At 38.4% G+C, this 1,094,244-nt stretch overlaps 4 protein-coding genes and 1 pseudogene across 8 annotated transcripts; all 5 read left to right on the forward strand.

Annotated features, from left to right (window-relative positions):
* Positions 1–67,912: 67,912 nt before the first annotated feature.
* Positions 67,913–425,429, forward strand: LOC127626652 (60S ribosomal protein L38). Of its 2 annotated transcripts, none has more exons than XM_052102631.1 (5): positions 67,913–67,922; positions 419,252–419,277; positions 421,697–421,757; positions 424,359–424,481; positions 425,362–425,429. In XM_052102631.1, exons 2-5 carry the CDS (start codon positions 419,275–419,277, stop codon positions 425,385–425,387), a joined length of 213 nt encoding a protein of 70 aa, XP_051958591.1. In that variant the 5' UTR covers positions 67,913–67,922; positions 419,252–419,274; the 3' UTR covers positions 425,388–425,429. The 2 variants fall into 2 exon arrangements, with proteins under 2 accessions (XP_051958591.1, XP_051958590.1); XM_052102630.1 differs by lacking the exon at positions 67,913–67,922 and adding an exon at positions 419,031–419,070.
* A 922-nt stretch (positions 425,430–426,351) lies between these two features.
* LOC127626651 (protein tweety homolog 2-like) lies at positions 426,352–508,593 on the forward strand. Of its 4 annotated transcripts, none has more exons than XM_052102626.1 (15): positions 426,352–426,778; positions 458,594–458,769; positions 475,777–475,888; positions 485,141–485,361; positions 488,816–488,911; positions 489,137–489,209; positions 492,108–492,177; positions 495,018–495,073; positions 498,472–498,576; positions 499,609–499,701; positions 499,900–500,042; positions 500,593–500,778; positions 501,317–501,395; positions 501,873–501,899; positions 505,647–508,593. In XM_052102626.1, exons 1-15 carry the CDS (start codon positions 426,650–426,652, stop codon positions 505,725–505,727), a joined length of 1,647 nt encoding a protein of 548 aa, XP_051958586.1. In that variant the 5' UTR covers positions 426,352–426,649; the 3' UTR covers positions 505,728–508,593. The 4 variants fall into 4 exon arrangements, with proteins under 4 accessions (XP_051958586.1, XP_051958587.1, XP_051958588.1 ...); XM_052102627.1 differs by having other exon boundaries at positions 498,484–498,576; XM_052102628.1 differs by lacking the exon at positions 501,873–501,899.
* Positions 508,594–511,805: 3,212 nt separating this feature from the next.
* Positions 511,806–516,418, forward strand: LOC127626707 (dynein axonemal intermediate chain 2-like; annotated as a pseudogene).
* Positions 516,419–519,548: 3,130 nt separating this feature from the next.
* Positions 519,549–581,856, forward strand: kif19 (kinesin family member 19). Its single transcript, XM_052103095.1, has 20 exons — positions 519,549–519,855; positions 526,695–526,775; positions 556,832–556,942; positions 557,185–557,272; positions 559,051–559,187; positions 563,925–564,050; positions 565,057–565,251; positions 567,175–567,321; positions 567,473–567,595; positions 567,831–567,987; positions 570,077–570,251; positions 570,450–570,648; positions 570,998–571,268; positions 571,474–571,595; positions 572,131–572,294; positions 574,391–574,484; positions 574,814–574,937; positions 575,175–575,560; positions 579,955–580,120; positions 580,294–581,856. Exons 1-20 carry the CDS (start codon positions 519,817–519,819, stop codon positions 580,425–580,427), a joined length of 3,039 nt encoding a protein of 1,012 aa, XP_051959055.1. The 5' UTR covers positions 519,549–519,816; the 3' UTR covers positions 580,428–581,856.
* Positions 581,857–588,184: 6,328 nt separating this feature from the next.
* LOC127626783 (cholesterol transporter ABCA5-like) lies at positions 588,185–634,488 on the forward strand. The gene is made up of 40 exons (XM_052102817.1): positions 588,185–588,205; positions 591,083–591,203; positions 592,438–592,589; positions 604,666–604,855; positions 604,977–605,147; positions 605,326–605,423; positions 608,304–608,530; positions 608,778–608,919; positions 609,879–610,067; positions 610,910–611,057; positions 611,359–611,536; positions 613,493–613,551; positions 613,843–613,953; positions 614,090–614,265; positions 614,694–614,813; positions 614,914–615,052; positions 615,140–615,230; positions 617,888–618,027; positions 618,411–618,530; positions 618,654–618,855; positions 620,936–621,102; positions 621,225–621,352; positions 621,563–621,700; positions 622,138–622,251; positions 622,975–623,145; positions 623,299–623,412; positions 624,041–624,178; positions 624,338–624,406; positions 624,485–624,576; positions 626,798–626,921; positions 627,051–627,168; positions 627,243–627,334; positions 627,688–627,854; positions 628,607–628,682; positions 628,777–628,871; positions 629,033–629,152; positions 629,293–629,445; positions 629,565–629,644; positions 629,809–629,863; positions 630,987–634,488. The coding sequence occupies exons 3-40, from the start codon at positions 592,482–592,484 to the stop codon at positions 631,063–631,065; spliced, it is 4,899 nt and encodes a 1,632-aa protein (XP_051958777.1). The 5' UTR covers positions 588,185–588,205; positions 591,083–591,203; positions 592,438–592,481; the 3' UTR covers positions 631,066–634,488.
* Positions 634,489–1,094,244: the final 459,756 nt, after the last annotated feature.

Below are 1,094,244 nucleotides of genomic sequence, written 5' to 3' on the forward strand. Positions count from 1 at the left end.
CCAGTTGCCATATTCCATAACACAGCTATCAGTTTAAGCTGGATTTTCCAGAAGGTTTTCTTGAATGCTGCGTCTACATTTTCACTTTTCTCATGAGACTTCACAAATGTATTAAATATTGATCTTTACCCTGGTAGGTATAAAGTTGTTAAGCTCACTTTCAAAAGAGCTGACTTAAAATAACTCGGTATAGACTTGAAACTCAATCTAACATCATTGAAAATTAAAACGGAGGATGTGGGTGAAGGTGAAATTTAACTTTCTTCGATTATGGAAAAAAAACATCCCACAGGATTCCCACCTGCCCTGCAGAAACCGTTCTGAAATTGTAAAGAGAGAAGGTAGAGGCAAAGAGAGCAAGATAAAATCAGCCGTGTCTCCCATGATAAAAGACACAGTGGTTTCCAATCTCATCTGCGCTAACGGTAAATGAAATATTAAATGTTGCATATATATACAGGACAATAGTAGCCAACCCTGGCACTTTTCAATCAGACCTGGGGCGGAACTGGCATGTCTAGGGATCAGAGAACAACCATGAGTGAATCCTGTTAGATCTGTTGTTTCTATCCCTAATATCCCCAAGTTAAATTACAGCTCACATTGGATGGGCCAGAGTGGAAATCACACAGGGATAGAGAGATAAAGAATTTACACAACCAAACAAATGAGCTCCCTGTAGCACCAAGAAAATGGTGAATCACCAACCCATCACCAATCAGTACTCCTAACTAATACTAACAAAATGAGCGCAAGGTGTAGAAAGATTTAAAATTTGGAAAAATATGAATTACATGACTGAAATTGTGTGCAACAGTCTGGGTCCCATTCATTTTTCTCAATAGAAAAACTGATTAGTAATGATAACCAAACATGAAAATTCTCTCATTATTCACTCACCCTCAGTCCATCCCAGATGTGTATGACTTTGAATCTTCTGCTAAACACAAATTAAAATTGTCAGAAGAATATTTCAATGCTAGTGTCCAAAAGGCATATAAAGGCAGCATAAAAGTAATCAATTTGACTCCAGTGGTTACATCCATGACTTCAGAAGTGATATTATAAGTGTTGATGAGAATCAGATCAGTATTTAAGTCCTTCTTTACAGTAAATATACACTTTCAATTCCGCATTGCGGTGTGGAAGTTACTTTCTGTGGCAGGGGGTGGCATGGTCAATCATCCGTCAGGAGAGATAGAAAGTGGTAAGGGTGCTTGCACCTGAGCTAGATTATGTTTAACACCTGTCTCTAATTCCAGTGAGCATGTGGATAGCGGCATATAAACAGATATGCCACCAGCAGAGAGAGAGAGAGAGAGAGAGAGAGAGAGAGAGAGAGAGAGCAAGGCCACGGTGCTCCTGAAGCTGAAGCTGTTTAATCTGTTATGTTTGTGAAGCTGATGTGTTGAAGTTATTACGTTCCTGTGAAGCTGATGTGTTTGTTTGACTACCTACTACTAAGTTTTAAAGCATTGAAGTGGCCGATTAAAAATACTCCCTGTGCCAGGAGAAACCACACTTCCTTGTGTTTACTTCCCTTTTGCTGTTAAGTTGTCCCACACTGGTGCCGAAACCCAGGATCCTGAAGTATGCCCCATGGAGTCCTTGCAGTTGGCCGAGATCCTCAAGTCCCTCTCTGGCCTACACCAGTCACACCAACAATCTCTGCCTGAGCTACATCAAGACCAGGATCGTCAGTTGTTCTTTAAGATCATCAGAGCTCAAGCAGAGGACCAGCATGTGAATTGGAGCCTCCTCATCTAGGAGAGAGCCCCGGCCGTGTCCCTGGACACCCACAGCCCCCTGCCCCCACCCACGCTTTTGAAGATGTGGGCAGATGATGACCCGGAAGCCTTCCTTGACTTGTTTGAGCATACCGCTGAGATCTGGAGCTGGCCGCATGATCAGTGGGTGGCCAGACTCCTCCTATTGCTGTCCGGAGAAGCCCAGCTTGCTGCCCAACAACTACTGGCAGATAACCTCCCGGCCCATGAAGACCTCAAGAAGTCCATTCTGCAGCAGGTTGACCGCAGTCCGGAGCAGTACCTCCAGCTTTTCTGAACCAAAGATCGGCCACCCAGCGGAAATGGCTGCTGGCAGGAGATCGCAAAGGTGGTTGAGCAACTAGTCCATTTACTGCCCAGAGGGATGAGGGAGTGGCTCCAATGCCACCGGCCGGTGTCACTGGAGGAAGCTGTCCGACTGGCGGACCATTGTGTTTTCTCCACTCTCTTCCCCCCTCCCCTCTTCAATCTCACTCTGCTCTCTCCCTAGAGCCTGTTGCTGCCCTGCAGAGGCGAAGAGTCCGGCAAACATAGCCAGTTCCCCGCACGCAGGGTTTTGTATCACCCTCAGCCTCGACAGTGCCCCACCCCAGCCTTGACAGTGACCCAGCTGGAAGAGTCCGCAGATGCAGGTGCAGTCTGCTGGTGTTGCGGGGATGGTGGTCCGGATCCCTGAAATTCTGCATGCTGTCCGCGATCAGGCCGGAGCGTACCAGATATCCCTTTGGAGCAGTCGTGAGACGAAACCCTCAAGCACACCTTTGACCAAGGGAGATTGATCGATGTTAAACAACTCCAGTCAAATATCGCACTTTCATATGCAAATCCCCATTTCAGCAATTATAAACGAGCGGTTGAATAGAGTGATGCAGGCCGCGCAAACAAAGGAAGATACAACACAGCTCTTAATACTGCAGAGCCGTCGGGAAATGGTGTTCCAGGCGGCTCATTATAATCCCATGGCGGGTCATCTAGGGGCAAGAAAAACACTGAACCCTCTAATAGCCCGTTTTATTGTCCGTGGATTGGCGGCAATGTCCACAGGTGGTGTGCACACCTTGCTGTGAATGTCAGCTGGTGAATCCGCCAGCCACCCCAAAAGCACCATTGTGCCCCCTTTCGATAATCAAGGTCCCCTTTGAGAGAATTGGCATGGACCTTGGTATTGGTCCTAGTGGACTATGGAACGCGATATCCAGAAGCACTCTTCAAAATAATCTTCCAGATGGGGATTCCGAAAGAAATCCTCACCAATCACGGCATAGCCTTTATGTCACGAACACAACACGAGCTTTACGAATAATTGGGCATTAAGTCAATTCACACCAGAATTTATCATCCACAAACAGATGGCCTGGTTGAACAATTTCATAAAACCCTTAAAAACGTAAGTTTGAAATTGGGACAAATAACTCGATCCCCTGATATTCGCAGTATGAGAGCAAGCCTCCACTGGCTTTTTTTGAGGAAAGAAAGTCATAAATATCTAGGATGGCATAAGGTTGAGTAAATGATGAGAGAATTAAAATTTTTGGTGAACTATTCCTTTAAATACAGACCTAACATTAGTTTAGAGGTTGTTGATCGCTAGTATATGATTCTATTGAAGCTATCAGTATGCGTTATTTCAACTTCACAACATCATTCGCAATGCTTCACGGGATTGTAGTTCATGCTCTCATGAAAGATGTCTTGAACCTTTGTCTTTTTGCATTAAATCAAAGTTTGTAAGATTGCGATTCACATCTGAGCTGGTTGGTTTATATGAAGGACTTTATGAAATCCAAAATGGCTACAAAAGTAAGCGGACACTGTTACACTCTATTATTTTTTTATTTATTAACAAGCTGCAGCACCATATTCAGACCATATAAAATGCATTGGCTGCCTGTTGAGTACCTTGGGTCTATGGAATGTAACAGGAGCAGTGGACGGATATAACTGAATGAAATACTTCATGGAGCACAAAAACTGAAGAAGCTCATTAAAAGAAACTTGGCACCCAGGGATCCATTTGGTCACAAACACACACTCTCAGCTATTACAAAACATGTACAAAAAAAAAAAAAAGGTGGAAATTTAATCACATCGCTACTTCTCTAGGAGCAAGTCAGTGAGTTAACACTGTTCATAGTTAAAATCAGCTTTAATCCAAAAGCAGAGGGTTCCAACCAAGGAGGTTGACCATTTTTTTTAACCAATCACCTGAGCCGTAAATGCCATGTGACTGATCTATATTCGAAGTGGGAAGTACATAAAGGACAGAAAAACACAGAAGTCAATTTCATGCTTTCATTTGCCCGAATAAACAGCTAATTCTAAATGGCTGTCAAATGGAGAAACATGCTTTTTCATGCATAGCAGTATGGTTTAGCAGGGATTAAAGGGATACATTTTGGGGTAAACTATCTCTTTAACTGGCCCATCCTAACAAGCAAAATCCTGACCCGAACCCTTCCAAAATAGTAAAAAATGAACAATTAATTTCAAAATATGCAAATGGACAAGCGTGTGTGTATTGCTGATGCATTCCGAAACACACACACACACCCACACACATGACAATTCAAAACAAACATGCATAACTGTGCATAAACAAACATGCAATAGCACACTTACATAGTATTTTAAGTGAAAACAGATTTAGCCACTTGCCTCGCTCTGACTGACATTTAAATATTCATGTGCTCTTCATTATCGTACAGCTCAACCTTCCAACATGTGTTTTTTTTATTTGTTTTTTATAATTTTGGCAGTCTTTCTCTCTCTACCGTTTAGAGTGTGACGTGGCCACATCAAAACATATGGAGCTGTTGCGGAGAAGACAAAACTCCCATTGCAGTCAATTTGATTTATTAAACAATTATTGAATATGCCAACAAATACTGTAAACGTTTCTGACAAACAGGACTGCGTAAACCTTTTGGGGACCCTCTCCATTAAATTATGTATGCCATCATAAATAATTCATGTAGTTATGTGGATAAATAAATAAAGTGTCAAAACAATCAAAAACAGAAACAAAAAATATGTTCTCCTCATTGCTCTGGCTGATCCTATTGTTTTGATGACATGGCCAAGTTGATACAAATCCACTTGGCTGTCAGTAATGGTTACATTTAAGGGTTATTATAATGATGACATTATGAGCCTGCTTAGTAGACCTAGAGTAATAACTTGATTGACAATTGTTGGCAGAACAGATTCATACGTGGATTCATACACCACTACGAGGACATAGAGCGCATTGGGAATTGGGCATTCCAAACTGGGGAGAAAAGGGGAGGAAAAGTAACACTGGCATAAGTAGTTGTTTTGTTTATTATTATTTCTTTCAAAAATAAGCAGTGAATAATATATATATATATATATATATATATATATATATATATATATATATATATATATATACACTCACCTAAAGGATTATTAGGAACACCTGTTCAATTTCTCATTAATGCAATTATCTAATCAACCAATCACATGGCAGTTGCTTCAATGCATTTAGGGGTGTGGTCCTGGTCAAGACAATCTCCTGAACTCCAAACTGAATGTCAGAATGGGAAAGAAAGGTGATTTAAGCAATTTTGAGCGTGGCATGTTTGTTGGTGCCAGACGGGCCGGTCTGAGTATTTCACAATCTGCTCAGTTACTGGGATTTTCACGCACAACCATTTCTAGGGTTTACAAAGAATGGTGTGAAAAGGAAAAACATCCAGTATGCGGCAGTCCTGTGGGCTGAAAATGCCTTGTTGATGCTAGAGGTCAGAGGAGAATGGGCCGACTGATTCAAGCTGATAGAAGAGCAACTTTGACTAAAATAACCACTCGTTACAACCGAGGTATGCAGCAAAGCATTTGTGAAGCCACAACACGCACAACCTTGAGGCGGATGGGCTACAACAGCAGAAGACCCCACCGGGTACCACTCATCTCCACTACAAATAGGAAAAAGAGGCTACAATTTGCAAGAGCTCACCAAAATTGGACAGTTGAAGACTGGAAAAATGTTGCCTGGTCTGATGAGTCTCGATTTCTGTTGAGACATTCAGATGGTAGAGTCAGAATTTGGCGTAAACAGAATGAGAACATGGATCCATCATGCCTTGTTACCACTGTGCAGGCTGCTGGTGGTGGTGTAATGGTGTGGGGGATGTTTTCTTGGCACACTTTAGGCCCCTTAGTGCCAATTGGGCATCGTTTAAATGCCACGGCCTACCTGAGCATTGTTTCTGACCATGTCCATCCCTTTATGGCCACCATGTACCCATCCTCTGATGGCTACTTCCAGCAGGATAATGCACCATGTCACAAAGCTCGAATCATTTCAAATTGGTTTCTTGAACATGACAATGAGTTCACTGTACTAAAATGGCCCCCACAGTCACCAGATCTCAACCCAATAGAGCATCTTTGGGATGTGGTGGAACGGGAGCTTCACGCCCTGGATGTGCATCCCACAAATCTCCATCAACTGCAAGATGCTATCCTATCAATATGGGCCAACATTTCTAAAGAATGCTTTCAGCACCTTGTTGATATATATATATATATATATATATATATATATATATATATATATATATATATATATATATATATTTGTTTTGGAGGGTTTGACTCAAAAATGTATGGGATCAAAACATTTAAAAACTGGTGAACACTTGTGATTCATAGTGCATAGTGTTCTCGTAAAAACCTCAGAGCCACTGTGTTTGCTACTACAGTACCTGTGTGTTTCTTAAGTCAAGTTGAAATCCTTATGCATTCATGTCTTGTCCTTAGAATCAGTCTCCTCTTTGATGTATCACATTGCCTGAATCTTTAACTTTCCTTTGTTGCCTTTTCATCATTTTTCCCTCTAGTTTTCTCTTTTTCTCTTTCCCTTGCTATATTTGAAAGCTCAATCCTTTTTCCCGTGGGACAGTTTTCCAGCGAAAGACGGATTGCTGAAACATTTGTTACCTGACTAAAGTCTCTTTTCATCTCCTACTGGTAATGTTCAATTGCTCCATGATCAGACGGGCACCGGTGGCCATCCGACTGGGACTAGGATTGGCAGTTTTCCTCCACTGGTTTTGTCTTGTAACTCAGCTCACCTTTAGTGGCACTCAAGCCCGCTATTTTTGTAGTAAACGTAATATGGTCTCGGTTCAACCTTGAGACAATTATGGTTTAATGCTTTGAGGCCCAGCATTAAATTTTATTTCATTATGAGCAGTTACTTCCAGAATTCAGCACAGTTGAGTAATTGCTAAGGCTGACATTCACCTGCATGGGTGTAAGGAATCTGAATGCTTTTTTCAGAAGCTAAAAATGTGGGATGATCCCTTATACTAAATGTGATGACTGAGTCTCTATGGAGAAGTGATGTTTCAGTCATGAATCATTTTCATTCACTTCCATGATCTGACTAATAAGTCCCTCCTTTTTCCTACTTTCAATGACTAAAGGCTCAGCCATATATTTACCTTTGAATGGCACAATTTTGCAGGTGATTAAGAACATGTGAAAAAACGCACAAACACTACTTGCCAAGCAGCCTTATTTGTAATGCTGCACTTTATATTCCGGGAGAGTGAAGTGATAAAGAAACTCACAGATAAAATTATTTCTTTGGCCATTGTGTATATTCAGAGTGGCCATGTACGAAGCAATGTACGGTCACTGCCAAAACCAAGCTGCTTCCTACTGGTCAATGATGCAAATTTAAATGACAAAGATCACCAAAAATTGTACCCCACACAAAGTCCACATAAGGAAATTCTTCACCAATGGGGAGCCATCAGGCAAGATTTCTTATTACATGGATTCCCATTTAGATGACTATTTCACCTGCTGAATTTTGCAGTCAAAGGGTAAATGTTACCAAGCCTTTAAGGCCTAGTTCATCCAAAAATAAATTCCTTTTTCACTAAAACACTTCACTTTCGCCCAGCTCTCCAATGCAGATTCATGAGAGAAGCATGATCACACATCGTTATTATCAAAATAATAAGAAGCATACAGTGTATATACATTGCAGTATTCAGTAACATACTGTTTTAATGATGCAACCTACAGAAAGGGTCACAGAAATAACCACTGAAAAAAATCTTTGCAAGGATTCAAATGTTTTGAGTCACTGGGATGAATCCAAATCCCCATCACTAGTCGATGTGGCCTTCAGCACACAGCAATGAAAAGAAAGAGAAAGAGCAAAAGAGAGGCATTGTTTTAATTAGAGCTGCACAGGTGTGCTGAATAGAATGGATGTGGTGAACACAGTCCAGTGGTGTTTTACATATAGATTGAATTAGAGAGGAAAAGTTCTGCCCTTCATTACTGTCCTGTAACAAGGTTAAAACGGGAAAGGAAGAGGCAGGAACCGGGTGAACAGTCAAAATAATATTTAATGAAACAAAAAGACACAACACAAATGCACACACTGCAGCTGTGGCTCTCTCTTTCTCGAACTGCTGCATCCCGCTACACTTACCCCTCTCCTCGGCTGATTAGTCTGATTGGGGGCCGGGCATGCATAATCATGGCCCAGCCCCACCCTTCTCCTTGTCACATGTCCTCTTCTCTTTATGCTAATGTGGCCAACACATGCTAAGCAAAGGGTGTCTGAATGAAAGAGTGTGTGTGTGTGTGTGTGTGTGTGTGTGTGTGTGTGTGTGTGTGTGTGTGTGTGTGTGTGTGTGTGTATGTTACAGTGCAGACACACAGGCAACAAGAGGCTTAACAAAACACTGACTGCAATGGGAAAAATTGTTTACAACTGTAGAGAAGGCACTAGAGCAAACAGGTGTGAACAAAAAGAAAGAAAAGACAGCTGTGTGTGTGTGTGTGTGTGTGTGTGTGTGTGTGTGTGTGTGTGTGTGTGTGTGTGTGTGTGTGTGTGTGAGCGTGTATTTATCACTTTGTGGGGACCAAATGTCCCCATAAGAATAGTAAAACCCGAAATTTTTGACCTTGTGGGGACATTTTGTCGGTCCCCATGAGGAAAACAACTTATAAATCATACTAAATGATGTTTTTTGAAAATGTAAAAATGCAGAAAGTTTTCTGTGAGGGTTAGGTTTAGGGGTAGGGTTAGGTTTAGGGGATAGAATATAAAGTTTGTACAGTATAAAAACCATTATGTCTATGGAAAGTCCTCATAAAACATGGAAACACAACTGTGTGTGTGTGTGTGTGTGTGTGTGTGTGTGTGTGTGTGTGTGTGTGTGTGTGTGTGTGTGTGTGTGTGTGTGTGTGTGTTTATAGTGCACTGTGGGGACCAAATGAGAGAGCATGTGTCTAAGGGTTGTCCTCAACAAAGTAATATATATATATATATATATATATATATATATATACATACACTAACTGAGCACTTTATTAGGAACACCTGTACACCTACATATTCATGCAATTATCTAATCCACCAATCATGTGGCAGCAGTGCAATGCATAAAATCATTCAGATCTGGGTCAGGAGCTTCAAATAATGTTCACATCCACAAAAAAATTTATCTCAGTGATTTTGACCGTGGCAAGATTGTTGGTCCCAGACGTGCTGGCTTGTGTATTTCTGTAACTGATCATCTACTGGGATTGGCAAGCTTAGCAGTCTCAGTTTACTCAGAATGGTGCCAAAAACAATAAAAACATCCAGTTAGTGGCAGTTATGCAGACAGAAATGCCTTTTTGATGAGAGAGGTCAACAGAGAATGGCCAGATGTGTTTAAGCTGATAGAAAGGCTATGGTAACTCAGATAACCACTCTGTACAATTGTAGTGAGCAGAATAGCATCTAATGCACAACATTGAGGTGGATGAGCAACAAAATCAGAAGACCAAGTTGGGCACTTTATTAGGACCACAGTGTTCCTTATAAAGTGCTCAGTTTGTGTATATCACCCTGCCTAGCTACTGTATGTAATGTATGTAGATCTCTCTAATGATTAGATGGCTAAAGCTCAAGAATTGGAGAGCTCATGATCCATTCTATTTCCAGCAGACTGGAATGGCCAGCACAGTTAGTGATGGCATCCTGGTTTACAAGGACTCCCCAGAGAAAGGGTATAGGATTACAAGCAGGCGTCACACTACCCTAACCTTGGCCCCACTCCACAGTTAATGCAAAGCACATCTCTACCCCCAACAATACCCATTTGTAGGGCTGCACGATTATAGCAAAAATCATAATTGTCGATTATTGCCCTTGATATTGTAATTGCGATTAGTAATTTTGATTAAAATATTAAATTACTGTGATGTCACAAAGTAAGCAAACGTGCGGTTCTTCAGAGCAGCAGATTTCAATGGTGTATATGTGCTGCGCTCCGGTTTCTATTAACCTGTTAACCTGCACCAGTGCGCAGTCGCACCGAAGAGTCCCCCCCCCCCCCTAGTTTAATGTTTATGAATAGATTTAACGTGAAAGAACATCATTAATCTTGGCAAACTATATATCATTTTAAAGGTGTAAGCCTCAAGCATCGATGATAGAGCTCTGTTTTTCGATGAAAAGCTTATAACGAATGTATTTCTTGCATTTATGTAAGCAATACAGATCAAAAGACACGTAATCAAAAACTGAGTACTTACCAGTAGTGTCGTAATAACGAGCCACACACGCATCCACCGCTAAAAGTTCCAGATTGGATGGAAAGGTGAGGGTCCACTGAATAACATCCCATAGAGCATTTTTAGTCCAAAGAAACAATAACGTTGTAACATCGATGGTTATTCCTTTGTTTACATCGAAGTTTCTTCAGGGTGTAGTATCATACTTGTCGGTTATGCAATAAAATGATGCATAAAAACAGACTCGGTAGCCGAACGTTATATGGGTGTGTTGTTTAGAGTGTAATGAACAAATTAAGACCGCACACACACACACAAATACAAAGATAGGCAATATATAGGTCGAAATATCCAAACACTGCGGTCAGTTTTTTTGACGTCATGATATGCTGATCCTATTGTTTTGTCTTTACAACGAAAGCCAATGAAAGAATTGAAATGATATGACTGATAGAAAATGTAGCCAAGCAGTGCACGATTCCAACGATATCCGGGAAGTTTACATTCCTCGCGAACAGGATGTTTTTTTATTTATTTGAATCAGCCACTCTCCATTACGCTTTTCGGAGCTAACCTGCGATGTAGGCTGTGACCACACCCCCGTCATTTGACAACAAACGAGCGATAGAAAAAAGACGGTTCCCCAGTCAACATCTGTTTTCGCGTCTTACTTACTGAACGGATTATCTCTGCAAATGGATCGTCAAAAGAAGGTTTTTTCTGCTCAAGATGTTTTATTTGAGATGACTCGAAGCAGCGACGAAGAAATTGAGGAGAGTGAAGACAGCGACGAGGGTGATATGCTCGAGGACGGAAAAGATGGTCCAATTTTACATCGGTGAGTTGCTATGTAACATGCACACATTATGCGTGTGTGTGTGTGAGAGAGAGAGAGAGAGAGAGTGTGAGTGTGAGTGTGTGTGTGTGTTTGTTTTCCCATTTGATTTATAAGGTAAATGCATAGTGGTCTGAAAAGATAATGCTACTTTATATGTATTTATTTATTTATCTATTTATATTTGTATTTATTGGATAATTGTACAGTTGTTTAGTTGTTTCTGTCATTTTGTCCTAGCACATACACACTATATATCTATATAGTGTATGTGTGCTAGGACAAAACAGAATCAACAATCAGTGTGATTGTTGATTCTATGTCTGACCATCCATATGAATGCTGTCTGTATCACTGGCCATCACCAGCCGTTGAATGGGCGACTATCAGTATGAATGCTGTCTAGGCGACTGCCCATCAGTGTGATTGTTGATTGAATGGCCAGCCACATAAAAACTATACAGAATTATTTACTTGACATGCGGTGCTAATTATCTTTCCATTCTTTTCCATGCAACAGCCATCAAGTTGAATCTTCAGATGAAGAGTGGCATCCAAGCAGCAGCCAACCAGCAGAAAAGAGATGCAAGCTCTCAAATTATTCAAGCTCTGCACTTGCTGTTTTAGACCTGAATCGACCAGTAAAAGGGAGAGGCAAAAAGAGCAGCAGAAAAAACAATTCCATACCCGCTGTGTCCCCAAGCACCCCTAAAGAACAGTGGAACTGTTCAACTGACGAGGACATTACACCACCGCCTGCAGTCTTCAGACCATTTAGAACACCAGGCCCACAGCTGATCCTCACAGCATCATACACGGTGTTGCAGTTGTTCCAGCTCTTCATGTCCACTTCATTGCTGCAGACAATTGTGCAAAACACAAATGCCTATGGAACACTTCAGCAAAAAGAACAAAAACAGTGGCAAGATATTTCTTTGAATGACTTATATACTTATCTGTCACTTCTTATATACATGGGTCTGGTAAAAGTGCCTTGGCTGTCGGATTACTGGAGGAAATCCAACATTTTCCATGTACCCTTTCCTGGCAAAGTCATGTCTTCGAGGAAATTTTTACCATCTCCTCTGCACTGCATCTCAGTGATCCCAAGGTGGATGCCGAAAACACCAACAAAAAAGGAACCGCTGCCTATGACCGTCTCTGCAAGATAAAGCCGATGTATCAGGAGCTGAGAGATGCATGTAAGAACTTTTTCCATCCATTCCAGAACATTGCCATTGACGAGAGGATGGTGGCATCAAAAGCTAGGAATGGACTAAAGCAGTATATGAAGGCCAAGCCAACAAAGTGGGGATATAAACTGTTTGTGCTTGCTGACTCGCTGTGTGCGTACACGTGGGACTTTTTTGTCTATGAGGGTAAATCACCTGCAGCACCCATTCCACAGAACAAAGGACTGAGTTATGAGTCTGTCATGGCACTGGTTGATGAGAAGATGTTGGGAACAGGCTACAGACTGTTTGTTGACAACTTCTACACTAGTCCAGCTCTGTTTAGAGATCTCCTGAAAAAAAACATCTGGGCTTGTGGAACTATTCGGTCCAACAGGATAGGCTACCCTAAAACCGGCATGAACAAGCTTCCCAAAAAAGCTCCTCGTGGCACACATCGTTGGCTGAGAGAAGGGGACATGCTGTTTGTGGAATGGAAGGACACAAGAGAGGTACAGATGTGCTCCACCATTCACAGAGGCAGCGGAGGGAGTGTTGTGAAGAGGAAAGTGAAAGGTGGAAATGGACAGTGGGAAACCTTGGATGTACCTGTTCCAGACTGTGTTGCAGACTATAACAGGTTTGTAAAATATATTCAGTAGTGTCAATTTTACTTGTTTATATTTCATCTATATTGAATATCAAGTACATTTCTGAAAATTGATTCTAAAATATGACGTTTCTATTTCTATTCAGGTGCATGGGTGGAGTAGATGTCTCAGATGCACTCATTGGCTACTACTCAGTCTCACACAAAACAAGAAAGTGGTATCGTACCTTCTTCTACCACTTCGTGGACATAGCCATTGTCAATGCATTTATACTGCAACGTCAAATGGCCTGTATGAAGAACCAGAAGCCACTGACACAGAAACAATTCAGAGAACGTCTTGTTGAGGAACTTACTATGTTGGTGCGTGCTGATGTTCCTTCATCTCCTCCATCCCACAAAGATGAGACTCGCCATTTGCCAGGGAACTTTGCTTCAGACAGCACCAAAGGAAGGCGTGAGTGCAGGATTTGTTCCAAAAAACTCCTGTTTTTTGTAAGACTTGTTCAACGCCATTGTGCTTTCAGCCAAAGCGTGACTGCTTCAGCTGTTTGGCATGACCAGCACTGACTAAACAGGACTTAGCATTTTGCCAGAGACAACAGCATTTTTGAATTTTTTTTCTTTGCCTTTTCTGTTGCAAAGAAATTCAGTTATTTTTATACTTTTACTTTTTTAAAATTTCATATTATTGTACTTATATTTTTATTGTTCTGTTGTGCAAATAAATCACTTATATAGAGTCTTATGGTTGTGTGGATTATTTTATAATTGAAAAAGCATGGAACAGTGTATACGATGACTAAAATAGCTTGCAGTACCCTTCATAACCTTTGGTCATTAGGTTGCTTTTTCAGGTATCCAAGGAGGCTTCTTGGTACCTGGACATAGTCTTGGAAAAAATATTGCAGAAATCTCATTTTTCATAATATCTTCCTCAAATTTGAAATATAAACTGATGAGACTTGTGGCTTTCAATCAATCACCTAACTGGATTCCTCCAGGTTTGTTTTCATCTATTTTTTCATAAAATAATGAAATGTTACTTGCAGTACAAATTATCTTCAAGACACTTTAAATTCTATAAATTTTTGTCTGTGTAAGTTTTTTCAACTTTTACATTTGGGTAATAAACTCCAAAGTGTCTTCTTTTTAAATATGTCTCAATTGTGCATGTAGAGCAAATTGTTCAGTAACTACAATTATTTTAGTTTGGGGATGTCATTTCTGGGGATGTGCCTCAGGCAGGGGAGGGAGAAATGGAACCGACATAGTCTTGGAAAAAAGCTTGCAGGAACCCCATTTTTCATTATATCTTCCTCAAATTTGAAATATAAACTGATGAGACTTGTGGCTTTCAATCCTTTACCTAATTGGATTCCTCCAGGTCTATTTTTATATATTTGTACATGAAATAATAAAACATTTTTTAAGTTCACATTATTTATGAGGCACTTCAACTTTTATAACTTTTTATTTGTTTGAGCTTTATCAACTCTGATTTATTGTTAGTAGAGTGCCAAGTGTCTTCTTTCCAAAGAGACCTTAATTGTGCCTGTGGTACACTCTTCTTAGGAGCTATATTTATTTTAATTCAGGTATGTCATTTTCAGCTGTGAGCCCCTGAGTGGGGGTGCAGGTTAACAGGTTAAGCATCTTTTAAGCATTAAATATTGTAATAATGTTTGTTTGTTAATGATAGGACAAATAAAACATATTTTAAATGGATAACAATAGTGTTAAATAAATTAAATTATTGCTAATTAATGCTTAAATTATTAGTCCATGTACAGTAAATAATATGACATATTCAATATTCAAACTTATTAACAGCCGATTTAATTTGACCAAGTTACTCTGTCCAGTAAGCCATTTAATGGCGAGACAGGGGACCATTCATCCCATTAGATATTCAATGGTGGTCTTGTTCAAGTAAGATCATTGTTAGATAATTTTTGGCCTAAGTGGTTGCATTTTGGAAATATTTTGCAAATGGAGTTTGTGCGATTTGTGAAAATGTTAAATCTACTAATACCAGCTGCATGGTAAATGGGTCTTATTAGAGCAGATGCGATAACAATGACAGTGATTCCTGAAATATGCTATTCATGCCATAATCATTATGTTGGCTACACTTCCAAAACACTTAGAAGGGTTAAACTGAATTAATTTATTGCTATTTTGTACAAATCAAATTCACATTGGCCTACTTATTAACATGACAAAACAAATCTGTTATTACATTTTTAATAAATTGTACACAGAAATCAAGCAACGTGACAAACACTTCTATTACAATGACTGCTGTCACTCACTGCAGGTTTACACTGTTTGAGACCTGCATTTCAATGTGAGGTCAGTGAAGCTCCACACAAAGTTCTGCACTCTCGCGAATTCTCTCATTAAAAACTATGCTGTCTAATCAGCGTAATAAATCAGTTATTTACACCATGTCTATGCCTTGATTATAAAGGCAAATTTGTGTATTGTCGTGTTGCTCATTTGCAGTGTATTTAACATCTACGTCGAAAGCAAGCGGTGCAATGTGCAATGAATCGAAAATAATTCCAAAGTGATTTTTGCCCTTGTTCTACAGCTTCTTTTCGAGTGCCAGGTGATGTTTCTTCAGTATTAATTTTCGTGTGCTACTGCGAACTGAAGTGGAACATAAAGCAAGCACCTGAACATTCAGATGGTTTCAAACTTGCCATTACTGATAGGATGGAGGACTAATTTAAGCTACTAATTTCTGATTGGCCATTGCCATTTCATTGCTCGTTATTGGTTAGAATACTCAACCGCTGCAAAAACACGTTGCAAATAGAAACCATTGATGCAACAGGAGCAGACCTAAACTGAAATCACAATTTCATAATCATGGCATAATCGTAATCACAATTAGTTTTTCGATTAATTGTGCAGCCCTACCCGGTTGTCTTTCCTCCGAAACCTGCAGCACATTGAATCCCACCATTTCTGTCATTTTTATCTTTGTACCATGCATTTGCAGTCCGGAGACCTGACCTATCCCCAAATCCATGAGACTTAATTAGTGAAGACACAGAGAATATAAGCAGATGTTGGCATTTGTTACGGCATTAAACCTATTCCCAACTCGCATCCAATTATGTAATCATAAAGACTAAACTGGAGACATGATATTCTCTCATACATTTTTATAAATACATGCACACATGACTAATATGCAATGTACACTTATGAAATCCAGTTCTGAATGCTGATTGGTCAATACAACATTCCAGACATGCCAAAATCTTAATACATTTGCTTAATAAAGTCCTAATGAAAATGTGTTTCCTTAATATTTTTATAATGCAATAACCACTCATATACTCTACAGCACTCCGTGCCTTGTTTTGTAATCTCAGAATTTTGACTGCCTTTAAAGTAAGTCTAGTGGCTAGTGTCTGGTTACTCAAAACTGGCTACTGTTAGAAGTTCATGTCCAGTATAACTGAAACTTCCTTTTCCTTTTTGTTCTTAATATATTTTGGATTATTTGTTTTTAAGTAGGCCTACTAGAGGAAGCAAACCATTATAGCTGAAAAAAACCTTATAGACTGAGCAAGTGTACAGTGGTTTAACAGCTGATCAGACTGTGAAATTGTTTTTTTTACATGATTCAATTGGTAGGGCCAAGCTAACGATGCCTGACTGCTGTGTGTGGCGGCACTCTGGCAGGTCTAATGTCACGTAGGGCGATATATGCTGTTAATTGACTGAATTGAATTAGTAAGTGGCTGTTAAAACATTTGACTAAAATTATGCAACAATATCTAAATTAGCCATGCTATTCTGATTCAGGATAAAAAAAAAAAAATTCTTTATTCCTGGTCCGTAACGCTATTATCAAAACCCATGAAACACACATTAAGGGTCATTCCATCTGAGCACCCCATCTTTGGAAAAAAAATACCATTTTTTCTTACACCATTGGCGTATTATACAAAAAAGGGTTGCTGAAGTCAACTGAATACTGATTTTAGTAATAGACCCACCTCTGTCTTTAAAAAATAAAGTAATGATGCTATCACAACATATCATTTAGTTCAGTTGTTCCCAACTGGTTTTGCTTTCAGATGCAAATGTAACATGGACATCAAAAGGCGACCCAACACAGTAGTACAATTTTTCACTATAAAAAAGTTAAAAAATACAATGAATAGTTTAATTCTGTCAGCAGATAAAATTCAACACACAAAACAAATTGTGAATGGCACAATCAGTGTCTACCCTCGCTGCAAGTGAACCCATATTTAATATAGTGTGGGCCATCTGTAACTCGCATAGTTTTGTTATTGGTTCCGAGGCTGTCATGCAACCTGTCCATGCTGGCATTTGCCATATTTGACTAGATTCTACTAAGTAACAGACAAATTTGCAGCCAAATACCCACATTTGATTGGACACACAGCCTTTGACATTAATAAGGAAAGATATGGGAAGCATTTTCTCTTCCCCTTTATAAAGTTAGAAGCCTATTTACAGTATACAGTATATCTTAAGTATGCACAATTATATAGATGCATTTTATCATTTTGAAATCAGAACAGGCCTGCAACCCATTTACGGTTCACAAACCAAAAGATAAAAAACATTGATATACTTTAGTCAAGCCATAGTCAGGTAGTGTTTTTTCACCTTTTCAGCTTTTTCACCCCTCTATCCTATTCTACAGTTATGAGCCCACTGAGGTCCAGTCTGTAATTGATTGGAGCGAGGCCAAGGCGACGCTAAGTTGAGCTTTCCTTCAAAGTCACGCAGTGACCTCTGCTAAGTTGGCCACTTTTGAAATTTCAATAAGCAGCTCTCTGAAATGCTTTGGGGATGTGACCTTAACCACCTGAAAACTGCAAAACTGCAGTGAAGGAACAACAAAACTGCAGTGGAAAGTGTGTCTATGTCTTAAGGCACAACGGAAGGTCAAAAGAAGGTAAACGCAGAAGGAAATTGACTAAAATAGACATATGTCACTGATTTCACCACCATGGCAAATTAATTAAGTGACTGTCATCTTGCGTTCCACCAATTTGTAGCATATTACATTCTGATTAGGCATGGCCTGTGTTCAGAGCGAGCTCAATTTTCATTTCCCCAATGCAATAATGCTATTGAAGCAATAATGCTATTGAAGCTTTCAGAGTCAATGCATACTGTTTTATTTTTAAATGGATTCACAAAATGTCTCAAATATGTCACAGTCTCTTCTAAGCAGATGATGGCTCTTTTGAAGTGCTTAACGAAGCCTCGAACGCCTTGTGAAAACTTTTAGAACTAGGAACAACAGCTTCTGATCGATGTTTTATTTGTCCTACATTTCTAGGACAGATGAATACATCTATAGAGAGACAGAGAGAGAGAGAGAGAGAGAGAGAGAGAGAGAGAGCTAGAGCTAAAGACTGGCCATATGAAACTTTGTTTTTGCAGTCTTATTGTAGTCTAAGGAAACCTTTTATCTAAACCAGTTTCATTTGACAACCTTCAAAATGATGAATCTTTGTAGTTTGCACATGCTCATATAATCATATCGAGTCATTAACAGATACCTTGTCTTGGCAAAAGGCATTTAACCTGAGAGAAACATTAAATGAGATTGCGATGATGAAAACAATTTTCTGAGGTATGATTTGTAACAAACCAATCAAATTAGAATATTAGTCATTAGGGCTTTTAAGTCAAATTAAAATAATTGCAGGCCATGATTAAACAGGCCACAAAATCTAATGTACAGTATTCCTACTTTTCAGTTTCAGCAGTCTCAACTGTGCTTGTACTGTTTTTAAGAGGCTGTAAAGTAAGCGCAAACACTATTTATTTTATCTAATGCGTGCGTGTACTGTATTTTCACATGAAATACTGAAGTTGATATGAAATCAAAATGGACCACATTTGCTTTCTTAATGCACATTCCTGGTCTGATTGTGCACAATTCATGGATGAACATTATTACAAGCAAAACATAATATTTGTTCTTCATAATATTCCATCAGAATGTACAACCCTGTCTAATGACAAGTCGTAAAAATAGTATGCGATGATGAAATCGTAAGAAATCCCTTGAGTTGGCTCGAACAAAACTTCTGATTTGTATTCCCTTAGATAAAATAAATTAATGAACCAATGAACAATATTATTACGATTTTTACAAAGTGTAACCATTAACCCAAACCTAAACCATCAAGTCTAACCCCTGGCCTAAACCCAAAACTAAATCAACATTTCAATATGACAATTACTTTTGTGTACCATGGTAGAAAAAAAAAAAAAAACAGGGGTTTGGAACAATATGAGGGAAGTTTATATCAGGTTGTTAACATACATCAGCCATTTGTATTGCATAAATAAATATGTAGTGAGTACTAAATTTGTTTACAGTGGTTTCCTTTCTGTCATGTGACTATGTTGAAATTTTACAACTTTTGTTCCACCTCTTTCTGTTTTGGCTGACATCACAAATCCCTTATTTATCAACCCCTCCTATCCAACCAACTGGCTTCATTCTGGTATTTAGCGCCCACTTTTCACTATTCAATCAATTACTAATGGATAAAATCAAGTCCCACCCTGCAAGCCATTTTTCTCTTGTCTCCTGTTTCACTTGAAAATAGATCTGATAATAAAGTAAAATGGGTTCCAACTGCCATTTCAAGTTGACTTAAGAAAGGAAAATCTATTGTAGTTGACCATTGTTGTTCACAAACTACATCAGCAACTTTGAAACAAACAATTTCTTATAAATTGAAAACCGTTGCAGCTTCACATAAAAAACCTATCCACAAACCCACCTGTGTCCATCCCACCCTTGCCTCTCAAGTAACCAGGACTTTGGAAAAATCATTACCATTTGAAACAAAAACACCACATAAGAGGAGAGGAAACATTTGTGTCAAAGAGCGAGGTCCTGAAAACATGGGGCCAAAGGGGCCCTTCAGATTTCCATCTGGTTTCAGTCACAGACAGAGATCAGGGGGAGTTCTGCAGAAACAAAGCCCAGTTTTCACAGACACTCTGGGGACAAGAGTCTGATCAAGGGTATCAGATGACAGAACAGTAGGCTGGAAAAGCAGAGTCTTCTCCTGGCCTCCCATTTGGAGGGCCTGAAAGATAGCCAGAAACTTGGACGGACAGGGAAGGAGTTTATGGGCATATGTTTTTACTTAAAAACAATTGTTTGCCCCAAAAAAAGAGTCTTTTCATTTCCAAACCATATGGTGTTATTTTCTCAGTGGAACACAAGAGTAGACATTTTGAAGACCATAAAGTTTTGGATTGATTGATTCATTCTAATGATTTGTTTACAAATCGACCATCACTACTACTCACCAATTAGATTTGTTTGTGAATAATGACTTTTTAAAAGTGTTAAACAACTTTATAGTGCTTCTACAACTTTGTTGAAGCATGAAAGCTTCTGTACCTTTTCAATGTAGTCATTGCATTGAAAAGAGTTTGGAAAGCAGTTTTTAAATTTCCCTCTTTCTAATATGGAATGGCATGAGGGTGAGTAATTAATTACATAATTTTCATTTTTGGGTGAACTATCCATTCAGTAGAAAATGACTGGTCAGATGCCAACAGAAGATGTAGAGGATATGGAAGAGGGTTCAACCAGTTGGATGGGATGTTTTGCTTGAAAGAGGTCCCAAAGGGAGTTAGGTGATGAGTTGGATTTGTGGTGGACTAAGAACTTCTGAGACACAACACAGCTGTCAATGGGGACTCAGCTGTTGAAAGAGGAAGTTCAGCCTGCTATAGCAAATGCCATCTAAAAAGAAACTAGAATAAGTATTTAGGTAGAGGAACCTATGGTATCAACAACAAGGAAAATAGCCCTTTTATTCTGTTAACACTATCTCAAAAGAGGCCCCATGATACAAATGCATCACCTTTGCAAAGAACTCTGTTTTTTCAAGATACTTCTTGTGTATCTTGCACAGTCAAGGTTTTTTTTTTTTTTCAATGAATTCCAATGAAATTCAAAAGCTCATATTTTGAATATTCATAATACGAGAAGGGTTGCTGAAGTCAACTGATTACTGATTTTAGTAATAGACCCACCTCTCTCTGTAAAAATAAAGTAATGATGCTATCACAACATATCATGTAGCCCTATTATAACCATAGGACCTTAACCTGTGCACTTCTATTCAAGCATCTATTCAAGTGTCATTTTGAAATAACAATGTTTTATTGAATACTGTTTTAAATGTTTGCTATATATCTGCAAAAGCAGTGAATAGGCAATGACCTAAGCAGACCCAAATGGGCTAAATCATTTTTTATTGAAATATTTTTTCTACTTCAATATTTAAAGCTAATGTGTGTAATTATATTTTATTTTAAATGGAATAGTTAATCCAAAAATGAAAATGATGTCATAATTCTCTCAGGCTAATGTCATTCCAAATCAGTGAGACTTTATTTCTTATGTGGAAAACAAAAGGAGAAATTTTAATGAATGTTTTGACCTGTCTTTTTGATACAATGTGAGTTGATAGTGACTCACTTTAAATCTTAGAAAGGACCCAAAATTATATTTAAAAAAAAGTAGTCCATGCAACTCATGTGCCACATTTCAAGACTTCTGAAGATATATGATGGCAAAAAAATTGGACATCCATTGCACATTTATAAGTGTGTTCTTTCATAATGAATTACTTCAGCTTCAACTACACAAATTAATACAAGAACAGAGAGAGGAAACAGAAGAAATATTTAAAGTGCCAAGGGATCATGGTCAAAAGTGTCACAGCAGATGAAACATCAAGAGTCTTGAGGCTGAAGAATTTGAAAATGGAGGAAAACATATAATTAAACAGCTACAATGAATATACACTGCAAGATAACCAATGACTTTGCATCCATTTTCACAGACAGAAGTAATTGGTTAGGAATAAAGCTTTGACTGAACCAGATGTTACGTCGCAGCACAATAGTAAAGACTTCATGCATTTCTTTACTGATAAAATTGAAATCATTAGAAATAAAATTGGAATTATGCAATCGTCTGTCACTGTTCCTCAGAAAACAGTGTCTCATAATTTTCCTCACGAGCAACTTCAATCCTTTGCTGTGATAGGTCACGAAGAGCTAACAAAACATATAGAATAATCAAAATCTAAAACTTGTATGTTGGAACCAATACCAACTAAGCTCTTAAAAGAGATATTCCCTGTTATCCTTAGGAAATGTCCCAATAAACATTAAAATGTCAGTTATCAACCAGCTTCTTAAGGAGCCACAGATTGATCGTGGAGACTTGGCTAATTATAGACCGATTTAAAATCTCCCATTTATGTCGAAAATACTAGAAAATGTAGTGTCCTCCCAAATATGTTAATTTCTAAAGAGAAATAGTATGTTTGAACAATTTCAGTCAGGATTTAGACCCCATCACAGTACAGAGACTGCACTTATCAGAGTTGCAAATGACTTATTCTTATCATCTGATCGCAGCTGCATTTCTCTTCTAGTGCTTTTAGATCTTACTGCTGCCTTTGACGCCATAGATCAGGACATTCTCTTGAAAAGGCTTGAGAATTATGTTGGCATGTGAAGATTGCATTAGCATGGTTTAGGTCAATTTTAGCAGACCGCTAACACTTTATCTGTGAACAAAAGGAATTGTCAAATCAAACAAAAGTTAAGTATGGAATGCCACAGGGATCAGTTTCAGGGTCTCTGCTTTTCTCTGCTTTTCTCTGTATATGTCTTCCCATGGGAGATGTTATCAGGAATCATGGAATAAGTTTCTACTGTTATGACGACGATACCCAACTTTACATTTCTTCAAAACCTAACGAAATTTCACAATTATCAAAATTAGCAGAGTGTATCAATGAAATCAAAGATTGGATTGCCAAAATTTACTTCTACTCAATTCTGACAAAACAGATGTACTAATTGTAATTACTGGACCAAAAACCTCGAAAAATAAGCCACTGAAACATAACGCGAATCTCGATGGATGTACTGTTACACCATCTTCTACAGCGAAGAACTTAGGCGTTATATTTGTTATCAATCTGTCCTAGAACAGCATTCTTCCACCTCAGAAATAATGCTAAGTTAAGACGCATGCTCTCTGATGCTGATGCCGAAAATCTCAAAATAATTTCATGAGTGGATGTCCAGCAAAATGCAGCAGCCAGAGTGCTGACAAGAACCAAAAAATATGATCATATTAGCCCCATTTTATCATCCTTACATTGGCTACATGTTAAATTTCTGAGGGGAACTGGCCCCCACAGTGAACCTGGTTTCTTCCAATCTTATTTAGTTTTGTGTTCCTTGCCACAGTCACATTTGGCTTGCTCACTGGGTTTCTAAATATCATTATTATTTAATTGTTTATTTTTATACACAATGTACAATCATATTTAATCAAACTGCACAATTATGTCTCTAAGACTTAATAGATATAGTTTCATTGTCTGTTAAAGAATGATTTTCTGTAAAATTGCTTTGAAATAATGTGTGTTGTGATAAGCGCTATACAAATAAAAAGGACTTGATATATACATTCAGCATCCAATTAAATCAATTCACTAGAATGAATTGGATCTTTCCAACGACTACATATGAGTTAAAAGTAGGTTTGGAAACTGAGAACTGGTTCTTGTTCATAACCCAATACATTTAAAAAAAAAAAAAAAAAATACTGTATGATTTTTCATATGAACAGTATGATTTTCATGACTTTCAGTTCTGTTAACGGTTCCCAAGCATGCGCTTTTTCACCAAATTTACATTGTGAAACACACAGCATTTACAGTGTAGTCTGATTCCGGAACAAATTACTCTCATGAGCCAATTATTTTTAGTGAATCAAAAACACTATAAACTTACTTACTTTAAACCATCCCAAGAATGTTTGCTAGTCTTAGCTGGTTTAAGATAATTTTATTTAGTATTCCAGCCTGACGAGAGCTAAAATGTGTCCAAAACCCCTCTAAAACCAGACAACAGACCAGCCTGTATCCCAGCATGGACGGCTAAGACCAGCAAACCTACTTAAGCTAGTTTAAGATGTTTTTTTGAACAGCATGATGTATTATTTTTTTCATGCTACAGCATCACATTTGGTCATACTGGAAAAGTTAAAGTACACTGTTTTGAAAATGGCTAAGCAACTGTCACACTACTGAAAAATGAGGTTAATTTAGTAGTGGCACTTTTTAACATCACAAGGCCCTATAGAGACAAAACCAAAGAACATTAGAAAAGTGGGTCTTCCCTGTTTGAAAGCTTGGATTGGCACTTGGGTTAATGCTTGCTGGAATTCTGCAAACATCTCATGTTGATAAGTCAGCATTGGTGATTAATAACAGTAAAAGGATTTCTAGAATGTTCTTGTATACATGATGCAGTTTTGCTCTTTAATCAGTCCCCGGAACACTTGTCCTTCATTCTCTTTTCCAAGTTCTGGGGTTCTTTTACAGTCAGAGCTCTTATGCCTGCTTGAAGACATAGCCTATCCTCATGTGTCTGACTTAGTTTCTACTACAGTCTTGCTTTTCACAGTCTTGTTTCACACCTAACTCTCACCAAAAGGAAACAGTGTTGGGGAAGCTTATTTGAAGCTGTAACTTGCCAAGCTACAAGCTACCAAGAATGTAAAGAACATCAAGAACAGTCAAGCTACTATTTTGAATATGTGGTTAGCGACATAACAAGCTACTCATAAACAGTAGCTAACAACATTGAAGGTACTTTGGGGGACAACATCTTTAAAATATATAACTATCCGATGATATAATTTAATCAGAGACATAGCCTATCTTTGTCTATTAAGATTGACAGAATTTTTAAATTAGGCAGATACATTTAGACTAAATTAACTGTAATTTGAAAAAAAGATATGCCTAGCCCACATGCTAATTCATATCATTGAGTTTAAATACAGTGATTAACAGCATTAAACAAAATATTTTGCTATAAAAAAAAGACCTAAAATGCTTAACGGGAACTCAATTAAATTGTTTTTAAATCAGTTTGTTTACATGAACGAACTGATTTACTACAGCGTTTCTAATTTGAGTTAGCTACTCTGTTACATTGCTACATCGAGAGATCACTCTCTTCTATATTCAAAGGATGAAAGTAGTTTATAATTTACTAATTTATATACTACTTTCGTAAAAATATTCCAGCTTGGTCAAATGAAATTTACGTGAGTATTCAAATTTTTTTGCAAAACTGAAATTTCGTACTTCATAACACATTTGGCTGCACTTTTCAAGCAAAATGTCCAACGGGGGCACCAGAACCGAGCAAAATGAGGTTGTAATCAGACGATGTTTTTAAGATGAATTTTAGATGGAGGTTTTAATTAACCTAAAACTTTACCCTAAACTTAACAATAAGTGTCCAAAAAGAGAAATGAGAGTTTAACAAAACACACATCCTTACCCTAAAACAACACATGACCTTCACCGATAGTGTTTTAAAATGCAGAAGTGAAAATAAAAGCACATTTTCTAAAGCAACCATTTAAATTTGTGTCACTTTTATGTCTCTGTCATGTCACATGTTAGCTTGAGTTCTTGTCTGGTTTTGAACTGCGGTCCTCCGAGTCCAAAGCCCATCACTCTATGAGGTGAGCTACAATGTAAGCTAATCATATTGGAATAAGTGTATAAATGTAGGTGGGTCTGTAATACAAGCTTTAAAATGTATAATTTTTCAAAAGATGCGTTTGAGTAAAAGTATGTCTTTATCATAAAATAGCAGGTTCTGAGTAATATAGAGAAAAAAATGAGTATTTATGAAGTTATAATCAGCCATTAAAATCATGATTTGAGTAAAAGTGAATAAACACAGTTGTTGTAATGTCTAGTTTCATTTCACCTGGAAACTGCAGGTAATTGTACCTGGAGTCACGTATAAAAATGTTTGCAAAAATGTACATGTATATACAGTAGAGTCACGTTTTCACTATGAGACCAGGTTGAAATATTCACATTTACCTAAATAGTTGCAGTCATATTATACTAGCATTCAATTTGACACAGCACCTGTGCTCATGCATTACCTCAATCATTTAAATTGCAAGATTTCAAAGAAATGCCAAGCCAATTCAGCTCAAAACACTTTCAGAGCCTTGCTGATCTGCTCAGTGAAAGAAGAAGTAGCAAAAAGTACAGGTAAAAGCTCAAAGTACAGGCACTTTAAGTTGGAATGTGTAATGTATGTGTAAAGACGTGTCCCATGTCGCAAAAAGAAAAAATTAGAGGTTTACAATCATTTGCTGAGGGGTTGAGTATGCCACCAAACACTAACACTCAGAAAGGCAAAAGTTCCCAGATTAGCTAAAAAGGAAATGTATTGACAAAATATTAAACGAGTAATATGAATAATTATATATTATATGAGTTTTAATGAGCTAGCTAATATAATCTACATTACCTCCCTGACAAAAAAGGTGTTTAGAAAAATTATGTAGCCTACTATACAAGCTTAACCATTCTCATAAAATCATGAAGACACCAAACATACAATATTTGAATTACATTTTATTAACCTTACCATAGCGAACTTTGCCAGCTATCTAGAAACAAGAAACAAGTTAATGTTGGAAGATGCACTACGTCCTAAAGCAATTCAACCAGCATGGCTAAGCACGGTTAGTTAACAGTGCCATGAAACACAGGCTGAGATCGGTTTGTAACCTTGCCGTGCCGAACCGAGCTTAAGTGGAAATGCTACTGGAACCCTGCTCAACAGAGTAATGCTATAAGTGCCTTAGAGTTACAGTGTTTACACTTTTCAGGGAAATAAACCAAATTATAGTTGTCTCTACAAATTAAACTGGAATAAGCGAAAGTATTTTATCGTAAGACTATCAAAACCATGAAGAGAGTAGCCAAAGCTATACCAGGGGTTGCCAACCTATGACACGTGTGCCAGCATTGGCAAGCTGAGCGGTAATCACTGGCATGCCAGCAAGGGTTAGAGAGTTGTATACTAGGTGACACTTTATATAAGTTGGCCTTAACTATTATGTACTAACATTAAATACATACAAGACTATGTTGTTCTGCAAAATTTGCACATTTGCTTTTACTGAGATTGAGGTACGGTTAGGTTTAGGAGTAAGGGTGGGTTAGGGTTAGGATTAGGGGTTAGAGTTAGAGTTAGGTTTGGGGTAAGGGTTGGGTTGGGTTAGGGGTTAAGTTAACTGTGTAACTACAAATGTAGTTAAATGCAAGTACTTTAAATGTAGTTACATTGCAACAACATGTATTTACATAATAAGTACATTGTATCAAATGGTTAAGTATATAGTAGTTAAGGCCACCTTATATAAAGTGAGTCCGTATACTATTTTATTCATATGAAATTCCGCACCTGAATTCCAATCTACATTTTGATGTACATTGTGATTACGCAGTGTTTTCATGAGCTCATAGGAGGCACACATTTTTCACTAGAAATGTTATGCTGATCATATCTTTTGTAATTAAAAATAAACAATTAAATTAGAAAAAAATTATTTAAACATTTTCACATATGTCGGCACAGACATTGACCAGGAAAACAAAAAATGGCACTCCAATTGCACCAAAAAGGTTGCCGACCCCTTATCTATACTTTAACTTGCAGCATGTTGTAGTCAAGCACACAAAAGCCGACTGTGGGCCGCACCCAGTCCCTCTACAGACTCTTCATCTGCCCTTGGTTTGTGGTCAAGTAGCGTGACTATATATGGAGAAAGAAATTGTAAGCATGAGTGCTTGTGTCCTTGTAAGGTCTTACCGACCGTAGCCTCAAAACCAACCGCAGCCTAAAACAGCTTGTAAAATTCCACATCCTTAGAAAAAAAATGTGTTTAGAATCCAAACAATGAGACAAATTCAAGTTTGGCCAAATACATTTTGCCAATTTAAAGGGACAGAGGTTTGTCTCCCTATTCTATATTTTGTCTAAATCCACTAACCAATGCTCAAACTTGTCTTTTTCAAGGACAGTGCACAAACACTATGTTTCTGGTATCTGAATGGAGTGAATCGAAGATTTAAAACTATGGAATTTCCAAAAAATGTACGTTTGATTCAAAAGATTAATTAAACCCAAAGAAGGTATGGTAGGGATGTGAAAAATGACTATATATATTTTCAAAGTTTAGTGAACCCCTGACTAGTCGACTGGTCAATTTTAAGGAAGCCCTGTGTAACCGGCCCTGCTCGCCCCGCTCCGAACGGGACTCAAACCAGCATCTCCGGCATGGGAGGCGAATGCGCTAACAAGGAGGCTAAAAGCTACAGCCTCTAGCATCAGTGCACCTCTTAAGATCAGGAGAGTGAGGTTTACACACTGCACAGCTATCTACCAGCTGGCTCCCGTTACACTCACCCCCCTAAACCTCACTCCCATCCGGGTCACGGCACCATTGTAACCGGCCCTTGTTCACATGGGCCATGTCCACAATAATAGGTTTTCATTTGAAAACACATTGATTGTGCTACATTTATGCCTCTAATCCACACTCTTATGGCCTTTTCCTCCACCGAAAATTTTTACTTTTAAAAATGCTCTCCATAACCACATACTTTGAACTTAAAAAAGAGGTTTCAAACTCAAATGGATTAGTGTGTAAGTGGTCAAAGTCACCATATTTGATTTGGCCCTGGGAGTTTATTTGAGTAAATGGCAACTTAAATTTTGGTTTCTTTACAGCCAGGAATCACTATTCACTTTTTGTGTGCAATGGAAGAAATTAAATTATGGATTTGGAGGCAGATTAAGGTACCTGAAAACGTACATTTTATTTTTTGTTAAAAAATTTGGGGGTGAACTATTCCTTTAAAAAGGTGGACTATTTTTTAACTCAGCATGCCATCTATAAACACAAAAGTAAAACATTGGCATGAGACATGACACAATAACCAAAGACTAAAAGTTAATGGCTGTAGTGGATTAGTCGGCCATCGTGATACCTCCCCAGTGAATGGTTGCCCATTGGTTAAGCAGTCAAAGCAAGAAATTGCAAGTTCGTCTTCCTTAGAATTTGCTGTCATAATGAATGGACTCATTTAGGCCCGCACCTGGCTGAGATCTGGCTCCCATCAGTTTGTGTATTGTGTTTGTGTATAACACTTTCTTTTCAGTCCTGGTGCTAGGATGAGCCTGGGTAGGCTTAGCATGGGCTTTGGGGTCATGGTGCAGTGCCACATCTGAGAGATCAGGCACAGGAGGAAGTACAGAACCAATCTTCTACATATAGTTGAATTTAAGAGCTCTCCATGTGGATCTAAGCCTTTCTTCACCCTCCAAATCAACCTTGGCTGTATTTTGTGAGGAGTTGTCTTGTGCAGCCACCTATGAAAAATCTGCTTTGCGGCTTGCAGCTGTAGATGTGACTGTGGGTTATGCAGGCGGTCACGGAGATCAACAGTGTCACAGTTAAACCAGCCGGACTAGACCCGACATACCTCGTTAACATTCCAGATTTAACTTCAAACCATCTCCTAGTTTATGCCTTGCTAGCTCATAGGTTGCATCTAAATGGAATGTGCAAAACTAAATATTTTTAAAATCGACTAATGAGCTGCCTAAATGACCAGTTGTCTAATCAGTCTTAAAGGGATAATTCAACCAAATATGAAAATGTAATCATCATTTACTCAAACATCTGTCAAAATAAAATGGGGACTGCGGTGAACATTCTGCCATGGGTTCAACTGGTCCAGATTGGGGGCATTTCTTATTGGGGTCATGACGATATTTTTTTTTTTTTTTAGGGTCTACTCAAAGATACATTAAATATGCAATTGAAATAACTTAAAAATTATTTAAAAAAATAATATAGTAAAAAATTGCATGTGGTAAAATTTTCTCCTCTTTTCTCCCCAAATTGGAATACCCAATTCCCATGTGCTCTAAGTCCTCATGGTTGCGTAGTGACTCTGAGTGTCTGAGACCATCAATCTGCACATCTTATCTCGTGGCTTGTTGAATGGGTTACCGCGGAGACCTAGTGTATGTGAAGGCGTCACACTATTCTCCATGGCATCCACTCACAACTCACCACGTGCCCCACCAAGAGCGAGAACCACATTATAGCGACCACAAGGAGGTTAAACCAACGTGACCCTACCCACCCTAGCAACTGGGCCAAATGGTTGCTTAGGAAGCCTGACTGGAGTCACTCAGCATCCCCTGAATTCAAACTATTATTATTATTATTATTAAAAATAAAATTATATATATATGAAAAAACGTCTTGCTATTCTTGATTCAAAAATGTATGATATTTCCCAAACAAATATTATTATGTCAATAAACCCTGGGGCTGTGATTTTGAGAACCGTTCAAAATCAACTTGAAGTAAAAATAATAATATAATAATAAAAGCTTTACTATTATTTAACTTGACATGGCTCCTAAAAAATGTAACACTCGGCAGTATGCTTAATAAACAGTGTGAGATGAGACATAACATCAAAATATGTCCATCTGAATGTGCTTTTCGATAGCATTTTAACATGTCACTGCTAATGATGTCAGCGCACCAATTAAAGCATGCAATAAAATCTAGATAAACTAGTCAAACTCACTAATTGACAAGTTGGTTGTTGCACAACAAGTCAATTACTCAACCATTGTGAACTGTCCCAAGTCACTACGTGCTACCATATTAACGGCACACAGCTTGTGATTACGCCCATAAGGCTTTACAGAAACAACTGTTTTACATCATGGGCAGCTTGTAGAAATTACAAGCCCATCTACACTGTTGTTTCTCCTCAAATGAGGGACTATCAGCCATGTGAATGTGTTTGTGCCAGACACTCACACAGCCTGCTCACAACTGCATTAGGCCTTCATAATGCCACTGGCATCTGGACCTAGAGCACAGCCTTTTTATCTGTCTCCAGTCTGAGTAATGGTCTATCACCCTTTTTCCCAGAAATAGCACAAGTCTCTCAACAGATTGGCAAATCAGACTCATCTATTACATTCGCTCCCTGCCCATCCGCAGCCTTAGAAGGGGATACAAGAGTCATCTGGGTAAAGGATTATTGCCTCCAAACAATTCGCCAGACATTCCTGTGGAGTGAAAAATTCAACTGGGACTCGAGCATCACAGCACGCTTTGTGAGATAAGACATCAGTACTGAGCTCATGACATATATTTTGCAAACGCAATACAATGTAAAGGTTAGTGATAGACCGATATATCTACCAGGCCACAATCAAACAGAAGTGTTAGCTTTTCCTTGTGTCAGTTTCGAAATCTACCAACAACTTTATCAATATATAATAAACCATTATTTTGTTTTACTTTTGTGTGTAATTTAAGTAAATATTGTCAAAAATATATGTTTTGTAAAAAAAAATTTATGATGTAAAGATGTCAAATATTTAAGATTGTAGGCTACTAATCAAATTTGTGACACGTTAGCTTAAATTAATATATGTAATGTCTGCATAGTCACATATAACTATGTACAGTTCACTGAACAATAATTAACCTTTTGTGCAACTTTGATAGCGGGGCATATTGTCACTCTACTGCAGGCCTCCTCAACACGCGGCACGCTTCAATTGCAAGAGGATGTTACAAATAAAATAATAATAATAATAATAATAATATCTGGTGGGTCTTCACGCGGTCTGTCTATCAAACATGCATGCTAACAATCTAAACTGAGGGTTACTCACGCTGCAAATCTGTCCAATCTCTTGAATAGCTCATCAGAGATATGGACTCAACATGACAGCAGTATTTACAGGGGGAAAAAATACAGTTTTTCCTGCAGTGATGTTGTTGAGAAGCCTTCACGCAAATGCTTTTTAGTGATATACTTCTGTGTAAAATGCTTAGGGGGTGAACAAATCTTTATGAATTGTCACTGAACTTTTGGTGCTAATTGTGGACATATTGCTCTTGTTTTTGAACACATCTCTGGTTTACGTGATGTTGAACACTCGTGGTATTTGTTAGTTGACAATCACAGCGACAACAGAACTGATCTATATCAGAAAATCGAACTGTTGCTCCCCTTATGTTTAAAAGAATTACTAAAATAGATAGTTCACACAAATATGAAAAATCTGTCATCATTTCATGACATCCCAGATGTGTATAACATTCTTTTTTTATTCTGCTGAACACAAATGAAGATTTTTAAAAGAATATCTCAGCTCTTTTCCATACAATGCAAGTGAATGGTGGCCAGAACTTTGAAGCTCCAAAAAGCCCATAAATGCAGCATAAAAAGCAATCCATAAGACTCCAGTAGTTATATGATAGGTGTGGGTGAGAAAAAGATATATATCCACTTTCACATCTGTAAGTCACTTGTGGCGCCTATTTAGTTTCACGTGCACATCTGAAAGTGAAAGTAGAGATTTATAGTAAAAAAAGGCAGAGGAATTAAATATGTATTTGTCTCTCATCCACAGAGCTGATATTGTTATGTGTGTGGGAAGCAGGAGAAGGCAGATGGGTGGTTTGGATCCAAATGCGGTTTTAATTATAAATAACAAATAAGCAAACACAAAGAAAAGTCCACGATGGGAAAAACTAACTCTAACACAAAAGAACACACAGCTGGTAGAACATTCACGAAGGGCAGGAAACAGGGGCATAGGCACGACATGAAACGATACAACCAACGACAAAGGAAAAGGAAAACAACAGGGTTTAAATACACAGACACAATGAAGACTAAACGAGACACAGGTGAGAACAATGATGAGTGCAGGCAGTGAGGTAGGCCGGGAATTGTGGGAATTGTAGTTCTTTAGACAAAGACAAGTGAAACACGGAGCGGACAACAAGGAAAATGTGACATGGAACAGGATAAGTGACATGTGAAACAGAAAACAAGGGCAGACAACACGGAAAGTAACAGATATATATATATATATATATATATATATATATATATATATATATATATATATATATGTATATATGTATATAGGCACACATGTTCACTGATTACCAACATGACTAAATTTTACATTTTGACATTAACAAAATTGAGCAAAAGTCAAAGAGAAGCATGACCTCTTCAAGCAACAACACAAATTGAAAGGCTAGTGTACAAAAAATAGCAAAACATTGTTTTTAACAACACATATTGTCACTGATAAACTGTATAAATGTATGAAATTTAAAACACCTTTCCCAACAAATATGTGATAACGTGCCTCGAACTGTCTTTCAATACCTTTTTCTTAAAATAACATTTTGTTCTTTAGGTAAAAATATACATGCAATAACATAGTTGACTCTTTCCTTAACATATACAAGTGTGGTTTATGTTCACCTGTTGTAACACAATTATAATGCAATTTACTTTGGAGGGAAGTGTAAAAAAAAAAAAAAATCATTCTAATTGAAGACGGTTTTAAACTAGGTGTTTGAAACCAGCATACAAAACCTCTGCTAGAGAAAACGAACATTTGCACAATTTAACTTTTGAATCCAAATCGTATCGTTACTGTGATATAATCTGTGTGACAACTTTCCCATGTGACAACTAGCCCCCAGTCTCCTCTATGTAGGCTGACATAATATCGGCCACTTTATTCTTAAGACATTATTATCAGCATCGGCTATTGAAAACCCATGTCACTGAACTGCAAGTGGTTGAAGACCAAATGATGTAAAACGTTCTGGGAAAAGAGTGCACAACGACTCATTTCCTCCCAAGGCTATTTGATCAAAAGGGCAAAATGGGTAAAAAAAAAAAAGAAATTTCAAAGGAGTGAAAAGGGCATGGTCAAAACATCTCTGCATGAATCAATCCATGATGTGCTCTATTTAGTACTTTCAAAACCCAAAGACTATTGAGGTCTACATTCCACAGGCCTTAAATTTATTTTTCGATCAGTGTGTGCCCCCGTTGAGCAAAGGAAAGGAGGGTGCCACTTTTCTCACTCAGAAGAGGTAGCACGAGAGGAGATTTGACAGGGCCACTCTTCCGTTTTATTTAGCTGTTCAATAAAAATCATCTTGATGAGCTTCGAGGATCAATAGGGCCTCTCCACCCCCTCTTCGAGTGAGTTAAACCCTCAAACACACACACACCAACTGTCCACTAAGTGGCAATTGTCCTCTCAACCTCTAACCACAAACTTCTGTAATCATCTGTAGCTTCAAGATCAACTCCACAAGTGTGTAAGACAAACAGCTTGATGGCCACACTGTCAGGTTTTCAAGTGTCACTGATGACAGGAGAGATCTTAACAATGGAACTTCAAACCTCTCAAGCACAGCTTTAAGTGTGATACTGTACACAACTTTAAAACAAATGCATCTCTATGGATCTGTTTCCCAGATATACACTCGCCTAAAGGATTATTAGGAACACCATACTAATACTGTGTTTGACCCCCTTTCGCCTTCAGAACTGCCTTAATTCTACGTGGCATTGATTCAACAAGGTGCTGAAAGCATTCTTTAGAAATGTTGGCCCATATTGATAGGATAGCATCTTGCAGTTGATGGAGATTTGTGGGATGCACATCCAGGGCACGAAGCTCCCGTTCCACCACATCCCAAAGATGCTCTATTGGGTTGAGATCTGGTGACTGTGGGGGCCATTTTAGTACAGTGAACTCATTGTCATGTTCAAGAAACCAATTTGAAATGATTCGAGCTTTGTGACATGGTGCATTATCCTGCTGGAAGTAGCCATCAGAGGATGGGTACATGGTGGCCATAAAGGGATGGACATGGTCAGAAACAATGCTCAGGTAGGCCGTGGCATTTAAACGATGCCCAATTGGCACTAAGGGGCCTAAAGTGTGCCAAGAAAACATCCCCCACACCATTACACCACCACCACCATCCTGCACAGTGGTAACAAGGCATGATGGATCCATGTTCTCATTCTGTTTACGCCAAATTCTGACTCTACCATCTGAATGTCTCAACAGAAATCGAGACTCATCAGACCAGGCAACATTTTTCCAGTCTTCAACTGTCCAATTTTGGTGAGCTCTTGCAAATTGTAGCCTCTTTTTCCTATTTGTAGTGGAGATGAGTGGTACCCGGTGGGGTCTTCTGCTGTTGTAGCCCATCCGCCTCAAGGTTGTGCGTGTTGTGGCTTCACAAATGCTTTGCTGCATACCTCGGTTGTAACGAGTGGTTATTTCAGGCAAAGTTGCTCTTCTATCAGCTTGAATCAGTCGGCCCATTCTCCTCTGACCTCTAGCATCAACAAGGCATTTTCAGCCCACAGGACTGCCGCATACTGGATGTTTTTCCTTTTCACACCATTCTTTGTAAACCCTAGAAATGGTTGTGCGTGAAAATCCCAGTAACTGAGCAGATTGTGAAATACTCAGACCGGCCCGTCTGGCACCAACAACCATGCCACGCTCAAAATTGCTTAAATCACCTTTCTTTCCCATTCTGACATTCAGTTTGGAGTTCAGGAGATTGTCTTGACCAGGACCACACCCCTAAATGCATTGAAGCAACCGCCATGTGATTGGTTGATTAGATAATTGCATTAATGAGAAATTGAACAGGTGTTCCTAATAATCCTTTAGGTGAGTGTATGTAGGCGATTCGGCACCTGAGATGAAAAGAATGCTTGCGTAATGTGCAAATTTTAACTTGTCAAATTACACGAGTTGAACTATACATAAGCAAACCAGTTTCATTATACACATCTGAAGATATTGAAGATGTATTCTGTTAGCATATTTATAAACTGAGATTTTGAGGAAATAAGCACTTTAAATATGCACTTTAGAACTGTGATTAAGGCCGTCTGGAGAGTGATATCTTTAGTGATCACAAATCAAACTTAACCACATAATTACGACTACAATCCATTTCAATAATATCCAAGAGTCCTTGATGTGAGTTTTTCCGCTCGCACAGAATTATTTTTTCTTCTTTCAGTGGAAGCAAGATTTCTTTGTGCAAAGCCTAGTTTCATTAGAACACGTCAAGCTTCTTTATAAGACTTATTATAAGCCTAGTTATATTCAAAACTTCCCATGTCTCTTTAAACGACTAAGGTCACAGCCAGCACTGGAAATACAGACAATATGATCCAAAATCATATTTTTGAAAAATAAAGAATTGGTGTTGCAGTTTATGACATTTGCACAGATTAATTTGAATATTTACAAAAATCATTGGGTCAGTAGGTTTGATCTCTCTTGTTGAGCACTTAATAATTGAGAAAAATTATATAGATCAGGATTTAAAGGACTTAGTAAGATTACATACACTCCAGACGATCAATTTGTTTTTCAAATGACATGTTGATGCTTTACTGTGACTAAAATAATACCAGTCCAATAACTGCAAAGTCGGACAAACAGATCTAGATAATATGATTGTGGCTTTTTTTAGGACATACATCATACACATTAATCAGATCTCAATTTGCTCCTGCATTTTGAGCGTGCTCCGAAAAAGACAGATGTGATGTCCAATGTGTATTACCGTGCTGCTTAAGCTGATGTCCTTCCTTCAAATATTCTATTATGCATTGTGTCATATACCTGTACAGACATATAAAGACTGTAGCTCGATACTTGAGTTACAAGTAGGTATAACTTGTAGTTTACCTGTGCACATATTGCTTTATTACTGCATACCAAGCACATTCACTCCAAGCACATTCACTCCTAATGAGAAAAAGTGCTGGGCACTTTTTCTCATTAAGTGTTTTTAATCCAAAATCTGCAGATATAATCTGTTTGGTATTTTAATTCAGCTGTGTTTGAGACAACACCTCTTATCTGGCCATACGCTGTCATTGGTGCGCTGGAGTTTGGAGTCCCTTCACCTGCTTGAGTCCAGTCTGTGAACACCAGATGAGTTGGTATTGACAAATCCAAGCTAATCTGCTGGGGCAAGACCCTAAACAAATCTGCTAAAGCTTATTGATTCGTAGTGCATCCAGAAAAACTTCCCCTCAACACTGCCACTGCCTATGTCTTCTTACGAAGGCAGGGAGATACATTGAATATTCTTGATAATGCCTTAAATAATGAATTTAAGCAAAATTGTGAATTTATTTATTGTAATTTTAATTAGGCTGTTAAGTTTATGAAATAGCATGTCATTAAACTAGTTTCACAGTCTTTAGTAGCAAAACTACAATAGCAAAAACCAGATGTGTATAGTAACCACGTTCAAGTACTTTGTTACTGTACTTAAGTACAGTTTTTGAATATTTCTACTTTACTTGAGTATAAATATTTCGATATTTTGAATGATCTGTTTCTCTCCCACACCTTCATACATCACATCACTTCATAAGATATGGATTTAACAACTGAGTCGGTTGGATTACTTTTTGCTGCCTTTATATGCTTTTTGGACCTTCAAAGTTCTGGCCACCATTCACTTGCATTGTATAGACCTACAAAGCTCAGAAACATTTTTGTTTGTGTTCAGCTGAAGAAAGAAAGTCATTGTGTATACATCTGGGATGATATGAGGGTGAGTAAATGATGAGGGAACTTTCATTTTCAGGTGAACTGTCCCTTTAAGTACATTTAATATCATCAACTAAAATGCTTAATACATAAGCATTTTTCTCATGAGCTACTTCAAATTTTACTGCATTCAATTTCCATAAAGGTGTCTTTACTTTTACATAAGTATGAGGACAAGTCACTTGATATAACACTGGCAAAAATGAGGTTAGGAGTTGGTTAGTAAAAATGTTTTGGGTGAATCAGTTCAAAATGTCTGATTCAATGAACTCTGATTCATTGATTTGTTTACATGATCAACTGAAAAGCATTTAATAGTATCCGCATGAAAATAATTGCAATTATTAAATATAATTTTGTTTATTTTTATGGGGAAATCAGTGCAGAAAACATGCATGTCTGCACACTTATGGATGGTGGTTTCCTCCTAATGTATGCACACCTGGAGATTCCAAATGCTAATATTAATTGTTTAGGTAGAGCTCCTATATTACCATGAGAAAGAAAGGAAGAGCAGGTTATTGTACCCTCAAAGTCAAATTACATCTTCTGGTTGCCTCGTCCTTGCTTTAGGGGAAAACTATGGTTGATTGAGTCGTGTTCTGTGACCACTGAGGACTCCAAGAAGCTGGCATCTGGTGCCAAAGCTTTGCTATTCATTAATTATAATGAACACTACTGAATTTAAAAATTCCTGTGTGAATCTGGCTTTATGAGTGCTGTCATCCTTCAGGCAGTAAAGATGCTCGCTACAACTCTCTGCAGAGACATACAACCAAAACAATGATCTAAATATCCTTGGATTATTAAGTAGAGAGGGAGAGAAAAATATAAAGCAGAGGTAGGATTGAGGTGGGATGATTAACAATTGTGTATGTATGAAAGCCAGAAGACGCAGAGAAGAGTGAGTGGTAAACAAAGAGAGAACGCTACTATTTAATCGTGTAGAGGTTCAAAAAACAAATTAAAGGTGAAGTAGTTTCTGTGCCACCAGCAGTTCCAAGCAGATTTGAAAAAAATAAATAAATCAATTATTAATTATTATAATGGAAATTAATAAATGTTTTTAAACAGGTTTAAAAAATATTTAGATCTAATGCTAAATTGGATGAGCCACGTTCAAAGACATTGTAAAATGACAATAAAGGAAAACCTGTGACTGCATATTATATATTATTGCCAGTTTACTCACTACAACTGTTGCTTTAAGAAAAATTGAATAAAAAACAAAGAAATTATGTTCTGTATTTTTTTATACTGTTAAATATTGTTTTAGATATTCTGTTATTTATTATAGATATTTATTATTATTATTTATTTTGTATATTTTATTATTTTCATAACGTCATTGTGTTATTTTCAGGCATGCTGTTAATAGTGCTTCAGTTGAATGCAACATTTAAAGAAACGGTTCACCAAAAATGGATAATTATGTCATCACTTACTCACCCTCATGTTGCTCTAAACCTGTCTAACCTCCTACCATGGAACACAAAAGTAAGGCAGAATGTTAGTGACTGAAAGCCAAAGCCATCATATGCGTTTACTGCATCTTGTATGTATGTGAATGAGGCTAACATTCATCTAATTTTGTGTTTCACCAAAATAAAAAAAAATGGCTTTGGAACAACACTAGGGTGAGTAAATGATGACATAATTTTCATTTTTGGGTGAAATGTCCACATGTGTTATGTAGACCTACAGAACATACTGCATCTCAGATGTGAGCAGTGTGTGTTTTTGTGCATGCTAGGGTGAGAGATGTGTGCAAAGATGTATTCTCTCAGTGTACCTCTTTTCCCTAAACAAATAAGCACTCTAGTTGAAGGTGCTCCTCCTTTGGCTTGGTGGAACTTCTCCTCCCATACTATAGAATGAGACAGCTCTTTCGGTCTCCATGGAGATTGCTTTCGCTCTTTTATTCCTCCCTCTGTTCTCAGCTAATCTGCACTAAGAAACATTTAAGCTTGTGTTTTGATGTTGAGTTTAATTGGAAGGGAAAACAAGGCCGTGTAGAGTCTAAATCAGTGCTGTGTTTGACCTCATTGAGACCATCTGTTGAATTTGTATAAAGGACAGTGAGATGCCAGCAAACATTGTGTCAATCAAACTCAGGAGCTCTGTCTCAGTTTCCCAGAGGAACCCTGCGCTTAGTCTCATTACAGTCCTTCCTGTGCTGCCTGTGTTCAGACAGATATTTTATTTTTCCATGTAATGACAGAAAGGTTGGTGGTAGGCGCTCATTATTGATGACAGTCCTGAAGTGGCGCTTCATAAATATGGAACCCAGGCCTGTTTACCCGATCAGGAGTGCCCAAGGAGACATTTGTCAAAAGGAGAGAGTGGCAAAAGCGGGAAAGTTTCCATACCCGTGGGAGGGAAGTAAAAGGCGCAAGGGCAATAGTCAGTAGGGATAACAAATGCTGTGATTTCGAAGCTGAAAGTAAAATGATACACAATGGTGTCTAGAAAAGACACTTTGAAAGACACCTCAATAGTTCAATGAAAAACGAACATTCTGTCATTATTTATTCACCCTCATGTTGTCCTAAACATGTAGGTTTTATGCAGCTCTTTGCATAATATTGACCTAAAAAAAAAAGGTAGTTCATATTTTATTTGTGTGGTGTCAGTCTTCTAAAGTCATCAGTGGTGGACTGGGAAGAGAAATTGGCCTGGGATTTTACATAGAAACTGGCCCAAAAGTTGTTGAGCGGGGGGGGTGGGAGGTGAAATTGGGGGTATATTGCCATTTTGTGTCCAATTCTGCATAAAGCAATGGCTACTTTCTGCTTATCGCAGCCCATTCGGCCTGTTTCGCGGCCGGCCCACCAGCCCGCCTGGTTCTCCCGATGGCCAGTCTGCCCCTGATCGGCCCCAAAGTGTGTCGGCCCACCGGGAACATGCCCGGTATGCCAGATTACCAATCCAGCCCTGAAAGTCATACAATAGCTTCGTTTGAGGAAAAGACAGAAATTCAAGTTGCTGTTTACAGATAATCCCTATTTAAAAAACTTTACAGCTAAAACAATACATGAGTTTTAGCAGAATAATTAATGTAATTGATAAAATTATAAGCCTCGCTGTAACTTCAATTTTTGCTTTTTTTTAAATAAGGAGCTTATCTGCATGCTCCATGGGTCCTTCCAGATTGAGGTAAAAATGTCAGGAATTCATTAATTCAGTGTGAGAGTGGATGAAGGGCTCTTTGGAGAGGGCTGGAAGAGTTCCTAAGGCCAATTGAGAGCAAGCAGACTCCTCTCAAGGTCTTGCTAAAGCATTATTATGCTATTATTTTCCAATACAAACACAAACTTCACTTCCAGAGAGGTCGAATTAGAGCAGCAGAGATACCCAAGGTTGAGGAAAGAAACAAACGAGAAATATTTCATTCTGCTTAAGCAGTCTTGTAGGTACATGTACGAAATTATGCCTGCCGTGCATTATCATTACAGCTTGAGGAGAGATAGTGAAACTGAGGGAAGATCCTGTACTAGGCCAGATAGTTCCTTTGAGCCTTCTCGTTCTCCATTTGTCGATGCCACATGGTGTGTTCTAATCCGTGCCCTGGAAATGGCAGTTGCTTGTCAATGTGCAGAATCTGATTCTGGTCCAACTCTCGCAGTCAAATCCAGCCTTGATTTAGCTTTAAAGGAACAGTTCACCCAAAAATGAAAATTATGTCAATATTTACTCGCCCTGCTTGTCGTTATAAACCCAAATGACTATTTCTTCCATAGAACAAAAAAGTGCAATTTTGGGGAAAATCCTGGCCACTCTTTTCCATGTAATGAAAGTAAATGAGGACTGGGGTTGTCAAGTTCCAAAATGACAAAAATTATACAACTAAAATGACATATAAGTGAGTATATATGTCTTTTGCATTATATTTCAAGTCTCCTAAAGTCAATACAATATATTTGTGTTAGGAACAGATCAAAATTTAAGCCGTTATTGTCAATAATCTTCCATTCAGCGAGCTGCTTAAAGTTTGAGAACTGGATCTAAATCATGAACAAATCTTTCAGACTGATTTTTTGAACTAGATCAACTGATTTATTGAAAATATACAACACACAAGAAAGACATATTCATGATTTGGACATTGTAACTTCTCATGAACTCATGAATTAATTAAAGAGAGCTAGGAAGATATCAAGATTTTCAGTGAATAACAACGTAAAATATTGCATGGCTCTAGAATATTATGAATATAGCACATTAGTTATATGGATCACTGTTATGATACTTTCATGGTGGTTTGTTGTCATTTTGGAGCTTGACAGTCCCAATTTTAACTTTAACTTATAACTCATTATAAGAAAATGATGGGTGACAATAGTGCTCTTTTACTCTTTTACTCAATACTCTTTTTTTTATAAATGTATTATCTTCCTTGAAGTCCATTTAGAATGTTAGTAAAGTTTTTTTTGCACCAAACAATCATAATCTATTCATATATAATAATTTCATGACTGAGCAATAGTGGGCGATGCCAAGTGTGCAATAGCGAAAAATAGGCATTGCAAAAGCAAATGTATTTGGTCCTTGTGACGTCACAAGTTCCATAAATTCCAAACGAGCAATTTTTGCAGCTTGATTTAAATAAATTAACCCTCATGTTGTGTTCTGGTCATTTTGACACAAAGATTTTCTTTTGCCTGAAATACTAGTTAATGTTGGACTAAATTGGACTAAATCTTCCAGACTTTGCTCACACAGGGCATAACAACGTCCCCAAAAAATATTGGTTGATTCCTCTTGTCATGACCCCTTTAAAATTTACATTTTCATAATGTACCAAGTTAGATGTTCCCAAAGCATGTAAGCAAAAAAAAAGGACATTATAACCAAAATAGATCCTACTGAATCAGAATTTAATAAAATCAGAATCAAATCAAATTGAGAGCTTGTGTATCATTATTGTATTGAATTGGGAAATCTGTATCAATACCCCATACACCTAGGTGAGAATATTCACCTAAGAACATAACATTTTCTGTTCCACAGATGAAAGTAAGTAATGTGGGATTTTAACAACATGGGAGTGAGTAAATGATGCCTGATTTATTTCTGGGTGAAATATTCCTTTAACTCCTCTAATACACATTTCTAAATTTACTCAGACAGCCAAAATCCAAACGAATAGCCTTGATAGTCTCTAACGCAAATCAGCTTGGCTCTCACAAGTTTGTCACTGAATCTAAAACTGTACATATGGCAATATGCCATTTTAGTGTTAAAATAAAACTGGACTTATGAAAGCATTCTGGCAGATATTGAGACTTTTGACAGGGCACAGGTGTGAAATGTGGTCAAGATGCCACTGGTGGAGGTCAGGAACAAAATGGGCATCTGTGTGTGCTGCGATGAGAGGTGTTACTGGCTTCAGTAGACACTGTGGGAAATCGAATTAGGCGTGTCACCCTCAAACATCTGTCCACTCCATATGAATGGTGTGTTCTTGCCATTGGGAATCTTAACTGACATCTTTGGAGGCATCCAGAATGAGACATTCCTAATTATTGCATGCGTGTGCATGGATGAATGTTTATTTAGAGGCTGTGCCTGTGTGCACATGAAAATCAATCAATTGACCAACCATCCATCACTCCATCCATCCATCCATCCTGCCATCCAGCCAGCCAGTCAGCAATTCATTTGCACAGCAAAATGAATAACAGGTCTCATAATATCACAAATGTGGTTTAAATATGTCAGGGCTAGAAGGGGCTTCTTGGCCAGATTCTGCTCTGAGAGCCGAAAGTGGGTTATCTGGCTTTAGGACTGAAGCTGGATAATGATGAGGAAAAGAACTGAAAGGAAACAAGAGCAACTCGTATGTGGAAACCACAAGAGGCGATGGGAAGGGGATGCAGGGAGACTGACAGTGGGAAGACGGAGTGAGAGAGAGGTTGAGAAGGGAGCTCAGGGGCAGCCTGGGAGCCTGTCTTTAATTGGCAGGGTAGTGTGAGCCTGGATGACCACCAAGCAGGACTGGCACTTATGTCCAAAGGGCATAGACGGACCCTGGCACCACATGGCACCACCCTAACCAGCCTCTCCAATGCTGCATACGGCTCCCTTTCCCTATGTTTCTGCCTTACCACAATCCCACAGGCACTTCCATCTGCCTTTCAACCACACGCCCTCATTACGGAGAGAGAGAGAGAGAGAGAGAGAGAGAGAGAGAGAGAGAGAGAGAGAGAGAATTAGAATCAAGGAAATAAAGAAGTCATATTTTGAATTTGACTTTCAAAAAAGAATTCCTGCATTTTTGCTTAATAAACAGACCTTGGGTACAGGGTTGCATGCATCATGTGCTACACAGTTAAATATGATGTTATTGGAAATAAATACATATATACATACATACATATAAATAAATAAGAAATTGTGGAAGAGACCAAACTTACCATTTAAAAACTACTTCCTCTTTGAATGAAGCTTATTTCTCCTTGGCATTTTTTCTGCCTTTTTTAAGGCATAAACCTCAATAAATGTATAGATGTCTTTGCTACCCAGACTTAATATATTAACATTTTACAATTAGGGTTTATTTTTTAACATAAGAAAGGTGATGCAAGGGACTGTTGCAACTACAGTACAAAAGCCCTGATTCCTTAGGCCAGCAAAGTCCTTCTGAAGAGTCTTTCATACAGCAGCACCTGCATCCAATCATCGAAGCAGATATACCTGACTTGCAAGCTGGGTTCCAGTGAGGTCGTGGTACCTGTGACCATATTGCAAATCTGCGGTGGAATATGGAGAAATCTTACAAATATCAGAAAAACATCTAAATGTGCTTCATCGACTACAGCAAGGCATTCGACTGCATCGACTATGATAAGCTACGGAAAGCCCTGCAAGAACTGGGAGTGCCAGCACGCTTGATCCAGCTGATAAGATCCCTTTATAAAGACCAAGAAGCAACTTTCCGAACACAACACGGAGACACAGAGTGGTTCAAGATTGGAAAGGTGTGCAACAAGTTGTATTCTGTACAAGTTGTATTCTGTCCCCTTTTCTTTTCAATCTTTACACTGAAATCATCAGATTAGATCTGGAAGAATCGGAAATCGGTGTGAAGATTGTCGACAGAAATATCAACAATCTCCGCTATGCCAATGATACATCATTACTGACGGAAACAGATGATGGTTTGAAACACCTCATTCTTAGAATCAAAAAGGAAAGTGAAAAGATCGGCCTCCACCTCAAGATCAAAAAGACGAAGATCATGACAACAGGAGCAGTCAAAATAACCATCAATAGTGAAGAAATCGAATGTGTCAAGGATTTCTGCTGCCTGGGATCCATGATCTACCGAACTAGAGATTGCGACCCTTTTTTGACTGCTCAAGGGTCCCCAACAAAGAGGTTCTGGTGCTTGAAATGTTGCTTGAGGGAAAGATCACTGGACTCCGGCTCACTTACTTTGGCCACATTATGCGATCAGTTTCATTGGAGAAAGCAATAATGCTTGGAATGGCCAGTGGAAAATGAAGACGAGGCCGCCAAAGAACGTGCTGGCTCGACACCATCAAAACAGACACTGGCCTAGCCGTAGAACAGCTAAAAGGGAAAATCCAAGACTGGAAAGCGTGTCGAGAGATGGCCCATAGAATCGCCAAGAGTCAGATCTGACTGAATGGATAACACACACAAATGAATTAGGTATCATAAAATAACAATAAATAATATTTAATTACAGCACTTATTAATCTTGGTATATGTTAATTAATTAACATAATATTGTTCATTGTTTATTCATGTTAGTTCCTAATACATGAATCTAATGTTAACATACAACCTTTTGAAAAATGTATGTGCATATGTTGGAATTAACAAACTTTATTGTAAAATGTTACTCATTTACTTTTCAAGAAAACGCATCTTATTTTAAGAATGTTCAGATATTTTTACAGGAAAACAAGACAAAAAATACTGATTGTTATTATTATAATAATAATAATTTTGTATGCAGAGTACTCTATTTGTGAAATGAATTGCGCTGTCAACACAGGAAAAATAATGTCCATGCTGCACTAAAAGGTGTCAAAGGTCATAGGTAAGCAGTATTGTATCAGTGACCGCTGACAGGATGCAGAGCGGGTGGCCGTCTCCTCGCATACTTAAATGGTAAAAAGACAGAGCATCTGACCACAGCGGATGTCAAGAGTAACAGCGCTTGGAATAATGAAGTGACGACTCACATACACTTTCTCATTCACACAGTTTGCTCAACTCTAAAAACGTAATGACCCTATTACAAAGAAACCGTCACACAACTAATATACGTTCTACCACAAAGACATTCCTGAGGGACAAACATCAACATATTCAGGAAGAGTTTATTTTATTCAGGCATACAGACCAAACAAGACAGCTAAGTGTTTGGAGGGGACCGAAATTAACTTGAAAAGGAAAAGTGCTTTGGGCTTATTTTAATGGTGATGACTATGACTAGTATCTACAAGAGCAGTGTTTCTGAACTGGTGGGACGTGACAAAAAAATGGGTCACAGGTCTATTGACGACAGCAGGGAAAGAGCAAGGGTTCTCCCACCATTGAACGTTTTTTGGCAGCCACCCAGAGGAAAAGTACTTCCAATGTATTTGTCATCTCACAGTCAATGCTTTATACATGCAAAATATGCTTCTCGTCTGATTTTGGTGGTGCAATTGAAGCATGGTTTAAGTACAAGTATTGCCTGAGCCATCAAAAGAACGACTCACGACAATTATCTGCTCTGCTCTATTGTATCTATTTTTTGTCTGGAGCATGCGCGTCAACCTTCTTCCAGACGACAAACCTAATGCAACCTATATTATCATTCTTTTTAATGTATGTATTTTTATTGTTTTCAATAAACAGACAACAAAAATAACAAACCGTTGGTGGACACAAGCAATTACAATTCCATTACATTGAAAATGGAGCAGCAACCTCAAAGAAATAACAGAAAGAAGAAAATAAAATAAACGCAAGGGTATTGCTAACTTGAGTGACATATAAATACAGTATGTAGCCTGCCCAAATTTCACATTGTATTAGTAAAAGAAAAGTGAGACAAGAAAAACTGTACAAATTGTTCCCATCAAGCACAAGCTAACCCATAAGGTTTAAAAAAGGCTCCCAGATCTTAAGGAATATACCCTCTTTTGGAAATTATAAAAGGTATCTTTTCTAGATATAAAACATTACCCAATTCTCTGTGAACATTTCAAATGTGGGTACTACCTCAAACTTCCAATGTTGCAATATCAATTGCCTGCCAAATGTTGTACATGGCAAAACCGCTTGTGCCTCAAGTCTGTTATATGAGCTTTCTGGGTTTACAACCCCAAACAGAGCTGTAAGAGGGTCTACTGCGACCTTCCTGTTGAATGTTTTCAACATAAACCCAAATATATGGCCCCAGAATGACAGCACTTTTTGACACAAGAAAAACTGACGAGACAGTGACCCCTCCTCAACAAGGCATTTGCTGCATAGTGATGATACTTTCGAAAAAAAATCATATGTCATTTATTTGGAGAAAGGTGTAGCATGTGAACCACTTTAAACTGATTCAAATTATGCATTGCATTGATTGTGCTACGATGGATTTTGTACAAACATGCTTCCCATATCTTCTCTGAGATTTCCATTCCCAGTTCCTCTCCCCAAGCCATCCTAATGGAGTCAGGTGATGTAGCCTTGTAGATCTTGTAAAAGGCCATAGGATATAGAAACCGCACCCTTTGTTTATGGCTTCAGAGGAGTTAGATTCTCCAGAGGTGTTATCTGCAGTGCTGAAACATATTGCAGAAAGTAAGTTCATAGATAATTCCTCACTTGTAAGAAGTGAAAAAAGTGAGAAGCTGGCAGACCGAAACACTGCTGAAGCTGCTGAAAATATAACAGCCCATCTTCATTATATAAGTCTCCAATTTTGCGAATACCCTTTTCCTTCCAACTTGAAAAACTGTGTCCTGTGTTGCCAGAGGGAAAGCATGATTACCGCATATAGGACTATTGAGGGAAACATTTGAACATTTATAAACTGACACAGTTTGTTTCCAGATCCTCAGCGTGTTATGAATAATGGGGTTAAATGTATACATATATTCAGTTTAACTGGGCTATACATCAGAGCTGGTAAAGAGGAGCTTCGGCAGGAAAGGTGCTCCATTTGTAGTCGGGCTGGCATGTCCTCCAGACAAACGTCAGCATGACATGTCTGCCGAGCAGCAAGAATATTCAGGTGAGTGGCTAAATAGTATGATTTAAATTGAAAAAGACCAAATCCACACTCTTTTTAGTTTTTAAATAGATGTTTTTTTGGAGATCCTGGGTTGTCTGCCATCCCAAACAAACTGTCAAACCATACTATTCAAAACTGTAAAATAGACATTAAGGGTGAGGGTAGGATATTCAATATTCCATTAAAGTCCAAAAACCGAATTAGTCTATAGTAGCTTTTCCAACTTTTTTGTGACTATGATCCCTAAGCAAGTGAATTGATCTGCGACCAAGCTAAAGAAGGTGGAGTTCAGGTAAGTGAGGTCAGCCTGCTGTGATAAGGGCAACAATTCGCTCTTTCACCAATTTATTTTGTATCCCAAAAATGTGTCTATCATGCTCATCAATGGAGAGATAGAGAGTTGAGGGTGAGATAGAAACAGAACCATATTGTCTGCGTGCACAGATAATTTATGCTGCAACCCTTGGAGAACAATGAGGTGTACGTCAGGAAAGAAACTAATGTAAGATGCAAGTAGCTCTAAAGCGAGAGCAAAGATTGTTATAATAAGAAGGTTATAATGGGTCACGTTTTTCATCCCCCTACAAAGACTGAAAAGTTGATATACATACAAATTTGTTATGACAGCTGCTACAGGTTCCTTGTAAATAATTTAACCCACTCCATGAACGATTTCCCAAAATTAAACCCCTCAATGGCCAGAAATTATATTGCCATTCTAACTGATCAATCAGTGTTTATAGAGAGAACAACAGAATCCTCCTACCGACACACCGGACTGTAGATTATATTACATAAACGACGTAAATTAAAGTAAATGTGCTGTTATGGAATGTAACTGGTCTAAAAGTCGATTTGTAGTTTAGTCTCACTTGGGAGTAAATAAACAGGTCTATATGAGGATACGTCAGTGGGGTCACTATCCTTTTTTTGATATAATGTACGTGAAAAGGAACCTGTATGCTTTATGCGTTTGAGCATGTGAAGAATAAATGGAGCAACCAAAGAGCAATATTTCTTATAGAATTCTTTGATGAACCCATCAGGTCCAGGGGCTTTATTATTTGGAAACTGAAATACTGCAGATTTTATTTCCTCTAGCATAATATCAGAATCCAGTTCTTCTATAGTGACTTGCTGCTATATTTTTCAAAAAATAAATTTAGAGTTGACTGACTAGCATAGCATTTATCCCTATTCAAGTCTGAAAATAATTCTACAAAGCAACCATTTATTTCACACAGATCTGTGATAACATCCAACATTTTCTTAATTTGATGTATCGTTTGCCTGGCATGTGCCTGCCTATGCTGTCTTGCTAACAATTGAGCTTTCTCCAAGCTCAAATAGCTGTTGTCAGTTTCTCGCCAGAGCTGAGCACACCCTTTTTGACATGAATGTACTGTATTCATATTTTAGATTTGTAATCATTTTGATTATGTCTTGAGTCAGGAGCAGCATGATATTGTTGTTCCAATGTTTTTATTTCATCCTCCACTTTCCGAAGCTCCACCTCCTGTTTCTTGCTTTTGGTTGCTGTATAGGCGATAATCTGCCCTCTAAAGGCTACCTACAAACTCTCCCACAGTGTTAAATCATCCCCTTTGTCATCTGATTCTAAATATAGTGCTATCTCCTTTTCTATCAGCCAAGAGGAGCGGCCCCTATTGTCCAAACCTGCCAGGCGGAGGCGCAGCGACACTGGGGAATGGTCTGAAATTATGATGTGGCGATATGAGACAACGACCACTGTTGAAATAACTTTAGAGTATGGCAAAAATAAATCAATACAAGAATTTGATCCATGGAGTGAAGAAAATAATGAATATTCCCTCCCGGTCTAGATTATTCTTATTTAATACAATATTCAGAAATAGCCCAGAGGAAATCTGCTGTAAAGAAGAACTTTTTATATAACGCCATATCCGAGACACAGTTCATGTCGCCTCCTATTATTAAGATCGCCTGGTCTATATCCGGAATTACTTCAAAAACTTTGTTACATAAATATTTATGAGACATATTGGAATGGAGCATAAAATACCAGCTACTTCAATGTACCTCCCATTAGGGTCCACCAATATTCTTGAATGGATAAAGGGAATATTTTCATGAAAGAGTATTACCACACCTCTCGCACGTGACCGAAACTAGCTTTATAAATGTGTCCCAGCCATTTTGCCCCAAGTAATATCTCAGTTGTACGCTTAGCAAAAGTTTCCTGGAGAAAAGCAACATCAGTAGTGATTTTAAGTGAGTCAAAACCTTCACTCTTTTCACCACGCTGCCTGTGCCAAGAAGTGCTGGAATAATTTCTGATATAAACTCTGCTGGCTTCCCATTTTTCTTGCCCTTGATCGTTGCCCAACAATCCTAATATTATGGCGTTGAGAGTGAGATTCCAGATCATTCCATTTCCTGACATTTTTATTTCATAGCTTCTGCAGCACTTTGAATTGGTCCTCCAAATTAGCGATATGATAATCATGAGCATTTACTGCCTGCTCAACATTACACAGCTGTCCGAGAGTTGCCTCAAAAGATGCTTACATTATATTAATATTCACCGCAATTGTGCCAAGCTTAGCATCGTCGTTATTGTTGATGCCGTTCATTGCCAACATGAGATCGCTCAGCGACAGGCTCTCAGACCCCAGTATGCGGCTAACCTCGTGACTAGTTGCCTGTTGCTGCGTGACAGCAAGGCCTTCTTGATTGGAGGGCAAATCCATGGCCGAGCTGCAGTGCTGTATAAAGTATCCATTTGTCATATTGAAGTAGAAGTAAGACACCTTTATGGAAATTGACTCAAGTAAAAGTAGCTCATGAGAGGGGGTCTGGGTAGCTAAAGTAATAAAGACGCTGACTATCAAACCTGGTATCGCAAGTTCGAATCCACATGCTGAGTTACTCCAGTCAGGCTTCCTTAGCAACCAATTGGGCCAGTTGCTAGGGTGGGTAGAGACACGTTGGGTTAACCTCCTCGTGGTCCCTATAATGTAGTTCTCACTCTCTGTGGGGCACGTGGTGATTTGTCCTCCGCAACCATGATTGAGGCGAGTCACTGTGCCACCATGATGACTTAAGAGTGCATTGGGATTTGGGCAAAAAAAAATAGCTAATGAGAAAATTATTTTACATTTCCATAAGTATCAAAAGTAAAAGTAAATTGCATAAATTACGAAACAGTTAATTCTTTAAACCCATGGCAACTTATTTGATTGATGGGGCTCATCATTCACTCATCCTCATGCCATCCCAGATGTGAATGACTTTCTTTCATCTGCAGAACACAAAGATTTTAGAAGAACATTTCTGCTCTATAGATCAATTCAATGGAAGTGAATGGTGGCCAGACATTTCAAGCTACAAAAATCACATTAAGGGAGCATAGAGTTGCCCATACTACTACAGTGGTTAAATCCATGTCTTCTGAAGCGATTCAATCGGTTTTGGGTGAGAACAAACCAAATTGTCACTCATTTTCACTCTATATCTTGTCATTGCACTATCATGATTTCAAGCTCGATTTCAAGCTTGATTTCACTTTCTAGTGCTTGTAGCATGCACAGAGCCCTAGGTAGTGCTATAGGAAGTGTAATCGAGCTTGAAATCCTGATCACCAAGGAGACTGCTAATGTCAAGATTTATAGTCGAAAAAGGAGTTATATTTTGGACTTTTCTCACCAAAAACCAATTGGATCCATTCAGAAGACATTGATGAAACCACTGGAGTCTTATGAAATAATCTTCTGATGCATTTTTGTGCTTTTTGGAGATTTAAAGGTCTGGCCACTATTCACTTACATGTAATTGACCTACATAAGAGCAATATTCTTATGAAAATATTTTTCTGCACTGTTCTGCAGAAGAAGAAATAAATGAAAGTCATACACATCTAGGATCGAATGAGGGTGAGAAAATGTTGACAGAATTTTCATTTTTAAACAAACTATCCTTTTAATGGCTTATTCAAGTCATATTTATGGGATGAGTGTAAATGAACACCACAGTCCATACAAATATGAACACTGAAGAAGTCACAGGGTTGAGTAATATTAGTGACCAGAACAGAGAATTGTGGGGGTGGGCTCTTTTCATTTGGAACAATAAGTAACCACCCAGGACACAACAGCATAGCATTGTGCTAAAACAACTTATCAGCATAGCAACAACCTGACAATCACCTAGAACACCCTGTCAATTGCGGAACAATGTGCAAAAACACAGAAAACAACTTAGCAACAGCGCAGTAACCACCTGGCAACCACATAGGCTACTGTAGCAATGTGTTAAACACATAGCAGATTCCCTTAACAACTGCATAGCATGCCTAGCAACCACCCAGAAAACCCTAGTAAGCACATACTGTAGCATAAATGTGCTCCAAAGCAAATCTAACACTTTAGAAACCACCAGATCTGCAGATCGCACATAACTTCATTATTTCATAGCTTTCATAATGTTTAATCCTAAACTTATCAAATTAGTTAGTCAAAAAACTAATTTAAACTTACATGAGCAGTTTCTTGTTCTTCCCAGAGGAGACAGAAGACAGAACACGTAATAAACGAATCATTCAGACCACTTTTTTATATTTTTTCTTCAGTGCAAAGGAATACATTTTAAAAGATGCATTCATGCACAACAGCTTTTTTTTTTTTTTTTTTGTGTGTGTGTGTGTGTGTGTGTGTGTGTGTGTTATGTCCCAAAAGTAATGAAAGGGTCTGGAGAAATTTATCAGAGTAAATGATCAATTTTCTCTTCAAAATATAGTGAAGTGAAAGTAAAAGTCCAAAGAAATATTTATACTCAAGTAAAGTACAAATATGAAAAAACTATACTTAAGTAGAGAAACAAAATATGTGTACTTCGTTACTATACACCTCTGCCGAGCCATCTGTCTTTTCTCCCTTTTTTGTATTTTTTGGCTTCATCATGTCTTTGAATGTATATTTTAATGTCCAATACACGAGGGTTGATTATTGAGCGGAGCTGCTAAAAAAAAAAACATCTAGCCTGCACCATGATCCATAGCACCCCCCAACCTATATGAATTCTATTGAGAATTTTTTTGGTTAAAAGAGCTATGCAGAGAGCAAAAATTTTAAACAGTCAACAGTCATGACATGCTAAACAGCAATGTTATAAAACATTGTGTCATGCGCCAAAATATACAATTTACAAATAGTATAGTAAGCATGCAAGCGTAAAGTCAATGGGACTGGCCATGAAGGGTTGGTATTTTCAAGTAAGCATTCGCTAAGTCTAGACTCAAGTGGATTTGGAAATTGTGTATGCAAGGCATTAATCGGGTCAGTGGAGGTTCTTCTCCAGCACCAGAACATAATTTATAAATGCCACCTGCCACATGCTAATTATGATTCTTCAGCGCTAAAGCTTGAAACATACTCTAAGCTAGTATGTGAATGCAGATGCTTATAGCTATGCAAGCTTTATTTCACAAGTCACTGAATTACAAAATGTGTCAGACAACAAAAGTATGCTTTGTATTCTCAACTTTGCCACAACGGGCGCTATAGCAGACATTAGTGTGAACAGTCCACTTCTTTGTTAATATTTTACAACTACTGTCATGGTGGAACAACAGTTTGAGAAATAGAAAGAGAATATTGCTGAGCAAGTAAATTAACATCAATATAGTAATAGTACCTTACCTGAATAATAACACATCCAGTAACTATATCGCCCCATTGAATAGTGTGTTTGTTACAGCCAGTGCATGGTATGTATGTTCAACTAGGCCATGCATTGACAATGAGTTGGCAAAGCGCTCTGGTCTGCATTGGCATCATTTGTGTAAAGTATGTTTCTGGCCACACGTTTGCACGTTATTTCCTTTTCCAGTCACAAATTGACTGTGAAGTTAGTTTAGAAGTCTGACTGCATGAAGCATCTTTTGTCGTGCTTTAAAAAGGAAAATCGTTGTTAAATGAAAGTGAGGCACTTGTTTGTTGAAAGGAAATAATGCATTCTTTACACAATACAAGGTATTAAATGCATGAACAAAAATGGCATGCGTTGCTGACTTCCTCTATAAGTAAGGCAGCTGAATTGTGTTGTTTCAAGACTGAAGGTCTCTTGATTTTGTATCAGTCATATCTCCTGTAATTTGTGAAGTTTCTCTATCCAATTGATACAGATACTGTATGGTGGAAGATATTTCTCAGTTGCTCTTATTTCTAGCTAAACAAAAGCCTTTACATTTTAATTGCTGTGAGATGATTGACTGTTGAATATTAATCTCTTCTTCTCATTAAACTCCTGTTTTTATCAGTCTCTCCCTTTCAGAGTGACAGAGAGCAAAGCCTTGTGGGATTTCTATATACACACTTCTAAAGGAGGCCAAGTGTGTGTGTGTGTGTGTGTGTGTGTGTGTGTGTGTGTGTGTGTGTGTGTGTTTGTGTTTGTGTTGCAAAAATGATCTTGGATGCTGGGAGTCCTTGCCTGGTGTCGCTTGCAAAGAGCTCTCTCATTAGCGTGGCACTGTCTCACATAATAAGAATTATCTTCCAGCTTTTGAAAAACCCACGTTTCAATTACCACAAAGGGAGTGAGGGTTAACAGCTCGATCAGATCTGCATTCATAACATTGACGTCAATCTGGGTCATTAAACTCTTAAACACAGGCAGGTTCCAAAAAGGGTTTTACAGCTTGATGCTGTAGAAGACGACGATGTGCACAATGGTCAAAAACGTCTTTTTAGAACATGTTTACACAGAAAATAAAAATACAAAAACAGCACAGATGAATGCTAACTTGTTGTGAACAGCCCCTTAAAATGTTGAGCAAATTATTGGGGCAGTGTGACTATTAAAAGTGTTAAGGGTGTAGACGTATTGAATCATGCATTTGGTAAATATTCCAGATTCCTCAGCATACCTTTCCAATCCACTCACAAAAAGAAATGTACGTTAAAGTAAACACATTTAAACTCTTGCTCTGTCACCCTCTCAAAATCTCACCCCATTACTTTTTTCCACTCAGGCAGGCATTGTAACCTTGGTTGTTTTGTTAGTTTCTGGAAATGTTCTGCATGCTCATGTGTTACTCAGCTCTCGGCGATCAAGGTTACAATTCTGGAAGATGAGCAGACAAAAGCAGCAACAATCACAACAAGCACTTCAGATTGCCACAAAACCTTGCTGTGTGTACCGAGCATACCAGAAACACTAAATACACCCCCATGCAATAAGAAATGGGAAGTGCTTTCAGAGGGTGAGCTTTTGAATGCACCCACAGAGGAGAAGAGACAGGAACGATACACTTCTTTTTTTCTCTTTTTTAATTTTTCTCCCCTTTTCTCTCCAATTTGGAATGCCCAAATCCCAATGAGCTCTAAGTCCTTGTGGTGGCATAGTGACTCGCCTCAATCCAGGTGGCAGAGGAATAAATCCGCACATTTTATGACGTGGCTTGTTGAGTGTTACCGCATAGACATAGCACATGTGGAGGCTCACGCTTTTCATCCACGCACAACTCACCACATGCCCCACCGAGAGCGAGAACCATATTATAACGACCATGATGTGGTTACCCCAAGTGACTCTACCCTCCCTAGGAACCGGGCCAATTTGGTTGCTTAGGAGACCTAGCTGTAGTCACTTAGCACTCCCTGGATTTTAACTCGCAACTCCAGAGGTGGTAGTCAGACTCTTTACTCACTGAGCTACCCAGGCCCCCTTTTTTCTTGTCTTTTAATCAGTGGAAAGGTTTGTTTCATTTCTAATAAACCTCTTTGTATGATTTAACAAAGCAGGCCGACATCTCCATTAACAGGAAACAAGGGATACTGATACGCAAAAACATTAAATGGCATTAATACAGTGACTCAATACATAGAAATCTGATCTGAGCTTCAGAAGCATCCGGGACAATTACTGTATCTTCAGAAGGAATGGACAGTGTGAACAATGCATGCCTGTGTGGGTTTGGTTATGAACAAGTTATTTTCTCTCTTTTTTTATTTTCAAACCAAGACATCTGTTCTGTGATCTGAAGGAGCTCTGTGTGAGTTGGTGAGAGAGTTAGATTAGTTTCCGTGACTTTTTTTGTGGTTACCACCCTCCTATCTGTCAAAGCATCTGTCGTCTGACTTGGTACAGGAAAAAGTTCTGCATTTATTTTTGTGAATGTGAATATGCACGTTTCATTACAGGTTTAAATAAATACAAAAATAAAACATCTGTCATTATTTACTCCCTCTTATGGTGTTCCAAACCAATCTGACATAGGCCACATCCACACTAATCTGTTTTCAGTTTCCAAATTTTAACACTTTCCAAAGTCAAGTCAAGTCAAGTGGTTTTTTTATTGTCGTTCAACCATATACAGTTAGTACAGTACACAGTGAAATGAGAAAACGTTCCTCCAGGACCATGGTGCTCCATAAAATAACATAGGACAAACACAGAACCAAATGAGACTACACAGACTAAATAACATACCTATATAAAGTGCATGTGCAAACGTGAGCAAAAAGTATGCTGGGCAATTCACTTGGAATCAAATAATAAAGCACATATTTTAAAGTCACTGCCCAAAAAAAAAAAAAAGAGTATAATCACACATTTTATTTGCATATAGCGTGGGAACTGAAGATCAGATTTATATCCGTTTGGGTTACCCAAAAGTTGTTGAGTTGGGAGTATGGGTGGTCGCTGTCCTTTTATGCATATCGCGGCCCAATCGGCACTACCGGTGACCATTCCACCCCTGAAAGGCCTCACAGTACGTTGGCCCACCGGGAAAATGCCCGGTATGCCAGATTACCAGTCCAACCCTGCATATAAGCTACACATAAACTCAGCATACACTACATATAAGCTACACATTTGCATTGGAAATGCAACACAAATCTCAAGTTTTTCTTCCAACAAACGCCTTCAACAGCGATCGTCAAGGACATTACCGGATGTTCTGTACTTTCAGAATTTGGACATTAACTTTATTACCACCTGCTGGTGAAATCTCTTAACTGCAAATGCAGGAATTGAATTTTCTTTGAACTGAATTTACTTTGTGCTGAGTTAAGAGGTGGTATTGAAACATCTTAGCGGAATGACATATTTCCTAGAAAATAGCAAACTGCGCTTTGCGCCACTTCATTAACATCAAATACACCCACAGTTTGCGCTCCTACACCCACAGTTGCGCAAACACTCCCACCCATGGCAACTTGCATTTGCACTGGCAAGCAAATTGCACTTAGAATTAGCACTCTCATGAAAATTGGACTTTGCACACAATCTTAGCACGTAGCGCATGCGCTTTGCACACTCACGAAAATAGAGCCATATCATCACCTTAAATAAATGTATTATGATTTTACAGTTTATCAAGAAAACAGATTTGGAACGACATGATGTTGAGTAAATAGTTACATATTTTTCACATGTGAGGTAACTATTCCTATAACTATTAAGCTCTTTGTCCATCTTGTCTCCATGCAGTGATGCCACTTCTCCATCGTTGTGTACCTGCAACATATCTGAGTAACCTTTAGGCTACCAAATAAAAGAACAATAAGGCTCAGTACCATAACAGGGCAGAAATCTTGCACATTATTTTCCTTCAGGCTGGGAGAGACAGAGAAAGCATGATTATGGATATAAAAGCATGTAGGGACAGAAGAGAATGAATGTGAGGCCCTCAAGACAAACAAAGAGAAACCGAGAGAGAGAGATAAATGATTAAATCAAAGACCATGGCCCATAAACCATTCTCTCAGAGAGGACCGGACAATCGTAATGCACACCAAACACTAATATCATCGTGATGATAAGAACAGAAAAGACAGAAATGGAAGGAGAAATAAATGAGTGCAGGAGTCGCTCTGCTTTGGCATTAGAATGGCAGACTGCATTCATTACTGCGATTCCATCACTATATGGTCAAGGCATATTACCTCATGGCCTGTCGCAGGCCCTGCAAGGGCTATAACAGCCATGCAAGGTTTGCTTCTTATGGCCCTAAGGCAGACTAATGGGAAAAGAACCCTCATGCTCTCAAACACACACTTAAGTGTGCTGAGTAGAATGCAGTCTGGGCTGCAAGTTTTGCTGCTGGGTGTGTTTTTGTGTTCAAAAACACAAGATGGAGTGCAATGGAATGGAACAGAACATAGAACACAGTGGTTTCCATTTCCTAACATCATAGTTTTCCAAAGTATGTGGTACTATAGAGCGTTTTCGAAAGTTTCGAAATGCTCAAGACTTTTTTGGCATTCAAAAATACCATTCAAGTGTGGATGAGAGGCATAAAATGAGCAAAACAAATGCATTTTAAACCAAAATTGTGGCCACAGCACACTCAAAATGTATGTCCCGCCCCCAGCTTCTTCTAACTGGTTAATTTGTCCTGGTCTTTGTGTGCATAATTCTGCATTGCACATTATTCTAAAAATATATATTTTTTCTAATGATCTTTGAAATGACTGCCTCTGAAATGACATTTCTTATTGGCTGACATCAAAAATAACTTTTTTAACACTTGCCCCCAAACCCTGGCTCCAGTCTGGGGCGTGTAACACCCACTTTTTATGATCCAGTCAAATCCAAGTCCCGCACCAACATATTTTATTGTTTAAAATCCTGTTTCATTCAGAAATTTGTGAGATTGCAGAGGTAAAATGGGTTGCAAATGCAGATTCAACTGACATTGATGACAAAATATCAGCTATTTTAAACTTAAAAATGTCTGAAATGATGTCTTAAAACAACCTGATCACACAGCAATCAATCATTTTGGCATAAATTCAAATGTGTTTACCTTTCCCTCTAGTGCTACTGATTGTGTCAGTACTGATTGCAATGTGTGAGCAGCCTCAGAAACATGGGTTCAAGTACCATGGAAAACAGTAAGTAATCGAGTTCACATTATCAAAGATGAGCACAATTCAGAGGTGGCATTGTCCCTCTAAGATTGCATTTGTACTCCACTGATGGTTGGGTTTAAAGGTTGGGTTTGGAAAGTGTGGTTAATAACATATGCAGTACTGTCAACTGTATTAAATAATTTACTAGAAATACTACTTGCTTTTGGCGCCACTCTGTGGCCATTTTATCCAGGACAAGCTCAAACATGCCCATTCTTTAAACAACACTTCAACAATGCTTCGGCCACAGAAGCCACTGGAGGCACTGCATGTCCGAAAGCACAGACCCACTTCAGCCATTTTCACTTACTGTCGCTGAATTTACAGTTTGATTAGTCTGCTTAAAAACGTTAACATTTACAGCACCAGGTGCTTAAAAAATATCGGGACATGATGCAGCAGCCATGTTTATGTAGACAAACTATTACATAACATCAGAGGTGGAAGGCGAGTATACATCCTGTGTGTACACCCACTTAATCTCTCCTTCCCGGTACAATAAGACTTTACATTAAAGCCTTTTATATATTTTCCAGAGTACTTTTTGATTGTATTGATCGCTGTTCACTTCCTCTCTCCTTACCCCACTATCTCTCTCTTTCTCTCTGTCCATAATGAGACATAGTAACACTCTAACACTAAATATCAGTGTGAACACTACAACTCTATCAGTGACAGCCCATTATCCTTTAAAAACAAAAACCATCTGATCAAACATATGGAGGTGTGAATTTTGTACAATCAGCATGCACACAGTTTTTCCACAAGTAAAATATTCCAAAATGAACGCATTACACAAATTTAGGCAACACTGTGTCCTTCATAACATTTTCTAAAGAGCTGTGGAAAAAAAGTCACATTATTTTATCAAGTGAGACGATAGAGACCACGGACTAATCCAAGAGACATGAAACTAGCACAGTATGTAGGATATCTGTTGCCTGGGACAATGGTCAATAATATTGTTATATAAATGAATCAATGACCAATCAGCATCAAGGATTCCAGATAGCCATGTAATGAGATGTAATATCACTCTCCTCATTACTTATCTATTCCTCATTACAACATTCAGCACATTTCAAACCAAATTGCCCTGACATTCCCAGGTTCAATTCAAATTGATTTTTATTTCATGATGAGCCTTGACCCAGTCTGACTTCTCAATGGGTACATTTGGTAGCTTGTTTGAGCTGACCAGACACTGGTGTGAACATTCCCACAGGCTCTGTTTTCACAGCCACCAAAATAGAAGAATGAGAAGGTTAAATATCCAGAGGGAACATGGCATCTGACCCCTAACCTCTCACCTCTGTGACTGGGTCACCTCTCAGATGATGGACAATGTCTAAAAAGTTCAAAGAGTCCTTTCAAGCTATTTAAAATCACAAAATGCCTTGGATTAATGAATGGTGGGTATTCCACATGGTCCTAAATGCAGCAAGTAAAAAAGGCATTTGATTGAATATGGAGAGGTACTGAAGGTACAAATGAATACTTGTGAACATTTGGGTATAATTATTAAAAAGATTATTGAAAACATATACAGTGTGTGTGTATATACGTATATATATATATATATTAGTACTGTGCAAAAGTCTTAGGCACATAAGATGTTTCACAAAAACATTTGTCTTAAGTGTGTCAATAGGAAATATAAATGTTAGACTCCCAGACAATACTTTTGCAAATAGAAAAGATTAGTTTAGAAGAACAGGGAGCCCTGCAACAGATGTCATGGCCCCTTCAAAGCCCCCACTGAACATCATGTCAGTCTGTAATTACACAAAGCGACAGAAGCAATTGAGACAGCTAAATAGATCGAATAACTGTGGCCAATTCTCCAAGACCTTGGAACATCCTATCTACCAACAACCAAGAAAAACTGTGTCCAGGTGTACCTAGGGGAATTGGTGTTGTTTTAAAGGCAAATATGGTCAGAATGAATATTGATTTAGCTTTGTGTATGTTTACTGGATTTTGTATGACATTAAGTGATAAATTAAATCTTTGTATGTCATTATTTTTGAAGACATCCTCACTATGTGCTGAAAAGTTGAATTTGAAAATGTCTTAGTATTCGGTATGTTTACATTTTGCTTTAATAACAGTATGCACTCATGTTGGCATGGAATCCACAAGTTTGACCAAAACCAGAAGATCCATATTATCCAGCAAGTTTTTTACAAAGGAGTGTTAAGAAAAAGAAAGTCATACAGGGTTATAACAACACAGGTGTGAGAAAACAATGACTGCATTTTTGGGTGAACTAATCATTTAATAAACTTACACAATACATTTGCAGATCTGAATTAGATTTTGATTCCCAGATTTTCATTGTGGTCTGGTCTCAGATTTTTGGATCTCAATGTATTTTAGCATTTTAAGTTGTCGAAAGTGTTATGTAATGTCACCCTAAACTTATTACTTGCAGCAGCATAACATTTAAGGTGACATTTACAAGTGATTCATTTTTAGATGTTATTGTTGAAGACCTGTTCATAAAATGGCCCAATAAAAATGGGGTATCTTCATCATGAAGAAAAGGAAAGGGTCCATGCAGATGCAGAGCGGGCCGGCCTTTTGGAGGGTCACATTAGTGGCCATTGATCTCAATCTTGAAAACACTTTTTGCAATTACTGTATATGTAGAACCAGATTTAGCAAAAGTGAAACTCAATGCTGTAATAGCGTTCTATTTTTCTTCTATTCGTCAAGAGTTATAAGAAGTGATTTGTTCCCTACGGTGTTATTGATTTAGTTGATTATCTGTCCATGTTGATTGAAGTTGTGGCTGTGATGAGATTATGTGCTGTTTGTATAATAAATTAGTGAGTGTGCCGGAGTACATTAGAGAAGCGCTATCTAGGATATATCATGGAATTGCATATGAAAAAATTCAATGATCAAAACAAAAACAACTTTTCTTTCCCTTTTAAATAACTAGATCGACTTGCATCCTCAGGTAACATGCACCTGTGTACAACTGTTGGCAAGGCAAGTCACACCATCAGACAGTGCCAACAATAACCAGTTTTTTTCATGGGCATTAAAGGGCTACACAATTAATTTGGTTCCAACACCAAAGTGCACAGCATTCTGTACTGCCAACAGTATTCTTTCCTCTTGGTCGTGAACCTGGATGTGGGCCGACAGTTGGAGACAATGATTATCGATTCTTCTTTAAGTGCAATTGATTAGTCCATTTTACTGGCTTTAAAGGGATAGTTCACCCAAAAATAAATATTTGGACATCACTTACCCTCCCTCATGTAGTTCCCATTTGATTTTCTTTCTACTGAAGAACACCAAAGGAAAACGTTAAAAAAATGTCTGAGATGCTCTAAACCATGGAGGAAAATGTTTCACACGTTTTTAAAAGACTTGAAGGTGAGTAAATAATAACAGAAGACACTCCCTGATTTTCAATGTTTTTTTTTTTTATCAGCATCAGGTTTCCATATGGAAAAATCCTAAGGCCCTATGCCTGATTTCAAAACCGAGAGTAAACCAGTTTTGTGAACAGAGCTTTTGAGCATTGGAGCTGCCTCCATATCATGCACCCAAGCTGTACTATCATTTTCCCCTTGCCTAACAAATTACCACTAGGCTGCACAACCCCAAAAACTAATGAGTAAACACAGAAATGAGCTGCTTTCACAGTCCACTAATGGTCAGAGCTGGCCTCGGGGCCCTTGATTTTGCTTGGTGATTTAACAGAGGCCCCAGTTTAATGTAGATCTTAATTAAGGTATCACTAAGATCCCCAAGGGCCAGCGGCAGCCATCGCTGGTGCTATTAAGTCACGCTGTGGAGAATTTACGAGGCATCATGGGGCAAACAAAACAGACGCACTGAGACACACACACACACACAATGAAACCACAGATGTGCTATAATGTAAAGACAAGCTGTGTTATACAGTAAACAGCCTCTAATTTAAAAGCCAAAAGTTACCCTGGGTATATACTGAAAACAGTTCTTCACCAGAATGACAACAACTAATGAATGTAATTCTGAAGATTACAATATACATTATATATATATACAGATAAGAGGTGTGGCTATAGTCAATGTTAGGATTTACTAAGAATGTGACTATTGAATTATCCTGTTTATACAACAACTTACAGGAGTGGATCCCTTTTCTATTCTCACAATAATGCCTTCCACGGTGACTTCCATAAGACTGAAAAGACTCATCACATTTACAAAACATTTGTATTAATTCCTATTGTGATGCAAGTACTTCATATGTACAGTATAAAAGAAAAGGAAAGGAAAAGAGTTGTCCAAAGAACAGTTAAGAAAAACGTTTGTTTTAAGGTGAATGTCTAAGAGCAGCGCATGCAGACTATTTATGTATTTAATTAAATCACAGCCTATGCGGTTTGATAATCGCACTCAGAGTGCAATTTTTTTAATTGCTAGGCACAATGATTGTTAAGCCCTAACACATCCCATGATGCACTTACTGTATAATATATATATATATATATATATATATATATATATATATATATATATATATATATATATATATAATTTATACTGTATAGAGATACAGTAACTGCAACAGAATGAACTGTGTAATGTGTGTGTTTTTACTTATGTCTTATAGAACATGGACAGGGCACAGAAGAGGAAATAAGCTTGAGGGGTGAGTAAGGGAGAGAGATAAAGATAAGATTAGATAAAATGAGGGTGTTCTGTGATCTTTCCTGAGATTTATCCTATTCTCCATCATGCAGAATGTTTGCTAATCTTCACAGCATGCTCGAGAAGCCCTTACACTGCCCGACAGCAGACCAGAAATGGAAATCTATGCTCAAGCCCTAAGGACTGAATAGGAGAAGGTAGGGATGTGTAAAGTAAATTAGCGTACAGTGTGAAGACAAGGACACATTTTGTTAGAATGCTTGTGAGTTTTCATTTTTTCCAAAATAAATACACAGTTAATTTCAGTGAACAATTACCTACATTTCCATATGTTCCTCACACAATGCTATTGTATGCATGGTTTCAAAAGACTTGGAATATGCGCACAAAGTCACATTTTTATGATATTTTAAAGGTGTGTGTTTTTTTTTGTTGTCCTTTTTGGAGCTTGTACTGATGCAGTCTCTTTGAACTGTCATTGTGTGGCAAGATGTATGTAAAATTTCATCAAAAATATCTACATTTGCATTCCACAGAAAAATAAATTCATTACAGCAAACAGACATGAGGGATACATAAATAAATAATTAAAGAAACATTATTATTTTACTATCTATTTCATTACATTTGGTCCCCACAGATTTCAAAACCTAATGCACACACACACACACACACATCTAGAGCACTTCACAGCAGGTGTAGTTCCTATCTGACACAAGATTACCACATTGCGTCCTTCAGCGTTGGGAGAACACTTATCTGTGCTCATCACAGAATCTTTCACAAGACCTCAGAGTGGTACGCACACACCCACACACACACATGCATGCACGCTCGCACACGCACACACACACACACACACACACACACACACACACACACACACACACACGCACACACTTTGGCTCATTCTTGTGGTTAATCAGTGTTAGCAGCAGTCTCTCTCAGCATTAGCAACCCTGTCACTACAGATTAGCACTTCCACAGCAAGCGTCTATTGCACATTGTGTTCACTTGTACAGAAGTTTGTATTGTTGTGTGGACACATGAATTGCTGACCAATATATAAATATATTAATGTATTTGCTCTGCAATAGCATAAAAGGGCGGGTTTCCTTTTCAATCAGAGGAACCATAATTTCAACCAAATAGCCATTGTAGCCAGTAGATTTCAAATATTTATAAGAATTTTGTTAAAAATATTTATATATGTTTTTTATTTATTTATTTTTTCACAAAATAAACACAAGGAGGAATAGTTATTGTTAGGTCTGGGTAAAAATATAGATTTTACGATGCATCCAGCAATCTCGATATTGATTCTTATATCTCAAGATCGATCTTTCAATCTATAAGGCAGTCCTCTTCAAAGCGAGAAAATCAATCATATGCACATGCAACCAAAATGTGACTAAAAATGCAATTTAAGCACTTGTTCTACATATGAATGTAAATACGCATGTAAACAATAAACATAGAGCAAAATAACATATGCAATTGCAAGCCATCATATTTGTTGTTGGAATACATGGATTTGTACCTTTAAAAAAAGCTCATATGTGACTAAAATGATAAAAAAAAACTAATGATGAATTAAATTAGTAAAATTACAATTTTAATAATTATACCTAGTTAGAAGGCCCCATGTATTATTAACAGCACTGGCTGAGAGAGTTTCTATCATATGTAAGCTAAATGGACATTTTAAAATGAAATATGTCCATATGAATTTAAATGGATTCTAATCGAAACAAGAGCATGTAAATCAGAATCAAGCCGAATCAGGAAATCAATACCTTAAGGTCAATACTTTACAGTATATTTTTACTATTACATTTTTATACTTAAAAAAGGCAAGCAGAGACTTCTGTGAACATTGTTGAGTGACGACTTAAACAAATAGTTGAATTAGTTTTGAATTAAGAGTTTTATAAACTAGGTTCAGTAGGAGCAAGGTCATTTAATCTGACCAATCACATCACCAGAGTAAGCGTATATTAACAGCTGCTTACCTCTACATGGAATCGAGTCTTCCGGCATTTGGCCCCGCCCATTGCCCAAAATGATTTCGCCTTCATCAGAACAACTCTTCCATCCAAACAATCTAGTTATTAAACAGAAGCTTCCGCAAACTGGCTGCTTCGGCACTGTATATATGTATATATGCTCCCTACAACTGCTCATATGTTCTCCTATTTAAATTTCCCACCCAGAGCGGCAACTGCGTGAAGCTGTTTCCACATACCGGCTACTCCGGTGCTGTATACATGCAAAACAGACTGTTACGACTGTTTACAGGGCCGTTCCGTCCTACAGGCAATACAGGTGTCTGCCTGGGGCCCCGAAGTGTCTGACAGGGCCCCACAAACACATGCAAAGCACGTATGTTACCCAAACAAGTCGTTTTATTCACGACACAACTGAAACAGTACTTTTATAGTATCAATTAAATCAAACTCCCAACACAAATCCTAGTTTCATACGTCTCCGTCAAAACAAGACGAGTCTCCTCGTGCCAATAATATAGGGTTATGAAATGACTTGCATTACATTTGAAAACAGTCTACAAAGCTCAAAGCCATATGCTTAATTTAATAAACATCAGACCATGGTATTCATCTGGGCACTCAGTTTCAGGTGCCTTCTAATTTCATGACAAACCAACTTTAAATGACATTGTTCATATGCACATGCAAGCATGTTTCCTGACATTGTTTCTCATATGATCCTAACATTTAACCTAGCAAACTATTACGTTTAGGCATCCACAGCCACTACGTTTACCACATTACCATGTTTCCAATTGGCTCAACACATCCCTAAGCAGCACCAATGTGCTGTCTAGGTGCCGCAACTGCGGCATATTTTGGCCCGTGCGACTTTACCTCCACTACAAAGGTTCACAATCAAGAGTTTTCACATAAAAACAGTCAACAAGCTCTCATTAGCTAACCACAATTCATTCACGATCCAGGTCAAGGAGACGCATGCCTTTTCCTTGTCACACAACCAGGCCAGCTCCTCACTGCGGGGGCCTCTCCAGCCAGCCCGGGAGCCCCCATCTCATATTGCTGGACAGGCCTGCCTAAAAACTCAAGGGCTCTCCCTTCCAAGGTGCAGCAGGGGGTTCTCCCGTACGAATGCATGCGAGCTAACTCATGTTTATTCATATCATGGGCTCCCCTTCGAAGCACACTCAGGGGCCCCCACATTGCCAGGAGGAGAGGCTGAGGTCATCCAGAGTGGCTAGGATCACCCCTATACTCAGGGTGACCTGCCCTAGTGGCTATAATTCACACCTCTGCTCGGGGGGGCCTGACTCCCCCAGCACAATCCACAATGGCTCCCCCGTTCAAACCACAGTGAGTGTTCTCCCGTTTCGAAGGCTGAGTGAGCTATTCATTTTTATTTATATCATGGACTCTACCGTTCGAAGCTCAGAAGACTCTAACAGTCGAATGCAGTTAGAGCTCCCATTAGATCATAGGTTGGGCTCACCTGCTCGAGCAGCTGCCTGGAGGGAAACTTAAGATCAATCTAGCTGGTTAGGACTCACGCCTCGGTCCGGGGTAACCCTGCCCTTCTGTGGAGGTGTCCCCAGCATTAGGGCATAATTATCCCTCCTGCACATTTTCCTGTGGCTGATCCCTCCACTGTCCCTTCAGTGCTTCAACCAGAATTCACTCTCCAATATCCTCCTATCCTACACCTCCCAATTTCCTATCCCCCAATGTGAACCCTAGCGTGAGGCTGCCTCTGCTAGCGGCCCCACTTGAGTCTATCTTCTTTGGCACATCTGCCCAGCTCACACAAGATAAGCAAGTGACATCCCCCTGCAAGTTGTTTTTTACATTCTTTTTGGGGGCACAAGAGACTTTGCAATATATTTAATCTCCTCTCAAACACAAGGATTCATAGACAACAGCTTGCTGTCCCATTTTGCTGGCAACTTTTGGGGGGTATTCGAGCTCAGGTCAAGCCTCAAGACTCAAGCCCTTCACCCAGGACAGCAAGCCACACATGTTTACACTATACTCTAAGCAGGATTACACTAACTTGCGAACTACCGAATTGATTAATTGAAACAAACCATTTGTACTGATTCTCAAAAATCTATCAAACGTACCTAATCTAACACCGTTTTTTGCTACTGAGGTTTAAATCAGAGACACAATTAAACACAAAAGGAGATTCATCCATCATCTATTGCCATTTGTCCTATGTAGGGTCATGGGTAGTGCTGGAGCCTATACCAGCTGTCTTGGCCGAAGGCAGGGAAACACCCAGGACAGGTGGCCAGTCCATCACAGACAAAAGGAGATGTTAGGCATAATTTTAGGAAATGACAGCTTCACTTACCATTCACTTTCATTGTATGAAAAAAAAAGATGCAATGAAAGCAAATGTAATCTGAGGCTAACATTGTGCCTAGCATTTATTTTTGAGTTCCAATGAAGAAAGTCATACGGGATTGCATAAATATGAGGGCGATTAAATTATGGCTTAATTTTCATTTATGGGTGAATTATCCCTTTAAAGATGCATTAAAAGCACATTAAAATGTAATGGAAACAAAGTCATGTCCATATATATTGTAAATATTCGATATCGCCCAGCTGTAGTTACTTCTTTGCTACAGTCTTTGCACTTGTTTATGGGGTGATGTGTTGTTATGGGGCGGCTGTGGCTCAGGTGGTGGAGCAGGTTGTCCACTAATCGCAAGGTTGGCGGTTCAAAACCCGGATCAAAAGACTCTACATGCCGAAGTGTCCTTGGGCAAGACACTGATCCCCAAGTTGCTAGCGCCTTGCATGGCAGCTCTGCCGTCATTGGTGTATGAATATGTGTGTGAATGTGTGAATGAGATGCAGTGTAAAACACTTAAAAAGGTGCTATATAAGTGCAGACCATTTACATTTACCATGTATGTGTAACTGCACATATTATTTTATTCTCTCTGCAGCTCAGCAAGAGATTTTTACTCATCTCTCACTAAAGCTGCATCTACTGTTACAGCAGCAGGTGTTGGAACCACCAACATGCTCAATCCCCCAGAGAACAGCGGGAGGGAGCGAGAGCTCAGGAACAACACCTAGACTCCACCACAATAAATAGTACACTCTCACGGCACACACTCACATACAAATGGAAACACCATGGTACATTCACCAGAAATAATATCATATTTTATTTTACTCATTTCACTATTTCAATTCTCCCACTTATTATAAATAGCAATATTAATAATATGGTCCTTTCTCTAATGTCTCTAGCTCCTTCTACAGTAAATTTCATATGCACTTTTCATTGAGTGCAAGGTCATAGAGAAGCGGTTTAGTGCAAACATGGTGAAAACTCATCAGCTATATGGCAGACGCCCACTGTTAAAGCTGCATTGGAATAGAGGCCATTTTCTAGTCACAATGACAGCATGGGAGTTCACACCCCCACTGGGTCTCTCATAAACATGTTGCCAACCCACTGAGACCATTGCTTTAGGGAAAAATTGTGTTTGAATGTACATGGGTTTGTAAATGTAAGGATTTATAAAAAGTTTTGGGCAGTAAATAATGACAAGTACTGAAGAAACGTCACTACTTCAACTACATTTTTATAGCTCAGCTAATAAATGCTCAGCTGTTTTCAAAATAATGTATCTTTTCCAGTATCATACAATGTCTGGTTCATCATGTAATACAATGAGGCAATAATCAAAAACAGTTTCCCAGTTTCCTCTGTCTCCAGTAACAATGGAAAGAGTGATTAATTGTAGAGAATGGATTAGTTTTGATTCGTTTAGATGAACAGTTCATCATTTGCAAACTTTATTACCTAATGTACGTTCTATCAGGAATACTCACAGATTTGAGTAAAGTTTTAGATTGCATTTATTTGATGAATATAAAACAGGAATATAATTTTTCTCTTTGCCGTAAGCCCCGTCTGGTGGTCCGAAGATGTTGTACTCGGAACCATCAGATCCTGCCGGAGATAGGCGGCAGGGGCGAGGAGCCTACCCCTGTGCAGGACGGGACTCAACTGGTGGCAGTGGGGTGGTGGAGGTTGCGGTTTTAGCACACTAGCTAATGGTGCGATGATGTACAGCTGCTAGTTTTCCCGCTAGAACTATGCTGCGCTTATATTTCTTGGACTTATTGTGCATGATAATCAGTGTTTGTTATTAACACTCACTTTTCACAATCCAAATAATTTTCATAAAAAAATTTGAGTCCCGACCTACATTTTTACTCATTGCATATTCTGCATATAAACTTCATATTACAGAAGTAAAATAGGTTGCAAATGCTGTTTTCTGTAAATAGAGAGCCCAGAATATTGCAGTGTATCTTTAAATAATGTTGTATCTCACTCTGTTTAGTTCCACTATACTGTATAAGTCAATGTGTTTTATTAGTTGCATATAGAGTCAATTTCGAGTACAAGTTTGATGTTGTCATCCTAATGTACTGTAGATGAATAAATCTTGTGATGTTACATAAAACACAGCCAAGTTATATAGCTTTGATATTGCTACTTTTTGTTTATAACATTGCGTAGCTAACTACTTTTTCAGCAGAGTAGCTTAACTGCAGTTCAACTGCTTTACACTGTATTAAGTGTATTAGCCAGTTGTCAGTTGTGTTATTGCTATATTGTCAAAATGTGGCGGAGAAACTCTGAAATAAATTTGCATCCCTGCTAACTAAAGCTTGGCCAAGCATATCAAAAAAAGTGTGTCACAGGCTGTGCTGGCAGTTTTAATGGCAGTATCTGTGCAGCTGCCATCCTCATCACAGTAAACAGCCCTCTATCTGCGTGGACAATTCAACTGCTAACATCATAAGCACTGGACCGAAATTGAGGCAGGGACAGACAGCTAAATAAAAGAGGAGAGGTTGGAGGGATGGTGAATAATTTGTGCAAGTTGAACTTTCGTAGACGAGTTCAACAGCATATATGAGTCATGTTAGAGAATTTAACAGTCAGCAGAGCACAACACTAGAGAACTAATCAAAAGTTCTGTATTTTCTCTGTCAGAGGAAATATAAAGAGCAACTAAAAGACAACAAGACTAAGCATTTTTGAGGGACTGTTTAGTCTTCCATCATTAAACCTCCATTGCTGGTTCTAATCTCATGTAACCAGACTTCAGTCTATTGGTAAAAAAGCCTACTATGTAAAAGACATACATAGCTTTCAAAGCTCGTCCCCAGGATGAGTTGCTGGTGTGCTGGACTCCTCCTTACACATCTTAACAAGACATTGTGTTTTGGATGGTGGTTTCTCTGTTATACGTCCCTATTCAAAACCTAATAATAGGGACCAGCAAACCACCATCGCATGATGCATTTGGGATGCTGGTTCTCAACATGAGATTCTGGTGTGCTGGTATTCCATTTGACATCTTAACTCATTTACATAGCAAACCATCATCCAATACTGGGAATCTGCAAACCAGCTTCCCATGTTGTGTATTGGATCCTGATCCCCAGCATGACATGATGGTGTGCTAGTATCCCTGTAAGCATTCTTAACTAGTTTAACCAGAAAAACACCATCCGATAATGGGAACAAACAAACCAGAATCCCATGATGCTATGTTTTGCATGCTAGTCACCAACATGCAATGCTGTGTGCTTTTTTCCCTTATATACTTCCTAATTAGTTTAACCAGACAACCAGCATCCTATGTTGTGTTTTGGATGCTGGTCTCCAGCATCCCACTGGACCTCTTAACTAGTTTACAGCATCACATACTGGGGACCAGCAGACCAGCCTCCCATGATGTGTTTTGGATTCTTTGGAGATGCTGGTGTGCTGGTTTGCCTATTAGAGTTCTTATCTAGTTTGACAAGCAAACCAACATCCAATATTAGGGACCAACAAAACCTCATCCCATGTTGTGATTTGGATGCTGGTGTGTTTAATTTCTAATTAAAAACACACATTTCTAATATATATTTTATGGTGTATTCTGTACAGCCAGTCAGGGACAAACACTGCTGTATGCTACAATTATTAGATTTTTTTATTTTTTATTTACCACCACAGCTATTCTTGTTGAATCAACTATACACCCACCCCTAAACGGCACCTAAAAACAAAACAAAAACTATCGTTGGTTGCTCAGTCAGACAGTCTCTGTCTAAATGGGAAGTTCTTGACCTCAACAGTCAAAAGTCTGACTACAGAAGAATGTTTCATATGTGAAGCCATATTAGCTTAGAAATACTAACCAAAGTGCTTCACGGTGTTCTTCAATAGTACCTTTCCAGGCAAGCTTTTCTCCCTTCAGGAACAGAAGCACTCTCTCCACTGGCCTGTTCGACTGCAGGCCATATTCTGCACTTTGAAGCTAAATATTCCTCCTACGCTGCCTCTGCCTCCAGACTAAAGGGGACTCTGCCCTTCAGGGTTCCTTCACGGCAGGTTAGCCCACTTCAAGAGCTCAGTGATCAATTGACCCCTGCCGGGAGGACCAATTTTGCTGACATTAGGCTAACACAGTACGCTACAGCTCTATTAGCTGAATAATCTGAGGGAACATTCATCATTTAACATGACATACAGGCTTCATCCTTTATATATTTCTCCCAAATATAAACTAAAAGACTGCCATTTTTGCCTTGTCTCCATCAATCTTTCAAACCCTCAATCACACAGTCACCTTTTCTTGCTCTTTCTTTTACTCATGGGTGAATACACTCAGTGTACTGCCACATCCACACAGACACACACACATTTGGGTTTCCATGTTTTATGGGGACTTTCCATAGACATAATGGTTTTTATTCTATCCCCTAACCCTATCTGTAAACATAACCCTCACAGGAAACTTTTTGCATTTTTACATTTTCAAAAAACATAATTTAGTATGATTTGTAAGCCGTTTTCCTCATGGGGACCGACAAAATATCCTCACAATGTCAAAAATGTTGGGTTTTACACATTTTTTTGGCCTTGTAGCAAATGGGTAAGTGAAAATAATATGTGCTGTAATCTCCCATTCACTCCCATTCACCACTGTCGAAGCTTACCCTACAAATGTTTACTTCCACATTACAAAACCCAGAGTGTGAAAAAGGTCTATTCTGTTTACGTTGTTCAGTCAGTCAAGATCAGTCAACATGAACAAACTGGTGTACAGAGTTATTAACGAGTTGGTGCAAACTTGATAGTAAAGCATGTTAGTGCATTAGCATCATGAATTTAGAATGTCATCAAGACAAATTAAACATTATCTACTGCATACACACTACCGGTCAAAAAGTTTTGAAACACGACTGAAATGTTTCTCATGATCTTAAAAATCTTTTGATCTGAAGGCGTATGCTTAAATGTTTGAAATTAGTTTTGTAGACAAAAATATAACTGTGCCACCATATTAACTTAATTCATAACAAAACTAAAATTTTATTAAAAAAAAACTTTTTGGAAATGTATGTCTTGGACCAAATAATGAAGTAAAGCAGCAAATAAGTGTCCAACATAGATGGGAACTACTTCAATACTGTTTAAAAAGCATCCCAGGGTGATACCTCAAGAAGTTGGTTGAGAAAATATCAAGAGTATATTTCTGCAAATTCTAGGTAAAGGGTGACTACTTTGAAGATGCTAAAATATAATAGTTTTGATTTATTTTGGATTTTGTTTAGTCACAAAATAATTCAGATAGTTCCATTATGTTATTCCATAGTTTTGATGACTTTGCTATTATTCTAAAATGTGAAGAAAAAAAAGTTCTTTCCCAATTCCTATTCATTCAGGGGGGAAAGATCCTGCAGAGACCACATCTGCCCAGGCTGGGGCAGGTAAAGAGTGTTGGAATATATCACATGGGATTCTAAGTCGCATGTGGAGAATGGCGCGGTGGTAGATCCTACCTCATTGGGAGGCTGGAGTGGCGTTCCTTTTTAGGAAGGAAAGCCGCGACCGCAATGTTACCATGGTAAGGTTCTCGCAGTGAGAACACGAACCATCCACAGGGGCGGAAGGGCATCTTTATAAAGATGTTCAATGCTGCTGTGTATTGCTCTTTTAGAGAATGAAACTCTTTTACAAAAATTCTCTTTTAGAGAGCGCTGTCGAAGTGCCAACGGGCAAACAAATTGCAGCTGCTCACACAACCGGTCGGCTCTGAAGAAAATTTCTGAATGAACAGATCCATTTCGCTCCCTTTATACCCGTATGTCTGGGGGCGGGACATGCAAATTCTGTCTGCCAATTTCTCATTTGCCTTCTCTCAAGTTCAGAGATGCATGAGACTCTCAAGAGAGATGCCTAGTGTCGCTTCTTCGACACAACGTCGAAGTGAGCAACAGACCGGGAAACACAATTACCTTGTGGTTTCATTACAGCACAGCATGGCAGTATGTAACTCTAACAACACAAATACCACAATCCTTCAGTCACAACTGGCTATGTATGGTCCCCATTCAGCAAAACACTCTCCTCTCTATGCAAAAGACATGAACAGGAAAAAAAAATAATCTTGGTTCTGTGTAGGCAGATCTGAAAAACAAGCACACCAGTGGCTGTGGTCCGCATACAGAAAAAAAAACAAGCATAGATATGGAGAGCAGAGCATGCTGACCAAGACTCCAAATAACATTGGCTATAAATTATGATGGCCAGACACTCAGAAGGCAAGATAAAATCCCAGATTTATAGCTAGGCTTTGAGACCACAATCAGCCAGTGAAAACTGTGCTTTTTTATTTTCCATGCAGCACCTATTGCACTGACTGCAGGAGCTCATAAACGGCCGCTGGTTGAGGCAGGTATGGGAGGATATTGACGGAAGCCTCATTTACAGGAAGAAGGAATGGCTGAGCTGAAGTTTACACTCACTTTAGCTCAAGTTTCAAGAATAGTGTGCCAACACATAAATGCAAAAGTCATGCACTCATACTTGCAAACATTACAGAAGTGGCAATATCACTCATTTTCATTGTGATTGGATACCAAATACTGGACTGGACAGTCAATATCACCAATATCAATGCCAGTAGGCCTACCTCTAAAATGTCCAATTATGTAACATTCCATTCGAAAGTCATGGAGATCAAATTGAAACTTTTGTCTCATGATTTTCAGATTTGTCTCCTGAGAAACAGACACTAATAATCTTACATGTGTCTCATTTGCCAAGATACCAACGGCTACCATCAAACGTCAGAGGTTTCAATATGAACTGAATATAAATGTATGGACTCATTTCACACTTCCGCATTCACAAAGCTGAAGTCGTCATAGTTGGGTAAACGCAACTATGGCCGCAGCAAGGTGTATGCTTTTTAACAGTGTCCTTAAAATGTTTGCCTTCATTTACAGTACATATGTTGACGTTGACCGCATCATCTATTAACAGTTAAACCTAAACTCAACAAAGGTTATAAGTTGATTTTAGAGTGTTATCTGCATGAATATGAAGGTAAGTTGATAAAAGTATATTATTATTGAGAGGTTGTGCATTAAATCAGCAGGCACATATTTATGTGTTAAAGGAACGATCTACAAATATGTCGCCGTAAATTGCAAAAATGAAAAAAGAGGGTGGTTAACAAATCTGTGAGAAAATAATACCTGATGGGGAGCGATGGAGGATTTGAAGGAGAGGAGAGACCCATGTCCTGCTCCATTTGACTTCAAACCCTGTCAAACACACACTCCCGTGTCGGTTGTGATGTGTAGCCTAATCATTCCACTGAACCCTTAACAGTACAGCTCTAATTTCAAAGCATTTCACAGTTCCACCATTGAGCGACCTCATCTTCAGTCCTCATCTTGAAAATACTGTCCACAGACAAAAGTGCTCCCTCGTTTAATAACAAAGTTTTCTCCTTTGCATTTAATTGCCCAAGCCCACAGAAATTCAGCATCTTTTGGAAATTCATGGAAACACAAATCCTGATGTTTTCTTTTAAAATGTATCCAAATAGGAACCCTGTAGTGGCACTGTTACTGTTCTTCCCAGTCGCCGCCATAGTTTACTCAGCTATGACGACTTCTGCTTTGGAAACGCGGAAGTGTGAAAAGGGTCCATTGGCTGAAAATTATCTGAGCAATGCTGTCCACATCAATTTAAAAGCTCTATACTCTGATTGTGTCAACAATTGTCTCATTTTTGTCTCTCACTATATATTTTTTGTCTACTAAGTCATCAGAGACAAAGTTGAAATGAGATTTGTCAGAGAACTCCTACAAGTTTCCTAAACTATGAAAGAGCAACATTTGAGCAATAGACATGTCCTCTGGAAATATTTAAACATTTAATAGGCTTAAACTGCCAAATATCTGTTTTGTTTATCATTTACCAACAGCAATTACAGAAATCTTTTAAGTACTTCTAATTTTTTTTTTTTTACTTATAATAAACAGCACACAAACCTCTCCAAACGAATGTAGAGTAGTTATTATGTTACACAACTACTTGAAGACTTTATTTACTTCAAAGCTTTTGATACACTGTTTTTTCATAGGATCAGTATTATTTTTATATAAAAACATCTTATCGAAAATATCAATATTAATTCTGCATGCATGTACCAAAATAAGCAAATACACACAAAAATGTAAACAGATGCTCAACCTGATCTACTTCAGAAAACAGAAAATTCTAATCTGATCTATATTTTGCAATGTCATTTAAGCAACATTATATTCCAGAGGGTCAATGTTTGGCTGGTTTGCTTTAGCAGTTTGCTGAAAGATGCCACATCTACACCAACATTGGAATGCAAAATACTGATATTACTGTGTGTAGTATTTTGTAGGGTCTGCTAGAAGAGCAGGATAATCAGTTAGCATGAAGCTGGCAGGCTAAACAGCAGGCTGGCTAAGCTAGTATGCTAAGCGATTAGCTTGCTAATGTAAGGCTAACTGAAAAAAAAACAAAGAAATTTGACCATATGTATGTGATATATAATTAATAACAGATTCATATTTTGCAGGATATACATCACAAAAATATCATTATATTACAGATGTTTCATCATAAGTGTTTCATCAGTGACAGATTCTTAACATTGTAGAATGGACTAGAATTGTTTCCTGTATGCTTCTAGTTGTATTATGGCGTTATCTGTCACATGGCATTTTTTGGCTCAAGAGATTGGATCAAAACTGTTTTGTAATTGAATGTCCAAGAACTAAAAATGGCAGCATCCAGGTCGCATACTTTAAGGGCTGCATGCCATTGAGATTAATGGGAAAGCTGATAGATCGCTTTCTCCAGCAGTTGTGCACAAAATTGTGCTCCAGCTGTCTAGCAAATGTACACAGAACATACTTGTAACTGAAATATATTGTGTAGGCTATATGAAAGATACATATAAATACTGTTTCATCCAGTGATGGCTAGAGTAAACAATCTTTGTCCACTGATAATGATTTGGGTATAATTTAATAGAAAACTATATGCGAGTTGCGCTCCGTGGCACTTCAGTATATATTTTGAAAAAAGAATTAAATGTTTTGAATTTTAGAACACTCCATGTCATCCATCAGATGCGTCCGGTGTGCAACCCTCTTTAATTTACCCTGCTGCTCACACATATATTGAGAAATATGTCTGATGAGACAAAGACCATTGTGTAATGAGCAGTCCTATTTATATCTGAAAACATCCCAATATATATTGAGAATCATCTGGAAAATCTTCCGATTAGCGATGCGTGGAAAAGTCATCGATTCCAATCCTTAAAATTGGGTACATTTGATTACAAGTATTAAAAATATAATCCATTACACAATACTTTGACAAAAAAAGTTTTTTAGTATTTGATTACAGTATATAATAACTTTTTTAACTGAGTTACACCAAGGTATTTATAGCAAGTCAGTCCAATGGCTATCTTTGGAATGTTCCAGGGAAGCTATTTCCAGTCATGAAAGTGTAGCTCCTATCGTCTTGAATGGGGACCCTTACAAAAAAATCGAGAGTTCATGGCAAATTTGCCGCAAACTTGGGAGCAAGAGAGAGAGACAGAAGCAGGGGAAAAAAGAGACAGGGGGCGTGATCACTAAAAAGCAGAAGCGGCATCAAACAGAACTTACTCCCGTAGGAAAAGGGGCAGGGGAGGCCGCCCTGTCTTTGTCAGTACAGGGAGCCAACAGAAGACCTGCCAGTGTGCCTGCCAACTGCATCATGCATGCATGGCACGCTCCAACCTCACTACAATGATGAGGCAAATTCTGTTAACCATTAGCAAGTGAAACAGAACACATTTTAAGAATTCTGTCAGGGATTATGTCTGTTTCATTTAGTAATGCTAGCAGGGAGACGAGATTATAGTGGGTAATTTGTAGATCTTGTAAGGAATGAGGTAGTCTTATGTAACCAATTTGACTCTTTTTAAATTATTACTTCAGTGATTTGACATGTATGTTCAAAACTACTGGTGAAGAGTTGGTACAAATATTGCTAGTCACTTTCTGTAATGAATTTGATGGGCAACTGGCATGGAAACGCCTCAAGGATCTCCATTAGAGATGCTGCCACAGGCAGCTAGAGTAAAGTGGTTTACAAACTTGTTGCTCAACTAGCTAAATAGAAAAAGCAACTGTCTGCTACATAGTTTGCAGCTAGGCCTAGAATAGCTTTGGTTAAGGACAAGGATTTGCTAGGTACTTGGAAATGTCAGCAATGAGCATGTTTACATGCACAATCTTACATCGATTAAGCTTAAGGCCATTTAAATGCCATAAGTTCATAAACTCAAGCAAAAACTGACTGGCACATATAGATTTTTGCCCATTCCCTGATTTCGATACCTTTACTGGCATTCTTACCGGTTTATCCAATGTGTGCAAGTATTGTGTCCATGCCTGTTTACATTTATGACGTCAAAAGCAAAAAAATATCAGATGATTTCAAATCGCATGTAAACACGTGTTTCCTTCATTGTCGATGTTTTTTTAATAAGATGATTTTTGATAGTTGTCAGTGTATTGCTGTGCATGTAAACACACTCAAAGATGGATCACAAAAACACAATAATTATGTTACTTCAAAACATTTCACACCGAGCAAAACAGTAACAGCTTTTGTGTTTTTAATTTAGTTTTATTGGTATAAATTTATTTATATATTTTTTGTGTATTTTTATACTTTTGTGTAGTTCAACGTGGTGTTTAGAAACACACAAGCTGATAAGCATCTGCCAAATGCATAAATGTAAATGTTATAGATTCATTTATGGCGTTACTTTGTGGTCAGATACGACAAATCAGAAAAAAAATGCATCAGCACCCTTAGTCGGTGACTTTCAATCTGGGGCAGCACCAGTGCTAAAACCTGTTTGGAGAAGATTAGATGGTGTACATAGAACTAGAATGGAAAATGCAACCAAATAGAACAGAATGCTGTACCATGAAACGTAAACTATTTTAAACTTTACGTGTAATTAAAACGCAAAGCTCATGGCGTGAGACACTGAAAAACAGCAAGACACAATGCAACGGCCAAAGATGTCTAAAGTGCCATCATTATGTTGACCTGTTAACCACATCCATGCCACTGAGTAATAGAAACATAACTAAAACCTGACAGTCTATTGTGAAAGAAATAGCCTCCCCCACCCTTTTTTGTTTTTTTAAAGAAAATTACACTTTTTTTGTCTTTAATAACTGTGGCATTTGGTTATTCAGCACCTGCTATTTTAAGTATCAAGTGCAGGTGGTATTTCAAAGGGTCAAGCCATGCTGTGCAATGATATGTTTGTGAGAAACGCGCTGAGGGGGGCAAAAACTGCACTGGTTGAAACTATGACAGAATCTATTTCTAGCAATAACTATTCACATATTAGCACACAAACATTCCTGGCTGGCTATTTTTCACAGTTTAGGAATAATTTCAGAACAGAATATATTCCATCAAAATTTCATCAGGGATATTTTGTTAAGCATGTTTATTTCAATTTATTGTGGCAATGGGGCATGGAACTGAAAAAAACATTACAGGTATCGCAGCAGTTCTGTGGTGAAATGTTCACTGTCGTACTAAAAGTCAGTTAAATGTTCTTCATAACAGATTAGGTTTTTGAGGTTTATGCTCTATCGAGATTTAAATCAACAAAACTTACCTCCCTAAACCCCTTAAACCTATGAATAGAGTCATAAAGAGCAAATGTGAGACCCTGAATAGGCTTGTAAATGTAGCTGGTTATGTAAAATATTATAAATGTATTGTAAGACATGCGCTGTAGTAAAAGTCATAACATAGCATTGTGTGAGGAACAGGGGAAAAAGCAGGTGTTTATGAACTGATAATTTGCAGTTTACTCATGTTTTTGTGTGAAAGTGAATACAATTCCTTGTTGTTGTTGTTGCACATCTAATGTTTATTTCACCTAGAAACTGCCAAGATACATACAGAAAACAATGTAAAAATTATTTAGCAAGAATAGACAAGTAGGTATAGTAACTAGGGCTGTCAATCGATTAAAATGTTTAATCAAATTAATTACATGGTGTCCCGAATAATTAATCGCGATTAATCGCATATACAAATATTTGCTGAGAAAGCCCCTCATATAACAATAATTCAATATATAATGATTATACATATTTATATCAATATATAATTATATATAGTTATCTTTAAATATGTAAAAATGTTATATATATATATATATATATATATATATATATATATATATACACTCACCTAAAGGATTATTAGGAACACCTGTTCAATTTCTCATTAATGCAATTATCTAATCAACCAATCACATGGCAGTTGCTTCAATGCATTTAGGGGTGTGGTCTTGGTCAAGACAATCTCCTGAACTCTAAACTGAATGTCAGAATGGGAAAGAAAGGTGATTTAAGCAATTTTGAGCGTGGCATGTTTGTTGGTGCCAGACGGGCCGGTCTGAGTATTTCACAATCTGCTCAGTTACTGGGATTTTCACGCACAACCATTTCTAGGGTTTACAAAGAATGGTGTGAAAAGGGAAAAACATCCAGTATGCGGCAGTCCTGTGGGCGAAAATGCCTTGTTGATGCTAGAGGTCAGAGGAGAATGGGCGGACTGATTCAAGCTGATAGAAGAGCAACTTTGACTGAAATAACCACTCGTTACAACCGAGGTATGCAGCAAAGCATTTGTGAAGCCACAACACGCACAACGTTGAGGCTGATGGGCTACAACAGCAGAAGACCCCACCGGGTACCACTCATCTCCACTACAAATAGGAAAAAGAGGCTACAATTTGCAAGAGCTCACCAAAATTGGACAGTTGAAGACTGGAAAAATGTTGCCTGGTCTGATGAGTCTCGATTTCTGTTGAGACATTCAGATGGTAGAGTCAGAATTTGGCGTAAACAGAATGAGAACATGGATCCATCATGCCTTGTTACCACTGTGCAGGCTGGTGGTGGTGGTGTAATGATGTGGGGGATGTTTTCTTGGCACACTTTAGGCCCCTTAGTGCCAATTGGGCATCGTTTAAATGCCACGGCCTACCTGAGCATTGTTTCTGACCATGTCCATCCCTTTATGGCCACCATGTACCCATCCTCTGATGGCTACTTCCAGCAGGATAATGCACCATGTCACAAAGCTCGAATCATTTCAAATTGGTTTCTTGAACATGACAATGAGTTCACTGTACTAAAATGGCCCCCACAGTCACCAGATCTCAACCCAATAGAGCATCTTTGGAATGTGGTGGAACGGGAGCTTCGTGCCCTGGATGTGCATCCCACAAATCTCCATCAACTGCAAGATGCTATCCTATCAATATGGGCCAACATTTCTAAAGAATGCTTTCAGCACCTTGTTGAATCAATGCCACGTAGAATTAAGGCAGTTCTGAAGGCGAAAGGGGGTCAAACACAGTATTAGTATGGTGTTCCTAATAATCGTTTAGGTGAGTGTATATATACACTCACCTAAGGAGAACTCGTCTCGACCTGTTGCTGGAGTGTGCGCACAACAGGACCTTTTGTCATGAGATGTGAGACTTCTCATCGCTGACCAGTCGCTGACTCAAATAATCAAAAGAGACGAGCTTGATTCTCTGGACGAGTTCAGAGATGGCGCCTGTAACTGGCAGAGCCGCGGCTCGTCTCCTGCTGTGTAATTTATTAATGGTCGTTTTCTCAGTGTACGTGATCATTTCAGCTCGCATAACAGATGGATCTGTCCTGGCTGTATGGTTTTATGATCGGGACTCTTTGTTTCACATCAGAGAGTCGATGGAGGACCTGTTTGATAATTACGATAGGTTTAAACAGGCGTTTCCTCCTCCGTTTGCTATCGATCCTGACTCACCTGATTACTTGTTACTATACCGGGCTCCGAGTAGGGTCCGTAGGAGATTCAGGAAAAGAGGCTTGCGGTCCGGTGTCCAGGTCAGGCGAAGGCGTGCCGCGGCGCGCGGTGGCTCTGTTGTCTTCGGTCGCCGGGGCCGTGTTCGGTGCATGCGCCGGATTCCTCTTCTCGATGTGTGCGGCGGCGTGTCCTCGCCGCCGCCTGATCGGATTTCAACGGGTGTCCTGGATCCTTTGCAGCGCTGGAGTTGTGGTCAGAGACTTTCGCCGCAAATGTTTACTTCCGTGTTTGTGCCGGCTCTTTCTGTATGGACTGGCATGAGACCATGTGACCGCTGGACGTGCCTGCAACCAATCCCGCTGCAAAACATGGACATTGCCTCCGTGACGTTCTCTAAAATGCATGTTGGCCTGTTGAATGCTCGTTCTATTGCGAATAAATCGCACTCATTAAACAATCTTTTCACAAGGGAAGGCCTGGATATTATGTGTTTGTCAGAGACATGGCAGAGAGAGGAAGAGCTTATTCATTTAAATGAGCTCTGCCCAGCTGGTTGCTCTGCTATTGGGAGGCCCCGCCCTTGTCGTCGGGGTGGTGGACTGGCTATTGTGCACAAGGACATTCACAAATGTAATGAAATCGTGCCCCAAAAATTCTCTTCTTTTGAATTGCAGATGGTCAAGGTGGGTTTTTCATCCTCCTTCTACTGTATTTTGGTTTATCGACCTCCTGGCCCTGCTGCTGTTTTTCTTAGGGATATTAGTGATTTCTTATCTTCTATAATTAAGCTGGAATCTGTCTTAATCCTTGGGGACTTTAACCTGCATGTTGATGACAGCTCATCTTGCCCCGCAATGGAATTTTTAACATTAACTGAAACTTTTAATTTTAAGCAGCATGTATCTGGGCCTACTCACCAAAAAGGCCATATTTTAGACTTAGTTTTTACACTTGGCCTAGATATATTAAACGTATCTGTAAGTGATGTCTATATGAGCGATCATAATATTGTTCTGTTTGATCTTCACATCAGTTCTGTCCCAAAGCCTTCAGTAGTTAGGTCTCAGAGACGTGTTATCAAGGCAAATACTGCAGATACATTTTCTGATTTGTTTGATCCTGCTTTAGTTATGGACTGCCTTGATGTGGATGATTTCGTTCACTGTTTAAACAATCACTGTGTAAAAATTCTGGATCAGGTGGCCCCTGTTAAATCAAACTTGTCTACTCGGGAAAAAATGTGGCCTTGGATTAATGAAGAGATTTTAAATCTTAAGAGACTGTGTCGAAAGACTGAACGCCTGTGGAAATCCACTAGCCTTGAGGTGCACAGGTTGTATCTCAGGGATCTTGTGTTGTCCTATAATGAGACGGTTGGAAAAGCCAGATCTGACTATATCCGTCATCTAGTAACATTAAACAAAAAAATCCTAAAGTGTTGTTTGACACGATCAATACACTTGTTTGCCCTGCTGCCCCAGTTATCCCTGTTTTTTGTGAAGCTGACAGCAATGCCTTTTTGGGATTTTTTACAAATAAAATCAAAATGATTAAAGATAAAATCCCGTCCCATTCGTGGGGTACCGCTGCTGTCTTTAAACCAGTCTCCAGCAAGTGGTCCACTTTTAGGACAGTGACGATTGCTGATATTTCCAAATTGGTGACCAGGATGAAGCCATCTTCCTGTTCATCGGACGTCATCCCTTTTAGATTATTCCAAAAAGTGTTTGAAGAAATTGGCCCTTGTGTAACTAAAATGGTTAACCTCTCGCTGTCTACTGGCGTTTTTCCAGATGCTTTTAAGCATGCTATAGTGAAACCGTTACTAAAGAAGGCAGGTTTGGACCCGTCGGATTTTAATAGTTTTAGGCCTATTTCTAAGCTCCCATTTTTATCCAAGATCATTGAGAAGGTAGTCTGCGAACATTTGACATTTTTCCTGGACAAAAGTAACATCCATGAGCCATTTCAGTCAGGTTTTCGTAAACAACACTCTACAGAAACGGCTTTACTGAAAGTGTCAAATGACATTATGATGTCTGCTGATTCTGGAAAACACACTGTTCTGGTTCTCTTGGATCTGTCCTCAGCCTCTGATACCGTCGACCACCAGGTTTTGCTGAAAAGATTAAGGGACCAAGTAGGGCTGTCAGGGTCAGTTCTGCAGTGGTTCACTTCATATTTATCTGGGCGTAGTTTCAGTGTTACAGCTAACCAAATTAGGTCTGTGTCTGCGGCCTTGCTCTGTGGAGTGCCTCAAGGCTCCGTACTGGGTCCTGTTTTATTTTTGTTGTATTTGATCCCGTTGGGAAAGATCATACAAAGGTTCAGTGATGTTTCTTTTCACTTGTTTGCTGATGATATCCAACTTTACTGCTGCTTTAAGCCGTCGGATATCTGTAAGTTAAACTCCTTGCTCCTTTGTCTTGTGGAAATAAAAAAATGGCTAAGTGATAACTCCCTGCAGCTAAATGCAGACAAAACAGAAACACTGATCATTGCCCCGGAGGTTGCAATCCCTGGGATTAAACAATACTTGGGTGATCTAGGCCAGTCTGCTAAGCCAAGACTTAGAAATTTGGGAGTTATCCTGGACAAAGACATGTCATTAGTGCATCACTGCAAGCAGCTGACGAGAAACTGCTTCTTTCAATTAAGGAAAATCTCGAAACTTAGAAATATGGTTTCACAAAATGATTTGGAGCTTATCATTCATGCCTTTGTGTCTTCGTGTTTAGACTATTGCAATAGTTTATTTTCATGCCTAAACCAGAAGGAGCTCTCTCGACTGCAATTACTGCAAAACTCTGCAGCCAGAATTTTAACATGTACAAATAGGAGGTCTCATATATCCCCTATCCTAAAAGAACTTCACTGGCTACCAGTGTCTTATAGGATACATTTAAAAATTTTGGTTTTAGTTTTCAGAGCTTTGCATGGTCAGGCACCTCCCTATATTAGTGACTTGATTCAGCGTTATACTCCTGTGCGTGCTTTGAGGTCTGTGGATCAGAACCTGTTGATGGTTCCACACACTCGCTATCGTACTAGAGGTGACCGATCTTTTCAGGCTGTTGCCTCTATGTTGTGGAATGACCTCCCACCGTCTATGCGCTCTCTTGACTCTGTTGATGCCTTCAAATGCAGACTAAAGACCCATTTATTTGTTCGGGCTTTTAATTAGCTGCTTGTGGGTTGATATGATCATGTACTGTATATGCTTTTATTGTGTGTATTTTATGATATAAATGTTTTAGTTGTGAAGCACTTTGTGGCCTTATACCTGTGAAAGGTGCTATATAAATAAACTTTTACTTTACTACTTACTATATATATAATAAAAAATATTCTGATAATTAAAATGCATTACATTCCTGTGGCAGAACAGTTAATCATTGATAAGACAATACAAAAAGCGTCTTTAGAAAACAATGTTTTGTTTACTACCATATTATTGAACATAAGTCAATCATTGGCATACAGTTCACAGCAATCCATTTCACAAGTCAATTTGTCAATGAGTTGGAGATTTATTATGAGGGCTTGTTTAAGGACCCGTCAATTTACACCTGCGTCAGACATGCTTGTGTAGTGTCTCGGGTGCGTTGCATCATAAACATAAACTGTTTAGTTCACTGTTTCAAGTTAAATATAGTTTAATACTCAATCTTTAAACACATCTTGAGATCCCTTAGTTCGCATTTGTGCTCCTTCAAGTGTTTTGAACGCAAGAACTGTGTTGTGGGTTGTTTTCTTCACTGCATAAACTGTTTGTTGCTCATACAGCAGACATTTCACTTACTGCCCTCTGGAGTAAACAGGTGGTACTACAAGTGTAGAGTGGAGGAGGGCGGGGCCGGGCTGGAACAACCCACGCCCGGTCCCCAATCAGCCTGATGGGGGTACGCGAGGGATAAAGGCGGCCGGTGATGACAGTTTGAGAGAGAGAGAGAGAGAGAGAGAGAGAGAGATAATGACAGGCAGATGCACTGTGGGTTTATGTTTGTGTGTTTTTGGTTTTTATTTATATTGCCAAGCCGGTTCTCGCCTCTTCCTTTCCCTTATACCCCCTAACACTGGTGCCGAAAACTGGGAAGAAGGAGGGATGCCCGTCGCAGAGTCCTCGAAACTGCCGTGCACCCAGGGGAGTGCCACTGCCATCCGCCAGGGGACGGAGTAGCCCAACCACCCGGGTGAGGAGAACTGCCGCTGTCTGCGAGGTAAGAGGGGAGTGGACTCCCCGATCACCTGGAGCGAAGGAACCGCTGCCAGGGGTAGAGGAGTGCCCTGCCATCCCCCAGAAATGGGGGATCAAGAAGAACGCCGTCCACGAGGGGAGGAGGGAAGCGACTCCCCGACCGCCTGGAGCGGTAGGGCCCCTGCCTGGGGCAGAGGACTGTCCTCACAGGTTGCCGGGAACACAAAGGGGCGTTCTTTCCGCTGGGGGTCGGTCTGATGCCGGTCCACCCAGGAAGGAGCGTCTGTTGTCTGCCTGAGATGGTGGATGAGTGATCGGGGACCACACGACGGCGCATCAGAGAACCGGTAAGTGAGTATTTTTCTCTCTCTCTCCTCTCTCTCTCTGTCGCTCCCCCGGAGTGGAGGGGGCATGCCTTGTGCCCCTTGGGAGGAGACAGGAGGGTAAAAACAACAACAAAAACAAAATTGGCAAGGGAAAGGCCAACACAGAGTGACAGAGAGAGAGAGAGAGAGAGAGAGAGAGAGAGAGAGAGAGAGAGAGAGAGAGAGAGAAAGAAAGAGATATATAATTAATATCTCTTAAATTATCTTTTTTTTATTAAGTAAATTTTTTCTTACTCCATTTGATTTAAGTTGTTTGCTTCAAGCTTAAATCTAACACAATTAAGTTATGTTTATGCATAAAACCCATTTTCTATTGGAAAACAAGGAAAATATTAATTAAGAAAAAATAATAATTCAAAAGGTTAAATATATCACTTTTTTACATGTTTTACTGATTTAAAGAGCTGTACTGATTTATCCAGATTCCAAGGCCACTCCTGTGGCTTTGTTCTTGCATTTACAATAGAACATAATGTTGTTTGGCTTTTCAACTTAAAGAAAGAGGAGAGAGACACAGAGTGAAATCAAAAGAGAGAGATTTGGTAATTGTGTGCCATTGCAGATTGCGTAGACAAGCCTTTTTGCAGGCAGAATACATTCTCTTTGAATTCAGTCATCACCTTAATAAGTCCACAGGCAGAGAGAGGCTATTTTCATCCTTGAAGAGGGAATGAGTGGGGTAGTGTGCGGGGCATGCGGTTGTGTCATCAACACATCCACAGACAAATACTCCAATCAACGTCCATTCACAAGCCCCTTTTGTTCCTCTACCTCTGCTTAAGAAATGCTGTCACCTTGCTTTGAAATGGTTACTTTGCCATTATTGAGTTTGTTCAATGAGAAGCCCTCCAATTCCACTTTCAGCCTCCTATGTCCTTAGTTTGTCTTTGATTACAGGGCTGCAAAAGTTCCCCAAACTAAAGGCTGCATTGGCCCCTCCTGTCACACATGGACAGCATCAAGGCCATAACATCCAGTTGTAAAGCATCTAGCCTACCTCGCCAAGACTGTTGTCTTTACTCTCTCTCTCACTCTTCTGTGCTCTCTGGGTCTCTAAACTGCACATTCTCTCTTAACCACTTTGTCTAGTATGTATGACTATTAAAAGGCCCACCCACTTTGTGCTGCTTTGGGGCAAAGACAGGCAGCCTTCGTGCTGCATGCAAAATGAATGCCATGCCTGCGCCGAGTACAGCTGGTGGTGTTCAGTCAATTACAGAGACTATCAGAGAGCATTTGAATGAGATAACACTAAAATAAATGTTTTTTTTAATTGCAGAACTAGCATTATGCAATACTTTTGGCAATACAATTTAACAAAATTAAAATCTGAATGTTGCTACATGCGAACTGGATTTTAAGAGGATTTTGAAGGTGCAGTGTGTAATTTCTGGACAAAACAGAATTTCAAAACGTTTTCCTGGGTCATTGTCTATTGGTTGGGCAGTCCCATCCTAAAATGTAAAATACTGATTGAGCCAAAGTTACAGCATCTGGCTGGTTGGCATGCTCAAAACCTCACAGAATATTTTCATTGTGCATTTCAAAATTAAATCATGTAAAGTTCACCTAAATGTGCATTTGATTTTTAGGATTTTAAAGGTGAATTGTGTAATTTCTGCACCATTACCAAATGGCATTGGAAATTAAATGAACATATAAATGTATTTCATATTGTTGTATCTGCATATTAACCTTGGATAGGAGAAAGTAAAATACTTTAAATTAGGGATGTGCCAGAAGCCAAATAACCTATTCAGAAAGTCACAAATAATGACTTCAGAATCAGAATCAGAATGAGCTTTATTGCCAAGTATGCTTACACATACAAGGAATTTGTCTTGGTTACAGAAGCTTCCAGTGCACAAACAATAGAACAACAATACAGATTTAATAGTAATATATATATATATATATATATATATATACACGTATGTACAAATACAAATCTGTTATATACAGGTAGTGCAAGGGAATGTAATGGCAGAAGAGGTAGTATATGTTGGATAAATATGAATAGACTAAGCTGTGTATTGCACATAATTATTGCTCAATGGGGCAGTTTTAACTGTTCATGAGGGAAAAAATCTATTCCTGTGCCTGGTGGTTCTGGTGCTCAGTGTGCTCTGTAGCGCCGGCCAGAAGGCAACAGTTCAAAAAGGTAGTGGGTGAATGGGGTCCAGAGTGATTTTCCACCCCTTTTCCTCACTCTGGAAGTGTATAGTTCTTGAAGGGAGGGTAGGGGGCAACCAATAATCCGCTCAGTTGTCCAAACTGACCTTTGTAGTCTTCTGATATCCGATTTTGCAGCTGAACCAAACCAGACAGTTATTGAAGTGCAGAGGACAGACTCAGTGTCTGCTGAGTCGAACTGTAACAGCAGCACCTGTGGCAGGTTGAACTTCCTCAGCTGGCGGAGGAAGAATAACCTCTGCTGGGCTTTATTCACAGTGGAGTCAATGTGGGTCTCCCACTTCAGGTCCTGTGAGATGGTAGTGCCCAGGAACCTTAATGACTCCACTGCTGCCACAGTGCTGTTCAGAATGGTGAAGGGGGTCAGTGTTGGAGTGTTCCTCCTAAAGTCCACTATCATCTCCACTGTTTTAAGCATGTTCAGCTCCTGGTTGTTTTGACTGTACCTGTGATCCAGCCGTTCAACCTCCCTTCTGTATACTGATTCATCGTCATCTCGGATGAGGCCAATGACAGTAGCTTTGTCTGAAAAGTTCAGGAGCTTGACAGAGGGGTCCTTGGCAGTGCAATCAATGGTATACAGGAATAAGAGTAGTGGGCAGAGCACACATCCCTGGGGGGCACCAGTGCTGATCGTACATGTGCTGGAAGTGAATTTCCCTCTCACTACTGCTGCCTGTCTGTCAGAAAGCTGGTGATCCACTGACAGATAGACATGAGAACAGAGAGTTGGTGTAATTTAGTCCAGAGAATAGCTGGGATGATGGTGTTGAAAGCCGAATTTAAGTCCATAAGAAGGATCCTTGCATACGTATGTCTCTATTCAAAACGAATAACGGATTAATCTTAATATTTGTTTGACTGATAATCCAAGAGCATGGTGTGATTTTAGATCGGTTGGCCATGGTATTGACTCTCGACTTTGTCCATTTCATGAAATGTCTATGTTAATGTGTCACATGATTCACATGTGACTCCCATGTATTTATTTATAGCCTAAACCTGAGCATGATGTTAAATTCCTGAACTGAAGTGATGATTTCTCATTGGAGCTCGTCAATCCATCTCTTAAAGTTGACCACATTTATATTCACATAAGTGAATTATCTGATTAAGACTTTAATCTGAAAAAAGTTAAAATGCTCCATAGAGTTTTCATCTATTCGGACTATTCCTGCTTAAGTAAAAACAAAGAAACTCAAACATGCTCCATCTTTTTTTTCTTGTTCTTGTTTAAATTGCGCTAAATTTGAGAAGAAGTAACCTTGAGCTTTGTCCCAAATACAAAGAGAAACCAAATTCTGCATCATCTGGTAAGAAAAAAATATATATATTAAATAATAATTGTAAAATAATAATAATAATTATTATGATTAGGCTATTATTATGAAAAGGCATACACAAGTCATTCTGTATTAATAGAAAATATAAATGTAAGAATACCATTTAAAAATGGGCATTTCATTTAGTTTTAACGTACTTCTGGTTTAAGCCCCGCCCACACTCGGTTCTATCGGAATGCAGAGACATATACAGATAATTTTGTCTTATGAACAAATACAGATACAGATACAGATAATGGCTTTGCTGCACAGCCATACTTTAAAAAGCATTATTGCACAGTTTTCCCCCAGGGTCAATCGCTAAAGGAGCAGACAGCTGAGAATTTAGCACTTCTATTAACCTGTGCTTTTATGCTTTACAGAGCTGAGAACAGAGGACTTCGGAAAGTGGAAGAACCTCAGCATCCAGCGTGCTACTCTTTCCTATTTAATAACAAACATTTATCCTCTCCTCCATTTCCGAATGGCAGCGCAAAGGCCGTTAGAGTCTGAAAAACGACCACACAAATTAAAGATTCTGTTAGGTGTAAAACTATTTTTTTGGCTGCAGTCCCCACTATCAGCAGCCAACATAACTGCCATATAATGACTAGTGTGATAGATTGTCAGTTCGTCCCAGTGTTAATTTCCTAGCAAACTACTCACAGTGCTGCACAAAACACTGTAAAACAAAGCCTTTTTACACTGACATCTACCCTGAGAGAGGTTTACCTTGACTTCTGCTGCTCAATTTATTTTAGCAAAAAAGGATTTAACTCCTTTAAAAGAATGAATTATAATAAATGTACCACTTTTACATGAAACATATCATTACTGACAGCTAAAAGCATTTTTAGCCTACCATATAAGGGCAAAAACTATTCAGTAATATTAGTAAGTATTAAAGCAATGATACTGTAATATTACTTTAATATGTGCACTGATTTGAAATACAGTGGGTTAATATTCATTTTTTATTTGACTATTATTACTATTATTTATATCAAGTGTTTTAATTCTACACCTAAAACTGATTTGTCATTAAATGTAATATTATGGCACAAATATGCATTGGAAAATGTAAAAAAAATAATAATAATATTATATATATATATATATATATATATATATATATATATATATATATATATATATATATACACTCACCTAAAGTATTATTAGGAACACCATACTAATACTGTGTTTGACCCCCTTTCGCCTTCAGAACTGCCTTAATTCTACGTGGCATTGATTCAACAAGGTGCTGAAAGCATTCTTTAGAAATGTTGGCCCATATTGATAGGATAGCATCTTGCAGTTGATGGAGATTTGTGGGATGCACATCCAGGGCTCGAAGCTCCCGTTCCACCCCATTCCAAAGATGCTCTATTGGGTTGAGATCTGGTGACTGTGGGGGCCATTTTAGTACAGTGAACTCATTGTCATGTTCAAGAAACCAATTTGAAATGCTTCGAGCTTTGTGACATGGTGCATTATCCTGCTGGAAGTAGCCATCAGAGGTTGTGTACATGGTGGCCATAAAGGGATGGACATGGTCAGAAACAATGCTCAGGTAGGCCGTGGCATTTAAACTATGCCCAATTGGCACTAAGGGGCCTAAAGTGTGCCAAGAAAACATCCCCCACACCATTACACCACCACCACCAGCCTGCACAGTGGTAACAAGGCATGATGGATCCATGTTCTCATTCTGTTTACGCCAAATTCTGACTCTACCATCTGAATGTCTCAACAGAAATCGAGACTCATCAGACCAGGCAACATTTTTCCAGTCTTCACCTGTCCAATTTTGGTGAGCTCTTGCAAATTGTAGCCTCTTTTTCCTATTTGTAGTGGAGATGAGTGGTACCCGGTGGGGTCTTCTGCTGTTGTAGCCCATCCACCTCAAGGTTGTGCGTGTTGTGGCTTCACAAATGCTTTGCTGCCAGTAACTGAGCAGATTGTGAAATACTCAGACCGGCCCGTCTGGCACCAACAACCATGCCACGCTCAAAATTGCTTAAATCACCTTTCTTTCCCATTCTGACATTCAGTTTGGAGTTCAGGAGATTGTCTTGACCAGGACCACACCCCTAAATGCATTGAAGCAACTGCCATGTGATTGGTTGATTAGATAATTGTATTAATGAGAAATTGAACAGGTGTTCCTAATAATCCTTTAGGTGAGTGTATATAGATTGATAGATGGATACACACACACACTTTATTAGGAACACCTGTATACCTACTTATTCATTCAATTATCTAATCAGCCAATCGTGTGACAGCAGTGCAATGTATACAATCATGCAGATATGGATCATGACACAACCATCAAAATGGGGGAACAAAAATTATCTCACTGATTTCGACTGTGGCATGATTGTTGGTGCCAGACAGGATGGCTTGAGTATTTCTGTAACTACTGATCTCCTGGGATTTTCAAGCACAGCAGTCTCTAGAATTTACTCAGAATGGCGCCAAAAACAAAAAACATCCAGAGAGCGGCAATTATGCGGACGGAAATGCCTTGTTGATGAGAGAAGTCAACGTAGAATGGCCAGACTGATTTCAGCAGACAGAAATGCTCCGGTAACACATTGTAGAGAGCAGAATAGCATCTCAGAATGCACAACACATCGAACCTTGCACTTCATTGGCTACATCAGCAGAAGACCACATCGGGTACTTTGTTAGGACCATAGTGTTCCTAATAAAGTGCTCATTCAGTGTGTGTATATATATATATATATATATATATATATATATATATATATATATATATATATATATATATATATATATATATATATATATGGCCTTTGTTTTGTGGATGACATAAGGACTGTAAAAAAGGAGAGATTGCTCATCAGCGAGGCAATGAATCAATTAGAAGGTATATTGATCTTTATCCCCCCCATCCAGCCTGACAGGTTCATAGCACGTGTAATTATTATTGTAGTTCTTGACAAAGCAAGATGGATGGAGGACCACACGCCATTGAACCTATGACTGATGAGCCAATGAGAATGAACTGCCTTTTACGTTACATGTTGTGCAGGAGAGCAGGTGGGTATGTGTAACTTCTATTAATACAATATGTTAATTCTGGTACAACTGCCAACCTGTTACCTCTTTGTTAGCATTTGAGTTTTAGTTCATAGGGTGGGGGATGCCCATGTCTAATCCACCACTATTCCCACTACATGTACCACCCTGGAACATTACCTCTCAGAATTGCCAAAGAGAACATCCCACTTTGGTAGAGATTGAGACTTGTTAGGGCAGAGCTGTGGATCATTATTTTATTATTATTTTTCAAGAGGAAACTGTCTGCTACAGCACACAGTATACATTTAGGATTTAGCGAAAGTTGACGAGGATGGCATGTGCTGATGTTGAGTTTTTATACTGTGGGTTCTTTATAAGGGTTTGAGTAGGAGGAAACCACTTTTATCTTTCACACTGAAGGAAATGTATAAGTGTTTCTGACAAAGATCTCATCAGAGAGACTCTTTATTCAACCTTTACCCGGCACAATCCCTTCAAAGAAAATAAAGGAATGGATAAATTTGTACTCAACACTCATTAAATGGAGAAGCACATATATTTAATTATTGCAGAATTACAATATTGTCAGTTTGTTACGTTCAAATTTGTATAATTGTGAATTCAAGAAGATAATTCAGAGGGCTATTTGCATAAATACATGAATCACAATATGTGCAATAAATAGGTTTAATAGATTTTTTCATTGAGATAAATGGGACAAAAGCCTCTCACCTTACCTCATACTAATTTAATCATACTAATTTAATAAACCCAAGCAAATACATATATAGAATTCTTCTCTGGTGAGGCCAAATGGACCAAGCCGTAGAAACGTATTTGAAAATAGATAAAATTCAGTTCTATTCAGAGTAAAGGTAATTTTGCGCTCTGCTCTTTACTATAATATCGTTCGTCAAATCTGCTTTTTCATCAACAGTTTAGTTGCTAATAAAAACATGAAATGGTCCTTTAATAGCAAGAGAAAATAAATCCAGTCATACTATCTAATCTGGACTATTTACAGTGTCCTGAAAATGCACATGCACTATGTAACCTGTTGATGAAAAATGGAGAGCATCTTGGTTTGCAAAGATCTCACTGGATACATTTTTTATTTATTTTTAATTTTTTTTATTTTTTTATTTGAGCAGTAACCATTCTGAAGCAAAAGAGCTTATAAGCCCCCCCCCCAAAGAGACAACAAGTATCTGGTCATGGTAAAAGTACCCCTAATGACAAAACATTTCTTCTTCTCTATACTTTTCAAAGATCTTTTGTTTATATTTGTATTTAAAAAGATTGATGTTTGAACTTCATTTTATCACTATCTCCAAATTATTCCATAATTGTACCCCATTGACTGTAAGGCTAAAACTTTTCAAAGTTGTACTGTGTTTCTGCGTCCTAAAGTTTAAATCATCACGTAATTCATAACAACCAGTACGTTCTTGAAACCTTTTTTGTATTTTGCTTGGTAACAATTTGTGCCTTGCTTTGTATAGAATCTGTACTGATTGGAACTCAACAATGTCATAAAACTTCATGGTCTTTGATTTTAAAAATAGTGAGTTTGTGTGGTCCAAAAACCCTACTTTATGAATTAGTCGAATAACTCTTTTTTGCAACATTACTATTGGTCTTAATGTACTTTTATAAGTGCTACCCCATATCATAGAACAATAATATAAATAAGGCAAGATCAAAGAACAATATAAAGTATGCAGTGCTTTACTATTTAAAATATCTATTTTAAATTACTTAAAATAGATATAAGGTATAGATAATTATTTATTTTTTTTGCAGTATGGAAACAAATTTAATGAAAACAAGTGCTTAATGCTATCAAATTCCTGACTTCTCACGATGCGAAAAGGATTGTTAAGATATTCATCCAGACCACCTCAATTACCAGGAAGATTATAGGAAAATATTTTTTGACGACCTATGGAGCATCACATACAGTTGTCAGATAAACAGTATAATTTGAGAGATAATCACCATGTTGACAAGACAACCAAAATAACATTAGCATTATCACAATATGTGTCAAGCACTGTTGGTCATCTAAACACTCTGAAAGAGGTGATGAAAATGGCAGTTTGTTTATGGGCACAATAGCATTCCTCACCCCCATCTGCTATAACACACTCACTCATCAAAGTGAAGCACCCGACAAATCAAAGTTAAGGCAATTACACTCCCACATCCCTCTTCTTTCATGGTTTTCCATGGTCGAAATTGCACTGTAATTTAATGTGGAGCATATGGTTACAGTTGATTCATCCTGAAGGGATTTTTTTTTCTTTGTTATTATTTCTAATGGTGGATTGGTAAGTAAGCCCTCAAAAGGACTGAGAAAAACGTTTCAGACTTTCAGAAACGAAGGGCATGTACCTGCAGGAATTGATCATGGGTCCAGGCTTCTTCTAGCGAGTGGCTTCTGCTCCTTGGCATTGACTGATTAAGCTCCTTTGCAGCCTTTGAGAGGTGGCATCATCATGGAGAGAGTGGCAGGCACCATATGCTCGTTGACACGCATTTGCACACACAAAGTTGCATGCTTGCATTTTAACATGATTTTAGTGAGATAAAATCACATACTAACCTTTTCTGTGTTAAGTTATAAAACAATTCCAACTTTCTTGGCATGACAATGTAATGCAGTAAATCCTAAAACTCTAAAACAACTGTAAAAATGACGATTTAAACAACTTTACAACTTTATAATATATCTGCATTTAAACCCTTTAAAAATTGGCCCCATTCCCTTTCATTGTAAGTGCCTCACTGTAACCTCGATGTTTGCTTTTTATTAAATAAATGGAAGAACGAATCAAAATAATTTTTTGTAGTAATTCCACAAATGCTGTCAATTGAGCTTAACTTGTATTGAACTTGAAATATATTGTCAATACAACAACATTCTTTTATTTTACTTCTACTTTTTCAACCCCTCCATACATCTGACTTTGTGGCAATTTTTCTAGACACAATAAACTCCCAATAGATCAAATAAAGTCCTGCCTTACAATTATTTTCTCTTTAAATACCCTGTTTAACTTCAAAATACATCAGATTACAGCAATACAATGGGTTGCGAACTGCGTTTCATGTTGACTTAAACTTTTTGCATCATGTGCTCATGGAACAATCTATAAATGTTTCTTGAACACGGAAATACACAGACATACTTCTCACAGCCCACTGCATTTTGCAGTTGGATAGGTTTGAGCTGTCAAATACGCTCTGTACCCTCCACCAAACCCACCCCCTTCGTTTGAGCCATGTGGCTCATGGCTTGCAAGATCATTAACGCCTAAGGAAATACAGTATGTGGTACCATACTACAGGCATGATGGCAGTTACAGGTCCAATTATTCACAAGAATTCTGAGATCGCTGGCCTTTTTTAGCTTACAAACACACACACAAACACACACTCGCGCAAGCACCCTGAGGGAGCGACAATTACTGTGTTCAGAGGTGGCATCTTAAGCATGGGCCAATCTGATTGCATTTCCATTCTGAGCGCACGGCTCAGTGCTGGAGAGTGTGAGACTCAAAGGCCTCATAAACGGCATGTCACACGGTAGTCACGCTCATTACACTACTGCCACGCACTGTCTGACTCTGGTAAACAACCCCAAAAGCGCCTTGTGCGGTCTCTTAATTTTACATAATTGTACTTTAAAAGGCCTGGGATTCGGCTGACTATTCCACACTGAATGAGCACTTGAGTGTGGAGCTCTCCGTGCATTTTGAAAGTAGGTTTGTCCGATTTTCCTCTTTAATGACTTTAAAGGAGCTACAAGCTCCGCTGAGAAACAGAAAATGGCCAACATTCCCAAAGAGGCCTGTACGTAGCAGGGAACATTAGAGGAAAAGTTTCTAACTGAGTTTAGCTATTTTAAAGTTTGCTATTCTTTTGGGTGTTTACAACGAAATTTGAATTGTTCTGCTTTGCATTTGTCTTTCCTCTTGGTTGAGGATCTCTGAGCAGTTGCCTACTGGAGCATCTTAGGTTCAGCCAAGAATGCCCTTCTTATTATAATCAGTGTTGGGGAAGCTACTTTGAAACAGTAGCTTCCCAAGCTACAAGTTACTTATAACTTAAAGTAGCTAAACTAGATTTTTAATAAAGTAGTTATCTACACCAGGGTTTCTCAACCACTTGGGATCATTGTCTGCTGGGTCACGAGATATTTTCTGTCATGAGTACAAATGACCAATAAGAAGGATAAAACTACATTTACAATGTTTGGGGCAACAGTGTCCTCTATTGTCAAATCGGGTTAATATATCCAGGTTTATGTAAACAACAGTAAGTAAGAGGCTGCATATTGCTGATGTTAATTATTAGCTCTCCAATCACAAAAATCCATCAATGCTATTAATTGTTCTTTTTTGACAAGGTCTCTTTATGTAGCGTTGCAAGTAGGGCCCAAGTAAGGCTTCCACCCATCCAGTAAAATATGGAATCATCCCGTATTTCAAGATGAAATGATGTGTCCTGAATCTAATCAATACGGGACGCAATTTGTCCCGTATTTAAGCTGGTCCGATGGTTTCACAGCAAAATTGTTGAAGATCATTCATTTAACCTTCGTATTTGTTGGAAATGAAGCCTACTGTGGGTAAGGGACCATCTGAAAAGTCCTCACATTATGCTAAAACTTGCTAAAACTGTGGCGTGTGTGGTAAGGGACCGTCTGAAATCTTCAGCCAACAGCACCAAAGCTACAAATATTGAGCTACAGCTATTAGGCCGCAATATTTAAGCATATAAACAAAACTAGATTAATTAAGTACCTATTAATTTATTTCACCAAACCCACAAGTACACAAAGTACTTACAATGGAAGTGAATGAGACCAATTCGTAAGAATTAAAAGTGAAAATACAGACTGTTTCAAGCATATAGCCACAAGACATAAACATTATATCTGTTGACATGATTTTAGAGTGATAAAACCACTTACTAACTTTATCTGTGTAAAGTCACATCCAGTAATAAAATGTTGTTGTGATAATGACGTAACATCTTTAACTCTTTAATAGTGCCTTACATAACCCAGATATGTGCTATTTTTTATTTTTAAATAAACTATGGAAAAGTCTAAATAATCAACAATATGTCACAAATGCTGTCATTTGAGATTAAAGGAAAACTCCGGGTTCAATTCAAGTTAAGCTCATTCGACAACATTTGTGGCATTATGTTGATTATGACCTAAAATACATTTAGTCTCGTTCCTGCTTTCCTTAAAAAAAAAAAAATCAAGTGTACATTGAGGCACTTGCAATGGAAGTGAAAGGGGCCACTTTTTTGAGGGTTTGAAGGCAGAAATTTGAAGCCTATCATTTTATAAAAGCGCTTGGGTCTATTCACGTCTGTGGTAAGTACCTCACTGTAACCCAGATTTGTCTTTTTTTTTTTTTAAAGAAAAGGAGAGACAAGTCCAAATACATTTTTGTGGTAATCAACATTATGGCACAAGTGCTGTCAATTCAGCTTCACATGTATTGAACCCAGAATGTTAATTTAACTTGTATTGAACATTAAGGAAGAACATCATTTTTAATCTAGAACTAGATTAAATATAATTGAACTCTGCTGCCAAATATAAACTCTTCTGATTCAGAATAAATAAAACTGAAAAAATACCCCATTTTATGTCAAAAATAATAAACAGCAGGTAATAAACAGCAGGAATTAACTAAATATTTTACTTAAAAAATAAGCAAAGTAACTTCTGCTCTGGGTTCAAGTGAATTGTTTATTTGAACTAGTTCCTTTTCATTAACCATCTGACTAAATTGAATTGAATTGGTCTTATCAATGCTACATCAGTGTATCAATGAAGGAACCAATTCACTAAAATGAATTAGACTTCTGTGTCATCACGGATTCTTCAGATCAACGTATTGGTTTCAGGGTTATTTAAATCACCAGTGCATAGATGGTTTACTAAAAACTAGAGAGTAATAAGTAATTAGTGAAACTTAAAAAGTCAGTATCGAGGAGCTGATCTGAGATCAGCCATATTATTTAAATTTAGCAGACACTTTTATTACATGTTGAAGGTGCTTTTCTATAAGTGTCCAAAGTATTTGAGGTATACATTTTATCAGTTTGCATGGTCCATAGGAATCAAACCATGACTAGTTGAGCTACAAAAAATACTATCTACTATACTATTCAGGTGTGGTTCTGCTCTGGAAATTCTTTAAGTGCTGACAACTGACTGCAGCAGGTGGAAGATGTGGGCAGGATGAGGGCGGGAAGTAGCTTTCCTGGCCGAAACGCTTAGTTGTGGCGATAGCATCAGATGCACACAGGCTGTGTGTGTCATAGAGTTATCACATATTCTGAAATGCCATTCCCTATAAGGCTTCTTCCCCCTCCCATGCATTTCTGCCTTGATCCAAGCCCGGCCTGACATCAGTGAGAGGAAGAAACCTATGACTTCAAAGTATCCACTGCAGGCAACACACAGTATGGAAAAGAGCCCAGCGTTGACTCAACATTTCAAAGCTTATCGCTCCCAGAGTAGAGGCGCTTAACGTAGGAATAATATTCCTACACACAGGAGATCACAAAACGATCCTCGTTAGAGCTGATTCAGAACCAAAATTATCTTTATTAAAGAACGACTGGAAAGATGCAGCCATAAACTATGGTCAGCTGGTGACCATTTTTTGCCCAACTCCGGAAGGGGTCGAGTTTACACATCTTTAGATCAGCTGAGACTCTAGAATGGTAACTATCCAGACAGTCATGCAAGCAGTCTTGTTGATCCTATGCATGCTAAAGCTTATATGTCTGAGCTTGTGGACTGGATTTAATATGGCAGATAGTGTAGACCTAAAGCAAGCCTGAGGGGGTAAACATTTAATTTAGCTCAACTGGTAGATCATGACTAGCATGGCAAGGTCATTGGTTTGATTCCCAGAGAACAAACAAACTGAACCTAACAGTCTGATGTCATATTCATTACGTAACTGTGGTGGCATTTTTGCTTAATAACATTACGTGGTTCCTTACACCTATTGTGGCAGTTTTTAAATAATGAAATAAAACCTGCCGTTTACTCATGATTTGAGTGAATTGGAGTTGTGATGTCGTAGTGGGCTAAAGCACGTAACTGTTAATCAGAAGGTAGCTGGTTCGATCCCCATGGCCACCACCATTGTGTCCTTGAGCAAGGCACTTAACTCCAGGTTGCTCGGGGGGGATTGTCCCTGTAATAAGTGCACTGTAAGTTGCTTTGGATAAAACCGTCTGCCAAATGCATAAATGCAAATGTAAAGTGAATAAAAGTCATGTCACTTTTAGTGCCTCTAGTGTTAATTTCACCAGGTATAGTTATAGTAACATGATTTTACAAGACCAAGTTTGAAAAAATTATAAAAATAAATGCATTAGAATGTGCTGTAAATAGCTTTAGGTACATCTATCAAATTCATAAATGTATGTGAACATTCCATTGTGTGCAAGAGATGATCCAAAAGTCTAGTCTCTAAATAACCAGAATCAAGACACATCCCTCAAATGAAACACAACCTGAGCAGGGCAGGAGGTACGGAAAGAAAACATGCGCAAACACTTTTATTTCATTCTTGTATGCGACCTCTACCAGTCCCCTTATGTAATGCGACTTCAAAGAGCAAGTGCTGTAAAAATGCAGATAAAAAATACACAGCACAAATGAAACAGCACGTCTCTGGAGTGACAATAAGCACATTTCACATGAAACATGAGTAACGGCAGCGAATTGCAGCAATGCATCAATTATGCCCCTTGACTGGCACACCTGAGTGCCCCCTATCTATAGCTCTTTTCATCTCCCTCAAACTTACTCAAGAGTAAGATATTATCAGCATCATTACAGGCGTATGCAAAAGTTTAGGCACCCCTGACAATTTCCATGATTTCATTTATAAATAATTGGGTGTTTGGATCAGCAATTTCATTTTGATCTATCAAATAACTGAAGGACACAGTAATATTTCAGTAGTGAAATGAGGTTCATTGGATGAACAGAAAATGTGCAATATGCATCAAAACGAAATTAGACAGGTGCATAAATTTGGGCACCCCAACAGAAATATCACATCAATATTTAGTTGAGCCTCCTTTTGCAGAAATAGCCTCTAGATGCTTCCTATAGCCTGTAATGAGTGTCTGGATTCTGGATGAAGGTATTTTGGACCATTCCTCCTTGCAAAACATCTCCAGTTCAGTTAGGTTTGATGGTTGCCGAGCATGGACAGCCCGCTGCAAATCACCCCACGGATTTTCAATGATATTCAGGTCTGGGGAATGGGATGGCCATTCCAGAACATTGTACTTGTTCCTCTGCATAAATGCCAGAGTAGATTTTGAGCAGTGTTTTGGGTCGTTGTCTTGTTGAAATATCCAGCCCCGGCGTAACTTCAACTTAGTGACTGATTCCTCTACATTATTCTCAAGATCTGCTGATATTGAGTGGAATCCATGCAACCCTCAACTTTAACAAGATTCCCAGTACCAGCACTTTCCACACAGCCCCATAGCATGATGGAACCTCCACCAAATTGTACTGGGGGTAGCAAGTGTTTGTCTTGGAACGCTGTGTTCTTTTGCCGCCATGTATAACGCCCCTTGTTATGACCAAATAACTCCATCTTTGTTTCATCAGGCCACAGCACCTTCTTCCAAAATGAAGCTGGCTTGTCCAAATGTGCGTTTGCATACCTCAAGCGACTCTGTTTGTGGCGTGTGTGTTCAAAAGGCTTCTTCTGCATCACTTTCCCGTATAGCTTCTCCTTGTGCAAAGTGTGCTGAATTGTTGTACGATGCACAGTGACACCATCTGCAGCAAGATGATGTTGTTGGTCTTTGGAGGTGGTCTGTGGGCTGTTTTTGACCGTTCTCACCATCCTTCGCCTTTGCCTCTCCGATATTTTACTTGGCCTGCTAATTCTGGCCTTAACAACAACTGTGCCTGTGGTCTTCCATTTCCTCACTATGTTCCTCACAGTGGACACTGACAGCTTAAATCTCTGCGATAGCTTCCCCTAAACCATAATGTTGAACAATCTTTGTTTTCAGGTCATTTGAGAGTTGTTTTGAGGCCTCCATGTTGCCACTCTTCAGAGGAGAGTGAAAGAGAACAACAACTTGCAATTGGCCACCTTAAATACCTTTTCTCATGATTGGATGCACCTGTCTATGAAGTTCAAGGCTTAATGAGCTCACCAAACCAATTGTGTGTTCCAATTAATCAGTGCTAGGTAGTTACAGGTATTCAAATCAACAAAATGACAAGGGTGCCCAAATTTATGCAACTGTCTAATTTCGTTTTGATGCATATAGCACATTTCCTGTTAATCCAATGAACCTCATTTCACTACCGAAATATTACTGTGTCCTTCAATTATTTGATAGATCAAAATTAAATTGCTGATCCAAATACCCAATTATTTATAAATGAAAATCATAGAAATTGTCAGGGGTGCCTAAACGTTTGCATACACCTGTAGCTCTTTTCCTTTTAGTTTTCCTTTTTTTTCTTCTTTCTGATGCACATAATATAAAACAGGATTGAAAGAAGATAGAACAATCATTAATTCATCCTCAAGTTCTTCCTGTCTCAGTCAATATTTACTGAAGCTTTATTGCATCTTTTTCTTTTATTTTTTCATGCAAAGTGAATGGTGACTGAGACTTTCATTCTGCAAAACATCTCCTTTTGTCTTTATGTAAGAAATAAAGTCATATGAGTTTGGGATATCAAAAGGGTGAGTCAGTGATTTTCACATTCTGGGCATAAACTGTCCCATTAAGAGCCTGTTTTATATCATGTGCATTGGAATTGACAGAAAAAAAAGCTAAAAAGCAAAAGAAAACAGATAATGGGACATTAAAAGAGATGTTTGGAATAATGTTCGCCTCAGTCACCATTCTCTTTCATTGCATCTTTTTTTCCATACAAGAAAACACATTTTTTGATGCTTAGCATATTTGTGTAACAGCTTTTGTACTACTTTGCAAAAGCAAATGGCAACTTTTCTTGTGAGTTTGTAACCGGAACAGCTGAAAAATAAAAATGCACTCAAAATGTATTTTAGATGAAGCCATGTCACCAAAGTACAGGCAACAGGGCAACACTTAGAAGTCAATAACCAAGGCCATAGCCTAGTCTACAGTTGTGCATTCATAGCTTCAATGGCTATGACTCAACTTACTAGGACACATAATGCCTGCTTTAGTGGGCTCTGAGTGATCATTTAAAACATGCACCTTGGCTAAACGCCTTTCTGGCACAGTCCTTGAACTTAGTATTCGGGTGTGCGTTGGTGTATGAGTGCATTTGTTGGCCATGCTTTAGTCCAAGGAGCTCTAATCATGAACGAATTTGTCTGAGCGTTTTAAACGCAGCTTCTTTTTGTGGAGAGCGTGAAGGATTATCATGTGTAATCGTAATGTGAACAGATTGGTTGAAAAGAACAAAAACGAGCGGAATAATAAATGCAGGTTGAGAAATTATGCTGCACTTGATTTAGCAAACATACTTCATTATTATCTGATTAGCATGAAAAAAAGTCCTGTGTGGTATATCACATGCAAATTTCCTCTACCTTTCTCTGTCTCTCTTTATTTCTCCTGCTTTAATTCTCTCCACAGAGTTCAAATATTTAACATTTGCAGACCCCAGTGCTAGCACTCCAAAATGGATGTAATATTTCTCCAGCTGTATATCCAGTTCTCGCTGATTATGGTGAAGGATTCTCTGTGGAGTCAACTACACTTCCCCAGGCGAGTTGAGACAAAGTGTGCCATTAGACTCTACGGGAAACTTAGTGGTACCTGTCTGATTGAACAAGCAATTACCACCTTCATGACTCTGTATCTGTAGCTGAGGTAGTATTAAGGAATGCTTGGATTTGTGGCTGCATGCTTCTAAATGCACAGATAACGGTGAAGTGTGTAATGTGTTGGTTGTTTGCTTTAATTGTCCTAAAACCCCATTGACAGAGCAATTACTTAACAATACTTTCTCCTAACCCAGAGACAAGTAAGCCTTTCTTGGGTTTATTTGTTGGAAAAGTTTAAACACTTTGGCTCTGTGGTGCTATCAAAACATTGCTCTGTTGGTTTGAGGATTCCCACCAGCCCGACACAGCAACATTGGCTCAACCAATGGTGCAATATAAGGGTGGGACTAACTTTTTGTCAACCAATGGCAGATGGTGGGTGTGTTCAAAAACCTGTATGAAAACAGTCATTATTTCTGTAATTCCATTTAGTGTTGTGAGATTAATGGTGATGAAAGTACACACTTTTAAGAGGCATATGGGTGTTCATTCAACTTCGGCATTGTGGATTTCTAGAAAGTAAAGTATCATAAAAAAATATAAATAAAATTCATAATTTAATTTTTTTTTTTTTGTCTACAAAATAATGTCCAATAGTGTATGTGCATGCACGTATTTCATTATATATATATATATATATATGTTATTTTTTTATTTGTATTTTTTTTTATTACAGTGATGGAAATAAAATTTTTAACGTTTTTGAAATAACATAAATGTTTTTTTTGCTAAGGCTAATTTCAAACATAACATTTCATGTATCCAAAATACACAAATAATATTTTCACACATTTTTTTACATAATTTGGCAAAATTACAGTGTAATTGTAAATGACGTCCAATAAAAATATTCTGCTGTTATTCAAACATCACTTCTCTCGTATCTCATCTCAAGCATTCTCTTTTCGTAGTTTAATATTGAAAGTCTGGTAATGGGACCCGGCTCAAAGAATGTAATCTGTACATTAAGTGCATTTGAAAAGTGAAAATGATTAAGGCCTGGTAAAAAAAAATTCTAAGTCTGTTGGAATGTGACCTTCATATAACAAACATTTAAAAAAGTTGAAATATGTTAAAATCTTTTAATACATATCAACCTCTGGGACATTCATTTACCAGAAGTTAAAGAAACGCCCATATATTTTTTAAAGTCAATAGCATTTCCGTTAAACTGGTGGTTGTTCCGACCCAGTTAGTCCACTGCCTATTTTGTGTTTTCCATTCCTCTGTGTGTTTTTGTTTACTGTGATTTCTGGGCTGATGGATGATTAGGAACACCGATGCGTAGGTTTCCCGGTCTGCTTAATCCACAGAATGTGTGTGGTTGCATTTGCTCCTGGCTTCGCTTCAGTGCACCTTACCTGTTTTAGTTTTCTCATTCATTGTGCTTTAGCCAGTGTTTGATATCTAGTCTTTCAATGTGTTATTTTCCCTTTTTTTATGTAGCTATGTGCATGGGCACCTGCAGGATTGTATCTGAGGGTAAGCACAGAAATCAAACGACGTTACATTTTCCCTTACCAGCTTACAGTTCAATGTGTTGCAGTTGTTTGTATCATGATAAATACATGTAGTGTGACAATAAAATGTATTTTAAAATCATAAGAATTTTCATGATTAATTATTTTATTGTATTTAATACAGGAAGTCTTTACAAGATATTTTACCACAGATTTAAAAAAGGCATAATAAATTTGCCTGAATTGCTTCAAAATTGTTTAGCATAATTTCCAGACACTGCTGGTCCACAAAAATCTAATATATTTAATATTTTAATAGTTTAGTTTTTAACCCTTTTAGTGTTACATGACATCCACTGAATCTGGATTGGTGGCATATGATTTGTGGCCAATGTGTAATTTTTATATTAATAAATAATAATAATATTAATAATAATAAATATACTTTGTATTCACTAGGGGTGTAACAGTATGAAATGTTCATGGTATGATAACCATCACAAAAAATACCACGGTATTACAGTATTATGGTATTAAGGTGCATTACTAATATTATTCACAGTTTAATATTTAGTAATACAATTAGTTCAATTTTGACTTTTAACTACTTGTAACTACTTCTAACTGCCATTTAATTGTATGTCATGCTGCCAAATATTGATTTATTATTTTAAGACTTTGTATACATCCATCCATCCATCCATCGTCAACCGCTTATCCTGTGTACAGGGTCGCGGGGGGCTGGAGCCTATCCCAGCTAACATTGGGCGAAAGGCGGGGGACACCCTGGACAGGTCGCCAGTCCATCACAGGGCGACTTTCTATACAATTTGTACAAATAAAAGATAATCAAAATATCAAATGAAATGTAAAAATTCTAGAACATCAAAGTAAGTTCTGTCCCAAATTTTAGATTTGAAATGTTATTTCTTTGATAATTGTTTATAATTTCACAACAATATTAATGCTGCATTTTTTTTTAATGGAAAACCAAACAGCTTATGTTATTCAAAGCAGCTAACCCAGATGCAAACTGTTCTAATGTGATTTTAAACAGAATAGTTCTCACAAAAATAAAATACTGTCATAATTCACACTGATGTAGTTCCAAACCTGTATGAGTTTATTTGGGCCCACTTTAACTACTGTGTACATTAAAATACATAAATATTTAAAAATGTGTTGCTAATGAGGTTGAGGGATGGGTAGGTTTAGGAGAAGGGGTAGGGGTCAGGTTTTAGGGTAAGGGTAAGGGTTGGGGTTGGGTTAACAGTGAAACTTCAGATGTAATTAAATGCCTGTATTTTACAATGTAAGTACAATGTAACAACACATATGTACATAATAAGAAAATGGTATTACATAGTAGTGAAAGACACCTAATGTAATGTGGGACCCTTTGTTTCTGCAGTGGAACACAAAATCATATGTTACTCAGGCCACATACTCAGTAATCCATTGAAAGTCATATTGTTTTGGAACAACATGGGGGTGGGTATGTGTGAGTAACAATGTTTTTTTAAAACATTAAGTGAACTTGGCTATAAATTGCTCTGTTAATTGGTTTTTAGGACAATGTTGAAGTAAACACCTGCACCACTTCCCTTAAATTCCTAAAGGAAATTACATCACAACAATTTGCAACAGGTTAAGACTCTAGATTTAGTACTTACCAAATTATGTCAATGTGCTGTCTTTTGAATGATAAGGATGCATTCAGGTATCTAAAATAGTTTTGGACATATGCTGATCACTTTTGATTTATAGGTCAGCCAGTGATGCAGAACACTAGAGGAATCCTCATTGGTAACCTCAACTCAGACATGTACAATTGACATTCAGGCACTGACAAGACCTGAAGCATCACCCAAAGCAAAAGTATGTCCGAAAAAGGCAATGTCCCCCTTTGCAGACCGAGACTGACTTGACAGAGAGTGTGGGGAAGAAGACACATCACTGATATTTTCCTATCCTTTCTCCAGGTGTTGGGGGCTCTTGGGAGCCAGGGGGGCTCTTTATAAAAAAGTAAACAGGGCTCAATACATCTGAATTAAGTGTCAACAGAAAGCAAGTGAAAGCACTATAAATGTACATCCAAGCTTAAAATACCCAAGACTGAACTTTAGTTGCTTTGTTTTCCTGTTTCTTAAACCAGCTTTGTTAACTTAAAACTTGACTATTTTAAGATAGCCTTAGCTGGTTTTTGGATAAATGACGTGACACTCATTTTTATTTTATTTATTTATAATTATTATTTTTATCAAATAAAAAAATATATAAGATTTAAAAATTATAAACACATTTTATAAACACACACACACACACACACACACACACACACACACACACACACTGGTGGCCAAATATTTGAAACAATGTACAGATTTTGCTCTTATGGAAATAAATTGGTAATTTTATTCACCAAAGTGGCATTCAACTGATCACAATGTATAGTCAGGAGAATATTAACATGAAAAATTACTATTTCAATTTGAAAAAAAGTTTTTTTTTATCCTCCACATGCAGCAATGACAGCTTTGCAGATCCTTGGCATTCTAGATGTCAGTTTTTCCAGATACTCAGGTGACATTTCACCCCACTCTTCCTGTAGCACTTGTTATAGGTGTGACTGTCTTGTCAGGCACATCTCATGCACCTTACAGTCAAGCTGAACCCACAAAAGCTCAATGGGGTTAAGATCCATAACACTCTTTTCCAATTATCTGTTGTACAATGTCTGTGTTTCTTTGCCCACTCTAACCTTTTCTTTTTGTTTTTCTGTTTCAAAAATTGCTTTTTGTTTTTGTAATTTTTCCCATAAGACCTGCACCCCTGAGTCTTCTCTTTACCGTTGTACATGAAACTGGTGTTGAGTGGGTAGAATTCAATGAAGCTGTCAGCTGAGGACATGTGAGGTGTCTATTTGTCAAATTAGAGACTCTGATGTACTTATCCTGTTTAGTTGTATCTGGTCCTTTCACATCTCTTGCTGTCCTTGTTAGAACCAGTTTTCAGTTTTCTTTAAAAACTGTAGTTTACACCTTTGTATGAAATCTTTTTATTATTATTTATTTAAAGCATTGTAAAGCCTTCATTCCACAAAACAATGATTGACTGATGAGTTTCTTGAGAAAGCTATTTCTTTTTTTTTTGCCATTTTGACCTAATATTTACCTTAAGATATGCCAGTCTATTGCATACCGTGGCAACTCAAAAAATAACACAAAGACAATGTTAAGATTCATTTAACGAACCAAACAGCTTTCAACTGTGTTTGAAAGCTATTTGGCTTGTTTTTTAGGACCCCCTCGAAAATAAGATGGTTCATCTCAAGGGGTTTATCCTAATAAATAAAATTATCTCATATAATGGTAAGTGATTTTCTAGTACCAAATTAGCAATTTAGCATGATTACTCAAGGATAAGGTTTTGGAGTGATGGCTGCTGGAAATGAGGCCTGTCTAGATTTGATAAAACTGACTTTTTCCAAACAGAGATGGTGCTGTTTTTTTACATCAATAATGTCATGACTGTACATTGTGATAAGTTGAATGCTACTTTGGTGAATTAATGCACCAATTTCCTTCTGAAACAGCTAAATCTGTACATTATTCCAAACTTTTGGCCACCAGTGTGTGTGTATATATATATATATATATATATATATATATATATATATATATATATATATTGCTATAAATGTTTTTCAAAAAGTTATGAGACCAGCATGGACACAAAGATTACATTTCTACGGACTTGACAAGTTTGAAACTACATTTTAATATATCCTTTTTTTTCTTTTTTTTTTTCTCAGGCAAACTTTTTTGTCAACGACCCTGATGTTGATTTTCCAAGTCTCACCTTCCTGCTGTGCCAAACTCACATGACTTACTTTCTTCTGCGAAACACAGACAATTATATTTTGATGGAGTTATGAAGTAGTTTTGTCCATTCAATGCAAGTCACTGTGGTCCAACAATTTGTGGTCCCACAAAGGACAAAAAGGCAGTACAAATGTCGCTAGGGGAAGCTTCAAATCAAGATCATGCCAAAAGTCTACAGATGTCAAGATTAATAGTGAAAAAGGAGTTACATTTTGGCCTGTTTCTAGCCCAAAACTGAACATATCATTTCAAAAGACAGGTTTTAAACCACTCGAGTAGTATAGATAAACTTTATGCTGCCTTTATGTCCTTTTTGGAAATTTTTAAAATTAAGAAATGTTGACATTTTGAAAATGCCTATGTTGGGGAAAGGTCAGTGGAGGATAGCCCAATTATGGTTTAGATACGTATACAGTATAACGGAGCAAAAATATTCTCCTCAAGTGCTTCATATCAGCAGGCGTTGAGGCACTCTGAGAAAATGACAGCACATAAAAAAGAAGCTTTCAGTTGAAGAGCATCTTCAAATCACAACCACCCCAAATCAATGTATCATTACCTTCACTTTAAGCACCGCAGCCGAGCAGAGAATGACATTCAGTGGTGAGGTTTTCTATTTTGTGGTGTGTCACTTTTGTGGCAGCAAGAAAGGCATCAGAATACGCTCATAACTGAGTTCAGGTGAGTTATGGTCATGGCCCTTCCACACTCCCTAGGCTTCATGGCTTAACAGCATGCTAGCAAAGCTAGCCAAAAAAGGTTGAATGATTTACACACATGCCAATTGTGACATTCCCACCGCCTTCCCCCCCTGCTGGGTGTATTATAAAATGGTCCCATTTTCATGAATAATGAGCACACAAGCCTGCTCTTGGTATGGCTCCATAGATTCAGGGCTTCGTGTTTCCCATCTCAACTGAATGACAGATTTCATGATACATCTGTGTTTTTCTGTGTCTTTTCCTTGTTTTGTGTAAAAAAAAAAAAAAGACAAAGTTTTTGTTGTTTTCATTTAGGTGAACGCCGTGTCAGAACTAGACACGAAGGGAAAAAAGTGACAAGTGATAAGCTTTCTTCCTATAATAAAGCTACGTTAACCTCAGTTTTTGTCCAAGGATCAGTAGAAATTTTTTCCAGGTGGCTTGAGTTCTATTTTTGCAACGTTGTGCTTAGTAGCTCCGGCCACCATTACATTTTACTTGTCCAAAATCCTAGACATTTCAGTGGTGTTTCCCTGTGCAAAACTCACCACCTTAATGCTACAGTGCTATGATTGGTCACATAATTTGAAGTTGTTCATGTCTGAATGGCGAAGGACGAGTTACATGCAAAATTTAATAATTAGGGTAAAGGGGTTTGCTCTAATCCCTTAGCAAGCACCACTTATTTTCAATACAAGAACATTCACTTCATTAAGACTCTGGTAAACACTTATTTATAGTCTGCACAATGCAAATCAAAACAAACCATTCCAGTAAGCTCTCGCAGTTCTGTTTGGTAATATATCCCCCTTTATCTTTGATGGAGGCTTGTATCCTCTCATGAGTCAAAGCGTCTCAATGGATTTTTCATTAAAACCCTGCCAAGATTCTGAGAGCCAGATCATAAGCACTATGGTGGAATCCATTTTAATGATGGTAAGGTGAGAGTCCTCATCCACAGGAACCCTCTCAGAACCCCTGACAGGATACAGACAGTTTACTAGAATGAATCGACTGACAACACAGATCATTATGGAACACATTAAAGTATTGTGTGCTGTAAAACAATTGTTCTAAAGTGGTGGGTTGTGACCCAAAAATAATAGAAAAAATGGATCACAGGTCTGTTCTGATAGGAAAATCAATGCTAAATACAAGCAACTAAAACATATACTCATTATGATAGTAAAGTAAATAGGCTTACCCATTTTAAATGGGAGGAGAAAACGCTTCTAATATATTTTGTTGTTGATGTCAAAAGTCGTGTGGCTAATCAAGCTCTATAGTATTTTGGTGCAAATTCTGTCTCTTGGTTGAAGATATCCAAATTAGACAGATGAAAACATGGACAGGATGCTTTTACTTGCCAATATACTCCAAAAACAGAGCAAAACTACACAAGGTTAAAGACACACACACACACACACACACACACACACACATTGGTGCGGCTATCCTTATGAGGACTCTTCACAGATATAAATATTTTTATACTGTATGAACTATATATTCTATCCCCTAACAAAAATCATTCTGCATTTTTACATAAAAAAAAAAAAATTTGTTTAGTATGATTTTTAAATGTTTTGAATTATGGGAACACTAAAAATGCCCTCATAAACCACCTTTATAGCATAATACCCTTGTAAATACCAGTTTGTAGCCTACATTGTTTTCCTGTAAACCCACCCCAACACACACACACTGTTAACCTAATCCTTCTAATGTATAGGTTGTCACTGTACTGTAAATGTCAGTTTAGACAGCATACACTCATGAATTATGGATAGATGGCAGAATCCTTAGTTTGCTGTGGTTTCTTCCCTAGGTAGTGTACCAGAACAGCCTATTTCCTGATCCAGGGCTTAGTGTCCACAGCTACTGTACACTCACACATACCCTACACTCCCACCTACGCTTGCATTACAACTACCTTCCTAAGAAAAAGAAGAGAAAGAAGAGACAACCTGCAAGCATGCGATGTGTAAGAGTCCAAGTTTGTGCAATACATTTTAGCAACATAGCATTACAGTGTATATATACACACACACACACATACTGTATACACTGTATATTGTGTCAAAATTGAGTTATCACCAAAATCAGATCTCTTAGACTATACAGAATATCGACTATTCTTGTGACAGATCAGTTTGGTTTAGCATGTGCATATCTAATCAGTGCATTATGATGTGTATGCACACGACAATTGGCTTGACAATCAAAATATTGAATCACATTTTGCTAAGTTACATTGTTATATAAATGTATTCATTTAGCAAACACTTTTATCCAAAGCCACTACAAAATGAGATATTGTTCTAACTTAAAACATAGTTGATGGAATAGTTCAGACAAATGTTTACTTATCGCCATGCCGTTCCAAACCTTTATGCCACAAAAGGAATGTTTTAATTAATATAGTGGGCCAACTTGTCAATACAATGGCAGTGGATAGTGACTCAATTCAAAGCTTAAAATGACTCAAAAGATACAACCCACAACCATAAGTCATTTTGAGGTGACAATACTGGCATCCGTTGCACCTTTATGAGCGCTATGAGAGAAGCTTGTTCACAGCGACACACGTGTTCATCCGAGAACTTGCTTGTTTTTGGAACTAAGCAGTGCAAGTTCCTGCTTGAGGGACATGAGGGTGACAGAATTGGCAGAATTGGCAGAATTGTCATTTTTGGGTCAAAAATTACCATTGAGCAGTACAGATATTTTCATATAAGCCTGCATTGCTCATCCTGTAAATTATTCTTTTAAAATTAAAGAAAAGATTCAAGCATCTTGCAAAAGATTTCAGTATATTGCTTCTATCTGTTTTTAGGCAGAAAACTCAAGTGAGTGATCAGAGACATGCAAGTTTCTGTTGCTCTCCTGCCGTCTACAAAATTTCAAATAAAATGTTTCCCCGAGTGAGCCAATCATCTAAGAAGTGCATTAAAAATGCCTTGCACTGCACACACAGTGTAACTCAAATAAACACTTTCTATCCCTTCCTGAGTCACAGATGCCCGTGCCCCCCAAAATTGGAAATGCATCAAGTTGTCAATATTGCAATGAATGTTGCTAAGAAAATGTTCCTGTTTGCTGTCCCCCTTAATTTGGAAAATTGAATCTACACCCCTGATCAGTACGTTTATGTCAAGACTGTCTCTTGATATGGTCTCTACAGATATGTATCAGAACGGTTACATTGTAGTTGTTTGGTAAGATACCAACATTCCCTATAACAGTTCCCAGTTTGACTAATTAAAATAATGAATCCTCATTTCATCAATCCTTACATAAGAGGCTGTCACCATACTGATAATTCACATCAGATAAACAAACAAAACACTTTACAAGAAAAGCATGCATGAGGCATTTAGTGAGCTCTCTTTAGAAGAGCAATCCCGCTATGTGCAGTCATAATAAAATAGGCAAGGTGTTAATGTTGATTGTTAATCTACAGCCTTCATTGATTGACTTTGGTCAATTTCGTAGCCATGTCATTTAAAATAATTTCATGTGTGCAAACAGACACACTGGCTGCATAAGGTCTGAACTTCAGTATACATGGAACACTGAAAAAAAAGGTGGAACATCTAAATTAGCTGCGTTTCTTCTAGGTTAAATAAATTAACCCATTTTTTTGTTATGGGCTAGATCAAGTAGAAATAGATCCTGGAAGTAACAATTGCAGATTACCACTTTATACAGTTTATGTACATGGTCTAAAAACCACTATAGTTTGATGCATGCAAAAGGATGTACAAGATGAGTCTACAACATATCCTGTACAGTGACTCCAAGAGAGAGATAAAAGAGGACACAGTAAGAGAGAGAGAGAGAGAGAGAGAGAGAGAGAGAGAGAGAGAGAGAGAGAGAGAGCGAGAACATTGAGCAGACTGGCACACACCTAATATATATGAAGGATGATGGGGCAAGATATCATTGTACTTTTCAATTTTGTGCCAACTAAAGGATCACAAGTCTCCATTTAGTTCCCTAAAACAATATGGAATGATACTTTGCATGCTCCATCAGCCTTACTCTACGTTTTAAGTGTCTTTGGAGACAGTTCAATTCCATTCAAGACTTTGCAAAAGTCAGTCTTGGTTTGCTGAGGGTACACTAACTTAAAAGCAGTCCCTTACCTTGCGCGGATGCCAGATGAAACACCACCGACAACAATACTACAATCCAACAGAGTCTCCTTCTCGGATTGCCCGAATTCCCAAACATTGCCAGAAGAGCAGGTGGAGAGATATTGAACGGCTTTGTCCTGCACGCCGGGTACATGTTGCTCCTCCACAGTCCTGCCACTGTTGAGTGTGTGGACGGCGCGTAATCGTCTCGAGCGTGTGGGGTCACTGGCGCGTCCTGCGCCTTAGCGCAAATGAAGCGAAGTGCGAATTAATTAAAGACTGATCCTTCAACCATACGGCACATGTATATATCAGACTTGGATATTGTCTGAGTTTGCTAACAACATTTAAAAATATTTCAAAACTTTGCGCACGGGACGCAGTGTTGCTATAACGCACGAACCTCCTATAAGCAGTCCGAAATGCACAGAAATGTTGGTTACTGAGAGTCTTTTTCTTATCTGCAATCTACACTGTAATACATTTACTAATGTAACATTCAACAAAAATATAGGCTATGTTTAATCACACAATATATTCCAAATCCAGAGCGATCACACCTTTAGTTCAAAAACTGTTAATAACTGTCTCCAGAGTTGCTTGTTTTTTGCCAAGTGACATTCACTCATTCGTTTGTGCGTAAAAATGCACGTCCATGTGTCCAATAAAATAAAAGTTATTCTCCGTCCATCCCGTTTTATGTTTAAAATCCACAAGATGAGTCATTTGCAGTTACGGACCTCCCGCTCACAGAGTCCGCCCGGATTCAGAATAAGCTTTATTTATAAGTAACTTTCCAAGTCCCGTTTTACTGTGCCGCGCTGTCGTTCGGTACAAACGAACCAAGTCGTGCGGAAAGCTCCGCTGTAAGGGTGGGAAACGGAATCCGTGAGGGATCAAACAGTCATCGGTGTGTGTCGCGCTGGAACCTTCGGTATGAAGCGCTGAAGATCTTGAGCATCATATGAGCAGCGGATCGGAGAGAGCGATGTGCACGGAGGGGGCTGACGCACGGTGCCACCGCGCGGTGAGCTCCAAAAAGACACAGTGAGATAGACAGACGCGCTCTTGCTACTGGAATGAACGCATAGGAAAGCAGTTTAACACTTATTCTGAACCAATGAATAATCAGCCATCACAGTAATTAGCGTGTGCATCTTTTACACACCACATCGCTCTCTAATAGATTGATTAGTGGACAGAAAATATAGAATCAATTCCATGCCACATATATTTGCAAAAATATAAAGTTTTGCAAAACCAAAAAAGTATTGAGCAAACAAAAAAAAAAATTTAAAACAAAAATTAAGTATCACAAACGTAAAATAAAGTATCGAGAGAAAAAAAGAAAGTTTTGCAAACAAAAATAAAGAATTGCAAAATATAAATAAAATATAGCAAAAACCAAGATGTAATTAATTGCAAAAATCAATGACTGTTGTAAAATAATCTAAAGATCTTTTATCCTTTTTTATTTCTGCAACAGATTTTTAGGCAGCAATGATTTTGCCACACATCTTTTTCTTTGCAATGCCTACTAATTATTTTGCAATGCTCCTTTTAATCTGCATTTCCATCACGTGTGAGCTCGTGATACCGTTTTGCCTTTGCGCTTCACTTTTCTCTGCGTTTCACTTTATGGCACTGTTTTGACGTGGGGGTGGAGTCAGGGGATTGGGGCGTGTACAACGGGCTCAGTGATGCCTCTCTGGAAGTTACGTCATTAGCTTGAGACACGGATCAAACATCATGGCTGAGCAAACGCATGCAGGTGGATCTCAGGTATATAAAGTTGATTGTTTAAGGAAACTCATTTTAAAATATTCAATGGGGTATACCCGTCAAGTGAATTTTGAAGAAAATGCCTGTACTTTTTGTCAAATTGACAGAGACGTTCTGATCATCTTTTTTTCTCGTTTTTCTTCAAATACTTTTTTGGAAAATATGTCTTATTGGTTGAATCAAAGATTCACTCACTGCCCACTTTTGCTAGGAAACATGTTATGTTTGGAGTGCTGTTGGACGAGAAAAGAAATTAATTTCTTATTAATGTAATGTTGATACTGGGCACATTTTTCATTCATAAGTCCAAATGTATGAAGACGAAACCTTATTTTTCTGTATTTAAAAGAGAATTGATTTGTAATTTCTTTCCAGCGTTGGAATGTATGAAAAGTAAAAAGGCCCAGAAATTGGCTGGAATAATAAGAGACCTTGAGCTCTTAAAAGAGGAATAAAGAGACCCCTCTGTATTTGTATGTTATACATTGAATTTATTTATTTTATTTTAACTGATATGTGCCTTGCTTAATACTCATTTACCTGTACTTACCAATGCCATTGTAGATGTACATTCTGTTTTTTGTTCTGTTCTTGGTGTTCAATAATAAAAAAAAAAATTGTTTCCTTTTATTCAATTAGCATTAAATGTGCTTTAACAGCGTTTGCTTCAGATAAAGAAGTTAGAGATCAGTTAAAGCGGTGGATTTATTAGCCATACTCGCTAACATAGCCAGCATCTGCAGTTTATTCTCTCTCAATTGATTGGACTATTGATTGATTCTTATGTTTACTTTATAGATTATAATTGTCTATACCATAGTATGTTGTCTTCTAAAAAAAATGTAAACTCCATATTTAAAAATATATAAATAGATGTTACATTATCACTGTTAAAGGAGACAATAAATAGATTACAAATAAAAAGTTAAACGATCGTAACAAATAAGCATCCCAGGAGACGATCTAGCCTACAAACAATAAAAGAACATCACTTCTAATGTTAATTGTGCAAAAGCAAAACAAATTGAACAGATTGATTCTTAAGAGTAGGTGCTGATAACCTGGTTATATCCTGCTCTACTCAAGGCAGAGAAACAGCAGGAGAAAGCTGTTGTTGTTGTTGCTGCTGCTGACCCTGAGCTGCCTGAATATGACCGAAGCTTTGAGTCAGAACACTAATAAGATTCGTCACGACATCTGGATATTCTCTCTGCTAAATGTGACATGGCAAATCATTACATGAGATGACCTAGATACACGTACATTTACTGTGAGCATTTTAAGAACTTAAGTAGCTTGTGAACAGGATCGTTGAGCAATGGAGGAGTCAGGAGACAGCGAAGCAGGTTTGAAATCAGCACTTTAATTTCTTTCACGAACATAGGACGGTCACCGCCGTAGAAATGTAAACATAAAACAATATCACACTCAGTCTGTGGAGCTTTCTGGATCCAATCTCTCCCTCTAGACACTTGGCGTCCCTTTAAATGTCTCTCTCCGTATCACTACAACAAGACACAGGTGTTAGAGATAATTACAAACCAGGTGACAAGCCTTACCGCTCTCTCTCTCCCGCAGACCGACACACGACCACGCCCCCCATGCCACATAGCTGTATAACGTAGGGTTAAGAATATAGGGGATGTGAACATTTTATATTTAAAAACTTTATTTTTAAAGACAGAACACATGCACGTTTGTTACGATCGTTTAACTTTTTATTTGTAATCTATTTATTGTCTCCTTTAACAGTGATAATGTTACATCTAAATATGGAGTTTACATTTTTTTAGAAGACAACATACTATGGTATAGACAATTATAATCTATAAAATAAACATAAGAATCAATTGAGAGAGAATAAACTGCAGATGCTGGCTATGTTAGCGAGTATGGCTAATAAATCCACCCGATCTCTAACTTCTTTATCTGAAGCAAACGCTGTTAAAACACATTTAATGCTAATTAAATAAAAGGAAACAATCAACTTTATATACCTGAGATCCACCTGCATGCGTTTGCTCAGCCATGATGTTTGATCCGTGTCTCAAGCTAATGACGTAACTTCCAGAGAGGCATCACTGAGCCCGTTGTACACGCCCCAATCCCCTGACTCCACCCCCACGTCAAAACAGTGCCATAAAGTGAAACGCAGAGAAAAGTGAAGCGCAAAGGCAAAACGGTATCACGAGCTCACACGTGATGGAAATGCAGATTAAAAGGAGCATTGCAAAATAATTAGTAGGCATTGCAAAGAAAAAGATGTGTGGCAAAATCATTGCTGCCTAAAAATCTGTTGCAGAGATAAAAAAGGATAAAAGATCTTTAGATTATTTTACAACAGTCATTGATTTTTGCAATTAATTACATCTTGGTTTTTGCTATATTTTATTTATATTTTGCAATTCTTTATTTTTGTTTGCAAAACTTTCTTTTTTTCTCTCGATACTTTATTTTACGTTTGTGATACTTAATTTTTGTTTTAAATTTTTTATTTTTTTTTGTTTGCTCAATACTTTTTTTGTTTTGCAAAACTTTATTTTATTTTGCAATACTTTATATTTTTGCAAACAATACTTTTTTTGTTTTGCAAAACTTCAGTTTATTTTGCAATACTTTATATTTTTGCAAATATATGTGGCATGGAATTGATCCCATAGGACAGACTGACCAATCTGCTTCTGTTTACGGGGCTGACATAAACTTGACTAATTTGATCAGGCACGACCTTTGGGGATTCAAGTGGCACTAATACAACTGAATGAATGTTGCAGTGACAGACCAACCATGATTTTTACATTTTCGTAAGTGAGAAATGTGTTTGTGTATGTGTGTGTGTAGTTCCCAGAACATTGTTATGTGGTTTCTAAGGTGTTCTCTCTCTCTCTATCTGTGTGTGTGTGTGTGTTTTATTTTATTTATTTATTATATAGAATTACTTTGCAGTTGCTATAGTGTCTGGGTTATGTCACAAAGGGGATGATCTCTTGATTATTAATTATTAATTAGGTCTTGTGCAGATAATGTCAAATAATATTTTACTGTTTAGATAAACACGAATAGGCTACACAGTTATTCTTGATGACAAATTCAACACTCCAATAAATATTTCACATGATTAATTTGATAATTTGATCCGTAGATCAACCACTGTCAGTATTGGGATGTTGTCAGCGGATTAATACATTGATCAGTACATTTTAGCCTAGAATGACTGATTGTTTTAAAGGTAAAGTTTTTGCCTGTAGTAAAGGGAGTTCCAGGTTCGAATCTGCCTGAACATAACTTTTTAATAAAAAAAGTGGGAAACATCTGTTTGCATTTTGCTTTAAGATTTAACTGGAGAAGCGCAGCGGAACAGTGGGGTGAGTAGAGCATGTGTCTGGATGCATGATAGAACATCACAGCCTGCTGTCACTGGTGTTACTGGTCATCACTGAGGTGTCAATTTTTATTAAATGTGCATTTTATAAAATGGCAGCTGCAGTTCCTACCTTAAACCGCATGTTGCTAATCATGCCATACTATTTAAAGCGTAATAAGTGACAAAGATTCACTATTATTAAATAATATTGATAAATGAGTCATTCATTACATGATATAAAACTTGTTTAACAAACGTTTGCAGAGACATGTTTTCAAAGCATGATCAAATAAAATCTCTTTTTGATAATCGTACAACTGTAGCACAAATGCTAGCTCTGCAGCATTGTTTATCAATTTGGTTGCTAGGAGACGTCTCTAGTGACAGCTGAATACCTGCTAAGCTAACGGGAGATTTACAGTTTTGTTTCCTTACATGTCAACTTCCGAGCATCTGGCAATGGAATGTCTGTATCGTTGGAGATATCAAGTAGGAATAACCCACATCTGACTTGAATGGAATGCAGCATTTCAATGTGCCTTTCTTGATAGAACTTCACCAAGTAGGATGCAGGATACAATAAGTGATGTCAAAATCTGGAATCTTTTTCCAAACAAGGTTTTTTTGTTAATTGGTAACACCAGTGACATGACTCCAGAGGACATGGGACAGGGGTACTCTTTCCATCATATTATGTATAATATTTATGTTTCATTTAGTTATGTCATTTATGTTATACATGTAATGTTGAGGTATTCATCATATTCAGCCCACCAGTTCTCAGCACTCTGCTCATCCGCATAACTAACTAACTTCCTGAGTCGATCAAAATGGATTAGGCCTACGTGTGGGAGAACAGAAAATATTTTTCATCAATATTTGAAGGCGTGAGTCTACAGCACCCCTTTATGATGTGAAAATGGTTGTGAGGTGTTTTTGTTTTCTGTCACCGTAAATTACGACAGGCAAATTGGACCTGGCAGATCACATCTGGACAGCTATGACACACTGCACTTTTTCACTATACAGATGTTTAACTGTTATAGGAGTAATTCTGCTTAAGTTTTTTAGGCTTCAACTTGTTAAAAATTTGTGTTAAAATGTGTAGTTGACATGACATTTCCAACAGTGACAGCTCATATTTTTACACATGTCATTTCATAACATTAAAGAAAACGACAATAGTACTTTTTAAAATTAATTTGTCACCCTACAACCCTAGGCTTAAATGTGATTACAATTGTTGTAAACAGAATATAAAATAAAACATACACGTTCACTTGTATATGTGTGTGTGTGTGTGTGTGTGTGTGTATAAATATAGTAGCACCCCTTCCCCCTTCCTGGTTTTACACTAAAAAAATCTGGTTACCTTAACAATATTGCGATGGTTGAATAACACAAGAAGATGGTCCGAGGTGTCGTACAGAGATATTTTTAATTACTTTTTGTTGTCTCTTGGAGTTTCATGAGCACAGAGAGGTATATCAGTACATCAACAGCTTAATGTAGGATCTTGTGGATTTATGAATGAAGTTCTCTTGTTTTAAAATATCCCTGCTCTGCTTCTAGTTGTTATGACATCCCCTGAACACTTTAAAATGATAGCTTTTGACATCTCCATAACCTGTAAATAAACTTTAAAAGCTAATTACTCTTTGACATCAAAACCAAAGATATCTATATAGCAGGATAGATGTGCGCTAGTTTCTTTGGTGCATAAGGTAATGTAATACATTATTACATTTAAAATGGGAGATACATTTATTTTTAAACTCAAAATAGGGCCCGGACCCTCTACAGATGACCTTGGGGACAAGCAATTTTCTGGTACTTGAATTTACAAATATTGTCTAATTCATGGCTAAAATATGTATATTTTTCAAAGAACATCTGATATTATTTAATCATGCAAATAAATTATACCTAAACAGTGTATTTAAAGTGTATGATTTCTGTAATGGCTGGAGAGAGAAACATGGACATTTCAGTAGAATGACCTCACTAATAAATAAGCTGAACATGAACTGTGCTCATATCTGTCAACATAAATATTTATGTATCACCCTTGACAGAGTTGTGTTCACATTCAACTTTTGTTTGCCTTTAAATGCCTTGCTGAATATTATTCACATGCACGGAAGTCCTCTCCAATCTGTCTGTGGATTGTGCGATTTGCTCAGTTTAAGAAGATTTATTTAAAATTTTTATCGATAGCATGAGCATCCACATGCACTAGGTCTCCATGGTAATGCGCTCAGTAAGCCACATGATAAGATTCACAAATTGACTGTCTCAGGCACAGAGGCAACTGTGATTCGTCCTCCACTACCAGGATTGAGGCGAGTCACTACGCCACCAAAAGGACTTAGATCACATTGGGAACTGGGCATTCCAAATTGGGGAGAAAAGGGGAGAAAATCCACCCCCCCAAAAAAAAAAGGATTTATTAAACATAATTACCCAGCTCACCTTTAGTTTTTAGTACTGAGGACAGAGCAGGTATGAATAAAGACAGTTGCGTGTAGAAAATTCCTGCACAAGTTTTTTAGGTGTGCAAGACTAACAGGTACTACAGCACTGAATAAAACAGGTGACAGTGACAGTGAAGGAGACACTGAGACAGTAAAAAGTAGAATGCGTGAGATAATATATGGGGCTTTTAATTTTTAAAGGAATGTATTATATTATTCTGTTACTTCCTAATAAAAGTTACAGATACAATAAATCATTTAGTAGACATTTTTATCAAAAGTGACATACAAATGAAGAAAAACACAATCAATTTATCATACAGGAGTTGAGATGCACAGTATAACACAGTACTGAATTTCAAGAGTAAACTAGATACAAAAGCAGAAGTGTGCATGTGGAAAAGTATGTATATATATATATATATATATATATATATATATATATATATATATATATATATATATATACTGTATATATATGCCTCTGCCCAAGGAAGATGCGGGTTTACCAACAGGGATCCATTTTGCGGGAGATACATCACACGGGGTTCCCTACAGTCAACCAGCGCATGTGGAGAACCTACTCCAGTACAGGGCCTAGTTAGCACACGTACTGGGCCGGCAGCGATTTCCTCCGTAAACTCGCCTACCACAGGGCTAAGGAGGAAGGACATCCAGGGCACACAACTTCTGTGAATACAACTGGGAGTAAAAGCGCATGTCTTCACCTCAGGCAGCGAAAAGGTGCTATGCGCAAGCGGTACACGCTGCCAACTTTTTGCTCATACCTGACAACACTTGGGACGAGACCGGCTCAACCTGGAGGTTGTAAAACCTTGCAGAGATGTTGGGTGTTGTCCAGCCCACTGCTCTGCAGATGTCTGCTAAAGAGGCACCATTGGTCAGGGCCCAGGGGACCGCCACACTCCTAGTACCACACAAACCTGCCTTTTTTTGATATGATAAAGTAGGGGCTGTAAAACCCCTTCTTCAAACTTGGCTAAAGGGACAGGCTGAATTGTAATGCGTAGCCGAGTCGGACCACCCTGGTCAGTCACCGTGACGGGTTGGGGAGCATGAGCCACCTCCCCAAGCTCCGGGCGAGGAGGACCAAAGGGACAATACCGTCGGACGCACTGGCATGTGGGGCCTCACGACGGGTCTGAGCCTGAGGCGTCACTCGTGGCCGTGCTGAGTCCAGGACATTGAAGACGGCCGTGAGACGGGTGGTGTCTGATTTCTGGGGTGGCACCATGCCGGGGCTGGCCTACCGGGGCGGGCTGTGGTGGAGACGGTGTTGCTGCCTCAGGGCAATGCCCTTTGCGATGAGCAGACGGGGTGTGTTACCTTGAGTTGTGCAGGGGCAGGATGTGCTGAATAGTCTCCATCTATTACTTAACCACGGAAAACTGCTCGGAAAAGTCCTCGACGGTGTTGCCGATTAGGCCAACCTCGGAAATGGGGGCATCAAGGAACCGTGCCTTGTAAGCCACCCTCAGCTCAACCAAGTTAAGTCGAAGGTGGCACTTCTGGACCACGGTGGACATCACCTGCCCGAGAATCCGCGCCATGACCTTCGTCGCCCATAGTGCAGAATCGATCTCGGTTCAGAACTACCCTTGCGCAGTTCTCTCAGTGCCACGGCTTGGTGTACTTGCAGGAGAGCCATGAATTTCTGGGTGGATGCGGCCTGTCCAGCAGCACTGCAGGCCCTAGTCGCCAGTGATGACATAAACCTACAGGCCTTGGACGGGAGTCTCTGACGGCTCCACCAGGTAGCGGCGCCTTTTGGGGCACAAGTGCACCGTAAGCACTTTATCCTCATGGAAAATCACAGAGTACCCCCTGGCAGCCCCACCATCAAGGGTAGTGAGTGGAGGAGCTCAGTGACCGGGTCCATGCAGTAAATGGTGCCCGCAGTGAATTTGTGAGCTCCTCATGCACCTCTGGGAAGAAAGGGACTGGGGCGGTGCACGGCCGTGAGCAGCACTCCAGGCACAGGAACCAATCATCAAGCCGCAAGGGTTCAGGGTGGGGTGGAGGGTCCACTAAAGCCTGACACTCGCAGCCGTGCGGTCAAGCATGGCCGTCAGCTGCACATCGGGCTACAACAGGCGACCGCACCCAAAGGTGGGAGCCCCGTCGAGTCCTCTGTGTCAGACTGAACCAGGCCGCTCTCTGATGCTGCATTCGAAAGCTCATCTGCTTTGCGAGCTGCGAATGAGATCGCAAACTCACCCTGAGATGGGCTGGTGGCCCCATCGCAGAACTCACTGGGGCAAACGAGCGCACTGGGGAATGGGTGGTCCGTGGGGGGGGGGGCTATATGGCGGAGAGGCTCTCCATCAGTGCCACTCTTTTAGAAGGGAAATATACTCTTTTAGAGGAAGAATATACTCTTTTAGGCTACTGAAGTGCCCAGGAGCGTTCTCTGCACTCAACTGGTGCAAGAGGGGGAGAAGCCAATTTTATGTGCCGTAAATCCAACAGTTTTTGTAGAGGTGAATGGATCGGCAGAGGAATTCAGCTCGCTGAAACACAACAATTCAGCTCCAAAGAATCCAAATTCCTTTTGCCAATTCCCATTGGCATTTTCTCAAAGATCAGAGGTTATTGGGGCTCCCAAGGGTGACCCCTAGTGTCACTACATCGACACAACTTCGAGTGATTGACAGATAGCGAACAGCTTTTATAAGGTTATTGATAAGACTTATCTTATATGAGTGCTCATAAATTTATACAGGTACATATATTTCAAAAGGACAATTTATTTCTTTAAATGTACAACTTTTTAAATGAGGAAAAAATTACTGAGTGCTCTTTTAAGTGTTTCTTTTTTTTTCACTGTGTGGAATTTATCAAAAACATATGCAATTGGTTAAGTGTGGTCATAGGTGTATTTCAAACATCTCACTGGATGGATCAATGACAATCAGTAAGTGGTGTGTGTCTGTTCATCCAGAAGAGTCAAAACTAGCTAATCCTTGTATACTTTCTATTTTTTTGTGTCTGTCATGAAGTGGGGAGTTTGAGTGTGAGAAAATAAAATGCTAGTTGTGACAGTCTGACACTCTTACACCTTGGTGGCATCACCCTATCAAAGAAAGAGTCAGAGTGAGAGGTTATGGTTAGGCCAGAAAGTTTCAAGATAAAGCCAAGCAAACTTTTGCTCTATTCAACTGTTCTTGTGTTCTTTTAGATTATAGCCACTGCACAGCTCATCTTCTAAATTCACAGAGAGCAAATTATACCAGGAGGAGCACAAACGACAATGAACTCTCCTGTAAGGAATATATCACTATTGTATTGTAAAATGTTATATTCAATGTAATAATAATAATAATAATGAAACAATTCTTAACACAATTGTTATTTGAGCCTGTTCTTCGTGGTACTTCAGTCCAACAGATTAGCAAAACAAAATGCATTATTCAATGATAAACAATTCCATTAATAATACACTACACTGGCTGTCACATGACTGGACTCATGTTATCATCTTTAGAATATTTATAAAGGTAGTTTATTTTTTTCCACATTTTTAATCTAATTGTGTGTAAAACAAAATAATAAAAAAAATTCCATAATGTTCTAGCAGGTCAAATAATGAGTAGGCTAAGGAAAAAGATAGAGGATGCTATTACTATTTGCTCATTCATCACACTATAAATGGAAGCTCAAAGTAGAGCACATTGTGTGGTGGGATTCATACTATACTTCCTAGTGTACTTCCACATACGGTGCACAGTATACATACTTTACTATAGTCAGAAATTTTAAGCATGGTGGAAGTAGTACTACTAGTTAGTATGGTGTGTGGTGGGGTGAGCAAGAGACAGACACAGTGGGTGTTGTTTCAAGTCTCGGAGAGGCGTTTATTGAAAATATTAATACACATTAAGACGTCCAAAAAGGGGAATAAAGTGACCAAGGTGGAAGTGTCCAAAACAAAGGGGACTCTGGCATCCTCGTGGTGAAAGGGGACATTGTGTTGGATGGGGAGTGTCCAGAGGAGGATCCATGACATGGCGGGGTCTGAAGGCCACACGTGCTCTTCTCCATGATCCATGGCTTGAGGGGTGGTGGCTCCACTGGTGACTTGTCTTCCCTGGAGCCGTGGCGAGTGAGATGTGAAGGTGGCCCAGCATCCATCCAATTCAGGTGAGCCTCATCATCTGCCGCCCCAAAAAGGCTTACTAATTATGTGCCTCTTCTCTTTTCCTGCCCAACTAACATTCTTGGGCCTGGCTGAAGGATGGCCCTAAGAGGTGGGGCAATGTGTAACAAGTGATAGTGAGACAAAACAGACCCAAGAGCAGAGGAGCAGTTAAAAGGATTTATTAACAGCAATAAAGAGCAGTCACTGGATGAGGAATGGATTTGTAGAATCCTCCACTGAAGCTCAGTGAGGTGCAGAACAACGCCTAGCAGAGAAAGGCGATCTTATCTCCTGACACGTGGGCAGAGACGAAGTATCCTCTGTGGAAGACCAGCTGACCCTAAGCAAAATTGGAAGGCAAACCACACACCTGACACATGGGGAACCAACCGATACACGAGACAGGACCAACTAGGCAGAGAGGGTGAGGTTAGTACTCAACAAACAACAATGTTCATAAACTCAGTCAACATTGAGCAACATTAAACATACAACATCTAACTACATTTATCAATGCAGCCCAGTATATGACACACAAGGGGGTTAATATAGGCATGAACACACAAGTGCAGGTGCCGCTTGCAGCTGAAAGTTGGCATGATCAGCGGTCCCATGGAAACAATCAGGGTTCCCACAGAAACGCTGATTCCTCATGCCTGCGGCACCTGAAACACATGAGAGCAAAAACGTCAACACGCTTGGAACAAAACAAACAGGGAATGATGGTCACAAAAAGAATGTACACAAGACAGACAGGGAATGATGATGCCATTGTCCTCGTCAGACAAAACCCAACCTGACAAGGTGACAGGACCTTGACATCACCTGAGAGCACACGGTGGTAACTCACGCACGGCGGTCACTAACAACCGGACCCATGTGCTCACACAAAGAATGTACACGAAACTCAAGACAGAAATGGGGTGATAATGACACGGTCCTGTCAGACAGAAACACAACCTGACAATGAGACAGAATGTGACACAATGATGACGAGAGGAAGGGGCGGGTCGTTCCGCCACAGGTGGTATGCCATTCTGAACATAGCAATCTTTCTTAAGGCTGCTTAGCATTTTGTGACCTTTTGTTTGTCACATACACAGTTATACTCCCCAGAATACATAAACAATTGAGCCAAAGTTTGACCTACAAACACACCGAAATCTAGCTAATCATGCTCTTTTAACACAAAATGCTTGTATAATTGAAAAGAGAGGTCTACAGTAAATCCATTAGGAACAAAGGAACCAAATCATGCCATATCTTTTACAGTGGTATTGTGCTATCTTTTGAATGTGGCTCACAAGGTTCGACCAGGCTAATAACAACCTAGAGTCCTATTCATTGCAAGGACGACAGCTTACAGAAATAATCCCTGGCTCCATTGTTCTGTGACTTGCTGCCTCAGTCGCCTGTTCAGAGAAGTTATGGAGCTGTGATTGCACTTCACACTCCTTTACATGCCTGCCACCACACCATGGAGGGAAGTGATTACCAAAGCCATTAACCTCTCTGCCACACAGAAGTCAACTGCTGCGTCAGGGCAAGATAGAAGTTGTATGAGAGAGAAAAGCAGTGGAGAGAACGAAAGAAAGGAAGAGAGCAAGAGCATTTACATACATACCGTATGTGCGTAGGAGATCGCCCACTGACAGTTCTATCAAGTCATTACACATAAATCTGGTTTGGTTTTATGCTGGTTCTTGGTTATCAATGGTAAGATTTTTCAGCTAAGATATTATACCAGGTTGCAAGATTTTGACAGGTGGCAAAACATCTCTGCCCTGTTGTTTTAGAGACACTCAAAGAGGTTTATATATACATATTATATATATATATATATATATATATATATATATATATATTGTATATCTACTCTATATCAGAGCTGTCAAAACTTACGCATTAACGCAGTAAGATTAATTAAAAAGTTTAATGCGTACATTTTTCTTAATCCTAATTAACACATTTACCATTAATACAGCACAAACCAGCATAAACACTGGTTAGAAGGGCGAAACCTTTGCAATGTGTCCGCACTGAATCATTATACTGTCGCACACACAGGGTTGGGGAGTAACGGAATACATGTAATGGGAATTTAAAATATGTATTTATAATACAAAAATAATTTTAAAATATGAATTTAAATGTTTTATTTAAAATACAAAATATAAGTAACTGTATTCAACTACAGTTACAATTTAAATTATTGTAATGGGTAATTAGAATACAGTTACATTCAATATTTTTATAACTGAAGAGATTACTTTGCATTTGATTGTCATTTGTTGCATTTCATATTTAGCCCTTTCAGAAGGAAAACATTTATAAATGGTGTAATCAAAAGTGCATTTGAACAGCGGTGAAACACTTTTTTATGATGTGTTACATTCATACTAGCAGACAGAGAAGTAAGTTTGAAGTAAGTTTGGAGCAGAAGAAATAGAAATAAACCTTGTGTAAATTGTCAGCTTTACTGTAAGCTAAAATGCTATTTCTAGCCATTTGACGTGCACGTTACCAGGCACGATCATGAAAATTAACGTTGGGTCATAATTTATTTTTTCTAGTTAGACCTTTTAAATTAGGGCAAAAATCATGTTCTTGATAATATTTTTTGTAATGTTTTCCAGTAAAAATATAAAAAAATTCTTAAAACAAGATCGATTTGATTAATCTTGTTTTAGAAACAATATATTTCAATATTAAAAAGATATTTAGGTTTCTCAGAGAATTCTCTTTTAACATGTGTATTTTGTCTTGTTGTACTGGCAGTATTTTTAAGGTCAAAACAAGTGAAAAAAATCTACCAGTGCTGAAGAAGTAATCCAAAGTATTTAGAATGCGTTACTGACCTTGAGTAATCTAACAAAATATGTTAAAAATTACATTTTACAGCATGTATTATGTAATCTGAGTGGAATACATGTCAAAAGTAACCCTCCCAACCCTGTGCACACACCACAAACACAAACAGCAGTGATTGATTGTCAGTGATTAAGTGATGGGGAAAGGAGCTCTTAACACTATTTGTTCCACAAAAGAAGCCTAGATGGAACTTGAGACAGAAATCAAATATTGTTTAGCCTAAGTAAGGCACATTTTTATTACTACAGAAGCACGCTGTCTTAACTATAACCAAAATGTAGACGTTTTTGTCTGCAAGCGATTTTCATGTGGACTTCAAACTGCTGTTTGACGCTGGTGTTGCCACCCTGACGTAAATCTTGAACGTGGCTTCACGATTGCTGTAAGTGGGTAGCCAGTCTGATGGCTGATTAATATTATGAAGGATGAGAGTTTAAGAGATTTAATGCCTATTGCAATGAATATGCAAACTATGTGTGGACTATTTCTTTCAATTAGTCAAACTTCCACATAGACTTCGGGGAAACGTTTAATGTTTCTTAAATTGGTGCTATTTAGTGCATTTCTATATTTGTACTGTGGAAGGCCTTGTTTGGAAAATGTTAATAAAGCATTATAGTTTTACATATTGTTTTATTTATTTACTAAGAAGAAAATAAATTCATTTTGACAGGTAAATAATTATATTTAGAGTCAAATTTCAGCACTTTCAAATCTGTGATTAATCGCGATTAACTACTAAAAATTATAAGATTAATCTCAATTAAAAAAAAATTATTGACTGACTGCACTACTATATATACGACTATCAGCCACAACATTAAAACCACCTGCCAGATACTGTGTAGGTCCCCCTTCTGCCACCAAAACTGAGATGCTATTCATCTCACCACAAATGTACAGAGCAGTTATCTGAGTTGCCGTAGACTATGTCAGTTTGAAACAGTCTGGCCATTCTCTGTTGACCTCTCTCATCAACAAGGCATTTCCATCTGCCCCTCACTGGATGTTTTTTGTTTTTGTCACAATTCTGAATAAATTGTAGGGACGGAGGGGTCACTGCCAGTTTCCGAGAGCTGGAGGAACTGCTGCTATCCACCAAAAAAGGGGAGGAGTGAGCTGGCGTCCACCTGAGGGTAGAGGAGCGGTTGAGGACCGGACGACAGCGCGTCCGGGAGCCGGCGAGCAAGTTTTCTCTCTCTCTCTCTCTCTCTCTCTCTGTTGCTCTGCCTTGCTCTTTCCCTCTCCCCTTTCCCTCGTCTCAGGGATATATATATGCTGGCAGAAATTGGAAACTCTGTATTTGGCAATGTTTCATTCATGTTTTGCTATGTAGTTATAACCGACAGCTGGCGCAGTCTGGTGGTAGCAATCTGCATAATCTGAAATGGCTTGATGTTTCAATAGAATAGGTAAAGGTCTTATTACTTTATTGATGGAATCACCCTTGTATAAATAAAAACATCAGGGTTCATATTTGTGAAGTTTCTCAGTCATACAAGTCATTGGAGAATGTCTTGTAGAATTTATTCATAATATTTGCTTTGGAAAATGTCCAGATGCTCCAGCATAAAGTCTACAAGACCTCAGCGTATATTAAGCTACTTGGTATTTGCACACACACACATAGACACACAGAATGAACTAGCAGTGACAAAGCACCTGATCCATAGCAGAGCTGCTATAAGTCAAGCCAGAGGCTTTCTGGCCTTTTATTAGCCAAATGGGGAAAATGAATATTAATCCCCTTTAAAGCCGAAATGGAGCATCTTATTTAAAAACTGATTAAATTGATGGCAAAGAGCCATGCTGACTGATCTGAACTGACACTCGGTGTGAAGCAAATGTATTCTCTAATTCCTCAATTGTGTAGAGGAAGTAAACAAATCTTATTGTCATCTGAGACAATGAGCTTTCACTCTAGGGATGGACTTTCCTGGTAGGCCGGTCAACTTGTGGGCCGGCTGTAAAAACAAAAGTAAGTCAATTTGGTAAACTATAAATATACAAAGAATTTAAAACAAGAACAAAGTTCATCATGTCAGCTTATTTAAAGAAATAATTCAACAAAAAATAAAAATTCATACTTCTAAAATTGTTGGTAACACTTTACAATAAGGTTCCATTTGTTAACATAAGTTAATACATTAGGTATCATGAACTAACAATGAAGAATATACACTCAGTTAGCACTTTTTTAAGGACACCTGTGTAGCGAATCAGCTCTATGAAATATTAATAATCAATCATAACTTGTTATAATCGATTATGAATATTTGGATCAGTTAATCGGTTTAACTTGATGTAGCTACATTAACATTACAACCAAATACTCGGTTCATCCCGTGAACACTCAATATTGGTTATTAATTAATTAATTAATAGAAATGTACATTTCCGGGCATGGGAAATGTCTTTCTTACTAAGTATTAAGAGCAAGTAGTCAAAATCTATGATTAGTGACTTCAGATATGAGCTTGAGACACAGACAACTTTACGTGTGACATGAACAAGACTTTATTAACTAGACTAAACATTTAAACTACTCTAACATACATATACATACATGCATACAGTTTACCAAGGGAAAGAGGGCTGAAGCAGAATACAGGAAGGCAAGAAGTTATAGCATTGTTTGAAGTTCAGCAGATCAACAGCCTGAGCAAACCATCATTTTAGACACGCCCTTTTTAGAAAGGGGTAAGGATACTTAATGTATCAAATAATGAGACTAAGTTTGATACTTGCATGTCCCATTTGAATTAAACTGTCCTGATGCAATTTGTTGAGGCTCCAGTTGATCTTTGATGATGTTGTCTTGATGAGAGAGAACCAGTGGGAGTCAGAGGATCTTTGGTGAATGGAAAGACAAGGCCGTAGCCTGGCGAACGCTTGGGAGTCCTTGGGGGCCTTCTAGTTCAGCATCATTCAGCAAGAGGACAAGAAGCAAGAGAGCAAGAAGCAAGAGGGCCAGGAAGCAAGAGAGCCAGGAAGCAAGAGAGACAGGAAGCAAGAGAGCGAACCAAGAGAGAGAGGAGCAATTTATAACCTTAGAAAACACGTCCCACCTCTCATTGGCTCGACCAATAAGAAGGGTGGAAGTTCCAGGCGGGAATTTGGTTTATTGCCCTTTGTTCTCAGGTTGCTCATTGCATGTGCACCCTGGAGGGGTGGTAGCTGATGAAGAAACTAGAAAATATTCTTGTAATACTAATATGTTGTTGTTATCGACATATCATGTACACAGTCATTTCAATCTTCAAAATACCAAGTTATAGAGACCAAACATGACACACATATGATTTCGGTTAACCATAGTATGCAAAGTCTGAAACATTAACCCATTAGAGTTTGCAAGAAAACATAGACCACACAACATTTAAGGGAAATCGTGAGATGGCACATTAGATACATGTCAATACATTTATCCCATGGATAGAATATATAGGATTAAAAGGGTTCATTTCTCCTTCTCAGTGAGAGAGCACGAGGCTCAGCACTCTCTGAACATTCCTTTGGAGGTCGTAAAAGTCTACTTTATTTGGGCATGAGAGAGTTCCTTTGTCCTGTCAAGGCTCATTTGCATCCTTTATGACTCGGGGTCAGGACTTTGGTTTGAATAACTCAAAAGATGGTAATACCTAGCAGAACACCATTCTAAGGTAATCTTATATTTATATTCAGCTAGGACAAGTCGTAAGGTTTAATTTGATACCAAGGAACGTGTATTTAGTACACTTAGAAAGGGGATATACACTCATATATGCATATATGAGAAGCATATATGAGGCTATTAAATATACGGCCTCCGAGTTTTACTACACAACTAAACAGTCTTACTAGTTTGATCTAACGTCAGACAAATACACAGGGATTAAACATATTTCATTAGACATACATTTCTAAATTTAAAACTGAAAAACACACACACACACACACACACAGTTTTACGTTCAAGATCTCACATGGTAAAACATGCGGTGTGAGGCGAGTCGTATGGGAAAGGGGGGGCTTAGCAGGCACGAGGATTTCCTGTCAATAGTTCATTGTCTCTTTGTCAATAGCGCATTGTGCTGTGGAGACTAGTCGGCGCTATTGCAGTAATTAGGGGAGTTTTAACAGTGGGTTCTTTATTGTTCGGGACCGGCTGAGTTAATGATTATCCTTCACTGATTCCTCCAGACGCTACAACTGTACACCTCATAATTCATGCGATTATCAAATCAGCCAATCGTGTGGCAGCAGTGTAATGCATAAAATCATGCAGATGCGGGTCAGGAGCTTCAGTTAATGTTCACATCAACCATCAGAAAGGGAAAAATGTGATCTCAGTGATTTCGACTGCGGTATATTGTTAATGCCAGACGGGCTGGTTTGAGTATTTCTATAACTGCTGATCTCTTGGGATTTTCAATGGATAGACTGGTTTGAGCTGACAGAGAGGCTACAGTAACTCAGATAACCACTCTGTACAATTGTAGAGAGCAGAATAGCATTTCAGAATGCACAACATGCAAACCTTGAGGCGGATGGGCTACAACAGCAGAAGACCACATCAGGCACTTTATTAGGACCATAGTGTTCCTAATCAAGTTATAAGTGAGTGTCTTTTTTACAGCATACATTAATGTTTCATTTTTAATGTTCATGTTAGTTAATAAAAACACAATTGTTCATTGTTAGTTGATGTTAGTTCATAGGATATTAACTAATGGTAACATATAAAACTTTTAATTGATAAAAAATGTATTACTATATGTTGAAATTAACATTAATCAAGATTAATAAATACTGTACAAATTTTGATAATTGTAGCTTATGTTGACTAATGTAGTTAAAGGGATAGCTCACCCAAAAATGAAAATTTTCTCAGAATTGACTCACACTCATGACATCCCAGATGTACAGTATATTAGTTCCTTTCTTCAGAAGAACACATATGATAGAAAAATATCTCAGCTCAGTAGGTCTTTATATGGAAGTGGATGATAATATGATTTTTGATGCTACAAAAAGCACAGCCAATCAGCAATAACATCATCCATACGACTTCAGTAGTTAATTGATTGTTGTAAAAAAAGTGATACGATTGATTTTAGTAGTAATAGATTTAGTAGTAATTTTTAACTATAAATAATCGCGTCAGTTAAGCAGTGGTATGTGTGTTCACGAGAGGGCTGAGGTCACGCGGACTCTTGTGTGACTTATTGGCATTGGCATGTTCGCACAAGAAGTGACTCATGCGCGACACACCCGGAAGAGCAACACTGTTTAAAACTGAGTAGGAGGAACGCTGTACAGACCGAATGCCATAAACAAACTGAAGCAAATTTAAAAAAAGATGTCAGAAGATTTTGATTTAAGAGGAGAAATGGAGATACAATTTTTTGCACAGCCATATTTATGTGAAAATGAGTACTCTGACCAGGAGCACTGGGAGATGGAGGAGGCAGGACCAACAGGCCTCAGAGAGACAGAGAGCTCAGGAGACGTGGTGGTGCGTGTATGCAATGCCAACAGAGGTAGAGATCGTCTGTTTCAATGATTGATACTTTGTCTTGCCATCGCTGGAAAGACCTTGTGACCTGAGCCCTCTTGTGAACACACATACTGCTGCTTTACCAGATGTGATGATTTATAGTTAAAAAGTACATAAATATTGATAATTATTGCAACAAAAGCAATTGTATAGCTTTAGAAGATATTCATATCACCACTGGAGTCATATAGATGAAGTTAATGCTGATTGTCTGTGCTTTGGAGCATCAAAAATCGCGTTTCCATCCTCAGGCATAATAAGGACCTACAGAGCTGAGATATTTTTCTTTAAATGTGTTCTGCTGAAGAAAGGAAGTCATATACATCTGGGATAGCATGAGGGTGAGTATATTATGAGATAATTTTTGGGTGAATTATACCTTTAACTAAAGTTAACAAATGGAACCTTATTGTAAAATGTTACAGAAAAACCGTTACGGTTCTATGTAATGTTGTACTTAAGGCTTGTAAGACTTCAATTAGACAGTGCAATTATTGACTGGTTATTCACATGACAATGTGTTGTAAAGATACACACATCAACAGGAGTACAATAAGACAAATCGGAACTGTAATTGTTAAATTCAATATAATTCCCACCCCTAGTCGTCATAAAAACGTAAAATTAATGTAGTCAAATGTGCCTTCACTACTTAGTTTATATTATGTTTCATTGCTCGATTGGAACAACTCAGGTCTTTTTGACCTCATTGTGAGTCGTGTACTTTTTGACCATTTCCAATGTATCAAAACATATATTATATATAAATATATATATTGCATATATTATACTAAATAGTAAAGTAAGCATCATGTATACATACAGTATGTGATGCATATTATTGGAGATTATACACTGTGATGGGCCAGCATTGGTCTTGTTTTTTTTTGTTTTTTTGTCCCATCCCATCCCTGTCTCTCTCCAACCCCTGAGGACCCAGAGATTAAAATAGGGCAACCTGTAAATATACTGCTTTTTAGCTGCAACACACAAATAAATCTGAACAGAACCACATACAAAGGTAAACACACAAAGTAATGCCATGCAAGCATTGCTCTGTGACTCAAAACAGAGGCTCAGAAGCCCAGTGGTAATTGGATAGAATAGTAAGCCTGCTGGACACCAACATCAAACAAACCATTGATGTGTTTCCACCTCTTGATTACGGGAGAGAAGGAGAGTTAGCAAGAAGCTTGCAAGTCCTCACAGTTGAGTTCTGACCCCTGTACAATCCCAGTTCAATAGTTTCCGCTGGTTCCCCGGCAACAGCAGTTTTCACAATTCTAAATGAAGAATGTTGGGTTCAAATGACAGTGCTTTAACTAAGGTTGTGCACCGCATGTAGGTTCAACTACCTTCAGAGGAGGTTTTAGCCTGCCTGGACCACCTTAGGGGTCTTTAGAAGTTATAATAGTTATATCTGAAGCTGGGCTTCAAAGCATTCACAAAATGCTCAGTAATTGGGTGTTATTCATCAAGTACTTACTTATTTAAACTTTCCAATTATGTTTTATATAGGAACTTGTTTGAAACTGCGCAGAGTTGCTTAATACAGTAGTTGCTCTTTCATTGCTCGGGATACTTAATTGAGTTCTCAGTTATGTTTCATATAAGTATAACTTAGATGTTTCTCCTAAAATCCTTTGGAAAAACAATAATAGACACAAATGAGACAATTGTTCACATGTAGACAGGGTACTGAATCTACTGAATGTGGATAGAATAGCTCAGGTAAACTTAGACATTTTATAATGATAATTTTTTTTAAATCTCTGACTTTTGATTGAAGAGTCTGTATCTTGGCAAATCAGACCACAATTTGAGAAACTGTTGTGGTCTCTTCTGGACTCAAGAGAAGATGCATTTGAGATTACTGGGGTCTTTTTCTCAGGAGAACAAACAAGCAAAACATCTAAGAAGCAACTCCATTAGCTCTACATTTAGTATCATTGCTATCTAGGAGCAACATTTGAGATATATATATGTATATTCATATTATGTATATGTACTGGATATTCATGTATATATATATTTCCTATGGGTGGTTTTGACAGTATGACAGCATTGCAATGTGAAATGACAACTGAATAAAACTTATGGATTATAATAAGCACATTTGCATAGAAAGTTATACAAACCATTTGCTCAGCAGATTACTGAAAGTTCATCCGTATGCAGTTGACAACATAAACGCATGTCTGCAAGTCCACAGATGTAGGAAGCAGGAAACAGATGTTGGAGAATGTGTTAAGTACTTTTTAAATTCATATATAGTCTTGCCTCTTTATCAATTGATGAGTATTTGATTAATTACTGCTGAAATGATGGGTTGAAAATGTTAGTTTGAAAAGGAATGACAATGACTTAATTTAAATATTGAAGACGCAGCACAATTTCAGTTCTAATTGCGTCTGCTAAACTTGATTGCGGTTGATTAGTGAATAAGATGCAGGTATTTGCACTGAAATACCACACGCAAAAGTGTCACATCTGTTTAGTGAATCTGCCACATTGTCTTTCTCATGTTCATGGCAGCATAGCAATAAGTATCTTTTATTCTGAGCTGTTAGCGCACACACTGTGACACGCTGGGCATATACGTAGACTATCACGATTCCCTTGTTGTCTGCCCCGTGTTTCACTAGTCATTGTCACAAACTACACTTCCCATAGTTCCCTGCCCTCATCACTGCCAGCACTCAGTCATTGTTCTCACCTGTGTGTCGTTTAGTCCTCATTACCCCTATGTATTTAAACCCTGTTGTTTCTCTATTCCTTGTCGATCGTTGAATGTAGATGTTTCAGTGTTATCTTTGCCCTCCGTGGATGTTTCCCCAGCCTCTGTTCTTCTTGGATGTCTTTTCGTGTTTTTGTTTTGTTTTCCCATCATGGACGTTTTATTTGTTTCAGTCTTGTTTGTCTTCATCATTGTTTCAATAAAACCGCACTTAGATCCTCACCCCTCGTCTTCCTTCGTCTGCCTTCATAACATAGACACTACTGCTAAGTATGGTTGGCACTCCTCTTTTGAATGCTTAAGTCACCAAGAAATGCCATTAGTAACCCATTTATTTTATGTTATATATTTAAAATAGTAAAACAAGATATTTAATAAGAAATACATAGGGTGGAATATTATCCACAATGAATTGGACTGGATCGTTAATAGCAGGCATCCATTTACACCAAAATGGAGCAAGGTGGTTGACTGATACTAATGATTTTACGATAATATTAAAAGTTAATATATAATCCCAAATACTGGGCCCACCTGGAAATAATTCACCAAATGTGTGATTCACTAAATCCTCTTTAATTCACTAAAATGTTGCTATGGTTTACACAGTGTTGCCAGTAATTCTGACTCCCAGTGTCACTTAAACAGCCTTCCAAACACAACCAGGCAGTTTCATGTAACTGGCATCTCTGGCTGTGTTAATTGACTGGAACTGAGGTATTTTGAAACCACAACAATCGTCCAATCGCATCCACTTATTATAGTAACATGAGATCCAAGACTCAGCTTGTGGGGAAAGGTTAAGACTGGAGGTGGATGGAGAGCGTTTCTATTTATTTATTTATTTATTCAAATAATGAGCAAATACCCAACTGAAAATACCAGCATTAGTTGTAACCAGCATATTTTTTGTTTTGGATGCTGATCATACAGGTTTGTAATGACATGAGAGTAAATTATGACAGAATTTTCATTTTTGGATGCACTATTCCTTTAACCATCAAGTCTTGCCTGGTCAATCAGCTTCAACAGAAAGAACATTTTGGTCAACAGTTTCACCAACTATGTTTTGTTGGATAACAGCTTGCCTATGCTTGTCCACTAGCTCGACTAGCATGAACCTAGTCTAAGGTGGTACTTGGAGCAGGGTATGCAGTGGATTTGTAGATCCTGGAAGATGCTATTGTCTATTTATTGGTGCTGAAAGGTCAGTGTCGGGTGGTATATTGTTTGGGATCTCCAGTGTTTTTGTGTTGAGGCTGGGGGAATCCATGTCTTTACAGAGTACGTGTATGGGTAAGGTTTAAAGTGCAAAGCTCTTCAGCTCACAATCTCTCTCTCCATCTCTCCTCCCCCTGTGAACAGATGAGCGGTTGATCAGCAATCATTCCACTATAAGTTATTTTCTGGAGCACTTTTTTATCCTGTAACCATTCCCCATGCTGAATGCAGTTATTTTCCACCTACACAACACACGTCAAGACAAGTAATTTTTATTTTTATAGCGCTTTTCACAACACACATTTTTTAAAAGCAGCATTACAGGAAATCATACATTAACAAAAAAATAAATAAAAATGAAACTGTAATATCTATAATGTCTTACAGTGATCATTGTGTAGTTTGATTAAATATGATTGTAAAATGTGTATTGAAATTAAAGGTACAATATGTAACTTTTTTTGTCAATGTGTGAACAGCTTGTAACGCAACTTAAACAAATTATCCCTTCCCAGACTTCCTAGATTGCTTATTAAAGCCTGTAGACTAATTTTCATGCGAAGGGAGCGGGTCGATTTTCCCGGGAATATCCAAAGGATGTGATGTTTATGTGCTCTCCTGAGAGCCTTGCCTCAGCGCTTCCGCTATTCAACAGCGTCACCAGACAGACTGCAACACTAGGTAACGCTATCTTAGAGATGGAATCCAGAAATTGTCCGGCTCCCAGCACAACACCAACTCCTACACAAACTCAGAGTAAGCCAAAAAAACGTGATCGTGGTTGAGCGAAAACTAGAGTGAACATCGGCAGGGCATTTGATTCCTAGAGGGACCTTCATTTGGTTTTGGGGATCATAACCAACCCTGAATTGGCGTTCTTCTTATTGGACAGGTAAGCTTACATAACTGTGAAGCATGTGAAATATAGTGCCGTAAGGATTGATATGTGTAATTTTAGCTAACTTGATCTTGTCTGCTAATGCTGACAAATTGCAAGCTACCTTGCTTTGTAACTTTCAAATAATTTCAACGATCTTCTCTTTATTCTAAATGTCAGTATAATGTCAATGTTAATATGTAATTATTCAGCAAGGTATACTACAATAACTCATGTTCAAGATAATGCATAAAGCTCCATTCATTAGTGTAACATAACTTGGTTATTCAGAAAATATATACATTATATTATTATTATAATATTATTAAACAATATTATCGCATTGATATATCAAAATGACAGTTGTGATGGAATCACATCAATACTGAATTGTCAACATATTTATAACATACAGTCTATTTTATAAACAGCTACTGTCATCATCCACCAAATTTAGCTAACAGCTATTGATAAAGCTGACTAGCTAGCTAACGCTGACATAAGCTATCGTATAAATGCAGTCAATGTATCATGGAAATAAAAGTGATTACTTCAAACTACAGTCTTGCTTAATCAGACCTATATCAACACTTTGTTTTAGCCCTGTTCCAGCACTGGAGATTCAAATATAATATATAGTCTCAAAGTTTCTAGTACAACAATCATAACTGTGTAATTTTAATTATGCTGCCTCATCTGTCCCTATGGAGTGTGTGCGCGCTATCACAAGCAACAGGCAGCTGGCAGCAGTTCTCTTAATGGCCACAGGTGTCATTAATAACAAGGTTTTCTGAATCTTACACACCGCATTATTTAAATTATTAAATAATAATTGTATTTAGAACCCCTGTGAGTAAGCTGAAGGTGACTGTGGCAAGGAACACAAAACTCCAAAAGATATTGGTTAATGGAGAAAAATATCCTTTGGAGAAACCAGGCTCACTGTAGGGGACAGTTCCCCTCTGGCTAAACAACATGCATATAATGGCAATATTAGTTATTTGTATAAAGCACAAGTAATGGTTTTAAATGTGTAAATTAAGTAAGCATGAATGTCCTGTCACAGTTTGTCAACACTGTGTTCAAGGACTCTTATTTTGAAGTTTTCCCCTGCACTACGTTTTCCAGAGTCCACTGCCCTAATCACTTCACCAAGTGTATATGTACCTTGTTGTATATTGTTTGTGAATGCATTTATTTCCACTTCAGCGTTTGTTTCCACTTCAGCATTTGTTTCCACTCCTGAGAATGTTCTGCTCCAATATTTATAATTAAAAGATTATAAGGTCCTACTCCTGTGTCTCCTCTCTTCCATTCCTTGGGCACCAAACGTTACAGGTCCAGTGTTTTAAAAACAAAAATAAAAGATTTTTCAGTTAATTTTAAGAATAATGAATAATATCTTTGAAGTCCATCCTGGATAATCTGCAGAAGTTAACATAGATGCATTGTCCTTTGTTAGTTTGCTGATGAAGGCTTTTGTTGACAGTTAAATGATAGTCTATGTATTCCATTTCAAGAGTGTAGTCCATCAATAGACAAAGGTGATGCAGGAAGAGATAAATGATGAGGTGTATCGCAGTATAACCTGCAGGTCATTTTGGTGAGGTTTGGTGGGGTCCATCCTAACTCAAATGTTCAGGCAGTGATATGTGAAGTATCCAATGTTTTACAGTTGAAGTTAGCATCAGTTCCTCCTCTGAAGTAAAATAAAAACTGAAGTAATGTCTGGCTAGCACCAGCTGTAGTTTGTTGTAATCTCTCAGCGACAAGTAGCAGTGTAGTCCGACACCAAGCAGTAACGGAGCTGTATGTAGCAGGCTCTGGTAACCTCGGGATATGAATCCGGTTGAGACATGCAAACAAATAAAACACTATTAGTGTAGATGCTACTCAATTTTATGCAGAGTTATAGATCATGATGGATGTTTCTGGTTCCTGCTGATCGAACTGAAGTAGCCAAATTGTCAGTTGAAGGATAAATTAGATGTATGCCTGGCTAAATAGAATAGTCTTTAGTCTAGACTTAAACTGAGTGAATGTGTCTGCATTCCGAACAGTGTTAGGGAGACTATTAAATAGTTCAGGAACCAATTATGAAAAAGATCTACCTCCTTTTGTGGATTTTGATATTCATTGAATAATTAACAAGCCAGAATTTTTTATCGTAATGAACATGATGAAATATAGCTTGTCAGAAGGTCACTTAAGTACTGTGGAACTAGACCATTCAGAGCTTTGTATGTAGTTAACATAATTTTTTATTTAATACGAAATTTAACAGGTAGAAAATGTAACTACGATGAAATTGGCCTAATATGTTAATAATTATTGGTTCTAGTCAGCAGTCTGGCAGCTGCATTTTGAACCAATTAAAGTTTATGTATTGAACTTGCTGGACATCCTGCTAGTAATGCATTACAATAATCTTGTCTTGAGGTCATGAACGCATTAATTATATATTTTTCAGGTGGAAGAATGCTGTTCTACAAACATTGGAGATTCGATTTTCAAAGGACAGATTGGTATCTTATATAACACCTAAGTTATTTGCAGAAGACGATGTTGTTTTGTTTTGTTGGTCCAATCATTAGTACCTCTGTTTCGTTGGAATTGAGTAGAAGGAAATTTCTGGCCATCCAATCTTTTATTTAATTGATACACTCTGCTAATTTTGAATTTCCTTTGGGTTTAGAAGAAATATAAAGTTGGGTCTCATCGGCATAACAATGGAAACTTATTTCATGATTCCTGATAATATTTCTCATGGGAAGCATGTATAAGTAGAAAAGCAGAGGTACTAAAACTGACAGCTGTGGCGCTCCATCCTTAACTTTTGTTTGATTTGACAATACCTTTTTTACACATACAAAGTGGTAGTGTTCTTATAAATAGGATTTAATCGAAGGGAGGTGACACTATCAAGAGTGTTAGAGAAGACTGTATTTTAGACTGTTATTTTAGTTCTTCTAGACTTTTTGGCTTTGCTGAGAATGTGAGACAATTCTGGATGATTATTAGTGAAGCTATCTTTAATGATTGAAAGAATAGTTCACCTGAACGATAGTGTGGTGTAAATTGAGTGACATTAGCTGATTGTAACAAACAAGAGACAGGTAATGAGCTGAGATGTCATCACTGTGTGGTAGAATTGCTATAGTATCAACATCACCTCCATAAACATACTTAAATCTAGTGTATGATTATTGCAATGAGTTGGTCCTCTCACATTTTGTCTGACTTCGGAATTGAGAAAATCAATAAATGCTAATCCTAGTGTGTCACTTTCATTATCTATGTGAATGTTTAAGTCACCAACAGGGCTGGACTGGTAATCTCGCATACAGGGCATTTTCCCGGTTGGCCGACAAACTTTGGGGCTGATCAGGGGCGGACTGGCCATCGGAAGAACCGAGCGGGCCAGTGGATGAACCGCAGCGTTATGCAGAACGGACCACAAAACGGCGCTGCGATATGCAGAAAAGGACAGTGAACACCACCACCCACCACCCCAATCAACAACTTTTGGCTCACCCCCAGCCATGTAAAATCCCAGGCTGATTTCTCTTCCCAGTCCAGTCCTGGTCACCCACATTTAGTGCTCTATCTATATTAACTACTAAATCATATATTTGCAAATTCAGCAAGGAAACCAGAGTAAGGCCAGGGTAATCTATATACTGTAGCAAGGGCAAAAGATTATAGAGATTTTCTATTTATATCTAACAGTGTCATATTAAGCATAATTAGTTCAAAAGACTTAAACTTATATAATTTCCTCTGAGAGACACCAAAAACGTCCCTGTAAATTGTAGCAACACCTCCTCCTCGACCCTTCAGACGAGGCTTATTTTTATAACAATAACCCGAGGGGTGTAGATTCAATTAAGCTAATATATTCATCCGCTTTAAGTCATGTTTCAGTCAAACAGTGTGCATCCAAACTATCATCTGTAATAATTTAATTTACAATTAGTGCTTTGAAAGGGATCTAATGTTTAGTAGCCCTACCTTTATATGAGGTTTATCTTGGAGTATTGGTGGCGGCGTAGTGGGCTAAAGCTAAAGCACTGAACTGGTAAGCTAGAAGGTTATTAGTTCAGTCCCCACACCCTTCACCATTGTGTCCTTCAGCAAGGCACTCCAGGTTGCTCCGGGGGGACTGTCCCTGTAATAAGGGCACTATAATTCGCTTTGGATAAAAGCATCTGCCAAATGCATAAATGTAAATTTAGTGAGAGTTTTGTGTTTGGTAGTTCGGGAAACAGACACAGTTTCCCTATGATATCTAGGTGATGCAGTCTCTATATGTTGTTGTTTATGTGACATATGTGATGTCTCAAGGCAGCTAGCAAACGTTCTGATTAATCAGTTTTTCTGCTTCCTGACCTGGGCCCCAGTTAGTAAAATACTATCAGTATTCAGACTATGAGCCAAATTACTAGACAGGAGAGCAGCACCTTCCCTGGAAGGATGGAGTCCGTCTCTCTTCAGTAGGTCAGGTCTACACCAAAAACTCTTACAATTGTCTATATATCGTATGCTATTCTCCAGACACCACTCAGACATCCAGCCATTCAGTGACACTAATCTACTATAAACCTCATTACCACAATGATTAGGGAGGGGGCCCAAGCAAATTACAGTATCTGACATTGTTTTTGCTGGGTCACACACCTCTTTAACATTATCTCTAGTGATCTACGACTGGTGAAGCCGGACATCATTAGTGCCGAAAGGAATAAAACTTTTAGAAAATCTACATTTAGAATTAACCAGCACCTGCAAATTTGATCTGATGTCAGATGCCCGAGCCCCAGAAATGCATTTAACAATGTTGGCTGGAGTCTCTATTTCTACTTCCCTTACAATAGAATCACCAATTATAAGTGATCTTTCAAAATGATTCTCAGTGGGTGCATCACTGAGTGGGGATAATCGATTGGTGAGCGAGTATTCCGCAGAGACGTCACCCAGTCGCCCAGTTGCGGGGGCTCTAGAGCAAGAACCAAAGTGTGTGTGTCGCTCTACCTGCATGCGAAACAGTATCTACCAGCTTCTCTTCCTCACTGACCTCCACTAGTGTTTGGATGTGTGTCTCTAACTCATTAACCTTCTCTGTCAGCCTGACTAATTCCTTACATTTATCACATGTGAATCCCTCACTGCTGATGGAAGAAGCTATAGTAAAATTGTTGCATGTAATTCAGGAGGAATTGTTTGTTGTTGTTGTTGTTGTTCTTGAACGGCGAGGGTTTGAGATCGATGTGGCTCCTAATCAGCAGATGTTGGAGATTGGTGCAATAATCAGTGTAAAACACAGTGGAGAAAATGAATTCACGCAGTCAAGACGTGATATTTATACAAGCGTAAAAAAGCAGAAAAAGAAAGAAGAACAAAAAGAGAAAAACCGGTGCACGCAGAATAATACACACATGATGAAACAGTAGAAAAGCAGAATAAAACGAAGCACGTAGTAAAACAATAAAACGATGAACATATAAGAATAAGAATAGGCAATGCTAAACAGGCTAGTAAGCTACAAACACTCTTGCAGCGTGCCATCAGCAACAGCAATCGTCTTCAAAGCCTTGTTTAAATTACTGCAAGTGTGCGTGTGGATCTTCATGTTTTCTTGTATGGTTCTAACAATGGAATATGTTTTCCCTTTAAGATTTTTTGACATAAATAAAAAAAACAAATAAAAACATTTTTGGTGGGAAAAATCATTGGAAACGTTTCTATATGGCATCTATGTACTGCAGAAATGTATCTAAAAGCACAGTTTAAGGAGTGCTTCAGCATGTGTATTAATTCCAATGTTGACCTAAAAAGATTAACAAAATAAATCACACACTTTACCTTTAAAGACTGCCTTTTAATTATAAAAATGCAATATGTTTCTTTTTATTCTAACAATGCAATATGTATTTATTTCTTTAAATAAAAATAAATTAATTAATAAAAAAATAAAAGTGCAGGAAGATATGTTGTCATATGGCAACACCACACCACCTGCAGCTGTACTACAGTACGCATGACTTGAGAACTATTTAATTTCATCAATTATGAAGTGTGTCCCGTGGCAGTTCAAAAGAACTAGCGATGACCAATTTGTGAATGAATTATTCTTTTAAGTCAGTTCTTTCAAGTGAATTGGCCAAACGGGCTAAGAGAACTGTCTGAATCAATTTGTGATTCTCACGGAATCAATTGGAGCGGTATCTCACACAGTAAAACAGCATTGGGATATTTACGAATATAGAGAACAAACATTGTTGAATACAGTTGAAATTTACCTACAATCAACAGAGATAAAAGGCTGTCTTTTGAGAGGTAACTTTGAGAGGTAACTGCAACTTTTGAAGGGGCTGTTCAAACTGAAGGTAATTTGGGTCCACTCAGGCTTTTTTAAAATAATTTTCCATGCAAAAATTCACTTGATGGATGCCTTTTGACAACTGCGTCGTGTTTCACTGTGCTTTTAGGATCTCTCACGGGAGCGTGACGTTTAAAAGAACTTCAGCTGAGAAAACGCTTTCCTTTTCTGTTCTGAATGGTTACTGGAAGAAATGCTTTAGCCAATAGTTACATGAAACCTATACTCATACTTGAGAAAAATATAATACTTCTCCAAAAGTCACCAGAATTGAATGCTTTGGTATTGTTTTTGCAAAAAAAATTATCACGGGGAGCATAGATATAAGGTTGTACAATGCAGATTTCTTTGAGTAGCCTCCTGCAGGCGCCCATGCTAGCAATTACATGTTATATTTGTACTTCCATTCAAACAAATATAAAGATTGGTCTCCCAATAACAATCTCAGGATAAATAGGTTTAAAATCTCATTTGGGTTATCTTAAATTCAGTACCATTGGCTCAGAGTCACAGCAGCCAGCCAGACATAGATTTCTTTTAACTGCTTCCAGTATATGATCAAACAGAGACTATAAATCATTATATGATTTAGTTTAAAGAATAGCATATTCATTAAGTATACATTAAAAGTCCTTTTAATACAGCACATATGGACAGTGTTGAATCAATATCATTTTAACTAGGACAGTGTCTAGCTGTCCGTGATATGATGGCCCTCAGGGATGTAAAGAAATTCATCCAGAATTTAAAAGTTAAATGTTCCCATGAGAGAAGTTTCATTTGTCTGCTTAAATATGAACTATATGAACATTAAAGGCTGCAGTAAAGCAGATGGAGCTTGGGATGATAGTCTCTATAGAGCCACGTGAATATTTATAGTTGAGACACTAGAGATTTAATGCTGTGAGTGTTAAACACGTGACAACTTGTAGAAACCAGTCATTTTGTCTTCATGAGCAATTTCACTAAACACTATGCTACATAAAATTAAAATGCAAGATAAAGAGCATAACAAGAAAGCCTTGGGGCTTGTGTAGCTCAGTGAGTATTGACTACCACCCCTTGAATCCAGGGTGTGCTGAGTGACTCGAGACAGGTCTAATAAGCAACCAAATTGGCCTGGTTATTAAGGAGGGTAGAGTCACATGGAGTTACCTCCTTATGGTCGCTATAATGTGGTTCTCGCTCTCAGTGGGGCATGTGGTGAGTTGGGAATAATGAGAAGCCTTCACATGCGCTACGTTTCTGCGGTAATGTGCTCAACAAGCCACGTGATAAGATGCGTGGATTGACAGTCTCATACGCGGAGGCAACTGAGATTCGTCTTCCACCACCCGGACTGAGTCGAGTCACTACATCACCACAAAGACTTTGGGAATTCCCACATTGGGAATTGGGCGTTCCAAATTGGGGAGAAAAGGGGAGAAAACAAATATAAAAAAATATTTTCTTATTTGCTCTGAAAATACTTCAGACAAGAAGTTTTTTCTACTTGTTTATTTTTCATTTGAACAGTTCAGAGAAAAGACTCTGAAACTAGTACTGAAAATAACATCTTTAAAGCTGAAGTATGTCATTTCTGTAGCACTAGCATCACAAAACAGAATAGCAAACATAATCACTGTTTTCAAGCATATTACAGACAATTCTCTCCATCGTTCAGTGGTTTTACAAAAAGATAGTCCAAACTCAAACCATTGGTCGAGTCAATGTTGCTGGATGAGCTGCTCAAACAAACAGGGAACTGCTTTGATAGAGCCCTTGACATACTTTACCTCTCTAGTTATTTTCTCAGTGCAGAAATGATACACTTTACCTTAACATACTTAAAGACAGTCAGGCCTGAAAGAAAGGGGAGACTAAGGCATTTATTTGTGAAAATCTGTATGTGTATTTATTTTCTATCTAAAAAAAACAGTTAGCATTTTCTCATTTTCCACCATTTCCATGACATTCTACCTGACCTTCCGAAAAGAGCTATTCGTGTGTGTTAAATGTCATGAAGTCTATGTGGCTCATCACCAGGAACACATGACCAGCAACTTGCCAAGTCCAGGTGGAACAGTCAGCCCGAAGAAGTGAGGTAATACTTTGAAGACAGAGAGAGAGGCAAAGTTCTTCAGGATCTTGATCTTGACAGTCCGAGTGCTCTCTAATTGCCAAGTAAGGGAGGCAGAAGTGCTCCCAATTCCACTTTATCCATACATAACTTTCCCAATTAGAGATCCCGGTGGTTCAGAGTCGACGGCTGTGCTGGAGAGATCCGTGATTTAGGCATCAACCAGCAGGTGCACTGCAGCTCATGGTAATTGACACTGAAGAGGGGAAAAACCTGCTCTCTTTCGAGTTCTTTCTCCTTGCAGATAGTTAAGCACCAGACAACAAATCACTAGTTTTTCCTTTGTACTATCACTCATCCTGAAGTTTTTATCTGTCTTCAAATTCTCCAATTCCTTGTATTTAGGCATGAGAGATCATCAATGCTCATGTTCTTTTTGGGAGTGTTTAGGTGCACTAGTTTCTATAGTTCTGATTATAAAACGACACAGTGAAAGTTGCAACACTCGATATTCCACAACAGCTCTGCGAGTGAAAGTATATTTTGTGGGTATCGGTCCATTTTAAAGGTGCCCTTATTGATCGCAAAATATTTAAATAGAAAGAAATTAATAATATATTTTGAAATAAATGGTTTCAAATGATGCGCATGAGCCTGACAAAAAAAAATAGCTGCTTTAAATAAATGCTGGACGTACATTCATAAACATGATCACACGGTAAATCGTCACATTACTTCCAAACGATCACGTACCCTGAAATTAACCTTATTTTCGCTCAAAATGAATTTTTTTCTCCACTGATTATTAGGTTTATTGTTGGTGTTTGGGTCAGGGCATATGGTTAATAAAATATAAATTCCTCTTGACTGTATTACATAATTTACTACTAAAAATATAACTTCTTTTGGCACCACTCTGTAGAGATTTCACCCAGAAAATGAAGCTAACATGTGCGCATTCATTTAACACTTCCAGATTCGGCCACTAGGGGCAGTGATTGGAATTTTAAGCACAGATCAATTTTAGCTGAAGAAATTTCGACCTACTCACTCTAAATTCACAGTGAGATCAGTTTCCATTTATGAGCATTGATATGTTGGGATCAAATATGACTTGCTTTATCTAGATAATTTCCATGTAATTGGATGCATTCACTTGCGGCATAAATTAACTATGGCTGACGGCAAATATTACATTTTTACGGTAACAGCACAAACTGTGAACTTTTGCTGTTCAATGCAAGAAAACCTGTCATGTGGGTTTGGAACAACATGATTGTGACGGAATTTTCATTTTGGGGTGAACTATCCTTTAAGACATGAGATATCAGCAATGCACATTTTTTTTCTCTGGGAGAATTTAGCAGAACTAGTCACAAGAGATCTGATTATAGAATCCTGCCACATGAGTGCATCGCTCGATATTGCAAAACATCCCCGCAAGTGCATATATCTTTCATCGCAATGGGTTTTTATCAGTCCATTTCAAGTGAATATCTGCCTGTAATGTGCAATCCAAGTCTTTATTAGACTTACTAGCTGAAATACGACTGCATATTCTCTGATTTGTCTTGCCGGTCATGGCTGGTTGCACCTGTGAGCTGATTTTCATTTATCTAAATTACCTGTCTGCTTGGGCAGCCACTAGATAGGGAAATATGAAGGTATAAAATCTTCAGTCCTTTCAGTTTATTTTCTATATTCTGTCTCTGGCAATAGAGCAGGCTATAGCACCAATCAGCTTGAAACTGATTTTTCCTCTCTCAAGCATCAAAGATCAGACAAATCAGACTAGTATAGAACCATTTTGTCTATTTCGTTATTCATTTCAATAATTCATGCTCTTGAGGAAAATGATTTCAGGGAAATAGGATTTCAATTACATTGTGGCCGCAGAGGGACAGGTTTAATTTTTTTATTTTGAAAAAAGCTCAGAAAAAGATGGCAACAATAATATATTTGTTTGAAATGTCCCATATATGATGTAAAGGTGAATTTCAGAATATTCTAATAAATATATAGATAAAAAAACTAAATGAACCAAACCCCATAGGACTGAAAGATAGCAGGCTAAAAAGCTAGGCAGTAAAACAATATCTTTACCTGCAGCCAGAAGGGCTCACTGCAGTGCATATAGCATAGGGGGATAATAATTGTCCATGACTTTCTCATCCACTTATCAAGTCTAGCATCCATTAATAAACCAACTATATATTTAGAACTCAGGCAGAACTCCAGTGTGGCAGGTCTGTGGTCAGAGATAAGAAGGAAATTATTGCCTTTTAAAGGTTTTAATGGTTCAGTCAAAAATTAAAGTCCTCATGTGTCTTCAGGTGTCATTCGATAGCCTTTTGTAGGAAATTAAAAACATTTTAAGTTGACTAAATAATAAAAAATGGTATGCGTTGGCTCATTCAAAAAGGTAAAATGTTTACTCATATAGAGAAAAATAAATTAACCAATGAAGAAGGTTAGTACGTTGCCTTTGAGCCCTTTTAACTTTATATTAAATAATCATGTGAAGACAAAACAATTTACACAATGGAACTATTAATTACTCAACACTGTTTGTATACGAACAGTCATGTACATGAAACCATTTAGTTATGAAAAACAAATTATTAATACAATTTTATCTACTTTTTTTAATTGTATTTTCCATCCAAACAGAAAAAAGATAGATCATAAAAAGGCTTAATTGTTTAGCATGTTTGATTCTGAAGAAGGCCAATTTTTTTGATTTCGTCAATTATTGATCCAGGGGTTAATAATTCCTAAGGTAATATACTCACCCCGCATCCAGTGGTTTCTCAGAAGTGTTTGACAGCGAGACAACAACCGGCAAATGTAGGAAAGCTCAGCAACATTAGTTATGGTTAGTAAGACTATAGGTTGGCAGAGGTTCAGTTAACAACTTTATTAACAAGCTTTTATCTCTAAATGTAAAGCAATTGAAACGCTGTTCTGGATGAGAGTCGTAAACATATACAAAATGTATTAGTGTGTAATAAGAATAAATTTGTGTACCATGGAGAAAAGACTAAAATCTGGGTTTTGAACGATTGTTCTTCGATTTGTCCTACCCCAAACCTAAAACTTAACCTAACCATAAAGTCTAACCCCTTACCAAAACCAAAAATCTAACCATGATGTTATTAGAAAAATAACTATAGTGTACCACGGAAGAAAGAAAACATTGAGGGAAGCACGTTACATCTTATGGAAAGTTAATCAGTAATATGTATTACATAAAAATGGAATGAGCAAATAAATCTTTTCACTGATGTAATCTTTCTTTAAATACAATTTTGGATAGGAGGCTAGCTAAAATCTGATGCCAGTATTGAACCAATTTGAAATACTGTTTGTTGATTGGTTGGTCTATGGGATTAAAATCCGTAGCATTTCATCTGAGCCAGGTTATACGGATTATTATTAGTTGTCATGAGACCTTGTGGATAATCTTCCCCTGCAGCAAAGCACTGAAAATGTACAAGTTAATAATACTAAGAGTTTCTGTGAATAGCAACCTAAATTGCTGTATATTCCTCACAAAAATCCATTATTTGCTTCAGAATACAGTGATTGAGACGTACGGACTACTATTTCTGTGCATTTTGCCTTTTTTGGAGCTTGACAGTCATGTCTCAGCATGGATAAGATCTTTGAGAAGATTCTTTAAAAATGTGCCTTTAGTGGTCAGCAGAAATAAAAACAGAACACGGGTTTAGAACAACATTGAGGTGGGGGCTTGAGTATTGACGCTGTCTACCACCCCTGGAGTCGCGAGTTCGAATCCAGGGCATGCTGAGTGACTCCAGCCAGGACTTCTAACCAACCGAATTGGCCCAATTGCTAGGGTGGTTATAGTCTCATGGGGTAACCTCCTCGTGGTCGAGATTAGGGGTTCTTGTTCACAATGGGGCATGTGGTAAATTGTGCAAATGGATCGTGGAGAGTAGCATGAGGCTCCACATGCTTGGAGTCTCCACAGTGTCATGCACAGCAAGCCATGTGATAAAAGGCATGGATTGACTGTCTCAGAAGCAGAGGCAGCTGTGGAAAAAGCTTTAACCGCACCACCACGTGATTAACCGTGCCACCACAATGACCTAGTAAGTAGTGGGAATTGGGCATTCCAAAAGAGCAGCTGCAGTCTGCTGGGCCCCCCTCTCTCCATCAGCCCTTAATTACTCCTGAGAAGGGCTTGAATTTAGTGATTAACTCCATCAAAAATGTTTTAATGAGTATTCATGTTTAATCATGCATTTTTGTGTGGTTAACCACATGTTAATTGTGGTTGTGCGCACTTGCATGTGTGTGGGGGCAAATGTAAGTGTGAGATGCAGGTGTGAGAGATACCAATTTTTTTTCTCAGTTATTTATTTTGCTTTCACATTTGAGAAGTTGTTGCCTTGTTTTTTCTTGTTATGTCTAATTTTAGAAATTCAATTTGGAAATATAATAAGAACCATGCGGCTTTTGGTTGAGAGCATGCATGAAATAAACGTAATTGTTTGTGTTTCCAGATACTTTATTCCCCAATCACATTTTTCCATTTTTTTCTCAATTATCTCTTCGAAAATAAAGGTTCTGTTTTCTGGAACAGCTACACACACACTCAGCAGATGCACACGTAGAGAGAGAGACTGGAGAATAATTAGATCTGACATATGTATTATCATTCTTAATGCTTCTTTTCCCAAATTGATTACAGCTCTCATTTTCATAGAAATAGTTTGAATATTTAAGACAGAAGCTCTCTGCTAATGCTGCAGTGGGAATCTCTGGTGCTCATGTGGATATGATCATGTCTTTCACAGATTTCTCATGCATTATATATATATATATAGAGAGAGAGAGAGATTATTTGTGCTTATTTGTGTATGTTTCTCTTAATGTATTGGAAGGTGTAAAAGAGCATGTAATGAACTATATCTAGGCAGTGTATCAAGTTCATAAACCAAGTTGATTCTGCACATCTTACATACAGTTGAAAAAAGACATTTCAATAAACATGCAGCATGCATCGTCACTTAAAATGATCTATGTTTGAACAAATCCCTTACCCTAAGTCTTACACTTTGGCACAGCATAAACTGAGCTATGGAACATTTTGTCTTTTTTTTTTTTTTGAGCAAATGTATGCTATTCATTTATTTATTTTTTTTGCCTGTTGTGTGATAAAAAGGGATAAAAAATAGACTTTCAATCAAGGAGGGACCCAGTATATCTCAGGGGTGGGGCCCCTTTGAGTTGGGTTAACAAGCATCCCCCAAGCAACCACTCAGATCACCATAGCAACCAGAGAGCAGCATGCTTAAAACCACCAGCCTCAACAGCTGCATAGCAATGCCCTTGCAACAACCAACAACTTACTAGCATCATGGAGATGACTTCTGCATGGGCATGCACCATGTATACTTTCTTTAGAAAATGTTAAAGTCTAGTTTAATACTATGTCAATAATATCAAACATATAGGCCAACTGAGTTATTAATAGTGAATAAGATAGTTGAGGGCACCGAGTGGGGTGCAGTTGGTGTGTTAGTTAAATTTTTAAGATATAAGTTTGTTTTCTTTTTTTTGTTTGTTGTTTTTTTTGTCAGAAATTGGAATTTTAGCCTGAGATATTTAATAGATAAACCTGAATATTGAAAATTGAATGATCTTCTATTTGGAAATGTGGTTGTGTATGGCCTGATTTTAAAAGATATGTATATATGTATAAAGATATTTTACCGTGTTCTTCTAATGGCTACATAAGTTCAGGGTCTTTGATCTTGCTTGTATTCACAATTGTACAGTGTGCATACACTTCTGTGTGTTTGAATAGACACTGAAACATACAAAATCAACATAATGACAGCATCTAAAAATGTAAACACTTTTACACTATATATGAAATATTTAGAGACGTATAACTTTACAAATCATCTGAAGACTTGATAAAGACTATGAGTGCTTCTCATTTCTAAAATTGTGTATCCTTGTTTCCTTTCCTTGTATCCTAGCTTCACCCTATTTGGAAATAAGGAAAGGATGCAAGAAAGAAAAAAAAAAAACGAGGAGGGAGAAATTGAAGCAAAATGTATTTTAGCGTCATTTAAGAGCCGTTTTTCCACAGCTGCATTACCTCCGAGCGCTTGCTATTATGTTTTTGAAACTTGATTTATTGTTAGTTTCATAATAAAAACCTAATAATTAAATATTTAATTAATTGAATATGTGACAATTATGGCTTATTTAAACTGCAAATACAAAAATATTATTAAAACTGTAGTGTCTGATGTAAAGGGGAAGAGAATTTATGCATATGTCATGTGCTTTGACATAAAAGTCTTATGCATAGGATGCATCTGTGCTTCATCACTCAAGCTTCCTCGGGAAGCTTCCTCTGTCTTTGACTCCTTGCAGTGCATTTAGACTGTTTATATGTCCTTAATGATGGCAGATTTTGACCAGTTTATGGGTCAGGGATGGAGGAGAGAGGAAACCAGGATGCACAATTTAAGAAATTAAAAGCACTGATCTGAAATGTATTAACAATTAGTAAAAAGCGAGTACCGCTGTAGGTTAATGTAGTAGTGTTAAAAATGTAGAAATTATAAAAGTTATGAATTAATTTGTAATTGTAACCAGATGGGACAAATAAAAGTAAAGTCTCAAGTATCAATGTAGCAGTGTAACATAAACATGCTTCACTCATTTACTGGTTTGTTTGACCGATCTGTTGCAATCATAAAGCACAGAATGAAACCGTTTTAAAGCCAAATATGGTGAATTACAAATAATTTCTTTAAAAAACTTTTTTTCAGATTACTTTACTGATAACGTCAATAAAAAGTAATCACATTACTAATTACTTTACTTTAAGTTTTAACTTTCTGAAACACTCTTCCGCTCAATAATTTCAAAATAATGTCTATATTTATTTCTTGTTCATTTTTACACACAAGTCATACACTCAGCACCTCACATTTCTCCTTCACAATGATTTGTTAGTGGGCCAAAATTCAATGTATTTTACATAAATAATATGAAGTAAATAAGCATAACCATATAATGTACTATATAGTAATTAAATTAATTTAATTGAAAGTCAGTAACTGTAATCTGATTACAAGAATTAGAAATGTAATGCATTACAATACTTTTTTGACTAGAAGTAATTTTATTTTAGTAACTAATAACTTTTTAATTGTATTACACCCAACACTGAATGTGATGCCATTAAACATATGTAATTAATCAATCTATTTTATTATATTTCATATTGAATCAATATTCTATAAGTGCAATACTATGTAAATCTCAACAGAATTCATAAATATTTGCACATCTCTAAATGTGTTCATGCCGTCAATATGTTGAAATTTTACGTTTCAGTGTTTATTCAAGTGCACAAACATGTACAAGTACCAGAACCACAGATTACAACCAACGAATACTAATGAGATGTTGTTAAATTCATGTTTGTGTAGATATGTTGATAGCCACTCATTTCAGAGAGAATTTTAAATCATCATTTATTTTACGAATATAATGAAGACAGTCACTTCCACTCTTAAATACACATACACTGATTTATCCAACATTTCTTAAAAAAAATAAAAATAAAAAATCATAACAGATAGTCATGCTCATCGCTAATTAGGATGATCATCATATAATCCAGCAATAAAACACAACAATGGAGCATCATTTAGAACAGCACAAGTACATCCTTCTGCTGTCAATCTATGGCACTGATATTAGTCTGAGAAAAGCAGTGAATAAAGGCACAGATAACATGACATGATGCAGGTTACAACTGCATCTCTTTGATGAAGCCAGGGAAACATTCATAGACCTACTGAGGATATCCTCCCTGGCATCTGCTCTTATGATAGCAAAATCTAAATTCTTTCTCCTAGACAGCATTGAGATTAAATACAGAACAATATATATATATATTTTTAATTTTTTAATTGAATTATTCCTTTAAATCTCATGAGCTATAAAAGAGCAATCTCTCAGCAATGAAACCTTCCACTGGAAGAGTGCACGTCGCTGTTTAAAATAAAACGTATCTCCAAAGAGACACTGTCCGTCTGCAATCAAGAAAAGAACCGTCTGCAACAAGTTGTCTGAGTTCAAACCAGTCTCCACCACTCTCTTATCACTCAAGCCAGCCAGAAATAAAGGCATTTGAGGAAGCGGATGAGAAATATACTGATGATTGAAGAAAGCATCATCCTGAAGACAATCAGTTCCAAAGTGCTGATGAAGTCCTTCCTCCGTCTCTCAATCTTCCTATCTTCTCCTCTTCCCTGGCTCACACATATATTTCTACAGTATTCTCCTGCAGTCTAACTATATTCTCTCATCTTCAAGTCAATAAAAGGACAAACAGATGGTTGCTTTTATAAATTTTGAGGGCTTGAGTGTAAAGAGATTTGTAAAGGGAGAAAAGTTCTTTTGTACCTCTAGCGATTAGTGTATCATACCACCATTAAGACTAAATTCCTTTATTAAATAGCCTGATAATAAAACCTCTTGTGCTCATCAAAGATTAATCATGTCTTCTAAGGCTTAAATGATTCATTGGCCTCACTTTTTCTCTCTGTGGGTGTAAAGTTGTCCATCGCTCCATGAGCTGAGGTCAACTGCTGAAGCCCTTCTTGAGCTTCTATAAAAGCATGGAACATTATATGAATTAAATATGAATTAGAGTGATGATTTCCACCAGAAAAGACCAGCGCTAATGCCTTAAAAGATTTAAATAAAGGTAACTGCTGCTGAGATATTACTTCTTGCAGGGTCTTTGAAGGCAACATGAAAATTCTTAGAGTCTATTTACCTTCTTAAGAAAATGCCCTGGGTTCAATGCAAGTGAAATAAACAGAATCTGTGGCATAGTGTTGATTAACCTTTTCGCACACGAGTTTCTCCTGTACTGGAGCATGGGATTTAGAGTTCCCAGCACCGGAAGTGGTTAGAATGAGTGACGGACGGAATGGGAGAACTGACTAGTTTGTTTATTCTTTGTTTGACGTCAGAAGACATGGCAGCATCACTGGATCAAAACAGTGCTCTTCGACAGTTATGGCTTTAAACTTTTATTTAGTGATTGTTTGAATGAAGATATTGTGATGTTGAAAAGACTATTTGAGCAGCTGGTTCATTATGAAAACTGCTTCAATCCCTCTTTACTGGTAAACAGTAGGAGTGTGCAGTGAAGCCATCATCTGTATTTATATCTGTATCTGTTCATATGACATAATTATCTGTCGCTGTATTCGGATAGAACCAAGTGTGGGCGGGGCTTAAACCGGAAGTGCGTTACAACTAAAGTCTGAAGGCAGAAGGTGTCAAGCAAAATGTGCCATTTTACAAAAATTTTATAAATACAAATTCAAACATTAAAAGTAATGAAAATAAAATCAATATAGCCTAACAACAGGTGAAAGTCCCGTAAGTCTATCAGGAATTTTTATAATAAGATTATTATTTAGTTAAATATTTAGTCTTCTGCATTGTTTAGTATTATTTTCATTTTTTGTCTTTATAAACTCATAAAATTTTATAAATTGATCTATTTCTAAAACAACGATCGTTTGACACAAATCCCTCTTACTTTTCTAGGCAAATGGCAGATACTTTAATTAAGAAATTAAAATAAAAGTTGGTTCCCATTGTTCAATTTGTGCTATTTCACAGTTTTCTTTGACTTTACTATTTACTATTTAAAAGGTAACACTTTACTACAATAAGGTTCCATACATTAACATTAGTTAATGCATTAGGTATCATGAACTAACAGTGAACAATTTATATATTTGTGTAGCATTTCATAATCTGTGTTAATTTTAGTTAATACAAAATACAATAAAAATACCATATTTAAACAAAATAAAAATAGTAGGTGTGCCCAAAGGTTTGACTGGTTGTGTACATTGAGTGTTTTATGGCATCTGCGAGTGTGGTTACAGTATGAAGTCAATTCCAGTGAGGACCCTCCTGTCTAAAATTGATAACAAAACCCACACAGGCAGAAATTTGAAAACTGAAAACTGAATTTCCAGCCAACTGATAGGGTGGTAATAAACTTTTGCTATTTTAAACCATTATTACACGACAAAAAATTGTTTTTATATCTAAAAAGATTTCCCAAGGTACTGGCTTGTACGGGGCTAAACCAAGTCACAGCATATAAAAATACACCTAAAGAAGAAAGCCGCATTCAAAAATGAAAGACAACATGCAATCAAAATGGGTCCTGCTGACTTGATACACTACATGTTCTTGGGCATACTATGCACAATTCATCAGTGCAAATTATTCCATTTAATATTTTTTTATTTTTTTGAAGAAGTGTTCTTGACTGCTATTTGCAGCAGCAAAGTGTCCTGATGTCATTTAATTCCAATGAGAGTTGGCAATTTCTGGTGACCACTGCTGATGCAATGAGGTTGAACAAAGATCTACTCTATGCAAATGAGCAGTGACTACCAATGGGAGTGCAGCCAGTGATCCACAGTCTGATTCAGTTGAATACTGCAGTCAAATAGGAATGCTTTCTAACAACCAACAGCACAGACTTGGCAAACTCCAGCAATTGCATCGATGTTTGAGAACAGACTAATTTGAAATGACTTTCCTTTTTCGGCTGACATCATCTTGGCCACATGGTTGGGACAAATAATGCCAACTAAAAGACAAATAGCTATTTAGCCATTATTTTAGGCAACTTCCTAAACTACTCTCTGATCAAGGCATCAAGGCAAACATAATATCAGATTCTCCATGCACATATACTGTATGGACACACATAATAAGACACATGCAACATACAGGCTCTTTAGTTTTCAAAGACAGTGGTCAGACAAAAGCTGGCGTTATTGATTGAGCTTGTGTTCTGATAGCCTCTCTCTGCCCGCGGTCACACCCTCTTTGTGTTCTGCAGACGCTCTGAAACGCCAGCAATCGATACAACAGCGGCTGCTTATTCTCTAACCTGAGGCTTCCTTTGTTGTTGATTTTTCTTTTTCAGTTTCGGCTCAATGAAACAGATCTGAACTTTAATAAATATCATCTAGTGTTCAGTTAAGGGAACACAGGGAGGCGTGGTGTATAAAGTGTGGGAATCCAAACCCTCTTAGTCCATTAAATGTGTATGATTTTTTTAGTGAATCATGATTATTTAATGCATTGACAACTATGCCAGCAACACTTTACAATAAGGTTGAATTTGTTAACATTAGTTAACTACATTAGTTAACATGAACTAACAATGAATAATATGTTTACAGTACTTATGAATCAAGCAAAAATTTTCACTCTCCATCTGACCCTTAGAATTAAATTGGCTGTTTGTGTGTTTGTTTGTTTGTTTTTGTTTTTTCACTGCTTTGCCTTTTAGACCATGTCAACACCCTATGATACAAAATCTGGCTTATGCACAGGCTGCAGGGTTGCAGTCACAAATATTTTGCATTGTCCCATTAATAAAAGCTTCTTAAAGCTTAAAAATATACTCCAGCCGCTCATTTCTAATGCAAGGATTCGTTTGAAGGATATGCAGAGGGGCAAGTGCTACACCTAGTCAGGAACAGTACAAATATTTGGCAAACTTTCCTGCATTTTAGTTTCATCGTTATTTATTCCGGCATTCAGGAATAATAGTATATATCCTACTTTCTCCTTAATAACTAACTGTGCTGGAGTGGGACAGGTTTCTGAAAACAAAAAAGGCATAGTTGACATCAACGTGTAGGCAGTCATATTAAGTATTTTGGTTTCTGATGTCAGAATCCAAGGATTTTGGACCATACCATTTTTGTAGATTAGCTTCAATAAATTGTCCTTTTTTTGTTTAGTTTTTGTTAACTATATACATATTTTCAGTACTGTGTATACAATCTGCAGAAGGTGTACTTCATGCAATTTTTAATGATTATTTCAATTCAGTTTTGTCATATTTTTTAATTGAATTTTCTCTTAGCTTTTTATTCCATCTGTCTTACTTAACCTCATAGTGTCTCTCTCTTTTCTGTGTCCATGTCACCTGTTTGTTCAGTGTCAATTGCATCTACTGATGTAGGCTGTTTTCAAGTTTGGTTCGATTGCTTTATTCGAACCCGTTGGTTTAGCCTGTCTAGCTGACAAGTGTCCCAACACCCATCTAAAGCTAACAAACCAGACCAGGGTGGAATTTCTGCTAAAACCAGAAAACCTAGTCTGGTTAAGCTGTTTTACTTTTACATTTTTATTTTGTTTATAATAGTTGTACACATCTTAATACAACCTGTGTTATATAACAACCAATAGACCTCCAAACTCCAAACACATACTGGCAAAGAGCCAAAACCAGTCCAGTAAAGACAATAAACACACACAGCTTCCCCCATAAGTAACCTTGGGGTGAGAGGCTGAAAAAAGGTTTAGGAGTGTTTCTAGTAGGTAATGTTAAGGATTAGAGTCTTATCAAATCTTGACCCCATTAGACTTCACTGTCTTCTCTTGGATGCCTTTCTCTGAAACAAAGGCCAGCATCAGGACCAGCTATCAGAGAACTCCCGTCAGCTATCTGTAACCAATCAATACACACGACTCCCACATGCCCGCAGAGTTTTGGCTGACACACACACACACGCTCACACACACACACACACACACACACACATGTTGTGTTTCCATGTTTTATGGGGACTTTCCATAGACAGAATGGTTTTTATACTGTACAAACTTTATATTCTATCCCCTAAACCTAACCCTACCCCTAAACGTAACCCTCACAGAAAACTTTCTGCATTTTTACATTTTCAAAAAACATAATTTAGTATGATTTATAAGCTGTTTTCCTCATGGGGACCGACAAAATGTCCCCACAAGGTCAAAAATTTCAGGTTTTACTATCCTTATGGGGACATTTGGTCCCCACAAAGTGATAAATACACGCTCACACACACACACACACACACACACACACACACACACACACACACACACATACACACACAAGCCTGCCAGCACTACAAACAGTGCATCAAAGCTCCATCACATTAGAGATTTCCAACTGAATGTCTTATTTAGCTTTCATGTCTGATTATGTAATACAGCTATGTATGTCTAAACAGAGTAATAAAGAACAGAGGTGTATGGCACTTATATGCATAAAGCAGAATTCACAATACTGTAAGATTATCTCCCTTCTAAAGAGTCATGATTACCCATGATTTTTAAGGTTATATCATAACTGACTGCATGCATTTACATTTCTGTTATTGGTAAATGCTTTTTGTCCAAAGATACTTCTATGAAAGGGCATAATTATGCTGTGAAAACTGTCAAAGAGGTAGCATAAAAGTTTTGTGGAATAACTTAGTGATAGCGACACTACCCTGCTGAAAAGAAGAAGAAGAATTAAAAAAGGTCTTAGAGGGTTTAATTATTATGTATTTATTTTTATTTTTTTGACTGTTATTCTAGCTAGCCAGTCTGGGGTTTGCTTGTCTGCAAGCTGGTCTACCAGTATAACCAGCTGAAAGTGCCATTATTGTGACTTTTTGCCTGAACAACTAATACGTCACTCTTAGTTTGTTGCTTGCACCCCCAAAATGTCGCCTTGCTCCATATTTTAAACGTCACTCTGATTCCAAATTCAGTTAGTTTAGGATGATTTCAATACTTTGCCCAAGGCACCATTTTAAAATGAACACAAAGGACATTTGGGATGTCCTTTGGGACACAAAGGACATTTTCCAAATGCCAGAGCTGTGGCTCAAATTAAGAGAAAAGCACCATAAAATAATCCTCTATTAATGCACTGTATTCTGGCTCATGTGACAGCTTTGTGTGAGAAAAATATCTACATTTAAGTCTTCATTCATCCAATCGCAGCCTGGTCTCGTTTGGCTGCATTTTCCCAGTGAAATGTCCAGCGGGGCGCCAAAAGCAAGTGAAATGTTGTCGTAATCAGACAACGTTTTAAGGTGAATATTAGAAAAACTCACCTTCCTAACCTCAAAATTTAACCTAAACCTAACCAATATTGATCTGGTCAAATGAGAGGTAGACACAAAACAGACATCCTTACCCTTACCTAACACCTAAACGTAATCGATAGTTTACAAAAACAAAATGAGAAATAAATAGCACATTTTCAGATGCAACCACATAATTTCGTGTCACTTCTATGACACTCTCGTCTCATGTGTCAGTTTGCATGCTTGACTGGTCTGGAGCCGTGGTCTTCCAAGTCCAAAGTCCACCACTATATCAGCAGAATCTAATAACATTGGATTAAGTGTGCACATGTAGGGGAGTCTTTAATACAAGTGTTACAATGTAAGTGTTAATAAAGTCATAATCAGCCATTGCAGTCTTGATTTGTGTAAAAATTAATAAAATGCACAGTTCTTTTAGCGCCTCTGGTGTTAATTTCACCAGTAGACTGCAAAGAGATGTAGAAACTAATTTATAATATACGTTTTTATTAAATGTATATTCTATGAGACAAGGTTGTCCCATCTGCTGATACACTCAAATCCCACAATTACTTAAACGTTAAAAAATTGCCGCCTCAAGAAGCATTACAACAGTTTTGGTGTCAGCGAATTAAAATGCCATTGCATCCTTGGGGAATATTTTCAGCGATTTAAAGCTCAAGTTTCACTCTATTCCTACACAGATTTATGGCATGGTTTGAGGAGACTTTGGATATGTCTATACTAATACGTTTTCGTTTGAAACTGCATTAATTTAGCTATATTTATACCTCTCGTCCACACTAGAACGGCATTTACCTTCACCGAAAACAGAGACTTTCAAAAACACTCTCGATTACCACATACTTTGAAAAATGTTGACGTTGGGAAACTGAAAACTGAGTTTTCAAACTGAAATGGATTAGTGTGGACATGGCGTTTAAATGCAGTTTAAGTCATTTGGAATACTTTTATAGAGCTTATTTTTTTATATAATTTTCTGGCATTATTTGAATCAATTATTGTGACTACTTGGATTTGCCTGTAACATATTTTACATTGTTAACAATTGCTAAGGTTTAGGCATAGGGGTGGGATTATGTGTTCAAAAATATCTGTATTGCTATGTAATGTAACTAAAATGATTGTGACTACCAAATGTATCTGCCTATTACATGTTTTATATTGTTTATAAGTGGTTATGTTTAGGCTGGGGTTAAGTTGGTGGACCTAAAACATTGATATGATAGTATAATGTAACTGAGTATAATTAAACATATTGTGGTTAAACATATCCATATAATCCAAAAGATTTCCAAGCCAATGGTGAAATCCTAATGCAGGCAAAAAGTTGCTACAGTGACGTTTTCGTCATGAGATTGCCCTGGCCCAAAACATCAGCAAAACAGACAAGCCTGACCAGTTTGGGCAAACAATGTTTTAGTCCTGTGTAAAAGTAACATAAGAGCACAGTATAATGTATAAACCTGAAACATGCACATGGTATAATGTTCATATGAGGGCTCATGAATACATCATATCTACAGTAATGCCATTTTAAAATGAACACATACAAAACAACAAAGAACAAAAGTTGAGTGATATATTTTATCTCTGCAGTCGATTTTACAATTCTCCACCCCAGTGGACAGGCACAGTTACATTACCCCAGGTCCCCATATAAAACTAATCCAGTCCAAATAAGGCTAAAGACTGCGAGATGAAAGACCGGAAAAGAACAATGCAAAAAAAACAAAACGCTAGATGATGAAAGACGAGCGAAGCTCCAACCGGCCAAGGATTTTGCTGAACTGTTGAATCACCTATAAAGGAACAAACAGGCTGCTGTTTCTCTGCTCTGTTTATTTCTGTTTTCTTTATCACCGGGATCTTCTCACCCTCAACTGCCCAAATCCACATGGGCTTTACATGAAAAATCTCTCTCATTAGTTTCAAACCAACTTGTCAGAGTGCAGTAATGCAATGTTCTGCAGCCCCCTAGAGATTTATACTATATTCAGCTCTGTGTGTGTGCTTGTTTTGTGGTGGGCCAGATGTCTAAAGGGGGTTTATCCATCTTTAAACACAAAATGCTTTGAGAAAGATGATTTACATATCAATTAAGTATTAAAGGCAGGTCATTTGGCTCCTTGTGTAATGTGTACACACATTTCAGATCTCTGGAGGTTAACGGCAGACCTTACCCATGCTGTGCACACACACACAAACACACACGCACGGACACACACACGCGCGTGCACACATGCACACAAACCATTTTTCTGTCCAGCAGCATGCACACACACTCCTGCTCATTAATCATGGTGGTAGGTGTGTGTGACAGGTGAGCAGAAGGTGCGACAGTTTCACCTCTCTCTGTGCTCGGCAGGAATATAAACATCCTGCGGCGAAGCTCTCCTGCTTCATCCAGACCTCTCTTTCTCCCTCCTTATTCTTACAATTTGGTGATTTTTGCTTGTCTGTTTACACTTTTCATATAAGCGTTGTCTCCAGGCCCCCTCACTACCCTCTACCATGCAAATTTTTTTTATTAAATATTTTAACTAATTTGATGCAAGATATATTCCAGGATCAATGTTGTGGCATAATGTTGATTACTATAAAAAAAAAAATATTTAGACTCGTCCCTCCTTTTCTTTTAAAGGTGCTGTATGTACGAATCAGAAACCCTTGTTATTAGTGACACCTGTGGCCGTTAAGTGAACTGCAGCCAGCTACTTGTTGCTTGTGATCGAACGCACACACTTCATAGGGACATGATACATTGACTGCTTTTATACGAAAGCCTATGTCAGCGTTAGCTAGCTAGCCAGCTTTATCAATCGCTATTAGCTAAATATGGTGGATGATGAGAGTAGCTGTTTATAAAATAGACTGTACATTATAAATACGTTGACACAATTCAGTGTTTATGTGATTCCATGGTCATGCGCTAATATTGTTTTATAATAATAGAATGTATATATTTTCTGTATAACCAAGTTATGTTATACTAATGAATGGAGCTTTTTGCATTATCTTGAACATTGTCTAGCATTCATTTAATGTGTTATAGTAGTTTACCTTGCTGAACAATTACATATTAACATTGACATTATCCTGACATTTAGTATAAAGAGAAGATCGTTGAAATTATTTGAAAGTTACAACTGCAGCGACTTTGTAGCTGCAGTTCGCCAGTGGTGAAGTCGCTAGTGAGCGTTCCCACTACTGGTTGCCTAGTAACATTTATAAATGACTCATTGAAAATGAATGGGATGGTGTCGCTGTCTCGCACGATGTCGCTGGCAGTGTGTACGCAGCTTTAGCCAGATGGAATTCATTAGATCTTTTATTTATTTTTTGGCTTACTCTGAGTTTGTGTAGGAGTCGGAGTTGTGCTGGGAGCCGGACGTTTGCTGTATTTCATCTCTAATATAACGTTACCTAGTGTTGCAGGCTGTCTGTTGACACTGTTAAATAGCAGAAGCGCTGAGGCAAGGCTCTCAGGAGCGCACATAAACGTCACATCCTTTGGATTTTCCCGGCAAAAGCGACCCGCTCCTTTAGCATGAAAATTAGTCTAGAGGCTTTAATAGGCAACATAGGAAGTCTGGGAAGGGCTCATTTTTTAGTTGCTATACAAGCCGTTCACACACTGGCAAAAAAAAAAAGGTGAATATTACATTTTACATATTGCACCTTTAAAAAAGCAAAAATCGAGGTTACAGTGAGGCACTTGGGTTTGTTGACATTATATCGTCATGGCAACAAAGTTGTAAAATTAGCTATAACTTTACACATAAAAGGTGTAAAATCATGTCAACACACATAATGTTTATGTCTTGTGGCTATACTTTTGAAAGAGTGAGTATTTTAATGTTTAAGGATTGGCCCCATTCACTTCCATTGTAAGTGCCTCACTGGAAGCCAGATTCTTTCTTTTTTATTTTTTTTTTTAAAGCAGGGGCAATTCAAAATACAATTTAGTAATAATAGATGATAATTTTCCACCCTGTATCTGGTCTTCAGTCTAAATGCTCAGTTTTGGCCTAAGTGCCTCCCTATGATTATTATGTTTATGCCCACTGTTATGATTGGCTAATATCATGCAGCCCCTCAAATACACAGCCATATAGTATATTTGAAACTCCATTGGCAGAAAATGAACCAGCTCCACAACATAATAAAACTATATTACAGGGTTTTCACATAACGCATACTCAACACATTGCATCCGAATATATTAAACAGTTCACTCAAGCACAACAGCACCGCAAACTATCAAAAAGTAATAAAATGTGAAATATTCATGAAAGGAATTGTTTACTTACGGTTGGGTCCAATAGTGTTTTTAACTGTTCCATCTTTCAATAACAGTTCCTTTGCAAAGCTTGAATGATAATGTGACTGGTTCACAAGCAATCCACTCTGAAATGGGCCGAAAGCAGAAGGGGAATGGACCACAACAGATACGTTTGTAAAATATGCGCTTGTACTGCTCTTAAAACATGGCTCACATATACCTTTTGATATACAGTAGGTCTGATTTAAATTAGCATAAATATTAGTTGCCAACTGAATTGATTGATGCTCCTCAATAAAGTTTAGTTCTATGGTACAGTGATGATATCAGATGGTATTACCATGGTACTTTCATGTACTGTAAAACATGGTCCTGAATGAATAGCTATCATATTTGTGTACTATCGTATCTACAGGCCGGCCTACTGTAAAATATCATGGTATTTCAGACATCATAATATCATGGTACTGTGTGTTTTAATACTCGTTTAGTTGGAAAATATATATACGCGCAGAACAGAGTTGTTCAAAGCGACAGTTGTTGAACTTATTAAATACCTTTCATTTTTAAACAATAAGATATGTTTGCTGGTTTACTGCAAAGGTTGTTGCCTCTATGTTATTTTTTGTCGTTTTTGGAAATTGACAGACTGCTTGATGATTCGGTCAATTTCCATGATTCTTCAAAATTCTTATTTTGTGTTTCACAGAATAACAATATACAGGTTTGAGTAAATAATGACAGAATTTTCAGCAGTGGGCGAACGGTTCCTTTTGGGGTCAGTTCAAGCTTTCACTTTTTACAGTGTACATTGTAGTAAATACTGTAATATGATTTGTACATGCAATATCCCAACCTAATATATCTACCTACATAATTATATATCATCTGATCTGTTACCCTCCAAATATGTTTGAGAGAAATAGCGGCAGAAAAGAACAGAGAGATGAGAGATTGAGGAAGACACTGGCAAAAATTGTTTCAAACCAGATCTGATGTTTATTAAATACTCCTCTCCCTGCAGGCCCACACTCATAGCATCTTAATTATTGAAGTCCTTTATTCATCTCTCACTTACTAAACGCCCCCTCCCTCACTGTTTCCATCTCTTTCTTATTTAGTGATTTTCCTTCACTAGAGGTGGTATCAGAGTATTGGATCTGTGGTGGTGTCCTACAGAGAGCTATGATGATATTTCACAACAATTGAGTTCTTGATGTTTGTTTTCCATCTCCATAAAAAAAAAGTTAATTAACTATGAGAAACCGAATAGCCCAGAAGAAATTAACGTTTTACAGTAGTTTTATTAAAGATTCTAAATTAAGATTTTAAAGGCAGCTGGAGAAATCATGCTATGATGGATGTCACTCCTTTCTCCTTACAAAATAAATAACTGAGGTGAAACTATGGTGTGGTGACGTTATCGTATGTTAACACCATGACACTTTGAGTCTGAAAAACTTAAGAGGTTTAGAGGTAAAACAGCTTGTCACTGGGGCAGTACCTTCAAAAGGTACACCCACTGTACCTCCTTAACACCTTAAGGTACTGTAATGGGATCAATGGAAAGGAGGAGGTGAGAACCGGCTTGTCAATATAAATAATAGTTTAATATAAAACTTAAACAAAAGACAAACACACACATGACGGACATGTCCGTAAACAATCTCTCTCTCCCGCAGGATCCTCTGCAGTCGACCTCTATCCCTCTCGAAGGCTTGATTAGCCTAATACGGGACCGGGTGTGTAGGATCACGACCCGGCCCCCCCTCCGCCCTGCCACAGGTACTAATATGTACCCTTAATGGGCAGATAAGGTACAAATACATTCCTCTCATGGCACTTTTCCACTGCACATTATGGTTCGGTTCGACTCGAATCTACTCGCTTTATTTTTCTGAGCTTGCTTTTCAACTGCTGTTTAGTGCCGCCTCATCGTGGCTGGGATTATAGGCTGATCGTCATAGTTGCGCCGCCTCTACTGCCGTGACATCATCTTAAACACGACACATACATAAACCATAAACAATAACACGACCGCTAGCTGTTAGCTACTAGCTCATTGTGCTGCATAAAGCAGTTGTTGCATGGTGTTTTTACACAAGTGTAACAGTTAAATTGGCCTGGTTGTTTTAGGAGCAAGCTTTCCAGTAGCTGGTCAACTAAATAAAGTGAAGCTTTCAAGCAGAGTATAGAGTTATAAAACAAAATGTACCATCCTCCATCGTGGACTCCTATAATGTCGTGGCTGAGTCCAAGGCACTCTCTCTCCCATTGCTCGCCAGTCTAGATAGCGTCCATTTGGTCAAACCACTTCCACTTTTCCTTGATGGCTTTATAGACACTTTTAAGTTTTTTTTACTTTTCCCTACACTGTTGGTAGGTCCGGTGGTAGCTGTGTGCGGCCAACAGCTGAGAAACTTACTGAAAGACTTCTTCGTTTCGCATGGTTTCGTTCGTCGCTAACGAGAGGAACGTCTCCACCTCATTTACTGACCACAGCGTGGTTTTGGGCACAGCCATTTCTTTATCAATTCGAAAGTCATGTGAACAAATGATACTGCTATCGCTGTAGCTAACTTTAAAACTAGCATTTTGCTACTTTTTATGTTAGTGACCATGGGTAACAAACTTCAGATTTGTGTAGCAAAGCTGGTTGAAATGTAAGTTGTTGCAACATATACACAAATAAACCAAAACAGTAGTATACAAATACACACTTTTTCAGCAGCCTTGGTTTCAGAAGTTTTCTTCCCATTCATGCTCCCCACAGTAAACTGTAAATTAATTTCCGAACACTGACGATTAGAGTTAGAGATAGAGATAGAGAGTTTGCATCAAAAGAAAAAAAAAAGGCAAAGGCAACTTAACAGCATTAACTCAGAGAGAGAACTATCTACAGCATTCAATAACAGATGACTTACATTTTTTTTGTAAGAATTATAAATCATGTCATGTAATACAAATAAATACATATATATAAATTAAATATCTGGAATATATTTGCAAACAATTCTGACCTCTTTCTTGTTCATTTTTCTGCTCAATTTCTTGGATTTACAGTAAAAAATAATTCAGTATTTTAATGCCACTCAGGATACTTGTATGCCCAACTAACAATAAGGAACGTTTGTAAACTGGTTTACTGCTGCAAAAAGCTTAATATGGACCTCTCATTTAATGAATAAGAAACAGCAAGAACTGACAAATGTTTTTTCAACTTCAGGCAAAAAAAAAAATTAAGCGAGCAATCGGTTGGTTTTCCATTGAAAAAAACATTGACAATGGAGATTAAAGAGGAACATGCAGTTTACACGTCAAGATACTGAAAGGTTGATCATCCAAGTCATCATTGGTCAGCCTAGAATCCCTCGGTCTCAGAACTGGGCTGAAACCTCCAACTAAAATCAAGTATTCACTTTCTCTCAATTATTTCTCTCATTTGTGGACTTCCTGCCTGCATCCCTTAGGTTACATCCCCCATTATTTTGTTAACTGGTGATTTGGCCCAGTTGTAGAACAGTGAGTTAAGTCATAGATATTTGCTCACTCTGTCAATAACAGTCAGCCCCCTACGTATGGATTTCTCCAAAGACTCCCTTGCTTGCACATTCTTCATCTCTTTTTAGAACAGTTATTTGCATAATATTTTGCAAGATTTGCAGTAACTTTAAGTCTCTCAGACACAATAACTATAGATGCATAGTCTATCTGTCTGTCTGCCTATTTATCTGTCTATCTATAAAGCTATCTACTTATGAGGTACATATATTTCTCATCCTTCCCTAAAATAGTAATAAAATTGTCAATAATATGAATTGATTACACTTATAAATACATTACCTACCTAAATTATCATTTCCTATGTGTACACTTTTCTGAGTTAACAATACTTTTATTTCTTTTAATTAATTAAAATAAAATTAATGAATCAAGAAATATTAATCACTTAAAGGCTGCATATCAATAGTTCATTAACACTCTATCATTTTGAAATGCTATATTTCAATAAAATTTCAATCAATCAACCAACCTGAACCAACCCAACCCAACCCAATCTTTTTATTTTATTTTTGTTTCTTCACTGTGAATTGTATTATTGACACTATAACACTATAAATCAAGTGCATTTCATAAAAGAGTGCACTAATATAGAAAATGGGCAGTGATATTTATCCCAAACACATGCTTGTCACTATGCACTTCAAAATGTTGCACATTTATTTAGCTAATGAAAATCCCTGAAATGATCACGTTTATTCTGAGACAAAATAGTTAAAAGGAAATTGTGCAGCCTTCTCTGAAGTAATTAGTCTGAGTCAGCATTATCTTAATATCAGGGGCGAAAATTTCATCAAAATGTTGGGGGGGGACAATTAACATAACAATTCTCAAGAACAATTTGGGGACACCAAGGTTTTTTTTTTTGTTGCCCCATTTGCATTTGTATTATTTTATTCCTTATACAATTATTTTAAGAATATATCATTATATTATTTACAATACGCATATTTTAATTATATTTTAGGGGTCCTGACTCCCGCGATTTCCGGCTACGCTTAATATGTTACTCAAAAATGCATGTTGTGGTCTCAAAATTATTAGATGACTAAAGTTGCACTATAACTTTTGCCCCTATATCTACACAATATCACTATAACCCACCTTTTACCCCAAGTATGTTGGCCTTTTACCCCAGGTGAGGGGTAAAAGGCTTCCTCACCAACTTTTTGCTGAATTTTATTCAAAACAGCATTCTGATATTATTTATTTTCACACAAATTATGTTGCTCCATCCATACTCAATATATATATATATATATATATATATATATATATCGTATATCTAAATATAAATTGATCTTGATACATTTTGTGACCAGAAAAATGCTAATTTTCATTAAGGTGTGCCTTTAGCCCCATTGTGCCCTATACATTGGTTTTATACCAAAATCTGTGCTAATTATGGGTATAAAATAGTACACTACAGGGACAACACAGTGTGGCTGACACACATTATAGTGCATTATATAATGTGGGGAATAGTGAACGATTGCACCAACCTGCATCTCTGAACAAACTCATCTCTGAAATATCTCATAAGAAGCATGTGTGATTCACAAAAATTAAGGAAAGCAAACAAAGGGAGCAGTTACTATATTTCCTGTATAAATAAACCTAATCCGCCCCTTTATCCTCTCCAACCAAATGTCCCCCTACACATGTTCATGTATCTACCACACTAGCTTATTTCATCTAACACTTTTTCTGTTTGTAGTTAATTATCATTCTCTTTGTCTTGTTTACCTCACATCTCTTTCTTCCATCCCTGACTTGACCTGTATTCTTTTATTACTGGGAAGCAATAGAATGGTAATTGTGGTTGGCGTGGGAGCACCCTAAACGCCTTCCCCTCTGTGAACGTTTGAAGCTTTGCTTTCTTTCTCCATGATGGATTTTTAATGATCTCGCCCATAAATGCAATGCCAGTTGTTGATGGCAGTGATAACAATAACTATCAACAAACTCTCAAACAGACCAATTAAAAAAGAAGCTAATATCATGAACTGCTCACCCACAAAGGTTAAATTAAGCTGGTGTAATGAGACTGACTTGAAAAACCCTGTATGATGCTGAACTCACTGTCAGCAGAAAACAGGTTTTCTTTGTGAATTCTGGGAATTCTGCAGAACGCTTTGGGGGAGTAATGCGTACATGTTTTTTAAAGCTCCTGTACAGACACATTCATTTGCATAGTACAGACACATTCATTTGCATAATGCAATCCTGTCCTCCTCTGTCTAAACAGTGAGAGGAGAACAATTGACTGTCTGTCAAGGTTAGTTTTATTTTTTAATCATGTTTTCACTTTTATAGATGATAAATTTAAATTACTCTTTGACAACATGCTGGCCACTTTTTCACATTTCACATCCAGTCATTTCATAGATGGTGGTTCAGGAAATATATAGTGTTCATTTGTTAATATATTTACCTGTATTTATCACCAAAACACAATCAAGACCAATAAGCAACTAAATACATTTTCAACCAACCAGCATATAGGCAGATAGACAAATGTAAATGTACACACACTTGGCACTTTATTGGGAACACTATGGTCCTAATAAATTGCCTGATGTGGTCTTCTACTGTTGTAACACATCTGCCTCAATGTTCGACATGTTGTGCATTCTGAAATACTATAATGCTCACTACAATTGTACAGAGTGGTTATCTGAGTTACAGTAACCTTTCTGTCAGCTCAAAACAGCTGTGTTGTAGTACCATATTGTCATGGTCTTGGTCTTGTCATGGACTCGTGAGCAATTTGACTCGGTCTTGACTCGATGTCAAACAAGTGTGGACTCAGACTTGACCCCAAGTCCAATCAAGTCCCTTTGCAAAAAAATACACAGTGAAAGTTTTGACTTATCTGACAAACATTTTTGACTGACAATATCAGAGATTTTTATGTTTTTCCCACATTTCAGCCTGCTGTGATGCCCAGTTCATTAATTGTTTTGAGTCGGTTCTTTTCAGCAAATTGGCTAGCAAAAAGTTCTGAATCGATTGGCTATTCAGTCCGATTTGTTCAGACTGCTGACTCACTAAACAAATTGCAGCAGCTTCTCACTCATTAAAACAACATCGTGATATTATAAAAAAGGAAAACAAACTAGTCATTGGATAAATTGGATAGTTACCTACAGTCAACAAAAGACTGCGTTTTGAGAGGTATCTTTGAGAAACTTCCATGTGTACTGTGGTTTGATATTAAGGGGCTGTTCACAACAAACACGTTCGGTTCCACCCATGCTATTTTTCAGTTGATTTTCTAACCTCCATGAAGTTGGCACCCCATATAATTAAATAATCACCAAAACTATTTAATTTGTTTGTGCTCGGTTTGTGCCGTTAAAACAAACGTTGTAACTATTTCCCTTCCTTAGATATAGCAAAAATGTTTTCGGGAGTGGCGACATCATTCTCCACCCCATGTTGTTTAAATCGCTCCAAACCAGTGTCATTCGTTTGTGCTCGATTTGTGCCGTTAAAATGAACACTTTATCTATTTCCATTGCTTAGAAACAAATATGATTCGGGGCTGTGACGTCACTTTCCACCGTATGTCGTCCAAATCGATCCAAACCGGTGGCATTCATTTGTGCTTGATTTGTGCCGGTTTGTGCTGTTGAAAGAAACAATCTAACTAATTCCATTACAAAAAAATAACAAAATGATCTCCCGGATCTGTGACGTCAGTCATGTATTTACCTCATATCATCCTATGCTTTCTGACTCGTTCGTTTGTGCTCCCTCGGTGCAGGTTTCTTACCGTTGCTGTCATTGTTTTTAATTTTTGAATATTGACAGTTTGATCATTGCAGTAACTTCAAGCTTCAAATCCAAATCACATATGCCCTGTATTTGTGAGTGCGGTAATTTAAGTTTTATATTTGACAATCATAACAATAATCATTAAACTCTCCGTGCAAATCACATTTTCAAGCCAAACAAACCTGGACATGCATGAATAGGTTTTCTTTGCCTAGCACAAAGCTGAATTAAAATTTTCATATTTATTTTATTAGCCCTATAAATCATTTAAACAATTTAACCATTTGATATTATGACATCACAAAAAATAAGAAATGTTCTTAAAAATATATATTTTGTGACACAAGACTCTGTTTGTGGAATTTACATTCTATATGTGTTCAAATAAATATTGTGGTGTAAATGTTTGTAATAATCTAACTCCATTAAACTCAATATATATATATATATATATATATATATATATATATATATATATATATATATATATATATATATATATATATATAGAATAAAAAATATTCAGATAATTAAAATGCATTACATTCTTGTGGTAGAAGAGTTAATCATTGATAAGACAATACAAAAAGCGCCTTTAGAATACAATGTATTGTTTACTACCATATTATTGAACATAAGTCAATCATTGGCATACAGTTCACAGCAATCCATTTCACTAGCGAATTTGTCAATCAGTTGGAGATTTATTATGAGGGCTTGTTTAAGGACCCGTCAATTTACATCTGCGTCAGACATGCTTGTGTAGCTTCTCGGGTGCGTTGCATCATAAACATAAAACTTTTAGGTCACTGTGTCAAGTTAAATATAGTTTAATACTTTGCGCTCCATCAAGTGTTTTGAACACAAGAACGTAATGCATGTTTGTGTTGTTGCTGCTGAGGGTTGTTTTCTTCACTGTATAAACTGCGCATTGCCACACAGCTGAAGTTTCACTTACTGCCCTCTGGAGTAAACAAGTGGTACTATAAGCTTGCATTTCTCAGGAATCTTCCATATCATTGCGGGCATTGCGACAAATTGCGTAAATTTGCGTTATTTTTAGTCAAATGAATCACACTGAATTAATGTGTTAAATCGACAGCCCTATTAATAAGACATTCAGCAAATGCCTTTGAGACATTTATGATTTAGAATTATTGTAAATCTGATATTTTTAAGATGTTTAGCAGATGTTAGATGCTTTCCAGATGAAACGTATGTTAAGTGTTATTATGGTTTGATGCACTGCGTTGGTCTGAAAGGCCTCTGGTCTATTAGAAATGCTTTAGCCATTAGTTACATGCTACACATATTGAAGAAAATGTAAAAGTACTTCTCTCAATGTCATCAGAATTCAATGGTTGCTGAAATATACAAACAAAAATGCGAGAAAATCTTGTAAGCAAACGTAAACAGAAATGCTTACTTAACTTACAATGAATGAAATATAGTAGTGCAATCGAGGGAATTGTTAACAAATTACATTTAAATGTTAAATTCACTTTCTGAGCAAACATTTTCAGATTTAATATATTATTGTTTGTTTTTTTTAGGCCAATTTTAGTAATAGTACATTAATACTGTATTTTGTAAAGCAGAAATATTTACTTAACTTGAATGGAATATAATAGTAGCCTATACACAATCTGGTAGTTTGTAGTATTGCCATGCTAAGCACTTTGAACCTTTAATTTGAGTTTTCCACTGACATTTTGTTAACACTGACTTGTCGTTATTGTAATACCAATTTGTTCACTTAACCCAAGATCGTGATGCAAGTGGCTAGAGCCCTTCCTATATTTTTATAGTTTTGTTTATTCATGTATTATTGATATTATACAAGCATATTCATGTATCCACATTTTGAATCTGGATGCAGAGAGTGCTTCATTTATAGTAGTTATTTTTTAATCAGTTTACAGATGCAGATCTGTGAATACAGCGTATCTCTTAGACATCCATGCTCGCATTTAAATTGAGATCATGAACTTTGTGAACTTGACAAAGATATATGCCGCAACCTCCATTTAGCCGCAGCTTTCACACCTCAATAGGTCAATAACAATATGACCTGACAACTTCGATTGTACTAGTACTCATTGTTCCAGAAAATGAAGTTTTTCTGGTACATTGTGTGCTGGCTGGGTATAAAGACCTTAACTGATCTTTGATTGTCAGACTGATGTCTCAGCTCTCTAGCTCTCTGCATCTGATCTCCAACTTTGAGGCCTCGTCTTGACTCTGAACTTTTTTCCACATACTTAGTTGATTAGACAAAGACAATACTTGTTTTATTAGGTTCATTTCAGGACTTATTCCTTGGATATATTCTTTTGATATATTTACTTAACATTTTATAAGCAAACATTTATATTCTGTATTATTAAATGTATTCTCATTATTTAATATTTTATTCATTTGGTTAAATTCTTTAAAATAAAATGTGTTATTCCTTCTACAAATCATCTGATTATTGAAGTAATTTCCATGTGCTGGATCTCACTGCATCAGACCTGTCATTTATTTATTTTTTATTCTCACCAGGTAATATTGTTTAACCAACATAAAATAAATTAGGTTTATTTGATATATGAGCCTATAGTCAATAGTTCTTTAAAATATACATTTAAAACATTCTTACAAAACTCTGGTCTTAGACTCAGCCTTTATACTGCTCTCGTTCTCGACTCGGACTTGGCCCTCTCCGGTCTTGGTCTTGACTCGGACTCGACCCTTTTATGGTCTCGGCCTTGACTCGAACTCGACCTACTCTGGTCTTGGATTGGGCATGGACTCGGATGAGCTGATCATCAATGGTCAGTGGTCACAACAATGTGAAAAAGTTTGGCCAATCTCTGTTGAACTCTATCATCAACATGTTGTTTTCGTCTGGAAGTTTTGTTTTGTTTTTTGCTTTTTTGGCACCATTCTGAATAAACTTAAGAGACTGTTGTGTGTAAAAATATCAGGAGATCAGTAGTCAGAGAAATACTCAAACCAGCCCATCTGGTACCAACAACCATGCCACGTTGATCATATTTTTCCCCATACTGATGGTTGTTGTGAACATTAACTGAAGCTCCTGACCCATATCTGCAAGATTTTATGCATTGCACTGTTGCTACATGATTGGCTAATTAGACAATTATATGAATACACTACAGGTCTTCCTAATTAAGTGCTCGGTGAAAATGCAAACAATTGTCCCATACACTTCCATTGCAAGTGGATCATACCATGCTTGCAAACACTGCAGTATCAAATTTTACACCATGCTGAACATTTAATCGTACTTTTTAATTAAGGTAATAAACTAAAAGTACAGACTCTATTGCCAGTTTGTTTCACAGATAATTAATAAAAACATTAGTTTGAAAATCTCTCATTGACTTACATTTATGGAACATCATTGTAATTTATGCTTTCTTAATTGACCCTTGGCTGAGCAAATTGGCCTAAATTGAATATATTTGCTGTGGTAATCTACAGCACACCATGTATACTATAAATAGTGCTTAACTAAATAAATAAAAATAATAAGAAGAATAATATATTAAACCCAGCACATTCCATTAAAGGTAATTAACATCTTATTTACAGCCCATGACCGATGCTTTGCTTAGATGATTAGACTGCTCTTGAGAGAACCAGTGTATGTGCAATGAACCACATACTTATTTACCACAATGAGCTGCATGTTTGTGTTAACAGAGCAGAGGCTTTGTAAATGTCCACATTGGCAGTCAAGCGCACCCTTCATCCTACAGGTGACCCCTCCCCTAGCAGCATAACTGTTGTAATTACAGTACAATTTGGAAGTTGTTTGAGGCTATTTCTCTTTTGGGAGATCATTAAACCATGTGTTTAGTGAAACTTGTAAGCCAGTGCTGGCCACAGGTGCATGCTCAAATTAGCTTTACAGTCATTCTAAGGAAACCAAATGAAATGAGCCCTTGGGTTTGCATGGTGGGTGTTTGCTTTGTGCAGCTGGGCCTCGTCTAAAGTGTAGCAGGCAGTCATGGGTAATTAGCGCCTACTCAAAAGGTGAAGAGGCATTTCAAAGGCTCATGAAGGCTTCCAAGGGTGATAACTCCACTGGAACATGCTTAAGAATTTGGGAAAGGGTAATCCATTTTGGAGTGGGTAAGGGAAAGATTGTGTACTTTTTAATGGGATGGTTTAGTGCGGATGTGTTGACATTATGCAGCGTGCCGCAACGGGTTCACCGATCTCATTTTCCTGTAACATTATCCCCTAATCCGTTTTTATAGAACAAAAAGGTAGGTCATAGGAAAGTTTTATGTACAAGAACATGGTTAAGGCCCATTCACCTGATTTGTGTCAATGTTGCTCAATGCTTTTAACTCTATAGAGCAAAGTGTCATGCAACGTTACACCATTGCACAAAGGTCTAGATTTGTATCATGCTAAAAATATTTTTGCTTAAGCTGATCTTAGCTGGTCTGGTTTGCTGGTTTTCAAAAAGTTTTTGCCACTTGTCATCTGGTCAAACTAAGTGACCAGTTAAACCAGTGGAAGACCATCAGGTTTTGCACAAACTTGTGGAGTTTATGCCAGTTTGAGCGTATGCTATTGTTAAAGCAAAAGGGACACACACCAAGAAATTCAAACTAGTAAATTAATGTTGTTTTTTCTACTCAACTCTAATTCAATCTAATTGTTTTGCTGATAATGAATTATGATGCAATTTCACAAGTGGATTTTGAACCCCATTGTATGTGGTGATGAATTAAATACAGCTATATTACTTTTTAACAAAGTGACATTCTGCAGTGGTGCTGTAACTCTGATGCTGCCATTTTTGTGTGGCTGTGATTCAGACCTCATAGTACCAAATCAAGACAGAACCATAGAAAATGGGAGATAAGAGTGGAAAGAGAAGAAAAGGACAAGGAGAGCTGATGGGAAGATGCAGTCATAAAAAAAGACAGATAGAGTCGCTGATTGGGGCAAGGGAGGAGGAGAGGCAGAGCACTTGAAATAGAAGGTCTATTTACCAGAGTCTGATTGCACATCCATTCAAAAAGGTCACAACAAGAGGCCCCTCTTTGGTTTCTGTAATCTGGATGCTCCGTAATTAACAGATTATTTACATAAGCATGCATGTGAAAACCACACTTTTAGATGAGCCATCTTTCTCATTCGCTCCAACAAGCCCTTCAGTCTTACTTCTCCGCCTCTCATTTTTGCCTTCCAAACAATCACAATCCTCTCGCTTCATTTCACCAGTACATTCATTAAACTGTAATTTTCTCATATTGCCTCTTCCAGCTTTGATCACATTTTGATAATGCACTGTATCACATCTCATTCATATTTGTGCAAAATATTGTACATTTGGATAGATACAGAAATGTACAATATCATCATACTTACAGCTTCTTAAATGTAAATTCTTTGACGTATGCAAGACTTTCAACATATTCACACTCAATTTCATAGTGGTACTCTCATTTATTAGTAAATGAAGGAGTGACATTGCCAAAGAAGGACCTTTTTAATGGCATATGGGACCCAGATGGGACCCAGAAGTCATTTACACTCTTTGAATAGCTGAATTTAATCATCATAAAAGCTAAACAAGTATGAAATTTAAGTGAAACAGTCAACACTACCGTGTGTTTCACTCTTTTACTGATTTGAGCGTGTGTCATGTTAAAGGTATAGTTTGCCCAAAAATGAAAATTCACTCATCATTTACTCACCCTCATGCAATCTAAGATGTTTATGACTTTCTTTCTTCTGCTGAACACAAACAAAGGTTTTTTAGAGGAATATCTCAGCTCTGCAGGTCCACATAATGCAAGTGATTGATAACCAGAAATTTGAAGCTCCAAAAAAAGAGATAAAGTCAGCATAAAAGTAATCCATACAACTCCAGTGTTTTAATCTGTGTCTTCTGAAGCTATCCATTTGGTTTTGGGTGAGAATAGACCAAAATATAACTTCCTATTCACTGTACATCTTGCATTGCAGTCTCTAGGCATGATCATGATTTCAAGCTCGATTACACTTCCTAGCACTGTCAATATGTACAGTGAAAAAGGAATTACATTTTAGTCTGTTCTCACCCCAAAATAACTTCAGAAGACATTGATTAAACCACTGAAGTCTGATGGATTATGTTTATGCTGACATTATCTGCTATTTAGAGCATCAAAGATCTGATCACCATTCATTTGCATAGTATAGATCTACAGAGCAGATATATTATTCTAAAAATCGTTGTTTGCTTTCAGCAGAATAAAGAAAGTCATACACATCTGGGATGGCATGAGGGTGAGTAAATGATTTTCATTGTTGTATGAACTACCCCTTTTAATGGTTCCAGAAATCACACAGAACAGACATTGCAATGTCAAATTGGATAAATTCATTAACTGCATTAAACAAATGTAATGGAGTTAAACATATTTAAGTGATCTCATTTATTACAAATACAAAGAAAAAAATCAGCCTTTGAATTCAATATTCTATTAACCTCTCAATGAAAAATATATACTTTCTAAAATTATACTTAGATAAAAGAGTTCCCATTTTAGATGCTGTCAGTAAATTGATATTGTAGATTTCAGATATCTAAATGTGAGCTAGAACCACTTTTTATGTACGAATACTGATGAATGCTAATGAGATCATGTTGGGTATTAAAATTGTTCTGTAATTTTGACACTTCTGAACTACATTACTGTAAATTACTTAAAGACATTAAAATGCATTTCCATTTCATTGGTTTCTAGGTTTTGATTAAGCACCAGTAATTAATATCCCTCCCTTTTTAATTCTTAATTACGCTTTGGGTCAGCGTTCACGGCTCACTGGCTATATAAGATTCCCATACTGTATTTAATTCCAAATATTGTAAGTTCAGCTCTCCATTTAATGATGTGAAAATCAAATAAACAAAATATAGGAAAGTGGGAGTTAAAATTATGGTTAAGCACAACAGATAGTCTCCTCCTCTTATCCAAAACAAATCATAGAAAGCCATTTTATGGTCAGCTCTTTGTGTTTAGGTCAGTATTAATACATAGAGCACTTCTTATTGTCTGCTTTTCCTGAGTGGATCCAAGAGACCTTTGAACATCAAAGATGCTGGCTTCTCTTTTTTTCTAGCTCTTACTGTTTCCCCTTTTCCCTTTCTTTTGCACAACCTATTTTTCAGCCCCTGATGTGATATTTAAAGTTGCACTTTGATGTTGTTCAGCCTTTCTAGCCTCTCTGTCATGCTTTCTGTCTGTTCTTGTTTTTCTTTTGTCCTTTTTTTGTGTTCAGTTGCATTAGCAGTGTGTTGAATAGTGGTTGGTGGTTTGGTGTCTGTCGTGAAAATTCTGTCATAATTTTCTTTCTTCTGTGGAACACAAAAGGAGATGTTAGGCAGAATGACTGCCTCAGTCACCATACACTTTCATCGAATAGAAAATGATGCAAAGAAAGTGAATGGTGACCGGGACTACCATACTATCTAACATCTCCTTTTGTGTTCCACGGAAGAAAGACAGTCATGTGGGTTTGGAAAAACATGGGGAAAAAACATGATCCCTTTAAGACTACTTTATTAACTGTATTTCTTTACCGCATTGCATGCCTACATTTTCCTTGAGTTGCTAATTGTTTTCTAGACTAGAGGCATCAGAAAACATTCAGAGTTAATCAAATGTGAGCTGCTGTATGTTTACCATGTACATAAAAATGTGTATCTGAAATCCGCACACCAAATGAACAAGACACCACACTGGCTGTGTTACAACAATAATCTCATTTTTAGTTTAAGTTGTAAATTTGCTCAGGCACACATTTTTAAGCATCCTGTGCCTCCGCCAGAAGGATAAGCTAACACCCCTCTACTAATCCCTCAACACTGTAACCATCAATGCTACGAAAGACTCTGACGTTGGGTTGCAGAGGAACATGAAAGCTAAATCTGCAGACATTCATTTTAATAAAGGTCTCAAAGCGAGGTGTTGAAGCCTAGTCGTGTAATGACTGACATTTCAAATCAATGCAATATCTCATTGTTCCTTGCTTTTGCCTAGTGAGACAAGAGCAGGATTAATTGTTAGAAGTATTTGGGGATGTGCATATATAAAAAAAATTGAATAATGGAATAAGAACCAAACCAGTCACCAAAGTTCTAGAAGAATTTGTTCCAAAGTATCATGCTTCTTCAATGGTGAATTAAGGCCAATTTTAGCTGGATTTCTTCTGATTTATTATAATTCTGTCCATCACCTAGTATAGCAGAGTTGTAGTATGGTCTAGATCAAGAGATCTAGAGATCTTTTACCAAGCTGATCACCAGCTTGGCCAAACTGGGACACCATTCTGCAACTTACACCAACTAAGACCAGCAAACAAGCTTTGTCAACCCAATTTCAACACAACCCAATGTCATCAATCCCATTGTTAAATGGACAACAGTGGGTGCAAAGTCTGACAGAGGAAGTTGTTGACCAAACTTTGAATTTATTTTCAATATAGCCTCAACCTCAGATGGCATGCCCTCAGAATGCCAATAGTCAGTTTTCAAACCTTCTATTGCTTATAGCACACAAATCTGTAAAGTGCTTTTGCAATCATCTCTGTGTAAATATGATTGGCTGGTTCCATGGAACTTCCACGAGTAGACGCACACAGTCCACCTGGAAGACGAGTTGTCTTCACAAAGTTCCATGTTGAAAACATGAGCACGTTTGAGCATGAAAACGACTCAACCCTGAGATTGTAAAATCTCGCAAAGGTATACCCGCTGCTCTGCATATGTCTGCTAAGGAGGTGCCTTTGGCCAGTGCCCACGAGGATGCCACACTTCTCGTCAAGTGTGTTTGAACCCGCAAGGGGGCGGGCACGGCCTGGGTGTGATAGGCCAATGCTATGGCGTCAACCACCCAGTGGGAAAGCCTCTGTTTGGAGACAGCGTTCCCTTACCACTGTCCACCAAAACAGACAAAGAGCTGCTCAGAACACCTAAAGCTCTGTGTGCGGTCCAAATAGATATGCAAAGCATGTACTGGACACAGCAACGAAGGCAGCGCTTGCAGGTCCACTACCTGGTCTCTGAAGGGAGTCGTAGGAACCTTGGGCACGTAGCCCGGTCGCAGTCTTAGGGTGATGTGAGTGTCTGCCGGACCAAACTCAAGGCAGGTGTCGCTGACAGAGAACGCTTGCAAGTCTCCAACCCTCTTGATGCCTCAAGCTCAACTGAGTCAAGCGGTTCGAAGGGGGTCTCTGAAGGCCCGAGATGACCACTGAGAGAACCCAGGAGGGGAACAGGCTTGGCTGGGGAGGATTCAACTTCCGGCGCTTCTAAGGAATCTGATAATCAAGTCGCGCTTACCCAAGGACTTGCCGTTCACTGCGTCGTGGTGGGCCGCGATAGCGGCTACATACACCTTCAAGGTGGTGGGGGACAGCCTCCCCTCCAATCTCTCTTGCAGGGATGAAAGCACTGACAGAACTGCGCATCTCTGTGGGTCTTCAGACCGGGAAGAACACCAATTTGCGAACAAGTGCCACTTCGGGGCGTAAAGTTGCCTGGTAGAGGGAGCTTTGGCTTGGTTGATCATGTCTACGACAGCAGGTGGTAGGCCAATTAGATCTTCCGCATCCCATCAGGGGCTAGACGTGGAGTTTCCAGAGGACGGGGTTTGGATGCCAGAGGGTGCCCCATCCCTGAGAAAGAGGTCCTTCCCAGGAACCAATCGTCTAGCTGTGACTGGGGGGCAGAGGGTTCCGGTTTCCGCCCCGCGCTCACGGCGGACCGGGCAAGCTTAGCGGTCATCTGCATGTCAGGTTCACACTGGACGAGCAGACCCGGAGGTGGCAGCCCAGTCAAGTCATCAGCATCAGACGCCACTGTGACGCTCTCCGAAGCAGCGGTGAAATCATCATCCAGCTCGCGGGGTCTGAGGGAGTAAACAGACTGACCGTGAGGTGAGCTGCTCTCACCTCGAGCCCGGACGGAAGCAAAACGAGCGTGCTGGGGAGCGGTGGTTTGTGGGGATTTACCCGGTGAAGCCGAGCCCGCTGTATGCCCCAATTTTCCTTCATCGCCAGCCGCGCCGGCCCCAATCCTGTAGGAAGGAGGCAAGGAGCGGGGGGCAGCTGAAGTGGCTTTCTATCGTTTTGAGGGAAGAAAGCCGTGACCGTAACGTTGCCATGGCTATGTTCTCGCACTGAGAACATGAATCATTTATAAAACACTGCCTACGTGTGATCGCAGCCCAGTCACACAAGGCAGCTCTCATGACCATCAGAAGTGGAGAGAAATTCAACCGCATCCAGGAACAACACAGGGGCGGAAAAACATATTTTAAAAGATGCGTCCTGAAAAGGACATTCAACGCCAGCTGTTTATTGCTCTTATAGAGAAATAAACTCTTTTAGGAAAACATCCTCTTTTAAAAGCGCTGTCGAAGCACCCAGGGGCAAAGCTGCACTACTGTGCAGAGAAGGAGAAAGCCGCTGATATGCGTCGTAGATCCAACAGCATACTCTCATAGAGATTAAGTGAACCTCGGCACTCAAACCGGATCACACTCAAACCGGCTACGAAGAAAATTTCTGAATGGACAGACGCATTTCCCTCCCTTTGAACCCATATGTCCGGGGGCGGGACATGCAAATTCTGTCTGCCAATTTCTCATTGGCCAGAAATTCAGAGATGCGTGATCTTCTTAAGAGAGACCCCTAGTGCCGCATCTTCGACATAACGTCGAAGTGAGCGACAGATGGGGAACCAATGATACAAGAAACTGTTCCAACCTGGTCTCATGACAAGTGGTAATAAATGTATGAGATGGTGAAATCGAAAGTTGGCTCCCATACAAACTCCCATTATTTTACTTACAATGAGAATTACATTTTTTTTTAAAAACAATGACCAATGTAGTTATTACTATTAATATTTTTTTTTTACCTTAACCTAACCATGATTTCATGGTTACATGAATACATCTGTCATTTGTATTACATAAATACATTTGGAATAAGTATCTAAATTTATTTCTTATGTTAAAGTGTTGGATAGAATAGCCAGAATGCTTGTATTGTATCATGTTTGCTGAATGGTAAGTCTCTAATGGGATACAAGTCATTCGTTTTCATATGAGCTAAATCATACAATATCTTCGCCATCTTATCCAAAATATGACATATCTTTTTGGACCAACCTGATGCCATTAATCTCAAACTTACAAGATTATTAACTGATGGAGAGTGCTTCTGATTTGCAAAAAAAAAGTTAAAAACACAGTTAGTAAAACTACAACCCTATAGTCGATACACAGTTTATAATTTTGTGAAATGTGGCACCCACGTTGATAATCTGCAAAAACAGTGTATAGAGGAAAAAGTTTATTTGAATATTTCAACATCTACTGCCCATCTACTCTCTTCAGTTTTCAGAGGGGGGTTGTATGCTTTCTCAAGCAGTTTCACTTTGAACATGAGAGGAATTGTTTAGTATTATGTACTCCAAGACTCATTTTACATTCTTGATATTAAAGAACAAATCTAACTTTTATGAACACATGGTTGGAATGCAGAGGTGTTAAACGATATTCACATAGGGGGAAATGGTTACAATGGTTACATTGTAAATAAATAAACATGAATTTCAGTTATATCTAACTAATATATATATATATATATATATATATATATATATATATATATATATATATATATATCTGTCTGTCTGTCTATCTATCTATATATCTATCATCTTGAATGTCTATTTCAACTGTTTTTTTTTTTTTACTTTCAAGCAAGTCTTTGTGAAGTCAGTATTATGGGTCTTGACAAACTTTGTTTTTCCTTATAATTAACTTATATTTATTTTCATTTTAAGTAGGCATACTGCAGGTACCTGGATATTGAAGCATATGTCTTTCTGACATGCCTTATCAATAACTGTAACTTTTTATCTTTATGCAATGTTGTAAAAGATATAATTAAATATAAAACTGTGATGTGTGTAATGCCATATCAGTTCAAATATAACATAAGCTGTTTTGGTATTATTATTGTGGTGTATTTTACATAAACTTGACATATTATCAATTGTTCATTATTTACGTGACATGTTCACACCTATGTCTGTTTACATATAAACCATCAGTCTGCTTATATTTCCTGATATAGTAACATCTTTTATTTTCATACTAATAATACAAGACAACAAGACAAGACAATGTTGCTCTTTTTAACACTTCACATATACAGTGTGAACACATATATCCCATGTGCTGTGTATTCATACATGCACATACAATGCCAACGATGCCTTTTTGCTGAGTCATACTGTTTTAAAGTAGAGCAGCAGAGAAAAAAATCAGACACTTAGATAGAGAGATGAGAGTCCATGAGTGTCTGGCTGTAACACTGGCAGAAGCAGTTGCTGAAAGCAAGAAAAAGTAAGATTAATGATGGTAGGACTTCTCAGGACAGCGAGACTCTAGGTGCTCTTTACATGCCTGCGAAACACTGAACCTGTGATTTCCTGTCTACACTGTCCATTCTGCTTTTACCACAGAGCAAAGAGGCAAGTGTCTGCAGAATACAGAAGCTAAAGCCCTGAAACCTACAGGTAAATTATTTGAATTTTGTCTTTTCTCACCTTTATATTCTATTTAGCTATTAGCAGATGAAATTACAGTAAATGGTCTCAAGATACATTATTATTCTTAGGATACTGTGGCCTCTAAAATCATTTGGACACTTTAGCCACACTTAAAATTGTATGAATGTCATTGAATTAGATGAATGTGCTAGACCTTTTCTCTGAACTAACTACACTTGTCTTAGCCCTTTTTAGTAACTTTCAACCAGCTGGTCCCAAGGTTATCCTCAGCAATGTCAGTTCCACTTAAGTTTACAAAGGCCATTGCAGAGTTATCACAGGTGTAGTTCATCACATTAAAGGAATAGTTCAACCAAAAATGGTAATTCTCTCATAATTTAATAATCTCAGCCTTTAGCTATTTTAAACTTGTAAGTCTTTCTTTCTTCTTTGGAACACAAACAGAGTTAACATTTTGAACAATATGATATGCTTATTTCCATGCAATGTAAGTAAATAGGGTCTAAAATGTTCAAGCTCCAAAAAGGACATACCCTGTTGAGGCAGCATAAAGGTAATCCATATGACTCAGATGTTTAAATCCATGACTTTCAAAAAAAAAAAAAGACCAGAATGTAACTCCTTTTTCACTATAAATCATGAAATCTGCTGTCACCTTGGCATGTTCATGGCAGAAGTTTGTTCACACTTTCTTGTGCTTGAACTAAATAATTAGAAAAATCTAATTTTGGGGTGAACTATTCCTTTATCTTTGAACACATTCCCTTTAATGCTAGGCATTAAGAAAGTGTCCAAACACATTTTGTCTTAATTTTAATAGCATCCATTGTTTTTTAATAGTTGGCACCTAACAAAAAGTGACGATAATAATTTAAATATTGACTTATTGAGCAGTTGTTCTTGTCATCTTAAAAATTAATCATGGCTACACAATTATTATTACAGCTATATCACAACTGCCCAACATAAAGCCCTGCTTTAAAAGCAACTGCACCAACAGGCAGATACACATGGGAGACAATCAGTGCCGACAGCCAGCCAGGAGTTTGTCAGACAGAAATATAAAGTGATAACTGCTTATTGTCTTTCACAGAAGAGTTGATTATGAGAGAATGTGTGGGCAGCACTTTCTATATGTTTATGATACAATTTTGGCACCTTTTTACCTGATCAAGATGCCCATCAGAACAATATATCACAGTTTGTCATGCCAAAAACTAACCAAAGCCCTCAGGCTGGAAACTGAGGTCCAATTCCCAAAGAAATCAAAGATAAGGCCAACTCGATAACACCAATTTCCTTCTCTGTGAGTTACTGTACTGCAAGTAGTCAAAGTGTTTACAGTTTTTAGCATATTGGCATATCTTGAATCTTAAATCAAACCCTAACATGGATCTGTCCTATAACCTGATGAAAATTATTACTAATTATTACTAACAAGAATACTCAGAAAGTTAGCATGTTGTTTCCAAGAGTTCTAGAATCCTAAGATCAACCACATTTTGCTGACCTACCGACAAGCACCATCTCCTATTAGACATTTTTGCATTGGCTCAGGTGTGTTAACCTTTGCCAGAAGTGTGTTGGCTCAGCTACGTGGGAGACCTGGGTTCGGGTTCCACTTTGAAACCAGAAAGAAATGCGTTTACATAATCAGTAACGAATGCGATTCAGAGGTTGCATTTTTCCTTCTAACATGACATTTTTAATAGGTTTGGGGTTTGGGGGGTACAGTTTATAAAATATGCATTCCTCTTCACTTTATAACAGCCTGAAAAAAACTAACTTTTGGCACCCCTCTCCCAACAAATGTTACCGCTTTGGCAATTTGTGGCATTGTTTCTCATTTTAGCATCCCAGACTGATTTTAGTTAAATAAAATTCAACCTACTGTTTCCTATTTCAGTGTGAGGTCAGTGTGATTATTATCTATTTGTACAGATTAAATAAGTATTGTAGTATTAATATTTGCTTGGTTATGTCTAAAGTTCATTTGGTGCACTTAGGTGTTTAGACATTATAGTAAGGTGCCTTGGAAGCCTTAGGAGGTACCTTAAAAAAAATTGCTGTCAATTAAGTCACTGACTAGGCAGCAAGGCAAATGCCTTGGGTTGTGGACACAGGGTTGGGGAGTAACAGAATACATGTAACAGGATTACGTATTTAAATACAAAATATAAGTAACTGTATTTCACAACAGTTACAGTTGAAATAATTGGTAATTAGAATACAGTTACTTTCAAAAGATATTTTGATTATTGAAGGGATTACTTTCCATTTTATTGTAATTTGTTTAATGTAATATTTAGTCCTATCAGATGGAAAACATTTAAACATATATATGATGCGATCCAAAGTGCATTTGAAGAGTGGTGAAACACTTTCTTACGATGTGTTACATTCATACGAGCAGACAGAGAAGTAAGTTTGTAGTAAATTCTGAGCAGAAGAAATAATCCCTGGGTAAATTGTCAGCTTTATGCTAAGATAAAATGCTCTCTCTAGCCATTTTACATGCACATGTTACCAGACACAATCATATTTTTTTTATCAAGAAAATTCACATTAGATAATCCAAAGTATTTAAAATATGTTACTGACCTTGAGTAATCTAACGGAATATGTTACAAATTACATTTCACAGCATGCATTCTGTAATCTGTAGTGGAATAAATTTCCAAAGTAACCCTCCCAACCCTGTGTGGAAATAACCTAGATCTCCTGAAGCAGGGGAAGTAGGACTAAACATGTTTGCCAAAGACATACCAACCTCTAGGTGTAATTAAATAACTTATATTACCCTTTTTCAGTGGCTCCTCACTGAAACCTCTATGACTATAAAACTATATAAAAACATATGTTAGACCAACAATAGTTCCCAAATAGTCAAACAGAGGTTAAATATTTTTTTAAACAATTTAATGTTAAACAGTTTTGCTAATATGTGAGTTCCCATCATGCATTGCAACATTAATAAATTATGTGGTTAGTGTTTTAGGCTTGTTTCTTGCTGTTTGCTGACTTTATTCATGCTTTTGTAGTTGTTGTTTTTGGCACTGTTGGCAATGTTAGTTAATAGTTCTGTGATGATGTCAGGAGCTAATTTTTTTACTTATGCCTCCTACACAATAAACTTTCAAAGACGTCGGATTGTGGTACCATTCATATTACACAACTATCTGTCTTGTCATGGAAGTCATAGGGTTTTCAAATTACACCAGGAATCTGTGACAGGGTGAACACATTAAAAAACATTTCACTATTGACTATTTTGTCGGCGATCTCCACAAAACTGTCGGCGAGTGAAAATCGGGCCTAAAATAGTTTAGTGTAAACTCGTTATTAAAGAGGTTTGTTGATTGTCACCATTATTGAGGTTTGTGTGTTAAGGATTGAAGCCTATTGTGAATCTACATCAAACAATTGTTCTACTGTCTTGCCTCACATGATATAACTATCTCGTCAGAGGCAGAAATTGCTGAGTAACCTCATATAAAATTACTTTATAATTAAAGTTCTCACATTGTGAATTGTCAATTGGCTAAAGTAGAATTAGTAGTTCTTCTCAACAAGAATTTTTGCATTTGGTGAACAAACATATTCACATTGACTAAACAAAGCAATGTTACTGAATACAGTATTCGAAAGTCATTGAGAGAACCCAAAAATCTTACTGCATAATTTTACGTTGAATTTTTAAGTTTGCTCAACGATTCTTTTTTACAGTGTTGGCTAGAGAACTACATTGAGACAGAAGGAGTTGTTCTACACTGACAAATTCCCATAATGAAGCGTGACTTTGGCCTATAATAGCATGACATAGGTCACTCAGTCCCATGGAGGCAGAAATGGACACAGATTTTCTCACATCTTTGTTTCAGGACACGTTCACCTCCAGCTGAACGACAACAGCGGATACTGAACTGCTGGGGGAAACTTCAGAATTTACTGGGATTATTCTGACACACACTAATCAAGTGAACGCAGGTGGAGAATTAAAAAGGTCACAGCCTCCTGACCAACTAAGAAACATGCATAAGATTTACAAGGCATCATGGAACCATCCTAAAAACTCTTCTCGATTTTAGCTAGGTTTGGCTGTTGTTGCTTGTGAAACTGTAACAGCTGTAAATCTAACCTAATGAATGAAAAATCACAATGATATCTTGGTATCTGAAATGTTTCTCAGATATTAAATGGAGAACAAATGGATACCTTTACTGAAGGTGTGTCATTGTTCACAAACAAGATGTTTCAAAATGCTCAGTCATGTTGTCAATATAAAAATGTATTCTGTTGGTATTTTCTATTGGCCTGATGACACTTTTTGATGACAATGATTGAAAATGCACAAGGCTTTTTCTGTATGGCATTTATACATTTCAACAGTACAAAGTCACACATTCCTTTATGTAAGATTAGGATTGCAAGAGATTGGACAAGATTCACATTTCTGCTTTTTCTTTTGGTCTGTCAACAAATTACTGTGTCACTGCGATTCAAAAAGAAAAAAACACAAAACTATTTTATAGCACAAAGGAAAAACATACTATGTAAACATAGAAAGATTACCATAGGAAGCGATTCTTTGAGAGTTCTGTACAATCAGAATGGTGTGGGGTCCTGACGTTCCAGTCTGTCGGGCCAAAGAGTCTCATCTACATCACAGCGGATATCTTCTCTTGCGATGCAGTGAGAAAATAATCTTTATGCGTGTCTTATCCAGCTTCTGCAGGCGTCGGCTGTGATGTCCTCACATGCTGCATCCATGGGAGCCAGCAGTGTCATTTGAGTATGTGGCTGGCGATTGTAGACCTTCCACCTCCATGCTGAAAAGAATCCCTCAATTGGGTTAAGGAATGAGGAATAGGGTGGGAGGAATTCCATAATCTTCCTGTGGTGGGTCACAAACCATTGCCTGATGGTGTTTGAGCGATGGAATCTCACATTATCCCAAAGTACCACATACTTTGGTAACTCATCATGAACCTGACCTCTCTCATCAGCAGGTATGATATCCCTGTATATGGTGTCTAAGAAGGTGAGAAGACGCTGTGTGATGTATGGCCCTATAAGTGGGATACGTGTTACCACACCATTCTTTGACAAAGCAGCACATCCACAGAAGCTCTGCGCCCAATGACATTTCAACCATGCCTTCTGATTTTGGTCAGGTTGACGCCAGCTTCATCCAGGTATATGAAGTTGTGAGGTAGTTCACTTGATTCCAGTTCCATTATATGCTATATCCCAGAAGATGCCAAATTAGATTAATGAGTTATGTGTATTTTAATTTTGGACAACATAAAGTTACATCAAATATACACATATTGCATGTTCTTTTCTACAGCCAAAGCAAATGTATACAGCTCACACTTTCTGTAAAGTAATTACTGTATGCACATATTTTACCTGTACATACTGGTAACTATAGCTCCTTCACTCTGTCACCATTCCTTTCAAATGGTACATGGAACAGCTGTTTCATGCTCATATGGTTTCTTTTGAACAGATTGGAAGTTTACAAAGGCATCGCTATAATGGCACTCTGAATTTTTCCTTAATCTAATGGCATTATTTTCTCTGACCAAATAGCCTCCTGCTGCTGAGGTGTGAAAAGGGCCCTCTCCCACCCCTGTGAGGTAGTCTTGCTGTCCTATGTGGGAAAATACAGTGATGCCAAACACAATATTGAGGAAGATTTCAGTGTAAAATGAATATAGTATTACAGTGCAGTACACATTCTTGGATTACAAACCTGTTTTGTCTGCGAAACGTTTGAACGATTGAGGGCACGGTTATTCTCCAAACATTCGGCTGCACCCTTCGACCAGCCTCTGCCATTGTAAGGCCATGATTGAGAACATGGTCCACAAGAGTGGCCCTTATTTAATCGGAAACACGCCTGTCTCCTCGGCCTCTTCTACCTCTTCCTCTGTTTTGCCTCCCTAACATTCCACCACATATCCTTAATCCTCTTCTTCCCAACTGTTGACCCTGTTCATTTCCTTGTTGTCCTTCCATTGTCAGAAATTGTAACACCGTGTTGTGCTCTGTCTATATATGCTTGCCAATTGAAGTTTCATTAGATAAATAGCACCTCTGAGCTATTTTAGAGAACTGGTTAATCATTGATAGATCTAAAGCTTCACACTTCCCCTTCATTAGTAGATGTCAAGATTCACATGAAAGCAATTCATCAATTCAGGATACATTTACAAAACAATTATAATAGAAATGTATAGAAAACATGCTTGACATAATATGACAACAGGTTCATCCATTTTGCCTTTAATGACTTAACTAATGCCTAGATGTTTTGGGGGGTAAGACTATTCAACAGAGAACCAGTATAATATATTATGATCAGCATGACATAAGCAATTGATAATGTAGGAAACAGCAGACAATTAACAATTGCGTGAATGTACCAAAGCATAGGCAATTTGTTCAAAAGTATGAGAAATTGCTTTTATGGTGTGCACAAGTGATTAGATGATGTGGAGGTTGAACAAGTATTTTTGAGATTTTCAGTTGTGATCTGAGAAAAGTACCAAAGCAACTGAGAATAACTTCATAACTCTATACCCTTGATGGGTACAATTCACTCATATGAGTCTATTATGTTTATTTTTTATTTCAACAAAAACATCTGAGACAAAGCTGATTAAGGACTTAATGAAGATGATAAATTAAATGACACAACCGAGAACTCTTATTATGTCTCCTGACCCATGAAAGAGCAAATAACACTCTGGAACACACTTTTAGACTTCCAAAGTCAATGTGCAATAATATTTCATGATTTTTTTGTATCTGTTTTTGAATTTTACATTGAATATGTTTTCAGATGTATTTTCATTGTTTAAAATATGCTGAAAGTCTTAAAAGAATCTTAAAGGAATAAGTGTGATTATCCATTACTTCACTATGAGAGGTCCTGCTTTTAAACTTAAGGAGGAAAATCGTTTTTGCATCTTGCCTATTCATGCGTTTGTCATTTGGGGCCCCTTAAATCATGTGGGAACATTTTATTTTTGATTGCGAGTCATTCTGCAAAAAGAAGTGGTAAAAGAAGCACACATAAATTTACCAAGTGACAGGCAATCAAGCCGCCAAGATTTCTCGGCACAAAAAGTAATGTGGTTTGTGGCGTAATCACAATATTTAGAAGCAGGCTATCTAAACCTGTGAAATTGTAGCTGACTTCTAAAGGAAAAATAGAGGGTTGTTAAATTGATTACATTGTTAAGAATGATTATGACGCTGTACCAAATGGGTGTTTTCTTTTTTCTTTTTAGAAAAGAATGAATCAGTTTTGCAGTCACCCGTGCTGTGAGTACCATAAATGAATCACTGTAAGGAATAAAGTGAGTAATTTAAAGACTCACATAAGTTAGATATGTTTCTTAATTTTCTTCAGAGATTGTGGCTTCCTGATGATAGCTAATCTTCCAAAGGGGACCTCAAAATGAACTTGTCTGTCACCAAACAAATTGGTGTACATATTTACCTCAAGCAAAGCTAAACAGCAATATCCCACAGATCCAAATGAAACTCAAACCAGTCATATGAAATGCTAATAACATGCATGCAAAAAAGAAGAAGAAGAAGAAAAAAATATGTACCCAATTTGATTTCAATGAGTCATCAAGATGGTGGTGCTAACAGACTATTATGGTAAGCTTGGGGAAACAATGTAATTTTACAAAGATGTCCTTTTTCCATATATATATATATATATATATATATATATATATATATATATATATCCTGCCCTCTATGCAGAGATTTGTTCTAGTCCCTTCCCTACCTTTGAGAGCAAGTTAAAATTACATATTATTATGAATGTCTGAACCACTGGGAAATGAACAGATGTTACCCAAGCTTTATTGAGTGACACTATTTCTACTCAAAAGGAAAAACATACTAACTAACAACAAAAGTGAATTTCCCCAGAGCATAGTGTGGAAAACACAATGACCCAACATTTTCCAAAGGGTCAATGTTTAGATGGTAAGCATTTTAGCCTCTGCTGGTATGCAGTAACTATTTTAGTTGCAAACATCTTTCACCATTGATGGCAATTGAAAAGTAACCATATATTTTGACTAAATGTCCAGGGGCATAGATTCTGAGGGGATGGGGAGAGGTACAGTAATAGGCTGTTTGCTGCCCTAGGCCTTATGAAGAGGAAATAGAGTGTAGATTAATCTTACTCAGACAGTGGGGAAACTTAAGCTGCACAGTGGCTGATGATACAAAAACTTTAATCAGCACTCCCATGAGATTAGGTCATCTGGAGTTAATAATGACCAAGCACAGAGAAAAGGCTGAGCAAGCATGTGGATGGAGAAGACACATCTTCTTAATTGCAATCAAATCAAATTAAACTGGCCTTCACTAACATGCTATTTTAAATTCATGTTGTTGCAGGATAAACTAACATCTACTTTACAGTTGAGATTTTACAACCATATTCTGTATACACAACATGGCTAAAATTATGTGAACAACCAAATATGCTTGATGAACATATCATTTCAAAATAATGTGCATTATATTGTAGCTGTAACAGCTTACACTTTTCTGGGAAGGCTTTGCATTAGAAGTGGAAACGATTGGAGCTTTCAAGCCCTCATACTTCAAAAAGTAAGCAAAAGCACCATACATATATCATAAAAGTGATCCATCGGACACATGCACTATATTTTAAGTCTTCTACACTCAATACAAATGCTATGGGTGGTAAACAGACTAACATTTTTGGGTGAACTGTTCCTTTAAGCATTAGTCCAAGTGACATCCTTCAGCCAGAAGTTATAGTCCATGCAATGTAAATAATAGTAGAATGTGTTCTATGGATACTCTTTTACAATGGAGAACACCTCAGTCTTGAACCATAACATGCTAAATGTTGACTGTCATTTTGGAGTAAATAGAAAGGATGAAAGTCTTAAACAACAAAGAAATGGGGATAAAGTATTTTGGGAGAAAATGCAAAAGGTGAATGACATGGATGCGAGAAGACAAAAAGGAATAAAACAGATTTGTAAAGGGCATGATTTACAAATCTATCATACACCTTATAGCCTTGGATTGAGGGATTACACTGTTTACTTAGGCTGCTTTTGTGAAGTCGATTCCTGGGTGGAAAGAAACCCAGTGTGGCTTCTGCTGACAAGAAATGGGGGGGGGGGGAAATAATAAAAAATCCTCTGCAAAATCTCACGCTCTTCGTCTTCCTATCTGTCCTTTCTTTTTCTCTTTCAATCTCCTGTGCTCATTCCCTTTCTGCTCACAGTTCTCTTTTCTCTCTTTCTGTCATGCTCTGCCATTTTAACACTCTCACACATGCAGTGTCATGCTCATTCTGAAAAACTTATTGGACACTACAGTTGTTGCATGCAAACAAGAAAATGCAAGAAATGCAAAGATCCTGCTTAAAGACCCTGTAAAGTGCCTTGATGAGCACTGTTTTCTATGGCCTGTTGACGTATTTGCTACTGAAACATGAAGATGGGGTGGGACTTTTTGAATGACTCATGCCTTTTTAAAAAATAGGTGAAGGCTGAAGCCTTGTTACATATTTTTCTAATGAGCGTCACTTTTCTCAATGAATTTGATTCATACAAGATAAACAAAACAGTTACATAAGACATTTCCCAAAATGTGCATACATAACTACAAAGGTAGACATTTCAGACAAGAATAGTTTAAATATTACATACACAAATAAATCATATTGAGTTATATAGTTATTTATCACCCTATTTTTAAAACTTTTCTTGAATTTACAAAGTGAACTTTTACAAATGTTTTAATTAATGTCACAATTATTCCATAGGTTTACCCCTTTACATCTATTTTTTATATTTGTTCTTGCCTTTATTTTTTAAACATGTACATTCCCCTTAGTTTATTGAATACAATTTGGAATTAAATTATTAAATGCTTTATACATTATCTGTGCATTGTAAAAATCAACTAAATCAACCATTTTTAAATCATGTAATTCAATAAATAATATATTTGTTGGTTCGTAAAAGTCAACCCTTTTTACAATACTTATTGCTCTCTTCTGTAACATATATTTTGGTTTAATGTTGACTTTATATGTATGACCCCATACATCCACACAGTAAATAATATGCAGAGCTATGAGCGAACAATACCGTATATATAATGAGTTTTCCTTCAAAATATGTTTTGTTCTATTTAATATTGCAATGGATTTAGATATTTTTGTTTAAATTTATATATAAATATATCAGGACAAACATGAAAATGTTTAATACTTTAGACACGTTACAAATACCATTTATATACAGTACAAACAATTTGGGGCCTAGCACCGAACCTTGTGGAACACCACAAGTGACTTTCATTAGTTCCGATTTAACATGATTTATTTGTACAAATTGATATCTATCAGCAAGGTAACTTCTTAACCAAGAGAAGGCTTTTCCTCTTATACCTTATATAGCTTTCAGTACACGAGCAATGATATCATATTAAATATGCGCGATAACAGTTGTAAATATGCCAGCTTAATTTTCAAATGCCCAAAGTAAACAAACAGTGTTGATCTATTAAACTCTAGCTTAAATATAATTATTTGAATGAAGCACTGAATCCACCTTCACACATCACGTGCCAGTGGACACACAGCATTAGGACTATCGATGAGCAGAGGGACTACTAGCTAATAAGAGCCGTTCTCTGCAAACACCTGTTACCTTACTGACTGTAGGCCTGCAGAGCCCACTTGAGGACAAAACTGGAACATATACAATTATTTTACAAGCTGACACAAACTGATAGAAAGGTAAAAAGTACCCACCAGAGTGTGTGTGATGCTGCAAAATTCACCGGACATATCGAAAAATGTTCTGCATTTGGCGATTGGCAGGTGTTAATTTGGGACCCTGGTTAGAAGTACAGTTAACAGTGAAACTACAGCTGTAATTAAATGCTAATACTTCAAATGTAAGTACAATGTAACAACACATGTATTTACATAATAAGTACATTGTATCATATGCTTAAGTCCATAGTAGATAAAGACAACTAATATAAAGTAGAACCATTTATTGTAATAATAAATATATGGTTAAAAACAAAAATGTAAAAAGACAGTTCACCTTTTAACTTGCTTACAGTATTGTTTATTTTTTTTCTCTCATGTCTCTCAAATCCACTTGAAAATTGCAATTTAAACAAAATTGGCCAGCAAGAAACCTACCTGGCTGGTAAACTTCTTCATCTACTAGCCACATAGGGAGATACATTTGGATCCTGTGTAAGTTTGTATATATATATATATATATATATATATATATATATATATATATATATATATATATGTCTCATTCCTTTTTGTGTCTCATTCCTAATCCTCAAAAAAAGAAAGCGATCATGAGAATATTCAGTCTCTCACAGTTTGTGAGAGTTGTATATTGCCTGCTATAAATAATGAATAGAGATCTCGGCCTTTCTCATTTGTGGCTCGTATGAATGCAGCACACAGTTTGATTCATGACTCTTTATTACTGTGTTTCTATGTAATATGCCTCTATATGATGCAATCCCATGCTTCTATTTACCGATAGGTTGAAAGCTCCACTGGTACAGTATCTCAATTTTTTTTCATGATAGTTCCCTGTGGTGACAGGCTCTAGTTCCTTTTTATTTGATTCTTTAGTGGCTTATTGCTGTGAAAGTGGCAGACTTCCTGCACCCTGTAGTGACCAATGGTCACCTTGGTAGTACGGCCCATTACTCTTAAGTATATTTTTCATGGTGGTATTAGTATTGACGATTCTCAAAGCAGAAACTATTATGCTCTTGAACACACTATGTATCCAACCTGGTCTCACATGTTACATTACCTACATTTTTACCATGATTTCCCATGGCTTGTACATATTGTGGTAGTTTCCTTTTAAAATGAAGACTAAAGGTGCTGAAACAATTATGACTTTTATTCCCTTTTACACAAATGGGAGATTATGATGATTAGATATTTGTAGGTCCAAAAAGCACAGACAGTCAGCATAAGAGTAATCCAACCTATCTCCAGCGGTGACATTAATGTCTTCTAAAGCGAACCAATTACTTTTTGTGTGAAAAAGAACAATATTTAAGCACTTTTTAACTATAAAAGATTGCTTTCAGTCAGGCGTTGATGAATAGCCGAATTTACCCGAGTGCTCCTGTGACGCAAGCATGTTGGCAAGTTCCTTCGACTCATTGGTTGTGTGTTTGTCACACGTCAGTTCACGTGCCATCGCGCTTACTTCACGGGAGCACACGGTAAATTCAGCTATTCATCAACGCCTGACGGAAACGATCTTTTATAATTAAAAAGTGCTTAAATATAATAATTTTTCACACACAAACTGATTGATTCACTATAGAAGACAATAATGTCACCACTAGTAATAGGATGGATATAAACAGTAAACAGTAATAAAATGAAGAAAAAAGAAACTAATAACAAGCAAAAGTTATTGAAGTTGTTCAGGTATTTAACAGCAAGATCAAGCATTCAAATAATCGTGAAAAACCTAAATACAAATCAAATGAAACTATTTAAATTATTAGCATAGTCTTCACTGCATCATTATTCGACATACTTTAATACAGATTCAGTGCTCTCAGAGTTTGACTGAGAATAGGACTCCAATAAAATTAGCTGTACATTATCGCCTCTCTCTCTCTCTCTCTCTCTCTCTCTCTGAAATATCCAGAACTTAAACCACATTTATAGCACTAAAACCTCAACAAGGGAGATGTTGGACCACTGTAAGTACTGTAATATAAATGCAAATATTCGAACCTCTAAACACATTTTTGCAAATCTTGTTATACGTGTCTCCAGGTACAATTCCCTCCAGTATTCAGGAGAAATGAACACTAGAAGCATTACAACAACTGTGTGCTTCCACTTCAATTCCACTAAAATCATGACTTTGATGGCTGATTTTGACTTTATAAATACTTATTTATCTCTCTATTACTCAGAAGCTATTTTATTACTCAGATCCTGATATTTTATGACATCGACACACTTTTACTGAAACAAATCTTTTGAAAAGCAATACATTTTAATGCTTTTATTATCACCTACATATACACACTTACACATGATTAGCTGCACAGTAGCTCAACTAATGGGGCATTGGATTTAGAGTCTGAGGACCATGGTTGGAGCCCAGCCATTAACTCAAGCTGACACGTAACATTATAGTCATAGAGTCATAGAAGCAGCACGAAATGAGGTGGTTGCTTCCGAAAATGTGCTTTTTCATTTCAATTTTGCATTTTAAAACACCAATGGTTATTGTGACAGGACGGAGGGTGGGGCCGGGTTGTGATTTTACACACCCGGTCCCTTATCCGGCTAATTAAGCCTCCGAGAGGGATAAAGGCCGATGACATGTCCTTTAACGATCTCTCTCTCCCGCACCACCGTCTGTCATCGGCCCTCTCGGAGGCTTAATTAGCCTGATAAGGGACCGGGTGTGTATATAACTACTCATATATATTTTAAAATTCATCTTAAAATCGAGTCTGAATAATAAACAATTTTATTCGCTTTTGGCGTACCCAGCTGGAATTCATTGGAAATCTGCAGCCATGTACATGTTGAATTGAAAATGTTTTATCATGCTCACTTAAATTGTTCCATGAGACCAGGCTGAAATATTCGATCGAGGTATGGATCAGCCAAAAATGAAGTCACCATTTTTTCCATACATTTTTCCTGACATCTCCCTTTGTGTGATGAAAAAAGAAAAATAAATAACAATAATAATAATAATAATAAATATACAGTCTGCTCAAATGTACAAAAATAAGTGGAAGGGAAAAAATAAAAAACTCACATCACTGAAAACTAGGTTTCAAGGCACACTACAGTTATTAGAAAAAAACGCATTTATTGTTTCAAGTTTTATTTCTCACATTCATATCCATACACAGTATGACATGTAGTGGAATTCTTGATACGACTTTTCTCCCCACAGTTTACGTAAAAGATTATATATATATATATATATATACTGTATATAGATAAGGAGTAGAAATAGAAGTAAGAAAGCTATTTAAAAATGCACATTTGAAAACAATAAAATAGGAGAAAGAGAAATATACTATATGTACAAAGTATGCATATGAATATGAAATAGTGCGTTGTGACAGAAGTAGAGTAGCAGCAACAGTTTTGGCAATATATATATATATATATATATATATATTGTGTAGGGTAAAGTGCAATTGTGCAGTAATGTTCAGTATGTATTGAATTGGCTGTTTCATAGTAAAAACAATAAAAAATATATTAACAATAAAAGAAAGAAATGTGGATTGCAAACCCACATGGGGGTGTGTTAGGGGGCGGCTGTGGCTCAGGTGGTAGAGCGGGTTGGCCACTAATCGGCCCACATGACTCCACATGCCGAAGTATCCTTGGGCAAGACGCTGAACCCCAAGTTGCTCCCAATGACAGGCTAGCGCATTTCATGGTAGCTCTGCCATCATTGGTGTGTTAGTGTGTGTGTGAATGGGTGAATGAGTCACATGTAAAGCGCTTTGAAAACCGTTAAGGTTAAAAAGCGCTATATAAGTGCAGACCATTTACCATTTACCGTTAACCACGCATATCGGCACTACTGCCTTCTTCATGGTACAACCCATGCAAACACATAGACTATCTTATCCAGCTCCTCACAAACACTAGCTTAATTACATATACCTGCTTGGATCTTCAATGACATCTCCCATTGTGTTCCATAGAAGAAGAAAAAGATAGAAATACGTACAGATTTGGAGCAAGATGAGTTTGAGTAAATGATGACATCATTTTAGTATTAACTAACTCTTCAAATTGCAGACACGTTATATAGCAGCATTGCAAATTAAGTCTGGTTTTCTATTATATTTTCTTGATATACTGTTAAATCCAAACCACTGTGAAATCAATGGAATGCAACGAATGTGTGAAAACAATCCCTTTATGGAAATATGCCATTTGTTTGGCTGCCACCGATGAATCATGAAGAAAAAAAATAATATAAACAGCAAAAACAAGTGTGAAACCCTTTGATTTGTCAAGTGTCAAGATGATAATTATTCATTCTTAGAAGGGCATAACTGTACTCCTGATATATCTGTGAAACAAGCAAGAACTGCTAACATGCATCTGCTATCAGTGGTTGAGTCGATGGGCTGCAGCATATTGAGTACAATAAGGCAAGACAGTCTGTGATTTTAGTTTGCCTTTGGTCTCTTCTGTCTACAGTGTTAACAGGACATGACAGGGCCCAGAATTCTCTATTACCTCGAGACCTCTATTGTTGAATTTGAATAACTCTTGGTCCAGCAACAATCACAAAGGTCCTTGTTGATTTTACCTTTTTTCTTACCCTCATTTTATTTTAAAATTGTTTTGAGGCCTAGACAAATTTAGTTATAAAGCACAGAAAGCACTACATTTACATTTATGCATTTGGCAGATGCTTTTATCCAAAGCGACTTACTACAGGGACAATCCCCCCGGAGCAATCTGGAGTAAAGTGTCTTGCTCAAGGACACAATAGTGGTGGCTAAGCTGGTGGAACCAGCGACCTTCTGATTAACAGTTATGTGCTTTAGCCCACTACGCCACCACCACTCCATCTAAAGGTTTATTAATACCAAAACTGGTGCAGAGACCAGATGATGGACAACAAATAGATTGAGAACAAGTAATGCACAAAATTAATCTGGATCAGTGTTGAAGAAGCTGAACGAAGTGATTCACTAAAATAAACTTGACATCCCAAATCTAAATATAAGTGAACTGTTTATTTTAACTGGTCCATTTACATAAATTGTCCAAACATTCTGAATCACTAAAATGATGTGGACTTCCCAGTGCCACAGATGAGAAAGAGGATGGTTTTGATGAGCGTGTTAGATTGTTTGGCACACTTGGCTGTATTTCTGAGCGCACACTACAATGTAACAACTGTAGCATTTTGTAGCGGTACACCGCTCTCATTGGAAGAAGTAGCTTGTTACTGGAAAACCTATAATGTTGCTAAAAACTTGATGTAGCAGTTTCGCTACTTGTATTTACCCCAAACAATATGAATAGTAATCGATAGAAATGTAATGATTCTGGAACCTGCGTGAGTCATTAGACTGATTCAAACCATCAAAATGTGCAGCATCACAACTGAAAATAAAATTTTGAAGCAACCTAATTAAAATGTAAACTTTTTGAGTGATTTTTGATTTTTTGAGATTGATTGTAAAAGGACCGGCTTACAAGAGTCTTTACTTCATCAATCCAACCACACTGGATGTTTGTTGTCTGCAACCAGCGATCTCAATGCAATAGAAAATTGTGTTGTTTATCTGATGTCTTTGTATCATTTTGGGGTGTCAAGTCTTTCTTTCTTATCACATTTGAGTCAGACTGCAAGCTTACAATTTAGCTAGAACAAAAACCTATTTTTGATTACCAGCCCTAGATGTTACGCTGCAGAGTCTCTGATGTATCCTCTTAGATTAGGCTAGATGATGAATGGAGTTTTGCTGAACCAATATTTAGAGTAATTCTGAACCATACACTCCTTCAAAATAGTCTGTGAGATAAACCTATTCGTCAGAGTGAATTTCTCAATTCTGAGCTCTTACACTAGAGGCAAAGAAAAATGAATGTTTGTAATAGGAATTTTGTAAGTGATGCATAAAAAAACTCAAATTTTCCTGGTCAAATTTACCACCTTCTTGTACCAGGCTACCAGTCATGCATAATTCATAATTTTTTTCTAATCGTGCTAGCCAAATTGCAAAACCCCAATGTATAATAAGTCTTCAGGACAGAGTCTTAAAAGTACAGACACTCTCATACCGTGACAGATTTTTCCATCTTACTGTTTGTTCCCTTAATGATGCCCGTCTACAAGTGTGATACTCAATCTGAACACCTTTCATCTTGGAGATTTTCTATGTATGGTGAAATTACAGAGCTAGTAAGCATTTGAAACTGCACCATCAAATTTTCATTCACTACATTTCCCGGATTCCACTGTGTCTAATCTAAATAAATTCACTCCCATTGGCTCTCATTCCAGGATGGATTCCTCTGTGCTTCTTTCTATAAACATGATCTGAAGTGGCACGTTATTGTGCTGGCTCTTAACCAGTGCTAGTGAGTAAGTAACAAAAATAGTGATTATACTAGCATAGCTACATTTGAGGCGGGTCGGACGATGTATTTCTGTGTCCGTCCGCCCTGCTTTTCAGTTGTTTTTGTATGTAAACATGAGGTAGATGGACGTTTACCACATCTTGCTGTTTTTTCAGCATCTCGAACAGGACAGCAACATTTAGAAGCTGTGTCGAGATAAAACAAAACTTATTTAAAAAAAGTTTTAAGACACATGCATTCAGGGCACTCCATCTAGAATGTTTTAGCATAAGGAGTGTTCAGTTTGAATGACACATTATTATGTCATGTGACAGTAGGTTAGCTATTTTTATTGTAGCTTTTCCAGTTTTAAGCTACTTTTTTCAAGTAGCAGTGTAAAATAAAACAATATATTGCTGTTATTTGTCACATTGTATTATAGTTTTACAGCGATGGAAATCCTGATGCATTATAGATGTTATGTCCCAGGGCGTATCTTTCTTTTATTTCCTTGTTACATCTGTGGATGTAGAAGTTGCATGTATATTGATTATACATTGTTTGTATGTTTTCTCCCTTGTGTTCTCATTCCAGCCCAACCAGGTTAATTTACATCAGCTGCGAGTGATTAAGATCGAGTGCTGAGCAGCTCTGATTGGTTCACTACCTGAAGAACATGTGAATAAAGCTGAGGTTAAAAGTCTGCTATAGGAGACTCTTTCCTCCTGCCCCAGCATTGGTAGACTTTGTGATTTAGTGCTGTTGTTAATTATAAACTACAAGTTGTGTTTTATGTTAAACTGTTACCCCACTTTAAACTTTGTAACTATAAGATCCTTTGTTGGGTGTGCGATCATTTCCACCCGTTAGTATCTATGGAAGCAGTAGAGAGGTGGGCGCCATTTTCTTTGTTATTAAACCTGTTTACTCTTGTTTATGGCTAGGTAGGGAGTGAGGCAAGATTTATGTTGTTAATTTTCTATTTCTTTGTATGTAAGGGTAAGTAGTTTGTGCCTCCCTTTCAGCTAGACTCATTTTGTTTGTTATTTTGGCCTGGTCCCCTCTTGAAGACTTTATGCTTCCCTTTGTTTTGTATTTATAGAGGACAATAAACTTGTAACCTGTTGTGGTTATTGTTGGCTGGGACAGGAGTGAAGACCTCCAAACACGTTTTTTTCTTTTTTCTTTAAGTTCCTTATAACTTGTTAGTTTTCTTCCCGACCCCTAGACGGGGAGGAAACGTAACACTAGTGAATGTAGTTTTGATGGTTGATGCACATGAAATATTTTTGTATTGTAGAATATTTAAGTGCTGCTGTACTGGATACATTTACATAACAACAACAACAGCAATTGTTTTATAATTCTAGGTAATGTATACAGTAGTATCTGTTATATAGATTATTCAAGCTTGTGTAGTATTTAATATAAAAGTATCTGTTCAAGTTTAATGATGTCACCCTAATTTGGATAGCTCATTTATTCAAAAACCTTCATTGTTTTTGTGGCAGAAGCATATGGCTATGAATACATTTTAAATGACAATATAATTGGAAAGTTATATATACATACACACACACACACCTTAAGTTAAAACAAGAATGTTTTACCCTTATCAAGTAAACAAAAGAATTTAAACTAAACTAACCTAAGCAAAATTGTTAGCTCTCAAGCTAACTGGTTAGCCTAGCTTAGCATGTTGCTAGCCAATTAGCATGCAGGCTTGGAATACTGTTAGCCGATTAGCCTGCTGGCTTAGTATACCACTAGTCATGTAGCCTGCTAGCTTGGCATACTGTTGGCTAATTAGCCTGTTAGCTTGCAGTTTAATCCTATTTTTTATTTAAATAAAAGAGCAATTTGAATGTAGACTAATTCAATTATGAGCCGCTTATAGCGTGGCAAACTACAGTTTTAAATTAGCTTTCTCAACACTGTTCCTATGTTCATGTCTTTCTGCACCTTTATCTTACTCATCTCAAAACATCTCTACTCCTTGGCAACTCCCCTCTTTCTCTCTTTCTTCAGTTGTGTTTTCTTCAAGGTCATTGGCAGTGACAGATGTGTTGTTTTTTTTTGTTTGTTTTTTTGCCTATGAGCTGTAATGCAATCTTTCTGTCATCCTCTAGAGGTGTTCCATTCTCTCTGTGTCAACAAATCACACTCATATTGCGCACAAACTAGTTTGAGATGCAAATCCTATTTAAATCTGTCACTTGCTGGCAAGCACAACTGAAGCCTGGGAGACGAAGAGCGACCTGTGTCAAGAGTTCACAGCAATTTGCAAAACAAGGACAAATATCTGTTATAAAACATCCTTGCCAAAATATGCCCTAAGGCTCATAGTACACACATTGATGCAACTCCACAATTCAGCTGATCTCTTATTATCAGACAATCGATGAGAATCAATTATATGTGCATTTAATGTAAGACACACAACAGCATTGAGTTGCTTTAAGTATGTTTGAAAAGAAATACAACATTGGGTGTATCAAAGCTATGAATACACAGGATGCTCAAACAAACACAGCAATATTTGTATAGCGCCACCAAGACATTGTTTTTACCATTTTTGAGGAAATCAACATATTAATTGGCTTACTTATATATTAAGCTAGGATAAGAGAAAGTATTGTGATAAAAAAAAAGTTACAGATGTAAGCTTTAATAAAATGACTGAAATACAAAAAAAGTGAACTGAAGAACCAACAATGCTACTACTTACTACTGTTTGTTTGTCCAGAAAATTAAATTTCTCTGACTTCAATTCAAATGGTTAAAAAAGAGAAGTTACCTCTATGGCTGCCAAAAATATCTCTCAGTTGTATTCTTATGTTCTTGAGTTCTTCTGCTGTTACCCCCTGCCCTCACTTTGGCCCCGCCCCTTCTCCATCTCTAAAGCAATTCCTCCTGAGAGCTGCACGTTTGTCATTTATATGTCCAACACCAAGTCCCTGTGCTGTCCTTTGTGACCTCTTCTGTGTACAACAACAAACCTGAGCTCCACCGTTGCATGTAATAGTGTGTAATCACTCTGACCCTGTAACCTGCGCTGGTCTGCCGGGATGGAGATGGGAAGTGATGCATGATTTCCTGTAAAGCTACTTTAAAATGATGTGTGTTCTGAAAAGCGCTATACAAATAAAAATGACTTGACGAAGTCAAACTTGCATTATTGCCCTTACTAACAGCCCCCAAGCCATAACACTGAGATCATCATATTCTTACAGTTACACTCTGTAATGTCACTCAGTCCACATCTTTGGTCTATATGATTGGGTTCGTCTGATTCCATACTGTAGGTTTAATATCAGGACATGTCTGTGTCACTTTAAAACTGATGTCAGTCACTGCGGGATGATATGGTTTGGAGATGGAAAATATTACCTTTTATAGGGGGGTGACTGACCATTCTAATCTTATCCCCTTTGGACCCAAAAGTGATTCTTCTGGCTCAACGAACTTTAAAATGGGTAGTCTTTCATTTTTACTGTTACAAATCCTACAAAATAGCTTTACCTAGGTGGATGCTGCACACTGGTGGTGGTTAAAGAGAGTTCCCTGTTCACTATAAGTGCTTTTGAGTGTAGTGTCAGTAAAGGACTGTAAGTGTAAATTTCATTCAGACATTCATTTATTATGCTTGCCATCTTAACTATGTAAACTATTACAATTAATGACTTTTTAATTGTCACAATTTTTTAACAAAACTATAAATAGTTACATTAAACATCTTATTCTATGTTTAAGTTAACTCACAAAGCTAACTTGTAAGCCTATCATAACAAGTTAGTGATCGCCTGCAAGTTTAGCTTACCATTAATCAAATAGGCTGCTATCTTAGCATACCACTAGCCGATTAGCAAGTGGAGTGGTGGTGGTGTAGTGGTCTAAAGCACTTAACTGTTAAGCAGAAGGTCGCTGGTACGATCCCCACTGCCACCACCATTGTGTCCTTGAGCAAGGCACTTAACTCAAGGTTGCTTTGGATAAAAGCGTCTGCCAAATTCGTAAATGTATTAGTATAGTACTAGCTTAGCATACCACTAGCTGTTTAGCATACCACTAGCAAATTAGCCAGTTAGCTTAGCATACTGTTAGCCGATTAGCCTTCTAGATTAGCATACTGATCAATTATGAGCCTTCTTGCTTAGTTCTCAGCTAACTGATTAGCCTGTTAGCCTTACATTTACCCAAAGCAAGTTACTTTACTACCAGTATATATTCTGCTTTCAAGTATACATGGGAAGCCCCTATGACTCTGGCATTCATTATTACGACATCACATATTCACGTCAGAAATCAAAATACAGATGAAGCCAAACTAAAACAAATACACAAATAAAGATGATTTAAAAAAAATGATCAAATGATACCACTGTGACAAGGATAACCAGATATGTTTATTTTTATTATGTAAAAAAAAGATATCGCAATAGCTCCACACTGCAGCAGTATGTGCCTTAGTTTGGTGCCATCAGCCTTTCAGATTTTATCATGACATCATTTTCATGCAGCTACAGAGTGATAGTTATGTGACATTATGTGGTTCAGGTTAAAAAAAAAGGGCACCCAGAACTGTGATCCAGGCACAGATTTAAGATAACACATATTTAATGTATTCTGTTTGTCATTCATTGTGTATATTTCTCAGGCCTATCAAATATTTGTAGTTCATTCCAAGTAAAGTTAAATAAAGAGCAGATAGGATCAGAGAATTTTAGCAAAAAGAGTAGGTTAAATTCTTCAGATGTCATTTTGATGACAACCAAACAAGCGATATGAATCTCAATCCACAATCAAATACATCAATCATTTTCTTCTATGATATGAGCCAGTAAATTATGCATTCTCCCCATATAAAGGTCTCATCTTTGCTGCCCAGATATCAGCTTGACATATGCATTAGACAAATAGATGCTGATGAAATCCACTTGCAAAGCTGTGAAACCTCATGCCTTATAACCTTGGGAGTCATACGTTTAACGAAATTGGAGAAAGCGAAAAAAAGGTAGTCGTCAGATCAATAACCCAATCCAACTGGTTCTCTGTTCCCACTCTGTTCCCTTCAGAAACACTTTCAGTGATTATAGCATGCAAGATCATATGGGACTGGTAAGGCAGTCATATGGGACGTGGTCTACTCTGCTGTGTTGATTAAGGGCTTAGAATGGGGTCTAAGGGGAAAGGCGCACATGCTCTACCCACACTGGAGCATGCAATCCCAGCTGGAGCAGCTGCGGTGGAAGACTGTTGAGGGTTTGCTCCAGTGTCCGGATGGAGTCGTGGGTTAATGTGGCGTCTCATGGCAAGAGGGGGCAGGGGATGTAATTATGCTAAGGCTGAATGCTTACATTAATGAAGTTTTAGAGCTCTACATTTCCTCGGGCCTCACTAATGAGACTTACACGTAATTAGCAGCTTGCTTGATGAAGTTGTTAGGCTGGAGACAGCTCTCTCCCCTGCTGCGGACGACGTGCTCTACAGCGCCACTGTTTGGCTCAAAGAAACTCAGTCCCATGCTGATCAAAAGGAGGCTTCCCAGATTACATTTATGGTGTAGAGTATGAGCGATTACCCATACAGTACCAAGTTGTACCCTTAGGCACGTTATAGAGCACGCAGTATGTTGTACAGATCTCTCTTTTGTAGTTATTTTATGTGAACATGCATTCAAGTCTCAGCTTCAACCTAAATCTGCAAATTGCTGCAATATTTAGATTACATTCCTCTTCTGATCAACCTAAACCATAATCAAACATTCCTATTTGAGGGAGTGAATCCATATAAAAAGACAAGTGCAGCTCCCTCCCTTGCATGATTTTTCATCTGTCTTATCTATAAGCCTAAAAGGCACCATTTAAACCTATAGTAGGCTAGTATTAACATCCATCTTGGATGACCCGAAGTAAGTTAAACAAATGTGAAAATGGGATCCAAGATATTTGTGGGCCCGTTCACTCAAACAAAATGTGTAGGTAATCAGAAACGGTAACTGATTAACCTGTGAGCCGAGCATATATCCTAAGCAAGTTACACTACCAGAAGGGCTATTTATTATTTCTGTAGACTACTGCAACAAAAGGATACCACACATTATGTTTTCATTATCTAGAAGATATCACAATAACTCCAAACTGCAACTGTTGCGGCAATGAAATGGTCTCTGAAGTATCAAAATATCATTTCTAGTCAGATTTAAATAGCTTTAAACAAAATGGAAAAGCCTTCTTTTGATGTAGTGTTCACAAAACCCTTGTGTTTTTCCATTATGTCCTTGTAAAAAAGGATTAACACTTTTTGTTTCACACCTTTCTCCCTTGTCTCTTCCTGTTTTTTGACACATAAAAGATCGGATCACAAGCCCGGTTCAGACAAGACAACCAAACCCTCTTTCATTGCAAAACCCTTGTTTTCGTCACTGATTTCAGCAAAGTCATGACCCCATCACAGCATTTGTCAGTGGCCCTCTTAGGGCATCTCAACAGAGCAACAACAGAAACTGGCAACACTCTAGAGACCAAAAGATTAGCTGGAATGGGTGTTTGTTTTCATCATAGATGTCTGGAAGGCTCTACAAGATGTGTGTAAAGAGTGGTTGCCGATTCAATGACCTTTCTGGTAGCACTCAATGCCAATCATGGAGAGAGTCGAGAGTAAAGCAAGATGCAGGGTTGAGGGCAAACTGACCTTGTGTCAGTACACCACAAGGTTGAAACCCCAATGGATGCTGTAAGTAGTGAATGTGTCTGCCTGGTTGTGTTGGTGGAAGTCCACCTGACAGCACACATACTCACATACATTTCTGCCCACAGGAGTTAAATGTGCCTGTTTGCACATTTTTATGGGCTCTGACGTTCCTTTCTATAATCCTTCCCTCTTGCTACGGTTGCAAACTTACAGTCATTAAACTGCAACACTCCAGTGATGCACTAATTTGCTGTTTTTGCAACCAAAATATTTCTCATCAGAGGGTTAGACCTATTGAGACAATAATTGGTAGAGTGCAATATTGTCTTTGAGTTGGCCTGCATTCATCCCACCAGTCTCTGAGCTCCAGGTTGCCACTGTTGTATTCATTAAATTAATCGCAATATATAATGTCAGCCTCTTTAGCACCTTGTAGAGTGAAGAAATATGACAATGTCTTCAAACACACAAGGGAACAATGTGAGGAAAGCTTCTGAGGGACTAACAACACATAAGGACATTAGAAAAGCAGACAGTTGCAATATTTTGGACATTTCTTGCTGCCATATAGACTGTTTAACCTTGTTGTGTATTTTTACACTTCTGCTTTGTATTTTCATATGTCGCATCCAAATGTAAATTTCCTATGACAAATAATAAAGTTTTGGCTTCCTGTTCATCTGAAAATGTCCCAAGAAAATGTTTTTCATACATCTCATCAATTAAAGTTCTGTTTTCATTACTGTAGGGCTCACAGTTAATAGCAGGTTTGGTTATTAGCAATAATTAATAATTATCATAGATAACTATCAATTATTAAAAATCAATAGAACATTGATTAGAATCAATGTTAGCTTTTTAATCCTTTAAATCAACAATCAGCAAATTCAATAGAATATTAATTATCATCAAAGATAATAATGAATTATTAAAATGTATTAAACATTGATTAGACTTAACACTAGCTTATTGATCCTTCAAATTCAACAATCATCAAAGATAATTGTCAATTATCATAATCAATAGAATATTAATTAGGATTAATGTCGACTGGGCACAACCCTGGAATCAGGGACTAATAACCAGACAGTATAACAGTCTCAATATTAGATTGTTCTCTTAGGAAAATTGATGTTCGTAGATAATCAAGATTAAAAAGGGAACAACGAAGGGTTGAATTCGAGCACTGGCATCCCCTGCCAGCCTTTGACACATGTGTATGCAAAACAAACCAAAACACCTCTCTTTTAATTATAACAAAGTTTATTGAAAATATAATATCAAATAATATTCAACACAATGCAGTCAATAAACTTCCGACATTCAACTACAAACTAAACAGTGACGTGATTAGATATGGTAACCAAAATAAGCCTATAACACATGAGGGACGGTATGTGTGTGTTTGTGTGTGGGCGTATGTGTGAGGAGTGACGCGCACAAAATGGAGGACGTGACTCTCATGGAGAGTACGTCACGTGAGATTTCCAGCCAGAGAGTATGGCCGCGAATGTGGGCGGAGAGAAGCCGGTTAATGGTGTCTGACCATTTACAGCGTGTCTCCGCTTGCACGATAACCTGGGGACAAAGCTGAGCTTTATCACAAATTATCTACTAGCAAAATGTTTGTGAGGGGTCGCGCGCGCGTGTATGTGGTTAGTACGACAGAGAGAGAGAGAATAAAGTGGAGACGCTGAAGCTGGTTTCGCGATCGTGGGAGAGAAGGCAACTGTTAGTTTATCACTCAGAGACGTGGTGAACGGCTCGTAACCCGTCTCGCGACCTCTGGTCCTTTAATGGATAAACACAGTGTGCCAGTCTCATCTGCGATGGCATACATACACAACAGTCCAACGTGGTTGGATTACAACACAGCAAACTCTAATTTGTGATAACAGTATGTTACATTAATACCTTGAGAATTATTAGCAACAATGAGTGGACTCGGCGGTCCATAAACTGTAAAAACAATAAACTTGATCCACAAGATTAACACACCTAAATATCCTATCTCTGCCCAGACGTTAAACTCTTACTTGGAACGAGTGGGGACGCATGTAGAATGTGTGTTCATCCGTCGTTCGACTCCGACTCGGTTCCTCGAGCCCCGGGTGATCACGGGAGGCCGTTTCATCGCTCTGTCGGCGGGAGGTACAGCTGCTGATTCTCGGCGGGCTGGCGGAGAAATCAGCGATGTCAACTTGATTGAAGAGTAAAGGGGATTCTTCTTTCACTTCTGCAGGCAAATGGAAGAAGACTGCTCGGCGGTCTGCTTCGGATCGGTTACAGTGTTCAGTGGAACACAGAGTAATCTCAACTCGTCCAGCAAGATGGATATTGTATGGCCACAGTTTCAAGTTGCACGTTACTTCCTTGTGCAACAAGGCAACACCTGAGAGCAGTGATTAACTGCATCTATGCATGGCGAGCAAAGTCACTGAAAGCCAGGAACAGAACGATTTTCGAGGTATTTCTACTCCTGATGACATCAGAGGTGCGTTCTGTTGAGTGCCTCATCCAATATGAGTTGAGAGTTCGATCCTTTGGAATTTCACACAGTTGTAAAGTGAGCGAGGCTTCTTGGGATTTGTAGTCGGTTTTGTACTCCCTTTGTTTGATTTTGGCATGGTTTTTATCAGCAAGATTTTTTTTTGTGGGCCTCAGTCAGGCGTTATGACTCTGTTAGGCCTGCCTTTGTCTTGTATCTGAATAGATGAGGCCCAACATTTCAGTCTATACATATCTTGGCAGTTTATTGTGATTCATTAAAATGATGGTCGTGGTCATTATATTGAATGACAAATCCACTTTAATACCTTATAGAAACATTCTCACAGTAGTTTTTTCTTTTAAATCAATGTCAAGGCTCCATCAGGTTGCTCATTAGCGTTTGAAGTTATTAGCTATTGAGAGAATATCATTTAGTTTAATAACAAAGACAAGTAACAAGCTTTGAGAGGCAGCCAATGTGCTGCAACTCTTGATTCCTTTTGTGTGTTCCCTGTCAAAAATGGAAACTTTGACGTTGAGCTGATTTAGTGCTTTGGGAACAACTTTAGGTGTGACCAGCTGTGAATATGTGTGCAAAACGTCAATGAAATTGACTAAAATTTATAGCCTCTGCTGATGACATCATTGGATGCACCTGTAGCAGGGCTATAAATAGATGCATCACAGGTGCATCGTCAGATCTTTTGTCTTCAGATAATTATGTGTGTGTTGTGCTTCTTGACTGTCAGAACTTTCTACTTTCTGTCTGGTGGCCAAAAAAAAAAAAAGGAAGGGAATGCTATATCAGTCCCTCGACGAAGAGGCTTTCCCTGAGCTTTGTCGAGTCACGGATCTGTCTCTCTGTGCGACCAAGACTGTCTGCTTTAGTCAGCACAGAGAGACACTTATGGCTTAACCTGTCGAGCATCAGAGACAAGGACAAAATGTTCCTTCTCGATGCCCCGGTTTCGCTTTCTGGCTTATTTGGTGACTCTATGAATGTAGTTATCACAACTTTCCAGGAGGCAAAGAGTCACGAGGAAGCCTTCGGGCAATTCCTTCCTCGCCGCACTCAGGGGGAGGGGCCATCAGCCATCCAACCCCGCCCCGGTCCTTCCAGAAGGGAGGCTCAAAAACAAAGCGTGGCGAGTCATGCTCCCCCTCGTAGAGACTGGGGCTGGCTCGTCGCCCTCAGGAGCCCTAAGAAGAAGAAAAAACCCTGACGGTCTTGCGCCCAGCCTTGTGGGCGTAGCCCCCCTCGAATAGGGGCGCGTGAAGCATTCACCTGTACCTTCCCGATACCCCCGCGGAACCTCTCCATTCCCGCCGCCTCTGGTGTTTCGGGAAGTAGAGGTTTCCTGCAAAATGTTGGGTGTTCCGATGCTTCCTGCCTTAGTCCAGGATGCGGAATATTCGACATACCCTCAACAGGAAGTGTCAAAATTGATACCCATCTCAGAGAACCTGGCAGCGCGGAAGCTACTGCCAGGTGTTTCTATGTGGGTTCTAAGAACAGTAGAAAAAGGCTACAGAATTCAATTTGATTGCCGTCCTCCACGTTTCAATAGCGTGGTCTCCACTACATTGAAACCGGAACAAGCATGTCTACTGTGGAAAGAACTGCAAAATCTCTTGGTCAAAGGGGCCATAGAACATGTTCCCCTTCCAGAGAAAGAGTCAGGTCACTTCAGCAGATACTTCCTGGTTCCCAAGAAGGGTGGGGGGTTACATCTGATTTTAGACCTTCGAGGCTTGAATCGCTCAATCAGGGCGTTCAAGTTCAAGACGGTCTGTCAAGATGGTCGTGTCTCAAATCCAATATCATGATTGGTTGTTCATGATTGATCTCATGGATGCATATTTTCATATAGAAATTCTGCCACAACACAGGAAGTTCCTGAGGTTCGCTTTAGGGGGCGAAGCTTTCAAATATCGGGTTCTTCCATTCAGCCTAGCTCTATCACCCTGCACATTCACGAAATGCATGGATGCAGCACTAGCTCCTTTGCAACTCCAGCTCCTCTGGTTTATCTGGGTCCGAGACTCAACTTCAAAAGGCGTGTTCTCTCTCCAACTCAGGAAATTACCTATCGGGGCGTTGTATGGAATTCAATCATGATGCGGGCACAATTGTCTCTCGTTCGAATCGTGTCCATTCAGAGCCCTGAGCAAAGTCAGGCTAGTCCAAGGTTGCACTGTTCATCAGTATCAACGAATACTAGGTCTCATGGCATCTGCATCCTCAGTGATCCCATTGGGCCTTCTGCACATGAGACTGTTTCAGTTGTGGCTCAAAGCCAGGAGATTTCATCCAAGGGCCAGTCCCCTAAGGCAGATAAGGGTTACGCGCCACATGCTTCATACCCTTTCTATGTGGTTCAGACTCCGGTTACTCACTTTGGGTCCCACTCAAGGTGAGTCTTGCCGAAGTCAGTTCTGGACTTTCTGCAGGACAAATTGTCAGCAGGCACATGCCCCGCCACTCTCAGGGTTTACGTGGCCGCTCTATCAGCTTGCCATGCCTTGATTGACAGGGCACTATTTGGGAGACATCCTCTGCTTGCTTGCTTCGTTCATGGAGCCATGCGACTGAGACCTCCTGCTAGGACCAGGATCCCTTCATGAGACTTAGCAATAGTCCTTGAGGGTCTGGTTGAGACCCCCTGCGAACCTCTAGAGTCAGCGTCTGATAAAATTCTGACTCTTAAGATGGTTTTTCTTATGGCAATTACTTCTCTAAAAAGATTTGGGGATCTACGGGCTCTGTCTGTCTTGCCAACCTGCTTAGATTTTGCCCCAGGAATGGCTAAAGCAAATTTGCACTCTCTTCCTGACTACCTGCCTAAGGTTCCTTTTTCGACTGTACATACGGTCACTCTCGAAGCCTTCTGCTCCCACCGTTTACAACGCCGGAGCAGGAAAGACTTAACAGACTTTTTCCAGTACATGCCCTTCAGACTTATGTCCACCGCACTAGCCATGGGAGCCGCAACAGGGGGGCGGCCACCACCAAGCAGACTGTCGCATTGGGTGAGGGACGCTATTGCCCTGACCTACGAGGTGTGCAGTCAAGCTTCGCCAGTAGGTATCAGGGCTCACTCTACCAGAGGAGTCACCTCCTCTAAAGCCTTGGCTAGAGGTGTCCCTCTGCAGCATGTTTGTGATGGATGTTTGTGATTTTCCTCTCCACACACATTCATAAGATTTTATAGTTTGGATGTTCATGCCACTCCGGGCTCTTATGTCCTTGAGTCAACATCACAAGCACATGTCTGAGACCTCTCGCACTCTTATGAGCACAACTACACAACCGTAAGTGATCCGGACATCCACAGTGCGGCGGCGTGGGTATTCTCTTTCCCAAAGTGCTAAATCAGTGCAGCATCAAAGTGTAGCTTTTTGAAAGGGAATGTCTTGGGTTACTTAACTGTAACCCTGGTTTCCTGATAAAAGCGGAACGAGGTTATGTGCTTCATTGACGCACTGGGATGCCCAGGACTGCTCTTCAGACAAAATACCTGACGATGCACCTGTGATGCATCTATTTATAGCCCTGCTACAGGTGCACCCAATGATGTCATCAGCAGAGGCTATAAATTCTAGTCAATTTCATTTACATGTTGCACACATATTCACAGCTGGACACATCTAAAGTTGTTCCCAAAGCACTAAATCAGTGCAGCATCTCTTTCCGCTTTTATCAGGGAACAGGGGTTACAGTTAAGTAACCCGAGACGATCTGAGTACTGGAGATAAAGTCACTTTAATGTAAGTCAGTTTACATGGCGTCAATCTTGGAAATGTCCTCGAAAAAAAAAATATATATATATATGGCCCTGATTACACCTAGTATTAAGATGAGTTTTAGTGGATATGATCTCAAGTGGTCAAGCAAGACCAATCGCTGATCAGTGTTTTTACATGGTCGTAATATGTGTCTCTTTTGACCACTTGTGTTCAGATTTTTAATCAGAATCAGAATGAGCTTAATTGCCAAGTATGCTTACAAACAAGGAATTTGTCATGGTGACAGAAGCTTCCATTGCATAGAATTCAACCATACATACATACAAACAGATACATTTAAACATATATACATATAGTGACATAAAAAATAAGATATAACAGATAAATAAAAAGTGAAATATACAATAGAGCAATAATTTTGTTTGAATATTTTGTATATAGATATGCAGTTATGTGCAGGTGATGTAATGTATTGAATAATATAAAAAATATAAATAAATGTAGATACAAGTAGGAATGGATGGATTGAATATTGCACATGGTTGTGTTGACTGGGGCAGGGGCCACCGATGTCAGCTATTGCGTGGTGGTTAAAACTGCTACTGTTATCAAATATTATAAAGTGTTAGCAAAGTCTTTTAATGAAACACAGATTCATGAAACTGATTCCTGTAGCCGCCATATAGAACATTATATTTTCCAATTAATTCTTCTAAGACCGGTCTGTCTTCTCCTCTTATGCCATTGCTGTTGGAGGTCACCACGATTATCTGCTGCTCTCCTCTGAGGAATTATGGAAACTTGAAATGTAACAGAAAATATACTGAGTTCAATATCAAGCAGATGTGCATCAAAACACATATAATGTTTCTAAACAGAATATATACTCTGAATTGCCATCAGTCAAGATCATTTCAAAAAGAGTTGCCCTGCCTCTTTTGGTGTGGTCATGTTATTCTCACTCTCTTCCTGCCCTTCTTTCCCAGACCACCCTCTCTTTATTTATTTGCTCGGGTCTCATCCAATTGAGCGAGAGATCCTTCCATGAAAAGGGCAGGCTGCCAAGCCACGGCGGCTGTGACAGAGCAATGCATTAGGACATTAAGACACCCACTCCCTTGCTGAAAATCAATCACGCACTTCTGCAGGCATTATGGGCAGAGAAGGGCGCCCAGCACATTGTTTACTGCATCCACACCACACAGCTTCTCCCATAGCATGGACTGCAGTCAAGCCAGCCCAACCTTGATGTCCTTTCTGTTCTTATCATTCCCCTGTTGAAGAGGAAGATGGGGACCTGAAGAAACTAAAATGACTCTTTTTCAGGTAAAGCAACTCTTGTCTTTCAGAGCATTTTGGCTAGAATGTTGTTATCTTGAGTCTAGCAGGGCAGCACAGGGGTGTTTTTGCAAGATAAACCCAGAGTGCAAACTGTGACACTGGGAATTATAAGTGCAGTTTTCAAAACAAGAACAAAAAGAAAAGAAAAGACATGTCTTTGTTGACTTTACCATTATTAAGTGTCAGTCACACTAAGCACATTTTTGTTGTGTCTGTCTGTGCTCTGTTTCCATTGTCTTTCAATAAAAACAAGTGCTAGACTGACGTCTCGTGTCAAGCTGTTGTTTCAGTGTCTCGTGCAGGAGCGCCACACATTTTAAGACACCATGTCAGGTAAAAAGTGTGTCACATGACATATTCATTCAGTTATACGCATTCGGTCTGAACAACCCCTTAGTTTTGATCTGACCATTTGTAAACCTCCCAATTTGTGTTTAATATAGGAAGATACAGGTATTTGTAACTCTAACAGTGTTGGGGAAGCTAATGTACTTTAAAATTTTTGCTTCCCTAGCTACTCATTATTTAAAGTTGTTTAACCTTTTGTGACCCCACGTTCACATGGATGGACATTGTCTTTTGGATTCACTATATGCAACACATTATGTAAATTAATTTATACTGACTCTAGACTGTCATTTAACCTGTTCCCAATGCCCCATTTGTCTGAGCTCAGGCCTGAATTGGACATACTCATTATTAATGGCTGTATTTCATCACCTTTTTGTATTACAGTCATAATTGTGGTCTGTTTTGACAGAAGACACTTGTAAGTTTGTTGCCAGATGTCAGAATTCATAAAATTCATTAAGAAAAAGTTATAAAACCTCATATTTATAGGAATGATCTGAAAAATATTTTCATAATATATTTTCATGAAACTATAAATGACACTGGCCTTAAAACTAGAGACACAATGGAGCTCAAGCCACAAGTCTTGTAATGTTATATTTTCAAATATGAGGATGATAACTTTAAAAATCAAGAGTTTTATGAAACATTATTTAAGACCATGCCATTTGTTTTATTTTTAGATTTACATATGGAAGTTTACAAAAGGAATTAAATCTACTCAAATATGCACAAAATTAAGTCTATTCACCTGTTTTTTTATATGCTGCTTCATTCATGAGTTTATCTGCAGTCTGTAAGCCAACCACATCTGATTATTATTATTTTGTCTATATCCTGCCAATTGACTTATCCTCTTATATGCCATAGTAACGTCTATACTGACACCCCACACTCACCTGTGTTGTTGCATCAAATGTCTTTCTTTAAAGGTATACATTTTTTTTAAAGTGATCTAACAAGGATTATTTAACATATTCCACCATAAAATATAATAAGACAGGTGCATACTATAGCGAAGGTCAGCATGCTAGCATTCGCTTAGCTCCATGTAAGCAGCATGTAAACAATACAAATTAAAAATAACATTCTGCATATATCTTACTTTCAAATATCATTGAGTGATTATAACATCTTCTTTTACTGATCTTATGTGGATCCCATTCATAGAATGAAGCAGAAAGCATAATATGTATAGAATATTCAGCCTAGCCTATAGTAAACAGCATGTTCAGTGACAGATGCAAAATTCTTCAAGTAGGCCTATACAGACATCAAACCAATAAAAACCAACATACTTCATCGGTCTAAATGTTATGTCCTACAATGATAAGGTATGCGGAACACCTGTCAATTAATCTCTTCTTCTACAGTCCGTATATGGATTATATCTGGAGCTATAGTGGCCTCTGATTTCCTGGTTCAGTAGAATGCACATTATATATGGGTATTTGAGTCCTAGTGCTTCAGATTGCATACATTTGAAGAAATGTACATTATTTACTTTTCTGGCTAAAGAAATAGTAAGTAAAAATCCATCATAATTTCTCCAAATGTACACACTTTTTGACTAAAATATTTAAGGTTGTTTATGTAGAATTATTTCATGATATGGTATGTATAATACAAATGTTTTGATGTGCAATCTTTACATAAAATATGGAAATAAATTTGATATAACATATTGAGCATGAAACCGCTTTCAATCATCAAAGCATGAGATATAGATCTTTCAAATGATGTATTGGTCTTAAAGATTACTTAATAATTGACCATTTAAACATGTAGTACATGTAAATAAGCACTTAGGTGGGTCCATACAGGCCCACGAGCGATTAATAGGTTAAGGGTTAAATCTGGCGCACCGAGTCACGTGACACAACAGCATGGAGTAAAATTCCGTGAAGCGCGTCTACAGGAGCAAAGCCAGCACAAGTTCCTCTGGTAATAAACCTCAAAATTTTTTCCTTAAAAGCTGTTTGGGTGAAAAGAGTAGTATCTTTAGTTTTATACGGTGCTTAAAGTATTCATTTTTTCTTGCGTCAGTGCATTGATAAACATGATGTCCATTTACATGGATTTTGGAACATTATTACCTCAAAAGTAGAAAAAAAATCAAAAAACATTTTAGTTATTTTTATTAATTTTCAACATTAACACATCAGTGGGTCGTTTTGCTTCAGGTTATTGTACATTCTGTTATATTTTATTGTGTTATCACTGTACAATACATTTCTATTCATTAGCATTCCTATATTTTCTGTGTTTTATCTCATTAAGAATCAATGGGTTTATCCAAAAGATGAAAAAGCCTTTGCATTCAAAGTCTTTATATGAACATAACCAATTTGATAATAAAAAAAAAAAAAAAAAAATCTGACATTCTATAGCTTGGTGTTATTTAAAAAGTCACAACTTAGTCCTGCTGTTCACATAAGTGGACATAATTTGTTTGGAAAACTATTCGCTCTACAAATTTTGTTATACATTTTTTGCTTGTTTATTAGGTGCTACTAGTTACAAATCGAAAAGGGAAATAGAAATTGACACAACATTCACGCTCGGGTCTCAGAAGGTCAAGAAAGTAGCAACACTTCAATTAACAAACGTTGATGCTATTTAAGTGAACAATATCTTTTAGAAAATGACAAAACTATTTTATATTTCTGGCACAAAAACACAACCTAGTCTCAAAGTCACATTACTGTACCTACATTTTTACAAAATCATTTTGAATTGCCCTGTAGTGGGTCGGAAAATTTTAACTACCAAGAAGGCCAAAAACAAAAACAACATTTCCAGTAGCTGTACAATTTAAGTTCTGTTCCATTTTTTCTCATGAGATATTTTGCTGTCCTGTTATCACTGATCAGGGTGCATTGGAGATTGCAGTGCTGCAGATACGTAGACAAATTTATGTTCCAGCAAGTGAAAAATGTGCAGAAATTGGATAAAATAGACCCTCCAACAGCAAAATGACAAATTAAGGCAACACCTGATGTTGAGACTATGATATTATTTATATATAAATTGGATCTGGGCCACCTTACCTTACATATTTCCCAGTTGCAGTTCACACCTGATGATTTGTGTCAAATCTTTTTAAACTATTCCAACTGGTTATAGTGAAAAGAATATCTTTATAAATATCTATATAGATATATCTATATATCACAGATATTTATATTTATATAAATATCTGTGAAAGAATCAAACTTTTTATAAATGTAAAAAATATAACCGTTTAAAAGTGCTCTGGCCTTCATGTGTGAGCAGATTTTAATTAAAACACTGTACAAACGATTTGTTTATAGAAGTGTCAGATAAATCAAACTGACGACTTTGTAAATTATTATTATATATTTTCAGCTAAAGTATCTGAATCTGTTTTTGTGCATTTGTAGGAGTTTGATATTTCAAGATATTTCTCAGTGGAGTTTCATTCCATTGTTTATATTTAGCAAATGTAATTAAGGATTCAGTCTATTCTCTTGGTTTGTTTAAAAAGTAATCAAATCCCCTATTATCAGCAAGTGGAACTAGCATGTAATATTTTCCTAGTGTGATAAATTGTTGGTGATTTAGAGAACAGAAGACAAGTCGTAACCTTAAACTTAATTAAAGCCAATTTACTACAACGGGTAAACAAATAACAGTAAGTAAGTAAAGTGCAATGCACTCATTAAAAAGACATACCCCATGGAGTTTAAATACACTATGAAAACAAAATGTAGTTTTATGGCTTTTGGTCCATTTGTTTGCTTTGAGGTCATCTATTTGAGATGGAGGTCAACTATATGAGATGGACAGTAAAACGAAGAAACACATTTTAAGCGAAACTTGTTACTGCACAGTAAAACACAAACAAAATAATGGATGCCAAAAATACATCAAGTAGAAGTAGATAAATACAAAATCTCAATTCTTGTTTTTGTTTAAAACATTCTGTTTTTTGCAATTAAATACATCTTTATATTTTGCAATACTTTATTTTTTTGCAAATATAATGTGTGTGTCATCATTCTCACATAAATATGTAGATAATGGTGTAAGTGGTGTCTCAATACATACTGTATATTTGATTTAATATCCTGCAACATAAATATTGGGATGTGTTGAATGCAGGCAAGCAAAGTATCTTGGCAATGAAAATCTCCATATTAGAAATTAATATTTATTTTTACTTTCCTTGCCTTTGCATTTCAAGAAATTACTATATTTGCAACCTTTAAGCAATCCATTTAGCCCCCAGTTACAGGTTCAGTTTAATGTATAGGTGCCCCAAAGCTATTCCCACATTTATTTGTGACATGATTCTTAACCCTCTTGTGGTGTTTTGGTCATTTTTGACCCATTTTGATTTAGTTTCTTTAATAAAAATTGTTTCCATTATCTGAGTGGGACAAGACTTGGTGACTTCTGCTAAGTCTAAGTGGTCGTAAAAAACACACACACACACACACACACACACTTGTGGTGTTCGGGTCAAGACAGACCCGCCATAGGAAGTGAATGGGAAATACTAAAATACAGAGATTTTTTTTATTTTGTTTTGTATAAAAATCAATAAATCAGACACAATGGAGAAAACAACCACATATCACAATGTCTTATCAAAAAGTGAGAGTGTGTTAGTAAGTGCATGTGTAACAGGTACAAAATGGAAGTTTTGTCACTTTTTGTGTATATTATACAAAAGTATTACACACACTGATGTGTCAACACAGAGAATCAGTCCACCTTTTCTCAACAACATGCCCTTGGAAACTTTTGGATGTTCAGACAGGAAGTGACACTCAAGGATATTGGTGTATTTGTGTTTGTTTTGGATGATGGAAAGGCAACCAAAAACATAGGCTTTGCCATTACAGATATGTTCACTTATTATATAAGTGCCTGAAAACCAGTTCTCCAGCTCAACAACTCTGTTTCTACCATAAAAGCCAGTCATCGATTTAGATGATTGGTTTGTTGATTTCCCACCAGGTGCTGAAGCCGCAGTGCTCAGGATGATGTAGAGTGTGTGGTCCAAACTGGGGGAGCCAGGTGCATTCTCATATTTAATAGATAGATAACATTACGATGAGATTGAACTGCCACTAAAAAGGCAGCCATCAATGGCATATATGCCCACCCATATAGTCGTATATTTCAAGTACAATTGAATAATGGGTCTGTTATGTAACAGGCGGGCTGCTAAGTAGTTTTTGTGAAGAAAGTCTACCTCATTTTAATGCTCTCGCCCACCGTCGCCCAATCAATTCTTTCCACTTAGCCTCGCAAAACTGGGAAATGATGGGCCATCCTAACACCTGTCTGTAGAATGAGAAACTCATAAAAGAAACTGCTGTCCTCTGCATGGGGTTTATGAATCATCTGCTGCTGCTTTCTGTAGCGAGGCAGGAAAGTTTAGTGATGAAAAGATTGTGTATCACTTGCTCATTCAGAGGAAATGAATGTCATAGATTGATAGAAGAGTGTTCTCAGATAGAGGGCTGTCTTTATCAAGTTTCTTGGAAACACTGACACCATAGGTGTATTGTGCAAAAATTAGACTTGCCAATTAATCCACAATGTGTAAATTGTGGGTTCAGTATTTTTGATGCCTTTATATATTCTAGATTCTTATGTTCTGTGAGTTTTTTAAAGGTGTGTTTGGCACCTTCCTACCAGTGTCTCCATTCTTCGAGGGCATATTTAAATAGACAGTAACTCCTTGTTCTCCTTCTGTCGCTCTCTCCACGTTGTGTCAGAGAAGCGACACTAGGGGTCTCTCTTGAGCGCCGATATTCACCTCTGAACTATGAAAAAAGGCCAATGAGATTTGGCAACCAGTATTTGCATGTCCCGCCCCTGGACATACGGGTATTTAAGCGGCGCAAATACGGGAGTTCATTCAGAAAATTTCTTCGGAGCCGATGGTCGTGTCTGCAACTGCTGCATACTACACACCGAGTTCCTGTCATCCCTCTGCTGCATAACTGTTGGATTCCACGGCGCACAACAGCGGCTTTCTCCTGTTTGCATGGCTGTGCATTCCTGCCCCTGGGCGCATCAACAGTGCAGATTTATAAACTCTCACGAGTTTTTTCCCTAAAAGAGTGATTTTATTTAAAAGAGTAATTTCCTCTAAAAGAGCAAAACACAGCGGCGTTGAACGTCCTTTTAAGGACGCGTCTTTATAAAGATGCCCTTCTGCCCCTGTGTTGTTTCTGAATGCGGTAGAGTGCTCTCCGCTTCCGACGGCCACAGGCGCTGTCTCGTGTGTCTGGGTAGCAATCACACCGAGGCTGCTTTTGTGGATGGTTCATGTTCTCACTGCAAGAACATGACCATGACAACGTTGCGATCGCGGCTTGCTTACAACCGTGAGCAAGCCACTCCAGCCGCCCCCCGTATTGCTCCTTCTTCCCACGGGATTGAGGAAGATGCGGCTGGCGGTGGAGGCAATTTGGGGATGGCAGCGGGTGCAGCTCAGGACCTGTAGAGCAACCTCTTCGCTGACAGCGAAGGCCTACAGCGCCACCGGACGTGGCGCTTCCGCCCTGCATGCCATGGCTCTCCTGCAGGTCCACCAAGCCAAGGCACTTCGCAACATGCACGGGGGTGGCCCTGATCCCGACACGCTGCAGGAACTGCGCTCAGCGACCGACCTCGCCCTGAGAGCGACGAAGGTCACAGCGCAAGCGCTCGGGCAGGCGATGGCCACGCTAGTGGTCCAGGAACGTCAACTGTGGCTTAACATGGTCGAGATGCGTGAAGCCGACAAGACTCGCTTCCGCAACGCCCCTGTCTCCCAGTTCGGCCTCTTCGACGACACCGTCGAGGACTTTGCCCAGCAGTTCTCCATGGTAAAGAAGCAGACGGAGGCCATCTCTCACATCATGCCTCGCCGCAAGCCTGCCACCACGGCCCATGCCCCGTCTGCTAGCCGAGGGCGTCCTCCCGCGGCCAGAAGACAAGCTCCTGCTCCGCCTCAACCCGGGCCCAGCTCTCAGCCCCAGCGTCGAGCAAACCACGGGAAGCGCACGCCCCCTGTCTCACGGACCCCCTCGAGGACCCGGAAGGCTCCCAGGCGCTCCTGAGACAACGCACCCAGAGTCCAAGAAGTTAGCTCCGAGGTGGTAAGACTGCTCCGTCCCCGGTGGAGGGCCGGGAGGAGAATCCTTTGTTTTTTCATTTGCTGCACCCCTTAACGGGGCTGCGGTACACAAATTCTCAATAAAAGAGCTATTTCCTTTGTCTCTGGGGCATATGGCCCACAAATGCCGTTCTCACGGCACTCTGCTTTCAGGCCTCAACAGTCCCGGCTCCATGGACGCGGTGTCCCCGCCTTCAGCCCCACGACTGTTCCCCGGCCGGCCGGTTCAGACGAGTCCAAAGGACGCCAGCATCAGACCTCCTCCTCAGTCACGAACCCGCCCCCTGCCAGGTGCGCGGAGCAAGGTAAGTGCTTTGAGTTTGTTCTCAGCACCAGAGCCTCGGGACGCCACGTTGCCTCCCGACGCCACGTTACCTGTTCCGCACCGCTGCAAAGCCCCGCCAGGTACGTCCAAAAAACCCGTCCCTTTGGTGCCCCTAGCACGGAGTTTAGAGGTGTGGCTTTCACTGCCCAACCCGTCACGCTGGCTGCACCGGACCATTCGACGCGATAGAGCCTGTCCCTCCAACCGAAATGAAGAAGGGTTTCTACAGCCCTTACTTTGTTGTACCCAAGAAAGGCAGCGGCTTACGACCGATTTTGGATCTGCGAGTTTTCAATCGGACTTTGTCCAAACTACCGTTCAAAATGCTCACCCAGAAACAAATTCTATCTGGCGTCCGGCATCTAGATTGGTTTGCAGCGGTAGACCTGAAGGATGCGTACTTCCACGTCTCAATTTGCCCTCGACATCGACCCTTCCTACGGTTCGCGTTCGACGGCCAGGCGTATCAGTACAAAGTCCTCCCCTTCAGCCTGTCTCTGTCCCCTTGCGTCTTCACGAAAGTCGCAGAGGCAGCTCTTGCCCCGCTCCGAGTAGCCGGCATACGCATACTCAATTACCTCGACGACTGGCTCATACTGGCGCACACAGAGACCAGGTGCTCAGGCACCTCAGCCGTTTGGGGCTTCAGGTCAACTGGGAAAAGCAGCAAGCTCTCCCCGGTCCAGAGCATCTCTTTTCTCGGTCTGGAGTTAGACTCAGTCTCAATGACAGCACGCCTCTCCAACGAGCGTGCTCAGCCAGTGCTGAAATGCCTCGCTTCTTTCAAGTCACGTTTCCAACAGCTCCTGGGGCATATGGCTTCCTCCACGGCGGCACGCGCCGCTGGGGTTGATGCATATGAGACCACTTCAGCACTGGCTCCGGACTCGAGTCCCGAGACGAGCATGGCGCCGCGGCACGCACAACGTAAAAGTTTTTTTTTTTTTTTTAACAGTTTGTTTATTGACATTAAACAAATTATGCCATTGTATTAACACAATACTGTAACTTAAAAGTAGTTAAATATCTTTTACATATGAATACTACTAAAGGCATAACAACAACTAACATAACACGCTAAGAAGAAAAAAAACAAAAAACAAAATAAATAAATAAATAAATAAATAAAAAAATTAAAAAAAAAAAAATTTGTAAAAATTAACAGTGAGTAGAGCACAGGTCAATTCAGTTAACTACACAAAGAGGAGAGTTGGGAAAAGTCATGTATACAAGAGTGACAAATCAAGAGATACATATATAAATATATACATACACATACATATATATACACACACCCATACATACAGATACATACACACATATAAATATATATATATACATATACACATACACGTACGTACATACATACACACAAATATACATACCCATACATACACACACATACATACACATAAAAAATATTTAAAAAAAAACAGAGAATAAAAATAAATAAATAAGTAAATAAAAAAGGGTATTTTTAGGAACAAATAGAGGATTATTAAATTACCAATTATTTAGTGGTAATAAAATGTTGAGAATCAAGCTATTTTATCTCTTTCTACCTCATTAAATCACAGTTTGAGATATAGGACAAAAAGGGCTTCCAAATACTCTCAAAAAAGGAGAGTTTACCTTTCAGAGTATATGTAATCTTTTCCATCGACAAACAAAAGGACATATTGTTGATCCACTGTACGATCGATGGCTTTTCAACTTTCTTCCAGTACATAGATATTAGCCGCTTTGCTTGAAAGTATACACATGTCAATAAGTTTACGAGTACTACTACCATATACGATATTTTCAGGAAAAATTCCCAAAATTAAAATTTCTGGTTTCAATGGGATATCAACAGATACCATCTGAAAAATTTGTAAAACTACCTCTTTCCAAAACTCCTGCACCCTGGGACAATCCCACATGCAATGCAAAAGAGTGCCTTTATCTACCGTACATTTGATGCATGTGTCTGGAGTGTTTTGACAGATTTTATTCAACCTAACTGGAGTAAAATACGTTCTCATAATCCATTGGTACTGTATTAATTTGAGATTACTGTTAACTCTTTTCCCGCCAGCGTTTTTAAAAAAAAGTTGCCAGCCACCGCCAGGGTTTTTGACGATTTTCGCTAAACTTTAATATTTTCTTCCATGAATATATGAAGATGCTATATATCACAATAAAGATCTGAGCCTCTGCTTTTAGGCAAAAAAAACTATTTTATTTTATCTTCATTTGTTCTTTTTTTATTGCGACTTGAACAGAGGTCGGTTTTGTCAAAAAACAACATTTCAGACAAAAAGCTGATAAAAAGGCATGTTTATGTCTGATATTTTGAGCTTCTCAATACTCCACTTCTTCATGTTTGAGACTATCGCAGTCTGTTTCTTTGATCAAATAGTTGCGAACTCTTTCAAAACATGCGGAGGGGTCTTCCTTACCATATAACACCTAAAACACGGAAACCCGGAAAATTCTGTGTTTGGCGGGGAAGCGTTTTTTCATAAAACACGGAAAATTCCGTGTTTGGCGGGGAAAGAGTTAATAGTTTGGGATTGAGCTTTCATACATATTTTTTCCCACATATCTAAAGAAATTTTCATTTTTAAATCTTCACTCCAGGAGATCAATTTGGCTTCTGAAGATTCTTTTGAGTATGATTCTAACATTTTATAAAACCTTGATATTAAACTTTTAGATTGGGGTGATTTCGATAGTAAAATTTCAATAGGAGTCTTAATGGGTTTTATAAGCTTTGCTCCTTGGTAAGAAGAAACATAGCTCCTAAATTGGAGGAATTTAAAGAAATGTTTTTTGGGAATATCGAACTGCGCTACAATCTCTGCAAAGGACATAAGGTCATTTCCTTTATAAAAATCTTCAATTTTTTGCAGCCCTTTATTATACCATAACTCAAATTCCGAGTCTAATCTGGCTGGTTTAAAACTCTCGTTTCCCCATAGTGGGGTAAAACATGATAAAGTATATGCCTGATCTAAGTAATTATGCACATCGCACCAGACTTTTATTGTATTAAGGAGAAAAGGGTTGAGAGATACAGTATCTTTGTTTTTCCTGAGAGTTTTCCTATCTACCGAATAAAGATAAAGATTAAGGGGTAATTTAGACTTTATAAAAAAAGATTCAATGTCCAACCAAGGTGGATGGGTTTCAGAAGAGAAATAATACAAAATAGATCGTAATTGTGCTGCCCAATAATACCACTGTAAATTAGGAAATTGAAGACCCCCTCTATTAAATGGCAAGTATAATAAAGACAATCGCACACGAGCTTGCTTATTATTCCAGATGAAATCAGTGAATAGTTTCCAAAGTGATGTAAAAAAGGTGGGTGGAGGGCACAGCGGAATATTTTGAAAAAGGTATAGTATTTTAGGTAATACACTCATTTTTATTGCGTTTATACGTCCAATTAGCGATATGGGAAGACTTTGCCATCTGTCAATGAATTTGGAGATGTTATTTAAAAGGGGTAGATAGTTTGCAGAGGATATATCATCTATATTAGCTGTGATTTTAATTCCTAAATAAGTGAAGGATTCTACTACCTTAAAGTGAGTAGCAGCTGGTAATTGACTATCATTCTTATTCAATAAAAGAATACATGATTTAGACTGGTTGATTTTATAGCCAGAGAAGATACCAAAAGTTGAAAGAAGTTGTACTAGGGAGGGAATAGAATGTGCCAATCCTGATAAATATAAAATGACATCGTCTGCATATAAAGAAATAATTATGTCTGTAATGTTTAATCTGACGCCTAGTATATTACAATGAGATCTTATTGCTATGGCAAGTGGCTCAATTTCGCACAACGTAAAAGTTACCTCTGCCTGCCGCCAGACCTTCAAACCCTGAATAGACCTTTGCTTTCTAAGGGCTGGAGTACCCTTGCAGCAGGTGTCCCCGACGCGTTCTGGTCACGACCGACACCTCCAAATTGGGTTGGGGCGCCGTGTGCAACGGGCGCGCAGCCGCAGGCCGGTGGAACCGAGGCCCGCTGCGCTGGCACATCAACTGCCTAGAGCTGCTGGCTGTTTTTCTGGCCCTGCAGAAGTTTCTTCCGTTAATTCGGCACAAACACGTCTTAGTCAGGACAGACAGCACCACGGTCGTAGCCTACATAAACCGCCAAGGCGGAGTACGCTCCCTCCACATGTCACAGCTCGCCCGTCATCTCCTCCTGTGGAGTCAGCAGCGACTGGAGTCACTGCGCGCCACTCACATCCCCGGCAACCTCAATGTGATGGCTGGACGTGCTGTCAAGACAAAGCTTGCCCGGCGGAGAGTGGAGACTCCACCCCCAGTCGGTCCAGCTGATTTGGGACCGGTTCGGCAAGGCTCAGGTAGACCTGTTTGCCTCCCAAGAAACCTCCCACTGCCTGCTCTGGTATGCCCGGACAGAGGCTCCCCTCTGGGCAGATGCGTTGGCACACAGCTGGCCCGCGGGGCTGCGCAAGTACGCATTTCCCCCAGTGAGCCTTCTTGCACAGGTGCTATGCAAGGTCAGGGAGGACGAGGAGCAAGTCATTCTGGTAGCCCCTTACTGGCCCACCCGGACTTGGTTTTCGGACCTCACGCTCCTCACGACAGCCCCTCCCTGGCGAATTCCCCTGAGGAAGGACCTTCTTTCTCAGGGACGGGGCACACTCTGGCACCCGCACCCAGACCTCTGGAACCTCCACGTCTGGCCCTTGGACGGGATGCGGAAGATCTAGCCGGCCTACCATCGACCATCATAGATACAATCAATCAAGCCAGAGCCCCCTCTACCAGGCATCTTTACGCTCTAAAGTGGCATCTGTTCGTGGACTGGTGTTCTTCCCGAGCCGAAGACCCGCAGAAGTGCGCAGTTAGGTCAGTGCTCGTGTTTCTTCAGGAGAGGCTGGAGAGGAGGCTGTCCCCTCCACCCTCAAGGTGTATGTTGCGCTATCGCGGCCCACCACTGACACGGTAGACGGCAAGTCTCTTGGTAAGCACGACTTAATCGTCAGGTACCTAAAAGGTGCCCGGAGGATAACTCCCTCCCGGCCTAACCTGTTCCCCTCCTGGGATCTCTCGGTCGTCCTTACGGGACTCCAGAGACCCCCTTCGAGCCGCTTGACTCAGTTGGACTCAGGGCCCTCTCTCTCAAGACTGCCCTGCTGATCGCGCTCGCTTCCATCAAGAGGGTCGGGGACCTGCATGCGTTCTCTGTTAGCGACGCTTGCCTGGAGTTCGGTCCGGCAGACACTTTCGTGATCCTAAGACCGCGACCGGGCTATGTGCCCAAGGTTCCCACCACACCCTTCAGGGATCAGGTGGTGAACCTGCAAGCGCTGCCCCGGGAGGAGGCAGATCCAGCCCTTTCACTGCTGTGTCCAGTACGTGCCTTACGTATTTACCTGGACCGCACACAGAGCACCAGACGCTCTGAGCAGCTCTTCGTCTGCTTTGGGGGACAGCAGAAAGGGAATGCTGTCTCCAAGCAGAGACTCGCCCACTGGGTTGTCGACGCCATTTCCTTGGCTTATCACACCCAGGCCATGTCCCCCCCTTTGCGGGTCCGAGCCCACTCCACCAGGAGTGTCGCGTCCTCATGGGCACTGGCTAGGGGCACTGCCCTAGCAGACATTTGTAGAGCAGCGGGCTGGGCAACACCTAACACTTTCGCGAGATTGTACAATCTCCAAGTTGAGTCAGTATCGTCCCGTGTTCTCTCAGGTACCGAGCCCGTAGAACTCGGTGGCACGCCCACGATCTGACTGGGTGAATCGCTTGCATCTAGCGCCCTTCCCCCTAACCAGGGGAAACAGTGCGCCTTCATTCCCAGGAGATCTCAAGTTTGGGACACTGGTTGATTCCTCCCTAGCCCTCGTGGGTCACAGTTTAGCGGAGGAACTCACCGATCCAAGCCACTACGGGTACCGCAAGCTACCCTGCACTGGTATAGGTGCTCCACAGGTAAGGCCTCCTTCGGACTCCCCCTGTGTGTAACGCCACGGTTCTGTCCCCTCGGGCGAGTGGACTCCCGTGCTTCACTTAGGCAGCCAGGGCTGCCTCGGTTGCTGTGCTGTATGTTCCCCCCTCTATAGGCTGGATCCACCACCACACCGACTTTTCCACATAGGCCATAAGTCAGGCCTCTGATGGTTTTGCCACTTAAAATTGCCTCCCCTCTCGGGTAGGCGTGGCCTCCGCAGGGTCTTCTCCACCCTGAATAAGGGCTAAGACCCCCTTCCCTCAGTGCGTGTAAGGGCCCCGGCCTAAGTTGCTCTATGCGAGAAACATAGAGAGAAAAGTGGCCCGGCCAGGCTTGGCCCGTTCCCAGGTTGGCGACCAGCACCTTGTTCCCCTCCAGGGTAACGATAAGGAATCCTGATGGCTTAAATGGGGCATTGGGGAAGGGTACGTGCAGCCTGATACAGTTGGTCGTCCTGCACGTAAGAATACCTGCTCGCTCCTGTATCAGCAGTTCACGTACACGGCTCAGCGCATGGCGCTTTTATAAGTGGACCCCTAGTGTCGCTTCTCTGACACAACGTGGAGAGAGCGACAGAAGGGGAACGTCTAGGTTACGTATGTAACCTCCGTTCCCTGATGGAGGGAACGAGACGTTGTGTCTCCCCTGCCACGTCGCTGAGCCGAGCCACTGTTGTGGCCGGACCATTTCCGGCTCCTCAGAAAAATCCTGAATGAACTCCCGTATTTGTGCCGCTTAAATACCCGTATGTCTGGGGGCGGGACATGCAAATACTAGTTGCCAACTCTCATTGGCCTTTTTTCATAGTTCAGAGGTGAATATCGGCGCTCAAGAGAGACCCCTAGTGTCGCTTCTCTGACACAACGTCTCGTTCCCTCCATCAGGGAACGGAGGTTACATACGTAACCTAGACATTTTTTGTCACAGCATCAAAGTTGTAAAATTGGATATAACTTTACACAGAAAACGTTTGTTAACGATTTCATTACACTTAAAGCATGTTAACATGCATATTGTTTATGTCTTGAGGTTATACTTTTGAAACAGTGAGTGTTTTAACGCGTACTGATTGGCTCCATTCACTTCCATTGCAAGTGCCTCACTGTAACCCCTTTTTTTTTTTTTTTTTTGTCAATCACCATTATGCCACAAATGCTGTTAAACAAGCTAAACTTATATTGAATCTGGAATATTCCACTGAACATTTGTATGGCTCTGTACATACTTAAAAGTTTGAGTTTTAGAAGCTGTCCATATGTTGATATTGTAAGTGAGACAGCGACAATAGCAATGTATGTTGCTGCTTTTTATTATCTGCAGTTGGGGTGCACAGGAAAATCAAAACTTAGCCTACACACTTAATTCTGTGGCCAGAGCAGATGACAGCTATTAGGAGGAGTGTCGGGAAGAGATCAGCTGAGCATGACTTTAATCTAATTCTTTGTCAGTTCCTGTGAATGTCAGAGAGCAAAGATGATTCTCTCTGAAGACAGGGAACAAAATTGCCATCCATGAGGTAGTGAGGGTAGACAGGCCTGAGCGACTCAAAGATGGTGGTCCACCAGTTCACTGCATTGTCCTTCACATAAAGCACAGAATATAAATGTTACTCATTTCTAAAGGTCATATGCCTATATCATGCACCTCTTGCCTCCTGCTCTCTAGGCCATGCGAAGGCAATGTTGCATTTATGTGACTAAATTGCCTTTAACTAAGGCATTTGCATGACAAACAATCATAGTGCAAATCATACAATGCAAAAAGGTCAAAGTGTTAGAACACTAGAGAAAATATTTCTTTTGCATTATTTTCTAACTTAACACAAATATTTTCAATACATTACTTAATTATATTATCAGCACAATAAGTTGAGCTAAAGCTAGCTATATAACTATCTATCATTAACGGATGGACGGACTGACAGACGGACAGATCAATAGATTTAAATAATCCAAGATTCTCAATGTGGGCTCAGACTTTAAGACCCTACTGTACATCCATCTGATTCACAGTGAAAAGTGGCTGCATAGTGAGAGAAGGAGAGCATAAAAGGAAACATTATTCAATAATTTCACATCCACCACTTCTATTCCCATTCCAGTACAAGTGCTTATGACTGGGCATTTAGCCAAGGCATGGGCATCTAACACAAAATGCTCGGGCAATTCAACTGAGACCTTTGAGCGGCTGAGCTGCTCTAAATTCCTTAAAGGTCACCCGCACTAAAATAATGTATTTTAATATAATTTCGAGGCACTGGTGATGGAGGAGGTCTAGGTATCAACTTTTCTTCCAACTCTCTGCTCTTGAGCCATCTGTAATGGGGAGCTGTGACTCCTATAGTAAAGGAGAAAGTGAAGTGAGGAAACAGGGTTACACCTCTGAGAAATCTTCTATTAAGTACAGTACCTATCAAAATTAATTAAGTTTTGAATTATTAATGTGCTGCTTATTATTTTCATGTTTCTAGGCAGCCCTAACTGTATCTGCCATGAACTGTTCCGTTTTCCCTGATCTTCTAGAGACTTTTGTTGAAATCTCTTTCACTATATTTCCCAAGATGTACTATCACCTGTCCTCCAACACTGTGTCCACCTGGTCTGTCTAACCATTAAACGACCAGGTGGATGATCATATGCTCCCAGTTTTTTTAGGATCCCTCTACTTTTCTTGTATGAGTTGTCTAAAAATAAAAAATAATTGCTATATATATATATATATATATATATATATATATATATATATATATATATATATATATATACACACACAACAGTTAGTTCCGGTCCTGCGCTTGAGCTTCAACTCATGAACTGATGACCGGATTCTCCTTTAGGATTTTCTGGTGGAGAGCAGAATTCATGTTTCCCTCAAGTATTACAGGTCACCCTGGCCTTGAAGCAGCACAGTAGTCCCACATCATTACACCACTACCACCATGCTTGACCGTAGGTACAGTAGAAGCAAAATACATTTAAACAAATTTTTTCACAATTCCTGACATTTAATTGTAAAAACATTCCCAGTCTTAGGTCAGTTAAGATCACTACTTTATTTTAAAAATGTGAAATGTCAGAATAATAGTACAGAGAATTCTTTTTTTAAGCTTTTATTGCATTCATCCCATTCCCAGTGGGTCAGAAGTGTACATACACTTTGTTAGTATTTGGTCAAACATTTTGGGTAACATCCACAAGTTTCTCACAATAAGCTGATGGAATGTTTACCCATTCCTCCAAACATAACTGGTGTAACTGAGGAAGGTTTGTAGGCCTCCATGTTTACTCACACTTTTCAGTTCTGCCCACAAATTTTCTATCAGAGAGATGTCAGGGCTTTGTGATGGCAACTCCAATATGTTACCTTTGTTGTCTTTAAGCCATTTTGCCACAACTTTGGAGGTATGTTTGGGGTCACTGTCCATTTGGAAGACCAATTTGCAACTGAGCTTTAACTTCCTGACTGATGTCTTGAGATGTTGCTTCAATATATCCACATAATATCCCTTCCTCATGATTCCATCTATTTTGGGAAGTGCACCAGTCCCTCCTTCAGCAAAGCACACCCACCACAACATGATGCTGCCACCCCCATGCTTCACAGTTGGGATGGTGTTCTTTGGCTTACAATCCTCACCCTTTTTTCCTCCAAACATAACGATGGTCATTATGGCCATACAGTTCCATTTTTGTTTCATCAGACCAAAGGACCTTTCTCAAAATATAAGATCTTTGTCCCCATGTGCACTTGCAAACTGTAGTCTGGCTTTTGTATTGCAGTTTTGGAGTAGTGGCTTCTTCCTTGCTGAGCAGCCTTTCAGGTTATGTCCATATAGGTCTCGTTTTTAATGTGGATATAGATACTTGTCTATCTGTTTCCTCCAGCATCTTCTGTTGTTCTGGGAATGATATACACTTTTCGCAACAAACTACGTCAATCTCTAGGCGAGTGGTATGATGGTTGCATGGTCCCATGGTGTTTATACTTATGTACTATTGTTTGTACAGATGAACGTGGTACCTTCAGGCATTTGGAAATTGCTTCCAAATATATACCAGACTTGTGGAGGTCCACAATTATTTTTTTCTGAGGTCTTGGCTGATTTATTTGATTTTCCCATTGTGTCAAGCAAAGAGGAAATGAGTTTAAAGGTAGACCTTAAAATACATCCACAGGCACACCTCCACCTCCATCAGAAGCTTATTGTCTAATTGCCTAAATGCTTGACATTATTTTCTGAAATTGTCCAAGCTGCTTAAAAGCACAGTTAACTTTTTAAGTGTATGTAAATGTCTGAACCACTGGAATTGTCATATAGTCAATTAAAAGTGAAACAAACCACTTTCAACTCATCAATCCGCAGAACATTCTCCCAAAATGTTTAGTGTGTTTTTGCAAATTTCAGACATACTGTAGCTGTAACGTAAGTAAGAGAGGCAGACGAGGAGTGGGGATCTAAATGCAGGTTCTTTATTGATCAAGGTGAAAATAAACAAAACTGGAACAAAGGAAACATCCACGAGGGGAAAATGAAACCAAAGCATAAAAACATCCACGGGTACACGAAATGGGTGAACAAGGTAACATCTACTTCAGACATCCACAAACAACGATCGACCATGACTGGGGATTAAACAGGGTTTAAATACACAGGGAGATTGATGATCAAACGACAAACAGGTGAGAGCAATGATTGAGTGCTGGCAGTGATGAAGGCTGGGAATTGTGGGAAATGTAGTTCATGACAGGTGACAAGAAAAACACGGGGCAGACAACCAGGAATCGTAACAGTAGCAGAGTTAGCAGTGGTTTTTGCATCACCACTCTTCAATGGATGGCATTTTTGGCCAGTGTCTTTCTGATAGTGGAGTCAAGAACATTAACCTTAATTGATGCGAGAGAGTCAAGCAGTTCCTTGGATGTTGTGCTTGGCTTTTTTAGCGACTTCCTGGATGAGTCATTGCTGTGCTCTTGGGGGAATTTTGGGAGCTTGGCTATTTCTGGGAAGGTTACCTACTATGTCAAGTTTTCTCCATTTGGAGATAATGGCTCTCACGGTGGTTCTTTGGAATCCCAGAGCCTTTCTTTGTAACCCTTCCCAGACTGATGTATTTCAGTCACCTTTTTCCTCATCAATTCTGGAATTTTTTTCGACCTTGGCAAAGTGTGCTTTGAGGCCGTTTAACCAACTTCATGCAGTTGAAAAAGTTCATTTTAGGTGTTGATTTGATTTAACAGGGCTGGCAGTAATCAGGCCTGGGTGTGTCTAATCCAGCTGGAACTCATTAAATACTAAATTATATATCTATGTTTACTATCATAGGATATCTATATATTCCTATATTACAAGACAAATGATTGCAAAATGTTTGTGAATTATCAGTATCCCATATGTGTATACACAAATATTTACATTTATGCATTTGGCAAACGCTTTTTATAAAAAGCAATTTACAGTGCGCTTATTACTGGCACCGCCCTACACTTTTAGCCTACACCTCAATTGAAATTCAGCTGACATAAAAATATGCGCACTTCTGGTACATGCATTAAAAGTAGAACAGCGTGGAGATTGACTGATTACTCATGAATAATAGCCACTTTAAGTCATTGCTTTATTGCTCTAGATAGACAACCAAGATCAAATTGATGTCTCGTTTAAGCAATCGATGGTCCAGGCTCCAGTTAACCTAAACTACTGATGAGTCCTCTCAGAACTCGCTTCTTGATGCTTTGAAATCCTTATAAATCAATCACTTCAAACTCAGAACATGTATCATATTGGCCAAGTCAAATAATTTCTTCAATAGGTCTCATCAATGTCTGGAGTTTCTGTCAGAGAGCGAGACAGAGACCCAAGAGCCAAGAGCGTAGATTCCAGGGGGGTTAGAGGGAGGTAACCCCCCTGCATACCAATGCATACCATGATCAATGGAAACATGTAAACTCTTCACACTGTAACCACCCAATTTTCAAGCCAAATCTACACCCTTGCCAAGAGCAGAGGAACAGTTCAAAGACTTATTCACAATAAATACAATTTAGGTAGATTTGTGAGGAATCATCAGTTGAAGCTTAGAGGGTACAGAGAACAAGCGCACAGCAGACTGGAAGGCAACCACACTGCCGACATGAGGGCAGTGACGGGTAACCAAACAAATACACGAGACAGGACCAACTATGCAGAGCGAGTGAGGTAAGTTACTTCACACCAATCAGCTTTCTATAAGGATAACACATAACAATCACTACAGACTTCATTCAACTATCCAGCCACGACACTGACACAACAGATGCTTTAAATGGACATGGAATCAGCAGGGAGACATTAATTAGCGGCATGATCAGCGTTCCTATGGAAACACTGATCACACACGCAGGCAGCATGAGAGGCACGTGAGGGAGAGAAAGAACAACAAACAGATCATGAGGCATTAGTGTCCGGTTCCCAAAACCGAACCAGTCACGGAGTCAGGATCCAGACACCATGCTCCGGACCCAAACAAGACCGACCAAAAAGTCCCAAAAACCTGAACAGACATACCTCATTAATTATGCAATGACAACAGCCAGTTGTAGTAAATCCTCAAGTATAAACAACAACAGACGTTAAAGTATATTCCTGATAAGGACTATAAGTCAATGTAGTTTCAGTATCTGATATTCATTTAAATGTGTAAATATACAATTTTGCCCTTTGCACTAAGAAAAGTGAAAAATGCAGACATCTGATCGGTCCATAACCACTGATCTACAAACGCCCCGGAACCTAAATAAAAGAAGCTAGAAACGAATGAAAGTGGATGAAGGCACTGCCACAGGCTGTCACTGCCATTCTATGTTGTTTGTTGAACCATAAGGAGATGTTCCATTATACACAAGTCCAGATGTTTTATGTAAGTAGTTACAACCTCCATGATATGATTTATATGATAGTCGTAGAATGACCATATACTGTTTACACAATGTTATCAAGCTAAACTGTTTGTTTGAACAATGTTAACAAGCACATCAAGTAAAATAACAGTGTTTTAAAACTCGTGGGTTTTGTGTTATTCTTTCAATAGGGAAATTTCACAATATGACAACATTGATATCAAAGATTAGACATAAATTTAGCAGCAGTAGACAACGTTTGCATTGTGTCCCATTATTGGGGATGGGGAAATAATTTTAACACTTAACACTTTAAGTCAAACAATGTCGAATGCAATATGCTTCTTTAAAAAAGGTATAAAACACAGAGCATATTATGCTTGTGTAACGTTGTTGAATGCAGACACAAACAGTAAAACGACAGTCAAACGATTTAATAGACACAAAACTACAGTTTCCCAGTAGTATCCAAAACTGAAGACAGCTGCCTCAAAGGTATTTGTGAACTGTGAATATAATGTGGAGGGGTGAACAAGAGACAGACACAGTGGGTGTGGCGTCAAGCCTCGGAGAAGTATTTATTGGAAATAATAATAGACATAAAATGTCCAAAATGAGAAATAAAAGTGTCCAAGGGGGACATCTAAACTCAAGCTTTATGCCTAATGTATGTCTACTTGTAGAATCATATTATTACCTTTACATTTTTAAAACGTCTCAACCGTATTATATTAGTAGATAATACATTAATACAGAATATTTCCAAAAATATTGGACATATACAATATTGAAAACCAGAGTCTTTTAATGTTTTTTCTAGGTTATTTATGTTTTATATGCATTTTTATTGCATTTTATAGAAGTCACTCCACTGTGATCAGTACAAATGATTAGAAAGTGGATTAATGGAATTACAATAAGAATCCCAGTACATGAAGTTGCATTGAAGGCGAGAAATCCTTCCAAATGTCAAACAAAATTATGTTTACATATATTATTAGTTTCTTAAATCTACATTGCAAATTTCAGACAGTAAGAGCTAGTAAATGGAACACCAGTCAGTGTCACACATTATACATTATATCCCATTAATCTTGTGAAGGCTTTTTAATAAAGACTGAGGCTGCTGGGAACGCTTCTCAACGCACTAGGGGTCATTCTAGAATGCTCCGCACAGCAATATTTCACTGGGAAGGCTCTATCAAGGTGTGCTTTGTAGGCAATTACTTGCCTATTAATTTTTAACTTTGTCCCCATTGCTCAATAAATAAACAAAGGCACCTAATGAAAGAAATTGGTTCCAACAAAAATGATTGTTAATAAATCATGCATGGCATGCGCATGGATTATACACGCCATGTTTGCTTGGCCTCTAGAGAGCCAGCTGAAATTCACACAAAGGCAATTGTCCCTAAAAGGTGTCTCGCAATCAATATTCAGTAGTGTGCAGTTTTGAGTCCCGGAGGAACATGAAACTCATGTGTATTTAAAATCAGCTTGTAAGGTGAATCCACTGTTCTATTCCCGGGAAAATATAAATAAAACAATTTAATAAAATTATATTTATATATATATATATATATATATATATATATATATATATATATATATATATATATATAAGTAAATAAATAAGAAAAGATAAAAATACAAACAAACAAAAGCAAAATAAAAAGATGCTTAAAACAGTTTGGTCTGAATGCTGGTTTTAGAGGGGTTGTGACCACTTTTCAGCCTGGGAGACCAACTGGCAAACACAAGCTTGGCCAATCTGGATGACCACAGGGTTAGATACTAAAACTAAACAATTTTAATTTAGTCTAAATAACAGAGTGATATATATATATATATATATATATATATATATATATATATATATATATATATCTGTGTGTGTGTGCATGTTTATGTGGTTACAACGAGGTTACAATCTTATAGCATAATACAAAGGGTATTATGCTATAAATGTGGTTTATGAGGACATTTCTAGTGTTTCCATAATTTAAATAGCTTAAAAAACATATTAATCAATGTTTTATTGAAAGTGTAATCATGCAGAAAGTTTTTTGTGAGGGTTAGGTTTAGGGGAAAGAATCTATAAGAATCTGTTTGTATAAAAAACATTATGTCTATGGAAAGTCCTCAAAATGATAGTTAGACCAACATCCATCTGACAATTTTGCCCCTAATCTTTATTTAGGTGTACTAGTTAGTGTACTTATTTACTGTGTGAACAAAATTGTCTGTGAAGAGCTTGCTTAAGATGAAATTAGGACAATTGATGTTTGAAGAAAAAGAACATTTAAGGTAAATATCAATTGTGTTTAAAATATTTGAGAGTAACATTAAAATCAAGCTTCATTTAATTGTGTGTATTTAGGATACATAAAAGTTTAGCTATGAAATTAGCTTTAGCAATACAAAGGAGTCAGCCATTTTGTTTCAGAAATTTTTAAAATGTCATTTATACCACTGTCATTTCCACCACAGAACTTTTATTAAACTCAATACAGAATTTGAGATGTGGTGGAAACAAAACTGTGATTTTCATGACGCTGTTGGACATTGTTAGTAGAGAGTCTGATAATATGTTTAATGATAATTTACTTTCTAGATATCCACAGTGCTAAAGCTGCCTGAAGTTTAAGAAACACCCACAAGGTCTATGTTAATGCTATATAGTATTTTATATAGTATATTAGAACTAACATGTAGAATATACTGTATACGCTAATACTAACATAAAATTTTTGTGTTTTGAAAAAATGTCCCAAGCCAGATTTGTGTTGCTCACGCTAAAACACTAAATTAAGAAATATCTAAATAAACATAGCCTCAAAGACCAAAATACTGCAGTCAGGTGTGGACTGGGAAGAGAAATCGGCTTTTACATAGAAACTGGCCCAAAGATTGTTTTGGCATATCGCGGCGTCGTGTTGTGGCCCGTTCTGCATAAAGCTGTGGCTCATTTCAGCTTAGTTCCAGTTCTCCCGATAGCCAGTCCGCCCCTAAATGGCCCCAAATTGCCGGGTATGCCAGATTACCCATCCTGCCCTGACTGCAGTTCAGAAAGTGATAAGCATCTTTAAAGTGACATCTACAAACTGACACATTTCTCTCTGCACAGAAATGCTGGATTGCATTGGATCCTTTGATTTTAAGTCCTTTATTAAAAAGCAACTTGCAATTTATACTCCTCTAAAGTGTCATCAACACTGTTTGACTTTAATCATGTGCTATGAATTGTAAGTGTGGCAAATAAAATTAACTGTGAAATGTCACACCAGCCAGTCGTCAGGGTTAATGCGCATCTTTTAATGGAACTGTGCAACCGTCTTTCTGATCTGTGGGGCATCAAGACCCTTTTCCCCTCTGTCCCCTGACATTTCCATCCCTACAAATACAAATAACAAGAAAATCCTTGCCCATTTTGACCAGGGAAGCTGTTAACCTTTCCAAACACCTCATTTTGACCACCAAGGCCAGTTTTGTTCATTATATTTTGCCTTTAAAGTGCCAGATCATGTCCTTTCAGACTCAGGCCTCTGGCCATAATGTCAACACATGGTCAGTCACTAATCACTGTGCACCTCAGAGTGACAACCGTGTGCCGTACACACTGGTAAATAGTTATGGATAGGGTCATGTGTTACTCCATCATGTGAAAGATAGCGGTATGAAAGCGTGATGATGGAAAGGGTTTTCAAAGTTTACAACATGTGGTGACCCTGAGGTGAGAAACATGTAGGTCCAGGGCCAGGTGGCAGGAATGAGTGACACACCTCATAAATATAACTTATTATGGCTACATTCTAACACCTTTTTGATTTTGTAATTAGAGACATATAAGACAAAAAAGTTGTAACAAATTTATTTGATACTCTTACTCCCCTAATGTCGCCAATGACAAATTTAATAAAGATGAATTAGTGATACGATAATATTTATTATCAAGCTATTTCTGCCTAAAGTGCAGGTAGTGTTATGTAAATGGTTCAAAGGAATGAGGAACTTTTGACACTTTTTATTAAATAAACAAAAACCTTAACAGCACAACGGTGCATCTTCAATTCAAACTCAAATCGTTCAGGTAAGCACATGGCATCGCCCATCACACACAACCTCAATCACTCCTCACTGAAACACAAGACAGGTGTTAAGCACAGGTGGCAATCATTTTCCACTCATCTCCACCACTTCACTCTCCACTGCACGTCACTCAGCCATACCCTCGCCTCCATATACCACCACCGCCAGATTAAGTCAGGGGCATCGTCCGGTATGCCACTGATTTGTGATGCATTGAACAAAATAAATAACTATAAATAAAGAAACAGTAATTAATGGACTCTCTATCTGCAAGTATTTGCAGCACCCCCTGATGTCGTAGACGTAGCAGGAGTTTGTTTCACCGTGTTGAGCAAACACACCTGCAGCGCTGCACACTCAGTCAACCAATATGCTTGAATATTACTACGGAGACTGCTGTATAACATTGATTAATGAGGTGGCTGGTATGACGAACGTATAAAGACAGATATGTAGCCAATGTACTAGAAATTACAAGGCAGTTTCGCACAGGACCTGACAACTGGAAAACACAGCGTTTGTGCATCCAAGATGCTGCTCGCACCGCAGTTTCATCGTAGTTAGGAACTTTACTAAGTCAAGTCACCACATCATGTCTCTCACAGTTTACTAAAACAACATATACAAATTATGAAAAATTATTATTAATTTAGATTAGATTAGATTCAACTTTATTGTCATTGTGCAAAGCCAATAAAATGCAGTTAGCATCTAACCAGAAGTGCAAATAGCAATATGTATATATAGTATGTATGTGTTTATATATATATATATATATATATATATATATATATATATATATATATATATATATATATATAAATAAATGCAAAATCTTGCAATATAATCACATATGCTTTTCATGTTATCACAGTTTTAATGTAAATGGACAGTTTAAATCACACAAAGAAATAATAATAAAACAAGCTGTTGTGATCCCATTACAGCTCCATGTAATATTTCTGTTAAAAACAAATCCATTTTGGGGGAAATTTGACGTTCAACATATCAACAATATTTTATCATAGTACACCATTTGGTTGAGCTCCATTGGTGCACACTCCATGAAGTAAGCCTATTTTTTATTTATTTATTTATTTGTTTATTTTTTGGCCTATTTGAAGAAATAATGACTCACTTGCTGTTTTGCAGAAGATGTTTTGCAAAGTGGAAATGGGAACTTGCATGACTGAGTTTATAATATTTACAAATAAGAATAAATCAGAAAAATATAAGTTATGATCTTGGGTCAAAGGTCTTTGAAGCACATTAAACTGTAGAAGGAATCTGCACCTAAAACTCCACACAAAACTATGAGCTTCTTAATTGTTTTATATAGTGTTTGGCTCTTTTTAGATGCAGCTCTGTACCATTTTTCCCATAGAAACACATTTTCACTACTGTAAATGGTGTCACTGGTGGAGGTTGTAGAACTATTCCTTTATCCTCCTGTGATTCCGCATCCACATGAGTGGACGTTGTTTTATGGCTTCTCTCTATGCAACTTATAATTTCATTTCATTTAAACTGACTGATCTCAGTTCAGGAGACTCTGTGCTGTCAGTAAAGGGTTAAACTTCTGACACATGGAGTCATGTGACAAAACAACAGGACAGCATATATGTCTTTGATTCAAATGCCAACAAAACTACATCTGGTAAGAAACCTAATTAAGTTTTACATTGAAACATTTTTGAGCCACAAAATTAGAGTCTGTAATTTCATCCGATATGTCATTTTTAAAACTTGAGCAAGTTATCACAAAACAGCACACTGTTAAACACAATGACCACATTCGTAGACTGTATGCTCAGTTTCAGTTAAAATATCCTACAGTATATAAACTGTGCATTATCACACTGAGAATCATTGGATGGATCCAAAAACTGTAACATGCTGCTTTTAGAGGCTTTATGTGGAGTTAGGATGAAAACAAGGTGCATTTCAAACTGTTCTGAGACCAGTGCAGACAGTACGGCACACTGGAGATTAAGTCATTCACTAAATAGGGAGCAAGGGAGCATCCTATAGCTATCTATGCAGCTGAGTGCATTCAATCCAAACTTTCTATTTCAGGTTCAACTTTCAGCCTGCAGATGATGTTTGGACCACTCAACATGTTTGGAAGACAAGTGATTATCATTACATAGATTCATAATTTATAATATATAATTTTATTTTAACATGACTGGCATTGATTTGATAATATATACATTGAATCAGAACTATGCATGCTAATATCTAATGTAATGTCTGTAACGTCTCAAAAATTTTCTTACTTTCTATAGCTTGGTATTATTTAAAATTTCACAAATTAGTCACATTGTCCACATATGTGGACTTCAATTTTTGAGAAAACTATTTGGTCTAAAAAAAAAAAAGAAATGTTTTTGCATGTTTCTTAGGAGCTAGTAGATACAAATTACAAAAGGGAATGGAAAATGAACAAAGCAGCCATGCAGGGTTCTCAGGAGGTTAATTTCAGGTGAAAAAAGCAGACCACAACAGCCCTGTTGCATACTGGGAAGCTAAGAGTTATGACAATTACCTATTAAAGGCAAAACCATCAGGTCTGCATACTGAATCCATCGATTTAAAAAAAACAAAAAATTTAATTACAAGACCACCTGCTTGGTTAAATTAACATTAAATGTGCTTAAAATGATTCACTTCAAGGTGAGTAACTAATGCTTTCATTAAGTTAGTCATTTTTATTATGGAACATTAAAAATGTGAGAGTGTTGTATTATACGGTGCCTGAGTGAATTTATTGAGGAATGGTTGAATTATTGGAAATTTGTATCATTAACCAATCGAATTATGTAGCATGCAGCCTTAGAAATGTGTCTAATTCAAACAGAATTTAGAGACAGTTTTATAGATCGCAGCAGTGCCTGCCAAATTTTTCAACAATCTTGGGTCCGGATGTATTTTACATGTTAATTTGTTCCATAAGGATTTCATAAAAATCCTTCATAAAAGAGTTCTAAGACATTACCAAATCAACCAGCTCCGAGGTGAATCACAACATTGCAAACAAGTATGTAAAAAAAAATTTACATAGAAAAGAAAATGCATAGGTACATGACTGTGTACTTACTGTCCTTCATAAGGGAATGAACTACAATCCCATGAAGCATTATGGATGATGTAATCAAATTAAAAACAATGCAAAAATATAAAACTATTACTTTAAGTTGTTGTATTATAAGGATAGAACATATTCTAACAGTAATGTAGAAAAATTATGCCATCATTTGTATTAACTGAATGGACTTATCTTTTGGCTTGCATCTAGTTTCTATCTAGTTCTAATATATATATATATATAAGATTAATGAGATAAGTACCTTTCATCTGTAAAGTATAAATCACTGGATTATACAAATGGCTATTTAATATTGACACCATTTTTGTTGAATTAACATAAAAATCTATATTGTGATTTATACCATTAAGATTATTTATACCAAATATTTATATCAAATTATTCCTACTGTGGCATAAGATTTTGGTTATACCTCCCACCCCTAAGTCATCTGACTTTGCTTGACTTGATCCATCCTGAACCAGCAGATACAGTAAATCTACCTTCAATCCAAATGCCTTTGCACAATGCACTGTTTCTTTGAGATGTATGCAATGTGCATAAACAAGCTGACTCTACCGAATGCATTAAACCTTAAAGAATGATTGACTATGAACAGAGCAGGTTAATGAACTGCTGTTGTTTTGAGAGAACCGCATCGCCTCTTCGTGCCCGTCAGTCATAGTGAGTTATGGACACCAGTGCATCACAGCGGCATGAAAAAACCCAGGCCTGGTTGACACCCTGCTTTTATTTAATGCACTTTTTATAACCTGCATAAATAAGGCACATGTTTAAGAGAGCACTGCGATGGAACATGTGGCTAAGTACTTTCCCTGCTGCTCGCATCCTCTTCTGATGCTTGTCTCTTCTGAAGGGCAAAGGAGCACTGCTACTCTTTAGTATTGCAAAGAGACAAGCCTGAATCACATTAACATTAAAGGCACAAAAAGACCCAAACAGGTGAGAGGGTCCAAATTTGGAAGCAAGTTGTAATTACTTACATTGATTCTCAAATGGTTTTTTGTCCTTGCTCAAACATTGAAATGTATTAAAGTGGTGTATGTATCTTTTTAAATATGTCTCCTGTCTAAGCTTATTATGCAGAGACAACTATACTGTGGCAAGACAAATTATGTGAACCCTTTGGAATTAATTTGTCATAAAATTTGATCTCATCTTCATCAAAGTCACAAGTATAGACAAACACAATGTGCTTAAGCTAACAAAACTTTTAGTTGCTTTACTTTGTTGAACACTTCTCATTTAACATTCACAGTGCTGTGGAAAATGTAAGTGAACCCTTGGATCTAATTACTGGTCAATCCTCATTCGGCAGCAGTAACCTCAACCAAGTGTTTCTGGAAGCTGCGGATTAGACCTGTACAATGTTCAGAAGGAATTTTGGACCATTCTTCCTTACAGAACTGCTTCAGCTCAGCCATATTCTTAGGATGTCTGGTGTGAATGGCTCTCGAGGTCATTCCACAGCATCTCTATTGGGTTAAGGTCTGGGCTCTGACTCGGCCACTCCAAAAGGTGGATTTATTTATTTATTTTTTAATCAATTCTGTAGTGGATTTACTTTGATTTTTAGAGTCATTGTCCTACTGCGTCCCCCAATTTCTACTGAACTTCAGCTGGCGCAATGCCACCCTGATATTATCTTGATATACTTGGGATTTTTTACCTCGATGATGGAAAGCGGTCCAGGCTCCGAAGCAGCAGAGTCATGATGCCCCAAATCATGATGCTACCTCCACCATATTTCACTGTTATAATGTTGGTATGCAGTGCCTTTTTTATGCCATACGTAGACTCATGAACAGATATGTTAACCAGTTCCAATGATTCCTTCAAGTCTTTAGCTGTCACTCAGTGTTATTTTTTTTTTTACCTCACTGAGCATTCTGTGCTGTACCCTTTGAGTTACCATGGCTGGACAGACACTTCTAGGGAGAAGTGCCACTGTACTAAATTATTTCCAGTTATAGAAAATGTTTCTAGATGTAGACAGATGAATATCTAAGCTCTTTGAGATAACTTTTTAACCCTTTCCAGCTTTATGTAAAGCAACAATTCTTAATTGCAGATCTTCTGAGATCTATTTTTTTATTTTATTTATTTTGCAAGAAATGGTGCACGTCAGCGGATGCTTCTTGTGAATAGCAAACTCAAAAGGTTTGTTTGCATTTTACAAGTCAAACTAGCTCTAACCCACACCTCAAATCTCGTTTCATTAATTGGATGCCAGGTTCGCCAACTCCTGATTATAATTAGTCTTTGTTGATATCAATAGCAAAGTGGCTCACATACCTTTTCAAACCTTTTGAGCCTGTTTGAATGATGTATACCATATGTAATAATGCAAACATTTTGTGTTTTTTGGTTAAAACAGATTGTGTTTGTTCATTATTATTACTTGGATGCAGATCACACAAGTTTTTAAGACAAACTTGTAAATAAATGCAGGTAATTATTGCCACTGAAAGTATGCCATTCAGAAACTGATTCCACTTAATTAGAGTAAACATTGTGGCTCAACCAATGGCCTACATTTGGAGTGTAACCATTATTGTCAAGCCAATTACAGATACATTAATGTTTCCTGTTTGTTCATTTTTGCAATTTCATTTGGTGACAATAGTGGTGCAGAAAAAACGAACTTCACCTTTTATATTAACAGTTTTCAAAGATGAGAGCGCATATTATATGCAATCTGTTCATTTTGTCCAAATTCATCTGTCAAAATACTGTTTAAATGGACACATAGCCATCGACACCAACACCAAAATGCATGTGTGGTGGGGAAGTCAGTTGTCTTCCCTAATAATTGTATTGGGGTCACCCTTATGATATAAAAGGGAAAGGATCTGTCTCTCTGACATGCGTCAATGTCAACATCACAATTACATCACAAACGCAGTGTTGCTGCTCCTTCTGGCATCAGATGTGGACATTGAGAAAGGTATGAGCAGTTGGTTGTTTCTAGATTGTATTTGTATTTTAATTTAGTAACTTAATGCCAGCTGGTCACTTGCTTCCTGCATGATAGCAAGTGTCAATTGCTTGACTGCGATTGCTGAACCGATATTTTATTTCCCTGGGTGAAATTCCCAGGGTGGTGTAGTGCTTGGCGCAATTGTGTGCTGTACTATATCACACTTTCCTTCTAATGCCCTAAAACCACTAGCTACATACGTGGCGTGATCAGCAGGATCCATGATGAGCACAGCACAGTGTCAGAAGGACCACCACCACTATGAGAGTATAAAGCTTTCCTTCCTGCCTTTAGCACCCAAGTCCTGTGAACACATGGAATAAACACATTAATGTCCTAAAAGCTTAGCACTCCAGAGCATTGGCACAAATTCACTGAAATCATGGCGGTAAATCAAAAGGCACAGATTCATTAAAACAATTATTAAACAAAAGAGAACGTACCATAAAAAATACCCCATGAAAACCAAGAAAACAAAAAGAAACCACAGTGTCACCACACTTTATAAGAGCTGTTATGCAGAGCTCAAATCACAATAACAAATCAAACAAAAAAATAATTTACTTGGGAGAAAGGAGAATAAACACATTGCAATAAAACTAGGCCTTGATCCCCTCCAAAAGCAAATGCCAAGGCGTTGCTTCGGCAATCGGGCATTAAATCACCATATAGACCGCGTTAGCCGGAGCATTCCCAAGCTAACATGCAGAACACTATTCAAAATCATATAAGATACCATAATCATTCACAAATCTACATATCAACAAAACCCAAGCAAAACAGGGACAATACAGAAACAAAACCATAGCAAAACAAAGTATAAACAAAATAAGATATAAAGAAAATTATACAAACACAAAACAGACTATAACATAGCAAAACAAAACAAAAAACAGAACAGCAGTGTTATCCCAGGACAGGACGAGAAACAGGCCCGGACTAATAGTCTATATGGACACTCCCGGTGTGTCAGTAAGCGCATCTAAAACAAAACACAGTATTACTATTGCTACACTTTAGCCCCTTGCCCAAAATTAGCAAGCACCCTTGTAGACATACCGATGATGACACAATGTAGATGTACTTGGAGGCATGCACAGAATAGCGGTAGCCACAAAAGCAATGTAAGACCCGCAAGTGAAATCCAGCAGCTGCGTCAGACCATAGGACTGGGAATGGCAGTCAAGCAATCGATGCTTACTATCATGCAGAAAGCAAGCGACCAGCGGTCATTCAGTTACTAAATTAAAATACAAATACAATCTATAAACAACCAATTGTTCATACCTTTCTCAATGTCCACATCTGATGCCGGAAGGAGCAGCAATTCTGCGTTTGTGACGTAATCACGATGTTGACATTGACGCACATCCGAGAGACAGATCCTTCCCCTTTTATATAATAAGGGTGACCGCTAATTGGCTTACAAGCCCAATACAATTATTAGGGAAGATAACTGACACTACACATGGAAATAATATTCTCCTCCCCTTTAAAAGTTGATAAGGATATTTATTTTGTCAGTAACTGGACAGAATGCAGTTGATTTCAGGCCACTGGAAGTTCACATTCGATAGCAACATGGCAAGTTCCTAGGTGATCATGTTCTTCCTGCAAATCCTCCAAATGTTATGCCACAACCCATCAGTTAAATAACACTTCTCCATTATAGTTTCAGCAGAGAAGAAAAGCACAGATTGAGGCTGGCTATTTTCAAATTTAAACTGATAAACATCAGATAAATCACCTTCAGTGTTCTAATGGAACATTGTCTGACTCTGGGCACAAGGACACACACTTACGACAGTGCTAAGTCTAAATATAACTCTGTAGGTGCTCTCCAAGCCAAAGCAAGGGCTAAATCAGGAGAGGACGACACCTCTAGAGTATCAGATCACTTAAGTGACTCATGTGACCTACAGAAGGAGTCTCAGAATGTGGCAAAAGAAGTCAATGTGGTCTGGCACCATGCCCTTTATTCTCTCTCTCTCTCTCTCTCTCTCTCTCTCTCTCTCTCTCTCTCTCTATCTATCTCTCTCTCTCAGTCTTCCTTTTTCTCTTCCAAGAGCAGTTCTTTTCTTGCTTTGGTACTTGGGGCCCATGTCAGCCATTAATCTCACTTGGGCGGTAATGATGTCTCCTTGTTTTACTAGCCGCAGTATGAAAAAGTAATGACTCTCTTCCCTTCTGTTGTTTTGTCTTGTTGTTCAGGTTTTGTGGGCGTGCAACTACAGAGAAAGATAGGTCTATATTGTTAAACTAACTTGTCTGTTTCCTACTGGGATCGGTAATATAACATTTGCACGTAAAAAAATGTGCGTGAGTGTTAAACATCACCACATATTGCAGCTATAATCACTCTCATACTATGATACTATTTTTATACTGTTGTTAATGAAAGCAATTTCCTTACCATCCTTGAACATATTTATATGGATGTACAATTATTATTTTCATAATAATGTGGAAAGCAGTAGCTATGATTGCCTTAGAGTCTGTATTTACAGTAAAACATTTAGTGGTTAAAAGATGCTTAAATAGCCCTCTATGGTCTATTGCAATGCATTTTGCGGAGTGGACGGGATTGTGAACAGTAAATCTACTATTTCAGGTAGTAGAGATGGTTAATGGACATTCTTCTGCTGATGTATGGGGAACGAACAATGTATGGTGCTGAAAGAAGGATTGATTTACACCCATGGGGGAAGAAAGGAACCCAAGGTGTTCAGAAACTGCCGACAAACCATCTCTTTCCTTATACTGAACATATATAATTGTTCTGTTTTGGATATATGTAAGCTGCTTTGCTGTGCACTGTCTAAATAGGTAGTTGTCTTCTAAGGTAGCATCCTAGGTGAATTGGAACCTCATAAGTGATCAGTATGGAATTCTAGTTAGGCAGAAAAAAGGTATCCTCTTACGGAACAGCCTTCAATTCACATTTGATGCCTTATAATGTGGCCTATGTAGGAAGCACAATATATTTTGGAACAGAGCCAAACTCTAGAACACTTGTAGATCTCTATAAATGTCACAAAGAAATAAAAGCCATATTTTACGCACTCTTAAGTTGTTCAAAACCCAACTTTCTTTCTTTAATGGTCAAGTATGAAACTTCAAAAAGTTTACATAAATGGAATTCATATCTGGCTGAGGCTAATGTTTCATGCTCACATATAGTTATGTTGTTAAGTTAGATCAAAAGTTAGAATTGGATCAAATGGAAATTGAAAAGTTTTATAAGTTTTATAGAAAGTAAATAAAGGGACATGTTTGTCATTGACACTTTGTCTCTTTAAGCTTTGATAAAGCTTTACTCCAAACCAATTATGCCTACAGTTTATGAGCATAAAGAACAAATCATTTAACAAAACTTTTTCTTGAAATGTACATTATTTTGACTTTCTGTGTTTTTTCAGGGCAAATTCATGCTCTTCAATCTTTTCCTTTGAATATCCTTATTTTTAAGTGGTCAGCTATGAATGGTGTCTTTTTTCCAGGCATCATTATGTTATGAACCTAACCCGATTAAAATTATTTCACTTTTCTCATTTCTTTCTAATTTTTTTTTATGCTTCCTTACCAGAAGACTTCTATGTAAAAGCCCTGCTTGCATGTGAAACAAATTATAACACTTACTCTGCGAGGAATTCGGGTTTGGGTTCAGGTGCAATATACACTGATGAGCCAAAACATTATGACCAGTCACGGCTGAAGTGAATAACATTGATCATCTCCTAACAAGGCCACATATCAAGGTCTGGGTAGATTAGATGGTAAGTGAACAATCGGTTCTCACATTCAACATGTTGAATGCAGGAGAAATGGGTAGGAGTAAAGACCTGAGTGACTTTGACGAGAGCCAAAATGTTATGGCCAGACAACTGGGTCAGAGCATCTGTGAAACGGCAAGGCGTTTGTGGTGCGCCTGGTCAGCAGTGGTGAGTACCTACCTACAGTGATCTGAGGAGGGACAACCAGCGACAGGGTGTTTGGGCTGCGTAGCCACAGACTGGTCAGAGTGCCCATGATGACCCCTGTCCACTCTCAAAAGCACATACAATGGGTACGCGAATGTCGGAACTGGACCTTGGAGCAGTGGATGGCAGTATACCTATGCACCGTTTACCTTGTGAAGTGATGGCACCAGGATGCACTGTGGGAAGACGAAAAGCCGGTAGAGTGAGTGTGAGGCTCTGAGCAAAATTATGCTGGGAAACCCTGGGTCCAACCATTCTTGTGGATGTCGATTTTACATGTGCCACCTACATAAAGATTGTTGCAGACCAAGTACACCCTGTCACAGTTCCTCCTGACACTCCCAGCTCTTACACTCCACGTTCTCTCTCTCACGAATACTAATCACCCGCACCTGAAACCTGTTCCCACATCAATCAGCTTCACAGCATATAAGCTCCACTCTCCTGTCACTCTTGTTCTGGTCTCCCAACGTTGATCACAGACTCACTTACCTGCTACCACTCCTATACGTTTCATGGTCTTTGTCCAGAGCTCCTCGCTCCTTCGTTCCAACAACGTTCTACATAGTTCTCCTCTCCAACGCTCCGGCGTGTTCAAGCTCCTCACTCCATTGCTCCATTATCAAGTTCCCGTGATCTCCTCTCCGAGCTCCTCGCTCCTTCGTTCCAGCTACATTCCACGTAGTTCTCCTCTCCAACGCTCCGGCCTGCCACACTGCACACATTGTACGGGAATCGTTTCAGGAACATGATGAAGAGTTCAAGGTGTTGCCCTGGCCTCCAAATTCCCCAGATCTCAATACTTTTGAGCATCTGTAGGATGTACTGGACCAGCAAGTCCGATCCACAGGGGCTCCACCTCGCAACTTACAGGCCTTGAAGTATCTTCTGCTAATGTCTTGGTGCCAGATACCACAGGACATCTTCAGGGGTTTAGTAGAGTCCATGCCTTGGAGGGTTGGTGCTCTTTTGGCGGTACGCAGAGGATCAACAGCATATTTGGCATAGGTCATAATGTTTTGGCTCATCAGTTTAGCAATGCACATTAAGGTCATACTGACATGATCAGGGACTTTGTTAAAAATAAACTTCAGCCACTAATTTACCTTGAAAAGATATGTAGAGTGTAAGGTGCTACACACAGCCAGGAACAGCTCAAGGTTTGCCAAACTTTACCATATTTTGTTCTTGTAATTATTTCTTCTGGTATCAGGAATAATATATTTCATATCTTCCATCCTCCATAGTACTTTATTGTGACTGGGAGACCAAATAGGCATTGTTCATGTATACATTTTGAAAATAATATGTCATCTTTCTGATGCTAGAAAGTTGCTTTGAGTTCTGAAAGCTACAGTATGTAGAATGGACTCATATCTCCAAAAGATTAAACACAATTTGATTCCTAATGATATGAGCCCTTAAAGTTAGTTTCCCTCCTTATTATTTCATGAAAAGTCCCGGTTGCCTTATACCTCACCACATATGTTATGTAGAAATGTTTTTTTCATCACCTGAATTGCCATCCAAGGAGGCAGCCCATCTTCCCTCTCACTGTTATTCAATAAAACCCTCCTGACAGGTGTGATGGAGAGCCACTCAGTGCTAGAGCAGGACCCTAAAATATGAGGGGGGGTATAAAATATGAGCACTCTGACAACTCGCTTGCCAATCCAAATTAAAAAAGTTGGAGTGCCTGGCTTTACACTGCCCACAACGGTGTGGCTGTATTTCATACTGGCGGTGAAGCTGCTCTGCACATCCTCCATCCAGTCTTGACATTGCTGGTAAATCTGGCCTTGTTTGGCCTGGTGTGTAAACAGTAATTCAGGAGCAGGAGCAAGGGACAGATCTCAGCTCATCTCCTGCAGTGCAGGCGTCTCTCGGAAGGAGAGATTTGTGGAAAACAGAAAGCATTTAGTTGTTCACATTTCAGAGAATATTGAAAAAGCAGACAGTAAAATGTGAATCGCCAAAAACAAAAGAAGAAGATTGTGAATGTGAAAGTGGAGATTGAGGGTAAAAAAAGACATAAATATTGATCTGTTTCTCACCCACATCTATCATATCGCTTCTGAAGATATGGATTTAACCACTAGAGTCATATGGATTACATTTATAGTGCCATCATATGCTATTTGGACCTTTAAAGTTCTGGCCACCACTTGCATTGTATGGACCGGCAGAGCTGAAACATTCTTCTGAAAATGTTTGTTTGTGTTGAGCAGAAGAAATAAAGTCATACACATCTGGAATGGCAAGAGGGTGAGTAAATTGTGAGATCATTTTAATTTTGGGAATCCCTTTATAGTTCACCTGTTTATTCACTTCATTGTCTGTGCAGATGTAAGTTTTAATATTAAGTTTATGTCGTGGATATAGCTGATTAAATTCACATATATAGGATGCATTTGAGTGAGGTAATAAACCCTTTAGTAAAGTTCTTTGTTCATCTGATTGTCCTGATTTTTTGTCTCATATTTTTAATCGTAAAAAAAATACAAAAAAATCACACACACACAAAAACCACTTTGTCAATGATGATAGTAAAACTGAACTTGAATACACTAGAACGGGTTGTTCAGACCAAAATCGTTATTATGTTAAAAAAGCTAGATGCAGTGTTACAGATATAAAAATATGGATGTGTCTTGAGATGCACTTTTAAAAGTTGTAATTTTTTTAACCTGACATAACTTTTAAAAAACACAGCAAAATGGTCAAAAAAATTGAACTCAGTGATTTCGACCATGGCATGATTAGTGCTGCCAGATGGCCTGGTTTGAGTGTTTCTATAACTGCTGATCTTCTGGGATTTTCACACAAAACAGTCTCTAGAATTTACTCCGAATGGTGCCAAAAACAAAAAACATCAAGTGAATGGCAGTTCTGTGGACGGATATGCCTTGTTGACAAGAGAGGTCAAAGGAGAATGGACTGGTTCGAGCTGACAGAAAGGCTACGGTAACTCAGATTCCCACTCCGTACAATGACAATGTAGTGAGCAGAATGGCATCTCAGAATGCACAACACGTCGAACCTTGAGGTGGATGGGCTACAACAGTTGAAGACCACATCGAGCACTTTATTAGGACCAAAGTGTTCCTAATATGCAAGCTATTTTTTGCTGGTCCACAGTATGAAAATGTATACTGGTCTGAGCTGTTTTTTGTATTTTTTTGTTTGTTTATTTCAGCATGGTAGGATACATTTCAAACACATACATTTTAAGTAGGGATTGATGAACTTTGGCCACCCAGACCACAATCAAACAGTGTACTGATTTACACTAATGATCTCCTCATGTGTATATTGATCCAGCGAGCTTGAAGCAGAGTAGCTAACAGAGCTGAAAACACCAAATAATTTTTTTTCCTTTAATTATCAGACATAGGAGCTGTAGGTTGACACTGCTATCATCTGCTAACAACCATTAAACATTTATGTGTAAATTCATGCAAACCCAATGCAGCATTCACCACAATCAACACCTGCATGTTGGTTTGTCCATAAACAACGTTCAAGGTTCAGGAACTTGTGCAGGATTTGTTAAGCAGAGCAAAGCTAAGCTCTCATTTATTGCAAAATCTCAATAAGCCTCCCTCCCCGTCTCTCGTTAAAAAAGTTACTCCTTAAAAAACCATGTAATATATTTACACTTATTCATTTGGTAAACAAATGTAACCAAATGTTATCCAAAGTGACTTGATGGTTTGGTGGTATGAGCTGGTTTAAGCCTCTCTCTCAACCAGGTGGGATGTGTTTCCCATACAATGACGTAACTCATTGCTTAGCCATCATAGTACGATGCATCACTACAAAAACTAACTAGCTAGTCTAAACTAGCTAAACTAGCTGTTTCCCGAAACCCTAGTAACTATGTTGGACATCCATCATTCGAACCACATTGGTTCAACAATATAGAGCTGTCGTTAATGACGTTACTCAGGAGGTGGAGTAATAACTTCTGCAGAGATCGAATGGAAATCAAATTATAACAGCTCATTTACATGGACAGAAAGCTGTTTATTGTGAAACAAAAACTGCTTGAAATAGACATTTACATTTATAAGCACTTTATAAGTGGCGTACTCTTTACTACAGTATACAAGCAGTTCGGTCAGTAAGCAGCTCCACAGCAACATTATATCCCCATGATGCTGCTGTAAATAATGAACATGGCATCTGAGGTCTACTTCTGTTATTTAATGTTCTCTGTGGTTTCTCTTTATTTTCACATCTTCATTTCACTCTGTTGCTGGTGTGTTTGTTTTCATTGCAACCTGTGGCAGCATTGAGCTGCAATAGTGGGGTTTCCCTCTTACCTCAGTTTACCACACTTGAGCACATACATATGCACACTTTTAAAAAAAACAATAAGAATGGCACTTTTATTCTTGACAAATACACATTAAATCCAGCAGTGCAGTTCTTAGCTGCACTGCATTATTCTGGGGACATTTATGTAGATGGTTGGTGATGGCCTGTGTCTCAGCAATCTTTGGTCAACAAGGCTGTGAAAGCAGTAACACCTTTGCTGTTGCAGCTTATGAGCACCACGCTGACTTTCCCCAAAACACCTAAAAAAAATCCAGTCACAACATTGCAGTTACGGAAATGGGTTCAACTTCCTGAGGAGGAAGAGGAGGTCATACTGGTGCTGCTGCTGATGAAGATGCTGCTGCTACTGATGATGATGAATGTCAGATGAATCATGGCAGAATGCATCCTGCAGGTGTTCACCAGAAGTTCGTCTGACTGACATAACTTGTGTTAATAAATATTTTGTGTAATTTCCTACCTTGGTCTATGTTTTTTCCCCTGCAAACATTAATTGAAAGACTACTGCAAACAAGAAGTATACATCGGTTTTCTATAACAATGTCTATTGAGAATATTCCATATTCTATTATATTCTACTTCTGTGAACACCTCACATATATTTATATATAGATATATGTGAGGTGTTATATATATATACTACATATATACATATACTATATATATATATATATATATATATATATATATATATATATATATATATATATATATATATATATATAAACATCAAATAATGTCTAAAATATCCTATATTTATTTCAAAAATCTGTTAAAAAGAGTCCTCGTCTCCCCCGTGCACACACAAACGCATCCTTCATTGCTAGATCTAAAATTATGCTTTCAAATTAGCAACAAAGGCTTGAGCTTTATCAAAGCTAGATACATTTGATCAATACAACAGTTTCTATATTATCTTTGGTAAAAACCCTTGCACTCCCTCTCCACCTCTCTCACACACATTCCCACACTCGTGGACTCACAGATGCTTAACGCACACACTTAAGGCCCAAACATACTCGTGAGAGAAAAACAGTCATCATGTCAGCACACTCCTGCATCTCAGTGAGGATGAAAAAAGAGGTTAATAAAGGGAATATGGCGACATAAATCATGGCGATTTTGAAGCGATGTTACTTCTGACGAGAGCTGCAAGTAAAAAGGTAATCCAAGAAGTGAGCTCTATCAATTTATGAGTTTCTCTCTTTCGATCCCTCAAATACAAACTCACACACACATGCACAAACGCACTACCTTATTACTCCAGCAAGTCCTCCAGTAAAGCAGCACAAGCCTCACAATCCTCCATTGCTAGTTCTAATGTGACGTTTTCGAATTAGCAACGAAGGCTCGGACTGTATTAAACCAAGATGCTGAATCCGTGGCGAAAGAAAGTAGTTCCACTCATAAGAGTGTTTTAGGGACTAAAACCAGAAAATGTCTCAAGACAAAACCCTGAACGATGTCTTAAGGTGTGGTAACCATGGTATAAGTGGAATAATTGACTCCGGCCTGTTGAATTGTTGAAAAACAATGCACACCAGAGGTGCAATGGTCACTCCACGCATTACCACCTCGGGTATACATTATTTTTCATCAAATATATATATATTCTGATGGTGGATGATGACATTAACTGAAGCTCCTGACCTGTATCTGCATGATTTTATGAACTGCTCTGCTGCTACACAATTGGCTGATTAGATAATCGCATGGATGATTGTTGGTGCCAGATGGGCTTGTTTGAGTATTTCTGTAACTGCTGAGTATTCCTGGGATTTTCAAACAGTCTCTAGAATTTAATCAGAATGGTGCCAAAAACAAAAAAAAATCCAGTGAGCGGCAATTCTGCGTACAGAAATGCCTTGTTGATTAGACAGGCCAACAGAGAATGGCCAGACTGGTTCGAACTGACAAAGTCTACAGTAACTCAGGTAACCGGTCTGTACATTTGTGATTAGAAGAATTCTGAGATGCGGGTTGGCACTGTTTTGGCAGCACGAGGGGGACCTACACAATGTTAGGCAGGTGGTTTTAATGTTGTGGCTGATCAGTGTGTATATATATATATATATATATATATATATATATATATATATATATATATATATACTGTATATATAATTTCTCAGTTGCTATAGTAACCCACGTCTGCTCTAAGGTAAGATATAGAAGTCAAACTTAATTAGTCACATTGCTGGATCTAAACTGGACTCAAGGGTGGGTAGCGTACCCCTCCCTTTTTGAGAAAACGGGCACCACAAAATTCTCTTTTATATTAATGCAGCAAAATTGATGGCATTGAAGCCTTAGTGCCATGGCAACAAAAATAGTAGAGCCTGAATGGAGGAAAAGGAACAGAAATTTCCCAGAATCAGTGGCTTAAAATATGCAGTAAACTAATCTCTAATTGATCATGCATATGCAAAAATACGGCAGTACACAAGCAACACAGATTAATTAAATGTAATTTGTTATAGCTGAGTAAAATTTCAAGTGTTAATTAATTTTCATGCCATGCTGAAAAAGGTGATCTGCAGAGGGACACAGTTGGAGAAATATTTTGAAAAGAAGCATAATTAAAAATGGCTTCTTTTTTTTTTTGCAAGGATACTAGATCTGGAAATGACACATCTTCTATTTGAATCTGCTGTCTTTCCACTAATCTTTAAGTGACAAGCACTCATGAAAGCTAAATAGGAGGACAAAATTTGTATAAGCTGCTCACTTTTTCAGAGTTTGAATTTGTCCTTGAGTGTTGCAGTTTCTCTCTCTCACACTCTCTCTCTCTCTCTCTCTCTCTCTCTCTCTCTCTCTCTCTCTCTCTCTCTCTCTCTCTCTCTCTCTCTCACTCATATCCTCATCCATCCTTCATTTCTTTCTTGCATTCTCTTTATCCTAATTTTTCACTTCTCTCTATCTGCCTCATACTTTTTCTGGCTTTCTTACCCTATTATCTCATTTCTTTTTCTTCTCCCAGTGAGAAACTCATTTCTCATTTTCCACCTACTCCTTCCCTCCATATTTTACCAGTATTCTCTTTCGCTGTTTGCCTCTCTCAAACACAAAATAATTTCATATGGATTTTGAGACTGGAGGTGGCAGTTTATTGGTTGTCATTCATGCATGTTACCTTGATGACAGATGTGAGGAACTGACTCAAATAATTATCATGCCTTGGGTTCTCTTTAATTCGTATTACTTCTCATAGACTTGGAATTCTGCACCATATCTGCAGTGTCAGACAAATTGTCTCACTTCCTCACAGAACACACTGGTATAAAGCTTATCACAACAGCTTTAGTTTTTTTTTAGTGTTCTTGTAGCTCAACTAGTAGAGCATATTACTAAGACAACATCAGGGAATAGGTTTCCCCCATAATGGTTTCTATATAAAATAGAAAGGGAACACAAGTTGTTGTGGTAATGGTGATTTATAACTCTTCATTTATAACTAGGCAGGTCTGGTGTGTGTCAGTTGGTGCTGCAGATTGGATGAAGGAAGTGATGGGTGCTGACAGGGACATGTATCACTACATCTGATTGGAAAAAAACACAGTGGCACCCGGGATCACCATCCATGTGGACGTAAAGAAGTAAAGACAAATTCTAATATGAAACAGTAAGGTGACCGGGAGCGGACATGTTCGGTTCACTTGGTTTTTGTCGTGGCCACGACATATTAACTCATGGGAACGTGATAATAAGTTGTGGTCACGATATAATTTTGTCGAGGTAACGACATCCTTATGTTGTGGCCTCGAGATCTTATGTTGAGGTAACGACATCCTTATGTTGTGGCCACGCGATGTGAAGTCGTGGCCTTGAGATTTCATGTTGAGGGAACGAAATCTGTGACTGTAACCATATGCTACAGCAGTTGGCATGAGATGGAGATGACTAATGAAATAACATTTTACTTTGAATTAGGACTGTCATATAAAGATATAGTGCGGTCTCTGGCATTAATACATGGGTACGTTATAAGTGAAAGACACCTGAAGCAAATTCTTACGTTTAATAGGCTTTGCCGTCGGAAATTTGCTGGCTTGAATTAAATATTCGGATTCATCATTGACCAGTTGAACGGTCCCAGACGCCTCCACGGATACCGCACTGCGGTTGAATTTTATATTTGACATTCACGACAATACTCATTAAACTCTCTGTGCGAATCATATTCTATATGTTTTCAAATAAATATAGTGGTGTAAATGTTTATAATAATCTAATTCCATTTAACTCCTAGAGACATGAAACCAACTGTAAAACACTCATAATAGTATTCTTTATATTGCACAAGACTTTGTTTTGGGATTAAATATTCAGCACTTTTTATACAGATTCAAATATCCCTATAAATCTATTAAACTCAATGACCGTTTGACCTAGAGACATTAAACCAACTGTGCTATGTAAAAAATAATATTCTGAGTGTCTTACAGTTTGTTTCATGTCTCTAGGTCAAACGGTCATTGAGTTTAATAGATTTAGCGCTGTAGCATATGGTTACAGTGACGGATGTCGTTCACTCAACATGAGATCTCAAGGCCATGACTCCACATCACGTGGCCACGACATAAGGATTTTGTTACCTCAATATAAGATCTCGAGGCCATGACATAAGAATGTCGTTACCTCGACAAAATGATATCGTGGCCACGACTTATTATCACGTTCACACAAGTTAATATGACGTTCCCACAAATTAATATCTCGTGGCCACAGCATATTATCACGTTCCCATGACATCCGTCATGTACATTACGTATCTGTAATAAATTAAAGATGACAGTTCTGTTGGCAATGTGAGTCTCTATATTTTGTGTGTGTATTTACTGGGAGGAGATCTGGGATGGACCACTGAGCAGAGAGTGTGGCATCCTTGTTCTCATCATGTACTGCCCAAAATCTAATAAAGCTCAATTCTCTCACTCATATACAGAATTTCCACTGAGAAAATAACAGTGAAAGTACTCACAGACACAGACACACACAGGCAACAATATACAGAGAAACAGTTCTCTAAATCTGAAGCATAGCTGGGTCATTACTTTTGTGAAGTACCTTTTGAACTCTTTAACTTTTCAGAAATGAATATGATTGTTATGAATTTTTTTATATTTCCATAAATGGGTATTCTAGACTTCATGAGGTTGTGACCAAAGTATTTTTTTTTAAACCATATTTTTTAAATTGTGAAATTATCCAACTGATTTGTGTAATTTGATCAAACATTGAATGATTTTTTTTCAGTTAGACAAACCAACTCATACCACAAAACATCACAGAATTTGTCAAATCCACTGCTAATACTTATGGATGTCTGTGCTGTTGTTTTCCCTTCAAAAATGATGATGTAACTTCCTAAAGCATGATGTCATTAAGGAAATGGCTAATTAATAGGATATTACAAATGACTAATAAGATGAAAAGTGATACTAAGCACATAGGGGAAAATATTTATACAAATTTTGAATCATGATTAAAACAATTTAATCGACTTACAGCCCTAATATACATATACAGTGTGTATACTATGTATACTCATCTGCTTTAACTTCATCTAGGGGGGTTTCAATTAAATTGTCAGTATGTTTGTGAAGGTTCTCATTCAGTGTAGAATATTGTATTGTTAATCAAAGATTCCATTCAGACTTAAATTAAATGATGATTCAAAGCTTTCCCTAGTTTAAAAATAATACATTTATGCTCAATTCATTCTTGATGCTACAGTATACTTAAGTATATTACTGGTAGACTATTAACTGGTATACTTAAACTCTGCTCAATTGGAACAACACATTTTGTACTTAATTCACTTTAGTTTGCCAAAAGCAGTGCTGTGGTGCAACTAAAGATGTGTTAAGTATACTTGGTTGTGCTAAAATGGAACTATTTCAAGTATTCTTTAGTAAAGGGACTAAAATGGTTCAATGGATTAATGTTTATCAGAACATAACCAAGAGTTTTTCAATTGTTCCGGAATGAAAATTTTATTTTAAATGCTGGTAACCGGTAATAACTGGATAATTTTGGTCTGATATATATATATATATATATATATATATATATATATATATATATATATATATATATATATATTTCATGAAACTAAAGGCCAAACAGTTTATCACATTTTATCTTCAGTCTTCACCACACAGGGAAAGAAATTGCTTTCTTTAGCTATTTTGGTGAGGCAAGTTGCTTATTTTGGGCTTGTTTTTCCAGACCATGTTGCTTGTTTCTCTTGTGAGGTCTGGCAACACTTCAATTGGTATTTTGCCCACCCCATAGTGCAGAGTACTGCCATTTTTAAAAGAATGTTATTAACCATTCTTTTATTTTGTTACCTATTGTAAAGGAGGCTGTGGAACTTCTGAACCGGAACAAAAAATACAGTTTTTGCAAAAAGTAAACTTTTAATGTCTACCCTTGTATTTAATTTTTTAATACACAGAATTGATTCAATGTATTTGGTAACAATTGCGACTCCATAACGCTGTAAGAGTGCTGGATATACATTAATGTTATAGTGAAAATATAATGCTGGCCCACACCACAACAGAATTTCAGCTGGAATTTATATATGTTCTTCTGGTATTTGCATAAGTTTATAGCATGGTTAGTACTATGAACAAAGTTGGGGAATCAAGCATTATGAGTTTTATCAAAATGATAAACAACAATGATAACACTGAAAAATTACACTTAGTATTTCATCGTTTCACACAGGATCACAGCTGTCTCAAAGAAACACTTATCTTGAACTGGGCTGGAGTGTGACAAGCTGCTCTGCTTTCCTGCTTTTGTGAAATGCAGGTATAATATTTAAGTAGGAGTGGTGGTGGCATAGTGGGCTAAAGCACATAACTGTTAATCAGAAGGTCACTTGTTCGATCCCCACAGCCACCACCATTGTGTCCTTGAGCAAGGCACTTAACTCCAGGTTGCTCAAGGGGGATTGTCCCTGTAATAAGGGCACTGTAAGTCGCTTTGGATAAAAGTGTCTGCAAATGCATAAATGTAAATGTAAGCGCTGTCCTGCAGTGTAAATAAATCTGTGGATATTGTGACGTCTCTTGAATTCATTACGTGGTGAGAGGCTTTGCCCTGAACTGTGATGAAAGCCTAAAATGAATGTGTTTGACTAAAGTTAAGTATTCTAAACCATATGTTAGATGAATCGCAGGAATCCAGTCAAGATATTTCAGAATCTTAATACATAGTAAAACAAAAGACATAAGAAATAATATTTTAATTAAAGAAGAAATAACCATTCAGTTATTATTATAATTTTTTCTCACTCAATTTATAAAACATTTTTGGTTGGAAATATGTATACATGTTCATCATAATTGATATTCATAAACATATTCAAATATAGTCTGTCAAGGAATTATGGAATTTATTGAATGCAAAAAGAACATGCAAACCTCCTCAACTTTGCAGTTTTTCAACTTAGGTGGATGCCCTTGTATTTTCTAAACAAAGGGAGCATTTTTAATATACAACTACAAAGTACATAATAATTGTGTTATATCTCTTTCAATTCTAAGCATGTGGGATTTTATTAAATTTTTTCACAAGCATGTTCTTGCTTTTAGACTTTGTTTCACAAGTGGACTAGTCATCATAAGTAAAGGCTTTTTCCTTATTGCCTGAACTTTGAAGAGTGCCTACTATGTTTTCATTTGATAGCCTGTGCCTCTTCAAAGAAAAACTTTTTTCTGAGCATCCAAAGCATAGTGCATCTTATTTCTAGTGTAGAATTCTTTTTCAAAAGTGGACAAATATTAGTGCAAGCACATAAAAGTAACAACAGCTCTGTTCCAAACCAAGCGAGCTGTCTGCCTAGACAGCATTTTAAGATGGGAATATTGTTTGCTATTGTAACCGGTCCTACTCGACCCACTCTGAATGGGATTCGAACCAACATCTCCAGGATGGGAGTCGAGCAGGCTAACGAGAAGGCTAAATGCTACAACCTCTAGTGTCGATCACTAGAGCACCTCTTGAGGCCAAGGGAGTGAGGTTTATGCACTGTGCAGCTAACTACCAGCTGGCTACACCCCTAAACCTCACTCCCATCAGGGTCATGGCACCACTGTAACTGGCCCTACTCAGCCCTGCTTCGAGACGGATTCGAACTGACATCTCCGGCATGGGAGGAGGGCGCACTAATAAGGAGGCTAAAGGCTATAGCCTCTTGCGTCTGTCACTGGTGCGCCTCTTGAGGCCAGGGGAGTGAGATTTACACACTGCACAGCTAATTACTAGTTGGCTACAGTTACACTATACCAGATACAATGTGATAAAAGGTATCTTTTACATGCAAATCAGAATTTTTGTCCTAACCAGCCGGTCCAGTTTAAAGGGGCAGGACATTCTATTAAATTGCTTGATTGGTAATTTTGATTCCTTTGGCATCATTTCTTCTTTTCATGATTATCAGTGATAGCTTTGCTTAGCACTTCAGCGCCACATTGTTTACACTTTTTATGGAAATCAATCTATAAATGGCTTACACCGGGCACATTTGTTGACACGGCGAGATGTGCCACAACGGCTTGAGGTGGTCTATACCGGAAGGGTCAAAGTGAACATTCTAAGTGATGTCCTTGACAAACCAAGTCAAGTAATTATTATTTGTATTGTGCTTTTCACAATACACATAGTTTCATAGCAGCTTGCCATAAAATTATGCTGTAATGTCTCAAGTCCTCATTGAGCAGTTTCATTGAAAAACATAATTAAAAATCATGCCTTAAAATAATTTATTTTGGCCCCCAGAGAGTAAGCCAAAGGTGACCGAACCAAAACTCCATAAGATGTTAACGGAGAAAAAAAAAAAGGAAGAGCCAGATCTGCTCTGGCTGGACCAATCAGCTGTGAGCTCGAGTACACCTCAACAATGGTTGTAGGGATAGTTCACCCAAAAAGGAAAATTCTCTCATCATGTACATTCTTTTTTCTACTGAACACATACAGATATTTTAGAATAATTTCTCAGATCTGTAGGTCCATACAATCCCATTAAATTGTTTCCAAACCATTATTTTTATTCTGCCTTTATGTGATTTTTGGAGCTTGAAAGGTCTGGTCACCATTCGCTTGCATTGTATTGACTTTTCAGAGCTGAGATATTCTTCAGAAAATCTTTGTTTGTGTTCTACAGAAGAAACAAAGTCATACACATTTGGGATTACATGAGGGTGAGTAAATTATGAGATTTACATTTTTGGGAGAACTATCCCTTTAAATGGGTGAACAACCTATACCCCAAATAACTTTCAATTGAAACTGCTATAAATATTTACTTATTATATAATATATATATATATAAACATGTTGTGGCAGGGCGGAGGGCGGGGCAGGGTTGTGATTTCAGGCTAATTAAGCCTCCGAGAGGGATAAAGGCCGATGGCATACGGTGGTGCGAGGAGAGAGAGATCGTTAAATATCATTAAAATATTATTTATGTTGCCACGCCAGTTCTGACCTCCTCCATTCCATTGAACTACATTACACATGTGTCATCATCATTTTTTAGAAACATCTGTACTCACATCTGTGGGCAAGTCCTCATTAAATTTCCGCAACACAATGCTACAGCAAGCTGGACAGCAGCCATTTCTGGCGATCCCAACTGTTTCACCTCAACTCTTCACTCTCCCATAGTGAGTAAAGTCTGAGGTTCGTTTTGGATTTGACAGTACTGTGATGGCCACGACACCTGGGAGCCATCCCTGGAGTAGGGTGATGCCAGCAGGATGTAATGTGTTTTTTTGCCAGGGTGAAAAATAGCGTTGTCTCTTTTCAATTTGGTAGTTTAGTCCCTGGCGAGGGGGCTCGTGCCGACTGTGAGAAATGCGTTTGGCCTTTGGAGGAACATCATGGCAGAGAGAGAGTGTCTGAGGCTGCACTGGACCAATGAGCTGCAGACACCTGTTCCACCTCCATCAGGGATTAGCCGAAGTCTGAAAATACTCTGGATCAGAGTGAGATGCCAATGAGTCAGCCATGCAAAAGTAGAAACACATTCTGCACAGTCTATAGTGTAAAACACGGAATACAGAATATTGGGGATTATATGACTTCCATTAGAGACAGTATAAGGGGAGGAGACAGACCACTCATAGAAAAATCAAATGGGATAAATCATAAAGCTCAATATGGCAGCTCCAGGAATGGAAGTCCTGCTTTTCAGCAACTAGAGTTTATTTCCTCAAGAACACACATGCCAAAGGAACAGCAACTATTATAACTGGTGGGGACATGTTTGTTCCCCCACTCTTTTTTGAGGAAATTATACATGTACTTTAAGCGAGCATGCAACGAAACTGCAGCTGGCAGCATAAAATGACAGTTTAAGACCCAGCAGAAGTCTGTGCTAACCTGTGGTTTCAATAAACCTAGCAGTAAGCTGTAATTTACCAGCGCCCACTGCTTTTCATGAAAAACTGCTTGTCAAACAAAGTCAGGTTTATTGACATTTTTAGACATTGAAGATAAACGTAGAAATTAAATGAGGTTTCTTCATGGAAAATACAGCTTTAATATACATCAAAGTAGACAAATGAAAAAAGTGAGATTTAAGACACAATAAGACAGAGGATATAGATATGTGCATTATCATAATGTTATATCACCTAATTATCAAGTGAACTGACTCTTCGTAAAAAGGCTTTTATTTTTGTGCTTGGTGACATCAACAGGAAAATTCCTTTATCAACAATCTGCCGTCCAGTGTAGCTGTGTGACATTAATACTTCATGGATTGAGGCGCAAGTAAAGTGAACCTAAACAAATTGTGTTTACAAAGCATGTGGACCACACAAGCATTGTGGACATCCGTTCATACCATAATTGCATTCACATGATGAGTGACAAGTGTGATTCAGAGGTTCATCTGTGTTCCTCTTACAATACATTTTTACTCCACAGATGGCTTTTTTGGGGGGGGTTGGGTTGGGGGGTTCCGTTTATGAAATATGCATTCATCTTCACTCTATAACAGCCTGTACGCAGGGCTGTAGCTATTGATGTGAAAGGTGGTAACGATTCTAATACACAACTCATTTTAAACTGTACATTTTCAAATGAAAGGTGCCCAGAGCAATATAGAGTCAGGGGTCCTAGAATTAGCAAGGGCCCTGCCTGTATGGTTGAAAAAAATTTGACTCACAGCTAGCATTTTGTGTCCCTCTGTGGACATTACACACAAAAAAGAAGGACTTAGCTGCATGCAGCTCCAAACCACCAGCAAAGATATAGAGAGCCCCTAACCATTCCATAACCTTAACTGTGTGCTGAAGTGATGCCACCTTTTAGATATGGCGCAACCCCCTTTTGGAGTAACCCTGCCACCTTTGGATTAACCACACCCTTTTTGGAGATCTCTAGCCTGCAGCTATACCTTCTTAGGTATGCAGCTCACACATGCCCATATTCCCAAATTATTTACCGTGTTGGCCACTTGGGGCAGTGTTTCAAATATCGGTGAGCTTTCTTTTAGCTAAAGAAAAGTCAACCTACTGGTTCCGCCTTCACTGCCTTATTAGTATGCCTCATTCACTAACCAGAAAGCCCTTATTTGGAGATGATTTTGGGCATGTTTTATGCAAATTATGAACTGGGGGTGACACGCGCCTAGATTTCAGCTACGACCACACTAATACATTTTAATTTGACAATGCATGAATTTTGCAACATTTACGCCTCTCACCCATACTGGTCAAGTGTTTCCTCAAACGAAAAAGGAACATGTCAAAAACGCTCTCAATATCTGCATACTTTGGAAAATGGATGATGGTATAGGAAAATTGGTTTAGCGTGGATATGACCGGATTAATCAAAATTAGAATGAAGGCAAGAACAAATGTAAGTCTGTATACAATTGTTGTGAATCTGGCAAAAATGTTCAGTGTATTTATAAGTGAATGAGAACCAATGTGTGTTTTTGTTTCTTACCCACATCATCTCCGCTCTTCATCAACAATTTGACAGAAATGGCAATGACGAATAATGCTGCATGACATAGTGTGCAATTCATTGACCCACTGAATAGTCAACAACTGGACTTCTCTGGTCGACAAGTAAAAATGAGTAGATGTGCAAGCCATACTGTGCACAAACCTCAAATTTACTATGAGAGGATAAATGACTGATGTTTATTTTTCATGATGTTTAACACTTTACAGAAGAATATTATGAAGAATGACTTCTTTTGACAACCTCTTTACTGAACTTTATGATTTTAGAACTTTTCTCCACAGATTTGGAGCATGACCTATTATTCATGCAATTTTACAGAAATGTCACTCTGACCATCTGCTTGTCCTTACATTCCTTCATTCTTCTCCTCCTGCTGACAGTAGATAAATTACAGTTTACAGCAGAGTGCCAGAAGCTTCATGTTTACTGTCTTCGGGAAAGTAAATACGTAATGAGCAAATGTAATTTATTATTCTCCGAGGAATTTAGAGGGAAAACAAGTTCTTCTAAGCGTAATAGCATTTCTCATTCCCTTTAAAAAACGTGTTAAAAGCTGAAACAAAAAGCCAACTGTTAAATTAATATGCCTCATTTCAGTGTGCAAACAAAAACAATCCTTTGTTTCTATTGAAGTAAAAAGCTTTGTTGCATAAATCAATATTTATTCAGCAATGAAGTGGCTGTCTAATTGAATAATTCACTCATTTAATTAGTTAATTGATGTAAATTATCACCATCAAGAATCTACTGTCATTAAAATGGCATCTGGGTAATAGCAAATGCTACAGAAGGGTGACGGCATGAAAGTGAAAGTAATTGGGGTAAGCCAATAAGACTACTTGTGCGTTGGACTTATCTTTGCAAATTATATTAATAAGATAAACATGGTGACATCTGTACTTTAAAACATTCAGCCTTAAGGGCCGTTCACACTAAACACAATTTTTCATCAATTTGTGCTGTTTTTCAATTGTTTTTCTATGTAAACATGCACTAGATTGATTCTTGCCACATACATTTGTTTTTTTAGTGCCTCTCACAGGAGTGCCACAGTTTTTAGATATCAGGTACATCAGGTGTCTTGAGAAACCTGTGTTGTATGCACATTTTGCACAAAATATAGCATTTTGTAGCACAAGAGGTGCTAAATTAAACAAGCATACTTTTTGTGTACAAATGTTCTTTTTCTAAGAAAAAAACTGTTTTTGCAAGCACCCTAATGGAGGATTCTGTTATTACGGCCAGTAAGTGGCCTCTAAAGGAAGACGCCTTTGAATTTGAATGACTGTGATAGGTAAGGAGGTGAAATATGTGAGTATTATATGAGTGAGGTGTAAAAATTTTGTAAATTTTCCCCATAATTTATCTATATTGAGATGTCATTTTGCACATGTAACTTTAGCCCATCTTTTGATTAGTTTTGCATTTGCTTAATATACATTTTAATAAATTTTACAGAATGTCACTTGGATGTCATTGTTTTCTCAATGTTGATCTATCCATCCATCTATTATAGCCACTTATCCTATGTAGGATCACAGGCAAATTAGTATTTCCAATTCATTTGACCTGCATGTTTTTTAGACTGTGGGGGAAACCGGAAAACCCAGTAGAAACCCACACGAACATGGGGAGAGCATGCAAACACCACACAGAAAGGCCCTGAGTGAACCAGGACTTGAACTGAGGACCTTCTTGCAGTGAGGTGAGAGTGCTACCCACTGACCCACATGCCAGAAACCTGTTAGTTCTTTAAAAAAAATAAAACATAAATAAAAAAAATCAGGCTAATACTGTATTTATTGTGATGGGCCAGAGAAATGGAAAATATGACTTGTTACCAGGGCTGCCGATAAAGGGTACAACTGGACCTTTTGTCCCAGGCTTGAGGGGGGCCCAGAGTAGAGGAGGATCCACAGAAATGCTATTCCTTTTTGTATAGCACATCTAAATGCGTTCAGCAGGACAAGCGTACATAAACACAGAGGCAGCGTGCAACCACGAAAGCCACCCGGGTAGTGCACGTTGATGGGATAACTGTCCGCGTAAATATTCTATGAGAAAATGCTATTTTGCTTTTTCTTAAAACCAAAATGTTTAATACTATCCTCCTTTTAATATGTCCTTATCGACTTTCAATCCAAGCCTACGCCCTTGAATTTGTGACAATTGTAACTTCCACTATAATTTTTTGGCATACAAATTGGCAGGTCAAAGATTATCATAGTTGAACTTTGGTATGTAGCAAAATATGACACTTCTTGCATTTCCGCTCTTCTGTATTCACATACGTATGGAAGTAAGTAGAACACTAGTTTGACAGATTGTTTGACTGAACGCATGACTTGTACTCCAGCTCTGATGTGACCTTACATGTAACATTACTTTATTATAATTAAACTAAGTGAAGACCTTGAATCACACTGTATTTACAGACCAGATCAGAAGGTAAACAAACATTATTAGACAGGATTAAATGTAAAAAGTACTTTTTATGAGTAATATGATAGTATTGACCCTGAGTCAGACACATTCAGGCCCCATAATATCCATTAGGCCATGTCCATCCATAAGCAGAATATTGTGTTCAACCAGATGTCAACCAGATCTGTACAAACCAGAAGAAGAACATGACATTCTGATTTCTGCATTGTCCTCCAGTTTAGTCTTGGCATTTTTGACATTTTTGTGGTACAAATTATTCCATTTAAAAGTGGTTGTGTGACACAAACAACATTTTGAACCTTGTTGGACCTTGATATAACAAAAATAGTGATGACAACAAGAATAATTATTATTGGAAAATTAAAGAAAATAAAACATAGCAAAAAACTTTAAACTTTAAATTTTAACATATCTATAGATAATATAGATCCATATAAGTTTAATCAGAATTTTTTTCTGACCTTTCAGAAGGGAAGCATTCCTTAGCCGTCTGGCTTTTATGCAGTCTGTGGGTGAGGGTCATCATTCATTAGTGTATGTGAGAAAAAGGCAGGAGGCCGTCGATATGGCTTTCTTACTTACAAAATGAAAGGTGGCGAATTTGTGCGTATTGGGTGAAATGTTGAAATGGCAATTCCAGCCATGATCCTTCAAAACATTATGAAAGTTCTGTTCATTACTGCCTGGTTAATTTTTTTACCTGGTGCAGCTCAGAGCCTTACCTAAGATTCAGCACTGACTGGGAGACAAAAAAAAGATAGGTTCCTGAAGGAAATCACTGTATTATCTATATACACTAACCACCTGACCTTTGTGTATGAACCATTATTCATATCCTCTCTTTCTACTTTCTCTTCTCCAAGCAAAATCAGACCTTCAACAGATAGTTCACCCAAAGAATGTGAATTCTGTCATCATTTACTTAACCTTGTGTTGTTCCAACACTGTATAAGCATAAAATGAGATGTTATGCAGAAGGAAAGTCACCATTCACTTTCATTGCATCTTTGTTCCATACAATGTAAGTGAAAGATGATTGAGGCTGTTAAACTGTAAAGGGGGGTTAAAGGAAAGGAGGAGGCGAGAACTGGCTTGACGATATAAATAATATTTCAATTAAAAACTGAACCAAAAACTGTCTGCCGGCAAGTCATCCCCTTCTACCTGAGCGAGGGGACAAGGGGAGGGAAATAATAACAAAAGTGGCACCTACACACTGTAACAGTGATCGTGCCAAATTAACAAAATATTTTAAAATAGAGAGGGAAAGGCCAACAAGGAGGGGCAGTGGGAGAGAGAGAGATGGGAGAGACACTTACTCGCCGGTTCTCCAATACGCCATAGCTTGGACCTCGGCCACTCCTAGAACCTCCAATAGACAACAACCGCACCTCCCCGGGTGGATCGGAGGCAGTCTTCCGGCCCCTGATGGACGGAACACCCCGCCACGTTCTCGGGAAACAGAATGGTCTCCCCAGCCCCTGGCAGCGGTTCTCCCACTCCAGTCGGTCGGTCGGCCGGGAGCCCCTCCCCGCTTGCGGTCGGCGGTCATCATGACCCCACCGTGTTTAGCAGCTGGTAGGGGTCTCCCCCTGCCCCTGGTAGTGGTCTTGAACGCTCCAGGAGCCCCTTCTCCCTTCGCGGTTGGTGGCCATTCGTCCGCTCTTAGCGACCTGCTCCATTGGGGTGGATGGTAGTGACAAGGACTCTACTACAGTGCATCCCTCCTACTTCCCAGATTTTGGCACCAGTGTAAGGGGACTAATGGAAAGGAGGAGGCGAGTACCGGGTTGACAATATAAATAATAGTTTAATATAAAACTTAAATAAAAACACAAACACACAAAGGCGTCAGACAGCTGTGTGCGTCTACTCTGTTTTTCAACTGTTTTTCTATGCTCACACGTGCTGAATGTATGTCTTTGGCTATTGCTAAACATTTCTACCAGAAAGACTTGGTAAAGCATTGTGTTTAAAGTTTATTATAATTGAAAATAACAGAAAAAAATAGTGAAGTTCTTTGGTGTAAGGCCCTGTCCAACAGTCAATGAGAGTATCTTGATAGAACCGTCAAATCCTCCTGGGAAGATCGCAGGGGCGAGGAGCCTACACCCCCACAAATGTGAAGACAGCGAGAGCAAGACAAAGAGACCCAAGTGTAGCGGAATAGTTCAAAGGAATTATTAACAATAAATATCTACTTCAACTGTGCTGGCGAAGATTGAAGATCCTGGCACCAACTGCAGTAGTGGCGAAGAGGTTTGTGGATGTGTGCGTGCCGTGGCAACGCAATGGCCATATCCGTGAATAGTGTGTTCGGAGGCGAGTGTGTACTTCGTGGTAGTCAGGAGCATATTCGTGAGGAATCCGTTGAAGTTTAGTGAAGTGCAGGGAACAAGCGTACAGCAGACTGGAATGCAATCACTCTCCCGACACACAGGCAGAGATGGGCAACCAAACAGTTACACGAGACAGGACCAACTAGACAGAGAGAGTGAGGTAAGATACATCATACCAAACAACAATCTAGCAAAGATAGTGACAACACAAAGGGATTAAGTAGGGGGTGAATCAGCAGAGAACCAGGTTCTGCTAGCATGCTAATTAGTGGCATGATCAGCAATCACCTGGGAACACCCAGTGTTCCCATGGAAACACTGATCATGCATGAGGGAGAGAAATAACAAAACAAACTGAACAAAGTGACAAACTCACCGGAGCCATGACAGCAAGTACAGGGACTCAACTGGTGGGGGAGGAGTAGAGGAGGTTGCCACGTCAGCACACTGAATGCAGCAATATAGTAGGCTGTTCACAGACTTATAAAGTGAGAAGTGCGATATGATTGGTTAAACAATATTATGAATGGGAGAATGATGTAATGGACTACTCTGAATCTTCCTGATAGAACTACAGCTATGCTTCCATTTATTTTTCTTTCCGCATTTTTTAGACATCATGTCAAGTTCAAATTGTATAAATGCATCTCGAGACACCTGCATTGCATCTAGTTTTCTTTAGCACAAGTGTTACAAAGATTCCACATTCTGAAGAACGACTTCATGTGACTGTTACACATGATTCAAGATTGTTTTTCACGTGGCAAAGTTTCGGTGCTTGTTAAACGGAAAGCCACCCCCCTCGCTCTGGTGTGCAGACAATGATCACAATAATTTAAGTTAAATGCCAAACATTATAAAATCTAATTTTAATGTGAACCTGCGCAGAAAGAGCACATATCATGTTTGGCACTTAAATTACATTTTCCGTTGGTTAAGAATACATTGCTACAGGCAGTGACAGTTTGATTATTTTTGTTTGACTTTAATTTGAGTGATTTCACCATTTGATTATCTGTGCTGTGCTGTTTAGGCTGATAGCTCACTTTATTCCCTGCTATTTTCAGTAGTGTTTTTTTATTCCAATTACCATCGAATAACCAAATAACCATTTGTGAACCCTCACGGTTATCAGAATATTACAAACGTTGACCACGCACATCCCTATAAAAAAACCTAATCTGTCTAGGAGAAAATTTAACTCACTTTTAGTGTCACTCTATAGACATTTCATCTCAAAACTTCCACAGTATGTGTAAGGAGTCACATAATTTCACTTTGGCAAGTTTTGAGACAAGCTAGCACCTGCCGTGCATTTTGATGAAAAAGGGGTAAACTCAGGAGGCTTTCTGAAAGACTGTTTTTGCTCTCTATTAATTGTATTACTTTGTTCAAGAAACAATTGAGATATTTGAGAGATCTCAATAGTGTTGTTTTTACTTCATGTGGGAGTAGAGCTAGAACATTCATCAGCACTCAGAGGTGTCACTGGCTCCACAACAATCCATAAACTCGCCAAAGGAGGCATACCTCTTAACATGTGGTAATTTCCTCACATTAGTGAATTAATATTTAGCATAACACCCAGGGGAGTATTAATCAAGAGCTTCCCCTCTCTCTGTTTTTTTTTCTTCCCCTCGATCTCTCTTTATTTCCAATCTTTTTCTCTCGCTCTCTGTTCTTCTAGAATTGCTTTGAACATCAGCGAGTATATGTAAATGCACGCTAACAGCTCTCCTTTTTTAACTCTTTCTCCTTCGTGCTCCAACCCTTTTCTTTGTCTCCTCTCCGGTGACATAGTGTTAGAGTTGGCATAGGCAATACAGAGGTGACATTTCAGGCAGACAGATTAGGCCCCTCTCCAATTAATTTCTCCTCCCTTCCCACCGTTAAATACACAATCAGGCAAAGGCAAAATGTCAACAAAACAAATGAGCAAGTGCCACAAGACCGACAATTACCGCAAAGCGGCTCAGAAATGCCAATATGTTGAAAGCACAACCACCTCCTGAGATGAATGAAGGGCCAAACATCCTTGTTTGGGAGTATGTGTGTGTGTGTGTGGGGGTAGGGCGGTGGGTGTCAAACAATTATACAGCACTGATCTTTTTGTACTCTATCTTTAGGATGTGCTGTGTAGAGTTACTATGCCAGAGGGGGAAAACCTAAAAACTGCTTGTTTGTTTCATCAAACAATCACCCTCAACATCACAACAACTCTATCCTCTCCTGTCAATATTACATCTCACATCAGATCTATCTTTCTTACCTTGCAACTGACAAATGAACAGTGTTGGATGTAATCTGATTACAAAGTAATTACATCTCTGTAACCTAATTACATTTAAAGTAGTGTAAAACTGTAATTTAATCAGATTACAGTTACTGACTTTCAATTAAGTTAATTACTTTTAAATACATTACTTGGGTGACATATCTAAAATAATTTTATATCAAAAACACTTCTTCATAAAGTACTTTATTATTTACATTTATGCATTTGGCAGACGCTTTTATACAAAGTGACTGTGCACTTATTACAGGGACAATCCACCCGGAGCAACCTGGAGTTAAGTGCCTTGCTCAAGGACACAATGATGGTGGGTGTGGGGATCGAACCAGCAACCTTCTGAATTAACAATTATGTGCTTTAGCCCACTATGCCACCACCACCACTCCTATGATCCAGTAATCTGATAACAATTCTAAATAACTAATTTATAATGTGTAGTGGATAAATTTTTTGAGTAATTTAGCCAACACTGCAAGTGAATACACACATTACTCCACTGACAGAAATGAAAGGTGTTGTGTGTAATTTCTGTGTCTTTAACGTCCAAAAGGAATTGCAGAAATAATCGCTGTTTTCAGCAAGGTAATTTATGTTACTTGCATAGGGAAGTTGATGTGTTCGATTCTCAGGGAAAACAAACTGATGCTTTGAAAGCACTGTAAATTGCTTCTGCCAAGTGAGCATTTGTGTATTTTAATAGATTTGGAAGGATATATGAACCCAGTTTGATCTAGGCAATGGCCCAAGTATGGCCCATAAAATAATACAAAACATTTTATGAAATGATCCAGAACAAATGGAGTACTTATTCCTTTTCAGGGTGCTTACCATAGACTTGTTTACTAAGTGGAGAGACCCCTCCACGGTTGAGCGGCAACAATAACTTACAGCTGCTAACTTTAAAAGTTTTGCAATAACTCTTGAGGCTCTACAAGCAGCCTAGCCCTTCAAAAGCAAGGACCATTTGAGACATTTGAGAACAGATGCTTCAGCAAATTATCCTGCACTTTGAGAACAATGTTCCTCAAAGACAAATTGGAAGGATTTTTGGGCATTTCACCCTCTGCAGTGCACAATATAGTTAAATGATTCAAGATTATTTTCTTAAAAATGAGGCAATTGTGTGCAAGATGCTGACAAAAATGCATGATTTTATGTAATAGTAAGGGGGCCTCAAATCTCTGTGCATTAAGGGGAAGACGAAAATCACTTTAGAATGCACGTGATCTCTGATCCCTCAGACATCAAGAAACATTAATCGGAGGCTTGATTAGCCTGATAAGGGACCGGTGTGTAGAATCATGACCCGGCCCCGCCCTCCATCCTGTCACATTCCTCCCTTGTTCTCTCAGGCCGCGGAGCCTCCGGCATGACGTACACCCCCCCACCCCTTTCCCTGGGGGAAGGCGTGCCTTAAGCCCCGTCTGCCGGCAGGTCATCCCCGCCTTCCTGAATCTGGGAGGGGACAGGGGGAGGGAAACAATAATTATTAAAATAGGGGGTACTTCCTGTAACAGTATAGTACCCCCCAACAAAAAAAAAACACTGTAAAATTTAAAAGAGAGGGAAAAGGCTAACGCGGAGCAGCAGTGTGAGAGAGAGAGAGAGAAAAAATTAAATTACTCGCCGGTTCTCCGAAATGCCATAGCTTGGTCCTCGGCTACTCTCCACCCTCTAACGGACGACAGCCGTGCCTCCCCAGGTGGATCAGAGGCAGTTCTCCTTCCCCTGGCAGACGGAACGCCCCGTCACATTCTCAGGGAACAGAAGGGGTCTCTCCTGCCCCTGGCATCGGTTCTCCCACTCCAGGCGGTCAGCCGGGAGCTCCTCCCCGCTCATGGTTGGCGGTCCTCTCTTGACTCCGGCACGTTTAGCAGCTGGTAGGGGTCTCCCACCGCCCCTGGCAGTGGCCCTGAATGCTCCAGGCCATCGGCTAGGAGCCCCTTCTCCCCTTGCGGTCGGTGGCCATACATCCGCATCCAGGCGGCCGGGCTCCTCAGTCCCACGACAGATGGCCGCGGCTGCTCCATTGGTGTAGATGTAGCGGCGAGAACTCCACTATGGTGTATCCCTCCTCCTTCCTTGATTTCAGCACCAGTGTAAAGTGTATTATGGAAAGGAGGGGAGAACCTGCTTGACGATATAAATAACATTTAATTAAAGAAAAAGTCACACAAACACACATGGGGCAGCTGTCCATAAACGCTCTCTCTGTCGCACCACTGTCCGCAGTCGGCCTTTACCCCTCTTGGAGGCTTGATTAGCCTGATAAGGGACCGGGTGTCACATTTTGTTAGTCAACATCACTCGCCGCTGCATCCACAAATGCAAGTTAAGACTTTACTATGTAAAGCAAAAGCCCTACATCAACACTGTCCAGATGCTCTGCTGACTTCTCTGGGCTTGGTCTCATCTTAGATGGAAAGTAGAACAGTGGAACCATGTTTTTTTGGTCCGATGAGTACACATTTCAAATGGTTTTTGAAAAACAGCTGCCGTGTTCTCCGGGCCAAAGAGACAAAGGACCATCCAAGCTGTTATCAGTGTCAGGTTCAAAAGCCAGTGTCTGTATGGACCAGCAGTGTGTCAGTGCCCATGGCATGGGTAAATTGCACATCTGTAAGGGCACCATTAATGCAGACAGATATGTAAAAATTTTGGAGCAGCATATACTGCCATCCAGCACCGTCTTTTCCAGGGACATCCCAGAATTTTCAGCAGGACAACTTCAAACCACATACTACCAAATAAGCAGAGAGTGCAGGTGCTAGATTGGCCTACCTGCAGTCCTGAACATCTCCAATTGAGAATGTGTGGTGCATTATGAAGTGCACAATATGGCAACAAAAACCCTGTACAATTGTGCAGTTGAAGACCTGCATAATGGATGAATGGGGGGAAAATACACTTTTTAAACTTAACAAATGTGTGTCTTCAGTGCCTAAATGCTTAATAAATGTTATTAGAAGAAATGGTGATGTTTCACAGTGGTAAACACTTCACAGTCCCAACTTTTTTGGAGTGTGTTGCAAACATCTGATTTGAAATGACTGTACATTTTCAAATAACTATGATATTCGCAAGATAAAACCTCCTATAATTGGATGTTAGGAAGGTTGGCTGTTTTATTTTAAAACTTGCTGACATAATTGGAATTGGTATATATATATATATATATATATAGTTCTCATTAAAGAATGCAGTATGGAACAAGAAAACATACTGTAGGCCTACTCTTTAAAATTCATCCATTCCATCTGAGTTCTGTACAGTGCAGAACATTTTTATCAGGCAATAGGCATTATAAAGAAATGAAAGAGGAAAAAAGTGTTTATCAAGCAGTGGCAATTTCTCAGGGCTAGCAAAGCGTAACATGCCTAATAAATAAATAAGTTTTCATCTGTTCATTCTCATTGACATTTTTGCCTATGTATTTTCAATTGCTTTCAACTCCTAATTAATCTACAAATGAATAGTAAAAAAAAAAAAAAAACATTTATCCAATCAGAATTTATTCTGTGATGCTTACAAGCAAAGTGTGCCAACTATTTCACAAATTGCATGCCTGAAGCACGCTCTTCAGCCGAAGCAGCGCGTGAGTCTGAGCTCCACCCTGTCAGGCCTTCAGAATTTCCACAAAATCCCTCAACACTGCAGTGAATAGGCATCTAAAGACAGATTGTCAGATTCATCAGACAATCAGATTGATTTATTTGTTCTTGTGGGTGTGGTCTTTAAGATATGACCCAGTCCAAGCCTACTAGCTGGCCTTGAGTGAAACAATCAGGCTTTAAGTGATGTACATAATTTGAAAGCGAAGAGTGTGAGATCTTGCTGACGAGTCGGCTGTCATCACTGCTGGTATTGACGTTGAGAAAGAGATTTAAAAAGTGCTTTTGCATTGTTATAGCAACATCAGGAGTTTTCTAAGTGTAAATTTGTCTGCTTGAGCATTCAAGTCACGTCAAGTCAAGTGGTTTTTATTGTCGTTTCAACCATATACAGTTAGTACAGTACACAGCAAAACGAGACAACGTTCCTCCAGGACCATGGTGCTACATAAAAACAACAAAGGACCAACACAGGACCACATGAGACAACACAACGAAATAAAATACCTATATAAAAAAACCTACATATACCTATATAAAGTGCACGTGCAAACATGTGCAAAAAGTACAGGACAGTACAACAAACTTCTGACAATGAACAGGACAATAGACAGTGCAGCGCCGACCAGTACTCAGTAGTGCAAAAAGATGACAGTTTCTAAAAATGTAAACATAACATACTATGAGATAATGTTCTATGCACATAGCAGTTATTGAGGTAGCAGACAGTTATAAAGTGACAGTAATTAAAGTGCAACTCAGGACACGTGTGTGTCAAACCAGTCTCTGAGTATTGAGGAGTCTGATGGCTTGGGGAAGAAGCTGTTACACAGTCTGGCCGTGAGGGCCCGAATGCTTCGGTACCTCTTGCCAGACGGGAGGAGGGTAAAGAGTTTGTGTGAGGGGTGTGTGGGGTCGTCCACAATGCTGGTTGCTTTGTGGATACAGTGTTTTTTGTAAATGTCTTTGATGGAGGGAAGAGAGACCCCAATGATCTTCTCAGCTGTCCTCACTATCCTCTGCAGGGCTTTGCGGTCCGAAACGGTGCAAGTCCCAAACCAGGCAGTGATGCAGCTGCTCAGGATGCTCTCAATAGTCCCTCTATAGAATGTAGTGAGGATGGGGGTTGGGAGATGTGCTTTCCTCAGCCTTCGAAGAAAGTAGAGACGCTGCTGGGCTTTCTTGGTGATAGAGCTGGTGTTGAGGGACCAGGTGAGGTTCTCCGCCAAGTGAACACCAAGGAATTTGGTGCTTTTGACGATCTCCACAGAGGAGCCGTCGATGTTCAGCGGAGTGTGTTCATCTTGTGCTCTCCTAAAGTCAATCAACCATTTGTTTTGTCGACATTCAGGGACAGGTTGTTGGCTCTACACCAGTTCGTCAGCCGCTGCAGCTCCTCTCTGTATGCTGACTCGTCGTTCTTGCTGATGAGACCCACCACGGTCGTGTCATCGGCGAACTTGATGATGTGGTTCGAGCTGTGCATTGCTGCACAGTCGTGAGTCAGCAGAGTGAACAGCAGTGGACTGAGCACACAGCCCTGGGGGGCCCCAGTGCTCAGTGTGGTGGTGGTGGAGATGCTGTTCCCGATCCGGACTGACTGAGGTCTCCCAGTCAGGAAGTCCAGGATCCAGTTGCAGAGGGAGGTGTCCAGGCCCAGCAGGTTCAGCTTTCCAATCAGGTGCTGGGGAATGATTGTGTTGAATGCTGAGCTGAAATCTATGAACAGCATTCGAACGTATGAGTCCTTACTGTCTAGGTGGGTGAGGGCCAGATGGAGGGTTGTGGTGATGGCATCGTCCGTTGAACGGTTTGAACGATACGCAAACTGCAGTGGGTCTAGTGAGGGGGCAGCTGGGTCTTAATCTGCCTCATGACAAGCCTCTCGAAGCACTTCATGATAATGGGTGTAAGTGCGACGGGACGGTAGTCGTTGAGGCAGGACACTGAAGACTTCTTTGGCATGGGGATGATGGTGGTGGCCTTGAAGCACGTTGGAACGACGGCGCTGCTCAGAGAGATGTTGAAGATGTCGGTAAGAACATCTGCTAGCTGGTCTGCACATCCTCTGAGCACTCTGCCAGGAATGTTGTCTGGTCCAGCAGCCTTCCGTGGGTTGACTCTACGTAGAGTTTTCCTCACATCTGCCGTGGTAAGACAGAGCACCTGGTCGTTGGGAGGAGGGGTGGACTTCCTCGCCATCACGTCGTTCTGCACTTCAAACCGAGCGTAGAAGTCGTTCAGCGCATCTGGAAGGGAGGCATCTTTGTCACAGGCAACTGATGTTGTCCTGTAGTTGGTGATGGCCTGGATGCCCTGCCACATGCGCCGCGTGTCACCGCTGTCCTGGAAGTGACTGTGGATTCTCTGAGGCGCTTTGCCTCTGATTGCCCGTGACAGTTTGGCCCTAGCTGTTCTTAGGGCTGCCTTATCGCCTGCTCTGAAGGCGGAGTCTCGGACCGCAGCAGCGTGCGCACCTCCACAGTCATCCACGGCTTCTGGTTGGAGCGTGTGGTGATGGTCTTGGAGAAAGTGACATCATCAATGCACTTGCTGATGTAGCTGGTCACTGATGCTGTGTATTCCTCCAAGTTGGTAGAATCGCCATATGTTGCAGCCTCCTGAACATGTGCCAGTCAGTACACTCAAAACAGTCCTGAAGAGCAGAGATGGCTCCTGCTGGCCAGGTTTTCACCTGCTTCTGAAGCGGTTTTGTGCGTCTGACAAGCGGTCTGTATGCTGGAATTAACATAACAGAGATGTGGTCTGAGTAGCCGAGGTGGGGTGGGGCTCCGCCCGCACGCTGCCTGGGATGTTTGTGTAAACAAGATCAAGCCGTTCAGCCCCTCTCGTTGCAAAGTCCACATACTGATGGAATTTAGGGAGCACTGTCTTGAGATTTGCATGGTTGAAATCTCCGGCGACAATAAACAGTCCGTCGAGGTGAGCGTTCTGCAGTTCAGCTCATAGCCCCATACAGTTCACAGAGCGCTTCCTTAGCGTTAGCTGGGGAATGTAAACCCGGTTATGCAAACAGTGGTGAATTCCCGTGGTAGATAAAAAGGTCTGCATCTAACAGTCACAAGCTCCAACAGCGATGAACAGTAACTACAGACTAGCATAGAGTTCTTGCACCATTCCGTGTTGATGTAAACACATTCAATGTCGGATCAAGGTTTGAAATGTAAATGTGTACCCTCACAAAACAAAATGTATTTCAAGCTAAATTTAAATAGCAAATATTATTAGAGAGCTTGTACTTGGTATTAGACCTCCTTGATTCTGAAGTTTGTGCATGGGCTTGTTTTTAAAATGTAAATTAGTATTATTAGTTGACTGCCACGTAATGTACAGTATGATGGGCATACAGTGTCTTATTCATTGTGAAACTGTGTTTTTTAATGGCGTGAATCGCACTGAAGGTCAAGATGCACGGGCCGTGGCTGGTATCAAGTACAGAGCAGTGACATTTTTACCAAAATAGCCATGTTTCATCTGATTTGTGGACTTTACATCTGACAGATGTCTGTGCTGCTTGGAGGTGTTTGGAAGGTGACTGTGTGACCAGAGCTGGAGAGCTGAACATCTGCACTGGAGCTATAGAACAGAACAAACTCACATTCAACACAAGTTTCAAGCCATTTCTGGTGGAAAACATTTCAACAGGAATGCCACAACAGCATCTCTGCCTGCCAGCCAATCTTTTGCACCCCTTAAGCCTAAAACATGCCTGATAATGAGAGACACACCAAGGCAAAGATGGAGAAGCATCCCCTTGAATGGGTGTTTGAACACTGGGGAAAATATTAACAAATTAGATAAGGGCAGAGGAAGAAGGAGAGATAGGAATAGAGAATTTATGTAGATAGTTATTTTTTAAATTGTAGTTTTAGATATTTTCATCATTACTCTCCATTGTTTCTATTCAAGCTCTTCTTACCACTTCCATCAGCTTCTTTATTTTGGCATGGCACTAAACTTTAGCAGAATTTTCTCCAAATGCGAAGGCTGTTTGAAAAGGTAGGCAGCATAATTATAGCCAAAATTCTAAGGGGACGTTCACACCAAACAGGTTTTTGCATCAGTGCTGTTTTTTTTAATTGTTTTTCTATGTAAATATGCAGGGCAAGTACATTTTAAAGGGGCCTCAAAATTACTTACAATTATTTAAAAGAAGTTAAATTAAAATACAGTAACTTCATATTAATGCTGCAATGAGATAAAATCATGATGTACACCTACATATAAACTTAAAATCCATGAAATGTCTGGAATCCCAAATTAATCATGAGAAGCACATTTTAGTATTAAGTTTCCTGGGCTTTGAATATTGTTTTGGACAATGGGGGTGGCCTCGGAATCCTAATAAATAAAAGTACCACTGCGCTAGATAAATGTTTATGACAATTCATAGTTTTCATGTGACGTCACATCATTATAGGAACGCCCCCTAGAGGGCAAAACACGTCTTTCTTCCGCTGCCCGGCAGTTATTGTTACCAGATTTGTTTTGCCAAAATGCCGGATAGTTGTTGTTCAATCGAATGCACTAACCGACGAAGAGACAAGCCTGGTTTGTGCATTTACAGAATCCTGTCCGAGAAAGAAATCCCAGAGAGGAGATTGTGGATTTGTGCAATTAGACTTGCCTCCGTCCCTGGGGAGGGCAAAGAATGGCAACCATCAAAGTACACATGTCTTTGCAGTGAACATTTCATCAAAGGTAAGCTCAAGTAAACACTGAGCATTTTAATTCTTGTATTTTTAGTCATTATATCTTTACATAATCGTTCTGGCATGGTTCATTTTCGTGGAGCGACGCAACCAACTTCAGTGGCCTTGACGACTTATGCTAGTTAGTGAAACTGTTTCCTGAGTCAGGAAAAGGTTACATTAACAGTTAGCTAACGCCAGCTAAATAATAAGTTATCTAGTTTAGGGGAAGTTTCATTTTCAGTTTGAAGAGCTAACAGTTGTTGGAAGGGAGAGAGGGTTTTACCAGTCTGCAAGAACGATATCAAAAATGTTACTAACAGTACTTCCAACTTGTTGGCATATGTTGGACATCCGTCTTCTCACACACACCAGCCAGCAAGAAGAGGAAAAGGGAGAAAGACATGGAAATGTATGAGCAGCACAGCAGAATAAGATGGTAGAGGAGAAAAAGCAGCAAGATGCAGAGGATGTCCTCCTAGAATTGTCATCAGTGCCAGATGCTGAGCCTGCACCACCTGCTAAGGATGAACAACAGTGTGACAACAAACCAACCAAGGAAAAGATTGCAAGATTACAAAAGGGATGTAATGACCTTAGGGAGTAAAAGAATAGGCTGAAGGACATTATTAAATCAGGAACATTTAATGAACTGGCTTTTGTAAAAGTTGATGAAAATCTTCATGCTGTTTTTGGCAATTTATGCACTTTGCCATGGTTTCCCTCCATCATTTTGTAGTTGCTTTTGGCCTATTTGGGTTTCCTGGTTTCCACCTATTTGTGTGTTGCTTTCATCCAGTATAAAGTGGATGTGAATACCTGAGCGAGTGTGGTGTGTTGTTTGTGTCCTTGTAGGACACAGGATAGTACAGTTTCTTCAGCAGCGAGACAGATGGTTTGTCTGGGTCAGTGTGGCAGGCTGTTCGGATTTTTTATGGTCAAACCACATGCCATATATTGATTGTAGTCTTGTCTCCCTTTCTATCACACAACACTACAATTGAAAAAGGTTGAGCACGTTTGTGATATTTGACAAATTTAAACAGTGATTAATTAACTTTGATTGAAAAACTATTAGAACAACTTTAGAATGAAATTAATTCATTAGAATGAATTTTGTGGAATTCTGTGGAGAATTTAGTTTTCTGCACTTGGACTATCCTAGTCACTTGTACCTGACTTTGAAAAAAAAAGTTTTGATTGGATTTATGTCACTAGATTATGTTAACCTAACCAAAATATTACTGCCTTGTCACTAGTAGTAGTAGTAGTAGTCCTTTATTGTCACATAGTAAACCAGTGAATCTGGCCATCTAGGCCACTACTGCCCTAGAACGCTGACTACAGTAACTCTGAAAATTACGTTAACTAATAAGCACTCACCATTGCTCTGACAATGAAGAATTTATTTTCCTTCACATCCCAAACGGCAGCATTACTGACCCATCCAGATCAAAATTGCATATAACTGTATGTACTTTTGTACGCTTTCATCCTGGTGCCAGTGTAAGGGGAGGGATTCACAATAACGTATATGTAAACACCACCAAAGTGGAGCTCTGGCAGGGACTTCGCTGTTTTCATTGATTGAAATACTGTGGTAGGTGCTGTATGTGGATCGCAAGCGTCCAAATCTTGCAGTATGTTCACATATCTTTGTTTTTCTTATTTTGACAGGTGATCTAAATATTTGTGGCTTGAAACAGTTTGACAGGCTTGTGCTGCTGTTCTGTGGAGTGTCCAGTGTTGGCTGCCATGTTGGAACGATGGTTTGCCTTCCAGGTCATTACATCAAATCATGCCAATTTTTCAGCATCTTGAACAGAAGTGCCTCATTTTTAAAATGCTATGTCAAATTAAACGAACTTCAAATATTCAAAAATGCATCTGGAGACACCTGCTTTCAATTCCATTCACTGTGCTCAATCTGAATGGCCCCTAAGGCAACATTGCAGGTATCCTTTGTGGAGGGTAAAATATCAATGCATTGCAGCGAGTTAAAAAATACGATTTTTATAAAAAAAACGTTTGGGCAAAGCGAGATTATTTAGTATAAATTATATAGTTGATTATAAAAATGGGTTATGGGTAGTTGTTTCTTTATTGACATCAAGATTTTAGGCTAAAATTCATGTTTTACTGTACTAGGTGCCATGACTGTTTTTCACAAACCAGTCTTCTGTGAAATCGTAATTATAATGCAAGTATGTGAAATCGTAATTATAATGCAAGTATGTGAAATCGTAAGAAATCATATGAGTTGGCTCCTACAAAAACGTAAGACTTTTAAAAGAATAGTTCAGCCAAAAATGAAAATTCTCTCATCATTTACTCACCCTCATACCATCCCAGATGTGTATGACTTTCTTTCTTCTGCAGAACACAAAGATTTTTTGAAGACTATTTCAGCTCTTTAGGTCCATACAATGCAAATTAATGGTGACCAAATCTTTGAAGCTCAAAAAGCATATAAAGACAGCAAGTAATCCATACGACTCCAGTGGTTTAATCCATGTCTTCTGAAGAGATATGAGAGGTGTGGGTGAGAAACAGATCAATATTTAAGTCTTTTTTCTATAAATTATCCTCCCTGCCAAGCAGATTGCAATATGCATAAATAATGTGAATCACCAAAAAAAATAAAAATAATAATAATAATGTGATTGTGACAGTGGAGATTGATAGTAAAAAACGGACTTATCTGTTTTTCACCCATACCTATCATATTGTTTCTGTAATATTATGCTTATCACAGTATCACAGTGGAAGCTTTGCAACATGATAATGTCAAAGTCTATTGAAAACAAATTGTGAGTCATGCCTCTCGAGTAGTTTGTGTGAGTTGCATTATTTGTTTGACATTTCAAGTCTGTCACTAATGCCAATCCATTTAATTAAGGATGTGCTGTCTTACGTAGACAGTAAATAGCAAAGCAGCTCTCAAGGTATTGGGGTAACACTTTAGAATACTGTTGCTTCATTAATGGGTAACTACACAGGAACAAATGAGTAGTTTTTAACGCAAGTTGGGGAGGTTAACTTACTCCTGTGTCAATTCTTTCAGCATCCCTCCACTGAAGTTGACATTATTTCTCTACTGAACCAAAAGGACTTATCAGCCAACATTTCCACAAATGCTATTTGAACAGTCTCTACAGTTATTTATTTTCAGATATTTGTATTTGTTTATTTTTCTTTCATGGAGTGGGGGAAAAATCTTCATGATGTCACCAATTCCAGCACTGGAATGACTAAACGAAAATTATATATTTTATTTAGTGACAAAAATAAAGTACATTTGACAGAAGGAGGATAGTTTCCATGTCTTGTGCTCTTTAACCAGAAATACATTTAAAGAAATAACCCCTCCAACTTACTACATTGCCTGGTAGAATATCATTACTAGCCAACTTACCTCCCAGAAATATGTGGTTATTCTGGAAATCTCTCTTAACCATTACAAATAAGTATGCTGTTTCTGTGTTTTGGGGTTATAGGTTTCTATTAATAACTACTTTGAAAATAATGGTAACACCCTAGTAATGACTGAAATGTTACCACAAGCTTCTGAAGGAATTACTTTCCATTTAGAACAGTATTCTAAAGTGAAGGTCATGGTAACCTGCTAGTAATGACTAAAACTAATGACTACATGACCTATAGCATGATATAATACATTTAAAGTTTCTCACTGTTGCAGCCTACTACACATGCTATGTGCTGTGAATGACTGCTGGAGGCATTCCACAAGTTTTATATGTGGTGATTAGTGTTAACATTAACTCCACAATCAGATTGCAAAATGTAAAATATAAAATGAAGATATAAAATAAAAATAAAGTGTCTAAAGAAAGTGCGCTGATCTCCAAAAGTCACCAGACAATTACGCTTCTCCGAGGCCGAGACAGATTTTATCTGTCTGTCTACTTTCGCTAAAAAGCTTCTAAAATATATTTTCCATGTGTCCTTTGCCTATTTTTGATCTGAACAGAACTAAACATAACGATAACAGTCAAAGGATCAGCAAGGAGGAAGCGGCAACCGGCTGAACAGTGAACATAAAGTTTAATGGTATAACTTAACTTAAAACAACATAAAACAAACATACATGAACATGAACACAGACACGCACAACACGGCCACGTGCATCTCTCTCTCTCTCTCTCTCTCTCTCTCTCTCTCTCTCTCTCGAACTGGCGCCTCCACTAATCAGCTGATTCAGCACCGGCTATGCACCATCACGGCCCAACCATGCCCTCCTCCTCATCACAATATCTTAACTGTGTGTATGTGTTCATCGCAACATGTGTTCGTTCGAACGGAGCGGCGTAAACTCGGATCAACAAAAGAAGCATGGCATGTTCTTTTTCTCGCTTCAGCCCCACCTACATCTTCAGCTCCAGTATCCAGTATCGTGAATGCTGATTGGATTAGAGGCATGATGGATGTGTAGTTTTATGATTTTTATTATTTTATTCAACTAGATTTATGAAATTATTATAAATTAACTGCTAATTATAAAAATGACTAGAATACACATACTCTGTGATAAACATATTCAAACATATTCTATGACTCAAATTAATTGTAAAAATATATTTTCCTTAAACAAATTATGTTTGAAACTTTTACGAATCAGACGAGGAGTGAGGATCTAAATGCAGTTTTATTGAAAATAACAAAGACAAATGACTGGAACAAACAAAACATCCACGATGGGAAACCAAAGATATACACAAGAGAACACATGAACAACTGACCGTGGAGGGCGTGGCATGTTCTAAAGCAGCACCCGGGATTGAGAGAGGTGGTTCCTGTGTTGCAAATGTATCCACAATGAGCTCCACATACTCCTGCCAGGTGTAATCTTCGATCTCCGGCAAATCGTAACATCGGTGTTTAGGTACACCGATCCTATAAACGTCCTTCAGGAGGTTGTCATCCCAACCGGTGTGGCTGGCCATGCAGGAGAAGAAGTGGGAGTACTCACGAATGTTTAAGTCCTTTCAAGTTAGTTCCACGAAGAACGCCTCTGGATCCATTTTTGGTTCTGTATGTGTTTTGACCCTGTGCCTCACCCGTGTTAATGTTTGCTCTTGTTAAAATTTCAGTTTCCCATCGTGGATGTTTGATTTGTTCCCGTGTCTACCTGTTATTTGTATTTATTTATAGTTTCATTAAAACCACTAGCCACACCTGGATCTAGCCTTCTTGACTTCACTTCTTCACTCGTTACAGAAACCTTTAAACTAGATTTTTAAAAGTAGTTTCTATATAAAATCTCCGACATTCTTATTTGACATTAAGCCATATACAGATACCAGCCACTTCTTATGTTACATTCATAAGTTCATCCAGTTCTGTTCTGAAGAAAACAGAGGCACAATCATGCTTCTCTGAAGATGCTTTTTCAATTTAACAATAAAAATATAATTCTTCACATTTTAGATGCTATATTTTGAGGAGTTAATGTGGTGATGAGTAATTAATTAGTAATTATTTTAATTTCACCATAGTTATTAGTTCTCACAGAGGCAAATAAAATACATTCATTTTGTATTAGCTAATAGTAAACTACCACAGTCATCAGTTTGTAATTGCTTACTGATTAGTTAATCATGTTTCCATATTAGTGACTTAAGTGTTAATGCAGTACTACTCATTTGTCCTGCATTAATTCCAGCATAGTTACCTGTTAATGAAGGAACAGTATTCTAATGTGATACTGGTTTTGGAACAAAGCCATTGCCTTACCTGGAGGCTTGCAGCTTACAAGACATGTTAAGAGTTAAATATATGGCACACAGCACTCCCAGCACACAGCTCTGTTTGTTCATACGGTACTGTATGTTTGCCCATTACATACTCTTATATGGTCAAAGGATGAGCAATTCCCATCCCTAAGGACCCAGTGTTTTGCGATCATTCATTAAATAGACAACCCATGCATGATATCCTGTCTATATTTCCTCAGTTAATAGATCACACACTTAAACAAATTCAGCTTTTCATCATTTTGACACTTGGGCATATTCTTTGCTCGGGTGATACACACAATTTTCACCTTTCATATTAACGTGTGTTTTCACCTCTGATAACAGCAGCGGCCTTTTCAAAACCTAGAAATATCAAGTCACTCAAAACACATTGTTTATGATGGAAAAGGCTGCAGGCTGTGACAAAGATTCTTTATAAAATTATTTCACAATTTAGATAATAAATCAAAAGCTGAAACACAATGGGCTTCCCTACCTCCCTTTATTTTCATAAAGTATTCAGTCTGTATGGTAGGGTAGCTTTCATATCTACACTTCTGACAGTGCACATACTAGTGCTCTCTTTCTTTGTGTGTGTCTTTTTTTGTTTGTTCCATTGCAGAACTCAAGGCTTTTACCTTTACTTAAAAGTATGAGAGAGCAGGGGTGGGCCAGGGGCTTGGATAAAACCCTCTTGTGGGTTTGTGAGAGACATTAAAGGGGAAAGAACACATAGATACGTTGCAGGTATGATGTAATGAAAGAATGAAACTATTCACACAAAAAGAAAATGGCAAAAAGAGCTGGATGTTCCATGGCCTTCATCACTGACTTCTATTCCTCATCCTCCAGCCCCCTCCCCAGTTTAAAACTGAGATGGACCTTTTGGAATTGTCATAAACAGCCTACAACAGATGTTTGCTAAATGAGAGATAGTGCAAGAAAATTCTCTCTCTGTCTTCAAAGTGTCAAGGCTTATTACATCTGTAGGGCTTAAAAAGCTTCAGAAATCTACAACTCCCTTCATTGCCTCCAGGAACATAAACAAGCACATAATTGATGCAGTGTGGCAGAAATGGAAAGAGGTGAAATATTATTTTAGATGCAACGAACTGCATATTAATCAGCCATAATCAATACACTCAGGGCCCACAGATTATTGGTAAGGTGAAGAATGTGTTCCACCAATATATTTAGTGATATGATATGCCTTCAGGCTATTGGATGGATGGATGGATGGATGGATGGATGGATGGATGGATGGAAAGACAGACAGACAAACAGATAGACGGACAGACAGATGGATGGACAGACGGACAGACAGATAGATAGAATGTAGGGGTCAAACTGTTTGCTTTTTTCTTCTAGCAGGTGTTTGGTATTTATTAATTACGATTATAGAGTTGTTTTAACCCCACATGGCGCTATATCTAGTCAGTGAGTCTGGCATTTTCCCTCTCCCTGTATATATTACTGCAGCTCTGTAATGGTCACTAACATCTCCTTGCTAAGCTTGATTACAGCTAAACATATCCATCGCTTGTTAGCGGCTTGTTAACCTCTGATATATCTACTGCTGCATTTAATTATACAGTTGATGTCAGAAGTCTACACACACTTACGTTGAGGTCATTAAAACTGTACATTAAAACATTAAAACATAATTTTTTAAACCACTCCATAGATTTAATATTAGCAACCTATAGTTTTGGCAAGTCATTTAGAACAACTACTTTGTGCATGACATGAGTAATCTTTCCAACAACTGTTTACAGACAGATTGTTTCACTTTTAATTGACTATATCATAATTCCAGTGGGTCAGAAGTGTCATACACTAAGTTAACTGTTCCTTTAAGCACTTTGAAAAATTCCAGAAATGTATGTCAACCTTTAAACAGTTAGCCAGTTAACTTCTGATAGGAGTTGTACTGAATTGGAGGAGTACCTGTGAATGTATTTTAAGGTCTACCATCAAACTCAGTGCCTCTTTGCTTGACATCATGGGGATATCAAAAGAAATAAAAAAAAAGATGGACCTCCACAAGTATGGTTCATCATTGGGAGCAATTTCCAAATGCCTGAATGTACCACGTTCATCTGTACAAAAAATTGTATGCAAGTATAAACACCATGGGACCACGCAGCTATCATACCGCTCAGGAAGGAGACACATTCTCCTAGAGATTAACTTAATTTGGCACGAAAAGTTCAAATCAATCCCAGAACAACAGAAAAGGACCTTGTGAAGATGCTGGAGGAAACAGGTAGACAAGTATCTATATCCACAGTAAAACAAGTCCTATATCGACATAACCTGAAAGGCTGCTCAGCAAGGAAGAAGCCACAGCTCCAAAACTGCCATAAAAAAGCCAGATTACAGTTTTCAAGTGCACATGGGGACAAAGATCTGGTCTAATGAAACAAAAATTGAACTGTTTGGCCATAATGACCATTGATATGTTTGGAGAAAAAAGGGTGAGGCTTGCAAGCCTAAGAACACCATCCCAACTGTGAAGCATGGTGGAAGCAGCAGCATGTTGTGGGGTTGCTTTGCTGTAGGAGGGACTGGTGCACTTCACAAAATAGATGGCATCGTGAGGAAGGAAAATGATGTGGATATATTGAAGCAACATCTCAAGACATCAGCCAGGAAGTTAAAGCTCATTGCAAATGGGTCTTCCAAATGAACAATGACCCAAAGCATACCTCCAAAGTTGTGGCAAGATGGCTAAAGGAAAACAAAATCAAATTATTGGAGTGGCATCACAAAGCCCTGACCTCAATCCGATGGACAAAGTGTGTGCGAACAAGGAGGCCTACAAATATGACTCAGCTACACCAGTTCTTTCTGGAGGAATGGGCCAAAATTCCAGCAACTTATTGTGAGAAGTTCGTGGAAGGTTACCCAAAATGTTTGACCTAAGATAAAGAATTTAAAGGCAACACTACCTATTACTAACAAAGTGTATGTAAACTTCTGACCCACAGGGAATGTGATGAAAGAAATAAAAGCTGAAATAAATAATTATCTCTACTATTATTCTGACATTTCACATTCTTAAAATAAATTAGTGATCCTAAGACAGGGATTGACAGGGATAGATCGATCGATCGATCTATCTTATTATATATCTAGTTGTTATTTAAAGCACTTGATTGACTACTTTTATTGTGCTTTCATTGTGGTGTTTTGTACATTTTGGAGCTTCACATGGAGTCACTCTAATTTATCCTTGTATGGAAATGTTCAAAGATTCTTCTCCTTTTTGTGTCCTACGAAAATATTCTTTTAATGAAGTTAAACTGCTGACAAAAAAAAACACAAAGAAATGATTTGTTTTGTTGCCAATCATGTCACCTGTAACTGAGAAAAATTGTGTTGACACGACAAAGCAATCAAAAGTTACAGCATTACAAAATAATTTATCCTAGAGAACAAAAATGTCTCCAAGTGTCCAAAAGCCTCTCCAAAAAAATAAAACATAATAATTGTACGTAAGAGCTAATTACACATGCAAATACAACGACTAAAGGTCTGCTCTCTCTCCAAAGAATTCAGCCCCAATGCATGGATTATCTAATGATCTATGCATCCAATTATATTGTATGTGGGCTCGTTATAAAGATAATCACCTCCTCTGAGTAATGGAATATTATATTTTATGTTCCTTTTATTTTTAAGTTATAATTTATAATCGAAAACTCGGCATGTAAGCAACACCTGTTTACATGTAAAATGTATGTCAAATATATACATAATTTTGTCTGTGAGTAAAACTAATGGGATGGTTGTATTCTACTCTATGAGAGCTTTCCAATGACATATGACACATGCCTATTTGATCAGCCTGATGTTTTTACCGATTACAATAAACTGTGCAGTCAAAAAGTATTTATAAATTATTAAAACAGAACACTTCTTATTTGTCTGAAAATTTCAAAGCACTTGTTCAGTTTTGGTCATAATGCTTACATGCACTGTAAAGTACTGCTTATAAGCTTTAAAACTGTATCTATTTGTGTTGGTCAAGACTGTTTTAATAATATTTTAATCATATTTATGTAAGTACAAATGTTTTTAATGAAATGTAAATAAAATGTTGCCAATCACATTAGTCTCAGATGCATTTTTATTTTGTTTACAATAAAAATTGTTCTAAAAAACATGTAAAATGTGTCCTTAAACCTTTAAGCTCTGATTGCCCAAGCTTAAACAATAATTGGTCTGCAAATAAAAAAACAACTGGATCCAGTTCAACCTCAAAGATATTGAAATTATATCGCCAGTCGCATGCAATGTTAACACTCCATTTAACACCTCAGAATACCAGAAACCATAAGCCTGACTGTCTTGTCATGGCTTGTTTGATGAAGCTTACTCTGTCATTGTAATTCAGTGCCATTAAAACCAGGGCACACACAAGAACACTTAAAAACCCAGAAATCTCATCAGAGACTAATTCCGTGAGAAAGAAGAGCTTTCTCACCATCTTCCTCAGTGCAACTGAGATCAAAAGAAGGAGCCATGGGAGTAGTAAGGGCCTGCAGCTGTGGTTACAAATGTTTTCCCATATCTTTCCCTTTTTTCTCACCTCTTCTACCACCAAAGTGCTTTGTTCTCAAGAGAAAATGATTGTCACTGATGAGAGTAGTCCTCAGATTTTCTAAAGCATCTGGAGAGTGCCAAAAGTGGAGGTGATGTCAAAGAGAATTATGGGATGAGGCTACTTTTCTTCTTGACATTTTAAGACACTAATGTGTCACCTGGAGTTTGCATGTTGCGAATATTCAAAATAAATTCACAAATGGATCTATAACTTCATTTTGGTCTGCTTAGTGACACAAAATCTGCCTTGTAGAAGTCATTAAAGGTAAAGCATTTGCATCATATATCTTTCTTTCCTAATGTAATCTGTCACGTTTACTCTCGGGATAATATGACTGACAACAGTAATTGGGTTTTGGCTTCGTGAAAATGTCTTTCGACTACTTTTTATATCATATGTGTTATACTGTATATTAGATTTTACATTTGCATGGGTTCAACCTGAAAGCTATGCAAATGTCATATTGAACTGAAATATAAATTTGGCCTGGACTAAAAAAAACCCAGAGATGTCATTATGCCTACATCTATGACGTTCAAACTATATATATATATATATATATATATATATATATATATATATATATATATATATATATATATATATATATATATATATAAATTAAACTAAATTGAATTAAACTAAATTAATCAAATAGAAAGGAGAACTAAATAACAGAAAGTCCCATTTCATGGTAATAAATATATGTGTTTCAGACAATAATTCAGCTTCATCAACAATCGAACAAGGGCAAGACAAATGTATGTTTGAAGCGTACGTACACACCTCTTGTGATTTTTTGCATGAGAATCTGAGAATTTGTATGTATTTATAAGTGAATAAGACCCAATAAGTATACCCAAAGTCTGTAGGAAAACATTTGATTAGCCTTAGTAAGTCTTTATAAACTTTCAATTGTGAAAGTTCTGTTTTAGGAAACAGTATCTTACTGTGGGACTTCTTCATGGTCTGCCAAGGCCTCCTACAGATCAAAATAAGAAAGTTTTAAATAGCATTATAGATGAGGGAATTCCACCGATTAAGCACATAAAATTATGATGAACTCGGTGTGCGAATAATGGACGAGGGAAAAAAACGTGACACTCATCTCCAACTCCCGCCTCCAAATAGTTTAGTCGTCTGAGCAAAAAACTGCAGTTATGACCACCCATTCCATTTGTTTTGAATAGATAACGATGTGCTTCTTGTTCATTTAGAGATGCAGAGATTTAATTTACCTTATGGGATAGTGAAAGCAATTGAAATGAGGAACATTTTATGTTGCAATTACTATAATTCAACATTATTGCTCACACAAATTGGCAGATATTATAACATCTCTCATTTGTATGCTGCAATGGGAGTCTTTGCTTATATAGACTTTCCTTTTGCTTAAGGCAACTGGAAATGAGTTTAGAATTACCTATGGGGACAATTCTTTTCATTTCATTTCCTTTTTTTAGCAATCAGCTGTTAAAGACACCAGTTTTCTTTCCTGTGTTGAATTATTTCCTTTTGAAACAGAAAGTTGGGGCCCTTTTGTAGCCTATGGGCTTTCGTTTACATTACAGCCATAGACCAAGATTTGCTACTTGCTATTGATTGACAGTTTCAGATATTGGGAGGAAGAACATTTTTCTATTATTGGTGATCAAAATTATTGGTTTGTTGTTTTTTTATTTATTTTTAATTTTTTTTTCCAGAAGAGAAAAACGTTACATTTGAAATGTGTACATCTGCTACAAAAACAAATTGTAACTTTCAGGAGTACACTTGCATATAGATTTCCTCAAAGCAAACAAACGTGTTTTAAAAAGCCACAAATATTCAATTTAGATTTTCACACAGTCTTTAAGATCCAAGACTATGTGTTGCTAGAAAGTAAAAAAAATTATAGAAAGAGAATGAGCAAATATTTTTAGATCTATTGTGGGATTAAAACAAAACTGCAATTCAGAAATCAAACATCAGACAACAGCTAACAGATGGAACAGAGGACATTAATGTTTCTGTCCTGTAAACATGTTAATAGCAGTGCTCTTGGGCTGATATTAGTTTACCAGCAGAGCACAGCTCCTCTTAAAGAGTCAATAAGACACACGCCTCATCCACAGCCTTCAACTAACTGTTTCCCTCACTGTATTGTGTTTATGAGAATGCTCTGGGAGACATCTGGAGCTGGTATTGATAGACAAATAGCTAGACTTGATTGATTACCCTGAAGAAAAGTCAAATAAATAAGCATGGGTGCCATTTAAAATTGTCATCACAAGTTTGTCATCAATAAACCTATAAACAAATAAATGGCCAGATTCTGGGTTTTGTAGAGGATGGATTATAGACAGCAAACTGCTCTCAAGCATTTGCCAATAGTTTATATTAATTGCAAGTGAATGCAGATATTTTGCATTGCATTCTATGCTAACAACCCAGAGTCACTGAACCTATGAGTGTGATACAGGATGTAACGATGATGGTGTCTAATTAAAATTTAGCAATGGAGAGATATTGAGCGTTAAATGTGCCCTTAACAGATGAAGTGTTGTTTATTCACGGCTGGTCATGCATTTAAAATCATTATCATAATCATGGGTAGTGCATAGTCAATGGACTGGTAGAGTGCTCTACGCTTGTGGTAGACAGATGATGTTGTCTATTGGAAAGGCTTGTGAACAAATGTAGGATTTGAATCATTGGAATAAACAAAACAAATGCAAGACCAGATAAATGGATGTTCTATACTTAAAAGTCTGACTGTTACTGTAAATACGTGCCGTGTTATTGGAAAATGCAACTGTTTAAAATGATGTTGCATCAATTGAATAATATATAGATTAAATGTACTATCATTTAAGAATCAACTATTGAAAAACCCATATTGATCAACCACTATATTGAAAATTGAGCCCTGACTGAATATATAAGCATTAACTGTAAATGTATCAATAAAGCTTACATGTTCAGAAACTTGGTCAGTAGAAAATCACTTCAGCACCACGGACAAGGTCCAGAATGCCCACATCTACTGTGCAAAATAATATTCTTACAGGCTTTTTATTAAGTCAGTAGGATATGTTATTAGTTGTGCCTACTATTACTATTCTAAATGAGCTGACTAAGGATTTTCACATGGCGGAAGATAAAACGAGCAGAAAATGAAAGGAACAATTAAATGGGGTTTTTTTCCATTCGATTTTCTGATATAAAATTGCTCTAATAACCAAAATAAAAAGACATTTTGAAAAAGATAAGAAGATAAAAGAAAATAATTCTAGAATGAAAAATGGTTATGCCTGGCGGTTCTAGGTCTCAGTGATCTGTAGTGCCGGCCAGAAGGCAACAGTTCAAAAAGGTAGTGGGCTGGGTGAGTGGGGTCCTGAATGATTATTTCAGCCCTTTTCATCACTCTGGACGTTTACAGATGTTGAAAGGAGGGCAGGGGGTAACCAATAATCTGCTCAGCAGTCCGATCAGTCCTTTGTAGTTTTCTGATGTCTGATCTCATAGCTGAACCAAACCAGACAGTTATTGAAGTGAAGAAGAAAGACTCAATGATTGCTTAGTAGAACTCTATCTGCAGCGCCTTTGGCATGTTGAACTTCCTCAACTGGTGAAGGAAGTACAACCTCTGATGTGCCTTTTTCTAAACAGAGTCAATGTGGGTCTTCCACTTCAGGTCCAGTGAAATGGTAGAGCCCAGGAACCTGAATGACTCCACTGCTGCCCCAGTGATGTTCAGAATGGTGAGCGGGGTTAATGTTGGGGTGTTCCTCCTAAAGTCCACTATCATCTCCACTGTTTAGAGCGTGTTTAGCTCCAGGTTGTTTTGATTGCACCAGAGTGCCAGCTGCTCAACCTTCCATCTGTATACAGACTCATCGTCATCCTGGATGAGGCCAATGACAGTAGTGTCATCAACAAACTTCAGGAGCTTGACAGAGGGGTCCTTGGCAGTGCAGTCATTTGTGTACATGGAGAAGAGTGGTGGGGAGAGTACCCTAGGGGGTACCAGTGCTGATCGTACAGGTGCTGGAAGTGAATTTCCCCAGTCTCACTAACTGATGCCTATCTGTTAGAAAGCTGGTGATCCACTGACAGAAAGAGGTGGGAACAGAGTATTAGTTTAATTTAGTCTGGGGAATAGCTGGGATGATAGTGTTGAAAGCCAAATTAAAATCCACAAAAAGGATCCTATGTCCCTAGTCTGTCCAGATGTTGCAGGATATGATGCAATCCCATGTTAACTGCATCATCCACAGACCTGTTTGCTCGATAAGCAAATTGAAGGGGATCCAGAAAGAGTCCAGTGATGTCCTTCAGGTGGGCCAACACCAGTCTCTTAAATGACTTTGTGACCACAGACGTCAGAGCGATGGGTCTGTAGTCATTATGCCCTTTGTTTTTGGGTTTCTTTGGGACAGGGATGATGGTGGAGTGTTTGAAGCAGATGGTTTGAACTGTTGAAGATCTGTGTGAAGATGGGGGCCAGCTGGTCAGCACATGATTTTAGACAAGTGGATGAAACACAATCTAGGAAGAAACGGCACAAATCCTCTTCACAGATCTTAAGTACAGGTTGAATAGCAGGAGGGAGAGGAGGGGGTCGCAGCAGGTGTTGATGTTTGTGTGAAGTGAAGGTCAGATTGTGTGTGGGGTGTGAGACTGGGCTTTTCAAATCTACAGTAAAACACATTCAGGTCAGGCCAGCCAGTTGTTGATTCCCTACAGAGTTTGGGGATGGTGTCTTGTAGTTATTAATGTCTTTCAGGTCTCTCCACACTGATGCAGGGTCGTTAGCTGAAAACTTGTCCTCACAGAAACTGATATATGATGTCACAGTATCTGTGAGCTCATCTAGATTGGTGTCTGCAGCTTCAAAAACACTCCAATCAGTGCAGTCAAAGCAGGCTTGTAGTTTCAGCACTGCTTAATTGGTCCATCTTTTTACAGTCTTTACTACAGGTTTAGCTGATTTAAGTTGTTGCCTGTAGGTCAGAAGAAGATGAACTAGACAGTAATCATAGAGTCCCAAAGCTGCTCTAGGGACAGAGGAATATGCATTTTTTTATGTTGTATTGCAGTGATCCAGTATATTTCTGTCTCTGGTGGGGCATGTAATATGCTGTCTGTATTTTGGCAGTTCACAGGTGAGGTTGGCTCTGTTAAAATCACTGATATATATATATATATATATATATAAAAGAGAGAGAGAGAGAGAGAGAGAGAGAGAGAGAGAGAGAGAGAGAGAGAGAGTATACAATAGATGGCACTATCTATAAAAATTCCCAATGAGACAATCCATTAGAGCAGTATTTTTCAATCCTTTCCTGGAGTGCCACTAACACTACAAATTTTGGTCTCTTTTATACAACACACTTGATTCTCCTGATTCTAGCTCATTAGTAGAATGCTCTATGATTTAAATGATGTATGTCAAAAAATGTGTAGTGTTAGTGGTGCTCCAAGACAGGATTGAGAATTACTGCATCAGCTCAATTCCATTGTACTACAGAGTTGCCATATTTAAGCATAGCAATTTTTGCATTGTGGTCCAGTTTTGCTATATGAAAACATTCAAATTTTCTTTACTTTCTTTAAAACTATGTAAGATAAAGTTTTTTAATTAACAACAACATAATTTTGTCTTGCATGCAGCAAAAATAATTATGATGTACAGTAGAAGAAACTAAATATTTTAATAGAGCCATTTTTGGAGCACTTGGAGACAGAATCAAATGTCATGTTGCTTAAAATCAACAGTCAATTTATTTCTAACAATATTTGATGTTTTAGGTGAAAAAAAATGTCAAATAAGAAAATTACTTGTTGTCATATGTCTCACAGGGTTAGTATATGTATATAACAAATATATAACAAATACGTACCCAAAACTCTGACTTGAGGTACAAAATGGGACCACTATAGGGGTACCAGCTCAGTGATCTTTTGTACCTTAAAAGGTACAATTTAGTACTTTTTTCTGAGAGTGAAGGTGGTATATGGGTCATATATTTATAACTTCATGAATTATAAATTTGCCTTTAAAAGAAAATGAACAGTTGAATATGAAACAAGTAAAACAGGCACATAGGGGATTTAATTGAGCATATGCACAAAGTTGAAGTTGAAGCACATAGTTTAAATAAAATAACACACATTCTCTCTTAAATAACACTATTTTAATATGCCCTAAATAATAATAATTATGCAAATATTCAGAACTCTGACCACGTAGCAATTTCCAAAATATGAACAGAAGTAAAGTCATACTTGAGTTAATACACTAAAACGAATAGCAATGAATCTCCCAGAAAAAAAGTTTTAAATAGGTGATGGGACTAAGTTTGAGCTTTGAAGTTTAAGTTTTGGACAGCGCAAGGATGTCAAGCTGATGTTAATGAGTAGGATTTAGCCGGATGCTAAAACCTCTGAAGTTAAACTACATGATTAGCTGAGAAATACAATAAAAGCAGGCCCAAAATAACCATATAGGAGAGGCTGAATGTTTTGCATTGGACAGTTGAGACGCATTAATAATGAATGCATAAATAGTCCATTAGACTGGCCTTTAAAGGATTCAGATTCCTTGCCTTCTTGCAAATCCATTTAAAAGTGAGGTCAACAACAAGTCATGGAAGTAATGAACTAATAATTGTTCTCACCAGGTACATTTCATCAGGGCATAGTTATTTTACATTGCAAATGCACCATAATTCCCAGAGGGGTGAGAAAGCAAAGGATAGTAAAATCAGTAATAATTTGAAATAGGTGTTGAATAACTCACCCGGTGATTGGGAGTTACACCCAGTCAGTCAATGGAAAGCAAAGGGCATTTTCAGGAGACGGGGAAATTACTTTTGTTCAATTAAATCTTTATGGAAATTATGTTCTGAGCTATTAACAATTTCTATTTGTTGTTCATCTTGTGAATGGCCTTTTCAACCCATGAAATGTCAACAAATAGTATAAAAATAAACAGTTGAAGCAGCAAGATGGGTAACTAAAAATGGTCTGAGATTTTAAATCATATTTAAATTGTAAGATATTGAATGACTTGGCTCGTAAAAAAGAGACACAACTTTTACTACCATGGAGACCAAACAATCAACAAACAGAATTGTACATCAATAGAACACAGGCAACACATTTTAACTAGTCTCCTAACAAAACACTGGTCTTTAAGAAAGGAAATTCTGTGAACAAATGAGTTACTCATTTCATATTTATTTATGCAATAAAAACGACTGATGTATAGGGTTTATCTCACAAAACCTGTCAAAATGTCTAATTACACCCTGTTGTGTATTTACGAAACGAGAATTGATCTTTCTGTGTTCCCTTACGCCCCCTATTTTACATTATATTTACTGAAACCCTGTAGATTCATTGTTGCCAACTTAGCGACTTTGTCGCTATTTTTAGCGACTTTTCAGACCCCTTTAGCGACATTTTTTCAAAAAAGCGACTAGCGACAAATCTAGCGACTTTTTGGACAAACCTTAGCAACTTTCCAAATTCCAAATATCGCCAGTACTGCAAGCGTGAGGTCTTACTTCCCCGCTGCGTCTGCTCTGTTCAGTGAGCGGCTGAGAGGAGCAGCACATTCCGTTGACTGCACGCCAGCGGACATGAATGAGCTGCGCATGTGCACGCTGTGTTAGCAGGAACCAATCAGTGATCACATAGCAGCTGCCTTCTCCTTTGTTTTAATTCAAAACATTTAATTTGACCGTTTTTTCTTGGCATGCGCTTATATTCACTACTAATCAGTTCATTCCGGTTCGGTTTCTGAACTCTCCGACTTCAGATCGTATATTTACAGACTCTATACATTTTACTTATCCAAACACAACAATAAACCTTCTTCAAACTCATAAACATGTAACGTTAGCTAAGTTCCGTTCCGTTCCGTTGTCTAACAGAAAATATGTAATTGAGAACCGTTTTACTGGACATTCGGCTATATACTTATATAAAAACAGTATGTGCACGGTTTAGGGGAGATAACCGTTATTATAAACTGAAGTAGGCTACAGTACCGACAAATTAGGCAGAATACAAATACGACGCGATGACGTCATTAATATGCTAATGACGCATGACGTCATCTGGCGACATTTAGCTACTTTTCGAGCAGGCTTTAGCTACTTTCCTTTGAAAATAGTTGGCAACACTGTGTAGATTAATAGTTAGTGCTATTGTGGAATAAACAACAAGCACCAGGTCAATGAACACTCTCCCGTGTATTTTTTTAGGAAATATGAGAGAAGTATATAACAAAATTGACGACAAGGACCTTTCGTTCTCACGTTAGCCTTTGTTGTTTTTGAAAATAGTCAGTATTGTAAGACTGTAGATGTTCGCTGTGCAAATACTCTGCCCCGGCCACGCTATCCTCACGAGAGAGAGAGCGAGTGTGGATGCATGGCAGCTCCGTACACAAATGTGAGAGTCGGAACAGAAAGAGCTGTCTTCTCTGCAAGGATATATAGAGTGAAAGACAGGAAAACAAGTTGACGACACAACGTTGGTTGAGTGCTGGGGTAAATCATAAGAGCTGATGAACGGAAACAAAGAGGGGAGTGAGTAAAAAGAAAAATGGCTACATTGATTGGTTGTATTGGACCATTTGAATAATCAATAGAACAGTGGAGTGCTTACATTGAACGTTTTGACTACTTTGTGCTGGCAAAAAGTAGTCAAAAAAAGTAGTCAGTAGTGGCTATTGTGCCAACATTTTTAAGTGTCATGGGTGTGAAAACATTTAATTTGTTGTGTAGTTTAACACAGCCAGATAAACCAGGCGACAGATCATATCAGGATATAGTGGGTTTACTCAAGGATCACTATTCACCCAAACCACTGATTATCGCAGAGAGATTCCAGTTGGTGAATCAATCTCACAATTTGTGGCTGTGTTGAAACGATTGTCCAAACATTGTGAGTTTAGCCAGTCACTGAGTGACACTATATGTGACAGGCTTGTCTGTGGCCTCCGTAGTGAAGCTATACAAAAGTGACTGCTTACAGAAAGTAACTTAAAATTACAGAAGGCCATCGAGATCAGGACATCAATGGAAATGGCCGCCAAGGAAGTACAACAACTAAGTGCATCCACCCAAGGACACAAGATGTTTTCTGATTCAAAGAACAAATCAACCTCAGATAAGCTATGCTATCGCTGTGGAAAAGTGGGTGACCAACCTGGGGATTGTTGGTTTAAGGACATAAACTGCAGAAATTGTGGTAAGAAAGGTCACATAGAACGTGCCTACAAAAACAAAAAGACACAACCAAGCTAAAAATCTGAACCTAATAAGAAAAATTACCAGAAATGTAAACAAAAGCATGTGAACCAAATGGAAAATTCCCAGCACACACAGATTGTTCTGGATCTGAGGAAGAGGATGCCTTATGTGTTTTATCTGTTTCAGGAGATGAATGGGGCTATTGGGTGACTCCTCTTTTAGATGGGAAACCAGTGCAAATGCAGGTGGACACAGGAGCTGCGGTATCTCTGGTGTCAGAGACGACATCAAAATAAATGCTACCGCATCTCACACCCCAGCCATCCAACTTTACATTGAAGACCAATACAGGTGAGACAGTTCCTGTTAAGGGGTAATTGAGGTGACAGTTGAACTAAATATGCAGAAGAGGAAACTACCATTGTACATTATTGAATACAATCACCCAACTTTGTTAGGGAGGACTTGGCTGGAAAAGATTAAGCTTAATTGGCAAGAGTTCCATCTGGTCAGCCAAAACACAAAACTCCAAGGGATTCTAAAAAGGTACTCTGATGTGTTCGGTGATGAACTCTGGCGTATGAAGACCATCACGGTGAAACTGATGGTGAAACCAGTCAGTAAACCAAAGTGTTTGAAAGCTAGTCCTCCAGCGTATACAATCAAACCCCAGGTTGAAGCTGAATTAGAGAGAATGGTAAAGGCGGGATTACTGCGACCAGTACACGTGAGTGACTGGGCCACACCAATTGCACCAGTCATAAAAAAGATGGGTCCCTTTGACTCTTGAGATTTTAAGGTGACTGTTAATCCGGTTCTGACAACAGAGCAATATTCCCTGCCTCTTATTGAGGATCTCTTTTCTTGTCTGGCTGGGGGTCAAAAGTTCAGTAATATAGACTTGTGCCAAGCATACTTACAGATGCATGTTGACTCAAGCTCTCAAGAACTCCTTACAATTGTAACCCATGAGGGAATGTACCAGTATCAGAGACTTCCTTTTGGGATTACCTCAGCCCCAGCACTGTTCCAAAGAGCAATGGATCAAATTCTTAGTGGGCTGAATGGGGTACAGTGTTAACTCGATGATTTGCTAATTACCGGAAAAGATGAGCAAGAGCATTTGAGTAACCTGGAAGCCACTTTGCAGAGATTGCAGAGTTTTTCTTCCTTTCGGTAGAATCCTTGGGTCACGTGATTGATAATTCTGGGCTTCATATAGCACCCTCAAAAGTGAAGGCAACAGTTGAAGCTCCATCTCCACAAAAAGTGAGTCAGCTTTGGTCATTTTAGGGGCTGTTGACTAATTATGCGCAGTTTGTGCCAAATCTAGCAAATAGGCGGAAGTCACTGCCTACTGAACAAATCCAAAAAGTGGAAGTGGACCAACCAATGTGAGGAGTCTTTCAACAAGGTGAAATCAGTCTTAGCCAAATCTGAATCCCTTACTCATTTCAACCTAGCTCTGCCAGTACAGCTGGCATGTGATGCGTCACCCTATGGTGTGGGTGCGATGGTGTCACACATCATGCCATCAGGTGAAGAAAGACCCATCGCTTTTGCATCACAAACCTTTAGCAAGGCAGAATGTAATTACAAACATCTCACCTCCATCTTTGGCCCAGATATATATATTATTGTTATTTTCTGAGTAATGCATGTTTGCATATACATGTTAAGCTAAAGAAAATGTTATTGTTAATGTTTTTTTTGTGTGTGTTGTTGTAGCAATGCTTAATTATCTTTACTGCTTCGAAAGTAGGGGGAGAGGGATATGTTTTGTATTTATGAAATGAGAACTGTGTTCCTTTAAGTCCCTCCTATGTTACGTTATATTTATGGAAACCTTGTAGATTGATAGTTAGTGCTATTCTGAAATAAACAACAAGAACCTGGTCAATAAACACTCTCGTCTCCTTTTTTTAGGAAATTTAAGAGAAGTATTTAACACACCTGGAAAGTGGACAATTAAGAATTTATATTTTGCATGAATAAAATTATTAATTTTAAGTACAATTGAGAATTTCATTGTATTTTTTTGCATTGTGACATTATTCCCATGGCAATATAGCCCCTGATTTAAAATAAACATAAACTCATAATCGTGGCGCTATTTTTTGTACATTCTTTCATTTATGCTGATTAAAAATGATGTATTAAAACGTTTTTTTAACTGTCATCATGTGAAGTACAGAAAATTACAGTATTGCTGTAAAATGAGAATTACAAAATGAGAATTACAAAAAATTAAAAGTAAAACTTCCATGTGCATTAATTTAATGATGATTTGAGGGAAAATGTCTTAATTGTGATAAAAATAAATGTCACAATGCAGGGAATATTAATGGTCTTAAAACAGACATTATTTATATATTGGCATTTTGGCCATAACTGTCAAGCCTTTTTATTTTTAATTTTAATTTTATTTTTATTTTAATTACAAGGTGGAGGCTGAAAACAGAAGATAATTTATTGGCACCACCAGCCCTTCCCTATGCACTCTCAAGTGGTGTAGTTACTTAGATAATAAGGAAGAGGAGGAGGAGGAGGAGGAGGAGAAGGGCTCCTGCTCCACTGTCACTGCCTGTGCTCACGCCCACGGAGGCCGTTCCTCTGTCACTGCCAGTACCCACGGCCATGGAGGTTGTTTCCCAATCGGTGACAGTGCTCCTGAACACTGAGCCTGTCCAGTTACCCGAGGCTGTCGACGAGCCTGTCCAGTTACCCGAGGCTGTCGACGAGCCTGTCCAGTTCCCCAGGGCTGGCAATGACTCGGTCCAGATCCTTATATCCGTTCAGTTCCTCGAGTCTTCCACGGCTCTGCCCCTTGAATCTTCAACTTTCTTGGCTCTGCCCCTTGAATCTCTCTACGGTTCACACACCCATGAGAAGGCCTCGCTTCAAAGGTAACCTCATATCATTCTTAGAGACAATAAGTTCGATCATACAGAGGTCCAAAACATTGACGGAACGGACTTTCGACCAAGTGCCAAGAACCAAGCGCCACAAAGAACAACCACAAAGACACGCAAGTACATCTCCAATATTGTGCTCAAAGTGCTGGTGTATTAGTTAAATAATTAGGGTAATCCAATAGCAAATCGATGTAGACTCAAAGAAGGATAAATGGTTCTTAAGGTATTGTTACCAGACTCCATAAAGTTCATTTTCACTGTACTGATCATTTATTTCACATTCTGTCACTCTTTTCACCAACCTGTCTCATGTATATATGTGTTTGATTAGAGTTATGTTTAGAATAGTAATAAAGCCTGTCTGTGTTCACAGACGACGTGATTGTTGTATATTTTGATAAATAATCTAATCCCTGTTTATAAAAGATGTCGCTTCAAAACTGTACCTAAATACGTGTGATATTATTTTCAATAAGCCATGAGAATAATATCACTCCAATAAGTGAATTAATCGTAATTCAAATATTAAAGCTAATTCCTTACAGTACAAATTGTGAGCTGATACAACTAGACGTTGTATTACGATTTCAATGGTGGAGAATAATCTAGTTATTTGTCATTTAATCATCTAATTTATAATGGTTGTCGAATGCTACTAATTCCATTATACATTTCATTACCTAATAAGGTACAATAAGGACAGTTTAATTTAGTTCATAGCTCACATATTTCAAGACCCTAAATTCCCTCCTAAATTTAGCATACTAAATATCCTTACATATATTGGTGTGAGAATGAGGGCACTTTAAAGTTCCCTTCTAAATGTTGCATACCAAATATCTTACACCAGGAAGGGTGTGCCTGGTCTGTAACAATGTTTAAGTAGGTGACACATGTCAAACTGACGTCCACATGAATGGTCGGACCCAGGGTTTCCCAGCAGAACATTGCCCAGAGCATCACACTCCCTCCACCGGCTTGTCGTCTTCCCACAGTTCATCCTGGTGTCATCACTTCCCCAAGTAAATGGTGCACACACACACACTGCCATTCATCTCAAAGAAATTGGGACTCATCAGACCAGGCGACCTTCTTCCACTGCTCCAAGGTCTAGTTCCAATGCTGACGTGCTCATTGTAGGCACTTTTGATGGTGGACGGGGTCATCATGGGTACTCTGACTGGTCGGCAGCTACGTAGCCCCATACGCAGCAGGTGTGATGCACTGTGTGTTGTGACACAGTTCTCCAGTAACCATCATTAAAATGTTCTGTGACTTTTGCCACAGTAGACATTTTGTCAATTCAGACCAGACAGGATAGCCTTCATTTCCCTAACGCATCGATAAGCCTTGGGCGCCCAACACCCTGTCGCCGGTTTGTGGTTTGTCCCTCCTCAGATCACTGTTGGTAGGTACTCACCACTGCTGACTGGGAGCACCCCACAAGCCTTGCCATTTCAGAGATGCTCTGACCCAGTCGTCTGGCCATAAGAATTTGTCCCATAACAAAGTAGCTCAGGTCTTTACTCCTGCCCATTTCTCTTGCTTTCAACACATTGACTGCGAGAACTGAATTTTTGCTTAACATCGAATCTACCCAGACTTTGACATGCAGCCTTGTTAGGAGATGATCAATGTAATTTTCTTAACCTGTGATTGGTCATAATGATTTGGCTCATCTGTGTATATCCAGATACTAGTCTATTCTGTCCAATAACTGCCCATTTAGACAAGATATAATGTCTGAATAACATATAAAGCAGCGAACCACAGTTCAATTGTTTTTAAGAGACATTTAGGGATGGTTTTAAATTAAATACACTGGCTACGTCCGAAAGCTAAATATTTCTGCCTTCGGAGGCTGTATACAGAGGCAGGAAGACATCAAGGCACATTTGAATCCAATGTTTATGTTACATTCTGTCTACTTAGATACCTTCTGCTTGTACATTTTTGAAGCCAGTATAGATCTGGCTCTTGCTGACTTTGAGTTGGTTGAAAGAATAATTATTGCATCTGATGGAGCGGGTGAAAGCAATCATTTGTTTATAAATGACTTAATTTCTAGCAATAAATAAGCATTGAAGTTGGTAGGCAGGGGTAGCGACCACCCTTGGAGTCGCCGGTTTGAATCCAAGGTGTACTGAATGAGTCCAGACAGGTTTCCTAAGCAATCTATAGGCCTGTTTGCTAGAGAGGGTAGAGTCACATGGATTACCTTCCTCGTGGTCACTATATTTCAGAAAGCAAATGATGAGGTCACATTTAGGTTCAATCAGAAAAATTCTGTATGCGAAATATAATAATCTCAATGGGAATCCACAGGATCCTGAATTTTGAATGATAGAATTCCAGTGGTGAAGGATTTTCCCATGCAGATTTCAGGTGAAGTTCAAGTTTGGTGAATTTTGACAGGTGAATTTGCCACATTGACCAATAGGAAGTTGCTTAATTTGCCAGTGACCTCTGTGTGGACGGTACACATTTACACAGAATATTCACAATGGACACTCACTCACCAAGAGTATAAATTGCAGCATTAAAAATAGGCTGCTTGGCTATTTGTTTTTTGTTGGTTTCACACATGCTCAACACCCAAACACACCTCCTTCATCTATAGAAATTTGCTGTGCAAAGATAAATGTGTCCGTGCCTTTATTTGCATGCAGTATGCATAAGAAGGTCATTGAACAGACTGTGGTCAGTCGAGCTATGACTATGCCAGAGTCAGAAATCAGGGTTCCCTATTGACCAGCCTCATGAAAAACAAAGTTACTTTGTTGAGACTCTATTGATCTTTCACTATAATTGTAACTCTATAATCAATCAGAGTAACATACCCAAACTTTTAATTTACCGTCATCACCACTGTGGTCCTAACTCCTCCTCTTCTATTGACTTTCTTTCTCTCTATGCTCTCTCTTCCACTTGCTTTCCATAATCAGCAGACCTTGAGTTTAAAAATAGTCTTATATTATAGGACTTTGGCTGGTTTGAATTCTGAATTAATAGCTCCAGTCAATCATTGCCTCTGCCACCCCATGCTGCCATAGATGTCGGAAAGGTGCAGTTATTTGGAGACACCTGCACTGCAAGAAGTCATACGTACATATCCCTATTGATGGCGATTGTCTTGACTGGTATTTATTTTTAATATTATCCAGAGTTAGTTTGTGGAGATATTTGAACCAGCTGAGATAGTTTGTTGGTGTGTACATCGCAAACATTGTCGGTCACAGCAAGGAATAATTATGGGATCTGCCTCCCGTAGAGCAACACAGATGCTCATTTCTTCTTAATGCCAATTAGAGCACAGCTGACAAATGGAGAGCTATTTTAGGTAAAAATGCTGAAGACCATATCTTGTAGTCATGAAGTAAATTAAAATGGGAGAAAGGGCAGACAGTGAGGTATTGAGCTTATGTGATCAGAAAGAGAACTAAGGTAGCTGGTAAGGAGACTCTCACAGGAAGATTCATTTAAACATATTAGCCTAAGAGTCATTTGCATTTCGGAGAGTTTCCAAGTTTCCAACTTAAAACAATTTTCCACTCTAGTAAACATACAGCCATGCTGGATGTAAGGGTCATTTGAAATCAATTAAAATTGACTGGATGGAGGGAAAGTCAACCATCAAGTGTGATTAAAATTGTTATGTTTGTTTCACACATCACTAATGAGGTTAATTTGTAAGTGGCCTTCAAATGAAATACAGTACCTGAACTGGAGGTCTCATAAGTAGGCCCATATGAAATCTGCAGATTTTTACAGAATTGCAACTCTCATAATTCATGAAATTTCGCAAGAAGTGGTTCTTATTTGTCAATTTATTAAATAGCTTGTCAAATTTGATTATGCTTTCGGATGTGCAAAACTAGATTTTCAAAATCGACTAGTCGGCAGGTTGCCTTAATGTCAAGTCAACTGATCTGTCTTAAAGCAGCCCTGTACTATATTTCAGTTTCCTAATGCAATAGTTGTCCACAGCATAAAGTTTGTGAAACGCTCCATTTTTTGTGGAGGAATATGCCGTTCTAGTGTGGATGAGCAGCATGAATGAAGGGAGATTAATTTGAAACGTAGCAAGATTCAAAGGAAAACAAATAAGAGTAGACGTGGCCTAAAGCACAACCGCTAAAAATAGACAAACTCAAAAAAATGTGGAACTTACCGATCGATTGTTGGACACTAGTTGAACATTGTGGCCCATCCCTACTTTTAGGTACCAATTGAGTCTTGTAATCCAAGTTCAATTTGACACATTTTACCATGTTTAAATCCATTCAGCAGAATTCCTCAAATTTTTCCTTAAAATCAGGACAGAAAAGGCTAACATTTTTAACAGATTCCATCTGGGCCAGCTCATCAGCCCTGAATTCAAACTGGCCAATTAGGAAACAGAAAGTGGAATTTTGTGGCAAAATGGTTGTAGTATTGAGGAGTAGTCAAGGGAATGTTTGAATATTCAATTCCTGGGTCTGACATTTTATTCTTACTCTAGTCGGCACCTCTCATGAGAGGGAAAGTGACAAAATAGCAATGAGCATGGAAGTGGGAATTTGCATTTTAATGTGCCTGTCGGAATCACTTTGGTGGGGAACGTTAGTAGGCAGGGATTTGGCAACCCCCAAGGGTCAACAGCAAACAAGCGGGATAAGAAGTCCCCTGGAAACAGAAACCAGGAAAGATGAGATGACAAAATTATACCCTTGAACATTACGATGACTTAATTTGTCTATGAAGATGGCTTACACTGTAATACGATACAAAAAAAAATACAAAAAAAAGCATGTACAGTATTACAAATTACTTGTGAAATCCATTTTAGTATATTGTTATTATTGTTTAATTCTGTTGTATTATTTCTTTCCCTTATTTTTTTATTTTTTTATTTCACTTTTTATTGGAATGGAATCCATAATTGGAATGGAATGGAATATATTTGTTTTTATGTTTTTACCATCATAAAATGTAACAATTAACAATGATGCAGAAGTATTTAAACTAGGCCATCAGTTGAATTGCATGATGTGTTCATTAATTATTTAAAGTTTTTACAATTATATCTAAAAAACAAGTCAATATATTGTTTTATTTCCACATCATTCAACATAAGCCTATCACTGGCCTACAGTCCACATCAATCCATTCTGCAAATGGTGCCAAATACAAGTTTGAGGTAGACTTAGTTCACGTCCACACTTATCCGCTTAGAAGTATAAAGCCTCCATTTTCAGTTTCCTTAAGTCATTGTTTCCCAAAGTATTAGGTTATACTGGTGGAGGAAAACGCCACTGTAGTGTGGATAAGAGGCTGTAGTGAGAATCACACTGGCACCAATTTAAATGAACTGGGACTCACACAAGACACCAAAGTATGTGGTGATTTTTGATCACACGGCCCCTCCCTCTATCCTCAGGGCACCGGCTAAGGAATTTCACCAGATCCAAATGGGCCATTCAATAAATAAAATTATGTAAACTGGAGGGAGTTGGTCATCTGAATAATCCTAACCCTTTAGAGCTCTTCTGTATCATCAACACAAGGAACACACAATTGTAATAAGATAAGTTTTATTAACAAAAATATATGGTACTAATATGCAAAAAAGTAAAAGAATTGTATATGTAAATAAAAGTGCATAGGATGGAAATATGCAAGTGGTTGAATTGGATGTAGCAATAGCAAAGTATGACTATTATCTTATGAAAGATAAATAGTTGTTTCTCTGTTAATTAATAAGGGGAAAACCTTATTCCTAATTAAAAAAATAACACAAATATTATTTGCTAGATATTTGATACACAGGTTATGTAATCTAAAGAACATTAGATAATCATAAACTGATACTATACACTAATGCCAAGGTCTCAGGAAAGAGGTTTAGTAGTGATATATGAGTTCACCTTGATCGATCAGTGAGTTTGGTGAGGGTTCTTTCACTGGGGCTCAGGTCCATGATACAATGGGGAAGGAGCTGGATTCCGTTTCAACAGCCTTAGACACGAAGGAGCTGAGGAATGCTGATCTCCTGGCAGCACCAAGAGGGTTCTTGCAATCTGGAACATGCAGATATACAGCCCTTATGTCGGTGCAAGATTCATCACCTGGAACACGCAGATGCATGAAATTTGAAGAGAGGTTCTCTTCAAGGTTTGCCCGTCAAAGCTAAACCTTGTCGCTGTAGTTATCTCCCTGGTATAGGGATTCCGAACTTGCCATTGCAATAGACTTTTGTATTGAAACTCAGTATTTGGTCGATCTTCTTCTGTCTCTCAGATGGACACTAATGTTAGATGATCTATTATCCCCTCTCTCTCTCTCTATGAAGTGGAGACTTAGCATGTTGAATGGATTTTATTCTGTCACATATCCTACCACTGGATAGTGGCCAGATATTCAGTATGTTCCTTATTCTGTTATTGTTCCCGAACTCGAACAGCCGGGTTCTCAGAATGTTGATTATTATTCTGTTATTGACTCTCTCTCTTAAAGTAAGACCAGAACAAAGGTGTTTTAGAAGTGTATCCTGTTAATGTCTTCTTCCGAGACTCAGGACAAAAGTGTGGTCATCCAGAGGATAGTTTTATACTTTCCTGATGAGGAGGAGATTTCAGTTTGGTGCCTTCCTGTTTCAGGATCATGATTGGCTGCTGAGATCGGAGGGTGCCCACACAGTGTGGCTCACCCTCCCTTCTCTGTGTGGAAAATTTGCAAAATTTAAAGTACATAGTTAGAACAATGTCTTTAAAGTCTCATCTATGCATTGTTCCTTTTCCATAGTTCAGTTTGTGTAAACTATTGTGCTAATTGAACAACTGCAATTTACATAAATAGTTATGTGAACCTACATGGAGTGAATGTGTTGCATTTGGTGTCAATATTAGGAATAAATGTTTGTGTGTAAAGATTTGTCTTTATGGCTTCTTTGTTTCAGCATTTTCCAAAAGGTAATTTAATGCTTCTTCGAGAGGTCTTGAATCATTTTATGGTCCCTATCACCTCTGGATTTAGGATGGGGAGTTTGAGAATTTGGTAAGAAACCTCTCACTGACCAATAAGAAGGCTTTTCCAACGTGTTGGAAGATCTTTCCTGCCTTGTGAGGGGTGTCTAGCAGTTTATCTGATGGCTGTGTTTGACATTTGTTTGTGTTGGTCCTGCCATGATCCAATCAAAATGGAGCAAATTTTCTTTGCCTTGAAAGTCAGAGAAAGTCATAACCTGGCTCATGGAATGTCATCTGGTCCAATTGTTCGCCACAAGGCATAGTGAAATTAAGATGATAAACGTAGCGAAATTAATACGTTTTCAAATTAATAGAATTAGTGTGGATGTGGCCTTAGGGGGTCATTCATGCAGAACACATTCTGTAAAAATTCATCATTTTAAACCTAATAGACCTTTCTCACAGGGTAATTGATTGCCGGAAGTGTTCGTCGCAAATCTCTGAAGCAGTGTACCGCGTCTTCCGGTTGCTGATGTCGCCGTTAACATGGCGACTGGTTATTGCTGGTCAACTTCGCTTTCAACTCTCCCGAAAGTTGGACAAGAAGATGTGGTGCGACTTGTGAATGAGCATTCACAAGTCAGAATCTCAAATCTGGACAAAGGCTATATGTTGTTTTTCAAACAATTTAGGTAAGTGACTTGCAAACTTAAAGTAATCTGGTGGCTAGTTATGTTAGGATGTTTGTTTATGTTAACTACCGACAACTGTATCCAGTATCTATAAACAATTTGTCTGATATTAATGCTATTAAGTAAGACTGTTTTAAGGCCAAGTTGTAAGTTATCAGTGATTCAGTTGAGATAACCTCTCCCCTTTACTGCAGTGTCAGATTGAGTGAGTGAGAGAGTAGTAGTACAGGCGAGCTGCTACCGGTCAATGAGAAAGAACGAGGAGCCGCATATACTTCAGGTTATAATGTTTAGGAAGTCAAGGCCTGAGTCCAAAATCATGCTCTAGTCCCTATTCTTTAAAAACATCAACATTCTTTACTGGTGTTCTGGTGTACATCATTTTGACAGTAATATTTCAGAGCCCTGTTGGATATCAGTAGATTTACTCTGTGGTTCCAGACATGGCTATACAATGGCAAAAAATCCTAAAACTGGTAATTTGTAGTGAATAGGGTATGGTTTCGAACCTACAAAAGTTGTCTTTGTTGTCTTTGCTGTCTATGTTTTGAAGTAGAACAGCCCGGTACACTGTAATAACACCTGCGAGAGGATGCGGACATAGATTCTCTAGGTAATCAGTGTAAACCAGAAATACCAGTGCACTGCTTCACTGATTTCTAACAGGAAGTGTGATAAAGGTCTATTCCATTCTTATGAATGTATTCCGTCATTTCCGTCCAGGTTTTCCGCATTTCCAGAAATAATGGGGCCCTATTAATCCTCCATTATGCCATTTATTTTCTGACATCAAGTAAATTGTCCTTTGATGCATAGGCATGTTCTATTCATAATAATGAGGGACAGTTTCAGCTATAAAAGCATCTTATAGTGTCAAAGTTAAATCAAACATGGAGATTGGATCAGCTAAACTTCTATACACCTTATGTCTTTCATACAGGATTGTCAGTGTTTAAGGGCATACAGTAAAACACACAAACACACACACCAACAGGCACTCTCCCTCTGAGACTTGTGGGACACAGGAACGCAGACACACTGGAGGCAATTGAGAAACCGAAGACCTCCCTATAGACAGGGCTGAAATGATAAATGTCTAACCATTGCCTTCTGCTCTATCCTGAGTCTCCTCTAAAGTCCTTTCTTCTTCACTTTGTTTGTTCTCTCCAGACCTCCTTGTTGTTTAACCTTGTTAGCATTCTCAATATTGTAGGTCTGACCTTAGTTTCCATCTGTTATTACAGTTACATAGCTAAATCCATGTTTAATTCGATTGGGCCGTCATCCTGCGCTCACACATCCCATACCCAGTTAATAAACCCGCCTCACTGTGTCGGACCCCAAACAGATTTTTCCATAAATCCAATTTCAGCCCACTATTCTCCACTCAGAATCTTCCACAATCCTTTCTCAGAAGTTATGCGTCATAATTGTATTATACTTGACATGGGACCAAAGCAAGCAGACAGAAAGATAATCATACCTTGGCCATTGAGAAAAATATTGAGCTTCCATCTTGTGGTTTAGCATACTTATCATTTCCACATTATTTTTTCACCGTCCCTGATCTCTTCACAGCCTTTATCCTGTGTACTGTGATTATATTTGTAGAGAAAGACTAGAAAAGAGGATAGACAGAGCGGCTGTCTCTCGGTAGAAAGGATGGATGTTATGCTCTCTGGGCTCTGGGTATACAGAATAAATTGGGCGGAGATGAGGCCCTGCTTTGCATCAAGGAGAACTCATTTCCATCGGGGAACGTTGGGCTATTTGAGTGAGTTAAGTGAGGGAGTTACGTATCCCTTCGGTCTTCAGAGTCAGATGGCTTCCCTTCTCCACCTCCAACCCCAAAGCAACCCCACCATTAATACACAAGTCATTCTCTTGGTTATGCATCAGCGTAATCTATTGTGGAAGTGTGACCCTGTGTCCTTGTGATGAAGTGGGGCCATCTGCAATAACAGGATGAATAGTGGAGCAATTGTTTTAAAATTGCCTCCGCCTGCTCGGGTGCATCTCTCTTTGTCTTGCTTTCAATCCGGTGCCCCTTCCATTTTTATGCGTGCATTTATGTTTGTGTGCACCTGCGAAGTCCTTCCATCAGTAATCCAGGGTTGACAGTTACTGTGAGTGAATGTTGTGCAAACATACTGTTATGGATAATTAAGGCACAGCTGAATAAAAACATTAATAAACTATTAAAAAGCACCATATATAATAAGAATAACATATCATTATACTAGGAGTGCTTTATCCTAGGAGACAAGGGAGCCAGTGCCTCTCAAGAAAAAATAATACAAACTGCATGCAGATATGGATCAGGAGCTTCAGTTAATGTTCACATTGACTATCAGAAAGGGGGAAAATGTTAATTTCAGTGATGAAGACCGTGGCATGATTGTTTGTGCCATATGGGCTGGTTTAAGTATTTCTGTAACTGCTGATCTTCTTGGATTTTCATGCACAGCAGTTTCTAGAGTTTAATCAGAATGGTGCCAAAAACAATAAAAATTCACTGAGTTGCAGTTCTGCAGACAGAAATGCCTTGTTGATGAGAGAGGTTAACGGAGAATGACCAGACTGGTTTGAGCAGATAGAAAGGCTACGGTAACTCAGATAACCACTTTGTACAATTGTAGTGCGCAGAATAGCATCTCAGAATACACAACACATCAAACCTTGAGGCGGATGGGCTACATCAGAAAAACACCACATCTTGCACTTTATTAGGATCATAGTGTTCCTAATAAAGTGCTCAGTGAGTGTAGGTAAACATGAAATATATACTAGTATTGGTTACATGTTGATGCAAAGTAGTATGTAAAGTCTGAATATGTTCAAGTGAAATTTGTTTTGCAAGCTAGTCTTATCAAGTGGCTGACCAATATGGTATTTTAAAAAGCCTGAAAAAATCTAGAGTTGCTGATGGCCAATACAATCCCAAAATATGTGTAATTGCATTCAATGATAGCAAATAACATGTACACAATTAAAATGATTTTTTGTATAAAAAAAACCAAAAACATAAATAATAAAAAATGCCCTATTACAGCCCACTTTAGATGGACTAGCTTATGTAGGGAGAGAGGTGGTGTTACTTATTTGTCAAAAATGTTCCAAATCTCCTCTGAATATTTTGGCCAATATGTCAGTCTATCACTAATTAACAGTTTTCCATAGGCTTTTAACCAATGTTAACATTAATTTTAACCTGATGATAAAATCATGATAAAATCAATTATGATAAAAACAACTTTTTCTCCTTTTATGAACACTGACATTTTATATAGTAAACATAAGCTTTTACAGTAGCATTTCATCTGGAAAAAGTGTCATGTGTATGTCAGTGCTGGCACTATTCTTGTACAGAATATATAGAGTAAACCCTTCATTTTGAGTGGCACAGCTGATTATTGCAATACTTACACATTGTATTTGCTTGGAACAAGTACAGAATCATGGTTTATATTGTGCAATTCTTTTATTTCACAATATACATTAAATGCCCTCCTGAAAGACAAAAAATTGGTGAAACTCCCATAGACTCATTCAAAAAGTCCCTACACATGTCTAGGGATCAGAATGTCATAGATACTTGGATATGGTCTCTATGGACTTGGGCCAGTAAGCAACAATCTTTCAACCATTTAGTATAGCCATAGCAACCACCTAGCAAGACCCTTGCAATGCCCTAGTAACTACCCAAAACACCTTGACATTGCATAAATATAAACAAGTATAGTATAATACAACTGTTATAATATATATATATCACATGAGCAAGAGTGCAATATGTCCCTACATCAGCACTGCTGTGATTCGACTGCAGGCACGAGGCTGCAGGCCAAGTGCCATAGGTAATGAATAAATAAATTTTTGTATGCTTATAAAAGTGGTGGTATAAAATGTAGGGCAGTGGTGGCTCAGTGGTTGAGGCTCAGGGTTACTGACCAGAAGGTCGGGGGTTCAAGCCCCAGCACCACCAAGATGCCACTGTTGGGCCCTTGAGCAAGGCACTTAACTCCAGGTTGCTCTGGGGGGATTGTCCCTGTAATAAGTGCACTGTAAGTCGCTTTGGATAAAAGCGTCTGCCAAATGCATAAATGTAAATGTAAATGTTATAAAAATGCATTTGTGCATGGAACTGCATCTGTTGTTGCTGGTTCAAACCAAATGATGCGTCCAAGCCTTCGTTAGTAATTCAAAAATATCACTTCACAAATAGTGTCACGGCTTGTGCTGTTTCTAAAAGTTATTGGATCAACAAGGATGGGTGTGTGAGAGAGAGATATGGAGCGTGTGTGATCACCTGTTGCCACACCCAAGCAAGCTTTCTGAAGGTCAGCTTCCTCAGTTGAAAATTAGTCCAAGCAGGGTATTTCACCCTATTTCGCGGTAACAGGTGCGCAAGAGTCTTTCACTACAGAAACCGCAATGTCCTCCGCCATTTTGAACAGCACTTTTTCTCCAATGTGGAAACTCCAGTAAGAGGTAAGAGCCTTTTATTTTGTTAACTCACAACATAATTCCCATAGATCAATTTATGTTATTCCATAGTTTTGATGACTTTACTATTATTCTAAAATGTGAAATAATATATATACTAACTCTGTTATTCATTTTTTTAAAAACTCAAAAGGAATTTTTACTAAATACAAGATTAAGATTAGTTTCTCACTGTTTGTAACTCTTAAACAGGTCAAATCTCAGCTGAACATAAAAGGAGAGTTAACTGAAACATAAAGACCTCAGCATCTGTGATGCAAAAGTCGGTAAAGAAAACTCCAGGGGCCTAATTTAATGTTTATAACTTGTGATAAAATAATCAATTGCATGAATATGCCCTATGTGTATCCCTGAGTGAGGTAATAGGATTTACTTCTGGAACATTGGGGAAAAAAACACAATTTGGAAAATCAATTTGTAATTGGGGTGGAGGAAATGAAGATTTAAAGTACAGGAAATCAAATTACCTTGTTGTACAATGATTCACTGAGCAAGAATTTCAAATTGATGTCCACCCAGCCACCTGCCAGACAGACTGTAATTTTTATGACAATGCAAGTACCTGAACAGTATTTTCCATATCTAAAGGTTGGCAGAACTAAAACGAATCACATAGAAGCATCTGTACAGAAATACTGATATGGGACCTCTCACTGAAGTCAGCAAAGCAATCCAAATTTACCTGCCGGTTTTAGAACTTGAAATTGGTTTCTTTTTAAAAGTATCTTACTTTTTCCCTTTCTCAGACATCCTCTCTCTTTCTCATGCTCAACACATTTCACTTTTTGCATATCTTCTGACACTTATTTCTTTATTTTGACTGAAACATATTGTTATTAATCTCAGTTTTTAAGTGTTTCCAAACTGGCATCAAAGTTCAATGACATAACAAAATCTATATTATTCCAGAGACTAATGAAACTTGGGTCTATGTCAAAAATATATATATAAAAAAAAAAATCTTAAAAGGATAGCTCACCCAGAAACATATTTTTCCAAACCCATATGAGATTTTGTCTTCCTTGGAACACACAAAAAGAGATGTTAGGCAGAATGTTACCTTCAGTCACCATTTACTTTCATTGTATCTTTTTTTCCATACAATGAAAGTAAATGGTGACTGAGGCTGTCAGCCTCTAACATTCTGCAAAAAAATCTCCTTTAGCATATCATGGAAGAATGTAAATCATACAGGTTTGGAACAACATAAAGGTGAGTAAATGACTGAAATTTGATTATTGGTTGAACCATTCCTTTAAATACTGTGCTGCCACTTATTATGCCACATTGCCAAGTACAACTTAATACAAAACCACTCATTCTCTCCCTCGCTCATTATGTGTTCCCTTCATTCCAAGTGATTACAGGAGTGCCATTTCTTTGATTTCTAATGTGCGTTTCAATGTAGGAACAGGGCAAATTTAAAATGGACATTTCAGAGAATGATGCTACCCACGTTCTTAACTCAGTATTTTGCAAAACTCTCTCCGTAATTAGTTCAGCTTGGCATTCTCAAGTATGCCTTGACATCCAAGCAGTGGAAATGTGACATAAGAGTGTGGCAGTTCATTTAGAGCCCTCTCAGTGCATATAAGTGTCCCCAAGAATGTTGCTTGTTGGAACAGCACTGGTGTCTTTTGTAAAGGTCACTACAAAATAACTAGCAAAGAATCAAAGACATAACTTGAAAAAGTTGGCATTAATTGGAGTACTCATAGTACTTAACTGAAAAGTACTATGTGAAAGCGATTGTTCACCCAAAAATTAAACTTATATTATTATTAAGTCACCATCAAGGCTGGACTGGTAATCTGGCATACCAGACATTTTCCCGGTGGGCCGACACACTTTGAGGCCATTCAGGGGCGGAATGGCCATCGGGAGAACCGAGCAGACCGGTGGATCGGCCGGGAAACGTTCTGAATGGGCTGCAATAAGCAAAAATGAGCCCTGAAAAGGACAGCGAACCCCAAGGGAACAAGGGGACATCAATTAGCTTTCTACAATTTGCTGCTTAGTACATTCATTCCTAAAATCTGACCAAAAGTTCAGTATCAGGCAGCAGATGATGGACCACTCAACATGTTTGGCAAACATGGGACAATGGTAATCATCAAATACAGTGCCTTCAGATAATATTCAAGACCTCTTCATTTTTTAGCATTTTGTTATGTTGCAGCCTTATGCTAAAATGCTTTAAATTATTATTTGTTGTTTCACATCAATCTACATTCCATACCCCATAAAGACAAAGCAAAAAACTAAATTTTGTTAACTTTGCAAATTTATTAAAAAAAACAATAAAACGTAAATATCACATTGACATAAGTATTAAGATCCTTTTCTATGACACTTGAAATTTAGCTCAGTTGCATCCCATTTCTCCGGATCATCTTTGAGAAAATTCAACACTTTTATTGGAGTCCACCTGTGGCAAATTCAATTGATTGGACATGATTTGGAAAGGCACACACCTGTCTATATAAGGTTTCACAGCTGAAAATGCATATGAGAGCAAAAAACAAGCCATGAGGTCAAAGGAACTGTCTGCAGAGCTCAGAGACAGGATTGTATTGAGGCATATATCTGGGGATGGCTACAAAAAAGATTTGGCTGCACTGATGGTTCCCAAGAGCACAGTGGCCTCCATCATTTTTAAAAGGAAGAAGTTTGGAACAACCAGGATTCTTCCTAGAGCTGGCCGCCTGGCCAAACTGAGCAATTAGGGGAGAAGGGCCTTGGTAAGAGAGGAGACCAAGAACCCGATGGTCACTCTGGTTGAGCTCCAGAGATCATGACTGGAGATTGGAGAATCTTGCAGAAGGACAACCATCCCTGCAACACTTCACTGGTCTGGGCTTTATGGCAGAGTGGCCAGACGTAAGCCTTTCCTCAGTGCAAGACACCTGAAAGCCTGCTTGGAATTTGCAAAAATGCACTTGCGGTAAAGGACTCTCAGACTGTAAGAAACAAGATTCTATGGTCTGATGAAATAAAGATTGAACTGTTTGGCCTCAATTCCACTCGTCATGTCTGGAGGAAACAAGGCACCGCTCATCACCTGTGCAATCCCATCCCAGCAGTGAAGCATGGTGTTGGCAGCATAATGCTGTGGGGTTTAATTCAGCTGCAGAGACTGGGGTACTGGTCAGGGTTGAAGGAAAGCTGAACACAGCAAATTACTGAGATATCCTTAATGAAAACCTGGTTGAGAGCATTCAAAACCTCAGACTGGGCCAAAGGTTCACCTTCAAACAGGACAATGACCCTAAGCACACAGCCAAGACAATGCAAGAGTGGCTTAAGGACAACTCTGTGAATGTCCTCCCAATCGAATATCTCTGGAGAGACCTGAAAATGGCTGTCCACCGACGGTCACCATCCAACCTGTCTGAGCTTGATAGGATCTGCAGAGAAGGATGGCAGAAAATTCCCAAATCCAGGTGTGCAAAACGTGTCGCATCATAGCCAAAAAAATCGCAAAGTATTCGCTGCAAAAGGTGCTTCAACCAAGTACTGATTTAAGGGTCTGAATACTTATGTCAATGAAGATATTTAATTTTTTTTTATATATATAAATTTGCAAAGTTATCAAAAATCAGTTTTTTGCCGACCGCGAGGAGAGAAGGGGCTCCTAGCCGACCGACTGGAGTGGTCAGGGCCACTGCCAGGGTCGGCCTTTCCCAGTATCCATTCGGTCGGCTAGGAGCCCTTTCTCCCCTCACAGTCGGCAGCCGTTCCTCCGCATCCAGGCGGCCTGGCTCCTCCGTCCCCCGGCAGTTGCCTCGGCGTGATTCTACATACCCAGTCCCTTATCAGGCTAATCAAGCCTCCGAGAGGGATAAAGGCCGACTGCGGATGGTGGTTGGACAGAGAGAGAGCGTTTATGGGCAGCTGTAAAATATTATTTATACTCGCTGTCCCCTTTCCACTGAACTCCTTTACACTCCTTAACAGACATGGTCACAAGACAATGCAACTGTTTTTGTATTAATTTTTTTTTTTTATAAAAATCTTTTGTGTTTAATAGAATGAAAAATAACAGCATTCAAGAAGGGTGTGTCAATAAAGACAGAATTGCCATTTTTGGGTGAACAGTTCCATAATAAGACCCAGTAACAACAAATGCATTAACTGATTTTAAGCACAAATGTGTGCGTAGGCCATCGAAAATATAATGTTTTCTTTATCACTTCATTGGTCTTTTGCTCACCTGTCAGAAAATGGTTGGAGACATAAAATAAAAAGCAGCCTTTTAAAACAAGCTATATCTATGCCAAGTCAGTGTCATTTGCCAAGACTTGTGGCAAAGTAGCAGTAAACTGTAATAGCTTCATGTTTTGCTCCAGATTGTGTATATGCTTTGCACTAATTTTCACTCACAGTGAGCGAACGTCTGGTACGATCAATCCAGACACGTTCGCTCCATCAACGCCGACCGCATAACTTAATAATGTTCTCCGTCCGACTGGCCTGAGTGATGGAGGTTATTAGACATGTTTTGGAGAGCCTGGATAGTAACACAACACTGGGGGTACTTACCACAGAGCGTCTATACATGGTACCATCTGCTTTACGACAGAACAGGTGCAGAGCTGCGTCCTGTAGTGAGTTAATGACTGTAATCACAGGCAGCCACCAGGCTGAGATTTTTATCTCTTCAACATAGCAGACCTCTCTCCCCCCAGACAACAGGGTCACTTTCTGATGATGCCATAATGGGTCAACTGTGGATAACCTCACGCTGAAAACTGTTTTAAAAGAATGGTTCACCCACAAATTTAAAATCTGTTTTCATTTACTCACCCTCATGGCATTCCAAATCCATATGACTTTCTGTAGAACACAAAGGGAGAATTTAAACTATATATATAAATACTTTTGTCCATATAGATGAAGTTACTGTTTACAAACAAGCGCTCCATCCCGCCCCTTCAAGGTTCTCTAGGTTGCCCGGAAAAGAACTGCTGTTTATGGGCGCTTCGCTCAAATTGCACAGAAACTGCCCAAAAAGTGCTGTTTGTGGGGTTGAAACACCCAGTTTCCCACAGATTATTGGAGATAAGGGCTTCTTTAAATTTTCACCAGATCGTTGCATCAGTAAAAACTCAGGATTTTACTTAAATAATGATATTTCATGGGTCACCGTCATTATCGCGTCTGCTACAATTGAGCCGTAGCAGCTGTTGGTGGATATTAACTTTTTTAACAAAGAAATCATGCAAACTCAGATCGCAAACCACTGTTTTTAATTTCCAAAATGCTGTCACTGTGACAGATATGAAGTCAAATATGATCTAACGATGATCTTATATGATCAAGACCACCATATTAGATATAACGGGAGGAACAGAACTCGGCTCCAACACCGCCGCAAATGGACTACTGTTTGTGAAAGGATAAGTGAATAAAAATAATGTCATACGGTGAAAATTATGTCTTTGCATTTATTTTGAATGCAGTAAATAATATTGTTCAATCGAAATGGCTGTTATTAAGCTTTGATTTGGAATATTATCAGATTGAAGTATAAAAAAAATATTGTATGTGGGTTAATAATTTAAGCAGCTAAGACATTAGTTTTCATTTCTAAATATCTAAATTCTTAGGCTTTAGAAGTGTGTTAAACGTGAGGATGCGGGGGGCCTGGGTAGCTCAGCGAGAAAAGACGCTGACTACCACCCCTGGAGTTTGCCAGTTCGAATACCAGGGCATGCCGAGTTACTCCAGTGTCTACTTATCAATCAAATTGGCCCGGTTGCTAGGGAGGGTAGAGTCACATGGGGTAACCTCCTCGTGGTCACTATAATGTGGTTTGCTCTCGGTGGGGCGCATGGTGAGTTGTGCGTGGATGCCACGGTGGATGGCGAGAAGCCTCCAAACTCACTATGTCTCTGCGGTAACACGCTCAACAAGCCACGTGATAAGAATTGAGGCAAGTAACCAAGCCACCATGAGTACTTGTAGCGCATTGGGAATTGGGCATAGGGGAGAAAATAAAACAAAAAATTCACACAAAAAAACCATGAGGATGTGTATTCATCAACCTGTTACATGTCCAACATAATCGTACAGGCTCATTGAACCAAGTTTTAACTTGTTTTGCCGATATTTCAGAAAAGAACCCACATACTTTCTTCATTGTAAACCATAGATATTCCTTCATAACATTTATTAACATTAAAAGACATCATTGCATTCTATAAAGTTTAAAATATTATTAAAACTGCAGAGCTGCCTATTTCCATCATTGAAATCTGCTGCTTGAAAGAACCTGGAAGCATGGTTTCCTCTGGTGTGTCATACAATAGCTTTGAATGAGGGAAAGATACAATTTTAAGTCGTTATTCATTGATAAAATTCCTCTCGAGTGGGCTGTTAACTGCTGCAAATGGGACATTGATTTAGTGAGGTAAATGAATCATCCTGAATCTGGATCAACTGATTCACTGAAAAGATTTGGCTCAAAAGAATTCTATTACAAATAGGATATTGCTACTCTCATGAACATGTCAGGGAGAGTTAGGACAATAGTCAATTTCTTTTTTTTTTTAATGTTTTTTTGGGGGAATAATGACTGAAATTTCCATCTAATTCTCACACAAATCTGCCTTATGAATTCGGAAGACCTGGAATATAGCACACATGTCAAATTGACCATTATTTTTGTGCTAATTGTGTAATGCTAATTACCAGGCCATTCATGGAAAATATTATTATACCCAACTTTTTCAAAGAAAGAACCCTCAAAAAAGCTCTGAAAATAAAGTCAAGATTCAAGGCATTTATGTAGCACTTGTAGTAAGTATGCTGGAATACTGATTATATTATTATTAAATACATAAAAGTATAGCTCACCCAAAAATAAAGATATTTTCAACATTCATTATGTTTTATCATTCATGATCAGATGTTAGGCAGATTGTTTGCCTCAATCACCATCCACTTTTGTTGTATAGAAAGAGATAAAATATTATGAAAAAGGTCATTGAAAAAGTAATTGGCTGAATTTTGGCCTCATAAGTCATAAGTCACTTTCAATGTATGGGAAAAAGATGCATTAAAGTAAATGGCAACAGACACTAACATTTGACTGACATTCCACAGAAGAAAGAAAGTCATACTGGTTTGGAGCAACATCAGGGTGAGTAAATAATGACAGAATTTTCATTGGGTGAACTATCCAGATGTGTTTCATTAACTGCAAAGTATGTAATAATAATACAAAAATATATATATATTCCCAATGAATATGCATGAAAATCTATGTGAAATCTCTTTGTGTTTTTGCTTCTAATCTGTTTTCGCTGTAAGCGTCCTTGAAAGAAGTGTTTGGGTGTTGAGCTTCTTATATACTTATATACCTCTCCTCCCCCGTCTCAAAGTAACTCATCAGATTTATTTCACTCTCCGGCTCTATCTTCCTCCTTTTCTATTTTCTGTAATCTTAAGAAAGGTGTCACCGTCTGTCATCAGGCAGTGTTGCCACCAGACATCTAACACAGCCCCAGAAACTTAGTCAATAAAGTCATCCAATTGAGTGTCACTGGCTGCTGTTTATTGACAAAATAAGACCTGGGAATTAGGTGCGTCTCCGACTGCTCGCCCCAAGCAGTCACCTTCCAAGTTACCAGACAGCTGTCCACTTTCAATCTATCAAAAGCCCATCCCGGTCATCCAGGTGTTAAAGCATAGTCACCTAGCTCCAAGGGAAAATAAACACTCATTTTGTGTGTATGTGAATGGAAGAGAGGAAGACAGTGACAGTTGTAAGATGGGAAGGTTTTAAAAAAAGTTTTTTTCCCAGACAGGTTCATGCAATGCTGCCTAAGAGGTAGTTAACCCAAATTATCTGTCATCATTTAGTAACCCTCATGTCATTCCAAGTAAAATGTGTGTGTGTGTTTGCTTTTTTATGCTTATTACAGAATCACTTTGAATCGCCCATAGATGTTTATGTCATTGCATCAGTAATTCACAAATGAAGAATTGCAAACTCTATTTAAATCAATTGTGAGTTGTGTCTCCCGTGAGTTAATTGTATGATGCCTGTGTAGAGCTTTTCAAATTGTCAGCAGCGATATCACCCTGTAGCTCAAGACCAGTTGCCCAATGAAGCTAAGCAGGGTTGCGCCTTGTCAGTACCTGGATGGGAGATGGGAAAAACTAAGGTTGCTGCTGGAAGAGGTATTAGGGAGGCTGGCAGGGGACTTTGTGGGTTCTAATGCCCCAGTATAGTGATGAGGACACTGTACAGTAAAAAGGCACAGTCTTTCAGATGAGATGTTATACTGAGGTCCTGACTTTCTGTGGTCATTAAAAATCCCAGGACACTCCTTGAAAAGGGTAGGGGTGTAACCCTGGTGTGGCCAAAATCCCCATGTTGGCTCTCATCAATCACAGCCTCCTAATAATCCACCTCCATTAACTGGCTTCATAACTCAACCCTACTCTCCTCTCCACCAATAGCTGATGTGTACTGGTGCACTATGGCTGCTGTTGCATCATCCAGATGGATGCTGCACACTGGTGATAGTTGAGTCCCGTCACCGTGTAAAGCACAGAGTAGTGTCAGAAAAGTACTACATAAATGTAATGTTCATTCAAATCAGTCACTAATGAGGTTCCATTTCAGTTAGGATGTTGCCTTAGGGGCCATTCACACTGAACATGATTTATATGTATGTCTGCACTGTTTTTCATGTGATTTCCTATGTAAACATGCGCTAGACAAGTGGTTCTCAACCTTTTTGACTCCAAAGCCCCTATTGTTCAAGATAATAGTTTAAGTTGTGTCATTAGTTTCAAGTAATTAATCACAATTAATTCTGTGATTCCAGATGTTTCAGGAATTTTCAGTTTGTACGTATTTTTTAGCCAAATTTTAAAGGTAATTTTAAAATAACTTACCTAAAATAATTTTGAGTTATCCGGCAGCCCCCTTGGAAGTTTGCTGAGGCCCCATAGCAGGCCCTTGTCCCCTGGTTAAGAACCACTGTTCTAGACAGACTTCTTTGTGCATTGCGTCATGTCTCGCTGTTTTTTTCAGCATCTTGTGCAAGAGCAACAGGTTTTTTAGACGCCATGTTAAGTTAAAAAGAATTTCAACTTTTAAACACAGGTCTCGAGACACTTGTATTCTGCATTCGTAGTGCTGCATCTAGCTTTTTTTAGCACAAGATCTGGTTCGGTGCAAAGGCAGCTGCTAATGCTGGCAGCAAACAGCAAGACAGCTAACTAGGCTTTGGACCAAACACGACTGAAATTAGAGGAGGGAAGGAGAGAGAGAGAGAGAGTGAATTGCCTTTTGTCTATTTCTGTTTTCACATATTTGAACTGGCCCTCCTTTCTTGAGCTGATAACTTGAGAGCTAAGCAAAACCAGAGACAGCATTGCAACCTTTTCCTAATCTGTGGCAGCTAATTGATTAACGCTGCCACTTATAAACACAATCTGAGCATGCCGTTAGTGATAAGACTCCCTCGGCTCCATCTCACAGCTCCTGCCTAATGAGGGGACAAGCAAAACAATGGCCCTGATGAGACGAGCCGAAACAAGATGCCACCATTCCCTATCTGTCATCCAGGAAAGCTCTAATCAGCTCTTCTTTATTCTCCCAAATTAACTTTAATACTTAGATAAGACGAAAGGAGGGCTCACATCTACGTTGCCTCTGTTAATTTACTGTTATTACCTCGCTAGAGTTGAGGTGAGGAAAAAGCTGTAGAAGAGCAAAAAATCTCCTCTGTTTCAGACTCTACACTGTAGGTAGATGGAGTGTTGTAAAAACTCCACACTACTGTTTCATCACTCTTTTACTCCTACATCTTTGTCTTTTCCTGACTCCATGCTTAGAAGGCAGTCATAGATAGTGGAAATGATTGGGAATGGTCTTGGTGACAGGCAGAAGACGTGGGTGCCATGTGAGCACTTGTGACAGTGATGAACGAGCAAGCCAAGCTTCTGATAATTTGTCACTCACAGACTTGGAGAGGTCCATTAATCAAAAACAGCACAGTCAAGCTGCCTCCTCCACTAAAAACCCTTCCAGTAGAAGATCTGGGATATGCAGCTTCCTGTGATGCCAGACCTGGTCTGGAGTATCATACAGACATGTGAAGCTACTGGTTGTAAATCAGCATAAAAGCGTGTAGTTCTACTTCCTGAGTGCAGAGGCCTTGGATAAAGGTTAATAGCAAGCTATTAGAGTTACTCGGTATTACAGGTTACTGACATGCATCAGTCGTTTGTATTGCATAAATAAATATGGAATCAGAAGCTATTTTTGTTTACAGATGTTTCCTTTCTTTGGTCTCTGTGTGAATATAGGTTGTACTTTTCATAGGTGCCAAATCATACGATATTTTAGGATTAGGAGTCATGAGACTATGTTGCCATAGCCTTGCTGTTTACTAGCAAGACTTAGCTAGTGATGCTGGTCAACCAGTGGTCTTTCAGTTGATGCTTGCTGACTACTTGTTAAGCTAGTTAAGATATCTGGTACTGACACCAGCAGGCAAAACGCAACCCTTGTTGGTGAGCAGCCATGCTGGTCTTTCAGCAGGGACAGCTAGCGAAGTGAAGACAACAACTCCAAAACAAACTTTTCCCCTGCAAAGAAGTTTGCACTTATTACCATAGAGAATGATTTAGCCTAAAAGAGTGAAGGAAATTTCTTCAGAGGCCTTGGGAGTGGCTCTATCAGTCTGCTGCTGTCTCTCTGCGAATGCCAGCTCATTTCTCAGCCTTGGTTGCACAGTTGGAGTGTATGCACTGTTACCCATTCATTCTTATGCATTTCGTTTGCCAAAGAGCTTGTCAACTATGATGAGGAAATGCTTTAAGTTTTCCTGGCCTTCAGTTTGCTCAGACATCTTATAGTAGTTGGCAGAGGGTGGTAGGGAATGGTGCAGTCTTGATTTGATAGACTCCAGTCTCTGAAGAACTAAATTATACAGGAAAAGAGATCACAAATGAACAGTGATGGCCGCTTGCTTTCTCTGGGGCATAGGAGTGCTTTTTTATTGCATGAGGGTCAAGCAGAGTGAAATACGAGCAAGATTGCAGATGTTTGGAAACAAATGAAAAAGCACAGTTTTCAGGCAAGTTGCCCGAGAGATACAACCCCTCAGCATATACTACTCTCAACTGTTTTAAACCTTCCATTACTCCATAAAGCATGGTTAACCACAGGTTGTCTAGGAACTGCAGTCTCTAGACTTCACTCTCCAGCTTTCTGCCCATGCCATCTGCAAGAAAAATGGCTGCTGGCTACATTGAACTATCTAGAGAGAGTCTCAACTAGCTGCAAAGCAACCTGGCTCATCTGCCCCAACATTTAGACTTTAATAAGGACTATGAGACATCCACTGTCATCCCTACTAGAGAAATCAACGATGTACTTTCTAGGTTTCAGGAAATTGAGTCAGTTCATGATTCATTTATTGTTGTTAACTTATTTGTGTGGCTTGATGGATTCCCTGAAATAATCTCATAGCAAACAGTTTTTGTCCTTCAGTTTTTCTCAGACAAGCCAAGCTGCTATGTAAAATATATCTAAACATCCTTAAATAAGATACATTTACTTGAGAAGCAAAACGATCTAGATCAGTGGTCTCCAGTTAGCGGATGGATCCATCCCGACCTCAAGTCATGTCAGCAAGAAACGGGGGACTATAATTACAACAGTCTTTATATAAATATATATATATATATGGGGGGAAAAAATCTTACAAATTGTACATATATTTACAATGTTCAATACAAATCTATGCCCTTGTCTTATGACATTTTGCTTCTCAAGTAAATTCAGATATTTTTTTTTTTTTTTAAACTTACCTTTGTTGTTCTACAGATCAGACATTAAAGTGCTGGATGAATATTAAAGCCATCCACAAAAGAAAACCAATTATTCTTATTCTTAAAAGTTGCAATCGCCTGATGCACTCTTAAAGCTGCCATTTGGTACTGATCAGTAGATAAAAGTGTGTTGCTGAGAGGAGATAGCTTTAGATGTAAAAAGAGAGATTGAACACAAACAAGTTAGTCACGGAAATAGCAGATTTCCAATGTACTTTTCAAAGTTTCTGACTGCAAAGACAATCTGACTTGTGAATAGCATCTGATTCATCAAAAATCCTGACCAGAATATGTGCATTTTCAGCATCAACAATGCTTGTCTAATTTTTCAGAAGTTTGATTTGCAGACAGAGGTCAGAATCTTTTTTAATACAAGCTATCTTAAAGGGATAGATCACCCAAAAAAGACATTTCTGTCATCATTTACTCATTCTTTTTTTTTTCTGTCATGGAACACAAAAAAGGAGATTCTAGGCAGAATGACAACCTCATTAGTCTCAGTCACCATTCACATTCCTCTTATCTTCCATACAATGAAAGTGAATGACTGACACTACATACTATCTAATTTTGTGTTCCATTGAAGAAAGTTAGTCATACAGGTTTGGAACAACATATGGTTTGCATTTTAGGGTAAACTGTCCCTTTAACTTTATGCTAAATTAATTTCAGTCCCAAAGAACATTTCTGCCTGTGAGGTTTGCCATGCACTACCTTATAAGCCATCTAAAGTTGACCAATCTTTCCACCTCTGCACGTGCAAATGAAATCAGATGCCTTCAAATTTAGCCTCATCTTAGCAACTTGTTGTGGAGTACATGCATTTTACTCAAATTAAATGATTGCAAGCTCTGCAATGCTTCATATGAATAAATAATAATAATAAAAACACTAGCACATGAACTTAAAAAGGGCATCATTTGCACTTCTTCCACATCTAGAATCCAGAACGAAAGTCTTATAGTATGCAGCTGAGACTACAGCACTGGCTTTTTAAATACGTTGGTGTTGGAACTGCGCTGGAATTTGTACATGAGTTAACATACTAAGTAGGCACTGCGGTAGCTGAGCTGTGAATATTCATGGCTCTTTGCCGTGCTGATGGCTCTAAAATCTCATTTTCTGAAGCGTCATTTCATTAAGAGAGCAAATAGCTGCTCTTTGTCATTTCCTTTCTGGTTTTAAACAAATTCTGATTGTCAGTGAAGAGGCAGGCTGGTGCGACTGCCATGAGTAATCATGACAGGAAGGGGTGTGTAACAGAAAACTTGCAGGTTTTGTGTGTGTGTGTGTGTGTGTACATGTATTTTTGGGCCACTCTTATTATCAGAGCACAGTCTCGCCTGAATGGGCAAGGTGATGGTGATTTGAATAATCAGCCTTTAAGCAGCTTGGACATGTTGAGGTGGCATATCTTCTTTGTACATCCAGAAATGTGCCTTACATTCTAAATATAATTACTGTATATATATATATATATATAGAGAGAGAGAGAGAGAGAGAGAGAGAGAGAGAGAGAGAGTCAGAATTAATGCTTTCATTGTTCTTAATTGCAATTAATGCATTTATCGTTAATACAGCATAAACACTGGTGTGAAGGGCAGAACCTTTGTAAGCACCAGAGCCCTTCTACAAATAGAAACTACAAGTTTAGCTGCAGTCACAGATAAATTGTACAGGCCGAACTGTCTTAATACGCTAAAATGTACCGTTACGCTCTCTCCTATGAAAGACCCGTGGAGGTAGTTATCTCAATAAATGAAATATTTTCTGACATCGCTTCCATATCAGTGATAAAATGATGGAGAAAGGAGCTCTTAGTGCTATTTAATGTACAAAACAAGCAAAGATGTGACTTTATTTTTTCAGATTACTGTAAGGCGCATAGTGAGTTCAAAGAGGTGCTTGACGCTGGTACACAATTTCATATTTTAGGCACCTACAAAAGGGTGCATTTCACCAGTGTGGCAATCTAAGAAAACCCAAATAGTGCCAAGCAGGTTTTCATTTTTACAGTTATGAACAAGCTTGAAAACTTGATATACCTTCTGTCATTTTCAAAAACATGTCAAGAATACATGATTTAAATCAAGGTTACCAGAATGTATTTATATAATATTCCTGGCATTTCTAACCTTAACCAGCAGTGTCATTCTTCTGTTTTGAAAACAATCCTTTGCTCCTCAGCATGAAAATACAAAGCTCGATGAAACCAAACTTCTCTTTTGCAGAAACACTCTCTGCGACTGCAAGATGGATTGTCACTAGATAAAACAGAGGCTCACTTGTCAGCATGTGGACTCAGGATGCTTCAATATCCAGTTCCATGTCCCCATCCTTACGCCTGTCCTTTTGTAGACTAGACAACTTCCTCTCACAAGCCTACAGTAATTGGCACAGCCAAATGTCTAGTCTTCCACTTTTCTGCCTGTTTTTCATTTCCTCCATCTTCAATTCTGTAGTAGCCATGAATGTTTCCCTTACTATGACTTGCTGGGCTATTTTAGCATTCAGACTGGATTCATTGTGGTAAGCCGGGCAATGACACCTTTTAATATCTTAGTGTAGGTTATGTTGGAAATGTGAAGCAGACGGCAGGGATGAGAATTCATTACTCTGCCCCTTCTCCCACCAGTGCCAGCTGCTGCCTTGCACATTCCATCTCATCCCTGAAATTGAGACCCCGTACTCTGCATATATTCCAACCCCATTACAATGTCAGATATCTAGTCATGAGATGGCGCCTGCTGCTTGCGCACTGACAACCTGCCTCACCAACTTGACCCCCATCTGATACTTCTTAACTTTTTATTCCCTTCGAATTCATTGCTCATGCCAAACATGCTATCAGCTACATATTTATTTGCAGATAGGCCAATGTGCTTAATGCTGCCAGGTCCCAGTGGAAGTGGCTCGTAGTTGACTTGAATGTGATGTTCTCTGCTTTTGGAGATATTACGGAGATGTAGAAGCTGGCATTGTCTTATCCCCTGTGGAGTGATCAGAAATGTGTCCAAGTTGTTAGACACACTGACATTTTGTCCCACTTTCTCTCTCTACACATTTAGATGACATGTTTATCCAAAGAAACCAAGTATGTACTTTTTATCAGTATGTGTTTTGATGGGTATTGGATGGGTATTGAACCCAAAACCTTTCGAATACTAGTGCCATCACAGATTCTCTCCATCAACTTTTATCCAAATCAGCTTAAAATGTACACCAATCAGCCACAACATTAAAATCCACCTGCCTAATATTGTGTAGGTCCACCTTGTGCTGCCGAAACTGCTCTGACCTGTCGAGGTATGGACTCCACAAGACCTCTGAAGGTGTCCTATAGTATCTGGCACCAAGGCATTAGCAGCAGATCCTTGAAGTCCTGTAAGTTGCGAGGTGGGGCCTCCATGGATCAGACTTGTTGGTCCAGAACATCCCAAACATGCTAAATTTGATTGAGATCTGGGGAATTTGGAGGCCAAGTCAACACCTTGAACTCTTTGTCATGTTCCTCAAACCATTCCTGAACAATTTTTGCAGTGTGGCAGGGCACATTATTCTTCTGAAAGTGGCCACTGCCATCAGGGATTTCCATTGCCATGAAGGGGTGTACATGGTCTGCAACAATTTTTTGGTAGTAACATCCACATGAATGCCAGGACCCATGGTTTCCTAGCAGAACATTGCCCAGAGCATTACACTGCCTCTGCTGGCCTGCCTTCTTCCCATAGTGCATACTGCAGCCATCTTTTCCCCAAGTAAACGCCACACACGCACCCGGCCATCCACATGATCTAAAAGATTTTGCTCCCCACGTGAATCAATGAGCCTTGGGCACCCATGATCCTGTCGCCTGTTCACCGGTTGTCCTTCCTTGGACTACTTTTGGTAGGTAATAACCACTGAATTCTGGGAACACCCCACAAGATCTGCCATTTTGGAGATGCCTCCAACACATTCAATTCAAGAACTGACTTTTCACTTGCTGCCTAATATATCCCACCCCTTGACAAGTGCCATTGTAATGATATAATCAATGTTATGCACTTCACCTCGCAGTGGATTTAATGTTGTGGCTGATCAGTGTATATCCCAAATGCACTGTATCAGTCCATGTGTTCCCTGGAAATCATACCCATAACCTGTGCATGGGTAGGGCCCCACACTACCAGTTGCATTTCAGGAATGTCAGCATGTTTTATACAGCTAATTTATTAAATTTTGAAGGATGTATTTGCACTTTCCAGGTAGAATGCTGAGTATTTATAAAAAAGAAAGATCCGACTCACAATGAGCCACGCTTGAACTGTTGTAAAGAGCAGATAAACTAAAGATAAAATGAATGTGCCCAAATTCCATGTTGCTTGGAAGCCATCAACAGCCTATTAGACTAATAAACTATATTACTTGTTTATTTACTAAATTAGTATTTTCATTATTAATGTTGACAGTAAATTATATTGTATTGGTGTCTTTTATCATATTTGTATTGTTGCTTGGGGAGTTGCTGTGTATTTTTATAAAAGCAATAAGCCACTTGATGCTGTATCTGTAGTGCATGGCCTTTTGCGGATTAGTACCTTAATATAAAAACAACAAACATAATAATAATGCCAGAACAAAAGAGTAGCATGTGGTCTATTATAATGAGAATTGGGCTAATACACCAACCAAGGTCATTAAAGTAATGCAATAATAGGTTGAAAAAAAAGCTGGAGTCTTTGTAGAGTTTCTTAGAACTCAATCTGCAGCATATTCATGTTCACTTGGTCTCATTACTGTGGTCTACTTTGTTTTTTCTAATCGAATAGACCCTTGTAATTTACTGTGGTGATGCTTCCAATGGCTTTAAGATCTCTTATGAACAGTACTTATTTTGTTAAGGTCTTAGACCAACATTTTTATGTTGGCCTCTATGGTTGTCCTGAAAGGTAGCCTTGGTTTAATTACAATAAAAATGGCTCAGTACCTGCTGTACCTTGTAGGAGAGCCAAAGAGCTTTAGCTTTTATTTGTACCTACCATGTACCGTAACTAGCAAGCTTTGCACAGCTCAAACTTTGACTTCAAATACCCCTTTTTTCAATTAAGAACTTTTCAACTAAGGGTTTCAAAGTGTTTACTGTCCCTAGGGACCCAAGAACAAAGAACACATTAGTTCAATGGATCACAAAAAAAACATGCACATGATGGGGCATGGAAACCTGACTACAATAAACTGGCCAGAATATTAACTTGGTAAATGTACTATAATCTTGCTAAATCTCTTTATTATATCTTGGATCCTTTTTGTTTTGGTATTTTTTGTTATCTTTGTGTTCTACCCTTGTTTGTCTAATAAAGAGCATTAGGCCTTGTTTCACTTGAATATGATACCTTGCTATTTCACTGTGGAACACAACAGCAATAATCAAATTGGCCCCCACCCAACAACAATTATGACACTGTTGCTCCTTATGGGTTCTTCTCCGTCAATTTATAAGAGCTCTAATTTTGGATCTTTTCTTTTATATAAGTTTGCGCTGAACAATCACTGGCACCATTGCTTTAATCCACTCCTTGCTCAGTATGTATTAATTTGATTCTCGACATGGCTTCCTCACTTTTGAAGAACCCCTTCCATTATCAGGTTCTGACACTAGTTTTTTGGTCCCAAGACTGTGGCCTACTGGTATGTACAGAGCAGTTTCTCTCGGCTCTTAAAAAAGGGTCGCTATGGCTCTTTAAGCCCTCTTAAGCTTTTGTTAAACCACTTGTTAAACAGTGTGCTTATTGTCTCTATTTTTGCAGTCTTTTCCACATGAACTATCGCGTATGAGCTACTAAACCCTAATTAATATAGAACGCACAGCTGCATTGTCACTTACCAGGTCTCTAATTATAAACTTTGCCCATGTGTGCCACCCCTCAGTGTCTGATTCATTTGTAGGGACACACACACTTGCAGCAATTAGGGCCCTCATGTGCACTGTTCAGCTGTAAGATAAATTACTGTCAGGTAATATCAAAGTCTTTTTAAGGGAAATCAGTTCACTCAACGGCCATTTTGGTAATACCCCATGTCAGATATTTTCTATGTGTAATAGCAGAAATATTATATGAGTAAGACAGGTAATTTATATACACATGAATAGGAGTAATCATAATGCTAAATATGGCTGCTGTTAGGAATGGTGTGAAACTTCACTATCAGAAGGAAGGCCCAGGACACAAGATTTCTCATCACACAAGTCAGACTTTCATTCTCCTGCTCTCTATTTTGTGTACAGCATAGGTGCTTTTTGTTGCTTAGCACTCAGGCAATAATTCACATTCAGTATAAATATAAATGACTTCGGAAACACTAATTAGCTCTTGAACACTCTGCAGAACACACATCAATGATGTACACTTGTTCTCTCTCGCTCTTTCTTTCAGGCGGTGACGTGGCCATTTATATCCCGCTCTCCCCTTGCTCACTGGAATTAAAGACAGGTGTTAGACATAATTTAGCTCAGGTGTAAGCACCCTTACTGCTTTCTCTCTCTCTGGACGGGTGCTGGAACACGCCCCCGCTGCCACAAATGGAAATCCCGACTTACAGTTAAAAAAGTCAATCACCTTTTTGGTATGGACATATTCTGTGAATTTACATGAGTATGCATGCATGCACATTAATTGAACCAACCTTAAAAATAGCATTTTTAGCATGGTTTCTGCTAAAGGAAGACAACTCAGTGTTGTCAGATTTTATTGCTAAACCAAAATTAACCATGATTTTACTACAGTTTAACCATGGTTTTGTAGTAAAAACATAGTAACCAGAAACAGTATTATTGCTACAATATTGCTATAGTAAAACTATGGTTAATTTTCACAAGGGTTAAACAAATAGGCTGACAATAATACATTGTATTTATTCTACACTAATATGAAAACACACCAAAACTTTGAATCCCCAAAAAGCAAATAAATGTAGCACAAAATAAATCCATATGACTCCAGTGGTTTAATCCACGTCTTTTGAAACCATCCAATCAGTTTTTGGTAAAAATAGACCAAAATGTCTTTCATTTGTCTCTATAAACCTTGACATCAGCAGTCTCCTTGGTGATTATGATTTCAAGCTTGACTTCCAATAGCACTATCTAGTGCTCCGAACAAGCTACAAGCTCAAGGAAGTGTAACCAAGCTTGAAATCATGATCGTGCTTTGAGACGGCAATGGCAAAATGTACAGTGAAAAATGTGTTACATTTTGGTCTGTTCTCACCCAAATCCGATTATATTGCTTCAGAATGCATGGATTAAACCACTGGAGTAATGTGGATTACTTTTATGCTGCCATTATCTGATTTTTTGGAGCTTAAAAATGTTGGTCACCATTTACTTGCATTGTAAGAACCAACAGAGCTGAAATATTCTCCTAATTATCTGTGTTCTGATGAAGAAAGAAAGTCATTAACATCTCAGATGACATGAGAGCGAGTAGACGATGAGAACATTTTCATTTTTGGGTGAACAATACCTTTAAAAGGTAATTGGTAATATAGGAATGCAAACCCAACTACTTCAATGGGAAAAGACTGAAATCTCAAAAACTGTTTGTCAAGATTATGTTTCAATGATATCTTTCATTTCAGTCATATCATCTGACAACAATGGTGTTATGCTGAGCAGGAAGGCAGACGAGGTCAGACGAGGGGTTTGGATCTAAGTGCGTTTTTTTTTGTTTTAAAAATAACTAGACAAACACTGGAACAAATCAAACGTCCACAATGGGAAAATAAAACAAAAACACGAAAGACATAAAAGAAGAACACAGGCTGGGAAACATCCACGGGTGGCAAAGAACATCTACATACACATACCATCTACAAACCTAACCGAACGACAAGGGATAGAGGAACAAACAGGGTTTAAATACACAGACACACTAATGACTAAACGACATACAGGTGAGAACAATGAAGTGCATGGGCAGTGATGAAGGTAGGGAACTATGGGAAATGTAGTGCATGACAATAGACAAGTGAAACACGGGGCGGACAACAAGGAAAACGTGACATGGAACGTGATCAGTGAAACAGAAAACATGGGACAGACAACAAGGGATCGTGACAAATGGTTCCATAAATATTCCTTTTTTTTTGCTCAGACTAAAAAAAGGTTGGTGCGAATACTGTGCATGTGTGTTCTAGAGTAAACAAACACTATTAAAGTCCTACAGACACCATATTAAGTGTTAAGATATCTATAATTACTCTATGAGTTATCAGTGTCTCCTCCTCCACATACTGTCTCTTGTAATATCTACCTCCTGCCTGGGTGCAATCTATGGAGCTGTCATACACATGCTTGGGGTTCTGGTTGACTGCCAGTCCATTCGGGTAGCAAATTCACAGATCCATACAATCAGACACGCACACTCAGATATACACATACTTGATGCCCATACATGTAGTACAAGAAATACATGTAGTACACAAGTGCACATGCATTCAACACACACAGACACAAGTAGATCCATATATATGAATCAGTCCAGGTGTCTTGCTCTGCTGGTCAGTTTAATGAACACTGACACCACATTAAGATGGATGCAGGCCAGACCTGCTGGTGTTTTTACATGAAACACTCTGCAGAGCGCCAAAGGAGTTATGGAAGAAACACAGGAGCGCCTTGCTCTCAGGGACAACAGTTAAAGAAAACGTTCACCACACATTAAAAATGCAATCATTATTTACAGATTCAATCGTTATTAACAGAATTTTAGAAGAATCTTCACATATCTCTATTTCTTAAAATGACAGTTCATATTGACCATGTCTGTAAAGCTTTAAAAAGCACCATGAACGTTAATTTGACTTATGTGCTATATACTAAGTCATCTGAAGACATTTGAAAGCTTTGTGAGAAATTTAAGAAATGTCATTCACATCCATGTTCAGATAAATAAAAAAATCCCATGCCAAGTAGTTTCTCAAGATTTGACATCATTGACCCCAAAAGCCATTGGTTCTTGCATATGTCTAAAATATTGGTCTTTCCTTCACACAAAGCTATAGTATCACCATGAGCTGCGTGAAAATGTATCCTTTTGTGTTGCATAGAAAATAATAATAATAATAATAATTATAATAATAGCATTAGCATTTGGAATGACATGAGTGTGAGTAAATAACTCACCTTCATTTTAGGCGAACTATCCCTTTAATATGACTGTAAAAAATACTACTGCTTTACTCAGTGCTGAAGTGCACTTAAACCAGCAGCTACTGTGGCATGAGTGATGTGTCCATCAATATTACTGTAACTGTCAATAGTTCCCACAGTTTCAACATATTACAAATTGTATAAACAGTAAAGAGAACCTGTTAATTTTCACTAATTTGTGAAATCTGGCAGTTCTGTCACTACACTTGCATGCTGTAGATCTACCTGATGGACAGAGTGTCAAAGACTGAACTGATGGAAAGTATCAAAAACACATGTGACTTCTCACATGCTGTAACTTTTAAACGATGTGAATGCCATTGTAAATCAAACCTGACTGGAAACCCAGTCTACTCTTAAAAGAAAGAGATGATTTAATGCAAACCCATTAGGGTCCCAACTGATGTCACAGTTGGTCTATTGTCAGTACATGCTTGTATAAAAGTTTCCAACAGCCACTCTAATGCTAACCATGGCTCGAGACTCGTAAGTCATCGCAGTTCAAAACATTTGGGGAGCTGTGCTGTAATTTGGCCGTAACATTTGGATGAAATAAACAGCATGCCATTACATCAAGGGCAACCGGAATGACTACATAGTTGTCCACGTGGGGAATAACCTCAGGCACACAATTCAAATTTAAAACTCAGCATGTCTGCAGAGATGAGGCTGGAAATCTGACAGTAAATCTGCCCTGTTTGGACCCCATCCAAAGATCAATATCTGCTGTGGGAAGAGGAGGTGCATGAGGGCAAGGGATTATTCAGAAAGGTGGATGGCTTTTCAGCTTGGTGATGGCAAGTAATTTGTGATACTTCAATGTGTTACCTACTAGCCATTAGAAATGACCAGTTAACTGGGCTTGGATACAGTTTAGTCTGCCATGAGGGGCATTGCGTGGTTGAATGCGCAATAGAATTTATTTGATTGATCAAATCATTTTCAAAAATCCAATATGCTGTGCTGCATTACTTCATTGATTTAAAGGACCATCTCATTTGTATCAATTGGCACTAATACAGATTACAAAGCCTATACGTATATGAAGTCATCTGTATCCATACTTGTTTTGCTCATTGAATTATACAGCTATTTTATCGTAAGATATTGCTGTGCTCCATAACAGAATGCAATAGTCCAGTTCTGGGAGTAAAAATCCAAATCATTTTCTACATAGACAAACTGATTTTTAACAATAACATATAAACCTTTAAGGAAAGACCTAACGTGAGCTCAGAGGTTGTTGATCTGTGCTTCTTTTGAAGCCATCAATCTGTGTTAATTCAACTTTAAATCATGTTTAATAATGGAATTAGTGTTGAAGAACAACCCTACCCATGAATTCCTAAGATGAAAGATCCACCAATCTGAGAGTAATGCAAAACCAAAAACAGAAGAAAACAAATGATAAAATCGAGCACTGACGAACTGTGATTTGCACCATTGACTTCCAAAATTATCCAACTACCAATATATTTGTATATATCTGAATAGTTTGCAATTAAATCAAAATATACTGTTTCTATACTTATAACCAACAACTTAAAATCAATAGATTTATATATTAAAATTTTTTATTTGATTATGTAATTCACTATGCTTCATGTAATTGTAGTTCAGTCCCTCATTAAAGGCATTAAGTACACAGTCTTGAACATTTGTCTATGTGTCCCATTTTTTTAATACTTTTTGCTTTAGATCAAAGCTTATAAATATTGTAATATTTGATTCAGGGCTTCGAAAGCTTTTGTGAAGAATTTTATAAAATCCCTATGGAAAATAAATGGGATAAACACATCCGGAACCAAGGCGGTTGACTGTTGTGCTCTATACCCTGGGCTGAGGATATAGCTTAACTTTATGTGTTTTTTTCTTACCTAATTTATTTGGCATGTCCAGTTCATGTGAACCTTCAAGGACATCATTTTGATGGAATTGCAATCAAGAGAGTTTGATTTTCTCATGTTCAGTGTCCTACTCCGGAAGCCATGACATCAGTCGTCTGTCATGTAGTCGTTACAGTGCCTGATGGCATGTTGCTATTTTCTTCCTCTGTCATATTCTGAAACATCTGAGTTATGGAACTTCAACAACCTAACAAGCTTTCTAACTACCCCAACTGCCTGTGTTTGGATTCACAGTCACTAGAGAAATAATACAGTGAGTTAGATCTCAGCCCTGTTTGAAAAGGCCCTCAGGAAGGTGTGAGACTGGCCTGGTTAATTGGCACCAGTGAAGGAGAGGGTCCTAGCATGAATCCCAAAGCAAGAGGTGAGACTAACCCATGTGGATCCTAGTAATACCCTTGAGAGGTCCGAGGGGGCTAATTAACCACCTCCATAGAACAGCAATGTCATGGATCACTCTTGCTCTTTCAGTTGGTTAAAAATGCACTGTATCTATAATATGGAATGTGTCAGCTTTTGTGTGATTTTAGCTACAGATAAAATTGTATCTATGAAGCAGATTCAAGAAGATTTAAAGGTGAAGATTGTAAATTCTTAAATTCTTAAAAGTGTACATTTCCCCAAATCTATTGTTTCATAGGTCATAGACCTTCAAGGAACAGTTATCCTTCATCTAAACATTAGACGATCAGATGGAGTATCCGTGATCATATGGGGGGTGCTTCAGCAAGGCTGGAATCAGGCAGATTCATCTTTGTGATAGATATATTAATCAAGCCACGTTCAAGGTTATCCTGGAAGCAAACTTGCTTCCTTCTGCTCTGACAATTTCCCCCAACTCTGAGGATTGATTTGCAGCAGGACAATGCTCCATGCCACACAGCCAGGTGATGGAGGACCACTGGATAAAGACCCTGTCATGCCCAGCCCAATCTCTAGACCTGAACCCCATTGAAAACCTCTGGAATGTGATCAAGAGGTAGATGGATGGCCACAAGTCATCAAACAAATCCAAGCTACTTGAATTTTTGTGGCAGGAGTGGCATACCCAACAGTAATGTGAAAGACTGGTAAAAGCATGCCAAGACAATTAAAGCTGTGATTGAAAATCAGGGTTATCCCACCAAATATTGATTTCTGAACTCTTCCTAAGTTAAAACATTAGTATTGTGTTGTTTAAAAATTAATATGAACTTGGTTTCTTTGTGTTATTTGAGGTCTGAAAACACTGCATCATTTTTGTTATTTTGACCAGTTGTCATTTTCTGCAAATAAATGCTCTAAATGAAGATATTTTTATTTGAAATTTTGGGTGAAATGTTGTCTGTAGTTTATAGAATAAAAACAATATGTTAATTTTAATCAAACACATAACAATAAATAGTAAATCCAGAGAAACTGATAATTATGCAGTGGTCTCTTATTTTTTTCCACAGCTGTATACATACATACATACATTATATATATATATATATTAAACACATTCGAGGGGACCTTTACAATGGAAGTCTATGGGATTTTTCACTCATTTCCATCAAAGGCATCTGTTCCCCTTTCTGCCTGTACTCTCTTCCATGGCTCCGCCTTCCACGGCTCTGCCCCCAGAGCCTTCCTCTTGGTCTCCTGGAAGTCCTGATCTGCTCTGGTCCCCTTGCTCTCCTGGCCATCTGCCTGACCTGCTCTGGTCCCCTTGGTCTCCTGGACATCCGCCTGGTCTGCTTGTGTCTCTTTGGTCTCCTGGCCGTCCACCGGATCTGCTCTGGTTCCCTTGGTCTCCTGGTCCTCCGCCGGATCTGCTCTGGTCTCCTTGGACCTCACTCCCTCCGCCCTCAAATCTCCCTATTTTGCGATGTTCCTCTGCTCTCCTTGCCAATTATGCCCCCTTGAACTGCCTGTTTGCCCCTTGTGCCCCCCTGAACCACCTGTTTTCCCCTACACTCCATGGAGAATTTGCTTTTTTTTTTGTAATCCGCTCCTTAAAGGGGAGGATCTGTCATATTCCCTGTTGTTTTTGGTCTTGTCTTTTATGTTGTAATTCTTGTTTAGTTCCTGTTTGCTGTTTTTTTTTAAAACATTTTAAACTTTTTTAAAGCATTTTATGATTGGTTTTCCCTTGATTGTGTTCCTCATTCCCTGATTGTTTTCCCAGGTGTTCCTTGTTTTCCCTTGTCTATTTAAGCCCTTGTTTCCCCTGATCCTCCTTCCTCGCCTTTCTCGTCACACTACTGTACTCTATGGGGTCTTTTTGCCCAAACAGAAAGTTTTTTTGTATTTGTATTATAATTTCTTTTTTATATATTTATATATATTTATATATATATATATATATATATATATATATATATATATATATATTATTATTATTATTATTATTATTATTATTTATTTTTGTTTTATTTATTTTTTTCACAAAACAGATGTTTTAAATATAGGCCAAAACATTGAATTACCTTTAATGGATTTATTCTAAGTGACTTACTAACATACAGTGCATTCAAGGCAAACATTTTATCTGTCAAGTATCCCTGGTAATCAAACCCAAAGCTCTATGCCTTAAGCTAAAGGAACACAAATTGACTTGTTATGGCTGCAACCAGCATGTTCCAGTAAGGTTTCCAGATGCTGAATATTGTAACAGATATAAGTCCCTAGTCATATTTGTGTAGTTTTCTTTTCCAGAGATTTAAAGACTCTGACATGTCCCTAGGGATTTTAAGACGTAGGTGGTATTTGTGCAAATCTGCCTGTATTTGCTTTCCGTGCATGGACCTGTTGTGTCTCCACCGGGAAGAGGGTATCTGTCTGTTTCTCCCCTGGGCACTGCAGAAGTCTTTGCTGTACACACTTTGCTCAGCTTCAGGCAGAGGTGTTAATAGAACCCCCTGTGAATCAGCATCTCTCAGACCACACATTTATTAGCCCAGGGGTGGGTTGGAAGGACAGCAAGGGACCAAGTCACATCTTTTCTCGTTTACCATTACCACCCCCATCTATTCTGTCTTCACGAGTCATTATCCCCATCCAGAGACAAATGGTTTGTGTGACAGTCGATGCATGGGCATGCACTGAATATGATCATTAAAACATTGTCACCTAACTCATCGTTTATCATGTGGTTTTTCTCAAGCCAAGACACATCTTTCCCACTTTCTCTAACTCATTCGCCTGTTTCATTGCTATTTTTTCTGTTTCCAACTCAGAGATGCGCTACATGGTCTTATAACCATGTTAATTTACCTACATGTTTGCTAAATTATTTTCACATGGCTCATGTATGCTTTGCGGCCGTTTCTGAAATGTTACCCACGTTTAGAGCAACTCAGTGGACAATTAATGTTCAAACTGCTGCAATTTTTTTAAGGAAAAACTTAACATAATTTTGCAAACATTTCGTCACAGTCACATTTTTTTTTTTTTCATAAGATCAGGATCAAAGTCAGGGGGGTCAACTGCGTATGGCAGGCTATGGCAGCTACCATACCTTGGCTGCCTGGTCAATGCAAAGGCACTGGGCTGGACTGGTAATCTGGCATAGCGGTCATTTTCCCAGTAGGCCGATGCACTTTGGGGCCATTGAGGGGCGGACTGGCCATCGGGCCGGTGAGTCGGCCACGAAGTGTGCCGAAAGGGCCGCTATGAGCAAAATTGAGCCGCCATGTTATGCAGAACAGACCACAAAACGGTGCCGCAATATGCAGAAAAGTCCAACGATTCATATATATACCACAGTTAGTTCCAGTCCTCGAATCTGACTGGACGAGAGATGTTCCATGAGCACTGATGGTGTGACTCGGAAGCTTCACTGTGTGTGTATCACACCGCCTTCATGCTGTTCTAAACTAAAGTGTATCTTTTAGGAGTTACTGGCTTTATTTTTAAATGACATATGATAGCCAGCAGGTGGTGGCAAAAGATAAATTTGGTGTGTAATATTAGCCAGTTGGTGACGTAAAATTAATCCGTTAGTCATTGTTTACATAGAACTGCACTCCATGATCGCTGTAAATAGCTTTAAATGGCTTTAAACAGACAACTTCAGGATTAAGGTTCATGCTGAGAGATACAACAGACTGATTTATTACAGAACTCAAGTGCTTACCTTTTATCAGAGTTTCCACATTGGATACACATTGTTTAAAATGGCGGAGGACATCGCTGTTTCTATAGTAAATGACACTTGCGCACCAGCTACCACAAAATAGAGAGGAATAGCCCCGCTTGGACGTCTATTTTCCATTGAGAAAACTGACAGCATCTCTGATTGGGTGTGGCAACAGGTGATTGCACACGCTCCATCTCTCTCTCTCTCTCACTCACAAACACACACATCCAGCCATCTCTCCTTGTTTATCCAATAACTTGTTAGAAACAGCACAAGCCGAGTTACTATTTCTGAAGTGACATTTTTAATTTCTAATGAAGGCTTGGACAAATCATTTGTTTTGAACCAGCAACAGCAGATTCTGATTTGTCGCGTCAGAATGTAGTTCCAAGCACAAATGTGTTTTTATGACCGTACTCAGTTTTTTCCTATTTTTTTTTTATTTTTATTTACTTGTTCATTGAACTGTTGTATATAAGCAATATCACACTCGCAATCGTGCTATATGGCCCTACATCAGCACTGCTGTAATTACCAACGGCACTCAGCCTGCAACCTCATGCCTGTGGATGAATCACAGCAGTGCTGATGTAGGGCCATTTGCACTCTTGCTTTTGTGATATTGCTTAAATATACAGCCGTTAATGTATAACATGATGCTGACAGGACAGAAATCTTATATCTCAAAATATCCGATCTGTGCCATGCAGCAGCTGTTATAAGCCTATTGTTAATATTAATCATGCAACAATATTGACAAGAAAAGAGAAAATCACTCACAGTCCTTTACTGGATAACTGTTGTAGCATTAAGCCCGCTAAATTTCAATGACAGGTCTGCTTATCAGACAAACTGTGAATGCACTGGTTCTGTATTCATGTAAATCGAATAGTCACGCAGTAAAGATTATGTCAATATTTTAAGTAGTTCTATTTTTCATTAATTACTTTTCAATGTTTTTATATCACTTTTTTAAATATTTAATTATGGCTGTTACTGAATAACTTAAAGCGCTGTTTACTCTGTTATTTATTCTATTACTCTGCTTTATTACTGGCTCTTGAATAATTAGGCTACTTCAAAAACTTGAAGCAATGTCTAGGAGAAACATTTGAAGGCTACATTGTTTTAATTTACAGTCCTGAAGTTTTCTGCCAAAATAAAAGTCAGATGATTTTAAAGTTAAGACATTATGACTGAAATTGTATTATTGTATAATATAACTATTTTATTGTTATTGTTAATATTATTAGTGGTGCTTGTGAAGAAAAGCATCACTATTATAATCTCATATACTAATTATTATTGTTCCGTCCCAAAATTTGGCACCTATCTCGTCCTGCACCTTTTGTTGTAGACCCATGAATGCGGTGTCAAATCGCCCGACCTATTGAGGACACCTTTGCTATGACCTTTCTAAGGGATGGATGATACGGTGCCCACCCTGGGGAGGACAAAACTGTCCTGAAAAGTCCCATAGATTACTATGGGAAGGGAGTTTTTTCTTGCTATGACCAGACAATGGCAAGAAATTTGTCTGATCATATCTCCTAATCAGAATTTCATGGAGACATGGGGACAGGCTCATTTCACTTGGGCTTGTTGTGGTTGATACATCGTTATTATCTATGTTTGCAATTTGTGGTTAAACATTGTGCACATCTTTTGTTACTATACTGTTCATGTTGGTGCGCATGCTCCACAGTTTTACTGTATTTTGTGAGTTATTGAAGTTTCTGATAAATAAAAAAGAGCATTCTGCAAACTGTTGGTTTTGCGTCTTTTCCTGAACATAACATTTGGCGACGAGGATGGCTTTATCTATACCTCTTCCCGAGCCATTTTTGCTGCACACTGGTGAACCTGTCGTGCTTGGTTGCACTGGTATGTGTCATTTCATATGTACCTCATTGCCGCGGGCTTGGATGATGTGACGAATAAGAGAAAACGTGCACTTCTCCTACATTGTCTCGGAGCGGAATGAATACAGATCTTCCAGATGCTGGGAACCGCAAATGTATACACTGACGCTGTTGCACGACTAAAGGGACATTTTCAAAAGAGTCATCGCATGCTGCTGAAACATTTCACTTTCAGACAAAGATGCCAAAACCTCCCAGTGTCAGCCTCAGCTGGAAAGCTTGCATCCTTCCTCGGTATGTCTGCTTACTATCTCAGGTTCTTACCTCAATATTCTGTTGAATACATTGGGTAATCCAATTGCAAATCGATTTAGACGCAAAGAAGGATAAATGATTCTTAAGACATTGTCAAAAGACTCCATAAAGTACATTTTAGCTGTATTGATAATTTATTTCACATTATGTCACTTTACTCACCTACCTGTTTCATGTTTAGAATAGCAATAAAGTTTGTCTGTATTCAAAGATCATTTGATGTATATTATAATATGTGTATTATTTTCAATAAGACATGAGAATAATATTACTCCAATAATTTAATTGATCATAATTCCCTTAATAAGCCTAATTCTTTACCATAGAATTTGTGAGCGGATACAACAAGACGTTGTATTACGATTTTAATGGTGGAGAATTTTATTCAGACAAATAATCTAGTTATGTGTCATTTATCTAATTTACAATGGTTGTTGAACGCGACTAATTCCATTATTAATGTCCTTACACAATATGTAGAATAAGGACAGTTTAATTTAATTTCTAGCTCACAGAAACAGTTTCCTACATATAGTGGTGGTGGAATTGCAGCACTTTATTCCATCACATATATGCTCCTCTCCAAGATGTCAAAATTGTAATGTCAACTATCTAAGATCAAACTACAATTTGAAAGAAAATGTTTAAACAACTATTATATGACCACATTTATTTGGGCATAAATATACATACTGTATGTAAAGGCTTAATTCAATCTCATTAGGATGTGATTTGTGTGTGAAGTTGTTTCGCGCAATTTTTGTGCAGAAATGAATGTATCATAGTTTATTTGTTAACTGTATCCTTACATCTGCCACAATACATTCAAATGTAAAGTGCTTAAGTTATGTTTTGAAACAATACAAGTGATTTAAGACTATAATGAAATAAATTCTATACCAGAAATTTTCTTTTTAGTTGAACCAATATAATCATGGCTTACATTATGGCTATTTAAAAAATAGGCAGGCTACTTTAATTGCTGTGGGCTAAAAAAAGCAGGGGTTCCATCGCCCCTCTCTCCAGGCATGCAGGTGTGGATTTTTATAATTTTTTAGAAGATCTCATTCAACAAAATCTTTTAGATTAATTCAAAGGCTGATTGCTCCCCTAGAAAATTACCTCAAACACACACACACACAGACACACACATATGAAAAATCTGTAAATCCAGGGGGCTCAGATACTATCTAGTGCAAGAATAATCCAGTCAGTGAGTGGTTTAATTCAAACCGATTGACAATGCAAAATGTCACAATTTCACAATTGATGAAACCTTTATCAGCTGATTGAATACAAGCTTCTGAGTCACGGCCAGCCCAGAAGCCAATCACCTAAGTACTTTTTGCCCCAGCAGACAAGTCGAGAGTATTCCGTTTCAGTTTCATCAATTTAGCAGAGTAATGGCTTTGTCTGTGTTTTATATGCATGTTTAGTTTTTCACCCCTCTGCCCTAGATTTACAGCTTTTTTTCTGCATTAAACAGTCAATCCAAAGTTGGATAAAATCAGCACTGACCACGATTCGCATTCTTATTTATCATTTTTAATAAAGCTAAAACTCAGAGAGGCTGGGAAGAGAGTGATAAGATGGTTTCACTGAGGTGCCAGCAGAATCACAGACAGAATGCTAAAAAAGGACATTCTGAAACACAAAACTGGTGTGAGAACACACAGCGTTGGTCAAAAAACAAGAGTTGGTAGGAGTGCAGTGAGTGGCACAGCTCAAAAGAAATGTCAATAAACCATAGACAAAGCTACAATAGACATAGAAGTGAATAAGTCAGAGAAGAGTGTATTTCTGCACCACTACCATCAAAAAAAGGAATTGCAAAAATTATGTTTTCAAACAGGTTTCCTGAACACTCCTCCTGTTAGCCATTGGGCAGTCAAACAGATAGTCCCATCCTAAATTCACATAATTCATTGAGCCAATATTGCTCTTGGGCTGGGTTGTGTTTCCCAAAAGCATCGTTAGCCAACTATGGTCTTTAAGTTCCATCGTTACCAACACAGTTCAGCGATTTTGTGTTTCCCTAAACCATACTTCCAATGAAAATGAGCAAACAGCCTAGAAAAGTTGTCTGGTTAGAACTACAGCTCTTTACCTGTTGTTAAAAGCAGAGTTTCTTGTTAGTTTGCTGTGTGGTTACATTTCACTTCGCTGAGCCTTCTATGTCATTCTTTCCCTTTATATCTTTCATGCTGTCAACACTTTGACCACGTTTAAATGCATTTAAGATAATGTCTTATTTCAGAGTTTTGCAGAAATGTGCTGTTCTGAATGTACGTTGTCGTGAATGCAGCCATTTAAGAGCAAACAGAGCAATGTTTTAATATTGCCACAAAACCAAAGAGTTTACACTTTTCAGGGGAATCTCATTGAACAAATGCTACGAGCAAAATGTGAGCAGCCTGGGCTTATATTCGCAAAGATTTTTGTCTTACCACTAGGAGTTCTCCAGCTAGGAGTTTTTGCTTAAAACCTATTCACAAAACTTACAAAGGAAATCTTAAAGAATCTTAAGAGTAAGGCAGAGCTGAACTTGTTGCTATGGATGACATCACATTTTAATAGCACACTCTTATAAATCACCCTATAAATCATCATATATATATATATATATATACACACTGGGGGCCAAAAGTTTGGAATAATGTACAGATTATGCTCTTTTGGAAAAAAATTGGTACTTTTATTCACCAAAGTGGCAATCAATGTATAGTCAAGACATTAATAATGTGTAAAATCACTATTATAATTTGAAAAAAATTTAAAAACTTCTTAAACTACTTCAACGAGCTCTGATCAAAGTCCTAAAATTAGGAGCGTCATGCCCCTAATTTTTAAGATTAGCTCCAAAATTTCCGCTTTAGGAGCAACTTTTAGCCTTAAGATTTTTTTGTGAATACGGGCCCAGATCTCATATTAAAAAACAACAACAAAGTGATTTATGCACTTTTTTTCTATTACATATTATGTTGTTTCTTATACGTATCGAGGCAGTTTCGAGGTGAAAACTCCAAAAGTGGTACAACGAGCCACATAAAACATAATTTAAATGTCTAAAACAACTTAAGCAGCACAGCACGCTGTCAGCACATTAATTTAAGTGCCGTCACTACAATAAGCAAAACATATAAGATTACAAAATGTACATAAACTAGTTGGATAGTTTGTTTTACGACTATGCCCATCATGACCCAACAATTAACAACATATGCTGTGATTGTTTTCTTTTTCAACAGGATGAGTAGAGCGTGAATCTGTGTGCGTGTAAACGCACATCTGCTATAAACAACTTCAGACTGGACATAACTGAGCACTGCTAGACCTCTGATTCATGTCTGACTCCGGGCTGAATTGATTACAGCAGCTGTCTGATTGCTGACCGTCCATCTGCTATGGCCAATCTAAATTGCAACTCTTCTGAGGGTCTCAGCACCCCTCCCTATTCCAGTCCAGCATTGATAAATCAAATCTCACCCGATTCAGCCCTCATTCTCCTCTGCCATGCCAACGCAGGAAACGACTCACCATCTCTGGGGCAATTTTCCCGGAGATTGAATTGAAGTGATTTATGAGCGACAGCCATGGCATGCAGAACTCATGACTACATGACGATGAATGTTTGGGAAAATGGAGAACGTTCTTTTTTCGGCACGAAAATGAAAGTCAAAATGATTTGAATGAGAAAGATGTGTGATCACATCTTTTTGCCTGCACAATACAATTGTTTTCACCGTGTGCGTTTTATGTGTTCTTTATTGCAGGTTACTTAGCCTTCTGAGAATACTTTTCAAAGAAGAGATTTTGTTAGTGTTGTAAATGAATGAATGGAAATAGGAGGAATACTTATGTTGCTTATGATAAAATTAATGGCAGTTCCATTAAAGGATTGCATTCAGGGACCGATCAACCACCGAGACGATTGAGCTGTTGCCCAATGGCCTCTAAAACCAAAAGGCCCCAATTGCCCAATTATTTATTTATTTTAAGATACCAATTTTAAATCCATTTGTGCATGCTGGACGACGGGAGCAGGAGGACAGACACTTGAGTGCATGCTCAGGGAATCTGCATCTCACTGCAGCGTGTTTATTTGAATACGGCATATATCTGAACCTTTTTAATTCCATCTGCTTTTTCATACAGGTGTAAGACATTACGCATCTGTACATCACATATATAACACTATTATATTTCATTTTCCCATATAACGCATCAATACATACAGTAGGTCAAATATGTGACTTCCTGTGTTGACAGAGAAAGTGAGCTACAATTACACTGTAATTCAAAGAGGAAAATTGTAGGAAAATTACTTGTGCAATTGATTAACCAGAAAGGCCAAATACTGCATTTGTAAGAAAACTTTTGTGCTGCATTAATAGAAACCCTGCAGTCAAATTTTGTGGGCAGAAAAGTCAACTTTGTTATTGACTCTTTTCAGAGGGACACAAACACGTAGTTCTAATTGTAACTCAACCTCAGAGTCAAGCTATTGGTTCACAAAAGTCATTGGAGTGCATGATCTATATAGCTCATAATGCAAAGTGGAGAGGTCTGCTGAGCTGCTGTTTATACACTTCAAGTAACATCTACCATATTCTAAATTCAAAAAAAACAAAATTCATAATATTATCTGCAACCTGATGTTAGGTCAACAGGTCATTCCCTGGTATTTAGCTTTAACACCTCTAGTGAGCACTAGGAGCCCTGGAAAGATAACTAAGGGGTCATAAGAGCAGAGATCCCATCATGTCAGGCAAAAAATCTATTTTATACCACCATTTCTCCATGTTAAATTAAACCATCGTCACTTGCGGGGCTTATCTGTCAAACTGTGTCTGCCTAGCTCATCCATTTTAAACACATTACCGGCCGATCGATCTGTACAGCTGCTCACTGTAATATTCTTCCATAACAATTATAAGGATGTTGTGGCTGTTCTGTTGTTTATTTAATATAGCTAGGGTTTGGGGAATATCAACCACTGTCTTATTAAATATTGGTCCTGTTCTGTCATGGCCAGTATAGACGTGAGGGGCTCATAAGCTTCATTCCGTCTTTTTTTTGTTTTTTTCTCCAGGTGAGATGATTTTGTGATGCCCGAGGCAGCTTGTTTTAATTACACACTCTATATATGTATGTTCCATTAAATTGAAATGTCAGTTCTTTAATAATGCAATTCATCAAATTCCAAATACAGAAATGTCATCTTTCTTAAACCCATTCACATTTTCCCTCAAACCAGAAAGAATTTTGAAATAGCCCTCATTTTCAGAAAAGGCATAATTTATCGACCATTGATCTACTTTAATTATCTTAAAAGGTATATCATTTGTAAGATTACTTTTCAAAAGTCACACCATAAAGACCCTGCTTCACTCTCAGCTTGCAGAAAGATATGATTTGATTTGATCTGTGTGTACAAATGCACTGACAGAAATGTGTGACGGACAATTTTCAGTTCTGTTTACACTTGTAGCGTGTGCTGGCAATGACAGGCAGTTGAAGACGATGATGATGTGAAGGGCTCAAGTGCAGTCTCCCTTCTGTCACTCACACTTGAGAGCCCCAAACACCTCTAATCTTTGAGAAAAGGCTAATGAGGATTGGCGAGTGGAATATGCATGCCACTCACTACGGACATACAGTGCATCCGGAAAGTATGCGCTTCACTTTATCCACATTTTGTTATGTTACAGCCTTATTCCAAAATTGATTAAATTCATTCACAAGTTTCCTCAAAATTCTACAAACAATACCCCATAATGACAACGTGAAAGAAGTTTGTTTGAAATCTTTGCAAATGTATTAAAAATAAAAAAAAAAAATAAAAAAATCATATATATATGATATATATATATATGACGTAAACACTATACATATTAACATGATTTTAGTGAGATAAACTCACTTACTATCCTTATCCATGTAAAATTTTTTCCACTTCAACTTCATTGTCATGATGACATTATGCCCGCAAATATTGTTTTCTGGTAAATGCTGATAAATCCCTGATTTTGTCACACTAAAATCATGTTAACACAAATAATGTTTACGACTTGTTTACGAAGAGACACATAGCCTATATGTCACGATCCCCTGTTGTCTGCCCTGTGTTTCACTTGTCAACTGTCATAAACTACACTTCCCATAATTCCCTGCCCTCATCACTGCCCATACACTTAATTGTTCTCACCTGCATGTCATTTAGTCATCATTGTGCTTGTGTATTTAAACCCTGTTTGTTCCCCACTCATGGTCGGTCGTTGAATGTAGATGTTTGAATGTTATCTTTGCCCTCCGTTAATGTTTCTCCAGCCTGTGTTCTTCTTGAATGTCTTTTTGTTTTGTTTTCCCATCGTGGATGTTTTATTTGTTCCAGTCTTGTTTGTCGTCATCATTTTTCAATAAAACCGCACTTAGATCCTCACCCCTCGTCTTCTTTCACCTGCCTTCATAACACTATATTAGCTCTTAACAGATCTGCACTGCTCTTACAGTTTAGTTTAGGATGACAAATACAAGCGGAGTGATATTCACACAGTGAAGCTTCGGAGTGTTTATGGTGTCACAGATCATCAGTGCTCATGGAATGTCTCTCCTCCAATCAGACTCGAGGACCGGAACTAACTGTTGTATATGTATATACACACTACTGGTCAAAAGTTTAGGGTCACTTATTCATTCTTGATTATTATTATTTTTTGTTTTGCTTTTTCACATTTTAGAAAAATAGTAAAGTCATCAAAATTATGGAATGACATAAATGGAACTATGAGAATTATGTTGTGACTAAAAAAACCTTTCTAATCAAAGTTATGTTATATTTTAGCATCTTCAAAGTAGCCACTAGTTACACTTTGCATTTTATCAACCAACTTCTTGAGGTATCACCCTGGGATGCTTTTTAAACAGTATTGAATTAGTTCCCATCTATGCTAGACACTTACTGGCTGCTCTTCTATATTATTCGGTACAAAATTGTACCCCAAAGTATAATTAAACAATGCAAAAATTCTAATGCCCATCACGTCATTCATTTGATGTCAAAGGTTTCTCGTTGAAAAGAACTCACTTGCCGGATGCGATGCAAACTGAAGCCAGAGGGCGCCTTTGTGTCTGAAGCTTCTGTAGATGTAGAGTCTTTGATGCCTTGGGGGTGAGAACATTTTGTAATATGAGTAATTACAGAAAAAAATACTTTGTGGAAAGCAAGATAGGCCTTTCAAATGTCCCCTCTTTTAAATGAGTCTGAAAACAAAATGACACCACTATAATGATCTGATTTTAATTGCTCAGAATCAAATACAGTGAGGGACCAATTACCATTGGCGCACATTGTTAAGGTTGTTCCTCAGCTGTGGCTTTTAAATAAAGGTGACCCAGCCTGGTGGATGCTACATCGGGAGGCCATTCTGAATGTGAGCTTGTCATGTGGCACAAAAGCCATGGACATAAGCATGTGGCGAGAACACACAGTGTTCGGTTGTGAACTTCAGCGAACACACAAAAGGAAGTAATTTCTAAAGACCTTGCCATGATCTGACTCAGAGGGAGAGAGCTGAAATCGCTTCTCCCCTCCTGACCCATTCATGTCTGGGGATTGGAGATAGGAATAACCTCTAACTCATACAATGTGACAGCGTGGATGTTATTCACTGGAAAAGTGGATTAATTCTTGCGCAAATTGACTGTCAATTCCTCTCTTATCTCTGCTCAGCTGATTGGCTTGGAACGACTGCTGTGCTCCCTTTAAGTTCCCAGTGATGTTTACTATGTCTCAAATGCCCAGGTGATTGGGGCATTCTGATGTTTTTTGTTGTTGGTGCTGGTGCCCAGCAGAATTGTATTGGCCTGCTGAGTGGTCAGATGTGATACTTCCTCCATAGTCATGTATTTAACCTTCAGAGGCTTCCGATAATTAGGTAATTATCCCATAACAGTACAGAAATTACACCAAACTAATTAATTAGTCACTGTTTATGCGTGTTAGTCACAGTCTGAGTGTTATTGAAATACAAGCAACACTGTGGTTGCCAGGACAAAACTGAGTTTGAACAGTCCACTGAAAGTTATTAAAGTTCACTTAAAAAGGAACATTTAGTCATCAATTAGTTTTACTCACCCTTGTGGTGTGCCACTTGCCAAACCTCTACGACACATGTTGGCAATTTTGATAAAAAAATTTAAATATTTAAAAGATTATCCAATTTCACAGTCTATAAGCATCATTCTGACTCCATAGAAGACATATTTTTATCTGAGTCACAGTCATGAAGAATGAATGATAAAGTCAAATAGAAGGAAGGCTAGGGAGATGATAGCAAAGAGAGAGAGAAACTGGTTAATTTAAACATCTTATTGTTTATGCATTAAAAGGTGCCTGAGAATTTTGAAGCTGTAAACATATTCTCTATGCTCTGTCCCTTATTCTCCTCAAGACCAAATAAATGAATTTATGCCCTTGTATATTTTACCTTTCGCAGACTGTTATACATGCTTTAACTTTTGTTTTTACTCTAGTATATTCAGACTTATACAAACAGTAGCACAGATTTATCCAACTATCCATATTGATGATACTTATATATTACATTTTTACAGTGCATTAACAGTAGGGGTTGTTTTGTCAAATCCCTCTATGGTACATCATTGACATATGGAGACCTGGTATCAAATATTTTCTTCACTTTCTTTCTATTCAGAAACAAAAATATGCCAATGGAATTGTTGGATTAAAAAGTACAGACTTTAAAGTAATCAATAATATGTTTTTTGTAACTTAATACTACTAATAATAATAATGTTGTAACAGTTAATGGTCGGGTTAGGAGGAGGCGAGAACAATCAACATAAACTTTTAATGCATAAATTAACTTAAAAAAATATGAAAAATAAGGACACAGACACACATGCAATGCGGCCGTGTGCATGTCTCTCTCTCGAACCGGCATCTCCAGCTACCCATAATCTCGCTCTCCCACTGATCAGCTGATTCAGCGCCGGCTGTGCTCCATCACGGCCTGACCACCCCCTCCTCCTCATCACAATCCTCCTCCACCCGATTCAGGCTAGGGCGTCACCGGTCTGACTAACAACCCCGCCACCCTCATCTCCGGGGGGAAACGATCCCCTTCCGGCCGTTCTGTCAGCCGATGGCCCACCCCGCCTCCTGTGAGCCTGGAGGAAAGACAAGGGGAGGCATGGGGAGAGGGAAAGTGTGAGCGGAGACACACAGACAGAGAGAGGAGAGAAGAACTTGCTCGCCGGCTCCCAGATGCGCTGTCACCCGGTCCTCAACCGCTCCTCCGCATTCTGGCGGATGCCAGCTCGCTCCTCTCCCAGCAGACAGCAGGAAGTCCTCCGGCCCCTGGTGGACGGATCCACTCCTCCCCTTCTCGGCAGACGGCTGTGGTTCCCCTGTAGGATGGCAGCATGAGGCCTCTGCGACAGCACATCCCTCCTCCTTCCCAGGTTTCGGCACCACTGTAACAGTTAAAGGTCGGGCAAGGAAGAGGCGGGAACCGGCTGAACAATCAGCATAAACTTTAAATGCATAATTTAACTCAATAAAAGTAAGGACACACATGCAATGCGGCCATGTGCGTCTCTCTCTCAAACCGGCGTCTCCAGCTGTCCCTTATCTTACTCTCCCACTGATCAGCTGATTCATCGCCGGAGGTGCTCCATCACAGCCTGGTCACACCCTCCTCCTCGTCACAAATGTCTATGTAGGCATCCAAGCCGAAGGTGCTGGAATCCTATTGTATTTGTTAAGATTTCATTTGTAATATACTTATTCTCATTTTCTGCCCTGAAAATATATAGGCAGCAAAATCTTTAAGCCCTAGAGACAAAAAATGTTGCTGGATGGTCCCAAATACCCCACCCCCATCCCCCCACTCAGGCACATACACACGCACCCACCAGATATTAGGTGGTGCTATAATAAGCACTGTTCTGTTTTCGCTAATATCTCAGCAACCGTAAGGGCAAGAATAAAAAAAAAATCCTCTGAACCCTTGAGTCAAGCCATATAAAATGTATTTATCTCCGATTTCATTTCCATTTTAAAAAAAAATTCTGCCATTTTGATTTTTCTGAAAAATTTACCTTTTTGAACTCCTACTAGGCCGTTTGTCCAATTTGCACAAAAATTGGTATACATCATCTACAAACCAAAAGAAATGTAGCAAAATAATTTCAATACGTCAAATCATCACAAAGATATTAGGGATACAATTTTTTCAGTAGAACGTAATTTGATTAATTTATGAATATCTACTCAATGCAAAGGCCAAACTTAACAAAACTCGGTACACATAGTCAATTAACTATGCACCTTCTTTTAGTTACAACATATTCTTAACATATCAAGTAGAAAAATCAACAAAAATGGCCACCAGCAGCCAATCAAGTTTCAGCACCTAATGACTTGAGTTGTGAATGGCCAATGAACATTTATTATACACAAACAGGGTGAGAACATGAAGCTGTATATTACATTTTTTGAAAATTAGCCACACGGTGGCACTATAATAAGCTAATTTGCATTTTTGCTAATAACTCAAGAGCCATATATTGTAGAATAATATGAATGATATGGTCACATGGATTTTCATTTCTGCAAGATAAATTAATTTTTTTCACATAATTTTTTTTTAAAACCTACTTTTTTTTACTTGTTTTTGTTGCTGAGTATTTCTTGTGTGACAGAGGAGTTCTGCACCGCGACTGGACAGGGCGCTTATTTGGAGAGCGAGATGATGCACCTCCATTTTTACCACATCTGTTTTGAAAGCATCGTCACGTGGGTACGCCTACGGCATTACCAAAGCAACCCATGTAGATAGGTTGGTTATGTCTGAATGGGCAAATCAGATATGATCACTTGCAATTAATAGTGCGGACAGTCTGCCTGAAAAGATCTGATTTGGGAAAAAATCTGATTTGCCTGTAGTCTAAACATAGCCTTAATGGCCTGTATTAGCCATAGAATTTATTCGCAATAGCAGTATATATAATTTTTGATGTGAATGAAAACGAGCCATAGCTAGGAGCCCCTCCGCCCCTCGCGGCCGGCAGCCATTCATCCGCTCTCAGGCGGCTCGGCTCCTCCGTCCTAATTTGGCCTATTTGATATGTAAACAGTACTATCTTTTTATGAATACCAATAGTTCAGTTAGCATCTTCGGTTGAGTGTTTTCGGTTGAGCGCATATTAACGAGAGATGAGTCGAATGGCTTCTTTACCTCATCGTGCTATATGTGATTAGAAATAATTGCTTCTATTTTTTTTTCTTTACTGACAGTAAAGAACAGAAATTATATTAAAAGAGACAGTTGTTTAATGACAAATGGATTTTGTGGATCTCGTCTTTGGATACACATTACATGGGCGGCTGTGGCTCAGGTGGTAGAGTGGGTCGGCTCCACATGCCGAAGTGTCCTTGGGCAAGACAATGAACCCCAAGTTGCTCCCAATGGCAGGCTAGTGCCTTGCATGGCAGCTCTGCCGCCATTGTTGTATGAGTGTGAGTGTGAATGGGTGAATGGGACACAGTCCCAGGTTAAAAAAGGACCATATAAGTGCAGACCATTCACACAGAAAGTGTCAAACCAAAATTTTACCCTCAACATGCAGTGAAAAGAACTTGATACTGAACTTCTCCACCATACTACACAATCTTTGGTGAGTCAAATATGAGCATTTACCATCCAGTGGCTAATCACAGGAATTCTAGTCATACATCACAATATTCTGTTGCATGTGTGAGTGATTTACTTCCTTCTTGGGATTTAAGAATCAACATTGGAATTATTCAATTAAGGAGGGTGTTGCTTTGGAAATTTGATATTATTCCCCTCCCCTAGTACTGAGTGCAAACTTCTGGTGCCATCAGCCATTAAGTGTTATCATGTCATATTTTACCTGCTGAATAATAACTTTATCCAGAGAGTTATGTGCCAGCTGAGCATTTATCAAGTGATTCCATTTGCAAATGTTCATACTATACAGATTGGTGGTGATATGAAATTCTGCACAGATGTGGGTGATGATTGGGTCGCTGTATCTCATTTAAATACTTCCACATCAGTTGAAAGTGAAGTTCTCCATCCTTTTCTCGTAGTAATCAAAAATGACATTTTATTGTAATTTTTACTTCATCGTACTTTGATTAATAAACCTTAAACTCTAAAATTATTATTCACTCATGTAATGTTGACATAATGGTAGCCTTTATATCTTTAATATTTCCTATCTCTCCCTGTCTTTTTTTTTTTTTTTGCCAGATATTCCTCATAATCGTTTAGCTAACCTTTTTAAAAGAGACGCTAAGTGCTAAGGGTGCTTTTAGGAGAAAGCTCCTTTGTGACACTATATAAATGATGCCACTAATGCTGACTGACATTTCGGTTTTAACAGTAGCCAGGAAAAAGTGATTTGTGAAAAACATGAAATTATCTGCTCTCAGAAAGTACAGAGAGAGAAAGTACACCTACGGAGTGCCGCAGACTTCTGTTTTAACGAGGTTTAAGGAGTCATTTGAACCAACGTGCTGAATAATGCATAATGCAAACACATGGTAGTATTCAGCACCACTAATACATTACCTAATACATGCTAATAGATTATGTCAGTGCAAACACAAACACGTGTTACACCCAGATTGTATTTAGCAGTTTTTCATGTTTTTTCAGTATCACGATCACATCAAGGGGCTATGTTCTACACTTCTGAAGCATTTTTACAAGTTTGTTATAAGGTTTGTCAAGGTTTCTTTCAGCATTAATAGCCAAAATATAGTTTTAAATGGCCATTTTTCACCCTCTCTCTAACCCTTACACATGTAATAACTGATGAACAGTGCCCAATATGACCAAGAACTTCTATTAAGAAAGAAAATATGGTCCATTTCGATTTTGTGTGGAATTTAAATGCAGCACAGAATACAAACTAACCAAACTTTGACTCTAAGTCCATCCATCCATCCATCGTCAACCGCTTATCCTGTGTACAGGGTCGCGGGGGGCTGGAGCCTATCCCAGCTAACATTGGGCGAAAGGCGGGGGACACCCTGGACAGGTCGCCAGTCCATCGCAGCTTTGACTCTAAGTATTAATTGTATTTAGTAAAATAGCAAATAGTTCAACCTGCATTGTTAGTAGTCAAAGCCTACATTTACATTTACATATTTGGCAGACGCTTTTATCCAAAGCGACTTACAGTGCACTTATTACAGGGACAATCCCCCGGAGCAACCTGGAGTTAAGTGCCTTGCTCAAGGACACAATACTGATGAATGTGGGAATCGAACCAGCAACCTTCTGATTACCAGTTATGTGCTTTAGCCCACTACGCCACCACCACTCCTTTAAGAGTGCTACAGTAGAAACCTGCTCTGCTTATTTGTTTGCCAGTCTGTGGCTGTACATGTTGTGTAAACACCCTTCATTTTCCATTATCTACCTGACTCATAGACCCCATTAACCAATTAGACTGTGACAGCATGGCAATAAGGAGAAAATTAACAATTAGAGGAGGCCTGCTGACCTATGCCCAGACTGAAAACCGTAGTCATAGTCTAAGTGCAGACTGCTACATATAGAGGTAAGAAAAAGCAAACATTAACTCTTATTTTTGGAAGAATAATGACAAAAGTGCAGCGTAAGTGTCCAGACATTATGGATGTGACATTATAATTAGTGAAGGCATTAATTCAGATGTGTTTTGCCTTAATGGTAATGTCTGGTAGAATCCTTTATGTTCTGATATTTTCCCCTGCATTTGTTATTACATTACTTCCCATACAGAAATCTAATATATGGAAAAGCATGTTTAATATGTATGTTCCTGTATGGTGTGCACTGATTTAAAAATGTCATATACTTGTGCAAAACAGCAATAATTATTTTAAAATACATAAAGTAAAATTGTCATTTTCGTATATGCAACATATTTTCACAAATTCACACATATATGGCATATTTCTCTCACATATCACATACTGTACATACAAATATTATATTGAATACGTGAAAAACCATCCTATACGCTTCATGTTTGCACTTGTACTTTAGAATATACTGTATGTCACAAACAGATAGTAAAATTTGAATATAGTTATATGTTTGTGTTTTATCTATTTCTTTAGATTTTAATCTTTATTAAGTGGAAAAACTTATTGCTTAGTTCACCTATAATTAGCTGAAATGACATTAACAGTTATAGTTAGGAGTATTTGTTTCTTCAGGTTGACATGGCAGTTCTAGCAATGACTGCTTTTATTAAGTGTAAACATGCTTTTCAAGGTTATATGATTGAGTCTTTTCAGTTTGTCAGTTGTTGACATTACAAGGTACAGTATATTCAGTTCCTCACTGCACTGATCAAAACTATAGAAAGTTTTCAATTATTCTCAAAGGTCTCAAGAGCTACAGTGCTTCCAAAGAAAAGATATTTAGAACTACATTTGAATTGTTTACGCCTTGTGCTGTCTCTTCTCCTATAAGTACATTGTAAAAAAAATCCAATAATGATGATTTGTATGTTAACTGGAAAAAAGTTGGTTCAACAATCAACGTGGGACTGCAATTTGGCAAGCGAGCCAGTTGGTTAGGAGTTTAGAGCATTATAAAGTTTTGGAAGTTGGCGCAAGTGCAGTGGACGCTGAGTGTGCTATATTTTGAGCATTGAAAGCCTGGGGACTGGCGATGCTACCGTTATTTGTAAAAATGTAACATTGAAAATGGCACATTCATCAGTCTAGTCATAAACGTTGGTTATGACTTGCAATAGAGCCATATGCAATTATTCTCATAGCTAGCGTGGCGGAACAAGCTCAGAATAATCCATTAACTGCAAACTTCAGCATTCAGTGGAAGTAAAATGTTACAAATTGTAATTGTAAATCAACTTTATCATACTCTTATAGATATGAAGTACTTGTTTTGGGAATCTCTGCAATGGTGTTATTGAATGCACCAAAGAAATTACATCATAAATTCAAATCTTCAGCCTAAGTTTAAGTACACACACACACACACACACACACACACACACACACGTTGTATGGCTATCCTTAAGCTGCGTTCACACTGCCAGCTACTTTATCGCTGCATGTCGGCAGTGGCTGGCGGTTAGGTCGCTAGTGGTGTGTATGGAGAGTCTGAACATCACTGTTTCTTTACAATTAATGTTATTTTTAAAATATGAGGATCACGTGAGCTCTACCATCTTCTTTCGTATTGGCTGTCGCTCCCGAAAGTTGCTCTTCATTTGTATAAAGTTAAACATTTCTCAACTTTGTCGCGGCGCTGGACACGCCCACTTCCGTGTTGCCGGCAGTCATGAGCGCTCATTGAAAATGAATGAGATAGTTTTGTCGTTGCATGTCGCTGGCAGTGTGAACGCAGCTTTATGAGGACTCACCATAGACATAATGATTTTTACACTGTACAAACTATAGATTCTATCCCCTAAACCTAACCCTCACAAAAAAAATTTGGCATTTTTTACATTTAAAAAAGAAATATCGTTTAGTATTTATTTAAATTATGGGGACACTAGAAATGTCCTCATAAACCATATTTATAGCATACTACCCTTGTAATTACCAGTTTGTAACCTAAAAAGATTTCCTCGTAAAAATCCTTTTTGCAGACCTCAAATATTGTGGCTCATACAAAAGAAAACATTTCTTGAAGATCTCCTCTTGCTCCTCTTGTTCCTTGTTAGTTTTCTGTTGAGTATGTTCAATTAATATTTCTTCAGACTTCTTCTTGTGTTGACAGCAAATCGATTATGTTCATGATTGTATGCCTTATTCAGTGCGATTCGGGACACGATTAAATTCAATTAACTTGAATGACATTCTCAGACACCATTAACTTACATTCTATTGAAAAAGATGCAATGAAATTGAATGATGTCCTTATAGTTACACTATAAAAAGGACAGTTCACCCAAAAATTATATTTCTCATCATTTACTCCCCCTTATGTCATCCCAAACTCATATGACTTTTTTCTTTTACAGCACAGAGATACTTTGAAGGATGTATGAAGTATTTTTATCCATGCAATATTAGTTAACGGGTTCCAAAACTTTCAAACTCCAAAAAATTATACATGTTCAAGATGATTCTTTTTACAGTGAAAAAGTATTTAAATTGTGTTTGTTTTTCACTCCAAACTGATTGTATTACTTCAAAAGGCATGGATTAAACACTGGAGTCAGATTGTATGATCATATGGATTACCTTAACGCTGCCTTCAAATACCTTTTGGAGCTTAAAAGTTTTAGTCCTTATTGACTTGGATTTAATGGGGGGGCGGGGGGATTCAAGACATTATTCGAAAAATCTATATTGATATTGCAGAAAATATTGAGGATGTTGAGGAGAACCCAAAAGGTCTTCATGGACATACACATTCACTGTTCTGCAAGAGTGCAGTCACTCAAATCTAACTTCTTGCTCTGACATTAAGTTGCATTTGTGAGCTATTTTATATGTGCAGAAAATATTCCATCAGCTGAACAAAACAGTACAATTTCAGTGAACTTGAGACCCTACTCTGTAAATTGAGTTAAGTGAACCACTTGTACCAAAAGTTGAGTCAACTGTAGTTGAGTAACTCAAAAATGCTGTTCAGCAAGTTACCTTGAAATTTTAAGTTACGTCAACTTTAAAAAATGTACAGTGTACACTTGTATGTGGTAAATAATCAGTGTTTCTCTTTTGGTATGCCCAGTGGAATTCAAAACCACCTGACCTACAGCCCCAGAGTTGCATCACACATTCATTGCATACATGGCTTTCACATGCCCACATAGTCCCAGGTTATTTTGTAAGATGAGGTGAAGAGTCCAGCAGGATAGCCAGCACAATGATTTATAATGTGCTACCCATAATACATTATATGAATCAGGGGTGGACTGGGAAGAGAAAACGGCCTCGGATTTTACATAGAAACTGGCCCAATAGTTGTTGAAGTGTTTGTGTGTGTGTGTGTGTGGGGGGGGGTTTCAAAAGTGTGTTGGCCCACCGAGAAAATGTCAGGTATGCCAGATTACCATTCCAGCCCGATATGAATACATGTGCAGGAACTGTACAATGCCTTTTTCCTATGTACGGAGTTAGATGGAGGTTTTCACTGTGATTTAATCAATAATCTTTTCATTTGTCCACTTACAAGCCAGTAAAATCAAATAGGAGGGTTTTGAAAGTAAAATCCTATTAATTTGTGTGCATATAGAAATTTATTTTTAGTGCTAATATAAAAAAGCCTTTCACGTAAGACCTACTGTGAACTCTGTGGTTAAGTGAGGGTATATGCTTCTGAAACAGCCACAAGTAATTGTGATTTCAAATTAACCTTTAATAAAAGTGTGTTAAATTGCTGAATTCCTATACAAGAGCTATACCGCTCATAACCCTAAAGAGAGTTTAGTTAATGGTAAAATGTTACCATGGGGAAAGGTAACATCTTACAAGTCATGAACTAGTAAATGTGTCTTGATGTCAAAAGATAGCATTGTGTGAGGAACAAGGCAAAAAGTAAGCGTTTATGAACTGATAATCTGCCATTTTAATTGTGATTTGTGTGAATGAAAAAAGGCATTGTTTTTTTAGCGCCTCTAGTGTTTCCCTACAAATTTCCCCACAAAACTGCTGCAATACATACAACAAGCTACATACAAACCATTTAGCAATGTAGGCAAATGTAGGTAGTAACGTGTAGGCAAATGTAGGTAGTAACGTGTTTCTATGAGACCAGATAGATGCCCCAGCACTTGCTTCATCATTGTGGTTGCATATGCATGCATGTATGCATACAATGTCATTTCTTAGTGTTGTGATGGAGCTTCCTAATCTTCCTCTCCCAAATTACACATTACTGTTCTGTTTAGTATTTGTCAGGCCATCAACTAGGGACACAATAAGAACAACAGGCTTTGTTCTTTTCTTTTTTTTTTCCTAGCCTGTCATTGATTAAAAAGGGCCCAGTGTTTTATTTCACCTCCACAGTAGCCTATTCATCTGCCTGACAGATAGTTCTGCATATTCCCTATCAGGCGGGGCATTTATTTAGATGTCAGAGAATTAGATTAGGGCTAAAAGGACCGATTCCTAGTCAACGACCAGGCTATATATATATATATAAGATATGACTGCAAGAATCTTGAGGCAGAAATCTAAAGTCTATTTTTCTAATGTGCTGTTTAGAGTGAAAATGAATATAAATTAATGAATACTGGGGAAGTAAAATATTTACCTACTTATATATAGTGTTTACCTACTTTAATTAATTATTATTTATCTTTGTTTTTTTGTTTCACAGCTGCTGGAATATTTTGTTTCTTTGCCAAAAAATGCATAACCCTTAATAATCATTTGACACTCTTATTCACAGAATAGCTTTTAATTCTCCAACAGCACTGGCTGATTAATGGTTAGTATACTTTTTACATGCAATTTTCATTAGTAGACATTTATAGTTTCGACATTTAAAATATAAACATTTACATTTATGCATTTGACATATATGTGGAATCCGTGGGAATTGAACCTGTGTCCTTTGTGTCTTTAGTACCATGCTCATGCACAGTTAAGAACATACACTTAAGAACATAACACTAACCACAATTTAAAGGTATAGTTCACCAAAACATTTTTCATTTGCCTTATGCCATCCCAGATTTCCATTTTCCAAACATCCTTTTTTCTGCTGAAAGACTATTTTTAGAAAAATATCTCAGCTCTGTAGGTCCATAAATGCAAGTGAATGGTGGCCAGAACTTTGAAGGTCCAAAAAGCTCATAAAGACAGCATAAAAATAATTCATACAACTCCAGTGACACAGTTCATGTCTTCAGAAGTGATGTGATAGATGTGGGTGAGAAACAGATCAATATTTAAGTAATATTTACTATAAATTGTTCTCCCTTCCCAGTAGGTGACAAGCATGAAGAATGCGAATCGCCAAAAACAAAAGAAGAATATGGAAGTGAAAGTAAATGTGGAGATTTATAGTAAAAAAGGACTCAAATATTGCTCAGTTTCTCACCCACACTTTTCATATCACTTCTGAATATATGGATTTAACCACTGGAGTCATATAGATTAATTTTTTGCTACGTTTATATGCTTTTTGGACTTTCAAAGTTCTGGCCACCATTAACTTGCACCTTCAGAGCAACAGATACAGATACTTTTCTAAAAATCTTTATTTGTGTTCAGCAGAAGGAAGTCATCTATCCCATGTAATCTGTTTAAACAATTCAAGACTACAATAAATTGAAAAAAAAAATCCTAAAATCTAAAACCCACAAACCAAAATGTGTAAATGAATCCCTTTAACAAACTTACCACTGCATGTGCAATGCACACATTTTGCAATAACACAAACAGAATACCAATCAGCAGAAAGTATAATGACACCACAGATAATCAAAGGCAGTGGTTAGGTAAACCAATTACACATGACTTGTCACCCAGAGGGCATTATTGAGCCGCACACAGGTTTTATACATGATTAAAGCAGACACTGGCAGCTTCACTAAAAGTGGTGCTCTGCAGTTTAAATTACGTGGTTGTTAAAGAAGTTAAGCAGTGATCTTTCCTGTTGCTGTTAAGTTTGTGGGAAAGTAGTAATCGAGAAGCTTTCATACAGAGTGTGAGACGCTATTGCACGAATCTCATATGGAAATGTGAAAAAAAAAATGTCTGCACGGTTGTCTAATCCAGGGAATAGAAGAGAATGAAATTCACAAGACATTTCTAGCCTCCACTCACAAGAGAAGTGACAGCATATGCCAAGAGAACACTATGCTCAGTTAAATTGCCATGTTTATCAGCTTTCAGTGACCAGAATGAATCTTTGTCTTCAGAAGATTATATGGAGAAAAAAATCAAAGCAATCATAAATATGTAAATAAATAGAAAAATCCCTGCTTAAAAGACTAGCTTAGTAACAATAGCAATAATTATTTGTGTTTATATAGCACCTTTCAGAAACCCAAGGACGCCTTACAATGCATGACAAGAAGCAAATGGAACTGTAATAAAAAAGATAGAATACCAAAAAAGGGGCAAATCGCATAATCATACAATATCAAAAGCATACAAAAGACAGGAGAAGCAATAACAACTCAACACATTGAAAAATGAATTTCTACCCTGGTTAAGAAGTTTGTTAGAATTGGTTTGGTACTGGTCTAGCATATTCCTGCTGTTCACCAGGGAAAAAACACAATATAAGTTAACCAGCGTGGCCTTGCTGGTTAAGCTATATAAGAAGCCTGGTGGGGACACCAGCCCACCAGCATCCCAGTTGAATCGTGTTATTATGTTCACACATTTACACACACTTTTTTGTATGTTTAGACAGACACTGAAATGTAAAATATGTATGTATTGATATCATCTAAAACTTAAGTATTTTTTACATCTTTGTAGCTGTTACGAGGCAGACGAGGAGTGAGGATCTAAAAGCAGCTTTTAATGGAAACAAAAGATGAACCAGGTAACTCAGAATAAAACAAAAACACAGGGAACTAAGAACAGTGCTTGGAACAAGACATGTATACATTCAACAACTGACAATACTGAACAGAAATCAGGGCATTAAATACACAAAGACTAATGAGAACATTAAACACAGATGAGGAACAATGAGGGACAGCTGGCAGGGATAAGAGCAGGGAATTATGGGAAGTGTTGTCCGGGAACAGATGACAGGGGAGAAACACAGGGCAGACAACAGTGAATCGTGACAATAGCTTTATAAATACATTATTTATATATATATATATATATTAATATTTATTTATCCTTTATTTTGCTATATATATATATATATATATATATATATATATATATATATATATATATATATATATATATATATATTACTATATATATATATATATATATATATATATATATATATATATATATATATATATATATATATTGCTATATAGATATTTTAGATCCCTTAACCCTACCCTGAAGCCCAACCACTTAACAAAAACAGATCAAATGTAACAGGCAAATAAATGTGATAAAAAATTTTGTTACAATAAACTATTATTGCATTAATTGAATATAAATAGTATTGCTCGTTGCACAATTGTGTTTGTACAACTTTGGTAAAGTATGAACGGCTTGGTAAATTAAAAGGGGTTGCATAATGGATGTGTAAATTTAAAGAAATAATTTAGATATACAAATGCATCGCCAACGTTCAGCGTCATAATTCTGCAGTGCAACGGACCGCAACTATCATAGCTTTCCATTAAAGTCGACCTCAAATCATTATCAAAGAAAAAAAAATATTTACTCTAGGCATCAATGGATGATATATTGTTTACATGTATCTTTCATAGAGCCTACATAATGTATTTCCTGTTACAAGAGAATACATACTAATCATATATATATATATACACAGCTTAAATGCACTTGGAAGATCCTTTGGTTAAAAGCATCTGCCAAGCTTGACTATCCCAATGGCCATAAAGTCTCTCTAAAGGGCAACTGACATTGATTTACAGAAACAAATCAACCAGCGTCATGTGTGTTCAATGAAAGTTTGAAATTTGAGGCGACATGAGCGGCAGTGACCATTGGCGATGCAACGAAGTTGCTGCATTCATCTTCAAATTGAGCAGCAATGTGGTGACATTGGGATTAAAGACAGTTCAACTGGCTTGTTCCATCGCCTGATACAGTTGAGTAGAAATGCCTACAAGCCACCATCAGTAGAGGGAGTTGGTGGCCTCTTGCTATTTAATCCCTGTCACTGTGAACGCCCCTTAAGGAGTGAAAGAGAGAAAAACATTCCAATCTCTAACTCTTGTAATGGTGCCTCTGAGCTCTGTCCCTTGTTGCTCTCCTGAAGGCATTGCAGAGTCTCTGTTGTGAAGCCCTTTGAGCCCTCTGAGACTGTTTTAATAATGTGAAACTGTTCAGTGCTGTGTTAGAGATGGTTCTCTAGAGGAGATAAACCAAAGAAAACCTTGTAGATGGTGGTGTCTCATTCTTCACAGAGTGTATGGTTTTATATCTTATATGTGGTCATTCTGTTCCACTTGTGAACAGGTTTGGTGTATGTAAAATGTCAAAGGATGAATCATGGCTGCCAAGTTTCATTTGTTGTAGATTTGTCTATTTTTTCTCAATTTGGATTGTCTGGAATCAACGTTCTACCTCACTACAACAGCTAAATTGCCACTTATCAACATAGAATAGTGGCTATGCTGTGACCAGAAAAATTCTGTATGATACATGTGACACATTCACCAGAAAAAAGAGCTATACCTGGTCACAGTCATTCGTAAATTGGCCCTCAACTCTGCAGAAATATCTGCAGAAATATGTCCCAGCCTTCAAATACCATGCAACGCCATGACCTCCTTGACCATTTTTGAAGAACCCTGTCTGTGTACTCTGTCCCAGCTTTGCCTGCTGCTTTCATCAAAAATGGAGAGCCAGGGCTGGGAATGAGAGGACAAAGAGAGAATGCTGTCCAGACCTCTCCAGCTTTAATGAAGGTAAGGTATGGGGCTACTTGGTATTCTCCTACAGCAGTCATAAGGGACAGTGGGGCTGGTCTGCAGGCATCAGGCTAGCACAATTAAACTGCTGTCTTTTCACCTTAGCGTGAAGGTTGCCAGTGTGAAATTATAGGTCTCTACTACATTTGTGCAACTCTAATGGGGCTTTTCCACTGCATGGTACAACTCGACTCGACTCGACTCTGCTTGCTTTTTGGGGGTTTTATACTGTGGATAGTACCTGGTACCTGGTACTTTTTTTAGTACCGCCTCGGTCGAGGTTCCAAGCGAACCGAGCAGATACTAAATGTGACGTCAAAACCCTGCATATCACTGATTGGTGAGAGAGAATCATCACTACCAGCATCACTGGATTTGCGACACGGGACATCAACCCGCTAGTTTTAATGTTAGCTACAGCTATAGCAGTATAATTTGTTAATACGACATTCGAATTGTAAAAAGAAATGGCTGTGCGCAAAACTACCCCTTGGTCAATAAACGAGGTGCAGACGTTCCTCTCGTAAACGACGAATGAAACGACGGGAAAAGAAAAAGTCTTTCAGAAAGTGTATCAGTTGTTGGCCGCACACGGCTACCACCGGACTTACCAACAGTTTAGGGAAAAGTAAAAAAAAAATACAGAACCATTAAGGAAATGTGGAAGTGGTTTGACCAAATGGGCATTATCTAGACTGGCAAGCAATGGGAGTTAGAGTGCCCTGGACTCACCCACGGCTGGAGTCCACGATGGAGGATGGTGCGTTAACTCTACACTCTGCTTGAAAGCTTCACTTTATTTAGTTGACCAGCTACTGGAAAGCTTGCTTCTAATACAACCAGGCCAATTTAACTGTTACACTTGTGTAAAATCACCGTGCAACAGCTGCTTTATGCAGCACAATGAGCTAGAATCTAACAGCTAGCGGTCGTGTTATTGTTTATTGTTTTATGTTGCATTTAAAATGATGTCATGGCAGCAGAGGCGACACAACTATGACGATCCGCCTATAATCCCACCCACGTTGAGGTGGTACTAAACAGCAGTGGAAAAGAAAGCTCAGAAAAGTAAAGTGAGAAGAGTCAAGTCGAACCGTAACGTAACGTGCAGTGGAAAAGTGCCATAAGAGTTTCATTTTTACCCACCAGGAGGGTCAGGGGCTGAGTATCCAGGGGAAAGTGATAGAAAGAAAAATCAACAATGAGAAGGAAGTTGAGAGAAGAACCAGAGGAGCTTGGAAGGAAAAAGAGGACTGAGCATGAAGATAAATATTACTCTTTCCCCACAATTGGGCTAACACAGCAGCAGAATACAGTTGTCAGTGCTGTTTGGAGTTCAATACAGTACTGTTTTGTTCAGACACAGATTATGAAAGAGAACAGCATTGTATAACCGAAGTAGTTCTGATTTTTACTTGCCCTGCCAACATTTTAATTGGCCCCGCCACAAAAAAATATATAAATGTTAGTTTAGCCTCTAGCATCTTATTTTATATCATATTTTTTAAATATTGTTTTCTATATATATAAAAAATAATATTACAACTAATAATTCCAATAATAATTCCAATAATTCTGGAAATATACAACTATAATACAATGCATCTCCTTGACAATTCTAAATTCAAACATAGACTTTTGCTTGAAAATGATGACATATGGCTCCATGGTTATGACAACAATCACAATTGTCGATTATTTACCTTGATTCTGTAATTGCAATTTATTTTGATTAATACAATTTTCATTAAAATTCTTATTTTGGGATTAACTGCATACCATTTTGTTTGTTTTGGGGTTTTTTTGTGGGGGGTGACTGAACAACTTTATAGCATATTTTAATGATAACAGTTACCAAAAAGTTGACTTCACGTTTGTCTTTATAGCAGCATGTAAAACAAAACTGTTATACTGTACATATTTGGAATAAATTAAACACAGGATCAAGCAACAGCCATGTGATTGAAACACACAATAAATAGAAAATTAAAGCAGGGGACCTGGGAAGCTGATTACCACCCCTGGAGTTCACAAGTTCGTATCCCAGGGTATGCTGAGTGACTCCAGCCAGGTCTGCTAAGCAACCAAATTGGCCCGGTTGCTGGGGAGGGTAGAATCACATTGTTTATGTCTAGGAAGTATAGAGTCACATTGTCACGTGGTTGCTATAATGTGGTTCACTCTCAGTGGGGTGTGTGCGGAGTTATGAGTGGATGCCGCGGTGGATTGCGTGAAGCCTTCACACGCACTATGCCTCCGCGGTAACGCGCTCAACAAGCCACGTGATAAGATGCGCGGGTAGACGGTCTCAGACTTGGAGGCAACTGAGGTTTGTACTCCAACAACTGGACTGAGGCAAGTCAATACACCACCATGAGGACTTAGAGTGCATTGGGAATTGGGTATTCCAAATTAGGGAGAAAAAATAAAAAATTTATTTAAAAAATGTTAAAAAAAAATTATTAAAGCAAACATTTTTACTTATCACGAGTAGACCTTCATGAACTGCTGTAGTGGAAAATTTTCCTTGATTGTTAATTTGATTAAATTGTGTTTTAACAAAGTTTGGGAGCAAGTTCATTTAATTGACCAATAAGGGTATAAAACTGCTGCTTACCTCTATGTAGCATTGAGAATTTCCAACATCTCACCACCTCCCCACCTCCTCATATCTATTCCATTTATACTAATCCTATCCAGGGGGGCATTCGAGCTCAGGTCAAGTCTCGAGCCTCGAGCCCTCCACCAGGAACAGCAAGCCACAGTTTACGCTATCCTCATTGCAGGATTACATTAACTTTTGAACTACTGAATTGTGCAGCCCAACATAATGATGCAAATCATTATAAATTTGTTTCATCCTTCAGAGACTATTACAAGTCATTTCTGCAATTTGGATGAAATCTCATCTTTGTCAGACAGCTTGATTACATTGCCTAGAAGTCATTGCATCTATTTTCCACACATTAAAAGTGAATGGTGACTTAGGCCATCTGTCATTCTGCTTTTTTTTGGTGTGTTCCACAAATGAGGGGTGAGTTATATGAGTTTGGAACAAACTGAGTGTGAGTAAATAATGCCAGAATTTTCATTTTTGAGTGAACTATGCTTTTAAGCTCAAATATGAGGCCGTATTTTAACATACCAACCTTATCTTAGAGGTCTTAAACTCATTTATTTCAGTCCAAAATAATGAGAAGAGAACTTTCCACTCTACTGAGCCTTAAAGGGATAGATCATCCTAAAAGAAAAAATATAATCTCACCATCATGTCATTCCAGACTATATTTGTTCTGCAGTACACAAACAAAGATTTTTAGAAGAATGTTCCAGAAGCCATATATTAAACCAATGGAGTCGTATGGATTACTTGTATGCTTCATTTATGTGATTTTTGGACCTTCAAAGGTCTAGCCACCATTCACTTGAATTGAAAGGACATACAGAGCTGAGATATACTTCTAAAATGCTTGGTATGTGTTCAGCAGAAGAAAGAAATTTAAACACATCTGGGATAGCTTGAAAGTGAGTAAATGATGAGAGAATTTTCATTTTTGGGTGAACTATCCCTTTAATGGCCCCATCACTGACTGGCCACACTAAATGTGAGGGTCATGATTGGACACCTTGCAGGGCAATAAAAGCCTTTAGACTGGAGATGGAATGCAATGGGCCACCCATTTGTCTTCCAGCTAAACACAGATAGACATAGTAAATGGGTCCGTGATGGCAGGGTATTGAATAATGGCACAGAGGTCATAGCACTTCAGTGGGAGAGTGGGAAGGGGGTCGTATGACACATGACAGGGGCCACTTATTTGATGCTATTTGATGGATTTGACTGAGAAAAGGCTTTGTTCGGTTGCCAGGGAATTCGACTGGCACTGCCAGTTGCCAGGGCAACTGCAGACAAGCACTTCAGGTTAGTTACACTTTTTTGATGTGCACCTGAAATATACTCCCCATGTACCTTTCTTGAGAGGCACTTGTTTTGTTCTATGTAATGTTTTTTTGTTTTTTTTGAGGGGAAGTTTAATTTTTGGAGAAATGTGCACTTTTATTTTGTCCAAAGGCAGAATTTCACTCTATTCAGGAAGGCAAAAACATTACGTTTGAACTGGGATTTCGTTGAGATTGCTTTTTCTAAAAACAATAGGCCTATATAAATAATTTAAGAAAGATATATAGAAACAATAATGCAACGAGTGCTACTTGGGTATAAGTCCATATCTGCTGGTGCTCTTTGGAAAAGTGATAATCTATCTCATGAAAAAAGGATATATCCAAGGCACTCAGGCTTAAGTATAAAATTTAAGAAAGCATTTATTAAACCATGGCTAGCATAATTAAAAACCACAAACCGACACGTTGCGGCTAGAAAGCCTTCATCAGGGCGTGGGGGAAAAAAACTGAGAGTCCTTAAATAATGTGACTAATTTGTGTCATGTGACATTGTCACATGATAGGACCACATGACACAATCACCTGACAGTGACAATTTCCAAATGGGAAATACAACACTTGAGAAGCAACACGCAAAATTATAAATAACAGTACCAACAAACTTCCATGAAAGGGAAATAGGTACATAAATATATACAAATCAGTCATTTCAAAAGAATCTGTAAACATCACAATATATGCAAGTACAGCTCAATATAAATATTATAAGTAACATATTAAAATTCAACCAACCCATTTACAAGTATGGTGAAAAATCGAATTCTCCATTTAAACCTAAGAATTGAGTAGCTTTCATTGTATAGATCCAAAAAGATTCCCTCTGCAATAACTTTGAACCTATCTCCTCCCCTTATTGAGCTTGGGATATATTAAATACCTGATATTTTCAATGTACTGGGTCATAGATCAGCTGCCATTATCTGCATCTCTGTAATGTAATGCCATTGGATATTGAGGATTACAGATTTGAATAGCATTTTTATGTTCTGCTAATCTGATTTTCAAATTTCGCTATATAAAAACAAACACATGGATATTCTAACCCATACCTCTATAATATATAAACCACTATCAATCTGTTTTTATAAGGTAAATGGTCTACACTTATATAGCACTTTTTTAACCTTAGAGGTTACCAAAGCGATATACACTGTGTCCCAAACACCCATTCATGCACCATCTGAGCCCCTATATCACTTTGTCATTTTGTTTGTTTGATCGGAAAATTATTAACATTTTAATCAGAAATTATTAATCTGAAATTATTAAAATTAATACAATATGAATTAATGAGAATAAATGTAATAATAAAGAAAATGTACGTTTGGTTCTTTAATGTTAAGTAGATATATCTTAAGGATATATCCAAGGACTAAGTCCTGGAATTAATCTAACAATACTATGTCTCGTCTTTGTCTAATCAACTAAGTAAAAAAATGAAAGAAGTTAAAGTACGGATAGTAAGATGATGCCACAAAGTTGGAAGTCAGATGTCAGAGAGCTGACCTGTTAGTCTCTCTGACCACCAAAAGTTAAGTTTAAGGTCTTTATACCCTCTTGCACGGTTTGAAGTTAACAGGACATATTGTTATGACCCACTGAAGTGCGAAGGCTGCGGTGGCCTTGTATGTTGACGCACCGGGTGGAAACACCAGCCCTAACACAAGTGTGTCTTATCCTGTATGTGCATATGTGCACGACTCCCATCTTATAACTCCCGTAATCTTCTAACACACATTGAACATATAAGGCTTGTGCCTGGTATCATGTATACAACAAAGGAATACAAGGATGGACATACAAGGAATACATGGAGTATTAATACAATGATAATGCCATATAAGCTGGTTTCATGAATGTAAAGTATATGATTATATTCTGATTATAGTTGAGTACATAAATGTGGATACATGAATATGCTTGTATAATATCAAGCATCCATCCATCCATCCATCCATCGTCAACCGCTTATCCTGTGTACAGGGTCGCGGGGGGCTGGAGCCTATCCCAGCTAACATTGGGCGAAAGGCGGGGCCACCCTGGACAGGTCGCCAGTCCATCGCAGTAATATCAAGCAAAAGTATAAAATATAAGAATGTCTCTAGCCACTTGCATCAATGCTTTAATAGGAAGAGCTTGCTGGTAAATAATGTGTGGAGATTTGGGGAAAGCTTCCCTGAGGGAGGGATCACTCAACAATATTTCCAAATTCTTTTTAATGATTTGTTTAATTCTACTTGCGTCTCTACAATATTGTGTTACAAAATGAATCAGATTTTCAAGATGTTGTGATTTGTATTTTTGTTCCAATAGTTGGTTTCTACTTCTACAGATCTGTATTGTAAGCTCTGCTATTAATACAATGTTTATACCCTCTTTTTTGAAATCTTTCAACCATATCCTGAGCTTTGATGTCAAAATCTTCCTTCTTATCTCAGATTCGTTTCAACCTCTGAAACTGTCCAAAAGGAATGTTTTCTAATAGCCACGGGTGATGAAAGCAGTCTGCCCATAAGATAGTATTTATATCTGTTGTTTTTCAATATACAGATATATGTAAATCACCATTACTATCCTTGAAGATCTTTAAATCAAGGAAGTTAATCTCAGTATAAGATAAAGCTAAACTGAGTTTCAAATTAGTATAGGTATTGTTTAAATATGAGTTAATAACTCTGCCTCTGACCCGTACCAAATAAGTATAATATCATCAATCAATCTACCCCACCACACCATCTTCTCTAAATACAAGTTGGAGTCAGAAAATACGAACTTCTTTTCTCCAAATCCTAAAAATAAATTTGCGTAATTGGGGGCAAAGCATGCTCCCATGGCTCTACCTTTAATTCATTTATAAAACTGATCCTGAAACAAAAATATATTATTATTCAATGTCCATTCTGCAAGCTGTAAAATAAAACCAGTAGGTGGCATTTAGTCAGGTGATCTCATTTCTAGATAGTGTGATAACACTTCAAGTCTTTCAGAGTGGTCTGTATTAGTATGTAATGATTCTATATCCATAGTCACCAAGACCGTGATAGTTTCCAATACATGAGTTGTGTCTTGAATAAATGATGGAAGTTCACTAACCAGTGGTTTAATAAAGTGATCAACAAATTTTGAAGCAATTTCAGTTATAGACTCATTTCCAATAATTGTAGGTCTCCCTGGTGGATTTTCAAGGTCTTTATGGATTTTTGGAGGCATTTAAAAAGCAGGGATTCTAGGGTTGTTACATAGAAGAAAGTCGTATTCATTTTGTGATATCCATTTCTCATTTTTTGCTTGTGATAGTGCTGTATATCAATCAGTTCAGTCTTAGTTCTTTCAACTGGATTGAATCTTAGGGACTGATAGTACTCACAGTTCTGTAGTTGTCACAAAGCCTCTTTGATGTATTGGTCTCTACTCAATACTACAACAGCTCCTCCCTTATCTGTTCTTTTTATTATGAGATTGTCATTATTTGAGAGCCATTCCACGGCTATTGCTTCTTCTTTTGAAAGAATATACTCCTTTTTTCTTTTAGAAGAAAGAATTTTGTCAATTTCATGTGTCACTTTTTTATAGAAAGAATATGATGAAGAATGAATGAAAGAATGGATAGGATAAACAAGGCATGAATATAGACTTAGGCTTGAATGGTGTGTTCTAGTTTTAAAAAGTTGGAGTATCTCCTGACTAGAGGAAGTAGACTGATGTTGGTTGATTTGCGAACTACCGGTAATCTGCAAAAAACTATGTGGATAGTTTCAGATGGTTTTCTTTTCCTGCCATATTCCTCCGTGGTCGGCGATGGAGGATTACAGGAGGGTCCACAGATTGAATGACTTGTTTGTATGATAACAGCAGCCTATAAAAGTGAAATTAATACAATAACTGACACCTTGTGGGGAATTGCTATCTAAATCTTTTACCATTGACAATATTATATAAACATTGAATATTAAACTGCATCTGGGATTTTATTTCATTTTGGACTCTTGTAGTCTCTAGGTATGTGCCCATTATTGTAAGGGAAACTTAAGAAATTATTTTCTTTATTTTCAAAAAAAAAAAATCAGCCTCATTGGTGATGACCAATTAATTGGTCATCACCCTTTTCCACCACCTTAGTTATCTGTATTTGCAAAATCCACTATCGGTCAACCTCCACTCCTGACAATATTTTTGTTAAACTGTAAGACTCATTGAAGCAAGGCAATGGATTTCTGTCAAATTATACAGTATATTGCTTGCAAAAAAAATAGAAAATATATATATATTTTATATATGTGTTATGTGTGCATTTAAAGTTCAAGTCATTAGTTAAATAGTAATACATATCTGTTCATATAAACCAATTCCCAGCTCGTTTCTTGTCCGTGACACCAATAAATAAATACATAAATAAATAAACCAAATCCCAGATCAAGTATAAATTCTCTGATCAATTCCCAGACCAAGTGTAAATGACCAGCTGTTTGGTGTGTTTACTTTACTTGCCAATAATTAAAAATATGGCTATGCGAAACCAGTGCAGATGAGTTCACACAATTCGTACGAGCGCTGAACATTCACAGGCTCACTGCAGCTGTTTCTGATTCTCTTTTTAACACATCTGATACAAGGTTAAACTTAATATGATCACATTCGCAAAATGCAACACCTTCCAGTTTCATCAAGTGCTGCTATTATTTAAAGTGAAGGTGACACGCAGGTGAAACCATTTTTGTTTTCTGACACATTTGCTTTTACTCTGTTCCGCAGAACTGATTTGATCAAATATCATTCACAGATAATTACTAAACTTCTATAACATGTCTGTGCAGCAATTTGTTTGAACTTTTGTCTCTCTTTCTTTTTATAGTTTTTTCTTTTTCTTTTTTTGCAGGTAAATATACTGAGAGGATCATATTTCTTTCTCAGTTGTTCTTCTGTCTTGGAAATATATAAAGAACATAAAGAATATAAGAGGTGATGGCTAAGCTGAAGAAAGGAATAAGATCTGCATATTGTGAATATGATGCTCACAGTGTAGAACGGCATATTTCAGAGGGCTTATGGGAATAATTCAAACTCAAATTTATTCAGGTTATGTGTATAGTTATGAATGTTACAGGTCATTCTTTATTTGGTCACTGAGAGAACCAGAGAACATGCTCTTGTTCTCCAGAGAATGAATATTCATGTGAGTTGTTGTTTATTCATCAGTCATATTGTGATTAAATTAAGCAAGAGTTTTGTTGCTTAAGTTTTAGGTCACTAATGTATCACATGTATTTACTGACACAAATGCATTGTTAGCATTCATAAATAAAAATATATTTCAGTCTAGCTTTGCTCTGGCCAGTTTAGAGGTATTGTTCTATCATCATGTTTGTTCCACCTGGCTTAAGGCCTTTGTTCCAGTGAGGTCTGCCTCAACCTTGAGGAAAATATATCCCTTTTTTTTGTTCTGTCTAAAGATGTTTCCGCAGGGATTGTTAGGAGCATTGAGAGTATGGTTGGGTACTGAGAACCAGTTCTTGACCAGAACATTCCATTTTTATTTATTTTTACATTCTGAAATCATATGATTATCAGGACTTTCGGTTCCATTAACATTTTTTGTCCATGCAATTTTCCAAACACTGTAGTAAAATACTCTGACAGTGTTTCCTGCAGCGCTCTTCAGTGGCAGCTCTGCCCTCTACTGAATCTACAGCGTGAAACACACAGCGCAAATTAATGACTCATATGAGCTGGCTCTTTTGTATCTTTACAGCTTGAAACATACCATGCTTACTGTATAATTCGATTCACAAACAAATGACTGAAAGGATCTAGTTCTTTTAAATCGACAGTGAGGAAGATACAGCTCTTCCGGTATAGTTCGATTCTCAAACGCATGACTCTAATGAGCTGGTTCTTTTTAGTTAATCAAAAACATTTATACATCAGTTAGAGTAGTTACTGAATATTTGTTTTTCTCTCCCCGTTTCTCCTCAATTTGGAATGCCCAACTCCCAATGCGCTCTAATTCCTCGTGGTGGCGTAGTGACTTGCCTCAATCTGGGTGGCAGAGGATGAATCTCAGTTGCCCTCTGTGACAGTCAAGCCACGAATCTTATCACATGGCTTGTTGAGCACATTACCACGGAGACCTAGCACGTGTGGAGGCTCATGCTATTCTCAGCGGCATCCAAGCACAACTCACCACGTGCCCCACCGAGAGCGAGAACCAAATTATAGCGACCACGAGAAGATTAACCCAACGTGACTCTACCCACCCTAGCAACTGGGCCAATTGGTTGCTTAGGAAGCCTGACTGGAGTCACTCAGCACGCCCTAGATTCGAACTTGTGACTCCAGGTGTGGTAGTCAGTGTCTTTACCTTCTAAGCTACCCAGGCTCCAGTTACTGAATTATTAGGCTTGTTTTATATTTCAAGTTCTGCGCAGAACCGATCACCGGTGATCGCCAGAAGGTGCATGCCGGTTAGAAGTCTGTCTGACTTGCTATGATGTCATGATGACGAATGTCAAAAAATGTCCCAAAAGAGTGAGGCGCACGCAGTTGTAGCAGCCAGGTGGCGCAGTTGCTTTTTACGAGCTGGGCGAACTGCAAGCATGATGGGAAATGACTTGCTGACAACACAGCTTAATGCTCATTGGCTTAAACAACCGTAATGTTTCATTCTCTTCTAAAATGTTCAATTTTTTATCTTTAAATCATGTTTTCATTTGTATAAATTATATGTGAATATTCCCAACACTCTGACAGTGCAATCTCTGTATGGGATATGTGACTTATTTATCATCTGAAATATTAAAAATACGTGTCATTATTCAATTCAAAATAGATGGAAAGACATGTCTTATGGGGGGGAATTAAATAACAGATACATTTGTGTCTTGTTCGTCATATTTGTTTTCATTTAAAAGCAACAGAATTAAAATTGCATCCATTTATTTACAACAAAGCACATGAACATGAATCACGCAATATCTGCCTTTGATTTCATAGCAGATGATCCACTACGAGAAGTGAGAATTGTCTGTTTTGACAGCAGTTAATTCACTCCTTCCCTCACTGCACCTGTCTACTCTCGTCTACCTTCAAGGCAAGGCATTTGGCCTCTCTAAATCTTTAGACTAGCAATGTGTAAGTTATGATTGTCCAACTTGAAAAATGAAATAAGAATGGCTGAAGTCCCTCAAGTCTGAAGTTCAACATTAGACTACATAACACAACTGTCTCTGGAACTGTTACTGTTATGTCATGTTGTACTGTAGACCTGTGTTACTGACTGCTTGTTTATCCTCCAGAGACCGAGCATGACTGCTGTGTGCATTTTCAGTTTCCCTTATTGAAAATAGCTTTTAATAAATGTGCCAAAATTTAAAAAATAATAATAATAATTCTAGAGAAAATAGTTTTTCCAAAAATGTATAGCAACATTTGAGGACAGTGGGACAAAGTTGTGAAATTTTAAATAATACCAAGCTTTTTTTTTTATTAAATTGTTTATTATATTTCCAGGAGTGTTGATTATTTATGTTTTTGAGATGTTACATATGTGACAGATATGAAAGTGGAGATTTAAAGTAAAAAATCACTTAAATATTTATCTGTTTCTCACCCACACTTATCATATCACTTTTGAATATATGGATTTAACAACTGGAGTCTTATGGATTACTTTAATGCTGCTTTTATCAGATTTTTGGACCTTCAGATTTCTGGATACCATTCACTTACGTTGAAAGGACCAACAGAGCTGAGATAGTCTTCTAAAAAATCTGTGTTTGTGTTCTGCAGAAGAAAACAAAGTCAAACATCTCAAATGGCATGAGGGTGAGTAAATGAGATAATTTTCATTTTTGGGTGACTATTACAAACTTTACATGTGTAATTTAGTTTGAGGTTAGGTCCTCAACTAATTTTCTTTTTCTCTCTTTTTTCTTTGTATATGTGGAGAACTTTTTCTTCAGTCAACTCTCTCTCTCTCAAACTCAACTTTGACTCCTGGTTTTCTTTGTTCACTAATGGGTCAAGCTGTATTCCCATACAGTGCCTAAATTAGTTAGCTTGGATGTATTCTATATTACTATCTCACTCAGTTTCTCTCTTTTCTGTAATTCTAATTGTGTGTAAGCACACTGATTATATCAGGTCAGAAGTGCCTGCGACTTTTCCATGTTTACACACTTGTAGCCCAACTGAGAGTCCTTGACCTGTCACGGGGCTCCATCACAGGACCACTGGGGCCTCAAACCTGGCATTCTTATGGTCTGAGTGGGGCCCACACACACACAAGTGATCACATCCATCTTTTTGTTTGCTAGAGGAGTTAAAAGCCTTACAGGCTGTACAATTGTATTTCCACTCCATCACATCCGCCCACATTCGAACATGAATTAATGCAATTAGAAATAGCACAGCAAAGCTGTTCCTTCCATTACACTCCATTTAAAAGGACAGTTCAACCAAAAAATTAAGATTCTGGTAAAATTCACTCACCCTAATGTGTTCCAAACCAATATGACTTTCTAAAAGGAGATGTTAGTCACCATTCACTTTCGATGCATATTTTTATTTTTCCCTTCCATAAAATAAAAATCAATGTTAAGGCTAAACACCGTCTTGGTTAATGATGTAACCTCTGTTCCCTGATGGAAGAGGCTCTCAAGATCGAACCCTAGTGTCACTACATCGACACAACGTCAAGTGAGTGACAGACAGGGAAGGTCCTAATATCTCCTTTTACAGTATGTTCCACATGTAAAGAATACGGGTTTGGAACAATATGAGGGTGAGTAAATAGAGGAGGGTAATTAGAGGACTTTGCACTTGAGTAAATGGGAAGTCAAACAACTGCCCTGTTCCTATTGAGATGTGAGCAAGTCAACCCCTACCGCTTTGAATCTTTGATGCAATATCTCTCAGAATAAACAATGTGCATTTCCAGCATCCTTACCAGAGCATACACTTAAAAGACCAGCTCAAGGACATGTTTTGACGATCAGTGTTCTGTAGTTTTCCATTTGTGGGGAACTTTAGAGTAAAGTTTCTCCCAGGCAGAAATAATGGGACAATCCTCTATTATTCAACGCTGCCGCAGCTGGCATGTAGATAAATCTGATCCTACACAGCCCACATATTGCTTTGATGTACAACTGCAAGTACATCCATTTTTAGTGATATTCAAGACAAAGATGGAAAACGTATAGTGTTCACAGCAGTCTTGACTAGCATAGCCATTATTTCACATGTAACCAAATCAGCTCCCCAACTTCCTCTTAAAGAGGTCATACCACGTGGAATCAAATCTTCCTTGATCTTTTAAGATAAAAGAACTTGATGTATTACGGAAATATACTGGAACTTTCAGAACTCAAAACTTCTTTTTCAGTTCAAAATGAGCATTTATTGAAACTAGATTGACTTCCTCAACTGTAGCAACACAGAAAAAATGCAACCCATCAACACGTGACCACCCACCTTTCCACATTTATGGAATTAATGGCATATTGGGTGATTATAAACTTGGCCCACCCATGAGGTAATGAGGAAAAAGCAGGATAGATGCTAACTTACTATCGTTAATGTGGGAAAATGTGTCAAATCATGTGTTGTCCATGGCTGGGTGTAGCCCCTACGACTCTGTGTATCCTTCTAAAGCATTCCAACATTATAAAGGATCAACTAAAGTTCATTTTTAACAACGTCCCTGACCATTTCATTTCAACTGTAACACTTTGTGTGGCACATTTCAGCCGGTTGTTTTGTGAATTATAATGTAATACAGGCCTGGCAAAGAGAATGTTATTGAAGAATGGGATGGTTAAAACAATATTGGATGTGACAGCAAGCCTGCAGCTTGCAGCAAAGTGCTGTTGGACATTTCTTATCAAAGTTTCTGAAAGGCACAGAGGTAGCAAAAAAAAAAAAACTATTCTCAGTTTCATTCTCAGGCCCATAGAGAATGTTGGAAATGGTCATGGAATATATTACAGTGTTTAGCATAAAAACAATAATAATAAAAAAAACTAACTTTATAAGAATTGACATTCTTAAACTTTCAATATGTTGTTCTTTTCAAGAGCTGCGGTGTTGAAGGATATCCTACATTATGTATGTATTGTTAATGAAAAACTTCTTACAATATTCAACACCTGTGCTGCCGGTGCTTCTGAGACTTGCCTAATCTTTGCATTTCTCCACATTCAGGTTTGCCACAAATGAAGCATCTCTTCGAAGATAAGCAGAGGTCATATCTAACAGATGACAATAGCATAAAGAGGACTAAGTGTGGCAAAGGCTCTTATAAATTCATACCATGTGATTTTGCCCACTTATAATGGAGGACAGGGACAATGCACGGCCGATAAGATGTACAGGTTTTGTTCTTATTGATTCTGAGTCAGCATGCTGTATGCAAATGCCATCTGCCCTCCATCATGACCTTCCGCATCTCTACTCCAAATGTATCTTGCATTCCTCCTTATTCATTCTACAGGTGCATAGAGGAATGTATTAACAGGTGTATTTATGTAAATATACCAAGAGTCATGGTCAGAGACACTGTGGTTATGTTGTTTTAATGGTGGAAGTGGTTGTACTATGAATACGATTTTAGCCTTCTCACTCTGAGGTAGATAAATCATTACAGGGACCCAACTAAGGTCTTGGAATACTTAAATTGTACAAAAACATAAAAGTCGTGTAGTAGCTTAATATGAACTTCGTACAAGGTTTTGTATTATGTTTGCTTACAAACCATTACTGTTGTTATGCAGCCTGATCTCATGAACATTAGTTGACTGTGGCAACATTTTTGCAAAACAAAATACGTGCTTCATAACATGTTTTGCTGAAGTTTCACTGTGACATTTCCAGCAGGGGGCACCATAAGCAAGTGAAATGGTTCTGTAATCAGACAATGTTTTTACGGTAAACATTAGATGGAGGTTTTAATGAGTAATACATTAATTGGCTCTATAACTCTACTCTCTCCTTTCCACCAATAGCTGGTGTGTGGTCAGTGTACTGGCACACTATGGCTGCCGTGGCATCATCTAGGTGGATGCTGCAAACTGGTGGTGTTTGAGGTACTATGTTCACTGTGTAAAGCACATTGAGTGTAGTGTCAGAAAAGCACTATATAAAAGTAACGTTCCTCCCGAAGGATGCCTCCCTAATCTAAACTTTAGCCTAAACCAGAGAGCAAATGAGAGGTAAACAAAACAGATATCCTTACCCCAATCCCACACCTAAATCTAAATCTGATAGTGTCCAAAAATGCAAATGTGACAAATGTGAAAAGCACACATTCTGAAGGAACCAAGATTTTGTGTCGCTTCTATGGCACATTCATTTCACATGTCAGTTTGCATGCCTGGCTCGGTTTGAGCCTCGATCTTCTGATTTCAAAGTCCAACACTCTCTCAGGTGTGCTAACGCACAAGTTAATCACATTGGAATGATTGTGTTAATGAAGGTGGGTAATACAAGCATTAAAATTTAGTTTTTCAAATAACATAGCAGTGTGTGAGTAATAGTGCAAAAATAAATGTTTTATAAAATCTTATAATATCAGCTTTTATAGTCATGATTTGTGTGAAAGTGAATAATGCATACAGTTGTTGTAGCACCTCTAGTGTTAATTTCATCAGGAAATGTGGAACATATGATTCAGTTTGCAAACATTAAGTTATTGTAATTGTAACAAGGTTAAAAAGGGGAAAGGAGGAGGTGGGAACCGGCTGAACGGTCAAAATAATATATAATGAACCAAAAAGACACACAACACAAACACACACATGGCAGCTGTGTGTGGCTCTCTTTCTCAAACTGCCACATCCCACTGCACATATCCCTCTCCTCAGCCGATTAGCCCGATTGGGGGCCGGGTGTGTGGACTCACGGCCCTGCCCTGCCCTCCTCCTCGTCACAGTAATGTTCATTTGATGCGACGAGTTTGCTTTCATGAGCAGTTCTTTTAAGTGAATCAAACACATTCATCTGGACCAGTGTAGTCTTCTGATTCTGTATCTGTATAGTCACTGCCTTACAACCAGCCAGAACACTCTAGCAACACCCTAGCAACACCCTAACAGCCACTCAGAACACCCTCATCGCAACCTCATAATAAAGCCTACATCAATTTCAACTATTCAAATGGCTCAATAATTCAAACTAGACAAGGCTTATGATGTTCAAACTTCAAGTCTCTCAAAGCATTCAAAGAAGTACACAAAGCCTATTTAATTTTCAGACTTTAAAGTAACCTTCAAACCATTTAAAATTTGCAGACAAGGTTTTATCAAGCCAACGTTTAAAGTTTGTCTGGACAAACTTTCCTTTTCTAGTTTCAAATTCATAAATATCCGATGAAGCCAAGCAAGCACGACTTCATCCCCAACAAGAGTCATTACTTAACAGAAATGAGAGAGAAAATATCTGTACAGCTCACACAGTGTCATTGCCTCTTTTTCATTTTTAAGGGATAATATAATTAACTTTCAAATTGTCATTGACACTTTTCCTCCAATTTAGTTTCCCAAAAGCCATTGCTGCCTGAAATTCTAATACGGTGTTACACATCCAAACAGCTTTTTCCCTTTTATGCCTTAATGTGTGTGTGTGTGTGTGTGTGTGTGTGTGTGTGTGTGTGTGTGTGTGTGTGTGTGTGTGTGTGTGTGTGTGTGTGTGTGTGCATTCGCTCTACTCACCATCATTAACATATTGAAATGAATCAATGTAAGAAAAATGAACACGTATACGAGTATTTATCATTCTGATATTCTACTATCTCTCATACACATCAGCAGGAGAGCGATGCAATCTGATTATCTATTTGCCAGTAGGTGAGATATTCATAACCTGACAAAAGCATATACACACACACAAAAAATACACTGTTGTTCTCCAAAATGACTTTTTCTTTGTTTCCGAGGCAGAGGCTATTCCCTTACAGCTCTCACCTTGCCACAAGCTTGTGCAAACCTTTGAACAGGATAATTTGGGTACTTTCAGTTATTATTTTATCTTGTGTAATATATTTAACTATCTGTAGTGTCAAATAATATAATCTAAGCAGTCCTAAAAAAATTAAATAAAATTATGATCCCTCTTATCTAAAAAAATTTGAAACATCTTGCTACTTCTGCAAAGGGTATATACATTATGAGCAGAACTTTAAAAGCAACTTTTTTTTATTATTATTATTTTCTTATCCTTCCACAATTAATCGTTAAGCATCCTGCTTACCAGGAACTTGCCAGGAACACGATATAGCGACCTTTCGCAAATACATGGAATGTGAAAAAGACAGCATTTCTTATTTTCACTCTCTTCTTACGCTGACAAGTCATTTATTTTCTAATGGCTTAGACAGGCCCCTGGTCTCCATCTCATTGAAATTACTTTTTTCCAAGTACAATGTGGAAAGTTCAAGGTTAATCAGAGGCTGAAAAGGGAGAGAAAAATGAAAAGAAGCAATTTTCCGGAGCCATGTCTGCAATTTCCAGATGGCGCATATATTTTCTCAGTAATTATTTTTGATTCAATTTAAACCATTTAAAAAGCACATTAAAATCGGGTGGATTGCAATTATAACGGTCAAATTTGTGCGCTTGCATGTATAAACTTGTAAAAAGTATATTATTAGAACTAGGGTTGTCACAATAACAAAATGTCAGTAGTCGAAAACCAATGCCTACCAGTAAAATGTCATGGTTCTTGATACCAGTTTCGATAGTATCCGTAATATGCTATGAAACACACTGTTTTATTTCAATGTAAAATATGAACATAATAATGGTATATAGCCTTCACATTTGTATCAGTAAATATTAGGTATTTCAAATAATTATTCAAGTAAACAGCCCAAGAAATAAATTAAGAGCAGAAAGTATAGTTGCTAGCTGCAGTTTCAAAATAGCTTCTCCAACACCGGTCATGTTTATTACTCAGTATAAGAAATCATACTTTTGCAGAGTTGTGGCTGCCTCAAACCACCAACCTCAGAACTCGTATGGACTATTTGCAATCCTTACTAAAAACAGCAAAGAAATAAAAAAATAAATAAAAAGCTTTATCTCACCTCTGCAAACGTGCTGCCTGCATTTCATCGGCCCAGAGCACGGCCCTCCCTTGTGAAATCCATTCTCTTCTCCCATGCTTGCCACAGGGCCATGAGGGAGCTGAGCACCTTATTGAAACTGCCATCTTATCCAAGAAAAAAGAAAAATTACACAGACAGTCCACTGCTCAAATAGACAAGTAATAAGTCTCGGTCAAGAGACACCCACCTTTTTTTTAAGTATAAATTGGCCCCAGGCTTAAAATTTAAAGCAATTTTTGTTTTACTCTGGTGCTCAGAATATGAAATAAGGACAGAGAGATAGAAAATGTGCAGACAACAGCAGTTACTAACAGGAACGCCATGATTCTGGTAACCAGGCAGTGAATAAATGGCAAGCAAAATGCTGAACTTTAAGGTCAGCAGATAGTGAGACATATAGATTTCCCTGGAGCTCTTTCATTTGGACAATGCCAGTGTAATATTATTTATGATTCTGCTTACATTTCTTCCATAATCTAATCTTACTTTTGGAGCAGAAAAGGGCACGTTTTGCAGGAGTATTTCAAGCTATGCCCAAGAATTGAGTGCTGATATAAATGTGTCCTTCCATAAAAACATTTAGGGTCAAGACCTTTATATCACCATATCCTTTATATCCTTATCATTATCACTTCAGATCATTCTTTCTACTCAATAAGCCTTTATTATCCTCCTTTACTATTTTTCTCTTCTTAAGCAAAGTTGGACAAAATTCAAGTTAGGAATTGGCTCGCTCGAAAAAAAGAAGAAAAACATTAAGGGGAATTAATTAAATTGCAATACAAAGAATTTCTCTAAACCAAGTTTAATATCAGCAATATCAAAACAGATTTAAATTTTGTCATACAGCACTGCAAACTGTACTTCAGAAAACTTGATCAGATTAAATCAGAAAAAAACTTTAACAAAAAAATAGACTGTTCTGAAGACATATAGTTTGTCTATATCTATGGTTCTTCAAGTTTTTATATAAGTGTGTGACGAGGAGGAGGGCATGGCCGGGCCATGATGGAGCATGTCTGGTGGTGAATTAGATGATCAGTGGGAGAGCGAGATAAAGGGCAGCCGGAGACGCCGGTTCAATAGCGAGAGAGACGCATGCAGCCTTGTTGCATATGTGTCTGTGTTTGTTTACGTTTGTTTTAAGTTTAGTTTCTCATTAAATCTTTATGTTTATTGTTCAGCTGGTTCCGGCCTCCTCTTTGCCCATTCTTTAACTGTTACAGTGGTACCGAAACCCGGGAGGGAGGAGGGATGTATTGTCGCAGAGTTCTCGCTGCTGCCACCCACCAGGGGAGCAGCCACGGCAGTCTGCCTGGGGATGGAGGGGTCGCTGCTGGCCGCCGAGAGCTGGAGGAACAGCGGCCATCTGCCAGGTAGGGGAGGAGTGGTTCCATCCGCCAGGGGTCGGAGGACTCAATGCTGTCCACCGGGAGAGGAGCGAGCTGGCACTCACCAAAGGGCGGTTCTTCTCTCTCCTCTCTCTCCTCTCTCTCTCTCTGGGTGTCTCCACTCATCCTTTCCCTCTCCCCATGCCTCCCCTTGTCTCTTCCCCAGGTTTGCAGGTGACGGGGTGGACAACCAGCTGACAGAATGGCCGGAAGGGCAGCGTCTCCCCTCTAGATATGGGGGGGGGGGGTAGTCAGACCGGTTGCGCCCCATCTGAATCTGGCGAGGGAGGAGTGTGATGAGGAGGAGGGCGTGGCCGGGCCGTGATGGAGCACAGCCAGCACTGAATCAGCTGATCAGCGGGAGAGCAAGATAAAGGGCATCCGGAGACGCCGGTTCGAGAGAGAAAGAGGCGCACGCTGCTGTGTTGCATAAGTGTCTGTGTTTGACTACGTCTGTTTTAAGTTGAGTTTCTCGTTAACACTTTGTTTACTGTTCAGTTGTTTCCCGCTTCCTTATTGCCCATCCGTTAACTGTTGCAAAGTGTTTATCATATAAAATGACAATATTCTGAATTAATATTAGCTGGCTAGCTTGAATGATGTAAACACAGTAAAAAAAATAAAAATAAAACAGTATTTATGCAACAGAGTGGAATGCATCAAATATGCACATATGTTATTGGGGCTGAGCCACCCTAAAGCCCCATTCACACATGCAAATTTATCACTTGAAGTCGCTAGTAAGTGTTACTACCGCTGTCGCTCGTTATAGGTGGACTGCACGTATGGCCATATCTTCGAAAAAAATCTGATTACAGATGAGACATTGTCATGTTTAAATATGTTTTTGTTCATGTTTTGTTTTCATGCCTTTTATTTTGAAATTAGTATAATTTTCCTGTTCCCCTATTTGGTTCCTGTCATCTGGTTTCACGTGTCTTGTTATCTTCTTATCAGTTCTGTTTTATTATTGGTTCCTGTTTATTCGTCTTGTTATCATGTTCCTTAGTTTATTCTTGTCATTGGATGTCCATGTATTTAAGCCCTCATGTTTGGCATTGTCTCTTGTCGAGCATTGTTAGTGTAATGTTGGTTGTAACAGTCAAATCAAGTCAAGTCGTTGATGATTGTTTTGTTTTATATTCACGTTTGGATACCAGCACTGTAAATAAAAATGCACTTGGGTTCTCACACATCTTCGTCTCGTCCTGTCTTCAGCCTGTCCTGCCTGCTCTGCAATGTTAAATTTGACAAGGAATTATTATAATTTTTTTATTCAATTTTTTTTGGTCACTGAAAATGAACATTCTGCAGTGGAGAGTGTTTTTACATAAACTAAATCACTGCAAAGTGCATTAAATCAATGACCAGATGATGAAAGTTCAATTTACAAAACCTACAAATCAAACTTTGCCAACAAATTCTGAAACGTCACTCTAATTTGACAGAAAATGTTTTCTTGTCCCTAAAAATGTAAGGTTAGATTATGCTCATTTCACCATATCATTAACAAGACCTATCACGTTCATGCATTTGGCAGACGCTTTTATCCAAAGCCTATCCTATCAGTGTAAAAAAATAACTCACACAGGCTGCTGACAGTTTCTTTTCCATGCATCATTTTTATTATATCCATATGGTTACAGACAAAACATAGAACAGTAAAAACGCAACCAGAATCTTTAACTTTCTTTGCTTTGTCTGCACTTGACACCATTATCTCAAAAGAGACAGGTGACATTAGCTCCACTGACACTGTCTTCACTCCTATTGGTTGTTACATTTGAAAGTTGCTCCTAATTTGCATAAAGTGAAACTTATGCCAACTTTCTGGAGTCACTGGACATACACACATCAAGTCGCCAGAGGGTAGTGTCACTAGTGTATTTGGAAGTTGTCAGCTCTCATTGAAAATTAATGAGATCGTGTCACTTTGTTGCTAGAAGTCGGTTCATATGTGAACAGGGCTGAAGACTGAAATCTTAGAATCACTGTTGCATATAGCAGTCATATGAATCCTTAATATACTTCCTTAAATTCAAATGTTAATAACAATTCAGGATCCTGTTGGCCACCGAAATTCAAATTCAGGACTTGAAATGGATTTTAAAAATCATGCTCAATACAATTCCAATTTTCACACAACCCTGCACTCAAGAGTCGTTCCTCCCCACTGCTTTATCCTGTCTCTCTATCATTCTCTCATGTGATCCCTGTACCAGTCAATCCTCTATATGTATAACATTATCTACACAGGGCCATCTGTTGGGTGACTAGCTAAAGGAACAGGTCATATTATGTTTCTGAGACTCGTCCTTCTGGCCTGTCTGGGAATTGCTTTCTATGATCTCTTCAACTCTGTCTGGAATGAGAACACTGAAGATAAAGCAGCCCTCTTCTCATCCTCTCAGCATCTACTTCATCTGAAAGCATCTTAAGGGGAGACTGACTAGTACAATTCAACAGAGGCAGTCAAGCAAAACAGAAGTCCCTCCTTCCCACTGGCCATTATAATCATATATGAGTCGTGTCAAAGACGTGGCCTAGAGGTTAGCACATGTGGTCCAGTCCTGGGTCTAAAGTTAACACTCGCCAAGTACCAAATGTGAGAGCAAGATTGGCTTTATTAAGTAAATAAAACAGTCTAGCTTTATTAGGAATTTCGACATAATACATGATTCAGTATCACCCTCAAGAATGTCAATGATGTAAGCAGTTAAAATCAGACATACAATTGTTCTCTAATAGAAAAATGTCACGAGGTTTGGCTGAAAGTTGTATTTTTAGTTGTAAATTATTTAATGCAATCAACAGGGATGCATATTTTATTACTTATACACCCTAACCCAAACCCCAACCCTAAACCTAATTCTCAGTAGAGTAAAACTGTAATTTTAGAGGAAAAATAATGCAAATTCTGACATTTTTGTGAACACGATTACTTGGTTTCCATGGGACCAGAACCCGTGTCTCTAAGGCTGCTCACACAATGTGCACTTAGTAGATATAATTAAGTGTTCACGCTTAAATTGATGCCATGTGTGTTGAAAGATGGCACTTGTCAGTGATTCGTTTAGATGAGGATACATGAAATTTGAATTCAGGATACATGAAATTTCAGAAGCAAGGTGTTGATCATGTCAGTCTAAAGGTGACAACATATATGTGTAATATTCCCTGCATGAAGCTGCCTAAATTAAAATAATAGGAACAGAAACATGATGAGCTTCACATTTTGGTAAAAAAAAAAAAAAAAAAGCAGTTTCAATGGGAGCCTATAACTGGCTCATCACATACATCAAGCTACGAGTGGTACAAGGACAAACTTTCATTGACATTTTCTTTTAAAACTGACATTTTCATTATTTTTAGATATATTATATATATACATTACAGTACAATAAGACAAAGAAATTGGACCCTGGTCCAGACACATTAGGCTGTGGCACACATTTGGAAAATCAAGGTTCACATATAACCTGTTATACCCATTGACCCTATTCTCCCTTATTCCCTCTCTCTTACCTCTCTCTACTGTCTCAGCCATAAATTAATAATCAATAAAATCAGCCACAAATTAAAAATCAGATATGAGTGCAGTTGTTAGTTATAATTAATAGAGTGGAATCCCATTTTAGTTACTATAGCAAATGTTCAAACTACAGCCAACCAATAATTCATCAGATCAGCAGAAAATTATCTGTCAAAGATGACCATTTCAGTGGGTTGGGAAAAGGCAAAAAGTTAACTCAAAATTGAGAATTAATGAAAACAGATGTTGCAATTAAGAGTGGAATTTTCTACTTGGCAGCAGAGATCGGACCATTGATCTACATTTAGAGGACAGTAACTTCATGTAAGTAGTACTCATTTGTGTGTGTGTGTGTGTGTGTGTGTGTGTGTGTGTGTGTGTGTGTGTGTGTGTGTGTGTGTGTGTGTGTGTGTGTGTGTGAGCGAGCATGTATTTATCACCTTGTGGGGGGCCAAATCTTTGAAGTTGTGGGGACATTATGTCGGTCCCCATGAGGAAAACAGCTTATAAATCATACTAAATTATGTTTTTTTTTTTTTTTTTAAACGTGTGTGTGTCTCTGTGTGTGTGTGTCTGTGTGTGTGTGGTTTCCGAGGAAATTTTTTTAGGTTACAAACTGGTAATTCCAAGGGTATTATGCTATAAATGTGGTTTATGAGGATATTTCTAGTGTCTCCATAATTCAAATCACTTAAAAACATGTCTCGTTTGGAAGGCTGCGTCCTCCATAGGTTGGATTTGTCAGCCACATATGTCATCGAGGCTGTCTCATTTCATAAAAGCGAGTAGGACACTTCTAAAGCAGCCTTCAATTGCGACCTTCTTTCACAGGAATTCAGAGGATGCATGAGGTGTATCCTTTGTGGGCACTCACAACCCACAATTCTTTGCTTCAACTGAAATGTCTAAAAAAAATTACGCTAATTTGCCCGTAAATATGATGTTCAAACGCAAGTAATGTTAATTCCCAAGTTGAAGTACCTCAGTAGATGGGTGCAAAGTATATAATATGTATAATTATATTAATATATAATTAAATTAAAATATTATATACTAAAAGTACACCTGTCTATTTTCTTTTCTCTTTACATAATTGTAACCCTCTTATGTGAGGGTTAGGTTAGGGTATGGTTAGGGGTTCTAATCAATAGTTCGTACAGTATGAAAATCATTATGTCTATGGAGAGACCTCATAAGGATATCCGCACTAATGCGTGTGTGTGTGTGTGTGTGTGTGTGTGTGTGTGAGTGAGTGAGTGAGAGAGAGAGAGAGAGAGAGAGAGAGAGAGAGACTCAAACTTACAATTCAAACTGTATTGAGCACACAATTTCTCCACAACAATTAAAATGAAATTATCTGCAGCCTCTGCACCCCCCCTCCCCACTTACCCCACTACCCCTTCCCCCCCAAAAATGTGCAATTGGGCAAATCTATTTTCTGTCATGACTAATGCATTTAGTGATTAATGAGCATGAAGACAGAGTGGAAAAAAGACAGGGTGGGTGCAGAATGGATGACGAGAAGATATCTGAAAAAGAAAAAGAAGAAAATGAAAAAACAATAATAGACTATTCCAAAAGGTAATCAATGTTACATTGCCTTCTATGTCACAGGAAACAATAGTTCATAAACACTTATATTTGCCCTGTTCCTCACACAATGCTAGATTATGACATCAAAACACTTCCACTATAGTGCATTACTTGTAATGAGATACACTTTAATATTTGCATAACATAACCAACTACATTTACAAGCTTATTCAAGTGTGATAAAATTGCACAGTAGCTCAACCGCTAGAATGTTGCACTTACAATGCAAAGGACCGGGGTATGAGTCCTGATGAGCATTGAGTCAATACTTGAGCCAAAAATGCCAGAAAAGCACTGCAAAACAGCACGGTTGCTTCAGCAATTGTGTTTTTATGTCACGTGTGCTTTTTATTTACATTTACATTTACATTCATGCATTTGCCAGATGCTTTTATCCAAACCGACATACAGTGCACTTATTACAGGGACAATCCCCCGGAAGCAACCCGTAGTTAAGTGCCGTGCTCAAGGACACAATGACAGTGGCGGCTGTGGGCATTGAACCAGTGACCTTCTGATTAACAGTTATGTGCTTTAGCCCACTACACCACCACCAGTTTATTTTATGACACCAGTGGTTAGGTTTTTTTTTTTTATATAAAACTCGATAGAGCTTTAACCTTATAAAACTAATCTGTTGGGGAGAAAATTGTACTTGCTTTTAGTGCCAAACAGTGGACATTTCACCTTGGAACTGCCACGATACGTGTAAGGAGCCAAGGAGCAGTAATCATTTTGAGAAAAATTTCACCACAGTCACATAATTTGTATAACATCAGGTATGGATTAAAATATGTCAACCTAATAAAATGGACTAATTTACCCAACAGTTGTGTCTGCTGTGTAGTTTTAGCTTAGTAGCGCATTTAATCATTTTTGCCATACATAATTGAGTCGATTCTTGGTGCCTATGTAGGGTAGTCCAAACTGGTCACTTTTGAGGTTCTATTTGAGTTTTTAAGCAGCCATCCTTGCTGGAAAAGTTTTGACACAGCGGTAAATCAGTAGTTAAAAAAAAACCTTGAATCATTTATATTTTATCAGGTTTTTTGCCATTTTTCATTGCTCTTCCTTGTGACAGCAATATGCCATCTGTGATGACAAGTCTTTTTTTGATATGCAATTCCTTGGAGGTCAATGGCAGGCTTTTGTTTTATTATATCAAACATTGTGTCATGACGACTGAATGCCATGACTCTGTATGGGGAGATTAATAGCCTCCACTGAGAGAGAGCTATTGAGCCAGTTCCCCTTGCAGAGAACAGGACTATGGCACGAGAGCCCTCCTCAATAATCATTTCATTTTTCTTTTTTACAAAGCAGCCATCATGGCAATCAGGAAACTAATTTTCTGCAGATTGGATACGACATTTGACATGGGTATGACAAATCTAATAAATAAAGTCTTTATGCATGTGACGATTTCACTTGCATGTCCAGAGTGCATAGACAAGTTCAGACAGGAGGGGGCAGAGAATAAATCAATTGTGAAATGTTTTTAGAGCCTTGTGAAGAACCATTAATATTTCAAATGCTTTATTATACAATTATAAACCATTTATAACACATTAGTAGCACAATATGTGAGTCATTACTTGATAAAAAAGAACATAATACAGACATCTTCCTCTTTCTGATACATCTCAATTAATTCCCATTAAAGACTTATTGGAGTCAAACTTTGTCTACTCTATATAAAGTCTTTCTAGAGGCAGTGCTAGCAGTTTTTGTTTCATAATTAATATGCAAGAGGTTAGTCTTATATTAAAAGCCTCAATGGAATAGTTTGTGACAAACAAGCTCCTCTGTACCACTTAGATTTGCCTTAGGCCAAAATCTATTTTCTTATCATGCCTTTCTTCAAGTTTGCTTTCATTTCATATTCACAGTTTGCAGCCACAATGTCTCCCAGAGTCAGTCAGCTTTTATACAGCATGTGGGTGAGCCCATAGGCTAAGTTGGTATAATATAGGGAATTATTTAAATTTTCAATAATACAATTAAGGGCAATTGGAAAATATGATGCTTAAGGAAGTCTATTTATGTCACAACATAAACTGAAGTCTGCAGTTATATCACCACTGAGCCATTGTAGTTATATTAACCAACAGTCATTAGTATCTCTTTAGAAAGGCCTGTGCACTGTGGCCTTTCTGTGGCTCATTCAAATAGCTCCCATTCCACCTGTTACATCTCTGTTTTCTTTTCAACTGTATGGGTCAGAAGTGATTATGTTGACACTCTAAATGGAAGTTTAATGATCTGATGATCCCAAACTGCTATGGTTTAAAATGAGCACCTATACAGGGAAATGCTGTTTAGTACTGTCCCATTACACCATGGTGTCTTTTGAGTCTATGAAAAGTAAGACCCAATCAAAGACCCAGGGGATGTGGTATATGGAAAAGGAAAGGAAAGAATAGGCTAGACTAGACTAGGCTAGGCTAGGCTAAAAAAGGAAAGGAAAGAAAAGAAAAAGAAAGAAAAGGAAAAGAAAAAGAAAAGAGAAAAAAAATGAAAATAATTTAAAAAGGGCTGGTAAATTTCAGCCTGATCTCATGAAAATGAACTGATCATGGCAACATTTTTGCTAAATGAAATCACATGCTTCAAAATTGCAGTTTACAATTGAAATGTCCAGTGAGGGGCATGGTGTCCTGATCAGACATGGTTTTTAAGTTGTGCTTTTAGGTTTTAATGATTAAAACGTACCTCCATAACCTAAAACCTTAACCTAAACCCAATCAATAGTGTCCTAAAAGCAAATGAGAGGTGAACAAAACAGAGATCTTTACCCTTAAACAACATCTAAACCCAACTGAAAGCAAATTCGACATGACAAGCAAACATTATGAAGAAACCACATTGTTTTGTGACGCTTCTATGACACTTTTAGGCCCCGAGTCAGCTTGCATGCTTGACTGGGCTTGAGCCTGGGTCTTCCAAATTCAAAGTCCTAATCAAGTTGGAATAAGTGTGTAAATGTAGGTAGATTTGTAATATAAGCATTAAAATGTATCGGTTTTCAAATGATGTGTTAGAATTAAAGTATTTTGATATTATAACATATCAGTGTGAGTAATATAGTGGAAAATACATGTTTATAAAGTAATAATTGTACTCGTAATTTGTGTGAAAGTGAATAAAACCGCCACCACCATCACTAGATGCTGCCCTGGGTGACGGCCCATGTCGCCCCTGCCTACATCTGCCCCTGAGGTCATGTATGCTTGCACCCATTAAAGCAAACACTCTTTGGGACATTACTAAATCATGTTATTTGCATAAAATTGTGAAATCCATGCCATTTTGGGTGCATACTGTCATTATTGCAACCCATTGCTGTTGGACCCCACTGAACATTCACAGTATTTTGATTCTGTGTACAAGTCAACCAGGAAGCAAAGCATATACAATTCAGAAAGGCCAGCAAAGTCTATATAACATCAGTGATTTATGAAAAAACTGTCTGAGACTCAAACAAACAAATGTCAATATCAAGTGCAGAGAAGTGGGAAAGGCAGGCCTAAGATATAACATTTTGAATCAATATGGTTCATACTCTTGAAACATTCATATACCACACTCTCACATGCAAGCGGTGCGGTCCACAATATTGAGTTAAACATCAATGAGTCACTGCTCCTATAATGCTCCAAAACATGTTGTGAATCCCCACTAAAACCCTGCGGATTATTTGAAAAATGTCTCCCTCTTGCTTTTCTTTTTGAATTCAGGAATGAGTTTATCACACATTAGTCAGCCTGGCTCTCAAGAAGACACTGAAATGTGCCTTGAAAATTCCCTCAAAAAAGCCATGCTGTGGTAATCCCTTGCAGTGCATGTAGCTGGGTAATGATCATACAGAGCCAGCTAATCTGGATTTAAAGTTTGAAACACTGCCATTTGCGGCGAGTCCAATCCGTGGCTGTTATTTTTCACTCAAAGCTCCTCAGAAGATGTTCACCTGGCAAAGGGGACAAGATAACTAGAGGGATGCCAGCTGAGAAACGGCTGGCAGATCAGACACTGCTGGATTGAGACGGATGTCAGGATTTAGTGAAACCTGCTCCAGGAATTAGCCTCTATTTATCCCACCAGGTAGACAGATGGTTTTGTTGGGATACATTTCAGCTGCATTGTTATAGAACTGCAATTAAAAAGGTACAATCATCTGAGAGGTTTATTTTAATCTGATAAATCCAAACATAATGACTAATGACTGCAATTTGCTCTTTTTAAATGATAGGGTGGCCAGACGTCCTGTTTTTCCCGGAACAGTCCCGTATTTAAGCACTTTTTCTAGTATCCTGAAAAAATGTGTTTTGTCAAGTACATGATTGGATTAAACTAACCAATTAAACTATCATTATAACTACAATGTAAAAAAAAATTAACATTTTCAAAAAGGAGTCACAGACAGAGCCAAGGAAATTGAGGTGTGAGATTTGTGGAGCTTGCTTTTCCATTATCCATGGAGGCCGCACCGACATCGCGCAGCATGTTCATACATTAAGCATGTGGATGCTGCTAAAATTAAGTGTGCCACACCTAGTGTTAGAGATTTTTTTGTGAAGCAAAGTTCAGAATCTGACAAGGTGCATGCAAGTGAAGGACATTTTGCTTATTATTCTGTTGTGCACGGCCATAGTTTGCACATTCATGACCTGAGAAAAGACTTACAGGCCAGGCTGGTGGAATAATTTACACCCTCTGACATTAAAAAGCAGTTGGATTCCCTGGTTGAAGCTGGTGACATGCAAGTCAATGATTTATCTTGTGCAGTGAGAAACTTTTATTCAGCATCAGTGTATTACCTCCAAAATTGGAGCCACTCATTGGAGAACACAGAAAAACTTGAGTGGGCCCTATTGAGAGACATCCCAGAGTGGAAAGACATTCAAAGCAGCCTCGAGCATTCTACTCCATAATCCCTGATCTCAGTTTGATTGATGAAACCACGCTCTTTGATGAGTGGGCTTGCTTGAAAAACATTGTCACTAATCGCATCACTGAGTGGAACATGAGCAAGTTGGCCATATTTGAGAGATGGACAGATGTTTTCCGTGAGCTGGAAGAGCAAGACTATCAACTTCGGAGTCTCAGCCAAGGTCATGGAGTTTGTTTTATTCCTGCCTGGGACATCTGCATCTGTGGAGAATGTGTTCTCATTAATGAACACAGCATGTCAAATCTTGACTCAGTTTAACATTTATGAAGGCAATGCTTTTTGTACATCTTAATTTTGGACTGGACTGCTCTGCATTTTACAATAAACTCTTGAAAGACAAGTGCACACAGAGAAAAACTGCTGCCAGCGAAAAGTACAAGGTTACAACAGTTACAGATAGGGATGCACCCTCTAATTCACATTGATCTGCATCTAGGTTAGGATACATACATTTCATTTTTGCTGGGAGGGGGCTGTCCTTTTTTCCACAAACAGGAATCTGGTCACCCTAATAAATTACCCAAAATAGTCATGTGTTCAACTTGTAATAATTCGTAAAAGTTGGCAAAATCGTAAGAAAGGTACAACTTTTGATTATAAAAAATGTATTAATATATGTTGAAATTAACATTTACCAATATGAATAAATAATACTGTATTATTCATTGTTAGTTCATGTTAATTCATGTTATTAACTAATGTTAACAAAAAAGAACATATTTTAAAAGGTTACCAATTGATACAATGCAGTTGTCAAAATTTAGCAAGCCTCCTATCCAACACTTTATTTCAAGTAAGGAAACATCTGTAAACAAATTTACGTTTTCCTGAAAGATATATACTGTAAATGTAACATTTGTATATCTGCTTATAGGGTATTGTGAACTTTTAGAGTACACAAGTATGGATGTGTGAAAATATTGATTTTCCGATGAATCGTAATCTTAATCTGAACAATCACGATATTGTTTCTTAAATACCAGGATCGATGAGAGTAAATCACTTGCATATGCGACCAAATTTTGTGCTATGAGACTAAAAATGTCTGTGATTATTAGCCACTTGCTGGTTAAATGTTTGGTTTAATCCATGTAATGTGTGTCCAAAGACGAGATCCATACAATCCATTTGTCTTCTTTAATACACTTTTTGATCTATACAGTCATTTGTTGATCAAAACAGCAAAAACAGAAACATTTAATTCTACTCACACAAAGCATGGATGCTGTAAAGAAGCCATGCAACATAATTCTTGTTAATACGCTGGCACTTACTGAATTGTCACTATTCTTAAAGAGACAGCACAGTTTTAGCATTTTGTCTACATGTCAAGGCAAATAAATGCAAACAGTGCATATTATATATGTAAACTGTAAACATGTAACAAAATAAACAGTACTGTTCAGAAGTCTTATGCACATATGTTTCACAAAAACATTAGTTTTAAGATGGTTATTTATATCTTCAGCTTTATGGCACTTTTCCACTGCACGTTAGGGTTCGACTCGCCTCAAGTCTACTCGCATTACTTTTCTGAGCTTGCTTTTCCACTGCTGTATAGTGCCGCCTCAACGTGTGTGGGATTATAGTCTGATCATCATAGTTGTGCCGCCTCTACTGTCGTGACATCATCTTAAACAGGAAACAAACTGACCAAAACAATAACACAACCGCTAGCTGTTAGCTAGTAGCTCATTGTGCTGCATAAAGCAGTTGTTGCATGGTGTTTTTACACAAGTGTAACAGTTAAATTGGCATGGTTGTTTTAGAAGCAAGCTTCCAGTAGCTGGTCAACTAAATAAAGTGAAGCTTTCAAGCAAAGTATAGAGTTAACATAACAAAACATACCATCCTCCAGTCCAGGGCACTCTCCCTCCTATTGCTCGCAGGTTTAGATAGTGTCCATTTGGTCGAACCACTTCCACTTTTCCTTGATGGTTCTATAGAAACTTTTAAGTGTTTTTAACTTTTCCCTACACTGTTGGTAGGTCCGGTGGTAGCCATGTGCGGCCAACAGCTGATACACTTCCTGAGAGACTTTTTTGTTTCGCTCATCGCTAACGAGTGGATTGTCTGCACCTCGTTTATTGACCACGGCGTGGTTTTGCGCACAGCCATTTTCCTTTTTCACAATTCGAAAGTCGCATGAACAAATGATACAGTTATCGATGTTGCTAATTTTAAAATGAGTCATGTGTCGGAAATCCAGTGACGCTGGTAGTGACGATTCTCCCTGACCAATCAGTGATCACATTTAGTATTGGCTCGGCTCACATGGAACCTCGACCGAGGTGGTACTAAATAAAGTCTCAGGTTCCAGGTACCATCCACAGCGGAAAACCCCAAAAAAGCGAGCAAGTCGAGTTGAGTCGAGTTGTACCGTGTAGTGGAAAAGCCCCATTAGTGTGTCAATAGGAAATATACATGTTAGGCTCCCAAACATTCCTTTTGCAAATAGAATCTATTAGAAGACCATGGCATGATTGTTTGTGCCAGATGGGCTGGTCTGAGTTTTCTGTTACTGCTGATCTCCTGGGATATTCATGTACAACAGTCTCTGGAGTTTACTCAGAATGGTGCCTTGTTGTTGAGAGAGGTCAACGGCGAATGTCGAACCATGAGGCGGATGGGCTGAAGACAAGAAGACAACATTGGGCACTTTATTAGGATAATAGTGCTCCTAATAATATGCTTAGTGAATGTATATGCAATTTTAAAACATCCTGACATAGTGACAGTAGTTACAAAACCTAGTGAGCTGCCTACGGAGGCAGAACATTAAGACATCATAGGTGCGCTCCCAACACAAAGGCTGTTCCAAAAGGTAAGTATCTTAATTATGCTGCCTTCTTAGGTATTTTGGCCAAATTCAGTATCTATAGTATCAATAAAAAACGAAAGTTTAACATGATAGAAAACTGAATATTTTACACAAAATGTGTCATTGAGCCATTCTTCTTGCATCACCTGTACTGAAATCAGTTGCTAGGTGAGTTTCCGGTGTGCTACAAATCAGGAGCACTATTTGAATGACATGTGGAGTTGCTACCTATGAAGAGTGTACCAAATCAGCCTCTTATTAGGCTCCATTTCCATTAGAATGCTGCCATAGAAGACAGCTGTCTATGTAGGTAGGAGATAGCGAGACAGCTCACTAAGTTTTAAAACAGACCTCTAGTACTAGAGAGTGGGTTTGAGAAGGTTTGATCGCAATCACTGTACAGTCGAATGAGGACATTTTAAGCCTGTAGGATACAACCATTAGAGTGAGAAATGAGGAAGGAAATTGAATTAGATACTTCAAATCATTTCTGAACCCTGTATCCTCTTATATTTAAAGGTGTGTTTGTTTCAACTCTTTTCTCCATCCTCACTTATCTATTGCATTGATAAAGATGTATTTAAAAATTTGTTATTAAACTAATGTAGAATAGGATGTAGCCATGTATTCATATAATGAGGCATGGAATCAAAAGGCAAAGATATTAAATTAACAGTACACAACTTCTCATCTCATTTTACTGGAATTAGAATTGGCAAAAAATGTCATTTTCACAATGTTTGTCACCATTGGCAGCACTGACCAAAGTTCTGTATATGGTATTTAATCAAACTATTACATTTACATATATTTGCATGTTTGGTTCATAAAAAAAAACTGATGAAAGGCTGTATATTGGCAAAATCTTTAAAAGAATGCTTTTACATAGTGAATCTGTTATTTTGACATTCCCATCTTCAATTCCCACACACGCCAGTATACTGTTGATAAAGAAAAGGATTATTTTTACATTACTTTCCTGAGATTTACTTCTTACTATAAAACTCTGAGATAACTCTGGATAAAAAATAACAAAATGAGACACAAGAATAATCAATTGCAAAGAATTTGTCTGGTTAAGAAAGACTAATTCTGCTGGGTGCATTCTCAGTAGAGCAATCCTGCAAAATATCTTCATCTTATAAATGTCATTTCTTTAATGTCTGCTCTTCCCTACCAGACCTCTCAAAAATGGTTTAAATGACTACCTTTCGAATTACCTGAGAGAGTCATTTCAGTAATGGCTTTTTAATCACCTTGAAAATAACTATTCTATCGCAAAACTTTCTCATTTAGTGCTGAGAAAAGTTTCTTTAGGATTTAATGTTCTTGGCAGTGTCTTCATTTAAATGAAAGGCTGTCTTAATACTTATGGAATACTGCACATTAAACACTGTATATTGCTTACTACATAATATATATTTTTTTAAATAGTAAAAAAAGTATTTTTCAATGATAAACGTTTCAAACAGTAGTATACTGTTGTCACGTGACCTCTATATGGTGCATATTAGCGCCAACCATTTATCATCTTGGAAATAATAATGGTTATTTAGCATTTTCAATACAGAGTGTTGACTTGAGGTAGTTTGATTAAAAAGTAAGTGAAAAAGGAGATGCTAAAAATCATGGCTACAATAACCTACAATCACACTGGAACTGGAAGATCAAATAGAGTGCATTGCGAGATACAGTATTCCATGTGTTGTGCTCTGTTGCATACTGCACATTTTAACAAATATAATATGCATCACATGCATATTGAAAATTTGTATAGAGTACATGTACAGTGCACACTATGCTATAAACTGCAGATATTTATAGCAGCATGTAGTATGCAAATACCTTATTAATGGTCATGGTCCATGGCATATTATATACTATAAAATATGGATTTTAAAAGTACAGTTACTTTGGTACAAAGTCGGTACAAGATTTTTTTTTAAATGATGTAATGATACCAGTGTTTCTGCAGTACCGGTAGTACAGAGCACCGACTCAATTTGGTCTCTGCACGCTGTCTGACTAACACACCACTATTTTCAAATGCTCACAAGCTTATTTAAGTTTAATTAAATATCTATACATGTGCTGTATATGTGATGTATATCCGCATGTGCTGTGTGCTTCAAAATTAATGTGTGAAGCAATCATATGCTGAAAACTCATATACGATGCACATATTATGAGCATCGTGCTCCTTGATCATTGAAGTAGATGACAGAACAGAGCACACATTCACTGTGAAGTGCACAGCACCTGCAGACTATATTTTTACATATTTAAATCAAAGAATTTTGTGCTTTAATATTCACACTGGGCCACACAACCAGTATCTTATCTGGAGGTGTGAAATTAACTTCAGAAACACAGAAAATGGAAAAGCCTTCATGTCAAAATAGAAAGCTTGATTAAAAATAAAAGCTTGACACGTGAAATTGAAGAAATGGATGTTATATTTACTGTGATAATAATAATATTGTAATAGTATTATTATATTTAAGCAATATCTCACAAGCAAGAGTACAGACATACTGAATAGTGACAAAAGTTGTTCAAATTCAACTTTTGTCCCATTTGATTTCCTGTTTCCACTCATAATATTTCCTTTAATACTACTTAACATAATCAATAAAAATTAGTGATTTGCAGGAGTTACAGGAGATTCTGTTCTCCAAGCAAAAAAAAGGACGCTAACTATGGAGGGCAGAGTCATCATCCAGCCACAGGAGCAAACAGATTTTTCATCAGCATTAGCTGTCCTGTTTGGCTGCTACTATGTATTCAATGTGCAGTACCAGGAAGAGGCGGCCAGTACACTGGAGTTTATTCAGAGGTTCGTACATCATTAAATAATTCGAAAGCAGAATAACACCAATTGTTATATGACAGTGTGACAACACACTGCGCAGAATTTATATTCCAAGTTTGGGTTAGTGTTAGAGTCAATACACTTTTATATATATTGTATTGATCAAATATAATATAAATCCTGTGTAAGCACATTGAGAGCAATGAAAAAACTGTGGTCAAATTCCTTGTATGTGCAAAAATACTTGGCCATTAAAGTTGATTCAGATTCTTATTTTGATATTAACCATCAATGTAGTAGATGAGGGATGTGAAGTGTATTGGTGGGAAAATGGACAGTGATTTTGTTGTAATGCCAACCTGTCTAGGCTGAAAAAGGGCAGCTCAGTGGTAAGCATTGTTGCCCCGAAGTAAGAGCATCCTGGGTATCCATGTGCTGGCCAGCTAGGGCCTTTCTTTGAGTTTCCTCCCATTGCTATACTTTTTCCCACATGTATGTTAGGTTAATTAGAGAGTCTATAAATCTTTTTTTATATTTTTTAAAATGGAATTTTAAAATGAGGGTTGCAGCATAAGGTAACCCAAAATATATTTTGTTGTAATGGATGGAGCTTCAGTGATTTGAATGTCATGGATCATCAACTAATTATGTACTTTACCTGTAGGTATTCAGTGCATATTGCTTTTATTGGCCCCAAAGTGCATACATTACAGAGTTCTGACAGTTGGAGAAATACTGGTTTGAGAAATAATGTATTTTTTCTTGTGCTTGCAGGTTCATTCTGAGAATGAACCCTGATGGCACCAAATGCCAATCAAGTCACACATCAGCCAAAAATCTGGAAAGAGGATGCAAAGGAAAAGCATCAGTCTGAATCTCCCTGTGGCATCTCTCATCAGAGAGATGGCTGACTTTTATTGGCAAAATTACTTAAAAGTAACAACAAACTTTTTTTATTGCATTTTATTATGGCTTGTTTCACAAATGTGTACATTTTAGCTATGTTACATTACAGATACCTAGGAATATGTTTTACTAAGTAAATGTTCAACAAAGACAATAAATGTATAATTATGTGCATGAGTAATTGTGAATTTGTTTTGGGGGGTGGGGGTTGTTGCTACAATTACATTTTCTTACAGGTAATAAAATGTAATACAAAAAAATACAAATTAAATCTTAACTAAATAAAATTTAAATTAAATAAATTATAAATAAAATACAGTAAATATGCTGTAAATGAAAATATGGTAAATATACTGTAAATGAAAATACAGTAATATTACTGTAAATGTAAATACAATAATCATACTGTAAATCATTTTACAGTACCTTACTGGTATCCAGCTTCCAGTAAGTTACTGTAAAACTTACAGCAATCTTTTTGCAGTGGTATAATTAAAAATGAGCACATATCAGAATGTTTTCCTCCTCAGTGCTGCTTGGCATGTCAGGGCTGTCTACTGTATGAGAGGTTCAACTTGACTTCCTCCGTAATGCTTTAAACTAGAAATGTCTCACTAGAATTGAAATTGGTCACATCAGTTTTGATATCTGTGCTCCGCAGTATTGAGGGAAGCCCGCTTGTTGCACGCGCGCGCCAGAGAGAAGAGCAGATCATGATCGTGAGCTGGTTATACTCGTATGAAAGTGCAGATGAGAAGCCTTTAGCTGATTGCGAGATTGTCATTAAATCTGACTCGGTAGTCCTAAATAGGCGATCACTTGGGCGGCCGCCAAAATACCTTCAATGGGAGAACCATGGCATTCTTCTTTCCCTGCTGTCTGTGACAGTCTGAATAGACCTGTGACCCACCAGTTGAGAAGCACTGCTTTAACTCACACACACAGACCCCCTCGCCTGCTTCTCTCTGACATTTTCTTTGCTGAATGTGTGTGGGTGGCGCAAGGTGACGAGTCTGACGGGCAGGCGAGGAGGAAAGGAGATGTGCACGTGCAGGTGACTCTCCGTTCGGTTGCATTTTATTCACAATACCATAGATAAGCAAATGTACAAGGTATGACAACCATCAATTTTAAATGCTATACCGTGAAACCGATATACCACTGCAAACCTACTTGGCAATAAAGCAAATTCTGATCATAATTCGAATAAATCTTTTAAAAACATACCAATGAAGTTTACTACAGTACATAGGTCTACTCTGCACTCACAGCTTGACATACATATAATCAAGTCTCAAGGACAAAGACTCAGGCCATCTTTGAATGCTCATTGCACATTTGCATGACGTTATCCAGATCTCCGTTGATTAACATTGAGGATGAAGGGATAGACCCATGTTAGGGGTATAACAGTTATGACCCGGATCAGATAAGGAGAAAGAAAAACCAGGAGTCAAGAAGTTCAATCAAAGAATCCAAAATTTACTGAAGAATAGTTTGCAGTGAAATTGGTAGAGCCAGGCGACAAAGTCTCACGAGGAGATCGAAAGCTAACTCATACCTTACACAAAATTTTACATCAATTATACCATTTGCAAGGACGTATCTTCTATTATTTAACTCCTGATTGGCTAACAGAGCATAAAGTCACAACATATAGATAGCTATAGCACATCAACATTAATCAGCGCAATTGTCATCCTGGCCCGAGATTTACATCTGAAGTGACCTCGCAGATGGTCTCGGGCGTCTTCGAGTCTGCCTGCTGTGTCTCCCTGGGTTCAAAACCTGGGTAGAAGGTCAATACGCACACACGAAACACTGACGAACGACAGTGTTTCTCTGCGCACAAGGGAACCAGAGCACACATTTATCAGGTCATTTTAACCAAAACAGTGAGATACGAAATATTCACCCCTCAGGCAAAGGAGAGGAAAGAGATAACATGCATTCCTTCCCTTAAAGAAATAATAAGAGAAAATTTACACTTCTACTTATTCAAGTGCTATTACATAGGATTTTAAATCATATAATTAGTCATGGACAGGTAAAAATCAACCACAGGATACATCTGGAACATATGTTTAACATTCCCCTCATCTCAAGCTTATTCCCAAGACGACCTTCAAGTCAGCCTCCGTGCAGAACAGAGACAGAGGTTTCAAGGAAGTGCATGAGATGAGATCAAAACACACATATGATTCAGCGTATATTTCAGTTATGCATAAGAAAAATAAAATTGATTATGTGATCATGCATATAGTTAATTCATCATTTTATTAAAGAAGTTAAGCAACAGAATATAGATAGATATTGATATAAAAGGATATATATATGTATTGATATATCTGAAGAGACAAGGGATTTCGACCCTCACCCTTCACCCACAAATAGAAAATGAGAATAATTAAATGGCTTTTATGCTAGAGACCTTAATAACAACAGAATTTCACAAAAAAATATCTACTTTTTTTCTTGTATAATGGACATAAAACAAGTTTCAGTTGTAGAAAATATATGATTTCTTCAAATAAATGTATGATTATGCTATGCAATTTGCACAATACCACCACCTCTGGCAGGAATTTTGCACCTAATGTAGAGAAGCAGCTGACATTTACAACTAAAAACAACTTGTTTTACAGCTTACTTTTGGCACAACTCTTTGGACATTTTACATGGAAAATGGAGCTCACACATGCCCATTCGTTCAACAACATTTCTAGATTCAACACAATTTAAATTGCATTAAACAAACATTCTTAAAGCTAAACAATTGTTCAAACAAACAGTCCAATTTTGTCCAACTCCAAAGTCATGCCATTGGTTTAGCCAATGTTGCTATGTCTGGCCCAGTTGGGCTGCTCAAACAGACAAGACTACAATTTCGCTTGGTAGTGCTAGTGATGAAAACACTACACATTGCACCTTTAAACAATTCACAATTATCCAAATAATGGAATTCTTGAGGGAACAATTATTGAGTTGCTGTGTAACAAGACTTTTTCAAACAACTTTTTAAATCCAAGGTTGTTGCTCCAGGTTGTTTTGGGGGTAGATTGCTGAAGCAGGTTTCGCTCAGGGCACCATACAAGCTAGAACCGCTACCCGACAGAACAATGACTGCCTCAAAGGAGCAGCAGCAGGCAACAGCAGAATGCAGAATTACCCCATAAAGGTGATAGCATACAGCATATCAGAATGTCGGCATAAACCAAATCATAAGGCTGTTTTCATTACTGCTATCCTGTCCTTCTGAACTAAACGATATGCTTTGCAGTCTTCAGTCATAACAAATAAACTATAGATATGCTGTTTTATTATGAGTGTGGTGAAACATAAATAGCAGATGAGAAGCATGGATTTTTTAGGGCTTTTTGTCACATTTTATTTACAGAGATAGTAAAGGGAAAACCATTCTCAGAGATAGAAAATAAATGGGACTGGGACACGACACAGGCTGCATTCAAACCTGTATCTCTAACTTCAGCACCAAGGTTAAACTTACAGTAGGGATGTACACTCACCACTAGCCCACAGCTCAGATGATATTGGGATTTTATTGACAAATACCAGGATGGTATCTATAAAAAGTAGTAGATGTGCTATTAAAATGTTTTTCAGCTGTTTCATAATTTGAAAACAGTTGCAAAAATACCTTCTCCAATCCCAATTTAACAAAATTTTTGAACTAAAATGTATTAGAGTGGCCTAAGTAAGCCATTGGTAGGATGTTTTCCCCAAAAAGTGTAAACTTACTATGTGGCGCTTTCAAAATTGCTGTTTATTTTGCGCATCATTGCATATTGGCTCAACCAATTTTGTGAGATTGGGAGAGACTTTATCTATTTTCTGACCAACGGCAGAGGAGAAAACCATAATTATACATATACTCCGTTTTAAGGATGTTTTGTTTTCCATGTTACATTTTAAACTTTAATCGAAAGGGCTGGTTAAAATCATGTAAAAATATATTGGCCCTACTTTAGTTACATTTAGATAATCTGGCCCTGAAATAAGTAGCTGAGACCTAGGGCAATACATTGTCCAATTAGAGAGAATTAATGAGATAGTTTGGAGATACATGGTATTACAAAGGGCAATGATCCACTATAAGGTCTAATGTGAAATATATGATATATGGGTATATGTAAATATAAAAGTCTGTTTGGTTTATTGGAATCTTTCTTGCTCAGCTGTTCGGAGAAACTAAAAGATGTAGAATGTTCGCCTAAATCACCATTCACTTGCATTGCATTTTTTAACACTTTATAAAATGTTCCATAGTTAATAATTTACTATGAATTAATGCAGGACAAATAAAGAGTACATCATTTACTCTTCGGCTCGACTCGACTCTGCTCGCTTTTTGGGGATTTTTCACTGTGGATAGTACCTGGTTCCAAGCGAGCTGAGCCGATACTAAATGTGACGTCAAAACTCTGCAGATCACTGATTGGTCAGAGAAAATCGTCACTACCAGCATCAATGCTATAAGACAGATGGCAGGTAAGCTTACCCTCATTGGTTGTCTTTAAGCTAACACAGTGATGTCCTCGTCTGCGCTTTGGTGTATGATTTCCCAAACTCTCTTTGCTGCTGTCAGCCTCTTTTGAAACAAAGTTTGTCATCTTGCTGTGAAAAACAGCCACATGCCAAGAATCAAGAACACCATTCATTCATTGCTCCTTTGTTGTGTGCTTGTGTTGCGTTAATTATGATGTCAAGGCAGTAGAGATGGCGCAACTATGACGATCAGCCTATAATCCCACCCACATTTAGGCTGCACTAAACTGCAGTGGAAAAGCAAGCTCAGAGAAGTAAATCAAGCAGAGTTGAGTCAAGTTGAAATGTAACATGCAGTGGTAAAGTGCCATAACTAATATGGGAGAGCAGTTAATTAGTTCATAGTGAATGGCAAATTGATGACTAGGGTAGTTCACTATTAGAGAATCAATAATTACTGAATATTTTATACGTACTGAAGAGTGACCAACTAATTACAGATCACTTAAAAAAACTACTGTGTTGTGACTTCTCACATAATGAACACTTTGAAATTTTGTTGTGTTGGTAGCATACTACAAGCCAACTGGGAATGACAAATCAATGCCTAATAAGACATGTCATCATGAAAAACATTTTATTGAAAAAGAAATGGTCATACAGACTAAGTCAGCACTTGGCCGAAGCAGCCGAAGCAGGGCCTTATGTAACCTAATTGCCTAAAAAAAACTCACAACACAACTGCTATAAACTCCTTAGAAGCTGTACAATTATATACTTTGATTATTATTTAACCTGAGGGAGATTATATGACCCTTTATGATCCATATATCATCAAAACAAATTCTGCTGTCAACATTACATACATCCTGTCTACTGTGTTCTTTAACCACAAAAATAATTAATAGAAATATTTTCTCTCTAAATCACAACATAACCTGAAAGAATATCATCATGAGCCAACATACCACACAGAATGATATTACAGTATGTGTCCTCTGACTTCTTCAGGATTTCTCTTCTAATGATTTACAATGTTATTCTTAAGTAGTAGAAAATGCACTCATTACTAGTAAAAATGTTGTTAACACATCAGTAATGACTCAATTATTACCACTTTCTTCTCAGGGAATTACTTAGTATCAGGGCTACTATTATAAAGTGAAAATGTTGTTAACCCATAAGTAATAACTCAAGTGTTACTTTCTTCAGCAGAATATTTGTGTTGATATTTGGATCTTAAAGAGTCATATTAACTCCCTTAGGCTAAAGAATAATCATAGTACTTCATATGATAGTAGCTTTTAAGGCATTTATAGCAGTTGTGTTGTGAGTTCTTTGGGCCATTAGGCTACTGTAGATCCTGCTTTGGTTGCATTAAATCGAAGTCCTGACTTAGTCTGTATGACCTTTTATTTTTTCAAGAAAAATTCTTTCATGAGGGCATGTCTCATTAGACATTGATTTATCATTGCCAGTTGACTTGTAGTACGCTATCAGCACTCATTTTGTGATAGGTTTCAATTTAGTAGTTATTTTGTTGGTCGTTCTTTAGTATGTATAAAATGTTCATCTAATAGGTTATCTAATAGTAAGTTACCCCAGTCATCAATTTGCTATTATCTGTGAACTAATTAAATACTCTTCCATATTAGTTAGTAGTAGTGACTGAAAAGTTAATGCTGTACTCCGCATTTGTCCTGCATTAGTTCCTACATAGTTATGTATTAACTAAGGAACATTATTATAAAGTGTTACCTTTTTTTGCTTTATACAGTGAAAGTAAAGAGTGACTGATTCTAACATTCTGCATAACATCTCCGTTGTGTCCCACAGAAGAAAGGAAATAATCCAAGTGAATGACATGAGGTTGAGTAAATGGTGACAATTGTTTTCAAATATGTGTGTGCTGTGCATGTATTTTATGAGTAGGCAATCTTTATTTAGAATATAAATGAAGTTCATGGACATGTTATATGCCAACTTCCCATTTACACTCAGTAACTCGTCAATGGGCAGTCATTCTTACATTGAGTAATGCAGAAAATAAAACACTGAATTCCAGCCAAGAGCAGTTCTAGACAGCTGAAACAACCCTGCTGTCGGACAGAACTGACAAAGTTGTGGAAAAAAGGCTTCAAACTTGTGCTGGTAGACTAGCAGGCTCATGGACAGCAGGAAAAGCAGATAGGCATCAACATATATGGGCCGCAGCAGGTTGGCACAGGGCAGACAGATAGGGACAGGAAGAAAGTGTCAGTTTCAGAATAAGATGGCAGGATTGCTGATTTTCAGAAAATACTTACTGTATGTATGAAGAACTGATGAAAATGAGAGTGGGAGCTACAACATTATGAAAGATATCTCATGATCTTTCTCTTGAGAGCGCTGGTGTGATATTTTGATTGACACTCTAAGCTCTTGACTTAGAATTATGGATGATACTTTTAAGGAATTTTCAGTCAATTGTCATTAAATGTATCAAATTATTCATTAGCTGTCACATTAGTATAAAAGGATTAAACCAACACTTAATTTTATAACTTTAGCAGCTACTGTGTGTTCATTTAGAATACATTTTTGAGGAGGCTCAGCCTGCTTTGCCTGCTCTGATGGACCACCACTGCAGCTATTACGTCCCTGGATGTATTTTAAGTGTTTATTTATTTGTGATAATTTGTTTGTATCTTTTCGTTGGGGAGGTGTTACTTCGTAAGACATATGCATTGTGTTAATTTGTTTTAGTTGTTTATTTGGGCTAGGAATGTTTAGTTTTACATGTCTGTTTTTCCCCTGGCTTTTCGCCTCTCTCTTGTTCTCACTCTCACTCTAATCACTACTAGGTGAGAACACTAACAAGGAGTTCTCCTGATTGGTCTGACTGTGAGCTGATGGATGGATGATAAAAGCTCCAGGAACGCTTCATTCCTTGTCTCCCCTCTCCAAGTTCAGATGTGTTATACTCTCTTGAGAATTTGTTGTATATTACTTGAGACTGCATTCATGCCCATTGAGTGAGCTGTTGTTAAAAGGTATTTTACTAAGCCAAATATGCCTTGGACTGATTACTTTGGGAGCATTTTTAGGGAGGTGGTTGCCATTTTGTTTAATATCGGTTTTCTCTGGTTTTTGGGTAGAAAGGGAGTTAGAGTACATGTGTTTATTTCCATTTTCCAGGAACGTTAGTTGACTCTTTGTTCACTCCCCCTTTAGGAATTATAAAAATTTTGTTTGTTAATTTGGCCTTTGCCCCCTTCTGAAGCCTTTCCCCCCATTCTCATTCATTATTAAATAAATGTCTTATTTTGCTTTCCAAAAACTTGACTTTTTGAGTGCTGGGAGCATAGCATCCATTATAATGGTATATACATGGCTGTGGATAATGATAAAGATTGTTGACTCCCCAAGAGAGTCTGGTGAATCCAATGAGTTCTATGGTGATGAGTCCAAATACAATTGGTCAAAAGAGGCGTATACCACCAGGTACAGTATGGTGATGGCGCCTGTCCACTTGTGATCAGATTGCCCAAAATGCATCTTTAATGCCAGGCAATAAACAGAGAATAAGAGAGATAATGGAGTCAAAACCGATGCAATAAGTTAAATTGGTTTTTAATGACAGACAGCATTTGGAAGTATCCATCAATGTTTGAAAAACATTGATAAATGACTGATAATTATCAGTTAACACAACCCCTGCTTGCAACCAGCATGATTGGCCTGTAATATTCCTATCACATAGAAAGTTATCTCTTATCTCACTAAAATGATGTCCTTCATCCTCTAAAGATGGTGTGATTGCCTTTAGATAACATCTTATAATCTAAGAAGTAAGAATCAATACAGGATCAATGCACATAATGCAATATTTAGGAAAATTCCTTGGTCAAAAGGGATGTATAAATTCTGACCCAATGTTACTGTTTCAGTATATTGTCGTGGAAATAAAATGTGTTTCTTTGTAGGCCTAGATAAGTCTCTGCCTCAGATAGCATGCCCAAAGACCAGCCAAAATCTGCCAACTGACTGTCTGATGCATATTGCACTAAAACGGTATATTCTGCTTTGTATTCTGTGTGTGAAATAAGTATAAATTAATATGACTTTTGCATATATATTTTGTGTTTCCTGTACAAACATTTGTAGACACAGATTTTTTTAATTGTTTTGCCATTTTGGTAAATTATTGTGGCATTACTTATTTAAGATATACCAGAAACCGCAAACGGCACATAAAAACAAGCTGAACTGTGGTTGGTTGCTTTACGTTGGTCGGACCTAGTCTCTTCCTGTCTAAGTAGGAGGTTCTTATCCTGAATAAATTGCAAAATGAACCAGACTTTATGCCAATCGTCATAAGATAGATAGACCTAGATGCTCACAAGAACACTTGCATGTGGTTCAATTCCATATTCAAGTTTCAAATCCTCAGCAAATCATTTGCAAACCTAATAGACAATGAAAAGATTGAAAATTACATTTCACGTGATTCCATGTCAAACCCACCAGTGCTATTCTCACTCCAAAGGACCCTTGTCTTATTCTCTTCCCAGATGTATATAGTACCATTTCAGCGAAGCCCTGCAGTGCTAAAGATAAAATTAAGTTGAGCAAAACTAATGATGGTTAGATGAACCTCTCCTCTTATTCTCATTTACGGTTCCATCAGAATCCAAACCATGATTGATGCAGGGCCAGCGCCACGCATTACCTCTGGCTATGCACGCAGAGAAGCTTGTGTTTGTCTCACCTGAATGGCTGAGTGATGGACTGCATGTCATTACCTATGAAGTTGCAGAAAACTTGGCACACATCTATACTATGGTTCAAAGACTCTATTTAAGAAAGGCCATGTAATGCAGTGGTAAGCAAATCTCCATTCAATTGAATTCAGAGGTTAATATTGTATGTTTTATTAATTTAATTTGTTAAAGATTACACAAGTCAAATATATGGATATTTATTATGAAATTAAAATGTGTAAATTTAAAAAATATCCTTTAATATTTGTGCCCACTTTACATTCCTGTCTTTTCTACCATTGTATATTTTGGCGAGACCTCTCATAAATCACTAGATGTCACTTTGACAATAAGATAGTTGTGCTCTGCTAGTTGATATTTGTGATCACCTTTAAATGAAGAAGAAACAACCCCATCACATCTTTCTCTTTACTTCGCTCTCTTAATCTCAATATATAAATATTAAATCTGATTATAATCTCAGTGCAATCATACGAACCAAACATAATCAATTTTACAGTTTTTAGCCTGTATCTTTGGAATTGAGGAATGCAGACAGCTTTTAGGTGTATAGGAAATATAGCCTCTGTAAGTGGTAAAAAAGCGCCCTCTCTCCTCTCTTTTTCATAATCCATGCACCTCTCCATTTCATTAGCTGCATCTGCCATCTAGTGCCACTGCAACCAAAGTGACAGTAGAAAAAAAGGCATTTATATAAAACATAAATGCTTTTCAGAACTGGAAAGATTTGCACATAATCATCCATCTGAAATATGCAAGTTTTAATGCACAACCTGCAACAAACACCTTTGTTAACTCCTGACTACAATCGGACAGGATTTAATAAGTTCCCTGTATGGAAGCAGAAAAAACACAGAGCCAAATGAACCTAATCAACATTCAGCTCAGTGGAAAGAACAGTGCTGAGGGATCTGCCCTATGCCTTCTACATGGGCCAAAACCCATATGAGGCTATGGGACAGTAATTAGAGTGAAGAGGGCAGTGGTGATGTCTACCTTTATTAATTAAGTGCAGAGAGGCAGACATTACTCAAGAACCCTACACATGGGGTGATATCAACTCACATGCCAGATGTGTAAATTATTTATTTGCATGACAGATGGACATATCTTGTCTAAGCTTACATTTACATGTATTCATTTGGCAGACACTTTTATTCAAAGTAACTTGCAGTACAGGAAGGCTCTACCATTCAGCTGCAGGAACTCAATCTGAAATTGATCTAAAAATAAATGACTGGTCTTCCAGTTTTAAGCGCATGTGCAATACGGTTTCTGGCTTGGATTAGTACATTCTGAAAACCCATATATGGAACTGAGCTTGTGCTTTGCTTGCAAAACCAAGGTCTGGAGGAAAGCATACCCAAAAAATTCATAAAGATTTGGTTCAATGTGGTCAAATTTTGAATCGGGGGGAGAATACTCAGGTGGTGCTCTAAAAAACTTTAATTTCATATCTCGAAGCTGTTAGATAATTTTGTCATTCAATGTATTTAATACATTTTCTTGATCTGCAATCCCCGTCTCGATTCGGCTCAGCTGAAGGAAGAAAGAAATGACACAGAGACCCAATGCTATCAAATCCTTCTTTCATGTTTATTGTTCAGTACTTTGTTATATGGTCCAGAAAAACCACATTCCACTGGACCCCCACCAATGAAATAGTTCTTTACCCTATATAGGTATAACAAATATGTTTGAGCTACGTGGGATACGTGAGGTTACAGAGACAGGAAACTCATTCCTATAGAACATCCTTTGAAAAGGGAGCAGCTGCAGCTACACCAACAAAAGAAGTTTAAAAGAGGCCTTCATTATTCCACAGAAGCCATATCGACAATGCCCACGCCTTTTGCAAAGTGTGTCGTGCTGATTTTAATATCGGACACTGTGGGGAAAATGACGTTACTCAGCACATTAAATCACAGCGGCCACATTTGTATGTATTTAGACTGCCTCTGCCATCCAGCACCACCACCAACCCCCATTATTAAGTAAAGCATCATTAATAGTTTGTATTTACAACAAATCAAGCAATAATTAACACAATTCAGTGGTAGTGGTGGTGGCATAGTGGGCTAAAGCACATGACTGATAATCAGAAGGTTGCTGGTTCGATCCCCACAGCCATCACCATTGTGTCCTTGAGCAAAGCACTTAACTCCAGGTTGCTCCGAGGGGATTGTCCCTGTAATAAGTGCACTGTAAGTTGCTTTGGATAAAAGCGTCTGCCAAATGCATAAATGTAAATGTCATAAAGCAATAGTTATGAGAATGGACTTAATACATCTACAGGTTTGTAATAATAAGCTATATGCTCATTAGAAGTAATATTATTTATATAAAAATCATAAACATTAAATCATTTAACATTATAAGTTAACACTATAACCATCTATATTCTAAGTAAGATTAATAAACAAGTAAAAACCTTGAAAAGATGACCAATGCAACGATGTAAAACAATTTTAGCACTGGGGCAGATACAGAATTTTGTTGCCACTGGTCTACAAACTGTGTGAGAAATTTTGGATACCAAATCTTCACTTCAGCCATCTCCATGCCATCAGTTTGATGCCAACTCTGCACTCGTTGAGAGGTCTGGACACCCACCATAAGAAAGATCAGGTTGAGGATGGATGTGCTGATCCCTGTAAATATGTGAAACATTTAATTACTTCAGAGTAATTATAAACAAAGAAATTAATATCTCTCTAAATTGCATCTTAAAACTTACATGAATAAGAGTGTTCTGTTGGATCTGTATGAAGATGGTCAAACTAGTAATTCTGCACTCCAGAGCCGCTGCAAACATAAATTAACCATTATTTAGTATGATAAAAAGCTTGACTCAATGCAAAATAATAGAAAAATATGTGCCTTTAATGACATTGTTTATGTCATTATTTTGAAGTCAAATGTCCCCTTTTGACATCCACTTGTCATGGATCTGATGATGTTGATGTCCAGAACTTTTCTAAAACACATGTAAAATTATTATGGCATCTTCAATAAAAAAATGCATAATTAGGCTACCATATTTTTTTACATGACAATAAAACTACAAACAACAAATACTCACAAGTTGAGAAATCGAAACATTGTCGTCACTTCCTCTCTTTGACATATTCACACTCGAATAGAGCTTGATTAATCTCTTTATATCAGTGCAGTCAACTTAATTCAGTGCTGTGAAGTGCTCCTGGAAACTTGTTTCGTTTTTTCCCCATGTTTTCTAGATGCACATTTGTTTTTATCATAACATAACCTGGTATCAGGTTTACTTGTCAATCCACAACAGAGATTGTAGTGATTCAGTTTTGAAATGACTGACCTCCTGGCGGCAGGGCCGTAATGTAGATAGGAGGGGGGGAAACAGCGCTTCACGCTCAAGTTGTTTTCTCATTATTTTCTAAATTTTTTGGCTTCTTTTTTTGAATTATGAGTCAAGAATAGACTACCATAGTATATTAATACTAAGATAAACCTGCCGGCTAAAAGAGAAAGGTAATTGGCAGGGCCGTAGCTAGTGTGATGAAAGCTGGCAATGATTCTAGTGGGCCCAAAGGAACAGGGGCCCCCCCTACAACATTTTTATTTTTATTTTTTTATACACTTAAACATGTATACTTATACATGATGATGGTTTGTCTAATGTCTGTCTACAAACAGCAACGAATGTCTCCTGTATATTCTTCATTAGTGTGACATGATAAACAAACTTCTGCCACACCAGTAGATGTCCCTGTTAGTTTTGACCTTTTGTAATAAAAAGGTACCTCTTGGCCACCGTAGCTGCTTTATAATACACGTTTACGCGGAAGTCCCGCCCCTTTTCCCCCCTCGCTCGCAGGTTGTGTAAGTGTTAGCAGTTTAGCTCTGTTAAAATAATCCATTTAAATCTGCATCAATCTGTTAAACTACACGCTTCAAACATATACAACATGAAAGAATACATATGAATGTATTATTAATCAGAGTATTCGTTGGAATTTGGTCATAATATTGTTTTAATGAAGTCTGTTTTGCTGCATTGCAGGGTCCAGTCGCAACTGAAACGCAATGGTAAGGATATGTTCATATTTGCGTTAGTTTTATTGTATTTAATTATATTTCTTCACAGGCGTGCTGCTTGAGTAATAATTATTTGATTACTTTGTGTCAGAATGTGCTTAAAAGTAGTACTTTGTGGGGTGTCGTTGCTAGCTATGGTAGGCTAATTCTCACCGGTGATTGTACATTTAGTTTTATGTGGAGTTTTAAACCACAGTGTGCCCTGATTAATATGTAAACAGACACATGTGTTAAGTCCAGATGATTTAATACGAATAAACGTGATGTTATGAAAGCTCGGTTACATCAGGTTAGCATCCAACTAGACGGGGCAGATCACACCCATGACGTCTTAAAATAAGCATATGTCAGAATTAGAGATGCACCAATACCACGTTTCTCTTCAGATTAGTTCCGTTTCGCCCGATCCGATGCAAGTGTTGATTTTTGCATAATCAGTTTAGAATATCTTTACATTATTGTGTGGAACTAATTGGGAGTTCTCTTAAATGTTAAGAAACACAAACCTCTAACTAAACGTTATTCTATGTAAATGTAAAGCTTAAGGAAACGTAATTGCTAACTCCTACTAGATAGTGTAGCAGCAACATTAACAGTAATTCCAGTCTGTGTTAAGTTGAAAAGGCTTTTACCGTTTTGTATCTGGATTTTAAATGATTCAAATTTCCTTTTTTGTTCAATTTAGTTGTAAGATATCAGTTCACTTTTCATTCAGTTATTTTTGAACCCATTTAAGTTAAATTTAGTCAAGATTTGTAAACAATAAGAAATTATTATTATTGCTATTATTATTGACTTAGGATTTTAAATACAACAGTAATGTTTAACTTAAAGAGCAACATGCAGGTTGGACACCCCTATATAGCATAGTGTATGTTGATGATAAAACAACTAGATTTTCTGAACTGGAGTAATATATATTTAGCCATTAACGATATTTTGAGATAAATTGTGATAAAATAACTTCCGCGTCTATAAAGCACTAACCGGAAGTGACGATGGGCGAGGGAGTCTGGTCAAGTTCAAGCTCAGGTTACAATGGATGCGAATGAAGAAACCCGAGTTCTCCGGTGTGGACGAACATGCCTATGGTGGCCCACAGGCCTATAATTATGAGCAAATTAAGAGTTAAAATAATTAAAAGACTTACTCTGCTAAGTCCTCGTTTTCGTTGCACAGAATGTCTGCTAACGTTAGCACTTTGTCCTCCAGTCCAGCCCGCGCCAAAATCCGGTGTACACTTTGACGGTGGACTTGATTCCATCGAGTGCACCGAGGGAACAGCATCAGTAATCAGCCTCACATGGTCCTTACTCCGAAATCCCATCCGAGACTCCAACAAATCTCCAGGTCGATAATTCTCCGGAGTGAAATGTGCGCCACAAACGGCCGAGTGTGTGGTAACAGACGCGGCAGTGAAGTCTGCTCTCTTCACCTGCACAAAACGCACTCAAGACCGAAAAGCCTTGTTTTTTCTAGAAGGAAAATGATGGACACGATGTCCTGACAGGCTGGAATTCGTGCAACCAGCACAAACACAATAATTTACCATTATGGCTTCTCTAAAACTTTCTGTACTGCTCTAACTACATCAACACCCACAATGAGAGCTGACCGCGAGCTCTTTTGTTTGCCTCGCCCTACGTCATATGACGCGTTGATAGCGGGAAAGGCGTATTCCAGAGCCTAGCACATTTTCATCAAAATCTCTACATCAAATGAGATTTCATTAGTAATTTCTACATATGTGTTTTTAAAAGACCTCTGCAGACAATATAAAGTATTAATTCAGTTATAAATTCAACCTGCATGTTGCTCTTTAACCTCATGCTTTTATTTTGACATTATGAGCTTGTATGCTGTATGGATAGGCAAGTTCACCGTAGTTCAATTCAAATTCTGGTCAAATGCACCTTCTGTGCTGTTTTAAATGCATATTATAAGTGAACTGAACTATTGAGCATCTATATATCTGAGATGTTCGGGAGTAGTGTTCTAATATTTTGCACCGAAGGCCAAAAATGGCCACGAGTGTGTGTCAACAGAGCGCTGCGTGTGCATATTTTATATTTACTTAATAATCAGCCTTTTGTTATTCACAGAGCTATCGCATGTTTTCAAGTGACTTTGAATAAAATGCCTGGGTCATATGAACTAATTTAATGGTGTTTTTATGGTTATTCTATGTAATTTTTGGAGCTTGACAGTAGCAAACATGACTTAACACACCGTATCGGATATGTATCTGGCTCGTCTGTCTAAAAACGTCCGTATCAGAGCCGATACCAATTCAGAATGGCAGTATATTAAAATACAACACAGTTCATTGTATTTATGAATATTTGTGTCATGTTTAAAACATGCTGAATGTACTAATTGTATATGTGTCGTATTCTCTTTCTCTGTTTAGCCACGCAAAATTGAAGAAATTAAAGATTTCCTGCTTACAGCAAGGAGGAAGGATGCCAAGTGTAAGTTTAAATTACCAGTCATGTCCTTCTGTTTATGGTGTTTCTATTCACATTAAGTTAAATGTGTGTTCTGGTTGCCATTTTTATCAGGACATCATGTAGGATAATGACCAACAACTGTTTGCGGTAAATATTTATAGAAAGTAAGCCATCCAACAACAATGCTTTAAAGTAATTATTTGGGGTTTTACAATAGTTAGACTTGAATTGTTTATGCATTTAAATGTGCAAGTTGTCCAAACACTTTGGGTTGTTCTGTGCCCACTGTGCATTTACACGCGTGCTAGAACAATGATGAACCTAGTGCTGAGTTTCTCATCTCTCTGAAACGCCAGTTCCACCGGTTCACTGACACTTACACCCATTAATATCTCTGCCTGATAGACAGTTCCCAAAGGATGCATGCTCTGTTAGCCATTTTTCCACTTCAGGAACTATTCCTAGTTCAGGTTGTCGTTGTTTTTCCACCACATGAACTAGTTCCATGTGGAGCTAAACCAGGAACATTTTTAGTACATGATCCTGAGATGGTAATTTCCTTGCAAAGTTGGAACTCTTTGGGTGAAGTCAGAACACCAAACACTTCTCATTGGTCAAGAAAATTGCAATGGCATACATTTTTAAAAGTCCGGATAGTAACCTTAGTTAAAACTTAAGTTGTTGCTATTGTAGGCTTTTCAAATCAAAATGTATAGTTGGGCAGACGATGCTGTTCAGGATCTGCTGAGTATTTACAGCGGGGAAAAAAGCAGCACAAGTTTAAAAAACACCAGAATTGAGTACAAATAATATGATTGCCCTGTGAAGTTAGGCTACTTCAACATTAATCCGGATACATTATAAAATGGCATTTGCTAAACACTCCATCCACACTGTAATTTCAAGCTTTTTGAAAAACGTGTTCGTCAACACTGAAACATTTTAAAATACTTAAATCTTACTGCGCATGTGAAAAATCGCTGTTCCATGTACGGTCTGAAATGCAGTTGACATGTTCTGTTGCCGCACAGCAATTCCAAGTGAACTTCCTGTCACCTTTGAAGTAATACAAAGTTAAGGATGTTAGTATCAACACTATCACAATCGATAGCAACATTACCAAAGTGGATTGCAGGCACAACAACGACGCTAAAACATTGGCTGCCATCTTGATTGTTTTGGATTGAATGGATCACATGACAACAAATACATCAACTTATATCTTCATTGCGAAGCATGGTTCATGTGTGCGATGAATGGCAGCCGGTATAGTTTCTAGTGCCCCCCTAGGGTAAAATGGTGCCTCCGTAGGAAATAAGTGCACTACGCAGACTGCGTAATGTGCATATAGGGAGCGGCGGTACTGGTCAGTAATACTATATTGTAGACGAATAATACCAAGAAACTGACCTAGTTTTCAGATGGTCCCTTACCACCACAGCTTTCACGGTTTTAGCAATAAATGCTTAATGAAAAGTATATATCTTTTTTGTAAGCTGAGACCCATGACTTGTAAAAAAAAATTATTGTACATTTTATTTCTTCGATTATTCATCTGTGTATATACATCTGTGTCGGTTTATATGTATTGAGCTTTTTTGTTATTTACTGTATTTTAATATTTTCCTTCAACCGTTCTATTTCTCTTTATTAAACCTTCTGTTTTACAATAATAAAAATCCACAGTTTTAGCTCAATGTGTGGACTTTTCTGATGGTCCTCTACCACACTCCATATTATTAGCACATTTCAGCACAATATATGGACTTTTCAGAGGACCCCTTACACACCCTATGAAAAATGTCCAACTTGTATCAATGTTAAATTGACGATCTGGATTGATTTCACCGTGACACCATCTGACCGGCAAATGGGACAAAGCATGTCACGTATTGATTCGATACAGGATGAATCACTTCATGTTTGAATGCAGGACAATCCTGTATAAGCAAAGTGTGGATGTGGAAAATCATGAGTTGATCAGAATTTTTTTTAAAAGTTGTAGAATCAGGAGTGTTGGCAGGTATGCATGCTTATTTTGAGATTGTGTTGGTTTGTTTTGGTATGGAGATACGGTGTTGTTTTTGTTGAGGTCTTGAAAAAGGTCTTAAATTCTTATGTTTGAATTTAAAATCTCTGCAGCAACCCTGTTTGCTCTACTGTTGTTTTTCATCTCTTGCAAATCCAAGCACATTTTTTAACACACACAAAAACTGGTCACTGAAAATCAACAATCTTTCACAGAGTGGTCCATTGTTTATGTTTTGAAGTGAATCAGATCAGCTGTTGTCGCATCAAGTTCAGGTGTCACCACAAAAGCGTTTCACATGCTTTCGTCAAAGTTCCTGCTTTTTTTTTTTTTTTGTCCCTGGTGGAAAAAAACAACACTTTGAATTTAATCTGAACTGGTATAGTTCCAGAATGAACTGATTTCAGTTCATGTAGTAGATCCACAGTTGTGTGGAAAAGTGCCTACTATATTTTTTCAAATTATAAAATAATTTTCAGCTTTATGGATAGATAAAATCCTAAGTCCTAAAATATCTTAGAATTGTAAGCATCAGTTTTGGGTACTGCAAAATGTCGCTAGTATTGACCGATTTCTTGTTTGTTCCCCAATAGCCGTTAAGATCAAGAAGAACAAGGACAATGTAAAGTTCAAGGTGCGATGCAGCAGGTACCTGTACACATTGGTCATCACAGACAAAGAGAAGGCTGAGAAGCTTAAGCAGTCCCTGCCCCCTGGTGAGTCTTCAAAACCACCAAAGACAAACTAATTATGAAATTGAGTTGAAGAGTTCTAGATCTTTCATTGCACAAACTGGATTTGGGTCTGCTTTAAAGGTGCTGTAAGTGACTTGAATTTTTTTTTTTTTCATGGCAAAAAATGAGATGCGTTTTCTGAGATACCTGGCCGTCTCTGTGACGTTTTTCACCTGTCAATAATTTTGCTTGTTCTCATTTGTTTTGTATTTGAAGCAGATCATTGAGTCCGATTTCATAAATTTTGTCAGTTGAGGGTGCTATTGTGCCACTGTTGAATTTGACAGTCAATGGAACAAACAATGATGTTCTTTTGGTCTCAAAATTATTTGGTGGGCGGGGTTTTTGAATGAGGGGCGTGGCTAATTCTACAGCTCAGAACGCTAAAATCACTTACTGCACCTTTAATAGCATTTCTGCCTTTGTGAGAAGCATAATTAATACATTTTCAGAGGGTATTTTCTGGTCACACCAGATATACCCTGATGGACATGTTGAGGTAAAAGATAACTGGGCTCAGAGTTTGGATGTTTTAGGAAGAGATGGTTATCAGTTTTGATTAAGGCAGATATACAGTGGATCTTGGAGTATTAATTGATCATTTAAACAAATGGCTTGATCATAATACAGCTAAAAGCATTACTATTGTTTAAAATGTGCAAGTTGTCCAAACACTTTGGGCCTGTTCTGTGCCCACTGTGCATTTACACGCTTGCTAGAACAATGATGAACCAAGTGCTGAGTTTCTCATCTCTCTGAAACGCCAGTTCCACCGGTTCACTGACACAACTTTACTCTGTCCGTTTTCTTTTTTTTTTTTTTTAATTAACACATTTGTGACCACCTTTTCCTCTCATTTCAGGTCTGGCTGTGAAGGAGCTGAAGTAGATGTCTCTCTTGTACAAAATGTAATAAAATTGGGAATGTTAATACTTTGTTTCGCTTGTAGTTTATTTCTTATCCCTGTTATAGAAGTTTTCTGTAGTGCTTCTTATAAGATCTTTATATAGGTATCTTTTGTTTGCTGTGAATAAAATGTATTACAGTATCGGACTATAATATCACAGACATGACTCAGTGCAGTTTAATACATTTCCATATACTTAACTAGTAACTAAAGACTTGTCCTGACAATTTAATTAGGACTTTTTTATTTGAAATAAAATAATTGCTCAATTTAGATATGAAGACACTTAAAAGAGAAAAATGCAATGGAGGCAGGAAACTATTCAAGTTCTGCAAATGAGTGCTACAAGAGACCTTTAGTAGTAATTGCAGACTAATCTAATGAAACAAAAGTTATCTTGGTATTAAACACATCTTTCCCACTGCCTTAATGCAAAGAAAATGCATCCATATATGTTGACATTTCCTGATATTGAAATACTATTACAATAGTAATTCACCCCAGCCTGAGAGACTGAAAATAAACCATGCAATGTATTTAATATATCTGAAACATTAATACTGAATCTAATAACTCCTTTCCACTGTAACTCAATTGACAACATATCTAATCTAGTTTGTTTACAAATGTGTCTAAGCCTTCTATATCAGCTGTGTCGTTCAGTGTCTGCAACTACATAGGTTGTCCAGTAGATGGAGGCATTGCGTGAACTTAAGTCAAACTGTTAAATTCGCCTTTTATCTGCTTAACTGGAACCACTAGCATTATATTCATTCTCTTAAGTAACCCATATAAAGGCTGTTTTATATTCCTGCTGAAACTGTTTTAGTGTAGTTTAGCCACCTTAAAAATATCTTCCTATTCAAGCGCGCCCCTGAGCTTCAGTCGTGCGCTCATTGAAGCGCGCACCCGGATTTCTCGCTCATTTGACGGAATTGTCGGAGACGCGCTTGGAATGGCAGCGGCGTACGGGTCGCCACGAGACAAGGATTTAATGCAATAATTCCACATGTTCCGTTAATTCTCACGTGCTGCACTTTGTGGAAATACTTAGATATCGTCATATGTCCCCTTTCAGCACTTTTATTTCTGTCCCCAATCTCTCTAATGTCTAAGCACAAAGCTTTTGTTTGAGAAGACAGAAGAGTCGGGTGAACGTGAAAGAAACACCCTAATTGTCAGTCTGTCTGGGAAAGTGATTTCGACGTCGTCGTTACTTTTGGAAAAATATTGTGGCTGAAGGATGTCTTCTGCACGGGTGGATTATATCGCTCCTTTATGGATTTACTGGCTTAATCAGTTTCCTCATGTCAATCTGAGGTTTCAGCCCGTGGATCACACGTTTAACCCACAAGAGGAGAACTACCAGCAGGTCAGTAGCTAAATAAACCAAGACCTTTTTTACTGTCATACAGGGAATTATGATGTAAAATGGGCTTTTATGTATTGCATTTTCATTCTCGTGGTCTATTTGGCTTTAAGAGACTCCAAAGTACATTTAAATCGCTCACCAAATTGTCATGTTGATGCTTTTATGAGAATTGATTATGAACACGATTGCTTGTAATATGCATTTGATAACATGGACTTGATAACATGTTTTAGAAGTTCTTCGAAACAAATGTTTACTCCTTATAGAACATAATGAATGACATGCAATCCATTTTCACGTGCTATGATTTTCTGCTTGATGTGCACTACTGCAACAGCACACTTCTGGAATTTTATCAGGTCAGAGAGGGAAATTAATAGGGTTATTTCAACATTACTATTATTATTTTGGATCTCTGGCAGGACTATCGTCAAGGGGGTATAAATGGGAATGTTTTCCACCAAGGATTTCTGATTTAGCCTACTCGGACTCGCATTGGCCCCAGTCTCTGGGACCCCAAACACAAGGAAGTGAAATCAAACTCGTGCACGAAGGTTAAATTGTCCTACTGTGAGTGTTTACCTTAGTGTTTGTCTTGGAATATCTATACCATTAAATACGATTGCTCAAAGTTTCATTTCATCTCCCCATTGCAGAATAGTTCATTTTAAGCTTTATATACTCTGCTTGGCCAAAATAAAGTCTCTGTTTGGATTTAAATAAGCAGATACTTAAGAGCCTATGATTGGATCATTATTGCAGTGATTGATACATGGAGAAGACTTTACGGAGTGGTTCGAATCTCCCGTCATCAATACAAGATTGTGGCCAAAAATGCAGCTCTGGAAGGAAATACATTTTGTATAGTAAAAGGTTGTCGAAACAATGCCATGATGAATATGCAAATTTATGTATTTATTTTTTGCAAGGCAATGTATATGTATGTATTTGTAATGCACTACTGTGAACCACAAACTCTTGAGATTTCAATCCTCAAGACATACATCAATAAGAAACTCCTGTTGTCTCTGTCCATGGTGATTTAAATAGCAGGAACTATAAACTGTTTCTTTATGGTCACTGAAGCCAAAAAAATGACTACTATGAAAACACATTGTGTTTCCCACAATGTTTAAATGCTCCCTCCTGTCTGAGAATAATATGAAGAGGCAACTACAATGAATTCATAGGTTGAATTGCCAAAAATAGTGTAGCTATCAAAACATTGCTCTGTTTGTTTGTGCAACCCAAAATAGCAACTTGGCTTAACCAATGCTGTTAGTTTGGGGTGGTATATCTGATTGATGACCAGTGGGGAATGGGCAGTGTTTAAGTGTCATTATTTTTGCAATTCCGTTTGGTGTCGCTAGTGATAGAAATTACACACTTCAATTTACTAGTGGCATAGTAAAACTGTCTTGTATGCAGTGTTTTACTTTTGTCTTTTTGTCTGATTTTCAAATATTTTGTATTTTAAAAAAGTTTGTAATGTTGTTATTCAGCAAGGAGCTGGGTGGTTTGTTTCATGACTTCAAACTCTTTTATGAAGATTTTAATTAAATCCCTATGGAAAAAATACTTCTAAAACCAGTGTGGTTGAAAAAGTGGGCATGCACTGTTGCACTCTATAGCAATATATAATCGCCTCAAAATGAGTCTATTTCCCAGTCTGACATGTACTTCTCCCCTGCACCTGTCTCTATGAGTGTGCACACAGGTGACTTGTATACTTCAAGTTGATTAGAAACTGAATGAGAGAGAACGTGAGTCTGGAGGGGGGGCGGCAGATGCTTGGGTGTAAGATCAGGCTCTCATGCTGTGTCCTCTACCGTCAATGGGGTGTTTTCATATGACCTGTGGGATCCTCCTACATAACCCATTTTCCACCAGTTTGTGAATCTAAATGCTTGGTTCCATCTGATGCTGTTTGTATCCTTATATAGCTCTTCAACTGAACAGGAAACAGTGGACCGAGTGATTATCTCTTTCTTCTCTGGAGAGAACGTGAATATGAGCTCAGTGCAAAGCTGGAAAAATGCAGTGCTTCATATCTAATTGCAAACATTTATTATGAGAACCAGGCTGATAATATTATTTCAGTAGAAACCTATGGTGTTTAATCTGTCTAGTAGTTTTGCTGACACCAAATATTTTTTTTTTTACTGGTGAAAGAAGTACATGCCACGGATCTATATTTACTGAGTAATCTGTTATTTTGTAGAGGGGGTCTAAAAAGAACATTTGTGCCTATGATTTTGGAGCAAAACTACAGTTCTAAAAAATAACTGTATAAAGGTGGCAGCTTCATTATTTTGTATATATTTTTTATAAAGAGATGGGTAGGTCTATTACTTCAGAAATCAATTGAATTCAGCATGCCTTGTTGCATTATATGCAACACAAAAAAATAAAGTTGAAGTGCCTATACAGTGTTTCCCACAGGATTTTGTGTCACTGTGGTGGGTGGACCATGGACCCTCTTGGGGGGGTCTGGTTTCATGGTCAACCTGAAGAAAATCTTCACATTTAAGGCCCTATATGGTTGAATCCAGACATATGTAGTTCTCTGTGTGGCTCTTAAACGACTAAGTACTAAGATCTGAACCAGAATCTCTAAAGTGTTTTTATTAAACATCTGATCAAACACAAGATACACTTTACAATACATTTTCTTTTTATGTTAACCAACCCACCCAAGAACAATCCCCACCTGTTGCACCAATATACATTTAATTAAATTTTTTTTTTTTTTTTTTAAATCATTAACATGTTGTAGAGAAGAGAGCACAAGTATATTACTCCTCTGAGATTGAGATTAGAGAGGGATCCACCTTCCTAATTTGGTCCAGGACCGGTTGCCAGATATCAAAAAATTTATAGGCACAGCCTGCTGTAGTGCACCTTATTTTTTCTATGGTCAGATTGTATAAAAGATCAATGAGCCACATTTTAAAAGTTGGAGGGGATTTGTCTTTCCATTTAAGCAGTATCCGCCGTCGAGCTAAAAGAGTAGTAAATGCTATGAGGCTTTTGTTGTTTTGATTTAAGTGAAGATGCTGCGGTACAATGCCGAATACAGAGATCATAGCATCAGGCTCTTATGACTGTCCCCAATGTGTCGGAAATACATTTAAATACAGACTTCCAAAAATGTTCACGTTTTGGACAAAGCCAAAACATGTGAGACAGAGTGCCTGGTTCGGCTTCACATCTATCACAGTGAGGATCTATGTCTGATTTAAATTTTGCCAGTTTTACTTTAGACCAATGCAATCTATGAACAACTTTGAATTGAATCACTCGATGTCTTTGACATATTGAAGATGAATGAATATTTTTCAATATAAATTCCCATACATCCTCAGAGATTCCTATAGCCAGTTCCTCTTCCCACACTCTTTTCACATGGGCCAGAGGTCCCATATTATGAGTATTCATTGCACTATAGATTTTACCAATGGCCCCCTTGGAGTATGGGTTCACTTTTAGAACAGTCTCAAGAAGTGACTCAGGTGGTAATGAGGGGAAGTGACTAACAGATGATGTGACAACACTGCGAAGTTGAAGATATTCAAAGAAGTGCGTGTTGGGAATTTGGAATTTAGTTTTCACTTGCTGAAAGGTTGCAAAAGTGCCTTCAATATACATATCCTTTAGTACCCTAAAACCATTTACATACCAGGCATCAAAAGAATCATCTATAATAGAAGGTGTAAACGTGATTTCTACTATGGGAGCATAGACTGATACATCGTTAAGTGAAAAATGTCTTCTAAACTGTCCCCATATTTTGAAGGAGTGCTTAACCACTGGATTCAGAGAGTATTTATAAATTGGATGAGGTGATGGCAATGTTGAGCAGAGTAATGCATGCAAAGAAGCAGGATGGCATGACAAATTCTCAAGGGACAGCCACTTAGGACCACCAGTATGCGAATTAAACCAGTATAACATAGAACGAGCATTGGCTGCCCAATAATAGTACTGAAAATTGGGTAATGATAGTCCTCCATGCTCTCGATGTCGCTGCAGAACACTTTTACGGATGCGTGCATTTTTCCCATTCCATATAAAAGCTGATATCAGCTTGTCTATCAGTAGGAAAAACGATTTGGTTAAAAATATCGGGATACACTGAAACAAATATAGAAATCTAGGTAGGATGTTCATCTTGATGGTGTTTATCCTGCCTCCTAGTGATAGCGGTAATGTACCCCAACGCTCAAGGTCTTGTTTTATAGAATCTATCAATGGTACAAAATTTGTTTTATAGAGGTTCTTGTAATTATTAGTAACCCATATACCTAAATACTTAAATTTGTCTTTACTCAATTTAAATGGTAATGAGTTAAATGTAATAAGTCTGGCTGCAGTGTTAATAGGCATAAGTTCACTTTTTTGCATGTTTATTTTATATCCTGATATTTTCCCAAAACTACCAAGTAATGACAGTAGATGAGGCAGGGTCTTAAGCGGCTCAGACACAAACAAGAGGGTGTCATCTGCATAAGGTGACACTTTATGTTCGGATTCACCCCTCAATATACCTTTAATGTATTGTCGGACCGTATTGCCACTGCCAGGGGCTCAATCATCAGTGCAAATAATGAGGGGGATAATGGGCAACCCTGCCTAGTCCCACGGCCCAATTGGAAAAAGGATGATATATTATTGTTTGTCCGAATTGCTGCTACAGGAGAGGAATATAAAACATTAATCCACGAAATGAATTTGGCACCAAAGCCAAATTTCTTCAATGTATAGAAGAGGTAGTCCCACTCCACCCGATCAAATGCTTTTTCAGCATCAAGTGACAGAAGCACCTCAGGTATATTGGGTGGAGTGGGACAATGGAGGACATTCAAAATCTGCATATATTATAGAATGAATAGTGATTTTTGATAAAGCCAGTCTGGTCATCAGACACTATTGAAGGTATAACAATCTCTAATCGACATGCTAAAAGTTTGGCAAATATTTTACTATCAACGTTTAACAATGAAATAGGTCGGTATGAGCTACAATCTAATTTACTTTTACCCTTTTACGACCCTGAGATGAAGGACTCATCATAGACAGCGAGTAAGATAGGGGAAAGTTCTGAGGAGAATTTCTTGAAAAATTCGCTCTGAAAGCCATCTGGCCCCGGCGATTTTCCACTTTGCATGGTTGCAATTAGTGTTGTCACGATACTAGAATTTCTAACTTCGATACGATACCTTGAAAAATATCGATATTCGATACCATTTTCGATACCACAGAGAAAAAAACTGCCACAATATTAAGAGGGTAGAACTGTCTAGAACATGACAATGAGGTATATTTTACATGAACAAAATGTCCTGAGGTATTGCACTTGTTCAAAAGCCTCTCAGATTGCCATACATTCAAAAACCAATAAAGTGCAAGTAAATAAAAAGTGCAATCTTTTGTATTTCCAAGTCAAATCAAATCCAATCTCAATGTCAACAAAAGATACTTAAACGTCAGGGGGGTTGGGGTTGACTAGCTTTCATAAGGTCTCTCGCTCTCTCCTCTCTGCGTGCACGCTTATGTATGTTGTGTGCGCGCTATCTATGTTATCGTGCAGTATGTTCTGTCTCGCGATGTGCTTATAGATTCCGGGAGATTTGAACTAAATTGCGGGCATCAGGGAGAAGCTATCAATATACGGGAGACTCCCGGAACTTCCGGGAGACTTGGGATGTCTGGCTTCATATCAAAAATATTTCCAGATAGCACTCCTGCTGTGTTCTTTATCAAACAAAACTGGTCGCTGGGCGCCGCATGCACTCGCCATCTTTACATTCACTTCACTTTTGCTATTTAACCAGAGCGAATGAGAGGAGTGCGAGTGTGTGTGGTGTTTGTCAACGCACCTTTGGAGAGAAGTGAAAGTGACAGCTCGGCTAGTATCGATACTTAGGGAAATTAGTATTGGTACCGTTCAGATATTTCAGTATCGATATTTATCGAAATATCGATATTTTTGACAACACTAGTTGCAATTGCTTTCAATATTTCGGCCTTTGAAAATGGTCTTTCCAAATCTGAGGCATATTGTTCATCAATAGTGGGTAGAGTAAATTTGCTAAAGAATGAATCAAACAGTACCTCATTTCTACTGGATTCAGATGTATATAATTGCGAATAATACTCAATAAATCTATTATTAATCTCTAATGGATCAGTTAATTTTTTGTCGTGTCCATCAATAATTTCGAGGATTGACTGGTCGACACTTTGTTGCTGTAATTGATGAGCTAAGATTTTTCCTATTTTTTCTCCATGTTCATAAGACTTGTGTCTGGATTTATTCAAAAGGTTCTCAATAAGTTTCATAGACAACAGATTGAATTCTGTCTGAAGAGCCAATCGTTCCTTAAATAAATCAACTGATGGTGAGAGTGAGAGAACCCCATCAATTTGCAGGATATCACTTTATATCTTTTTAAGCCTTTCCTGTTGTTTTTTCTTTACACGGGCACTATACGATATGATTTGGCCTCTGAGATAGGCTTTTAACGTTTCCCAGATTAGACAGTAGGACACCCCTGGGGTCCGGTTATGCTCTAAAAACTCATGTATTTCCTTAGAAATAAATTTAACAAACTCTGTATCCGAGAGAAGTAATGTATTAAATCGCCACGGCCGATATCCACTGCTTATAGTCGGCAAGTTTAAAGTAATTAACAGTGGTGCGTTGTCTGATATCACTATTGCCTGGTATTCACATTTACTGACTAGTGAAAGTAAACTATTATCAACAAAAAAATAATCGATACGAGAATATGTTTTGTGAACCGGTGAATAGAAGGAGTAGCATCTGTGCCCAGGATTCTGAAAGCGCCAAACATCAGTTATTCCATAAGTTTTAAGAAGCTGATTAAGTACTACTGTTGAGCGAGTTAGTTGCATGGTTTTAGGTAAACTACGATCTAGTGAGGGTGACAGTACACAATTAATATATCCTCCTAATATGACATGATGCGTATCTATATCAGGTAGATCTGAACCAGAATCTAAAAGGATATTAAGAGATCTTTAATACTCCTTCAGTCCCTCCTTAGCATTCTATCTAACATCATGTTATGTGTTCCACAGAAGAAAGAAAGTCAAACGAGTTGGGGAAAACATGAGAGTGAGTAAATTACAAAATCTTTGAGAGAACTATCCCTTTAACTAAATCATGGCTATTCTGGATTTCTTGCTGTAGTCAGTAATTATGTAAGAAAATACATTTTTGCTTCATATCTAGAACTAGATACTCTGGTAAGCAGGTCCAAATAAAATCAGATGTCTTTGTATTGCATTTTCTGTGCTGATTTTGGGGTAAATTTGTGGAATGGGTTTAAAAAGGGTCAAATGTGTTAAACAGTGCTGAGAATACTAGCCTAGATTGTTACTGGCATCTAAAAACATCAAAGAAGTCAACAAATATTTAATGAATGAACATGCAGTGGGCGAAGGTTGTGGAGCACTTTGTGGATGATGGAAATCTGAACAATGGAACATCATGTCAATAAAGGACCAATCATCATGTTCTCCTCTGGCTATGCCTGGATGGAGATGTGTTTGTGCATTGGATGGGTCACAAGGCATCTGTCCATATGATTCGCCTATTGCCTGCGGGGATGAATCGCTAACAGCTGTTTTTTTTCCTCTATATCCCCCGCTGAGAAAGCATCTGTTTGGATCACACCGTAAAGGGTTGCTTGTGTCACATTCGTTTAGTTTAAGACCGCTGTAGGCATTTATTTGCAGTGCAGTGTTCTGGTTAATTTATTTTGCGTTTATAAAAGATTTACATTTTTAACTAGATTTATTTTTCATTTTCTAAAGAAATACGAATAGTTCTTGCCAGAGGCAAATTGCCGTCATGATAGGGGTGGTTGGGATGTTGCCATAATTTGAGGTATCATTTGTGCTTGTCACACAAACAGTGTGGGAGAGTTTTGAAACTCTTAAGTTTAACACTTAAGTTTGTTGAAAGTTTGAACCCTGAGGAATAGTAAAGGTTCTTTTAACAATTCTTTTATTTTGCAGCATCTCCCATCAGAAATGTTTGCATTGGCTCTGCGTTTACCTTCCGGTCACATCTGCGAGAAATTCTTCAGAAGTCCATCTTGCGAAATTAGGGCTGTAACGATTATGCCATTTGGCTGACGATTAATTTGATGGCCTTGATTATGACAATTAATTGTCTGTTTTAAGGCTTTCACAATTATGACGATTGGGGTAATTGTCATACAAATCAGTATGCTTCTGTCATGGGTGAATGTGTGCTTCATAAACCTGAGTAGTCATTTATTCATACTTTACTTTTACATAATTTACTTTAAAGCTTTTTTAAGGTATGAAGGATATTGAAAATAATTAGAGCTGTCAGAATTAATGCATTAAAGCATGTGTTTCATTTAAAAAGAGTAACACTTCAAATGTTCTTAATCATGATTAATGCATTTACAGCATAAACACTGCTGTGAGGGGCGGAACCTTTATAATGTGTCTGCCCTGAGTCATTACATTGATGCACATGCCAAAAACAGACATAAAACAGTGCCAGAGCCCTTCTACCAATAGAGCCTACAAGCTTAGCATAAAACAGCATAATGTGGCGGTCCTATAGACATTCTATGGGCGGTCGTGAAACACTAGCTGACTGTTACACTCTCTCCTATGATAGAGCTGCAGAGGTTGTTATCTCGATAAATAAAAGAATCTCTGACAGCTCTTTCCTGTCAGGGATAAAATGACGGAGAAAGGACCTCTTATGCTGCATTCCATTCAAGTTAGATGTGGGCTATTCCTACTTTAGATCTTTAGATAAATGCATTCCATTGCTCGATATTTGGAAAATGACATTTAAGGAAACAAAACTGCAATGTTCCAGTTATCTTAGCAGGGGTTTGACAGTCAAACCCTGACTTTGACTATTACAGAGATGTAGGCAACCCAACTGATAAACAATAATGCAGCACTTAACTTAACATGTTTTATACACCAGTTTCTGCAGGTGGTTGTTAAACAAGCTTTAATATCATCTAATGTGGAAACTTGAACCCATTTATCGATATTACTTGATAAAGTGAATGTTTATCACTTTGTATTTCTCACTGGGTGCCGACATGTTTGTGTTAAGTCACTCACCTGCATCTCGGCACCTGCACCTGCGAAATTGGAGTTGAGAAGTTCAGCACAAGCTTCCAAGTTGGAATTCTGACTTCAAGTGGTGCCATTGCACTTCTAGTAGGAAGTTGGAAAATCCTACTTTCCATGTTGAATGCATTAGTGCTATCTGATGTACAAAACAAGCCCAGTTGGGACTTGTGATAGAAATCAAGTATTTTTCAGCCTATGTAAGGCATATTTTAATTAACAAAGAAGCACAACAAATCTTAACTTTCACAAAAATTAAGTACCGGTAAGAGACGTGTTTGCGTGCAAGCACTTTTCATGGTGTTGACACTCTGACATGAATCATGAACGCAGCTTCACAATTGCTGTAACAAAGTGGATAGCCACAGTCTACCTGCTGATTAATATTGTGGAGGAAAAGAGTTTAAGAGATTTAATGCCCATTGCAATGAAAATAAAATGTGGGGAGACTATTTTTTCAATTAGTCAAACTTCTACTTACTTGAATTTGTGATATTTTAGTGCATTTCTACCTTGTGTAACGCTTTGTTTGGAAAATGTTAATAAAGCATTATATTGCTACATATTGGGTATATTTCATAAAATATGCACTTTTCTTCACTGTATTACAACCTGTACAGCTGAAAACAGTTGCTTTACAATTCTCTTTTGGCAACACATTTTCCACCTTGCAGTAGATGTAGATAATAGACTATTAGAGGTATGTTATTAAAGAGTTCTGTCCATATAGGTGGAAGACAAGAGACATAAAAAATTCAGAAATCCAATGTCGTGCAAATCACTCAGTTCTGGAGTGTGTGTATGTATGTATGTTATTTATTTATATATATATATATATATTTCATGTGACAACACTGAAGAAATGACACTTTACTGCAATGTAAAGTAGTGAGTGTACAGCTTGTATAACAGTGTAAATTGGCTGTCCCCTCAAAATAACTCAACACACAGCCATTAATGTCTAAACCGTTGGTAAAAAAAGTGAGTACACCCCTAAGTAAAAATGTCCAAATTGGGCCCAAAGTGTCAATATTTTGTGTGGCCACCATTATTTTCCAGCATTGCTTTAACCTTCATGGGCATGGAGTTCACAAGAGCTTCACAGGTTGCCACTAGAGTCCTCTTCCACTCCTCCATGACGACATCACAGAGCTGGTGGATGTTAGAGACCTTCCATTTGAGGATGCCCCACAGAGGCTCAATAGGGTTTAGGTCTGGAGATATGCTTGGCCAGTCCATCACCTTCACCCTCAGCTTCTTTAGCAAGGCAGTGTTCGTTATCATGCTGGAATACTGTCCTGCGGCCCAGTCTCCGAAGGGAGGGTATCATGCTCTGCTTCACTATGTCACAGTACATGTTGGCATTCATGGTTCCCTCAATGAACTGTAGCTCCCCAGTGCCGGCAGCACTCATGCAGCCCCAGACCATGACACTCCCACCACCATGCTTGACTGAAGGCAAGACAAACTTGTGTTTGTACTCCTCACCTGGTATCCACCACACAAGCTTGACACCATCTGAACCAAATAAGTTTATCTTGGTCTCATCAGACCACAGGACATGGTTCCAGTAATCCATGTCCTTAGTCTGCTTGTCTTCAGCAAACTGTTTGCAGGCTTTCTTGTGCATCATATTTAGAAGAGGCTTCCTTCTGGGATGACAGCCATGCAGACCAATTTGATGCAGTGTGCGGCGTATGGTCTGAGCACTGACAGGCTGACCCCCCCACCCCTTCAACCTCTGCAGCAATGCTGGCAGCACTCATACGTCTATTTCCCAAAGACAACCTCTGGATATGACGCTGAGCACGCACACTCAACTTCTTTGATCGACCATGGCGAGGCCTGTTCTGAGTGGAACCGGTCCTGTTAAACCGCTCTATGGTCTTGGCCACCATGCTACAGCTCAGTGTCAGGGTCTTTGCAATCTTCTTATAGCCTAGGCCATCTTTATGCTACAATTCTTTTTTTCAAATTCTCTGAGAGTTCGTTGCCATGAGGTGCCATGTTGAACTTCCAGTGACCAGTATGAGGGAGTGTGAGAGCGATGACACCAAATTTAAAACACCTGCTCCCCATTCACATTTCTTCAGTGTTGTCACATGAAAAGATATAATCAAATATTTACAAAAATGTGAGTGGTGTACTCACTTTTGTGAGATACTCTGTGTGTGTGTGTGTGTGTGTGTGTGTGTGTGTGTGTGTATAAATGAATTAGAACCGGGTCTCGATTCCCAACTCTATACACGCATCTGGAATCATGCATATCTTTTTACTTTGCTCTCTGGTCTGTCAGAGCCTCCTCTAATACAGAGCTCTGTCCCAGACGCCTTAAAACTATGACATTTTTCTACTCATTTTCTAGCTCTTCTTATTCTTCATTCTTCATTGTCTAAATCTTTGTTTTCTTTTTGTGTCTTTTGTTCTTCTCTGTTTCTGTTGTACATCTACTTTTGGCATTGTCTTCTATCTTTCTCTATCTCTCTCTTTCTCTCTCTCTTCCGCCCTCCTCATCTTATCGTTTCTTTTTATAGACCAAATAGGCCTCTTTACATCCCTCGTAAATTAACATGAAGTGGAAGGAACCGTTTAACAGCCAATATGTTTGTGAGGCAGCTTTCTTAGAATTGTGATCATCAAGAGAAAAGAGGCATGAAAATCAGACAATTACAGGCAGAATAGAGCCATCGTTGGACTTAAAACTGAACGCATTTACTGAAAAACAGCCACTGGAAGAGTCTGGTCTTGCATAGTGCCTGAACAGTGTTTTAAACTGCATTTTGCACCTTTGCACCTATAAATCTGTTGAATGATCACTCAAAAAGCAACCATAATCTTTTATAAAGCTTAAGCGATGTTTACACACATGCCAAAATGTATTGTGAGTCATAAGTCTTGTGGGAATTTATTATAAAATAGCCAACATCATGCATTATGATGCACTATGGGAAAACGACAAGCCGGAGGAGGGAGTGTGATGCTCTGGGCAATGATCTGCTGGGAAACCCTGTGTTTGGCATTTCAAGTGGGTGTGACCACTTTGACACGTGCCACCTACCTAAACGTCGTTGCAGACCAGGTATACCCCTTCATGGCAATGGTATTCCCCAATTGCAGTGACCTCTTTCAGTGGGATAATGCACCCTGCCACACTACACAGATTGTTCAGTAATGGTTTGAGGAACATGATGAAGAGTTCATGGGTTCTAAATACCCCAAATCTCAATCCGATTGAGCATCTGTGGTATGTGCTGGACCAACAAGTCCGATCCACGGTGGCGCCACCTCTCAACTTGCAGGATTTGAAGGATATGCTGCTAACGTAGTAGTAGTAGTAGTAGTAGTCCTTTATTGTCACATAGTAAACCAGTGAAATTGGCCATCGACCTGTCCATACAAACATACATATGACAAGGGGATAGACAGGACAGGAAGACAGGGAATTAGAAGAAATACAGCATGACATGAGGAGAGGAGAGGAGAAAAAAAAGGCAGCCCCCAGACTATGCTCCTTAAGAAGTACAGTGTGGGAACAGGGAAAAAAACACCTCAGCAACATTAGCACATAATCAGTACACTCTACAACATGAACAAGACTTGCAACAGGGGAGGGATTGGGGGTGGAGGTGGCCCAGCACAGGCAAGCAGCCATCCGGACCTGCAGCCATGTTCGGCGCTGGTCACAGACCCGCCTGTCAGACTGGGGGTACAAAGCGGCGAAGGCGAGGGATAGGGTATCGGGCGGATGATTGCATATCTGTATATATGTAAGAGTTCATGTGTGTGTAGGCCTGGAGAGTCGCTATGCCAGCATCTAATCTAGGTGCCTCAGTCCGCAGGGTTGTCATAGCGATACACAGCAAGTTGCCATGGAGACAACCTTGATCAGGTCCCAGACATAGTCAACAATCACCAGGTGTCTGGGGAGTCGGGGAAGGAACGCGAGAGTGGCTCACTGCAGTGCTCTTCCGGGGGAGTTGTTGTTCCAACAGCGGCCTTGGCCAAGGCCAGTGCTGGTTGAGGGTGGCCGAAACAGATAAGATTGGGATTGTTTGGTCTTAAGGAGAGTAGCCGCATTCTAATTTACACGGCTATTCTCCTGGTCCATTTTGGTCTCTGAAACGATCCATTTGCCTTTGCAAAGCTGTGAGCTTCTCCATGATGTTATCCGTATTTGGTTCATAGACCCAGTCTGAGTGCAGACAGCTCTGCCCACTGTTTCAATCATGACGGGCAGCCTTGTGAGGCTTTGGACAGCTGTCACCGTCTTCTTAACTCCTCGATAAACCAGGGCAATGCCTAATCCAATCAGCAGAAGACCTGTTATCATGGTACCGAATAGGTAGATATCTTCAACGTCCTCCACGGAAAGAGCCGCCAGACACACGACCCGCCACCTCTCCCACGCGTCCATCGTGTAGCCAGCTGCGAACGTTCCGTCAGGGCAGACAGGTTCCCCCGAACCCAAGCTTCTCGTCGAGAAGATGGTGTCAATTGCGTTGAGAGACCAGTTGATCAAATCCATGATGACTTAGTTTGAAGAGCAGTGCTGAGAGAGTCTCTCAAGTACAAGACAGTAGACTAGATACTAGAGACGTATTGGTGCCACATAACACTGGACACCTTTTAGGGGTCTTGTAGAGTCCATGCCTTGGTGGATTGACATTGTTTTGGCGGCATGTGGAGGACCAACAGCAAATTAGGCTGATAGTCATAATGTTTTGGCTCATCCGTGTATATATACATTTATTAAAATAAAAAAATTAAAATGTACTGGCCTGGAAAAGTCATGGAAAATAAAACTGAAAAATCATGGAAATGTCTATAATGATTACACCTATTTCTAGTTATGCTCTGCTCTTAAGATATTTCATTGGGTAAATATTGCTCACAAGCCATAGTGATGTCAGATTTGTAAGTGAATCTTTCAGGAATAAGTCCTTGTTCTCTGCGTATCAGTTGAAAAAAACGGGTCTGAATTAATCTGAATTTGAAAGATTACAATATAGAAAAATCCTTAACCACAAATTACAAATGGAAAATGAATGTAAATGTATTGGTCAGAAAAATTGTGTGAGCCTTGGACATATAAAAGCCACATTTACCTTGAGTAAAGAGCTCGGACGTTTTCCAGAAATGTGTAAGTCATCCATATAGTAAATGTAATTTCCGGTCAGGTCTTCATGGTATTTTTTTAAGAAGCACAGTGGGTTTGAGATGTAAAATAACATTGTAGGAATATCATTCTATGTCACACTTCACTTCCTCCAGTGGAATAAAAGAGTGTTCTGGAAACAGGAAGGTATAGGGAAGAGACCTTGGATAGCCATCTAAAAAAAAAAGTGTCTGTTTGTCACCAAAAGATTTCTTTGTTTTTTAATTTATTTTCATTCATATACAGTGAGGTCCAAGGACTTGTTGAAAATCTTTCATTTTAACATGGAAATAAGCAAAGAATTTGTACTATTTTTGGAACAATTTAAAAAAATTAAAAGTTGGTGTAAACTGAAGAAAATAAATATTTAAGACATTGCACCATGTTTAGGTTATAATTAGTCAAATGGAAGTAAATTTGTGTCATTGACCATGTTAGCTCTGGTACAGAAGATCATATTTCCTTGCTGTTATTGAAGCGCACATGATGCTCTTTGGAACATTCTAAAATCCATGCCAGCTCAAGTGCATGGTATTCATTAAATAAAAAGGGGGACATACAAAATAAAAAATAAGGAATTCTGAAATTCATGCATAATTTTCAATATTTTTATGCTGATAATATTATTTGTCATACAAATTTTATTAAATTGAACTCAAATGTGCAGATGATGGTGGGAAACCAAAGAATGTGAGGTTCCTGGACGATTTTTCATAAAACAGTGGGCAGCTTCACTATTTAGAACAAAGCAGGGACTTGTGCACAACTGTCACAAAAAGGTAAAAACAGTTATTGATTATCATGGAAGCAACACACCATAATAGCCCCTTTCCCCCATACAGTCCCGGTACTGCACGCTCAAAGAGACTTTTACCTTTTGCATTCACAAACAAAGAACCTCCGTAGTGATTAGTCATATAGTGTCGACCATTTTTCTTCTAACTTTGTTTGCATATGCGATTCAATAGCAACAACAACACAAATGGAGGATGCCAGGATCGGAGCTACTGTACACTTTTGTTAGGGCTGTTTTACACAAACTGTCTTCAGGTTACAGTCTTTACACTGGGCAAGTGAGCCGTGCATACGGTGCTGATTCCCTAAAGCCGCAAAATGCACTATAAACCTCTTTATCAACACAAACTTTTACAATAAAAGTTTTTATGGCTCAAATTTAAATACTGGACTAAACTACTCACCCATTGACTGATTGGGTTGTGCATCATACGTGTTTGGTCATATGTGCTCTCAACTATATATATTCTCTTGAAATCACTGTGACTGGGCATTATAATAGCTGTTCTATTAATGTAAAAATCATTTATACACAAAACCATCACACACTCTCCACACCTTCAAATACTGTCACTTGAAGATACTGAAAAGCATGTAACATGCAATGCTGTAGAGCCCTCTCTCTTTCTCTGCCCCACCCCCTCTCTCTGTCTTTTTTTCCTGTTCCCTCACTCATTCAGAGCTCATGACCCATTCCGCTTGGAGTTAACAATGTCTTAGCTGTGAGGGTGGGGAGGTTCTTCCAAGCACATTGTATTGGAAAAGCCACCTGAGGTTGTCCCCCAGTTTCTCAATCCCTTTCATCAGTGTAAGGAAAGACAAGAGAGAATAGACTGAGCTTGACTGCAGCGTTGCTCCTAAAGGCTTGCCTCTGCTTTACTGTAAAACCGCAGTCATCCACACTCTCATGACCTTTACTACTTCCAACACTGATTCATAGGTTGCATTTTCACTCAAAAATACAATTTGTACCCCTCTGAAGGTTAGGTTTAGGGTTGGGGTTAGGGGGTAGAGTTCATAAAATATGCATTCCTGTTGACTGTTTTACATTTACAACTAACTATACAACTCTCTTTTGACACCACTCTGTGGCCAAGCTTAAAGCTTAGCTCCAAAAAGGGCCGGTAGCTTCAAACCGCCAGAATGATATACAGAACCCCTAGCATAACTCTAACCATGTTTGGAGGTGTCCCCCCAGTTTGGAGATCTCTGGGCTACAGCTATACATCATTGGAGAAACTGGAGCAGATACGTGCCCATACATTCCACAACACATCCTGCTTCAGCCACTGGGGGCTGTGATTTCAAATTTTGGTAAAAAACAGACCGAATTCAGCAATATAACTTTTGATCGACTGTCCCCAAAATCACACTGTGATCAATCTAGTCATTTTGTTCAAACAATGTACTTGATATCCAGCTCATAGAAATTGAAGTGTCAGTACGAGAGACTTTCACATTCAACAATCAAGATTACTCACAGATGGAGACGCATTCCAAAAATCTGACTTATGGGTGTGGTTTGGATTGAGTTTGCAAACATAATATAGACATGCTCCTCCGACGACATAAAGATTTAAAGTACATGAAGAAGAGCAATGCTAATGCTAGCTAGAGAACTGCTGAATGCCACTTTAAGTACCGATGTTATAGTGTTGTTAGATGCTATACTGTCACCTTTCGATGTGAGAGCGGAGGAACGGCCACCGACCGCGAGGGGAGGAGGGGCTCATGGCCGACCGCCTGGAGCGGGAGGACCGCTGCCAGGGGCGGGGGAGACCCCTTCCATCTGGGGGGCCAGAGGACTGCCTCCGATCCGCCCAGGGAGGCGCGGCTGTCATCCACTAGATGGTGGAGTGGCCGAGGACCAGGCTACGGTGTATCGGAGAACCAGCTAGTAAATTATTATTTCTTTATTTTTCTCTCTCCCGCTCTGCGTTGGGCTTTCCCTCTCTTTTTAAATATTATTATTACATTTTTTGTTGGTTATAGTTAACGTTACGGTGTATAACTACCATTTTTTTCGTGATTCCGCACACCCGGCTCCTAATTAGGCTGATGAAGCCAGAGAGGGATAAGGCCGACCGGAGACAGCAGTGCGAGAGAGAGAGTTACGGACAGCTGTCCGACACGTGTGTGTGTGTGTGTGTGTGTGTGTGTGTGTTTTGTCTTTTTGGTTATTCAAATATTATGTTGTTAAGCCGGTCCTCACCACCTCCTTTCCATTGAACTGTGTTACAATGTTCCATTGTGTTCTGTCACCATGATAAATTCCTTGTGTAGGCATACTTGGCAATAAAGTTCATTCTGATTATTTTCTCTCTTCGCATCACCAAACAACAATGTTCTAAGCATAGCCAAGCATATCTATTTACAAAGGCGCAGCCAATGAGGTGTGAGGATTCTCTTCTTCAACGTTTAGTGAAACACCACAGATAATGTGATTTCAACATGGCCAAACACATTGAAGGGGGTGACCCACACCATGTAGAATAAAACACTTTTTATAGAAAACTATGAGTACAGTCTTCATCACATGTGAGTGTACAACATTTGGATCAAACTTCACAAAAACACAATTCATTAATTAATGTGTAAAACGTTTTAAATTGCCTCAAACTACTGAATGCACCTTTTTTGAAATATATATATATATATATATATATTACTGCTTGTAAAAACCTATTTTTCATTTTGACAGCTTTTCTTCAACTGAGGTCTTCGATTTTACCTGGAGAGTGTATTAGCATACATATGAAGTTCCTGACATTCTTTAATGACTTTTAAATGACTTGCATTTCCCACAGTTTTAATACATGAATGCTGGCTTTCCCTCAGGCACATCACTCCAATTCATTGCATGAAATATGCAATTCTTTAACTCCCAGCGCATGAAACCATAAAATTGTAGACTTGCGATGAGGAGGTTGATGTCAATCTAGCATGTTTTTCACTTCTGTGAGTGAAGTTTTCTCTTAGCTCTCAGCAGACCATACTTTCCACACAGCTGTTCTCCACCTGCTGTGACCATCATACAGCTGAAAGTTTGGTTAAGAACTTATACAGAGAGCACACTCACCACTGAGCTCAACAAAAAGTATCTGAATCCCAATTCGCATACTTCTACAAAGTATGAAAGTTTTTATTGCACTGGCAATGGTGAAAACTTAGGCATAGCAACCATAATATAATTATTTTATGTCAAAGATAGCATTGTGTGAGGAACAGGGTGGAAAAATGTATTTTATGGCTGTGTATTCTGTCCTTTTACTCGTGATTTATGGAAGAGGGAATGTCTTCATTTCTTCATTTCATCCAAAATGATTACAACGAGCCACCCAAAAATCCTTTTGCAAAAATGTAGGTATAGTAATGTGATTCTAAGAAACCAGGTTGACTATCACTTGTTCAGACAAGCAAACAATGTAAACACTGAATGAGTATCATGTTAGAGGATCTTAGTTTACATTTTATAGTCTTAAAGGAATTTCTAGAAATTGGGTGTCTTGCCCTAATGGCCTTACCTGAGATCAGTTATCAATCTATCTAGGCCTGCAATTAGGGTCCTGAACTCCAGTATTTGACTGTTGATTGCCTATTTGGAGATCTTCCATCAGGCAACAAACTGTACTTGATTCTGCCCAGTTTGTACCTCAAAGTATATAGGCTTTGTCTGTGATTCCTCATTCACATTCAATTTTATAGCAGATCTATTAAGGGGGTGGTGTGATTAGCGTTTGAAAAGGCCGTTTTATCCAGGCTTGTGGACAGCTATGCTCAGGTTGAGCATTTAAGTTTCCCTAAGGGAAATTTTGTGTGTGAAATTGATGAATACACAGAAATGCAAACACAGTGCAGTTTACTGAATCACTGAACTGAAATAACCCTGGACTGTTTGTGTTGAAAGGTATGAAGAGTATTTGAACATGATAACAACCACTTACGGAAAGCTGGAAAACGTTTGTGGTTGATGTGGATGTGCCACAATTGTTTTGAAATTGGATCTGTGTATTAGATTCCAAACAGGCAACACTGTGAATAATTTATCTTTAGCATTTGATATGCAGAAAACATTGTATTATATGTTTGTATTATTAATTGTATTTATATAATTGTTAAAACTTCATATTAACTTTCATTAATAAGTCATTAAAACCCACAATGCAAGGCTGTCAAATTAGAAAAAAGATTCACTCATTCAGAGTGAACGGGCCCTTAGGTGGAGGTCTTTGGTGGTTACTTCTTGACTATGATTTGCTCTTTTATCAGTGCCATGCTGCATAAGCATTACGTGCTTATACAACTGTATGTAATGAAAAAACACTGGTATCAGCGTCTCACTGCATAAGTATTTGGTATGTATATACTGTACAACTGTATGAAAAGAAATGCACTGTGGTACCACTGTTATTATAAATCTTTATTCCATGGTAGTTATATGGCACCAGTATAGGCTACTGTGAACACTTAAGTTAACACAGAACCGTCTATTTTACTTAATCTTTTCGCATGTGAGTTTCTCCTGTACTGACTGACCCCCTAGCGTGAGTTCTTCAATGCACGCTTTAATTAAAAAAAAAACCTTACACTTCACAGCAGATATGCTGGTGGACAGATTATATCACAGCAGGTGCACTGATGGTCAGACTATATATTATCAAACATGTAATGTGGTTTTTAGATCTTTATAATAAATATGATAAATAAGATTTGATTGTGAATGCACTTGCTGGCTATGCGCACCGCCATATTGTTTAAATTGCAATGTCGCATGGATTTCTGAGTTCACCATAGAAGTATAGATGGTTCTAAAAACCTAGCCCTTCCACTTTCCCAGCACCGGAAGTGGTTATAATAAGTGACGGACAGAATGGGAGAAGGCTCGAGGGGATTGACTTGGTTGTATATTCTTTGTTTGAGGTCGCATGGCCACATAACTGCATCAAAACATTGTGATCTGACAGTAACGGATTTAAACTTTTGTTTAGAGATTGTCTGAATGTTTGTAACATATACAAATAAAGATATTGTGATGTTAAAAAGACTATTTGAGCAGCTGGTTCATTATGACAACCACTTCAGTCCCTCTTTTGCTGGTAAACATCAGAATGAATGCAGATCACACCGGTTTATCGTACACGTCTGAACCAAGCATAGTGTGATCACACCAGTTTGATCCTGAATTGGCTAAATCTTTTGACTAACGATACAACATGGTGCTGGATTGGATTTTATTGCTTTTTGTGTGCCTTTTTGTGGATGGAGACAACATTTATTTAAAATTCAGATGTCTTGTAGATTTTCCCCCTATCTGAAATAATGTTTCATTAATTAGTAATATTTCAGTGAAAAATCTGAATTTAGTTTCTCAGCCCTGTTGACAGCCTTACTATACAATCAAATATATAAATAAATAAAATCAAAACAATAGTTTATGCACATTAAAATAAGAACTTGAATGTACATTTAACTATTGGTCTTCTAATGTAATGTTTTTTAATGTATAATTTCATTATGACAATTCAGTTTTATACAAAGTCTTATTATTTACTTGTCCCCACGTTGTTTAAAACATCTTTGCTGTTATTTGTTTTCTGTCAACGATGTCAACGAAAGTCAATTTGAGCCAGTGGCGTAACTTGGGTCTTATGGGCCCCAGTGCAAAGAACCTGTCGGGCCCACTGCTTGGGGAGCCTGGGTCGATTATCATCACCCGCCAGGCCCGCAGTCATTTTTATGGTTCCTTTTTGGTAGACTGATGCGGGCCCCCTCTCACCCCGGGCCCTTAGGCGGCTGCCCATCCTGCCCTGTAGTTACAGCTTGCAGGTTAAGAACAACATGAGGATGAGTAAATAATGACAGAATTTCATTTTCGAGTGAAATATCCCTTCAAATTAGCAAGGTTTGAAAATGCAGTCCCATCGGAAAGCAGCATACTTTTCTGTGCTCATTAAAACAGAGAATGTAAATAAGGCAATTGTTGCTGACAGGTCTTCCACTCGTGCTTGAAAGGAAACCACCATTTCTGAAGCACTTTTTGTTGTTCATTACTTTCATCATTTTATTTCTTTAGTCTGTTCATCTTTTCTTAGAATAGAGGGACGTCTGGGAGAAAGAAAAAGAAGGTGAGAGAGAATGTGTGAGGGCTACATTTAAGGTAGAAAGAAGGATGGGTGGTAGAAAAGGACACAAGGAAATGATGGGGGACAGTGAAGAGCTGGGGTAAACATTGGCAGAAGAGGAAGAGGCTGGAGAGAACGGTGTTAGAGGAACAAGATGGGAGGAACACCATGGGGATGAAAGGAGTTCAGACAGAGGATTAAGGGAAAGAGTGGTGTGGAAGTCTTCATGAAAGAGAACAAAGACACAGTGCAACCCATGTGAAGCCAATTTCTGGCTTTTGTCATCTATAACCACCCACTGTCTCTCTCTGTCACAGAACATTGCTGTGATTCACCAGGAATGAAGTGCTCATCGTCTCTCTTGTTCGATATAATAAAGTTTAATTTAAGCCTTAAGGAAATTAGCATTGAAAACTGCAGATTTTTTCAGACTGTGTTGAGATTGGCTTCAGCACATAAATTGTGAATCCTCTCTCAAAAGACTGTTTAGACTCTTAAATGCAGTTATTAGTAGGGGTTTTCCAAGACAAGCATCAATATTAAAAGACTACCCTCAGGATATCCACAGTCATGGAAATCTTCTGAATATCAGGGAATATAAAAATTTAGATTTTCCAAGCTTTGAATAATCATGCAAGTGAAAACGTATAATGTCATGGAAATTTCTAGAATGACTATAATAATAATAATTATTATAATATTATAATATACACGTTATGTATAAATCAGCTAGACATTGTGAGTGTAATCAATAATATTGGTTTATTTATAGATTTCAATCTATTACAAATTTTAATCAAATTAATTAATTTATATGCTGATCAATTAATAGAATAAATCGTAAATAATTGCAGACATCAATATTTGCCATGAGAGGTCCCTAAATAAAAATTATTCAATGTATTATTATTAAATAATTATTAACATAAAATATATATATATATATATATATATATATATATATATATATATATATATATATATATCATATACTGGTTGCGACTGTATGTACACACACACACACACACACACACCCACAAACGCACTGGTGACCAAATGTACAGATTTGCTGTTTCTGAAGGAAATTGGTACTTTAAGTGGCATTCAACTGATCACAAAATATAGTCCGAATATTACTGATGTAAAAAAACAGCACCATCATTATTTGAAAAAAGTAATTTTTGATCAAATCTAGACAGGTCCCATTTCCAGCACCCATCACTCCAACACCTCATCCTCGAGTAATCATGCTAAATTGCTAATTTGGTTCTAGAAAATCACTTGCCATTATATCAAACACTGCTGAAAGCTATTTGGAGCTTAACATTGTGTTTGTTTTTGAGGTGCCACAGTATGCAATAGACTTGCATGTCTTTTTCTTTGAAGGCTCTACAATGCTTGAAATTGGCAAAAAAAAAAAAAAAAAAGATTTCATACAAAGGTGTACACAATCTTCAAAGACAAAGGACAACTGGCTCTAACAAGGACAGAAAGAGATGTGGAAGGTCAGATGTACAATTAAACAAGAGGATAAGTACATCAGAGTGTCTAGTTTGAGAAATAGACGCCTCAAATGTCCTCAGCTGACAGCTTCATTGAATTCTACCCACTCAACACCAATTTAATGTACAACAGTAAAGAGAAGACTCAGGGGTGCAGGCCTAATGGGAAGAATTGCAAAGAAAAAGCCACTTTTGAAACAGAAAACAAAAAGAAAAGGTTAGAGTGGGCAAAGAAACAGACATTGTACAACAGATAATTGGAAAAGAGTGTTATGGATCTTAACCCCATTGAGCATTTGTGGGGTCAGCTAGACTGTAAGGTGCATGAGATGTGCCCGACAAGTGCCTTGACGTCTATGGCAAGTTCTACCGGAAGTGTGGGGTGAAATGTCACCTGAGTATCTGGAAAATTGACAGCTAGAATGCCAAGATCAGCAAAGCTGTCATTGCTGCATATGGAGGATATATTGATGAGAACTCTTTGAAGTAGTTTAATTATTATTATTTTTTAAATAGTAATTTTTCACATTATTAATTTATTAATAGTAATAATTCAAGTCTTTTTTCAAATAATGATGGCACTGATTTTACATCAGTAATGTCCTGACTATACATTGTGATCAGTTGAATGCCACTTTGGTGAATTAAAGTACCAATTTCCTTCCGAAACAGAAAAATATGTACATTATTCCAAACTTTTAGCCATCAGTGTGTGTGTGTGTGTGTGTGTGTGTGTGTGTGTGTATATATGTGTGTGTGTGTGTATGTGTATATATATATATATATATATATATATATATATATATATATATATATATATATATATATATATATATATAATTAATATAATACTTCAGATAATAAAACGCATTGCATTATTGTGGTTGATGTGTAAAGCATTGATTAGGCAATACAAAAATTGCCTTTATAAGGCAATATTTATTTTTTTATTTTTTCATATAATTGAAACGACCCTGTCACTGGCAAACATTCCACCTTAATCCATTTTACAATTGAATTTGTCCGAAGTATTCTTATAATGTTTTTTCTAAGTACACATGTATGCGTCAGACCCATGCTTTTGGATTGTGTCACTTTGGTTTTAATGCTTCATAAACAGCCTTTTCAGCCTTTGTGATCACGCAGCATGTTTTCATCAGCTGTATGGGAATGTGACGAGACTGCAGTTGCAGTTGTGCTTACTGCCCCATGCTGACTGAGAATCATAAAAAACATGACGGTGGTACAAAAGTATAGCTTGAATTTCTACAGTACGATGGTAGGAACATTCCTCATTATGGTCTGGGGGCATGACAAATTGCTTAATAAATTGATTAATGCATTGTTGTTGTTTTTTTATAAATATATAATGAATCATACTGATTATTATAGTTATCACAAACTACTAGAATGTAATGGGAATTCATTGGTCAAAGTGTGTGGGAACCCTGTGCCCTAGTCACATGTATACATTTGAAAGCATCAACTTAGCAGCAGGCTGCTAATTGAAAAACAGCCCTTTATTGTCGGTCTCGCTGTGGATTGTGTGTGTTTGTGTGTTAGAATGGAAAAAGGAATATAGATGGGTGGAAATGACTGTGAGAAAGTGTGCAGTGTGTAAATAAATCCTCTTTATTTCCATAGAGGATAAAACAGGTATTCCATTATTCATGTCTGCCTGTTATTAATGCAAACTATGTGTGTGCGCGCATTGACAGAGCCTGATAAGGCTGCAAACGGTTGTTGTTTATGCGTTTTTGCAGTAGATTCCAAATGTGTTCTAAAGCAATTCATTATGTTCATAATGATGGCCCGAAGTAGTTTTGTTTTCTTCATTGCATGCTATCTTCGCTCTCTCTCTCTCTGTCTTTTTCTCTTGTGCACACACATATACAATCTTTTGTCTCTCCCCCTTCCTATCTATCTTGTTTACACTATTCTAAATCATTTTGTCAACCATCTCTCTCCTTATATTTCTTGTCAACAGTGGGCAGGACTGTTGACATTCTTTACAAATAAGACTGATGAAGTAATAAGTGAAAATATAGAGCAGTACAAGCTGAGGTAATAGAATTAAGGTGATGTGCAGTCAGGTGTGCATATAGGCCTATCTGCATTTTTAAAATGGCTTTGAACAAAATTTGGTTTAAAGACGTTTAATAAAAATTTAATGACAAATGTATTCTTTTGTTGTTGAATTCCCAGCAAAAATAACTATATTGTGGTATTCCTGTACCCATATATTATATTCTGTATGTTCATATACACTCACTGAGCACATTATTAGGAACTCTACAGTCCTAATAAAGTGCCCGATGTGGTCTTCTGCTGTTGTAGCTCATCTGCCTCAAGGTTCCACATGTTGTGCATTCTGAGATGCTATTCTGTTCACTACAATTGTACAGAGTGGTTATCTGAGTTACTGGAGCATTTCTGTCAGCTCCAACCTGTCTGGTCATTCTCCAAGACTTTTCTGTCCGCAGAACTGCTGCTCACTGGGCCCCGTCACAGCATCTGCTACCGGTTTTCCCTAGTCGATGCTCGCTGGAGGATGCATATATGTAATCGCATGCAGTGGGATACATTGATGTAAACAGAGAGATGGTGCGCAATGGCTAATCCCATCTGTATAGCGCATGGTCAAAGCGTGATAATGTTCTGCCTGAACCTGCTTACCCCGGTATAACGACTGGCAAGGCCCAGCGAAACAGTAAGCCCTGGGTTCCCGGAGGATCTTAATATCTGACTGCAGAACTGCCACTCACTGTATTTTTTGTTTTTTTTTGGGCACCATTCCGAGTAAACTCTAGAGACTGTTGTGCATGAAAATCCCAAGAGATCAGCAGTTACAGAAATACTCAAACCAGCCCATCTGGCACCAACAATCATGCCATGTTCGAAAATCACTGAGATCACATTCTTTCCCCATTCTGATGGTTGATGTTAACATTTAAAGGGATAATTCACCCAACATTATTTATGGTGACCACATCTTTAAGCTTCAAAAGGACACAAAAGTGTAATTCATAAGTCTAATAAATTATTCCATGAGACTCATGATTGTTATGAAAGCGTACAATAAGGTTCTAATATCAACCTAACAACCTAATCACAGCAGTAATAAGGGAGCCCAACCTCTCTTTATAAGGCACCACCACAGGTCTCTTCTCATTCTTGTTCTCTTCCCCGTGAAGGTTATTGGAAGCTATCCTCATCAGGACTCGCAAGGAGTGGTAGGTAAACAGTTAGTTAGATGAGCCGTTCAGGTAAATCGCAGAGCACAGCTTTTTTATTTTGCTAATATATTTACTGTCAAAGTGAATATACATTTCTGCTGTGTAGATATTGTTTCTCCAGGCATAAATGAGCACATCAAGGTGGGTTTACATCGTTTTCGGTAGAGTTAAAATAGGTTACAGCTTCTACCCTCTCCTGCACGTCATGGTGGTGTGGCAGATCGGCTGGCCTTATCACATTAAAGAGAGATCTGGGGATTAACACATAATTGAGTGACACATTGTGGTGAACTGGCTCTGTGTTCTTGAGCTCAGGTTTCTGTAATGGCGACTGCGAGCTCACCGAGCAGTGGAGCTAAGGGAAAGTATCCCTCCTGTCCCGCACTGTTCCCGGTTCATACGGCGAATTTTGGAAAGGAGGGTGTGAGTTGCGCCGTCGAATAAGAAGGATCCCTGTTTTTATCCACCGGCAGTTTATAAAGACCCTCCGCCCCAGCCGCAGGAACAGTGCAGCTGGGGCAATTTATTGGATGAAGTTTCCACCCATCTGCCTCCACTCTTTGAGTCTGCTCCTTTGGCGGGGGACAGGGAAAAAGAGGGAGAGGTTTATGACGACGATCGCCTTTTGGAGGACGATGGCATGGAGGATAATGCCATTCTCCCTGCTCATTCTCGGCCGTGTAGCACGATGGACATGTTTCCCTCTCCTGTCCAGGGAGAGCTGGACCTGGTGGAAATGTGTAGACCGGCGGCAACCAAAATCTCCATCAACTGGTCATCACTGCAGGCAGGCCAGGTTGCAGAGAGAGACCTGTATGACTGTAAATGGCTGCCTTCTCGTGCTGCTCCGGTAAAACAGTTAATTCCTGCCATCCCAGCGTGCGGCGTGGAGATGAAATGTTTTTGGGACAAGTTGTTTTCTCACAGAGTGCCTGTTAGAGGTTTCTCTTGGCTGGATGTGCACGGGATGGATGATCTAGGGATGTCCATCCCCCCTCCGGTTGAGGTATCAGTGGAGAATCACCTCCACCCCGATTGTCGGACGGCCTTTTCAACCACTCCCACTTCATTGCCAGGACAGACAGAGAGAATGTGGTCCTCCATTTATCAGAATATCTACCAATCTTCAGCATTGTCTTTAAGGCCGAGATAATGGAGGAGATGGGCAGAAACGCAGCGTTGTGGGAGAAGATCTGCATCATTGCGGATCTCAGACTGCGCACGTCAAGAGGAGCCGTCCAGAGCTGCATGGGTCTCGCTGTCATAGGCAAACAGGCTCTTTTGCTGGGTTTGTTGGGTTTGTCTGAGATAATGAAGAATGACTTGCTGGACACCCCGGTTGAACTGAAAGCCTTTTTTGGGCTACGGTTTCTATGATGCGGCAGCAGTACAGTGATGGGAAGAAGATGGGAGGAGTTTGAAACATTCCTTCCCCTGAAAATTCACTGCTCAAGCTCTGCAGCTATCACGTTCTGGGTTCCCAACCCATTTTAGAGGTGGGCAATCTGGATTCAGGACCCAGAGTGTACCTAATAAAGTGCTGAATGAGTGTACACACACACACAATTACTTATTTAAGCAATATGACACAAGCAAGAGTGCGATATGGCCCTACATCAGCACTGCTGTGATTTGGTCATATAGCGTTTGCAAGTGTGATATTGCTTATATACAACAGTTCAATGAACGGGTAAATTAAAAAAAAAATGGAAAAACTGAGTACGGTCATAAAAAACGCATTTGTGCATGGAACTACTTTCTTACACGACAGATTAGAATCTGCCGTTGCTGGTTCAAACCAAATGATGCATCCAAGCCTCCATTAATAATAAAAAAAAATGTCACTTCAGAAATAGTATCACGGATTGTGCCGTTTCAAACAAGTTATTGGATAAACAAGGATGGACGTGTGTGTGTGTGTGAGAGAGAGAGAGAGAGAGAGAGAGAGAGATAGAGAGATGGAGCGTGTGCAATCACCTGTTGCCACTCCCAAGCAGAGATGGTGTAAGCTTTCTGAAGGTCAGCTTTCTCAGTGGAAAAATAGCATCCAAGCAGGGTATTTCTTCCTATTTCGCGGTAGCCGGTGCGCAAGAGTCGATCACTATAGAAACCGCAATGTCCTCCGGCATTTTAAACAGCACCCGTTGTGTAATTAATTAGTCTGTTGTGTCTCTCAGCCGTGATGAGCCGTAATGCAGAAGTTGTTTGTTTAAAGCCATTTAAAGCTATTTCCTAGCTTTAGTAGTATAGTATAGTAAGTATAGTAAGCGATCACGAAGAGCTGTTGTATGTAAATGGTTGACGTGGATTTACTTCGTGTCACCTAACTGGCTCATATTACACACAATTATTTTATTTTTTTCCACCACCAACTGGCTAGCATTTCCCCTGTCAGACAGAAGATTCTTGTAGTTCAGGGAGATCATGGGATTTGGTTTGGGTAATTCCAGCCATACAGTCACATGCTTTTTCATTAAAATAGTCTATGATAATTTGTCTTTCACTTTGTCCAAGGACTTAACTACAAGGGCATCAGAAACCTAGAGATTGCTATGGCAATGTTTATTTGTGTGTATGAGTTATTGTCTTTTTTCGCTAACAAAAAGCATTACATTATGCCATTCTTCCCCCTGGGTTTACACACCAACTGCATCCCTCCTTAATAGCATCCTCTCTCTTTCTTTTTTTCTTGTTTATTATTTTAGTTACTTTTTAGTTTTGTTTCTGTTTTGAGTTATGGTGTTGGTAAAGTAATTTCCTTAACTATTCTTATATTGCTGTTATTCTTAATACTTATTGTTGTGTATTCATTTAGTTGTACCACACTGTAAACTGAATGTTCTAATAAAGCATTTAAAAAAAAAAAAAAAAGCACCCTCCCACAAACACACACAGATTCCCTGATATCCCCTCTATATGTGGCAGTGTGTACCCCCTCCCCCCACTTCCTCATCAGACTACCTTCATCAACCCCTATTTGTCCTTCAATTCCTGAGGGGGAATTCTCCATCCTCAGAGGTGGAGGAGGGGTTTAGATAATACAACTGAAATAAGGGTTTCATCTTACTGTTTAAACACCTGAGATTTGGTTATAATTGGTTATAATTTGTGATAGACTGATACAATGGCCAACTATTTGGCCATTTTGATGCAAAAAAAAAAAAAGGGTAAATATCGAGCTAAATTAATATATATTTAATGTCGTTTAGCATTTCTTAATTGCTATCATTAAATTACATGTTATAGTAATTGACAAATATGTTTTACAATAGCCTATAGTGATATCTAATGTACTGGGTGGCTGAACAAATTACAATGTATTATAAATAATCAATATAATGATGATAAATGAGATGTACATATAATGTATGACTTCAAACAAACACTTATTTTACACAATATTTACGACATATTTATTTTTTCATTTCCCCAGTATTTGCAATTCTTTGTATTTATTTTCTTCTATCTATTGATAAGGCTGTCCTTACCAACTGACACAAGGGAGAACTAGCATTTTGTTTAAATTGGTTAAGTCGGTACTATTATCGGCTTTTGCTGATAATCTTGAATTGTTCAAATATTGGCCAATTCATCGACCTGGCCATTATCCTTAGCTCTTTTGTATATCGGCCATTCAAAATGTACATATTTGTGTTGGCATCACCCATTAATAAACTTGTATTGGTTTAACCATTATTTATACATAGGGTCAGAAGAAATCTGCTGACTTTTCTTGCATTTTCTGTGTTGGGGGGGGGGGGGGGATATTCGCAATACTGCATAATGGATTTAAATCTGGAGACATTTTCTACAGATCTTACTACACCATTATTGGTAGATAAAAGCATAATCAAAATAGCCAAGCTATTTAATAAACAAGCATGCAAGGGGTGGGGATGTGTAGAACTTTGGGAAAGACATTAATTTTAATTATTTGTGTTCTGTGGCCACAGATTACATGTGGGGTGAAGTGGGTTTGTAACCAGTTCGTCTCTCACAGTCAATGCAGTAGCAAATGGAATAGACAGGCTGACTCATTAGTGTTCAAGTTAATAAATGGCAGTGAAACAGATGTCTAAGGATGACCACCCACAGGATGAAAGATAGAGCATGTATGTAACCGAGCGAGGCAAAGACAATGCATGAAACAGTGATGGTGATGTAGGAAGCAGACACACTGAGCTGCCTGCTATAACTGTCCTACTTTCTACATCCCCTCCGGAGCAGAGAGTAAGATGGGAAATGGCATGGTGTGTGTATGTGAGTGAGAATTTGTATTGTAATTGTGGTGCCCCATCAGTTTTTTTGCATATTTTTTTCCAAAGTTGCTGCTTAAAATCAATAGTTGCCTTCCTAGTTTAATGTTTTCTTAATGGATGTAGTGTGTAATTAGGGGTTCAAGCACAAGGTTGTGTGTGTGTGTGTGCGTGCATGTGTGTGTGTGTTCGTAGGACTAAACACTGGCAGAGCAGCATGCTACCTTGTCCCCATTTAAAGCTGGTGTGGGACAAAATTAGCTCTAGATATCAACTGGAACTCAGTAAAGTGACAGTGTTGTAACTGGAAAAAAAAACGTGTCTTATCAGTAATGCACTCTCTGTACTCGAAAAGCATCTCAGGAGGTCATGACTTCATTCCGGTTTCATCTATGAGAATCCTGCGTTAGAGTAAAAAGTCACAGGCAGTTCAGTTGGGAACTTCAATTAAAACCAACAGTTACGGCTACATGCAGCATATACATTTTTGCATTGAATTAGTTTAGATTTTATTTATTGGCAAGCTCTTAATGCAAACATTTTCAATGTTTAATGGAAATAATTTAGCCTACAAAATAAAATCTTAAAGGCAGTATATCAAAACAGCTTATTTAATCCTGATAGTGTAAAATAGTGTGGAAATTGAAACGACAATGCTGCTATTAGGTTGCTGAATTCCGAATAGGTGTTTTTATGTAAATGTATGTAGAGTCAGGGGGACGTATGCTAATGTATGCCCCCCACACACACACACACACACACACACATACACACAGAAAAGCGTGCCATTTAAAAAAAAAAATATTTTCTGACTTGGTTGCACTTGAATATCATGCACTAACATAGTAACATATTGGTTTATGTATGTCGTCATGAAATCAGAGACCCTCCCCTCCAAATCTACACAAGTAGTCACAGGAGACACATTTAGCTACCAGGTATAAACAGAAATGTGTCTTACCTGACCACATGTGATCAGATCACCCGAGACGTCTTAGACTAATTAATCTACAAACAGAATTTCAAATCAATACAGGTGTCAAATTCTAGCTATAGTCTCCAATCCAACACTTTGATTTTTTTTGTGAACAAATTTGGTTAGTTATTCCATATTTTTTATGCTATGCAAATGGATGTTATATGTCAGTAACCTGTAATACTCGTCAGTCATCTTTTTCAAAGCCGCAATGTTTTCTTTCTTCTGTGGGACACAAGTTATTTTCCTATTAAAATCATTGATTAGGTTTAGGGTTTGAGTAAGAGGTTACACTTTATTATTAGGTTAGGGGTTAAACTAAATGTCATATGTTTTTGTACAAGCCAGCTTGTTAAGTTTCTTTCAAATGCACCATCTCATACTATTATTACGACTTGTCATGTGATCAGGTTGGTATGCCTTAACTTTGCACCTTAGGTTTGGTTGGGGGAACTGTTGCATTTTAGATTGTCTACATAGTAGTTGTACATTCTAGTACAAGATACATATTATAATAGTTTCATTGCAAAAAGTGCAAGGGAAATATTTTTTCCCCCATTTTGCCCTTTAACTAAGAAACTCATGCCTTCTCTCTCTATGTTTCTCTCTTTCAGTCGCTCATCTTCTTGAGTTGTGTAGCAGCAGCTGGGCTTGGTGTAAACCTGCTGTGCCTGGCGATCTACCTGAGCTTTCTTTGCTGTTGTCGGAAAGATGAAGAAGAAGACGAGAGTAAGAAGTCCAACTCTTGCTGTGTCACTTGGGCTGCTGTTGCAGCGGGGCTCATCTGTTGGTACGTATGCCCACTTTTCTCATGCTGGGAGTATTAACCTGCTCTGCAGGATGCTGGTAGTTTAGTTGAGCATTCAAGTTTGTGTAAAATGTATGGGAAAATGATGTGATTATATGTTCATTGTAGATATTCCTATCTGTCTGACCCTGGCGGAGTTGGGCAATCAACTCTATGTGGCGCAAGCTGATAGGTTCTTTGAACTTGTTTTCTGTTAGCCAATCGTCCCACTCACATGTGGCATATTAAGCTAATCGGCCCGCATGGTGTAAGCTGATTGGTTTGTTGACATGTAATCGGGTAGCCAATCAACATGTGTGTCTCTCTCTTTGTCTATCATTTAAATAGCTCAGTTTTGCAGATAAGCCGCTGCGAGAATTTTTCTCTGAAACCCTCCTCCACCCCAGCTTCAAAGGTCTAGATCTGCTACATGGGGATGTATGTATGTCTATTTGTGTAGAAGCATGTCCTATATGCACGATGCAGCTTGTCTTGCATTTTGTTTAATTGTGCAGAAGCATGTCCACATGCTAACTCAGTATGTCTGTATATGTTCTAGCAGTAGCAAGTCTCCATACTTGCTCTGCTGCAGCAACAGATCTAGTACACCAAGACAAATATCCTATCAACATGACATACCCACATTAACATGCTAAATCTTTCCGAGGGTTGACAAGACTGAAATTATGTTATCACAAAATGATAAAGTCATGTGGCAATACTTTTTAAACTGAATGTATGTCTATTCTTATGGACTGGTCCCATTTACTTTCATTGTAAGTGCCTTACAGTTACTGTTTTTTTTATTTCTTTTATACAGTAAACGATGGACGAGTCAAACATTTTTTTGTGGTAATCAACTTTATGCCACACATGTTGTCGATTGATCTTAACTTGTATTGAACCTGGACTATTTCTTCATTGATGACAATTCATTTTGCTTCATTGTGCCAATTTACTTCCTGATATATAGAATTGTTTTTTGTTTTTTTTTTCAAAACTTTAAAAATGATTAACACATATTTAAGTTTTGCTATACAGCACCACAAAATATCATGCACATTGTGTTCATATAACATAAATATACATTAATGAAATATAGGAGGCATTTCAATAGTAATTATTAAATAATTGTGAATAATTGTGTATAACATTTGTATTGGTAATTCATACTGAAAAATTAAATGTATTAACAAAAGGTACACTTTCGCTTCCTTAAATTAAAATTATGATTCTGCATTCTGTTTTGCTAAATAATTGCATTTAATTGAAATTTTGAATTCTCAATTAAATTCTCAATGGTGCAAATTCCTGATCGCTGTACATACATAGGTTTTTGGTTTTGTTGTCATCTGTCACACTGTCTTCGGTATTAAAATGAATGATGGAAAACAAAGCATTTTATCAGCATGGCAAAAACAAGCAAAATCCCCCTTGGAAAATGAGCTTATCACTTCTGGCTGACATTTCTTTCTCATTCTGTCTCCACCTCTTTTCTTTCCATCTTGGTCTCTCTCGCTCTCTCTCTCTGTCTCTTTCTCTTTCGTTTTCTCTCTCTAACCTTTCTTACTACTTGTACTTAAGTACCCTTCTCACTCCAAATGAGTTCACTTTAAAGCATTTATTGAAATTGACTTTCAAAATCAAAGCACATGATTGCCTATTCACACTTTAATGATGTCTATTAGATTTTCAGAGTTAAGAGTAAAATGTTCTTTTAAACTTTGCTGTTCCTGGCTGTATGTAGCACAATAATCATTGACAAATGATGACATCGAACTATTCCTTTAAGCTACCAAGTAAAGGGTGAATGTTGTCTCTTTCTCTCTCACACTCTTGTTTGTTCTCAATTTCTTCCTTGGACAGGTTCAATAGTGGCATTTTTCGTGTATATTCTCTTGCTCGATAAATAAGACGATTAATTGGGTCACTTGGGGTAACGCTGGAGTGCTCTGATGCAGAGAGTGGTCTACATTCCTTTCTAAACACCAGACCTCTGACAGGCAATAGAAACACTATGGTTTTGTTTGGGTCACATTGTCCGTCAGTTCTGCATTAGAGGAGGGGTTGTGGGAACACTCACAGTTTGACTGTGTGAAATGAGCATGAATAAGCCTGGACATACCGAGACAGCCTTTTGACCTCTGGGATGAGGGAGACACTGTTTAGTTCTTTGCCTCCATCACCCATTAAGACAGATTTGTATTCACCTCTAAAACAACTAGCCCACAATATGGCTTAAGTTCTTTCTACTTAATAGAGGAGTTCATTGTAGCATTTGGAGTCTTTTAAAATTTCTAAAGTTTACCCATAGCTGAACTATTATAACGTTAAAGGACAATTTAAATAACTCAAAGATGATGTGTAATTGTTTGGTCTGAACAATCTTTGTTACGTCAACATAAAGGGAATGGTGGCTGAATGGTGACACCAATGACCACGTTTACATGCACTTAAGAAAACGGTTTATTCCGGGATTCTGAAACATCATGTAGCTAAAGGAGAATGCTGATTTCCTTATGCCGCTTTAGGAAATAAGAGAAAGTGTTTTAATACACCTAGGTTTCTCCCAGAGAAAGCTGCTTAGAGTCAACAAAACATTTCTGGGAGTACAGTGGGAAAAGCCACATACACCATAAACTATACCCATTTATAAACAACACTCTAAAATATCAATGATCCCTCAAATTTGCATATATACGCTCCACATTGTGCGAATCCTGGAATCCTTCATGTTAGAGGGAAAACCCCACTATTGAAGGCAATTCCGTTGCAGGTCGTATTAACATAGTTTGGTGCGAATAGTGCAAATCAATCCCAGAAGAATAACAAAGAGCCTTGTGAAGATGCTGGAGGAAACAGGTAGACAAGTATGTATATCCACAGTAAAACAAGTTCTATATCGTCATAACCTGAAAGGCTGCTCAGCAAGGAAGAAGCCACTGCTCCAAAATCGCCATAAAAAAGCCAGACTACAGTTTGCAAGTCCACATAGGGACAAAGATCTTACTTTTTGGAGAAATGTCCTCTGGTCTATTGAAACAAAAATGACCATTGTTTTGTTTGGAGGAAAATAGTTGAGGCTTGCAAGCTGAAGAACACCATTCTAAATGAGAAGCATGGTGGTAGCAGCATCATGCTGTGCAGGTGCTTTTCTGCAGGAGGGACTGGTGCACTTCACAAATTAATTGGCAATTGGAGGAAGGTAAATGATGTGGATATATTGAAGCAACATCTCAAGACATCAGCCAGGAAGTTAAAGCTCGGTCACAAATGGGTCTTCCAAATGGACAATGACCCCAAGCATACCTTCAAAGTTGTCGCAAAATGGCTTAAGGACAATAAAGTCAAGGTTTTCGAGTGGCCACCACAAAGCCCTGACCTCAAACCGATAGAAAATTTGTGGGCAGAACTAAAAAAGCGTGTGCGAGCAAGGAAGCCTACAAACCTGATTCAGTTACACCAGTTCTGTCTGGAGGAATAGGACAAAATTCAAGCAACTTATTGTGAGAAGCTTGTGGAAGGCTACCTAAAATGTTTGACCCAAGTTAAACAATTTAAAGGCAGTGCTACCAAATACTAACAGTATGAAAACATCTGACTCACTGGGGATGTGATGAAAGAAATAAAAGCTAAAATAAATAATTCTCTCAACTATTATTCTGACATTTCATATTCTTAAAATAAAGTATTGATCCTAACTGACCTAAGACAGGGAATGTTTTCTACGATTAAATGTCAGGAATTGTGAAAAACTGAATTTAAATGTGTTTGGCTAAGGTGTATGTATCCCTGGTTTACATCCTGTGGCTATACTTTTGAAACGGTGAGAATTTTAAAGTTTACTGGTTGGCCCACATTCACTTCCATTATTAGTGGCTCACTTTAACCCAGATTTGTGCTTTTTTGAAGAAATCAATATTATACTTCAAATGATGTCGATTGAACTGAACCCGGAATATTCCTTCAAGTTGCAATGCTAAAAGCAGCAGGGGAGTTATCTAAAAAAAAAACTCCACTCCAATGACCCAGCATGCTCCATCCTAGCTGTTATAACATCCCAACGCTCTGAAAACCACTGCTAAAGAAATGCTGAGCTCTAAAGTGCTCAACTGAATTAGTGAGAGTTGTGTGTGAATGTGTGTGTATATAAATGCCCTTATGTTTATAAGGGCACTATTCACTCTCTTAATCCAATGACAGTCATATGTGTTGATATTACTGAGTTAGAATCACGCCTGTCGGTATACTGAAAGCTTCTGTGGTGAGACAGTGAGCACACTGTTGGGATAAATCCAGAGGTCTGCATTAGGAATTTGGTCTTGATATAACCACTAAGTAGACACCTTGGCTGGCCATTCTGAACTTGTCTTACACATTTTGTATGTATTTATTTGATGTGAACGAAAATGAGGCTGTAAGGGATGGACGTACAATGTGTTTGGCATTTGTTAAAGTTTTAAATGATTAGTTATCCAAAAAAACAAATTCTGTCATTATTTGCTCACCCCTATGTTGTTCAAAACCCATATGCTTTAATTTGTTTTTGTTTTTCCTATGGAACACAAAATAATTTTTGAAGAATTCTACCCTGCTCTTTTCCAAACGAATCAAAAACAAAATTAAACACTACAAAAGTACTGTAGTCCAAATGACTTGTGCGCTATATTCCAAGTTATCCGAAGCAATGCGATACATTTGTGTGAGGAACAGACTGAAATGTATGCCGTTATTTACAAACAATCTTTCTGTGTATGTGCGCATTCAGGTTTAAAAATAGTTATATCAAAAATATTAAATACAAATAAAACAAATACTGGTTCAAAATCATGGGGAGAATTTTTTCAAGTAATAACAATCAAAATTTCAATCTGTTCCAAATAAGCAAATGGCGTACAAGTGGTACTTGAATTTGCACTGACTGCTAGCAGCACCTTACTAACTGCAGGCACTGTGCACTTTCTGGGAGGTAGGGTTTTTATCTTTTTTTATTTAATTTTTTTATTTTTTTTTATGATGTCTGCAGGGTTCTGGTCTAATGTCTTATTGTTGTTGGGGACTGTTGGTGTACTTTTGATGTCTGTCATTTTTGTCTGAGAGTTGTACCAAGACAAATTCCTATCAACTTGTTGACATGGCAATAAATTATTATTATTATTATTATTATTATTATTATGGACCAATTTTCGAAAGATTTTAATAGATTCATATTTATTCATAACATATACTATAAATAAACTTAATGCTTACATTCTTCTGAGTAACAAAATTATGATGGGTCGACAACCTTATATAATGACACCCCATTAAAATAATCTTAAATTAAAGTGTTTAAGAGATGCTAATTGTTAGTTTTGAACTTTCCCCAACTGTTTTGACATTGCTGAGTTCTTCGACCTATAACTTAATCATCCATCCAAGGCTGTCTGTTGGTGTTGCATGCTCTTTATGAGGTCACTTTGGAAACTTTGAATTAAACACTCCTAATCTTTCCTTCAATTATTTAAGCTTTTCTGCTAAAATTGGCAGGATGTCTCGGCAGGGTTGACTGGCTTCATCTGCATTTAAATGTTAATGTGTTTTTTTTGCACATGCATGCCAGAGGTGTTTCTGCACAGTGTGTTTAGAAGTGTTTCTACAGAGACCGCAAAGAAATTACTGCACTTTTTAAAATGCATTCACACTGTTTATTCTTTCATAATAGAGTGGAAGGAAGGAAGGAAGGAAGGAAGGAAGGGAAGAAAGGAATGATTGATGGATATATTGAGGTTACTAATTTATTTGTCTTACTGTTAGATGACTTGTGACATACTGTATGCCACAGTGCCATCACTGTGACCTGCACATCATGCATGAATGGATGGATGTGTTGATGGAGAGCCATTTTGTACAAAAGCTATTGACTCTTTGTCTCTGCATCCATTTTCTCATTGACGGTCCCAGGTTCATGCCATGTGAAATGATGGAGCACGTTAGGTGTCCTGATTGATGTCAGAATAAAAAAAATCAGCCATGGTAAATTGGATATGGTTTAGTAATAGGATAAGAGTTAAATAATAGAGCAAATCAAACATGTGTTGGCAGGTAATGTCATTTTACGAGGTCTTGATATAATTTACACAATTTATTTGAAGGGTTCATATCATGAGAAATCAAATTTTCCTTGATCTTTTTAGACAAACTAGTTTATTATAACATGAAAATATACTGTAACTTTCAGTACTCAAAACTTCTTCCAAAGTCAGAAAACACTGTTTATCGAAACCAAGATGCAAAAACGGCTTGTTCCGAACTTCCTAAAGTTTCTGATGACAAACAGATAAATATACAGTATATGTGACAAGTTCTTTAACTCTCGGCAAGAAGGAAGCGGGAGACGGTGAGATCCAACACAAAAGGGTATTTATTTTTTAAGACCAATTTGCTTTTCAGCATGTTATAGTGTACACAGAGCACTCTGCTTTGTGTTTGTGTGTCTCCCTCTCTCTCCACTGGCATCTGGCTCGCTCTTAAAACCGGCTATCTTAAAGACAATCATTGACAGGTGATGATCCTCTCCGTTCTCATCTCCCGATCTCGCTCTCCATTCACAAGCTGGCGCTCGACCACTCACTCACCACCACAATATATTAAAACACATGGACTCATGAAAAAGCAGCACATTTCTTCTTAGTGTCAGAGAAAGTTGTAATACATTTTGACTGTTTTTGGTATAAAAAAAAATATTAACATTTATAAGTGGACCTCAGGGGACCTCAGTAATACATGTACAAGTAAGACTGGCCCTAATTGCAGACGATACGGTCTAGCATGCCACTCTACTTTAAAAGAGTCTCACTGTGACTGCATAATGGGAAGTTCTCACTATTGTTCTCTTCAATTTATTAGTGAATGACAGCAGTTGTGCTATAGTTTTTTTTTCTTTTCATATATTAGATGTTCCCTTAACATGCAGCTTGTGCCGGCATGGTTGCCCTGTGCTGGGATGAACTGCTCCTTTAAAAGTGTCCCTTCACAACACGAAGAGCTGAACTGCTTTGATTAAAGAAAATGTAATGAATAAATCACAGACTAGTAATGACTTGTAAAAAGAGTTGTTTTTTGGAATGCCCAATTCCCAATGTGCTCTAAGTCCTCATGGTGGCATAGTGATCTCATAGTCAATCCAGGTGGCGGAGGACGAATCTCAGTTGCCTCCACGTCTGAGACCGTCAATCCGTGCATCTTATCACGTGGCTTGTTGAGCGCGTTTTGGAGGCCCACGCTGTTCTCCCTGGCATCCACACACAACTCACCACGCACCCCACCGAGAGCGAGAACCACACATTATAGCGACCACGAGGAGGTTACCCTATGTGACTCTACCCTTCCTAGCAACCGTCCCAATTTGGTTGCTTAGGAGACCTGGCTGGAGTCACTCAGCATGCCCTGGATACTCGCTGAGCTACCCAGGCCCCCGTAAAAAGTATTTATTTAAAGAAATAGTTCATCTAAAAATGAACATTTTGTGAGAATTTGTCATTCCAAACCTTTATTGTTTTCTCTCTTTCATAAAACACAGAATGAGATATTACACAGAATTTCTGAGCTTCTGTTTTTCATACAATTAATGTGTATGAATATTTATATTCTTCAGCACCATTGAAGTATCATGGAAAAAATTGTCATCAAATTTCATTTACAGTCACTTTTTTCAACCATCACCATCAACATTTTGTTTTATGGAAGAAAGAAAATAATTTGGGGTCGAAATTAAATGAAGACATAATTTAAATTTTTTAGTAAATCATTATGATAAACGAACTATTGAAATTTCCATTACTTTTTAAGCTTTCTTACTTTTTTTTATCAGTTTCCATGACTTTTCCAGGCCTGGAAATTACCATTTAAAAATTCCCCTGATATTTCCAGGTTTTCCATGACCGTGGAAACCCTGTTAAATTTGTTCTTTAAAAAATATGTTGCACTTTGTTGTGATATTGTTTGATATGATATATAAATATAATCTGTGTCAATTGCTAGTCATTTTCCATGTTAAAGAATTTGATGAAACAACTGGAAGTTGGGGCCTACAGTTGGAGGGCGAGTGACCTGTATGGATTTGATCATGTTCTAATGAATCATTCAGCACCAAGATGGCTTGACAGATGGTTGCAGCTTTAGCAAACAAGCCTACCCACCCCCTAGCCGAACTTATGTGAGGCTCTTGTCATTGTGAAGCACCGTGCCTGTATGAGCAAAGAAGCCAGTAACTGAAAAAACTGCTAATGCAAATCCATCGTATCTGAACGCTGCCCACCCTCAGGGAAGAAGACGACAGGAAGAGATGAGACAGATTGAAATCACATGCCCTTTTGTAAGTGATTCCTCATTTGGCAAGAAAAAGAGTGAAAATTAAAGTGAGGTGGCACTAAAACAAGGTGAGGGGCTGATATTTTAGTTTTTAAGATGTCAAGTTATATTTTATGGAGGCCCAACCAGCAAAGGTAATAAATAAATCAAATAATAAAAAATACAAACAAATACAATTAGTTTTTAATTAAATGTATTCCTGAATGTATTATTGTATGACTTTATTCCTTTATTTTCTATTTTTTTTTAACTTTATTTTAATTTATTTTGAATTGTTTAAATTTTTTTTTATTTATGTGTTCATTTATTTTTTATATTTATTTATTCCCACATATATTTATTTCCATATTTATATATTCCCATATATATTTTTTTTATTAATACATGTATTTATTTTTACTTTTCTGTGTGCAACATGGAAATGAGGGAGGTGGTCCTTACGTAGCTCCAGTGCATCATTGGTTTAGAGCTCAATAGTACTTATCGGAAGCAAATAAGATGGACGTCCCACCTTAGCACCCTCTGACTCGCACAGATTTTGAATATGCAGAGAACGTTTTGCAGAGAGTTTGACAATCCAGGACGTGCTTCGACATTCATACCGGCCTACAGCTCTCCTAAACCATCAATAAGCACCTCTACTCTAAATGAAACATAGTCATTTGATGCATGGTTATCAACTTCATTCGCTACGTTGCCCAACTCTCTAGATATACGTGAAGCGTCAGCTATAGATTTTTTTTATTGCAGAACTATATATATACATACATACATACATACATAAACGATCAGGGAAAGAAGCATGGTTGTATCTTTTACAATGAACAATCATAACAACAGAATAGTATGGATTTGCGGACATCAAAATATGAAGTTATATACACAGAAAAAAGAAAAGCATAAGGTTAAATCATTTAATTTATGAAACTTGCTCATTTTGTGGTTTTGTTGAAGAAGCAGCTCCCCATTTATTTTGTGATTGTAGTATAAAAAATAAATCGTGGATTGACTTAAGCTCTTATGTTTTTAGCCCCACAAATAACTATAGTTTACACGATATGGCTATGACCTAACGTCACATCAAAACAAGTCGAGTAATCGAGCACACGCTTCAATCTACAATAAACCAATGGTAAGCAGGACCCGCCCACATAATTATCATACAAGAGACAGAAATGTGAGAATAAATATAAAAATAAATACATGTGCGAATATTTAAATATGGAAATAAATGAATGCATAAATAAATAAATAATAATAGTAATAATAATAAAAACAAAAACAAATGAAAGAATAAAAAAAGTTTCAAAGAATAAAAATAAAAAGAGAAAATAATAAATAAAGGAAAAAAGTCTACAAAAATAAATTCAGGAATAACTTTCATTAAAAACTAATTATATTTGTTTTATCAAGGCATTTATTCCTTTATATTCTTATTATTACATTTATTTATGTATTTATTTATTATTTTTGCAGGTTTTGTCCTCCATAATTTTTAGTTTCAAAAAGAGTTGGATTTTTAGAGGTGGGAAAATTGTGAGGATCTTTGTAATCTAATTATACTGCTGTTTTCAAAGTAATAAAGACTGGTGGTAGCGCTATATACACATTTACTAGACAACAAAATAGAATAAAATAAATTTTCAATTAAAAATGTTATACACATTATACTGTATACTCATAGCTTACTAAATATTATATTTGTGGCTTGTTGATCTAGTATAATTCTTGCTTTGAGTGCTAGATGTGTGGGGTTGACAGGTTGGATAGATGGGTGGATGGATGGACGGAGGACAGAGGGACGGATACGATGGATGGATGGATGAATGGATGAATGGATAGATAGATAGATAGCTCAACTTTTTGTTGAGAAAGTGCTCAATAAATGTAGTGGGAATGTTTAAACTGAAGCAAACCAAAACTGGACTGGAACATAGGCCTATTAAATGAATTGACAAACAAACTGCCACCAATCTTTTATTAATTTTTTTATCGAAAGTGTTAGAACTCCGTTATTACAAACCTTTAAGTCCCTGATACTTCAGGAGAAGTTCTTGTTCATAAAGTTCTTGACATAAAATAAGTTCAAAACAGCTGATTCAAACATTCAGACACCTGCCACACCACTTTGGGAGGTGTGTAGAAGTACATTTAAATGGGAGGACGCTCAGTAAAACCTTAACTAATGTGACATTAAAATGTGTTTTCAGTTACTTTATGCCTCATTTTATGAATAGGATTTACACTAGATCAGTAAAAGATGCTTTTTAACCACTCAATGTTGATTTGAAGTAATATATTTGCAGTTGATATTGTTTAATTTGTCTTGTTTACATTCTGAATTCATGATATTAATGCGCTAACATGCTATACGCTGGCATAATATGTGCTGATTACACTGTTATTGTAATTTCTGATGACACCAATACTACTGCAAAGATTTGTGTATAAAAGAGTGATCATGGGATAAAATACAAACAAAAGAATGATGATAGGCATACGTTACTATGGGCAGATGTGTGAATGGCTTTTACTGCAGAATGCAAATGAGTAAAGCTGCATATAAAACAACAGAGTGAATAAGAAAATGCATGACAAGTTCTTGGAAAATTTCTCTACACGTACAGATGTAGGTAAATTGCACCAGATTGCTAGTAACTGCATGCCAGTGTGTTCATGTTATTGCCTTGAACAGGAATTAGTTGCCAGCCTCAAGGTAGGTGGAGCTCCAGGTCACACTTACCAAATGACGTGGACCAATGGCAGTAAGAAGGTGTTTAGCAGCCGGTAAGAAGTTTTGCTTAAAGTTCGCCAAAGCAAACTTACAAACAACCGAAACAAACTCAAAAACACCTTAATTTTGCCCGTTTTGTTCTAAATGATGTCACGTCCATTCATTCTTTGAGTTTGTATCTTCATAAGAGCACATTGTGAGAACATGTACTTAACCCAGTAAGGGCCACTGGAAGTAAAGCCTTTGCCTCTGTGTCTCTCTCTCCATGTCCCTCTAGGTTCATAAAAGCTCTAGCACTTTTTTAGCCATTATTTATGTGCCTATTTTCAGGCCTGTTTTTTTTTAGGCCAGATAAGTGCTTTTTTTCTGACCTTCTAAAGTCATTTAGAACAGTCAGAACATCAACATCATATGTATAGCATTTGTGCTTTGGTTCTATTTTAAATACTTTTTACCATTATTATTGTAGCAAATGACATGTACATTTGTATTGTACATTTTTGCTGCTACGTTGTTTTGATTGCAATGTCGACACAATGTGGAAAAGTAGTAAGCATTTACGATACAATTAAACAAAGATTGTTGATATCTTTTAACTTTGCACTCACAGTTTTAATTGTAATACATCACAACTGTTGTCGCATCCAAAAGCTCTAATCAGATCCTTAATTGCTGCCTCCTATGCTACTTTCCATTGGAAATGACTTACGTCAATTAATTCTGGTTCTTCATTTAGATCAAAATAACAGAAAAGTCCTGTTTTGTTAAGTTGTCTTATCTCCATTTTACTACATTTCTCTCTCCTTGTTTCTTTCTGTCCCTATATTTTCTATATTCCTCCTCTCCCCCATGTATCTCCATTTTCCCTTATGTAATCAGAGATGAAGGGTTATTTGGATAAAGAGCATCAAGCTAACAAGAATTTACACGTTCCCATAATTTAAATAATGTCACATGTTGCAGGCCACTCACGTCCTCCTGCGCCATCAGTATAGCGTCGTCTCAGCATATGACAGCACATGGCTGCAGGGCACTCTGCATGCTTTATGCATTTGTGTTTGTTTGTGTGTGTGTGTGTGTGTGTGTGTGTGTGTTCACCCAATCTAATGACAAGAAGCTTGGGAGGAATCATTAAAATTTTACTTTCCCCCAGGGGTTCCTAAATGTTCTACTCGGCTCCACACTGTCATTTGAGCTAAAATCAGTCTCTATTCTTTAACCAACACAGAATGACTTTCATCATTACTCTGCTCATTATCTGCCCAAACATCAAATTTATCAAATTAACATTGTTTACTCAACACTTTCTTCTGTGAAACACATAAGGTGAATTTTAAGGCAATTTATTTAAACAGCTCTTTTTTTGTTCAATGCAGTCTGATTCTGTTGAGTTCCAAAAATGAAACATAAGCACCATTAAAGTAAACCGTATTACTTATGTGCTTGCTGAAAATCCACCACAGCTCATTTGTCTTATTAAGATTAAGAGATTAAGATTCAACATTATTGTCATTGTGCAGAGTACACGTACAGAGCCAATGAAATGCAGTTGTTTTCACATATCCCAATTAAGCTGGGGTCAGAGCGCAGAGTCAGCCATGAAACAGCGCCCCTGGAGCAGATAGGGTCAAAGGCCTTGCTCATTGGCCCAACAGTGGTATCTTGGCAGTGATGGGGCTTGAACCCCCGAGGAACCCAGAGCCTTAACCGCTGAGCCACCACTGTCATTTTTTGTCAGTTTCTGAAAGTCATACATTTCTACCACATCACAAATTCTGGATTGTGTTTAATAGAATTCCATTAACATTTTTGTATCCTAAATACACACAATTAAATAATTTTTTTCACTTTTTGGATAATTTGGCAAAATTACAGTTTAATTGGAAATGACGGCCAACAGCAATTCTCTGCTCACAAGTGATATTTACCATTTTTTATTATTATTATTATTATTTTTTTTAAAACAACACTTATCTCTCCTTATCTGACACATTTGTCGACATGGTTAACAAGTACAATAACCTTTGGAAGAAAAAAAACATTTATTAGGTTTGGTGTAGTGGTTTTTTATTTAATTGATTAATCATTTTCAGACAATAAATATTGAAAATGTTTGTTTTATTTAGCTATTTGTTTAGAATATCATAGTTTTAATCATGCAGTAATTTGTGTATTTATTATGGATTTTCAAAGCTTACCATTGAAACTCTGGGTCTGGAACAAGGCTATCTAACAGTAAAATCTACAGTATAAGGCATTTGAAAACTACCAAAAATAAATGATAAAGGTCTGGTAAGTTTTCAAGTCAGTTGTAATAAGTGGAAATCTGTTAAATGTTAGTAAAAATCAACCCCTGTGACATGAAAGTACCGAAGTTGAAGAAACACCTATACACCGATCAGCCAAAACATTAAAAGTACCTGCATAATATTGTGTAGGTCCCCCTCGTGCCACCAAAACAGTACCAACCCGCATCTCAGAATAGCATTCTGAGATACTATTCTTCTCACCACAATTGTACAGAGTGGTTATCTGAGTTACAGTATACTTTGTCAGTTCAAACCAGTCTGGCCATTCTCTGTTGACCTCTCTCATCAACAAGGCGTTTCCATCCACAGAACTGCCCCTCACTGGATGTTTTTGGTTTTTGGCACCATTCTGAGTAAATTCTAGAGACTGTTGTGCATGAAAATCCCAGGAGATCAGCAGTTACAGAAAAATTCAAACCAGCCCGTCTGTCACAAACAATCATGCCATGGTCCAAATCCCTGAGATAATTTTTTTCCCCATTCTGATGGTTGATATGAACATTAACAGAGGCTCCTGATCCCAGGGGTGGATATAGTAATTTGGGGGGGCCTAAATAAAGTACAGGAATGGGGCCCTCTTCAATTACACACATTTAGTGCGATTTTCTCTTAAAGATGCAGCAAGCCTTTTTATTATTATTTCCTTTTTTATGGAATGTATGGAGAAAATGTACCTATGTCCTGAAAGATATCACTAACTACGGTTACATGGACACCAGAAAGCGGCTTATTGCGAGAAAGTGGGTTATTGCAAGTAGGGATGGCGCGATACAATTTTTTGTATGCCGATCCCGATCCGATACCTGTGTTGTTTTTTTTCTTAATGAGTTTAGAACATCTATTATTTATTGTGTGGAGCTGATTGGGAGTACTCTTTGTGTAAAGAAACAAAAACCTCTAACAAATTATGCAGGATGCAGCAGCAAAAATAACAGTAATTCAAGTGAAAGTTTTCAGTAGAAAAGAAAAACTTGCATCTGGACTTGTAAATGGTTTCAGATCACTCTCTCTCTTTTTTTTTTTTTTCTCCCTCCCTCTCTCTCTATCTTATTTATTTATTATTAATTAATCTCATTTGAGTTTTATTAGTATATAAATCCACTTTTCAATCACACAGTAATTTTTGGAACCCAATTTGTATTTATCGTAATTTCTAATAATAATAATAATAATAATAATAATAATAATAATAATAATACTTTTATACATACATTTCTTAAGGCTTTTATTTTGAATGTCTGGCGATGAGCACTCCAGGAAGTCTGTGTTTGAGTGTTTGTTTGTAGGCTAATTCACAGCAGTGTAATACGCTTCTCATTCAACATCTGGTAAAATGCTTCTTCTCTTGAAGGACTAGGCTGTTTTTGGAGGCTCCTTACATACTATGACAATTGGGGTTGTAACTATATCCAAATTATTAGACTAAAATTTGACTTAAAGTGTTTCCAGAAGGTTTTGATCTACTTTTAAATTTTAAAACATAAAGTTTGCTAGACTTACTTTGCTAAATAGGAGGAAAACAGTCTGAGAAAAAAAGAATATATATATATATATATATATATATATATATATATATATCTAGTATATTTCTCAGTAGTATTTGACTGTGCAGACTGTGCACAACCTGATTCATTTGGAAAGACAGTGTTACCTTAGGAAGTCTCGATTTCGTAAAAAAAAAATATTTTTCAAAAATTCAAACCAAACTGAACTAGTAACAATGTAGCCTAACTAGTAACTTGCAACAGAGTATATGGTGAAATCATATAAAACTTTCCGAGCGGTTTGGCTAACTTTTACCTGTTTACGAACTTGTGTAGATGCCACTACAGCCTGATCTGAGGGAGATGTTGCTTGCATTGATGGTGCTGAAAATAACAGCAGTATCAATCATATCGGTGTTGTAACGGTGATATTTAAAATTGCAGCATGTTATTTAGCATTAATGTTAATAACAAAGCATATTATTTGCATTTTTAAGGATCCCTTGGCTTCTAGGGGCCCTAGGTGGATACTAACCTTTTCCTAGTGCACCCCTACCTGACCCGTATCTGCATGATTTTATGCGCTGCACGGCTGCCACACGATTGGCTGATTAGGTAATGGATGATTGTTGGTGCCAGATGGGCTGGTTTGAGCAATTTCTAATAACTGAGATTTGAGATCTTTGATTTGAAAGGGGAACATTTTCAGTAAGTAATGACTAACAATGCTGGAACATAGTGCACAAGTCACATGGACTACTTTTATGGTGCTTTTTATTTATTTATTTCTGGAGTTAACAGCATCAGTCCTCATTTATTTGTATAGAAAATAGCTTTTTCAAAGATCTGTCTCACATTTCCATTGTGTTCCATGGAAGAAAGAAAGTCATGTGGGTTTAAAATGATTTGAGAGTGTGTAAATATATCAGAATATTCATTTTGGGGTGAACTATACTATCAACACAAAGAAAGTCTGCAAAGGATAAACTTTATTTATTATTTATTAACATCAGCATCTCAAAACCACTTCCTGTGCACTATTATTGAAATATGACCAGCACTATTGACCTCATAGTGTCTCTGGGGGATGAATAACAAAATTCTAAGATAGAAGATGAGACTGGGATTTTTGGTGACATCATCTTTTCTATATGAGACCCTTCCTGTTTCCATGGGTGATAGGATTATGGTTTGGGGTGGATGATTTCACAATCACAATCATATTGTCTCAATAGACTTTGTTGATCATGCCAAACATTTCTGCTATAATTAACTTGATACTTTGATTTTCTAAATGGCCTGGTCAGTCTTTGATTTTTGTCAGATGAGTTGAATTAGGCACTCTTGGCGAAGTATCTCCACTCATGCACACATTCAAGCAAAGCTTATTAAGAATTCTGATGCAGATCCACAGAGTAATCTGAATGTTAGTGATTGTATTGTGGTTCTAAATACTATGGCTAACCTATATTTTGTGTCTTTTTATAAAAGCTTGTATATAAATCTCTCTCTCTAATAGTGGTTGTGTGCTATTCTCACTGGCAAAATGCACCATATTGTTTATCATTTCCTCAACCCTTGTGTTATTTCATTCTGGAGAATATTACCCTTTGGCTCAGTATGGCTTTTTCTGAATATTAAAGACCTACATGTGGCATGCATACGCCACCCATCCTGCTGCACTGCCTTTATATTTACCACTCATTTAACATCAAATTTATGTATGGGCGGCCCTTATAGTCCAAAAAATATATCTATATATGCTTAAGGCACATTTTCTGACATGCATTTATGAGTAACAGCCAACAAATCAGAAAGAGGTATTGGCCTCCGAGATCATCCTAAAATGAATTATGGTACAGACTGACTTCCAACCATTCTAGTAAATGGCTTTGAATTTAGAATATTCGTGTGTGTGTGTGTGTGTGTGTGTGTGTGTGTGTGTGTGTGTGTGTGTGTGTGTGTGTGTGTGTGTGTGTGTGTTTGCATTTTTTAGTGCTTTGCTGGAGGAAAATTAGTTAAGTGAAGAACACAGTTTCGTTTGGCTCCATATGATGGTCAATTGAATGTACTGTAGGGGATGATTACAATATGTGAACTAATTGTAACTTTTCCCCTTGTGATTTTACAGTGTTGCGGTGGGAGTGGGTTTCTATGGAAACAGTGAAACCAATGATGGGGTATACCAGCTGACCTATTCCCTCTATAACGTCAACAACACGCTAGCAGGAGTGGACAGTTTGGTAAGTAAAGTTAAGGTTGTGCAAAGGGTACCAAAAAATGTAAATGGTGTGATACCTACACTCACTGAGCACCTTATTAGGAACACCTTTAAACCTACCATACTTATTCACTTACACATTTATTCAGCCAATCATGTGGCAGCAGTGAAATGCATAAATTCATGCAGATATGGGTTAGTCAATAGTTGAGTGTGCATCTTGATGGTTCGTGTCCACTGGTGTGTGGTGAGTGAAGCAGGCGTTTTCCATTTTTTTCCAATGAGAATCCACCTTGCAAGCCAGGCGCACAGCTCCTGTTGGAATTCATTGAAAACGCCTGCTTCCCTTTGCTCACCCTGTGCCAGTGAGCACCCTGCATGAGAGCTCTAGGCAGGGGCTGTGCTGTCCTAGGCAGCTGCTGATATTGCCTATGCCAGGACCACGAATGCACTCTGTACAATTGTAGTGAGCAGAATAGAATCTCAGAACACTTCGAACCTTGAGGTGGATGGCTACAACAGCAGAAGACCATGTACAGAACTTTATTAGGACCATAGTGTTCCTAATATAGTGCTCAGTGACTGTATATTTTGCACATTTCGGTACATGGCAACAATGTGCTGCTATTCAGCACATTTGAGTAGTAAAGAGATAATACTTAGGGGTGTAAAAATGCATGGGATTCAATAATCAAATATAGTTACTTTTATAGTAACAAGTGTATTGCAGAGGTTATTTTAGATTACATGCATGCAACAGAAGCTGACAGTCCCTTTAAGGAAAGTCAGGTCACTCAGCGGCCATATGCTTAATGCATACAGGCGGCTATTTTCTATTCATGCAAGAGCAGCTTATGTCTACTTGAATGGAGAAAGACTAAAATCTCAAACTACTGGTCAAGATTACATTCCAAAAACATATTTTAAAAACGCAATGACATCTGACAACAATGGTATCATAAACTGTACTTTACTCAGTCTTCACTACATTGAGTCTTTACTGAACTAACATCACTCTTGGACTTGTGATGTTCATTTGTTCATAAAGGTTCATACATTTTACTTGTACATTTTACATTTTGTTATGTGTTGAGACTGATCTTACTTTGAATTAGGCAGCAGTTGGTCAAAAGTTCTTCTACTGAAATCGGTCTGTGCTTACTGAAATTCTAACCGCAGCCCACAGTGACAAAAGACTGTCAAACTGATACTGTTAGTCACTGAGTAGATTCTGCTGAAGTGTCCCAATATTGTCAGACTGATTTCTTCCAACTAAATTCCCACCCTCTCAGGGCTCTTACTCAATCTTTGTATAATTCTTTCCTTCTCCGCAAATAGTTCTGCTCTTCATATAAAAGCGCTCTACCCTTCAGACCAAACCTCCTCATATGGTCCCCATATCCTCACAGTTCATTTGATTGCTTGTGTAACATCTTTTTATGACATTCAGCACTTCTCAAACTTTGTGGGTTCCCCACTGAGAGCATGAATTGATTCACTGACATCATTTTGCAATAGTGAGGACACATTTATAAATATATGCAGCTTCATGCCACTGCTTAATCCTTCTGTGTGTGAATCTGTCTGTACTTGGTACTGTAAAACATGACTGACAGCTTTATTCTGCTGCTGTCTGAATGTGGCCTGTGTGGAGACACACTCTCTCCCAGTGTGTTCTGTGATATGATGTGGTTACTGCCCCAAATTTTTTTTTTACAGGCTTTTATGTTCGTGTAGTTATGAAGGTCTAGTCATTGTCCCCTTCAAGGCCATGAAGGCTGAAGCATGAACAAAACCTAATTCCTGTATCTGCAGCCAGACTAAAGAGCCCTATTTATATCTGTCTCCATTTTTTTCTGATTTCAATGCGTAGATCAGACAGTGACACTAAGACACTTTAATCCTGCTTCACGCACTGATTTCATGCAACCCGTCGGCCCTTTCATGGCTTGGAATGTGACTTTCAGCCATTTTTTACTGCGGTGGATGGAAAGACAAATCACTGAGATCACATTTTTTCCCCATTTTATAGTTTGTGTGAATTTTAACTGAAGCTATTTACTCTGCTGCCACACGATTGGCTGATTAGATAATTGCATGAATAAGTAGGTGTACAAAATTTGCATTGATTTAATGAGTGCAAACTTTGTGGTACCAGCTATAGATTAGTCATCCACACCTGTTCAGTTTACTTACACCTGTTGTATGAGTCTTTAGGGAAGTGTTTATACTGTGGTTTAGAGCCAAACTGAAACTAAATGTGCCTGGAGCATCTGCCCAATAACACCGTTAAGAAGTACAGGATTAAATGCCCATCTGCACTAATGGAGATTTATACATCAGTTTCTGTGTCACTCAGAAATGGGAATTTATGAGTCATAGACTCAGGGGGGGAGCAGACAAAATATTAATTAGCTCTCTGCCTCAGAGATAAGTGAAAATGTGATGTAATGTAACTCAAATGTACTACAGATCTTTTTGATCTCTAATAAATGACCTCTGTCGTGGGGTCAGATTTTGGCTGGTTGGCTTCAGAAGTTAGTGCCTGCTGTTAAATGCCGTAACTACACCATTTTCTGGGGGAAAAATCAGGTTAATCCATTGATGATCAATTAAAATTAGCTGTGTATGCTGGCATAATAAATTAAAGCAAAGATGGCTGTATCAATGTCACATACTTCCAGGGCTAAATCCACCAGCCAAGCAACTGCTAGTGAGATGAAGGAGAATGCTATAGGGCTATAGTAGTTTTCTCAACTCAATTTAGCTAGTTAATGGGAAAAAAAGTGTGAATTATCATTGACTAAAATCTACATTCCGAGCCGAGGCCCGTGAAACCGGTGAGTAAATCAGGACTTGTTCTTGCCTATCTGTCTTAAATTTTTGGTGTCTGAATGGGGGGGAAAAACACATGAAATACAATTTATATGAGCCCCTTCATGATGGATATCATGACATTTTTTCGTCATTCATTGTGCGACATCTTATGTCAGGTGTTGCAAAAAGAACACATCATGAGATGCCTTGTTTACACCTGTGATTAAGATGCATTAATGGCAATCTGATCAAAAGTGGACAAACGACACATCAACATTTACACCCGGTCGTAATATCTCATAGTCTCTTTTGGCCACTTGTGTTTGGATTTCGAGGGGAGGGTCTCTGACCTAATGATTAATGTACAGTATGTCATCATTGAATCAGTCTATTAATGCTTGATAATAGCGGAAACATGACTAAAGAGCAATATATTCCCAGTTATTTCAGTGGAATACCTGTATTATTAACTTGGCTTCAGATGCGAATGCTTCTCATTGGTGTCCCTGCATGTTGATATCAGACACACTTACCTGAACTCATGAGAAATCGTAAGAATAGTACGAGATTTGAAAATCGCAAGAATTCATTTGGAAGAATACGAAAACGTACACCTTATTGACAAACCATCACATCATGTCTTGTTGTAAATCTCTATATTTTTAAATGCATTGGAATGGATACCAGACCAATGTTGTCAGATGCGTTTTCGACCACATTCGACCAACTCCAAATCTGGTTGAAGTGGACAAATCTCAAAAGGTTTTAGACCTTGTTTACACCTGTATTTAGCGTCGTACCATTTCAAATGGATCGCCCAAATACATCTTAATACCAGGTGTTAACAGGGACAAAAACGGATATGGTGAAAAAATCCTTGCTTTCAAAGTGTTACGCATGGTGCACCTACGCAAGTTTGCGTCATTACTATGACAAACAATGTGAGGGTACTAACAAAAGCGACTGCAGTCTGATCAGATATATATGTAACTTGCACATTGAACAGTCAATCAGCCAATCATCAAAATCGGTCCAAAGAAATCTGATTTCCAGTGCAGTGCAATTTTCAAATTACATGACGAATCCGCGACAGGGGTGAAGACATTACAAGACATTTCACTATTGACGAATCCCTGATGACACTGCCTGAACTCCAAATTATGTTTCTCAACAGAGTACACACTAGAAGTGATACGACATATGAAAACAAATGCATGATTATATGTTATGCATTTCAGAATATGATGTGTATGGTTTTAATCGCCTCAAGGCATCATATATTTTATTGGTTACAATATGAAAAAGTAGCTCCTTCTGAAAAATCTACCTATTTGCTTACCTGACTCTCCAACACTTCTCTTTCTCCACACGGTTGTGGTACAGTTCAGAGAAAACATCAAATAGGCACTGGTGCTCTTGTCAATGTTCCACAAATTTTTCCTCCATTTCTTCGGTCCAATTAGAGTTTCTTGATACCGCAGCCATGCTAGTTGATGTTCTATTGCAGGTACATCAGGACTCCTCCCACTGAATCTTCCTGTGCCCCGTTTCTTGCTCTCTCATTGGCTGTAGGTCAACGCTGCTGTTGTATTCAGTCAAAACATATTTCACACTGCACGATTTGGAATCGCAGACAGGTCCAGATATTTAACATTCTAGATATCTTGCTGACATCTGCGACACTTCGGCAATTCTTTCAAATTGCGTCTTTGATAGTTCATATATTGCGATCATTGCTCATGGGAGCGAGCTCCGATTTGCCCACGATTTCATTCTTTTGTCGGTGATCTCCACAAAATTGTCGGCGAGCAAAAATCGGGCTTAAAATCCGTGTAGTGTAAACTCGGCATTAGTGTCACTGTCAGCTCTATGCATTTAAATCAGCAATGTATCATTAACAGAGAATCAGCAATACATTTAAAGTTAAACCCACCATTTTTTTTTTTTAATCAGAGTAGAAGAGAAGCTCACACTAATTTCCTCATGCCATTCTTGGATCGGTCTTTTGAAACCAGGACCTTTAAATGGCACAAAGTGTCCACTGTCTGAGACTGTCTGAAAACCCAGCAAGCTGTGCACATAATTAGCCATGAACCCTGCAACAATGGCCTTTGATGAAGTCACTCATTGAAACCTTCGACTTCCTGATTGGAGCTCTTCAGTGGCTGTGCCTGCCTGAAAACAATGATTCAAATTGGCATCCGTTGCATACAGATGCTTGCTCTTTCTCACACACATGCACACCCCTCTTGTCTTGTTCTCACACTGTTTGGAAGCACTGGACTACACTTTCAAAGGTGTCAAGAGAACTTTCGGAGAGTAATCCACAGGATGTGTCTTTTTTGCAAGAGTGTTGAGTGGTGACTGCTTGGATATAGAGTTTTTTTGGTTCGGGGCCATAAGGTCTCTTGTTCACCTCCTCCCAGCACCCTCTATGCACTTGCAAATTAACTGTGCGGCTTCTAGCTGATCAGCTTTGCTTTCACAGAGGCACTTAAGGACATACCAGGACAACAAATTACTCTCAGTTAAATGTACAGAAGAGGAGAAACATAATACTGAAGATTTATGTTTGGTGAAAAAACATTAGGGCAGACTTGAGTTGTGTCATGTTGTGAAATAAAAAAATAAATAGTTAGTCACTATAAAGTTTTGAGCCCAAAGTCCAATTGCATCAATGATAATTGATTGTTTGTTTTAATGGTTTTGTTCAAAATTGTCATTTTTGTGAATTCTGTCCTCCAAAGTAAATTTCCAATAAAATCGTATTTGTAATAGATGTTAGGTAAACAAGTGAATACAATTAAACCACACTAGCATTGATTTAGGCAAAGGTCAGCTATATAATAATGGTACATTTTAACCTTCTAAGACAAACTGTGTTTTTTTGGGCAAGTTGTCGTGTGTGTTTTATATGTTGTCATTTTTTATCATTTAATAATTTCCGTTTCAGTCAGCCAAAACAATAGTTTGATATTTTTTCTGTGTAAATACTTTGTTTTGTGTTTCATAATTTAACTATTTACCTTTTGCGGCAAAGTCATTAAATATAATGCATATCATATACAGATGTTTTTATTTTTTTTTACTTTAATTAAATAGTATTTCATATTTCAAACAAAGGTATTCTTCCCAAATCAATGTCAATATATAGTAGGGTCCCAGTGTAACAATCATGTCAACATGTGTCAACATGCCCACAACATTAAAAAATGTAATGTTAAATCTTTATTTCTGCACAGTAATGTGTAATGTAGTAATGTTAAAAATGTACTTATATTTTTACATTTGTTAAGGTGAGAGTGGCTATTCCGTAATTTGCTAGAATCTCAACTCAGAGCTCAGCTGGTTTATAAATATCTCTATCTCAGCATGGTAGACACTTGGCCGTTCTGTACCATCCTCTCAGCTTTTGAGGGTCACTTTTTTATGTTTTGGCCTGAATGTGGCATTTTTTGGGCTTACTGTATGCACACAGCTTCACTATCGATGCAGTTATTACAATCGTACAGTATGTGCAGAGTGATTTCCTTTGAGTGTAACTGTATATAGAGTTGAAAATTTGAGTGAGAAGTCATTAGTGATATGTTTGACAGGCTATCTTAAAACGTCCCATTTGTGGATATGGCTAAGGAATGACTCGCTTCAGAAAATGGAACTGAAATGGGTTGAAGGCAAAGTCTGTTTGTTATTTTCTTGACAGGTTTGTGATTTAAAATACCTACAGTACTGTGCAAAAGTAGGCACTTGTGAAAAATGTTGCAAGTCCAGTAAACATGGAAAAAGTTGAATCAATATTCGGTGTGGCCACTTTTGCTTTTAAAACAGCACCAATTCTCTTAGATACACCTGGACACAGTTTTTCTTGGTTGTTGGCAGATAGGATGCTCTAAGCTTCTTGGAGAATATTCCACAGTTTTCTATCTATTTAGGCTGTCTCAGTTGCTTCTGTCTCTTCTTGTAATCCCAGACTGACTCGATGTTCTGTGGGGGTAATGCCATGTCTTGCAGAGTGCCCTGTTCTTCTATTATAATCATTTATATTTGCAAAAGTAATGTTTGGGAGTCTAAAATGTATTTTTCCTATTGACACACTAAAGCTGACGATATAAATAACCATCTTAAGACAAATGTTTTTTGTGAAACATCTTAAGTGCCTAAAACTTTTGCAGAGTACTATATATTTCCAATCTAGGGAATGGAGGTTGACTGAGCTCTGGGTTAGTCTGGTTACTGCTGTCACTTTAGTGCTCTATATTAACATGCTGTCAGCCCTTGGCCCTTTATTGTTCCCCTCAATATTTTAAGGCAAAAAAAAATAAAAATGTGTCAAAGGTGAATGTTAATAATAATAATAAGTTTTATTTATATAGCGCCTTTCCAAGAGCTCAAGATCGCTTATCAATAAAAGTACTATATGGATGATGTATATAGAGAGAGAGAAAAACAACAACAACAACAACCAAATAATAGTTAGTGATGGAGTTCAACTGATCTAATGTGAATGTTAATACCCTCTTGGCTACTAAACTATTTGGATAACTTTCTTTCCAACTTTCTTTTGAGCTTTTATTCTTTTGATCTTTCTTTTTAACATTCTTTATGTCTTCAATTTGAAGTATCTTTCTTTCGAAGTATCTTTTTTCTTTCTTTTTTCAAAATGTAGTTCTTTCGATTTTTCTTTTTAACATTCTTTATTTCTTTAAATCGAACTATCTGCATTATCTGTTTGAATCTTTTTTCTTTCTATGCGCTTTTTCTTTCAAAACTTCTTTGAACTTTAATTTAAGCTTTTTCTTTTTAACTTTCTTTTGAACTTTTGTTCTTTCGAACTTTCGTTCTTTTGCTTTTTCTTTCAAACTTTCGAACTTTCGTTCTTTTGCTTTTTCTTTCAAACTTTCGTTCTTTCTTTCTAACTTTCGAACACTTTGAAACTTTCTTTCGAACTCTTTCTTTCGAACTATCTTTTTTCTTTCTATGAACTTTTTCATTCGAGCCTTTGACCTTTCAGACTTATGACCTTTCGAACTTTCAAAATTCTAATTCTAAATAATAATAACTGTAACCACCACTGCTTGTAACAGCCTTATCTTACTCCTTCCTCCCTGCCTTTTTAGTGTTTCTTCCAGTGTTGGTCTTTGTTATTCATTTTTGTTCTCAGTAACTATTTTGAGAGCATTTAATCTAGTTCCTCCAGCAAATCCCCAGGCATTTCCACAGCCCTTATTAGGTCAAGACCTGTAAGTAATACAGTCATCATTCCATTTCTGAAATCTTACTCTCTCACTCTGTCAGAATTTTTGTCTTAAGCTTTTTTCACCGGTTAAATGGAGGAATAGAAATCCATATCTGGATACAAAGCAGGCAGTTCCACCTACTGTAGTGCTTGTGTTCCATTTCACGCTCCAGCTCTTATATTCAAATATAATTGCAGAAGCTCAGCGCCTACAGAAACCAGAGACAATCAATTAGAGCTGCAGTGCTTAGAGAAAAAAAATCTCATCTGGTATCCTAACCACTTCCTCATATGCATTACAGCTACGGCTTAAGAAATTCATCTTGAGCTCAGATGTCTGACTTTTGTTCATTAGCTGGATTATTGGATTACATTCAGATGAGATATGAAACCCCAGCAAGATCAAACCCATAGCAGATTTTTTTGCAGTCATGGCACATGACAAACATTTGCTATTGCCAAGAAGTGTTGCGTTTCTCTCAATGCTGTAGGGTATGACAACACCTACATTGACAATGGCTACATTCTGATGTCATAACCAGAAGAAGGCATGTTGGGAATTGTGTCTGGGCCAGGATTTGATTTTAGGATACACAGCATTTGCCTTAGAATCTCCTGATTCTGTTGTATTTTTAGACTTTATCGATTTTTAAATGTTGAGTATGTTTATGCACCCTTTTGCACTTGTGTTTTTCTTTTTTTTATTAATCACAACACTCTCTTTTTTAAATTTAGCTCTTTTTTGGGGGTGGATCTATGAGAAAGGACAATGAAAAACAAAAACTGTTTATAAACACACACAAGGTCATAAAACACTGGTGTTCCCACAGACAACAGCTCTTTTTTGGGCATAAACTCCAGACATGCCCTCTCCACATGGATTGCTTTCTCATATACATCATTTTTATTAAAGTTGTACCTAGGTACAGAAAAATAGGCACATAAAAAACAGGCGCTTTGTGCATCTGGGTGTCCCTAAACATTTATTCTCCATGTAAGCTAGTTCAGCACTGATTTATAGAAATTAAATAAACAGCTTGAACCTTTTAGTTTAAAAGCTTTTCAATTAAGAGGCATGATTCCTCAGTTTTTAACACCACAGTTTCTGTCTATATTAATGTTTTTGGTAATGAAAAATGCATAACCTGAAATGTTTTTTACTGTATTGCTTTACACTGAAATTATTGCAGGCAGCTCTAAATATGTTATTTGCTCACACAGGTGACGGGTTCTATGGGAGGAATGCAGAGTGGTCTAAAGGAGCACTTGTCTCGCTTGGATGAGATCTTTGCCACACGGGGAGACTTTGTACAGACACTGCACTTCATGCAACAGATGGCAGATAACATCATTAAACAGCTATTGGGGCTTCCTGATTGGGAGAAGGCAAAAGTAGACCTGGCCGGCATTGCTGATCAGACAGCATACGTGGAGTATTACAGGTAACAAATGGGGGTTGCCATGGTGTAGACTTTGACATAACTTTCTTGTCCTTTAACACCCTTTCTGATCAGTACATCTGCATGAAATCTGCAGACTTGTTTTGAAATTTTCTGTGCTGATTGTGCAGAATGGATTTAAAACTGAGGTGTCTAATTGTTTCTAAATTCTTTATCCACTCTCAGCTTAATTACTAGTCATCCATTTGTTGATTTCCTCAACTAATGTACATATTTTGGCTCTATGGGATTTCAGCATTGCTCTGTTATTGGTATTTTAATGTAACATAAAAGTAACCAAATATATATATTTGTTTTGTGAAATGACAAGCAGAAAACTTCCCTTTTCATTGAAATACATAGGGTAGAGTGGGGTAAGATGAGCCTGTGGGTAAGTTGACCCACCCTATGTATCTAGGCAACTATACATATTTTTTTGTCATTTGACCTTGTAAGCAGGAAGTATCCATTATTTATGTCTGGCTGTGAAGAAAAGAAGCACATGGGAAAAGGGGTAATTATGTTTTTATGCAAAAAAGTGTTTTTTGTTGGCCAAATATTTTTTATTTATTTATTATTATTTATTTTTTTTACATTTAAGGTTTACTGATTGTTCTTCCAAAGCAACACTATTCAGGCATATCATGCATAATGGTGTATATCCAGTGTACAAATACCCATGATTTGATTGCTAAATATTAGCCCTAAAGTACTAAAGTAGGTGATTTTTCCTTATGGAGAAAAATAATGTCCTTGTCTGCATATCGATGCCCCCTTCGGCATATCGCAGTGCCTTTTTGTGGCCCGTTCTACATAACGTGGCAGCTCATTTCAGCTTAGTCCCGGTTCTCCCGATTGGCAGTCCGCCCCTGATCGGCCCCAGAGTGCGTCGGGCCAGATTACCAATTCAGCCCTGCCTTACCCCTAACCTGGGGTAAATTGACCCAATGGATCACATTTGTTTGTGGCTTTCTGTGATAGCAGATGCATTAAAATAAATGTTTCTCTATTAATTTTACCTCTGTCTAATTTTTCCATGTATAGGAGGCAACATATGTACGAATTGGCTCATCTTACCCTACTCTCCCCTAATTAATATAGGTGCCATGCTGTCTTTATGTCCATGCTAGTCTGGGAAATGGGAAAATGAATGTGGGCCGCAGTCAGTTTGACTGTTGTCCGTTTTAGAATGCTATTTTTCCACCGTTGATTTTCACTAATGTCACAATACCTGTACAAGGTCAGTGTAACTGCTCAGGTTTGCCGACATCAAATTGCATGTTTCATTTTCTTACCTGTGACATTAAAATGCTCTCCTGCTCCATTTGTGATAGCAGTGGTCTCCAAGTGTGTTTTTTGGAAAGATGGGGTATTTCTAATTCATTGGCTAAGTCTGGAGGACATTCTAGAACTGTTTAAATTGTTAACAGCACCTTTAATAAATGATTTCAACAATTAAAGGACACATTTTCAAAATCCATTGCATTTTTAAGAGCTTTCAATGTAAATCTGCAGCAGCAAAGTCTGTGTGGCCTTACTGACCTGGGGCCAGATTCACGAAATTCACAAAACAAAAGTAAAGCTCTTTTTAGAATTTTCCTTAGTAATAAACCTCATGAAGAACAGAGATAGGAACATTTTTAAAAGGTGTTTTGGGGAAACAAAATATTCATACCTTCTTTCTTGAGTTGTAGTTGTAGTTAAGAAGTTTATTCTTAAGAATGTTTTGTGAATCTGGCTCCTGGTTAAACACAGCTACATTATTTCAACTGAAGCATATAGTTTGATATAAGAGCTGTGTTCTACACTTGATTCATAGCTGGCAAAAGCATTATGATGTATTGCGTGTCCTTGACACATTACTTTCTGCTAAGAGTTGTTAAGTGAAGCGGTGGAGTGATCCATCAACTACTAATGTATGACTATAAGCATTTCCGGTTTTATAGTTGCATTTAAAGCTATTTCCCCATGTCAAACTGGATACATCACAACATTTGCTAATACTGTGGCTTTGTTTTTGTCGTCATTCCACACATATGATGTTGATAATAGATGATGTCACATGTTTGGTGATGACACCAGAAAAGTAAATTTTTTGATGAGGCATATACAATAACTCTGACATTAGCGATAATGTATGTGTGTCGAAGTGAAGTGTAGAAGAGACACATTCAGCTCTTCCCAAATGACCAGGTTTCAGTGTATGAAATATTAATGCCTATAGATCTTCCTAATCTATTATGAATTATTTTGAGATATATAGAGCTCTCTGATGTGAAAAAAAAGAAAATGGCACACACAACACAAAAGAGAACGGTATTGCTCAGAGGTCGCTCTTTCATTGCTCAGTAATGTTCACAACTCACTTAAAGGAATAATTCACCCAAAAATGTAAATTCTCTCATAATTTCCTCACCCACATGCCATCCCAGATGTGTATGACTTTCTTTCCTCTGCTAAACACAAACAAAGATTTTACACCTCTGTGGGTTCATACATTGCAAGTGAATAGTGACCAAAACCTTTGAAGCTCCAAAAAGACATAAAGTCAGCATAAAGGTAATCCAAATGTCTCCATTATTTGAATCCATATCTTCAGAAGCGATATATGTCTGGGTGAGAAACAGATTCATGTGCAAGTCCTTTTTTTATGATAAATCTCCACTTTCACTTCAACATTCTTCTTCTTCTTTTTGTTTTAGGCGATTCACATTCTTTTTTCATGTCGCCAACTACTGGGCAGGGAGGTAAATTTATAGTAAATAAGTACTTTCACACCCACATCATATCGCTTCTAAAGACATAAATTAACTACTGGAATCATATGAATTACATGTATGCTGCCCTTATATGCTTTTTGGACCTTAAAAAGTTCTGGCAACCATTCACTTTCATTGTATAGACCAACAGAGTTGTGCTATTCTTGAAAAAAAATCTTAATTTGTGTTCAGCAGGAGAAAGTATGTCACGCATCTGGAATGGCATGAGGGTGAATAAACGATGAGAGAATTGTATTTTTTGGGTGAACTATCATTAAGTATCAACTTTGTCTCAGATGTTTCTCCTGAAATTAAATTTGAAGCAAATGAGTTGACATACACAAACCAAATTGTTAACGTAAGAGTGTAGAACTATGAAATGAATGTTGATTGTATAGTAATTTGATTGCAATATTGGTATCTTGACAGATCTGAGCTGAATTTGAGACATTGTTGATGACGTGATATTACTGGTGCCTTTTTCTGAGGAGAAAACAGCAATTTTACCTATTGCTGTCTGTCACTCTTTATTTCTCACTCACATCTTTCACACACCATGTATAGCAGTTTATAAACTTAGCAATATATTCAGTGAATTCTCATCAGCATCTTATGTATGTCATGTATTATTTATTTTATTAAATGCTTATGAAAACCATCTGTTATTTTCTGACTAGACTATAAGGTTTTCTTTGTAGGTGGTTGACATTCCTGCTGATTCTGATCTTGGATCTGGTCATCTGTCTGGCTGCTTGTCTCGGTCTGGCCAAACAATCCCGCTGGCTGCTCACTACGTGAGTACAAACCTACATTACAGTACATTACACTTGGTTACAATTGGATCCCATATCAGTATGAGGAATTAGGTAATAATACTGGGGCTACCAAGATCTTCGTGTGAGCACCATTTTGTGGTTGGACCCAGAGCCCAAGAATGTGTAATTGGAGACAACATACTGTATAACTAATAACAGTCACATAAATATTAATACAAATGACAAATGTTATTGTCTGTACAGGATGATGGTGTTTGGGGTTCTGACTCTGATACTTAGCTGGGCGTCTCTTGGAGCTAATATGGCCACTGCAGTGGTGAGTAACAGCCAAACAAATGTGTTGATCGGTCAATAATTCTGATCCAATTGAGAAATGGAGAGTTCAATGCAGTCAATATAGTTACAGTCAGACAAATAAGCACAGTGTCTTTTTAAAGGGGCACTCAGTAATTGTTTATGTATTATATATAAATAAATAAAATTAAATATAATAAAAAATTATATTCAGATAAGTAAAATGCATTACATTCTTGTGGCAGAAGAGTTAATCATTGATAAGTCAATACAAAAAGCGGCTTTAGAATACAATGTATTGTTTACTACCATATTATTGAACATTTACCAATCATTGACATACAGTTCACAGCAATCCATTTCACTTGTGAATTTGTCAATCAGTTGGAGATTTATTATGAGGGCTTGTTTAAGGACCCGTCAATTTACATCTGAGTCAGACATGCTTGTGTAGCTTCTCGGGTGCGTTGCATCATAAACATAAAACTTTCAGGTCACTGTGTCAAGTTAAATATAGTTTAATACTTAGAACATATCTCGAGATCTCTTAGTTCCAATTTGCGCTCCATCAAGTGTTTTGAACACAAGAATGTACCGCATGTTTGTGTTGTCTGCTGTATGGTGGTTTTCTTCACTGTATAAACTGTGCGTTGCCACACAGCTGAAATTTCACTTACTGCCCTCTGGAGTAAACAGGTGGTACTACAAGCCTGCATTTCTCAGGAATCATTTTTAATCAAATTAATCACACTGAATTAACGCGTTAAATTGACAGCCCTAATATTTATATATTTGTTTTTATAACAAAAGAGGCCTAGAAACACAATGGAGCTAAAACCACAAGTCTGAAATCAAAATCTATCTTAATTCACATTGGTGGTCTTCTTGTGCATAATTCCCTGATGAATGTTATTCTAAAGGGAAACAATTGTTCACAGAGCACTGCATGCATACATATTTGTGTGTGAATAAAATGTAATTTGTTTTTTATATGCAGTTGAGGCTGGTCAAAGCAAGTCCATTGCTATTAAAATCTTTTTGTGGCATGACAAATGACAGTCAACTGCTGTATGGTTGCCTGAAGGACATTCACATTTTTTCCCCCATTCTGATGGTTGATGTGAACATTAATTGAAGCTCCTGACCCATATGATATATGATATATATATATATATATATATATATATATATATATATATATATATATATATATATATATATACTATATATAACGTTTTATTTTAGGGTTAGATTTTCGCTTGGTCTAAAGTATTTGTAATTACCTATAGTTTAAAACAATAGCAGTCATGGTACATCTAAGTACACAGATTGAGTTTGGTTTAGTGGCAAGCTTAGGATATAGGAAATATCATCTTCTCTATATACAAAACCACTGCACCTTTGAGATTTCCACAGTTATATAGGGAAATCAAAATGTCTACTGAATGTCTAATATAGTTTTCACAAAGGCTTTACATTTTTACCCTATCAAATGCTCATTAGAGAGAAATCTATATATGCCACTTCTTCAGCGTAATCAGACAAGCTCAGTCCGGTATAATGAACTCATCCTGCAGGCGTTACACAGAGACACACAGGGCTTTGATCCTGTTTTCATGCTGATGAATAAATGCATGATACAAGGTGCATTAGAGGTTCATTTGGCATTTTAAACATCCTTACTCTTTGTTGTAAAGGTTACAGACTTATACCTTATCAGTTAATGTGTGTAAAAGGCAGAGATTTCTCTGCACCTTAGGGAACTTCCAGATGTAGAATGGAATGTTTTTGTCATAGTTACATGCAAATATACATTTGACCAAAACACAGGTTCCTCTTGCTGCCTGAGGATGTGTGTGTGTGTGTGTGTGTATCTGCCTGTCTGTTGTTTCCCATAAACTGATATGATTGCATTATAGCTTCGCTCCAGCACCTATTTCCTTTTGCCTGTATGTGAAGTGTGAAGAACATATAGCCTATATACAGTATGTGTGATACACTGTATATGTTTGTGGTGGTGTGGGCGTGGTCGAGTGCCGGCTTGTGAATGGAGAGCAAGATCGGGAGATGTCAGTGATTGTATCTATCAGCTGTTTGTAATTGCAGTGAGAGTTTGAGATGGTTTAAAGAGCGAGCCAGATGCCAGTGGAGAGGAGGAGAGAAAGCTTCACGGAGCAGTGTTTTGATGTGCGATCATCCTTTCTTGTTAGGCTGAAAAGCATTATTTGAGTTTTGTGAATCACAGAAAAGTGTGGGAAAATAAAGACCCTTTGAGTTGGATCTCCCGCTTCCTCTTTGCAGAGAGTTAACAAACTTGTCACAGTGGTGCAGAAATCTGGGATTTAAGGAGGAAGAACGCCGCCATGGAAGCCTCTCCACAGGCCTCTGGCTCACACTTTAAACCATCTCTAACTCTCATTGCAATGACAAATAGCTGTTAGAGACAATTATTGACATATGATGATTCTCACCGCTCTCATCTCCCAATCTCGCTCTCCATTCACAAGCCGGCACTCGACCATGCCCCCACAACCACGATGTTCCTTCCTGTCCTACAGATAGCAGTGTTTATTTGGACCTATGTGTTTATTCAATGAGTACTCAGCGCAAGCATGTGTGTGTTTGCGCCTGTGTGTTTTTCCTACCTGTGTTGATTTATGTCCCTCGACCTTTTGCCGCAAACTTCCTGCAGTGACCGGTGTGTTTATCTGAAATGCAATAATGCAGGGCACATCAGATCTCATAACATTGACTTTTTAAAGCATTTGCAAACAGGATGAAATTATGTTGTCCCGGAGAACACCTGTATATGGCTTGCTTATCACACTGGGACAGGAGACAGTATTTTAACCAATAAAAAAAATGAGACACCAGATTTTAATACTTTTCAATTAATATTTTTGTGTATTTTGTCATCTAGGGCACAAGCGATTTCTGTGTTGCACCCCACACATTTCTGATGAACCAAACAAAAGGCATAATCAGCTCGGGTGAGTGTATATTTTATTCTGAGTGTGTGTGTTTGTGTGTATTTCTTCCACATGTCAGTCATGACCGACTCATTTAATCTAATAATATGTATGGGGATTATGTTTGTTGACAAACAAATTTACATGAAACTGCATTTCTTTTCTTTTAAGACTTCCCATAAATTTGCTGAATTTGAATGAATTATTATTTTACTGTCTGTAAATGTTGGAACTGACATCAAGAATCATCACTTGTGTAAATCGGCCAATTGGGCACAGTAATCTGCCAATGTTGATAATCTCAAAAGGCCAGATATTGGTATTTCATGAGCCTCTATTTATTCTCATTGCTCTTTATCAGAAACAATTGACATTTTAAAGAGAACTAATTTGTGATTTGTGGCAAAGGATAAATCTGGATGATGGCCATAAGCTCTCTCTCTCTCTCTCTCTCTCTCTCTCTCTGTCAGAGTGCATGCTGGGAGCGAGTAAGTGGAGTGTGTGTGTGAGTGAGTGAACTGTGCACGCTGAAGCTAGAGTGTTTCTTTTTTCAAACTTCAATTTTTTTGTATGTGATTTGTATATCATTGTTTAGTTTAACTAAGCTTGTTGGGGAGAAGAGCATCAGCAGGCAGTGTTTTTACTGGGAATCATTGGGGAGGATCTGTTAAAAGTTCTCATTGACTGTCTGGTTAAGAGATTTCTACTTCTGAGCTGTCGGAGAGCTCACTCTTTTGCCCAAAAAAAGGGGATCTGACTGACGTAAAGAGCTGGCAACCTGTATCCTTACTATGTTGCAATTATAAATAACTGTGGTGTTAGCCACTAGACTTGGATGCATTCTAGAGGTGGCCGTTCATCCTGATCAATCTTAATTAAATCCCTGGTAGATAAATATTTGTCAGTATTTCATTATTGCTTGATTTTTTTTAAGTATCCAAACTTTTTGGTTTAAATACTGGCTTGTATTCCACAGAGTTCCAGGTGGACTGGGGGGTTCGCGTGATATGAGCCTGAAATGATCATCTGTGTTCCGCAATGGTTTTCGAGTCCTTGAATAACATATAACGTGCGAGTAAGGGCAGCCGGTGGACTTTCTGGTGCCCTCCTAGGGAGTTGGTGCCCTACGAAGACTGCGTAGTCAGCTTATTGGGAGCGGCGGTACTGTGTGTACTGTGTTAAAACAAATTAGGAAGGAACAATTGAAAAGCTAAAGGACGACTAGATAAATGGAAATGGCTTGTGCCAACAATGTCATATAGAGGACTTACGCCTATTATTAATAATTTAGAAGCATCCTCTTTGTGGCATCGGCTAGTTTGTGTCAACCCACCTTTAAATTTACTAGGGAAACTTCAATCGATTTATTTTGAATTCTTCTGGGGTAAACTTCACTGGATAGCACAAAGCATTCTGTGCTTAACAAAAAAGAGGAAAGAGGACAAAGTCTGGTCCACTTACACAGCAGGACTGCAGCCTTTAGCATACAGTTTCTGAAAAGATTCCTTACTGGTACAAAGGTCTTGAGTTGGAGGCAGTTGGTTAATGCAATGTTAAAGTCTGTTCAGGGGATGGGAATAGTCAAACTGACTGTTGTTCTTGATGGATCCCAAAAGACTAGATATATCTGATATGCCTGTTTTTTTTTTAATCAAATCTTTTTAAAGCTTGGGGTCTTTTTAGTGTGACACGGTCAGAAACCACAGACTCCTTACGTTGGTTGCTGGAAGAACCCCTGATTAATGGTACAAATTTGGACACAAGTACAAGTGTAGCACTGTCTGATTTTTTCCTCAAATCCCGAAAAAACTACTTTACGATGGTTGATCAACTGCAGAACCTGGTTTCAGAAAGGTTGAGAAGGAGTCTTGGAATCAGATCTGTACAGAATGTTGCACAAATATTTCATAGGCAGCAGTCTGATCTCACACCAGAGGAAAATATGATGCTCAAAACCTGTTGTGGAGGGAATATTTTTCCTGATGATAAAGATCCCTTGTCACTATTGTCTCCAAACTTAGGACATTGAGGTGTTTTTTTAGACTCTATTTCAGGCATGAACTTGAATGTTATTAATGGAAAAAGTTGGAATGTGTGACAGTTTTTAATAAAAAGGAGTTACGTAATAAGGTTGATACACTTTGGCACACTATTTTAGGTTTGGGTGTGGATGTTAGACCAGAATGGAGAGCACTTTATAAGTCACCATTAACCAAAAGAACTGCTGATATTCAGTGGAGAGTTTTACACAGAATTATTGCTGTTCATGCTTTCATTTCTGATTTAAATCCTAATACTGGCCAAGACTTTTTTTCTGTCAAAGAGAGACCATTTTTCATGTTTTTATGTCTTGTTTTAGACTTAAGCTTTTATTCTTATACCTTAAAGAATTTTTTTTATTGTTTTGATGAAGAATTCTCAATGCAGACTTTTATTTTGGGTTTTAAATATGTTCAAAGGAAGCTATTTGAATGTCAACTGATTTATTTTATTTGGGAAAAAGCAAAAACGGCTGTATATTTCAGTAGGAGCAACAAGATTTAGCAGCCTTGATTTAATCGAGGATATTTGTCGTTTTTCGCTTTTATAAAGCATTGAATAACCTATAATACTTTGAGGATATATGGCGTCAGAGAGGAGCCTTTGTGCTCTGTGGTGAATGACAAGCTTTCTTTTTTTGTTTTTTTTTGTTTGTGAATTTTGACCATTTTATATTTTCATTTTAATAATAGTTCATTTTTTTGCCTGTCTTTGACTATAACATGTTTGTAACAAATAATATTGAAATAAATGTTAAAATTAAATGATCTCTGTCTCTCTCTCTCTTGCTCTCTCTCTCATTCTCCTTCCTCTGTTTTTAGATATCGTGCACTATTACCTGTACTGCAGCCAGACCCTTTCCAACCCATTTCAGCAGGTACTATGGTTCATAGAAATTATTACTCATATTTTTCTGTTCTATTCTTCCTCTTTTTGTTTTTGTTTTCAATCTTTGGGGTCCAAGCTCCAAAAAAGGACATAAATGCAGCATAAACGTAATCCATACAGCATTTTAATGCATGTCTTCTGAAGCGATACGGTTGCGCTGGATGAAAGTATAAGTCCTTATTCACCATAAATCTAAAATAGCAATTTTTTATTACATTTAACTATTTTATTAGTGCTGTTTTTGGTAAATGGTCTGCACTTATATAGTGCTTTTTTCTAACCTCAGAGGTTACCAAAGCGCTTTACACTGTGTCCCAATCACCCATTCACACACACATTCATACACCAATGCAAGGCGCAAGGCGCTAACCTACCATTGGGAGCAACTTGGGGTTCAGTGTCTTGCCCAAGGACACTTCGGCATGTGGAGTCGTGTGGGATTCGAACCACCAACCCTGCGATTAGCAGCCGACCCGCTCTACCACCTGAGCCACAGCCGCCCCAGGTTTTTCAATATTTAATGAATTATGTGTATAATCAGCATTTCCCTCACTTTGCCTGCCATATTGAATGGATTTGTTTTCCTGAGCTCGCCACAATGCATTTTGCGTGAAGAATTCATTTGTTTATGCCTGAAAATATGGCCAAAAGATTGGTTTTTTTACTATCCCTTCTTGGTACTTTTTTGTCTGGAGTGTGCCTATGGTGGCTTAAAGATGTTGTTAAACACAACATCACTGTGCAGCTGGGTCCAACTACAGTTTCGCCTTCCAAAACAGTCAGAAATATAGGGATAACCATTGATGATGAGCTAAATTTCACAGACCACATCCCAAAGACTGCAAGATCATGTAGATTTACACTACAATATCAGGAATATTAGACCCTTCCTCTCTGTACATGCCACACAACTGCTGGTTCAGTCACTTGTCATAACTAGACTGGACTACTGTAACGCTCTCATTGCAGGCCTTCCTGCATGTGCTATTAGACCTCTCCAAATGATCCAGAATGCAGCAGCAGCACGTCTGGTCTTTAATGAACCAAAGAGAGGACATGTTACACCACTTTTTGTCTCTCTCCACTGGCTGCCGGTTGATGCACATACTAAATTAAAGGCCCTGATGCTGGCATACAAAACAGTCACTGGGTCTGCTCCAGCATACCTAAAAACATTTATGCAGAGCTACGTTCCCACCAGAAGCCTGCGGTTGGCTAAGGAACGTCTCCTTGTTGAACCAAAACAAAGAGGCACCAAAACACTTTCCCGGACTTTCAGTTTCATCATACCACGTTGGTGGAATGACATTCCCAACTCAATCCTGGAAGATAACTCACTCTCTGTCTTCAAAAAAATGGCTAAAAACACATCTTTACCAAGAGCACTTAACCAGTCACAAAAAAAAAAAATTAAAAAAATATATATATATATATATATATATATATTTACAATTCTTGTTGCACTTAAATCTGTTTTGTATACTATTCTGATGATAGTGCAACTTTGTAGTATGGCACTTTTCGTACCACTGTCTCCTTAAGATGATTCGCTTATGTTTTCCTCTTTTGTAAGTTGCTTTGGATAAAAGCATCTGCCAAATGAATTAATGTAAATGTAAAGTGCTGCCTATTAATTCCGTTCACTAGGTTTTGGAAGAGAGCAAATAAGAACTGGTTCTTGATTCCAAACGCTAGCTATCAATTGCTACAACTGACCTATCAATCACCCATTTCTCCTCATGTATTCTTACCCTGACTCAGTCTCCCGCTCTCTCAGTCTGTCTCTTTGCATCTCTCAGGGATTTTAGGTCAGGCAGTAAAAGGCCCGTGTCCTTCAACTCTATTGCTGCAGTTCAGCTTGAGTTGTTGTAACAGAGTAACTGTAGAGGTCTCTTTCGGGATCAATAGAGTTGTTACAGAGGAAGGGAAGCAAAGATGATCATGATAAGAGCTAGAACATGAGACACACACACACACACACACACACACTCACAAATGCATGTTGACCAACATGGTGGGGACTTTCTTTGACTTGAATTGTTTTGATTTTTTATCACAACCCTCACTTAAACCTTTTTGGCATTTATTTGAGTCATCTTTTAGTATGTTTAACTATAAAATTGAGACACAAAGATTTCAACTGTTTTTATTCAGAGCTAGTTATAATTAATACTGAACCATCAGTCTAAAAGAAAATATTTAGCATATTTATAATTAAAAGTAAATTACAGATGTGGACATCCCCGAATGTCCCAGGTTTTGCTTTTTGGACACTTTTGTACCTAAACTACACACACACACACACACACACACACGCTTGACTTCTATTGTTAATTATAAAATTGCATTTTTACATTTAAAAGAGATTTAGTATGTTAATTAACATTAAGTACACATAGTTTACTTACCCACACATACCTGACCCACACATACAGTGCATGCACACAGAGTAATCTCAATCTGCAAAGAGTCAGTGTCAGTGATGTGTGTATTAGAATGTTCTTATAATGAGATACATTATTCGTTTTTCAGATCTGAAGATCTTTTGGTCTTGTGTCTGGTGTTTTTAATCATATTCCCGTCTCTCTTGGTCTTATCTTTCATTTCTCATTGCTGTTCTGCCTCTCACAGTCTGTTAATCTCTCCTTTTGTCACTCTGACTCATTTCTTGAATACATTTTCCCTGTTTCATTATCCTTGTCTTGCTACACTTGTCTTCTCTTTGTCTCGGTTTGGTCTGGGATAAAGAGGACACGTTTCTACAGTGAATTGCTTCTATAGGCTCAATCACACTTTACAGCCAAGAGAGTGAAAATTGTACGATGAAAGTAGATTAATTAAATCATCCGGTTTGAAATAATTATCCATGTTTATCTGCAGTGCCAGCTTTGCTGTTAAGCATCTGAGTGGATGTCGCGAAGAAATGCCTGGGTCCAAAATTATATTTAGCAAGAAAATGTCTATTTTTGTAGCAATATATATTTTTCTTTCTTTCTTTCGTTTTTTAAATATGTAAATATGACCTCTCCATGTTCTTGTCAGTTTACCTGTTTGTATTATTATAAAGTTTTTCCTGGTCTGAACTTGCACTATTCAGGCTGCAGTGTGATGCAGTACTTATTTTTTATTTATTTTATATTTTGTATTCAGGCTTTAAAGGCACAGACACAGACTTTCTGACATGGTCATTTTGTTAAAGAATGAAAGCATAAGAATGAAATCAGCACTGTCATTCATCCATGAATGGTGTAGTTCTTCCCTCTGGTGGTAGAGAGTGAAACTGCACATATGTCCTGTTAAGCTTTCTCTGAACATGCTGGGTGTAGAGTAGACTGTACAGGTGTTGTTTTTTTAGCCCTTAAACAAAAGGAACTGATCCTGATTTAGTTTGTATTGCAGTCCCTGACTGTCTTCCAGAGATCGTTGACCACCATGCAGATCCAGATTCAGGGACTGCTGCAGTTTGCTGTGCCTCTCTTCCCTACAGCTAAGGTGAGTGTGTATTTAGAATAAGAGGACAGTCACTCTACATAGTCATATAGACTGATCCATTCACTTTAATATGATCTGCTGTACACAGTAGAATCTGATAAGAATTTTAGAATATGTTAAGCTCACAAAAATATGTCCATTCTATCACAGTGGAAAAAATAATATTTATAATAATAATAATAATAATGGTGAATAAAATGAATATATATATATATATATATATATATATATATATATATATATATATATATATATATATATATATATATATATATATATATATATATATATAATGAATTATAGTATTTCTTAATTTAATAAGGTTTTAATTGTATCATTTTAATAATAATAATATTAATAATGGAAAATAACATTAAACATATTTTTAACATTAATATATATATATATATATATATATATATATATAAAATGAATTATAGTATTTTATTATTTTAATAATTTTTTAATTGTATAATTTTAAGAATAATAAAAATTTAAAATAACATTACATAAATATAAAATGTATATATATGAATAATAATAATAATGGTAAATTAAATGTATATAAAATGAATTATAGTATTTTTTTAAATAATGTTTTAATTGAATAATTTAAATCATGTATCTTGCATTTGGGTAATAAGAATCGGATGGTGATTAGGTGCAATGTGCTTAGTTTTAATTACAATAATATCAAATTTTTTGGGGGGGTGAAATATGTTCTGGAAAGGTTTCATGAGATTCATCCCCATAATAATAATAATAATAATAGTAATAGTAATAATAATACAAATAATATTGGTAAATAACATGAATATATATACATATATAATATAGAAATATATATAAAATTAATTATAGTATTTTTTTATTTTAATAATGTTTTAATTTAATAATAATAATAATAATTATTATTATTATTATTATTATTATTATAATAATGGAAAATAACATTAAATTATGTACAGTATATATATATTTATATTTTCAATTCTGGTGCATTTCATTGCTGTTGTTTGCTATTCTCTTCAGAGTGATTTATTGAGTATTCAGCATCTATTGAATAATTCAGAGGCCAGTTTACACCAGCTCACTGCCCTGCTAGACTGCAGAGGACTGAATAAGGTAATGAGCAGACAACAAATATTTCACCTGCCGTTATGTAGAGTAAATCATGCTATGAGCTTAATGAGATTTCTGCAATTAGCAAAATGATTCTAAATCTGTTGTGTGATACAGCATGTGGAATGTTGAAATGTCGCATGTTGTGTGTGTGTGTGTGTGTGTGTGTGTGTGTGTGTGTGTGTGTGTGTGTGTTTGCAGGATTACCTGGATGCGCTAATAGGTGTCTGTTATGATGGTGTGGAGGGGTTACTGTATCTGTGCCTGTTTTCACTTCTGGCGGCCTGTGCCTTCTCTGTGATGTTGTGTGCCATCCCAAGAGCATGGAGGCAGATTGCCAACAGGTGCAAGCACACAAAAACACCAACATAGAGTGCATTAAGATGCATTCACTAACATTTACTGAAGATAGTGCAATTAACTCTAATCAAACGTACCTATGCTGACAAATTAGGTTATTTTCGGTTCAGTTGACAATTAGAAGTATGTTTGTTAGTGTTTAAACTAAACACAGCAGAAAGGAAGATCTCCAGGCATAGTATTGGCCCAATGCAGTATATTGTATTGCAGTTTGGGGGCCCAAAATTAAGACAAAGTATTTGGAAACTTTCTGGGTGTCTAATGTTAGCAGAATATGTCCATAGTTAATGTGATGAGCTATACCTGTTTTTATTCTGCTACCTGTGTGAGCTTGAGGAGCTCTGACTTCATACAGCCACTTAAAAACAAATTTGGACCAGTTGGTTATAAGGAACTGCAAAAACATGCTCAGACATTTTTTTTACCTAAAGCAATGAACACATACAATTTAAGTGTGACTTTATGTGTCCAAAAGTGTCCAAATACTTCTTGGTGCTACTGTAGACTAATCCAGTGCTGTTTCCTTCTCCACAGAGAAAGGGATTATGATGACATAAATGACGGTGACCCATTTAACCCTCAGAGTCGACGGATGGCATCACATCACTCGCACCCGGGCAACATGCATAGCTTCTGCAGTTATAGTAGCAGTATTGGCAGCCAGACTAGTCTTCACCCTCCCACACAGACTGTGACCAATGCACCCATCTCAGAGTATATGTAAGAAACACTCTAACCTAAATGTTTGTGTGTGTGTGTGTGTGTGTGTGTGTGTGTGTGTGTGTGTGTGTGTGTGTGTGTGTGTGTGTGTTTATTGTGGTTGATAAATGGTATCTGAATTGTGAATGATCAACAGACACAAAATTTTGGTGAATTTCAAGATAACATGTCCAGGTCTCATTGCATCCCAAAATAAAAAAAATTATATAAATATAATGATATTTAGAATATATTCACCCTAAATTCTCATTACTGTAATACAACAAGATGTTATATGTACAATTATATGAACATATAATTTATTATTTATTTTGATTTTGGGGTAAATAATCACTTGAATTGGGTTTCTGTGCTGTGATTAAGGGGGAGACGTTTTCTTTTCATGAAGGAATATTAGATAATATGAGAATATGAATAGGATATTAGAATTGTAGTAATTATATATACAGTGTGTGATATTAAAATATTAGTGATTTATATTGTTTCTACAATTTAACTCTCCCTTCTTTTTTTAATCATCTCTGTCTTGTTTTGTCAGAAACCAGTCTGCGCTGTTCGGTGGGAACCCACGTTTTGAGAACGTTCCTCTGATCGGAAGGGGGTCTCCTCCTCCATCGGTGCGTTGGGCTCCAGAGGCCAAGTCCTTCTCATGACCCCACACACACACACACACACACACACAAAAACTCCACACTGTAAAATAAAAACACAATGACAATGGTAAACACCAAAGACTTAGCATTCTTTTAAAAACAAATCCACAGGACAATCATTTTAAAGTCAACATGAAATCAAAATGAACAGCATTTTCTATCTTAATAAACATTCCTAGTCTTATTGTGCGGGCTCTGTTTTGATTTCATGTTGGTTTTAAGCTCACTTCATGACTATGTCTTAATTATTTCTGCCCTAATTCTTCTATTTGTTCATTTATAGCTAGCGGCTTTCCAACTGTCTTCTGCTAATAAGCTTATTTTACGTTTTTCTTTGTTTGTTCGTATGTTTCTCTGTTTGTATGTTTCTGTTCTTGTTTTCTTCTTTTAACAACAACATCAACAACAACAACAACAACAAAAAACTATTTATTTTTGGAGCTTTACACTCAGCAATATAGAAACCGCGTAAGTTGCCATATGATTTCCGTATGATTATCCCAATACCTCTGTCCTCTCTACCTCTCCTCAGTTTTTCTTTGATTTAATCCCTTGTTTTTTCCCAGTGAGTCTGAATAAATTTTGTATGGGTGGTTTTCCCTTCACTCTTGGCATGGATCCTCATAGACACACCCATAGTGTACGTTGTTAGACTCACTTATATATTACATTATATACTCAGTTATATACAAACTACCCTAGTGATTGGAGATCTGAATCCCTTTACAGTAGTAGTGTTGCTTGGCTACTGGCATGCCTCACAGACCCTTTTGTCAGCTCTGTGGAAGTCAGTCCTATAGAATACCACGTTCTTAAGAGTCCTTGTCACTGTTTTCTCATGTTTCCATTTGTTGTTTAATGGGTTAGATGTGAGACAGGAGTTTTTGCTAGTGCAGTACCCAGTTAAAGGAATAGTTCATCCAAATAGGAAAATACTTTCATCATTTTCTCACTCTCATTGCTGTTTCAAACTGGTAGATTATGACTAATTTCCTCTTTTAAACACCAAATGAGATATGATATAGTCTGAAGAATGTTTACACTGCTCTTTTTAAAAAAACAAAAGTATATGGTGACCAGGGGCTGTCAAGCTCCTAAAAGTATGAAATTACCATAAAAGTAGTCCACAGAAATTGCACTGTATTTTAAAGCATTAAGCTTGTGCTCCAAGGGCATAGATGGATGGTGTCTGAATGGTATCCCCAGAAACAACCTTTTAGGTGAATCTCACAATAACATATCCAGGTCACATTTCATCAACCCCAAAAAGAAGGGAAAAAATATATATATATACACTCACCTAAAGGATTATTAGGAACACCTGTTCAATTTCTCATTAATGCAATTATCTAATCAACCAATCACATGGCAGTTGCTTCAATGCATTTAGGGGTGTGGTCCTTGTCAAGACAATCTCCTGAACTCCAAACTGAATGTCAGAATAGGAAAGAAAGGTGATTTAAGCCATTTTGAGCATGGCATGGTTGTTGGTGTCAGACGGGCCGGTCTGAGTATTTCACAATCTGCTCAGTTACTGGGATTTTCACGCACAACCATTTCTAGGGTTTACAAAGAATGGTGTGAAAAGGGAAAAACATCCAGTATGCGGCAGTCCTGTGGGCGAAAATGCCTTGTTGATGCTAGAGGTCAGAGGAGAATGGGCCGACTGAGTCAAGCTGATAGAAGAGCAACTTTGCCTGAAATAACCACTCGTTACAACCGAGGTATGCAGCAAAGCATTTGTGAAGCCACAACACGCACAACCTTGAGGCGGATGGGCTACAACAGCAGAAGACCCCACCGGGTACCACTCATCTCCACTACAAATAGGAAAAAGAGGCTACAATTTGCAAGAGCTCACCAAAATTGGACAGTTGAAGACTGGAAAAATGTTGCCTGGTCTGATGAGTCTCGATTTCTGTTGAGACATTCAGAAGGTAGAGTCAGAATTTGGCGTAAACAGAATGAGAACATGGATCCACCATGCCTTGTTACCACTGTGCAGGCTGGTGGTGGTGGTGTAATGGTGTGGGGGATGTTTTCTTGGCACACTTTAGGCCCCTTAGTGCCAATTGGGCATCGTTTAAATGCCACAGCCTACCTGAGCATTGTTTCTGACCATGTCCATCCCTTTATGGCCACCATGTACCCATCCTCTGATGGCTACTTCCAGCAGGATAATGCACCATGTCACAAAGCTCGAATCATTTCAAATTGGTTTCTTGAACATGACAATGAGTTCACTGTACTAAAATGGCCCCCACAGTCACCAGATCTCAACCCAATAGAGCATCTTTGGGATGTGGTGGAACGGAAGCTTCGTGCCCTGGATGTGCATCCCACAAATCTCCATCAACTGCAAGATGCTATCCTTTCAATATGGGCCAACATTTCTAAAGAATGCTTTCAGCACCTTGTTGAATCAATGCCACGTAGAATTAAGGCAGTTCTGAAGGCGAAAGGGGGTCATACACAGTATTAGTATGTGTTCTTAATAATCCTTTAGGTGAGTGTATATATATGTATATATATATGAGCAATTGTTTACAGACAGATTGTTTCACTTTTAATTGACTATATCACAATTCCAGTGGGTCAGAAGTTTACATACACCAAGGTAACTGTGCCTTTAAGCAGCTTGGAAAATTTCAGAAAATTATGTCAAGCCTTTAGACAATTAGCTTCTGATAGGAGTTGTACTGAATTGGAGGTGTACCTAATGGATTATTATTATTTATATAAAGACCTACCTTCAAACTCTGTGCCTCTTTGCTTGACATCATGGTAAAATCAAAATATATCAGCCAAGACCTCAGAAAGAAAATTTTGGACCTCCACAAGTCTGGCCTAAAGGTACCACGTCCATCTGTACAAACAATAGTATGCAAGTATGAACACCATGGGACCACGCAGCCATCATACCACTCAGGAAGGAGACGCATTCTGTCTCCTAGAGATTAACGTAGTTTGGTGCAAAAAGTGCAAATCAATCCCAAAACAACAGCAAATTACCTTGTGAAGATGCTGGAGGAAACAGGTAGACAAGTATCTATATCCACAGTAAAACAAGTCCTATATCGACATAACCTGAAAGGCTGCTCAGCAAGGAGAAGCCACTACTCCAAAACCACCATTTAAATCCAGACTACAGTTTGCAATTGCACATGGGGACAAAGATCTTACTTTTTGGAGCAATTTTTCTATTCTGATTAAAAAATAATAATAATTGAACGTTTTGGCCATAATGACCAACATTATGTTTGGAGGAAAAAGAGTGAAGCTTGGAAGTCAAAGAACACCATCCCAACCGTGAATCATGAGGGTGGCAGGCAGCATCATGTTGTGGGGTTGCTTTGCTGTAGGAGGGACTGGTGCACTTCACAAAATAGATGACATCATGAGGAAGGAAAATCATGTGGATATATTGAAGCAACATCAAGATATCAGCCAGAAGTTAAAGCTTGGTAGTAAATGGGTCCTCCAAATGGACAATGACCCCAAGCATACCTCCAAACTTGTGGCAAAATGACTTAAGGACAAGTTAAAATAAAGTAGTGATCCTAAATGACCTAAGACAGGGAACGTTTTCTACGATCAGATGTCAGGAATTGTGAAAAAAGAGTTTAAATGTATTTGGCTAAGGTGTGTGTAAACTTCTGACTTCAACTATATATATATATATATATTAACAACATTTTAAAATATATTAAATATAATTTATTAAAAATATACAAAATATAAATAATATAAAAATATATTCAATACACAATAAATATATATAAAAGTTTTGTGTGACTGTCGTTATTCACTGAAAATCTTCCCCACCGTCGTAGCTCTAAAATCTCATTTGCATTCACATATAATCAAATATATCAGGTCACTACACTTCGCACTAGGTTTGACATTAATGATGACAAACACCTTTAGTTTAATGTGGAAAAAACATACATCATATGTGTTTGGATCAACATAAGAGTGAGTACATGATGATATAATGTAATTTTTAGGTGCTCGTGTTGACTACATAGTATAGTCCTATGTATTACCCTTTTACAATCCTTTAGATAATCGAACCTGCATTTGCCCTATAAATGCTAAAGACACTTAGTAGTCCATATCAAGTGTCCTTCATTCTCATTTCACTCTTAAAGAATATATTATCCTTGTCTGTCTGTATGGTGTCAATTTTGACTCATATGTTACTGTTCTCCACAGTATTCTCCAACCATGAGAGCCACCTACCTCTCCATGACTGAAGACCAGATCAGACACTTTGGGGAGGATTTCCGGGCATAGAACTGATCTCCTATCCTCTGTCATGTATACGTTTTCCCTGCTGTGAATCTTTTCACTCTGGGAAAATGGACATACTGAGAACTCTCATGCCAGCATGTGTGTGCACCCTTCTGTGTGTGTGTTACTGTAACTCAGCAGACCACAGTCTGAGAGGAGAACATCTTTCTAAAAACTGCGTGTTTGGGTACTTGCTTGCATGTACAGTATGTGTGTGTTTGTCGATAATTCTGATGGTGCAATGCATCTGTTTCCTCACTACTGACACATACATGTGAGGTGCTGAAATATCCTTTCTGTAATAATCTGTTTTACTTGTACATCTTTCATCCATTAGACTGATGGTCTTCCCTGTTGCCTTTTTAAAATACATACACTGTTCGGTATGGGTAACCACAATGTTTTGTCACAGAAATTGAGCACATTTGTCCTGACCTGAGTACATAACCTTAAAAAAGGTTACCCATTTGTCGTATTAAAGATCATTGCGGACACTGGTTGTATTATGTATTGATATTCTGTCTGTTGGACATTTAGTCCTACTAATTTCATGAGAATTACATGACTGTGCAAAATTATATTATGTGGTTCCTTATCACAGCATTTCCGAGGTGAAATGTGCACTGAGTGGCACTAAAAGTGAGTTAAATATTCTTCCAAACAGATCAAGTTTTAAATCAACAAAGCCTACCTCCCAACCCTAAATCTTAAACCTAAACCTAACACTTAGCCGACACTTTCGGCTAATGTTTTGATTTGCATGCTTTTCAGGACTGGTACCCTGGTACCTTAATCAGTGTCTAAACAAGCTTGTAAATGTAGTTGGTTATGTAATGCAAATGTTAAAATGTATGGTCTTACAAGTCATGCACTATAGTAAAAGTGTTTTGATGTCATAAGATAGCATCGCATGAGGAACAGGGCAGATATTACCTGTTTATGAACTGATGATCTGCCATTTTACTGCTGTTATTTGTGTGAAAGGAAATAAGTATTTGTTGTAGTGCCTCTAGTGTTCATTTCACCAGGAAACTCTTACGATATGTACAACGAGCCACGTAAATATCAGTTTGGAAAAATGTAGGTTTAGTAACCTGTTACTATGAGGCCAAGTTGCACATAGTGTACAGTGTTTCTAGTGCCAGCATCATTAAACTTAAAAGTAGGTGTTTTAGGTACTTTTCTAAGCAACTGATGCTCATGAAAAGGTGTCTTACAATTTCCCAGCTACTGTGCAGTATGAACTTAATAGATATGTCATCATTTTTAAGATGGCTAACTCTACACTTTTTTTTCTCTAATATTAAGCCATTTTTGGCGCCTGAGAATGGAAGCATGTTTTGTGCCTCGTAAAGACCCCATTAAGTCACTTGATAAAGCACAGTTTCATATCCTATTATGACATATTTCCTATTTAAACAGGAACAGTTGCATGGGACATATCAAAGGTCCCTTTTTAAATATTCAGTAGGCTTTAATTTACATCAAAGCTGAGAATCATGATTTGCCTCTTGATATTGTTAGTCAGAGATGGCTAATGGGAGGAACGTGATCATTCTAGAGAGAATTACATTGGACAAACATTTGTATACGAGTCCAAGATGAGTCATTGATATCCTTGATGGTTTGTTCCTGGAAGAAAAAGACTTTAAATTGTTAGTGCTCCTAAAAGTGTCTATTAGCTAAGATGCCATCTATATGCTCCTAAAGTACACATTTAGGAGATGGCATTTTAGCTAATAGACATGGACTAAAATCCACAGAAGTCCTACAAACATGGGGACTTTTTTGTTTCATCGGTAACACTTTACAATAGGTTTCCATTTGTTAACATTAGGTAACAACATTAGTTTATATGACCTAACAATGAACAATACTTATTAAGCATTTATTAATTTTAGTTAATGTTAACTCCAACATACACTAATACATTTAATATCAAAAGTTGTTTTTGTTAACATTAGTTAATGCTCTATGAACTAAAAATGAACAATAGTATTTTTATTTACTAACATTAAAAAAGATAGAAAAAAATATGTAAACAAATATTGATCATTGTTTATTCATGATACCTAATGCATAAATTAATATTAGCGATTGGAAACTTATTGTGAAGTGTTATGGTTTAATTTCTTTATTCACTGAGCAGCCAAGCTGAAAACAGTTATTTGTTTGTAGTGCATTGTGAATATCAGGGATGGGACATGGAGGAAAATGACTTTCTATAATATTTGTTTTATGCATATAGAGGTTTTTGAAGCACAAACAAATCACTAGAGGTTTAAAGTGATGCACTAAAATGTTTGTTGACGTGTGCTCCTTCAATTGTCCTATAAATAATGTATTTCTAAATGGGCTTACCTGCCAATTTTCCCAGCAAGCACAATTGAGGGATCATTTTGTATGGGACTTTAAATGACACAACTTTTTACCAGATCAAGTAGGCAAGCATATTATCCAGAGAGCACACTGAGCCAATACCTTCCAATATTTTGTATTAACCTGACCAGCTGTAAATAACTTGTATGATATTATGTGTTGTTTGTGTGATTTTATTTGCATATCTTTGTTTGCTCCATTCTTGCCACATATCTTGTTTGATGATAAAAGCTACTTGGACAAATAACAGTGTGTCCTGATCTGAGGTTGGATTTGTAGTCAAATTCAAAATGTCTAGATCTGAAATGGGTCCATGGTGGCATCAGTCTGGTGTATTATTGCCTTGTTAGAATGTTTTTATTTCTTCTTTTTTACGGATTTGAATACTTTGGGTGCATGAATAGCACTGTCCTGCTGACACTGTGGTGGTGCTTAATTTCTGTCTCATGTAGAGGAAAGCAATATGGTCAATAATAAAACATTTTGCATTGAATTGAACCAAGAAATTTGTTTTCAGATTACACAATATATTGAGTGTGGAATGGAGAAATCATTAGTGAAATAGACATACTAAACTCTTTCAAAAGTAGGGGAGACTAGGCAAGTTGTCACTTTAACTTCAATTATGTCAATATATGTAAGTACATAAAATGTTGGCTACAAAAAACTAGAGCATTTCCCAACACATGTTGATATTTTGTGCATGGGCACAGTGTTCAATACAAGTTGAGCTCAATCGACAGCATTTGTGGCATAATTTTGATTACCACAAAAATGTATTTTGAATTTGAAAAAAAAAAAAAAGAGCAAAACCAGAGTTCCTCCAGAGAGGAACTTATAATGAAAATGAATGGGGGCTAATTTTTTTTTTTTTACATTTAAAATACTCTTTTTCAAAAGTATAGCCACAAGACAAAGAATATGCATGTAAAAATTATTTAGTGTGATAAAATCACGTACTATCATTTTCTGTGTAAAGTTATAGCCAATTTAACAACTTCGTTACCATGACGATGTAATATCAACAAACCCTAAACGACTGTAAAACAACTTTAGAGCTCAAATAATACATACGTTTTAACAGAAGAATTATGTAAGTGCTTTTATAAAATTATAAGCTTCACATTTATCTGTTTGAACCCTCCAAAAATTGGCCACATTCACATTCTCATTGATCCCATTAACCTCCATCGTAGGTGCCTCACTGAAACCCAGATTTTTTTTTTTTTTAAAGGACCACTAGAAACCAATTTTTTTGGTAATCAACATTAAGCCACAAATGCTGTATTGAAACGGAACATTCCTTTAAAATGAACTTGAGAAATTGGAACGCCCAATATGGAGGATGTAGAAAGTCCCGCCTTACAGGTAAAAGAGCCAATCATCTTTTAGATACAGATATCACCTGTTAGTCATCTCGAAATAGCACATGCGCATTGGCTGGACCAGCCTGAAAAATATGACAAAGTAGGGCAAAGCTTCGGAGACCTCCAAATGGGGGTGGATTCTCCCTTATAGGGTGGGGTTACTCTCCAAAAAAGGGGGTTGCACTATCTCCAAATGGGGGTGTTACTTCCACTCACAGGTTAGGGAAAGGGTTAGTTTTGGGGCTCCCGAGTTGGAGTTTACGCCCCTTTTTTGGAGCTGTTCAGACGTAACGTAAATTTGTCAGGTGCTGGTGCCTTGTTTGTTGTACTTGTATTATTTACATTTTTGCAATTAAAAAAGCAATCATCAGGCAATATGACGTCACCCACGCCGCCGGTGTTGCTAGGATGCGGTACTCCCGCATGTCGTAATTTGTACTATAAATGAACACAGACAACAGCATGTCTTTAGCCTGCTGGCATATTTACTGAACTGAACTGTTTCCATGAGAACACACAGATCATTTTCTACGGCCCCAGGTACGGGGCATACCGAGGGTCATACTACATCTCCCCTTCCCCCAAAGTAGTGATAAAACTTAAATAAATGTTTACACTGGCAGAACTGCCTTAACTGTAGGTCACCTAGTTTGTTGGAAATATTAAACCTGAACCAAAGATATCAGACAGATTAAACCTAAACATAGCACTGTCAATTATGCTTGACTCTAGATGCTGAATATTATGTTACAAAGTCTTTAAGCCACTCGGGGGCTTTCACCTCTCTCCTTAGGTGGGCCCTCTGTATCCTTCCCCCCTCCCCTTCCCCTTCTTCTGGCCCTGCTGCCTGTTCCGTATCCTCCACGGCTGGTGGTGGGGCTTGTGTCTCTGGGAGGGGTCTGAGGTGTGCTTTGTTTCTCCTCACCTCTTCTGAGTCCGTTTCCACTACATATGAGCGGGGAGTGTCTGATTTTCTAATCACTGTGGCCGATTCTTTTGTATTTGTGATCCAGACTCGCTGACCTGCTTTTAGCTCCGGTCTCACAGTAACTTTGTGTCTGTGATTAAAGTCAACTGTCTGTGTGTGTTTCAGTTGTTTGTCCTTGTCTGCAAAGGCCTTCCTGTTTGGCCATTTAGGTTTGAGTTGAACAGGTGAGACTGGCAATGGTGAGCGCAGTCTCCTGCCCATCAGGAGTTCTGCTGGCGATTGTCCGTGATGCAGCGGTGTGACTCTGTAGGCCAACAGAGCCCTGTATGGGTCAGCATTTTTCTTCAATAGGCCCTTGACAGTCTTCACAGCCCTCTCTGCCTCTCCATTGCTCTGTGCAAAGTATGGGCTGCTGGTCACATGTCTGAAATCATAGTCCATGGCAAATGAGGAGAAAGTGCCTGAATAAAACTGAGGGCCATTATCAGTTATTAGTACTTCAGGAACCCCATGTATAGCAAAAATGGATTTAAAACCATTGATAACTCCTGCTGATGTGGTTATTGGGGTTTTAATTACTTCAATGTATCGAGAATAGTAGTCTACTAACAATAAGTAAGAGTCATTTTCCCAATAAAACATATCAGCTCCTACTTTCTGCCAGGGCTGCTGTGGCAGCTCTGAGGGTATCATTGGTTCTGGGTGAAGTGGTTGGTTTTTTGCACACACCTCACACTGGGCCACCATTCTTGTGATTTGAGCGCCCAGTCCCAGCCACCACACTGACTGCTGCGCCCTCAGCCTGCATTTGGTTTTAACATTAAACACTTCTGACACCATGTCGTAATTTGTACTATAAATGAGCACAGACAACAGCATGTCTTTAGCCTGCTGGCATATTTACTGAACTGAACTGTTTCCATGACACCACACAGATCATTTTCTACGGCCCCAGGTACGGGGCATACCGAGGGTCATACTACACCGCAGACCAGTGAAACGCTAAAAACCGTAAATACACCGAAACAACCCGCACACAATCAAGAAATTAAACAACTAAAATGCCTGAATGTTTAAATGTCTGAGGTTTTAAAGAGTTTAATACTAAACGGATGTCTGTCAAATACTGACACTGGCTTTGGAATGTTGCCTACAATTTGTTACTATGTAGAGAACTTGAAAGTCCTCACAACAACAACACAACTTTTGGTTGGTCTACAGCTTACAATGATAGTGTGTCGTTTTCTGTTAAGACCGTATGATGGTGTGCTGCTTTTTGGCCATTTTAATAGTAAATAAAATATGTGTATGTTGATGCAGTTTACATAACTACTGAAGGTTCAGTCTCTTAGTATTTACTGAGCAGACAGTCCAGTGATCAGTGCATTTTATTGGCTTAGTCGTGAGATGACGTACTGTTGAAAAATAATAATAATAAAAAAGCGTTTTCATCATGTTATAGCAACAATTCTTCGTCTATATATTATTATTTTATTATATATTATTTTGTATTTGTTATTTATATCATACATATATTTTGTATTTATTTATTGTTTTCTAATCACTGCAAAATGTAATTCTGGCATCACTTTGATTTTTCAAAAGCAGCCATTTTAGAACATAGACACTTTTTATAGTCTTTGTCTAACCTTAAGCATTCACAGTGGAGATTGTGTACATGTGGACATCCTGCCTGACTCTTCACTGGCTGCCAACTTTATAGAGAGGGACCATGTGATGTAGCCATACGGTGCATCCAGGAAATGTCTGAACATGAAGGGAGACCAGCATTTAAAATAGTAACAAATAACAGCAAGGTTACATTATATGACTGTTTTTTCCCAGCTATTAACACTAAACTTTTCACTCTTGGTCACAGACTCTTGGACCCCATGTTATATTCACATTTGACAATTTTCAGTTTTCAAATCACCCAAAAATGACAAACTTCTCATCATTTACTCACCCTCATGCCATCCCAGTTGAGTAAGACTTTCTATCTTCTCCAGAACACAAGCAACGTTTTGAAGAATATCTCAGCTCTGTGGGTCAATATAATGCAAGTGAATGATGACCAAAACTTTAAAGCCCAAAAAAGCACTTAAAGGCAGCATAAAAGTAATCCATAAGATATATTACACTTCCTAGCGCTTGACCCATGCACAGAGCGCTCAATGGTGCTAAGAAGTGTAATCAAGCTTGAAATCATGATCACCAAGGAGACTGCAGATGTCAAGATTTATTGTGAAAAAAGGGGTTATATTTTGGTGTGTCCTTACCCAAAAATTAATGGATCACTTTAGAAGATGTGGATTGAACCACAAGAATCTTTTCAGAGCTTCAAAGTTTTGGTCACCATCCACTTGCATTGTATGGACTTAGCTGAGATATTCTTCAAAAAATTGTTTGTGTTCAGCATAAGAAAGAAAGTCATGCACATCTTAGATGGCATGAAGGTGAGTAAATGATAGAATTTGTGTCAATCATTGTTGGATTTCATATGAAATTTTCGACCTGTTCTGGTGAATTCAGAGCGCTTTGAATCAGAGTCGCAAGGAATAAACCAAGTGGAGGGAGGTTGGCCCAAAGATCTCAATCCAGAAGATAAGGAAGCGACCATTCACTACAGAAAGAAAGTGGAGAAGGATGAGCACTATCAGAACACATTATGCGGATTGCTGGCACGAGTGCCTACAACCATAACCCATAAATGTTATCGTAGTATTTTCATTCATGATGAAGGTGTTCTTAGCAGATTTCATGAAGTGATTTGGATTCTGACTCATCGTGTCTTCCTCTCCACTTAAGCTCATGTAACACTGTATCAAGCAGAACAATGCTATTGACATATACCAGGAGTATTTTGAATGTGAGGAGATGGTGGAGGAAACAGCCATCAGCTAAGACCATCAATTTCTTCAGGTTAGTAAATTGATATATATTGGCCAGGCCAAATAATCGGCCGATATTTGGTCATTTTGAAATTATCAGCATCAGCCAACAACTGTTTGATTGGTCGATTAAGGACATGGCCTTTTCACCTTGGGTCAATTCCAAAACCGACCAACATTCTAGTATTTGTATATGTTGTTTTGAAGTGTTCTGTTTTTGTAATTGACACAACTCGCTGTTGCCTACTCTTCACTGGAGTTTCAGAGAGCACCTAAAGGCATGAGCTTCGACTCATACATATGGGACATTGGTATACCATAAAGCTTTGATATTCAATAAAACATTCATGTTGGGATATTTATGGCTCTGTATTATATCATACAGCACACTCTTTTTCTTTTGTAAGGACAACAATATTGACATGTTTTTCCTAAATTTGGAAAACCCCAATAAGCCTGAGATGAATCTGAAACCAGTGTCTCCAATTCTTTGTCTGGAGGACAACCCCAAAGACCCTCACATTCTCGTTGGGGTAAGCTACAACAGACAAATCCGTGAGTTTGATCACCTGAGGACCTCTATGGATACAAAATGTATCACCTATTCCAACTACCATAGCTTTTCTTGATCATGAATGGAATAGACTTCCTTCAAAACTCTCATGAACACTTTCAGTGGTGTAATTAGATTGACCTCAATCCCAAGTTTTAGTTCTCAGTATATTAACTGTTAATGGAAAAAAACGTTAATGGAAAACTTATCCTTGTCTGAAAGGCATCTGTTATGTAAGGCAGATTTGGCTCTTTGATTTCCTTTTTTGAGCTCAGACATGCTGAAGGCCTTACAGTCTAATGGTCTAATGGCCAGACTAATGGTCTTTGGCATTGAATGCAATGCTAAAAATAATACATAGTTTAGAATGGTATCTGTAGATGTCTTCAGGTACATTTCTGGTGAGATTCTTAAAACTTTTAGAATAAAGTAATATGCAAATGTATGTGTATTATGCATGACCATCATGTTTCTACCCCCATTTCCAGCTTATTGGGACACTCGGAAAGGCAGCCAGCCAGCCAGTAGAGATGTCCACCATCAAGCACAGCCATAGAGATCCTGTCTACAAAGTAATCTATACGATCCAGTCTAAAATGGGCAATGACACCTTCTCAGCTTCTACAGAGGGTCAGGTTTGTGTGCATTGACACAGCAGTCTAAAAACAAAGAAATAAACTAAATATTTCATAGCACTCATTGAGATGGATCAGAAATGCATGGCCTCACAAAAATGTATAATTAGTCAGTTGGGGGCAAGCACAGATTGTATAGTAAAACGTTTTGGCTCATTAATTGGGATGGGTCTGAATATCCTTGTTTTAATTTTGGGGTCTATTTTAAGTTCTTAAATTTTTCTCATTTTGAAATGAATGAAGTAGACTCTACAGTGTCATACGTCATCATATTTGTTTTAGATAATCACGAGAGCATGCCAGAGAAACGTTTAAAAGGGGTTAAGAAATGCCCTTTTTATTATTTTAATATATTCCTTGAGGTTCACCTATTATGTTAGGAAAGTGTTTTGAACAAAAAATAGTAATATATTTGTAAAACATGATCATTTTACACTCTTGTTCTGACCGTCATTCAGAAACACTCCCAGTTGAGCAGGGACTCAAACTCACCATTCACACATACTATGGACTAATTGCAGAGAACTTCCCATATAAATAAAATATAAAACTCCAGTTATTCATAAATAGTATTTATGATCTTATGAAAAACAGAAAACAAAAATGTGTTGTCCTAACTTTGTAATTCTTTGGATGTAATTCTAGTTTCTGTTACCACACTTTGAAAAGTCTCATTTTATTCCACTAGGTGGCAGAAAGCACTAGAAAAAAAAGATTTTTTTTCTCAATCACATTCCATCACAATATAAAGATCTGAAATGTAGGTGTACATGAAATGTAACACATTTTAGCCCTCACAGATGTGCTCGTCTGTAGTCATTCAGTCTAATTTTCAGTTCAAGCACAATCCTTGTTGTTTTATTGAATATCTTAACCTGGACAAGATTATTTTTTTGGATGCTTTTCCTTCTGGATGGCATATTTTGTTCTGAACATCTAAGATATATCACAGGATTTTTTTTTAAACAATGGCAAATTTTTTTAGAGAACATCTAAACGTAGATATACATTTTTTTGTTTCCTAATTGAGGCTTACAGCAGCAGTTATTAGAGCATAAAGAGATGTTTATATTTGATGTCTTACAGAAATCATATTTCACTTTGTGATTCTTTTGAAAATCTGTAGTATTAGGGCAACAAAGTTAACTGTAAAGTCACTCCTGAGAGTGAGAGCTTTCATTTGATATATGACTTGTCCATTGATATGCTATGTGAAGGACTTTTATTTTTATAGAAATATTTCTACCCCATTACCTCTGCGTAGTGCTAATTTTCAATGATAATGCTTTAAGGCCTTCTTTTGTTATTTGAAGTAGCATAAATACAGAAGAGATTGTTATCTCTAAGATTCTATGATTTTTAATGATACCTCACTTGCCAGACTTATATATATGGAGACTTTAAAGTTTTAAGTGTAAACTTTTTTCGCGATATAGCACTCTATACTCTCCTTTGGACCTGCCGGCGGGTCTATCGAGTTTAAGGATATAACTGTAAACTGCCATGACTAGCTGCGTTTCCACTATTGTGCTAGTGCGAGCCAGGGCTATCAACTGGTCAGCCGGGGCCAATAGCTTTGGACCTCGAGTCATGAGACCAAAATCTATCTGCATTCCCATCATCGGGCCAATAGCCCCTCTGCATTTCCCTAAAACACACTCTTATGCACTGTTCTGGAGCCAGTATCATACACCCCGCCCATTTTTACACGTTAGAGGGAAGCTCAAGCTGAGTTATCAGATTCTAAAGACTAGCTAGGCCTCATAATGTACATGGTGGAGACTGAAGCTGCTGTTTCTTTGCTTATTTTGGTCTTTGCTTTGTGGAAATCGAGACCTGACTCAGTGAATCTCCAACCATTGACCCCGCCTCAATCCACAGCTGGCCTTCTTTGTCCCAAGGAAAAATGTATGGGCCGTTGACATTGAGGAGGCACGATGAAGCCCCAGAAGTGACAATGGTAATGCAGCTGGCCCTGCCATGCACTAGCACGCCCTCATTTGGCCTGATAGTGGAAACGTGGCTGTTGGTTCTCTGCTCTTGTCTGAGCTGGTCTCTCCTTGTCATCTCACTGCTAGGCATTGATCTCGGCACAAAGAGATATGTCTGATGGAACGCAGTCACTCCGGGCAGAGCAGAGAAAACAAGGAGAAAGAGGGAGACGGGGAGGAAAGTGTGGAGGAATTGGTGGCCAGAGCAGAGAGAGAGAGAAGTCGAGAAGAAGAATGAGAGGAACAGGGAGAAAAAGAGAGAAAGGGTCAGGGAATATGAATTGTGCACATCCTCAACAGATGTTTTGCTTACAGTGTTAGGATGTTTATTGGGGGAAATTTGCTAAACAGTTGTGCCCTTTGGTGAGTTTTTTTTTGTATTCACTTACAACGCACAATCCAGTTTAACCAGGTGTTAAATGCGCTGAAATAGCACTGTGCCTTGAGTTTTAAAAATGAAGGCCATGTCTAATACCACATATTTTGGAAAATGAAGGCTTTATGAAACTGAAAACTCAGCTTTCTTTATAAGTAAATTAGGCTTTTTATAGATAGGAAACTAGTGCAATTTGCCTTCCGTCTTAGTGAATTTATCCTTGAGTTTTACACTTAGTATTCTGATGTTTTAGCAATCTTTAACTGCTATACTTCTCAGGTTTGACATTAATTGATTCTGAAAACCTGGTTTCAGTCAGCATTAAAGATGCTTGTGCGCGTATATGTGTGTTTAGATGGCTGTTGTCATGTGTGCTTTTAAGAACAGCCTGTCAAAGAGAATTGCCCCCCTTTGTGGAGCTTTAACAAATTGGACCCCATGATAGGACTGTTGCTGCAATAAGATAAGGGTCCCGAGCTCAATATATAGCCCTAAGAGCTGGTATGAAAGTGTTCTATTGTCAAAGACAAAGAAACAAATATCAGTAAAGTCTACTTTGTTTGTACCCAGAATGGTTTATGTTCATTTATGATTGGTTAGGAGCCATTATTTGAGGCCGCATGACTATCAGCATGGGTGATGGCATTAATGGCTTTGGTCCTATCAAGTGGCTAGGTTATTTTGAATTAAAGAGGGGTTATAATTAGGGTTGCTTTTAACACACATTCCGCCAGATCAATTTGTCAGTCTGTGCCATAAACATTGGATTCTTTCTAAGATTATTTGTTGTTTCTTGTCACCTGTAGGAAAAAGAGTGTGTGAAGAGAAAGATTTCCAAGAGGAGCATGAAACTAATGACATCACATCCTTTACAAGAAGAGAAATTGCACTGTAGATTGCCAACACAGCTGCTGTCATGCTTAAAGTCAACATGAAATGTTTGCAAATAGTTTTACTTCCTTATTATGAAGTATTAAAGAATGAATGTTTTACTCTCAGGCAGGACTTGATTTTATCCATCAGGAATTGATTGTGTTGTGCCGATTGTAGGGGAGGGGTTAAAAAAGTCCTATCAGATGCTGAGCAAGTTATTACACTCTGATGAAAGATTATGAAGATAAACTATTAATTTATTTTCTTAAATAACAATATGACTGTGACGGTGCAATAAGGTAAATGGTGTAATTTTGATTTTATGTTGACTTTAAGAAATGAATGGAACTGCAGATATGTTTTCCATATGTTAGGCAACATAATGTAGACTTTAATACAAAAAAAAAAAATACATTTAGCATTTTTATTTCATTTTTTCTGGACTTTCACTCATATTTCATATATGCTCTTTACTGGAAAATTATATTATAATAAGTTTATTAAATGCTACTATATGCCACATCAATGCTTCAATCACTGACGTGACACAAATTTTTGTGCGTTTTTTAAATTTGTATTATTATTATTATTATTATTATTTTAAAACTTTAAGTAGTTTGGCATAATCTTTTAACATGATATATATATATATATATATATACAAACTGACTTTGATTTTTTAACCAACATCAGTCCTGATCATAAATACCAAATATTCATACGTTTTCAGGATTTTAATCCTTTATATGCCCGTTTGTTTACATAACGCCACTTTTGTTTCACACACACACACACACACACACACACACACACACACACACACACACACACACACACACACACACACACACACACACGCACGCACACACACACACATTTCTCAATACACACATAAAAACACACTCTGACATCCATACCAACACATCCACACAATTTTAGCTGCATCATTTAATCAATTGCCCTGCAGTGTTCTATAATACAGCAAACAGAAAATAGGAAAAAGGCATGTATTTGCTCCATAGGCTAAACAAGAGAAAAATGGTGCAATGGTGGAAAATATGAAAAAAATTACATTTTGAAATCAGGGCTCCAGAATGAAAGCATGATATCATAGAATTCATGGTTTTATGCTTTAATGGCACTGTGATCAAATATTACAGTTTTAATGGGTTTCAATGGGGGTATTTTTGTCCTTAAGGTCCTGAGTGTAACTATTTTCAGTACACAGTGTATTATAGATGTATTATAGGAACTGAGGTTGAAATATCAAAATTCCACCAAACATACACACCTTTGGCAAAATGTATGCCGTTGGCATTAACAAAAATGCCTGTAAGGTCGCTCAAAGGTTAACCATAGGTTTTTTTCTTATTATTTAAAATAATGATTAAGATGTGTACACTCACATGTATTCAAGGCATAAAGAAAATATGTTTATACATTTTAATTGGCTAGACGATCTGGTGTTTAAATGTAAACCATTTATTTATTGTAATTTTAATTTATTATAAAAATACTTATTTTTTATAATTTAAATTATTATAGTCTTTAAATAAATATAAATATTACATCCAAATGTTTTATGATGACGTGAGTCAGACTCAGAACTCTGTGGAGACGTCATATCAAAGCTGCAGAACAAGGCTTAACCAGCAGGTGTCACTGTTAACCCCAGTCCATTGAGTGTCACTGAGTGTGACAGTCTCTTCCCACCTGGATGTGAAGCATCAGCCGACGTAAATGACGCTTCTCAGTGCGCACTTCACTTTTGCTGATCTCTAGGGATATCAGAAACACAACAACACACACACACATACACTCACACACGCTCGCAGGTTTACTGTGGGCGGAGAGAAACTCACGTCGTGCTCAGACATGGACCTGACTCTACGGGCTTAGAGATCGTGTTTTGATCGCACAGTGTGTTTCTAATATTAGAGAGTGCAGGTGAATTTAGCGCCTTCTGCGTCGCGGCTGTCACGGATGCGTCGCGTTTTGTTTCACAAATCATGATAGCATCACGTATGTTGTGCATTCTTCATGAAACGCGCATGTTTTAGTTCACAAATAACCTTTGAAAGGTCCCGCAAAACATTACGATGAAGGACACAGGAGAATCAAAGGACCATCAGCTGACTGTAAGTCGAGTGAATTATTATTATTCTCTTAAAACTCTCTCACTATCATGTCTGCATGAACTTTGTTAACCTATTAGAATGTATAGACTTCAGCCCATATCTGTTAAATATGCATAGCCTATATTATTTACCTTCGTATGCAACTGTATAACTTTTTAGACTATTTTCAAATATATAGTTTATTTATTATATGCATTTAAATGCACTTGTGTTATTAGAGTTTATAGACTGTATTGAGACAATAACTATACATTTATGTGTGTTGTCAAACACACAAAGCCTATACATTATTTACATACTAATGCACCTATGCTACTCTGTCTAGCTATAAAGTGTATGTATGTGTAATACAGTGTGTATATATACACTACTGGTCAAACGTTTTGAAACACTTATTCATCCTTTATATATATATAATATATATATATATATATATATATATATATATATATATATATATATATATATATATATATATATATATATATTATATATTTCACATTTTAGAATAATAGTAAAGTCGTCAAAACTATGGAATAACATAAATGGAACTATGGGAATTATGTTGTTACTAAACAAAATCCAAAATAAATAAAAACTTTGTTATATTTTAGCACCCTTTGCCTAGAATTTGCAGACATGTACTCTTGACATTTTCTCTATATGTTGGCACAATTATATTTTTGTCTACTAAAATTTATTTCAAACATTTAAGCATATGCCTTCTGATCAAAATATTTTTAAGATCATGAGAAAAATTTCAGTCAAGTGTTTCAAAAGATTTGACCGGTAGTGTGTGTGTGTGTGTGTGTGTGTGTACACACTAGCAGCCAAAATTTATGAATAATTTACAGATTTTGCTTGAAAGAAAATGGTACTTTTATTCAAAATATCACAATGTATAGTCAGGACATTATTAACGTGAAAATTACTATTACAAATTTAAAAAAGAAAAACGTTCAGAACTGCTTAAACTTCGTCTGAGTTCTCATCAAAAAATCCTCCACGTCAGCAATGACAGCTTTGCAGATCCTTGGCATTCAAGCTGGCAGTGTGTCCAGATACTCCTTTGTCCAGATGCACCTTACAGTCTAGCTGATCCCACAAAAGCTCAATGGGGTTAAGATCCATAACACTCTTTTCCAATTACCTTTTGTCCAATGTCTGTGTTTCTTTGCCCACTCTAACCTTCTTTTTGTTTTCAGTTTCAAAAGTGGCTTTTTCTTTGAAATTCTTCCCATAAGACCTGCACCCCTGAGTCTTCTCTTTACCGTTGTACATGAAACTGGTGTTGAGCGGGTAGAATTCAATGAAGCTATCAGCTGAGGACATTTGAGGCGTCTATTTCTCAAACTACAGACTCTGATGTTCTTATCCTCTTGTTTAGTTGTACATCTGGCCTTCCACATCTCTTTCTGTCCTTGTTAGAGCCAGTTGGCCTTTGTCTTTGAAGACTTTAGTTTACACCTTTGTATGAAATCTTAAGTGTTTGGCAATTTCAAGCATCGTATAGCCTTCATTCCTCAAAACAATGATTGACTGATGAGTTTCTTGAGAAAACTGTTTCATTTTTGCCATTTCTGACCTAATGGTCTATTGCATACTGTGGCAAATCAAAAACAAAGACAATGTCAAGCTTCATTTAACGAACCAAACAGCTTTCAACTGTGTTTGATGTGGAGTGATGGCTGCTGGAAATGGGACCTGTCTAGATTTGATCAAAATTACTTTTTTTTTTAAATAGTGATTATACGGTTATTTACATCAGTAATATCCTGACTATATTTTGTGATCAATTGAATGCCGCTTTGGTGAATTAAAGTACCAATTTCCTTTCAAAACAGCTAAATCTGTACATTATTCCAAACTTTTGGCTGCTAGTGTATGTGTATGTATATATATATATATATATACTGTACACCAATCAGCCACAAGATTAAAACCACCTGCCTAATATTGTGTAGGTCCCTCTCGTGGCGGCCAAAACAGCATCAACACGCATCTGAGAATAGCATTCTGGGATGATGTCCATTTTACAACAATTGTAAAGACTGGTTATCTGAGTTACCATAGACTTTGTCAGTTTGCACCAATCTGACCAGTCTCTGTTGATCTCGCTCATCAACAAGGCATTTCCATCCACAGAACTGCCGCTCACTGGATGTTTCTTTATTTTTGGCACCATTCGGACTAAATTCTAGAGACTGTTGTGCTTGAAAATTCCAGGAGATCAGAAGTCACAGAAATACTCAAACCAGAATTCTGGCACCAACAATCATCAATGCGATTATCTAATCAGCCAATCATGTGGCAGCAGTGCAGTGCGTAACATCAGGCCGATACAGGTCAGGAGCTTCAGTTAATGATCACATCAACCATCAGAATGGGGAAAAATCTCATTGATTTGAACCGTGGCTTGAATGTTGGCGCCAGACAGGCTAGTGTGAGTATTTCTGTAACTCCTGACAACATGTATATAATGCCAATATTACTTATGTATAGTGCAATGCAAGTCATGGTTTAAAATTATTAAAGTGTTAAGTAAGTGTTAATGGTCAGTGTTTAAACATAGATTTTGTATGAATTGTTGGCTTTTGTTGGCAATTGAAGGTCTATGTATTCCATTTCAAGTGTGTAGTCCATCAATAGACTGAGGTGATGCAGGCAGAGATCAGTGAGGTGCATCACAGTTCAACCTGGCCGGTAATTTCGTTGAGGTTCGGTGTGGTCCATCTTAAGTCCAAGGTTCAGACAATGGCACATGAAGTATCCCATGTCTTATGGTTGGAGTTGGCATCAGTTCATCCTCTGAAGTCTATAATAATAGACTGAAGTGATGAGAGGTCAACAGAGAATGGCCAGACCAGTTTGAACTGACAAAGTCTACAGTAACTCGGATAACCGTTCTGTACAATTGTGGTGAGAAGAATATCATCCCAGAATGCTATTCTGAGATGCAGGTTGGCACTGTTTCTGCGGCACGAGTAGGACCTACACAATATCGGGCAGTTCGTTTTAATGTTGTGTCCGATCGGTTTATATATATATATATATATATATATATATATATATATATATATATATATATACAGGGTCAGACTGGGAAGAGAAATCAGCCCTTGGTTTTACATAGAAACCGGCCAAAAGTTGTTAAGCGGTGGGTGGTAGTGGGTTGTCCCTGTCCTTTCGGTGCAGACCGTTCGGCATAACGCGGCGGCCCGTTTCAGCTTATCGCCAACCGTTTGGCCCCGTTTCATGGCTGGCCCACCAGGAAAAGTCCCAGTTCTCCCTATGGCCAGTCTCCCCTATATATATATATATATATATATATATATATATATATATATATATATATATATATACATCAATTCCATATAGAATGCAGACTAATACATATATATTAGTCTGCATTCTATATGGCATTGTGTTATAGTTTTTAGCCTGTGTTCAGCATAAATTGTACATATATGTATTTTAATATAGTTTATATATTATCTGCATTCAATGTGCTCTTTTGTTATAAGAGTTATAGACTGAATTCAACCATAAACTGTACATGGAGTACACACAATCACAATGCACATAATCCAACATTTATAGTCAAAATACTATCTACATTCTGAAACGTTTTGTGTGTATAAATGTATTTACAGAATGTGTTCAGCTAAGTTGTCTGCTGTATATATCTATAATCTAAAATCTATACCAATTTTGCTGTGTATATGCTATAATATATGTTATATATGCTAATATAGCATATATTATCTATTTAATATATATATATGATCAGCCGGTAAAAGTATATACCTATTTATTGGTATAGCTATATATATATATTATTTTTTTATGTTATTTTACTGAGCTAGTGACTAGTAATGTTGTCTGTTGTAAATCTACATTTTATTCCCAGAGAGACTGTCTATTTAAAACCCCAGGACATATTTCAGTCTGACAGGCTACACTTGTTATATTTAGATTCTTGTGGAGCTTAATACTGGTTTCTACTGATCTTTTGCCCCCCTCTGAATAATTCACCGGGGCAGTTTAAGTTCTCTTTCTCTTCTTTCACTGTAAGACATTATTCAAGTGCTTAAGGTAGTTTAAATGTGGGACAGTGATGTAACTTTTCGAGGCTGTATTTTGTATAATAATAATAATAATAATAATAATAATAATAATAAAGCAAGATATTGCTGAATGAACATCCAACAAGGCAGAGAAATCAACTTTGGGGTACATTTTTTCACAAGAGTATTCATCAGGGGTCGGCAATCTTTTTGACATGGAGTGCTATTTGGAGTCCACTTGTGAAAATGTTTCTATTTTGCATTTTTCTATTTTAATTGTTTATTTTTTATTTCAAATGATATAATCAGCATAACAATTTGAGTGAATTTTTTTTGCAAAACCCGCATGTGAAAGATCTTGCATGTGAATTTTCACAAAGCATCTTTTGAAAGCGCTTTAATGAAAGAAAACCTGTACTTTTGTACATAATGAGTTAATACAGTTAATGTCACAAATGTTCTTATTTGATTACTGATCACATTGTGTGGAATCTTAAATATTTGTTATATTATGTCATACATTTTTCAAGCACGCAAGCAACAGCGAAGTGGCGGGCCGTGCATTTAAAGTTTAGGCCTTCAGTGTTATTCATGCCATTAAGAAAACACAGTTTCACAATTAATAAGACACCCTATGCCTTTGGGCATCATACTTTATGTCATGGCTAACTAGTAATACCAATTGATATTTTAAAAACATGTCCAACATTAGCAACCCAACTGATCAAGAATACTGCAGCGCTAGCATTTGTGCTTCAGGTGTACGATTATCAAAAGAGATTATAATGTTTTATACCCCTGTTTCTGCAGGCGTTTATTAAAAAAGCTTTAATATCATGTAATGTGGTAACAAACTAATTTATCGATATTACTTAATAAATTGAATGTTTATCACTTACTTTGTATATCTCCTTGAGTGTCAACATGTTTGTCTTTTTAACCTTAGTCGTATTCAAAGTGCTTTACACTGTGTCTCATTCACCCATTCACACACCAATAACAGCAGAGCTGCCATGCAAGGTGCTAGCCTGCAATTGGGAGCAACTTGGGGTTCAGTGTCTTGCCCAAGGACACTTGGGCATGTGGAGTCATGTGGGCTGGGAATTGAACCACCAACCCTGCGATTAGTGGCCAACCCATTGATTAAAAATAATCCACACGACTCCAGTCGACAAATAAAGTTGTTCTGAACACAAACGATTGATTATTTTTAGAAACAAAACAATACTTATATACTTTTGAACTACAAATGTTTGCTTCCATACATCTCTGTGACGTGCGCTCATGAGAGGGATGATGAAAGCTTGTTGGAAGTTCACGCATGGAGGAGGCGGCAGAAAGCGTGTCATTGTTTACAAGAGAAGAAGCGCTGTACAAAAGTTGAATTGTCTTTGCTGTAGATTTGGGGATGTAATGCTGGGGATTGTCCCTGTAATAAGGGCACTGTAAGTCGCTTTGGATAAAAGCGTCTGCCAAATGCATAAATGTAAATGTAAGTCTCACACAAAGGACTCTAGTTTGACCGTGCTGCTCTCATGCAGTGTTTATTCACCTGTCTGTATTTGCTCTTGATCTTAGTCGATATCTGTTTAGTGTTTACCCTGTTGTTTTGCCCGTTATCTCTTCTTCAGTTTGTGAAGCTTCTCTTCTGTGTGATATCACCTGTACCATTGATCTCACTGGTAAATCCTGTAAATCTCAGAAAACGCTCTCGTACTTGGTTTCACTAACTGCAACTTGCAGCTTGAATTCTGAAGTCGTGTGGATTATTTTGATGCACACTAAATATGCATTTTGGACCGTCAAAAAAATGGAGTACAATCACTTGCCTTGTTTAAAGGAGGCCTGAAATGAAACCCTAAAAATCTTACATTTTGTTTTGATGAAGAAAGAAACTGACCTCTCTCATCAACAAGGTATTTTTCTTTGCAGAATTGCCACTTACTGGACGTTTCTTGTTTTTGGCACCATTCTGAGTAAACTTTAGAGACTGTTGTGTGTGAAAATCTCAGGAGATCGGCAGTTACATAAATACTCAAAGTAACCCATCTGGCACCAACAATCATGCCACGGTCGAAATCACTGAGATCACATTTATTTCCCCATTCTGATGATTGATGTGAAAATTAACTGAAGCCTCTGACTCGTATCTGCCTGATTTTATGCATCGCACTGCTGCCACACGATTGTCTGATTAGATAATTGCATGAAGAAGTAGGTGTACAGGTGTTCCTAATGAAGTGCTGTGTATGAGTGTATATGGTTTTCTTTCTAAATTAAGTTCTGAGAATTGGTCTGGTGAAGGTTGCCACTTTATACAGTGGCCCTATAAAGTATGTAGACTTTTAATCCACTCTTAAGATTGTATGAATGTAGTTGCACTAGATAACAAAATATCAAACCATGTACCATTTTCAAACAAATAATGCTACAACTAAAATTAATTTTCTTTTGTTACTTTTAATCTAATACTTGTAATCAACAGGTCACAATGTCATTTTTCTTGGTTATATGAATTCAGAAAAGAAATGCCACTTAGTTTGATATGTTGCTATCGAATGTTATGACATGCATTTTAAAGTGTGTCTTAAGTGTCCAGATGCTTTTTGGGGCATTGTATTACCTTTTTCAGCTGATTTCATCCTTGCCACAGTTGCTGTTTGCTTGCTCGATAGGAGCGTTAAGGCAATATTTCCTGCAAAGCTGCTTTAAAATGTTATGCATTGTGAAAATGACTATACAAATAAAACTGACTAGATTTGACTTTTCCAGGTGGCCCTGCGGGTTCGCCCTTTGAGTGATGCTGAACTGGAGGAAGGAGCCGCTATAATAGCCCACAAAGTGGATGACCAGGTCAGAGGAGCCAGCTATATCACTTATAGTGTGTGTGTGTGTGTGTGTGTGTGTGTGTGTGTGTGTGGCATAGAGAGATGGAGATGGAGAAAATACCTTTTAGTCTAGGTATTCAGCACCCACTCTGTGCCTGTGTACAAATTGTGTACGCACAGTGTTTCTTATACTGTATTTGTTTTAACAATCTGTATTGAGCGCATTTTGTGTACTTATACTAGATTTAGTTTGTGTTATATGAGTGTAGATTGCATTTACATCCATCTGGTGGATCCGTGTTTTTTCAGTGTGAGGGCCAGGCAGGTGACTCAGCTCTCATCTATAGCCATTTTAAATCAGCCAAGCTCTGAATAAAGCATTCCTTCATTAAGTCCAGTGCTCACAATATACTGAGAGGAATGCTTAAGCTGTTAACTGGTTTGTGTACTTTTATTTATCAGATCTTCCTGGAAACCATGTCATGTTTACAAGGTACTGGACTGATACAATAAGCACTTTTGAGGAAAAACGAATTACTAGATTTGCCAAAGTTTGCTGGGTTAGTGGCATCAAGTCTTTGAAATATATTAGCTGTTTTGTTTGAGGCACTTAGAAGTAAATTATCTATGTATCCTCAAGCAGAAATTGTAAATGTAGCGCTGTTTTCAGAGATATTCTGTTCTATCTGGAAGACTCGCAGATTTGAGTAAAGTTTTAATTACATTTATTTTATGAATATAAAAGAGTTATGTAATGTCTCTCTTTGGCATAAGCCCCATCTAGCGGTCTGAAGTTGTACTCTGAACCAGGAGGCATGGGCGAGGAGCCTACCCCTGTGCAGGACGGGACTCAACTGGTGATGGTGGGCTGGTGGAGGTTGATGTTTTAGCACACTGAATCTGCAATGTGATAGTTTGCGATCAGACTTATAAAGAAATGGCCTATCTGTCACTCACTCGAAGTTGTGTCGATGTAGTGACACTAGGGGTCGAACTTGGGAGCCTCAAACAGCTCTGATATTTCAGAAAAGGCCAATGAGAATTGGCGAGTGAAATTTGCATGCCACTCCCCCGGACATATGGGTATAAAAGGAGTGCAACCACTCATTCAGATTTGTTCTTCAGAGCCGAGCACTGTAGAGTGTATCCAATTGTGTTCCATTCACCTCTGTCAAACATGTAAAACGGCTGGATATACGGCGCATTACAGTGGGTTCTCCCTTTCTCGCACAGTTAAGTGCAGAGAACGCCCCTGGGTGCTTCAGCAGCCACACTTAAGAGAATAAAGTGTCTATTTTCTCTAAAAGAGTAGTGCTGATGGAAAGCGTCTTTTTCAAGATTCCGTTTATGCTCAGTTCCTAAATGCGGTCGTTATCTCTCCGCCTCTGATGGCCACAATCGCTGTCTCACGTGTTTGGTATATAGGCACGCTGAGACAGCGTTTGTGAATGGTTCATGTTTTCATTGCGAGAACATGACCATGGCAACATTGTGGTCACGGCTTTCTTTCTTTAGAGAGCGGGAAATTAAGGTCATGGTGTGGGCTCTCGGGCTGGCGATGTCCACCATGGTGGTCCAGGAGCACCACCTGTAGCTCAACCTTCCACTGATGAGGACTTTGCACAGCAGTTCTCAACAGTCAAGAATCAGACAGAGGCCATCCAGCACATCCTGCCTCGGCATGATTCTTCCTACAGGCCGCCGAGATTCCACACCCCAAATGCTCGTCTCCGAGGATGTCCACCTCGGCAGCAACACCGGCTCCGCCACAGCCAGATCCAACCGCTCGGCACCAGCACATAGCCCCCCCCACAGGAAGCTGACACCCTCCGTCCCTCGGTCAGGTGGCAAGAACCCCAGGAAAGCTTCGAAGCATCCCTGAGACCCAGGGGTGAGGAAACCCGCTGCAAGCCAGTAGGTGGTACACAGACCACTCCATCATGCCCAAGGGGCTGCTGCACCCCCATTTAATAAAAAAAGAGCGGTTTCCTCATTCTCAGGGTCACACACTCGGTACCTACAGCTGTCGTTGTCATGGCAGCCGTTCATCAAACACTCGAAGCAGGGGCGCTGCGGATGCGTGTCTTGAAGCCATTTAAGGCAGAGCCGGGGGAGGCTCGACGAGAGCTGGCAGCAACTTGGAACAAACCTCCATGATTGGGAGCACTGGCAGAGACTGGGTAACGACCTCCATGGTTGTCCATGGCAGGCTTGGAACAAGGAGCCGTGGAAAGCTTGGACGAGGAAGCAGAAGATGCAGGTTTTGGCCTGGGGTTCCCACCATAATCCACTGTGTAAAGGGATCTGCAAAGTTCCAGAGCCTTCTCGACATATTCGCAGAGTGTCCAGTGAGGATAAGCCGGAGGCATCTGTTCCTTCAGTGCACTATTCAGACTGGTCCGGAAGAAAACCACCATAGAGTGGTCAGGATAGTGCACTAAATTAGCTAGCTCTAAAAACTCACGGACATGATCCTCAACTGGATGGTCCCCTTGGTTAAGTAGAATCCTGACAGTCACTAGATCCATTTTTGGTCAGTCTATCTGTAACAAGGAAGACGAGGAATGAGAATCTAATTGCAGCTTTTAATGAAACAAAAGATCAACATATTTACTCTATAATATAATGAAACAAAAACACAGGGAAACAAGCACAGAACATAACAACACATGTGAAGACTGACAAAGAAACCAGGGTAAACAAGGGCTTAAATACACAAGGGAAAACAAGGGAACGAGAAACACCTAGGGAAACTATCAGGGTAAACCAATAATAAAATGAAAATATAAAGGACTACAAAACTAACACGGGAAACGGGAACAGGGAACTAAACAAGAATTTCAACATAATAGTTTAGTCACAAACAGGGAATATTTGACAGATATGGTGGCCGATATAGTTGCTGGAATGAATACAGAACTTTTCTGTGTGTATTGTGCACCGATTTTGCACCAATATGATTATGCAAAGGCACTCAGAAGGCTGCTTTCTTAAACAAATATTTTTATCAAAGAATATTTGACATTGTTATTATAATACATGGTCAACAAACTCTTGAAATGAACACTGAGAAAATAAAGAAAAAAAATACAATAAATAGCTAAATAAACATCAGTACTGTATGTTTTGTATCTGTCAATGGCTGACCATTTAAATAAAGAATAAATTCAAATAAAATAAATAGCTAAATAAACATCAGTATTGTTTAGTATCAGTCAATTGCTGACTATTTTAATATTGCCAGTCAATTAGGGGCAGGTTGTAAAACAATACTATACATATAGGTTGCTATATGAGTTCAGGGGAAACTTTAAACGGTGGAAAACCAGACTTAAATATTAAATTTTGTAAATGCAACTACTGGAATTCAGTTGAAGTGGGTACCAAACTGCGAATCCTGAACAAAATGTTTGGTGAATACATGTTTACACATTAGCTTCCAATCAGCTGACAAGGTATGAAAGTAGCTACGTAGTTGGCTAGTTAGCTATAAGCTTGTTGTCACGGAGAGTAATATATTGACTTCCAGCATTGCATCTCACCAACTAGGTAACAACGTAGCGTGAAATCAACACTTAACAGATACAATCCATCACTGCTCCGTTGTCTGTTGAGCTGCAAAAAGATGCTCTGATGCTTGCCTTTCAATCTGCTACGTTACTGACTGCACTGACAAACTATAGTTGGCTAACATAACAAACAAATGTGATAAACACAAGTGACATGGTTGTCAGGTTCAGGGTAAACATTATATTAGTTATATTGAAAAGGGCAAATTATGGGGTCATTGTTTAATAACATTCCAGTATGTATTTTACAAACTAGTTTGCACCTTACCGTGAAGACACCACTTAACGCCGCACTGTCTGCAGAACCACCATTACCAGAACCACGTCATTGTTTTCTGCATTATATGTTCTGAAAAGAAACATTTTCATATCTGTGCATATCGGAAAACATATACGCCGATACGATATATATGTGAAAGGCTAATATCGGCTGATAATATCGGCACTAGAGTTAACAGGGTCCAACATGACCAAAGGAAACCCAGATCACTCGAATAGTGACACACGAAACTACTATTCCACAACAATTTATACAAAAGAGCTAAAACCTCTATGAAGTCTTAATAACAACTATTTAAATGCCTCCATAAGTTCTCTTTGACCAAGAAAACAACAATTAATAATTAAAGCGCAACATATTCCCTATAGCCTCAATTTTGTACTCAATCGTTTGAGTTATTAACATAAAATCATAATTCTATGGATTTGTAAGATATAAAATATAAATTAGTTCAAGGAGCATAGTTATTTGAGTTGTGAGCCCAAAACTTGACATTTCAAGTGATGTTTAAATAAGAAAACTAGATTTTTTTCCAGTAATGACAACAGTAGGGTTTACGGTTGATGAAAAAACTGTTCCTGTGCCTGACGGTTCTAGTGCTCAGAGCTCATTGGCTGTAATACCCATGCTAACCTAGTGTTAGTTGTGAATAGGTCCTGTGAATGTGGAATGAGGAGGGTGCAGTCAGCTATTTTATCTCAAGGGTCTGAGTCACAAGACTTCAGCACAGTGGGACATTACTTCATTTACCTGCTTCTGCAACTGCAGGCAATCATTATAATTATTTACCCAATTTAAATAATAGCTTAGACTCATTGTAATCATGCTTTTAGATGTTGGGTTGACATTTATGTTAATTTAATGTGTTTTTATTACATATCGATATAACAATGCTTTTTGTATTTATATGTGACATAATTGTATTTATTACATTTTATATGTGTTCTGATTTAGAAGTTGACCAAAAATAGCAAATAAAGATAATAGAGTCTCTAAATATTGTCATTAAAAACTACTGATGAAATCTAAACTGATAAAAAGTTATATAAAACAGATTTTTTTGCAATCCATGTTTTACTTTATCATAACAAAGGGAACCTCATAAGTTACTGAGTTAGAACTTTAATTAGATTGCTAACATTTTAATATAAAGTCTACTTTTCCTTATTTAATGAAATATTAACTACATACATGAATTTAAATGTGACATTTGTCTCACTTTATCTGCCATCTTGGATGGATTGGAGAATCAAAACACAGTTTGTCATCTATATTTACCCACAATTTAGTATATGGCTCAAAACTGTCTTCCTTTGTGATTACTGGTATTCAGTTAGCTACTACTTTGAATTGTTGAAAGGCTTATAGTGACTTAAGGCCCACTGATGGTCAGGTGAGTTGTCCATGTTTATATTCAAGCACTTGGACTTAACAATACAAATGGTTATGCAAGGCTGAAGGGATTAGTAGAATACACAGAATGGTTTAGATGTTGTGTATTATGTTTGTCCAGTCATCCTCACGAATAGGGAAAGATAGAACAAGACAATCAGTAACAACATACAATAATGAGGTTGTGTAATGTAGAAAAAACAAAACACACACACACACTATTGTGGTCAATACAGTTCTCAACATATATATTACATAACAAAGATATTATTATTATTATTATTATTTATTTGACTAGTTAAGTGCTCTTGGAAAAGATGCATTTTAAGTCATTTTTTGAAGACAGAAAGTGAGTCTGCTTCACGGATGGAGTTGGGAAGGTCATTTCACCATTGCGGTATGATGAATCTGAAAGTCTGAGAAAGTATTTTGGTGCCTCTTTGTGTTGGTACAACAAAGCGACATTGCTTAGCCGACCGCAGGCTTCTGGTGGGTACGTTGCTCTGTAGAAATGATTTTAGGTATGTTGGAACAGACCCAGTGACTGTTCTGTATGCCAGCATCAGAGCCTTGAATTTGATACATGCATCAACCGGTAGCCAGTGGAGAGAAACAAGGAGTGGTGTAACATGTCCTCTCTTTGGTTCATTAAAGACCAGATGTGCTGCTGCATTCTGGATCATTTGCAGAGGTCTAATTGCACATACAGGGAGGCCTGCAAAGAGAGAGTTACAGTATTCCAGTCTAGTTATGACAAGTGACAAGCAGTTGTGTGGCATGTTCAGATAGGAAGGGTCTTATCTTCCTGATGTTGTAGAGTGTAAATCTACATGATCTTACGGTCTTTGAGATGTGGTCTGTGAAATTTAGTTTGTCGTCAATGGTTACCCCTAGATTTCAGTTTTTGACGGCGTTACTGTAGTCGAACCCAGCTGCGCGGTGATGTTGTGTTCGACAGCAGGGTTGGCTGGAAAGACCATGAGTTGGGTTTTGGATGGATTGAGTTGCAGGTGGTGATGTGTGCCAGGCAGGCAGAGATTCGAGCAGTCACGGTAGTGTCGTTGGGCTGGAAAGACAAGTAGAGTTGTGTATCATCGGCTTAGCAGTGGTATGAGAAACCATGTGTCTGAATAATGGGTTCCAGTGATGTTGTGTATATAGAGAAGAGAAGTGGCCCAAGCACTGATCCCCACAGTACCCCAGTAAGGAGTTGATGTGGCTTGGATACCTCACCTCTTCAGGCTACCTTGAAGAACTTATCTGAGAGATAGGAGTTAAACCAGTCAAGCACAGTTCCTGTAATACCCAGCGAGGAGAGGGCGGAGAGCAGAATCTGATGGTTGACTGTGTCAAAGGCTGCAGAAAGGTCCAGCAGAATCAGGACATTTATAAATAAAATATCTGCTGGACAAAACAATATATCTATATATATATTGTTGTTGACTTGAATCAGTACATATATGAATTAACGATTGAATTTACCTTGGAGCAGATGTAGGTGTCCTTGCTAATGTTGCTTGTTCATTTGGGAATGAGAGCAGACACAGTTTAATCCATAGTATGTTTAATCCATAGTATGCTCTTCTAAAGATTTATGTGATACACTTTGTGTATCCTCTCTGTGCCTCGTGTCACTACGATAAGTGAACCTGCAACAACTTTTTTTATATATATACATTTTGTGGACTATTTCTATAAAATTCCACTTAAAACTACTCAAACACACATTACTCCCGTAGACTGTCAGAGAAATGGTGTACGTCAACAGTTGCTAAAATAGGGTTGGTCAGAAATGCTTTTAAAGAATGACTTGGCAAAGAGACTGTTATCTAAAACATTTTAAAATCTTAATGGTTCTAAAATAGGCTGCATTTTTATTTGAATAGCAATTTTCACAACACATACGTCATTTCAAAGCAGCTTTACAGAAAATCATGCATTAACAGAAAATTAAACTGTAATATCAATAAAGTCTTAGAGTCATCATTGTGTAGTTTGATTTTATATGATTATGAAGTGTGTATAAATATAAGTAATTAAATAATAATAGTATTTAGAAACCCAGTGAGCAAGATGAAGGCGACTGTGTCAAGGAACACAAAACTCCACAAGATGTTGTTTAATGGAGAAAAATTACCTTGGGAGAAACCAGACTCTCTGTGGGAGCCAATTCCCCTTTGGCTAACAGCATGAAAATAATGCCAATAGTTCTTATTTATGTATAGTGCAAGTCATGGTTTAAAATGATTAAACTAAGTAAGTGTTAAGGGTTTAAACAAAGATTTTGTAAGAACTGTAATGTTAATGACTAATGTCTTTGAAGTCCATTCTGGATTAACTGCAGAAGTTCATATATGAAGATGCATTGTCATTTGTCAGCTGGCTGATGAAGTCTTTTGTTGGCAATTTAGTGGTAGTCTTTGATTCTATTTTAATGTAGTAGTCCATCATTAGACCAAGGTGATACAGGCCGAGATCAGTGAGGTGCTTCGTAGTTCAACTGGACGGTCATTTCGGTCTATCCTAAGTCCAAGTTTCAGGCAATGGCATATAATGTATCCCATGTCTTCTGATTTTAAATTAAAACAGGACTAGGGCATTTTCTTGACATTATAAACATACAAACCTACCCTGAGAAATATTCGCTGTAGTGAAAAGTGTGACAACTAGTCCCAGTCTCCCTAATTTCATTAAGCAAACAAATGACCATATCTTGCTAGCACAGATACACTAAAGAAACTTTTGACCACCACCCCCCCCCCACCCCACCCCACCCAATCATCCATAATTAGCCAGATTTGCTGAACCAACCATACTAAACACCTTCTTATCTGTTTGTGGCCAACACACCATATGGCAGCAGGTAGACTGAGACATGCTTTTTTTTTTTTTTGCAATGTTGCTGCCGTTTTCTCCCCCTGATGGAAGACACTAATGGAGAAGTAAACCTTAAGAGGATGAGCTCACCAAGAAGGGTTTTAGATGGCTTAGACAGCAGCCACCTGCTCTTTTGTACCTCCAGCCACCTGATGGCTGTAGGATCATGCCAGCGTTGGCACAGCACTGTCGCAACATTGGTCAACATGTCCTTCAAAGCTACATCTAATAGCTAGAATCTTTTCAAATGAATTAAATTGCTAATAATTGGTGGAATAGTTTCTTTCACTTACCGAACACAAAACAAACTAGAGCTTGATTTGAATTTGTCAGGGATGCTTTTGCAAATCCTAATTTTCTGTTTTGTGGTAGTGATAAACTTGGACATATTGGTATTTATTAACCTCTCCCAATTAGTGTGTGTCTCGTTAACTCGTTTACCAAGACCAATACACCAGGTCCTTTTAGTCCTTCTCCTTAAAGGGATTGTTTACCCAAATCCCAATTTAAGGGTGATAAATGGCAATTATCATATTTGAGTGAACTAAACCTTTAAGATAAAGTGCTTCTGATGGCTCGCATATGCAACCAGTAGTATACTGATTGCTTTGTGTATGCACAAAAACTCAGATACACTCACTGAGCTCTTTATTAGGAACACTACATACATAATAAAGTTCCTGACATGGTCTTCCGCTTTTGAAGCCCATCCCTCTCAAGGTTTGACATCTTGTCCATTCTGATGCTATTCTGCACACTACAATTGTACAGAGAGGTTATCTGAGTTACCATAGCCTTTCTGTCATCTCGACTGAGTCTGGCCATTCTTCTTTAACCTCTCTCATCAACAAGGCAATGTTTCTTGTTTTTGGAACAATTGTGAGTAAACACTAGAGACTGTTGTGTGTGAAAATCTCAGGAGATTACAGAAATACTTAAATCAGCCCTACTGGCACAAACAATCATGCCACGGTTGAAATCACTGAGATCACATCTTTTCCCTTATTGTGATAGTTGATGTGAACAATAATTGAAGCTCCTGACCCATATATGAGTGATTTTATGCATTGCAATATTGCCACGTGATTGGCTGATTAGATAATTGCATGAATAAGTACACTGGTGGCCAAAAGTTTGGAATAATGTACAGATTTTGCTGTTTTGTAAGGAAATTGGTACTTTATTCATCGAAGTGGCATTTAACTGATCACAAAGTATAATCAGGACATTACTGATGTAAAAAATAGCACCATCACTATTTGAAAAAAGTCATTTTTGATCAGATTTGGTACTAGAAAATCACTTGAAATTATATCAAACACAGTTGAAAGCTGTTTGGTTCGTTAAATGAAGTTGTTGTTTTTGAGTTGCCACAGTATGCAATAGACTGGCATGTCTTAAGGTAAATATTATGGCAAAAATGGCAAAAAAGAAATGGCTTTCTCTAGAAACTCATCAGTCAGTCATTGTTTTGAGGAATGAAGGCTATACAATGCTTGGAATTGCCAAACAACTGAAGATTTCATACAAAGGTGTACACTAAACAAGAGGATAAGCACATCAGAGTCTCTACTTTGAGAAATAGACACCTCACATGTCCTCAGCTGATAGCTTCATTGAATTCTACCCGCTCAACACCAGTTTCATGTACAACAGTAAAAAGAAGACTCAGGGGTGCAGGCCTTATGGGAAGAATTGCAAAGAAAAAGCCAGTTTTGAAACAGAGGAACAAAACAAAAGGTTAGAGTGGGCAAAGAAACACAGACAACAGATAACTGGAAAAGAGTGTTATGGATCGTAACCCCATTGAGCATTAGTGGGATCAGCTAGACTGTAAGGTGCGTGAGATGTGCCCGACAAGACAGCCACACCTATGACAAGTGCTACAGGAAGCTTGGGGTGAAATGTCACCTGAGTATCTGGAAAAACTGACATTAAGAATGCCAAGGATCTGCAAAGCTGTCATTGCTGCACATGGAGGATTTATTGATGAGAACTCTTTGTAGTTTAAGAAGTTCTGAAAAAGTTTTTATTTTTTATTTTAAATGGTAATAGTAGTTTTTTCACGTTATTAATGTTACAACTATATATTGTGATCAGTTGAATGCCACTTTGGTGAATAAAAGTACACATTTCTCTCCATAAGAGCAAAATCTGTACATTATTCCAAACTTTTGGCCGCCAGTGTAGGTGTATATGTGTTCCGTAATAAAGTGCTCAGTGAGTGTATGCATAAGCATACACTCTGGAGGCTAACAGTGCAGTAACCTGTCCTTACCCGTGTGTCATTATACATTGATGATACATATCAATGAAGCAACTCGGCACCTCACCTGTCTACAGCCAGTTGCTTTCGAGAGTTCAACACAACTATAGCATTCCACACAGGTGTCACACAAGTTTTTATTAAAACTTGGATGCATTTACTCTGATGTCATCACATTCTTCTATGTTTATCATAGCATCCCTCCACTAAACCTAAGATAAACATTTACATCCGCCGGTGACAAGAGCCATAACTCTCCCATAATCACATAAGCTCATTAAGGAGCATACGCGATTAAAGCTTTGTTGTTTGTGCTGCATTATCTAGAAAATAGTTAAAAATGTTTTGGTAGTTAGGCCAATGGCAAAGGAGATTTTAATGTTAAACTTTATCTTGACTTTTGTAACTTTATCAAAAACAGTTGAAAATTGCAAAAGGAGCCTTCGAGGCAGCATTTGAGTAGTGGATTGTTGGTAAATCAAATCTGCTTAATTCTTAAGTCAATTTAAGTAAATATCCTAGTTATTATGCTTCCTGCCACCGCCACCCATTTAAGAATTATGAGATTTCATTTAATTAACTTTCAATGTCAAGGGAAATATTAACATACATTTAACATAAAATTCATGAAAATCACAGTTGCGGACCATAGAAGAAAGATAAAAAATATGATTTTGAAAATACGTTTTTATGGTTTGCCCTATAATTTAAAACCCACGCCTTGGTTGGTCTCTATACGGGAATAAGTCGTACCTTTTTGTATGAGCCAAGTCATATGAAATGTCACAATTTTGCCATTTTGTGTGCATTATTATGAGTTGCCATGAAACTATGTTGTCTTTAAAGGTATAATTCACCCCAAAAAAAAATTATATTAATAATAATCAATAATCAATAATAAGAACATCCCATTGCAGTGCATTCAGGGTATACATTTATCAGTATGTGCGTTCAATGGGAATCAAACCCATGAACTTCATGTTGATAGCGCCTTGCTACCAGTTTAGCTGCATGAATTGTTTGAGTATATATAATAAATAAATAAATAAATTCTGTATCACTTTCAAACACTTATGTGTGAAAAAGTATCACAGTAATCACATATTCTGTAAATAGACAGAACTTGTGCAGCAGGAAATGTAGCAGGAAGCAAGAAAATCACTGTGGTCATAATAACACACTGTGTTTGTCCCTGGTGACATATTGGCAGTGAATGAGATTTGAATGTAGTGAGGGATTTGTCTCCTGTTGCTTTTAAAGGCTGTTAACTGTCCTCCTCAGCAGGGCCGCTGTTTTCCCCCTCTCTCCCACAAATAGTGGGCTGTACCCTGTCACCATGACGACTCACAGACAAGGTCAGGTCCATTGTTCGTTTTCCTTTTCTCATTCTGCTTAATGAGAGAGTATGAGTGCTGATGTATGTACCAAAAATATGTATATAAAGAACAGTTAGCTACATTGTAAAAAAGTATTTTCATCATAGTCATAACAATGATGTCGTTTCCGTTCATTTAAAGGAATGTTCAAGATGTAAAATAATTTAAGCTAAATAGACAGGATTTGTGACAATGTTGATTACCACAACATTTATTTAGATTTGTCCCTTGTTTGTAAACATAGGAAATTAAGCAAAAATCATGGTTAAAGTAAAAGACACTTGGACATGTACGTGAATGGGATTAATCAGCATAAAAGTTTTGAATTTCTCAAATTAGAATTTTTCAAAAGTTTAGCCAAAAGACGTAAACATTATATGTGTTATTCTGCTTTACCAGGAAGTGCGGTCTATAGGTATATTTCAGGTTTTTATCCTGCTTTTTTAAACTTATGAATAATGTTATAGTTATATCAAGTTGTAAAAAAATAGTTTACTCAACTTAAGCTTGATGTTTTACTATTCTTACTAGTTTTAATTAAGTTACCTTTACTCTCTAAACCCTAAAGTTGTCACTAATAAAACAGTTAAATGATCTTAATGAACTAATCCTTGAAATGTCAGATTTTGGAATCATAACTCAAATATATACATTCTTTAAACTTTGGCTATGAGTATTACATTTATGCATTTGGCAGACTTTTTTATCCAAAGCGACTTATACAGAGCCCTTATTACAGGGACAATCCCCCCGGAGCAACCTGGAGTTATGTGCCTTGCTCAAGGACACAATGGTGGTGGCTGTGGGGATCGAACCAGCGACCTTCTGATTACAAGTTATGCGCTTTAGCCCACTACGCCACCACCTCTCCAGTACTACTAACTCAGAATCATCAAGTACAAAATTGTGGCAGTATGGTATACCAAAAAGCCCTTGCTCTTGAATAAATTATGTATGTGTGATCAAAACAAGGGAACTTGTGCAGAAAAATGGTTATTTAAAATGTATATAGTTTTAATTTGTATGACTATTGTTGTTGTTTTGTTGTAGCTGGTTGATAGTTGTGATTTGTGTGTCACTGTGAGGGTGATAACTGTTACCTCTGGTGAATTTGGAGCCTGTTAAATTTGTACTTTACAAAAAGTGCAGATTTATAGGCACTAATGGCACTTTTCCACTGCACCTTACGACTCGACTCGACTCTACTCGCTTTACTTTTCTGTAAAATGACTGAGGTGGTACTAAAAAAGTACTAGGTACTATCCACAGTGGAAAACCCCCAAAAAGCGAGCAGAGTCAAGTCAAGCTGTACTGTGCAGTGGAAAAGCCCCATAAGAAGTAATGAGGAGAATCCAGTGATGCCATTTGGCTAACCAAGAGTCAGTCATAATTCCCTTTATACTGTATAAGACGTGCTATAACTCAATTTAAATAATTAAATAAAAAATGTCATACTTTAATCACAGATGAGTTCAGTTTACTTGTACACATATGTGACGGTTAATAACAGTGCCCCACAGAGTAGCATCACACATGTGTTTCTGCAACATCTAGTTACATTACAATCTGCCAGATTCAAATCAGCTTTCACGCCGACACAGGCTGCACTGGTCAAGCGTCTGTAATTTATATTCACTCATACAGTCTTTTAAATCACAGAATAAGTTTATTTTATATACATAAAGTACCATGATAAAAAGTTTACAGCTCTTACAAGCATAGTTAATACATCAAATGTGATCTTCCTCAGATGCATGCTGCCATTTGTTTACATTAGTAGCGGTTGTCATTCGTCAAACAAAAAACTACTCAGAAGCATTTCATGCACATAATATTTAATTTTGTGTAACAAACAGCCTAATTGACACCAAAGTACCACGATAACAGTTCACAACTTGTATATGCACAGCCATCATATCTAAATGCAATATTCCCATGCATGCAGCCATGTCTGCTGATTAGGTGCAGATGCAGTTTTCATTCACACAAACAGCAACTCAAACAGTCTTTTCAGGCAAATAATATGTATGTTTTCTGCCAAACTATCAAAAAAGCACCACAATAACTCGTATACTCACAGTGAAAACATGCTGATCGAGCATGATTATCCAATATATTCAGCCAAATCTATTTGCATTAGCGCTTACACACACACACACACACACACACACACACACACACACACACACACACACATACACACACTTGAGTGCAAAGGCAAACCGGACTGCTTTCATTAGTTTTTTACAGCTATAAAAACAAAATAAATAAAACAAAAGCAGTACAGCAGACATAAGCCATTTATTCACATATTTACTATATTATATACCGCATTTTTTATGACAAGAAATACAAAAACATTTAAATAATGAAAAAAATACTTGTCTACACTCAGGCCCCCTCTACCAGCTGTGCAGTGTTACCTGCAACAATAACTCACTCCAGGGGGCACTGCAGAGGAAATTAAACCCAAAAGGTAAATTTTAGGCCAAGATCTTGTATTGATGACGGGAGAGTCGAACCACTCCAGAGGTCTTCTCCAGCACATCCCAAAGACTTTCAATGAGGTTAAGGTCAGAACTGTGTGGTGGCCAATTCATGTGTGAAAAAGATTCCTCCTGAATAACTCTTTCACAATTTGAGTAGATGAAATTGGCATTGACGTCCTGGAATATGCCCGTGCAGGCCAATAATTTGCCCCTTCTTAAACAGAGTAACATCTTTTTCAGGACCACTGGATATGTCTTCCAACATGGTTGTTTAAGAAAATAGAAGCTACACACTGCATCAGTTAGGGTTTAAAGAATTGTTGCCAGCTGAAACATATGAATCACTGCAATAATGATCCAATCATAGGCTCTGAAGTATCTGCTTATGTAAATCCAAACGGCAACTTTTTTTTTTGTAAGCACTATATACTTAGAAAAGGTATGCTAAGTAAGGTCAACAAATCAGATTTCACAGTGTAGCAATTTTGTTAATATAAATAAAGTATTTTTTATAATAATAATAATAATAAATGTAATTTTGAAACTGACATTTGGTGTAATAGCCACATTGTAATTAGCCAGTCTGGCACAGTTAACATAATCTTAAAATGGCAGCTTGGCCGATATTTTGGTCTATCACTTTTCCTTTTTACTAAACAAAGCTCATCAACATGCACATGAGCTTATTTGTTAACAAATGTATTTCTTGAACAATTGTATCAAGCGATGTCTTGAAAAAGTCAGCTGACAGTATGAAAGTACATGCAATAGGATGCATCTCTTATGGGTACTAGCATATCCATTCTCCTAAACAGGTGGCTTGGACTCTGCACACCCTACAAAGAAATGAACAAAAGAGAGAAAAAAAGTGAGTAAAATAATAAAGCTCAGAGTTTCCCTTTAAAGACCTTGGCGGGTAAACAAAGCCTGCATTCATCCGAGCTCAGGTCGTACCTGATAACATGGAAATTCCTTCCATTGTGCACTATAAAGCTGCTACTTTAGCCCTTCTGTATTCATTTTCTGCAGTTTTTCATCTCCTCTTCTCCTTGTGTGTCCGTAAGGTGATTCAAATTTCTCTCACCTTGAGTCCTGTAACAGAGAGAGTAAATTAGCAGAAAGAGCCCCCACGTGGCATCGGGTCTTGCCACCCCACCTCTCCAGACTAGATCAAAGTTATTCATCTCCGGTATATGATTATGGGCTTTCAAAGTGCTCGCCGCTCCCTAGGCCCTCTCTCAAGGTTTGCACTCAACAGCCTGTCTGTTGTTTTCTAGTCTTATTTTGGTAGGTGAATAGTAACTTTAGGGTCAGTGCAGGCTGAGGGAAGAGTCTCACAAAGTAGTGTTTGGTGTCTTTTACGGCGGACTGGGTGAATAGGCTCAGGGCTGAGCTGAGAAATCGTTCTCCAAACAAAACCAGCCTTCAACAGACAAGATTTAGCGCAGTGCCACTGGGAAAAATGCCAACTGTTCAATTCTTTTACAGGTTGACTCTCTGCATTTGGGTTTTATGGCGTACGCACCCTGGCCTGCACTGTAAATGTCCATCACTGGAATACAGCAGCACTGCCCATGTAAAAGAGAGCCATTACAGCCAACATAGTTGTTTTCCACTCTCAGATTTTTATTAAGACTCTTACCTCTGCCTGTGACAAAGACTTTTTATATATACTGTGTATATATATATATAATGCTCTTCCCTCAAATAAACAATATGAATTGGAGTTGGTTTTAAGCAAGTTGTAATGTAAATTCTCAGTTAAACAGCTGTAGATCTCTCTCTCTCTCTCTCTCTCTCTCTCTCTCTCTCTCTCTCTCTCTCTCTCTCTCATCGCTCTATCGCTTGCTAGCTCTCTCCCCTCTTGACCAGGTAAGGTGGGCTCTTTTGCTAAGTCTTTGTGGTTGAAGAGGATTGCAGAGTGCTGAAGAGTTCTCAAACTGCCTGTTAGATCTTTTCAGATCTTGATTGCCTCTTGTAAAGCTTACTGATTCATGAAACCAGGGTTTAACATGTGGATTTTGACTAATGTAGAATAAACAAATATCAGAATTGTCTGATTTATTGTCATATCAAATTTATACTGATGTCAGATCTTCAAGCACAACAGTCCCATTCCTCTTGAAATATCTGATTTTAAACTATTCTGCATTAGATGGTTGCATCGATTTTCATATTTAGTGTGAACAGTGCAGTAAATTAAATTTGCCTACCGTAGTATACAAACCAAGTCAAACTTAGTCACTTGCAAAAAGTGTTATTTCTGTGCCACTAGTATCAACAAACGGTTTTGCAAAAATAATAACTAGAGTCGGGAACCAAGAATAAGTTCTTGTTCAGGACTGGTTCCATTTTGTTTTGATTTTTATTCTGTAAACATGATTTTCTCGACTTTTGATTCTGTTTACGGTTCCCAAACATGACATTTTCTGCTGATGAGGACAGAAAACTGTACTAAAACACTCTTGACAGTGTTTCCTGCAGTTCCCCACTAATGAATCACAGCGTGAAATACACAGCGCAGCCAGAGTAGTCTGATTACTGAGCAAATGGTTCTTTTGAATCTATAGCTCACAACATATAGCACTACCAGAGAAGGAGATTCACAAACATATGTCTCTTTTTAGTGAATCAGAAACATACAGCATGACCAGTAGGCTATCGTCTTTTTCCCCGTCTGTCGTTCACTTCAACGTTGTGTCAAAGAAGTGACACAAGGGGTCTCTCTTGAATATGCCTCTGGTCTATGAAAAAAGGCCAATGGGAATTAGGCAGACAGTATTTGCATACCCCGTCCCCGGACATACGGGTACAAAAGCAGGCAAATACGTCGAGTTCATTCAGGAAGTTTCTGAGGAGCCGGAAATGGTCCGGCCACTTAGCGACGTGGCTGGGAGGACACAACGTCTCATTCCCTCCATCAGGGAATGGAGGTTACATCCGTAACCTAGACGTTCCCCGTCTGACGCTCACTTCAACGTTTTGTCGAAGAAGCGACACTAGGGGTCCTGAAATAAGTGTGATTCCTTGGGGTGCTCAATGCCTTTTTTGGTCTGGCATAGCTTCAACTGTCCCCACCTGAGTCCTCAATTTCTGCACCAGATAGAAAGAGAGCTGAGGAAAGGTTTGTTTGGTTAGAAGGTAGTTACTAATCAAAAGAGAAGTAGAACAACTGGGAAATCAAGACAAGAGTAATACAATGATTAAGGCATGGAGGGGATGCACTGCTGGTGCTGCAGTACACTAGAGCTATCAAAATCTCGGACCAAGAGCAGCAGCACCACATAAACATGATTTCCCCTATGAGTTTTAAATAATTTTCTCATCAACAACACTTAAACGTTCGTATTAGTGTGGTTTCAAAACACTAATTAGTAACCAGTGGCCAGTTTGACCGGCGTTATTGGTCTTGGATGATCTTAGTTGCAAAGTATTGCGTTTGACTTGCGTGCTGAGTTGTGAGGATGGATGGATGGATGGATGGATGGATGGATGGATGGATGGATGGATGGATAGATAGATAGATAGATAGATAGATAGATAGATAGATAGATAGATAGATAGATAGATAGATAGAGTAACACATGGGGCTTTTTGGATGCATTAAGCTTCTTCACTCTCAATGGTGTTAGTAGTGGCTATCTGAGGCAATAAAGCTCTAAAGTCTAAAAAAGGTTTTGAAGCTCTCTGTGGTCTTTGATGGCTTAATATGGCCTTTCATTTGGCATTATCTGCTGGTGGACTAAGTCCCTCTGGACCTACCTATGCTGTCCTGCATGATTGTTGATAATGAGCCCTTGTGTTTGTTTCGTGCTTTTGCACTTTTTAACCAAAATGCCCATGAGGCAGATTGCTTGTTTTGTTTTGTTTTGTTTTTGGTAATCATTTGTTGCCCGTAGGGTTGAAGTATATTATTTATTTTACTGATGATTGTTGATGTAAATTGCAGGCGTGTGTGTGTGTGATATATTCATGGTTGGATATCCTGGTTTGGGTAAGAGCTTATATGTTGGTGGTCTTTCACATGTCAAAGATGATACTCAATAATAAGACTTCTGTAGAACTGCAGTCTACGTTCTGTTCTTCCTAGTCAGGTTGAAATGTGAGGGAAGTATGTTATGTGTATGATTCCAGAAAAAAGATTTCTCACAAGATCAGTTGTGTAAGGTCGTAGTGACCAGAGCAGATAGAAAGAAAAATTGGAGATGGAACGATTTTGTACCTGCTTAGCCAAGCACAACATCACAGCATGTCCCAGATTACATTTTTATCAGAGACTGTGCATTGTAACTTCCCATTTTAGCCCAGCTTGAAGTCCCACTGAGGTTACTTGGTTTTTTATTTCAAAGAAACTATGATTTGTCCAGAGTTCGTACAGATGATTCAAAGTTAAATTCAAGGACTTTTCAAGCACATTTGTATTTGTTTTCAAAGACTATGCTCGAGATTAACAAATACATTTTTGTTAATTTTAAATAAAAATATTTTAACCATTCAGTTAATTTATTTGTTATGAAACACCACTTATTACAAGTACAACAATGAGCATCTTTAACTACATATTCTCACAGTAACAATTCTTGGTTCGTTCATGATGAAATTGATGTGCAATTGTAGTGTGCTCCCTTAAAACGCACTTCACTTTCCAACAAAAGTGAATAACTCTGTCTGTAAACGTCCATATGACTCCTGCTGTGCTCTATGTTTTCTAAAGTCACACAACAGATTTATATGAGGAACTGATCGAAATTGCAAATGGGTCATTCTTAAAAATATTTGACTTTCCAACATACAAAATATTGACATTTTCCATTTAGTTCCGTTTTTGTCTGTAAATGCTGAGGGTAAATATTTTGTAACTTGCTGACATTTATTTTTATTCATTAAGGACAACTTGGCTGTTGTTCTTTCTTTTAATATTTAATTTTGTTTCACAAATTATCTACTAAATTCACTAAATATTTATGTGTGAAAATATTAGTTAAAACTTTTTAACATGCTGGTAAAAATCACTATATGCATATTTAACTTTTTAACTTTTTTTTAAACATAAAAAGAATATTTTAACATTGATAAAACCAATAACATGAAATCAAGGGACAAACATTCTTTTTAAATTATTAAAATTATTAATAATAATTTTGTTTTTCTTTTTTGCACACTTATTGTTCAGCCTTGCACTAATACTATTATTAAAAATATGTACAAAATAAATACATAAATAACTTTACATATCATAGAAGTTGTGTACCAGATGAAGGGAACAAGGTGTTTTTTCAGGCAATTAACAATTTCAAATATATTTTCAAACAAATTAGCAAAACAGTCAAGCCATTTCATGTCATTAATGGTTAGGTTATAAAATAGCAGCAACAGCAAAATTACAGTTTTTAAAATAAAAAGGTTTTTTTTTTTTTATAAAACAATAAGTATTTCTACTAAATTCATAATTATATGTTTTGATGTTCTTTTTTTAAAGCTAATTACTGGTGATAATTCTAAAATTATTTTAAACAATATTTTTTAAATAAATACATTTTTAAATTAATAAAATAATTTTATAAAATGAATGCAACAGCAATAGGATATTGTTTTAATAAAATAAATTTAGATAATAATAATTTATTCTACCATATTCATAATTATGTTTTTGATGGATTAATTGAAGCTAATTATTGTGGTAATTTTACCATTATTTTATTTTTATATTCTAAAAGGAGCAACAGCAGCAGGGCAGTTTTTTTATTTTTTTTATTTTATTAATTAAATATTTCTTTATGTCTACTGTCTCTGCAATTATGTTTTTTATGGTTTATTAGTGATAATTATACCATTATTTTATATTTGTAGAGTTTTATAAAGGTTTCTTTTATACTTTTATATTTTATGGAGGCAACAGCAATAAGATAAAATCACCAATGCTCAATTCGTAGTTTTATCAAATAAATTAATAATAATCAAAATAAAGTAATATAGAACTTTTAAAATAACTGTAAATGGTTTACGGTTCCCAGGCAATAGCAACTTAGATATAGTATATGTGGCCTCAGGTGTGCATTTATCTGTGTTTTACAATGGCTGCTCGTCCAATCAGAATTTAAAGTTAGCATGACATCAAAATTTACCCTATTTATTTTATTAATGCATGTTACTGGTCTTATTGTGAAGGATTTATCCATGCGCTATTTTTTAAAAGAAAATTATAATAATAATCTCTAATCTTTAATCAAAATATCATAACTTGCTGTTCTATATGACAGATTCTTACCTGTTGACGTATGCAAGGGTTAGTCAGCTTTAGGTCCGCCCCTTCAAGAATAGTGTACACAAACCTGGCGTCAAAGCAGCTATTGCAGAGATGAAGAGGTGTATTTTTGGCTGTTTCTCTCTCAAAATCCTGTTTCATATCCCAAACTGCCTTGGTTATGGGCCCACTTGCTTGAATTAACATTTAGAAGGAGGAATAACGGCATTTGTGGTTGTGTTCGAGACATTTCACTCCTGAATGCTTCCAGAGGTGATCACTTGCGTCTGGAGTTTAATATATTGGTATGCATTTAATGTATATGATAAAATTATACAATATATAATATACGAATAAAGAATTTGAATTTTTCAACTGCCGTTAATACAGCGCTTTGTGGATATTTTGTTTCCTTTGCTGTTAGGACAGCCCCCCTACCTCTAGTATCATTGTGTGTCATGCACTGGTTATCAGTGTACCAACAAGTATTTATTGCTTGACTAAGATTACGTTTATGAAGTTATCACCTCTGGTTTAATTTAATCTCTACTTGGATTGTATCGGCGACTCCCCTGCTTATTCCCAGGCATGTCAGGGCCTGTTTATTTGGTCATATTTCCGCCTTGATGTGACCTGATGCACTGATGTGTAACACAATTGTTGACACACAAGTAGATAGAGCAAGAACCTCTTCTAAATTAAACTTCATCTTTGTATGATCATTATTAGTATTTTAGCTGTGGATTTTCCCTGTCTGTTTTAGAGAATAATATAATGGATACGTTCATTTATGGACCCCGTTTTTATAGTGTTTTGGACAAGTTGCCAGGAAACAGAACTCTGGCAATGGACAATGTAAATGCAACAACACGGGCTAAGCCAAGACTAACATAAAACCAAAGCTCCATTTCAGTGTCTTACATTGCCTTTGCATTTTGACAAATGGTCAAATGCCACATTACTGACTTGTGTTGTACTGGAACAGCTTTGGCATTATTAGGGATGTGCAAATCTACATATCAACTAGTCAGTGCGTTGCCTGAGCAACTAGTCGACTAATCAGTCTTCAGAAAGTCCAAGTATAATTAGATTGATATTAGGTTCTCATGACCCTGATTGGATGTGTTTCTTAGGGGGCTTTTACAAAAGACGTGTTTTTGTGTTCAAAAACAGCTAGACAGGGTGCAATGAAATAGAACAGAATTCAGGATTCTCCAGATTTTTTGTATGTTTTTTGGTGGAAACCATGGTTGTGATACAATTAACAATGGTTTTACTACAGTAATACTGTATTATCCATATAGTAACCATGGTATTACTATAGTAATATTGTAGTAACCATGGTTCATTTTGTTGTTAATATGTTTATTCTACAAATGTCATGTTTAAACTATAATTAATGCAGTAAAACAAACTATATTTTCGTAAGGGAATGTCACCCCATTTAAATATACACTCACTGAGCACTTTATTAGGAACAATAGGGTCCAATATTGTGTATTCTGAGATGCTATTCTGCATTCTACAATTATACAGAGTGGTTATCTGAGTTACCATAGCATTTCTGTCAGCTTGAACCAGTCTGGCCATTCTCCGTTGACCTACAGTATATCATTAAAAAGGCTTTTCCATCCGCAGAACTGCCATTCATTGGAGGGTTTTTTTGGCACCATTATAAGTAAACGCTAGAGACTGTTGTGCGTGAAAATCCCAGGAGATCAGCAGTTACAGAAATACTCAAATCAGCCGTCTGGTACAGACAATTATGCCATGGTCGAAATCACTGAGATCACATTTTTTCACCATTCTGATGAATATTAACTGAAGAACCTGACCCGTATCTGCATGATTTTATGCATTACACTGCTGCCACGTGGTTGGCTGATTAAATAATCGCATGAATTTGTAGGTGTAAAGGTGTTCCTAATGAAGTGCACAGTGAGTGTAACTCACTGTATGAGGTGATATTGTTGAATTCTGCAATTACTCCTGATATCATTAGATTGTTATATATATATATATATATATATATATATATATATATATATATATATATATATATAATATTTTATTCTATAAATAGCTTCAGTGTAATTAGCTACTTTTTGTTAGTAGCTTGTAGTGGAGAAAACAACCTTTTTAAAAGAGTGCTTGACTGTATTTTAACTAGTTTAAGTTATGATTATCTTGTAGCTTGGGAAACTACAGTTTCAAGTAACTTCCCACACAATGCTAACACAGCATAGCATCAACATGCTAATTAAAGCACCTTTCCTAAAAATATAAATACATATGATATACAGATAAATGTAAATAATAAAAAAACATCTAGGTGATCTACACAACATCGCTAATCGACTGGTCAGTTGGTGTACGACCAGTCATCAGTCGTGACCATTCCTAGCCACCGCTAATATTGCCTTCAGCTAGCTGCAACTGCTATTATGTTTACAGCCAGCTAGCTGAGCCTTGTGCAGCGGCACAACATGGACTGCAGGTGGATTACATTAAAAAAAGAAAAGGAACAAGCAGCACTGTGTATCAGGTTGGCAGCAGTAGTACAGAGGAGGCACTCAAGGCACTTGTAAGAGGAGACACTATTGTTGGGGTACCTTGTCAGAAAAGGGAAGAAGGGATGGAGAAATTAAAGAGTGGAATGAATGGGGTGGCTGGCCCATCAGATAGCTTTCACCTTCTCAAAGCCCTGCTCTTGGCTTTGATAGGGCCACTCAAAGGTCATGGCCTTTTCAAGACTTGGAGCTGCTTGGTTTGGTTTATTTTGTTTGGATCCATTGTTTTCGACGCCTTGCACGTCAGGCCTGTAGACGTCACAAATGCAGTGTGTGCGCGCAAATCGCCTGCATTATCTCTACAGCACAGCATCGGGTGTAAATTGATGCTCAGAAGAGTGTCATGGATGCTTGCTTTTTTACACACAAGAGTTTCTTGCTGATGGTTAAAGTGATAACTGTTGTATTGCTTATGTTTTTCATAGGCATATAGGAAAGGTCAACCATACCTTTTCTCTTCACACTGATAAAATAGTAGATGCTTTGCACTAACATATACAATGTCTATGTTAAAATATATTATTTACATTTATGCATTTGGCAGATTATATCCTGGATGAAGGTAATTGGTAAAGGAAATGATGCTGTGTTAGATGCAAAGGTGTGAAACTGATCTGCCTAATAAAATAAGACATTTCACACCTGCAGCTGCTGTGACCAAACGCAAGAAGGACCATTAAAGGTGTGAAGGATATATAACGTGTGTGTTTGTGTGTGTGTGTGTGTGCATGTATGTGTGTGTGTGTTTGTGTATGTTCGAGCCAATTAAATCAATGTGAATGTACCAGCTGTCTTATTATTAAAGGAATAGTTGTCATTTACTCACCTATTAAGTGCCATAAAGTAGATGATATGACAATGTTCAAGTCTTCAAAAGTGTTTGTGTGAATAGCTTTGTATGACAAACAGACTATAATCTAAATCAATGTTGACTAAAAATCTTCCCCTCCACCTAGGTGTGTCACAATGGCAGAATTTCAGTAGTCGATACTAATACCAATACAATTTCAAGATACCAACAAAAAAAAGTAATATTAAACACTCTTCTTTATTTTAAAAGTTCAATATTAATATATGTTCTGTAAGGAATTGTCATACTAAAGTGGTGAGGCAGAATTTGTCAATTGGATGCTGGTTGCTGTCTTTTTCTGAGGTTGTTAAATACTTTCAAATACTTCCATTATTCAATATTTGACAAAAGATAATATTGGCATCTCTTCAACCTGCTAGAATAAACACCCTTAAAGTCAGTGTGAAATGCTGTTTGCAACCAAATGCAAAGTCACGGCGCCAGTTGTATTGTGTTTTGATCAAGCAGATTTAACCCCACAGGAGAACAGGGTGAGCCACCAATTAATGAATAAAAGTTCCCTCAGTAAAAACAGAGAGAGCAAAACAGGAAATGGAAATAAGTGAAAATGAAAGGAGACAAGCTGCAGACTGCATACGGAACGGTTATACAAATCCACTGATGGCGCAGATATGAGAAGCTGTCTAATTGACCAACAATTATGTAACAACTTTACAGACAGTGTGATCAGATTCATTTGTTACCCCATTAGCAAATATTTATATAAATAGATATGCATCAATGCATTGTCTCTTCCCTTTGAAAAGTTCATAAGCCATTTGCTATTATGGTTATAGGGTTGGTTTTTTATTATTGCCGTTTAGCATTGTATTTTTCCTTTTGTCCATGATACTGTCAGAACAAACCTGCAATCCATTTTTAGGTCATGACCCACCAGTTAATAACAACTGCTTTCAGCAATGAGTGTGATCTCAGCTATCTTGAGGTTTGGACTTCTGGACAGATGTTTGTCTTTGTGTGTACATTGATGTGAACGCACACACACACCTGCATTCATGCTTTATCTACCGCATACACACACTTGCATCTCTATGGGTACCCAAGCAAACACTAAACTGCACGTGATGAAGAGACATACACACAAAGACAAACATCTGTCCAGAAGTCCAAACCAAATTCTGCCTCACCACGTTTAGTATGACACTTCCTTACAGAACAGCAAATGTACAATAAACTATTACTTTTTTGTAATACACATATGCTAATCTCACAGTTTAGTGAACTAAAATAGTTCAGTGAGTTCTTTCATTGCCAGTTTCAAAGAGTGGAATTGCTTGGTTGCTGTCCCGGGCGAGCCCCCAAATTCATACCCCCCCCACCCCTTCATGTTAAATTACAACCTCTGCAGCATTTTAATCATCCGGATGGATCTCAATATTCACCGTTAGAGTCCCTCCCCTACTAATTTTCACTCTGCGGTTAATTGGTAACTCTATCAGCCAGCATGACTTGGACTGTCGCCCCCATGCCATTCTTTGTGCTCATTTAAATAACACCATATTGCTAATTGATTTTATGTCGGTGCATTACCAGGCTGTTGTAGCAGACTCCATCTGATCTTTGACACAGGTTAATATTTCACGAACACGCTTTTAATTTTAGCACCCACATCTTCATTCATGCATGGCTCGTTTTGTTTTTGTGCACTGGCTCAACAAAACCCTTCATATGAGCAGCTAAACATTTGCATAGCTAGTGCCGCTTTTGTAAACAAATGGGATCATTTGATTGCTGCTTAAAGTATTGATGCCATGCAATAACTTGTAGGAAAGAACAATCACAATTAGATCTTTTTAGTTGATACTTAGCAAACTCTGAGCGATACACATCTAAAAAGAAAAATGTTAAAGTCTCTTTTAGTTCTTTAGGTCTTTTAGTTAGGTATGAATTAGTAAGTGGACTAGTCAAGCAGTTAGTGTCTGGCCAGGTGAATGCCCTGTCTTTTATGCAGTTGGAAACCAAAGATGGCTTTCCCGTATAAACCTCAGCCCTTTTATGTGGCCTCTGTCACTCTCTCTCATTGCGATGGGACCGAAAAGGGAGATCTCGCCCCAGGCAGCTGGTTTCGGATTGTGATTCTTCCCAGCTGGGTGGGGAAGCCTTGCCTAGCTGCCCTGCTGGGGAAAAACAACAACAACAATCAACAACAACAAAACAGCTTAAACAAGATGAACTTGGCTTTCTGATCTAAGCTGGTCTAACTGGTTTCCCAGTCTGGTCAAGCAAGTTGGTGTGTAGCAGAAAAGTGCCTTAAACACTAACACCAGCCAAGCTGGGAAACCAGCTAAGACCAGCAAACCAGTTTTCAATTTTTTTTTTCCAGAAGAGTGATATATTTTAAAAACAAACAAGCTTTTAGCTCTTTAAAAAAATAGACTGTGTTGAGAAATGTTCAATTTGAAACATCCCTGCGGAAAACTATATTGCTCAGAGATTGTTCTTTCATAGCTCAGGAGAATTTTATTTATTTATTTTTTGATTGATTTAGTTCAATATTGAAATAATTGCAAATATCAATCTCTGTGAAATGTTATAAAATGTTAAATAATATATACATTTCATCTATTTGAAAACTAATTATGTTTGCTGAAAAAATAAAAGAATACATCTTTAAAGGTAGATTCTACTTGTACTGTTGATTCATTTCCCTCTAGCGCTACTGAAAGCATGTTGCACAAGCAATCTTTGAAACACAAGTTCTGGTCCTATGGTAACCAGGAAGTAATTATGTTCACATAAACAATGAAGAGTGTGATTCGAAAGTTGCATTTTTGCTATAAAATTACATATGTTCTCTGACATTTAGGGTTCGGTTTGGTTTTTATCCTGTTGTCTAAATTACATCATTTACAACTAAAAATATATCTTGCTTTTGGTGGCTCTCTATAGACATTTCACCTGCAAACGGAAGCTCACATTTGCCCACATGTTGAACAATACTTCCAGCTTCGGCCACTGGGGGCAGTGATTTGAATTTCTGCATGCACAGGCTGATTTCAAATGCAAAACTTTCAACCTACTCTTGCTGAATTCACAGTGAGGTCAGTCTGATAGATTTTATATCAGTCTTACCCTTAGATATTGCACTGATATTGTGTCTCAACTGGAGGTGTACTATAGATTTCCTGTTAACTCTGCCTTTTTATCTTTTAATGGAATGGTTGCTAGTAGCAATAAAAAATGTCTTTTGGTAGGAATACTGATAGTGGCTTGTCTCTCTCATAGGCTGTCAAGGTATGTTGGTTTGTTTATTCGCTCAGGTACAATTAGACAGAAGCACCCAGGGGCTCCAACAAGAAAAATAATTAAAAGACCAGTGAAAGATGAATGTCTTTCTACACTACAATGCATCTGATATGCCTGCAAATCTGCTTATGTGTGTGCTTGTACGTGCACCTTTTCAAAGGGACAGTGCATATTTTTGTTTTCTCATGAAAACACAGGTCTTCTATTCCTGAGGTCAGTTATGTCACCGCCCACCCATCTTGTCCTAACATGCACGATACAGCTGATGGAATATCCACCCAGTGTGTGTCCATTTGTGTATTTATCCGTGGAAGTACACATACTCTAAGCCAACATAAAACCTTACGTTGTTGCAGATATCTTTTTGAAAACATTATTCCATCATTGTCGAAGTTTCAGTTGTGCAGAGTAAATATTTCTAATTAAAATCCTCTCTATGAGTGCTCTCAAGGTATGCAGTTCCTTCATTTATTTGATGTGATATATTTTTTGGATCCTGCACACTTAATTTTTTACGTTTTTGGATGTGCCTGCCTTTTCTTTACATTGAAGCTCTGATGTGTCAATTCAATTCTTTCAAATAAAAGTTTCTTTAAAAACTATTAAGTTTTTGCAATTTTGTTTATTTTTATTTAAAACTTTAATATTAATTATTTATTATTAAATATTATTTCAAAGGGCAATAATTATAATTAAATAAATGTAAATATACATATATAATATATATATATATATATATATATATATATATATGTACATATACATATATATATATATATATATGATATATATATGCACAGCACAAATATATATTATTATATATATATATTTTTTATAAAGATTTCTTTTTATGAAATTAAAAATGCATACATTTAAAAATATAATAAATATTTTTTTTAGTCATTAATAATATTAAATGAAGAAACACTGTTATTTGTTTAAAATAACAGTGTTTGTTTAAAATATGCATAATTGGAAAATCTTTGACCATCTGTAATTAGCATGTAGAAAGCCATTTTGTTATCATGTGATAAGAAACCGATAAAACAAAAAATGATGTCACAGATAGGACCCCTAGGCCCTTGTGACTATGTCAAAAAGTCTCATAATATATCCAGAAATTTTACCTTTTTATGACACGGCAAGGTTAGTTGATGTGTCATTTAAAAATTCATGTCATTGGAAAAAATATGTTTTACTTTTAAATAATCTGATTTTAGTTATATGCTATATTATATACTTATATAAATGCAGTATATATACACACTTGTGTATTCAAGGTGCAAGGAAAACATGTTATTAATTTTGATTACATGTTTACCCCACATGACAATATTTAATCATCAAATCAAACCATTTGTTTATTGAACCAACATGAAAACAAATACTTGCTTTTTATTTAGCAAATGCATTTTAATCTAGATTTGAAGAATATACAAATATTTGTAATCATTTTGAGCTATACATCATCTGGGTCTTTTTGTCATTGACCCATAACTAATATGATTGCTTTACTGAAAGTAACAGCACAGCCCTGATCATTTTTTTATCACTGCATTGGACTTTCCATCCAACTGTGGCATTACATGAGCACATGCAGCTGGTGTACAGAAAGTGTACAGTACTGGCCTTTCTCAACTATCTTATAACAGCAGGGACCATTCAAGGTGAGTGGAACCCGATCAGTGACCGAGTACTGATTACAATGCGTCATTCTCTTGTGCCACGTAAAGTATACTGGCACTGGTATCTTAAGAACAAACTGCCACTCTACAGCTGTCAATGTGGGAATGGTGAGATAACTTAATCTCGGGTACCATATGGCTCAGAGCACGAGAACTGCGCTGACAGTAAATAAAATATTTTACATTCAAGCAACTCTTAAATTATGATTACGAATTATGGATTTTTTTTTAAAGAAAGATAGCACATTTCTCAAAAAGAAGTCTATGTCAAAATACTTTTCAGGTTTGTGCATTCATTTAATTTTATTTTATTTTATAAGAAATGTACAAAATGCAATAAGTGTCAGTTACCCAAGCAGGTAGCCAAGGAAATGCTCATATATAATCTTAATGTGTTCCGTGAGTATGCAGGCGTAATTTAATTAGAGTGATCTCCTGGAATAGAGGAAGTCTAGTGCACAGCACAACATCATCAGCAGCTGTTCAAAGCTTCATTATAAAAGATTGTCCTTCTTTAGAGCTCTGATTCTGTTATCAAAAGTGAAATTCTTGCTGTTCTACTTGTCAAGTTTGGCCTTTCTACCTCGTCTCCACCTCTCTTTCGTGCAGTTTCCTCCAAATATTTTCTCCTTGCTCTGTTTGCAGAGAGCATCTGTATGTTTGCATTGTGGGCTGCTATAATTGGCCTCTTTTAAAAGTCAGATCTTCTTTGCTGTGTTTCAATTGAGAGGCTTCAAAGAGAAAGATGCGCGTGTGTGTTTGAACGGGTCATCAAAAGATGTGGGTGTGTATTTCCGAGCCCTGACTGGAATATCAGTTCCGCACACCAATGCCCTCCAATACGTATAGGGCTCTTGATATGACAAGACTCAACCTAGTGGTTTATTTGTTGCAAAGCCATCCATGGGCTCATATTTGAATTGACCTCCAAAAGGCAAACTGCCCAAAATTGGCCTGTAACAATACTTTTAATGAACAATCTTTTATTTAATGCAGGGGTTCCCAACCCTGTTCCTGGAGGCCCCATAACACTGCACATTTTGTATATCTCCCTTTTCCGACACACCCAATTCAGGTCTTGGAGTCTCCACTAACAAGTGGATGAGATGAATCAGTTGTGTTTGATTAGGGAGATATCCAAAATATGTAGTGTTGGGGGGCCTCCAGGAACCACTGATTTAAGGCATTAACATTTATTTCTTTCCTTCTGTTTCAGATGGTGGTATTGATGGACCCGATGGAGGATCACGATGATATTCTTCGTGCTCATAGATCCAGAGAGAAGACTTATATGTTTGATGTGGCCTTCGATTATTCAGCCACGCAGGCAAGCCCATTCTGTGTTTGTGTGGGTGTGTTTTTGTAGTGGCAAGTGGATTTAAACCATGTGTACAGAAAAAGGTTAACATTTTAAAGCTATATGTTTGCTGAAAGGTCACGTTTAAGTGTGTAGGTTTGTGTGCCTTTATGTGCATTTATGTTTGTTTTAATGAATAACCTTTGAAAAACTACCATGACATATGGACACAAAGGCCTTCATTAAACATGTTTTATGTGTGCTTTCCATAGGACGAGGTGTACCGATTCACCACTAAAGGCTTGATTGAAGGCCTTATATCAGGGTACAATGCCACTGTTTTTGCCTACGGACCCACAGGTTAGTACAGACATCAGTCACACCTGGACATGGGCAATATTTTAAATGTTTATCATCCATCCATCCATCCATCCATCCATCCATGGAAACAACAGCTGTGAAGCAAACAACTGTTCTGTTTGTTTTGTAAATGTGTTTTGGCTTTATGCCTGACAATTAAAATTGACCCACATCAGGTGTTTTTTGCTCTTACTTGGAAATGACACCTACAGGGTCCATATGGCCTCAGTAGTAAAAATCGGACACGACTAGGACACACAGATAAGCCTTTTATACTCTCTGATCTTCTTTCCGTCTGCCGAGAGTACAGGTGAAACAAAGTCACACGATTCTACAAAAAGACCACACTGCCAACAATAGAATGCCGACTTTGCCACAGAAAATAATAGGTTTTCAAAATATGTCTTTCACTATCTTTTATGATTGAATACTTAAGTGCTATAATAGACCTTGTAAAATAATTAGTTCTGGTTGTTAATGCTAATGGATCATTACAGTTACTGTATGTTGTGCAAAAATATATGATACATTAACATCTGTAACGCATCACACCTAGTTGCGTGAATCTCACAAAACCTGTTAAGAACACGTTTGGGTCATATTTCACTACAATATCAAAAGAAAAATATAAGAAATTACATGTTAAATAAAAAAAATATATATATATATATATATATATATATATATATATATATATTGCATTGTGACTTCTTTCATTCAAGCACATTTTCCCTCCAAATTTACATTAATGTAATGTGAAAAATCTCATTCTCATTACTAAAATGTGGAAAAAATTTATAAAAATATTTGTAAAGTTTAAAAAAAAAAGTTTATGCATTAAATTTAGTCTGACAGTCATCATTGATAATTATAAATATGAGAATTACAAAACGGCAACAACCGTAAAACATCTGGATTGCGCCTAATTTTCATGAAAATAATTCATTCTAAAAACATTCTTAATTCATAAAATAGCATTTTCTTTATGCAATTTACAAAGTTTCTTCTGATTTTGGGGTGAAATTTGGTTTCATGAGATTCATCTTGTTACTGTACAGCACCGCACGGCACCCATAGAGGCTAACGTTCGTACATGGACTATATCTTCTAGATATAGGAAGGATGGCACTTAATGAATTTGCTTAATAAAACACAATGTTTTAATGCATGTCCTTGATATTTTCATCATCAAAGCAATGATGCTCTTGAGGCCTTGCTGCGTTTTCAGTAAAGATAAGACTAAAGAGCGTTAGGATGATGCACAGTGAAGTAAACAATCTATATTCATAATATTTCTGAGCCTTGAATGCCTTATTACTTATTATTACACCAGTTTTTTGGCTGGATTGAACAAAATACAGACTGATTCCTGGAAAGCCGATCTCTGTGTGGCATCCGTGTACATTTGTGTTCTAATCGGCCCTGTGCCCTCAAAGTGACTTTTCCTGTCTGTAGTCGGGGCTATATAAAGCTTAGAGGGCACAAAATCTGTACTCAGCCTGAAAGAGATAAAAGCTGCCTGTAAACATTGTTTTACTCTCTGTGACTCATCTTACATCTCTGTGCATTGCACCGATGTCATGCTGATGTACATATGCTAATAAAATACAATTACCGCACACTTAAAACAAGAGGCAGTTGGTGTTGTTTATTTTTTTTTATGATTTTGGGAAGGGTCTTGCTTGGTTTTATTATATTATAATATCTTGTATTTTGTGAGGCAATTAAATTATGGTAAGTGATGGTCCTAATGAGCAGGTGTGTATATATGTGTACAGGTTGTGGGAAGACATACACTATGCTGGGAACAGACAGAGAACCTGGTATCTACGTACGCACATTAAACGACCTGTTCAAATCCATTGAAGAAACCAGCGATGACATGCAATACAGTGTCTCGATGTCCTACTTGGAGGTGAGAACATTGTTTGGCCTCTTAAATGGGTCATTAAAGGGTTAGATCGCCCCAAAATAATAAATTTAAAGTCATCATTAAATCACCATCATTATTCCATATGACTGTCCTTTTTCTGTGGAACACGAATATCTCCTTTCATTATTTTTATTGGTTTAAAACAACATGAGGGTGAGAAAATGATGAGAGAATAATAAAAACAAATCATCTAGAGGTGCGGTATTGACTTTTAAAGAGACTGTCACCCTACTGCCAAGCTTAATACATGCACACGGTATACTAAATGGCCTTAATTCAGTTGTAAACATCTTGTTAAGGGTCATGTCTTAAGTGTTATGTGATAAGATAAGTTGAGACACATCCATGAGGAGCGACCAATAGCACGTCTGTTTAGCGAGTCTCTGTTTACGAGAGGCTGTGGAATAGTGCACTAGTGGAATAATCTCATCAGCTTAGTAACTATCTCAATTTTGTGTTGATACGAGACAGAAAGCTTGTTCCTCCACTGTGTTGTGATGGACTAGTCTGAAGTTTACTCTCAACATAGCTACATATATCCCTGATCCTTGCGACACTAGTTTGAAAACAAATCAGCTAATTCACAATTAAAAGATCTAATATTGTTGACTGCACGTCTCTTTCGTACACACTTCTTCGTATCTCTTGCTTATCCGAACTTAATATACAGAAACAATTGTAAGTAAGCCATTTGTTGATAGATTTTTTTATGAAAAATGTCAAATTTTATTACATCATAAAAAATTACATTTTACAACCTTTTTTGCCATGACAACGTAACACTTTATTGTAAACACTGCAACATTTTAAATTTACAGCTCACATAATAATTAGTGTAAGTGTTTTTAAAAGTTTATCAAATTATAAGCATCAGATTTCTACCTGTAATTGTTTAAGCTCAGGGCCCGACGCCGGGCCTGTCGATAACATTTTTTTTTTAATCAAAATATTATTAACTACAGTCTTGACCAACTCAAGACTGTAAGCCACGTTTTCTCTTAAAACTTCACGAAAAATAAACTGAACATAAAATATCACATACCATTACTTAGAGGAGGGGAGTCCCACATGCAACGTAATCAGATGCATTTACATTTACATTTACATTTATGCATTTGGCAGACGCTTTTATCCAAAGCGACTTACAGTGCACTTATTACAGGGACAATCCCCCTGGAGCAACCTGGATTAAGTGTCTTGCTCAAGGACACAATGGTGGTGGCTGTGGGGATCGAACCAGCAACCTTCTGATTACCAGTTATGTGCTAGCTGGTTAAAAACACGTTAGCTTTTCCTGGATCAGATGACTTCATCGGAAACAACATAGTATGTTGTTCAGCATTAAGGAATGTTAGAGCAATCATATTTGGATTAAGATCGCTGCAACCAGAGGTGAAAGTCATCCAAATATGGGCAGAGAGGATCGTTCAATCTAATTACATTTGGCCACCAGGAGATGGTGCCAAGTACATGACACAGACTCAATGTAAAAATGAGTTCTTATGTTCAATTAATGTGTTTTATTTGTTTGGAGATGTTTTTGGATACAAGGATAAATGATTTATATAATACTATAACTTTTGATTTGCTTTGTATCAACACAAAATGTTACTCAGTTACAGGTGACATGATTGTGAACAAAACAAAACTGAAAAACTTTCAAGCTACCTTATTTACATACTGAGATTTATAATGTCAAATCAGAATAATAAGAAAAAAGTAAATTTTTGGCTCAAGTTTATTTGTGATTTTTCAGCAGTTTTTTAGGCTGTCTCTCATAATTTATCACTTTTTATCATAAAAGTTTTTTTTAAGAAAAATGCTTCTATTTTAAGTGCCTCACTGTATCATGATTGTTTTTATTAAAAGAAAAGGAGAGATTAGTCGAATTTATCTTTTGTGGTATTCAACATTATGCCACAAATGGTGCCGTTTGAGCTTAACTTGTATTCAACCCAGAATATACCTATAAAGTGGAAGTACATAGAAAAAGGGAAAATACAGTGAATTGGTTTTCTACATAAGATGTTTGAACACTGTCTGCGAATAGAAGCAATTTCCTTCTCTGTGGGGAACAGACAAATGTAAAGGCAAAACCACACATTTTAAATGACAGTACCAGACACTAAAGAAATGCTGCTGAACAGACTTTGATTGACAGAATGATATAAGCAATAAGACTGTTGAAAAAAAAAAAAAACAAGAGTGAGAAAGAGAGAGAAAGGCTGAGAATGCAAGATTGATAGAAGAAGAGTTGCTGTCAGCTCACACATATGTGAAGTCACTTGAAGTCTTCACTGAAGCCCTGGCAGATAAACGGAGTGAAAAACTCCATAGACTTACACTGTAGGAAAGACGAGCCATATTTAGAGACCAAAATATCATAAATACATGGGGGTGTGCTCGTTTGATTTGTGCTCTTAGCTAGTGAGTAACCACCTAGTAACCACTCAGGACACCCTATCAACACCCTGGCAACCACCCAGAACACCCTAGCAACCGCATAACAATAAGTAAAAAAACACTCAGAATATCCTAACAACCGCATAGCAATTGCCTGGCAACCACAAACAACACCCTAGAGCATCATGTCAGAGAATTTTCCAAGGGTAAGCACCAATCACCAAAAAAGGCTAAATGTAGAAATCTCTATTTTCAGATAAAAGCACACACACAAACATATGCAGCTTAAATTCTTTTTAGAATGGCAGACTAACATACTGCGTACTGCACACTGCTAAATCTTGCAAACTTGTAAATATAAGGCCAGAAATATACTTTACACAAGTATGCATTTCACACATACAAATGCATGACCAACATATTGCCAATGCGTGGTCCGGTTGAACATACTTGACGTGCATTCTTGCGTTAATGTGGTGGTAACAATCTGCAGTACTTAATATTCAGGTTGTTGCTACTGTATAAATAAATTGACTTTAACCTACTTGCAATCAAAACTGTTACTCCACCATGAAAGTAGATGACAGTAGTAGTACTTGAAAGAGACAACTCACTATAAAAGCAGACAGTTCACACTAATGTTCGCTATAGCGCCCCTTGTGGCAATGTTGAGAATGTGATGCATACTTGCAACACATTTGAATTGGCATTTTGGAACTCAACAAGGCACGGAATCAAGGTTGTGTTGCTAGAATTTTCTATGTTCACATACTTGCATAGACGTTGTATCATCCAGAAAGGATAGTTCACCCAAAAATAAAAAAGGCAGCATAAAAGTAATCCATATGACTCCAGTGGTTAAATCCATGTCTTCTGAAGCAATATGATAAGTTTAGGTGAGAAACAGATAAATATTTATGTCCTTTTTTACTATCAATCTCCACTTTCATTTTCACATTCGTCTTTTCTTCTTCTTCACCTACTGGTAAGAGAGGAGAATTTATAGTAAAAGAAAAAAAAACTTAAATATTGATCTGTTTCTTACCCTCATCACTTCTGAAGATAGATTTGATTCCCAAGAAACAAATTGACCAATAAAATATACATTCTGAATGTACTGTCAGACACTTTGGATAATAGCATCTGCCAAATGCATTAATATAAACACACTATACTCTGTATGCATTCTGCAGTAGGAGTACTATCGTAGTATGCTATTCTAAGCATACTCAGAGTATATTTTTACAAGCAGGTACATGCACTCACTCCTACACCCAGAAACACGCAGTTTGCACATGCATCTTACCACACACATACTGTACATACAGTAAGCACACAAGTTGTTTATGTTGTTTGACTTCTTTAGCTTAAAGAGGTGTTTGGGATGTGCAGACATACGAGTAATCCACCCCATCCACACACAGAAAGTGCAAACTTCAGTAAATATCACAATGCTCTCCTGTACTGTAGCTTTTCTTACACCTTCACATTAAAAAGCCTGTTTACACTGGCCTGTCCAAATGCTTGAGGGGGTGCCTTCCTGTAGAAAAAGCCTTTTTATTCCCGGCCTCTGTGGTTCAGACCTCCTGGTTTATCCTGTCCTCTTTTTCTCGTTCCATCAGCTGTATCTATAGCTGGTCGGCTCCTCTTCCTCTGTCAATGGGTTCTTTTCACACCGTCAACATCACCCTAAAATTATCACATGCTTATGGCACATCAGTGTGACCTCAGTGACAGTGATGAAATGTTCAGTTTGGAATGACTTAAATTGAGAGCTTTTGAGGTGACCACAGTGGTGCTCAGGATGTGGTCGTTTTCCAAACAGGGTTGAATGAAGCTTTGTAAAATATTCTGAAATATTAAAGGAATAGTTCATCTAAAACTGACAGTTCTATACTTACCCTCATGTTGTTCCAAGTTATGTAGAAAAATTTTCAAGTTTACATACAATGAAAGTGGATGGGGGCTGGGACCATATAAAAATAGCACCGTCCACAGAGGAACACGGAAGAATAAAAAACAAAGATAATTGGCATCTATCAGCAAAGGTTTTTGTAGTTCTACAAATAGTTCTAAAAAGCAACTATCGGCACCGATTAATTGGTAAAACCATTATATCGGTCCACCTAATTTATACTTGATCTAATCCTTAAAATTTGTTTTGTTGGTGTAACCTAATGTCTTTAGGTTTATAAAGTGATGTTAAATAATATTTAACAAATAAAATCAGTTCATTTAGATGTTACCACATGAAGCACATTTTTACAGTGTGAAATTTAAGTCTGGTCTTTGTTCTGTTATATTCATGTGCTACAGATCTACAATGAGATGATAAGAGACTTGCTGAATCCATCCTCTGGGTTTCTGGACCTGAGAGAGGACTCGAAGGGAGAGATACAGGTTGCTGGGATCACAGAGGTCTCCACCATCAATGCACGTGAGGTTAGTTATTGAGACCCCCATGTTTCAATGCAAGTGTTGTGTCGAGTCATTTTTAGTTGTAGTTAGTTTCAATTGTTCATAAATAGTTTTTATTTTGTTTGTGCCTTTGGAAAATGGCTATTTGGTTTATGTATATGTTGTTTCAGTATTAGTTTTTGTTAAATCACACCCTTCAACTTTGAAAATCTGAAAACCAAAGTCAAAAATTTAATATTTTGATTTTTGATAACAGACATTCTTTGACTGCTATATTTTGTTTTTGTAATAGTTTTTGTTAACTATAATGGTAGCGCTTTATAATAAGGTTACATTTTGTTAACATCTGCAAATGCATTAGGTATCATTAACTTACAATTAACAATATATGTTTTACAGTATTTATAAAACATTGTTAATGTTAACTAATAAAACTACAATTGCTCATAGTTAGGTCACGTAAGTTCATAGTGCATTAACTAGTGTTAACAGTATAAACCCTTGATATAAACAATGTGTTAGTATATGTTGAAATGAACATTGACCAAGATTAATAAATGCTGTAAAAGTAGTGTTCAATGTTAGTCCATGTTAAATACTGATAACAAATGTAACTTTATTTTAAAATGTTACCACTATAGTACCCTTGGTCATGCTGCCTACTGAGTATAATGAGAGCACACTGTATTTGTTGCATTGCACTCCTCGCTTTCACTGTTCATACAATGTCAAAAAGAAGCACTGTATAGGCCAACATAACAATGTTATGGGGAAGGGAGAGGTTTTCAATAGTATTTGCTAGTAAATAGAACGATGACCTATGTTGCTTATTTGAAAAAGTAACCTATGTTTAATGGTATTATGGAGTAATTGCTAAAAGTAACATGTTAGTTCATAAAAAAGTAATCTGATTACGCAATGCTTATTATTTGTTATACGTTCCCCTCAACTCTGGTCCAAACAAAGCTCTATACAAGACAATCTGTACATTATGGTATGCAGTGTTTTAAAGCTGTTTTCTATTTCTCAGATCATGGAGTTGTTAGTGAAGGGAAACAAGCAGAGAACTCAAGAACCGACGGCAGCCAATCAGACGTCGTCTCGCTCTCACGCTGTGCTGCAGGTGGGCGTACGACAACAGAGTCGATGCCGAGACATTCTACAGGAAGTACGATTTGCACGTCTCTTCATGATTGATCTGGCAGGGTCTGAGCGGGCTTCACAGGTACGTGTGATGTGTGTTGAGAAATGGATGATAACTGTATGTCAAAGAAGAAGCAATCAATTTAGATCTATATATCTTTTGGAAAGTTACTTAAAACCTTTGTCATTTGTTTTCAGTTAGCATGGTGGGTGAGCAGAGATGTATGTCCTTAAATCAGGCAGTCATTAATTTAAAAGCTTTCTTAAATAAAAGCTGGCACAGTTGGCCCCCAATATATATTCAAAATCATATATCAGCCTGTGAGTTGGGAACAATTCCAAGAGTGATTTATCTATAGGTTATAAACATGTTCTCTATATATATATTAAAAAAAAAAAAAATATATATATATATATATATATATCTATATATATATATATATATATATATATATATATATATATATATATATATATATATATATATATATATATATATGTCATTGGACCAAAAAAAATATTACGTATTTTTCTCACATTTGAGACTCCTCCACAAGTCAAATCGGGTTTTGTGCTGCATGAAATTTGAATGATGCTTCATATTAAATTGTAATTTTCCCTCACAGCATGAGACAGGACGATATTACACTAGAGAACACATTTAGACAGAGCACCGTGAATTCGCCATGGAAACTGCTAAAAATGTTAACCACTCAAGCACTCTGTAGGTTTAAACATGCACGTGACAGACACAAAAGCAGATCACATTGTTGGTTATGGAACATTGTTGCTCAGAAACAAGAGTGGTTATTTGTTTTCCATTGATGAGAAAGACAAGCCTGTTGCACTAGTCAGATAATGTGAGACATGCAAGAGCGCCCCCTGCTGGAAGAGTGAATCTCAACTTAAAGAAACAGTTTAGCCAAACATGAAAATGCTGTCATTCTAAATCTACGGTGGCTGTGAAGTGCAAAACAAAACAACAACTCTAAAAAAAAACAACAGCAAATCCAAATTCAAAATAACAATTCAGAAACACATCAACAAATCGTAAAACACAACACCAAATCAGAAAGTAAACAAGTAAATCAGAAAACACAACACCAAATCCAGAAACAAAACAAAAATAATTGTATACTGAATCAGTGTAAATACATTGTGGCAGGCGGAGGGCAGGGCCGGGTTGTGATGCTATACACCCGGCCCCTAATCAGGCTAATTAGCCCTCGAGAGGGATAAAGGCCGACTGAAGATGGCAGTGTGACAGAGAGAGAGAGAGACTTACGGACAGCTGTCTGACACCTTTGTGTGTTTTTGTCTTTTTGTCTAAGTTTTGTATTAAAATATTATTTATATTCTCAAGCCGGTTCTCGCCTCCTCCTTGCCATGAATCCCTTTACATACATATACTTGAAAAATCTATCCATTGGCAGCAACCAGAACCTTTATCATTTAGATTTAAAATGTTTTTTAAACAACAGTGTTTTTTAAGTTAGAACATGCTAACTGTATGAACGCTTGGACGCCACTAATGTTTTAGCACAGTTTATGGTCTTTAAGATGGTCCCTCATGCACTAGATTAACCTTGAGACCATAGATGAACATCGTGCCATTAACTAACTTTTCCCGCTTGCTGTTTTTACTCTCTGTGAAGAAAAGACTAGGTCACATTCACACAGCCAAACAGGTGAGAAGCTTTGGTACCTACCCTTTCCGTTTTGACTGATTTGCTGTTGTGTTTTCTGATTTGTTGTTTTGTCTTTGGATTTGCGGTTGTTTTTTTAAATTAGTTGTTTTGTTTTGCACTTCACAGCCACCGTATAAACCTGTATGGCTTTCGTAGAATACAAAATTAGAAAAAAAAAAGCTGATTTATTTTTCCTTGTATTGAAAACATATAGTGACCAATGACTGTCAAACTCCAATAAAGACAAGAAAGCACCATAGAAATGGAAGTGTGTCACTATAACACTAAATCTATGCTATAACAAAATGTTCTTTCAGACACAGAACAGGGGTCAGAGGTTAAAAGAAGGAGCTCATATCAACCGTTCTCTGCTCGCGCTGGGGAACTGCATCAATGCCTTGAGTGAAAAGAATGGCAACAAATACATCAATTACAGAGATAGCAAACTTACGCGACTGCTCAAGGTACAGCAAAGCAATTCTTTAATGAAACAGAAATGCCCAAACATGTTCATCTTTATGCAATATGTTCACTGACATTTAACGATTTGTGATTTGACATTTAAAGTCTTGAGTCCCCTGCACTTGTCTTATTGGGGTCTTATTTTGTCTTCAGGACTCTTTGGGAGGGAACAGTCGGACAGTGATGATTGCCCATATAAGCCCCGCCTCTCTGGCCTTCGAAGATTCACGGAATACCTTGACCTATGCCGACCGTGCCAAAAGCATCCGCACACGGGTAAGTTCAATGCACATTGGATAGAATAAAGTATTTTAACAAAACAAAAAGAACAAAAAACTTCAGCATCATTGTGTCTGCCTTAAGCTGTAATAGTGCATTAAGTTGCATTTAAGTAACACTGCCCAAAATCTTTAGACTTAAGTTTCGTTGAGTTTGAATTTTGTCCTACTCTTAAGTTCCATTTGGCCACCCTCTGCTGTGTTTCACGTCTACTTTGTCTCTATATATCTAGGTAAAGAGAAACCTGTTGAATGTGACCTATCACATCGCTCAGTACACCAGCATTATATCTGACCTGCGCAGCGAGATTCAGCGGTTGAAGAAGAAAATTGCAGACCAGGCCAGCAGACAGCTTAACCCAGACAGAACAGACATCCGCCATGTTCAAGGTAACATCCTGTTACATAATAAATGATATGTTCATTTACAATGGACAAGCCTAGATTTGTACCATGGACTCCCAATGATTCAAACAGAACCAGATTCTGTACTGCAGATGTGTTTATCTACCTTATTCTATTTTATTGGATGCTTTTCTAAAATGTTCTATTCTAATTGGTTCTATTTAATTATATTGTAATGCATTCTTTATTAAAAGGTTCTATTCTATTCAATAGTTTTAGTTTTTTTTTCCCCCTAATTGATTCTATTATTTTTGATCTAATAGAATATATTATTTTTCTAATGCATTCTATTATTTTCTTTTCAAATTGATTCTATTCTATTCTATTGGAGTATTTAAAAGAAATTGATTTTGTTCTGGTCTTATACATTATTAACTGATTAAATAGTTTTTATTTTTCTAATGGATGCTTTTCTAATATAATCTATTCTATTCTAATAGATTATTTTCTATTCTATTTTAAAGCATTTTTATTAAGCTTATAGGTTCTATTCTTTTCTATATTTGTTTCCTAATTGATTCTATATATTTGTTCTCTAATATATTCTATTATTTTCTTTTTAAATGGATTTTATTCTATTCTTGTTTATTATTTTCTGATTTCTATTTCTAATTTTGTTCTTCTCCAATACATTATTGTCTTATTCTATTATTTTCTAATAGATGTTTTCTGATAGATTCTATTTTATTCTAATAGATTATTTTCTATTCTATTTTAAAGCATTTTTTATTAAGCTTATATATTCTATTCTATTCGGAATTCTTTTTCTTATTGATTCTATAATTGTTTCTCTTATGGATTCTATTCTATTCTTTTCAAATGTATTTTATTATTTTCTTTTTAAATTGATTTTATTCTATTATTTTGGATTATTTTCAAAAAAGATTTTGTTCTAGTCTAATACATTATTTTCTCATTCTATTCTTTTCTAATATATGTTTTTTCTTATAGATTCTATTATAATATATAATTTTTTATTCAATTGTAATGCATTCTTTATAAGGCTTATATGTTCTATTCTATTCTATAGTTCTTTTTTTCTAATTGATTCTATTATTATTTTCTCTAATGGATTCTATTCTGTTATTTTCTAATGTATTCTTTTCTTTTCAAATGGATTCTATTCAGTTCTATTAGATTTTTTTTTTTTTTAAGATTTTGTTTGTAGCCCAATACATTATATTCTAACTTGTTCTTTTCTAATAGATGCTTTTCTAACAGATTATATTCTATCCTAATATACTTTTTTGTATTATTTTTTAATGCATTCTTTATTAGGCTAATAGGTCCTATTCTATTCAGTTGCTTTTTATTTTAGTTTTCTCTAATGGATTCTATTCTATTCTTTTCTAATGTATCATATAATTTTCTTTTAATGGATTCTATTCTATTCTTAATAGTTTGTTTTCTAATTAATTCTATTATATTGTTGTCTAATGCAATCTAATAATATTGTATTCTGTCCTGATCTATACTTTTCTTTTCTAATGGATTCTATTGAATTATTTTGGACTATTTTCTAAAGTATTCTGTTATAGCCTAAGATTATTTTCTATTGAAATCTATTCTGTTCTTTTCTAATGGATTCTATTTTGTTTTAATGCTTAATTATTTATTGATAGGTTATATTCTAATCTAACAGATAATTTTCTAATTGATTCTATTTTATTTCTAATGTATTCTATTCTATTCTTTTCTAATGTATTCTATTATTTTAGTGTTAAATGGATTCTATTTTTAAAAGATTATTTTGTAATTAATTCTATTATTTTCTTCTCTAATGCATCCTATCTAAGACTATTTTATTCTATCCTGTTCTATTCTTATCTTTTCTATATGTATTTTATTCAATTATATTTTATTATTTTCTAAAGGATTCAGTTTTAGTCTAATATTACTTTCTATTTAAATCTATTCTGTTATTTTCTAATGGATTCTATTCTGTTTGAATGCTTAATTATTTATAAATCATTTCTATTCTAATTGATTCTGTTGTATTCTATTCTATTCAAAGAAGCTGAGTTATATTGCTCAAACATGTAGCAGAACATGTCTTCTCTCTGTTTGTCTTCAGCGGAGGTACAAGCTCACTCATCTCAGCAGAGTCGGGCTGAGATGGACCAACTGCGAGAGCAGCTGATCGATGCGTTTAGAGAGCAGATGGACATCAGGAAGCATCTTATGGAGCTGGACAACAGCAACATGGAAATCCAAATTGACACATCCAAACACTTGCTGACCATTGCAGAGTGAGTCTCCCTTTCAATGAATGTAATCTCATTACAGACAAAATATCAAACTAAGTGGCATCCGCAAACAAATGATGTAAAATTGTATTTATTTTTTCTAAATTAAATTCACATTTCTAAGCTAGTTTTGCAGTCACTTATAACTAATGTCATGGTGATACCAAAATAGAGATTGAGGTGTTTTCTGTTTCTGTTTAGCTGGGAGCAGGAGCGTTTCAGAAGAAGAAAGAAGTGGCAGGGGGAGAGGAGGAAGGAGAGTTTTCATAAAGATGAGAGTGAGAAAGACTCCGACTCACCAGAATCTCTGCCGGACAGCACAGAGTCACAAGAGGTAGCCATTGCCAGAGAGAACCTCATCACGCTCATGGCCGAGCAGAAGAAAATACAAAAACACAAGGTAATGTTAGTGGCCACTAGAGGGTGCAATAATACCCCAAAACGTCATAGTCCTGTCCAGAGCAAAAGCATTGGGAAGTTCAAAAGCAAATGAATGATTCATTATGATTCATCGCTCCCAAAAGTGTCCTGAGCATCCCTGTGTGGCTTTTTACTGTGTGGTTTAATTTTCCTTTCTCAAATAAATGTTTCCTGCTATTTATAACTTTGTTTATGATTCCAACACATCACCCTCCTCACAGTTGACATTGCTAGTGCTATGTTTTATTAGTTCAGCTACAGGAACACTATAATAAAATACTAAATGTTAAAAAAGGATTAAGGACCATAGCCCCTCCTATTCTCCTCAGGCCGGGCAGGAGCAGCGTCTTGCAGAGCTGAGAGAAAAATCTCGTCATCTCGAGGAGCTTCTCCCCCGCCGCGTGAGCTCCGAGGAGCAGAGGGAGGTTCTTTGCCTCCTCTGTAAGGTCCATGAATTGGAGATCGAGAATGCTGAGATGCAGTCCAGCACTCTGCTCAAGGACAACGTGATCCGGCAAAAAAACGTGGTCGTTCAGCGTTTTGAGCAGCATAGGCACCTCTGCCACGAGATCATCCAACAGCAGCGGCAATTTATTGATGGTGAGTGATTCGGAAATGAATCAGGCCAAACTGTTTAAGCGAAGTTATCCAAATATCCCTTTAAATGTGTTAAAGATTCAGAATGAGGTTTCAGTTCAGCTTTCAAGCTGAAACAAAAATAGATATGATGCATATTTGCAATGTAATTGAATATATATAGTTATTAAAAGTACTATTAATATGAAATGCTGTGATGTTTGTGCAGATCACAGACTCTTGGTCCCCCCTCATCTTCAAGAGCTCTATGAGATGTACATGAAGCAAATGGATGAGAAGAACTTGGATAGAGTCGTGGCCTTGGATAAGTTCACCATTCGTACTCTTAAGGTAGCCTACTTCAAAAGGACATTTTCGAAAGGTTGTAGCCTTATGACGTCAACAAGAAATCAAAATCGACCCTATTTACATTCTTAATACACGTTCCTGCTCTATTATGAACGATTCATCAGTGCATTTTATTCCAACGAATAATTGTTTTTGTATCGTTGAATCAAAATACTCCGCCTATGAAATGACTTTCCATTTCGGCTGATGTCACCTAAGTCGTGCATGCGGTTGGATAATGTTAACCAATAGGCAAATACTTATTTAGGCATCGTCTTAGCAAACGTACATTCAGCTTTCTCTATTCTGGTATGGGGCGCTCACACAATCTTATAAGTAAATTCTGGTTTGATCAAATCAAAAGAATTTTGAAATAAGTCACATTTCGAAAGTAAACTGGGCTGCACGGTAACTATTGTTTCTTGTTGACTTTAATAACTCTTCATGAAGTTACTATGGGGAGCTTAAAGATTAACAGAACATCAGTCACGTGTGATAATGAACAGCTTTACAAATTTGCTCACATATGTTTGTCTAGGAGGGTTCCTTGCCCAAGATCACCCTCCCCAGCAGAGGTTGTGACCCCTTGCAGGAGCTGGACTCAGATCAGGATAGTGTTCGCATGCTGGGCTCAGACAACAGACAAGGGCGGACGAAAGTGAGGAGACACACACTGCCTCCCATCCTCCCAGAGCCTGATGGGTAAGAATGACAAATATTCTTTAATCCTTAGTTATTTGGTGTTCCATTGTTTTCCGCCATATTGGTAAGAACACAAACTGACAATGGATTTTTAAAAAATACCCTTTCACTGCTGAAAAAACAAGACCAGCCAAAATGGTTTAAGCTGATCAAGCTGGTCTCCTAGCTAGGCCAAGTAGGTGCTCAGATGGTTTTAGCTCGCAGGCCAGCTGGTCTCCCAACCTGACAAGTGCCCTAAACCCCTCTAAAACCAGCAAACTGTCCAGGCTTTTTTCAGCAGGGTTAAGGTCATATATATAGATATATTCTAATTAAATAAATAGGAAATCAAATAGTAAACAAAAACATTTATAAGAACATTTGGTAACACTTTACAGTAAGGTTCCATTTATTAACATTAGTCAACAAAATTAGTTAACATGGACTAACAATGAACAATACATTTACAGCATTTATTAATCTTGGTTAATGTAAATTTCAACATACACATATTTCTTAAATATATTAGCTGTATATGTTAACATTAGTTAATGCACTATGAACTGACAATTTTAATTAACCAACATTACCAAAGATTAATAAATGCTGTAAAAAATATATATATTGTTCATTGCATTCATATGCATTAGGTGTTCATGACACCTAATGCATTAATGTTAGAGAAATATTCCTGGGTCAATACATGTGAAGCTCAATCAACAGCATTTGTGGCATAATGTTGATTACTGCAAAAATTTACTTCGATTAGTCCCTCCTTTTCTTTAAAAAATAAAATAATAAATCTGGGTTACAGTGAGGCACTTACAAAGGAAGTGAATGGGGCAAATTTTTGAGGGTTTAAAGGCAGAAATGTGAATTTTTGATTTTATAAAAGCACACATTAGGCTGTTACTGACCTGAAGGTCAGGGGTTCAAGCCCCAACACCGCCATGATGCCACTGTTGGGCCCTTGAGCAAGGCCCTTTACCCCATCTGCTCCAGGGGCACCGTACCATAGCTGACCCTGCGCTCTGACCCCAGCCTAGTTGGGATATGCGAAAACACAAGAATTTCACCCACTGTTGCAATTGTGTATATGGTCGTGTGACAATAAAGTGATTTGATTGATTTGACATTGATTCTTCTTTTAAAACTTATTTGAGCTGTGAAGTTTTTTTAAATAATTTTTTACAGTCGTTTTAGGGTTTGCTTTTGTTTCACGAGATGATGTGAAGAACACAAGTGCAGTTTATTTACAAGACGTGGAAATCCAAAACGTGAAACAAAATATATAGACTAGGCTTAACTTAACTACAACTTAAATATACTTTAAAATTAAACCATGAACGAGAATATGAAATAAGAGCTATGAATATGAAATAAGAGCTATGAATAAGAACAGGAACAATAACAAGACCGTGAACAAGAGCGTTACACAACCACAATCCTTGACAAAGGACAATGGCAATCATGAGGGCTTAAATACATGGACATGTGTAACCACATGACATAGACAACCAATGACGAGACTAAACTAATGAACATGATAACAAGACTAATAAACAGGAACCAATAATTAAACAGAACTGATAAGAAGATTACAAGACACGTGAAACCAGATACTCCATGACAGGAACAAATGAGGGGAACAGGAAATCACATGACCAGAAACAGGGACAGGAAGTAAACTAATTTCAAAACAAAAAGGCATGAAAACAAAACATAAAAAAAAAAAACACATTTAAACATGACACAGCAATGAAGTTGGTAAAATTGTCTACAACTTTACACAGAAAATGTAAGTAATATTATCACACTGAAATCATGTTAACATCAATAATGTTCATGTTTTGTGGCTATGCGTTTGAAAAAGTTAATATTTTTATGTTTATGGATTGTCCCCATTCACTTCCATTGTAAGTGCCTCACTGTAACCCACATTTAAATTTTTGTGGAAATCAACATCATGCCACAAATGCTGTCGATTGAGCTTAACTTGTATTGAACCATGAATATTCCTTTAACGAATGGAATCTTATTTTAAAGTGTTTTTAGAAGTCTTTTCGAGGAATAAAAAATATTCATAATGTTTTTCTTTCTTTCCCTTGTCCACACAGAGAGCGAGTTTTTAAGAGCAGTCACAAACAGATGAAGAACTCTGTAGTAATGACACCACCCCCTATTCATATCAATGGACATGGCAACAGAGAGGTGAGCTCATCTGTCTGTCTGTCTGGACCAGTGGTTCTCAACCCTATCCCTGGGAGCCCCCCAACACTACACATTTTGGATATCTCCCTAATCCCTAAATAGCACCTGATTCAGCTCATCCGCTTGTTAGTAGAGGACCTGAATTGGGTGTGTCAGATAAAGGAGATATACAAAATGTGCAGTGTTTGGGGGGCCTGTAGGAACAGGGTTGGAACCACTGATCTAGACTATCTGTCTATCTGAATATTACCTGTAGTCCAAATGGTCTCACTATTGAATCTATATTGAAATCTGTCTGACGCTATGCTGAATGTATTTCTGCTCTGCAGCTGTTGCCATCTGTCCTGGATGACACTCTGAGATACAGTCATCTCAGTCACAGTATGAGCAGCCACCTGGACTCCTCACCTGAGAGCAGTGAGCACGGCACAGATGCTCCTCTCACACCTAAAGGTAAGAATTAATCTCTTGTTTAATCTTTATGCATATTGTGCGAGATTGTACATACTGTGATATGTTAGGGTTGGCCAATTATACTGTGTACCAGTGTTTCCTGTAGTATTCTGTTTTTTTTATACTTATCCAAATGCATACTAAACAAAACATTTTGATTACCTGCGTCCTTTTTGCTTAGTGGCGTGTTGGAAAAAACCCATGCTCATTAGTTTTAAAACCCTTCAATTCCATCAGAGAGACAGCAGATTCTAAGAGGTGTGCAGAGCATTGCAGTGAAGGCCGCCCGACGCCGATCTAAAGTCCTTGAATTAGATGCCCTGCGATTGCCCCCTCCTCCCTCCCCTCTAGACCCCAAGAAACACAAGAGTAACCTTTCGCTGAGTGAGGCACCCCCTAAAGGTCTGGTGCTGCGCCGCGGGAGACAGCCCAGCCCAGAGCTACGGCACGCCACCTCTGATGACAACCTGTCCAGCAGCACAGGAGACGGCCCCGTACCCAATGGCACATGGACGCGGCCCCGGAACCGTCAGGTTGTTAAGAACCTCCCCCCACGAGAACAGGACTTTGAGGGTCGGAGACGCAAGAGGAGGTCTCGATCATTTGAAGTCACAGGACAGGCAGTGAGTTTTCAGATAAATTATAAAAACATATCTGGGGTAATGGGTGAATCATATGAAAATGTTTGAATGTCTGGGTCATATTTCACTCCAAATATATATATATATATATATATACATATACAGTGTTGGGAGGGTTACTTTTGAAATGTATTCCACTACAGATTACAGAATACATGCTGTAACACGTCATTTGTAATGTATTCCGTTAGATTACTCAAGGTCAGTAACGTATTATAAATACTTTGGATTACTTCTTCAGCACTGGTAGATTTTTTCATTTGTTTTGACTATAAAAGCTCTGCCAGTACAACAAGACAAAATACATGTTAAAATACATTCTCTGAAAAACCTAAATATCATATGCAGTGTTGTTTCTAAAACAAATTCAATCTAATTGATCTTGTTTTAATTATTTTTTTATATTTTTTACAGGAAAACAATACAAAAATAATTTTCAAGAATACAATTTTTGCCCTGATATCAAAGGTCTTCTAGAAAAAAATAAATTATGATCTAATGTGAATTTTCTTGATATAAATATGATCGTGTCTGGTAACATGTGCATGTAAAATGGCTAGAAATAGCATTTTAGCTTAGCGTAAAGCTGACAATTTACACAAGGTTTATTTCTATTTCTTCTGCTCCAAACTTACTTCAAACTTACTTCTCTGTCTGGTCGTATGAATGTAACACATCGTAAGAAAGTGTTTCACCGCTATTCAAATGCAATTTGGTTCGCATCATTTATATGTCAAAATGTTTTCCATCTGAAAGGATTAAATATTAAATGAAACAACTGACAATAAAATGCAAAGTAATCCCTTCAATAATTAAAATAATTTTTGAATGTAACTGTATTCTAATTACCAATTATTTAAATTGTAACTGTTGTGGAATACAGTTACTTATATTTTGTATTTTAAATACATAATCCCGTTACATGTATTCTGTTACTCCCCAACCCTGTGTGTATATATATATATATATATATATATATATATATATATATATATATATATATATATATATATATATATATATATATATATATATACTGCTGCTTTTCTTTATTATTTGTTCCAAGTCAGTCAATTTCAAAAACTTTTATATATATAAATTTTATATAATTCATAAATTAATTTGTTGGGACAATTGTTTTTTGTCTACAAAACTAATTTCAAACATTTAAGCATACGCCTTCAGATCAAAGTATTTTTAAGGTTATGAGAAACATTTCAATCAAGTGTTTCAAAACGTTTGACCAGTTGTGTGTGTGTGTGTGTGTGTGTGTATATATATATATATATATATATATATATATATATATATATATATATATATATATATATATACATATACATATACATACAGTTGAAGTCTTTAAAACAAATGTTTTTTTGTTTGTTTTTTTTTCTCCCCAATTTGGAATGCCCAATTCCCGATGCACTCTAAGTCTTTGTGGTAGCGTAGAGGCTCGCCTCAATCCGGGTGGTGGAGAATTTATTTTCAGTTGCCTCCACGTCTGAGACAGTAAATCTGCTCATTTTACCACGTGGCTTGTTGAGCATGCTACTGTGGAGACCTAGCACATGGAGGCTTCACGCTGTTCTCTGCAGCATCCACACACAACTCACCACAAGAACCAAATTATAGTGACCACGAGGAGGTTACCCCATGTGACTCTACCCTCCATAGCAACCGGGCCAATTGGTTGATTAGGAAGCCTGACTGGAGTCACTCAAAAAAAAAATTACCACTCCACAGATTTCATATTAGCAAACTATAGTTTTGGCAAGTGGTTTAGGACATATACTTTGTGTATAACACGAGTAATTATTCCAGCAATTGTTTCAATTTTCATTGACAATATCACAATTCCAGTGGGTCAGAAATTTACATACACATAAAAGTTAACTGTGCCTTTAAGCAGCTTGGAAAGTTCCAGAAAATTATGTCAAGCCTTTAGGCAATTAGTTAATTTTTATAGGCTAATTGTCTAATTGGACTCTATTGGAGGTGTACCTGCAGATGTGTTTTAAGGCCAACCTTCAAACTCAGTGCATCTTTGCTTGACATCATGGGAAAATTTAAATAAATCAGCCAAGACCTCAGAAGAAAATTGTGGACCTCCACAAGTCTGGTTCATCCTTCGGAGCAATTTCCAAATGCCTGAAGGTACCACGTTCATCTGTACAAACAATAGTACGCAAGTATGAACACCATGGGACCACGCAGCCATCATACCACTCAGGAAGGAGACTCATTCTGTCTCCTAGAGATGAACATAGTTTGGTGCAAATCAATCCCAGAACAAAAGCAAAGGACCTTGTGAAGATGCTGGAGAAAACAGGTAGACAAGTATCTATATCCACAGTAAAACGAGTCCTATATCAACATAACCTGAAAAGTTGCTAAGCAAGGAAGTGTCAGGGGTCAGAAAGAAATGGACTCAATTGCAGGGTACACCATGGTTTATTGGGAAAATAAACAAGCACGAGCCGGACAGGTCCACAGATAATAACGGCCTCAGAAAGCGTAGGCTAGGTCCATAGAATGGTAACTCCCAGCCAAGAGCAGTCCGCAAAAGAGGTCAATGATGGTGGCGAATGAGACGGGGGAAGCAACGGGCAGTGTTGGCAGGTGAGGCGTGGCAAAGGGGAAGGGAGATGACTGATGGTAGCCCGGAGGTGGCGGGGGAATAAGCTCTGTCCAGCAGCCTGTAAGATGGTGAGACTGGAGAGAGAAAAAAAGAAAAAAGGGAAAAGACTAAACTGCTCAGAATGTAAGCCACCGGGGATGAGGAAAAATAATGCAAAAACCTATAAACTATGCCAAGTTAATGTGTAGGAAAAATAAATAGAAATCATCAATAAAGACAAAAAATAATAAACCAAATCAGGGTTGAACAAGCTGGGATCAAGACACAGCAAAAGAAAAGCAAAAATAGGAAAAACCTAGGAATCCAAAGCAAATCAAAATTGAAGAAAAAAATAAAACTTGACTAGATAACTAGACTACCTCAAACAGCAAGAAAAAGCAAGATTAGCAAGACGTGAATAACAACATGCAAAAACACGATCTGGCAAGAGACAAAAAACACAAGGGAAATAAAAAGAGAGGCTAATGAGGAGTAACACGTGAGTGTAATGTTGAACTAACAAGGTAACAAGAGGGAGGGGCGACAGCTGACAGTTGAGCGCATGGAAAACAACACGTGCAGACACACATGGTGAATGAACACAAACACCACACGCCGAAGCGCGCGGGCGGACAAACAAGACTGCCAAGCGCTACGGACGAACAACGACACAGACACAAAAACAACGAGGCTGATCAAACAGGTATCCTGACAGGAAGAAGCCAATGCTCCAAAACCGGCATTAAAAATCCAGACTACAGTTTGCAAGTGCACATGGGAACAAAGATTTTACTTTTTGGAGAAATGTCCTCTTGTCTGATGAAACAAAAATGTAACTGTTTGGCCATAATGACCATTGTTATGTTTGGAGGAAAAAATGTGAAGTTTGCAAGGCAAAGAACACCATCCCAACCTTGAAGCATGGGGGTGGCAGCATCATGTTGTGGGGGTGCTTTGCTGCAGGAGGGACTGGAGCACTTCACAAAATCGATGGCATCTTGAGGAAGGAAAATTATGTAGATATATCGAAGCAACATCTCAAGACATCAGGAAGGAAGTTAAAGCTCGGTCACAAATGGGTCTTCCAAATGGACAGTGACCCCAAGCATACCTCCAGCGTTGTGGCAAAATGGCTTAAGGACAACAAAGTCAAGGTTTTGGAGTGGCCATCACAAATTAGTGATCCTAACCTAAGTGACTTTTGACAGGGAATGTTTTCTACAATTAAATGTCAGGAATTGTGAAAAACTGGGTTTAAATGTATTTGGTTAAGGTGTATGTAAACTTCTGACTTCAACTGTAAGTGTGTATATGTTTTTTCTTGTGATCTTTGGCTGAGATTTTTTTTTAATATTGTTATACAATACTTTTTTTTCTAAATTAATTCTGAATTCTAAAGTGTTAATGTTATCATGAATTTAAGGAAGTACAACTAATTTTACCATTATATATAAATATTTTACCCATTATATAACATATCAATATTTTTGACATAACAATAATGAGAATGAGATGTAATGCATTATGCTAATGAGAATTAACAAGTAGATTGTGCTTACTGTCATGAACATGATGTCACATTGCAAAACAATCTTAATGGTCCTAAAATAAGCTTCGTTTTCTTGTGGCTTTCTTTTGATTTTGAGGTGAAATATAAATATGTTCTAGAAAGGTTTTCATGAGATTCACACTGATATTTATTTCATTCCAATATCAAATTACTTAAAACAAACTCTATATTTTCTCTTCCCCCCAGCTGTCTCAGGCAAAGAACACAAGCCAACGATTTCGTCCCCTGGATAGCACTTCTGATGCCCACCTACACATTAATGGCCATCCCCCTGCCCCCATCCTGCGGCCCCAACACAAGGCCCAACCTCAGCTTACAAAAGCCCGGCCCTCGCACAACATCCACCAAACAGGTATGATAGAAGAACTCATACCCTATGCTAGAAAAATAGGAAAGATATTTACCTCCTGACTATTGCCTCAAATGCTTGACTCACACCTGTGGTGCATTTAAAGTCAACATGATAATGTTTGCAACCCATGTGACTTCCATTATGTGACTTCTTTCTTCATTCAACCTCCACAGGATCAACAGCAGATGTCACTTTCTCCAACATGCCCTCCCACCTCATTAAGCGTGGTGCACAAACAAGGCAACTTCAGCCTCTCCTGTATGTCACCACCACTGGGACGGGTGGCCAGCGAACCCGGAAATACTGAAGACTTTGTGTACTTTCTCTTGGTAGACCAGAAGTCCTGGCCTGTGCACGATGGATGGATCCCCTCTCATAAAAGCATGTAGAGATCAAACGGAAGGTTTCCTCATTGTATTCTTATGGAAGAGCAGTACCATGAGATCAAACTTATGATTCTCTGTATTCTCCGCAAAGGAAGACCATTGGGTTGTTGTTCCCTTCCTGAGTTTTTGCTAAAATGCTTGTAGCTATTCTCGAATGACAGGTAACTTATGATGCCTGCTTTATTTTGTTAAAAATCCATTGGATGAAGGAAATGGCAAGAACTGATTGCCATAAATTCTGCAGCCTCGACTTATAGTGGTGTTCAGGTTGTAGTCCTTAATCCTGTAAAAAAATTTATTCTTGGTTCCCTCTGGAATATCTATTGGCCTTTTAGAATAGTGGTTTCCGATTAATGAGTAAAAAAAAAAGACTGCGGTTAGCATGACTTAAAGAGACTTTAACGTTTTGTTCTAAAATATGAATTACACACCTTACACATACATTTTGAATCTGTTGAATGCTTTAAAAATGCAAGTTGCTAATAAAGCCATTCATCAGGCAGTCCTCTTGTTTATGTCATAGAACAAACTAGAAAGTCTTTTAAAGTAATATTAATCACAAAATGTATTTTATTAATAAATTGAAAATTGATATTCTAATAACCTATTAGAAATTCCCAAGGGAACCCATGGCGAATTAGCCTTCAGGGTTGGCCTACAATTTTATGTCATGACTGAACAGTTCTATTCCCACAATGACATGCAAAAATTATATTTTATAGACTAGCTATTTCGACAGGGGACAAAACCTGCCTCAAATGCCTTTCGGTTGAATATTTATATCAGGCCTTATAGTGACATCCTGAAAAGTTAGTTCAAAGTCTACAGAACTACAATGGTGATGCTTGTTTATGTTACTACAGAATCAAATATGCCCCTCTCATTCCACAGGGAACAATATATATTTCACAGCTGCTGTGATTGTGAAATTATTGGTCCCTCAGGCCTTGCACAAATTAATGTACTGTCAGACTGCTTATGAATCATATGTCTAGCTTCTGTGAATTCTTCTCTGATAATACACGCCGTTGCATTTATTGATGTCATTTTGTGTTTACTGGTAATAATCAATTTAATTTTGCCTTCACTGTCATTCAGGTTTCAGCATAACTGTTTTCTTTAAAATCTTCTTGGGTTTGTGTTAGATCTTAGTACCAGACGAGGTGGCATATTTAATGTATTCCAGACCCTCTGTGGTTTATTTTAAATGAAATAGGAAAAACAAAAAATACTGCTGCCTTTTCTTTTAAATGTTCTCAAAGTTTATGTTTTTTTTTTTTTCACAATTATACATACACTTTTTCTACTCTTAATTTTATACCTTTTTTGTAACTAAAATAAATTTGATTGACAAAGTGATCACACGTTGTACATGTGTTGTGATATATAGCATTATTAATGGGAACTTTTTGTCAAGGTCAGTTTTAAAGAACCATGTGTCTTGTGACCTGAAATATTCTCAATGTTATATCTTAAAAGAGCAATTGATTTGTGCTTTATTAACACATTTAATATAATTAATATAATTCAGATCCATTTCATGTAGTTCAGAGACATATTATCACTCAAATGGGTCACTTAAAGTGCTGTATCAATTTTGAAAACAATGTTAACCACATTCCTGTACTGTCAGCACATTGTAAAGTGTTCTGTCATATTTTACATTTTTGGCACCCACTCAGTCGATATCTGGATGTCAATGTTTCTGTGTAAACAGATTCCTCCTGTTTCATTTGACCAAGCAAAACATAACAATATATCTGGCTTGCAAAGCAGTTATCGCATCATTGACTGTGGGCTTGAACGCTCTATAAATTAAAAGGTAATAATGTCTAAATTGGGCAAGCACTTTACATTTACATGTATGCATTTGGCAGATGCTTTCATCCAAAGCTAATTTTGAACAGTTTGAATGTTCCCTGGGAATCAGAGCTATGATGTTGCCTTTGCTAGCGCCATTCTCTACAAGCTGAGCTACAGGAACAGATTTACAAAAATATTTATTAAATAAATAAAAAGTAATAAGTATAAAATAATGATTGAATTATTATTATCATAATTATTATATACAAATAAAAACATAATATAATGTAATATAATATACTGTAATATAATTTGTGGTCAAATATTTGTGATATAATGACCAAAATATTTGACCATTGCCCCAGGCATAGCTGAGGTATACTTTAATGTTTATGGAATATATTGTTTCATGCCTATTTATTAATTTATTTAGTCAGTAGCCATGTAATAAGTGATGCACAGTCAGACTGTCATTATTATGAAATTAAGATAATAGCCAGTTATTCAATCATTTTCATTTATATTATATTATCTTTCACTCTGTCTGGGTTTTATTTTGCTAGGTGGCCACTGAGTGTGCATTATCTTTTAAGTATAATATAATATAAAAACATATTCATGGCTTCAAAAATAAATTCTTCAATAACTCTTAACAGACCTGTAGGTCTTTATTTATGTTTATTGCCAGGGTATTAACACAAAAAATCATACATAAAAAAATGCAAGTTTACAGATTTAGATTAAATAAAATACATTAGAAATAAATAAATACATAAAGAATGAGTGAAAAAAAGGCACCAGGTATAAAAGCATATTATGTGTAATTGTTGGGGATTGCCCCACTGAATGCCGTTTTTTTAAGTTGTTAACCACTTCAGTACTCTGATCAGGGAGTAGGAGTCATCAGATATCTTTCCCACCTTTTATTTGTGCAAGATTCAACCTTGTACACATAGCAGTATACAACTGAGGTAGTTTCTGTAATAAACAATCAAACAGAAATAAATTACTTTTCTACATACATACTGTTATGATTCAACAGTAAATTACAAATAAACAATATCAATCTATATATCTCTCATATATATGCTTAGATAAAGAAAACAAGAGATATATACTATGGAAAGGAATATAATAACATGCATCACATTATGCAGCATTATCATATTAACTGATAACAAACTGTAGAATATAGTATTATGCACATATGGAGAAAATTAACACATAGAATCATATTGCAGATATTAGCAATATAAGCAGCCGTGCTAGCGCGCGTCTTTATATGTGACAAACTAATAATTATACAGATCGCAAAAAGTGGCAATACTGGCTTAATGCCAGAACTAGTTGCAACACATACAGAAACATTCTGCATCAAACATAGAATCGTGATAGGATTGAACTTACGTCATCAATAACTTTAACTTGCACTTAAGGATGCTGCATGTGAATAGAAACACTACAAACTCCGGTTGCGCCACTTGCGTAATAAAGAATACGTCACTTACGTTAGAATCATATCTGCGTCAAACTGTATAATGCGTGTTTTCCGTAACCCGAGACCTTATCAAGAGAAGTTACGGATAATAAGATGAAGAATTTACAACAGTAATACATAACAAAATAATTTATAGAGATAGTGTAGGGAATTTTTAGAATTGGGACTAAGTATCAAGTCAGGTCTGCGGTCGCTGTCTCAATCCGGATACTCGCAAGGGGAGAAAGAAGAGACACACATACCCCAGAGTATATCAGATCATTCTCCAAAGTTTATTGTCCAGCTCATCATTATATGGTCCAGTAAAAGAACATTCCATTATACCCTCCAATGAAATTGTTATTTACCCTATATGGGGTAACATATATGTTTGAGTACAGAAATAAGAAATATATTCCTATAGACATCCTCTTGCAAGAACAGGGACAGCTGCAACTGTGATTTGTGATGACACAGCAAGCTACACCAACCAGAGAAGAAGTTGTTGAGAGGCCTTTATTATTTTACATTGCCCACTTTGATCCTGAAAGAATCATGTAGCCTCTCAACCAACTTCAGTATCAGGTATGTGTATATAGTGGAGCATGGCAATATTATGCCTGTTTATCATCAGATTCAACTTTTGCATTAATAATTGTAGGAAACATGCGCCGAATAGAAACATAAGCAGAATACATTATTTCCAGGAATTGGAATTACACTTGTGGTTCCTTGCTGTTGTGTTTATGCTGAAGGGGCATAGGCAAGCATGACCACCTGCCATATTCAGAGTGTCAGTAGGAATGTTTTCATGTTGACTGTTCCGGGTCCCTCCTCAGGTCCTCTTAATTCGCAGATTCCCGGTTAGGCACTGGCACTACGTGTTCAGCTCCTCCAGTGCTTTCACCATTCACCCTTGAATCAGTAAGGCCCACCTCTGGTGCAGGCTTCACGTGGCTTGCGTGGATCCACTTCGGTTGAAGGTCAGTCAGCACCACCGTTCTGGTCACCAGCAGTACAGCACTTGGGCCCAAATACTTTGGTTCACCTAACTTCATTGGTTTCAGACAGTTTACCAGAACTTGCTGATTTGGAACAAATGGATGAGTAGGGCTTTCTACTGGCAGAGGGAGAGAGAGATAGAGATATCACCATTTATGCCATTTAATGTCTTAATGAGGGAATCCACATATTCTGCAATCACCACCTCCGTGTTACCTCTGGAGAGTGAGCCAGTGCGGCCTTTGACCCAAGGGGTCAGGAAAGGCCTACCCATTAGTATTTCAAATGGAGAGAGTTTAATAACAGAGGATGGTGACATTTTGAGTTCAGTCAACACAGCTGGTAGAACATCAACCCATGTTCTTCCGGTTTTGGTGCAGACTTTGTTTAAGCGCTCTTTTAATATTGGATTTGTCCGTTCAACCACTCCTGCCAACTGTGGGTGATACGGTATGTTGAAATGACAATTTATGTTCAATTCCTTTGCGAGTAGTTGCGTAACTTTGGATGCTAACAGAGTGCCATTGTCACTTTCAATAACGGTTGGAATGCCAAATCTCTGTATTATTTATTTTGCCAGAATTTTCAAAGTTTTAGCATTTTCCCTCACACACTGGAAAGCTTCTGTCCATTTAGAAAAATGGTCCATGATCACGAGAAATACCTTGATAATGTCGACACAGTATTACTATTGCGGACACACTTGTTTATCCCTTAACAAATTAGTCTGGTCTGGTTTCACTTCATTTGAGGCCAATGTTTAATGTCAGATTCAGATGGATTTGCCTGAAACAATTTAACGTCAGTGTCTTTTATCAGTGTTGACTGCATCATGGAAAAAGTATTTTCAGCTTGATTCAGGTCTGGGCTTACCACAACTTCCTTTGCATCCCACTTTGCTACTTCATCAGCATTCTTCGAGTCTGTGTATATATTGATTGATTTAACTGCCAATTGCCAATTGGCATGCTCCGATCAATGCAAACAACTCAGCAGCTTGTGCAGATTTATATAGGAGCGAATAAGCTTCAATAATTCGATTTGGGAGTGCCCTAACATCATAACAATCCAGTATACAGAATAATTTGTCTTGGAACAGGACCCGACCCGTCAACCCGTCTGATAACGGGTAAAATTTTTGTAAAATTCACCTTACTTTGTAATTTGTGTAATGATAAAGTCGGGGCGTGTACAACGGAGGTTTAATGGTCAGATTAGCAGTGGACAATAAAATAGCTTCATAACCGATCAATGTTGTGCTGTCATGTGTTGTGTGGTAATGTTGTGCATTATTGTCATTCTACAGAAACGTCCACTTTTGGTATGGCAAGATGTCTTAAAATGTATTTAATTTTCTAACATTTAAACTTAGACCACATTATTAGATTACTCTTTGACTTTATTAATACTTATAAATGACAGCTTAATTATTTTAAAAAAATTTTGTGCATGCATTTAAAGACCGCATACACCATTTTTAGAATTGGCCCTAAGTATCAAGTCAGGTCTGTAGTCGCTGTCTCAATACGGATACTCGCGAGGGGAGAAAGAAGTAACACACTTAGCCTAGAGCATATCAGATCATTTTCCAAAGTTTATTGTCTAGCTCATCATTATATGCTTCATCAAAATAAAATTCCATTATACCCTCCAATTAAATTGTTATTTACCCTATATGGGGTAACATGTTTGAGTACAGAAATAGGAAATATATTCCTATAGACACATCCTCTTGCCAGAACAGGGACAGATGAAACTGTGATTTGTGATGACACAGCAAGCTACAACAACCAGAGAAGTTGTTGAGAGGCCTTTATTATTTTACAGGTAGCACAGTTTAAGAGAGCTTTGAAGGTGAAATGGTTTGGTTGCATTACTTTATTTATTTTTCAAAAACAATAAATTAGAGCTTTTGCCAGCTTAATTTACTTTGGTGAATGTGACATTTGGCACAGTATATAGATTAATAACAGGTTAATAATAAAATACTCATTCTTTTTTGTTTTGCTATGCAACCTGTAGGTAATTTTTTTTTAAAATTATTGTAAATGCAACACAATTAACAATTGTACATTTATAATTGCATATACAAAAAGGCAATAACAATATAAGAAAAATAAATAAATAAATAAATAAAATAAATAAAAAAAACAGAAAAAAAAAAAAAAAATGAATATTTGTCCTAGTTCATGGCTCATACATAAATATTATCATAATACCTTAAAAAAGAAGAACATATCTTATTCCTGAGCAATTTTAAAGATTTAACCAAGTACTCCACATCAACTAAGAACTCGGTGAGACTGGGTAGCTTTTTAAGATACCTCTGCTTGTGCAAATAAAATGTTGATGCAACCTGTAGGTCAAAGGCAGGTGGAGGTGTTGTAATGACACACATCAACAACTGAACCAATACGCACAGTCCTACAAGTTCCGAGGCTTATCATTGGTTTGATCTACGCTGACCAATCACGAGTCTCGGATCTTGTAGGGCTGCCCTAATTGGCTGGCTGACTGGTCGGTCCAGCTGAGCTGGTAGCGGAGGCGCAAGTAGTGTTGACAACACAGCTGGATTCTCTTATTTAGCTATTTCCTAAAGGTTATTTATTTGGAAAGAAACAACAACGCGAATTTAGGAGGAAGGGAATGCCATGGCTTAATGTATTTCATACGTAAGTACACTTTCTTATTTAAGCCTGAGGGTGAGCTGTTAGCCAGTTAGCGTTAGCCGTCAGTGTTTACACAGCGACAGCAACACATGAATGTAATTATTTCATCGACACTTTTTACACTTCGTTTTAATTATTCATGTACCTTGTTATAACTTGTATATACTATATAACAGACATATAGGAAGGGTCAAACCCGCAGTCCAGCTTTTATTGCACCGAGCGAGCACGCGCATTCGCGCGACCTGTCAGGTTCACGCGACCGTCTGCACGCGCAGTGACATTTCGGCATATATGTATTTATTCAGAACGTATATATATAAATATATATATATGGAAACCCTTCCATAGTTTACAAGCTGCTTTAATGCATTTTAATTTGTACTTATCTTTGTATTCACATGTACATGCATTAATGTAAAATGTTAATTTTTAAATTAATGCATGTGTAGTGAGACAGACTAATGTCTTGTAGCAGTTTCCCCCTTCCTAATGTTGTAATTTGGGTGTAACCATGATTTTCCCGGTTATGCATAATAACTTTTTAATGCGATTTTGTATTATGCGGCGTGCATAAGAACAGCGCATCTGTTGGTTTTATTATATCCCGCCCCTTATTCGGTGGTTTCGTTTATAGCCTATCAGCGTGCATTCGTGGGGTATATTAGGGCGGCTATGTGCCGCCTAGATGCGCGTCATGGTCTAATGGCCCCCCTCTTCTCCGGTATTGGGCGTTTCCGCTCAATAGGTATGTGTTTTCGTCATTGATTGTTTTTTTAGGTTCAACGTTAGGCTAACTGTGTGGCTCTGTTACCTTGTGTTAATGTTAGTTTCGTTATATGTGATTCAGCGTTTGGTTGCGCGAGGCTCGTATCGAGCTCCGCTGGCCAATTGCTGTCTTCATTCAGTCAGCTGTTCCATACAGCCGTGTGTATGCAGCTGTAATTATGGCTGTAGCTTCAACACTTTTGGTAAGTGAATGCCTTAAATATGATGGTGAGTGAAACTCGTGTGGGTTTCATGTTAATTGTTTGTTCTTTTATAGATGATCTAATCTGCTCACCAGAAGGTGTCTGTCTGGATTGAAGCTGCAGGGCTGAACTACGCTGCTGTTTTGTTTTTCGTTTTGTTATACATATTGTTTTTGTATGTTTACATTTATAAACTCCGTCTCTGGCTTCAGAAGTGCTTTTTCCCCTCACAGAGAAGTGAGATTCGTCCTCTGTGTGTATCCTGAGCCACAGAGATTATCAGAGTTTGGAAAATGGTGTTTTGTATTCATTGAAACCATTTTAATTTGTTATTGTTTGTGTGAAGTTGGTTCTGTTATGGTGATTTGTCATTATCTCTGCCCTTCACTGACATATGTGTTGTATGTTGAAAATCAGTTTGTCTTTTTGTTTTTAGGTGTATTTAGTTAATTTCCTCTTCTGTGTTTTCAGGAGCTGAAGGCCTAGTGCAGGGGGTTAGCTGTTCCGCGTGTTAAATGGTGGTAGTGCCCCTTTTCACCTGTGGAGTGCTGTGCGTCTACAACTGACTCACCTGTGTTTGTGTGTGTGTGTATGTGCGTGTGAGAGAGTGTACACTTGGGGGTGACGTGTCTTTATCGGGAATTGCTGCCCCGGCTAGCCTTCCTGCTCCTGGTAAGCCTCAGCCTTTTGCGTCAGTGTATAGGTTTATGGGTGTGTGAAGCCTACTACAAACCACACAGCTGATTGTGGTACTCATAATTTTAATACACTTTTAAAGCACGAAATGAGCATTCAGTGCCCATTATGATTAATCTGTATAGATGAATAAAATATTTTGTACCTTGGTATTCACGTCTCTTGCCCTCTTGTTTTGAAACAACGAACCTGTGTGCCCTTTTCGATTTGGGTTATTATTTCCCTGTTAAATACAGGGTGTCGTAGTCTGCTCATTTTATTGTCGCTTTCGTGGCGGCATCGGCGGCGAGCTTCCCCCCTCGGCCGGTGCCGCCGCCCTATCTATCCTCGACCGGCCGTACCCCGCTACATTTGGCGCAGTCGGCAGGACGTTTTCACAATTGGTCAGAGGCGTGGATCCATGAATATTATCTCTGTGCTTGAATATAGGCTAATGATATTATGTTGTATTTTTATTTTTTTTCAGAAAGCAAAACAGCAGTGTATGGTTCTGGATGGGAGTTAGTGGGTTGATAGCTCTTTCGGCCTTTCCTTCACCTGGTCTCCATGTTGCCTACCTGGTGGTGAGTGGTTGTGCCTCTAGTTATGAAGGGGGGAGTTGCAAGGACTGGATTGGCTGATAGCACATTTTAATTAGGGGTTGCGTCAAGCATAAGCTCCAGTGATGCTACCAGATCCCAGTGTAGCTCCCCTAGGGGCAAGGAATTTGATGAGGAGGTTAATGCTGGTCGTTGGGCTCCTCATCTGTGGGTTGTTGACCACGCCCGTTTTGGCCACTTTATGAGGTGTGTGCAGGGGAGATCGGGTATGGGTTGGGTGTAGAGAAGGGGGACCCAGGCGAGTTATTGCCTTTTACAGGTTTTCATTGACTGACATAGCTCTATAGGAGGGTTGTGAAAGTTTGCTCGAATTCAGTATTGTTCTCTCTTGGCATGAGTTCCAGTTAGGGTGGAAAGTCCATTAGACTGCAGTCGTTTATTGTTACCCACATTTTTTTATTGGGGGTGGTTCTCTAAGTGCCCTGTTTTGTAGACTTGTGATTCACTTGTTTCTACCATACAGAACTGATTTTCTTGAACACTGTGACATAGGGTCAGGATTGGTTCTGGCGTGAAGCAACCAATACCTTAGCTGCATCACAGTTGGGTCTTGAGATGTTCTGGGGGGTGGGTTCAAGCTACTCCCAATGCTGATCATTGGTAATGGCGTTAAGCTGCCGGTGTTTAATTGTATGGTACTTTCTTGGAATGCGTTGATATGGGGTCAGGATTGGTTTTGGCGTCAAGTATCCAATGCCTTAGCTGTGTCCTAGCTGTTCCTTTTAAGTGTAACGTGGGTTTACGATATGATTCTGTGTGTGTGGTGTAGCATCAAGCAGCCACTGAAAAAAAGAAAAACTGGGTTGTAATGTTGGCTTTCATGTACGAATCCCTTAAGTTGTGCATTTAGGTTAGTACCTAATGCTGTAACAACATTTGTTGGCCCTGGAATTGGGTGTAATGGCTGTCGGAGTGTTGCTCGTCGGGGCGACGATCCAAGAGCTAGGGGTAGATTGTAGTGAGACAGACTAATGTCTTGTAGCAGTTTCCCCCTTCCTAATGTTGTAATTTGGGTGTAACCATGATTTTCCCGGTTATGCATAATAACTTTTTAATGCGATTTTGTATTATGCGGCGTGCATAAGAACAGCGCATCTGTTGGTTTTATTATATCCCGCCCCTTATTCGGTGGTTTCGTTTATAGCCTATCAGCGTGCATTCGTGGGGTATATTAGGGCGGCTATGTGCCGCCTAGATGCGCGTCATGGTCTAATGGCCCCCCCCTCTTCTCCGGTATTGGGCGTTTCCGCTCAATAGGTATGTGTTTTCGTCATTGATTGTTTTTTTAGGTTCAACGTTAGGCTAACTGTGTGGCTCTGTTACCTTGTGTTAATGTTAGTTTCGTTATATGTGATTCAGCGTTTGGTTGCGCGAGGCTCGTATCGAGCTCCGCTGGCCAATTGCTGTCTTCATTCAGTCAGCTGTTCCATACAGCCGTGTGTATGCAGCTGTAATTATGGCTGTAGCTTCAACACTTTTGGTAAGTGAATGCCTTAAATATGATGGTGAGTGAAACTCGTGTGGGTTTCATGTTAATTGTTTGTTCTTTTATAGATGATCTAATCTGCTCACCAGAAGGTGTCTGTCTGGATTGAAGCTGCAGGGCTGAACTACGCTGCTGTTTTGTTTTTCGTTTTGTTATACAAAAACAATATGTATGTTTACATTTATAAACTCCGTCTCTGGCTTCAGAAGTGCTTTTTCCCCTCACAGAGAAGTGAGATTCGTCCTCTGTGTGTATCCTGAGCCACAGAGATTATCAGAGTTTGGAAAATGGTGTTTTGTATTCATTGAAACCATTTTAATTTGTTATTGTTTGTGTGAAGTTGGTTCTGTTATGGTGATTTGTCATTATCTCTGCCCTTCACTGACATATGTGTTGTATGTTGAAAATCAGTTTGTCTTTTTGTTTTTAGGTGTATTTAGTTAATTTCCTCTTCTGTGTTTTCAGGAGCTGAAGGCCTAGTGCAGGGGGTTAGCTGTTCCGCGTGTTAAATGGTGGTAGTGCCCCTTTTCACCTGTGGAGTGCTGTGCGTCTACAACTGACTCACCTGTGTTTGTGTGTGTGTGTGTATGTGCGTGTGAGAGAGTGTACACTTGGGGGTGACGTGTCTTTATCGGGGAATTGCTGCCCCCGGCTAGCCTTCCTGCTCCTGGTAAGCCTCAGCCTTTTGCGTCAGTGTATAGGTTTATGGGTGTGTGAAGCCTACTACAAACCACACAGCTGATTGTGGTACTCATAATTTTAATACACTTTTAAAGCACGAAATGAGCATTCAGTGCCCATTATGATTAATCTGTATAGATGAATAAAATATTTTGTACCTTGGTATTCACGTCTCTTGCCCTCTTGTTTTGAAACAACGAACCTGTGTGCCCTTTTCGATTTGGGTTATTATTTCCCTGTTAAATACAGGGTGGCGTAGTCTGCTCATTTTATTGTCGCTTTCGTGGCGGCATCGGCGGCGAGCTTCCCCCCTCGGCCGGTGCCGCCGCCCTATCTATCCTCGACCGGCCGTACCCCGCTACACATGCTTATCATGTTTTAGCAATGGTTATCGATTTTGGTGAACTATTCCTTTAGTAGAGGCTCATAGAACTAAATTGGGTTTCACGTACAAAGAAACATCTAAAATGTGTACTGCTGGGGTACTCTCAAGACTTCGAGGACTGAGAACCTCTGTTTTAACGGTTTCATGTGCTTTGTTTTGCAGCTGTGTCTGATCCAAGTGCCAGTCAGCTGTAGCATGCTCGAAAAATGAAGCAGCCCATAAGTAGAAGAGATGCCGGAGTCTGGCATCAGACGAAGAGCCTGCTCTACAAAAACCTGCTTATCAAATGGAGGACCAAACAACAGAGTCTCCAGGTGCCTTTCATCTGTCACTCACATTCATTATCTTCCCTTTGGGTGCAAATCTGTTGCACTATAAAAGATTTGGCATGTCTCTTCTCAGAACTGGAGACAGTCTTTAAACTCCCTCTAAAGTCTGAATATGCTTTTTAATGAATCTAATCAAAGATTACTTGAAAGTGTCCAATTGGATTTATTCACCTTAGTTTTGTTCCTACTTGGAATTCCAAACCTGTAAATTTGCAGTGCAGTTTTCCAGTCATGGAAAAGCCATACTAAAGTTCCTGGAAAATAATAATTTGTCATGGAAATGACTGTGTAGCTAATAGAGCCTGACTGATATATGATTTTTGAGACCAATACCATTTCTAGAGGGGGAAAATTCACAGATTACAGATATGGTGGCCTATATAGTTAATTTTTGAGCTGGAATGAAAACAGACCTTTTCTGTGTGTATTGTGCACCGATTTTGCACCAATATGATTATGCAAAGGTACTCAGAAGGCTGCTTTCTTAAACAAATATTTTTATCATAGAATATTTGACATTATTATTATTATAATACATGGTCAACAAATTCTAGAAATGAACACTGAGAATACAGAATAAATAATATAAATAGCTAAATAAACATCAGTGCTGTTTAGTATCAGTCCAATGCTTACAATTAAAATAAAGAATAATAAAAATAAAATAAATAGCTAAATAAACATCAGTAATACTGTTTAGTATCAGTCAAATGCTGACTATTTTAATACTGCCAGTCAATTATTGGCAGGTTGTATAACAAGAAGCATTTACACCTGCCTAATCAAGAGAAAAACAGCGGCAGCGATGTTACACCGTATTCTGCTATTAAAGTTCAGGGTAAACATTCATCGGTGGAAAACCAGGCGTCTAAATATAAAAGATGGACCAGCATTGCATATCACCAACTAGGTAACGACGTAGCATGAAATCAACACTCAACAGACACTATCCACCACCGCACCGTTGTCTGTTGAGCTGCAAAAAGTTGCTCTGATGTTTACCTTTCAATATGCTACATTACGTAATGCAGTGACAAACTATAGCTGGCTAACAGCAAACAGATATGAGTGACATGGTTGTTAGGTACAGGGTTAACATTATATTAGTTATATTAAAAAGTGAAAATGATGGGGGTCATTGTTTATTAACTTTCCAGTATGTATTTCACGAAGTAGTTAGCAACTTACCGCAAAGACACCGCACCGCTTAACTGCAGAGCCACGGTCAGTTCAGAGTTGGCTCTATAAACAGTGGAGTTGGAGCACACTGTGCTGGACAAACTATGCTATGACATCAATTCGTTTTCTGCATTATATGTTCTGAAAAAGAGATTTCATATCTGTAAAATATACAGCGATACCGATATATTGGTGAAAGGCTTATATCGGCTGATAATACCAATATATGGGGCGGGCACTAGTAGCTAACATGGTTTTTGTTATATGTACAAAAACATGATAACGATCAGGACTCGGGATTGGTGTTAAACACACAAATTCGATAGTTTAGTCACTGCTGACGGCTGCACATTGTGAAACAACATCAACAGTTGACTGTCATGTACAGTTGAAGTCAGACGTTTAGATAAACTTAGATTAAAGTCATTAAAACACATTTTTTAACCACTCCACAGATTTCATATTCGCAAAATATAGTTTTGGCTAGTCATTTAGCACGTCTACTCCGTGCATGACACAAGTATTTTTTCCAACAATTGTTTACATACGGATTTTTCACTTTTAATTGTTTATATTTAATATAAACAACACTTGGAAAAGTGATCCAAGATGGCGGCGCGGTAGCACGCAGCGGCCACTCCGGATCCACAGTGGTGCTATTTTTGTTAAAAAAGCCCGACTTTTGCAACACATGGACATCGGAGCAACCGGTGTTCGTGTCTACCATCGCCAGACACTACTGAAATATAAGACTCATGCAAAAACCAAGCTGCATGATGACCTGCAGGAGGCGCTATGCGTACTCAGCTTGCTGCGGAGACCAGGCCTCCAGCCCTCGGCGTCGCCTGATGCCGGTGGCCGGGGGAGAGGACGTCGTAAGCGGTGTGCGAGAAGCGGAAGCGCGAAAGAGGGCGGGGTCCATGCTAGGCTAAAACAAACCCTAGCCGGCCGGCTCTCCCGTCTATCCTGCTCTCAAATGTTTGCTCCCTGGACATTAAACTGGACTATATCCGACTCCAGCAGGCTACGCAGCGTGAGTTTAGAGACTGCTGCGTCTTTGTTTTCACGGAGACGTGGCTCAGCAACAGAGTTCCGGATCCCGGGCTCGCCTCGTTTCGTGCCGACAGAAATACAGCTCTCTGCGGTAAGACGCGCGGTGGTGGCTTGTGTGTTTACATCAACACGGAATGGTGCAAGAACTCTATGCTAGTCTCTAGTTACTGTTCATCGCTGTTGGAGCTTGTGACTGTTAGATGCAGACCTTTTTATCTACCACGGGAATTCACCACTGTTTGCATAACCGGAGTTTACATTCCCCCCAGCGCTAATGCTAAGGAACCGCTCTGTGAACTGTATGGGGCTATGAGCGAACTGCAGAACGCTCACCCCGACGGACTGTTTATTGTCGCCGGAGATTTCAACCATGCAAATCTCAAGACAGTGCTCCCTAAATTCCATCAGTATGTGGACTTTGCAACGAGAGGGGCGAACGCGCTTGATCTTGTTTACACAAACATCCCAGGCGCGTACCGGGCGGAGCCCCGCCCCACCTCGGCTACTCAGACCACATCTCTGTTATGTTAATTCCAGCATACAGACCGCTCGTCAGACGCACAAAACCGCTTCAGAAGCAGGTGAAAACCTGGCCAGCAGGAGCCATCTCTGCTCTTCAGGACTGTTTTGAGTGTACTGACTGGCACATGTTCAGGGAGGCTGCAACATATGGCGATTCTACCAACTTGGAGGAATACACAGCATCAGTGACCAGCTACATCAGCAAGTGCATTGATGATGTCACTTTCTCCAAGACCATCACCACACGCTCCAACCAGAAGCCATGGATGACTGCGGAGGTGTGCACGCTGCTGAGGTCCCGAGACTCCGCCTTCAGAGCAGGCGATAAGGCAGCCCTAAGAACAGCTAGGGCCAAACTGTCACGGGCAATCAGAGAGGCAAAGCGCGCACACACCCAGAGAATCCACAGTCACTTCCAGGACAGCGGTGACACGCGGCGCATGTGGCAGGGCATCCAGGCCATCACCAACTACAGGACAACATCAGTTGCCTGTGACAAAGATGCCTCCCTTCCAGATGTGCTGAACGACTTCTACGCTCGGTTTGAAGTGCAGAACGACGTGATGGCGAGGAAGTCCACCCCTCCTCCCAACGACCAGGTGCTCTGTCTTACCACGGCAGATGTGAGGAAAACTCTACGTAGAGTCAACCCACGGAAGGCTGCTGGACCAGACAACATTCCTGGCAGAGTGCTCAGAGGATGTGCAGACCAGCTAGCAGATGGTCTTACCGACATCTTCAACATCTCTCTGAGCAGCGCCGTTGTTCCAACGTGCTTCAAGGCCACCACCATCATCCCCATGCCAAAGAATTCTTCAGTGTCCTGCCTCAACGACTACGGTCCCGTCGCACTTACACCCATCATCATGAAGTGCTTCGAGAGGCTCGTCATGAGGCAGATTAAGACCCAGCTGCCCCCCTCACTAGACCCACTGCAGTTTGCGTATCGTTCAAACCGTTCAACGGACGATGCCATCACCACAACCCTCCATCTGGCCCTCACCCACCTAGACAATAAGGACTTATACGTTCGAATGCTGTTCATAGATTTCAGCTCAGCATTCAACACAATCATTCCCCAGCACCTGATTGGAAAGCTGAACCTGCTGGGCCTGGACACCTCCCTCTGCAGCTGGATCCTGGACTTCCTGACTGGGAGACCTCAGTCAGTCCGGATCGGGAACAGCATCTCCACCACCACCACACTGAGCACTGGGGCCCCCCAGGGCTGTGTGCTCAGTCCACTGCTGTTCACTCTGCTGACTCACGACTGTGCAGCAATGCACAGCTCGAATCACATCATCAAGTTCGCCGATGACACGACCGTGGTGGGTCTCATCAGCAAGAACGACGAGTCAGCATACAGAGAGGAGGTGCAGCGGCTGACGAACTGGTGTAGAGCCAACAACCTGTTCCTGAATGTCGACAAAACAAAAGAGATGGTTGTTGACTTTAGGAGAGCACAAGGTGAACACACTCCGCTGAACATCGACGGCTCCTCTGTGGAGATCGTCAAAAGCACCAAATTCCTTGGTGTTCACTTGGCGGAGAACCTCACCTGGTCCCTCAACACCAGCTCTATCACCAAGAAAGCCCAGCAGCGTCTCTACTTTCTTCGAAGGCTGAGGAAAGCACATCTCCCAACCCCCATCCTCACTACATTCTATAGAGGGACTATTGAGAGCATCCTGAGCAGCTGCATCACTGCCTGGTTTGGGACTTGCACCGTTTCGGACCGCAAAGCCCTGTAGAGGATAGTGAGGACAGCTGAGAAGATCATTGGGGTCTCTCTTCCCTCCATCAAAGACGTTTACAAAAAACACTGTATCCGCAAAGCAACCAGCATTGTGGACGACCCCACACACCCCTCACACATCTCTTTACCCTCCTCCCGTCTGGCAAGAGGTACCGAAGCATTCGGGCCCTCACGGCCAGACTGTGTAACAGCTTCTTCCCCCAAGCCATCAGACTCCTCAATACTCAGAGACTGGTTTGACACACACGTGTCCTGAGTTGCACTTTAATTACTGTCACTTTATAACTGTCTGCTACCTCAATAACTGCTATGTGCATAGAACACTATCTCATAGTATGTTATGTTTACATTTTTAGAAACTGTCATCTTTTTGCACTACTGAGTACTGGTCGGCGCTGCACTGTCTATTGTCCTGTTCATTGTCAGTAATTTGTTGTACTGTCCTGTACTTTTTGCACATGTTTGCACGTGCACTTTATATAGGTATATATAGGTAGTTTATATAGGTATTTTATTTCGTTGTGTAGTCTCATGTGGTCCTATGTTGGTCCTTTGTTGTTTTTATGTAGCACCATGGTCCTGGAGGAACGTTGTCTCGTTTTGCTGTGTACTGTACTAACTGTATATGGTTGAAACGACAATAAAAACCACTTGACTTGACTATATCACAATTCCAGTGGGTCAGAATTTTACATACACCAAGTTAACTGTTCCTTTAAGCAGCTTGGAAAATTCCAGAAAATGATGTCTAGCCTTTAGGCAGTTAGCTTCTGGCTAATTGGACTCTATTTGAGGTGTACCTGTGGATGTATTTTAACGCCTACCTTCAACCTCAGTGCTCTTTGCTTGACATCATGGAAAAATCTAAATGAATCAGCCAAGACCTCATAAAAACTATTGTTGACCTCCACAAGTCTGGTTCATCCTTGGGAGTAATTTCAAAACACCTGAAGTTACCACATTCATCTGTTCAAACAATAGTATGCAAGTATGAACACCATGGGACCACGCAGCCATCATACCACTCAGGAAGGAGACTCATTCTGTCTCCTAGAGATGAACATAGTTTGGTGCATATAAATCCCAGAATAACTGCACAGTGCCTTGTGAAGATGTTGGAGGAAACGGGTAGACAAGTATCTATATCCACAGTAAAACGAGTCCTATATCAACATAACCTGAAAGGTTGCTCAGCAAGGAAGAAGCCACTACTCCAAAACCGGCATAAAAAAGCCAGACTATAGTTTGCAAGTGCACATGGGGACAAGGATCTTACTTTTTGGAGAAATGTCCTCAGGTCAGATGAAACAAAAATGTAACTGTTTGGCCATAATGACCATCGTTATGTTTGGATGATAAAAGGTGACGCTTGCAAGGCAAAGAAAACCATCCCAACCTTGAAGCATGGGGGTGGCAGGCAGCATCCTGTTGTGGGGGTGCTTTGCTGCAGGAGGGACTGGAGCACTTCACAAAATAGGTGGCATCACGAGGAAGGAAAATTATGTGGATATATTGAAGCAGCATTTCAAGACATCAGCAGGAAGTTAACGCTTGGTTGCAAATGGGTCTTCCAAATGGACAATGACACCAAGCATACCTCCAGCGTTGTGGCAAAATGACTTAAGGACAATTAAGTCAAGGTTTTGGAGTTGCCATCACAAAGCCCTGACCTCAATCCGATAGGAAATTTGTGGGCAGAACTGAAAAAGTATTTGCGAGCAAGGAAGCCTACAAACCGGACTCTTATTGTGAGAAGCTTGTGGAAGGCTACCCAAAATGTTTGACCGAAGTTAAACAATTTAAAGGCAATCCTACCAAATACTGACAAAGTGAATGTAAACTTCTGACCCACTGTGAATGTGATGACAGAAATTAAAGCTGAACTGAACCATTCTCTCTACTATTATTCTGACATTTCACATTCTTAAAATAAAGTAGTGATCCTAACTGACCTATGAAAGGGAAAGTTTTCTACAATTAAATGCCAGGACTTGTTTTAAACCGAGTTCAAATGTATTTGGCTAAGGTGTATGTAAACCTCTGTCTTCAACTGTATATTTGCTGTTCGTCTGCATCTCATCTCTGTTTTGCTCAGACGAAATAGTCTAAAAGGTGCACTGAGTAATTTTTCCCTCATTAAAGAAGTTTAAGACTCCAGTCATATCAGTAACATTATAAAAGCTGTTTTACTCTACATGGAGAGGGTCCGCACATGGGGACTGTCATTTTAGAATCGCATGACCAGCCGAATACTACTTGCTTAGTCTCAGTAAGCGTCCTGTTATTTGACATTTTCGCTTACTGATTAAAGTGTACATGGCTGACTGTGAATAATAAATTTCTACAATGGCATCTGAAACTTAAATCTATTGATTTTAATTGATTCTACATCCAAGCTCCTAGGTACCAGTGTAAGCCCAAGATGACACAAAGATAAAAGTTACAGAGTACACCTTTGAGGGTTGATGTAGTGAAAAATATATATAACTTTTAATTTGTTCTAACATTGCTGTTGTGTTAACTACAAAAACATTGGAGTTGTAAAACTTAGACAACAGTTGACGGTCAGTCTTTTTTTTTTTTTTTTAATTAGTTCATAACCCGAGGTTGTAGTATGGTGATGTGGTTTTTACACCATTGGATGTGAATTCATTTTCAATAGTAAATGAAGGATCCGAGTTGGCTTATATCGCAGTTTGCACATGTAGGTCCCTATGTTTTCCGCAATGTGAAAAACGGGGACGAATTCAGTGAATCCAGTCATAAAAACGGCATTAGCTATAAAATGCGGAATGTCTCGGAATTTGACATATTTGGGACAAAAAAAATTGTTTGAATGCACAAATAATCAAATGAAATTTATGTAATGGCCTTGTATGATCATTAAACTGCAAAAGGCTGTGATTTAAATATATATACAGTATAATATGCATGTGCTACATGCTTCAAAATTAATGTGTAATGAATTCAGATAAAAATAACCATTCAATAATCACTATGTACATAATGAACTCTCATGCGTTTTTTTGCTTAAATATTACACCCATTGGGCACATAAATGTCCTGGAAAATTGTCCATGAAAAAGAATTAATAATTGAATTACCCAGCTCTATAAAACTTCTAGCCGTAATACCATTGTTTTGTAGTAATTCTTCTTCATCTGTAAAAATCCTTTTCAATCCACTTAGCTGACTCTTTTATAATTCCCAGTAGGTTATGTAGTCTTTTTCTTTGATTTGTAAAGTAATGTGGAAAATATAAATACTCCACGACCCAAGCCATTTTCCCCTTTTCATCTGTTTATGTGGTCATGCATTTTTTATATAAGGTAACTTTCTCTAATGTATATTTAATGGCTCTCTGATTCCTGCTTGTTTCCCGAAGGGCCACATAAGGGTCTTTTAGAATTAAAAGACTGTTAATGGATGAGTTTTCCACCGTTGGTAATGTCTGCATCTCCCATCAACATTCGGTACTTTAAAACCAACTTCATAAACCGATGCTTGTTGTGATCCACCATGGTAATGAAACAAAATGAACAGTGTTATGCTCAGGGTATGAAATTTACTTTTTTTGCCCACCAGCCACAGTGGTGTGTGAATGCCCAGTTTTACCAGCCACTTTAATATTATATATAATATATATTTTTATGTTATTTTATAATATATAAAATATGATATATATATATATATATATATTACACACACCAATCAGCCAAAACATTAAAACCACCTGCCTAATATTGTGTTGTTCCCCCTCTTCATTCTGAGATGCTTACCATAGACTTTGTCAGTTCTAACCAGTCTGGCCATTGTCTGGTAACCTCTCTCATCCACAAGGCATTTCCATCAACAGAACTTCTGCTCACTAGATGTTTGTTTTTGGCACCATTCGGAGTAAATTCTAGAGACTGTTGTCTGTGAAAATCCCAGGAAGACCAGCAGTTACAGACATACTCAAACCAGCCCATCTGGCACCAACAATCATGCCACCGCCCAAATAACTGAGATCAAATTTTTTACCATTCTGATGGTTGATGTGAACATATAACTGTATTTGTTCTGAAGATTACTCTAGCTGCTGACCCATATATGCATGTTTTTATGCATTGCAATGCTTCCACACGTTTGGCTGATTAGATAATAGCTTTGGATTATTGTTGGTGCCAGACAGGCTGGTTTGAGTATTTCTGTAACTGCTGATCTCCTGGGGTTTTCACACACAACAGTCTCTTGAATTTACCCCAAATGGTGCCAAAAACTTATTAATGAGAGAGGTCAACAGAGAATGGCCAGACTGTTGGTTCGAACTGACAAAGTCTACTGTAACTCTAATAACCGCTCTGTACAATTTTGGTGAGAAGAATAGCATCTTAGAATGCTATTCTGAGATTAGGGTTGGTGCTGTTTTGGCGGCCCGTGTGGGGGACCTACACAATATTAGGCTGGTGGCTTTAATGTTGTGGCTGTTCTGTGTATATACAGTTGAAGTCAGAAGTTTATATACACTTAGGTTGAAGTCATTAAATCTCATTTTTTTAACCACTCCACAGATTTCATATTAGCAAAATATACTTTTGGCAAGTATTGCTGAAACATCTGTTGGCAAATTGACAAGTCTTGAACGATCCTTGCTGTTTTTGTTGGCTCCTTATATACTACGACATGATTGTCTCACCTGTCTAACATCTCCTGTTTCACATCGCCTTGTTATTTCAACTCATCAAATTGTTAATAGTCTTAAATTGCCCCGGTCTCTTTTAGACTTTTTTAGAGCATGTTGCAATCATCTTATTTGAAATTACTGTACATTTAAAAAAATAAAAAATAAAGTATATATATATATATATACTTTATTTTGTATATATATATTTGCACTTTTCTTGCAAACTGTTCCGAGGTGACTGACAGAGAAGAAATAGTGAGAACTCGTATGTGGCAATTAAATACATGAAAATACTTGAAATACCCACATGTTTTAACCATTTTATTAAAGCTAGAAGGTACTTGAGGCTGTGCTATATCTTTAATATAATATTGCATGGCCTCTTATAACTTATTGTTTCACCTATTAAGTCTAAGCACTCTTGTGGCATTCTGTGTGGGGATTTTAAAATCTCGAGGACCTTTGCTTGTCCTTGGGCTTTTTGTTATCTCTTTGGAACAAAGATTGTGGTGAACACCCTCCAGACACATGAAAAGCTAAACTCATGTCATGGTCTAGTAAATAAACCCAGAGGGATGATTGGAAACCTTTACTGGTTGTCATATGTTTATGGCCTCCCTAAGGTACTAAATCATGTAATTAAAATGTAGCTTTGATGACATTTTTATGCTAGTGTACTTCTATGGGTTGAAGAGAAAGTTTTAGCAGATATATGTATTTAAGATTTACAGTCACTTGTAGGATCAGGGACTAAAACAAATCATTGACTGGTCTTACAAATTTTGATGTATATAGTTTTGTCCAACAAAAAGTTTTCTATGAATTTCTATGACTCCGTTACCCCAGTTCTGTCTGGAGGAATGGGCCAAAATTCCAGCAACTTATTGCGAGAAGCTTGTGGAAGGCTACCCAAAATGTTTGACCCAAGTTAAACAATTTAAAGGCAATGCTACCAAATACTAACAAAGTGAATGTAAACTTCTGACCCACTGTGAATGTGATGACCGAAATTAAAGCTGAACTAAATCATTCTCTATAATATTATTCTAACATTTTTGCATTCTTAAAATAAATTGGTGATCCTAACTGACCTATGACAAGGAATGGTTTTGTACGATTAAATGTCAGGAATTGTGAAAAACTGAGTTTAAAATGTATTTGGCTAAGGTGTATATAAACGTCTGACTTCAACTGTAAGTGAAAGTATGGATACTGAGTGAAAATTGTACTCTATTAAAAGTCCAAGTTTCTAGCCCAAAACATACTTGAGTGAAAGTAAAAAAAAGTATTAACATACAATTGTAAAGTGTTAAAAAACCTTCAGGGATCCGTTAGAAAGCTGAAGATGAAGTTCACCTTTCAGCACAACAATGACCCAAAGCACACATCCAAATCCACAAAAGCATGGCTTCACCAGAAGAAGATTAGCGTTTTGGAATGGCCCAGCCAGAGCCCAGACCTGAATCCAATTGAACATCTGTGGGGTGATCTGAAGAAGGCTGTGCACAGGAGATATCCTCGCAATCTCACAGATTTGGAGCGCTTTTGCAAAGAAGAGTGGGCAAATATTGCCACGTCAAGATGTGCCATGCTAATAGACTCCTACCCAAAAAGATGAGAAGTCTTTATTGCACATAAAGCACTGGATGCGAGATTATCATTCAATTTGCCTTGACAGCCCTTACTTTAACTTGGGTGGCTGGCAAAATGTGTATAATATGAGAACCATGGCATGTTCTTTCCCTGCTATCCACGACCCAGTCTGAATAGACCTGTGACCCAAATTTGGGTCGCGATCCACTAGTTGATGGAAGATAGCAGTTTCATCTGGTTTCTGTTTACTTTTCCCATTGTAGTAATTGTTTGCACAACGAAAATGTAATACATTTGGGAGAAGGAAATAACAACCATGCACACACTAGTCCAGCAACCACGGTATGTGCACATTAGCAATCGGATTTTCTCACAAAAAACACGGTCAAACTAATTGTGCATACAGCGCATAGTGAAAATTACATTTATTTATAGCTCACGTAAAGTACATTTTTCACTGTGAAGTTCCTCTATCACTGACTGCTTCAAGTTACATGGCCCAAATAGCATGGTTGTAATGTCACTGACGCAACATTCGAGAGTCAGAGGTCACAGTTTTGATCCAGGCTGTTATAATACGTGCTTCAGAGGAAGATTATATGCATGAGGTTTGTGAATTAATTATTTGTGAATCTTTTTAAACGAAATATCCGCATATTTGCAGACAGAATATAATTTAAGTTGCATTGCTATTTGCCTTTTTATCGTTAGACAAGACAGTATACTGTTACAAGGAGCTGTTGAGAAGAATGTAACACCTGAGCACTTTAAACACCATGAGCTCATATGCTTCCGTTGCGGCTCTGATATGCGGGAACTGTTTAAATTAGACTGTGTTGCTCATCTGTCTATTATTGTGGTAAGGCGATGGCACTTTACAGCAAAACGATCTGTGATTTAATCATTTACACTTCTCAAGCAGCTCCTTCACGTGCAAGCAGGCAATTTGTGGCAAAGTCGCAGCTTAAGATACTAATTGGCAAAATCTGAAAATGTATCTGCCGATAATTTTAAAAATACCAAATATCGTTTGTTTATCTGCCTCAGCGATTTTGCATTAATGGTCATGATACATTTCCTTTGACGACCATCAATTAGTTGCGAAAGGAATTGACTTGAAATTATTCAATTTATTTTTAAAGTGTCTTGATTGCGTTCATCCATAGTAAAATCCTTTGACATAAACTAAAGCCTATTGGCTTGCAAAAATACTTGGAAAAGTGTGCTTGTCAAATTATTTCATGGGGTCTTTAAAGAAACAAGTTTGAAATCTTCCTTTTATCTGTCTACAGGAGCTGATCTTACCATTGCTCCTCTTGAGTCTCCTCATCCTCATCAGCACCCTTAACCCTCACGTCTCTTATGGCAGTATGAGCACTAAGGAGCTGCAGAATGAAGGGGAACTGACACTCAAAGCTCTCGGTTACACCCCTATCAGCAATGTTACCAATCACATCATGGAAGAGGTGGCACGAGAACTGCGTGAGACTTTTTTTTTAAATGTATAAAATTATGCTATTGCTGGGTACAGTGTTTATTCTGGGAGTATGCTCCTGATGTGTTTGCATAAATCTTTGAGACTTTGTTTATGTTGATTCCTTAGCTGTGAATGAGGTTCGATTGGAGATGTTCTCCACTGAAGAAGACCTGGAGAATGCCAGTCTCTATGAACCTGATGGCTATGTGGGAGTGGTCTTCCTGGATCACATGTCATACCGTTTGCGATTCCCACACAATAAGCTCCCTCTGCCCAGTGACTTCACTGAATCTATAAGTGAGAATCACTTGGCATTACTTTCATAAAACAGCTGCAGCTGTGGCACCCTATTCATTTTCCTCTGGTTATATGGCCTGCTTTTTTATGCAAATGACAGACAGTTTGATCTGTAATTAAAGAAACTATGGAAGAAATATAATACTTATTAGGCCTACATTTTATGTCTGATCCGCAGCAAGCTGTGAAACAAACTATGTAAATTGCCGTGCTGCCAACTACTGGTATTCTGGATTCATACGGCTGCAGTCCCTCATTGATGCTGCCATAATACAGGTGAGAAATTACATTTAAGCAGTGTAGCTGTTAATAGGCAGTGGATATATTTTGACGCTAAAGTGTGGGCTGAATGTCAGTTTTACCTTTCCAATCAACACCAACATTTTTTTTATATTTTTTTTTATACTTAAACTGGTGGTCAAAAGTTTTTAATAATTTTGCTCTTATGGAAAGAAATTGGTGCGTTCATTCACCAAAATTACATTCAGCTGATCACAATGTATAATCAAATGGAGCCAGAAATATGACAAAACAATTTGAATTTGAATTATAGACTTGTATTTTAAACAGGTTTGAATTATAATACTCCAAATATGAATTTTTAAACTCCAATCCTGGACATTTCATATTTAACCGAATTTTGTTTTTTATGGTTTTATGTATTTTCCAACAGCAAATTTTTGGTTCTGAATTCTTACACTTTAAATATCACATTTTAAAAAATACAGCTTCAGGTTTTCAAGATGAAGAAATTCAGAACACCAAATTCAATATTATAACATTCAAACCGCAGAAATTCAGATCTACAGAAAGTGGGTCAGAGGTCAAGCTTCCGTGTTCCACAGGGAAGAGTAGAGGGTCTCGGAAAAGTCGAACGGAGTATTTTGGTCAATTATAGGTCGAGGTGCAATAATTCTCTGGCCATTCTGGATGAAGTGGTTCTTAAACTTTTATGATTTATATTTTTATGGTTAGCACGTTAGCACATTCTCAGCACATGAGACATAATGTCTAAGGTATCTCTCGGTCTCTGGTATTTGTTTTTGTATAAAGTATGTTTAGTATGAAAGTGATTAGTATGTGTAAGAGTAAGCATCACATATAACTCAATAATGAATTCTGCTTCATTCTGTGATCGGAATCCACATCAGATCCCAATTCAGATGTTATTTCAAACACTTGTTGGTGTTTGTAAGTGCATTTTGAGCTCAAGACATGAACATCACGAATGATCATTAAGATGTGTGTGATTTAGCAGGCGTGATCACATTATATGATTAATTTCATGCAAATTGTAGGCTTATTGTTAGGCATTTAATGGCTAATTTACACACCGAACTCCAACAAATGTTACAAACACAGTATGAGTCATTCTCACACGTGCACATCCATATGGATGTTTAGTCATTATGCCATTTATTTTTGTTGTTTTGACTGTCAGAATCATTTTAAACAGAACATTTCATGTGCTCTTGTCATAAATCTTCAAAGCTGCAAAATAAGTTTAAACATGCAGTATAAAAAGGTTCGATTTTGAGTAATGTTGATTGTTAATAATAACGATGTAAAAATGTATAAGCCATTTTACTGTTTCATAATTTTATTCATCATTATGGTCATCATTATGAAGGCATTTCAACGGCATTAATTCACGTGCGTTATTGATGTTCGCACGCACGATCGAGTTAAGCCACGCGAGGAAGCTCTATCACAGGTGCAATAACCTTTAAAACTATAAACTGCATTTATCATATAAAACCATTATCTGTTGCTGTAACACTGAAAGATTAACCAATTAAATTGCTCATTAGCAGCTTTTTCCACTATCTGGCCAGTATGAGCCAGGGCTATCAACTGGTCAGCCAGGGCCAATAGCCTCGGACCTCGAGCCACAAGACCAAAATGTATCTGTATTCCCACCTTTGGGCCAATTGCCCAGCAGCGTTGCTCTAAATCCAGTCCTAAATGCTCCATCCTGGTGCCAATGTCACACCTTGCCCATTTCACAAGCCAGAGGGAAACTCAAGATGATGTATCATGTTATATAGTTATCAAGTTTATCTTATGTATGTTTTTATCCTATGTAAACATTAGCTAGCTTGCAAGAAAAGTTAGCTTTGACAACTCACCAACTGTAATGGCCATGAAGTCCCAAGTGGTCTCTCCACTAACAGCGGGATGATGTCCCAGCACACTGTCCATGATCCCGAACCATGATCTTTGGGCACCACTTTGTCCATTGTGCGTTTTACCGGATTTGTACTTTGACAGCAATTTTTATTTTTATTTTTCCGGTACCGTTATGCGCTGGATACACAACTGCAAGTTTGGAAATCTTGGAGCTGAAACCTCTGACATGACTCCGCAAAACAACACCTTTCACATTGACCCCCCCTCAATCCCCAGTTGGCCTTGCCAAAGGCCATTGGATGTTGTCCCAGAGGAAGCCCTGAGACTGCATGATGAAGCCCCAGATGTGACTGTGGCACACACTAGTACACCCTCAGTTGGCCCAATAGTGGAAATGCAGCTAATGATTGTACTTAAAGCTGTACTGTATGAGAATACATCATTCCTTGACAGCATTGGCCCATGCAGTTCTCACTTTGATAATATAATGTTGCTTGTCCTGTCAGCAATTCAACCGTTGCAAAACTACCTAAGTAAGCTACCTACTTTGGCAGGATTTTAAGGCATCATAAGGCTTTTCTAAAAAAGATTTCTTCTTTTGGCCAAATTCTTAAAGCAGCACAGCATCCTTCACAGAGAAGCCAATTTCACACAGTGGGGGAAAAACAATTTAAGATGGCAGACAGGCAAAATAATTGTCAGTGTGAAATATACATATTTACTCAAGTATTAGAGTTAAATCTAATTGCAGTATTTGTGTGTGCTCTGTATATTCATTCTTCGAGTATCGCAACATGCTCACGGCAAACTGTATTGAAATCGATTGTGAGTTCAGTCTCCTGAGTGCATTGCATGAAGAGCACTATTTACCTTAGAAGGCCTACCTGCCTTTTCTCTAAAGCTGCTTTGAAACAATATTGTGAAAAGCATGATACAAATAAAAAATTGTCTTCTGGTATTTAGGCTGTGAACAACAAGACTGCTCACTAGATTAAGTGTTCTGAAGCTCTCCCTCTTTCCTCTCAGATGCAGACAAAGCGTCCAATGTGGAACACATTAAAAGTGCGTGCATTGATGATGGGTCATCCAGGGTCTGTTGAGGTCCAGAAGTTCCCTCATGCCCTGATCTCCATTTACCTGGTGTTAGCATTCACACCCTTCGTCTCCTTTCTCATAGTCAATGTGGCAGCTGAAAAAGAGCAGCGACTCAAAGACACCATGAGCATGATGGGATTGTATGACTCTGCATTCTGGTAAGCACAACCACTACAGAACTTTGGGTTGAATCAAATGTTTTGTAGTGTTTCTGCGCCACTTCCAAACAGACTTGCAAAAATAATCAGAATTTCTTCTGCTATTGGAAGTACAAATAAAATGGGGTTCATTTTGATTGATGTTTTAATGGAAACTTTACCTATTTAATATGACAGATAAAAGCAAATTAACATCTTTGGGTTTGTGTTTGTTGTTTGTTCAGATATTTGTAATTTTTTTTGCTAGGCTTTCATGGGGTCTCCTCTATGCCGCACTCGTTACGACCATGTCCATTCTCATGGCTGTTATAGCCACCTGCACCCCCCTGTTCTCCAACAGCAACTTCTTTGTTATCTTCCTCCTCATCTTCCTCTATGGAATATCTTCTGTAAGTCCAAGCAACTCTCTAGCCACATCCTGTTGTGGTCTGAGCAATAGTGACTGAAAGCATTGGAGTACAAAGTCAATTATATGTTCTTGGTAAAGTGTGCTGGTTTCGCTTGAAATCTCCATTCATTTCTGCCTACAGTATGAATTAGTCATTTGATTTGCAGCCTAATTTGAGTTCCTATTGAATACATAATTTTTTTCAGCTTTATTTTTTCCTGACAGTCGCAAAATTGCCTTTGGCTGCATAGGTTATCTTTACAGTCAGAGGGACAGTTCTGTACTGGTAAAATATCTTAGAAAATGCAAACTAGGTAATTTTAAGCCTCTGTATATTTATGAACATACTCTGCTTACATGCAGTATTTTAAGTGTTAACAATTCAGCTGTGTCAGCAGTAAAGTGTCTGTCTTTAGGATATATCTGAAACAACATTTGCAACCCATTTTATTTCCATAATGTGACCCTTTTGAGTGAAATAGGACATTCAAACAAAGAAAATTGATGGATAGGAATTGTTTTTATTCGTTAGCATTTAGTTAGATTGTGAAACGTGGGAGTTAAATACAAGAATTGAACCAGATCGTGTAGGGAAAAGTTTGAAAACAAGAAGGCTTGGCAACATCAGTCAAAAAGGAAAGTTGTTTACACCAATAAATGATGCGCAAAAAGACCAGGAACATGCATTAAGAACATAATTGGTTTAGATTTTATGTAGGCTCAGAAGCATAGCTACTAAAAACATATAGTAACCACCATACAATACTCGTAGTCATTTGCTGTAAATATGGAACATTAAAATTTCATTTAGGAATTAAATGTGCCACCTGCAATAATGTTCCTGAATACATATTTTAATGTGCACAATTATTAAGAAAATTAAGTATAATTCAATGGGCTCAATTTTGATTTCCTGTGCACTGCAAAAGTCTGACTTTTTCCTACTTTTCCATCCCCTAGATCTTCTTCTCCTTCATGTTGACCCCTCTGTTTAAGAAGCCCAAGTTTGCAAGTACAGTGGGCTCCATGCTGACGGTGGTCTTTGGATGTCTGTCTCTCTTCACTGTACTAATGAAAGATTTTCCCCAGTCTGGTGTCTGGCTCCTCTGTCTTTTATCTCCCAGCGCTTTCTCTATCGGGATTGCCCAGGTAACACACACTCCCATAAACGCACATCTCCGTGATTCTAGCTGCGGCCACCATATAGTGTTAAGAAACGCATATGAAAACAGTGAAGTTCTCAATATTTTAATAACCGATTGGTAGTTATCTATCCTAAAAAGGTTTTTCCACAAATCTGCAGGTTCTAAATATTTGTTTTTGAACATTTAAAAATTATTTTATATGGTAAATAAGAAATCAAAGAGTCATTCTTTACTTTAATGGGATTACTATCCACAATTATGATACTTTATTGAACGTGCATTCGACATAGAAGCTCTGCAATGCTCTGACAGGAATGCCAGTTCCAATCTGGCCTGCATCATGTGCCAATCCCATTCTCCCTTCTTTCTAGGGTTGTGCACTATTCAGAAATAAATTGAGAATGACTTTCAAACTCCAGTTTAATTAATATATTTGAATTAAGTTTAAATTGAGGTAGCAGGATAGAGAATTCAAATGTGAATTTAAGATAATAAAATGGGATAAAATTCAAATAAATTATTATTGCTGCAAGTATAGTTTTTAATGATATTTTATTTTTCAGTAGTAATTAACCATAACCACATCATGTACGCATTTGGAGTATTTCACAAACATTTGATGATATTATTAAGCAAAATTGTTTACTGTCTTTCTCCACTATATTAATTTCTACACTGTAAGAAAAAGGCAAAATGCCCATGAATAAATTAATAAAAGAGAGATTTGGTCATACTCTGAACATATGGATTGTTTTCTCTCCCAGTGGGAAATTAATTTAAAAGCAGTCAATAATTTTTTATTAAGTATTATTCTGTATGTTCTTGCATGTGTGCTTGTTTGTGCAGGTGGTGTATCTGGAAGCTCAAGGAGATGGTGCAGTACTCTCCTCTCTTGGCAGTGGTCCTCACGCCCTCTATGTTCCTATGGTCATGCTGTTCCTGGACTGCATTCTCTATTTGCTTTTAGCAATTTACCTAGATCAGGTTCTCCCAGGTGACCATTAGAATAACAATTTGTTGCACGTCAGAGCTTTATTCTACAAGTACAGTTCTGTAGAGGACTTCATTTTCACACAACTCACACATATGCAAATGTATGGCAATGCAAATTAATTTTCTTGTCATAGAAAGAGAAAAGTTGTTTGTTCACTGTCCATTTAAGTTTACATTATAAAAAAAGTTTATATTTTTATTCTGACCTGCATGCAAACTGAACAGGTGTTAATCTCGGTGTCACTTATTAATGCACTTGGATAGAGGATATTTTATGACTAAATGACCATTTCTTTCTCCAGGTGAGTTTGGAACGAGGCGCTCTGTGCTGTACTTCCTGCAACCATCCTATTGGTCAAAGCGGAGGAAGCGCTACGTAGAGGTGAGCTCCGTTTACGAGGGGGAGGTGAATGGAACTCCTGTGTCTGATGAATCAGTGGAGTCAGTTTCTCCTGAGTTCAGAGGCAAAGAGGTCATCAGGTATGAGCTTTTCACAAAATGAACAATGATCCTGAAATATTTGCATGACATTGTTGCCATCAGTTTTATATTATTCTAGCCTGCTTTGGTGTATTTTTAATGATTCTTCAATTTATGCAATCATTTAATGTATTTTTTTAAAGGAACTTGTTCTGAATAAAACTGGTTCACATTTCCAAACCCTATGTGAATATTCTCATCAGGGTTCCCACGTGTCCTAGAAAAACCTGAAAAATGTATGACTAATTTTCCAGTCCTGGAAAATAAAATAAAATTTAAAATGCCAATTCCTTTTGCCAATAATGAACACCACCTCCCCCAAAATCAGTCGTTAGCAGCTGAAAGCACCATTTCAGGGACGCAGATATTCTGAATTCTGATCTATTATATTTTGGAAGAGCAATGCAAACCCTACAGCTATTGAACATTCATCAGGTCCTGTTTCTCTGTGGTGCGGGCACCAGTAACAATATAATCATTACTGTCACTTTTACTTAATTATTCATTTATCCCAACACAAGAGTCACTTTTCGTGCAAGTCAACCTCCATTTTAAATAGATCTATATAAACATTGAACCGAGAGTGAAACGGGAGCCGTCAAACATTGTGTATCATATATGATACACACGGCGTTACAGGGTTAAAGAAAAAATCTATTTAATAGATACATTTTATAAACTGGACATCTTTTAAAAACTTGTGGAGAGAGTAATGTATTATTAGGGGTTCAAGCACGAAGTGCTGAAACCTTATTGTATTTGTCAGGATTATTTTTATTTTTCTGCCCTAAAACTGGTCATGCATACCAAACCATATGGCCTAAAGACATGAAACTTTGGGGAATGGAAGTACCCCAGCAGACTACCTATATGCATGGAATCCACCTGATCGGCCAATACATTTGCGCTATAGTGAACCAAAAATCGCACATTTTGGGTCATAACATTTAAATGTAATTTTTCGTTCTCTCACTATTTTGGATTGTTTGCAAAATCGAAATCAAACCAGTGCACAGAATTAAATATTATTACCAAATTTGGTACACTTATGTATGTGGTCATTCTGAGGACACACATAAAACATAAAATGGCTCAATCAAAGGTACCATTGATCCGATCTTCCTGCAATTTTGCATGCAGTGTCTTTGTCTAAGGTACCTTCAATTTTCATTAGGGTTGTTACATATCTCGAAAAACATGGCTGCCATCGACCAAGCAACTTTCAGCAGCTTTTAGATGAGGTTTACAAAGGCTGATTGGAACGAAGCATGGTGTGCATATTTGACTCTTGTCTGTGCAAAATAAAAAATAAATAAAGGCGTTATCGCATTTTACATGCGTTTAAATCTCTGAATGTTATGTGGTGTGTCACACAGACACACATTAGACATAACATATGATAGACTTTCTGAACAACTTTGCCTGAAGGACCATTGGTGTCAATCAAATCGTTTGTCAAATGTTTTAGATTATTTAAAAACTTACTTCTGCGAACAAGTCTTAGGTTTTTTTTTTATTTTATATGAGATCAACAAAACCTGTATAGGAAGAATCTTTGGACATCCTAGATCAATAATATATATATATAAAAAAAGTTTTTATTTGGTGTGGCTGTAACAGGGTAATTTAAACAGATCGGTGTGACCTAGATTATGCAAACGCCAATAAGTCCTACACGAAAGATCTATTTTCATCAAACTTGGTATGCAAATGTGAGAGATCATTTTGAAGAATCATGCAAAATTTGGTGGAGAATTTAACTAATAAAGTGATTTAGGGAGTGGCATGGGTGAGGGAAGATATGTTGTGTGAGTTGATGTATGCTAAAATCTTAAAATCCTGGAGAGATTCGGACCAGTACTACATCATCCTTTAGATAAGAAGTGTCATGTTGCAAAAAAAAACAATTTCATATCCATCACAAGCTTTCTGTTTTTGTTTTTCTACTGCCGTTAGGATCTGCAATATCCGTAAAATCTACAAAGATAAAGACAGCACAGTGGAGGCTTTGAGGGGTGAGACTTGCCACCGGTGTCCAAATTGTGTCACTTCTTCTTTTCCTCTTTTTTTTTTTTTTTTTTATATACAAGCAGTATGCTACATCCTCTTGGTCAGCAATTATCCAGTTGATGACTCAATTGCTTCTTGCATACTGCAAATAAAATGTTTGAAGTCAACATGAAAAGCAGTTTGCAACTCATTTAATTTCCACAATATTACATATTTTTATGTGAAACAGGATATTTCACAAAAAGTTTAATATCAATTTAGCTGATCGTTTTGTCTTTCCATTGGGTGATCTAAAGGTTTGACCTTTGACATCTATGAGGGTCAGATCACAGCCCTCCTGGGTCACAGTGGAGCTGGAAAATCCACCCTCATGAACATCCTGTGTGGCATCTGCCCTCCAACAGAAGGTCAGACATGTGATACTTGCGAAACATGCATGCTCTTTTTGAAAATGTCTTGCATCTCTCTGCATTGGGATCTTGAACTATGCTGCTGCCGCCATACCCATGTGATTGGTGTTATTGTTGTGTGTTTTATGCACAGGAACAGCCACCATTTATGGCTCCGCTGTGACAGAGATGGCTGAGGGGGAAGAGATGAAACAGCTGGTTGGTATATGCCCACAGTTCAACATCGTCTTTGATGTGCTCACTGTAGAGGAACACCTGAGGATATTTGCTGCAATCAAAGGGATCCTGCCTTCTGATATTGATAGTGAGGTAGGAACTTGCTGGATGTGGAGACCACATCAGCTTACTGCATGGGAAAATAAGAGCAAACCTCACCCCAATATGCATCAAGAGAACTGATCGGACCTCAACTCAACCCTTCAGATTTATATACATTCATTATAGATTGATTTATATACATTCAGTTGTTGAAAACTAACTATAACTTTAACAACTATTCAGTACAAAAAGTTAAGCCATAAACCAAATTGGCCAGCTCTACGATTAATCACAATTTTGAAAACTTTGTTTATGTAGGTTTGCCAACATACAAACATTTTATTGAATTTTAAAATGAAGACAAAGGTAGAAGACTGTACGTAGTTGTTTGAGACATGTTGTTCCTTGTCCCTGTTGATAATTTTGTAGATCCAGCTAGCTTCACTGTTCTAAAATTGTTTTTCTTTATTTTTCTTAAGGTTAAGAAAGTTCTGAAGGATCTGGATTTGGAAAAGATTATGGATGCCCAGGCAAAAAACCTGAGTGGAGGCCAAAAGAGGAAGCTCTCGGTGGCCATAGCAATTCTAGGAGATCCAAAGGTAAATTTACTTTCTAATTATTCCTTTCACTTTGTGATGGATAGCTTGATCCATTTGCTTATTTGCCTCCATTCAATGTAATGTTTTATGTATGAATCAGATACTACTTCTGGACGAGCCTACTGCTGGTATGGACCCAGTGTCACGCCACCAAGTTTGGTCTTTATTGAAGAGCCGTAGAGCAGGCAGAGTTACTGTGCTCAGTACGCATTACATGGACGAAGCAGATATACTTGCAGGTACTGTTCTAATTTTCTCCCCCATTATATTCCATTAGTCATCTACTTCTCACTCTTACACACCTCTCCTTGTGTTCCATCTCCCAGACCGTAAAGCCATCATCTCTCGAGGACAGCTGAAATGTGTTGGCTCCTCTTTGTACCTGAAGACCAAGTGTGGGGTTGGCTACCATCTTAGGTCAGTTCTACATTAGGCAAATATCGATTTGCTTTAAAGGGCCCATATTTTGCAGCATTTAATTTTTTCTTAATAATTTTTAGATTTTTACCTGGATTTCTCCATGAAAATAGGCATAGAATCTGGCAAGGTGTTAAAAACAACAAGCATATGTATATTTAGGAATGTTATACATAGTGTTCATTAAAGTGTCCATTTTAAAAACATAACTTAAGTAAATTATTTGTAATTTTGTGTAAAATAAGTGTTTGTTTGTCTGATGGCCTGCGGGCCAAATACGACACATCAGTCACTTTTATCTGGCCTTGCGACTGATTTTGATAAAATCGTGTTGCAGTCTGAAACCTCACTCTTGCCACAAAACTTAGTCATGTGGTTTTTATTGTCATTCAACCATATACAGTTTGTACAGTACACAGCGAAATGAGACCACATTCCTCCAGGACCATGGTGCTACATAAAACAACATAGGACAAACACAGAACTACATGAGACTACACAGACTAAATAACATACCTATATAAAGTGCACATGCAAATGTGTGCCAAAAGTACGGGACAGTACAATAAATGACTAAAAGGAACAGGACAATAGGCACAGTGAGAGACAGTGCAGCCCCAACCAGTACACATTTGTAATCGAGCAGTGCAAAAAGATGACACTTTCTAAAATACTAAATGTAAACCTAACATACTATGAAATGGTGTTCTATGGACATTGCAGTTATTGAGGGAGCAGCCAGGTATAAAGTGATAATTAATTAAAGTTCAACTCTGGACGTGCGTGCGTGCATGCGTCCGTCACGGGGACACTTGTCCCTCGGGCGTGCACGCTTAATGCAGCTATATTATAACATGATGGATCATGACTTATTGAATCATAATGTATGTCACTGTGCATTTCTTATCGTGAAGAAAATTGGCAATAAGCAGCTTTATTAATACGAGAGAGTTTTTTTTTTGTGAGTTAAAGATGGATTGAAGTGAACAGAAAGGTGAGAGAGGTAAAGTCTTCAGCCATTATATACACTGCAACAAAATATGTTTTTGATTTGTTTTTGTTTTGACTTGTTTTCCAATATAAATATCGAAAACTCCTTTAAAACAACGTACATTTTCTTTAGACACTATTCAGCAGAAGGAAAAATTGTTATCTGAGAATGTTGAATATAATATTAAAAATATAAATATTTTAAAATATCTAAAAGTCCTTTAAAAAAAGATGCATTCACCTGAGAAGCAGCATATACATATATTTTGTCTTTACTGCACTTGCAGAAGTATAACCAAGTAAAAAATACACTTATATACAAAATACACTTACTGTATATTTAAGATACATTCTCTTTAAGCAAGTCTAAATATCCTATATGTTGCTTAAATAAGTAAATGTAAATGTATCTTGTTTTAAGGATTATTTTGATATTTTTAAATGGAAAACAAGACAAAAACACTTAATAACAATAGGATTTTTTTGCAGTGAATTTCTTTACTGAATTAGACTTAATAAAAAAGTTTTTATTAATTCAGTGACTCATTTAGAGGTATTTTTAAAACATGATTTTGTCCTCTATTGTTAGTAAGCACGTTTAAAACAACCTTTTAATTTAGGGCACATGCTGAATAATCGGTTAAGAGCTAATGATTAATTGCAGAATAGTCTAATAATCTTTCTAATAATTGATTATCAAAATAATTGTTAGTTGCAGCCCTAGTGTTCCTGTTCTCAATCATCATCAAATCAGTTTGTGCTCCGTTTACCAGTGATTATGTGCACACATATCTAGCTCCTGCACACATTCACAATATGTGCATGACATGGAAAGTCTAATTTTTCCCCTCATTGAGAGATGGATATTAGAGAAAATAAATTAGTGAAAAGAGAAAATGTTTTTAATGTAAAAATACAGTTCTATATTATATATATATTTTTCTTTTTATGTGGGTTGACATCAAAGAGTCAGACTTGGCAAATCTAAATGTTTTTCCTCAGTTTTCATCATTTGTGCACAAAAGACCTACTATGATCATTTGTTTTAATTTTCAAATGAAAGTTAATCAAATCCTATTTGTTAGTCGAGGGAGTGAGGTCATGTTCTTCAGCCAGAACAGTTTTAAAGGTCTTCTATTTGAATACCCCTGACTATTTTAATATAAATAAATGCAAAGTGTGGTGTTTAGTTTAGTTTTTCATGTTAACATGTTAGATACAATGAAACTGTTAAGCTAAATACAGAAAGTTTGACCCCCTTTGTGTTTTCATTTGGATAATCTTGCCCCACCCCCATTCTTTGGAAACCTGTATCAGAAACCATCCATTAATTATGATGTCATAACCATAAAGGTTTCTAAATTACTCTTATTTTAGCTTAATTTCCTTAGATTTATTGGACAGGCTGAGGTGGAAGCTTTGTGTTGTCAATGTTGCAGTATACAGTACCTTCTTGACAGATTGAGCATTACTATTTCAAAAGAGCAGTGAAAATCGTGTTTTCAACTAGTGTATTCCCTTTAAGAATACAAGGCTTGTCTTTGTTTGTTTACTCCCCAAAAGACTAGCATGCAAAATTCTGAAATAGAAGCATCTTTATCTTTCTCTTGTTTCTCCTTGTCTATTTCTGCTGCTCCATTAAAGCTTTTGCTCTGATTCTTCTGTAGGATGTCAGTGGCTGAATGCTGTGAGGTGGAGCACATCACATCGCTGGTCAAGCAGCATGTTCCTAAGGCACAGTTGTCAAGGCAGCAAGAGGCTGTGCTCACATTCACGTTGCCTTTCGAGAGCATGGACACTTTCCCAGGTCTTGCTTCTATTTGCCCTCATGTCACCATCTGCCATGCACTACACTGCCATATTTCCTGCAGGGCAACATATTGTGTCACCAAGACTCTAGTGGTGTTTTATTGGGGCTGTTTTTAATTTGTAATTGTGTACAATGATTTATTATGGTTTATCATTATGCTGTTATATGAAGTGTTTGTGGAGAAAACTTTCTTGTAACTGATGGTAAAACTAATCATATATTTTTACTTAAAAAAGAAAACAAAGTAAAAAAGCAGTGATTTTCATTCAGTAGTAAAGTTCGAATGGATTAAAATGCTAAGGTTGGTGGTGGTGGGTTTTAATGTTTAGTTGATTTATGTGTGGTTAAACTCTTATTACCTCTCTCATGCTGCACTCCAGGGCTTTTTGCGGAGCTGGACTGTCGGCCTGACCTGGGTATAATTAATTATGGGGTCTCCATGACAACATTAGAGGATGTATTCTTACGTCTGGAGGCAGAAGCAGAGGTGGATCAGGCTGGTAAGAGAACCAAGTTTCTTAGCCTGTTTAAAGTATCTCTGTTCAAGCTGTTTAAAGCATCTCAGTTCAAGCTGCTCAAAACACTTCCAGTTATAATGTACACTATCCATATTTTTTTTGCAGACTACAGTGTGTTTAACCAGGAGAAGGTTGAAGAAGGTGGCGATGCTTCCTCTCTGGATGATACAGATCAGAGGCTGTTGATGTTCTCAGACAACAGGCAGGATGCAGTAACTGGACGTGCCCTCTGGTGGCAGCAGTTCAGAACGGTGGCCTGGGTGCACATACTCAACCTGCAGAGAGAAAGGAAACCCATCATATACAAGTAAAGGGACAAACACAAGTGCAAGCTGATCATTTTTTACCTTGCACAAGTACATGCACACACTACACACTCTGTGACTTTCACAGCTTATTAAGTGTACTCTAAATTAATGTAGTAATTTGCTTCGTTGTTTGGCATCCATAAACAGCCAACAGTTCGGGTAATGAACTATATTACTTGGTGGAAGAACTATTGTTGTTTTTTTTACAATTTTATCAACATTATTATTGTTATAAAAAGAATATCCAATATAATAATTTATAATTCTTTATTAAATCTTTATATATTTTATCATATTGCTTTAGCCACTGTTAAAAAAAAAAAAGATAGGCCATTAGCCTACGGCCCGTATGTCAAAGCGAGTATTACTAAAGGGGTAGGGAAGGGAATCGTAAGGAATTGAACTATTCCAGTTCTGATTCGTATTCCTCTTAACGATCAAGGTTCTGATTTCTCTTCACAATTCTTTCAGTACTTTTGAGGATGAATTATTTGGAAATAAATAAACTGCACATTGCCATATGAACAACCAGTTAGTAACTGCACTGCCCAATTGAAGTCTCACAGGTCTAAAGTACAACATTAAATAAACACAGTAACAGTTCCGGAGACAGTTTAGACCGTGTTTTGTAGCCTAATGTTGTACTTCATGCTTGAGATTTCAACAGCTCTTAAAGGGGTAGTTCACCCAAAAATGAAAATTCTCATAATTTACTCACCCTCATGCCATCCCAGATGTATATGACTTCCTTTCTTCAGCAGAACACATTTGAAGAAAAATAGAAAAAATCTCTGCTCAGTTGGTCCAGTGGATGGTAACACAATATTTGATGCTCCAAAAACACAGACAATAAGCATGAACGTCATCCTTACAACAAGCTATATAATCGCTTTTGTTGTGAAAGATATCAATATATCAAATATATAAAAATATTTTTTTTTACACAACCATATTTATGTGAAACTGAGTACTCTGACCATGAGCACTGGGAGATGGAGGAGGCTGGACCAACAAGCCTCAGAGAGCTCAGGAGACGTGGTGGTGCATGTATGCGATTCAACAGAGGAAGAGAGCATCCTCTGCAACAGATGGAACGTTGTCTTGCCATCTCTGGAAAGACTGCATGGCCTCAGCCTTCTTGTGAATACATACTGCTGCTTATCGGACGCTGTGTGTTTTACACTGTAGATTAAGTAGGGGGCAGCTGCCGCTGAAATGTGCTGCAGAGAACATTATCAGTGTTTTTTAGTACAGTATTTGGCCACATCTCCGGAAAAATGCACGAAGCGCATTAACGAAACCGCAAGTCATGAAAATCAAATCAATTATTTTTTAAAAATGTTTTAAGTAATCATTTGGACACCTGGTAAAGTAAACACAAGAATGGATTTACTGTATGGAGAATGGAGACCTCACCTGCAAATGGTGAGCCAGGCATGGAAAAAAATATGGGCAAGCTGCCGTATCTCTTCACATCACCCGAGAAATGCTCACCTACCATCTTCTGAGCTGGTTTTAAAACTAAACTGCATGAGAGACCCAGCGTGTGCGCGATAGAGAGTGAACAGCAGTTTTTAAACTTTAGCAAGATAAAGTGTCTAATAATAAATTGGCAATGTCCAGTTTAGTTTATCTTGCCAGAAAAGCTTTATGTATTGAATCTGCCCATTTGATACTGTAATTATTAGTCCACTGGAAAATGCCAGAAAAGTTTACCCAATATTTAGTTACAGCATGCCCACTCATTTTATGGGATGTTTACATATGCTTGTATCAAAAATGTATACCCGTAAAAATGTGTCAAACTCTATCTGTACATTTAAATGTGTTCATATTTAAATAATTGAGAAAAATAAATGGTAACTAATCAATATCTTTCAAGTTCTTTGAGATAAAGTATGAAGTAAATATTTGTATGATTATATTTTAATGTTTGTTTTAATGTATCTTTACCATGATTAATCCCGATTAATCACAGAAAACTCTGCGATTTAATTAAAATCTTTAAAACGATTCACAGAACTACTATCTTTTAATGGGTTAACCAATTTAAACTTTTTCTTCCCCTCTTTTCCCCAGTTTGATGCTGTTCCTGATTTTTTTGTCTTCAATGCTGATTTTGTCTGTGGCAACCGGAAACATTCAGATTCACTCTGCTGAAAGACTATTTTCACCCATATACCTGCTGCACCGCAATGAAGCTCCACGCAAATACGCCACAAGCCTGCTTGTGCAAAATTCCACTGGTCAGTGACTTTATTTTATTGCAAAGCCCATCTGGTGGGACAAGGTTGATGGTGGTGTTTAAACTGATGGATCAACACATTATTCTTGATGTAGCTGATCTTTAATGTTTGTGTTGTGATAGATTCTGATCTGTCAGGGTTCATCCAGAATCTGGAGTCTCAGGACATTAAAGTGGAAATGATGAAGAATCCAGACTACATGTCTGCAGCACCTGTGAGCGCTGCCATCAAAGTAATAGGATCCAGTAAGGTGAGAGAGAGACCTCCAGCCATCTTCTTTCTTTTATCACTGGTACAGTTATGTCCTCCCAACACTTAATCCATAGTTGAGTTTAGCAGAATGTATCAGGATAAACATCAGGATAGCAGAATGTATGTTAAAAAAATAAATAAATGTACACACCACCTTAAACGTACCCCATCTTATGTCTCTCTCTCTTTCTCTTTTTGCAATGAACAGGATTTGTCCTACATCTTAGCATTTAACAGTACCACTGTGCACTCCCTACCCATGGTTGTCAATGTGCTCAGTAATGCCCTCTTGAAGGGTTTGAACGGCACAGGACACATTAGAACATGGACCAAACCTTTTGACTATGTAAGTGCACTGCATCAACACACTCGAGTCACTACTGAACCTGTTTACAGGGTTCCCATTATCATGGAAAACCTGGAAATTGTGTTTTCCAGGCCTGGAAAAGTCAATGAAATTTCTGTAATAAAATACATTTGTCTAGTTATGCTCTGCTCAAAAATATCTTCCAGTAATCGGCTAAATGCTGCTCTTGGGAAGAGTAAAACTTGATCACAAGCCATAGTGGTGTGGATTTGTTAGCAACCATTCAAATTGGTTCTCAAATCAGTTTGAAAGATTCATTAGCGAATCTGTCAGAATGTGAATGAATTTTAGAAATCCTTATTCATTCATCGCAAACCACCAGAAAGGTCATAGGTTTCCCCACACATTTTCACCAATTAATGTCTGTGTTTATTATTGTGTGTGTTTATTGTTGCTGTATTCTGTTTGTATTTTAGCAAATCCCAGATAAGACATCCTACGCTATGGTTTACATTGAGGCAGTAATTCTGGGGATGCTGGCTGCTGGGATGCCAGCATACTTTGCCATGGACCACACAAGAGACCGAGAAGTACTACATCAAGCACCATACTTACAGTGATCAGAAAACCCAATTAATTAATCTGACATGTGTATAGAATTCATACAGTGATGCTGTGGTTAAAAGATACCGTAGTTCACCCAAAAATGAAAATTCTCTCATCATTTACTCATGCCATCCCAGATGTGTAAGACTTTTTTTTTCCTTCTGTTGAACACAAATACATTTTTTTTAGAAGAACATTTCAGCTCTGTAGGTCCATGCTAAGAAAGTGAATGGGTACCACAATGAAAAAGCTCCTAAAAGCACATCAAGTCAGCATAAAAGTTATCCATAAGACTCCAGTCTTTAGAAGCTATAAAATAGGTGTGGGTGAGAACCAGATCAATCTTTTAAGTCATTTTTTGCATGAAAAATTTGAAAGTGGAGACTGATAGTAAAAAATATTGATCTATTTCTCACCCACACCTATCATATTCTTCTGAAGACATGAATTAAACCACTGGAATCATATATATTACTTAAAAGTTCCAAAAGCACATAAATGTACCAAAAGTTCTCATACCCATTCACGTGTATTGTAAGGACCCACAGAGCTGAGCAGAGTAAATGAGGAGATAATTTTCATTTTTTGGTGAACTATTCCTTTAAATCACCTTAATCATGACATGTGGGTGCAAAACTGGTTTCATCAGAAAAAATGTATCTATGTTAATAAATGTAACCACTCTATCTTTACTGTATTTGAATCAGCTGAAGTGTCGCTCGACTCTAAGGATCTCTGGTCTGATTCCATCTGCATACTGGTGTGGTCAGGCAGCCATTGATGTCCCTTTCTATTATCTTATCTTAACCTGTATGACCAGCACCCTTTTTGCTTTCCATTCTACAAACCTGTTGACCTCGCATAACATCATGTCTGTAGTAAGAAAACACATCACACACTCTTTTACAAGCTGCATGACTGATCCTGCGCTCATACACAAGCACAGTCAAGACACACTCTTTATTTAAGCCTATTTGACCTGAAGGTAGAGGCAGATATGCCATAGCTCACAATCTTTTCTCCAATTTCAGGCTCTGTGTTTGATTGGCTTCTCTCCAGCCATGGTCCTCTATACCTACTGTGTGTCCTTCATGTTTGTCAGAGTCCAGAGTAACAGAGACTTCTTCTCAGTGGTATCCATGATGGTGAGTCCTAGAGAGACTTCCCCACAGCCAAGAAAATAACTATTTAGTCTTTAAAAAAAATACAAATAAATGTCCTTTGGGGGTTTTCACACTTGGTTCTTTGTATGGATCTGAAAGCAGTTTGCAAGAATTTGGTTTCACATGTGAACATGCAAAATTAACTCTGATTTCTTTTAACGTGAATCAAGTGAACAAACTAGGCAGATAGCAAGGTGGTTCACTTACAGCATGCATTGTGAACACAAAGTGCAACAGGTTCACGTTATTTTCACATTTGTGTAATATTGCAAAGTATAAAAATAAATTAAAAATTACCATTAAATAATCTAATAAATAATTAATAGAATATTCTAGTGGTTCAAGTTCTAAAATCTTGTAAATTGAAAGTAAATTGAGACTTGATCATAACTTATATGGAACAAAATGAATTTTGTGCCCGTTTTAAAGTACATGTACAATGTTAAAGCAAAAAAAATAAATAAAATGGGTTCATTGTCATTCGGTTCACGTTTTGGGTGACATAAAGGTCTTATTTAAAGAGGAATCAAGTGTGAAAACACCCTTAAATGCAACAGTGTCCATTGGAGGATATCAAAGTAATTGTTTTTCTTTGTTTGTTCCTCCATAGTTGTGTGTGGTTTCTGCATCTTTAGTCCAGTTATCCCTTGTGAATGAAAGTGCTGGGCTATATCGTATCCTACACAATGTACTGTGTTTCTTCAGTCCTCTCTATCCTCTTATGGGTTGCCTTAATTGCATTACCACGGTAACACTACTACTATTCAGTGTTTATGAGCCATCTATTCAGTGTTTTTGGGCATACATTAGATTAAATGTTCTTAGTCAGTTTGAGGTGGAATTTACGATAATTCTAGATTATATGTTGTGGAATCTGGTTTACTGCATTGTGTCCATCTCTTTTTAGTCCACCTTCCTTCAGTCCAGTCATGAGGAGGAGTTCCTGTGGAAGAATCTCTTAATCTCTGTTGTGGCTGTGAGTTAAATATCACTATTGGCTCGAGGTCTGTTAAGATGTGTTTGTTTTCACTGAATGTTTGTATTGTCTCTTCAGCCGTATATCCAGTGTATTCTGCTGCTCTTCATTCTGAGATGGTCGGAGAAGAGATATGGAGGGCAGACAATGAAAAATGACCAGCTCTGCAGGTCTGACTCAACAGACTCTTAGATCTGATGTTAAAGCTGCACAATGTAACTTTGTGCTCTATAGTGACAGCTGTGGTTTAAGGTTAAAATTGCAATCAATTTGCAGAAGAACACTTGACGTCAGTCGTGTTTCGGAACTGCCCTTTTGGTGGATGAAACTCATGATTTTAGCTTTCCAGAACATCAGATCCGGAGTCATGTTTATATTATGTTATATAATTAAAGATTTAAATCTGAAATATTACTTGATTTGGTTAAGATAAAAAAAAAGAAACACTCTTATTTTCATATTTTTAATGAATGAATTTGACACTTTTAGTGCTTTTTTTTTATGGACATGACGGCATAAGCCAGTGATTTCATGTCAAATCCGACACGAGAGCTCAAAATACAAATAATTTTTATAGGCTTACCATAGTGAATTGGGGTAAGGACATTGGTTTAACACTGATTGTTTATGTACTCAATCAATAATGGAAATTTGTTAATTTTACCCAAAAAATCTTACATGGTGAAGTTTTAAATATGGGAGAAATATGTTTTTAAATTAATATATGAGCATGTGTACTCCTGTATTCCGATGTATTAAAAAAAAAACATGAGAATATGTTACCAATAATAGTATTAAATATTTAGCATAGCATATTTAGCTTCTATGGCTACAAAAATAAATTATTTGTTTTGTCTATTGACAATATTCAATATATTTCTCAATAATTATGTATTTGCTTGGAAATGGCTCAAGTTAATTTCTTTTAAATAAGAGGAACCATAATTTCATCCAAACTGCCATTGTAGCCAAATAGATAACATTTTAAAGACATTTAATACAAATCTAGTTACAAAAAAATAAAGGAATGGCCACAGATTAGTCCAGTGGACACCGATGAAGGCCACAGATTTTCACTAAATGAACACAATAAATGTAATCATTTTCATAGATATGCTCTTTTTTTTTTAAATATTTATATTTGATTAGCAGTGATGTATAGAAGCTTAATACAAAAGCATTATTTACCAACATATATTTTTACAAAATATTTTTTTTTGCAAAAGGTGTGCAAAAAATACTTGTTTATTACTTAATTATTTCTGTCAAGTCAAGTTTTTTATTAGAATATAGTACTGAATTATCATTATTATTTTAAGGATAAGGTTTGTTTTATATAAAAGTGAGGAGGAGGGCGTGACCGTGCCGTGATAGAGCACGGCCGGCGCTGAATCAGCTGATCAGCAGTAGAGTGAGATAAAGGGGAGGACGGATGCGCCGGTTAGAGACACGTGGCCGCGCCGCACATTTGTTTATATTGGTTTTAAGTTTACCATTAAACGTTGTTTACTGTTCAGCCGGTTCCCGCTTCGTCCTTGCCCATCCTATGTGTTACAGTGGTGCTGAAACCCAGGAGGGAGGAACGATGCGCTGTCGCGGAGTCCTCGCCGCTACCACCCACTACAGGTGCAGCCGCGGCCATCTGCCTGGGGACAGAGGGGTCGCTGCTGGCCGGCGAGAGCCGAAGGAACCACGGCTGTCTGCCCGAGGGCGGAGGAGCGGTTGAGGACCGTTCGACAGCGTGTTCGGGAGCTGGCGAGCAAGTTCTCTCTCTCTCTCTCTCTCTCTCTCTCTCTCTCTCTCTCTCTCTCTCTCTCTCTCTGTGTCTCCACTCACCCTTTCCATCCCCCCCACGCCTCCCCTCATCTCTCCCCCAGGTTCACAGGGGGCAGGGCGGCCACCGGCTGACAGAAGGGCCATTATTCTGAAGCTCGCACAGACCACGTTTATCCATCTTTAGAGTTTAATAATCACATAACTATATAGACATTGATTTTATTTTGATTAATTGTGCAGGCCTGAAGGATCGTGAAATTTGTCTACTGATGTGCTCTTTATCAAATGTTAAAATCATCGCTATATTCATGATATTGCTACATTTTATATCACCAGCAAATGAATCACGATTTATACTGAGAATATTCAATAGCTTAATACTCTAGCTAGGACACATTATTGGGTGTTAACTAATATTCCTCAAAAATAATAAAAGAATTAAGCGAAATCAGAACCAGAATTATTAAATTCCATCCCTATTGATGTATAACAGTTGCGTTTGTCAAGATGTCACTACTTATTTAGAGCTTTTTTGAGTTAAAATAACAATATTGTCTGCTGGATTTCATGGCAAATTAAGTAAAACATTATCATGGCCACCTCTGTGTCCTTAAGGATTTCCTCCAATGCAAAGAGCAAAGTTCAGCGGAACCCAGATGAGAATATTAGCGAGGATGAGGATGTTCAGGTGGAGAAAGCTCGAGTGAAGGAGGCGTTGACCTGTCAGTCCAGTGAGGAAGTATGTCCCCCATGTTTTCTATAAATGTTTCTCTCGTTCTCACTTATTCCCTCTCTCTCAAGTCAGTTTGTGTTGCTTCATATTTTATATTTAATTGGACAACAATTTTATTGCTTTTTTTTGGTACAGAAACCAGTGGTGGTGGTGAGTGAACTGAGGAAAGAATACAAAGGCAAGAGAGAAGGATTCTCACTTGGCAAGAAAAGGAAAGTGGCCACTAAGAACATCTCCTTCTGTGTTCGCAAAGGTAAAGTATCTGATTGGAAGCAATTAATGATGATAGAGAGAACAAGCCACATGATAGTGATTTACTTTTCTTAGGTGAGGTTTTGGGTCTGCTGGGACCAAATGGAGCTGGAAAGAGCACCATCATGCACATGCTATCAGGGGACACGGAGCCCACTGCTGGAAAGGTTTGTACTCGCAAATATTACTGTTTCCTCTGTACTGATTTTAGGGTAAACATCTGTGAAATACTCCAGCTTAGATTTAAACATGGAATATTTGTTAAATGTAGCTGTGAGTTCTACACCCTTATTGGTAACTGAAATTATTAGCAAATAAGTCAAAATATTCAATAAACTAATTAAAAGGGAATGTGTAGGACTTTGTGCTGACATTCCAGTTCGGTGGAAATGATTGGAGCTCTCTGAAAAATTGTGCGGGCACAGACTCTGTGGTCCTGGTTATTATCTAAATATATGGGACTTGTTTAGTGCTGTCTGACTGTGTTTAAAAAAATTAGTATTTTGATTTATATTTTCAGATCCTGATGGGGGATTACTTCCAGCCAATGGAAAACCCCTTGGAGCATGTGGGGTACTGTCCTCAAGTGAACCCTCTTTGGCCTAGAATCACGTTACAGGAGCACCTGGAGATCTATGCTGCCATAAAGGGGTTACATCAATGTGATATCCCAAATATCATTAAGCGGTAGCTAATCTCTTTCCTAAAGCAGTGATCATTTTTTATTGACATTTTCCAGAAATCAGATGCAAATTGGTTTCTCATTACCAGTGTTGGTTGTAATGCATTACTAAGTAATTCATTACTGTAATTAAATTACGTTTTCATTAAAAAAAGTAAAGGGATTACTCTTAATTTTTCAGTAATTTAATTCGTTACTTCTGATGTAATTGTGTTTAGGGCTGAAACGAATGATTATTTTGATAATCAGCTAATCTAATGATTATTAGAACAATTATTCGACTATTCGGGCAATTATTGCAGCAATTAACCATTATAATTGTTTTAAATACTGTATAGACTATAGAACAGTTCTATATAAAACAATAGTGAATTTAAAATCTAAATTTAATGTCTAATGTTAAAATTTATTTTTTCTAATTTAATGCAGCCTTTTTAAATTCTTTGGCCAGTTCCTGAATGATTTATTTGACTTTCTATGATTTATTAAAAAAAATTAAAAGAACAGTTTCGTGTCTATCCTTGTATTTTTCATCTGGTCGAGGAGTAATCTAATTACACTGTAGAAGATGTAATTATTACTTTTTAGAGTAGCTTACCCAACACTTGCTCATTACTTTTAAAAGCTATACTGATACAAATCCCTACTATATGCCGAAATGTCAAAAAAAATAAAATAAAAATTAAACACTTGTTAAATATAACAACCTCAGCATTTTTTATGTTGTCATTGCTCATTCCAGTTCTTGTCATTTCAGTGTTGTAAAAGCTCTGGAACTGAAGGATCATCTTTATAAACAGGCAAAACACCTCTCTGCAGGGCTAAAGAGGAAGGTTTGTCAAAAATGACAGTTTGATCAAATATTGATTTAGAATAGCCGACTTTACCGTGAGCTTTTAGGCTTACTTTTTTCCTTTTTCTTTTTAGTTGTGCTTTGCACTAAGCATGCTGGGAAATCCACAGATAGTATTGTTAGATGAGCCGTCTGCAGGGATGGATCCCAAATCAAAGCAGCGCATGTGGTAAAATTTACAACTGTACTACTCAGTACAGTTTAAAGTCTTATTACGTATATTGAATTGATATATAACTGCATGCTATGGCAGGTATATATTCAATACTTTATAATCGTATGGTGTAGATATAACAAAGGAGCATTCAAATACTTTGTCCATTCTGATAGGAGGGCAATCCGTGCTGCATTTAAGGACAAAGAGCGAGGGGCCCTTTTAACCACCCACTACATGGAGGAGGCTGAGGCTGTGTGCGACCGTGTGGCCATCGTGGTCTCTGGTCAGCTACGGTGAGAAACTGAGGGTTTGGGATCAGATCAAATCCTCAAATGTTAAATGCATCATTAGGCTTGTTCCTCACTTAAATTTTGAGCTTTCAGATTAAGTATAAAAGATTATATAAAATTGTTTGATATGTCGTACCCTACAGGTGTATTGGTTCAATTCAGCACCTGAAGGGGAAGTTCGGGAGAGGCTACAGCCTAGAGATTAATCTCAGGGAGGAGCTCACGGGTCTTCAGCAGGTGGTGCTGTTGCACAAAGAAATACTAAAAATATTTCCCCATGCTGCTCGTCAGGACAGGTATGTTTTGTAAAATGGTTTGGGGGGCAGTGAAACACTAAATGTTAATTGTCTGACATAAAAGCAGAATGGAAAATACCTGTGAGTTAGGGATTTTGTAACGTGCTGGATCTTTGCAGTTTTGCCACCCTGATGGTGTATAAAATCCCAATGGAGGATGTGACGTCACTAGCCATGTCCTTTGCCCAGTTAGAGAGTGGTAAGAAATGTTTTTTTTTCATGTTTTGCAAAAAACTCTAACTGTTTTAGTCATCATTATATATATATATATATATATATATATATATATATATATATATATATATATATATATATATATATATTTATATATATATATATTTTCATTTACTTTCTCCTTCACAGCTAAAAAAACTTTAACTTTGAAGAGTACAACTTCTCCCAGTCAACTCTTGAACAGGTATGTGAGCAATAATGTCTTCAAATGTATTTTATGTCTGCAAAATACATAAAATAAAATAATACATTTAGTGAGGCTTAAGCTTAAAGAAAGCACAAATAAAAAATAAAAATGATTTGACTTATGTTACAATGTTATTTTGTTTTCTACTTTGGCAACAAAATCTCAATGTTCTCTCTTTGCACTGTCAAACAAACAAGTGATAGCCAGGGCTGAAGAGTTTTACCAATCAGAAATTAGCATAATACATTCTGATTCAAAGTAATATTCAGCATTGTCCAATCACTGCCAACCATTTTAAAATAAAATTAAGCATTATAAATTCTGACTCTCTGTACTGATTACCACTGTCCCATGTCTACCAAACATGTTGAGTGATCCAAACATCATCTGCAGTCTGAAACTGAAGATGTTAGGAGTGAATGCACTTTGCTGGATAGCAAAGCAATGGTCTCCAAACAGTTTGAAATGCACCTTATTTTCACCATAACTCCATATAAAGCCTCAGAAAGCAGCTTTTGGATGAACCCATTGATTCTCAATGTGATAATGCACAGCATTTCTAAGGAAAAAATATGCTAAAGTACACATTTGTGTACATTGTTTTTAGCAGGGTGGCGTTTTGCGATAAATCGCTCAAATGTTAAAAATGCCATATCGGATGAAACTAGAGACTCTAATCTTTTGACTCAAATGGGTTATGTAAAAACTTGATTAGTTTTCTTTGAGATGTAGTCTTGTTGGCATTTCTCCCAAAGACAAACTCCACTGATATTGGTGCCATGTTGTTTTGTTCTCATGACTCGTGCATCAAAAATGTTTAACACTGTGTTGACGCCCCAGAATATCCTGAACTGAGATCAGTCAGTTTAAATGAAATTAGAGTATAGTGAAGACAAATCACAGTCTATGCAGAAAGATGCAAGGTCAAACGAGGTTAAGGATTCTTTGATATTTTACTGGACAAATACAAGACAAATATACTGATTAATATTATTAGACTAATAATATTAATTATAGTGGTATACTTAACTGATATCAACACTGCAAAGTACCCTATCTACCCTATCTTATCTAGCCTGAACAAGGTTAATTGAATTAAACCTGTGATTGTTTTATGCAGGTTTTCATGGAGTTCGCTAAAGAGCAGGAAGAGGAAGAGGTGGGATCTCTCAGCACTACTTTCCAATGGCAGAGACTGAGACAGGACGGTTCTGTATCCGTCAATCACGCTGATAGCATAGTTCACCAGCTATGATCCAATCCTGCCAGCCTTTACTGAAACGCCCTCTTGTCTCTCGATCTCACTGCATGTGCCGTCCTTTGCCTTAAGAGCCTTAAACTAATGGGACTCACAGGAGACTTGACTGTGGAGTCTCTGGTGGCCAAATGAACACATGCAGAAGATGTGTGGACCATGAGACCTGAATAGGCTCTGGTACTGGCTAATGCTGTTGTAAGATGGGATCTGCCACAATTTGTGTGTCAGCTGTAACACCTAAGCTAGACTTGACCTTTTTTATTATGAAGAGATTTTATTTTTTAATTCCCACTCCCTGCCAGTAAGAAAACACATTTTATCTGATAACTTCCATTCACAAGCCTCCTTTAAGGGGTTTATCTTATATTATGTATGAAGCTCACTGTCCTGTTGATTCGTAACACCATATACACACATGTAAATCACTGGGAAATTAATCGCATGGAGCAGGTTCCACATTATCAGAATGGTACCAAAGTCTCACTCACGTTGATGCCAAAACATTGCTTTTGGTGTCTGTTGCATGGGAATTAAACTTGCATCTATGTCTGTTCGGCTAAAGCGTTCTATATACATACTGATATTTGTATTATCTACGTATTCAGACAGGATAATCTCATTACAACTGTCTACCACAGCATTATCGCCGAGATTTACTAGCATGTATGGGGGGACACTTGTTTCTTATAACTTTTTTTTGGGCAGAGTGTGCCCTGCAGGTGCATGAAGCCTACTCTATCTCTGCTGCACCCAGGAGATCTGCAAGATGACTATCTTAAACACCAGCATATGTTTCAGGCTTGCAAAGAGCTCTCCAAAGAAAAAAGGTTTACGTGCTCACTGTAAGCAAGCAATTGGGTTTCAAATCAAGATGGTAGGAGGACATCGGGCTGGTTGGTATTTGTGTCGCCTTGTCATCCTATTTTTCTTTTCGTCCTGTCATCAGGTGGCATTTATTTAGGATTATATAAAAAAAAAAAAATTATCAGTAGCTTAGAATGTAGCTCCCACAATCTGTACCAAAACATGTAGCACTCCAACTTAATCACATACTGCTGAGCAAGGTTGTTTTATTTATTTGGTTTTAAACGAGAGTAATAAGTGAGCAGACACTATTGAGCTTTTGGAACCCTGAGCCTTGAATGTACAGTGGTATTGTTTTGGTGAAGTTTTACAGTGAAGCAATAGATTGTGTTCAATATGGTTTTTATAGTATCAAGTTGAGCACAATGTAAGGGGTTGTTAATACCAACCAAACGCAAGTTTTTTTTGCATTGCTTACATCTTTGAGCATTGCAGAAATTTTGCGCATGAACGCCACATTTTTAAGATGCAGTGTCAATTTAAAGTTCTTCAACTTTTAAAAATGCTTCTTGAGACACCTGCAGTCTTGCTGTTTATAATGCAAGAATGTGTTTGGTTGGAACAGTCTTCAAATCTTTTGAGAACTTTGCTTTTAGGAGATTTTGTACACCAGAGATTAAACATTGGTTTTAGCTAAATGTGGTGCTTTGAGCATAACAGCAAAAACTTCCAACATTTTTATATATGCATCTTATATGTATCGAAATATTTTGTTAAATGTCAAATGATAAAGGATCTCTTTTTGTTGGCCAGTAAAATGAGAGGAATTTAAAAAAAAAGGTTCAATCTAATACTTAATATCTTTGCACTCCGAGTGACTGTGGTATCTTTTTTTATACACTCACTGAGAACTGTATTAGGTACATTATGGTCTTAATAAAGTCCCTGACATGGTCTTCTGCTGTTGTAGCCCATCTGCCTTCGATGTGTTGTGCATTCTGAGATGCTATTCTGCTCACTACAATTGTACATAGTGTTTATCTGAGTTACTGTAGCCTTTCGGTCTTCTCGAACCAGTCTTGCCATTCTCTGTTGACCTGTCTCATCAACAAGGCGTTTCCGTCCACAGAACTGCTGATCACTGGATGTTATTTGTTTTTGGCACAATTCTGATTAAACTTGTTGAAAATCCAATGAGATCAGCAGTTACCGTAATACACAAACCAGCCCCATGGTTAAAATCATTGATATCACATTTTCCCCCATTCTGATGGTTGATGTGAACATTAACTGAAGCTCCTGACCCATATCTGCCTGATATTATACATTGCTCTGCTGTCACACGATTGGCTGATTAAATAATCGGTGTTCCTAATAAAGCGCTCAGTGAGTGTATTTCCATAATGGCATCTTTCAAATAACAACTAATATACATGCGCAGTATTACAATTTTCAAAGCATTTTCAGTTATTCTTTACTAGTGAGAGAGAATTTCCTTTTTCAATTCTCTGTTGTTTGGTTAAAGTATTGCAGCAAATACACAAAGTTTATGTATTCTGTTGATGTCCAGCATCTTCTCAACTTGAAGCGTTTGCACAGTAGGGGCGCCTTCTGACATGTAAAATTTTTTTCAGCCAGCTTTTGCAATGATTATGCAGAACAATACAACAATACATTGGTATGATGAATTCTGTCCCAATTCTGGTTTCCATTGGTAGAACTTTCTAAAAGACAAGCTGGGTGTTTCATGGTGAAACAGTGGGTTCCTTGTGGCGTTTTGGATGGCCTTTTAGTTGGAGCTAATCTTAGCTGAATGTGAATGGGGTTTATATAATGACATGTCTAAATCAGTCCAGAAAATTTTAAATCTATGCCAAGATGGCACGTTGTGTGGAATATATGTATGGTTTTGTGACAGATGTTACTATTTTAACTATCTCTTTTGGAAGGCTCCATCCTCCAAACAAAAATAGGTACTAAATAAGTCAACCTCTTTTTCTGTAGCATGAAAAGAAATCTAATGCAAACTTTTTAAATCAACAAAAATATGTCCTTATGATTTTTGCAACTGGATGCTGTTGAACAATTATATCTGATGTTCTGGGCAAACACAGGGAAGTAGTTAATCTTTAATGTTTTGTTGTGTATTTCTTGTCATTCTTTAACATATACCGTATAGCCTGTTGTGTCAGTAATGTACAACAATTCTATAACATTTAACACTGAACAGTTTAGTCTTTGAGTTGGGATCAGGTGGTTTTATTGAACACTGTATCTATTTAACAAGACCTTTATTTCCTGAAGTGCAATATATGGATACTTGTATGTGTGAGTAATTAATGCATTATGTAAACGTTGTCATTGCAAACTGCAATATCAATGTTGTCTTTTTGTGAACTCGGACGTGTCTTGCAGTACAATGTAGCCACAAATATTTAATCTTTTAGAACGCTTTGCACTCTTCTCCCCTAGTGCCCATGTCCTGCCCTATGTATGCAAAAAATTGTTTGAAAATAAAATGTATTCAGGATGTTTACGTCTGGACCAGTGGATGTGAATGATAAGTGATGCATATTGAACTTATTTTTTCCTAGTCATCTCAGTGCAACATGCATATATTGGCCACGTGTACACTGCATGCCTCATATTTTATATCTTAATTTTCAATCTCAATAAGGTGAAGGACACTGATTCTGTTTTAAACCTGTTGTACTTCTGTCATTTGCCATCTGCTTTAATTGTTCCAGTAGTAATTTTTTACCCTTTGTTCCACAAAACAAAACAAAAAACACTTTTTTTACTTTACAGCTGCTGATGCTGTTTTCCCCCCACTGTTGATGAATAACAAGGTCCCCAAAAGCTAAAAGCTCATCCCTAAGGCTGATCTTGCTTTGCAGGCAGATTTACAATATGTCATGCTGTGATGCATTGTTCAGGTTTTTCCCATGGCAGGATTATGGTCCTGCGAGGCCCCGGGGCAAACCTACCAGTGAAATGTACTTAATAATATGAGTTCACTTCACTCAAATATTACTAAAAGTGAATATCACTTGGTAGATAAGTTCATTGAACTAATTAGTAACTAGTAACTAATTATATTAAGCAGAACTCGATCTACTCAAGTTAAAGCAAATCAGCCTATGATTGAAACTTCTCACTGTTTTCTAATTTCTTCTAAATATTCTAATCATAGAAATTACTTTTGAATAGCATTATAGACCTGACCATGCTGCTTTTTTAGGAAACAAAGAATTATTCTAAATTATTTTTGTGGTTTAAAACATGGTCAAATATGCTGTTAATTGAGCTTAAATGCCTTTGAACCAGGTACATTCCTTAAATGTGAAGCGTTAACACCATCATTTCCTCATAGAGATTAGAGAACATATTATGTACATCATTGTTTTGCTAATGCTCATTTTTGCTTACAGTCTTATGCAACTAAAGTAATTAGAGTAACTATATTTCAATGTTGTATACTCAGCTTAATACATTTAAGGCAAATGGTTTACTAACCATTTGAGTTCTATTAATTATTTAGACATTATTAGATAACAGAACTTATGTGTGCTTAAAACATTTTTTATTTTTTAGTTTATTGCATTCATTTATTTAAGTATACTCTGTTTGGCTGACAGAATACTAAAATTGAAATGTAGTTAAACTCAGTTGAAATAAGTTCACAGTACAATAATTTTTTAACTTTAAATGGTTTAAGGCAATCAGTTTCCTCAACTGAAATTAGTTAACTTGTAAGGTTTTACAGTGTACACGCAATGTAAATGGTGGTAGAATGAAAAAAATAAAATTATACACCGATCAGCCAAAACATTAAAACCACCTGCCTAATATTGTGTAGGTCCCCATCGTCCCCCAAAACAGCGGCAAGCCGCATCTCAGAATAGCAATCTGAGAAGATATTCTTCTCACCACAATTGTACAGAGCAGTTAACTGAGTTACCGTAGACTTTATCAGATCAAACCAGTCTGGCCATTCTCTGTTGACCTTTCTCATCAACAAGGCATTTCTGTCCACTGAACCGCAATTTACAGGATGTTTTTTTTTGTTTTTGGCAAGGAAAATTTTAGAAGCTGTTGTGTGTGAAAATCCAAGGAGATCAGCAGTTACAGAAATACTCAATCCAGCCCATCTGGCACCAACAATCATCCATGCAATTATCTAATCAGCCAATCGTGTGGCAGCAGTGCATGAAATTATGCAGATACTGGTCAGGAGCTTCAGTTAATGACTGACAACCATTAGAATGGGGAATAAATGTGATCTAATTGATTTGGACCATGGCATGATTGTGCCAGACAGGCTGGTTTGAGTATTTGTGTGTGTGTGTGTATATATATGTATGTGTGTGTGTATATATATATATATATATATATATATATAATTGCCTTTATCTGGCTTTCCTTCTGGATGCATCACTACTCCAGAATTTGTTATCCATTTATTATATTTAATATAACATTTACTCTGTGGGATAGCTGACAACAAACAAATGGCACTCAAACTTTTAACAATAAGTTATCAAAAGTAACCAAAAAATTACAATAAAAACGGTGAAAATAAACTTGCAAACAGTGAAACCATGCAAGCTAATTAATTATTCAAGCCCAGTGCATGCTGGGAACACCAGTTTAATCTTGTACTGGGGTTACAAGATGAGATATAATGACTATAAGTCTAAATAAGTTAAATGCATTAAAAATCTAAAATATTCTTCATAGTTCTTGTAAATCATGTCACTACTTCATGGAACGAGAGTATAGTTTGTTTGTTTACCATTTGTTTTATTGACAGTTGATTGCTCGCTGTGGATAACAGCCAAATCCACCTACGCTGATCTAGAGCATCACACCAGTTGTTGTAATCACTTGTTTTCATTGCTAAAGTATAGTTCACATCTAGCTGGACTTGAAGTTGTCGTGTACATCTCTATACACACACACACACACACACACACAAACAAACAAACAACGAATCAGACGATCGCGACAATACTATAGTCTCCAGCACCCTGTCAGTTCCCCATCATCTACTGTAGGTTTCCATGGCTAAAACATTCAATTCATTTGTACCTTTGATACTAAAGGCACATCTAATATCAGTTACTTTGACTGACACAAATGAGTAGCTCTTGGGTAAACTGCTTAATTAAAACAATCAGAGTATGATGCATATTCTACTTGCACTTTATACAACATATTTGCATTGCACTACGTGTATTTTTCCCTTTTTGTAGCCTCCCTAATATGAAAGTATACTCACGATATCATTACAGTCATAAGATCAATATTTAGACTGAAAATGACAGTTTTGCATAACAAAATGAGCCAGATCTTTAGTGGATCGATGATGCCCCAACCTCATATAGCTCTGCAATTCTGAAAAATGAACACTAGATGGCACTGCACGGATACAATTTGCACACTGTGTCCGAAGTCACGTGATCAACGGGCTACGTTTGTATCAGCATAATTTGCTCAGCTCTCTGCAGAGAGGACATTTGTATATTAATGGTCAATTGCCTAACAGTGTGTGTGTGTGTGTGTGTGTGTCTCTGGCGCTGAAAGAATCACGTTTGTCTAACATGATCGATATGCATTCCGACTCGTCAAGCAGGGGATGAAATTGAAATTGATTTGTGAACAGTGTTATTCAAAAAAAAAAATCCACTCTGTGATGTAGCACCTTTGTTTGCAATGACACAAGTGTCTGTGGGATATAAAAGGGCCTTGATTTTACTTCCTTGATTTTTCAAGATTTATTGTACTCTAACAAGGATTATAATCAAACCACACCTCTTACAAACATTTTCAACAGCAGATATTATTTCATCTGCAGTTCTATTACCCTGAGTAATGCATCCTCATTAGCCAGCTATAACGATGAAACGCATTCATTTGTTATGCATTATGAAACCTGCATTAAAATATGAGATATACCTTATTCCATTTGTGGAATTTGAGCTCTTTGTTGTGTGCAAGATGCCCAAGAGTTCAACATTTGCTATCTGGTAAAATGCTTGGCATGCTAATGCCAAAACCCTTGCCAAGGCTTTTGGATCATGTGCGATTACATTCACACATCCTGTATCCTCATTTGAAGTGTTAACTTTATGCACACTTGCTACAAAGGAACAAACAAACACACACACACACACACACACACACACACGTTTCCGGCATCACTGGGTCAGCCAAAGCCTGAACTGGGTGAAATATTGTTTAAAGGCCAGAGAAATGAACTAATCAAACAAGGACAAGGGCCATTACCTCACCATGAGAGGGAAAAAGAGAGAAATAGGACCACAGTAAGATTAATAACAAGCTCCTTTGATTCTACAAAAACCTGTTAACCCAAGTGAAGATTTTTAACATACAATGTGACCGAGCTGTTAACATAGTTAATGAATACAGCAAAAAGTTCAGCTCTGCTTTTCTTTGTTTACTTGAAGTATTCTGCCAGGAATCAGATAACTGTGAAACAATCCCATCACAGATGATGCCATCTCAGCATATCCCTGTCCTCACGATAGTAGCTGATTTAAATGCGACACCCCAGTTGGAACCCATTTTACTTCTGTAATTTGACCTATTTCTAAATGAAATATAAATATATTTAATAAAATAAAAAAGCTGGGTGGGACTATATTTTATTGACTGGATTGTGACAAGAGGACTTTGCTTGTGGAGCCAGGTGGGTAGAGGCAAGAGGCTGAGAAGTAAGAGGTGAGAAAGTTATTAAAATTTGACCTACCATTTAAAAAGACTAACATTTTTATTATTTGGAATTACAACAGCAATGAATCATGCACAATAAGGACCAGGAATTTGTTTTAATGAACAAGTTGTGCTCAATCGACAGCATTTGTTGCTTGATATTGATAACTACAAAAAATATTTTCAACTTTTTTTAAACTAGTAATTTTATTGTTTTTATTTGGGGTTTTTTCACATAAAAAAAAAAAATGTAAATCTGATTAATGGATTCAAAAATCACAGTGACAGGGAGGCACTTACAATTGAAGTGAATGGTATAAGTCCATAAACAGGAAAATACACATTGTTTCAAAAATATAGCCACAAGCATGGCTGGACTGGTAATCTGGCATACCGGGCATTGTCCGGTGGGCCGACGCACTTTGGGGCAGATCTGGTGAGGACTGGCCATCGGGAAAACCGAGTGGCCCAGTGGGTCGGCCGTGAATGGGCCGTGTTAAGCTCAAATGAGCCGCCGCGTTATGCAGAATGGACCACAAAACGGCGCTGCGATATGCAGAAAAAGATCTTTTATTTGGAATGTGTTTCATTGAGCCAACATTATAAAGGTCGATTGGGTCAAAGTAATGCACTAAAGAGGTTTTAACTTTACTTCATTTATTAAGGTTTATTTAATTTACTTATGTTGGTCCAATTTAATTAAATTAATTGTATTAGTCATTAGTAAATGGCAAGCAAGTGTAAGACAGTTAAACTGTGGCACTGTCAGTTTAATAGCAACTGCTTATTGAGCAAAGAAACACTCAAATCAAACATCACTTGAAAGTGTATGTCCATCCTCAACCTGTTAATGGACTGGCCTCATTTACTTCCATTGCAATTGCCTATAATGTAACCATGATTTTGAAATATACGAGGGATGAGTTGAAAATATTTTCTGTGGTAATCAACATTATGCTACAAATGCTGTCAATTGAGCTTAACTTGTACTGAACCCAGAATATTCCTTTGAAGAAAAAGTTAACCCAAAATATCTTATTTTGGTCTGTTCCTCACAGTTAGCTATCATTTGACTCCATTAGACTTGAAATATCATGATACTTTTATGGTACATTTTTGTGCACGCCTTTTGAGTTCCACACAAGAAAGAAAGTCATATGGGTTTGGAACGATATAAATATGAGTAAATGATGACAGAATTGTAATTTTGGTGCGAACTAACCCTTTAATAATGTAAATAGGGTTGATTTTCATTTCATGTTGAATACTGTAATTTTCCATTACGTCTCCTTGTCACAAATACACACACTTACAGACAAGCACAGACATTTGCTGATTGCTTTTGGCCCAGCTATTCAGTCATGTGTCTAGGTGGATTTTCTGTCTGCTTTTCCTTCATAATGAAATGCTGACTTTGTGGCATGTTTGATTTAAATGATTTTGGCATACAGTGATATTACTGGCTCAGAAATGTGATCTGCGAAGAACTCATTAAAATAGCAGAAACTAATATCACAGAGACCAATAGGACATTACCTGTACCTGTCTCATCCAGAGAGAAAATTATCTAGGACACACAGTGGCGTAAACAAGAATCTGACTTAATTATGCTTTAATGATTCACCAAATAATGACTTGGTCTGTTGTGTGATTCTGTACTTAAAGTAATAGTTCACCCAAAAATGACAATTCTGTCATTATTTACTCACCTTCACGTAGTTCAAAACCAATATGCTGCTATGCGTTTTTCCTATAAATCTCCACTTTCACTTTCACATTCTTCAATTTTTTTTTTTTTTTTACATTTAATTTTGGATGATTTGTATTCTTTGTGCATATCGCCACCTACTGGGTAGGGAAGAGAACATATAGTAAAAAAGGACTTAAATATTGATTTGTTTCTCACCCACACCTATCATATCACTTCTAAAATAATGGATTTAACCACTGGAGTCTTATGGATTACTTTGCTGCCTTTATGGGCTTTTCAGAGCTTCAAAGTTCTCACTACATTAACTTGCATTGCATGGACCTACAGAGCTGAGATATTTTTCTAACAATCTTTTGGGATGTGAATGATGAGAGAATTTTCATTTTTGGGTGAAATATCCCTTTAAGGATGCAATTACATCTACCTTGTACTGAAAAAATAAATAAAAATTACACTGGAGATAAAGGTTTAGAGTGATATACTAACAGAACCTAGCCTACTATTTTGGGTGTCATTAAGTTCATGCAGCCGAGCCATGTGGGATAATCTTTATTTATTTTTGTATAAACAGGCTACATCAAAAGATAGTGAAAAAATACGAATTTGCTGTGTATGATTACAATTATAGAGAATTACCAGTGAAGACGTTTGTCACTTAAAGTCTCATCTGCTCTTGACTGAGTACCACCGTTTCTCACACTCTCCTCCAAATCAGAAATCAAATGAAATGTTGTGAATGTAGTCTTTTTAAAAGCAGATGTATAAATGAATATAATAAACACACCCAGCTATTTTTCTATAATGAATTTGCCGACAAATACCATTCCCTGTCTACCAATCACTTACAAGGGTGTGTTCATAGAACATGTCGTCATCCATAGCATCAAGGTCAACTCTTCTTTACTCTACCTAAAGATTTTCTTTGTAAAACGTATTTGTTTGCAGTTTTGTGAACAGGTTTTAAGCAGAAACTCTTAGTTAGGAACTCATAGTGGAAAGATAAAAATCTTCGAGAATACAGGCCCTGATCTTTCAGGACATGCTGATATCACAGTTTTGTCTGTTTCATCTTGTCTTTCACTTGTCTTTGCATGACAGAACAGTTCACTATCAGCGGTAGCTATTCCTGCTTACAGCACATACAGTAGGTTCAAGTTTTGTGCCTTCATTTCTTGCTTTCTGCCTGATTGGGGCACGGATGAGTACCCTGACTCTCCATAAAGCCTGCACATACACCCTGCTCTACACTGGCAGTTGTAGTTCTCTCACGCTCTCGCTCATCCTCCTACTCTTTCGTTTTGCCTTTGCTCTGTGTCATAAACTGACGGCTAATGTTTTTTGTTCTGTCTCTTCTGACAGTTGAAGCAAGTGCGAAGACTTGCAAGACAAGAGTGGGCAAGAGCATGTCAGACAGCGTTACACTTTTTGTTGAGAGGCAATATTTTGTAGAAATACAGACAGTAGCATATAGTATTGTCATTATAAATACAGCCTGTTAACATTGCTTCCTCTGTGGGCTGCAATTACGAAGAGCACTTCAGAGCTTTCTAGCATCTCTGATGATACACTTGCTTTGCATTGAATTCAAACAAATATCATGAAATTAAAATGATTTTCAATAGGTATTCATCACCCTATTCTTACACCACATTTTCTTTATTTAGCTTTGCTTAAAGTGAAAATAGCAAAGGAAAGTCTGTCAAACACGGTTCTGTGCTTTGAATACTTAATGATCTATACTGCTTGGAAGGACAGACGGATAGAATTAGGTGGTATTCTGATAGATAGATAGCATTAGGTGGTGTTCTGTTAGTTTAACAGAGTTGTTTCCTTCATTGCAAACCTTAGTCTGATCAGAGACCAGTCCAGATGCTGAGCATATCCTTGTAAAGCCCTGGTTGGCAATAGCACCCTAAAGCAGACCCTCTATCTTTGTTGGCGGCTGGGAGATATTTTTTTTAGCTAACTCAACAGATGCTTCTCAGGCTATGAACTGCTCCAAGGGAGTTCTGAAAATTGTTAAAATCAAATGTTTTGAGCCTATGACAATGTGTGTGTGTGTGTGTGTGTGTGTTAGAGAGCTTGTATTTATCACTTTGTGGGGACCAAATGCCCCCATAAGGATAGTAAGACCCGACATTTTTGATCTTGTGGGGACATTTTGTCGGTCCCCATGAGGAAACAGCTTATACATCATACTAAATTATGTTTTTTGAAAATGTAAAAATGCAGAACGTTTTCTGTGAGGTTTAGGGGATAGAATATAAAGTTTGTACACTATAAAAACCATTATGTCTATGGAACGTCCCCCATAAAACATGGAAACCCAACATGTGTGTGTGTGTGTGTGTGTGTGTGTGTGTGTGTGTGTGTGTGTGTGTGTGTGTGGCATATGGAGGGTGGCCATCTTTTCAGTTGGCATATGCCAGTATTAATATATATATATATATAAATGGTCATGTTAACACCTTATTCGGAATATCCACTGTAACTGAACCTTAATTATGTCTTCCAATGTCTAATCAATAGTAATTCTGGGTGTTTTAGTCTACACACTGAAAAATGTGAAAAATCAAACTCATGTAGAAACACAGATTTTGAGCTAGTAGGAGATATTTTCTATTTCTTTTTTTTTTTTTTTTTTTTTGCTAACGGTTTACTAAAACGAAAACAGTCGTGAATCGAGTCTCATAAGCAACATTTTGTAATTCACTATGCCCTTCTGTGTTACTGTTAAGGACATGAATGAGAATTAAAGAGCTGATTCAAATACTGTCCAAAATTAGTAAAATCGTGTTAAACAAACGGTGGCAAAAAAGCCTAAAAGCGACCGCCTACCTCCATGATGCAATCGAGTCTCCCTACACTCTCAAACAACTTTTTATAACGAGGGAATGAACTACAATAAACATTGCGAATGAAATAAGAGTTAAAAATGATGAAAAAACTACTGATATAATTTGTTGATTATATGTATAGAAATACTATATATTTGAATTTTAAATTCAGATATATAGTATTTCTATTAGGGTTGGTGCTAAAATCATGAAAATCATTTTTCATAATATTGTATTGATACTTTAGATCCATTTATCTCAAAGGCTTCATTTGTTCAGAGAAAGACCGTCCAATCATTCCTACAAGAACAGTAATTAACACTTGGATTGACAGAGATTTTATTTAATGAAGAAACTGCTATTCTCATTGTGGGATGTGGTGTGTTCAAATATTCTGTGGGAGATTCAAAGACATTATTTTAATCAGTCAGGCTGTCATCTAAAGTGGAGGCCTCTCATGGAGATTATGCTGATTAATGGCTTCTCTCCTCAAATTCTACAGAAGAAAACATTAGGACAAGCCCTGTTAGAATAATGAATTTTGCTCTGGTGTCGCTGCATGTTTCTGTGAGCTCCTCATCTCTCATCTCCCATACCGTCAGCCTCAGTGAGGTGCATTTCATTTAAACCTTCCTTCAGCTGTCAACTCACATTCACATGAAGACAGTGAGTGAAGGGCCATCACACACCTACCTCAACTTTTAATTAGTCTTGACTGTCTAATTACTCAGACCAGCATTGTGACACATATAAGAGATGGTAAAGTGCACCTTCAGAGAAACTCAAACTGCAAATACAGAAATTGTATAAGCCCCATCAAATCATATCAAATCACTTTATTGTCACTCAACCATATACACAAGTGCAACAGTGGGTGAAAATCTTGGATGCAGTTCCGAGCAACATAGCAGTCATGACAGTGACGAGACATATACCAATTACAATAAACATATTTACACAACACAATTTACATATCAAATGTACACATAATTACAAAACACAATAATAATATACAATGTACAGTAAACAATACACACAATATAGAATACACATAAAATAAAAAAGTAAATAAAGTGTATAAAAAAAAATATATAGAGTAGTTGTATTGTACAGAGAATATAATTTATGACAGTCCAGTCCAGTATGACAGTGTGAGATAATATGATTAATAAAGTGCAGTGCAGATATATGTTGATCGTGAGTGATCAAGTGTCCAAAATTCTGATTGCTTGGGGGAAGAAGCTTTCATGTAGTCGGCTGGTGTGGGTCCTGATGCTGCGATACCGCCTGCCCGATGGTAGCAGTGAGAGCAGCACATGACTCGGGTGGCTGGAGTCTCTGATGATCCTCTGAGCTTTTTTTTTTGATGCAGCCAATCAGGATGCTCTCTAAAGTGCTGGTGTAGAACCGTATGAGGATGTGGTGGTTCATTCCAAACTTCTTCAGCCGTCTCAGGAAGAAGAGGCGCTGGTGAACCTTTTTCACAATGCCTCAGTGTGGACGGACCATGTGAGTTCCTCAGTGATGTGGACACCAAGGAACTTGAAGCTGCTGACTCTCTCCACCGGTGCTCCATTTATGGTGATGGGGCTGTGTTCTCTGTCTTTACTCCAGAAGTCCACTACAAGCTCCTTGGTCTTACTGACGTTGAGGGAGAAGTTGTGCTCCTGACACCAGTGTGACAGAGTGTGCACCTCCTCTCTGTGGGCTATTTCATCATTGTCAGTGATCAGACCTTCCACCGTCATATCACCAGCAAACTCGATGGCATTGGAGCTATATGTTACCACACAGTCATGTGTGTACAGGGAATACAGGAGTGGGCTGAGAACACAGCCCTGCGGGACTCCAGTGTTGATGGTCAGTGATGAGGAAATGTTGCTGCCCTGACAGGACATCTGGGATCCAGCTGCACAGTGAGCTGTTAAAGCCCAGAGCCCAGAGTTTCACATCAAGCTTGGAGGGCACTATGGTGTTGAATGCTGAGCTGTAGTCTACAAACAGCATTCTCTCATATGTGTTCCTTTTTTCCAGGTGGGAGAGAGCCGTGTGTATTGTAGATGCAATGGCATCATCAGTGGAGCGGTTGTTGCATTGGCAAACTGCAATAGGTCCATTGAAGTGGGCAGCACAGAGCAGATGTAAGCTCTGATTAACCTCTCAAAGCATTTGCTTATGATGGGGTCAGAGCAACAGGACACCAGTCATTTAAACAAGTGATTTTTGATTGCTTTGGTACAGGCACAATGGTTGACATTTTGAAGCATGTTGGGGCCACAGACAAGGAGAGGGACAGGTTGAAAATGTCCGTAAAAACACCAGCCAGTTGATTTGCGCACGCTCTGATGACGTGGCCTTGAATGCCATCTGGACCCGTGGCTTTACGGATGTTCACCAGTCAGAAGGATCGGGTTACATCCACCACAGAGACGGAGAGTGAACCAACCTCTGTAGCATCGACTGCGAGAGAAACATAAATTGTATTTAGCTCATCTTGGAGAGAGGCAGTGGTGTTCACTGCAGAGTTTTTATTCCCTTTGTAGTCAGTGATGATGTTAATTCCATGCTTCTAGAGTCGGTGGTGTTGAACTGTCCTTCAATCTTGTGCCTGTACTGGCGTTTGGCTGCTCTGTTAGAGTTACGGAGGGCATAATTGGCTTGTTTATGCTCCTCCGCATTCCCGGAATTAAAAGCGGAGGTCCGCGCATTAAGTGCCGTGCGAATATCGCTGTTAACCCATGGTTTCTGGTTGGGATAGATTCGTATTTTTTTGGTCGAAACAACGTCCTCTATGCATTTCCTGATGAAACACATTACGCTATCAGCGTAAATCTCGATGTCCTCCCAGTCCACGTGATCAAAACAGTCTTGTAGCATAGAGTCTGATTGGTCCGACCAGCACTGGATCATTCTGAGGGTGGGTGGTTCCTGTTTCAGTTTCTGCCTGTAAGCGGGCAGAAGCAGAACGGAAGAGTGGTCTGATTTTCCAAATGGTGGGCAGGGGAGGGATTTGTAGCCATCCCGGAAAGGAGAATAGCAATGGTACAAAACCTGGTTCCCTGGTGTGTTGAAGCTGATATCTTGGTGGTATTTTGGTGCAATTGTTTTAAATTGGCTTTGTTAAAGTCCCCGGTCACAATGAACATGGCCTCAGGGTGCGCGGTTTCCTGCTCACTTATACTCCCATACATTTCCTTGAGAGCCCGGTCTGTGTCGGCTTGTGGGGTATGTACACAGCAGTGATAATGACCGCTGTGAATTCCCTCGGTAGCCAGAATGGTCGACACAGAAGCATGAGATATTCCAGATCAGGAGAGCAGAAAGACTTGATAAAATGTACGTTCCTCTGATTACACCAGGTCTTGTTGATCATAAAACATACGCCACTACCTCTGCTTTTACCTGAGAGGTCATTCGCTCTGTCCCCGCGGGTTCGATGGCCAAGTCTGGAATCTCCGCAGACTTCCAAGTTTCTGTAAGGCAGATAATGCAGCTGTCCCTCATCTCTCATTGGAAAGAGACCCATGCTCTCAACTTGCAGAGCTTGTTGTCCAGAGATTGAACATTGCCAGTAGAATACTGGGTAGTTGGGGTTGATTTGCGCGGCGTCTTACTCTGATGAGAACGGCGGCTCTTTTTCCCCTTTTCCTTCTGCGTTTCCGCGGCTGTGCTGTCCAGACAAAGGGCTCCGCTGGCGTGTTTGTAAACAGCGGGTCGGCATTGAGGAATTTGAAGTCCGGTTTTCGGTGTGTAATTGCAGAACCAATGTCCAAAAGCGTTTATCTGTCATATACAATAAGGCAGACAACATCCAAGGCAAAAAAACTGTAAACAAAACAAACAAAAAACTGCAGTGTTGTGTCGGAGCTCGCAACGCAGCAGCCATACTTGGCGCCATCTTGAGTCCTTTTCCCATCTTGAGTCCATGACATCAACATTGGAGTTTTGTAGCTTTTAGTTCATGTCTAATAGCTTTTATGCCATGCCAACAGTGGACAGATGATTTTAATTTAAGTGTTCCAGGAAAAGGTGTGACTAGATTTGTTTAGAAAATTACAATGGATTCTGCTGTCCAGGTGAATGTGGGAAGTAGCTTTGTCTTCTTGGCCATTCATTTCTGGATGTGAGACAGTTCCCACTCCATGGACACCTGCTGTAGTGGCATTTTATTTTAAAAATTCAAAAGTTTACATTTTGCAGTTGTGGTTGATAAATATTTAACACATTTGATAAATATTTCATAACAATATTTGATGAATATTTTACAAATGCTGTTTATTACCACAAAGGTTCACTTATAGGGAGATCTTGGCTGGAAATAACTAGTTTTGAAGTCTGCCATATAGGAACAATGTATGGAAATTAAATAATATTTATATGTATATATATATATATATATATATATATATATATATATATATATATATATATATATATATATATATATTAGGGCAGTCGATTTAACGCAATAATTCAGTGCAATTAATTTTATTAAAAATAACGCGTTAAAAAATTAACGCAGTTAATCACAATGACCCCGGATTGTAATAAGGAAGATTCCTGAGAAATGCAAGTTTGTACCACAAAAAGTAGTACCACCTGTTTACTCCAGAGGGAAGTAATTGAAATGTACTGCTGTATGGCAACACGCAGTTTATACAGTGAAGAAAACAACCAGACAGCACAAAACAGACATTCGTTACGTTCTTGTGCTCAAAACATTTGGAGTGCAAATTCAAACTAAGGGATCTCAAGATGTCTTCTAAGTATTAAACTATATTTAACTTGACACAGTGACCTTAACATTTTATGTTTATGACGTAACGCACCCGAGACGCTAATCAAGCATGTCTGACGATTGTTGAAATTGACGGGTCCTTAAACAAGCCCTCATAATAAATCTCCAACTGATTGACAAATTCTCTTGTGAAATGGATTGCTGTGAACTGTGTCAATGACTGGTTTATGTTCAGTAATATGGTAGTAAACAATACATTGTATTGTAATGCCGTTTTTTGTATTGTCTTATCAATGATTAACTCTTCTGCCACAAGAATGTAATGCATTTTAATTATCAGAATATATATATATATATATATATATATATATATATATATATATATAATTTTTTACATTTAAAGATAACTATGTATAATTATTTAATCATATATTGAATTATTGTTATATGAGGGGCTTTCTCAGCAAATATTTGTATATGCAATTAAATGTGATTAATCGCGATTAATTAATCGGGACATCATGTAATTAAATGTCAATCTATTGACAGCCCTATATATATATATATATATATATATATATAAACACACTCACACACATACATACATGCATAAATACACTCAATGAGCACTTTATTAGGAACGCTATGGTCCTAATAAAGTGCCAAATGTGGTATTCTGCTGTTGTAGCCCATTGATGTGTTGTGCATTCTGAGATGCTATTCTACTCACTACAATTGTTATCTGTTACAGAGTGCTTATCTGAGTTAACGTAACCTTTCTGTTATCTCAAACCAGTCTGGAAATTCTCTGTTGACCTCTCTCATCAACAAGGCATTTCCGTCCACAGAACTGGATGTTTTTTGTTTTTGACATCATTCTGAGTGAACATAAACTGAAGCTGCTGACCATATCTGCTTGATTTTATGCTACATGATTTGCTGATTAGTTAATCACATGAATAAGTAGGTGTTCCTAATAAAGTGCTCAGTGAGTATATGTGTATGTGTGTATATATATATATATGTGTCTATATATATATATATATATATATATACACACATACACATATACTCACTATATATACATATACTCACTATATATATATATATATAATATGCGTAAGGAATAATTGATTTCGGACAGTTGAATTATTAAAAAAATTATATATAATATATATATACCACGTTACCACACCTTAAGACAAGTTCACCTTGTTCTGGGTTTTATCTCAAGACATTTTCAGTTTTGTTTTTGTGCCTAAAACACTTTTGTGAAAGGAACTACTTTCTTCCACCACGGATAAAGCGTCTAGCTTTGATACAGCTCAAGTGTTCGTTGTTGAAAACATCACTTTAGAACTAGCAACGGAGGGTGTGCTGGTTTTCAGCATAGAAGTAGTGTGTGTGTGATTTAGTATGTGTGAACCAGAAAAAAGGAGAAACTGAGAGAGATCGCATTAGGAATTACCTTGGTGTTGGAAGTGGCTCTCCTCAGGAATAGCATTACTTCAAATTGCCAAGATGTAAGTTTACGCATTGAAGCAGTGTTACCATTCTTGTATATAGCTTTTCTATTGCTAAACAACTGTTTACAATCCCATTGAGTCACAGGGGTGTGCTGACTTTGCTCCCAAGGGTTTGTGTGAGAGCAAAAGAGAGGGGGGTAGAGTTACTCGAGTTTCTATGTGTGTGTGTGTGTGTGTGTGTGAGTGTGCATATGTATGTGTATCAGCGTGTGTAAGACAAGAGAGAAAGAGTGAGCGACTGGGCACATTTGCATATTTTTCCACTTATAACACGGTTACAACACTTTACGGCATCGTTTAGGGTATCATCTCAAGACGTTTTCTGTTTTTTGTCCCTAAAACGGTCTTGTGAGTGGAACTACTTTCTTCTGCCACGGATTCAGCATCTTGCTTTGACACAGCCCAAAGCCTTCATTGCTTGTTTCAAAACGTCACTTTAGAAGTAGCAATGCAAGGTTTCAGGCTTGCGCTGCTTTTACGCACTTATTGGTGAAACAAGCTGCTGTGTGTTTGTTTGTTTGTGTGTGTTAAAGCTGTAACCGCAATATACACTGAGGGGGATAATTTGCCCCCAATAATCAGATATGGCCAAATTGTCCCCCCAATAATTGATATCCTTGTTGCTGTTCTGCTGCAGTCCATTATGTGCTGCTGTATAATTGTCATTAAGTTGTTGCAGGGATAACATAAAGGTTTAAAACAGTTTACGTTTTAGTGTGCTCATTAGTCTAATCACTCATCAATGTAATTTGAGAAAGCCAATCAAATCGATGAAGGCGGGACTCAAGATTAAGAAGCTGAGCCGGAACCTCGTGGATTAACCCAGTGCCACACATCAGCAAGCATTTCAGGTTAAGAGTAATTAGTGTCATGTAAGATGTAAGTATCTAACTAAATATGCAAAATATGACCACTGTTTTATGATTAAAATGTTGTACCAACCAAAAGTAATTTCAAAGGGTGCAAACTATTTTCCATTTTGCACAATTTGCCGTTTTGAATTGAAAATATGTCATGTACAGTACGTGATTCAGATGTCATTAATAATTGTGAATGTGAAAACATTAAGTATAGCGCCTTTCACAACACATCGTTTCAAAGCATTTTTACAGAAAATCATGCATTGATAGAAAATGAAACTGTAATATCTATAATGTCTATGACTCATAATTGTGTAGTTTGATAAAATACGATTGTGAATTGTGTTTAAAATAAGTAATTAAATTATAATTGTATTTAGAACCCCAGTGAGCAAGCCGAAGTTGACTGTGGCAAGGAACACAAAACTCCATAAGATGTTGGTTAATGGAGAAAAATAACGTTGGGAGAAACCAGGCTCAATGTCAGGGCCAGTTCCCCTCTGGCTAAACAACATGAATATAATGCCAATATTACTTATGTATAGTTTAAATCATGGTTTAAAATTATTAAACTAAGTAAGTGTTTATGGTCAGTGTTTAAACATAGATTTTGTATGAATTGTAAGATTAATGACTAATGTCTTTGAAGTCCATCCTGGATTAACTGCAGAAGTTCACATAGATGCATTGTCCTTGTTAGTTGGCTGATGAAGGTTTTGTTGGCAATCAATTGATAGTCAGTGTATTCCGTAAGTGTGTAGTCCATCATTAGACTGAGGTGATGCAGGCAGAGATCAGTGAGGTGCATCGCAGTTCAACTGGCCGGTCATTTCGATGAGGTCTATACTAAGTCCAAGGTTCAGGCAATGGCATATGAAGTATCCCATGTCTTATGGTTGGAGTTGGCCTCAGTTCATCCCCTGAAGTCCATCGTAATAGACTGAAGTGATGTTTGGCTGGCACCGGCTGCTATTAGTCATCATTACCCTTTAGATGCCATTCAATTTATTGCAAAGTTATAGATCATGATTGAAGTTTCTGGTTTCGGCAGACCTAACTAAAGCAGCCTAATTGTGAGTTGAAGGATTAATTATATGTATGCCTGGCTAAATAGATGAGTCTTTAGTCTATACTTAAACTGAGTGTGTCTGCATTTCAAACCGTGTTAGGGAGACTATTCCATAGTTTAGGAGCCAAATACTGTATGAAATGAATCTACCGCCTTTTGTGGATTTTGATATTCTAGAAACTATTAACAGTCCAGAATTTTGCCATGGTAATGAACGTGATGGAGTATAGCAAGGTAGAAGGTCACTTAAGTTCTGTGGAGCTAGACCATTCAATTCAGAATTTTACAGGTAGCCAATGTAACAACGATAAAATGGGGCTAATAGATCATATTTCTCGGTTCTAGTCAGCACTCTGGCTGCTGCATTTTGAACCAATTGAAGTTTATTTATTAATCTTGCTGGACATCCTCCCAGTAATGCATTACAATAATCTAGTCTTGAGGTCATGAACTCATGAATTAGTTTTTCGGCATCAGCAAAGAGAGCATGTGTTGTAATTTAGCAATATTTCTTAGGTAAATGTATGCTGTTTTACAAAAGTACTGGTCATTTCATTTTCATAGGACAGATTGGTAAAAAAATATAACACCAAAGTTCTTCGCTGTTGTAACAGTACATTCATCAAGCGTCAAATAATATTTTAGCGGCTTGTTTTTAGAGGTTTTTGGTCCAATACTTAGTACCTATGTTTAGTCAGAATTGAGTAGAAGGACATTTATGGCCATTCAATCTTTTGTTTCATTGATACACTCTGCTAATTTTGAGAATTGGGATGTTTCATCAGGGTTTGAAGAAATATAAAAAGTTGGGTATCGTCAGCATAACAGTGGAAACTTATTCCACAATTCCTGATAATATCTCAGAGGGGAAGCATATACAAGGAGAAAAGCATATACAAGGAGAAAAGCAGAGGTCCTAAAACTGAAGCCTGTGGAACTCCATAATTTAGGCTTTAGACAAAGAGCGAACTAGTGTATATTGTAAAGGAATTGAATGAATCTGGTAAGTTTCTGAAGTAACTCAACGTAGAGAATTATCACCCTCAGATTAAAATTTGAACATGGTAAAACCTGTGACTTGTGGCTTCAACTGAATTTTTAGGTTGTGGCAAGAGAGTATTTCTCTATTATCTGCAGTTATAAATAACAAAAAATCCTGTGAACAAGTAGCCCTAAAAATATTTATTTATTTTTATACCATGGGTCTGTTGAATGATTCTGATTGGTTGATAGACATTCTGAGGTACCCTAACTAGGGTTGGTAAAGTTGGCCCGTGATGACTTTTGACATGTCCTGCCTTGTCATAGATGACAAGAGGGAAAACTTATCATAAAAAAATGGCTTTGATGCAGCTCTTCGTTTTTAGTTAATATTTTTGTTTAAAAATATTTTCTTTTATTTTTGCATTACAAAAACTATAGATTATTTGAAAAGTATAGAGTATAAGTGAAAAATTTTGTATATCCTTACTTCAGTGACCCTTAAATAAGTGCTGTCTGAAAGTTTGCTCCATTGGCCATCCCAAGTGCCACTCCAAAATCTTCACTATGATCGGCCAGCTCCAAAGTCAGAGGTGGGCATTCAATACCGCCAGACAGAACCTAGTTGGTTTAAACCGCAGCGGGAACTGAAGCAGTGCCAAGAAATGACAGGTAATTACGTGGACTCGTGGAACAGTACGTATAGTCATCCAAAATTCAATATGGCTTGAACTTGCACTATACGTTGTGCAGCATTTTATAAGCAAGCAAGTCATGATCAAGTCATACTGGTGCGGCTCTGTTTGCTGGTCACGACCACTGATATAATATCTGTAGAACTGGGCTGCTCATGACATCATATCAGTGAATCAATAAATTAAATCAATACATTTATTCATAGTGCACAGTAAAAACAACAGTATTTGACCACTGTGCTGTACAACCATAATAAAAGAAATATTACAAAAATACATCACATAAATGCATCACCAAATACATCAATACAGCTCTGCTGTGCAAACTGCAATGCAAGATAAAGAGGTACATCAAAGCACATATATAAGTTTGCACCTTTGGACTATAAGGACAATCGTAAGCCTGCGCAATAAGAAAAGTTTTTAAACTTTGATTTAAATTCTGATTCTGTCGACATTTCTCTAAGGGATATTGGTAAACTATTCCACAGTTTAGGACCGGCAATGGAAAAAGCATAGTCACCCTTCGACTTCAGTCTAGGAACCATCAATAATCTCTGAGCAGATGACCTTAGACGTCTAACAGATGTATTTACTCTCAGAAGGTCAGAGAGATAATTTGGTGCAAATCCATTCAAGGCTTTAAAAACAAAGTAGAATTTTAAAATCAATTCTGTATCGGACTGGCAACCAGTGAAAAGAGAATAAGACAGGGGTCATGTGTTTATATTTCCAATTAAAAGTCAAAAGTCTAGCAGCCACTGCACCGCCATATTGCTATGCCCAACATTCCAATCTCTCTATTGACTTAATAGGAAATCATCTCATTTCAGCCATTAAACATTAATCATTCAATCACCGATTTTATATCTGAAATATGCAGGTACATCCCTACAATGCTAACATCCTACACATGTAACCAATTATTTATTTAAAGTTGGAAATTTGTCCTGTTTCTTGAAAGCCCGATCGAGTTATTTATATCTACTGTATATCAAACAGTACACACCTCTGCCAAACTTCATCAGCGAACAGATCACCTGAATGTAAACATGTTCACTGAAACTGAGCTAAGATACAAACATATTCCTTTTCAGACTTATTTACTGTGATCATCAAAGTGTTTGTTCATAGTTATTCAAAAAGTCCCTTGTTCTCACGTTCACTTGAATAAGAGTGTGCGCTCTCTCCCTCTATCACACACACAGCGGGTGCTGAGATTGAGGGAGACATGCAAAGCAAAGTTATCTAAAATTAAACTGATACGGGTTGAACTGGAGAACAATGAATTATACTGATGAAAGAGAGCACTTCAATATGAAAACAAGCAAATTACAGGCATTTAAGGCGATTAAGAAATCCCGGTCAACTTTTTTTAAGGGCGTATTGTCACTCTAAACAAGCAGATATTACAGCTTTTCCTACTTATAATTACAGCTTGTGGACAGTTTTCCCACCTACTTAGGCGATTGTTGTGCTGCACTGACAAACTGAACACCGGGTCAGGTGAATGCTCTGACATCATGATCTGCATACAGTATATCTTCTCCCTCATAATGAATATTATCCATAGCAAGCTAATTAAACATTAAACATGATTGTCACTAGAGGGCAAAATGCAACTGTTGTATGCGTTTGGGATGGTGAAACGGGGGTGTTTTTGCCTGTCAGTCATTGATGCTCTATTGCAGTTTGGGCATACTAAGATGGGTGCCCGAACACTTCCAGTGGGTTCAGCTCCTGCAGGAAGCTTAACGTTGCGTCAGCGATCCAGTTCTATATATATATATATATATATATATCAGTGGTCGTGACTCGTGTGTATTGTAGGATATTATAGACATTGTTTGTCATTCTTATCTGAAATATTTAACCACTGTCTTTGTTTTAATTAGTTATTTTGGTGTGGTAGCCTGTACGGCTCATTGAAATAATTTGGCGAAGTGATATGGAAATGTTATGCGGTTAAGACCTGGAACTTCTTCATAGACGTGCATTTACTTGAAAAATAATTGCACAACTTACAACGTCTGTCAGCCAATCAGAATCAAGCATTCAACAGACCCATGGTATAAATATATATTATATGAATATATAATTCCATTCATTGTTATTGATTTATTCTGCTGGGTAATCCAGACTTTATATCACATCATCCATGGCTTCTACAGTTCAGTCTGAAGTCTGATGGTAGTCGGGGATTGGTCTGACAGACATCCATCATTGTAAAGCAAAGCCAGACAAAACAAAATCCATCCTTGTTGAGTCTATCAACCACCATAAGTTTGTTGTGACAGAGTGGATCAGTGACAGTTTAACAAGCCTTGGGGAAAGTGACGCAGCCGAGTAGTGACATATCCGTCATGGAAGTTGTCGGATCCAACATAGCAATGTGAAAAAGCATGCATTCAACACGAGATAGAGAGAGAGTGAGAGAGTGAAGGATTGATAGATTACAAAGAGCAAAGTGACTTTTCTTTTGAGAGGTGACCGAGGGCCTCTCGTGTAATAACTACAATGATCATTTTATTGATTGGCTAAACTTTTGATTGACAGTTCCTATTATCTTCCAGGACATATTTGGGGTCTTGTATGTTTGTTAGTATTTTTTTTCCTTCCCCTTTCACACCTGTCATTTAATAGACAGTTGTCATGAGCACCATCTAATTTGCATACCGATGTGGACTCATCTGAAGAACTGATATTAATGATGCTTAATTAGATTAGGTTCAGCCTATCACTCTGCATAATTTAACTATCAATTAACTTTGGCTGAGATCAACGAATATTCAATTTACAATCCCTGTATCAATACATTTCTAAATTAATTAGCTTTAGCCTGTTATTTCAAACATTAGCCTTTAAATGAAAACCGTTGAGGGGTTAGATAATAAAAATTATATATGGGGGTGTATTTGTATGAAGGTGTATTTTTATTGAAATGTTGAATTATATTTTTCATAAATATCAGGTTTGGGGAATGTTGTCACATGTGTTTAAATGTTGCAATTTTATACAATTCATTAGTTACAATTTGTTTTGGTGAAAATATTGGTTTGATATTGTACTGATCTTTTCTTCATAATTTCTTTAACTGTTTAAATTAGTTGAAAAGCAAATAAATAGCCAGTGATATGCTATTTAATGTCAGGCTCCCAATTGGGACAACTTACCCCACATAATGTTAAAACCTGCCCTGCTAAAACAACTGCATCTTTTGTTCTGGACAATGAAGATGGAATTGTTCATTAGGTACTTTGTAGCAGACCTATTGATAAAAAAAATCAATCTATTGTGTAAAATAGTAAGTAAAAACTGTAACAATAGCCCCATCTAGTCTGCCCTAACACTATTCACCGTGGTGAAACAGTAGTTGCACAAAGACAACAGAGAAAATACAGACAGTAGAACATCACTGCCAGCGCATTGTCATCAGTGCGTCTGTATTTAATCGAGTCAGTATTTCACTTTTGAGTTCCTGTTTTTTGTTGATTTTTCTTATCATGAATACACCTATACATACTGTGGGTGGGACATGATCATGTTTAGGACTAGTAATAATGGCCTGTGACAGCTAGTGAAGTTTAAGTCCCATCAGTATTCCAGTCGAGCATGATGGAAGGTCATTACTGAAGCAGATAAATGTTACAAGAGATACACTGCTGACCTCAGATCAGCATAGAAAAATGAAGAAAGGTCAAATTTACATTTCTTCTCACTCACGTCATCTCTTCACTTACACTTGTTGTATTTACACTCATCTCTTTGAGTCTTACTTTTTTCTATGTCATATTTTTATCTTATAAAAACAAGAGGTCAGGGTAAATAAACAATGATGTATGTAACAACTATTCAGCTGCTCCTTTTCTCAACAGGCTTCTTAAGTATGGCTTGGATGCTTCACTTCCTTTTTTGCTAATGTCAGACCACCCCCATATTTCTGCAATATGATGAAATATATTAATCCCAATGGTATAACCTGTCAGACTTGGCCATACAGACTGTTTGATGTCCATTAATTCTATTTCCATGCCCCCTTTTCACTCTGAAATCCTATTAGTGTAAAAAAATGGGTTACTCTTTCTGATTGGTGAAAAACTGTTCCTGTTTGATTAGATACAGCTAAGATTTATTATAAGTGATATCATGCACTGTTTGTAGATTTTGAAACTAATGCAAAAGAGAGAGGTATTAGGCCACACTGACACAGTTATCAGCTGTTGACGGTAATCTCAAAATGGCCAAATTTATCAGCCTGTTCAATAAATTGAGTGTAAATTTACATGCATTGGCAGACACTTTTATTCTAAGCAACATTAAGAGCAACTTCGTCTATGCGAACCAGCATAGTCTCATAACAACAGGTCCGAAACCGTAATATATCGTTCAATTTAGGTATGTCTTTTATTCCAATAGACACCAACCAATTAACAAACAGAATTTCAAATCGATACAATACAGGCATCAAATTTGAGCCTCCTATCCAACACTTTATTTTAAGAATGAAATTTTAATAACCTGTAATATGTTTCCTCATCTAGTTTCAAACACTGATTTTTGGTTTATGGTTATGTTTAAGTTGGGTTAGATGTTAAACATTGTAATACTAAAACAATTTTTAAAAACTAACGTTCGTTGGTTGGTTCATTTATTTTTTCCTATGGGAGCAAAAGTCATACGTTTTTGTTCAAGCCAAAATGTATGATCTCTTATGCTATCTCATACTACTTATTACAACTTCTCTTTAGACCGGGTTGAATCAAACTCATGACCATGGCATTAGAAAACAGTCTATCACTATTTTATGACTCATTATCAAAGTTGCCATCGTCAAACATAGGCATGACAGTTTCAAATGGCATCATTGTTTTTTTTTTATTGATTTTTTTTTTTGTTTACGTAATTTCTTTAGATGGCAGTAAACACAATAACACAAGGTCTGCTGGGTGAGTTATTTGTGCGCTGGTGGTCTGCTCAGTCTTAACATCTTTAGTGCAGTGGGGATAAACGTTTGGTTACGTATGTAACCTCCGTTCCCCGAGGGAGGGAACGACACGTTGTGTCGGAGAAGCGACACTAGGGGTCTCTCTTGAGCACCGATATCCACCTCTGATCTATGAAAAAAGGCCAACGAGAGTTGGCAGCCAGTATTTGCATGTCCCGCCCCCGGACATACGGGTATTTAAGCGGCGCAAATCCGGGAGTTCATTCAGAAAATTTCTTAGGAGCCGATGGTCTGTCTGCAGTTTGCTGCGAGTTACACACCACTATTATGTTCCTGTTTCCTCTGACGATCTGCATGCTGTTGGATTTGACGGCGCACAACAGCGGCTTTCTCCTACTTTGCACGGTGTGCATTGTTGCCCCTGAGCGCTTCGACAGCACAGACACACACACATACTGTGTATTAAAAGAGTTATTTCCCTTAAAAGAGTGAATTTCTCTAAAAGAGCAAAACACAGCGGGCAGCCAGTATTTGCATGTCCTGCCCCCGGACATACGGGTATTTAAGCGGCGCAAATACAGGAGTTCATTCAGGATTTTTCTGAGGAGCCGGAAATGGTCCGGCCACAACAGTGGCTCGGTTCAGCGACATGGCGGAGGAAAGACACAACGGAGGTTACATACGTAACCAATCGTTCCCCTTCTGTCGCTCTCTCCACGTTGTGTCGGAGAAGCGACACTAGGGGACCCATTCCAATCTTGCCATGCGCTGAACCGTGTACGTGAAACGCTGATACAGAGGCGGGCAGGGATTTCATCCAGTGCCGCGCATCATCTGCATCTGGCTGCACGTACCCTTCCCCAATGCCCCATAAGAACATCGGAATCCTTCTAGTTACCCTGGTAGGGGAACAAGGCGATGTTTGCCAACATGGGAACGGGCCAGCCTGGCTGGGCCTCTTTTCTCTCTATGTTTCTCGCATAGAGTAATCACGGCCAGGGCCCTTACACGCATATAGGGAAGGGGGTCTTACCCAGACCCTGCGGAGACCACACCTGCCCTTTTTCTTGGGGAGGAAAAGTGGTAGACACGTCACACGGCCGTCTTAGGGCTCGTGTGGAAAGTATGGTGCGGTGGTAGATCCAGTCTCGAAAGGGGGGAGTTGCTACAGCACGGCGACCGGGGCAGCTGTAACTGCCTAAGGGAGACACGGGGGTCCACTCGTAAGGGGACAGAACCGTGGAATTACACACAGGGGGAGTTCGAGCAGGAGGCCTTACCTGTGGAGCACCTATACCAGTACAGGGTAGCCATCAGGGTACCCGCAGTGGCTTGGGTCAGTGAGTTCCTCCGCTGAACCGCGGACCCGGAGGGCTGGGGAGGAATCGACCAGGGTCCTGACTCGGAGTGGGGTGCCCTGGGAAGAAGGCGCACTACTTTAACTTGACGTCAGGAAAAGGGCGCTGGGCGCAAGCGATCCACCCGGCCGGTCGGTCTCACGTGTTACCGAAGTTCTACGGGCTCGGACCTGAGAAAACACGAGACGCAACCGACTCAACGCGGAGGTTGTAAAACCTCGCGAAGGTGTTGGGTGTTGCCCAACCCGTGGCTCTACAGATGTCTGCTAGGGAGGTGCCCTTGGCCAGTGCCCACGAGGACGCAACATCCCTTGTTGAGTGAGCTTGGATCCGCAAGGGTAGGGGCACGGCCTGGGTGTGATAAGCCAGTGTGATGGCGTCGACAACCCAGTGGGCGAGCCTCTGTTTGGAGATGGCATTCCCTTTCTGCCATCCCCAAAAGCAGACAAAGAGCTGCTCAGAGCGTCTGGTGCTCTGTGTGCGGTCCAGGTAAATGCGCAGGGCACGCACTGGACATAGCAACGAAAGGGCTGGGACTGCCTCCTCCCGGGGCAGCGCTTGCAGGTTCACTACCTGATCTTGGAAGGGTGTGGTAGGAACCTTGGGCACATAGCCCGGTCGCGGCCTTAGGATCACAGACGTATCCGCCGGACCGAACTCCAGGCAAGTGTCGCTGACAGAGAACGCTTGCAGGTCCCCGACCCTCTTGATAGAGGCGAGCGCGATCAGCAGGGCCGTCTTAAGAGAGAGGGCCCTGAGTCCAATTGATTCAAGCGGCTCGAAGGGGGGTCTCTGGAGTCCTGCCAAGCCTACCGAGAGATCCCAGGAGGGAACTAGGCCTGGCCGGGAGGGATTCAACCTCCTGGTGCCTCTCAGGAACCTGAGGATCAGGTCGTGCTTACCCAAAGACTTGCCGTCTACAGGATTGTGGTGGGCGGCAATGGTGGCAACATACACCTTGAGGGTGGACGGGACAGCCTCCTGTCCAGCCTCTCCTGTAGGAACAGGAGCACTGACTTGATCGCGCATCTCTGCAGATCTTCGGTTCGGGAAGAACACCAATCTGCTAACGGCAGCCACTTTAGGGCGTAAAGGTGCCTGGTAGAGGGGGCTCTGGCTTGGTTGATTGTATTCACAACGGTCGCCGGTAAGCCGGCTAGCTCTTCTGCATCCCGGCCCAGGGACCAGACGTGGAGGTTCCAGAGGTCTGGGCGCGGGTGCCAGAGCGTGCCCTGTCCCTGAGAGAGGAGGTCCTTTCTCAGGGGAATTTGCCAGGGAGGAGCTGTCGCGAGAAGTCTGAGTTCCGAGAACCAAGTCCGAGTGGGCCAGTAGGGGGCCACTAACGTGACTTGCTCCTCGTCCTCCCTGACCTTGCACAGCACTGGTGCAAGAAGGCTCACCTTGAGTCGCTGCTGGCTCCATAGGAGGAGACGGCGGGCATGTTGTGACATGTGGCGGGAGCGTACGCCGCCTTGGCGATTTATGTACGTCACCACCGTGGTGCTGTCCGATCTCACGAGGACGTGTTTGTCCAAAACTAACGGGAGGAACTTCCTGAGAGCAAGAAGGATGGTCAGCAACTCCAGGCAGTTGATGTGCCAACGCAGCGGGGCCCCTTTACAACGGCCCGCTGCTGCGTGCCCGCTGCACACGGCACCCCACCCAGACCGGGAGGCGTCGGTTGTGACCAAAACACGTCGGGACACCTGCTGCAGGGGCACTCCTGCCCGTAAAAAGCAGAGGTCTGTCCAGGGTCGGAGTGTTTTGAGGCAGGCGGGGGTGACCCTTACCCGATGCGTGCCGTGGTGCCATGCTTGTCTCTGGACTCGAGTCTGGAGCCAGTGCTGGAGTGGTCTCATATGCATCAACCCCAGCGGCGCGACCGCCGCGGAGGACGCCATATGCCCCAGGAGCCTCTGGAAAAGTTTTAGAGGGACCACTGTGCCTGGCTTGAAGTAAGCGAGGCAGTCCAGCACCGACTGAGCACACTCGCTCGTGAGACGTGCTGTCATTAAGACTGAGTCTTAATGACAGCACGTCTCACGAGCGTCTCATCTAACTCCAACCCAAGAAAAGAGATGCTCTGAACCGGAGTGAGCTTGCTCTTTTCCCAGTTGACCTGAAGCCCCAAGTGGCTGAGGTGCCGGAGCACCTGGTCTCTGTGTGTGCATAGTAACTCTCGAAAGTGTGCTAGGATGAGCCAGTCGTCGAGGTATTTGAGAATGCGGATGCCGGCTACTCGTAGCGGGGCAAGGGCCGCCTCTGCGTCCTTCGTGAAGACGCGAGGGGACAGAGACAGGCCGAAGGGGAGGACTTTGTACTGAAATGCCTGGCCGTCGAACGGCAGAATTGAGACGTGGAAGTACGCGTCCTTCAGGTCTACCGCTGCGAACCAATCTAGATGCTGAACACCAGCCAGAATATTTCTCTGCGTGAGCATTTTGAACGGGAGTTTTAACAAGGCCCGATTGAAAACTCGCAGGTCCAGGATTGGTCATAAGCCGCTGCCTTTCTTGGGTACAATGAATTAAGGACTGTAGAAACCCTTCCTCATTTCGGTTGGAGGGACGGGCTCTACCGCGCCCTTGGCTAAGAGGGTCGTGATTTCCATGCGCAGGGAACTGGAAAAGCAGACGCCCCTGAAGGGGGGCGGGAGCCGGGCAAACTGAATTGCGTAACCGAGTCGAATGGTCCGGTGCTGCCAGCGTTACGCGTTGGGAAGCGAAAGCCACGCTTCCCAGCTCTGCGCTAGGGGCACCAAAGGGACGAGTATTTTGGACGTACCCGGCGGGGCCTCGCAGCGGGGCGGAACAGGTAATGCAGCATCGGGCGGCTTCGTTGCGGCCTGAGGCTGAGGTGCTGAGAATAAACTCAAAGCACTTACCTTGCTCCGCGCGCCCGGCAGGGGTCTGGAGGAGGTCTGATATTGGTGTCCTCTGGACTTGTCTGAACCGGCCGGCCGGGGGACAGTCGTGGGCAGGCGGAAGGAGGGATTTCCGCGTCCGGTGTACCGGGACTGTCGTAATCTGAAAGCAGATTGCCGTGAGAACGGCATTTGCGGGCCAGGTGACCCAGAGGCAAAGGAAATAGCTCTTTTATTGAGAATGTGGTTACCACAGCCCCCGTCAGGGGGTGTGGCAAATGAAAAAACAAAGGATTCTCCTCCCGCCCTCCACCGGGGACGGAGCGGTCTTACCACCTCCGGAGCTAACGTCTTTGGCTCTAGGTCGACTGTCTCAGGAATGCTTGGGAGCCTTCCGGGTCCTAGAGGGGTTCGTGAGACAGGGGCGACGCCGCCTGCGGGTGCTTCGACGCTGGGGCTGAGAGCTGGGCCCGGGTTGGGGCGGAGCAGGAGCTGGTTTCTTCGCCGCAGGGGCGCCTCGGCGAGCAGACGGGGCAGGGCCGGTAGCGGCAGGTGTGCGGCGGGGCATGATGTGAGAGATGGCCTCCGTCTGCTTCTTCACCGCGGAGAACTGTTGGGCGAAGTCCTCGACGGTGTCGCCGAAAAGGCCAATCTGGGAGACAGGTGCGTCTAGGAAGCGGTTCTTGTCGGCCTCATGCATCTCGACCAGATTGAGCCAGAGATGGCGTTCCTGGACCACTAGGGTGGCCATCGCCTGTCCGAGTGCCTTCGCTGTGGCCTTCGTCGCTCTCAGGGCGAGGTCGGTTGCTGAGCGCAGTTCCTGCAGCACATCAGGATCAGGTCAACCCCCGTGCATGTTTCTGAGTGCTTTGGCCTGGTGGACTTGCAGGAGGGCCATTGCATGCAGGGCGGAGGCAGCGCGTCCAGCCGCACTGTAGGCCTTCGCGTTGAGCAAGGATGTTGTCCTACAGGGCTTCGATGGGAGTACGGGGTGGCCACGCCAGGAGGTAGGGCTACCGGGGGCATAGATGGTACGCAACTGCCCTATCGACCTGGGAAATCGCCCCGTATCCGTGGCGCTCTCCGCCGTCGAGGGTGGTGAGAGTGGAGTGGGTGGCACCTAGACGAGCGGAGAGCGGGGCTCTCCACGTAGACGTCAGCTCGTCATGCACCTCCGGGAGGGATGTGTGGCCGCGAACGGCGCGCTGCCCCCAGGAACCAGTCATCCAACCGTGAATTTCTGTGGGGAGGATGGAGGGTTCCAATCCAACCCCACGCTCACGGCGGCCCGGGAAAGCATGTCAGACATCTGAGCGTCGGCCTCAGCCTGGGCCTGCTGGCCCGAAGGCGGCAGTCCAGGGGAGTCCTCAGCATCAGACATCACACTCTCCGATGCAGCGGCGAGCTCATCTGCTTCGGGCTTGGGAGGATAGACAGCCAGGCTGTGAGGCGAGCCACTATCGTCGCGAGCGTAGACGGGGACCAGCGAGCGTGTCGGGGAACGGGAGGTTCGCGGGGGGCTACGCGGCGAAACTGCACTCGCTGCCGCCCCCAAATCGCCCCCAGCGCCAACCGCATCGTCCTCAATCCCGTGGGAAGGAGCAATGCGTGGTGCAGCTGGGGTGGCTTGCTCTTTGTTGAAAGCAAGCCGTGACCGCAACGTGGTCATGGTCATGTTCTCGCAGTGAGAACATGAGCCATCCACAAACGCCGCCTCGGTGTGATCGCGGCCCAAACACACGAGACAGCGCCTGTGGCCGTCTGAAGCGGAGAGCACTCTATCGCATCAAGGAACAACACAGGGGCGGAAGGGCATCTTGAAAAAGACGCGTCCTGAAAAGGACGTTCAACGCCGCTGTGTTTTTCTCTTTTAGAGAAATTCACTCTTTTAAGGGAAATAACTCTTTTAATACACAGTATGTGTGTGTGTCTGCGCTGTCGAAGCGCTCAGGGGCAACAATGCACACCGTGCAAAGTAGGAGAAAGCCGCTGTTGTGCGCCGTCAAATCCAACAGCATGCAGATCGTCAGAGGAAACAGGAACATAATAGTGGTGTGTAACTCGCAGCAAACTGCAGACAGACCATCGGCTCCTAAGAAATTTTCTGAATGAACTCCCGGATTTGCGCCGCTTAAATACCCATATGTCCGGGGGCGGGACATGCAAATACTGGCTGCCAACTCTCATTGGCCTTTTTTCATAGATCAGAAGTGGATATCGGCGCTCAAGAGAGACCCCTAGTGTCGCTTCTCCGACACAACGTGGAGAGAGCGACAGAAGGGGAACTGTGGCCAAGCTATATCTCTTGGGATTTACTAAGTCACATGGTCAAGTAGAGGATAAAAGAAGAGAGTAACCTTGTACTATTTCCCCCCACTATTTTCCCCCTTCTTTTAGATCATCCTTCTTGAACTCTCTTTCTGAAGTGACTGGAGGTGGACAGTTGACTTCACAGCCGACTCTGCAATTTGGCCCTCATTTTTTCAACTTGTTTATATATCCATTTTTATCAGTACACTCTATCCACTTTAGTTGTTATATCATCAGTATGTTGCCTGCATATATTGAATGTATTATCAATTAACACATTCTAGAATACCTGTTTCTAATATTCTTTAAGCCTTTACGTAGAGCACATGCTGTTCAGCCATTTTGTTGTGAGGCATTTGAGAGAGCACAAGGATGATATCCGTCTCCATCCACATTTTATTTACCCTTGAAAAAGGCATTGTCTGTAAGCGTTTTCAATGTTAGTAATGTTCTATGGTGTTTTTATGTCATATATCATGAAGATCAAACAAGTCTACGAGCAGCATTGCTGCAGCACAAGCCCATGCCAAAGCAGAAGGAGCACATAAAAGAGCAGCCTACACGAAATGAGAGATCGAGATTCAAATTAAGAAAGCACGTATCAAGGCTACGTTAAATGCTCTAAAGGAAGAGTGTGAGGCAGAGGCTGCCTCAACGGAAGCTGCAGTGTTTGAGGCACTTATTAAATCAGAAAAGAGTGAATCTGAAAAGGGAAAAAGTCATGCTTCATCAATCCACCAGTCTATCGAACGTACAAGAGAATATGTCTGAAAATACTTTTCTTCTTGTACAGATGATACTTATCCTCAACATGCAGGTGCGTACAGCCCCAACCATTACTTGCAGCGCTATACAAACTCTGTCAGTCAGCCTCCAGTCACAAAAGCTAATTCTGCAGATGTTTCAGAACTGGCTACTTATTTGTCTCGTAGAGTTCTCATTACTGTAGGGCTTAGAGTGTTTGATAATCAACCTGCCAGTTATTTGTCATGGAAATCCAGCTTCAACAATGCAGTAGGGGGTTGAATCTCAAACCTAGTGAGGAGCTAGACCTCATCATTAAGTGGCTTGGTGGGGAGTCACTGCAGCATGCTAAACGAATCAGAGCAGTTTATGTTAATAATCCAGCTGAGGGTTTGGATGTGGTCTGGCAGAGACTTGACAGATGTTATGGTTCTCCTGAAGCTATCACAGCTTTCCTGTTTTCCAGACTTTATACCTTCCCCAAACTTTCAATCAAAGACAGAAAGAAGCTGCAAGAGCTCAGTGACTTGCTTCTTGACATACTAGCAGCAAAGAAAGAAGGTCTAAATCTACCAGGGCTAAACTTCCTTGACACAGCAAGAGGAATAAACCCAATTCTAGAGAAATTACCTCACAGAATTCAAGAACAGTGGATGAATCAGGGGTCTCACTACAAAAGAGAGTATTGTGTCTCATATCCTCCTTTTTCATTTTTTTGTCAACTTTTATGTCACCAAGTAGAAGAGAGGAACGATCCCAGTTTTTTCCTCTCAACTTCCAGCACTGTTCCTTTCATAGCTGAGAAGCAGCATCCAACCAAATCATGGAAGCCTAAAGCCTCCTTCTCAGTCAACAGAACAGATGTGAAAAACTCTCACACTTCAGAGTACTTAAAAGAGGACCCAGATAACCAATGCCCTTTCCAAACCTAATTCGCTAAAAAAGTGCAGAGGTTTCTGAGGAAAAACTCTTGTAGAGCAAACTTTTTTTTTCTTACAGCACTCTACAGTCCTTTGCTTGATGTGCTGTTGAAGCACAACATCTGAAGCATATAAAGTTGTAGTGCATTGTGAGGTATGTAATAGTGATTGACACATCTCAGGGACCAGCACCTTGGATCATAGCAGACTCTTCTACATCAGCGGATGTGCCTGGTGGGGAGCAAATTTAACATGCATCAGCTGCAACTACCTCTAATTGTACTGAAGTGTGTGGAGGAGGATTCAACAGTAAACCATACTCCAAGATCTGTCTAATAAATGTCTATCCAAATCTGAAAAGAAAGTAAGAATGCATGTGCTACTCGATGACCAGAGTCATTGAATGATGTTCTCCTTTGAGGCCCAGACCTTAAAAATAACAGCTAGGGGGTTATCATGCGCTTCAGAACTGAACCAGTTGCAGTGATGAAAGACATTCAGCAGATGCTTCATAGTTTTCTTGTGAAAGAAGATCATTGCGACTACCTCCGTTTCTTGTGGTTCCGTAACCACCAACTTGACGTTGAGATCAGGGAATATCACTTGAGAGTACGCATTTGGTAAGTGCCCCACACCTGCTGTGGCCATTTATGGTCTGAAAAGGATGGCCGTGGAGGGAGAAAGTGAGTTTGGAACAGAAGTGAGGAAGTTCGTAGAGAGACACTTTTACGTTGACGATGGTCTCAAATCATTCCCCACAGTGGAGGAAGCTATCAGTGTGCTGAAAACAGCTCAAGAAATGCTGGCCCAATCCAATCTTAAGATGCATAAAATTGCATCCAGTAAACTAGAGGTTATGATAGCCTTCACTGCTGCTGATCTTGCCATGGGCTTAGAGGACCTTGACGTTGAACAAGACCTTTCCTTCGTGCAACAAAGTCTATTCCTCAGATGGGACCTTGTTGCAGACACACTCACTTTCCAAGTGACTAATGGTGAAAAACCATATACTCGATGTAGTGTGTTATCTACTATGGAATAGCATAAATTGAACTATGGGAATTATGTTGTGACTAAACAAAATCCAAAATAAATCAAAACTGTGTTATTTTAGCATCTTCAAAGTAGTCACTCTTTGCCTAAAATTTGCAGACACATACTGTTGGACATTTTCTCAACCAGCTTCTTGAGATATCAACCTGGGATGCTTTTTAAACAGTATTGAATGAGTTTCCATCTATGTTGGGCACTGGCTGCTTTTCTTTATTATTTGGTCCAAGTCATCGATTTCAAAATATTTACATTTTTCTTTTTAATTTTAGTTTTACAATGAAATAAATTAATATGGTGGCACAATTATATTTTTGTCTACAAAACAAATTTCAAACATTTAAGCATAAGCCTTCAGATGAAAATATTTTTGATCATGAGAAACATTTCTGTCAAGTGTTTCAAAACATTTGACCGGAAGTGTATATTCTTTATTGTTGTTTTTTGCAGTTTTACACTGCTTCCATTAAACACATCTGAAGTTAGCTCTGTCTCGGTTACTTTTTGAAGGAGTGTTTAGCTTGCTGCATATCTATGTACCTGTACACATAGTGAGAGCAGAAATCTTATATTCTTCACACCTTGGAAAAACACTAACTTTAATGCATACCACACACAATAACAACAAAATAAGCACATTTACATCTTATATGATTAATAAAATTTGAGCATAGTTCTCCCATGGAGGGTCTGTCAACTCTCCTCTCAAAAGTTCATATAATTTCAACTTTGTTCCCATTGCTTCTAAGTTTCCGAAGTGCCAGCTAATGATTACTGGACAATTAGATGAAGTTTTGCTCAAGCGGAACACCAGGTACGGCTCCGCTTTATTTCATAGCGACACTGCTTCTGTATTTACTTATTTTGCATTTTTGTAGTATAATACTACAATCTACATCACCTTAACTGTTTGGAGAGTTTGGAGTTAGTCTGGACTGTGAGCCTTTCCTCAATCAAGTGTGAGCTGAAGTGCTGCTCTTCCTTGTCATCATTAGTGTTTCAAAAGATCTAAAATCAGACGACTATTTGACAACAAAATGTGTTTATTGTCGACATTGTCGATAATGTCGACTAATCGTTTCAGCCCTAATGGGCGGTACCAGTGTTGGTGATTTTCAGAATGGCTTGATGAAAACCATACTACTCTTACTATTTCTCTTATACATAGATATGACATAAGCAGTAATAGTATGGGTAGTACACCACTCTGGATATGGCCACTGTCTGCGACGCTTTTCATGAGGATTTCAAAGCAGTGCTTGACTCTCAAATTTGTATCATGTGAATTCCACATCTAAAGTGGATAGCCATAGCCTGCCGACAGATCAATATTATGGAGGATGAGGTTTCTAAGAAATCATGTTGGAAGGTCTTTTCTGCCTTTTGAGAGGTGTCTGGCAGTTGTCCGAGCAGCTTATCTGATGGCTGTGCTTGACATTTGTTTGTTTTGGTCCTGCCATGATCCAATCAAAATGGAGACACTCTTCTTTGCCTTGACAGTTAGAGAGGGGCTCCGCCATATACTGGCTCATGGAATGTCATTTTGGTCCGGTACTGTAAATAATTGAAATAATTGTTAAAGCAAAACACAAATTTTTTCAACCAAAATGTTCCTGTTAGAGTGTAGGGGCTCAAAAAGGAGAGTTGTTTCAAAGGCAGATCAAGTTATACAATTTTGATAAATTATTGAAAATTAAAAAGACAAAAATAAAAACATTTGGAAAAATGTACACTTCTCATTTGTGCATTATGAAAGTAAATAGGGTCAACTTTGAATCCATGTTAACTTTAACTTATTAAACATAACAACAGTATTTAACTCATTCAATTAGGTAAGGTCTAAGTGTGTGACAACTTAAAAAATGATTCTGAAAATGGAGCAATGGTAGTACAAACTCACAACCGATTTATCTGATGAACTTGGGCGATTCACAGGAAGACATGAATGTAAACTAGCTAATGTTCATTTTAGAGTTTGCAAATCTCAGTAGAGACACATTGTTGTACTGTATGAGTTTTCAAAATAAAAATCCATCAGAAAACAATTATAAGCTTCACGTTCTGCAGTCATTTTTATTTATGTAATTTTTTTATATATTGATTTTTATCCTTTTAAAGGGAACTCAAAGGTAATTTAATACAAGCCCTGTGTGTGCGTTTATTTAATAGAATTTACTTCAAAAGTTATTTTCAGGGTTTCCACCACTCTTCGCAAGCTTTTTCTGATGTTCCTGTCACTAAGAGTTAAGCAACTCTAAATTATTGTCAGTATAACGCAATTACCTCACAGTGAAAGGTAGAAAGAGAGAGAGAGTTAAAGTGCCCATCTGCTGTTTCCCTGCTGAATGTTTTGGACCTAAAATGTCTTTTACAGAATAACACACAACAGATGTGATACAGTCGTGTGACAGACTTTTTGCTTTAAAAAAAAAAAAGTCACAGTTCTGTTGATGAGAGCTCAAACTCCTAAATGAGTTTGCATCGATCTGTACTCCATACGCTGTATTCCTCCGATGACGACTGGAATTAGACAACCTAAGAATACTCCACCGAACATCTGCACGCAACCTGTCTCATAATTAACAATATCCCCACATGGTCAGACTGACATATACCTGTATGTATTCATAGAGCGCTCAAAGCTGGGTTGTCAATGCTTCTTGCATCTTGATGCGAGAATGTATTACTGGAGTCGGTCGTTCTGCATATATCCTCGGATGATGTTAATATCTGAATTTAGAGTGGAAAACTGAAGCAAACCTCACATACATTTGGCTTATACACATTTAAAACATAGTCTTTGTCTATTGGGAAAATTTACCAAAAATTTTGATGACTTATTTGCACTACACAGATGGTTGTCAACTATAGTGGCTCCTAGAAACACATTGCTGTACCTACATCTTTGCAAAATGATTTTTACACGTGTATCGTAGAAGTTTCCTAGTGAAATGCACACACAAATCAGAAGTAAAATGTCAGATTATCAGTTCATAAACACTTACATTTTGCCCTGTTTCTCACACAATAATCTCTTATGACATCAAAACTATAGTGCATGACTTTTTAATGTTTGCATTACATAAACTATATTTATAAGTTTATCCAACGTCAATCAAATTGTGCAGTAGCTCAACTGATGGATTGTTGCACTAGCGATGCAAAAGACATCATTACGAGTCCCGAAGAACATGCAAGTTGACGCGTGGGCTGAAGTTTTAATGGAAGCACCACAAAAGGACGTGGTAAACTTTTGTTTTTCATCTCATATTTTCTTTTTATGACACTATAAGTTAGGGTTAGGTTTAAGGTTTAGGATTGGAATGTAGTTTTTTTTTTGTTAAAACTCGATAGAGGATTTAACTAAGAAACCTCATCTTTTAGCGCCACTTGGTGGATATTTCACCTCAGATCTGCCATGATGTGTATGGAACCATGTAATGTAACTGCAAAAATATTGCCCCATTTGTTACAAAAGTCTTGCATTAACATTTTTAGTATAAAATGTTTTTTATATGTCTTTCAAACATGCAAAGACCCGTTTCGTAGTTAATAACAAAGATCCTGAACCATATATTTGAGGCTTAATACATGCAGAGTCCAAATAGGCAATTTTCCAACCATCATTATTTTCCTAACCACAAATTTTGTCTTGAACGGGGAAGAAATAATTTACCTCCCAGGCTAAAGTAATGTAAAATCATACACATTCTTATTGTTTACGTGACCTGATTTATAGTTTCACAGACTTCTGCAGAGCTAGCGAGAGTCGGCCTAAAGTTTAGTAATAATCAATAATGCTTCACACTAATACTTGGAGGATACTAAGAGACAGAACTATTCAAAAATACATACATTCCCTTTTGGACCTTTACATTCACACTTCTGTGGCTCCAAAGTAAAGATTACATGCACATCACCACTGTCTTATTTGCTGTATTTACAACTACAATCCCACAAAGCTTTGCCATTTTTCTTTCATGATAAGAATAGAGAAGTAGCATGGAACGCCTTCAAAACGCTTGCATCATTCTTCCCTCCTGAATACAGTGTAATACGTATTAGCCGTTGAAAGAAAGTTCCAGGCTTCTTCTTAAAATGTGTTGCATTTAGACTGGAGAGGGTAAAATGCTACCCTGAGGTGCTGAAATGTAAGCAGCTTTATGCAGCCTTGGAAAACGTGTTCTCAATCCTTGTTCAACACTGACAGTATTAGATTATGGCTGGTCTACACGCTGCTCTATGTGTATGTGTGTTTTGTCATAGAGAACTTTTGAAAGGAAATGTATATCTGCACGATTTGAAAAGGACCATCACTTTATTCATTTTAAGAGAATTTTGGCCTGTGCCGGGGATGATTTGTCTTTCATCTGTAAATGTTAAATGCTTCTTAAATACAGTAGATGGCTTTTGGCATTAAGTTACATTGGCTAAGCGCCCCTCTCTAAAGGATTTTACTCTAAGCCAACATGAAGAGGAGGTGCAGTACATCTTAAGTTACATTGACAATGGAGAGAATGGAAGAATTATAGATTAAAGTCTGTCTGTTTGTCTGTCAGGCAGTCAATTTATGGCCACTTAGTTACTGTATGTCTAAATTTCTAATAATATTATATGTAAATGAACATTCCAGCTTTTTAAGGCCAAAAAGTTTTCTTGTACGTGTGATTTGAACTAACAATGAACAAATTTTTTTATTACAACATTTATTAATCTTGGTTAATGTTATGTTATTACAAGTTTTAATTTATCAGTAATAATAATAATAATAATTCATATTTAATAGATTCTTAAAAATATATGAGAATTTTTAGAAATGTAAAATTAAATGCAAAAGTATTGTAGAAATTGTAAAACTACTGTTCATTGTTAGTTTATGTTTATTATTGTGGTAACTAATGTTGTCTTATTTGCAACTGTGTTAAAGTAAACTGGTATGGTACATAATGCGTCCTCTTAAACTGTATTAAAACTCAACCTGCTTTTCAAAATTTGTCTAATCTTTGTGCCACAATCAAAGTAAGACTCAAGACCTCTCCTCAATCAAGTCTGCTGAATCACAAGTGCCTTTGTGAGTTGTTCTTCATCTTTTCAGAAGTAATGCATCCTAGCATCAAACCTTTCTGCAAAAAATAGTGATCTGAAAATCTAAGAGCAGTCAAAAGTCTTCAAAGGTAGAGTTTTTTCTCAGTGCCTTTCTCTTCACTCTTATATAGCCTATTTCTAAAATTTGACCATGTATTAAATGACCCCAACATGTTATTTTGATGGAACATACAATGGGGATTACTGTTGTAGGTGTGTTTTTGTTGCATTCTTACTCCTGTTTGACAGCTGGTTGAATTCACAATACATGCAGCCAATTTAATAGTTGGTGTGCAATTTGAATAAGAAATCACACTTTGACCCCAGTTTCTTTGTGTATAAATGATATCATTAATGCCTTACCCCACCTCATGCTCATTTCAAAACCTGCATTACAACATTAGAATATCAGAACGTGTTATGATTCCATTCATTTACACAGAAATCAAGCAATGTATTTAATTTTAAGTGAAGTCTAAATTAAACACATTTTTCAAAAGGCATGCATTCTGTAACTAGGATTGCCAGGCATGTAAATTAACCGGTTAAAACAGACAATTCACTAGTGTTGGGATGTTCAAATAATTTAACCCTTTCATACGTTCCATCACACATGTGTTTCTGCAACAGTCATTTACGTTACAAGCTGCCAGATTTGGCTGTCATGTCGACACAAGCGTCTGTAATTTATATTCGCTCAAACAGTTACTCATACAGTCTTTTAAACCACATAATAAGTTTATTTTATATACATACATCCAACTCAGTACCACGATAAAAAGTTTACATCTCTTTTCCGCACAGTTAATACATCAAACGTGATCTGACATTTGTTTACTTTAGGATTGGTTGTCATTCGTCAAACAAACATCTACTCAGAGTCTATTCAAGCACATAATATGTTCATTTTATTTAACGAACAGCCAAATTGTCACCAAAGTACCACAGTTCACAGCTTGTATATGCACAGCCATCATATCTAAACACAATCTTCCCATGCACGCAGCCACATCTGCTGGTTAGGTGCAGATGTGGTCATTCACTCAAACAGTCTTTTCAGACATATAACATATTTGTTTCTGAAAGAGAAACAATCAAACTACGATATCATTTTCAAACTCGTATACACATGATTATCCATGCACACAGACGAGTCTGTTTTCATTAGTACTTGTCACACACACACACACACACACACACACACACACACACACACACACACACACACACACACACGTTGGTGCAGCTATCATTATGAGGACTCTCCATAGACATAATGATTTTATACTGAATGAACTATAGATTCTATCCCCTTTTTACAGCTATAAAAATCAAAATTAATGAAACAGTACCATAACAGAACCCATTTGTTCACATATTTACTATACTATATCCAGTTTTGTGACAAGAAAAAAAAAATACTTGCAATCTGCCCCCCTCTACAGGCTGTGCAGTGTCATGAGCAAAAATAACTCACTCCAGGGGGCACTGCAGGGGAATTTAGACCCTACTCATGAAAAGGTTAAGTGAATCGGTTTGTTCAGACAGTTGTAATGACCAGATACATTACAAGTTACTGCGTCGTCTTATCCATTTTTCCCCAGTGAAATATTTAGGTAAGTGCAGCTGTTTATCACTATTTTTGAGTCAATTAAATAAAATATTGTGTTTTATTAGTTTGTGTTCTATGTTTAATAAAGTATCCTGTGTTTTATTTTGTAGCATATGAATTTAGTTTATTTGTTCCCACACTATTTGTTGAATATCACCTTAGTTGAGATTATTTTTGTGCCAAATTAATTGTAAAAATTAAAAAAAGTAGATATATAGTAGAATTAAATATTGTCCAATAGTTATATTATTATAAATATGTAGTTTTTAGCTCTGAAGCCAGAACAAGTTAGTCAAATCATGAAAAACAAAAAACAAAACAAAAATCCAACCTGTGTTGATAAAATATTCTATTTAATAGTACACATTGGTATGGTACATAATTCATTTTCTTTATTTATTTTTGAAGGGTGGGTGCCAGTGTGCCATTTGAGTTGGGACTGCCACTGCTACATTAACAATAGATATAATTTAGAATTATCATTACCATTTTTCCTAAGAAATTGACAACACTTACACATACCCAAGTCATAATTCATGTTTATAGGTTTATAAGCAAACAATGCAAAATCTAAATCATTCCAAATAACACATAGAACCTGATTAAGCTTAAGACTCCAAGGTAATCTTTTGCTGGTTTCATGAATCTACTCAGCAAGTTAATGCATGTTTACATGTCACATAACCACCCATGATGTTTTAAAGAGAATAAAATTACAATATTGTTTTTAGAATATTTTTCGTATTTATATCTTCTTATACAATTCTTTTTGGCTAGTAAGCGTCTGTTTCTTCATTTCAAGGACAACCCTGCAGCTCTATGGGTCAAAAATGAGATTACAATAATAAGGACTTTATGATTTATCATAAAATAAAATGACCTTTTGATTACATTATCCTTAGAGAATGAGAATATTGTTCTGGTCAGCGCTGAACAATTACAAGCTAATGGCGATTTCTGCTTGTTGCTTGTTCTTAGTTTAAATCTGGATATGAGCCAAAAGAAAAAAAAGAAAGAAAATCTTCATTAAATATGGTGCGATTTATTTTGCCTTCTCAGGGCCTTTAATTTACAAGCCAGTTAATGATTAATGCCCAACCTAAAAATATGCTTTAACCAGATTCACAATATGCAAATGTGCATTTCTAAAGTGCCAGTTTATTCTTCAGTTTAAGAAAAATCTATTTTGCTTTTTCAAAAACTTTATTCTGTACGCCCACTCATAGCTCAGAGTGCAAGTGCAGAGGATGAGGACAATTTAACAGAGTGGGATGTTTAACCCCGCTCTCATGTTTAAAAGCACTATGAAATGGAGCTTTGTTTTTTGACAGCAGCAAAAATAGCTTAAATTAAATCAATATCACACTCACAAACATATATATTTAGCGATGAAGATATCATTCTAACCGCTTGTCATAATCAAATTGACAAGATGCCTTTGAACCTTCATATTGAATGTTACAGTTCTTCATAGAAGGTTAGAAATCTACGCTTGTATCACATTCAATATGATTCCATGTGGACAGTATGGTTTTTTATCTTTTAAATGGCACACCACTCACAAGTAATCATCCTAGCTGTATCTCGTGATCTTGTGTGTTGAAGAACAACTTTTAGATAGAAGGACAAAAAAATAGCAAATGATGAATCACTCTCACTCCCAAGCATTTACACAGTCTCTTTCCAATAAAATGGTCAAAAAATCACACATGACCCTTCCAGAAGCACCAAAGAAACTGTCTTTGCAAAATTATTGTTGATCCTCCAGTGTGGTTAAACTCATCCTTGAGAAGCTTGAAAATGACCTCAATGCCTATTTGAGACATGGGGGAATGGAAACAATTTAATCTGCCCACCTGTGAGGAAGATGGAAAGAGAGACATCTATTAAACTATATCTTTGTGCCTGAATATAGAATTGCTTTGCCTTTGAGACCCTACCTAAACCGACTGCCAACAGTCATCGGCGTTCCCTGGGAGTTTGACGTCCCATAGCGATTTCTGAGACCATGACCATGTCACAATATTACCCAGTTCTAGATCATAGTCTAGCCATCCCTGCGGTACCTTCCTCTGGTATTTCTCTACTAATTATGCAGGTCCCACGAGGCATGACCGTTCGTTCTCGCCAAGACTGCATCGCCATAACCTTTAATCGGGTCTCATACAAAAATACTCTACTCTTGGCTGAAAGGAAATGGCTACCTGCTGTTTCTCCTTTTAACATGTGTGAATCACTTAAGGAAAGGCAAATTAAAAAGGCAGATGTTCCTTAAGGTTCCATAATGTATTATTCGTTCACTTGTTTATCTCAACCATCCTCTGGATTCTGATCATTACAGAGTGATATGGTGAGCTGCTTTGTTGCAGGGAAGTTTAAATGAAGTAATTATGCACAAAACTGTTGCAGAGTCCACCATGCCTCGTGGCTGATCATTATGTGTGTGGAATACTGAGAAGACATGTTGCGTTTGAGGGCGAGGGCCTGGTCAGCTTGTCCTTCACTGTATAATTGAAATTTGATTAGGAGTCTAATTATGTGTAGCATAGATTGAGGGGGGTTATGCAAGGCTGCCTCCTTTTCATAGTTTTTCTGTCTCTTTTTCCCTCATTTCTCATTCTTGTAAGCTGTAGAAGCTGATGCACTCAATATTTCTCCCCATATTCGGTATTATTTAAAATCATCAGAACCCAAGTATAATCTTTTGCTGTATACTGTATGATAATTTGATGGCAGATTTGCTGTGTTTGTGCAATTACTTGATTTTTTAGAGAATGTTCTAGCGGCCTGCATCTGGAATTCATCAGAAGTGATTTTTTGATGAGATCCTATGTGGGATTTTATATATATACACACTCACCTAAAGGATTATTAGGAACACCTGTTCAATTTCTCATTAATGCAATTATCTAATCAACCAATCACATGGCAGTTGCTTCAATGCATTTAGGGGTGTGGTCCTGGTCAAGACAATCTCCTGAACTCCAAACTGAATGTCAGAATGGGAAAGAAAGCTGATTTAAGCAATTTTGAGCGTGGCATAGTTGTTGGTGCCAGACGGGCCGGTCTGAGTATTTCACAATCTGCTCAGTTACTGGGATTTTCACGCACAACCATTTCTAGGGTTTACAAAGAATGGTGTGAAAAGGGAAAAACATCCAGTATGCGGCAGTCCTGTGGGCGAAAATGCCTTGTTGATGCTAGAGGTCAGAGGAGAATGGGCCGACTGATTCAAGCTGATAGAAGAGCAACTTTGCCTGAAATAACCACTCGTTACAACCGAGGTAGGAAGCAAAGCATTTGTGAAGCCACAACACGCACAACCTTGAGGCAGATGGGCTACAACAGCAGAAGACCCCACCGGGTACCACTCATCTCCACTACAAATAGGAAAAAGAGGCTACAATTTGCAAGAGCTCACCAAAATTGGATAGTTGAAGACTGGAAAAATGTTGCCTTGTCTGATGAGTCTCGATTTCTGTTGAGACATTCAGATGGTAGAGTCAGAATTTGGCGTAAACAGAATGAGAACATGGATCCATCATGCCTTGTTACCACTGTGCAGGCTGGTGGTGGTGGTGTAATGGTGTGGGGGATGTTTTCTTGGCACAGTTTAGGCCCCTTAGTGCCAATTGGGCATTGTTTAAATGCCACAGCCTACCTGAGCATTGTTTCTGACCATGTCCATCCCTTTATGGCCACCATGTACCCATCCTCTGATGGCTACTTCCAGCAGGATAATGCACCATGTCACAAAGCTTGAATCATTTCAAATTGGTTTCTTGAACATGACAATGAGTTCACTGTACTAAAATGGCCCCCACAGTCACCAGATCTCAACCCAATAGAGCATCTTTGGGATGTGGTGGAATGGGAGCTTCGTGCCCTGGATGTGCATCCCACAAATCTCCATCAACTGCAAGATGCTATCCTATCAATATGGGCCAACATTTCTAAAGAATGCTTTCAGCACCTTGTTGAATCAATGCCACGTAGAATTAAGGCAGTTCTGAAGCCGAAAGGGGGTCAAACACAGTATTAGTATGGTGTTCCTAATAATCCTTTAGGTGAGTGTATATGGTGACCTTTTTCTTTCTGCATTGGTGCCGTATTACCATCTGCAGTGGAACCTTTCAATTAAATTGGCTTGTTCTGAAGTTTTTACAGGGCATATTTTATTGTACAGTTGATCATCTTATAAGCCACTGGATCTGTCTGAGTACTATGGGGACTGAATTTTGACTTTAAGATCCTCCATAGTTTTGTTCTGGTGAGAGTTGGAAGTGTAGGAAGTGTCTAGAAATGTAAAAGTAAAACTCAAAAATGAACATTTTGGCATTATTTACTCAACCCCATGTTGTTTCATACCCATATTACTTTCTTGCTTACATGAAACATGAAAGGAGATCTTAGCCAGAATGTCATATCTTCCATAATAACAAGCTGGCATGCTTTATACCGATTGCATTTGCATCAATGACATGAAACCTGGTGTGATGCATCTCATGGCATTTTATTTTAATTAAACAACCGAGAAGAAATGATCAGTAAGAATATCAGTGAAAAACAATTTAGTACAACATAGTCTCATGACAACTCATAATAATACATAAAAGATGGCAAAATCCTAAAATATCAAATGACTTGACTTTTAGACCAACCAATCGACTAACAGATTTTTAAATCGACATAATACTTGCCACAAATTTAAAAGTTACTTGCCACAAATTTAAGCCTCATATCCAACAGTTTTTAAGAAAGAAAATGTCTGTGAACAAATTTGGAACACAAATGACTGATAAAATCTTTAATACAGTTCCCTCGTCTGACCACAGATAGTGGCCATATAAGTTGGTCATATACTTTCCTTGGTTTGGCAGTATCCTGTAAATCTTGATCCACTTGAATTGAATGGAAAAGAGCACTTTGAAAATTCTGCCAAACATCTCCTTCTGTGTTTCATGAAAACAATTTGAGATTGGAAAAATGTAGGGGTGAGCAAATTATTTTAATTTTTGTGTGAACTATTCTGTTATAGAAAGTGTAGTTAGTGTGTTTTAGTTTTATTACTTGGTTATCTAGTGCTGGTGGAAAGACTCTCCCTGTCCAGTTTAAGAGGCCACAGTCCAGTCTTATTCACAGTTCCCATCTCAGCTTCAAATCTGGGGAAATAAACTCTGGACAGTCATTTCACTCTATCGATTTGTGTTTTTTGTTGGAAGTGTATTTGGCTGACTTTGCATCAGCTTCCAATTTGTAAGATTAGTTTTGATGTACAGCCATGGCCAAAAGTATTGGCAGTGACATACATTTTGTTTTTGCAAAGTTTGCTGCTTCAGTATTTGTAGATAATTTTTTTCACATGTGTCTATGGTATACTGGAAAACAATGATAAACATTTCATAAGTTTTAAAGGCTTTTATTGGCAAAAACTACTTTGTCATTCCATTCTTGCTCGGATTTGATCACAATTTGTGGGCTTCTGTTTGTCCACTCGCCTTTTGAGGATTGACCACAGGTTCTCTATGGGATTAAGATTCGCTGAATTGCCTGGCCATGGATCCAAATTTCAATATAATGATCTCCGAGCCAATTCATTATCACTCTTGCCTTGTGACATGGTGCTCCATTATGCTGTAAAATGCAGGGATCATCACCAAATTGCTCCTGGGTCATTGGGAGAAGTTGCTCTTGCAGGACGTTTTGATACAATTCTTTATTCATGACAGTGTTTTTGGGCAGAATTGTGAGAGAGCCCACTCCCTTGGATGGTCTCAGGATGCTTCACTGTTGGCACGACACAGGACTCATGGTAGCATTCACCTTTTCTTCTCCAGACTATCGATTTTCCAGATGTCACAGTCAGAAGGGGTCTTCATCAGAGAAAATATCTTTGCACCAGTCTTCTACTGTCCAATCCTTGTACTTCCTGCCGAATTTCAGTCTGTCCTTGATGTTTTTCTTGGAGAGCAGTGGCTTCTTTGCTGCTCTTCTTGACACCAGGCCATTGTCCAAAAGTCTTCGCCTCATTGTGCGTGCAGATGCACTCACACTAACCTGCTGCCAATATTGAGCAAGCTCTGCACTGATGGTGACACGATTCCATAACTGACTCATCAGGAAGAGACGGTCCTGGTGCTTGCTGGACACTCTGGGACATCCTGAAGTCTTCTTAACTGCAGTTGAACCTCTCTCCTTTAAGTTTTTGATGATCTGGTAAATGGTTCTTTCAGGTGCAATATTCTTTGGAGCAATTTCCTTGCATGTGAGGCCATTTTGATGCAAAGCGATGATGGCTGCAATATTCTTTGGAGCAATTTCCTTGCATGTGAGGCCATTTTGATGCAAAGCGATGATGGCTGCATGTCTTTCTTTAGAGGTAACCATTGCAAACAAGAACACAATGATTGGAAGCACTTCCCTCATTTTATAGCAAACAGTCAGCTCTTATAATCCAATCAGAAAGATAGAGTGATTTCACCTGGCAATATTCGTTCACACTTTCCCAGGTGCTGCTGATATGATTAGTGAAATGATGTTAGCTGATCATTTTGTGCCAGGACCACAAAACAGTGAAATTTGGGTTTTTGTGATAAAGTAAATTTTTTTTGGCCAATGAACCTTTTTGCAATAATTTAAAATGCATCTGATCACTCTGCACAATAGTGTAGAAACAATGTTAATCAACACCACAACAACTGAAGCAGAACAATTTGCGAAACACAAAATTGATGTCACTGCCAAAACTTTTGGCCATGGCTGTAAGTGCTTCTCAGTGTAAAGTTTCAGTAATGTGATAATGTGACTGAGTGTGGAGCTCACTGTCTAAGACTTTGAAAACCACTGGGATAGAGCTAGGTACAATTTAATAATTTATTTTCTGTACCACTAGCGAAACCAAAAAGAATATATGTTTTTGTTTTTCCTGAATACTCCCCCCATGATACATTTGATGAGAAAGACAGACCTGATGAAGAATGATTTGATTCAGGTGAACTTTTTTGACAGAAATGTTTACTGTGTGTACAGCATCAAGACATAATTTTACTGACCCATGTTGGCAAAAAAAAAAAAAATAATTAAATATAAAAATAATGCAACGGCAGATTCTGATTCATCGTGTAAGAAAGTAGTTCCATGCACAAATGCGTTTTTATGACCGTACTCATATTTTTAAATGTACTTGTTCATTGAACTGTTGTATATAAGCAATATCACACTCGCAATCATGCTATATGGCCCTATATAAGCACTGCTGTAATTACCTCGTGCCTGCGGCCAAATCACAGCAGTGCTGATGTAGGGCCATATCGCACTCATGCTCATGTGATATTGCTTATATATATATATATATATATATATATATATATATATATATATATATATATATATATATATATATATATATATATATATATATATTTATTTATTTATTTCTTGGGGTCCCTGTTATTGTTACTGCTTATAACAATAGCAGTGTTTTCCAATCTTATGGATAAAGTTTCCTAATAGTGGATTTTCAATGAGTTTTGACATGCATGTACACATCTACTTGAAGCCAGATGACAGCAGATATTGGCATGTGTGTTTCGTGTCTTTCCATTAATGAAGATTACCTGCCCATTCCCATTTGTATATACAAGTGTCAGACTTTGATTTGATTCCTTTAATTAAATTTTAAATGACGAGTCACTACAGTGTTTAGACAACCAATCCAGAAAATGGAATAGGTTAAATCAGATAGAGCTTAATATGCATTTGTCAAATTTCAGCAAATGCATAGATAAACAAACAGTTTTGCAAGAGATTTTTCGAGAAATCCCCCAGGTGGTTGTTAAAACTTGAGGTTTGGTTGACTGGGAACAATCTCAGTGACAAATTGACAAGCAACTCTTTATTTGTGCATATCTTAAGAAACCCATTAATATGGAAATCTTTTTGTAAGTTGTAATCCCTCAAGTATAGAATAATGTGGTTCTTGTCATTTAGATTGATAAAGTGACATGGCAACCTAACAGCTATTTTCTGAGTATCTTGACACAAGGCCCATAAGTCGTATGGATGAAGATTTCATAAGACATGGATTTCACTTGAGGTTTAACGGGGAAAATGGTGAGGCAAACTAGAGTAGTGAAACACTGACATTTTAAACCTATCATCTTGTGATGTTCTTTCCATTTTTCTTTTTCACGCCCTACTCTGCAGAGTGACCTTCACCACTGACTTGGATGATTGTTGTCCTTTTCAAATGATCTGCAGTGCTTTGTGTTTTCTTTCACACCTACCCAGAGGAAAATGTTGTTTGCTCAGAGGCTGCTCTTTCATAGCTCAGAAGATTTAATGGCATTCATAATTATGTTTGATTTAAGTATCACCTTTGTTAGATGCTTCTCCTAACATTCCTTGGGAGAAATAACAATTGTTTACATACAGTAAGTATACAGTAGTATACAGCTGCAGAATAATAAATGTGGATAGCATCGATCAGATCCTTTAATCTTGAAAGAATTTGATGACTAATGTTTGAGTACATATGGTAACTCATTTGATAGTTTGACAGATCTGAGAGCATTGTGAGACATTATTCTAGAGGACACACATGTGAAATTACTAGAATGTTTGTTTTTTCTTTCTCAGGAGAAACATCTGAGATGAAGGAGCAGGAGAACACGTCTTCATTCACTTTCATTTTCTCTTCGTTGATATCCAGGAGAAAAAAGAGAAAATAAAGTGATAAAAAAAAAACATTCTTCATCCTTAAATGCATACCTTTGGTCTTTAGTGTCTGGGAACTAATTTCATCCTTTTTACCTCATTCATTTTGAGTATTCCTCTACGTTTCTCATGAATAATATGAATAGCGTAAAAGATTGCTAATTGCTTAATTTCAAAAGGTTTGGAGGTCCGTTAATGATCTGAGTTATGTAATAGTCTAACGATATACAGTATATTGCACTACCGTAAATAATATTTTATGATAATGTCTGATCTATATATATATACATAGAAAAATTATTGAACACATTTTAGTAACAGGGTTGAGAAACATGCTGCCATTGTCCACAAAAAAAAAAGAAAAACACTTGTAAAAAAATAAGTATTATGGCCTGAGATAAACACTTTTTGAATGGCTAAAAGCATGTTTTCTTAGCTTTGTGTCAATTGTCAACATTTAATCTAAGTTTAATTTTCAAGAGGTGAAAGACCTAAATGGCACTGCAATCATGGAATCACCCATAAATCTTTGCTTATTACAAGACAAATGCATACTATATTCATCCAAATGACTACATTGTCATGTTTATTTTCTGTGCAACGATGCTGAATATCAGTCTCCTATTTGCATGTTTACATACAGTGGTGTTTGTGAATATTGGCATCCTTGGTAAATATGTGCAAAGCAGGCTGTGAAACATAAGTCTTTATTGTTTATCCTTTTGATCTTTCATTCAAAATATTCACAAAAATGTATCCTCTAATGGATATCAAACAACTGTAAACACAACATAACTTTTTTACATTTTATTAAAAGAAATGATGTATGGCACAATTATTGGCACCCCTAGAAATTATTATGAGTAAAATATATCTGAATTATATTCCATATTCCAACCTGGGTGACTAGGAATGTGAAATTGTTCAGCCATGACTTCCTGTTTTAGAGGGGTATAAATATCAGGTAACAAACAAGCCAAATTCCCTTAGTCATCTATCATCTAAAGTTATGATGTGCGGCAAAAGTTTGTTGAGCTTCACAAAATGTAAAGTGGATAAAAGAAAATAGCTAAAGCATTGAAAATACCAATTTCCATAATCAGGGCAATAATTAAGAAGTTCCAATCAACTGGAGATGTTAAGAATCGACCTGGAAGAGGATGTGTGTCTATATTGTCTCCAAGCACGGTGCAGAGGATAGTTCGAGTGGCCAAAAATGCTCCAAAGATCACAGCAGGATAATTGCTAAAATGAGTTGTGTCTTGGGGTCAGAAAGTCTCCAGAACCACAATCAGACGTCACCTACATCAAGTTGTTTGGGAGGGTTTCTAGAAACATGCCTTTGCTCTAATCCAACAACAAGTTCAATCATCTTCAGTTTTCCACACACTACTGGAACTTCAAATGGGACCTGGTTCTATGGTCAGAAAAAACAAAAATAGAGCTTTTTGGCAGCAAACACCAGAGGTGGGTTTGGCGCACACAGAGAGGTAGCCATATGGAAAAGTACCTCATGCTCACGGTTAAATATAGTGAAGGATCTTTAACATTGTGGGGCTGTTTTTATGACAAAGTTCCTGGACATCTTGTTCGTAAACATGGCATCATGGACTCTATCAAACACCAACAGATAAAGAAATCAAAACCTGAATGTCTCAGCCAAAAAGCTTAAAATGGGTTGGATCTTCCAGCAAGACAATGATCCAAAATACACATAACAATCAACACAAAAATGGTTCACTGAACACAACATCATGGTTCTGCCATGGCCATCCCAGTCTCCTGACCTGAACCCTATAGAAAACATGTAGGGTGAACTGAATAGGAGAGTCCAACAGCATGAACCTCTGAATTTGAAGGATCTGGAGAGATGTTTAAGGAGGAATGGTCTCCAATCTCTTGCCATGTGATCAACAACCTCAACAGGCATTATAGGAGAAGACTCAGTGCTGTTATCTTGAAAAGGGAGTTTGCACAAAGTAAAGGGTGCCAGTAATTGTGCCAAACATATATTTGACAAAAATATTTGTTTTTTGATAAAACTTGTGTCATTTGCAATTGTTGGATATCCAGTGGAGGATATATTTTTGTGAATATTTTGAATGGAAGATCAAAAGAATAAACAATAAAGACATTTTTCACAGCCATTTTTGACTGACTTGATTTACACTTGACATTGCTATTTGATGAAGCAGCAGCATGGAAGTAAACTATAACTGGTAAAACACATAAATATTATACTGGCTATTGCTATCTATTTAGACTTAATGAATGAGAAAATACATAATATATGTAGATTATGAGTTAATTATAGCTCAATAGGTGTTTGAAAGCCAGCTGCGTCACATATAATTTCAGAGTGGAAATAATGAATCCCATTTAATCATTTGTTGGATCATCTCTTATGGTATATGAAAAATTAAACATAAAAATATAACAGAATATATTCTATTGTATTACTATCTAATCAACATGAAAAAGCTTTGATAATTTGACAAGCTCTGGGCATTTTGTAGAATTCTTTGTGAAACATGTACATGCCGGAATGCTAACGATCCGAGGTATGTAATAATGTTTGGCAAAACACCAAAGCAATTTAGGGTTCATTTAGAATTTGTCTTGTTTTTCCAGTAAAAAGATTACTCGACACGAAACTGTATTAATAAACGAAAACTTGTTTTCAGAGAATTTATTTTGATATATAATGTAAAGAAATAATACAATTGGCTGTCAAACACATATTGAGCTACACATAAAACATGAGCTACACGTATTATGTATTTTCTATATACTATATATATATATATATATATATATATATATATATATATATATATATATACACACACACACAGTGTATACACCATATATATGTATTGGATATAGTTTTCCTTGCCCATTGGCAAATTTTATTATTTAAAAAAAAAAAAAAACTATTGGACAACAGGGTGTAATATATACTTAATTCAAGATACATTCTCTGAAATACTTGTTAAATTTAAAACAAAATACTTATTAAGAAAAGTGCTTTTTCTTTCAGATGGGTTGCTCTTCCAGCAGGGTAATATCACTCCCTAAACAGCTTCAGTACTGTGATACTAAACCAGAGCAATAGTTCTTCTGATTTAATAATTCTTGTTTCATTGTATGAAATGAAAATATAAATTGATCTCCACCAAGGTGAATTCAGGTGGGTGAGTAGGAACGCTTTATTTCAATATCTTATGCAGCTAACTGCACATATAGTACTGTACTCATTTGGATTCATTTGGATTCTTAAAGGTCAAGAAACCAAAATGTTGATGTAACCATGTCTTTCCAACCCCAGTCTCAGGTGATCTAAAAAACAAATTAAATAAATAAATTATTGTGATTGTTGCCTCCATCCTAGAAACCTCATATGAAAACCTGTCAGCTTGGATTGTGTTGAATTTCCCTAAGGACAACCCTACAGTACTTGCCAAACAAACAAAGGATCATAGTCTAGTCTATATGCTTTATTAAACAATTGGCATAATGTGACCTGGACATGCTTTTTGTCATTTGTTTTTGTGGCTTAATCCATATTATATAATTTGATTTTGTTGGGTTTGGGCCAAACTCCTTTCCTACCTCCTGGTTATTTTGCCACCCAATCAAACAAGGCCAGAGCAACCTATGAGCCAATTCCATTAGTACAACCTCTGAAAGCATTTCAAGACTTCTAAGGAGCAGAGTATTAAAACATTGAATTATCTCAGACAGCCTTGCCTTCAGGAGCAAAAACGTTGTTTCAAAGTAAAAAAAAAAAACAAAAAAAACTACAACTCATTCCAGGAATATTCTGAAAGATCCTCACGAGGTCTGCCTTTGCCAAGTTTCTACTGTTTTTCACTTCTTAAACTCTCTGCCATTTAAGTTTCCCAGTGTCTTGCAAAAAATGTCTTGCGTCAATGGCCACATGGTGATCAATGTATAATTGCATTCCATTCAGTCAGAAGCTATGGAGCCAACAGGGCATTATGCTAATTAGAATGGGAAAGAAAACTGGCAAATTAAATATGGCTGAACGAGTAAATGAAGGAGGGGTTTAGAGGATACTTTAATCAGATAGAGACCAGGTGCAGCCAAAAACAAAGTTATAGATTGAAAGAAAAATAAAAGTTCACCCTGTTACACCCTGTCTGCCTGAGAAGACAAATTAGGAAACTTTAATATGATATTGGCAGCAGTCTTATAATATACTTTGTCTTGGACTCTGCCTGTGTCCCCACAATTCCCCTACACCTTTAGAAATGACTTTTTTGCTAAATTACATTATGTGGTTCCTTACACGTATCGCTGCAGTTCCGAGGTGAAAAATCCACTGAGTGATGCTTTTGCTTTCTCCCAAACAGATGAGGTTTCTAAGGTTAATGTTCTATTGAGTTTTAAATCAAGAAAACAGAACTTCCTACCCAAAACCTAACCAATAGTGTCATAAAAACAAATGTGAGATAAAACATTTTTTTGTGTGGTTTCAACACGTGTCAACTCACATGCTCTTTAGGGACCCTACTCATACTCTATCAGTTGAGCTACCACACAAATGTATCGCACAAGAACAAGTTTATAAATGTAGTTGGTTATGTAATGCAAACGTTAAAATGTATTGCCCTACAAGTCATGCACTAAAAGATGTCATCAGATAGCATTGTCTGAGTGTTTATGAGCTGATAATCTTCTGGTTTAATCGTGAATGTGTGAAAGGGAATAAAAGTCATTGTGGTTTTAGCACCTCTAGTGTTCATTTCACCAGAAAAGTGCTGTAATACGCACAAAGAGCCAAGTAAATATAATTTTGAAATAATGTACGTATAGTTACGTCTTTCTATGAGACCACTAATCAATCCACCTGACTGATAACGGACCTGAAGTGACATAAACAACAAAAGTAATCTTTGAAAAACGATGCCTTTATATGTTCATAGTTATTGCAACAACTACTTTTGTTACATCCTATAAGTTATCACCTGTACCTGATGACCATGTGTCTTATTATTAACTAATGAGTATTGATTCCATATAGTCAGACAGACCTAAAATAAACACACGGCATCAGTTTATGACTGCAACAGGTGAGTAATGGATTGTGAAAGTTAATTTAATGAAAGTCTTGCAATTGTATTAAACAAACGGCTCTTTCCTCATCAGGCAATGTGGCCATAAACAGAAGAGAACATAACTCAATTTACTCTCTAAAATGGGGGTGGAGAGAGCAGCTGTATGCTAGGTTATTGGTGGGAATATTGACTGGCAGGTGTAAGATTGCATTTCTGTCCTAATGTGCTGTAACAAAGCCCTCATGTTTCCTGAGTGGGCTTGGCAGGACATTTGGTCTCTAGATTAAATATGACCTCTCCTTGTTATTATAGTGGCTGTGCTTCTGGTTTAAGGCCAGAACCATCTGTTTGTTGAGTTATTTGTGTACCTATAAGTACAAGTTGTACATGATTTAGATACAGAGGCATCATTCGCAATATGTTGCAAAAAGTGGTAACAATTTACAATAAGGTTACATTCATTAATGCATTAGGTATCATGAACTAACAATGAACAATATATTTTTTTCCAGCATTTATAAATTGTATTAATGTTAGTCTATAAAATTACAAATGGTTAATGTTAGTTCATAATGCATGTACTAATGTTAACATATACAACTTTTGATTCTTAAAAATTACATTAACCAAGATTGCAAGATTACAGCTTTTTAAATGCTGTAAAAAGTATTGTTCAGTGTTAGTTCAGGTTAACTAACGTTGTTAACTAATGTTAACAAATGGAAACTTATTGTTAAGTGTTACCCAAAAAGTATTCATTCTGAGTGTGCAGCTAGCATATAATACAATCTATCAAAATAATTTGTAATTTGCACAACCTCTATGCAATCAATTATACTGTATAATTGCTGTGAATTAAGCAACATGGCAAATATCGTAATCATTTCAATTAGCTTTTTATTTTGCTGTTAAGTTTCCTAAAGATTGGATGTTGGGAAAGTACACATTAGACACATTACTTCTCTAAAATTAATTATCTCATGGAAAACGTTATCACATTAGTAATTCCTTTGATATTAAGGTACTTTCTGAAACGCTGCTCTACAAATTTAAAATAATGTATCTCCTCAATGTTCACTATCACACGCAAGCCAAACACTCCACACATTTCTTCCTTACAATTATTTAGTGACTCTTCAGCTGTTACAGAAACACAAACCTATGTGCATATGAACATAGTTGATGTTTTAAATGCATTCTGCATAAATAACATTATTTTGGAAATATGTACTGTAATGTACTTAAAAGCAATTAACTTCACTGAAAGTCAGTGAATGTAATCTGACAGAACAAATGACAAATGTTATGTATAACACTACTTTTTGTGCAAACATTAATTTGATTGCAATAAATGATTACTTTGTAATCAGATTAAACCCTACACTGGTCATGCACTAGTTTTGGGAATCGATTATTTGTCTCGTGACCTGTGAGTAGAAGAACATTAAAGCCAAAGTAATGTTAATAGGTTCTTTAAACGTAAGTAGTGAAAATGGTGTAAGAGTAAGTAAGTTCGATCCATTTCTGTGAATTAGTTTAAACTGTCTGTATTTAAAAAATATATAAATACTGCATTTTATGTAAAAATAGCTAAATATTTCAATTTATAGTTATACTGGTGCATAAATGAAAATGGTGAATTCCTTTGTTTATTTTGTAAATGTGTGAAAAAAAATACTTTTAACTAGTTACAGATTTTTACTTCTGCAGTTCTAAAATAATACTAACTTTTGGTGCCACTTTGTGGACATTTTACCTGGAAACTGGAGCTGACACGTGCCAATATGTTTAACTACACTTCCAGCTTTGGCCACTGGGGGCCGAGATTTGAATTTCAGGATGCACAGATCCATTTCAGCAGCAAAACTTTCGATTACTGTTGCCAAATTCACAGTATTATCAGTCTGTTGTTGTGTATATACACAGTGGGTGTGTATATATATATATATATATATATATATATAGGGCTTTCAATTTGTGTTAAAGAAGGCATGATTTATTGCGTTATTTTTTAACAAGTTAGTTTTTATATAATTAATCGCACTATATTAACACGTTAAATAAAATAACTCAACTGATCATGTACATGTATGTAAATTCCAAGTGGGCGGAGATATCTTACAAAGTTCATTAGGTACATGAAGCAGTTGTATGCCAGCCAGCAAAATACATTTTTCAAGTTAGAAGTACATCTGTTTTTATGAGATGCATGAATAGGTGGCAGCGTGCCTTAACAAACCTCACAAGCAGTGCAAACAAAGAATGAGATTCACTCCCTCTGAGGAAGCAGAAGCACAACATGTGGGCAAAACACAACAGAATAAGGTTGTGATTTTCAAAGTTTCTACTACTTTTAACAGAGCATCCTAAATATGCAGTGTTTATGATGATGAATACCAGTGAGATGGTCCAAATGTGTCCGTCTGAGGCAAGCAAATGTAAATAGAGCGACAGTTAAAAATAGCGCAGATTGTAATCTGCATTGACAAACTCAGTGCAGATTGAACAGATTGCTGTCAACTGTAGGCTTGTTCAGTGATATGAGAGTAAATCAAACAATATATCGTGTTCTATAGTCACTTTTTGTATTGTCTAATCAATGCTTTATTCATCTGCCACAACAATGAAATTTATTTCAAACTGAATTTCAATCCGTATTCTATATTTATTGTAGATATTATACATATTATATTTATAAATGTTTGAATTATTCTGCATTATTTATATGAATTAGCTTTATTATGGGGCCATTCTCAGCCAAAAATGATGTATGCGATTAATTCGATTAATTCATTGGCATGTTATTTAATTAATTTGATTAAAACATTTTTGTGTGTGTGTGTGTGTATGTGTGTGTGTGCTTTTTTTTTTTAAAAGAAATCTTAAAATTATTTTAAGAGTAAAGAGTAAACCAAAAACAGCACACCTAAAGCTGAAATTATCAACAATACAAAGTTTAAATAGGTTAATCAGTTTAGGCTGATTTATTACATTTTGGGGTATTTGAAAAAGATGACTGAGAAATATAAATACTGTGCTTCAAGCTGTATAATAAACTGATTTTGAATGACTATCCACCTACTGCTCTATGTAAGAAGTATAATTATTATGGAATCTTGCATCCGATTAGATAAATGAAAACAATTATTTTTCTGCACGTATTGTTTGTGTGAGTATATAGGCCTACACATGGAATCATTTGTGTAAAGATGCACTAATGGTCTTTGCAAAATACTGAATATAAATAGAGTCATGCTCTCATATTCTCCTTGTTTATGTAATGCTCTTTGTCTCTGATTGCTCTGCTTGCATAATTCACTTTAGTGATATAAAAGGCCATTTATAAACCACTGTCTCTGGTCTACAATTATGAAAATGATAGTGTTGTGCACTCCTTTTCCCATGAATTACAATGCCACTTTTGCCATCAGAACACACTAATGCACAATGACAAAAGTAAGAATTTATATGTAAATTAGTTTAGGAATCTTGGCCACATTCGACCACCATTATATGAATAATAAATGACAAATTATAAAATTAGAAATCTGAATAAAAATTCTCCACCAATAAATATGTAATACAACAGGCTCGTTGTATCTACTTAAAATGTATATGTAATGGGAATTATGATTAATTCGAGTAACATTGAAAGAATTAAAGAGTAAGTCTGATCACTTGGTTATGCTGAGTTGATATGATGCATCTGTTAACTCTTTAGAGTAATACTATTCTCAAGGCCATCGAAAATAATATCACATGTTGAAATTATGTTCGAGCATGGAGCGCATATCTTTTAAGAATCAATTGACAAGATTATTTATCAAAATATACCACAATCAAGTTTTCTTTGAATACAAAAAAGACTTTATTTCTAATCCACAATATAAAAACTAAACTAACACACATAGACAAAAGTATAACAGGTTGCTGAGTGAGTTGTAACAGAAGGTGAATGAAATAGTCTGTAACTGAGAAAATTTAACTTTATGGGGTCTATAGACAATGCCCTGCACAATCGATACTTAATTTAGTATACCTCGATTTGCAATCGGGTTACGTGATATATTTAAATAAAACACCAGCACTTTATAGCAAAAGTTTGGAGGTGTACTTGCGTTCTTTTGATTCATTGGCTGGGTCAGTAGAAGGTTCTGGTTGTTCCATCAATGTTTTAGACATCTGTTAAAATCATGGATGCTGGGTAGTTTGGTATGTTGGAATGATTCTCCCGCAAGGGAGATTTCCTGAACTCTACATTGTGTGAAATCTGGGCAGAGGGGTGCTGAAGCAAAGCCAGCTGAACAAGAGTTAAGAGCCAAGAGGGTAGAGGGCATTCGTCCTAGGTGGGGAGGTTTTGTTGAGTTGAGGTTGGCAAAACCCAAAGGTGCCTTGAGCCAATCAGAAGTAAATTTTTAATCGTGGACTTTTATATAATGATTTTGCTAAGAAATATTAGAAAATACCCTTCATTAGCATTCAAGACAAGCAAAATGAAATTCAACGAAAATATGACATACTTGCATGAATATTGAACATGCAAGTTACAAAACATGAAAATACCTGATTAAAAAAATCACAATTATTAATTCATTGGTTTTACATCATGGATAAAACATTAAAGGTTATGAGAAACACAAATGCAAGGGGCATTATCAGGTTTAACCTTCAATGAGAAACATAAATGTCAGGGTTATTATCAGGTTAAACCTTGAATGAGAGTTCTAGGCACTTTATCAGATTATGTGCTGGATAAAACTACAGTAAAGGTAATTTTGCAATTGTGTCAAAGTTCCTGGATTAAGATGAGATGTCCTGATATGTGTATAGCCTTGAAAAGTTCATTTTGTACATTTGAAGTTATATGAGCAGAGCATTTGTTTTGTGTCCTGCTATAAAGATAATACAAAATGATAATTTCAAAGAAAGCCTGCTTTCTTCAAGTCTTCAAGCTCTTATGTCTTGGATGAGTATTTAGCACATGACGAACAGGCGATCCTCAGGAAATGTCTCATACTCTATTATTAGTCTAATTTAAGTGTAGCAAATTGTTTATATCGAAGGTCTTAGATTTCCATGGCAACCATGGGGGTTTCTTCAGAAGAGTCTCTTGTAGATGGTCAAAATGGCCATGTCATGTGATGACCATTATTTGTAGGTGTATTTCCTGATTTATAACATGAGTGAGCAGGGGTCTGATGGGAGGTTATTTGCTATCTTGAAAAGTTTCCTCTGTTCAAATGATGGTTGAGTATAAACAGATGTGCATTCTTACATAAGCTTGATTCAGAATTTAAGGGCACCATCTTGGCAGAGATTTTCTGGGTAGACTCTGTATAATTTATCTTACTCTTCTTCTGTTTCCGAGGTCTTTAGATATTACAGGCATGATAACCACACCTGGCTTTAGCTTATATTTCATATAGATTGATTAATACCAAGTGTGACAGCACTGCATGCATTCATAAATTGACTCCCAAAAAGCCACTTGTTTTATGATGAGCAGCATGTCTTTTGAATAATACACCCCGTGGCTCTGTTTACAAAGCCCCTTGTTTACATACTGTAGCTGGGCATGGGGCGATAATTTCATGAACTACTCATGAAGTAATTGATCTCTTTCAGCTATTAAGAATTAATTATTTACTTTGGCATTCTCATAACATCTTTCTTGAGGCAGAGGGCACAATTACCTAATTATAGGTAGAGGGATGTCTCACGCTGATGGATTTCACAAATGATCTTAAACCTGACATGGCTATTGATGCAAGATTTTTCATTAATTTTGCATATTTGAGGTGGTTGATGGAGATGGCAGAAGGCCTGGGTAGCTTGGAAAATTATACTTCAGTATTGTTTAGCTTTTAGATTATCTATATGTATGGAAATGCTTCTTTGAAAATGTGTGTGTGTATATATATATATATATATATATATATATATATATATATATATACACGTTTGAAAATCCCATATTGAACATTCCCTAGTGACTTCCCCAGTGATTTCCAGCATTCAAAATCACTGACATTGATAGCGTCATCAAAATATTTGGTAATTATTTTAGTTCTCTTATTTACATTTATTTGGATACTGAATTATGTTTGGTCTTTCCTTTCTAAATCTATTTAAGTTGCACCCTTTACACTGCAAAGATAATGTTGCATTATGAGCTCACTCTCATTCAGAGCTGACAGAAAACTAAACCACACTTTCAAAGCAGCTCTGATGAGCCAATGCCTTAAACCTAAATTCACTTAAAAACGTTACCACTATTCCTATGACACCTAAACAATGGTCCAAATGTCTGAGACCACATTGAAATCTGGGATTCAAAATCAAATTTAAAACTGGAAACAAAATATAATTTTTTATGAATTTAAAACATTTATAACATAGAAACTTTATAACATTAAATAAATAAGAAATATGCAAGATTTTTGCTTCCATAGAAGCACACAAGCTTTGCACAAACTTTAGAGTCTATGCCAGCTCGAGTGCATGCTCTCATTAAAGCAAAAGTTGGACATACCAAATACTAAGAAAATGAAGTTATATTTTAAACTTTTCACTCAATCTGTTATGCTGATAATATAATTTGAAACAAAAAAAAATATTTTTAAATGGAAAAATGCAAATTAGAAGCAATTTCACTTGTTGTCTCAGACCTTTGGAGCCCACTGCACATTCTTATAATAAATTGTTTGTCCAGGAAAAATTGGAGCCTGTAGGCACTGTGCTGAATTATAAACTTGTGAATCGGTGAACATGCAGTCAGTATTCATCCAAAACTCAAACTAATCTACACTACAATGTTTTCCTGTCATAATGTGAATAGTATTTCTCATTCATAGCATAATTCCAGCAATTAAAATTAGATTAATTCTCATTGCTGAAGCTTTCCTAAAAACTATCCGCCAAATGAGTCTGGGTTAGGGTTAGGATGTTTTGGAATGATTTAACACTTTCTAAATTACTACCAATTTCTTACTCTTAATTTGTAAGACCCCCCCAATTTAAAAAAAATGCCTATGACTGAGAAAAATGGGTATGCACAGTATAAGCCAACCTTAAATGCAAAAAAAGGTTTTAGCACATTTGGTCCAAATTCTTCACTAACAGCAGAATTATAATTTCAATCAATTTCTACACAAGAACTGTGTTTCATATACTAGAAGTCCTGTTGTTTATGATCATGAATGGTGGATGAGTGAAAGAAAAAGTTTTGTGGTACAATTCAGGATTATTTTTTTCCTTCTTCTGCTTTATCATTTATCCACAATTAACCAATTCAAAGTTCAATATCACGCAATGCAGTTCCCAGGGACCCGATGGCGATGATTCCTTAATTTATCTGCATCTCATAATAAATTATTTTCAACACTGATAAACAAAAGACATTATTGGAGGAGACAATTCACTTTCTTCCAAAAATTGGACACGTCCCACCCAAGCCAATCCAGACACAATTAAACTTTGAATGTGCCAACAATTACAAAACTCCAACAAAAGTCCTTATGACTCAATTTACACATTGATTAACAGTCTCAGTTTTTCTGTAAAAGCAAACAGAAACTGAAGCTCAACAGTGTGCTGTGTCAGCATATTGGCTCGTATACACCTTCTAAAATTACAGCATTTTCTAGACTGTTAACCTGTATATTGTGTAAGTACAGTCAACAGGAATGCACATTTTATTAACTCTATCCCCTAACTCAAACTGCAACCCTACACCTAAACGTCAGTGGAGTTTCTCTTAGATGAAAACTGGAACCTCTGAATCGTGGTTATCACTCAGTATGCAAACATATTTAATACCTGGTTTCGATGCAGGACAAGCACCTGGGATTCCCATGTTGCTAATGCAACACACTTCTGGACACACCACAGGAGAAGGTAAACACATGTGGTGAACATCAGTTAAGATGGCATTCCAGGGATCAGTTTATTGCAGCGCCCCTCTCTAACTGCTGGTGTGGAAGAAGATGTGCCACACTGTGATTGGATCCTTGGTGAATTAACATAAACAAATGTTCAGCAACATCAGATAAGATGCTAAGACAACTGCCAGCCACCTCTTACATGGCAGGAAGGGGGACTTTCTTCACCCACCTTCACCAAGGAGAGGACTTCTCATTAGACTACAGGTTGACTTAAACTCATTCCTAAGGTTTGGGCAAGAACTGCCATTAAAATTCCTTCAAGACCTCCAGGATGCAGCAGCAGTGGGGGCCACCTATGTTTGGAGGCCTTAAAAGAATATAAACTGCAACACAACCACTCCATCTTCATGCAAAGAACAGCTTATGTTAATGATAATTGACTGTTGACACAACAGTTCATGGGAGAGCCCTATTAACAGATAAAAAAATGACTTAACCTTTTCTTATCATGTTTGGTCTCTATCTGTTCCATAAGATGCCTTTAATAATTTGAAAGAGGTTTGGTAAAGAAATAATGCATAATAAAACGTTAAAGACACTGTTGTAACACTGTACTTTATGCTCTGCAAATGAGTTCCACACTAGGGTGGGCAACACCATGGCTACTTCAGACACCAGTGGCCAATCACACTCCAGGATCAGAAAGGCACCATATTTCAATCTCCTCCTCATCAGAAAGGGATAAATATGTCCCCCGGGTACACACACCCTTGTTCTGCGTTTCCAACTCTACGGGGAAGGAGCTACCAACAGACACACCATGTCCTGAGTTTCTGACCTGACAAGGAAAGAGATTACAAGACAGTTGAGGTTAGGCTTTTGCAAGCAAAACCTTTTATATTGCTTTCGGCTGCACTCTAGCTGAAAAAGGGCCCCAGTATTGAGGGACCTTATCTGACCCTTACGGCTGCGCAGCCCAGTCCACAAAGGACCTCTGCATTGGCAGACTTTGCCTGTCCCACACAGCTCCTCAGTGACGCAGCCAGCCTACAAAGGACCCTGTGAAGATTCAACTGGCCCAGCTGCCCATTCCACTCTTTAAGGACCCTCTTGGCGCAACTGAAGTTCAGCATCATCCAGCCCAGCTTGGCAACAACTACTGATCACCCGAATGTGTGGTATGTAAATATAAACTTACCAAACCTCTTTCTAGAGACCTTGGCATTAGTTTATACCTGCAGCATATGTTTTTCTAACTTGCTTCGATAACAGTTCCAGGGGGTCAGCTTGTTACAAATAATTGCTATATTATTTGTTTAATGATAAATAAGCATTATTTATCACCATTTTGCCAGAGCCATTAGGTGGTTTCTCATAAGGAGCATTCCCTTCACATTCAGTTCAACAGCATTGCATTTATCCATTCTGTGTTCAAATCATTTATTTGTTTTATTGTTTAAATCAGTACTTTCCTTTTGATTATTAATTTATTATCCTTTAGCAGTGCATATTCATTACTAGCATTAATAATCTTTGTGATATTTACTCGTGCATATCTATTGTTAATACATTTCCTTAATTTTATTACAACTGTGTCTTCATTGTGTTGATGATCAAAGACTCTACTAGCTGTCCAGACTCTAACAAATCCTTCAGATAAATCAGCTGACCAACTCCCTCAAAATGCTCTTTTGGGAGTGTTCTTAATGATGCCCCATATTGAAGAGGGAGAGGGGTCATCTGATACACTCATAACCACACCTTAAGTGACACGTGATCAGAAATCACTACGTCATCGGTGAATTGAGTATAAACCACTACACACATTTGAACAAATCAAACATGTCTGATGGGTGATTACTTGGCAGTAACTCAGAATAATGAGGCCAATGCCACTATAGGGTTGCCACTTTTAAGTTGTAAAATACAGGACATGTTTTTAGATGGTCCCTTACCACACCCTTCTCATTTTTATAATTTATTTAAAAAAATGCACTGTATTTTATTGTAATCAGTAAAAACATAAGACTCATCAAATAACCATGTATCATATGTTGTTGGAAAGCTCTCAATGAGTAGAATACAACCACCTTATTTGTTATTCACAGACACAAATCTAGTGAGTAATAGCTAAGTACATGTTTAGTATTTGGCATACAGTACATGCTTTATGTGAACAGGTGTTGCTCAGAAGCTGCTTTTTTACTTAAAACTTCACAAAAAATAAACTAAAAATAAAATATCACATACCATTACTTAGAGAAGGCGATTTAGTTTCAAACTTGCCCACACACAAGATAATCAGATGCATAGATCATTAGATAATTTACACATCTTGCAATCTGGCTGAATACATGTTAGCTATTCTGGATCAGATTACATCATCAGAAATGATGGTGCATCATGGAATGCAAAACTAATCAGATTGGTTTCAGATCGGTACAAGAAGTCATCCATACTTGGGCAGAGATACATGTGATTGGTGATTCTTACATATGGCCACCAGGAGATGTTTCCAAGTACATGACACAGACTCAATGATGACTCAAATGGCAAAGAATGAAACTCATTCTGTGAAATGTCATTACTAAAATCATGTCTTTATACTATGCAAACCTTTAGTCATTGTTGTGTTTGCAAGTGCAATTACTTATTTTGTACAATTATCATATTTTATTTGTTTGGAGAAGCTTTTGGACATTAGGATAAATTATTTGTGTTATTATATAACTTTAGATTGCTTTTTTGTAACAAGACAATGTTTGTCGGAGCTACCTTATTTACACCCTGAGGTATATAATGTCAAATTAGAATATTAAGATAAAAAAGTAATGTTTTGGCTACATTTTTTCTTTTTCTGTTTTTTCAGCAGTTTCTTATGCTGAGATTCTCAGAATTTATCATAATCTGTATAATTAAAATTTTTGAAAATATGTATTTGCAATAATACTGAACGCTTGACCCTCCTTGTTATTTTATTTATTTTTTATTTATAAGTCTTTAATTTTGGGTATACCACTGAAACAGGAAATCTTAACACCCTCTGAGCTTAAAGAGTTAAATTAACGATCTTGAACGGTTTTGCCATAACAGGGTTAAATATTTACATTTATGCATTTGGCAGACGCTTTTATCCAAAGCGACTTACAGTGCACTTATTACAGGGACAATCCCCCCGGAGCAACCTGGAGTTAAGTGCCTTGCTCAAGGGCCCAACAGTGGCATCTTGGTGGTGCTGGGGCTTGAACCCCCAACCTTCTGGTCAGTAACCCTGAGCCTCAACCACTGAGCCACCACTGCCCGTATTGATTCGGGATGCATCATTTCATCTTTAAATATGTGATAGGTTGCAGCCCTAACAGGGTACTGGAAAATTCTGAAGGAACATGGCCAACTTCCTGTGTGATGATGTTTGCACTCGAGCTGAAATGGACAAGTTTCTGCAAAACCTGATGATATGAAAATGTTTCAAAGAGCGTCTTGTGTGATTCAATGGAAGCAAGGAAATCTGAACCTTTGTTCTAAGGAAATAGCATGTGCAATGTCTCAAACTTGCTTACGTTAGATTTGTCACTTTCAAATTGTACAAAAATATTAAATATTATTAATTCCTCTAAAATCATAACTTTTCTTTGTTTAAATCTAAGTTTTGATAAATAAATCTAATATTTTCAATGTGGTCCCAGACTTTAAGACCCCACTGTACATTTACACAATACATTGGAAATCATTTGGTTTTCAGTTTTGGTGTTTTTATTACTGGCAGTCTTGCTGGGGTTTTTTTTCCTGTTGTTTTTCCCCCTTCATAAATCAATTGGGGATGCAACTGGCCTTTTCAGTTTTCTTTTCACTCCCCACATGAGACATGGGTGTTGACGCGCCAGGTCTGTTTGTGTGATACATTTTCAAACCAACTTATTCCAGCAGAGACATTCAGGTCCCCAGCCATCTGTCCACAGTCTCCACTAACACAATACATGATCGTTCAGGTCTGACTCTGACTCCCTTCGATTTCTTTATGTCACATGAATCCATCCAGACAGATCTTGCACAACTGATGTATGTACCTGCATAATGTCAGGGTAGAGACCAGGAGATCGGAGGTAAGTGATTCAAATGCTGTTTATTTCAGGTGATAATCGTGTAAGGTAAGTATATAGTGAATCTTCGGGTGCAGGTGAAGATCGTTGGATGTACAGAGAACAGGTAAGCCAGATAACTTCCAACGTAGTAATATCACTCAGTATCAGTTCGTTAACCCCTCTTCTCTTCTAGGGGTGATCGGGGCCATTTGATCAGATCTCGGACATGGGCTCAGGAATCGGGTGGGAGATCTGGAGATGGCAGAACAACAGTGCATAGGGTTAGCATGAATCAGATAAGGAAAATAGGATACTCAGGAATTCAGAGTTGCCGGAGATTTCAGGATGCGGGAAGAAACGGTCTGTTCCTGTTGGAGGCTTGACAAAGACGTGGTGAGTGTTCTTATGAGCTGATTGATGATGTGATAGATGATGACCAGGTGTGTGTGATTAGTATTCTGGGGAGAGTGATCTTTGAGTGGTGGATTGGAACGAGCTTGACTGATTCCTGACACATAATATGAATTGCACTTACTAAATAAACTATATCCACAAATTCAAATTAGTCTTTTCTCTTCAGTTATTTGTTCCTTTCATTAACCTTCATTTAATGGTAACAAAACAGCAGGCTATCTAGAGTAATTGTTTGGCTTGTGCATTATATCCATAGATTAGATTTGACATGTTAAAGTGCTATTTATGCTAGAGGAACATATGAACAGATTGGACCCCTTCTGAGAGTCTGAGCTAATCAAGTTGGACACTTGCAGTCACCCCTGAGGTCCATGGAAGTAAGGTGTGCTATTTAAACATTCCTCTTACAGACAGGTGTGGTAGCTGCAGTCATTCCTCCTGAGCTCTCTGAAAGATTCAGCTGTTAGCAGCAACTTGAACACACACTAAATTAGCACTGAGAATCAGGGGCTCATTTAAAATGATGAGTACAGAAATGTCCTAAATGTGAATACGCAATTTAATTCCATGTAGTGGCTACATTGAAACAGAACTGCAACTTACAGTGCAGTTAAACTCCAGACGAGTGTAATGGTGGCCAGCTGATAGATAGCTGTGCAGTGTGCATAAACCTCACTCTCCTCACCTCAAGAGGTGCACTAGCGACTGACGCTAGAGGCTATAGCCTATAGCTTCCTTGTTAGCGCACTCGCCTCCCATGCCGGAGATGCCGGATTGAGTCCCGTATGGAGCGGGTTGAACAGGAGCATTACAAAGTGTCCGTGACCCGGATGGGAGTGAGGTTTAGGGGGGTGAGTGTAATGGTGGCCAGCTGATAGATAGCTGTGCAATGTGTATAAACCTCACTCTCCTGACATTAAGAGGTTCAGTAGTTGTTAGCACACATGCCTCCCATGCTGGTGACCCTGGGTTCGAGTCCCGTACGGAGCGGGTAGAAACAGGGGCATCACAGGAGTTACCCTTGGTCCCATTGGAAATCAACATGTTGCTTTGGAAAATTAATGTACAGTATCCCTGAAATCAACCCCATGCAGATGAATTCTGAGCAGCATCCCCCATCAGACATTGTTGCATCAGTTACAGTGTGAGTACATTTACCTCTAATGCTAACATGGATTCTGGTCCAGTGGAAACCAAGAAGTACTTGCATTCATATAATCAATGATGAGTGCATTTTGGAGGTTGCATTTGACTCAAAAAATAATTTTTTAACTACACTATCTGACCCTTTTAAAGCAGTCAAAAAGAGAAAGTAATTCTGTCTTTTTACCCCAAAAATAAAACCTGTAACACTTGACTTCTTTTAATATATTTTTTATAATATGTCTGAAATGTTATAAGTCTTACAATTAGGCTACTCTCCAGTGGACATATGCAAATATAATTTAATTATTACAGATATTGTGCACTGATACCTTAAATAAACACAGTTTATATCTTGCATTTACATGAAGCCTTTCTTGTGAATATTGTCACTAATTTGTTTTTCAGTCAGTCACTAACTCACGTATTCACATTTGAATCACCTTAAGTCATCAGAAAATCAAGCCAGTGCATGAACAACAAAAAAGTCTGTGATCTTGTTTTTTACTTGCCACATGTATAATAAAAATCAGATTTTTCCCGACCCCCACTCACTTTTCATGTAAGATCAGATCCATATAATTTAGGATAAAATATGATTAAAAATAATAAATAAAAGCATTTTATGAATGAGGCCCTAAAGCAATATAGAACATGTCCTATATTTAAGAGCAATTAAAAAATCTTTTTATGCAAAAATTGTTCTTGCTAACATCCTTTATAACTAATGTCAGAACTCTAATTACAATCTTTCCTGCAATGTCTTAATAAATTGTCTTCTTATATTTCAATTAAGACAAACCAAAAAACTATCATGTTTGTCATGTAGAGTAATTTATCTAATAAAGGTGTGTTAAGTGGTAGTTAGAGTCTTTGGCGTTCGTTGTAAAACTAAAATAAACAATTCCTGTCATGTTTTCATGAGTTAATATGAATTTTAAATGATTTTATATACTAAGCATTGTGATTGTGAGCTTTATAGTACATCTTTATCCGTAATTCTCTTATTATGTGTCTCAGTAAGATTGCTGCAAGTGGATTTGTAAGTGGATAATTGTAATTTTTGTCCATGGTTTAAACACCATGTTCATGGTATTAGCATTGCAAAAACATTTTGACACTTTGACTCTTTGTTTTGAATAAGCTTGTTGTTGTGAAGTGTTGTCCCTCTCCATTTATTGCAACATCCAGGGAACAATTTCCTGGGCACAGATTAAGCCACTTCACAAAAACTCAATTTCCTATTCTCATTCAAATTGTGCTCTGAATTAATCTTTGGCTGAAAAATGTAACCCTGTTTGACAAAACACTTCACGATACTTTCCCAAACCATTTTTAAAACCTAATGTACCATTAGGCAAAACTTTACAATATGAAAGATTTACCTACACCCAAGAAGCTGGACACTATTTGCACAGAAATTAACCCTGAATTAGAATCAAGCCAAATGCTTTCCATACCAGAGATTGCAGCTGATAAAATTTGTATAAGTGAACTTCACTTCACAAGTGAAGTGAAGTTTATACAACATACTCACAAGCAGGCGCGACTCGTCTATATGGGCAGGTAGGGCAGAGCCCACCTAAATATTCATCCACTTGAAAACATAGATCCAAACTATAAACTGCCAATAATGTAATTTGATTGCACATAAATAGTATAAGCTTTTATCCTATTTCTAAGTTGTAAAGTAGTTGAAAGCTCTGTTACATAGTCTTTGATATAGCATATGGGGCAGATAGTCTGCTGACCTCCTGAACTCCACAGCGCCCCTCATTTTTCCCCAATGGAAATCTGTGGTCAAATATGGTACCGCAATAAGCTCTCATTGAGACATATTGGGGCAGAAATTAATCTATCCATATGTAGTGACAAACCAAAGCTAGCTTTAGTATTAGTGCGTTCCAGTAGTGTGACAGGTTGTAAACATGGCAACTACTATCGTTGAACGTGTGTGTAAAAGCGTGTGGTTTCTATTGCAAATTCAAGACAAATTGGCCATCAAACAAATTGTTCCTGACAAGCCAGCCATAAAACAATAGTTTGGAAATCAAAAGATAAGGGTAGGTGATAAAATTACTTTCAAAACTGCCTTTAAATTGCTTTTAAGGTGGGGAAATTTATTGCAAATGAACATATATTTTTACATTTATTTAGGAGAAAGTTTATATCCGTGAGTGTTGATTTCTTTTTTCCAGTTTATTTAATGATTTGTGGTTAAAACTCACACTTTCTCTTGCTGTGTCTGTCTCGTCCAGATACTTTAACTCACTATTTACTGCTTATTTGAGGGTCATGAGTTTATTTTGACCATTTGATCTCAGCAGTCGACTTTAGTCTGACTGCCATTATCAATCTGAGGGCGTTGTTTCCTTCTCTGAGGTTGGTAGGTGTCCAGACTGTTTGAAGCACCCCACAGATTGTACCAAATCAGTGGATTCTACACTTGTATGTTGTTTACAGTACAGTTACAGTACAGTACAGTACTGTTTGGAGTGGTGGTGGCATAGTGGGCTAAAGCGCATAACTGTTTATCAGAAGTTCGCTGGTTCGATCCCCACACCCACCACCATTGTGTCCTTGAGCAAAGCACTTAACTCCAGGTTGCTCCACGGGATTGTCCCTGTAATAAGGGCTCTGTAAGTCGCTTTGGATAAAAGCGTCTGCCAAATGCATAAAATGTACATGTAAATGTATAAAGAAAATATTGCTGTCACGACTTTCATCCGTGCACCACCAATACATTGCTCAGGTGACATTCAAACCTCAGTTTTGGAGAATTTAATCAAAAACTGCAATTTTAAGATTTGTTTGAATGACACAGAGAATGTTATCACATAATTGTATGACATAAAACACAGAATTAGCTTTAGATGCAGGTATGTAATATTTTGATCCTATAACCATATCAGTTCATTCAAACATTCTTAGCCTTCAAAGATTCTTATTCAGCCCAGGTTATGTTAATAATTTTGCATTTGTTGGGAAATTTGGTCTCATCAAAACATGTTACTCTACATACATTTGTGCAAAATAATTTGTATATGGCTCATTGCATCGTGGCAGTTTCCTGGTGAAATGAACACTAGAGGCACAAAAACAACAATTGCTTTTTCTTTAACACTAATCACGAGTAAAACTGCAGATTGTCAGTTCATAAACACGTACTTTTTTGTCCTGTTTTTTCACACAATGCTATCTTATGACATCAAAATACTTTTACTATAGCGCATGACTTTTAAGGCGATATGCTTTATCGTTTGCATTACAAAACAAACTCAATTTATACGTTTGTTCAAGCACAATGAAACTGATAAAGCATTGCAATTGGAATATTAAGGACCAAGACTTGAGTCCTGAAGAGCACGCGAGTTAACAAGTGAGACGGAAGTGTAATAGAAGTGCCAAAAATGACATTGTTGCTTCAGCAATTTTGTTCTTAATGTCAAATTAGCTTTTGTGACACTATCAGTTAGGTTTAGGTTTAATGTTTAGGGTAGGTACCTTAGGTAACCGTGTTTCTTTGGGAGAAAATGTAACTTGCTTTTAGCGCCACACAGTGGACATATCACCTCAGAACTGCCGTGATACGTGTAATGAACCTTGTAATATCATTTTGCAAAACTTTTGCCACAGTTACATATTTTTCATTGGATAATGCTATTGTGGCTCTAAGCATTTTAGGATAGTATTACTAACTGTCAATGCTTTACTGTGGAGACATTTTTATTAACTACTGTTTAACAAAACATTATGTAACCATTTCAAATCCAATTTTGGTCCTCCTTTGGAAGTTTTCATCCTCCATAATATCAAAATAAAGCACAATAGTTTCTCCCTGTACTCATTTACATACAGCGGCCTTTGAGATTGAGGCTTGATTTCCTTCAGTCTGTTTTGAAGGTCATCCAGATGTCTGCCATGACCAGAGTGCTTGTCTTGGTTTTAAAATGCTGTTTAACTCAACTATACTTGAGATAATGTCAGGTCTGACATTCTTCTTGAGATAGTATGATTACATCTGAACTCTCTGTGTCTTTCTTGGAGTTCTGTTGTCAGAATTTGAGCAAGAATCATATACTGTTGTGAAACACTTACAGGATTCTTCAAGGATTTTATCTTACATTGTGTTCTACCAGATGCAATGTGATAAAATTCACACAACAAGCAATCTGCCAACATTGCACGCATTGGTACAGTGATGGTATCAGATGGTGATACCGTGGCACTTTGATATTACCATGCAAAAAAATGTATGTACCATGGTATTTACATTTACTTTACATGGTACTACCAAAATGACATATGTCCAAAAATCCTTGGTAGTGCCATGGAACAGTGTATCTATAAAAACAATGGTATTACCACAGTACTTTTTTGTAGTACCATGGTACATGTCCAAAAACACGGTTGTCCCATGGTGTCCAAAACATGGTATTACCATGGTATGTTTTGGTACTTTTTTGTTATTGGAAAGACCAACAAAAAACATGGTAATACCATAGCACATTTTACAAAAAAAAAGTGCACATGTCTCTAAAAAACATGATACTGCCATGGTATATGTACAAAAGATATGGTAATACCGTTCTACAATGTATAAACCACATGATAGTTCCATGGTACTTACTGGTACTTTTAGCACTTATTTTAAAGTGGAAAGACCAGTCCAATAAAAACATAGTAGTATCATGGTACAGTCTAATAACATGGTACTACCTTGGTACATGTCCAAAAGAATTATAAAATAAATAAAATAAAAACAACTTGGATTGTACAAATGTATACAAAATGGTAATTCTATGGAACTTTACTTCGTAACAATGGGTGGCATTCCTGTTGTTACGTTGCTGGGTTTAATTTTAATTAATGTGAAATTTATTGAGAGAATATTGAATGGGACTTTTACTACAGCAGAAGTTGTCACAGACTGTCACTCAAGCCGAGTCCATCACTGCATCGCTTGTGAAAAAATAATAGTTCTGTCATGCAATGCCTTCATTTTACACTAAGACAAGCGGATATTTAAAGATTAAAATTAAAGCTCCAACTTATGGCAGCACTCTGAGGTAAGTTGTGGCTCTAATAATAATATGGGTTTTTCTGTGACATGGTGATGGCCATTTTCAGGGTGAGACATCCGTTTTTAAGTGTACATTTTTAAATCAGTGCAGCAATATATCAGTGCGCTTTGTCCCGAGTCCCGCGTGTCATGAGCAGTATTTACGCATTTACCCCATGCCCTCGCAGCTACCCTGGCAACTATTGAGGCTACTTCAGGCTGATTAACTGAATATATCCATGTAAACATCCAAGTTAAGTGTAAATAAATGACATTTGCTCTGCTGTTCATGTGATTGACAACTGGAGCGTGAACAGACAGCTTTTCTGTGCGTGCACAGCAAGGGGCATGAGGCGATTTATTTGTTATACTTTAGTATATTTAAACTCCAATACAAGCAGGGTAGTGTTTCTCAGATGACCAAATTAGCATAACCTACATGTTATAGCCAAATATTTCAGTCATCCACAGAATTATCATTTCCACTGTGTGCAGTCTCCTGAGTTAAAATAACATCACTTCAGTGAATTATGAAGTAAATAAAGAATTCTTCAGCTTAATTGCAAAATTTGGTATAAATACAAATACAGAGTACATTTTAAAATGTGTCTGTATCTTTTGCTCCTCTATATGTTATTACTGTATGTTATTTTAATAACCTGGAGTCAAGTGCCTTGCTCAAGGACACAATGGTGGTGGCTGTGGAGATCAAACCGACAACCTTCTACTTAACAGTTTAGTGCTTTAGCCCACTACACCACCACCACTCCATTCATATCTATATAAGTTTACAATCACATGATATTTATTAATTTCTTCTATTATAATTTGTACTATATTCATACAAATAAATACTATATCACATTGATTTTCTGTGCGACAATGAATTTTCTACAATGGTGAATAATAAGTATTCCATAGGCGTGTACACATACATATTATATATGCTATTTCTTACTGAAGGTGGCACTGATGGTTCAGTAATTGACAGTGATCTACATTTGACATTGCTATTTGACAAAGTAACTACATCGAAGTAAACTATAGCAAGTACAACACATGAACAATATTTTATTGCTTTTGCCATTTGGGTGTACAGTTGAAGACAGAAGTTTACATACATTTAAATTTAAGTCATTAAAACAAATTTTTTAACCACTCAACAGATTTAATATTAGCAAACTATAGTTTTGGTAAGTGGTTTAGGACATCTACTTTGTGCATGACACAAATAATTTTTCCAACAATTGTTTACAGACAGATTTTTCACTTTTAATTGACTATATTACAATTCCAGTGGTTCAGAAGTTTACAAACACTAAGTTAACTGTTCCTTTAAGCAGCTAGGAAAATCCCACAAAATGATGTCAACGCTTTAGACAATTAGCCAATAAGCTTCTGATAGGAGGTGTACTGAACTGTATTTAACTTTTTTGTATCGTTATGTTTGGAGTAAAAAGGGTGAGGCTTGCAATCCGAAGAACACCATCCCAACCGTGAAGCATGGGGGTGGCAGTATCATGTTGTGGAGGGGATTTGCTGCAGGAGGGACTGGTGCACTTCAGAAAATAGCTGGCATCATAAGGAAGGAAAATGATGTGGATATATTGAATCAACATCTCAAGATATTAGCCAGGAAGTTAAAGCTCGGTCACAAATGGGTCGTCCAAATGGACAATGACCCCAAGCATACCTCCAAAGTTGTGGCAAAATGGCTTAAGAACAACAATTGGAGTGGCCATCACAAATCCCTGACATCAATCCGATAGGAAATTTGTGGGCAGAACTGAAAAAGCATATGCGAGCACAAACCTACAAACCTGACTCAGTTACACCAGTTCTGTCTGGAGGAATGGGCTAAAATTCCAGCAACTTATTGTGAGAAGCTTGTGGAAGGCTACCCAAAATGTTTGACCCAATTAAACAATTTAAAGGCAGTGCTACCAAATACTAACAAAGCATGTAAACTTCTAAACCACTGGGAATGTGTTGAAAGAAATAAAAGCTGAACTAAATCATTCTCTCTACTATTATTCTGACATTTCATATTCTTAAAATAAAGTAGTTATCCTAACAGACCTAAGTCAGGGAATGTTTTCTACGATTAAATGTCAGGAATTGAGTTTAAATGTATTTGGCTAAGGTGTATGTAAACTTCTGACTTCAACTGTACTATTGAAATTATGTAAGATTTATTTAGACTCAATCAATGCCTAATATTTATGTGTATATTATGTGTTATAATATATTTTTACCGCCAGTTGCTTCTCAGGAAATTTCAGTGCGATAGTAATGAATCCTGTTCTAGATTGGTCCCGATTTGAAGCATTTCCTTTTGAAATATGAAACATACATCAAAATATATTTTAAGTATTATTTGACACTATCTTGACATTTGGTAGATACATTTGTGATAGTTCCTGGTTTCTAAAGAACTGAATATTAACAGTAAAATGCTTGGTGAAATTCCCATGCATTTAATGCTTAATAAAAGTGTTAATAATTGTGTCCCTATTACATACAGTGACAGCTTCGACTACAGATTTATGGAAGATTTGGTGTTGGTCTAGGAATTTTTATATTTTTCTAAACCCTGAGAAATAATGATATTAAACATGAGGAGTAGATACTTCAACTTGTAAGATTAACGTGTAAAGATGGTTGGTCGTCTTGACTCCAAATATGTCTATCCTGCCTTAAAAAAATGAACACTAATTCAAAAGTCTAATAAACAATGCATTACAAATCTGAAATTAGACCATAGCTGGAGAAGACTTATAGAGACTTGGCATTGTGAAAATGTATTTATTTAGCCAGGTTTCTATCATCACCCCCATTCAAAAATTAAGGTGATCAATTTAGTTATATTTTCACTCTTCAAAAGGTCTCTCCACTGTGGCCTTAGTTAAAAAAGTTCTGCACAATAATATTTTGCATTCTGCAACGTTATTACTAAATGTCCAACTTCATAAAAGAGTGAAAAAGAAATCACTGTTACACATGATTTTAACAAACAAAAGCTATTTAATTCTGACAAGGCTTAAAGATGCAACCAGTGTTTGCTAGAAATAAGCTTATTTTGATATAATCCGCTTTTTACTTGCATTCTTCATTGATTGGCTTACAGTATTAGGGTGTATAAATCCAACATCATTTCTACAGCTTTTATTTAAATAATGCTGTTTGTTACTTAAAAACAATATCTTCTGTCTAATTAAAGTTGCACCCACACAAGAGTTTAAATCCAACTTAATATGACAGAGATTTAGCTTTCATATAGCCTACCTAAAGCTGGATGAATACTGTTCAATTTATGCAATTATATTGCCACCTGAGACAAATTCAGAGAATCGTGAAATATTTGTTTTGTCATATATGGCAAACTCAGCAGTCTTAGATTTCTCAGTGACATGCTCAAAAAAAAAAAAAAAAAAACTTAATTTAAACAATCCTGATATTGATTCTTAAATATAAGGGTGAGCAAATTATGTTAGAATTAATATTTTTATGGTGAATATTTCCTTAAATCACAAGATCCATCTATGACTAAACACCAGACGTACTGATCATATTAAATACACTGACTAGTCAATTGCATGACCACCACTGGTTGATCTCGTTAACAGACCAAAAGGAAATGAATGTAGGTAGAGAAATTGCAAAAATAATGAGAATCTTAGAGATTGCTTTCACTTTCCTCATTTCAGTTCCCACACACTCTGACTGACAGACAGCTGGCTTCTCTCAGTGTGCACACTTTCTGGGTGTGCAAAGTTGTGATATAAATACACTTCAAAATGAAATGAAAATGCCCATCTTGTTGAGGTATTAATTTAAACACAGTCATTTATGACTAAAGAGAACCTAAAAAACTAGACAGAAATGTGGATTTGTATCAAAATGCAGACCTGCCACTTATATGTTGCTCATATTAATGACACAGCAATAACAAAAACACAAGAAAAGAAATCACTGCTGTATAATCATAAATATAAAATCTTTGTACAGTGAAGGCATTTTAAGAAGTATTAGCTTCTTTTTCACAATTTAGTTTTTGTACAAAAAAATCTTTCCAGCACGCTTCAGGGTCCTGGAGGCGTACAGGTCCTGGAGCGGCGGCAGATTGCAGCCAATCACCTTCTCTGCAGACCGGATGACACGCCGCATTCTGCCCTTGTCCTTGGCAGTAGTAGCAGCATACCAGATTCCCCCTGTACTATGTATTTACCCTGCATTAGTTAGAGCTCACAAAACAAAACAATGCTATTTTTTTCTGTATTTATATATCTTAAATTTTCTTGTCCAAAGCTGGTGCTCAAACTTTTCAGGGCAAGTTTGACAACTTATCAAATCAGAACATCCAACTACCTCCTATAGGAATGCTAAGTGTAATCTGATTACATTATATACTGTAATCTAATTACCTTTTTAGTCAAAGAGTAATGTAAAACATTACAATTTAAATCCCTGTAATCAGGTTACTTTTACTGACTTTCTTTCAAATTAATAAAATTATTATAATCTGTGTAGAATACATTTATAATCTGAATAATGTTCATATATACCTATGTTAGTGTTTCTATGATAATTTGTTGAGCAGAAAAACTTTTGTTATTTAAAAGTATAGTTATTAATGTGATTAGTAAAGTAATACGATTATATATTTTATAGAGGGAATTAGTAAATTGTAGAAGATTACTATTTTAGAGTAACTTTCCCAAAACTGACCTGTAGTCACCACCAATGATCTACCATTTTTGCTTTTGTTTTATTGGGTGAATTAAATCTATTTGAGTGCAAAGTTTACCTAAAAACAAAAACTGTATGAAAATTCTGTCATCATTTACTCACACTGATGTTGTTCCAAACCAGTGTGATTTTCTTTCTTCAAAAGAACTTAGCTAAAATTAAACATCTTATATATTTCATAGACATAAAAAAAAAACAGTAAAATTAGTTTGGAACAACATGAGAATGTGTTATAAATTGAAGAAAGATTGCTGTCATCTGGTGAACAAAATATTAATAACATGACTTGAAAACCATGTAATTCCAGTAACTGTAGCCACCTACTGTGAAGTCTGATGGCTTGTTGTAACCTAATTTAAATTTTTTATTTCAAGATATGCATTTTGATATAAATTTAGACATTATCAAACTTTCAAAGTTGAGCATTTAAAAAAAAAAAAAAAGTAAAATCCTTTATTGTCAATGGCTATAACAATAGTTAAAAACAATGGAAAAAAAAAAAGATGGCTGCAAACCCTCAAAACCCAGAGTTTTTGCCAATATACGAAGGTTTGCAGCCCTCTTTTTTCCATTAATTAAAAAAACAAAATGTTTTATTATTTTTTCCTTATTCATAGAGCACCTTCATATAATTTTTGAAGAAATTCGGAGCATACCAGATTTAGTTTTTTGCATTTTTAAATTTATTTGACGTATCAGTTTTTGCAGTTAATGTCATTATTCTTGCAATCAAATCAGCCCATGGTGTTACAAAGAGGAGGCACATAATAAGCAGTTTTCTACCAATAATTTATTTCAAACATTAAAATGTAATATCTCAAAGTAAATGCATTATACTGTCAAGAAAATGAACATCAAGAAAAACAGAAGAATCAGATGAAACATTGTGCAATTTCAAACTTTCTAGAGTAAAAATTTATTTTGAAAAAAAAATAAATAATCTGTGTCATAGTCTCACCAGTCCGTTTGTGTGTGTGTGTGTGTGTGTGTGTGTGTGTGAGTGGATATGTTTTGCAATGATGATGTTTTATAGTCTCACCCTGCAATTGTGTTTTTTCTGCATTGTTTCTAATTTATTTATAGTATTTGAGAGAGAGAAAAAAATGCTCTAACTGTCTGATGCACAAAGCACACAAAATTGGAAAAAGTTTACTTGATCTACTCAGCATGAATCTTATCGGCTTGTCTGATGGAATTTCCATGAGCAGAAATACACAGGAATTTTAGTCAGTCCACCTGGAAACAGAATAGTGTTCACAAGGTTCCGCATTGGCGCTTTTGAGAACAAAAAAAATCGCCAGATTTGTTTGCCAGGTTAGTGACATCAAATCTTTTAAAGATATTCAGAGGCATATAGCAGAAAGTAAAACAGAAATCCATGAGCGTACCTTCATATTCTGATTTACTTAATTAGTTACATCTGTAAAATACACTGTGATGAGGTTTTGTGTGTACTTGCGCTCTACACATTTCCAGCTATGTTCTTGTGTGTTCTCTGAGCAATCGCTCATGGAAACTGCCACACCAGTAAATTATATATTTCCCCATGTCTGTCATTTATTGTGATATGATGTATCTTGGATAATCCTGCCCATAAATGGTATGTAATGACAAACCTACTGTGATTGATCACTTTACATGTCAGTTAGAGGGCTTTTATTGTCTAAGTGTGTCACGTTTGGTCAATGAAAGTTGCTATATATCCCAGACCAGACCTTTGATGGTTTAGTCAAAGGTCTGGCTATGCGGGACTAGGCAGCATGTGACACAAGGCAAAATTTATATATTATATATATATATATATATATATATATATATATATATCTTTTTTTTTTTTTTTTTCATAATTCAGAACCAGTGTGTATTGTAATGGACGCCCAGAAACAACTATTAAAACATTGTCATTATCTCAATTTTTTAATGACATAAAGCGTGGATATATGTTTGGTGTACCTGGAACATAATTGTTGTCTGAAAGGGTTAATAGTGTACATTTCCAGAGTGGTGTTGCATGCCATAGTTTGAGAGCAACTAGTCTAGCACATTAAGTACTAGACTCTTGAAAACAGGGTATTGATAAAATGTCACAACGCTACTGATTATGCGTGTGTGTGTGTTTAAGTGTTCTGAAGGTAACTTGTAGTTAACAGCTGCCTATTCCCTTGCCGAATTTGCCTCATACCGTGCCAATAATTACTGCATCATGACATAGTTTCCCAACTGATTTTCGTTTGGCAACAGTTTGTGGCTTGAAAATAAAATGTGGTTCTGGTTACCCTCGATCCGGCACTCGGGAGATGAGATTATGAAACATCTGGAGCGTCAAGCAAAGTAGAATAGAGAGGTGGCATACATAAAGTCAGAGATTACTCCCATCACTGTGTAGGATGCCAGTCCATTACCACCTGACCTGTTAGGGTCATTTAGAGAAAAACGATCAATCAGGCCACATTGAAGTGGACGTGGCTACTGAATTATAGAGGAAGTCAGTAGGAGCTTGGAGTACATTGTACCTGCATTCTGGCTTTTGTTGAAATCAACTGACCCCTGAAGATTATAGTCCTCTTCTCACATCCTTGTGAGTGGCCTACACTTGTGGTTGTGTTGAGTATGTCAATTGTTGACATATTGATGCAATGTTGCTGTTTTAATGTTTAAGGACATTAATGTTTGCACAAAAATGATGACAGTCAATTACGCAATCGTTCACTGAGGGTTAGTGAAATATATGTCAAGAACTGAATATATACACTTCACTATATTCCTCCAGGCATTCATAAACCTCTCTGACCTTGCATTTTACCCCTGGTTAAGCACTGGAAATCTGAATATTAAATCAATGTATAAATAAATAGGTCAAGGTCAGTTTATTTATAGAGCTCATTTAAAAACAACAAGTGTATACCAAAGTGCTGTACACAGGAAAATAAAACAATGAATTAAGATGAAATAAAAACAAGATTGACATTAAAAACAATAAACAATACAATATTCATTCATACAAAAGCCAAAGAATATAGATACGACTTCAGATGTGATTTAAAAACGTGAAGCGTAGGAGCGGATCTAATGTCCAGAGGTATGTTATTCCATAGTCTAGGGCTGACTACGGAGAAGGCACGGTCCCCTTTAAACATCAAGCTTGAGCGTGGTGTATGCAGGAGAATTTCATCAGAATTTTGTGAGATAAGATGGGGCTAGAATAGGTGAAATGTTCCAGTCAGCAACAAAGCAGCTGCATTTTGGACTAACTGTAAGCGATACAGAGATGAATGACTAAGACCCATGTACAGTGTTGGTCATGTGTAGAGCCAGTAACATGCTGTGTGAGATTAATAAGTTGAACCAACTCCCTGAACAGAGGTATGGAAGGGCAGCAAACATGAATATTAAAATCACCAAGAATTATAAGATTGTCCATAGTACACACAATGCTAGATAAAAAAAGTCAGTTGAACAAACAAGTCACTTGAACGGAGTTCAGATAAAGGATCCAACTCACCAATGTGAAGCCAAGTCTCTGTTACAAATACGAAATCCAGTTCATAAGATTTTAAGTCATTTAAGATGAATGTTTTTTTGGATATTGATCTTGCGTTTACCAATGCCATCTTAGCAAAATAGGAACTTTTGATGCTTTTGATGGCTTTGAGCATTCCAGTGATCTGAGATTTCGGAGATTGATGCCTCTTCTGATGATTCGCGGTTGCACTGGAGCGTATGTAGATGATGCCGAATCTGTTAGGATGGGCAGTAGACAGGTGTTTCAGGGCTCCAAAGTACACTGAGGGATGATGTATTTGTGCCAGCCATCATCTCCATGAAGATCAGCAAACATGGAACCAACAATCACTGTAGACGTGAGCAGAGATTTCTTAATCCTAACCAAGAGACCACCTCGTTTTCCTCGCATTCTGTGCCGTCTCTTACGATGAAGCAAGCAGCTGGAAATATGGCACACACACACGGGAAAAGGTGAAGAAAAGTGGTTTTAGAAAAATTTCTCTCAACCAGGATTTTGAACACACAAGTCCATGACAGAGGACTGTATATTAAGAAGGGCTTGGTGATGATAGGACAGTACAGAACTAATTCCTTGTGCATGCAAATAACACAAACAGACTCAGGACAGGTAACACGGGACAGGGGCGATGGAATGCCAATAAGCACACTGGTGCCATCTTGCCTCAATGAATAAATAATAATAGTAATAATAATTGAACCCTCTCTCTCTAAAAAATGTATAAATACAAAATTGGGAATTCATTACTAAATTATATCACTAAATATATCTTCACTATGTACAGGTATGTGGTAAAAAGACACAACACATCACAATAAATGTTTGACTTCATTACCACATTATACCTGTTATAATTACATTTGAAATTATGATTAAATATATATATATTTTTTTCTAGAGCTCTTCTCTCTCTCTCTATATATAGAGAGCTCTAGAAAAAAATAAGAGACCACTGCAAATATCAGTTTGTTACCATTTATAGGTATGTGTATGAGTAAAATAAAAAAATAAAAAAATGTCTATAAAGCACTGACAACATTTCCAGCCTTGCTGATGCACCCCCAGATCATCACCGATCCTCCACCTGGTCATCTAATGGTTAGACGGAGACCTGGAGAGGCCTTCAAGCCACAGTGTCTCACACCCACTTTGAAATTTGTTGGAGGATCGGTGATGATCTGGGGGTGCATCAGCAAGGCTGGAATTGGGCAAATTTGTCTTTGTGAAGGACGCATGAATCAAGCCATATTCAAGGTTATCCTGGAAGAAAACTTTTTATCCGTTATCCTGGAAGATTGTTTTTTCCAGCAAGACAATGCTCCATTCCACTCAATATGTGGATGGAGGACCACCGGATTGGCCAGCCCAATCTCCAGACCTGAACCCCATTGAACATCTCTGGAATGTAAACAAGAGGAAGATGGATGGCCACAAGCCGAGCTGCTTGAATTCTTGCACCAGGAGTGGCATAAAGTCACCCAACAGCAATGTGAAAGACTGGTAGAGAGCATGCCAAGATGCATGGCAGCTGTGATTTGAAAATTAGGGTTAGTTCACCAAATACTGATTTCTGAACTCTTCCTAAATTAAAACATTAGTATTGTGTTGTTTAAAAATGAAAATTAACTTGTTTTCTTTGCATTATTCAAGGTCTGAAAACACTGCATCTTTTTTGTTATTTTGACCAGTTGTCATTTTCTGAAAATAAATTCTCTAAATGAATATATTTTTATTTGGAATGTGGGAGAAATGTTGTCAGTTATTTATAGATTTTTTTTTTTTTTTAATTTTACTCAAAAACATAGCTATAAATAGTAAATCCAGAGAAACTTTCTTGATTTGGAAAGGCATACACCTGTCTATATAATGTCTCACAACTGAAAATGCATTTCTGAGCAAAAACCAAGCAATGAGGTCAAAAGGATTGTGTTGTGGCACATATCTGGGGAAGACTGCAAAAAAAATTGTCTGCATTGAATGTTCCCAAGAGCACAGTGGCCTCCATAATTCTTAAATAGAAGAAGATTGGAACAAACAGGACTCTTTCTAGAGCTGGCTGCCTGGCCAAACTGATCAATAGGGTGAGAAGGGCCTTGGTAAGAGAGGTGACAAAGAACCCGATGATCACTTTGGTTGAGCTCCAGAGATCATGTGTGGAGATGGGAGAAATCTGCAGAAGGACAATCATCATTTTAACACTCCACCGATCTGGGCTCTTGAAAATATAACCCATTTCGTCTTAGCTTTATGCTGACATAGAGAGCTCAACTCTCTATATTCTCTCTTCATAGACTGTCTCGTTTTTACTCCTGTGTTGACAGATCTGTGTTGCCTAATCCTTTGAAAATCCCTCTTGAAGCCATTACTATGGCAAACAGTATGACAACAAAAGCATTTTTTTCGGAATCTTAGTTTGTGGACTGTGTGTGTGCACATCTCTTATAGCATACATGTTTACATTGGCATTTACATGAATGTTTATACAGTATATATATATATATATATATATATATATATATATATACACACACACACTGGCGGCCAAAGTTTTGGAATAATGTACAGATTTTGCTGATTAAAAAGGAAATTGGTGCTTTAATTTACCAAAGTGGCATTCAACTGATCACAAAGTATAGACAGGACAGTACTGATGTAAAAAAACAGCACTATCGCTATTTAATAAAAATAATTTTTGATCAAATCTAGACAGGCCCTTTTCCAGCAGCCATCACCTTATCCTTAAGTAATCATGCTAAATTGCTAATTTGGTACAAGAAAATCACTTGCCATGTTGAAATATATTTGTTTCGTTAAATGAAGCTTAACATTGTGTTTGTACTTTGTTTTGAGTTGCCACAGTATGCAATAGACTGGCATGTCTTAAAGGGTTAGTTCACCCAAAAGTGAAAATTATCCCATAATTTACTCACCCTCAAGACATCCTAGGTGTATTTGACTTTCTTCTTTCAGCAAAACACAATCGGAGTTATATAAAAAAATATCCTGGCTCTTCCAAACTTTATAATGGGAGCGGATAGTATGACATTTCCTCTGACATGTTTCTTTAAAAATCCTCATTGTTGTCTTCTAATTCGTGACCGGTGTTTTGCTCTATCCTCTGCGCTTCTGCCGGAACTTGACTCTCTTGAGAACGTGCAGACGGCCGACCTTAGATTTTGAAGTCCAAAAAAGCACATCCATCCATCAAAAAAGTAATTCATTCAGGATTTAAAAAAAGGGAAGAATTCAGGCCTCCAAGGCCTGAATCCTGAAAGCTGAATTCTTCGTTGATCAGCATTCAAGTCTGTCATACGGCAAAGACATTTGTACATAAATACTGTCCTTGTATCAATTTACTACAAGGTTTGGTACCAGAGATACAAATCCGCTCCTGAAATCTCTGGAAAATTATTACATAAAATGCCCTATTTAATAATTTTTTTCTTGTACACTTTAGCAGCATAGTTATACAATTTTCACTAATGAAGTTTTATAGGAACTGAATTGGCAAAATATAAAGTCGGTAATATAATAGTACATGCTTTTTCCTATTATTTCATCACTGTCATGTGACCGTGGTGACGTGCTGGCTGTTTCCAGAGCACACGCACAGAGACTGATTTTTGGACTTTCCTTCTGGAATCTGATTACATTTAACAAAATATTTACAGTAGGTCCACTGATGAAACCTTTAGTGTTTGTTTTTAGCCTTTATGATTGAGATGCTGTGAAGATGGAAGTTTTCAGAGTAAAGGATCATTAATAAATGTATAATTAGGCATATACAGTCCTCACTTTTGAATAGGTCACGCAAAATGCTTAGTTAGCAAATAGTCAATGCTTTATTATGACATATTTATTAGTTATTTGCTATTTTGTAATTTTTCTTTAATGGTAAGTGTTACTAAAACAGTAACAAATACATTCATTATGTTTAAATGTAAATCAATTATTTACATACATCATTTCTTTATATACTTTGAATTCATGCCTTGTTCACGTTAAAAACATTATCAAAATGCCTATAAATGAACTTATTAAACAATAATAAATTATTTGCTTCAGTGAATATAAACAAATAACAAACTATTTGTATTTAGCTTATTATTGTTGGAATAAAATGTTATAAATTATCAATTGACTATAAATTAATGCTTTACAAATACTGTATACCGTGTAGTTATTATAAAGTGTTACCAGTGGTTTTCATGGTGAGTCCAAAGTGGTGCTTGACGCTGGCATTGCCGCTTTGTTGCAAATCGTGAACGCAGCTTCACCACTGCTGTTACAAAGCAGATAACCACAGTCTACTGGCAGATTAATATTGTGGAGGATGAGAGTTTAAGGGATTTAATGCCCACTACAATAAATATGCAACCTTTGTGGAGACTTCTGTATTTTAAAACACTAATAGATAAGATTAGTTGTTGGTTAAGGGTAAGGATGACTGTTTTGTTAAACTCTCATTTCTCTTTTCAGACACTATTGGTTAAGTTTAGGTCAACATTTTAGGTTAGGGAGGTACATTTTATTAAAACCTCCATCTAAAATTCACATCAAAAAGCTTGTCTGATTACAACCTCATTTTGCTCAGTTTTGGCACCCCCTGCTGGACATTTCACTTGTAAAGTGCAGCCAAATGGGTTATGAAGCACACAATTTCAGTTTTGCAAAAACGTTGCGATGCTCACATAAATTTCATGAAACCAGGCTGATGTATTTTAATATTAGTGCGTAGTAGTTAAAGACACCTTATATATAGTGAGACCCAAACATTTTTGTGCCCATCTTGACTTGATTTTCTGATGACTTGCAAGTGTGAATAAGTGAGTGACTGAACGAATAAATGAGTACACAATTACTTTGAAAGGCTTTAAAAACTACTTGTGCAGAAATTCTTCATTCTCTGCTTTAGAATTTTATGTAGTTTACATCCATGTTCCCAAGCCGAAAATGACCCCATTATATTGGTCTGATCGTGTAAGGATATCTTTGTTTATTCTGGTGGTGAAACGTCTGGGAAATTATTGTACATGTACAGTAAATTGATTCTAAGTTTATTGATTTTTTTATAAATGAGTCCCCAGGACACTTTATTCTAAGTTCCAATTTAAGATGAAGCACATTTACTGTACCATACTATCTGTATCAGGACATAGCATAGATGTTTTTTATGTTTTATTTTTGTAAATACCTAATTATACTTACTACAGAATGTTTTGAATTTTTAGAATAAAAACAAAAAATGTGGTTTTGTCTACTAAGCTAACTGATAAAAAATCTGTCAAAGACAGACAAAGACGTATAAAAATGTTCATCCTGGTTTTGTTTTCATGGTGGAAAAACTATAACATGCATTAGAATTGGCAGACACGGTTGGAGAAAAAAAGCTGAGACCTCAGGAGGTCTCCCAGAGGGACATAAACATAAACCTGTTGCTTCTAAAATGATAGCTGGATCTGATGTTCTCTCAGAGGAAATGCATTTCTTTGTCTAAATCAAAGTAATATGCATTCTCAGTCTCATTTCTATAAATGCACATGAATGCATCTCATGCAAGGTTTAAATGAATCTGAGAAACTATCTATTTGCACCATACACGCATATTAGATAGCAGGAATTTCTAGCCCTCCTTGAAGCGAAAATCAATTTGTTTCCCGTCACCTCTAAACATCTATCCCAGTCCAGCCACAGTTCAGACATAATGATTGTGTTCCTGAAACCTTGAGCCTTTAATCTGTAGCAGCTCATCATTTCCTCTAGCGAGATCCCTTGATGTTTCAAATGTATATCAAATAAATAGCACTGCTTACGTAGGTTTTTGATATACCTTGATATACTTACTGCCCAGTTCTGTATCCTAGCAACAACCCACGTGCACTTTCTCACTCAACAATGTAAAAAACTAAAATCTACTTGAAAACGTAAAAGATACATTACCCCTAAAATGACAATTCTGTCATTACTTACTGACATTATTTATCCATTATTTTGCTCCAAACTTGACTTTCATTCTTCTGTGGGACACATAAGTAGACATTTAGCTAAATGTCCAAGTGGATAGGAAGTAGGTGCTGTCAAGCTCCAAAAATAAAAATGGGTAACTCTTAACAATAAGTTTAAATTTGTTAACATTAATAACACTAGTTAAAATTAACTAACAATAAACAATACTTTTACAGCATTTATTCATATTGTTTAACCATTAAATGCAGACCTTGGGTCTTTAGAGACACGGGACCTCATTCCACCCCTGTACCTCATCCATTTTTTGGAGTTGTGCCCAAACCTCATTAGTGTTCCTCAATCTATCTCATTTAAATAGTGCAACACACACACACACACACACACGCACGCACGCACGCATGAACGCACGCACACACACACACACACACACACACACACACGTTGTGTTTCCATGTTTTATGGGGACTTTCCATAGACATAATGGTTTTTATACTGTACAAACTTTATATTCTACCCCTAAACCTAACCCTACCCCTAAACCTAACCCTCACAGAAAACATTCTGCATTTTTACCTTTTCAAAAAACATAATTTAGTATGATTTATAAGCTGTTTTCCTCATGGGGACCGACAAAATGTCCCCACAAGGTCAAAAATTTCAGGTTTTACTATCCTTATGGGGACATTTGGTCCCCACAAAGTGATAAATACACGCTCACACACACACACACACACACACACACACACACACACACACACACACACACACACACACACACACACAAATGAACGGTTTAAGTACTAAATGTGTATAGTGTCTCCGAAGACCCGAGTTATGTAAGAGAGTCAGGTTTTTTTTTTTTTTTTGCACTTCCATAAATGTTTATTTTTTATGATTATTTCATATCTATTTAAGTTTACTACCAAATTATATCTATTTCTTTTTGTAACAATGAATTATCAACAATGGTGAATTATAAGTATCCCATATGTGTGTACACATACATATTATACTTATTTATTACTCAAGGTGGCGCTGATGTTTCAGTGATTCTAGCTGACGTTGAAAAACATGGAAGTAAACTATAGCAAGTGTAACACATGAACAGTATAAAATGACTATTGACAGTAATACTGAAATAATGTAAGTTGAGAAAATACATATGTTTAACTTAGGCATATCTGATGTGTGTCTTATGTATAAATTATGTGTTATGTGTAGCTCATGAAATTTCAGTGGGAAAATAATGAATCCTGTTCTAGATTTGTCCTGATTTGTTGCATTATCACTTTGATTAATGAAAAATAAAACATCAAAATATATTTATTTTCTTATTGTCTTAAAAATATTTTGAAAATGTGACACTATCTGGGCATTTTGTACATCCATTTTTGATAGGTATAAGTGCCTTATTTTTTTTTCTTCCATTGTCAGTTAAGTGTCTTCAAAACACAACCAATATTTCTCAGTGTTAATTCTCATTCAGTTGCTGCGGCAGTTGCACTGACAGTGACTGACTTGCCGATCGAGTTACAGTTAGCATTTCAACTCAAAACTTATCTACACTCACCTCCCTTTGACCTTCTCTGGGTTGCTGACTCAATAATTTCCAGCGTTCAATAACATCATGCTAAAGGAAGAACGCATTTCACTGCAAATGACAGCTCATGAGGTGATGCACGTTTGATAGAGGACATATTCATTCATCAGGGGAGCCTTTGTTTGATGGATATGCAGCGATCAGTGTTGGCTCTTACCCATTCATCATCTTCACAGAGGTCAGGCATGAAGATCAGAGCCCAGTCATTCGCTAAGGCATCCACTTTATACCACCAAACTCTGGAGCTGAAGTCACCTTTAGTTTCACATGCTGTCAACAGGCCCAACAACTCTACATGACCTATATTTGGTTCAGTTTTTTCTTTGATACGGTTTCCTACAGAGCCTCTTTAAAGGACAGGGTGAGATAAATGTTTTTTTTTTTTTCTGAAATAGTTTTGAATGCCCTCTTAATACTTTTTGTGTTCCCTCACAATAGTTTGCCTTCCCTCGCAATAAAAAATTGTTACAGAACTTGCTTTTCATAGTTACTAAGATATTACTACACACCATGGTTTCTGCCAAAACAAAACACGATTAGCCTACAACAATTATGGTTACTACAATATTAATATAGACAAATTATTTCTGTCTAAATCTATTGTTATTACAGTCTACTATAGTTTATTATGGTTTATTTTACAATGGTATTTGTAGAATAAACCATAATAACCACACAAATATATTTTTTATTACCATAGCATGTATTATCATTATGGTTTCACTATGAATATCATGGTAAAAAATCATGGTTACTGTAGTACAACCATAGTAAATATATTGTGAGGAAATGCAAAACTATATCAGAAAAAAGGGGGCTCTGTAGTTTCCTGTTTTGAAGTTGGCAAAGGTGGAAGTGTAAAATTGATTTTAATTTTTTTGTTGTTTTGTTTAAAGAGACTCAGAATTGGAAAAACAAATGTCTTATTTTTGAAGAAGGAAAAAAAAATAACTTCAGAAATGCACATTTAAAATGCACAGTCTATCTCTTCCAGGAAAACTGACCAATAATGTAGACAACTCATGCTGCACTACACAGATTTTTGTCCAATTAAATCCTCGTTTGAATGAAAATGTCCCGCCCACACCAAGTAGCAATTTTTCATTGTTGTGGCGTAAGCAAAAAGCTATTAGCTAAAAACTTTAATGGATGCGATGATCTGTTTATATTTAATAATTTATTTTCATGGTTTAGGATAAAAGGTCTGGGTAAACATATTTATTATCCTGTTAATTCCAATCTTCATTTGAACAATCCTGGTTCACTCAGCAATTTTTCCTCATTAAAAACTTTAACTCCTTAAGACATGAATTGTAATTTTGCAATATAAGTCATGACCACTCACAAAAAATGAATGACTCCAGTCATATCAGTAACCTTATAAAAGCTGTTTTACTCTACATGGAGAGGGTCTGCACACAGGGACTGCCAAGTAAGAATCACACGACCAGCCGAATACTACTCGCTTAATCTCAGTAATTGTCCTGTAATTTAACACTTTTACTCATTGATTAAAATAATCATGGCTGACTGTGAATACAAATTTCTACAATGGCACCTGAAACTGAAAACTGCTGATTTTAAATGATGCTGCATATAAGCTGCTAGGTGTCAGTGTAAGTCCAAGGTGACACAAAGACAAAAGTTACTGTGTGCAACTTTTAAATCCCAAGATCGACCTTTAATTTTTATCTTTATGTTTACTTAAGTTTAGGTTGTGTTGATTATTATATCTGTTAAATAAATAGCAGTTCAACTGCATCTTTGGTCATTTCAAAAAATATTATTATTATTTATATTTTAATACTGTACCAAGTTAGAAGGTTCCCTGTATAATATATAGCATAGCTGGGAGATAATGTCTTTCATATGTAAGCAAAATGGACATTATAACAGATATATATACTCAAACACTAAATTATATCGGAATATAGAGTTTGTAAATTAGAATCAATTCAAATCAGGAAATCTGTATTGATACCTGGCCAGCCACATCCACCTTTTTACTGAACGCGGAAGTGTTCCACGATCCGGTCTCCAGTGTTTCCCCCCACATCGACGTATGTTCTAAGCGGTTACATTTGTTAAAAAAATTTAAATAAATCATGTTTCATGAAGCGATGGTCTGAGGTTAGATATGTTAATATCATCAACTACTTTAAGTTGTTATAAAATACCATACACAAACCTTTTTAGTTCAGAAATCTGATGAATTGCTGAGTGATTCGAATTTCTGAAGGATATTCAATAAGAGACATTGCTGGACAATAACTTATCCATTGGGAATCGACTGAAAAAGCATAGTAATGCAAATATGCAAATATGGTACATTTTTACATCATGTTGGTTTATTGTGCATGACTGATTGATTGATCATTTCATAGATATATTGACTGATAGAGTAAACAAGAAAGTGAATTTAAAACACAGATGTATTGTCCAAAAAAATTTACTGCAGTATAACTGTACCTCTATCTGGTATTCTCTGTACCTAATAAATTACATTACTCCCCACATGCATGACTTTTTCCCAACTCTTTGAAGTATTTTGCTTTTGAACAAAATTCAATTGCAGTTAAAAAAAGGGATGAAAGGGACAGTGGCAATTTTTCACACTTTTCCCACAGACATTAGTTCTCACACTCCTTTCCAAAGCCTCTCACAGCTCAGCACACTCTGCAACCACACATAGTATAGTTAAATAAAAAAAATATGAAACAGCAAATATTATTTTTGCACAGCACACAGAGAGATTCCTCTCAAACCTCTGCAACAGCACTGAGCAAGCACTCGCTCGGATTGTATTTGCTCTGTACTTCAGCAGCCCTCTGACAGCCTTATCTCTGAGTATTCATCTTCCCTCCCTCTTTGTTGTATTTGGTCTTTGGCCTTATCCGGAGGCTTTGGGGCAACTGCCAGATTTGATATTCTCTACATTTCTTTTGGATGTTTTGCTATGGAGAATCGGCACTCAGTACAATGTTCCAAGTAGAACACATCATGCCATATTCACACAAACAAGGAGGTCTATAATACTTATAAAAAGCTAGAGAAAGCTATCTGTTTGCATTCCCATTCATCTTAATGGGAGTCGCTCAACTTGGGGATGCAGCCTTGAAAGTAAGTGACCTGCATACTGGCTCATGGGCACTCAGTTACAGAAAAGTTTTTTTTGAGCTAATCACTTTATCCGTAATTGGCATGTGACTGACCTCTGTCTGGAGCGAAACACCTGGCCAATCAGATGTGTGGAAAACACACGATGTCCATTGTGCAGAGGGGACTGACTAGAGAGTCAAAATGCCTCACCAAAGGCTAAAATCAGGATCACAAAAAAGAAATGCGAGCAAACAGAGAGCAAAAGTGAACGAAAGAAGCAGAGAGGCGATGGCCAAAATTCTTGCCAAGCATGAAGCACTATGTATGACAGGTGAAGCTGAACGTTGCAAAAGTCGAGGAGCTAGTGTAGACTAGCAAATAAAAATGCAGCTAGCTAGGTTAACCTTTAAATAACGTTAGCATGTTCACTTAATTAGATAAGATATCAATATAATAGATATATCTAAATGCCCTTATAAGTAGGGATGCGTACCACAAACCTGTATTAAATGGGCCAGGCGCTAATTTATTAAAGCTCCGACGTTATGGCGCTCCAAACACACCACACACACACACACACACACACACACACACACACACACACACACACACACACACACACACACACACACACACACACACACACACACACACACACACACACAGACACACACACACTAGGGGTGACCAGATCTCAACAAACCAAATGTGGGACAAAGAGTATCTATGTTAATGTGGTGCAAGTTACCAATGCTGAGAAGTCAATTTTTTTGTATCTATATTAAAAAATATACATCCCAGTTTCGAAAATGTTTTCCTCCTGTCCATAAATCCTGATGGCGGCCCTGCCCTTAATAAATATGAGCAAAGAAGGCTGTGAAAAATATGTCTTAACTGTTTATCCTTTTGATCTTTCATTCAAAATATTCACAAAACCTTTAATTTAAGTAAATTAATTGGGGGGGGTCTCAAAATGTATTAAAAAAATTCTCCAAACACATAATTGCCACAATTATTGGAACCCCTATGAATTCTTATGAGTCTGAAGTATATTCCTATTCATATTTTACATTTTGTAGTACACCTGGGTGACTAGAAACATGAAATTGTTCAGCTATGATTTCCTGTTTCACATGTGTATAAATACGAGGAAACACACAAGCCAAATCCCATCAGTCATCCATCACAATGGATAAAACCAAAGAATAAAGTTATGATGTGCAGCAAATGTTTGTTGAGCTTCACAAGAAGTGGCTAAAAGAAAATAGCTAAAGCATTGAAAATACCCCTTTCCATCACCAGGGCAATAATTAAGAAGTTCCAATCAACTGGAGATGTTAAGAATCGACAATGATCAAAAATCAAAATCAACACAAAAACTGACCACAAAATCAAGGTTCTGCCATGGCCATCCCAGTCCCCTTGAATGAAAGATCAAAAGGATAAACAATAAAGATATATTTTTAACAGCCTTCTTTGTTCATATTTACCAAGGATGCCAATATTTTTGGCCACCATTGTATATTACATTGCATAACCATCTACATTTACAAGCTTGTTAAGGCACGATCAAGATAAGTCTCAAGACCCTGTTGTATCTTTTACGCAAATTTCTTGGTATGAAGGAAAATTCTTAATACTGGAGCCTGTCTCAAACACTTAGAGTTAAGAAAAAAAGCTGTCTACATCTACATAGTAGCATGTTGTTTCTTATGAAAGCTAAAATAGGGGTCAGTAGAAGTCATTCACCAATTGCTTTTATCCAAAGCTTGCTACATGGACAATCCCCTTGGAGAAACCTAGGGTTAAGTGCATTGCTCCAGGCCAAAATGATGATGGCTTTTGACATACTCATAACCAGAAACCTTCCAGCTACTAGACCTGAGCTCTAGCCAATTCACCATACAATACAACATCAACCTTTAGGTTCACAACTGTGGAAAACCCATCTCACACGATTCCATCAAGCTGGAGCTTTAGTTTCTAGACTCAAAAGATCAAAAGTCAGTGACACACATCTATCAGCAATCTTATAAAAAATACTGGGTTGTCCAGTGACGTTCGTTGTTTAGTTGACACTCTTGTCCACCAAGACATACACAAAACCAGTAGCAGAATCTGACCCCTTTGAGCAATTCATTATTAAGTGCTTTGCACAAAAGCTCAGCAGTGGTTGCAAAGATCATAACCGCATATACTCTTGAGATGCTGGCCCTCTAAATCTCACCAGCAACCAAAATTAACTAACTTAGGTTTGCCTGTATCTTTAGAGACCACATGATCTCATCAAACAACATGAGTTTTATAGCTTTTAGTTTTTATAGCTGTGTTAGCTTTGTGGCCAAATATATGCTAGTGTACTCTTAAATGTTATCAAAATTAATTAATGTGTGCTTCTTTAACTTTGGGCACTTTTAGCACTAATACTTTTTTAAAAAATTTCACACTCTTATCACACCATTTAAAAAAGATTTGTCTACTAATAATGTCAAACAGTGTAGGTACATGCATCACAGGAGAAAGAAGACACACACACACTGATGGACATGTCCGTAAACGATCTCTCTCTCGTCGCACTACCGTCTGCCATCGGCCTTTATCCCTCTCAGAGGCTTAATTAGCCTGATAAGGGACCGGGTGGCAGGGGCCAGGACACATCCTGGCCCCGCCCTCTGCCCTGGCACAAGGCGATTTATGTTTTATTAGAAGTCATTGACATTTACAGTACACCACAGTGTCATTTCCACCACATCTCAAATTCTGTATTGTGTAAATAGAATTCTATGGTGGAAATGACGGTGATGGAAATGGCATTTTTAAAGTTTTCGAAACAAAACGGCTGCCTCATTTGTGTTGCTAAGCCTGATTTCATAACAATCCTAAATACATTTAAATAATATTTTCAATATTTTTTTATAATTGCGCACAGTGACATAAATTGAAAATTATTAGAAATTAAAATTAAAATACTCTGCTTCCAACAGAAATTTATTTTTTAATTGTTTTCTTAAAAACATAACTTCTCACAAACGTTTCATATTTAATCTTCAGCATGCATATTTTTCAACATGACAAGTACTACTTTTTTTTAGTACTATTGCAAAAAATTTGGGAACAGATACAAATAATTGTCATACAATACATATTGAAATTGTGATATTTACAGTATTTCTCTTTTATTTCGTTATATTTTGTTTATTTGATCATAGTTTTAAACATGTTTTACACAGATTTTTGGCCAATCACATGCTCTCTAGAATTAAAATGTAATTTATACTAATACCATCTGCAACCAGGTGGCTGTGACATAACTAAAGCCTACTGGCTATTAAAAAAAGGTGAACGGACTTAGAAAACATCCTGTTTCAACAGAAAATATATCAACACAGAAAGCTGACTGAACAATTTCATGGGGTCTTTAATCAGAGTACCACCATCCTGCTGGGGCCCATGTTTGTTTAATTTTGAATTGCATTTAAATTTACCATAAGATAAGGAAATGTAGTTAACATGGTAAATTTGGATGTGCAGCATTTTATAATGTTTTGTGTTTTCATTCACAGGTGGATGCAGTGATCTGCAGTTAAATTAATCTGTAGTTGATAGCAATTTGAACCTGTCAGGGGAGCCCTCCGACAGAACAGCTATTTATTCAAGTACACAGGGTTCACATGAAATAACTTGATTACACTTTTCCCCCCTGAAAGATACTGCAAAGGAATCCAACAGTTTAATGAAGTCAGCGACACCACTGCACTTTTGTACTTCTTCCTTTACAATCTAATTTCTCTGCACTATCACATTTTAACTTACTACTTACATGACACTTGTGCAATCATACAGTATAGATGCATTAAATATTATTTAAATAACCTTCAAAGTGAGATTAGATTATGCCAAAAGCCTCTTTCTTTGCTTTCAGGGTGAACAGAGATGGAATTATTCTCTTCTTGACAATAAAGCAGCTAATATCATATTATAGAGATACAGTTACACTGTAAGAGCTAATGAACAGATACAAAATTTAGACAAATCTGATTTTTGATCCCGTCTGTTTACATTCGCATTAGACCATGACTGTCAATTTATTTATTTATAATTGGTTGATAATGTAGCTAATTGCAACCTCAGATTGTTTCAAATGCATTATACTTCATCATTAAATATAAGAGGTGTTTTAAAATTCATTAAATTGTTTCAACCACCTACAGTTGTCACATTTAAATGTTCCCTCATTTGAACTTGTCATGTGTTTCTCCTGTTCATGTTTCTTGTTTTCATTGGATCATTGTTTGAGAATCTTGCTATTAGTTTTGTCTTGTTATTGGTTGTTATTGTCATGTATTCGCCCTTGTCCTTATATTTAAGCCCTCATGTTTGCCATTGTCTTTTGTCAGGTATTGTTTTGTGTAACACAGTCAGGTCAAGTCAAGTTGTTTATATTTGTCATGTTTTGACTCACGTTTTTGGTTATCACACCATCTTCGTCAACCTGTCAATGACAGCAAATGTTACAGACGTTCCCACGTCATGGTCTCCAAGCCAGGGTCCCAATTCAGAGCTTGCGCCACCTTCTGCCTCGGATCCTGAGTCTACTCCATGCCATTTCACAGCCACGCCTGAGTCTACTCCATGCCATATCACAGGCTCACCTCTGGTCCACGAACCAATGGCCAATGCCTGCCATGGCCAATGAGCCAATGCCCATGCCTGCCACAGCCCACAAACCAGTGTTGCAAACCTCGTCCATCCTAGAGCAAGTGCTGCAAGCCTCATCTGTCCCAGAGCCAGCGTTGCAAGCCTCGTCCGTCCCTCAGCCAGCTCTCACTGGGCTATTAGACCTGGAGTTGGTTCCCGCCCTTGTGCCAACCCTGATTCTCCTGATCAGCTGGTTCACCCCAAGTCACTGGCTTGACCATCGACCCCTGCAACACATTTTCACCCCGACTCGTCACATACGGACGCTTCAGGCAGTTTCGTCACATATTGACGCGCCGGGTATACCTTTGGCGTCATTTTTCGACGCGCAGGGCAGTCCCATAGACTTCTATGTATCTCCGCGAACCGGAGCGTGTAGCGTTGAAATGTCACGTCCGTCCAACTGTTTTTTGATGTTTAAAACCCCGGACACGTCGTAAAATGACGCCGTTCTACATATGTCCGAACCGGAGCGTGTAGCGTTGAAATGTCACGTCTCGGGTAAGCTCACGCCGTGAATGGGTCGAGAGTCGAGACCGCAATCAATAAAAATCAAAAGGAATACGCTACAATGGCCCTCCAACTGGTTTTTTATGTTTCAAAACCGGACGCGTCGTAAAATGACGCCAAAGGTACACCCGGCGCGTCAATAAGCGACGCCAAGGGGTCCTGCCCTAGCGTCCGTATGTGACGAGTTGGGGTGTGAGAATGTGTTGACCCCTGTGACCTCTCAGCCAAGGGGAACTTCCTTCCCTCCGACTCTGCCTAGCCCCTCCGAGCCCTGGACTCTGCCTTGGCCCTCCAATCCCTCAACATCACCTCGGCTCTACTATTCCTCGGCTCAACCAGGGTCCTCCAGCCTATCGGCTCCACCAGGGTCCTCCAGCCTATCGGCTTCACCAGGATTCCTTGTCCCTCCAGCTCCTCCCTGGTCTGTTGTCACCTGGCTCCGCCTTGGCTCTCTGATCCTTCGGGCTCCACCAGGGACCTCCATCCCTACAGCTCCGCCTTGGTCCACAGCCCCACCGGCTCCGCCTCAGTCTTCCGATCCTCCAGCTCCGTCTTGGTCCTCTAAACCTCCTGTGCTGCCTTGGTCTTCCGAGCCTGCGGCTCCACCCTGGCCCTTCGAGCCTTCGGCTACCCTCCGGGCTCCAAGTTCCCCAGTATCATCCCTCGAGCCTCTCACGGTTCCACCATCGATTGCTCCGCCCTGGTCTCATGCTCCACGCCCTGTCTCGCCAGGCCATACTCCACGCCCTGTCTTGTCAGGCCCCCCCACCCGCTATTGTTTTTTTTTGTTTGGCCATCGGGAGCCGCCCCTAGTGGGGTGGATATGTCACATTTAAATGTGTTTTCTTCATGTTTTGTGTTCATGTCTTTTATTTTTAGTTTAGTTCCCGTTTTATTGTCATGTGATTTCCTATTCCCTCATGTAATCTTGTCATGTGTTTCCCCTGTCCATGTGTCTTGTTTTCATTGGTTCATTGTTTGAGTGTCTTGTTATTATTATTTTTTTATTATTATTGGTTGTCATTGTCATGTGTTAGCCCATGTCCTTGTATTTAAGCCCTCACGTTTGCCATTTTCTTTTGTCAGGTATTGTTTTGTGTAAGTCAAGTTAAGTCAAGTCAAGTCGTTTATGTTTGTTATGTTTTGCATTCACGTTTTTGGTTATCACTTATGTAAATAAACTGAACTTGGGTTCTTCACATCATCGTCATTGAGAGCGAACGTTACAACAGTACTTAAAATTAAAGCATACGTGGTGGTGGCGTAGTGGGCTAAAGCACATAACTGTTAATCAGAAGGTTGCTGGTTCGATCCCCACAGCCACCACCATTGTGTCATTGAGCAAGGCACTTAACTCCAGGTTGCTCTGGGGGGATTGTCCCTGTAATAAGTGCACTGTAAGTCACTTTGGATAAAAGCATCTGCCAAATGCATAAATGTAAATGTAAATAAATAAAACTAAAATCTGATGCACTGTGGGAGATTTTAATTTGTGTCACAAGCACATGTGTTGCTATGGAAAAAATACCTTTTGTTACTGTTAGCATTCGTTATTAAATCAGCTATGGTTATAAAAGGCAATTTTGTGTCTAAATATCATCAAAAATATTTATGTTATATTGTTAGGTAAGTCATATTTGCTTAGGTGCATCATACAGCATTTGGATGAACAGAAAGTTTTGTAACAAACACAACTTTTAACATCTCTTTCTTTATTCATTGTTTGATCAGACAATATGCCATTTTGGAATTGTTTTTTCCAAACAATTAGAGTGAATGGTGACTCAGATTTACATTCTGCCAAACATCTCCTTTTGTGTTCCACAGAAAAAAAAAAAAAAGAATTGGAACAACATTAATGTAAGTAAATAATGACATATTTCCATTTTTGGGTCAACTTTAAGACATTTCTACACAAAATATGACAACAATATAGCACTGTTTGAAAGGTTTATTATGGAATAATGCCTACTCTTCCACATTTTTTAATATGCAGTATTTAGTGTTCCAGTGACCTAGTGTTCCATTCTGAATTTCTGATCCAGAGTTCCTGAAGGACTTCTCCAAATCATTGCTTTCAACTAAATAAAGGCTGATTATGATTTGAGGAGTTTTAAATGGCTAATATTTAAACACAGTCAAATACAGTCTGCTATTAACACTGGCCACTAATGGTGACAGATCTCAAGCAGCAAGTTTTGAAAGACCACATTCATCTCTCACCCGCTAGTTTCCTGATAACCATTCATACGCAACTTTCCCGTAAGATTTCATTTTCAAAGAGGCTCTTTAAAGGGAACATGTTATCGGTCTATATTTAAAGTGAGTCACAACTCTAAAAGCTCTCATCACTTTTGAGATTTGGCAGCTTGAATTGTATACTGTATAGAAAAGCTGACATTTCCTCTCTCCGCCATGGTGTGCAGCAGTAGGGTATGCATTAAACTTCAGCTGCACAAGACTTCAGAGTGGCAACTCGAGTGGATCCACCTGATGGTAAAGAAGCTAAATTATACTGTCACTGCTGGTGATTTTGGCATTGATGATTGTAATGACGATGATAATGACAACGATGATGACCTTGATGAGTTGGACTAATCAAGAACTAATGAAGAGCTTACCTTAACCACGTCTGGAATTATATGGATTCATACATGAATAACAGCCAAATTTATTCCATGTTAGTACATGCTTGATAGTTAATGCATTAATTAACATTTGAGAGTCCCAAAATGTTACATCAAATGTTTGTTACATTACATATTAAATCAGCTTCATCAGAAAGAATATGTAATACTTCAACCTTGAAGTAAGCGTGCATTATTTAATTTTTCATAATTTTATAAAAAAATTTGTTGACTGCAGATAACATGGATCGTCCTTATCAAAATTATTAATAAAATAAATATATTAATACTTGCCACAAATAATTTAATCTTAACCCATTTTGCACGACTCTCCATCCCATTCCCTTACCCTACCACTGTTGGTCCCACAACTAATTTTACTCGCCATTAACATGCATGCTATGACTACTTCATGACAAACTGCCAAAAGTTTATAAAAGATTTGTGATTTAACTGACATGAATACTAAGTGTAGTACTTGAGTAGTTAATAATGAGTCAATAATGATGTTCCCCATCAAGTAAAGTCTTGACATAATGCTGCATTAACCAATCACATGTTCATGATAATTATATGCATAGTTAATAATGGTAATGCACTTACCGGTATATAGCAAAGTATTCAAAGCGCTTTACACTGCGTCTCATTCACCCATTCACACACACACACATTCATACACCAATGGCAGCAGAGCTTACATAGCAGGAGCTAGCCTGCCATTGGGAGCAACTTTGGGTTCAGTGTCTTGCCCAAGGACACTTCAGCATGTGGAGTCGTGTGGGCCAGGATTTGAACCACCAACCCTGCAATTAGTGGCCGACCCACTCTACCAACTGAGCCACAGCCACCCCTAAATAATAATAAAAGCAAAGTCATGACATGATGCTGCATTAACTAGTCATATGTCCATTATAAGTATACGAGTAGTTAATAATTAGTAGTGTTGGGGTCGAGTCTGTGTCTTTAAACAATCAAATTTGAGTTGAGTCTGAGTCCAAAAGTGGCAGAGTCCTACTCAAGACCGATTCCATAACAGGAACATGAATCTGTCCATGAATCTGACTTCAAATTGTAACCATCAGCTCAGCATAAATATTTCAAGCTTATTTTAACTTTCACAACTAAGAAAAAAAAAGAATTGTCATTATAAATGTAACAAAAACTATATTTTATGATTAGTTTCCTGCTGAACAAACTTCAAAGTGGTTTTAGAATGAAGGGTTACCCTAACAAAACTGTCCCTCAACACACTTCTGATGACACTTCAGTTATTTGTTGCTTTTTCCCCTCCACTCAAACATAGACTATAGAAAGTGAAAGCAGCGTTAGTCATTAAACCAGAGTTATTACTGTTTCAAATGTTCTTTTTTTTCTACTTTATTTTGAATACACACATATATACAGTAATATATATATATATATATATATATATATATATATATATATATATATATATATATATATATATATGCAAACATAATATAGGTTAAAGAAAAAAAGAGGCCCGTACATATTTTCCCATCACAAAAAATAAATAAAGTAAAAGTAGAATTTTCTTTTTAATCAACAATTTCTTATTAATAAATTATAATATTATATTAAACATAAAAAAGGCAAAAATTAAATATTGTGTGTAAACTACATTAATTAAATCAAATCTCTTTTAAAATAAATATGAAATGTAAGAACACTATATTTAATTAAATCTCATTTTAAACACATACATACTCAAGGGAAACCTGAAACGTAGCTGTAAAGACATACAAGACACATTTACATGATTATATTGTGCATTTCGTCCCCATCTGACTGGATGTCAATGCTAATAGGCTACAGTTAGTACATCAATTGTTGAAATAACAATAACAAAAATACATTTAAACATTGCATATAACATGATGTGTGTGACCCTTACTTTAGTCATTAATTCTGTCTAACGAAACCAATACAAATATTTTCAGATTAAAAATGCCATTACAGCGAAGCCTGGCAAACAGCTAACACCAACAGCAGTAAACCCCCAGAAACAAACTTTCCACATACTGTAGTTCCGGCCAGAAAGTTAGCAAAACTGCACTTGCTTTGGATTAATTTCAACAAATGATGTGTTGATTTACATTCATAAATGTCCTACTCATCATCAAATGTTAAGTAATGCATTTACTATCAAACATGTACTAACATGTAATTTATGTGAATGTTATTCAAGCATGAATCCACATGACTCCAGTCATAGGTAAAGTTAGCTCTTCATTAGTTCTTGATTAGTCCATGCCTTAATTATCATTAATTCATGCTGAAGTAAGTATTAATTCAGGTATTAATTCATGATTATTCATGTACCCTTATTGTAAAGTGTTACTGAAATTATTGTTAATTAATATTAATATTATTAATATTAAAGTACTGTTTACTGTAAGTTAACAAATGTTAAATAATACAATGGTAATACTTTAGGATAAGGTTCAATTTGTTAACATTATTGAATGCATCATCATGAACTAACAATGAAAAAAATACTTTTAAAGCATTTATTATTCTTTGTTAGTGCTAATTAATAAAATACAACTATACATTGTTAGTTCATGTTAGTTCATAGTGTATTAACCTATGTTAATGTATAATTGTCAAAGTCTGCCTTCAAGGACTCTTATTTTGAAGTTTTCCCCTGCACTACGTTTCCCAGAGTTCACTGTCCTAATCATTTCCATCAGTTCATCATCATCCGCACCTGCCTTCCATTCCCTCATTAGTTTCCCTGTGTATACATACCCTCTAGTTTTGTTCATCATTTGTCAGTCCTTGAAGTGTTACGTATTGTTAGTGAAATGTTACGTAGTGTTAAGTTTGCATTTTGTTCCACTCCAGATATTACTATTTATTTGTTTATGAGTGTGTTCTACTCCAGTAATTATAATGAAAGGATGTAAAGATTCCACTCCTGCGTCTCCTCTCTTCCTCTTCCACACCTAGATGCCAACGTTACAATAGTAATACATTAAAATCAAAAGCTGTATATGTTAAAATTAACATTAACCAATATTAATTAACGTGGTAACACTTTACAATAAGGTTTCATTTGTTAACATTAATTAACACCATTAGTTAACATTAACTAACAATTAACAATTATTTTGCAACATTTATTTAACTTAGTTAATGTTAATTTCAACATATAGTGATACATATTTAAAATCAAATATTGTATTTGTTAACATTAATTAATTCAATATGAACTAGCAAATAACAATGAACAATTGTATTTTTATTAACTAACATTTACAAATTTTAATAAATTATGTAAACAAAAAAAATCGATTGTTAATTGTTTGTTCATGATACCTAATGCCTTAACTAATGTTAACAAATTGAACCTTATTGTAAAGTGTTACCAGTACAACCTTTGCTTAACAACATATACATTTAGTATCATAGTAATATACTCTATACTTATAATTGCATTTATTTTATTATTTTTTCTTATAGTCTAAAACCAAAGCTATTTACATCTAGGTGTAAATAGTCATTTCAAGATGGAGTTATTGTTGACATGAATACATATAAATGACAGAATTAACTCATAAATGTCCTTTTGGAAAACAATATATCCACAGTTTAGCCAAACTCTAGAATCTGAAATGTAAAAGATGATGTCACATTTGATGTGCATCTCCTCAAATAGATAAACTGAATGTACCAGCCTCAAATGGAACCTCTAGGATACTGTGTGCTTGAGTTGACCTCCAAAGATTAGACAAATGAGGACAAAATTAAATGACTAAATGGATGTGTGAACCCATTTGCCAGAAGAAAGGTTGTTGTGCTGCTTCCACGTGTTTTGATGAAGTTACATGATACAGCTGAGCAAATGTACCCAAGGCAACCTTTTTGAGTTTAATCTAATTGAGACACAAAGTCAAATTATCTTCACATTTTCCACCTCAGTGTCAGCAGGGGATATTCTCACAGCGCTGACCTGTAACGGTGCATGCATACAACTGCACACCATTACTAATACAAAAAGGACAGTCTCATACATTGTGTGAATAGTTTTTTATGTACATTTAAGCTCAGGCTGAGGAAATAAAAAGAAAGTGAATGAAAGAAAATTCAATATCTATTGACAGTTATGCAGTCTGTGTTCTGTATTAGCAAAAACTGTTAATGAGCAACCTAGGTGTTTATACAATGAACAAAGTGAGCAGTGTGATCAATATTTAAGTTTGTATGAATATATTAATGCATTTGAAAATGTGAATAGTTTTGCAGCATTAGTCTAGACACCATGTTTTTCAAGTTCACTACTTATAGTTCTGGAGCACATTTAGGTAAACAAATTTGACATGCTGTCTATTATGAATGGGGTTGAACAAATTACTGGGCTTGAGATCTGAAATCCCCCCTGGCCTATCTGACTAAAGCAGGAAATAGAAAGACAGTTTTAAAATAATAACTGGTATAGGTGTTATGAATATAAAGGTATAAAGGAGGAGATGGGGAGGTGGAGGGATGCCAGAATAATCACCACAGGTGCTGGGGAAGCAGCCGCTTATATATCCTTAGGATGTAATTGGCAGACTTAAATGAACAAGCTCCTCCTGAACGTAAGTTTTGAACTAAATTTAAAGTTAATTTCAAACACAGTTTGCAACCCATTTCACTTCTGTAATCTAATGAACTGCATAGAGGAAATTTTAAATGAAAAAAATATATATATATTTCAAGGGCGGAGCAAGTTTTTACATTCAATATTTGTATAGCAATTTTCACAGTATACATGGTTTCAAAGCAACATTTTGCTTAAATATTTCAAAGACAAACATGCATAATAAAAAAATTCAATTTGATTTCATGTCATCTTCAATAACGAATTTCAAAACTAACTTGTAAGTTATAGAAAGTATTTCAGCCCATGGAAGGGTGGATCAGAATAAACTATCAGGAGAATTTTTTTGTATGCATCCTTTGGAGCGATAACTGGACTTGCTCAGGGGCTACCGTGGTAAATGTCTTGACCTTAAAATAAATAATATATTCAAACAGCGGAGTCCAAAGAAAATAACAGTTGATGAATAGAGCATTATCTCTCCTCGATAACCTCCATATACACCCAGCAGTGTAACTTATTTCAGAGGAGGTGAATCAGCACTGGTCCACAGTCACCATCTTCCCTGAAACCACATTTAATGCCACGTTCATGACCTTCTGCCTGGAACAAAACAACACAAACACATTAAAGGAATGTTCCAGGTTATTTTCAACCTAGCCTAGACCTACAGCCCCATTAACCATGGTAACTGTGATAAAATACATCCCAATTTTATGAAAATGATACGTCTGTGGCATAATTTTTTGTAAAATGAGATTATGTGGTTGATTGGAGTGGTGGTGGCGTAGTGGCTAAAGCACAGGGCTGTTAATCAGAATGTCACTGGTTCGAACCCCACGGCCACCACCATTGTGTCCTTGAGCAAGGCACTTAACTCCAGGTTGTTCCGGGGGGATTGTCCCTGTAATAATTGCACTGTAAGTTGCTTTGGATAAAAGCGTCTGCCAAATGCATAAATGTAAATGTAAAATAAATGATTACACGTATCGCATAAAGTGGAATGTCTACTAAATGGACAGCGAGTTAAATCTTCTCCAAACAGATAATTTTTTATGTAATTAATGCTATAATTAAATATTACATGTTTTAAATCAACCACACCAACCTCCCTAACATAAACCTCCAACCTAAATCTAACCATTAGTTTAAAAAAAAAGGAAAAGTGAGATGAAAAGTGCAATAACTGAAGCAACCACATCATTCTGTGGTGATTTTGTGACACTTTTGGCTCATGTGGCAATTCACATGCTCCTCAGAACTTGTTTCACAATCTTTGCATCGTGAGTGCAATGGTCTATCAGTTGAACTACAGTGCAATTTGATCATGCATGAACAAGCTTGTAAATGTAGTTGGTTGTGCAATGCAAATGTTAAAATCTATCACCTTACAAGACATGCGCTATAGTGAAAGTGTTTTGATGTCATAAGATCATAAGCGTTGTATAAGAATCAGGGTGAAAATTAAGTGATTACTGTATGTATTGTTAATATGCCATTTAAGTTGTGATTTGTGTGAAAGTGAATAAAAGTATTTGTTGTTGTAGTGCCTCTAGTGTTCATGCGTAAAACTGCTGAGATCCATAGAACAAGCCATTTTGCAAATATGTTTGTATAGTAAGTTGTTTCTATTAGACCAGGTTGGTAAAAACTCTGAAAGGCAAGGCTTATTGATTTTATAAAATATTTTAAGAGATGTTCATGAAAGAAATTATGCCATCCCTATATTGCATTAAATGCATTCAATGTATCGCAAAGTTTAATTGGGAGGTTCAAGTCAAGTCAAGTGGTTTTTATTGTTGTTTCAACCATATACAGTTAGTACAGTACACAGCAAAACGAGACAACGTTCCTCCAGGACCATGGTGCTACATAAAAACAACAAAGGACCAACACAGGACCACATGAGACAACACAACGAAATAAAATACCTATATAAAAAACCTGTATATACCTATATAAAGTGCACGTGCAAACATGTGCAAAAAGTACGGGACAGTACAACAAATTTCTGACAATGAACAGGACATGTCCTCAGCCTTCGAAGAAAGTAGAGACGTTGCTGGGCTTTCTTGGTGATAGAGCTGGTGTTGAGGGACCAGGTGAGGTTCTCCGCCAAGTGAACACCAAGGAATTTGGTGCTTTTGACGATCTCCACAGAGGAGCCATCGATGTTCAGCGGAGTGTGTTCACCTTGTGCTCTCCTAAAGTCAACAACCATCTCTTTTGTTTTGTCGACATTCAAGGACAGGTTGTTGGCTCTACACCAGTTCGTCAGCCGCTGCACCTCCTCTCTGTATGCTGACTCGTCATTCTTGCTGATGAGACCCACCACGGTCGTGTCATCGGCGAACTTGATGATGTGATTCGAGATGTGCATTGCTGCACAGTCGTGAGTCAGCAGAGTGAACAGCAGTGGACTGAGCACACAGCCCTGGGGGGCCCCAGTGCTCAGTGTGGTGGTGGTGGAGATGCTGTTCCCGATCCGGACTGACTGAGGTCTCCCAGTCAGGAAGTCCAGGATCCAGTTGCAGAGGGAGGTGTCCAGGCCCAGCAGGTTCAGCTTTCCAATCAGGTGCTGGGGAATGATTGTGTTGAATGCTGAGCTGAAATCTTTGAACAGCATTCGAACGTATGAGTCCTTATTGTCTAGGTGGGTGAGGGCCAGATGGAGGGTTGTGGTGGTGGCATCGTCCGTTAAATGGTTTGAACGATACGCAAACTGCAGTGGGTCTAGTGAGGGGGGCAGCTGGGTCTTAATCTGCCTCATGACGAGCCTCTCGAAGCACTTCATGATGATGGGTGTAAGTGCGACGGGACGGTAGTCGTTGAGGCAGGACACTGAAGACTTCTTTGGCATGGGGACGATGGTGGTGGCCTTGAAGCACGTTGGAACGACGGCGCTGCTCAGAGAGATGTTGAAGATGTCGGTAAGAACATCTGCTAGCTGGTCTGCACATCCTCTGAGCACTCTGCCAGGAATGTTGTCTGGTCCAGCAGCCTTCCGTGGGTTGACTCTACGTAGAGTTTTCCTCACATCTACCGTGGTAAGACAGAGCACCTGGTCGTTGGGAGGAGGGGTGGACTTCCTCGCCATCACGTCGTTCTGCACTTCAAACCGAGCGTAGAAGTCGTTCAACGCATCTGGAAGGGAGGTATCTTTGTCACAGGCAACTGATGTTGTCCTGTAGTTGGTGATGGCCTGGATGCCCTGCCACATGTGCCGCGTGTCACCGCTGTCCTGAAAGTGACTGTGGATTCTCTGGGCGTGTGTGCGCTTTGCCTCTCTGATTGCCCGTGACAGTTTGGCCCTAGCTGTTCTTAGGGCTGCCTTATCGCCTGCTCTGAAGGCGGAGTCTCGGGACCTCAGCAGCGTGCGCACCTCCGCAGTCATCCACGGCTTCTGGTTGGAGCGTGTGGTGATGGTCTTGGAGAAAGTGACATCATCAATGCACTTGCTGATGTAGCTGGTCACTGATGCTGTGTATTCCTCCAAGTTGGTAGAATCGCCATATGTTGCAGCCTCCCTGAACATGTGCCAGTCAGTACACTCAAAACAGTCCTGAAGAGCAGAGATGGCTCCTGCTGGCCAGGTTTTCACCTGCTTCTGAAGCGGTTTTGTGCGTCTGACGAGCAGTCTGTATGCTGGAATTAACATAACAGAGATGTGGTCTGAGTAGCCGAGGTGGGGGCGGGGCTGCGCCCGGTACACGCCTGGGATGTTTGTGTAAACAAGATCAAGCGCGTTCGCCCCTCTCGTCGCAAAGTCCACATACTGATGGAATTTAGGGAGCACTGTCTTGAGATTTGCATGGTTGAAATCTCCGGCGACAATAAACAGTCCGTCGGGGTGAGCGTTCTGCAGTTCGCTCATAGCCCCATACAGTTCACAGAGCGCTTCCTTAGCGTTAGCGCTGGGGAATGTAAACTCGGTTATGCAAACAGTGGTGAATTCCCGTGGTAGATAAAAAGGTCTGCATCTAACAGTCACAAGCTCCAACAGCGATGAACAGTAACTAAAGACTAGCATAGAGTTCTTGCACCATTCCGTGTTGATGTAAACACACAAGCCACCACCGCGAGTCTTACCGCAGAGAGCTGTATTTCTGTCGGCACGAAACGAGGCGAGCCCGTCTAGCTGAATGGCGGCATCCGGAACTCTGTCGCTGAGCCACGTCTCCGTGAAAACAAAGATGCAGCAGTCTCTAAACTCACGCTGCGTAGCCTGCTGGAGTCGGATATAGTCCAGTTTATTGTCCAGGGAGCAAACATTTGAGAGCAGGATAGATGGGAGAGCCGGCCGGCTAGGGTTTGTTTTTAGCCTAGCATGGACTGGAGGCCTGGTCTCCGCAGCAAGCCGAGTACGCGTAGCGCCTCCTGCAGGTCATCATGCAGCTTGGTTTTTGCATGAGTCTTATATTTCAGTAGTGTCTGGCGATGGTAGACACGAACACCGGTTGCTCCGATGTCCATGTGTTGCAAAAGTCGGGCTTTTTTAACAAAAATAGCACCATTGTGGATCCAGAGTGGCCGCTGCGTGCTACCGCGCCGCCATCTTGGATCTTCGATTTCAATGAGGTTGACTCATTGAAAGATTAAGTTCCTATAGGTTGAGTAACCTGGGCAGGTGGTGGTCTCCACAGGGTCTTTTCACCCTGAAAGATTATGAGTTGGAAAAGAATGCCTTCCTCAATGCATGTGATAGCGTTAAGATGGCCCCAGCCATGATAAACATAGAGAAAGAAAAAGGCGTGGCTGGCACAGCCTGCTCCCATGATTGGTACGTCGCTTTGCCCCCTCCTCCCCCTTCGGGATGACGGGAACCTAAAAGGTTTATGACGATTTTATGGGGCGTTGGGGAAGGGTACGTGAAGTATGATGCAGCCTGCTGCTTTGGCACACAACTGCCTGGCTGCACCTGCATCAGCAGCGCACGTACATGGTTCAGCCCATGGCGTGATTGAATAGGGACCCCTAGTGTCGCTTCACTCGACACAACGTCGAAGTGAGCGACAGACAGGGAACATCTAGGTCACTGTTGTAACCTCCGTTCCCTGATGGAGGGAACGAGACATTGTGTCCCCTTGGCCACGATGCTGAACCGAGCCATTGCAATGGCCGAAACTTATTCTCAGCTCCTCAGTGCAAAACCTGAATGAACAGAGGCACGATTCCCTCCCTATATACCCGTATGTCCAGGGGAGTCTGCCAAATTCTCATTAGTCTTTTCTCAAGGTAACCTAGGCCTTCAAGAAAGTACCCTAGTGTTGCTTCACTCGACACAAAGCCAAAGGATGGCCTCATATGTATCAACAGAGGCCTGGGCTAAGCCCCGAATATCCACTGTCCCTATAACAGATATGATATGCAGTGCAGAAACAAAAAGTAAAGTCTGTTAAAGTGTAAAAGCTGCCTAATTACCGGAAGTTGGACAGTCTGTGAAGTATACTAGGTATTACTATACATATATTTGAAACATTTCTGTTAGATACTTCCCTCCGATGAGACAAGAGTTAAGCAAAAGCGAAGACCCACTTCAAAGAGAAAAAAAAAGAATAAAGAAAAGACATAGTTCCCCTTCTGTTGCTCTCTCCACGTTGTGTCGGAGAAGCGACACTAGGGGTCTCTCTTGAGCGCCGATATTCACCTCTGATCTATTGAAAAGGGCCAATGGGAGTTGGCAGTCAGTATTTGCATACCCAGCCCCCGGACATACGTGTATTTAAGCGGGGCAAATACGGGAGTTCATTCAGAAAATTTCTTCGGAGCCGATGGTCTGTCTGCAGTTGCTGCGAGTTTACACACCACTATAAAACGTTCCTGTTTCCTCTGACGATCTGCATGCTGTTGGATCTTGACGGCGCACAACAGCGGCTTTCTCCTTCACTTTGCACGGCGTGCATTGTTGCCCCTGAGCGCTTCGACAGCGCAGACACACATACACACTGTGTATATTAAAAGAGCTATTTTCCTTAAAAGAGTAAATTTCTCTAAAAGAGCAAACACAGCGGCGTAGAACGTCCTTTTCAGGATGCGTCTTTCTGAAGATGCCTTTCCGCCCCTGTGTAGTTTTTGGAGGCAGTGATTTCTCCCCACCTCTGACGGTCATAAAAACCATCTGGCGTACCTGGGTTGCGAAACACGCAGGCAGCGTTTTTTATGAATGGTCTATGTTTTCAGTATGAAAACATAGCCATGACAGCATTGCGGTCGTAGGCTTTCTCTTGTAGTGAGAGAGAGCCGCTTCAGCCGCCTCGCCTCGCCTCCTTCCCACGGGATTGAGGCAGGCGCCGCGGGCGATGAAAACGATCTGGGGTCAATGACGGGCTGCGTTTCGCCGGGTGAACCCCCTTGAAACCCCCCACCTCCACGGTACGCTTGCTGTTTTCCGTCCGGGCTCGGGATGATGGGCTATGTTTTCAGCCTGAGAACATAGCTGCAGCAGCGTTGCGATCTCTGCTTTCTTGTGAGGAAGAAAGCCACTTCAGCCGCCCTCCGCTCCTCGCCTCCTTCCTACGGGATTGACGCAGGCGCCGCGAGTGATGAAGATGATCCCGGATAATGGCGGGCTGCGTTCGCCGGGTAAAACCGCCGAAACCCCCGCCCCCTGCACGCTTGCTTTCTCCCCTCACGAGCTCGGGATAAGCGCGGTCCGCCTAACGGCCGGCCGCCCGGTCCCTGGAGCTCCCGGACATTGGATGACGACATCACCGCTGCATCGGAGAGCGTCACAGCGGCATCGGATGCGGATAACTCACCTGGGCCGCCACCTACAGGTCTGCTTGCCCAGTCTGAGCCTGACGCACGGAGATCCGCTATGCTTCCCCGGGCTTGATGATTCACGGGCTGGTGCACCGCCCACAGCCGCGCCCCCCCGTTCCTTCCCGGACGTGCACGATGAGCTGAGCGAGCCAAGCTTCCTCGCTCCTCCGCTCTCACTACCCTCGGCGGTAGAACGGTCCCAGACCGCTCCCCCCCTGCATGCCATGGCCCCTCCCTGCAAGTCCACCGGGCCAAGGCACTTCAAGATTTGCACTTGGGTAGTCCTGTTCTTGACGTGCTGCAGGAACTGCACTCGGACAGGCGATGTCCACCCTCGTGGTCCAGAAACATAACAAATGGACTGGATCTGGTTGTAGTACAGGAGGTAGACAAAGCACGCTTTCTCAAAACTCTCCAGTCTCCCAGCTCCATTCGGCGACACCACCTGACGACTCCACCCAGCAGTCCTCAGTGATGAAGAAACAGACGGAGGCCAGGTCACACGCCCTGCCCCGCCAAGAAACCTGCACGCCAGGGGCCATGCCCTGTCTGCTCGCCGAGGGCGTCCTCCTGCGGCTTTCAAGGAAGAAAGGAAGTGGTGCTCCGCCTCAACGAATGAGAGCGGGCCTAGCTCTCAGCCCCGCGTTGAGCTCCCCGCAGAAAGAGGACGCCCCCTCGTCTCACGGACCCCCTTGAGGACCCGGAAGGTTCCCAGGCGCTCCTGAGACGACCGACCCAGAGACCGAGACGTTAGCTCCGGAGGTGGTAAGACCTCTCCGTTCCCCATTGGAGGGCCGGGAGGAGAATCCTTTGTTTTTACATTTTCCACACTCAATAATAGAGCTATTTCCTTTGCCTCTGGGTCACCTGGCCCGCAAATGCCGTTCTCACGGCAATCTGCTTTCAGATTACGACAGTCCCGGTACACCGGACGTGGTGATCCTGCCTTCCGCCTGCCCACGACTGTCCCCCGGCCGGCCGGTTCAGATGAGTCCAGAGGACGCCAGCATCAGACCTCCTCCTCAGTCACGAACCCGCCCCCTGCCGGGTGCGCGGAGCAAGGTAAGTGCTTTGAGTCTATTCTCAGCACCTCAGCCTCAGGCCGCAACGAAGCCGCCCGACGCTGCATTACCTGTTCCGCCCCGCTGCAAGGCCCCACCGGGTATGTCCAAAATACTCGTCCCTTTGGTGCCCCTAGCGTAGAGCTGGGAAGCGTGGCTTTCGCTTCCCAACGCATCACGCTGGCTGCACTGGACCATTCGACTCGGTTACGCAATTCAGTTTGAAATCACGACCCTCTTAGCCAAGGGCGCGGTAGAGCCCGTCCCTCCAACCGAAATGAGGAAGGGTTTCTACAGCCCTTACTTCATTGTACCCAAGAAAGGCGGCGGCTTACGACCAATCCTGGACTTGCGAGTTTTCAATCGGGCCTTGTTAAAACTCCCGTTCAAAATGCTCACGCAGAGAAATATTCTGGCTGGCGTTCAGCATCTAGATTGGTTTGCAGCGGTAGACCTGAAGGACGCGTACTTCCACGTCTCAATTCTGCCACGACACCGACCCTTCTTACGGTTCGCGTTCGACGGCCAGGCGTTCCAGTACAAAGTCCTCCCCTTCGGCCTGTCTCTGTCCCCTCGTGTCTTTATGAAAGTCGCAGAGGCGGCCCTTGCCCCGCTACGAGTAGCCGGCATCCGCATTTCTGAACTACCTCGACGACTGGCTCATCCTAGCACACTCTCGAGAGTTACTATGCACACACAGAGACCAGGTGCTCCGGCACCTCAGCCGCTTGGGGCTTCAGGTCAACTGGGAAAAGAGCAAGCTCACTCCGGTTCAGAGCATCTCTTTTCTCGGGTTGGAGTTAGACTCAGTCTCAATGACAGCACGTCTCATGCTCAGTCGGTGCTGGACTGCCTCGCTTCCTTCAAGCCAGGCACAGTGGTCCCTCTAAAACTTTTCCAGAGGCTCCTGGGTCATATGGCGTCCTCCGCGGTGGTCGCGCCGCTGGGGTTGATGCATGTGAGACCACTCCAGCACTGGCTCCAGACACGAGTCCCGAGACAAGCATGGCACCACGGCACGCATCGGGTAAGGATCACCCCCGCCTGCCTCAAAACACTCCGACCCTGGACAGACCTCTGCTTTCTACGGGCAGGAGTGCCCCTGCAGCAGGTGTCCCGACGCGTCCTGGTCACAACCGACGCCTCCCGGTCTGGGTGGGGTGCCGTGTGCAGCGGGCATGCAGCAGCGGGCCGTTGGAAAGGGGCCCCGCTGCGTTGGCACACAATTGCCTGGAGTTGTTGACCGTCATTCTTTCTCTCAGGAAGTTCCTCCCGTTAGTTCGGGACAAACATGTCCTCGTGAGATCGGACAGCACCACAGTGGGGGCGTATATAAATCGCCAAGGCGGCGTACGCTCCCACCACATGTCAGAACTCTCCCACCGTCTCCTCCTATGGAGCCAGCAGCGACTCAAGTCGCTGTGCGCCACTCACATCCCCGGCAAGCTCAACGTCTTAGCGGACGCACTATCACGACAACGCCTGCCCGGCGGGGAGTGGAGGCTTCACCCCCAGTCGGTCCAGCTGATTTGGGAACGGTTCGGCAAGGCCTAGGTAGACCTGTTTGCCTCCCAGGAAACCTCCCACTGCCCGCTCTGGTACGGCCTAACAGAGGCTCCCCTCGGGACAGACGTGCTGGCACACAGTGGCCCAGTGAGCCTTCTTGCACTGGTGCTGTGCAAGGTCAGAGAGGACGAGGAGCAAGTCACGTTAGTGGCCCCTACTCGCCCACTCGGACTAGGTTCTCGGAACTCAGACTTCTCGCGACAGCTCCTCCCTGGCGAATTCCCCTGAGAAAGGACCTCCTCTCTCAGGGACGGGGCACGCTCTGGCACCCGCGACTAGACCTCTGGAACCTCCACGTCTGGTCCCTGGATGGGAAGCGGAAGAGCTAGCCGGCTTACCAGCGACCGTTGTGAATACAATCAACCAAGCCAGAGCCCCTTCTACCAGGCACCTTCACGCCCTAAAGTGGCGCTTGTTCGCAGATTGGTGTTCTTCACGAAATGAAGGCCCGCAGAGATGCGCTATCAAGTCAGTGCTCCTGTTCCTACAGGAGAGGCTGGACAGGAGGCTGTCCCCGTCCACCCTCAAGGTGTATGTTGCCAGCATTGCCGCCCACCATGATCCTGTAGACGGCAAGTCTTTGGGCAAGCACGACCTGATCCTCAGGTTCCTGAGAGGCGCCCGGAGGTTGAATCCCTCCCGGCCAGGCCTAGTTCCCTCCTGGGATCTCACGGTAGTCTTGGCAGGACTCCAGAGACCTCCCTTCGAGCCGCTTGAATCATTTGGACTCAGGGCCCTCTCTCTTAAGATGGCCCTGCTGATCGCGCTCGCCTCCATCAAGAGGGTCGGGGACCTGCAAGCGTTCTCTGTCAGCGACACTTGCCTGGAGTTCGGTCCGGCAGATACATCTGTGATCCTAAGACCGCGACCGGGCTATGTGCCCAAGGTTCCTACCACACCATTCCGAGATCAGGTAGTGAACCTGCAAGCGCTGCCACGGGAGGAGGCAGACCCAGCCCTTTCGTTGCTGTGTCCAGTGCGCGCCCTGCAAATTTACCTGGACCGCACACAGAGCACCAGACGCTCTGAGCAGCTCTTTGTCTGCTTTGGGGGATGGCAGAAAGGGAATGCCATCTCCATATTTGAGGCGCCGCCCCTTTTGCAGGCGACTCTGCTACCACTGTGTGTTTGAACGTTCGTGTTTTTATGTGTTTTGTGTTTCGTGACTCTCCGAAGTTTTTAAATCGAAGGTCTTTTAATTCTGGATTATTAGCGTGATTGATCTCTGACAATATGATTTTATTCATCTATCGTACCGCTGTTTGCCTTCTGTGGCTATGGACATTGATTGTTTGGAAAGCCGCACAAACAATATTCCAGGTGGTGAGAGAGCCCGGCCCGCCTCTCATAATGTACAGCCGGCATGAGCTTCTTCAGTTGCGGGCTCCTGTACTAGGATTGCTGGATCATGATGCCGATCGGATGGATATCAAGTATAGGGCCAAAGGAAGGAAGAGAGGCAGCAGAGGAGGTGTTCGTGTAAGAAACCGGCGGAGGGGATATAAACCTGTTCTACCATCGGTTATTATGGGGAATGTTCGCTCTCTTGTCAACAAGGCGGACGAGTTGACAGCTTGTATGAAGTTCGATCGCATGTTCTGGCAGACCAGTTTACTTTGTCTTTCTGAGACGTGGCTGTCCGACAGGATACCTGATTCCCATGTGGAGATGGAAGGTTTTGCACTACATAGGGTGGACAGAGATCAAGCAAACACGGGTAAGAAGCAAGGTGGAGGTGTTTGTCTGTATGTGAACGACCGGTGGTGTCATAACCAACATGTTACGGTAAAAGAGAGAGTTTGTGATTCGAACATTGAGCTCATTGCAGTAAGTTGTCGACCTTACTACCTACCCAGGGAGTTTTCCCATGTTATTGTTATGGTGGTGTATATTCCCCCATCGGGTAATGGGAAATGTGCCACTGAGACTATTTCGAGAATCACGCATGACTTACAGCGCTCCTCTCCAGATGCGCTGGTAATCTTGAATGGGGATTTTAATCACAGCTCTCTCTCCACCACTCTGCCGTCTCTTAAACAAATGGTGACGTGCCCGACGAGGGGTGACAAAACTATAGATTTGTTTTATACGAACGTTAAGGATGGCTACGTGGCTAAAGTGCTTCCTCCGCTGGGTAAATCGGACCACAACCTGATAACGTTGATGTCTAAATATACTCCGGTGATACGGAAGCAGCCGATAACGACAAAGACTGTGCACATTTGGTCGGAGGATGCCTGTGAAACATTAAGGGGGTGCTTTGATTGCACAGACTGGACTGTGTTTTTTGATGGAGACAGTGATCTGGACAGTATTTCCGACAAAGTGACTTGTTATATTAATTATTGTGTTGAGTCTATAATCCCTTATAAATTAATTAAAATATTCCCAAATAACAAACCATGGGTCACCAGAGAAGTTAAGGCTGCTATAAATAAGAAGAAAGCTGATTTTTACAGTGGCGATAAAGAGAGAATTAAAAATGCTCAAAGAGAATTGAAGGTCATTATCAGACAAGGGAAATTAAAGTATAAGGAAAAGGTTGAAGGAAACATGTCCTCTAGCAACACAAGAGGGTTATGGAATGGTATGAAGTCTATCACTGGATATGGGACCAGTAAGCTCAGTCTATGTAACCTGGGTTTACAGGCCAACGATGCCAATACCTTTTTTGCGAGGTTCGATGAATTAGATTTTTCTTCACTTCATGAGAGTGTTCTCTCTAATCTTAGGCAGAGCAGCTCTGAGGACTGTAGTCCAGCCATTATTCTTAATACTGAAGAGGTTCGTCAGCAGTTAAGGCGTATTAAATCAAATAAGGCGGCAGGCCCTGATGGTGTTCTTCCACGTACCCTAAAAGTGTGTGCTGACCAGCTGTGCTACGTCCTTCATTTATTGTTTTCTTTGTCCCTGTCCACTGCCAAAATCCCAGCTATGTGGAAAACATCATGTCTTGTCCCTATCCCCAAAAAAGCTAAGGTGTCTAATAATCTTTCTGAATTGAGGCCTATAGCTTTGACTTCGCAGATCATGAAGTGTTTTGAGAGGGTAGTATTGGAACATCTGACTAGGCACGTGTCTGCTTTTCAGGATCCTTTGCAGTTTGCTTATAGGAAGGGTGTAGGGGTAGATGATGCACTACTATTTATGGTTCACAATATTTATAGTCACCTTGAAACTACTGCCAGTTCCGTTAGGATCTTGTTTTTTGATTTTTCGAGTGCTTTTAATACTATACAGCCACATATTTTAGCTAATAAATTAATTGATTTTAAATTGCATAATACAACCATTGCTTGGATTTTAGAGTACCTTTTAGCACGACCACAGTTTGTTAGGATTGGTAACAAACATTCTGATACCATTTACCCATCAACCAATACCGGTGCACCTCAGGGTACAGTTTTATCTCCCTTTTTATTTTCATTATATACTGCTGACTATAGGTATAGTCAGCTATCTGGTTGGGCCCAAAAATTTTCTGATGATACTGCATTAGTGGGTCTACTAAATCAGGGGGATGATCTTGTTTATAGAAGGGAGATTCAGTCTTTTTGCAGTTGGTGTGAGTCTAATTTTTTGAAACTGAACATAGGGAAGACTAAAGAACGTGTGATTGATTTTAGAAAGAAAAAAGAAAAGGTCCTCCCAGTTACAATTAATGGTCAGGTGATCGAAATTGTTCAGTCATATAAATTTTTAGGTGTTCATCTGGATGAAAAATTAAATTGGAAAGAGAACACTAATGTTCTAATAAAGAAGGCTCAGACGAGACTGTTCTTTTTGAGAAAACTTAGATCATTCGATATCAGCACAAAGCTCTTAAATGTTTTTATCAAGGGATTTTAGCTAGTGTTCTTTTTTATGCTGTACTTTGTTGGGGGGGTAGTATATCTGTTGAAGATAAGAATAGGATAAATAAGCTGATTAAGAGAGCTGGTTCAGTAATTGGTCTTAACCCAGATGTATTGGAGGTTACTGTGGAGAAGAGAACAAGTTCAAAACTAAAACTTGTCCTGTTCTTTGAAGGCCATCCACTTCACAATCTGTTTAAAGGACTCAGAAGCTCTTTCAGTGAGCTGACTGATAATGCCCCGGTGCTCTAGTGAGCGCATGAGAAGATCTTTTGTTCCTTCAGCGGTTAGATTTTTTAATGAACATCGTTAATTTGAACTGTGAAATTGAATTCTATTCACATTGAGTTTCCTAATCAGGGCCTATTATTATTAGTCTGTTAATCCAGAATTGTCTATTTGTTAGTTGTGTATTGTGTTTGTTTGATGGCTGTATGGTTGGTGGCAAACTAGTTTCCCTATCGGGATTAATAAAGTTTTTTTTTTCATTCAAACAGAGGCTCGCCCACTGGGTTGTCGACGCATCACACTGGCTTATCACACCCAGGCCGTGCCCCTACCCTTGCGGGTCCAAGCTCACTCAACAAGGGGTGTTGCGTCCTCGTGGGCACTGGCATGGGCACTGGCAAGGGCACCTCCTTAGCAGACATCTGTTGAGCCGCGGGTTGGGCAACACCCAACACCTTCGCGAGGTTTTACAACCTCCGCGTTGAGTCGGTTGCGTCTCGTGTTTTCTCAGGTCTGAGCCCGTAGAACTCTGTAACACGTAGACCGACCGGCCGGGTGGATTGCTTGCGCCCAGCGCCCTTTTCCTGACATCAAGGTAAAGTAGTGCGCCTTCTTCCCAGGGCGCCCCACTCCGAGTTGGGACCCTGGTCGATTCCTCCCCAGCCCTCCGGGTCCGCGGTTCAGCGGAGGAACTCGCCGACCCAAGCCACTGCGGGTACCCTGATGGCCACCCCGTACTGGTATAGGGGCTCCACAGGTAAAATAATAAGGCCTCCGGTTCGGACTCCCCCTGTGTGTAATTCCACGGTTCTGTCCCCTTATGAGCGGACCCCGTGTCTCCCTTAGGCAGTTACAGCTGCCCCGGTCGACGTGCTGTAGCAACTCCCCCTTTCAAGGCTGGATCTACCACCGCACCATACTTTCCACACGAGCCCTAAGACGGCCGTGTGACGTGTCTACCACATTTCCTCCCCAAGAAAAAGGGCAGGTGTGGTCTCCGCAGGGTCTGGGTAAGACCCCCTTCCCTATATGCGTGTAAGGGCCCCGGCCGTGATTGCTCTATGCGAGAAACATAGAGAGAAAAGAGGCCCAGCCAGGCTAGCCCGTTCCCATGTTGGCAAACATCACCTTGTTCCCCTCCCAGGGTAACTAGAAGGATTCCGATGTTCTTATGGGGCATTGGGGAAGGGTACGTACAGCCAGGTACAGACGATGTGCGGCACTGGATGAAATCCCTGCCCGCCTCTGTATCGGCGGTTCACGTACACGGTTCAGCGCATGGCAAGATTGGAATGGGTCCCCTAGTGTCGCTTCTCCGACACAACGTGGAGAGAGCGACAGAAGGGGAACGTTTGGTTACGTATGTAACCTCCGTTCCCCGAGGGAGGGAACGACACGTTGTGTCTTTCCTCCGCCATGTCGCTGAACCGAGCCGGCTCCTCAGAAAAATCCTGAATGAACTCCCGTATTTGCCCCGCTTAAATACCCGTATGTCCGGGGGCGGGGTATGCAAATACTGACTGCCAACTCCCATTGGCCCTTTTCAATAGATCAGAGGTGAATATCGGCGCTCAAGAGAGACCCCTAGTGTCGCTTCTCCGACACAACGTGTCGTTCCCTCCCTCGGGGAACGGAGGTTACATACGTAACCAAACGATAGTCTCCTTTATCTTATAGTCACATTATTTTCAACCTGCACTAACACTTCTTACAGCTAGAGTGCTTCCTATTAGGAGGAATCTATTGGCTGGCATGTGACCTTTTCGCAGTCACCGGATGTGAAAATGAAGCACATTCGAACGGTTCTCTTTTTTTGTTGTTGATAGAATTATGTTATATAAGGAAGTTTGCATCATTTCTTTCTTCCTTTCTTCCTTTCTTTCTTTCTTTCTTTCATTTTGAAATATGGCATTGCTTTTTATTTGTTTTTTAGCTGCTTTCCTGTTTGGCTTGTTTTAAAATTACATCCGTTTAAAACATCTGTGAACACACATTTAGATTAGAGGCGTTTATGTAGCATTGCATGAAAATAAGATAAAGGATACTGTTCTATCATATACAAATATAAACTATTAAATAGAACAGAAAATGAAATGATTCTTTCAATAAAGAGTATTTCATATACAGTATATATTATAGATACATTATAGAAGCCAGACACCAGAATCAATGACATTGTTTTCTGCAGAAGAATGTGATTCAGAATGAGTACAAATGAAACATAGAAAGAAGCCGAGTGAACATGATTAGGACTGTAGATCTCTACAACAAAAAGAAATCAATACTTTGGGCAGATGAATCCAATCCTGCCCCATCAATCGAAATCCTGAGGGATTGCTGAAAGCTCCCTAACTCTGTCTTCCCATTTGTTTCCAATCCCTCCAAAATCCCTCTGAAATACAACACGACTGGCCATAAAACCTCAACACCTGACATGATAATGCTTTTCCAAAATGTTTTCGGAGTCCTAAAACACACAAAATCATGCATTCTCCATATCCGATGTTTGCTACATGTCCAAATTATGCTATTAAATCTTCCACTCTTCTGAGAATGCTTTCCACTGGAGGTTGGAACATGGCTGCTGAAACCATTTTATAGGTGGCATTCTATAAGAATGCCACATTGAAAGTCATTGAGCTCATTGGAATGCATCATTCTACTGAAAATGTTTGACTAAAGGAGCGTTTACATTCCCAGTGACTTGCAACCACAAGGCGACAATCATTAATTTTTTATGAGAGTAAGCAATTTCCAGTGACATGAGTGTGTCAGGGTTGTGATGAGGGAAGAACCCAAATGCAGGAGGCAATTCAATGGGCTTTATTATAAAAATAAACAAAATGCAAACCAAAAACTCTCACAATGAAGATAAATGAATCAAAACAGAGAAACTGGGAAAAAAACTGGCAGCAAAGAACACTGACTGACCAAATCAGGAACCAGATCTAGACAGACCGAGTGGCAAGGACCACCACAACAAACAATCTGGCTCAGGACAGAACATGAGAGGAGCTTAAATAGAGGAGAGAACAAGGAGATAATGAGGAGGGCAGGTGAAATAAATAAACTAATAATCAGACAGATAGCAAGGCAAATGAGAGGGCAGCTTTATCACTGAATACATACATGAATGCACAAGGGAATGCATAAACATGAATCCAAGTGCATTCACAAAGCACGAGACAAAACACAAGTGCCAGTATTCGGCCACAGAGTGAATAAACCAAACCAACAAAAGTGTCTGAATCCAGACACTACACAAAACAGATAAAGAACACATACATGTTATGGCTCTGCCACAAAGGGGGAAAACAAAACTTAGGGCCGAACCCTGACAGCAACCATGAGAAAGTGCATGAAAGTTTATATTTTTGCAAACTAAACCCAAAGCGATGCGGCGACTACCAAGTCAGTGGAGCTCATGTCATCCGTCTCCTGTGAGATACTGAAGTCGAGAGCCAGCAAGATGGAATAGTCAAGTGATGTTTTGTCTGTTACCACATACATGAATATAAATGTTTTTTTATTTTTATTTTTTTATAATAATGGATGGAAAACTGTGCATGGAATTGTCGGCATTCATCAGAGTTCATCATGTTCATCATTTTAAAGGTGCTATATGTCATATTTTTACTGTACTAAATCATAACATTACCATAATATGTTGAAATACTAGCTTCTCCGATAACAATACAACAGCCAGTATATTCTACTTTGAAGTTTCCTTTCCAGGCCGGAATTTCTGTTTATGTTTTGGCCTGTGTGATCCCGCTCACTGCCCACTTACCAATAGTATTTTGACACCGCCGGGTTGCCAGATTTGAACAAGTTTCCAGGCAAACAACACAGCATGCTGCATAACATATTCCACACGTCCTAAAAAGCCTCGCCATCCATCTAATACCCACCACGACTAGAGGTGTAGTAAAAAAAGGATACATTTTGGAGATGCCTTTGGAAGATGGAGACAGCTTTAAGCCCCAAAATCCTTTAAAGGGTAACTAAACCTAAACCAACTTTTTTTAGTTAATGATCTGTAAGAATGGGGCTTTATTAGTACTGGTCATTGATTCAAGTAATTTTTTTGACATTTGTGTATAAAGTGTTTTAATTCTACAATATATGGTGTAAAAACGTCTGAGTGCTGCCCTCTTCAGGTTGAACGGTGGCTACTGCAGTTGAATTTTCCTATTGGCTGTTGCGGTACTTCGTGACGTAAGCGGTGACAGCTGACGTAAGCAGGTTCCAGCTCACCACGCCAGATTCATGTACATGTCGTCTTGTGACCGTAATAATAACATAGAGTCTGACAGCAGCTGTCAATTAATCCGTCACCAGGAGTCTCAGGTGCCCCCCCCCCGCTCAGCCCCGCACTCGGTTCGTTCCCTCTATCCCCGCCGGGGTCTGCCCACTTTTCCTGCTTTTTCAAATATTTCTAGTGGGTGGAGTCAGACTCTGAGCAGGTGTTTAGTTACCCTTTAAAACGATGCTGAGTTGGCTAATGTGTGTGTCAACATTTTGGCAACCCGCATGAGCTTTGAGTCTGGGGTGGGGCAGACAACTCTCCAATATTTTGAATTTGGACTGCAGTACCCATTTTTTACCCAAACTCTTGTTGTCAAGCGTACATATAGCACCTTTAAATATAAATAATTTCCTCTGAAGAATGTTAATTTTAAGCACATTACAATTTTTTGCAAGCAACACATCTCATTTGTGACCAAGCTATTGCCACTTGTGCAGTCTACCAATAATGTTAGAGCAGCCAACAGTACAGCGAATAGGGACATCAAGTGATAAAATCGCTGGCAGTCTAAATGGGGCTTAAAGGTGCTCTAAACGATTTCAGCCATTCTACTTCCATGAGACTGAGCCGTTGAATTAGGCATGCCTCTTTTTCGAAAACCCCACACTCCAAAGATACCAAAATTAGTTTATTGAGCTCAGATACGGTTGTTAAAAACAACAGTAGTACAATAGAGCCCTCAACTGACAAATGTTATGAACAACATGGAATAAAAATGCTTTATGGCTCAATCATTTGCTGCAACTACAATACTATGAGAATGCGCACAATGATTGGCAGGCAGACAGTGTCATTTTCTGTGGACCGCAGGCAAATGTTTATTAGCTGTTTACAGAGTCTAGAGTTTTCACAGAGACAAGTGAGATATCTCAGGGCACTTATTTCATCAATATCTTTCAGGGTGTAATAGATGTTTTTGCATACCTTGCCATGAAAAAAATCGCTTACAGCTTCTTTGAGATTGTATTGCTGTATGCTTGATTATATACTACAGTTACCAAAACTGATAAGGGTATAGTTCACCCAAAAATGATAATCACAGTCATTTGTATTACTAGATGAGGATTAAAAATACTTTCATAGATAATGCTGTGGTGTATTTCCATTCACAGGTATGAATCCTTGAAATTATCAGTTTTTATTAAAAAATACCTATCCAGTCTGAGATTTAAATGTGGATGCAGGGAGGATTCAGTTTTCAGAGCATCAAGCGCCCTCTGCATGAATAAAACTTTGTGTCCCACAAGACATAGTCAGTGGCTGACAACATGTGCGATTTAAGTCTGTAGGTCTTTTACCCACCCACAACTTTTGTATGAATTTAGAAAACAAGAAATATATTACATATGTCATATGTGGAGTCAGTGAATATGTTGAAGACATCCATAGAAATTATCAGTTTTTTTTTTTCTCCAGGGTGAGGAAAGCACAGGCATTTTAGATGAGCAGGTACGAATTGTAAGTTTCTGAAAGGGTTCATGTTTTTTTTCTGAATATTAACCTTAATGCTTCTTCTGACTGTTTGATATGATACAGTGTATAAATATTAAAGAGTATACAATGAATGTAATTTTCTATTTATCTGTCCATTCATTTGAACTGTTATTATGCACTGTGTAATGTGTTGTAATGAAACACTACAAACCCCCACTATTTATTTAAATAGAAGGTGTATCTACAGTTCATGACTAAGGAAAAATGACACAGCAAAAATCCCCCTCTCCACTTCATGCACTTAACTCGGTGCGCATCGTCCAACTCACTCTCATAACTCACCAGCATATTTTCAAAATCACTGTAAAATGAAAAATGGCTTTAGACTGAGACATATTTTTCAGCTAATTGACATAAGACCCTACTAAAAGTAGCAGGCACAAAAGTTCAACTCATTCAATTGATTTTGCCCAGAAGTCTGTTTTTGTGTCTTTTTTTATTCCTAAAATCTCTGTTGGTTCTTTATTATACATGAAATTGGATTTCTATTCTGTGTCATGAGGCTGACTGCCTGTCTGCTGACTGTCTCTGCTCTGCACAACTTCTCATTAATCTCATGCAGTCTCTAAACTTTAACTCACATGAGTATTCACTGCGACCACACTGACACTTATTAATTGTATCCCTCGTATCAATGGGTGTTGCTGAAGTGTTATCTGACAAATTTAAAGCATCATAAAAAACATAACCCTTGTTGATGAAATGGTGGTTATTTCACATGTTTTAAAAGTTTGAGATGTGATTCTCATCCAAGAGATATGAGTTTGAACCTGGGATGTGCATCTGTGCTGTTCATAAGAATAAAAATTACAAAAGTAGGAACATAAAAATAAATAATAACTGCACCTTTTTAATGCCTAACATAATATATTTATGATCATCTGTACATTACTGTACATTTATGATTTTAATGTTGAAACTGTGTTGCTGGGTGGGGAAAAATTCAGAATTGAGAGACCCCATGAAAGGTCTTGCTGAGCACATTTATTTTTCCTGTGTTTACTTATTTCCTATTGACCCAGAACATTTGGGAGAGATATATTTTAAATATGTAATCTTCTAACAAGGCCACATTTCAAGGTCTGGGTAGATTAGATGGTAAGCTAACAATAAGTTCTTTAGTCAACATGTTGAATGCAGCAAAAATAGGCAGGACCAAAACTGCACCAAAGCAACTTTGACAAGGGTCAGATTGTTAAGGCCAGATGACTGGGTCAGAGCATCTCTGAATCAGCAAGGCTTACGAGGTGTTGGGCACCCAAGGCTCATCGATGAGTGAGGGCAACAAAGGCTATCTCGTTTGGTCTCGTTTGGTCGTAAAGCCTGAAAATTTCAATGATGGTTATGGGAGGAATGTGTTAAAACAGTGTATTGCACCCTGCAGCATATGGGGCTGCATAGCCACAGATCAGTCAGAGTGCCCATGATGACCACTGTCCACCATCAAAAGCGCCTACAATGGGCATGTGAATGGTGGAACCGAACCTTGGAGCAGTGGAATCCCATTTTCTTTTACATCACTTGGACAGCTGTGTATATGTGTGCCGTTTACCTGGGGAAGTGATAGCACCAGGATGCACTGTGGGAAGACAACAAGGAGGTGGAAGGATTGTGATGTTCTAAGCAATATTCTGCTGGGAAACCCTGGGCCATTCATGTGGATGTCAGTTTGACACGTGCCACCTTCCTAAACATTGTTTCAGACCAGGTACACCCCTTCCTGATGGCAGTGGCCTCTTTCAGCAGGATAATGCATTCTGCCACACTACTCAATTTGTTTTGGAAATGGTTTATGGAAAATTATGAAAAGTTCAAGATGTTGCCCTGGCCTGCAACTTCCCCAGATCTTTTTCAAATCGGATTGAGCATCTTTGGGATGTTCTGGACCAACAAGTCTGATCCACAGTGGCTCCACCTCACAATTTACCGGACTTGAAGGATCTGCTGCTAATGTCTTGGTGCCAAATACCACAGGACAACTTCAGGGGTCTTGTAGAGTCCATACCTTGGCGGGTCTGCACTGTTTTGGCAGCATGCGGAGGACAAACAGGATATTAGGCAGGTGATCAAAATGTTTTGGCTAATCAGTAAAAGTACAGTAAATAGCCAATAGACATCAACAAAGACATAAACCTTGCTTTGCAAATTGCATGGGAACTCCTCATTCTAGAGAGATTTTATCTCTCTAGAATGAGGAAAAAAAAAATGTATGCAAGTGCAAGATGAATCATCGACAGTGGTGGAAAGATTACTGATTTTCTTTACTTAAGAATAAGTACTCCTTCTGAAGAAATAATTCACTTGATTACAAGCAGAAGTACTGAGAAATATTATGACTCAAGTAAGAGTAAATAAGTAGTTTGCCAAAAAACTACTCAAGTAATTATGTTACAAGTTACTTTATGAAAATTATACTGTTTATAGTATATACGCTTCCATTTTTAGAACACAAAGATATTTTTGTTTTTGAAAGAAACTGGTATTCCTTTTACCAAAGATGCATTAAATTGATCAAAAATACTGCCAAAATCATTAATCAAGTGGTATTTATAAATGCTTTTCTTTACCCATGATGTAAAACATATGCTGTGTCAATAAATCCTTACAAAAGCAATCTAAAGTGCTAATCTGGTACTTAAGAAAAGTTTCTTATAATTAGAATCATTGAAATTGGTTGTGCTATCATGCAGAAATCAAAATCCAGTGTATTATCACCCCATTTGCTGAGGTATTGAGTTCTTACAAGTTGCTTTAAACTAGCAAGTCAAATTTTGGTTTTAAAAATAGGCAAAAAGAAACGCATTTCTCCTTAAATTCTAGTTTTTCCTGAATTCTATTGTTTTAGAGTGATGAAGGCTTTTCCATGCATTATATATCCATACCAGGATAGAGAGGGCAGTGGATGGCCAGATGCAAAACAAAAAGACAAGGAAATCACAGACTCTTCACAGGTCCTAAACTAGAAGCTGCTTATTGCCAAAGACCTGCATTGCTGCGAGAGGATTCTTGGACAGAACAAGAATCATTTTAAGAATAAAACATTTATTTAAATAGAAATAGCCATTTGTAACGTTTTAAATGTCTCTAAACTACATAATGTGCATAGTTCAGGTTTATTCTCATTCACGTATGTCCAAGTATTTTGGATAATAAGTTAAAATACTTTACAAAATTAATACAATGCAATACCATAGAGTAGGAAATGTATCCTCTATGCTATTGCACCAATTATCCAGATATGGAATGAGATTATTAAGCAAATGGTTATCATCTCCTACATGACAACTGAATGAAATAAAGCAAAAATAAACATTTCACACAGTGTTTAGTGAGAGAAGCACTAAAAGTGGTTGTTCTGAATATGCATCATTGTATTACAGTTGCAATAATAAAGTCTTTATTTATCATAGTATTATAATCATAATTAACATTATGGTTATTTAACATTTTGAGATATTATTATTAACTAAATTGAAGCATTTGGTTACAGTATGTCTTGTGATTTCTCGTACCTTCTTTATATAACATCTATCCCTTGCACACTTTTGGCCTCTAGCAGGTGAGGCTTTTCAGAGAGATAAATAGTAGCAATAATGCAGGGAAGTATAGTACAGCACCGTGAGCAAGAGTGTTACCTGCTAGGACAGTTTATTTGGAACAAGAGCCACAAACGGTGGTACAGAATTTGGTGGTACAGAATTTGGTGGTACAGAATTTAATGAAGCAGTACAATACCGAACTGATGCGGATTGAGAGAAGTGGAGAGCCCGTCTGTCCGCACGATGGTGCCAAGAACCAGATGGCAGGAAAAACATTCATGTTTAGTGAAAAGTCAAAAGAAGATTGCAATGTCTGTAATTGTAACTATATCAGATATTATTAATAAAACACGGATACTCGATATGTGGCCATTTTTACCTCAATATTTTTTATTTCAGGGATATTTTGTTCATTTCTGTGGCATTTTTGCCCCAAATCCCAGTTAAATTCTGACGCTATTAGCATTGTATCATTCTAAGGTATTTTTTAAGTTTGTTTTAGGCATATACAGTAGTAGCAAATAAACAAGATACTGTATATAAAACTACATTGTGTTAATGTTTGAAACAGTTAAAACATTGCCTACCCTAAAAGCAAGTGAAGTTTGGTCAGTGGTTAAACGTGCAAGCTGCTGTGCTCATGATACTGTGCCCTGCAGGCTTCCGTCATGCCGTGCACAGCAAGTATTTGTTTATAAACCGATTTAGCACTTAAAATTTCTTCTTCCCAAAAATTCTGAATAATTATGTCTTTTTTTGTACATGGTATTTGTGGTGAAAAATAACTATGGCAAAGTTGAATACGTACTTTTTAATCAACTCAAGTAAAAGTACTACTATTTATTTATACTTTAATGTGAAACATTTTCTCAAGTACTGTAACGAGGGTAGTTGTAATCCATTACATTCCACCTCTGGTCATCAATACATTTGGTGCCTTTTCTAAGAAGAGTCATTTTTTTTTGCCAACCTTTAGGAGCACACTAGCATGTAGATGCTTCAAATCTAACAGACATGGAATAAACAAGTTGTAATGGTCATTAAAATGTTATTTACAAATCATCCATTTCATTATCCAGTGACTGAATATTTTGTTCTAACTCCGTGATAGTTTGAACTCAGTGCTGAGTAATTTTTTTCCAGATTATGTTCAAAGTTCTTGTTGTATCATTAGCCATTCTAGTGGTCTATAACTGCAGGCAACTGCTGTCAATCAAACTCAAGTTAACTAATCAAACCCAGCAGTATACACAGGGTGATTTGCAGACACATTTTCAATAGGCCCCTCCAGCTAGGTTTGGAGCTGTGGGTGTCTTTCTCTGCATGGAAAAGTGGAGTAAACTAATGCAAGACAAAGAGACAAAAACAAAGGGGGAGATAGTGAGAAAAACAGCAAGTTATTGAATTTAGATGTTGAGAATTAAAGTTTTCAACTTAGTGAAGTCTCTGTGGCACTGCTTATGAACTTCTGATATTTTTCATAAAGTACAGTAAAGTTAGGTTCAAAGAATGGGGAGATGTTTGGGCTTAAATGTTATTTTTCTTTACTATTGAAAACATTGATCTCTGATCTTGCATTCATTTTGTTTTGGGTTTTTCATTTTGAAAATGAAAGATGAAAGCTAAAAAGTCTCTGACATATTTATAAACTTTATTTTCTCTGATATGCATCTATGTGACTGTAAAAGGATATTAGTTTGTTGGCAATGGAGGAGTCAGGAGGTTCAAAGTCAGTCTTTTCAATGCTCAGTTTGACACTAAATTGATGGTAACCATCAAAACAAATGAATAGATAAATAAATGAACACTCTCTCAGTGTTGGGACTTGCTGGGCACGTGACATCAGTGTAGCTAGGCACAAACCTTCGGTAGTAGCCAGCCAGTTCCAAAAACTGCCTTACATCCTTTTTGGTCTTGGGCGCCGGGCAGGTTGCAATCGCTGTGGTTTTATTAACCTGTGGACTCACCTGCCCGTGACCCATGTGGAACCCCAGATACCTAACTTCCACCCGCCCAATCACACACTTCTTCAGGTTGGCTGGGAGTCCCGCCTGTCTCAGTGCTCTCAGGATAGCCCTCCGGTGTTGCATATGCCGCCGCCAATTGTTACTATAAATGACAATCTCATCTAGATATGTGGCGGCATATGCCATGTGCGGGCTGAGGATCTTGTACATAAGGCGCTGAAACGTGGCCGGGGCTCCGAACAAACCGAACTGAAGAGTCACAAATTGGTGTAATCCGAACGGTGTGGCCAACTTTTCTCAGGATATCGGAGTTAAAGGGATCTGCCAATAACCCTTTGTTAAGTCCAGCTTTGAGTAAAATTGAGCCACCAAACCAATTGAGTAACTCATCAATTTGCGGCATTGGATAAGTGTCAAATTTGGACATTGCGTTCACTTTCCGGGAGGCAACACAGAACCGGACTGAGCCATCGCTCTTCGGTACAAGGACTACCGGGCTGGCCCAATCGCTGTGCAACTCTTGTATTATGCCCATTTCAAGCATTGCCTCTAATTCTTCCTGAACAATCTTTTTCTTGAGTTCAGGAAGATGATATAGGCAGTCTCAATATGGTGCTCTGTGAGGTTCGTACAACTGGGCAGGGGTGAATGAACTTGATTTGGGAGATACCTCCGGCCCGACTACCATTGCCAAGGCTACAGGCACAGTAGAGACATAGAGGGTGGAGAGAGAGAAGAGAGAGGAGAGAGAGAAGAAAACACTGTTTTACCGACTCCTGGAAACGCCACCATGTAGTCCTGTGCCAGCCGAACGGCCTCCTACAGCAATGCCGGACGGTGGCACTGAACTCGGACATGACTCGGGGAAGTTGGGAGACAAACTGCTCCAGTACCACCAGATCGACGACTTCCATGACCCCACAGGTTTCCCCACCAGCAACCATTTCCAGCAGGCGTCATGGAGCTGCTGTGAAAAAGCAAACGTGCGGCTGTGTTTCCCAAATCTCAGAGACTGAAAAAGCTGCCGGCTCTGCTCCGGGGTCCGACCGACCCGTTGCTGGATGGCCTTCTTCTGGTGGCTGTAATCAAGGAGGCTGGTGGTGGGAAGTTGCTTTGCCGCAAGCTGCGCCTCCCCAGATAGTAATGAACCAATCATCCAACCGCGAAGGCTGTGGGGAGGACGGAGGGTTCCAGTCCAGCCCCATGCTGGCGGCGGCCTGGGCAAGCATGTCGGACATCTGGGCGTCAGCATCAGCCTGGGCATGCTGGCCCGAAGGCGGCAGCTCAGACGAGTCCTCCGCGTCAGATGCAGGACCGCTCTCCGATGCAGCGGCGAGCTCATCCAGCTCGGGGGGCTCAAAAGGATAGGCAGGCTGGCTGTGAGGCGAGCCGCTGTTGCCTTGAGCCCGGACGGAAGTCATCGAGCATGCCGGGGGGCAGGGGGTTCGCGGGGACGTACCCGGCAAAACCGCGCACGCTGCCATCCCCAGATCGCCTTCATCACCAGCCGCGTTGTCCTCAATCCCGTGGGAAGAAGGAGCGACGCGGGGGGTGGCTGGAGTGGTGTTCCTTCGATTGAAGGAAAGCCGCGACTGCAACGCAGTGAGAACATGAACCATCCACAAATGCCACCTCTGTGTGATCGCAGCCCAGACACACAAGACAGCGCCTGTGGCCGTCTAAAGCGGAGAGCACTCTACCACATCCAGGAACTACACAGGGGCGGAAGGGTATCTTTATAAAGACGTGTCCTGAAAAGGTCACACTGTGTATTGCTCTTTTAGTGGAAAATACTCTTTTAGAGAAAATCATTCTTTTAAGTTTGCGCTGTTGAAGCGCCCAGGGAAAACTGTACTGCCGTACAGAGAAGGAGAAAGCTACTGATATGCGCCATAGATCCAACAGCAGATCGACCAGAGATAAGAGGAACAGGTGTGTGTGACTCGCAGCTCGCTGCATGCACGATCATTGGCACCGAAGAAAATTACTGAACGAAACAGATGCATTTCCCCGCCTTTATACCCGTATGTCCGGGGGCGGAACGTGCAAATTCTGTCCGCCAACTTTTCTTTGGCCTTTTTTCATAGATCAGAGGTATTTTCGGTGCTCAAGAGAGACCCCTAGTGTCGCTTCTTGGACACAACGTTGAAGTGAGCGACAGACCTGTAGCAAAAGGCCTGTAGCAAAACTCACTTGTGCACTTGTAAATCAAGATATATTTCTACTTTGAAGTTGCAACTGATATTGCATTGTTGCAAGTTAGCAAGGAAATGTTATATCTAAAGAAGTCATACAGTACTTGTTTAGAAGAATTGCAACAGCAATTATTGTAAGAAACCCACTCGTGAAATAAAGATCATTTTGTGCACAGTGTGCATTTTTGTTTGAAATTAGACATTTTTGTATATTTATCCATTTAGAATAAAACTCAGGTAATTTTAAATGTCTTTTACATTATAGTTATAGTTCTCAGTTTTAGTTAAAGGTATGTTTAAACTGTTTTATCAACCCAACCATGCTGATCAATAGGGATGGGAATCATAAGGAATTTAACGATTCTGGTTTCGATTCTGATTCCTCTTAACGATTCCACTTCCTTAATGGTTTCAGTAACAGTTCCAGTACTTCTTTTAATACTTTTGAAAATTAATTATTTGAAAATGAGAAATGTAATTCTTACTGGATTTGCTGTCTGCAGTCTGTTGCCAAATTATGTGATCCTTTAAGATTACTACAGAGCAGATATAACAAATAAGAAATAAATGTAATACAATAATAAAAGGTGTTTGCTGACTTTTTGAGACAAATAAACATTGTCATATGAACAACATTGTTCTTAAAGGTCTAAAGTCACATGATGTTACAGTAACAGTTACAGAGTTTATTTATATAGCACATTTCATACACAATGGCAATTCAAAGTGTTCGCTGTCCTTTTCTACATATCGTGGTGCCGTTTTGTGGTCCATTTTGCATAACGCGCCGGCTCATTTTAGCTTATCGTGGTTCCCCGAATAGGAAAGAGATGCTGAAACACTGTGTAAATTGACCATACTCTCTAGCAGCTGCATAGTCTCATACCTTCTCGTACCGACTCGATGGAGCAAAAATGAGTGCTTTTATGAAACCTGTGACGTAGCTCTCTAGGGGCATCGCTTAAGCACCACCAGCATTCAACTTTTGAATGCTGCAATCTATATTTTATTTGACAAGTTTTCACATCGAGCTGTGTGTAAATTTCACCTCACAAGTACAAATATTTATTGTACATGTTCTCAAATTCAAATCTACATGCTTTAATAAGCTTTGCATTTGACATGGCTCACTGATATACATCCATATGAGCAGATACAATAAAAAGAATTACAGATAACGTAATCAAAAACCAACATACATATACAGAATATAAACTTAAACATGCTTAGGTGATGTAATTAACAATTATTTGTCCCTTTAATAAAATTAAATTTATGTAAGGTGGAGTGGAGTGGTGATGGCGTAGTGGCTAATGCACAGGGCTGTTAATCAGAAGGTCACAGGTTCTAACCCAAGGCACTTAACTCCAGGTTGTTCCGGGGGGATTGTCCCTGTAATAATTGCACTGTAAGTCGCTTTGGATAAAAGCGTCTGCCAAATGCATAAATGTAAATGTAAATGTAAGGGATAAAGCAGGTATTAATTTCGGAATAATGTATCAACAGAAAAAAAAAAACAGTCAAAGAGAGAAAGAAAGTAAAATGGGGAGGGGCTACCTGGTCACCCACAATTATTCAATTATTAAATGGGAAATAACTTTGAAAAGTGTTCTATGCCTGAGCACATCTGAGCTATGGTTAGAGTCATAATATCTACAAACTAGGGGGGAGTAGGGATTGGCACAAGAGCGGTTATTAAATCAGGGGATCAGATAGGTGTAATTTTTCTGCATATGCAAGGAAAGAATTCCAAGTTTTATAAAAGCTTTTGGATGAACCCCTTATAGTGTATCTCAATTTTTCTTATTTAATATAATGGAAGATATCCTTGATCCAGAGAGAGAGAAGGAGGGACAGGGGACTTCCATTTCAATAAAAGTAGGCACCTAGCCAGGAGCATAACAAAGGCTAAATAGAGCTGTGAGAGCCACTGGATTGATAGATAGTTTCACTACTTAAGATATTGTCTCAAAGATCCAGGACCAGTAATCATATAGAGAACAAAACATATATGCTGTGGTTGCAAAGCCATGATGACAGCGATCTCACACAGGGTCAACACCAGAGTATATCTTAGAGAGACTGACTTTGGTCCAGTGTGTGCTGTGGATAATTATACACTGAATTAAGCCATGTCTGGCACAAAAAGATGAAGAATGCACTCAACATAAAAACTCTTTCCACAATTCCTCCAAAATTAACTCCCCTATATCCTCCTCCAACTTGTTTATAATATATGTAAGCGAGTCCTAATGCAAAGAACAAATGTCATTATAAATATATGAGATCATACCCTTCATAACAGATATTTGTTTAAGGAAGGAATCAATAGGAGTGGCAGTATGGAAGTCAGAGAAGTGAGGATGAATATTACAGACAAAACTGCAGATCGTCTCGGGTTACTTGACTGTAACCCTTGTTCCCTGATAAAAGTGGAACAAGATGCTGAATTAGCGCTTTGGGAACAAATTTAGGTGTGAACAGCTGTGAATATGTGTGCAACACGTCAATGAAAATTGACCGGAATTTATAGCCTCTGCCGGTGACATCATTGGATGCACCTGTAGCAGGGATATCAATAGATACATCACAGGTGCATCGTCAGGTATGTTGTCTGAAGAGCAGTCCTGGGGCATCCCAGTGCGGCAATGAAGCGCAGCATCATAAGTGTAGCTTTTTGAAAGGGAACGTCTTGGGTTACTTGACTGTAACCCTTGTTCCCTGATAAAAGCGGAATGGGGAATGAGAATACCCACGTAGCCGCACTGTGGATGTCCGGACCACTTACGGATGTGTAGTGTGGTCACAAGAGCACGAGAGGTCTCAGACATGAGCTTGTGATGTCAACTCAAGGACATAAGAGCCCGGAGTGGCATGAACATCTAAACTATATAATCGAATGAATGTGTGCGGAGAGGACCAGCCTGCCGCATCACAAACATGCTGCAGAGGGACACCTCTAGCCAAGGCTTTAGAGGAGGCGACCCCTCTGGTAGAGTGAGCCCCGATACCTACTGGAGAAGCTTGACCGTGCGCCTTGTAGGCCAGGGCAATAGTGTCCCTCACCCAATGCAACATAGTCTGCTTGGTGGCAGCCACCCCCCCTGTTGCGGACTCCATGGCAAACGAATAGTTGCCCTGACTTACGCCACTGGCTAGTGCGGTGGACATAAGTCTGAAGGGCATGGACTGGACAAAGTCTGTGAAGTCTTTCCTGCTCCGGCGTTGTAAACGGCGGGGAGCAGAAGGCTTCGAGAGTGACCGGATGTAATGTCGAGAAAGGCACCTTAGGCAGGTAGTCAGGATGAGGGTGCAAAATTGCTTTAGCCATTCCTGGGGCAATATCCACTCCACCGTCTGTATTTTCTGTCTGGACATTAAATCTGCTCCCATTCAGGCATCCAGGGATACAAGCTGCTCTGATTAACAGGAGCTTGCCCTGGGCCCAAAGGAGAATCTGCCGTGCCAGTCTGTTCAGCTGGCGTGAACGTAGACCTCCTTGATGGTTTATGTAAGAGACTACCGCTGTGTTTTCCAACCGCACCAAGACATGGCATTCTCTGGAGGAAGTATTTCAGGGCCAGAAATACAGCCATCAACTCGAGACAGTTAATGTGACAATCAAGCTGACGACCCTCCCATTTCCCTTGAGCTGGATGACCACTTAAGACCGCTACCCAGCCCGTCAGGGAGGCGTCTGTCGTTAGCAACCTGCGACGGCAAAACGCACCTAGATTGGGACCCAAAGTGAGGAACCGGGGTCTGAACCACATAGAAAGGGTACGTAGCACGTGGTGCGTAACCCTTATCAGCCTAGGGGATTGGCCCTTGGATGAAATCCTAGGGCCACAACTGAAATGGTCTTATGTGCAAAAAGGCCCAAAGGGATCACAGAGGATGCAATTGCCATGAGACCTAGTAGTCGTTGATACTGACGGACAGTGCAAACTTGGCCTAGCCTGACTTTGCTCAGGGTGTTCTGAATGGACTCGATTAGACTCGATTAGAGCGGGAGACAATTGTGATTTGAATTCCATACGATCCCCAGAGTGGGAGAGCGAATGCTTTTCTTGCCGTTGAGCCTCAACCCCAGAGAAACCAGATGAGCTAAGACGATATCTATGTGCTGTAATGCCAGTTCTTGTGACTGTGCTAGTATTAGCCAGTTGTCTATGTAATTCAGAATGCGAATGCCCCGGAGTCGCAAAGGAGCCAGTGCTGCATCCATACATTCCGTGAATGTGCGGGGTGATAAGGCTAGACCGAATGGAAGAACCCGATATTGGAAAGCTTCGCCCCCGAAAGCGAACCTCAGGAACTTCCTGTGTTGTGGCAGACTTTCTATATGAAAGTACGTGTCCATGAGATAGATCGTGACCAACCAATTGCGATGTTGGATTTGAGACACAACCGTCTTGATGGTTAGTATCTTGAACTTGAACGCCCTCGGAGCGATTCAAGCCTCGAAGGTCAAAGATTGGACGCAACCACCAATCCTTCTTGGAAACCAGGAAGTATCTGCTGTAGTAACCTGACTCTCTCTGGAAGGGGAACATGTTCTATGACCCCTTTAACCAAGAGATTTTGCTCGTGTTGGGAACCACGTGTTGGGAACCACGCCCTTGAAACACAGAGGATAGCGAACAAATTCAATTCTGTAGCCTTTTTATACTGTTCTTAGGACCCACATAGAACCACCTGGCAGTAGTTTCCACGCTGCCAGGTTCTCTGAGAAGGGTATCGATTCTGACAATTCCTGTAGAGGGGATGTCAAGTGTCCCGTGTCCTGGACTAAGGCAGGAAGCAACGGAACACCCAAAATTTAGCTGGAAACCGCTAACTCCCGAAACACCAGAGGCGGTGGGAATGGAGCGGTTTCGTGGGGGTATCGGGAGGGTACAGGTGGATGTTTCACGTGACCCATCCCAAAGGGGGGGTTACCCCCACAAAGCTGTGTGCAAATCCATCAGGGTTTTTTTTTTTTTTAAATAACTGCCCTGAGGTCTTGCTTTGGGGGCTGCTGAGGGCGATGAACTGGCCCCCAGTCTTTACGAGAGGGAGCACGATTCGCCACGCTTTGTTTTTGAGCTTACCATCTAGAAGGACCGGGGCGGGGCTGGGTGGCCGACGGCCCCTCCCTCTGAGTGTGGTGAGGAAGGAATTGCCTGAAGGCTTCCTCGTGACTTTTTGCCTCCTGGAACCTGGTGATAACTATATTCATAGCGTCACCAAATAAGCCAGAAGGCGAAACCGGGGCATCGAGAAGGAAAGTTTTGTCCTTGTCTCTGATGCCAGATAGGTATAACCTATTATATAGCCATAAGTGTCTCTCCGTGCTGACTAAAGTAGACATAGACCGGCCAATGGTGTGGGCTGTCTGCTTGGTCATGCAGGGAGACAGATCCGTGGCTCGACGAAGCTCAGAGAAAGCCTCTTTGATGACTGTGGTGCCCGCACTCAGGTCCTTCAACAGATTAGCCTAGTATGCCTGTAACACTGCCATAGTGTGCAGGGCAGCACCAGCTTGACCTGCTGCCTAATAAGCTTTCCCAACAAGCGTGGAGGTGGTCCTGCATAGCTTTGTGGGGAGAGGGGGTCTTAGCGATGATGCCGAGCCAGGCGAGAGATAACCCGCAAGTTTCTTTTCTACCGGCGGCATCACCGAATACCTCCGATCCTCAGCAACCACATGTCGACGTCGGAAGTATAAGGATTCCTCCATGAATGAGAACGCTCGGTATGGAGGTCAGAGAAGAAAGGAAGGGACTGATATAGCATTCTCATCCCTTTTATAATTTTTTTTAAATTAATTTTTGGCCACCAGACAGAAATCTGTCTTCTAGTTTGGAGCGTTTGGGGGGGTTCTCTTCTTCGCGTGGCCAGTCTAACTATAGTCTGGCCACAGCCCAAGTAACCACCTCGAGTAATTCCGCTTTATTATTGTGCATGGAATGTAAAGAGGTTCAGCGTCCCCCTTGTGTACCGAAGAGGCGCCGAGGCGCACTTCAGGCTTACGAGAAGGATCAGCTGGATCTGGGGAGAGAGCGAGCGATAGGGACGGACCCATCTCTTGCTCCTCAGCCAGATCTATGCAAGAGCCCTACGATGAAAGACTGGGCGCTGGTTCTTGGAAGTAAACGAGATGAGTGTGAAGCATTTTGACTGTAAACAGATCGCAATGCCTGCACCCGCCCTGCCGCAATGCAAGAGAAGCATGCTCTTCCCCCAAACACACAAAGCAAAACTGTTGTGTGTTCTCATGTTTACGCTCTATGGCTGAAACGAACACACAGCAGCTTGCTTTGTTTATCAGTCATTCTTTTTCTTCTTTTTAAAAAAATAGCAGAGAAAAGTTTCTGCACACTGCCTAACAACTCCTAACAGAGGAAAGTAGAACGTTTCTGACAGGCTCATGAAGCACACACACAGAGAGTGATCTGAAGATAAAAGATCTGACAATACAATTTCATTGACTTGTTGCACACATATTCACAGCTGGTCACACCTAAAGTTGTTCCCAAAGGGCTAGTTCAGCGCAGCATCATAAGTGTAGCTTTTTGAAAGGGAACTGCAAGTACCTAAAAATATCATGTCTAGACTGTGAACAGTTTTCTGATCCAGTTGTTGGAATGATGCAAAAACATGATCTATATACAGATCTTTGAATGTTACTAAGCCAAACGCTGACCACCAAGAGAAAGTCCTGTCTATCAATGAGGGTGGGAAAACATGATTTGCAGCTATAGGGGCAGTGATAGAAAAAGCTTGCAATCCAAAATGGTTTCTCGTTTCGAGCCTGAAAGTTGTGAACTCTGATAACCAGGGGCCGGGGGTTCCCTGTTCTTCAGTCTGTCATGGAGAGTATGGTGTGCCCGGTCCAGTACAGGCTTTTCCTGAAGGTGTAATACATTCTGCAGGAGCTCAGTGACGAATGCATTTGGGTAGGAGCCCTCCTCGCCCTCCCATCTAAATCAAATCACTTTATTGTCACACAACCATGTACACAAGTGCAACAGTAGGTGAAAGTCTTGTGTGCAGTTCCGCGCAACATAGCAGTCATGACAGTGACGAGACATATACCAATTACAATAAACATATTTACACAACACAATTTACATATAAAATGTCTAAAAAAAAAAAAAAAAAAGCTATGTCAGCATTTTCCAAGGAAAGCATGTTTTTGCTGCAGCCGCCTCTACCCGTGCCAGTTTACGAATGAGATGACGACATATTAACTTGTTTGGCGATGTAGATTAACTTCTTAGGTATTTTCTTAGTTATTGTATTAGACTGTGAAAATAAATAGATAAATACGCCCGAGAAAGACGTCTTACATCCTTTGTGCACAAGAGTGCCCCCATGCCATCTCATCTATGCTGCTGCTTTTTGGGCCCAGTTGCTTGTGTCCACAGCTGAGAGGACCTGACTAATTTGCTACAGGCTGTTCCACCCCAGAAAATTGAAGCCGCTGTGAATTGTTACTGCAATCAAAAGCCTTGTTTTCTAAGATGTTTTTCTTGTGCAGACCTGTGGGGAACTCTTCACCGACATCCATGTTTTATCATCCATCTTTTTAAGTTCTCCAGCTTTCACCATCTGTGTGCCCACACTGATTCAACTCACAGCTGCAGTGAAAGGTGAGAGGTCCTTTGCACCTTGGAAAATGAGTTTTTCAAAAACGGTGTACTTAATTCATATAACAAGCTTTCCTGTCAGACCTGCACACCTAGATGTGGGATTTAGTAAATTAATAAAGACCAATGTATCCCAAGCAGTGTGTGGTCGGCTGGATTTAAATACTTTTGACATTCCTGATCTGTGGGCCGGTCAGAGAAGATCGGCAAGCTCAGACCATTTCTCTATTAAATATACAACTGTTGTCTGATGACTGACCTACCCTTGCAAAAAATATTGACAGTGCAGGTATTTTGGCCACCCTATGAAAACTCACTATATGAATATGCACACATACCTTGAAAATAAGCTATTTAAATAAATAAATAACAATAACATTCTTTCAAATTAGGTTTGACCTCATATCCAGTGGGTTACACTCGCGATTAGGCTTTGAAGGCAAGGCTGGCTGTTTCATAATACTGGATAATAAACTACACAAGGTTTTTTGCCAAATTCAAATTTGTATGGTCTTGTCATAGACGAAGACAGTGGGATGGTTCAAGCATTTGAGATTAAATAGATGTTGTTGAATTCAATAAATTCATTGTTTTCACATGATAATTTATCTTAAATCCTCCTGAAAAGTCCTGCATATCTTATGAGGATATTCAAAAACAAAACACAAGTGCAGGAAAGGAAGGGGGCAAGCTGTACATCCATCCTTGGCAGGAAGGACAATGAAAGCCTAACAGTCTCACAGCAGCTCGCTCCGCTCTGTTCAAAGGCGTTTCATTATTCTCGGATGAGAAAGGAAATGGAATAGAGAAAAAAGTTAAGAAAATTCTGGAAGTTCAACTCTCACACTGTTAAATAAAAGATTGTAAACAGCAATACTGAGAACATTCAACATACACGATGGGCTCTTTTGTTCACATTAAATCCAATTAGCTACAAACATCCAGCATTGGGTTTCAGGGATTCTTTCAAAGATTACACAATTCAGTTAAAAGGGATAATTCACCAAGAAATAAAAAATTAATTTTCAGTTTGTTCTAAACCCATACTATTTTCTTTCTGTGGTGGAACAGAAAGAAAGGTATTTTGCATAATGTACTGGCTGTTCTTTTCCATACAATGAAAGTGTTTAGGGACTGGGGCTGTTAAAATAAATAAATAAATAAATAAATAACAAAAGCACCATGAAAGTAATATAAAATGTGGTCAGTGGACTAGCTATCGTGTGGCTTCAGAAGAACATTTTATATGGCTACAAAGAAGTTTAATATGGAACCATTTAGGTTCCATATTATATGCATACAGTAAATAGAATATGAAGTGAGAGATATAAAAAAAAACAATACAGGATATGAAGCGAGTGATACATAGAACATAATGGAGAATATGAAGTGAGAGATATAAAGAACATTTAAATAATATGAAGCAGGTGATAGAACCTGCAGAGAATTTAATTTATATAAAGAAACTATATACCATAGAATATGATGAGAGTCATTTTGTGACAGGGCAGAAGGTGGAGCCGCGTCGTGATTCCGTAAACCCGGCACCTAATTAAGGCTAAATCAAGCCTCAGAGAGGGAAAAAGGCAGAATGGAAGCTGCAGTGTGTGAGAGAAAGTGATTTACGGACAGCTGTCCGACACTTTTGTGTGTTTGTCTTTTTGTTTCAGTTTTATATTAAAATATAATTTTTATTCTCAAGCCGGTTCTCACCTCCTCCTTTCCATTAATCCCTTTACAGATATATAGAACCTAATTAAAATATAAAATGAGCGATGTATAGAACCTCTATACATGTATAGAGAAGTGAGATACAGTATACAACCATATATACAGGTATAATATGAAGTAACTCATATAAAGAACTAGGGCTGGGTGATAAATTGAATATTAATGATATAATTGAGATGAAGACTGGATGAGTAGACTAATTTTACAATCCTTCAGGCATGCACAATTAAACAAAATAACATCTTTATGCATGTGAATTGTGGCGCTCTCAGATCAGTTCACATGCATTATGAAATCAAAGTAATACAGGTTCAAGCATTTGCCCAATTCCAAACTCTAGCAACAGTTACACGTTATTATACAAATCTACAAACGAGGCGCAGAATAACAGAAAAGGGGGAGATTGCACCTTTAGTAAAGGTTTTAGGAATTATAAGAACTAATTTCCCTACAGTGTTTGAGCTGCTGAGCATGGCTTTTATAAAAAGACAACAGTAATTGTCTTATAATAATTATAATTAGTTTAAATAATGTCCGTACATTTTCATGTATAAAAAAGTGTTTCTACATATCTGACATGTCTGACTGATGGCCTATTACATAATGGTTGTTTTGGGTCATGAAACTCACATGTGATTGAATGGATGGTAACTCAATCAGCCCAAAGTAACAAAACGCAAAGAATACTGTATACAAATCCACCATTTGGACTTGTTATGGGTTTAGCTTGGAAAAGTGCGGGGGACACAAATCACCTTTTTAAACAGTGTGGGGGACGTGACCCCCACGTCCCTTGTGGCTGCTATGCCCTTGAATCCAAAATATGTTCCTTTACCTTTATCACCATCATATCTCTTTTGGACTTAAAGTATGACAGTTCCCTTACGAGGGAACTCGTGATGCGTCGATGACGCTTTGGGAACGCCTTTGCGTGAACGCCCCTGAAGCACGTATGTCAACTAGTCCAATGGAATGAATGAACGCCACGGGCGGGTGACGTCATGACCAGGAAAGGATATAAGCACATCCGGTGCGTTACTCGCGTTAGCTTTTGTGCCTCAGCAAAGCGCTCTGTGTCAAAACTGTCTGTCTTATTTATTGTTGTCTGTCACTCTTTATATTGATATTATGGCGAAACAACTATTTAAAGCCTGTGCTTCTCCTTGCCCTCGTTATATCACGGGTGGAGATACACATGAGCTTTGTGTAGTTTGTTTGGGAGTGGAGCATGTGATGTCAGCTTTCGAGGGGGCTGACTGTCACCATTGTGAGCGTCTGCCGCTCCGCATGCTCCGCTCCCATCTGTCCGCATTTGAGGATGATGGACAGGCTCGCGAACCTCAGGGTTCTGGACCCGCGGCTGTCGAGGCAGCTCGGAGAAGGCTCACTGGGGGTTCGCAAATGGATCTCTCCGAGGGATCCATTGCTCTCTTGCCGGTGTCGGAAGCCCGCGCTAGTGGCTTCTTCCGCCCGGGAAGAGAGCCCGATGCTTCGGTGCTCTAGCTCTGAGGAGGTGGAGTTACTGAGCGTTTATGAGAGTGACACAAACACTAACACAATAGGGGGAGAGGATTCGCCTCCCTCTCCCCAGCATATGAGGAGCTTATTGAGGTGATAACTCATGCTGTTAATAAATTAAATGTTGACTGGCCAGCAGAAAAGAGATACTCGTCCTAAAAGCAATTTAGACGAGCGTTTTCTCACATCTAATGTTTCATCTCAACCGGGCCCTTCCATTTTTCCAGATCTAAATGGTGAGCTATGTAGATCATGGAATAAACCATATTCGTCTTTTTAACCCCCATGTTCACACATATTCAAATATAAAGGGGCTGAAAGATTTTGGTTATGGGTCGATGTCCCCAGCTGAATAGACGCTCGCTAGCTATCTGTCTCCTGGGTCAGCATCGTCCCTGAAGGATCCCGTGTTGCCGAATAAACCACTAAAAACCACATCCAATTTAGTGGGTAAGGTTTATACGGCAGCAGGTCAAGCTGGAGCCTGTCTGCACACGATGGCAGTGCTCCAAGCCTATCAAGCAGATCTGCTGGGGGATATCGATAGGAGTGAGGGAGTTAGTCCCGACGAAATTCGAGAACTTGATCGGGCTACAGATCTTTCTCTCAGAGCTACGAAGGAGACCGCCCGTGTTTTTGGGCGGTCTATGGCAGCCCTCGTAGCTACTGAGAGACATCTTTGGTTAAATCTTGCAGAGATTAAAGATAAAGAGCGGGCTTTTCTTTTAGATGCCCCTGTGTCTCCCTCTGGTCTCTTCGGTGACTCTGTGAATACGGTTGTTGAAGATTTCTAGAAAATAAAAAACAATCTGAGGCTTTTAAAAAATTCCTTCCTCGCCGAGTCCATCCCCCTGGGGATGCTGGGCGTGAGCATCCCCAGCCAAGCTCCTCGCACCGTGTGCAACAGAAAATAAGTGTTGCGTCTCGTGCTCCCCCGAATTCTTGGGGACCGAGCCAACACTCAGCCGAAGTCGGCTAAGTCTAAGCCGGATCTGAGGACTGTACTTACGGCTAAGAAGTCTTCGGCTCAAAAAAAAAAAAGGGCCCTGATGCTATGCACGTCAGACCATCGAGGACAGCCCCAACTGAGGTGGAGTGGTGTACACCTCAGAATACGGTGCCCGCTCCACTTCGGGGTCCTCATGGGACCAGTCTGCCAACCCCGCCACCCTTGGTGCTTCGGGGCGCAGTGGTATCCAGCGGAAGTTCGGCGCAATGTCGACTCGACGTTGCGTCGGACGTGAGCCCTCTGAGGGGGGTCCAAAAACAGTCAGTTCGGTTGTTTCCTGCCAATATGCTTCAGGTCGCCGAAGTGGCTGTTCCTTTAACAGGGTGGAGCAGTGTACACCTCAGAATACGGTGCCCGCTCCACTTTGGGGTCCTCATGGGACCAGTCTGCCAACCCCGCCACCCTTGGTGCTTCGGGGCGCAGTGGTATCCAGCGGAAGTACGGCGCAATGTCGACTCGACGTTGCGTCGGACGTGAGCCCTCTGAGGGGGGTTCAAAAACAGTCAGTTCGGTTGTTTCCTGCCAATATGCTTCAGGTCGCCGGAGTGGCTGTTCCTTTAACACCAGAGGCCAGTCTCGAGATACTGGTACCCTTAGTACGGTCTAGCTCTGTCACCCCGCACATTCACGAAGTGCGTAGATGCAGCTCTGGCCCCGCTCAGGCTGCAGGGCATACGCATTCTGATACTACATCGACAACTGGCTGATTCTGGCGGAATCAGAGCAGTCAGCGGTTCGGCATCGAGATGTCGTTCTCGCTCATAAGAAGAAATTGGGGTTGAGACGCAATGCCAAGAAGAGTGTGCTTTCTCCATTACAGAGAACCACTTTCCTTGGTGTGGTATGGGATTCAGTCACGATGCGGGCCACACTATCGCCTGTTCGTGTAGCTGCTATCATCACAGCCACAAAAGAGTTGAAGCTAGGCCAGTCACGCACTGTGAAACAGTTCGAGAGACTGTTAGGCCTCACGGCAGCAGCGTCCAATGTGATCCCCTTTGGCCTGCTGTACATGAGACCTTTGCAGTGGTGGCTCAGGACCAGAGGGTTCTCCCTGAGGGGGAACCCACTTCGTATGTTCAAGATCACGCGCGGTGCATCCGCGCCTTGATTATATGGAGGAAACATTGGTTCCTGTCCCAGGGTCCGGTGTTGGGAGCTCTTTGCCATCAAGTTGCTATCTCGACAGACGCTTCTCTCACCGGCTGGGGAGCGGTAATGGAAGGCCGCTCAGCTCAGGGTCTGTGGAGGAACCATCATCTCTCTTGGTGCATAAATTGCCTGGAGATGATGGCCGTCTTCAATGCGTTGAGACATTTCCTCCCAGATCTGAGGGGCCATCATGTGCTCACGTCCACTCTGCAAACTGGCGCACCAGATTCTCTTGTGGTCCCTGGGTAAAATACTCTCCCTGAGGGCAGTGTATATCCCAGGGTACCAGAATATAGGAGCAGACACCCTGTCGAGGCAGGTGCTGAGGCCAGGGGAATGGAGACTCCACCCCGAGGCGGTGGAGCTCATTTGGGAATTTTACGGCCAAGCAGAAGTGGATCTGTTTGCGTCTCAGCTTACGACGCACTGTCCACTTTGGTTCTCCCTCACGAAACCAGCCCCCTTGGGGTTGGACGCTATGGTACAGACGTGGCCGAGGCTACGTCTGCACGCATTTCCCCCTGTTGCTCTGCTCCCAGGAGTTCTGGAGAGAGTCCGCCAGGACGGAGTAAGTCTATTATTAGTAGCTCCACGCTGGCCAAGTCGAATTTGGTTTGCGGAACTAATTCATCTCCTCGACGGCCCTCTTTTCGAGGTACCCATCAGGAGAGACCTTCTGTCTCAGGCAGGGGGCACAACATTTCACCCCCGACTGGAGATTTGGAACCTATGGGTTTGGCCTCTGAGGGGGCCCAACTTTTAGAGAGTGGTCTCTCGACTGAGGTCGGTGAGACCATTCTTAGCTCCAGACCTCCAGCCATGAGGAAATTATATACACTTAAGTGGAAAGTTTTCACGTCTTGGTGTCACCAGCATCAGCGAGATCCAGTTAACTGTTCAGTCAACACAGTACTTGAGTTTCTCCAGTATCGTTTTACATCAGGTTCATGTCCTTCTACCTTAAAGGTTTACGTGGCGGCCATTGCGGCTTTCCATGCCCCTGTGGGTAGGACATCTTTGGGTCGAGACCCCCTGATTATTCGTTTCCTTCGTGGCACCTTGAGGCTGAGGCCTGTGGTTATTGTACTGCAGGCATTCTGTCCTCCTCCGTTTACATCTTCGGACCAGGAAAAACTGAATCTCTTGTGTCCAGTGCGAGCACTGGACACTTATGTCCACAGGGCTGCCCCGTGGAGAAGATCTAATCAGTAAGTGGATAGCTGAGGCTATTTTGCTTGCATATGAGTCCTCTGGCCAGCCGTGCCCTTCGGTGGTCAGAGCTCACTCTACTCGAAGTATGGCGGCCTCTAAAGCCCACGTATCAGGAGTTTCCCTTCAGGAGGTTTCTGATGCGGCAGGTTGGTCCTCGCCGCTAACTTTTGTGAGGTTTTATAGCCTGGACCTGGAAGCTGCCCCAGGATCCCAGGTGCTTTTTACTGATTTGCCGACAGTTTTTATCATCTGGCATTTTGTAATTATGGCGTATTGGGTATTATCGTTCCCAAAGCGTCATCGACGCATCGCGAGTTCCCTCGTAAGGGAACGTCTCAGGTTACGACTGTAATCCTAGTTCCCTGAGAAGGGAACGAGACGATGCGTCGCCCTGCCATACTTCCTGCATCCCTGCGATCGACTTTGCTTCAGCTCTGAAAGCTAACGCGAGTAACGCACCGGATGTGCTTATATCCTTTCCTGGTCATGACGTCACCCGCCCGTGGCGTTCATTCATTCCATTGGACTAGTTGACATACGTGCTTCAGGGGCGTTCACGCAAAGGCGTTCCCAAAGCGCCATCGACGCATCGTCTCGTTCCCTTCTCAGGGAACTAGGGTTACAGTCGTAACCTGAGACGTTCTCCATCCAGGGATATATATATATATATAAATATCCCTGGATGGGGAACTGTATATATATATATATATATATATATATATATATATATATATATATATATATATATTTTTTTTTTTTTTTTATTTATTTTTTTTTTTACAGCAGAATGTTACTTATAAAAGCAAGGCCATGTCTAAGATTCTAAATTTAGCATAGAGGTCTCTATTTTTTCTCCATCTCTCTACATTTTCAGAATAAAATGAAACAGTTTAGAGGATTTTCAAAGATATTAAACTTGCCATCAGCCTTAAGGTTGGTTTTAATCTGACATACTTCATGTACTGAGACAACACACAAAAAGAATTACAAAAAAAAGGAAAGATGTGAGCTGACAGAGTGTTGTAAAGTCCACCAGTTTGTTTAAAAAATATACATAAATCATTGAATGTGAATATCAAAGATTCAAACTGTACAAGCCACGAAAAGGAAAAGTTCACCCAAAAATGAAAATTGTGACATCATCTACTCCTTTGCCGTTCCATTCTAGCATTATTTTTGTCTTCCATGAAACACAAGAATTTTCAAGCAACTATTATCCATACAAAAACAAACAATCCAACTAATATTGAAGGGGGCCTAACATCCTCTTATAGAAAGAAATGGGTCACAATGATCACAATGTCAGTTAATAATGTGAAAAATTACTATTACAATTAAAAAACAAAACAAAATATCAGAACTTCTTAAACTACTACTATAGTTCTCATAAAAACATCCTCCACATGGAGCAATGACTGCTTTGCAGATCCTTGGCATTCTAGCTGTCAGTTTGTCCTGATACTCAGGTGACATTTCCCCCACTTCCTGTAGCACTTGCCATAGATGTGGCTGTCTTGTCGGGCACTTCTCACACACCTTACAGTCTAGCTGATCCCACAAATGCTCAATGGAGTTAAGATCCATAACCCTCTTTTCCAATTATCTGTGTTTCTTTTTCCACTCTAACCTTTACTTTTGTTTTTCTGTTTCAAAAGTGGCTTTTTCTTTGCAATTCTTCCCATAAGGCCTGCACCCCTGAGTCTTATCTTTACTGTACATGAAACTGGAGTTGAGCGGGTAGAATTAAATGAAGCTGTCAGCGGAGGACATGAGAGGAATCTATTTCTGTGATTGGCTAATATCGTGCAGCCCCTCGAAGCCCCTTTTTGCAGCTTGGTTTCAATAAATTATTTTCTTGCTTTGGGGATTAAGATTTGAGTTCTGAAATTTACAGTGTTTTATAGTAGAAGGACCACTTACATGCTAAAATATCAAGGAACATTTTAGTCCTCATTACAGGACACCTTTATAATATATATTTTTTTAATAAATATACAGTATAAAACATTTATGACATCAATTACATCAAACCTGGAGTGTCGCATCCAATGTTAACATTTCTGAAAATAACACAAGAACAAATTATATCAGAGAAGAATGGTAGAGGGAAAGATTACAAGGGAATGCAGACTTAAATTTTGGTTTGTTCCAAAGACATAGTTATGGTATGGTTTCAGAAGATTTGGAATATAGTGCACCAATCGGATGGACTTATTTTATGGTGCTTTCTTTGTATACATTTTTAGAGCTTGACATTTAAATTCACTATCCAGTTTCATTGTATTGGAAAGAGCTGCTTGGATATTCTTTCTAAGATCTATTTTTGCCTTTAACAGATGTCAGAAAATAATTCTAGGTTGGAAAAGCAAATGGAACATGGGGGCGAGTAAATGATGAAAAAAATTTCATTTTGGCTCATCTATTTCTTGAAGGTTTTATATAACTGATTTAGAAATGCATGTTTCCTTTTTCAGGCATTAGTCTTGTCACCTGTGAAATTTATGCACTTCTAAGAGCTGTACTACACAGCAGCCCCTTGAAGGAGTAATGACTTCCCAAGAGAACCACTGGGTCTAAAAATCCGCTTCAGTTATGTGCTCTGGTCCTCCTGTAGAACATATATCTTTTACAGACCCCTTAAAAAATAGCACAGACTTCCAAAACCACTCCAGCTGTGGAGAAGATTCACTAGAAAAAGGCATACGGTCAGGGTTCAGAAACCAAGTAGGACAGGCAGGACATTTTTATAAAGGAATAAACACTAAAGCTGTGGGACGTTCATCCAAGCTTCAAAGTCAGAAGGAAAATGCTCCACAAAGGCCGCGAAAAAAAAGAGACACACCTCAAAGACTCAAAGGCAGACCAAAGGGAAAGAAGAATCAAAAGGAGGCTGAAGTAAAGGCCCTGATATTGAATATAGCACATATATCATAATATCATACCTCAATAAAAGTCAATGACAGCTGATGCCCTGATAAGCTACAAACCATTTTGGGGTTGGGGGGTCGTGGGTGTCCTCGGTCCTTTAAAATAGTAAATGTGGTAAATACAAAAATTTCTAAATAAAGGCTTTACGTGCGTTTAAGCATTTTTGGTTTGGTTTTTTTCACACTGTACAAGACAAACACTGTGTCTGGATTGCTAGCAATTTGCCTATTTCAGTCATCTTTTCTTTATTTTTTGTGCTGTATCAATGAAAATACAAATATAATTTGAATTTCTTTTCATCATTGATGTATCTGTAAAATGACAAGACATCAGCTGGCTTGCAAAAAAAAAATACACAAAATGTTTTACAGTCCTCAAGTTGTCCTTCTTTGTTTTTTTTTTCCTCACATAGAATCTTATTACATTTACATGTATTCATTTGTCAGACGCTTTTATTCAAAGCGACTTACAAAAGAGGAATTATACATCATAAGCGATTCAATTTAAGGAGACAGTGGTACGAAATAGAAGTATTCAAGACAAATTAGAGTGCAACAAGAATATATATAAATGAATGGTTAAGTGCTCATGGAAAATATGTGTTTTTAGCCATTTTTTGAAGACAGAGAGTGAGTCTGCTTCACGGATGGAGTTGGGAAGGTCAGTGAAAACCGAAAGTCCTGGAAAGTGTTTTGGGCCTCTTTTTGTTGGTACAACAAGGCGCCGCTCATTGGCTAACCACAGGCTTCTGGTGGGAACATAGCTCTGCAGAAATGATTTTAGGTATGCTGGAGCAGACCCAGTGACTGGTCTGTATGCCAGCATCAGAGCCTTGAATTTGATACATGCATCAACCGGCAGCCAGTGAAGAGAGACAAGGAGTTGTGTAACATGCACTCTCTTTGGTTCATTAAAAACCAGATGCGCTGCTGCATTCTGGATAATTAGTCGAGTCTAGGTATGGTAAGTGACTGAACAAGAAGTTGTGTGGCATGTTCAGAGAGGAAGGATCTAAAAGCAATATTTTCTTCAAGAATGCTGCTGATGCTCTTTTACATACAAAAACACTTCATATTGAGAGATAGAGAAAAAAAAAAAAATCTAAATTAAAATACCATAAAATGTAGTCCATACAACACCAAGCTTTTCTTTGGCCCCTCAATGCTTGGAATAATAACGATTTATAGTATGTGTCTTATATGAAGCTTGACAGCTCCTGCTCACTATAAACTCATATTCTATGGAATAGAGCATTTTAAAATATCTATTTTTATGTTCCAAGATAAAGTAACAGCATATGGGGTTTGAACAACATAAATTCAGAAAAAGAGTAAAAGAACATTTTCCATTTTTAGGTGAACTACTTTAACTGGTGGTTAATTTTTTGAGCACAGACTTGAAAAGGCCATACAAAACATTTGATTTTAGAAAACAAGTAGACACTTAGGAGATGCTGTACAAAATTCAGAATTAATTAAACACATAACGAAGTCATTTAGAAAATCTTAAATTGATTGTTCATTATTTCCTAATACTATTTGCACTAAAATATATATAAGACACTGTCCTTGTCCCAACCTAACAACTCAATGGAAGCCTGAAGTCACAGATCTAATGTTCCAGTTCAAATCTGAGGGTAATAACTCTCTACTTTGTTTTTTATCAATCATTTTCTTAGACTGTGAATTTTCTAAAAAAGTACTTCTGATACTTGCCAGATAACCACATTCATTCAATCCCGTTACAATATACACAATGTCCCTCTTTGTCTTAAGCCTGATGTGCTGAAAATGGCTCCGTTAATGTTTTCACATTCACAGTTATTAATGACATCTGAATCATGACATTTTAAATTCAAAATGGTGAATTTCACAAAATTTAGAATAGTTTGCACCATTGGAAATTACTTCTGGTTGGTACAACATTTAAATCATAGAGCGGTGGTCAAATTTAGCATATTTATTTAGATACTTACATATTACATGACACTAACACTCTTAACCTGAACTGCTTGATGCTGCGTAGTGCTGGAATAATCCACAAGGTCCCCGCTTATCTTAAACTTGAGTACCCCCTTCATCGATTTGATCGGCTATCTCAATTGACATTGAAGAGTGGTGTTAGACTACCGTGCATGCTAAATATTAAATTTTTTAAAAACTTGTTATTCCTGCAACAACATAATGACAATTATACAGCAGCACATAATGGACTGCAGCAGAACAGCAAGCAGAACGTGCCTTGAAAACAAATCAGAGTCACCACTGTTTTTTCCACAGTCTTAATCAGTTTGGCTAATGTATGTCTGGTGCAATTTGTGACTAACTGTAAATACTGTATATCTGTGTCTGACTGCTTTCTGTAATGCCACTAAATGATAATGGATATATCTACAACGCAGTCAATTTAGGGAAACACATTTAAATTGATCTTCACTCAAATCAATGGGCTTTGTTAAAAAACAGCCTTCAGCTGCAAATGTGAAAATATTGAGCTGAATTTAGCTAAACTAAACCTCTTTAAACATAAGGTTCATTTGTGGCACAAAGAACAATAAAAAAGTAAAATGGTAAATGGTCTGCACTTATATAGCGCCTTTTTTAACCTTAGATGTTATCAAAGTGCTTTACACTGTGTCCCATTCACACACATATTCACACTCGCACTCATACACCAATGGTAGCAGAGCTGCCATGCAAGGCACTAGCCTGTCATTGGGAGCAACTCGGGGTTCAGTGTCTTGCCCAAGGACACTTTGGCATGTGGAGTCGTGTGGGCCGAGAATCAATCCGCCAACCCTGCAAACAGCGGCCGACCCACTCTACCACCTGAGCCACAGACCCAAAAGTAAGTGACATTAAATCTCTGTAAATGTGATTTAGACTCTCAATTAAAGCGGATCTTCACATACGTACAAAGCTAGAGTATTTTTGCAAGTGTTTACTGTTTTTAAAAGGTTGTGATATTTTTTTATGTTTAAATACTTTGTCCTATCCCAGCTTATATGCACAGAAAACTATACTGTAAGTAATCCACTATAGATTCCCTTAAAATTTTAAACACTGTGGCTCTATTAAAGCATTGCAGTATTTGTTTGAACAGTTAAAGACAGCAACATTAGCTCAACCAATGGCATGAGTTTGGGGTGGGACTATCGCCCAACAACAGATGGGGGAGTGTTCAGGAAACCTGTTTGAAGTGTGTCTTACATGATTATTGGAAAACAAAAATACATTAATAGTGTTGTAAATAGTTTTCACATACAGTGGCAATATAGCAACAATTGAAATTACTCATCTGACTTCATTAACTTTCATATATAGTACCGTGATAGAGTGGATAATACTGTAAAGTGAGAGTGTTTTAATTTATTTTATTTATCAATAACTTTTAGTAAACATAAAAAAGAAGAAGAAAAAAACATCTATATTTGGTTACCACCTAAAATCGTACCAATTCTCCTAGGTACATCATTCAAAATCAGAACTGATTATTTGTCGAAAGTAATTCATGGTAAATTTATTACAGGGACAATCCACCAGGTTTAACCTGGTGCACCGTTCATGGGCAAATGATAATAACATAAAGACCAGCCCTTTCAGGGTTTGTACCTTTCTTTTACCAGGCCAGAGTTTTAACCCGACCCAACAACATATGCCATATGCCGCATATGACAGCAAACAGCTGCAATGACTTGAATCCCAGTCCCTTCAACTATTCAATGTAATGCTGTCTGTGTATGCATAATTATAGTGGCATCCCTATTTTGAAGGCTGCAGACCATGGTCAGAATATTAATTAGCTCATCTGTTATATATTCTGTTCTTCTTGGCTACAATGCAGTTTTTAGAGTTTTTATATTCATCCCAGTCATCCTTGACAAAGTAAAACAAGCATTTGAGCCAAGGTTTCACTTACATCCTCTGGTTACAGCCAATAACTAATTAGCTATGTGCTTACTGTGTTCCATGTTTGTCTCTGCTCTAGTTTAATATGGATAAATGGATAGGAGTGGTGGTGGCATTGTGGGCTAAATCACATAACTGTTAATCAAAAGGTCGCTGGTTCGATCCCCACAGCCACTACTATTGTGTCCTTGAGCAAGGCACTTAGCTCCGGGGGGATTGTCCCTGTATTAAATGCACTATAAGTCGCTTTGGATAAAAGCGTCTGCCAAATGCATGAATGGATATGCAATAATGAGCTGACTAGACCACGTAAAGTTTTAATTACAGCCCCTAGTATCCTCATTTGAGAGCAAGTCAGTCTTAATGGCAAAATATTCTCTAGTTTTTGTATGAGATGGCCATGACTTTGTCTTGGCCTCAGACAGCACATCCAAGGACAGCCTACAGTCCATTCACTGATCGTCTGCATATTGAACAAAAAACTGGGATGCACTTGTGATGGTTCACTTTTAGCCTGAGGTTTAGTTTGCTAATAAGGTGTATTATGAACACAAAGTACTCAGTGCTTGATTTTCCCATTCACATCTTGAAAAACATGTTTGGCCCTGATAGGTTACCATACACCTGTAATGACAACGCACAGAGTAGAGAGGCAATGGATCACTTATTTAATTTAGATGATAATAACAGAGTGTGAAGCATATTAAAACTGTTAAAACTTTACAAAAAACAGAATTAAATTCTGTGAATGGACTGGATAGAAGTGTGGAAACCTGGTAAGATCTTACCAATTGAAGTCAACCAAAATAGCTTAGGATGTTCTTCAAACATACGACACAAAGCCTTATTTTCTTCACAGTCATCTGCAAGCCACAAGTGCCCACTTATCATGATCATTACTTTGAAAGTTCAGAGGTGGTAATGCACAATTTGATCAACTTCACTTTATCTCTTAACATATGAAACTTTGCAGTGCAGGCATTTTTATTAAATTAAATTTTATTAATGAGACGCAGACCCCACCTGCCTGGTACTGTCAAATTTTACACTCCAACCCAACTTCAAATTGCTCACTCTTTTAATAATGTATTTTCCAAGCAAGAAAATATGTTGCAAATAGATTGCATTTCATGTAAGCACCATAGGCAACATTCAAAACAGTATATTAACAGCACACCAGAGGAAAAAAACAACAACAACCATATTGTCTCACCGTTTATTAATCGCTGAAACTTTGCTGGGTGAAGAAAATTCTGAAATTATTTCTACAGTAACAGTGTAACAGTCACAAGATTTTCTCTATGCAATGTGAATTCTTCAGGACGTTGAATTTTTGTGATGTCTGCTCTAAAGACATAGTGCAAAAAATAAAACACAATGCAGGTGTCTAAGGTGTTTTCAGAAATTAAGTTTCTTTTTAACTTGACAAGGTGTCTAAAGAATTTATGCACGGAACACAAAAAAACATGGTCAGACCATGTTTACAAAGAAAAATAACTGAAGAAACTTAAAAATTATTTGCACGTTAAAATAAAAAATTACATTCATCCTGATCTCATAGAATTTACGTGAAAATTGCCAAAAACAATTAGCAAACTAATATTACGTGCTTCATTACTCATTTGTCTACTGTTTCCAGAGAAATGTCCAGGGTGGGGTGTGAAAAGCGAGTGAAATTATGTTGTAATCAGACAAGATTTTTAAGGTAAATATTATTAGATGGATATTTTAATGAGTAAAACGTACCTCCCTAACCTAAATCTTTAACATAAACCTTACCAATAGTGTTCACAAAGATAAATGAGAGGTGAACAAAACAAACAAACACCTACACGATAGTATTTTACAAGCAAATTTGACAAGAAAAGCACATTTACTGAAGCAACCACGTCATTTAGCTTCTATGACACTTTTGCTTCACTTTCACTTTCGTTTCTTTTCCATCCTTGGCTGAGCTTGATGCTCAGTCTTCAAGTTCAAAGTCCAACACTCTATCAGGTGAGCTACTGCAGAAGTTAATAAGAATGGATTAATGTGTAAATGTAAGTTGGTCTGTAAAACAAGCATTACAAATTATCGTTTTTCAAATGATGCGTTAGAGTAAAAGTGTTTTGATAAAATAACATAGTAGGGAGTGAGTAACAGAGCGAAAAATATGTGATTATAAAGTCATAATCAGCCATAGTACCCGTGATTTTGTGAGTGAATTAAAAGCACATTTGTTGTTGCGCCTCTAGTGTTAATTCATTTAGGAAACTGCAGCAATACATGGAAAGCGGCACATAAAACTCGTTTTTTTGTTAGAGTAATGTATACACACATATATATATACACAAAACAGCTGCGTAAAGATACTTTTATATATTTCTCTTTTGTGGTTCATAATTAAAAGAATAGCAGTATATTGGTTTGAAGTTACATCAGGACAAGTAAATAATGACAGAACTTTTGAGTGAACTAGCCCTTTAAGCTCATGTAATATCTAATTTCAAAATTGAGATTCAAGGCCTTTTCTAGCAATTTGAGGATATTCGAACCTAAGTGAAGGGCAATCTTCATATCGTAATCAAATCATTATAAAAAATCCTGCATCCTGCACCACAAAGGATAAAATTACATTTGAACACTATGACCCAATCATGGTACCTTTCTTTATTCTCTTTATGTGATTATTATGCTATAGATAGTCTCATTATATTCAAAATGTTTTCTATAGCTTAATGTTACACTTTTCCTAAGAGCCTTCGTTTTGTAAGCTTCTTTTTATTCTCATAGATTCTTAGATGTGCAACTGAAAGCTCCTTTTGAACTGAAAATATAATTTTTTTTTCATTGAAAGCTTTAAGAAAGAACAGCAGTGGGATTTCTCCTCTAATTACCAACATGTTGATGATAAAAAATGACAAAAAGGCAAAAAACTGCAAATAGACCCCAGATTGCCACGTGAAACGCAAGCGTTTAACATTCTGTCAGAGCCGACAAAGCTTTATGCCTGATGCATGTCAACATCCTCTTTTGATGAGAGCAGCTGTTGAAATTCTCGCCGCACGCTCCGCAAAAGAGAGCGGCAAAGAGAAAAAAAAGGCATGACAGCCACACCACATTACTCAGCACCTGCTGACTGATTGCATTTTGCATGCAGCACTAGCAAATCTCAAATTGCACACCTACTCTTTACATGCTCCACATTGTGATAAAAGGGCACAAACCTGCCAGGACAGAAAACTTCCAGTGTGGTGTTTATTTAGAATTTTCTGTTTCATTTGTTGTTGACCCTTGGGGATAAATCTTACTTGAGCGGTAAAGTGGACATTTTGAATGGTGCACACTTAACAGCCACAAGGGCTTGTGATTTTTTTGCTGTTGTTTTCTCTTTTTTTATATTTGCTCTGACACATATTGCAGACTTTTGGCACTATTTGGAGTGATAGGATTGTGTGCTGACTAGGTTTTCATATGACGGACAGCTGCCCGTAAACGCTCTCTCTCTGTTGCACCACTGTCCGCAGTCGGCCTTTATCCCTCTCGTAGGCTTGATTAGCCTGATAAGGGGCTGGGTGTGTAGAATCACGACCCGGCGTGATCACTTGGTGTGATTCCAAGTTGCTGACGACGAAACACATTTTGATGTGGTTCATGGACCGAGTGGAGTCTGCCCCGAGAGGAGGCAGACCCAGTCTTATAGTTGCTGTTTCAGGTGCATGCTTTGCTTATTTACTTGGATCACACGCAGAGCTTTAGATGCTCCGAGCAGCTCTTTGTCTGCTTTGGTGGACTGTGGAAAGGGAATGCTGTCTCCAAACAGAGGCTTGCCCACTGGATCGTGGACGCCCCCTTGCAAACATCTGCAGAGCAGCGGGCTGGGCAACACCCAATACCTTTGTGAGATTTGGTTAAGCCGGTTTCGTCCTGTGTTCTTTCAGGTACTAGTTTGGTAGTATGGAAGAGCTGGCTGGGTGTAATGCTTGCGTATAGCGCCTTTCCCCTGCACTTAGGTGAAAATGTGCGCTTTGTAGGGAATTTGGTTGTATAAATGTAGACGGGATCAGTTAAAGTGCCTGCATTCTCACACCAATATATGTAATGGAAATTTGGATGATGTAGATGTACACAGTATGGGCTAAAGTGCTGTGTACCCCACCATTATTTGTAGGGAAGCAGTAGGTGTGAGCTAGGAATTAGATTAAACTGTACTTATTCTACATTATCATGTAAGGACATTTATAATGGAATTAGTCCCATTTGACAACCATTATAAATGAGATAAATGACAAATAACTAGATTATTTGTCTGAATAAAATTATAGTCTCGTTGTATCCGCCCACACTTTCTACTGTAGCTTTAATAATGGAATTATGATTAATTCCCTTATTGGAGTAATATTATTCTCATGGCTTATTGAAAATAATATTACACATATTTAGGTACAACTTTGAAGCGAAATCCTTTAAAAACATGGATGAGTTTATTTATAAAAATATACCACAGTGAAATTATCCTTGAATACAGACAAACTTTATTGCTATTCTAAAAATAATACTAATCTAACACATACAAGATGAAAACAGGTTGGTGAGTAGTGACAGAAATGTGAAATAAACGATCAGTACAGTGAAAATTAACTTTATGGAGTCTGTTGACAATGGCTTAAGAACCATTTATCCTTCTTTGAGTCTAAATTGATTTGCAATTGGATTACCCAAAGTATTTAACTAATACACCAGCACTTTGAGAAAAAGTCTGGAGATATACTTGCATGTTGTTGCATTCTTTGTGTTGCTTGGGTCTTTGGCGTTTGAAGAAAGTTTGTTCCAACGTTGTTTTGGACTCTGATGATCGCGGAAATTGTTGACTGGATGAAGCAAGCCCTTCTGCAAGGTGGACTCGCGACTCCCGTTGGGTGAATGAAATATAGAGCAGAGAGTGAGAGGCTACATCTGGACTTTGAGTCCAAGCTTTCCTTGGACTCTACATGGCACGGAGGATCTGGAAGCAGATTCAGAAGAGAGCAAACAGGGTGAGGGAAGAGAGGTGTCCCACCACAAAAGGTGTCCAGCACCAATCAGGTGTGGCTTTTCAGAGTCAACAGTTTTGGGCATGAACAACCAACCCCCCACCCCCTTTCAGATAATTGGCCCCAGTGCCTTTGCAAGTCACAATCTGTCCTTGCATGTAAGTATCAAAACATGAAATCCCTGATTACAAATCAAACTGGTTAATTCATGTTTTCCAACATGGATAAAACATTACACGTTATGAAAAACCTGATTGTCAGGGTATATTATCAAGTTAAGACTTATAGTTACCTTTCTTAACAGAATGAGATTAATCAAACCAGATTAAAGATTACAATCATTGATTCGTCTGTTATAAGTGATTACAAATCACTACACATATTTTAAAAAGGTATATCAGGCTATAATCATTAATTTGGCAGTTATAAATTTACCACAGTTTAAAGCTATTTTCAGAATTACCTAGAAAGGCTAGTTTTTGTGTAAATTGTGGATATAAATGCATTCTGTACATTTTAGAAGGTTAACTCTAAATGTGAAATGTTCCTGTAGTAAGATGAAATGTACTAGAATTAGAGTCATGCAAATCTGATGATCTTTGCAAGGAAACATTTAAAAGAAAAGCCTGCTTTAGAGCTGTGTGGTAGTTCATAAGGTCATGCTGAGTTTACTTATTTTGCATTGAATTATGTTGTTTCAGTGTATTTGACCATTTTAACATCCAAAGGGAGGCCTTCAAACGGATTGTTGGTGCCTGGTTCTTTAATTTATGACGTTGAGGAATTGTAGGATTAAAAAGTTGGGTTTTTCTAGATTCAAATCATATTGCTGCAATTCTTCTTCATGGATAATCCTACAGTTTTTACCCCCAGTTGAGTTCACAAAGTTGTGGGCACTGGATGACCTTCATCCCTAGCCCTGTTGCTCGCGAATTCGGCGGAGGTGTTCACAGCCAGACCCACTACGGTTACTAATATACCCTGTTCTGGGATAGGTGCTCCAAAGGTTCCGATTACTCCGGTAACCCCCTGTGATGTATCTTCCATGGTACGGTCTCCCTGTAGGCAGACCTGCAGCTCCATTGGGCAGAACTCTCTCTGTCCCAGTCACTATGTTTGTAGAGCTCCTCCCTTCGAGGCAGGACCTACACCGTGCCTCTTCCATGTATGGCTGGTGAGACCATGTGTCATATTGCCACATGTTGACCTCCCCTTTTTTGGGCAGGATGTGGTCTCGTCGGGGTCTTTTACTCCTGAAAGTATAAGAAAGGAAAAGAACACCTTCCCCTATGTGTATAAGATCCACTAATAAACTGTGTTTATATTGTGGCTATCAGGGACACTTCATAGCCACTTGACCTGTGAAACCCTCATGCACCCCGTTGAGTTCTATTATTGCTGTTCACTCCAGCAATGTTCCGTTATGCATAAGAGTAAATGTGTCCTCTGCCTATCAGTCTTAAACAGTCACCGTGCTCCTTGACTCCGGGGCTGTGGGGAATTTCATCACCGGCAACCTCTGCTGCAAGCTCCAACTCTCTATGGTCCCCTTTGACACCGACCTCCCCATACACTCTGTGATTGGTCAACTGCCGGGCAAGGGATACATCTGTCACCATACCACCCTGGTAATGTTGCAGGTGGGTTTCATGCATCTAGAGGATATTGAGCTAATGGTTCTGGTGGATATCATCCTGGGCCGTCCCTGGTTGTGTAGTCATTCACCCATTCTGTCTTGGAAGTCCGGAGAAATCCTGCAATGGGGACAGGAGTGTTTTGAAACCTATATACGCCCAGTACTCCATCTTCACAAGGAAAATAAGGAGATCTCCTACCTTCTATGGTTAATGCCTGTGAATGTTTTTTCTACCACCATCGAGAGCCCAGCCAACGACAGTCCCTGAAGATTCCTGACTGCTATCAACAATATCTTGACATTTTCTGCCCCAAGAAAGCTTCCCAGCTCCCTCCACATAGACCTTGGGACTGTGCCATCGAGTTCCTGCCAGACGCACCACTGCCCAGAGTGGAGAATTTACCCCTTATCACTCCCAGAACAGAAAGTTATGGAAGGGTACATCGAAGAAGCTTTAGCCCAAGGTTAACATCAATCCGCAAGGAATCCAGATGGACCAATGAAAGGTTGAAGCTGTCAAATTGTGGCCAGTTCCTAAGACTGTCAAATATCTTCTACGCTTCCTGGGGTTTTCAAACTTTTACAGAAGATTAATTTGTGACTTCAGCTCCATTGCCTCTCCCCTGACCTCCTTGGATGAGTGGCGCCATTGCCTCGAGGGTTCCCGTCACCCCTTCTTAGTCATTAACGATCACAGGAACCTGGAATACCTTCAGAAGGCACGCAGGTTAAATCCACGTCAGGTCCAGTGGGTGTTGTTTTTCACCTGCTTCCAGTCCACTATCTCCTACTGCCCTGGATCCAAGAAAACCATGGCAGATGCTTTGTCTCACAAAAATTCTCCTGAATCCAACCCTGTACAAACTGAAACTATCTTGCCATCAAAGATTTTTATGTGCCCCATGCAATGGGTTTTGAATGACCAGATCACCCAAGCATCCACCTCTTATCCTGCTCTGCCCGAGAGTCCCAAAGGTAAACTCTATATCCCTGCCATACTCCTGGAATCTGATCACTCGTCCCTATGCACTGGTCACTCTGGTATCCAACGAACCCTCTCACTCCTTCAGTCCAGATATTTTTGGCCACATATGTCTCAAGATGTATGCCGTTTCGTTCAAGGATGTACTGAGTGTGCTATAGCTAAATTTCTGTGTCACTTACCAGCCGGCAAACTCCTCCCACTGTCAGTACCACAACGTCCATGGTCAAACTTGGGAGTTGATTTCATCACTGACCTTCCTGAATCCGCAGGTAATACTTGTGTTTTTTTGCAGCGGACAGATTCTACAAGGCCTGCCTTGGAATACCCGAGGAGATTGTGTCAGACAGGGGTCCGCAATTCATCTCACAGGTATGGCACGGTTTCTTCTAGCGCCTAAGTTTGACTGTGAGTCTGTCTTCTGGTTACCTCCACAGACTAACATGCAAGTGGAGAGGAAAATCCAGGATATTGTTTGCTTCCTTAGGACATACTGCGTATATGCTAATCTGCACAGCTGTAGCCGGTTTTCACCTTGTGCCGAATACGCACAGAACTCCCTTCGGCAGGCAGCTACTGGTCTTACACCCTTTCAGTGCGTATTCAGCTTTCAGCCACCCCTGTTTCCCTGGACAGGAGAACCATCAGAGTTTCCAGCTATGGACCACTGGTTTGAAGAGAGTGAGAGTGTATAGGATGCAGCCCACATCCACTTGAGCAGGGCAGTACAGCAGAAAAAGAGCCAGGCTGATGTCAGGAGGTCCACACCACCACAGTACCAAACTGGGCAGAAGGTCTGGCCCTCAACCAGGGACATCTGGCTTCAACTTCCCTGCAAGAAGTCCCATTCCCTATAGTCAGAAAAATTAATCCTGTCACCTACCTGCTCAAACTCCCCAGCACTTATCGTATTCACCCTAGTTTCCATGTTTCACTTTTTAAACGTCTCTGAATTTCTTTGTCTGCTTACCCCAGAGAGTCCGGTGCTGCTGATGGTCCTCCACTGCCGCTTCTCCTGGATGATGGACCAGCATATCTAGTTAATGACATCCTTGACTTCCGACGTCGTGATAAGCACCTCGAATACCTGGTTGATTTGGAGGGTTACGGCCCAGAGGAAAGATCTTGGGTAGCAGTTGACTATATCTTTGATCCCGCTCTACTCACCAGATTCCATGCCTTACACACTATCCGCCCAGCGCCTCAAGGTAGAGGTTGACCCCGACGTCAGAATCGTCGGTCAGCAGGAGCAGCCCGTTCTGGGGGGGGGTGGGTACTGTCACGTGCACACTGGGCTCTCCCTCACCCTCAGTCACTCTCTCACACTCACCAGCATTCTAATCACTCACACCTGCAACTCATCTTCATGCATCAGAACACGCACTTATATCGCACTTTCCCCTTCATTCAGCGTCTTGCCTTGTTGTAGGCACCCTGGACCTTCTCTCCATAATGACAAAGGGATTTACTTCTTCTCTGCATATTTGTTCATCAACACTCTGTTCTGGAATATCAAGATATGTGACTTTATATTTACTGGGCATATGGCAAGCCGTTTTACTCATATTGACCCTACTCTGGTTTTTGAAGAACTGCTCTGTTCTACAAGAATTGTTATTTACATGAAGATTGAATGACCCAACTCAAAGACATTTATGAGTGACCCCTTGCCTGTGTTTCACTACCATGTTTGCCACACCCCTATGTGAGACTTTGTTAACCCTGCATTTGCCTGAAACTCTCTAATGATTTCCTGGTCCTGTGTTACATGAAGATTCTCACTTTTATGCCAGATTGATGCTGAGGTTCCCTGTTTTGGCTAGTGCCTTATATTATGTTACCATTGATGGATCTATGCTCACCACCATTATCCTGTGTTTATCTGAAGACAATTGCCTAAGATTTTCTGAATATCCTGTGACATTCTGCTATATCTACTGTTATATCTACTGTATCTACCTGTTTTTCCTGAGTTCACATGAAATAAACTCCCGCATCTGGGATCATCACAGCTCCTGTGTTGGTGTCGTTACAACTATGATGCATAAACATTTTACAAATTAATAATATATCATTCGTAAGGTCAAATGTAGGTTAGTTTAATGAAATTAGTGTCACAATGTAAAAAATGTATGGCCCTAAAAATAGGCTTAATTTTTTTACAGTCTATGCAAAATTTGTAATTTTTTCTTTTGATTTTGAAGTAAAATAAGTCCAGGACATTTTCTTTTTTTTATCCCCTTTTCTCCAAATTTGGAATGCCCAATTCCCACTGCTTAGTAGGTCCTCATGGTGCATTTACTCAATCCTCAATACCTCAATCCAGGTGGCGGAGAACAAGTCTCAGTTGCCTCTGTTTCTGAGACCATCAATCCATGCATCTTATCACGTGGCTCATTGTGCATGACACCACGGAGACTCAAAGCATGTGGAGACTCATGCTACTCTCTCTGATCCACGCACAACTTACCACGTGCCCCACCGAGAGCGAGAACCACTAATCGTGTTACCACAAGGATATTACCCCATGTGACTCTACTCTCCCTGTAGTCAACTCAGCACGCCGTGGATATGAACTCGCGACTCCAGGGGTGATAGTCAGCGTCAATACTCGCTGAGCTACCCAGGCCCCCCAAGGACATTTTCTTGACAAATTTCATGAGAATCACCCACAAGTGAAAAGTGTAATTCATGGTATAATTATTTTATTGTGTAAGTGCTAACACTACAGTAAGGTTCCAATCCTTAACATTAGTTAATGAGTTAGGTATCATGAACTAAAATGAAACTATATTTTTTACAGCATTTATGAAACTTTGTTAATGATAGTTAATACAAATACCACTGTTCATTGTTAACTCATGTTTGTTCATAGTGCTTCAATGCTGAAAAATAAAAAATTAACTTTTGATTTAAAAAAAAATATTTCTATTTGTTGAAATTAGCACTGACCAAGATTAATAAATACTGTAAAAGTATTGTTCACTAATGTTAATAAACAGATATTATTGTAAAGTGTTAATTTATAATTTCAGCTGGTGCTTGGCCAGAATAAGCTACAAAGTTGATCAAATATTATACCTATATTCAAAAGTATGGCTACATAAGACTACATTTCAGCACTCTCCAGCATCTCCCTCTTAAAAATGTGACTTTAGCCCAATAAAAAGTTTATGAACTCAACTGGTCGCTTTTTCACACAAGTTTCGACTTTTCCGATTGTCTCTTTTCACGTAACTAAATTGTCTCATAATGTGTTATCTTTCCTTGAGTCTGGAGAGTTTAAAGAATGACTCGACAGAAATAAAATCTTCTTACTGGCTACAAAGTGTCTTTTTAGTAGCAAATGCCATCTTCAAAAGCCCTTTGGAACAACATCATGAAGAAAATAAAATCGTCTCTTGTTAGAGGTGTGAGATCGCAGAGCGAGAACATCAGACACTCGCATCCCTCTGTGACAGCAAGTGTTGTGCTTGTCTCTTTCTCCCTCTCAGATTATGTTTTAATTAGCGCAGTCTAACAAAAATCTTTTCTCTCGCACATATGCTCTTTGTTGCTTTCTCATTGCATCATTGGTGAGATGCCATCCCTTTTTTATATGCTTGTTTATTTATTTATCGAAGTCTTTCTCTCTGATCACACATCACAGAGAATACAGAGAGTATATCCTGCAAGCTCACAATTTTTTTTTTATAATAATAATTCTTCTGATACTTCCATCTTTGACCCAACACCCAATCTTCTCTTCTTTTTATGACATTTGGGAGAGCTCTCTCAGCTTGGGCCTGAATTTGACTTTCATCAGTCTAAGGTTATAGTTAGAGAGTGTGTTCGGGAGAGTAAGGGCGAGCCAGAAGAGGCGAGAGAGGCCGAAAGAGTTGTGAACCCAAGTCTTACCTGATCCCTGGAGGATTACTGAAAATAAGAACAACTTGCACATAAGCTATGAATCTGTCTCCTCTACTGGTGCATATCCAATCACCTGCTTTTCTTGAACTATTACCATTAGGGGAATTCCATGCAGCGTCTTATTGATGGAGCTTATTGTTAAACAGTTTGTATTAACTGCATCCCTTTTCCCCCATGATTCCAAATAGTTATGCCTTTAAAAATTAACATTCTGACATTGTTTATTCACACCATGGTGGGGGGGGGGGGTTCACACATTTCTTTCCACTGTCTGAACAGCTTGAAGTGGGCAGCAAAACATGTGTGCACTTAACACATTTCCGATCTAGGCAAATATACATTTACTGAATTGGTTCAGACAAGCCATAGACAATGGAAAGTTGCTGATGAACACATTTTACAAAGATATAAGCATTTTTTAGGCTATTAATGTTGTCTTAGGGTTAGGGTTTTGGTTTAGTGGCTCATTCAAAACACATTTGGAATTTGCAGAAATGCTCACTGAACAATTCATTGCAATTAAATAAAATCCCCACCACTTGGATGGATAGATGGATAGAAGTTATTTTACCACACTAACATGTTATGACCAAATGTAAGTGAACAAACCATTGGCATTTAATTAAACGCATCACTTTTGGCAACCTTTTACAATTAGTTTCCATATGTTAACATTAACAACATTAGTTAACATGAACTAAAAATGATCAATACTTTTACAACATTTATTAATGCTGTTATTGTCAATTTCAACATATAGTAATACATTTTTTAAATCAAAAGTGGTATATTTTAACATTAATTAATTCACTATGAAGTAACATGAAATAACAATGAACAATTGTATTTTTAGACAAAGTTGAATCAATGCTGTAAAAAATATATATTGTTAATAGTTAGTTCATGATATCTAATGCATTAACAAATGTTAATGAATTTAACATTTTAGTAAAGTGTAAATTTTTAGGTAGGTATGAAAAACTCAATACATAGAATAAATATAGATTGCAGCCTTTGTTAAATTAGTTTCAGGCTATCCAAGTAAATCAATCCCCAATATCTTGGTTAAATTTGCAAAGTATGGCCAATAATTCCAAAAGTACCTCTGGCAGTGAGGTACAGTTCAACACACAGTCCCATCTTTCAATTTCAAATGTGTGTATGCATTGTCTGAAATTATTTGAGCAGAATAACAAGTAACATAATTTTTAATTTACACTTCCAGTTACGATAATCCATTCTGTACTGTCTTCCTAACTGCTTTCCTGACACTGAAGAAAAATTAATTTGTTTTTAAACTGCTTCAAGGAAGAGCAACCTTAATGTAATTAACGTAAGAAATGTGCTCATGTTGCATGGATGGATGGACAGGAAGTGGATATTTAAAGGTAACTTTACTCTTGTGGGATGCAAAATAACTGGGCCAACGAGAAGAGGATTCTGGGGCATTAGGACATGACTTATAGTCTAATTCAAAATAAATATGGGGACAGGGGTAAAACAAAAATAGAGTAGGGCAATCTTTTTAAAAGGAGACTACAAGTGAACCCATCAATTTTTCTTTTGTGCACTCTTGCATTGTTAGTGTGAACATCATGGTCTACCGCCAGACATAATGAATGCGATTTTTACAAGAGGCATGAGCAGCGATCAGCTTGTCTACACAGCTGACTGACAGTACAGCAACATTAATCAATATTGCAGACTCTCAGAGTTTGTTGCTATGCGGTGTGTAAAAGAATGAAGGGACTGGTATTTAAAGTCTCACAAATGGAAAATAATGCATTCAATTAATAAGCAATAGACAAAGTTTGTTAAGAATGAGTTGCAGCCACCTATAGCATTTTTTATTAATTAGGGTACAACTGTGTAAAAGGCACTTTGATTGTATTTTCTCCCTAACAAGAATCAGTGCAATGATCACATTTATTCTGAGCTAAGATAATTACTTGTCATTTTCAGTTTTGTTCAAAGATTTTCAATAACTGTATTGTAAGTGAAAGGAAACATATTTGGGGTAAAAAGCTCCCTTGTTTATGTACTTAAGCATTTGATACAATGTAATTATTATGTACATACGTATCATTGCATAGTACTTACATTTAAAGTACCTGCATTTAATTACATGTGGTTGCACTGTTAACCTTAACCCCTAACCCTACCCCAACCCTTACCCGAAACCCTTTTAGCTTCTCTGTACCTTGTTGGTAGAATGACCTTCCCAACTTCATCTGTGAAGCATACTCCCTCTCTGTCTTCCAAAAATGGCTAAATACTCATCAACAATCATGCCACGGTCAAAATCACTGAGATTAAAATTTTCCACATTCTGATGGTTGATATGAACATTAACTGAAGCCGCTAACCCACATCTGCATGCTTTAGTGCATTGCACTGCTGCCACACAATTGGCTGATTAGATAATTGCATTAATGAGTAGGTGTACATGTCTTCCTAATAAATTGCTCAGTGAGTTTATACCAGTGGTTATTGTACACAACTATTTAACAACTCAATGCCACAATTGACCAATTAGAATCAACTCCAAAAAGCCTTGTAATAAATTAATTAAACATATAAGGAGAAGGGGCTTTGCTTTAGAGGGAGCTGTACTGACTTGTAAACTAAAGATTTGAGCAATTGAAAGAAAACTGTGCTTTTCAAACCATTCACAGCTCTATCTAGAAGGTGAAATTAGTTTTCCCAGACCATGATGTCTAAGCTTCAATGGGGGTCAGGAAAAGTAGAAGTAACATCTTTTAAAAAGGTCCAAATTACAGTGAATACAGACAAAAAAAAAAAAAAAAACAGTTTCAGAGAAACCCACACACACAGTACAATAAAACCACACAAGCACAACTAGTCCACAAAACCACCGCAATGGCTTCCCCAATACAATACAACATTATTGGAGAACGTAATCTCCACAGCTTTATTGGTTTAATCTCTGTGGCTCTGCTTCATGCTTTCTGTCAGGTAGACAAAGATGTCAGTCAGGTTGGCAAAGCCATTTTCAGTTGTCAATAGGATAGGAGATGGGGGTGGGGTGCTGAGTGTCTCAATAGAGAAAGAGAAATTACAGCGTGACTGAGCTCAGTAGAGGCCGTTTCTACTGATGATAGATCAACATTCCAAGGAGCCTTTGCTATGTCGCTCTCTAACTCTCTCTATCTCTCTCTCTCTTTCTCTCTCTCTACCCCATTTCTGCCATGGTGATTGAAAGACATTCAGTGGGCTACAGACAGACTGAAACAGAAAAATAGAGGGACAGTGAGAATGTAAGTAAAGGCTGACTGTGTAGATGAGAAGAATGAAGCTATTCACACAGCGCTCTTGAGCTACAGGTGAAAGGGTAATACAAGTTTTCAGAAAAAGACGACAGAGAAAAAAAAAAGCTAATTTTTCCTCTAGGAAGGAGAAAAAGCTTTGGGTTATTGTAGTACGTAATACTGAAAGTGTCTTGTCTTTGTTATGACCTAATCAAAGATTGGAGAATCACAGTGTATCACATCAGGCTCTTTAAATATTATTTTGTGTATGCTATGTTTGATTTCGGAGTGTTTAGAGTTCAACATTTGTATATGTATTTTCTGAGATCACAGGGTGATCTTAGCAACTTGGATCAGTGAGAAGAAGTTTAATAATAGTTACAATAATGACAAGCTGACTGTACATTAATGGACATGAAATATATATTTGCATTGAAATCATGTTATTATATGAGAAGAAAGAGACCACAGAGTCTCTTGAAAAAGCTTAATACAATCTCCAGTTTGCATCAGAGTTCCGAAAGGTGTTTATATAGTAAAAAAAGACCGGCTGACTGCTCATTACACAACTATTTGTCAAATAAATAAATAAAAGAACATGAAATATTGATTTGCGTCGGTGTTCTGTTGGTGTTTATATCGCGGAAATGACCGCCTGACTACTCAATATTGTGCTTATTACACAACTTCTTGCCAAATAAATAAATAAAAGAACATTAAATATTGATTTGAGTTGAAATGACATCATTATGTGAGAAGAAAGAGACTGCAGAGTCTCCAGAAACAGCTGAATTCCTCCTCCGGTTTGTACTGGAATTCTGTTGTTTATTTTGCGAAAATGGCCATCTGACTGCTCATTATCCTACTTATTACACAACTACTTTCCAAATAAATGAACAAATGAGCATTCAATATTGATATAAGTTGAAATTATTTTATTCGCTTACTTGATACAAGATGTAGAAAAATTGCTTTGTTTTCAGAAATATCTGACCACTTGATTGCATGATTGACCAATCAGAATCAAGTATTCTGAGAGCCGTGAACTAAGCATAAATTTAAACTTAATTCTTTATTTGCTGAGGCTATAAAACCAGAACATAACATAAAAAGAGATGACAAGATTTGGTTGAAACAACTTTAAGTGAGATTCCAAATGTTCGTGGTGCATCTCTCTCTCTGAATAAAGATTTAACTGATAGCATGTAACCCCTGTTAATCTGGGGTGTCAATAAAGGCCACTGAAAACTGGGCAAAATTCTCAAACTTGACCTTATGCGATGATAGTGATGTGGTGTCCAAAGGTCAGATCAATTGCATTGGCAGGCCATGATGATCAAAAGCTTTTCAAACTCCAAACAATTGCAGAAGCAGCACACTGAATCAAAGACATCGTGTGATCTGTTCAGCCGCTGATAGGGGATTCTAAAATCTCTACTCTCCAGTATGCTTGCATTTCTGATCTACACTTTAATGATCATGTCAGCATTTTAACACTCACTCATCCCATCAGATATATACTATACTATCCTCTTTACAGTTTTTCCCACAGTAAAATCTCCATCTATCATTTCATTATACAATGTATAATGATACAATGTAACTTCAGGGGTTGGGAGACACGTTTAGATCATTTTAAAGTTTTAAAATGTATCTTTTTTTATTTACATTGGACAAATTCTCCATTAAGTTTTGAAGTTTGGGAAAAGTGGGTTACAGCTGACAGAATGTAACACAAAACTGTACCCTTCAATGGTAGTGCCTTGGTTTCAGCAACAAAACCTCTTCTTATCAAATTTTTTTTATTGTGGGCCTATACGTTTCTTGAGTTAACTATATGTTTGGTTTTTATGAAGTGATGGCAATAGCAATATGAATAATACATTTTTACATTTATTAATATTATTATTACACAGCAACTTGATGTAGAATACTTGTTCATTTAATCAGAATTTAGAATCATAACTATCCATTTTATAAATAACATTATAGGTTAAGTAGACCAAGAGATTAGAGAACCGAGAGGGAAGTGATTTTCAGATGTAGTTTAGCATTTTCTTTCAATCATAATAGTTTGCAGTCTCTCTCAATAAGTTTTGAGTTCCCTCGCAATAGTTTTGCACAATGTTCCATGTTTTTTCAACAGTAACCATAGTTGAACTATGGTATTTGTGATCATTTTTAAAATGTTAACCATTATATGGTGGGGGTTGATAATATTATAGATATTGATATTATTGCTGAATTGCAAATGCAGTTATCAATATTAAAACTGCATATTTTCTGTTGCATAGAAATTTACATTTAACTGTGAAGCAGTAATCTATGAAAGGCTATGACAGTAGGACATCTTAACTGATATTTGTCTTTCATCAGGATCTTAATTATTAAATTAACTTTTTCCATCAACCTTTTCGCAAGTGAGTTTCTCCTGTACAGACGGATCTCCCAGCATGAGTTATTTAATGCACACTGTAATTAAAATAAATCTTACCTTAAACTTCACTGCAGATGCACTGGAGGACAGATTATATCACAGCGGGAGCAGTGAAAGACAGATTCTATATTACCAACTATATAAAATGGGTTTTATATAATGACTGATTATGCGATCGCGAATGCACTTGCTGGCTCTATGCACAGCCATATTTTCGTTACAATGCAATGCTTCTATCGTCAGGGCGGGGCCAGGTGGTGATTCTACATACCCGGTCCCTTATCAGGCTAATCAAGGGATAAAGGCCGACTGCGGAAGATGGTGAGAGAGAGAGATCGTTTACGGGCATGTCCGCCCGGCACCACCCTCTGTCCTGCCACAACTTCATTGACACTTGACTTCTTATTTTCATCATAACTTCAGTGGAAACTCAAAATGTATTCTCTGAAACAGCATTTATTTTTTATTATTAAAAGAAATCCAAATTTTTTACATAAATTAATTTAAATATTTTTAAAGTTCTTGGAAAATAAGTGAAGTGGAGGATATGTCTGATTTTGAGAGATCTTGTACATTTATTGTTGAGAACAGTTCAAAAGTCTGGGTGAGAGAGAAATTCTGGCAAATGTAAAATTTAAAAACTTAGAAAGTAGGAATAAGTAAGACACACTAAAAGGTTTTAATCGATTTCAATCTTAAAAACTAGAATAGTTTTTTTATTTTTATTCAAATTGTTTTTTATATACGTTTTTTTTTAGTTGTCATTAAAATCCTCCATAAACTTACACATAGAATCACCATTATCATTAGATGGTGATGTTTGTCTGTGGATCATAAGCAAACAAAGGAAAGACCATTGAGGCATTGCATTAGTAATGATAATGATGAAGATCACCTATTGAAAACAGTCGGAAGTTAATGAAAGATGCCAATAGTCTACATGCTAAGTGCAATACGTGCCAAAATTAAGCTTTGCAGTGTTTTTGGAATCTGATGTAGGATAAATGGTATGCGACATTTAGAATGGAACTTTAAAGTGCCCTAATTCTCACACTTACATTATATGTAAGGATATTTGGAATTCAACATTTCGAAAATAATTTAGGGTCTCGAAATATGTGAGCTATGAGCTAAATTAAACTGTCCTTATTGTACATTATTAGGTAATGAAATATATAATGGAATTAGTCGACAACCATTATAAATTAGATAAACGACAAATAACTAGATTATTTGTCTGAATAAATTCTCCATCATTAATATCATAATATCTGCTCACAATTTCTACTGTAAGGAATTAGCTTTAATAAGTGAATTATGATTAATTCACTTATTGGAGTGATATTATTATCATGGCTTATTGAAAATAATATCACACATATTTAGGTACAGCTTTGAAGTGAAATCTTTTTGAAACAGGGATAAGATTATTTATCAAAATATACCACAGTCAATCATCTTTGAACACTGACAAACTTTATTGATATTCTAAACATAAATCTAATCTATTACATATATACATGAGACAGGTTGGTGAAAAGAGTGACAGAATGTGAAAAACTATCAATATAGTGAAAATGAACTTTTTGGAGTCTGTTGACAATGCCTTAAAAACCATTTATCCTTCTTTGAGTCTACATCGATTTGCTATCGGATTCACAAATTATTTAATTAAACCAGCACTTTAAACACAATATTGGAGATGTACTTGAGTGTATTGGTGTTTCCTTGCGTTCTTTGTGTTGCTTGGTTCTTGGTCGAATGTTCGTTCTGTCGATGTTTTGGACCTCTGTAAGATCGGAGTTATTGTCTGTGTGAATGATGAGGTTGGCTTTGAAGCAAGGCCTTCCAATGGGTGTGTGAACCGTAGAGAGTGACAAGCTTTCCTTGGACCTCACATGGCATGGACCTGATTCCAACGAGATCCAGAGAAGACCACGAGGGAAGAGTCAGAGCAAAGACTGAGTAGTCAGGGGAGCAGGAGAGACGACGAGAGAGCAGACAGAAGAGAACAGAAGAAGAGAGAAGAGAGCATGTTCTTCCTGTTTGGAAACATTTTAACTGAAATTGGCCGCATCCCCAAAGGTGTCCTGCGCCAATCAGAAGTGACTTTTCAGAGTAAAATGGTTAACTGGGCTGTCTTTTCCGACAGTTTATTTATGTTCCTTTGTTTCAGATTTTACAAATCTCCTGCTCAAAAATTGTGCATATTTAATCATGAACTTTTATATCTTGAGAATGGTCCAAGAGACATGATATTCATTGTCATCAGCTTTCTCTGCATATGCCAATGAACGGTTACATACTAAACATGACATTTTTTTCATGGATATTATACATGTAGCTAACAAAACATGACAATCCCTACAAATCATACTGGTTAATTCATTGGTTATACAACATGGATGAAACATTACACACATTTTAAAGAGGTACATCAGGCTATAATCATTAATTTGTCAGTTATACAAGTTACCACAGTTCAAAGAAATTTTCAGAATTACCTAGCAAGACTAGGCATTGTGTGTGGGTCCATGCAGCCTTGTATATTTTATAGGATTGATTCAGCAAAGTACTGTGACTTTGTGTGAGATGTTTCAGGATTAAGGAATGTGCTTTTAAAATGCTGTTTGCTGAACAATGATCACAATGTCATACGATCTGATGAGCCTAAGTGAAGCAAACTGGTTTATATCGGATGACAGCATCTTGTATGTCCCGTGTCTCTCGGGAACTCCAAGAATGTGTGTTCTGTCTTTTATTGCTTTGACCTTTGAACTTAGAGCCTCTTTGCAGAGAAGTTTTCAAGTCATATGGGATCTAGACAAGTCTTTCCATTTATGATGTTGTGGAATACCATGATTAAGATTGGGTAAATCCTAGATTCAAATCATGTCGTTTTAATTCTTCTACATGTATAATCCAACACTGAGGTATATCCTGTCAGAATTGATTTAATGATAAACATGTCATAATTCAGTGCATCTGTTCTTATTGTGTTTGATTGATAAGAAAATAAGCCATTTTCTTTTTCTGTATTTTCTGCAGTAGATGGAGGACCCACCTGATTGGTTTAAAAATACTGAGCGATTTTACATTTGAACATTCTGTTTTCTATGAAGGAGGCAGTGTCCTTGTTCTTATGTCCTTGATTTTTTATTAGACATAATAATAGCTACATTACTCATAACATTATTCATACGTGTTTTGATGGATTCAGAAGGCATAATTAAAAGTGTTCGGGATCATAGTAACCATTTTATTGTGGTGAGAACAATGGTTTTTAAAAAACCATTGTTACACAAATTAACCGTGGTGTTAAAATAGCAGAATTGCAATGAATTATTATTTATTTTATTTATTTACTATATTTTTGGTTTGCCTGTATTGTAATCTTTTTGTGAGGTAATGCAAAACATAACTAAAACTATAAATTCCCTCCCTGTCTTATCTTTTAAAGGGCCTCTGCAGATATTAAACTGTTTTGTTGCTAACTGAAACCTTTTTTTTTTTATTTTATTTTTTTTATGTAGCTACAGTACTTACATTACATCTCTCCTATCAACACATTTTCTGGCCAGACATTATAATAGACCTTAAGCTGCATGCTTTCCTTTCCCTTGCATTTTCCAGTACGTGCTGATGTTGGCTTATTCCAGCAAAGCACCAAAAGGATTGAATTAATATATCTTTGCCACTCTATACAGAATAAGACTTATCTTTAATTTTGACCATGTCATAGTGTTTGTTTTCTCCCTCTGACAGCATAACGGTTGAGTTTTGAGATTTCTCCGGGGAAATCCAATCCTTGTTATAAATGGATGTGTTCAGCCTTTATCTATTGTAAATAATGGCAATGAAATACAGTTCCAAACTAAATTTGAATGCATTTGATTTAGCAGAGAAAAAGTGAATATGCTCAAATCCAAAATGTAATTTAAAAAACATGTAAAATCAGAATTTTTTGCTGAATGTTTGAAATGCAATCCTGAATCATTACTTTGTCTAACAGTCTTCAAGCAGTTGCATATAATATTTTTGAGCAAAACCCATAAATTCTTCAATTAGGTGGACAGGCAATCAGGAATCATAGTGAATAATCTCTTCAGAGGCAATAAATCCTGGTATTAAAAAGGATCAATAGATAGGTTTTAAATGGCAGCCAATTCTGCTAATTAATTACATACTTAACATGCTCATGGCTTTTAAAGCTCATACACACATATTTGTCACTTCAAATTACCCTAACATCCCTAACTATTTTCCATTTATTCTTTCTCTCCATCCCTCCCTCTATCCTTTCATCATTTTTTACAATTTTCTTTTGGTTAACCTGCACCGGTGACCTTGAGCATCTGTACTGCTGCAGTCATGAGGGGCCAGAGCTCAGTGATGATAAATCCATCAAGAACCTGGAGCCAGAGTCTAAAGCTGTGATAACCATGACAAACACACACACACACACACACACACACACACACACACACACACACACACACACACACACACACACACACACACACGCACACAAACACACACACACACGCATGCACACACACACTCACAAGATGAAATGACTGTGTGAGGGGTCAGAGCGATTCTGAGAAGTTAAGAGGGTCTTTCTGATTAAAAGAGGAACGAAATATCGTGCTGCAATTTGGCGAGCGTGAACGCCACATTGACATGTAAAAAATACAGATTTTGAGGAGATATTTCCTTTTGCAAGAGTGTTGCAAATTCAATGCAAAGTAGTGTTTACACAGGTCTATTCTTGTTTTTAACATACAATATGTACATCTTTAACTGTGAGATTATGATAATATAATATAATATAATACTTATTACACAACAAATTTTCATTTGATAAGTGACTTAAAATAGAGCATAACTTTAAATATGTCCTCTTTATTTTACAGTATGTATATAACTATGTTTTAACTTTTTCAAAATCCTGAAGTTTTCTGTTTATTTCCAGGTTTAAATGTGCTATATGTAAGCGGGACAACAAGCGTTTGAAATGGGTACTGCAGTCAAAATTCAAAACATTGGAGAGTTGTCTGTCCCACCCCAGACTCAAAGCTCATGCGGGTTGCCAGAATGTTGACAGGCAAATTAGCCAACTCAGCATCCGTTTTAAAAGATTTATGTGCTTTAACCAATCTCCATCTTCCATAGGCATCTCCAATATTTATCCTTGTTTTACTACGCCTCTGGTCATGGTGGTTTTTTGATGGATGGTGAGGCTTTTTAGGTCGTGTGGAATCCGTTATCTCTGATCCAGTTTGTTTGCTGGCTTCCATGGCTGCAGTATGCTGTGTTGTTTGCCTGCACATAGCATATTGACATAAGTATCCAGACCCAGACCTATCTTTGAGATGTTTCTATATTTTGATTGGAGTCCACCTGTGGCAAATTCAATGTATTGGACATGAAAATCTCATAGCTGAAAATGCATATCAGAGCAAAAACCAAGCCATGAGGTCAAAGGAACTACCTGCAGTGCTCAGAGACAGGTTTGTGTCGAGGCACAGATCTGAGGAAAGCTACAAATACGTTTGGGTGCATTGAAGATTCCCAAGACCACAATGGTCTCCATTATTCTTAAATGGAAGAAGTTTGGAACAACCAGGACTCTTCCTATAGCTGGCTGCCCAGCCAAACTGAGCAATTGGGGGAGAAGGGCCTTTGTAAGTGAGGTGACCAAGAACCCAATGATCACTCTGGTTGAGCTCCAGAGATAATGTGTGAAGATGGGAGAAACTAGCAGAAGGACAACCATCACTGCAACATTCCACCAATCTGGGCTTTATGACAGAGTTGCCAGATGGAAGCCTCTCCTCAGTGCAAGACACATAAAAATGTACCTAAAGGACTCTCAGACTGTGAGACAAAAGATTCTCTAGTCTGATGAAGCAAAGATTGAACTGTTTGGCCTCAATTCCAAGTGTCATGTCTGGAGGAAACCAGGCACCGCTCATCACCTGCAAAATACCATCCCAACAGTGACACATCCTAGTGGTAGCATCATGCTGTGGGGGTGTCTTTTAGTGGCAGGGACTGGAGGACTGGTCAGGGTTAAAGGAAAGCGTAATGCAGCAAAATACAGAGATATACTTAATGAAAACCTGGTCAACAGTGCTCAGGACCTCGGACTGGGCCAAAGGTTCACCTTCCAACAGGATAATGACCTCAAGCACACAGTCAAGACAACGCAAGGGTGGCTTAGGGACAATGAATGTCCTTGAGTGGCCCAGCCAGAGCCCGGACTTGAAACCAATCAAGCATTGAAAGGATCTGCAGAGAAGAATGGTAGAAAATACACAAATTATTATGCATAATATATTATACAATGCTTGTCGCATTATACCCAAAAAGACTTGATGATGTAATCGTGGCCAAAGGTACATGCTGCACTGTACAAAAAATGCTTTCTTCTGGGTTTTGCAGAGAGGCGATCTGAAACGTGAAGTAAACACGAATGCAGCCATTTAAGGGATTAAAAGCTGTTAAGAAAAGTGCTTATAATTAAGGGTGTGCTGCGAAGACATTATCTGTATCTGTACTAACCGCAAAACAATTTGTATTGTATTCTGATAAAACCGGATGTGGGTGTGGCTTAAACCATAAGTTTGCCAACACTATATGAAAAGACCATTTTAAATGTAATTATGTTCCCGTCATAGTTTCCATATAGCAAATATGCCTGGTATAATTCATAAAATTATTCATTCTTTTTTATATTTACAACATTTATGTAAATATCTTCTAATTAAAATAATAATAATAAATAAAAAAATTAAAAAATTAAATAAAAGGAAAAAGTAGAGTATTTTGTAGAGTATGTGTGTCTGTTTCCTAGAGGAACTTTGTGTACCTAGTTATGCCAGGACTATCATCAACAACCTCAAATATAAGAACTCTATAAAAGGAGACTGAGGTTGCTTTAATAAGAAATCGCTCCTATTTGTCAGAAAGTCACCCCTCCCTCACATCACATGTCTGCTCACCGGCTCTAGTGAGACTGAGAAGCATCATATTGTGTATCTCTAAACATTAAAATAGACCTATCAAATATTTGAAAATGTTTATGGTATAGTATTCTAGTTGATGTTACTCTTGACAAGCTCTGATTTCTGAGAGATCCACAATAAACGGAGACTGCAACATGGCTATTTGATTTGAGATTGTGCTGTGCTCATTTTCATTCATAGAGTTTACACTTATTGGCTTCACACACACACACTCACCATTGCATTGTGATTTTAGATGTTTATTTAAAATATTGTGCTATTCTTGTGCTTTTTGTATAATCAACAAGCACAAGGAGAGAGCAAGCACCTGGCTCATCTGTTATCAAGCAAGAACAAGTAAGCCAAGTTCTTAAATGTTAGCTCTTAAAAGATTATGCATGTGCATATGTGCTAAAGTCCATCGGGGGAACTCCGGTATCTGATGTAAAGGGAAACCCCACTATTGCAGTGCAATGTATCTGTCTCATTTACATTTTGTCTAAGTAACTTTCTCACCTTAAACAGCTTTCTGGAGTATGTGGAAATTATCTTTTATATTTTAATATATGCAAGTTATTTCTCCACCCCCTGTGTAACATATCTAAGGACATTTAAATATATTTGAAACAACTTGGTTTGAATGATGGATGTGTGACAGTTACTATGGTTTCAGAAAATAGTAGTGACTAGCTAGTTAATTACTCCAACATTGCATTGTACTATGGTGGTTATGCAGTGAGCTACTTGGTTGTATGGGAAACGTGAATCAACTTAAAAAAAAAAAAAAGAAGTCTCAAAAGTTATTACAAAAGCAAAAGTTGGTTAGTGTACATTTTTGAAGCCGAGTAAAACAGCAATTTGCGAAACTGAACTTTACTGCACTAAAAAATTAGAGGGACAAGTGTACTGCAGTTTCCTGATAAATAGGTAATCATGTTATCCATAAAAAGTAACTGTAATTTGATTACAAGTATATCAATATGACATTTTATCAAATTACAAGTACTTGTTTTTGTTATCTGATTACATAATCCAGATTACATGTAATCTGTTACTACCAAGCACTTGTTAATACTGTGTAAACAAACAAAACTATGGTAAAACAACAGTATTGGTTGCTTGTTGATAGTCCAAAGTTTAAGTTAAATAGTGTTACAAATGATTTTAACCCAGAAACATCAATTTACATAACAAATACCCAAACGCAGACCAAAATATTGTTTCAAGATCGACGTGTCTACATCAAATCTATATGACTGTGTGACCCAAAGGTCTGACATTTGGTCCCACTGCACTCTTATTGTAACATTGAGAAGTTTCCTCTTCTGTAAATAATTTGGAGTGTGGGTCTTTGTAGTTTTTATGCAGAAACACAGTAGTTGTGCAGGCTGTGTAGTGTAATTAGGCACAGAAAATTACTTAAGGTACTTGACCCACGTGTAACTGTGTATAACTGCCTGTATGAGGGATGTGCTTGTATGCATGTGTATAGTCCTATCCAGAGCAGAGCTTTCACACTAAAGAAAAGTAACTGTAATGGTCCACATCTCGCAATGAAGCCTATTAGTATTCATGTAACAATTGCCAGCCTAAGGCCACTGTACTGCAGAAAATCTGGCAACGTTTTCTTTCATTCTTTCTTTCTTTCTTTCTTTCTTTCTTTCTTTCTTTCTTTCTTTCTTTCTTTCTTTCTTTCTTTCTTTCTTTCCTTTATTTTTATTTATGTGCATAGATTATATATTTATATACATAGTTTTACATTTTGTATAACAAATATTATTAATATAAAATACAAAATAAAGCATAATTTTGTAGACTTTTGCAAGTAAGTTAAAGTAGATTAATAGATTTTTATCCCATAAATTGTGCTTAAATAACAAAATGGGTGGGTGGTTTGGATGAAATTGATATGCACTTAATCTTCTTCAAGTCTGTCAAAAGCATGAAAGCAATCTCACTTTCAGACAGATTTACAAAATGTAATACATTTAACTTGAGTTTAACATAAGAGGATTGTGTCATGATTTCTGTTTATTATTGTGGAAAAATAATAAAAAAAGAAATAAAACTAATATATTTGCATTCCTGAAGGAAATATGGTTGCTTGCAATATATCAAAAGCATTAATATGAATATTTGTGCAATAATGTTATTATAATGTTATATTTATTTATTTTGAAAAAAATAATAATTATAAAATAAAACGTAGTTACAGTAAAGCACTTTCAGTGAAATTGAACATGGCCAATCCATACCATTAAAATGCACACTTTTTCAAAAATATAGCCACAAGATGAAAACATTATACATGTTAACATGATTTTAGTGTGACAAAATCTCTACTCTACATTATTAGGTGGGTTTATCACTGGGTTTATGTTTTCGTAACAACAAAGTTATAAGATTGGATGTATCTTTACACAGAAGTGATTTTATCACACTAATCTCATGTTAACGTGTCAAATTTGATGTATAACAAGGTCAAAATATTTTTTCGTGGTAATCAAAATGATGCCACAAATACAGATTGAGGTTTACTTTAATATTTATTTAAATATTCTTGGATCATTTCTTTAAAGTTGTAGTTAACGTTTGGTTGCGTATGTAACCTCCGTTCCCCGAGGGAGGGAACGACACGTTATGTCGGAGAAGCGACACTATTCTCTTGAGCGCCGATATTTAAGCGGGGCAAATACGGAAGTTTAGTCAGGATTTTTCTGAGGAGCCGGAAATGGTCCGGCCACAACAGTGGCTCGGTTCAGCGACATGGCGGAGGAAAGACACACGTGTCGTTCCTCCCGGGAACGGAGGTTCATCGTACCAACGTTCTTCTGTCGCTTCCCGTTGTGAGAAGCGACACTAGGGGACCCATTCCAATCTTGCCATGCGCTGAACCGTGTACGTGAACCGCAGATACAGAGGCGGGCAGGGATTTCATCCAGTGCCAAGCATCGTCTGTACCTGGCTGCACGTACCCTTCCCCAATGCCCCATAAGAACATCGGACTCCTTCTAGTTACCCTAGGAGGGGAACAAGGCGATGTTTGCCAACATGGGAACGGGTCAGCCTGGCTGGGCCTCTTTTCTCTCTATGTTTCTCGCATAGAGCAATCACGGCCGGGGCCCTTACAGGCATATAGGGAAGGGGGTCTTACCCAGACCCTGCGGAGACCACACCTGCCCTTTTTCTTGGGGAGGAAAAGTGGTAGACACGTCACACGGCCGTCTTAGGGCTCATGTGGAAAGTATGGTGCGGTGGTAGATCCAGCCTCGAAAGGGGGAGTTGCTACAGCACGGCGACCGGGCAGCTGTAACTGCCTAAGGGAGACACGGGGTCCGCTCGTAAGGGGACAGAACTGTGGAATTACACACAGGGGGAGTCCGCGCAGGAGGCCTTACCTGTGGAGCACCTATACCAGTACAGGGTAGCAATCAGGGTACCCGCAGTGGCTTGGGTCGGCGAGTTCCTCCGCTGAACCGCGGACCCGGAGGGCTGGGGAGGAATCGACCAGGGTCCCGACTCGGAGTGGGGCGCCCTGGGAAGAAGGCGCACTACTTTACCTTGACGTCAGGAAAAGGGCGCTGGGCACAAGCGATCCACCCGGCCGGTCGGTCTACGTGTTACCAAGTTCTACGGGCTCGGACCTGAGAAAACACGAGACGCAACCGACTCGACGCGGAGGTTGTAAAACCTCGCGAAGGTGTTGGGTGTTGCCCAACCCGTGGCTCTACAGATGTCTGCTAGGGAGGTGCCCTTGGCCAGTGCCCACGGCCAGTGCCCACGAGGACGCAACACCCCTTGTTGAGTGAGCTCGGACCCGCAAGGGCAACATACACCTTGAGGGCGGACGGGGACAGCCTCCTGTTCAGCCTCTCCTGTAGGAACAGGAGCACTGACTTGATCGCACATCTCTGCGGGTCTTCAGTTCGGGAAGAACACCAATCTGCGAACAAGCGCCACTTTAGGGCGTAAAGGTGCCTGGTAGAGGGGGCTCTGGATTGGTTGATTGTATTCACAACGGTCGCCGGTAAGCCGGCTAGCTCTTCCGCATCCCGTCCAGGGACCAGACGTGGAGGTTCCAGAGGTCTGGGTGCGGGTGCCAGAGCGTGCCTCGTCCCTGAGAGAGGAGGTCCTTTCTTAGGGGAATTCGCCAGGGAGGAGCTGTCGCGAGAAGTCTGAGTTCCGAGAACCAAGTCCGAGTGGGCCAGTAGGGGGCCACTAACGTGACTTGCTCCTCGTCCTCCCTCACCTTGCACAGCACCGGTGCAAGAAGGCTCACTGGGGGAAATGCGTACTTGCGCAGCCCCGAGGGCCAGCTGTGTGCCAGCACGTCTGTGCCGAGGGGAGCCTCTGTTAGGGCGTACCAGAGCGGGCAATGGGAGGTTTCCTGGGAGGCAAACAGGTCTACCTGGGCCTTGCCGAACCGTTCCCAAATCAGCTGGACCGACTGGGGGTGAAGCCTCCACTCCCCGCCGGGCAGGCGTTGTCGTGATAGCGCGTCCGCTACGACGTTGAGCTTGCCGGGGATGTGAGTGGCACGCAGCGATTTTAGTTGCTGCTGGCTCCATAGGAGGAGACGGCGGGCGAGTTGTGACATGTGGCGGGAGCGTACGGCGCCTTGGCGATTTATGTACGCCACCACCGTGGTGCTGTCTGATCTCACGAGGACATGTTTGTCCCGAACTAACGGGAGGAACTTCCTGAGAGCTAGAAGGATGGTCAGCAACTCCAGGCAATTGATGTGCCAACGCAGCAGGGCCCCTTTCCAACGGCCCGCTGCTGCGTGCCCGCTGCACACGGCACCCCACCCGGACCGGGAGGCGTCGGTTGTGACCAGAACGCGTCGGGACACCTGCTGCAGGGGCACTCCTGCCCGTAAAAAGCAGAGGTCTGTCCAGGGTAGGAGTGTTTTGAGGCAGGCGGGGGTGATCCTTACCCGATGCGTGCCGTGGTGCCATGCTTGTCTCGGGACTCGAGTCTGGAGCCAGTGCTGGAGTGGTCTCATATGCATCAACCCCAGCGGCGCGACCGCCGCGGAGGACGCCATATGCCCCAGGAGCCTCTGGAAAAGTTTTAGAGGGGCCACTGTGCCTGGCTTGAAGAAAGCGAGGCAGTCCAGCACCGACTGAGCACGCTCGCTCGTGAGACGTGCTGTCATTGAGACTGAGTCTAACTCCAACCCGAGAAAAGAGATGCTCTGAACCGGAGTGAGCTTGCTCTTTTCCCAGTTGACCTGAAGCCCCAAACGGCTGAGGTGCCGGAGCACCTGGTCTCTGTGTGTGCATAGTAACTCTCGAGAGTGTGCTAGGATGAGCAAGTCGTCGAGGTAGTTGAGAATGCGGATGCCGTCTACTTGTAGCGGGGCAAGAGCCGCCTCTGCGACCTTCGTGAAGACGCGAGGAGACAGAGACAGGCCGAAGGGGAGGACTTTGTACTGAAACGCCTGGCCGTCGAACGTGAACCGTAAGAAGGGTCGGTGTCTTGGCAGAATTGAGACGTGGAAGTACGCGTCCTTCAGGTCTACCGCTGCGAACCAATCTAGATGCTGAACGCCAGCCAGAATATTTCTCTGCGTGAGCATTTTGAACGGGAGTTTTAACAAGGCCCGATTGAAAACTCGCAGGTCCAGGATTGGTCGTAAGCCGCCGCCTTTCTTGGGTACAATGAAGTAAGGGCTGTAGAAATCCTTCCTCATTTCGGTTGGAGGGAGGTGCTCCACCGCGCCCTTGGCTAAGAGGGTCGCGATTTCCGTGCGCAGGGAACTGGCATGCTCGCCGTGTACTGCGGAAAAGCGGACGCCCCTGAAGGGGCGGAGCCAGGCAAACTGAATTGCGTAACCGAGTCGAATGGTCCGGTGCAGCCAGCGTGATGCGTTGGGAAGCGAAAGCCACGCTTTCCAGCTCTGCGCTAGGGGCACCAAAGGGACGAGTATTTTGGACGTACACGGCAGGGCCTCGCAGCTGGGCGGAACAGGTAATGCAGCGTCGGGCGGCTTCATTGCGGCCTGAGGCTGAAGTGCTAAGAATAGACTCAAAGCACTTACCTTGCTCCGCACACCCGGCAGGGGGCGGGTTCGTGACTGAGGAGGAGGTCCGATGCTGGCGTTCTCTGGACTCATCTGAACCGGCTGGCTGGGGACAGTCGTGGGCAGGCGGAAGGTGGGGTCGCCGCGTCCGGTGCACCGGGACAGTCGTAATCTGAATCGGCTCTGGGTCGGCTGTCTCAGGAACGCTTGGGAGCCTTCCGGGTCCTAGAGGGGGTTCGTGAGACAGGGGGCGTGTGCCGCCTGCGGGGGTGCTCGACGCTGGGGCTGAGAGCTGGGCCCAGGTTGAGGCGGAGCAGGAGCTGGTTTCTTCGCAGGGGGACGCCCTCGGAGGGCAGACGGGGTGGGGCCCGTAGCGGCAGGTCTGCGGCGGGGCATGATGTGACTGATGGCCTCTGTCTGCTTCTTGACCGTGGAGAACTGTTGGGCGAAGTCCTCGACGGTGTCGCCGAAAAGGCCAATCTGGGAGACAGGTGCGTCCAGGAAGCGGTTCTTATCAGCCTCATGCATCTCGACCAGATTGAGCCAAAGATGGCGTTCCTGGACCTCTAGGGTGGCCATCGTCTGTCCGAGTGCCTGCGCTGTGGCCTTCGTCGCTCTCAGGGCGAGGTCGGTCGCTGAGCGCAGTTCCTGCAGCACATCAGGATCAGGTCCACCCCCGTGCATGTTTCTGAGAGCTTTGGCCCGGTGGACTTGCAGGAGGGCCATTGCATGCAGGGCGGAGGCAGCACGTCCAGCCGCACTGTAGGCCTTCGCGTTGAGCGAGGATGTTGTCCTACAGGGCTTGGATGGGAGTACGGTGCGACCACCTCAGGAGGTAGGGCTACCGGGGCATAGATGGTACACAACTGCCCTATCGACCTGGGGAATCGCGCCGTATCCGTGGCGCTCTCCTCCGTCGAGGGTGGAGAGAGTGGAGCGGGTGGCACCTAGACGAGTGGAGAGCGGGGCTCTCCACGTAGACGTCAGCTCATCATGCAGCTCAGGGAAAAACGGGACCGGGGGGATGCGAGGCCGCGAACGGCGCGCTGCCCCCAGGAACCAATCATCCAACCGCGAAGGCTGTGGGGAGGACGGAGGGTTCCAGTCCAACCCCACGCTCACAGCAACCCGGGAAAGCATGTCGGACATCTGAGCGTCAGCCTCAGCCTGGGCCTGCTGGCCCGAAGGTGGCAGTCCAGGGGAGTCCTCGGCATCAGACACCGCACTCTCCGATGCAGCGGCGAGCTCATCTGCTTCGGACTCGGGAGGATAGACGGCCAGGCCGTGAGGTGAGCCGCTATTGCCGCGAGCTTGGACGGGGACCAGCGAGCGTGTCGGGGAACGGGAGGTTCGCGGGGGGCTACCCGGCGAAACCGCACCCGCCCCCAAATTGCCCCCAGCGCCAACCGCATCATCCTCAATCCCGTGGGAAGAAGGAGCAATGCGGGGTGCAGCTGGGGTGGCTTGCTTTCTGTTGAAAGCAAGCCGCGACCGCAACGTGGTCATGGTCATGTTCTCGCAGTGAGAACATGAACCATCCACAAACGCCGCCTCGGTGTGATCGCGGCCCAAACACACGAGACAGCGCCTGTGGCCGTCTGAAGCAGAGAGGCTTCTACCGCATCCAGGAACGACACTAGAGGCAGAAGGGCATCTTGAAAAAGACGATTCCTGAAAAGGACGGTCAACGCCGCTGTGTTTGCTCTTTAGAGAAATTTGCTCTTTTAGGGAAATTTGCTCTTTTAATACACAGTGTGTGTGTGTGTGTGTGTCTGCGCTGTCGAAGCGCTCAGGGGCAACAATGCACGCCATGCAAAGTAGGAGAAAGCCGCTGTTGTGCGCCGTCAAATCCAACAGCAGGCAGATCGTCAGAGAAACGGGTACGTTCAGGCTTCTGTATTCTCGCTGCAAACATACCATCGGCTCCGAAGAAATTTTCTGACTAAACTTCCGTATTTGCCCCGCTTAAATACCCGTATGCGGGGGCGGGGTATGCAAATACTGACTGACAACTCTCATTGGCCCTTTTCAATAGGTCAGAGGTGAATATCGGCGCTCAAGAGAGACCCCTAGTGTCGCTTCTCCGACACAACGTGGAGAGAGCGACAGAAGGGGAAATGTAGTTATTTGGCTTTGGATCTAAATTAAATGCTTCATCAGAGCTGTTTTGCCTTTTTCACTCAGCACGTGTCTTGTTTTTGTCAGTTGTTCATGATAATCAATGTAGCGTCATGTTTAAGTGTCATTTTTTTTAAGATGTAGTGTCAAGTTAAAGCAGTTCAACTTTCAAAAACGTGCTTCAAGACCCTTGCATTTTGTTCCATTAATTAACGCTGTCTCCAGCTGTTTTGGAATGGAAGAACACATCCTGTTTTATTGGCTAAACAATTGCCGTGCTCATCATTCTGCCTTTGGAATGGCAATGCATGTAGAAGGTTAAATAAATGTGAGGAAGGAAGACCAATCAGAATTCAGTAAATGCAGATAGGTATAATAAAGAAGACCATTCAGAATTACTATGCGAATATTACAAAGACGTCAGCATTCTAGGTTACATTTCATATCCACATTCTATTAATACAAGATTTCAGAGTTTAATCTTAAAATGTCTTTAAAATTATGAAGTTTACAAAGCCAACATAATAGCACATCTAAGACAAAAAAGGCCAATAAAATTAAGTTTGAATGGAGTCTGCATATTAAATGGATCAGGCTGAAATAACTGCAGAAATTGAAGATGAGAAATATTCGCCTTGCGATTACTATAAATAGAAAGTCTATTTGTGAAATCACAAATTTAGAGTTTTAATTACAATAACAGCAAGCTAAAGTATGCGAGAGACAAGGACCCAGTCAGGGTCTCTGATCTCATAACCATGACCTTGTCCTCCCATTCATCCCCTGCAAACATTGAGGTGATATCGGTGTATGTACCAATTTGCAATTCAAATGATGGATATTGACTTCAAACTGTGCCTACAACAACCGTGAGCAGTGCAATATGTGTATCAGCCACAATTCCCCAATCACTCCTCCACAGGGCATTGCCCGTGACTCTTAGATGGATAGAGTGTGTCAACATCTGTTTAGGTGGCAGAGTGGAAAAAAGAGAGAAAGAAGCAATTTGGGCAGGTTACTCTCTTGGGAATTTGGGAGTAACTCAATCTGATGAGTGTCACTTAAACACACACACACACACACACACACACACACACACACACACACACACACACACACACACACACACACACACACACACACACACACATATACTCATTTAGTGTTTCCATGTTTTATGGGGACTTTCCATAGACATAATGGTTTTTATACTGTACAAACTTTATATTCTATCCCCTAAACCTAACCCTCACAGAAAACTTTCTGCACTTTTACATTTTCAAAAAACATAATTTAGTATGATTTATAAGCTGTTTTCCTCATGGGGACCGACAAAATGTCCCCACAAGGCCAAAAATTTCGGGTTTTACTATCCTTATGGGGACATTTGTTCCCCACAAAGTGATAAATACACGCTCTCTCACACACACACACACACACACACACACACACACACACACACACACACACACACACACACAAATGCCTAACAATGCAAGACACTGATATACCCATCTTAAAGTAGTGTGTTTTATAGAAGCGTCCAGGTGTTAGTCTTTTATTATGACCAGTGTTGGATAAGTTACTCTAAAAATGTATTAATTACTAAGTACTTATTACATCTTCTACAGTGTCTACTAATTACACTTTTACATATCTTTCCAAAACCCTTATAAACCTTGACCAGATGAAAAGTACAAGGATAGTCTTGAAACTGTTCTTTTAATTCTTTCAAATAAATTATTAATGAATTGGACAAAAAAATTAAAGGGGGCAGCATTAAATTAGAAAACATATATATTAACATTAGACGTTAAATTTGATTTATATATACTTTTTCTATATTCTATAACTCTAATTTAATTACTGAAAAATTAAGAGTAATACCTTACTTTACTTTTTCTATGAAAAGGTCATTTAATTATAATAATAATTTACTTAGTTATGGATTACACCCAAGACTGATTGTGACGCAGAGCAACATTCCAGACATGAATCAATGGGGGGGGTATAACTAGTAGCTTCTTGCTGACTGCTTAGTCTTTTGGTAACATCGAAGACACAGTGATGACAAAAACTGAGCACAATCCTCTTGCTACTGAGCAGTAATGAGTACACACACACACACACACACACACACAAGTAAAGTGATGGAGAAATGACCTTTTAATGCTATTTGTTGTACAAAACAAGCCCAGATAGGACTTGTGACATACTGTAAATCAAGTACTTTACAGCCCCTTATATGTGCAGTTTAATTACCACAGAAGCACGTCAAGTCTTAACTACAACAACAAAACAGTTGTCTGCAGCGCTTTTCATGTGGAGTTCAACGTGACGCTTGATCCTGGCATTGACGCCCTGATGCGAATCAGAACGCAGCTTTATGATTGGTTTAAAAAAGCAGATAACCACAGTCTGCTGGCTGATAAATATTGTGGATTATGAGAGTTCAAGAGATTTAATGCCTATTGCAGTAAATATGCAACCTATGTAGGAACTTGTTCTTAATTAGTCATTCTCCCAAATGTTTAATGTTTCTTGAATTGGTGCTATTTTAGTAGATTTCTGTCTTTATACTGTGGATAGCTTTGTTTGGAAAATGTTATTTAATAATTGTTCCACACTGTTTTGTATTCTTTCCTAAAAAGCAAATAAATGCATTTTGACAGGAAAAGTATATTAGAGTCAAATTTCACTACTTTTAAAATCTGTGATTGCCGCTAAGAACAACCAGCACACTGAAACCATTTACATTTAATTATTTACCAATTGCTTTTATCCAAAGCGACTTATAAAATGAGGAACATTTCGAACAATTTGTCATATAAGAGCCAACCATATCTATTACGTTTCAAGAGGATGCTAGAATAGTAGAGAAGCTTGAGCAGAAGTAAGACATGCAGAAAAGGTAGAGATAATTGAAGACAGAAATGCTTCAGTCACTGCAAATAAGCCTATTCAACTCCTGTCTTTGGAGTGCTACCATCCTGTAGAGATTACTTTCATCCCTGCTCTTACAGACCTGTATGTATTTTTAAGTAATCCTGAAGACCTTGACTAGCTTGTTAAGGTGTGTTTGATTAGCGTTAGAGCTAAAATTTGCTGGACGGTGACCCTCAAGGACTGAAGCTAAATCGAATAACCCTGGTCTACATTGTCAAACTAACAACCATCACAATACTTAATAAACTTGGGATCCATGGTGCTTCTCAACAAAACACCTGCATCAAATGCTGCATCAGAGGTGACAGAATAAGGTAGGCTTTGGATCAAGATAAAAGATCTCTCCTGGGCTCCAAGATAACATCATGAATTGGGGAGACACAACAGGGGGTGACTCTGGGACACAAGAAGCCATCATCAAACCTTCTGGAGGTCTAGGGGGCTAATCGATGAAACATCAATGAAAGAGGGTGCCCACTTGAAAACCCCTTCTTGTCAGCCCTTTGACACCACTTACACCACTTACAACAAGCCATATGAGCACAACAGTGCCTGTCCACTTTCTCAGCAGACTTTTTTTTCTAGAAGTATTTTTCCCATTCATCTCAGCTCTGTTGGTCCTATCAATCCAAGTGAACGATGGCCAGAAATCTTAAGGTCCAAAAAGCAGATATAAGCAACATAAAAGTAATCCATAAGACTCTAGTGGTTAAATCCATATCTTCAAAAGCTAAATGAAAGGTGTGGGTGAGAAATCGATCAATATTTAAGTCATTTTTTTTAACTGTAACTCTTCACTTTAATGTTCAAATGTGAAAGTGAAACTTAACAGGTGCTTCATGTGACTTTCAGATTTGAAAGTGCTTTTTCTTACACTTAATTTTGGACAAACTACTCATTTAAAGGGATATTTTACCCAAAAGTAAAAGTTATGCCATAATTTACATAATTTCAAACAAGTTTGAAACAAGTTTGGAGCTTGTGCTAGGTCTGTCTTTAGTTTATGACTAAAATGAACAATAATTATGGATCCACATGTTAAAGGTGCATTCAGTAACTTTTGTATTTCTGTCATTTTGTGCTTACACTGACACCTAGCGGCTTGAATGCAGCATCATTTAAAATCAATAGTTTTCAGTTTCAGATGCCATTGTATGAATTTAGTGTTATCAGCCATGAAAGTGTCAAATAACAGCATGGTTACTTAGTTTATGTGAGCAGAATTCATTCGGCTTGTGATGTGATTCTAACATGGCAGCCCCTCTCCATTTAGAATAAAACAGGTTACTCATGTGACTGGAGTTTTCATTTTAATGTGAGTGGTCATGATTTCCTTCATATATTGCAAAATTACAATTCATGTCTTAAGGAGTTAAACTTGATTAATGAGGAAAAAAATACTGAGTGCACATTTAAGGACTATCAAATGCACATACGTGCATACTCACACACATAACACCCTGAAGCAACAAACACACCCTGAAGCAACACACCGCAGGTGACTAGAAAGCCTGCCCTACTGTCAATACAATTATTGCACTCAATTGTTTAGCTGAATAAGTCAATATGTGCACATTCATTGTTTAGCTGGAGCTTTCACAATTCTGACTCGGAGTTCAGATGAGAGACACACAATTACATTCTGCTGAGGGCAGCAACTGCACTCTGTCCTCTTATAAACTCCATTAATGAAGGAAATAATATTTCATATGGAAACCCCTGTGAGACATCACTACTGAATTATTGATAAATGCATACCTCAGTGTGTATGTGTTCAAGTGTGTGTATATTTCTTCCGAGACTACAATGTGGCCTGAGGAGTATGCTAAACACACACACTCTCTTTCCTTCTCTCTCTCTCTCTCTCTCTCTCTCCCACTCAACTTTTTTTGTCTGCTAGATTAATTTCCATTCAGAAAGCAACATAAACACACCCTCTCTCTCACTCATAAACACACTATTAGATTATGGAAATGAGAGCAGGGCCCATCTATTCCAGCCTAATTCCTAAAGGAAGGCTTTTTATCTGAACTAATAAATATAAAACATCACTGCATCAGGTGTTTTTTGAAGGCCATTGTGTAAATATAATGTGGAATATGGAATAATAAGCACTGTGTCTAATGGGGAAATGCTAACACAGCTGACACAGTGCCTCATTAATGCTCTTTAGAGACTTTCTTTCTGATGTTCAAAAGGCCATCATCAGACTCACTGATGCAACGCTATTACTGGAATTACTGAATACATCTGAGGTTATGATGTACTGTCACAAACAATTGGCTGGAAAATGCAGAAACAGTTTGAAGAAGCTGGTCCTAGCAAATTTGTTGTACGAGAGATGAAGGTTGGTATTCTTAGTTCTCTGGTTGGGCTTGTTTATAACTAACTAACTTGTAAATGAGTCCTGGTACATTAGCATGAGATGGTGCTATGATCAAAATCGTCAACCTGATCTCATGAAAATGATGTGACTGTGACAACGTTTTTGTAAAATGACATTACAGTATGTGGTTCACTAAATGTATCGCAGCAGGTCCAATGTGTAGTGCTAAGAGATTTACACGTTCTCACTAACACATGACGTTTTTATTATAAGGTTAAGGTTCTATCAAGCTTTAAATCAACAAACCCTATGTAACAAGTTTGTAATCTGTGCAATGGAGGAGTCAGGAGGCAGCAACCTGTCAACATGAGTATTTTATCTCTGCATACTGATGTGTCCGTCAGCCTTTTCAGGACTCCCTCTGCCATCACTATAACAAGACATAGGTGTTAGAGATAATGACAGCCCAGGTGACGAGCCTTACCGCTTTCCCTCTCCTGCATGACAGATACACGACCACGCCCCCATCCCCACACCCTATTACTCATGTATCAAGTTGCATGCTCTTATGGTCTTATACCCCAGTCCTTCATGTTGCAAGCGCAAAGATATATCAGTTGAGCTATTACACAACTTGATTGGGCTCGAAAAATCTTGTAAATGTAATGCAAATGTTAAAATATATTGCCTTATGTGTTACGCAATATAGTAAACGTGCTTTGATGTCATAAAATAGCACAGTGTGAGAATCTAGATTGAAAGTAAGTGTTTATAATCTGATAATCTGCACGTTTACTTTTGATTTGTGTGAATGAAATAACAGTAATTTCTGTTGTGTCACCTAGAGTGTTTACTTCACCAGGAAATGTGGAATTTTCAAGAAGCTCGGATGGATGGATGGCTGGATGGATTAATTGATTGATATGATAGATAGATATTGTTATTTGTAAAAAAAATAATTGCTTTTTCATTATTAAGCCATTATTTAACACTTTCCTGCTCTTAATACATTCAAAACAACATAGTGCAGTTACTTTTTTATTTAAAACTTTGTGACTGAAATGACATTGCATACATACAGCTAAAGAGAGAAAGAGGAAAATAAATGGTGTTCTTTTGTCTAGTCTCCCACAGAACACACATGAACCCTGGACCTTCTGTCTGCTCTCCTAGCAATCAGAAGCACTGTAGTAATTTCTTCACAGGAAACCAGGCCAGTGTGAGAGCGAAAGTCACATGAATTATGCAATAGAGATACCTGTGTGTGTCTGCCACTGGAAGAGTCCAGAATGAAAGAGATTTTACATTATATCTGGATCAGTCTGTCAGGACAAGCTTTTATTCTGCATCCTTTTCCATCTGAACAGGGGGTGAATCTCGATAGGAGAGCTGCGTTAACTTCCAACAACTTCACACAGTGTGTGTGTGTGTGTATGAGGGTACATTTTCTCTAGTCAGTGCAGGTGAAAATAATACTGCAGATTCCCTTTCTTTGGGTTAGTGACTTCTCCTTTAAACTCATGCACACATTTGTTTCTATATTTTTTATCTATTTTGTTTAAAAGAAGGATTTGAAACATATACATTTACTCATATATTGTACTGTCTATGCCAACACCGAAACTGAGAAAAATGGATTCTAAGTTTTTTGATTGTCCAGCAAAATGTGGATTTTCCATTTTTTTTACCAAATCTGAGCAAAGTTGAGCCAAACCCATCTGTCACATGACAGATCATAGTATATGTGATCCAATTTAATTCATAACTTATAAAATTATTGACAAAATGTGTAGTTATTGCAATTTGCCTTTGCAGAGCAGTACCTATAATACTGCAGGCTCTCCAAGTCAGATGTGGAACATTCATGCCTCAGACATTCTGATCTCAGACATTTAAAAATGTGAAGACGTACCACTACTAAACGCCCGTAAAATGGTGAACAGATTACATTTGTTAGCTTTCAAGCTGTTTTATTGTAAAAAAAAAAAATAAATAAATAAATATATATATATACACACTTGGCTTGTCTTGAGCATTTCTTTCAGAGCCTGGTGCGTTTTCTCTCTTAGTTTGGTTAGTTTATACATATATGAACATGGAAATCACACCTAGATTGAGCAGCTATGAGGTAGCTGCTAACCGTATGACTTTAGATTTGAGTCATGTGGTACCATACACTATGAGATTTCCTCTATAGTCTGCTCTTAAATATCTTCAGATTAAATGGAATTATTTCACTATCTGACATATTTGATAAAAAAAAATATTTGACTTGAGTAACTGAATCATCTGTCTTATGTCAGCACATCCTGACCTCATCCCTGCTCAAACCTTTAAACCATTAAAGTTCATCTAACCCCATACACCACATCTTGGCGGAATCAAAGAATATATGCATGAGTATATTTACATTTACATTACATTTATGCATTTGGCAGACACTTTTATACAAAGTGACAATCACAGGGAAAATCCCCCTGGAGCCTTGCTCAAGGACACAATGGTGGTGGCTGTGGGGATAAAACCAGCAACCTTCTGATTAACAGTTATGTGCTTTAGCCCACTACACCACCAAGTAGAAAGTTGGAAATTCAGACGTTCCAAGTCAAATGGAAAGTAGCATAAGTCCTACAAGCCAATTATGGATTTATATACTACAGCATGTTGTGATAAATAAGAGCAATTACACAGCAGCAGCACATTGCCATACATGTTTGTGATCATTTCTAAAATTTAATGATTATTTGACAGATTTGTTTCCTATCCTTTAATGAGCACCATAGTCATTCTGTATATTAAAGTGCATGCATGAAGCATCATGCTTGAATCTTGTAAGGCACATATGGCACTGTGATTGCCAATATAAGAAACTAAGTGCTGTATCTAATGCTTTTGTTATCTGTTACTCATTATGGATTATTTAAATGACTCGTGTACTGGAAGAAATCATTACTTTCAAATTTGCATATTAACGATGTGGGCATGTGCACTGAATGAAGTTCTGTCGGGTAACTAGTATATAAAAACATATTTTTTATTGATTTTTCTCTTCTACTTTTTTAATTACTGTGGCTTTGTTTATGTATTGTACCTCTGCTGCATGATTTTCTTCTGGTTTGTTTTTCCTTTTATTAGAAATAATGAGGAGGACTACATCTGTTTTTACATCCGATTAAAAGACTGGAGGAACTATGCATCAAAGAGTCTTCAAATGACCTTCAATGTGACTGAATCAAGGGAGAAAATCAAAGCCATGCTAATACAGAATACAGTAGACCAGAATAAAGTGGTGTATTTGTGTTTGTAAAGTACATACTGTACCCTAATGCTCCAAGCGTGGATCTGAAATAATCCTTATGGGACCATAAACAGCATAGACAATAAACCACCAGAAACAATTTGTTGCCTTTGAATTGTCTTGTTGTTTTCAGGTTCTATGTGGGAGATCCAGATTTGTGATTGTGTTTGAAAATAACTTTCTGTAAATGAGTTAAAGGAAAAGACTTCATTACCTGACATCATATCTGACGTCAAAACACCTTGATTTCATCAACAAATTGTCAGTGAGATTAATACCGAGAGACATTAAGCATGATACTTCTTAATACAGTTTCTTATGTGCAAACATCATCTAAAGAGATGGACCAATGAAGCAGAGCTGGAAATACAAGCCTGCTTTGACTACACTGATTGGAGTGTATTTGAATCGGCAGCCACAGACCTGGACGAGCTCACAGATATTGTGATATCATATATCAGTTTCTGTGAGGACATGTGCATTCCAACTAGGACTTATTTTACATACAACAATGACAAACCATGGTTTAAAGCAAAATTCAGTTAGCTTCATCAGGCCAAAGAGGATTGTGGAGAGCTGTGGGTCGTGGCCAAGCGACGAGGATCGGCTGGGGGAGAATGATCGCAATCAGTCGGGAGAGGGATAAGGTGGACAAGCTACAGTTCTCGAGAGAGAGAGAGAGAGAGAGAGAGAAAGACACATGAAGCCTGTCTTTGCGTGTCTTTATGTTCATACGTAGCTGGATGAAAAGCATTGCATGTTTTTGTTTTGATATACACTGAAAAGTGTTTATTAAATAAACCCAAGATCAAAGGATTTAATGACTAAAGACCTGTCACTCTGATGTCTGTGGTCATGAAGTAATTTGAGAGACTGCTGTTGGCCCACCTCGGGAATCTCAGGTGATGACGGGAGGCCGGTCGCTACGGCAGCTGATTATCAGTGGGTTGGTGGAGATATCAGCGAAGTCGACTCATTTGAAGAAGGAAGAAAAATCTCTCTTTACTTCTGCAGGCAAAAGGGTGAGACACAGACTGCTCAGCAGTCTCCTTCAAATCCCGTAGCGTGCTCGGTGGAACACAAAGAATCTCGGCTCGTCCAGCGAGATGGAGATTGTAAGGCTAAAGTTCAGGTATGTACGATTCTTCCTTAGGCAACAAGGCTATACCTGGGAGCAGCAGGGCTGCAACTACACGTGGCGCATACTGTCGCTGGAAGCAAGAATAGAAGGTTTTATACTCTTGATGACATCACGGTTGAGAGACTTGTTCCGTTGTGTGTTTCATCTAATAGGAGTTGAGAGTTTGATACTTCAGAATCTTACACCTAGGTGTAAAGTGAGCAAGGCTTGATTGTATCGGAAGTCTGTTTGGACTGTCTTTGTTTGATTTTGGCAGCTGATTCTGTGTTATCAGGATTTGAATGTTCCTACAGTCCTCAGTCAGATTTTATGACTGTGTGCAGGCCAGGCTTTGTCTCCTATCTGAGCACATGAGGCCCAGTAATTACATCATGTGCACATAACTGTATATCTTTATATTAAATATTCTAACACCATTATTGTGCTATAGTATATTTTTTCTTTTTCATCTGTTATATCTTTTTTATAAATTTTTATGTCACTATATGTACAGTATATATTTTAAATGTATATGTTTGTATGTATGTTTATAGGTTGCATTCTCTTGCACTGGAAGCCTATGTCACCATGACAAATTCCTTGTGTGTATAAGCATACTTGGCAATTAAGCTCATTCTGATTCTAAACATGCAGCCAGACTTCAAGTTAATTCTAATACCCAAGAAAATGCACTGGCAAATGACTGGGGAATACAGATGAGTAATACAGTGTATTGAGAGGAGGTGTTTGAAATATAAATCCTGACACTTCCAAAAAGACGCTCAGGGGAAAATGACAGATGTACTGTATATCTTGCGGGTGGTATTTTCTGGCAATTAACTGGTTATTTTGGACTTTGACACGACAAGAAATGTGTTTTGAATACACACTGAATTGCTCTATTCTTAGCAGAGAATGACGCACACACACACACACACACACACACACACACGTTCATTTTTATACTGTACAAACTATAGATTCTGACCCTTAAACCTAACCCTCACAAAAAACTTTCTGCATTTTTACATTAAAAAAAAAAAACAGAATTTAGTATATTTTTAAGCTGTTAAAATTATGGGGACACTAGAAATGTCCTCATAAACCACATTTATCGCATAATACCCTTGTAATTACCAGTTTGTAACCTAAACATTTCCTCATAAAACACTCAAACCCACCCACCCACAAACACACACACACACACATTCTTGATATTCTATTAACATCAATCCAAGATGTGTATTAGTATAAACCTTTCTGCTGGCTCATGCTCATTTTAAGCCCACTATCCCCCTACCCCTTAAAAGTGGTGAATTGGCAGTTTGATAAGTGAATGATAAATGTTAGAGAATCAGTCTGAATCATGATCACATCTATAATTCTTCCAGGGCTGTCAGAGAGAGTAAAAAGTAGCCAATGAAAATGTATATATTACTCAATAAACCCCCACACAAAGAAAAGCCTCTTTATATGAAGACATTATTTGGTTTTATTTATTGTTTTATTTACAGAGCTTCTGTAATGTCACTATTTGAAGGAGTCCACATAGCTGTAAAAATGGCATTTAGAAATACATATCACCCAAAAATGAACATACTGTCATAATTTATTCACCCTCATGATGTTCCAACCCATATAACTTTCTTTCTTATATAGAACACAAGAGAACATGTAAGGATTGGCTAGCATTGGATTGTGCTGTCAGTGAAAGCACTGACCGATCTGTGCACCTCTGTGGGTCTTTGGCTCGGGAAGAACACCAATTCACGAACAAGCGCCACTTTAGGGCGTAAAGTTGCCTGGTGGAGGGAGCTCTGGCTTGGTTGATTGTGTCTACAACTGCAGGTGGTAGATCCACTAGATATTCCACATCCCATCCAGGGGCCAGACGTGGAGGTTCCAGAGGTCTGGGCGCGGGTGCCAGAGGGTGCCCCATCACTGAGAAAGAAGGTCCTACCTCAGTGGAATTTTCCAGGGAGGTGCAGTCATGAGGAGCGTAAGATCCAAGAACCAGGCCAGGGAGGGCCAGTAAGGGGACACAAGGATGACCTGTTCCTCGTCCAGCACCGGTGCAAGAAGGCTCACTGCGGGGAAATGCGTACTTGTGCAGCCCCCGGGGCCCGCTGTATGCCAGCGCCTCTTTCCCGAGAGGAGCTCCTGTCAGTGAGTACCAGAGCGGGCAGTGGGAGTTGTCTTGGGAGGTAAAGAGATCTATTTGTGCCTTGCCAAATTGGTCCCAAATCAGCTGGACCACCTGGGGGTGGAGCCTCCACTCTCCGCTGGGCGAAACCTGCTGCGACAGTGCTTCCGCCGTTGTGTTGCGTTGCGTTTGCCAGGGATGTGAGAGGCGCACAGCGACCTGAGTCGCGGAGGAGATGGCGGGAGAGTTGTGATGAGCTGGCTCTTTTCCCAGTTGTTCCCACAATACAGTATTTTTCTCCCCCCTATTTGCTGAGGTATTGAGTTCTTACAAGTTTCTTTACACTTTTAAGTCAAATTTTGGTTTTAAAAATAGGCAAAAAGAAACACATATCTTCTGAAATTCTATTTTCTCTAGAGTCTATTGTTTTAGAGAAATGAAGGCTTTTCCATGGATTTTTATTTTGAAAAAATAATCTCTTACCAGGATAGAGAGGGACGTGGATGCCCAGATACACAACAAAAAGACATGTAAATCACAGTCTCTAGTTTGAGAAACAGACTCCTCACGGGTCCTAAACTAGTAGCTGCTTAATGCCAAAGACCTGCATTGCTGCAAGAGTATTCTTGGACAAACAGAACATTTTAAGAATACAACATTTATTTAAATAGAAATAGCCATTTGTAACATTCTAAATGTCTCTAAACTACATAATGTGCATTGTGGCTGAAACACATTCATATTTCAAGTATATTCTCATTCATATATGTCCAAGTATTTTGGATATTAAGTTAACATACTGCACAAAACCAATATAATGTAATATCATAGAGTAGGAATTGTATCCTCTATGATATTGCAGCAGCAAGCTGCTGTGCTCATGATGCTGTGCCCTTATAACTTTCTTTTTCCCAAAAATTACGAAATATTATGTATTGTTTTGTACTTTGTAACTGTGGTGAAAAAGAACTACAGCGAAGTTCAATACTTAATTTTTAATCAACTCAAGTAAAAGTATGATTATTTATTTATACTTAAAGAAGTAGAAAAATTTGAAAATGTACTCAAGTACTGTGATGAGAGTAGTTGTAATTTTTTACTTTCCATCTCTGTTTATATATTCAGTATATATCTATCTGTCTGTCCGTCCGTGTTTGTGTGTTTTTTCAGATATATATTTATATATTCAGATTTAGAACTACTGTATATTCTGAATTTCAGGTATATATTTGGTCTTAAAACTATATAGTCAGGATTTACAAGTATATATTCAGATTTATATCTATATATTCAGAATTAAAAGTATACATTCAGAATTACAAGTATAAATTCTGATTTATATTTATATATTCATTATTAAGTATATATTCAGGATTTACAACTACCTATTAAAGATTTTATATAATAATCTAAAATAAGTGTGTTTATATTTTGTCACAAATATAATATGTAAACTTTGTCACTCAAATTGTGTTTTTAATCAGGTCCCAAACACACGCACTAAATTAGAAGATAACTTTTCCGCTCTTAAAGTTCAAGTTGGTGATTCTTTTGGGAACACCATGGAAATGAGGGCAACAGTTAAGCAGATATAAGGAGACAGTAACCATGTGTAATCCTTCAGGATATAGGCTTCAGCACCTTAATGCTCTGCCATTTCTGTTAATAGCAAATGATTCAGTAGCGTTAAAAAAAACCCTCTTCCGAGAACTCACCATTGCATGGCCTGTCGGAGGACATGTTACCAAATAGAGTTTAAAATTACTTCCTAAGGCTTTTACCTCCTCTGTTTTGTCACCTTTTTCTTGTTGCCCATCAACAGAAATGAGGCGGAAAATAATGGCTCTTCCCCTTCTGTTTTCCATCCTGACCCCCTCGAAGCAAACGACTGCCACCATTCACTGGCCACTTCATCCCACTGCCCTCTTCTCTCGAATGACATTTACCTGTCTACTGGACTGTGAGGCTATCTTTCTCACCACATCAACAAGACACAAGGGAAACCAGACTGAGCGCTATTTTTTGAACCTCTGCTGAGACTGTCAGCATGTGGACACTTCAACGGGTTTCTGCTAAATTTTATATATTTAAAATTGTATTTATAGACCTTTATTTTAAAGGAATGTAGAAAGCAGACAGGTGAGAGAGAATGCGATTGTTGAAAACATAGGTTCCATTCGTGTTTTTAAATTTGTCTGTGCTGGTTTTTAACTATTTCTTTGATGCAAATATGCGCTAAAAGAATGCTTTTAATCTGTTTGACCATCTTGCAGTTTTTTCAGCATTTTGTGCAGGTGTGACACGTTTTGATTCTGCTCATGATTTAAATTCTAGGTAAAGTTTGTAACTAGCAGCATAAATAATGACAGTTTCAAAACAGGTCTGCCATTGATTGAACAAAAAGGAAATACTACTCCAAACTCATACCATTGTTTGAGTTAATCAGTTAATTAACAAATAAATCAATCACTCAAGAAAAACGCAAAAACAAAACAATTCACTACAATGAATCGTACTTGAATGCGAGAAAGTGGACGTTTTTTTTCCAGATACCGTTTTCAGGTACTCGTGCTCGTAAAAATGCTCTGATACCAAAAACCAGTACCATCTAATGAAAAAAATTTAATTACCTAAATATTCAGTGCACAAATTAAAATCAAGATATGTCCTAGTGAGATTGTTTAACCACAAAATCTGCAATTTAATAAGATAAATATATAGCTTGCTTGTGTAGCACGCTTCAAATATGAGCACTTGATTATTTGTGGAGACAGTGTTGTGCCAATACCGGCTGCTCATACCTTTTAAAGTTCCCCCATTGGCTCATACAGGGAAAACACCATCATGAGCATCAAGTGCTCTGTTTGTAGCAGATGACAGCAAGCAGTGCACTAATTCACTTTGTAGCATGAAACATACTTATTAAAATGAAACAGCAGAATTTTGAGATCTAATAATCACTCTGAGTCATGTAGTCTTTTTTGCTGTTATGATGGTAGCTGAAAAGAAACACTTCAAAATAAAAGCTTAGTCAAAATAAAAGCTAATGTTTAAGCCATATCCCACATTTGTGAGGCTCTGTTATGCAGAACTACATTTTATAAAAAATAATGCAATATTATGTTGTATTATATGAAAAATGCTTGTTATATTTTATTTTGATTAATCAATTAAGTTTTAATCAGTTTATTTAAACATCATTTTGATGATACAATTGAAATAAACTGTTGATATGTTGCTCATATAAATACAAATATAAATAACATAAAATAAAGTATCGGAACTTGTACTCATTCACTTAAAAAATGGTATCGGGAAATTCCTAGTTTTCTATTCCTTTTTCTTTTTTTAAGAAATCTGGTTAGAATATTTCAAAATTTTCAAACGGAAGTGATAGGGGAGTAAAGCTTTTCATTTTATAAAAGCATTTACATTATAACTCAAATAATACACAATTCAACATAGTTTAAAGTTGTTTACATTTTCATTTACTGGGACTACAAGGTTTCCAGTGTTATGTCATCATCGCAACAAAATTGTAAAATTAGATATAACTTTACACAGAAAAGGTTAGTAAGCAATTTTATCACACAAAAATTGTGTTAACACGAATGTTGTTTATATCCTGTGGCTATGCTGAGTATTTTATTTACAGACTTAACCATTCATTGTAAATGCCTCACTGCAACACAGATTTTAGATTTTAAGAAAATGAGGGACAAGTCAAAATAATTTTTTGTGTTAATCAACATTATACCATAAATACTGTAGATTGAGCTTAAATTGAATTGAACCCAGACTATTCCTTTGATGACTCAAACTTCTCAATATACTGCTACTGTACAGTAAAGTCTTTCTCTCACCATCTATTTATATTATAAGGCCATTCTGGAAACTGGATATGAAAGTCAAATTGGGGGGAAAAAAAAAGTGCATTGGTGAAAAGAATTGTTTCAACATTACATGGGAAATGGTGGGAGTTCTACAGTATATGACTCAACTCTGACTCAGTATTCATGATTAATTGCTTATTTGAGAGACTATAAAATCTCTAAACATAATACAGGATCTACTATGTAGTTCAAGGATATTTGGCACCCATGATGCAATGCCCTTTCCAACTAATTCATCTTTTCACAAGTTTAGAAAGTAAAACTATGCATAATAGTTATATTAGAGCCTCATTTTCTCTAATTATAATCAAGTCTGGATTGAAGCCTACATAGAGGAAACAAACACTCTTGGCATCTAACAAACAGCAGTGCCAAGAAGAGCACAGCACAACCAAATTAGCAAAGCAAATAAAAGCTGCACAAAACAACGTCACAACAGAATAAACCCACAGCACAACTGAAACAAACCTCAACACACAGCACAGCAAAATTAACAAAAAAAAAAATAAAAAATTCTTAGCACTGTATTTTAAGTCATGCGGCAATCTTGCAAAGAGCTGCTCGTCCCACTGCAAGAGTTCCCAGAGAGTGCATTGACTGGATAACTGAGCAAATCCCTTAAATGCTTTGACATCCAAGAGGGCGGCTTGCAGTCTGCATAAAGCCCATTTTCACAAGAGCACAACATCTTATAAGAGCTGCTGGTACGCAAGAATAGCTGCAGGTTCTGTGACGTCATTTTTGTATCATTGCCCAGTTAAGAATCAAGCAATTGTTGAGTTATGTGCAGTTATAGTTAAGATAGAATACCAGCCAGGTATTATTCAAATGGATTGTTTACAAACCTCAAGGTTTAAATCCAGGCAAGTAAAATCCAACGCAGAACGAGTACATTTGGATGTTGTGAAACAAATATTCTTGCGGAGACAGACCTATGACTGCAGCATAGGTTTGTTGTCTATACCAGCTTCAATTGGCCAAGAACCAGCCATTTAAACATGAAAAGCCATCTTACTGACATGTTAAGTGACCAACCACATTCGGTTGTGTCATTACATGGTGTTTAGGGGCAGAGTTAACAGAGATGTATCATGCCATAATAAAAGACTGACATGGGGGAAAAATAGCTTATATAATGTTGCGTGAGTCACTGCAAAGAATTGCACAGAAATCTCACGGGAGTATAGCAAAACATGTGTAGAGAATCTACGGAAAGTACAGAACAGAAAATCTTATTATAGAGAATTTCCCAGACATAACTAAGTAAACAAAGTAAAACTCATAGATATCTGCTTCATGTTCTGCTACATGCCTCAAACGAAACTCTGAATATCTTTAAAAGATTTGATGTCACTAACAAACTGGCAAACTTGGGCAAGATTATTTCGTCCTCATTCTATCAACACAGAACCTTGTGAACACAATTCTGCTTCCAGGCAGACTGATAAAACTTCTGCTATCCGCGGACGTTCCATCGTACTAACCAATTCGATTTGAGAGTTGTTCAGAGTTGTTCGAGAAAGCGTTTTCCAGTTTTGTGTGCTATGTGCATCAAACGGTAAGAGAACGGACTGTGTGCAGGTCTGTGGGTGTGCCATCTAAGGCTGAGTCTATGACAAACTGGATGTTGTACAGTTGCTTCAATCAATATGAGTTATATTTATTTTCAAGCTATATGTGTTGTCTATTCAAGGTGATCTCTTTCGTATTCAGGTATTTGAAAGTATCTAAAATCATAAACCATTCTATGTGCAGTATGTACAAAGTTAGAGAGATGCAAAACTTTTCAAATCCTCTAAAGTCTGGTCAGAAATGGAATTGACATAACTTTTTTCAGGGTACCACCAAAGGTGGCAGAGTTCAATACATAACTACATAATCCCATAGCAGGACTCGCTTTTTCACACATTTACTCATTTGTGTCTGTTTTATCACAATGGCATGAAACAGTCTTTATAAATCACACAGAACAGAATGAAACCATTAGATAATTTATGTACTTTTGTTAATTGTATTCATTAAATGTGATGCCGTTAAACATATTTAATTGACATAATTTATTAAAAATCTACCCATGTTCGTCAAAGGATTCAGAATTATGCGTACATCTATAAAGTTGAGCATACATAAAGGTTTTTACGTTTTAGACGCTGTCAAATGCTAATATTATCAACCCGATCACATGAAATGTTGTAGATAATTAATGAGTTTTGAAATGTATGAATTTGTTTGCATAAACTCATACAACTTCATCATGTGCAAATCACAAGGTGTTAAGGACATGCTTATTAATATTATGCCCTTACCCAAACACCTTATCTAATCTTAACCAATCAGTAGAGTGTGTAAACATGATAGGAAGCTGTTGTGTGTGACAGAAGCAAGTAATTTTCGAGTATTAGATGGAAATGATTTCCGGCGACGTCATTGGCTTTAGTGAAAGTCGTAGGAATTCAAACGAGTGCAGTCGCACAATATCATATGAATTAGCCAATTTTAGAAAAAAGGTATGATTCCTAAAGATTTTGCTGTGATAGTGTGTTGAATATAATTTTTCAGTGTCCAGCAAAAACAAACAAAAATGTACGTGTTAGAACCACACTTTACAGATGAATACCTACCAATATTAATTAGTTGGTCCACGCTGGTCCATCCCATTATAATTCATTTTTATTGTTACTAAATATAAAGGAATGAATCATTGGCTAGAGTGTTTATTAAAATATACAGGAAAATAATGGCCATACACTCCGAATGAGTTAACCTTTGACAGTGCTATTGTGACCCCTCGACTGATTGCTTAGAGATTATCCGGGGTTCAACAGAAAACAATTCATTAACTCCCCATAAAATCCTTAATTAGACATTTTAACAACCTAAATGACAGAGGAATAAAACTGCATAGAAATTTATTCATTACTGAGAAGGTCCTTGATTTATAATTTGATGATTTCAATTAACTTGGCTGATGGAAGAGTACATGCTCTGCATCCTCAGCTGTTATGCAGGTGTTGCTGTCCACTCTGAGATCTAATATTAAAAAGAATGTGTCAGAACACTGAGAATATACAAAAAAACAAGTGTATAATGGAAAATGCTTAATTATAATTATTCTGTGTAGATAAGTCTATTATTGGTTACTGACTTTAGAAACACCATAGAAATGTAAAGGGCTATGTCTGTTATAGAATACTAGCTTCCCACTTACTGAATGCAGTATACTGTATACTGCTTACAATTTTTATTATTATTATTTAATTGAAAGTAGGCAGAATTCCATTTGCGTTAACCTCTTCAACTCTGGGGCATTTTGGGCTGCTGGCTGAAATTTTTCACACTCAAATTTATAAGCACACCATTTACACATACTGTAGACTAATTACCAAAAAATGGTTTTGTTTTTATCAGAACCCCCTCCCCCAAATAATAATTAAAAAGACTAAAATTATTCTTAAATAATATTGTTTATGTTTACAATCATATGATGTATAGAATAAAAAAAAAGAAAAAATTGTCCTAACTTTGTAAACATGTAATTCTGGATCTGTACACTCTATTCACTTTTATTCCACTAAATGGCAGAGAGTACTAAAATAATTCCTCTATCGTTTTCCGTCATAAATTGACGATCTGAAATTTAGGTGGCACTCTAACGCATTTGAGCCCTCACAGATTTGCTTGTCCATAGACATTATGTCTAATTTTTAGTTCAAGCACCACCCCAATTGTTTGTTTGAATATCTTGGCCTCTGAGTGGATTAGCTCAATCTAGAAGTCATTAGAAAGCTGAGATCCTCCCCTTTGTGATGATGTATAAAAAATGTTCATCAGTAGTCGATAGCATATATTTCTGATGAATAGCATGCTTTTCCTGCTGGACTGCATATTTTGTTCTGGACATCTAAGATATAACATTGGATTATTCACACAAGCAAGCTCAAGTAAAAAATTGCAAATTTTTTTAGACAGCTGCCTAAGGTAAAACCAAATGTAATGTTTTTGTGCTATTTGGGGGTTACAGCAGTGATCGGTGCATAAATATGATGTTAGTATTTGATGTATTACAGATATCTTATTTCAATTATTGATTATTTTTTTAAAACAATTACACTGTGGTAGGGCAACAAAATAAACTGTACAGTCACCTTCTGAGAATAAGCACTCTCATTTGATATATGATTTGTCTATTTACGTGCTATTTGAAAGACTTTATATTCATATTAATATTTCTACCACATGAACCATGCTGATATGTGATGAGGATTTTTTAAGGCTTTATTTTGTTATTGAATGTAACTGTAGATGCTCTAGGTTTGTGGGCAATGGAGGAGTCAGGAGACAGCGAAGAGTTAAAGTCAGTCTTTATTTTAACTGACACGGCTTATAGCCAACTCAAAACAGGGATCTTTGTATTCCGGTCTTTCCCCCAGCTCGTCCCGTGTACTCTATCTCTGCTCTGGAAGGCCATTTCAGGTCTCCCTTAACCATCACTATAATAAGATACAGGTGTTAGAGTAATCATAACCCAGGTGACGAACCTTACCACTCTCCCTCTCCCGCAGACCGAAACATGACCTTGTCTCATATGCCAAAGTAACATAAATGCTGAAGTGATGGTTACCTATGAAAAGTTCAGATTTCAAACTGTACCTTATATGCCTGACTTATCTATTTCAAGACTTGAACATTTTAAGCATAAACTTTTTTCACAACATAGTGCCCCGTTTTGGACCCCCCGGCAGAGTTGAAGAGGTTAAACAGTAGTATGCATTGATTTCACATGACCTCATAATGTTGCACATTTATTTCAGCAAGTGCTTTCAACTTGTAAATAAAAGTTTTTTTTTTGTTTTTAAAAAATGTCAGAATATCAAATCATTTGGAAGTCCGATCAGCTAATAAGCCAAAAAAAAAAAAAAAAAAAAATCCTGATTCTTCCAGTTCATTCATCACACTGGAAATGAAAGGTCAAGTCAAGAGCATTTAACTGTGAGACTTCAGTTTTTCTCTGTTTTGATGAAAAGACATAGTGCATGCAGTAAACTCTGTTGTATACTGCACATTTTGGCAAATATAGTAGGTCATCTGGGTTCTCCGTGTATACATAAAATATTCACATACTGTGCACAGTATACATTCTACATACTGGAGCAACAGTAAGAGTAAGGTATTATGCTGTTCTGAACATACAAGTAGCATTGATTTCCATTATCATTGGTATGGGTTATGTTACAGTAAGCTATGACTTTAGAGAAATGGTTATAATTTAAAATTGATTGATACAGTATAAACTACAGTAAGTGTACTGTACATTAATTAATGGGCTCTCATGGATGATAAGAATCTATGGCAGCTGTGTTGTCAACAGGATGAAACTGCATGTAAAGTGATTCATTATAGGCCTGTGTCTTAATTAATCAATTTGACATTCAAATCAGGTATTTTGATTTAGAATTATCAAACACTGTCGCTGGAAATGGAGATCTCTAATTAGCTTGCTCAAACCAGTAATACATGTCAACACTCAACGGTATTTAATCATTATAAAAGTAAGTCTCATTCGCATAAACTGCAGTTCTGGCACAAACCATTGTATGTCATTAAGTAGAGGTAAGGTGTGTAATATCTGTGCTAATAACAGCATAAAACTGATTTGTTAGGAAACCTGAAAATGTGCTCAGTGTTTTAACATATTTTTTATGATTTATTAAAAGAGCCACGTAATAAGAGTAATTTTCGACTAAACTGGATGCACTGTCTTAGTTAGCTCTTCAGTATTATAACGAGTGCACCTGCAGATCTCCGTGCAGAATGCGAGCCTGTAATCCGACATCATATGTCAGTGAGAGACTTGCTTGCTTTAATATGACTTAATTTTAAACTTATACAATGTAATGTTTATAAGTGTTAGCCTGCATGTGATGGTAAATGGTCTGCACTAATATAGCGCCTTTTTTCCACCTTAGAAGTTACCAAAGCGCTTTACACTGTGTCCCGTTCACCCATTCACACACACATTCACACACCAATAGTGGCAGAGCTGCAACTTGGGGTTCAGTGTCTTACCCAAGGACACTTCGGCATGTGGAGTCATGTGGGCTGGGAATCGATCCACCAACCCTGCAATTAGTTTCCGACCCGCTCTAAAATTCATAACAACACAGCATAATGCAGCATTTGCTGACATTAATAAAATGTGCAATAAATGTTCCTTTGTCGATACATTCAGCCGTCACTACACAAACATCCCTCACCACTTACTGTATCAGCAGCATGGACTGAAATCATGCGGGTCTTGTGTCAAATACCAGAGAACAACTTGTTGTATATTTATAGGGATGTCCGATCCTGGGCTCTCGTACTGGTATTCGTAATCTTAAAAAAAACGGACCGTTGAATTATTTAAAAATAATGCACACCTGAGGTGGTAATGCGATCACGATGCACAGTTCCGCTCTCATGAGAGGAACTACTTTCTTTCATCACAGATTCAGTGTCCTGCTTTAATACTCTACGCAGCCTAGTTATTAACCATTATTAACAATTATTATTAAATTATTAATCAGTGTGATGGTATGTATGAAAGGGTTAATCACATTATAATCGCATTATGAAGGTGCATGTAAACGTGGCCATTGACTTGCTTATAGTTGTGTCTGCATATTGTATATTGGCAAATCAGAAAGTATTTCAACAACAAACATTAACACTAAGTTTAAGTCATCTTTTTCTCTCAATGTTGACATTGTCTATCTAGACAGAGTTAACATATCTTTGTTTCTCTGGGGTTTACCCATCATCCTTGTTTGTCTCCTGAAACAGCCTTCAGTAGTGTTAGCAAAAGTGATGCATGGCTCCCCAGACTCTCTCATGGGCACACTGGAGCTGCAAACAATTGTTTGTGAGCACGTAAAAGAGAGTAGGGAGGTAGAAAAGTGTTTGACAGTGGAAGTGATTAATGGATGGATGGAGGACAGGAAGGTGTGAGGACATATGAGGGAGAGAAATGGATGTAAATGGCTCCAAACTCGATTCTACTCTTTGTTCGGGGGTGAAAATTGACCTTTCACTAAGGCCCGCCTTAAAATAATTTCTGACCAATGCTATATTAGCAACTATTTCCATTATTCTGAGAAGCGCTTGCTTTTTTCTAAAGAGAGTCTACGGGAGTAATGTGTGTAGTTTGAAGCTGACTTCATAGAAATCATCCATAACATGTAAAAAAAAAACATTGTTTCTCGATCAATTTTACTAGGGACACAAGGAACTTATAAAGGATACACACAGAGTTTTTTCTTTCATTTTTGTTTTAAATCTTTAAGTAAATCTTGAGAAGAGCATGTAATGGATTTATCTATTAGCCCTCATTCCCAAATCAACATCAGCAAGGACACCTACATTTGCTCCGAGGTAAATTAAAGCTAATAACATAACATACATTTTTATAGGTATTGATAGAGGTCTTAGAAAAGGTGATAGTAAATAAAGAGTTTACAGCATTATATATAGTGAATGTGTTATGAGATGGTATAAGCAGGTCTGTTTACTTACATTAAAGGTGCTATATGTAAACAGTATATCCAGATGCATGATGTAGTCGAAACTTCGGCCTTTGGCACCCTAAGCATTTTAATAAGGAGATTTAGGCGCCTGCATCATAGTGGTGTAGTGATGCTATACAGTCCCAGTATGTCAGATTACGGTATTCTGCTACATCCTCCACAACCTAGCACTTAGAACTGACCCGTAAGATCTGGAATTGTGCCATGCAAATTACATTTAGCAATATTTTTGTGGCTGTATTTGCATTGTTACCCAATTTCCATAGTGTATAGGGTGCTAAAACAATGCAAATAGTGCCTGCAATTAATTCTCTGTGAATGACTGATCTGGTCTCCTTGCTTAAGCTTTGACATATTTCTATTTTATGTTTCCCTGTCTTAGATTGAGGTGTGTTACTCACTTCTGCTTACAAGATGAAAACCACTTAAACCCAGAAGAGCATCTTTTCAGGACGGGGGGGAAAAGGAAATCTGTTCTGTACAATTCTGTCTTGAACTTTAAAAGTTGTCAACAGTTAAGATTTATTCTGTCGTATTTGTTTCTGCATGCCTAGAGAATACAAAAGCATGTTTGCTCTCAAATTCAATCATGTACAAAATGGAAATTATTAAGATTTTCAAAAGAAATGATAATGGCTTTTTGTTGTTGTTTTTCTCTGCGATAACATGAATGATTTATATGTGAAAGCACACCTGTAAAAATGACCTAGCAAAATGAACCACAGACCATCTGGCCTACCATCTGATAATGATTAAGAATATGTAATGAGCAATGGGTTTGAGTGGGTTCTTTTTTCTTACAAAGATCCAACCCCTGACAGAAATGAATTTCTGACAGTGTTAGGCAAAATGTAAGAATTGTTTCCCTTTCAATTCTTGAGGAACAATTTGAATGGAATTGATCTCACAGGATGTTAAAATTGAATAACAGAATGTTGAATTTATGGAATTGCAATTCACAAATTTTCAACAAACAATAGAGGAATTCCAAACAACATTAATTACTAATAATCATTAAGTTTGACTATTTATTCCTATTTATTTCCTGATATTTAGTATATATTTCTTTCTAAACGTATTGACTTAAAGTCTATAGTGTCAGCCCAATTAATACAACCATAAAATAAAATAAACAATAATATTTCTATATAGCACTAAAAAATGTCCTTTATTAACTTTATTAAAATATTATATATTAAGCAATTTCTATAATATATAAATATAAATATATATTAAGAGAATGTTTTCTTCCAGCATGGTTCATAAAATCCATCCATCCATCCATCCATCGTCAACCGCATATCCTGTGTACAGGGTCGCGGGGGGCTGGAGCCTATCCCAGCTAACATTGGGCGAAAGGCGGGGGGTTCATAAAATGAAATAGAATATTTAAAAATAAATAAATATACAAATAAATAAATACAATTTAATACTAAAGGTGTAATTTAAAACATGTATTATTAATATCATCTAATGTTTGTGGTAATAGTGTTTATGGCAATGTTAATGGGTACTTCATACTGCAAAGCATGTATAATTATTTTTATGTAATTTCATTTGAATTCCACTTACATTTAACTTAAAATTACAAATATGCATGCTGTTTGCAGACTCAATTCAAATTCTTAAATGGAATTTTCAATTTATTTCTAAATGTCACCCAACACTGGTTACGGAAACATCACAATAGAGAATTTCAAATAAAAATTAATATTACAATATAGAAATTGACAATGTGAAAAGGGAAAAGTAGGAGACCTCTTGTTGACCTTTTCTCTGTGGCCAACTTCAAACTTTTCTTTAATGTTATACACTTAGAAACCCAAAACTAAAGCACTTAACCCGAAGATAGAAAGATGTCAGAATTAACTGTTCCCCCTGTGTGTGTGTGTGTGTGTGTGTGTGTGTGTGTGTGTGTGTGTGTGTGTGTGTGTGTGCGTGAGCGTGCGTGCGTGTGTGTGCGTGTGTGTGTGTGACTCATTTATCTTTCTCTGAGCACAGAGAAGGGAAGTTCTCAAGAATACCAATTGAAACTCAACGTTCTTTCCAATGCTTGTGTTTTAACAAAGTAAACACAAACTCACCTCTAACTAACCCGTCGTTCTAGGAGAGGGAAAGAAATTAAATAGAAAGTAAAAAGTTGTCCCAACTTACATACTAACTAAATAAAAGACAGTTTTGATGAAGGTGAATAACAAGACTACATAGAGAAAATGATAACTAATCTTAAGTATGGATAACTAAGAAGGGAGTCATGTCTGTTCAAACTGAGATATGTAACCATCAAAAAAATTACAAAATAATATATATATATATATTAATATTTATTTTTAATTACACCACCCTTAAAAAAACATGAATGTGCAAATACAGCTAGTCAGACACACACAGATAAACATCTCCCCACTTGAGCTGTGATTAGAGAGTGTTTTGGTCTCTGCTGCAGGCTGAGTAAAAGAGAGAGAGCAAGGCCTCCTGCAGCCATACAGAGCTATAATCACCCATCAGCAGGCCTCGGTGAGAATTAAGGAGTGTGGAAATACAGGGCTGTTCTCACAAACAGCTTCAGAGTTAATTACCAATGGATGCACTGACTGTCTTAAGATTTGGGCAATTCATACACAAAGCTTCCACTGGGACTTGCTTTGGAGGTTTTAAGGGCCCTTGGCTTGTTTTTATTTCTTTCTATTATTTATTGTGGGAGGGAATTCAGAGTTTATGCACCATTAATTGCAAAGCAGCAGTGTTTGTGTTTGTAACTTTAATGACCCCATCTGTGGTATTCAGTGTTATTTGGTATTTATTAGAATGCAATCCTTAAATGGATAGTTCATCCAAATATGAAAGGTATGTCATTATCTACTCAGCCTCATGTTGTTCCAAACCCATGACTTACTTTCTTCTGTGGAACACAAAAGGAGATGATAGGCAGAATGTTAGGGACAATGTTAGGGTTATGGAAAGAGATGCAATTAAAGTGAATGTGACTAATGCTAGCATTCTGCTAAACACCTCATTTTGTATGTAGCTCTGATTTGAGAAAGTGTTATAGTGCACAAAGTAACAGCTTTCTGATAGTAAGTTGGCACTTTTATAGTGTTACCTCCATTTACCTCCAACATTATGTCTGAGTTTTTCATTTTGTCTGTCTACCTGCTGATAGCTTCACAATAATTAATGACAAAAAAATGACTCTTTGTGACTGAATCAACTATATAAAGCCTTCCATCAGCCAAGACATGCTACATTACAGATTCACAAACAGCAGATTTATGTTTGACAAAATGACACAAAAACACTGGTATCCTGGTGTGTCCCATTATGAGTGAAGAACTCCTCCAGTGGGAGAGTTTATGACTGTTTTCCATCGATCAGTGTCATGGAATGGAAAGCACTTAGAGGAACAGAGAGCATTAAGAGGGAGCTAGCTTACTAAAACACACACCAAAAAAATAATTTAGTAACTAGATGTGAAAGGTGGATTATTTGCTCATTTTTTTGTCCTTCTGAAAGAGTGTGGAAAAAGTAGAGTGTTGATGGTAAGGTTCACTGGGTCTCATTCCATAGACAAATACACGTAGTTTTGCCCAAAACCAGTTTACGAATATTTTCAAGCCTAAATATTTATTTATCATTAAGTTTGCACTTAATTTTGTTCTAAATGTAGGGTCAAATTTAGAATCAAATGACAAATGGAACCTGTTAAGGTCAAATGTTTATATTATATATAGGCACATTTTTTTCTCCAGTAAATATTTGTCAGGGTGGGTTTATCTTTTGAAAGTTTCTGCATAGTCATAACAGTACCTTAACCTCCTGAGACCCAAGTGTGACTGCTGTGTGCATTTTCCATTTCCCTTTTTGATTTGTAAATAGTAGCACCTCATAAACAAGCAAAAATAAATAAATGAATGAATAAATAAATAAATCTAGAGCAAAATGTTTTAATTTTTTTATTATTTTTTTAACAAAATTGTTTATTATGTTTCCAGGAGTGTTGGTTATACATTGTTTTGAAACGTTACAGACATTACATCAGAAATTAGCATAATTAATTCTGATTCAAAGTAATGGCCAACATCACCCAATTGCTGCCAATCATGTTAAAACAAAATTATACATTATATATTCTGAATCTATGTACTGATTATCATTTTCCAATGTCTGCCAAACATGTTAAGTGGTCCAAACATCATCTGCAGCCTGAAACTGAACTTTTCAGAGAGCTATAGGATGCTTTCTTGCTCCCTATTTAGTGAATGACTTAACCTATAGTGTGCTGTCTGTCTGTACTGTCTCAGAAAAGTTCTAAATGCACCTTATTTTTACCCTAATGCCATAAAAAAGCCTTTCAAAGCAACACTTTCAGCTTTTAGATGAACTCGTGAAAATATGAATTTTGATTTTAATGCTTAAAGTTGATTTAAATTCCTTTTTTGTATCATTATATCAAAGGAAACTAGAGACTTAATGTTATGTTGTTGTGTGACGTGACTCAGTGCGCCAGAAGTTTAACCCTTAAATGACAGTCTAGAGTCTCATTGCGTACAGCGAAGCCAAAGAGGTTAATTACAAATGTTCACCATTCTTGCCCAGGAAAAATATTTAGTTTATTGAACACACATCAACCCTTAGTGATAACATGCCCCCAAAGTGAAACAAATTGTCATACTAAATGGGGCAAGTTGTCACAATGGAACTTGCCTTTAAACTAGCAAATTAGGTTTCATGTGAACATCACAACCATGAACACAAAATCTATATCTCTCTTTAAACCTACACCAGCATTAAAAAGCTTATTACATGCTTTTCAACTAAATAAATGATGAATCATAAAAAAAAAAATTATAGAAACAAAAATGGAAAAGGTAACAAACAAAAATATCTTAATTAATAAATGTATTCAGTTTAAAATAAAATACTACATGTGTCAAAACAGAAAACATTCTTCTCCACCACTGAATCATTACCATCAATAGGCTTTTGTTCCCCAATGAATAGCCATCTCTGACGGTAATATCACTCTTAATATAAGCATGTATGAAAAGGTTATGCAGTTGACATCGAGTGATACCATGTACACATGTAGAGAATGAAGAGCCCTTTATTGCCTAAATGACACCTTTTCATTTACACATATAAAACACTCAACACACAAAGAGTTTTCTTTGGAGATGTCATTAGCATTGATATTGAACTGGGCACACTCAGAGGGCTGAAACAATTATTACAACAATGAAGGATGACACTTGTAAATGGGGACACTGAGACAGTAGACCGCAGAGAACACTATACAGTGGAGAACTACTGGAGACGAGAGAGAGAGAGACAGAGAGAGAGATGAATTAACTGTCAAATTTAAGCTTCAACAATGCACTCATACGTTCTTAAAATAACAGCTAATAGACTGACACAGACTGAGTGACATCCAAAATCCATTGCAAACATTGCCCAAAGTGCAGAGACGTGCTACAACGGAACCAATTATGCATATCAAACATTATAGAAGGGATTTTCCCCTCAGTCATAATTCATCCAGCCGTGAGCAGATGGCCCTTTAATCATTGCAGACACTGGCACATGCTAGACACAAGGGTTTCAGCACCATGGACAGCAGCCATCAGTTGTTAAGCATTTCAGCACCATGGAAAGCAACCAAGAAGTTACACTCTATTTTTTGGCAAATCTGCAAAGTGAACCACTCCACATGAAATCACCAACATGCTTTTCTCGCCCCTATCCATCTATCTTTCTTTTTACCTTTTTTATCTTTCTGTCTCTTCCTTTCTCCCACCCATTCCCTCCCAGCGTCAGTCCCGATTCCCTCCCGTCTTCCCTCTGTGGGCTGTGAATTGTAGTGTCATGGACGAGACCTTTTCCAGGTAATTGAGTCCTCTAGCTCACACCACTAATTTGTGAAGCTCAAGTCTCCCCAACAGTTACCCGAGAGACAAAAACGGGAAGAACGAGCGCAAGTGAGAAGGAGAAAATAACTGGACTGAGTACAATATGTTAATTGGTTTCCTATAATTGACAGGCTTTGGAAAGGTCATTGTGTATATCAGAAACTGCAAGGAGGATTTTACTCCACAGGAACCAAAAGGAGACTGTTGCTAAAACAGTCTGTGGATGTCGGATTCACGCGTAGTAACGATCAATTACAGTCGTTTTTTCCGCATAAAAACCCACAGCAATGACTCACCAAGTTGACACTTATGTTCACAGATAAATAAGCAGGAGTCAAAGCGAGAAATAAGCCACGACTACTCCTGCCACTCAAACCACATAATTGTAAAAAAAGAAAAAATAACCATACATCATCTCAAGTGACATCTCCAAAAAAGTGCAATCTGAAGACACATTGAAAGATCATTCTGTGAACTCACTGTGAAGCTCAAAAAAAACCTTGACTATATCCTTGACATAACCTATTTTCAATGTTATTAGTATTTTAACATACTATGCATGCAGAAACTGACATTTTTACTTCCAGCTGTGCAATCTTGACATCACATAAGTTGAAGTTCATTATGCAACGCTACTAAGCGTGAATAAAAAAGTGCATATATATATATATATATATATATATATATATATATATATATATATATATATATTTATTTATGTTTTTTGCTTAACTCTGGAGTGATACGAGTTCTACACCTATTTGGCCCAATCAAGACAATTATTGCTTCCAAGAGCAACAATAATGTGAATATATAAATGTAATTGTTTTGTAAAACATGTGCCTCACAGCAAGCATGCATGCTATAAAACGTTTAACATCTTTCCTGAGGAGATAAACTACAATCCTGCTTGTGATGTATCTAGCTCAAAAGTTATTATTATTTTTGGTTTTTAAATAGGAAACTATTGATTTAAAGTTTATTATAAGTATATAATACAAAAAATACCCTGCAAAATAGTTAGATATATAAAAATACTGTATATAAGTAGTTTGAGATTGTAGGGAGACTGACTCATTTCCGACTGAGCGTGATTCACAGTGCGTCAAGGAAGTGGGCGGTCACTGTGAGCTCTTTTACAGTGGCTGGTATGTTGTGATTCTCTGACTGGTGGACTACCCACTCAGGGTCATGGGTAGTGTAGTTATTCACTAGAAATTCCGCTTTTAAAAATATTATTTCAAAATTACTGTTGAAATGATGCAGACCATTGACTTCAGCATAAGCAATAAGCCACTCAAGGCTGTATGTTATAGTGCAAATTTAAATTGAGATCAAATTCTTCAGTGTCTTCAAATCTCAAATAGGATGTATTTTCTGTTTTGGTGTTGCTGTGAGACACCCCTAAAACTCAATTTTATAATGAGCAACAAGTTGTATATCCTTCTTCTCTGCCCATTCTTAAGAACCAGACAAAAATGAATTCAATTTGAAAACAATGACAGTGCCGTCGCTAGTGTGAACTGCATCATGAATGGCTACAGTGTCATTTCAGCTCTTTGTTTAACTAGTGACACTTCAGCCAAACCTCATTGCATCAGTCAGAACTGAGGTAATGATGTTTTATGGGAAAAAAGAGATTCACTGCAATCAAAGGCAGTTCAGCGAACATTTTTGCTCTAGTTATAGTTTCTCAGCGGCAGCCAAAAAGCCCAAAGCCCAAATGCTGTAATGAACAAGAGCGTTTTCGCTCGCTTTCCACATTTATTATGAATTTCCAGTCTTCCTTTTTTCTTTCTTTCTTTCTTTCTTTCTTTCTTTCTTTCTTTCTTTCTTTCTTTCTCTCTTTCAGTTACCCTGTTACTTTTATTTTTCCCAGTCAGTTAATTTACAGTATTTCTTAATATACTTTATGTAAAAAAAACTAGACAATGTAGAAAATATAGTACATTATTTTAATTATTTTGTATATTGTTTATTTATTAAGCACTTTATATGCTTTGCCAATATTCTAAATGGCAATAAAGCTGTTTACTATGACAGGAAGAGAGATACAATAGCCTGTTTAATTAATATTAAACCACCGTTGTACATGCATTCAAAACAAACCATTCATTGTTTTCTAACTCTTAATCAGAGTTAAATAAATAAATGAGTTCAAACATTGAAGAGGCAAGTATGAAGATTCACTCAAGCAGTCGCATTGTGATGAATCAAGTTTTCCATTCTTTTACCTCTGTCATTATAACAATTATTTGAAAGGGAAGTATAGAGAATGTCAGTCAAAAACAAAAGAAGCTGAGATGTGTGGATATCATACTGCAGAGCTAAGGGGCAAAAATATAATATCCTTACATCATACCACATTTTCACACATTTCTAAGCTCACCAAGAATCTGTCTTTTGAGATTTAGGCATAGGGAACTCATTTGTCAAATCCCTGTTGCGTGCCCTTGCTCCCATCTGTGAAGCTCTACTGAATCAATTTCTTCAAACCTTCTCAGGCAAATTTAATCAAATATTTCCTCTTGTGTAACATGATGTATTTCCTAGGGCATCGGTAATCTTTTAATTCAGCCTAGGCCGAATTAGGTAAACAGAAGCCCACAAAAAGTATTTGGAAACTTGAGTCACAATAAAAATTAAATAAAAAAGCATTACCAAAATATTACAGTAAAGCATATGTAATCTGCAAACAAACAATGCAGGTTTTTCTCAGAACTACCTTTACCTTTTAAGCCATGTCTTGAATTACTTATAAGTAATTGTAAGTAAATTAATTACTCACATGTTCCATTTCTGTCAGCTCGAACCAGTCTGGCCATTCTCTGTTGGCCTCTCTCATCAACAAGGTGTGTGTTGCGCTGAATCTATAAAATGATTCTCAAAGAACTACATTTCCCAGAGTGCACCAGCAGTAGCAATCCAGGTGCTTGATTAAGAGCACCTGCTGAGACATGAAGGTTCACAGTCATTCAGACACGCAAACTTAAGAGAGAAGACACTCCAAGTTCACTCATAGGTTCAGTCCAAAGACGCCAATGGTCGGTGAAATGTTTAATTTACTTTTATGATGTTTAAAATACTGCTAAATATGTTGAAGCTATGTTTAACTTCTGTGTAGATGGTTTAAGAAACGCATTGCAGTATTGACTTCATTGATTTTGTGTTAAATGGGTTTGTGCTAAGAAATATTTAATTTGTGTTTGGGAAAATTAAAAGTATAAGATTTGAAGGATGTACAAATTTAAAAATGGTAAAATATTACATTTCTGGTAGATGTTAAAAATTTACAAATGAATTTGAATTCATGAAATAATTTTTCTCTATGTAAAGGGAATTAAATGTTTAACTCATTGAAAGTAATTTAAAATGCTTAACAAAATGTTTAATTAAAATGGTAACGTTTGTTCTCTGTTTTGAAGGTTTACAACCTATCACATTACAACCTAACCAGTTGAACAGACCAATCAACTGACAAAGAAATGAAAATAAGTGATTGAGTTGGAACATTGAGTTGTCCTTGTGTCCTTTTGGATGTTGAACTGGAGGAGGACTTGACAGTGTGACTGGCCGCAGAACTGACACACACTGGATGTTTTTTTTATTGTGTTGTTTTTGGCACCATTCTGAGTAAACTCTAGAGACTGTTGTGCGTGAAATCCCAGGAGATCAGCAGTTACAGAAATACTCAAACCAGCCTGTCTGACACCAACAATCATGCCACGGTTGAAATTGAGATAAAACTTTTCCCCGTTCTGATGGTTGATGTGAACATTAACTGAAGCTCCTGACCTGTCTCTGCATGGTTTTATTCATTGCACTTCTGCAAAACGCTAAACCGATTAGATAATCTCATGAATAAGTAGGTGTACAAGTGTTCCAAATAAAGTGCTAAGTGAGTGTATACAGTACTTTGGTTTGATATTTTTTTATCTAATGCAAAGTTATCCATACATTTTTAAGTGTGGCTTACAGTACATTTCAAAATACATTTTGGGGCTATATGCCCATATTCTGCCAGAAACTTCTCTCAGCTGCCTGAAAGACAGGTACTTAATCTTGTTCTTTTAATCATTTTTGTTCTTTCAGTAATTATTTTCACCTAACATTATTTTGAGCAACTTTCCCAAGTTTCTGTCTTTCATTGATATTTCACTAGCATTGAAAAAACTTGTATGACACCAGTTTCCATAATCTGCCATCTTTCACTTTATACACACACACAAAACCTTTAGGCTACATTTTCATAAAAAGACACAGACAGAGAGAGAGAGAGAATGAGAAAGCCAAAAAGTCACAAAGAGGTGAAGACACTGATATATGTAGAACTGGATCGCTGACGTAACGGTAAACTGCCAGCAGGAGGTGAAGCCACCAGAAGTGTTCAAGTGGCCATTTTAGCATGCCCAAACTGCCATAGAGCATCATTGACTGACAGGCTTGAGATAGAGAGCATGCACTCTTATTCAAGTGACAAGAAAAGGTGCTTTTTTAAAAAAAATAAAAAATTAACTCTGAACGAACACTAAAAAATTTGTTTGTATCTTACCTCAGTTTCAGTGAACTTGTTTACATTTAGCTGATCTGTTGAAGTTGTTAGTGGTTACTCGCTCAGACTTTCAAGAAACAGGAAACATTCCCTACTTTAAATAAATAGATAATTACACATGTGGGAGGTTTGCATTATAGGGATGTACAGCCATGTACAGTGACATAAATTTAGTTTGCTGCTTCAGTATTTGGACATGATTTTTTCACATGTTTCTATGGTATACTGGAAAACAATGATAAGCGTTTCATAAGTTTTAAAGGTTTTTATTGGCAAAAAAACTCAATTTATGCAAAGAGACAATATTTACAGTGTAGACCCTTTTCTTCTTAACCTCTGCAATTCGCCCTGGCATGCTGGATATCAGCTTCTTGGCCAAATCCTGACTGATGGCGATCCATTCTTGCCTTATTAGTGCTCAGATTTGATCACAATTTGTGGGCTTCTGTTTGTCCACTCACCTTTTTAGGATTGACCACAGGTTCTGTATGGGATTAAGATCCGGAGAGTTGCCTGGCCACGGATACAAAATTTCAATGTAATGATCTCCGAGCCACTTCATTATCCTCTTGCCTTGTTACATGGTGCTCCATCATGCTGGAAAATGCACGGATCATAACAAAATTTCTCCTGAAACGTTGGGAGAAGTTTTGATACCATTCTTTATTAATGGCAGAGTTTTTGGGCAGAATTGTGAGAGAGCCCACTCCCTTGGATGAAAAGCAACCCCACACATGGAGGGGCTCAGGATTCTTCACTGTTGACTATCGATTTTCCAGATGTCCAAACAGTCGGAAGGAGGCTTCATCAGAGAAAATATCTTTGTACCAGTCTTCCGCTGTCCAATCCCTGTACTTCCTGCAGAATTTCAAACTCTCCTTGATGATTTTCTTGGAGAGAGGTGGCTTCTTTGCTTCCCTTTCTTGACACCAGGCCATTGTCCAAAAGTCTTCGCCACTCTGTGCGTGCAGATGCTCTCAGACCAACCTGCTGCCAATATTGAGCAAGCTCTGCACTGGTGGTGATATGATTCCATAAATGGAACTTAGAAGGAGATGGTCCTGGCACTTGCTGGACACTCTGGGACGTCCTGAAGCCATCTTCAATGCAGTTGAACCTCTCTCCTTGAAGTTCTTGATGATCCAGTAAATGGTTCTTTCTTTGCTGCAATTTCCTTGCATTTGAGGCCATTTTGATGCAAAGCGATGATGGCTGCACGTCTTTATTTAGAGGTAACCATTGCAAACAAGAACACAATGATTGAAAGCACTTCTTCCCTCCTTTTATTGCAACAGTCTGCTCTTATAATTCAATCAGAATGACTCATTCACACTTTCCCAGATTTGTATTCTTCCACTTTCTTGAGAGCATGAGTGTTATCATTGTACCATGGTGCAGGAATTATTTCTTTAATGTTATTTAATTGAAGGGGGCAATACTATCAAAAGTGCTAGAGATGACTGTATTTATATTTTCAGTTATTTCGTCATGTTCTTCCAGGTTTTGGGGTTTACCGAGTGTATGAGATAGATCTGGAAGATTGTTAGTAAAGTTATCTTTAGTGATCGAAAGAATAGTTCTACCTGAATGATAGCATGGTGTAGATTGAGTACCATTAGCTAATCACAGCATACAAGAGACAAGGTAATGATCTGAGATATCATTGCTCTACTGCAGAATTTCTATATTATCAAAATCAAATCCATGTGACAGAATTAAATCTAGTCTATGATTATGGCGATGAGTTTGGTCCGGTGACATTTTGTCTGACTCCAAGAGAGTTGAGAATATCTATAAATGCTAATCCTAATGTGACATTTTCATCATCTATGTGAATATCGAAGTCACCAACAATTAAAGCTCTGTCTAGAATAAAACAAGATCTACAAGATCTGATTAAAAAAATGGCAAAATTCAAATTCAAATGGCATACATTTATATCCTGTCCTCTGAGTAACACCAAAAACTTCACTGTATATTGTAGCCTCCTCCTCGACCCTTCAGATAAGGCTTATGTTTATAACAATAACCTGGGCGAGTAGATTCATTTAAACTAATATATTCATCCGGGTTAAGCCAGGTTTCAGTCAAACAGTGCGCTTCCAAACTATAATCTGTAATAATTTAATTTATAATTAGTGCTTTGATTGAAAGAGATCTAATGTTTAGTATCCCTATCTTTATAGTATGATGTTTATCTTTAATTTGATTGTTTTGATTAAGTTTGACCTTTTTTTTTTTTTTTAAATGATTTAGTGATGGTTTTGTGTTTGGTAGTTCGGGAAACTGACAGTCTCTATGAGATATCTAGGTGATATCTAGGTGATATGTGTTATAGTCTCTGTGACCTGTGTGATGTCTCAAGGCAGCTAGCAGACGTTCAGATTAACCAGTTTGTCTGCTTCCTGGAGGGATGGAGTCTGTCACTTTTTACCAGGTCAGGTCTACCCCAAAAACACTACTCAGACATCCAGTCATTTAGTGAAACAAATCTACTATAAACCTCGTCACCACGACGAGCAGGGAGGGGACCAGTGCATATTACAGTGTCTGTAATCGTTTTTGCAAATTTACACACCTCTTCACACATTATCTTTAGTGAGCTCCGACTGGCAGAGCCGTACATCTTTAGTGCTGACATGAATAACAATTTTAGAATTAGCCAGCACTTGTAAATTCAATTTTATGTCAGACGCTCTGGCACACGAAATGCATTTAACAATAGTGTCTAGAGTCTCTATTTCCACATTCTTTACAATAGAATCACCAATAACAAAGGCTCTTTCGACATGATTTTCAGTGGGTGCATCTCTGAGTGGGGAGAATCGATTGGAAACCCTAACAGGAATGGGAGAGTGGTGTCACTTTGCTGAACGAGTATGCCGCCGAGACGTCACCCAAACGCCCTGCTGCGGGGGCTCTACAGCCGGAACCAAAGTGTATGTGTTGCTGTCTGTACTACCTGCATCCAAAACAGTATCTACTGGCTTCTCTTCCTCACTGACCTCCAATAGCATTCGGATACGTGTCTCTAACTCATAACCCTTCTCCGTCAGCCTGAATAACTCCTTACATTTTTCACATGTGAATCCCTCACTGCTGACGGAAGAGGCTATTGTAAACATTTGACATGCAATGCAGGAAGAAATAACATGACCGGATGGCATGAATTACTGCAGTTGTTTGTTGTTGTTGGTTGTTCCTGAGCGGTGAGGGTTTGAGACTGATATGAATCCCTCACACAATTGTTTGTTGTTGTTGTTTGTTCTTGATAAGCGGTGCTTTGAGACTGATGCAATAATCTGTGTAACACAGAGGAGAAATAAATGTGCGCGGTGAAAAAGCATGCAGTTTAATTGTGATAGAAATAGAAAGCAGGTGCACGTGGAAAATGCACGTAGTTGAATTGCGATAAGAAAATAATGTGTAGGAAAATCTGATGCACGCTCAAAAATGGCAGATGTTAAGTATTAAAGGCTGAAGACAGATATATAAGTGATGCTATAAAAAATCTAGCAGGCTACAAACACAGACTCGAGCTAGGTGCCAGCAGCAACACAGATGAAACAGTAGAAAAGCATAAAAGCATGCAGTAAAATGACAAAGGATAAAAAGACGAATGTATGTGAACAAGAATAAGCAATGTTAAGCAGGCTACAAACAAATACACTCACGCAGCATGCCATCAGCAACAGGAAGTCCCTTGTTCCTGTTGCTGATGGCACGGTCAGCAACAGTGGATTTTGGTGGAAACCCCGTGCCAAAACCTACATCTTCTGATCCTTTGCGCCTTCCACGGCTCCTTGTTCCACACCTGCCATGGCCAATGGGCCAGCACCACGCCTGCCACGGCCTATGCTCTCGTGACTATGACTAGTGCTCACGACCATGGAGGTCATTCCCCAGTCGCTGCCAGTGCTCACGACCACGGAGGTCATTCCCAAGTCTCTGCCCTGTTCTTGTTTCTCTTGTTTATTTGTCAGTCTTCGCATGTATTGTTTGATGCTTTGTGCTTGATTCCCTGTGTTTTCTGTCCTTTTACTCTGAGTTTCTTTGTTTTATTAAAGCTGCGTTTAGATCCTCATTCCTCGCCTGCGTCATCACAGTATCAGAGATACTATGAGTAGTTTTTGGCTAATTTTGCTATTTCAAAATGTCAGCCCCTATAGGTGACCAGTTCCAATTAAAATAAAAAAGCTTTTATTAGGCCACTGATACAGTATGACTGAATTCGTCATCTCATATGAGTGTGCGTTATTTTAAACATTTTTCAAAAGTGCTCTTCATTTAAAACTTTTTAAATGATGGAAACATATTAAAGATTACCAATTGAATGTATAATACTGGAACAGGAATGTTCTTTAAGGGAGTTCAATGTGGTCAAAAATCTTTTAGACTGTCGTTACAAAATTTGGACTGCTAGAGCATTTAAGCTACATTCACCAAACTTGACTCAGAAGGCTGTTCTGACATATCAAACAGTATTTTTTGTTTCCTCTCTCAGTATGATCAGACATTTCTCCTATAGTGGAATTTCAAAAATACATCTGTCAAAACACACATATGGTTAAGGCCTTAAATCCAAATTTCACTTTTACTTTTGTTTTTGTTTAAAATAAATATTTGCCATATGCATATCATTTTGAATTTACATTGACACATCTGGGGATGTTTGCAGCACATTCAAATGCAATAATAGAATTTAATTCATGATTAAATTCTAAAATCCATAAAAATTCCAAATACATGATTTAATCCAGAATTGAATCTATGAGTCAAACTGTGCAATAACAGGCAGTTACTTCGGCAAAATGTGATTATTTCTTTTAGACATTCTGCAAATATCTCCTTTTGTGTTCCACAGATGAAAGAAAGTCATCCGGGTTTGGAACAACACAATTGTGATTAAGTGAAGACAGATAGGTGAACTATCCCTTTAAAATGTGCTATATTAATCTTGTAATATTGGCTACTAAACATTTAAATTTTTCCCATGCAGTACAGGGAAGAGGAGCAGAGGAAAACAAAAGCTAAAAAGAGTGAAATGCTGCTGAGAGTGAGCATGAAGAAAGCATAGCAAAGGATAGAGAAGGGGAAAGCAGTGAGGAAGGAAACATAGAGAAGAGGAAAAAAATGGCTCAGGGAAGAAACTACACTGTTATGGGAATGCTGACAGTTCCAGGCACCAAAAGAAAGTACACAGTAACTAAAGATGAACTTAAGAGAAGGATCATTACAGAAAACATGTCTAACAACATATTAAGAAGTCTTATTAGGGTTTGTATTTGCTCCAATTTATGGCTCTGTGAAGGGAAGGCCACTGACTCGGATCAGAAGCTGGGAGCCTTGCTTGGGCAACATGTCCACATTGATGTTAGCGGAAATATTCCCAGTGCTGAGGCAGAGGTTGTGAAGTAAGTTGCTTGATTTTGTAGGATCTGCAACAAAGTGAAATTTTAATTTATAGAATATTAACAAGATTCTTGATTTCTTTCCTTTAACCATTACAAGAATTCACTATATACTACCCAGCACATATTGAGGGAAAAACTGGGAGAAGAATCACCTTTCAGTCTTCACACTCATACATTTGTACCACAAGCTGTTGATGTTATCATTTCATTTTTAATCAGTCAGTTTATGTAAAAAAAAAAACAAAAGAACATGAATCAAAGCATTGTTACATTTCAATAAATGTTAATTTAATAGATGTTCAGTAGAACTTCAGATTGTTCAGAAGAGTCATTAGAAGTCCAGGTAGTGTATATAAGTATTGGTGTAAAATGCTCATTGACTAATGAAGGACAACATTGAAATCCAACTATATGTAGGTTCAGTGTAATGTGGTCACACTGCTGCTCAGATGATCATTTGTGGTGCGAAAAGAGGCCTGTTTATTGCTACATTTTAGTATTTGGATTAATAAACTAACTGTAACAAACTAAAACAGCATTGTCTTTCATTTCTGTCTCTTTTGTGCACTTACACTGGGTGTTGGGTGATGTTTTCAAATCTAGGCTGCCTTTATGAATAGTTTTTATTCAGTCATCTTTTAAAATGCTTTCTATATAAAGCTGCATTTGCTTAATTACACAAACATGAGCATTAATTTGAGATGTTAAAGCAGAAAAAGTACAAGGTGTTTACAGAGATTTCCTTGGATTCCCATTGGGCAGCTACAATAACTTTCACAAGAACAAACTAGCATATTTAGGGGCTTCAATGAATGTTTGCTAACTGGTTAGGTTAGCGGTGCTGTATTATGCTATTAGCTTAGCTGTGTGGACAATATGGCGTTGGCAGGTTGCACAGGTGTGGTTAGTTGCCCCAGTAGAGTCTCTTTAGGACTTCCCTTGAACTTTCATCGCCATAGCAACCAACACCCCTGATTTGTGATCTGGGTCAACACTAATGAAAACAGTTTAATCTATGCATATGAACGTCAGCATGTTCCAAAATGCACAAATAAACCATAATCAGTTAAGGTGCCCAAATTCTCACACCAATATAAGTAGCAAATTTGGTATGATATATGTACACTGCATGGGTTAAAGTGTCATGTACATTACCATTATTTGTAAGGGAAACAGTATGTGTGAGCTAGGAATGAAATTAAAGAGTTCTATATCTACATTACTATGTAAGGAAATTTCTAATGGAATCAGTCGTGTTTGACAACCCTTTTAATTTAGATAAATGAAAAATAACCAGATTATTTGTCTGAATAAAATTCTCCACGATTACAATCGTAATACAATGTCTCGTTGTATCAGCTCACAATTTCTACTGTAAGGAATTAGCTTTAATAAGATAATTATGATTAATTATCTTATTGGAGTAATATTATTCGCATGGCTTTTTGACAATAATACTACACATATAGGTATAGCTTTGAAGCTAAATCTTTTAGAAACTGCGATGAGATTATTTATCAAAATATACCACAGTCAAAATATCTTTAAAAGGGAAACATGAATAATAAATCATAACTCGTTATAATTCATTGTGAACATTTGGATTGGTTAATAGAATTAACTTGAGGAAGCTGAAATAATATTACAATAAATGTATCTGTCCATCCAACTAACACTCAGTATTGATCGTTTATCAATTCTCAGAAAGGATATTTTACATGCCCACACAAAAATAACTCTTTCTTAGCATGGAGCTGAGATTGAATCGTTAAATTTACATTGATTTACAAGCAGGCTAAAATCAACTCGTAAGAATGTACACAAAAGTTTATTTAACTAAAATACGAACACATAACTAATCTAAACAAAAACATACACAGAAAATCACTCATAAATGGGAAAGGGAAAAGTGAAAATAAAATGAAACCGGACCAGTATAGGGGAAATGCAGTTATGAAAAGAGTCATTTTTGACCATCTAAGAGGACCATCGAGTTCTTAATTTACAAAGCACCTTTTGTTACAAAGGGGTTTACCTCTTATACTAAACTATGTTCAGATAGTTACTGGTACGATACTTGCTGTAGGGTATTACATATATAATTTAGAGATGTGGACTCAATCAGTTAAAATGGGTATTTTGCATGCATTTTACCACCATTGTATGTAGGGTAATTTGCACGCATGCTAAATTTAGGAGGGAATTTAGGGTCTCGAAATATGTGAGCTATGGACTACATTAAACTGTCCTTGTTGTACCTTATTAGGTAATGAAATGTTTTAGGGAATTAGTTCAAGAACTATTATAAATTAGATAAATGGCAAATAACTATATTATTTGTCTTTAATATATTCTCCACCATTGAAATCATAACATAACGTCTAGTTGTATCAGATCACAATACAATTTCTACCAAAAACAATTAGTTTTAATAAGTGAATTATGATTAATTCACTTATTGGAGTGATATTATTCTCATGGCCTATTGAAAATAATATCACATGTATTTATGTACAGCTTTGAAGCTAAATCTTTCAGAAAAAGGGATGAGATTATTTATCAAAATATACCACAGTCTTTGAATATACCACAGTCTTTGAATACAGACAAACTTTATTACTTTCCTAAACATAAATCTAATCTAACACATATACATGTGACAGGTTGGTGAGTAGTGACAGAATGTGAAATAACTGATCAGTACAGTGAAGATGAACTCTATGGAGTCTATCGACAATGCCTTAAGAACCATTTAATCCTTCTTTGAGTCTACATCGATTTGCTATCTGATTACCGAAAAAAAATATTTAATCAATTCACCAGCACTTTGAGCACAATATTGGAGTTGTTACTTGCATGTCCTGGTGTCCTTTTTGTTGCATGGTTCTTGGTTGAAAGTTTGTTCCGTCAATGTTTTGATCTCTTTGTCTAATAAAATTTTTTGTCTGTATGAGATTATGATTTTAGCTGTGAAGTGACACCTTCACACTCCTTCATGGAACGTCGAGTCCCGAGTTCCCTTGGATCTCACATGGGAGGAAGAGTGTTCAGAGAGCAGATATCAACTGAAGAGCAAGATGAAGAGAGGGTAAGAGAGACCAGAGTTCTTCCTATTTGGAACAATTTGAACTGAGATTGGCCGCATCCCCCAAAGGTGTCCTGCACCAATCAGAAGTAACTTGTCAACTAGGCTGTCTTTTACAACAGTTGAGATATTGTCCTTTGTTTCAGACTCTTAAAAATGTCCTGCTCAGAAATAGTGCATATTTAATCATGAGCTTTTCTATCTTGAGAATGGTACAAGATACATGTTATTCATTGTCATCAGATTTTTCTTCACACACAAACACATTTTTACATACTAAACATGAAATGCATTGAATGAAGAAATTAGGATGAACTCTTTTGTTCATTTAATTTATGGTCGAGGTAGTTGCACAGAGGTGTTGAGGTTTGCCGGCCTGCAACCTCGGACCGGATGGTCCCGGTCCCACACAAATAGCAGCTGAGGGAACAGAGTCGGGGGAAAGATACTGAGTGTGCTATATTAATCTACTCCACCTACTGATACTGGGACGTGTCTTTTAACTTCTGTTGGAGATCCCTCCTCTCAAGTTTGGCTTGACCAATGAATTTCCAAGCAGGAAATCAAGTGTGTCACACAAGGATTCATTTGATAGGAAACATGGGAGAACTAATTGTACATTATCTGGAAGTTCTGTCATAAGGCATGCATAAAAACAGTATACAGTAAATATAAAAGACACTATACAAGACAGTAATGATCCTATACACAATGTCCTGGGGATATACATGTTCACTGAATGAAGAAAAGTCTGTGTTCTGGGGTTTATAACCATTTTCTATGGGGGAAAGGAGTGAATCAATCTTTCTGCATTCTTTACTTTAGCATGCAGCTAAACTCCCCCCGCTTAGAATGTCACTGTGGGGACACTATTTGCTCATCCAGTGTCAGCAAAGACAGTGTAAAGGCTTGATAATGATCAGTGGGGGAGCAGATATAATGGAGTCTGCTTGGCCCTACTTGTACCTTGGCTTGTTCCAGTCTTGAGACATATGTTGGCTTATTCATTAAATAATGAATAATTGTGTGTCTGATTGGTCCAGATGCTACAAAACTGTGTAGGATACTCCAGCAGTTTGTTCTGAAGCAATTTCTTACAGGTACATGTCCTGGGATATGAGACTGATGCTATCCATCCAACCATTCTAGAGTCTTTTTTCAACTGTATAGCTAAATTCCTACATAAAGCTAAATACATATTTTTGTGATTCTGCTACATTCAAATCATTATGACAGTTGTGTATAGTTAAGTGATAATTAAATTGCATATGTTATACAAAAATTACACTTCTATTAGATTGTTTGTTTCAGCATGAAACTCAGTTGTGAGTCAGCATGGTTGTAGTATCGTCCAAAGTCAGACCACGTGTTTCCTATGTTCAGCCAATGGTCCTTAAAATATTAGCATAGAAATCTTAAAAACTCTTGAGGAATTGTTCAGAAGTTGATGCAAAATCATGTCTCTATTTTGGGGCATAAAATGGCTTTTTAGTTTGTATCCTTCTTTTAATTAGGTTAACGGTTACAATCAAGAAAACAAAACTGATTAATTGACTGTACATACTGCTGAACAAGTCTTCAACCATTTGAACAAGTAAATTACTTCTGTCCGAACATCAGTTTTAGATGAGCCACTGACTCTAGAGCACACGGACTACGGTCTGAAAACAAAGAAATCAAACAAAAACTAGACAAAGTAGCAAACCTCAATAACTTGTCACTTGTCTCCTAAAGTTGGTAAACCGTTCAAGTTTTAGAATATTCAGATGAAAAATTAATAAGGAATGTACATAATTCCATAACATGATACCAACACAGCAGAATATCTGACTCTGGGAAGACTTTCCTCAAAGCGTTAATCTCACTCATATCCTTGTCCATCATAAATCACCTGAGTGGACACAAAATAGAATAATAATAAATAAATAGTTTAATCATGTTAACTCATGTCTTGTAATGTTTGTCTAATGACACTGCATGTTTTATACAAAGTTGTCAATAGATATATTGTATAAACTAGACCTTAAAAAACAGCCACAAACAGCAATTTTCATGTGTATGACCACTTGACAGAACTGATCCTGTGCTAAATTGTTTTGGTGAAATTTTAACATCTCTGATCTCAGTTGTACTGTCATAGTACCTCTAGCACTGGAAATAATACAATTTAGCATGTAACCTAACGATTTTCTACTTGCAAGAGGCCAGTTGGAGATTATAGGCCATACACTAAAAACACGCTTGCTTATATCTTTCAAATGACTTAACCTTTTGTTAAAAGCCACTCTAGATAATGCATACAACATTTTGTGTGAATCAAACAAACGGCCTATGAATAGCTTAAAAAGGTGGACAAAGTAGGTTTTTGAAACAATCAAAGTGGTAGAAATGGTTTTTTTTGCAGACAGGAAATTCCACATGACCATATGCTTAACTGGATAACACAACAGGTCAACACAACACAACTCTACAATGTCCATAGGTTAAAATAAATAAACAACACCACACAAAATGTCCCTAGGTCAACAAAACTTAATAACACATCACAACTGCATGATGTCCCCTGGTCAACACAACTGAATAACACAACACGACTCTATGATGTCCCCTGGTCAACATAACTGAATAACACAACACAACTCTATGATGTCCCCTGGTCAACATAACTGAATAACACAACATAACTGTATGATGTCCCCATGTCAACATAACTGAATAACACAACACAACTCTATGATGTCCCCATGTCAACATAACTGAATAACACAACACAACTCTATGATGTCCCCTGGTCAACATAACTGAATAACACAACACAACTGTATGATGTCCCCATGTCAACATAACTGAATAACACAACATAACTGTATGATGTCCCCATGTCAACATAACTGAATAACACAACACAACTCTATGATGTCCCCTGGTCAACATAACTGAATAACACAACACAACTGTATGATGTCCCCATGTCAACATAACTAAAAAACACAACACAACTGTACGATGTCCCCATGTCAACATAACTGAATAAATCAACACAACTGTATGATGTCCCCATGTCAACATAACTGAATAAATCAACACAACTGTATGATGTCCCCATGTCAACATAACTGAATAAATAAACACAACTGTATGATGTCCCCATGTCAACATAACTGAATAAATCAACACAACTGTACGATGTCCCCATGTCAACATAACTGAATAAATCAACACAACTGTATGATGTCCCCATGTCAACATAACTGAATAAATCAACACAACTGTACGATGTCCCCATGTCAACATAACTGAATAAATCAACACAACTGTATGATGTCCCCATGTCAACATAACTAAATAACACAACACAACTGTACGATGTCCCCATGTCAACATAACTGAATAAATCAACACAACTGTATGATGTCCCTAGGTCAACACAACTGAATAATACAACACAACTGTATGATGTCCCTAGGTCAACACAACTGAATAACACAACACAACTGCATGATGTCCCTAAGACAATAATGCCACATGTTCCTGACAACATGTCAACACCGGACACAATGTTGCGTTGCGTAAAAAGCAATAAAACACCATTGTAATCATTGAAGCTTCCACTGAAACGTGTTGCATTGCGGAATGCATACAATAAATATTCTATTTCATGCTGCACCTGTCCTACGTTTGGACCTGTTTATAATGTTACCTTGTGATCCAGTACAGACAGCCTGAAGCATTGCTGGATGTTGCGTCCTGTCATTGGTTGCACCCAATGCTGCTGAGTGCTTCACATTTAACCACATAAAAGACGTAAACCATGGTATAATCAATTGTAATAGTGGAAGAACAAAATAAACAAAAATATAAAATATGAAACATAACATAGTTAGACATTCTAAATCAAATGTACTTTGTCCTGAGATGAAAAAACAAATAATGGTGTCCCTATGTCAACATATCTTAGGTTTAGCTGTTGCAGACATATAGACTAACAAGCAAACAAAAGGATATCCAGTTTAATTTGATCTTAACTTTACCTTCATGAAAATAGTTATGGCTATTAGACAAAAGAACAATGTAACATACCTATCAAATGACATTAAGCATGCTAGCATTGGGTGACAGCAAGTTGGCAAAATCTGTACATGTGAGCATGTTTGCTAATAATCTATTTATTCATTATGTTATGGTAACATTTAAATAGTTTATGCTCCAAAGCAACATGTAAGTAAATATTTAAAATAAATGTCCTTACCTTCATCATTTGAATTATTTCAGATGTTGATTGCAGTCTGTTGGAACACAAAAAGGGCGCACATTCAATCAGACGTTTTGGCATGTACATAAATCACAGTATCATCTACATACATTTGAGTTTGTACATCCGGACAGACATGTGGAAGCTCGTTCAAGTACAAACTGAAGAGTAGGGGTCCAAGTGTAGACCCCTGAGGGACCCCAGTGGAACAATCTCTTAAGGTGGATATATTTGTTTCAACCCGAGAGCACTGTTTCTCGTAGTCAAATACAATTCAATCCATTTTATTGTATCAGCTGACAGATTAAAGAGTTATAGTTTAGATAAAAGTATATTATGGTTCAGCATGTCAAATGCCTTACGTACTGTAGATCAAGGAACACGGCACCTACAACTTCCTGTCTAATTTTAACCTTACTGGCTCAATAATATAACTCAATAATATAACAAACAGAAGATTACTTTGAATGATGTTTGCTAAACCCGAATAGTATGGGAAACAATAAATTGGTTTGTATATTAAGAAAATTTGTAAGTTGCTCTGTTACTGTCTTTTCTACTATCTTGGAAACTACTGACATGACTGAAATAGGCCTATAGTTGACAACATTGTTTGGTTCACCTTCATTGACAACTGGGGTGATTACCCCTGTTTTCCAGCTATTTGAAAATATACATTGCTTGAGAGATTTACAAGATGGGTGATAGGAGCTAAAAATGTATCTTTATTATAAAAATAATCCATTAATGTCTTTGGCATTAGAGTGTTTAAAGGATCTTATGATGTTATAAATTGTATTCTCAGTAACTGTTGTTAAGTGAAATACAGGATGTGCTGGGTTTGGAAGAGTAATTTGCTTCATTCTCATTCCGAGGTTATCAGACAAACTTTGATCTGAGTCAACAAAATAGTTATTAAAAATGTCTGCAATTTCATCTGACATATCAATTATTCTTCCTTGAAAGTTTAATTCTAGGCATCTATTACATAATGTGAAATCTTTCTTTTGTCAATTCATTCATGGATGGCCATAATATTTTACTATTGCCTTTAGCATTATTTAAAATTTTAATATAAAAAATTGTGCCTTGGCTTGCCTTATGCCTTACCTTATTTAGTAGGTTATTAAAAACAAGACTGTCCAGTCGTAATCCAGATTTTAAAGCTGATTTTAAAGCAAAATCTCGCTTTTTCATAAGACTCCATATATGGTAATTCATCCAAGGTAGATTGTGCTTTCTATGACTGTTTCCAACTTCTTTTACATATTTACTCTTTATACTGTTTATTTTATCTATAAGAGATTGATGTGCAATTTCTAAATTATCAGTAGATAAGAGGGGTGCCCAGTCAGTTTGTCTGGGCTCTTCTACAAACACACTCACGTCTTTTTATTTTGGTATTCTATATTAGTATTTATGCTTATTAGTATGCAAAATAAACCTATTTTTAGTACAGTTTCTAGAGATCCATCCATCCATCCATCTTCAACCGCTTATCCGAAGTCGGGTCGCGGGGGCAGCTGCTCCAGCAGGGGGCCCCAAACTTCCCTATCCCGAGCCACATTAACCAACTCTGACTGGGGGACCCCGAGGCGTTCCCAGGCCAGTGTGGAGATGTAATCTCTCCACCTAGTCCTGGGTCTTCCCCGAGGCCTCCTTCCAGCTGGACGTGCCTGAAACACCTCCCTAGGGAGGCGGCCAGGGGGCATCCTTACCAGATGCCCAAACCACCTCAACTGACTCCTTTCAACGCAAAGGAGCAGCGGCTCTACTCCGAGCTCCTCACGGATGACTGAGCTCCTCACCCTATATCTAAGGGAGAAGCCCGCCACCCTTCTGAGGAAGCCCATTTCGGCCGCTTGTACTCGCGACCTAGTTCTTTCGGTCATGACCCAACCTTCATGACCATAGGTGAGGGTAGGAACAAAAATTGACCGGTAGATCGAGAGCTTTGCCTTTCGGCTCAGCTCTCTTTTCGTGACAACGGTGCGATAGAGCGAGTGCAATACCGCCCCCGCTGCCCCGATTCTCCGGCCAACCTCCCGCTCCATTGTCCCGTGAACAAGACCCCGAGGTACTTGAACTCCTTCACTTGGGGCAAAACCTCATTCCCTACCTGGAGTACGCACTCCATCGGTTTCCTGCTGAGAACCATGGCCTCAGATTTAGAGGTGCTAATCCTCATCCCAGCTGCTTCACACTCGACTGCCAAGCGATCCAGTGAGAGCTGAAGGTCACGGACCGATGATGACATGAAGACAACATCATCTGCAAAAAGCAGCGATGAGATCCCCAGCCCACCGAACCGCGACACCTTCCCCACCCGACTACGCCTCGATATCCTGTCCATGAATATCACAAACAGGATTGGTGACAAAGCGCAGCCTTGGCGGAGACCAACCCCCACATGGAATGAACTCGACTTCGTGCCGAGGACCCGGACACAGCTCTCGCTTTGGACGTACAGGGATTGGATCGCCCTAAGAAGGGATCCCCCACCCCGTACTCCAGCAGCACCTCCCACAGTATCTCCCGGGGGACCCGGTCATACGCCTTCTCCAGATCCACAAAACACATGTAGACCGGATGGGCATACTCCCAGGCCCCCTCCAGGATCCTTGCGCGAGTAAAGATCTGGTCCGTCGTTCCACGGCCAGGACGAAAACCGCATTGTTCCTCTTCAATCCGAGGTTCGACAATCGGCCGAACCCTCCTCTCCAGCACCTTGGAGTAAACTTTACCAGGGAGGCTGAGAAGTGTGATACCCCTGTAGTTGGCACACACTCTCTGATCCCCCTTTTGAAGAGGGGAACCACCACCCCGTTCTGCCACTCCTTAGGCACTGTCCCAGATTTCCACGCAATGTTGAAGAGGCGTGTCATCCATGACACCCCCTCCACATCCAAAGCTTTCAGCATTTCTGGTCGGATCTCATCAATCCCCGGGGCTTTGCCACTGCGGAGTTGTTTGACTACCTCAGTGACCTCCCCCAGGGAAATAGAATCTGATCCCCCATCATCCTCCGGCTCTGCCTCTACCATAGAGGGCGTGTTGGGATTTAGGAGTTCTTCAAAGTGTTCCTTCCAGTTTCTAGAGATGAGTGTCATATTGTGATCTGATAGACCTGTCAACAGGTTCAAAGTTTTTATAATTCTGTCTGATTTATTAGTCAAAATTAGGTCTATTAAAGTTTGTGAAGTAGCAGTAATCCATGTTGGACCCTCAATTAATTGAGTGAAATCATATGATTGAGGTATTTTTTCAGTGCCCGTCTTGTCTTTCTATCTGAACAATTAACATTGCCAAGAACAATTCACTCTTAACTTGTGTCATCTTCTTTAATCACATTTATAAAATGGTCATAAAATATCAGATTATGACAAACAATGAAGGACATATGCAAAGATAAGGTAATAGCTACAGCAATACATTAAATTTTGCATGTGCATTCTAGATGAATTGGCTTGATTTTAAGATGATCTTTCACATAAATAAGAAGCAGTTGAATGATTTCAGATATTCCAAGTCTGTTGGAACTCAGAAAAGGTGCACATTCAGCAGAAACAGGATGATGTCACATAGTCAGCTCTGATAAGTTGATACATATTATCTTAAGCACCTCCCCTGTTGACACAGGAAAGCGTCTCACTCGGTAAAATCAGGATGTGCAGAATGGCACTTTCTTCCACTGTAAATGGAGGTTTTAAACCACTCTCCATTGCTGCATACTTTGAATAACAGACATTTCAAACTTAAATGGATTAGTATTGACATGACCTGATAGACCAATGCTAAAATTGCCAACAGAATAACAGGAATTTTCAGCACCTCTTTATTTAACGTGTTAACATAAGGTTCTAGGGGCTGCCACAGACTCCCAGCCAGAAAACATAAATCAATAATAATAAAAATAATAATAATAAGAAAACTAACAGATACAATTGGTGCTTATGCATCTTCAGTACTTGGCCCCTAAATATGCATAAAGTACAGAAGCAAAAATTAAGATTTACAGTATTTACTATTGCCTTGTGCCCCCTTGTTTTGAACACAAGCCTAAAAAGGACATATTCAAAATACAATGGCTGTAGTTTATCACTCCACACACTTGAAAGTGTGTTGCTCAAATATCAATTAATAAAAGTCATGAAGAATTATAATTAGAAAATATTTTTTTTTTTCCAAAACAAATTTATATTAAATAATTTATAACACTGACCTGGTATATCCATATAAACACAATGGAGCTATGGCCACAAGTCTAATAATGTTCTATTTCAAATTTGATGATGACAATTTTAAAACTTTTGAGTTGTATGAAACGTTTTCAAGAACATTTAATGTGGTTATGGCAACGTATAGCTTTAGCTATTAGCTTTAGCAGCATGAATGTAGAATGTAAACATAACAAATCACACATTATCTAGTGCATATATATCACTTCCAACCATAATGGAGTTGTTATAACAGTGTCTTTTACTGATCTCAAGTGGATTGCATTCATGGAATGAGGCAAATCAATGGGAGTTTACATCATTGAATAGGTATGTTCGTCTTTAATAACAGTTTCATTTTCATAACTATCGCTTTGATGTTTTGATATGTTGACATAAATGAAGAAATAACTCTCGCAGTAACATTTATATTATAAAACAAAGGCTGAATATCAAAGCTGGAGTATCATACATTTCTAATGTCATATAGTTGTTCATGATTTAATAAGAATTGTATGGTAAAAATATGCAGTTAATGTAAACAAAACTGATTGTGAGGCCATCTGCAATCCCAGCGTGGAAAGGGGATATGATATTAAAAATAAGGGTGTGGCACAAAACAGAAGAGAGGGTGTCTCTTTGAAAGACTACAACAGATGGCAGTAGCGAGAAAAAAACCCTAAAAAAACATCCATGATTGATTGACTTGCTCATATACGATGTTCAATCCGAAACCCATCTAATCTGTCCCCAATGACAGTGGAATGAAGGAGAAAGAGCCCACAGTAAGTAAATCAACAACAGAAAAGAGGAAAGAGAGGGTGATAGGAGGTGGAGGTGGGGTCAATCTCTGTCCTCTTGGCACCTCTTGGCCAACATCGAGCATACAATGTCCAGATGCTCTCAAGAAGAATGTCAATATCATTCAGTCCTTTTCAGTCCATATAGGAAAGAAAAAAGCATAAATGAGGTCCCTTTGTTATATCTAAAGTTACTAGACTGCAATGAGATTTAACTGACAGTGTATGGGGAATTATGAAGAGAAAAAAAACGAATTTAGTAATCTCACACGTGTCTCCACTAGAGTTTCAGAAAAGATCGCAACAATGTCTCAGATCAGAAGTCAGAGGTTTCAACATGAACTCAACATTTATCATTTAATTATTTCAAGACCTAATGATATCAATCACACGTATTGTATGTCAGTTGTCTCAACAGTTTTTATTGAAGCTAGAGTATGCAGTTTATACCAGAAGCATTTTGTGTTATACTGGTTGAAAGTCTCTTTGCATCCTGACGCAATCAATAAAATAAGATCTCTGATGAAAAAAAAAAAAAGTGGCAGTCACAGGACTGTAAAAGGCCTGTCCAATCATTTAATTTGGCCCGAATGTAATGATTGGCTGGCCGACCTGCCTGTCTAACTACGTACCTACCTACCTCTGCACATTGTACTCATGTGTTCAATGGCAAGAGTTGGGGGCGGGACTATCTGACTGTTTGAATAACTGCAGAAAAGTTTTTTAGGAATTTTAAAGGGACACATCTGAGACAAAGTTTATAAAAATATTGAATGAAGCATACAGCCTGATCTCATGAAAATTACAACACTGTGGCAACATTTTTGTAAAATGATTTTATGTGGTTCATTACATAGCAGTTCAAAGGCCTCCCAAACAGATTACAATTTGAGGGTTAATGCTCAACAAGTTTTAAATCAACAAAACCTACCTCCCTAACCTTTACCTTTAACCTAAACATTACAGATAGTGCCATAAAAAGCAATCATGACATGAAAATGCAATTTCTCAAGTAAACCATGTTATTTTGTGGTACTTCTATGACACATTTGGCTCATGTGTTGAGCTCACATGTGCTCTTCAGGACTTGTTCCCCATTCCTATATTCTTTCACTTACAGTTTTTTTCAATTGCTAACATGCATTGGTCAAAACTGTAGTCACGTTGTCAAAAATCTTAACACAGTCAGTGAAACGGACGTGTATGTGGATCAAACTGTGAAACATTTTTCATTGCTTTCACACAAAATGCTTTCAATGACTACATTCACCAAAAAATCTTTTCTCATTCATACTCCACCACCTGCAAGGGTTATGTACAGCACATTTTCAAATGCTAACACACTGTTTCCACATAATTTAAAAACACATTCAAAACAGAATGATGGCAAATGTGCATTTCTGAAGTAACCAGACTGAAATATATAGTGAAAAAAAAAAAAAAAACTGTAATGCTGCAGTGTGTAATCTTTCAATGTTAAAATGTTTTCTCTTAACAATCTGTGTTATGAAGTACTAACTCCACAGCCACACACACACACACACACACACACACACACACACACACACACACACACACACACACACACACACACACACAGACAGAGCAAAAGAAGGAGCCTGTATATACTGTGTGTGTGTGTGTGTGTGTGAGAGAGAGAGAGAGAGAGAGAGAGAGAGAGAGAGAGAGAGAGAGAGAGAGAGAGAGAGAGAGAGAGTTATTCATTTAAAATAAACTGTGGCAGACACATCCACAACAATAAAACACAATTATATTATGGAGTTCATTTTTTCAGCAACACCGACAACAACATAAATACCCAAGCAGTGCTAATTGGCCTATATGTCATGAAGTAACAACACTTTTCTCTTAGTTTCCCATGTATTTAGTTTAAGATTAAAAGGGGCTCAGTTAATAAGACATTCTCACTGAAAGTGAGGGATAATACTTTGAGATCAGCATTAAAAAAGTGTTACAGAGATTCGCCGTCATCTTTTCAGAATAGTCATCTTGCGCTTCCTCTTCTTTTTCCTTATATGTTAAAATATTAATGGGATGATAATTTCCCCACCCTCCTATGCATGTGCGTTGAAGTGTCTCTATCAAATAATTTATTAGTCGCACTGCAGAGCACACACACACACACACACACACACACACACAGAGAGAGAGAGAGAGAGAGAGAGCGAGGGAGAGAGAGAGATATCTCGCTAGAAAGATTTTACTGTCTTGTCAATTTTGTACTTGCATTCTTATTTACACACATTGGATGTTAATCATTTGTGATGTTTAACATTGTATTTTTTTTTTTCTAATTATGGAATGTGTTTGACAACTTTTTTTCATCTTTAAATCCCTCATGCTACCTCATGTTCAGAATATGTGATGGCACAGTTTTATCTGCACTGTACTGGGCTTATAAACATAATTTTGTCTTGTCTTCAAAAGTAAAGCCATCTTCTGTTTCAATAAATTCATTGTACATGTTAAAATTCCACTGCTTACAATAGGGAATTCTTTATTAAACATATTTCGTTTAAATATATACTGTAAAATAATATAATCTTGGGAAACACAAAGACAAAATGTAACTGCATGAAGTACCCAAAACTACCAGAGAGGGCACTGTTTACTTTCAATTCTGTAGGAGTTGCCTGTTTTGATGGAGTTGTTGTCTTACTATTGATATTCATTATATAAATATTAATTTGGAAAATCTTGGTCTGCCAGCCATATTGTCTTTCTTTCCACACATCCAATGGTCAATCTGTCAGTTTTTAAAAAATATTTCATTTTAATGCCTGCAAGCAAAATCTTGATATTACTGTAAACATCACCTGTTACGAGTAGATTATTGAGCATTATTGCAGGAACAAATACAGCCACAAAGCAATATCTCAAAACCAGTATTTAGAGAAGCTAGACTTGAAATGTATGGCTTTTTTTTTATAATATTTGCCATTAATTCTTCAACTTTGCCAATCAACAGTAACTCAGAATATCATAAATCAAGTACTTCAAAAATGGACTTGAAATAAAAGCAAACATCAGTTCGAACTCCAAAGACTGTAATTACTGTAATAGATTCAATTATTTACCCTCTCATTCTAAATCTGCATGACTTTCTTCTATGAAACACAAAAGGCGATATTAGGAAAAATGTTTGCTTCAGTCACCTTACACTTTCATACAATGCCATTAAATGAAAGTGAATGGTGACTGAGGCTAATATTCTTCCATTTCATTTTGTATTCCACACAAAAAAATTCAGTAATATGGGTTTGGTCAAAGTATACCTAGCAAGTCAGTCCACATACAGCCATTCAGGGAATGCTATCGGCCAGCTATTCTTAAGCGGCATACAAGTGCAGCTCCAATCTACTTGAATGGGGAAAGACCGAAATCTCAAAAAATGCGACAGTCCTGCGCAAGATGCTAAAAAAAACAAAAAAACAGAGAGATGCGGCGCGATGGTCTAAGTCCATCCAGCGCATGTTTATATAGAAAAACAATCTAAAACAGTTCAGTTACACAAACACATGTGTCAACAGCCCATAACTTGTTTTGAAAACCTATATTGCATGTGCCGAAGAGTGATTTAGGAATTTGAATACAGGCACGTCAAATGGTTAACCAAATAACGATTATCCGTTCATATTGTGATATCATAAATATTCTGTTCTTTCTAGCTCTTATCTATCTCAAACTTGCAAAATCTTTGAAAGAAATGCTTCATAGTGTCTTACAAGCAGATAACAAATTATCAGTGAATAGATGGACAGAGAGAGAGAGAGAGAGAGAGAGAGAGAGAGAGAGGCAGAGAAAGAAAGAGAATACAGCCCATGATGAATGCACTTGGTGGCTGCTTCAGAACTAAAAGCCAGCATCACTTCCATCCTCCTCCTTCAGACTTTCATTATCTCAGTTCTGACTGATGTGATGGAGCTTTAGCAGAAGTGTCACTAACACAGAGGGCTGCAGTGGCTCTTTACCCACTTACCCATGATGCGGTTCACACTTGGCTTGGCATTGTTATTGCACTGTAACTGAATAGGTGCTTCTCAATGGTGGGGTGTGAATGGGACAGAGTAAGCTTGTGAATATGAAATAACTCATCCCTGATCAGAGAACGAAATGTACGTTTCAGGCCGCAATTTAGATGAAAATTCTCATAGTGTTATTTCATATTATTTAGAACTTTCTTAATCATAGAATAAGAATATACGTCTCAGGTTACGTAACTGTAACCCTTGTTCCCTGAAAAAGCAAAACAAGATGCTGCGCTTGATTTTGCACTTTGGGAACGTCTTTTAGGAGTGACCAGCTGTGAATATGTGTGCAACACGTCAATTAAATTGAATGGAATTGATATGCCTCTGCTGGTGACATCATAAGGATGCGCCGGTACCAGGGACTATAAATAGATGTGCCACAGGTGCATTGTCAGGTATTTTTGTCTGAAGAGCAGTCCTGGGGCATCCCAATGCGGCAATGAAGCACAGCATCTCGTTCCGCTTTTTCAGGGAATGTCTTGAGTTCCCTGATAAAAGAGGAACGAGATGCTGCACTGACTTGGCGCTTTGGGAACAACTTTGGGTGTGATTAGCTGTGAAAATTTGTGCAACATGTCAATGAAATTGAGCAGAATTTATAGCCTCTGCTGGTGACATCATTGGATGGACCTGTAGCTGGGCTAAAAATAGATGCGTCACAGGTGCATCGTCAGGTATTTTGTCTGAAGAGCAGTCCTGGGGCATCCCAATGTGGCAATGAAGCGCAGCATCTCGTTCCACTTTTATCAGGGAACAGGGGTTACAGTTAAGTAACCCGAGATGTTCCCTGTCAAAAAGCTACATTTTGATGCTGCGCTGACTTAGCGCTTTGGGAACGAGAATACCCATGCCGTAGTGTGCTCACAAGAATGCAAGAAGTCTCAGACATGAGCTTGTGATGTTGACTCAAGGACGTAAGAGCCCAGAGAGGCATGAACATGCAAACTAAAATATCTTAGGAATGTATATGGAAAGGATCAGCCTGCCGCATTACAAACATGCTGTAGAGGGACACCTCCAGAAAAAGCTATAGAGGAAGCGACCCCCTGGTAGAGTGAGCTCTTATACCTACTGGCGAAGCTTGACCGCATGCCTCATAGGCCAGGGCAATAGCATCCCTCTCCCAATGAGACATTGTTTGTTTGGTGGCGGATATCGCTTTTGCCATTCTTGGCAAGGATGGCAAGACAGACATAGCCTGCAAATCCCCAATTCTTCTTAAAGAAGTAATAGCCATAAGAAAACCATCTTAGAGTCAGAAGCTTGTAAAATGCTGACTCTAGAGGTTCAAAGGTTCAAAGAGGGTCTCAACCAAACCTTCAAGGTCTATAGCTAAATCCTATAAAGGGATCCTGGTTCTAACGGGAGGCCTCAGTCGCATTGCCTCAGGAACAAAAGTGAGCAGGCAAAGGATGTTTCCCCAGTAGTACACCGCCAATCAGGCGTGGCAAGCCATCAGAGCGGCCACATAAACCCTGAGAGTGTACATAAACCCAGTATTCGTTGATACTGAAGAACAGTGCAAACTTGGCCTAGCCTGACTTTGCTCAGGGTGTTCTGAATGGTCTCGATTCAAGCAGGAGACAATTGTGCCTGTCAAATTCCATACAATCCCCAGATACGTAGTTGTCTGAGTAGGAGAGAGACCGCTTTTCTTGTCGCTGAGTCTCAAACACAGAGAAACCAGATGAGCTATGTAGCGAATCAGCTCTATGAAATATTAATAATCAATCATAACTTGTTATAATCGATCATGAATATTTGGATCAGTTAATCGGGTTAACTTGATGTAGCTACATTAACATTACAACCAAATGCTCGTGAACACTCAATATTGGTTATTAATTAATTAATTAATAGAAAGGTACATTTCCGGGGCATGGGAAATGTCTTTCTTACTACATATTAAGAGCAAGTAGTCAAAATCTATGATTAGTGACTTTAGATATGAGCTTGAGACACAGACAACTTTACATGTGACATGAACAAGACTTTATTAACTAGACTAAACATTTAAACTACTCTAACATACATATACATACATTCATACAGTTTACCAAGGGAAAGAGGGTTGAAGCAGAATACAGGAAGGCAAGAAGTTATAGCATTGTTTGAAGTTCAGCAGATCAACAGCCTGAGCAAACCATCATATTAGTTCTGACAGCCCTTTTTAGAAAGGGGTGAGGATACTTAATGTATCAAATAATGAGACTAAGTTTGATACTTGCATGTCCCATTTGAATTAAACTGTCCTGATGCAATTTGTTGATGGCTTGAGTTGATCTTTGATGATGTTGTCTTGATGAGAGAGAGAACCAGTGGGAGTCAGAGACAAGGCCGTAGCCTGGCATGACGCTTGGGAGTCCTTGGGGCCTTCTAGTTCAGCATCATTCAGCAAGAGAGTGAGAGAGCACAAGGCTCAGAGGACCAGAAAACAGGAGAGGCAGGAAGCAAGAGCGAGAGAGCTAAGAGAGGGCTAAGAGCGCGAAGAGATAAGAGCTAAGAGCATTTATAACCTTAGAAAACATGTCCCACCTCTCATTGGCTCGACCAATGAGAAGGGTTTGGGTTCCAGGCGGGAATTTGGTTTATTGCTCTTTGTTCTCACATTTCTCATTGCATGAGCAAGAAAGAAACTAGGAAATATACTTGTAATACTAATATGTTGTTGTTATCGACATATCATGTACACAGTCATTTCGATCTTCAAAATACCAAGTTATAGAGACCAAATATGCCACACATATGATTTCGGTTAACCATAGTATGCAAAGTCTGAAACATTAACCCATTAGAGTTTGAAAGAAAACACAGATCAAACAACATTTAGGAAAATTATGAGATGGAACATTAGATACATGTCAATGAATTTATCACATGGATATATAGAATATATATATATGATTAACAGGGTTCATTTCTCTTTCTCAGTAAGAGAATGAAGTGAGGGTCAGCACTTCTCTGAACATTCCTTTGGAGGTCGTAAAGTCTCCCTTACTCTGGGCATGAGAGAGTTCCTTTGTCAAGGCTCATTTGCATGTTTATGACAGTAAGAGATTTTGGGCTGAATGACTCAAAAGATAGTAAAACATCGCATAATATCATTCTACAGAGATCTTATATTCGAATTCAGCTCGGACAAATCGTAAGGTTTAATTTGATACCAAGAAACGTGTGTTTAGTACACTTATAAAGGGAATATACACTCTGAGGCTATTAAATATGAGGCCTCAGAGTTTAAAACACACAACAAAACAGTTCTAACGAGTTTGATATAACTCAGAAATACACAACATACAGGGATTACACGTATTTCATTAGCAATATGCAGTTCTGTGTTTAACTGAAAAACACACACACACACATTGTTACGTTCAAAGTTTCCCCCTTCCTGTCCACACGATAAGCACGTGGTGAGCATGCAGATGTCACATGCGGTTCTCTGTCAATAGTCCATTGTCTCTTTGTCAATACATTTATTGTGCTTGTGGAGACTGGTTGGCGCTATTTCAGTAATTAGGGTTCTTTTAACAGTAAGTTCTTGTTTGTTCGTGAATCTGTTAAGGCCACTGATCCTCCGCCATACCTTACAGCTAAGACGATATTCCTGAGCTGTAATGCAAACAAAATTGATGTTTAGACACTGACCCTTAACACTTACTTAGTTTAATAATTTTAAACCATGACTTTAATGATACATAAGTAATATTTACATTTATTCATGATGTTAGCCAGAGGGGAACTGGCCCCCATAATGAGTATAGTTTCTCCCAAGGTTATTTTTCTCCATTAATCAACATCTTATGGAGTTTTGTGTTCCTTGCCACAGTCGCCTTCAGCTTGCTCACTGGGGTTACTATTACAGTTAGTATTTAATTACTTATTTTTAAACACGATTAACAATCATATTTTATCAAATTACACAATGATGATTCATCGATATTATAGACATTACAGTTTTTATTGTCTGTTAAGGCCTGATCTTCTGTAAAGCTGCTTTGAAATGATGTGTGTTGTGAAAGGCGCTATACAAATAAAATTGACTTGACTTGACTTGACTTAATGCCAGATCTTGTGACTGTGCTAGTATCAGAGTTGCAGAGGAGCCAGTGCTGCATCCATGCACTTCGAGAATGTGTGGGGTGAGAAGGCTAGGCTAGGCCGAATGAAAGAACATGATATTTGAAAGCTTTGCCCCCAAAAGCAAACCTCAGGAAACTTCCTGTGTTGTGGCTGAATTTCTATATGAAAATATCCATCCATGAGATCACTCGTGACCAACCAATCGTGATGTTGGATTTGAAACACAACCGTCTTGACAGTTAGCATCTTGAACTTGAGCACCTTGACTGAGCGATTCAAGCCTCGAAGGTCTAAAGTCGGACGCAATCCCCCATCCTTCTTGGGAACCAGGAACTATCTGCTGTAGTAACCTGACTCTCTCTCTGGAAGGAGAACATGTTCTATGGCCCCTTTTACCAAGAGATTTTGCAGTTTTTTCAACAGTAGATGTACTTGTTCCGGATTCACGGAAGTGGGAAACACGCCCTTGAAACACGGATGACGGTGAACAAATTTAATTCTGTAGCCTTTTTCTACTGTCCTTAGGACCCACATAGAAACACCCAGCAGTAGCTTCCATGCTGCCAGGTTCTCTGAGATGGGTATACATTTTGACACTTCCTGTTGAGGGAATGTCGAGTGTTCCGTGTCCTGGACTACAGCAAGAAGCAACGGAACACCCAACATTTAGCTGGAAACCACTAACTCCCGAAACACCAGAGGTGGCGGGAATGGAGTGGTTTTCTGGGGGTGTCGGGAAGGTGCTGGTGAATTTTTCATGTGACTCGTCCTGAGGGAGGCTACCACCACAAGGCTGGGCACAAGACCTTCAGGACTTTCTCTTTCTGAAGATAATGGTCCTGAGGTCTTGCTTTGGAGGCTTCTGAGGGCGACGAACCAGTCCCCAGTCCTTATGAGGGGATCGTGATCCACCACACTTTGTTTCTGGGCCTCCCTTCTAGAAGGACCGAGGTGGGGCTGGGTGGCCGGCAGCCCCTCCCCCTAAATGCATCGAGGAAGGAATTGCCAGAAGGCTTCCTCATGAATCTTCACCTCCTGAAACCTGGTGATGACTGTGTTCATCGAGTTACCGAACAGGTCAGAAGGTGAAACCAGGGCATCAAGAAGGAACACTTTGTCCTTATCTCTGATGCCCGAAAGGTTCAGCCATAAATGTCTCTCCATACTAACCAAAGCAGCCATCAATCGGCCAATGGCACGAGCCATCTGTTTGGTCACACGGAGAGACAGATCTGTGGCTCGACGAAGCTATGAAAAAGCCTCTTCATCGATCGTACTGCCCGCACTCAGGTCCTTCAACAGATCACACTGCCATGGTGTGTAGGGCAGCACCAACCTTGAGTAATTCCTCAACTGCTTTACTATCATGTGAGGAACACTCAGATGTATGTAGTTCAAAGTCCGCGGACTCAGGAGATTCAGCATGCCCCTCCTGAACTGAAGAGGTGCCGGGGCGCGCTTCGAGATCATGAGAAGATCCCGTTGGATCTGGAGAGAGCGAACGATAGGGATGGACCCGTCTCTCGCTCCTCAGCCAGATCTATATGAGAGCCCCAAGATGGAAGGGTAGGCACTGGCTCTCGGAAATAAGCGAGACGAGTTCGAACCATTTTCACTGTAAACAGCTCTCAATGCTCACACCGCCCCACCCCTATGCAAGAGCAGCATGATTTTCCTCCAAACACACAAAACAAACCTGGTGTGTGTCCGCTTCAGCCATATGGCTTAAACACAGAAACACACACCGTTTTCCTTGCTTATTGCTCGTATTTAGGAAGAAAAAAGTTTTTTCTGCACACTGCCTAACAAATCTAGGAAAGTAGAAAGTTTGACAGGCTTGAAAAGCACAACACACACAGAATGGTCTGAAGACAAAAGACCTGACGATATACCTGTGGCGCATCTATTCATAGCCCCTGGTACTGGCGCATCCTGATAATGTCACCAGCAGAGGCTGTAAATTCCAGTCAATTTCATTGATGTGTTGCACACATATTCACAGCTGGTCACTCCTAAAAGACGTTCCCACAGTGCTAAATCAAGTGCAGCATCAAAGTGTAGCTTTTGATAGGGAACATCGTCTATCTCCCCTTACCATTGTCTGTCTAGCTGTCTGGCTGCATAATGACTTAAATTGATGTTTACTTATTGTTGTCTTTTATTGATTGTTAATATTGAGTAAAATCTGCCAGTTGTCCTCTGTCTCTCTCCATCTCATGTACATAATCGCAACATTTTTGGAGCCACCAAACTTATTCTCAATTTTGTCAATTTGAAATAAGTCCTACCATATGGTGAAATCACAAGATATCATCCGACTAGGCTCGAACGAAAAGGTATGACTTTTATTACCATAAAGACCAAATAACAAACTGAAATTTAAACTGATACATTACAGGCATAACATTTTAGCAAGCCAACAATTTCTTTTATGAAATATCTGTGAACAAATATGTTTACTCATTCCATATTTATTTTTGCAATAAAAATTACTGATGTCTGTCAAAAACCTGTAACACATTACCCTCGTCTTATTCTAAACCCTGATATTTTCTTTCAACCCATGCTATATAAAGTTATTTTCCTAATAGAATCATGGTTAGGTTTAAGGTTTGGGTCAGGGGCTACGCTTAATCGTTAGGTTTATGTTTGGGTAAGGGTTACATTTCAGAAAAAATCATAATAACATTGATTGTTGGTATGCAATTTATAAATTTTTTCTATGGGAGTAAAAGTATAAATTTTTGTAGTTGTACAGTGCGACTTGGGAAATTCCCAAAATGCATTTTTGCATGTGTGAATGGACTACACGAGTCACTCTCATATCTGATGGGTCACACGGTGAAAAGGATAACAACGTTTTGCTAACATAATAACTTACGCCAACAGTTTAACCCATTCAATGTTCACTATTTTTGACTAAAGTGATAGTAGCAAGTGATGTAGATGTATTACTGCAATTTAAATCAGGTATTGTGTTTTGTTTATGCATGTTATGTCACTGCTATTAAACAGTGTGCTTTCTCTGGAACATACTGTATGGGTTCCCCAGAGTCTGCAAGGCTGGTGGAAAAAACTATGCTGGAGAGAGACAGACCTGTAACAAAATTTGCAATTTAGTCATTCCTCAGTTTCTGTGGTTTTCTTGGACAACACCACAAATACACACATACAGACAAAATTGTAGAATTTTTTCACACTTTGTATAGAACCAGAGATTGATATGGTCTGCAGCAAAAAGTGCCCTTAATAGTGCCTTTAATTTTTTTCAGTTTGGTTCTGCACAAACAATGTTTTATGTCAATTTAGTTTCTACTACCTGAATTTTTAAGGAGTGAATTTATTGAGGAATGTGGTTATCACCTAAATACAGCACTCAAAAGAGGAGCAACAACTTGATTTAGCTGCAGTGTGTACATGGCCAATTTGTGATTACAGACTGAAGAAAAGAAGGGAGAAGGAGAATATCTTTCTAAACGTCATTAGTTTACTCCAAATGATTCAGGACGGCGTCCTCCAGTGAGTTAGACCTCGGTCCCTGAGACTTCATCAGTAACTCAGAAATCATGAGAGGCCCTTCAGAGCTGAGAGAAATAGCTCCTGGGGTCATTAGACTGATTACAGAACCAGGCAGACACAATGATGAAAAATAGAAATAACAGAATGATATTTCACTGCTCCAAAATTAGATCTTATGCGACTTATCCCAATTTAACCAGTTAGACCCATTTGTTTATTTGCTAAATGTAATCACATTTAACATATACATAACAATACAGGGTCAAATTCATTAAACAGTTGTGCCACTTTTGTGTGTGCTATTTCAATGCATCTTATTCACCCGCAATCCAGTTTAAACTGACACTAACTGTGCAGAGTTTTTAAATAACTGTTATAAATTTCACACTCCCAGTCGCCAGTGGTGAGTACCTACCACAAGTGGTCCGAGGAGAGACAAACCACAAACCGGCAACAGGCTGTTGGGCACCCAAGGCTCATCTATGCATGAGGGTAACGAAAGCTATCCCATATGGTCTGAACTGACAGAAGGTCTACTGTGGCAAAAGTCATAGAAAATTGTAATGATGGTTATGGGAGGAATGTGTTACAACACACAGTGTATCACACCCTGCTGCATATGGGGCATGGTAGCCGCAGACCAGTCAGAGTGCCCATGATTACCCCTGTCCACCATCAAAAGCGCCTACAGTGGGCATGCGAGTGTCAGAACTGGACCTTGGAGCAGTAGAAGAAGGTTGTCTGGTCCGAAGAGTCCCATTTTCTTTTACATCAGGAGGATGGCTGTGTATGTGTGCGCCCTTTACCTGGGGAAGTTTTGGCACTAGGATGCACTATGGGAAGACGACAAGCGGAAGGAGTGTGATGCTTTGGGCAATGTTCTGCTGGCAAAGCCTGGGTCTGGCCATTCATGACACATTCCACCTGCCTAAACATAGTTGCAGACCAGGTATACCCTTTCATAGCGATGGGATTCCATGATGGTAGTGGCCTCTTTCAGCAGGAAAATATGTTGTTCGGGAATGGTTTGTGGAACTTGATGAAGAGTTCAAAGTGTTGCCCTGGCCTCCAATTTCCAAAAAATTTACATCTGTGGGATATGCTGGACCAACAAATCTGATCCATGGTGGCTCCACCTCGCAACTTACATGATTTGATAGATCTGCTGCTAATTTCTTGGTGCCAGATACAACAGGACACCTTCAGGGGTCTTGTAGAGTGCATGCCTAGGTGGGTCGGTGCTGTTCTGGTGGCACGTGGAGGACCAACAGCATTTTAGGCAGGTGGTCATAAGGTTTTGTTCATCAGTGTATGTAAATTAAGTTAATTATAGACCTTTTTTCTAAATGATATTGTGTGGCTCCTTATACATACGATATGTACCAAAGTGAAATATCCACTGAGTGGTACTAAAATCAAGTTAAACTTTCTCGAGAACAGATTTTAAGGTTAATGCTGTATTGTGTTTTAAATCACTAAAACCGATCTCCCTACCCTAAAACCGATAAAAAACAAATGTGAGATGAAAAACGCAATTGCTGAAGCAACCACATTATTTTGTAATAAACTCAAAAACTTTCGGGTCAAGTATTGATTTGCGTCCTCTTCTGTACCACCTCTTTTGCATTGCAAGTGCAACATACTATCAATTGAGCTACCGAACAATTTGATGACATTCGATGGAGCGTGTAAATGTAGTTGCTCATGCAATAGTAAAGTCATGTGCTATATTAAGTGTTTATATGCCACAAAATATATTTTTTTGAGGATCAGGTCTATAAGTAAATGTTTATGAACTGATAATCTGCAGTTTCACTCGTGATTTGTGTGAAAGGGGGGGACATTTTTTTTGGAGCGCCTCTAGTGTTCGTTTCACCAGGAAAGTGCCACAATACAAGAGCCATGTAAAAATCTATTGCATAAAAGTAGGTTAAGTAACATGATTCTATGAGACCATGATGCAAAACTATGTACTATTTGCCTGCCTCAATTACATTGTGCTTTTATATTGTGCTATTATAAGGAAGTAGCAATCTGAATTGTATCATTTGTTTGTGTACTTGCTTTTGTATATTTTATAAGCAATATTTGTGTTTATTTGTGCCGTTACCTGATTTGCTTAATTCTTTTAGTGAATTGGGTGCTGAAACAACACAAACAGCATGTGCAAATAAACAACACTATCAGCAGGTGGGTTTAATTCTTAGTGATTTCCCCCATTGTTTTTTTTTTTTTTTACCCCATCTATATGTGTTGCAAAAGAAAAGGCTTGTTAAAATAAATTTTTACTGGTGAACAGCAGTACACTGTAGTGGTTTTAGTAACAACACTGATGCTCTTCTCAGAATATTTCAAAACGAAAGATGACCTTTTACTGATCTGATCACCTAAAGGAAACCAATTAACATATACTCAGGCCAGCTATTTTCTCATTCTCCCTTTTTTTTGTCTCCCAGGAAACTGCTGGGGAGAGCAGAGCTTCACAAATTAGTGGTGTGAGCTGGAGGACTCAATTACCTGGAAAATGTCTTGTGTGGCGCTTTGCCCATGACACCACTGTTCACAGCCCACAGAGAACACACTGCAGATGGAAGGGGATGGTGCTGAGGGTGGGTGTGTGGTGGTGGTGGTGGGAGATAGTTGCTGGGAGTTAGAGAGAGAAAGTGAGAGATACACTAATATGTAGAGAAGAAGTGAAAACAGGTGATGACATATGGAAGTTTTAATGACTCCTCCAGCAAACAAGTTTTCTGTTGTTACCAGAGATTCCTCAGAGGGGACAGTGGCAGTTTTTTCCTCATTAGGGACCTAAAACTTACAGCGCAGTCTTCACTGTTTGACATGGTACAGTCTGTCCTGCATGAGAATAGACCATAAAATCAAGGAATTGGAGGTTGTCTTCATGGCGACTATCTACTGTAGATTAGAATAGCCTGTCCCATTATTCCTTTCCACTCTCTCACTTCCACTCTGTCAGAAAGACCAGACAGAACCGCAGATAAGAAGGATTAAAAGTAGTAATAGTACAATTAATCATCTGAATTTTGACAACATGCAACCATAATGCAACAGAGAAAAATTCTAAGCAAACCAGGAAGGGGGCATCTTCACATTTAGATTGGTATTTGTATACATTATATGACTTTATTTGCTGTAGTATGTAAGAGTGTATTTTTGCTTTTATCATTTTAATCAAATTTTAGCTTTTTAAAAATTTAAACATTTCACATTCATCATTCTATCAATGATGTCATGAAATTGCATATATAATAATGATACATACATATTGTTTTAACACAAAATATTCAAAACCCTAATAATGAAACTAGAATTCCACTTCTAACATGTAAGTGCTACTATATCAAAATAAAATAAAATAAAAATACAAAGAAAAATAGGTTTATGAGGAAGGGCTTTGAACAGCTTTTTACCAAACCCCTGCATAGATGCTGCAAGAGTCTATTTGTTAAATTCATAAATAGTTAGTGTTTGTTGCAGATAAAATATTTCATAATGCATGGTTGCCTCTTTAAACATCTATATATTTTAACATATTTATTAAACTTACTACATTTTGTAACATGTTTGTTTATATGCATAAATTGTACAATTAACAAGTACAGGTATTTACATTGAGTTTGCATTTAATAGCATTACAAGCACTAAAACGGTACAGTCTCTTTACAAGTACCGAAAGTTCTGAGAGCAAGAGTTTATGGTTGGGCACACATTAAGGAGAGAGAAGTTGCATGTTGTATTTAACCTTATCTGTGAAATGTGTGTTTAGAATTAATGTTCTTTTTCACTTTTTGATACACAACTGACTGTAAATAACAGAAAGGATATTAAAGAGACATTATGGAATTAAAATGTATTGCGTTGTTCTCATCTTTTAACTCAAAATGCAAACTTTACTTGCATAATGGGTATTGACTTACATGTACAAAATATGATTGTACAAGTTCTCAAATTCAAGTCTAAAATCTTACGAGTTGTGCAACAGTTATTTTCTTCCGACAGACAGCAATCAGGCACATTACACTGTTATTTAAATGTTTAACGAACAATACACAAAATGAGCAACATACCATATATATATATATATATATATATATATATATATATATATATATATATATATATATGACACCCTGATTTCTAGAGCAGTCATCCACTAATAAAAAGCAATCTGTTTTTTTGGAAATGTGTCCTTATACAAGTCTTTTAGAGTTTGTATCAAACACAAAGACAGCTGCTACTGATCTTTCTATTGCAAATTTGATTTTGTTCAGCAGAGCAGAACAGAAACACATGACTTCTGATATCTTGAGATGCTTTGCGAATTGCTGGCTGCTGTCTGTGGTGCTGAAACGTTTGTTGTGTCTAGCAGGTGCAAGTGTCTACAATGATTAGAAGGCCATCTGTTCAGGGGTGGATGAATTATGACTGAAGAGAAAGCCCCTGCACAACGCTTGAGATGCATAATTGGTTCTACAGTCAGCCCTGCACTGTAGGTGTTGTTTCCGTAGATTTTAAATTAATTTGTCTTATACTTTTCACTCTCACTTGCTTGTTTGTTAACAAGCAATGTCCAACAGTGCATATCAATGCATCACTGGAGAATTCTTGTCTTTTTTTTTCCTTTTTTTTTTTTTTACATCATTCCCAAGACATATTAAGTTATGTATTGTGTCTGATAGCATTCTGTGTTGGAAATACGAGTGGCAGAAATCACATATTTGGGACAAAATGGCACATTCCATATTTAGATTTTTATTTGTAACCAACATTTTTATGTTTGCATGTCCAGTGTAAAGGATTTCCATAATTTTAATGGTAAAAGAATGTAAAAGTTATACAGGATAAAACTGGTGAATGGTACTTACCTTAACATATAGGGTAAAAATTCTAACATATTTAACAAGACACTCCATGTAATTATACGGTAAATATTGTACACATATATTTTTTTTTTAATGTAAAAAAATATTATTTTACTGTATAATTAATGGTAAGAATTGATATTATGTTTAACAAAATAATAAATGTACTTTTTATGGAAAACTATTGTTAAAGTTACAGTGAAAAACAAAATTCGAGTGTTCCCAGAAGTTCCCATCACATTTCATAACATTTTATCTTATTTTTAATATAAATGATGTACATTTGGGTGTTCTGTGTTATATCTGATATGTTTTAGTTAATGTTAATTGCATTATTTTTGTGTCAAATGTGTTACCCTCATGGTGTTTTGTGTTTTTGTGTGTACACAGTCTCTACATGTGTATTAATTATTGCAACTGGCAATAATAAAAGTTATCATATGGCCTTTTAGTTACTACGGTGATTAAAAATACATTTTAAAGTGAAAAGCAGACTTTTATTGTTCAAAAAGTTTACTAAATTAAGTTTATATTATTTAATAACACAGTATAAATGATAGTGAACCGTAAAATATATAGCCATAAAAATTACTTCCAGTAAATCTGAAACATGATCACCATATTTTTTACCTCAAATTTCTGGCAACCACAGCTGCCAGTATTTTACCGTAAATTTAACAGATTGTTTTTACAGTGTCCGATAACAATATGCAGAGCAGAAATTCAACAATTTTATGAACTATGCCTTTTTGCACAATGGCAACTAAATTATAATAAGAATATCACATCAATAAAAATAATAGAACTAGCCTATAAATATTGTAACGTTAATAATATACGCTCACTGAGCAGATTTTCACCTGTACACCTACATATGCATGCAATTATCTAATCAGCCAATCATATGGCAGCCGTGCAGTGCATAAAATAATGCAGATATGGGTCAGGAGCATCAGTCAATTTTCATGTCAACCATCAGAATGGGGAAAATGTGATCTCAGTGATTTTGACCATGGCATGATTGTTGGTACCAGATGGGCTGGTTTGAGTATTTCTGTAACTGCTGATCTCCTGGGATTTTCATGCACAACAGTCTCTAGAGCAGGGGTTGGCAACCTATGGCACACGTGCCAGCACTGGCATGCAAAGGTTTTTTATTTATTTACATGAAATTCTGCACCTGCATTCCAATCTACATCTTGATGTAATCCTTCCTCACGGATTACGTAGCATGTTTTCATGAGCTGAATGGCAGGTTCAAAGCATGTGAAAATCCTTTGGTCTCAATAACATTTATTACTGGGGTCAATATGACCCCAAACATCACATGTGTGTAGTCATGTCATAGCGGACTTAAGAAACATTATCATTAAGTAAAAAACACATTTCTGAAAAGATCTTCTATAATTATGAAAATTAATGAAATATCAGGATAAAAAAATAATGATGCATATGTTTTTTTTTTTACTATTTGAAGAGGGTCTGGGGTCATATAGACCCCAAACAGAACATAAGGGTTAATTCAGTCAGGCTGTGTGGATGACAGCCTACATTCTGTGTGTCATTTGTTTCTTTTGGGATTCAGAACAACACGTGATGTAATAAGGGAAATACAAATATTAATCTTTGAAGTTTCCAGCCCAGTATACAGGTACACCCTCCTTGAACCATTGTCACACTCAAAATTAACTGAAACGATTAAAAGACAAAACATACTGTACACACACAAACACACACACATACACATACACATATACATATATTTATACGTTTTAAGGATTTTAAAAATCTACACCTAACACCTTAAATAAGTAGCAAAAATGAATTATTAATTTACGTAAAATTTTCCTAAATCAGTTGCAATGCAACTGTAATGTGAGAAAAAGAAAAGTAAAAGAATGTTGAAATGTGTTTGTTTTAGTAAGTAAACCCATTAAATGAAGAAATACTCCTAAATGTTATATGCAGTGCTAATTTCTCTATCCAACAGTCTCTCCTATTCATACACAACTACCAGAAACCATGCATGCAAGTATACAAAAGCAGTTCTATTCAATAGTGTCAATGGGGACGGCACACCAACATTTGTGAGCGAGTGTGTGTGTGTTATGGGGGAGATGTTTTAGATCTGGAAATGAATAGGTGTCATCGTGGCCATAAAGGGCCCTTCATTCCCCTGAATACAGATCCACTGTAACACTTGATGTTACGAGCATAACCTGACCATACATGCTCTTACAAAGTAATAATCCAAGGATTATTTAAATGTTTTTAAAGACAGACTATTCATTAGAAAACAAACACCAGGTACACAACAAGTGCTAGTGAATGATATAGCTATTAATGGATTTACTGAAAAATACTAAATACATGCTATTAAATAACAGAACCAAATATTATAGGAAATGGATCTCATCATTTCACTAATAATATTTTATATTTTTCAATAGAATATTAAAGGCATTATGAAAAATAAAAAAATGCTGGCTTGCGTTTTGGCAAGTGTCCTGAAAATAATGCATAATAATTGCATAAATCATAATGCAAAAGATCTAAAAAGTCCTAAATATAGGTTACCTTTTATGCTAAATATAATTTCATATTATTGGGTATATTTAATTGGGGTTAAATAACATTTACTTGACAGGTTTTGTGAGAATTATCCATTTGCTTGCATTTATGCTCTAGCAAGATAAATGATGACTTTACCATCATTAAAAATTGACCTTGATGAATAATAATTGTTTTGTAAATGCTGACTTCTTTAGGAAAACAAAGTAGGCTACATCTGTACTATTGTTGTGCCTACATATAAAAGGAACTAGGCAAAACTATTTATTTAAACTCCATCTCAATGTCAACTCACTTCTTGCTCTCTCTTGCTAGCCATCTATTCAGCATTATTCTGAGAATATCTAAACCAGCAGTTTCAGTGGCCTACTCCCATAACACTCCTGTCCATCAAAGAATTCAGTTACATCTGATAATTCTAATGCAGAGGGCAACGCTATTGCAATTTATGACTGACATCTCAGCCTCAAGTGGCCCTGACTTCTACAGGAGAGAAGGACACACAAAAACAAACATTTGCATGACATCACTGATCACAGGAGTGGTCTAGAGGTCATTACAAACATAAAATGGTACAGGACTCAGGGGTAAAGACAAATGTCAGTAAAAGTGGGAATAACTCTCCTTTCTTGAATTCCCTTCTTGTATTTTCAATATTTTGTGAGGAGAACAGAGCTATTCACAAAGACAGCTGCACAACTGAACAAAAAACACAAATACATAGAGACATAAAATGGGGTTGTTGTAACCTTGACTGACAGTTTATCATGACAAGTAACAAAAGAAATGAAAAGAAGAAATAAACTAGAAAAAAACAGATTATAGAAACATAAAACATACTAGATTGTTACATTTTCTGAAAAAAATAAAATAAAAAAGGGAGTAGTGCTTGGCAGGGCTATGATGCTGTTGTGGGTGGCTGCCAGCGTGTTGTTTGGTGGTTGCTTGGGAGTTTTGGTTGGTTGTTAGGCGACTTGCTTACAGGCCCAAATCAAAAAAGCCCAACCCAGAGTCGTTAAGATGTTCTGGTGCACAAGTCTCAAATCCCTATTTCAATGCATTTCAATGGAATGTTTTTGCCTGTTGTTTTGTCGTAACATCGTAAGATTGATTGCTTAGAAAAGGACACTAATAGCACACCTCTTCTCAAAAAGCCATTTGATGCATCATTCAGACTCATTCGAACATGGCTCTTCCAAGTCATCGCTCTTCCAAGAGACCGAGTTGCTTTATTGTACAGAAGATTTGAAAGTTCTTTCAAACCCCTGTGGCACTCATTATTTTGACATGCAAATGAGCTTTTTGGCAAACTCTTCATTGTTGCCACAGGTTTGCCATAGACGTGATTTCCAGTTGCGGCAAATTGTCCATTGTTGTCAAAGGTTTGCAGCAGGTTCACCACTACCGACGGAGAGCGGCAAACTTCTGGCAATGATTTGCGGCAAACCACAATCTCATTTGCATGTGAAAATAGTGAGTCACAAATTTGCTGAAAGTTTGCCAGAACTAAGGGAATATCTTCATCCAAAATGCACATTCATTATGAAACATTCTTTTTACGACAACCACATAAAGCCACCAGAATCCAAGCAGACATATACACAATTCTGACATATTGCACCAGAGGGACTGACTGACTGAATAATTTTTGTGGGTCGCATCCTGTAGATTGTGTAGTGGCAGTCTATTCTTCATTTTCTCTGCTCTATATCTCTGCGTGTCTCCTGAGATGTGGAAAAGTCATACGGCCCCCTATTGAGAATGAATTTTCACACATGACAGTGTTCTTCAGTCATTTATCGAACATTAATCTCCTGTTTTAGTATCCATCACTGAATGTCTTTAACATTGAAGTTAAACACAGAACACTCAACGGTGGGTAAAACATGAGGTAAGAGGCCAATTTAAAAGTAAAAAATAAAAGAAAGAAAGAAAGAAAGATATAGATACAATAAAAACAAAATTTAATGTAATAAGTGATTACAGGGTCAAGCACGGCAGTAATAGGCCATAACCCTATAAAATCTGTTTGTTTTTTTCAAATTCAGTTTCCATCCTATAATTTAATGTTACATTTACATTTATGCATTTTGGCAGATGCATTTATCCAAAGCGACTTACAGTGCCCTTATTACAGGGACAATGCACCCGAAGCTACCTGGAGGGGTGGCTGTGGGGATCGACCCGGCAACCTTCTGCATACCAGTTCTGTGCTTTAGCCCACTATGCCACCACCTCCCTGTTGGATTTTATCCCAATTATGTTGAAATCCATGACATACCGCGTTCAATAGTTAATTCAGTTTTTTCATGGATTCCGTGAGTCTCTCTGTGTTTTCTGCATCGTGGAATTCATTGGGCCCTGCAATTTACACACTGTAACAAGTATGAAACAAACAAACAAAATATAGTAAAACTATGACTTTATGCTAATCAGTTCAAAGGTTATGAGCATAATTAAGCCATAAGCAGTTGGTGGTGCTATCACCAAACTCTAATGGTATCCTGAGGACATGGACCCAAGGTCATAAACAACATTTCATTAGAGTAGGTCTTTAAGGTCAACCTCACGGTCATCATTTGTGAGGCATGTCAGATGATGATCTGACCCAAGTTTTGTGATTATTCGACACATTTTGTGTAAGGAACAGAGAATAAATACAGTATAAATGTCCATATTTATTTTTATTTTATTTTTTAACCAGTAGGTGCTGTTCCCAATATGCTCAGATACCCTCAGAGCTTGGCAATTTAAATTGTTGCTAACAAGTTGCTAGATAAAAACTACTTTGGTTTCCCTCTAATACTTGCTAGTCATCCATATCTAGCAACTTCTTAGCAACATGGCGGCTTCAAAGTCAGTAATACGTCATACACTGGGGCGTGGTTTAACATGGGGGAAAGCGAAGTCCAGATACCAAAGTAGTCAATCATTCCTATGAGAAAAATGGGGAGAAATATCCAATAGATTTGGCTGTTAACAATGAAAAACATGACAAAAAGCTTTTATGTAGTTTTTTACACTTTAAACAATGCCAACAATCCTGGTACTGATTTTTTACTGCCTGCCAGATAACACAATTACAAGCCAGCTGTGCTTGCAGCCGGCCATATGCTGGATGTGTGGATTAGAGTAGTTGGGAAACATTAGACCGTATTCAAGACTAAACAGATTATATTATCACAACAGTGGTTCTAACAGGAACATGATGATAAGTTAACTCTAGAGAATAATACAAGATACCTGAGAAAAGTTTACCAGTAAGTTCAGTTTGGTAAAGTGTTTCAAAAATAGGATTTCTGTTAAAGTTGCTGTGAAATGTTTAATTACACTGTATTAGGTATGAATGTATACTCATCTCCATTAGCACTGTCTTTACTGCAAAACAAACTAATTATTAAGTAGAAATGATCAGGAACATGACTGCTTTTGATTGTAGGTCCAATATTTTATTTCATATTGCTGCATATTATTTTCATTTTTAACCAAATATATCACATCCCCATCATTAGTATTATTTTTTATTTTTTACAGATTTATTGTAGGCCTACAACTTTTACTATACTCTATAAGCCTTATAAACTTATAATTGTACTTGCATTGTCCTGTCAGTCTGTATATTGTAAATTAAAAATATTAATGGATCTTCTGCTGAACTCGTATCAGCCATATTACAGGTTTCACTTCTTAATTTAAGCTAGGCTATTTTATTTTTAAAATCAGTTCATTTATCATTAATAATGTCAAATGTATACATAAAAGTGTTGAATTTGCATTTAAAACATTTGTAGGTATCAACTGAATAACAAAATGTTAATGTGACAATCATAAACATTAACTTCTGTCTTGAGATGGCTCAACAGGTTACAGAAACAGATTGCTTAATGGCTAATGCTCCTTTGTAACTGTTAAGTGTTCCATTTGGGACGATACTTCACTTTGAAAATTCATGCACTACATGGCTGAGTACATTGTATATTTTGTAAGTGTATAGAGTATAGTGTGTCATTTGGGACACAGCTCATAGTCAGCTCTTCATTTCTATGGCACAAATTAATCGTTTATGAATCATGCTCATTCTAAGTGGATCTCAAGTAAACAATTCGGTGACTCACTGAACCGAAGACCGTCTCTACGAGATGAAATGGCCAATAGATCTGAAGAGTTTTTGGAGTGAGTATTTTAAGAAAATTACTTTATTAGCTGAATAGCAGAAATGCTAAAAAATACATCTGGAAATTTTTAAATTTTTTTTCACATACAAAACTGATTTTATTTAAATAACATTTTATTAAAACATGCAGATTTTTTTTTATTTTGTTTAACAATTTCATTAATTTTAATATATTTATTTTATTAATGAATAGGTTTCAGAATTAATTTCTTTTTATTGACTGAATCATAGCTGCAACAAACTGAACTGGGACTCATAAAATTAAAATAAACACCCAGACTAATAAATAGTACATGTGGCTTTTTTGAATGATTAGACTGAGCATTCTATGCTTAGATGTCAGGGTCACATGATGAAATAAAAGAACATCTCGGGTTAGCGCAGCATCTCGTTCCGCTTTTATCAGGGAACAAGGGTTACAGTCAAGTAACCCGAGACGTTCCCTTTCAAAAAGCTACACTTATGATGATGTGCTGAATTAGCGCTTTGGGAATGAGAATACCCATGCCGTCACACTATGGATGTCTGGACCACTTACGGTTGTGTAGTGTGCTCACAAGAGCACACTACACAACTGTAAGGGGTCCAGACATCCATAGTGTGCTCTTGTGAGCACACTACACAACCGTAAGGGGTCCAGACATCCATAGTGTGCTCTTGTGAGCACACTACACAACCGTAAGGGGTCCAGACATCCATAGTGTGCTCACAAGAGCACGAGAGACATGAGCTTGTGATGTCAACTCAAGGACATAAGAGCCCGGAGTGGCATGAACATCCAGACTATAAAATCTAAGGAATGTGTGCTGAGAGTTCCAGGTTGCCGCATCACAAACATGCTGCAGAGGGACACCTCTAGCCAAGACTTTAGAGGAAGCAACCCCTCTGGTAGAGTGAGCTCTGATACCTACTGGCGAAACTTGACCGCGTGCCTCATAGGTCAGGGCAATAGCGTCCCTCACCCAATGCGATGTAGCCTGCTTGGTGGCGGCCGTCTCCCTTTTGCGGCCCCCATGGCAAACGAATAGTTGTCCTGACTTACGCCACTGGCTAGTGCAGTGGACATAAGTCTGAAGGGCACGGACTGGACAAAGTCTGTGAAGTCTTTCCTGCTCTGGCGTTGTAAACTGCGGGGAGAAGAAGGCTTCGAGAGTGACCAGATGTAAGGTAGAGAAAGGGGCAAAATCTAAACAGGCTGGCAAAACAGACAGAGCCTGTAGATCCCCAATTGCCATAAGAAAAACCATCTTGAGAGTCAGAAGTTTATCAGACGCTGACTCTAGAGGTTCGAAGGGGGTCTCAACCAGTACCTCAAGGACTATTGAGCAGGAGGCCTCAGTCGCATAGCTCCATGAATGAAGCAAGCTAGTAGAGGATGTCTCCCCAATGGCACCCTGTCCATCAAGGCTTGGCAAGCCAAAATGGCAGCCACATAGACCCTGAGAGTGGCGGGGCATATGCCTGCTGACAATTTTTCCTGCAGAAAGTCCAGAACTGAAAAAATCTGGCAGTTAATTGGATCTGCATTATGTGCATTGCACCATATTTGAAAGTCACCCCATTTATTGGCGTAGATTCTTCTGGTAGAGGGAGCCCTAGCACTTAAAATGGTCTCGATAACCTCAGGTGAAAACCCAGTGTCCCTCAGTTGGTACACTTCAGGGGCCAAACATGAAGGTTCCACAGCTCGGGCCGGGGATGAAATATTGTCCCCTGTGCCTGAGACAGAAAGTCCCTCTGGGAAGGTACCCAGTCCGGAATCACCCAAGGCAAGCCATCTAGGAGAGACATTATCTCCGAGAACCATACACTGTTCGGCCAGCGCAGCGCCATCAAGAAGAGTTAGGACCCTTGCTGGCGAACTCTGGCCAAGACTCCCGGGAGCAGAGAAACCGAGAAAAACGCATACTGACACATTCTGGGCCATGTATGCACCATCCTGTCCAGACCCGGGGTGGGGGCGGGAATGGAGAGGTTTTGTGGGGGTATCGGGAGGGTCGAATTGGATGATACACGCGTCCCATCCCAAGGAGGGCTACACCCACAAGGCTGGGCGCAAGACCGTCAGGGTTTTCTCTTTTTAGAAATTATTCCCCTGAGGTCTTGCTTTGGGGGCAAAACCGGGGCATTGAGAAGGAAAGCTTTGTCCTTGTCTCTGATGCCCAATAGGTTAAGCCATAAGTGTCTCTCCGTGCTGACTAAAGCAGACATAGACATGCCAATGGCGCAGGCCACCTGCTTGGTCGTGCAGGGAGACAGATCTGTGGCTCGACGAAAGCGACCGTGACCGTGGTGACCTTCGTTGACAGTGGTGCCCGCACTCAGGTCCTTCAACAGATTAGCCTAGTATGCCTGTAACACTGCCATAGTGTGCAGGGCAGCATCACCCTGACCTGCTGCCTCATAAGCCTTACCCACAAGTGTGGAGGTGCTCCTGCAGAGCTTTGTGGGAAGAGTGGGTCTCTTTAGCGATGATGCCGAGCCAGGCGAGGGATAACCCGCAAGTGTCTCTTCTACCGGCTGCATCACCGAATACCCTCAAGCCTCAGCACCCACGATAGTTGAATATGTCGACGTCGAGGGCATGAAGAAATGGGAAGTATATGGATTCCTCCATGAATGAGAACGCTCGTTATGGAGGTCATAGAAGAAAGGAAGCGCCAAGGCGTGCTTCAGGCTTACGGGAAGGATCAGCTAGATCTGGGGAGAGAGTGAGCGATAGGGATGGACCTGTCTCTTGCTCCTCAGCCAGATCTATGCGAGAGCCCCACGATGAAAGAGTGGGCGCTGGCTCTTGGAAATAAGCGAGACGAGTGTGAAGCATTTTGACTGTAAACAGATTGCGGTGCCGCCCTGCCGCAATGCAAGAGCAGCATGCTCTTCCCCCAAACACACAAAACAAAACTGTGTGTCCGTTTCAGCCATAGAGCGTAAACATGAGAACACACACCGCTTGCTTTGTTTATCAGTGATTCTATTCCTTTTTTAAAAAAAAAGAGAAAGAGAATGGTTTCTGCACACTGCATAACAATTCTAACTCCTAACAGAGGAAAGTAGAACGTTTCTGACAGGCTCCTGAAGCGCACACACACAGAGGGATCTGAAGATAAAAGATCTGATGATGCACCTGTGACGCATCTATTTATAGCCCTGCTAGAGGTGCATCCAATGATGTCACTGGCAGACGCTATAAATTCCGGTCAATTTTCATTGATGTGTTGCACACAGCTGGTCACACCAAAAGTTGTTCCCAAAGCGCTAATTCAGCGCAGCATCATAAGTGAAGCTATTTGAAAGGGAACAGCTGAATTGGTTTTCTGAACCAGTTAATTGAAACAAACTTTTTGAAAGAATCGATTCATGGAAATTCCTTATACAAATTTATTCACTCCCCGCAGTTTTTTTTTATTAATTTTTTTATTAATCCATATAAAATCTCTGTTGTCGATGACATATGATCAATCAGACTTAAAATTAACATCCAATTGGTTAGAAGATTCTAGAACAGTCAAAAATCAATAGGAAAAAATCCAACACTATTTACATTAAACATGAAATGTTTAAATATCAAAAGCCTACATTAAAATAAATAAAAAAAAATCAAATCCAAGTCACCTTTTCTTTCATTTTATTGTCACAGGCCAATTTCAAGGGATTTATTTTGTAATGTGAAAATGAAACACCTGACATTAATCTCCATCTCCAAGTTGGTTTGGACTTCAGAAGTGGTTTCTGACTTATCTATTAAGAGCACAAAGCATAAACACAATTCAGAAAGCATGCAGATAAGGAGCATTTTAGGAAGATGTGGATTACTGTCAGAATGGTGATTACACCCCAAACTTCAGGACAGTCAGTCAGTATATCCAGAGGTAATTAACTCTGAAGCTGTTTGTGAGAAAAGCCCTGTATTTCCATACTTCTTATTTCTCCCCGAGTCCTGCTGATGGGTGATTATAACTCTGATGATCTGCAGGAGGCCTCGCTCCCCCTTTTACTCAGCCTGCAGCAGAGACAAAAACACTCTTTAATCACAGTTAAACTGTAGAGTGTGTCGATGTGTGTGTTTATAAATGTCCTTTCAAAATCCAGTGACAGTTCTTTATAATTTCCAAATATGTCATGCTTTGTTTATGTATGTAGCGCTTTTACACTGCTTTCTCCTGCAAAGCAACTTTTTTTTCCCTTAACAAAAGAACATTTTAATGGATTGCCCTAATATACATGTGCAATTTCATAAATTTTTGTTGCTCATCCCATGCCAAAGTCTTTAAGAAACTCTTATGTGGATGTAATACCACTATTCAAACCCAATCTGTCATTTCCTGGCAAGCAAACAATTTCAAATGCTGCAAGGCGCCACACAAAAGACCCATACACCGCGCCAATTGACTGCCAGTTTGCTCCCCATAATCTTTGATGGTGAGCTTCATTTCACACACTATTCTGGAATAGAGTTGTAGATTGCCACTAAAACACCTACCCCCCAGAAAAATACACTAGCGCAAATAAAAAAAAGCTTTGTATTTGAAATATACAGAGAATGTGGGGGAAAAAGCTCAGTTTAGAGCTGTAGAATATGAAGGCAATAAACTAAAGGCAAAATAAGGCTTAGGTAATCCGTGTTTTGATCCTACTTTTCATCATTGCCTGCATTCATTTCATAGTATCCCATTAATGCTCTTCAAATTGCCTCCCTTTTGGATCATGTTCTTTGCACATATGTCCATGCCGCTGTTCATATCAGAAGAGCCTTAGGAGTCATGTACTACTCCTGTGTGAGGTACTCAAATTTACTTTGGGTATAGAACATAAGGAATGAATGGTAAACTGCTGAGAGCTATTTCTTATCAGTGGTTTAGAATCTACAGTTTGTACAGATGTCATCACTATGATATCATAGACATACAGCAAAGTGTACTTCTTGGTACAACTTCTTGCACCAGTAAGGTCATTTATATATATATATATATATATATATATATATATATATATATATATATATATATATATATATATTTAATTTTAGAAAAAAATCTGAAATATTTCCTCCCGACCCTTTACTCTTCTACGTGCTACCTCAACACATATCGCAATTGTTCCCAGTACCTAGTTTCTCACTTCTGCACACCCCACTTTCCATACTTCCTTCTTTATCATTGCCAAAAGTTCCCCTTTTTCTGCTTCCTCTTCTGCCCTTTTCTTCAGAGATTAATTAAATGTTAATCCGAAGATTATGTCTCCACCTGTACCGTCCTTGTGCCAAGGCGATGTTGCACCCGGCCAACATGTGCTGCAGATATGCTCTTGGAGAGGGCACAACTATCCTCTTTATCATACAACAGAGATAATGTCCCAGGGCTTGGAAGAGTGCCATAGGTGGATCTTATTAGAAAACTTAGCCTGGCCTGGGGTATCTTCTACAGGTCAGCCCATCCTAAAACTCTATTAGATACACCTTCCCATATTGTCCAATGCTCTTGCTGCTGGCTGACTGCTCTAATCATATACTGTTTCTCTTCCATCTTAGTTACTTCTGTCCCTACCAATGCTTTCCTCTGTTTTTTAGAGGATGCTGACCACAGTTTGCGACCCATCCCCCATCCGAGGCCTGCTCTTCCAGATTGGATACTTCTAACACTCTTTTGTTGCTTCAGTCTTGAAACATCCTGTTTGCAACCTTCTCTGCCTTCCATGTGTGGCCTGTTCAGACCTGGGCTTGACTAGCCTTCATTGACTGGTCTGTTGATTCCCTTAGTTCTAAGAACAGCCTTGTCTTCTCCTGCTTGTAACCCAGTGTGATTGAATTTAATGGCAGTTGTAAGGCATTTCTTCCAAGCAATGCTACGTCTGAAAGACAAAAGTGGTAAGCTCAGCCACTTCCTGATGTAACTGTTGGTATTGGTGTCCATCCTTGCCACTGCTGCTGCAGTGATCTCACACATCTTTAGAGGCCACATCTGGCGATGATACAAGGTTAACTGGTAACAACAGCCCTTAAATTTGCCTGGGAGATGACAATTGTCTATCTTTTCGCATCCCTCTTTTACCTACTTATGAACCAACCATTCCATGTGTTTATCTGAGAGATCTGCTGTGTATTCTCTCCCTAAACTTTGAATGGGCTGTTCTGCCAGCATAGGGATTCTGCCGCCATCCTCCTCAAATGATATCTGATCACTTCTAATATCTTTATGAATAGAAAGAGACTTTGCTGGCTTGATCTTCATCCTGGCCCATGCGAAAAGCACTTCCAGCCTTTTTAAGTGTCTGTTTGTACATAAAGCTATCTGGAGGATACTTGAGGGGACATAATTATACAGTAATCTCACCCCAGATTGTACACAGATTCCTTAGGCCATCTCTCTGGCACCAATTAGGATGATCTTGAATGCAGCTGTGCACAGGATAGGAGAGATTTAACATCCCATCGCAATCCCTTTTTCCCGTTGCTGCAATCCAGTTATGTTCTCCTGTGTTGCATGACATATTTTCAGTTCTCCATAATAACTATCTACCAAGCTTTTAATAAACTCTGGCACAGTATATTGTTTACTGGTGTAATGGTAGTCAGCTGGTATGTGCTGTGTAGTGTGTTAACCTCACTCCCCGGCTTCAAGAGGTGCACTAGCAACTGATGCTAGAGGCTGTAGCCTTTAGCCTCCTCGTTACCATGCTGTCTTCCATGTTGACTGATGCTAGTTCAAATCCCACTCGGAGCAGGACCAGTTACACGTGGAAATCTCTAGTGCATAACTGACGATCTGCTCCCATATTACTAATACATGCTCCACACATCCAGGAAAACCTGGTATGCCTGCCTTCTGGCAGCTAATGTCAATGTATCCAATTTTTAAGAGGTAATCAGACATCCTCCTTGCTATCACTGAAAAGAAAATATTTCCCTCCATATTCAGTAAAGCAATACCTCATATACTGACTAATGTTGGTGGATTCCTGTTCTTTGGGTGGCCAATGCCTTTTTCCATTCCAGGGGTATGCACTGCTTCTTCCAGGTAACTCTCAGCAGTCTTCATAGCAGTTTAAGAACTGTTGGGGACCGCTGTTACAACATATAAGGAATCCCGTTCCGGCTACGGGCTAAAGTTATTTTCTTGTATAGTGCTCGTAGTTAGTCAGGGTGTCCCCTGTATGAGGACCTGTGTTTAAGATTACTAGCCTGCCCACCACTGTGCAGACTTTCCTGCAGTCAGATAGTTTTCCCTGACAATCTTTTAGACTCCTCTGGACTCCAACTGCCCTATTCACACTGGTCTCCTAGAATATTAATCAGATGCACAGGTACATGTCTAAACTTGCTGGGCATTACAGCATGCAACCCCTCTGCCAGTGCCTTCAGTTGTCCAACTACAGGCTCATCAGCCGGGACCCACCTACCGATGTTTTGACTCATTAATCCCTGAACATCTCCTGGTGGTGGGGCGGCAGTCAGGGACATCTCCCTGCCACCCCCCACAGCAGGACATCGGATTCTTTCAATTGCTGCTTGAAATATAACTTAACAAGGTTTGAGACAGCCATAATATCTTCACCTTCCCAAAATAATGTATATTTTAGGAAGGTGACGGTATGTTTTATGTAGTGATTTTTTGACTGAATTCAAGAGAAAACAAAAAATGCCAAGTTAAAAGAATGGTTCATCTATCATTATTTAATTGCCCTCATGATGTTTCAAACACAAAGATTTTTTCCAAATTTCAGAAAAATAAAATATTTGGTGTTCTTTATACTTTTTCTGAAGAAAGATACATTATAATGAAAACCAAAATATTAAAAGCCATGGATTCACATTTATTAAGTAATCCACCTTTTGTGGTGGTACATCTGTTTGCTTCCCAGGAATCTTCCCACTGCCCACTCTCGTACGCCCTGACCAAGGCTTTCCTTGGCTAGCCCTGGGGCTGCACAAGTATGCATTTCCCCATTGAGCCTGCTTGCATAGGCCTTGAGCAATGTCAGGGAGGATGAGGAGGTTCCAGACTTGGTTCTCGGAGCTCACACTCCTCACAACAGCCCTTCCCTGGCAAGTTCCCCTGAGGGTGAACATCCTCTCTCAGTGACAGAGCACCATCTGGCATCTGAGACCAGTCATCTGGAATCTCCATATCTGGACCTTGGACAGGATGCTTAAGATCTAAGTGGCTTACCACTGGCAGTTTTAGACATGAATACTCAGACCAGGGCTTCCTCTACGAGGTGCCTGTATGCCTTGAAGTGGCATTTGTTCACTAAGTGGTGCTCTGAAGACCCCCAGAGATGTGCAGTTGAGTTGGTGCTTAACTTCCTGCAGGAGAGGCTGGAGGGATGGCTGTCCCCCTCCACCTTGAAGGTGTATGTGGCCGCTATAGTGGCACATCACGACGTAGTAGATGGTAAGTCCCTCGGGAAGCACAACCTGATCATCAGGTTCCTTAGAGGAGCGAAGAGGCTGAATCCTCCCAGGCCATGCCTAATTCCCTCGTGGGATATCTCCATGGTCCTGCAGGGCATGTGGAGAGCCCCTTTTGAGCCCCAAGAGTAAGTTGAGCTAAAGTCGCTCTCTTTGAAGACTGCCCTCCTGACTGTGCTTACGTCCATCAAGAGAGTAGGGGACCTGCAGGCGTTCTCTGTCAGTGACACCTTGCTGGAGTTCAGTTTGGCGTACTCTCACATGGTTCTGAGACCCTCACCGGGCTATGTGCCCAAGGTTCCCATGACCCTGTTTAGGGATCAGGTGGTGAACCTGCAAGTGCTGCCCCAGGAGGAGGCAGATCCAGCCTTGTCGTTGCTGTGTCCGGTGCGTGCTTTTTGCATCTACTTTGAACGCACTCAGAGCTTTAGATGATCTGAGCAGCTCTTTGTCTTCTTTGGAGGACAGCGGAAAGAGAGGGCGGTCTCCAAACAGAGGATCACCCACTGGGTTATTGATACCATCGCTTTGGCATACCATGCCCAGGACTTGTCGCCCCCTTGGGGCTTTGAGCACACTACACCAGGATTCTACAATCTCCAGGATTTACTTCCTCCTTAGCCCTGTGGCTGGAGAATTTGGATGAGAAATTTGATGCCGGCCCAGTACCTGTGATAGTAGGCCCTGTACTATGGTAGGTACTCCACATGCACTGGTTGCCAGTGAGTAACCCCATGTGATGTATCTTTCATGGTACAATTTCCCCATTGGTAAACCCACATCTTCCTTGGGCAGAGTTCCCTCTGCCACCGGTCGCTGTGTTTGTAGAGCTCTGTCCCCTCCAGGTAGAACCTACCACAGGGACTTCCTCCACATACGATACTGCCGGTCGGTAAATCCATGAGCCGTATTTCCACTCAATTACCTCCGCTTCGGGCAGGGTGTGGTCACCGCAGAGTCTTTCCCCTTTTGAAAGGACCCCCCCCCCATGAAGCAGATGCTTATGGCCCCAGCTGAATGATTTCCACTAAGAGGCCATGGCTGGTGCGTTCTGTCCCCATTATGGGCAGTTGGCTTGTCCCAGAGGTGCGTGGGATGTTACATGAGTGCCGAGTTTCATATAGGGACCCCTAGTGTCACTACCTCGACACAACATCAAGTGAGTGACAGATAGGGAACATCTTGTTTACTGTCGTAACCTCTGTTCCCTGATGGAGGTAATGAGACTTTGTGTCCCTCTTGCCACAACATTGAGTTATTCGCTGAAATGGCCGGGACCCTGTCTCAGCTCCTCAGTGCAAAACCTAAATAAGTGGTTGCGAGCCAGCTCCTTTTATACTCATATGTTTTGGGGAGTGGCATGCAAATTTCACTTGCCAATTCCCACTGGCCTTTTCTCAAAGATCAGAGGTGTTTGGGGCTCCCAAGTGTGACCCTGTGGCAAGGCGAAGGACAATCACGATTCTGCACACACGGCCCCTAATTAGGCTGATTAAGCCCGAGAGGGATAAAGGCGACCGGAGACAGCAGTGCGACAGAGAGAGAGTTACAAGCAGCAGCCCGACACCTGTGTGGGTTTGTCTTTTTTGCTTAATTTTATTATTAAAATATAATTTATATTGTTAAGCCGGTTCTCACCTCCTCCTTTCCATTGAACTGTGTTACAGACCCCTAGTGTCACTGCATCAACACAATGTCTCATTCCCTCCATCATGGAAAGGAGGTTACGACAGTAACCAAGACGATTTTTGGACTTTTGGACATTGAGGTTTTCAACATATATTGTTTTTATGTAAATAAATATAGGTATATTTCTAGTTTAAACAGTAGTTGTACTTCAGACCTGTTTTTTGTTGGATGAGAAAAAAATTGCTTCATACTATGTGACCAACATTTGTTTTTTCGACCATTGAAATCTTTAAAGATTGTGCCACAGTGACAACACCATATCCCTGGGATTTAATCATATATCACATATTACTCAGAGATTACACAGTAAACATTGATCTTTGGCATCTAATAACTTGGCATTCATCATCATTTATGTGTATCTTCCCAAAAATAAAAAAATATAATACACAATATCAAAAACAGAATTTTTAGTATGGGACCTCTGGTTCAGTTGACACAGAATAACTTTTTTCTTTATTTATTTTTTGCACAGTATAAGTGACTGAGGCTGTTATTCTGCCTAAAATATCCTTTACTGTTCCACGGAGAACAGAAAGCCATATGGCTTGGAGCAACATCAAGGTGAGTAAATAATGGCAGAATGTTTATTTTGGATGAACAATAGTTTTGCTTATTTTTGGGCCAATGCAGATGATTGTAATAGTATTTTTAATTTAAAGTAAATTTTTGTTTACTTTTGTATGATAAACAACTTGATTGTTATCACTTGTTCCCATCTAAAATTTGGGTCCTTCAGCAAAAGCAAATGAGAACCACAGATCTAGTGAATTTAACTCTGAATAAAAAAGGTAGTTATGTGATAAACTATACATTTATGTATATTCTGCTGCTGAAATGCATTGTTGTTTAGTTATTTATGAAAAAGTTTTCAAATAACAACTGCAGAACCTGTCGAGGTTGATGACCGGTATCTGTCTGGTCTCCTCTGTGTCTTGTTGGCGTGCTGAGAAATGCATCTGCACAGTCAGGTGGGCAGGTAAATGTCTTCTGAGAGAAGAGGGCAGTGGGATGAAGTGACCTGTGAACAGTGGCAGTCATCTGCGTCGAGAGGGTCAGGGTGGAAAACAGAAGGTGAAGAGCCATTATTTTCCGCCTCATTTCCACTGATGGCCTGCTCAGGATGGAGGGATGAAAATAAGGAGAAGGGGAACGCAGATTCATTTCAGACTCCATTTGTAACATGTCTCCTTACAGACTCGCTGACAGGTAGAGGAGAAAAGCACAGGATTTTAATAGAGCCAATTTATCTGTTATTAGCCAACACAGCATGGACTTTAGTAGCTAAACCTCTGCACCCTCCTGCTAGATTACACATCTATATCTATATAACTCTTCGCCCACCAATGCCGTGGCTTTCCAGAGAGCCAATGTGAGAATAGATTATGGTAAAGTGATATAAAATGGGCCCGGGAGCTTCTAGAACTACTCCGTTTCGGATTTCCAAATGGAGGTTTCCACAGCACGATTTCGATTTTGTTGATGTTCTGAGCCATTTGCTGTGTTTTTTTTTTTTTAAATCTATTTTTACCATGGCTAATATGTTACCCTTTCCTTCCCATTACAGTAAATGACCCCCCACATGCCAACACATATCCAGAAGATTAATGGAGCGTCTTAAAGCTGTGGTGTTGGTTGAACAACCCTCTTTTAGAATGTAGAATTGCTTATAAATGGAAAGCTAAGACTGTGCATTTGGATTTTGTTACATACTGTGTTCTAGTTGTTTACATGCCTGTGATTGGTGCCAAGTGATATTAGCTATATTGAAAAATTTGATATGCACCAAAACGTACTTTACATGAGCTATAGTGTTACAGGTATACCCATTTAAGGACAAAGAAGGAAAAGGAATATGAAAGGAAATCCTCATTATTAGGATTTCCTTTCATATTCCTTTTCCTTCTTTGTAAATCAATACCGTAAATCAATGTCAAATTTTTCAAATCCCTGAGGGAGAAAAAAAAACCTCACCTACGCTATAGAAAATAGGAGAATAATTCAGGGGAAAAAGTTTTAGTTCTGAAAAGTTTTTGTATTATTATTTTTGTGCCTATTTGCAATATCCATCTCAGCATGGTCCCTTAAATGTATTGTTGATGGGAGAGACGCACTTCACACACCACATTCCAACCACCTATATAAAAAACTCTCTTATCCCTAAAATACAAAAACATTATCTGAAAACACTTCATTGTACGGCATGAATAAACTGTAGTTTAACTGTAAACGTGACCTCATGCTAAAATTTTTATTCTACATCGATCCCTGCAAAACCTGAAATATGATGCCATATAGTAGGTACAATTTGCCAAATTGCTTTTACAAATTGCTATAGCATCCAGATGAAATGTCCACTAGGGACACTAAAGGTGGCACATTGTGTTCAGTTATGAGACATGAAAAAGTCTTGAAATTGTTTGCCATCAAAGTTATCAAACTTGGCATGACACGTCTTTTCACAACAACTTGAGAGCTACAGCAAAGGGGATCATATTTAGTCAATGAAGACTCTGGGCCCTATTTTAAGAGTGCTATACCTTAAGCGCATAGCATTCTTAGTCTATATATATATATATATATATATATATATATATATATATATATATATATATATATATATATATATATATATTAGGGCTGTTGATTTAACGCATTAATAACGTGCGATTAATTTTACAAAAATATTACGCGTTAAAAAACGCAATGCTTTCCTGAGAAATGCAAGCTTGTAGTACCACCTGTTTACTCCAGAGGGCAGTAAGTGAAATTTCAGCTGTGTGAGCAACACACAGTTTATTAAAGTGAACAAAACATTAACATCCCTTCAGCGGACACACAACACAATCTTGCATTACGTTCTTGCATTCAAAACACAAATGCGAGCCAAGGGATCTCAAGATGTGTTTAAAGTTTTAGTATTAAACTATATTTAACTTGACACAGTGACCTAAACATTTTATGACACAACACACCCGAGACACGACACAAACATGTCTGACGCAGGTCGTATGGTCTTTACCTCACAAATATTTAATTACCAACAAGGTTAAGGAGGTGTCCTTTACACCAATTTTACCTAGTCGATCATTATTTAAGAAACATAGTCCCTGAAATAGATCCACTTTGCTCCTTCTGTAATGCTGTAGATGAATCTGCCCCTCAACTTATTTGGGAATGTGTCCACGCTGTAGTATTTTGGATATTTTTAATTTTTTTGTAAGTACCTCTATTTTAACTATTTTTGCTTTGCTTTATAAAGATGTTTTATTTGTTTTTCACAGTTTTGATAACTTAAGTTAATATTTTCTGATTAATCTGTTTATTTTTCTTGCCAAGTTTTTTATACATAAGTGTAAATTTATGTAGATAAAGCCCCTATTTGCACTTTTTTTGTAAAGACTTAAAATATTATTTAAATACTTTTTGTACCTCCAACAACTCCAAGGCATTGAAAACCATTGCACTATGTAATGAATATAATGTCTTGGCATTATTGTAAAATATATCTGTAGTATTGTGTACTATGTACCCCTGGCTTGTTTCTAAAAAAAAAAAAAAAGAAATGTCTGATGCATGTGTACATTGACGGGTCCTTAATCAAGTCCTCATAATAAATCTCCAACTGATTGACAAATTCACTTGTGAAATGGATTGCTGTGAACTGTATGCCAATGATTGACTTATGATCAATAGTATGGTAGTAAACAATACATTGTATTCTAAAGGCGCTTTTTGTATTGACTTATCAATGATTAACTCTTCTGCCACAAGAATGTAATGCATTTTATTTATCTGAATATTTTGTAATTTTATATATATATATATATATATATATATATATATATATATATATATATATATATATATATATATATACAGTATATAATATAATTTTTAATATTTAAAGATAACTATATATAATTATTTCATCATTATATATTGAATTATTGTTATATGAGGGGCTTTCTCAGCAAATATTTGTATATGCGATTAATCACGATTAATTAATCGGGACACCATGTAATTAATTCGATTAAAAATTGTAATCGATTGACAGCCCTAATATATACGTATATACACACACATATATATATATAAAATTGCGGACAAATGTTTGGAATAATGTACATATATTGATTATTTGGAAGGAAATTGGTACTTTAATTCACCAAAGTTCCTTTCAATGATCCTTTCAAAAGACATTACTAATGTAAAAAAGCAGCACCATCACTATTTGAAAAACAAATAAGTAATTTTTGATAAAAAAAATTTTTGAACGCAAAAATGTAACGCACGTTTATGTTGTGTGTCCGCTGAAGGGTTGTTAATGTTTTGTTCACTGTAATAAACTGTGTGTTGCTCACACATCTGAAATTTCACTTACTGCCCTCTGGAGTAAACAGGTGGTACTACAAGCTTGCATTTCTCAGGAAACCATTGTGATTAAATGCGTTACTTTTTTTAACGCGCATGTTATTAACGCGTTAAATCGACAGCCCTAATTTATATTTATATATATATATATATATATATATATATATATATATATATATTATTCATATATACATCTATATATATTCATATATACATCTTTTGTCTAGACAAAAGGAGTTCCTTTTGAAAGCTTTGTGTATGTGGACGAGCAGGGTCTTCATTGTCTCTGGCTCATTTCCACTCAGTCTGGTCTGGAAGGATTATGTATGTGATTATGATTCAGAATGTTTCTTTCACATGTGTTATTCAGTTATCAAACTGCCAATTCTGCTCCTGTCGGATAAGTGTGTTTGGGAGACAGGAAAGCCAATAGGGCGGCCTTTGCTGACCAAATTTTGGCCTGATTTTATTGAATAACCTATTAAATGTGTGTGCACGTGTGATCATCACACTTGGACGAGGATGATCTGTGTGTTTTCAGAGATGTAAATCCTTTCTTTGGCGTGTCATGGTCTCAAAGCCCCCATCAACCTGTCCTTCTGCTGCCAGCCTTACACACATACACTCACACACACTGAAGGGCATTTGTTTCTATTTTTGTCATATTATCTAAAAATTAAGTGTTTGGGATTAGGGAAAAAGTTGCAATATATGTTTTAATTTTTGCTAAAGTTCTGGAAAAATAAGACATAAATTAGGATTATGTTTTAAATTAGATTCTTGTTGTATATTTAGCATCTAAATGTGCAGAATGGTACTAGTAAAGCTGCAGTGTGTAATTTCTGCACCACAAGCAACACCAAAGATAATTGCACAAAATAATGACCACCACTTGCGATTGTTCAGACAAACAGGTATCCTCCTCAAACTCAAGCCATTTGTTTATCTAACGTTGTTATGTCCAGCCCATTCCAGCAGCTCAAACAAAGAGATTTCAGTTCCATCTGGTGCCTCTAGTGGTGCAGAAATTACATATGTCACCTTTAAACTCCTTATACACTTTACCGTATACCAATGTTCTGTGGCAAGGCGTGAATGACAGATTTTTTATTGGGAAGGACAGGTAGTTTGCTAGTGTTTTCACAGTATGGTTGCATGTCAGGAACTCTATCTAGAATGTATCATGCTCTGTGCCTCTATGTATCCATCTTGCTGACAGCTCGCACCGATAAAAACAAGGTGCTCCAACATGAGATATTAATCTTTGTTTGTGTAATGAGCAGATGTGGAGTTTTACGTCATTGAGTTTGAAAAGCTAAAATATATAAATAATCTGAGCACACTGAGACACAACATAATCCAAGACTAGCTGCACTATATGCAACTACATTAATTAGTGATGTTTTTTGTCGGAACCACAAAAGGTTTAAGGAGGCGAACTGCAAGACAAAAGGCTGGTTTTGTAACTCATAATATGTTCTTTTATTACTGGTTGTAATGACACCTTTGCCATGAAACACAGTTATGCATTTGCTCTGTAAAAATTGTGTTAAAAAGGACTAAACATACCACAACTGATTGTATCCATTTATATTGTTGATAAGTGGCTCTTGAAAATGTTTTGGATATGGTCAGACCACAAAAGCTACATGTGATTTAATTTGCTGAGCTGTCTATTGTGGCTACAAATGTTTTCAACCACAAATGAACACAGAAAAGTCAACTCAACAACAGTGTAGTGGTAATGGTGACTGTTCTGTGCTGTACTTAAAGGGATAGTTCACCCCAAAAATGAATATTTTGTCTTTATTTACTCATTCTCATGTTTTCCGAACCTCATGTTTTCCAAACCCATATTATTTTAATTTGTCTGTGAAACACAAAAAGAGATGTTTGGCATAATGTCTGTACTGCCAAACTCTAAAATGTTGAAGAACAAACTGACATTTAAGAAAACATTCACTCAGAATCTAGTCATAAAAGTTGTATCAACAATTTTCTTTGCAGTATAAGTCACCATCCACTTGTATGGAAACAGAAGCTCAGACATCCAATACAAGGTCTCTTTTGTTTCATGGAAGAAAGTCAATAATAAAGGGTTTACATGTAGGTGAGTAAATGGCAACAAATATGTTTTTTGGGGTGAATTGCTTCCTTTAAGTATACCTTTGATTCCTCTATAAGATCAGCAGTTATGATTTTTAAAGTTTTAGAGTTTTTTCAAACTCTAAATAAATTTCTAATATAATAATATAATAATTAAATGAAATTAAATAAAATTCTTATTTAGTATTAAAAAAAGATACATTTCCTTGACAACCAAATTGGCATGAGATATTTTGTCTTGTTTTAGTGACAAAACTAGATTTAGTGGGGTTAATGGTTATTTATTTTTATTTTATTTGTCAAATGAGGTAGAAAAAAGTCATTTTAAATGAAAAACAAGTTTATTTTTCTTACCCCAGCAGATTTTTATTTGTTTTCTTGTTTTAAGATTAAATGTAATACTTTCCATCAAATTTCTCTAAAAATAAGACTTTAAAGGGTCATGAAATACTCTTTTTTTAATAATTTTAATATCTTTCCTGAGGTACAATTAGAATGTTAGTAAAAAAAAAAATTAGATATATATATAATAATAATAATAATAATAATAATAATAATAATATATATATATATATATATATATATATATATATATATATATATATATATATATATATATATATATATTAATTAATTTATTTTTGCTCCAAACAGTAATCATTTATTCATATATAATAATTGTCCTGTCTCTGGCCCTCTGTCTGAAACGCTTGGTTTTAATCTGCTTGACCCTTTAAGACTTCAATGTAAATGGCAATTATTGTGATTGGCTAACATCATGCATTCCTTCCAATACATCCATACTTGAAACTCAATCTGAAGAAAATGTCCAAACTCAACAAAACATTTAACGTAAACCCAACACATTTCATCTGAATGTATCAAACTTCACTCAAGCAATACCATAAACAATCAAACATTTATGACATATGAAATATTCATGAATTCAGTTGGTTACTTACTATTTTTCATCCAACAGTCCAATTATAACTGCCCCATCTTTCAATAGAAGTTCCTTTGTAAAGCTTAAATCATATTGTGTCTGTTTCAAAAGCAATTCACACTGAAATCATCTGAATTCACAAACGCAATTCAATTCACAGTGATGTTGGATGCCTTCAACCAGCTTCAACAGGCCAAAGCAGAGACGCTGATCTTCACATCTCACATATTCTTGGTTTGTTTTTCACACAGAACGACATGTGTTTCTCCCAGTCAGTGGCAGCAGCCGAATGAGATGTGCTGTTTCAATATGCAGATGTATTTGGTCATTGTGACATCACAAGCTCCACTAATTCCAAATGAGACGTTTTAGCAGCTTTCAGTTTAAATAAATGCCCTTTTTCTATTAAGGAGGAAGTTTTTAGTTCTGAAACTTACAGAATGTTTTTTTTTTTTTTTATAGTACAATGACCTCTTATATGTCAAAAGATCAAGGGAAATTTGATTCCTCCTGTCATGACCCCTTTAATATATTATGCCATTTTCCTTTCAAGTATAATATATTAGAATACTTAGAATGAATCATCTAACGGAATAATTAAAACGATAACTGTATAACTTTAAATATAATCTTTGCCCAAGGCAAAGACACATTAATCTGTTAAGCAAGGCCCTGTGATGTTCTGCAAAGAACCAGCATTTGGTGAATCTTCTGTTCAGTACAGTAAAAAAATGCTGTTGAATGCAAAACCTTTGTTGACTTTCCCCAAATGTCACACTCAAATGTACAAAGCTAAATTAAGGGAATAGAGGCACTTGCAGATGAGCTGCAAACTGTCTGCAGATTCTATACAGTATGTGTGCCTGGTATCATCTTGTCTGATTAAACAAATCGATTATGTGATGGATTTACGGCAGTAACATGTTTGACTTTCTCTCACTCTCTTTCCTTGATGTTTTGGTATCAGTGTTGAGGAATAACTAACTCATATTCAACAGAGTCCCTGTGTGGCATTTAGGACTTCTTGTATATAGCGGTTGAATGCTGCTGTTCATTACTGAGTTTTTGACTCAGTTATATCAACTAGGGTGTATTCTAGATATTTAGTTGTATCATACAGCAATTTATTGTATTATTTATTTTTACAAGATGATGTCTTCACTGTTGTCACACTAAAGCCTGATTTATACAGTGGAAGAAGCTGACATTTTTTATTCTGAACAAACTGATGCACCCTTGGCAAGCAAAGACTGTGATTCATTCTTTCGGAAAACCTCATTGTTTTTATTGCAGAAAAGTATGATGTATATTTAAAAAAGATATTGCCCCTTAAGTAGTTTCAGTGCAGTCAGCTACTTTTCGTTGGTATCTTGTAACGTTCACAACTACCTTTTCAAAAGAACAGCTTTACTGTTAAACTATTCTAACTACAGTACTTTAAATTATGAGTTGCTTTATTTCTTTGCAAGCTAAAGTACCGTTTCAAAGTAGATGCTAACCACTCTATGGCATTATCTCATTTGCTATCTGTGATTCTTCAAGGGTTTGACTAATGAACAACCAACCAACAAACCAACCACACATTCCCTCGTAAAGGAAACACTTATCACATACAGTAAAGTTTATATTGGTTGCTATAAAGCTTCTTTGGTAAACAAACATACTTTAATAGTTTTCATGTTTGGAGTGAATGGTATGGTTATGGTTAGGAGAAGAGGCAAGATTTTATGGATGGCAAACCTTAGTGCTAAATAAGTGAAAAAAGACAAATCTTTAGTTTGTTGATTAAAGAGAAAAATACTGAACCAGTTGAGTCTGAAAAAACAGCACATAATCCTATTGTGACAGCACAGGATATGATTTTAGAACCATTACCTCACTCTCAAACTATACACAGAGACACATATCCATAAATCATTGTTATTACACCTTAACACAGTATCCAAATGATTATTCATCTGCCTTTTAGGTACTGGGGGAAAATGGGGCATGTATTTGTCCTGACAGACTGATCCAGATATAATGTAAAATCTCTCTCATTCTGGACTCTTCCTGCAGCAGGCACACACAGGTATCCCTACTGCATAATTCATGTGACTTTCAATCTCACACTGGCCTGGTTTCCTGTGAAGACTGAGCTGCAGAAATTACACCACTCCTTCTGGGAGAGCAGAGCAACTGCTGAGGTTAATTTGTGGAAACAAGACTACAAATTGCAGTGAAGATCTGTATCGTTTTGATCAAATCAAATGGAATTGATAAAATAATGATTATTTTCAAACAGTTTTCCAGAATGGTGAGTGTGCCATTGGTCAGGCTAACAGACAGCCCTGCCCCTAAACTCATGCTACTGGTTGAGCCAGTGTAGCTGATTGTCAATGTACACCTGCATCAGATTGCTGCTTTTTAATCATCTTAGTTGTGTCGCGTTATAAACGTATCGTTTTTAGGTTACTGTATCAAGTTAAATTACGTTTAAAACTTTGAAAAACCATCTTGAGATCCCTGTGTTCGGATATGCGCTCCATTAAGCTGTGTTTGAACACAAGAACATGTTCTCATCTTGTGTTGTCTACCCTCTGTAAGTGCGGTTTGTTCTCTGTCTGTATAAGCTGTGCATTGCCTGTACAGCAATTTTCGCTTACTGCCCCCTGGAGAGGTGGTACTTCAAGCTTGAATTGCTAAGATATAAGGGGACATGATAATTGCAGAATGTTTTTCTGAAAGTTTTTTTTTATTATTATTACATATTGCACCACATTAACTCATTAAGTTGACAGCCCTAATTTTAACTCTTGTATTACAGACCCATCTACACTTACATACTTATTCCAATGTGATTAACTTGCACTGTTGCTCACCTGATAGTGTTGAAATATGGACTCTTTTGTCTTCAGATCACTGTCAGAAACTTTCTACTTTCCTCTGTCAGGAGTTAGAATTGTTAGGCAGTGCGCAGAAACCTTTCTCTTTCTCTTTTCAAAAAAGAAGGAAAATTATGACTGATAAACAAAGCAAGCGGTGTGTATTCTCATGTTTACGCTCTATGGCTGAAACGGACACACACCAGTTTTGCTTTGTGTGTTTGGGAGAAGAGCATGCTGCTCTTGCATTTCGGCAGGGCGGGTGAAGGCATTGAGATCTGTTTACAGTTTACAGCTTACTTCCAAGAGCCAGCGCCCACTCTTTCATCGTGGGGCTCTCGCATAGATCTGGCTGAGGAGCAAGAGACAAGTCCGTCCCTATCACTCGGTCTCTCCCCAGATCTAGCTGATCCTTCTCGTAAGCCTGAAGCGCACCTCGGCACCTCTTCAGTTCACGAGGGTACCGCTGAACCTCTGTACATTCCATGCACAATAATAAAGTGGCTGAGGAATTACTCAAGGTGGTTACTCGGGCTGTGGCCAGACTATAGTTAGACTGTTGATGGCTGTATTTCTGGCCCTGAAATACTTCCTCCAGAGGCTGCCATGTCTTGGTGTGGGTAGACAACACAGCGGTAGGCTCTTACATAAACCATCAAGGAGGTCTACGTTCATGCCAGCTGAACAGACTGGCACGGCAGATTCTCCTTTGGGCCCAGGGCAAGCTCCTGTTAATCAGAGCAGCTTGTACCCCTGGATGCCTGAATGGGAGCAGATTTACTGTTCAGACAGAAAATACAGATGGGGGAGTTGAAACTCCACCCTGAGGTAGTGGAACAAATCTGGGTGAGATTTTACAGGGCAGAAGTGGACCTCTTCACCTCTCAACAGACAGCGCAATGTCCCCTCTACTTCTCCCTGAGTCACCCAGCCCCCCTGGGTCTGGACGCGATGGCGTATACATGGCCCAGAATGCTTCTGTATGCGTTTCCCCAGGTATCTCTGCTCCAGGGAGTCTTGGCCAGAGTTCGCCAGCAAGGGTTCTAACTGATAGCGCAGATCTTGACAAACGGGGTATGGTTCTCCAAGATAATGTCTCTCCTCGACGGCTCGCCTTGGGCGAGCCGCTGAAGGGTACCTACTGAGGGACACTGGGTTTTCACCTGAGGTTATAGAGACCATTTTAAGTGCTAGGGCTCCCTCTACCAGAAGAATCTACGCCAATAAATGGGGTATATTTGAAAGATGGTGCAGTGCACATAATGCAGATCCAGTTAACTGCCAGATTGCTTCACTTCTGGACTTTCTGCAGGGAACAATTGTCAGCAGGCATATGCCCCACCACTCTCAGGGTCTATGTGGCCGCCATTTTGGCTTGCCATGCCTTGATGGATGGGGTGCCTTTGGGAGACATCCTCTACTCGCTTGCTTCATTCGTGGAGCTATGCAACTGATGCCTCCTGCTAGGACCAGGACCCCTTCATGGGTCTGGTTGAGACCCCCTTCGAACTTCTAGAGTCAGCGTCTGATAAACTTCTGACTCTCAAGATGGTTTTTCTTATGGCGATTACCACTGTAAAGAGAAATGGGGATCTACAGGCTCTGTCTGTCTTGCCAGCCTGCTTAGATTTTGCCCCAGGAATGGCTAAAGCAATTTTTCACCCTCATCCTGACAACCTGCCTAAGGTGCCTTTCTCGACCTTACAGCCGGTCACTCACGAAGCCTTCTGCTCCCTGCCATTTACAACACCGGAGCAGGAAAGTCTTCACAGACTTTGTCCAGTCTGTGCCCTTCAGACTTATGTCCACCGCACTAGCAAGTGGCGTAAGTCAGGGCAACTATTCGTTTGGCATGGGGGCCGCAACAGGGGGTGGCCACACCAAGCAGACTGTCGCATTGGGTGGGGGACGCTTTTGCTCTGGCCTACGAGGCACGCGGTCAAGCTTCGCTAGTAGGTATCAGGGATTACTCTACCAGAGGGGTCGCCTCTTCTAAAGCCTTGGCTAGATGTGTCCCTCTGCAGCATGTTTGTGATGCGCCATGCTGGTCCTCTCCGCACACATTCATTAGATTTTATAGTTTCGATGTTCATGCCACTCCAGGCACTTGTGCTTGAGTCGACATCACAAGCTCATGTCTGAGAACTCTCGCACTCTTGTGAGGACATTACACAACCGTAAGGGGCCCGGACATCCACAGTGTGGCGCGTGGGTATTCTCATTCCCAAAGCGCTAATTCAGCACAGCATCATAAGTGTAGCTTTTTTGAAAGGGAACGTCTCGGAATACTTGACTCTAACCCTTGTTCCCTGATAACAGCGGAACGAGATGCTGCACTTCATTGCCGCACTGGGATGCCCCAAGACTGCTCTTCAGACAAAATACCTGACGATGCACCTGTGATGCATCTATTTATAGCCCTGCTACAGGTGCATCCAATGATGTCACCGAAAGAGGCTATAAATTCCGGTCAATTTTAATTGACGTGTTGCACTCATATTCACAGCTGGTCACACCTAAAGTTGTTCCCAAAGCACTAATTCAGCACAGCATCTCGTTCCACTTTTATCAGGGAACAAGGCTTACAGTCAAGTGACCTGAGACATTTGTGTAAAAGGGAAAAAAGTTATTGTTGTTTTAATGCCTCTTGTGTTCATTTCACCACTCAACTACCACGATGCATACATTGAGCCACATACAAATAATTTTACAAACATTTTGAAAAAAATGGTTACTTGTTTCTGTGAGTCCAGGTTGTTTTTTAGCTTTAAAATGTGGCACTATCCACTGCTATTGTATTGAACATATGAACCGGGTAACCGATTTTCAATTAAATAGCTTCATGAATAGCTCTGTTAATGTATAAATATAGGTGGTCATGTGCCAATGTAATCATCGTTGTGATAGCTATAAAAAGCAAGCACATACTTGAAAATATCAAATAATGCTGAAACTTAATCTTAGCAAATGTTATGTAATGAGGGCACAGCTTTAGTTGCAATAAATTGTCTTTTTGAGTTCCGAAAGTTACAGTGTGTTTGTACAGTACATCAAACTGCTTATTCCAAAAGATGAATACAAATTATATTCTTCATAATTAGACCCCTATAAATACCTCTTTTGAGAAGGAAGGCAGGTTAGGCATCCAGTTAAGTCATCCAGCATCTATAAATTGCTGCTCTAAAGAGGACCAATAAACAGTTTAAGCAGAAGTCAGCTAATTATTTTGAGCCCATAAACATACAGTATATTACCTTCATCACTAAATTTACAACTCATACAGTAAACATGTCTCATTTTAATTAACACCACACAGCAATCCCTCTGTTCCACTCCTCATTATTCTCATCTGAGTCTCTTTTCTTTCACCATGCCCTTTTTTTTGTGATGAGCTGCATGAATGACCTTGAGTCTGGAGTCCTCCCTTTGTCTGCTGCAGTCATGAGGGGCTCCAGCACAATGATAATGAATCCATCAAGCCACAATCTAAAGCTGCGATAACCATGACAAGAGCAGACGCACACACACACACACAAACACAAACAGCCACAGTAGAAGTATATCAATATGATAGCCTGCTTGGATTCTGAAGAAGACCCATTCTTTTGAGAAAAGCCAGCATGAAATGCCATTTTCAGTAAAGTTCAGCCCATGTATATAATTGTGAAGGTAACTAAAGGAGCTTTTAGTGACACATTTTCCTGCTGCAAACCTCTGTGGTTTAAAGGAGTGAATTTATGATGTTTGCTGAAAAGTACATTTGTATGTATTTATTTATTTATTTATTATTTTGCTTTGTTTGAAAGAGCAAAGGACATTTATGCAACCTGGTTTCATAGTCATTTTACTATACCTACATTTTTGCTAAATTACTTTACGTGGCTCGTTTGACATATTATGTCAGTTTTCTGGTGAAATGAACACTAGAGGCACCCTGTAAAAAGTAGTTTTAAGGTTTATTTGTATCAACTAGCTATTATGAGTTGACACCAGTGGCGTAGACAAGAGGGGGACCTGGACCCACCCAAATTAGACCCAGGCCCACCCAGAAAATTAGAGATTCTTCTTTGTTTTTAAATATATATTTACAAAATAGTTTAAAAATACATGAATTATGATTTCTGAAAGTATTAAATAATTTTTTGAATGTGCTGCTTCTCTGTTGTTAAGGAAAATTTTGTAAATATAAATAAATAGAAAAATGTGCGAAAACTTTTCCCTTACATTTACAGTATGTTGAGGCCCACCCAAAAGTAATCTCCTGTCTACGCCCTTGGATGACACAACTAAAATTTCATGCCAACTTAACTTGTAAAGTTTTGATTCTATTAACTTGTACTTAAATTGGAATAACAATCGCATTTGCCATTTCAACTCACAAAACAAAGTTCACTGAAAAGCAAAGATTTGCCAGCTCCCAGCATGCATTGCTGCATAAATAAATAATGAGGTTAGTGATTTTTGCTTTTTTTTGTGATTTGTGGACTTCATTACTGTTTGTAAATATTTGTGTGTGGTGATGTTAATAGCTTATATTTAATGGTGTTTGTTGAGTGTCATCATTAGAGAGCTTTGTATTGAAAACTCTGTGGCTCTCGTTCAAACTGCCATTGTTCATAAAGCTCTTAATCAGACCTTAAACATAATATCTTTATGTGCTGCAATTCTTCCTGGGTAACTGTGTGTGTCAAAATATTAAAGTTAATAAAAAAAAAGCCCCCCAAAAAATAAACTGTTAAATACAGATAACTAAAAATAATCAGTCAATAGAATATTTAGTTGTCTCAACAAAATGCCTTAAGTTGAAAGAAATGTATATTTTTGTTAATGTAACTTGACTGAGTCAAAGCAAAAAAACAAAACATAAAAAAAAACTAGCTTAAGTTAAGCTGTTAAAATTTTTTGACGTGTATTCCCTTTCACACAAATCACGAGAAAAACGAGATTATCTTTTAATAACTCTTACCTTTGCTCCGTTCCACACACAAGAATGACATCAACAAACTTTTACCACAATGCATGACTTGTAAGGAGATACATTTTAACATTTGCAACATAGCCAACTACATTTACAAGCTTCTTTAAGTGCAAACAAATTGCGCGGTAGCTCAACTAATAGAGCATTACACTTGCGATTCAAAGTCTTCAGCAATTGCTTCTTTCCATGTTACATTTGCTTTTTGATGACTCTATTGATTAGGTTTAGAGATAGGATATATTGTTTGTTGATTTAAAATCGATAGAGCATTAACCTCAAAAACCTCATCTGTTTAGGATACATTTGTACATGCTTTTAGAGCCACTCAGTGGCTTGGAACGGCTGCGATACGGATAAGTAACAATGTGAGCCAGAGCAACATTTTTATAGCAGCACAGGGTTTACACTTTTTTAGAGCAGTCAACCTACAAATGATTTATTCATTGTATTTAAACATTGAAAAAAGTACATCAGCTTTATGTTTTTTTTTTTTTTATTAGTAGGAATGGGATTCATTAGGAACATAAGCATTCTGGTTCCAATTCCACTAAAGTTTTCTAACGATTCTATTAAATAAATAGTTATCTCACAAAAATAAATAAATAAATAGGACAGATATACTAAAAATGTTAACCTAAAAATTTGCTTTATGTATGAATGAATTGGTTTTATTCAAGTCAAACATATTAGTAAATACTGTATCACTGAATCAACTTGATTCAGTGATACAGTATTTCACACTTCTGCTTTTGTTCATGCATTTGCAATATTTTCAATTTTCCTATTTAGCCAATGTCATGTTAATAATTTTACATATTTTCTGACTCATGCAGTTTATTGTAATATTAATGAATTTTTATGTTTTCATGGCATTTTTAAGTACTGAGCACAACTTTGGCACTGTTTTGCCTCTTGATGTCAAATGGTAATTCTGGTTCTTGAAGCAAACCAGTGCCTATGCTTTGGGCATTTTGAGCTCTGTTGTTCATATGGGAGATGCAAGTTCAGTTTGCTATCCCCTCTTTACTGTTCCATACTGAATACTTTAATACAAAAGCTAAAAATAATACTGTTGCAGTACCACAGAAATATCTCTAAACATGGCGACATAGTTCTAAATCAGTCTTTCATCACTTCAAAGACTTTTCCTATTCCAGGTAAAAGTAATATCAGGCTATCAAGCTCTGAGAAACAACCCCACAGTTTTTTTCCCCTCACTAATGTACCACAGAAGAAATAGGCTACTTGATAGCTCCATTTGCTCTCAGCGGTGCACAAATCTGCGTGATTCATGTGTGTAACGCGGATCCTGCCTTTATGAGATAGATGGGGTGAGGGGCGCAATTCACAGATCGAATGCAAATGGAGCTGATGAGTATCGGGTTAGTCACGGAAGGGATAGCTGTGTGTGTTTTTCATCAAGGGCTTTTTAGAGCTCTCTGGCAGACATAGAAAAGGGAAGCTAAATCAAGGTGATGACCTGTGTGTGTGTGTGTGTGTGTGTGTGTGTGTGTGTGTGTGTGTGTGTGTGTGTGTGATTGTGTGTGGGCAGGTTTAAGTGGTATATGAGGACATTTTTTTTTCAGGTTACAAACTTGTAATTACAAAGGTATTATGCTATAAATGTGGTTTAACAAAGTCTAAAACAAAGGTTTTTTTTAATTGTAAGAATGCAGAAAGTGTTTTGTGAGGGTTAGGTTTAGGGATTGAATCTATAGTTTGTACAGTATAAAAACTATGTATAAGGATAGCAGCACCAACTTGTGCATGTGTATATTTGTGTTTAATATCTCAATGTGTGAAGTCTCATTCTGTAGAGTGCAATTAATGATTTCTAAGGGGCTTTAATGCCTAATGGAGATTGACTGTAGCAATCTACGTTTAGCATTGCAGCTAATTAGCATGCAGAAACAGCCACCGTGCTGCAGTAACTTACTTCTCTCGCTCACTCCTTTCTCTCTCTCTGTCCTCTGAACTTTGATATAATGGCTGCATGACCTGCAAACAGAAAGTCTTGTTATGTGGAGTTAGTCAGTGTCAAAGACAGTTCAGCAATGGCTATAACTGCTAGTAAATATTTACCTGACCAGAATTTATAATGTGGCAGACATTTTTTTCGGAATCATAGCTTTATACTGACCTCATTTCTCTGTATACACATATAACTGTATATAGGATCCTAAAACCTTGAAGATGAAGTCAACTTTTTCTATCTTAAATTAATGTATTATGCATAGACAACTATAAGTAAACCATTTAGTGGTTGATTTCCTCAAAAACTGTAAAAACTGTGTCTCTGAGGTGATATGAAATGATTGCACTCTTTGATTAAGTGGCCTACCCAATTGAATCAACTAATGGCATGAGTTTGGGGCGAGTTACAATTATATAGTCCAGTTACAATTTCCCCATCTTGAATAAATTAGTATGAGTTGCATGAGACGTTGGAAATTACTTTTAATTTGACTTCTAATAAATTTTTTATGTCGCATAATCCAGATTCAAACTGGATTTAAATTGTTCAGTATATTTCTGTAATTTGTGGGGCTTGCTAAAACAAGACTTATAATGTGCTCTTCTGGATGAACATAATGGGCAAAAAAAATAAGATGATAATAATCATAATAATAATGATAATAATAATAATAATAATAATAATAATAATCACACAGATTTACATTAAAGGAGGGACCAGAATATCACTAATACTTGAGGGTGGGCTAAACAACTATAGCAACCATCTAGAACAATAGGTGTCATTAATGTGTTAATATGGGTGGTCATTTCAGATGTCAGAAATCCATAAATTTTTTCAGCTTGGTTTTAGTATGGGCTTTTCAGATGGATACCATTCTTGCATTAAAATGCTAGACACGGTGCAAAGGATGGAAAAAAATACAAGCGTCTCGAGATGCATTTTTTAAAAATGTAAGAAATTCTTTTAACTTGAAACAGCATGAAAGTGAAATGTGGCTCTAATGCTGAAATCATTTATGAAAACAGCTAGATATGTGCCTGTTTACACTGACGAACGATTACAAAACACCACAGACACACACAAAAACGTGTGCGGTTTGAACGGCTCCTTATTTGGTATTTTTGGTCCAGGGAGCAAGTTTAGTGAAAGCATACAGGAATTTATTGTATGCATTCATTCTACTTTGGACACTGTTATATAAATAGATCAAGGAAAAATCCTTTACTCATTGAAGCTGAGGTGAATCATGAGTCCTGTATGTTTCAGTAAACATGCAGACAAAGAGAGGCAGATTCATCTCTCAGCATGCAGGACACGCTCTTTCCAACAGGAAGTCGACAGCAGCTGCTCTGCTGTGATGACTAACAGCTCAACTTTCATCCTTAACCTCGGGACCGTGACCCTGTTCTCTTTATCATCACCTCTAAACCGTGCACTAATTGCTGCATACAGACTCTGAACTTGTGCAAATCAGATGTTGTGTTCATTTTTATGTAGACACTAGACCAGACTACAGCCTTTCCCTTGACCAGAGTGTATGTGACATTTCCGGAAATGTGACCCCTGGCAATTGTTTTGTGACTCTACTGTACATTACCATTTCTGGTGACCTTTAGTTCTCTTTTAGGCATATCACTACGAATTGCAGTTACACTGCACACATTTTTTATTCAGGATTGTTTGTCTTTTTTCCATTAAAAATATCAAAACAAAATACATTTTAATTGAGATGCTAATGACAAATGACATAAGATATGAAGTGTTGTTTTCAGTTAATTTTAACAAGCTTAACTTTTTTCTTTTTTATCTTATAAAATACGTTATTATGCTTACCCTATTGGCAAATAGTGATGTCACGTTTTAATCATGAACCTCATTTGTTCCATTTCAAAGCAAGACTTAATATCTTAATGTCATTTTCTCAATTTGTGAAGTAAATATATATTGTTTTAAATATGTTCAGGCAATTTGACTGAAAATATAAAATACTGAGTGAGGAATTTTTGTTTTTACATTTTTAGCATTGTTTTGTGTTCTGTTCATTTAGTAGAACAGCGCTGCTCAAATTTACACAGATCACAATTTGGCAGAAAGTGTTATTTGACAGAATTACAACAAACATAAATTCAGTTTTGGCCAGTTTTTTTTAGCTTTTTTGTGGTTATTATTTTTAGCCCTGCATCTTTGCTGTGGAGTGGATACCTAAGGAGTTTGTCTGAAGGAAGCCTTGACCGAGTGCACAAGCCTTTGTCTTATTTCACTCTTGACAGCATGTCATCTCTGTGACTAACTAAATGATCACCTGCCACGGCTGACAAATCTGCCAAAACACAGTGACACCAACCATGTCAAAATTATTTCAGAAAAAATAAATGGCCTGCCCCTGGGGCGGGGTGACTGAGAGGCCAAAGTTGAGATGACAACAGATGACAACAGATTCCAAACTTTAGCTCGTCGAGTCCTAAAAAGAGGCTATTTTTTCTTCCTGTAACATTGAGTATTTGGCAGGACCTTCTACTAGGAATTAATCTAGCTCTCTCTCTGTCCTTCTCTCTCTCTTTTACACACATTGGGCCTTCATTTTTGTCTCAACATGACTAAAATATGGATACTGTCCCTATTCCCTAGCCTGATTTTCAGCTTGCATGCTTCCAATAAATAAACCTGTCACAACACTGTCTTTTTCTTGCACTATTTCTGGACCAATCAGGTAGAGAGACACTTTCATGTCATGATAAGAAAAGAGAGCATGTGTGTGCACTCATGCTCAAAGCAAGACAGCTAACAGCTGCAAACAATGTTCATTGGAGTAAGATATTGTATTTAAGGAATTCCAACATAAGATCTTGGATCTAATTCAATCTATCGCTGACCTATCATTGCTACCATAAAACCTGAGTACTCTGGCCTCAATGAAAACATGATAATAGTGTTTGTTGTTGCTTTTGTAGTCTGTACTCACTGAATCTTCATTCTTCCTGTCTGCCTGTTAGGACAGACTTACAAGGAAAATGTATATGTATGAAAATGTATATGTATGATATATATTCACTGAGAACTTTATTAACACTATGGTCCTAATATAGTGCCCTACATGGTCTTCTGCCGTTGTAGCACATTCGCCTCAAGGTTTGATGTATTGTGCATTCTGAGGTGCTATTCTGCTCACTACAATTGTACGGAGTGGAGATCTGAGTTACCGTAGCCTTTCTGTCAGCTTGAACCAGTCTGGCCATTCTCTGTTGACCTCTATCAGCAACAAGGCATTTCTGTCCACAAAACTGCTGCTCACAGGATTTTTTTTTTTTTTTTTTTTTTGATTTTCTGATTAAACTCTAGAGACAAGCGTTCCAGGCCCTGAAGCAGCAAAGCAGTCCCAAATCATGATGCTCGCTCCACTGTACTTCACCATTGGAATGATGTTATCAAGTTGGTATGCAGTGCCCTTTTTAGACCATACTGCTGTGTGTTCTTCTCAAACAATTCAACCTTAGTTTCATCAGTCCAAAAAACCTTTTCCAGTAGTGTTGTGGAGTGTCAAGTTTGTCTTTGGCAAACTTCAAGCATGCAGCAAAGTTTTTTGTTGGAAAGCAGTGGCTTCCACACTCATGAACAGAGATCTTAACCAGTTTCTGTGATGCCTTCAAGTCTTTAGCTGTCACTCTAGGGTTCTTTTTTACCTCATTGTGTATTCTGTGGTGTGTCCTTTGAGTAATATTGGCTGGACGCCCCCTTCCAGGCAGAAATCGTCTCCATTTATAGACAGTTTGTCTAACTGCGGACATATGAAAATCTAAGCTCTTCTAGTGAACTTTGTAACCCATTCCAACTTTAAGCAAAGCAACAATTCTTGATCGTAGGTCTTCTGAGATCTCTTTTTTGTGAGGCATGTTTCACGTCAGCAGAATGCTTCTTGTGAAAAGCAAACTCAATCTGTTGGACTGATTTTTCTAAGTCAAAGTAGCTATAAACCACACCTCCAATCTCTATTCATTAACTGGATGCCAGGTTTTCCAACTCCTGACTATAATTAGCTTTTGTTGACATTTTTATCCTAGGGGTTCACTTACTTACTAAGTTTACTGGGATGTGTTCAATAAAAAAATGAAAGATTATGATTGTTAGTGTGAGATCACATTTTATGACCAGTTAATGCAGAAATCCAGCTAATTCCATAGTGTTCCCATTATTTTTCTTGCCACTGTAGGTGTACAGGTGTTCCTAATAAAGTGCTTATTGAATGTATACTAGTATAATTCTATATTATAGACATTTTTGACACCCTAAAAAGCAAGTTTTGAATGTTTGAAAGAAATTTGAGCTGTTTGGAGGAAGATTTTAATTGAACACACAGCTATTGCATGGTTTCAGAGGACATAGAATGTAGCAAATGAGTACAATAGAATTGACTACTTTAATGGTATTTTTACTTTTAGTCACTGTAGTTACATTTACCTTCATCTGTTTTCTTTTGAATAATTATAATGTAATTTTTATCCCCAAAGTATGCAGTTAAAGTGTGTTTTTTTCGAAATGCTCATTTTTGCTGGCAGAAAACTCTGTTCTAGTGTGGGCGAGAGGTTTAAACATAGCTAAATCATATTGGTGTGGATGTGGCCTTTGTTGACATGGCACATGCCAAATGCCATTGGTACTTGCATGTCATGTGACAGCAAATGTGAATACTCGACTGAAAATAAGATTTGATAGCTACAGCAAAGGGAATGATTATCAATAATTAGCTAATTAAATTCCAATCTTTTCCTTACATAAAACAATAGCAAGGCTTCAGAAGTTTAACAGATTTGCACACAGGTTGAATGGACTCCTTTAATGCTCTCTCGAGTTAAGTTTCCTTATGAAAGTGTGTTTGTCCTGTATCTATCCAGGCCTCTAGAAGAAAGCTGTGGAAGCCACTGGGGGCCACACTGTGCCAAACAACATCTCCGGTATCTCTCTGTTACACTCACCTAAAAGCCCTCCTTAGAGACTGTGAGAAACCTTGTTTCATAGACAATTTCATTATGGATTACAATGGCTCTGATGAATATTTCATTGTGTATATGTTGAGTATTATGTGTTTAGAGTTCCCACAAAGTATGAAAGGGACACTCACACTCACAAAACATGTGTGTATGCATTGTTGAGTGTAAATGTGCTTAGTGTCTGCTGTGCTGAGACCACAAAGCTGTCAGTCCAGTGTGGCAGCAGGGAACCTTGAATTTGTGTGTCTCCGCCACCCTTTTTGTCTGCAAGCATCATTTCTATTCAGACAGCAACATAAACACTCTCCCTCATAAACACACTATTAAATTATGGAAATGAGAGTAGGGAGCATCTATTCCAGTTTAATTCCTTTAGGGAGACGTTTAATTTGAACAAATAAATAAATAACAGCCCCGCATCAGGTGTTTAGTAGGCGGTATTGTGTGAACATAGTGTGGAATACAAAATAATAATCACAGCGTATGATGAAAAAAGTTCACACCGACGATGTTCGGTACTTTACTTTAAAGTTGCTCACTGAATCTCATTTAGCCAATGACTCTTTGTATGTAAAACATTCAAACATATATTAACTTTAATTTCTGCACCGGACACACCTTCTTTGTCTGAACGTCCTAAGATCTAACGCATGTTGATTAGCCAAACATCACATTGCAACTATTACTGCAAGGATAATTGTAGCATGTTTTATAGATAAATATAAATAAATAAATAAACTTTCGGCTTTTACATATAACATTAACAAGTCAGATACAAGCACACATCCTCAAACAGTAGTCTTGGCTTAAAAGGACAGTTCATCCCAAAATGAAAATAATGTCTAATGTTAACTTTTTGAAACAAAAGGAGATGTAAGGCATACTAACAGCCTCAGTTACAAATCAATTTCGTTGTGTGGAAAACAATGACAAAATAAATAACTTATTCAGTGGAAGAGAATGATGACTGAGACTATCAGTCTGTAACATTCTGCCTAACATCTCTTTCTGTGTTGCATGGACCACAGAAAGTCATACATGTTTGGAACAACATGAGGATGAGTAAATTAATAGATACATTTTATTTTGGGGTGCACTCATTAAAATGATAAAGAACAGGCTTCAATAATGACATAAGACTATACAGTATACACACAGCAAACAACACAAACAAGTTAATATTGAAAATACATTTAAAAAAAAACTTGAATCCCCAAAGATAAAACTTTTTTTTAAATGATAAGAAAATTGACTAACTTGAACATTTCATAGTTATGTCAAGAGTTACACCTGCTCTCCTCTACTACTATTAATATTTGTATTATATAAATATACATTTTAAATATGTAACTTCCTCATAAATCCAATACAAGTGCATGCTTACAAATAAGTGCGGTTTGCTGATTTGGCAGAAGTAGGTCTAATATGGTGTAGTTTTTTTTTTTTACATATTGGTTCTTTTCATGTTTGGTAAATTACGTTTGGGATTTAAACATATGGACATTTTGGATGGAAATAAAATGCAAGTAAATTGGATTTTAGAATGTTGTGTTATATTGTGAAACAGATTAACTTCCCAATACATCTGCTCTTTAAATCTACAACAATGAATTTCCCTGTAGATAAACTAACCTAAAATCATGACCACTGACACACGTAAACAGAGAAAGATATTGGAAACTTCAAGAAACTTTCCTCGGATAATCTTCTCGGAGAGGTATAGACAAAATAATTTGCTATGGTGATAAAATTCCATTGCCTACCATAAAGTTCCGGGATTCAGAAACATTGACACTACATACACTACTACTGTTGGCAAGTTCACCCCAAAATTTTAATTCTGTCACCGTTTACTCACCCTCATGTTTTCCAAACTCATATGAATTATTGTTTCTTCTGCGGAACACAAAAGGAGATGTTAGGCAGAATTTTCATCTCAGTCTCCATTTACTTTCATTGTATGAAAAAAGATGCAATTAAAGCCTCCGCTTTCTGTTCTTGGCTGACAGAAGTAGAACTCATCTGGTCTTCTGCTGTTGTAGCCCCATCTCCTCAAGGTTTGACATGGTGTGCATTCTCAGATGCTATTCTGCTTCCTACAATTGTATATAGGGGTTATCTGAGCAGAGGCGTTTCCAGCATTGAAGGACATCCGGGGCTTAGCCCAGACAATTTTATTTTCACACTAGCAACCACTTCTCTGTAGTCCAAAGCTGGTGAGAGGGTATTCTTTGAGTTTTTCTATGGCTGGGCCTGTTTCTACAGTTCCTAAATCTTTCACTCTAGTACTATCCTCAACCATCTCATTCTCTCTCCTCCCTGAATCATCTGTGATGCAAAAGAACAGATACAGCACATAACTTATTGCAACTCAGCTTCAAACAACTAATTCATCAAGTGCTACATATGTCAAATTGTAGACCAATACCATTGAAGAAAATGTATTGGGAAGAGCAGATCAGTGGGATTGCCCTAAGATCTATCATGATTCTTGAATTGTCATGTACATTACCATAAAGTCATCACAAAAGAGTTATATTATAGTGAGTAAAGTGAAGTAAAAAAATACTGAATATAAAGAATTTATATTTTTTGACATAAATAGTCAAAATGATGTATAAGATCCTAAGTTAAAGAAATACATGAATTACTTAACTCTAAGTTCATTGACACACCATGGCATCGAACTGTATATAATTCTCAATGTTCATCTTTCAAAATCCTTTCATTAGGATCAGTGGGATAAACAATGTTTCACTTTTAACTTTCTCTAAAGTAAAGTGACTGATTAATTGTTACCAGTTTCCATGCCTGATTCTGGCACAGCTGCTGCTGCTCAGTCTGTAGCTCATCTTTGCTATTCTCTACAAAACCATTTAATCAAATCAAAGTGTATATTTACTACAAACTAATATCACAAAACAAGTCACACATACATTTTATGTTAATGCTTATTGGTTGTCCTTAGAGAAAACAACACCTGATAAACAAGAAAAGTACACTCAGAACAATGAACATCCGATGTCTCCAGAGTGAGAGGCGGGTGCGCTAACAAGGAGGCTAAAGGCTACAGCCTCTTGCGCCAGTCGCTAGTGCACCTCTTGAGGTCAGGAAAGTGAGGTTTGCACACTGCACAGCTATCTACCTGCTGGCTCTCATTACAAGTGCAGTGTGATAAAACTAGTGTTCCTGGCTACCCACTGACTTCTTTCGGAAAAATCCCCATAGCCTCATTTGCTTAATTTTTGCTCTCTTTCCTGCTAACTGCTGTTAACTCGCCAATAAGTAACGTTAGTTGATGTCAACTCCTCCCCTACCTGCTGCATATTCAACAGAGAGGAAGAAACGGAGTAGCCAATAGGCTTCTGACAGCAAAGAAACTTATTCTATAAGCTAGATTATTTTTAAGACCTATGTCTATTTTTACAGGCTGTATGCAGTATGTGCAAAGCCAAAGCACAATGAAATAAGGCAACTTATGATTTTGGGGTTTACATAGGCTATTGTCCGGTTTCATATTTGTCAGTCAACATTTCAAAATACATTCGGGGCTACACTTAAAACATTCGGGGCTGAAGCCCCGGCAAAATCGGCTGACTCTGCGTCTGTATCTGAATTACCATAGCCTTTCTGTCAGCTCGAACTGGCCATTCTCCATTGACCTCTCTCATCAACAGAGTGTTTCTGTCCACCGAACTGCGGCTCTCTGTTTTTATTTTTATTTTTTGGGCGGCATCATTCTGAGTAAACTGAAAATCCCAGAAGATCAGCAGTTTCAGAAGTACAGAAACCAGTCCATCTGGCACCAACAATTTTTCCATGAAATCACTGAGATCAAAGTTTTTTCCCCATTCTGGTGGTTGATTTGAACATTAACTGAATCTCCTGACCATATCAGCATTATTTTATGCATTCCACTGCTGCCACATTATTGGCTGATTAGATAATCACATGAATAAATTGGTGTACAGGTGTCCTAATAAAGTGGCAATGAGTGTGTGTGTGTGTGTGTGTGTGTGTGTGTGTGTGTGTGTGTGTGTGTGTGTGTGTGTGTGTGTGTGTGTGTGTGTTTTGTGATTTAGGGACAATTTTGTAAGTTACAAACTGGTAATTACAAGGTTATTATGCTTTAATGTGATTTATGAGGACATTTCTAGTGTCCCCATAATTCAAATCGCTAAAAATCATACTAAACAATGTTTTATTGAAAATGTAAAATGCAGAAGGTTTTCTGTGAGGGTTAGGTTTAGGGTTGTGTTAGGTTTAGAGGATAGAATCTATAGTTTGTACAGTATAAAAGTCATTATGTCTATGGAAAGTCCTCATAATGATAGGTAGACCAACAAGTGTGTGTGTGTGTGTGTGTGTGTGTGTGTGTGTGTGTGTGTGTGTGTGTGTGTGTGTGTGTGTGTGTGTGTGTGTGTGATGTAAAGCAGTCAATGGAAAGGAGGCGGCGAGAACTGGCTTGACGATATAAATAATAGTTGAATATAAAACTTAAAACAGACGTCACAAACACACATGACGGACATGTCCGTAAACAATCTCTCTCTACCGCACAATCCTCCGCAGTTGGCCTTTATCCCTCTCGGAGGCTTGATTAGCCTGATAAGGGACCGGGTGTGTATGATCATGACCAGGCAGCACCCTCCGCCCTGCCACACACATATAATATATATATATATATATATATATATATATATATATTCAAATATATAATAATTCTAATCTCACCCAAAATATTTTTTTATAAAAATATTGCACAGAGTATACTATTTAAGGCCCAGGAGTCTTCTCAGTTAGGCTACATTTAAGTATCAACGTTGTCTTAGATGTTTCTACTAAAATGCCTAAAAATAGACATGAATAGATCATTGTTGACATGTTAGAGTTCATACTGAAAATTCCGCTTTTTGATCGTAGACTTTGGTGTCTTGGTAAATCTGAGCAGAGTTTGAGGCATTGTTGAGATCTGTTAAATTGAGAATAAATAGTTATCTTTCTCAGGAGAAAAATATGAGAAGCAGGAAACTTCAATTTTCTCTCTATTAAATCTCATCGATGTCTAAGAGAAACAACTGAGACATTAAAGAGATCTAATTTATCTTCCCTACAGAGAGTTCAGTTTCTAGATACCTGGTTAGGGTGGATTATGCAGTTATCTGAATAGAAGAACAGATGAATATGCTGCACAGATATGCTGGCATAATCATTAAAATTAACATGAAGGAGAGCACAGATTTTAATGTATCTTTCAGCTGCAGAACAAATCATCAGGCGCCTTTGAGTAAAATAACCGCTCCTGAAATTACTCATCAGATTTTGATTATCAGTGTCTGGAAAAATGTATCTTACCAAATGATGGTGAGTGATGGTCCTTGCCTTTTGAAGAATTCCATCTCTTGATCACTGAACATGGTTTAGATATATCTACAGAAATTGAAATGCCCATTATATTCCACATATCTAAAGGATGGGGTGGTATTTGAGTCCTAAGGTGTTTCATTTTGATCCGATATTGTGGGTGTCATGGGGCCAGTCCAAAATAATTAAAATACACACCGTTTCAAAAATATAGCCATAAAACATAAAGATTATCTGTTAACATGATTTTAGTGTGATAAAATTAGGTATTTACCAGTGTTACTGTATTATCCAGATTGCAGGATTTACTGCTGTTATATCATCATGACAACAAAGTTAAAATGCTGTATATACCTGTACACAGATAAATTAATGTTAACTCTATAATGTTTACACCTTGTGGCTATAATTTTGAAAGAGTGGTTGTTTTTAGACTGGCCCCATTCACTTAAACAGCAGTTATACATACTTACTTTCTTACTTTCTTTCTTTCTTTTTTCTTTCTTTCTTTCTATCATCCATCCATCCATCCACATTTTAGAATAATACTAAAGTCATCAAAACTATTGAATAACAGAAATGGAACTATGGGAATTATGTTGTGACTAAACAAAATCCAAAATAAATAATCAAAGTAGTCACCCTTTGCCTAGAATTTGCAGACATGTACTCTTGACATTTTCAACCAACTTCTTAAGGTATCACCCTGGGATGCTTTATAAAAAGTACTGAATGTGTTCTCATCTATGTTGGGCACTTATTGGCTGCTTTTCTTTATTATTAGTTCCAAGTCATCAATTTCAAAATCTTTTTTTTATTACATTTTAGTTTTATAATAAAGAAAATTTAAATGGTGGCACAATTATTTTTTCTTCAAAACTAATTTCAAACATTTAAGCATACACATTCGATTTCTAAGATCATGAGAACTACTTAATTCAAGCGTTTCAAAACTTTTGACCAGTATATACACTTTTAGCACTGGTTTTGTGGTGCTAGAATATTACAGTGTGTTATTCAGCAACAGACTCCCAATCATAAAATAAACTATACTTAACTTATAACATATTTTATGATAGCAGAAACATTCTGTCTTTAGTTCAGTGTATGATAATAACAATTACAAATGTGGAACAGTGACAATGTTGACAGTGTTAACTGGTGTAATGACGGGAGAGTACTATTTTTTTCATAAGACCAGAAATATTATTTACACAAGTGTGCATATGCATATGTGAGCGCTTGGCCAACACATTTCCATTGAATGGTCTGGTAGAACATTTATAAGGGCATTAACATACCTCAGTACTCAAAAGGGTGAAAGGGTTACCTTCAAAATTCTGTGCCATCACACTGAATGTTTTATTATTAAGTTGCTATAAATATAGTGATTTATAAATTACTTGTTGTTTACCTAAGAGAGGAAACATGGAGCTATAATATACGTGGAGAGAGCTATTCGTTAGCATCCCCATTCATCTCCATGACTGTGCTCAGCTAGCAGGGTTCCTAGAAAGCAGCCGAAATGGAGGCTGCCATCTTTGCTCATGGATGCTCAGTTCCGAGATTGGGTGTCACGTGACTGATTACTCGTCAAAGGGATTAGATAGGGAAAAATATAAATCAATTTCACGCTTTTAAGAACCCTTCAAAAACAATCCATCACCGGATGAGAGTGTGCTATAGTGTAATTAAATAATTGAAATTAAAATGTTTCTTGGAAAATGTTTTATTTCATCATAAATCACAGCTACTTTTGAATGGCTGCTTTTTGCCATCGGGTGGTGTAGTTGCAGTTTCTAACGGCTGGTGCTAACAGGGACCTGCTAACCAGCCAATTCCTGACCCCCTGTAGAAGTGGACAGTTCATACTAATGTACTTGTGCTATGAATTGTGGTCTCACACATTTTGGAACACAACAGTGCATTGAGCGTGCGTTGCTGGAACATTAGAGTCAACATGGTGTCCACATTAGCTCAATGAAAGTAATCCTAACCCTATGTTTCGGCCTTAAGATCTATTTATTCTCAAACCCAGTGTAATATACTGGAAACAACAACTGCCCACCAAGTTATACATGCAAATCTGGTTGTGCAGATGAGACTTTGTTTCTGAATAAATAAATACAAATAAATAAAAAATAAATAAATAAAAAGGTGACCGGCCATCATTTACAACTAGCATTTATCAAACAAAATTAAGCAACATTTTGATGTTTCAGTATGGGAAAGTAATAGGTTTTATTTGACATTGATTTTGCCAGGTTCAGACATTTATAACATAAAGCCCTCCACAGAGTGCCGTTTAAAGAAACTTAGAAGGCAATGCAATTCTTCTCGGCGGAGTGTGACAGCAAACCACGCTCGCAATGTTTGTGTAATACGAGCGATATTCTAAAACCCTTACTGTCAATTCTTTCTTTCTCTTTTTCATTCTTTCAAAGAGTGGGAGAGAGACAGAGCAAAGGCTCCTTGTAATGTTGCTCCAGCATGAGTAGAAATGGCCTCTACTGAGCACAGGCATGCTGTAATTTATCTTTCACTATTGAGATGCTCAGCACTTGTTTTTGTTTTCTTGACCAATTTAAATACTAATTGGTCTGCGGAAAAGAATCAATTCTGTGGAAATAGCTGTTTTTCATATATGGAAACATCTTTCATCTTTAAAATTCATGTCTACACCATGTGATAATTATCCTCAATTTGCAGGTTTTTGGTTCTTTGATCCTCTTTTGACCACATCCTTTAAAAAGTAAAGAAGACAACCGATAACAGAAAATAAAAATCATTAAATTCAGATTTTCCAAATGTAATTTAATAAGTTAGCTTAACTTTCAAATAATGTTTAATATTTTTTTATAAGATAGATAGACAGACAGACAGACAGCCAGACAGACAGACAGGTGGGTGGCCGGGCGGGCAGGCAGGCAGGCAGAGAGATAGACAGATAGGCAGAAAGACAGACAGACAGACAAGGAACTAGAGATTGTCTGATTTTAGAGCTAATGTGGACACCATGTTGACTCTAATGTAATCTGGATAAAGTGTCCATCTGTTCTTGCACAAAAGTCTCAGCAGTCCCACTGTTTCTTGCTTTATAAAAATGGAGGCAAATTGGAGAGTAGAGAGAAAAAGAAAAAAGTTATTTTGAAATGATCAGTGAATTATAAACCCAGATGAGACCTCAGTCCATTGATCCATTCATTTAAACTAAAATTACAGTTAAAATTGTCACGCTGTCTCATCCAAAAGTGTGTGCAAATGTTCCCTATGCGTTCAACTATTTATTGAACATTGGTGTCTTTTATCATGTGGATGTTACCACCAATTAAAAAAGAAGAAGAAAAGAAATAAGCCATAGGTGCGTTACAGAGATTTTGCGGTAGGTAAGGGGCACGGCGTGAAGTAGAACCTAATTAACCGCAGGCCCAATTTACATATAAATAAGGCATGTTTGCATTGAAAAGAATGACAATAACTTAATTTAAAAATGCATGTTGCAGTGCTATAAAAGCATATATAGTATCTGGTTAAGTTGGATTGCAGGATGTTTGTGAATTAGTCACAGGTGCACAAAGGTGCACCTGTGACTAATGCACAGGTGCACAAAGGTGGCACAACTGTTTAGTGAATTAAATCCTGTGTGTGGATATATATATATATATATATATATATATATATATATATATATATATATATATATACAGCAGCCATGGCCTGTGCATTTTAAGTCTAGGCCTTCATTGCGATTCATGCCATTAAGAAAACACAGCTTCACAATGAATAAGACACTGTATGCCCATCATACATTACGTGGCATTCAACTAATAATACCAATTGACATTTTAAAACAAATGAGGTCTAATACCAAATATAGGCTCTAATAATATTTGCAATTTACATTTAGCTTGCAATAAATTTTGTTTCATTAGGGTACAAGGTTACTTTTCAAAACTTGATCCAAGCAGCCTAATTTACACACTAAACTCCTGATGTTGCTATAACAATACAAAAAGCACTTAACAATTTGCTTGAAGTGATTATCAGTCCTCCTTTCCTGTTTAATTAGTCAATCGCATGATCATGCAGAACATTTCAGGTTTTTAAATCCATAAGGATCTCTTTCTCGATGGTGATGATGCAGTGATGACAGCCGACTCGTCAGCAAGATCTTGCGCTCTTTGCTTTCAAATTACGTACATCACTTAAAGCCAGCTAGAAGCCCTGGACTGGGACATATTCTAAAGACCACACCCACCAAGAACTAATAAATCAATCTGATTGGCTGATGAATCTGACAATCTGTCTTTAGATGCCTATTTACTTGCACTGTTGAGAAATTCTGAAGGCCTGACAGGGTGGAGCTCAGGCTCACATGCTGCTTCAGCTAAGGAAGGGCATGCAATTTGTGAAACAATCATCACACTTTGCTTGTAAGCATTAAGGAATAAATTCTGTATTATCCTGAATTTTGCTATTCGTTTGTACATGAATTTGAAAATACAAAGGTCAATGAAAAAATATTTATTTATTAGGCATGTTAAGCCAGCAGAGAAGGCATTGCTAGCCCTGAGAAATTGCTACCGATATACATTATATATATATATATATATATATATATATATATATATATATATATATATATATATATACACACTCACCTAAAGGATTATTAGGAACACCTGTTCAATTTCTCATTAATGCAATTATCTAATCAACCAATCACATGGCAGTTGCTTCAATGCATTTAGGGGTGTGGTCCTGGTCAAGACAATCTCTTGAACTCCAAACTGAATGTCAGAATGGGAAAGAAAGCTGATTTAAGCAATTTTGAGCGTGGCATGGTTGTTGGTGCCAGACGGGCCGGTCTGAGTATTTCACAATCTGCTCAGTTACTGGGATTGTCACGCACAACCATTTCTAGGGTTTACAAAGAATGGTGTGAAAAGGGAAAAATATCCAGTATGCGGCAGTCCTGTGGGCGAAAATGCCTTGTTGATGCTAGAGGTCAGAGGAGAATGGGCCGACTGATTCAAGCTGATAGATGAGCAACTTTGCCTGAAATAACCACTCGTTACAACCAAGGCATGCAGCAAAGCATTTGTGAAGCCACAACACGCACAACCTTGAGGCGGATGGGCTACAACAGCAGAAGACCCCACCGGGTACCACTCATCTCCACTTCAAATAGGAAAAAGAGGCTACAATTTGCAAGAGCTCACCAAAATTGGACAGTTGAAGACTGGAAAAATGTTGCCTGGTCTGATGAGTCTCGATTTCTGTTGAGACATTCAGATGGTAGAGTCAGAATTTGGCATAAACAGAATGATAACATGGATCCATCATGCCTTGTTACCACTGTGCAGGCTGGTGGTGGTGGTGTAATGGTGTGGGGGATGTTTTCTTGGCACACTTTAAGCCCCTTAGTGCCAATTGGGCATCGTTTAAATGCCACGGCCTACCTGAGCATTGTTTCTGACCATGTCCATCCCTTTATGGCCACCATGTACCCATCCTCTGATGGCTACTTCCAGCAGGATAATGCACCATGTCACAAAGCTCGAATCATTTCAAATTGGTTTCTTGAACATGACAATGAGTTCACTGTACTAAAATGGCCCCCACAGTCACCAGATCTCAACCCAATAGAGCATCTTTGGGATGTGGTGGAATGGGAGCTTCGTGCCCTGGATGTGCATCCCACAAATCTCAATCAACTGCAAGATGCTATCCTATCAATATGGTCCAACATTTCTAAAGAATGCTTTCAGCACCTTGTTGAATCAATGCCACGTTGAAATAAGGCAGTTCTGAAGGCGAAAGGGGGTCAAACACAGTATTAGTATGGTGTTCCTAATAATCCTTTAGGTGAGTGTATATATATATATATATATATATATATATATATATATATATATATATATATATATATATATATATAATGTATATGTTATGGCTGTTGATGTGAACGCGATAATTCATTGCGATTAATTATATAAAAGAATAAAGCTTTAAAAAAATAATGCAAGTAATCATGTCCCCGGACCGTGATAAAGAATATTCCTTCCATCTGAGTAATTCAAGCTTGAAGTACCACCTGTTTTCTCCAGGGGGCAGTAAGCATCCTTCAGCTTTTAGGGCAAAGCGCTTATACAGAAAACAAACCACACTCACCGACAGCAGACAAAACAACATGACAAAACAACAAAACAACATGTTCTTGCGTTTAAAACAGCTTGATGGTGTGCAAATACGAATGCAGGGATCTCAAGTCGTCTTTTTCCAAGTTTCAAACTGTGTTTAGCTTGACACAGCAACATAAATTTTTTATGACACAATGTAAACGAGATGCTCCATAAGCATCTGACACAATTGTGCATTGACAAAGCCCTCATAATGCATATATCTCGGACTGATTGATGAATTCAATTGCAAAATGGATTGTGTGAACTGTAGGCCAATTATAGGCAGATGACATAGGTTACACAGTAACATAGTAATATGGAAATACACATACATTGCAAACTAAAGCCACTGTTTGAATTTTCTTTTTGGTAACACTTTACAATAAGGTTCAATTTGTTAATATTAGATAATGCATTAGGTATCATGAACAATGAAATAAACAAAATTATTTTACATCATTTATTTAACTTTGTTAATATTAGTTCATAAAAATACAATTTTTGATTGTTAGTACATGTTAGTTCAGAGTGAATTAACAATGTTAACAAATGCAATTTTTTATTTGAGAAATGTATTAGTATATGTTTAATTATCATTAACTAAGATTAATAAAAGATGTAAAATTACTGTGCCTTGTTAGTTCATGTTAACTAACGTTGTTAACTAATGTTAACAAATAGAACCTTATTTTAAAGTGTTACCGTCGTTTTAATACTTTACTCATGTGCCACAATGATGTAATGCATTTTTATGATCTATACTATTATTTTTTTACAACATATATTTTATTTATAATTATTAAAATATAACTATTATTGTTATTTGAGGGGCTTTCTAAGCAAATATTTATATATGCAATTAATTGTGATTAATTCAAGTAATTAATCAGCATACCATGTAATTAATTTGATTAAAAATGTTCATTGATTGACAGCCCTGATATATATATAAAAGTTTGGGATGTGCCTTACATCAGTCTGCAACACACAGGAGGTCAAGTGCCACGTGAACTGTAGGGGTGATGAGGTGAAAGTAACTTGCTATTGGCTCATCCATCTGGAAATGTCAATTAGTGTTTCTACTGTTGCCTTACATGAGCCTAATTTTGCAGAACTCTGAACAAAGAGAAAGCATATGGTAGACCACTTCAAAACCTCCATGATAAAGATTTTTTTTACTCTCTTTATTGCTCTTAGTTTGAGGAAAATAGCACAAGTCCCATATTCTGGCAAATCAATCCAATCCAAAATGTTTGAATTTACCAACTGTTGGTTTAAAAGAACCTCTGTGTTGTTTCAGTTGTGCCTTTCTTTCATTTATATTTGATTTCGTTTTGTTCCAACTAAAACATTTACTTAAAAAATGATCTGTCTTAAGTTTCTTAAATATACTTAGCCTGTCCATCCACAACTGTGACATAAACATTAACATTCTTCATATTTATTCAATTATGTCTGCCCTGCTTAGATGCAGTTTTACATGCAATATTTTTTTTTTTTTTTTTGCATATCAGGGAGGATGTCACAGATTAATATGAATTAGTACAGTTTAATTGGAAAAGTGAATTCAAATTTTCATTAGAGCATACATCACAATTAGTAGTACAATAGTTCACAATTTGTATATCACTCTCCTTGAACACTAATTGACCCCTCAGTGACTCAGTAAATACATAAAACAAAATGTGTAAGAATAGGTATTTCTACCAGTATTTGCTGGCCTATTCAATTTCTTTTGAAACATTTGTAAGCTATCAAGAGCACATCAGAAATATGTTTCTATTGCATCAATATTTAACCAAAAATTTACAAATCTCTAAAGGCCCATTCTCATTAAATCTGATTTTTCAGCATTAAAAGTGTGCATTAAAAGGTTTCAAAATGAAGCAATGCATAAATGTATCTATGAACTTTCTCTGACACTTTATTTTGGTTTGATGCCAAGCAAAGAGAGAGAGAGAGAGAGAGAGAGAGAGAGAGAGAGAGAGAGAGAGAGAGAGAGAGAGAGAGAGAGAGAGAGAGAGAGAGAGAGAGAGAGAGAGAGTGGGGTAGGGAGAGAGGGATGGATGGATGGATGGATAACAGGTTACATGGAAATAAGGTTCCGTTCATTATGCATTAGGTATCACGAACAAACAATTAACTATAATTTTTACATAATTTATTAATCTTTGTTAATGAGATTGCAAACAATTACTATTGTTTGTTAGTTCATGTTAGTTCATAATCCGTACTAACTAATGTTAACATATACAACTTTTGATTAAAAAATGTACAACTATATGTTGAAATTAACATTAACTAAGATTAAACAATGCTTAATAAGTATTCTTCATTGTTAGTTCATGTTAACAGTTTTTGTTAACTAATTTTAATAAACAGAACCTTATTGTAAAATGTTACCAAATAATATTTCATGCTTTTTGTCATTTAGTGGTTATTAAACCATAACTGAATTAACTTTATGAACAAACTTAGTCTTTCAAAACTTAAATTACTACAAGGACTTAAAAAAAAAACGACTATGCTTTGCCTGCTCACTGTCCCATTAGTGAAAGCAAACAAAATACAATCTTCTTTCAAGTCTGCTACCGGTGACTTACAGGGCCAGCCCAAGTCTAGAGTGTGTTAAAAGTCATGATTTTTTTGTTTGTTATTATTATTATTATTATGTGTCAGAGGCATTGATACATGAATTAATAAATAATTAACCAAACACAAAATAAAAGGAAAATAAAAAAGCATGGCATCAGACCCATGATGCAACAAGAAAGCAACAGATGGCCTATTTATGCGCTGTCCCACCTTTGTGTTACAAAGAGATCAATTGAAATGTGACAAGAAAAACAAAATGTCACTAGAGTTCCTTTTCTGTGTCTTAAATAAATAGTTAACATAAAATAAATAAATAAAAAGTAAATTAAATAAAATCTGTAATAATTCACTCACACTAATGCCATCCGAAACCCAAATGCTGTTTTTTTCTTTTCTCTGTGGAACACAATAGGAGATTTTTTTGAGGACTCACAGTTTGCACAAGTCTTCCATAAGACAACAATTCATAGTGACCACATGTCAAGTTCGAAAAAGTAAAAAGATTTATAAATAATTAAAAAAAAGTACCATAAAAGTAGTCACACTGCAGTCTTTACTGCTCAATGTTGGATTAGTATCCTCTCAGCATAGAATTAATTTAAAGTTTTGCTTTAAATCAGCTATACCGACAAGTAGATGAAGCCCATGGCTGAACATTTTCAGCATCAGGTCATTTTTTGTATCAATTTCACAGTGAAAACAATGTAACAAGAGCAGGTTTCCAATTTGAAATTTGCAAAAGCTGCATGTGAAATGCAATCAGTCAGCATTTACTGAGTAATGTGGTGTGGCTGTCACGTTGGCATCATTTTTCCCCCCTTTGTGTCTGTTTTCCTCAGAGGATATGATGTGACTATGTCTCTCTAAAAGAGGATGTTGACATGTGTCAGGCGGACGATGTCACAGTATTAGACACTTGCGTTTTACAAAGCAGTCTGGCATTTATTTAGCAGTTTCTGCATTATTGCCTTTTTTTGGCCATCAGAATTTGATCATTAGAGGATATTCCCACTGCTGCAATATTTGAAACTCTCACAGAATAGAAATGATTTATTCTGTGAGAATTTTACAGGAGCACTGCCTTGCACATTTAAGAATTTGAAAAAAAGATGATAGGCGAGAGAGAAAGATTGAGCGTAAATAGAATCCAAATTAGTATACCATTTTTTACTTCCAGCCACTCCATGCTTAAGCTTTGAAACAACAGATTTATCATTTAGAATCAATTACTTTCTTAGGATTAGCATGCAGACAAGTATTGTATGAAGTAATATGTAGGTAGGTCCTGTTTACATCTGGTATTATGATCCGATCACAGGTGGTCAGGATTTGGTTAAGGAGAGCATTTCTGATTATGTGACTACTTTCTCTAATAATTACCATATAGCACTTAATATTTCAAATTATCTTTCCAGCTTTGCTAACATTAAAGTACTCAGCTGCACTTAATAGATTTGATCAAATCTAAATCCATTCTGCAGCATTCCACAGATGTTTCCCCAAAACCAGCGCACTAAACCAAACTTAGCAAAATAAATAAATCATAGAATAGATAATAGAACAGAGAAAAACATAAATACAACAAACACATAATAAATAAATAAAAACATGAACCCCCGAAAAATAATTAAATAAAAATGAATAAATAAATAAATAAAACACAAATATTCCTTCTAAGCCTCGACATCATACAATAAGTTAAAATGATGTATTAAAACAAAGTAAAAAATAGCTTTCTACAGAGAGCCACAAATACATATATTGTAGGATTATTGGTCCAAAACATGTGCTACTCCAATTTTTTTTTAATAACTAACATTTAATCCTTGTAAGACATGTGTTATCTTCCCATTACTTGAACGCTTTGCAATATACTTGATTCAAAATTCTGAGTCTGTAGCTTCTTCAAAGAAGTCATGAGCTTGTAGACTGTGAAAGTGACTATGGTTTGATGAACACAAGATTCCCAGCTTGTGATTAATATTGCTTTAATTAATTTTATCTCTCTTAACACAGTCATTGATTCAGAATACTAGCCAACAGACCCTGAAGCAGAAAGACTTGCACAGATTGAACAGAGGCAAGAAGAAGAAACCCTATGAACATGTCTTGTGGGAATGTTGCAGACAGCCTGTCATGTCTTCAGCCAACTTACTGATTTCATCACAGAGCATGACATGCAAGAGGATTTAAAGCAGAGAGGGTTATGCTCAGATATTGGAAAGCTCTCCGTATGACTTGTAGTTCAGTAATTTTGGTTGACTCACATAAGCATTATTGGTGAGAAATGCAAGGCCAACAGCTGTTGAAAGCAGTTGTTAAATGCTCACCAAAGTGAATTACTGCAAAATGAATACAGGAATATTCACATGCTACAGATGTTGTGTTTTGATTTGGTTGTTGTTGTTTAGTTAGAATGTGGCCAGTGAATTTATATGAGATCTCCACCTTGTAGTTTGTACATTTTTGCATTACTGTCAAATACCATGTATCACTGCCAACAGCCATTCATACAAGTTGGACTTCTAACAGTTCTAACCAATGCCAAAATTTCCTTGTGAAAGATCATAATAGAGCATGAAGCCATTAAAGTAAAAAAAAAAAAATGCACCATGTCACAATTATTAGAATAGAAAGGTAAGATTATCAATCAAAAGCAAATCTTTATTTGTGTGCTGTCTGTCGATAATAAAAAACCAAAACTGTAATTAAATCGCACAATGTTCAATAAATCGTGATTAATTGCAGATTTTGAAAGTGCTGAATTTTGACTCTATTATACTTCTTTTCCTGTAAATTATTTTATTTTCTCCTCAGGAAAGAAAATAAAACAACTAGGTAACAAAAATGCTTTATTAATATTTTCCAAACAAAGCCTTCCACAGTATAAAGATAGAAATGCACTAAAATAGCACCAATTTAAGAAACATTAAACATTTCAAACTGTAAGTAGGAGGTTGACTCATTGAAAGAACTAGCCCATATGTTGTGTATTTATTTCAATGCGCATTACATCTCCTTAACTTTCATCCTCCACAATATTATTCGGATGGTAGACTGTGGCTATCCACTTCGCTATACAAATCATTAAAGCCGCATTCATGATTATGGTCAGGGCATAAACGCCATCGTAAAGCATCACTTTGGACTCCACATGAATAGCGCTGCAGGTGTCTTGTTCTGCTTTTAGGGCTGGCACTGCCCACATAATGATAGTTCATCTGAACTGGTGTTTTGATGATAGTTAAGACTTGACATGCTTCTGTGGAAATTAAATTGCAACCTACAGGCTGCAAAGAACTTGATTTCTGCCACAAGTACCATCTGGGTTTATTTTGTACAACAAATAGCAATAAATAGGTCGTATCCCCATCTCTTGATCTGTGTGTTTGTTTGTGGTGTGTACTTCTGTGTTTTAATGTTCCCAGACACATCTTGAATCTGCAAACTGCATTATCAGAAACTGAATTTAGACTTTACACAGAGAACATACAATTCACCCACAGGTGGTGCGCATAAATCCACAGATATTGCAAACACTCCCACCCACAGCCAGTTGCACTTTGTCATGAAAATTGCCCTTAGAATTAGCAATAAAATATGTTGTGCCTAGCACAGTCACACAAATAGAGCCCAACATGATTATTACTGCTCACTCTTATTTAAAATAAACGAATGCTAAACGTTTTTTTCTTTTTTTTTGCATTTGTTCTCATCTTGATTTCATTGTGTACAATCCATGTTCACTTAATCCAGTTGTGTTGGGACTATGCAAATACTATTTGCTGTATCAATGTATTTTTTTTTTAGGTTACCATTGTGAAGAAATTGAGCTAATGGTTAGGTCAAGGTTGTGTACTTTTCAACTGAAAATCAGTGTATATTGCTTTTCTCATGAAGCAAATACTGGAGGATCATCAATAAAATTACTGATTTGTAAATTCTCAGCTGCACCTTACTTATATCACACACACACACACACACATGTGTTTGTTGCTAGCTAACAATAAGCTGGAGTTATTTGAACAAATCAAATTTATGATAGGTTAACTTATCAGGTTTTTGCTACACAGTAGAGTAGAGCCTACATTTTTATTTAGTTTCAAATAAACTCATTTTCATTGTGTGGAACCAATGTCCACATTTTGAATTAAGTTAAACCAAAAAAAAAAACAATGTCAGTGTTGTTTGGGTCAGGTAAACACATTACACGGAACATGAAGAATAATAAATGTGCCAGTGTCCATGCAAAAGTGATGGGTGCTACTCGAAAAAGGCAGTTAAAAGACAAGCTGTATTTAAGAAATGCGTTTTTGTTGTAAGGAGAAAAGCTGAATTAATATAGCTCGATAAACAAACAGGCCAAAGCATCAACACATTCTCACAGCCTACATTTTGCAATTTGTCTTGCTCTTGTGCAGTATTGTTAAGGACATGAATACAAATAAATGAGTTGTTTAAATTATTTGCAACAGTAACTAAAATGCATGCACTGTAGCTAAAGAGGAATATAAATAATAAAGACCATCTTTGTCACACATTATACAGTTTTTTAACATGTACAGTGAAATTATTATTTATTCATATATCCCAGCTAAACTGGGGTCAGAGCACCATGATACAGCACCCCTGGAGCAGATAGGGTCAAGGGCCTTTCTCAAGGGCACAAGAAGCATCTTGACAGTGCTGGGGCTTGAACCTCTGACCTTCTGGTCAGTAACCCAGAGCCTCAAATACTGAGCCACCACTGTCCCAATGTGCAATGTACAGTAAGTTGCTCTATATACTCTAAAAGATTCTAATGCATAAACTGAATGTTATAAATAACAAACTCATGTATCACATGTTGGCCTACAGCCAGACCTCACAAAAGTATTTTTTGTTTTGTATATTGGAGGAGATAGCTCAATTCAGTAGCTCAATAATTTAGGTCTATCTGATTTCTATCAGTTCCAATAAGTAGAAATATATGGTGGCATAACCTCAGTTTGTTTAAGATGTGGTCTCCTCACTCCAGTGCTGATCAGAACTCAGGTAGCCAGAGACACGAGTAGAATTGGAATCGTGCCTCAACCCTTTTTGATCTCCTTCCTCATAAAACTTTTATAAGTCTTCCTTTTAAAGCATTGCAGGAGGGGTAGAACACGGCTTCACCACAGCACACCCGTATCTCACCTGCTCATTCAGAGCGATGCCAATTTCATGTCTGTTCATGTAAAAGCTCATAAATTAGATTTATTGCCTCATTAACAATGAAGTGTGATGTACCTTTAATATTACAGACTGCACATTACAAAAGAGAACACAAAGTCAACATTTGGCCCTGCTTAATGAGGGATAAGCAATTGTTTGCTAATGTAATGAATTGGATGATGGCCAATTGTGCGTAGAATTACTCGCATGATGGTGGCTGTAATCTTTTAGGATTAAGACAAACCTGCTCGCTGATACAAGCGCTAGATCTAACATGTTATCTAGGTACAAAACAGTGGAGGCTGGTGCTTTTCAAATGGAGGGCAAGTGCATACTGCATGTCAGTTATTAATCCAAAAAGTGATCAAATATATTAGTTGGTTGTCTGCAGCTTGGTTTCATTGAATCATGTTACTATACCTGCATTTCTGTACAATATTTTACGGGGCTCTTGAACATATTGCACAGTTTCCTAGTGAAATGAACACCAGAGGTGCTAAAACAACAATGACGAGTAAAATGGCAGATTATCAGTTTATAAAACGGAGCAACCTGGAATTAAGTGCCTTGATCAAGGGCCCAACAGTGGCATCTTGGTGGTGCTGGGGCTTGAACCCCTGACCTTCTGGTCAGTAACCCTGAGCCTCAACCACTGAGCCACCACTGCCCCAGCTTGAATGCAGGCTCATGACCTGGTCCCTGAAGGGGGTCGTAGTAACCTTGGGCACGTAGCCCGGTCGCGGCCTCATGATAACATCATGAGGCAGGTGTCGCTGACAGAGAACGCATGCAGGTCCCCAACCCTCTTGATGGAGTCTAACGCGATCAGGAGGGCTATCTTCAGGTAGAGGGCCTTGAGCTCAACTGAATAAAGTGGCTCAAAGGGGGGTCTCTGAAGGCCCGAGGGTTAGATCGGGGAGGGTTCAGTCTCCAGGCGCCTTTAAAGAACCTTATAATCAAGTCGTGCTTACCTAGGGACTTGCCATCTACTGCGTCGTGCTGGGCTGTGATAGCAGCTACATACACCTTCAAGGTGGAGGGGGACAAGATGTGCTTGCCCCTGATTAATGGGAGAAATCTCCGTAGGGCAAGAGATACAGCCAACAACTCAAGGCCGTTGATGTGCCAATGCTGCCGGGGTCCTGTCCAGAGACCAGCAGCAGCGTGCCCTTTGCACACAGCACCCCAACCCTGTCAAGAGGTGTCTCTGGTCACCACGACACATCTGGACACCTGCTGCATGGGGACTCCGGTCCACAGAAAGCAGTGGTCTGTCCAAGGGTTGAAAGTCTGACAGTAAGAACGGGTGATTGTCACATGGTATGTGCCATGGTGCCATGCCCATCTCGGGACTCGAGTCTATAGCCAGTGCTGAAGCAGTCTCATATGCATCAACCCGAGCGGCACTGCCACGGCTGAGGATGACATATGCCCCAGCAGCCTCTGGTATTTTTTTAGAAGAACCGCTGTGCCAGGCTCGAAGAGAGCGAGGCACCTGGGCACTGACTCCATGCTGAGAAAAAAGAGCTCTGATCTGGAACGAGCTTGCTCTTTTCCCATTTGACCTGAAGCCCTAGACGGCTGAGGTGCCTGAGCACCTGGTCCCTGTGAGCGCACAATAACTCTCTAAGAGCCAGGATGAGCCAGTCGTCGAGGTAATTGAGTATGCGGATGCCCACTTCCCTTAGCGGGGCAAGAGCTGCCTCTGTGATCTTCGTGAAGATGCGAGGGGACAGGGACAGGCCGAAGAGGGGGACCATGTACTGAAATGCCTGGCCGTCAAACGTGAACCGTAAGAAGGGTTGGTGTCGAGGCAGAATGGAGATGTGGAAGTACACGTCCTTCAGGTCACGGCCGGGGTACTGTGAGAATGGCGCGCACTGGCTGGATGACCCAGGGAGTAAGGAAACGCTCTTTATTGAGAATGTGGGTGCCGCAGCCCGAAGGCGGTGTGGCAAATGAAACAAGGATTCTCCTCCCTGCCCTCCACCGGGGGACAGAGTGGTCTTGGTACCAGCTCCGGAGCGAATGTCTAACTGCCTGTGTTGTCCGTCTCAGGAGTGCTTAAGAGCTTTCCTGGTTCTGGAAGGGGTCCTGGAGATGGGGGGGGCGTATGCTGCCTGTGAGGTGCTCGGCGCTGGGGCTGAGAGCTGGGCCCGGGTTGAGGCCGAGCAACCTGTTGTTTAGCTGCAGGGGGATGCCTACGGCGAGCAGGCAGGGCACGCTGGTTTGGTGGGGCCAAGGCAAGATGTGCCATCTGCTTCTTCACCACCGAAAGCTGCTGGGCAAAGTTGTCGACAGTGTCGCCGAAGAAGCCAAGCTGGGAGACGGGGGCGTTGAGAAAGCGTGCCTTGTCAATGTTGCACATCTCGACCATGTTCAGCCAGAGGTGACGCTTCTGGACCACAAGGGTGGCCATCGTCTGCCCGAGTGCCTGCACTGTAACCTTCGTGGCTCTGAGAGCGAGGTCGGTGGAAGAGTGCAGTTCCAGCAGCACATCGGGGTCGGAACTACCCAGGTGCAGATCTTTGAGTGCCTTGGCTTGGTGAACTTGCAGGAGAGCCATGGCATGCAGGGCGAAGGCGGCCTTTCCGATGGCGCTGTAGACATTCAAGGTCAGTGATGACATCATTCTATGGGCTCTGGAGGGGAGTACCGGGCAGTCCCACCAGGTGGCGGCGTTCTCGGGACACAAGTGGATCGCAACCACTCTGTCCACCTGGGGGACCGCCGTGTACCCATGGACCTCCCTGCCATCCAGGGTAGTGAGAGTGGACGAGTGGAGGGGTCGGTTTCGGGCAGTGAAAGGCCACGACCGCGTCAGCTCGTCATGCACTTCCGGGAAGAACGGAACCAGGGGGGGTGCCCTGATCCGAGGAGCCGATCAAGTAGCCATGAGGCGGGGACGGAGGTTTCCACTCCAGCCTCGCACTCACGGCGGCCTGGGAAAGCAAAGCAGACATCTGCGCGTCAGCCTCAGACTGGGCGAACAGACCCAAAGGTGGCAGCCCAGACGAGGGGGCTCAAGGGAGAATGCCAGCTGGCCACGATGCGAGCCACACTCATCCCGAGCTCGGATGGAAGCAAGCAAGCAAGCGTGCCGGGGGGCGGGTGGTTCGTGGGGATTTACTCTGCAAAACCGAGCCCGTCGTTATCCCCAAATCACCTTCATCACCAGCCGGGTCGTCCTCAATCCAGTGGGAAGAAGGAACGACACGGGGGCAGCTGAAGTGGCTTTCTCTTGTGAGAATAGAAAGCCGCAACAGCAATGTTGCCATGGCTATGTTCTCATTTACATTTATGCATTTGGCAGACGCTTTTATCCAAAGCGACTTACAGTGCAATTATTACAGGGACAATCCCCCCGGCCCAACCTGGAGTTAAGTGCCTTGCTCAAGGACACAATGGTGGTGGCTGTGGGGTTCAAACCAGCAACCTTCTGATTAACAGCCCTGTGCTACAGCCCTGTGCTTTAGCCACTACGCAACCACCACTCCAGTTCTCGCACTGAGAACATGAGGAAACGTCTATTGATTAAAAGACCAAATTAACAATCAGAAACTTTTTCCAATTTAAACAGCACTCATAGCGCTTCAGTTCTCCTAGGCTATGTTCAGAAAAGCATACCAATGTTAGCATTTCTGCAGTAGCATGTACACTGTGCTCAGTATGAAAATATTCTGCTTTCGTGGAATACACAGATGATTTACTACATTTGTCAACATATGCAGTATTCAACAGATAACACTGCACACATACTGTTGTTTGTAACACACTGTGTTTCACATACTATTATAAATAGTGAATACTGCACAGTAAGCAGAAGTAAGCTAGTATTCAATTACAAACACAGGTCATATGCTGAGTTAAGAATGGCGATTCCAACATATAAAATATATTTTTTAGAGCATTATTGTCTAATCAAAATCAAGACTTGCTCTTTTACAATCAATGGTATGGGCATTTGCCACATGGTGTGATGGCATATTTTCAAATTCAGTTATTAAATGTAATGAATGCAAATGTGATTTGAAATTAGGAGTTTCTGTGTTGGTCTTTTACATACAAAGTGTCATAGGAAGGAAAATGTGGACTTTAATGAAACATCAAAACTGAAAGGACTGGAGATGAATTGATCACACATGCTACACCAAGGTGATCTGCGGTACTGGAGAAATTAGCAAGCTCTCTGGGCTGGTCACACACATTTAGTTGTTATCTGCACTGTGAAGTCATTAATTACAGCTCATTCCTATCAAATAGACAATCACAGTTTTACAAAAACAGGAGAGGATCTGTCTGAGATTCAGTCTGGCTGAAACAAGGTCAAACTATAACAAGCCCACTTACAAATGAAAGCAGGGAACTCATGTAGGCCAGAATTGCAATAAAGCAGTTGTATAAAGGCAATAAAGTCCATGCTGAAAGTGAATGACACTCTTTCTTTCTTTTTGTATTTCTTTTTTTTTTATTAATATTATTTTGTATTTATTTTAATAAATATATAAATAAACATTCACATAATTTTACAATTTTTAACAATCATATACATCCAGCACCATGCGATCTGGCAACATTGAGCACGCAAGTTCTCTCTCTCCACTGCGAAAAGATGACATTTAAAAAAAAAAAAAACTGAAAAGAGATATGTCGGAGTTTAGCGATGGGTTGACTTGCCCTTCCTATTGTTCACACGAAACTTACGCCACTGAAGGTAATGCAAGTTTTCAAAGGTTTTGCACACTTTCAAAAATGGCCGTTACAATATTTTCTCTTTCTTTAAAAAGAAAAGAACAGAAGTGAAGATATTGTTATGACGAGTGTACAGTTACAACATATGCATGTTTTTAATTCAAATTATTTAAAGGGTTTCAGCAACAAAAGTGTGTAGAACAACTTTCCTCCACTGCTGTTCAAGCATCCTTTGAAACAGCCCAAACTTCCAGTACTAGTTCAGTTTTTGGAGTAGAAAAATGTATGTATGTGACATTAGGCGAGCAATCTAAAAAAATAAATAAAAAAAATTCATCATAAAAACAATAACAGAGGGTAACATTTGCAAATTATGTGTCCTAAGGGTCAATGAAATTAAAAAAATGTTTTGTCCAGATCTATTAAATTAAAAAATATATAAAATACGTAATTCACACAAACCATTTACTTCTCTTCTACGATTAACTTATTTTCAATTTCTGAGTTTAAAAATATAATGATAATTTTTCAGTGCTTAAAGTAAAAAAAAAAAATTATGTTGAGAGACCGCACACAAAAGTCAGTCTCATTAAAAATTTAAATTGTTGAAAAATGTAATGTTTGCAAGACTAACGCAGAATAATATTTTATTGTTATTTAGAAAAAAAACCTGTGAAACATTTTTATTCTAAAATATAATTAATATTTAAAAATGCTTTTGTCCACCAATTCAAAGTAATTGGTTAAAACCAAAATGGTACACATTTGTTTATGTTGACCTTAAAAAACATAGAAAAAAGTGGACACCTTTAGACCCTCAAGACTCCTTTTGATATTTTATTTTGACATTTCTATGAAAAGGCACATTTTGTTCAAGTCATGTGGCGGAACCCTGTACAAATTTCTTGATATTCTTCACTCAAACTTTTATAATGTGTTAATATATATATATATATATATATATATATATATATATATATATATATATATATATATATATATATATATCACACTCGCAATAGTGATGAGTGGTCCAGCAATCGGCACGGCTGTAATTACCCGGCACAGCTGGACATACAGGACTCTTGATCATGGGATATTGATTTAATATCAGTGGTGTGAAGTCAACTTCTTCAAACACTTCAGAGAAGAGGTGACACAAATGGAGATGGATAACAAACACATAACAAAAAAACTGAATCTCTCAACAAAGCTTATCTACAGCCAAGACTTGTGTACTGCTGCTGCTCCCAAGAGCCATGTGTAGTGAATGTATGCTAGCTAAACATGCCTGGCTAGCTTGGTGGCATAATGCTTATGTACTAAATCTCTATGTGTGGCAGGGCCACCTTGGCCAAATGGCTTAAACGGCTAGTGACCTAACTCATAATTTGTATCTGGATAAAAAATCCAGAGTTTATTTAACTAGTGACTTAGCCTAGCTATGTGTGGATATGTTTAAACCAGTGACCTAACATAGCAATGTGTGACAGAACAGATTTGAGAGAGAATTTAAGTTTGATTGGCTAACAGATTACAAGTCAAAGGACCTATCATTTTACACCATATCAGCCGATTGGCTTAACACTTTATATGTGAGCAAGCCGATTGGTTTCATGCCTGATTTAGTCATTAACGGTGTGCAATGAAGGTCAAAATAATTAAGTGTTGTAAAAAAGGAACAAATAATCATAATCTGGACTGGATTTCTCAGAGGACTCCAGAGTTAGCCTAAAAACAGGTTATTTGCTTCCAAATTTTTCCAGAGGTTGTGCAAGAAAAATAACACGTGTTCATCATGGACAGGATTAAAATCACAAACTTTGTCTTTAATACACATAATTCCCTATTCACCTCTAATAAAGACACAAATATTTATTTGATACAGGGGTTTTGTATTGTTTTTTTAGCAAATAGAAGTTTTATTTTGACTAGGTAGCTAAACAAAATTGTTTTCAATATCATCTATGCTATGATATCTCCCTTATCTCCCTTACTCAGCTTATTGGTTTGTGTTGGGGAAGAGTCTGTCTCCTTTAATTGAACAGCTTTCTGATAACACTTAAAGGCCCCAATAATATCCTAAAGTCATGGGTTGTGTACTTGACCTGCTAATAAAAGGCATTTAGCACTCATTATGGTGACGTGCACCTTTGCAAGCACTTAACCCTCTTTTAAACACTTCTTATCTGTTCCTGTAGCTCACCTTTTAGAGTTAAGTGCTGGCAAGGTCAAGTACATGCATGAGATTGATTCCCAGGGAACAAATGTACTGATAAAATATAAAAGCATCTGCAAATGCATAAATGTAACTGTTTAAATATTGGAATGATATATTAATGTAAAAATATAAACAGTAGCAATTGGAGAACCATCCCTTCTGATAAGACATTTTTATGCCACAAACATCTTGGTCCCCCAACTGAAGACTACTGCTTGTAAATAACACATTCTGCATCCTAGTTAACATTACAATTTAAAAGCCTGCTAAAATAATGATACAGAAAAAAAAACCGAAGCAAAAAACCAAAGTATCTTGCAAGCGAGGCATTTACCCTCAGGGAATATTAAATGCTCCTTTAAAAGTGATTCCTGTGAAACACGGTTGATATTCAAACTCAACTGCCAGAACAAACACACCCCTCCCTTCAGTGCTCCATCGGATGCTCCGCCCCACATCTCACATCTCTCCTGCTATTAAATCTAACATCACAACAACAGAATGGGTTCTGTGAATATAATGTCTGTTACCCACCTATCGAGGAGAAAAAGAACAACTTCTGCATCCGTCTTTAAGCCTTTTACCTCTCAGAAGTCTCTCCACCGTTGAAAAGCCTCGCCGATGTTGATGCGGCTCCTAGCCCTCGACTTATCATAATCCTTCTATTTTACTATATAGCCCTCTGACTTTTTTCCTCTTGGTCTGTTTCTCAGCCATTTGACCTCCTTGGAGTTTAGAAAGTTCACATCAGCCAGATTTGCCGTTGCTCTTCTATTTAATTACCCTCTCCCTCTGCCCCCACCCCCCATCCTGTGCACACACAAGTACCACCCCCTGTTGCTGACTGGCTGGAGTAGTGTTGTGTGGATCGGTCTGATACACTTTGTTATTGTCCTATTTAGAGAGCCAGGGCTGTGTACAAATACAAAATTTTTTCCAGCCCACCCACAGAATGGACAGCTAGCAGACTGTGAGGAGATGTTTGCAGAATTTGACAAAGTGTATTGGAGCAGAATTTCTGTGTGCACCTTTAATAGGATTGACATAAAATTATGCATGACACATCTTCTAGACTTCTGTAATTGAGCTGCCAATACCACGTCCAGTTCACACATTAAAACTGACACACAAGAATTGCTGAATGTTTTGTTATGCATGTACATATTTAGTTTTATTTTAAAAAGGGCTGTAACTCACAACATTTGATGAATGCTTGTTTTATGCATGTATATATTTAGTTTTATTTTAAGTTGGGCTGTAAATTTAACAGGTTATTTTAGTGTAATTCATTATAAATACAATACAATAAAATTATAAAATAGAAATAAAATAAATAAATAAAAATAAAGTTTAACATGTTAATATAGTGCATAGTTAACTTAAGAAAATAATATTTTTTGGAGAAATTATTCTTTTAAAATTTTGCAGCTCATGAATGAGTAAGAGCCGTTCACACATGGCACATTCTTGCATTCAAAAGCAGCTGGATGGAACGAAATGGAATGGACACATGTTTTTCATAGTTGCACAGCTCTTAACTTGACAGTCTACAGTCTTAAAAATTTGATGCTAATGTGATGAGATGCAATGCCAGAGTTGTCAATCTGCACATGTGTATTTAACAATAATAAAAAAAATAGAACAGTCGGAATGCAAAAATGCTTTCTGAGTGAAGTACCCCTGAGCTTGCCTTGACAAACTAGACTGAATGAATTGCTGTGAAGTTTTGGCCAGTAATAGGCTTATGTTCAATGGTATGGCAATGAAACAAACAATATATTGACTTCTACTGGACTTTTTGTAATTTACATTAGGCGTTTTCTTTTTTATCAATCATTCAATGTTTGCATCTTTCTTTTCTCAGCAAATATTGATTATTTGAGATTTCTTTAAATTTGATTAATCACCATATAATAAAATATTGAAATTTGAATCAACTTACTGGCCTAATTATAAGCTAGGTTGTGCAACGTGTGTACTCAAGTCCTTTAAGAGCGACCAGCTGACCTCTTTTTGATTTGTTTTTCCTTTGGTCTGTCTGCGATTCTTTGAGATGAGTCTCTTTTTGTGTTTGGCCTTTGTGTAGCATTTTCCCCTCTTGACTTTGAAGCTTGGCTGAACATTCCATAGTCCCCCGTTCCATCTCACCCGCTGTAGTGTTTGTTTCTTTTATAAAAAATTACCTGCCTGTCCTACTTGGTTTCTCACCCTTGACCATGATTCTTTTTTCTCTGAGAGCATATTTTTTTACAGCTGGACTGGTTAAGGAAGCCTTGCCACTTTTCTAGGTCAGTGACACCTATAACTGTTACAGAAGAGCAGAACTGATCCATACCAAGGATACATGACTGAGTCAACCTCCTGGGATGTGGTCTTTCTGAGAAGAAATTGTTCCGTTTCGGTATGAAACTCAGCTGAGGATTCAAAGAAAACTGGACCACTTATAAAATATATGCAACTCAATATAAATGGACAAGGGATAACCTAATTCCACATCATTTACCTGTAACTGAATTGTTAAAGGAATAATTTGCCCCAAAAAAATAAAACTCTGTCATTTATATACGTGGAGCACACCAAAAAACAAAAACAAACAAAAAAATAAAACCTGAGGAATCATCACACAGGTTCTTTTTTTCTCCACTACATATAATGAAGGTGAATAGTGACTCCTAACTGTCAAGCTCCAAAAAATTATCTTGGATATTTCAATTAAATAATTTTCATTCTTTCATCACAAACATGCCTCTTTTATGTAAATATGGCTCATTATCAACTATGCCTTATTTACAAAAAAAGCTGTGTGTATGTACTGCATTAGATGAAGGACATACTTCTTGGCTGGTAAAACAGTACTTTTTTTAGAGCAGTATGAACAGATTCCAGATTCTACGTCATCCGGGAACATGGGCATAGTCCCATGACCCAAATATATGATGTCATAATAAGGACCATGAAAATAATATACTCTGCTTTTGTTGGAGAAGTACCATTTAACCACAAGGAACAACTTTCATGATATAGCCTTTATACACTTTAAAGTTTTTTTTTTACAGTGCCTCATCTGAGTATGTGGATGATATGATGGTGGCGTAGTGGCTAAAGCACAGCGCTGTTAATCAGATGGTCGCTGGTTCTAACCCCACGGCCACCACCATTGTGTCCTTGAGCAAGGCACTTAACTCCAGGTTGCTCCGGGGGGATTGTCCCTGTAATAATTGCACTGTAAGTCGCTTTGGATAAAAGCGTCTGCCAAATGCATAAATGTAAATTATATAATTCACTACTTTGAGTTCTTATGAAAGTCAACAGCTTCAACAACAAGTTGAGCGTGAAATAATTTTATACTTAAACGGTTGTTGTTCTCCAACAGAAAACAGGGAATTATAATGGTGCCATCCAGCAGTTGATCAGGAAAACTGTGAGTAGTCTGGATATTCAGATGCAGCATTAGCCTTACAGAGCTGTTTAGTCATGACATCAATTTGTAATCCAAACCAGAAGTCTAATTTGCCTCAAAAATGTCCAGTGGCTTTTTGGAATAGTGATTTTCGATTATCACTACTTGAAGAAATGTTCCTGTTTTGTTCTACAACATAAATAACACACAGTCGTACCTCAAACGTAAATTGTAAAACCATTGCGTGCTTTTGAAATGTTATGTTGCTAACAAGTTGCTACATAAAGACTAAAGCTGTTGATGAACTAGGTGGCTGGCTTGTCAAAGCCTTGTCTGAATGTTAGTTTAAAAACATTTGAAGTTAGAAGGACAGACAGATAGAAAAAAGAACGGCAAGAAAGACATCCAAAAAAAAGGCAAGAAAGAAAATTAATGAAAGAAAGAAAGCAATAAATACTTTTTTTTTTTTTTTACAAATACTTTTACACATTTAAATTTTTGCTTTGTGGGGCATTTTTCTACTGTATTTTATTTTACTTTGAATATCTCTGGTATCCAAATGAGATCATTGTCAGATCTGTGATGTGTTAAAACGGCTTTGTACTGTGAATTTCTGAACTCTAAATACAGGTTTGCACTTTGGATTCTGAGGAAATTGGTTAAGACTGTGTAGAGGCTGTCAAACTTTGCTTAATTAATAAAAGCTATTTTTAAAAGCTATACTAACAACAGTGTCAGCTTTCGAGAGATGTTCAAAATGCAAAACTAGGATATGCTTCACCTATACATCAGTTTACGACTTAATACTTGCCTCCTGGAGGCAACTGATTTGGGCTTAAAAATATCTTCCTGTCAGGATCTAACGCCTAAATCTGACAGTGTAAGACCTCAAGTTTGACAAGAATAACAAGTCAACACAAGATGAACTGAAGATAAAACTGAGCTGTCTATAACTACATTCAATGATCAATACAAACCCTGCTGGTTTGACTTCTGAAACAATCTGACAGACATCAAAATAACCCTGAGATCCAAAGGTTGTTGTTTTTTTTTGTGTTAAAAATCCATTTAAAATCAAGAGCCAGAAATGATAACAATTTAGACAGATTGTAATCCAGCAAATGAAGTGTAAAAGTACTTTTATAAGCTATACAGAGCATAAGTGGTGTCTCAGGCTCATTATTTCTATTGGGGCACAAACATTCACTTAACCCAAAATGTCAAAGGTTGCATTAACGTCTAGATTACGGATGTAACCTCCGTTCCCTGATGGAGGGAACGAGACGTTGTGTCGAAGAAGCGACACTAGGGGTCTATCTTGAGCGCCGGCTTCTGATATGCCTCTGATCTATGAAAAAATGCCAATGGGAATTAGGCAGACAGTATTTGCATACCCCGCCCCCGGACATACAGGTATAAAAGCGGGGAAATACGTCGAGTTCATTCAGGATTTTTCTGAGGAGCCGGAAATGGTCCGGCCTCTACAGTGGCTCAGCTAAGCGACGTGGCCAGGAGGACACAACGTCTCATTCCCTCCATCAGGGTATGGAGGTTACATCTATAACTTAAATGTTCCCCGTCTGTCGCTCACTTCAACGTTGTGTCGAAGAAGCGACACTAGGGATCCAATTCAAATCACGGCATGCACTGAGCCGTGTATGTGTACTGCTGACACAAGAGCAGGCAAGTATTTCACATGCAAAGGCGACCAGTTGTGTCAGACTGCACGTACCTTCCCCAATGCCCCATAAAAAGTTGTCGGAATCCATTTGGTTACCCATAAGCAGGCGAACAAGTCGACACTTGCCAACCTGGGAATGGGCCGAGCCTAGCCGGGCCTCTTTTCTCTCTAAGAAATTGAGCCAAACGGCTGGGGCCCTTACACGCATCGTGGGAAGGATGTCTTACCCAGTTTCCTATTCTTTCAGGGGGAGAAGACCCTGCGGAGACCACACCTGCCCAGGAATGGGGAGGTAAAGTGGCGAAATACGTCACATGGGCCACTCAGGTCACATGTGGAAAAAATGGCATGGTGGTAGATCTAGCCTCAAGGAGGGGGAAGTTGCTACAGCATGGCGACCGGAGGGCAGCTGGAACTGCCTAAAGGAGACGCGGGTCCACTCGCAAGGGGACCATACCGCGGAAAATACACACAGGAGGAGTCCACGCAGGAGTCCCGACCTGTGGAGCACCTATTCCAGTACAGGGTAGATTTGAATACCCGCAGTGGATTGGGTCAGCAAATTCCTCCGCCGAATTGTGGACCCATAGGGCTAGGGAGGAATCTTCCAGGGATCCAAATATACGGAATCTCCTGGGAGAGAAAGCGCACAGTTTTACCTCAACCGAGTTCTACCAGCTGAGAAAACACGGGACGATACTGACTCAACCCTGAGATTGTAAAATCTTACAAAGGAATTAGGTGTTGCCCAACCCACTGCTCTACATATGTCTGCCAGGGAGGTGCCCCTGGCCAGTGCCCACGAGGATGCAACACTCCTTGTTAAGTGTGCTTGGACCCGCAAGGCGGGGGTTACGGCCTGGGTGTGATAGATCAATGAACTGGTGTCCACCACCAAGTGGGAAAGCCTCTGTTTGGAGACAGCGTTTCCTTTCCGCTGTCCACCAAAGCAGACAAAGAGCAGCTCAGAACATCTAAAGCTCTGCGTGCAGTCCAAGTAGGTACACAAAGCATGTACCAGACACAGCAAGGAAAGCGCTGGGTCTGCCTCCTCCCGGGGCAGCGCTCGCAGGTTCACTACCTGGTCTCTGAAGGGTGTGGTAGGAACCTTGGGCACGTAGCCCGGTCATGGTCTTAGGATCAAATGTGTGTCTGCCAGACCGAACTCCAGGCAAGTGTCGCTAACAGAGAACACTTGCAGGTCCCCGACCCTCTTGATGGAGGTCAGCGCGATCAGCAGGGCAGTCTTTAGAGAGAGGGCCCTGAGTCCAACTGATTCAAGCGTCTCGAAGGGGGGGGTCTCTGAAGGCCCGCGAGGACCACTGAGAGATCCCAGGAGGGAAACAGGCTTGGCAGGGAAGGATTTAACCTCCGGGCGCCTCTTAGGAACCTGATGATTAAGTCGTGCTTACCCAAAGACTTGCCGTCTACTGCGTCGTGGTGGGCCGTGATAGCAGCAACATACACCTTCAAGGTGGAAAGGGACAGCCTCCCCTCCAACCTCTCCTGCAGGAATAAGAGCACTGACATAACTGCACACCTCTGTGGGTCTTCAGCCCGGGAAGAACACCAATTCGCGAACAAGCACCACTTGAGAGCGTAAAGTTGCCTGGTAGAGGGGGCTCTGGCTTGGCTGATTGTGTCTACTACGGCAGGTGGTAGACCAGCTAGATCTTCCGCATCCCATCCAGGGGCCAGACGTGGAGGTTCCAGAAGTCTGGGTGCGGATGCCAGAGTGTGCCCCGTCCCTGAGAAAGAAGGTCTTTCCTCAGGGAAATTCACCAGGGAGGGGTTGTCACGAGGAGTACGAGGTCCGAGAACCAGGGCAAGAAGGCCCACTGGGGGAAATGCGTACCTGCGCAGTGCAGTTTTGTAAATTTACCAACTCCTAATTCACTCTAAGAGCACTTTCACACCAAGACTCGAAGCACCTACCTTGTTCTGCACACCCGGCAGAGGGCGGGTTAGTGACTGAGGAGGAGGTCCTGTAGTAGCGTCCTCTGGACTCGTCAGAACGGGCCGGGCGGGGAACAGTCGTGGGGCTGAGGTCGTGGGGTCTGCATCCAGCGTGCCAGGAATGTTGAGGTGTGGCAGCAGAGTGCGAGTCATCAGCATCAGACGCAGCTGTCGTCATCCAATTCTGGGAGCTCAAGGGACCGGCCGTCCGGCCGTGAAGCGGGCCGCACTCATCCCGAGCTCGGACGGAAGCAAGCAAGCCTGCCGGGGAGGCGAGTGGTTCGAGGGGATTGTCCCCAAATCGCCTTCATCACCCGCGGCGCCTGCCCCAATACCATAGGAAGAAGGCGAGACGCGGGGGGCGGCTGAAGTGGCTTTCTCTCATGACAGCCCTATTCACTGTAATGTATATGCCATTATAATGAATACTAAGCCCCCTCTTGCTTAAATGAAAACAATATGATGGATAAAATAGATCATGACTACAATTTTACAACTCAGTCCGTCAGAGTGTTTTATTTTATACCGCAATCTCTGAACATGATGCCGCACACAAACATCACTATTAATATTAGCACAAAATGCCTCTAATACCTACATATCCAAGTCAAAAAGCTATATAGGCAAATCATCAGAGTCTGTGCATATTATCACACTAATTTGTATGAACAGCATAACAAAACTAATCAAAACTCCAGATGCTCAATATTTTACAGTTATTTTAAGATAATACAAAACAATGCATCAACCACACCTCAAAGCAATGGCATGCAATTAATTAACATGAAGAGCGGTGCCCTTTAACTAATCCAACCAGTACCACATTAGAATAAAATTTTCTTTTAAAACTTACCAAATATGTTTACTGCCCAGGTTTGCATTTAAGAGCGGTAACTTTCAAGGACCATGTAGAATGGACATACACATGATAAAGGTTATTGTGCTTATTTTTTTATTTTTTTATTTATTGTCTGATGAAGAGTCAATGGCTCAAAACATCACCTTAGGTTGGAAAAATGAGTTAAATTGTCTATTTTTTTGCAGATGTGGTCTGCTGACTTTTCTTCTTTAATAAGGGCAAAGGAAAACATGCCCTTCAAGAATTCATTGAACACTTGTTGCACATGCGCATTACGTTCTCCAGATCTCCTGTAATTAACACTGAGAACAACGGTTGGCTCCACGCAGTTCAAATGAGAATACATTTGAACTGAGAATTTCTAAAAAAAATAAAATAAAATAACTAAATAGACTGTTGTCTTGTAAAATGGACAGAAATGTATATAATTTTTATTATATTTAAAATGTATATATAAGAAGTTTAAGATGCGGAAAATGTATTATTTCTTAAAATCAGTGTCTGAATATGCTTTGCATTTTGCACAACAACACCACATCTGGTGGTGCACAGCTCCATCTGCCCCTACTGTAGAGATGCCACTGCAAAACACAATGAACTAGAAAGAATTGGTAAAACGTTATAAATACTTTAATTTAGGAATCGTACCAAACATTTTTAAATAATAATAATAATAATAATAAAGCAATTCAGAAGTTAATGTACATACTTTCTAATTAAAGGAATAGTTTTTCCCCAAAAATATTATTATTATTATTTAATTTTTATTATTTACACCTCTTGCATTTTTTTTTTTTTTTTTGTGAAACATAACATGAGATTTTGAAAATGTACATGCTGCTCTTTTCCATACAAACTTTTTTTGTTGTTTTGTGTTCCACTGTGGGAACACCATCCACAGGTTTGGAATAACAAAAAGGTGAGTAAATATGACAGTGATTTCATTTGCGGGTGAACTACACTTATCTAATGATTTGTTGGCAATTTGTTTGTAAATATCACTAATGAGTTATTATAAAGTACCGACTGCTAACACTCATCTTGGCTCTTTTCCTTCAGGATTTCCTAGATCCCTCTTCATTAATATGCTGGTGTTCCACTATAATTTAAATGAACTAATTTCCCAACCTGACATTAAGAGAGGAGAAAGAATCTCCTTCATTGACTGCATTATATGTAGACCTGTCATTGTCAGACATATCATTCTTCAGGCTATGTTTGTCCCAGAGAGAGAGAAAGAGAGAAATAAAGAAAGATTGATAGACATATAGAAATAGAGAGAGAGAGAGAGAGAGAGAGAGAGAGAGAGAGAGAGAGAGAGAGAGAGAGTCCACATTGTCAGTGGCTTATTTGAGAGCCAATGTCAGTGTCTAAATGAGGAATTAGAACAGGCATCCAATCATAATAGTCTAGGGAAAAACCTCTCTCTAGTCCTCGTAAATGAAGTTGTCACACATGTGAGCAAATTTGCATCTACTGTGATAACTCCTATTAATTGAACTTTTACAGAACACCCAAAGTGAATTTGTCTAGTCATTTTGATGTGAACTGTCAAACAGATGAAACCCAGGGCAGCGAGGACTCCATGTTTTATAGAGCATGCAGATAAATCTGTGAGAAAAGCTTCCTGCAATTTTTAAATCACTCAGTGGTTTGGCTTTTTCATCACCATACCAAGTCATGAGGGTAATGAAATAATGAGATAATGAAAGGAACTTTCCCGTCTTGGTTCTACTTCGACACATACCCTTCCTACAGTTGGCTTTTGACGGCCAGGCATATCAGTACAAGGTCCTCGCCTTTGGCGTGTCCCTGTGCTCTTGCCCCGTTAAGGGAAGTGGGCATCCGCATACTCATCTACCTTGACGACTGGCTGATTATAGCACACTCATATGTAAATCGCCAAGACGGCGTATGCTGTCGCCACATGTTACAACTCGCCTGCCATCTCCACCTCTGCAGTCAGCGGTGGCTGAGGTCACTGCGGGCCACTCACATCCCGGGCAGCCTCAATGGTAGACGTGCTGTTGTGGCAGGCATCACAGCAGAGAGTGGAAACTCCACCCCCAGGTGGTCCAGCTTATTTGGAGTCGATTCGGCAAAACACAGGTAGACCTGGTTGCTTCCCGGGAATCCTCCCACTGCCCGCTCTGGTATTCCCTGACGGGAGCCCTCCTCAGGACAGATGCACTGACACACAGCTGGCCCCGGGGGCTGTGTCTATGAGGCAGCTTTATGCCCTGAAGTGGCGCCTGTTCACGAACTGGTGTTCTTCCCAAGACGAAGACACCCAGTGATGCGCAGTCGGGTCAGTGCTTTCCTCCCTGCAGGAGAGGTTGGATGGGTGGCTTTTCCCCTTCCTCCTTGAAGGTATACGAAGCCGCTATAGCCATACACCACGACGCAGTGGACGGTAAGTCCTTAGGGAAACACGACCTGATCATCAGGTTCCTCAGAGGCGCCTGTAGGCTGAATCCTCCCAGGCCATGCCAACAATGATTTACTGAGGAGTTTCTAGAGAAAGTGGTTTTTTTTATTTGCCATTTTTTACCTAATATTGACCTTAAGACATTGCATACTGTGGAGACTTGATATAATGGCAAGTGCTATTGTAGTACCAAATTAGCAATTTAGCATAATTACTCTATTACTTAAAAAAGAAATGGTTCTTCAAAGGTTCTTTACTGACCTTAATAGTTCTGTTAAGAACCATATCTTCCTGAAGAACACTTTAGTGCTGAAATGGTTCTTTGCGTTGGGCATTTGGGTTTCTTTATTCCTGCCCTTTTGATTTTTGAATGTAACTGTCAATAAATTATTTCAAAGCCACTCATTATTAGTTCAATCACAGCACTGGAGTCCTGGCAGCTCAACCGACAAATTTCACAGACTGTCAACACTCTCCACATGTAATCTTGATTATATATATATATATATATATATATATATATATATATATATATATATATATATATATATATATATATATTTAACTATTAGTAGTTTTAGCAGGAAAGTTATCAGGGAGAACAAATCCTATTAGCACAGTTAAATGTGAGTGAGCGGTTGTTTATCTTTTATTATGCTTCACTCTGTGTTTTTGAAAGTGAAACTATGGCAAATTTAAAGATGACAGTTTATCATAAATATGCTATTTGGGAGCAAGAGGTTGGCCGAAATTGAAGTCATGATTTATGGCACTTTTGTAAATGCTATGGTTGTAACTGTTCATGTTGGGGAGATCACATTTTCTCAGCGAGGACATGGGAGCTCTTCTACTGGCTCAACCCTTGCAGACCTCCCATCCCCAGCACTCTCATTCTACCCGAAGGAGCTATCGAGCAATGCAGGTGGTCCGCCTCAGGGTGGACTTAATGTCTTGTTAGGGGCTCCTAACGAGGATGAGTTATCGGTCGCAGCATCAGAGGGTGGGCTTCTGCTGACGGAAGCAGACAAATATTTGTATCTCCCGCCCACGGACAGAAGAGCTCAGGATGAGGTGGAGCTGAGATGGCAGCCGTGCTTACCCTGGCAGCTGCGAACAATGGTCTAAAGTGGAACGCTCCAGCCTGCCATGAGCGTTCCGTCTGGATGATTGGTTTCTTGGCTCAGAGCGCGACTCACGGGCGCACCCGCCCAGGTGCCTTTCTTCCCAGGTGTGCACGACAAGTAAACAAAGTCGTGGAAGGCACCTTTTTCTGCCCATACACGCTTCGCAGGCTCGTCCATCTTAACTACTCTCGACGGTTAAGTGGCTAAGGGATATGTCGAGCTTCCCCATGTAGAGAGCGCCATAGCAGTGCATTTATGCCCGCAGGGTGTAGCCACCTGGAGGGACTGACCAAGGCTCCCTGACGCATTTCCACTCTTCAGTTTTCCCCTCTGGTGAACCCTGTGTTTCCCTCATCAGAGCCTCGCTCTGCTTCAGCCACTGTTGCTGTGTACCCTCTCTGTAGATAGGGTCCTCCCAGTGGTATCATTCCATATGTGAACTTCCCCATTGATAAGTCCATGTGAGGTATTCTATACACGTTAACCTCCCTCCGGTAGGATTTGGTCTCCATAGTGCTCCCCCTCCTGGAGAGGGAAGTGCACTTCCCAGCATTATTATAGAAGGTGCTCGGCGGAAAATTGCTTGGCAGCAAATATCAGGAAAGGTCACTGCTGTAGCCTCCTTGGGTAAGTGCCTCCCCCCTCTAACGTGACTAGGAAGATGCTTTACCTAAACTTGCTGGAAGGTCACAATGTGGTCGAGCACTCGCTGCGAGGCACGCAGCAGCTTGCCCGTGTCCACTCTTCCAGTACTCGTGACATGGTTCAACACGTGCTGCGTTTCCTATAGGAACCCCTAGTGTCACTATATCATCGACACAATGTCGAGTGAGTTACTGGACAAGACATTGTGAACTGGCCACTGACATGGCCGGGACTCTCTGTCGGCTCCTCAGCATAAATCTGAATGAGTGATGCACGCCATCTCCTTTTATACCTGTATGTCCAGGGTGGAGAGTGGCATGCAAATTCCACTCGCCAGTTTTCATTGGCCTTTCCATTTTAAGCAAAGGTGATTGGGGCTCTAAAGATCAAAGCCCTACTGTCACTACACTCACCTAAAGGATTATTAGGAACACCATACTAATACCGTGTTTGACCCCCTTTCGCCTTCAGAAGTGCCTTAATTCTATGTGGCATTGATTCAACAAGGTGCTGAAAGCATTCTTTAGAAATGTTGGACCATATTGATAGGATAGCATCTTGCAGTTGATGGAGATTTGTGGGATGCACATCCAGGGCACGAAGCTCCCGTTCCACCACATCCATAGATGCTCTATTGGGTTGAGATCTGGTGACTGTGGGGGCCATTTTAGTACAGTGAACTCATTGTCATGTTCAAGAAACCAATTTGAAATGATTCGAGCTTTGTGACATGATGCATTATCCTGCTGGAAGTAGCCATCAGAGGATGGGTACATGGTGGCCATAAAGTTATGGACATGGTCAGAAACAATGCTCAGGTAGGCCGTGGCATTTAAATGATGCCCAATTGGCACTAAGGGGCCTAAAGTGTGCCAAGAAAACATCCCCCACACCATTACGCCACCACCACCAGCCTGCACCGTGGTAACAAGGCATGATGGATCCATGTTCTCATTCTGTTTACGCCAAATTCTGACTCTACCATCTGAATGTCTCAACAGAAATCCAGACTCATCAAACCAGGCAACATTTTTCCAGTCTTCAACTGTCCAATTTTGGTGAGCTCTTGCAAATTGTAGCCTATTTTTCCTATTTGTAGTGGAGATGAGTGGTACCCGGTGGGGTCTTCTGCTGTTGTAGCCCATCCGCCTCAACGTTGTGCGTGTTGTGGCTTCACAAATGCTTTGCTGCATACCTCTGTTGTAAGGAGTGGTTATTTCAGTAAAAGTTGCTCTTCTATCAGCTTGAATCAGTCGGCCCATTCTCCTCTGACCTCTAGCATCAACAAGGCATTTTCGCCCACAGGACTGCCGCATACTGGATGTTTTTCCCTTTTCACACCATTCTTTGTAAACCCTATAAATGGTTGTGCGTGAAAATCCCAGTAACTGAGCAGATTGTGAAATACTCAGACCGGCCCGTCTGGTACCAACAACCATGCCACACTCAAAATTGCTTAAATCACCTTTCTTTCCCATTCTGACATTCAGTTTGGAGTTCAGGAGATTGTCTTGACCAGGACCACACCCCTAAATGCATTGAAGCAACTGCCATGTGATTGGTTGATTAGATAATTGCATTAATGAGAAATTTAACAGGTGTTCCTAATAATCCTTTAGGTGAGTGTACATCAACACAATGTCTTGTTCCCTCCATCAGGGAACGGGGGTTACACCAGTAACCCAGACAATTTGTGATCCATTTAGAATTTTTTAAGTTTCAATTATTTACTAGGGTTTATGCATAAACATTTTGCCCATTTTCATAAACATTTTCATTTATTGGTTCACAAAACCAATAAATGAAATAAAATCCTATCACACTTTATTTCACTTTTTCTTTTTCACATTGTGAAGGGCTCATGTACAGTATATTGTCCACATATTCTGAAAGACTCTGAAACTAATTGTGTATTTCCACTCAGACAGAAGCAGTTGGACCCCACAGCCTTATTACCTGCAGAGAGGGGTTGCCACTCAATTACACCAACATACACAGTGATGGATATTGAAGACATAATAGAGGATTGTGCAGATATTTTTGTGAAATTTAGCCTTCATTGCATCTATTTTCTGTTTCCATGGGACTTTGCTCTTCCTTGAACGATTGGTTGTCAGTATGGAAGAAAAATGCTCTTTCTATAAAAGATAAAAGTGCACGTTTCTGTCCCAGCCTTAATGTGTGGAGCAGTGTAGGTCTGCTAATTAATTTGCGTATGCATTAATTGAATATTTAACGTTATGTATTTGTTGATACATTTATTAATGTAAATATGTACAGATATTGTATTTATAATATTTTATTAATGAGTGATTTATGCATTTGGAATTATTTAATCAAAATAATTTCATCATGTGGAAAAAAGCATAATATTTTACATATTTTCCCATTTAAATAGAAATAAAAGTACCTTATTGACACATGCCTTTGCCATGATTCAGTGTTGTTTACCTTTTGTTTGTCCCCTGTAATCTGTTCCTGCCAGGCCTACACTTCCCATAATTCCCTGCCTTCATCACTGCCAGCTGTCCTGGATTGTTTTCACCTGTCTTCGTTTACTCATTAACAATTGTGTATAACAATTGTTTGCTTAGTTTTTGTCAGTTGTTATGTGTTTTGACCTCCTGTTTATTGAAAAGTTCCAATTGTGGGTGTTTCCTTTATTCCTGCGGTTTCCCATTGTGGATGTTTCTTTTGTTGCTTTGTTTACCCCGTTATTCTGAACTTTGTTTATTTTATTAAATACTGTTTCACCACACCTAGATCCAGCTTTTATGACTTCCTTATAAACGTTACAGCCTTACTTATATGTATGTGTTTGTGTTTATATTTATTATAAAACCATAATTGAGGCTATAATGTTGAGCAGAAATATAGAGCATCATAAAGGTTATTTATAGCACCACTGTGGTTCACTTTCAAAGGAAGGTTCTTTATGTAACCTTTATAAATGGGTTCTATTTAGCACCAAAGGGTTCTGCTATTGTTACAAGCCAAATAACACTTATTTGGTACTTTTTAGAACCATTTCTCTTAAAAGTCTATAACATTGTGTTTTACAAGGTCTTTTAATCAGGAGAAAAAGCGTCCACTGTCTATGATAAACAATTGAGATCTTCACGTTCATAATTTACAGGTTTGAATGAATGACTTCAAAAATACATATTTACATTTCAAATGTCTTTTTAAACAAATGAATTTGATATATTCAGTGACAACAAGTCGAAACTCTCTATGATTTCCCTAACTTTCCCCAAAGTGAATATTTACTTTCAAAGGCACAGCAAAGTATATCTTTGAACATAAAATCATAGTTTTACCAGAAAAAAAAAATGGGTCAAATCGAGCTTTGTAGATCCCAAGAGACAAATTTATCCCAGATTTCTCATTTTAATGGACGTATAACACCCCAGACGGTATATAATACTCATGTGAAGTGTTCCCGGAAGGTCTGTCTGTACAAAAACATCTCAGCGTTTACAGCTGTTGCAATTTACAGTTATTCCAGCCTGCTGTGGTGGAGCAGATTTGTACAAATGAGATGAGGCCTCTATGCAGAAGAAATCTGTTTCTCTCTCTTTCATACAGCCTAATGGTAATAATGTCACTATGGCTACGCAGAATATTTTTTAAGAGTTCAAAGCAGGTTTATCACGTAATTTTACAGCTGGCAAAGCACTGCGGTTCTAATAAAGTATGAAAATGCTGCCATATAAAAAATGGTCTACTACCACTGCTATACTTTAAACATAAAATATCTATAACCATAAGGAAAACACCATTCATGCTAATATATATATATATATATATACACACACACACAGTACTTTACAAAAGTTTTAGGCACTTGGGAAAAATGTTGCATAGTGAGGATGTCTTCAAAAATAATACCATAAATAGTTTCCATATATCAGTTAACATCATACAGTCCAGTAAACATAAAAAAGCTAAATCAATATTTGGTGTGACCAACTTTATCTTCAAAACAGCACCTATTCTCCTAGGTACACCTGGATACTGTTCTTTTTGGTTGTTGGCTTGGATGTTCCAAGCTTCTTTGCCATAACCCATCTATTTATGTTGGCTGTCTCTTCTTGTAATCCCAGACTGACTCAACATTCAGTAGAGGGCTCTGTGGTGACCATGCCATCTGTTACAGGGCTCCCTGTTCTTCTATTCTATTTGCAAAAGAAATGTTTTGGAGTCTAAAATGTATATTTCCTATTGACACTCTAAAGCTGAAAATAGAAATAACAATCTTTAGACCTGTTTTTTTAAGCATCTTATGTGCCTAAGACTTTTGCACAGTACTGTATATATATATATATATAAATATAACCTTCTTTGTCCCTAATGAGTCTTTATACTGTAACTGGAGAAGTATATCACAGATCACACTTAAAGGGTTAGTTTACACAAAAATTTAAATTCTGTAATTATCGACTCGCATCCATGTCATTCCAAACCAATATGCTCTTGTTTTTGCCATGGAACACAAATGTACATACAATAGCAGTTAAAATAATGACAGCATTTACATTTTTTGTGTGAACTACCCTTTTTAAGATGGTTTGGTATAAAAGCCAGTATGCATTTTAATTAAGTGCTCTAGTAGAGGCTGAAGGCAAATAAAGACAGAAATCTCTAATGACTGTAGGGAAGGTCGGCACATAGAACATATATATTTTAATTAGCACCTAGTTTGGGCTTTCAGTCACATATTCCAAGCTCAGCTCATATAATCTTTGTGTGCGTGTGTGTGTGTGTGTGTGTGTGTGTGTGTGTGTGTGTGTGTGTGTGCTGGCTGGTATGTTTTTTGTAAGCATGTCAGGTTGATAACTTACTGTGTGGGCTGCTCTGTATGAATGATTTCATAAAATAATTTTTTAATTGAACCGGACAAATATAAAGATGAAAAGATGTATGGATTCCAGATTTCCTGGTCTTTTTTAATTCCTGCTTGAAACACTGTTCACTTTACAGAACTCATATGAACTCTTAATGATGAATACACTCCATGACCGTTCTAATATATACTCAGTGACCTTGATTTTATTAACACATATTATTTTGGACTAATGTGTATTTCAAATTCTTTTCAGAAAATTCACAGAATTATGTAGTGTATTTAAATTTTTATAAAATGATATATACTTGTTATACAATTATATCTTCATATAATTAAAGTAAGTGCAAATCGTTTTATTCTACATACTTGAACTCCCTAAATTTAGTGAAAAATGACTGTTGCGATTATAATGTAAAAGAAGCCTACTATTGGGTTTATTTACAATATAATAACATTCAGTCATGATAACTGCATTTTAAGTCAAATCTTGTGTTCTTTATTCTGTACCGGCATATAACTGCCTAGTAACAACTCCTGAGGTGAATTAAGTTGAATAAAACAATGCTTTACCCGCAACACTGGATGTTCCCTTTGCAGTTTGCAAGTGCCTTTCAGATTGAGTGCCTTACACTCCTTATGATTTGAAATTTAACTTAAAGGAATATTCCATTCATTACAAATTAAACTTAATCAACAGTATTTGTGGCACAATGTTGATTATGCCTTTTTTTATATAAAAAAATCAAGGTTACAGTGAGGCACTTACAATGGAAATGAATGGGGCCAAATTTTGAAAGGTTTTAAGGAAGAAATGTAAAGCTTATTATTTGATAAAAGCACTTACATTAATTATTTTGTTGAAACTTGTGAATAATTTGAGATGTAACGTTGTTTAAATCATAATTGTTATGGTTGTTTTAGGGTTCACAGCATTATGTCGTAATGCAATGAAGTTGTAAAATTCAGATCAGTCTGGATGGGTTCGGCCTGAATTGGGCAGGGGAAGGGTGTGACGAGGAGTAAGGCATGGCCAGGCTGTAAGAGTGCACGGCTAGCACTGAGCTTAATGATCAGTGAGAGAGTGAGACAAAGGGGAGCCGGAGACGGCAGTTCTCGCTCTCTCTCTCTCTCTCTGCCATAGTTAAGTTAAGTAAAACATATGATACAATGTTGATCATATAAATTGTTTACTCTGTAGTATAAATAGCATTGGCTCATGTCTAGCAGCACTGAGAACTTCTGCCAGAGGCTGTTTTGTGATAAATGCGGACATGCAATGCATAAAGACAGATCTGAAAGTATTCCGACTAATAGTTTGATATTCATCCAGTTCGAAATTACAGGAAAATTACAATTTTGTGCCAACAAATCCCATAAATAATGGGAACTTAATGCTAAAAGCAAATTTTTTGCCAATGCAAAACGTACACATTTGCTGTTTGATGATTTAAACTGCAAAAGTGTGTTTTGGGGGCAATGTTTTGGAGTAACTAATTGAAATTGGCTACTAACTTAACTACAGTTTTCAGTAGCATGACATTATTTCAGCTTTCAAAATAGTGTAGCACAACAAAATGCTATATTGCAGTTTTTGATGTCTGCACTCAGCTTTACAAGTGATGCAATAATCAAACTCACTTTCACAAACTGTCCTCTCATATGTAGCGTTTGTATGTAATACTAATTGTAGTGAATCCGTTTGTTCAGGCAGTTCATGTAAAATAAGTGAATCAAAAAATGTCGAGTCCCTATGCAATATTTTATGTCTTGTTTTAAATATCAAAATATTTATTGAAATACTGCTGTTTAGCACATGTATAAACATTGTGTATTCTGTATTCTGGGGGGTGTTTGTATGTAAGAGACTGCTCACCCAAAAATTAAAAAAATATATATATTTAATTTACTCAACCTCTTGGTGTTACAAATTTGACTTCCTTTCTTCAGTGGAGCACAGACATAAATGTGAGGCAGCATGTTAGCCACTTTTCACTTTCATTCCATCGTTTGCCCATACAAGGAAAGTGAATGGTTACTGAGGCTGTGATTCTGCCGAACATATTTTTTATGTTCCATGGAAGAAAGAAAAGCCATATGGGGTTGGAACAACAGGGTGGGTGTATTGACATTTTTTTTTTTTTTACTTTAAATCATATCATTAGATAATTATATAGCATATGTAAAAAAGGCATACTGTTACCATCAATAGTTTCAAAGTAACTACTATTTATTTCTATCTTGCAGTATAGATAACTACTTTATCAGAAGAGGAGCTTTACTTTAGTTTAACTCCTATAAACTATTAGTAGTTTGTAGCTTGGCAAGCTGCAGTTTCAAAGTAGCTTCCTGATCACTGTTGCTGGGAGGAAAATGCCAGATTGAGTGAGCTGTTGGGAGTCAGGTGAGTGTTGAATACTGATGGCAATGGGTCAAACATTTCAGCAGTGTAGCTGGGTGAAATATCATCTTTGGAAAAGCCATAACTGTGTTCTTTGTCTCATAACTGGACTGTTGGGCCATGATGGTTCTTTTTTAAACTATTTCAGAGGCTCTGTTTGGAAAAACATGGCAGCACAGAATGTTTGAAGCTTTTTGGTGGAATGTGTTCGATTTGAGAGAGATATTAGAGGGATTGGGAACTAATGGGTGGCCAGAGTTAGGGAGTGTTCAACAATTGACAGGGCCGGATTTGATTTATCTGCCCCAAGTATTGATTTGTTTCTGCTGTACAATACTGAAGCTCTCATCATGTTCAGTACGGGTCTTTCTGTATTTCCTTTTCACTGATTCTGTGAGACATTTCTCTGCTGAACACAATTTTGTCTCCTTCATTTAACACCTAAAATGTCTCAGTTATGCCAAGCGTAACCCTGGTTCCCTGAGTGGGAATGAGACACTGCGTAGTCACATTGGGAACAAGCCCTGAGTGTCACTTAGTCTGAAGCCCTTATACAATCATGCCAATTTTTTGGCTGATGGCGCTTAAGTAACACTCCAAGAGAGCTACATCACAGGCTCCATAAAGGCGCTCACTTCACTCCATCTAGTCAGATTTTCTGCATGAAGGCACAAGCCTATGCAGCTGCTAGAGAGTATGGCCATCTTATGCAGTCTCTTTCCCACTCAGGGAACCAGGGTTACGCCTTGTGAAACTGAGACTTTCCCTTTCGTTGGAAGTCGAGCTGCGTAGTTGCATTGGGAATGATTTACATTCATGCCAAGTGAACAGCAGCTGGCAACTGTCTACACCCATGTGGCAAGCATATAGAGGCGCACAAGCGAGCTAAAGTGTCTGAATAAAACAGGGAATTATGAGTTTATTACTTGGAATTATGAGTGATCCTGGGAAGCAGGATTCATACCCTCATCCAGATTATAAAATCTAACAAATGTATACAGAGAGGACCATCCTGTCGCCATAAAAATGTCCTCCAAGGACGCACCTCTAGCCAAAGCCCATGAGGATGCCATGCTCCTCGTAGAATGAGCTTGAATACCCAAAGGTGTAACCGCGCACTTCGTAAGCACTTGAAATTGCACCAGTAAGAATGTCTTTGCTTGGACACCGAAAAACCCCTGTTGTGTCCACCAAAGCACACAAACAACTGCTATGACTTATGGCACTGGCTAGTACGTCAACATAAAATTGCAACGCCCAAACAAGGCAGAGCAAATACAATCTTTCATGCTCATCTGCCTCAACTGGGGAAGGATAGAAAGCCTGAAAATTAATAGTCTATGAGCGAAGTGATGTAGAAATGACCTTTGGCAAATAGCCCAAACGAGGTCTTAACACCACTCTTGAACACCCTGGTGCAAAATCCATACATAAGGGATTGATTGTCAGGGCATGCAACTCACCAGCTCTTTTAAATGATGCCAATGTTACAAGCAGGGCTGTTTATGAGTCAAAACTTATCAGCAACTGTTGCCAAGAGGTCAAACGGAGCACCAAGAGCACCTCAAATACAACAGATAAATTCTGTTGGAGAATGCGGACAGGATGACCTCATGCTGTACATCAAGCAGCCAAAATACTTAACTTAAAATGTATAAAGCTTCATAGTTGATGGAGATCTAGCATTCAGAATGGTATTAACCATGGAGAGGTGGTGGCGTAGTGGCTAAAGCACAGGGCTGTTAATCAGAAGGTCACAGGTTAATCAGAAGGTCATTGGTTCTAACCCCACAGCCACCACCATTGTGTCCTTGAGCAAGGCACTTAACTCCGGGTTGTTCTGGGGGGACTGTCCCTGTAATAATTGCACTGTAAGTTGCTTTGGATAAAAGCATCTGCCAAATGCATAAATGTAAATGTAACCACAGCGGGGGATAACCCATCATTCATTCGTCCATCAGGGTGCCATATGCTGCCCCTTAGCCTGAGACAATATGTCTGTTCTGACTGGAATCTCCCAAGGTGCTTTCTCCAGGAGAGAGAATCATTTTACGGCAGTAGCACAGTGAACAGTTTATTTGCCAATATTGCTGCTGGCCTGTCCAAACCCTGTAGACTGGACACCCTTGCATACAGCGCCCAAACCATGGAGGCGGCATCTGTCGTTATAACTTTGTGGTGACACACCTGTCCCAATGAAACACCCGACATCAGAAGGCAGGTCCGTTTCCATGGTAACATAGTTTGGTAGCACCAATGCATCACTTTGAAGAGACAGAACGCAAGCGTAAGTGGTTGAAGTCCCTTTGTGGAGTTCATCCAGCTCTGAAAAGGGCTTGCATGCCTCATGCCCAGAGGAATGACATTGGAAGCCATGATCATATGCCCCAAAAGGCTGTGAAATGTTCTCTCAGGGAGAAAGCGTCCTCTATGAACATCGCTATCGGCAAAATGATAGAACGCTGAAGACAGATGCACTGAAGACAGATGCATTGTACGCAAATATAGCTCCTCCACTAGAAACACGTAACTTATTTAATTACATAACCATAACTTGATCTACTAATTTCCCAGTGCTGTAGGAGGAAAAAGTTTGGAAATTTCAAACGGAGCCAATATGAGTTCAAAGTATTCCTTTGGCCAATTTGTTCCCTTACCTGCAATGACAAATTCTCTCATACAGTGCTTTTAATAGTGAGACGCGCATAGTAACTCTTTTGCATGCTTCTCGATAGATTTACTGTTACATCATCTTCAAAAACGAAGAACTTAGGTGTTCATTTTGATACCAATCTGTCCTTTGAAAATCAAATTACCAGTGTTTGTAGAACAGCATTCTTCCAAGAAATATTGCAAAAATGATGACACATTCTCTCTGTTGCTGATGCCGAAAAACGTTCATGCCCTCAAGACTAGATTATTGTAATTCATTACTGGGAGGATGTCCAGCAAGATCAATAAATAAACTTCAATTGGTTCAAAATGCAGCAGCTTGAGTGCTAATGAGAACCAAGAAATATGATTATATTAGACCCATTTTATCATCGTTACATTAGCTACCTGTAAAATGTTTTATTAATTTTAAAATTCTGTTAACTATGTACAAAGCTTTGAATGGTCTAGCTCTGCAGTACTTAAGTGACATTCTACCATGCTAAATTCCATCACGTTCATTACGATCGCAAAATTAGGATCTATATCATGATCTATAACTCAAATTAATATTCTAAATTGAATTATAATTAATAAATTGAATGGCAGCTATGCTTATATTATTTTATTTGTTTCCCTGTCTCAACCTCAGGACTCCTATCTTGAGGTCACAAGAACCGGCTGGATCCAGCTCCATTCCTGCTTCGTGTTGGACTTCACTGCTACGTGTCGCTGTGTGATGATGACTAAATGCCAGCCAAACATCACTTCAGTCTATTATGATGGACTTCAGAGGATGAACTGATGCCAACTCCAACCATAAGACAATAATGGGATACTTCATATGCCATTGCCTGAACCTTGGATTTAGGATGGACCATACCAAACCTCACCAAGATTATTGGCCAGATTAAACTGCGTTTCACATCCCTGATCTCTGCCTGCATCACTTGTCTATTGATGGACTACGCTCTTGAAATGGAATACATAGACCTTCACTTGCCAACAAAAGCCTTCATTAGCCAATTAACTAGGACAATTGCATCTATGTGCATCTAAGGCCGACTGCGGAGGATAGTGCAGGAGAGATCGTTTATGGACATATCCGCCATGTGTGTGTTTGTCTTTTAAGTTTATTATTAAAATATTATTTATATTTACAAGCCGGTTCTCACCTCCTCCTTTTCATTGAACTACGTTACACTGGTACCGAAACCCGGGAAGGAGGAGGGATACGACGTAGTAGAGTTCTCGCCACTACCGTCCACCCCAACGAAGAAGCTGCGCCCATCTGCCGGGGGACGAGGAGCCCGGCCGTCTGGAAGCGGAGGACGGCCGCCAACCGCGAGGGGAGAAGGGGCTCCTAACCGACCGCCTGGGGCGGTTAGGGCTGCTGCCAGGAGTGGAGGAGTCCCCTACCAGCCGCTGAAATGCAGCGGGTCTGAGACCGCCGACCATGAGCGGGGAGGGGCTCGCTGCCGACCGCCTGGAGCGGGAGAACCGCTGCCAGGGGCGGGGGAGACCCCTTCTGTTCCCCAAGAACGCAGCGGGGTATTCAGTCCACCAGGGACCTCCGATCTGCCCGGAGAGGTGCGGCTGTCGTCCGTTAGAGGGTGGAGGAGTGGCCTGGGAACAAGCTACGGCGTATCGGAGAACTGGCGAGTAAGTGTTTTTTTTTCATTACTCTATCCTCTCTCTCTCTCTCTCTCTCTCACTGCCGCTCCGCGTAGGCCTTTTCCCTCTCGTTTAAATTTTACAGTGTTTTTTGGGGGGGGTACTACACTATTACAGGAAGTAACATTTTTATTATTTCTGTTTCCCTCCCCTTGTTCCCTCCCTCATCCATGTGGACGGGGATGACCTTTCGGCAGATGGGGCTTCGGGCACGCCCTCCCCCAGGGAAGGGGGGGGGGTGTACGTCATGCCGGGGGCTCCCCTGCCTGAGAGATTGAGGGAGGAATGTGGCATCCGGGTCGTGATTCTACACACCCGGTCCCTTATCAGGCTAATTAAGCCTCCGAGAGGGATAAAGGCCGACTGCGGAGGATAGTGCGGGAGAGAGAGATCGTTTACGGACATGTCTGTAGTTGTCTTTTCAGTTTATTATTAAAATATTATTTAAATTGACAAGCCGGTTCTCGCCTCTTCCTTTCCATTGAACTAATTTACAACTTGTTTTTCAGAAAATGACTGCCAAACTAGTCCTCCCAGCATGTTTGGAAACAAGCGCATTAAAATTGCTCTGAAATTACACTGTATAAAACGACAGGTGTTTCTATTTAAATTCCATCCTGGGACAAAAATAATGATCCCCGCTTTGACGTGAGTCGTTGGCACAACACGTAAAATTCCTTTATGTAGCCCGTGACATAGCTCCCTAGGGGCGTCACTTAAGCGCCATCAACCAATAAATTGCTATGATTGTATAAGGGCTTCAGACCATGCGACTATACAGCTTGAGTTCCTACAAAAGGGAACTAGCTCTTCCTTTAAACAATTCACTGTGGTGGGACTATATATTCTCCCACTCCAGCAAAAAATACAAAATGAGAGAGAGATAAAGGGGACATGTATTTAACAAAAAAAAGTAAAGGGAAGGATTTATCTTCAAAATCTAATTTGTCTTTTGTGTTACTTTGGCACCTAGGTCTCAAGAGAAATACATTAATAAAAAACAGAATAGCTTTATAAGTGTGATTTTAAAATAGTTTTGCTGCAGAAATCCACTGAAAGCTAATGTTTCATAAACAAATTTATATTAGTTGACAGATGAGGGGTCCTGTATAATTGGACCATTTTTGATCAATTGCACAAATATCAATGATGCCAACCTACAGTAACCAAATTGTCTGCACTTATGTAGAGCTTTTTTATCCTTAGCAGTTTTCAAAACACTTTACACTGTGACTCATTCACCCATTCACACTCACACACCAATGATGGCAGGGATGCCATGCGAGGCACTAGCCTCCCATTGGGAGCAACTTGGGGTTCAGTATCTTACCCAAGGGCACTTCGGCAAGTGGAGTCATGTGGGCCAGGAATCGAACTGCCAATCCTATGAATAGTCACCAACCTTCTCTACCACCTGAGCCACAGTCGACTCAAAGTAACCAGAATAATTGATATGATTAGTCCCAGTCCAGGTTGGGAAAACTGTAACAAGAAGGCTGTGGTTCCATCCCAGCACTCACAAATGGTCAAGTGTTTAGAATGCAAAATAAGGTATTTATTTTACATTAAATGAGAAAGGTGGCAAAAAGGCTTCAGGAGGGTGCAAAGGCCAAAATAACAAACAAAAGTTATCCAATTCCTAAAGGGGAGTCAACTAACTTTCCTAGAAAAGAAAGTGGAAATAAAGAACATAAACTTACTCTAACTTCATTTCTACCCAAAAACAAGAGAAAACATATTAAACAAAATGGCACCCACCTCCCAACAAATGCTCCCAAGTAATCAGTCCAAGGCACACTTAACTTAAGACAATACCTTTTAACAACAGCTCACTCAAGAGAGTTCTACAACAACTTCTCAAGAGAGTATTACAACACATCTGCGTGAGGAGAGGGGAGATGGGAATGAAGCTTTCCAGCATCATTTATCCTCCTCAAAGCCAGACCAATCAGGAAAACTCCTTGTTAGTGGTCTCACCTGGTAGTGATTAGAGTGAGAGGAAGAAAGAGAGAAAGGAGAAAAGCCAGGGGAAAAACAGACATGCCACACTAGGCATTCCCTCCCCAAAATACATAACCAAAACAGACACAATGTTACACCACATTGAATATGTCTTATGACATAACAGTTGGATTTGAGAAGGATATTAGATGGATTGGGAACTAATGGGAGGCCAGAGTTAGGGAGAGTTCAGCAGTCCCTTAAGATTCCAATTTACAGTGCTGGATTTGATTCATCAGCCCCAAGTATTGATATGTTTCTGCTGTACTATTCTGAAGCTTTCATAATGTTCAGTGCGGTTCTTTCTGTATTAAAATTTCACTGATTCTGTGAGACATTCCTCTGCTGAGCACAATTTCATTTTCCAACACCTAAACCTAGCACTTTCTTTTAACAATTCACTGTGGTGGTGATATATATCCTCCCACTCTGGCAAAAAAAGAAAAGAAAAAAAAAAGGGGACATTTATTTCTAAACAGTAACAAAGGAATGATAAATCTGCCAAATATCATTTATCTTTTGTGTTACTTTGGCATAGGTCTCAGAGGTACATTTATCAAAAACAGAGTAGCTTTGCTGGGTTTTACTTTAAAAGTGTGATTTTAAAATATTTTTTCTGCAGAATCCACTGAAAGTTAATGTTGCTTAAACACATTTATATAAGTAGTTGACAGATGAGAGGTCCTATTTAATTGGCCGGTTTCTGATCAGTTTATATGCCGCAATTATGACCAGAAGTTATGCTGCAAATCAAAAGTCTGGCTAAACTAGACAAATTAGATTATGACGAAAGAAGAAATTTAAAGACGAGAACAATTGCACAAGTGCCAAAGACGCCAACCTAGAGTAACTAACAAATGGAATGGTAACACTTTACAATACGGGTGCAATAATATGCATTAATTCAGGCTTAACTAATAAAACACACAGATAATATTGAGTTATTGTATGACTCATGATTAACTAAGCCATTCTTTAATGATGGCCACATCAACAATTAATAAAAAATCTGTCTGATTAATATATTAAGTCATTTATGAATTGCTATTAATTAAATGTGGCATTGTGGATTAATTCCCTAACAGCTTACTATATTAACTAATAGTGTTAATTAATGTGTTAATTACCACAATGAGCTTTAAAAAACTTTTAATGACACACCCAACTTAAAACAACTTTAAACATTAGACACACACACATACAGTGGCTGCGTGCGTCTCTCTCTCCCTCTCTTTCTCTCTCTCAAACTGGCATCTCCGGCTCCACTTTATCTCACCCTCCTGCTGTTCAGTTGACTCAAAGCCGGCTGTGCACCCTCAAGGCCTGGCCACGCCCTCTTCCTCATCACAGAGATACATTTTTGTATCATGTTATTGCAGCAAGATCTACCATGTACTATAAAGTCTAAACATTATCGCAATATCAAAATTTCAGTAGTTGGTAATGAAATATGACGATTCTCAATACCAGCTTCAAAACCACAACAAATAATAACACAGACTAATATGTGACTTATGGAAGAATGGTTTCTTAACTAATTATTGAAGACTAGTAAACTGTCAGTAATAACATAACAATAAAAAACAGCAATGAATAGAAACAGGTTAAAAATAATAGAACAAAAATAATAAATAAGACAATTCAGTGCTTTTTTACAGCTTTAAACATTTTAACAGCAGTAGGCTATCAAAGGTTCAAGTAAACACTCAGAATGAAATGCAACATAAAACTACTACTGGTCTTTACTGTATGGTTACAATATGTTAATAATTTTTAAAGCCACTAAAGTTACTCAGTCCAGAGCGGTTCTTCTTTTATTGTTGAGGTTGTTTGATTATTAGCTTACATTTACACTTACAAGTCTAATATTTTAATAGAAATCCACTTTTTTCTCCGCTGTTTAAGTTCACTGTTTTGTGTTTACATAAATACCTCACCAAGACGGGCATTTTGGCAGAATTTTGAAATGTATTTGTCCATTCAGTTGTGCATTAGCGCGTGCATTTTCAGAATACAAGTGCAGGTTCAGCACAAACACATACGCTGCCTGCCAATCAAACAGAGTGTAGCGGTTACTAGATCACTATCGAATTATAAAATTACATGCTCTGGATTACTTCCAATAGCAGAATAAGAATACAAACTTTCTAACAAGTGACACAGGCTTAGGATATCACAAATATAGCTGGTTATTTTTTCATTACTGATGTTTTAATCAGTCTGCTTGTCTGGTCAGGCAAGTAAAATTCTATTTCACTTGCCCCTTCAAAAATCCACTTGTCCTGGACAAGCATTATTGTTGAGCCCTAATTAAATATTGTATTCAAAATTCTCTGATAAAATTTGTTTTCTTCTGCAGTATAGCTCCTGAAGTAAATGTATGTGGTTTTAAAATTATTTTTATATATTATTTTGGAAACAAGCCAAAAAAGACTAATCAAATATGTATTTTGTCCTAGTGTATAATGGTCTAAGACTACACTCTCTCACCTTTATGTTTACGTCGATCCATCTTTAACTCACAAAAAACATCATTTCACGTTTAATCTAGCTGCAACAAACGTGCGCAAGTGACAAGCGTCACCGCGCCAGAGTGTACATTACCTGGAGAAGATTCAATCTCTTCCCCGGTCACTTCATGCAACTCATAGACGCGGTGCTTACCGCACAGAGAAATGCCAGTTTCTGAGTTTATTTTCATAACCGCTTCCTTATAATTTGATCTTTAATAAAGAATGCTTTAAATATATAACCCAGGTTGTTTCATTGTGAAACTATTACTTTGTTTTCATAATTGTTGGATGCCAAAATCGTAATTGAAAATAAAATTTGATTAATCGCCCAGCCTTTCTTCATATGTATCTTCCTTCTTTTTTCATCTTCCTTCCTTCCTTCCTTCCTTCCTGCCTGCCTGTGGTTTATGTTTCCTTCCTTTTGCTGAAGTAGCACTAGCACTTACTGAGGTCATTCTTCGGGAAGTCCTCACATAATGATCTAGAATACAATTGAGGTCCTCCTGCATTAGCTTCTGCCCTTGTTCCCTTTGTCCTTTCCACCCTTTCTGCTTCCTCCCTCCTTTCTAAAGTTTAAAAGCAGAAGCTGCAGCTTGATGAATGAGCTTGTAGAAGCCACATACGTCTCCAGACAGCCTCCAATCTGCACTGCGCGACAGAGAGACGAAGCACTAGCTTTTCCATACGGTGAGCGATTCAAGCTGCCACCGCTCAAAAGTGATGAGAGCTTTTAAGAGTTATGACTCACATTAAATATAGACCAATAACATTTTCTAGGAGCCTCTTTGAAAGTGTAATCTTGCAGGAAAGTTGTGACTGAACGGTTATGACGAAACTGGCAGGTTTGTACAGTGCTCCATCATGTTTCAGAGCCAGGAAATACTGATAAAATAGATCCCAAGCTCAGTGATTTCCATTAAAATGATTACACACTTGCCTATATGTGACAAGAAAAGCACAATTCAAGGTTATTTTTATAGAGCATTATTAGGGAGACATGTGTCTTTATCTGCTAATACACAGCCACATGTTACTGTCCACATCCTCCTTTTGTACTCAAAGCTGACATCTATTTGTGATTTGCCAATTTAAAAAATGCAACTTTATTTATTTATATTTTGAATGGGGGTTGCATCAACTAGTTCAAGCTCTAGTTGCTGCTTTGAGCGTGGGTTGACTCAAAAAGGTTTATAATACCTAGAAAAAGCTAAAAAAAAATAGGACACATCTTAATTGGGTGGTGACTAGTTACTTATCAAAAGTGGGGGAGCACAGACTACTCAAAGAATAAAATTACTTAACAAAAATTATTTAGAACAAATACTTTTGTTGCAATAAAATATCTATACACTTTAAATCATATACATCAATAATTGGCCATTTTTTGCAAAGTCTCACCCATCTGAGACCTCGGCCAATCACCTTTAGAGAAGTCAGGCTTCCAGGTCGAACATTTATACATTGATTGAAAGCCTATAAGCAACAAGCAATCACATGCAGATCCAATGCAAAAAGCCCTCATGAAGCTCCCATAGACTTCACAAGAAGCACAGCGTCAAGCTGGGATCCAAATTGTCGTGTTTAGAGCCTCTCGTCTAGTCAACGTCGATCTTTTGTGCCACTGAATCGAATGATACAGGTATCTGCACTGCTTCAAAAGCGCACCATGGGCCGTGCATCCACTAACTTCCATGGACACATTCATGTAACAAAAAAATAAATATATATAAAAAATAAATTGCTTTTCTTGAATGAACAATGTGACAGTGAAGTGTGATATTTCACACTTTTATTCACAAAGTCTTTTATATAGATTATTTTTATATACTGTATGCATGTAAATATATATATATATATAGTATATATACAGTATATACTGTACATACTGTATAGTATATAGTATGTATTAGTACTTTTATGAACAACATGTCAACTATTAAAAAGGAGTAGATGTGCAAGCACTAATTTGTACAGAATTGTAGTTGTATAAGTGTTTCAAGGGTTAGTCCTATTGCATTTTACACACCAGGCAATAGGACTAAACCTTGAAACACTTATACATCTTTAGCTATACTGTATGCTGAGATAATTGTCACCTAGCTAAACACAACATGTGCACTTTCTTGCAAGTCACATTATCTTGAAAGCACCTGCCAAGGTCAAACAAGTCAAAGTCCAGTCAATTCACATAGTACTACTGGCTTTGAGGGAGAGAACAGTGAAATAACATGCTGTGTGAATCAGGTGAACATTAATTTTAAATACCCATAGTGATGACAACAAGACCTGCTTTTTCTCACATTCCCTGACAGTGACATTTTAAATGTACAGTGTCAATCAAGAATCACTAGCCAGTGGTTCCCAGCCCTGATCCTGAATGCCACCCAACACTGCACATTTTGTATATATCTCCATTTTCTGACACACCCAACTGAGGTCTTGGAGTCTCCACTAACGAGCAGATGAGTTGAATCAGATGTGTTTGATTAGGGAGATATCCAAAATGTGTAGTGTTGGGGGGGCTTCCAGGAATAGGGTTCAGAACCACTGCCATTAGCATATGTTAAAGATAGAGAGAGAGAGAGAGACAGTCCACAACAATATCTGAACGTTCTTTACAGTGCTGTAGAACAGGGCTGTGTACCATTTAGAATTAAATTAACCCTTTCACATATACGATCAAACCAGTGTGATTACATTAGTCTGGGCTCATACGCTTATGATCAGACCAGTCATCTTTATTTCTGCTTCTTTTACCAGCAAAAGAGAGGGACTGAATCGGTTGTTTACCAGCAAAAGAAGGACTGAAGTGATTGTTATAATGAACCAGCTGCTCAAATAGTCTTTTCAACATAACAATATCGTTATTTTATATTACAAACATTTAAACAACCATTAAATAAAAGTTTAAAGCATTTACCATAAGAGCGCACTTTTTTGATGCAGCGATGCGGCCATGTTTTCTGACATTTGGTCAGTCCACTCGAGCCTTCTCCCATTCCATCCGTCATTTTTTTTTATTTTACAGCCTGCATTAAAGAACTTATGCTTGGGGGTCTGTGAAAAGGTTAAAGGGACAGTTCACCCACAAATTAGCATTCTGTCATCATTTTCTCAACCTCATATAAATGGGACACAAAAGAGATTTTAGGCCTAAAATGTACTTTTGTGTTCCATGGAAGAAAGCTATTTGAATTTGGAACAATATAAGAGTGAGTAAATTATGACTACATTTTTGGTTGCTCTAAATTCAAAATTTTGTCCAACCCTGCTGTGTACAGTTTCCAACCCTGGTTATATCCAGCATGCATACCAGTTTGCTTGGACATATGCATATGCTTGTATACAGCGTCATAACTCAAACGGCCAGATGGAAACAATGATAAAGAATATATGTGTGACTGCAGCAGTGAACTAAACTGATAACATTGTTGGATATGGACATACAGTACATTTATGCCCTAATATGCCTCCTCTTGTCTCTTTCAGCAGTGTATATATACAATGGCCTCAAAATGTATTTAAGGACTCAAAGGGATAGTTTACCCAAAAACGAAAATTCTGTCAGTGTTTACGCAATCTCATGCTGTTCCAAAATTGTGTAAATTTCTTTCATCCATGGGCTGACTCTGCAATTTTAAGTGAATTGGGATTGATTATGTGAGTCCCTAACTTTCTGCCTCTTATGCTCCACAGAAGAAAGAAAGTCATACCGGTTTGGAATGACATAATGGTGAAAAATGAATGACGTCATTTTAATTTTTGGGTAAAAACATTTAGAAAGTGTATAGATGTTCCTGTAGCTCAACCGGTGGAGAACGGCACTAGCAATGCCAAGATCATGGGTTAGATTCCCAGAGAACACGCAAATACTTAATTTTGAACAGTATATCTTTTGTATACACATTTACCATTTTAACAATCTTCTTTTATGAAATGTGAACATTTTGAAGTGTGTCCAAATACCTTTTGAGGGCACTGTAGTTTATGAAGTGCTTGGATCAATTTCAAGTTGGTTTCAAGTGTGTTTTATTTATGTTAGTGTGATTAATATGTCTGCACATTTGTATTCATATTAAAAAATAAATGACATTTAAAGTAGCAAAAAGACTCAGACAGCATTTCTGTAAGAACTGTAGAAAATTAAAAGAACTCAACTAGCAAGCTCTTTTCACTGCCCACGACACATTAACCTCATCTTACTGCAATGCTGTTCTTTTTGTGTAAAAGTATTAAATTGCATTTCTTAAATAGTTACCATGTATACAGCAATTCCTAGAGCCTTAAATGTATATTCTGTAAGTGTTAGATGTTCAAGGACGCAGCTTACAGTTAGAAAGAATGTAATACGTATTTGGAACAGCATTGTATATGTATATATATATATATATATATATATATATATATATATATATATATATATATATATATATATATATATTATAATTTAGGCCTATATATAATTTTATGAGAAACATAATATTTTTTTTTTGCTCTCCTAAATTGTAGGCATGGCATTCTGGTTTTGTTCACCCCATCTCCTTCCAAATTATCTTATTTTATTCCACCGCAATGTTTCATTGAATATCTCGGTCTCTGAGTGGACTAGCTCAATATAGGTGTCATTAGAAAGCTGAGATCATTCCCTTTGCGATGATGTATACCATGTTATCATTAATAGTCGTTAACATATATTTCTGATGATTTGTATAGCATGCTTTTCCTGCGGCACTGCATATTTTGTTCTGAATATAAAATATATAACATTGGATTATTCACACAAGCAAGCTCACAGAAAATTAAACAATGACTCATTTTTAGAGAACTTCCCAGCAGATATAAAGTTTTTAGATATTTGTGGTTTACAGCAGCTGTTATTGTTGCATAAAAGAGACATTTCTATTTGATGCCTTACAAATATCATATTTCAATTTGATTCTTTGTAAATCTTTAAAACTATAGAGTTATGTTCCTGAGAATGAGAGCTTTCATATATATATATATATATATATATATATATATATATATAATATGCGTGACAGCAGCACTGAAACAAACTGATAACTTTATTAGATATGGACATAAATGTATGCCCTAAGTTGCCTCCTCTTTTTTTCAGCAGTGTATTATATTGCATGCCAACCTTTAAGAGCAGCCTGCCAATCCTGGTGGCCCCTCCTCTTGTTTTATGCAGAATAACAACTTGAGGCAGACTTTAATGCATTCTGCTGTCTCTGTGATTTGCTGTCTGTCGGTCACAAGATGGAAATATCTTATACTAAATACCTTTCAAATATTACACAGAAAATATCTACAAAGACACACAAAATTTAGAAAAAAGATAATCACACTCAGACTGACCACACGCTCCACTCACATGCTCAGCAAACACCCACACATGCCCACACAGAGAGAGAAATAGAGACACCTCTAATAACTATTACTATTACTCGGAGTGTGACAGATAAACTGACAAGCCAGTTATTAAATCAAAAACAGTCTTAGGAGTTTATATAACCAAAAACAGCCAAAGAAAGAAAGAAAATAAATAAAGAACCACACTTTATGTATGAAATACTAAGAATACTAATGAGATCATGTTCCAATTACAGGTTCATGGTTGGAATGAGAAGCCTTTGTAGTCTTTGCAGTAAAGGTGACTTTTATTCCATTTTGTGTTTGTGGTTGAATGGAACTGGGCTCTGGTCTTTAGGCCTGACCTCCTGTACAGATGATAAATGTGTTAAGCCCAACAGTGATAGCTGCCTATCCATCAACTAAAGGCTCACTTGATTAATTAATATGTCCTCTATCAACAGTGCAGATCCTCATAAGGTTTTGTCCATCCATTTGAAATGAAGTCCATGAAGAATATTGCAGCATAAGATGGATTAACAAGGAACTTGATTTAGTCAGCAATCATGATTTAAACCCTCATCAATTTATCCTCAAGAAAGAGAAAAGCTGGGGTGATTCAAAACTCCAGGGACAAAAAAAAAGTACTATAAAGCCCTTGATTTGTCACTATGAAAAGATCTGAAGAATATTAGTAGGCATTAAAAGGTTAAAATGTGATGTATCTAAACAACTCAAGTTTTGGACAAAAATGGCCACACAAACATACCGTAAACATACACATATATGCACACTCTGCAATTGGTATTACAGTAAAATGTATACTTTTATATGGTAGAATTGGAATCAACAATCAGCAACACACTGATGTAGTAAGTGATGTATGTCTTCACAAAATCAGAGACCATACCCTCTGGTATTACTCATATTACTACCAAGTGTAAACTGCAATCTGTCTTGGATGAGGACTTGTGATCGGATCACCCAAAATTGGTGTTTTTAAAGTCTTATTGGTGGAGAGGTACTTGGCCTATCATGTGGTCTGCAACACTGAAAACCCTAATAATATAATTACACTCATTTGAACTCATTCCCTCAATTCCATTGAGTAATGGGGTCTCCCAAAATTTGAGTATTTAAGTTCAATTAACTTGTTTAAGTAGAGTGAACTTAACTATTTAAATTGAGTTAACTACATACAAGTAGACTTAACTCTGTTTTGAATTTAAATTGAGTCGTTTCTACTATTGTACTTTTTTAATAAAAATGTATTCAATTTTAGATCAAACAACATAACAGCTCAAATAGAGATAATAACTTATTCTAGGTCAGTTATTAAATAATTATTTACAGAAATACATATATGCACTTCAGCTGTACATGCACAAAGAGAACTAAGATAGTGTGGCCAGGGTCCATTTTGACCACCTTATTGGTGACATTACACCAAACACCTATTTGCAACAAAGCATGAATGATACAACAAAAGAGCTAAAACATCTATGAATTTTTAATAATAATTATTTAAATTCCTCAATCTGTTCCCACTGACCAAGGAAACATATTTCAAGCAGCAAGGGATTGTGGGTATTCCCCGTAGCCTTAAATTAGCACTCAGTAGTTTGAGTTATTAACACTTCAAATCTTAAGTCTATGGATTTTTAAGAAAAATATATTCAATTAAATTAAATATTTGAGATATTAGTCAAAAACTTGACATTTCAAGTAATACTAAATTAAGGCAACTTGATTTTTACAGTAATGACAACTTAAGTGTTTACAGTGAACAGTGGTTTCAAGAGGGATTTGAGAGGATTTGACAACACTGAGCTATCCTCACAAGAGTGTAAAACAAGTCTGAGGACATACATTTGAAAAGCTGAGCTATATCAGTAAGGAACAAGTTCAAATGGACAGTAACAAGAAAACAACTGCAAAAGGTACAAACTGACCTATAGAGCTCCTATACACGAGCAGTGCAAGTTGACCACTAGGGCCCCTAACTACTATTTTTAGCTATGCAATATTAGCTAACCAAAACACATTTGATGATTTGTTTAGCCAAATTGACCAGTTGAAGCTAGTCTAAATGTCCAACATCAGCAATTTCTGAAAGTTAATTTACCCTGAAATCAACCTCATTCTGCTGAATTACTAAAAAGCAGCATCCCCGATCAGACATTTTGGAAAACCATTTGACCCATGAGACACGTTAACATAATCAATAATCAAGTTAGTAATCACGTTCATATAATCAATGTGAGCGTGATTCTGAATATGCATTTTCGCTCTAAAATTAAAATGTTACTCCACTGATGTTTAGTTTTATGGTATGGATTTGGATTAGGGCGTAGAGATAAAACAAAATGCATTCTTGTTGACTGTATTACATAATTTACAACTAAAAACAACTCTGTACAACTCGCTTTTTGTGCCAATCTGTGGACATGGAGTTCACATGTGCTGACCACCGGGGCAGTTATTTAATTTTTGATAAGCACAGACTGATTTCAGCAGCCAAACTGTTGGCCTACTGTTTCAGAGATCACAGTACGATTAGTGTAAACTGTTGTGGAAACAAAATATAAAATAAATCAAATAAAAAGCTAATCTTAAAAAGTCATGGAAATGTATATAATGTACAGTAGTACTGCTATAAACACAATTTATATAATGTATTATCTAGATATGTTTATCACTAAAATATTTAAACAACTAGAGATTGCTTGTTTTGAGCATATAATTGATATAAAATTAAATATAAAATAAAATAGCTGGAAAAGTAAAAGTGGAATTTACCAAAAATACAATAAAAATGGTCACAAGCAAGGCCAGATAAGTGGATGAGTGTTTTGAGACTTGATCCTTTATGACTTTATGTAATACATTTATGTGCTAAATCTACAATTTTACAGTAATACTGTATTTCTGTACATCACCCAAAACATCATGGGCTTGACAATTTCCACTGTCAGAAACTTTCAACTCCATCAGCTACTGAAACAGCATTTTATTTTCTTCAAAAGAATGGTTTGTTTTAATGGCTCCTACTGCCACATGATTACAGGACTGTAATTCCAATTGGGAAAAGCTTTTAATAATAGCGGCACTATTTTACTCCGCATCTTGCCATCTGCCTCCCACTAGAATTCAGCAGACACATCCATTCCCAGATTGCCTGATTGATTGCTTTCTCTAAATGACCCACACAGGTCAGTCTGTAATGGACTGGCCTCCTACACAGAGATGGGGTGCAATCTCTGGCCTTAACCCCATGCATCTCACCTCATATCTTCATGAACATCCCAATCCAATTCGGTAAGCAGTGGTACTTCCAGAATATGACGACATTTCACCCTCCAACTCCACACATATCTGAAGGAAAATTGAAAAGCAATTTTAATGCAAAAAGCGATCTGCACATTGTAAATTGAAGCACTGCTATTAAAGATGTCACAGAGAAGTGGGAGGATCTATTGACCACAATTTTGAATATTCATCTCAGTAGATTGCAGTGTTGTGACTGCTGTATTGGGGGGTCTATTTATATATATATATGAACCTATTATTTAAGGCTTCATATTATTCATTTTTGCATTTTTTATTAAAAATAAAACAACAACTAAGAGTTTGAAATTCACTTTCAAGCCTTGAAGTGATGTGTGTACATTATGTGGCTCTAATGTCAGGTCAGGTTTATTAGTATAGAGCTTTCAATACATGCTGTTTCAAAACAGCTTTACAGAATGTATGTGCCTTAATGCCACCAGTAAGTAAGCCAAAGGTAAGGCAAGGATAAAACTCCATGAGATGTTTAGATAGGTAGTGGGATGCAAGTGCACTGAACCCCTTAGGGGACAGGGAGGGAATTTATTTTCTGAAAAGTTTTGTGGTTTTTCTTAATAGTTTGCATTACCACAAAATTAGTTTTGCATTCCCTTGCAATGAGTTTTGTGTTTGCTCACAATAAGTTTGAGTTCCCTCGCAGTAAATTCTGCATTCCCTCGCAATAGCTTTAAAAAGAAAGAAATTACATATCCTTATGAAAATTAACCATGGTTTCAAAATAGTAAAACTGTTTAAAGGGATTAATGGAAAGGAGGAGGTGAGAACAGGCTTGACAATATAAATAAGAGTTTAATATAAAACTGAAACAAAAAAACAAACACAGACAAAGGTGTCGGACAGCTGTCTGTAAATCTCTCTCTCTCTGTTGCACTGCAGCTTCCAGTCGGCCTTTATCCCTCTCTGAGGCTTGATTAGCCTGATTAGGGGCAGGGTGTGTGGAAACACGACCCGGCACCACCCTCCGCCCTGTCACATACTGTGTTAACAATGACTGTAGTAATAACCATGGTACAGATACCACAAATTATCCATGGTGTTACATGGGTTTTTTTTCAGAATAAGTATGATTTGTATCACCATAGTTTTGGGTTTCCTGTATTAATAATATAATATAATACCACAAATATCCTGGTTACTATCATGGTTTGTGGTTACTATGGTTTTAGAACAAATATTATGGTTCACCTTTGGTTACTACAGTAAAACCATGTTCAATTTTCATAGGGATGGTAAAGCAATGAACCAAAATAATTGTGAAGGAACACATAAATTATAGTGTGGGAACTGCAAGGAAATGATTATATATATAGTCCTATCTAAAATCGAATATGTCACAGTCCGGTCACCTTGTCGGGTTTAGGTTCTACCTGACAGGACCATGCAGTATCGGGCTGCTTTTGTGTTTTGTGTTCCCCGTTTGTGTGTGTGCACGGGTCCGGGTGTTAGGTCCACTGTGCGTGTGTCACCGTGTGCACTCTCCGGTTATTTCGTGGTTCTGTCAACCGGTCGGAATGGGCTTTGCCTGATGAGGACCATGACATCATAGTCCCCTGTCTGTCTTCTGTCTTGTGTTCGTGTTTTGTGTGGACGCACTGGTCTGGCTGTGGGTTATCGCTATGCGTGATTTGCCGCTGTGTGCCCTCCGGTAATGTCACAGTCGTGGCACCATGCCAGGTAGCGTGTTCGCATGATGAGGATTTTGGCATCATCATTCCCTTGTCTGCTTCTGTCAAAGCGTGTTTACGTTTTCCCCTTATGTGTTTCAGGGGTCGTTGGCATGCTGAATCAGCGTTTCCATGGGAATGCTGATTATTACAAACTTCAGTTTGTGAGCAACACCTGCCCAGTGTTTGTTTCTCTTATTTAAACCCCCGCGTCTCTCATGTCCAATGTCGGATCATTGTCTACTGTCGTTGTGATTGTTTACTGCCACTGTGTGTGCTACTGTTGCTGCCATGTTTACAACTGTTACTGTGTGTGTGAACTGTGCTCTCTTGTGCAGTTAGAGCTGGCTGCAGTTTTGTTTCAGAAGTGGAGTTACCGTCTGTGCTTGTTGGCCGCTGCCCTCATCCGTTTGAGCCCAAGACTGTGGAGGGGGATTCCTCGGATCTCTGCCTGCGTTTCTGGGGAGAAAGATCACTTGGGCTTTACTTTGTTTTGTTGGATAACCTTTTCTGTTTTATTAATAAATTCAGTTGAACTGTTACTTCTGCTTTTGGGTCCTGTCTTCCCGCACTCTGACATCACCCCAACGTAAGATCACTGAAAAAATTAAGGAGCTGATATAAACAGTAGTTTGAACTATTACTAAAGCCTGAAAATGCCACCATTATAAATGCATTTAATTAGTGAGCGATATCAAGCTGTGACTGACAAACCTAAAACACAGAAGGACCCTCATGAATATGCATCATTTGCAAATGTGGGCAAGATCAAGAAGTAACCTTTAACACAGAGCTTTATATCATCATCAATATTTTAACCAACACCTATCATGTGTGCTGCAGGTTGAGAACAAACAGCTTGCGTAGTATTAATGCATGCAAACAAATGCATTTTTTATTCATCTTGGTAAGCTTCTGGTCGAATGCATTTTATCACTTGACTTTGTATTTCATGCATGATAAAAAGAAAAAGAGACAAAAGCGTGAATTATTTGTTTGGTTCACTAAAACTGAGATTTACAACCCTAAACTGGCTACATAAAAAGTTGACCAACACACAACAAAAAATATATAAACTTAAAGGTCCAGTTGACCTAAAAATGCCCACCCTCACTTTGTTCCAAACCTGCATGATTTTCTTCTGTGAACCACAAAAAGAGCAATTTAAAGAATAAACTGGTTGCTCTTTTAGATGCAATTGCAATGAATGGGGACTGGACCTTTATTCAAGATTTGAGTTGTTATTCTTTAAAAAGAATATTCACTGTGGTTCTCCTTGACATGCTCATTGAAGTCAATGAGATAATTAGCACTTTTCAATTCATGAACAAATCATTCATTTGAATCAGTTATTTTCAGTGATTCGCTTGATCTGGTTCACAAAACCAGTATAAATGATTCAAAGTTCAACTCCCGCTCGAACTCCTCCCTCTCTAGAACCTCCATCGGCAAAATCACAGGGACCACCTCTCTCCATGGTTTTAGGAGATTGAGGTGGTAAATTTGACGTGCTCTGCCTCTATCCGTTTGTTTAACCTCATAATCGATCTCCCCGACTTGCTGTGTGACCTCAAAGGGCCCATGCATTTAGAGCTTGATATGGGTAGCAATACAAGGACTTTATCTCCCTGTGTAAATTCCCATAGTCATGTTCCCCTGTTATAAAGCCAGGACTGACATTCTTGAGCCTGTAGCAAATTCTCCTGTGATTGCTGACCCAACGTGTGGAGTTTTCTCTCACGTCAAGAAAATTTTGAATTTCATTTTTACTGTTTGAAGATCCCTCCTCCCAATTTTCTCTCATGACATCTCAGAGCCACTTATCCCAATTCCGAGCATCTTTGTGCATGGACTTACGAATCATGTTTTTCAAAAATCCTAAAATATCCTGCATATATTACTGTGATATGTTGCATTCAAAACAAACAATGGACGATTGTATTCTCAAATAACCTTTAAAAAACAATTTGCTCACTCTCTCTCTGTATCCTCCTATTCTTTATTGTTGTTGATTCTATCGATGCATCACGGCACAACAGCAGAAATATTCAAATTATTTTTGCCGTTTCGTTTTCTGGATATCAGGGTAAATGACAACAATGACGTGGTCTTAATTTGACATCACAATAATGAGTTGTTGCCTTTGATCACTTTCTGTCATCCTTTAACAGTTGTTTTCCACATCTTTTTTACCTCAAATGAAATTGCCAGAAAACAAACATTGTCTCATGAGCCGCAGGGAAAAACAGCTTGGAAAATATCATCACGTTTTTTGACACTTACAGCACATTACATTTCTGCCAAAATATTTGCTTCTGTGAGATCCTAAGACATTTATAAAAGGAAATATGCTTCGGTATCACTTTGTAACAAAGCTCATTTAAAATTTTGTGAGGACAAAAAAAAGACTTTGGGGAATTGTAATTATCTTATGATTACCTATATGGTGTCATTATATTCTTTTACATAGGATATCACATAATCATAGAGGGAAACCTGACCACTTAAAAATCCACTTGTGATAACACATACAGCAATAACAAGAGCACATTTTAATAAGGACTGAATTCACTAAACAGCTGTGCACATTGAATTTCAGCCTTTTTTATTCATTAACCACCCACAATCCAGTTTATCTGGCACTTAAGAACTTACATTATGTAATTATACTTATCCCATATACTTATATATATATGTGTGTATAATTTATTGTTTTCAGTGAAAACACACATTCTTTTTATGCAAATTAGGTTTATTGAATGTGCTTTTCACATAAGTCACCACTACTTGCCTTCCACAATTAATGTTGGAAATAATGTAAATAGAATGCAATTAAATTTTATTAAAAAGAGATGTTTTTCATTGTATGTTGATCATACCAGTAGTGTTTCTTTATGTAATGATAAAATGGTGTGGAGGAACTTTATAACCATGCATACTGTCAGTGGCATCACGCACCATTTTTTTTTTTTTTTTTTGAGGGGTCAGCCAACGCAAGCCCCACAACACCCCTCTCCCCCCACATAAACAAAATACAATATCTATCTATCTATCTATCTATCTATCTATCTATCTATCTATCTATCTATCTATCTATCTATCTATCTATCTATCTATCTATCTATCTATCTATCTATCTATCTATCTATCTATCTATCTATCTATCTATCTCCCAGTATTATACAGTATACATGCAGTATATTTAGTAATTGATTAATTTATTTATTTATTTGTCTTGCCTACTGAAAGCTTTGTGACTGAACAAAAGCTAAGAAAACTGTTAGAGGAGCATTTTCAACCATGTTTCAGGGCATGGGTACAGTGTTAAAACATTTCCCCCGCTGATCACGTTGCGTGTTTGCCTGATTTTCTCAGTGACTACATTCTAATATGTCCCAAAATATGTTCATTTTAAATACAAATCAATAATTACAACAAGTAAAGTTGACTTGCATGGTCAGTCAGGAATATTAATTTATTAAAAATGAAAGAGGAGTAAGAAAATGAAAACAATACCACTCACACATATTTTCTCTAATAATTTTGCATCAATGTGGAAAATGTCTTTCAATGTCCTTTCCCATGCAGTGATAGGACAATAATGCAAACACTGAAAATGACAGTTCCAACTTGCACAAGAAGGGAAATATCTGTGGATGAAGCACTCAAGAATTGTGTGCCATGGCCAGGCCTTTCGTGGAGCCAGTTGCGTCAGGCTCTCGCACACCTAAACAAACCGGTGAGCCTATTGCCGCTGAGCTTTACAAATTGTCATGACACGTCATCATTCATGCAAATAAGCCGTTACCATCACTTTAATGCACATTTTAACTAAGGCGAAACTCCTGAAAATCCACCTCCTCCTATCGCATTAAATTGTATGCGAATTTTGAGAGTATAGTCGCATATCAAGCGTTTCCATTCAGGATATCTTATGCATATTTTCAAAATGCGCATACAAATTGTTGGATGGAAATGCAGCTATATTTCAACAATTTGGTGTTTCCTGAAATCTTAGTTTCAGCTCTCCACCTGTAGTTAGAAGAAAAGTTCCTTGTTAGTTTGCTATGTGGACATCATTTCACTTCACTGAGGTTTCTATGTTTTTTATTCCATATATATTTTTCATTCTATCATCAATTTGCACTTAAGAAAACTGCTAATTTCTTGGTTTTGCAGAAAAGCCATTCTGAAGTGTCATGTAAAAGTGAATGCAGCTGTTAAAGGGTTTATAGATAAAACTCTTTAACACACAACTTTTGTTGGAGAACAAGGCTGGTGTGTCCATGTTATTGCATAAGTGAAGATTTTCCTTGATTTTAAAGAGTGCACATATGTGCTCAAATGCTTCAGGGGAACCCCAAAGTCTGATGTACTATAAAGGGAAACCTCACTATTGCAGATCAATGTATCAGTCACATTTAGTTGCACACAAAATCATATATATATATGATTTTGTGTCTTTAGCAGCTTTCACCCTTAAAACAGCTTTCTGGTGTATGAATAAGGTGTGCGCACATCATTACCTGGTTTTCGTTATTCCATTAGTGAATCAGAGGGTTAAACAATGCAAACAGCGTGTGCAAATACACTACGCTACCAGTTGTCAAAATGAATTATTAATGAAATCCTCCCTCTAAGCTTTTATAATAGTTGTGAAATTTCAGCAAGAACTGAGCATCAAGACCAGAGTGCAGTGAGCCAGTGAGAAAATAGCAATACTACCGAAGGGAAAGAGGCAAAGATTAAAGGTTAAACAAAGGTCTCAAGAGAACTACAGAGTCTCACCTGAACTATACACACTGGCTGAACCTACAGCAACCTGTTATTGATCCCATACAGGATTAACTGGAGGTCTGAAAGAAAAGAAAAAAAAGAGGAAGATTTGACAACAGCAGAGGTAAAGAAAATGTACAAATGTCATTGTACTTACATAGTTACAGTGTTGACCAATCCTTAATAGGCCCAGATGATTCGTTTTTCTTTTTTTTAATGTCTTTTTTTGCAAGGAAATTTTGACCGAAAACCTGCAGAATTTAGTTAGACAGAGCTTCAATTAAGAAAAAAAAAGGAAACATACATACATACATTATGCATCATTTTATATATATATATATATATATATATATATACACACACACACATAAAATATTTTCTTTATACCCATATCATGAATATATCCTTCCATATCCTTAAAACAAGATGCATTTACATTAGAAGCACAATTACATACAATATGTCCAGTTTAGTTTCTGGGCTTTATCACAGAACAATGAGTTGAGTGGGGCAGCCACCGAGCTGAAACCTCGGATGAACCATCTGTAGAAGTTGGTAAAACCAAGGAAGTGCCCACTGTAGCAAACAGCTTGGAAGAGTCCATGGTAACCCCCTCTTCAGAGATGACATTCCCCAGGAAAGAGATGACATTGCCAAGGAAAGATGGTCGATTGGCGAAACTCACATTTCTCCATCTTGGCGTATTGTTGATGTTGAATGAGGCGGTTGAGCACCACTCTGACTTGTTGAATGTTCATCAAGGGAAGAAGTTCATCAAGTATATCAGAATCTCATCAATGTAGACTATAACCCATTTGCCAATAAGATCACGAAAATGTCATTAACAAAGGCTTGGAAGACAGATGGACTGTTGGAAAGTCCAAAAGGCATTACTGCGGATTCATAGTGGCCAGTATGTGTAGAAAAGGCTGTCTTCCATTCATCCCCCGCCCGGATGCGGATTAAATTGTAGGCATGATGAAGATCCAGATTGGTGTAGATATTGGCACATCGTAACTGCTCTAATGCTACTGGTACCAGAGGGAGGGGATATCTATACTTGATAGTGACAGTGTTCAGGTCTCAGTAGTCAATGCATGGATGAAGACCCCCATCCTTCTTCCTACAAAGAAGAAAGCAGCAGAAGCAGGAGAAGTGGATGGTCGAATGAATCCCTTTTCAAGGGACTCCGAAATGTACTCCTCCATAGCTTTAGTCTCATGTTCAGATAGGGGGTATATCTATCCACGCGGAGGATAGGAGCCTGGCAGAAGATCAATGGCACAGTCACAGGAACGGTGAGGAGGAAACTGCGTAGCCTTTACTTTGCTGAATGCCTCCTGGAGATCCGAATAACAATGTGGTAGGATCTAAATCTCCTTCTCAGTGAGGATTGTTTTGGTGCTTACGGGAGGGAGAGAGATGGGTTCAGGAAGGTTGAGGCAAGACAGGAAGTACTCCAACGAGTGATTTGTCCATCTCTCCAGATGATCTCAGGGTAGTCAAGACTCAGCCATGGCAGGCCAAGAACAATCTGGTTCTTAGGAGAGTGAGTGACTAGGAAATGAATCTCCTCATGATGAAAGAGTCCAACTTGAAGATGAATGGGTTGAATGATATGTTGAATCTTGCCAGAGCCCAGGGGTCATCCGTCAAGCATAGAGACATGTAGAGGAGGGACACAAGGGACAAAAGACCAATTTAGTTTTGTGGCAAGACCCAGGTCAATAAAGTTACCTGCAGCCCCTGAATCTAAAATGGCAGATAATTGATGTTAACTATTAAGAGCATGTAACATAACAGACAGTTCAAACTGTTCAATAAGAATTACGTTTGAAATTTCTAAACTCACTGCCAGTAAATGTCCCGACTGTCTGCAGTAGATACATAATCTCTCTCTGAGATGGCATTGTCGTTTCTCTGAGGAGAGAAAAGAAAGACCCACTTGCATTGGCTCAAGATGACTAGTTGCAGCGATGTCCGAGTGAAGTGATGGTAGAGAACTGACTGGACGACGGCCTTTGATCAGGTTATCCAGGCTAATGGCTAGTTTGATGAATTCATAAGATATCTAACCTCATCATGGCATGCTAGTTCAGTTTGAAGGTCAGGATTTAACCCCTGACAGAACAACAACTTCATTGCCCTACACACAAAGAAATCCTTGACACTTACTGGGTGATCCATCAAACTTCTCTGGAAGCGAGAGTCGAGGATTAACAACGGCAGTAGAGGATGTTTTGCTGCAGGGTGAGTTGTTAGTGGAAACCCACTTAGGAGATACATGTGGGTTTGGCTGCATGGATTTGAAGAGATCTTCCTTGATTTAGGGGATCTTGCACAGCTGTTCGTGGTGACTAGTAAGCATGGCTGCTTGGACTGAAACAAGCTTGTGTAACTATTGGAAAGCTGCTGAATCTAAGTTTGGCGAAGTCTTCTGTAGCGAAGATGCTGGGGCAGTTGTGTTAAGATCCATGCGCAGCTTTAATAACAGTATAAATAGTAAAACAAAGTAGCAAATAAAGGGAAACCGAATCGGTTACCTTACGTAACCTTGGTTCTCTCTAGAAGAGGGAACGAGTATTGCGTAAGCTAGCTTACGCTACGGGAAAGATTAATCTTTTCTGAGATATTGAAGCCAAAAAATTATCCTTAATTTTGTATCCATTGTCAACGCAGTGCAGCAACTGCATACCTTGAGCGGGCTAGCTAGCGAGCTCATAGGTTGCGCTGCGGCAACTGCTGCAGCCTATAGACGAACTTGAGTGAACTTGCGTCCAATGACAGGCGCCCGCGCCGTCACTGTATCAAAGCCCACCAAAATGGGCATGGCTAGAGTGCATATAAGCGTAAGTTCGTAGGCTGGAACCCTGGTTTTCATTGAATGAAGCGAAAATCGCTCGTGGCGCGAGCACGGCCGGCTACGCAATACTCGTTCCCTCTTCTAGAGAGAACCAAGGTTACGTAAGGTAACCGATTCGTTCTCTTACAAGAGGTTCTCTCGTATTGCGTAAGCTAGCTTACGCTACGGGAACCCACTGTCAACGCCGTGCGCGCCAAGCATCCACTGCATGAGCCCCAGGGGTGGGGGGGACCCGGGGGAATAATATTTGGCCGGCAAGAGTGCGGGCCAGTGTTTGTGTAATACATAAGCACATAGTGGGAAGGAAAAGACAGAGCGGCGGTGCCGGTCTGTGTGGAATGTGTCCCATCAGTGCAGCTCACCAGGGGAGCTGTAGCGTATTAAACCGCTAGTAGTTTCGCCTGCAGGGCGGGCACTTCCAGATTGTAAAATCTGACAAAGGTGGAGGGGAAGCCCAGCCCGCTGCCACACATAGTCGTGAATGGAAATCCCGCTGGACCATTCCCACGAGGAGGCCATGCCTCTAGCGGAGTGAGCCCTAATGCCTAACGGCCATGGTAGGTCTTTTGACGCGTATGCAGCAGCAATAGCGTCCACTATCCATCTAGACAGTGTCTGTTTCGAGGCGGCGAAACCCTTGGTGCACCCTCCGAACGAAACGAAAAGCTGCTCAGAGTGTCTGAAAGAGGCAGAGCGCGCAGTATACAATCTCAGTGCTCTGACTGGGCAAAGGAGATTGGCGTCGCGTTCGCTATCGGATGCTGGCAGCGCCGATAGGGAAATGATTTGTGCTCTGAAAGGAGTACCGATCACCTTGGGGACATAGCCGTGTCTAGGCTTTAAAATGACCTTGGAGTCACTTGGTCCAAACTCAAGACACACGCAGCACTGACAGACAGCATGTGAAGGTCTCCCACACGTTTAACTGATGACAGGGCAGTCAGAAAAACGGTTTTGAGTGAAAGGTATTTCAAATCCACGGATTGAAGCGGTTCGAAAGGGGGGGCTTTCATAGCTTCGAGAACTACGGAAACATCCCAGATAGGAACCGATGGGGGGGCGCGGGGGGTTCATCCTTCTAGCTCCCTGAGGAAGTGGATGACCAGCTCGTTTTTTCCCAGTGACTGGCCATGCAGGGGTTCAGCGAACGCCGCGACGGCCGCCACGTACACTTTGAGCATGGATGGGGATCTGCCCTTATCCAGCAGCTCTTGTAAAAACACGAGCAGCGACGACACCCCACATGTCTGTGGGTCCAGGTCTCTGTCGGTGCACCATTTTGAAAACACAGACCATTTGGACGCATAGAGTCTTCTCGTGGATGAGGCTCTAGCGTGTATGATAGTGTTTATTACTCCTTCTGGCAAAGCGACGGGTAGTCGTTGATCACCCACGCGTGCAGCGCCCAGCGCTCTGGGTGGGGATGCCAGATCGTGCCGCGAGCTTGAGAGAGGAGATCTGCTCTCACTGGAATGGGCCACGGGGCTGTCAGTGACAGCCGCGTAAGCTCCGGGAACCATGTCTGATTCTCCCAGCGCAGGGCTATGAGGAGCACCGAGTGACGCGTTTCCCTGATCCTCTGCATTACCTGTGGCAATAGCGAGACGGGAGGGAAGGCGTAAAGCGGGCGGTTGGGCCAGTCCTGGGCCAGCGCGTCCTCGCTTTTCGAGAAAAATACTGGGCAGTGAGAGTTCTCTTCTGACACAAAGAGGTCTATCTCTGCTCTGCCGAATATACTCCATAACTTCTGGACTGTTTGAGCATGCAGGGACCATTCCCCTGGGGAAATATTGTCTCTGGACAGTCTGTCTGGGCCGTCGTTCAGGTGACCTGGCACATACGTCGCCCTCAGCGAGCGCAGGTGGCACTGGGACCAACTCAGTATGCGTTTTGTCAGATGGAAGAGGTTCCTGGATCTGACACCGCCCTGACGGTTTAGATAGGATACCACAGATCTGTTGTCCGAACGGACCAGGACGTGGTGACCCTGAATGACCGGGAGGAAGCGCACGAGCGCGTACTCGACCGCTATCATTTCCAGACAATTTATGTGAAGGAGCTTTTCCTGAACTGACCATAGGCCAAAAACCGAAGAGCCCTCTCAGACCGCGCCCCAACCCGTGTTGGACGCGTCTGTCGAGATGACTTTTCGGCGAGATACAGCTCCCATTGTCACTCCCCGCTGATACCATTCGGCCACTGCCCAGGGCTGCAGAGCTGAGATACAGGTCTGAGTCACTCTGATCGGCTGGCGGCCCGTGGCCCAAGCCCGGCGAGATGCGCGGGTGTTTAGCCAATGCTGAAGCGGGCGCATGCACAGTAAGCCCAGCTGAAGTACTGCTGCGGCTGAGGCCATGTAACCTAGCATTCTTTGAAATTTTTTCAGAGGCGTGAGGCTGTTCATCTGAAAAGATGCGGCTAGTCGCTGAACACGGCGCGCGTGCTGTGTAGATAAGCGAGCCGTCATCGCCATGGAGTCTAGTTCTATTCCAAGGAAGGAAATTGCCTGACTGGGCTGTAGTGAGCTCTTGGTCCAATTGACTGCAAGATCCAAACTGTTCAGATGACTGAGGAGAACTGTCCTGTGAGACAGAAGCTCCGTATGTGATTGTGCCAAAATCAGCCAATCGTCCAAATAGTTCAGAATTCGCAAGCCCTGACTCCGCAGGGGTGCGAGCGCCGCATCCATGCACTTCGTGAAAGTACGGGGTGCTAAAGACAGGCCGAACGGAAGGACGGTGTATTGATAAACCTGGCCGTCGAAGGCGAATCTCAAGAATGGCCTGTGATGGGGATTTCTCTGAATCTGAAAGTAGGCATCTTTCAGATCGAGAGAAATAAACCAGTCCCCCTGGCGCACATGCGCGAGGAGTTTCCTGATTGTAAGCATTTTGAACGGTCTTTTTGCGAGCACCTTGTTCAAAACCCTGAGATCTAATATTCGTCTGAGGCCGCCATCTTTCTTGGGGACAAGAAAATAACGGCTGTAAAACCCCGACTCCCTCAGAGAAGGTGGCACTCTCTCTATGGCCCTTTTGCACAGAAGGTTTGCTATTTCTGAACGAAGCATGCAGGCTGCTTCCCCGCTCTGAAGCGGGGAGGGCGGCAATCGAACTGTAGCAAATAGCCCTGTTTTATTGTGCTTAACACCCATTTGGATATCCCTGGGATAGCTTTCCACGCTTTGAAGCGTAACGCTAGAGGGTGAATGGCCAAGTCGCCCTGATTGCCGCACACAGCGTGCTGAACAGAATGTGTGAGTGCGCTTACTGTGCTTCTGCATGACTGCTCGCAGATAGCAGGGACAGGCTGTTCTGTGAGTGACTTCCCGATTGAGGTGAATGGGGAAAAAGTCACATCTGTGAAGTGATGCGCGAGCATAGTCACGGGCATGGGACTTACATACAGAGAGGTGTTTGTGACAGAGCGGGCAGAGAAGGGGCACGCACACGGATTCGTGGGCACGTTTATTGACTCTAACACTCGAGCTGGCTGTGCCTGCTTTATGTGTGTGGGCTCTGATAGGGACACGGGAAGTGTAATGCTTGTGTGTAGGGGTGAACACTGGATTGTGGGCACATTTTCTACACATAAGGCATGTTTGCTTTTCACAAAATTTATTTTGTTCGCCGTGAAAACGGCATTTGAGTGCAGGCAAGCGGGCAGTATCACCGGCTTGTTGGCTGCTGAATCCACCACTGCAGTAGCCTGAGAGAAGGGGACTGACAGGGGGCGAAGCTTTGACAGTGGTCCGGCCGCGGCGGGACTGAGCCGTCGTTTCCTTAACAAAGCTAGGAGGACTTCGGTTGCTCAGGTTTCAGCGCAGTCTTAGTCCGAGGCCCGCAGGGGGGCGGCGGTCTGCGGCGGCTGTCTGAGCGCTTTCTGGGGCGGCCGCCCTGTCGACGCTGAGAAGTCTGGCTTTGCTGAGCTGGGCGCTGTGAAGAGGCTCGTGCAGGAGGCTGGTCACGTGGGCGGCCTGCAGAGGAGCTAGCGCGACGAGGCAGGAAGAGATTCATGGCTTGGGTGGCTTTCTGGACTTCCGAGAAACGGTCAACAATGCCACTCACCGCGGAACCGAAGAGACCGGACGGAGAGAGCGGCGCATTGAGGAACGTGGAGTGCTCAGCTTCTCCCATATTGGCTAGTGTTAGCCATAGGTGTCTCTCGGTCACAGTCAGCATGGCCATGCACTTCCCTAGGGCTTGAGCTGCAGCTTTGGTGGCACGAAGGGTGAGATCCGTCGCGCTCCTTAGATCTGAAACAGCCTCTGGGTGCCTGACTTTCTCATCCCATTCTCGGAGAAGGTCCGCTTGGAGGATCTGTAAAACGGCCATGGAATGCAGAGCAGATGCGGCTTGGCCGGCGGCGGCATAGGCGCGGCCAACACAGGCGGAAGTAGTTCTGCAGGCCTTAGACGGGAGCACTGGCTTAGACCGCCATCTCGCGGAGGGCGGGCAAAGGTGTGCTGCTACCGAATCCTCGACCGGGGGGATGGAAGAGTAGCCCCTCTCGGTGGCGCCGTCCACCAGAGCAAGAGAGGTGGAGACATGGGATCGGTTCCTGGCCGAGAGAGGCGCGTTCCACGATTTAGAGAGCTCGGCGTGGAGTTCCGGCAGGAAGGGCGCGGCCAGGGCGCCGTGCAGTGACGGCTCTGAAGAAAGCAGCCGTCGAGTCTGTTGGGAGCCTGCTCAGAGGGCGGTGACCACTCGAGCCCGAGGTGGTCGACGGCCTGTGTGAGGAGGCGCATTAGTTCTTCCTTGACTCCGGCGCGGGTCCTGCTGGATTCCTGGGCCGAGGAGGAGGCTTGGGAGCCTGACCACTCCTCACTGTCCGAAGCCATGATGGAACAGCAGCCCTTATCCTCCGCCTCGTCATCCGAGATGGCAACAGTGCGGCCACTCGGCGGCAACTGCGCGTCCCGGGAGGGCGGGGAGGGTGAAAGCGAGGCTCGAGGCAGAGGCTCCGGCGAGGTAGTCGCTTCTAACACCGGTTCCGGCAGCCTTTGGGAGCGGCGCTTCTTTCTGCGCGGCGCAACGAAAGGCGGCGTGGCGGCTTCGGTTTTGAGTGCTTCGAGTCGAGCCCGCAGGGTCGACATCAGAAGCTCCTCGCAGAGGTCGCATCCGCCGTCAGCGAGGGCGAGGTCTGCATGTTCCAGTCCCAGGCAGAGAGTACAGATGAGGTGGCGGTCTCCGGCGCTGAGAGGGGCGCGGCATGAGGCGCAGGTGGTGCGAGGCATCTTAAAAAAGACGCTCGTTGCTCTTTTTGTGAAGTTTGCTGAGGAACTTGCTTGCTCTAAAAAGGATACGTCGCCGGATGGCGTAGCTCGCAGGATGGCTGAAGGTGGCGAAGACGGCCGGCTTCTTCGAGCGCTGTCCAAGCTTGCTAGATGCCCCTCGAACGGCGACGCGGCTTCTGCGGTTCAGAGATGCGAAGAGCTTCGCTGAATAGATGAAAATCAGGGTTCCATCCTACGAACTTCCGCTTATATGCACTCTAGCCACGCCCATTTTGGCGGGCTTTGATACAGTGACGGCACGGGCACCTGTCATTGGACGCAAGTTCACTCAAGTTCCTCTATAGGCTGCAGCAGTTGCCGCAGAGCAACCTATGAGCTCGCTAGCTAGCCCGCTCAAGGTATGCAGTTGCTGCACTGCGTTGACAATGGATACAAAATTAAGGATAATTTTTTGGCTTCAATATCTCAGAAAAGATGAATCTTTCCCGTAGCGTAAGCTAGCTTACGCAATACGAGAGAACCTCTCGTAAGAGAACTAAAGGCAAGCAATGGTGTGTTACACAGGCAGACAATCCAGAATGGCAAACCAATTAAATCCGAGATGCAGAGGGTAAAGAGGCATAAAATCCAAAAACTCACAAGCAGGCTGGGAAAAACAGGCAGGAGTGAAAACACAGGGTAAAACGGAATGGTAATAAACGCTCAAAAATGTTGACAAGGCAAACAGGACTTTGCAATGAATGCGTATAAACAGGGAACTTAAATAGACAGAGTTGATTTGGAACAGGTGGGTGAGTAATCAGTCTAACAGGAGTATTATGGGAGATGTAGTTCATGAAAGTTAATACTCAGGGGATGGCTGGCCCTGCAGGTGTAACAAATTACTACTATAAACTAATATGGAAACATGATTAACCAATCAGTAAGTAATAGTGAACTGATGACTGAAAAAATTCACTGTCAGGAAATAAATAATTACTGAATATGATTTGCCTCTTTGAGAACTATTTACTGACTATGGCTAATTTTAAATAACTACAAATTAATTACACATCAAAATATTAACATATGTCTAAAATTTTTGTGAATAAATTCATGAAATGCACCTTCAGAGAAACATGCGCCTTGAACATAACAGCTCTTTAAATCAAGGCTACAGTGCATGGTAGAGTTTCATAGTCAGCTTACCATACAGAAATATAGGGATATATGTGCCCAAACTGTGTATTCCTTGGGATATCTCTTTTGTTCATTACAAATTAGGAACTTTGGAATGTTAGATATTGCTATTGTCTTTTTAAAAAAAGTATGGTAACCCATAAGTAATGAATCAAGTATAAACACATAAATATGAAGGAATTACTAATTATTTTAAAGTGAGAGTCATTATAACGCATTATTAATTAATGAAAAAATACGTGAATAATCACATACATTTTTTTTTACAAAATATTTTTACAATTTATATTTTAGTCATAAATACTGTAAATTAATCTTACAAGAAGTGTTTAATTTTATGTCATGTGCATTTATTTATGAGTAACAATGTATCCAGTGAAAAAAAAAAGAACGAGTGTCACGTACATCAAGCTTCTAATCCAGTCAGGGTTCGCCATATTCAATGCTCGCACTGAAATTGAAAGAAGATTGAGTGAGAGTTTGCTCAAACGTTCTGTTCTGTTCAGACCGAGCATAGGCAAAGTAGAAAACATTAAATTAATTTTATAAAAACTGTAAGTATTTACTGAGTGGACTTTCTAGGGCGGAAGTACACAGATTGGTTTTCTGTTGAAGCACTTGTCTTTTAAACACATAATTGTAATATTTAACTTGATTTTCAAATATAAGACTTTTAAAACATGTAGTAACCATGAGCTCCAGCCATTGAAAGCATTATCCTCCTAAAGGTTTGCGAAAATACATTGTGTATAGTTAGGTTTGCAATAATGCTCAAATATTTTAATTATTCATAATGTAATGCCAGAATTATTATTATTTTTTAATGTCTGTGAATGTTTGTTGACTATCTCTTTGATTAAATGGAAAAAATGTAGGAACAAACACTTGTGTATTCATTACTAACTGATTATTAACACCTCAGTAACTATTAATGGTTTATAATGTGTTTTCACTTTATAATAATTGTCCAGATACCCTTTACCTCCCAAGGAAGGAAACAGTAAGATCTCATTAATTAATAAAGCATTTTCATGACCCTTAATTTAAAAATAAAGATTATAAAAATAATCCAGATCATTAGTAATTCCTACATATTTACGTGGTAACACGTGATTCATTATTTATGTGTTACCAAAATGAATAAAAAAGATCTCCAGCAATATCTAACATGTCGAAGATAATAATTGGTAATGAACAGAAGAGATATCCCAAGGAATACACAAGTTGGGCATATATATCCTTATATTTATGTAAGGCAGTCTGATTATGATACTCTGCAAGACACTGTAGCCTTGATTTAAAGAACTGTTACGTTCATAAATTAATTTCCACAAAGAACACATGCAAGGCGCATGTTTCTCTGAAGGCACATTTCATTATCTTGTTCACAATAAAAACATAAACTTTAACATTTTAAACACATGTTAATGTTTTGATTATGATAGTAATGAATTATTAAGACAGTTTCTGTCAGTGAACATGGCTTTTATGTGTTTGTGTTAACACATAAGTGGTGTGTTTGTGAAGAGTGTGGATGTGCATATACTTAAGCGCCTCAAAGGAACATCGAAATCTAAAATAAAGGGAAACCCATCTATTGCAGTATAATGAATCTGTCACATTACAAAGTGTATGTAGCTCTCGTGTCTATAGCAGCTTTCTCACATAAAACAACTTTCTGGTGTACATGTAAATGAGCTATTATATTTTCATATTTGGGGAAGTTATTACTCCACCCCCTGAGTAACATCATTAATGACAGCTCAACCAACTTGGCTTGAATGATGGATTTGGGAAATAGTAATAATGTTTTTGGGAAACAGTCGTAACAGACTAATTAGTCACAATGCATAGTACTGTGGTAGTTACTGTAAGCAGTGAGTTATGACATTGTGTGGGAAACACACCCCTGATTGGCTGATGGCTCCAGAAAAAAAGTCCTAAGTCCCTTCACTAGCACCTACCCTGAGCTACTACGTCAGAGGTAGCAAGCCAAGCCATTATAATGCTTTTAAGACTCTTCCATCAAACAGGCACTGGTAAAACATCTACTAAAAATGGTTTAGTCTTACATTAGGGTTATATTACATATTTGCCTGTTGCTATAAATTATTATTTGTTGCTTGCAAACAATTGTATTTTATCTCAACACATGACAACATTTAAATGTTCATCCATTGAGAAAGATTCCCTTTGTTTGATACATTAGTTACAGCATCTACCAGCAGTGGCTAACTAGGCAATGCTAACCAGCTAAAAATTGACCCCTTGGTGTTGACCTGCTCATTTCACTCGTGCAAAAACTCATATTGTAGGCTACAAATAAATGTAGGCTATGTGCTTTGAATACAATAAAAAAGAGAAAAAGTGTTAATGTTAATACATTTCCAAGTTTAACCTGGGTGATACTCTTATCTGTGAAAGAAGTGAGAGCATTGAATTGTGGTTTATTTAAAGTAAATAATGGCAAGATGTCTGTGTCTGTCAGGACTAATTTGCACTCTGTAAAAGATCCGTGGCTTAACCTAATTGTGAGCTCAAGATGTATTATTGGATCCGAGCATCCCACCACGACCACGAGTGAGATGTTTTTTAAAAAAACATTAGGAGTGATGCATATCGGAGACTCTATAGTAATGAACGTGCACGTTCAATCAAACTCTGTTGCTTTTAGTTACTTTGAACTGTTACTTAGAACACAACACAAACAAATGAGATCTGTAAACAACCTTATATAGATTTTTGGCTTATCAATAACAGGAAAACATGCATACAAATTCACCAAACTGTCACATTTTCACAGAGGTGGACAGTAACAAAATATATTTACTTGAGTACTTTACTTAAGTACACATTTTGAGTATCTGTACTTTACTTGAGATATTATTTTTCTGGAAACTTGTGACTTTATCTTCACTACATTTTAAAGACAAATATTGTACTTTTCACTCCACTAAATTTTTTTTTGCTACCTTATATAATTACTATAGTTATGTGTAGAGCTGCACGATTAAATCATAAAAAGGTTGTGATTTCGATTCAGACACCCACACAATCTCTTTACTAAATGATAACGTTTCGCCTGTCTATTAAAACTTTGACAAAAATCATACCAGAACATTCAGATCTGCGTTGGTGCTGCCGCTGAGCCAGAGAGAGAAGTTATCATGTATAGGTATGAAACAGCTTCATAAACAGTCTTTTCTAGTCCTGGACTCACAGCAAAAGTGCGTGGTCATGTTTGTATTTACAGCAATTTCACTATCCGCTTGATGTGGATGGATGTATACACATAGATATGTGCACACTGCCAGAGCTGTGTGAGAATACTACCATGCTGCTTTTGTGGGGGGGTGGGTAGAAGTGTTAAGTAAAAAAAAATAAGATGATTAGTGTGAGAGTGGTGATGGCGTAGTGGGCTAAAGCACATAATTGTTAATCAGAAGGTCGCTGGTTCGATCCCCACAGCAATGACCATTGTGTCCTTGAGCAAGGCACTTAACTACAGGTTGCTCTAGGGGGAATGTCCCTGTAATAAGTGCACTATAAGTCGCTTTGGATGAAAGCATCTGTCAAATGCATAAATGTAAATGTAATTTATGCATTTGGCAACAAAAATGTCTTTTTTGTCAATTCAGTTGTTTCATTTCTATATGTTTTATAACATTCTGAAAGCTCTTTATTTTACAGACACTACAAGCTAGTCAGTGTATTCAGTAGGTCAGTACATTTCTGTGTGTTATTTTAGCACAAATTATCTCATTTACATTTATGCATTTGGCAGACGCTTTTATCCAAAGCCATCAGTGCACTTATTACAGGGACAATCCCCCCGGAGCAACCTGTAGTTAAGTGCCTTGCTCAAGGACACAATGGTGGTGGCTGTGGGGATCGAACCAGCGACTTTCTGACTACCAGTTATGTTCTTTAGCCCACTACGCCACCACCACTCCATATCTTTTATTAACTAACACCACAAATGAGTTTAACCAGGCTCTAAATGCAGGGATATAGCTTGTGGTACGCATGAGTATTTAAATTATTTAAATTCAAAAAAGCAATTGTCATTCTTTTTAGTTCACATTTATAGTGATCATGGCTGCAGAAATTCATCAAATGATGGTCAATTAATATGCAGATGTGCAGTAAAGTATGCTAGATAGAAGTTGTCTGCTGCATCCTCCACATCCTAGACCTTTAAGATCAGGAATTGCACCGCACAAATTGCTATTAGCACAAAATTGTAGGAGGTGCTGTGCCGATACCTGATTTCTATGCTCCCTTTAGTGAATTGGGTGCTAAAATAATGCAAACACTGCAAACAAATTACGCTATCAGCAGGGATAGTTGATTAGGTTGGTATATAGTACAAATAAAGACATAACTACAGGGCACATTGTGAATAGTAGCGAATTATTTTGACACTGGTAGCTAAAAATGTGCTTGTGACCTTACACCAAGAACAAAACTTTACCATTTTTTCCTTTGTCATGCATCTTAACTTACTAATATTGTCTGAGGGAACCAGCAGGAGATTGTCTGAAATAAATTATCCTTATTTTCCATCAGAGGCATCTCCGTATCGCGGACAGATGGTTGGGGACATACATATCTTTGGCTGTACACTCAGATTGCTTTTATTTGAAAAGGCATGGCACAAAAGCTGTAAGATATCACAATTACGCCTCTGTTTTGAGCTGTGAAATGTTTCCTGAAGAATAAAAGGGGTTTTGATGTGGTTTCAAATTGACTATTTTGCCCGTGACATAAAACCACAAATGGTTTTCAAAACAATATTTTCTCCTGTTGAGTGAATGCAAGAATGAATAAGTAAGTAGATAGGAAAATGAATACATTAAGGCACAAATTGCCTATTTGAAATGGTAATGATTGAGATGAGGCTACTGAGGTTGTAGCCAATATCTCAACGATATCAGGGTCTTGGCAAATGCGAACAGACCATTATGAACCCTGTCCAAATACTCTCTGCTTGCAGTGAGCAAATTTCTCCTTGGGAGATAATTACAGAGATTAATCTTGTGTTACCCGCCTGCTCCAAAATCAGTTTGTCATGCTTACGCGAGACTGTCTTCCAGCCAGCAATGACTTAAGCCAGCCAGAAGACTTCATGTCCTTTGAGCATTTGGTCAGGCACCTGTCCTTGGAGATGTCAAAGGAAAGATTCTCAGAACTGATTGAAAGTCTCTTACTTTGACTTCGGGTCTGACAGCTCAATCATTTGAGTGTTTTCTGAGAAAAGGGTTCTTGGGTCCAGTAGAGTCTGACTACCTTTTCTACTTTTTTGTTTTTATACCATATGGTGCCAAATGGCGCTTGAGGACAAAACTAGATAGTTCATCAATAGGTAATTGACTGGCCAAGAGTCAGGCTCCCCATGAAAGTGAGCAATCAGTAGAGCGTTCTACTGCTACTAGAGAGAATATTTTGATGCACCTTCTCTGCCAAGCGCTTTCTGTGAAAAGTAATTTTCTGTATTGACTTGCATTGTTGAGGGAGCATTTGGCTTGCTGTTTGATTCAATTGTTGCCAAGTCAGGACTGCAGTGACATTTGACATAATGGAAGATCCCTGGTGATGGAGCATGTATTGTAAATTGAAACGGTGAAGTAGCCAAATAATAATACTAAACACAAAACTTTTAAAACTAAGCAGGAGTTTGAGATTCTCTAGAGATAGCCTGCATATCTAGGTACTGTTTTTTGTTTCTCTCCAAACAAAAATCATATGTCAGTAACAAATTATTTATCACCAATAATAATAAAAAAGCATTGTGGGATCCATTCGGAGTCAAAATGACACATAATTATGACATTAATGAGTCACACCTTTTACATTGTGCCATAGAATATTTTGAGGGGTTTTGGTCTGAATGTCAATAAGCTTATGGTAAAGTCTTGTTTGTTAGTGCCTCAATTCGTTTCCACACCAAATTAGATATATTTGGAAGGTCAGTTATAGAAATGAGACAGCCTCTACATACATAGTGCAGTATGTATGCATACATTTATTCAGGATATTTTTTCTGCATTATTATTGTACCTGCTTTTGTTGATAATGTAACTATTAAAGTAAAGCATTCAAATAATTATTTCTAGGGATTAAGCTGGTTGAATAAAAACTAGTTGTCAAACAACCAACCTACTAACTCACTTTTTGACTTGATCTAGGTTTTTTTTTTTACAATTTTTTTAGCTTTGACAGACAGACAGACAGATGTAAGGACTGACTCACTGATTGATTGATTGATCCAGCAAATTTTTAACATGCCTTATGTAACAGGGAATTCATCAAAAGTTGGTCAAAAGTTTTCAGATGAAATCGGTCTGTCCTGAGCAAATTTCAAACCACAGCCCCCAGTGGCCGAAGCTGGAAGTGTTGTTGAACATATATCTACATGTGAGCTCCAAGTGAAATGAATCACCAAAAGCAAGTTTTTGTTTTATATAATGTAGTTAACAGGAATCCATATTTTATAACCCTAAACCCAAACTTCAATCCTAATCCTGTCCATCCAGACCAATCTCAGTGAAATTTGAAACAGCCGGTTGACTTTTCTTTAAGTAAAATTGGCCTGTGCTTACCGAAATGCGAAACACTGCCCCCAGTGGCCAAATCAGTAAGCTCCATTTTCCGGGTGTAATTTGCATGGAGAGGTGCCAAATGTGAGTTGTTTTCAGCTGTGCAGGATGTAATACAGCTAAGTTAAGCATTCGGGGTTAGTGGGTGCTGTTTATAAAATATGCCTTCCTCTTCACTGTAAGTGACATGAAAATTTTAATTTAGAGGAAAAAATGCAACCTCAGAATCTCACTCATCATTATTTTTGTTAGCGTGATTACTTCCTGGTTTCAACATGACCAGAACCTGTCTCTGCCCTTTTCCACCTAAATTGCTCAGTGGGTGAAACACCATCTGGGACCTGTGCTCTTCTTGTCTCCAGTTTCCGGAAGTCCCGGCAAACATCCTCTTCATATATCTTAAGTGCAGGAGGGTGGAGGAGGGTGCTTGCAGGTGTTGTTGATGTTTGTGTGAGGTGAAGGTCAGAGAGGGTGTGGGGTGTGAGACTGAGCTTTTCAAATCTACAGTAAAAAACATTCAGGTCGTCAGCCAGTGGTTGATTCCTTAGAGTGTTGGTGGATGGTGTCTTGTAGTTGGTAAAGTCTTTCAGGCCTCTCCACACTGATACAGGGTCATTATCTGAAAACACAGTTTTCAGCTTTTCAGAATAGCTTCTTTTAGCCACTCTAATCTCCTTTGTCAGTCTGTTTTTGGCCTGATTGTATAAGATTTTATCCCCACTTAAGAATCCTCTTTGACCTGACGAAGGTGCCTGAATGTTGCTGTAAATCATGGTTTGTAGTTGTTGTATGTTAAATAAGTCCTAGTAGGATTGAACATATCCTAACAGAAACTGATATATGATGTCACAGTATCTGTGAGCTCGTCCAGATTGGTGTCTGCAGCTTTAGAAACACTCAAATCAGTGCAGTCAAAGCGGGCTTGTAGTTACAGCTCTGCTTCATTAGTCCATCTCTTTACAATTGTTACTACATGTTTAGCTGATTTTAGTCTCTGCCATCAGAAGAAGATGAACCAGACAATGATCAGACAGTCCCAAAGCTGCTCGAGGGACAGAACAAGATACATCTTTATTATAGTGTAGCAATGATTCAGTGTATTTATGTCTCTGGTGGGGCGTGTAATGTGCTGTCTGTATTTGGGCAGTTCACATGTGAGATTTGCCTTTTTAAAACCTCCAAAAATAATAAGTGAATCAGAGTGTTTTTGCAGGTCAGGAGAATTCGTCCATTTTGTTAGGAAGAAGATGGAGATTCGCAAGATAGATGCTTGGCAGCGCTGTTCAAAAGCTACGCTGATGGAGCTTGACCAGCATGCAGGCTCGCTTCTCACATTTGTGTCTTTTAAAGGGCTTGTACAGCACCAATGCTCCTCCCCCAACAGAACATCCAAAAAAAAAAAAAAAAACTGTAAAAGATTGTCTGACGTGTGCTGCCAAATATTCAGCAGCTCAGCTCATCTCTGGTAAAACTGATCGGAAATAAATGACTAAACACAGGACAAACAAGCAAAAACAGCAAAAGATCTGGAGAGCTCCATACCGAGGCAGCCATCCATGGCTCTATCTTAGAATATAATAATAAAAACTATTGTTAAACTATCTTCATCTGTCTGATAAATGACTCATCTTAAGCAGGTTTGTGACAGGACAAGTTCACGTGTTACCTTTTTAGCCTAATGTCTTTTTCCATCTAAATTTAGCTTTATTAATCAGCATGTTAGGTGCCTTTCATGAACAACAGGTTTTTGTTTGAATTTTGTAAAACTGTATCAGAGATGTCATAATCTCTGATCATTAATTATAATTAATAGAAATGATTAGTTAGCCTGGCTAGTAGAGTTCTCTGCTTCTGATGAGAAAGTTCCCATTATTTCATAGTCAGTCCATTTAAACGGTTACCACTGAACCCCCATACAGTAAACTATATTTTTTAGTCAAAAGTACTCCTATGTCCCATATGTATGTGTCTGAATGTAAAAATAATAATAAAAAAAAATATTCAGAATGTAAAAATATTCAAACACAAAAACTGGACTGTGTCACCCAGCTTGAAAACAAATAGATTTTATCTTGTAATATTAATATCCAAGTGCCCTGGACTATTGAACTCTATGAAATATATTAGCCTAATCTTTTTGTATAACAAATCCCTCACACCCCACTGCTTTGGCTTTGTCTCTGGGCCAGTGTCTTCATCTCTGCTTTGAAGAGACTATTTAACTGTTTATTTTTATTTTATTTTTTATTTTATTTTACAAAGTACTATTGCTGCCAATGTGGAAAGTCATAATAAACATATTAATAAATAAATAAATAATTCAAATCCATACTGACTAATGACACCGTGCAAGTTATTATGTACCGATCCTCTCTTTAAAGTGTTTAATTTGTTTATGATTTGGTCAAACATCCGATTTAAGCCGGTCAATTTTAAGGCACCAGAACATTCAGAGGTATGTAAAGTACCAGCCTAATTTTTCAGGGCTTCCATAACACCAACTAGTCAATTTCGAGCAAAATCACAGACTAGTCAATTTTGAAAATAGGTAGTTTTGTAGATCCCTACTTATTTAAAAACAAAACAGTAGCGTAGCGAAGGGTGGACTGGGGTGGTCCAGAACCCACCCAAATTAGACCCAGAATATTAAAGATCATATTTTGACTTCTTGTATATATTTATAAAATATCTTAAAAATGCAGAAATTCTGATTTCCGTAAGTGTGAAATAATGATTTGTATGAACCACTTTGTTGTTAACAGAGGAAATTTTGGGTGAAAACTAGTGTGAAAACCCATCAATTTTTATTGAGGCCCATCCAAAAGTAATTTTCTTTCTACACCCTTGCCGTCTACCGAAAATAAACAAACAAAAAACGTACATACAAAACATTGCAAATAGAATAATCCATAGCAGATCTTATGGAACACATACAATTTAGGGGGCTTTCACACTTAGTTCGATTGCCTGTTCCGAACCAGAGTTTGATTGCTCCCCCCTCCCCCCTGCCCCCGATGGACTGTGTTCACATTATATATTTGTATCCGAACCGCGGTACGCTTGCGTCATCAAGCTGCAGCTGGTGCGTAATCGTGTTGCTTGATAACCGCGAAATGAAAACGCGTCAAAATTCAATGAATAGACTTGCTCGGTTCACATTTGTTCTTCTTTTTTTTAAACTTTGGTTTTGTTTTCAACATCAAGATACAGAAACACACTTGCGTCTGTCTGCCGCAAAAATACTGAAATCGTTCAAAAGACAGCGGGCTGTCCGCCGAAGACAATTTTTGCGAAGGCAAGCAGAAATCATCTCTCTGCTTTACACACGCACGCATGCACGCACACACGCACGAAAGTAAACCCTTTCCGCTCATTTTGAAAGTGACGCGTGTGAGACTGACGACCACATTACACGTCATCAATAGCGGTTCACTTCCGCGGTTTGGTTCGATTGCGCTCATATCAGCAGCGTAACCGCATTGGAGTTCACATGAACCGTACCCCAGACCACCTTTTTAAGCAGACCCGAGTACGGTTCGCGGGTGCGCACCCGAGTTCGGAAGACAGCGTTCACATCATCCAAACGAACCGAACTCTGACGTCATTCAAACCGGGGTGCGCACCAAAAGTGCTAGTGTGAAAGCCCCCTTAGACTTTAGGAATATGCTTGGAGTAGGCTACTTTGCATTCTTCTAATTGCTGACTTTGACTTTGAATGTATCTTTACAGAATGTATCTGTACACCATGACATTTGGCAGACTACTCTCATTCTGTGTTGCATCTATTTTTTCAGAGGTACATACAGTACAATGCCATACAGACTTCTGAGAACAAGAAAATGGAACTCAGAGGGCATAATTCCTCATGCGCTATGCTGAATAACATCAGCAAAGAGAAGGCTACCCATCGTACTACAATTACTCTAGTTCCAGTCTGATGGTTCAAGTGCATTGTGGCCTTGTACAGTGTACAGTGTGTAGTGTGTACAATGTACATCTTTCCATGGGCACAGTATAGGTCAGCTGTTCTCTGCCCTCCAAGACAGCAGACAACTTTCTTTGCACACCCAAAGGGATACAGCTACTACATGTATTGCTTCAAGGTAAACAAACACACACACAAATTATTGTGATGAAAAATAAGATGTACCATTCAGCTATAGCCTCTCCAACTGAATTGTTTGTACAGTCACACAAAACGAATAATAAAAAAAGAGTCTTCACAGCTTTAGATGGAAAAAGACAGCTTTTGATGTAAAATTTGTACAAACCTAGATTGAGGCACTCAATGGACAAAAACTAATTGTTCTGTATATCAAAACAGTTGCTTGAATTCGTAGAGGGGATGCCATTCTTAAAAAGTGCACAAACATACACAATGTAGCTCTGCCACTTTTTCAATTCAGTGTGGTGCTTATATATATATATATATATATATATTAGGGCTGTCAATCGATTAAAATTTATAATCGAATTAATTACATGGTGTCCCGATTAATCGACAGCCCTAATATATATATATATATAAAGGCATACACTACATAGCCACCATACTGTATGTGTAAACCCAAACTACTCACCTATGTGTGCTTGTTTACATTGTTTATTTAATAATATACATATATTAATAGCCATTAATAAATTTGTCTTCGCTTTGCTGCTTTAACAGCATCCATTTTTTTTCTGGGAAGGCTTTCTACTAAATGTAAGAACATGGCTGCAGGGGTTAGCCTCCATTCAGACACATGAGCATCATTGAGGTCAGGCACTGATGTTGGGTAGTGGGACCTCAATTACAATCCATTGTTCAAAGGGGTTTTGGGCTCGGTTTCGTGCAAGCCAGTCATCTTCTTCCACACCACACTCTAAAAACATGTTTTGTTTTTATGTTTTCGCTTTGTGCACAGTGTCATTGTCATGCTGGAACAGAAATGCTAAGCCTTATTGTACTGAAAATATTTTTATAAGGAGACAATATTGCAATAACCTTGATTTTATTCACCTGATATTTGCTAATGGGTGTAGCTAAAATAGGCAAAGACGCAAACTAAAATATGGACATGTACTCGTAAAAGATAGGTAAACAGCTGAACTGTTACAGAACTCTAAGGGTAAATTGCTTGTCAAGGGCACTTTTAGTGGGAACAACAGTAGTTGTTTGTCATTTAGTTATTTTTCATTTAGCTGTCACTTTCCATTGAATTGAGCTTACAGTGATGTAAGGCTACAGACCTGTCAAGGAGTATTTCGGGAACAGTCTGAACTCAAGCACCTTTTTCAAGGCCACAGTGTATACACAATAGTGAATACTTAGATTTCTATATTTCTTCCTCATGTAATCAAACCAGGATACTTTTGTGTTATCATGCCAAAATTGTTTAATTAGCTACATACTGGCCAATGCAAGAAATAAAGTTTTAAACTGATCCGTCGTTCAATAACAGCCTCTTTGCATTGTATTATAACAAGTTCACAAACAATTCATGGTGAAATTTGCCATTGAAACTGTTTAGAGCAGACATAAATGATAAGGGACCTTGTTTGAATTAAACTTCACCGCTCATTTCAAATGTTTGGATTCTTCAGAAGGATATGCAGAGTCGTATGTGATACACAATGCCAGAAACAGCATAACGTTTGCCCAATTTTCTCACTTTGTTAGTATTAATTGTTAGAAATTATAGCAGGGTACAACAGGGTTAAAGCCCTACTGTAATGATTTATTTTCACACAAATTATGTTGCTCCATTAATATTCACTTATGTTACTTTGTAGATTGTTTTTTCCCCCGATCTCTACAAGCTTTGTGACCAGTAAAAAGCACATTTTCCTTAAGGGGTGCCATTAGCCCAATTGTACCCTAACTGTTCAACACATTCTGTATTACCTCTAGGTGGGTGGCACAATTATATTATATAAGTATATACTTATACAACACCTCCACAGTTTCCTTTGGAATATAATTGTAAACAATATGGATATATTGCTGAGCTAGCCTTATTTGCAAACATTAGTATGCAAACATTAAATCTTCAACAAAATCTTCTGACCTGCCTGAGGGTTAAACAATCTTCAAATCCCACATGCATCTTCAGTTCTAAAAGTAATTCAATTATTAAAAAGTGTACTCGAACACCAAAAAACTGCAGACCCTTATTAATGCATTGGAGAAATATGGTAATTTATCTTGGTTCCGGCTAATATTTCACACTGTGATTATTAGAGGGTTTGACAACCATGTATGCATCCCTAAATTAATGTATCCAACTCCCAAAATGCAATTTGAAATTCCTCTTCTCTGACTAACAGCAAGTGTCTCCTCAATCATAGGTACCTCAGTTCTCCCTTGTTTACTTAGCCCGGCAGTGGATAATTATTTTATTAACGGCTAAGGCTATTATTGATCTCTCAGTCTATCAGGAATTCATTATTTCCCAGCATAGCAACCTCTTGTGGTACAAATATCTGCCAATTAACCGAGTACCAAGATGTGCCCAGCATACAAATTGCACAGACAGGCATTTCAAATCTTAGTCTGCTATAATCATACACAAGTGAGTATTCTTTAAGTCTGTTTGAAAAAAGGATTCAAAGGAATCAAAATGCTGTTTCATTTTTATTTTGGGCTTTTGCTAAAGTTAATATCCATTATTTATTATAAATATTAGTTGCAAGGTGAATATGAAACATTGGATTTATGACATTTTCCTAAACTGCTCCTTTTGGTTGTCACTTCTACAAAAACTGAAGCCAGTCCTACAAATCTGCATTCTTTTTCAACTTGCTTACTCCTCTCAACATTTTTATATATATATATTTTTTATTAGTTTAGTACCGTTTACAGCTAACAGTATGTGCTTCACTTAAATAGCATAGCAACACTGTAGTCAAGTGCAATTCATTACCTTATATACATTGAATGCACTATGAACATTCAAAGATTGCTAGCTGTATGGTCATTATTGGATAAATAAGTGATGACAAAAATATACAAAATAATGATATCCTTTCTCAAAGGAACATTTTAAACCAGCCAACCAAGTGGTTTTGATGGTCTTAGCTGGCCTTCTGGCTTGACCAGCTAAATGGCACCTAAAGCCCTTATGAAAACATTCTACAAACCAACCTGACCAGGCTGGGAGGCTAGCTAAGAACAGCAGACAATATTAGCTTTGTTTAAGGTGTTTGTTTGTTTGTTTGTTTGTTTTCCAGCAGGAATGAAGATGTTAGTAAATTAGAGACATACAGTAGGTATATGGCAATGTCAGAGTCATCAGTATGTCCCCTCGTCTTGGCTCATCCCCTACAGCTTCCATTACAGTGACCTTTAGCATGGTGGGGTCGAGTCTGTGTACAATATAATGTCCTTATGCCATGTTCAAACAACACACAGTTGATGGCAGACAGCAAACCAGATGTCTTTGTTTTCAATGAGTGCACAACCGCAAATGTTGCTGTGCTCAGCAGACAACTTAACAACTGGAGTGATATATAGCTAGCAACTTGGCTACTTTGCTAATCACTTGTGTATTTGTCTACTGATTGTTTTTAATTTCAGCTCATGGTAATGTAAAAAGGGGATTTCAAAACTGTTTTCCAGGCCTGGAAATCAACAAAATCTTAAATGTTATGGCATTTTTTATAGTGAATATTTCTTTTTTTTAGTTAAGCTCTGCTTTTTACTTACCTAAATATTCCTCTTGGTTTGAGTTAGTGTAGTATAGAACTGCTTGCAAGCCATAGTGATGTCCGATGTCTGTGTGATTCAATAGCAAATCAGAGTGAATAAAAAATTATATTAAAAATGGATTCACAGAAATGCTTAGAAAATTAATAGAAATTAATTGGTCAAAAAGCATGGGAAAAATACATTTTGTGTATATATTAAGATTCAACTTTATTGTCATTGTGCAGAGTACAGGTACAGAGCCAATGAAATGCAGTTTTTCGCATATCCCAACTAAGCTGGGGTCAGAGCACAGCCATGAAACAGCGCCCCTGGAGCAGATAGGGTCAAGGGCCTTGCTCAAGGGCCCAACAGTGGAATCTTGACGGTGCTGGGGCTTGAACCCCCAACCTTTCGGTCAGTAACCCAGAGCCTTAACCGCTGAGCTACCAATGGCCCCATTGTATATATGAACTTTATATATAAAGTTCAGATTTCTCACTTTAAGTTATGATTTTTGTCAATATTTTAGGATTTTTCCTGAGTTCAATCTTGAAGATGGTGTTAAAGAACAAACATGGCAACCCTATATGATTCGCTTTGCAGTTGTTTTATTGTTAACTACCATAAGATGTCCAGTATCAAACAAAATGCAGAAGACAAATGATGCCAAAGTCCCTTTCAAGGCAAGTTAGTCAACTCAACTCATCTTGGGAACACCCCTGGGCATATTTTCTATGTATACAAGCGGCATACAAGTACAGCTCCAATATTCTTGAATGGGGAAAGACTGAAGTCTTCAAATGAGAATTTGGCATTCCACTTTCACCTATTCATTTTAATACAAGTCGTCCGCCTCACTTAAAATATATCTGATGATGCTAATGAGGCTAAAACTAGCCTTTGTTCTGCAGGTTAAATTTTCATCAGAGTGGATAATTTAATGTGTTTTACATAAACACTATCTCTGCTACTGTTTGCTAAAGGTTTCTTTATAAGAAATACCGTAATTTCCGGACTATAAGCCGCAACTTTTTCCCCACGCTTTGAACCTCGCGGCTTATACAATGACGCGGCTAATATATGGATTTTTCCCGCTTTCAAATTTTATTAAAAAAAAAAAAAACATTCGGTGACGTGCTCAGTTTTTTGGCAGCGTGAAGCTTTCATTAGACCAATGAAATTGCCGAACAGGTTAAGCTCAAAACAACTTTTTTTTTAGTGTTTTACTGTTTAGATTAAATCGAGCGCGCTCAAACTTCCCATCATTCTGATTACGGTAGTCATTTTGTCACCCTCAAGACACGGAGAAATGCATATGATGCTGCTTTCAAGTTGAAGGCGATTGATCTGGCTGTTGGAATAGGAAATAGAGCTGCTGCACGGGAGCTTGGTCTTAATGAGTCGATGATAAGACATTGGAAACAGCAGCGTGAGGAATTGACTCAGTGCAAAAGACAACTAATCTGAGGCTATTCAACTCCGACAACCGAAGGAGATGACTTCAGTGGTTTCATGTGCACAAGAGGAGGAAGATAGTGACCAATGACTTTCTTGGTAGGCTACTGTTTACTGCAAATGTTTTATTACAAGCCGTGTGTGGCAGCGGGGGCATGGTCAAGCGCCCGTCCGGGAGAGAAAAGCTGTAAGGGCACTTACACCTGCGCTAAATTATGTCTAACACCGGTGTCTAATTTCAAGTGCCCTGCTTCACGTGTCCTTCTTGGGAAAACTGTCACATGGTGACAAATTAGACACCGGTGTTAGACATAATTTAGCTCAGGTGTAAGAGCCCTTACCGCTTTTCTCTCCCGGACGGGCGCTTGACCACGCCCCCGCTGCCACACCGTGTTTCGTTAAAGCCTATTTATTTTTGTTACAAGCAGTGTTTCGTTAAAGCCTATTTATTTTTGTTACAAGCAGTGTTTCGTTAAAGCCTGAGTAAAGTTTCAATGTACCGGTAGGCACCTGCGGCTTATAGACAGGTGCGGCTTATTTATGTTTAAAATAATATTTTATTTAAAAATCAGTGGGTGCGGCTTATATTCAGGGTGCGGCTTATATTATAGTCCGGAAATTACGGTAAATAAAAATTGCTTTATAGTTATGTTTACTTTTAACTCTGTACACTACCCTGGTTACTGCAATGTCCGTGTGCTGTCTTACAACCATATCTCAGCCAGATAGGAGTTGTGGATTTCCACAGTTTCAAAATTGGATGTTTGACTTCAAGTGGCATTCTGTTGCACTTATCCATGAGACCCAGCTGAAACAGCTTAAACCAGCCTAAAATGGTTTCTTGACCTTAGTTGATGTTCAGCTTGTCCTCAGCCTGACTAGCCAGACCAGCTTAACCATATTGGCCAAGCTTGTGGACCAGTTAACCACCTTAGGCTGTTTAAGCAGTCTATTCAGTAGGAAAGGGCATTTCCGACTTTCCAAGTTGAATTGAACACAGCATTACAACCATTTATTCAAAGGTCAAGTGACTCCTAATATTGATATTGAAACTCAAATTACATTTAATCACAGGAAATATTAAAGCTTCATCTGTAATGCAAGATAATAAATTGATGTGCCGACAGCCACACTACCCCCAAAAATAAACACTGTATGTTTGAATCACATTACTCTCATGTACATATACATGTATACATTAATATCTTCTCAAGCAAGTGGTCAAGTTTAAAACAATAACATATTGCAGGGATCTCATTATACCTCAAGGGCAGCTCAGAGTTAATCCAATAAGAGTAAACTGATATGATTTGGCTCCGCAGCACTGCGGAATATACACAGACAACATTAGAGGTCAGAACGCAACATGGATGCACAAGACTGCAATCTGGCACATGTCAATCATTCCGCCAACCACAGCTGCTCTCTCCACCTCTATTTCAGTGACTCAATTGAGTTCTACTTTCCTCACCTGATGCCTTGTGTCCCTGGTCAACAAAGATCAGTTGGATAATTGTATTGCAAGTCTTACATTAAATTAACCTTTTTATAACGCATTGCACATCTGTAAAAATCAGGATCTGATACAACACATTGGTTTCAGTCACATGTGACCATATGGGTTTCTAAGCCTAATTGTGTGCAGTGTTCGGGTAAGATATTTTGAAATATGTAGTTTGTCAAGCTCCAATAAGCTACTCATATTTCAAAGTAATTAAACCTCAGTAAAGGAACTCTTTTAGAAAATAAGTTAGTTACACTAAAAGCCAACAACAACTTTGGACACTTTTTTGCAGTGTGGTATTTTTAGCGTCCATACCTTTTACCTTTTTAACCCAAAAATGAAAAACTAAAAATGTGTGGTTTTTTTTTTCTTTATTGGTTTTAACACTGATAAATAAAATAAGCAGATACAAGCTCATTTTCTGTTGACCGTTTTCTATTTAAAAAGGAATAAACAAGATTCGGGGGAAAAGTCAAAATTTTTATTTTCCTTCAGTGTTTCAAAAAATGATTTACACCTTTGATATGCACATGTGAGCGGCATTGAAATGCCCCGTCTTCTGTATCCTACTACCTTCAGCTAGAACTAGATATGGGACCACTCTGCAAATTTGTCTCAATTTTCATTAAATATTGTCCCGAACCACCACTAACTGTAAATTATGCATGCCATATGTATTCAAATCTTGCTGCTTGGCACATTATGGTGTTGTTGCGAGGTGTTGCCTTTAATGGACGATGCGTGAGATATCGCAAGCCACATCACTTGGCCATATGCTGACTGGGAGTTGGACTATTATATATTATATGTATTTTTAATAGCATTGTATGATTTTGTAGTGACTGTAGTGCCATGTCCCATTGATAATGTAATTTTAAAAAATTGCATCAATTTGTATAAAAGCCCCACGAGTTATGAGTTAACACAAGTTAATTTATTTTTGACATTTATTTATATATTTACTAAAATGATCATCCAGGCTGAGGCAATTACGTCGGCAGCACATTCCATAAGCAATCTACGGCTTGCAGAAATTAACATTATGGAGATTACGTCCCAATAATAGGTACAGTCCTGATTTTACACGCTGTGTCCCACATCCCGACGGACCATTCGGGACGCCTTGCAAACTACACAATGATCTCTCTTAGACTTTATAGATATTACAGTTAAATTGTTGTACACTACCGGTGAAAAGTGAAACACTTGACTGAAATGTTTCTCATGATCTTAAATATTTTGATCTGAATGCGTATGCTTAAATGTTTGAAATTTGTTTTGATATATATATATATATATATATATAATAAAGAATGAGTAAGTGTTTCAAAACATTTGTACGGTAGTGTATGCATGTATGTATGTATGTGCATATATATATTTATATATATATATATATATACAGGTGAAACTCGAAAAATTAGAATATCATGCAAAAGTTCATTAATTTCAGTAATTCAACTTAAAAGGTGAAACTAATATATTATATAGACTCATTACAAGCAAAGTAAGATATTTCAAGCCTTTATTTGATATAATTTTGATGATTATGGCTTACAGCTTATGAAAACCCCAAATTCAGAATCTCAGAAAATTAGAATATTGTGAAAAGGTTCAGTATTGTAGGCTCAAAGTGTCACACTCTAATCAGCTAAACACCTGCAAAGGGTTCCTGAGCCTTTAAATGGTCTCTCAGTCTGGTTCAGTTGAATTCACAATTATGGGGAAGACTGCTGACCTGACAGTTGTGCAGAAAACCATCATTGACACCCTCCACAAGGAGGGAAAGCCTCAAAAGGTAATTGCAAAAGAAGTTGGATGTTCTCAAAGTGCTGTATCAAAGCACATTAATAGAAAGTTAAGTGGAAGGGAAAAGTGTGGAAGGAAAAGGTGCACAAGCATCAGGGATGACCGTAGCCTGGAGAGGATTGTCAGGAAAAGGCCATTCAAATGTGTGGGGAGCTTCACAAGGAGTGGACTGAGGCTGGAGTTACTGCATCAAGAGCCACCACACACAGACGGGTCCTGGACATGGGCTTCAAATGTCAAACGTCTTACCTGGGCTAAAGAAAAAAAGAACTGGTCTGTTGCTCAGTGGTCCAAAGTCCTCTTTTCTGATGAGAGCAAATTTTGCATCTCATTTGGAAACCAAGGTCCCAGAGTCTGGAGGAAGAATGGAGAGGCACACAATCCAAGATGCTTGAAGTCCAGTGTGAAGTTTCCACAGTCTGTGTTGGTTTGGGGAGCCATGTCATCGGCTGGTGTTGGTCCACTGTGCTTTATTAAGTCCAGAGTCAACGCAGCCGTCTACCGGGACATTTTAGAGCACTTCATGCTTCCTTCAGCAGACAAGCTTTATGGAGATGCTGACTTCATTTTCCAGCAGGACTTGGCACCTGCCCACACTGCCAAAAGTACCAAAACCTGGTTCAATGACCATGGTATTACTGTGCTTGATTGGCCAGCAAACTCGCCTGACCTGAACCCCATAGCGAATCTATGGGGCATTGCCAAGAGAAAGATGAGAGACATGAGACCAAACAATGCAGAAGAGCTGAAGGCCGCTATTGAAGCATCTTGGTCTTCCATAACACCTCAGCAGTGCCACAGGCTGATAGCATCCATGCCACGCCGCATTGAGGCAGTAATTAATGCAAAAGGGGCTCAAACCAAGTACTGAGTACATATGCATGATTATACTTTTCAGAGGGCCGACATTTCTGTATTTAAAATCCTTTTTTTTATTGATTTCATGTAATATTCTAATTTTCTGAGATTCTGAATTTGGGGTTTTCATAAGCTGTAAGCCATAATCATCAAAATTATATCAAATAAAGGCTTGAAATATCTTACTTTGTTGTAATGAGTCTATATAATATATTAGTTTCATCTTTTAAGTTGAATTACTGAAATTAATGAACTTTTGCACGATATTCAAATTTTTCGAGTTTCACCTGTATATATGAAAAATTTTGCATAGAGAGGATGTCTCCAAAAACAATGCTATCAATAGTTTTCATTTTTCAATTAACATCATACAATGTCCAGTAAACAAAACAAAAGCTAAATAAATATTTGGTGTGGCCACCTTTGCCTTCAAAACAGCACCAATTCTCCAAGGTACACCTGGACACAAACTTTCTTGGTTGTTGGCAGATAGGATGCTCTAAGCTTCTTGGAGAATTTACCATAGTTCTTCTATCTATTTAGTCTCAATTGCTTCTGTTTCTTCTTGTAATCCTAGACTAACTCAATGTTCAGTGGGGGGCAATGCCATCTCTTGCAGAGCGCCCTGTTCTTCTATTCTAATCATTTCTATTTGCAAAAGTAATGTTTGGGAGTCTAAAATGTATTTTTCCTATTGACACACTAAAGCTGAAGATAAATAACCATCTTAAGACAAATGTTTTTGTGAAACATCTAAAGTGACTAAAACTTTTGCACAGTAATATATATATATAAATGTGAGTTCTACTAAAAATCAACACCTGGGTAGTGCCCAAAAGTTAAAGAAACATCCATTTATAACTATAAAACATGCAATTATGTGCATGCATCTATGTATATTTTTGTTTTGAACAACTTTCCAGTGCTGCACTCTATTTTGGGTTTGTTTAATTGTCATTTAAAGGTATTTTGTCATGCTTCACTATTAATCATTGAAAATAAAAAGTTGCTAGTCAACAGAGGCTTCACTAGGGAGGTGCTAGTGTGTGCTTCAGCCTCCCCAAGAAAGTCCGTAGCACCCCCAGCGAAGACTACCTTCAAAGACTAATTGAAACGGTTTAGCAAAATGGTCTGAATCATTTAGACAGCTCACACAATGGAATATAGTGCACTTGCAATATGGACTACTGTCAGGGCTGTAACCACAATATACTTTGATGGGTCGAAAGTATATTGGAGGAGTCTTTCCCAATAACCCCCCCCCCGCCCCAATAATAGTAGAGTGTTATCACCCAGATCATAAATAGAACTTGTTAAGACCTAAATTGTGACTTTTATTGTGCTTTTAGGTTTTGGCAAGGACAGTGTCATATATTCTTAATGCAAATATTATAAGGTAATAATTTAAAATAATTTACATTTCTTTATGTATTTAATTCATTCTGAATTTTGTAAAGCATCTCCTAAGAGTCTACTTTTATAATAGACCATTTCATTTTGAGTATGTATTGTCAGGTTTGTGCTCAAAAAATTTGCCACCATGTAAAGGATTAGTTCACCTAAAAATTGAAAATTTTCTTTTATTCACTCTTTTACTTTCCCTTATGTTGTTTAAACCCAATATGCAGTCTTTTTTTCTTGCAGCTCAATAGTTTATATTCTCTATTTAGCAGTTTACTGTGAGCAGGAGCTGTCAAGCATCATAAAGGGCAAATCCTATAAAGCACTAGTAATAAAGTTCAGTATAAAGTCATCATAACAGCAGTCCATATGACAAGTGCACTATATTCCAAGCTTTCTGGGGCCATACAACAGCGATGTGTTGTATGTACTACTTTTATGTTATTATTATAAATATATATTTTTTTCTCTTCGGACCTTGAGAGCAGTCATCAGTTTGAACTGTTTTTGTATGGAAAATAGCAGTGTTAAGGCCCAAACATACTTTGCACATGGTGGCAACAGACGCACTACACAAGCTCATTTCCACACGTGGTTGCGTAGCGAATTGTATCAGAGGTCAATTTATAACCCAGCACAAGTGTCGGCCGCATTCTCTGTGTTGCCACAAGGGACGCTAGTGCGAATTTTCTGTTTTCAGTCAACAACTGTCATGGAGGAGCAGCAATTTGAGGATAGTCTTGCCGAACAAGTTAGATTATACAAACATATTTACGACCCCTCATCCCCTTTCGATTTGAATAAAACAGCGATTGAAAATGCTCGGCACGAAATATATCTTCCCTAAGTTCTGATAACAACAATATAAATAGAAAATGGAAACAACTACAGTAACGTTTTGTCTGAGCCCGTTAGAAATGGAAAAGGGTCCACAGCAGAGATGGCACAACTAGCTATGGATATCAGTCATCTTGGACATGTTGGGATGGCTTTTTGACTTCATAAAACACCGGAACACAAGAGTAAAATTTTCATGATTTGGTTTTGTGGCGCTTAAAAAAACTATATCGCCCCCTTGTGGTGTGATGTTTGTAACCGCCAGAGCAATGCAAGAGTACACTTAAAATATGTACAATGGAACCACGCATAGGCCATGCGTTGGCCAAGCGTTCACATCTGCGTTCACATCTGCGTTCACGTACTTGTGTGAAGTATGTTTCGGCCTTTAGGATTCTTGAGGAAACTATTGTATAAAGATTCTGCTGGGAGGAAAAACAATGAAGGACAACTTGTGGGCTGTAAATAATGTTGTGTATTTTCTTTTTGCTAGCCAGCTGACACAGTCATATTATTTTACAGATATATCAGTGATGAAAAGAAATTAGAATTATTTTCATTATTTTCTTCAAGGCAGCACAAAAGAAGAAAAAATTACTAAAACAGGCACATTTCTAGCAATGCAAACACAGTGTTTGTCTTATACTGTGTTCTCTTTAAAATGACATGCATCTTTTAAAAACAAAAATTATATAATTTTGGGCCTTTATCGAACTGCAAGCCTTTATTCAGAAAATGATTGCATTCAGTGGCATTACTATATTAATGGACCAAAGAGGAACATTTTATTTGTGACCTCAACACCAGTGACCCCCACCCCCAAAATAGCTTGGTCCTCCCTAATGTTCAAGATATTACAGCCTAGGTTTGGAGCATTTCTCACTCCGTAAAAACAGAAATGAAATAAATAGAACTGAAAACAATCAAGTGGAATATTTACTGTTATGATACACAGAGCAGATGAGGAGGAAAACGTAATTGTTGAAACTTAATTAAGCGCACTCCAAATGCATATCAACAACTCTCTCTCAGTAATGGAGGAGCAGCCCCTGTAATCTAGCAACCACGGACACTGCTTTGTAACAGCCAGAGTCTTTCTAACAAGGTGAGTCTGCAAAGTTAGCAAAAAAGCATAAAACAGCATTCCATAGACATTCTTATGGTGGTTCACTAGCTAGGAGACAAGACCAGAGGCATCTCTGCATTAGGGGCAACTGGGGCTAAGCCCCACCAGAGGTGGCGCTGTTGTGCAAAATACTTAGCATAATTATACATTTGTTAAAGAAATAATATAATATTCCACACCTTAATCTTGTTTTATCTGCATTATACAAGACACAACAACAGTTATTTATTTTTTCAGTAAATTATATTATGTTTAAGGTCTGTTGCGTTAAAGCCATTTAATCATTCTTATTTGCATTGTATGGGGTTATCCCAACTTCCTCTATAAAAATAAAGGGAGATCTGTAGAACATGAAGCGTATGTGCAACAAGCAATCAATGATAGCCTGAGTGGTACGTTTGCCTTTGCCCCTGAGCCAATCAAACGCTTTGATCAAATGTACGTCAGTCTGATCTAAGCTATTATTGTACATGCAGACCTGTGTAGTGTATATTAGAAAAAAAATATCACATTGATAATTTGTTAATGTAAACATTTTAAGATTAAACTAGAGATTAAACATTTAGTACCCCCATCAGCCAGATTATGGCTAACTGAAAGTATAGTCAAAAAATCACTGTTTTGCTTTCCTTGTGCGCACTTTGGTGGGGACACCACATGGACCATAAGCTGATTTAAGGATCTGAAGCATCTGTCAGAACGAATGTCAAAGCACGAAAGTAGTGGAATTCATGTTGAAAATGTGTCTTGGTTTGCTTGGAAAGGCCAATGTTGCCGCTCAGCTTGATGCAGGCCAAAAATGGGACATTGAGCGCCACAATCAGCAGACTGAGGATAACAGGTATGTTATTGGAAGAATAATAACATGAATACAACTTTGAGGCAAATGTGAAATTGCTTTGCGAGGCCATAATTAAGTATCATCTTCTTTGAACCCTGGCATTTTTAAATGCATATTTAACATAACGTGTGAGTGAGATAGCAGATATATACGGCATTATGATTCACAGCCCTACTTCAAATGCACCTAAGCAATTGAGGTTGAAGGCAAGTGTCAAATGCTCCTTTTGTGGCCGTTCAAGTGGACGAAACATCGGATGTATCCTGTGAATCGCAGATGGTTAGAGACAAGACAGCTGTTGGTCTTGCCCATGCCATTTGAAATGCTCTCGAGCCATTGGACCTTAAGGAACAATTAATCGCACAAACTTAAAATGGTACGGCCATTATGAGTGGACATATAAGTGGAGTTCAGATGCTGATTAAAGAGTTTTCTGCATATGTGTTTCTCGAAGCATCCCAAGGCCACCAGCTATGCACTGGAATTTCAAAAGCAGAACAGTAAGTGCTGTTTGGGAAAATCATTATGACATAAAGGAGTGCCTTGGACGAATTCGAACAGCGGACAGGTAGGACAGAGTGACCATAAGTGAAGCATACTGTCTGTCCATGCATCTGGAGGATAAGAGATTCCTACAGTTGTTGCCTTTTTTTCCCCCGAGTTGATGCCTGAAGTGGACATTCTTTACAGCGTTCTGCAAAAACTAAGTGTAGATGCAACGATAATCAGCAGTAATATTGAAACATTTAAAGATCGAGTCAATTAAGAGAGAAAGCAGATGTCATCACCCAAAAAAAGAGAAAACATTGTAATAAGTGGAGAAGAGCAAATAGGCTCACCACTGCCATATTGATAGAGGCATGTGACATCGTATTAGCCCAGGTGGATGAGAGATTCTGTCATATCGAGCATCTTGTCGCAGCTCAGCTTGTCGACTGCACATTTTTCAACAAATTTGCAAAAGTCTTTACCAGAGCTGAACTAGAATGTGCTGTCATCATTTTGCCAGCCCTAAATGCAGGTAAATTAGAAACTGAACTGAAATCGTTGTACAATCACCATGAATTGCATATAGGAAATGCACTGTCTCTGTTGAAGTTGATTTATGAGAATAATCTTCAGGCTTAACCTGAAACTGTGATTTTGCTGAAAATGGTTGTCACTACAGCAATGACCACGGCTGAGTCAGAAGAAAACTTTCCACTTTGAAACAGATAAAAACATTTACAAGAACGTTGGAAGGATGTGGATGTGGCTGTTTTTTTTTTTTTTTGGTGTTTTGTGCTGAGATTAATTTATTAGCAATGGTTGTGCATGACATAATATTTGGTTAGGCAAGTGACAGTGTGTGCCCCAATAGAAATAATGAGCCCGAGATGCAACTGGACAAGAGACAAGAATAATAAACTGCTTTTGTGAGGAAACAGCGCACAACTTTATGAACTGACCACCTGTCCACTAATCTTCAACATGTTTCACACTCAACAATCTTATTGGACTTAACAATGTGTAGAGTTTACTATGATAAAAATGGCTATTTTTCATGGATATCACCGATTGTATGGTGACGCATGCAAGTGCATCCTTCTTTTGACAGCGTTAAGTTTATCATTAAGTTCAACACCTGAACAACTCAAGGTAAAGCCATTTTTCCAAACAAACAGGTATCAGAAAGTATCATTACATATTTTTAATTTTTTTACATGTACATTGGAGTGCTATGTAAATACCATGGTGTACATCAATGCATCGCAGTATCTGATACCATCACAATACCATGGTTCTGCCACAGCAGGAAACTTCAACTAGTGTGTTGTGTTAATAAGTCTTTTATCAATACTTTTTAGCCCATAGTTACAATACAGTAAAACAGGTGTGTTACCTGTTTTACTGAGGCTGCAGCATACAGTTTTCACTTCTGTTGTCACCACATGCAAACTGATTTTAATAAAATTGCTTCGCCATGCTTTTGCACATATTTAGTGATCAAAGCTCAGCCCTCCTGTCAATGATTTAGCAACTCTTCAGCACCAGCAATCTGAATTTGCTGGCACCATTCCCTGCTTGTCAATGGAAAAGCTACACTGTTTTGAGAACAGCTGAAGTGCTGTCATGTTAGTGGTGGTGGTGTAGTGGGCTAAAGCACATAACTGTTAATCAGAATCACTGGTTTGATCCCCACAGCCACCACCATTGTGTCCTTGAGCAAGGCAAACAACTCCAAGTTGTTCTGGAGGGGGGTTGTCCCTGTAATAAATGCACTGTAAGTTGCTTTGGATAAAAGCCTCTGCCAAATGCATAGGCTACATTTAAATGTAGATAGTTACTTCTCAATACTGCATACCTCAAGATAACGATCAAAGGTAATCAAGGAAAGCAAAAGGCTTAATTAGTTGAAAAGGGAACATTATATTCAGGGAAACATATTCAGACACATTCTAACCTAAAGGAAATGGAACAAGCATGAATGCAATTCATTGATTAACCAGCATCCATAGAAAGTGATACAATACTTTCTACCAACATAGGACCAAAGAAATAAGGTAGAAATGTAAAGATTCAGGGGACCAAAGAAATAAGGTAGAAATGTAAAGATTCAGGGGACCAAAGAAATAAGGTAGAAATTTAAAGATTCAGAGGACTGGCAAAGACAAACCTGCAGTGCTTCACTTAAAATATTCCTGGAATGAGATGAAGTCCTCACTCTCATTTTCTTTAAAACAATGATTGTCTTCCTGAGGGCATGCTGTCTGAATTATTCGATGCTTAATATTCCAGCTCTAAGATGTGCTGTCTAGGAATGCTTTCAGTAGCAAATGTAATTGCAGGTGGCCATGACTGCACTCTGTGAGATTATGGATGGTGAAATACACAGGGAACAGGAGAGGAGAGAAGTTTATTTCCTACCAAAGGAAATAACGTAATACATTTAATACACACACAGAAAGACAGAGAACGCACTATATGTATTTACTAAGCGCTAGCTGTAGCATAAGCCATTCCTGTTTCAATACATCTTAGTGAGATCCTTTCTCCTTGTCTTTCAAGCATGAAGTGCTGGCCACACATCCCTTTTTTTCCAAGTACTCCTTGCTGCAGACTTTAGTATGATGATGTAGTGGTTCTAATCCCATGTATATTTGATTTTAGTGATGCTTTTTTATTTTATAGCGCATGAGTATTCACATTTTAATGTTTTGTTTTATTGCTGTAGCATACTTAATGGTCATTAATGCAGTATATATTAATAGAACACACACATATTTATATATAAGGGCTGCATTATTCATTAAAAACAAAATTGACATTATGACATTGTGTGATTATTTAACCATAAAGGGCTACGATGATTAAATAAAATTAATAGATAAATCAAGCTGTTCGCATTAAAGTATATGCACGCTGCTCTGTCCTGTCTGTATTGTGTATTGTGTGCTCCATCACTCCATCTCGTGCTCAGAGGAGCGGATGTGCTCCATTCGATTCCGCATGCTGACCGTGTCATATTTAAAGCACTCCAAATTCACTTTAATTTCACGTTTGCATACTTCCAAGTATATTTGACCGCTATATGTTAATATACAAATAATTAATCCCATAGCATTTATATACAGCGAAGATGATAAAATGAGGAGCACATTATAGTGAGGAGTATATTGATTAATTTATATATTTGTTTTCTGTGGGTGAAGATGTAAAACAAGGAAAATAAATTGATTAAATCCATGGTTATGACCATGTTTAAAAAATAAGCTATATTAAACAAATGTATAAGTGTTTTATACTTTGATACTAGGTAATAATGTACTAAAAAAAAACATCCACTACGTCACCAAAATCCAATACGCAGAGGATTAGATCCACTACAATGTCATCATGCTACAGTCTGCAGCGAGGACCCTCTCCTTTTTTTTGCTATATGATTATTGCATGTGCCCTTTGAAAACATGGCCATGGCTGCAAAGGCCAGAAATGTATACCTCGTTGAATTTGGATGCACAGGAATCTGACTGCCATGGAGCCTCTTACAGAGAGAGTGAGAGAGAGAGAGAGAGAGAGAGAGAGAGAGAGAGAGAGAGAGAGATAGTTTTACACCATATTTTAAATGGGAATGGTGACTGAGATTGACCATCTCTAACATTCTGTCTAACATTGTTCAGGTTCCACAAAAAACAGGAAGTCACATGGGTTTGGGAAGGTGGGAAAATTATGACATAATATACATTAATGGCTAAACTATCACTGTAATGATGTTTGTCAGATTTAGATGAATCTGTCAACTAGAAGAAAAGTTTGGAAAACTTTCTAGTAATTATTATGATGAAAAAATGTGAACAATGTTCCACAGGCCTAGTGATAAATAATGCTGAATAAATTGAAGCAAGATCATGCTTTATTAATGCCTACTGTTGTTACTTCACAGCTTTTTAAAGTTCTGCACAGATTCTTAGTTCAATGTAGTTACAGTATTTTGTTGAAATATTTTAGATCATTAGATCTGTACAGTAAGGGCAAAGTGCATACTATCTCTGTGTTTGGAAGTGTGTTGGGCTTATTTAAGTTCAAAGTTTGTTCTCTGATGTCCATTAGAAAAACATGCCAGATCTGTCAAATGAGAGACATGCTGTGCAGAAATGCTGTCTGCATGGATACAGACACAGATGTATTGCAGCACTGATATAAAAATGTAATCTGGGGTCCGAGCAGCTGTTGGCCCAAGCTGTCCTACCTACCAGCCGCTGGAGGCAACGGCACAGGGGACCCCCCCCCAAGACCACGGAGATGAGTGGTGTTGCTGGCCACTGACAGCGAGCGAGATGGTATATTGAGAGTGATTGCTCCAAATGTATATTCTGATATACACTGAGGAAAGCCACCTCCAAGAATATCGCTCGAGAGCTGTTCCTGCTGTTCAGCTGAGTTGGCATCCAAAAGAGATCCTCACCGTCCAGGGCACTCCATTTATGTCCCAGCTCATGGCTGACGTAAGCAAGCTACTGCTGAAACAACTGCACACTTGCAGGACCTCATGATACCCTATGTGCTGTTCGGCATCAGGGAAGTGCCTCAAGCATTCACTGGATTCACGCCCTTTGAGTTATTGTTAAATCGCCAGCCCCGGCCCTGCTAGACATTGCCCGGGAGGCTTGGGAGCAACAACCCTCGCCGCATCGAACAGTACATGTAGCATGTACGTGAGATGAAAGAGAGGATAGAGAAAGTGATACCCCTAATGCGTGAACATCTGGCAAAGGCCCAACGGGGCCAGCAGCGCACATAAAACCGCCCTGCCCAAGCTCGTGAATTTCACCCTGGAGACAGGGTCCTGGTGCTGATCCCCTGTGCCACGTCTAAGTTCCTGGCCACCTGTCAGGGTCCCTAAACAGTGGTTGAATGGACAGGGCCGGTAACGTATCGCATCCAGCAGCCAGGACAAAGACGAGCGGAGCAGATCTACCATATCTACCTCCTCAAACGTATTAAATAATACATTTAATCCAGTCACTTGAAACATCATGAGCCTCTTTTTAACCTTCTGGAGCTGACGGGCGCGCCGGCGCGTCCTGCTGGAATTTTTTTTCATTTAAGTCAAGTCGTTTTTATTGTTGTTTCAACCATATACAGTTAGTACAGTACACAGCGAAACGAGACAATGTTCCTCCAGGACCATGGTGCTACATAAAAACAACATAGGACAAACACAGGACCACATGAGACTACACAACTGAATAAAATACCTATATATACCTATATACCTATATAAAGTGCACTTGCAAACATGTGCAAAAAGTAAAGGACAGTACAAGCGGAAACAACACAAAATTCTCTGTCATTTTGGGGCATACAGATAAGTGTAAGACATCATTAGAGACTATAAAGGGTCTACTTTTATTTATGTACACTTATAATAACAATAAAACCTTGTGCTTTTGTAAAATAAAGGAAATAAAAAGGGTGAGCTGTCATCAATCCCTGGGTTCATGAGCATATATCTGAAACACATCACAAAAATGAATTGAAACTCTGCAAATACTTACCACACAAAAATGTCTACTTTTAAATAAAACAATTCAAATGTAAAACAAATATTCTCCTACAATGTGATTGGTATGAAACAAAGCGATGTACAATTTCTCCTGGCTCTGCTAATTATCCCTAATGTGATCACACCCATGGGCAGAGGGCGCTATTCATACGGTAATGTGCTGAGGTGATCAATGCAAGTGGTAAGTGCTGTAAAATAGTTCATTCACTTTTTTGCACGTTTGAAAGACAGCACGATACAGTGAGAAAACTCCTGGATAGTGACGAAGAGTTACATTTTTCCTCAGAAGAAGAGCGGGACTCCGATTAACGTTTGTATTTTGAAGAGAGACTTGATCCAGCCAAGGATACAATTTCGGACGAGTAAGTCATTTAGTTTTAATAAGCTGACATGCTATTTTATATAAATATGTACACATTTTACTAGTGGGACTGTTTCCAGACTTGCCAGCCAGGATTCATAGTATTGAAATATTTCCTAATAAGCAAGTTTTAGTTACATTTAAATGCTGTTTCAGCTAAAGCAGTTATTTAAATTGTATGCTGTATAATATAAATATGATATGTAATATGATATAAAAATAATATGAATGTTTAGATTATATTTTAACTAGTGTTTATGCTGCCTGATTATCATCAACAAAGCTTGTGCTTGCAAATATGTGTTCAGGTTAAATGAGTAAAATGCACTTTAAATATGCCCAAATTAGAAAATCAGCATATTATAATGATTTCTGAAGTATCATTTCACACGGAAGACTGCAGTAATGATGCTGAAAATTCAGCTTTGATCACAAATTGCATTTTACAATATATTCAAATAGAAAACAGTTCTTTTAAATTATAAAAATAGTTCAAAATATCAATGTTTTTACTGTATTTTGGATCAAATAAATACAGTCTTGTTGAGCAGAAGAGAATTAGGTGTAGGTCTAAAATTAAGTAAAGTCTATATATAAAGAAAATGTATAGTCAGATTACTTCTTTTAACTTAAAACTTGATTTTGAGCAAGTCTCCTCACATTCATTCTCTTTCTGTCACATTCCTCATTGATATGGATTGTAATTCAGGTGTGAATTACAGTCAATATTCATGATAGTTCACCCCTCCTTGCATATGACCTTTCTAACACTAAAAGTGTCTTACAAAAGTTAAATGACTATATTGTTTTGAATGAATGAGTGATCAGGATGGTTTTCACATCATTTTGTAGCAAAAACTCTAGGCTTCAAGATACAGTTTTCAAAAGGCTTGTCAAAATATTTAGTATGTGTTATATGGCTTTATTTCAGTGACTTAAACATTTAGTTTTTTCAAAAACCATGCATAAACTTTAATTTCTCAAATATACAAACATGTACACACATGTTGCTCACATATTATTGTAGCCCAGTTAGTGCTGAATACAGTGTTGTCAGACTTTAGCCATTAATGTGTTTTTAAGCAACTGAAAAAAGCACAAATGTCAAGGAATGTCAAAAAATCTCCAGGACCCAAAACACCCTCAGACCCCAGAGGGTTAACACTGGATCCACCTGCTCGATGATGAATCATATTTTTTTTCTTGTCAGCTTAATTGCCATTTCCGCTTTGCCAAATATGACATTTAGTGACAACAGTGTTTTTGTTTTTTTGTGGCACTTCAGTATATTTTGGACCAATGATTTCTGAACTCTTCCTTAGTTAAAACATTGGTATTGTGTTTTTATAAACGAATATAAACTTGTTTTCTTTGCATTATTTGAGGTCTGAAAACACGGCATCTTAATTGTTATTTTTAACAATTGTCATTTTCTGCAAATAAATGCTCTAAATGACAATATTTATATTTGGAATTTGAAATGTTGAGAAATGTTTTTTAAAGTTTATAGAATAAAACAAAAATGTCCATTTTACTCAAACTCATACCTAAAATAGTAAATCCAGAGAAACTTCAGTTTCAACTCTAATAATTTCCAGAGCGGTATATATACATATATATATCACACATACACACACACACACACAAACACACACACACACGCACACACACATATTCAAGCTCTCTAATAAATCAAGAAATGTGTGATATCCCATTTTAGGGGACCCAAAAGAGGACATTCTTCCAATTGTAAAGATTTCAGGTGTACCTTGTATATGTTTTTGACTAGAGAGAGAGAGAGAGAGAGAGAGAGAGAGAGACAGAGAGAGAATGGTATAATTCAAGCATATGTTGCAACATTGTAAACAGACAACACTGCTAGCAAGGTAGGCTGTAACCAAGCCTGTTCATACTGACTATAATGAACTCTGTCAGCTGTGGACTTGAGAAGGAGGTAAAGAGAAACAAATAACAGAAAAGTGTAAATGTTGAGAAAAAATGAATGCATAAATAACTGTGCTGGCATGAGATCTCACAAGAAGAGCTCAGCTACAGGCTTGGAGACAGGCAGTGACTTGGCCACACTGCCTACCCACCAGCAGGGCATTTTGGATAAGGGTTAAAATGCATGATGAAAGTTAGGCTGAATATGATGACATCTACCCTTGGCCATAAGCAAGACCCAAGTGAAAATAGTGATTGAGACAGGCAAAATATGCACAAAATAATAGGTTTTATGGACAACACATTCCAAATAACTCACTATACCAAAACTCACACAGGGGAAGTCTTTACAATGGGAATATGTCACAAGGTCTATATAACTGTCAGGGTATTGAGTCAAAAGCCAATTGCACAAATGTTTGTTTTCTGTAGCAGTGGTTTTGTATGTTGGTTTCAAACACCCACTGTAGTTCAGAACTGTCTTATATTAGTATACACTCACCTAAAGGATTATTAGGAACACCTGTTCAATTTCTCATTAATGCAATTATCTAATCAACCAATCACATGGCAGTTGCTTCAATGCATTTAGGGGTTTCTGAACTCTTCCTTAGTTAAAACATTGGTATTGTGTTTTTATAAACGAATATAAACTTGTTTTCTTTGCATTATTTGGGGTCTAAAAACACGGCATCTTAATTGTTATTTTTAACAATTGTCATTTTCTGCAAATAAATGCTCTAAATGACAATATTTTTATTTGGAATTTGAAATGTTGAGAAATGTTTTCTAAAGTTTATAGAATAAAACAAAAATGTCCATTTTACTCAAACTCTGGCAGTTGCTTCAATGCATTTAGGGGTGTGGTCCTGGTCAAGACAATCTCCTGAACTCCAAACTGAATGTCAGAATGGGAAAGAAAGGTGATTTAAGCAATTTTGAGCGTGGCATGGTTGTTGGTGCCAGACGGGCCGGTCTGAGTATTTCACAATCTGCTCAGTTACTGGGATTTTCATGCACAACCATTTCTAGGGTTTACAAAGAATGGTGTGAAAAGGGAAAAACATCCAGTATGCGGCAGTCCTGTGGGCGAAAATGCCTTGTTGATGCTAGAGGTCAGAGGCGAATGGGCCGACTGATTCAAGCTGATAGATGAGCAACTTTGCCTGAAATAACCACTCGTTACAACCAAGGCATGCAGCAAAGCATTTGTGAAGCCACAACACGCACAACCTTGAGGCGGATGGGCTACAACAGCAGAAGACCCCACCGGGTACCACTCATCTCCACTACAAATAGGAAAAAGAGGCTACAATTTGCAAGAGCTCACCAAAATTGGACAGTTGAAGACTGGAAAAATGTTGCCTGGTCTGATGAGTCTCGATTTCTGTTGAGACATTCAGATGGTAGAGTCAGAATTTGGCGTTAACAGAATGAGAACATGGATCCATCATGCCTTGTTACCATTGTGCAGGCTGGTGGTGTAATGGTGTGGGGGATGTTTTCTTGGCACAGTTTAGGCCCCTTAGTGCCAATTGGGCATCGTTTAAATGCCATGGCCTACCTGAGCATTGTTTCTGACCATGTCCATCCCTTTATGGCCACCATGTACCCATCCTCTGATGGCTACTTCCAGCAGGATAATGCACCATGTCACAAAGCTCGAATCATTTCAAATTGGTTTCTTGAACATGACAATGAGTTCACTGTACTAAAATGGCCCCTACAGTCACCAGATCTCAACCCAATAGAGCATCTTTAGGATTTGATGGAACGGGAGCTTCGTGCCCTGGATGTGCATCCCACAAATCTCCATCAACTGCAAGATGCTATCCTATCAATATGGGCCAACATTTCTAAAGAATGCTTTCAGCACCTTGTTGAATCAATGCCACTTAGAATTAAGTCAGTTCTGAAGGCGAAGGTTGGTCAAACACAGTATTAGTATGGTGTTCCTAATAATCCTTTAGGTGAGTGTATGTGTTTGTGAATTCTATCCCCTAGACTAAAAATAATATATCATTTTTTTTTTTTTGCTATAGCTGTTTGATAAAAAGTAAACTCAGTAAAAACACACTGGCATATATTCATGCAAATATAAGCTAAATAATGAAGGTGGTAATACTTTAGTGTAAGGATTGTTCATTGTTAGTTCATGTTAACTAATGCTGTTAACTAATGTTAGCAAATTAAACCTTTTTGCAAAGTGTTACCATCTGTGCAACACCTTACAATAAGGTTATATTTGTTAATTTAGTACATATCATAAACCAACACTGGAAAATAGATAGACTTTTACATCATTCTTTAATCTTGTTTAATGCTAATTTATAAAATAACAATTTTTATTTTTATTTATTTATTTTTTGCATAGTGCATAAAGACTTGGCTTTCAAAAATAAACCTACCCTGTTAAAATGACTGGCTGGTGTGAGTAAAAAGTGTGAAAACTAGCCCCTATACTAGAAATTCAAATCAAAAACAACAATCAAGAACAGTTTTATTTATAGCATATCATCACAGATACAAGTCCAAGGTTAAATGGGTAAATAAATAGAGTATAAAACTGACATTGTCAATTGCAGTTATGCCTGCAGTATCTAACTGAAGGATAAACAATATTTTCTATGAAGACACTGGGACAACAAGTTCACCCTGTCCTATTAAGAGTGATGACACATGCAATTGGACAGAGTCGAGTGAGTGAGGGGAAATTAAAGTGGCTGATTTATTTGGGAGACCAAACTGCTGCATACTAATGGGAAACAACAGGCCCTTTCCCACTGCAGGGACTAAAGCCCATTTTAGGTACTATTACTCTGTTCAATTTCAGATGAACTATCTCTTTAATTCATTCTCTCATCATGTATTAACCCTCAAGCCATCTCAGATGACTATCTTTCTTCTGCAGATAACAAACTATATCTCAGCTCTGTTGGTCCTTACAATGCAAGTGAATGGTGACCAGACAATTGAAGCTCAAAAAAGAAATCCCATAAAGGCCAAATAAAAGTAATCCATATGGCTCCAGTGGTTAAATCAACATATTCAAAAGCAATAAAATAAGTGCGGGTGAGAAACAGATCAATACGTAAGTCCCTTTTGTTTAACTATAAATCTCCACTTTCACTTTCACATTCACATTTTGAAAGTGAAAATGTCTGGGTGAACTAAAATTATCCATCCAGAAACTTAAAATGCTCCATGTGAACATTTTGTACATTTTCCATTCACACAAGTGTATACAAATTCTGATATAATTTTGCAATTAAACCACCAGATGAGACTGATTCTTGAGCTGGTGCATTTAAAAACCACTAATGTGGTCTTTTGCTGGATTTTCAGTTAAGGCATGCAATAAAAAAACAAGATAATAGAATTTGTTAAGTTCTCAGTGGCAACAGAAAAATACCAAAGCTGGACCATAACTATACCATACATTAGTGGAGTCCATGTACCAGAGAAATGCTGCACAACTGGTGTCCAGGTGCCATGGAAACAACTTGGAAATGAACAGACACTTTGAAGCTGGCACCAAGACACCATGAACCCCCCTGAGATCCATTACAACCCAACAATTTCAAAAGGGCCAAGAACATCACATCTGTTCCTGTGAATGCGTACCAGCACTGACCTACTGCGCTATTTGAGAGAGAAAAAAAACAAAACAAAACATTGTGCTGCTTTAAACAGTTTAACCATAATTGTGTTAATCAGTATTGTCTGGTTTTGGGTTGCATCTGTCCAATCCAAGGGTAATTTGAGGTGTATTATTATATTTATTAAAATAAAAGCTTTGTACTCACAGGTTAGGTTTATAAAAGCAAGGTACACACTTCAAGGCAGACTTTTGCATTCAATCTCAGACTTTTCCACAGGGTCTGTGCATCATGTCAATAAAATGAAGTGTAGCACTCCTATGCCATGTGTAACTGATTTCTAATGTGGATACAAATATATTGTTATAAGCAAAACAATAAAACTCCAATTCAAAAAGCTATTAGTATGTCAAATCCGTTTGAGATACCACAAGAGGGGACTGCATCATTCCTATTCGAAGAAGTGCTTTCAGTCAGTCAGCATTCTCTGTAACAACATCTAAAGAATGGAATTTAATACCAATGCATATTAGAGAAAATAATACGTACTGCTCTTTTAATGAACATTTGAATCTGTGGCTTGTTAACAATCAAATATGTGAAAATTAGAATGTTGGCTGCTACCTTCCTGCTGTTTGTTCAGTCTACTTGTCATTGATCTTTGTTGTCTTTTTTGTTTCGTTTTTTTATGTATGTAGTGTTGCTACTTAATCATTGCTGTGTTGCATTGCTTGTTTGGTGGGTGTGCATTGTACTGGTTTGTGTATTAGTTTGTAATATCTGTATGTGAATGGGCAGAAACTCTCTCTCTGTGGCAATGCCGTCTCCAGTCACCTTTATCCCTCTCTGGCTTAATCGGCCTAATTAGGGGACGGGTGTGTGGAATCATGGCCTGGCCCGGCCCCACCCTCCACCCTGCCACAGTGATATTTGTGATAAGTTATTTTATTTTAATTGTAGGTTGCCTTTTTAAGAACTGACCAAGGAAAACAGATGAAAAGTAGCCTATACGGCTAACTCTGGCTCATTTATAGTCATATTTCTGATGATTAATGAGCGTTGTGCATGTCAAAAAATCTAATCCGCATACGATGAGGATTAGTAGAGGACAAAATCCCCACAGTTGCATTGTCAGGATTATTTTAGCTGCACATGAAATTTACCTTGCACATAATACGATTGGCCTTATCGAATCTGTTCCATTTGCCAAGGAAGTTATTCAAATGCTGTATTAACATACAGCTGCAAAGTGAAATTGATGGAACAGGTCTAAATCTGTGTGACATCTAGCAATATATATACTGTAGATCAACAGCTCCGTCAAAACAGGTTCCTTCATTAAACAGGTGATACAAAACTCCATCAGTGACTAATATTCACTGGCAGTTGGTGGAGATTGGATTTTTACATTAATGCCAAAATTCATTTTCAACTCACCATGGGGAAAGTTAAATTTTAATATTGGGCCACTGGGCTTTAGAGGTCAGAAAAAAATATATATTTAGATTGGTGAGTTGACATTTAAAGTATTTAAGAGTATCACCGTATATCCAATGTGTTTTGGCAATGCCGGTTGAATACTGTGTTAAACTTGAAAGATTAAAAAGGTAGGGGGATATTTTGGAGACAAAGAAAAATCAAATCATATCCTGAAAAAAATATCCTACTGTAGTTATCAGGATTCAGAACAAAATCTGGATGAGAACAATTCCTCCTATTTTACAGCTTTTGAAATCTGATGATTTAGGGTGGTGTCAATTCCTTCTAATGGTGCGTTCACATACAACACAAAGTGAGCGTTTCGCGTCATATGATTACATACAAAGTCAATGCAAAGATGAGAATGACTTGACTCGGACACGCAAAATCGCTTCATTCACGTATTCAAGTTGAAATAAAAATAAAAAAACTCTTAGTGCAATGACCTTGATACCCCCCAGTGTTGCTGTTCATATGTTTGTTAAGAGTGCATGTGCAAATGCTTAAGTATGTCTGGGGAACACTGATGTCTTATGTACAGGCACACCCCACTATTGTAGCGCAATGCATCTGTCACATTAAAAAGTTAATGTCACTTTTGTAACTTCAGCTGCTTTCTCGCATTGAATAACTTTCTGGTGTACGTGTAAATGAGATAACTTTCATATTTGCAGACATTTTTACTCCATCCCCTGAGTAATGCCATTAATCTAACAATGGATGTGTGACATCGTTCCTGCTGTTTTGGGAAAAACTAATGACTAGTTAGTTAATTTTTTTATAACGCTGCATCGTACTATGGTGGTTACGCAGTGTTACGTCATTGTTCGGGAAACGCACCCCTGGAGTGATGTTTTAATAGTTCCTTATAGTCTCAGTTTTTTCACTTTTCAGTGTAATCATTCTACAAATGGTCCTTTTCTAGTTGTCTCTGCATATTAAGCTGGGATAATTGTGTTTTAATATTGAAAAAATAAATAAAGAAAATATCACCTTTAAATTTAAACTTTTATCATTTTGAAATAACTTGATATCGAAAAAGTGATAGAGTGCAATACTGTACATATCTCACATTCAGGCCAGGCACTGATACAAAAGCTACAAAATAAACAACTAAATGAAAAATTTTATATAATAACCACAAATCGATAGTGTGAGATGTCCAGAGCTCCCCAGACAAAAAAAAAATGCTGTTATGGGCACAGGAACGATGTGAAAGTCTCGACCCGAGGCCTCTTAAATTGGACAGGGAGATCTCTTCCACCAGCACCTGATCACAGCTCAGCAAGCTATTATTAAAAGCCATCCTGCACTAACTGGATTTCCTTGCACTGGATCATGCCAGCGACAAGACTGCTGTCAATCAGGGGAGTGGAGTTGATGACCCCATCTGGACTCTATGACCTTCTGACCACCACCAAACAAAAACAGTCCCAGGCAGACTTGTTTTTGTCTTATTTAAGCCAAACGTAAACTACAAGACTGATGTTTTTTCTCTTTGAAGTTTTAAAGGAATACAATATGCTAGTTATTTATTTTTTCATAATTTTTATCATTTACATTTTATTGTCATGTTCAATGTGTCACCACAATGGAGTGGTGGTGTAGTAGTGGGCTAAAGCCCATAACTGGTAATCAGAAGGTTGCTGGTTCGATCCTCACAGCCACCACCACTGCGTTCTTGAGCAATGCACTTAACTCCAGTTTGCTCTGGTGGAATTGCCCCTGTGGACTGTAAGTCACTTTGGGTAAAAGCATATGCCAAATAAATATGTCAAAAAATTTGTCAAAAACATCAAACTGCTGTCTCAACATTCTTGTGTGTGTGTGTGTGTGTGTGTGGCTCTTTTAACTTATTTTTTTCCCATTCCGTGAAGATCAGGCTACGTCCACATTAATTCAGATACTTTTGTAAACAGCGTTTTTGTTTTCGAAACATTGGCATTTTCAAGTAATTTCCAGAAGGTGCAAGTCCACATGTCCACACTGAAACGTATGAAAACTCTTAAGTCACCCTTACTGTGCATGCAAAAAATTGCTGTTCCATGTACAGCCTGAAATACAAATGTCCTTGTGTTCCACCCCCAGACCAGTTGCCTTTGAAGGATTGCAATGTGAAGATTGTACAAAGTAACATTTATCTTTAACAATGCTATCAATGTGAATGGCAGGCACAACAATGCCGCAAAACAAGAAGGCGGCTTCTTGATTGTTCTGCGTCATATCGTCATCGCATTTTTGTGTTGGAGCTAGAGTCAAGGAGAAGTACGATCATGTAATTGACGTTCTTAGCATGCAATTAGTTGTGTAAAGCGTGAACTAACACAACAGAAAATAAGAAACTGTAAGTCTTTATACGTTTCAAGGGTGACAAGTTTCAGATTTGTCATGTGAGCTTGACACAAAAAGTGTCAGCTTTTTCTATGCTGAAGTTTTCTTGTAAGGGGACACCTCCATAACCTTTCACGAGTTAGCAATCACAAGAACCTTGAGACTGACAAAAGCACAATCAAAATTACTTAATGCTATTATACAGGTCAATAACTACTGCAAGATAATTTCCAACTACACTGTAATCTGCTGATTATTTAAGATTGTAGGGTGAGAAAGACACAATATACATTTTTAAACACCGATTCCATTTCTGTTGCAGGTCAGCGCAAAATTTGTAGTGGAATGTTTGAAGAAAAGAACAAGATTAAACTATGAAATGACTGCCATTTTTCTACCGGACATAATTAAACTCCTAATAAAATTTCACTCATACAGTGGAGAACAAGTTGACCAGACCCTTGCCCTCAAAGCCATTGAGTCTTCACAGTATTCCACACACATAAGGATCAGCCAGGTAATGAGGTGGATTGAAAGGCTCACAGCCTTTGCACAATTACATTCAGCTAAACAGGCAGGAACTTCCCTGCATTGTGGCCACAAACAGCACAGGAAATTAATGATGGCATAAAACATGATGACAACGCATACATCACAGAAACTCCTGCCAATTACATTGCCTTTTTTTTTTGTTGAAGTTTTTACACTGCCAGAGAGTACAGTAGCAATGGGACAACAAACCCTGCAGTCTTCAAAGGAATATATTCACAATGAAGACTAATAACATTTTTAGTGGTTCACGCATCTTTGGCAGCATGCATGGGATTTGAGAGGGTTATTTGTGTGTCATCATACCAAGGGTTTTTGTAGTTTAATATACAGAAAAGATATAATTAGGAATGTTTTACTGTAATCAAATTCCTTTTCAATGGATCACATTACATCAGACTAAAGTTAACTACTTTTAATTTACTTGGGTTTTTGTTGAATAATAATACATTTTGATCATATCTGTTTATATTTCTGTGAAAACTGAATACTTTGCACTGTATAACAACTCAGTGTACAGAATAAATGTATGGTGATGAGTGTATAATTTGCGTTTGACAAAACACAAGCAGGAAATACTGTACACATTATATTATATCCGTTGTGAAAAAAACTTTCTTAAAAAAAGTGTTTTAGAAAGTAACTTAAAAGTGAAGTAATACATAATCTGCCTAATTTTCTCATCCAAGTAATCAGGAAAATAATCTGATTACAATTTTAGAGAATTAATCATTCATTTGTAGTGGATTACTTTTTGAGGAATTTACCCAACACTTTTTTATAATACACTGTGTATCAACAGATAAAGTAAGCACTGACTACCCACTCTGGAGTCACGATTTCAGATCCAGGGTGTGCTGAGTGACTCTAGCCAGGTCTTCTAAGCAACCAAATTGGTCCAGTTGCTAGGGAGGGTAGAGTCACATGGGGTCCTTCTCATGGTCGCTACAATGTGTGGTTCTCGCTCTCGGTGGTGCATGTGGTGATTTGTGCGTGGATGCAGAGGAGAATAGCGTGGGCCTCCACATGCGTTACATCTCCGGTAGCGTGCTCAACAAGCTACGTGTTAAGATGTGCAGATTGACAGTCTCAGACGCAGAGGCAACTGAGATTCGTCCTCCGCCACCCGGATTGAGGAGAGTCTTAGAGCACATTGGGAATTCCAAATTGGGGAGAAAAGGAAAAAAAATAAACTTAATGACACATTGTGGTCCTTTTTTTCATTGCAGTTAGTTTTGGAGTAAAAAAAATATATAAATATATATTTTAGGTTCATTTTTTTTTTTTCCAAATTTTATTTTAATTTAAATGCTAACAGAATTGTTTTAATTTAATGTTCTTTATGATAATACCCGCAGGGTGAACTAGATGTCCTGATATCTTTTTTTTTGTTTTTTTTGTCAATGCTGCGGGAATCTTTGTGGGAGACTATTTTCCCTGAGGAGTTTAGCAGGGTGGACAGCTGCCTCAGGCAAGGTCTCTGTGGAAGACCGATAGTACCTATAGGCACAGAGTTTCTTCTCAATAGATGTCTCTCTTCTGCCATTTTTTTCCGCAAGTGGGAAGATTAAGAGTTTTTTTCCCCTGTCACTCTCCCTTAATCCTGAATAGGGACTGAGGTCAAATTTCTCAGCCGTTTAAGGTTGAGTTTAACTCGATTTATTTGAAGATCATGACATTCTCTTCCGTTTTCTCCTCTGGCTTAGTTCAGCAATTCAGTCAGTGCTGGCACCACTGGGATGGTTCTATACAGAATTTTTACACAATTTATTAAAAAAAGGCTTATGCAAATGTTGAGAACTCCAGCAGATGTCTTTGTAACTCAAGCCATTCATTCATTACAGTCCATCTCATTTTGATTCCGATCCCATGCAATGATTCCAGTTTCTTATAGGTTATTAATTTATATAATGGTGACTAAATTATTCACCTCTAATGTCACAAACAGAAAAAGAAAAATAGTAGTCCTAACCCAAACTTTCGCTACTGGTCAAGACAGTTTTGTGTTTTAGTTGTGAATGAGTAATTCAAGTAAGATTTATCTCTTTTAGTTGCAAAGTCGAGTGCCTTTTGGTACCAATAAGGTACTTGACCTAGTGATTTACCATACTCTTTTGTCTGGCCAATTAAGACAATTTTGAGAGTTTAATGACTGCACCTTCATTGTGTATCAACAACCTCAATACACTGAGTTGACGTGATGACGTTACCTTTATGTGCTTTTTTCTAAAAGTTGTTAATGCACTAAACTATGGCAAAGCAGTAAGTACATACTTGCAGAAAATTGTCCTCATGTGCTGTTAGAAAGATCTCGTCAGTATACAATAAGAACCAAAACAAAAACAGAATTATTTAAATTGCAGAAGTTACTTTGTTATATTCAATGTGTCAATGTTCTTTTGCCATCTAGCATTCAGTTTTTTGGTTAGGGAAGGCACAAATATTCCACTGTTAAATTCATTGCTCCACTGGCTGGGTTGAAAGTATGAGTAATGATGGCTGGACGCTATTAGCTTGTAATTGTGCAGACTGGGCTGTAACTCACTCTCATCTTTTATGGGAAGTATAATCAAATGGTCACTCTATCTCCACAATAAATCACACACACTCCTCATCGCTTTGTGCTCATTTTCATTTCATAACCACAGCTGCTCTCTGCAGTCAGTGATGCATTGAAAAGGCAAACTCCAAACCCAAAATTAAACAATAAAAAGAGATTAAAATTACAATCATTATTCTCTTGCGAAATTGACAGTACTTCTCCACTATTTTTAATATTTTGCAAGCAGTTTTTGATCATTCTTTAAGCCACATATTATTAAAGCATCACTGATGAAGAAAAGTGTCTTATATTCTCAGACACGTTGGCTGTAAGGATTACACATGCCCTCATATATTTTGAAACAGTACAAGGTCCTATCTTTTCCAAATTTGGCACACATGTCTAGAGTCCCTTTGTATACAATCATCAAAACATATTGGACTTTGAATTCAACATGGCCACCTGAGGTCAATATAGTAAGTAGTGCATGGGCTATTTTACTAAGACAGCTGAAAGTCCTCAACTAAATAATATATTTTGATTAAATTTGGTACATACTAACTGTAACTATGATGATAGTGCTCAGCCAATAAACTCAAAAAGAGCTATAGGGTCATTGGTAATCCACTTTGACCAAGGTCCTGGCAGAATAAAATTTTTGAAAAAGTATGGCAGCTATTATCCAATTAGTTTCAGCACCCATTTGGTAATTTTTATGATGGCTGATTGCCATGGAAATTGGTGGGTCCATTTAAGGGCTGAGTGTGAAAATGCATGTCAAGTTGCATGCCATTTGAATGGAATGTAGTACTATAACAGAGAAAAAGAAGATGCTAAAAAACTTTGATATACAGTGCATTTGATTAATGTGCAAAAACTTTTGTTAACACATTCCTGTGAAAAGAGTGCATTTATTGTCTCAAATTATGAATGACAATTTGATGAGATTATGAGCTAAAGGCATTATACTGTAGGACTCTAAAGGAAGCTATATTTTGAAGCTATTTTGAGATCCTAATCTACTTGGGGTCACCCAGAACATGTTTTTTTTTTTTTTTTTTTCAACAAATCTGCCCAGATGGGTAACAGTTGTGTAATGGGTTTCACCATACTGTACCATTATTGGATACACTTGGTGTTTTGTGCTCTGTTTGGGGCACACCTTGTCTCCTGGCAGTGGGTCCTATTTCCTAGGTGTAATTAGCTTTTAAAGAAGAAACTCAGAACCTATTATTTAATATAACTGCTGCAAATGGTGGCAAATTGTACTAATAATCTCAATGCAGAGTTTACAGAGGTCAGAAAAGGAAGCAGCAGGAAATGGATGTAAGGGAAAGGTGGTGCTTTACTCAGGAAGAATAGACATTGACACCCACTCAGAGCAAAATAATATTGCTCACAGGTTGCTTTTTTTCAAGAGACTTAAAGGGATAGTTCACCCAAAAAAGAAAATTCTGCCATTATTAACTGTCTCTTCATCATTAACTGGGTTCTTCTTTCTTTCTTTCTTTCTTTCTTTCTTTCTTTCTTTCTTTCTTTCTTACTTTCTTTCACACATTTTGGGTGAACTATCACTTTAACTAAAGTCTAAAATAGCTCTCCATTTAAACTGGTTGCTTGAAGAGAGAAAATAATATCTCATTTGTGATTTTTCTTTCCTATGGGCACAAACCAGCAATTTCTTGGTGAAACTGAACATAATGACAAATATAACATGAAAAAGCTTTGTTGGGTAAAATATACATAAAACTATACCTAAAGAACACTGAGATACTGAGAATTACTATCTATATATATATATATATATATATATATATATATATATATGTATATATATATATATTTATATTATGTTGGTGCATTACATTTTATGTTGTTTGCTTTTTTCTGAGAGAAATTGGGTTTAAAATAAGATGCTAGGTATGAAGCCATTACTGGCACAATAATAGATGACAATTCGCTGAGCTATTTGGGATGCCATTCTGCAGCCTTGATTGAGCACCGCTCTAAAGACACGGGTGTGATTGCTTCAATAGCCACATTACCTGTAGAAAACCTCTAAACCATTTTTTCAAAGACTGAAAGTACAGCCCAAGATCACATTGGGCTATAATTTGCCACTACAATTTAAATACAGAAAACAATCATAATCAAATTCAATTATTATATTCAGTGGACCCAAAATTAATTTGGACACTTTAGCCACACTTAAAATGTATGAATGCATTTGTAAATTAGATTTAAAAATTGCAAACCAAGTGGCATTTTTAATAAGATGGCACAAAAACACTTTTCATTATAAACATTTAAAAAAGATAGTTTATTCTCTTTTAAGTTAGAAAACTCTAGAAATAGTCTTCAACATTTTATTGAAGTGTACGAATTCTGCGCCACAATCATGTCAACAAACGGAAAATGCAAACATAATAATTGTTTTCAAACAACTTTCCGTGGCACTACGAACATCGGCCATTAGTCAAACAAAAGATAGTCCCGCTCCAATCAATATTGTCATTTTGTGCTGGTTGGGATGCTCAGACAAACAGAGCAATGTATATAAGTGTAATATTCATATATATATATATATATATATATATATATATATATATATATATATATATATATATATAAATAAATATCTGACAATTTATAAATTGTCATATATAAATTTCCTGGAGGTACACACTCGACATGACTGCACATTTCAGATCAGAAACTGATTGTATGGAATAATGCACTCTTATTCATTGAAAGCGAAACCATGTGAGAGAGACCAGGCATTTGATTAATTTATTAAATTGTGTGTGTGTGTATATATATATATATATATATATATATATATATATATATATATATATATATATATATATATATGTGTGTGTGTCAGTGTGAGGGGCAGGTTTGGGTTGTTTATAAGGAAATGTTTTTAGGTAACAAACTGGTAATTACAAGGGTATTATACTATAAATGTGGTTTATGAGGACATTTCTTGTGTCCCCATAATTCCAATCGCTTAAAAAAAACATTTTAAATGATGTTTTTTTGAAAATGTAAAAATACCTTAAGTTTTTTGTGAGGGCTAGGTTTAGGGGTAGGGGATAGTATCTAGTTTGTACAGTATAAAAATCATTATGTCTATGGACATATCAGTCGTCATAAGGATAGCCACACCAACATGAGTTTGTGTGTGCGTGTATGTGTGTATATATATATATATATATATATATATAAGTAATATCACACTCGCAATCGTGCTATATGGCCCTACATCAGCACTGCTGTGATTCGGCTGCAGGCACGAGGCCGCAGAGTGTTGATTTCATGCTATGTTGTTACCTAGTTGGTGAGACACAATGCTGGAAAGTAAATAAACAATGTCCATCTTTTACTCTCCGTGGCAAAAAGCTTACAGATAAATAGCTAACCACGTAGCTACTTTCATTGCTTGTCAGATGAGTGGAAGCTAATGTGTAAACATGTATTTACCAAACGGTTTTGTTTAGGATTCACAGCTTGGTACCCCCTTCAACTGAACAATTCCAGTTGTTGCATTTATAAAATGTAATATTTAAAAGTCTGGTTCAACTTTCCACCGTTGAAAGTTTCTCCTGAACTTGTATAGCAGAATACGGTGTAACATCGCTGCAGCTGTTTTTCTCTTGATTCGGCAGGTTTTGAGTTTCTCTTGTAAATGCTTCTTGTTTCACAATCTGCCCCTAATTGACTGGAAGTATTAAAATAGTCAGCATTTGACTGATACTAAACAGCACTGATTTTTATTTAGCTATTTATTTTATTTGAATTTATTCTTTATTTAAATGGTCAGCATCTGACTGATATAAAACATACAGTACTGATGTGTATTTAGCTATCTATTGTATTTGTATTTATTCTTTATCTGAATGGTCAGCATTTGAAAGATACAAAATATACTTTAACGTTTGGAATGAGGTCACAAGGGCTGGATCTAGTTGCGGTGAAAAAGTGTATAATAAAATAAACAAAGTACAGAATAACGTGGTGAACACAGGAACAAAGTAAACATCCACAACAGGAACTGGATTACACATGAGGTCAAAACACATAACAACTGACAAGGACTGAACAGAAATCAGGGCATTATATACAAAGACTAATGAGGGAATGGAAAACAGGTGAGAAAAATTGAGGACAGCTGACAGTGATGAGGGCAGGTAATTATGGGAATTGTAATCTGGGAGGAACAGATGACAGGGGAGAAACACAAGGCAAACACCAGAGAATCATGACACATACAGTACTGATGTTTATTTTATTTGTATTTATTCTTTATTTTAATGATACTTTAACTGAATGATACTAAACATACAGTACTGATGTTTATTTAGTTATTTATTTTAATTTTAATTGATTCTTTATTTTAATATTCAGCAGTTGACTGATATTAAACATACAGTACTGATGTTTTTTAAGCTATTTATTGTATTTTTATTCATTATTTATTTTTTCAGTGTTAATTTCTAGAATTTGTTGACAATGTATAAAAATTATGTGAAATATTCTTTGATAAAAATATACGTTTAAGAAAGTTGCTGAGTACCTTTGCATAGTCATATCGGTGCAAAATCGATGCACAATACATTGAAAAGATCTGTTTTCATTCCAGCTAAAAATTTACTATATCGGCCACCGTATCGGCAATCGTTGAGTTTTTACCCTAAAATCACACATTGATCGGGCTCTAATATATATATATATACAGTGCTGTGCAAATGCTTTAGATACTTGTGAAAAATGTTGCATTTTGAGGATGTCTTCAAAATGAATGACATAAATAGTTTTCATGTGTCACCTAATGTCATTTAAAGTCCAGTAAACATAAAAAAAGCTAAATAAATATACGGTGTGACCACCTTTGCCTTTAAAACAGCACCAGTTCTCCTAGGTACACTTGGACACAGTTTTTCTTGGTTGTTGGCAGATAGGATGCTCTAAGCTTCTTGGAGAATATTCCACAGTTCTTCTATCTATTTAGGATGTCTCAATTGCTTATGTCTCTTTATGTAATCTCAGACTGACAAGATGTTCAGTGGGGGGCTTTGTGGGGACCATGACATCTGTTGCAGGGCTGTTGGGATTCTAACATTTATATTTCCTATTGACACACTAAAGCTGAAGATATAAATAACCATCTTAAGACAAATGTTTTTTTGAAACATCTTAAGACTTTTTACAGTACTTTATATATATATATATATATATATATATATATATATATATATATATATATATACTTATTTTTTAAGAAGCAAAAGTTTAAATTGACAGCATCCTAAAAATGCTGTTCATGACGCGATACAACCAAAGTTAAAAATTACTCTAGACATGTGTTCAATGATTGGGAAATAATACAGTATAATGCCTTCTAAAGCCATATATTTATGTATAATAATAAACAACATAATATCCAGATGCATCAAACTGAGCTCAACAATATCTTGTTGCAAACAGCTGTAGGGACAATTCTTTATGGCCTGGTTTGGTGGTTTTCTTCTTGTTCTCAAGTAATGGAGCAGCAAATGCTATACAAAACCAGAAGCCATCCTGGTGTAATATAATCTAAATGTAATGTGTGGGCCTTGACTCTTTTAGGAATATGATATTGTGGTACATATTTAGGCTATGCTAACCAGCACCTCTAGATCTTGATATCCATGCTTTAGTCCTCGAGTGGGCAGTTCATGTCTCATAGCAACAGTGTCACGCTGAATATGGACCAGATATTCTTTGATTTGAAGGTCTCTCTTTCTCTGAGGTAATATATGTCCCCTTATTGCACAACACTTGCTACATTTGCAACGCTTGCTACTTTAAAGCTATATGGAATTAATTACTACTGTATGCTAATGCTAAATCAATACCATACCGTTATAAAGGAAATCCATAATATGAAATCCATTGAATTACAAAGAGTCCCATAGGTAAATTTTTGCACTTTTATAATGTGTCATGACAGACATGTGATGTTCCCTATCAATTCAGTTTACTCGACAATGCCGTAAGCACTATGGGGAAGTACTTTAAGACAACGTTGTTGAAACCCTTATGTAACCTGCCCCTTCTGGCATGCAGTTGGCCTATTCAAGCAGGTGCTCAGTCACCATTTCTTCAGAATGTTCTTACTTCAAGACTACAAAATTCATCTTCATCTTCTGCTTCACTGAGGTCTACGTGGAACTTACAAAGACCTGGCATGCATCCTACTTTTCTCACACTCAGGTCGGAGATGCTGCCATCCTCTCAAAAGTGGATCAAGCCATGGAAAAATACTACTCAAATCTTCCCTCGATGGAACAGGCGGTCGCATCTCACCTCTACTAAAATACTGCCATGGGATGGAAACACAGCAAGTATGCATTTCCCCCAGTGCACCTCATTCATTCTGTTATCAGCAAAGTCCGAGAGGACATGGGAACAGTTAACTGCATCAGAATGGCCCAATCAGTCCTGGTTTCTGGAGATGATAGAAATACTAGGCGGCCCTCCATGGGAAATACCGCTGAGGAGAGACCTTCTCTCTCAACAACAAGGCATTATTTGGCATCCGTAGCCACAGCTGTGGAACCTATGTGGCCCCTGAACAGAGCACATTGGACGAGCCACAACAGGCTAGAGCACCGTCCACGGGATGCCTCTATGCACTTGAATGGCCTGTGTTTGCACTTTGGTGCTCTTCACATGGTAAAAACCCAGTGAATTGCCCCATAGCTGAGATTTTGACATTCCTTCAAGTGCAGCTGGACACTGGTCTTTCCCCATCAAAGCTCAAGGTTTATGTAGCGATTACATCAGAGTACCACGCCCTGGAGCCTGGCTCTCACAAAAAATGCTAGCAAGGTTTTATAACATGGATGTGCCGTCAAGCTCTTCACAAGTCCTCTCCATATACAGCACTTCTTACTTTCAAGCGGGTGAGCCTAAACACTTATTATGGGTGGGCTACCGACTGTAATCACCACAGCTACCTAATTATATACTGTTGAATTGCTTCTTTTAAAATCATAAACACTCCCATGGCCTGTGGCCAATATCTCTATTTAGTGTTATAACACTTGGAGTGTAATGTCACATAGTTTGGCGTGATGGAATATCATTCCCCATAGTGCTTACGGCAATGTCGATTGAACTGAATGGATAAGGAACATCTCCGGTAATACATGTAACCTTGGTTCCCTGAGATGTTGGTAATGAGACATTGCCAAAGCTTGTCACACTACTGCTTCAGAGTTTCATAATATGAGTGTCTCACTCTTTTCCTCTCAGTCAGAATATTCCCGCTTATATAGGCATTGGCATATAGGCCTAAAGGGGCGGGGCTCATCCACCATGCCAATCAGAAGATTGGTGTGATTGAATAAGGGTTTCATCAAGGTCATCTAGAAGGACTTCCCCATAGTGCTTATGGCAATGTCTCGTTCGCTTCATGTCAAGGAACCAAGGTTACATGTATAACCAAAGACGTTTTTACATGTGTAACCCCTCTCCACTTTTATTTGAAATAAGTAAAATAAAAATCCATCATCATTTATTCACTCTCATATTATTCCAAACCCATATGACTTTCTTTCTTCTGTGAAACACTAAAAGGATCAATCGAACTAGGTCTGGGATAAATTAATTGCAGAAGTTCAATACTTTAAGGTTAGGAGTTTAGATCAAACCCTTACCATAATATTTGATGAGTATTAATACAATGCTGCCTTGCAAGATATGGAAATTATCATTCATGTAGTTAGACTAACATTGATGTTTAGGAAAGGCCACCTCATCACAAATATATATTCTCTCACAGACCTTGATCTCATTTAGTTATCATTAGGAGGACTGGAAGACCTGCAAATGTTACTGTTCATTAATTATGATTAATAATCCTGCCAATAAATTTTAGTACACAGAACCCTAAACTCAACCACCCAACACAGTCTCACGACAGCTCATAATAATTTGTATGAGATGGCAAAATCGTAATATGACTTGGCTCAAAAGAAAAGGGAGTTTTTATCCCATAGTGACCAACCAATCAACAAACATAATTTCATATACAATACAGGCATTATATTGTAGCTAGCCTCCTATCCAACTTTATTTTAAGAGAGGAAATGTCAGTGAACAAATCTGAGATTACATCCGGATTATTAATCATTTGCTTATCCATTCATCTTATTGTTTCCTGTCATATTTCTTGTCTTATTTTGTTGTAAGACAAAAACAATCACAAAAAGGCTATAAAGGATAATACTCAAGAAATGTTAGCAAATAGAAGCTAACCCAATGAATATTAAGGATACATAGATTTGCTCCCATGCTTTTGTTGTAAATATTTATGTGATTTATTTATTTATTTTTGCATCAAAATGTATGCATCAATTAAATCCATGTATGTATTTGCAAGGTGTACATTTATGGAAAAAAAAAAAAGTATTCAAACATATAAGTTTTGTTAATGGAGACATGTTTTTCTTTTATCCCTCTTGGGTTAAAAAAGAGAGTTTGGAGAACTCTGGTTGTTGACATTCACAGAATAGTTTTGAAATAATCATAAAAGCCTTCATTTGGGAAGACTTTTAATGGTCCAGGAAGCACATGTTTGAATATGTTTATTGAATTTACTGAATTTACATTCACATTCACTATTAGTGTAACCTTTTATTCTCCACAAAGCCGTTAACTTATTCTTGACAGTTTTTCAGCAGTGGATCCCAGCTTTTACAATAGGCCATAAAAGAATTGGAGTCTACATTATACGTTGTAGCACTCTGGAAGTTAAATTATAATTTTGTCTGTTCGGGAAATATTGCCCAATTTTGAAGCAATAACTGCAGGAAAATTATCCATTCATATTCAGCGCTCTGTACTGTATATGACCATCTTTGTGCCTCTGAAGTTATTAACTGTGCACAGGACTTTGCATATTTGCTTAAAGTGAAGATATAGAAATCACAATTAACTATGGAAAAGATTTGCTGTGAGCCAGTTGCAAGTTCTTGGAGACGAAAGAAGGAAAGATTTTATTGCATTTAAATAGCAAAATTAACTGTAGGTTCATAGTTTGTGTGAGAAGCACAATCCATTTGAAAAAAAAAATAAAATTATTTTCAGGGTCCCAGTGGGTACAAAATGAATAAATGAAATGTGTCCAAAATTACAGAGATCACACTTCAACTGTTGATAATTTATGTATTCATTATAATAAACTGACTAAAAAGGCTGTTGGTGATTTCAGCCATTTTGTTAAGGGTAAGTTCACCTAATGACTTGACAATAAGTGAATGAGGCTGTCTCTTTAGCATTATTCATAACAACTCATTATACCATTGTGTGCATTTTTAATTCAAATGATCCAGTTCTTCTGTCCAACATTATGTAAAATATTTATTATGTTATTAATTAGCTTGGATTTTAAAAAATGAACCACTGTTAACATATGGTGAACAATTTATTCATGCTAAGAAATAATGAGATCCATTTTTCAACAACATGACAGTACCTTAGCTCTTTTCAAAATAATATAACTTTTGCAGTAGTCAAGATTTATGCCGGCTGGTTTCATGCAGTTAACATGAGCATTGCAATGTTTTTACAAAACTGAAATTATGTGCTTCATAACACGTGTTGCTGCACTTTTCAAGTTAAATGTCCAGCAGGGGCTGCCAAAAGACCGAAATGAGGTTGTAATCAGATGAGGTTTTTAATGTCAATTTTAGATGTAGGTTTTAATTAAACTTACCTCCCTAACCTAAAAATGTACCCTAAACCTTACCAATAGTGTCCGAAAAGAGAATTGAGACTTTTACAAAACAGACATCCTTACCCTTAACCAACGCCTAACCTTAACCAATAGTGTTTTTAAAATGCAGAAGTGAAATGAAAAGAACATTTTCTGAAGCAACCATGTCAATTTGTGTTGCGTCTATGTCTCTGTCATGTCATGGGTCAGCTGGAGTCCAAAGTCCAATGCTCTATGAGGTTGGTTAATCATATTGGAATAAGTGTATATATATGTATGTATATATGTAGGTAATACAAGCATTAAAATTTATATTTTTTCAAAATATTGTTGTGAGACGGTAAAAAAACCATACTGTGTATACCTTTATGGTTCATATAGATTCCAGACTACATTAGTTTTCATCTGGTATCGGCCATGTGGGACTATTCATATACTATAATAGGACTTAAGAGTGTCTCCATATCAAAATATAGCAGGGTCTGAGTAATAGAGAGAAATATAAGTGTCATAATCAGCCACAGAAGTCATGATATGAGTGAAAGTGAACAAAATACAGTTGTTGTAGCGCCTCTAGTGTTCATTTCACCTGGAAACTGCAGGGAATTATACCTGGTGACAAATATAAAAAGTTTTGCAAAAAGTTATATGGTCACGTTTTCAATATGATACCAGGTTGATTTTTATGAGTTTTTTATGAGCATGACAAAATGCCATCACATTGTATTGCACATACAATTTTGTGGATAGGCAAACTGAGGCAGTAATCAAACTCTTAAACTTTTTTATTCGTCTTTTTGTTCATGGCTTAGAAAGAGTTCTAAGCCATGAACCAAACCAGCCAGCTCAGAGGTGAATCACAGCATTACAACATTTTATTTAAAGCAAAACAAAGATACATGACTGTACTGTCATAAACGTCTTTAATGAGGGAATGAACTACAATCCCACGAAGCATTGCGAATGGCATAATTTAATTAAAAATGTTAGAAATGCATACAACTATTGTATACATTGCGGTGTATTCCATTGTAATAAAGTTGTTGATTACAATTTAGAAACAATATATTTTACATTTATTGCAAAATATTTAGAAATATACAAATATATAAGTAGTTTGAGAGTTTAAGTAGACTGCCTTGATTACTTCATTCACACGTTTATGCTTACTGTGATTATCCGAAAACGCAGCAAAAACAATTGTATTTGTTTTTTTTATTTTTACTTCTTGAACCAGACTGTTAAGCTCTATTGAGATCCATAAAGTTTTAAATGATAAATACTGCTATGATTGGGGGAAAAAATGTATAGTCTAATAATTATCTATTTATTTATAAGTTTTATTTTTAAATACTTTCTATGTAATTACCTTTTTGTTCTGGAGCATATGGCACATGACGTTTTTTCCATTTGGTGAAACTAATGGCGCTGAAATAATTCACTTCACCTTAATAGACCAAAGTCCCATCTACACAAGTGCAAATTCATTTTTTCCTTTTTTCCTCTCTTGTCAATTCTTACCATTTCTTTGAATTTGGCACACACTCACACACACCCATAAATTGAGGGTTGACTAAATTACCTCAGCATTCCTTTTTAGGAAACCACAGATATCAAAACATGATAACTGGTCTACCTCAGAACACAAAGCTACTGATTGTTTTCAGTGTATCTTTTATTTAGGGATGCATTGTCCTGTAAAGGGGGGGTTTAAATCCTGGGCATGCAAGCTTCGGTGTAGTTATGATTTCAGGCCCAGTTGGGGATTCACTCACCTTTGTGGTTTTCTGAGTACATCAGATAATGAATCCAAATAAATAATTCATATTTTATCATCAAAGAGTTTGCCGTTGATGCTGTTATCTTTCATGGATATTCGAAGCCATTTCTGTCGAGGGTCAATCAACTTGATAATCAGAATCTCATGTGTACAGTCATGACATTGTGGGTCACAATGAGAAAATGAGATAATCTTACCTAACCTAATCTTCTTCTTCCTCGTCTGTATGTATAGGAACTCTAAAGAAGACATGCAGATTGGATGACAACATTCACTTTCAGCTTCCGTCCTTCCTGTCTTCATTTCCCTTTTGTATCCTCTCTTCTACCAGTCCTGCAGAGACTCTAAGTAGTATTTTTTCATAAGCAGCAACAAGGGAAATAAGCTGATCAAAGTGTCCCAGTGAAGGTACTTGTGCAGTAATAAAGGAAGAGAAGCCCTCGCTCTGGAAATTAGGCATTTTCTAATCAAAGAACTCGGCAAACCTCGCTATTGTTTGTTCAATTTAGCTTGTGAGATATATATCTCTCTCTCTCTCTCTCTCTCTCTCTCTATATATATATAGAGAGAGAGAGAGAGAGAACAACAGATTTTCATAAAGAATAGACACTCTAGTGATGTTTTCCTATACCACCCAACCTGGTCTCCAAGAAACACATTACTATACACACATTTTTTTCATTATGATTTTTTCGTAGCTGGTTGTATAGCTTTACAATGACTTTTATTCCCTTTTTATTTCCCTATTCCCTTTATCTAACTGTTTGCAAACTGACTTTTACGTACCAAATTCTACATATCATTGGAGTGGCGCTAAAACAACTGTGCATTTTATTCCTTTTCACACAAATCACGACTACAGTGTGTGATTCTTGTGAAATTTACACTAGAGGCTCTACAACAACTGTCTAATTTATTAACTTTCACTCAAATCACAAGTGTTTATATGTCAAACACTGCTATGTCATGATATCACAACACTTTTACTATGATGCATCATTTGAAAAACGACACATTTTAACGCTTGTATTACAGACCTACCTACATTTACACACATTTTACACATTCTAATTTGATTAGCACCCACACTAGATCACCTCATAGTGATATGTGTTGAGTGTTGGACTTTGGCCTCGGAAGAATGTGGTTCGAGCTCAATCAAGCATGCAAGCTAACGTGAGACGAGAGTGTCATAGAAATCATTTAGATCATTTGTTCCATTGGCGGTGACTGTTTTAAATCAAATTGTCAATTGAGGCGGGTACTATAGGTGTGTGGACATGTACATGTTGTATTAATTTGTTTTATTCATGTATGAGTGCTCAATCATTTATGTTTTATGTCTTGGTACCAGTGTCAAAGATGAATTTCTGTCCAGTAAATCTGAACAGACAATAAAGTCAAACAACAACAAATGACACGAAATGATGTGATTGCTTCAGAAAATAAGCTTTTAATTTATCATTTGTTTTGGACACTGTCGGTTAGGTTTAGGTGTTTGGTAAGGGTAAGGATGTCTGTTTTGTTTATCTCTGGTTTTAGACCACTTTTGGTTAGGTTTAGGTTAAAGCTATAGGTTAGGGAGGTACGTTTTACTCATTAAAACCTCAATCTAATATTACCCTTAATAACTTCTGATTACAACATCATTTTACTCAATTTTGGCGCCCCCTGCTGGAAATTCTACTGAGAAACTGCAACAAAAAATGTAAAGAAGATAGTAATTTCATTTTGCAAATATGTTGCCATGGTCAAGTAATGTTTATGAGACCAAGCTGGATAATTTAATTCAAAAAGCTTCAGAAATGTTCTGATGCCAGATGTGGGCTACTTTTATGGTGCTTGTTTTTTAAATAATTTTTATATTCAGTCACGATGACTGCACATTTATCTGCCTGTTACAATTTTGATATTGTTGTGGATGCGTTAGGGCCTCAAAATTATCTATATAATACAACTGCATAATATAATTCTACTAACATATAATAGTAATAAAATACAGCATATTGCAGTTAAAGCCACTTCCGCATGTTGCATAGTTTCAACAAGTGATAACATCGAAAGATTGCTCAAGGTTTTGCAAGAATCCTCCAACCTAAGAATCTCACCAGTGTGAAGTTTTGGAGGTGCATATCGCTATAGCAGCATATCTCATAAGACTGCTCTAGAGAGGGAGGAACAGTGAGAGAGTGAGATATGGGTCTGTGTTTGTAGTGTGTCTAGCCATGATCTCTGGCTCTTGCTTAATCAAAGCATACAGTAAACATACAACCATCTGTCATAACCTTGCCATAAGTGTCAGTTATTACCAGAGCAATTCTCTGACTGCATCCGATTTTAGAGGACAGAGAAAGAGAGGGATAGACAAAACAAGAGAGAGAGAGAGAGAGAGAGAGAGAGAGAGAAGAAAATGTAAATTTGACCTTTCTTCATTCTCCAAATCTGATTTGAGGTCAGTGGATTATCTCTTGTAACATTTATCTGCATTCAGTTATGACCTTCCCATCATGCTCTACTGGAATACTAATGGGACTAAAACTTCACTAGCTGTCAGAGTCCATGAATACTCACACTTAACATGATCGAGACCTGTAGTATGCAAAGCTGTAAAAATTCCTGTCTAGTCCCCATTATGTCAGCAGTAACAGCTCTCAGTATCTGGTTGCCTCATCTTCAGCAATCCTTTCCGGTTCTCTTTATGAACACTAATGGTACTGTTTCAGCTCATTGCCGATTGCCATTTTGTCTTGAGGCTTATTCTCTTGTCATTTCCTTCCCTAGACCTCTTTCATTGAGTTCACCAGACTTTTTCTTACAGTATAAAATCTATTTTTTAATTATGAACTTGGATCAGATGTCTGAAGATTAGGGATGCACAGAAATTTAGGCCAACAATTTGAAAAGAAATTGTTACTTTAAAATCCAATAACAGAAACACTCAGATGGAGAAAAAACTGCTTATGTTGAACATTAAGTCCACATCCCCAGAAGTAAAGCGTTTACTATCTTGGTCATTAGCGCATTTGATAAAGATTGTTTTCTATTGCGTGGAGAAAAAAATGGAAATAAAAAGTATTAGGCTATATTAGCAAATACATGTGCAGGATGGAAACTATTTCTTCTTCCGCTCATCTTAACATGCATGCTGAAAGACGCCATCACAAGGCTCGTTAAACAGGAGGGATCAGTACCTTGTTGAGGTAATGATAGAAAATTAGAGAAACAGCTTCGTGAGTAACTTCACAATAAATAAAACCTCACTCCCATCTGGGTCACGACACCATTGTAACCGGTCCTGATCGCCCTGCTCCGAACAGGACTCAAACCGACGTCTCCGGCGTGGGAGGCGGGTGTGCTAACAAGGAGGCTACAGCCTCTAGCGTCAGTCGTGGACTTGATATTATTGGTATCATATCGAAAAGAAAATAAGTGGTATCGGCCATTAGGGCTGGGCAATATCAAATATTAACAATATAATTTTGATGAAAATGTAAAATTGATAAATATCGTCAATATCGCAATGATTTTAATGTGCTTTCATTTGACCATAAAGTTTCATAAAGAGTGCATCAGTACATCCTTTCAGGGCTGCACAATTAAACATAATTGCATCAAAATGACAAGTTGGTCTATGTGATTATCAATCCACTAAAAGCTGTGAATAAAAGACAGATAAACGGTCTGTGTGTGATTCAGAACAAACCAGTGACGCGCTGATCTGTCAGCGAATGCACGGTGGCATTGTGAAATCAAAGTAATGCAGGTTCCTGCATTTGCGCAATTGCAAACATTAGTAACAGCTACAAGTTATTATACAAATCTACAAACGCAGCACAGAATAACAGAATAGGAGATTACAGCATTTCAGGAAACGCGGAACATTGTAAACTCTCAAATACACATAAAGCTTTTTCACATACTGTGATGACGGGTTTCTGCCTTATTTAGCAGACCTTTTTATATGATTTATAACATTTTATAAGTTTATAACATTATGCTTTGTTATATTACAATGGAATTAGTTAAAAAAAAGAAAAAATTGTTATAGTTGTGAGGGGGTTTCTATTTCAGCTGCTGAGAGAGTGACAGTAAATTTGGCAGTAAATCTTCTTCCATCTGACTGTCTTAATCCACCATTCTCTATGTTTTTTTTTTCTCTTTTTTTTTTCTAGAAACTCATTCAAATTTAATAGTGGATTTTTATTTTCTTGGAGCAAATGGGTAAGTGAAAATAATATTTGCTGTGGTCTCCCATTCACCGCTGTCGAATTTTACTCTGCAATTGTTTACGTTCACGTTATGAGTGTGATAAAGATCTATTGCCTTATCTGTGTCAACATAAAAGCCCCCATGTGAAGATGAAGTAAATTGGACAGAAATATGTTACTTTGGTATAATCTAACGATCAGAATAATAACGATAATTCAGCATTATATTATAATAAAAAACCTGACATGTCCCATAGTAATAATTTAGTATTATGCAATGTGCAACTGGGGTTTCAAAAATAAGTCAGTGAAGAAGCATTACACAATAAAAACGTTTGAAGGTAAATAATGTTTTTTTATTATGCTACTCTGAATCATTGTGTATGATATATATATATATATATATATATATATATATACAGTGCATATAAATGAAAATGATTGAATTTCATTCTCCCTTGTGTTAGATTTGTATTTCATGTATTTAAATATTTTATCTACTTGGCTACAATGGCTGTTTGGATTAAATGATGGTTCATCTGATAAAAAAAAAAATAAAAAAAAAAAATTAAAAACACTTTTGAGCCATTTTAGAGCAAATACATAATTATCGAAATATAAATCGAATATCGTCAATAGGCTGAAAAATATTGAGATATAATTTTATAAAACCCATCCCTATCTTTCACCCCTACTCATAATAGCAGCACATTCACAAATGGCTACAAAGTTCTTCCTGTAATATCCTGCCAAAATAAAAGCCAGAAGTTTCATTATTATATTATATAACTTTATTAGTATTACACTCTACACTATTACACTAAATTATGGGTTCAAAATAACCTGAATTGGGTTGTTTTTAGCCAAGCTGCTGTTTAAATATGGAACACACTTTGGGCTAAACTAACCTAGTAAGTTGGGTTGTTTATTTTAACCCAGCAAATGGCTTATTTATTCAACCCAAATGCAGGTTAATTTTTACTGGAATGCTGGGTTAATTTTATCTCAAAAGTGGGTTAATATTTTCATATTGTTTTATTCTTAAAAAAAAAAAAAAAAAATATATATATATATATATATATATATATATATATATATATATATATATATATATATATATATATATAGTAAAATAAACCACAACATCATTTTTTATCTTTAAATTGGTAGCTCCTTTATCTTTGGATGAAAAAAAATACATTCAATAAGTACATTTAAACTATTTTACAAATGTTTTAATAAACAGCATGAAGAACAATGAAGTAACATTTATGATTAATGAACAAGGCATTAAAAACATTAAACACCCATTGTATTATTAATAGGACAGTTTAAAAATCTCTCATTTACTCACCCTCATCCCAGATGTGTATGCTTTTCTTCTGCTTCTAAAATTATTGTTTTTGTTCAGAATATCCTGCGATGGACTGGCGACCTGTCCAGGGTGTCCCCTGCCTTTCGCCCAATGTTAGCTGGGATAGGCTCCAGCCCCCCGCGACCCTGTACACAGGATAAGCGGTTGACGATGGATGGATGGATGGATGGATGGATGGTTCAGAATATCCAGATCTGTTGGTCCATTCTATGCAAGTGAATAATGGCCAGAACTTTGAAGCTCTAAAAAGTACATACAGACAGCATGAAAGTATTCCCCAAGACTCCAGCTGTTAAATCCAAGTCTTCAAAAGTGGTATGATAGATGTGGGTGAGAAACAGATCAATATTTACGTCCTCTCATACACTAAATCTCCACTTTCACATAAAACTATGGTGCCACATGTGTCATCAGAAAAACTAAACTGGTGCTACATGTGACTTTTAGATGTGAAAGTGAAGATTTACATTAAAAAAAGAGGACTTAAATACTGATGTGACTCTCACTTTTTCTCATTTTCACAGTCATTTAACCACTGGACCCATATGGATTACTTTTCTGCTGCATTTTTGTGTAGTTTTGGAGCTTCAAATTTTTTATCACCATTCATTTGCATTGTATGGACCTACAGAGCTGAAATATTCTTCTAAAAGTCCTCATTTGTGTTCTACAGAGGAAATAAAGTTGTGCACATCTGGGATGACAGGGTGAGTAAATTATGAGAGTATTTTAATTTTTGGCTGAACTAGCCCTTTAATAGTAGTATTTAGTGGAATAAGGCCTTGACATCTCAGCCTGCTGTAGGTACTCCACCATATTTGTTCCTACCTACAAAAAGACAATAAGAAAGAAAAGCAAAAAAAGGTTAAAGAATGATTTAAACTCATAATGTTAGCTATCTAACAGTCATCAGAATACTGGAAGCATGGTTAATAAATGTAAATGTTTCTGTTCAATGACAGGTCAAATTTTGCACTAGTGATGGGTTGTTCATTTAACGATTCATTCATTTTTAACAAATGTTTTATGTGACTCAGAAGAACACATAGTCCCAGAGAGTGATTTGTTCATTTTGTGATGGCCGCGCATGCGCATTACGCAACAACTGTTCGTTTGTTATGTGAAAACCGCATAGACGCTGTACAGGAAACAGAAACGATTAATTCACCTTTCAACTCTTTTGTCCCGAGTCGTTCATTCTTTTGTCACGTGACAGCCATATATGCTGTGCATTGCTCACACAGGAAACAGAAATTATTAGTTGATTATGAAATGGTATATTTGCATTTTCTTGTGTACAGTAATGACATTATTGATAAAAACACTGACACAAACCTTTTTTCAACGAATACATGCTCCAATTTGTCCACGCTGAGAACCGCTAACTCTTAAAGATGATCCAAAAAAGCCTGCGTCAGGTAACACAGCAGCTGGGCTGTTCTGACGCCGCCGTTGGGTTGTCGAATCAGGGTGGAGAGAGGGGTGTACAGTTCCATCTGTCAGTGAAAATGACTGGGTTAGTGGCTGGGTAACACGAAAACTACCCAACAGAGAGAAAATAACCCAATAAAATGACCCAACAGGCCCAACCCAGCGTCTGGGTTGACAAAAACAACCCAGCATTTTTTTAGCATGTATTATTATTATTAAATTACAATAATAAAAATATGATAATCCTATAACAACAAAAATGAACACAAAAGAGATCCACTAAATAATACAGACCACTTGGACAATGTGTGTAAAAATGTGTGTAAAAACAATGTGCCAATAGAAATTACTTCATGTTCACTGAATAATTTTACTGGAATTACTGTTAAATTTGCTGCTGCATTTTGCTATAGAATAGTTTATTATAAAGGTTTTCTAAATAGGCTTTTTATGTAATTTTTTAATGTAAATAAATAGTGGTTTTGGTGTATCCCTAATAAAAACATGTAGAATTAGTTAAAATATTGCAAGAAATTCGAATTTAAAATAATCATTTTTGGTTTTCGGCCGAGTGAGGGCAGAATTTTCGATCTCATTTGTATTCATAGGTATTTGCACGTAAAGTGTACATATACATTTTTTGCGCAACTGAATAGACACTGAAACGTACAATATAAAGATATAAATAAGACGTCTAAAATATGTAAAGAGCAGATGTATTCACACATTTAAATCCAGCATTATTCAAAACGTTTGGGACTGTGTAGGACAAAATGTATTGTTTACTGTTGCTTTACACCATTCATCAAATGTGAAAACATTCATACTGAGTTTAGGGGCCATTTTAAAATGCTAGAATTATGCTCCTTGATGACAAATAATCTATACTCTGGTCAAAAATGAACTAAATTGGTAGTTAATTGAAGCTGAGTGGATGACTGGAACCCATCCAATTAGATATAATTACTTAATCTTTCTCTTCATTTTCTCCTTGTTGCTGTGCAATTTGGAAGCTTATGATTGTAAGTTTCATAAGACAGCTATTGTAATAAAAAAGAAAAAACAATCAACATGGTCTATAGGACTAACTAATCACTAGTCAATCAAAAGTTTGACCACTTAATATTAGTTATGCTAGTTAATTTAAATAATTGGTTCCCAAATATACAATTAAGTGCATAAAAAAAATAAATAAATAAATAAAAAATAATGATATACATAATTGTGCTATGCCTTAAAGAGAGAGTTTATTCTGGACACATAAATGTCCCTTAAGACAATTTTTTTTTGCAATTTTTCTGAGGCTGGTTAGTCAGTCCTTGATCTACTCCGTCACAGCAAACTAATATGGGTTGACAGACTAAATGGAAATTGATTTGTTTGTTTTTCTGTCATTCCTAACCAATAATGGATGTCTGTCTGACACACCCCTCTATCTGAGACTTTACATATAAAAGATGCAAGTTCAGGCTCTTTCCAGAATTGAATAATTTTCTATGCACAGGTATTTACATTTACATTATGCATTTGGTAGATATTTCTATTCAAAGCAACTTGCAGTGCATTCAAGTCATACATTTATATCTGTCCATGCATTCCCTGGGAATCAAATTCACAAACTTGTAGCTCTACTCTCAGAAAATAAATTGTACAGTTTAAAGTAGAAGGCCATCACTGTGTTGGTGCCCTTGTTTTGGGCACATATTTGTACCCTTACAAAGACAAAAAGGTAATTTTTTTGTCTTCTTAAGACAAATAGTTTTCCCAGCGTATCTTTGAAAACTATTTCTTCCTAGGAATATATAGTATAGGACATGTTGTCAAGATGACTCTTGGAAATTAGTTTTTGCATGCATTATTTACAAGAGTTTCTTCAGATGACAGGGAAAATATCTATTGCACATTGAAACACAAAGCTGTTTCTTGATCTAGAGTGAGTATCCATTCAGAATAAGTGATGGGTCGTTCATAAACGATTTGTTCATTTTGAACTAATGTGACTCAGAAGAACGAGTAGTCTCAGAGATGAATTCATTCATTTTGTGTTGCCCGCACATGCGCATTGTGCAACCTCCATTCATTTGTTACGTGAAAACCACATAAGTGTTGTACAGGAAACAGAAATTATTAGTTCACCTTTCAACTCTTTTGGTCTCAGTCGTTCGTTCTTTTGTCATGTGACAGCTGTATGCGCAATGCTTTGCTCACACAGGAAACAGAAATTATTATTTCACCTCTCGAGTCATCTGGTCTGAGTCGTTCGTTATTTTGTCACGTGACAGTTCGAATATCTTTGTTTAGATTGAGAATTGAAAATGTTTATTTTATTCTGCTCAAATGAATGAAATTACTTGAATAAAGGTTGTTCATTTTGCTGAACGAGACTCAAAGATACAAGTTAGTAAAATGATCCAATCTATCCATCACTATTCAGAAAAGCATTCTACCACCGCGATCACCACGTTCAGGGCAAGTATTCAATAAACTGTGTAAGAGAAAGCTAATACAATGAATTTACTTTTGAAATCACTTACACAGTGACACGATTTCTAAATGTGTGAGTTAGTGGACCTCATAATTTCACATACAAATCACAATAATGGTGACAACCAAAAACAACATATTTGTCATGTTTATTCTGTTGGTTCCTGTTTTTCGTGTCTTTTATTTGGAAAAGTTAGTCCTGTTAACATCTTCAGGTCCTTTATTTTGAAATGTGTTCACTTCTTTGTCTAGTCATGTGATTATCCTGTTTCCGCCATGTTTCATGTGTTTTGTTCTCATTGGTTCCTTTGTTTATTAGTCTTGCTTGATATTGGTTCATGTTTTATTGTCTTCATATATTATTATCAGTCTTATATTTTCATTGGTGGTCTTGTTAACTTGTTACCCATGTCAGAGTATTTATAGCCCTTATGTTTGCCTTTGTCTTGGTCGAGTATTCTGTAACGTATTGTAGCTGGCAGCACACAGCAGGGTTGCCAACTCTCACGCATCTGGCGTGACACTCACGCATTCAGCCTCACCGTGAGATTGAGGCTGAATGTGTGAGTGTCACGCCAGATGCGTGAGAGTTGGCAACCCTGACACAGGAGCAGATGAAGACGAAGTGTGATGTGTGATGTGTAATGATCCCAAGTGCAGTTTTATTTGAAGACATGCAAAACCAAAATCTCTAACTATATGTGTGAACATGAACTTGACACATAAACTAAACTAGACATAAACTTGAAACTTGACTATGAACTTGAAACATAAACTAAACTAGACATACATTTGAAACTTCACTTGACTATAAACACGACATAACGTCAACTCAGTTACAATAAACAGAACTCTAAACAAGATAACAAGACAATAAGCATAAACCAATTACATGAAAGAACCAGTAACAAGACTAAGAACCAATGAACACCATACACATAAAAATATGTAAATTATTAGGCTGCTTTGTTTACCTTTTAAAATTAGTAAGTATAAGCAACATATAAATCCACAAAATTAACCATAGATATTAATGTATGGTTACTATTACTGAAAACAAGTTGCAATAGGGATACTACAGTAATGCTGTAGCAAAACCATGGTTAATTGTATCAAAACCTTGGTTACTGCCAAAAAACAAACAAACAAAAACACGTTTACTACAATCGTGGTTACTTTTCATGGTTAATACAATATTACTACAGTAAATCCATGGGTAGTTTTCATAGGGGTATTATTTATTAACGAGGATTAAAGATCATTCTCAATGTTTTAACACCTCTTAATTTAAATAAACCAGTAAAAATGGTCACACAAGCCCATTATAATACATGTCATGTCTAGATTTGTCATTACTTGGTGTGAATAACTCCAGATGCTGTTTTTGTGTCATTGATTCAGGAAAGCAGTGCTCCATCTTTGAACGAGCACTATGACTGAATGGGTGAGCGCTGTCTGACTGCTGGTGTGTTTTAGCATTTTTGACCGTCAAGATGAGTGGAAGAAAATAGTTCCTGTGCAACTATTCACTCATATAATTATTATTTTTTACTTCTAGCTTATGAGATGCATTACTATTCATATTATCTAAAAAATATGATCACAACAGTAGTTAAAAAAACAACAACTTCATAATCGATATTTCTGATACCACTTCAGTATCGGAAGTATCAATATTTTTAGTTTCGATCCGCCCATCCCTATGGTTTACTCAATTTAAAGTTAATTGCCATCAAAATGTATGAGTTAGCTTACTCTAAGAATAAATACTTAAGCAGTGCAAAATTAAAACCTGACAGTTCCACTTACTTAAATATAGAATGTATTAACTTAAAAAATGTATGTAACTGATTAACAAATTTTTTTTTAATTCTGCTAACTTTTTCGAGTTTACAGTTTTGTTACAGCACCTAAAATACACACTTTCCATTGTACTTTCATGTACATTTTAACTTAACATCTGACAATTGGGGGAATTCAGCGCCTCCTCCCTGATACCCCCAGCATACGCCGACTTGAGTGAGGCTTTCAGCAAGGCCAAGGCGTCACTACTTCCGCCTCACCGCCCCAGCGACTGCGCCATCGAACTCAAGCCAGGGGCTGCACCGCCCCGTCTTCCCCTTGTCGGAACCCGAGTCCCTCGCCATGAGGTCCTACATCGAGGAGGAGCTAGCCAAGGGGTTCATTCGACCATCCACTTCTCCGGCGGCAGCCGGGTTCTTCTTCGTGGGCAGAAGGATGAAGGATGGTTCCCTTCGTCCTTGTATCGACTATCGTGGCCTGAATGATGTCACCGTCAAATTCCGGTACCCACTGCCTCTTCTTCCCGCAGCACTAGAACAACTGAGGTCAGCGAAAATCTACACCAAGCTGGACTTGCGCTGTGCTTACAATTTAATCCACATTCGGGAGGGGGACGAGTGGAAGACCGCCTTTTCTACCACTAGTGGCCATTATGAATATCGGGTCATGCCGTTCGGCTTGTCCAATAGCCCATCGGTGTTCCAGTCCCACATTAACGATGTCTTCAGAGACATGCTCAATCGGTGCCTGATCATCTACATTGACGACATCCTGATCTACTCTAACTCTCTCGAGGAACACATCATCCAGGTCAGAGAGGTACTGAAGCGTCTGATCGAACACCAGTTATACGCCAAGGCGGAGAAATGTGAATTTCACCTGAAGTCCGTCGCCTTCCTGGGGTACATCATCAGCCCTGAGGGGGTGGCCATGGACGACAATAAAGTTCAAGCCGTCCTAAACTGGCCTCAACCTAACACAGTGAAGATGCTCCAACGTTTTCTGGGATTCGCAAACTTCTATCGGAGGTTCATCAGGAACTTCAGCACCGTCGCCTCACCACTCACCACCATGGTAAAGGGTGGACGAACCAAGCTTCTCTGGCCCAGCGATGCCCTTCAGGCCTTCGACCAGCTGAAGGAGCGCTTCACCTCTGCTCCTATCTTACACCACCCCAACCCTGACCTCCCTTTCGTGGTGGAGTTCGACGCTTCTAACACAGGCATTGGGGCTACTCTCTCAGCGCCAAGGTAACCCTCCTAAATTATTCCCTTGTGCTTTTTACTCACGCAAACTCTCCTCTGACGAACAGAACTACGACGTCGGCAACCGCGAACTCCTGGCCATGAAAGCCGCGCTGGAGGAGTGGCGACACTGGTTGGAGGGAGCCAGACACCCATTTCTGGTCTTCACAGATCACCGCAACTTAGAGTACCTTCGCTCTTCCAAGAGACTCAACCCCAGACAGGCCAGATGGGCCTTGTTTTTTACCCGCTTCAACTTCTCCATTTCCTACCGCCCAGGATCCAAGAATGTCAAGGCCGATTCACTCTCACGACAGTATGATGCCGAACCTCAAAGTCCCGTCGCCGAACCCATAATCCCCTCCGAGCTGATCCTAGCTCCCATCCAGTGGGACCTCATGTCCGACATCTCCCAGGCCCATGCTACTGCTCCGCCTCCACCCGAATGTCCACCCAACCGGACATTTGTACCTCCCAGCATCCGGGAGAGGGTAATTTGCTGGGTGCATGACACCCCAAACTCTGGGCACCCTGGCATCACCTCCACCGTTCGTCTCTTAAGGAACCGCTTCTGGTGGGGGACGCTGACGAATGACACCGCCGACTTCGTGAATAGGTGTCAGGCTTGCAACATCGCCAAGACCCCGAAACAACCACCAGCAGGTCTGCTCCAACCTCTACCCATACCTCAACGTCCCTGGTCGCATATTGCCACAGGTCATACGACGATTCTCACTGTCATTGACCGGTTCTCCAAGGCCTGCCGTCTGATACCTCTACCCAAGCTTCCCACAGCCCTCGAGACCGCCGAGCACTTGTTCCAGTATGTCTTCCGCTACTACGGACTCCCCGAGGATATCGTCTCGGACCGGGGCCCTCAGTTCACGTCCAGAGTATGGAAAGCCTTCTTCCGGCTCCTGAACGTCAACATCAGCCTCATGTCGGGGTACCACCCACAGTCTAATGGTCAGACGGAGCGCCTCAACCAGGAGATCACCAAATTCCTCCATACGTACTGCCACCACAACCAGTCGGATTGGAGCCCCTTCCTTCCTTGGGCCGAATACGCCCAGAACTCCCTTCTCAAACCAGCTACCAAACTGACCCCCTTCCAGTGTATACTGGGGTACCAGCCCCCTCTCTTTCCTTGGTCTGGCGAACCGTCGGAGGTCCCCGCAGTGAATAATTGGCTCCAGCGCAGTGAGGCGGTATGGGACCAGGCTCACGTCCACCTACAGCGGGCGGTAAACCGTTCCAGGGAACAAGCGGATCGCCAGCGCCGTTCCGGTCCAGACTACTGCCCGGGCCAATGGGTTTGGCTCTCCACCCGAGACCTTCGTCTCCGCTTGCCCTGCAAGAAGCTCAGTCCTAGGTATGTGGGTCCCTTTAAGATTTTAAGAAAGATTAACCCTGTTTCATTTCGTCTTCAACTCCCTGCTAACTACCGCATTTCCCCCACTTTTCATGTCTCCCTGCTGAAACCGGCCGATGCTCCGAGGGCTGAGGAGGAGGTGACCCCCGGCCCCCCTCTCCTGATTGTGGGTGGTGAGGAAGCCTTCCTGGTGTGAACCCTGCTTGACTCCAGACGACACCAAGGTCAGATCCAATACCTGGTCGATTGGGAGGGGTACGGTCCGGAGGAAAGGTCCTGGGTCGGTACCAATGACATCCTCAACCCCAATCTCATCACAGAGTTCCATCGGATCAACCCGGAGAAACCGGCCCCTCGACCTCGGGGGAGACCTCGTCGCAGGTCGCATCTTCGCGTCGGGAGCCGCTCACGGGGGGGGGCTCTGTCACGAACACCGGTGAAGGCACCTCCCCCTTCAGCCACCGTAGATCGGATTCACCAGAGTATTGACCGTAAAGACTGCATTTCCCATAAGCCCACATACCTAGGTCTGATTATGCTACAGCTGTTCCTTGTTGCCTCTTCCCTATTTAAATCATGTCTGTTTACCCCTTCATTGCGAAGTCTTGTTTTGCTGAGGCTACAATTCCAAGCGTTTATCCTGTTTCCAGTTCTGTCTATCGTGTATCAACCCAGCTTCGTCTCTGTACCTCGTTTGTTTGCCGCCTGCCCTGTATTAGTATTGCCTGTTCTAGTTAATCGAGTGTTTGCTGCCTGCCCTGATCTTCTGCCTGCATTACTCTGATTCTGCCTGCTTCTACATACCTGTTTACCTGTGCTTGACCATTGCCTGTACGACTACTGAGTGTTTATCATTAAACTGCTGATGGATCCCAACCTGCCTGAGTCTTCGTTACACTGGCTATAACTATAACATTTCAACAGGCCAGAGCTGAATGCCTCAGAGCTCTTTCTCCCAATGTAACAACCAGCTGGAGGCGGTAAGGGTAAGTTAAGCTTGTTTTGCCAACTGCCATAAAACATTTTTTTTTTTTTTTAAACAAGAGAGAGAAGAACATTTATTTATTGGCTAAATGTATTATTTACAGACGTTATGAGCGAGCAACATTAGACCGCATATTCAAACAATTGTGACATCCAAAAGCATGTGCTTTATTTTAATGTGCCAACAGGCTAGCCCATATTTTCTATTTTTAAACAGTATTATCAAATGTGAATTAATTCATTTATATGTATACCATTGTATTATATTCTCCTGGCAATAAATCAATAAATAAATCATTATTTATTGGAGCAGAATATTTATCAATGAAATATTATTAAATATTTAAAAAGAAGTCAGGGAAGTTGGTACTGGGACCACATTATTTGTATAATATGCATTTGAGTTTTACCCTATACACGTGATAACCAGAAACACTATGCAGTTCAAACCTGTAGGTTACGAGCTTTGAATGAATAAACGTTACATTTATATAGTGCTTTTCTGACACTACACTCAAAGCACTTTACACAGTGAAAAGAGGACTCTCCTCATACACCACCAGTGTGCAGCATCCACCTGGATGATGCAATGGCAGCCGTAATGCACCAGTATGTTCACCACACACCAGGTACTTGTACAGAGAAGAGAGTAGAGTTATAGTACCAGTTCATGGATTGGGATTATTAGGAGGCCATGATTGAGAAGGGCCAATGGGGGTATTTGGCCAGTACACCAGGGTTACACCCCTACTCTTTACAAAAAGTCCTCTGGGATTTTTAGTGACCACAGAAAGTCAGAACATCGGTTTAACATCTCATCCGAAGAAGAGTGACTTGTTACAGTATAGTTTCCCCATCACTGTACTGGGGCAATAACTGCCCCGAAGCTTGATTATATTGTTTTTCAGAGTGATTATTTGCTTTCAGATGTAACCCAATAGTCTATTGGCAACACAGAAATACACAACAAAGTGTTTTGAGAGGGTTGCTCCAATGGCGTGGAGTGTAACGTCGGTGAGCCAGTATCTGTACGGCTAGGGTTTGATTCTGCATTTGGAGTATTATTTTTCCCATTCTGTTTCTTGACTCCAATCTTAATATTTTCTGTACTACTATTTATAATGGAGTGGTGGTGGCGTAGTGGACTAAAGCACATATCTGTTAATCAGAAGGTCGCTGGTTCAATCCCCACAGCCACCACCATTGTGTCCTTGAGCAAGACACTTAATCCAGGTTGCTCCGGGGGGATTGTCCCTGTAATAAGTGCACTGTAAGTCGCTTTGGATAAAAGTGTCTGCCAAATGCATAAATGTAAATGTAATAAATTAAAAATATATATAGTTTTACTATAGTAATGTTGTAGTAACCATGATTGTTTGGCTGAAAACATAGATTTGATGATATTAACAATGGTGATACTAAAGTACTATGGTGTTAATTTAGTAACCATGTTTAATTTTGTGGTTGCAATTATTTTACTACAAAAAAGCATGGTGATACTATGGTTATATTATCTGTAGAGGAAGTCAGGACAGATCCATGTTCCAATTGTTTTAGTGCATTATTTAGTACTTAAGAACCCTTTTAACACATTTTGTATAGATATTTTTTTTAGAAACACACACACAGAGCTTCAACGAGTATCACCTTAACTCAACGTAGGTTGGAGGTGTTTAAATACATTGTTTGAGCTGAACAAGTTGCAGTGGGAACTGAACCAGATCGATTTTCCTGCAGTCAGATCAAAGTTATTGTTTTGTTTTGCGTCATTCTGCCCTCAGATTTTACCAGAACATGTGCATAGAGTCCATAGGGTCTTAGGGTTCAGTTATGTACCTAAAAAGAGCTATACATTTCATTTAGAGGCATAAAAAATATCCCTTTGAGATTACCACCTCAGTGATGAAAAAACTGTACTTTTTTCTGAGTGTGGCATCATGGACTACCAGCTACATGATCATCCCTACATAGCATCAACAAATATAATAAGAAATTCTATGTTTTTTGTATGATGTTGTATTACAGTGTAGTAACAATGTAACAATGTAAATTATAACTATGTTATTATTATTATGTTGTTACACGTTTATAGTGTTTCTCTGCCCAGATGATAAACAGTAATGCAGAAAATTATAAAATATCATAAATTGAGAGAATTTGTACACATCTGTGCTTTTAATAAATCTTAACAAAAAGAGACGACATCAGCATCAAAGGAATTGAGGATATCTTCATTTGTTCACAGCCATTATAACGCACATTGCAATTAAAGTCTGCAAACATTGAAGGCTGGATTTGTGATATAGGTTTTGTTAAAACAGATAAGTCTAAGGTACAGGGTGAAAGACATTACACTCATAGTAGTCGCAGTAAAACTCACACTCGCTCTGTTCGCATGTGTGGCGAAATGATGAGGACCTCAAACCGGGTTATTTTCAGGTAAACATGGCAGTGATATATGAGCTCCATCTCACACACTTATGACTCTAGTCCACATTATGATAGATGACCTCCTCCAGATTCACATTGTCCTGTCAGCTATGACAATAAAATCTACACCAAAATAAAACAAAGCACAAAAATCCACATATTCCAGTCAGCTATAACTGCAGCAAATGTGGTGTGCAAGGAACATAGTCCTGATCCACAGTTAAAATGAACATTTTAAAATACTGCTGACAATATGGCCTCCCTTTCTATACCTTCTTTTTGTCCCTTTTCTCTACACTGTGGAAGTTAAGATGATTAAGATCTAAAGAGACAATTTTTGTTATTTTCAGCAAAAGTGTTCAAGAGTTATAAGCCAAAAAAATCTAGGTAACCCCAGGGCCTAATAGTGATGACAAGCACCAAGTTTCGTCTCAATCCCTTAAAACATTGTGGAGATACAGCCTCAAGCCTCATACAGCCTTACATTTTGCGCATTCTTGGTCAAATTTGTTGAAGCGCAATTCAAAAATGGTATGGCTCATCAAAATTCTGTTAATACATATTTCGCGAGTGCCTCTAGATGATGCAGGCCAATTTTTGTGAAATTCGGAAAAAAGTCTAGGAGGAGTTCGAAAAAGTAGGTTATCAAACAGGAAGTTTGCTCGATCATGACATAATTGGTATCATTGTTCTAGGCATGAACCACGGAATCTATCAAGACCAGTCTCATGACAGTAGGCGAAAGGAGTCAATAGCTATAAGCATTTTTAGAAATGGCATTATAATTTTTGACCACAAGGTGGCGCTCTCACGAAACGTTTTGAGTCCCTTCAGAGCATAGTGCTAAAGACATATACCGAGATTCGTAAAGACACGCAAGTCGTCCATAAAATTCAGCAAATCGGACAAGCCTAGGACGAGTTAAAAAAAGGAGGTTTTTCAGAAAATGTAAAATGCCGCAAAAATTTTCATGACGGGTAATGACATAATATGGTCAAATTGTTTTGAGCCAAGGAATCAACGCAAAAAAAAAAAAATTTGTTTCTAGGAGTGACGTTTCAAAAGTTATTAACATAAACGTGATTGCAAATTTGGGCAGTTGGTGGCACCATAAGGTTTGCGGTAGAGATGCCAAATTTGCTGTGGTATCTGATCAGACTGTCTTCTATCTGTGTGCCAAATTTCAAAACTTTCCCGCAAGCAGTTCTATGGGCTTGACCCCTAATCAGGGCTGGACTGGTAATCTGGCATACTGGGCATTTTTCCGGAGGGCCGAAGCACTTTGGGGCCAATCAGGGGAAGACTGGCCATCGGGAGAACCGAGCGGGGCTGGTGGGTCAGCCGTGAAATGCGCCAAATTGGCCACGATAAGCTAAAATGAGCTGCCATGTTATGCAAAACAGACATCAAAATGGCACCGCAATATGTAGAAAAGGACAGCGAACCCCCCCAGTTGCCATGTAAAATCCTGGGCAGATTTATCTTCCCAGTCCAGTCCTGCCTCTAATAATAATAATCCTCTGTCATGTAAATTTCTGCACAGAAAATTCCATAGCATTATTGTGTCATAACTTATTTGTAGGGGCATTTCAAATTATCACTGTTCTCTTCAGACCCACTATTAACTCTGTGTCAAATACATTAGTGCATACATATTTATTCTTGTGAATTATTTATTTATTTATTTATTATTATTATTATTTTGTAATTGCTGGATTGAGAAGCTTTTAAAAGACAATTGTTGAATTGGATTGCTTGAGAACATTTGTCCATTCTGCCATCTCTGCTTTAAATAAATTTTGATCTCTTCAAACTGGCCTGTCAGAGCTAGTCTGACTAATTACGCAGTCACGACTAATTCACAGTTGAGGTAGGTGTGTGGCGGCCCTTCACTCATTGTCTTCATGTGAATGTAAATTGACAGCTATGGGAAACACTCCTCACTGCAGCTAACAGTGTAGGTGTTGAGAGGTGAGGAGCTCACAGGAATATGCAGCAACACCGGAGCAATATTCATTATTTCAAATAAGCTTGTCATAATGTTTTTTCTGCAGAACTTTAGGAGAGCGGCAATTAGTCATCATAATATTCATGATAGACCCCAAAAACATTAATGTAGAATTATTTATTTGCTCACAAACATCACTATGTTGGTTTCTAAGGACTTCATAGGCCATTTACTGTATATATATTTATATATACATATATATAATATATACAGTACACACAAAATTTACCAGCTGTAAATATTTGTTACTGGTCATGAATCTGTATTCTTGCATTATATATAGGTAAGACCAGGGCTAGTTGTCACTCTTTTTACGCCAGTGAATGTTTCTTATGGTAGGATCATTTTTGAAAGTCAATATCTGTATAGTCACATACAATACCTTAAAGCCTTGGCTATTGAAAATGTTTACCCTTCTTGCAGGAAAAAATATACAATTAATGAAACATTGATCTTTGGTGACAACACTTTCCAAAAGTACTTAACCAGTGGCATAGGTTGCATGTTAAATTTGAGTGGTGACAGGGGAACAAATCCCAACAATCACAACCACCAAAACAATATCTACACCTGGCACTATTAGAAGTGTAATAGAGCTTGAAATCATGATCACTAAAAATACTGCTGTAAAGATGTACAGTAAAAAGGATTTATAATTTGTTCTGTTCTCATCCAAAACCAACTGGATCACTTCAGAAGACATTGATTAAACCACTGGGGTCTGATGGATTATATTTATGTTGATTTTATCTCATTTTTTAAGCTTATAAGTACTTATCACCATTTTCTTGCATTCTATGGACCTACAGAGCTGATATATTCTTCTAAAAATCTTCTCTTGTGTTCTGCAGAAGAAAGAAAGTCATACACATCTGGGATGGCATGCGGATGAGTGAATGATGAGAACATTTTCATTTTTGGGTGAACTCAATCTTTAAACCTTTTGGTAAAAATGTGCATTCATAAAATGGTTTACCCTTGCCTTAAACTATGCCAGTGTGGTTTGATAATGCTGCATGCATATACACCAATCAGCCACAACATTAAAACCACCTGCCTAATATCGTGTAGGTCCCCCTCGTGCCACCAAAACAGCTCTAACCTGTTGAGGCATGGACTTCACAAGACCTTTGAAGGTGTCCTGTGGTATCTGGCACTAAGATGTTAGCAGCAGATCCTTTAAGTCCTGTAAGTTGCAAGGTGGTGCCTCCATGGATCACACCAGCACATCCCATCGATGTTCAATCGGATTGAGATCTGGGGAATTTTGAGGCCAAGTCAACACCTTGAACTCTTTGTCAAACCATTACTGAACAATTTTTGCAGGGTGGTAGGGCACAACTTTTCCTGCTGAAAATGGCCACTGACATCAGGGAATGCTGTTGCCATGAAGGGGTGTACGTGGTCTAAAAAATCTTTAGGTCGTTGGTACATGTCAAAGTAATTTCAACATGAATGCCAGGATCCAAGGTTTCCAAACAGAACTTTGCCCAGAGCATCACACTGCCTTTGCCGGCATGCCTTATTCCCATGGTACATCCTGTTGCCATCTCTTTCCCGGGTAAATGACACACATGCTCCCGGCCATCCACATGATCTAAAAGTAATTGTGATTCATCAGACCAGGCCACCTCCCTCTATTACTCCATGATACTCTGATGCTCACTTGTCTATTGTAGGCGCTTTCGGCGGTGGACAGGGGTCAGCATGGGCACCCTTCGGCTATGCGGCACCATACGCGGCAAGCTGCGATGCACTTTGTATCCTTACACCTTTCTATCATGGCCAGCTTTAAGTTTTTCAGCCATTTGTGCTATAGTAGCTCTTCTGTGGGATTGGACAAGAGGGGCTAGTCTTTGGTCCCCAAGCACATCAGTGAACCATTTCGCTGGTTCACCGGTTGTCCTTCCTTGGACCACTTTTGTTAGGTACTAACCACTGCATACCGGGAACACCCCACAAGACCTACCGTTTTAGAGATGCTCTGACCCTGTTGTCTAGTCATCACAATTTGGCCCTTGTCAAAATCGTTCAGATCCTTACGCTTGCCCATTTTTCCTGCTTCCAATACATGAAATTAAGGAACTGACTGTTTCACTTGCTGCCTAATATATCCTTGACAGGTGCCATTGTAACAAGATAATACAAGTTATTCACTTCACCTGTCAATGGTTTTAATGTTGTGGCTAATCCTTGAATATACATTAATAAATATATAAATAATTGAGTTCATACATATCTCAAAAACATGATCATACAGGAAGTCGGCATGTTTTTTCAGAGAGTTTTGGTATCCTAGGATCAGCCACATTATAATGACTCACTCTCAAGCTGGATCTCCTCTCATACATTTTTGCATCAGCTCCGGTGTGTTTACCTTCCCCTGTGGTGCAACCAGAAGCATGTTTTATTAGCAGCTCAGGAGATATGGATTAAAATCCAGCACTGAAACCATGTAATTGTGTTCACATAAACAGTGACAAGCAAAATTTGGAGGTTGCATTTTTCCTTCTAATTTCGGTAAGCACAGACGGTTTCAGCTAAAGAAAAGTCAACCTACTGTTTCTGATTTCACTGTGAGATCAGTCTGATATCACATAATCGTGGTATATTTTTGCATGTCGTATTATAGTCTACCTCGTTCAGAACATCTTTTCAATGCTAGAAACCAGACAACCATTGCAGCATCTGGTGATGATGCTCCAGAAGTGGCACAGTGGCTGTGCTTTAGGGTCTATCGCCATGCTAATCATGTCTTTCCAGGATTATCTCAGCATCTAGATTGGTTTACTCACATGGAGGCCAATTAATCCACAGGAGCTGAGTTAACCTAAGGTTAAAGATAGCTATGACCCCAGTAAGAGGCAGTGTATAACATAAATAAAGATTGTCTGACAACCAGATTTCCGTTTCTTTCAACGCTTTTTTCACAAAGGAAGCAAAAATGTACTTCAGGGTTGAGCAAGGCCAAAACAATAAAAAGAAAACACAACTAACTGTATCCAAAAATAACTAAACTGTCTCTCAAAAAAGAATTAAACAAACCTACAGAGTTCTTACCTTACTTAAACCTATAACATGAGAAAAAAGATACATTCGGTGTAAATAAAAGGCACCCAGCCCCTACGGCTCCTGTGGTGAAGGAAAGTTTGTATACAATATATGCACTATTTACAATTAAGGGCATTAACTTGCCACCTAAATAAGTTCAAACTAAAGAAGAAGCAGGTAAAGAAAATAAATGAAATTAGTAACTCTCACAAGTTATAAAACAGCTAAACACACACTATAATCACTCTGAAACATCTCTACTCCTCAACTACAACACCACTCCTGAACTAAGGCATCCATGGTGCATTTCCAAGGATCTTCCCGGGAACGATCTTCTGTGTGTGCGCCATGGAGCGCATCCAATGAGGGCGGAGTTAAGTAAAATAGCGAAATAGAGAGAGAGAGAGAGAGAGAGAGAGAGAGAGAGAGAGAGAGAGAGAGAGAGACTCACAGATAAGAAAGCAATACGTCTGTAACACCCCCACCCATAAAAGTCAAACTGTTTGACTAAAATATATTAATCTCAGACTGATTATTCATGAGCACGAGAAAATGTGTCTGCCAAAACATTTTTGGTGCCCTTCTTGTGACATATGTCAATGTTAAATTCCTGAACCACCAAAGACCACCCCATCAGCCTTTGGTTTGAGATGAACATGCGCATGAGGATGATAAGGGGATTGTGGTCAGTATATACCACCACCTGTAAAGCACTGCCACCAATATAAACCCCAAAGTTTTGAAGGGCTAGGAGCAACACTAGGGCTTCTTTCTCAGATGTGCTTTAGTTTGGTTGGGCTTTAGAGAATTTCTTTTAAAAATAACAAACTGGGTGTTAAATTCCTAACTCACTTTCTTGTAATAACTCAGCGCCTGCTCCCAAGGCACTCGTGTCCACCTCCAACTTGAATGGACAAGTGAAATTAGGGGCGAGGAGAACAGGAGCGCTATAGAGAAGATCCTTGGAAGCTTTAAACACAATTTCACAATCACCTCTGTCAATATTTGATTATGCAAGTCAAGTTTGTGAATGATTGCATCGCATGTATGAGACAGCATAAATGAAAATGAAAAGACATATGATAAACGGAGTACTTATCAGAGTTTTCAGCCTTTCTTCTCCCTATTACAGGTTCCATGCTGCAGGCAAGATTTGTGGGACCCTACGTAACTGAGACAAAAATGAGTGAAACTAATTACATAATCCACACCTCCGATTGTAAACGAAAGACTCGTGTTTGTCACGTGAATATGCTCAAATCGTTCGTTGACAGCATCATTGGTCATTCGTTTGTTTGTGCTGAATCTGTCAATGTTGTTACGATGCCATTCAGGAAGATAATCCAACTGATTATCAATATCCAGCAACATTTCTGAATTGGATAACCTGGCACACAGTTTTGCTTCATCACGGCCATCCACTCCATCATCCTCCATGCTGACACAGAGAGGAAATATTGTGACAGCAGCGACAGGCACAGATTCAGCACCAACAAACGAAAGACCAATGATGCTGTCAACGTAGGGTTTGAGCAAATTCACATGACAAACACAAGTCTTTCGTTTACAATCGAAGGTGTGGATTATGTAGTTAGTTTCACAAATGTTTGTCTCAGTTATGAAGGGACCCAAAAATCTCGCCTGCAGCATGGAACCCGGAATGGGAGAAGAACGAGGACCGAGTCGCCAGGCTGAAAACTCTGCACACAGAATGTGCGCAGCATGGTTTTGAGGGTCTGGTGGAAATGTTCAAGTGCGCCCAGAGACTCGCTTACACTGCTGCTTGTGTAGCTGTAGTAAAATGTAATTCCTGTTATTTTATTTTATTTTCTATATTTCTTATGTTTATATTATGTATTATAATCCTGGTTTAGTGAACTTCACACAATTTTGTTCAGTGTTGTTTCCAAGTAATGCGTGTTATAGGAGTTCTGGAACTATATTTATCTGCCCACTGGAGTATTTGTGTGGAGGGGGAATGCATCAGTGAAGCGCTTCTAGTATTTTGCTTGCACAACATATGTGTCATCTCAGTCTGTTATGCCTCCAACACACTACACGACTTTCAAAGATGTCGGATTGTGGTACCGTTCAAATTACACATCTCTCTGTCTTGTCAAGGAAGTCGTAGGGTTTTCTAATTACATGAGGAATCGGCGACAGGGGTGAACACATTACAAAACATTTCAATATTGAGGAATCCCCAACGACTCTGCCTGTACTCCAAAATACATTTCACAACAGAGTACACATGAGAAGTGATACGAGATATGAAAACAAATGCATGATCATATCTTATGCATTTCTGAATATGACGTGTATGTTTTTAATCGCCTTTACATAATGTGTAAAGGCATCACATATTTTATTGATTACAAATGAAAAGGTACCTCCTACTGAAAAATCTAAATATTTCCTTACCTGATTGTCAAAGAGAATTGGCAATTTCTCTCCAACTCTTCTCTTTCTCCACCCGGTTGTGGTACAGTTCAGAGGAAACATCAAATAGGCACTGGTGCTCCTGCCAATGTTCCACAAATTTTTCCTACATTTCTTCAATGAGGTTCAATGAGACTTCTTGATATTGCAGCGTATGCATGCTAGTACATTTTCTGTTGCAGGTAAATCAGGACTCCTCCCACTGAAACTTTCCATTCCTCGTTTCTTGATCTCTCATTGGCTGTAGGTCAACGCTGCAGTTGTATTCGGTCAAAACACATTTCACATTGTGTGATTTGGAATAGCATACAGGTCTAGATATTTAACATGTCTAGATATCTGGCTGAAAATGGTGACGTGTCGACACTTCTCTCAGATCACGTGATAATTCATACATTGTGTTCATCACTCATGGGAGCGCACTCTGATTTGACTCTGATTTCGGCCTTTTGTCGGCAATCTCCACAAAACTGTCAGTGAGTGAAAATCGGGCAAAAAATTGTGTCGTGTAAACTCGGCATTAGAGTGCATTGAGATGAACAGACACATGTGATGATTCTCTCCATAATTGATGCAACGTTTTATTGAATAAATGCAGTGATATGAATAATATGCAGATTGAATGATAATGTAGTATGTGGGTTTTGATTTACTTCGAGATCTTGGCTAATTAGCATTATATGTTTAGTGTGTACCGTATTGGAGTGAGAGCAGTTTCCACTGTTTTACTGGTGACATATTATCTTTACAGGTATGTTAATAATATGTTATATGTGTTCATGTGGTTAATTAATTGTTATAGTGATGGTATATGTTCTGAAATATACGTTATGCTTGTAGTACAATCTTTGCACCTGGTGTGCTCTGCATGCGGCATATTGTGCACGTGGTATGGGCCTGAAGCAACGTAATAATGGTTTATAACATAACGCTGTCACAGTCTGTCTGCACCTTATTCAAGGACTCTTATTTTGAAGTTCTCTCCCTCACTACATTTCCCATAAGTCACTGCCCTGATTACTCCATTATCCCCACATGTGCGTCATTCCCTCTTTTAAACCTAAGTGTATATATATATATACTCTTTAGTTTTGTCAGTCTGGGTCAATCCTTGAATTGTAATGAAGTTTGATGTTTGGAATGTTATGTTTCAGGTGTTAGTGTTTGCTCTACTCCAGTGTTTGCTCTACTCCAGTGATTGTGAATAAAGGATCTGCAGTTCCAACTCCTGCGTCTCCTCTTGTATCCAGTGACACCCAAACGTTACAAAAGCATTATATATTATGGTGCTATATATAAAGTGATGACAATTATAATATCATAATATGATGTATTGTATAACTGTGATGTATAAGTATTCAGACATCTGTTAATAATGCACATATTTGGGTGGTACCATATCGATATATGTGTTATTTTACGCTGTCCATAATTATATAGGTATTTATTTATAATTTATTTTATTTGATTTATTTTTCCTATTTTTTTGTAAAGATTATGTGTTTGCAGTTTATCTTTTTTTCTCTTGTTAACTGTTATGGCTAATATAATCTCTGTATGTTAGAGTGCGCTGAGATGAATAGACGCATTTGATGATTTTCTTCATAATTAATGATGTGTGTAATGGAACGGAGACAGAGCATTCTCTGCCCTTTTACTGGTGACATATCCTCTTTACAGATCAAAAGGGTGTTGGAGCCTGGTGACAGTGTCTGTCTAGGTCTTGAGTCCAATGTACCATTTGTGACCTGCTACACGACTGCAAGTTCACAGAGAATCTGTGAAAACAGTGTGGAGGTAAAGTTATAACCTTGGTCTGAATGATTTTTGGTAAACCGAAAGTAGAGCATAAATCAATCAGCTCTTTAACCACAGCTTTGTCTTTAATACTGCACAACGGAACAGACGTTTAGAAAGCGTTTAACACCACACATAATGGTTAGTACGCACTGATGTCCAGATTTTGATTTCAGTAACGGACCTAAGCAATCCATATTGATGCATTCGAATGTTATGGGAATGTTATTACAGGAATTGGATACAATGGTGCAGAAGGTATCATCTGGTTTGGTTTGCCCACCAGCTGATAGAAGTGGCACAAGCAGCTGGAGGCGGCTACATCGGATTTCAAACCATGCCAGAAGAAGTATTGTAGCATGCAGTCATATATTTTCCTAATCCCTAAATGTCCTGAGAGAATGTTATCATGAGCAAGTGCTAGTATTTGGGAACGATAACTCATGGGGACCACAAAATGTGACATGCACTATCATCAGCTTCTCACTTAAACATAAGGATATCATTATCCCAGAAGTAAATTAGTCTGTTGTTGCTGCCATACACTCAACTACTGACAGGTCGTTTTGCGCAGCAGCCAGCTGTTTGCAACCAATCTGCAAATGGAATTTTACACAAATAGACATTTAGATTTTTGGTTCAACAAAAATTCTATCTTCCACACTCTCATTAGGCAATACAAGAAATGAGTCTGGAAACACATCAGGAAACTGGCTAAACTGTGTTACTAACTGCTTTGAGGTTGTCCACAACAATGGTCTGGGAAAATACTTTACCTCCCGTCAAATCTTTTCCAAAGATAAGCTTGACTCCATCCACAGTGAGTTGAGTGCAGGCAGCCACATTCAAGGGGCCAACGGGCATTAATGCATTGGCAGCTGAAGTCCAAGTCGTTGTAGTCCAAGACCATTTGTGGATTTTTGTCTTCTCTGGGTTTTAAAAAATACCCGTCCATCACCTGTCCAACTTGGAGCAGCTTTGCGTCTTGCTTGGAACTACCCCCCATGGCTCCCTTCACCTGCACTTCAGCACTCTGGACAGCGACCTTATCAAATCTCACCACAAGTGAGAAAACGGTTCTGTCTGTTAGCATAAACTCATCAGCAAGCATGACGTTACTTTCTGTTCATTTAAATTCACAACTAAATTTTCAGACACACAACTCTTGAAATCTTCCTATAAAAGTAACTCTTGTAACTTTTCAAAAGTTGTTGTCTTGCTAGCAGCACACCACTTGTCAAAGAGGGTTTTTTTTCCCCTCACAATCTCCGCAAATGTTTGTTTATCTGCTTTCTTATGGGCTCTGAATTTTTGTCTATAAGCCTCAGGCACTAGCTCATAAACAGGGAGAACAGTCTTTTTAACCACATCGTAATCAAGACTTTGCTCTGTTGACAATGAGGAACAGACTTCCAGGGCTTTTCCACAAGCTTACACTGCAACAAAAGAGCCCACATTTCTTTAGGCCACTGCAAGTTGCTGCCATTCACTCGAAAGCAGTGAAATATGAGTCAACTTCGGCTTCTATGAAGGGTGGCACCAGATTGATATGTATGCTCACATCGAATACTGCTGCATCACTCACCTCCTGTAAAGAAGCTCGACTGGAAGTGATCAGCACAGCTGCAGAGGGAAGCTGAGCAAAAGAAGGAGAGGCAGGACAACTCTCAAGCAAATCCATAGCCGGAGGAGGCGGACTGCGAAACTCGTATTTCATAGTCTCCTTTTCCAACTCCATCTCCAATTCTCGCAACCAGAGCCGTTTAGTCTTGTTCTCCTTCCATTCCACTTCGAGCTCTAACTCCTTCAGTCTTAATGCTAACTTTGGGTCAGTCTGAGTCATATAGAGTGGGATACTTTGCAATACAGGGAGTGTGTTTTTAGGGCGTACAGGGTACAGTATTGCAGAAGTGGGCTTCTCGTCGGCCTCCACTGCTGCAGTAGCACCATCCTCATCATCACAATCCACCGCATCACCCACTATCGGGAAAAATTTGTTGCAAAATCAATTCTTGGTGCAACACTTTTTTGACCTCCTTCTTTGAGGCTCAAAGGGGCACATTTATTTGAAAGAATGCTGCTATTCTAAACAAATCATCCTTCCTGCAACGATTGAACTGCTACGTGCTTGGAGTTAGCATGATGGCAATTAGATCAAACTCCATAATCCCACTACTAACTAACCACTCCCACACCAAAAAGAAATCAGCCAAACAAAGAAAAAGATTAAAGGACTTACCCAACATGCAGCCACAAGAAGGGTTTTTAATGCTTTATCAACCTGCTTTTTAGACGAGCCCCCAGTTTATGTTACGAAGTGGCAAGGTGCAATACAAATTAAGATTGTCTGACAACCAGATTTCCGTTTCTTTCAAAAAAAATATTATTCTTATTATTCTGGAAAATAAATGACACCCAACCCCTACGGATTCCGTAGTGAAGAAATGGTTATATCCAATATATACACAATTTGCAATTATGAGCGTTCATTAGCCATATAAACAAGGTTCAATTTAAAGAAGAAGCAGGTAAAGAAAATGAATGGAATCAGTTACTCTCACAAGCTATAAAACAGCTCAACACACAGTATAATCACTCTGATACTCTCTACTCCTCAACTACAACACCACTCCTGAACTAAGGCATCCTTGGTGCATTTCAAAGAATGCTCTTACCGGGAATGACCAATCCATGCCTGCGCAATGTAGCATGTAGAGAAAGAGAGAGAAAGAGTGGTAATACCATAGATCGACTGATGAATTTTCTCTAATAGAATTGAGTGATGCAATATAAAGACTCATTTTAAAGATGATCAAGAAGTTAGTGCTCATGCCCTGACACATTTGAGAGCGGCGTGCATGCAAACTTAGAATACTGTACATAGAAAATCTGAAATTGAACTCCTAAGACTTTTGAACCCCACTACACATGAAAGTTTTAAACTTTATATGACTGGAATTCATATTGACTCTCTTAATCAGAGAGAGGATGAGCATTCAAATCTTGGAGAGTTTGAAGCGGAAACCTACTGTTAATGCCCTTTTGCACATTTTGATGTTTTGTGTGGATCACTGCTGTGTCATTGACATTACTGTGTATCAGTTTCAGTCAAATCACATTACTGTCTTGTGGCCGTGATCAATAATCCTTATCTGTGGTTGCCCACATCAGATAAGCTAAATAAATAAATAAATACCTGTCAGATCTAATTTTATTAAACACATTTTGACATTTCCTCTCTGGTAGAGAAAAACTGTATTCAAAATTTTAGTTTTGTAGCTTTTATTCCATGATTATTAGCTTTGAGTTCATCAAGATGATAGTGAACTCCTAAAAGTTGACATTAACTTTTAGTTCATATACAGATTTGCACATCAACACAATCTCCTCCGGGGAAAAACATACCTAAATGACCCCTCATGCACTAATGGCCATGAGTGTCCAAAATAATGCTCTTTAATAACACCTGCTTCCAATTAGCAATAGCAAGTAGCTAATAATGGTTCATGCTTGTGTCATAAACTAAAACCCATTGGCTATTTAAAAAAAGGGCCAAGCTCTTCGATATGCCCCTAGAAAATGTAATGTTTCAAGAAATATGTCAACATAGGAAAGAAAATTGTGCTTGTTAAGCCATTTTATGGTATTATGATGGGGTTTTAATCAGCCTGATCTCATGGAAATCAAGAGACTTTGGTGAAATGTTTGCAAAATTATATTAAATGGTTGCTTACAAATATCGCGGCAGTTCTGAGGAAAGATGTCCCCTGTGTGGCACTAGAAGCGAGTACATTTGTTTTCCAAAACAGATGAGTTTTTAAGGTTAATGCTCTATCGAGTCTTAAATCAACAAAACCTACCTCCCTACCCTACAATGTAAACCTAATCCTAACCGATACTGTCAAGAAAAGCTATTGTAACATTTGAAACACTATTTCTGAAGCAACCATATCATTTTGTAAAGCTTCTATGACACTTTCGGCTCATGTGTCGACACGGATGCTATTCATAACTCATACCCTTGTCCTTTACATCGCAAGTTAACGCTCTACCAGCTCAAACAACCTTGTAAAGTAGTCGGTTGAGTAATTCAAACGTTAAAATGTATCGTCTTACAAGACGTGCAGTATAGTGAAAGTTTTTAGATCTGCCCTTTCACTCATGATTTGTGTGAAAGGTAATAAAAGTCAATGCTTTCATAGTGAATTTAATATTCACTTTACCAGAAAACTGCCGCAATATGTACAGCAAGCCACGTTAATGTATTTTTCCAAAATGTAGGTATAGTAATATGATTCTATGAGACCAGGTTGTTTTTCATTGTAATCCTACAGTATCCAGTAGTAGATGAAGCATAAATGTACAGACAAATGCACTGGACGGTAGTGTACAAAGTGTTTATGCATGTGTGCGAGTGTGTTTTGCGAGAACTCTGCATAAGTGCGTCCTTTACTTTAAAAATTTTCATCAGTTTTTATCATTGAACTCCTATGGTCTCAATTTCACATAGGCCTTTGGCACATCTGCATAACTGTGTTTGCCATATGGTATCTCTGTTTTTAATTATTTATTTTGTATTTATTGTTTATAAAGTCTAATCATTTGTCACTTTTTTTTATTTCAGTATGAGTAAATAAAAAGCATGTTTTAAAACTTTGGCCAAATAGCGAAAGGCTAAATAAATGTGGCAAAATAAATGTGTCCCTCTATAAATAGCGGTTCTCTTACGAGAGGTTCTCTCGTATTGCGTAAGCTAGCTTACGCTACGGGAAAGATTAATCTTTTCTGAGATATTGAAGCCAAAAAATTATCCTTAATTTTGTATCCATTGTCAACGCAGTGCGGCAGCTGCAGACCTTGAGCGGGCTAGCTAGCGAGCTCATTGGTTGCTCTGCGGCAACTGCTGCAGCCTATAGACGAGCTTGGGCGAACTCGCATCCAATGAGAGGCGTCCGCGCGCTCACTGCATCAAAGCCCGCCAAAAGGGCGTGACTTGAGTGCATATAAGCGTAGTTCAGTAGGCTGGAACCCTGATTTTCATCTCTTCAGCGAAGCTCTTCGCATCTCTGAACTGGAAGCGCGTCGCCGTTCGAGGGGCATCTAGCAAGCGTGGACAGCGCTCGAAGAAGCCGGCCGTCTTCGCCACCTTCAGCCATCCTGCGAGCTACGCCATCCGGCAGCGTATCCTTTTAGAGCAAGCTAAGTTCCTCAGCGAACTTCACAAAAGAGTATCGGCGTCTTTTTAAAGATGCCTCGCACTTCCTGCGGCTCATGCGCGCTCCTCTCAGCGCCGGAGACCGACACATCATCTGCGCTCTCTGCCTGGGACTGGGGCATGCAGAGCTGCGCCCTCACTGGCGGCGGATGCGACCTCTGCGAGGAGCTTCCGATGTCGACCCTGCGGGCTTGACTCGAGTATGCAAAACCGAGCTGCCGCGCCTTCTGTTTCGCCGCGCCGCGAAGCGCCCACTCCCAAAGGCTGCGGAACCGGTTTTAGAAGCGACTGTCTCGCCGGAGCCCCTCCCTCGAGCATCGCGTTCACCCTCCCGCCCCGGGACCGCGCAGTTGCCGCCGGCGGCCGCACTGCTGCCACCTCGGGAGCGGCGGAGGACAAAGGCTGCTGTTCCATCATGGCTCGGACAGCAGGAGTGGTCACAAGCCTCCTCAGCGGCCCAGGAATCCAGCAGGACCCGCGCCGGAGTCGAAGGGGAACTGATACGCCTCCTCACACAGGCCGTCGACCGCCTCGGGCTCGAGTGGTCACCGCCCCTGAGCAGGCTCCCAACAGACTCAACGGCTGTTTTCTTCAAAGCCGTCACCACGCGGCGCCCGCGGCCCGGGCCGCTCCCTTCCTGCCGGAACTCCACGCCGAGCTCTCTAAATCGTGGAACGCACCTCTCTCGGCCAGGACTCGATCCCACGTCTCCACCGCTCTCGCTTCCATACCCCCGGTCGAGGATTCGGTAGCAGCACACCTTTGCCTGCCCTCCGCGAGATGGCGGTCTAAACCAGTGCTCCCGTCTAAGGCCTGCAGAACTACCGCCTGTGTTGGCCGCGCCTATTCCGCCGCCGGCCAAGCCGCATCTGCTCTGCATTCCATGGCCGTCTTGCAGATCCTCCAAGCGGACCTACTTCGGGAGTGGGATGAGAGAGGCAGGCACCCAGAGGCTGTAACAGATCTAAGGGCGCTGACGGACCTCGCCCTTCAGCGCCACCAAAGCTGCAGCCCAAGCTATAGGGAAGTGCATGGCCTTGCTGACTGTAACCGAGAGACACCTGTGGCTAGCGCTAGCTGACATGGGAGAAACTGAGCTCCACGTTCCTCAGCGCCGCTCTCTCCGTCCGGTCTCTTCGGTTCCGCGGTAAGTGGCATTGTTGACCGTTTTGGAAGTCCAGAAAGCCACCCAAGCCATGAATCTCTTCCTGCCTTGCCGCGCTAGCTCCTCTGCAGGCTGCCCACGTAACCAGCCTCCTGCATGAGCATCTTCACAGCGCCCAGCTCAACAAAGCCAGACTTCCCAGCGCCGACAGGGCGGCTGCCCCAGATCGCGCTCAGACAGCGCCGTAGACCACCGCCCCCGCGGGCCTCGGCCTAAGATTGCGCTGAAACCTGAACAACCGAAGTCCTCCTAGCTTTGTTGAACAAGCGGCGGCTCAGTCCGCCGCGGCGGACCACCGTCAAAGCTTAGCCCCTGTCAGTCCCCTTCTCTCAGGCTACTGCAGTGGTGAATTTAGCAGCCAACAAGCGGTGACACTGCCCGCTTGCCTGCACTCAAGCGCCATTTTCACGGCGACCCAAATAAATCTTGTAAAGAGCAAACATGTCTTATGTGTAGAAAATGTGCCCACAACCCTGTGTTAGCCCCTACACACAAGCATAACACATCCCGTGCCCCTATCAGAACGCACGCTCTCATAAAGTCTCCCACAAATGCGTCGTGCGCCCATTCTCTGGCCGCTCTGTCACCACGACCAGCCCTATGTGTGAAAGCGTGCCCACAATCCAGTGTTCACTTCTGCACACAAGCACTGCATGTCTCGTGTCCCCACCAGAGCACGCTCACATAAAGCGATTACTGAACCGCTTGAGCGCTAGAGTCGATAAATGCGCCCACGAATACGTCGCAGCGCCCATTCTCTGCCCGCTCTGTTACACGGCCAGCAAACATTCCTCTGTGTGTAAGTCCCGTGCCCATGACTATGCTTGCGCATCACGTAACAGATGTGACTCTTTCCCCATTCATTCCAATCGGAAGTCACTCACAAAACAGCCTGTTCATGCTGTCTGCGAGCAATCATGCATAAACACACTAAGCGGCTCACACATTTTATTCTGCGCTCTGTGTGCGGCAATCAGAGCGAATTGGCCATTCACCCTCTAGCGTTACGCTTCAAAGCGTGGGAAGCTATTCCAGGGATATCCAAGTGGGTGTTAAGCACAATACAACAGGGCTATTTGCTACAGTTCGATCGCCGCCCTCCTCGCTTCAGAGCGGCTCGAAACCACTGTGAACACGGAAGCAGCGCGCATGCTTCGTTCAGAAATAGCAAGCCTTCTGTGCAAAAGGGCCATAGAGAAAGTGCCACCCTCTCTGAGCGAGTCGGGGCTTTACAGCCGTTATTTTCTTGTTCCCAAGAAAGACGGCGGCCTCAGACCCATATTAGATCTCAGGGTTTTGAACAAGGTGCTTGCAAAAGACTGTTCAAAATGCTTACAATCAGGAAACTCCTCGCGCATGATGCGCCAGGGGACTGGTTTATTTCTCTCGATCTGAAAGATGCATACTTTCAGATTCAGATAAATCCCGTCACAGGCCATTCTTGAGATTAGCCTTCGGCGGCCAGGTTTATCAATACACCGTCCTTCCGTTCGGCCTGTCCTTAGCACCCGTACTTTCACGAAGTGCATGGATCGCGGCTTCGCACCCCTGCGGAGTCAGGGTTTGCGAATTCTGAACTATTTGGACGACTGGCTGATTATGGCTCAGTCACATATGGAGCTTCTGTCTCACAGAGCAGTTCTCCTCAGCCATCTGAACAGTTTGGGTCTTGCAGTCAATTGGACCAAGAGCTCACTACAGCCCAGTCAGACAATTTCCTTCCTTGGGATAGAACTAGACTCCGTGGCAATGGCGGCTCGCTAATCTACACAGCGCGCGCCGTGTTCAGCGACTAGCCGCATCTTTTCAGATGAACAGCCTCACGCCTCTGAAGAAATTCCAGAGAGTGCTAGGTTACATGGCCTCAGCCGCAGCAGTACTTCAGCTGGGTTTACTGCACATCGCCCGCTTCAGCATTGGCTAAGCACCAGCGCGTCTCGCCGGGCTTGGGCCACAGGCCGCCAGCCCATCAAAGTGACTCAGACCTGTATTTCAGCTCTGCAGCCTTGGACAGTGGCCGAGTGGTATCAGCGAGGAGTGACAATGGGAGCTGTATCTCGCCGAAAAGTCATCTCGACAGGCGGCGTCCAACACGGGTTGGAGCGCGGTCTCGCGAGGGCTCTCGGTTTTAGGCCTATGGTCAGTTCAGGAAATGCTCCTTCACATAAATTGTCTGGAAATGATAGCGGTCGAGTGCGCGCTCGTGCGCTTTCTCCGGTCATTCAGGGTCACCGCGTCCTGGTCCGTTCGGACAACAGATCTGTGGTATCCTACCTAAACCGTCAGGGCGGTATCAGATCCAGGAACCTTTTCCATCTGGCCGAGCGCATACTGAGTTGGTCCCAGTGCCACCTGCGCTCGCTGAGGGCAACGCGCGTGCCAGGCCACCTGAGCGGCGGCCGGACAGACTGTCCAGAGACAATATTCCCCAGGGGAATGGTCCCTGCAGCTCAAACAGTCCAGGCGTTATGGCACCTATTCGGCAGAGCAGAGATAGACCTCTTTGTGTCAGAAGAGAACTCTCACTGCCCGATATTTTTCTCGAAAAGCGAGGATGCGCTGGCCCAGGAC

This window comes from Xyrauchen texanus, chromosome 33, assembly GCF_025860055.1.
Source record: "Xyrauchen texanus isolate HMW12.3.18 chromosome 33, RBS_HiC_50CHRs, whole genome shotgun sequence".
Lineage (NCBI taxonomy): Eukaryota > Metazoa > Chordata > Actinopteri > Cypriniformes > Catostomidae > Xyrauchen > Xyrauchen texanus.

Coding starts and splice junctions, on each gene's coding strand:
- LOC127626652 (XM_052102631.1), top strand. Junction 421,758..424,358: donor AAGGAGGAAGGATGCCAAGT/GTAAGTTTAAAT, acceptor GTTCCCCAATAG/CCGTTAAGATCAAGAAGAAC. Junction 424,482..425,361: donor TAAGCAGTCCCTGCCCCCTG/GTGAGTCTTCAA, acceptor CTCTCATTTCAG/GTCTGGCTGTGAAGGAGCTG.
- LOC127626651 (XM_052102626.1), top strand. CDS start 426,650: ATGTCTTCTGCACGGGTGGATTATATCGCTCCTTTATGGATTTACTGG. Junction 500,043..500,592: donor TGGAGGCAGATTGCCAACAG/GTGCAAGCACAC, acceptor CCTTCTCCACAG/AGAAAGGGATTATGATGACA. Junction 500,779..501,316: donor GCACCCATCTCAGAGTATAT/GTAAGAAACACT, acceptor TTGTTTTGTCAG/AAACCAGTCTGCGCTGTTCG.
- kif19 (XM_052103095.1), top strand. CDS start 519,817: ATGAAGGACACAGGAGAATCAAAGGACCATCAGCTGACT. Junction 570,252..570,449: donor CACTTGCTGACCATTGCAGA/GTGAGTCTCCCT, acceptor GTTTCTGTTTAG/CTGGGAGCAGGAGCGTTTCA. Junction 574,938..575,174: donor TGCTCCTCTCACACCTAAAG/GTAAGAATTAAT, acceptor CAATTCCATCAG/AGAGACAGCAGATTCTAAGA.
- LOC127626783 (XM_052102817.1), top strand. CDS start 592,482: ATGAAGCAGCCCATAAGTAGAAGAGATGCCGGAGTCTGGCATCAGACG. Junction 618,028..618,410: donor GAGCATGGACACTTTCCCAG/GTCTTGCTTCTA, acceptor GCTGCACTCCAG/GGCTTTTTGCGGAGCTGGAC. Junction 623,413..624,040: donor TCTCAGTGGTATCCATGATG/GTGAGTCCTAGA, acceptor GTTCCTCCATAG/TTGTGTGTGGTTTCTGCATC.